Source organism: Mobula hypostoma, chromosome 15, assembly GCF_963921235.1.
Source record: "Mobula hypostoma chromosome 15, sMobHyp1.1, whole genome shotgun sequence".
NCBI classification, from domain to species: Eukaryota; Metazoa; Chordata; class Chondrichthyes; order Myliobatiformes; family Myliobatidae; genus Mobula; species Mobula hypostoma.
In genome coordinates this window covers 28,886,567-30,039,999 of record NC_086111.1, presented here as the reverse complement: position 1 = coordinate 30,039,999, position 1,153,433 = coordinate 28,886,567, and the positions used below count along the sequence as shown (strand labels likewise).

At 40.7% G+C, this 1,153,433-nt stretch overlaps 6 protein-coding genes and 3 long non-coding RNA genes across 21 annotated transcripts; 4 read left to right on the top strand and 5 right to left on the bottom strand.

Annotated features, from left to right (window-relative positions):
• Nucleotides 1-90,424: 90,424 nt before the first annotated feature.
• LOC134357072 (dual specificity tyrosine-phosphorylation-regulated kinase 2-like) lies at nucleotides 90,425-116,748 on the bottom strand. The gene is made up of 2 exons (XM_063068386.1): nucleotides 114,855-116,748; nucleotides 90,425-90,443 (listed from the first exon to the last, which is right to left on the bottom strand). The coding sequence occupies exon 1, from the start codon at nucleotides 116,701-116,703 to the stop codon at nucleotides 115,129-115,131; it is 1,575 nt and encodes a 524-aa protein (XP_062924456.1). The 5' UTR covers nucleotides 116,704-116,748; the 3' UTR covers nucleotides 90,425-90,443; nucleotides 114,855-115,128.
• Nucleotides 116,749-153,100: 36,352 nt separating this feature from the next.
• On the top strand, nucleotides 153,101-154,564 carry LOC134357071 (fascin-like). The gene has a single exon (XM_063068385.1). It carries the CDS (start codon nucleotides 153,101-153,103, stop codon nucleotides 154,562-154,564), a length of 1,464 nt encoding a protein of 487 aa, XP_062924455.1.
• An 87,908-nt stretch (nucleotides 154,565-242,472) lies between these two features.
• Nucleotides 242,473-266,227, bottom strand: LOC134356774 (uncharacterized). The gene is made up of 3 exons (XR_010020427.1): nucleotides 265,627-266,227; nucleotides 265,290-265,407; nucleotides 242,473-244,202 (listed from the first exon to the last, which is right to left on the bottom strand). It is a non-coding gene; the product is annotated as an uncharacterized LOC134356774 (long non-coding RNA).
• Nucleotides 266,228-276,888: 10,661 nt separating this feature from the next.
• borcs6 (BLOC-1 related complex subunit 6) lies at nucleotides 276,889-289,738 on the bottom strand. Its single transcript, XM_063067885.1, has 4 exons — nucleotides 289,064-289,738; nucleotides 281,879-282,033; nucleotides 279,556-279,639; nucleotides 276,889-277,535 (listed from the first exon to the last, which is right to left on the bottom strand). The coding sequence occupies exons 1-4, from the start codon at nucleotides 289,440-289,442 to the stop codon at nucleotides 277,410-277,412; spliced, it is 744 nt and encodes a 247-aa protein (XP_062923955.1). The 5' UTR covers nucleotides 289,443-289,738; the 3' UTR covers nucleotides 276,889-277,409.
• Nucleotides 289,739-327,751: 38,013 nt separating this feature from the next.
• Nucleotides 327,752-844,965, top strand: LOC134356771 (protein bassoon-like). 11 transcript variants are annotated; one of them, XM_063067881.1, is made up of 14 exons: nucleotides 327,752-327,911; nucleotides 346,598-346,988; nucleotides 385,246-386,124; nucleotides 577,427-577,960; nucleotides 581,971-589,167; nucleotides 631,138-633,148; nucleotides 633,568-634,499; nucleotides 647,807-647,882; nucleotides 659,850-659,948; nucleotides 662,047-662,102; nucleotides 671,741-671,847; nucleotides 696,141-696,235; nucleotides 782,251-782,394; nucleotides 838,997-844,965. In XM_063067881.1, exons 1-10 carry the CDS (start codon nucleotides 327,775-327,777, stop codon nucleotides 662,085-662,087), a joined length of 12,297 nt encoding a protein of 4,098 aa, XP_062923951.1. In that variant the 5' UTR covers nucleotides 327,752-327,774; the 3' UTR covers nucleotides 662,088-662,102; nucleotides 671,741-671,847; nucleotides 696,141-696,235; nucleotides 782,251-782,394; nucleotides 838,997-844,965. The 11 variants fall into 11 exon arrangements, with proteins under 11 accessions (XP_062923951.1, XP_062923945.1, XP_062923944.1 ...); XM_063067875.1 differs by having other exon boundaries at nucleotides 631,036-633,148; nucleotides 782,254-782,394; XM_063067874.1 differs by having other exon boundaries at nucleotides 631,036-633,148.
• Nucleotides 844,966-877,821: 32,856 nt separating this feature from the next.
• On the bottom strand, nucleotides 877,822-971,561 carry apeh (acylaminoacyl-peptide hydrolase). Its single transcript, XM_063067873.1, has 22 exons — nucleotides 971,430-971,561; nucleotides 951,369-951,498; nucleotides 939,809-939,935; nucleotides 928,309-928,399; nucleotides 926,577-926,652; nucleotides 925,775-925,941; nucleotides 925,378-925,515; nucleotides 919,417-919,508; nucleotides 918,969-919,009; nucleotides 917,144-917,265; nucleotides 913,015-913,075; nucleotides 909,256-909,353; nucleotides 906,806-906,857; nucleotides 906,562-906,650; nucleotides 903,799-903,937; nucleotides 896,945-897,028; nucleotides 896,105-896,185; nucleotides 892,610-892,698; nucleotides 886,560-886,750; nucleotides 884,166-884,268; nucleotides 883,439-883,545; nucleotides 877,822-879,538 (listed from the first exon to the last, which is right to left on the bottom strand). Exons 1-22 carry the CDS (start codon nucleotides 971,544-971,546, stop codon nucleotides 879,439-879,441), a joined length of 2,295 nt encoding a protein of 764 aa, XP_062923943.1. The 5' UTR covers nucleotides 971,547-971,561; the 3' UTR covers nucleotides 877,822-879,438.
• Nucleotides 942,880-956,335, top strand: LOC134356770 (uncharacterized). Its single transcript, XR_010020424.1, has 4 exons — nucleotides 942,880-942,972; nucleotides 943,073-943,255; nucleotides 954,350-954,508; nucleotides 955,264-956,335. It is a non-coding gene; the product is annotated as an uncharacterized LOC134356770 (long non-coding RNA).
• Nucleotides 971,562-971,711: 150 nt separating the features above from the next.
• Nucleotides 971,712-1,052,729, top strand: LOC134356767 (acylamino-acid-releasing enzyme-like). Of its 3 annotated transcripts, XM_063067871.1 has the most exons (23): nucleotides 971,712-971,814; nucleotides 983,341-983,470; nucleotides 994,380-994,506; nucleotides 995,335-995,425; nucleotides 998,175-998,250; nucleotides 999,235-999,398; nucleotides 1,000,928-1,001,065; nucleotides 1,003,554-1,003,645; nucleotides 1,004,690-1,004,730; nucleotides 1,005,249-1,005,370; nucleotides 1,007,433-1,007,493; nucleotides 1,009,011-1,009,108; nucleotides 1,016,978-1,017,029; nucleotides 1,020,537-1,020,625; nucleotides 1,029,360-1,029,498; nucleotides 1,030,226-1,030,306; nucleotides 1,033,898-1,033,978; nucleotides 1,039,488-1,039,576; nucleotides 1,040,656-1,040,846; nucleotides 1,043,485-1,043,587; nucleotides 1,045,762-1,045,868; nucleotides 1,050,653-1,050,800; nucleotides 1,052,560-1,052,729. In XM_063067871.1, the coding sequence occupies exons 2-22, from the start codon at nucleotides 983,341-983,343 to the stop codon at nucleotides 1,050,774-1,050,776; spliced, it is 2,196 nt and encodes a 731-aa protein (XP_062923941.1). In that variant the 5' UTR covers nucleotides 971,712-971,814; the 3' UTR covers nucleotides 1,050,777-1,050,800; nucleotides 1,052,560-1,052,729. The 3 variants fall into 3 exon arrangements, with proteins under 3 accessions (XP_062923941.1, XP_062923940.1, XP_062923942.1); XM_063067870.1 differs by lacking the exon at nucleotides 1,052,560-1,052,729 and having other exon boundaries at nucleotides 1,050,653-1,052,489; XM_063067872.1 differs by lacking the exons at nucleotides 1,040,656-1,040,846; nucleotides 1,043,485-1,043,587; nucleotides 1,052,560-1,052,729 and having other exon boundaries at nucleotides 1,050,653-1,052,489.
• Nucleotides 1,052,730-1,056,173: 3,444 nt separating this feature from the next.
• Nucleotides 1,056,174-1,062,507, bottom strand: LOC134357172 (uncharacterized). Its single transcript, XR_010020530.1, has 3 exons — nucleotides 1,062,428-1,062,507; nucleotides 1,061,173-1,061,244; nucleotides 1,056,174-1,056,236 (listed from the first exon to the last, which is right to left on the bottom strand). It is a non-coding gene; the product is annotated as an uncharacterized LOC134357172 (long non-coding RNA).
• Nucleotides 1,062,508-1,153,433: the final 90,926 nt, after the last annotated feature.

Below are 1,153,433 nucleotides of genomic sequence, written 5' to 3'. Positions count from 1 at the left end.
ATAATTCATCTTTTCCTTCCTAATGACCTTCTCAGTTTCCTTCTGAAAGTTTTTAAAAGCTTCTCAATCCTTTATCTTCCCACTAGCTCTGACTTCCTTGTATGCCCTGTCTTTTGCTTTTACTTTGGCTCTGACTTCACTTGTCAGCCATGGTACTGTCCTTCTTCCATTTGAAAATTTCTTCTTATTTGGAATATATCTGTCTTGCACTTCCCTCAATTTTCACTGAAACTCCAGCCAGTGCTGCTCTGCTGTCCTTCCTGCTGGTGTCCCTTTCCAGTCAACCTTGGCCACTTCTCCTCTCATGCCATTGTAATTTCCTTTATTCCACTGAAATACTGACACATTAGAATTTAGTTTCTCCTTCTCAAATTTCAAAGAGAAGTTGATCATATTGTGATCACTGTTCCCTAAGGGTTCCTTAACCTTAAGCTCCCTGATCACCTCCGGATCATTGCACAGCACCCAATCCAGCACAACCGATCCCCTAGCGGGCTCAGCAACAAGCCACCTCTTAGACATTCTACAAATTCTTTCTCTTGAGGTCCCGTTCTGGCCTAGTTTTCCCAATACACTTTCATGTTAAAATCAGGAGAGACTTTAGAAATGGGTCTCATCAAAACAGTTCCACAGTTTCAAAATTTTTTTAAAAAGCAAACTTGTACGGATTATTAGCATCAATAATCAGCAGACTAAGGAATAACATTGCAATTCCTTTTTGAGTAATACAGAAGAAATCTAAAAATTAGCAAATGAAACAAGGCAGTGTCCCAGAATGGGGTGTGGACATTTTCCTACATGGATACGGAAGGGGGTGGAGATGCCAGTGCAGGGAAGCTCCAAACCCATGGTCAGCACTGCCTTGAGGCAATGAGCTGCCCTGGTGGTGACTTCAGACAGGTACCTCCTGCTCACCGTAAAGTACACGCCCCTTTGTTACAACGGGGCATACCTTTTAGAAGAAAAGATATGGTACATGAGATACAAAATTGAGGTGGTTCATTTATTTTGTCAATAATAGAGGCAGAAATTTTCGTTTGACCCAGGTCGGTAAAGTGGGACAGAAGGAGGGTTGGAGGTTACTTAAATTCCAAAATATTCAGGCAAGGAGCACAATTAGGGAGGCAGTGGGATTATAGGTGATAAATTATTTTTTCCACAAGTTATTTCTTCTGTATAAACAATAATGAAAAGGAGATTGATTGGTGGAATGAATAGAGGCTGCTTGTCACATTATGAGATTCTTTTGCATCTCCTTGCCCTAGTCAAGGTGTCAGAGAGATATCTGACCTGTATTGTAGTGTTTGTTTATAATATGTTGATCATGTTTTCACTGTTTGTGTGTGTGTGTGTGTGTGTGTGTGTGTGTGTGTGTGTGTGAGAGTGTGTGTGTGTGTGTGTGTGTGTGTGTGTGTGTGTGATGGCTATTGCTAAGAAAGCAGTTGGAAAGTAATGATTTTGGGAACTTCATGCAGTACAGATTCTGTCAATTAGAAACATAGAAAACCTACAGACCAATACAGGCCCTTCGGCCCACAAAACTGTGCCAAACATGTCCTTACCTTAGAAATTACCTAGGGTTACCCATAGCCCTCTATTTTTCTATGCTCCATGTACCTATCCAGGAGTCTTTTAAAAGACCCTATCGTATCTGCCACCACCACCGTCGTCGGCAGCCCATTCCACGCACTCACCAATCTCTGCGTAAAAAACTTACCCCGACCTACTCTCTGTACCTACTTCAAAGCACTTTAAAACTGTGCCCTCTCCTGCCAGATATTTTAGCCCTGTGAAAAAGTTTCTGACTATCCACAAGATCAATCATCTTATACACCACTATCAGGTCACCTCTCATCCTCCGTCGCTCCAAGGAGAAAAGGCCGAGTTCACTCAACCTATTCTCATAAGGCATGCTCCCCAGTCCAGGCAACACATTTGTAAATCGCCTCTGCACCCTTTTTATGGTTTCTACATCCTTCCTGCAGTACGGCGACCAGAATTGAGCACAGTACCCCAAGTGGGGTCTGACCAGCATCCTATACAGCTGCAACATTACCTCTCTGCTCCTAAACTCAATTCCATGATTGATGAAGGCCAATGCAACGTATGCCTTCTTAACCACAGAGTCAACCTGCGCAACAGCTTTGAGTGTCCTATGGACTTGGACCTCAAGATCCCTCTGAACCTCCACACTGCCGAGAGTCTTACCATTAATACTATATTCTGCCATCATATTTGACCTACCAAAATGAACCACCTCACACTTATCTGGGTTGAACTCTAACTGCCACTTCTCAGCCCAGTTTTGCATCCTATCAATGTCCAGCTGTAACCTCTGACAGCCCTCCACACTAACCACAACACTCCCAACCTTTGTGTCATCAGCAAATTTACTAACCCATCCCTCCACTTCCTCATCCAGGTCATTTATAAAAATCACGAAGAGTAGGGGTCCCAGAACAGATCCCTGAGGCACACCACTAGTCATCGACCTCCATGCAGAATATGACCAGTCTACACCCATTCTTTGCCTTCTGTGGGCAAGCCAGTTCTGGATCCACAAAGCAATGTCCCCTTGGATCCCATGCCTCCTTACTTACTCAATAAGTTTTGCATGGGGTACCTTATTAAATGCCTTGCTGAAATCTATATACGCTACATCTACTGCTTTACCCTCACCAATGTGTTTAGTCACATCCTCAAAAAATTCAATCATGCTCCTAAGGCATGACCTGCCTTTGACAAAGCCAAGCTGACTATTCCTAATCATATTATGCATCTCCAAATGTTCATAAATTCTGCCTCTCAGGATCTTCTCCATCAACTTACCAACCACTGAAGTAAGACTCACTGGTCTATAATTTCCTGGACTATCTCTACTCCCTTTCTTGAATAAGGGAACAACATCTACAACCTTCCAATCCTCCAGAACCTCTCCCATCCTCATTGATAATGCAAAGATCATTGCCAGAGGCTCAGCAATCTCCTCCCTTACCTCCCACAGTAGACTAGTGTACATCTCATCCAGTCCAGGTGACTTATCCAACTTGATGCTTTCCAAAAGCTCCAGTGCATCCTCTTTCTTAATATCTACATGCTCAAGCTTTTCTGTCCACTATAAGTCACCACTACAATTGCCAAGATCCTTTTCCATAATGAATACTGAAATAAAGTATTCAGTAAGTACCTCTGCTATCTCCTCTGGTACCAGACGCACTTCTCCATTGCCACACTTGATGGGTCCTATTCTCTCACATCTTATCCTCTTGCTCTTCACATACGTGTAGAATGCTTTGGGGTTTTCCTTAATCCTGTCTGCCGAGGCCTTCTCATGGCCCCTTCAGGCTTTCCTAATTTCATTCTTAAGCTCCTTCCTACTCGCCTTATATTCTTCTAGATCTCTATAATTACCTAGTTTTTTGAACCTTTCATAGGCTTTTCTTTTCTTCTTGACTAGAGTTACAACAGCCTTTTTACACCATGTCTCTATACCCTACTACCCTTTCCCTGTCTCATTGGAACATACTTATGCAGAACTCCACGAAAATATCCCCTGAACATTTGCTACATTTCTCTGTACATTTCCCTGAGTACATCTGTTCCCAATTTATGCTTCATAGTTCTTGCCTGATAGCCTCATATTTCCCCTTACTCCAATTAAACACTTTTGTAACTTGTCTGTTCCTATCCCTCTCTGTGGTAAGGGAGATAGAATTGTGATGACTATCTCCAAAATGCTCTCCCACTGAGAGATCTGACACCTGACCAGGTTTACTTCTCAATACCAGATCAAGTACAGCCTCTCCTCTTATAGGCGTATCTACATATTGTGTCAAGAAACTTTCTTGAACACACCTAACAAACTCCACCCCATCTAAACCCCTTGCTCTAAGGAGATGCCAATCAATATTTGGGAAATTAAAATCTCCCACCACTATAACCCATTATTATTACACCTTTCCAGAATCTATCTCACTATCTGCTCCTCAATGTCCTTGTTACTACTGGGTGGTCTATAAAAAACACCCAGTAGAGTTATTGACCCTTTCCTGTTCCTAACTTCCACCCACAGAGACTCTGTAGACAATCCCTCCATGACTTCTTACTTTTCTGCAGCTGTGACACTATCTCTGATCAACAGTGCCACACCCCATCTCTTTTGCCTCCCTCCCTATCTTTTTTGAAACATCTAAGGCCTGACACTTGAAGTAACTATTCCAGCCACTAAGCCATCCAAGTCTCTGTAATAGCCACAGCATCATAGCTCCAAGTACTGATCCACACTCTAAGCTCATCCGCTTTGTTCATAATACTCCTTACATTAAAGTAGACACATCTCAAACCATCAGTCTGTGTGTATCTCTTCTCTATCACCTGTCTGTCCTCCCTCTCGCACTGTCTCCAAGCTTCCTCTATTTGTGAGACGAACGCCTCTTCCTCTGTCTGCTCAGTTTGGTTCCCACCCCCCAGCAATTCTAGTTTAAACTCTCCCCAATAGCCTTAGCAAACTTTCCTGCCAGGATATTGGTCCCCCTTGGATTCAAGTGCAAACTGTTCTTTTCGTATAGGTCACAACTGCCCAAAAGAGTTCCCAATGATCCAAAAATCTGAATCCCTGCCCCCTGCTCCAATCCCTCAGCCACACATTTATCCTCCACCGCACTCTATTCCTATACTCACTGTCGCTTGGCACAGGCAAGTAATCCTAAGATTACTACCTTTGAGGTCTTGCTTCTCAACTTCCTTCCTAACTCCCTGTAGTCTGTTTTCAGGACCTCCTCCCATTTCCTACCTATGTTGTTTGGTACCAATATGTACCACCACCTCGGGCTGTTCACCTTCCCACTTCAAGATATCGTGGAAGCGATCAGAAACATTCTGGACCCTGGCACCTGGGAAGTAGACTACCATCCGTGCTTCTTTCCTGCATCCACAGATTTGCCTGTCTGACCCCCTAACTACAGAGTCCCCTATCACTGCTGCCGTCCTTTTCCTTTCCCTACCCTTCTGAGCCACAGGGCCGGACTCCGTGTTGCTTCCCCAGGTAGGCCGTCCCCCCCAGTAGTACTCACACAGGAGTACTTATCGGTAAGAGGGACAGCCACAGGGGTACTCTCTAGCCTCTGAATCTTGCCCTTCCCTCTCCTGACTGTCACCCACTTATCTGTCTCCCGAGGCCCCGGTGATACTACCTGCCAAAAGCCTCTATCTATCTCCTCCTCACTTTCCCTGACCAGACAAAGGTCATTGAGCTGCACCTCCAGTTCCCTTGTGCAAACCCTAAGGAGTTGCAGCTCGACGCTCCTGGTGCAGATGTGACCGACTGGGAGGCTGGGAGTCTCCAGGAATTCTCATATCTGACACCAAGCACAGAACACCTCACACACATTCCTCCTGTCTGTATTCTCCACAGGCAACCTACCTCACCTTGATCCATTTTCTCCGAAGCCTCGCTGAGCCAAAGCCCTCCTACTCTGTCTCCCTCTACTCTGAAGCCTGCTCCTCCAGCACCCACTCTATAAAGTCTTTAAACTCTTTTCACTGTTCTAACTGGCTGACGTCCACGCATTTACACAGTTGTGACTTGATCAAACCACTAAAGACTTGAGATAAGGGATATGTAAGCGGGTTTGTTATTATCACCTGTGTGGAGGTACATTAGAAAAGTTGTTCTGCATGCCATCCATACAGATCACATCATCACAACAACTTATGGAAGTAATAAATGGAAAGCACTAACAGAATATAGAATAAAGTGTTACAAAGAAAGTGCAGTACAGGCAGACAATAGGTACAAGGCAACAAAAAGTTAGATTGTGAGATCAAGCATCTATGTTTTCATACTATTCAATAGTCTTATGACACGATAGAAGCTGTCTTTGAGCTTGGTAATATATGCTTTCAGGTATTATATCTTCTGTTCACTAGGAAGGGGAAAATAGGGTCTTTGATTCTGTCGGGTGCTTCATTGAGGGAATAAGTTTCAGGTCCAAATAAAAGTACAATTCAAAGACTCAAGATTCAAAATATGTTAATTACCGAAGTAGGTATGCAGTATACAGCCCTGAAAATCGTTCTCCCCATAGACCGGCACGAAACAAAAAACCATGGAACCAACGATTTCAAAGAAGAACATCATGTATCAAACCCTACCTCCCCACTCTATGTTAGTTCTTTATGTCTTCATTATGATTGCAAGATACCACTGGATATAAAGAACATCAAGTATGATGGTGTATCCCAATAGCGAGTCGCTGGCTAGTGTTGGAGCTGGATTTGTTGCGCAATGTGTAGCACACATAATTATGATAGCTTGCTTCAGCAGCCCAGGCAGTGTGTGGTCCAACGAATGGTGGAAATGGTTGACTTGGACATTTTTCTTGTGATTGCAAGAGCCTGTTGTACATTGGTAATGTAGAATATTTCAAACCCAATTCGTAGGTTCATTGGTGTGACCGATGGTGGGGGAGCTGCATTGTCTTGGCTGTCACATGGACGAGGCCCTTGTGCCTTGGAGTCAGCTGCGCAGGAGACAGCGGTGCTGGCTGTGTGCTGCTGGAATCCATACTGGGTTTGAGCTGCCTCCTCCCATTCAGTGCTGTCCTTCACTGTGGGCTCCCGGGAAGACAAACTGGATTGTATTCATCTGTGGCTGCAATTATGCTAAGTGAGGAAGTGCTACAGCTTTCTACTGCAGAAAAGTAGCTCAAGTACAACATCCATGCACCATCAAACTACAGGCCATGACATTCAGGATTTGGGCTATGTTATTCTTATTTATTTATTTTGTTTTTGTAACTTCTTTTTGTGCTATATGTGTGCTGCGTGTGACGATTGGTACTGTGTTTTGCACCTTGGCCCTCATGGGACACCGTTTTGTTCAGCTGTTTTCCCGTGTACGGTTGAATAGCATTTAAACTTGAGGTAAGGCATGTTTCCAAGATGTGTCTACGGCTGTCTTGCAGTTATCGTGGTGTGGGGCAGAACAGTTACCACACCAAGTTATGATGTATTTCATAAAATTGGTGAAAGCCAAACTTCTTTAATCTCCTGAGTATACTGGGGTGCTGGTTCACTTCCTTGGCTGTAGTGTTTATATGGTTGGACGAGGTCAGGCTATGGGTAATGTTCACTCCTTGGAACATGGAACTTTCAACCCTGTTGACTTCAGCATCATTGATGTAAACAGGAACATATGTACTTGTAGATGGAGTTGTGCAAAACCTGGCCATACAGACATAAGTCTATTGGGAGAAAAGAAGGGGTCTTAGAATTAACTTCCATGCAAATGCATATAGGGGATAACTTCATTCAACTTCACTTGCCCCATCAGTAAAATATTCCCACAACCAATGGACTTACATTCAAGAACTCTCAATATTTATTGCTTATTATTTCTTTCTTTTTGTATTTGCAGACTTTGTTGTCTCTTTCACACTGGTTTAACACCCAAGTTGGTGCAGTCTTTCATCGATTCTATTATGACTATTATTCCATTATGGAATTATTGAGTATGCCTGCAAGAAAAAGAATCTCTGTGTTGTATACAGTAACAAATACGTATTTTGATAATAAATTTACTTTGAACTTTTGAGTTATTGTTTTGAAGGCAGAGCTGTAGTCAATAACAATAGTCTTGTATAAGTATCTTTACTGTTCATAATGGCCAGAGTTAACCAATGAGAAAATACTTGCCACTTAATACAGAGGCTTCAAGAACTATACTTTCTTTAGCAACTGGGGGCACGGTAAACTGTTATGTATATCAGAATCAGGTTTAATATCACAAGCATGTGTCAGGAAATTTATTAATTTAGCAGCAGCAGTACAATGCAATACATGAAAATATAGAAAAAAGTAAATAAGTAAATCAATTACAGTAAGAATAAAATGTGTATATTAAGACAGTTAAATTAAAAATAGTGCAAAAACAAAAATAATAAAAATGAGGTAGTGTTCATGGGCTCAATGTCCATTTAGGAATGGGGGTGGGGAGGAGAAGAAGCTGTTCCTGAATCACTGGGTGTGTACCTTTTGTCTTCTGTACGTCCTTTTACGATTGTAACAATGAGAAGAGAGTGTATAACGGCTACTTAAAATAGAAGCAGATAATTAATTATTAAACTACAAAGAAAATGACAATCAAAATTAAACACTAGGATCCAACAACCACCCCCTTTGAGACCGAAGCATATCTGAGGTGAAACCGCGGTGAGCGGAGCGGAGCAAAGTCGGAGAGAAGGAGAGGCACATTTGTGGCCTGCCCATCTAACCGAGAGCAATGTTTGATTGATGTAAGCTCTGGGCCAATTAGAAAAGTTCAGGTATTTGCCAAAATGTGGTGGCAAGTTCCAAGCCCAGAGTGTATCACTCAACAGGGCCCGGATCTTAGAGCGAGGAACAACCCGATGTTTGGACGAGTTAAGTGCCGGGCAGACGGATTGAAAAAGCAGGCTGTCGGGACCAGACGTAAGGGTTGAGCCAGATCTACTTGCTGCCGAGGCTGAGGCTGCAGCTGCTCTGAGCTTCGTGCCTGTGGGCTCCGCGACATTTGCTCTGCTGTGAGCTGAACTGAGGCTGAGGCCTGGGCCTGCTCTGGCTGCTCCAGGCTTCATGTCTGAAGATCCACTTTCATTCTAAATACTACTTGCTTACTTTTATTGTTCGCTCGATTTGTTTCTCTCTCTCTCTCTCTCTGCACATCGGGTGTTTGTCAGTCTTGTGGCGACCCACTTTCTGGCACCCACGAACCGGCTCACGAAACAGCGCGCGCAGGCAGAGGGCCGGCAGCAAAAAGGGCGCCAGGCCATCTTCACCAGCAAGGGGAAAATCCCGCGCGCAGAAAGGGTCTGGGAATATGCATTCCCCACAGTAGTCCCGCCCAGGGAGGGCGGGAACGGGAAGACTTTAAAGCGGGCCGCGAAGTTTGAATAAATCTTTTTCATCGCAACTCTAACTCACCGACTCCGTGTGGTTATTCTAGCGCTGTGTGTAGCACATCGCTACAATTGGTGACCCCGACGGCCCAAACGATATTTGGACCAGAGATGACCGATGCTGCATCTGTTCACGCAGTTTCGTTACAACTGCCAAGCTTCTGGACGCTGCGACCCCATTTATGGTTCGAACAAGCAGAAGCACAATTCCACATTCGGCAGATAACCTCGGAGTCCACTCGCTACTACTACGTGCTGAGTTCCCTCGACCAGGAGACTGCTGTACAAGTTGAGGAGCTTATATAGTCGCCCCTGGAGGACGGCAAATACACAGCATTCAAAGCCCTGCTCATAAGGACTTTCGGACTCTCACGGCGCGAACGAGCACGCTGCTTAATGCACCTGGATGGTTTGGAAGACAGGCCGCTTTAAGCATTAATGAACGAGATGCTGGCCCTGGCTGAAGGACACAAACCCTGCCTCATGTTTGAGCAGGCGTTCCTAGAGCAACTGCCCGAGGACATATGCCTGCTGCTGTCCAACGCAGATTTCAGCAACCCCCGGAAGGTGGCGGCCCGAGCAGATGTGCTGTGGAATGCCAGGAAAGAGAGAGGGGCATCCGTCGCACAGATCACCAAGCCACGTGCCCAACGACAGACCAGACCAGGCCCGGCAGCAGAGCCTACAAAACCCGGCGACGGGAGTGAGGAGCCCAACGAACAATGGTGTTTCTACCACCAGCGGTAGGGCACGGAGGCCCGCCACTGCAGACCGCCCTGCAAATTCCCAGGAAACGCCAGGGCCAGCCGCCGCTGATGGCTACGGCGGCTGGCCATCAGGACAGCCTCCTGTACGTCTGGGACAAGCAGTCGGGACGCCGCTTTTTGGTCGACACCGGAGCGGAGATCAGCGTCTTACCTCCAACGAGTTACGACACCCGCAACAGAGAACCGGGACCCACCCTGAGGGCCGCTAATGGCAGCACAATACGAACCTACGGCACCCACACGGTGCGGCTACAGTTCAGCTCCAGCCAGTTCACGTGGGACTTCACACTGGCCGCCGTGGCCCAACCACTGCTGGGGGCAGATTTTCTACGAGCCCACAGCCTGCTGGTCGACTTGCAAGGGAAGCGATTAGTCCACGCCAAGACTTTTCAAACGTTCTCCCTGGGTGAAGCACAGTTGCCAGCCCCACACCTGGACTCCATCACGCTGTCCGACGATGAATTCACCAGGGTCCTGGCGGATTTCCCATCAGTACTGACACCGCAGTTCACGGCAGCCATGCCCAGACACGGAGTACAGCACCACATCCCGACCCAGGGACCACCCCTCCACGCCCATGCTCGAAGGCTTCCCCTGGACAAGCTCCAACTGGCGAAGGAGGAGTTCAAGAAGATGGAGGAATTAGGGATCATACGACGGTCCGACAGCCCATGGGCCTCCCCCCTTCACATGGTGCTCAAGGCAACGGGGGGCTGGAGACCATGCGATGACTACCGCAGACTGAACGAGGCTACAACGCCAGACCGCTACCCTGTGCCGCACATTCAAGACTTCGCAGCAAACCTACACGGCGCAAGGATCTTTTCCAAGGTAGACCTCATCCGGGGATACCATCAAATCCCTGTACATCCGGACGACATCCCCAAAACAGCACTTATCACCCCGTTCGGACTTTTCGAATTCCTCCGAATGCCGTTTGGTCTAAAGAATGCCGCACAGACTTTCCAGCGGCTAATGGACGCGGTGGGACGCGACCTGGACTTTGCATTCATCTATTTGGACGACATCCTCATAGCCAGCAGTAGTCGGCAGGAGCATCTGTCCCACCTCCGCCAGCTCTACTCCCGCCTGAGTGAATTCGGCCTTACAATCAATCCAGCCAAATGTCAGTTCGGACTCGACACCATCGGCTTCCTGGGCCACAGGGTTACTAAAGGCGGGGCAACCTCGCTGCCCGCCAAGGTAGACGCTGTCCGCCACTTCCCCCGACCCAACACAATCAAAGGCTTGCAGGAATTCGTGGGTATGGTGAATTTCTACCACCGTTTCCTCCCCTCAGCAGCCCGAACCATGCGCCCCTTGTTCACTCTAATGTCGGGTAAGGGCAAGGACATTACCTGGAACGAAGAGGCCGCAACCGCTTTCGTTAAAACCAAAGAAGCCTTGGCAAACGCCGCGATGCTAGTGCACCCCAGAACGGACGTTCCTACTGCCCTCACGGTGGACGCATCCAACATAGCAGTCGGTGGAGTGCTGGAACAACTCATCGAGGGTCGCTGGCAACCCCTGGCGTTCTTCAGCAAACACCTACGACCACCCGAACTCAAATACAGTGCTTTCGACCGGGAGCTATTGGCACTATACCTGGCAATCCGGCATTTCAGGTACTTCTTAGAAGGTAGGCCCTTCACCGCGTTCACAGACCACAAACCGCTTACCTTTGCGTTCACTAAGGTGTCCGACCCCTGGTCGTCCGGCCAGCAGCGACATCTGTCCTACATCTCCGAGTACACGATGGACATCCGGCATGTCTCTGGAAAGAACAATGTCGTGGCAGACGCACTTTCCAGACCTACCATACAGGCCCTGTCCCAGGGGGTGGACTATGCAGCGCTGGCAGAGGCACAGCAGGCAGACGCTGAGATCCCCAGTTACATGACTGCAGTCTCCGGTTTGCAGCTCCAAGACCTCCCCGTAGGCCCAGGTGAGAGGACCCTACTGTGTGACGTAGCTACCGGCCAACCCCGCCCCGTTGTCCCAGCAGCCTGGCGCCGGCGGGTGTTCGAATCCATTCACAACTTAGCGCACCCCTCCATCAGGACAACTGTCCGGCTGGTCTCCAACAGGTTCGTGTGGCATGGACTTCGTAAACAGGTCAGTGAATGGGCCAAAACGTGTATGCAGTGCCAAACGGCCAAGGTGCAGCGGCACACCAAGGCTCCACCACAGCGGTTCGAACCCACCCGCCGGAGGTTTGACCACATCCATGTGGATATCGTGGGGCCCCTGCCAGTGTCACGAGGAGTGCAGTACCTCCTAACTATGATAGACCGGTTCACCAGATGGCCAGAGGCAGTCCCGCTCAGCGACACCACCTCCGAATCCTGCGCCCGAGCACTGATCGCAACCTGGGTAGCACGCTTTGGGGTACCAGCCCACATTACCTCCGACAGGGGCGCCCAGTTCACCTCCAGCCTGTGGTCGGCTATGGCCAGACTTTTAGGATCGCAGCTACACCACACAACTGCCTACCACCCACAGTCGAACGGACTAGTGGAGCGCTTCCACCGTCACCTGAAATCGGCTCTCATGGCCCACCTGGAGGGGCCTAACTGGGTGGACGAACTTCCCTGGGTCCTGCTCGGAATCCGCACGGCGCCCAAAGAGGATCTACACTCCTCGTCGGCCGAGTTGGTGTACGGCGCACCCCTGGTCGTCCCAGGAGAGTTCATACCAGCCCCAAGGGGGCAAGAGGAAGAACCCACAGCAGTCCTGGACAGACTACGGGGGAGGCTCGGTAACCTGGCCCCCATACCCACTTCACAGCACGGACAGAGCCCGACCTGCGTACCCAAAGACCTGCAGAACTGTAAGTTTCTTTTTGTACGACGAGGCGGACACCGGGCACCGCTACAGTGGCCCTACGAGGGGCCGTTTAAGGTGATCAGGAACAACGGGTCTACATTCGTGCTGGACATTGGGGGGAGAGAGGAGGTTTTCACGGTGGACCGACTCAAACCGGTCCATGTGGACTTGGCGCAACCGGTCCAGGCTCAGGCACCGTGGCGCAGGGGCAGACCTCCCAAACAGAGGCCGATCCAGACTGTGGACATTGGGGGAGGTATCGCCGGTTCTGGGGGGGGGGGTTATGTGGCGACCCACTTTCTGGCACCCACGAACCGGCTCACGAAACAGCGCGCGCAGCAGAGGGCCGGCAGCAAAAAGGGCGCCAGGCCATCTTCACCAGCAGGGGGAAAATCCCGCGCGCAGAAAGGATCTGGGAATATGCATTCCCCACAGTAGTCCCGCCCAGGGAGGGCGGGAACGGGAAGGCTTTAAAGCGGGCCGCGAAGTTTGAATAAATCTTTTTCATTGCAACTCTAACTCACCGACTCCGTGTGGTTATTCTAGCGCTGTCTGTAGCACATCGCTACAGTCTTCTTATTTAATGGATACTTTTGGGTTTCTTGTTTTGTGGCTGCCTGCAAGGAGACAACTCATAAGGTTGTATATTGTATATATACTTTGATAATAAATGTACTTTGAACTTTGATGCAAAATCACACATTTAGGTTTCTTACATCTGAAAATCCAGAGGCAATAAAACTTGTGGTATCTACATTAAATATAAAATTATCAAAAAACTACTTAGGTTATGAAATAGTAAAGGGTATCTATTTGTCAAAATATTCATAAGATTATGTCATGGATAGGCATTCTTACAAAAATTTGAACTATTCTCTTAATGATCACATTTAAACAAATAAAAAAGATGCAAATGATGCTAAAGTATAGTACTATGAATCTAATCAAAGAAACCCCATTCATCAGATGGATGTATTTTAGCTATTTCTTAGAAATATGATCAGCCAATTTAGTTTTGTCTTCAGATTCATCAGGTATGTAAGTACAATATTTCTTGCCTGCAACTGTATATGTTCCCCCTTGAGTGCAAAGCAAGATCTAATGTCATATGATTTTGAAGAACCATCTTACACAAAGCAACCATTTCTGTTGTTTCCCAAGGCTTCAGTAGCATCATAGCTTATCTAAGGCTGCAGCAACATTTTTGATCCCTCCTATACTCCTTGTAACGCCATAAAATGGGAATAAAATTGATGTGAAATGATCTCCTTCTGAGATGTTTTATCTGCTTCTAGACTTGCGAGGTAAAAGTATGGTATGTTTATGTCTCATAGCAAGAAAAACATACCCTAAATAACAAGTTCCCACCCAATTACATGGTAGAGAGGTGTAGGCTCCATTTCCGCATTTAAAGTTCATTTTGTTCCATGAACTTAGACCATTTCTTATTACTTGATGGGAGCTTTGTTGACTTCTAATACTTCTGTGATTGTCATTGATGCAAGTATCTGAGTATTCTTGACATTTTGGTAATGAAATGTAGTCCATTGAAAATGTAAAAATGGACTAGCTGGCAGGAGCACTTAATTGTGGTGCCTTTTCCATTGCTCCAAGATTTGTTTTCTGGTATGTCATACATCTTTCAAACATTTGTTGAGCTCGTGACCTGGACTTAGGGTTTTACTACCACTGGGAGAATCTTTTGCTCTCCAAAGTGGGGTGTATTTGCTTTGCCCGAAAAGGAAGCAACGTAGTTGGGGCTATAAGTCTATGACTAATACATATCTCCATAATTCAGCACTGCTTCACTTCCCATCATTCTCCATCCAGAGCCAGTTTTCCTGGTTAGAGCATTTAGCTTGCATCCCTCGAATATCTTGTATGTTTGTCTGTGATACACAGTTCAACTTTGTTTCCATAATTCCAGCTGGTGGGCAGGGCTGGATTAAGCTAGTGCGGGGCCTGTAGCATATGTTATAAAGGGGCCCTAAATTTTAAAAATGCACTTAAGTTTTAAAACATAAATTATTTACTTGCATAATAAGTAATTCATTTTTTTTCATTTGCTAGACAGCCAGATAATATGACAAATGCCTAACACTTCAGTAATAATATTATTTACATGTAGGTATCAATTTCAAATGTCAAGAGTAACAAAACTACAATTTAAAAGTTACATTTTCTAGATTTAGCATGAGCAAATTTGTTGATGATACTGGAAATGTCTATTTCACGCAGAAGTTCATGTTCAATGCTCAATAAAGTGAGATTGTTCGATCTGTTTTGACCCATGGTTCTCCTTAGATCATTTTTAATCCTTTTCAGTTTTGAAAATGAGCGTTCTCCACTGTAATTGGTAACCATCAGTGACAAATAGATGCTCAAAGCATTTTCTACATTTGGAAAACATGAGTCCAAAGAATTGTCAGTTATCAAACAGTATAACTGTAACTCTACAAGGTCTCATTTGACGCCAATATGAGAAGCAAGATCAATTTTCAACAGTTCAGTAAACTGCACAAGTTCTTCATCAAGACTTTCTTCCAGATCTTCCGGATATGATTTAATGAGATTTGATGACCTCTTTACGATCTCTTCAGGTGTAAATGACTGTAACTGATGAAGGAATCCAAAAACACCATTCACCTTTAGATAAGCTTTCTGCCTTTTTGACAGGGTTGAAAGCAAGCTGTCAATAATGACAAGAAATGTTCAGCCTTTAAACTTCTGAGAAGGCATTTGAGATTCAACAAGTGGATCAAGAGTGCTGGAACCACTGAAATCATTATACGCGCAATTTTGCTTGTGTTTTCTTCGAGTTTGCTGTAGATAATCTTCACACTTAGTCAGATCCTTGACTTTTTGCTCAATGTCTGGAAAAATAGACGCATAGCTTGAATATATCTATGCAAGGATTCATAGAGTGCACAAGGTGTGTTCAAGTCTTGGCCAGAAGATTGCAAAGCACTGGTCATTTGAAAATGTTGTAATACTTGATCCCACAATATGACCATTATTCCTGTTTCCAACTTCATCATGGTTGAAAGTAGTCCACGAGCCTGTTGTCGACACTCTGCCTTCCGATCATGTCATGGCCCGGTCCGTGAATTTCGCATTCCGATTCACGGTCCAGTCCATCAATCCTTGTTCCAAGTTTTCCTGTTTTTTTCCTTGTTCTGTTGGGTGCCTTAATTGAAGAACCTCATTGTGGGCTGGCATATAAGTACCTCTCAAACAAAGGATTCTCTGCTGGACTGTTCCCTTCCCTTCCCCTTCCTTCTGAAACCTTCGCCGGCGACCTCATCAAGTTCAACCGCCGGAGTGAGACTGGAGCCTTGCTACGCCAAGAGAAGGAACTATCTATCGTTGAGTTTGGCACTGTCTCTTTGTGTCCCCATGTTTAGTGTCCATGTTCTGTGTACGAGTCCCGGACCTACATCCTATGCTTCCCAAGGAGGGGTCCTGACTCTATGTTCCCTGTTCCTGTGCTCAAGTCCAAGGCTCTGTGTTCCTGTGTCCCAAGACCAAGTCCAGGTGCCATGTTCCAGCTCTGTCTAAGTCTGAGCTCGTGTCCTCATCCAGTCCACGTGCCTCGCCCAGCCCAAGGGTGCCTCGACCAGTCCGGCGATGGAGATTCCTCATCCTGTGCTGGATTGTCCCCACCTGAATCTTCGACAGTTTACTTTGGCAGTTTACCTCGGCAGTCATCTCGGCCCTGCGTCCTAGGAGGGTCCTGGCCCTGCATCCTAGGAAGGATCCTGACCCTGCACTCCCAGCTCTGTACCCAAGAGCCTAACCATGCCGAGTCTGAGCCGAACCAAATCTAGTTCAAGAACCACATCCTGTGCTGGAGATTCCTCGCCCAGCCTGGTGCTGGCGTTCCCTCGTCCTGTCCAGTCCAAGCCACGTCCAAGAACCTCATCCTGTCCAAGTCAAGACTTTGTGTTCTCGTCCTGTGCAGGAGTTCCACGTTCAGTCTTGCAGCCACGTCTTGTCTGAGCCTAAATCCGGGGTCCGAGCCCAAGTCAAGACCCAGGTTCTGGGTCCCTGTCCAGTCTCTGGCTCGGAGTCGTAGCCCAGGCTCCTAGTTCCTAGTTCCTCATTCCTCATCTGGGTCCCATGTTTCTAGTCCAAGTCCTTGCTCAGGCCTTGTATCCTAGTCTCATCCAGGGCCTGTGTCAATGTCCGGCATCGTTCCTTCCTTCCTCACCTTGCTATCTTGATAAACCTAGTCCTGTTCCTAGTACTTCAGGGTCTGTGTCTTGCATTTGGGTCCGCTCCCAATACTTTCCTTGCAACAGATCATTGTTATTTGGAATGTCATCCAAGACTTGTTTTATTGCAGAAAAGCTGTGTAAAAGTGCTTTTGTTCCATCTGCACGATCTAACCACCTGGTATCTGACATTCTTTTCACAATAGGCAAATGAGCACCACCATCAGATAATGCAGCAGAAAGGAGATCCCACCGATAAGTAGAAGTAGAAAAAATGTGTACGGGCTTTCAACAAATTGAAAGAAAATTAATGCTTCTTGACAACATTCAGCAGCACGTTTTCCAACCAAATTTAGTGAATGTGCAAAACATGGGATGTAATCCGCGAACTCATTCAGCTCTTTAATTCGTGCTTGTAAGCCACTATACTTGCCACTCATGTTGATGGCATTGTCATAACTTTGACCAAGGCAGTCTTTTATATCATTGTCATTTTCCTTTAAAAAGTCAAGTAAACTTTGAGCGAGCTGTTCAGCACTATGACCTTCCATATCCAAAAACCTCACAAATCTTTCAACTGGTCCAGACGGCAAAATATAGCGCACAGTCAAAGTCAGCGGCGCACTTTCCAGTGGTGTAACAGCGCACGCTGCAGAGGCTTGGGCGCGTGGGAGATGGCACAAAGGTCACCACGACACAGCAAGGAGCCAACGTACGCCTGCACACACATACCACGCAGCATGCAACTTCTCCAACATGACAACAACAGCGTTGCCAGATCGTTGTGAGCATACGGTGAGGTGTCAATTTCACTAGACCGCAGCTTGCAAACACTTAGTGCGGGGCCCGTAGCATATGCTACTTTTGCTACTAGGTTAATCCGGCCCTGCTGGTGGGTTCACTGTATATGTTCTTGGTACTTTTATTTCTTTTACTCCTTCCCATGCTGCCTTTTCTGCAATTTTATCCATGGATGCATTTCAACATCTTTCCATTGTAGTCAACTTTGGAGTGCTTTTGCATTTTAATGCAACAACTTCTGACGGCTGCTGTATGACAGCCACAAGTTCTTGTACCACTTGCCCATCATTGATTGGGGTCCACAGAGTCATAAAAAATCCTTTTTGTTCCCACAAGTTTCCAAACTCATGAACAACTCCAAAAGCGTATTGAGAATGTATAGATGTTAGCTGAACTTCCTTGTGCCAATTTACAGGCTTTAATTAAAGCTTCTAGTTCTGCCTATTACACATAGGTACCAGGAGCCATGTTTCCTGAGCCAGCTGTTTAGTTTCAGAAACAACTATTTGAATTCTTCTCTCAATCGTTGAGGACTTATCAGTATATAGAATCAGATTTTTGACAGAGTAATTACCAACAATATACACTATCAGTCTCCATGTTTTTGAGTTAAAGCTTTCATTATATATTTCTCATTGACATACAGGGTAAATGGTTTACCTGCATCAGGAATTCTTAATGCAGGTGCAGTACACAATGTCACATTTAAAGTGTGAAATGCTTTCAGTTGTTCTTCCTTAGGAATTATGGAGTCATCTGAGCACTTGCTTTCCTTCACCAGATTATAGAGTTGTTAAACAATAGTTGATTAATCTGCCTCTAGGTAGTCAATACATTGATTAACAATGGTTTCGTCTTCAGTCCTGTGTCTTCACTCCCTTGGTCTTTATTGGAGCAAGCTGTGACATAGCTGTCAATCTTATTGTTTCATCGCTGTCATTCTTACTTGAGTCACGAGGGGCCACTGTAGACTCCAAGTCATGTCCATCCTGTAATTCTGAGGAGTTGCTGTTCCCGGTGTCGGGCCAATGTAGCCTGTAATTCCCTGGATTTCGGATGATGGCGCTGTAAAGGGAGACTATTCAATGTGAGCTGTAATTCCTCAGATGAAGCTTCACCAGCAGGTGTTTCTTGAGCGTAGCGCCATCAGTGACACTTGAAAGGTCACTAGCACGACTGCCCCTGAAAGTTGTGACTACACTTTCTTTCATTGTTTCAACTTGTTTCTCAGCTCTGAACAACACATATCAATTTAATTAAAAACACAAGAGATTCTGTAGATGCTTGAAATCCAGAGCAACACACACAGACACAAATTCCTCCAGCATTTTGTGTGTGTGACTTTGATTGAAATGCCATATTGTCTTTCACTTATTCAGCTAATGCAAAAATTGTTTCTGGATTTTTTACTGCCTCTGTCATGCTGTTTTTATAGTTTATCACAAGTTCCAAGATCCTTTTAATTAAGAAAAGACTTCTACTTGTCCTGTTAACTCTTTCAGTCACACACACATTCAATTAAACCAAGCATGCGGTCTTATCTCTGCACCAGTAGTAGCCGTTTTCTCTTTCTTAATGCACGCTTTCTAATTCTTAATACACATAACATTGTTGGTATATTTTGTTTGGACTTTTTCAGTAACTCTTTCCAACAGAGGTGTTTTATTCATGAAAGGGTTCTTAGTAGGTTTCATGACTTTGGCTATTGATTTGATTCAAATGTAATTTCTATGTACTTCTCATTATTTTGGCTGCAATCTCGAAATTTTAATAATTTGCAGCCAAAATTTTAACTGGTTGTCCTACAACTGGAACTTGATTACTATTCCCCATGCTCCATGAGTTTACAAGTATTTAAGTTTTCACACGCCCTCTACTGGCGTGCAACTGATTTTTTTAAATCCCTGCTCCATTGCTTGTACAAAGTTAATTTTTGACAGTCTACCAATTTGCATATTTAGTTCACATTCTCTTGGTTTGGCACACAGCTCTAACAAGCTGCATTTTTTATGTAGATCTGTTTTTAAAAATTAGCAACACAGCGGTCCTCAATCCTGATTCCCATCTGATGTTGAAAGAACCCGTTTTTCTCTCAAACAGTAGAAGAACATAAGAAAAAGTTCTTTCATATTGGCTGTGCACTAAAAGGTCCAATTTTATCTTTGAGTGTAAGAAATTCTGAACTTTGTAATATATTTTGCTGACTACACTAATTTTGTTGGATTCTACTGTTTAAATCCAAGGTTCCTTTAGAGGTCAGTTACAAGTCACAACATTTGCTGCTTCACAATCATTTTTATTAAGGGTTGACATAACAAAGATGACAGAACAGTGACAGGAGGTCTTGCTTCTTGAAGAAGAGAGGAACTAAAGAAGAGGAAGATGGCACCCAGTACAAAACAGCTATTTTTATGGTATTCTTGTTGAGGGCAGCATTTTTGGCATTTCCGTACCATTTGACTTTTTTTACTCACTCAATCCTCAACCCAGCACAGATGGAAAGCCAGCAAGGAGCCAGCTGGATTCAAACTCGGGACCATTCACCTTGAAGTCCCATGCTGATGCCACTACACCACCAGCTGGCTTAACTTTTATGCTATGGAGATAAGAAAAATTCTATAGATAAGAGACAACCAACTAGAAAATAATGCAATACTGTAGTAAAACATCAACCAATGAGAAAATACTTGCCACTTAATGCGTACAAATCTTCCAGAACTATATTTTGTTTAAACTATATTTTGTGTAGATAATTAGTTGTTAAACCACAAAGAAAATGACAAGTAAAATTAAGCACTCAGATTCAACAGTGTGAAATTCTTGTTGCTTTTAGTATCCCGCCAGAAAACTACATAAAACTAAACATAAAAGGGCATTGAGGAATCAAGTGCAGACATGGCTCATGAATCAGGATGAAGCCTGGAGCCTTTTCCAGCTGGCAAGCTGTGACCAAATCCAATTGCACATTTATGGACCCAGCTGTGATGCAGCCTGTTGACATTCCAATCTCTAATATAGCACATGTGGAATAATCTTTTAACATCTGGGTGCTTTATTGGAAACTCAAATTACTAAGAGCATGACCATGATCTACTAAACGAGTATGTGTTCCTCAGTGTTAGGTTGTTCTTCAGCAGAGAACAATGGAACCATATTAAGGATTAGTAATGATTCCAGGGAACGCAAATTTCTTGATGTCTCTAGAAATGGGCATTTTTCCTCCCATCCCTCTCAGCTTACTGTTGTTCCTTCAAGACATACCAGCACGCAGTTTAGGAGCTGGATTAGGCCACTCACTAAGACCATGTCTGATCTGAATGTAACCTGGACATCAGTGAAACACTCCAAGCCACTACAGTACTTCTTTGATTTTCTGCCACTATCATATAAATATTCAAACATTTTGTGTTGAATAGCCCTTTGAGAAAGAGAATTCTAAAGGTTTGAGACCATCTGAGCAAATAAAATGCTTTATCTTTATTTCTGATTCCTAATTCTATATTTTCATACAAGAGAGGAAACCTTTTTCTCTGTGTTGACTATATAAATCTCCTCAGAAACTGATGTGTTTCAATAGAGTCTCTTGCTCTTCTAACATTCAGCACACAAATCTAGCTTGTCCAAACTTTCTTTCATAAAGCTAGGACTGGTGATTCTTTATCCATTGCATTTTAGAAGATTCAAGGTGGATTTGACTGAAACATATAAAATCTTGAGCGGTTTTACATGCATATTTGAAAGTTCAATGTGAACTTTACTTTTAGGACCCATTTCAAGATAATTTGTCTCAGACCAGAAAATACTAGAAATACTCAGCAACTCAGGCAGCATTGGTCATCTTGTGAGTACAGGGTCTTTCATTGTCTCCTACACTACACCTGCAGACTTCTGAAAATTGAGCCAGCTACAAGATACACCTGGAGATCAATACCAATAACTAATAGAAGTCAACAAACAATTAACTTGTCAGTAATTGGTGATCACCAAGAAGTGTTGATAGTACTTTCAGATGCTGAAAATTATTTAACCAACACAAGTTTGTCTCAAACATTGTGTTACAAAGTGTCAATGTTATCAGTGATATTGTGTTATGATTTGCCTTCTCTACATATAGACAGCAGACTCTGAGTATTGGTGCATTCTTTCATCAGTTATAACATAATGGTATGATTGGAGATGTTGGAGTCCCATTTTGGGTCACATAGAAGGACTAGATATGGACATACAAGCTCTGTACAATTGTTTGATGATGTTAAATGTTCTCGTCTGGACCTAGATCTCCTGTAAGGTGTATAGAACTGTTACAATATCTTCCGATACTCTAAGCTGCCATTCAAAGTCTAAAGCTAAGTTTATAGGCAGGTACAGATTTAATGAAATGTGAGAGCTGATGAGAGCAAACTCTATTTTTTTCTCTTACCTGTTTTAAAATATTCTTTTTCAATTAATTTTCAATAATTTTTCAAGCAATATTCTGTTTTCCAATGCCACGATACCTCGGTAGTTTAAAGTCATTGTGGGACATTCTAAAGACAGATGTTAGAACCATAGAAACCATAGAAACTACAGCACAGAAACAGGCCTTTTGGCCCTTCCTGGCTGTGCCGAACCATTTTCTGCCTAGTCCCACTGACCTGCACATGGACCATATCCCTCCATACACCTCCCATCCATGTATCTGTCCAATTTATTCTTAAATGTTAAAAAAGAACCCGCATTTACCACCTCGTCTGGCAGCTCATTCCATAGTCCCACCACTCTCTGTGTGAAGAAGCCCCCCCAATGTTCCCTAATGTTATGTAAATTTTATTGTTTGTTCATTTGGCCTTGACAACCATGCTAACCAAATGATCAGATTAGAAACTAAATCCGACATACTCACCACATTTTCCAGTGAAGTTATCAACCACTTCCACTGGGAGGGGTTCCATAACCAAAGTTGATGGAGCCTTCATATGCATTTCCTATACTTCTTGCATGTCAGCTTAAACCATCTCTCCCAAAACAGACAACAACAGAGATCCTTTGGCCCTAACCTTGCATCCCACTTGCCTCGCATTATTCTTCACCATTTCCAACAGGATCCCACTATCAACCACCTCTTCCCTTTCATCCTGCCTTTCTGCTAGATAAAGCCAACACAAACTAAAAGAACTGTAGCTCATTTCTGCTTGGATAGCCTGGAGTCCAATGACATGAACACTGGAGTTTCTAGTTTTAGGTAACAGACTCCCTCTATTCCTTTCACATTCCTGTCAGTCCAGCCAGGATTTCTCACCTGTCATTCACCTTTTCAATCCATCCCCACCCCTTGGTATCTAGATTCAATACCATCCCCCGCCTGGTTCCTTTTGCCCATCAGCCCTCCCTTAACTGGTTCTATCTATCACTCACCAGATTCCGCCTCTGTCTTTCCCCCTCTCCTGTCTCACCTGCCTCCATCGACCTATTCTTTTGTTTTCTTTATTGATCAATCACCTACTAACTTGTTTCGCTCCCCCCGCCCACCCCACCAGCTTCTGGATACTGATTATCTTCCCTCTGCACTCTCAGTCCTGATGCAGGGTCATGACTTGAAATGCCGATCATCCCTTTGTCTTCCCAGATGTTGCTTGACCTGCTGAGTTCTTCCTGCAGGTTACTTCTTGCTCCAGACTGCAGCTTCTGGTGTATCACTGATTAGTATTACATTGCCACAGGGTGGCATGAGTGCATCATTTCTCTCCAAGAGAACACGGCTCTTTGAGAGGACAGGGAACATTGATGAAATAATGCTTGGCTTTCAAGTCTTTCATAACCTTCAGATGACCAAAGTACCTTAAAGCCAGCAAATTGGCTCCATTTTTTAATGTTGGAATTGAGTCAGCATATTTGAGCAGAGCATTCCCATAAAGAGTGCCGTGTGAATGACCAGGTAATTTGTGCTTTTTTTAGTGATGTTGATAGAGGAATAAGTCTTAGCGAAGACACAAGAGTTAGCTCCCCTTTGTAGCAGTACCATGGATTTTTATCACGCCTGGAATGCAGACAAGGATTTCATTTGATCTCCCATTTGGAATATCCCATCTCTGACTGTGGAGTACTTGCTCCGTTCTGCACAAGAGACAGATTAAAGTAAACCTGTATCTTCTCTGAGGATCGTCATCTTGCTGAGGTGGAGAGGCTCGAGAGTTTCTGAGATTCTGGGAGTGATGCCATCTGAAGTTTAGGTAAGATTATCCATGGTGGTGAGGTCAAAGAGAAGGTTCCAGACAAACAGCGATCAAACCAACACCTCACCAGTTGAGCTGGAGAAAAATGATAATGCATCACAATGGTGGTTGAAGCAGAGGAAGGCTGCAGCACTGGAGGGTTCCACGTTGTCTTGCATTCCACGCCACTGGACCTGAAGCCAACCTTATCAAGGACAATGTGGTGGCTGTCATGCATCAGCCTCCCCAAGTTAAACAGGCTTTCTCCATGAAAGGAATCCACCCCAAGTCCTTGCGATCAGTAAGTGTTGAAGGGGGCAGGACTGTGAGGTAATCCCAGATCAGCCTCTACAGCAACCTGAAGACCCACTAATAGACAGCCCCTTAGGAGAACATCATACCAGATTTGAGTGCTAAACCTATGTGTGCTGATATAGCATACTGGTAAGAAAGTAGCCAGTGCAGTCAGTACAAATGAATTAAATAGTAGGGTGCATCATCTGCATGGGACACACCAAAATCTTGCTCCTTGACAGCACTTCCAGACAGTAGAATTTGTCCTGCTGGTGACCTACATACCTGATCCAGTTCAAAAATCTGTGTGCATTCTTATCTTATATCAGACTGGAAATATACAAGTGCTAGCTCCCATAGTAATTCCAGAGCTCCATTCTCTGGGGTACTCTTGTGGGGCAGAAGAACTAATTGCAAGCTCTGATCCTGTTTTACATCTCCTTCTATCCAGTTCTACTTCTCTGAGAACTGTCCTTTCCAAGAAAAAGTTAAACTTTGTACATTGCTGGGACTGCTGTGCTCAATACAGCAAATTAACATTTAAGTTGATTCACTATTCATAAATTTGGTGTACATTCATCCACATAGGTGCCCAATGAATAGCAGTGACCTGTAAATCAGTAGAGGCAACTGGGATAACCGTCTATTAAGCAAGTTGCACAGAAAATGGCCGTCTCCAAGATTATTGATTGCCATTCTTCAGTACACAAGCGTAAAGGAGAACAAAATGATTGTTACTACAGATCCAATGCAGTGTAAAAAACACAGTAAGTATAAAGAACACAAAAATACAAATATCAAAGCCATCCTATAAAACAGAATGTACAAGTAACTGTTATATACACAGACAGACTGTATGTACATAAACTGATGCTGAGTGGTATGTATGTAGTGGTGGTGGGGACGCTGACGTGGACGTGAGTTCATGGTGGTCTGGGCATGGGTGCTGCATATCCACTTCCCTGATGGGAATGGGACAAACAAGTCTATAAGCAGGGTGGGTGGGATCCTTCATGATATTGCAGGACTTTTTTCGGTACCATTCTGTATATGTAATGAATTATCTTGTGCTTTACATTTGTAATTAATTTCGTTCACTTTCTGTTTCCACTTTGACATGAAAGAGTCTTTTTCTGTTGATCAGTGACAATAAAGTCAAATTAAATCCACTGCGATTCAATGTTAAATTAAAAAAAAACATGAAAACTTCCGGGGGGGGGGGTGGTGAATACTTTTTATAGGCACTGTTTGTCCTTGATAGTGGGTAGTCTGATGCCAGTGAGGCATTAGGCAGTCCGGTGTACTAGCTGTCGTGGAGCCCTCCTGTCCACTGCAATGCAGTTTCTGTACCACACGGTGTTGCTGTCCAGTGTTCATCTGTAGAAGATCATGAGTACTGGTGTGCATAGACCAGTTCTCTTCAAACTCCTCAGAAAGTAGAGGCATTGGTGAGCTTTCATGACTGTGGCGGATGTATTCTGGAAACATGAGCAGCTGCGCAAGATATGCACTCCCTGGAATTTGAAACTGTGCCGCTGATGTGAAGCGGGATGTCACTGATACAGGTTTCCCTGAAGTCGATAACCATCTCCTTTGTCTTGCTGAAATTGAGGAAGAGGTTATTCGCCTGGCACCAGACCTCAAGCCCTACTATCTCCTTTCTGTAGACCATCTCATCGTTGTTGGTGATGAGCCTTGCCGCTGTTATGTCATCGGTGGTCTTGACGATGTGATTACTCAGGTGTCTGTCCCCACAGTCGTGTGTGAACAGAGTGCACAGCAGTGGTTTAGCACACAAAACGTGGTTGGGGGGCACCCATGCTGAGGATGATGGGGAGGGTGGAGCAGTTGTGCATCCTGACTGTCTAAGGTCCACTGATTAGGAAGTCCATTTCTCAGCTGCGCAGTGGTGTATGTGAATCAAGGAGAAGGAGTTTATTCACCAAGCACCGTGGGACAAAAGCGTTGAATGCAGAACTGAAATCCAGGAATAGCCTTCTGGCATAAGTGTTCTTGAAACCCATTTAAAGCTTTCAATGCAGGAATTGCATTAAAAGTCAAATTTTCTGAAGGAAATTATACCTAATAATAATTATCCAGGCTCTTTCTGTTTCTACTGTATATTGTCCATTCAGCTCTCGTATATTGTCAACAGGGATATTCATTTTTAACATCACTGCAATTGAACATTGGCACTGAAAATTTACCTTAATACAAGAAATCCAGAATATCTACAGAAGCAGGATTGCTATCGATTTGATATCAGTATTTAAAAATTTATCAGTCGTTCAAAATTATAATCAAGTACTATAAAGGACAGCAATTAATCTTCATTCATCATTCCGAGGAAACCTCAGGTAAATTAGTAAAGATGCTGTTCTTAAGTATCACAGATGTTGGAATGGAAGCCTTGTAATGGTAGTTTTAATTCTGACACTTTTTTTGAGTATGTATATTCAAGGATTTATCTTTAAATCTGTATGAATACACACAGCTGTCACTGACTTGATCAAGATATGTGTGGATGAACGTGTGCCTTCAAGGATATACTGGATATACCTAAACTAGAAGCTATAAATGAACATGTAGGTTCATTGTCTGCTGAGTACAAAATCTGTGGCATTCAAGACCAGTGATCCAGAACCATACAAGGAATCTTGGTACAACCTATGGAAGACTATCTTAAGAGCCAGAATAAAACAATTCCGATTGAAGTTAGAGGCAGAATCAGATGCATGTCAGCTCAGAGATTGTTTGCAGGCTATTACTTTCTACAAGGTGAAACTTAACATTGTGAATGGCTGTGATGCTTCATTCCCAGATAAGTTCAACACTTTTTATGCATGCTTGAAGAATAAAACTACACCTGTGCAAATCACTGCAGCCTCTGACTACCTCTGCAACTGGCGCCTTGACTTCCTCAGTGGAAGACAACCGTCAGCACAGATCAGAAATAACATCTCCTCCTCGCTGACAATCAGCACTGGTGCACCTCAAGGATGCACGCTTAGCCCACTGCTCTACACTCTACAACCACGATTGTGTGGCTAGGCACAGCTCAAGAGCAATCTGTAATTTTGCCGATGGCACAACTACTGTTGGCAGAATTTCAGATGGCATCAAGGAGGCAAACAGGAAGGAGATAGATCACAAACGCGAGGAAATCTGCAGATGCTGGAAATTCAAGCAACACACACAAAATGCTGGTGGAACGCAGCAGGCCAGGCTGCATCTATAGGAAGAAGTACAGTCGACGTTTCGGGCCGAGACCGTTCGTCAGATAGATCAGCTGGTTCTTTGGTGTCACTGCAACAACCTTGCACTCTACCAAGACCAAGGAATTGATTGTGAAAGGGGAGGTCAAGGCAACACAAACTAGTCCTTAGCAAGAGATCAGAGGTGGAAAGGATGTGCAGTTTAAATTTCCTGGGTGTCAGCATCTGTGAAGATCTATTCAGGGCCCAATATATTGATGCAATTACAAAGAAGACATGACAGCGGCTACATTTCATCAGCAGTTTGAGGGGACAGTATGGCACCAAAGACTCACAAATTTCTACCGATGTACTGTGGAGAGGATTCTAATTGGTTGCATCAGTGTCTGGTATGGAGGGGCAACCACACAGAATCATAAAAAGCTGCACAGACAATTGCAAACTCAGCCAGCTCCATCATGGGCAATTACCTCCCCAGCGTCAAGGACATTTTCAAGAATCGTTGCCTCAAAAATACGTTATCGATTATTAAAGACCACTATCACCCAGGACATGCCCTCTTTTCATTACTACGATCAAGGAGGAGGTACAGGAGCCTGAAGACACACTCAATGCTTTAGGAACAGCTTCTTCCCCTCTGCCATCAGATTTCTGAATGGACAATGAATCCATGTACACTATTTCAATATATATATTGCTTGTTGTCTTTTTGCACTATTTATTTATGTTGCGTTTTGAAGTTCCAAAATGCAAAACTAATCAAAAGGGAAACACGGAGCAGGGGATTACATGTACATTTTGTTTTCTTTTACTTTAGGGAAGCACACACTTATGATGTGGTGCCATAATGACATAAGCCATCCATGTACTTTTACATATAAACTGTAATGAATTATGTCAACAAATAATGCTTATTCAAACAATATATTTACAATATTACTCAAATATTACTGAAATTTCCAATACACAACACTCCTCCCTGCTGAGCTATAACCTCAAACTCTATATTCAAAGTACATTTATATTCAAGGTATATATGCAGTATACAACTCTGGGATTTGCCTTCCCCACAGACAGCCATCAAACAAAGAACCATGGTACCCATTCAAAGAAAAAAAACGTCAACCTTCCCTCCCCTATACACAAAAATAAAACAAATCACACAAATGGCAACCAAAAAAACCGAGCAAAAACACAAAATGTAAAAACACAAATTCAAACGGCATGTTCACTTCACCTCAGCGTTATCTGCAGGCCTCTCTGATTCAGTATCATCCAAACTAGCAACAAAAAAAAAGGGAACAACCAGAACAACTAGAAGCACGTCATATGTGAATTAGAGTCCACAAACAACAAACCGTAGGGGTGTGCTACACACAGCACTAGAATAACCACATGGAGTTGGTGAGTTAGAGTTGCGATAAAAGAGATTTATTCAAACTTCTCGGCCTGCTTTAAAGCCTTCCCATTCCCGCCCTCCCTGGGCAGGACTGCTGTGGGGAATGTATATTCCCAGACCCTTTCCTTGTGCTGAATTTTCCCCCTGCTGGTGAAGATGGCCTGGCGCCCTTTTTGAGGCTGACCTCTCTGTCGGTGCGCGCCGGTTCGTGTGTGCTAGAAAGTGGGTCGCCACAAAACCATGTCGATTAAACCTTGCTCCAGCGCCATCCTCTGACAGCATCAAGGGAGAGAGAGAGAGAGGGATCATTCAGACACAAGGACCTTCCCTCAAGAGCAACGAGCGAGAGGGCAAGAGCGGGAAAGAGAGACTGTCACACACAGCCACCTTCCTCTGGCAGCAGCAAATGTGAGGCCGGTAGATGGTGCTAAACACTCGTTCACCCTCTGCACTCACCTCAATGATTTCAGTCTTCCTCAGCGAGAGATGGAGTTGATTATGGGCTTGCACCCCATCTCCTGGGCTCCATGCTCATGGCCTCATGGAACCCTCTCTCTGGCAGCAAAGTGCCAGATAGCCCAATCAGCCCATCTCAACTATATAGTACAACTATTATACAACATCCACATAGAAGTCAGTTTTAAATTGTTTCATTCTGGCCTAAAGGTTTAATCGTTGTGGAGGATTTCTTACTCTTATGGGATAACATCTTTCCTGACCAGGAGCATCACTCTGCTTGGTGGGTGAGACATGTGGCTGTGAAACAATCCCAAGTTCTGGGGCCTTCTCTGTGCTGGTTGTAGTAGTTGACTCTGGCAATATGGTAAGTGGTTCTGACTGCCTTGGGCACCTTTTTTCTGGACGGATTGGCATCACGAACAGTGTACGGCAAGCTGCATGATATGCTGATCAAGCCAATGTTTTAGCTCTCAGCTTGGATGGTACAACACAGAGTACCCCTGTAAGGCCACTTCTATCAAGGGCAATTTCATCCCGATGCTGGTAAAAATGGGGGATCTGGAATTTCTGCCACACACTCCAGCCAATTTGTACTACCATGTTGACCCGGGATAGTGTGGAGTCTTTTCTGGTTTTTCTTTGGATCATCTGCGCCATAATAGGTTGACTTTCGATTTGCATTAGGGAGAATACATCAAGTGGAGTATTCTCTTTTGTAAATTTTTCAGATATTTCCTTTTCCAAGAGGAAACAGAACAATCAATCAGCCTTTCCATGATTTGTTGTCCTCTGGAATTCAATCTCCTAATTGTGTTCTCCAAGAAACAGAACCCATTTCTATATTTAAGACTTTAAGATCATAAGATATAGAAGCAGAATTAAGCCATTGGCCCATGGAATCTGCTCCACCATTTCATCATGGCTGATCCAAATTTCCTCTCAGCACCAATCTTCTACCTTCTCCTAGTATCCCTTCATGTCCTGACCAATCAAAAATCTATCAACCTCTGTCTTAAGCATACATAAAGACTTGGCCTATCCAGCTGCCTGTGCAAAGAATTCCACAGATTCACCACTCTTTGGTTAAAGACATTCCTGCTCAGTTCCATGCTATTCGGAGGCTATATCCCTTGGTCTTAGTCTCTCCCACCATAAGAAACATTCTCTCAACATCCACTCCATCAAGGCCTTTCACTATTCTTTAGGTTTCAATTAGGTCACTCCTCATTCTTCTGAGTTCTAGTAAGTACAGGCCTAGAGCCATCAAATGCTCTTCATATGACAAGCCATTCAATCCTGGAATCATTTTCATGAAATGCCTTTGAAACCTCTTCAGTTTCAGCACATCCTTTCTAAGATAAGGGGTCAAAACTGTTCACAATACTCCAAGTGATGCCTCACTGGTGTTTTATAAAGTCCTCTTGAAATGAATGCTAACATTGCATTTGGTTCCTCATCACAGACTCAATCTGCAAATTAACCTTCAGGGAATCCTATACAAGGACTTCCAAGTCCCTTTGCACATCAGTTTTTTATATTTTCTCTCCATTTAGAAAATAGTCAACCCTTACATTTTTTCATCTGAGGTGCATGACCATACACTTCCCAACACTGTATTCCATCTGCCACTTCTATGTCCATTCTCCTAATCTGTCTAAGTCCTTCTGTAGCGTCCACTTCTTCAAAACTACTTATCCCTTCACCTATTTCGTAACATCTGCAAACTTTTCAACAAAGCCATCAATTCCATCATCCAGATCATTGGTATATAACGTAATAAGAATTGGTCCCAAAACAGACCCCTTTGGAACACCATTAGTCACCAGCAGCCAACCAGAAAAGCCTCTCTTTATTCTGACTCTTTGCCTTTTGCCAGTCAGCCACTAATTTATCCATGCAGGGATCTTTCCTGTAATACCATCACTCAGAGCTTGTTAAGCAGTCCAAGGCTTTCTGAAAATCAGCTGATTCTCCTTTGACTATTCTGTTTGTTGTTTCTTCAAAAAATTCCAACAAGTTTGTCATGCAAGATTCCTCTTGAGGAAACCATACTGACTACAGCATATCATGTGCCTCCAAATACCCTGAGAGGTCATCGGTGATAACCAACTCCAACACTTCCCAACACTGAGGTCAAACCAACTGACCAATAATTTCCTTTCTTCTGTCTCTCTCTCTCTCTCTTCTTAAAGAGCAGAGGGGCATTTGCATTTTTCCAGTCTTCCGGAACCATTACAGAATCTAGTGACTCTTGAAAGATCATTACTAATGCCTCCACAATCTCTTCAGCCACTTCTTTCAGAACACTGGAGTTTACACCATCTGGTCCAGGTGATTTATCTACCTTCAGACCTTTCAGTTTCCTAAGAACCTTCTTGCTCGTAATGGTAACTTCACACATTTCATGATCCCTGACACTTAGAACTTTCACCATACTATGAGTGTCTTTCACAGTGAAGAATGATGCAAAATACTTGTTCAGTTCATTGCCATTTCTTTGTCCCACATTATAACCCCTCCAGCATAGATTTCCAGTAGTCTGATATCCATTCTTGCCTCTTTTACACTTCCTGTATCTGAAGAAACTTTTGATATCCTCTTTAATATTATTGGCTAGCTTACTTTTGCATTCCATCTTTTCCTTCTTTAAGACTTTTTTAGTTGGCCTCTGTTGGTTTTTAAAAGTTTCATAATCCTCTAACTTCCCATTAATTTTTGCACTATTATATGCCCGCACTTTGGTTTTTATGTTGGCTTTGACTTTTCTTGTTAGTCACCGTCATGTCATCTTTCCTTTAGAACACTTCTTCCTCTGTGGGATGTATATATCCTGTGCCTTCCGAATTGCTTCCAGAAATTCCAGCCATTGCTGTTCTGCTGTCATCCCTGCCAGTGTTCTTTTAAATCAATTCTGGCCAACTCCTCGCTCATGCCTCTCTAATTCCCTTTCTAGAATAACTGATCCCCTGGCAAACTCAACCATGAGCTGCTCTAAAAAGCCATCTCATAGGCATTCTAGAAATTCCCCTTCTTGGAATACAGCTCCAACCTGATTTTCCTAATTTTCCTGCACATTGAAATCCCCCATGACTATTATAATGTTACCCTTTTGGCAAGTGTTCTCTTTCTCCCATTGTTATTTGTAGACTACGTCCTTACCACTGTTTGGGGGTCTATATACAATTCCCCTCAGGGGCCTTTTACCCTTGCAGTTCCTTTGCTCTGTCCACAATGAAACAAGACATTCCAATGCTATGTCACCTCTACCTAATAACTTGATTTCATTTTTTACCAACAGAGCAGTACTGCCAAATCTGCAAATATGCTGCAAATTCATCTACTTTACTCTGTATACTGCATGCTTTCAAATATAACACTTTCAGTCCTGTATTCATCCTTTTTGATTTAGACCATCTTTTACTTTGGAACTCACTCTGTTGACTGCAATTTTGCCCTATCATCTGCCTCTCCTTACTGCACATTGACTCTGTTTGTAAACCAGCTAACTCATCTTCATCTGCTTTTCCAATAGTACTTCTTGCATTGAAATATATGCAGCTCAGGACACTAGTCTCGCCATTCTCAAACTTTTGATTCCTAACTTTGTATGAGCTCTGACCAACATCTGCTTCCACAACCTCTCCACTAACTGTTCTGACACTCTGGTTCCCATCCCTCTGCTACTCTAGTTTATACTCCACTATGCAGCATTAACAAATCTTCCCTCTAGGATATTAGCCCCCCTCCAGCTCAGGTGTAAGCCATCCCTTCTGTACAGGTCCCACCTTCCCTGGAAGAGAGCCCAATGACCCAAATATCTTAGGCCCTCCTTCCTACACCAACTCGTTAGCCACATATTAAACGGAATATTCTTCCTAGGCCTCTCCTCACTAGCCACATTGTATGGGTAGCAATCCTGAGACCACAACCCTGGAGGTCCTGCCCTTTAACTTAGCACCTAACTCCCTGAACTCTCTGTGCAGAATCTCATCACTCATCCTCCCCATGTCATTGGCACCTATATGGACCATGACCTCTGGGTGCTCACCTTCCCATTTAAGAATATCTGAGATGTCCCAGGCCCTGGCACCCAGGAGGCAACATACATTCCAGGAATTTCATTCTCGCCCACAGAACCTCCTGTCCCTTCCTCCTACTCTTGGTGGAACACCCTTTTGTGGATTGAAAATGGACACTAGAGGTTGATGATCAATAATGAGGGTAAACCCTCTCCCATACAGGTACTGGTTAAAATGTTTTACATTCCAAACCAAACTCAAGACCTCTCTGTCAATCTGTGCGTAATTTTGCTCTACAGTGGTAGGACAATATGACACAAAAACATTTGCGTCCATCACTCACAACATGTGACATGACTGTACCAATACAATAAGGCAAGCTTCACTGGATGATCTGGATCATAATGTGTGAAAACTACGTCTGCTGTCACCACTTCCTTTGCCTTTTGGAAAACCACCTCACAACCCTTTTGTCCATTGGTATTTCTACCTGATCAGTAGTAATAAATCAAGGAGTGAAGAACAGTAGGCAGGATTGGCAGTAGCCTGTTATAGTAATTGACAAATTCTAAAAAGGGCTGCAAACTGTGGCATCCACCATTGTTTGAATTTTCCCAGTACACTTGTGTAAATCTTGTGCACCATTGGTGTGACCACAGTAATTGATGCTTGGTTTAAATAAATCACTCTTGCTGCATTGTGCTCAGAGATCATAATCTACTAATCTATTTAACCCGGTCTTGAGATTTTGGAGATGTCCCTTGTAATCTTCACTGGTAATAATGATGTTATCCAAGTAACATTGAGTGCCTGGGCATTCCTGTAGCACCTGGTTCATAGCTTTTTGCCAAAGTGCAGGTGCTGCAGGCTTCAGTTCAGTACCTTTGAAATGCTGTTCAAACTCATTTTCTGGAATAACTGAAACAGATGAGCTAGTGTCCAATTCCACTTTAATTAATTTGCCATTCTCTTTGGTGTAAGCCATGTTGCTTGTTTTGTTTTGTTTTCACATTTTAAATTGCAAGGCTAGCCAATCCTGCTTCACTTTCATCACTATTAGATTCTTCATCAAAGCATGCAGATTAGTGCCCTTTTTGAAACTGCCACTTGACTTTTTATCTTTTTTCTGTTCCCTGTGCAGTCCATTTATTATTGTTCGTGCAACATGCTCTTTGTATGTGTCCTACTTTGTTGCATTTCCTACAAGTTTTGTCTTTAAACCTGCATTGGTCTGGTATACGTGAGCCCCTGCCAAAATGGTAACACAGTTTGTTTAGACGTTGCAATTTTGTTCCACTCACTTTCATTCCTGACTACAACTCAATTGTGTCTCTGTCTGCTGTCTCCATTGATACAGCAATTTCTACTGTTCTTTTATTTGTGATGTGTGCTTCAGTTAGGAGATATTTTTGAATGCTTTATTGTCAAATTTAACAAACTAAACAATCTCTCAGTGCGTCATTAAGCCCATCACTGAACTAACAATGTTCAGACACTTCCTTCAATTCAGCCACGTGAGCCAAAATGGACTCCATTTTATTTTGATTCCACTTATGAAACCTAAACCATTTTACAATCAACAGCGGTTTTGGTCTTAAATGGTCCTGTACTACAAACGTACTTTTAAGATATCAACCAAGCTCTTGTTGGCTGCTTTTGGTGGAGAAGTTAAACTTCGAAGGAAACTGTATGCTGTTCAACCAATTGCATTCCGCAAAACTGACACTCGATCCTCATTGGTTATTTCATTTGCTACAAAATGCTGCTCAATTCACTCAGTATACTTCAGGCAGTTATCTGCTGTGCAATCAAATACATTTATCTTTGCAAAGTCACCAGCCATTCGTGGCCGTATTTTTTATTTATTATTATTATTATCACTCGGTTTTCACTGTTTATAAACCCAAGAATTTCGTCCTTTTTCTGTCTTTTGTTTTTTACGTGACCGTCTCTGTCCCCTTGTGATGAAAAAACATGCTGTGCTTTTTTAAAAACCTGAACATCTTGCTACGCTTCAACAGATACTCATATCAGGATCATTTTAAAACTTACTTGTCACCACTGCTATGCTTTGTACCTCCAAAATATAACATTAATTGAGAGAAAAACATGATTTTTTTTACTTTATAGAGGCATGCATTTATGTCTTGGTGGTATAATGACGTATGCCATTCACTTTTACATATAACCTGTAATTAATTACATAAACAAAGAATGCTTAATGAAATGATATATTTATAATATCACTCAGATATTACTGAAATATTAAACACAACAATTTAGCTCAATTTTTAAAATATATTTCTTATTGTAATTTATAGTTTTTGTTTTACAATTATATATTGCGTTATGAATAGCACTGTAATGCTGTTGCAAAACAACAAATTTCATAGTATATGCCAGTGATATTGAACCTGGTTCTGAAATAATAACACTCATTTTCAGAAGAAATGTCAATTCTTGTGTCACAGCAGTGGCACGAACACTAAGCTAAGTAAGACAGATCTTCAATTGGAAATAGAAGTGGGAACAAAGCTGGAGGTGGAGTAGGACACAGACAGGACCGGTAGGTAGTACAGAACACTGACTGAGCTTGAAGATGAATGAGACACCGTCAGAGCAGAGAGAGGGCAATGAACACAGGTAGAGTCTGGAGTTGAAGGGCAACACAGCTGGGGTCTAGAGTTGGAAGGAAACATAAGCAGATTCAGGAAATGGAAATGGACTGGGCCTGGAGAAGGAGCAGAATACACACAGAGCTATAGGGGATGATGCAGTCTGATTAAGGAGAGAGGGCAGGATGAAGGCAACACAATTCTACAAACATATACTGAAAATGAAAAATACAAAATTGGACAATTAGAAAATGAAAAAAATCAGCCGATTCTTAGACTCTAAAATTGCATACCCATTTTGTAAACTTTGGTTAATTCTACATTCAGGTTTCTAGAAGTTTATCCTCTGTGGGATTCTGCAGGTGAAACAATTGACTCTTTCCCCCATTCCTTCAGTGAGCTTCAATCTTGCAGAAGCCATTTTTAAAATCTACCACAATAAATTAAAAGTCATTAAAGCAAAAGGCAGAAAGGAAACACAAGACTTTCTATTGTCTGCTCCTGATGTGCTGATTGAGCCTAATGACCTCTTATTATTCTTCTTCTTGCAAATGATGTGTTAATCTCTATAATCAGCAAGGCCTCTCAGCAGCATGTTCAAGGCATGTGACAAGAAGTTGGCATTAGCAGTGGGGCGTACTTCATTTTTGCTCCATTGCTCCTGTAGTTTTCCTGAAGAACATACAAGAAATGATATAGAGAACTGAAGATAATTTATATCTTTTGTTAGCACAATAGAAATGAAGTTTTGAAAAAGAAAACAAGTCGGCCTTTCACTCTGTCTTTTTCTCCGGGCACGGCATACCGGGATTTTATCCCATGAGTGTTAGTTTTGCTCTGATATCTCACCCATATTTGAAAAAGTGCAATTGTGGATACTTGTATTAATTACCAAGATAAAGATACAGTAAATAAATATTTAAGCAATGTTGATTTGTTTCTGCATGCTGGGTTATCTCTGAGCCTATGCGTACTATGTGCATTTATATACTTTGTATTTATGTGTACAATTGCGCGGAATGTGCAGTTCCTGTTTATATAGTGCCATTTAGATTGTGGGTGTGTGAATTACAACCACGCTCAGCCAAAGCAATTCCTTTATCATTTATTTGTGGTTTTATTGTATGTTGCTTATAATGATATTGATGCATGCACATCTACTTTAATGAAAGAATGGCGTATTTAATTTATCCTGGTTATTGAATAGTGGAAAGAGTGATGTATATCAAACAGATGATTTATTGAAGTAGAAGATATATATTGTTTGAGGAGCATGAATTTTTTTTTGGCTATCTAATTAACTCTGAGAAATCCAGATGAGTACTTTACTAGTTTGCACCAAGAAATTTGGAGTACCTCTACATTTATTTAAAAGGAATGGAATGGATACAAAGGCAGACACCAGTACAAATAATTTAATTGTCTGTGTTGCTTATGTTGTTTCTAAACATTTTTGATGTTAGAAATATTCAGAGTTTGAAACTGTGACAGATAGTACAATGTCACTGAAAACCACAAATTCAGTTGGAGCCACACCATGAGGAATTGAGCTATTTCAGGACTGAGAGTTCCCACTGGGATAAACATGCTGAGCCAATCAACACACTTTATTGGCAGCTTCTGGGTTTGAGTTACAATGATTATAATTGATTTCCAACTCTAGTTACACAACTGGCATTAAATGCCACTTGTGGTTCTGACCATTTGTAGCAAATGGATGGATATTACAAATTATAATTCTGGAGTGTTCTCTGAAATCCAGAGATTTCAGTATAAATTCTACCTAAAAGTAACTCTGGGAGATCCTCTAAATGTAAAGTTCATACAACGTATTATTAAAGATTGTACTAGTGAATTTGTAAAATAGCTGGAAATAATTATGTTTTAAATTTGTTTCAAAGATAATGTACAGTTCAATGTGTCAAGATAGAAATTGCTTTTACTGCAAGTGCTGAATATGTGATTTGTGATTGAGATTTTTTTAATATCAGGTTGTGTCATAAAATGGCCAAAGCAACCTTGAGACAAAAAAAAAATGAACAGCTCTGCAGAGGATGATTATTGCATCCCAATTGATGAACTCATTGGTATGTGTTCATTTCAGCGAAAATGATTATTTTTTGAGTTTGAAAGATGGGGTGAGAGAATTTTTTCACAATGAAGCTTGTTGGCATTCAGAATCAGCCATGCCTATAAGGAGTTGTCAAAAGAGGTCTTGAGTTTTACTTAATTTTGGACAATCATAAAGGTGGCCTTTTTAATTTTCTTCTATTAATATTGCTTTTACTCTGTGTCTATAGCCCAAAGATGTGTGTATCATGACTTAGTCAAAAGCCGTGGAAAAACCTTTGAAAGTTACTGTATATCTGGTATTGGATTTCAATTGGCTTGCAAGTTAGCAAGATATCATAATTCATAGTACAATCTGTATAGTGATTAAAAATGGCGTCTGATAATTGGAAGGAGCCGCTTTAATTGTACTATGTCAGTCAGACCAAAGTGGGCCACATCAGCAGGACTCAACATGACCCAGGGATGAGGGGAAGTGTGTACAAAGGCTGTATTTTATTCCATGCCAGCGAAGGGCCAGTCATCACCCAACTCAAAGTTGCAGCTTTCTGTATCCATTCTGAGTAACAGCGAGACTCTGTCCCCTCTGTTTCCAGAGAGGTCTAAATTTTCTTAAGCAAAGCTTTTATGTCAAAGCTGTAACTATTTTGTAACTGTATTTTAAATTCCTTCCCAGAAAGAGCAGTAAGCTCAGGAATTGTAAAACTCTCAGAATTTGGCAAGAGACCACCAAGAAGAGGATACCAGAATCCAAAAAAACCCACATCCACTGATTTCCTCATCATTTATCCCGTTGGATCTGAAAATGTAACTCCATCATGTTTGTCAAACAGGATATCCCATTCATAACTGCATGCAGATCGCCTAATCTTTTTATTTTCCAAGTACTTGATTTTCTGAAACTTAAAATATTATTTTTTTCTGAGTAATTGATTCTAACAGTTCCCCAATCTGAACTAACTGGTCTGTAGTTCCTTGATTTCTGACTTCCTCTTTTCATCTTCTAGTCTGTGGGAATCATTCTAGAATTATGACAACAAGCCACTCTTGTAAAAAGTTTCTATGTTCTCCCCGTGACTAGGTGTTTCACATTTTAAAAAGTATGTACGGGTTGGTAGGTTAGTTGGTCACATGGGTGTAAATGAGTAGTGTGGGCTCGTTGGGCCAGAAATGCCTATTATGGTACTGCATCTCTTGGGGGTGTATGGGGTGTGCGGGTAGGGGTAGCACCTCTGGTGAAGGGGCTTGTTCTGTTCATTCCATGGCAGCTCACTCATCTTTGATCCCCACTGGACGTTCAGCTTTCACCTGCAACCACATCCCAGTACACCACTTTGACATGAGAGCTAAGCCAAATGAGGATAGCTGGCGGACTAACAACCTGCTGAGATAAGGACATGCCCGTCCTAGCACATGAAGACAGGACTGGGTGGATGAGATCTAAAGTGAGATCCAGCAGCCAGGAAGGTGGCTCTGCAATGCTCTGTGGGGAGCAAAGAGCAAGACGAGGCACAGAAGAAGCTATGCTCATCCACTGCAACCAAGGAATGCCCCAGTTGTGATGCTTCTTCATACTACTGAGTTCCTCCTAGGTTGAGAGAGTGGAACTGCCCCTGTGCAAAGGCTTTTCCGCTTTAAAAGCTCTCCTGCACATGTTTTTTGTCATCATCAAACATGGTAGACAACCACCAATCTCTAAATAAAAAGTAAAACAAAAGTCATCCCCAATATCCATAGCTACCTCTTTCAAAACCTTAGGATGGAGGAGATTGGGTCCTGGAATTAATTGTCTTTCTATTCAATTAATTAGTAGCATAGCTAGACTTCAGCTAAACACATCATTTTGCCAAAAGTTTCCTGTATGGATCCTTATAATTTGTTTGGAATAGGATGGATATAGCAACTTCCTGATGTTAGTAAATTTATATTTGAAGGTAATTATCAGGAAGAAAAATATTATTTATTGCTTATAATTTATGAGATCCATATTATTTCTAAACATAGACAGTGGGGTTAATACTTGCAGATACTGTAGATCTAGTGATTGGGAACAGTATGGTTTGGGAGATGGATTTTGTGTCCTGCAGTCTGAAGCTACTTCCCCAATATCAGGATGAAGGCTGAAGGATGTGTTGCTCCCTCAACATCAAGATGAAAGATTTTACCTGAGTTCCTAATTTATGCCTGAACAAGAGCTTCTTCTTCTTCTTCTTCTTCTTCTTCTTCTTCTTCTTCTTCTTCTTCTTCTTCTTCTTCTTCTTCTTCTTCTTCTTCTTCTTCTTCTTCTTCTTCTTCTTCTTCTTCTTCTTCTTCTTCTTCTTCTTCTTCTTCTACTTATACAAGAGGTCTGAGATTTTATAAGGCACTGGTGAGGCCTCACCTTGAGTGTTGTGAACAGTTTTGGGCCCTTCATCTTAGAAAAGATGTGCTGGCATTGGAAGGGGTCCAGAGAAGGTTCACAGGAATGATTCCAGGAATGAAAGGGTTATCATACGAGGAATGCTTGATGGCTCTTGGTCTGTACTCACTGGAATTCAAAAGAATGGGTGGGGGGGATCTCATTGAAACCTTTTGAATGTTGAAAGGCCTAGACAGAATAGATATGGAAAGGATGTTTCCCATGGTGGGAGGGTCTATGACAAGAGGGCACAGCCTTAGGATAGAGGGGCGCAATTCCAAAATAGAGATGTGGAGAAATTTCTTCTGCCAAAGGATGGTGAATTTTTGGAATTTGTTGCCACATGCAGCTGTGGATGCCAGGTTGTTGGGTGTATTTAAGGCAGAGATTGATAGGTTCTTGATTGGACATGGCATCAGAGGAAAAGGCTGGGAATTGGGTTTGAGGAGGAGAAAGAAAAATAGGATCAGCCATGATTGAATGGTGTAGCAGACTCGATGGGCCAGATGGCCTAATTCTTCTCCTATGTCTTATGGTCTTATTGCCATAGAACCAGCACTTATAGTACCAGGAAGGCAATTTTGGTTGTTTAGAAGTGTAACAATCAGATGGCCTTCCTTGCAACTTGATTATCTAAAATGCCTTAAAATATAATACCTGAAATATTTTGAGCATGTAATATTTCATAGAGTAACTGTCTTTTGCGCATGTAAATACTTATGATTCAAATGATGCATCTAAAATTCAATGCAGTCATTTTTGAATCAATCAGCTCTCCCTATTTTTGAATAAATAATTTCATAATCTTTAAATTCCTCAGTGTTATCATTTCAGAGAATCTCTCCTGGGCCCAGCACGTAAGCATAACTATGAAGAAAGCACCTCTACTTCCTTGGAAACACCAATCCCCATGAACAGAAAATCCTACAAAAAGTAGTGATATGGCACAGTTGATCACAGGTAAAGCCTCCCCAGCACGGAGCACATCTACACAGAGCACTGTCGCAGGAAAGCGGCACTCCTCATTAAGGTCCGCTACTACCCAGGACATGCTCTCTTCTCCACGATGACATCAGGAACGTGGTACGGGAGTCTCAGGACCCACAGCACCAGGTTCATGAACAGTTATTACCCCTCAACCATGTGGCTCTTGACAGAGTGGAGATAACTTCATTCAACCTCACTCACCCCATCACTGAACTATTCCCACAACCTATGGGCACACTTTCAAGGACTCTTCATCGCATGTTCTTGATATTTATTGCTTATATGTTTTTTTTTCTTTTGTATTTGCGCAGTTTGATGTTTTTTCACACATTGGTTGTTTGTCCTGTTGGATGCAGTATTTCATTGACTCTATTACTTTTCTTGGATTTACTGTGTATGCCCGCAAGAAAATGAATCTCAGGGTTGTATATGGTGGCATATATGTACTTTGATAATAAATTTACTTTGGACTGTAACTCTCAGTTCGGCTAGCGGCTTAATATAGGGGATGATAGCCCTCGGCCCGGCCAAACTCAAGAAATCTCGTTTGGGTGGATGCTGCGTGATGTGTCCCCTGTTACAAAACAGTACCACGAAATAACAAACAGTACACAATATGCAATTAAACGATTGAGCTTTATAATTCTTAATTTGACTATATGGTTAGTAAAGAAGCAAAAAAAAAAGCAAGGACCCATTCTCATGAAACAGTCTAAAGCACAATGCTGGAGCTCACCGATAAGCTGTCGTCCACCATCGACCTCCTCTGATCATTGTTGACCCTCGGACCCTCGCTCCAAGTTCACTCCGTCCGGCGGTCTATCAACTCTCTCAATTCGTGTCTTCTTTCCTCATCTCTCCCTGGCAAAAGACTGAAAATTCCTGACTCCCAGAAACACAAGAAAGAACTATTTAGATTATGAAGACACACAGTCCTCTTTTATTGTCATTTAGTAATGCATGCATTAAGAAATGATACAATATTTCCTCCAGTGTGACGTCACAAAACACAGGACAGACCAAGACTGAAAAAAACTAACAAAACCACATAATTATAACATATAGTTACAACAGTGCAACAATACCATAACTTGATGAAGAAGTCCATGAGCACAGTAAAAGTTCAAAGTCTCTCAAATGTCCCACATCTCACACAGACAGGAGAAGGAAGAAAAACTCTTCCTTCCATACCCGACCACAGTCCGACTCTGAGTCATCTGAAAACTTTGAGCTCTGATCAGCTCTCCGACACCGAGTACTGAGCACCATCTCTATCCAAACGATTCGACCTCCATCTCGGTCACCAACAGCAGGCAAAGCCAGGGGATTTTGAGGCCTTCCCTCTGAAAGATTCCCGACCGCGCAGTAACGACAGCAGCGAATGAGCGTTTCATAAATTTTTCCAGATGATCCTCTGTGCTTTCACGTCCGTCTCCTTCAAATCATAATTGTCCACGGCCCCTATTTAACGGATACAATATCATTTTTCACCGGAGGGCTGCGCACGCGCGGCGCGCTGCTCTCTCTCCTCCCGCCGAACAACATCCTGCTTATTGGCTAACGTGCCCCACTATCTCTAGTCATAACCCAAACATTGCTGCTATAGAGAAACCATTACCTTAGCGGTACAACATCACAGAGAAGCCATTACATTAACAGTGAAACCTTAGAGCGTGTTACAGTACTTTGAACTTTGAGTAACAAACAGAACAGACAAGCTTTAAAAGCAAGCAGTTTTGGTGCTATGCATAAATCTGCTGGATAATATTTCTTTGGCACATTATTTAAGCATAAAACATCAGTTCACATGTCCTTGGGCGGTGTATGTAAGAGACTGGTTCCTACTTACTACCAGAAAAATCCTTCCATTTAAAATCCAGCAAATTTCCAACCCACAACTACTCTAACCAACCAACAGCTGAGTGGATTGCTTCTGCTAGAAATATTTTTAAATGAACCATGAGGACTACATTTGTTTCTTCTTGGAATACAGTTAAACATATCATACGTTATAGCAAGCATCATTCTAATCTTTCAGCCCTTGCTAATTTTAATTTCAGTTCAGTTTTTACCTCTGCATCATCTTTTAAATCATGTAGAATCGATTTTCTTCAGCTGCTTTTATGCAGGAGCCTATATTTTTCAGAGAATCACTGTACTGCCTGTATGTTTAGTGAGCTTATATTGCTAAATGTCACATGAATACTTGCAGATTCTTACAAAATCTGTCACATTCATCTTCTTAGAAGCAGCAATTAATAAGTGGGCATGATGACCCATTTTTACCAGCTCTTGGAGGTCCCAGCTGATGGTACTGATTAATGAGTAGTATTTTCTCAAGCACTACCCAAGGTGTAATGTACATTATACACTTAATGGTTTCAGGTTCATGATTCAAGATTAAAATTTAAGATGGTTTAATATAATTTCCAGAACACAAGTGTAAAATACAACAAAATAATTGTTACTCTGCATCTAATGCAGCATTTAAAAATCGCAATACAATAAAGAACATAATAATAATAAAAGAAACGAAAAATATAAATTCATCATATAGCTTATATGCATTGACTGTATGTACATAAAGTGATACTAGGAACAGGAGTGTCTGTACATAAGGTGACTGACAGGAAATGATAAAGCAGTGGTGGGGGGGGTGGGATGTGATTCAAGACGTAACCAATAGAATTTGGCCTCATATACCATCATACTAGAAGACTTAAAGGAGCACAAACACCATATTTTAAAGTATATAATGGTCTTAGTAAGCAGGATTTATTAGATTAAAGGCAATTCCTAGTCTTCTTGTCATTTCTATAGAGTAAAATATGTGCTAGTATCATGTATATCCATGTTTTATGACTGTACATTATTTATGAATGTCCAGGAAACTAGTGGTTTGACCTTAAAACGCTGCACAAATGATAAAGGTGGATTATTATGAGAAAGTATCAAGAACAGGACAGTGTATCCATCATAGGGAGGCAGCAATTCTGTAAGTGATCTGCTAGCACAAAGCAGAGCATGGCAATCTAGTGGTGAGTTAGGCAGTGTAATCTAATTTTAAGACCACAATTTTTTTTACAAATTGTACATGAAGCAGCTGGTACATATTCAAGAAATTTAGTCTGGATCTTTAGGTTAAATCATGAGCTATAACCCAACTGAAGGCTTCATATGTTTTCTGTACACTGCAGTAGTGACCGTGAGTAAATCACTGGCTGGAGACTACAGGAGGATTGGAATACATCATTCAGCTCTGTGATATTTTCTTTTGCATCTGCTTAATCTCAGTTTATTCTAAAGTTTAATGTACTTGAAATTCACCAATTTAATATTTCATTTGGTGACTAAACTTGCCACTTGCATCAATTGGAATAGAATTTGCTTGTGCTTTTTAGTAAAGACATGAATCAGCATGGAAATGCTAAAATATACTCTATTGTTTGATATTGTGACCTTTACATAAAATCAATTGACATTTGTTCCAAATATCATTAATTGAATTAAGCACATTTCAAGTGATATTACTAAATCCAGGCCCAGTGAATGATCAGTGCACCAAAAGTATTATTGGTACTCATTAATACAAAGAAATCATTAGCCATTGTGATACTTACAGTCACAGGTAATAACAAAGCCTTGCTCTGGCAGTGGAGCTTTATCTCTGGCAACAGGGTTTTCATCTGCAAGATGGAATCCATTGAAAGGTGCAAAGATGTTTCTCTTACGTGCAATTCAAAGTACATGTAGGAGAAACAGTACCAAAACGGTCTTATTGGATTGGACCTCCTTTTGAGGATCACTGATCTCCATCTACTTACTTCTTTCTTTCCATTGCACATTGATAATGGAACTGTAAAGAGATACCATGTCTGCAAGGAAGGGGATCCACTGCGGCTTGAAGTCAGCAGATACTCATTTCCTTGTAAACCCGGTGAGTGTGGATTATCAGGGTTACCCTGGTAGCAGTTAGCGTGACGCTATTACAGCTTGGCGAATTGAAAATCAGAGTTCAATTCCAGTGTCCTCTGTCAGGAATTTTGTATGTTCTTCCCATTGGTGTGTGGGTTTCTTCCAGGTACACCAGTTTCCTCCCACAGTTCAAAGACGTTCTGGTTCGCAGGTTAATTGTTCATTGTAAAGTGTCCTGTGATTAGGCAAGGGTTAAATCAATGGGTTGCTGGATGGCACAGCTCAGGGGGCTTGGTGTGGCCGGTTCTGCACTGTATCTCTAAAATAAATAACATTAAAAAGTGAAGCCAGCTACCCAAATAAAAGCAACACACACAAAATGCTGGAGGAACTCAGCAGGCCAGACAGCATCTATGGAAGAGAGTAAAGACTGTACTCTTTTACTTAGATGCTGCCTGGCCTGCTGCGTTCCTCCAGCATTTTGTGCGTGTTACCCAAATAAATCTCATAATCACTTTAAATAATGCACGAGGTTGAGTTGGTGGGGTGGATGATGTCACCTCTCCTGCTGAATGTTGGACCTGCTGTGCAAGTTAACCATATGAAAAAAAATCATTAGTCTTATGATTTAAGTGGAACACTCTGCTAATCAATATTTCTCCACTTTGGTTATGCTATTAAAATACATATTTCACATTTTTTCTTGAGAAGTCTTATGGGACAGGAAATTATTCAACCCATGGAGTTTTTGCTGGCTCCATGTACAGCACTCTATTCATTTCCATTTCCTTGCTCTTGGTGCAAATTATTTTATCAAGAATTGCTGATCTAGTTCCCTTTTTGAAGACTTGCTTTCACCAACCTGACTGACATTGAGCTTACTATATATTTTTTTATTCCTCTCATTTTTGTTGTTTGCTTGAATTCTCTGATCCCTAAAACACATATACAGTAATTTCTCCTTCTACCTTATCTAAACTGCTGTGATTTTACAAGTGTTTGTCAAATCTTCTAACTTCTATGTTGCAAGAAAAGGACCTGCTTCTCCGGTCTACTCCTTGTCGATGAAATTTCTTCACCTGGAACCATTCCTTTAAATATCATTCCAGTTAATCCTTTGTATTGTTTGGACATAAAGCATAAAACACTACAGTAGAGTACAGGCCCTTTGGCCCACAATTTTGTGCCAACCTTATAACCTACTCTAAGATTAATATAATCCTTTCCTCCTACATAGTCCTCCATTTTCAATCATCCAGATGCCTAGAAGTTTCTTAAATATTCCTAATATATCTACCTCTACCACCACACCTGGCAGGCTAACCCACACACTCACCACTCTTTGTGTAAAAAAAAACTTACCACAAACATCCCCTCATACTTTCCCAATCACCCTAAAATTATGCTCCTTATTTAGTAACAGCAGAGATCTTCAGCTTTTGGCTTTGTTGTAAGCTATTTTAAATCCATTCATAAAGTCTACAAGATGTTTGGACATTTATACTTCCTTTCTATATGCAGTTATTTACATTTTAATGGCTAAGAATTGTGTAATTTTTCTTTGCTATCATCTGTTCAGTCAAGTAACGCGGCCAAATCATTCATGGTAATACGTGGGGCTGCAATCACCCACCCACTCTTTGCAGTGATTTTTTAAACTGTGTTTTTCTGGAAGTAGCTAGCAACATTTATTACCCATTGTTGAGAAGATGGTGGTGAACCACCTTTCTAAGCCATTGCAGTCTTCTGAGGAAGGAAATCCCATTGTCCTGTTGGGTAGGGAGTACCAGGTTTAAGATCTGGCAATGATGTAAGACCGCCAATATATTTCCATTTCAAAATGGTGTATAACTTGGAAGGAAATCTGCAAGTGATGATTGTCCTTTTTCCCTATCATTGCCCTAGTTCATAGAGATTGTGGGTTTAGGAATGTGATGTTGGAGTACCTTAGTCAATAATTGTTATGCAGTTACCAGCTAGTGGAGGCTATACTACACATCTCTTAGCTAACCCATGGGAAACCTGCAGCACACCTGGAGGAATTTGATTGTACCTTCCTCTGGCAAGTTAGACCATTAGACATAGGAGCAGAATTAGGCCGTTTGGCCCATTGATTCTGCTCTGCAATTTCATCATGGATGATCAATTTTCCCTCTCAACCCCATTTTCTTGCCTTCTCCCCTTAACCATTCATACCCTGACTAATCAAGAACATATCAACTTCCACCTTAAATACACCCAATGACGTGGCCACCACAAAAGCCTATGGCAGCGAATTCCATAGATTCACCACCCTCTAGCTAAAGAAGTTCCTCTTCATCTACATTCCAAATGGGCCTATTCTGAAGCTGTGCCCTCTGGTCATAAAGTCCACCACTACAGGAAATATCCTCCCAACATCCACTCTATCTAGGCCTTTCCATATTTGATAGGTTTCAGTGAGATCCCTGCTCATTCTTATAAATTCTAGTGCGTACATGCCCAAAGCCATCAAACGCTCCTCATAAGTTAAACCTCTCATTTCTGGAATCATCCTCATGAACCTCCTCTGAACACTCTCCAATGTCAGCAGATCCTTTCTTAGATAAGTGACCCAAAACTGCTCACAATACTCCAAGTGAGGTCTCACCAGTGTATTACAAAAGCTCAGCATTACATCCTTGCTTTTATATTCTAGTTCTCTTAAAATGAACGCTAACATTGCATTTGCCTTCCTCACCACCAACTCAATTTGCAAATTCACGTTTGGGGAATCCTGCGCAATGACTCCCAAGTCCCTTTGCACATTATAATTTTGAGTCTTCTCCCCCTTTAGAATATAACCTATGCTTTCATTCCTTCTACCAAAGTGCGTGACTGTACACTTTCCGACACTGTATTCCATCTGCCACTCTTTGCCCATTATCCAAATCCAAATCTGTCTAAGTCCTTCTGCAGCCTCCTTGCTTTCTCAGAACCACCTGCCCCTCCACCAATCTTCATATCATCTGCAAACTTGGCCATAAAACCATCAATTCCATCATCCAAATTATTGACCTACATCGTAAAAAGGAGTTGTCCCAACACCAGCCCCTGCAGAACATCAGCAGTCACTAGCAGTTAACCAGAAAAGGCTCCCTTTATTCCCACTCTTTGCCTCCTGCCAATTGGCCAATCCTCCATCCATGCTAGTAGCTTTCTTGTAATACAGGGACTCTAATTAAGCAGTCTCATGTGCAGCAACTTGTCAAAAACCTACTGAATATCCAAGTACACAATGTTCACTGATTCTCCATTGTCTATACTACATGTTATTTCTTCAAAGAGTCCCAACGGATTTGGCAGACAAGATTTTCCCTTGCTAACCATGATCACTACAGCCTATGCTCTCATATGCCTGCAACTACCCTGAGACCTCACCTATAGAAATCGACTCCAATATTTTCCGAACCACTGAGTTCTGGCCTATAATTTTCTTCCAGCTGCTTCCCTCTCTTCTTGAAGAGTAAAGTCACATTTGAAATTTTCCAGTCCTCTGGAACCATACCAGAATCTAATGATTCTCGAAAGATCATTACTAACACCTCCACAATCTCTTCAGCTACCTCTTTCAGAACTCTGGGGTATAGACCAGGTGACTTGTCTACCTTCGACCTTTCGGCTTCCCATGTACCTTCTCCCTAGTAATAGAAACCGCACTCACTTCTGCCCCTTGACACTCTTGAACTTCCAGCATACTACAACAGTTTTCCACAGTGGAGACTGATGCAAAATATTTATTCATTTCATCTGCCATTTACTTCTCCCCCATTACTATCTCTCCAGCATCATTTTCCAGCAGTACGATATCTACTCTCACCTCTCTTTTATTCTTTATATATCTGAAGAAAGCTTTTGGTATTCTTTTTGATACTATTGGCTACTGTACCTTCATATTTAATCTTTACCCTCCTTATGGCTTTTTAAATTGTTTGCTGGTGTTTTTTAAAAGCTTCCCAATCCTCTAACTTCCCACTAATCTTTCTCTACTATATGCCCTCTCTTTTGCTTTTATGTTGTCTCTGACTTTCCTTGTCAGCATCAGTTGCATCATCCCACCTTTAAATAATTTTCTTCATTGGGATGTATCTATTCTCTACCTTCCAAATTGCTCCCAGAAACTCCAGTTCTGCCATCATCCCCATTAGTGTCCCCTTCCAATCAGCTTTGGCCAGCTCCTCTCTCATGCCTCTATAATTTCCTTTAGTCCACTGTAATACTGGACTTTAGCTTCTCCTCTCAAATTTCAGGGTGAATTCTGTCATATTACGAAATCTGTCTCCTAAAGGATCCTTTACCTTAAGCTCCCTAATCAAATCCGGTTCATTACATAACACCCAAACCAAAATTGTCTTTCCCCTAGTGGGCTCAATCACAAGTTGCTCTAAAAGCCCACACTGCAGACATTCTACAAATTCTCTCTCTTGGGATCCAGCGCCAACCTGATTTTCCCAATCTACACACATACTGAAATCTGCCATGACCATTGTAACATTGTCCTTTTACATGTGTTTTTTTAATCTCCTGTTGTAATTTGTAGCCCACGTTCTGGCTGCTGTTCGGAGACTACCATAACTCCCATCAGGGTCTTTTTACCCTTGCAGTTTCTCAACTGTACTCACAATGATTCTAAATCTTCCAATCCTATGTCACCTCTTTCTGAGGATTTGATTTCAATTTTTACCAACAGAGCCACCCACCCCCTCTGTCTACCTGCCTGTCCTTTCAATATAATGTGTATCCTTGGATATTAAGCTCCCAACTATAATCTTCTTTCATCTATGACTCAGTGATGCCCACGTCATACCTGCCAATCCCTAACTGCACTACGAGAGCATATAACTTATTTTGTATACTGTGTGCATTCAAGTATACCACCTTTGGTCCTTTATTCATCACTGTTTTTGATCTTGTCTCTATATTACAGTGTAACTCGTCCCACTCACTGCAATTTTGCCCTATCGTCTGCACGTCCTTCCTCACAGTTTCACTACAGACTGCATCTGCTTGTATTTTCATTGGTGTATATGGGAGGTCATGAGGTTAAACGCCTGAGGACAAAAACCATTCAAAGAAATCAAAACAACTGATACATGTAAACAAATACCCTCAAGAGTTAATAGTGAAAAATAAATGTATATAATTTTTAAGAAGGCTATTTCTAATGCCTATGTCATCTGATTTATTTTAAATTGTTCATATTATCAATCATTCTATAATATTCTGACACATTCTCATAGATCTTGGTACTGTAAGTTGTGATAAATAAAGCAAAAATGCTGTGTCATGGTGTTAAAGATGATCTCTTATTATGAATATGATAGAATAAAAAGGCATTGTACTAAGCTGACAATATGTCAATGAAATGGAATCTATCATGTTAAATTGTACTGATTTTCAATTGGATTACATATGAATTTTGCCAGTGACTATGCCTTTCGTTCTCAAATGGTAAAGTCAATGACATGTAATAAGTTGTAAGTTGAAGTGGAAATAACTGTGCAGGGGAAAATGGACATTTCTCTCAGAACAGACAGGCAGAAACAAAAAACAAATTAACCTATTACTTTAGGTAATTTTTGTTGCTTTCTTGACCTAATTCAATATCATCTTACTAAATTGTCTGGCTATCCATTTAGAATGGGAACAGTCTAGGTTCCAAGCCAACACTCATATCACTCCCCAACTGAATTGATGCTGCTTCCTACACCCATGCTGAGCTCATCAGCTTCATCAACTTTGCCTCTAACTTTCACCCTGCCCTTAAATTTACCTGGTCCTTTTCCAAAACCTTTCTCCCCTTTCTCAATCTCCCTGTCTCTATCTCTAGGGACAGTTTATCTACTGATATCTTTTATAAACCCACTGATTCTCACAGCTACCTTTTCCCACCCTGTCACTTGTAAAAATGCCATCCCCTTCTCTCAATTCCTCTGTCTCCACTCTATCTGCTCTCAGGATGAAGCTTTTAATTCCAGAACTAATGAGATGTCCTTCTTCCTCAAAGAAAGGGGCTTTCCTTACTCCACCATCAATGCTGCCCTCACCCACATCTCTTCCATTTCATGCACATCTGCCCTCACCCCATCCACCCGCCACCCCACCAGGAATAGAGTTCCTCTTGTCCTCACCTACCACCCACCAGCCTCCATGTCCAGCACATAATTCTCCGTAACTTCTGCCATCTCCAACAGGATCCCACCACCAAGCACATCATTCCCTCCCCCCACCCCACTTTCCCTTTCCACAGGGACCGCTCCCTGTGCAACTCCCTTGTTCATCTCCCTCCTGGAACTTATCATTGCAAGCAGAACAAGTGCTACACCTACCCCGACACCTCCTCCCTCACTAAAATTCAAAGTCCCAAACAGTCCTTCCAGATGAGGCAATGCTTCACCTGTGAGTCTGTTGGAGTAATCTACCTTATCCGGTGCTGCTGGTGTGGCCGTCTGTATATCGGTGAGACCTGATGTAGATTGGGAGACCGCTTTACTGACAATCTACGCTCTGTTCGCCAGAAAAAGTGGGATCTCTCTGTAGCCACCCATAGCAATTCTACTTCTCATTTCATTCCAGCATGTCAGCCTATGGCCTCCTCTACTGTTGCAATGAGGACACACTCAGATTGGAGGTGCAACACCCTATATTCCATCTGGGTAGCCTCTAACCTGATGGCACGAACATCGATTTCTCAAATGTCCGATAATTGCCTCCCCCCCCCAACATTTCTCCTTCACCATTCCCCATTCCCATTTCTCTCTCTCACTTTATCTCCTTACCTAAGCATCAGCTCCCCCCAGTGCTCCTCCCCTTTCCCTTTCTCTGAAGGCCTTCTGTCCTCTCCTATCAGATTCGCCCTTCTCCAGCCCTTTATCTCTTTCACCGATCAACTTCCCAGCTCTTTACTTCACCCCTTCCCCCCATCCCGGTCTCACCTATCACCTATTACCTCGTACCTCTTCCGCTCCTCCTATAACCTTCTTATTCTGACGTCTAATCTCTTTTTTCCAGTCCTGATAAAGAGTCTCGGCTCAAAATGTCGACTGTTTGCTTTATTCCATAGATGCTGCCTGGCCCGTTGAGTTCATCCAGCATTTTGTGTTTATCTCTTTGATTTCCAGCATCAGCAGATTTTCTCTTGTTTAGTATATTCAAAGACCACATCCATCCCAGACATGCTCTGTTCTCCCCTGTCTGATCAGGCAAAACATACTACAGCCTGGAAGTTTACCAGCAGTCTGAAGGACAGCTTATGTTCCACTTTTATCAGGCTCTTGAACAGACTCCTTCTACAATAAGATGGATTCTTGGCCTCAAAATCATTTCTCTTCACTGCACTTCTTCGTAGCTTTTATACTTTATTCTGCATTGTTATTGTTTTACCTTATTCCAGCTCAAAACGCACTGTGTAATGATATCATCCTGTACAAACAATATGCAAGACAGGTTTTTCTCTGGATCTTGGTACATGTGACAATAAGGAACCAATACCAGTAAGACATGTAGAGTTATTACAATAAATATGATTACATTTGATTATAAATAAACCTGTTTTATGCAAATGTTATTGAACATTTCAAATGGATCAATAAAGAATAGTTGGCAAGACTTGTGTAATCTCAACCACAAGTGAAAACATGCATATTATGATATTCCAATAGCTCCTGCAGCATTGTTCCTTTCCCTATCCATCCCAGTCTGAGTCCCAAATGGAGCCAGAGACCATGATCCTTCCTGGTTTCTCACTCAGCCTCAGGTCTCATGTGATTTAATGTTCCCTGTGTGGCTGAAAGACTCAGCAAAACCCACTAGTAAAGACTAGTAATTCATTCAAATATAATGGATTCTATCTGCCAGACGTGTGGCAAAGAACTCTCTTCAACAGCAAGAGACCGGCAAGTGGGAGGTCAGAGGACATGGTGGAGGATTACAAATACCTGGGGATATGAATTGACAATAAACTGGACTGGTCAAAGAACACTGAGGCTGTCTACAAGAAGGGTCAGAGCCATCTCCATTTCCTGAGGAGACTGAGGTCCTTTAACATCTTCTGGACGATGCTGAGGATGTTCTACGAGTCTGTGGTGGCCAGTGCGATCATGTTTGCTGTTGTGTGCTGGGGCAGCAGGCTGAGAGTAGCAGACACCAACAGAATCAACAAACTCATTCATAAGGCCAATGATGTTGTAGGGATGGAACTGGACTCTCTGATGGTGGTGTCTGAAAACAGGATGCTGTCCAAGTTGCATGCCATCTTGGACAATGTCTCCCATCCACTACATAATGTACTGGTTGGGCACAGGAGCACATTCAGCCAGAAACTCTTTCCACCGAGATGCAACACAGAGCATCATAGGAGGTCATTCCTGCCTGTGGCCATCAAACTTTACAACTTCTCCCTTGGAGGGTCAATAGGCTGAGCCAATAGGATGGTCCTGGAATTATTTCATAATTTACTGGCATAATTTACATATTACTATTTAACTATTTATGGTTTTATTACTATTTAATTATTTATGGTGCAACTGTAACAAAAACCAATTTCCCCCGGGATCAATAAAGTATGACTATGACTATAAGAAGGTTGTTGGCTAGGTGTAGTGAGTAACTCTTCCAGTGCAGTCACCTTCCTACCTGTTAATTGATGGCCCAGATGTTCTGACTTGTGAGCTTATAGATAAGCATTTATCTGATACATGCATCACTGGTAAAGCTGGTGCTTAATTCCTTTGCTTGTTGTCCTTGACAATGCAGTAATGAGCCACCAGCTTAACACTCATCAGTCTTTGACATGGAGAGATAAAATGCTCAAAGAGTTTAACTTGGCAGCAATAAAGGGATGGCAAACTTTTTCCAAGTTCAAATGGATCAAGATTTATGACTGATGATGTAACATTGCCATATGCCTCACACATAATAGATATTGGTTTGCTATTTGTGTTTGAAGATGCCTTTGCTGGTTTCCAAAGCCTATTTTGGTATTGATGATAGCCTGTATTGGAGACAGTGAATGTTCAAGAGTATCTGTAAGGTGGCAGCTAACTCAACTGCTTTGTCATTGAGTAGTGTTGCACAGTTCCAGACAAGCAAAGACTATTCTGTCATGATCCTGACTGATGCTTTGTTTCAAAGGTTCCAAAGGTGCATTAAATATCAGAGAAATGTATACAATATACATCCTGAAATACTATTTCTTTGCAACCATCCACAAAAACAGAGGAGTGCCCCAAAGAATGAATAACAGTTAAATGTTAGAACCCCAAAGTCAGCTCCCCTCCCTCCCACGCATAAACGGCAACAAGCAACAATCCCCGTTCCCTCCATCGACAAAATAAAAAACATCAGCACCTGCCACAGAGCAGTCAAGCAAGAGCAAAGCAAAAGCAAAGACAAAGACTTGTAGTACTCCAAAGACTACTTGTTCACCTGGTATTTGACATACCACAAGCGCTCTCTCTCCCTAATAGGGGAAAAAGAGATGTCTCCATTTTACAGCAAGAGTGGAGACATCTTTGCCATAGAGGGAGTACAAAGAAGGTTCACCAGATTGATTCCTGGGATGGCAGGACTTTCATATGAAGAAAGACTGGATGAACTGGGCTTGTACTTGTTGGAATTTAGAAGATTGAGGGGGGATCTGATTGAAACGTATAAGATCCTAAAGGGATTGGACAGGCTGGATGCAGGAAGATTGTTCCCGATGTTGGGGAAGTCCAGAACGAGGGGTCACAGTTTGAGGATAGAGGGGAAGCCTTTTAGGACCGAGATTAGGAAAAACTTCTTCACACAGAGAGTGGTGAATCTGTGGAATTCTCTGCCACAGGAAACTGTTGAGGCCAGTTCATTGGCTATGTTTAAGAGGGAGTTAGATATGGCCCTTGTGGCTACGGGGATCAGGGGGTATGGAGGGAAGGCTGGGGCGGGGTTCTGAGTTGGATGATCAGCCATGATCATAATAAATGGTGGTGCAGGCTCGAAGGGCCGAATGGCCTACTCCTGCACCTATTTTCTATGTTTCTATGTTTCTATAACAAACAACTCGCTGGTTTACGATGTTAAAAGTCAATTGCGTTGCTTTTTCCAAGCTCTGTGCCCAAAGATCTTGGGTCTCTGGAGACACAGCCAGGGAGCTTCCGACTTCCCCCGAAGACACACCAATCTCCTGCTGTGACACCGACCTTCAATTCGCCAATCTCCAGAGCCATAAGATCTCGGTCCTCCGAAGGCAAGCTGAGTTCGTAGGTCAAGCTGTTCGTGTGCCGAATAACTGCCAGTCGCGAAACCCCGAGAGCGGGTCCCATTCCTGCAAAGAACCGTAGTCATTGTGTAATTCACGGTCAGGGTCTTCAGAAGAACCCTGAAAGGGAAAAATAGAGGTATTAAAGATGGAAATAGAGCTGTTTCCGACGATGCAAACAAAGGAGTCACCGTTAGGTGTCATTAATCCTCCTAAGCTCCTAAGCTTGTAGATGCATGAAAGGCTTTTTAGGATCATCAGGTAAAAATAATAAGCAGATAGTCTCAAATCTTTACTTTTAATGATATTGTATTATTTTTTGGAGGGAACTGAGCATCAATGCTCCTTTCTAATTGAAGTGCAAAAAATGGTTATGGTTGGTGTCACACTTATTCAAGCAAGTGGAGGATATTGTATCATGTTCCTGATGTGTGACTTGTAGATGGCGGATAGGTCTTGGGGTGTCAGGAATTGAGTAACTGGCCACAAGCCTTCCAGCCTCTGACCTAATCTTATATTATATAATTATGTATGTGGCTGATCCAGTTGAGTTTCAGGTCAGTGGTGCCTCCCAGGATATTATTGGTGCAATGATTATGCTGCTGAAAATCATGGATATAGGATGAGATATTCTGGCCACTGTCTGGTACTTTCATGGCATAAATTGATAGCCACAAAAAAGCCCGTGCCAGAACGTTGCCTTGGTCTTGTTGTATGCAGGAATGGGCTGCTTCATTGTTGAGGAGTTGCAGACGAAATTGAGCATTGTATGCCAATAAGTGAACAGCCTTTCACCTAACTCTATCATGGAAGGAAGGTCAATTATGAAGGACTTGAAACTGGTTGGAATGAGGACACCAGCTTGAGGAACTCTGGAGATGACTGAGTTCCATCAACATCTTCCCTATTGTGAGCTATGACTCCAACCACTGAGAGTGTTTTAGCTTTAATTCCCATTGACTTTAGTTATACCTCGATGCCACATTTGGTCCAATGCTGTTTTGATGTCAAAAAGAATCACTGTCATGTCTCCTCCAGCATTAGGTTCATGGACCCATATTGGGTTCCAGAATTTTCTAGAGTGATAGAACACTGTAGCACAGAAACAGTACCTTCAGCCCATCTAGTCCATGACAAACTATTAATTTACCTAGTCCCATTGACCTGCACACAGACTATAAACTTCTATTCCCTTTCCATCCATGTAAATACCCAAAATTCTCTTAAATGTTTAATTCAAACCGCCATTTACTATTTCCACGGGCAGCTCATCCCACACTCTCAACACTCACTGAGTGAATAAGTACCCCGTCATGATTCCCTTAAACATTCACCTTTCACCCTGAACCCATGACCTCTAGACCTGGTTTCACCTAACCTAAGTGGAAAAAGCCGGCCTGCATTTGCCCTATCATATCTCCCTTCATTTTCATAATCTATTCAATATTTCTTTATAACTCAGTGTCTCAAGACCTGGCAACATCCTTGTAAAGTTTCTCTGAACTTTTTCAATATTGACTTGTTTCCTGTAAGCAGGTGAGCAGAAGTGCACACAATACTCCAAATTAGGCCTTATCAATATCTTCTACATGACATCCCAACTTCCGTACTCAATACATTGATTTATGTCGGCCTATTTGCTAAAAATCTCTCTCTACTAACCTACATACCTGTGACGCCACATTCAATGAATTATGGAACTGTATTCTGCAGTCCCTCTGTTCTACCACTCAGTGCCCAATTGTTCACCATGCAAGTCTTACCTGGTTTGTTTGTTCTGAAGTGCAACACCTCACACTTACCTGCATTAAAATCCATCTACCACCCTTCTGTCCGTTTTTCCAGTTGGTCCAAATCCCTCTGCAAGCTTTGATAGCATTTCTCACTGTCTCACTCCAGTCATCCACAAATTTGCTGATCCTCATTACTACGTTATCAACCAGATTGATCAGACAGTTGATAAACAACAATGGACCTAGTACTGATCTGTATGACACACCACTCGTCACAGGCCTCCTGTCAGAAAAGCAACCATCTACTACCAATCTCTAGCTTCGCTTGCAATGCCAATATGTAATCCAATTTACTACCTCATCCTGAATGCCAAGGGACTGAACCTTCTTGACCAACCTCCCATACAGGACCTTGCTATAGTCCATTTAGACAACATCCTTGCCTTCATAAACTTTCCAGGTAACTTCTGCAAAAAACACTATAAGATTGATTAGAAAGCCATGCTATCAATAATCAGTCCCTGTATATCCAAATACTTATATATCTAGTCTTTTAGAATAAGAACATAAGAACATAGGAAATAGGAGCAAAAGTAGGCCACCCGGCCCATTGAGCCTGCCCCGCCATTCAATAAGATCATGGCTGATCTGTCCATAAACTCAGCTCCATCTACCTGCCTTTTCCACATAACCCTTAATTCCCCTACTATGTAAAAATCTACCTAATTGTATCTTAAATACATTTAGTGAAGAAGCCTCAACTGCTTCCCTGGGCAGAGAATTCCACAGATTCACCACTCTCTGGGGAAAACAGTTTCTCCTCATCTCCATCCTAAACCTTCTCCCCGAATCTTGAGGCAAAGTCCCCTAGTTCTGGTCTTACCTGCCAATGGAAACAACTTTCCTACTTCTATCTTATCTATCCCTTTCAAAATTTTGTATGTTTCTATAAGAACCCCTCTCATTCTTCTGAATTCCAGAGAGTATAGTCCCAGGCAACTCAATCTCTCCTCATAGGTTAACCCCTTCATCTCTGGAATCAACCTGGTGAACCTCCTCTGCACTGCCTCCAAAGCCAGTATGTCGTTCCTCAAGTATGGAGACCAGAACTGCACACAGTACTCCAGGTGCGGCCTCACCAGTACCCTGTATAGTTGCAGCATGACCTCCCTGCTCTTGAATTCAATCCCTCTAGCAATGAAGGCCAACATTCCCTTTGCCTTCTTAATAACCTGTTGTACCTGCAAGCCAACTTTTTGCGATTCATGAACAAGTACTCCCAAGTCCCTCTGCACAATAGCATGCTGCAATCTTTCACCGTTTAAATAATAATCTGCTCTTCTATTCTTCCGTCCAAAGTGGATGATCTCGCGTTTACCAGCATTGTATTCCATCTGCCAGACCTTGGCCCACTCACTTAATCTATGTATATCCCTCTGCAGACTCTCCATATCCTCTGTACAATTTGCTTTTCCACTTAGTTTAGTGTCATCATCAAATTTTGCTGCGCTACACTCAGTCTCCTCTTCCAAATCATCAATGTAAATAGTAAACAGCTGCGGGCCCAGCACCGACCCCTGCGGCACCCCACTCACCACTGACTGCCAACCGGAAAATCACACATTTATACCAACTCTCTGCCTTCTATTGGCTAACCAATTCACTATCCATGCCAATACACTTCCTCCGACTCCATGCATCTATGTGAGGCACCTTATCGAATGCCTTCTGGAAATCCAAGTATTCAACATTCACCTGTTCCCCTCTATCCACTGCACTCATTATGTCCTCAAAGAACTCCAGTAAGTTTGTCAAACAGGACCTGCCTCTTCTGAATCCATGCTGCATCTGTCTAATGGAACCACTCCTTTCTAAATGTTTCGCTACTTCTTCCTTAATGACAGCTTCAAGCATTTTCCCGACAACAGATATTAAGCTAACTGGCCTATAGTTGCCTGTCGTTTGCCAACATCCTTTTTTAAAAAGTGGTGTGACATTTGCTGTCTTGCAATCCGCCGGGACCTGCCCAGAGTCTAGAGAGTTTTGGTAAATGATTACCAGCGCGTCTGCTATAACCTCCGCCAATTCTCTCAGCACCCTGGGATGCATCCCATCAGGACCAGGGGACTTACCTACCTTCAGGCCCTCTAGTTTGCTCATCACTATCTCTTCAGTGACAGTTATTTTATTGAGGTCCTCACCTCCCATTTTGTCCATAACATAATACCTTTCAATAGCTTACCCACTACTGAAGTCAGGCTCACCGGTCTATAATTTCCCACCTTATCCTTAAAATAGTTCTTAAGCAACAGAACAACTATCCTCCAGTCCTCCAGCACCTCACCTATTGCTGAAGGCATTTTAAATATCTCTGCTAGGGCCCCTGCAATTTCTTCACTAGCCTCCCATTGGGCATGAGGGCACACCTTATCAGACCCTGGGGATTTATCTCCCCTAATTTTCCACAAGACTGCAGTATGGTTTATGACCTCACTGCTGCTTTGCCTCACGCTATAGACTCTGTCCATCTTCTGAATATATACAGATGCAAAATATCCATTTAAGATCATCCTCCACCTTTTTCAGCTCCATGCATAGATGACCACTTTGATTTTCAAGCAGGCCAATTTTGCCCCTTGCTATCCCTTTGCTCTTAATATATCTGTAAAGGCGTTTGGATTCTCCTTTGCCTTGTCTGCTAGAGCAACCTCCTCATACTTTCTTTTAGCCTTCTTGATTTCCTTCTTCTGTGTTCATTTGCATTTTTTATATTCCTTGTTATGTTACTTCTGTTTAAATGTACCATAGGTTAACAGTAAAGAATCATATTCTGGAAGAATTAGAAAGCTTTTATTTACAGTAATAAACAAACACGTCTTAACTCAGCCACGTGCTGGAACATTCTGGCAATCCCACACATGCTCAGTGTTCTGTCCAATCATGTACTGGCACATCACTGCACGTGATATCACCACATCTTCCTTTCCTTAAAAAGAAAAACAATTAACAATGTTAATCAAAGCATATCTATATCAGATAATGGAAACTTTGACGTTGGCTCTTTCTTAAAGCCTTTGCGATTCTTTCTTAACACTGCTTCCTCCTCTATTTGGATCATTTATGATCAGGTCTGTGTCCATGTGTTCCTTTTATCTTGTATCCTCACTTTGTCTCCTTGTCCTTCAGACAAACATCTCCTTAGATCAGTCCACTGTGAGCGTTCTCGCTCTAGACGGTGATGAAACTGAGTCTCATATTCTCTCAGTGCCTCTTTCATTAGCAACCTCCTCCTGCCATTGCTTTTTCACATCATCAGTTGCCTCCTGTTTGGTTGTCTCAGACACTGCACTTACTGCGTTTATTTCCTCCATGTTGGCATTTGCCTCCATGAGCTGGACCTGCAGTCGAGTTACGTCACCTTCTGCCGACTGTAATGCAACGTTCTGTCACTTCAGCTCTGTGTCACTATCCAAGACAAAAATTCTTTTCACCAAATTAAGTCTTTCACAGGCAGATAAACCCAGAATTGACTGTACATTTTTTGGCACGACCACAAATGAAAGCATGTGCACAATATTTTTGTGTGATACCTTTGCCATGCGTGTTCCTTTAACTGGAATGTCTGCACCTGAATACCCAGTCACGTCGACTGTACCTCTTCCTATAGATGCTGCCTGGCCTGCTGCGTTCACCAGCATTTTTTATGTGTGTCACTTCTGTACCTGTCTGATGTAACTTCGGTCTTGGCTTTAAAGCATTAAACTCAGATTCCGCGAGAACATTTACTTGCGCTCCAGTATCAAGTTTAAGCAGAATATTGTTTTGATTGACTTGCAACGGAATAGTCCAGTCATTCTTGCTTTGCTTATTTTCACAAAGCACATCTATATAAAATTCCTCACGTTCATCTTCAAACACAGCATTTATTGTTTCATTTTATTTTCCTTCTTTCTACTTTCACAAAAGCGAGAAAAATGACTGATCTTACCACAGTCATTTGCAAATTTTGCTATATGCGGGACACAGATTTGGATGATGTTCCTGCACACGGCGATCACATGACTTTTTTCTTTCCAATGCCGTCTTGCTCTCAGTCAGTTTCGTCGACATATTATTATATTTCTTGATGTATTTGCGCTTTTTTACATTGTTTACATTGCAGTTTTCAACAGAAAGCTCTTCAGCCTGCACCGTCACGGTCTCAGAAGCTTTGCAAACTCCTAAAGCTTTTTCAAAATTTAAATCTTGCTCTCTCAACAGCCTTTCTCTCAGAGCATTATCTCGAATGCCACAAACAAGTCTATCTTTAATGACAGAGTTCATGAGCAACCCAAACTCACATGTTCTACTACGTTTTCTTAACTCAGTAACCTACTGATCAATTATTTCAGCAGCTCTCTACAAACATGTAAAGAATTTATATTGCTCATACGTTAAATTACGCTTAGGTATACAAAATACTTCAAATCTGTCCATTATCGACTTTAAATTGAAATTATCTCCATCTTCAAAGACAAAATTATTATATACCTCTACTGCATCATTCTCGATTACATGGAGCAAAAGCGCAGCTTTGTTTTTTCTGATTTTTCTTCATAATCGATCACTGATAAGTACAGTTCAAACTGTTGCTTGAATATCCTCCAATTCTCAGCTACATTGCCAGTCAGCTGAAGTTTTGGTGGGGGGTGTAAACCTTCCATTTTACCATTTACAGTTCGAACTTTTTTCCTCTTCTCTTTTTTTTTCAATTATCTTTGATTCTTGATTCTCAATTCTTCTGGAACCACTTCTGACACCATGTTATGTTACTTCTGTTTTAACGTTCTGTGGGTTAACAGTAAAGAGTCATATTCTGGAAGAATTAGAGAACTTTTATTTACAGTAATAAACAAACACGTCTTAACTCAGCCAAGTACTGGAACATTCTGGCAATCCCGCGCATGCTCGGTACTCTGTCCAATCACGTACTGGCACGTCATTGCACGTGATATCACCACACTCCTCAAGTACTTCAAATGCTCTTTCCTGCATATAACCTGCAATGCACTTCCTCTTCTTCTTAACCAGGGTCTTAATATTTCTTGAAAACCAAGTTTCCTGAAGCCTGTTAGCCTTGCCTTTTATTCTGACAGGAAGCCACAAACTCTGTTATCTTAAAATTTCACTTTTGAAGGCCTCCCACTTATCAAGTACACCTTTGCCACAAAACAATGTGTCCCAATCCACACATGCCATATTCTTTCTGATACCATCAAAATTGGCCTTTCTCCAATTTAGAATCTCAACACATGGACCCAACCTATCCTTTTCTATAATAACATTGAAGCTAATGGCATTATGAGTACTAGAGGCAAAGTGTACCCCTACACAAGCTTCTATTACCTGCCCTGTCTCATTCCTTAGTAGGAGATCACTCTCTCTAATTGGGACCTCAGTGTACTCATTAAGGAAAAAATCCTGAACACATATGATATGACAAACTCTCTTTCCACCAGCACTTTAACAGTATAGGTGTCCCAATCAATAAGTGAAACATTAAAATCAGCTCCTATCACAACCTTGAGTTTCTTGCAACAGGCTGCAATTTCTCTACAAATTTACTCCTCCAATTCCCACTGACTGTTGGATGGTCTACAATATAATCCCATTAATGTAGTCATCCCTTTCTTATTCCTTAGTTCCATCCAGTAGATGATCTCTCCAGCCTGTCTAGAGCACTACCATGACATTTTCCCTGAATTGTATTGCAACTCCCTTAATCACTCTCACTCCATCATGTCTAAAACAACAGAACCCCAGGACATTGAGCAGCTAGTCACCTGCAACCAAGTCTCACTAGTGGCTACAATGTCATAATTTCACATGGTGATCTACGCCCTAAGCTCATCTGCAGTTCCTACAATACTTCTTACATTGAAATATATACAACTCAAAATATTAGACCCATCATGCTTAACCTTTTTATTCCTGATTTTGTATGTAGGCTTAATAACATCTTTCCTTTCATCCACTCCACTATCTGCTCTGGTGCTCTGGTTCCCATCCCCCTGCAACTCTAGTTTTAACGCACCCATCCCCCCCATCCACCACCACTCCCCCTTCCTGTGCAACACTAGCAAAGCTTCCAGCAAGGATATTAGTCACCCTCCAGTTCAGATGTAGACTGTCTCATCTCTACAGGTCACACCTTCCCTGGAGAGCCCAGTGGTCCAGAAATCTGAAGCCCTCCCTCCTGCACCATTTCCTCAGCCAGATGTTAAACTGCACGATATCTCTATTTCTGGCCTCACAAGCATGTGTCATGGGTAGCAATCATGAGATCACAACCCTGGTGTGCTGTCCTTCTACTTAGCACCTAACTCCCTGAATTCACTGTGCAGGATATCATTACCCTTCCTACCCATGGCATTGTGATGAGGGCTGGAGCTGAATTATCTTGGTGAAACCCAAACCTAAAACGAATGGATTATCAAGTGACATTGCCAGATTTTGTTGAATTTATTTTTTGTTAATTAGCTCTCAATACACTTTCATCCTTCTCATCAATGCTTGGTTATCCTTTGTTGTTTTTAAAACTTTGAGTGCTCAAACCTATTGGCTTCTTGGCAATATTACTTGCTTTTTCAATGTAATACTAACTTTAACCTCCTTATTTAGCTATAAAACCTATTTCCCAAGATTTTTGTTTTATTTCCCAATGGAACAACTATTCAATAAAAGTTATGAAATATTTCCTTAAAAAGATTTACTCTTTTCTACATTTCCCAATTTTCATAAGCCATCTTGCTCATATCTTTGCAATTGATAGATTTTTATTTAAATACATCAACTTCTAATTCCATGCAAAATTCTACTGTTAAGACCTCACTTCCCTAGAGGATCCTTTTTTAATGATGTTACTTATTAATCCTGTTTAATTATACAAGCCGTTCCAAAATAACCTGTTGCCAAGTTGCTTTCATGATTAATTCATCTAGGAAGCAATCACAGATGCGTTATATGAACTCCACCTCCATTCTGCATTTGTAATTTTAATTTCCCCAGTCAATATGTTGATTAATGTTCCCAACAATTCTTGTATTGCTATTGTTACTAGCTCTTCTTATTTCTTGATTAGTCCTCTTTCCGATGGTAAAGTTGCAGTCGAGCCCTGCAGGGTGCTCCCATGTGTGCTTTTTGTCACTTGTTATTTCTTACCTTTACCTAAGCAGATTCTAGTTTTCGATCTTTTGAGTGAAGCTGTCTCCTCACTTTATAGTCAGTCCTTGTGTTACCCTCCTTAACCTCCCCACTGCGTCAGACCTCTCAAGTTGTTAGGATTTCTGGAAAAACTTAAGATTTGTAATCCCCCTCTGATGGCTGTTAGATCAAACCCACTCATCTCTATTTGTTAGACCAAAGGAGCAGTACTGGGCCATTTGGCCCATTGAGTCTGCTATTCCATTCCATAATGGCTGACTTATTATCTCTCTCAACCCTATTCTCCTGCCTTCTCCCCGTCACCATTGACATCCTTACTAATCAAGAATCTATCAACCACTGCTTTAAATATACCCAGTGATCTGGCCTATACAGCCATCTGTGATAAAGAATTCCACATGACCCTCTGGCTAAATAAATTTCTCCTCATCTCTGTTCTAAAGGGATGTCCTTCTATTCCAATGGCTCCCAAACTTTTTAGATTATGGCCTTCTTGGTTCTCACACCACAACCCCAGTGCCCCCTTTCCCTTTCTAGCCATTACATAAAACTATAAAGAATTTTGATTTATGATGCAGTGAAAGAAAGTAGGAACTGCAAATTCAAAGCAGTGACAAATAATTGCAAAAATTATTCAGAAGTCACTCAGAAGGAGACTCAAATCCCCATGTTCAGTCATTTGCAATGTGTTTCACTGCTTTGAAAAAAATTGGGTGACTGCACTAAAACTATGATCCACTAAGTATGATGTTGGAAATGCAATAAAGAACATAATTGACCTTTTTCTTTCGTGTTGGATAGTGGTCAGAGATATCTTTCTGCAACCAAAAGTCTTGATATGATTTTTTGAACCTCAGCTTCAGCTCAAAAACATTTGAACATGTAGTGACATGTTCTTCCTCCATCCTTCCTGTTAATTCCTCATTACAGTGTTCCAGAATGGATTTATTACCCAATCTGGTATATCGATTGAAAGAAGATCCTGGAATCTCTCTGACATGTCTTTATGCAGCTCACCCAGGTGAGCACAGTATACTTGAAGATCATTATCTGGTATTCTTTCTTTCTCTTCCAACTCAGAGAGGTTCGGGAATTTGAAAAGGTCACTGTGGACAATGTTGCACTTAAATATGGTTAACTTAGACAGGAATGTGTAGATGACTGATTTGACTTTGATGAGAATCACGTCATTTCCTTGCAATGGAAGACTGATTCCATTAAACTTTATACTTTATACTTTATTGTCACCAAACAGTTGATACTAGAACGTACAATCATCACAGCGATATTTGATTCTGTGCTTCCCGCTCCCTGGATTACAAATATTAAATATTTAAAAATATTAAAAATAGTAAAAAATAGTAAATATTAAAAATTGAAATTATAAATCATAAATAGAAAATAGAAAAATGGAAAGTAAGGTAGTGAAAAAAAACCAAGAGGCAGGTCCAGATATTTGAAGGGTATGGCCCAGATCCGGGTCAGGATCCGTTCAGCAGTCTTATCATAGTTGGAAAGAAGCTGTTCCCAAATCTGGCCGTACGAGTCTTCAAGCTCCTGAGCCTTCTCCCGGAGGGAAGAGGGACGAAAGGTGTGTTGGCTGGGTGGGTCGTGTCCTTGATTATCCTGGCAGCACTGCTCCGACAGCCTGCAGTGTAAAGTGAGTCCAAGGACGGAAGATTGGTTTGTGTGATGTGCTGGGCTGTGTTCACGATCTTCTGCAGCTTCTTTCAGTCTTGGACTTCGTGAATAATTCTGACAAATAAGCAAAGCATGCCTAATATTCTTGTCTTTATTACTGAATAAGGTATTTAAGTCTTCAATGAATTTTATCACATTTTCAAGAAGTGCATAAAAGCATCTCAGGCAGTTTCATTTTGCTATCCATTTGACTTCTGTGTGCAACAGCAAGCATTCAAACTGTTCATCATTTTCAATACAAAGCTTTCAAAATAATTGAGAATTGAGAGCATGGGACTTTATTTTGTTTACAATGTGATAACAGTATTTAATAATTTGTGCAGCTGAGCTCAAGTTTTTTTGTGACAAGATGTTGTCTGTGAATTGCAGTGAACTGTACATATGTTAGGTATAGCATTTTTCAAGAAAGTATAAAATCTACACTGGTGTCCTGTCATTGTGCAACATCTGTCACACAAGCAAGAATGTTGGTGAACTGAAAGTCCTTCTCTTTGCAAAATTGCTCAACAACTTGAATTATTGACACCATCTTATCTGTTTTTAGTCCACATGCAAACAACAACTCTTGAGCCATGCTTTCATCTTTCATGAAGTGAACATAACCAAAAAGCAAAGATGTGTTACCTGCCAAAGTTGACTCATTCAACTGCAGAACAAATTCTAATGCTCTAAGTATGTTGCCCAATGTGTGTTTCATATTCTCAGACATTTCATCCATTTGTCTTTGAATAGAGTTGTTTCTGAGTGGAATTGCTTTAATTAGCAGGTAAATGGGTTCCCCCCCCCCCCATCCTCTATGCAATGTGGAGGAAGTTCTGTACAGAAAATGTATGTGAGAATCACAGGTGAGAGTTGGATCATCACGTTTGCAACTTTTGAGTGTTAGGGTGTCCTGTAGAGGCGTGCCTTATTCTAATTGTTGGAAGTCACTTCCGTTATGATTGGTTATTTTAGAAGCTGCAGCTGCTTTTCCCATTGGATAGATGCCTGGTTTCAAATATCCTAGATATATAAAATTGCACATGGAAGGAACTTTCTCTCTTCTTCCTTTGTTTAAGGGAAGACCATTGCATAGGTATGCTCCACGCACACTTTTAACCAAGTATGTTTGTTGAATGTACATATGTATGTTAAAATTCAGCTTTGTAGTGTCTGTAACTTGAGGAACATGAATGTTTGTTCGAACTTTTACTGTTTGTAAATAAATGATTAATGTACATATTCGCAGAGCGTGCTTTCCATATTACTTGCCAGACCCATGAACATGATTGAATATTACCGCATTACAACGGTATTTGACTCAATACTATCTACATCTGCGGGAAGTGCACCCAACTTCAGTGCCTGCCTGAGCAGGTGAAGGAGTTGGAGCTGAAGTTGGATGTACTATGTATCATTCAGGTGGATGAAGATATTATAGATCAGAATTTTGAAGAAGTGGTCACACTCAGAGTACAGGCTTTGGACAGGAGATAGGTGACCACCAGGAGAGGTAAGGGGATGAAAAAGTCAATGCAGAATTCCCCTGTGTCCACTCTGCTCAGCAACAAGTATACATCTCAGGATACTACTGGGGGGCAGTGGGGAGGCCTGGCCCATTAGATCATGACACCAGCAGCAAGGCTAGTGGCATTATGGCTGGCTCCGAGGCTCAACAGGGAAGGGTAAAGTCAGGCAATGCAGTACTTATAGGGGACTCAATAGTTAGGGGACAATAAAGAGACTATGGCCAGGATACTGTGTTGCCTCCCAGGTGCTCGGGTCCATGACATATCGGAGTGGCTGCAGGATATTCTCAAGAGAAAGGGGAAACAGCCAGAGGTCGTAGTGCACCAATGACATAGGCAGCAAAGGGGAAGAGGTTCTACACAGTGAGTTACAGAGTTAGGAGAGAGGCTGAAGAGAAGGACCCCCAAGGCAGTAATCTCCGGATTATTCCCTGTTCCATGGGCCAGTGCAGGTTGGACTGGGGTAATAGCATGGATGAACGAGTGGCTGAGGAGATGGAGCAGGGGACAGGGTTTCAAGTTCTTGGATAATTGAAACTTTTTCTAGGGAAGGAGTAACCTGTACAAGAGGGATGGGTTGCACCTGAACTGGCCAGCAGGTTTGTGGATGCTACTTGAGGAATTTAAACTAGTTTTGCAGGGAGCTGGGAAGCAGAATCCTAGGGAAGTAAATGTCAGAAAAATATTGAAAGGCAAAATCTAAATAACTGGTACAATGGGTTGAATAGGTTGAACTGTGAGTGTTAAATGTTTAGGAGTATTATGGGTAAGGGTGATGAACTTATAGCATGGATCAGTACTTGGAACTATATGTTGTAGCCATTACTGAAACTGGCAGGAATTACTGAGATGGGCAGGAATGGGTGATTAATGTACCAGGTTTTTGAAGTTTTTGAAAAGATAGGGGAGGAGGTAGAGGGGTGGGAGGGAGTGGCACTACTAATCAGGGACAATATCACAGCTGCACTCTGTGGAGACATAATGGAGAGATAAGACACTGAATCCTTTTGGGTGGAACTCAGGAATAGGATGGGTACAAGCACATTGATGGGATTGGACTGCAGATCACCTGATAGCCACCAGGACATTGAGGAACAGATATGTAATCAGATTAAGGAAATGTGTAAAACTAATAGAGTTCCCTCATAAACTGGAACCTTCTTAGTGCAAGGAGTTTAGGTGAGACAGAATTTGTTAAGTGTAGCCAGGAAGGTTTCTTAAATCAATATGTGGATGGTCCAATGAGAGGAGGGGCCGTACTGGACCTAATGAGCCTGGCCAGCTGACTGACCTTCCAGTGGGTGAACAGTTCGAGAACAGTGACCACAACTCCTTAACTTTCAGGATAGTTATAGATAAGGATAGGTATGGTCCAGGTGAGCGTTTTAAATTGGAGTATGGCAAGTTAAGAGGGCATTAGGCAGGAACTAAGAAGAGTTAATTGGGAACACTTCTTCTCTAGCAAGTCCACATCAAATATGTGGAAGGTGTTTAAAGGTCAATTGCACAGAGTACAGGAAAGGTATGTTCCCATTAGATGGGAATGGAAAGAAAAGAGAACCTTGAATGTCCAAGAAGGTGATGAAGTTAGTCAAGAAGAAAAAGGAAAAGTATGTAACTCTTTGGAAGTTAGGATCAAACAAAGCGCATGAGGAGTATAAACAAACCAGAAAAGAACTAAAGAAGGGAATTAGGAAAGCCAGGAGGGACCATGGAAAGTCCTTGGCAAGTAGGATCAAGGTGAATCCCAAGGCATTCTGTACATACATCAAGAGCAAGAGGATAACTAGGGAGAGGGTGGGACCACTCGAGAATCAAGGGGGAATCATTTGTTTGGATGAGGAGAATGTGAGTGAAGTACTTAATAAGTACTTTGCTTCGGAATTTACCAAGGAAAATGAAATGGAGGACCAGGAAATCAGTGCTGAGTTTGGACAATTAGAAGTCAAGGAGGAGGAAATGTTGGGCCTCCTAATGAGTATTAAGGTGGATAAGTCCCCAGGACCAGATGGGATTTACCCCAGGTTATTGAAGAAGGCAAGAGACAAGATTGCTGGGCCCTTGACTAGTATCTTTGTGTTCTCCCTAACCACAGGCGAGATCCCATAGGACTGGTGAGTCACCAGTGTTGTACCTCAGTTTGAGAAAGGAACAAGGGAAATTCCTGAGAACGATAGACTGATGAATATCACATCAGTTGTGGGGAAATTGCTGGAGAAAATTCTTAGGGATAGGATATATAAGCATTTGGAAAATGATAACCTAATTAAGGAAAGCCAGCATGGCTTTGTGTGGGGCAAGACATTTGACAAGGTGATGAGAGAGATTGATGAGGGTAGGGCAATGGATGTTGTCTACTTGGATTTTAGTAAGGCATTTGACAAGGTCCCTCATGGGAGACTAATCCAGAAGATTAAGATGGATAGGGTCCACAGCAAATTGGCTGTTTGAATTCAGAACTGGCTTGCTAATGGAAGACAGAGGGTAATGGTTGAAGGGACTTATTCAAGCTGGGGGTTTGTAATTAGTTGATTTCCACAGGAACTCAGAGAGTCGAGCATGCCTGAAATGTGTTGCCTGGTATGGTGGTGAATGCAAATACATTAGAGGACTTTAAGATGCATTCAGATCGGTTCATGGATGTAAGGACGATGGAAGGGTATGGACATGGTATAAGTAGGAGAGATTAATTTTTGGGTTGTTTTGATTTGCTGTTTAGCTGGTTCAGCAGAACATTGTGGGCCGAATAGCCTTTTCCTATGCTGTACTGTTCTATATTCTATGTTCGATATACAATAATACAGTACAGGTCCTTCACCCCATGATGTTCGGTCGACCTTTTAATCTACAATCTTTCTAGAATTCTAACCATACCAGTGTACGGCCTACTCCCAAACATCCCAAGATCACTCCAACTTAATGGTCAGCACACAATGGAGGTGACTGTTTTGATGTAGTACGATTCAGAGCAGCTCTGAAGATATGACTGGATTAAAAATCTTCAGAGGTTGTGTTATTTTTGTTGGCCCTGGTTTTTCTATATTACATTATATGTTAACATTTTACCTTGCTAGCTTCAAGTTAGCACAGATGCTGTAGAGTTAAGCTTGAGTTAATCACATCTGCTGCTGTTTTACCCTAACTTTAAAACTAATATTTAACATATGCAGATAACTAACAAAGAGAGGATATGCTCTAGTTTAATCATGCAATTATCAATAAGACATTGAACAGAGAATTTTCAGTATTCTTGGATTGATGTAGGGTAACAAATCAGATGATAGATTTTTGAAGGACCTATATGTATTGTTGTGTATTTAATATTTAAGTAATATATGAGGAATTTTGTATATATATATAGGTTGATTAAGCATTCTTTTTCATTTAAATAATTCATTACGAGTTATATTTATAAATACATACGCTACCACATGATACATGCACACCTTGCTTAAAGTAAGCATGTATTCTCAGACTCACCTGTCTTCCTATGAATTATTTTAATATTTTGAAGTTACAATACATTCTTGTTGAATGTATGTTTTGAGTAAAGATAGAAGAGGAATCGAGTATTGTTAACATCAGGAGCAGATGTAAAACTTGGGGTTTAAAAAAAGTTAACCTACAACTAGAGTTGCCAATATTGTGTCCCTAGAGTAAATTACAAGTTGTATGTGGGGCCAGCTATGATAAAGGTATCAGATCTGAATACAAGCATGCCAGTTAGCAGAAAATATTGGAAATTCTTATACATAGCTGTGCTGAAATTTTCAATCTCATAAACAATTTCCGATGAGTAAAACCCATGTTTAGATAAATATAATCTAGGGCAAATAGGCACCACGGTAGTGTAGCAGTTAGTACAACAGTATTACAGCTCCGGGCATCAGAGTTCGGAGTTCAATTCCAAAGTCATCTGTAAGGCGTCTGTACGCCCTCCCCATGGAATGCGTGGGTTTTCTTCCAGTGCTCCAGTTTCCTCCCACAGTCCAAAGACTTGCTGGTTAGTAGTTCAATTGGTCATTACAAACTGTCCCATGATTATGTTAGAATTAAGGGCTGCTTGGCAGTGCAGCTCAGAGAGCTAGAAGGGCTTGTTTCATGCTCTATCTCAATAAGTAAATAAATAAAATTGTTTGTCCTGTATCCAGAAATGCTTCCTGATCCCTTTGAAGCATGAAACAACTCATGATCTTGAATAATGATGAACAACTTATTCCAAAGTCAAAAAATTATAGAAATTGGCAATATACTTTTCATTAAATTAATGTGGGATTGTTCCACTTTTGTCTAATAAGATGATTTCTGGGAAAATTGTCTCCATGGAAAATGCATTAGATCCTGGCACACTCAATGCAAAGGGCACAATTTAAAACAAGCTTCTCACTTTCTATTGTCCACAACCTTTGAAAGATATACATTAGTTTTTTATTATTGATTTGTTAGGAAATATCTTGTCTCAATGTATAAATCACATCTCAACAGATGCAGAGTACCTCTATGGAGCTGGATCTATATAATATGATGCTCCCCATGTTGTGTCCTGTCCTAAAGACCTGAGAAACAAGCTTCTCATCCAGACATGTTTTTAAGTTCCATCACTTTCATTGGCACCAAAGAAATCAAACCATTTATTAGTGCACTGTATATTTGTACATAATTAGAAAATTTAGTGAAGTTCTTCACTCTGGCTGTTGGTCGTGGCATTAGCTTATCTATGAGTTAATGATCTTCACCCAGAACTCATTAGCTAATCTCTATGTTTACATCATATAGGAGGGAGATAAACAAACAATCTGGCTGAGTGGTGCCACAAAAATAACATCTGATTCAATGTCAACAAAGCCAACAAGCTCATTATTGACCAGGAGGAGGAAACCAGAGGTCCATGAACCAATCTTCACTGGAGGATCAGATGTGGTCAGAGTCAGCAACTTTAAATTCCTTGGTGTTATCATTTCAGAGGACCTGTCTTGGGCCCAGCACATAACTGCAATTACAAGCAAAGCATGGCAGCCCGTCTACTTTCTGAGAAGTTTGCGAAGATTCGTCATGACATCTAAATCTTTGACAAATTTCTATTGATGCATAATGGAGATTATATTGACTGGTTGCACCACATACTGGCATGGAATCAACAATGCCTTCAAACAGAAAATCCTACAAAAATTAGTGGATAGAGCCCTGTCCATCACAGGTAAGGCCCTCCTCACCCTTGAGCACATCTACACAGTGTTGTCGTAGCAAAGCAGCATCTATCATAAGTGACCCCCATCACCCAGGCCATGCTCTCTTCTCGCTGCTGCCATTAAGAAGAAGGCATAGAAGCCTCGGAACTCACACTAGCTTGTTTAGGAACAGTTATTACTCCTCAACCATGAGGCCCTTGAGCAAAAGGGGATAACCACTCAACTTCACTCGCCCCATAACTGAACATATTATTATTAATATTATTTATTTATTCTCAGCTCTAGCTGGTAAAACCTGAGGTATGGGCATAGTCACGCATGCTCATTTCTCAATTGCTAGGAACTTTCTGACTATTCTAGTAGTGTTTAGTATTGTGGCTTTCCGAAGATTTACATAGATATTACTGTGCAGCCATAATTGTTTAATGCTATTGCGTAGTGCCTTTGGGATGATACCTGTTGTAGATATTATTATCAGAACAATGTATGCCCTGTTCACGTTCCAAAGTCTTTCAATTTCCTCTTTTAATTCAGCATATTTCTGCTGTTTTTCACTGATTGACTTCTATATGTTATGTGTGTTTGGAGTGGCTATATCTATTAAGTAAGCTGTTCTTGCTTGTTTATCCTGCATTATTATATCCAGATGGTTATCAAGGACTGTCCTATCTGTAATAACTGATTATTCATAATATAATTTGTGGGACTATGATTCTAGAACTGGATCAAGCTTGTATTTATAGTAAAGTATGATTTATTTTATGAGTTTGTATTTTACAGCAAGATTTCAATAAATGATGTTTGACACTTGATTGCACCTGTGTAAGTAATCAGATTGTGTTAAACTGCTGCAGGATCCTGTAATGTGTTGGATTCTTTCAGATTTTTCTCAGCATTGTCTACATTTATCATACTGAATTTGTTGGTCTTTTATTATGTATTTTTGACAGGTTGTTTTTTGTGTTAACCACCTGGTCCTGTGTGCCACAAGGAACCTTCTATTTCTTGGAAGAGATCTCCAACTCTGAACTAGGCATTCAATGCTTCCTTGTTGACATCTAGTCAGCTCAGATCATCGGGATGTCTCCTATGGAGGGTCATGCTCTTTCCTCAGTTACCTTTTTGTTCAATAATGATAATCTCTTCATTTTTCTGGGTTGGTGCTCTCATTTAAGTTTAGTGGTATATACTTCTTATCTGAATTGCATTTACTTGTGTGTAGTGCTGATTCCTGTTTTCTTTGATGAAAGTATACCCTTAGAAATTTTATCTGAGTGTTGTGTAGATTTTTAATATCTGTTATTCCTCTTCCCCCTTCTGTCCTAGGTACTGTTAATCTAAGCGCATTCAAATGTACATAATGTTTTTTGAAATTTGTCCTGTCGGTTCTTATTTTTCTCTGTAAGTTTTCCATATTGACCAGACCAAGATATTATGCTAAAAGAGTATGTTAATATACTCTAGGTATAGCAAAACCATTTATTGCCCGTGTTATATTTTTGCTTTTGAGCTCTGTTTGGCAGATTTTCTTAAGCCTTCAAGTAAATTCTGTCAAAAGTTTTTTTTCTTTATCGCACTATGGTCTATTTTTGTTCCTTGTTGATATCCCAAATACTTATGTGTTTCATATTCATCAGTTGGCTCCACTGTATCCTGCTGCTCTGCTTTGTATTCTGTTAGCTCTATTCCACCTTTCCTTATGTTTAATGTTCTGCACTCATCTGGTCCAAAGTTCAAATTTATATCTTTTGAAAACAGTTCTACTATTTGAAATAATTGCTTTAGTTTAACTGATGAAGGAACATCAAATCATCCATTAATAGAAGGTGTGTTAAGGTATAGCGCATGTCAACATTTGTGATTTGATACCGAATTTTTGACGGATTCAGTAAATTAGACAGTGGGTTTAAATCTAGATAGGACCATAATGGATTTAGAAATTTGCCTTGGAAAATGCCTCATGTTACTTTGATAACGGTGGTTGTTCTTTTTTTGCTTTTTAATAGATAGAGTGATTATAGTACACCAAAGCTTCATCAGATGTTGCAGGTATTTCATGAGTATTGGGTGTAGTTTATGTATATTAAGAACTTCTATTAACCATGAGTGTGGGACAGAGTAATTAGCCTTTTGGTAATCAATATAGCAACATGAAAGTTTTCTGCATTTCTGCTGGGCTTGATTTAGAATTACGGAATCTATTATCAGTTGCTATTTACATTATTATTATTATTTACTTTTTTCTCAGCTCAGGCTGATAAAATCTGATATGCAGCCATAGTCAAGCACAATCATTTCCCTATTGCTAGGAGCTTTCAGACCATTCTAGTGGTGTTTAGAATTGTGGCTTTCTGAAGATTTTCATAGCTAATGCTATAGATAATCTTAATTATTTAACGCTATTGTGTAGTGTCTTTGGGATAACACCAGTTGTAGACATTACTTTTGGGACAAGGTATACCCTGTTAACATTCCAAAGTCTTTCAATTTCCTTTTTTAATTCAGCATATTTCTGGTGTTTCTCACTTATCGATTTTGGTGAGTTATGTGTGTTTGGAATGGCTATATCTATTAAGTAAGTTGTTCTTTCTTGTTTATCCCGTATTATTATATCCAGACAGTTATTATGGATTGTCCTATCTGTACAACATTTTTGTTTTCTTTCGTTTTGTATTTACACAACTTGTGTCTTTCACACACTGGTTGTCTGCCCTATTGTTGTGATATTTCATTGATTCTGTTATGGTTATTGTACTTATTGAGTATGACCACAAAAGAATGAATCTTGGGGTTGTATATATCATGACATATATGTACTTTGATAATAAGTTTACTTTGAAATTTAATATGGAAGTTGGATTCCTCCTACTTTCATATTCATCAAAAACACAAGACACATGACAAACAAGGGCACACTTAGGATTCCTTTTCACAAGTAACTTAATGTAAGATGTACTTGCCCAGTGTTTCTCAGAAGTTGATGCACTGCCAGATTAAACGGTAACCAATGTATATTCTCTTCACAGTAGTTCATACCATTCACCATAAACAAATTCAAGAAATGTATGGAGTTTTTCCATCAATGGTGCCAATGCAAAAAAAGTTTGTAAGTTTTCAAAGCAATTGTTTCATTGTCAACACACTGGCATATCCACAGATATAGTGTATGTGCAAGGTATTGTAGTTTCTCAATGGGACCATTTCTAGTGCATAATAATTGATATGTTGAATAGAGTTTGTTGGTGTACCCATGTCTGCTGAGCATTGAGCGTTCAGCCATCCAATAAACACTAGTCAGGTGCTCTCGGGGTAGTTCATCATCGTGTAATAATGCCTTTTGTCGATTTATTACTATCTTCCTATAAATTGAGAAGCTTGCATTGAATTTTGACCAAGACAATGAAATATCAGGGGAGAATAGGAAGCATAGATAGGGTGGTAATAATACACAGGTGGAGATGGATCACAATGGAGCTCAATGGCAACTCCTTCAAGTCCAGCTATGTAAATTTTTTAATTTCTACCTTTGGAAAAGAGAACAGTTGACGTTTCGGGCCGAAACCCTTCAGAAAGTCCTGCTGAAGGGTCTTGGCTCAAAACCTTGACAGTACTCTTTTCCATAGATGCTGCTTGGCCTGATGAATTTCTCCAGCATTTTGTGTGTTTTGCTTGGATATCCAGCACCTGCAAATTTTCTTATGTTTGTAATTTCTACATTTGATGTCTCTCTTTTTCCTTTTCAGGGTAGATGGGGTTCTGTTGAAGACGTTGATCTAGAGTTAGACTCAACACACATCAAAGTTGCTGGTGAACACAGCAGGCCAGGCAGCATCTCTAGGAAGAGGTACAGTCGACGTTTCAGGCTGAGACCCTTCGTCAGGACTAACTGAAGGAAGAGTTAGTAAGAGATTTGAAAGTGGGAGGGGGAGGGGGAGATCCAAAATGAGTTACACTCACAATTTGGCTATTTGCAGTGGTGGAACCAGCTTCTGGGGGGCTCATGACCAGCCGTTTTCAAAATCTCAAGGACATGGCCTCGAAGATGAGCCTTTGGGGTTCCAACATTTCGCAGATGGGCTGATTCTATGCCAGTACCACCGACTGAAGCATTGAGGAAGGAAAATGGAACATTAGGAGCAGTGGATCAGTTGTCGGAGGCTCTACCCAGTGAATCGCACGCTCTCTCTCTCTCTCCTTCTCTCTGTGGTGGAGGAGTTTGTTGCCAACCCTTGGGTCAGAGATCTCGGGGGAGAAAAGCGGTGCAACAGACTTATAACACTGTAAATCAGTAAGTTGTTTTGTTATGTCTCCCCTCTCACTGTGAAAGGGAACACCTCTTTTTCCCTTTATTCGGGAGGGAGAGCACCTGTGCAATGTCGAATTGTTGGTGTGAACGACTAGTTTTTGTTGTACTGTAAATCATGGTTGGTCTGGGGGCTTTGCTATTGCATGCTTGGTGGGTGTTGGGTGCTGGTGCTTTTTTTTGCTGAAGTAAATGGGGAAGGGTCATTGCTTTGCTTCTGTTTGTGTGTGAAAAGGGGGATTGGGAGGGGCTTTGGGGTTCTGACATTTTTACAGTCGGTCATTCTTTGGGGCACTCTTCTACTTTCGTGGATGTCTGCAAAGAACAAGAATTAGAGGATGTATACTGCATACATTTCTATGATGTTAAATGAAACTACTGAAACATCTTACAGATGCCTGTACTTGAAACACCTTTCTGCTTCAATGGCGGCAGAAATAAATTCTGCAAATATTTCCTCACAGAGATGCGTCAAAACCATTTATTTCTTCTTCAGTTCATTTTGTCCTGATATATGAATAATGAAACATTTTGCTATCGGGCAAGGTTACCTAAGCAATTTTAACTTGGATTGTAGTAAACTTTTGCCAGTTTGCATTTTGCGATTTAGTCATCTTTAATTTTTGAAGAGAGTGTGTTTTGCTAATATTTGCCAACCTGTTGGCCAGCGTGCTTTTCTTGTGTGGGTTTATTGCTGTGCATTGCTTCATGCATCTTTCCTTCCAAGGCCTAGAATTAAACTCTCTGAGAGTCACTTGGATGTCATGGCATGTCCTGACAATATCTCTGCTCTCTGCTCTCCTGATCATATTGATTGGACACTTATCCACCAGCCTACACTCTCTTTCCCTCGCCAAGGTAGCTGTCTATTCCATCATCAGGTTTTCTGGTGTATTCTGACATTCAAGTCAATTGAAGCTGCAAGTGTGTCAGCTAGAGGGCACCAAATGATGAGGATGTATTAAAAGGTTGCAGGCTTGTGGAAACTTTGAGAGAAATAGAAAAGGAAAAAGAGGGAGAGCATTGCACTTTCAGGCAATCACTTAGCCATCAAAACTGTGACAATAACTTCAGGGATAGGGGTTCACACTTGTTCTCAGGAGTGGCTCCCCGTGTATTCTCTGCTGATTATTACTATCACTACTGAAACTGTGGTCTACATCTGTTGTCTGCAACAAGGAAGATGTATCTGAAGGCTTTTTATTTTCACTTAAAATAAAATTTGACTGTTAACTCATTTCTATTGTGATTGAAGAGAAAAGTATTCTTGATACGAAAGTGAATATGGAATTCTCATCCTGATAAGAACATCCTTCCTCCACATGTTGTTCTCTTTCATGTCATTCCCCCACTCCTGTTAAAATTAACATAAAGATTAAGGTACAGTGTCAGGTGGGTTACTCAAATTCTCAATTCTGAATATCTAGCATAAACGCTTCCACCTAATGGGTGAATTCAGTTTAAAATTAATTTCAGTCCTGATTGAAAAGCTACAGAAGCTGGGCCTCGTACCTCCCTCTGTAACTGGATCCTCAACTTCCTAATCAGAAGGCTACAATCTGTGTAGATTGGAAATCAACACTGGAGCACCTCAGGGGTGTGTGCTTAGCCCACTACTCTACTTTCGCTACACCAACGACTGTGTGGCTATGCACAGTTCAAATGCCATCTATAAATTTGCTGATGATACATCCATTGTTGGCAGATCTCAGATGGTGACGAGGGGACGCACATGAGGAAGATATATCAGCTTGCTGAGTGGTGTCACTCAGTGTCAGTCAAACCAAAGAGCTAATTGTGGACTTCAAAAAGGGTAGACGATTGAACACAAACCAATCCTCATAGAGGGATCATACATGGAGAAAGTGAGCACCCAGGACATGCCCTCTTCTCATTGTAGGGGGTTCGCAGAACATCACTGAAGATGTGTCCTGAGGCATCAGTACACGTCTCACTACTTTACTAAAATTTCTGTTTTTGCACGACATACTTAATTTAACTATTTTATATATTTTTTTTTACTGTAATTCACAGATGTTTTCTATATTTATCATGTATTGCACAGTACTGCTGCCACTAAGTTAAAAACTTTCACAACATATGCCGGTAATATTATACCTGATTTTGATTCTGATTCTGAAATTTTATTTTGAAGAGCTTTGCTTAACCCAACAAGTCCACACCAACCATCACCTAACCATTTACAGTAATTCTGTACTCATCTATTTCTTATTCTCTCCATATTCCCAGCAACTTCTCCCTGGTTCTGCCCCTCACATTTGAGATGATCTACCTTGACCAGTCAACCTGATTATGTAAAATGGCTCCCGTTTGCCACTTCCTTACCTGCAGTATCCCACACTAACATGGTGCCGATCTTCAAGTAATGACTTGGATGACAAAGCTGGCTCCACCTTGACTGATATACCTGGCACAGTGCATCATGTGGTGGAGCCAGAGCAAGCACTAGCCATTATCCTTGCAAGCGGAACAAGTGCTACACCTCCCCCCCACAATTCCTCCTTCACTACCATTCAGGGCCCTAAACCGTCCTTCCAAGTGAGGCGACACTTCACCTGTGAGTCTGTTGAGGTCATATACTGTGTCCGGTGCTCACAGTGTAGCCTCTTGTTTATCGGTGAGACCCGGCAAAGATTGGGAGACCACTTCACCGAGCACCTACTGTCTATCTGCTAGGATAAGTGGGATCTCCCAGAGGCCACCCATTTTAATTCCACTTCCCATTCCAATTCCACTATAACTAAACATGGCCTCCTCCATTGTTGTAATGAGGCTGTGGCGGCCCGCACACGCGGGACTCGAACCGTCGTCAGGAGTCGCGGGCAGACACATGGTAGCGCATTTGGAACTACCTGCTCCGGGCAGACCTTCCGGGGACGGTCTGAGGTCATGTCCGCACCGCAGGATGCAGGGGCCCATGGGAGGGGAGAGTTAAGCGCGTGATTTTGAATCAGTAAGGGCATTCTGAGTTCAGCTCTCTCTGCCTCTGTGTGTTTCTTTAGTAGCGTGTTTGCGCGTCACTACATTGGTGACCCCAACGTTCCAGCCGGCATCTGGAGCCAGCGACTCAGCGACCAGCCATGAGTTCAAGCAACTCACACAGTGCGGTCTCTCTGAAGCTCCCGACTTTCTGGGCCACTCAGCCCCACGTTTGGCTCGAGCAGGCTGAGGCCCAGTTCAATATCAGAGATATTACAGCCAACACCACGAGGTACTACTATGTGGTCAGCACGCTCGACCAGGAGACGGCAGGCCGGATCATCGACTTCCTACGCCAGCCACCAATGGAGGACAGGTACACTAAGCTTAAGGTGCTCCTGATCCGTACTTTCAGACTCTCCTGCCGCGAATGGGCCACGCGGCTCCGACACATGGACGGCCTGGGCGACCGCACGCCTTTGGAGCTCATGAATGATATGCCGGTGCTCATGGACGGCCATAAGCCGTGCCTTTTATTTGAACAGTTGTTCCTCGAGCAAATGCCAGAGGACATTCACCTCCTCCTGAGTGAGGATTTCAGCGACCCACGCAGGGTCACGGCTAAAGCAGACGTCCTTTAGCAGAGCAAGCAACGTGGAGCAGCCTCCATTGACCTAGCCACGATCGGGCGCCCCAAAGCCCAGGTCCTGCAACCAAAGCCATCGAGACCCACGGGGCAAAAAGACGAAAGTTCGGAACAATGGTGTTCCTATCACCAAAGATGGAGCTCAGGCACGCCGCTGCTGTCCACCATGTGCTTTTCCGGGAAACGCCGGGGCCAGCCGTCGCTAATGGCTATGACGGCTGGCCACTGAGACAGCTTCCTGTACCTCTGGGACCGACACTCCGGGCGGCTGTTCCTGGTAGACACCGGGGCCGAAGTCAGTGTACTCCCCCCCTCGAACATGGACACTTGTAACGCGGTTCCAGGCCCCGAACTCACTGCTGCAAATGGCACCAGTATTCGGACGTACAGCCCGCGAACTATCTCACTGCATTTCGGATCCAGCCCCTTCACTTGGACTTTCATGTTGGCAGCGGTGTCACAGCTACGACTAGGGGCGTATCTCCTACCAGCCAACTAAAGGCTGGCATTTGGTCCACGCCGAGACGTTCCAGACTTTCCAGCTCAGAGAAGCCAAGCTACCGGCCATCCACCTGGATTCCGTGACTCTCTCGGGTAACGAATTCGCCAGGGTGTTGGCAGAATTCCATTCCATAGTCATCCCGCAGTTCTCCACAGCCAACCCAAAGCTTGGTGTGCAGCACCACATCCCCACGCAAGGACCGCCGCTGCACGCCCGAGCTCGCAGGCTCCCACCCGACAAGCTCCACTTTGCTAAGGAGTTCCGTAAGATGGAAGAGATGGGAATCATACGCCGCTCAGACAGCCCGTGGGCGTCCCCGCTGCACATGGTCCCCAAGTCCGCAGTAGGATGGAGGCCCTGCAGAGACTACAGAAGGCTCAATGACGCCATAACCGCCGACAGATACCCGGTACCCCACATCCAGGACTTCACGGCGAACCTGCACAGAGCGACCATCTTCTCGAAAATCGACCTGGTCAGGGGATACCAGTGCACCCTGACGACGTGCCCAAGACAGCCCTCATCACCCCGTTCGGCTTGTTCGAATTCCTGAGGATGCCTTTCGGTCTCAAGAATGCAGCCCAAACTTTCCAAAGGCTCATGGACTCAGTGGGACGTGGCCTGGATTTCATTTTCATTTACTTGGACGATATCCTGGTGGCCAGCAGTTTGCACCAAGAGCACGTGGCACATTTGCGCCAGCTCTGCCAACGCCTGAGCAACCACGGCAATCAATCCGGCGAAGTGCCAGTTCGGGCTGACGGAGATCGACTGCTTGGGCCACAGGGTCAACTGACATGGCGCAGTTCCCCTACCGGACAAGGTCTAGGCCATCCGCCAGTTCCCCAAGCCCAGCACGGTCAAGGGCCTGCAGGAGTTTGTAGGGATGGTCAACTCTTATCATCGGTTCGTGCCAGCGGCAGAACATATCATGAGACCCTTCTTCAGCCTGATGGTCGGCAAGGCCAAAGAGGTGGCATGGGACGTGGAGTCCACGGAGGCGTTCGAGCAGGCCAAGGAGGCGCTGGTAAAGGCAGCCCTCCTAGTGTACCCGAGAGTTGATGTACCCATGGCACTCACAGTCACATTTCTGACACGGCAGTCAGCGGAGTCCTGGAGCAGCTCGTCGAGGACCAGTGGCGACCACTCGCTTTCTTCAGCCGGCACCTACGGCTACCAGAGGTGAAGTACAGCGCTTTCGACAGAGAGTTGCTAGCGCTCTACCTGGCTGTCCAGCGTTTGCGGTACTTCCTCGAGGGAAGGGAGTTCACCGTGTATACGGACCACAAGTCCCTCACCCTTGCACTGGCCAAGGTATCAGACCCATGTTCGGCTCGGCAGCAGAGGCACCTGTCCTTTATTTCAGAATTCACCATGGACATCCGTCACATCGCAGGGAAGAACAAAGTCGTTGTTGACACACTGTCTCACCCCTGCCTCCACTCAGTAGGCATATCGTCCTCAGGAATGGACTACGCAGCACTGGGGGAAACACAACGGCCGGACACCGAGATCCCGGCTTACCGCACCGCCGTTTGAGAGCTTCAGTGGGAGGACGTCTCCATCGGCCCGGCAGCAGATCGATTCCTGTGCGACGTGTCTACCAGCAAACCCCAACCCGTGGTACCAGCAGCCTGGAGGCGCCGGGTGGTCGACACATTGCACGACCTGGCCCACCTGTCCATCCGGGCGTCCATCAAGCTGGTAGCGGACAGATACATCTGCACAGTTTGCGCAAACAGGTTGGACACTGGGCCAGGACCTGCGTACACTGCCAGACCGCCAAAGTCCAGTGGTATGTGAAGGCTCCCCTCCAGCAGTTCCAGCCGATGCACAGGAGGTTCCAACACATCCACGTGGACATCATCGGCCCCCTGCCAGTCCCCTGGGGTGCCAGGTATATCTTTACCATGGTAGACAGGTTCACCAGATGGCCGGAAGCCATACCGCTTGCAGACACGTCCACTGAGTCCTGCCCCAGGTTGCTCATTGCAAACTGGATCGCCAGGTTTGGCCTCCCAACGGACATCACCTCGGACAGAGGGGCGCAGTTCACGTCTGGTTTGTTGACAGCACTGGCGCAGCTCCTGGGCACCCAGCTGCATCACATCACAGCGTACCATCCCCAGTCCAACGGTTTGGTAGAGTGATTCCACCGGCATCTCAAGTTGGCCCTGATGGCGCACCTCATGTGCCCCAGCTGGACAGATGAGCTTCCCTGGGTCCTACTGGGCATCCACACAGCCCCCAAGGAGGACCTGGTCACCTCCTCGGCAGAATTGGTCTACGGCGCCCCCCTGACTGTCCCAAGCGAGTTCGTACCAGAGGCCCGAGGTTCGGAAGAAACTCCAGCAGCGGTGCTAACGAGGCTGCGGGACAAGGTAGGGACCCTGGCACCAGTCCCGACCTCCAGGCATGGTCCCACGCCATCCTTCACCCCTCAAAACCTCTGAGACTGTGAGTATGCTTTTATTCGCAGGGGCACACACAGGTCACCTCTACAGTGGCCGTACAAGGGACCCTTCAAGGTGATCTGGCACAATGGAACAATGTGAGTCGTGGAGGTGCGTGGCCGGGAAGAGACTTTTACAGTGGACCGCCTCAAACCGGCACACTTGGACATTGAGCAACCAGTGAGTGTACCCGCACTGCGCCGGCGAGGCCGGCCACCCAGGCAAGCCACACAGACAGGGGGCTCCACTCCCCCGATGGACGTTTCTGGGGGGGTGGGGGTGGTGTGGCGGTCCACACACGCGGGACTCGAACCGCCATTGGGAGCCGCGGGCAGACACGCGGTAGCGCGTTTGGAACTACCAACTCAGGGCGGACCTTCCAGGGACAGTCTGAGGTCACATCCACCCCGCGGGTCGCAGGGGCCCATGGGATGGGAGATTTAAGTGCGCAATTTTGAATCAGTAAAGGCATTCTGAGTTCAGTTCTCTCTGCCTCCGTGTGTTTCTTTAGTAGCATGTTTGCGTGTGACTACAAGGCCACATTTCGGTTGGAGAAACTGCATCTTATATTCCAGATGGGTAGCCTCCAACCTGATGGCATGGGCATCGATTTCTCGAACTTTGGGAATGCTCCCCAACCCCCCTCTCCTTCACCATTCCCCATCTCCTTTTCCTTCTCTCGCCTTATCTCCTTGCCTGCCCATTGCCTCCCTCTGGTGCTTCTCCTTCCTTTTCTTTCTTCCATGGCCTCTGTCTCTTTAACCAATCAACATTCCAGCTCTTCCCTTCATCCCTCCACTTCAGGTTTCATCTATTACTTGTGTTTCCCTCTCCCCTACCCCCACCTTTTAAATCTACTCCTCCGCTTTTTTTCTCCAGTCCTGAAACATCGAGGGTACCCTTTTCCATAGATGCTGCCTGGCCCACTGAGTTCCCCAGCATTTTGTGTGCATTGCTTGGATTTCCAGCATCTGCAGATTTTCTCTTGTTTGTGATTGAAGCACTAGCCATAGAATTTCTTTTCCTTAGCTGTTAAACCTACATGTACAGTAGGTAGAGTATACTTGAGGTATACACTGTGCATTGGGAAAACAAATCTGCAGTACCAAGTATCATGGTCCCCTCATTTATGGAAGGATATTAATGCATTGGAGACATTTCAGAGAAGTTTTTATGAATTAGGGCAGTTGTATTATGAGGAAAAATTCAAAGTCAAATTAAATTTATTATTAAAGTGTGTATATGTCAGCATATACCCTTCTGAGGATCAGTTTCTTCTGGGCATTCATACTAGGTACAAAGAAATAGAATGGAATCAGTGAAAAAAGGCAACACACAAAGAATGACAAACTACAAATGTGCAAAAGAAGACAAACTGTGCAATACAAAAGAAAACAAATATTAATAATAAATAATATTGAGAACATCAGTAGAGTCCTTGAAATTGAGCCCATAGGTTGTGGAATTAATTCAGTGCTGAGGAGAGTAAAGTCATCTATGTTGGTTCAGGAGCCTGATGGTTAAGGGATAATAACTTTCCTGAATCTGGTGGTGTGGGACCTAAGGCTCCTGTACCTCCTTCCTGAAGGCAGCAGTGAGAAGAGAGCATGACCTGGGTGGTGAGGTTCCTTGATGGTAGATGTTGATTTCTTGTAGCAGTGATTCTGACTGTCTTGACAGCATGGAGAAAATATTTTGTCCAGAATCCAAAACAATGGTCATTGTTTAAAAATAATGGGTCATCCATTTAAGTCAGAAATTTGATCACTGTTTTCCCAAAAGGTTGTGAATCACTGGAACTGTATTCCTCAAAGCGGGGTGGAAGTAAAGTCTTTAAATACTTCTAAGGCAGTTAGACTCTTGATAACCAAGGTGGTTAAAGGTTATCAGGGCTAGCCTAACTATAGAGCTGAGGTTACAACGATATCACGGTTCCAGAAAAAGTTCAAAGGACTGGATGTTCTGCTCCGGTTCCTAAATCACTGAATTTTTGCAGATGTCCAACGCTAACAAATATTCAACTACCCTTAAAACTTAATCATTCTTAAAATATCTTTGAAACTACATAATCAATGAACTGTACGATACTTAACTAATCAATGTAGATTATCAAAACGTGCCTTGAGATTATTCCACTCCTTTAAAGTGAATAGCTAAATTTCATCTAACCTGGCCCAGGTACATTGGGCAGAACTCCATAATTACTGGGGGAACCTCAGGGATTGATTCACTATGTTGCTCTGTTGCTTAGTATGCTCTGTTTGCTGTGTTCTATGTTGTTTTGCCAAGCATTGTGGACAATGTTATGTTGGTGCTGGAATGTGTGGCGACAGTTGTGGGCCGTTCCTTGGCTGCATTGGTTGCTAACATGTTTCACTGTGTGTTTCAATGTACGTGTCATAAATAAATCTGAATCTGAAACTGTCATCGTAAAATTGCACGTTCGGATATTGTCAGTGAGCATCTATCAGGATCGCTGGGATTTCTCCACATACACATGCCCAGGCTGGTTATGGCTGCTTTCCGGCTGGTTAAGGGTGGCAATGCTGCTTCACATGAGAGTCCAAACCAATAGTCAGCTTCTTCAGGAGAGTCCTAATGTTGGTAGTAACATAGGTGCATAATTCACTGAAGTACAGGAGGCAGGCAGCAGTGGTGACTTCAACTTAAACATAGCAAGTACAATTTCAAAATCCGTAAATATTACAAAAGTTGTCCAAGTGATAAATTGTGAGTGTAATAGCAACAATAGCGATTGATGCAGTGCAGTCTTTTAGCAAATGCAATTTAATATAGATAAATGTGAGGGGAAAATAACTCACTCAGGCAAAAAAATCTAATTGGTTCCACTTAGAAAAAGGTTTAAATGATATCCAGAGATGGAGATATAAATTCACAGATCTTTGAAGATGGCCAGAGGGAACAAGTTAGACAGGGAAACATTCTTAATATCTCTAACAAAGAAATTAAAAAAGAGGAATTTATTTCCTGCATGATATTACCAAGATTTAAAATGCATTGCTGGAAAGGATGGTAGAATCAGATTCTACAGGAAATTTCAAATAGTGATTGAACATGTGTTTAGAGGCCTAATTTGTAGTGGTAACAGGGAAAAGTTATAGCACAAGGCCAAACTGAAGAGTTCTCCATAAACTTATTTTTGGCATAGAGAGCTGATGGCTCTTTCTCCTTATAAACATGTGATAAACTGCACTCATTAATTGGAGAAATAAAGTCCCAGAGCTTGTAGATACTGTTATTTGAGGTTTTGTGGTTTTGGTTACATATTTGCTCAGGAGTTAAATGCTGCTTTATTTGCATAAATACTTTAGTCTGTTATTTACGTGTGATTCATCTGTAGATTTTATCCTTACTTTCATAAGTTATTGTGTGTTATGTGTACTATTGTGCTTTACACCTTAGCTTGGAGAAATGTTGTCTCGTTTCTATATATGTTATATGGTTCTGTAAGTTATATTCATGTATTTAGTTAAATGACAATAAACTTGACTTGACTTGCTGTATTTACATTTTTATTTACCCTACTTGTTCATTTTGGAGCTGCTTATACTGACAGCTGCAAACTCATTATAGGATAATATTTTTTTAACATCTTCCACTGATATTAAGTTGATTTATTCTTTAAAAGACTTCCTGAATCATTTCATTTAACCATACATCTGTTCTCACTCCTCTCCCCACCAGAGATCATGGTACTTGCCTTCCTTCCCAACAGCTTTTGTATTCAACATATTGTCCTTTGCGATATCTACTAGCTGCAGCATTATTGCCACCCCACCAGATGCAATATCCCCTCTCCTCCCCTTTTTGCTTTTGCTAGCGACCAGTCATTTTGTGACTCCCTGATCCGCTCTTCCAAGGGAACCCACCACTCCTCGTCAACGCACATTACTACGTAATCAGAGAAGATACAGCACCTGTCCATTTACTTCTTCTCTTTCATTATCCAGGAACCTAAATAATAACTGCAGGTTCAGCAGTGAGTCATTTGCAGTTCATCCAAACTAGCCTACTGCGTTTTGTGTCCACAATATGGCTTCCGCTGCTCTGCCCCAGATGGATGACCACTCTGTGGTGGACTTGGGTTCAATCCACACAGGTGATCCCGAGTTCCTTGTGGCCTGCTACTTTAATTATCAGTGCCACTCACATTCTGACCTATCCCCTCCAGTGGCACAGTGAGGTAAGTTCGAAGAATAACATCTCAACTCTGTCTAGGCAGTCTATACATTTCTGGAATGAACCTTGTATTTTCCAGCTTCATCTAAACTGCTCTCCTTTCATTTCCAATTATCATGCTTCTGCCCCTTTCTCATCTCACTTTTAAATGCCTCACTCATGATCAGTACTCATGCACCTTATCACCTGATCTGTTTTAACCTATCTTCATATGCATTTTGTTTGTCTTGCATTTCACTCCTCCCCTCAGTTTTGTTTTGTATCCTGTAGATCTTCTACTCTTAACCCAATTCTAAGGAAGGGTCCTAACCTAAAACGTCAACCAGTTTCTTTTTTCATTGATGCTGCTGGACTTGCTAAGTTCATCTACTATTTCTGTTTTTTCCATTATGGAGACCTGATCCAACTGATTTATAGCTAATCAAGGTAGAGTCCTGTACTTGGATATCAGAAGGAGGAAATAGAATTTTTAATAAAAACACATTGAATTATCCCTTGTGAATAACCAGATCAAATTAGTTTTGTATATCTCTATATTTGCATCAGATTCATCCTATTCAAAGAGACAGATGTCATCTTTGCCAGGTTTTTTTTTAGCAGATGAATGAATAAAATACACAATTAAATTACTTAAGCATAATTAAAATTACTTAGTAGGATATGTTCCGTTCCCTCTTGCTTCATAATGCACTTATTAAAGTGTGGCCTGTGCCTCATCATAGTCCAATGATGCAAAATAATGAAGAATTAATGGAATGATTGCGAAATAGGCCCTCCCGGCACTTTTGGCTACGCCACCCAGCGACCCTTGACTTAACCCGAAACTAATCACATGAAAATTTACAAAGACCAATTAACCTACCAACTACTATGCCTTTGGACTGTGGAGGAAACCCATGTGGTCACATGGAGAATGTACAATCTCCTTATAGACAGCGGCGGGAATTGAATCCAGGTTGCTGGTAATGTAAAGCGTTGAGCTAACCACTAACAACAGTGCTGCCCTTACGGTATTGGAGTGTGTGAGGTAGGTGGGCATTTGGACTTAGTCTTCAGAGAATTTGTCTTACTGATCATGAAGACTATGTAAAATTGACTATGACCAGGTGTGTCACTCTAGGGATTCTGCACACTCAATACACTCCACTTTCTCCTGCCAGCTGAGGTGTACATTTTGTATCTAAAGCGGGATAGAATATTTTTCATTATTTCCTTTGCATTCCCTCTGTTCCTGCATCCTCAGTTCCACATTTACTCTGTTATTTTATTTTTTTGTTACATTTCTATTACCCATTCTCTCGTGGAAAGATAATCATTAGATGCAAAATAATTCACAAGTCCTTTGGGTGAGTAAAAGAGGAATAGCATCTCAGATGGTCAAGATAATGTGACTCCATTCTAGAGCTTGCTACAACATAAGGTGAACTCAGCCAAAACAGTATATTAGATTAGATTAGATTATGAGGACACGCAGTCCTCTTTTATTGTCATTTAGTAATGCATACATTAAGAAATGATACAATGTTTTTCCAGAATGATATCACAGAAACACATGACAAACCGACTTAAAAACTAACAAAAACCACATAATTATAACATACAGCTACAACAGAGCAAAGCAATCCCCTAATTTGATAAGAACAGACCATGGCACAGTAAAAGTCTCAAAGCCTCTCGAAAGTCCCATCATCTCACACAGACGGTGAACCTCCAGCGCCGCCAACTTGCTGATGCAGCATCCTGGAAGCATCTGACCAAAGTCCGACTCCAAGTCCGTCTGAAAACTCCAAGCCTCCGACTAGCTCTCCGACACCGAGCACCGAGCACCATCTCTGCCGAGCGCTTCTGTAATATTTATGTGACTCGGACACCGGTGCAGATTGAACAACCAACCTTTATTCACCAGACTTCCATTTTTTTTAAACACTTTTTCACGTCCTGACGTCATACGCACTCTGATGCTATGAATACTCACACAATACATTACGTCCCTCCCCTCGGTTCGCAGTAATCTTGAAACTTTTTTTTCAACTCTTCAATTTTTTCTTGCTCATCATCTTGGAAGACAAACGTGTTGCAAACCTTTATTGCCTCTTCTCCCGCTACATGCAGAAACGTAGCACATTGCACTTTCTCCGTCTTTTCAGCTAGGCCGCTAGCGGTGCAAAACAGCTCAAACTTCTGGATCCATATTTTCTAGTTCTCAGCAAGATTACCTTGTAGGCTTAAACTTGACGGAGGCTGTAACTGTGGCATCTTTTACGTGTCTTCTCTTCCTTCTTATTGTTCGCGTTTTCTTCTGACACCATGTAATACTTATGTGACTCGGACACCGGTGTAGATTGAACAACCAACCTTTATTCACCAGACTTCCATTTTTTTTAAAACCTTTTCTCACGTCCTGATGTCATACGCACTCTGATGCTACAAATACTCACACAACACATTACAGCTTCGACCCCGGCCCCGGCAACAAGCAGTAGGCAAAGCCGAGGATTTGGGGCCTTCCCCTCCAGAGATTCTCGATCGCACAGTAGCAGCAGCAGCGAAGTGGGCATTTCAGAAGTTACTCCAGGTGTTCCTCCGTGCTTCTCACGGCTGTCTCCATCAAATCCGGATTGTGCACGGCCCCCTAGTTAACACATACGATATTCATTCGGAACAGCCGCGCGCGCTGCATCGTGCCGCCATCTTCTCCTCCCTCCTAATGGAACAAATAGCTGTATCTCATCAGTTTAACAACAAAATTAAAACCTATTTTGCACAGAAAACCATCAGAAGGCATATAGTCAGAGAATTAAGAAATACTTGTACCAGCCTGTGACAAAATATTAAGGTAGATACTGATTTTTTAAAAAGCCAAAAGGGAGGAAATCAGTAAAGAAACTGAGAGGTTTAATGAAATAATTTGAAAGCTTAGTAATCTCAATGTCATTGGCTTAGCTGTCAATGGTAGAACTATTCAAGCTAGGGATGTGGCAGAAATGACAAGGTGCTATACATTGGACCCTTCTCTTTGCCTTTCCCATGAAATTCAGGGCTCTTCAGCCGTACAGAAAAAGGAGCACATGACAGAGATAGTTTGATGAATGTAATGCGTTAATTGGGATATAGTAGTGATAATTTGGAAAATAACTTGGTGATATGGGGAGTTCTGAACCTTTCCTGATAAAAACATTTAGTTTACATCTTTGTCCTACAGAATATCTGTGAATTTTGGCTATTATCCATTGCAATTATAAACTCTGGAGAGCAATTTTTTTCTAAATGTTGCTTCCTCAGAATTCTTTGTGGTTGTGATAGACCGATTGAAACTGAATACAAATATTATTTCAGAATTGTATCATGTGGGAATTTGAAAAAAAAACAAGAAATTAAGTTTGAGTGAATATTAATTGCATAACAGTGCTGATGTTTTGTTGAAATTCAACGAAGTTAAAAATGTTTTGTTGATGATTTTCATTTGTACTCAGTGTCTGAGGCTTCTCACTTAAGTGTCCAACAATAATCTGCCAACATTGAAGGATTCCAATTGTCCTGATACCCTTTCTCCATGACTGCAGTGTCCTGGTGAAACCGTTCACCAAGTCATCACTGACGGTGCCGAAATTTGTGGGGAAGATTTCGAAATGGGAATGCACAAAATGAACCTTTAGTGACATGCTGCCCTTCATCACTTCGTATGCTTAAAGCATTTTGTCAACCAACTGCATGTAGTTTGTGCTCAGTAGTTGCCAAGAAAATTTTCAACAATGCCCTTGAATGCCTTCCATATGATTTTCTCATGTCCCACTAGAAGTTCTTCGAACTACCTGTCATTGATGACCTGTTTGATTCGTGGACCTATAAAAATGTGAACCCAGTAATTCTACTTTTGCCTTTGACAAACCCAAGTCTCTGACCAGGTCATTTAACTTAGATTGAGTTATCAGATGAGGCTCACTAAACATAAAGGGTTCAAAATCTGTATCAGTATCTGCGTCATTTTCCATTCCTGGCTCATGCATCATGGCATCTTCATCTGCCTCATTTGGACTCCATGTCTCTGGTGGCTTCAGTACTGGAAGACTATCGTCATGTGGCACAGGTCTCATGGCTGAACGGAGATCGGGGTATTCAATGGATTTCTTCTTTTTAGCAGAGAAACCAGACACTCTGGCCAGACAGAAATAGCAGTCTGTTGATCTTTTTGCGCTCACCATATCATCCTGAAAGCGAATGGCATTGACTTCCGAGAGTACCTCTGAGCCAAGACTGTTGCGCAACAAATGAGAGGATCCCAGGCTTTGTGTTGGTCACCAGTTTTACACTCAAAGTAGGCGTCATGGGCTTCCTTAATAAGGAGTTGTGCCCTGTCTCTGAGATTTAAGTGTATACTCACCACAAATGTAACAGAAAGTATCATGGCTGTTGCAACATTGGTAAGACATTTTGCTATCACAAATACTCCTGAAAATACAATTACTTTATTATAATGAGTACATACAATATGCTATGCACATTGACATGATCACAAACCAATATACATGTAAATGCAATCCATAGAATCCATAGAATGGTGTGTGCGTGATGCTTTTACAGCCTTTCTTTTTTTCTCTAATTTATTTTTTATTGAATTTCATCATCAAATAAACATTTCCATAAGATGTATTCAGCCTTTCTAAAACCTGCCCTGCCATGAGGCATCCACCCTGCCTGAGCATGCCCAGATATCCCTGGGCAAGATAGAAAACTTTTCAGCTTACATTTTGGGCAACATTTTAATTGACTTGAATTATGAATTGACATAACAAATATACACAATTTTTTAAATGGTGCACAATAGGGAAATTTCATGATGACTTTTCATGATCAGCAGCCCAAAATCCATGATACACCCAAAATTATTCAGGAACCAAAATCTTTGTTGTTCGATGTAATCAGCTTCTATTCCCCCATCCCCAGTACACACAGCGTTACTCACTAAAGCCCTCTGCCCTTCCCAGTGAATAACAGTAGGTCGCTGGGAAGGTTCTAGTCTGTCTGAGGGTCTTGTACCTGCAGCAGAATATCATTGATTGGAGTTGAATATGCACCCCATGCCTCCCCTTCCAAGATTACGTCAGAATTTATTTCTACACAATGAAAGCAACATGCAATTTACTTGGGAAATATGTATCCTTTGTTCTATATTCTAGCAAAAGAGCATGTCATTAGCACATTAAGAACAAGTAGGAAAAGCATTGGCACCTAGCATGCAGTGGCTAGTATCTTGTACTTTAGAGAGAACAGCAGAGTTGGAAAAATCTGCTATTTTTAGTAGTCTTTTGTTTTAGCCTTATGAAAGGGAAGTAAGTATAATTTTTATGGGGCTTGACAGGGTAGATATGGGTATGATTGCTCAACTGCAAGTGTCTTGATCTCACAGAAAGGGGACAATCATTCAGGAGAGAAGAATTCTTTATCTTACCCCCACCCAAGAAGGGGTGGCCCCTGAGTTATTGAATATATTCATAACCATGAGAAATAGATTTCTTAATATTAAATAGGTGGAGATATAAGATTAGTACAAGAAATGCCACTGAAATAAATGATCAGTCATAATCCAATAGAACGATGGTACAAATTTGAGGATCTATGAGGGCTCTTCCTACTTTTATTTCCTATCTTCTTACAAAAGTAGCTACTGGCCTAACCTGACAGTGCACAGCTTACTAAATGACTTCCACAAGATGCTTAAAAGTTTGCTTTATGGTATTGCAATACTTTCGATAATAGTGCTTGCAGACTGTCTAGAAATGTGCCTCAACCACTTTCTTTCTGCTGACACTAAGCCAGCACACCATTTTTGATTTTCTCGGTAATTCCAACCCTTACATATTACCCACTACTTTTGGTCTGCTTTCTATAGCAGCTGCTCATTCAATTGCCCACCTACCACAACCACTCTGGTTTGAAATGGGAAATAGATTTCCATGTCTGGGTTTTCAAAGCTTTCAGTTCCGAAAACATGTTTAAAATCCAAACACGAGGAAATCTGCAGATGCTGGAAATTCAAGCAACACATACAAAAAGTGCTGGTGAACGCAGCAGGCCAGGCAGCATCTATAGGAAGAGACCCTTCAGATCTCGGCCCGAAATGTTGACTGTACCTCTTCCTATAAATGCTGCCTGGCCTGCTGCGTTCACCAGAATTTTTTGTGTGTGTGCCTTTAAAATCCAAACACCTCTTTCACTTAAAACAAATCACATAGAAATTCAGGACTTATTTTTCATTTCTAATCTTTTTAATGCTAATTTAACACTCTTTACGAAGCATTTTTATAGGTGTTGTTATATGCTTAATTTACGTAAACCTATTACTGGTGTGAGTTGGATTCAGATGACTATAGTTTATTAATAAACCTAGCTGTTTGCTCCTATCTGATTAACAACAGGAGTAACATAAATCCCACTGTCTCAGCAATGAATCCGTGCTTTCACAGGGAAGAAAGGAAATAAAATTGATAAAATAAAGAAATATCTGGTGACTATTTCTTCATGCTCTATAAAATACCGCTTTCCTTCGCACAAATAATAACTGAGATTTTATCCAGTTACCTCCAACATGGAGCAGGAAGGAAGCTTATACTAACTGGTATTATATCATAAGTACCTGGGAAAACTTCATCAGATGTGCTTTCATTAATATTTATGAAAGTTTAATGGCATGAAAGCATCTTCCATATGGTGCCCAACCATATGGTGGCTAGAAAAACGGCCAGCAATGTCAGTCCTGAAGAATGGTCTCGACTCTCGATTGTTTACTGTTTCCCATAGATGCTGCCTGAGCTGCTGAATTCCTGCAGCATTTTGAGGGTGTTGCTTTCGATGTCTGGCATCTGCAGATTTTCTCTTGTTAGCAACATGAGGATCCCACCCACTCCACCTCTGGACTGTTTGACCCATTCCCATCAGGGAAGAGGCCACACAGTATCCATGCCAGGAGCACTGGACTCAAAAATGGTTACTTCTCCCGAGCCGTCAGGCTGGTCAACGCCTTCACCTATCAACCCACACCACCACCACTACATACCCATCAGCTAGCATCACTTCATGTACCTACCATCAGTCTATATATACAACAAACAAAAGAAGATCTGCAGATGCTGGAAATCCAAGCAACACACACAAAATGCTGAAGGAACTCAGCAGGCCAGGCAGCATCTGTAGGAAAGGGTACAGTCGACAGGAAAGAAAGGTGAGGAGTCAGAGGAAGAAAGTTGGGGGAGGGGAGGAAGAACCACAAGGTGATAGGCGGAACCGGGAGGAGGAGGAGGGGTGAAGTAAAAATGTGGGAAGTTGATTGGTAAAAGAGATACAGGACTGGAGAAGGGGGAATCTGATAGGAGAGGACAGAAGACCATGGGAGAAAGAAAAAGTGGGAGGAGCACCAGAGGGAGGAGATAGGCAGGTAAAGAGATAAGGTGAGAGAGGGAAATGGGAATGGGGAATGATGGGGGGGGGGCGGGAAGAGGTGAATTACAAGAAGTTCAAGAAATCGATTTTCATGCCATCAGGTTGGAGGCTACCCAAATGGAATACAAGGTATTGCTCCTCCAGACTGAGTGGGGCCTTATCATGACAGCAAAGGAGATCATGGACTGACATATCAGAATGGGAATGGGAAGTGAAATTAAAATGGGCGGCCATTGGGAGATCCCGCTTTTTCTGGCGGATGGAGCGTAGGTGCTCGGCAAAGCAGCCTCCCAATCTGCAGCGCGTCTCACCAATATACAGGAGGCCACAGCAGGAACACTAGATACTGTAGATGAACCTGTCGGACTCACAGGTGAAGTGTCGCTTCACCTGGAAGGACTGTTTGGGACCCTGAATGGTATGAGGGAGATGGTGTTGGGGCAGGTGTAGTACTTGCTCTGTTTGCAAGGTTAATCTCCAGGAGGGAGATCAGTGGAGGGGGACGAATAGACTAGGGAGTCGCATTGGGAGCAATCCCTGCAGAAAGCAGAAAGTTGTGGGGGTGGGGTGGGGAGAGAAAGATGTGCTTGGTGGTGGCATCCTGCTGGAGATGGCAGAAGTTACGGAGAATTATGTGCTGGACATGGAGGCTGGTGGGGTGGTAGGTAAGGACAAGAGGAACTCTATCCCTGGAGGGGTGGCAGGAGGGTGGGGTGAAGGCAGACATGCGTGAACTGGAAGAGATGTGGTTGAGGGCAGCATTGATGGTGGAGGAAGGGAAGCCCCTTTCTTTGAAGAAGGAAGACATCTCCTTAGTTCTGGAATGAAAAGTCTCATCCTGAGGGCAGATACTCCGGAGATGGAGGAATTGAGAGAAGGAGATGGCGTTTTTACAAGTAACAGGGTAAAAAGAGGTATAGTTCAGGTAGCTGTGAGAGTCAGTGGGTTTATAATAGACATCAGTAGATACGCTGTCTTCAGAGATAGAGACAGAGAGATCAAGAAAGAGGAGGGAGATGTTAGAAAGAAGCAGGTAAATTTGAGGGTAGGGTGGAAGTTGGAGGTAAAATTGCTGAAGTGGATGAGCTCGGCATGGGCGGAGGAAGCAACACCAATGCAGTTCTTCATGTAGTGTAGTAAAAGTTGGGGAGTGTCCTATATATATATATATGTACAGGATCTTTCTTTTTGTTAAATTTAAAATGGCTTCTCTTGTTATGTTATACTGGGGAATGCTGAGAAAGTCTCTAGCTAGACAGTTGCTTGGGTTATTAGAGATAGCAGGGTGCTATTAACCAATGGGTGGTCATGTATCGTTTTGTTTTCGGATACAATGCTGTATCATGTGACTGGGAATGGGGGTTTTTGGCGGGGAGTTGGAGGAGAGACGAGGAGGACGGTGGACGGGGTTTTGTCAGGGAGTTGGAGGAGAGACGAGGAGGACGCTGGACGGGGTTTTTGGGGGGAGTCGGAGGAGAGACGAGGAGTCGGAGGAGAGACGGGGAGTCAGAGGAGAGACGAGGAATCGGAGCAGAGACGGGGAGGACGGGGGAGAGACGGAGAGTCGGAGGAGAGACAGGGAGGACGGTGGAGAGACGAGGAGTCGGAGGAGAGATGAGGAGTCGGAGGAGAAACGAGGAGGACGGTGGACGGGGTTTTGACGGGGAGGACGGAGGAGAGACGGGGAGTCGGAGGAGAGACAGGGAGGACGGTGGACGGGGTTTTTGGAGGTGAGTCGGAGGAGAGACGGGGAGACGGAGGAGTCGAAGGAGAGACGGGGAGTCGGAGGGGAGAGACAGAGAGTCGGAGTAGGGACGGGGAGTCGGAGGAGAGACGGAGAGTCGGAGGAGAAATGGAGGAGTTGGAGGAGAAATGGAGGAGTCGGAGGAGAGACGGGGAGTCGGGGTAGAGACGGGGAGGATGGTGGACGTGCGGAAAGGCTCCGGTCGATTACTCCGGGTGGTCCCGAGCCATGAGTCGACAGGATTCGGGTGGTCGTCAGGAATCGACTGAGCTCCAACGGTAGCGCGCGAAGAACTTGGACTTTGATAAGTGTTGGAGCCTTTTTTTTTCATTACTTTCCTCTCTGTATCAAATTTATATTAATGTCATAGAATTAGTAACATCTATAAAGTGTACTCGTTAAAATTTACTGGGTGTGCTGGCTGATGATTGATGTTTGGGATTGATTCGGGCGGTGACTGACCCTGTGGGGAGTGTTGAAGCAGGTGCTGGGTGGGATTTCCCCTAGACATATACGAGCCAACATAATGGAACGTTACATATATATCAGTTACTTGTACTTTGTTTCTAATAAGATTGTTTTTATATTTATTGTTTGTTTTTGCTTTTTATTATGTTCTTTATTCTTATTGTGTTTTTTATGCTGCATCAGTTTGAGAGTAACAATCATTTTGTACTCCTTTATGTGTACTGAAGTATATTAATAAACGATGTTGAATCTCGAATCTTAAACTTGGCAAGTGTTGAGGTGGGAGAGGGTGACCTAGGGAATGCGGAAGTGCAGCAGCAGAAACAGTTACAATAACCATGTTTATTTTACCCAGAATCACATTTCTAATATGAAATGCTTTTTCAGGTCACCAAGTAAATAGTGTTAAAGATGATTTCAACAACATTAGTTCAGTGAAGGGTGTTCTGGTTCTATGACATCCTCACTGATGTGAAGTCCTTGAATGACCTCTGCTGAATTAATCTGCTGTGTTGGACTGAGAACAGCAATGAAAGACCAAATATTTTCAGGAAATGTCTTCAGCAATTTGTATGGAAAAGCCACTGCCCCATGCCAGATTGTAATTAATTAGAAAGAACAACCTCCCCTTTAAGTAAGACAGAAATTTATAATGGAAAAATATGTACAAAGGCATAACAACAAGAAGCACTTTTTGAAATGTACATACAGATCTGAATAGTGTGATTGCTAGAAACCTTATCGTAATTCACCATCGGTTTTTCATTGAAGGGATGGAGACTTCATAGGTTAAGCTAGTACTTAACCGTCTGTCACAAGCTACCCATGAGGAGATAGCAGTGAGCTGTTTCCCTAAACTGCTGCAGTACTAAATTGGTATTGAGAAATAATATTCACATTTACTAGTCTGGTGCACCACAACCCTCATGAATAGACCATAGTATGTGAAGAATAAGTGAAAATATTGCAGAATGGCTGAAACAGAACAATCGTAAATATGCATCTTTTTGTTACCTTTGCCAAAACCAGCAGTCTGCAGTTCCAAGAACAAATTATAAAATTAAATAGTCCGACTCTGTGAGGAAAAAACTAATGTGTGTTTTCATTATTCATCATGTGTGAATTATCAAAGTGAAAGCTTCCATATTTTGCTCTGTCTTGGTTCATATAGGGATGGATATTTAAAAAAAGAGTTCAGTCATTATAAGAGACACAGCAGGCAGTAAGTTTGTCTGTGATGGATCATTTTAATTTTAGCATTGTAAAACTTTAACCACTCTTCCCAGTTTTCCCAGTTCTGTTGGCACTCTCATTTTCAAAGAACTGAACAATAAAGATCCAAAATTATCTTTTTTATTAATGCTCAACTCTATTCTAAACAAAATGTTTAAAGGTATAAATAAACATATACATATATATTCACAAACTAAAACACTTTAAAACAAGTTTTTTTTCATACAATATTGACACAAATGATAGAATTGCAATTGTTATAAACTCAATGGCTGTACTGCATACCTATATTACATACAGCATCATCTTATTAAATATTACAATTTCATTTAGTATCTATTGCCTAAGGTACCACATCCTCTAATACCAACAGTCATTAACGAAGATGAATCTTAAACGAGTCCAACACTTTTGTACAGAAACACATCACAAACAGTCCTTATATTAATCTCTTATTTGCATTAAGTAATCAGAGGTATAAGGAAACACATCTGCCTATTGAGACAAAATCATCTCAAAAAGATAAAACAGTAAGTAAGTAATAGACACACCTGTACAATTCAAAAGTTGGTTTCACTGTGATAATAGTGGGTTAAGGCACAAGCCTGCAGCTGGGAATTTCTACTAACGTACCCATCAGGTTTCAAAAAAGGTGCACAATATCAGATTTGGAAATAGAAACTGACCCCAGCTATCAAGCCAGGTAGGGGTGACATTTTCAGAGCACGGAACTCTGTATTGATTTCATCACATAGCAAGTCATGCAAGGAGTTAGACGTCAGAGTGATGACATGTCCCCATATAAATGCTGTCATCATGTTGTGTTCAGAGAAACTATGGAAGAGACGCTAGCAAGTAGTTCTTATAGTAGTCATCATTGCCTTTATATGCACCCACCTTAATTAAATAGTAGCAATTCTGAAAATGCCAAATATACAATAGCAATGTGAACAAATATGTATTGGGAGTATTATTACACAGGTCCACAGGGTAAAAAAATGACTGGTATGATAGCTGCTACTATTCAATTGTGTGTATTGTATTTATTACTAAATACTTTTAGTCTTGAAATAATGGAAAATAGCTTCAAGGGCACATGTCATGTGTTGAATTATGAGATATGCTGTTATCTTGCAATTTTATTCCAAACATAATTGTGTACCAAACTAAAAACAATATAACCACTTCATCAGGAAGTGGGCGGAGATTCAATGGGATGTAAGGTTTGAGCCAGATGACCATGTCATATTAGTTTGTCGTTTGGTTTAGGATTGCCACTGCAATAACCCAGGTTTTTATTTCAGCAAATGCTACAAGGCCAATTCACAAACAGAAATATGTTTCTTAAGTTGTAATTGAGGATTGAAAGCTTTTCTCAAAATCTAAAGAAATAGATACTTCTAAAATAAAACAGGGGAGAGCAAAGTTTCCAGCAAAGAGGAAAACGATGTTGGAAAATTATGTTGCTATAAAATAATTCACTTTGTGTCTCAGTTATTTTGTGTAGTAACAAAGAAATAGCTCGCATGGACTTTACACATAATTCAGATTCAACATGCTAGCTGACCCGAGACTCTATCACATTATATCCCTGAAAATGACAAACTGTTCACCCAGGATTTAAATAACCTTTAGGTCTAACAAAACAGAATTGTCTCTCAGAGGATAAGGATAATACCCTGTTCCCAGACGTTCCATTACAGTACTTCTTTTGAAGAAAATTCAATCAAAAAATAAAAGGACTTAATTATTATAGAAGTTCATTCAAGCTGCCTCTCATGAATTTCTTTTAAAATATCTTACCCATGAAACAAAATGTTCCCCCATGAAACAAAATTAAGTTTTAAACAATCTCACAACCAATCACTCCAACTTAAGTTAACCAAAGCCACCACCATTGGTCCCTCCGAAAGATGGTTCATGTTCGAGTCCAGCAATCAGAGGGGTTTCTAGCATAAATCGAGATGCTCATTTAAATAGGGAGCACAGCAGGCTTACTTATTGAAAGCATGCCCACTGTGACTAATCTTATCCTTATCTGATGAGCTGCTAAAAAGATAGACTCACTTTCCAATAGTGCAAGACTGCAAAGGATACATAAATGTAACCACTTCTGGTAAAGAGTAATTTTTTCTTCATTTTTTCTCACCAAGAAATTGGTGCTGAGCTACAGATCCACAATTGTTAGTTGTATTCATTGGGTGATTAAACTGCTCTTCCTCATTATTCAATCTCGAGTTGTTAAGCTATGAGCACAGCATAACCAAACCTGAATAAAGAACTTATTAATCATGATATAATTAAGGTTCTAAACCAATATGCCAAAAGCTAATTTTAAAATGAATTTTCTAGAAAGAGACAGTCCATTAATTGGAAGAAAATGATACTTTATCTAATAATGATGCTCATTTTGACAAGACAATCTACAAAAATACTCTTAGCACTCATGAGAATTGTTAACAAACAAGATTTTATTATCTGAGACTGGGTCCAATGAGATAACATGATCATTGATTCTGATTATTTCTTTTGATTAGATTTTATCTCCAATTCAGCGGACTATAGCTTTTAAAGATGTAATTGGAGGTGGTGAATTTATTTCTCCAAAATGCTTTCTCCAACCCTTTACAATTTTATCTTTCCCTTTTGTCATGGTCCGGTCCATGAAGTCCGCATTCCGGTTCATGGTCCAGTCCATCAATCCTTATTCCAGGTTTTCTGATTTTCCCTTGTCCTGTTGCGTGCCTTAACTGAGGCACATGATTCTCATTTTGGGCTGGCTACATAAACAGCTCCTGGGTTCAGCTTCAGTTGCTGGACTTTTCCCTCCCCTTCCCCTTCCACCTGAAGCCTCGCTTGCATCCTCGCCTATTCTCGTCGTCAAGTTCTACTGCCGGAGCATTGCTGTGTCTAGATAAGGAACTGTCTTTCGGTGTTTCGATCTGTCTCTGTGTTCATGCCTTTGCTAGGTAGGTCCGACCGCTTGCTACTACCTAGTGTTGGGAACCATCTCTGTGACCATGCCTTTGCTAGGTAGATCCGGCCATTCGCCGCTACCTTGTGTTTGGAACCGTCTCGTCGTGTTCAGCATTCTGTGTATGAGTCCTGGCCCTACGTCCTGTTCCCAAGGAGGGGTCCTGGCTCTGTGTTCTGCATTCCTGTCTCCCAAGACCAAGGCTCTGTGTTCTGCATTCCTGTCTCCCAAGACCAAGGCTCTGTGTTCTGCGTTCCTGTCTCCCAAGACCAAGGCTCTGTGTTCTGCATTCCTGTCTCCCAAGACCAAGCCAAGGCTAGTCCAAGCCACGTCCAAGAACCTCATCTAGTCCAAGCCAAGGCTTTCTGTTCTCGTCCTGTACAAGAGTTCCACATGCAGTCCTGTAGCCTAGCCACGTCCACTCCTGTAGCCATGTCTTGTCCTCGCCTAGATCTGGGGTCCGAGCCCGTGTCAAGACCAAGGTTCCGGGTCCGTGTCCAGTCTCTGGCTCGGAGTCCTTGTCCAGGTTCCAAGTTCCTTGTTCCTCATCCAGGCCCCACTTTCCTAGTCTAGTCCTAGCCCAGGCCCTGTATCCTAGTCTCGTCCAGGGCCTGTGTCTTGTCCAGCGTCGTTTCTTCCCCACTTCCCTTGCTTTCTTGACACACCTAGTCCTGTTCCTAGTACTTCAGTGTCCGTGTCTTGCATTTGGGTCCACCCATCAATGCCCCCGTATGACACCTTTATTCATTATTGGCTATCTCCAACACCTTCATCAGTGAAGAACAATTTCTTCTATCAATAATACTCATTAGATCAGGTAAACTAAAGTGAAATTATCTTAATATAATTACTGTCACATCTGCGAAGGTTGTGATGTAAAGAAATTCTCTGACACAAACCAAGTCATTGACCTTTCATTTCTATGGCTCCATAAATATAGACATAAAGTTCTACATCATAGAACGAGGCCTTGGCCTAAATAGTCCATGATGCCCATCCCAGTTAGTCCCATTTCCCAACATTTGGCCCAAAAAATTTCTAAACATTTCCAATCCATGCACCTGTCCTAATATCTTTTAAAACTGATTATTGTACCTGCCTCAGACACTTCCTCTGTCAGCTCATTCCACACAGATCCTATCTTTTGTGTTTAAAAAAAGTTGACCCTCAAATTCCTTTTAATTTTTTTCCCATCACAACATAAACCTATGGTCTCTTGCTTTTGATTATTCAACTCTTGGAAGAAGAGTGAGTCATTCACCTTATCTATGCCCCTCCTGATTTTATACAACTCTATAACATCACCTCTCAATGTCCTACGCTCTAAAGACTAAAGTCCTAGCCTGTCCAACCCCTTCCTATAACTCAGTGCTTGAAGTCCTGGCAGCATCCTTGTAAATCCGTTCTGAACTTTTTACAATTTAATAACATTATTTTCTTCTATAGCAGGGCAACAAGAATGGAATACAATATTCCAAGTGTGGCTTCACCACTGTCGTGAACAATTGCACTATGAACTTCCAACCTATAGATTTAATACACTGATTTATGTAGGTAGTACACCAAAAGACATCTTCATCACCAGGTCTACCCGTGGCTCCACTTTCACTGAACCTTGTACTTGTATTCCAAAGTCTTTCTTCTACAACATTCTTCGGGGCTCTATGTTCACTTTGGAAGTCCTACCAGGATTTGACTTTATGCAATGCAAACCTTGCACTTATTCAAATTAACCAATTTGCCATTCTCTGGCCCACTCACTTAGCTGATCAAGATCTCTCTGTCTTTTTGATAATCTTGTTCATTGTCCACTACATCACCTACTTTAATGTCATCTACAAACTTACTCACCATGCCTGGTATATTCAAATCATTGATATAGATGACAAACAATGAGCCCAGCACCAACCCCAGAGACACTCCACTGGTCATGGGCCTCCAGTCCAAGAAACAAACTTCCACCATTATTCTCTGCTTTCTACCATCAAGCCAACTGTGTATCCCATTAGTCAGATCTCCCTGAATTCTATGCAACCTGTCCCTCCTGAGTAGCCCAGCCTGTGAAACTTTATCAGTGGCCTTAAAGAAGTCAATATTAAACATGTCTGTCTTGGTCACTTGATCAAAAACTCGATCAAGTTCATATGCCATGATCTCCTGTGCACAAAGCCATGCTGACAACCTCTAATTAACCCCTGTCTTTCAGGATGTATGGATATCATACCCTCAATATCCTCTCCAGAATTCCAGAATGGACTGGAACATTATTACGTAGTTGAGGTATTCTCTGCTCAACAATAAATTTGTTAATTTTAACGGTAAGATAGTGAGAAGAGATGACCCTATTAAGCAACATATGTTGCTAGTCGGCTGTATAATTAGCAGGTCCATATGTTCATAGTACCCTCTAATGACACTTATTACTTTTCAATTACAGTATCATATCAGTTTAGAAATTAACTCTTCTATCAAACAGATTTATACTAGTCATCATGTTTACCTCATGTTTGTTGTCTTGGTTTGTTATACCAACTGGCATTGAATTGGTGACATTGATTCATATTGTTTGATTAGGGCCTGGGGGTGGTCAGATGTTCGTACCTTATGGCAGGCTGAGGCCTGAAGAGAAGAGGAAGTGGGAACTCAGGAGAGATTGGAAGAAAGCAAGGCAATCTGGCATTATTGAATGGAACAGATGAGGAGATCAGAGAGTTGGTGGTTTAAGGAAACTCAGGAGGTTGTGGAAAGAGATGGGCATTTACAAATGGGACAGTTCAGAATGGGAAATCAGATCAGTGAGTGGGGTATTTGGGCAGTAGGAAGGTACCTGAAGAATGGACATGTCATGGATGTCAATCCAGCTGCGATTGTTACTCCAAGAACTACAAGATCTAATTTCCCCAGCATTGCAAAAGGAGGATGGAGAAAGAATCTCTGATCCAGAAATAGTGTCAGATACACGTGGGTAAATCTGAGAAGAAATACACACACAAAATGCTAGAGGAACTCAGGGGATCAGACTGTGACTATGAAAATTAATTCACAGTTGACAATTTCAAGCTGGGACCCTTCATCAGGACTGGCAAGGAAGGGGGATGATGCCAGAATAAAACTGGAGAGGGGGAAAGGGAAGGACGACAAGCTAAGAGGTGATAGATGAAGCTAGGTGGGTGGGAAAGGTAAAGGGCTGGAGAAGAAGGGATCTGTTGGAGAGGATAGAGGACAATAGGAGAAAGGGATGAAGGAGGGGCATCAGGAGGAAGTGAAAGGCAGGTGAGGAGAAGAGATAAGAGACCAGAGTGGGGCATAAAAGAAGAGGAAAGAGAGTGGAAAAGAAAAAAAAAATACCAGTAGGAGAAATCAGTGTTCATGCCATCAGGTTAGAGGCTACCTAGATGGAATAGGAGGTGTTGCTCCTCCACCCTGAGAATGGGCTCATCATGGCAGAAGAGGAGGCCATGGACCAATATGTTGGAATGGGAATGGGGACAGGAATTAAAATGGTAGGCCACCGGGTAAATCTGCTTTTGGCAGACAGAGTGGACCCCAATTTACAATGGGCCTCACCAACGTAGAGGAGGCTACACTGGAATCACCAGATACAATGGATGATGCCAACAGATTTGCAGCTGAAATTTTGCCTCACTTGAGCAGTATCACTGTGTTATTTCTAATCAGTAATATGGCATCACTTCCACTTGACAACCACATCTACAGTTATTCTATGCAATATTTTCTTTGCCTTTGCAAGTTATATGGGTAATACAGGCCTATCTATTTTCTTGCTCGACTACTTAACCTAGATTTTCCATCCTGCCTAAAAATGATTACCCTATTACACAATAAAGGCAGGGAAAGGAAGTGTCAGTTAAACTGCAGTTATTTCTATACTTGAGGTTTTAACAGGTAAAACAAACAAACTCAGAGCATAGATTGACTCTGAAAACTGGGATGTTTCAGTCATAACGGAAAGATGGCTGAGAGAAGGATAGGACTGGCACCTCAATATTCCAGGGTATAGATGCTGCAGGTATGACAGAGGTACAGGTAAATGAGGAGGAGGGGTATAGCTTTTTACATAAGGGAAGATGTTATGGCATGACGATATTCTTTGGGGGACCATCCAGTAGGCCATATGGGTAGAACTTAGATTTGAGGAGTGTCACTCTAGTGAGGCTGTATTATAACGCACCCCGCCCCTCTCCCCCAATAATAAGCAGAACCTTGACAAGCAGGAGTATAGTTGTAAGAATAATACTATTGTATTAGTAGGAGATTTTAATTTCCCTGATGTTGGCTCAGCCACCCAGAGTGTTAAGGGGTAGAATTTGTGAAGTGTGTCCAGGAGATTTTCCTGAGTCAATATTGAGAAGTTCCAACTCAGGAAGGTGTAATAATGAACCTCCTCATCGGGCATGAGGTAGGGCAAGTAATGGAAATGCCAGTCAGGGAGAACATTGGCTCTAATGGCCTTATTAATCTTAAGATGGTGATGGACAAGGACAGGTCAGGTGCACAAGTGGAGTCCTAAGTTAAAAGTGGAGTGTGTCCAGGAGTAGGATGTTGCTATTAGGGTGAGGGGTAAACTTGAGAAGTTTAGGGAACTTTGCTGACAAGGAATATTGACGCTCAGGCCAAAAGAAAGGAGACATACACTAGGTATAAGATGTTGGGACTGAGTGAATCCCTTCAAGTATATATAAAAGGGGGCTATGGAGAGAATAGAATCCTTTAGAGCTCATCAGGGCCACCTATGTCTCAAGCCATTGGAAATGGGTGGGATTTTTAATGAATATTTCTTCTTGGTGTTTACTGAAGAGAAAATCATAGCTGCTCTAGAGATCCACCCTTGGTGCGCCTCCTCCTTCCATGGTCCAATTTCCTCTCCTATCAGATTCCTTCTTATTCAGCCCTTTACCTTTTCCGCCTATCACCCCCCCCCCATCTCACTTCATACCCCATTTCCCCAGTCACCTGGCATTGTCTACCATCTTCCAGCTTGTACTCCTTCCCCTCTCCTCGCCTTTTTAATTCTTACTAAGAAGGGAGGCTTCTTCCCTCTCCTTTCTTGTCCTGATGAAGGGTCTTAGCCCTAAACTTCGACTGTTTACTTCTTTCCATAGATGTTGCCTGACCTGCTGAGCTCCTCCAACATTTTATGCATGTTACCAAAGTAAAATGCTGAATGATTTGTTGCTGGAAATAATAATAATCTCAGCAATGATGTTTGAAGGTAAAATAAAGTGGCAGTTAACAAAGATTCCCTCAACGAAGCAGGAATATAGAAAGAGGAAAATGTTAATGTTAATACATCGTAAAATAAAATCTCATGAAAGTTCAAATGGCATGCACCTAAGTCACAGCTGTAACTATCATCTTAATTTCCCTGACATAGTCTCTGCTTTTTGCTAGAGAAAATTTGTGTGGATGTTCACCGAAATACTTAAATGCTAGAGAGGGCATTCCACCACTCCCCAAGGTTGAAAGTATAAAAATTTGGTCCTACCTAATGCAGATGAATTAATAAAGCAGGTTGAAGAGGCTGTAGGGGGATCAGTAATCACAGAGTACTTAACTATAATGTTCAACTGAGGTCAATATAGGTAATTAAAGTTAAATGGCACTATAGGAGAATAGCATTCATAAGAACTAAATGCTCAAAGTAAGGAATAAATGAGAAAGAAAAATTTCTGTTCATTGATTTCATTATAATCCGTGCCCCTATGATTTTCTTGTATGCAGCTTGCTCTATGCAAGGCAGGCTATCTATGTGAAGTCTAGAATAATTTTGACAACATATCCATCTACACATAACATAGAAAGTAGTCAGATGTGGAAATTTATTAAAATTGAGATGGAATTCACAGCCAGCACAGAGTTGCCTATGTTTTCTGCTGATTTCCAAAAACAAACACTGCGAAACTCGCCTGGCGTGATGCAGACAATGTTAGTTTATGGCAGGAGATGGCCGATTCTCTCCGGATAAGACCCTGCAAGGAGAAGATCTTTCCTCTAAGCTTGTAATGGTATTATGTGGTTAAAATGTGTGAGTGGGGAGGGGAGTAGCAATATCAATCACACTCGCAAAAATTACCAAATACTTCAACAAGTTGTTAAATCTCACACACTGAAGCAGCTGTCACATCACTTTAGTTTTCAGACACGCAAAAACATTCAGAAATGCGAATACTACAAATTCAAAATCTTTTCGTAGTTAAGTAAAAAAACATTTTAAAAATCTCTAACACTTGAAGACATTGGGTCTGAAAAATTAAAGTTAACTAATACCCGATCAAGTCCACCGCAGCTGTTCACCTGCATTGAAATTGACAGAAAAGTTCTCTCTGCAGCAGGTGCAGAATGTTAATATGGGTTTCACTAAATTCTGGAAACCACTGAAGTTTCATAATCCCATGCTAGACTCCAAGAGAACTTTGAGATGGATGTAAGGGAACAGCCCAACACAACTTCATTGCTGCTGCTTTTTATCTGCATACATGGAAAGACTAAAATTCTTAGCAGTTATGCAGGGAAATGTCTCTCTCTTGTCTCATTAACATTTGCCAGCATAAACTTTTAATTAAGTACTTAACAACAGACGATATCATGCCACTGCTTCTAAAAGGCACATGTGGTATACAGCCCCTTGTAAGAAAGTAATACAGTCCATGTATTCAGCTCCAATGTAGGTCCAGGAAAACCAAGTGGCATAAGCCAATATATCCATCACGGAAATCTGCATGGAATCCAGTTTCAGGGCCCAGAATTGAATGGAGTCTCCTCACCTGGTATTTGATCTGTTGCTTATCGCAATATAGTTAATGAATAGCAGAACAGATTCAATGGGCTGAATGGCCTAATTCTGCTCCTACGTATTATGGTCTTATGTGTGTCTTTAACCAGTAACCAGCATGTTTACGTCATATTTTAAAAATGGGGCGGATCTCTGTTGCCACACATTTTTCCTATCCCTGGACCACTTAGTTCATTCCAACGCGGTCTCTGGTGTGGTTTTCTACTGGGAGCCAGCTCCCAGCACCCGAGGGTGGCTGAGTACAGCATTGTGCAAACTTTCAATGGCTTTGACAGGCAGTGAGACTCCAGGCTCACTGGCTGTCAGATCAAGCTATGCCACTATTTATGAATATTTTTGAACTTCATAGTTGTACCTATATAAAGAAAAAGTTTATATATTTCTTGCACATACATTAGAAACATTGAAACTAATACTTAAAAAAATCACTTACCCAATGCTTGGCAGCAGAGTTCACCCATTTACTTAAATTGGAATTGCTGTGTTTGATGAGTAATCTCACCTATAGGGTGATTGGTGCTGCCACTGGCTTAGGCCAATATCTGTGCAAGAAACTGTAACTACTGTGGGATTACCTGCATATGTCCCAGCATTAGCACTCATGTAAGGGCAAAAAATCTGCCTCAATTTTATTTTGTTTTAATTATTTACAGGAAAATTGAAAACCTACCAAAAATGCGTGCAGGATTTAACACAAATTGCAGCCTTATTACCTGACCAAGGCTGTCAGGGCATTTAACAGTACACCAATCAAGTCCTTATAATTACTATGGCATAGTTTTACTTGGCTCTTGACTCCCATGAATAGAGAGTCAACTTCGTTGCCATCCCCATCTACTACTGCTAAATGTGGCTGGCGGGATAATGGGTAGCAGACCGAGTTTATCTTCATTCAGACCTTGCCATGAAAATTGAATGAATAGGAAACTGAAAGGATACAATGCTGACCTCACAGAAAACAGTAGGAGAAATCGATTATCTCGCCCTAAAGTCTACACCATCTATGTAACCATTACTAGTATATCCCATGCCAAAATTACCGTATGTGGCCAAGTTCTCCATAACTTTCAGTTCTTTCAAAACTTATCCCCAGTGAACTAGTCTCCACTTCCCTCTAGGGTAAAGAATTCCAGAGATTCATGACTCCATGTAGGAAGAAATTTCCACACAACTTAGTTTTAAATTGCCACCAGTTCAGTCATGCAAATTTGATCAAGAGTTTGATCAAGATGTGTAAATTAAGATAATTTTAAACTCCAGCAAAATGTTGCTTTAAGAACTGCAAGGTAAATTGTATGTTCTTAAGCGAATCAATTGTGATTTATAATCTACAATGGCCCCTTTACGATAATTCATTACCACTATTATTGATGATGACTATTATTAGGAAAAGTCACATAGGTGCTTCTTCTTGTCACTGAGCAGTAAGAAAGTGGCCTATACCATGGGTGCATTAGCCAACTGAAAGCACCTATCAATGCTCCACAACGTAATCTATACTAATATCATCCACAAAGTCCACAATACCCAACACCAGCACACTGAAGTAAAATTCTCAAATAAAGTAACCTTAGCATATTTTTTGCAAATAATTTTTAAGTAACGGCTAGTTTTACAATTGTAGTGACAGGAACATCCAAAGTTAGCCAGTTAATACCTTCATCTTTGTAATCGCTGAAAAGAGGCAGTCAGGACCTTCAAATGAATAAATAATTGAATAAATTAACAACTAGATGTAGGCTGGACGATCACTCTTTCAGGAAGAAACACAACACTAAACACATAACTCCAACGATAATTTTCAGAAGCCATTGTCTGACTTTAAAGCATTCTTTCCTAAGATGCAATCAATAGTCAGATAAAATAACACAAAGTCATATCACACAGATCAGGAGGAGGATAGTCACCCACATCAGGCTTGAGCCTCCAAACAGCAAGCTATCCTATGAGCCCCAAGCCCTGCACGGTGCTTGTAAAATTTTCTTTGTTTTATATAACATAGATCCAATATCTTTTTGAAAGCCAAACAGGCAGCAAGTCTTAGATTATAACAATTCAGTGAATGAAAATAACATCTCCTCTTTCCCCGGCTTCCTCAGAAATGTTGCAGTCTATTTTAAACCAACGTCCATTGATTTTGAATTAGTCTGATGGGCTATGACAGCTCCTAGGTCTGCTCCCCAACTGACAGATATTTTTACTCATTGCCCCAAACCATTTTGTTGGCTCTCTAAACCTCTAGATATTCCTATTTTAGACTGTCAACTTTTATCAGTCAACAAAGGATACATTTTTGTTAAATAGACAAGAATGCTGATGAAAAACAAAAATCCATGAAGAAAAAGAGTAATAACTGAACATTGGTAATGGGAGGACAGGATAATGACCAAAAATTTAATTAATGTGACAAATTTTAAGGAAAGATAAAGAAGGCAGGGTTTAAGAAAACAGCTGCTATGTCGGAGGTAAACTTAATTAAATCATCACTTATCTCTCCACTTTGGTGGTGAGGTTTAAAAGATAAATAAAAGAGATTTAAAAGGTATATAAAGTTGAAAACATGGTCAATTGCAAGAATAATGAGAACTATTGTGCTAAGGAGCAGTCTAACAAGGAGGACATAAACTAGGACAAGTACTTTGAAATGGTCATAGGTCTAATAAAAATAGAAAAGTACTGTTTACTGAGATATGGCTCTAAGTAAGACATAGGATATGGATGGAAGCAATGAGAGCATTGATATGTATTAATATGTGGTATCAATACGCAATAGTTTTACTTATCACATATTGTACTGATATATGAAGCTGCCTAAGACATCAATAAGCCATTAAGATCTTTGTGAATGTGTAGGAATTTGCAGCAGACACATATAGTGCTATGGAGGCAGCTAAGATTGGGGATTGTTAACTAAGCTTACAATTAAATATATTTTGGAACAGTGACATTGGCCTTTTATCTCAATGCATTTCTGTAGCATCTAATCTCCTGGCAATTATATATTTCCCCTTCCCAAACTGAGGGATTCCACAAACTGTGGTACATCTATTGAAAAATGGAAATGGAATTAAAAATACAACTAGACAAACATAGTCTATTTCTGCATGTGAAAGATAATCTATAATTAAATACCTGTAAATTTACTTGATATATTATATACATATAGTCTTACCTGTTCCACAACAGCTTTTAGTCACACCTAAAAAAAATGCACGTCAGTATGACTAGACTGAGAATCTGATGCAGCCACACAAATCAAACCAGAAGTTAGGTTCCTCATCTGTATCACTCCAATGATCAGAGGAGTTAGCTGGACAAACTTGACAACATCTTTCTGCTTTATCACTAAGGAAATCAGAGTACAAAGAAAAAGAGGGTACAGCAGATGTCCTGTTTTTTGAACTTCAAAGTGTGTATTTCCTAACATGCCACACAAAAGTTCTACTGGAGTTTTAAAGTGCATGTCAGTAACTGAAATGCATTTGTATCAATTGGAGGCAACAAGTAGAGATGAATGATTTTTTTCAGTATGGGTATTTTGGGTAGAAATTGTATTGACATTTCAGTGGTTTTCTCTATATACAGATGACTTAGAATAGACACAAGATGAACCAAATGGAATTTGGCTGATGATGTTAAAGAATTCTGATTCAGTCTATAAACGTAAATGGATACTTCAAATGCGATAGAGAAAAGGATTCTGGTTGTAATCAGGTGGAGAATGAGAGGCCAAGACAAGAAAGGCCCAGAATCTCAGTCCTGATCCATCTACCCAGGAAGGATACCTAAATGAGAATTGCTTTAAATTCATCTGGACTACAATTCAGTTCCCAGCTAACTTGGTCAAATGGGGAAGCATCTCTCCCACAAGGGTCCAACTAAAATCCGACACTCTTCCTAGTAAAAAGTTATTTGGAAGAGGACACGCACGCTTCCTATAGTTTCCTGCATTCCTGCTCAGAAGTCATTTCAATTGGATGACAGCAGCAGAGGAAAAGGGCACAATAAAAATTTTAAACATTCTTGAAAGTCTGAAAACTACAGATGCTGGAAATCTGAAATAAAAACAGAAAGTGATGGAAATCCTCAACGGGTCAGACAGCATCTGTGGAAAGAAAAACAGAGTTAACATTTCAATTGTTTGTGAGGCACAATGATAAGTTATTTGCCCCATCCATCCCTCCTCATCCTCCCTGCAACTTAAAACTAGCTTGGGCTCTTTCAAGTTAGGAACTCTGTTTTCCTTTCTACAGAAGTTGCCTGATCTGCAGAGTGCTTCCAAAATTTTTTGGTTTTATTTATCTTAACTTTATTTATCTTACTTTCTAACATCTTTAATTTCATAGAGTGTCATCTCTCATCTCCCAAGATGTGGAGCAAGATGACAACAAGGTCCTTCTCGTCCTGAGGTTGTATGCTCCCAAGACTCATGACTCTGTACACCTGCTCGGATACTCATACTTCGTCGGGTCTGTTAAGAGGGAGAGATTTTCATTTCACATGGAGTTACAGTCTTCACTGAAGAGCAAGAAGTAATGATGGAAACATATGGCATTCAAAGGTATGTTTTAGAGGACTCAGGATGTGGCAGATGGGGCACACGATTACCTTAAGGGCCATTAACAAAAGCACACCTTTTGAGAAACAGCAAGGTATGCCTAATGCTTTGGTAAGCATTTCACCAGCACTGTGTGTACTTACAGAGAATGGAGGAGTTTCTTTTTCAGATGAGTGGCTCTTTCTCACAGCCCTCCTGCTAATGTATTTGATCAAGAAGAGACAGGCAATCTCCATGGAATTCCAAATCTAGCAATTAACTATTGATAAAAGTTTTCATCAACCTTTTTGCACTATGAATGAGACTTTTCTTTGGATGACAGATAGCCCAACCTTGGCTGCCCAAAGTCCAATTGACCTGCAACAAAGAGTTCAGCAAGGAAGGAGAGTAATGAAGACCAGGGTAGCGGAAGTTTGATCAAAGTGCTTATGGTTCCTACTAGCCCTTCCCCATCTCAAACAGTGGCAAAGCTGGCAGATTTTATGGCAAAGGTCCACTACAACTGCTGAGCCACTAAAGCAACAATATGCAAGGAAATCTGACTATAAACCCTGTATGCAGGATAGCACCTCCATTAGCTTGCCCAAATGTCAAAAGCCCTTCTTACACATGTAGCCAAAGGTGGTCAGGAGCAGCTTCTGGCTGCTCTTTCTGAGGGTCTTGTGCTTGGCCACCTCTGGGTCCCACTAAACCACAGCACACGTAGCACCCACACTGAATCTTTGAGGAGAATTGTTAATGATGAGGTCAAGGTCCAACTGTGCAGAACCAAACAAAACATGTTGACAAAGTTAGCACCATATCCTCTCAAAACTTTCTCCAAACCTGCACAACATCTGCTAATGGCACCATTCAGAGTGTCTTAATATAGAACCTGTAGGGCTAAGTACCTACTGACAGATGTGCTTCCCAAATGACTTTACGGTCGAGCTGTACTTAGTTTGACAAATCAATTTACAGCAAAGTTCAAAAATAGCAGTTAAGCTTGTTTATAAGGACCAATTAACATACAGTATTTAAATTGCCGACTAGTCTCTCCTTTGAGTGATGCCCGACAGTGGATTTTTGTGGATAACGCTTTTACCTCAGCGGAAACTCACCCATCTCAGGGGATAAGTTTCCACCCCAAATGCACACTGCAGCCATGAAGCATAAATATAAAAGAGCAGCCAAAAAACAGACATAGTATAGACATGTCTATAGAAAGACATATTTATCTTTTCTCTACTTGAGATGTACCAATGAAAATTCCTTTCTGTCAGCTTCGTTAATAAAACAGAAATTAATGCAGAGAAAACAACCGCAGAATGAACTCAAAGTATAAATAGCAATTGTCTTTCCTCCAAAGTCAAAAATAGAGGTGATCTACCCACAAGTTTTGCTGTTAGCAGCTTTGTTTAATTAAGAAAAATAGCCACATTTCTACAGAGTTGCAGGCCATTTGCAAACCCACCCAGGCAGTGGCATTCCCTGCGGATAAATTAACACAGCACCCTGAATCAGCAACTCTTGCCTCTTTCAGATAATAGTTCAGGCAATATATGTGACCAGCACCCTAACTTCCTCCATGCCTGGCCACTTGCAAAACATATAAATGTTCACCCAGACAACCAGCTAACCAATGGTCTGTTTCCAATGGGATATTGATAGTGATATTGTAACTAAGAAAACATTTTATTCTCTTGTGAGATTATTTTTAAAAGATTACGGTTATTTTGTTTTAAAAAATGAACAGATTAAAGCTACTTTCGTGCACAGCAACTTTTGTCAGTGAATACAAGGACACTTTTGGCCTACAAATGTATGGGGATCAAATGATTTATACACAACTATTTCTTTGCAGGTCTCTTTTGATGAGAAATAAATAACAATCCAATCAAAGAACACCTTTTCATTTGTGCATCCAGCCCAACTGCTTTACTGTGAATGTCAACGGGTAGTTTCTGTCGTTGTACAGTGTAAACCAATGCATACAGTGTGGCTTGATGGGAGCTGCCTCATGGTCGTAGAGCATACTCAATCCAGACTTGCAGCCTTGCAATAATCAAAACCCTGTTGGTTCAAGTCACATTGGAATGTAGAAAGGAAGAATTTGTGTTCCCTGTATACTGCATGCCACAAAAACCGAATCAATAATTATGATTTTTTCTCAAACATCCAATCAACTGACCAACTTTGGAAGAACAGTCCTCTGAGTCATATTGGGATTGGGATCATTATTTTGATTGGATCGCAGTTTGTTGGCAATATTAGCAGAAGTAGGAGGTAGTTTGGCCACTGCGTCCATGAGGGCTGTGGGACTTGCTGACATGCGTTTTGCAAATGTTGCTTTGTCATTTGTAGGAGGCTTTGGCAGGCGTCTTCGCAGCCAAGGGTGCCTTAAGGCTTGTGCTGGTGTCATGCGTAAGGAAGGATCCCACTCCAGGCAGTGTTTCAGGAAGTCAATGAAAGATTGATCATCACAGCCCTTTAGAGCAGTGGTCCAGTCCCGTTGACCAGGTGGACCACGATTCTTTCCTCTACGTGATCGTCCTCCATTCAAATGTACAGTCCCATCAGGGAGTGTTACAATAGAGGAATATCTAGGGTAACCCTTGGAGCTGATGAACATTTTGGCCCTTTTGGAACTTTCTAGCAGCATTTTCGATGGCATTCCTAGTAATTCTATCATGCAAGCCAGCTGATCTCCTTCATCTTCCCCTGGTAACAGTGGATGTCCAGTCAACAGCTCAGCAAGAATGCATCCCAAACTCCACATGTCAATAGCCATCCCATACCGGGCTCCCAGAATCACTTCAGGAGCTCGGTAAAAACGTGACTGAATGTACGTGTAAATCTTTTGATGGTCATAGCAACTGGACCCAAAGTCAATCACCTTCACTCCACTACGGCCCTGCTGCTTCAGCAGGATGTTCTCAGGCTTCAAGTCACAATGGATGATATGGCTCTTATGCAAAGCATCAAGGCACTGCAGGATGGAGTGTGCAAATTTACGAACCAGGGGCAGACTGAATCCTTGGAACTTGTTCTTTTTGATGAGCTCATAGAGGTTCATGCTGAGTAATTCAAAAGTCATACAGATGTGATTACGGAAGGAAAAACTCTCAAAGATATGGATGACATTCATGGTGTTGTCTTTGTCTTGCTTCCTCAGATGTTCGAGTATCTTGATCTCTTCAGCCGCTTGCCTGTGAAATCTCTTCTCATTCCGTACCATCTTCAAGGCGATGTATTGGTGGAGTTTGTGATCGTAAGCCTTCACCACCTGGCCAAAGCTGCCTTTCCCGATTACCTTGATGACTTCATATCGATAGGCTATGTGATCATGTGGCACATAAAGGTACGAACCCTGCTCATCATCATAGCTATTATTATTTGGTGCACCAATAATGCCTGGTCTCTTTTTAGAATTTGGTCCAACAAAATAGATTTCTGAATAGCTAGCTATTTCCTGTTCTTCGTATGGTGTAAGTTTGTGTATATAGTGTTTCTTTGCCTCCATTGCAGTCATTGGTTCCCCTTTAGGTCTAGTGGAAGCATCATAGGATTTAATGGAACTCGAGTTGCTTTTTAGTTGGAGAGAGCTCTCCAGCTTGATGGTAGGCAGGAAATTCTTATCATTGGCACTGTGACTACTGTTTGGTGTGGCACATGCTGTCCTTGTTGGCTCATGTTCTTCATACAATCCTTGACCTTGGAAGTGTTGATCACCTCCCACACAAAACTGATCATTCATGATATCTGAATAGTCACTCTCCTGAAACAGAAGAAAAACCAAATTCCTGTTGTGAGTGTTTGCAACAGCAGCAAACCTGTAATAAAAACATGTGTCATTTATGCCTTTAAATAGCTTGTCCTAAAATAGGAGAGACCTGACCTTCTCAGTCAAGATCAATTCATCCAATGTTCATACAGTACAGGAATCAGTATACCTTCAGATAACACATGCTTCATGTAACTCTGAAGAGATACAAGAAAATAGATGTTGCCTGCCTGTCATTTCTCTCAATATGCAGTCTCCTTGTCATATTCCTTGATAGATTTTCATGGATCCTCAAGTTTTAGTGTTGACATCTACAGTTCCTTCACCTTTTACAAGTCAGCCTTCTTGGGGCTCATGTCAAAGGTGCTGCATTGCCACCTTACTTCACTTTACCTTCTTGCAAGACAAACTGTCACCAAATCCTGTCTAAATTCACAGCAACAAACAAATTCCCATTTAAATTATTACAGGAAAATGGCACCATAAATAGCAAGAAGATTCATCTGCCAAGTCTGCAATCCAATTTTAGATCGAGATATAACTGAAGAAAATCACGCCTCTGTGTTGGCTATCTAGAGTCATAAAAATTTTAGAGCAGACAAACAGACCCTTCAGCCCAACATATCCATGCCAACCCTTTTATTCATCTATAGTAATTTCAAAGTCCACAATAAGTCTCCCCTTCTCTGCCTTGCCTATTTAAATGCTTGTCTCAATGTTACTTAAATGTACTGTAGTAATTGTATCTGAGTCCAACGTCTCTTCTGACAGTAAGTTCCAGATACCAACCAATAAAATTTCCTCTCAATTCTCTTTTAAAATTAATTCCTTTCACCTTATGTCTTCCCATTTTTAATGAAGTTCACATCAAGCTTCCTATTTCCCATGGAGATGCAGCCTATTACTGAAGTTTAAACATTACAAATTAAAAGATGGATATTTGTCTCAATGGTATGGCCAAGTGTGACCCTGCAAGTCTGTAGGATGACTTCCACTTATGACAGACAACGGAACTTCCTCAAATACCAGCTGTCACCCTCATTCAGCCTGATGAATCGGTTTTACTCTACAGTCAACAATACTTGGAGGAAGCACTATGATAATGAAAGAGGCAAAGTGTATCCTGGGTGCTGCACTTCAGTGCTCATGTCCCAGAATGACTCGTTAGATTCTGGATTAGTTCCTGAGGATTGGAGGGTGGCTAATGTAACCCCACTTTTTAAAAAAGGAGGGAGAGAGAAACCGGGGAATTATAGGCCGGTTAGCCTAACGTCGGTGGTGGGGAAACTGCTGGAGTCAGTTATCAAGGATGTGATAACAGCACATTTGGAAAGCGGTGAAATGATCGGACAAAGTCAGCATGGATTTGTGAAAGGAAAATCATGTCTGACGAATCTCATAGAAGTTTTTGAGGATGTAACTAGTAGAGTGGATAGGGGAGAACCAGTGGATGTGGTATATTTGGATTTTCAAAAGGCTTTTGACAAGGTCCCACACAGGAGATTAGTGTGCAAACTTAAAGCACACGGTATTGGGGGTAAGGTATTGGTGTGGGTGGAGAATTGGTTAGCAGACAGGAAGCAAAGAGTGGGAATAAACGGGACCTTTTCAGAATGGCAGGCGGTAACTAGTGGGGTAGCGCAAGGCTCAGTGCTGGGACCCCAGTTGTTTACAATATATATTAATGACTTGGATGAGGGAATTAAATGCAGCATCTCCAAGTTTGCGGATGACACGAAGCTGGGTGGCAGTGTTAGCAGTGAGGAGGATGCTAAGAGGATGCAGGGTGACTTGGATAGGTTGGGTGAGTGGACAAACTCATGGCAGATGCAATTTAATGTGGATAAATGTAAAGTTATCCACTTTGGTGGCAAAAATAGGAAAACAGATTATTATCTGAATGGTGGCCGATTAGGAAATGGGGAGGTGCAACGAGACCTGGGTGTCATTATACACCAGTCATTGAAAGTGGGCATGCAGGTACAGCAGGCGGTGAAAAAGGCGAACGGTATGCTGGCATTTATAGCGAGAGGATTCGAGTACAGGAGCAGGGAGGTACTACTGCAGTTGTACAAGGCCTTGGTGAGACCACACCTGGAGTATTGTGTGCAGTTTTGGTCCCCTAATCTGAGGAAAGACATCTTTGCCATAGAGGGAGTACAAAGAAGGTTCACCAGATTGATTCCTGGGATGGCAGGTCTTTCATATGAAGAAAGACTGGATGAACTGGGCTTGTACTCGTTGGAATTTAGAAGATTGAGGGGGGATCTGATTGAAACGTATAAGATCCTAAAGGGATTGGACAGGCTAGATGCGGGAAGATTGTTCCCGATGTTGGGGAGGTCCAGAACGAGGGGTCACAGTTTGAGGATAGAGGGGAAGCCTTTTAGGACCGAGATTAGGAAAAACTTGTTCACACAGAGAGTGGTGAATCTGTGGAATTCTCTGCCACAGCAAACTGTTGAGGCCAGTTCATTGGCTATGTTTAAGAGGGAGTTAGATATGGCCCTTGTGGCTACAGGGGTCAGGGGGTATGGAGGGAAGGCTGGGTTCTGAGTTGGATGATCAGCCATGATCATAATAAATGGCGGTGCAGGCTCGAAGGGCCGAATGGCCTACTCCTGCACCTATTTTCTATGTTTCTATGTTTCACCACTGACCAAACTGGCTGAATCTGATGGAAAAGCTGCCAAGTGAAATGAAAAATAAAGGATCAGATGGGACCTTGTAGGCACCATTGCATCTGCTGCAGATGCATCTGTCCATCTTGGCACTGGTAGGATTGACCACTGTAGCAATTGCGAAGTCAAAGTCTATACTTCACATCAGCTGGAGTTGGAGGACTGTCTGTGTGTGGGGGTGGGTGGGAGGGAGTGAGGAAAGGGGCTTGTTTTGCTATTTTTGTTTTGTTGCTTGAGTTCTGTTCCTTTGTGTTCTGTGAGCATTGTGGCCTGCCATGTTGACATCAGAATGTGAGGCAACACTTGCGGACTGGCCCAGCAAATTGCCTAGATTGTGTTTTTGTTAATGCAAACAAAGCATTTTCACTGTACGTTTTGATACACCTGATGAACAAATCTGAATCCAAATCTGAATCTGAACAAGCTATCCTATCTATGCCTCTTTAGAATTTTATATGTTTTTATGATGTTATCCCTCAGCAAATCAATACAAAATGCTGGAGGAACTCAGCAGGTCCGACAGCATCTCTGGAAATGAATAAACGGTCGATGTTTTGGGCCACGACTTTTCTTCAGGGAAGACCCCAGAATAAAAAGGTTGGGGTGGGGTGGGGAAGGAGGATAACTGGAAGGTGACAGGTGAAGCCAGGTGAGTAAGAAAGGTAAAGGGCTGGAGAAGAAGGAATCTGATATAATTTAATACATTCTTCTGGTATCATACACATTGAGATAAAGTTCAAAATGATCACATGGCCAACTACGGTGAAAATAAACAGGATATTTAAAATTAGTGATATTCATTATCAGATAATGTTGTGGTCCTTTGGTTTTTGAGAAACGATTGCTATTTTTGAGAAAGAATTTAACTTCAGGATTTACACAAAGCGATGAAGAGCAACATAAAGCAAACCTAACACTCTCAAAGTGCTACATTTTAGTGCTGCTTGCTAGATCAAAATACTGCACATTGTCTGAATTATTTAGCTGTCTTTAACATGTGAAATGTTCCTGTTGAAGGAAGATATACAAACAGGCAAATAGAACTAGCTTGGAGTTGGCATGGGCCAGTTGGGACAATGGACCATTTACCAATGCTATATGAATCTATGACAAGAATATTTGCTGGAAAGGAAATGCAGCAAGATATAAGTGAGGAAAATGTGGTGTGTGACCAATGTTGAATTTTTGCCTATTACCACCCTCTCAAAGGCAGCTAGATATGGGTAACAATATGCTGGCTTTTCCAGAACGTCCCACATCACCAAAAATTGAATATATTAAAAACATATTTTTTTCTCAAGAAGCCTGCACACTGTTCCTCCTAACAATAGGCAAGAGTTATTAAGTTTACAGATCCATTCCAAATAAGCTTACTGGTTTGGTGCTTTATATTCCAGATGATTGATTTTCCCAATCCTTTACATTAATTATACATCCTGTACTATTCTTAAGTAATGCCTTATGAAGTAGGTTTTTACAGTACTCTCCGTGCATCATAGAGATCTGAGAACAGAGTCAATAAGTCTGAGCTCAGAAGATATATGCTTATCATATTTTTATCAGTTCTCACTGTTATTCCCGTAATGATATTCCCAGTGCTGCTTGCTAAATCAAATGCTTTCTGCACTGTGGAGCATTATCAATATTCCATACTGACTGAAAAGTCTGCAGACCAAGATGCTATTGGAAATTCTGATGAAAAATCATAGATGAAAGGACATTAAGTGGAAACATTTACTTTGACTTTCTCTTACGGTACTGCCTGATTTACTGAGTATTTCTGGCATTCTCAGTTATTAATGTAAACTCTTTGATTTTCAGGTGGTGCAGTAGCACAGCTAATAGAGCTGTTACCTCATAGCTCCAACAACTCCTGTTCAATCTTGATCTCTGACTCTGTCTGCATTAACGATATTACCACATGGTCTCCTCTGTTTGCTCTGGTTTCAAGATTTAAGATTCAAGTTTAAGTATCACGTGCACATTGAAACATACAGTGTTATCAACCAACAGAGGCAAGGATGTGATGGGAGTAGTCCACAAGTGTTGCCACACATTCCACATGCCCACAATACTCAACAGAACAATACAGAACACAACATAGCATGCAACAAAGCAACAACAATAAAACAAGCCCTATTTCTCCTTCCCACCCACGCACATAAACAATCCTCCAATCCCCAAGACAGTCCGTATACCTTTGCCTCCAACCTCCAGCAGAATCAGATTCAGATGTGAACATTTGGCCTTTGAACACTGTGGTGATATGACGATTGCATGCGCAGAAATGATAGAATACAGGTGTTCCCCGCTTTTCGAACGTTCGCTTTACGAAACCTCACTGTTATGAAAGACCTACATTAGTTAGCTGTTTTCACTAACAGAAAGTGTTTTCACTGTTACGAAGAAAAGCAGCGCGCGAAAAAAAGGCAGCACGCGATAAAAAGCAGCGTGCCGCGCGCCCCGAGCAGCCGCTCTCCCCTGGATTCGGAACTGCATTCTAGCCGGCATTGCTTTAACACGTGCCTGTGAGCAGCCATTTGCAAGATGAGTTCTAAGGTATCGGAAAAGCCTAAAAGAGCTCGTAAGGGTGTTACACTTAGCATAAAATTAGACATAATTAAGCGTTTCGATCATGGTAAACGAAGTAAGGACAACATGAGTTTGGCTTGTGGAAGTTTACGAAGATGATGTTGAAGAGGTTTTGGCATCTCATGACTATGAACTGACAGGTGAAGAGTTGATGCAATTGGAAGAGGAAAGGATAACAATCGAAACTGAATGAGTAATGATAAAGTATGACTTTAATTTTGAAAGGGTACGTCTGTTTAGAGCATATTTGCAAGATGGTTTGATCCTTGCAAAGAACTGTATGATCTAAAAATGCGCGAGGCTAAGCAGTCAAGCAAGCCTTCCACATCAGCCACAGCAGACGACGAACCTCGACCTTCGACATCGAGGCAGGCAGAGATAGGAGAAGATGACCTGCCTGACCTGATCGACGATGAGATGACACCCCAGTGTCCCACCACCCCAGCCCCCGGGCCGCAGACAGATATCGATTCGCGGAGAATGCAGCGGTAGCCGGGAATCACCTCTGATCTGGGTCGACATTTACGTGCCGGGCGGCACCTAATTAATTAGCATGTTTATTTCGGCTTTTTCTTATAGATATGCTGTGTGCCTTCCGGCTACTACTGTACCCCTGCATGCTTCGCGGATCGGTATTGGTTCACTGCCCGGAGGGTGGGGGCCACTGCTCCACCCAAACTCCAACGACGCAGCCTAACACACCATCATCAGTGTGCTCTGCGCTGTCTTCCCAATTCCCGTAAGTGATACTACACTGTACATACATTATTTCTGCTTTATATAGGCTGTGTATTTTTACGTGTTATTTGGTATGATTTGGCAGCTTCATAGCTTAAAGGTTACTGGAGAGCGCTTGCGCCGTGTTTTTGCCGATAGCGCTTGCATGAGATTTTCGCTATGGAGAACAGCGCTGGCAATGATTGTGGAAAAGTATTTCTACTTTATATAGGCTGTGTATTTATCATATCATTCCTGCTTTTATTATATGTTACTGTTATTTTAGGTTTTATGTGTTATTTGGCATGATTTGGTAGGTTATTCTTGGGTCTGCGAACGCTCACAAAATTTTCCCATATAAATAAATGGTAATTGCTTCTTCACTTTACGACATTCCAGCTTACGAACCATTTCATAGGATGGCGGGGGAAACCTGTAATCAAGAACATGGTACTGTAAGAAACGTGGTTTGGTTGTTGCTGTAAATAAAAGTTCTATGTCTTCCAGAATATGATTCTTTATTAGTAACCCACAGTACGTATAAATATAAAGAACACAACATGGTGTCAGAAGTCAGCCTGGAAAACAACATGCTGTCAAAAGTCGGTCTGGAAGAATCACGGGAGAATCAAAGATAAAAAATAGTTCGAACTGTTTTGGTGTTGTTAACAGTTTTACAAATGGAAAGTTTGCAGCCTCCACCGACACTTCAATTGTCTGGGAACGTAGCTGAGAACTGCAGAAAATTTAAGCAGCATTTTGAATTGTTTTTATCAATGATCGATGCTGATGGAAAACTGGAAAAATGAAAGCTGTGCTTTTACTCCACGTAATAGGTGACAATGCAATTGAGGTATATAATCATTTTAGTTTTTTAAATGGAGATAATTTAAAGTTGGAATCGATAATGGACAAAGCATGATTGAAGCATTTTGTATACCGAAGCGTAATGTGACGTACGAAAGGCACGTATTTTTTACATGTGCGCAGAGAGCTGGTGAAACAATTGATCAATATGATACTGAGTTGAGATACCGGAGTAAAACATGCAAGTTTGGAGAACTGACAGACTCTCTCATTAAAGACAGATTGTTTGTGGCATTCTGGATAATGGTCTGAGAAACGGACTGTTAAGAGAACAAGACTTAGACTTGGAAAAAGCTTTGATGCTCTGCAAAGTTTTGGAAACCATGACGTCACAGGCTAAAGACCTTTTCATTGAGAGCTGCAACATAGACGATGTGAAAAAGCATGAACATATTAGAAAAAATAATAAAATGACAACAAAACTGACAGAGATCAAGACGTCATCTGAGAGAAAAAAAGCTATGTGATCACTGTGGGCGGCAGCATCAGCCAAAACAGTGTCCAACGTATGGGAAAATGTGCAGTGACCGCGGTAAGAGTAATCATTTTTCATGCTGTTGCAGAAGTAGGAAGAAAATAAAACAAGTAAAAGCAGTGCTTGAAAATGAACTTGAGGAGTTTTATATACATGTGCTTTGTGAAAACAAACCAAGTAAGAATGACTGGACTATTCCATTGCAAGTGAACCAAAACAATATTCTGTTTAAACTTGATACTGGAGCACAAGTAAATGTTCTTGCAGAATCTGCGTTTAATACATTAAAGCCAAGACCAAAGTTACATAAAACAAATATAAAAGTGACTGGGTATTCAGGTGCAGACATTCCAGTTAAAGGAACATGTGTGGCAAAAGTATCACACAAAAATATTGTGCACACGCTTTCATTTGTGGTGCCAAAGAATGTCCAGTCAATACTGGGCGTATCTGCCTGTGAGGGACTGAATTTGGTGAAAAGAGTCTTAGTCCTGGACAGTGACACAGAGTCAGAATACAGTGACTTGATGAAAGAGTATGAACACTTACTCAAAGGGCTTGGTTGTCTTCCAAGAGAGCACACGATTAAAATTGACAACACAGTGCCACCCGTAGTACATCCATGTAGAAAAGTACCTTTTGCATTACGTCATCTACTGGAAACAGAGCTTGACAGAATGGAACAGCTAGGAGTCATAAAAAAAATTGATGAACCGACTGAATGGACAATTCGCTTGTCATTGTTGATAAGAAAAATGGAAAACTGAGGATTTGTTTAGATCCAAGAGACTTGAATTGAGCCATTAAAAGAGAGCAGTTCAAATTGCCTACTCGTGAAGTAATTATGTCACAGTTTGCTAATGCAAAGTACTTTAGTAAAATAGATGCATCCTCTGGATTCTGGCAACTTAAACTCGATGAACCGAATTCAAAGTTGCGTACCTTTAACACTCCGTTTGCCAGATATTGTTTTCTTTGGCTTCCGTTTGGAATTGCATCAGCTCCTGAAGTGTACCGTAAACCATTCACATGCTGTATGAGCACATTGAGGGCGTGGATACCTCCATGGATGATATTATTGTTTGGAGATCATCTAAACAAGAGCATGACGCCAGACTCAGACAAATCTTAGAGGCAACATGCAAGGCAAACCTGAAGTTGAATAAAGACAGCTAGGAGTGACTGAACTTACCTTTGTGGGTGATATCATCAGAAATAAGGGTGTACGTCCTGATCCATTGAAGGTTTCTGCTATTGAGAACATGCCACGACCACAATGTAAAAAGGATGTTCAAAGGTTTATGGGAATGGTCAACTACACGGGAAAGTTCATACCCAATCTTTCGGAACAGCTTGCTCCATTGAGGCAGCCAACAGAAAAGAGAAACAAATGGAGCTGGAATCATGAACAGGAGAAGGCATGGCAAAATCTCAAGAGAGTGCTCACTGAAGAACCTGTGTTGAAATGCTAAGATGCTGAGAGACCCATCAAAATCTCATGTGATGCATCTCAAGCAGGCTTAGGGGCGATACGACTCCAGAAACATGATCAGGAATGGCTACCAGCGGCGTATGCACCTTGTTCATTATCCGATCCAGAAACAAGGTATGCCCAAACTGAAGAAGAATTGCTCAGCATTATGTTTGCTTGTGAGAGATTTCATCAGTTTGGGTCAGGGCAATCTATTGATGTCGAAACTGATCATAAGCCTCTGATGGTATTGTTTCGCAAACCTTAAAGTGACTGTCCTTTGTGAATTCAGCGAATAATGATCAAATTGCAAAGATATGCATTGAATGTGTCATACACACCTGGAAAATTCATGTACACAGCTGACACACTTCCCAGAGCTGTGGATCCAACAACAAAAGACAGTCACAGGGACGCTGTTGATGTTCAGGCATTTGTTGATATGATCATAGAGACTGTACCTGTTTCTGTTGAAAAGTTGAAACTGCTGAGTCTTGAGATGGAGAAGGACAAAATTCTCAGTCAGGTAATACAAGTGGTGATGGATGGATGGTCAGATAATAAGCATGACTGTAGCTCAGAAGTACAAGAATATTGGAACCACAGATCAGAACTTTCTGTTGTGGATGGGATATTCTACAAAGGTAGCAGAATTGTGATTCCTAAAAGTCTCCAAAAATAAATACTTGGGAAAATTCATAAAGGACACTTAGGTGTTGAAAAATGTAAGAGAAGGGCATGGGAAGTGATGTTTTTGCCCAGGATGAATCAAGAAATTGCAGAATTGGTGTCTTCTTGTCAACTATGCATTAAATACCAACCCAGTAACCCTAAGGAGCCACTGCATCCACATCCTAGTCCTTAGAGACCTTATCAGAAGGTAGGCGTTGATCTTTTTGCAACTGACAACAAAGATTATCTATTACTAACAGATTACTACTCATTGTATCCTGAAGTGTGTGGTCCGAGCAGAACAACTGCAGAGAATGTAAATACATGCAGGAAATCAGTTTTTTCCAGACATGGTGTACCTGATGAAGTTTTCACAGACAATGGTCCACAATTCAATGGTGAATGCATGGGATATTTTGATCATGAATGGGGCTTTGTTCATACAACATCTAGTCCATTTTTCCCTCAGTCCAATGGATTAGTTGAGAAGTTGGTCGGAATTATCAAGAAACTGATGCACAAAGCAAAAGATAGTGGAGGTAATTTTTATGAAGCTTTGTTAGCCTATCGCAGTACTCCGCTTGAATGTGGATTTTCATCTGCTCAGCTCTTGATGGGACGCCGTTTGAGATCCAATCTGCCAATAGATGAGAGCCATCTGACAACAGAGGAAGGTGAACAAGTGAAAAGATGGAAAGATGAACACAAAGCAAAGCAGAAAACATACTTTGACATGTTCTCGTCCATTACCTGAACTGCACCAAGGAGATACAAGACAAAATGAACACATGGACACAGCAAGCTACAGTACTTGAGGAAGTACAACCCAGATTGTACATGGTCCAAACAGAAGAAGGAGCAGTATTAAGAAGAAATCACAAAGACCTCAAGAAAGAGCCAACTTCAGAGTTTCAGTTAACTGATGCAGACCAGACAAAACATGGAAATAACAATGAAACACAAGAACTGAAGGTCTACTTAGAAGGTCTACGTGTGTTCGTAAACCCCCAGAGAGACTGATAGAGACATGTTAAATTACGCATTTGCTTTGGTCAATGTTGTTAATTGTTTTTCTTTTTAAAAAAAGATGTGGTAATATGAGGTGTCAGAATGTGAATGGAAAGAGTTCTGAGCATGTGCAGAAATGATAGAATGATCGAGAGCATGGTACTGTAAGAAACGTGGTTTGGTTGTTGCTGTAAATAAATGTTCTATGTCTTCCAGAATATGATTCCTCATTAGTAACCCACAGTACGTATAAATATAAAGAACACAACATACACCTTAGTGGACTCCCATAGATTCGCAGACCTGGGGCTCTGGCCAACAGGCCTCAACTTCTGGACTTCCAATTGGACCTCGGGGCTCAGTGTTTAGCACCAACCATAGGACTCACCAATTACTGAACACCACATTCGACTTCAGGTCTTGTCGATGATGAGACTCCAAAAACTAAGCCTCGAACTCCAGTCTAACCCATTCACAACCTCAGGAAGACATTGGACCTCATTTCTCCTGTCCACATGGAACTCTGATTCCAGAACCTGCTGCCAACTCACTGACCCTGGAGAAGCAATCAGCCTTTGTCCGCAGTAATCTATTGACCAAACATCCCATTCGTGTTGCTGTTCTTCCAACGCAGAGACTTAGGACTCCAGTGTGTCCTCTAATTCTCCCACACCCCGACCTTAAAACCCTAACCTAACCACTAACTCCCTACTCTATCACCAAAATCATTCCATGAACCCCAAAAAACACTGAAAAAAACAACGAAAACTAAGTCACGACCTCAACAGAGGATGCAGCTGACACCTTCCTGAGCAGTATTGTTCCAATGTTTTCCTACAATATCACAAAGATACCATCACCTTTTTTTAGTTTATCAGCAATTTTTCAGGTATTGGTGACAATTCCTAATTGTCATTGTTAAGGCAGTAATCTGCCAATATTCTATATAGGCCATGCATCCTATCACATTAGCATACCTTGCTTAAGTTTCTTCATGGAAAACATGCTTATCTATCTCTCATTAGTAGCAAATTTAAAATAAAATCCTTTCTCATAAACCTTGGTGCCAAGTTGCAAATAATCATGAGAAGGAAATTATAGCACCTCTATTCAATGTTCCCAAGTCAACAAGTCAGTGTCTTGGAACGGGTGTGGATACTGGTAAGTGTATTTTACGATCAAATCACTGGGAGAGTGATATGAAGCACAAGCATTATGCAAGATTACTAGAAGATCTCAGACTCATTCATTATTTACAACAGAGAAAATAATGTACAAAGGGCTAAAATGATTTCAGTAATGTTTTCGTTGCCCATGGCGTCTTGCTGATTGCATGAGGTTTAGAAAATTTACCCCACTGATCCAAGCTGTGCACAGCTGTTGACTTAACTTGCACGTGATTCATGCAAGATCACTGAAGCACCCTCGAGTCGGTGAATGCACCTCCTGATATCTGCTTCATCATTCCTTTGGCTGCAGCTACTCCTCTGCGCCAGGGACCATTTAGCCAACGATGTCATCACGCATTGGTACTCAACATTTAAACGATATTCAAAATCCTAAACAAAGACAGAAAGAGGTAGACAATGGGATATAAATCAGAATTATTTTGCCATTCCTTGGCGCTTTTGTACAACGGAATGAAAACGAGTCTCCTTTTCAGTAATAAAAAATAAACTATAATCTGGTTAATTAGTTTCCTCCAAGATAGTGCATGCATCAAAATGTATGCTTCATGTACCAAGCAACTGAATGAAAAATGTTGCCGCTATAAGGTCTTGGACTCAGAGTAAAAATTAATTTGGTCAATATAATTCTGCAAGCAAAAGGACACCAAGCATTGCTTGAAGGACATGTTCACTTTTGAGCAATAGCACCAATACAGATACATGAGAACATAATCACTTCCAATAACTGTTCTGCAGCAACCATATAACTAAAACATTTGTATCCAGTTCTCCATAAATAGAAATAACTCTTAGCATAAATTAATAATCTAATAATCCAAAGAGTGCATCATCTTTTTAAAATATCATATATCACACCATGTAATAACTGCTATTATGTTAGCCATTACTGATTTATTTAAATTGTGGAAAAAGTAGGAAAAGCAATTAAAAATAAGCCAAATTGTTGTAGTTTTTGAAAATTAAGACTTGGAAATGAGAACATGTACAAAAAATGTACATATTAAATCAGAACATTTATTTTCTAAAGGTGATTGTGTGCGTAAGTTGGCTCTAATGAACTATTCAATCACATGCCAAGCACATTCTCACTGAACCACAGTGTTTTCTGATTTTAGATTCTCATTCTTCAAGTTTTGCCTCAGCCTTGCATCTCTCCTACAAAGCATCTCCTGAGATTTTAGGTACAATAGAAATGCTATTTATCTGCCACTTATAACACAACAAACAATAGGTAACCTTTAAAGTTACTGTTTTATTTTGGTTTAATGGTTGTTTCCTTTTAAATTGAATAAATTTACATAAGCAGATTTCATCAGATGTAGACTTAAATGCAGTATAATTTGAAAATAGCAAAGCTGCGTTCAGCAGTGAGTTTTCCGTAGAACAAAATAAAAGCTAACATTTCCATTATCTCCATCAGAGTGCTTCCCAGTCACCTTTCAAGAGCCATTTGGAATAAGATGAGCTGTTGTAGAGCGAATGGTGGTTGATCTTTCAGTACGTGAAATACAATTATACGAGGACCAACAGTTCAAAAAACTGATTATTAGTTCCAGATGATTATGACTTTCCAGGGAAATCAAGTATTCCAGGACAGATATTTTTTGCTGCACAAAGTCAAAATTATAACAGATCATTGTTTGCTGTAAAAATAAAGATGAAGCTGAAGGTGTTTGCTGGTATTTTAACATTAATCAGACAGTGACTTCCAGCAAGCTTATCTTGTTGGCTGAGATGGACCAATCTTCTTTCAGCTGTTCAAAGGTAGCATCTCACTGGTGGGATCCTGATTGAATGTGCTTAAATACACCAAGTATGCATACATTCTGATAACTGTAAAGTCTAAATGAGCTGTACATTCCAATCTAAGAAGCCTTTAACATTGTAAACCTTAATTTCTGTGAAACAAGCTTTGTAATACTGAAAATTACCTTCTATATTTGTGGGATTTTATTTCTCTAGCTTTTAATTGTTATGAAAATTTCTTCAAAATAACCTTTTATTACTCTTTTAACTTCTCTCTCCTAATACTATTTTCCTTTCCTTTATTTTTTTAAATCTTTATTCATTATTCTCATTCCCTAGTCGAAATTTGAGCAGCTCATTAACAATACTTTAACTTTACTCAAAATGGAGATGCATTGTCCCTTTGCCTGTTCTTATGGATTCAGGTGGCTTGTAGATTCCATTGTACCCTTTAGATGAGTAGTTTACACTAATTTGCCATGGAAAATCCCACTGAATATCTATGGCAAATGCAGAGAACAGCAGATGGTATACATTTGCAATTCATAGCAAAAATTTAGCACATTATCTGATCATTCCTGACTGGCTTTTAGACTTCCCTCATTCATACTCAGTAAAATATATTTTTTCATGGATGGTCTCTCCATACTATGGCCAATTCTATGCAAAATGGAGCAAAGAGTTGATGAAAGAAAACTAGGCAGGTGAAGATTTGAGACCTGTGAAAATGCACTCCAAAACTAACATGTGGGTAGGGATGAAAAATGACCCTCCTTACTGCAAACCATTAGCAGTTCATACAGAAATACTTCATGCCTAGCAAGTAAGCTTTCAAAACATAAAACTTTATTGAACTTTATAACTTCCTCAGCTGAGAACTGTGACTTCCTGACCTTCCATCTACCAACACCTTCTTCCTTATTTTACAACTAGTAGGTACTTCGGCCTAGTCGTACTATGTGCATTATCACATAACACATAAGCATACCCAACAACCTACACAACCATTACCAACTTCATCAATTTCACTCATTTGTGTTGGAATTGGTCCTAAATGTACTGGCAAGACTGGGCCAGACACGTTTGCTGGTTGTTCTTCTTCCTGCTCTTATTTGCTTTTCTCTGTTTGAAGATAGTTAAGAAGCTAGATTCAAAAGAAATGTGAAACTAATGTTCAATTCCAGGTGGATTATGAACTGGTCTGATGCCAAGCACAGTAAGATGACAAGGAAGAGATGAATTAGAAGATACATCTGAAGCTCTTGCCTCTTATCTCCATGTCTCCCTTCAGTTCATCACTTCTTCTGAAAATTATTCAATTTTTATTTCTTTAGCCACATGTGAAATAGTGCCAGATATTTATCACTGAAGGTGATTATCCTTTAAAAGAGACACCACTATGAGTATACCTGCAAAATGCCTCATATCTTCATTTCCTCTTTGTGGGAAGCTACATGTTGGTGTCCACCCAGAGAACTGAAAGCAGAAGTTCAATGTGTGGGAAATTCTGATAATGACTTCATCTTTCAGTAACCTTTCATGCAATTCTTGGAAGGCTCCAACTGAATTTACAATCTCATATCTGTGCCACACTTGTAACATGGAAATTATGCATAAGAAAGCAATGTATGGATAGGCTGAATGAGTGAAAATTATTCAAGTTAATTCACTTTAAAACCATGAATACAGCCCAAACAGTTGTGATTCTGCTTTATGATGTCATGGCTCTTGTCTTCAGGAAGGGAGTTTTCTGTGTGGCTAAAATATTAAAGTGATGTCATAGGATCATGTTGTATCTATACAAATTTACATAAACTATTATTTATTGCACTCATCACTCCATGGATGGCGCTGAGTTGCCACTGTAGTCATAAAATTATTCTAAATTTGGTAGGTAATGGATGGCAAAATGCTGATGGATTAATGTAGTTTGCACTGAATCTTTATTTCTCCCTCTTAAATTTTGGAAATAATTGTATGATTGTTTGAGTTTGAATGCACTAGCTGATTGAATATTTATTCTAACTGCAGCTGCCAAAGTTGGCACCAAACTCAGACAAGTTTGTAGCTGATGTTCTCTATACGAAGTATCATATTGGAATTGATGAGGACGATATTTGAATCCAAATGCACTGATGTCACATGTAATTTCCTCTGTAAGAATATGTAAAATGTATGCTGTAATATCGACTTTTTTAAACAGTTGACCTCATTTGTTAATGTCAAATCATATCCTACAGATTGTCACTTAGTAAAGGAGTGCTTTAGTCTAAAAAATGTGATGTGAGAAGAGTTATCCAAAATACCTCTTTACTATTTGAAGCTTGGTTCTGTTAATCTTATAGAATCATAGAAAAGTATAGCACAGAAAAGGCCACTCAGCACATCTATTCCATTCAACCTCTTTAAACTGCCTAGTCTCATCGACCTGCATCCTGACCATGGCCATCTATATCTCTACTATCCATGTACCTATCCAAACTTCTCTTAAACATTGAAATCAAGCTTGCATGCACCATTTGTGCTGGCATCTCATTCCACACTATCTGGACCCTCTGAGTGAAGAAGTTGCCCCTCATATTCTCCCTCTTAGTGCGCATGCGCTGGTCGTGCATGCAGCCTGGTACAGCCGTTCCGATCTATTCTTACTTTCTTCTTCTTACTTTTTAATTTACGTTATTTTCTGTATTTTTTTTCCTCACGGTAACACATCGAAGCTGCACCTTTTCTGACATGCTGGTAGAGAGAGTTTTATTTGGGTTTTCTTTAGCACTGGAAATGGTTACATCCCGACACACGGGACAGAAGCAAGGTCGCATTGTGTACTTCACGGACCAGCAAAGACCGGCCGGCTTAGCGAACAGAGCGGTGGACACCCCTGCTGAAATCCGGAGGAAAACACACAGAGGGGGATCATAAAGCCGAGGAAAGAGGACCGGGTCAAGACAACAGAGACTTTTGGAGAAGAGGAGTTTGGTGGGTAATACCGTTCCGGCTGACCGGAAGTGTACTGAGAGCGGTAAGCGTAAATGATTTCGGTGCTTCCTGTTCTGACTAACAACGGATGGTGCAATCCGGGGTATATTACAATCGAGGAACGTGTTTGCAGACTGGATATTGAACTTTTTACTGTTGGACTTCGGCCACATTCCACCGTGATACAACACTTGGCGGCACGGGAGGTCGTTCCTGCCTGTGGCCATCGAACGTGCAGCTCCTCCCGTGGAGGGTCAGACACCCTGAGCCAATAGACTGGTCCTGGACTTTTTTTCCATCTGGCATAGCTTGAATTTTGGTGTTTGATTGTTGGGGTTTCTTGTATTGCTATATTTACGCTTTATTCTTGGTGGTGCGGCTGTAACGAAACCAAATTTCCCTCGAGATTAATAAAGTATATCTATCTATCTATCTATTAAACTTCTCACCTTTCACCCTTAACCCATGACCTCTGGTTGTAGTCCCACCCAACCTCAGTGGAAAAAGTCTGCATGCATTTACCCTATCAACACCCCTCATAATTTTGTATACCTCTGTCAAATCTCCTCTCAATCTTCTATGTTCTAAAGAATACAGTCCTAAACTATTCATCTTTCCTTATAAATTAGGTCCTCCAGTCCTGGCAACTTCCTTTTCTCTGTACTCTTTCAACCTTGTTTACATCTTTCCTGTAGGTACATGAGCAAATCTGCAAACAATACTCCAAAGCAGGCCTCACCAACGTCTTATACAACTTCAACATAACATCCCATCTCCTGTACTCAATACTTAGAGTTATGAAGGCCACAGTGCCAAAAGTTTTCTTAATGATCCTATCTACCTGTGCCGCCACTATAAATTAATTATGGACTTGTGTTCCCAGTTCCCATGCTCCTCAATGCCCTAACATTCAATGTGTAAGACCTTCCTTGGTTGGTCTTCTTGAAGTGCAACACCTGCACTTGTCTGATTTAAATTCCATCTGTTATTTTTCAGCCTATTTTTGCAGCTGGTCTAGATCCCACTGCAATCTCTGATAGTCTTCCTTGCTGTCCACTATATCCCCAATCTTGGTGTCATCCTCAAATTTGCTGGTTCAGTTAACCACACTATTATCCAGTTCACTGATATAGATGACAAACAACAATGGACCCAGCATCAGTCCCTGTGGCACGCCATTAGTCAGAGGCCTCCCGTCAGAGAGGCAGCCATCTGCTATCCCTCTCTGGCTTCTCCCAAAAAAACAATGTCTAATCCAATTTACTATCTAAATTTGAATGTGAAGCAAATGAACTTTCCTGACAGACCTCCCATACAGGACACTGTCAAGTGCCTTTTAGACAACATCCACTGCCTTACCTTCATCAACTTTCCTGGTCACTTACTTGAAAAACTCTATAAGATTGGCTAGACTCAACCTACCACACATAAACCATGCTGACTATCCCTAATAATTCCCTATCTATCTAAATACTCATATATCCAATCACAAACAAGAAAAAATTGGCAGGTGCTGGAAATGCTGGAAAATCTGCAGGCCGAAACGTCAACTGTACTCTTTTCCTAGATGCTGCCTGGCCTGTTGAGTTCCTCCAGCACTTCATGTGTGTTACTCATATATCCACGCTAATGTGGCTCAAAACAGCAAACCCCTCCTCCTCTGTAATCTGTACAGGGTCCATGAAGCTGATGCCGCTTTGCCTCACGTCTATAGACTCTGCGTCCATCTTCCAAGTAAATACAGTGCAAAAAATCCATTTAATATCTTCCCTGTCTTTTTTGGCCCCACGCATAGATTACCATCCTGATCTTCCAGAGGACAAATTTTGGCCCTTGCAATCCTTTTGTTCTTAACTTATCTGTAGAATTCCTTCAGATTCTCCATCACCTTGTCTGCTAAGGCAACCTCATGCCTTCTTTTAGATGTATTTCTTTCTGTTCTCTTGCATTTCTTATATTCCATAAGCACCCCATTTGTTCCTACCTGCCTATACCTACTATGCACCTCCTTTTATCTCTTAATCAGGGCCTCAGTATCTCTTGAAAACCAAGGTTATTTTACCTTTTATTCTGACAGGCATGTACAAGCTTTGTGTTCTCAAAATTTCATTCTTGAAGGCCTCCCACTTTCCAAGTACACCTTTGCCGGAAAACAGCCTGTCCCAATCCAGACTTGCCAGATCCTTTCTGATACCATCAGAATCAGGTTTAGTATCACAGGCATACGCCGTGAAATTTGTTGTTATGCGGCAGCAGTACAATGCAATACGTAATAATAAAAACTGTAAATTGAAGTAAATTAAAGTTAAATAAAAGTTAAAACCCGGAAAGATTTAAGCAAGCAAAACCACTCTGTCCATTGAGAGTAGTCAGCTCTCTGCTGGACTATTCTATCCGTCCACAGCTCTGCAATGAGGCCTTTCAAGTACAGTAAAACTCTGGGGCCTCAGCTCCTGCTCCCCTTCTAGTACACCACGTGGTAGCGGGAGTGCAAAACTAGACCCTGGGGTGCTAAAGGAAACATGGGAACCCGGGCTTCGACGTGCTGAAGAGAGCATGGGAATCAGAACCCAAAGAACCACACGCTGAACCACTGAGATTTCCAAACAACTGAGATGGCAGGTGATCAAAGTTTTATTGTACTTACTATTCCTTTAAATGTCCACTTCTACTATCCTTGTTTCTCTCTCCAAAGTTGCTGCCAGACCTCTTGGACCCTTAATATTTGTCATATCAACAAATTGAATATTAACATAGATGGTATGATTAGTAAGGAGAATTGAAAAATGGAGAGCTATGTAGAAGGGAAGAGTAAGATTGATTTTAGATTAAAATTGGTCTTTCTACAATTTAGCAATTCAATGCACGGACCAGACCTATCTTTTTCCTTATTTACTTTGAGACTAATGGCATTATGATCAAAGTGTTCCCCTACTCAAACTTCTGTCACCTGCCCTGACTCCTTCCCTAATAGCAGATCAAGTATCGCACACTCTCTCATGGGGCTTCTATGTAACGATCGAGGAAACTTTCCTGAACGTATGTGACAAACTCCATCCCATCTAGTCCTTTTACAGTATGGGAGTCCCAGTCAATATGTGGAAAATTAAAATCACCTGATATAACAACCTTATGTTTCTTGCAACATTCTGTGATCTCTCTGAAAATTTGTTCTAAATACTACTGACTGTTGGGTGCTCTACATAACCCCTTTAACTTGATCATACCTTTCTTATTCCTCAGTTCCACCCATAAAACTTCACTAGACAAGTTCTCCAGTCTGCCTTGACTTAGCACTGCTGTGATAGTTTTCCTGATTAGTAATGCCATTCTCAGCCCTTTAATCTCTCCTGCTTTGTTGTGTCTAGAATAACAGGACCCCAGAATACTGAGTTGCCAATCCTGCACCTCCTGCAACCAATTCTCACTAATGGCTCCAATATCATATTCCATGTGTTGATCCATGCCTGATCTCATTATCCTTTCCTACAATACTTCTTGTATTGAAATATATGCTCCTCAGAACTTACCATGCTCAACCTTTTGATTCTTGACTTTGTCTGAGATCTTAACAACATCTGCCTCCACAACCTCGCCAATATCTGTTCTGGCATTTTGGTTCCCATCACCTATGTAGTACTAGTAATCCTTCCTTCTAGGATATTAGTCCCCCTCCAGTTCAGGTGCAAACCATCTCTTCTGTACAGGTCTCATCTTTCCTGGAAGGGAGTCCAATGTTCCAAAAATCTGACACACCCCCCTCCCACACCAATTCCTTAGCCACAGGTTAGACTATATGATCTTCCTACTTCATGCCTCACCAGCATGTTGCATGGGTAGTAATCCTGAGATCACAACCCTGGAGGTAACGTCCTTTAACTTAGCACCTAACTCCCCAACTCACTTTACAAAACCTCTTCACCCTACCTATGTCATTGGTACCTACATGGACTATGACCTCTGGTTTCTCACCCTCCCACTTAAGAATGCTAAGGACTTGATCAGAGATCTCCCAGACTCCGGCACCCAGGAGGCAACATACCATCCTGAAATCTCCATTTCATCCACGGAACCTCTTTTCTGTTCCCCTAAAAAATCCCCCATCACCACAGCTCGCCTCCTCTCCCCACTTCCCTTCTGAGTCACAAAGTCCAACTCAGTGCTGGAGACATAACTGCTACAACTTTCCTCTGCTATGTCATCTCCCCCCAACAATATCCAAAGTGGTATGCCTGTTGTTGAGGGGAATGGCCACAGGGGTACTCTGTCCTTATTAGTAGTTTTGTCACAATAAGTAAGGATGGACTTGAAAGGAAATGAAAAAAAATAATTTCCAAACGTCTGTTTCCTTATCATCATATTAAGGATACAGTTTCATTCATCACTACTTTGGAACGTCGCAACACTCATGTTTTGAGAAGTAGATTACAAAATATAGGAACATTAACAATGTCTATATTTTCAACTACATGTCACACTAAATTTCTACATGCCACTGGGTGAAACGAAGTTATCTATCAATATGAGAGATGTGGATTTTGGAATTTCCAATGCTTCTACATCCAAGAGCTATCCCATTCCATCATCTTTTCCATAAGACAGCTGACTGCAACGTTGATTCCCTGCAAGCAACCTTCTTTTTAAAGTAACACAAACAAAGTTCTGGAGGAACTCAGCAGGTCAGGCAACATCTATGGAAAGGAATGAAGAGTCAATGTTTTGGGCAGAGGCCCTTCACCTGGACTGGAAAGGACGGGGGACGAAGCCAGAATAAAAATGTGTGGGTGGTGAAGGGGTGGAGAAGGATTACAGACTAGAAGATGATAGGCGAAGCCAGGTGAGGGGACAGGTAAGTGGGTGGGGAAGAGGGATGTAGTGAGAAGCTGGGAGGTAATGGTGCAAAAGGAAAAGTGCTGAAGAAGATGGAATCTGACAGACCATGGGAGGATGGGAAGAAGGAGGGGTACCAGAGGGAGTGATCAGGTGGAGGAAGAGAAGAAAAAAGGTGTAAGAGAGGAGCTAGAACATGGAACAGAAAAGAGGAGAAAGGAGAGAAGTAGAAATTACCAGAAATTTGAGGAATCAACGTTCATGCTGTCAGGTTGGAGGCTACACAAATGGAATATGAGGTGTTGCTCCTCCAACCTAAGAGTGGCCTCATTATGGCAGTAGATGAGGCCATGAACCAACATGGCAGATGGGAATGGGGAGTGGAATTAAAATGACTGGCCACCATGATATTCTCCCTGTTACAGACAGGGATATCACTGAGTCCTAGTTCTTTCACCACTTGAGCTAAGCGACGACATTTCATGATGCCCAAATCGAGGTTCTTCCAGCCATACATACTCTCTCTTTCCTGTTCAAGTTACCATTTTCTGATTAGATAGTAGGTCAAGAAAAAAATGAGTAACAGAAAGATACAGCTGTCTTTCTTCCAAGACAGTTTCTTCTCTTTCAAGTTTGGTTTGTGTTATAGAGTCACAGGAGAAGAAGTAGGTCCTTCAGCACATTGATTCGTAAGCAATTGTTTACAATTACTCTCACCACTTCTCATCAATTCCTTCAGATTCTACCACATACCTACACACTAGGGCTAATTAACCTACCAACCTGCTCATCTTTGGGATGTGGGAGAAACTCGCTGCAGCAAGGGATATAACCATATAACAATTACAGCACAGAAACAGGCCATCTCGGCCCTTCTAGTCTGTGCCGAACTCTTACTCTCACCTAGTCCCACCGACCTGCACTCAGCCCATAACCCTCCATTCCTTTTCTGTCCATATATCTATCCAATTTAACTTTAAATGACAACATCAAACCTGCCTCAACCACTTCTGCTGGAAGCTCATTCCACACAGCTACCACTCTCTGAGTAAAGAAGTTCCCCCTCATGTTATCCCTAAACTTTTGCCCTTTAACTCTCAACCCATGTCCTCTTGTTTGAATCTCACTTACTCTCAATGGAAAAAGCCTATCCACATCAACTCTATCTATTCCCCTCATAATTTTAAATACCTCTATCAAGTCCCCCCTCAACCTCCTACGTTCCAGAGAATAAAGACCCAACTTGTTCAACCTTTCTCTGTAACTTAGGAGATGTAACTTGGGATGTGCATAAGAGTTGCAGGAAGAGCACACAGCTCCATGTAGTCAGCAAGTGAGGTCAGCATTGAACCCAGGTCACTAGAGCCTTTGGGCAACAACTCTACCAGCAGTGTCACTGTGTTGCCACTGGCAGCAGGATAATTCTCTAAGTTGAAATATCATGAGGGCTTCTGGGATGCCATGAAAAAAAGGCAACTCCTGCGAGCAGCTCCGATGGATACTATCAAATACTCCCATTTCAGCCTGCTCCAGCTGAGAACCTCAACTGTATCTAAGGCCTGTACAGTTAGTAACAACATCTTAATGAAACTAAAAAATCTTTCGTCACTTAAAAGTGATCAAAAGGATAGATCTGGTCGCCGGTACTGGGACACTTCACTTTTCAGGTGGTGGAAGAGGCGATACAGAGCCAGACTAAAAGTTTGTTCAAGAAAAGGAGGCTTTTGACTCCCAAAACCGACCATCTTGCTGGCAAACGTACAGACTCTAGTAAATCAAATTGAAGATCTCAGAGCTAGGTGCTGTATCAGAGAGACAATAGGACGACTTGCATCTTTTGTTAACTCCTTCCGTTCCGGATGCACTGATCCAGATTGACAGGTTCACAATACATCACCAAGATAGCACTGCTGAGTCTTTCAAAGGGAAGGCTGGTGGAGTGTGCTTCATGATCAGCTCCTCATGGTGTGCAAATGAGGTGGGTCTGTCCCAGTCCACTTCACCAGACCTGGATAAAGTGCTGTCCATTTTACGGGCCAAGGGAGATTTCAGCAACCATTTTGGTAGCGGTGTATATCCCACCACAGGCCAATGTCAAGCAGGCTCCAGATCAGAGGTTCCCAACCTGGGATCCATAGATCCCTTCCTTAATCATATTCCTCCATGGTATGAAGAAGATTGGGAACCCCTGCTCTAGATGAACTGTGTGATGTGATCAACAGGCATGAAACAGCACATTATGATGCCTTCCCCATTATTTTGGGGGATTTTAACCAGGCCAACTTGAAAAAGTCTCTAAATTATTATTACCAACAAACCACTTGTATTACCAAAGGAAACAACACATTGGACTACTATTGCACCACCATGAAGAATGCTTACTGTGCTATTGCACACCCACACTTTGGAAAGTCTGATCACCTGGCTGTACTTCTACTCCCTGAGTATAGGCACAGACAGAAGACCGCAGCACCAGTAGTGAGGACCAAGGTATGGACAAGGGAGGTGCAGGAGTGCTTACGGGACTGCTTTGAATCGGTGGACTGGACTGTATTCAGGGATTCATCTTCCAGTCTGAATGAGTACATCTCAGCTGTGACTGACTTCATTAAAACCTGTATGAATGAGTAGGTGCCTATGGGAACTTACTGTACATACCCAAGTCAAAGGCCATGGATGAACCATTAGAATCATAGTCTGCGGAGGGCTAGACCTGTGGCATTTAAGTCTGGTGACCCTGGTCTGCACAGGAAAACCAGTATGACTTGTGGAGGGCCAAGAAACAATTGAGGCTGGAAGTGACATCGGATGCACATCAACTCTGGCAGGGTTTACAGGACATTACTTCCTACAAAGCAAAATCCAGTAGCATGAATGGCAGTGATGCTTCACTACCAGACAAGCTCAAATCCTTTTATAGATGCTTTTAAAGGGAGAATAAAACTGTAGCTATGAGGATCCCTGCTGCACCCACTGGCCCTGTGATCTCTGTCTCAGGGACTGATGTCAGGCTGTCTTTCAGGAGGGTGAACATTCGTGAGGTGGCAGGCCCCAATGGAGTATTTGGAAAGACTCTGCGAACTTGTGCCAACCAAGTGGTGAAGGTGTTCAAAGACATTTTCAATTTCTCATTGTTACAGTTGGAATTTCCCATGTGCTTCAAAAGGGCAACAATTATACCAATGCAGGGTGAGCTTCCTTAACAACTATCGTCCAGCATCACTCACACCTACAAGGATAAAGTGCTTTGAGAGGTTGGTTATGGCTAGAATTAACTCCTGCCTCAGCAAGGACCTGGACCCACTGCAATTGTAGGTCTACAACTGATGTGATCTCATTGGCTCTCCACGTGGCCTTGGATCACCTGGACAATACAAATACCTATGTCAGGATGCTGTTTACTGACTACAGCTCAGCATTTAACACCACCATTCCTACAGTCTTGATCAAAAAGCTACAGAACCTGGGCCTCTGCAACTGGATCCTTGTCTTCCTAACCAGAAGCCCACAATCTGTGTCGTTCAGAAATAACATCTCTGCTTCGCTGATGATCAACACTGGCACACATCAGGGCTGTGTGCTGAGCCCACTGCTCTACTTGCTCTACATCCATGACTGCGTGGCTGTGTGGCGAGGTAGAACTCAAATGCCATCAGTAAACTTGCTGACGATACAACCATTGTTGGCAGAATCTCAGATGGTGATGAGAGGGCGTACAAAAGCAAGCTAACAACCTTGCACTCAATGTCAGTAAGACCAAAGAGCCAATTGTGGACTTCAGAAAGGGTAAAATGAGGGAACACAAACCAATCCTCATACAAGGATCAGAAATGGAGAGAGTAAGCAATTTCAAGTTTCCTGACTATTAATATCTCTGAGGACCTAACCTGGTCCCAACATATCAATGCAGCTACAAAGAAGACAAGTCAGTTGCTATATTTCATTAGGAGTTTGATGAGATTTGGTATGTCACTAAAGACACTCACAAATTTCTACAGATGTACCATAGAGAGCATTCTAACTGGCTGCATCATCATCTGGTAAGGCAAGGGGGCTACTGGATAAGATCGGAGTAAGCTGCAAAGAGTTGTGAAATTAATCATCTACATCACCTCTGTCGTATCCATAATATCTTCAAGGAGCAGTGCCTCAAAAAGGCAGCATCCATCATTAAGACCCCCACCTCCCAAGACATGACCTCTTCTCACTGTTAGCATCAGGAAGGTGGTACAGAAGCCTGAAGACACACACACACTGATTCAGGAACAGTTTCTTCCCCTCTGCCATCTGATTTCTGAATGGATACTAAGCCCATGATCAGTACCTCACTACACTTTTATTTCTGTTTTTGTACTACTTATGTAATTTAACTATTTAGTTTATATACTTACTGTAATTCACATTTTTTCTGTATTATCATAATGTGATAACTCTGATAATGCTGGCGCAAAGTTAACAAATTTCAGAACATATGCCAGTGATATTAAATCTGATTCTGATTCTTATGAAATGGTTTGCTTACTAGAACAGAGCTACCCTTAGAGTTCAATTACTTCCTTGTTATAAAAGTTAAGGAAGAGCAGGGAGCAAGATGCAGGTCCACATAGACCAGATGACTTGTCACCAATCTGTCACAACAGTTATGAGTTGTTTCATGGAAAAAAACGTTGTATCAAGTTAATATCAGAAAGATGCACCAAAAAAAACTAGGCATTTCAATGGGAGTCTTGAGAGATGCATACAGGATGGTGTTACATTTCACATACCTTTTTAGTAAGGAGACCCAAACAGCAAGGACCACTTGTGTTATAGAGACTGTCTCCATTCTGTATATACTCTACGACTGAGATAATAGATACTAGATATTAGAGTTATAGAGTCGTACAGTCATAGAGAAGTACAGCACAGAAACAGGCCTTTCAGCCCATCTAGTCCATGCTGAAAACCATTTAGACTGCCTCTTCTCAATGACCTGCACCAGGACCGTAGCCCTCCATATCCGTGTACCTGTCTAAACTCTCTTAATCATTGAAATCGAACTCGCTTGGACCACTTGGGCTGGCAGTTCATTCTGCACTCTCACAGCCCTCCGAGAGTGAAGAAGATTCCCCTCATGTTCGCTTAAACTTCTCACTTTTCACACTTAAGCCATAACCTCTGATTGTAGTCCCATCCAACCTCAGTTGAAAAAAACTGATTGCATTTACCCTATCTATGCCCCTCAAAATTTCGTATTCCTCTATCAAATCTCCTCTAAGGAATGCAGTTCTCTTTCAATATTATTACTAGTTTCTACATAGTAGAGCTACTAGCACTTGATGTTTCAATTCCTATGGTAATTTCGCACTCTCGATGTTGGCAGTGGGCTTGGAGTGGTGACAAGGAGGGAGGATAGGTACGTCATCGGGGTCATCGGGTGGGCACCCTCCTTTGTTGATGTTTCGTTGATAAGCCTACGACGTCTCCAGAGGGTTCAACAGTGTTACCTGGCGTCACAGATACAGCCCCCTCAGTTCCATACCCTCCTGTCTTCATCTTGCAGCCGAGTTGTTGTCTTTCCTTTTAATCCAAATCCAATTGCTGCATTCTTCTGCTACGTTTGACAAGGACTTGACCCTTCACCCCCATCTTCTTCAATAGACTGGTTGTAGATGTAGCAACGAATCCCCTGCATCCCACTTCTACAGGGAAAATCCTGGTCTTCCAGCCACCCTGGGCAGCGTCACTTCTTTGACACCATCTTCCCATGGTACTGTCAATTCCACAACATATGCCAGCTTGGCTGTTGTGGACCACAGGGCCATGTCTGGCCAGAGTGTTGTAGCCGCAATGTCTGGGGGAAACACAAGCTTTTTTTCCAAGTGCACGTCCATTTTCCAATCCCAAGCAACCTGCAGAATGCTTACATCTTTTGATGTTATATGGTGCTCTGGAGGTTGGCCTGCTGTTACAAATCGTGTGATGTGGACATTTCCTGCCGATGTTTGTGGGAGAGCATTTGTGGTGATTCGCCTCTATTCCAAAATTGATGCCAGCTGTCTGAGAACTTGGTTATGCCGCCAAGTGTACCGCCCCTGGGTGAGGCTCGTGGTGCATCCTGTTAAAATGTGCCTTAGTGATCCAGGTGCTTGACATAAAGAGCAAGCGGGGTCTTCTCTCCACCACTGGTTCAGGTTCTGGGTTGTGGGTAGGAGGTCATAAGTGGCTGTCATGACAAAACTTAGCCGAGATCCCTCCATCTCCCAGATGTCACGCCAGCTAAGTTTCCTCTTTTCCAGGCTCTCCCAATTAGTCCAGTGGCCTTGCTTGGTCATTGAGACGGCCCTGGTGTGTCGCTCTGCCTCCTCCTGTCTTCTCAACTTCTCCACTACGAGTTGTCTCTGCTGCACTGATGTTGCCTTGTGCCATTGAGGAACCCTTGGGACAAGCCCGAGCCCGGCTCTCCCATGTTGGACTTGGCCAACCACATCCCTGAAGCAAAGAGCAGACTTAGCACTCTGAACGGCTTCAGATGGGGTTCACTTCCTCCCCGTTGCCACACAGGGGGCCACTGATCGAATAACAGTATCTTCAGATTCACTGAGGATCATGACCAATCTTGCTTTGATACATTTGAATTCTTCCACAAGGCTTGCAATTGGTAATTCCAATTTGCCGTTCCCGTACAGTCCAAGAGGACTTAAGCATCGTGGAAGTCCAAGCCACTGTTTTACATATAAGAATACAGAGTACAAGAAGATATATATTATAAATCAAAAAAAAGATAAAATAGTACCAAATACATTATATTAGAATCACACTTGCAATCACATTACCCTATATTCATGTAAACTAAATTAAACCGTAATATTGAAATGTAATAATTTTATTATACAGAAAAAAATCTAAACCCATTACCAAGATCAAAACTGTTTGCTAAAGAAAGAAAAAAGGAAAAAAAATCCTTATCATAAAGTGAAATATGTTATTAGCCACCATCTGTACTTTAATAGCAAGTCAAAGATTTTGAAAATAGTTCAAAAATGGTCCCAAGAATGCAGTTCTAATCTACTTAATGTTTCCTTATACTGAAACTCAAATCCCCCAGACCCGGCAGCATCCCTGTAAATTTTCTCGGCACTCTTTCAAACTTATTTACATCTTTCCTGTAGGTAGGTGACAAAACTGCACACAATACTCAAAGTCAGGCCTTGCCAAAGTTTTATACAACTTCAGCCTAACATCCCATCTCCTATATTCAATACATTGATTTATGAAGGCCCATGTGCCAAAAGCTTTCTTTACGACCCTTTCTACCTATGATGCAATTTTCAATGAATTATGGACCTGTGTTCCCAGATCCCTTTGTTCTCCCACAAGTATCCTACCGTTCACTGTGTAAGAGCTACCCTGGTTGGTCCTACCAAAGTGCAACACCTCACACTTGTCTGCATTAAATTCCATCTGCCATTTTGCAGCCCGTTTTCCCGGCTGATCCAGATCCCTCTACAAGGCATAATAGCTTTCCTCACTGTCCACTACACCTTGGTGTCAACCACAAATTTGCTGATCCAGTTAACCACACCAACATCCAAATCATTGATGTAGATGACAAGCAACAAAGGGCCCAGCACCAATCCCTGTGGCACACCACTAGTCACAGGCCACCTGTCAGAGACAACCCTCTGAGACCACTCTCTGTCTTCTCCCAAAAGACAATATCTTATCCAATTTACTACCTCATCTTGGATGCCAAGTGAATCAACCTTCTTGACCAGCCTCCCATGCAGGACCTCGGCCTTAATAAAGACCATGTAGACAACATCCACTACCTTGCTTTCATCCACTTTCCTGGTAAGTTCCTTGAAAAACTCCGTAAGATTGGTTAGACATGACCTGCCATGGACAAAGCCTTGTTAACTATCCTTGATCAGTCCATGTCCATCCACATACTTATTTAACTGGTCCCTTAGAATACCTTTCAATAACTTTCCCACAACTGATGTCAGACTCGCCAGCCTATAATTTCATGGTATATGTTTAGAGCCTTTTTAAAACAGCTGAACAACATTAGCTATCCTCCAGTCCTCTGGTACCTCCCCTGTCACTAAGGATGTTTTAAATATCTCTGCTAGGGCTCTGACAATTTCTGCACTTGCCTCCCTTAGGGTCCAAAGGAACACCTTGTCAGGCCTTCGGGATTTATCCACCCTGATTTGCCTCAGGGTATCAAACACCTACTCCTCTGGAATCTGTATATGCTCCATGAAGTTGATGCTGCTTTGCCTCACTTCTATAGACTCTGTATCCATCTCTCAAATAAATACAGATACAAAGGATGCATTTAAGATCTGCCCCATCTGTTTTGGCTCCGCACATGGATTAGCATTCTGGTCTTTCAGAGGACCAATTTTGTCCCTAGCAATCCTTTTGCTCTTAACATACCTGCAGAATGCCTTGTGATTCTCCTATACCTTGTCTGCTAGAGCAACCTCATGCCTTCTTTTAGCCTTCCTGATTTCTTTCTTAAGTGTTCTCTTGCATTTCTTATATCCAATAAGCATCTTCTTTGTTCCTGCCTGCCTATACCTGCTATGCACCTCCTTTTTTCTCTGAACCAGGGCCTCAATATCTCTTGAAAACCATGATTCCCTACACTTCTTATCTTCATCTTTTATTCTGACAGGTACATATAAGCTTTGTACTTTCAAAATTTTGTTTTTGAAGGCCTGCCATTATCCAAGTATACTGTTGCCAGTGTTACGTATCCCGTAACTGGGTTGCCAAACCAGCAGAAATGGAACCCTCGTTGGAGGCTGTGATTACTAGGAACTAATAAAGTTTTATTAAAGAAATAAGTAATACAGTACACTAACCACAAGGATATAAATGTAACAGGTTAGCAATGATAGTATACACGTATACACAGAAATAGGATAATAGGAATCAACCAAGCTCTATCGCAGTCTAGGGGTAAAATGATCAGTCTTAAGGTGAAACAGAGTTAGTTCAGTCTAGTGTAGTTCGAAGTAATCGCTGTTGCTGTACCGTTGGAGAGAGAGAGAGAAAGAGGGAGAGATACAGTTGGTTTCAGGCAAACCTTTCGACGCCTTCTGATCCTACTGTGGTCACCAACTGTGACCACTCCGTTCCGGATGCGATCGTTCTTCCGCAGTGAACCCGGCACCCAGGCAAGGGTGGACACACACCAGGTTCCCACCGACCGTACCTTTACACCCTGTGAGACTCTGACCAATTCCCATGAATCAGTCCTCCAAACTCCCACCAACTTGTGGGGCACACTGCTCTTTCCAGGGTCTCGTGGCACGTGTCCCGTGCCTTAGCAAACCTGCTATTTTTATCCCTCTGATGGGGTATCACCTGTCCATCAAACTTCACACTTCCTATTGTCTCAGCAGGATTTGTTAGTGAACAGTTCAGGTTCAAAGCAAACTGTCTGTGGCAGACGCCACATACTGAATTATGTGTGTCTCTCTCGTTAATCTCTCTCTTCTCTCTTATTAGCATTTTGAATGGTTCTCCGTTGTCTCTCGTTATTTCTCTCATTAGCATCATCCGTTCTGCAGCTCTGCTTGGCTTCACACATGACACCAGAAAACAGCCTGTCCCAATCCACACTTGCCAGATCATTTCTGATACATTGACCTTTCTCCAATTTAGAATATCAACCCGTGGACCAGACCTATCTCTTTGCATGTTTACTTTGAAACTAACGGCATTGTGGTCACCGGATGCAAAGTTTTCCCCTACACAAACTTCTGTCACCTACCCTGTCTCATTCCCTAATAGCAGATCCAGTATCACACGCTCTCTCATTGGTACTGATGAAGGAAATTCTCTTGAAAACAATTCACAAACTCTATCCCATCCAGCACTTTTACAGTATGGGTTTCCCAGTCAATATGTGGAAAGTTAAAATCACCACAATAACAACCTTATGTTTCTTGCAACATTCTGCGATCTCTTTATAAATTTGTTCCTCTAATTCCCTAGGACAGTTGGATGATCTGTACTATAGACTCATTAATGTGGTCACAGCTTCTTATTTCTCATTTCCACCCATAATGCCTCACTAGTCAAGTTCTCCAGTCTACCCTGACAGAGCACTGCTGTGACGCTTTCCCTGACTAGTAAAACCACCCCTCCTCCTTTAAACTCTCCCACTCTGTCATGTATAAAACAACGGAACCCCAGAATATGGTGCTGCCAGTCCTGCCCCTCCTGCAACCAAGTCTCTCTAATGGCCACAACATCATAATTGCAGTTGTTGATCCATACCCTGAGCTCATCTGCCTTTCCTTCGATATTGAAATATACGCAGCTCAGGACACTAGTCACACTATGCTCAACCTTTTGATTCCCAACTTTGTCTGAGGTCTTACCAGCATCTACCTCCATAACCTCTCCACCAACTGTTCTGGCGCTCTGGTTCCCATCCCCCTGCACCTCTAGTTTAAGCCCCACCGTGCAGTATTAACTAACCTTCCCAATAGTTCAGGTGCAAACCATCCCTTCTGTACAGGCCCTACCTTCCCTGGAAGAGGGCCCGATGATCCAAAAATATTAGGCCCTCCCTCCTACCCCAGCTCCTTAGCCCCATATTAAATCATATAATGCTCCTAGTTCTGGCCTCACTAGCACATGGCATGGGTGGCAATCCTGAGATCACAACCCTGGAGGTCCTGCCCTGTAACTTAGCACCTAACTCCCTGAAGTCCCCATGCAGAACCCCATCACTCCTCCTACCCATGTTATTGGTACCTATGTGCACTACGTTCTCTGGCTTTTCACCCTCCCACTTAAGAATGCTGAGGACTCGATCCAAGATGTCTTACAAATCACCTACCACCACAGCGTACCTCTCCACCCCCTTTTCCTCTGAGTTACAGAGCCAGACTCAGTACCTGAGTCCTGAACACTGAGACTTTCCTCTGGTTGGTCAATCCCACCCCCCCCCCCCGCACCAACAGTATCCAAAGTGATATACTTGTTGTTGAGGAGGATGGCCTCAGGGGTACTCTGTACTGCCTCCTTAACCCCTTTGCTCTTCCTGACTATAACCCAGTTTCCTGTGTCCTGCAGGTTGGGTGTAACTACCTCTCTATATTTCCTGTCTATCACCCTTTCAGCATCTTGAATGATCAAGTTCCAGCTCCGATTCCTTATGTTAGAAGCTGTAACTGGATACACATCTCACAGTTGTAGCGATCAGGAACACTGCCTTCCCACCACTTGCAAAAGGAGCATTTCAAGAGGAGTATTACATGGGGTAACCATGCCAAATATCTTCTTCAACAATTGCAACAAATATATTCATTAAGTTTCTTTCTTTTTTTTCCCTTTTTTAAAAAATTTTATTCTTATTTGGATAAGGAATTCACAAGTATCATGTACTTTTTTCACACGTATAACCTTTTCCATTTTTTTATATGTATAAAACTATAATTATTTATACATTCTTAAGTACACATTGAGATGATATAAAAGGAAATTAGACACTTAAATAGATAATTATGTACAGTGGTAATTCTAATCTATTAGGCTAAGTAATGGTATTAGTTGTTAAGAAAAATAGTAATAATAGTTTCCATATATCTCTCCTGGACCATTTCTACTGGTCCAAAATGTTGTATGTAAGCCTATGTAACAACCATTGCAGGTGTTTATATCCTAATTTGTTCATGCTTGCTCCTGCCCGCAGACATAATTATCCAATCCCTATGTACTTATTTACTTAATTTTATCATTTTTTATCCCTTTCCCAAATCTTTTCCTTTACTTGTATTAATTCTCTATGTTCCAAAAGAAAACAAAAAAACAGTAAACATTTAGACTAGAGGTGCTTACATTAGCAATGTTACTGTGTTGATGAGAAGAGCAGTATAAATCATTAGGAGAGTCATCTAAAGTCTGCTCGCATTGGGGTTATATATTCAATCCATCTATTCCAGATTTGATAAAATTTTTCTTTTTGAATTCTCAGGGAGTAAGTCAACTTTTCCATTTTAAATATTTCCAAGATAATTTCGTGCCAATCTTCTAATGTAGGTGGTATTGGATTTAGCCACTTTCTAGTGATTGATTTCTTACTTGCTGCTAAGAGGGCCTGCAGCAACTTTATATCTTCCTTCTGTTCAAGAAACAATACATGCCCCAAATAGAGCGTCTCAAAGTTCAGAGGTATCTGGGTCTTAAGTACCTTAACTAATGTTCTATGAATACCTTCCCAATATATACTTAATTTAGGGCAATCCCAGAAAATATGAAAATGATTTGCCTCCTTGGAGCCGCACCTTCTCCAACACGTCACGTTTGTATCTTTATATTTTTCCTGATATGGGGTCTTGAAGTATCTTATAATATTTTTCCAACAATGTTCTCTCCAAGTCAAAGAATTAGTTGAGGACCATTGAAAGCTGCAGATTTTCCCCCAAGCCTCCTCTGAAAGTACCAACCCCGCTTCTTTCTCCCACTTCTCTTTAATATACAATGTGTTTACATTTTTAGCAAGGGAGAGTGCATTATATAATAGAGAAACTAATTTACTAGGTATTGAACTGCAAGCCGAATTCAGAATCTTGAAAAATTCTAATTCTACTGTTGATAGGTCTGTATATCTACAACTCTGGTTAACATAGTTTCGTACTTGAAGGTACCTAAAAAAGTCATTGTGTTCTAGGCCATGTTTGTCCTGCAGGATTTGGAAACTTCGTAATACTCTTTTATCTATAAATGAGAGGTAGGTTGTAAGACCTTTCTTTATCCATAGTTCAAATCTTTTATCTCCTCTGTCGGGAAGGAATTCGGTATCATATGCACACCATCTGAAGAGTTTTAACATGTTATTAATTCCACACGAATTAACCACCTTCTGCCGTACTTTTAATGTAAGATTTATCCAACTGTTTTTAAATTTTTCCAATTGGGCCATCAATCCTTTGTCAGCTATTGAGGCCTGTAGAGGAAAACTGTCAACTAATCCAAATTCTATTTCCTTCCATCTAGCCTTATATTCCCTATTACACCAATATAACAGAGGGGTTATCTGTGAGGCATAAAAATAATTTCTCAGGCAAGGAAGAACCATACCTCCTCCTTCCTTCCCTAACTGTAAGGTGTTATATCGAATTCTAGGTTTCTTTCCTTGCCAAATGAAACGGGAAATCCATTTGTCCCATTCCCTGAATTGATTATCATCCACCTCCACGCGTAAAGTACGGAAAAGATACAGTAACCGAGGAAGAATATTCATTTTTATAGTATTTATCCTTGAATTTAAACTTAAAAAGGGGATAAGATTCCATCTATGCATATCTGCTTTTATCTCTGAGATTATTGGCCCATAATTTACCTGTGACAGCGTTGAAAGATCCTTCGGCAGGGTTATTCCTAAATATTTTAATGATTTAGCTTCCCACTTAAGATCGTTATGTATCCTGCAATTTTTTGGATGGTGTATAATTTAGGGACATAACCTGCATTTTCTTTAGATTTATTTTATAACCTGATATTTTCCCAAAGTCATCCAACAGTGTAAACAATCCTATAAATGATTTTTCTGGTTCACTCAGATAGACCAAAATATCATCTGTGAATAACGCCACTTTCTGTTCAATCCCTGCCACCTTGATACCTTTTACGATTTCGCTCTGTCTTATTAGTTGGGCAAGCGGTTCAATATATAACACAAAAAGGAGAGGAGAAATTGGGCATCCCTGTCTAGTGCCTCTCTCTAAGATGAAGGAGTCAGAGAGGTCCCCATTTATCTTAATTCGGGCTGTAGGGCTGTCCTATAGAGTCTGAATTACTTTAATAAACTTATCTTGAAAGCCGAATCTTCCTAACACTCAATGTATAGGAATGCCCAACTAACCGAATCAAAAGCTTTCTCAGTGTCCAATCCTACTACCATTGTCTCTGTCTCGTTCTTATTAACCTGTTCTAATATGTGTAGAGTAATTCCTCTTACCCCTTCAAATAATTAATCATTTGTCACGTGGTGTGTCCATATGCTACTTAATAGGATCAGAATTGACTGCTCTTGGAAATTTCTTCTACTTCTATAAACTTCGTGGATGCAGGAAGAAAAGTTTTAATGACATGCTGCACTTTCAGCCGCTGCAGTGTTTAATTCCTGATGATGCAGTGCCTGTTTCCCAAGTGTGAGGCAGGCGTCTAAATATTTGCTAAATTGAAAGTGGTTTGTGTCCTTCTTCGTGCTAGCAAATACGGCATGTAAAGCTCGTATTTGTAACAAGTGCTAGTTCCCTGGCCAGTGGAAACAAAGCCTAATATCACCACCCCAATGGAAAATCACAAGGCTTACTAAAGAAAATTTGGACTGCAAAGTCAAGAGTCACCCTCAGATGCTACCACGTTAGTAATGTTTTTTGTGGTGACTTATCATTTCCGTTCGGTTTTTATTTTTAACCTCTGTGAAGGAGGTAGAGGGGACCTTGTTTACACGGAACACTGAACGTTACTTGAAGAAATCTTCATTCACAATGTTACCATTGTTCTGTGAATAATAGGTATTGACTACAATTAGAGATAAAGACATAGGAGCAGAATTAGGCCATTTGGCCCATAGAATCTGCTCCATCATTCCGTCATGGCTAATTTATTATTCCTCTCAACCCCATTCTCCTGCCTTCTCTCCATAACCTTTGACACCCTTACTAAACAAAAACCTATCAACTTCCACTTTAAGTATACCGAAATTAATGAATTCCACAAATTTACAACCCTCTGGCAAAAGAATCTCTGTCTAAAGGGACATCCATGTATTCTAAGGCCGTGCTTTCCAGTCCTAGACTCCCACATTGTAGGACATTTAAATTTATGATGCATCAATTCAATCTCCTTAGTAACAATAGAGTATATCTGAATCACAATGCTAATTGGAGTATGTGAAATTTCATTTTTGTGGAAAAGCAAAAAAAAGTTCTAGTAAAAAAATTACGTATCTTGGTATGAATGGAAATATTCAAGGCAACTCCTAACATGGTATTGCTTAAAGTCATTGACTCTTCCAGTGCTATGTCATAAGCATTGCTAGGGAGTAGGACAATGATGTCATTGGATGTATAAAAACACAGACCAAATACAGGTATATATTAATGAATAAGGTAGGAAGCAGTGGGAAATGGCATTTAAAGTGCTTCCGTTTGGCTTAATTAATTCAGCTCACAAATACTTAACCGGAGAAGTCTTCAACTACAAAGTGAATGCCACAGGGTCCTCACTGAAGAGAAATCAGATATGGAACATTGAGTTCACCAGGAAGAACTCCCCTGTGGTCCACATCAAGAGTTCCTTTAATAGATATATTGCTGCAGACAAGGATGGCAAGATCACCTGTGATCAGGTGGCTCCAACTCCAAATTGTGTATTCCTCATAACGCTTCACCCAGATGGACGAGTTTCCTTTCAGTCAGAGCCCTCCAAACGGTACTTAGGAGGAAACCAAGACAACATAACATGCTTTGCCCAAGCTATCTCGGAGAGTGAAAAGTGGGTGCCACACCTGGTCATTCATCCCAGTATCAACATGCTCAACCTTGGCAGTGATAATTATCTCAGACTGAATGAGAAAATTGAACAAGTGTGCTGTGATAAGTGCTTGCCCTGGGGATCTGATTGTGTAATGACACTCTACTTCGACATCAAAGAGAAGAAATATGCCATAAGGACAAAAAATGGAAGCTTTGTTGCCTTTAATGGAAAGACTGAGCCTGAAATCTCATACAAGACATTATATCATCTACAGATAAATAATGGGATGATCTGTCTGAAAGACATATACGGAAAATTTTTGTCTGTGAAGGACTGGACTGTTACCGCAATCAAAACTTTGAATCCAAGTGTAGATGAACTATTCATCATTGATCCTTCTCCTGGGCAGTTCAGTATCATGTCCTTGGCCAATAAGAAGTACCTGTCCTGCAATGCTGGTCCAAATGTCTACTCAAATGTTGATGATGCAAACAGTGCTGAAATCTTCCAAATTATGGTGCATTCTACAAAAAAGAAAGTATGCATCCAACATATGTCAAGCTATTACCTTGCTGTTGGTGCTAAGGGCTTCATTGAAATCTGTACCGAGTTAGAATATAACTGTTGGTTTCAAATACTGTACAATGGGGAAAAAGCAGCTCTAAAAACATCAGATGGGAGATATGTAACTGTGAACAATAACGGCCAGCTCGTGGTGGGGCCAAATTCAATTGGAATGCAGGAGGAATTTATCCTTAGACTTGCCAACCGATCACAGCTAGTACTTCAGTGTGATTTTGGTTTCATTGGCATTATGCCTAGGAAGCGGATTTTGGTATGCAACAGCCCTACATACGAAGCAAGCAACATAACTATAACTGATAATGGCTTTTATCAGTTCAAAATAGTATCTCTAGGCAAATACTGGGAAGTAGATAACGAAGGTTTTATAAAAGTGACTGGAAAAGCTCCTGTCAACTTCACCATTGAACTGATCACTTCAGGTCAAATAATCATAAAAGGACCCAATGGAAAATATATTATAGCAAAATCCGATGGAAGCTTCAAAGCCATTGGAGAAGATGCCAGGTCTGCCACATTGTTCCGATACTAACTGTTTTAAGCAGATCAAATCTTGGTTCATCAAGTAACAAAAGTTAAACCAAACTGAATCATAGGGGCAGTAACATTTAAGTCAAAAGTATTAAACTATATTCCTGCTTTCAGCTGTGTCACACCTTTCAATACATAGGAAGTAATTTACTACCTATAGATGTGATGTGTAGCTTGTCTGTTTAGTAAATATATAGTAGATGATGCACAGTGGAAGATTGTATATGAACAGTTCTATTCTCCAACTGAACTAGTCATTAATGTCACTGTGGATATTGTAGAACAGGGATAAAATGATGCATGATAAAGAAGAGGAAGGAAAAGGAGTATTGTTCTGGCTCAGTTCCAAGTGGATAATTGTAATGGTACTATAAGAGACTCGCAACAGAATGTATTCAGACCCTCTTCATCAACGACATAGAAAAACAAATATAGTTTGTTACCAGCTGTTCTCTTTGAAGCATAAGCAGAAGGTAGACCTATTTAAATGTGCACAGTATTAATTTTATGGGTCAGCAATACTTGTAAATCAGTGAGAAATTTAACCTTGAACAATTTTTTTTGCATTTCTGAGGTAGTACTAAACTTTTTTTAAGATTCCAGCAGCTCCCAACAAAAGCATTAAAGATTCATCCTGTGTGATTAAAAAAACTATACGGTGGTTGAAGATTATTGAACTGAGTTTTTTTAAATGACCAATTAAGCAAAATCCTCCAGTACTTACTTAAATATAAAAAGTCATTTGTGACAGCTTAAATCCCTTACTAATATAATAATGTTATTGTATAATATAAAAATACACAAATGTCACACCTTGAGGGTGCTGTTTCAAATTTGAAAACACTGTTAATTCCAAAAGATGTGACAAAGGAAATGTTGCTAATTGGTGCCAATTGCATTTTTAATCAGCAAAACTTATTCATGACAGAAATTGCCATTTTTGAGATATTGGCACAAAAGTTGCAATTGTAATGATGGGAAAAGTGTCTCTGTTTGCCATTATATCAGCATTAAATTAAAATAATTAAGGAATGTAGGTATTTCTGCTCATGCTAAGTTTAACCATTACTTCTGAAACTCTAGATTCTACAGTATTGCAATCTTGAATTCTTGGAGACAACCGGCCTATTTTTCCCTCAGTTTCTCATCATACCATAAATCATTTCTGTTTCTTGAAACATTTTGATTTTGATTTTGCTGTTTCTCCCAGCAGTCCCACAATAATTAGCTTGAATATATGCATGTAAATGCCTATCAGTTCTGTAATTTGCATGAGAATGTACATTCCATTGTTTCTAGGAAGAGCTCTGCCAGTGATTTCCCAGAGGGTAAGATGGGGAATCTGCTCTACAATCGTGTACTAGTTTAGACCTCTGGTGCAGGATCCATGAATCTGCCATCAGGACCATCACAGAGGCTGCTGAGTGAGCTTTCATTACTCTATAGATCAAGAGGTGCGACCTGTGGACCAATGCTGCTGGGACATAAGCCGGGGCCTAATCAACCCTGGCTGGGTCACCAGGGCGAGAGTGCCTGATGTTGAAAGACCCAAAACACCCGATGACCCCAGGTTATATCACTGATGATGTGTCCCAGTCCATCCTAGGATGTACAGTATCTCAGCATCATAAGCTCTGGCTAGCCAGTGTAAACCCAGGAACAGTCTCCGTGACAACCAAGAACAGGTCAGTGATCAGTGAGACTCTTGACAGCTCGGAAAGATGGCAACCAGGGCAGGAAGGGCTGGCAACCAACCTGCAGCTTCCAAGAGCCAGATACCCTGCAAGCTACTGACAAACTTATAGGGACATACCCCAGGGGAGCCCAGGAAGGGGAGAGGATGAGCAACCAACCTGGATGGACCGAAGAATGTCAACTTTTGCAAACGGACCATCGATTATGAGTGAAAGATGCATTTGCGCCAATGTCTGTAAGAACGTGCATGGCCTGAAGATGTACTAGGCCAAGATGAAATGCGTGGAGGAGGAGAAAGCAACACAGCACACAGGATTTACTCCTGGTGAGACGCAGGAGGAGCCCAGCACAAAGTCACTCTGCACTGCCCAGAATCTCCAAGTGCAAGAAGCTCCCACTCCAGCAGAACACTGGCCAGTTAAGTGCCGCCAGTAAGCCATCGGAGGGAGTGGCTGCAGTTTGAGGAGGACATAGTCTATTTCATGGAGACAATAGCCAAGGGAGCTGCCGACAGACATCACCAGACTGTGTCAAATATCATTGTCAGCTTTGCTCCTGAGAGATTTGGCCTAGTGGAGAAAAAAAGCCAGCAAAGCCCCTACACAATGAAATGTCAGGCAGCCAAAGTATACCAGCTTCAAGAGCTTCGATCCCTGGCTAAACTGTACAGGGGGACAGGTCAAGAAGAGAAACCACCACTTGCTCAGAAACATCCTCAGAATTAAGCTCAGGACACACTGCAGGGCTGAGGCATAGAAGACGGGGACAAGAAACAGCCAGTCAATGAGCTGTTTTTATTGTCGATTCACCAAGCAGCTGCTAGGACAGAACCATAGTGGCCACCACGCATCCTCCAAAGAAGAGATGGATCTACACCTTCAGAACTCCCTTATTGCCTCAGACAGGGAGCGGGAGCTAGGAAACTTTCGCTCTCTAGTAAATCCCCTTCCTCCTGTGGTTGAGTTCAGTGGCAAAGAGCCCAGCTGGAAAGAGATCCAGGTAGCAGTCAGAGCTAGTTCTGCCCCTGGTCACAGTGGAGCGCCCCATAAGGTGTCCAAGCACTGCCCTAAGCACCTCCAGCTGCTTTGGAAATTCTTGAGGTTTATCTGGCATAGGGGAAAGGTCGTGGGACAGTGGAGGTGTGCAGATGGAGCCTGATCCGCAAAGAGGAGAATTCCAAGGACATTGGGCACTTTAGATCCATCTCACTGCTCAATGTGGAAGGGAAGATATTTTCCAGTATCGTTTCCCGTCACTTGATTGAGATTCTCTTCAAAAATGGCCACATTGATACATCTGTACAGAAAGGAGGGATTCCCAGGATGCCTAGAATACACAGGTGTGGTTTCCCATCTGATCAGAGAAGTGCACAAAGAAAGGGAGATCAAGTCATACTATGGCTAGACTTTGCCAACGTCTACGGATCATTACCACATAAGCTGGTGGCGATTGCGCTGAACCGCCATAATGTTCCAAGGAAGCTAAAGGACCTGGACTTCTATGAGAACTTCAGATTGAGAGTCTCCTCAGGAATGACTATATCAGGATAGCACTGGCTCGAGAAGGGTACTATATTTAAGGCATTCGTTAGTATTGCGAGACCATGGATCTGCGCCTTCAAAGTCTTCGCTCTCCAGGGCGCAGGCCTGGGCAAGGTTGTATGGAAGACCAGCAGTTGCCCATGCTGCAAGTCTCCCCACTCCACAACACCGATGTTGTCCAAGGGAAGGGCATTAGGACCCATACAGCTTGGCACCAGTGTCGTCGGAGAGCACTGTGTGATTAAGTGCCTTGCTCAAGGACACAACACGCTGCCTCGGCTGGGGCTCGAACTCACGACCTTCAGATCGCTAGTCGAATGCCTTAACCACTTGGCCACGTGCCCACAAGGGTACGATAACCGGATGTACAATCTCAGTGATCCTCTTCTCCACAACCATGACGATGCTGGTTAAGGAAGCAGAAGTGAAGTGTAGGCACCCTCTGACTAAGACAGGCATGTGGCGGCCCCCAGTCAAAGCCTCAAAGATCACCTCACGGTGACAACTACATCAGTCCAAGGTGGTAGATGGATCCTCCAGGGGCTAGAGAGGCTCATTGCATGGGCAAAGATAAGCTTAAAGCCAGGGATGAACAGGTCTCTGGTGTTAAAGAAATGCAGACTCATATTTCTCCTTGTATGTTATTGTTATCCCATCCATCTCAGAGAAATCAGTCAAGAGCATGGGGAAGGTTTTTGACTGTAGGCTAAGAGATGCAGCTGCCATCCAGAAGACCACCAAGGAGTTAGAAGTTTTGCTCACCAGTGTGGACAAGGCAATGACTAGATCTATCAGCATGGCATCCTACCACGAATCCTCTCGCCTATGCTGGTATATGAGGTACTCATGTCAACAGTTGAGGCCCTTGATCAATGACTACCTTTGAAAATGGCTGGACCTCCCACATAGCCTGAGCAGCATTGCTCTGTATGGGAGTTGTTGGTTTCCCGTACAAGAGAACTGCTGCTACACAGTGATTTCAGCAGACATTGAGGTCTGGACGGGCAGGAAATGGGAAGCCAAGGGCACAGTGGAGATGGCTGAATCATGTCAGGGATAGTGGCAGCTGGTTAGGTGGGGCTGCGCAGCTTCCCTTCAACCTGCTTCGATAGGGCCCAGAGCAGGAACAGACACAAAATGGTCCAGGAAGGGGTGAGAACAGCCTTCGAAGAAATGTGTGCTACCAGGATGGTAAGAATAGGACATCAAGGAGCTTGGGCAAGGTGGGAGGTTGCGCTGAAGCAGGAGGTCTCCTGCTCCAACACCTGGCATGCAGAACCCCCGTGCATCAGATTCATCCAGGCTGTGTACGATGTGTTGCCTCGTCCAGTGAACCTTTTTGCTTGGAGCAAAAGCAAGGCAGCATCATGTCCTCTCTACCCTGGAACACATCCTCAGCAGCTGCCCAAAAGCCCAGGGAGAAGGTTGCTACCACTAATGAAGTGACCAGGTGCTGAAGGCAGCAGCAGGAAGTATCTACTCAGCCATTAGCAACAGTAGGCACCTTCGCCAACCAAGACAGCCCATAACCTTCGTTAAAGCTGGAGACCAACCACGGACTCAGCCCAGATCACTAGTAGCAGTGCTCGCCACAGTGTCTGACCGGCAACAGAAAGTCGATCTTGGCAAGCAATTAAAGTTCCTTAACTTCACCGCATCTTCATCCCTGTGGCCTGACATGGTCATTCTGTCAGAAACCTTGAAGCAGGTGATGATGGTAGAACTGAGAGTTCCTTGGGTAGACCGGATTTGAGTGTAAGAAAGCCATATACCAGAACATGGTAGAGAAGTGCCAGAGAAAGGCAGGAGGGCATGATGTGAGCCTATGGGGGTGAAGTACAGAGGTTTGGCTGGGTGTTCGCCGTGTAGAACCTATTCTATATTTTACATTATGGGGACTGCAAAGAAAAGAGGCATCACGACCGTCAAAGAGGCTGCTAAGCCAGCCTCCTGGATGGCTACGGATCGAGTTGTGTGATCCGGTGACCTTTGCTGCTGGGACACAAGCCAGGGCCTGATCATCCCTGGCTGGGTCACCTGGGCAACAGTGTCTGATGCTGAAAGACCCAAAACACTGATGACCCCGGGTTATATCACTGATAATGCATCCCAGTGCATCCTATGATATATCTCAGCATCATGTCATGAAGGCCGTCATGTTGTTTCTAATTATTTATTTTAGTGCTTTTAATTATTTTAAGTTTTATTGTTATTTTTCAAGAAATATTTTCATTTTGTAATTGTTTATTTCATTTTCAAGAATCTTGAAAATCAGGGACATTGAGAAGCATTTAAAAACTTTGACAGAAAACAATGTCAAGGAGTAGTTCTGTCTTCAGTTAAAGGTTTCTAATGGAGTTTCTGTGGTTGGTAAGATCTCCACTTAAAAATTTGGGCAAATAAGCTCAAATAAGTGACTATCAATGTGAGTAGCGTGTGAGTCCTATTCAGCAATTTTCAAAGATTCATTTATTATCATATTATGTATCCATATACAACTCTAAAACTTGTCTTTCCCCAGACAGCCAAAAAAACGAAGAAAGAACATGAAAGTCCCTCAGAGAGAAACATCAAACCTCTCCCCCTCTGTACAGAAAAGAATGTCATCCCAATCACCAAACCCCCAAAACCCCACTCGCCCCACACAAAACGAGACAAGAATATCGACCGCCAAAAAACAATCTCTCACCTGCATAAAAAACTAACAGAACTAAAACTAGACTCAACACAAAATCACAAGCCCTGACAATACCATCCCCAATACACCATCAGTACCTCCAATTATACTACCACTGTCTAACATACAATCACAACCTTGGACTATACAACCCCTTCCCACAACATACAATCACTACCTCTGACTTTGCAATCCCACACCAGCACACAATCACAACTCCCAACTACACTACTGGTATCAACAACGTACAATCACAGCCCTGACTATACCAACCTCACCCCAATATTTGATCAAAATCTCTAACTATGCTCAACAAGTCCATGCATTTCCTGCTTTCACCCATGACATAGTAGCCTAGCGGTTAGATTAACACCATTACAGCACCAGCAATCCCAGTTCAATGCTTTGGGCAGCACAGTAGCATAGCAGTTAGCACGATGCTATTACAGCTCGGAATGTGGGAATTCAGAGTTTAATTCCAGCATCATCTGTGAGGAGCTTACATGATCCTCTCCTTGGAATGCATGGGTATTCCCACTTCCTCCCACAATCCAAAGGTATTGCCAGGTAAGTTGTAAATTGTCCCGTGATTGGCTTAGGGTTAAATCGGGTTTGTCAAGGCTTGCTAGGGCAGTGTGTCTCAAAAGGCCTATTTCATATGGAACATAGAAATCTACAGCACATTACTGGCCCTTCCACAATGTTATGCTGACCATGTAACCTACTCTAGAAATTTCCCTAGCACATAGCCCTCTATTTTTCTAAGCTCCATGTACCTATCTAAGAGGCTCTTAAAGGACCCTATTGTATCCACTTCCACCGCCGCCACTGGCAGTGCATTCCACACACCCACCACGCTCTGTGTGAAAACTTACCCCTGACATCCCCTCTGTACCTATTTCCAAGCACCTTAAAACTATGCCCCCTCATTTTAGCCATTTCAGCCCTGGGAAAAAGTCACTGGCTATCCACATGATCAATGCCTCTCATCATTTTATACACCTCTATCAGGCCACCTTTCATCCTCCATCACTCCAAGGAAAAAAGGCCAAGTTCACTCAACTTATTCTCATAAGGTACACCCTCCAACCCAGGCAACATCCTTGTAAATCTTCTCTGTACTCACTCTATAGTATCATCATCCTTCCTAAAGTGAGGTGACCAGAACTGAACGCAGTACTCCAAGTGGGGTCTGTCCAAGGTCTTATATAGCTGTAACATTACATCATGGCTCTTGAACTCAGTCCCATGGTTGCTGAATGAACACACCATGCACCTTTTTAACAACACTGTCCGCCTATGCAGCAGCTTTGAGTGTCCTGTGGACACAGACCCCAAGATCTCTCAGATCCTCCACACCGCCAAGAGTTTTACCATTAATATTATATTCTGACTTCAAATTTGACCTACCAAATGAACCACTTCACACTTATCTGAGTTGAAATCCATCTGCCACTTCTCAGCCCAGTTCTGCATCATATCAATGTCCCGCTGTAACCTCTGACAACCCTCCAGACTATTTCATGCTGTATCGCTAAATAAATGAATAAACTCACTAGGAGTTTGCCTTATATGTCCACTACAGCGTTTGTAGCTGTTAACTCCTGTTTGCTCATTTGTAACTCAAAATTACAATGAGGTTCTACCTACCTGAACATTCATTTCCATGTTATGAATGACCACCCAGCTGGAAACAAGATCTTTACAGCTTGGGAGATAACATTACAGAAAGAGCAGCCTATCAATTCTGAATCCTGAACAACCCCAATCATATTCTTGTCTTTCAAAAATAATTTTGATTTTCCCCTATCTGACTTTATTTTAATTGCTAATTAACAGTCCATGTAATCTACTTTCATAATCTTTAAAACCAAGTTTTCGCAGGTCCATTTCTCTGGCATTTATTTTCCTTCCTCATTCAAATGTGTCTAATATAATGTACTTTATTTCCACAGTTGCGGAGCATTGAGTGTTTATCATTAACTAGATCCAATTTGGGTTCCTCCCTGGCTGTCTACTTTAATGAACTCAGAGTAAATATTGTTGGGAATCGATGACATAATGTTTTATTTTTCTTTCCTGAACTCAATCACACATTTCACACACATTCCAATCCATGGTAACACACTGGTATGCTAAGGGAGTATTGTATCTTTCAGATAACATCTCAAACCAAAGCCTTGACTGAATATATGAAATTAAAGGATCTTCTCTGATGTATGCATATAAACTGTGGCTGCATTTCAAGTTAGTAACCACAAAGTACCAGGAGAACGTGTAAAAAAAAAACTCTACAGAATTTGTTTTCCCTTCACCATTGCGCCCACAGATGAATGCTCATCTCCCACTAATATTTATCATGCCAAATGGAAGTTAGCTACGATATTAGCTAATGTAACTTATAGTGAGTATGCTCTTCTAAGAATCAGAAAGTTGACATAAATATCCTGGTGCTTTCTTTTTTCCACTGATGCATTGATCAGTTGAGCATTGAAAAGGAATCTGGATTCTACCAATATTATGGGGACTTATTTACAAAACTAATTTGGCCACACGCTCTACCCAAATACTGAGTGATAGAGAAAGGTACTTCCTTCATGGGTGCAAACTGCTTAGTCTCACCAAAATCATCCTCATCGTTCAATTGTTTTTTCATTGCAAGCACAATGCAATGAATTCATATTCATCCATGAACTCTCTTCACTACAGTCAGCCATGTATAAATATATCTTTATTGGATCAGACAGACCAACCTTGATTTAAATAAAATCAGCAATTCCCAGCCGGTCCTTCTGTATGGGGTCATAATACCAGTTGTACTGATTACACCTCACAACCCTTTTTTGACAAAACTATGAAAATTTATTTACACATCAAATAAGCAAAGTACAAACATTCGGTATTTACAAGACAGTAAATAAATTCAAATTATGATCATTACTGTCTAAAAAACTGTCAATTCCCTGGGAAGGCCCATCGCTTCCAGAAATTCCCATTTTACCCGCTGCGACCGCATGCTCCCTCTCCAAGGACAGCCAGGCACAAAAGAGGAGCATGCAGTCGGCGCCTGAACCCGTGGATGGCCATCTTGGCGAAGCCCAGGAGCAAGCAACCAGTAGATCTTCCTCGCGGCCCGCCCCATTCCGAAATGGGTGCCCATACACAAGGAGCGCGGGGCTGAATTGCTACCGGAACCTGAGGAGCAGCCCCTTCAGATACTCAAACAGGGGCTGCAACCTCTCACACTCCATATAAGCGTGGTACACTGACTCCTCCCAGCCACAGAATGGACAGGTGGACGGCGTGTCAGTGAACCTGCTTAAAAACCTGTTGTACGCTACTGCCCTATACAACACCTTCCACCCCAGGTCCCCAGCGTACAGGGGAAAAAACCCTGCATAAAGAGATTTCTACTGGGGACCTCCTCCACTGTCAGTTGGTAAATCAAATTGCCAAGGCGGGTCTAGTCGGGAGACGAAGGCCAGAAAGTGAAAGGTGTGCAAGAGCAGCCTGTACGAGAAATGCTTTGGAGCATCACGGAATGGCACGATGAGCATCCCCGCGAGACGGCTCACACTGTGTGGGACCCTGTCCCGCGTGGTATCCCGAGCGCTTCTGGCCCATCAGCCGGTGCTGCAGCCAGAACCTCACCATTTCAACACCCACCCTGACAGGATGGGGACACCAGTAACCCTCGCAGCCAGAGTACTGACATCCACCCTCCCCCCCCCCCCAGCGCAGGAGCACCCTGTCTAGATGAGACACTCGACCCCATACCAGCAGAGGCAGTTCCCTCAAAGTGGCGTAGCTGATGCTGTCCACTGGAAGCAATGTCCCTGCTCTTCTCCTGCTCAACTGGTGTGACCCCCAAGTAATGTTAGAATGCCAGCAATCATCAGCTACTCTACTTGGCCCAAGATTAAAAACCAAAGGTTGCCACAGGATATTACATACTTACTGTGCTGGAATTTTACCTTACTCATCAGTGTATCTAGCAGCAAAATGTGCCAAGTATTCAATATATAGACTAATGTCGATTTATATTGACTAATGGAAAGATGCAGAACCATGCCAAGGCAAATAAATGTCATGGCTCAAGCACAGTAAATGTGTACTTCTTTACTGTATTGTTCCCAACTGAAAGGTGAACTGGCAGCTATGGACCATTGCTAATCTACAGTGTTACATTTATGCTAATCAAGGGAAGATAATTCATACATCAAAATACCTAAATTGAAGTTGAGGTTCACATGCACACAGGAGACTAATTACAGCAACAAATTAACCTACTGGCCCTAATATTGTTCGGATATAGGAGGAAAATTGGTCACCCATTGGAAATCCATCCAGTCATAGGGAGAATGTACAAACTCTGTGCAGACTGCACCCAGTGTCAGTGTTGAACCTGGGTCTCAGGACAAGGCAGAGCAGCAACTACAGCCAAGGCAATGTGCTGATGGAACAGTCGCTTCCATCTTTTCTTATAACTTATGTCATAGACAGTCGAAACTTTCCCTAACAATTGTTGGCTTGAGTCAAGGAGCCAAGTGTCACTGATACATGGAGCAGTAGGGATGTATGGTAAGCCTAAATCATTGCTGTCCGGCTTTTGCCCTTTCTGAAGGCACTGATTCTGGAATATTTGAGTGACTATATTCATACCTCCCTCCAGTAGCGGTTTCTACAAACCAAGAATCATATATTTTGGTGGAGACTCATGCTGTACACCCCACGATGTTGGAGTAGCTGCTAGCATCTTCTCTGAGATAGCCACCCTATTTCATATCTCAGTTTTTGGTGCCCTTTTAAAAGTCTGAATGAGTTAATTCACCCTTCACCCAGTTAAATAAAGGTACTGAAGATGATACGTTCTGTATCCTAATACTACTTGACAAATTCCTTCAGCCTTCACTTACATTTCCTGGACTAGTTCTAAATTTATTTAGCTAATCACCAACAATGAAAAGTTGCCGCAGAAAGGGAATGAAAGGTATTACTCCAGATCCATATACTGAAGAGATAAAACAGCAAGGCAATTGTTAAAGACCTATTAGCCATTTGTGACAGGCTGGCAAACATTGTGTTCATCTCAAACACAAAATACTCTGCAGGTGCTGGAGTCAAAGCAACACTCACAACACGCTGGAGGAACTCAGCAGGTCGGGTAGCATCCGTGGCAATGATCAGCCAACGTTTCGGGCCGGAACCCTTCGTCAGGACTGGATCTCTCTCTGCAGAGGAAATCAGTTGCGAGTGGGAGGCAAAGCACTGCTGTGCTGAAGTAAGCTCTGAGTGTCATTCTGCCTTGTGCGCTGCCATTGTCCATACAAATCTGGGCTGAGCCCATGTCCAGGTTCAGTAGGTGGAGTTGTGGAGATGGACAGAGGAGAATCGGGGATACCAGAGCAGTAGGCATTGGTGCTGATGGATAAAGTTAAAGGGATCAGAGTAATAGCTGGAGGAAGGGAGAGTGGCGGTTGGCTTGGTGCCATTGGTTGGTGGAAGAAGGCTTGGAATGGGAGGTGGTAGAGGTGGGGAATAGTGAGAAAATTAGACAGGATGGGGAGGGGGCTAGATAATTAAGTGAGCAGCAGATGACGTGGTTTGGAAGCTGGAAGGAGGAAAACTTTGGTCAGGATGGTCAGGAGTCAAGAAAATATAATGGTAGGGGCAGACCAGTAGGGTGGGTGATGTGGGGAGAGGATCAGGAGACAGATGGTAGCTGGGGTGGAGCATCACTGCAGGAGGAGATGGGGAGGAGTAAGAGCCCCTAGCAAAAGCTGGATGCGCACATAACAGCACAAATCTGAAGTGGGCTCTCAGGACAGGCGATGTTTAAGGCTCACAGTCACTTCAAAAGCAAAATACTGTGGATGCTGGAAAGGTGCAAATAAAAGCAGAGAACGCTGAAAATACTCAATGGGACAGACAATTATATCAACCGGAAACCTTAATTCTGCTTCTCTCTCCTTAGTGATCGCAAAACCTGCTGGGTATTTCTAGCATTTTCAATTGTTATCAGTGAAGTTCATTCGTCCAGGCTGCTCTCCCACATGCTTCAAATCAGGCACCATTATCCCTGTACTAAAGAACTCCATGCATTCAGAACTAAATGGCTATAGCCTAGTGGCACTAATGCAAATCATCATGAAGTGCTTTGAACAGCTGGTAATGGCACACATCAGAGGCTCCATTCCTGTCACATTGGACACTCACCAATATGCTCACCGACAGAACTGCTCAACAACAAATGCCATAGCATCTGTCATGCACCTGGCCCTGACACACCTAGAAAACAAGGACACTTCTGACAGAACACTGTTTCTGGATTTCAGTTCAGTATTCAATACGATTGTCCCACAGACCTTGGTGAACAAACTCCTACTCCTCGGTTTAAACACACCACTGTGCAACGAGATGTTGGACTTTATAAACAACAGACCTCAGATGGTCAGGATACATAATTGCTCTTCCCTTCTCATAATTCTCAACACAGGTTCCCCCCCCCCCACCAGGGATACGTACTGAGCCCAATGCTGTGCACTCTGCTCACACACGACTGCATAGCCAAACACCCCAGTAATCTCATTGTCAAGTTCACCGATGCCACCACAGTGGTGGGGCTCATCACCAACCGTGATGAAATGGCCTACAGAGAGGAGGTGGAAGTGCTCCAGGTCTTGGGTCAGGCAAAAGACCTCTTCCTCAATGTCAGCAAGACAAAGGAGATGGTTATCGGCTTCAGGAGAATTCACACCACTCACACCCCTTTTCACATCGGCGGCACAGCAGTGGAAACTGCAAGCCGTTTCAAACGCCTGGGGGTGCACATCTCGCACAACCTCGCACAGTCCCAGAGCACTTCCCACACAATCGAGAAAGCTCACCAATGCCTCCACCTACCGAGGCTGCTGAAGAGAGCTGAGCTATACACATCAATACTCATGACCTTCTACAGCTGCGCAGTAGTGAGCATCCTAACGTACTGCGCTACTGCAGGGCGCAGAGTCTCACTGTGGGAAGCACGAAGGCAGCAAAACCTTGTCGGGCTTTGGAGGATTGCTTGCTGCAATGACCCGGAGAGCTCTGTTGGCTCTATACTTTGGCTCTTGGTAGGGTCCCCCTTGCCAAACAGGTCAAAGGATAGAGGACAGACTAAGAGTGGTCCACCGGACCTCCAGGTTCGGGGGGATTCATCTCAGGACTAACAACCCTGACTAGTAAAGCAAAAATGTGATGGAAACAGCAACGAAAAATCCTTCTACACCTGTGTGCGACAGTAGTCCTGAGTCTCCACCCAGGATTTGCCTGACTGTAGTGGAAGCTACTAACACAGTGAAGGAAGCCCCGAACACTGCCAGAGATGGATGGCCTTCATTCCTGCCCTAAATGCCAGTGGCTTAATGGGCAATAAGAAAGTAAGTAAGACAAAACTACCCAATGCATCACTGGCATCAGTCTACCCACCATCAAGGACATATATATAGAAAGGTCCTGGAAAAAGTCCAAAAAGATCATGAAGGATCTCTCCTATCCTGCTCATGGACTGTTTGCCCCACTTCCTTCAGGGAGGAAGCTATGTAACATCCATGCTATGACCCTCAGATTCAAAAACAGTTACTTTCCCTGAGTAGGAAGGCTGATCAACTCCTCCAGCCGCTAATCCACATTAATGTGAATTTTGTTATGAAAGGTTGCTCTGAGATATAATTTGCTGATGATACAACCATTGTTGGTAGAATATCAGGTGGCGATGAGAGGGCATACAGGAGTGAGATATACCAACTAGTGGAGTGCTGTCGCAGCAACAACCTGGCACTCAATGTCAGTGAGGCGAAAGAGCTGATTACGGACTTCTGGAAGGGTAAGATGAAAGAACACATACCAATCCTCAGAGAGGGATCAGAAGTGGAGAGAGTGAGCAGTTTCAACTTCCTGGGTGTCAGGATCTCTAAGGATCTAACCTGGTCCCAAGATATCAATGTAGTTATAAAGAAGGCAAGACAGCAACTGGACTTCATTAGGAGTTTGAAGAGATTTGGTATATCAACAAATACACTCAAAAAACTTCTATACATGTACCATGGAGTGCATTCTGACAGGCTGCATCACTGTCTGGTATGGGGGGTGGGGCGTGGGGATGGTGCTACTGCACAGGACTGAAAGAAGCTGCAGAGGGTTATAAATTTAGTCAGCTCCATCTTGGGTGCTAGCCTACAAAGTACCCAGGACAACTTCAAGTCGTGGTGTCTCAGAAAGACAGCATCCATTATTAAGGACCTCCAGCACCCAGGGCATGCCTTTTTCTCACTATTACTATCGGGTAGGAGGTACAGAAGCCTGAAGGCACACACTCAGCGATTCAGGAACAGCTTCTTTCCCTCTGCCATTTGATCTGTAAATGGACATTGAACCCTTGGACTCTACCTCACTTTTTTTAATATACAGTATTTCTGGTTTTTGCACGTTAATCTATTCAATATAGGTATACTGTAATTGATTTACTTTTTTATTTATTATTATTATTTTATTTTGTTTTTTTCTCTTCTATATAAAGTATTGCATTGAACTGCTGCTGCTAAGTTGACGAATTCCACGTCACGTGTTGGTGATAATAAACCTGATTCCGATTCTGATGTATGTAAAAGGTTACAGACCTAAAGGAAGAGTGGAACAGGCGTGAGAAGCTGACTGGCCTATTGTGGGCCCTATGGCCTGGATTTTGGTGCAAAGTCAAGTTCTGTGCACAAGAGGGCAGTTTTGGGCATTTAAAACAGCAAACCTGAAAGAATGCACTGCTGCTTTTAACAGAAGGTCTTTGAACATTTTCTTTGCCACTAACCTGACCTGTCTACAGGCAGCCTGGGTGAAGAGTCAGAGACCTGCTGGGTGAGAAGGCTACGTGACAAAGCCATAGCTGAGGAGAGCTCTATATCAGCCAGCACACAAGGTTTGTCAACAGCTTCATATGATTGAAGTGTCCTGAATTTACGTGGGAAAATAACATCCCCATTATTAGTCAGTATGGCATTCTCGTTCCCCTTTATTGTCATGACCAACAGAATGTGGAGTCTCAGGACTAGGAGGAAACAATGATTGGGATTTTCCAATCTGCAGCAGGCATTACCTGCTCAACAGTGTGCTTGAGAGACTTCAACAAAGCTGAGATTCAGAGTGTTCCTCCTACTTATTGTGGAGGAAGGGAAGGGAAAGAGAGGAAGGTCTGAGGAAGGAAGAAGGATTAAGAATGCCGCTGGGTTACCCACTGTCCATCCCACAGTGCCATTTCGGAAGTAATTTTCCTGAGTTAATAAGGAATAGCTATCTCTGATTAAATTCAGCACAGAAGACACCTTTTTTCCCAAACCTAGATGTATTGCATTTGCCTGGCTTTGAAAACCCCTACCCAAATACTAACAACACACACGAAATGCTGGTGGAACGCAGCAGGCCAGGCAGCATCTATAGGAAGAGGTAAAGTTGAAATTATGGGCCATTAATCTCAGAGATAAAAGCAGATATGCATAGATGGAATCTTATCCCCTTTTTAAGTTTAAATTCAAGGATAAATACTACAAAAAATGAATATTCTTCCTCGGTTACTGTATCTTTTCCGTACTTTACCTGTGGAGGTGGATGATAATCAATTCAGGGAATGGGACAAATGGATTTCCCGCTTCATTTGGCAAGGAAAGAAACCTAGAATTCGATATAACACCTTACAGTTAGGGAAGGAAGGAGGAGTTATGGTTCTTCCTTGCCTGAGAAATTATTTTTATGCCTCACAGATAACCCCTCTGTTATATTGGTGTAATAGGGAATATAAGGCTAGATGGAAGGAAATAGAATTTGGATTGGTTGACAGTTTTCCTCTACAGGCCTCAATAGCTGACAAAGGATTGATGGCCCAATTGGAAAAATTTAAAAACAGTTGGATAAATCTTACACTAAAAGTATGGCAGAAGGTGGTTAATTCATGTGGAATTAATAACATGCTAAAACTCTTCAGATGGTGTGCATATGATACTGAATTCCTTCCCAACAGAGGAGATAAAAGATTTGAATTATGGATAAAGAAAGGTCTTACAATCTACCTCTCATTTATACATAAAAGAGTATTACAAAGTTTCCAAATCCTGCAGGACAAACATGGCCTAGAACACAATGACTTTTTTAGGTACCTTCAAGTACGAAATTATGTTAACCAGAGTTGTAGGTATACAGACCTATCAACAGTAGAATTAGAATTTTTCAAGATTCTTAGTTCGGCTTGTGGTTCAATACCTAGTAAATCAGTTTCTCGATTATATAATGCACTCTCCCATGCTAAAAATGTAAACACATTGTATATTAAAGAGAAGTGGGAGAAAGAAGCGGGGTTGGTACTTTTAGAGGAGGCTTGGGGAAAAATATGCAGCTTTCAGTGGTCTTCGGCTAATTCTTTGACTTGGACAGAACATTGTTGGAAAAATATTATAAGATACTTTAAGACCCTATATCAGGAAAAATATAAAGGTACAAACGTGACGTGTTGGAAAAGGTGCGGCTCCAAGGAGGCAAGTCATTTCTATATTTTCTGGGATTGTCCTAAATTAAGTCTATATTGGGAAGGTATTCATAGAACATTAGTTAAGGTACTTAGGACCCAGATACCTCTGAACTTTGAGATGCTCTATTTGGGGCATGTATTGTTTCTTGAACAGAAGGAAGATATAAAGTTGCTGCAGGCCCTTTTAGCGGCAAGTAAGAAATCAATCACTAGAAAGTGGCTAAATCCAATACCACCTACATTAGAAGATTGGCACGAAATTATCTTGGAAATATTTAAAATGGAAAAGTTGACTTACTCCCTGAGAATTCAAAAAGAAAAGTTTTATCAAATCTGGAATAAATGGATTGAATATATAACCCCAATGCGAGCAAACTTTAGATGAATCTCCTAATGATTTATACTGCTCTTCTTATCAACACAGTAATATTGCTAATGTAAGCACCTCTAGTCTAAATGTTTACTGTTTTTGTTTTTTTTTGTTTGGAAAATAGAAAATTAATACAAGTAAAGGAAAAGATTTGGGTAAGGGATAAAAAATGATAAAATTAAGTAAATAAGTACATAGGGATCGGATAATTATGCTTGGGAGCAGGAGCAAGCATGAACAAGTTAGGATATAAACACCTACAATGGTTGTTACATAGGCTTACACACATTTTGGACCAGAAGAAGTGATCCTGAAGAGATGTATGGAAACTATTACTAATCCACTATTCTTACTACTTTTCTTAACAATTAATACCATTACTTAGCCTAATAGATTAGAATTTCTACTGTACATAATTATCTATTTAAGTGTCTAATTTCTTTTTATATCATCTCAATGTGTATTTAAGAATGTATAAATAATTATAGTTTTATACATATAAAAAAATGGAAAAGGTTATACATGTGAAAAAAGTACATGATACTTGTGAATTCCTTATCCAAATAAAAATAAAATTTAAAAAAGGAAGAGGTACAGTCGACGTTTCGGGCCGAGACCCTTCGTCAGGACTAACTGAAAGAAGAGGTAGTAAGAGATTTGAAAGTGGGAGGCGGAGGGGGGGATCCGAAATGATAGGAGAAGACAGGAGGGGGAGTGATAAAGCTAAGAGCTGGAAAAAGTTTGGTAAAAGGGATACAAGGCTGGAGAAGGGAGAGTATCATGGGATGGGAGGCTTAGGGAGAAAGAAAGGGGGAGGGGAGAACCAGAGGAAGATGGAGAGCAGACGAGGATAAGTGCCGGGAGGGAGCTCGGTGGGAAGGGATATAGTGAGAAGGACAGAGGGAGAAAAAAGAGAGAGAAAAGAAATGAATGAATGAATGAATGAATAAATAAATAAATAAATAAATAAGGGATGGGGTAAGAAGGGGAGGAGGGGTATTAACAGAAATTAGAGAAGTCAATGTTCATGCCGTCAGGTTGGAGGCTACCCAGACGGAATATAAGGTGTTGTTCCTCCAACCTGAGTGTGGCTTTATCTTGTCAGTCGAGGAGGCCGTGGATAGACATGTCAGAATGGGAATAGGATGTGGAATTAAAATGCGTGGCCACTGGGAGATCCTGCTTTCTCTGGCAGACAGAGCATAGGTGTTCAGCAAAATGGTCTCCCAGCCTGCGTCGGGTCTCGCCAATATATAGAAGGCCGCACCGGGAGCACCGGACACAGTATATCACACCAGCCGACTCACAGGTGAAGCGTCGCCTCGGTGGTGTGATCCCATTGGAGATGGCGGAAGTTACGGAGAATTATATGTTGGACCCGGAGGCTGGTGATGTGGTAGGTGAGGACAAGGGGAACCCTATTCCTAGTGGGGTGGCGGGAGGATGGGTTGAGAGCAGATATGTGTGAAGTAAGAGAGATGCGTTTGAGGGCAGAGTTGATGGTGGAGGAAGGGAATCCCCTTTCTTTAAAAAAGGAAGATATCTCCTTCGTCTTGGTGATCCCACCACCAAGCACATCTTTCCCTCCCCACCTTTCTGCTTTCCACAGGGATCGCTCCCTACGCAACTCCCTTATACATTCATCCCCCCCATCCCTTCCCACCGATCTCCCTCCCGGCACTTATCCTTGTAAGTGGAACAAGTGCTACACATGCCCTTACACTTCCTCCCTCACCACCATTCAGGGCCCCAGACAGTCCTTCCAGGTGAGGCAACACTTCACCTGTGAGTTGGCTGGTGTGATATACTGCGTCCGGTACTCCCAGTGCGGCCTTCTATATATTGGCGAGACCCAACGCAAGCTGGGAAACCGTTTCGCTGAACGTCTACGCTCTGTCTGCCAGAGAAAGCAAATGGCTATTTTATAGGTTAACTGTTGTTGGCGCGTGTCCAAGTGGTTAAGGCTTCAGCCTAGCGATCTGAAGGTCGCTAGTTCAAGCCTCAGTTGAGGCAGTGTGTTTTGTCCTTGAGCAAGGCACTTAACCACACATTGCTCTGCGACGACACCAGTGCCAAGCTGTATGGGTCCTAGTGCCCTTCCCTTGGACAATATCGGTGGTGTGGAGAGGGGAGACTTGCAGCATGGGCAACTGCCAGTCTTCCATACAACCTTGCCCAGGCCTCAGTCAACATCGAAATTGATGGACAGCCAGAGAAGAAAAGAAGGTTAATTGTTATGAATAGAATTTTGTTATCTCTAGTTTGGCTATGAGAAGAACATGACTACTTTTTAGTTACCCATTTAAAATCTCGGATTGTAATTAAACCAGAAGAGTAAATGGATATCTAAGGTGCATGATCTTCATTTAACAGTCAACTGTTTTTCTAGATTAAATTGTCATACAAATAGCGTAAACCAACATTCATTCCAAATGCAGTTCCATTAGGTTACACAGCTTGCACTTCAGGCTTGTTGGAAAATTGTAAAACAAATCACTTCTGTGGCATGTATGCTAGATTGAAATTGTCGTAGAGTTGCTATTACCTTGAACATGCAATTACTCTGGGTACCTGATTGCTTGCTCCGGCTGGTGGCATCTGCCTTGTGGAGTGCATCATGTCCTTGACTGAAAGTGTTTTTTTTTCTCATACACCACTCTAAATTAAACCCAGCGTTGCACAGCATTAACCATCAAGGAGTTTAAATGGAAATCAAAGTAAAATACACACAGTAAAGTTTTATTTTTATTTTATTATATCAATTAGGTCCTTGCTCCTGTTTATAACTCAGTGCAGCTGCTCAACCCTTTCCCCTTGAGTCATTATTTGTTTCTGCATGATAAGGTTTCTCAGAGCACCACTGATTTCCCGTGCCAAGCTACTCATTAAAAAATAAGCATGATGCATGTAGAAGTATAACTGGGTAACTCAAGCCCAACGTGATATCTAAATAATAATTGATTTCCCTTGCATCTGAATTACTGGCATTTCTTAGTATATTAGCCTATCTTAAATGGTATTAATAATGGAGCATCAAAAGGAAAGAGTACTTTCTACTCACTGAAGGATTGGGTTGTATCACAATCTAATACACTGCATCAGAAATTGGTTTTGCAGAAGGGATGACTTAAAGAAAGCGACCACACCTCATTTTTTTTTCAGAATGCACTACACTGAGGCACAGAATAACTTGGAGGAAAACTTGGCCTTCACATCACAGAAAGACATTCCTCAGGCTTGACTGTACTTCACCAAGAGGTCTGGGTTCCTTCGGGTCTATATGCTGCCCTTTTATTATGTTATAGTGAAACAACCATAGGAAAATATCACCCACTTATCTCCATTGTTTTTGTATTGCTGCCTTTTGCTTTCAAGCTTATCCACAAACTTCATTTCATCTTTATTTTCTTCTCGTATGTCCTTAACCCAGTATGTTTCTCTTGTTTTTTGGTTTAGCAACCACCTCCCCCACCACCCCCACCAACCTTTCCTTTTCTCTCCTCTTGAACAGAAAAGGATCAAACAGTGCTGTGTGACAAGTGATGACAGACAATGCCTGCAGCCTGCACTTCCTGGTGTTCACCTGGCGGAAAATCTCACCTGGTCCCTCAACACCAGCTCCATAGCAAAGAAAGCCCAGCAGCGTCTCTACTTTCTGCAAAGGCTGAGAAAGGTCCATCTCCCACCCCCCATCCTCACCACATTCTACAGAGGCTGTATTGACAGCATCCTGAGCAGCTGCATCACTGCCTGGTTCGGAAATTGCACCATCTCAGATCGCAAGACCCTGCAGCGGATAGTGAGGTCAGCTGAGAAGATCATCAGGGTCTCTCTTCCCGCCATTAGAGACATTTACACCACACACTGCATCCGTAAAGCAAACAGCATTATGAAGGACCCCATCCACCACTCATACAAACTCTTCTCCCTCCTGCCATCTGGCAAAAGGCACCAAAGTATTCGGGCTCTCATGACCAGACTATGTAACAGTTTCTTCCCCCAAGTCATCAGACTCCTCAATACCCAGAGCGTGGACTGACACCAACCTACTGCCCTCTACTGTGCCTATTGTCTTGTTTATTATTTATTGTAATGCCTGCACTGTTTTGTGCACTTTATGCCGTCCTGGGTAGGTCTGTAGCCTCGTGTAGTTTTCTGTTATTTTACGTAGTTCAGTGTAGTTTTTGTATTGTTCATGTAGCATAGTGGTCCTGAAAAACATTGTCTCATTTTTACTGTGTGCTGTACCAGCAGTTATGGTCGAAATGACAATAAAAAGTGACTTGACTTGACTTGACTTATGACAAGGCCTCTAGCAAATATTGTCTCCCTTTTCATTCTGTTGATTACATGATCATCCCCTTGCTTCCACCTCAGCTCTTACTTATTCAACACATCTTTTTCCTCTCTTCTCCTCACCCAAAACATCCTTTCCCCTCTAATTAAGTGTAACATCTATTTGGGCCCTGTTTTCACCTCCTGCACCATAAAAGTCTATATATGTGTATAGTCCTATGTTATGCCAATTCTTCAGTTAGTTCCCTAACTCATATCACTCAACATACTTATCATCCTTCTTGATTGCCGCCGCCAAGGTAAGTAATGAGAGATCAAACACAAACAAGAGAAAATCTGCAGATGTCAAAAATCCAAACAACACCCACAAAGTGCTGGAGGAACTCAGCAGGCCAGGCAGCATCTATGGAAGAGTACAGTCGACATTTCCGTCCTGATGAAGGGTCTCATCCCGAAACGTCAACTGTACTCTTTTCCATAGATGCTGCCTGACCTGCTGAGTTCCTCCAGCAATTTGTATGTGCTGCTTAAGTAATTCTAAGATCAGTTTCCCTTCTACCATCAGTACCATAGCACACAATCCTTCTTCCCGTCACCTACTTTTATGCTTTGAGTCATGCCACATGATTGGCTAATTAGATTATTTGTATTAACAACCAGATATACAGGTATACCTAATAAATTGGCCACAGAGTGTATATTTTTGGGTTTGAGTGGAAGGGCTTATGTTCACGCAGAGCTAAAGATCAGGAGAAAGAGGGTAAGGAGGCTTAATCCTGGAGTCTGGCATTAACGTAGGAAGAAGAATGAAACTTGGAATGAGTTTATAAGAACTTTCTCCAGTGAAGGGTACATCAATTTTGTTTACTTTTTGGAAAGTGAACAATTTTGGATTTTTCTTGTCATTGCATCTTTTTTATCAGGGAGCATATTATGATAAGTGAATTTAAAATTGGTCATCATTAGAAAAGAGAAGGTAGAAGGCAACACAGAGTAGTGAGAATTACATGGTAATAAGGACAACATTGTGAGAACTCCATGTGATGCTCCACAAAGGTATAGAGATCAGAAAATCCACAGGCTAACTCAAATGAACATGTTCGCATCTGAAGCTACATTTAAACTATAGGGAAATGTTTAGCACAAGTTGGAGTTTAAAAAGGGGAAAGGGCATAATGTTGATTGCATATTAGCTGAAGAATTGGAAGTAATGACAGCACTGATGAAGGTTTAGCTGGTAATGCTGTTAAGGAGCAGTGGAGCAATATTTGTTGGAGATGAAATTGATTTATCTTGATGAGAGAGATGAACGGGAAGAGATTAAATGACATTTTTGTATCCAAAGGCTATCAAAATATTGAATAATGGGTCACGAGTGCCTTTAGGAGCTGATCCAATCACAATGTCTACCAAGGTATCGAACCAACATATTGAACCATATGATTAAAAAATAAAAGAGGAAGAAGGTGAGATGACTGCTGGTTGGATCTCACATTGGGAAAAGCTCAGTGGGAAGTGGACTTTTCCCACAAATATTTTTCCTATCCTAGGTGAACTTCTTCACTGCTGCTCAAATACTATTGGGTTTTTCAGGAATTTAATTAAGAGCAGAAGTAGGCCATATGACCCCATTTAGTTAACTCATGGCTGATCACATTACTCAGATCCATTTTCCCATCCCATCACATATGCTGTGATTTCCTTGTGGGCTTGAATATATTAATGCCTGAGGGCCCCATAGCCCTTTAGAATTCCATAGACCTATGCACAAATAGCAAAATAAGCCAGCATTCTTTACTGCACATAACGAAAGATAAAGATACACAGAAAATGATTGAGATTCTGAATAATTGAAAATAGCACCAGACTAACTTGGTTATGTACAATATCAGATTAAAATTTATGTTCCTGGATGTCACTAGGTGTAAAGGCCTGTGTGGGTGGTAATGAATTACATAATAATTTCACCAGGCAGGTTTACTCACTGTGATTTATTGTTATCTATTCAGGATTCTACATAAGTTGCAGTTTCATTTTGATATACAAATTATATTGGAGAACAAATGAAGTCACGTTGAAAATAAATTACAATTCATGCCTCAATGTGCACAGAAAAGAAATAAACAGAGGATAAAATATAACCACTGCTATCTAAGAAGACTGACTGCGTGCTCAGTCAATATGCGAAGGAGTTCAAAAATGTACTCTTCTCAGTAGCTAATAACTTTGAAAATGCAGCCCACTGGCAAACCTAAGAAATCAACTCAAGGAAACTCTTGGAAATCATCTAACTCAGCAGTACCATGTTCACAAGAAATTGTGCAGATGCTGGGAATCCAGAGCAACATACACAAAATGTTGGAGGAACTCAGCAGGTAGGGAAGGGAATAAGCAGTCAATGTTTCAGGCTGAGACCCTTGATCAGAACCATGTTGTTGTTTAAAAGTATACATTGTATGGACTTTCTGCAAGATGGGAGAACTACAAAAACCAAACCAACAGTACTGCTCAGCACAGAAATTGTATGAACTAATCAGACACTCTAGTAGTATAACAATTCGAACACACTTCCATAGCTATCATTTCTAAAGACATCGGACATCCACATATCCCTTCTCCCAGCTTCAGAGATGGACAACAATCATATTGCGATCCCTACTATTTGTTAGTGGGAGATAGCTTATGATATAGCAGCGAAGGCTCATTGCAACAAGAGGCCAGTAGGTAACGTCTGTAGATTTAAATACTGCTGAAGTTCCTAGCCAAGGGCAAGGCCTTTACCAGTTGGTTCAAGAGCTGAATGGTTGAAGGAAGTAGCTCTTCTTGAATCTGGTGGAGTTGGACTTCTGGCTTCTATATTTCCTGCCACATGGTAGCTGTGAAAAGATTGCGAGGGACGGATGGTGGGGATCTTTGCTAATAGACGTAGCCTTCTTGAAGCAGTACCTACTATAGATGCTACCTATGGTGTGGAGGGATGTGCCCATGATTTACATTCCTTGCATCTTCTTATGTTCCCACACATACTAATTGCTGGACCGGACCATGATGAAAGCAGTATTTCTGTGGAATAGGGGTTCCCAACCTTTTTTATGCCTTACCATTAACCAAGAGGTCCGTGGACCGCAGGTTAAGATCCCCTGCTGTAGAAGGTTCTTAGTGTTCAACAACAAGTCAAACTTCCTTAACCTACTAAGAAAGCAGAGATGCCAGCATGCTTTCCTTATGATTTCATCTATGTGTTGGGCTCAGAAAGGGCTGTGCACTTAGCCCACTGCTCTACTCTCTGTATGCGCATGACTGTGTGGCTAGGCATAGCTCAAATACCATCTATAAATTTGCTGATGATACAACCATTGTTGGTAGAATCTCAGGTGGTGACGAGAAGGCATACAGGAGTGAGATATGCCAACTAGTGGAATAGTGCCACAGCAACAACCTGGCACTCAACGTCAGTAAGACAATAGAGCTGATGGTGGACTCAGGAAGGGTAAGACGAAGGAACACGTACCAATCCTCATAGAGGGATCAGAAGTGGAGAAAGTGAGCAGCTTCAAGTTCATAGGTGTCAAGATCTCTGAGGATCTAATTTGGTCCCAACACATTGATGTAGTCATAAAGTCAAGACAGCGGCTATATTTTATTAGGAGCTTGAAGGGATTTGGCATGTCAACAAATACGCTCAAAACTTCTATAGTTGTACCGTGGAGAGCATTCTGACAGGCTGCATCACTGTCTGGTATGGAGGGGCTACTGCACAGGACTGAAAGAAGCTGCAGAAGGTTGTAAAGCTAATCGGCTCCATCTTGGGCACTAGCCTACAAAGTACCCAGGACAGCTTTAGGAAGTGGTGTCTCAGAAAGGCAGCGTCCATTATTAAAGACCTCCAGCACCCAGGGCATGCACTTTTCTCATTGTTACATCAGGTAGGAGGTACAGAAGCCTGAAGGCACACACTCAGCGATTCAGGAACAGCTCCTTCCCCTCTGCCATCTGATTCCTGAATGGACTTTGAAGCTTTGGACACTACCTCACTTTTTTAATACAGTATTTCTGTTTTTGCACATTTTTAATAATCTATTCAATATACGTAATTGATTTACTTGTGTATTTATTGTCATGTTTTATTTTATTTTATTTATTTTTTTCTCTCTAAGCTAGATTATGTATTGCATTGAACTGCTGCTGCCAAGTTAACAAACTTCACATCACATGCCAGTGATTCTCATTCTGAATTCACTCACGCTGGTTTCATTGCATCCCACAATTCATATTCAGTGCCGAGCAATTGTACATACAAACTCTTGATGCCCGTTCAGCATTACCAGTTCACTGACTCAAAACTGGCCTGACCTGCTGTTGTATTTATCACTTGTCTCATCTGTTATTTAGACTGGAGTTATTTTATTCCCACCGCACATCAAAGATTGCAAACATCATATACCTGCATAACAATGCTCCTCCAGCTCCTGCTTCTCCTTTGTTTTTTTTCTGACCCCTTCAACCAATCTCACAGTTCACTCTGACCTGCAGCAGAGTTTCAATTTCACCCTTTTAACTCCCAACCCACTTCAACACAATCAGAGCTCAGCACATGACCAAAGTTTCTATTTTATTTCCTTTACCTCCCTGGCATTTTCTTTGGTCAGGGTCCTTCGCTGCTTTACCACTGCCCCTTTGTTCAGTCTTCAGATTTCTCCTTTTCTCTGATTCCTTCCCTTTGGATTCTTAACATCCTTGCTCTTCTTTGTTGCTGAAATTTGCTGGTACAACATTAGTAGTCTCAGTTTTTATTTATCTGACCACTCTCTTTAACCTACGTGCCTCTAGGTTCCTCCGTCATTAAATCTGTCTAGTGCACCAGTACTGATGTTCTTCATTGAACATATCTCATGCCAACTTTCCAACCTCTGATCTTACCTTCACTGGACCATTATCCTGCCCAACATCAAGCCACTGTTACCCAATTAGTCACCCCATTGCTCAAGGGCACTCAGCGGTCTTCAAAGTCATCATCTCCTATGTGGCTCAGTTACTTTGACCTCTTCCTAAAATAACCACTCAGGACTAATCAACAAAATCCATTAGGTCAGACTGTTTTTGCCTCAGTGAGCATATTCCTGCTATTATGCTTTCCCATACCTTTATCCAATATCTTCTTACACATACTCAAAAGCCTTCTGATGTACCATGCCATGTTAGAAATTTCCAGGCATTAATTGTTTCATCTTCATTGAAGGCATTCATTCCCTCTTTCACCTCCATGCCCATCAGGGATTCTTACAGACACAGTGTTTCCCTTCACCACCTATCCATCTCTACCTATCAACACACACAAAATGCTGGAGGAGCTCAGTAGAAGAAGCAGCAACTACGAAAAAAAGTAGTCAACGTTTCGGGCCAAGACCAAAAATATCGACTATACTTGTTTCCACAGATGCTGCCTGGCCTGCCGAGTTCCTCCCGCATTTTGTGTGTGTTGCTTGAATTCTCAGCATCTGCAGATTCTCCCTTGTTCCTCATCTCTACCTATTGTAGATCAACTATCTTTAGCAATTGTAGCTTTCCTCCACTTGTTGAAATTCGTTATCATATTGTGCAACTTCCCTGCCTGACACCATTCAGTTTTTCCATATAAAATTACTCCCATGTGTGTACAAGCTTTGGTAGACTTCTCATGAAATGTGGGGAACATTTTTTTTCAAGTCCATATGTTTTCCCTCCTAACCCTTTTTGTCATGAAATTCAGGACTGCAGTACTGCGCAGAAGTCTTAGACACCTATTTATAGCTAGGGTGACTAAGACTTTAGCACAGTACGGTATTTATCAACATGGAGCGGAGAGCGAGTTTATAAATCTGGGATGGTGAGGAGGGGTGTGAGACAGGTGGCAGAGAAGGAGTGCAAGACGCAGGGAGTGGCACGGATGCAGACACAACCAGCCCTGAGACACTAGGCAAGGTCATTTGATGTTTTTCTGGTGCTTCCCACTCCCTTCCCCTTTTTCCCAACCATGATTCCGCTCTCCCTGTTCCCTTCCCACTCTCAGTCGACAATAGAGACCTATATGTCATGAATTTTTTTTGCAGCAGAAGGACAGTGCAATACCTAACATTATTTAGGTACTGTGCAAAATTCTTAGGCACCCTATGTATCTGTGCCTATGACTTTTGTACAATATTGTATATTTGTATTCTTTTCTACTCTCAGTCAGCACTGGAAGATATATCTTCTGCACCAACGTCACTGATTGACACCTTCTCCTTAACTTCATATCCATTGCTGGATAATTGTTATCAACTACCTCTACTCTTCCTGTTCACCACTCAATGGGGCCCAATCCCTCTATGACACCTGGGTCATTTCTCTGTCACATTCAACTCCTCCATCTTTCCAAAATCTTCCATGCATGTCATCTCAGGGATTCAAAGCCTGTCCATCTGCCCTCCAATCCCATGTCCAGTGGCAACAAATTCTCCTATCTGAAACAGTTCTTATTAAACTTAAAAGTAAAGTTATTAACAAAGTGCATATATGTCACCATATACTACCCTGAGATTGATTTTCTTGTGGGCAATCATAATAAATACAAGAAAGACAATAGAATCAATGGAAGACTGCACCCAACAGGATGGACGACAACCAATGTGCCAAAATAAAAGAATCTGTGGAAATACAAAAAAGAAAAAAATGAAATAATAATAATTAATAAACACTCAATAAATATTGAGAGCAAGAGATGAAAAATCCTTAAAAGTGAGTCCATAGGATGTGGGAACAGTTCAGGGATGGGGCTTGTGAAGCTGAGTGAAGTTATCCCCTCTGGTTCAAGAGCCTGATTATTGAGGAGTAATAACTGTTCCTGAATCTGGTGATGTGGGTCTTGAAACCCCTATATCTTCTTCCTGATTACACTAGCGAGAAGAGAGCATGACTTTAATGGTAGGGGTCCTTGATGATGGATGCTGCTTTCCTATGACAGCGTTCTGTGTAGATGTGCTCAAAATGGTGGGAAGGGCGTTGCCCGTGATGGACTGGGCCGCACCCAGTACTTTTTCTAGGCTTTTCCATCCAAGATCATTGGTGTTTCCATACCACGCCACAATGTAACCAGTCTATATAGTCTCTGCCACACACCTATAGAAGTTTTTCCATGACCACGTGCCGAATCTTTACAAACTTCTAAGAAAATAGAGGCACTGCAATGTTTTCTTCATAATGGTACTAAAGTGCTGGACCCAGGACAGATCCTCTGAGATGATTAACACCAAGGAACTTAAAGTTGATGATCCTTTCCACCTCTGATCCCCTGATGAGGACTGGCTCAAGGACTTCCAGTTTCCTACTCCTGAAGTCAATAATCAGCTCCTTGGTCTTGCTGACATTGAGAGAGAAGTTGTTATTGTAGCACCACCCAGCCAGATTTTCAATCTCCCATCTATATGCTGATTCAGCACCATCTTTGATTCAGCCAATGACAGTGGTGGTGTGGGCAATCTCATCCATGACATCGAAGCCGTGCTTAGCCTCGCAGTTATAAAGCGAGCAGAGCCGGGGCCTAAGCACACAACCTTGCGGTGCACCTGTGCTGATGGAGAATGTGGAGATGTTGCTACCAATCTGAACTGACTGGAGTTTGCAAGTGAGGAAATTGAGGATCCAGTTGCACAAGGAGGTGCTGAAGTCTAGGACTTGAAACATATTAATTAGTTTTGAGGGATGATGGTATTGAATGCCAAGCTGAAGTCAACGGAGAGCATCCTGATGTATGCAACTTCGCTGATCAGATGTTCCATGATTGAATGAGCAGCCGATGAAATGGCTCCTGTTGTGACGGTAAGCAAATTGGAGTGGATACAAGCTGCGTCTCAGGAAGGAAATGATATGTTTCATCACCAACCTCTCAAAGTACTTTATCATAGTGGATTTAAGTGCTACTGGGCGATAGTCACTGAGGCAGCTTACTTCAATCAATGAGAAGGATCCTCCTTCGCATCAACAATGCGTTAGTAAAACCAAAAATAAATCAGGTAATCATTTTGTAGAATACCTGTACTTAGTCCACAAGTGTCCCTCTTCGCCATAGGTTATCTTTAATGTGACCTCTCTAGTCCAGTACTGCTCTGACCTCTGTGCCTGGCCTCCTACACTGTTATAGAGAAGTTTGAAATAAGCTTGAGAACAGCGCTTCATGTTCCAATTAGGCAAAATATGGCCTTCTGCACACAACACCAATTCATTAATTTCAAATCATAAGCATGGTTACTATTATTTCAGACAATGAGCGTGGGCAAGGGACTAGATTGCATGATTCCAGTCCATGTCATGTTGACATGTCTGACAGATCAGCATTCCTTTAAGAGTTCCTGATGAAGTGTTCTGGACCTCAGATGTCAACCCTTTTCTCTCACTACAGATACCTCCTGACCTACCAAGAGGCTCCACCATTTTCTGTTTCAGATTTCCAATATCTGTACTTAATTGAGTTTTAATTCTAGAGAGGGTGTAAATGGGGATAACTAATTTATTCCTAATTATGAATAGGTCTGCACATTTAGATGAGGCAGCTATATCTACCAAGAAGTGAGAGGCCAAATAGAAAGTGTACAAATAGTATTCATCAATGCTTCAATTTGGGGTATTATGGAATGACTTAAAAAGTTTTCTTGTGGTTTCTCAAATGCCACAGTACTGTGCACAGACGTGAAGGTTTGGAACATGCTGTTGTGAATTCTGTAGATGCATAGGTCTCTACAGATCTGCTGGCCATCAGTCTATCACAGCTTGTCTTTCAGTTATTCCCATTTATACTGTTACATCAGAACTGCAAATGCTCCAGTGAATGGTCATCAATCTAAAACTTTAAGCTTGCTTCTCTTTCCATAAATGCTGTAGGACCTGTTCTGTATTTTCTGCTTTGTTACGCTTTCTCTAAATCTGTCTTCAGTTCCTTTGATCATTCCAGTGCCCATTTATGCACCAATATGTGCTTTTCTAATTTGATTCTTCCTGTCTTGCATCCACTTACGGCATATTCAATTTGTTCTTTCCTCTATGCCCACTTTTTCTGAATGAAATGCTTGCTCACAAAATGCACACCTTTGACCTTTTCTAATTCCAGTGAAAGCATATAGGTATTTAATTTTAATTCTGTTCCCTTTCTCCAAGGAGCTGTCCAATCTGCCATTACCAAATTTTAATGCATTCATTTCAGACTTAAAGTATCTGCATACACTCAGTGGCCCCAGCGCTCGCTAATACAAATATCTAATCAGCCAATCGTATGGCAACATCCGATGCATAAAAGCATGCAGACTTGGTGAAGAGGTTCAGTTGTTGTTCAGACCAAACATTAGAACATGAAAGAAGTATGATCCAAGTTACTTTGACCATGGAATAATTGTTGGTGCCAGACAGGCCGGTTTGAGTATTTCAGAAACCGCAGACCTCCTGGGATTTCCATGCACAACATTCTCCAGAAGTTACAGAGAATGGTGCAAAAAACAAACAAACAAAAAACATTTATTAAACATCTATAAGGCAGTGGTCCCCAACCTCCAGGCCGCAGACCGATACATTGCCGTGAAGAATGCAGCGGTGCAGCGGTGGCCAGAAAACACCCAGCACATCTTTAAGAAAAAAGCCGAAATAAACAAGCTAATTAATTAGGTGCCGCCCAGCATGTAAATGTCGGCCCAGATCAGAGGCGACGCAATCGGCAATCGCCTCTGAGCTGGGCCGTCATTTACGTGCCGGGCGGCACCTAATTAATTAGCTTGTTTATTTCGGCTTTTTCTTAAAGATGTGCTGGGTACGTTCCAGCCACCGCTGCACCCCTGCATTCTTTGCGGCAATGTATCGGTCCGCAGCCCGGAGGTTGGGGACCACTGCTGTAAGGCATTTTTTCCCACAGAACGATGGAAGAGGTCAGAGAAGAGAGGCCGGACTAGTTCAAGCTAACAGAAACTCAGATTACCATGTGTGTCAGCAGTGGTGTGCAGAAGAACACCTCTGAATGCACAACTTGTCAAACCTTGAAGCGGAAGGGCTACAACAGCAGAATACCGCAAAGCATACACTCAGTGGCCATTTTATTTGGTACAGGAGGTACCTAACAAAATTACCTCTGAGTCTAATGGTATATTTAATGGACGTTAGACTCTTGGCATGAGGTTCCTCCATCATACACTTGTGTTTTGGATGCAATGTCATCCATTCCTTTAACTAAATGTTTCCGCATGCAAATTTCAGGAACATCTTTGTGAACATGCATAATGGAGTGTTGGGTTTATTACAGGAGTGCCACCTCATCGAATTTTTCTGATATAAAACTATAACATTATAAATATAAAAACGCCAACTCTCTACCTTATCCTCAAACTGTTGTACATTGACATCTAGCTTCACAAAACTAAGCTCCAAGTGTAATCAGCAAACACACAGGCTTCAACTTGAACACTTTAGAGATACGCCTCACAAATCCTTTCAAATTACCTTAGCCACCTTAATAATGGCTGATCCATGAGCTTTATATTCTTCTATTTCTAACTGAAGGAGGTTTCATGGGGAATCATAAGAGTCTTAAAGAGATAGCATAAATTAATAACACTATGGGGTAATTTGAGTTTAGATATCCTGTTATCGTTTCCAAAGAAACATTCAAGTTGAGCTGGATTTAATTTCATGTGTTTACAGAAATAAATTAGCAGGAACATTATAATGAATATGAAATGCAAAGCCAAAATAGCAATATTGACATTCAAGAAAAATGTTCAGATTTTTGAATTATGGATGTTAAGTAATAAATTTCCAGATAGTCGCAGAGTCAGTTATGTGTATTGACTAGCTTACTATAACAAATAAATGTTGGGCAGCAATCTATTTAAAGAGCTATTAAGTGGTTGAAGAGTATTATTTAATATACAGCCCCCCAGCACGCCAGCACCCACATATCTGAATTTATTTATTGCCTTTCTGATACTATGCAGTGTATAATTTAGAATAAAAATGCATGGATTAAAGTAATTTGCTCATGATTAATTATTGTCTTTGCCTGTACTCTGCCATACTGTTCGATGTTCTATGTTTATTGATCGCTCAAGTCCTAAGTCAACAAGAGTCCAACTAAAGAGTAATTATATGTCTATATGTAAAAATGTTTTGGCATGTTCACAGCAGAGAAATAAATCTATATTTGAATAAGTCAGGGAAAGTAGAACAGTAAAACACAGGAACAGGCTCTTCATGTTGGCTGTGCTGAACATGATGCCAAATTAAAATAATTCTATCTACACATGATCTTTATCCTTCCTTTCTCGTATTTTACTTGTCTGTCTAAATGCCTTGGAACACCTCTATTATATCTGTTTATAAAGGCATCTACCACTCTCTGTACAAAAACAAAACATACCATACACATCGTTAAACTTTCCCCAAGGCGGAAATGTAAAATCCTCTAGTATTTGTCATTTCTACCTTGGGAAGTTCTGATCATCTACACTATTGATGCCTATTCTAATTCTATAAACTTCAGTCGAGCTAATTTACCATTAGGGTTTATTTTATGCTTACCATGAATAAACTGCACTTTAAGTAAACTCCTTCCCCCCACCATTTTATACTGGTTTCTTCTCTCTTTCTTTCCAGTCCTGAAGGGCCTCAGCTCAAAACATGAACTATCCATTTTCCTTCATGGATGCTGCCTTTCCTATTGCGATTCTCCAGCATTTTGTGCATTGCTCCTGAACTTCAAGTGAATAGTTATTCTAAAGAACCTCATATTCTATGGAGTTTAAAATTATGTTAAATGTCAATTTTTAACTACATGTAATTTTTTTCTCTTACCTTTGCATCAATCCTCAAAGTCAATTTGTAGATCCACTTTGAAATCAAATATCATTTCCATAAAAATATCTTCCTATAAGAGGTCATACTTTAAAGGTGATTGGAGGAAAATATAGGCAAGATGACAGAGATAGATTTTTTTTTAGTGTGCTAAGTGCATGTAAGTGACAATATGGGGTAGAGGCAGGCATCGTGTCAAACTGAAAGCAAATCTCTACAAAATGATCTAACTTAATTGCAAAGATAAAACACAAAATAATTGATTGCATAAATATTCACCCCCCCTTTAATATGACAAATATGGTGCAGCCAGTTGGTTTTAGAAGTCACATAATTAGTTAAATGGACATCTCTTTTTGGAGACCTGTGTGCAGTCGAGGTGTTTCAATTGATCGTAGTAAAAATACACCTGTATCTGGAAGGTCCAACTGCTGGAGAGCCAGTATCCTGGCAAAAACTACACCATGAAGACAAAAGAACACTTCAAGCAGCTCCATGAAAAGGTTATTGAAAAGCACAAGCCAGGAGATGGATACAAGAAAATTTGCAAGTCACTGGATATCCCTTGGAATACACTTAAGTCACTCATCAAGAAATGGGAAGAAAATGACACGGCTGTAACTCTGCCTAGAGCAGGCTGTTCTCAAAAACTGAGTTTCTGTGCAAGAAGGGGACTAGTGAGGGAAGCCACCAAGAGACATAAAACAACTCTGGAGGAGTTACAAGCTACAGTGGCTGAGATGGGGGAGACTGTGCATACAACAACTGTTGCCCGGGTGTTTCACCAGTCGCAGCTTTATGGGAGAGTGGCAAAGAGAAAGCCACTGTTGAAAAAAACTCACATGAAACTCAGTTAGAGTTTGATAGAAGGCGTGTGAGAGACTCCGAAGTCAGCTGGAAGAGTGTTTTATGGTGTAATGAAACCAAAATTGAATTTTCGGCTTTCAGACTAAACATTATGTTTGGCGTAAGCTAAACACTGCACATCATCAAAAGTGCACCAGCCCTACTGTGAAGCATGGTGGTGGCTGCATCATGCTGTGGGGATGCTTCACTGTAGCAGGCCCTGGAAGACATGTGAAAGTAGAGGGTAAAATGAATGTAGCGAAATACAGGAAAATTCCAGAAGAGACCTGCTGCAGTCTGCAAGAGAACTGCGACTTGGGAGAAGATTTGTTTTCAAGCAAGACAGTGACCCCAAGTGTTAAGCCAAAGCTACAGAGAAATGGCTTAAAAACAATAAAGTTAATGTCCTGGAGTGGCCAAGTCAGAGTCCAGACCTCAATCCAATTGAGAATTTGTGGCTGTACTTGAAAAGGGCTGTTCACTCATGATCCCCATGCAATCTGAAAGAGCTTGAGTGGTTTTGTAAGGAAGAATGGGGAAAGTTTCCAGATGTGCAAAGCTGATAAAGACTTATCCACACAGACTCAAGGATGTAATTGCTGCGAAAGATGTACCTACTAAATACTGGCCTGAAGGGGTGGATACTTATACAATCTATTATTTTATGTTTTATATCAGTAATTAATTTAGATCACTTTGTGGAGACCTGTTTTTACTTTGATGAGTCTTTTTCTGTTGATCAGTGTCAAAAAAGCCAAATTAAGTCCACTGTGAATCAATGTTGTAAAACAATAAAACATGAAAACTTTCAACGGGTGTGACTTCTTTGTTCGGCACTGTACATGAGCGACATTTAAAAGACTCTCATATAGACACATGGATCAAAGAAAAACTGAGGGCTATGTGGGAGGGAAGCATTAGGTTGATCTTGGAGTAAGTTAAAAGGTCACCACAACATTGTGGGCAGAAGAGCTTGTACTATGCTGTATTGTTCTATATTTATGAATGGCTCGACTCCTAAATCAACAAGAGTACAAAGAAACCTCAGGGTAATTCATTCATATTTTTCAGAAATGACCCGAAATTCTTAAAACGATCAATGGAGTCATGAGTATTAAGATATAACAGCAAATAACATGAAGAGATCCACTTTGACTCCCTACCGTGATGCTTTGGAGCGATTATACATCTTTGCTTTCATCAATCCTTAAACAATTTATCCAAGGAGGCAGTAGGCTGTGCCACGCAGGTAAGATTTGATGCTTGACTCTTTATAGAGTGAACAAACATTGAATGGAACAGGATGACATTCTGTCATAGTTGGATGGAGTCTGGTGATTCTAATGATGTCATAAACCCCACAGCGATACTTCCCGATGTGCAGTCATAGCTATCTGTTCCCCTCAGACTGGTTTACAGTTTTTACATGTTCATGGTGAAACTGTCATCCACACAGAAAGAGCAATTTAAGATCATGAAACTGAGTCACAGGCAGTCTTTAACAAGTCTTGAATTTTCTTGCAAGTCAGCCATTCATTTTAAAGGAACCAAACAATATTGAAGCTATCAGTTCAATAAAATGGGTGATTGGAACTGAGTGTTGTGAATTGAGTATTTCTATATAACATTGTGCAGAAATATTCACTTCACAATACCTGTACTTAGTTCCAATCACCACCCTGCTGTTATATAGCCCTAAGGATCAATACCTCCCATTAAATTGTACTCAAGATTTTTCATAGTGATTTTCTTTCCCATTTTAGAACCAGTTTTAGGTGCCAGGTGTTACTTGTTGCATTTCTTAAAGCTTTCTTCCACCTTATAGGAAGGTTATACAGTATGTCACCTTTCAATTATTGGACTTATAACAAGCAAAGGTGAATGTGAATAAGCAATTTACATGCACTTTTTTGCCCTTTGATAACAGTAATAAAAAACAATAGGGTATTTCCATTGGTGGTCAACTTTTCTAGTCAGGATTGTTTGAATATGAACCCAGACCAAATTCCCCCTTATTATTACAAAAAAAATCAGCACATTACAAAACATATGAAAAAATTTTGCAAAAACAATATCAGAATCTAGAATTGGTAACTCAGCAAGCTGAAGCTTATTCCTCTTCAAAATAAGAATTGAAGAGGCATTAACAATTGCATGGTTATATCCCAGATGTGAGAGTGCTCTATGTTATGTTAAAAAAACACAAAAATCTCCTGTAATCATATAAAGAATAAACGAGTGGTAAGAGAAAGTGTAAAACAGGTTAGGAACAAAAATAGTAATCTGACATAGAGCCAGAAAGCTTAGCTGGAATAGTGGAAGTGTTCTCTGTTCTTATCAACAAAACAGCCATTTGTAAAATCTTAAAAGAACTTAGGTAACAGAGATAATCAAAGAGGCAGTAATAGAAAGTAGTCTATAAATGGATTAGCCGATTCACTTGAGAGGTAACTAGATTCATTTGCATGGTCAATTGGGGAACGCAGAAGAGCTTCCTGTAATCTTGCTTTCGAGAAGCTATTAGAAACGATAATCAGCACAAATATGAATGAACTTTTGGAATAATTTAAACTGATAAAGAGCAGAGTTGTTCAAAGCAAACTGTGTTTAATTTTAACCTGGTGGCTTTTTTATTAAATAAGAAATTAGAGAAGGTTGGTGAAAGGAATAGAGTAGGCTATACGCATAGATGTTAAGAAGATATTTGATACATTTATACATGTATATAGTTAAATGACAATAAACTTGACTTGACTTGAGGATGATGATAACCTGCAAAAAGGTAGAGGTAGACCTAATGACCAGACAAATGCTGGATGAAATTAGTAAGATGGCATGAACTGGCAAATGTGAGAAAGAATAAAGAAACTGAATGTTTCCTGTAGAAATGACAAGTAGAGGGCATGCAGGAGCAAGAAACCAGAACGTGCATATGCATAAATTCTTGCCAGTAGAAGGGTGGGATGAAAGCATGGTCAGTAAAGTGCATGAGATCCAAGGCTCATAATACAAAAGTAGGAAACTTCTGTTAAATCAATAACATCACAGCGGGAGTATTGCACCTAATTCTGAGTCATCATGCTTTAGGAAAGATGCCAAAAGACCACAGTAGATATTGGAAAGATTCACTCCTTTATTCCAGGGATAAATAATTCATTTATAAGGTCAGAGAATCTATAGCTGTTCTTGGAACTAAGGTTGAAAGGGGAAAAAAATAGAAAACTTTGGAAATACTTAGGAACTCAGGCAGAATCTGGTTGAAAGGTGGACCAGATCATAAATGATTTAGGCTTGGGTAAAAGAGTGAAAACTGAATAGACAGAGTCCTTCTCATATACAAGTACTCTATAAAATTTTAAATTAGCTTTTTTAAACTCACTTTTAAGGATAGGATTGAGAAGTTCAAGTCTGTAAGATAGAGGTGGTAGAAACAGAATCAAAAGGGAGTTTTGTTTGAATTTAAGAATGAATCATTTGCCAGTTCAGTGAATAGGATTGATGGGATTTCTCTACCTGGAGCAGCATAGATTTGAAGGAAGATTTTATGCCAGAACAATTCTATGAAAGATACAAGTAATAAATATTTTTGCTACCAATATACTGTATGTAATAAGGAGCTCACTAAGGGCAAGTGAATTTTACTCAAAAGATGTGCAATATTCTATCACATGGAATAGCTGATTTAAATACTGCAGATGCATTTAAGGTTAAGCTGGTTAAAAGAGTTAGAGCTGCCCTCGTGATTTTACATACTTCTCTAATGTTATCCCTCAGCCTCACACACCAGGGAAATATACCTTAGCCAATCCAGTCTTTGCTTATATCCCAAGGCATCCATTCCAAAGAGCAAATTTGTGAATCTTTTCTGGATCCTTCGTTCTCATACCACAGCATGGATCCCTGCAGCAGACTACTGACCCACCTCTCCAATCTAAAACTGACTAGCTCATGCTTGATCCCATGTGATCTAACCTTCCAGTCCAGCCTTCTATGTTGGACTTTGTCAAATGCCTTGCTGAAGTTCATGTGGGAAACATCTATTGCCCCATCATCATCAATTCTCAGACCAATGAAGGCAAAAAGACTCAATCAAATTTGTGAGATACTATTTCCCATATATAAAGCCATGCAGACCATCCCTCAGCAGTCCTTGCTTTTCCAAATGCTGACAGATCCTGTCTCTCAGAGTTCCTTCCAGTACCTTTCCCACCACTAATATCAGGCTTACTGTCCTTATCCCAACACTAATGTCAGGATTACTGGCCTGTAGTTCTGCTGTTTTGACCCCTTGGCATCCTTCAGAAACAAAGCCACAGCAGTAGCCAATCTCCTGTTCTTTGGCTTCATGATCAATGATAATACCAATATCTCTGCCAGGGTCCCAACAATTTTTTACCTGGCTTCCCATACTGTCCTGGGATACACAGGGTCAGGCCCAGGGATTTATTCACCAATTTTATATTTGTAAGAGAGAAGTGGCCTCCCTCTCTCTGGAGCAGATGTACCTAAATTTCTAAAGGAGAAGAACCACCTGGCCTCACCCTCCGAACCACGTATTTAGGCAGTGTGGATCATAACTAAGTCCTCATGTTTTAGTCCTTACTGAACAGTTATTCTGTCTAATTTCATCAACCCGCATCTGGACCATAGCCCTCCCATCTATGAAATGTACTTATCTAAACTTCTCTTATATATTGCAACCACCTGCATCTACCACTTCCACTGGCAGTTCATTCCATTCTTGCATCACCCTCTGAGTGAATAAGTTCCCTCTCATGTTCCCCTTAAATATTTCACCTTTCACCATTAACCTTTGACCTCTAGCTCTAGTCTCACCCAATCCCAGTGGAATAAAAAATATTGCTTGCATTAACCCTTTCTACACCCCTAATGGAGAGCATCAGGAAAAGGATTATGAGACTTAATGGAAGCTATAATTTAATTAACAATAATTACTTTTATGTTTTTTTAAATTTTTAAATAGGCATTTTGCCTTAATGTCTTAATTATTAACTTAATTTTTAATTGTTTTAAATGTCTCTGAATATATACTATTTAAAATCATTAATATCAAGGATAGTGTTTACTGTTAATAAACCCCATCTCCAGTTTAATCAATTATCAGAAATATGTCAAAAGCAGGGCTTCCTCACTGTGTTGCCCAAGATGCTGTCACTGAGAGATTGATGCTAAAATTCAGGATGGAAGGGTCATTGAGATAGCTTGTTCATTAGCAACACGGAAAACTATTGGTGTGGGGGAGTTGCAGGCGACAATTTGTGGAGGCGGGGTGAAGCCAGCAAGAATTGGTCTCATCACTCTTTCATCAGTGGTGCACCATAATTAATGTCCATCTGAATGACAAAGTAACCTATTGTTCTGATTAAATATAAAGCAATAACACTTTAGTATCTGAGCAGAAAGCCACCTTAGCTATTCATCTTAAATATGTAAATTTAAAAGTTTAATTCAAACAACCTTCAATCCCTGAACACTTTCCATTGATATTTCTACTAATTTAACAACTAACAATATATTAGCTCTTGTATGCAAGGATATGGATTCACTTTAAGTCCAGGAATAATATTATAATTTAATAATTTAAACAAGTTTAATATATTTTTCTGTGTTTTAACAGCTTTACAAATTGGTTGTAAAGATTTCAAAATTCTGTTTAAACAGTAATCATGGAATAACTGTTGATAACATCACATGATCACAGCAGAAAGAGTAGGCAATATGGATCCTTTTGAGACTCTCCCCAATAATGATCATGGTTTATCCAGTGCCTCATCCACTTACTAACCTGAACCCAATGGAAACGGAGACCAGTACAGCACAGATCCAGGCTTTTTGGCCCCAGCAGTCTATGCTGACCATGAGAAAATAAATGCTGACTAATTTCCTACATTTGGACAATATCCCTCCAAGCCCCACCTCTCCAGGTACCTAACCAAATGCTTCTTCTATGATTCTATTATACCTAACTCAACCACTTCCTTTGACAGCTCATTCCATATATTCACCACCCTCAGGTACTATTTAGGCTCTCAGTCTAAACCTATGCCTCATCATTTTGGACTGCACTAACTTGAGGGAAAAGACTATTACCATCTACCTTATCAATAATATCATAATTTTAACACCTCAATAAATTTGCATGTATGCACACAATTTTGTATGTTCCAAGGAATAAAGACTTAGTCTGGTCAAACCTATAACTCAGGCCTTCCATATACAGTAACTCATCCTTGTAAATTTTCTCTGCACTCTTTCCAGTTTAACCCCACATTTTATATGATAGACTGACTAAAACCATACACAGTACTCCAATTCTGGCTTCATGTATGACTTACATGACTGCAATATGATGTGCCAACTTCTATACTCAGTGCCCTGGCTGATGAAGGTCAGCGTGTTAAATGTCTTTTTCACCTCCGTACCTGTGATGCTGCCAAATCTGGGTGCTTGAAACCACGGTGAGCAAAGAGGTTCTCAATTGTCTTACTATTTATTTCTCACCAACTATCACTGACAAAGGTCACTGCTTTTTGAAAACAAACACCACACAACTGACGCGGTCTAAAGACTGTTCACTCTACGCACAGTGTAGTGCTCAATGGCCACACAAGTGCAAGGTCTGACAGTAGTTAAAGACTATTCAACAACAGTCTCCTGCTCCAATTAAGAGGCATATTGTCTCAAATAAACAAAATGAATCCCAACTATTTTCTCGATTAACTTTTTTCTTTAAGGGTTGTCCCAAATAAACGACTACCTGAATTAACCGACAAGATTTTAAAAAGTAAGATCTATACAGTATATAAAACCTAAATAGATATGATAATATTTACAATAAGATTAAAAAATAAACAAATGATGTTTATATTGTTGTAAATTATATTTTTAAATGTATTGCACTACTGCTGCTGCAAGACAACAAGTTTCAGGACATATGCAAGTGATATTAAACCTGATTCTGATTCTGACATAGGAACAGAATTAGGCTATTTGGCCCATCGAGTCTGCTCCACCATTCGATAATGGCTAATTTATTTTCCCTTTCAATCCTGTTCTCCTTCCTTCTCCCTGTAACTGTTGACACATTTCCTAATCAAGAACCGATCAACCACTGCTTTAATATTTAAAGCACAGGCTGATAGGCTCTTGATCTTGGCCTTCATCCTGTCTGTGATCTTTGGGTTCTATTTGAGCACTTGCATTTCACCTTCTCTGTAACTGTAACACTACATTCTGCATTTTTTTTCTTTTTACTCTCTCAGTGTACACATGTATGGAATGGTCTGTCTGGATGGCACACAAACAATGTACTAAAGATTAAGATTACCTTCATTTGGTCACATGTATAGTGAAACAGCTAAATATAGAGTGAAATGTAGTCTGAGGATGTGCTGGGGGCAGCCTGCAACTGTCACCCTGCTTCCAGCACCAATACAGCATGCCCACAACTTAATAACCTTAAACCATATGTCTTTAGAATATAGGAGGAAACCAGAGCACCCAGAGGAAACCCATGTGATAGTAATAAACCATTTCCTATTTTCATTCCAATTGTATCTCTGGAGATTACTTAGTCTCTTCTCATAGGTCAGTCCCTCAGAAAGGCTAGCAAACCGAAGCTGCAGTGACATCTTCAAGTTCAGCATATTCTACAGAATACTCCAAATGAGATCACACCAAAGCCCAGAACAAATTCCAACACCTCTGCAATAAAAGTAAATCATCATGTGCAGCTTCTTGTACACATACCCTGAACAAACAATTGCTTAATCTATTGTTTTTCTGGTAATTAGTAAATGTTTCAGAAATATTGAGGGGTAAAGATGCATCTTTGACAAAATACTATTCATTGATTATTGTAGGAAGCTATAGGAAAAGATCTGTTATGTGCCACATGCAGGTACCAGTAAATCATATAGGCCTATTTATGACACAAGAGTTTTATTTCCCAATAAGTTTACAACATTGTTAAGATAATAGAATACTATGAGAAGAACAATAATGCTGTATGGAAACTAAAGAGGGGTCCTAGTAAAGCCACTATAATCACTTACCTACAGCAACCAAAACTACACACAGTAAGCTCATCATTGGAAGCTACTATCACATTATTGATGACTCCAAGGTGGTAACCAATTAATAGAGAAAGACGAATTTTATTGAAGGATTTCTGAAATGTCAGCTGCTAGAATGGTTCAGCTGGTAAAATGCCAAATAACAAAGCTTTTGTTTTATTATGTTATGTAAGTATACTGCTACAAAATAACTTTCATATGCCCAAGAACCTATGTGAAGATGTAAAACAACCAGAATCTCAAAAGTCTTATTGGGAAGGACTTCTCTCCACATCAATGAGTATAAATAATCACAACTATGAAATAACAGCATTCGGCTCAAATTCAATTTAAAACTGCAGCTAATGAACTGCATAAAAAACCATATAATATATGTGACTCAAACTTGCAGCCCAGCAGCTGAAAGATTAAACAAAACTATAACTCTGAGTCATAAAAGTATGATTCATTTAAAATTGTGAATGTAAGTTGTAATGAGGATAGAAAATGAAAGTTTTAAATAAGAGATGTAATTGCATGGTTTGAGTCATTGTTTGTATTTGGAATGGAAAACCAGAGAGCTCTCTGAGACAGCATGTGTAAAAAACACTCCTGTTGTATCAGATCGCAGGTTCACCAGTTCATTCAAAATTCTGGTATGAGCCTGAACTTTTCAGCTTATTATATGTTATTAGTTTTCTTCAACATTGAGTTAATGGGGATGGGATATCAAAACTAGTTGTAATTTTCTAAACCAGGAAGATGTCAATATTCAGGATAAAGATTCTAAGCTAATTTCCCTGATTCCAAATATCCTGAGGATATTTCTATGTTGTAACACATTCTCACCAATGTTATTTCCATGGTCATAGTTGTGAAAGTGCACTCTCATTAACTCTTGTCAATTGTTTTTTCGGTTACTTTCTTTTTGAAGAATTAACTGGTATACTATTAAGTAGTTTGACAGGTGTTTACATTGACCAGTATGACGGAAATGGGTCTTTTAAGGCTGTTAATTGTGGTTACAGATTTATCTTTGACTACAGACATACAGTTATTCAATTACAAATAGAGGCTGCTAATAACGACCATATTATAGCCAGACTGAGTGAAGGTGATGGGATTATTGTATAGTCAAGTAAAACAGAGAATCCATTTTGGAGAATGTTTACACAGAATGAAGAGTATGTTAGAACATCCAAAGACCAAACAACTTAAATCTGTAAAAAGTCAGATACCAACCTGTGAAGCTGCAACACATGCATATATGCACATATTACATTAGAAGCAGCGTAGTATAGAAAAGGTTTTGTGGTCCCACAGCCAATGGATCAAGATGTTTGAGATGTTCTGCATCTACCATGTCAGTGCTTTGCAGAACCTTGTATATGTTTCATCTCTTATTCATTTAAACTCAAGTGACTATTGGCCATTTGTCAAAAAAAAACTCCTAAGTAAAACATTCAACAATTAAGGCCATGAATCTATGCTACAGCAAGAGGAGGCATATACACCTTCATTACATACAGAAAGAAATATATTCCAGGCATAATCTCATCGATGTCCCATGGAATTATTGCAAGACCTTTACTGTTTTCCAGGCCCCATGCAAACAAGAACAAAATACCACTTAAACCTTCTGTGTAGCATGAAATGAGGCACTGAGATGTTTCTGGAAGTTTGGTTTTAAAAGTTTTAAAACTTTTTAAAACACTGTTTTTCCATTCTTCCTGCAACATAAAACTACCACTTGGCTATCCCCATTATTCACCATCTGACACCTTGTTCATAGCCTTTCTTTATTTGTCCTCCTTACAGCTTATATTCCCACCTGGATTCATGCTATCAGAAAACTTGGATATGTAATGCTGTGTAATTTCATCCAAGGTATTAAGGTATGAACAGTTGAATTTATAGTAATGCCCACCATGACACCCTGCTAATAACAGAATACTCATCTGAAGAAGTATCATTAATTCTGACTCTATTTTTTGTCCTTTAATTATTACTTAACCACCAATTTAATTTGGAACCAGACAACTTCCGCAAAACAATTTAGTGTGAACAGGGAGAATAGGATGGATTCATAACTGAGGCAAAGAGTGATAACTATGGTTATTGAAACACATAATGTCAATCTCAGGATATCACTGCTAGAGCTCTCAGGACAGCACCTCTGACTCAATTGTTTTCCCAGTTATTTTCTTATCCACCATAAGGTCAGGAGCAGGGATTCTGGTGATGATTTCAGGGTATTCAGCTCCTTTTAAGTCCCACAGATGATGCAACCCATGCCTACAAGACCTAGACATTTCCAAGCTTTTGCCAAACACATTCACCTAACACAGCCATTGAGCACATTTACATGAAATGCGGCGATAGGAAAGTAGCATCCTTCTTCAGAGACCCCCATGACGCAAATCATGCTCTCTTCTTACTGCTGCCATCAGGTAGAATGTACAAGAGCATCAGGACTTGCACCACCAAGTTCAAGAACAGTTACTACCCGTCAGCCATCAGCCTCTTGAATAAAAGGGGATAACTGCACTTTCAAGAGAACATCTGCAGATACTGGAAATCCAAGCAACACACATAAAATGCTGAAGGAACTCAGCAAGTCAGGCAACACCTATGGAAAAGAGTACAGCTGACGTTTCAGGTCGAGACCCTTCAGCAGGCCCAAAACATCAACTGTACTCTTTTCCATAGATGCTACCTGGCCTACTGAGTTCCTCCAGCATTTTGTTTGCAGTTACAGTACTTGCTCCATCACTGAAATGCTCCCACAACCAGTGATCTTACTTTTAAGCAATCTTTATCCCATTATCTCATGTTCTTGTAATTTACTGCTATTTATTTATATTTCATTTGCACGGTTTGTTGTATTCTGCACCCTGGCTGATTTTTCATGGATCAAGTTTCAGTTACTATTCTACAGATTCATTCAGTATGCCCAAAAGAAAACAAATCTCAGGGTTGTATATGGTGACACATATGAACTTTGATTTTAAAAAATTACTTTGAACATTAGGCAATAAAGAACTCCAAGGTATCCATCTTACCCAGATAGTCAACACCCTTCCCATCAAAAAAATCCCACCAATGGAATTCAGAGAAAGGAATGTCACACATGATCAGAAAATCATCTATGCAAATAACATAATATCTTAGCTATTACAGGGTTGGCATTTTATTTAAGAAGATGTCTTATTCAATAATAAGACTTGCATGGTGCAGTCGTTTTCACTCATTTAGATAGATGTTTAAATTGTACACAATCCAATACAAATTCATCAATTAGCCATAATATCTACTTCTTCAACCGCCTACATTCCATATCAATTAAACCCAATACAACATTACTGTCTGCATTACCTCCTAAATCATCACTCCTGCCACTGGGAAAGAGATGGAAAGAAGGTTAGCAGAACTGCCATCATCTCCAGCTTGCACTTACAAGGAAATATATTCTTCATTGTCAAGATATCTAACCTCTGAATTTCTTTTAGCATTTAGGTTCAGATCACATTTGCTCATATTTTCTAAAATATTGAAATATTTCTTTTACAAAAAAAGCACTTTCTTTTAATTCTCTCCAGTTCATAAATGTTTTATACTTTTTACATTCATCTAAAAATAATTATAATTATGGTAAATGACAACACAATGAACAAGCTTTGCACCACATATGCCAAGACCTAAAGAATTTTTGCCATTGAAAGACATATTTGGACTATTTTCCTAACTCTTAAGATCTTAGAAAATATTAAAAAGCTTTGCAGGAAACCATGAAGCTGTTCCCTTGCTGTTGTAATGGAGGAACTGTGGCAGTCAATTAGGTGAAACAAGATCTTAAATAGCAGTTGTGTTGACTAAAGAATAAATATTAGTCATGTTGTTAAGATATCACTTTCTTCAAAGTAGTACAATTGAATCCTTTAAATACTTCTCAGTGGGTAGATAAGGCTTTGGTTTAATTCCTCATCTGAAATGCATGGATCTCAATTAAAGTTTTTTTCCTGAATTCCCCTTCTTGATGAGTCAGTGCAATTCCATCTTTAGTTATTGTGACCTGAATATGTTTCGAAGTTCCTCTTTCTCTTCAATAATTATTGCCAACCAGAGGATCCAACCATCACCCTTTGACATTCAATTGCACAATCATCCTGGGGTTAGTATTGCCCACAAATGTAACAAGACCATTAGTGTGGTTACCAATGCAGGGAATTTGGGTTGTTATTCATCTCCTGGTTCTTCAAAGTTTTCCCACCACCCAAAAGGCATCAGCCAGCAATATAATGAAATACTGCCTATATTGCAGTTCCAATAATGTTCAAAAATTACACTTCATCAAGAATCAACTGTATTCACCATGGACATTTACATGCATTACAAATTTGCTATAGTGCGTTGGTATGACTAGCAATAAAATACAACCACATTCAGCAATTATACAGAATAAACAATTATATGAAAATAAAGTTCAGAGGTTAAAGTACAGAAATGGAATAAAATGTGCAGAAATACATTCACACAGTGGCCAATTTATTACTTAACTCCTGTACCTAATAAAGTGGCCACTGAGTGCATGTTCCTAGAGTTCAACATGTTGTGCATTCAGAGATGCACTTGTGCACACCACTGTTGTAACACGTAGTTATCCGAATTACTGCCACCTTCCTGTCAGCTTGAGCCAGTCTGGCCCTTCTCCTCTGACCTCTCTCATTAATGAGGCATTTTCGCCCACAGAACTGCTGTTCGCTGAATGTTTCTTTGCTTTTCACACATTTCCCTGTACACACTAGAGACTGCTGTGTCTGAAAATCACAGATAGGCAGTTTCAAACCACCTTATCTGGCATCAACAATTATTCCAGTCAAAGTCACTTAGATAACACTTCTTCCCCATTCTGATGTTTGGTCTGAACAACAGCTGAACCTCTTGACCATGTCTGCATGCTTTAATGCAATGAGTTGCTACCAGATGATTCGATGATTAGGTAATTGAATTAACAAGGCGTACAGATGTACTGAATAAAGTAGCCACTATTTGTAAATACCAGCATGTATTTACAATGTAAACTGAATTATAAAAAAGTGGTTTATAAGTGTTCCCTGTGCAGTTCAGTGAATGAGATAATAGATAGAGTGGACTGGGGAGGGGGGAGAAAATAACCAGAATGGTTGATCAGATTAACTGCCTGCAGGGAAGAAATTTATAAAAGTGTGTGAAGTTTTTGTTTTAGTACACTATAGCACACTCCAGAAAAAAGCTTCTAGATAAGTCAGTTTGCTGGGTGGGTAGTGTTTGCAATAATATTTCCTGCCCGCTTCTTTGTCCTAGATACATATAGTCCCTGTTGTGATGGCAGATTGCAGCCAATGATCTTTTCTGCTGATCAGACAGTTCGCTGTAGCTTTCATATATTGTGAGAGAATGCTGCACCAAACCAGAGAGTAATGGCAAAAGTGAGAATGCTCTCTATGGTGGCTGATGTGAGGACGCTCTCTACGGTGACTGACGTGAGGACGCTCTCTATGGTGGCTGATGTGAGGACGCTCTCTACGGTGACTGACGTGAGGACACTCTCTACGGTGGCTGACGTGAGGACGCTCTCTACGGTGACTGACGTGAGGACGCTCTCTACGGTGGCTGACGTGAGGACGCTCTCTACGGTGACTGACGTGAGGATGCTCTCTATGATGGCAGTATAGAATTGCACCAGAATGTGCAATATTCAGGAGGGAATGGTAGTTTTGTCTGCCACCTACTGAACCATTCACACCTACCAAAGGCATATATTGACTACAATTTACTACAGCATATATGTGGGCATGTGGCCAAGTGGTTAAGGCATTGGACTAGCGACCTGAAGGTCGTGAGTTCGAGCCCCAGCCGAGGGAACGTGTTAATCACACATTGCTCTGCGACGACACTGGTGCCAAGCTGTATGGGTCCTAATGCCCTTCCCTTGGACAACATTGGTGTCGTGCAGAGGGGAGATTTGCAGCATGGGCAACTGCTGGTCTTCCATACAACCTTGCCCTGGAGAGTGCAGATCCATGGTCTCGCAAGACTAACAGGTGCCTTTATACAACAGCACCACCCATATTCCAGATCTCTAACACATGGAGAAACAATGGCAACATCCTCAGTGGAGCATCACAGTCACAGGTTCTACTGAGAGGCATGCAGTACATCATCCTTGCCAGGAGGTACAAACCATTCCTTCATTGTCTTAAAATCAAAATGATGGACATCCTTAACCAATAGGATTATGGCAACACTTTCAGAACATAGACTGGAACAGTGCTACTAGAAAGCAGCTTAAGATCAACCTCTCAGGAGCAAATGGGGACAATAAATGCTCACTCTGCCAGAAATGCACAAATACCACAAATTAAATGAAGTAGCTGCAGAAAAAATTAACTTGCCATTCTTATTTTAGTACATTGAACCGTGAAAATATTTTGACTGACTTTGGCGTATTTGTTAATATGGGCTTCACAAAAATTCATATTGATGTTGGATTACATAATTTTCTTTCTGCTTATTTTAATGAATTCATCATAGCATTAACTAATATTGCACTGTTAATTTTATAATTTTCAACCAAAGGTAAATGTAGAATCTGAATTACAAATATGCACACAATAGGGTAGAATTATACAACAGCGTAAACCAGATGGAGTTGACAGCCCATTCTATACCTTTCACAAATTGAATTCTATTCATTTTGCTATGACGGCTGCAGCATTACAAATTATCCTCCTGTTTTTGCTACTGCATAAAGTCTGGATTGATCGCACTGATTTTATAGTACAATCCAGAATTCTGACAGATATACTCTTTGATTATTGCCTACAAATGTTTCACAGCATGGAGTGTGAGCAGTGAACAAATCTTCAACACATTTACTGTGGAAAGCTGCAGCATCTGTTTTTCTGATGGAGCCAAATTAATGATTTGGAATAATCTGAGTTCAAGTATTATGCAATAGCTCAATTGTAGTATATGTTAATCTCTCACTAGTTTTATACAATGATGTGTGTTATTTCAGTTTATTATTGGATTTAATAAATTTGTACCTGTTCAATGAATTGATTATGCTTCTGCTGTTTTTAACTACAATACTTTTAGGAAAGGTATATGACTGTATGGATAAGGCAGAAAGGGTAATCATCTAAATAAGAAACAAAATTAATCATTCTTGCCAGGAACAATGCAGACATCAGATCAAGATAAACTCAAGTTTATATATAATACTTGAGTGATCAAATTATATGCAAATTCACTGCACAGGCATAGTTCAAAGGTAACTGATTTCACAGCTTTCAGGAGATGGCTGAGAAAGAATAAATTAAAGTGTTACAGATTTTAAAATTGATCTCATGAATTTCAACAAATCTAGTCCCGCCCCTCCCCCACTCCTAGTTTCACTTACCACCATGTACTTCTTCCTCCCCATCCCCCAACCTTCTTACACTGACTTTTTTTTTCCAGTCCTGATGAACGATCTCGGTCTGAAACGTTGACTGATTACTCTTTTCCATAGTTGCTGCCTGGCTTGCTGAATTCCTTCAGCATTTTATGTGTGTTGCTTATTTTAAAGAAACATTGTAGGGAAGAAGATTGTGCTGAAAATCAGTAGTCAATTTCAATATTCTTCCTAATTTTTAAAGCGGAGATAAATGGAGGGGGGAGGGGAATAAATAAATTGTTCATGAATCGAAGGATAGGTAAGGATCAAAGTAAGCAATTACATACAAACAAGAGGCGTACTTTTTTCCACAGATGCTTCAATTTTCAATATTTTCCTAGCCAATGGAGTTACATTATACCTCATGAAAGTGTTCAGAAACTAAATGGTTTGAAGGAACATTCACTTGATCCATCAGGATCCATGGATGAACCATCGGGACTGACCTTCCACAAAATCACGCTGAAAGCATTGACAGATTTATGTTCCATTTGGCTCAAAAGTAGTCACATTTAATAAAATCATGGTATTATTGTGACACAGGAGGTGGCTGTTCAACCCATTAGTAGTAATTTTCTCTGTTAATAAATGAGGAAAACACATTTCATGTTAATATTAATGTATAATACTATAAAGATATAATTTGTTTGAATCATGGCCTTTCTCTATAATTGCCAGCATAATCAGGAAGCCTCCAAATTTTGAGCTAGTTGCTGTTACAGCACCATTGTCAAACAACTCTGGCTATATTTAAACAGATACGGATAAAATAAACAACATTACCATGTGAATGTGGAAAATAAAATGTCAAATTAACTAGCAAGTGTAAGATTATGACAACTTTGGTCTCATTTAAATTCTGGTTTATTTATCTATGAGGCTAAAAGCTGCTCGAAGTTACACAACATTAAAGTCATCATGTTTCATTACTAAAATGCTGTGATCTTTTGATAATGAACTTTAGCAATGATGTGAAAGTGAAGTACAATAGGTTGCATGTAATGAATGACATTTTATGTATTCTTTGTAAATCTGCCTTTTTTCAAACCCTTGTAACACAGCTAGATAGTTATTCAATTCATTACCGAACAACAACAGAATGGAAATGAAAGCAGCTGGTCTCTCAAACTGAATGTTAGTACTGTCAGCAGTAACCCCTGAGAAATTCAACTATGTCAAGACAACAATGTACTGATTTATAAAGATAATTCAGCCACCCAAACAATGAATGAGGGAGCCGGTACGAAATTTCTTCACTGACCTCCTCAGGTTGAAGATCAAAGATAAATTTATTATCAAAGTACATTTGTTACCTTGAGATTCATTTTCTTGCAAGCATTTGCAAAATAAAATAAAATTTTTTACAAAAAAAACTGTACATAAAAGAAGGCAAAGTGTGCAAATAAAAACAATACTGAGAACATGAGTTGTCAGGGTTGAATGGTTGAATGATCTAGAAAGGGGACCAGCCTGATTCAAGCAGTGCAAGAGGAGTTGGGATCAGGCTGAGCTGCACTCAGTTCAGAGAAGAGAATCAGAAAGAATGGTCAAAAAGGCGGCTCTTGAGAAAACTTCAGAAGTAAATAGAAATGTCAAGGCATGGGGGTTTTAGGGAAAGGAATTCCAGAATGTAAGTGCCAGCAAAGGTGAAGTGAGAGTGATAGCCACAAAACAAAGCAGTCCAGCATAGGAACAGGCCATTCAGCCCACAATATTATGCTAAAACAATTTAGTAAACAAATGGATAACTAATCTCTTCTGCTTATACAATGTCCATATCCCTCCATTCTCCACACATTTGAAAATACCTAATGTATCTCTACAACCACCCAGGCACCCATCACTCTGTGTAAAAAAATTTGCCCCTGTTATCTCCTTTGAAATTATCCCCTCCCACCTTAAGTGCATGTCCTCTGTTATTAGACATTTAAATCCTGGGGAAAGGATGCTGGCTGCCTGCTCTATTTATACCTCTCTTAACCCTGTAACAGATCTCCCCTCAGCCTTCACTGCTATAGAGAAAACAACCCAAGTTTGTTCAAACTCTCATTAGAGCATGAAAGTGAGGATTAATGGTGTTATTAAAGACAGTGATGCTTAAGGAGGTCGAAACATTTTACAGTCTAAGTTTTGTCAACCCACAAGAAAATGGAATGATGTCAGTTGGGTGATGTAAAGTTTGTGCTACATCTTCAGAACACTGGCTTCAATCTTCCAAGTGTTGATTTGGAAGAAGTTGTGACCTACGGCTGTATGTCAGAAAATGATCTCAATGACGTGATTTGTGCTTAATTGTAGGATGTTGTTGTTATAAAAATGCATAAGCAAAGCTAATCCTGTACTTTTGCTTTTATATTCTAGTCCTTTCCAAATAAATGTTAATGTTGCAGTTGCCTTCCTCACCATTGACTCAATCTGCAAGTTAACCTTTAGGGAATCCTGCACAAGGACCCCCAAATCTCTTTGCCCTCTGATTTCAGAATTTTATCCCAATTTAGAAAGTTTAAAAAAAATAAAAAACCTGTATTCCTTCTACCAAAGCGCATGACCATACATTTTCCTACACTATATTCCATCTACTACTTCTTTGCCCATTCTCCCAACGTAAGACCTCTGCAGACTCCCTGCTTCCTCAACACTTCCTGCCTCTCCAACTACCTTCATATCATCTGCAAACTTGACCACAAAGCCATCAACTCCATCATCCAAATCATTGACATATAATGTGAAAAGAAGCAGTCCCAACCCTTGCAGAACACCCTTATCACCAGCAGCCAACCAGAAAAGGCCCCCTTTACTCCCACTCTTTGCCTCCTGTCAGTCAACCAATCTTTTATCCATGTTAATATCTTTCCTATAATACATAGGTCCTTATATTGATTAGCAGCCCCATGTGCTGCCCCTTGTCAGAGCCCTTATGAAGATTCAAAAGGACAACATCCACTGACTCTCCTTTAACTATCCTGCTTGTTAGTTCATCAAAGAATTCCAATAAATTTGTCAGGAAACCATGCTGACTTCAGGCTATTTTAACATGTGCCTCCAAGTACCCAGAACATTCATCCTAACAATGGACTCCAATATCCTCCCAACTACTGAAGTCGGCTAACTGGTATATGATATCCTGTCTTTTGACCCCTCCCTTCTTTAATAGTGGAGTGACATTTGCAATTTACAACATTCATGATGTATCAATAATGATTCATGATTAAAGAAGATGAATCTGAATTCAGCCTAGTCACATACAAGCCCAAGTATCACATGTCGTCAGAAATGGCAGTATAGACATACATAATTTTCTGTCTATATGTCAATGTTTCTATGCAATGAACAAAGTGACCTCATGTATCAGCATTCCTACTTCAAGCAACTTCTGACTTTTAGAATATATACTTGGAAATGCAACTGCTTTCTGTGCAACCTGTTAATTCATTGTATGAGAGCAAAACAAAATTGAGCTTTCTAATTTTCAGGGTGACTAATGGCTTCATTATTTATGGGATCGTCATTTTGTCGACCTAATCGGGTGAGTCCTCAACTTTCTCAGATCCTATCTTTGATGAAGTAAGGCATCCTAAAAGCAATCTAAATACCTTTTGTAAATTATTCCAAAACCGCTCTTAATTTTGTTTGAGACATCAATGCAATTTCCCACTGGCTTTCTTTTGCTATGAATAAAAATGTGACGGAGGTAGAACCACTTCCAGAACAAGGCTGCCCACAACAGAAAGAAGACTAATTCGCAGTCTCGGATTGCTAAGTGTTTTTACCTTCAATTAAGAACTTTATTTAGTCTTTCTTGTAATCGCAGGACTGTAGCAACGTGTTTTTCAAAAATCTTCACAGGCAGGAATTTGGGATTAATCAGATACTGCAGATTTTGTATATTGGGTGACAGATAAATTTTGGTCAGGACACCTTAGGGGAACAGCTCTTCTTGGACACAATGCCTCGAGATCGAAAGTAGACGGACACTCGGTTAAATGTCTGCGAGAAAAGACGGTAGCCTGGATAGAGCAACGCACACAAGGAATGAAGTGTTACGAAATATGGGGCTGCGTGGATTGTAAGGGGTACAAATGACCCTTTGACGTGTAAAACGTTTCTTAAATATATCCAATTAACGGAAAATGTATTTTTTTATCAATGGCATGGCCATTGTCTGCTTCAATCAGCAATATTTTATTCCTTTCGTAAATCGGTAATTATGATATAAATTTCTCCCAGTAAGCCTTGGTAAATACAGTATATCCTTCCATTTCTGTGTCAGTGAACACCAAAGGCTGTAAGTTTACTGACTGGAAACGGATCCTAAATCCGTTAGAAGAACACAAATGTTGAATTAGCCGATTCCATGGGGGAACCAGCTTTACTATTATCTCTGCCAAGACTGGAGACGAGGCGAAGATAGCTCTCTTCCTGCTTTTATTTGTGAGTGAATGGAAGTGCCTATGTGTGGATGTCATATCAGGGCGCAATTTGACAAGGTTGTGATAGCTTGCTTTCCACTGAAGGACCGGCAGAAGAGAATAGATTACATGCGGCCCCAGTGAATACAAGCCCACACACAACATGAGTCAGCGCCTTAGGGAAGTGGAGGGAAGAACATTGATTTTCAAATAAGGAAATCCGCGGGTATAGTTCTTGCGGGCACTTTCAAAATATGAAACATCTTTTATTAAAAGGGGGGGGCAAAACTTGCAGCATGATTGGATGCAATCGTTGAGAAATAGATCCGATAGTTAAATGTTTAAGGGATTTCTCAAAAAATCTTCAATTGATGAGAGACACCGCAATATAATATAAAGAAAATTGCACATTGGCGTAGTGCCAGCTGCGTTTGATTGTCCAGAAATGTTCCACGCAATGATTGCAGTCGGGAGCGATCGAGAGTTATGTAAATTTCTGATAGGAGAGAGGTCGAGTCCTTATAGAAACTTGACATTTCCAACCTCTGCACCTTGTTTCCATGGCAATATACATAGCCCTTTGTCTTTGGACAGCTGGGCAACACCACCATCATTCCCCATTTCTTCCCAAAATAGTAACAGACAGCAATACAAGACCACCCCCTTAAAATATCACAAAGGGTATTTAAGCCGCTTTAATAATATTCGTTGCATAAATGGCTAATCTAATTGCAACTATTATTTAAGTATTCACACTTCTGAAAGCACAGTTCTAACCTTATCCCTGATTGTTCGGTACAATGCTGTGTAAAAAAAAAATTCTATTCTACATTAAAATGCAATGCGATGTCCGACAATCCGTTCTAATTCAGCTGCAATTCGTACGGAGAATGATTTTTCCAGACTGTGTTCCCTTTCGCGTACCATGCCAATTTACTAAAAAGATTAAACTATTGCTCATTTTATTCTGTCATGCTTCCGTATCATTTCACTGAGTTTCATCCTCACCTCACCTGCCGATCGCCGAGTCCCGGGTATGGGTGGAATGGTTAGCCACAGCAACAGCATAGGAGCCCGGCGTCAGGACTCGTCAGAATCGCCTGCCTCGAGGAGCAGGCATCTCACATAGTGAAGGATAAGACTGACTGGGCATTTAAGCGAAAGGAACACAGAAAAAATACATAGCCCGGAATGCAGGCGGGAAGAGAGGCAGCCATGCAGGTGAGTCGATGTGAAACCGCTAAATTTCAATGCGCGGATCTGGCAGAAAGTGTTGGAGAAAAACGAGACGAGAGGAAATGGACTGTGTGGAGCGCACTGAAAAAGCAATGAGAAACAGCGCGAATGAAACATCCCGCTCGCAGTGGCTCACGATGTCGAACACCTCAGATAGTCATGATCCCAAGATCAAATACCAATACAAATTGGATATCTTAAGTACAGATAGGATTCCGCAATGTAAATCCAAAACAAACATGATCTCTGTCGAACTTTGGTGTAGACAAGATCCCAATATAAGGCACCAAACAAAAGGGATAGCAATGCCAAACTCACACACAGACAAGATCCCAGTACCGAATTTCCCCACATCGTAGTGTCGGACACCAAAATAAATAATATCTTAATATCAAACTCGATTCAAATATTAATCAGGATTCAAATATTAAACTCCATAAGTAAAAGGATTTCTATAGCAACCCCCAAGGTAAACTCGATCCCAGTGTCGACAAATGAATCTCGCAGGATGCCAGTTGCAAACACCAGGTCTCCAGGGTATCGCACTATTAAAACAGATATAGGAATGACAGGATTCCGACCTTTATCAAGTACACAACACAGACAGATCGATGGGCGCAACAGACAAAGATCTGAGAAGATCCCAGTACTATTAACCCGGGATTTGCAGGATCTCAGTGTCAAAAATCCAGTCACGCAAGATCTTAAAATCTTAAAAATCAAATGTAGCTGGACAATGTAAATTTAAGAACAGGTTTGTAGAAGATTTTCTACTCAGAAGATCGTCTGGTCCATCACGTCTTTGCTGGTCAACACTGCTTTCCTGCCATTGGTCTCCAACCCTGCAGGTCACAGCTTTTCATATACACTTTCAGGCGCCTTTAGATACGATCAGAATTTCTGCCTATGAAGCCTCTCCAGATCTCTACCACACCTTGGATGAAAAAGAAATCTTCATCTTTTCTCTAATCCTTCTTGGAATTACTTTAAATTCTGTCCTGATGTAAGCTACATCGCCAAGACCAGAAGTGAGGGAGGAAGAGAGGTCTTCAATCCAAGCTGAAATGCCCCAGTATAAAACTTCCTTTACCCTGCATCTTCAGAGCAAATATACAGTCAATGGAGAATAAGATTCGGGACCTAAGGACAAGATGGCTGTATTGGAGGGAACTGCTGCATTCTGTGTTTCACGGAGACATGGCTTTCTCTGGCCACATCAGAATATATTCGGTAAGACCCAAGGGCTTCTCAGTACACAGGATGGACCATACTGCTGACTGGAGAAGGCAAAAGGCCGGGATCTGTGGTCCATGATAATTCCTTTGTGGTGCGTAGAAGTAGCAGTCTTGCCACTGTCATACGGGGAGGGCATTAGGAGCAGACCCAAATGAAAGACATAGACACTGAAGTACTAGGAACAGAACTTGTCTAGAAAGCTGGAGCAAGAACACAGACTTGGGCTAGGACATAGGCTAGGCAAGCGGGACCAGGACAAGGAACTGGGAACTACAAAGTAGGATCCTGGGCTTGGACTCCGAGCTGGAGACTGGACAAGGACCCAGAACCCAGGTCTTGACTCGGGCTCAGACCCTGGAACTAGGCGAGGACATGACATGGCTACAGGACGGGACATGGCTTGGGTAATTTGGGGCGAGGACATGACAAAGCTTGGGTTCTTCGGTGTGAGGACATGATGAGGCTTGGGTTCTTCGGGGTGAGGACATGATGAGGCTTGGGTTCTTCGGGGTGAGGACATGACGAGGCTTGGGTTTGGGCTCCGAGCCAGAGACTGGACAAGGACCCAGACCTGGGTCTTGACTCGGGCTCAAACTCCGGAACTAGTTGAGGACATGATGTGGTCTTGGGAGACAGGACTAGGCGAGGCTACAGGACAGAACAAAAGACTCCTGGGCAAGATAGGGAACTCCAGTACAAGACAAGGGAACCCCAGCACAGGATGAAGCACATGGACAGGACGAGAACTTGAGGTCTTGGCTTGGACAGGACAAGGTTCTTGCACGTGGCTTGGGCAGGATGAGATACTCCTGGATAGGACGAGAGACTCCTGGACAGGACGAGAGAACCCCAGCACCGGGCTGGACGAGTCACATGGACATGACGCAAACACGAAGCCTTGACTTGGTCGAGGGAGAGACAGGAACGCCGAGCCTTGGTCAGGGGAGAGGCAGGATCCCCAAGCCTTGGTCGGGGGAGAGACTGGAATGCCGAGCCTTGGTCGGGGGAGAGGCAGGAGCCCCGAGCCTTGGTAATCTTGAGAGACAGGAACATGGAACACAGAGCTGGGACCCTTCCTTGGAAACAGGACATAGGGCCAGGACTCATATGCAGAACACTGAGAGACAGACCTCCACTCAAGGTAGTGGCAAACGGCCAATTCTACCTAGCAAAGGCATGGACACAGAGGGTTCCTAACACTAGGTAGCTGCAAACAGCCGGACCTGCCTAGTGAAGGCGTGGACACAGAGACAGATCAAAACAACAATAGACAGTTCCCTATCTTGCTCCGTCAGTTGAACTTGACAGAGGTGCAGGCTAGGGTTACAGGCAAGGCAAGGCTTCAGGAGGAAGGGGCCAAGAAAGGAGTCAGACAGGGGGTTTTGATAGGAACAATCCAGCAACTGAAGCTGAACCAAGGGGCTCTTTATGTAGCCAGCCCAAAATGTGAATCAGCTGCCTCAATTAGAGCACCTGACAGAAACAGGGAAAACCAGAAAACCTGGAATAAGGTATGATGGACCGGACCGTGAACCGGAATCCGGACTTCACAGACCGGACCATGACAGTCACACCCTTGTTCCTCTGAATTGGAACATCTAATGATTAAGTGGACCATTCTACTTACCAAGAGAGTTCTCCTGCATGATCCTGACTGTAGTTTACACACTACTGAAGGCTGATGTTAAACAAGCACTCAAGATACTGAATGCCACTATAAGAGTTAGTCTACCACAACACCTTTAAAATCATAGTTGGGGACCTTAGTCATGATTGTTTGATGAATTCTCTGACAGATTATCATTAACATAACACCTGCAACATAGGGGCCCCAACACACCCGGCCACTGCTATACTAGGGATAGGAATGCCTACCGTCCCATGCCTAGACCACATTTTAGGAAGTCTGATCACTTGGCGGTCCTTCTCCTATGTGTATACAGGCAGAGGCTAAAGAGCAAGGCTGCAGAGATAAGGACAACAAAGAGGTGGCCGTGGAAAGCAGAGGAGCTTCAAGTTGGTGGACTGTGTTATGCTCAAGGACTCATCAGAAGGTCTGAAGCAATACACCATGGTTGTTGCAGAATTTATGAAACCAATTGTAGATGACTGTATCCCCACCAAATCATTCAGAGTCTTCCCCAACCAGAAAACCTGGATAAACCGTGACATTCGTAATCTGCTCAGGATCAGATCAATGGCATTCAGATCTGGCTACCAATAAAATACAAGAGATCCAGGTACAATCTCTGGAAACCCATTTCATGCACGCAGTGGCAATTCCATACCAAATTTGAATATTGAAGAATGCTCCACATCTGTGACAAGACTTGAATGCTATCACCTCCTATCAAGTGAAATCAAGCAACATAGCTGACAACTAGGTTTTGCTTCCAGGTAAGTACAAACGTTTGTACAATGATTCTCACGTTCATTTTAATTGTCAAAAACATAAAGGAGCTGTCATGAACTCCACAGCACACAATGACCCTGTAATATCAGGTTCTGAGGCTGACATCAGAACCAGAATCAGAAACAAGTTTATTACCACCAGCATGTGACATGAAATTTGTTAACTTAGCAGCAGCAGTTCAATGCAATACATGAATGTTCCTGAATCACTGAGTGTGTGCCTTCAGGCTTCTGTATCTCCTACCTGATAGTAATAGTGAGAAAAATGCGTGCCCTGGGTGCTGGAGGTCTTTAACAATGGGTGCTACCTTTCTGAGACACCGCTCCATAAAGATGTCCTGGGTACTTTGTAGGCTAGTGCCCAAGATGGAGCTGACTAGATTTACAACCTTCTGCAGCTTCTTTCAGTCGTGTGCAGTAGCCCCTCCATACCAGACAGTGATGCAGCCTGTCAGAATGCTCTCCATGGTACAACTATAGAAGTTTTTGAGTGTATTTGTTGACATGCCAAATCGCTTCAAACTCCTAATAAAGTATAGCTGCTGTCTTGCCTTCTTTGCGATTACATCAATATGTTGGGACCAGATTAGATCCTCAGAGATCTTGACACCGAGGAACCTGAAACTGCTCACTCTCTCCACTTCTGATCCCTCCATGAGGATTGGTATGTGTTCCTTCATCTTACCCTTCCTGAAGTCCACAATCAGCTCTTTCATCTTACTGACGTTGAGTGCCAGGTTGTTGCTGCAGCACCATTTCACTAGTTGGCATATCTCATTCCTGTACACCCTCTCGTCACCACCTGAGATTATACCAACAGTGGTTGTATCATCAGCAAATTTTTAGATGGTATTTGAGCTATGCCTAGCCACACAGTCATGTATACAGAGAGTAGAGCAGTGGGCTAAGTGCACACCCCTGAGGTGCATCGATCATGAGGGTGAACCCATGGAAAGCACTTGGCGCAGATGGGGTACCTGGCCAAGTACTAAAGACCTGTGCTGATCCTGTTCACCGATATCTTTAACCTTTCACTTCAGCAGGCTGACATAGCCACCTGCTTCAAGCAGACTTCAGTTTTACTGGTACCAAAAAAGAAAGTAGTAAACCGTCTCAATGAATAACATCCAGCAGCACTTATATTCACTGCTATGCAGTGTTTTGAAAGGCTGATGATGAAACATGAAGACCTTAGAGAGGCTGGTCCCGGCTCACCTCCGACGCCTGGTGAGATCAGGCCTCAATCTCCTGCAGTTTGCCTACCAGGAGCACATTGGAGTCGACGATGCTGTCACCTACCTGCTGAACAGAGCTTACTCCCATTTTGATAAACAGAGCAGCACTGTGAAGATCATTTTTTTTTTGATTTCTTAAGTGCCTCCAATACCATATAGCCCTCACTGTTGAGGTAAAAGCTCCATTCAACGCAGGTTGGCACTTCCATTGCATCCTGGATAAAGGACTTCGTGACTGGCAGACCACAGTTTGTGCGGCTTCACAGCTATGTGTCAGGCACGGCTATAAGCAGCAGTGGAGCCCCGCAGGGGACTGTATTGGCTCCCTTCCAGTTTACCTCGGACTTTAGATACAACACTGAGTCATATCGTCTGCAGTAGTTGGGTGTATAAAGGAGGGGCAGGACAATGAATACAGGGCCCTGGTGGAGGACTTTGTCAAATGGTGCAAGCTGAATCACCTGCAGCTCAACGTCAGTAATTGAAAGGAGATGGTGATGGACTTCAGGAAGACTAAGCTTGCATTGCTCCCTATTTCTACTGATGGTGAGGAGATGGATGTGGCGAGGACCTACAAATACCGGGGGAGGGGTGCACTTGAAAAACAGACTTGAGTGGAGCACCAACACAGAGGTCTGTGTACAAGAAGGGCCAGAGTTGCCTCTACTTCCTGAGGAGACGGAGGTCCTTTGGAGTATGCAGGCCTCTCCTTCACATGTTCTACCAGTCTGTTGTCACCGGTACAATTTTCTATGCGGTGGTGTGCTGGGGCAATGGCATCAAAATGGGTGATGCCAGCAGGCTGAATAAACTGATTAGAAAGGCTGGCTCTGTTATGGGAGTCAAGCTGGACATACCGGCGGCTGTGGCAGACACTACGGAAAACCCTGGCAATTCTGGACAATGTTTCTCAACCTCTGCATGCTGCCTTAGCTGAGCAGAGGAGACAACTGCACTGTTCCAAAGAGTGCAAAATGAGGTCATTCTTACCCTCAGCCATTGGGCTCTATAATGAGTCAAACTATAGCCAGGGAAGTGATGACCCCCTCTTGTTAGACTGTTTGAGGTAACTTAATTTTTATTTTTTCTTACTTCTCTTCTAATATTTGTATATCTGTGCACTTGTAATGCTACTGTGACACAGCAATTTCCTTTGGGATCAATACAGTACCTATCTAGCTATCTGTATCAATTCCTGCCTCAGAAGCGACTTGGGTCTGCTCCAGTTTGCCAACTGTCACAATAGATCAACAGCAGATTCTACTTTATTGGTTCTTCACTTAACCCTGCAACAACTGGACAGCTGCGATACATACATCAGGATGCTCTTCATTGACTGCAGCTTGGCATTCATTACCATCATCTCCTCAAAACTAATCAATACACCTCAAGACATTGACCTCAATACCTCCCTGTGCAACCGAATCTTCAACTTCGGCACTTGCAGACCCCAGTCAGATTGGCTTAGCAACATCTGCATCACACACGTGCACCTCAAGACCGTGTGCTTAGCACCCTGCTCTACTCTCTTTATACTCATGACTGTGATATGATACCATATTTAAGTCTGCTGACAACACCACTGTCATTGGCTGAATCAAAGGTAGTGATGAATCAGCACACAGGAGGAAGATTGAAAATCTGGCTGAGTAGTGCCACAACAACCTCTCACACAACATCAGTAAGGCCAAAGAGCTGATTATTGACTTCAGGTGGATGAAACCAGAGGTCCATGAGTCAGTTCTAAATGACAGCTCAGAGGTGAAGAGGGTCCGCAACTTTAAATTCCTCAGTGTTATCCTTTCAGAGAATCTGTCTGGGGTCCAGCACATAAGTGCCATTACATAGAAAGCATGGTGGCACCACTCTTTTCTTTGAAGTTTGCAAAGGTTCAGTACGTCATCTAAAACTTTGCCAAACTTCTATATATGTGTGCTGGAGAGTATATTGACTGGTTGCATCACAGCGTGGCATGGAGAAACCAATGCCCTTAATGGAAAAATCTACAAAATATAATGGATACAGCCCAGTCCACCACAGGTAAAGCCCTCACCACCAATGAGCACCAATGTTGCAAGAGAGCAGCATCCATCAAGGACCACCACCATCCATGGCATGCTCCTTTCTTGCTGCTGCCATCAGAAAGAAGTTACAGGAAGTCTCAGAACCCATACCACCATGTTCAGGAACAGTTATTGCTCCTGAACCACCAGGCTTTTGAACCAGAGGGGATAACTTCAACTTTAATGAAGTCACTGAACTGTTCCCACAAACTCTGAACTTATTTTCAAAAACTCCTCATCTCATGTTTTTGATATTTGTCTCTTGTTTATTATTTATTTGTTTGTTTGTTATCTCTTTTTTTCCCTTTGTATTTGCAAAGTTTGTTATCTGTTGCACATTGGTTGTTTCTCTGTCCTGTTGGGTGCAGTCTTTCACTGATTCTATTGTGTATCTTGGATTTACTGTGAATGCCCACAAGAAATGAATCTCAGGGTTGTAAATGGTGATATTTATGTACTTTGATAATGAATTTACTTTGTACTTTGAAGTTGACATAAAACATTGACAATTCCTATCCCCTACAAATGCTGCTTGCTGCTCTAGATTCCAGCATTTGTAGAGTCCTGTGTCCCCATCTTAAACTTATTCTCTCTGCTTTTTCATCCTTCAGCTAAGGGGAATAAAGTCCTTTTAATGAACCACATGTAAAGCTCTATATCATGATATTCTACACTCAGATAAGCCACCCTCAGCATCTTCTGTTCTGAATAGAACGATATCCAACCATTTCTCCTGAAATTGTAATTCTTGCAACATCTCAGACATGATCCCATGATTTTACTATTACTCATCTCACATAGACAGGATCTCAATAAACAGCAACTAAATAAATTTTTCAATTACAAAAACAAAGTATGAGTCAAAAGAATGAAGCTATTAAATTTGTTTGTTAAAAAATATGTTTTCCTAATGTACCTGCCATCTTCAGATATGTTATGTTTAATAATTACGATGCTTAAGTGACCCCTGTACTAAGAAGTTATTTTAGCGCTCAAGGAGATGGACAAAAAATTCTGGCTTTGTCATAGCACCCGAACAAAATTTTAAAAATCAAGAGCATCCAGGAAATGCAGGATCTCCAAGAAACAACAAAGATCTGTGACAATATCATATCAAACAACCAGCATAGAGGAAACACTGGAAATAGTAGATACTGGAATCTGGACCAAAAATCAAACTGCTGTTGAAACACACAAAAATGCTGGAGGAACTCATGGGGCTGGCAACATACAGTACTGTATATGCAGGCAGATAGATCCTGCATGAGAACCCTCTCATGCTAAGTCATGAGCAGAACAAAACATACATGATAGGATCCAATGTTCAAAGCAGATACCAATGCCAAGCAACAAGCACAATTGAAAACCAGTGACAGGCAAAATCCAAATATCAAACACCCTGTTTAAATAGAACTTCTGAATTTAAAACCCAAGGAAAACAGGATCCTTATGTAAACACACAATGGATAAACATTATCCCAGTATAAAATATTCTGGAGAAACAAGATCCCTATATTACACACACAAAATGCTGGAGAAACTCAGCAGGTCAGGCAACATCCATGGAAATTGACATTTCGGGCTAAGTCTGTTCTTCAGGACTCCCAACGTTACCCATTCTTGACACATTAATTCACAATGTCAAATATCAGAGGCAAACAGGATTCCAATAGCAAATACAAAAGATCACAAAAATAATCTTGAATAAACCAGAATCCCAATATTAAATACAAAATATAATGAGGCCACACATAAACAAGAACCAGTTTCAAATACTAGCAATAAACTGGATTTCAATTTAAAACATCTGGCACAAAACTGGTCTCAATATCAAACATCTACTGCACAAAAGAACACAACATCAAACAGCTCAGGCAACCAGGAGCCACATATCAAACAATCAGTACATCTAGTTTTCTTATATTAAACATTCACTTTAGGCAGAATAAAAATATCACATATTGTTCATTGCAGTTTGAAAAAAAATATTTAGCCTGGCTCTTTGCTTTCCATTCTTAGCATGTTGTAGTACCAAAGAGTCTTTAATACAATGGGCTTCATTTGTACCAACATCAATAATATGGTACGTAATCAAACACAGTTTTAAGTATCCAAATTCGCAATAACCTCACATCAAGGGTTGAGTACCGGTTTGCATCTTGATTGATATGTATAATATCCACATACCAGTTTGTTATTTTCTATTTAAAATGTGCTATGGGTAACTTTAACTTTAAACAGCTTTAAAATATATAACAAATCTGGGCTAGAAACAACAGATTTACAAAGTTGTAGGACTGTGGAAAACTTGATTAAAGTAATATAATTTCTAAATTTGTGAATGGAAAGAAACGTCAAAGTAATTGTATTATCAAAGTGCACATGTCACAATATACAGTACAATGCTGAAATTCATTTTCTTGTGGGCATTCACAGTAAATACAAAGAAACACAAAAGAATCACTGAAAGACTGCACACAAGACAAGCAGAAAATCAATGTGCAAAAGCCAACATACCATGCAAATACAAAATTTAAAAAAACAAAATAATAATTATAAGTAGATAAGAAATAAGTATTGAGAATATGAGAAGAGTCCTAGAAAGTCAATCCATGTTATCAGAATCAGAATCAATATTACTGACACATGTCATGAAACTTGTTGTCTTTGCAGTGTCAGTACAATGTGATACATGATAATACAAAAAAAATGTGAATTACATTAAGTATGTATATATATATATATATATATATATATATAATTGTTAAATTAAATTCGTAGTGCAAAAAAATAATAAAAAAGTAGTGAAGAATTGTTCATGGGTTCAATGTCCATTCAGAAATCAGACAGCAGAGTGGGAGAAGCTTTTCCTGAATCATTGAATGTGTGCATTCAAGCTCCTGTACCTCCTTCCTGATAGTAGCAATTTCTTCCCGCAAGCCATCAGACTCCTCAATACCCAGAGCCTGGACTGACACCAACCTACTGCCCTCTACTGAGCATTTTGTCTTGTTTATTATTTATTGTAATGCCTGCACTGTTTTATGCACTTTATGCAGTCCTGGGTAGGTCTGTAGTTTTGTGTTGTTTTACATAGTTCAGTGTAGTTTTTGTATTGTTCATGTAGCACCATGGTCCTGAAAAACGTTGTCTCGTTTTTATTGCGTACTGTACCAGCAGATATGGTCGAAATGACAATAAAAAGTGACTAGACTTGACTTGGAAACAGAGCATGTCCTGAGTGATGGGAGAACAATTCAGTGGTAGGGTAAGTGGAGCTGAGTGAAGTTATCCCCACTGGTTCAGGAGCCTGATGGTTAAATATATTAATTAAAAAAGAACACAAGGCTTTTGGGGAAAGAGAGTGAGATGGGTTGGATAGCTGTATAAAAGGGCCAAGACAGGCTCAATGGGCTATATGGCCTCTTTACACCACTATGTTTTGCTTTTCACTATTGTTGAAAGGATTCTGATTTGTCCTTCAGGGTCTCCCTCATTTGCCTGAACAGATGTCCATTTTCCCCAGTTTTTCTTAATCTCCTCAAATTTTTATCTTGGGCTCCACACAACACTTGCAGTGTAATCTATCTTCATCTTATCACAATCTCAGATATCTGGATTTCATCGCATCATTGTTTTTTCTAAAATATACAGTCAATTTACAACATTTAACATATGTTCCTTGCAGAAGTTCAGCCTTAATATCCTGTCATTCTACTCTTTGGATCTTTCCACTCAGCCAATTTCCTAATCAAGGCAATAATTTGTTTTTAACTGTGCTAGCAAGCTGTTGGGGGAATTGTAGCAATCACCTTTCAGAAGCACATCTAAATAAAATCCCTGTCTACCACTTTTAATCACATCTTCAAAAAATCCAATCAAGTTTGCCAGACATGACCCACCCTTACAAATCCATGCTGGTTCTCTCTGATCAGCTGAAAATATTCAAGATGTTCAGTTGCTTCATCCTTAATAATAGACTATTAATTCCTCGATAACAGATGTTAGGCTTGCTGGTCTATAATTCATTGTTTTTTCTTTCTCACCTTTCATAAATAACAAATGACAGGTGTAATTTTCCTACCTAAAAGAACAGTTCTTGAATAAAGAAAAATTCAGGAGATTGAAATTAGAATCTTTTTGATTTTCTCATGTGCTTCCTTTAAAATCCCAAGAAGTAAGCTATCAAATCATATAGAGTTGATGCACTTTGGCTGCATTATTTTAATTAATAATAACATTTTTACCTTAATGTTGCTAATATCTTGTTCTTTATACAATAGTAATTGTAAATGTAAAACGCTAGAGGTACTCAACAGAGAAGGCATCGAGTGTGGAGACAGAAGCCAAGTTAAGACTTCATATTGATTATTTTTCACAAAAATTGGGCATCATTCTGAAACTTTGTTTCTCTCTTTATAGCTGCTGATCATCTACTGAATATTTCCAATATTTTCACACTTCATTTCAGAATTCCAGCATCTGCAGCTTTTTGCTTTTACAACACTAGTTTCCTTGGACAATTACCAACCCTATTCAACATATCTCTTCAGTTATTACTGTTAGTTACAAGCAAGGTATTCATCAGCAGCCTTCCTCCTTTACTCAATTAAAACTTCTTTGCTGTACCTTTGAGTTTGTTATCCCTTGCATTTCCATTCATTTTCCATTTTGTAACTGCTGCATTCAGTTCTGTCTCCTTTCATTTTTTGTATCTCTTCCAGTCATCAGAATCTATGCTAGTTAATGCATTTTCATTAGCTTTTTCATTTAACATGCTTCTTTATTCCTTATGATATAGATGGCATGTTGAACTTAGATTGGTTTGTAAATATTAAATTCCCATCTGAAAATATGTTTTAATCTGCTATTGTTTTATCTACAAGCAAAACTGCATAATTTATCATGGATATTCATAGTATAATCACATTGAAGTCATCCTTGCTAATGTCTAGAATCTTAGTAGCTGTTTTACATTTCTCATTTTTAAATACTGTGTTGAACTCAAAAATATTGTGCTTACTATTAAATAATCAGACTATTAACAGATTCTGTCTCAGTAGTCATTACTAAAACAGATATAACCTGCCTACTTAGTGGTTCTACAACATACCATTGCAAGGAAATAATCTGAGTATAACTAAAGGACACTGTGACAATAGCAAGCACCATGTTCAGAAGTGATCATTGTAATAAAATGCAAGTAAAATCAAACACCTTGATCAAATGAGAACACAGTATAAAAACCAAGTGCAAACAAAATGCCAAAATCAACATCTGTACGATAAATACTACTTTCTATTTTTTTTTAATTTAGAGTTAAAAGTAGCAGGCCCTCTTGGTCTAACAAGCCTGCACACTCAGTTACACCCAAGTGATTAATTAACCTACTAACACAAATGTATTTGGATCTGGGAGGAAACAAGAAGCCCTGGGTGTAATCTACACTTTCACAGGGAGACCACACAAACCCCTTACAGACAGCGGCTGAAATTGAATTCAGGTCACTGGTGCTGTAATGCAATATGCTAACTGCTGAACCACCTTGCCACATCCACGCGCAATCCAGGCACGGTATTACAGCGGTTAGCACAATGCTTTACTGTACAGGGGTCCCGAGTTCAATTCCCACCACTGCCTGTAAGGAGTTGGTACGTACTCCCCGTGACCGCGTGGGATTCCACCGAGTGCTCCGGTTTCCTCCCACATTCCAAAGATGTACCAGTTGGTAGGTTAATTGGTCATTGTAAATTGTCCTACGATTGGGCTAAGATTAAATCAGGGAACCGCTGGGCGGCGCAGCTCGAAGGGCTGGAAAGGCCTACACCGCTCTGTATCTCAATAAGTAAATAAAATGATTTTCAAGTAATATTGAGATTGATGGTTCAAATGTCATCCAAAAAGCTAGACAGGACGCAATTTTAAACAGAATCCAAATCACATACTCTAAATAACAAAACGTAGGTACCAAATGCAGAAGGCAAGAAAGATTCAAATATTAAACAGATACAATAAATAGGATTCGAATGTTGAACAATCTGGACAAATGGGTTACCAATATCAAACTGATGATTACACCTTTAATAGTTCGATTCCAAGTGTAATTGCAATTCAATTCACATTTTCATCTGCTAAATCTGAAGTTTCTAGATTCAAGAGACTTAAGTGCATAAATTAGGCTGTCATTTCTTAAAGACTACTGCATTGCTATATGTGTCGATTTTCTGACAAGATATACTGTTCTGTGGGAACTCCTTCATCCACCCAAGGTGACAGCTTGTATTTTGGTTTAATATCCTATCTGAAAGACAGACACTATGTTTACATTCAGACAGCACTTCCTTGGTACAAGTACTTAGTGTCAGCCTCGATTCATGTCACTGATTCAAGTCACTAAATCCAATGCTACTGCATAATGGACGTTTCTGAAATCCCTGCCTCTGTAATGCCAACTAATTGTATCCAAAATTTAATGTATTCTGGAAAGATAAGCTGGAGGAAATGTGCATGTTTGCCTTTAATTAGTGCTTATAATAGCTTACCAAACAACAAAATAACTGGATGCACAAATTTTTACTGATACAGCTAAACTCTACAAGAAACGTTGTGTGTGTGTCCAGAGATTAGGACAATAAAGAAGTTGTCACGGGAGGCAAAAGAGCAGTTACAGGAACAACAACCTCTCACTCAACGTCAGCAAGCCCAAGGAGCTGATTATTGACTTCAGGAGCAGGAAACCAGAGGTTCAAGAGCCTGTTCTCGTCGGAGGATCAAAGATGAAGAGAGTCAGCAGCTCTCAGTTCCTATTAGTATTTCTCAGGAATTGACCCGTGCCCAACACATAGGTGCAATTATGAAAAAAGCACGGCAGCATCTTTAGCAACACACATAAAAGTTGCTGGTGAACACAGCAGGCCAGGCAGCATCTCTAGAAAGAGGTACAGTTGACGTTTCGGGCCGAGACCCTTCGTCAGGACTAACTGAAGGAAGAGCTAGTAAGAGATTTGAAAGTGGGAGGGGGAGGTGGAGATCCGAAATGATAGGAGAAGACAGGAGGGGGAGGGATAGAGCCAAGAGCTGGACAGGTGATTGGCAAAAGGGATATGAGAGGATCATGGGACAGGAGGCCTAGGGAGAAAGAAAAGGGGGAGGGGGGAAGTTCGGAAGATGAGCAAGGGGTATAGTGAGAGGGACAGAGGGAGAAAAAGGAGAGAGAGAGAAAAAATGTGTGCATATAAATAAAAAAATAATGGATGGGGTGCAATGGGGAGGTGGGCAGAAGTTTGAGAAATCAATGTTCATGCCATCCGGTTGGAGGCTACCCAGACGGAATATAAGGTGTTGCTCCTCCAACCTGAGTGTGGCTTCATCTTTACAGTAGAGGAGGCCGTGGATAGACATATCAGAATGGGAATGGGACGTGGAATTGAAATGTGTGGCCACTGGGAGATCCTGTTTTCTCTGCATCTTTGCTTCCTTAGGAGCTTACATACATTTAAAACTTTGACAAACTTCTATAGATGTATAGTGGAAAATATATTGACTGGCTGGATCACAACCTGGTATGGAAACACCGATATCCTTGAATGGAAATCCTACAAAAAGTAGTGGATTCTGCCCAGTTCATCATGGCTAAAGCCCTCCTCTCCTTTGAGCATATCTATATGAAGCATTGCCGAGGAAAGTAGCATCAGGGACCCCCACTACCCAGGGCATACACTCTTCTCACTGCTGCCATCAGGAAGAAAGTGCAAGAGCCTTAGGACTCACACCTCCAGTTTCAGGAACAGTTATTACCCCTCAACCATCAGGCTCTTGAACCAAAGGGGATAACTTCACTCAACTTTATCTGCTCCACCATTAAGATGTTCCCACAACCTAAAGGACTCTTCGTGTCATGTTTCTGATATTTATTGCTTATTTATTTATTATTATTACTTCTTTCCTTTTTGTATTTGCACAGTTTGTTGCCTTTTGCAGACCGGTTGAACACCCAAGTTGGTGTGGTCGTTCATTGAATTTATTAATATTTTATTATGGATTTAGTAAGTATGCCCAACAGAAAACTAATCTCAGGGTTGTTCATGGTGACACATATATACTTTGATAATAAAATTAGTTTGAACTTTGAAAAAAGTTGTGTATCAATTCATAAATCAACCCTAGTGCGCAAATTTAGAAATTTGGTAAGACAATTAACAAAATAAAAATAACAGGAAAAGCCATCTCAGTGGAGATTGAAGCTACCATTTGGTGCCACCATGGGGTCAAGCAGTGGGTTGAAAGACACTGATGTTGTGTTTCTGACCAAACTCATTTGATGGAGCATCTTTGCAGCCACAGGATTGGCTGGATTGAATTCAAATCAGGTTCCAGAGGTACAACAGCAACATCTATTGCTACAGAGAATTCTACTTTGCAGAAGATACTGTAAAAGGGTAGTTATCTCAGGAATAATTTGAAAGCATTAATCTAATTCCATATTGAAATGAAAGTGGAATTAATTGAATTTTACTTCTGCATCTTCCAACATTGTTTAAATCTCTCAATGAGACTGCTAGCTTGTGATCACTTCTGCTTCCATTAAGCTCCATTTGATTATACATGCACTTCCTGAGCCACACATGGCATGTGAATATTGACTCATCTTTTTCCAAGAATGCAGAATACAATAGTCTTTGAAATTCAATTACGCAACCAGGTTGTATAAGCACAAGGTAATTGAATTTTCGCATAAAATAAATGAAGAAATACAAATGCAATGTGCATAAGGCATTATGGTACTGTCAGTCATGAATTTCCCTTTGTATTGTGTGGGCATGGCAGAACTGGACAACGCTTGTTGGATTGATGTCAACCCTCCTCCAAACCATGGATGACAGATTTCCATTCCTTTAAGAGGGATACGGCATGGACACAGGCCTTCTGATCTACCGAGTCTACATCAACCATCAACCACTCTTTTACACCTATACACTTTCTTCGCACATTTTCTTCATTCTCCACACATTCTCATCTACTCTATCTAGATTCCAGCACATAACTAAACATTAGGAGAAATTTACACTGATAATTAACCTACCCACCAGCATGTCTTTGGGATATGGGACGGCTATGTAGGAGGGAAGGGTGAATTAATTTTAGAGTAGGTCTGTATTGTACTATGTTCTATGTAAAATTGGAGCACCTGGGAGAACATACACAGACAGCATCCGATGTCAGGATCGAACCTAGAACTCTGGTACCAAGAGGCAGCTGCTCTACCAGATACACCAGCATACCATCCATAATGTATATACAATGATGAAATTATATGTAACATAACTTGGGAAATTGGAACTGAACTGCAGAGACAAACCCTTTATTTCCCATTCCCACTTCCTCCAGTTTCAGGACTGTATTACATTTGCTGGCGAATGAATCATAGGAAAGTTCACTGAAGTTAGCCTCTGGAGCTGCAAAGTCCTGGGGTATTTCAGAGCATTATGGAGTTTATACCCCTTCAAAACAAAAGACTGCTCTAGACATGGTCATACTGGGCCTCATGCAAAGGGGAATCCAAATACCAGGCTCTTTAGAGGAGAAGGGGAGATATAGGGTTCCAGAGCCAAGCTCCTATCCCAGCCTGTCCAAATAGCAAAGCAAACTGAAGATAAGATTCTTTAAGCAAACAGTAACAGAGATCTGTGTCTTCTGGCAAGGTCTATGTTACAGTTGTGCATGCATTTTTCCACTGTTTTGCGCAAATGAAGCTTTCTATTGTGATGAATTTCTTCATCTCCAGGTCATTCCATATGCTGCAGTTTGTTGTACGCTGCTCCATGCAGGATATGACAGAAGCTCTTGATTCAAGGGAAATGGAATTAACCCATCTCTGTAAACAGAGAGCATCAAGTAGCATGGACATGTGATTTGCCAGATTTTTCCCTTGTAGATTCTGGTAATGAAAAAACTACACTAAATGAGCTTTGCACTAACTGGATTGGCTATCACTCTCTGAACCTCCAGACTGTGTGACCACCAGCATGAAATTCTTATGTTAAATGGCATGCACATGGGGAGTTTAAGTAACCTGTTCATCCAGGGCATTCTGTCTAAAGTTCCGTGTTGAGTCCAACTCCCGCCAACACCCTTTCTGTCTCCTTCTGCCCTGCTACTGTGCAGGGAGGGACTCAATATTGAACTCCACAACTTCAGGTAACTTAATTTTTCCCAGTCGATCTCAGTCATCATCTGTGATTTTGGCTTATTTAGTTTCCTTATTAATCACCTTTTATACATTTCTCTCCTGTGCAAGTGGAAAACTTGCCCAACCTAATCTGCTTAGCATGTCTTCCCCCAATGCATTTCTCAATTTTATTATTTTGTCGATGTTCTCACTCTCTGAGTGCATTCCCTCGTTGACCTTGTTTATAGTTCATCTCCATGGCTACTCCAGTTCTACCCTAAAAGAGAGATCCCTCATGCTCCACCTTCCACCCAATTTAAAAATCTTAGTTTATCTCTTTCATAGTTATGGACAGATACAGTATCGAAAATACGGGCCCTCCAGCCCACTGTCCATATATCTTTGGGATGTGCGAAGAAACCACAGCACCAGAAGGAAATTCGCATAATCACAAGGCAGATAACTCAACACAGACAGCACCTGAAGTCTACTCGTTGCACCATGCTGCCAGGTGGTGATAAGTTAAAAGAGATAATTAAGCAACAAGTCTAACTGAAAGAATAAATACGATCACGTGCCTACTCTCACCTTAAATAGAGAATGTTAGTAACTCCCAATTATAAAATAGAGAGAATTAACACAAGAAGACATCCATTAACTAGAACACAACAATATACATTTTACACTTATTGCCATCTTTTAAGGAACATAATTTTGATATTTGTGGGTGGTACTGAACTGTGGATTTTATTTAACAGCAAAGAAGCCTGTGAGACTGTGATAAACATGCAGAATGGGCATACTATTGGCATATGATTTCAGAGTGAGGTGCCACTTGTTGGTTGGAAAAATGAAGAAGATTTGTACTCATTGGAAAATAATGTTTAGGAGTACAGATGCACATACGACAACTAAAAGTAGTGACACAGATCAATCAGGTTATTAAACACGAGCAATGCACCGAGATTATTTGAGAAGAGTGGAATTGAAAAGCAGAGATATCAAACTTGTGTTAAACAATCATTAGACCATACCTAGAATAGCCTGCACAATTTTGGTTTCAACATTATAAAAGAAAAGGGACAATGAAGAAAGTGCAGAAGAGATTTCCAAGGTTCACAGAGAACAGACAGATAAGTATCTGGGAAGATTAAACAAATCGGTGATCTTTTGTTTGGAAAAGAGTAAACAAGAGGGCGAGCTGAAAGAGGTCCTTAATCTACGAAAGGTTATTTTTTAAAGATATCCTACAGAAAATATTTCCACCTGGAGAATGCAAAAGTTAAGCTAATAAATTAATAGAATAATTGGGGAATTTAGAAATGACTTCTTTACTCAGAAGAATGGAACTTATTTGCCAGTGAATTTCCCAAAGTTGATAAGGAATTATCACAACGGGACATGCTAATTTATGGACAATAATTTCACAGACTATCAGGTCTCAATCTGTAAATAACATCTTGCCTGTTGGTCTGCCATTTTTCCTATTCTATTGCAGTGTTTATACTTTAAAAGTACTAAATTTTGATGTCTTGCAGTGGTGAAAGTTTCAACGAAGAGGCATGATTCATTAAAGGGTGACATCCTTAATAAACACCGTGTCTAATTCAGCACCTTGTCAACTTGTATATACTGTACATTGCAATGTTACAAGCTGTACCTACAGTTAGTGTACTGTCTGCATGGTTCCAGGATCTGAAGATAAAAAACTGGGTGAACGTGGCACATTTCATTTTATGTGGTTGCACCTGCAAATTTCTATTCTGATGTATAGTGTTATGTTTTGTAGATTCTGAAATTAATTGAAAGGAAAACAGAGGAGCCGAGGTATTATGTGTCTACTTCATTTTACTTTCATGAGGCGTGCCCTTATGATGAGATGGTGTAATAACGCATGTCATTCATGTACTTTTACATATTACCTTAATGAATTATGTAAACAAAGAATGATTAATCAAAAAAAATTTACAATATTACTCAAATATTACTGAAATATTAAATGCACAACACTCCTCCCTACTTAGCTATAAACTTTAACACAATATACTATATTGCAATAGTACTGCACATATATAGATATATATTATACAGAATACAATATAATATAGCTGCTATAAAGACATCCACAGCTTAGTAAATTTTAAATTGTCCCATTCAGGTGGAAGGATTTAATTGCTGTGATGTGGCTCTGGCATCAATTGCTATGAAGTGCTTCGAGACATTGGTTATGGTACACATCAACCATAGACTACCGGTCAACCTCGACGCTTTGCAATTCGCCTACCGGAGCAACAGGTCAACTGCAGATACCATCTCTCTGGCCCTACGTTTCTCCTTAGAACACCTGGAGAATAAAGACGCATACGTAAGACTCCTTTTCATTGACTACAGCTCTGCCTTTAATACCATCATTCCAAATAAACTGATTCCTAAGCTCTGGAACCTGGACCTTAGCACTCAGTTCTGCAGCTGGATCTTCAACTTCCTCACAGACAGAACCCAGGCTGTAAAAATAGGGGACAAGCTCTCCTCTACTATCACTCTGAGCACTGGTGCCCCACAAGGCTGTGTACTCAGCTCCCTGCTGTACTCACTGTACACCCATGATTGTGTAGCCAAGTTTCCTGGAGTATTGTGTGCAGTCTTGGTCCCCTAATCTGATGAAAGACATTCTTGCCATAGAGGGACTACAAAGACGGTTCACCAGATTGATTCCTGGGATGGTAGGACTTTCATATGATGAAAGGTTGGATCGACTAGGCTTATACTCTCTGGAATTTAGAAGATTGAGGGGGGATCTTATTGAAACGTATAAAATTCTAAAGGGATTGTACAGGCTAGATGTAGGAAGATTGTTCCCAATGTTGGGGAAGTCCAGAACGAGGGGTCACAGTTTGAGGATAAAGGGGAAGCCTTTTAGGACCAAGATGAGGAAAAACTTCTTCACTCAGAGAGTGGTGAATCTGTGGAATTCTCCGCCACAGGAAACAGTTGAGGCCAGTCATTGGCTGTATTTAAGAGGGAGTTAGATATGGCCCTTGTGGCTAAAGGGATCAGGGGGTATGGAGAGAAGGCAGGTACAGGGTTCTGAGTCGGATGATCAGTCGTGATCATACTGAATGGCGGTGCAGGCTCGAAGCGCCGAATGGCCTACTCCTGCACCTATTTTATATGTTTCTATGTTTCCATCAAACTCAATATACAAGTTTGCTGATGACACAACAATTGTAGGCCATATCTTGGGTAATGATGAGTTTGAGTACAGAGAGGAAATTAAGAACCTGGTGGCATGGTGCGAAGACAATAACCTATCTCTCAATGTCAGCAAGACGAAGGAATTGGTTGTCGACTTCAGAAGGAGTAGCGGACCGCACGACCCAATTTACATCGGTGGCACAAGTGGAACAGGTCAAAAGCTTTAAGTTCCTTGGGGTCAATATCACAAATGACCTGACTTGGTCCAACCAAGCAGAGTTCACTTCCAAGAAGGCCCACCAGCGCCTTTACTTCCTGAGAAAACTAAAGAAATTTGGCCTGTCCCCTAAAACCCTCACTAATTTTTATAGATGCACCGTAGAAAGCATTCTTCTAGGGTGCATCACAACCTGGTATGGAAGTTGTCCTGTCCAAGACCGAAAGAAGCTGCAGAAGATTGTGAACACGGTGCAGCACATCACACAAACCAATCTTCTGTCCGTGGACTCACTTTACACCGCACGCTGTCGGAGCAGTGCTACCAGGATAATCAAGGACACGACCCACCCAGCCAACACATTTTTCATCCCTCTTCCCTCCGGGAGAAGGCTCAGGAGCTTGAAGACTCGTACGGCCAGATTTAGGAACAGCTTCTTTCCAACTGTGATAAGACTGCTGATCGGATCCTGACCCGGATCTGGGCCGTACCCTCCAAATATCCGGACCTGCCTCTCAGTTTTTTTTGCACTACCTTACTTTCCATTTTTCTATTTTCTATTTATGATTTATAATTTAAATTTTTAATATTTACTCATTTTTACTATTTTTAATATTTAATATTTGTAATCCAGGGAGTGGGAAGTGCAGAATCAAATATCGCTGTGATGATTGTATGTTCTACTACCAACAGTTTGGCGACAATAAAGTATAAAGTATAAAGTATAAAGAATTCGTTCTCTTGTGGGATAATATCACTCTGCTCAGGTGAGACTTGTACCTGTGAAACAATCTCAGGTTCTGGGGCATTGTAGGGTTTGACTCTGGGACTGAAGGTAGATGTTCTGACAGTTCTGGACATCTTTCTTCTCTAACAATTGACTCTGCTCTTCTCGAATGATCAATGTGTCACCTCCAGATGACATCAAACACAACCTCCACTGTATAGGAGGGTGGTCCAGTTCTGTCCTTAGTCTTTCCAAGTACCCACTTTTGATCAGAACTGTAGCCCCTTGCCAGAACTGCTTGTCCAGGAAAGAAACATTGAACCTCCTTGTGTGACAAGTCCTTAATTTGTCTTAGCTGTTTGTCCTGCATACTCCTTCTGAGACAGGATTTGAGGAGCTCAACCCAGGAACAGCGTAGCAGCCAAGTTGTCATGGAGTGTGCTGCATTACGATATGCAAGGAGGAAAATGCTGTGCTTCTTATTCAGTGTCAGTGTAGTGTGTTCTGCAGACTTTGCTCACAGTTCATTCTTTAGACTTTGGACAAACCTTTTCGCTAAGCCATTTGTAGCTGAATGGTATGGTGCAGCTGAAATATATCTTATTCCATTCATTTTCAGGAATGACTGAAACTGTTCTGCAAAAAATTGTGGTCCATTGTCACTGACAAAGTGTTCCAGCACACCAGACCCCGAGAAGAGGTTTTTCAACACATCAACAGTGTGCAAGACTGAAGTGGAGACTTTTGGAAACATTTCTGGCTACTTTGTAGCTGCATCCACTACTTCCATGAAATGTTTGCCCATGAATGGTCTGCCAAAATCCACATGAATCCTCTGTCAGGAGAATGTGGGCCATTCCCAGGGATGGAGTGTCATGGTCCGGTCCGTGAAATCCGCATTCCAGTTCACAGTCCAGTCCATGGACTCAGGACTCCGGGTCTTCCAGCTGTCCCTTGTTTGAGTTAATCAAAGGCACCTGATTCCCATCTTGCGGCTTGGAATATAAGTAGCCTTGGGGTTGAAGGTGAGCTGCTGGTTTGTTTTGTCAAGATCCCCTGGGAGCAATCTGCTGGTGGAAAGCTAGAGCAGCCAATTGCCATCTTTAGGCTGTGTTGGGGAACCATCCCCTCATGGAGCCCTGCTGTCAGTAGATGGTGCTGTCTTTGTGGTATGGATTTGGCTGTTTCCTGGGCCAACTGGGTGGCTGTCAGCCACTCTGAGCTAGGTAGGGATCCAGCTGTTTCTGTAGCCAGCTAAGGTTGCTAGCTGAATTGAGACTTGGAGCTACACTGGAGCAGAGATGGAACTGTCTGTCATTCTTTGGTGCTTGTCTCTTCTTGTCCTTGCCTCTGTGGGGTAAGTCAGGCTGTTCTGCTGTTGCCCTGTGGGGGGATCTGTCTTGTCTTGTTTTTGCCTCTGTTGGGTAAGTTTGGCTGTCTGCCATTACCCAACAGGTGGACCTGTCCCACCTTGGTGTGGAGAGGTTGCGTCCTGGCTTGTCTAAGTATAAGTCCTGGCTCTATGTCTATGTGCTGTCCTGTCTCATGTTGGTGTCATGTTAACAATTAGTCCTGGCTTTTCGAAGGACAAGTCTCGGCTCTATGTTGATGTTCAGTTCCCAGTCGGTCTCTCAGCTCCAGCCTCTGAGTTATCAGCCTCTGCATTTCAAGATGAAGATCCTGCAGCCAAGCTCCAAGAACCCAAGCCTCGAGGATCCCGCAGCCAAGCTCCAAGAACCCAAGCCTCGAGGATCCCGCAGCCAAGCTCCAAGAACCCAAGCCTCGAGGATCCCGCAGCCAAGCTCCAAGAACCCAAGCCTCGAGGATCCCGCAGCCAAGCTCCAAGAACCCAAGCCTCGAGGATCCCGCAGCCAAGCTCCAAGAACCCAAGCCTCGAGGATCCCGCAGCCAAGCTCCAAGAACCCAAGCCTCGAGGATCCCGCAGCCAAGCTCATGACCCAAGAACCCAAGCCTCCAGCCTGAAGACCAAGATCCCAAGCCAAGCTCCAGGAACACAATCCTCAAGACCAAGATCCCAAGCCAAGCTCCAGGAACACAATCCTCAAGACCAAGATCCCAAGCCAAGCTCCAGGAACACAATCCTCAAGACCAAGATCCCAAGCCAAGCTCCAGGAACACAATCCTCAAGACCAAGATCCCAAGCCAAGCTCCAAGACAAATACCCCAGCCTGCAGCCCCAAGTCTTTAGATCCCAGTCACGTCCTGTCCCGTAGTCATGTCATGTCCTTGCCTGGTTCTGGGGCCCGAGCCCAAGGCAAGACCCAGCTTCTGGGTCCTTGTCCAGTCTCTGGCTCAGAACCCAAGCCCAGGCTCCTAGTGCATAGCTCCTTGTCTGGGTTCCCTGTCTTGTCCATGCCCCAGCCCAAGTGTGCGTTCTTGTCCCTGCTCTTTGTCTGTATCCAGTCACGTCCCTACTCCAGTCAAGTCCTGTTCTTTGTACTTCAGTGTCTGTGTCTTGCATTTGAGTCCATTCCCAGCGCCCCATTGTGACATGGAGAAGTTCTGCTCTTGGTATCTTCTGCACATGTTGGCATCCCAAACAGTGCATGGCAAGATGCTTGACATGCTGATTTATCCCAGGCCACCAGACAAAGCTTCGAGCCAATGTTTTCTTTTTGACCACACCTAGATGTGGCTCTTCCAGCACTTCAGCTCTCAGATAGGATGGTACAACAACTCTCAATCCCCACAAAAGGCCATTTTATCTTGGCACTGGCTAAAATGGGGGCACCAGAATTTCTGCTGCATATTACAGCCATTTTGGATTTCCAGGTAGACCTGAGGCAGTCTGAGCTCTTTTCTGGTTTCCTTTTGCATCATTATTGCCATAATAGGGAGGCTTTCAATTTGCATTAAGGAGACTATGTCAAGAGGGACATTCTCTTTTGCAAATGTTTTAGGTATTTCTTATTCCAAGTGTAAATGGGACGATCCATCAGCATTTCCATGATTAGTTGACCCCTTGAGTTTGATCTTGTAATTGCATCCTCCAAGAAACAGTTCATCTCTGCATTCATGCTGCTGCTGGAATACCTTTCTCTGGATTGAAAATGGATACTGGTGGTTGATGATCAGTAATGAGGGTAAACTCTCTCCCATACAAGTACTGGTTAAAATGTTTTACATTCAAACTAGACTCAAGGTCTCTCTGACAATCTGTGCATAGTTTTTCTCTGCAGTGGTAAGGGAACATGATGCAAAGCCTGTGATGTGTTCATATCATTGGGCAATGTGGATCATAATGTGTGAGCATAGTGTCTGACATCACCTTTTCTTTTGCAAACAGGAATTCTGCAGATGCTGGAAATTCAAGCAACACACATCAAAGTTGCTGGTGAACGCAGCAGGCCAGGCAGCATCTCTAGGAAGAGGTGCAGTCGACGTTTCAGGCCGAGAACCTTCGTCAGGACTAACTGAAGGAAGAGTGAGTAAGGGATTTGAAAGTTGGAGGGGGAGATCCAAAATGATAGGAGAAGACAGGAGGGGGGCGGGATGGAGCCAAGAGCTGGACAGGTGATAGGCAAAAGGGGATACGAGAGGATCATGGGACAGGAGGTCCGGGAAGAAAGACGGGGGGGGGGTGACCCAGAGGATGGGCAAGAGGTATATTCAGAGGGACAGAGGGAGAAAAAGGAGAGTGAGAGAAAGAATGTGTGCATAAAAATGAGTAACAGATGGGGTACGAGGGGGAGGTGGGGCCTAGCGGAAGTTAGAGAAGTCAATGTTCATGCCATCAGGTTGGAGGCTACCCAGACGGAATATAAGGTGTTGTTCCTCCAACCTGAGTGTGGCTTCATCTTTACAGTAGAGGAGGCCGTGGATAGACATGTCAGAATGGGAATGGGATGTGGAATTAAAATGTGTGGCCACTGGGAGATCCCGCTTTCTCTGGCGGACAGAGCGTAGATGTTCAGCAAAGCGGTCTCCCAGTCTGCGTCGGGTCTCGCCAATATATAAAAGGCCACATCGGGAGCACCGGACGCAGTATATCACCCCAGTCGACTCACAGGTGAAGTGTTGCCTCACCTGGAAGGACTGTTTGGGGCCCTGAATGGTGGTAAGGGAGGAAGTGTAATGGCATGTGTAGCACTTGTTCTGCTTACACGGATAAGTGCCAGGAGGGAGATCAGTGGGGAGGGATGGGGGGGACGAATAGACAAGGGAGTTGTGTAGGGAGCGATCCCTGCGGAATGCAGAGGGGGGGGAGGGAAAGATGTGCTTAGTGGTGGGATCCTGTTGGAGGTGGCGGAAGTTACGGAGAATAATATGTTGGACCCGGAAGCTGGTGAGGTGGTAGGTGAGGACAAGGGGAACCCTATTCCTAGTGGGGTGGTGGGAGGATGGAGTGAGAGCAGATGTACATGAAATGGGGGAGATGCGTTTAAGAGCAGAGTTGATAGTGGAGGAAGGGAAGCCCCTTTCTTTAAAAAAGGAAGACATCTCCCTCGTCCTAGAATGAAAAGCCTCATCCTGAGAGCAGATGCGGCGGAGACGGAGGAATTGCGAGAAGGGGATGGCGTTTTTGCAAGAGACAGGGTGAGAAGTGGGATAGTCCAGATAGCTGTGAGAGTCAGTAGGCTTATAGTAGACATCAGTGGATAAGCTGTCTCCAGAGACAGACAGAAAGATCCAAGAAAGGAGAGGGAGGTGTCGGAAATGGACCAGGTAAACTTGAGGGCAGGGTGAGGCAAAGTTAATAAAGTCAACGAGTTCTGCATTCCTGCAGGAAGCAGCGCCAATGAGTCGTCGATGTAGCGAAGCAAAAGTGGGGGACAGATACCAGAATAGGCACGGAACATAGATTTTTGTAAATTACAATTCCTAGGAAGGATTGCAACTGTGAAATATCCTTTGGTCTTGGGGCATCCACCACTGCTTGTATTTTCTCAGCACACTTGTGTAATCCTTGTGTATCAATAGTGCGACCATAGTAAATGTGCTTCGTTTAATGAATTCACACTTATGGCATCATGCTTTGAGCCCATAATCTTCTAATGCTTTTAACAATTGTATTGAGATTCTGGAGATGTCCCTTGTCATTCTCATCAGTAACAATGACGTCATAGAGGTAACACTTATTGCCTGGGCAGCTTTCTGCCAGGGTACCGGTGCAGATGCTACTCCAAAAAATAAGCCTATTATAGCGATAAAACTCTTTGAGTGCTTATGGTGAGAAACACTTCGGACTCTTTTTCCATCTCTATCTGTAGGTAGGCCTCACATGAGTTCACTTCACTGGTGTTTCCCTCAAAGGTTTTCAAAGATATCCTCTGTTCTAGGCAGAAGGAATTGATCTGCTTTCAGTACTGTGTTGATGGTGACCTTATAATCACCACAGACCCTGACAGATCCATCCTCCTTGGCTACTGGGACTACTGGTGTTGCTTAAAGACTCCACTCTACCTTGGGAAGAATTTCTTCAGCCTCCATGTAATTAAGCTCACTGACTACGTTATCATGAATGGTATATGGAAGTGGACAAGCTTGTGTATGGCATTTTCATTTAACACTGTCACTATTTTACCCAGCTGGTGGCGTAGTGGCATCAGCACCAGACTTCGGGACAGAAGGTCCTGAGTTCTAATCCAGCCGGCTCCCCTGCACGCTATCCATCAGTGCTGGGTTATGACTTGGTGATCTCTTTGGAATCTCACCTGGCAGAAGGCAATGGCAAACCACTGCTGTAACTTGCCTCATACACGGTTTCCCCACAGAGGCGTGGAGGGAAATCACCTGCTAACCGGAGAAACTCCGAATGCGACGTACCTTCCCTTTCCTACCCTTGATATGTTTTAGTTTTCCAATGCTAACTTTAAACACTGTTGTGGTATCATCTAGTACCTTTCTTAATTCATTTTCAGTTAACTCTATTGCAGAGGATGTGACATGCAAATAGCGGATGGATCTCCAATCAAGTTATAGTTGTCTCAACCACTCACAGCCCCATGACACTGGCCCTTCTGTTTTTACCACATACAAGCATACATGGCTTGGTGGTGGTTGTATTTCACCGTTACAAATGTCATTCCCACAGGAGTTGCCCTTCCTCCAGATTCTTAGCAGGCTTCAGTTCAGTATCTTTGAAATGCCATTTCAACTCGTTTTGCGGAATGACTGAAACAGCCGAGCCAGTATCCAATTCCATTTTTAATTAATTTGCCATTCACTTCTGGTTTAAGCCACCTTGGTCGTCTCCTGTTAGATGTCACATTGTAAATCTCATGGCTACCTAGCACTGTGTCCACTCTGATTATTATCAAATTGTTCATCAACAGAATGCAGATTTTTGTACTTATTGAAAATGCAACTTTTTAGCTTTTTCTCTTCTCTGTGCAGTTAATTTATTTTTGACTGCCTAACATAATCTGTATGTGTCCTACTTTGGTACATTTTCTGCAAGTTTCACTTTTAAACCTGCATCGGTCTGGTGCTCTGAGCTCCTGTCGCTATGGTAACACTATTTGTTGGGCCAGCCAGGTTTCTGTTTAGATGTTGCAATTTTGTTCACGCTCACTTTCATTTTTGACTGCAAATCAATTGTTTCTGGCTGCAGTTTCCCTTGACACAGCAATTTCAACTTTTCAATGAGTTGTGTTTCAGTCAGGAGGCAATTTTTGGATGCTTTACTATAAGATTCCACAAACTAAATGATCTCCCATTTCATCATTAGGCTCATTACAGAACTGGCAATGCTTAGACAACTCCTTCAATTTAGCCACATAAACTGAAATGGACTCCGGTTGCTTTTGATTTGACTTATGAAACCTAAAATGCTTTGTAATCAACATTTAGGTTCTAACTGTTTCTGTATTACTTTCACAATATCAGCAAAGCTCATTTCAGCTGTTTTGGTTGGAGCAGTCAAACTTCTAAGCAAACTGCACATTTTCCCACCTATTGCATTCAGTAATACCTGCATTTGCTTTTTATTTATTTCAATTGCTTCAAAATACCGCTCAATTCATTCAGGTATACATTAGTCAGTTATAGAACTTGTCTATCTTTCTGATGTAGCCAGTCTATTTCTGCTTTTTATTAAATTTGACTCGTATCATCCAGTACACACTTTATGAACCAATGAATTTCATCCATTTTCTGCATTTTTTTAACTTGAACATTTCTCCCCTTCCAAAGAAAAAAAAACTTGCTGCACTTCAACAGGTAGGTAGTTGTCTTGAGCTTGTTTTAAAATTTCCTCACCACCACTGTTATGTTTTGTAACTCTAGAAATTAATCAGAGGAAAATCATAAGAGCCCAGAAATTACCTGTCTACTTCATTTTACTTTAGTGAGGCATGCACTTGTGATGTGGTGGCATAAAGACATATGCCATTCACATACTTCTACATATAACCTGTAATGAATTATGTAAATAAAGAATGCTTAATGAAGCAATATATTTACAATATTACTCATATTATTGAAATAATATACAACATACTGTACTTCAGTCAGCACAGCTTTCTATATGTGCTGTCGCATATATCTTTACCTTTATGTTATCTGCAGCTTCCAGCTGATTGTGTATTTTCCTTTTGTTATCCACTCCAGCTGAATGATTATTCTACAAAGGAATAATGGCTGGCAAAAGAATGGAATGTTTTATAGCATATTCATTTGCATTGATATGACAAGTATATTAAAAGGAAAAAAAAGCTTTTTCTTGTTTTGTCTTCCCAAAGACATTGATAAAATTCAATATAATGTGGAAAGTATCCTAAATCCCATTTATCTAGTGCCAGCAGTGCCTTTACCCAGCACCTTAAATCTAGCAGCTTGGTTACCTAGCAACCTATTTCCTATTTGCATTCAGAGAAAATCTTTCAAACACTGATTTTAAATTTGCTGCAAATTAAGTGCCTTTCTCACACCAACCTTTCTGGTGCAAAATCATTTATGAACACAAGTTGGTTTTTAAAAAATCCCATTAGTAGGTATACTTCAATAAGAGAAATGTTAATTTTGGCCTTTGGGAAAACTGAGTATATTTGTACAATTACTCAGCTCACTATGACTTCAAAAACATTCATGTGAGAAGACATAACTTGTGTAAATGAGAAAAATCAAAAGAGAATTCTTTATAGTAAATTATGTAGCATTTGTATGTATACTATACATGGTCAATACAGCTTGTAGTTTATTGGGATGGTTGTGCCATATATCCGATGAAATGTATATGCATCAACAGTAATAATCTAAAAACAACTTGCGTAACATGAAAACTGTGGTATTAAAAAGCACCAAATGGTTCAATGATGAGAAACTAGCATCTCAACCCCTGGGGTTCAAATCCAGACCAGACTAATAAGAAGAAAATCTGTTCTGCTAGCTGTAAAGATTCCATGCAATACTAGTTAATGCAATATTGCTCCTAGTAGGTATGACCCTCAGCTCAGAACTGTCTGTAATTTGACAATAATTGGTAACTTTGCTCAGAGGTCACTGGCTGGCTGGTGTGAAAAATGTTACACCAACACAGTCAAGATCTCCATACTGACATGAGCAAAATAAAAAGCATTCTATTTCCAACCATTGTAACTTGGCACATTTATGAATATAATAACAAGATTGAAAGAAAAACTCTGGACATTACAGCTGGTTGGGAAAAAAAATGGCACATTAAGTAGAATTTGACAACCAGTAAATTTCAAAATCCATGTAAGTTAATAGTATATATATCCAGCTCAGGCTACGTGAATGGATTATATTGCTGCACGCGGTAACAAAGTGAAAATATATTAATTTATTTCTTTTCCCCTTACTATCAATAGCTACAGAACAAAAAAACTCCATAAATACATCACAGTATTACCTCTGACTCACAATCTCTCTCTTCTCATACATCATCTATATAAGTAATCCCTCCTATAAATCAATAACTCCTCTGTCTATCATGCCACAGTTTTCTGCAGATGATAGACATTCTGTTCCTTCTCCTCTGTATAAAAGCCTGTGGTCAAATTCTGAGGTTAAAATTGCCTCACATGAGTAGTTCCATGGCCATCTGATTTTATCACCTCAAACAGTTCCTCTGAATTAAAATGTCTTCAGTCCCAAATGCCCTTTGAGGAGAAGGACAACTCAGAGCTTCTCTGTTAGTACTTAGCTTACCTCCAATTCATCTTCTAAGATGTTCATAGAGAAACATCTTCCCTTAATTTGTCTGAAAATTATTCTATACTCAGTGCAACCTCATCCATTTTTTAGTTTGTCCAAGCCCTTTTTGTAAAGAAAATCCTGATTATTCAGCCTTGGCTCTGGTGTTTGAATACACATTGTCAAAGCTGGAGACTGAAGAAGAAGAGAAGAAAGCCTTTAACTCCAAGTGGAGTCATCAGGACGCCGTCATGACTGAGTTTTTTTTAGAAGTCTTTCTTATTTTTACGAGGCCGAGTTGCTAGTTCAATGCTCAATGGAAAGCGTGCAAGGGAGCCGGCTGGATTGGTACTCAGGAGCCTTTGCTTCGAAGTCCGGCGCTGATGCCACTACGCCACCAGCCAGTAAAATCTGGAGACTGGTTAGATATTATTCTCAAGCATTTTACAATTTTCTTCTCTTTGAAACCACCTTTCAGCAGCCAGATTTTACACATTTTGATCCTGTTTCTTCAAGATTGCTGAACACAATACAGCTATGTGTTCAGTGATAAAGACATTGCATTCATGCCTACCGAGATTTTCTTAGGGGGTGTTCCGATAAATCATGAATAGTTTAAAAATGAAATTCAGAACTTCTCATAGAGCATAAATTGTTAATGCAAAATGTTATTAGCTACACATGCAGAGATTTGGTTTGGATATGAGTAATGGTTATTCTTTAAATTTGCTAGTCTGTTATTCAATATCAGGGTATTCAGTGATGATGAGCTAGAGTATAAAGGAACTGTACTCTTCTGCCTGAAAATACCTGAGAACAGAAGGACTCAATTTCAAAGTGTATGTGGCTAAATGGAATCTGGGCACCTGTGCCAACCAACTGGCGGGAGTGTTCAAAGGCATCTTCAATCTCTCACTGCTACAGTCAGAGGTTCCCAACTGCTTCAAAAGGGTGACAATCACACCAGTGCCCAAGTAGAACTGCCTCAATGACTATCAGCCAGTGGCACTCATATCAATTGTGATGAAGTGCTTTGAGAGGTTGGTCATGGCTAGAATCAACTCCAGCCTAAGTAAGGCCCTGGACCCACTACAATTCACCTATCACAATAGGTCCACAGTGGATGCAATCATACCAGATCTCCACTTGGCCTTGGATCACCTAGAAAATAGTCTGCTTTTTATTGACTGCAGTTCAAATTTCAACCCAATCATACCCTCAGTTCAAATCAACAAAGTCCAAAACCTGGGACTCTGTACCTCCCCCTGCAACTGGAGTCTTGACCTCCTCACTAGGAAACCACAGTCAGTGCGGATCAGAAGTAACTTCTCCTCCTCGCCGACAATCAACACTGGCACACCTCAGGGATCTGTGCTCAGCCCAAGCCCATAATCGTTTGGCCAGGCTCAACTCAAATGATGTCTATAATTTGCCGACAACACGACTATCTTTGGCAGAATTTCAGATGGTGACGGGGAGGTGTACCGGGGTGAGCTAGTCAGACCAAGGAATTGATTGTGGATTTCAGGAAGGGGAAGTCAAGGAAACACACACCAGTCCTCACTGGGGGAATCAGAAGAGGAAAGGGTGAGTCGTTTCCAGTTTGTAGGTGTCAACATCTCTGAGGATCTATCCTGGGCCGAACATATTGATGCAATTACAAAGAAGATATTACAGCATCTATATTTCATTAGGAATTTGAGGAGAATTGGTATGTCACCAAAGACACTCACGAATTACTACTGATGTATTGTGGAGAGCATTCTAACTGGTTGCGTCACCATCTGGAATGGAGGGGCCACTGCACAGGATTGGAAAAAGCTACAGAAAGCTGTAAACTCAGAATACCAGTTCTCCTCAAACTCCTAATGTAATATAGATGGGCCCAGGATAGATCCTCAGAGATGCTAACATCTAGGAATTTGAAAATGCTCACCCTTTCCACTTCTGTTCCCCCGACGATGTCAGGTGTGTGTTCTCTTGACTTCCCCTTCCTGAAGTCCACAATCAATTCCTTAGTCTGACTGACTTGCTCCCGTACACCACCTTGTCATCATGGGCATCTCAAAAAGGCAGCTTCCATCATTGAAAACCTCCATCACCCAGATTATGTCCTTTTCTCATTGCTACCATCAGGGAGGAGGTACATGAACCTGAAGACACACACTCAACATTTCAAGAACAGCTTCTTCCCTTCCACCATCAGTTTTCAGAATGGAGAGTGAAACCCTGACAACTGCTTTAGTATTTTTCCCTCTCTCCTTGTACTGCTTAGCTTATTTATTTATTTTTATGTACTTCTTATTGTGATTTATGTTTTTATTATTACACATTGCAAAGTATTGCTGCCACAAAACAACAAATTTCACAACATATGCTGTTGGTTTTAAACCTGATTCTGATTCTTTCCTATGTCATAATAAATATGGGAAATAGAACCAATCTTCCAGGTTGATAATCTTTCAAATAAGAGAAATAAAAATGTTGAAAAAAGCACAAAGAAAATGACAAAATTAAGATATCCTGACAAAAACATAAGGAATCATGGGTAATTTAAGCTAACCTAAGTATAAGAAAGAAATACCAATGCTTGAAAATGCAGTATAGGATATGGTCATCATATAAAGAGACATTGCCTCAAGGCATAATTCCAGTTACAAAAAATAATTACTAGGCAATGCTTTCAGTTTTGAAGTCCCATTTGAGTTTTGAAAGCTTATTAATTTCTCAAGACTATGAGAAATTCAGAACAATATGGATTTTCCCAATTAAATGGTCTAAGAAACAAGATCTAAAAACAAAAGGGCTAAGTAACACTCCATGCTGTGGATTTTCTTAATGAGCTGGCCAGATTACTAAATAAATAATGGTAACTACAAAGGAAAATGATTGAAAAGCAAAAAATGGCCAAGCTGCCCCACTAATCATGCTAGCGATAATCCCAAACATCCTGCTATGCTTGGATGAAGTCACTGAGTGGCAGTGTACACAACTTGTTGTCCTTTTTCAGTCCACTTTTACTCGACAAACAATAGTAAAAAAACGTCGAGAGGATCACCATTCCCTATCCCTTATTTGTGACATTTGCTAGGATTCAATTTATGAACCTATGCATCTGCAGGATAGAGAATGAGAAGTGAGCCATGGGCCACAGATACCTGAGGAACCAACGCTCACACCAACCAATAACCAGAGATATGGGCCAGCGGAGATCATTCAGCTATCTGGTTGACCAGGACCCAGTGGAAACTAGTGGCCAGCACGACAGCCAACCAATTGGAACAATGAGCCGGGCCAATACAAATGCAAGCACCCAGCAGAAACGACACTCAATCATGCACTAATGCTGGTACCTTGAGTGATGATGAAACATTTGTGACCTAACCATCAGGATTGGCAGGCAACCCATAACAATTTACGAGAAGCATTGTATACAAAGGGCCTGAAGCGTTGAAGATCCCTTCTATCCACCCTAGAAATGCTTTGATTTATTATCATCAGGAAGAAGATACACGAGCATCAGGACTATGGCTGCAGACTGGGTAAAGGTCTCTTCCCTGAGACTGTGAGACTAATGAATACTCTGCCACCACCAAGGTCTCGTCACTAGGACATCAAGCTGTTTACTGTACTGATTATTGTTTACTCTTTGCTGTTTACCTGTGCTGTACACTACATGTACTTCAAATTATATTTTATCATCTTATTTGTGGTAAAATTTTGTTTTATGTACTGTGTGTGATACATGATTTTGTAGCTGCACTGTGGTCTGGAGGAACGTTGTTTCGTTTGGTTGTATATATGTACATCTGATGATGACAAACTTCAACTTGATCCTTACTGGGCATTCCACTTGCATAGTTCCTAAATATTGAATGCAGTTCCACTGCTATCCGTATTGCAAGAAAATAACTCCCAAGATCCTTGACCTCATTTTAAAATCCCCACATAAATTTAGTTCATCATCTCAGAGAAATCATTCGATAGACAGGATTATTCTCATCTGAACTTGCACATACCATTGAAAAGATTTTTCTGGCTCAGCAACTCCGTTGAAATCAGATGCATTCATGAGAAGAAATACCTATTGCACAAATGTTAAGTAAGCTTTAAATCTGTTATGTTTGCAACTATCCACTTCATTGGGTGATTGATTGTTGGAGCAGGCTCAGTGGGCCAAAGAACTTGTTTCCATGCTACGTGATTATTATTCCTCGAATGCAGTTATGGGATGTTGTCTCCAAAGTCCAACTAAAAAGAGAAACAAAGAAGAATGAAAAACAACTGCTTGAAAAATATACCAAAACTCTGCACACTAAAACATTACAATAGGGAAGGGCCTGCATTAAATGGCCTTAAGGCCGTCAAAGGTGTGCTGTAGTCAAGAAATTGGTTTAGAAGCAGAGTCAATAAGGAAATACAGCATTTAATTTGCATACATAATTAATATACCAGGAGAACTGTCCTGTTCATTCTTCAAATAATGCCAAAGGGAGTTTAATGTTTTAAAGTAGTGTATTACTACTACAATAGCTACAATAGGTGCTCCAAGCAAACATTCAAGGAATGCTGTAAGACCTTGCCTGAACAATTCCAAAGTCATGTAATGTCAAGAAGATATGAATAGTTATGTCCCTCTTACTTGGTTTCTTGGGTCAATCAGCAGCCACTCATTAATCAATTTGTGATGCTTATGGTGTGTAAGTTAGCTGTTATGCTTCTCCATTATCCTCAATCTGGTTTCTAAAGTACTTTTTTAGACTACAAAGCAACTTAGGATGTCTTGAGGGCCATCAGCATCTTGAGGGACTGACTCCCCCTCCATCAACTCCTCTTCACCTCCTGCAGCTGCAAATGTTTCAGGTAAGAGCTGAGTCCTAATAGATGATTGGTGGACATGCTGCAATTGCGAATGTGTTTGAAGACAACCTCAGGGTTGCCCTTGATTAACCCAGGCATTAGAATCTCATCTCAAGGATGCAAATAGTAGTTTCCAATAGTCTCTTTGTGTTTCCATGGCTCAGGGTCCACTTGCACACCTCTGCACAAGAAGGAACTAGAGAATGGAGTGGAGCTAAGGATGGTTTGTTTTGTTCTTTCTTTCACAGAAATCAGCTGTCCTTATGGTATGGCAACTGAAGGATGGCAAAAGCTGCACACTGATTACAAGAGGAATGTCACAAGGTCCCTGGAATCAAAACATGGACCATTTCAAATTTATTCTCATTATCATGCAGTAAACCAATTGGACATTAATGTCTGCTAATCTATGTTCATATGAATGCAGTTCATCACAAAATGATCCTGTGAGATGCTTGAGATCCTCATAAATCTATGTGCTTGCAATACTTTCCAGGTTTCTACTCAAGGAGATAACAATGCATCCTCCACTTAGATTGAGAATTATTAGATTAGATTAGATTATAAGGACACTCAGTACTCGTTTATTGTCACTTAGAAATGCATGCATTAGAAAATGATACAATGTTCCTCCAGAATAATATCACAAGAAACACAGGACAAACCAAGACTAAAACTGACAAAACCACAGAATTATAACATATAGTTACAACAGTGCAAAGCAATACCATAATTTGATAAAGAGCAAACCATGGGCGCGGTAAAAAAGTCTCAAAGTCCCAATAGCCTCGTCATCTCATGCAGATGGTAGAAGGGAGAAACTCTCCCTGCCATGAACCTCCAAGTGCCACAAACTTGCCGATGCTGCACCATTGGAAGCGCCCGACCGCAGCCGACTCTGAGTCCGTCCGAAAACTTCGAGCTTCTGACCAGCCCTCCAACACAGCCTCTCCAAGCACCATTCTCTGCCGAGCGCTTTGACCCTGCCCTAGCCGCCGAGCAACAAGCAAAGCCGAGGACTCGGGACCTTCCCCTCCGGAGATTCTGGACCACACAGTAGCAGCAGCAGCGAAGCAGGCATTTCTGAAGTTTCACCAGATGTTCCTCCGTGCTCTCACATCCATCTCCATCAAATCAGGATTATGCACAGCACCCTACTTGACAGATAACAGGTATCACCACCGAAGTGGCCGGTGCATTGTTATCTCCTTGAGTAGAAACCTGGAAAGTATTGCAAGCACATAGATTTATGAAGATCTCAAGCATCTTACAGGATTATTTTGTGATGAACTGCATTCATATGAACATAGATTAGCAGACATTGATAGCCATTGATGAATTATTGGTGGCATCTCTAGTGTTGCAGTTAGCTCAAGCTGGTACATGCATTAGATCAGCCTGGAATAATCTGAAGACAAGTTGTTCAAGATGACAATGATCCTCACTTCTTCTGGCTGAATAGTTCACTCTGTGGTGTCTTCAGCTGCAGGCACATTGCTCTTTGGAGATCTGGAAGTGAGAGTAAAGCTATTTCTCATAGAAATACAACACAGCAACAATATTGTATGAGTACCAATGATGCATACACTTTGCAATTCTTGTGGAGTTATCCGCATGATTTAAATCTCAACTTCACAAAATAGGTTGCAGATTCAAAATGGCTTAGTCATTAAACATCTTGTGCTTTAATGACATTCTATTAAGTCATACAGTGATGCTTTACATAATATTGGCAACAGTCTCTTGTTGCAAGCAAATGGAGGAAGATTGCTCTGATAATTTTTGGCTAAAACTGACTAGGTGCCAACCTTCAGATGGGGAAAATAGTACAGCAATTGCAAGCTGACTGCATTTCTGTCTAAATCACTTCCAGTTGCAAGTGGAAATACCAGAAGCCCACAGTGAAGAGGAAAATGAAGTTTAAGGTGGGTGTGGAGATGGTATGGTGAAGGGGAAAGATTTAGTCCAAATCCATAAGAGTGGAGGAGTAAGGCATTAGGATTAGCAAAATATTTTCCATCACAATTTTGGAAATGAAAGATGGGAACTCATTTCAGCTATTGGAAGGCCAACTTCATCAGAATTGTCCCCCATGCATAAATGTTTAATAATAGGAGGGGTTGAGTTGCTGGGAGAGGTGGGGTGCAAAGTTGGAAGCAGGAGGGTACGAAGAAAAATAATTAACAACAGAAAACTTAGAATGAATGAATTCCTCAAATTGGTTCTGGCTGACTGAAATGATTATTCTGATACCTAATTCCTGCATGTGATTCTCAGCAACATTGTTGATTCCCACTTTCAGACTAAGCTCACAGTATGTCACTTCACTGCTTCAGTCAGCAGCTTGTCTTCCTTTGACTCCAGACTCCAGCTGAGTTTATTGCAGATCTTTTCATCTTCTCAAAACAACACATCCAACACCATTCCTTTCACAATTACTTCATGACCCTATATATACATACACACATACACAAATGAAGCAAGGTATATCAAAATGAATTGCTATCTGAACAAGGTTCATCATTAAAAATAGACAACAAAAATGGGATACGTTATCCTGGAATCTTGGAATGGATCAACTTAATTGCAAGTTCACCAATCTGCCCTGAAGTTGAAATCTATAAGCTATATTTACTGAATATCGAGGAAAATATTAGAAACAAACTTTTTCAGAATACATTTGTTATACTGCCTTGTGTTTATATTTCAATCTGAAGCATTAAGGAACTTGTATGAACTCTTCACCATTTTGCAACATATTGCTTTATTAACCTTTCTTGTACTTACTTTGCATCTTTTTAATCATTCTTTCATCTCCCCAGGTTTCTCCTGTTCTCTCTGTATTATTACCTCATTAAAATGAGCAACCTTGAAAAAGCTTTTAAATACAGTCCTAACTAATCTTACATTTTCTCACAGCCACTTATGTTCATTTCATACATTGAATCACAATCTAATGCTTGCACACTTTATAGCAGCATGAGTTATGTCTTTGCAATTCATTTCCTGCTGTTATGAAACTTAATAAATATAAAGCTTCGTTGTCTGTAGCATACTATGTTCCTGTTCTAGAGGAATGTGGTGAATCAGACAAGCTAGCAGGCTGTGTGCTTAAAGTGTTTTTAAGAATGGTAAGCCATAGAAAATTAATCCAGTCATGACATAAATTTGTGTCAATGCTTCTGCTGTCAAAATATACTATTATAGTGTTAGAGACACAAGACAAGAAGTCACACGTCTGAAGAAACTCTGCAGCTGAGAAACACAATCCAGTCTTACATTTGTGTTAACCTATCAACAATTTTCTTCTTTCCCTTCCGCTGGAGGGTTAATGCACTATTTAGTCAGGAACATAACCAGTTCTATGTGACCCTAGCTTCAGAGCTCTATATTTCCTCGATTATAACTCACTGTATGTATATTCTATGAGAAACAGAAGTCTGAGGTATGGCAGAATATTCAACTAACGTCAAATACATGTATAAAGGAAGATGCTGGAAAAGGGCCAGTAACATCGTGAAGGATGCTGCCCACCCTGCTCATGGACTGTTTGTCCCACTCCCATCTGGAAGGAGGCTATGTAGTATTAATGCCAGGACTAGACTCAAAAACAGTTACCTTTCCCAAACAGCAAAGCTAATCCACACATCCACTCACTAACCCACCCCTCCACAGCCCAACCATCACAACTTTATCACTTCATGTCAGTCACCTTTTGTACAAACACTCCTGTGCCTAGCATCAATTTATGGGCATACAATCAATCTTCGTATATAAGCTATCTTGCATATTTATATTAATTGTGTTTTGTGTTGTGTTCTTTATCTTATTACATTTTTTGTGTTACATCGGATCCAGAGTAACAATTATTTAATTCACCTTTAAACTTGTGTACTGGAAATGACATTGAAAAATCTTGAATCTTATGGAGATCATAATTACTCTGAGACCAATATAGTCACTTAATATTTACACAAACTTTCCAGAAGCAGTTGTTGAATAGCATTCAGAAGTAAGAGCTTGTTTTTCTTTGTCTAACCTAATTTCATATCATTTGACTAAAATTGGCTCATTTGGGAACAGAACATGGAATTTTTCTGGTCTCTGAAAGTAGTTTACTGTAAGTTCATCATAACCAAACATTTATGGCATCTAGATATTATTGTATGGGTAAATATTGATTTCAGTTGCATTTAAAACCTTCAACTCAACGGCACACAGTTTTAGTTATGGTTGGCTAACATTGTTTCTTTCTTTATCTCTTTAGCCCCCAACAGGTTGCATCCTTGCCATTTATTTTACAAAAAGCTGTTGATTATATTTCAAAGCCTATTAATATTGAGCAGCAAGTAAATGGATAGGGCCTTGCTCTACTCTTTTGTAGCATCCTCCATGTCCAGCTACCTTGGTTTTCCATTCTCCTGTAACTCCAACTTCTTACGTACTCTCATTTTCATCATTCAAGAACTGGTGGAGATACTTCTCTTACTGGAACTGTAACACCAATGTTGTGCTTTCGCCAACAAGTTACAACTCCACTGACACCTTCTTTGAAAATCTTCCTTTACTCCTTATGCCTCTCAATTTCCAGTCTCTATTTCCCTCCAAAGATATGAACAAGTATCTCATCCAAATGTATTTTCTTTTCCCTCAGATTCTGTATCAAATGATTTCCGGCCATCTGCACTTACTGTATATCTGGCTTAATTCTTTCTTTGCATGTGAACCACAGGCCTACATGCTTAATCATCTGTTTGATCATGGTATATTAAAGTTACATTTTCTCTGATCATTTCTTGTACGTATCCATCTACCACCCTTGAAATCAGGTCCTCGGGTGCTATGGAGTGCACAATGTGTGGAATTTGCACAATCTCATTGTGATCATAAGTGTTTCTACCTACATCCTAAAACCATATGGAATAGTAGGTTTATTAGTTACCATAAATTGCCCCTCGTTCTCAAACACATATCAGAAATCAAGATCCATTTCATTAAGGCAGCCAATACCAAATGGGGCAAGATAGGTGATTTTCAGCCCATTGCATGCCACTATTCAAAGTGCAAAGCTCTAAAGGGGCAGGAGAAGACTTTGCAAGGTTTGCAAAGAGGCCTACACCAATAGCAGTGATAAACCTAACACCACAGAACAGGACTGAGGTAACAGAAGAGGTTGAAGACCTGACCAATACATCTAAAGACAAAGAAACACCATTATGATCAAAATAAAAAACAGTTCTCCAAGCTGGAGACAATCAGAGAGGCCAGGACATTGAAGAAGACCTTGAGCAGGTGAAGAGCCTAGGAAAGGATGAGAGAGACAAGGAGAGTTTGCAGCTGGAAAGGGGCTAATCAAAAGTGTAACTCTAAATCTAATCACTCAATGCAGAAGAAAATTCATAAATTGATATACTATGAGCAAACATCATGGAAAAGAGAGAATAAAGAAAGGGTAGAACTCCAGAAAAAGACTAAGCGTACAGGAGTAAGATAGATTTACTGGTTAAGTTGTGTGGCAACAACTTTGCACTTAACATTAGTAAGACCAAGGAATTGAATGGGGACTACAGGAAGGGAAAGTTGAGGAAACACACACCAGTTCTTATTAAGAGGTTAAAAGTGGAAAGAGTGAACTCCTAGATGCCAACATCAAAGTTCAAAGTAAATTTACTATCAAAGTACATGTTGCACCCTATACAACCCTGAGATTCTTTTACTTGCAGGTAATCACTGTAAATGCAAGAAACACAATAGAATCAATGAAAGACCACACCCAACAGGGCAGACAACAAACAATATGTGAAGAAATAACAAACTGCACAAATACAAAATGAAAGAGATAGGAGGAATGACAATAATAATTAATAAATTAGCAATACATGTCGAGAACATGAGATAAAGAGTCACTGAAAGTGAATCTTGTGCAGTGGAAATAGTTCAGTGATGGAGAAGTTGAGTGAAGTTATCCTCTCTGGTTCAAGACCCCAATTGTCAGGGGTAATAACTGTTCCTGAGCCTGGTGGTGTGGGTCCTGAAGGTCCTGTACCTTCTTCCTGATGGCAGCAGTGAGAAGTAGAGGTCCTTGGTGATGGATGCTGCTTTCCTGTGTCATGTACCCCGTGATGGGTTAAAGAACCAGCAGAAATGGAAGACACCTTGGAGTCTGGTATTGCTGCTAACTAACGCTATTTTATTAGTTACTATACAATACAGTAATATAAAATCAGATAAATCAAACAGGTTAGCAAAGATACGGTGATGGGTAAAGTTCAGCTCAGTTCATGGTATTGAGTTGAGTAGTGATGGAGAGAGAGAGAGAGGTGTTGTGGTTGTCCGAGTAAGCCGATGCCGTCAATTCTTCCCGTTGTCCTCCAAAGTCCTTTAGAAGTCACCAAATGTGACCACAACAAGGGGACCGTTCTTCTGTGGTGGAATTATCAACCCAGGCGAGGGTTGGACACACTAATAACTTCCCACCGGTCATACCTTTTCCACACTGGAACAGTCACTGATCGATCCTCTAAAAATCCACCTTTCTGTGGGCATAACAAAGCTCATCCAATGACCAAAATCACGTGTCTGTCTGTCTACCAGCTGACCTTCTATTTATCTCACCATGCTGAACACCAGCTGTCCATCAAGTAGCTCCTCCCTTCTCTCTCTGTAGGAACTCAGAAGCTGGCAGTGTCCTTGCAGACATTCCAAACAAACTGTGAGCAGTCTTCACCTCTCTCTCTCTTAACAGCAAGTTGTTTGTGCTGTACAGCTCTCTCTCTCCCTTTAAAAGCACAGTTCATAAAGGATAATCCAGGATCCCGTCACACCTGTGATAGTGCTCTATGTAGATGTGCTCAATGGTGGAGAGGGCTTTACGCATGATGAACTGGGCCATATCCATTACTTTTTGTAAGCTCTAAAGATCTATCCTGGGCTCAACATAATGGTGCAATTATGAAGAATCCACCCCAGCATCTATACTTCATTCGGAGTTTGAGGAGATTTGGTATGTCACTAAAGATGAGCTAATTTCTACCGATGTACCGTGGAGAGCATTCTAACTGATTGCATCACCATCTGACATGGAGGGGATACACAGAATTAGAAAAGGCTGCAGAGGGTTGTAAACTCAGCCAGCTTCAGCATGGTCACTAACTTCCCCTGCATCAACATCATTTTCAAAAGACAATGGCTCAAAAAGATGGTATCCATCATTAAAGATGGTTGGTATTTGCAGGATTCCCTGTGAATGTGGAGCAGCTTACATTAGCCAGCTGAGAAGAATGGTGGAAACCCACTTCAAAGAACACAGGAGCTGTATCTGCATGGGTTAGCAGAACATTGGATTCACAATGGATATAGGATTGTCTTTGATGGCATATAACTACTGTACTGTGCCAATGGCTTTTGAGACCACCTGGTGAAGGAAGCCATTGAAATAAAACTAACAAAGATGAAGGTCTCATTTTAAGTAAGAATTGGCGTTCGATTGTAAATAAGGTGGGACAGCAGAAATCTGATTGGATGAGGACTAACCAATCAACAGGAACAGACAACAAGGGTATAAATACCAAGGGACTAGACATGCCCAGGCATCATCCTTGATGAAGGTGGCAGAGTTTGTCATCGAAATGTTGGTGAAATCGCTACCTTTACCTGGCTGGAAGCCGAGTTTATTTGTCATAAGGTCAGGTGCATCAGATTTACAGTGGAGTAAACAGAATTACAGGGGCAGGAGGGAGGAGCTGGCCAAAGTTGATTAGAGGGGGATACTACCAGTGATAATGCCAGAACAGCAGTAGCTGGAGTATCTGGGAGCAATTCAGAAGGCACAGGATAGATACATTCTAAAGATGAAGAAGTATTCTAAAGGGACGATTAGACATCCATGGGTGACAAAGGAAGTCAAAACAGACAGCAAAAAATCAAAAGGGAGGTTATAAAATATAGCAAAGATTAGTGGGATATTAGAGGTTTGGGAAGCTTTAAAAACCAACAAACAGAAGGCAACTAAAAAAAACATAAGGAGAGAAAATCAGAATCATGTTTAATATCACAGGCATATGTCACAAAATTTGTTCTGTGGCCACAGTACATTGCAAAACATAATAATGAAAACTGTAAATTACAGTATATATATATATATATATAGATTAGATTGGATTAGATTATGAGGACACACAGTCCTCTTTTATTGTCATTTAGTAATGAATGCATTAAGAAATGATACAATATTCCTCCAAGTGTGATATCACAGAAATGCAGGACAGACCAAAACTGAAAAACTAACAAAAACCACGTAATTATAACATATAGTTACAACAGTGCAACAATACCATAACTTGATGAAGAACAGGCCATGGCACAGTAAAACAGTTCAAAATCTCTCGAAAGTCCCACAGACGGGAGAAGGAAGAAAACTCTCCCTGCCATGCCCGACCACAGTCCGACTCTGAGTCGTCCGAAAACTTCGAGCTCCGTTCAACCCTCTGACACCGAGTACCGAGCACCATCTCTATCCGAATGCTTCGACCACAATCTCAGTCGCCAGCAGCAGGCAAAGCCGGGGATTTTGGGGCCTTCCCTCCGGTGATTCTCGATCACACAGTAGCAGCGGCAGCGAACCGGCTTTTCAGAAACTTCTCCAGATGTTCCTCTGTGCTTTCACGTCTGTCTCCATCAAATCAGAATTGTCCACAGCCCCTATTTAACAGATACGATATCATTTCAGCGGAGAGCCGCGCGCGCTGCGTCGCGCTGCCATCTTCTCCTCCCGCACTAGTTAAATAAATGTAGGTAAATTAAGTAAGTAGTGCAAAAAGAGAAAAAGAATAGTGAGGTATTGTTCATGGGTTCAATGTCCATTCAGAAATCTGATGGCAAGGGGCAAGAAGCTGTTCCTCAATCTTTGCGTGTGTGCCTTCAGGCTCCTGTACCTCCATCCTGATGGCAGCAAAGAGAAGAGCGCATGTCCTGAATAATGGGACTCATTAATGATGGACGCCACCTTTTCGACACAGTATGCAGCCAGTTAGAATGCTCTCCACAGTACATTTGTGGAAATTTGTGAGTGTCTTTGGTGACATAACAATCTCTCAAACTTCTAAGGAAATATAGCCACAGTTGTACCTTCTTTGTAACTGCATCTATATGTTGGGCTCAGAATAGAGCCTCAGAGATATTAACACCCAGGAACTTGAAATTGTTTATCCTTTCCAAAAAAAAAAAATCTTGTCCTTCCTGAAGTCCACATTTAATTCCTTGGTCTTACTGACATTGAGTGCAAGGTTGTTGCTATGATACAACTCTACGAAATGATATATCTCATCACCATCTGAAATTCTGCCAACAACAGTTGTGTCATCAGCAAATTTATGGATGGTATTTGAGCTGTGCGTAGCCACACAGTCACAGATGCAGAGAGAGTAGAGCAATGGGCTAAGCACAGATCGTTGAGGTGTGCCAGCATTGATCACCAGTGAAGTGGAGATATTACTTCCCATCCAAACAGAAGGCGAGGATCCAGTTGCAGAGGGAGGTACAGAGGCTCAGGTTTTGGAGCTTTTTGATTAGACCTGTAGGAATGATTGTTTTAAACACTGAGCTGTAGTCAAACAGCAGCCTGACCTAAGTATTAATATTCAAACAACAGGAATTCTGCAGATGCTGGAAATTCAAGCAACACACATCAAAGTTGCTGGTGAACGCAGCAGGCCAGGCAGCATCTATAGGAAGAGGCGCAGTCGACGTTTCAGGCTGAGACCCTTCGTCAGGTCCTCGTCAGGGTCTCGGCCTGAAACGTCGACTGCGCCTCTTCCTATAGATGCTGCCTGGCCTGCTGCGTTCACCAGCAACTTTAATGTGTGTTGCTAAGTATTAATATTGTCCAGAAAGGATGAAATATGAAGGTAAGCTAGCTAAAAATATCAAAGAGGATGATATTTTTCCGATATATAAGGAGTAAAAGAGAGGTAAGAGTGGGTATTTAACTGCTGGAAAGTGTTGCTGGAAAGGTAGTAATGGGGGACAAAGAAATGGCAGATGAACCTAATTAGTATTTTGTGTCAATGATCACTGTGGAAGTCACCAGCAGTATGCTTGAAATTCAAGAGTATCAGGGGCTCAAGTAAGTGTAGTTGCTATTACTAAAGAGAATGTGCTTGGGAAGCTGAAAGATTTGAAGATAGATAAGTCACCTGGACCAGATGGTATACACCCCTGATTTCTGAAAGAGGTAGATGAAGAGATTGTGGAGGCATTATAAGCAATGTAAGGAGTAATATAAGCAACATAGGGCATTATAAGGAGTATCATAATCAAGGCAGATGAACTTAGAGCGTGGATCAAAGCATGGAACTATGTGGCCGTCTCAGAGATTTGGATGTCTTAGGAGCAGGAATGGCTGCTGAGTCTGCTGGGTTTCAGATATGTTAAAAAGAACAGGGAAGGAGGTAAAAGAGGTGGGGGAGTGGCATTACTAATCAGGGATAGTATCACATGGCTGCAGAAAAGGAGGAAGTCATGAAGGTATTGTCTACTGTCATTGTGGGTGGAAAGGGGCAATAACTTTTTTATAAACTCCCCTCCCAATAGTAACAGAGACATCGAGGAGCAGATGAGAAGGTAGATCTGGTCGCTTCACTACGGGAAGGATGTGGAGACTATAGAGAGAGTGCAGAAGAGATTTAGAGGGATGTTGCCTGGATTGGAGAGCATGCCTTATGATAACAGGGTGAGTGAACTTAGTCTTTTCTCCTTTGAGCAACGAGGATGAGATGTGATCTGATAGAGGAGTATAAGATGATGAGAGGCATTGACAATGTAGATAGCCAGAGGCTTTTTCCCAGGGTTGAAATGGCTAACACAAGGGGGCATAGTTTTCAGGTGCTTGGAATTAGGTACAAGGGGGATGTCAGAGGTAAGTTTTTCACACAGAGAATGGTGGGAGCATGGAATGCACTGCTAGTGAAGGTGGTAGAGGCAGATACAGTAGGGTCTTTTAAGAGACTCTCAGGTACATGGAGCTTAGAAAAATAGAGGGCTATGCATTAGGGAAACTCTAGGCACTTTCTAGAGTAGGTTACATGGTTGGCACAACACAGTGGTCCGAAGAGCCTGAATTGTACTGTAGATTTCTATTTCTATATCAGATTCTGGAACTATGTAATAATAATAGGGTTCTTGTGATGGGTGATTTTAATTTTCCTAATACTGACCAGCATCTTAGAGTAGTGGTCCCCAACCACCGGGCCGCAAAGCATGTGCTACTGGGCCACGAGGAAACGATATAATTTGGCGATATGAAATGATATGAGTCAGCTGCACCTTTCCTCATTCCCTGTCACGCCCACTGTTGAACTTTAACGCACACGAGGTCATCAGTGACCCAAGACGTGCAAAGAAATGGGACCATGACCCATTTGTGAAGGTCCCCGGTGAATCATGCATGTCAGCACGGGAAAAAGATCAACTCCTCGAGCTTGCAAATGACAGTGAGCTGAAAAGTGTGTTTGACATAACATCTCTGCTGGCATCCTGGATCAAAGTCAAGGCTGAATATCCTGAGATGGCCACAAAAGCACTGAAAACGTGGCTTCCATTTCCAACATCATATCGCTGCGGGAAGTGGAGTTTTCTGCAATGAATGCAACGAAAACTAAATTACGGAATAGATGGGACATAAGGAATCCCCTTCGGGTATTGTTGTCTCCCATCACCCCTCGATGCGACCGTCTTGTTGCAGGAAAACAAGCCCAGAGCTCCCACTGATTCAGCGATATTGGTGTGTTGCAATGATTTTATATGTTCATACAGGGAAAATATGCGCTGTGTGCTTAATATCCAAACATTACTTAAAATGTTATGATGCTATTGACTTATAAGTGACTTATAATTTAGTGGTCCCCAACCTCTGGGCCGCGAAGAACTCAGCGGTACAGTGGTAGCCAGAACGCACCCAGCACACCTTTAAGAAAAAAGCCAAAATAAACAAGCTAATTAATTAAGCGCTGCCCGGCACGTAAATGTCAGCCCAGATCAGAGGCGATTGGGTGGCACCTAATCAATTAGCTTGTTTATTTCGATTTTTTTCTTAAAGGTGTGCTGGGTGCGTTCCAGCCACTGCTGTACCGCTGCATTCTTCGCAGCAATATATCGGTCCGCGGCCCAGAGGTTTGGTACCACTGTTATAATTGACTTATCACTATATTCATGCAAGGAAAATATGCTCTGTGTGTTTAATGTTAAATTTGTTAGATAAACCCCTTTAGAAACGAAATTGAGTGTATTAGCCACTTATAAGTAACTTATAGTTGACTTATCACCTATATTCCAGTCGTGATTAACACAGTGAACACACCACACCCACCCCCCTGGGGTTGGCCAGTCTGCAAGAATATAGTCAATATTAAACCGGTCCGCGGTGCAAAAAAGGTTGGGGACCCCTGCCTTCGAGTAAGGTTTTAGATGGGGTGGAGTTTGTTAGGTGTGTTCAGGAAGGTTGCCTGATGCAATATGTAGATAAACCAACTAGAGGAGAGGCCGTACCTGATCTGGCATTGGGAAAGGAACTTGGTCAGGTGTCACATCTCTCAGTGGGAGAGCATTTTGAAGGTAGAGATCACAACTCCATCTCCCTTACCATAGCACTGGAGAGGGAAAGGACTAGACAATTTGGAAAAACATTTAATTGGGGAAATATGATGCTATTAGGCAGTAACTTGGGAACATAAATTGTGAGCAGATGTTCTCAGGGAAATGCACAGCAGAAATCTGACAAATGTTCAGGGAATATTTGCATGGCATTCTGCATAGGTATGTTCCATTGAGGCAGGGAAAGGATGGTAGGGTAAAAGAACCATGATGTACAAAGGTTGTAGAAAATCTAGTTAAGAAGAAAAGAAAAACTTACAAAAGGTTCAAGAAACTTGGCACTGTTAGAACACTAGAAAATTACAAGGTTGCCAGGAAAGAGATCAAGAATGAAATTGGGGAGCAAGAAGGGGCCATGAGAAGGCCTTGGTGAGGCGGATTAAGGAAAACGCCAAGGCATTCTACAGGTATGTGAAGAGCAAGAGGATGACCTGTGTGAGAATAAGACGCAGGAGCAATAGTGGAGACATGTTCAAGGAACCGGAGGAGATAGCAAGGTACTTAATAAATGCTTTGCTTCAGTATTCACCAGTGAAAAGGACCTTGGCAATTGTGAGGATGACTTATAGTGGACTGAAACGCTTGAGTGTATAGATGTTAGGAAAGAGGATATGCTGGAGCTTTTGAAAGGCATAAAGTTAAATAAGTCACTGGAACCAGGCAAGATATACCCCAGGCTACTGTGGGAAGTGAGGGAGGAGATTGCTGAGCCTCTGGCGATGATCTTTGCATCATCAATAGGGACAGAAGAAGTAACAGAGGATTGGAAGGTTGCACATTTTGTTCCCCTGTTCAAGAAAGGGAGTAGAGATAACCCAGGACGTTATAGACCGGTGAGTCTCACTTCAGTGGTAGGCAAGTTGTTGGAAAAGATACTGAGAGGAAGGAATTATGAGCATTTGGAGAGACATAATGTGATTAGGGTTAGTCAGCATGGCTCTGTCAAAGGCAAGTCAACCCTTATGAACCTGATTGAATTCTTTGATGATGTATCAAAACACATTGATGAAGCTAGAACAGTGGATGGATATGGATACGGTACATGGATTTCAGTAAAGCATTTGATAAGGTTCCCTATGCAATGCTCGTTCAGAGAGTATTGAGGCATGAGATGCAAGGTGACCTTGCTTTGTAGATTCAGAATTGGCTTGCCCACAGAAGGCAAAGAATGGTTTTAGATGATTTGTATTCTGCATGGACGATGATGACTAGTGGTGTTCAGCAGGGATCTGTTCTGGGACCCCTCCTTTTTGTGATTTTTATAAATGACCTGTATAAGGAGGTTGAAGGGTGTGTTAGTAAGTTTGGTGATGACGCAAACGTTGGGGGTGTTGTGGATAGTCTGGAGGATTGTCAGAGGTTACAGCGCGACATCGATAGAATGCAAAACTGGGCTGAGAAGTAGCAGATGGAGTTCAACCCAGAGAAGTGTGAAGTTGTTCATTTCGGTAGGTCAAATTTGAAAACAGAATATAATACTAATGGTAAGACTCCTGGCAGTGTGGAGGATCAGCAAAATCTTGGGGTACTTGTTCATAGGACACTCAAAGCTGCTGCGCATGATGTTGTTAAGAAGGTGTATGATGTGTTGGCCTTCATCAACCTTGGGATTGAGTTCAAGAGGCGTGGGGTAATGGTACAACTATATCAGACCTTAGTTAGACCCCACTTGGGGTACTGTGTTCAGTTCTGGTCACCTCACGACGGGAAGGATGCAGATACTATAGAAAGAGTGCAGAGGAGATTTACAAGGATGTTGCCTGGATTGGAGAGCATGCCTTATGAGAATGAACTTGGCGTTTTCTCCTTGGAGCGACAGAGGATGCGAGGTGACCTGATAGAGGTGTATAAGATGACGAGAGGCATTGATTGTGTGGATAGCCAGAGGCTTTTCCCAGGGTTGAAATAGCTAACATGAGGGGACATAGTTTTACGATGCCTGGAAGGAGATACAAGAGGGATGTCAGAGGTAAATTCTTCACACAGAGAGTGGTGGGTGCATGGAGTGCACTGTCAGTAACGGTGGTAGAGGTGGTAGATAGATACAAGGAGCTTACAAAAATAGAGGGCTATGCAGTAGGGATAGAAAATTCAGAGGGATATCAGAGTTGCAAAGGGATTTGGGAGTACTTGTACAGGATTCCCTAAAGGTTAACTTGCAGTCAGCATAAGGAAGGCAAATGCAAATATAGCATTCATTTCGAGAGGACTAGAATATAAGAGCAAGGATGAGCTTTTATAAGACATTGGTCAGACTGCGCTTGGAGTACTGTGAGCAGTTTTGGACCCCTTATCAAAGAAAATATGTGCTGGTGTTGGAGAGGATCCAGAGAAGGTTCACGAGAATGATTCTGAGAATGAAAGGGTTAATGTCTGAGGAACACTTGATGAGGGCCTGTACTCACTAGAGTTTTAAAAAATGAGTGGGGATCTCTTTGAAAGTTATTGATTATTGAAAGGCCTAGACAAAGGGGATGTGCAGAGGATGTTTCCTATAGTTGGAGAGTCTAGGGCCAGAGGTCACAGCCTCAAAATAGTGGGACTTCCTTTTAAAACAGAGATGAGAAGGATTTTTTTTTTAGCCAGAGGGTGGTGAATCTGTGGAATTCATTACCATGGATGGCTGTGGAGACCAAGTCATTGAGTAAATTTAAAGTAGAAGTTAATAGGTTCTTGATTAGTCAGGGTGTCAAAGGTTACAGGGAAAGGCAGGAGAATGGGGTTGAGAGGGTTAATAAATCAGCCATGATGGAATGGCGGAGCAGAATTACGGTAATATAATGCAAGGAGAAACAGTATTGACTGTAAGAGTGAACCCTCCTTCCCTGATGCTCTAAACCATTTTTATGCATGCCTCGAGGCACGTAACACAGTGTTAGCCAGCTGAGCAGTAACTGTCTGTAACAGCAGCAGACATGAGAAGGACTCTGCAGAGAGTCAACCCCCAAAAGATAAACGGGCCAGACCGCATCCCAGGCCGAGTACTCAGGATGTGTGCACACCAGCTCATTGACATCTTCAACACATCACTCATCCAGGCTGCTGTCCCCACATGCCTCAAATCAGCCTCCATTATCCCTGTACCAAAGAACTCTACACCTTCAGAAATAAATGGCTACCACCCAGTGGCACTGACGTCAATCATCATGAAGTGCTTTGACTGACTGTTAATGGCATACATCGAAAACTCCATTCCTGCCACATTGGATACTTACCAATATACCTACCAACAGAAATGCTCTACGCCAGATCGATTATGCACCTGGCTCTGAGACACTTATGTCAGAATGCTGTTCCTAGATTTCGTGTTTGGCATTCAACACTATTGTCCCACAATCTTTGATGAACAAACTTCTATTCCTTGATCTAAAGGTGCCACTGTGCAAATGGGTGTTGGACATCCTAAACAACAGACCTCTGATAGCCAAGATGCACAACTGGTCCTCCCACCCCATCATAATCAACACAGGTGCCCCCCCCCCAGGGCTGTGTGCTGAGCCCCACTGGTTTACATTCTGCCCTCACATGACTGCACAGCCAAGCACATGAGTAATCACAATTTCAAGTACGCCGATGCCATGACAGTGGGGGGGGGGGGGAGCTCATCGCCAACAACGATGGAATAGCCTACAGAGAGGAAGTGGAAGAGCTAGAGGCCTGGCTCAATGTTAACAAGACAATTGATTTCTGGAGAACTCACACCACACACACCCCTCTTAACATCAATGGCACAGCAGTGGAAGATGCAAGGATTTTCTAAGTCCTGAGAATGCACATCTTGCACAACCTCTCATGGTCCCAAAAAAATTATACACAATCAGGAAAGCTAAACAATGCTTCTACTTTCTGAGGAGTCTGAAGAACACTGGGCAATGCACATCTATATTCATGTAATTCTGCAGATTAGCAGCAGAGGGCATCCTACCCAGCTGCACTACTGCATTGTAATGGACCAGAAGGCTCTACAACGGGTAGTCAAAACTATCCAATACCTCAGAGTGCATGCCAGGGCCACTAGACTTAAAAAGTTACTTTCCTCAAGCAGTATGGGTGATCAAACATCTCCACTCGCTAATCCATCCCATGAGACCCCCACCACCATTACTATATCATTTCCTGTCAGTCACCTTATGTACTGACACTCCTGTGCCTCGCATCACTTTATGAATGAACATACAATCAATCCATGTATATAAGCAATCTTACATATTTACACATGGCCTCTTGTGCCAAGATAAGGCCACCCACGGGGTGAGCAGCAACATTTATATTCTATCTAGGTATATTCCAACCTAATGGCATGAATATTGATTTCTCCTTCCAGTAAAAAAATTCCCCTCCACCCTTCCTCTGTTCCCCTTTGACTTTTTACTTCCTCTCACCTGCCTATACTTCCCGAGTCCCCTCCTCCTCCCCTTTCTCCTATAGTCCACTCTCCTCTCCTATCAGATTCCTCCTTCTCCCGCCCTTGACCTTTCCCACCCACCTGGCTTCAATTATCACCTCTTATCCAGCTAGCCTCTTTCCCCTCCCCCCTCTTTTTAATTCTGGCATCTTCCTTCTCTGTCCTAAAGAAAGGTCCTGGCCCGAAACATTAACTGTTTATTCTTCTCCATAGATGCTGCCTGACCCACTGAGTTCCTTTGGCGTTTTGTGTGTGTTACACAGTATCTATTGTTTAATACTGTTATAGTGTTCTTTATCTGTTTTTTTTTTAATCCGGAGTAACAATTATTTCATTCTCCTCTACACTAGTGTACTGGAAATGGCATTAAACAATCTTGAATCTTGATCCTGCAAAACATCCTGCAGGGGGTCCAAATGGCTCAAAAAGAATTGGCAATTTTGCTTTTCAATCTTGCCAAGTCCTTCGACTGAGTGGGACTTAAGCTTAAAATGGAAGCATTGAAAAGGATGAGGCTCCCAAAGAGACACTCACAACACGCTGGAGGAACTCAGCAGGTCGAGCAGTATCCGTGGAAAAGATTGGTCGACGTTTCGGGCCGGAACCCTTCGTCAGGACTGTAGAGGGAAGGGGCAAAGGCCCTATAAGGAAGGTGGGGGGAGGGAGGGAAGGAGAAGGCTGGTCTTAAATTCAATCCCTCTAGCAGTGAAGGACAACATTCCTTTTGCCTTCTTGATAACCTGCTGCACCTGCAAACCAACCTTTTGCAATTCATGCACAAGCACTCCCAAGTCCTTCGGCACAACAGCATGCTGCAATCTTTTACTTTTTAAATAATAATCTGATCTTCCATTTTTCCTTCCAAAGTGGATGACCTCACATTTACCAACATTGTACTCCATCTGCCATACCCTTGCCCATTCACTTAACCTATTTATATCTCTCTGCAGATGTGCCATATCCTCTGCACAGTTTACTTTTCAATTCAATTTAGTGTCATCAGCAAACATAGAAACACTACAGTCGGTACCCTCTTCCAGATCGTTAATGTATATCGTGAACAGTTGCAGGCCCAGCACCGACCCCCGCAGCATGCTGCTCACCAATGATTGCCAACCAGAGTAAAAGCCATGTACCCCAACTCTCTGCTTTCTATTTGTTCACCAATCCTCTATCCATGCTAATAAATCACCCCCAACTCTATGCATCCTTACCTTATGGATAAGACTTTTATGTCACACCTTATCAAATGCCTTCTGGAAATCCAAGCAAATAACGTCCATCTGTTCCCTTCTATCCACTGTGCTCATTACATCCTCAAAGAACTCCAACAAGTTTGTCAAACAGGACTTGTCTTTGCTGAATCCATTCTGTGTCTGCATGATGGATCCATTTCTTTCCAGATGCCTCGCTATTTCTTCTTTAATGATAGCTTCAAGCATCTTCCCAACTACAGATGTTAAACTAACAGGTCTGTAGTTATCTGCTTTTTGCCTACATCCTTATTTGAACAGTAGCGTGACATTCACCCTCACTGTGGACTTGTACACGATTACCTTAGTGGAGATTGTAAAGGAGAAAACAAACCCATTAATCATGAGCGGTATCAAGCAGAGAGACACATGGCCCCAATCCTTTTCAAAATTGTGACAGAACCACTCAAATACACACTAGAGAGAGAAGGGGGAGAAGTCCAAATATATTCAGATGAAGAGAATATCAGCCACTGATGATGTCATCATCTTAAGTGACTCTTACATTGAATGATAAACAATGTGAAGATCTTGCAAAGCGTTTACTGAGGCATGGGCCTTCAAGTGAACATGAAAAGGAGTTTCACGTGATCTACAAATGGAAAATCTTTGGCTGTAACAGTTATGAATAATGGGTGATTAATAAGGCTGGAATCAAATACTTAAAACTTCACAGAACCAGGAGAGATTGAAAAATATTTTAGAGTGAGAATGGACCCATGGAGTGGAGTCACAGTGGAGAGCTGGTAGGAGAAACTCAACAGCAGGTTCCCGAACCTGAGGGCTATTTGAAGTCTATGCCAAAATTGGAAGTGAAAAACCCTTATGATATCTAGGGTATATGATCACCTGATACTCAGGAGGCTTTGTAAAACTGTCTAAAAGAACTAGGTAACCTAATTAGGAGGATGGTAAGAGAGATGCTCTATCTCCCCACAAAACCCATAAGCAAGGAAAAGAGGTGGAGGACTTGGTCTACCAAATTAGAAGTATAGAAGTCAGCTGCTATCATTATGAAGAGGTTGTCCTTTGAACTTTCTACTGATGTGGTAATAAAAGCCTTGTTCGGTATGGATGGTAGAATAAATGACTGAGGTGGACAAGCTGAAATCACTAAAAGTCCTCAAAGAGTTGGAGATCTTCCAACATCAGCAGGGTTTTCTTTTCCTGTTGATTCTACCAAGCCCATTCCCTTGGCTATTGCTAAGACGCATACCAAGATTACTTTTACTGGAGATTGTCAGCTCAGTGGAAGATGCTCTTTTAGTACCTGAAACTTGCTGGTTTTCCTGTGTAAGAAGCTTTCCGCAACTGATACTTGCAGACAAGCAACTGTCAGTTTAAGGACTATTTGTTGAGGCAGTCACTGAAGCTTTTTGCGACCATCACAAGGGACGCCTGCCATCAGCCACGGATGGTTTGGACCCTATGTAATAAAGGCTATTATTGATTACCTACTTCAGAATGAAAAAAAAAATGCCATGCTGACAGAATGCAAGATATATGTAATGATATGCTTGGTACAGTCACGGATAACAAATGAATGATCTGTATTGTATAATTGCAAATTTTTACAAAAAAATGTTTTTAAAACTCCTAAGCAAACGAACATTTCCTTAGTTCTCGATATACATCTTTCTCCAGTGTCTCTCTTATCTTGGTCACAGTATTTGAACTCACTTATTCTCATAAGTTAAAGGAAATTATTAACCAAGTGCTATAAAAATGCAGTAGATGACCATTTGAACTAGCTCAAGATTCATTTCTGGAAAATTAAGAAATACAATAGAATTTACAAAAGTCTATATACAAGCAAAGACTTACAATTGATATGCAAAAAGATGAATTTTGCAAATAAAAGTACTGAGAAGATGAGTTGTAAAGAGGCACTGAAAGTGAGTGTGAAGGTTGCTGAATCAGTTTAGAGTTGTGGTGAGAAAAGTCATCCACGCTAGTTCAGGAGCCTGAACTTGAACCTGTATTTGAACCTGGTGGTGTAATACCCAAGTCTTCTGCACCTTTTACTGGATGGTTGTAGCGAGAAGAGAGCATGGCCTGGATAATAGGAGTTTTGATGATGGGTGCTGCTTTATTATTGCAGTCTTCCATGGAAATGTACTGAATGGGGCGGAGGGGGAGGGTTCTGGCTGTGAAGGACTGGGCTGTACCCACCACTTTATGTAGTGTTTTCCATTCTTGGGCTTTGGTGTTTCCATACCAGGCCACGATGCAACCAGTTACGATACTGTCCACTCTGCATCTATAGAAGCTTGTCGAAGTTTTTGGTGACCTGCAGAATTTACACAAACTTCTGAGAAAGTAGAGGTGACATTGATGATGATTATGAAGACACGTAGTCCTCTTTTATTGTCATTTAGCAATGCATGCATTAAGAAATGATACATTATTTCCTCCGGTGTGATATCACAAAACACAGGACAAACCAAGACTGAAAAAGCTGACAAAACCACATGATTATAACATATAGTTACAAACAATGTAACAATACCATAACTTGATGAAGAAGTCTGTGAGCACAGTAAAGTTCAAAGTTTCTCAAATGCCCCACATCTCACGCAGACGGGAGAAGGAAGAAAAACTCTCCCTGCTATGCTGACCACAATCCGACTCTGAGTCATCTGAAAACTTCGAGCTCTGATCAGCTCTCCAACACCAAGTACCGAGCGCCATTTCTGTCCGAACAATTCGACCTCCTTCTCGGTCGCCAAAAGCAGGCAAGGCCGGGGATTTTGAGGCCTACCCTCCGAAAGACTCACGACCGCACAGTAACGACAGCAGCGAACGGGCGTTTCAGAAATTTCTCCAAATGTTCCTCTGTTCTTTCACGTCCATTCTCCATCAAATCAGAATTGTCCAAGGCCCCTATTTAACGGATACGATATCATTTTCACCGGAGAGCTGCACACGCGCAGCATGCTGCCATCTCCTCCTCCCGCCTTAGCCTTTATTGTGCCTTTATTTATGATGCCACTTAAATGCTGGTTACCAGCAGGTCCTCTGACATGTTAACATCAAGGAATTTAAAGCAATTGAACCTCTAATTAAAGCAATAAGAGATAAAGCAATTAACTTTAATCCTCTAATGAGGATTGGCTCATGGACCTCTGACAACCTGTAGTCAAAAATGAGCTCTTTGCTTTTGATGGTGCTGGTGTGGCACTACTTAACCCAATGTTCAATGTGCCTCTTATGTGCTGATTTGTCTGCAACTTTGATTCGGCCAACAAAACTGGTGTTGCCAGCAAACGTAACTATATCCTAGGAGCTATACTTCACCACACAATCATTGGGATAAACTGAGTAAAGCTTTGTTGTGCACCTAGATTGTTGAGGAGTGTAGAATTGTTGTTGCCAATTCTGTACTAACTGGGGCCTGCCAGTGTATTAAGTGAGGATCGAGCTGCACAGGCAAGTACTGAGGTGCAGGTCTTGGAGCTTAGTGATATGCTCCGGGGGATTACAATGTTTAACATTATGCTGCGGTCAATGAAGAGCATCCTGATGTATGCATCTTCATGGTCCAAGTCTTAGAGAGCTGAGTGAAGTGTCATCTGCTGTTGACCTGTTACGACAGAAGGCAAATTGGAGAGGACCTAATTCACTCCTCAGACAGGAATTAATATGATTCATGACCAGACTCTTGAAGCACTTCACAGTGGATGTAAGTGCTATTGGATAATAATCATTGTGACAGGTTACCACATTCTTCTTGGGTATGATTGAAGCCTACTTGAAGCAGGTGGGTAACTTCTTAGACTGTTGAAGCCATAGGTTTAAGATGTCCATAAATACTCCAGCACAACTCTTTATAATCAGCCAGGTGCACTGTCTGAGCCAAATGCTTTTGGTGGCTTCACCCTCCTGAAGTATGTTCTCATGTTGGCCTCAGAGACTGAAGTCACAGGATGGTCAAGGGCTGTGAGAATTTGTGAAGGTGCTTCTATGTTGTTGGTCGAATCACCTCCTACAACCTTGATTCTTTTCCTGTTTTGTGTTAACTAGCATAATTGCTACCTTCCCTTCTGCATCTTTTCTCCTACAATCTGCTGTCATAATTATGCACAATTTGAATGATTGCCAAATTCCCTCATCTCTGATGGAGGGTCTCGACCCAAAATGGAGATGCTACCTGACCTGCTGAGTTCCTCTAGCATTTTGTGTGTGTTGCTATGGATTTCCTGCATTTTCAGATTTTCTTGTGTTTGTGATTTTCCCTCATTTCTAGCCTCCCTTTCCACTCCCAAGTGTTTGATGTGTTGTTGTTTTCCAAGTTCACCAATTTTACCTGAAACACTTTTAGGTGCCTGCTCTCTCACAGTAGATGGATTTGATAGTCACAAATCACAACCAGTGAGATGTGAAAACAAACTAAGCTAACTATCCCTGCCCTGTCAGCAGCTTTTGACTTTCTGTGATGTCCAGAGTATTACTACTGGTATTGCACATATATACTGCATACTCTATGTTTTCCTTCCCTTTATTTTGCTTCAGTGTGCTTGCTCTAGGCTAAATAATTCATTTTAATTAAGCAAATGAGAAGGCTTGCCAGGGATTGGTATGGAAAGGAACATGAGCTATTTGTGATAATTAGTAATCAATGGATACTGAATTATACAACTTGTAGTGCAGGAGCCAGCAAAGTACCTCCATTCAAGCTGCAGAGACAATCCTGAGTTTTCAACAGTCAGTTTAATTCCACTCTGACTATTTCAATTCCAAAGAATGCCAAAGCAGATTGGGAGAAAAGTATCTCACTTTCCAAATTGGCAGATTATAACCTTCAGCAGTTAACACTGAAATCAACAATTTCAGATAAATCAGCCATCCTCATTCTGTCGTCTCCTATTTCTAGCATTTGGTTTATTCCTCTACTCCTTTTAATCCTTTCAATATTTCAGACTTCATTTGAAACCTCTTTTTGACACCTAGCCCAGGCAGGTCTTTTGTTATTTATTAGCTGACACTACCCTCTGTGGACCAACATCACTCCCACCAGCCAATTTCTCCTGCTCACTACCTTATTATAAACATTCCCATTGTTCCCTCCAGCTCTCCTACCTTATGTTTCACCCTTTTCCCACTAATGAAAGATCATCAACCTAAAATTTTAGCCCTGATGTCCTCTTTTCCAACACTGCCTAACCTGCTGAATATTACCCATTTTCACTTTTGGATTTCAAACATCTGCAGTATTTTATTATTGGATCCCTGAAGCCTATTTCTCACTTGCAATGCAACTGCAGTACTCTTCAAATGTATTATAGGAAAAACAAATAAAACTGTTTATTCAGATACTTCCTTGAAAATATCATTTTAAATACAAACTGATGTTCTTAAATTTGATTACTATCACAGTAGCTTTTTACTGGTAATTGCTACTATTATGTAGGTAAGTGTGAACCAAGCCACTCTTAATGTTATTCATCCTGTTAACAGCCATAAATATTTCAGTTGGAAACTCATGAATTCCAATTTAACCATGTCATAAAAATTCTGTAACAATTTCATATTTCATTAAAAATGAGCTAGACCTTTGCTTTGAACTCAATTGCTAACAAAAATCAATGCTACTGATGTTTATTTGCACCAGATTCCTTTATCATCTGGGATTTAGTTGCTGTCACACAAATTAATCCTTAGTTCACACTCACCACTTGTGATACTTCAACACTTATTTGCATCAGAAACTGCTGTGGCTCATTTGTTCCAATAATTGTCATTCATGATGTTGACAAAACTTTGCCACTACTAGTAAAAGCTTGAGAAGGAAGTATGTCAATGCCCTCAATAGTTCCATTAGAGAATCTGGTTTAGTGCAACGTGCATTCAACAGCATCCCCAGCTGGTACACAGTAAGACAGCACCAATTCATTCTCCTCTGTGAGCCATTGCATTCCAGTTTCTACACATCAGTGGTGCTCTCTACTGGTTTTCAGAGAGAATTACTAAATAGATGCCATGGTCCATGAGGTCTTTTTCTTTCTTGTCCATCAAAAATGTCACATTTCTCTGGTGACAATCATGTTTTAATACATTCAACATTTTACCCTATGTGAGTAGTGTCCAAACAAAAATTGTGTTGGCATATTATCCAATTTCATGTTGGCATTTCATCTGCTGCCTAGGTGTGAAAGTGGCTAACAGTTTACCAGGAAATCCACCCCTCCTTCTGCTGTGGAGAAAATGTCACAATTGTTGCCAAACTGATGTGAGAACTTAAGTTTCTAAATAAAGCCTGGGACAATTAACAGTTCAAAATTCAATATCTGTCATCATGAGGAAGTTCCTGAAGAATTCGAGCATCTTGCACCTTTTGAGTAACAAGGCAAAGGCTTTCTAGTGTCATCTGTTTGTAATTACCTTTCTGTTTGGCTGGTCAGAAGCCTGGACACTATTAGTAAGCTTAATAACACTATTCAAACTAGAATGTATTAATGGTGAATTAATTTAGAAATGCTTGCGATGATTTGATTTTTTGATTTTCATGGGGTATTCCAATACCATTCCAGTACAAACAGTACTAGAGTAATAAAGACACCGTGAATTGTTTTGATTAGTTGGATCTATTTGCCATTTAAGTGCTCAACCTTCTAGATAACCTGCTCATTTACTCTATGGATCTTGAATGAGCACGGTCTCACTCCCAAGTACAGGACCTCCCAGGTTATGACAAGGTTCAGTTCCTTGTGGACTGCTTGTAACCTAAAATATTCACAAGTTGGAAATGCAACTGCAAACCGAGTTCTCACGTGGCATAAGATGCCCATTGTCTCACAGCAGCCAGCAAAAGCATCCTGATAGTCTCATACCCTGGGTTGTACTTGTTCAAGTTTTTTTTGGCAATGTACAAACATTTGTAGTATGCAATCAGTCCGGAGGGGGCATCAATGTAATACACTGAATTTGGGTGGTGTAACCTGCTTGTCTTGCAATTGTTAGGTCATCAGTACAGGTGGATTGGTTAGCCACTCTTGTAGATTTAAGAGGAGGATGTCAATATACTACTTTTTGGTAGACCATTCATGTTGCAAATTCTTAGGGATGAAGCTCTCTGAGCTGTACATAATGTACTTATGTTTTACATAGCAGTTTTTGATGTTTGCATCATGTAGATTAGTTGATATCCTTTCATTACATGATAGATCTGAGAACTGCATCCTGTGCTGAAAGGCATCAAAAGTATCTCAAAACCATTTGCAATCTAAGTGAGTCAGCATTTGCTCCAACTATCACTTGGACATGAACCAGTTTACTGGGGTGTAAATTATTCTTCCAAAATTAGACAGAACCAATTCAGCATAAAACATCTAAAATTTGTATACGTGCCAAAGAAGGCTGGTCATAAATTGTTTAGAACGAAGGGGCCATTAACTGGTTTCAAAGGCATGATGTGCATTTGACAGATCTGAAATAAGCAGCGCGCTCTTAGATGTTAGCTCAATGAAAAGCAAGTCACTTGTTTTTGTGCAAAATCTTTGTTCAGTACTTGTCATTGCAACTTGCTTTTGTACCATATCAAGTGGTTTAATTCTTTTGAAGTAATTGATGCCCTACCTGGTAAATGTTACACTATGGTCCTGCTCTACTTTCTGTTAGTCCGTCATTATTTTCATTACAAACTGAACCTTTTTTCCATAATCATTCCTAGCATAAACTGTTGTTCAAAGCTAGTTACAAAATAATTCACTGAAAAGGTATTTCTGAAACTTTTTTTAAACAGATACAACTATTACTTATCGTACACAGGTCCAATGCAAGTCCTGACGTGTAGTTGGCTCTCCAGTTGAGAGATGCTTTCTGGCTAATTTGTACCATGTTGCACTCACATAATGCTCAGTTTAGACTTTCTTGAAGCCACTCCACTGCTGACCCAATCTTGTATCAATGAACTGAATTCCAGAGATGTGAAAAGAATGACTGGTTTGGACATTAACATATCAGGTCATTAAGTTTGACGTCAAGGAAGGCATCATGTGGCAATAGGAAAAAAAAACACATTCAATGTCTGGAATCATACCTCACAACAGAAGAAAATTGTAACCATAAGGAAGGTGGCAGAGCACTAGGTACATTTGTTCATCCTACATGTCTAACAATCACAAGCTACTGCTGGATATTAATATCCAGCACAACAATCCCATCAACAAGTTGCTCGATAGCAATGGAGCTGGACTTCTTGCATATTATTGTTGTGTTGTCACCTGGACTTGTTGCATACCATCATACCGAAACAGTGCAGAGTCCAAAAAAAAAACATACCAGTGACTGTCATGTACATTTTTTATTGTAATTGCAAGACCCTGATGGACATTAGTAAGGTAGAATATTGTTAGTTCACTGGTTCATTAGCAAGACCAATGGCAAGAAAGCTGCTTTGCTTCAGTTGTTGAGCAGACAAGGCCCTCACGTTTCGGTGTCATCAGTTGCAATTGCCAACGGAGATGGAGCTGGCTGTGCACAGTTGGATTTCATACAGGGTTGGGGGCTGACCCCCTCCCCTCAGTGCTGCCTCCAGTGTTCACCTGGTAGAAGAAAAAGTTGCACCAGGACAACTCAGGGACTTCGGATTTTTTTTTTCTCGTGACTGTATGTTTTTCTGAAATCATAACCATTTTTGCTATCTGTGCAATGTGCTGTACATTTTTGGTATGTGTTTTGCACCTTGGCAGTAGAGGAACATTGTTTCGTTTGGCTATATTCATGTATAGTTGAATGATAATTAAAATTTTAAACTTGAACTAGGAGTCCAAACATTCATGGACACGTTATTCAGGTTCAACTATCTATTTTAATTGATGAGCCTCTTTTCATCACAAAATCAGTAATAGGGGTATCAGCTGACGATTGCACAATGCTCAGTTTCATACTTCATTAACTGTAAACAACTAAGATACAGCAAAAATGTACAAGTCTTCTCTCTCTCTCTCTTAAGATAGTTGGAGTTTTAGGCAATATTGAAGGAAGAGCATTTGCCAATTCACTTTAAGTATTTAAAGATTCAGAGAGTACTCCATCCTGAAGATTCTTCTCATTTATTTTACTTGGTTATTATAGAGGGATAATAAATCAGCCATAATAGAATGGAGGAGACTCGATGGGCTGAATAGCCTAATTCTTCTCCTATGTCTTATGGCCCTGAAAGATCAGAAGAACTGGAACAAACAAAACTATAACTTATCCAAATTGTTTATCCTACAATTTGTGTAAATCCAAATTAATTACCTTCTCTTGTATTAAAATAAATTAATTTCACAATTTGAATTCTAACTAGATGGGAAGACTTTCTAGCTGATGATCAGATGTCTTGCCTCACTTTATTACGCAGTTGCAGTTGTAGGTTGAGTGTAAGTCTGTTACCTAGGACAAAAGCAGAAAATTCAAATGGAAACCACGTGGTGCTTCAGTTTAAAAAAATGTGGAAAGAGGAACATCTATGTGTATATTCCATTAAAGATGAGTACACAGGACCTGAACTTCAGCTGCAAGGGGCTTGTTCTACGTGCAGATTCCTCTGTAATTGACAAACTGATGGATTTAATTGAAATCATGAACTTCTATGAACCAAAGTAAATTATTTTGATCCATGACACAAAGTAGTAGAAAAAGATAGCAGAAGTAGAAGAAAAATAGTTTTCCCTCACTGATGGTAGGCATAGTAGATTTTCTTACAAGTGATATAGTAGTCAAAATCAGTTCAATAATCCAGGATATAGTTTCCTAAGAGCATTTTATAAAATGGCAAAAAAAACATCTGGATGATACAATAGAATAGTATTTTTGTTTACCTTCGACTAGGTGTCTCTTCCTTAAAAATCATAGTACAAAAGATATTTTAAAGGAAATAATTCAGGTTATTTGTACCAAGCTAATCTTTCTAAAACAGAGGAAATGCAGAGAGTGGAATAATTTATTATATTATAAAATCCTTTTTAAAATGTAACAATTATACAATGGAATATCTCATAGTATCAGGACAGTACGAGCTAAATCTCCCGTATGATCAAACATATCTGGCGAACATCATCTTGGCATTGGAAACTCTTGGTTGCCAAAAATTTAAAAGCTGATTGAGATCTCCATCTTGAAAATTATCAGGCAAAATCAGTCAATAGTCCTCAACTACTGTGCTACCAGGAGCTCAGTGCAAAGGGAGAGGGATGATTATGCAGAAAAAAATATCAAAGTTAACATAAGTTGAGAATGTTCATAAAAAATTATTACAAGCATTGTACCAGCACAAGACATACAAAGGATAGTAATGATTTAACAAGGCTCTAAGGAGTTTTGCTGAACAAAGGAAGACCTTAAGGTATAAGTACCTAGCTCCCTGAAAATCGGAACACTGGCGGACAGGGTGTCCAGAAAGCATATGATAAACTTGCCTTTAAAAGCTGAATTTTACAGTTGCATAAATATTGGTTAGTTTATACATGGTACTATTACCCATAGTTCTGGTCACCACACTATTGGAAAGGCATGGTTAAGCTCGAGGAAATGCAGAAAATGTTTTCAAGGATGCTACATGGATGGAAGGGATTATCAGGTCAGACTAAATAATACTGGTCTGTTGTCTCGAGCAAAAGTGGCTGAGAGGTGATATAATAAAATTATGAAAGAAAGCAACATTTCTCACGGTAGGGATGTCTAAAATTAGAGGGCATAGGATCAAACTAAGAAAGAGGTTTAAGAAGCCTTGAGGGGTAAATTTTTCAGAGTCGCTGGTCTCTGGATTGAGCTTCCAGAGGTGGTGGTGGAGGCAGGAATAGTGACAACATTTAAGATGCATCCTGGGAGATACTTGAATGAGGCCATTAAGTAAATGCAGGCAAGTGGTATTAGTAGTGAGGAATAATGGTTAGCACAGATTTAGGACAAAGGGCATGTTTCTATGAATCAGTTATTATCCCAATTGAAACTAAATTTAATTATCTTACCATTCTTCATGTCATGCATATCCACCCAAATTAATAGGGTGGAGTCCAGTCTTTCATCCAAATAGGTAAGTGGCAGCAGCTCTCTTTAAGATCACATGCAACAGTCAATTAGATTCACAACATAGACAATTTCATCAGGGCTTTGTGAGAGTTTTGGAATTTTGATGAAGGTCAGGTTCTGCCTGAACTCCTGAATATTTTCAGGATTTCTATAATTTTGCATTGAGGGGGGGAAAGAACCAGCACTTTAGATTCTCATTATCTATTAAAGAAATCAGATAAATAAATTGCCAGATTACAGAAAATCATTACTATGCTTGTCATGTTAGTTTGGAATTCACTAATACTCAGATGCAACACTAATTCTCAAATTACATAATTCTTCTTTAAATTACTTTAAGTTGATCTGTGACAATAATGGGGCTAACCAAAATAGAGTGAATGTTCTCTACTTCACCAAAGTTAGGATTAAAATTGGAAAGATTAACTGGTTTTATTCCCCAAGTTAAAGACTTACACCCTTGATGGGATGGCCTTAAAGGACAATAACCAAGCTTACTCAAATGAGGTAGGAGATCTGCTGAATTGGGAGGTGGTTTCCATGTTTCTATCTCAAAGAAAAATATTAGTACAAAAACACTTTCTAATTTGAGTGTATTGTGGGAGTTTCTCCTAGTTAAGACTGACAGGATCTTTTATAAACCAAATATTAAAAATTAAAATAACTTGTTGAGACACTGTGCAAGAAGCCTAGTTTAAATTCAGTATACAACTTGCACAAAACTGAATCATAAAACTTCAAAGCACCAGTGACATGTTCTAATTCATTTTAACATATTTATAATCTTTATATTTGATGATTGCATTTTGGTAACAACAAGGGATCAGAAGTGGAAAAGATGAGCTGTTTCAAGTTCCTGGGTGACAATGTCTCTGAAGAAGGCAGAATAGTTGCTAAATTTCATTAGGAGTTTGAGAGGAACTGATATGTCACCAAAGGTGCATGTATATTTCTAGAGACATACCCATTTACTGTGGAGAGCATCCTAACTGGTTGTATCACTATCTAGTATGGGGCTCGGGGCTGGGGGGGGGGGGGGCATGCAAAGGATCGGAAAAAGTTGCAACAAGTTGTAAACTCAACCCTGTTCCATCATGGGCAATAGCTCCCCAGCATCCAGGACACTTTCAAAAGGTGATGCCTCAAAAAGGCAGCATCCAACATTAAGGACCTCCATCACCCAGAACAAGCCCTCTTCTTATCGCTACCATTGAGCTGGTGGTACTGGAGCCTGAAGAGAGACACTCAATGTTTCAGTACCAGCTTCTTTCCATCTGTCATCAGATTTCTGAATGGACAATGAATCCATGAACACTACCCCAGTATCTTTCCCCTTTTTTGCACTACTTATTTAACATTTTATATATATATATATATATATATATATATATATATATATATATAGATAGATAGATAGTACTTTACATTTTATTAGTTATTGCAATGTACTACTGCCGCAAAGTAACAAATTTCACAACATACTGTGTGGCAGTGATATTAAACCTGATTCAATTCTGGAACCATCTTAAACCAAGCAAAACTGGTTTCACTCAGCCTGAATGCGAAGCAGATCACTGCAGAATTGTGCAACCATTCCATGCAGATCCACTTCACTATCTCCAGAAAAAAATTAGCATGTGCATCTTGCACAAAAACTCCAGACATATAGAGAATGCAATATTAATTATAACAAAACTTTGAGGATAATTGCATTTTTGCTTTCCTTCCCTTCAGATGAGTAAAGAACTCTAGGTATAAACAAGGTTTATAATGGCGTGATTCACTTTCACATACCATAAGTTATTTGGCTGGCTCTCAGAGCAATTTCACTCTCTCACTTGTTTTCCTGCAGTTCTACATCTCTCATGTCCCTTGTCCCTCAACCATCCCACAGCAGCCCTCAATCTCCACGTTCTCCTAATACCCACTTACATCAGGATCAATTACTTACAGTGAGTAATTAATCTAGCAACCAGTAGGTTTTGGGATGTGGGAGGAAATCCAACACTATTGGAAGCATCCCAAAGCACCCAAGTATTTAAAGTAGTACAATAATTTAACTAGGACAGATGATCTGGCTACGACTGAAAGAAAAGTCAGTTCTTCTTCGAAGTGCCATTTCACCCTTCATCCATGCAAGGCAAAAGATGTCTAGATGTTTGGTGCAAGTTTAACATCTCAACAAAAGGACATCATTTCTGTCTCTGCAGCATTTTTCTGTTTGGCACAGAAGTTACTCTAAATTACATGCTGTCACCTTGAAACATGGTTTGAACCTACAATCTTATGACTCAGGAAACATGCTATAACTGAACTACGATACCATTCATGATGTGTTGCACCATTTTGGCTTCACACAAAGTTTCAGGTCTTCTTCCAAAATCTATGCAATAATTAGCAACATTGCTGTAGTCAAATTACTGGATGCAGGAAAAGCCATCAGGTTACTGGAACTCACTTATATCCAAAAATAGTTTGATATTAAGGTTTCACATTTATATCTAAATTTCAGATGAAGTTACTGCCTTATTTCATTTAATTAAAACAAATTGAATTATTTCAATTTAAACATGATTTATCATAATGTGCTCATCACCTCATTCAAATAGCTTTTGTAAATTTTACTTTAACTTTAGTAATTCAGAATACTTCAAGGCAGTTATATGCCAGAGATATTACTTATTTTCATACCTTGTTACAGTTCTGTTATTACATACTCCTGTTACTTTCCCCACAAATTCATTTCAAGTGCATTTTACGATAAATATTATATTTTCTCCAGATTGTGCTTCCCAGTCATAAGACAGGTGAACTGACAGTGCTCTGCACCTGCACCGTTAATCAAGGCATGCTCTCCAAAGCATGTTCTCCCTAACTGAAAATGTCATTTGGTCAATGCAGTTTGCAAATTCATATTAGTCCAAAAACAGCAGTTCTTCAATTTGAAGAATGAAAGATAATGAATTATTAAAGACCACATGCAAATCTCCTAACCAGTTACGGCATAAAATTCAAGAATTTAAACAATTTTTCCAAGTCAAATGCATGATGTTTTGTTCAGCAGCATAACAATCTGTCTTTGTAGGATACGAAGATGCCATTATCATCTAGTGCTGCTAACTGTGGGACTTCAGATGCTATATTCTTCAATGCAGTTTCTGTCTTCTTACCTTCAACACTCGATTGTTTTGCTAGTGCTGCAGTTCAGGACATCGTCCAAAGCAGCTAATGTTTTTTTTTAAAAGTTCAATTATTAAACAACATCAGCAATAGGCTTTACTTGCAGAGTGTTTCAAACATTTCCAGAGTTCTTTTGACCTCACGGATCTGTTTAGATAGAACCAGAATGGGCTGCATTGATCTGTCCAGCTCTTCACAGCGGGCCATTAGTGTGTACATGCCCTAAAAACACAATCACATCAGCGTTAACCTAAAGGTGATGAAATATGTCACAAGAGCCTTCAACAAAATGGATTGCCACAGTGATTGTAAAATGTTCTATTTACAGAGTGCCTCAACCTTTAAATAGGAAATTGGATAAATGTGTCACATTTTAGGACAGAATCAGTTGAGGTGGAAACTTGCCAAATTTTCGTCAGTATAGCAATACCAACATATAAACAATCTAATCTATAAATACTGAAAAAATAATGTACGTAATACAAGATTGGATAGATAAAAAACTTTATTTTCTATAGTATAGAAATAAACCATCAACAAGACTTAAGTATTTAACTGGTCTAAATGTGCCTTATATATCCAAAATATGACAGCAGCACTTAGTGCCTGGTCTTTGCATTCTCTGAAGTTTCTGTGTAGATTATTTCATAAATGCTTCCAGAAACTGGTGCTGCTTGGATTTCATAATTGCCCAGGCAGAGAAAAAGTAAATGCACGCAAAGGATAACTATTATAAAATGTACTTTTAATCTCAACTTTATTTGCATCTCCCAAGTATAATTACAGAAGCTTAACTAAGGACTTTAGCAACATTGCATCGTAGATAGCTGTGGTGATATGGCACTTTCAGCCTCCTGCACCATAGATCAGGATCATCAGTGGCCTTCCACCTCAGCATCATTCTCCAGCAAAATTATGTCCAGAAATCTAATCACCTCCTTAGTCATCTGAGCTATATAAACCCAAAGGTTTACCATCCACTGAGTAAAGAAATGTTTCATCTCACTATAACAGCCTATTCGTGAATTCTCCATCTGTGCTCCTTTATCTTAAGTTCTCAGGCAGAGCAAGCATTCATCCTGCATGTTGCCTGTCAAGCACTTTCAACCTGCTAAACATAAGAGAATTCAGACCCAGACTCACGTTACATGGCAAGTCTGACACCTCTGGAAAAAGTCTGGTAAAAAAAAATCACTGCACTCCTTTAATTCCATTGAAGGAGTGTGGTGAAATAAGGAGGGTAAAATGACCTCGTGTGACCTTGCCAACACATTACACAATCATAAAACATTCTAAATCCTGCAATCAAACACTGATAAAATATGTTAACTTGCTACTGGACTTGATGATCATTTGTTCCAAATGCCAGTGGCATTAATATGTCTAGTGTATGAGTATACCCTGGTTCTTTTGTATATCAACTTCATCTCACAGCTTTCAATAACCACTATGCTTTTCTGTTCAGTGCACCAAAATGGATGGAAGGCTGCAAGTTGCAGGGAAACTGAATGATCATTTCATACAGGCATGAACAAGGTAGAATCAGAAAGGAGCTTAGATTACATATTTCGGTGTCATCTGGATCAATACCTTTTGTTACAAAGAGCCAGGAAGTGGTGGCAAGGGTGGCAAATGCTCCAAACTATAAATCATGTATTTTCCTTCTAAAACTTCCGAACAGGCTGAGCAGAGAGCATTGAAGACGAGGAGCTTTTCAGCACTAAGGAATATCCTTCCTGCTAGCTGGGTCATATTTACTTTGAGGTATTGCAAGCCAGACTTACAGAACGAGAGCAATATCCTCTTATTCTATTAAAATTATTTTGACACCAACTTAATTTTCACATTTTTTCCTTAATCTAACAGTTCTCTTTGAAAAGGTTGAGCTGGTTAAAAACATATCCAGGGACTAAATCAGCAGATAGCTACTGAATGTCTAAAATGTTGCTAACAGAATCAGTGTCCTTCCCCATTTCAAATTGGCAACTTGTGTTAAGGATTCCTGATCCAAAAATCAAGCAATATTCGGAATTCAAATTTAAATGTTAATGATTTAATAATCTAACATAATCCAACAAAATTTTTTTTTAAACTGTGATTACTAAACATTTACATTGTATAAGAGCAACTTTAGTTAAACAATTCCTAATTATTACTGGTCTTTACTTAAATAAAAGAAAACTGGATTAGAAAAATTTGTACAGAAGGAAACAAGTAGTTTATATTAGTTCAATGCCCTCACCTTTATACTCATATCCACTGACTCTCCAAGACTGTCAACTGAATCACGATAAGTCTGAATATAGCCCACACTAAGTGCCGTCATCTGGATTTTCAAAACGAATCAAAAGTCAGTACAGAAAATGCACATTCATATATGTAGCTAAATAAAGTGGAACATTAAACATAGATACAGAATAGTGTCAAATATCAAGTGGACAAAAAAATTTAGATTACTATATCATGCAGACTAACTTCAGGTATACCAAACACTTTTACTTAATAAATCACGAATAACTCAATGTGTGAATGTCAACATTGGATGATATAAACTCGGGCTCCAATTAGGAAACCTTTGAATAAATAGTTTTTAACATCTAAAGTACATAAATAAACAACACCCAAGATTCATTTCAAAGGTCTTGTACAATAAAACCAATTTCTCACAATTTTAGTCAGATATCACAATAAGTAACATTTCCATGCTATCCTTTCCTCCATTTCCTTCTTGAACACTAACATTCAAGTTGCAGATAGAACAGACCGAATACAAATGGTGAATATCATTAATATCCGGTTGGAATGCAGCGTTCAGTTTTGTGTATTTTGCTTTGAATACCAAAACCACAGAAAGCAAAGAAATAGATCATTCCAAAGATAATGATGTTTTAATTAAAGAGAGAAGAAAAAAAATAAACTGGGGACTTTTCAATAAGTTTTTAAAAGAAACTCAAAATCAAAACTGTATTTTTAATATTAAAAACTTTTTCCATTTATCAGCAAGTTGATCACCAGATGGCACAGATTTTCTTTTATGTTGTTTATAAAAATATGCCATCTGGCGACTAACTTTCCATTGATCAGCAAGTTGGTCCCAGATGGCATCGCTTTTGCTTATTTTGTCGATAAAAGCTGCTAGTACTCAGCAGGTCAGACAGCAATAGTGGAAGGTAGAAACAGCTCACTTAGGTTGATGGCTTTGCATCAGGAAAAGTTAGAATTCAAACATTTTAATTTGCAGAGAATATGGATAGGTGGAGCAAACAAGTGTGTATTTATGGAAGGGCAGAGACTGAGAGAAACTAAATGACATAATATTGGTGCTAGCTGAAAGAAGTTAGTAAAAACATGAAAATGGTAGCTGATCTGCTGATACAAGTTAGATAGCATTTTAATAAAAGTAGAAGAAATTATGGAGGACAGAAAGTGGAGGTTTGTGGGGTGAAAGGAGAGGAGAGAGAATGATGTACAAAAAATGGCATCTGGTTAAGAGCTCCAATCACGAGGAAGTGTGTGGTTAAGTAAAAGGGAAGACATTCCTTAATTACTTTATCTAAAACTCAACACTTCGCAAGATTTAGCATCTGTCTTTATATTTTCTCCTACACCAGCATACAGGGACCTGAACACTACTGAGTGAAGCAATGTCTCACTGATATCTTAATATAATGAAATTAGTGGTCACGACATGGTCTCAACATTGGAGATAGGGTGAGGTAATGCCCTCTGTTCAGGCCACAAAGGTAGCCCAGAGCTTATCATTTGATTTTTCCATTCCACCCCAACCATTGCATCAAGAAACCCAATGCAAGAATGGTGTCTTATCTGAAACTAGACATGTTAGAACTCCCTGGACTCAACAGCAAGTACAATAATTTTTGATATTCAACCTTTGGGGTGGTATCAGAATCATTAGTTCTGTTGAAATCTCAACCTATAACATTAACTCACTCTTTCTCTTCATAGAAAGTGCCTGAATGTTGAATATTGTCTTATACTGGATGCCAGATTGATAACAATTGCAGTGTTTTTGGACATCACAGTTTCAACATTAATTACTCTCCTCTACATTCTTTCATCTCCTATTCCCACCTCCTCCAGATCAGCTACAATGATCAATTCTTCACCACTTTCAGTACCTACATCATTTAACATCCTTCTTAGTCTCTATCGCCGATGCTCACCACCCACCCCTTCTATGCAACTTGAAACATGCTTGATGTTAACCTCTTAATTCTAACGAAACACTAGCTGTTTCTCTAGAAATGCTGCACAAACTGTAGCGTATTTCAAAACAAGAATCAGAAACAAATGTGAAGAGGTGGAATGATTGGATAGAAGCAGAATAGAATTCTTATTCTGAAAAATGCAGGATGATAGCTATGTTAAAATGGAACTTGCAAGGATATAGGAAAAGGACCCCGAAACAAATCTCTCAAAGACTCAGTGCACATGAGATCTGGACAGATTTCTGTACTGTATAATTCTTCCACAGCTGAAAATCAAAAAGCATTTGAGCAAATCCATGGATGATCAGAAAGCAAACAGAATCACAATGTACATACATTCTGGATAGTAGCATTTAAGCCTCTCATCATTTGATCAACTTTTTGTGCCACCTCTTTTGCATCTCTCTCCAAATCTTGCAGTACCCCAGGATCAATTGGTGGAATATCTGATTTTAACCTCTGCATACTTTTGGCTTTCACGCTGCTTCCAGCTGACAAAAACAAAATAAAGTATTAAATCTCTGATGCATCATTTTTACTTTTAAATCAAGAGTTTAAAAACACTGATCAAAATTTAATAAACAGTACAACACAGTATGGACCTTTCAGACCATGATGATGAGCTAATCAATCAGAATAGAAACTAAACAACGTGGAAGACGCAACTCTTAACTCTTCAAATATTAGGTAAACGAATGTCCAAAAGCATACTGCTTTTAAGAAAAACTAGCATTTCCAATCTCCCCTTCTTCTCTATAAATTCCATCACCATTCCATCAGTCGAAAACAGCCTTTTCTGTAGCAATGAATTTGGTGTTCACAATTCCCAAGCTGTTGATATCTTCACTCATTAAATCAGACAAGGTAGTCTTCCTTTCGTAGCAAGCTTTTTGCCCTGCCTCGGAGTTGCATGTACAGGTCCTTTGGCCCAACTCGTCCATGACAATCAAAGCTAGTCAAACATTGGTTCCTATCCCTTTAAACCATTCTTATCTTTAAATCTGTCCAAATGTCTTTAAAATGCTGTAATATATCCACCTCTACCACTTTCTCTAACACATTCCATGTATTCACCATCTTCTTTGTGAAAATCTTGCATTCCTGTTAAATCTTTTTTTCTCACCTTAAACTCATGCCTTCTCGTTTTAGACTTGAAAAAGACTGAATATCTACCAGATCTATGCCCTCATGATTCTATAAACCTTTAAAAGCTCACCTAGCCTTCTTCATTCCAGGGAGAACAGTCTCAGCCCAATCCAGGCTCTCCTCAAACTCAATCCTTCTCGTCCCCACAACATCCTCATCTTGCTGCACCTTCTCGTACTTAAGCACATCATATCCAATATCATGATGACAAGAATTACACCTAGTATTCCAGATACAGTCTCACCATCATCTTGTAGAGATGGAGTACAATGTTCCTCTCCTAGACTCTGGGCCTCAATGCCTTTCACAACTATCTCTGACTTCCTGACCAGCAGACCACAAATCAATAAGGATAGACGGCATCACCTCTGCCATGATTATCCTCAACACTAGGCTGCCGCCTCAGCACCTTGGTCTCCTCCCTATGCATTCACAACTGTGTGACCAGATACTGCTCTAACTCAATCCATAACTCTGCAGACAATAGAGGGCTGTATCACAAATAATGATAAATTGGAGCTGTGGAAGGAAATACTGAACTTAGTAACATGGTGTCATGACAGTCCTGGTACAAACCAGGATGCTACGGCCACAAAAGCTCACCAGCGCCTCTACTTTTACAGGAGCCTAAAGAAGTTTGGCATGCTCGCTTTGACCATTTAATTTTTAAATCAATGCACCATAGCAAGCATCCTATCCAGGATAACTACAGTTTGGTATGTAGTTCAGCACATCACAAAACCAGCCTCTCTTCCACAAACTGTCTACACTTTTCAAAGTTCCTCACGTCCTCAGGTTTTCTCACATCCTCCTTGGCTCAACTTAAGGATGTGTGCTCAGTGTACTGCTATACCCTTTCTACACTCACGACTGTGTGGCAAGGCACAGCTCAAATACCATTTATATATTCACCAATGGCAGCACTGCTATTGGCAGATTCTCAGATGGTGACAAGGAGATATACAGGAGTGAGACAGATTGGCTTCTTGAGTCGTGTTGCAACAACAACCTTGCAGTCAACGACAGCAAGATCAAGGAATTGATTGTGAACTTCAGGAAGAAGTCAGAGAACACACAGCAGCGTTTATTGAAGGGCCAGTGGTAAAAAGGGAGAGCAGAATCAAGTTCCTGGGTTTCAACATGAAAAGGGAATCCTGGCCTGAACATATTGATGCAATCAAGAAGGTACCAGTAGCTATACTTAAGATTAGGATTTTGAAGAAAGTTGGCATGCACCAAGACTGCAGCAAGTTTCTATAGATGAACGGTGGAGAGTATTCTGACTCGTTCCAACATCGCCTGATACAGAGGTTCCAGTGCCCAGAATACACAATAAGAAACAGAGTCAGTGGATGGTGATTGCTTGGATTCTCAGAAGGCCTTTGACAAGGTACAGCACATGATGATACTAAATTAGTTAAGAGTCCATGGTATTACAGGAAAGATACTAGCACGGACAGAAAATTGGTTAACTGGCAGAAAGCAGTGTGAGAATTAAAGGGGCCTTTTCTGTTGGCTGCCATTGACTAATGGTGTTCCAGAAGGATCAGCGTTGGGTCCACTACTCTTCATGTTATACATTAATTATGACAAATTGATGGCTTTGTGGCCAAGTTTGTGGATGATATAAAGATAGCTGGAGGGGTAGGTTGTGTTGGGGAAACAGAAAGAATTGGACATATTGGGGGAATGGGAAAAGAAGTGGCAGATGGAATACAATGTAGGGAAGTGTACGGTCATGTACCTTGATAAAAGGCTAAAGTCATAGACTAATTTTCTAAATGGGTTCCCTGAAGGTTAACTCGCTGGTTCAGTCAGTAGTAAGGAAGGCAACTGCAATGATAGCATTTATTTCAATAGAAACGGAGTGTAAAAGCAAGGGTGTAATGCTGAGTCTTTAAAAAGGCATTAGTCAGACATCTGGAGTACTGCAAGCAGTTTTGGACCCATATTTATGAAAGGATATGCTGGCATTGAGAGCACATTAACTACAGGAGGTTTATGAGAATGATCCCGGGAATGAAAGGGAACAGATGGACGTCAACCTCAGAATAGGATGTCCCTTCAGAACGGAAATGAAGAGAAATTTATTTAACCAGAGGGTGGTAAATCTGTGAAATCAATGCCATAGACAGCTGTTGTAAACAAGTCATTGGGTATATTTAAAGTAGAAGTTGATAGATTGTTGATTAATAAGATCAAAGGTTACAGGGAGAAGGCAGATTGGGATTCAAAGGAAAAATAAATAAGCCACGATCAAATGGTAGAGCAGACTCAATGGGACAAATGGTTTAATTCTGCTCCTATGTCTTATGATCTTACACAGCCAGCTCCAGTATGGGCACTCACAAAACCACGTTGACTTTCCGTAACAACACGCACAAAATGCTGGAGGAACTCAACAGGCCAGGCAGCAGTCCTGCCAAAGGGTCTCAGCCCGAAACTTCGACTGTACTTTTGACTCTCCCTAATCAGCCATGGCCTTTCTAAATGCAGATACATCCTATATCTTGGAATCCTCCCCAGTAACTTACCCACCACCAGTGTTTGACTAACCAGCTGTAATTCTTGGGTTTGTTCTTGCAGTCGTTTTTTAAATAAAGGCACAAAATTAACCAAATTACAGTCTTAGAGCACCTCACCTTTGGCCAAGAAAGATGCACAATACTTTTCAGGGAACCTCCAGTTTCTTCCCTTGCTTCCCACAACACCATAGGATACACTTGGCCTGACCCCCTGAATTTAGCCAAGCACCTCAAGGCTGCCAACATGCTTTTGTAATATCAACAGACTTCAGCATTGTCTTCACTGAATTTCCTAACTTCTGAGTTTCTCCATAAAATGTATTAAGACCTGGCCCATCTTCCCTGACTCACAACCACGCTTGCCCTTAATAACCTTCCCATTTTATCCTTTTGCTATTAGCATTGGTATAGAATCTTTAAGATTCCTCTTTAGCCTATGTGCTATCTTACAGATCCCTTTTATCTTATCTGTCACATGACATCATGCCTCTTTTTGCCCTCCTGACATCCTTAACTGTATTCCTACATATATTGGATTCAAGAGACTTGTTTGACCTAAGCTGTCTTTACCTGACGTGCCATGTTTTATGTCAATTTCATGATATTCTATTCCAATAAACTAGCATTCCTGATATCTTTAATCCCCAAGACATCAACACATTTCTAATATTTATTCACTCGTCTTTTAACTTCAAAAGCAAACTAGATTCACGCTTTAAATATTGAATTTGCATGACATCAAGCCAGGAAACAGGACTTTTAAGTCTACTGAATCTTCACCTATCACAAAGTACTAATTCATACCAATCTCATTTTATTCTTCTCCAGATTTTACTTCTCCCCTGCACACAATGGGCAATTTGGAACAGCCAATAATGCTGCTACCTGCAAGTCTTCAGACTGGAGGAAGAAACTGGTACATCCACTAGGAGTACGTGCAAGTTTTAAGCAGCACAAGATATCAGATCAGTGAAGTGGTAAGGCAGCAGCTTTACCAGCAGTGCCATTGAGGAATCCACATTTAACCGGACACTTGGATAATAAATAGCAAACGCAAATGAAAATCCCAGAATTATCCTTAAATCTTTAGCATGCTGTGTACTTTTAAAACTCGATATATTAGCTAGCCTCACAGATACATTGTTGTCCAATGATTGAACGAAGAAATCACTTGCAACTTATTGCGAAAAAAGAAAGCACGTATGCCCACTTTCTGTGGAAGCATAACTCATGGGACAAGTGATAACTAGAATTATTTTGTACTAAAAAATTCCTTTAGGGTCAATTGCAATATAAATTTTAACCACAGCTGAAAATGAAGGTTTCTATGTCAACCAAAAAAACTCCCTCCGAAGAAAATACACAAGTTAATATACTTTGGATATTAAAGGCATCATAAGACATAGGGACTGTGCAGTAGTACTCAGGTAGTCAACTGTAATCTCAAAGATGGCCTATTCCCATTAGTCACAGAGTGCTACAGCAAAGAAGCAGGACCCTCAACCCATCTAGTGCACGCCAACCTGATCTGATGCCTAGTCCCATTTACCCGCACCTAGACCACATTGCTTGCAACCGCTTCCATCCATATACCTATCCAACTTCACTTTTAAATGTTGACCCCAAGGAAATCCATCCACCCTAATTTGCCTTAGACAGCCAGCACCTCTTCTTCTGTTATCTGGATACAGTCCATTATCTGATTACTTTTTTTGCCTTAGTTCAATAGACTTGGTGCATGCAAAAAAAAAAATCATTTATGATCTCCCCTGTCTCTTTTGGCTCCATACATAGATGAGCATACTGATTAAGACCATTCAGGAGAACCATTCTCATCCACAGAATCTCCTGTCTGTTCCTCTAACCACTGCATCCCCTGTCATACCACACTCCTCTTTTCCCTCTGGAGCCACAGAGCCAGATCCCAGCCCTTCTGGCTTTTTCCTGGTAGGTCATCTGCCACAATAGTGTCCAAAGCAGCAGACTTGTTATTATTGAGGGCAATGGCTACAGGATACTCTGTACAGACTGCTATCATCTTTCCCTCTCCTGACAGTTATCCAGATATCTGCATTCTGCAGCCCGGGTATGACTGCCTCCCTGTAAACCCTGTCTCTACTCCCCCATCAACTTCCCAAATGATCCAGAGTTTATCCAGTAGCAGCGCCCTAACATGGCCTGTAAGCACTGCAGCCAGATGTACTTCTCACAAGAGTAGTCATCAGGGACATTTCCTGTACAAGGAACACGCCAGTGCTCTTACTGTTATTCCCACTGCTCTAACTACTCAATAAGAATGAAAGAGAACTTAACAGAAGCTCACTTTAACCTCAGCTCACTTCCCCTTCCTTGAGGTGAAGCCTCAGCTTCCCACTCTTACACTGGCCCACTTCTCAAACCAGTCTCAGCTTACCAATCTAACACTGACTCTCTCTGACAATGGCCATTCTGCTTGACCCCAACTTCCTTTATTGGTTAAATACCTAGGTGGTGACAGTCAGTTAATTTTCAAAGAAGATTTTCTTAAATCTTTCTCAGGGATTTCCAGTTAGAAGTGTCACATGAATAATGGACATCAAGAAATAAAACTATATATCAAACAGATAAGGCAAATTACAGAACACTCAATATTAAAAGTGTAAAAAGGCATTACAAAAGCAAGTTGCTTCTAAAGGGTTTACACTCAATGGAGTTTGTGTTTAAGAAGCTGCTGCCCAAAATTTAGCAGTGAAGTAACATACAATTTATTGGAAAAATACCCCCTCCCAGAAAAAGAAATTCCTCAAGCTCTGATGAGCCTCTGCAAATTCAGAATGATACATGTTGCTATAAAGCCTAGTTTCAAGACTGCAGCAATTATGATTTGATCAAATTGCCTGTATTAAAGTATTCTTATACATTTCAATCAAACAGCATTTTTCAGTGTTTACAAAATAGGGTCTAAATTACAGTTGACAGATACATATTTGAATAAAACAAATAGAAACAGCAGTAAATATTAAAATTAAAAAATAAAGCTCTATTTTGACACTGTCACACAAGAAAATTAAAACTCATTAGTTTGAAGGGACAGATTAGTTGCAAAATAGAAATTAGCAGACTATTAACTCAGAAAACTTCCTGCAAACTGCTCTGTGCTGGAGAAACTGGAGATATATTATACATGCCAAAAAAATGAGCTGTGGAACCCAGTAACGAGGAATCTTCCTTTAAAGCAGCAACTACAAATTGCAGTCCACAAATACTACGTCAAACCCTCAAAAAGCAGTGCTTAACATTACTGCTTCCAAGTTCCTTTTCTGAGCTCGGGTGTGGTCGGGGTGGAGTTTGGGGTTCACACGTTCTTTCCGTGACCCTGTAGGCTTTCTCCCAAATGCCAGCAACGAGGTAGTTGGCCAGTTAATTGCTGCTGTAATTTGGGTGGCAGAAGAATCGGGTGTGGGGAAGGGTGAAATTAATGGGAATGGAAGGTGATTGAAGGAATTTTCATGTTCAATGTTTCATAGTTAGCATGAACCCTTTCCATGCTGTAACACTCTGAAAACAGACAGGCAATCTATTATAGTAATCTTGGTTTCAGGTTAAATAGGCATGAGCTTACCGGACATTAGTACCAGTTAGATTTACACTTCATCTGAAAGAGGATACTTATAAAATTGAAACAGGCCCATCCACAAAGGAAGCTTTACAGTCCCCACTGGAGGTGGTTTACTAGTGAATGGGCTAACTTGTTTCACCGTACAACTTTCTCCCGCAAGTGTAAACGTAAACCAAAACAAAACCCAGATCTGGGGCCATGCACGGCAGCGGTGGGCGGGTCGGATGCAGAGAAAGCCTCCGGTTTACTCACACTCCAAGCTCTGCCTCGAGCTCATCTTGATCTTGTGCTGCAAGTTGTTCGCCACATAGTGGGTGAGGTCGCCGTCGTGGCTGACCGTCCCCTCCAGCTCAAGCGCACTCGAAATGGTCGCCCTCCGCCCTTCCAGTTTGCAGTCGCGGCCTCGGACACCGCCCAACACCTGGCTGATGCCATCCAGGCTCTTGCTGTCCTGCAGGCGGCCGCCCACCCGCTCCCGGGCCGCCGCATTCACAGCCGGCTGGTCCCTGCCCGCACTTGCGGCTGTCACTCCCTCGGCACATTCCAGCGACTCACCGCCGCTTTCCCAAGACTCCACGTCGCTCTCGGAGGGCGGAGTGACCGCCGTGGATCCTGCCTCGATGTCTGCCATCGCTCGGGTCAGGCCAGGGCCGCCCTCACGGAACGGGCGGTACCGCCGCGTACGCCCGTCGTCACAGCGGAACGAAACACGTGACCGCGAGTGAAGTCGGAGCCGCCATTTTGCTTACGGGCAAAGGAGCGCGAAGCTATTCACAATCTTCCCCCCACCTCCCCAACCCCCACGCGGTGGAGAAAGGGAAATGGGAAAGCAGCCTGCAGTGTGTGAGGGGTTTGGAAATAAACGGGTACCCGGAACAGAAGGGCGAGACCGTCGACGGAAGGCTCGGAGTGTGCGGAAGAAAGAGCTGGCCCTACCTACCCTCTGCCATGAGGAAGAACCGCCGAGCACGAAGGCCGGGCGAGCGAATCAAAACTCCGTCTGCCCACTGGTTTCTCCCGCTCCCTCCTCCACAGGGTGACACGGGGAGGAGGAGCCAGGGGTAGTTCCAGTCAGGGCCCGAACGCATGCTGAGTGAGCATCTCCACCAGTTTTCTCCCTCTGCTTTACATTAAGGAATAATGTTTAGAATTGATCATAACTATTTTTATGTTTCGCATACCATCTGCGTTTATTTAGGCAAGTATGAGTTTTCGACCTCTATAGCACTTTGGTTGTTACTGAATTCTGGACCCTTCAATTAAAGTTCAAATAGTGACACACGGCGAAGGAGAATTTAAACTTGCCTAACGAAATAAAATTCGGACTGTAAATGGAGAAAATATGCCATTCCTGCCCGAGTCTCTGAGCACCAATGTTCCCTCTAATTTGTAATGACCAGTGTGCACAAAAATGTTGTGCTGTTCTTTTTTTTTTGCCCAATATGTGTGCGCTGAATTTTATTTATAGAGGTATTCATTTTAACAGCTAGCATAACACTGCCAATAAACGTTGATCTCTGGGTTTGGGTGTTTTCGCTCTGGTTCATCTGCACTCTCACAAAACATACCTAGTAGGCCTGTAGTGTGTAATGAAGGATTTTCTTGCCGGATCTTTTGAACACTCCATATGTGATTTGCTTGCAGAATGACGCATTAAAAAGTCGAATTTGCAAATATCACTCCTCTTCTCACTTGCAGATTCTCCAGCAACGTTTGCATCATGATAATACATGCAGCTAACACCAGTTTCTCTATTGTACAGGAATATTTCTGGTAGCTGCACAGTTCCTGACCTCGTGAGCTTTTGGTGTAGCAGTTTCTACTCTCATTAAGCCATCTGCTTTAATGAACTAACAGTTATTTTGCACTTCACGTCCTTTGTTTCTTTGGAATTGGACATAGTCAATAATTTCTAATATTAAAAACAAAATAATAAGCCAGTTCTAAACAAATCAACACCACCTGCATCAGAAACCTGAAAAGGAAATGTGATTGTGTACGATCGTGAAATATACTTAACATGCCAACGAGGTAAAGGGTGACAACCTTTTATGTGCATTTTAAACAACTTTGTGAGCTACTAACAAAAGATGTGTGCACTCCCAGATGGACACACTTTCGTGGGAATGTTGCTGAGCACCCTGTCATTTCCAGGAGAATGTCATTCACGTCTTGTGAGCATATAAATGAAATAAGTAATGAAATCTTCAGCACATACTACTCTGTGACTTCCGCCATCTCCAACGTCATCCCACCACCAAGCACATCTTTCCCTGCCTCCCTCCCCCACTTTCCACATTTACCCCTATACCTCCTCCCTCACTGTTCAGGGCCCCAAACAATCCTTCCAGTTGAGGTGACACTTCACCTAAGAGTCTGTTGAGGTCATCCACTGTATTCAGTGCTCCCAGTGTGGCCTCCTGTATATCGGTGAAACCTAACATAGTTTGGGAAACCACTTCACCAACCATCCACGCTCCATTCACCAGAAAAAGTGGGACCTCGTGGTGACCACACATTTCAATTCTACAAACGTTTGTGCTTTGATTCCAACACATCAATCAATACATAACCACTGCTGCGATGAGGCCACACTCAGGTTAGAGAAGCAAAACCTTGTACTCTGTCTGAGTAGCCTTCAACCAGGTGGCATGAGCATCGTTTTCTGGAACTTCCAGTAATTACCCACCCACTCTCCTTCGCCATTTCCTATTCCCCATTCCCATTTCAATCTCTCACCTCATCTGCTTACGTGCCCATCACCTCCCTGTTCCCTTTCTTCCATAGTCTTCTGTCCTCTCCTATCAGCTTCTTCCTTCTCCAGCCCTTTATCTCTTTCGCCAATCAACTTCCCAGCTCCTTACTTCACCCTTCCCCCATCCCAATTTCACTTACTACCTTGTACTTCTTTCCCTCCTCCCTCCACCTGCTTACTCTGTCTTCTCATCTCTTTTTTCCAGTCCTGGTTTGCCATTCTAAGAAGTATGGAACACCCTTTACTTGTCCATTGTTATTTTCTGAAGAGGCACCGGGTCTACATTATACATGGTGGCATAGTGGTGCACCACACAGTTGGAGGAATCCCGATCTCGGGAACTGTCTGTGCAGAGTTTGCATATTCTCCCGCTGGTCATGGTTCCACCAGAGCTCAAGAACTGGAGGGCGTAAGTTTAAGGTGAAAGGAGAGAGATTTAATAGGAACCTGAGGAGTAACCTTTTTACTTAGAGGATGATAAATATATAGAATCAGTGGAAGTGGTGGAAGAAGGTCTATAAACAATGCTTAACATGTATTTGGACAAATAATTGGATAGGAAAGACTATGTTTCTGTGTTCTGTAAGTCTGTGGTGTCCTTCCATATCTCAAAGTTATGCTGGTAAGTTACTTGGAAGATGTAAATTACTCAGTGCAGGTGCACAGCAAAGAAGAGAAAGAACTAACGGAATTATTTTTCTGGAGGCTCTTATGGACCTTGTTGCATGAATGAAGTCACCAGAGAAAAGTATTGGTAGCTATGAAGCAGCCTCTTTATTCAACAAAACAAGATACAGCAGGCGTCATATGGAAACCCTTTTGTGGGTGAGGGGACGGGGAGATCTGCCTGTGCCCAACACGACACACATTTTATATGCTAAGGATCAAAGAAAATTCAGGACAATTCAAACAAATCCATATTTACAATGCCTTCTTGAACTACACATTAAACAGTTTAAATGTCTGGATCTTCTCGCCAACACACCCAAAATAAGTGTTAATTGCTGTTGCATCCATGCAATGGGATGTTGATTGGATTCATGCATATGTAGACAATCATTAAAGTGTGTGTTTTCCAGACTGATCTGCATCTTAAATTTAATGTGCTAAACCCAAAAATCACTCTTAACAGACCTGTGGGATAAATAATCTTCTGTATCAAAATATATATTTTAAAAATGCACAGATTAGGTCTAGGAGTAGGCTACTTGGCTCCTCCAGCGTGCTTAGCCATTTGGTAAAATCATGGTTGCAACCTCACTCTACTTTCACCCCTTTGCTTATCAAACATTTGTCTTAAGTATATTCAGAAACTTTGCTTCTGCCATACTTTGAGAAAGGGTATTCCAATAACTCACAACCCTCTTTCAAAGTGAAGCACATATCCTGTTTATAACAATGTATTCCCCCTTCCAACCAATGAGGAGATTAAACATAGTTATTTTATTTAACTGAGACACACTTACTTTAACTGAGATTATTCTACAAAGGTTTACGAAACAAGTACAGATCTCACAAGCTTGAAAAACATACCAGTGAATTACAGACAAACAGATTATTCATCACGAAAAGGCTCTTGGGAATAGATCCTTTTTGGGTTGAGGCTGAGGAGTGGATTCTGTCTTCATCTCTGTAACTTCTCCCCACCCTTTTGCCTTCTAATATTTATATTGTTCTTTTTTTTTAGCTAGTCATCTAGTGACAATCTTATCTGCATGTGAGGTTTTCATAACTGCAATGATCAGACCAGATGCTTGGAGCCTTTGACTGAGTTAACACAGACAATGTTTTTTTCTGATTAGGTGCAGTTTCAGTTAAATCAACAGTAGGCCTCCTGAACATGAACAGTTTTTTTTCTCAAAAGGATGGGTAAATAGTACTCGTTAAAAATTAACAATAAACATCTTGAATCTTGAGCAGTTTCTTATGTGCAAAAATCTGAGTTTAGCAAAAAGCCTCTTGGCCTTGTATAGTGAATATCGGTTACACTTCTCATTTGTGAAGGTTTGTCTCCTAAGAGTTTAGAATAACATTGTGGAGTAGGTGACATTTAAGTTGAAGGGAGAAAAAAGTGGGATTTTGGGAATGAGGGACATAAAAATAGATGAGTGATGTTAGGTAGAATGAAGTTCAAATTGAGATTCTGGGACAGCATGTAGGACGAAGGTCGGGTCTTGGAGCTTTTGGCAGTTTAAAAGTGAAGTTTAAAGACTAGTGTGAGCTGTAATTGATATGTGTTTGGATTGAAATGAAAGGAAATGAAGCATGATATATGGAAAATACGAAACAAAACATTAAGATTCATTTATCATACGTATTAACATACAGAGAATATGTAATTTGGATTAGCAGCCATCACAACCTAGGAATGTGCTGGGGGCAACTGCAAGTGTTGGCACACATTCTGGCGCCAACGTAGCATACCAATAATGTTCAGCAGAATAACAGGAACAAAACAACAACAGCAAAGTAAGCCAATGAAATCGAACCTTGGGCTTAGGCAGTGGGCCTCTTCTTCCAGACTTCCAATCGACCTTCGGGCTACATTGGAGAAGGGTATTATAAGTTTTAGACATCAAATACAGTGGTTTGAAGACACGAGAAATCAATTTAATTTTGTAGTAATGTGAAAAGTGCTTTTGGATTTTGGGAGTAGAAGACAAAAGGACTCAAATGAACTAGTGGAAAGGTTAACCTTTGGCCTAGTGTGTGGACATGTAATTGAAGAGTTAGTGTGAGAATATGGATGAGATATCTTGAAGCTTGTCAAAAATTACTGTAATTTATAACCTCATCATTCTGTCCAAAAAATCTGGTTCCATATTGCAATAGCAGAGAGAATGTAAGAACAAAGGGTTAAATTTGATACTTTCTTGGAATATACTAAAACGTGTAACACAAAATAGAAGCTTGTAAGACCGAATGGTGTTAGTCTGTGATGTGGAAATGATTTGAGAAAGACAACCAGTCCGAAGGAATGTTTTGAGAACTTAGTGTAAGTACCAGTCTACAGCCTTGAGTGTAGAAAATAGTGAAAAACTTGTTCTGGGGAAGTATTAGAATAAAAGGCCTTCAAGGGTGTAAAAATGGGCAGTTTTCTTGAGTGAGGGGAATCTTTTTTTAGGTTGGGTCATTAAGAGTGATAAAAACCAGAGACAGAGCTAAAAACATTGAGGGGGAGAAAGAGACTGGAAAAACTGTCAGACACTTGCAGTTCCTTCTGTCAGTATACCAGATGGTGCGGCTTAGTGATTGGTTAATAGGTATTACTTTGTCTCAGTTACTACTTTATTAACCATTTTTCTTTCTGTATTCTTTATATAACTTCAATAAAGTATTTTCTTATAAACTTTGTGTGCAGATGCTTGTTGCTGCTGAATCAGAAAGGAACGGAATTAATTTTTAAATATTGTTGTTACAGAATATTATCAATTTTAATTGTTCAAATTCATCGGGGATTTTGATGGAGTCAATAGGAAGAGATTTCTGACTGGCAATAGGTTGGTAACCAAAGAATGCAAATTTAAGATAATTGGCCAAAAGTCCATGGGGAAATAAGAATTGTTTTCACCTATCAGCTGTTATGATGTGGCAGACATAGCTTGAATAGAAGGTAGATGTTGATTCACTTATACTTTCAAAAGGATTTGTGTGCACACTGGTAAAGAAAACCTTCGGAGAACCAAGAAGTATGAACAGGTGAGAGAGACTATTTAAATAATTATTTCAAAGCACCGGCCTCAGTATATTGAATTGAACTGAATTGTACAATTCTCGGAATTTAATTTGACAATCACCAGAGAACAGGTCGAGAGGTTGTTTGTGAGATTGTTTGTCACCCTATAGCAACAGAATTATCCAAGGAACAATTTGTTTTCCACTCAACAGCAATTTTAAGATTAATTACAACAGAATTAATTTCTGCTACACCATATGTATAAATTTGGGGAAATTAAAGGATATGTTTTGGGGAGAGAGAATCTTTTCAACTCCCTTCACAAATTTCTCCCTCAAAAATTTATTACACCTGTATGTAAATTTTTAAAGCTTAGAAAAATTCTGGTCAATCTATCGCTCTCAGTCCACACAGTGTTCCATGTCTCTAATTCCCTTCACATTATTTTATTTGTCTGACTACATTCTTTTAGGAAATAGAGTTGGTCACATGGATCTGAATTTTTAAAGTTTTTCTTACTTTATTTTCAGAAATGTAGTTTAAAAAAGAAAACGTCTGTATCAGTTGCCTGAAATCAAATTAAATAGCTGTGAGAGACAAAGAAATTCCATCCCTCAAAACCTAAATGCTTTTCAAGGTTGTGAAAAGTACAGTGACTGTCTTGTTCATGGAAAGTTAGCATCTTCCATTGGATACTAAAGGTTTAAGTGGTCTTGTGCAGAAGTCCAAACAATGAAACTGTTTACTGATGAGATGAAATTTCAGTGCCATTAGACAGCCAAGCAGAATAGAATGTGCATTAAACTCATCAGTTGCACTTTGTGTAACCACTGAAGTTGTTGATTGACTATGTGCTCAGGTTTCAGGTTTGCTTTGTTCTTTTTTATGTTATGAAAGCTGCATGCTACCCCTCCCCCAAGAGAGAACGTCTTCATGTAGAATTTACAATATCCAGTTAACAATCACTCACAAATGAGTATCTTCAAGCGAAACAAGATGGCCATTCCTGAATGTAATTGGACTGTGCAGCAAATACTGCAGATACAGATTGCTGTATTTCTTCATCCTTAATTTTGTGACATGAATAAATCTCTTTAAGGACTTAAGCAGGTCATAACTATAAGAAAGAAATTGGTCCAGCAGAATCATATCACTGTATTCAGTTGTATAGCTATACAGTGCATTGGATGGAACCAATTTTACTTTGAAATGGCACCATACCAAAATACTGCCTATTTAATACAATCCTTCAAATAATTATTGCATTACTTAATCCTCAGCAGAGTCGCACACACTCGCCTCCTGTGAAGTGGTGGAAGAATAACATCCTCTTGCCAGCCATTATCTTAATCTTACAGTTTATTTCAAATATTTCTTAATTTCATGTAAGATTTACAAAAGATAGAAAAATGAATTGTTTTCCTAATTCCAGTTGAAATATGGTGACAAACTGTTTACCTACCTTTAGCATGAAAATTTTGAAAAACAAAGTTAGCAAGTTAGAGCAAGGGAATCAGGTACAGCATAAAATGGAATTTCTTTAGCCAGAGGGTAGTGAATCTATGGAATTCATGTCCATAGATGGGTGTGGAGGCCAAGTCATTGGGTATATTTTAAGCAGAGGTTGATAGGTTCTTGATTAGTAAGGGCATTGATGATTATGGAGTGAAATCAGAAGAATGGAGTTGAGAGGGAAAATAAATCGGCCGTGATCGAATGGCAGGCAGACTTCATGTGTTGAATTACATAATTATGCTCCTATGTTTTATGGTCTTATGCAGATGTAGATTTTAGTTTCCCATAGTTTATGGTGTGTGTGCATGTGTGTTATAGTTGTCCCCTAGCAATAAGTTGAAGTTGTATTGGTATTCTTGCTTGTAATTGCTTTTCTATGACTTTGACATCTACCTTGATTTGCTAAATTAGGATGAGCAAATAAAAGTAGCAAGAGATGCTGTAGCCAAATTCTGAATGTGAGCCAGTATCCTTGGTAGTAAGAACAAGAAAATCAGTATCTTATTGGCCCTATCTCTTCAAAAGAATTTTGCTGTAAGATAAGAAAGCTTGAAGAACTTACTTTTAAGGCCATTCTCATCAACTGCAAATCTATGGAGGAGCATCATAAGGCAAGATGGCGCCAGCGACCTACAACAACATCCTGCAGACTGCTCACAACAATGCCAGACACTCTTCTTCTTAATATACTTCTGAACTGCAATCGATTGCGCCCTGTAATTTCCTTAATAGGAATGTACTTCTGAGCTGACTAAATGATCTGTTGCTTCTGCCATCTCCTGCATGATTCATCACAGGTGAGAACAGAGAGCAGCTACTGCCCAATGGTGGGATACAAAGCCATGGTGGGCTCCATTACTCTGCGCCGATTAAAACATCAAGCAAGATTAAAATAGCTAAGGACGAAAGCGGAAAATGAACAGGTGTTCAGCGCCATCGGCCCGTGTTTAACCAGTTTCTTCTTGCCGCTGTCAGCATGTGGAAAATGAAGGAGAGTTAGGTCCCATGCGGCCGAATTCGGGTGCAGCTGTTGACCTTCAGCCATTGAGCTATGGGATGGACTTCCCTCACCTCAGCGCTGAACATGCTCTGCAGTTGTAGACTCACTTTCGGGGATTCTGCAGCTCTTGTTCCTTGTGTTTTTGTTTACTTTTTTGCTATTTGCATGATTTGATCAAGGTGTCTCAACACTGAACTGACTCTTCATTGCCTCTCCACCTCCATGGCTTCACTTTCGGAGCTTCTGCGGTTATTGTTATTTGTTTACTTTTTATTGTTTGCATGATTTGTTCTTTTCTTCACACATTGCATGATTGATGGTCTTGTTTGCAATTTTTCTTTAAATGGGTTCTATTGTGTTTCCTTGTTTCATGGCTGCCTGCAAGAAGACAGATCTCAAGGTTGTATCCTGTATGCATAACAAATGTACTTTGAACATGACTGCCATAAATCTGTGGGAACGACTTGATCCAATGCAAAGTACCATGCAGAGTGTGTTATGTTCAGGTTTCTCTGCAGTGAGAGCATGCACCTCAATGTTCTCTTATGAATGTCATGACTCCCTGTGGGAATATTTAGGACTTTACAAAGTAGGCAGGCACTGGCAAGCAACATCATTGCCTGCATTCAGCAATGGCAAGCACGTAATGTAGCCTTGCATTCAGAATCACAAGGCCACAATCTTTCTGAGAAGGCAAATATGGAAATCAGTCATAATGGCATTAACAGAAATGAAACTTCCAACTAAGAACAGAAGAGGGAAATGGAAATCAATGATGATTCGCAAAACAGAAGTTCAAGAGGGCCTTTCTGAAAACGAACCTATTCATTAATGTTCTTACTTCATCTGGCTAATGTGAGTAGCCTAAAAAGAATATATTTAGCTTATACTGTATCTATTCTCTAAAATAGCCAAGCAAGTCATTCAGTGTATCAAAACTTGCATTAAAAGTGAATGATAATGAAGTCAAACAGACCAGGATATTAGCAGTATATTTGGATGCAACAAACATAGAACATAGACTACTACAGCACATTACAGGCCCTTCGGCCCACAATGTTGTACCGACCCTCAAACCCTGCCTTCCATATAAGCCCTCACCTTAAATTCCTCCATATACCTGTCTAAAAAAGTTATTCACAGCCAAGTTTTCCTCTGATGAGCAATCAGTGCATGTTGATAAATACTTGAAAGAAGAAGAGGTTAGTTGGTGCATGGAAAAACCCTAGATTTCCATAGTTACAGTTCACGCTTTGCCAATTTGATTCATCCACTATATCAAGAGATGTTGGAGAACACCAATGCAGCAAAGGTTATTTTACTGAACAACATTCAGCTGCTGTCCATAAGTAGCTGTCCTCCCATTAATTTGTTCTTGTACAGGGCAAAAAGCAGGACCAATACTATCTGGTTCATTTCCTCTTTACCACTCCATTCTCAGTCATCAACAAAATCATGTTGTCAACAATGCTACCAAGTATTTCTCACTGGCCAATAATCACCTCACTGATGCTTAGTTTGAAATTCATCAGAACCACTGGCAGCATATCTTAAAATGGCTTTGATCTAAAAATTATCAAAGGAGCTGGACTCTACACAAAAGGCTAGAACAACTGATCTTGACATCATGGAAGCATTTACCATTATGGCATCAAGGAACCTATATAAAATTAAGTAGTTTGGCTAGAGACCTCACTGGCAACAGTCATACAATACTTGTAGTGGTGGTTGGAAGTCAATTATCTCAGCCCCAGTACATCACTTAAGGAGACCCTCAGGGCAGAGTCGTGGGCTCGACTTTCTTCCACTGCTTCATGAAAGATCTTCCTTTCGTGATTCAATAAGTTTGGTCCAAAGAAAGATGTGTAATATGGAAAGGTAACAGAATGTTGTTGTTTATTGCTCAGGGAATTAATGTAAATGTGGGGTGTCACAGAAGTGTAGCATTTAGCGTGATGCTATTACAGCTGGGAGTGTCAGAGTTCATTTCTGACGCTGTCCGTAAGGAGTTTGTATGTCCTTCCACGAGCACATGGGTTTCTTCCAGGTGCTCTGGTTTCCTCCCACAGTCCAAATACATAGCAGTTAGAAGGTTAATTGGTCATTGTAATTATCCCATAATTAACCTAAGGTTAAACGGGTGTGTTACTGGGCAGTGCGGCTTGTTGGACTGGAAGGGCCCATTCCGTGCTAAATCGCTAAATAAATAAACAAATAAGTAATTAATATATTGGTGAGATTATATCAGCATTACTGAACAAAATTGCCTTCCTTATGTAAGGAAGGATGCCATTGTTTTGAAAGCACTTCAGTGAATATTTACTGGCCTGAAATGGATATGTTATCTCATGACATAGATCAAGCTTGTAACAGCTGTTATTTTATTAAAATGGACGACTTGATTGAAACAAATATGATGTTGAAGTGCCTTGACAGGGTGGACACGAGGAAATCTGCAGACGCTGGAACTTCAAGCAACACACATAAAAGTTGCTGGTGAACGCAGCAGGCCAGGCAGCATCTCTAGGAAGAGGTACAGTCGACGTTTCGGGCTGAGACCCTCCGTCAGGACTAACTGAAAGAAGAGCTAGTAAGAGATTTGAAAGTGGGAGGGGGAGGGGGAGATCCGAAATAATAGGGTCATTTCGGATCTCCCCCTCCCCCTCCACTCTCGGACCGAAACATCAACTGTACCTCTTCCTAGAGATGCTGCCTGGCCTGCTGCGTTCACCAGCAACTTTTATGTGTGTTGCTTGGCAGGGTGGATCTGGACAGCATGTTTCCTCTTATGGAGGGAAATCTAAAATTAAGGGTCTCTGTAAAAAATATGGGAGGGAGAACCATTTATGAAGTCAAATTAGTTCTCCTGAGTTGTGTGAATATGGAATATGGTGTAAGAAATAAACATGTAGACTATTATTTAGATGGAGAGAGAATTCAAAATGTAGAGATGCAAAGAGAGTTAGGAGTCCTTGTGCAGGATACCCAAAAGGTGAACCTTCAGGATGAATCGGTGGTGAAGAAGGTGAATGCAATGTTGGCATTCATTTCTAGAGGTATAGAAGATAAAAGCAGCGATGTGATGTTGAGGCTCTATAAGGCACTCATGAGACCACACTTGGAGTATTATGTGCAGTTTTAGGCTCCTTATTTTAGCAAGGATATACTGACATTGGAGAGGGTTCAGAGAAGATTCACGAGAATGATTCCAGGAATGAAAAGGTTACTGTACGAGGAACACCTCGCAGCTCTTGGGCTGTATTTCCTGGAGTTCAGGAGAATGAAGGGGATCTCATAGAAACATTGCGAATGTTGAAAGGCCTGAACAGATTAGATATGGCAAAGTTATTTCCCATAGTAGGGGAGTCTAGGGCAAGAAGGCACAACTTCAGGATTGAAGGACATCCATTTAAAACAGAGCTGCGGAGCAATTACTTTAGTCAGAAGGTGGTAAATCTGTGGAATTTGTTGCCACGAGTGGCTGTGGAGGCCAAATCATTGGGTGAAGTTAAGGCAAAGATAGATAGGTTCTTGATTAGCCAGGGCATCAAAGGATATGGGGAGAAGGCAGGAGTGTGGGGATGACTGGAAGAATTGGATCAGCCCATGATTGAATGGCGGAGCAGTCTCGATGGGCTGAATGGCCCACTTCTGCTCCTATACCTTATGGTCTTGCAGTCTTAACTCTGATTCTCAAAACGTAATGGAAGCAGAATTCTGATTTTTTTTTGAGAAGTGGAAGTAAATGGAATCCTGATAATCAAATTTACCTGGAAAGACAGGCATCCAGATTTATGCTTGCAGTAAGTTCAGCTGTGATTTTATTAAATGGCAGTGGTGACTCAAGGGCAAAATAGCCAACCTCTGCTCCTAATTTGCATGTTGACAGAAGCAAGGTCTAACTGAGGGAAATCCACAAGTATATGAACTGTTGACCAGTAAGAATATAATATTATACTTTCCTGTCCGAACCGGTCAATTGGAATAGGTGATGCTTGGTTTTTGCCTGGAACCTGAGGAATTCTGGGTGTATTGTTAAAGAATACTACCATCTCAGCACAGCAGTCTACCCAGTATTATCATGCTTGGCTCCTCCCTTTTATCTTCTTCTCCCTTTTATTCCTGGAAATGTTGTATCAGAGCCCACAAAGTGAATCATAAACATGAGAAATTATGCAGATTTCCAAAGCAACTTCCAGTATTTTGTGAGTGCCACAGAAGTGAAAGTAACTTGATACAATCATTTGTTCTTTCTGTTGACACCATGCAGTCAGTGTGTCGCATCTTCACAAACTACACATGCATATTTATTCTCATAAATTTTCTAATTGCACTCAATACCTTATTGTCTCAGAAAAACACCTGTGAGTGCGCTGTGAGTGGTGCCTGGAATGGTGGAAGAAGCAAATACATTAGAGGCTTTTAAGAGACGTTTAGATAGGCACATGGATGTAAGGAAGGTGGAAGTCATTGTGTAGTTAGGGATAAGTGTCTGGGTATTTTTAATTTGCTTTTGAGCTAGTTCAGCAAAACATTGTGGGCCAAGGGCCTGTTCCTGTGCTATATTGTTCTATGTTCTATAATTGAATCTGAGTCAGACTTGACCATGGATATTGCGTCCTAGCTGTCTACATAAGCAAGCCTGTGCAGTACAATATAGAGAGCAAGCTGGTGCCCATGCAGCAAACTCCCCCTCTCTCTCTCGATGCATTTGATGAACCCGAAGGAACAGCAGAGACCGATACAGTTTGGTACCGGAGGCATCACAGAAGTTGCCAATCAGCATTGAACTCAATGTAGGACTGCCTTAGGGAAACCAGCTCCAGATTTTTTCCCTCAGGGTTTACTCCCGAAGCCTTCCCTATGAGTGGGTATAGCCACAAGGAAGCAGAGTTCTCTTTCCCCTAGGTGAGCTACCAACCGCAGCTGATGAGCCCCATCTGCCCAAAGCGATTGGTTTTAAGGTGCGAGTAATCTGGCTTTGCCCCTTGTTCTATGATTACCGAATCAATAAAAATATTTATGGAAACAAATATCTCTATGCAACACCTTGCATATCTTTAAATTTGTTCACAGGATGTGAATGCTGCCAGCAAAGTCAGCTTCTCAACTTGGTTACTTGTTTGTCCATTTCAGGGCCACAAGGAATCTACCACTTTGCTAAGGCTCTGGAGCCATATGTGGACTAGAATGAATATGCATGTCCAATTTCCTTCTCGGTAGGATATTTTGTCTTCAGAAAAAATGCAAATTTACATTTCATTAAGCCAAAACCAAAGTAATGTTAACAATGGGAGAGTGTATTCTATTCTCTTTTTTACACAAGAAATGGTGATGCACTGAGATAAAACTCTTTGAAAGGGATGAATTTACTCAACACCTTTTTGGCTTGTAAGAAGTTGGTGAATTTAGCTCTGTTTATATCAACATTTTTATTTTTAAATTTGGTTGTTGACCAACAAAATTTGTGCTCTCTTGACGTTTTAAGTTTTGTCAGAGACCTTTACAGGTGACAAGATCAAAATACTGAAAGTAGAAATTGCAGTAGGCATTTCTTGCTTTGCATGTAGATTTGTTAGTCCTTCACACACGTCATTATTTATGCAACCATCTAAATACATAGAGTTCACTGGCACACCTCAAGAATATGTGCTTAGCCCTCTGCTTTACTCTACACTCATGACTCTAAGGTTCAGCACAGCTCGTGCACCATCTATAAATTCCATCTGGGACATGCCTTCTTCTTGTTGCTACCATCATGGAAGAGGTACAAGAGCCTGATTACCTACACTCAACACTTTAGGAACAGCCTCTACCCCTCTGTCATCAGATTCTGAATGGTCCATGAACATTTTTTTGCCATTCCTCTTTTGTGCTATTTATTTTTATTGTGACTTATACCAATTTGTTATGCCTGCACTGTACGACTGCCACAAAACAAAAAAATATGACTAACATCAGTGACAATGAATCTGATTCTGACATAACACAAACCCAGAATGAACTATATGGGAGCTCTGCGTAATCAGTGTGTAAATGATGAACAACACAGACTATGCTGAAGAAAACGGTTCCAGCACAAGTCGGATCACAAAGCAACTGACCAGGTTTAGCTATTTGAAAGTAAATGCAAATTGATAAAACAGTTATAATTTTCAGCTCAGCTCTGCCTGGTCCATTCACCAACAGTAAAGGTAAATGCATTGATGTTCTTCTGAGGCAGCTGAGTATGACTTGTTTCCATTTCATTGTAGTAGGTTCTGAGGTGGCTGATGAGGCTAACATGAGACCCTCAGATTCTCTACAGGTGTTTCAAGCAGCAGGTGGTTGATAATATCAATAGATCTGATTTTCACTTCTACCTCTCAAACTGCAAGTGAATTCTGTCATATTCTGTCATTCTCTCCTTAAGGGTTCCTTTACCTTAAGCTCCCTAATCAAATCTGGTTCATTGCACAATACCAAATCCAGAATTGTCTTTTCCTTATCCTTAGTGGGCTCAAAGCCAGTTCATCGACATTCTGCAAATTACCTTTCTTAGGGTCCAGCACCAACATGATTTTCCCAATCAACCTGCAGATTGAAATCCCCCATGACTATCATAGCATTGCCCTTTCTGCGTGTCTTTTCTATCTGCCATTGTAATTTGTATGCCACATCTTGGCTACTGTTCAGAGGCCTATATATAAAGTAACTCCCATTAGGGTCTTTTTACCTTTGCAGTTCCTTAACTCTACCCACAAGGATTCTACATCTTCCAGTCCTAGGTCACCTTTTTCTAAGGATTTGATTTTATTTTTTAATAAGAGAGTCACTCCACCCCCCCGCCCCCACTGACTACCTGCCTGTCATTTTGATACAATGTGTATCCTTGGATATTAAGCTCCTAGCCATGATTCAGTGATGCCTACAACATCATACCTCCCAATCTCTTTCTGCTCTGCAAGATCATCTACCTTATTTCATCTACTGAGTGTCTTCAAATATAACACCTTCATTCCTCTTTTCATCACCCTGTTTGATTTTTTTTTGCCCCCTTGTTACACTTCAACTCATCCCACTGACTGCAATTTTGCCCTATCATCTGCCTGTCCTTCCTCACAGCCTCATTACATTCAGCATCTACTTGTATACCAGCTGCCCCATCCTCAGCCCTATCACTCTGATTCCCATCACCCTGCCAAATTAGGTTAAACCCTCTCCAACAGCTCTAGCAAACATGTCCACAAGGATGCTGGTTCCCTTTGGGTTCAGATGTAATTTGTCCTTTTTGTACAGGTCATACCTTCCCCAGAAGAGATCCCAATGATCTAAAATTCTGAAACCCTGCCCCCTGCACCAGTTCCTCAGCCACACATTCATCTGCTAAATCATCCTATTCTTACCCCCACTGGTGCATGGCACAGGAATCAATCCAGAGATTACTACCTTTTGAGGTCCTGCTTTTCAGCTGTCTAGTTAAGTCCCCATATTCTCTCTTCAGGACCTCATCCCTTCTCCTACCTGTGTTGTTGGTACCAATATGTACCACAACTTCTGGCTGTTCACCTTCCCCCCATTAGAATGCTGTGGACCCGATCCAAGATACCCCTGACCCTGATACCTGGGATGCAACATAACGTCCATGTGACTCTTTGACATCCACAGAATCTCCTTTCTGCTCCTCTAAGGAGGGAGGAGAAGATGGCGGCGCGATGCAGCGCTCTGGTGAAATGTTATCATATTTGTAAGTAGGATGCCATGCACAATTCTGATTTGATGGAGACAGACGTGAGAAGGCGCAGAGGAACATCTGGAGAAATTTCTGAAATGTCCGGTTCACTGCAGCTGCTACTGTGCGATCATCCGGAGGGAAGGCCCCAAAATCCCCGGCTTTGCCTGCTGCTGGCGACCGAGGCTGAGGTCGAAGCGTTCGACAGAAATGGTGCTCGGCACTGGGTGTCGGAGGGCTGACCGGAGCACGAAGTTTTCCGACGACTCAGAGTCGGACTGTAGTCAGGCATGGCAGGGAGAGTTTCCTTCCTTTTCCCGTCTGTGTGAGATGTGGGACTCTCAAGAGACTTCGAACTTTTTTACTGTGCCATGGCCTGTTCTTCATCAAGTTATGGTATTGTTGTACTGTTGTATCTATATGTTATAATTATGTGGTTTTTGTTAGTTTTTCAGTCTTGATCTATCCTGTGTTTCTGTGATATCACACCAGAGGAATATTGTATCATTGCTTAATGCATGCATTACTAAATGACAATAAAAGAGGAGTGTGTGTCCTCATAATCTAATAAAAAAAATCTATTAAATCCCCTATCACTACTACACTCCACTTCTCCCCACTTCCCTTCTGAGCCACAGAGCCAGACACATAGTCACTACAGCTACTCTCTGGTGGTATACATATTATTGGGGGTAATGACCAAAGTGGTACTCTGCACTGGCTACCCTATTCTATTTCCTTCTGCTGACACCCAGGTATCTGCCGACTGCATCACAGGGTGACTACCTCCCTGAAGCTCCTATCTATCACTTCCTCATTCTTCCATATGAGTCGAAGGTCATCAAGCTGCAGCTCCAGTTCCTTAGCATGGTCTCTAAGGAGCTGCAGCTCAGTGCTCTTCATGCAGATGTAGTTATCAGGGAGATTGGAGATTTGACAGAGTTCCCACCTCTCTCACAAAGACCACACCACTGACCTTGGATCCATTCTCAATGCACGAGTTATGTACTAATAGACAAAGAAACTTTCTTTGACCCTTGGCATGTTCTCACTGAAGCCTTTTGAGCCAAAGCCTTCATTTCAACACTGGCCCACTCCAACAATGGCTACTCCACTTACACATCTCTTCTTTTTATTGGGCCTTGAGAAGTTCATAATAACCTAGGCAATCTCTAGCTCCACAGACAAGTCTGAATGAGCCCTATTTGCTTTTGAAAACTGGCACATAAACTCCACAGGGAACTGTCTCCAACTCTCTCTGTGATCTCCCGCTCCACAGGCAAGTCTCAAGAGGCCCCGCTCACTTTTGAAAACCGGCACATAAACTCACAAGGAAGGTCTGTAGTTTGAGGGTGACATTAGAGCATATTGGTCAGCACATCACTTTACAGCAGAAGCTATCACTGATCAGTGTTCAATTCCTGCCACTGCCTGTAAAGAACTTGTATGTTCTACCTGTGACAGCATGGGTTTCCTCCAGATGCTCCAGTTTCCTCCCACATTCTAAAGAAAAGGTTAGAGAGCTGTGAGTATGCTATCTTGCCACCAGAGTTATGGCGACACTTGCGAACTATCCAGCACAATCCTCTCCGATTTTCTTGTGTGGTTCATTTGACAAGTTGATAATGATTGGGATTTTGATTTCTCTGCACATAGATGACCATCATATGTGCCTTGAGATGAGTTGACATTTTTCTGGAAGGACAAATGAGGTACTCAAACATTTTCCAATTTGTTACTTATATTACTGTCATTCTAATGAGAAGCTTGATGGTGATGAAGTTCAGTATCAAGACAAAAAAATTGAGAAAGGTGGCCCTGCTTGACACCACTCTGCACTGAGTTTAAGTCCATTGTCCACTGGTAAAACCATAGCTTGGTCAACACAAGATAAACATGAACTGCTGGGAACCGCAAAATTTAAGAATAATATTCAGCGGTTCCTCAAGGTAATCTTTTTCAAAGGCTTTGTAAGGTCATAAAGAACTATACACAGAAACCAATGCTGATTCTGCAGATTTATTGTGGTTGATGCATTGTAAAGATCATGGGACTTGGTGCACAGAATTGCTTTGGATAATCTGTGCATCTGTCTTTTTTTCCTAAGTACAGAACTGCCTGATGACACTAACTAGGCAGAATAATAGTTAACAGACTAGATGACCTCCAAGAGGACCACAACTTTGTCATAGGGTTTAGAGTCTTACATGCCACAGTGACCCAAAGAGCTGTGTTGGTTGGAGTCAGGGCCTTGTGCTTTGGCTCTAGGTAGGGTCACCCATGCCAAACTGGTCAAAGGGTAGAGGCCAGACTAGGAATGGTCCATCAGTCCTCCAGGCCAGGGGGTTCAGTTTAGGGCTAACGACCCTGACTGACAGCAGCGTAACAGGCAGTAAGTATATAATACTAGATGGGCTGAAGAGTCTGTTTCAGAGCTGTAATGTAGTGCTTTATGACTAGCACTCTGAACCCTCTACTTCATCTTAGTTATGAATATGCTTTGCGTACTAATCCGTGGAGTTGTTGGGTTTGTTTGTGGGCCACACCTTCAGGAGGTGGGCTGCCAATGCAATGTGTACGTTTGAATCTGTCTGAGTTTGATTCTTTTTGATAATGAGACTAGAGGTGTGAGGGGAGCAGGGGAGTGTACTGCCCATAAAAATGACACTTGCCAATGCAACAGCTTTAAAGAACAGTTCAAAGGTCCATTTATTGTCAAAGTATACAACTCCGAAATTCTTCTTCTCCATATAGCCACAAAACCAAGAAAAAAACAGCAATACGATCAGCAGCCACCAAAGCCCCATCCCACACACACAAAAAAAAACGAACAATCATGTAACAGGAACATTGACTTCAAAATCCCCCTCCCTCACACAAAAATGAGAAAGATAAGGTGAAAAACACAGATATAGAAAACAGGCCACACAGTCTTCCCTCTCTGGCAGCAGAGCAATCCCACCAGCGATCAAAAGGCAGGCAAATGGCACTCATCTTCTGCATTCACCTTGATGGTTCAGTCTCCCTGGTCACTTTAATCAGCAAACAATGGAAGCTTTAATCCGTGAAATGGAGTCAAACATCGGCCCGCACCCCCTGCAGCATCCTTGTCGCCCCCTCAGAATCCTCCCGGAGACAGCAGAGTGCTGGACCACCCAAATGTAGCCCAAACTGCATATCACAGGCTTCAACAGTTCCAGAAATACATTCAAGATAAAAAACAGACATAAAAGAAGTGAAATAAATAGATATGTGGTCTATCCAGAAGATGTCGACTGTGGGAGCATTGCACGCAAGCACCATCTTGACTGGAAAGTTGGTGTTAACTTTCTTACAACAGACTACATAAATGTCACCCTGATGTCGAAGATGAGGGAGAGGTCTGTTACTGCAACCAGGAGGACTGTGACTAGACTTCGGTAACCTTCAAATACTGTTAATTTCAAAATGGGGTCTTTGACTGGAACCGAAGCTGTGGAGGGATTATTGTTACCTGGCATATATGATATTGTATATGTACCACCTGTTATCACTCTCTTTGCATGCAGCTGTGTGAGGCCACCAATGAAGGACAATTACAGAGACAGAGGGATGACCAGACTTCTGAGAGCATCAATATGGCTTCAGTGTGGCCATTTAAAGGCATCACAGATGGGATGTTTGCAAATTGTACTGTGGCTCTTCAGAATCAATTAGCACTGGATTTCCTATTGGCTGAGAAGGGAGGTAGTTACACCATCGTTGGCTCAGAGTGTTGCACCTATAACCCTGAAAGTTAAAAACCGAAGGAATTTCAGGATTTCTCTGCCATTGAATTTCAGTAAGATTTATGTTGTCATTTACAGAAGAAAAGGGGGAAGTGTGGAAGTTGCAGCAGGGCAAGGGTTAAAATGGCATGGTAACAGAACAGAGTGCAGATACTGTACAAGTCTCAAGCTGAACCAAACCTTTGAGAGATGGACTTCCTTTTGTACTGCTTTCTCTGAGTCTGAGAGTTCAGTAAGGCAAATGTCACGATGATTAGCTGACAAGAGATAGTGTGGAGGCAATGCAGTCATCCAGGCTGAACACAGCCCTTGAAAACCTAAATACCCTTAAATTTTACACAGCCATTTCTGTTTAAGTTTGGGAACTAAGGTGAGCAAGCATAGTAAAACATGGTAAAGACACAAACGAAAGACTCTCGAGCAATAATTAATATTCAAGAGTTATTTTACAAATTCTCAAGTATTATTAGATTTAACTGGTTATTAACTCCATAAATATGTATTATAATTAGTACTTACATATGCAAATTATGAGAATCAGAAGTGCACCAAGTTTCTATTGGATCAATATCTGTATCCAACTATTCAATTTGTATAAAAATAGTATTTTTTTATTCAAACCAGAACAGTTTGGTGACATGGCTAGGTAGTTCTTGTGCACTAGTATATAAGTGTGATTGAGGAACGAGTATGAGTTTTCAGAGGTGACAGGCCTGCTGAGTTCTTCCAGCATTTTGTGTGTGTTGTTTAACCATATAACGGATGACTTTTCTTCTGCCTCTTTGCTTTGCATTGTCATTCCTTTTAGCAGCTCTGTTCCCTAATTTGCCCAGACTTGTTTATTTTTTAATACACCGTTAGATTTGTCTTGTTTATTTTTCAATTCTGTGCTTCTAGATCCTTATTCTACAACTTTACAGCAATTAACCAGTTGGTTATCTTAGAGTCAAGATTTAGTGCTGCTGTTTGGGTAAAATGCTTTACAATTGCAATCCATGGTACCATATTTCCTAGAGCAAACATCAAACAGAGGGCTGATGTATGTTATGTGTTATACTACTCCATAGTTTTAGGTGTTGTTTCTCATAACACTTTTATAGTTGTTTATTGGAACATCTTTTAGTGAAGGCTGTCTACATATAAATTTATTCCCAATAAAAAGACTCTCCAGTTGTCACGTTCCTTTAATTTTACCGAGCAATATCTTGGTTTTCCTGAACCCAGTGCAAATTATATTACCTCTCATTCCCAGTATCATGCTTAAACTGAGTTCAGAGCTCTGCCCTGTCAACTAAGTAATGTGAGCATCACTCAAGCTATTGAGGTATCATTGTACTGATGAATCAATTGGTATCAAGGCACCAAGGATCAAACATCTGATCAGGAGTTAGATTGAAAATCAACTCGGTAATTCCAAGGTTCATGAAATGGGAATATTCTATTTTACGATGTCTTCAATTTGATGGGCAACTGATTTCTGGTCTCTGATTTCAGAATAGGATTTGTGTAATCTACTAAATTGATAGCTAGATGTAGAAGCATATTCAGATTTAATCTTCAATGAAATTTGCAAATAGGAATGAATGTTAACAGGCGGCATATATTTCTTAAGGCAGGTTGTCTCGTGTAGGGCAGTTGCCATTGCAATGTGATGCAACTGGATAGGATGCTTTCATAAAAAAACTGGTGAGGCTCGAAGGGGACGTGCCAATTTTCTTTAGGATCCTGGGAAAGTGGAAGTACTGATGAGCCTTCTTAGCCATGGTATCAATATGGTTGGAACAGAACAGGCTCGACTGGTGGTGTTCATTCCTAGAAACTTGAAGTTCTCAAACATTGGAATGAATATGAATTGGGATGGTATTTTTGCAGGGAAATGTACTATGGACATGTGGTCAATGTTTAGAGATCCCTTTCAGGATGTTGGGGATAAATTTGTCCCGGTGAGGAAAGAATGGTAGGGTGAAGGAACCACGGGTGACAAGTGAGGTGGAAAATCTCGTCATGTGGAAGAAGGCAGCATACTTGAGGTTTGGGAAGCAAGGATCAGATGGTTCTATTGAGGAATATAGGGAAGCAAGAAAGGAGCTTAAGAAGGAGCTGAGAAGAGCAAGAAGGGGGCATGAGAAGGCCTTGGCAAGTAGGGTAAAGGAAAACCCCAAGGCATTCTTCAATTATGTGAAGAACAAAAGGATGACAGGAGTGAAGGTAGGACCGATTTGAGATAAAGATGGGAAGATGGCTGTGGAAGTGAGCGAGGTCCTCAATGAATACTTCTCTTCAGTGTTCACCAATGAGAGGGAACTTGATGATGGTGAGGACAATATGAGTGAGGTTGATGTTCTGGAGCATGTTGGTATTAAGCGAGAGGAAGTGTTGGAGTTGTTAAAATACATTAGGACGGATAAGTCTCTGGGGCCTGACAGAATATTCCCCAGGCTGCTCCATGAGGCGAGGGAAGAGATTGCTGAGCCTCTGGCTAGGATCTTTATGTCCTCGTTGTCCACAGGAATGATACCGGAGGATTGGAGGGAGGTGAATGTTGTCCCCTTGTTCTAAAAAGGTAGTAGGGATAGTCCGGGTAATTATAGATCAGTGAGCCTTACGTCTGTGGTGGGAAAGCTGTTGGAAAAGATTCTTAGAGATAGGATCTCTGGGCATTTAGAGAATCATGGTCTGATCAGGGACAGTCAGCATGGATTTGTGAAGGGAAGATCGTGTCTAACAAGCCTGATAGAGTTCTTTGAGGAGGTGACCAGGCATATAGATGAGGGTAATGCAGTGGATGTGATCTATATAGATTTTAGTAAGCATTTGACAAGGCTCCACATGGTAGGTTTATTCAGAAAGTTAGAAGCCATGGGATCCAGGGAAGTTTGGCTAGGTGGATTCAGAATTGGCTTGCCTGCAGAAGGCAGAGGGTGGTGGTGGAGGGAGTACATTCAGACTGGAGGATTGTGACTAGTGGTGTCCCACAAGGATCTGTTCTGGGACCTCTACTTTTTGTGATTTTTATTAACGACCTGGACGTGGAGGTAGAAGAGTGGGTTGGCAAGTTTGCAGACGACACAAAGGTTGGTGGTGTTGTAGATAGTGTAGAGGATTGTCAAAGATTGCTGAGAGACATTGATAGGATGCAGAAGTGGGCTGAGAAGTGGCAGATGGAGTTCAACCTGGAGAAGTGTAAGGTGGTACACTTTGGAAGGACAAACTCCAAGGCAGAGTACAAAGTAGATGGCAGGATACTTGGTAGTGTGGAGGAGCAGAGGGATCTGGGGGTACATGTCCACAGATCCCTGAAAGTTGCCTCACAGGTGGATAGGGTAGTTAAGAAAGTTTATGGGGTGTTAACTTTCATAAGTCGAGGGATAGAGTTTAAGAGTCGCGATGTAATGATGCAGCTCTATAAAACTCTGGTTAGGCCACAGTTGGAGTACTGTGTCCAGTTCTGGTCGTCTCACTATAGGAAGGATGTGGAAGCATTGGGAAGGGTACAGAGGAGATTTACCAGGATGCTGCCTGGTTTAGAGAATATGCATTATGATCAGAGATTAAGGGAGCTAGGGCTTTACTCTTTGGAGAGAAGGAGAATGAGAGGAGACATGATAGAGGTGTACAAGATAATAAGAGGAATAGATAGAGTGGATAGCCAGCGCCTCTTCCCCAGGGCACCACTGCTCAATACAAGAGGACATGGCTTTAAGGTAAGGGGTGGGAAGTTCAAGGGGGATATTAGAGGAAGGTTTTTTACTCAGACAGTGGTTGGTGTGTGGAATGCACTGCCTGAGTCAGTGGTGGAGGCAGATACATTTGTGAAGTTTAAGAGATTACTAGACAGATATATGGAGGAATTTAAGGTGGGGGGTTATATGGGAGGCAGGGTTTGAGGGTCGGCACAACATTGTGGGTTGAAGGGCCTGTAATATGCTGTACTATTCTATGTTCTATGTATGTGTGAACTGCCTCACTTGCAAAAGTCAATATCCAGCTCTTTTGTTTTGCTGACTTTAAGGGTAAGATTATCTTCATAACTCCTTGCCACTGGGCTCTCTATCTCCTTCCTCTACTCTGACTCACTGTTATTGTGAGATTTCGCCCACTCCCCATCAAGTTTATCGTCTGAAAACGTGTATATGGTGTTAGAACAGATTGTGGTCACCTAGTTGTCAGTGTATAGGGAGTAAAGTAGGGAGCACCATTTTTAATCCTGAGTTTGTGTGAATGTGGTCTCAATAGGAGCTAGGAAGTAAACTTTATTTTTGCTCCCTCCCCACAGTTTAGTGACATTTTATGCTTATGTCCTGTGAGGGTGAAAGTTCAGCAGAATCCTTTAAGTGGATATTCTGTCAAGTGTCTTCTGATATCATTCATGATACTCTCAATAGATGGCACTACAGCACAAGCAACTCATTGTCATGCAGTACAGACATCAATACTGCTACAGCCTCATCTAACTGGAAGTGTATGAAATAACTGATTGAAAAAGAGACAGCTTAGATTGATATGAAATAGAAACATAATAATTAAGTTGAAGTTTTAGTTTTCTTTCTCCTTTGAGGAAAAAGATTCTTATGACAATGACCTCTCAGCCAAGACGGTTCCTTCATTCTCACCTGTCTTAGGTTTTTATGTATCTATACATTTATTGTAATTTATGTTATCTTTTATGCACTGTACTGCTGCCACAAAACAACAAATTTCGCAACGTATATCAGTGATAGTAAACCTGATTCTGATTCTGATTCCGATTCTGATTCCAGCTCTGAACCAGATATATTAATATGTTTAGTCTTTGGCTGTTTGTGCATTGCTTGGAAAATGAAGGCAGGTAAGTGAGTGAGCAAATTCTGCAATGCATAATTCTTGGAACTAGAGTGGATAACTTCACTCAACATTACTCAACCCATCACTGAATTGTATCCACAACCTATGGACTCACTTTCAAGGATGCTGCAACTCATTTTCTTGATAACTATTGCTTATTTATTAATACTTATTATTTTGGGTTTTTTCTCTCATTTTGTATTTGCACAATTTGTCGTGTTATCCAGCCTAATGGGGGTGCTCTTTCATCGATTCTATTGTGTCTCTTGTATTTACTGTGAATGCCTGCAAGAAAATGAATCTACAGTTTGTATATTGGGACAAATGCTGTATGTACATTGATAATAAACTTACATAGAATTTTGAACTTTGCGTATCCAACCCACTACAGTGAAAAATCAAACATCTCATTGTAAAACAGAGACAGTGTTGCTGCGTTCACCAGCAACTTTGATGTGTGTTACAGTGTTAAAATATGTACTTTTTAAAAATGTGTGCAACTTCACAGAGAGCAAGCAGGATGCTTTGCAACTCTGTTTTCAGAATCATCAAATATAGGATATATTTAGCATAACACATACTAAATGCTGAAGGAACTCAGCAGGAATATCCATACTTTAGACAGAAAAACATTAGACACAATAAACTCCATAGATCAGCAGCCTACTGGGTCAGAAGTATTCAACGTGCTTTGACCAACATTTAAAAATACATAATTCAAAGAAAGCAAGCTTTATTTGCAGCAATATTTTTAGTTCATTGCAATTTCTGTATTTTATTAATTTTCTTAAATCATCAGCAACAATTTTAAAGCAGCCTTTTTTATACAGAATGTTTCACTGACATAATAAATTCCTTTCCAATTCATGTTATTGATGAAAGCATCATGATGAGGAAAACTGTGAGGTCAAGTCTTTATCTTATAGTATAATGCTCTTAAAACATTTGGGTTAGAAGTGGTCCTCGAGCCTGTTCCAATGTGCTTTCAAGTTTCTGTCCAATGGGAGTGTTAGGGTATATTGTGAAGTTAAATATTAACTCCAGAAATATTAAATTCAGCAACCAGTCTTTAGATCTGAGCATGGATTGTAGATTACGTTTAAAATGAAGCCCTGGGCAATAGTTTCCTGGAGCTTTGGGCACCAGTTGATTGAAAACCAGACAATGCTGATTAATATTCAGTGTAAGGATGTGGAGTGTGAGTGCAAAGAAAGAGGTGTGAAAATTACATGTGATTCAAAGGAAGCGTTGTAACTATAGAATTGTCCTGCTGTTACCTTTGATCTTTAGCATATAAAATGTCATGTAATATTGGGTTGAACAGGTCTCTTCCTCCAAGCGTGTCTCATTTTGTTGAATAAAACACTTCTGTATCCACTAGCTTCAGTGTCTCTCCTGTGACTTTGTTCACATTACAACATTTGGGCACTCATCTGGGATACCTTAGTGGCCCATTTTGTGGCCAGCGATCTCAGCAGTTTAAATGTGTCAGTATTTTTACAATTAACACTCACACTTGGATGTATTCAGGTCGGTGACTATGGGATCACAAGGTATCACGAACATGGCAGAGAGCTAAACTAGTAGATATAAAAGTAGTGTGGTATCTATGCGTGCATGTGGTGCATATGTTTGTGTAAGAGACTAAACACTTGTGTGTTCATTTGGTACCGCCAGTTGCAAAGAGTGGTTATGGACAACTTAGACCGCCAGTGGAGTACCTGTATACTCGTTCTGGGAACTGTATTTTGGCAGACACATTTGTGAGTGTGTGCATTTTAAGAATATGCCAGCAACTTTGGTGTAACAATTTTAAAGGTAAAGGAATACAACAAGCATTATGAGTTCAGACGCACATAAGTGGCAGATTGCCGAGTATGTACTCTGTGGTTTTAGGTATGTACTGTTTAATATTTATCCCTCAGTTATATTTTGTGTAGTGTGGGAATTAGTGTGGAGATATTTGGGAGCAAAGTTATGCCCAGATATGTCTGTTGGGGTGGCAGCGATTGACGTTAGGCAATATCAGGTTGAGAACCCTGACAACCAGACCCAGCCCTTGAACTTGATTATGACCATCCATAAGCTCTTCACCCTTGGGGAGAAGCAGAGCATTTTGCCAGAGTTGCCGCCACTCAAGGTAGCCTGTGGGAGTGCAGAATTCTGTCGCAAGTTTGAAGAAGTGGTTGAAATTCACCAGATGGACCTAAAGATATACACGTGTTGGTGAAAGCAAAGTGCCCGAGGAATATGTGGGACACTATGGCCCAGGGTGTACAGGACGGTACATGGGCAACTACTGGGAATGCCAGTGATATTGCTTCTTTAAGGGGGAAGTGAGGCGGTGACAGGCGAGAGAAACTGGGGAATGACAGTATCAGTAGTTCAGAGAGCTGATGAGCCTACCATGGATTATGCAGAATGTAAATATCAAGTGTATGAAGAGTATTCAGCATTGGATAATTCAGGGGAGGATGGCCTAGTGTTCTTGAAAATGCTGATGGAAGACCTGAGCTCAGTCCACCAGGAAGTTTTACCTTGTAGATTTGGGGATAGTGGTGGGATTGACCAACTCTGCAATAGTATCATGGGCCTGTGAGATAGACCAGAGGAGGGGGAAGAGAAGTTGTAAAGTGACTATAGTGAATGTAGCTGCTTTGACGTCACAGAGAACTTACTTTGTGTGGCGGAACCTGGGGCATGCAGCAAGGAACTGCTGGAATAGATGCGGGAGGGTAAAGAAGATGATCAGTTACAGCTGTGGCTTCTCAGGCTGTGGTTGGAGGCAGTGTCCTGAAAAGAGAGCAAAATGTGAAAATCATTCACCAAAGCAGACAGAATCTACAGCAGCACCCTCTCTTACTGATTTGATTGCTGTCCAGATTATTGAGCTGGTGAGCTCAGACGAATGGCTGACAACAGCCTCTGTTGCCAGTGGTGATCATCCACAGTTACACACAAGGGGTTTATTAGTGGGCCTGCAATGTGAAATGTTAGTGGACACGGAATCATCAGTATCGATAACTGATCTACCTTTGGCTATGACTGGAGAGGTGATTTGCATTACCAGTGTGGGAGGTGAAACAATGGGGGCAGAGAGAAGTCAGCCCCAGGTACTTGTGATTGAAGAAATGCAGCTTCCTGTAGGTTTGTGGGTGTGCCCAAACAATGAAGGTACTATCCTGGGGATAGACATACTGAGTAAGGAAGGTGCAATCATAGACTCAGGAAAAAGAGAAATAACATGGACAAAACCAGGACAGCGAAGTAACATGGCTCACAGAGAGACAGCAGTCCCAGGCAGGGAGGAGAGACATGGCGATGCGTATCAGACCTGACCATAACTGATGGAAACAGACCCATAGCAAATGCGAAGGCAGATGACACCGGAGAGAGCATGACAACTAGCTGTGAATAGCATATCAAAGTGTAAAGGTAATTGTACTCTGTCATGAAGGCTGGTTGCTGAAGGCACATGATTAGTTATGAAAAGCTCTGTATAGAAAAGCATTTGGGAAAAATAGATGGGAAGGGATCCAAGTTAGGGACAACAGGTTGACAACTTCGATGGCGTGGCAGACTGAGGGAGGAAAAAAGAAATTACACTCAGCTGATTGGGCCAGCAATTGACTGCACAGTCCAGAAGGGGGTGCCACTGGGGTGATGCCCTTGCAGTCATACAAATATAGACCATCCTAATCCCTCCTGACATCGATGAGAAGGACTGAGAGACTAGTCATCAATATTCCGACAATTTTTTGTTGTGAAATGGAGTGTGAACTGTTGATCCATTTACCTTGCTTTAGCCCCATGACCAGAGAGTAACCACTGGTAGCCGCAGCAGAGTTTTACCTATCAGAAAGTGAACGGGTGAAGATAAAGAAGGTGATTAAACTACAATCGGCCAGCAAGGAAGGAGGCAACAGGCATAGAAATGATGAAACTACATTTTAAAGACTCTTGGTCAAATTTCTGGAATAATCTCTGGTTAGAATCTTGTAGGTAGTCATTAGGGTCAACAACGTAGATGTACAGTCGATGCACTTAGGGATATGATAGGTTATTTGGGAAGGTTTTCTGAAGTACAAAGTTTTTTTTCCTGCCCTACCTGATTGGATCCTCCTTAAGGTTTGGCTTTTCCTGGATCAAATTTACTTTTGTCCAGGATTGCCGAGAGGAGGAACTGTTGGGGCGTATTCTAGCATTAGCAAATATTACCTTCAGCAACCGATCTTTAGACCTGAATGTGAATTATAGATTAGCTTTAAAACGCAGCCCTGTACAATAGTTTCCTGAAGCTGTGGACTCCGGTTAATTCAAAATCAAACAATGTTGATTAACATTCATTTTGGGTGTCTGGGGTGTGGGTGCGAAGAAAGAGGTGTGAAAATTATATGTAATTCAAAGGAAGCATTGTAGATGCATTGTCAATATAGAATTGTCCAGCTGTTACCTTTGATCTTTAGCATATAAAATGTCATGTAATATTGGGTCAAACAGGCCTTTTCCTCCAAGAGTATCTCGTTTTGTTGAATAAAAACACTTTTGTGTCCACTACCTTCAGTGTCTCTCTGGTGATTTTGTTCATGTTACAACAGAAGGGAGGAGAACAGAGAATATCTGGGGTGGGTGTGGTCTTTGATTATGTTGGCAGCATTATTGAGGCCATGAGAAGGATAGGCAGAGTCCATGGAAAGCTGGCTGGTTTTTGTGAACTTCTGAGCTGTATCTACAACTCTGTGTGGTTTCTTGCAGGCAAGTACTTCAATATGTTTCTACCTATGTAAATTTAACTAACTACTATTGCCCACTTTCATGCCCTTTATTCCAAACTCAGCTATGAAACATATTTTAACCATAGATTTTTTAAAAAGAACAACTTTCTGAAATATAGCTTTAATGGAATCTGGAAGTAATTGGATCTGAGACTGAACCTTTCACAGCAGGAATCTATTGGTATGAGTGCTATACTGACCCTGACACCAATATGGTAAGTCTATCTCCTTCATGGTTTAAAATAGATTTTCTCTATGCTATTTTTATTGGACAATATCATTTTCTCACTGCAGTTAAATAGATTGGATTGATATCTTAAAGCAGAAGGATGAGGCACAAGCAGCTTTTCAATGTCATTTGAATTTAAAGATGTGCTATTATTTTTAGCAGGCTTCTAAATATTTGATATTCCTAATGAATAACACAAAGCAAGAATACTAATTTGCAAAAGAATTTGGAAGTAATAGTGTTGATCAATAAAAATTATAGGACATGCTGAAAAAATGTGATTGTTTTACTTGTCTAGTAAACATTTGCACTCTAGGAAATGCTGAAGTGTTTTATAGCCAACAGAGTTTCTTTTGACAGTATTTCTCTCCAGTGTTAATTGGATTATTATTGGTCAGTACAGCTCCTTACTCATTTTTTGAAGCAGGGCCATGAAGTTATTTACATCCTCCTAAGAGAACAGATGGGCCCTTGGTTTATTATTTCATCTAGAAGAAAGCACCTTTGATTGTGGTTCCCTCAGCACTGCATTGAACCACAGTTGACATATTAAAACTCAATTCATAAATCACTGTATATGATATATTAGACACCTTAGATTGAAGCAATATGGCACCAAAGTACATAAACCAGATGATTTTATAAATGCTTGTTTTGCTATGTTTTGACTTCATAGAAAACAAGCTACTATATGTTACTAAACCATTAGGCTTCAAATACTTTCGATATTTCCTAAAACTTTAAACTGCTTTTTGTCTTCTAAAGTTCTTGTTGTATTATTGAATATATTTCAGATCATGCTGTTTCTTTCTGATACATATAAAATGAGTGTTGGTGGAAATGGTGGTAGTTAATTTTAATTGTTTTTGAATCAGAAACCTGTATTTCTTAATTCCCCAAGAAAATGAAGGACTTCATACTTAAGAATAGTAGAAATCCATCAGAACTCAGGAAAATAAATGACTGTGGCATGGTATTGCTCTGCAAAATCCTTTAGCAAGCTGTATCACAGAGTCGAACACCAATGTTTGTACCTGTCACTTTCCAAATGTCAAGTTCTTGACCTCAGCTTTGCTATCTGTTATCTGCATTTCCATCTGCAAATCAAAGCCAATTTCATGGCTATGAGGGGAGAATATGTGAATAATCAACCTCAAAGTACTGTCATTCCTTTTTAGGATGACAGGTTTTCCAAAACTCAGAGGCAAAGGGTTAGGAAAATAAAAAGCCACCATTCAGCATTGGCCTTTAATGTTTAAAAAACAGTGAAGACATTTTAAGGTGTTGTCAATAATTCTTTCCAGTATGCTTGAAGTCAAAGATTTAATGAGGAAATTCTAAAACAATAGATGTCAGCTATTTGACATTGCTGTCTTTATAAGAGATGAACTAGGTCCAGTGTTATGCAAGAAGTTAGGTTGTTGCTTTACAATTTTTATTTTTACTTATCTGGTTGGCACAGATATATCCTTTGTTTCAACTATCAGTGCTCATAACTCGCCCAAAGTCTGTTCACCAGCGGGACCTTGTCATCTACCGCAGGGATGGTAAGGACCATAATCTGATTTATTTGAACTTTATCTTGCATAGTTTATCTATGCTCACTTGAAAGCAAGTACTTGAAATAAATGCAACTGTTCTTTTTTTAAGTAAGGGCGATTCTGGTCTTCAGCTTCTGAAAACTCACTTTAGCATGGCAGAAAACATGTAAATCCTGTTTCTTACACATCTGGAGGAGAAGGATGCTTATGCGAGAATGCTGTTCCTGGACTACAGTTCAGCATTGAGCACCATAATTCTCTCCAGGCTTGACAAGAAGCTCAGAGATCTCAGCCTTCACCCTGCCTTGTGCAGCTGGATCCTGGACTTCCTGTTAGATCGCTGGCAGTGGTAAGAGAGGGCTCCCTTGCTTCTGCCCCTCTGACCCTCAACACAGTTGCCCCTCAGGACTGTGTCCTAAGCCCCCTCCTTTACTCTCTGTATACCCATCACTGTGTCGCCACCTACAGCTCCAATCCGCTAATTAAATTTGTTGATGATATTACATTGATTGGTCTAATATCAAATCATAAGGCAGCCTACAGAGAAGTCATCACCCTGACACAGTGGTGTCAAGAAAACAACTTCTCCCTCAATGTCACAATAACAAAGGAGCTGGTTGTGGACTATGAGAGGAATTGAGACAGGCTAACCCCTATTGACATCAATGGATCTGGGGTTAAGAGGGTGAATAGCTTCAAGTTCCTCAGCATACAAATCACTGAGGATCTCACATGGTCTGTACGTACTGGCTGTGAGGTGAAAAAAGCACCTCAGATGGTTGAAGAAGTTTGGTATGGGCCCCCAAATCCTAAAGAACTTTTCTACGAGAGTACAAGTGAGAGCATGCTGACTGGCTGCATCACTGCCTGGTATGGGAACTGTACTTCTCTCAATCACAGGCCTTGGCAGAGAGTGGTGCAGACAGCTCAGCACATCTGTAGAGGTGAACTTCCCACTGTTCAGGTGATTTACAGAGACAGGTGTGTAAAAAGGGCCGAAAGGATCATCGGCGACCCAGGTCACCCCAACTACAAACTGTTCCAGCTGCTACCTTCCAGGGAATGGCGCCGCACCATAAAAGCCAGGACCAACAGGCTCCGAGACAGCTTCTTCCACCAGAACATCAGACTGATTAATTCATGCTGATACAATTGTATGTCTATGCTATATTGACTGTCCTATTGTACATACTATTAATTACAAATTAATATAAATTGCACATTTAGATGGAGATGTAACATAAAGATTTTTACTCTTTGTGTATGTGAAAGGTGTAAGTAACAAAGTCTATTCAATTCTATCTGCTTCCAATTGCTGTTATAAAATGCATCATGACAAGACCAAAAAACTTTTGTACTTTAAACTGCAAGGGTTCTCTTAATGTAAGAATATAGGTATTGAATCAGTATTTCCTTCAAATTGTCAATTTTTTACTAAATGTTCTCCAACTTGTATATGATTTTGTAACCTAGTTCGCTCCTAACTTATTATTAAGTGTGTGATAAATGGAGAGGATACTAATAGTAATAATCATCATCATCATCACCATCTTCTGTGAGATCAGCAGTTTCCTCAGCAGTGCTTTCAACACAACATTTAAAACCACTTTCATACTTAAGTTCTTAGTATAATCTGTTTAGTTTGCAGATTAACAAATATTTAAGGACTATACTGTATGTGTGAAATTTGCAGACAAGTTACAGCTATGTGTGGATATCTCAAACTCATTCATTGGAAATCCAATATTGATCAAACATCAATTTCTGTGCTTTTAACTCCACCAAACTGATTTTCTTTTCAGTCTTCTAAACTTGTTGTAAACAATGTAATTTGAAAATGAAATTCTTGCAGCTTTTTTGACAGCAGTAAGATTCATTTGCAGGTAAAGTAAATATTTGTGTGCTGTAAAGTTTCTCTCCTTTATAAACTTAAGAAAAGATTTTTAGAACTATTATATTAAACCAATGTTTTGAAATACAATATAAGATGTTCATTGCCATTCCTGCCTTAGTTTTTTTTAGCATTTGAATTTTAAGCTAGGACTCATTTTAGCAGCATCTGGTAGGGGAAACTTGTCAATGAAACTCCATCATAAATTGGAGAGGATTCATATCTAAAGAGCTACCTATCCTCTTAATTTAGAGTATAATTACATGGTTAGGGCATCAGAGTTAAGCCTGTTGCCATCTGTACAACTTCCTTGTGGATTGCATGGGTTTTCCACAGGTCCTCTGGTTTCTAACCACAGTCCAAAGATGCGCCGGGCAGGTTAACTGGCCAGTGAAAATTGTCCTATGATTAGGTTAGGCTTAACTGCGTTTGTTGGGGGGTTGCTGGGACATTGTGGCTCAAAGGGCCTGGAAGGCCTACTCCACTCTGTGTTGTTAAATAAACAAACAAAATAAATTACCTCTGAAAGTTAAGAACAACTGACTATGTTAGATAAAGATAACCCAAGTCCTCTGAAAAACTCTGGTACATAAATTTTATGAATCAGAATCAGGTTTATTATCATTTAGATATGTTGCGAAATGTGTTGTTTTGTGGAGGAGGTATAGTTCAACACATTTTAAAAAATTGCAAGTTACTATTAAAATTAATTAATTAATTAAATAGTGAAAAGGGTTTAGTGCAGTGTTCATGGACCATTCATAAATCTGATAGCAAATGGGACGAAGCTGTTCCTTCCCATTTAGGCTCCTGTACCACCTTCCTGATGATAGTACTAAGAAGAGGGCATGTTCCAGGTGCTGAGGGACTTAATGATGGATGCCACCTTGTCCTTGATGGTGCCCATGAAGGAACTGGTTGAGTCTTCAATCCTTTGCAGCCTCTTTTAATCCTGTGCATTGGAGCTTCTGTACCAGACGGTGATGCAATTTCAATTCGAGCTCGGAGCAGAATTAGGTCATTCGGCCTATTGAGTCATCTACACCATTCCATCATGGCTGATCTATTATCCCTCTCAACCCTATTCTTCTGCCTTCTCCCTGTAACCTTTGATACCCTGAATGATCAACCTACACTTTAAATATACCAAATGACCTTGTCTCCACAGCCATCTGAGTCAATGAATTTCATAGATTTAGCCTTCCGGCTAAAGAAAATACTCCTCATCTCTGTTCTAAATGGATGTCCCTCTGGTCTGAGGCTGTGCCCTTTGATCCTAGACCCCCCCCCCCACCATAGGAAATATCCTTTCCACATCATCTCTATCTAAGCCGTTCAATATTTGTTAGGTTTCAATGAGATTCTCCCCCTCCCCCATTCTTCTAAACTCTAGTGAGTACAGGCCTAGAGCCTGCTCTGGACCCTCTCCAATACCAGCATGTCTTTTCTTCGATAAGAGGTTCTTAACTGCTCACAATACTCCCAAGTGCAGTCTGAACAATGCCTTATAAGCCCCCAGCATTACCTTATTGCTTTTATAGTGTAGTTCTCTAAAAATAAATGGTCAACATTGCATTTGCCTTCCTCACTACCAACTCAACCTGCAAGTAAACCTTTTGGGAATCCTACACAAGGATTCCCAAGTACCTTTGCATTTCTGAGTTTTGAATGTTCTCCCTGTTTAGAAGATATTCAATGCTTTTATTCCTTCTGCAAAGGTGCATGACCATACACTTCCCAACACTATATTCCATCTGCCACTTGTTTGCCTTGTTTGTCCAATCTGTCCAAGTCCTTCTGCAGACTCCCTGCTTCCTCAACATTATCTGTCTCCACTATTCTTTGTATCATCCACAAGCTGGTCACAAATCTATGAATTCCATAATCCAAATCATTGAAATTTTATGTAAAAAGAAGCGGGACAACACCACCGACTCTCTTTTGTCTATACTGCTTGTAATTTTCCCAAAAGGTCTGTCAGGTAAGATTTTCCCTTCAAGAAACCATGCTGACTTTGGCCTAATTTATCATGTGTCACCAAGTACTCTAAAGCCTCATGCTTAATAATGGACTCCAATATCTTCCCAACTTCTGAGGTCAGGCTAATTTCTTTTCTTCTGCCTCCCTCCCCTTTTAAAGTGAGGAGTGACATTTGCAATTTTCTAGTCCTTCAAAACCATTCCAGAATCTAGTAATTTTTTAAAGATCATTACCAATATCTCCACGGTCTCTTCAGCTACCTCTTTCAGAACCCTGTGGTGTAGTCCATCTGGTTCAGGTGACTTATTTACCTTCATATCTTTCGGCTTTCCAAGTACCTTCTCCTTAGTAATATAGACTACTTAGTAGAGCAAATAATACTGCCCCCCCCCCCGAAACTTTCAAATTTCTGGCATACTGCTCGTATCTTCCATGGTGAAAACTGACGCAAAATATTTGTGAAGTTCATCTGCCATCTTTTTGTCCCCCATTATTGTCTCTGCCGTGTCATTTCCCAGCGGTCCAATATCCACTCTCACTTTTTTACTCTTTATATAACTGTAGAAAAGTCTTGTATCTTCTTTTATATTATTGCCTAGTTTATCTTCATTATTTTCTTCTCACTTTTTTTTCAGTTGATTTCTGACGGTTTTAAAAAAACTTCTCGATGCTCTAACTTACCACTAATTATTTTTATATTTTATACCCTCTCTCTTGTTTTATGCTGTTTTTGACTTCCCTTGTTAGCCAAAGTTCTGTCATCCTCACTTTTGAATAATTCATCTTCGGGATGCATCCATCTTGTCTCTAAATTGCTCCCAGGAACTCCAGCCATTGCTGTTCTGACATCATCCCAGCTAGTGTCTCCTTCCAATCAACTTTGGCCAGCTCCTCTCTAATGCCCTTGTAATTCTGTTTGCTGCACTGTTATACTGATATATTTGACCTTATCTTCTCCCTCTCAAACTGCCAGGTAAATTAGATTAGATCAGATGATAATCCAGAAATCTTTGAAGTTAAAAACAATGCTTATTCTTCCATCTCAGTATATTACTGAAGACATCCTGCGGCGTCAAAGCTAAAGGTTAAGGTAATGTTGTGTTTGTCAATATTTATTTATTCAACTATGAAGTTTGATTATTTTGTGTGCATAGAAATGGGGAAATGCTGTTGAAGATTCCCAGTCCCCCTTAAAGTTTTCAAAAGACGGTATCTTGCTCAACTGAATTGTTTATAGTTCCTGTATCTCAGTATTTTTCTCCAAAAGTAAACTAAGCTCATCAGGAAATCTTAAAGCATGTTTTTTCCATGGTTAATGTCTTAAATTGGCATGTTTAGTCATACTTACAGCCAAACAAACCTTCTGGCACTGAAAATTAACTCTCACCATCATGAAGTTTCCATTAACTTCAATCATTCGTAAATTGAAAATAAATAATAAACTTCCATACTGTATTGTTTTTCACATTTTACTGCATTTGATGTTGAATGCTATTTATGCTGACTGGTTCAGTTTGAGCAGTTTATCAACAACTTTTTGCAATATTAGATTAGATTCAACTTTATTGTCATTGTGTCGAGTACAGATACAAAGCCAATGAAATGCATTTAGCATCTGACCAGAATTGAAAAGAATAGTGTTATTTACAAAATAACTGTGAATCAAAAAGTGCTACAGTACACAAATATAAATGTACTGAGACAGTACAATACGGATGCAATACTGCTTAGCGCTGTGATGTGAGGTTCAGCAGTGTTACAGCCTCAAGGAAGAAGCTCTTCCTGTGCCTGCTGGTGCGGGAGCAGAGGCTCCTGTAGCGCCTACCAGATGGGAGGAGAGTAAAAAGTCCATGGTTCAGGTGAGATGCATCCCTGAAAATGCTTTTCACCCTGCCCAGGCAGCGTTTATGGTAGGTTTTCTCAATGGTGGGCAATTGGGTGCCGATATTCCGCCAATATGAATAGATGGGTAGATTTACTGTTGCTTGATTTGTTCACCAGATGCCCTGTGGATGTTTACAGGAACACAGACAATTACAAAATTAGAAATCAGTTAACTTGTTTCCCGGACAAAGCAAAATGTGGCCTAATGTCCATCAAAGTGAAGTTCTTTCTGTCTCTCTTTTGCTGAAGGAATATGTTCAAGAATCGTGACTTAATCTAATTATTTCAGCTAACATTTCCTTCTATACAAAACATATAACCAATTATTGAATTATTTTTTAATGTGCAAACCAATTTCAACACGTCGAGGATGAATTTTCATGAAGATTATTGAGATAGACAAGGGGATTGGATAAAATAATATTATTGTGCAATAAGATGTATAATTAAATCAATGTCTATTATAATATCTAATAAGTTGGAAATGGAGGAATAATAGAACATGGTTCTTTAAACCTGCTTCACTGTGCTATCCCCTTGAATTGTGTCTTCCACATTCTCACTCCATATTTATATGCTTTTCTAATGAAACGTTACCGACATTCTCACATGTTGTGTGGCTACTCACCATTTTCTTTTTTTTTGTTTTAAATCGTGCGATATTTTGTGTTTGCTCTTTTAACTTTCTTGGCGTCAAGTGAGTCAATCAGTATGTTAAATTTACACCGGCTTCCAGAAAAGATCAATCCGTAGATTGATAGGTAGACCCATAGACAGATATTTTCTCGACAATTCACGAACCAATGAATGAAGAAATTTCTCTTCAATTTATTCCCAAAATGCCCGAGACTTTATCCCTAGACCATGACTCCCAATTCCGCAGCGATACCCCAAACTTTCTCAGAATTTCATGGGATACAACGTCATCGTTATTGCTAGTAATAAATGCTATAGTGTTGTTGCTGTTGCCGTAAACACTACCGATGTTTGGTTCAATTTGAATTCTTACGCTCAGCCAGTGACTGAAAACGTTGGATGTTTACCCTCGTTACAAATGACTATCATGCAGATTTTTCTCTTTCTATTCGGAAATTCTATTTGACTTATCGACAGTCAAACATGGGAAAAGGCAGCACCGGAGCCTGAATGGACTGTAGCGAGCCCACGACATTCTGTTCATTCATGAGCACAGAAATCAGCGAGGTTGCGGATGGCTAGTACGCATGCGTACTATCTATCAGCAGCTGGAGAGCGCCGAGTGGCAGACGTGCATGCTCAGTGCAGTACGAACGAGCAGACCAGGGGAGGGGGTGGGGTGCTTGGCGGCGCAGGCGCGGTGGCGTCTCTCGGGAGACGAGTAGAAGATGGTGTTGATGGCGGAGCGGGAGCTTCGTTAAAGCGAAGTCCTCGGTGACATGGGTAACGAGAACAGCCTGGAAACCGGTGAGCTGGGCTCGTTATCTGCATCGGAAGGCGGTGCCGCGCAACCGCTGAAAACACCCGCGGCCCCCAACGGAGCCCCCGGAGGGCGAGCGACGGCAGGCAGCAGCAGGTTAGCGAGCGGAGGGGAGGGGAGCCAGCGGACGGACTAGGTGCCGAGGTGGGGCAGGCACCGGGGGAGGAGGGTGGCGGTGGTCTGCTGACCTTGCATGGTCACCAAGGCAGAACCATTGAGTGCCGCCGATAAGCAGGAGCTAGAGGAGGGTAGGAAACAGGCCTGGGCCATTGCTGGGGCGGAACGGCGGCCGGAGCTGAGGCTGCAAGCAGGAAGTAGCTGTGTCCAATCGGTCAGAGTTACTGTTATACTAACACATACCAGCCTTAATTCTCCTTTGTATTGCAACGGTAAAATGTGCCATAGCCTGTACGGTTCGTGGGATGAGGCTGTTCTCCTGCTGTTCTTCAAACCAGTCCTTGGATTTGAACTGAAACCCAGGAAGGTTCTCCCGGATGGGGGTGGGGATGTGGGAGGAAAGCCATCGAAGATTTGCAACTGGAGTAATGCAGCCTCTCGAGTTAATAGTCACAGGCATCCAGCAAGCGGGCAGTGGAATTAGCCCGACTGGGCGACTTCACTCGGTCAGTTCCAAAACGAAGCGTATCGCGGGGGTTAGCGGGGTCTTAATTTCTTAAATGTTGTCGTTTGTGTGTGTGTGTGTGTGTGAAAGAGAGAGTAGTACACATGAAACGAAATGCAGCAATAAGCCATCTGTCAAGGAAGGCGGAGAACAAGATGTGAGCTATGCTGGGAGTACCCTAGGACGAGGGACACATGTGATAGGCAGCCGTGAGGTGATGACAGTAGAGATGCTGTGTAAATTAGGGCAGTCCGGGAATAGAAACTTTTGTGCTCATAGATGAGCGTCGTTCCACAAGGTGAGACGTGCGTTTGAATGGGCTTTGCGTTTACTCAAAAGGAGATTTTTGGTGTCTACCGGGGGGGGGGGGGTCTTAAACTATCATTTCAAGATTTTTTTTGCCTTTTGTATACTGGCAACCAAACGTTGAGGGCACTTGCGAAAGCGCATTCAAAGATACTGTAAAAAGACGACAGAGCCAATGTATGTGTAAGGCGACTATAACCATATTCTGCTGAAAAGATTTGCTAGTGTCGGCGACAGAAGTAGCTGTCCATTCAGAACCACAAATCATAACTTAAGCTTGTGGGCATAAATAGTTAACTTTTTGCGTGGTATCAAGCGAATCTAAATCGAATAATTGTGATGAGTTTTTAAATGGGGTTTGCGTTGCCGACAGTAATAGTCATTAAATCCCTCGCTCTATATCTTTATACATCGGAACAGTTGTTAGAAAAATAAGCCCTCCTCCAGCGAGAGAAAGTGAAGGATAGTGGGCAAGAATGAACGGCTGGATAGGAAAAGAGGTAAAGCGGGGAAATTTCATAACTTTTCACGTTGGACCGATTACATAGAAATATACATTTTAAATTTATTACGCCTGTTACTGCTTCGCCGAACATTCCTGCAAAATAACTTTGAGTTTAAATCCGAAACCGTTGGCTTTTTTAACTAGCAGGGTTTTGTAATGAGAACTCTTCGTTCTGTAACAACATTCCAGATTCGTAATTTGTTCTAGGACCTGGAATTAACGCTTTTTATGCAGAACGATGAGTTATTTCAAAGATCCATGAAAATGCGTTATGATCGGTTGGAATTACCACTGTCGGTAGTATTTTCCTCAAGTCGCTTGTGGTCTGCCGAAGGAACTTTTTGAATTCAATTTAATAATTATTGATTTTCCCTGGCGCTCCGTGCTGTTCGGAACTGTCCATTTCAGAACCATTTATGCGTGTTCAATCGGCCAAGTGCTCATGTTTGCTTTAAAATGTGTCCCAGAAACTCAACATTTGACATCTCATTGTTTTCGGCGGGGTTTATCCCTTTCAATCTCTATTTATGTTGAGGTCGATTTTGATGTTCAATGTAGTGCAGTCTGCGCACCTCCTAGTCTACGACGGGAACTGTTCATTTCAGCACCATTTCGGCGAACCTTTATTTATTTCGCTATGCATAAGCAAGTGGCTTCCACAGTTTTTAAACATTCGAGATTTTGGATTTAAAATAATTTTGGCAGTCACGAAATCACTTTTAATGAAGAAGAATTTACAAGTTTTCATTATTTGGCTATACCAGAATTACAGAAATGCCTCAGCTGGAAGCTGTCAGATGACACAAGATCGAGCAAGCTGTTGGATCCTATATTAATTTGTGATGTATAACTTCGACATTAGATTGAAATCTTTAACGATTCATTTAAAACAAGGCTATTTTTCTTTAAGGACTTTTATTAACCATTTTGCGACAGTACTCAGAATATCCTATATTACCATTAATGCGAATTTCGATCATAGAATGAATCGGAAGGTTCACTGCCGCAACAAGACCATTGCTAACATGTATGTAATAAGTAATAATGGATGGTGCATGATAGGAATACGAGAATAGGAAGACTACTATGTTGAATGCTTGAAATATTGTGTAATGTCAATACATATTTTGTAATCAACATCTAATTATAAAGTGATTATTAGCTTGTTGGAAGAATTCTCACAGTCATTTTAAAGGTCTGTTCTGCACCATCCAAAAAAAAATCTTCTAGTGCAAATGATGTAAAACTGGATTTGTGAGAATTGAAATTTAATGCAATGCCCACTTTTTCAGCAAATGATTAGTGGGTTAAATAATGAGAATTTTCCAGGGGTTAGGGTAGGCAGATCTTTGGGAAGTGGGTTTTGTGGGGCGGGGTAGGGGAGTGCAGTATATGCATTAGATGCAACTTGAAGTGTTCTTTAATCTTGATTAATTAGTTCCTGATTGCATAATGTGATGTAACTTCATTTAATAATATATTTTTATATATTGAGTAGATGGTTTATTTATTGTTTGGAGGACTTCCATCACTTACTGACATAGTTACTTCATATTTCTGTGCCAATGTCTGACTTCAGTGTTCATATAGGAGCTTGGTAGTGATGGAGGGAAATGGTGATCACTGTATCAATCAGTCACTGTAATTCTAAAGAGTAGCCTTGGCTTTTTTTTTCTCCCCAAAGAATATCCTTGGTTTGCAAAATTCCTATTTTAAACCTGTGAAGGAAAGATGTTTGAATGTTACAATAACTTCATTTAGTGACGTTATGCCTTAAAATACTTAGTAAATGTATATATATTATTTTTTAAGAAGTTCAAGTTAAAAATTAGGCACAAAATTATGTAATAGATGTACTGAAAAGCATCAAGGAATGCTTTCACACAATATTCAATTTTCCCATTGTAAAATGTTGCAGAAGACTGATAGTATCAGCCCCACAGGCACAGGTTCCCTTTGTCCATGTAAACATTTTTCTGAGTGTTATTAGGTTACCTGATTGTCAAGTATTTTGTAGTATTATAAAAAGAAAGGACTTATCCGGAGTTGAGAACTGGAATTCGGGGTCCTCATCCAGGTTCCTCATTTGTTATCATCAGTGAGTTTTGGGGTTGATACGGAAGATTAATGCCCTAAGGTTGATCAGAAGACTGGAAGTTGAGACCCAATGCTGGACCCCAAAATCCACTGCAAGTCTACTGCGGAAGTTGAAGCCTCATGTCTGCAAATCCACAAATCTGTTTAAGGTTGGGGTTGGAAGACTATGTGCATGGGTGGGTATGTGGGAGGGAGGAATGGGTCTTGTTTTGTTGTTTGTTATGTTCTGTTTTGTGTTCTATATCACGTTGAGCATTGAGGGCATGCAATGTTGGCACTGAAATGTGTGGTGATACTTGCAGGCTACCCCCAACACATCCTTGGGTTGTTATTAACACAAACAATGCATTAATGTGCATGTGACAAATAAAATAAATCTGAACTATGGGGCTCATTGACTCCAAATCTCATGTCACTTATGTTTTAAAGATGCTAATCTTGGACTCAGATCCCATCTTAATCTCACCCCTTCTCATATCTACATCCCATCTTGCCCTATAATCTCTTATTTCCCTACTGCCATGAGAATTCAGCTTGTATTTAAATAACGAACAAGATTAGGTCATTCCACCATACATTAAGATAAATTTTTTTTTTGCCTTCAAAGCACTTTTCTTGCATTATTCCCATATCCCATGATTCCTTTAACACCCAGAAATCTGTTCATCTCTAATTTGTATTAATTCAATGACTCAATTCTCATAGCTTTCTGGGATGGAGAATTGCTAAGACCTGCCATCCACTGAGGGAAGCAATATCTCCTCTCAGTTCTTAGTAATGCACTCCATATTCTGAAACTATGATTTCTAGCCTAGATCCTCCAACTAGACATTTTCCTGCATCCATCCCATCAAACACTGTTTAAAAAATAATTTCAAGGAAGGCATCTTTTTTTTTAATGTAGTCCTGAGAATAGAGAATTTGTGCACTTAATCTCTTCTTATCCAGCAAACTCACCATCACATGAACTAGTCTGGTGACTTTTTGCTGCACATCCTCCAAAGTAAGTATGTCTCCTTTGCAGAAGGGGACCAATGTTATATGTACCATTCTGTGTAGTCTCATGAAGGCCCAAAATAGAATACAGTACGTCTTTATTCCTGTGTTTAAATCCTCATGCAATAGAAACCAATGTAACATTTTCCTTTGTAACTGCTTGCTGTGTCTGTGTGTTAGATTTCAGTGACTTTGGTACAAGGACAGTCGGGTCTCTTCGAACATTGATATTTGACAATTAGTCAACATTTATGGAAAAATTCCCAATTTTTCTGTTTATGCACAGAAGTGGGTGATCTCACTTTTTTTCATATTCTATCTGATTCTTCTCACCCACTCAGTTAATCTCTCTTCTCCTCTTGAAGCCTATTTACTTCCTCCTCTCTGCTCATTTCTGTGAGGTTTTAACCACTCAGGCAAATTGTTTATGGAGATCGAGTAGCTACAGGAAAATCATATTCTGTGTTACGCCCAACGAGTCACTGCCTTCCAACTGAAAAATATTATTTATTCTCACTTGTTTCTTTCTGCCTGTTAACCAGTTCTTGCCAATTTTTTTTTACTCCCAGATCCTGGTTTTCTGACTTTGGTGACAGTTATTGCCAACAATTAGAAGATCAGGGTTTATTTCCCTCTGCACTTTGTAAGGAATTTGTATGTTCTCCCCAAGACTGCACGTGTTTCCTCCAGATACTCCAATTTCTTCCCATATTCCTAAGATGTACAGTTTTATGGTAGTAAGTTGTGAGAATACCATATTGGTGTTGGAAGCATGGCGACACTTGCAGACTGCCCCAGCACATCATCGAACTGTGTTGGCCATTGACGCACACATTTCATGTTTATTTTGATGTTTCAATGTACGTGTGGTAAATAAAGCGGATCTTTCTTTAAAATCTAAATAAACAGCAAATATGATTTTCCCCCTATGTATTGCAATGTTCATATCACGAAAAGATCTCCATGGATTAGTCAAACATATTTTCTCTTTCATAATTTCATCATGACTCTGTTCACACCCATTATTTTTAGATATTTTGCAATTGTATATTTTCTTGTCAATGCCAGCACTGTCCCGACCATTGCCATTAGGCTAACAGGCTGAGAGTGCCTTCATTTCAAGTCTCTTACACATAATTGCTGCACTATTGATGATTATTTGTTCAATAGATACTGAGCTCTAGAATTCCCTCCATAGATCTTCCTGCTTTCCTTTCATTTTAAGTTGCTGTTTGATCAATCTATTGATTGCCTATCCTATTATTTCTTTATAGACCTTTGCCAAATGTTATCCAACACTCTTGCAAAACATTTTGCATTTTTTTCTGCAGCATTAATGCAATTTGTTGCACAGAATTTTAAAGTATTCTTAAATTACATAGCTTTCAAAATATGTAAAATTGTGCCAAATCCTTCAACATGGTATAAGTATCTACTAGTGTTGATGAAGTGTGTATTGGTTGAGTGGTTTTACTCTATATTTTGAAATGTATATAAGGTTAATTATGATGATTTTAAATGATCTTAATGATCTTAAAGGTTAATGATCTGTTCCATGGGGTTGGTCATATAAAATAATCTTTATTACAGCACTTTGGAGCTGTCCACTTATGTTTTTAACTGACGTATTTAAGATAAGGACCAAATATATTTCAAGATATCCAGAAGTTTTGTTAATTTCCATGTAGCTAATCATAGTCCTTGTTCATATTCTTTAAAACACATGCCCCATCCCATCCTATATTTTGTACCACAATTTGTGATTGTTCTCATTTAATTATTCAGATACATTCATGATTGGTGGAGTACGAATGTGAAGTGTTTTTTTTCTCTCTGTTAATGTTCTTCTTTGCAATCAGTTTTCTTCACCTAGCAGTTCCATAGACAGCTGAACTGTTGGATTACCAGCCATGTCTGTTTGTTTCAAAATTTTGATCGTTTTTCCAACAAGGTGTCACTATCAGTTTGAATTGGCTTTTGCTTTTTTGTTACCCTACCAATGTTTGCCCCAGGGACACAGACTCAAGTTTTCCTATGTTCTCCTGTCCCCTGAGCCAAGGTCAACAAGCTAATCACACAGAATTGAAATTGGGGTGTTTTGCTTACCAAGTTAAATATTAATGTGGTTTAATAGAAACATAGAAAACCTACAGCACAATACAGGCCTTTTGGCCTATAAAACTGTGCGGAACATGTCCTTACCTTAGAAATTACCTGGGGTTATCTATAGCCCTCTATTTTTCTAAGCTCCATGTACCTATCTAGGAGCCTCTTAAAAGACCCTATTATATCTGCCTCCATGAACGTCACCTGCAGCCTATTCCAGGCACTCATCACTCTCTGCGCTTTAAAAAAAAAAATTACCCCTGACATCTTCTCTGTACCTTCTTCCAAGCACCTTAAAACTGTGCCCTCTCATGCTAGCCATTCAGCCCTGGGGAAAAAAGTCTCTGGCTATCCACACGATCAATGCCACTCATCATCTTGTACACCTCTATCGGTCACCTCTCATCCTTCATCGCTTCAAGGAGAAGAGGCTGAGTTCACTCAACCTACTCTCATAAGGCATGCTCGCCAATTCAGGCAACATGCTTGTAAATCTCCTCTGCACCCTTTCTATGCTTTTCACATCCTTCTTGTAGTGAAGCAACCAGAACTGAGCACAGTACTCCAAGTAGGGTCTGACCAGGGTCCTATATAGCTGCAACATTACCTCTTGGCTCCTGAACTCAATCCCACAGTTGATGAAGGCCAATGTACCGTATGCTTTCTAAACCACAGAGTTAACTTGCACATCAGCTTTGAGTGTCCTGTGGACTCGGACCCTAAGATCCCTCTGATCCTCCACACTGCCAAGAGTCTTACCATTAATACTATATTCTGCAGTCATATTTGACTTACCAAAATGAACCACCTCACACTTACCTGGGTTGAACTCCATCTGCCAGTTCTTAGCCCAGTTTTGCATCCTATCAGTGTCCTGCTGTAACCTCTGACAGCCCTCCACACTATCCACAACACCCCCAACCTTTGTGTCATCAGCAAATTTACTAACCCACCCCTCCACTTCCTCATCCAGGTCATTTATTAAAATCACGAAGAGTAGGGGTCCCAGAACAGATCCCTGAGGCACACCACTGGTCACCGACTTCCATGCAGAATATGACCCATCTACAACCACTCTTTGCCTTCTGTGGGCAAGCCAGTTCTGCATCCACAAAGCAATGTCCCTTGGATCCCATGCCTCCTTACTTTCTCAATAAGCCTTGCATGGGGTACCTTATCAAATGCCTTGCTGAAATCCATATACACTACATCTACTGCTCTACCTTCATCAATGTGTTTAGTCACATCCTCAAAAAATTCAATCAGGCTTGTGACGCACAACCTCCCTTTGACAAAGCCATGCTGACTATTCCTAATCATATTATGCCTCTGAAAATGTTCATAAATCCTGCCTCTGAGGATTTTCTCCATCAACTTACCAGCCACTGAAGTAAGACTCACTGGTGTGTAATTTCCTGGGCTACCTCTACTCCCTTTCTTGAATAAAGGAACAAAATCTACAACCCTTCAATTCTCCAGAACCTCTCCCGGCCCCATTGATGATGCAAAGATCATTTGCAGAGGCTCTCACAGTAGCCTGGGGTACATTGCGTACTGTGACTTATCCAACTTGATGCTTTCCGAAAGCTCTAGCACATCCTCTTTCTTAATATCTATATCCACAAGCTTTTCAGTCCGCTGTAAGTCATCCCTACTAGCGCCAAGATACTTTTCTATAGTGAATACTGAAGCAAAGTTCTCATTAAGTACCCTTGCTATCTCCCCCTCCTACAATGTTTTGTGGAATAGAAGTTCTGGACTTTTCCGGTGCCTCCTTTCAAATGCTTTACTCGCTGTTAAACTAAATTATCACTCTGTACTGAGTGAGATGTTCTCATCAGAGATTAATTTAGACTAGTTCCTTGTTTTACCTAGACCTGAAATCAGCCAGTGTTAATTCTTGAGATGGCCACTGATTATTATTGGAAATTCATGAATATTGGTTAACCCGACAGGTCTAATTGGTAAGGTTGGATTAAAGTTTTCCTTTCTTCCTCTCAATACTTTGACTTAACTAGTTGGGCTTTGGGCTCAGGATTCCTCCTATTCTGTAAGATATGCAGAGTGTTGACATGTCTGTAGCTGTACTGTGAATTGCTATTTTGAGTAAAGTAAAGTGATTCCTACTTCAGTTGCTAGTGTCAAAATGTGAATATTTTTAGCTTATTGTTCACACAGAATGTGCAAACAGAAGTTATTATCTTTTTCCTCCTTGAAGTCTAAATATAACAGTGGTGAATTCTCTCAATTTAATTATTTTTACGGTTGATACATTTATTTGACCTGTTGAATTTGTGGCAATTTTAAGAACTGAATGATTCATTAAGTGATAAATAACATCTGTGAGGAACTTATGAATTTGTCTATTTATGGTGAGATGGTAGGGAAATGTATTTGGATTGAATGAAATTCAACTTTTGAGATAGAATGGTAAATAATATTTTAGACAAGTCAAATGGAAAAGTGGGTATACATACAAAATATTAAACTATGGAAAATGGGAGAATATTGAAGTCAAGATGGTTGTTACTTGGTGACTTGTGGGCCTTGTATGCCAAGATATTCAAGAGGAATTCTGGCTTGGAGATGATCATTAGTCAGAACTTAGTCAAATAAATGTTGTGGCTATGAGAGCAGATCAGTGGCTGGAGTTTGCTATGATCAGCAACCTGCCTCTTGACATCCCAAAGTGTTATCACAGGTCAGGGTATGATGGAATGCGCTTCATTTGTCTGGATGAATGTAGGTCCAACACACCATTGTCTAAGAAAATGCAGCCTGCTTGATCATCTCATCCAGTAGTCCAAAGGTTCATTCCCTATGCTACAATACACAGAGGCTGCAAGGAGTGGGGCCTGATGGAAATATTTAAAAATCATGAAGGTATTGACAGAGTAGAAAATTAAGATTGTTTTATCGGTAAAGGATTCAAGAATAAGTAACAGAGGACAAAGTGGCTACCAAAAGAGCAGAAAGTGTCTTCAGGAATATTTTGTTTTATGCAGAGTAGTGGAGTACATATCCTTGGGTTGTAGTAGAGGCTGATTGAATAGTGTTGAAAGGAAGTGGAATAAGTATTAGAAATGAATGAATTTGGAGAAGTCCTGGTAAGATGGGAAAGGGGTACCAGGTGGTATGGACCAAGTGGCTAGCTATTCAGTAATTCTGTCACTTGAGCCATATTTGGATATGTATTATAGAACAAATTATTTTGGAAATGAAAGGTTGAGATGAGACGTTGTCCTGTCCAAGACCGGAAGAAGCTGCAGAAGATCGTGAACACAGCTCAGCACATCACACAAACCAATCTTCTGTCCTTGGACTCACTTTACACCGCACGCTGTTGGAGCAGTGCTGCCAGGATAATCAAGGACACGACCCACCCAGCCAACACACTTTTTGTCCCTCTTCCCTCCGGGAGAAGGCTCAGGAGCTTGAAGACTCGTACGGCCAGATTTGGGAACAGCTTCTTTCCAACTGTGAAAAGACTGCTGAACGGAACCTGACCCAGATCGGGGCCGTACCCTCGAAATATCCAGACCTGCCTCTTGGTTTTTTTTTTGCACTACCTTACTTTCCATTTTTCTATTTTCTATTTATGATTTATAATTAAATGTTTAATATTTACTATTGATTTGTAATCCAGGGAGCGGGAAGCGCAGAATCAAATATCGCTGTGATGATTGTACGTTCTAGTATCAATTGTTTGGCGACAATAAAGTATAAAGTATAAAGACACCAATCTGGAAATGAATTGGACTGTTTACAGTATCATTAGTGACCTATTTTTTTTTCAAATATTCTAGGAAAATAAGAGTGAAGATGGGATGTGTGGGTCTGGACAGGGTGGGAGGAGTGCAAGTTTTAGCTCTGTATCTAAAATCCTGTCTTTGAATTAGCCAATTGCTTGTTCAACGATACTAGACTGGCTTCTGGATAATGAAATACTCTGTATCAGTGATTTGAAAGTAGAACACTTGAAGTACATTTTATATGCTTGGTTCAGAATTAAAACAATAGGAGGTAGATATTAAAGTTGGAAAATGTAATTTCACTTCCAACACTAAATAATTGCTTGAAGCAAAGAAATATCAAACATCCTCTACAGAAGGTAAATTATTTTAAGGCTAATATAGTTTCAAATATGCTAGTGTGTAAATAAGTCATGGTCCCTTTAGCAAAGTGTGGAGCATGAAAACAAGAGTTTTGTGGTAAATATGGGGAAAAAGTACAGTATTTAAAAAAATTTGTACCGATTTATAAAAGACAAGCAGTGCAGGAGATCAAGGCCGAAGTGTAAAAGAAAATTCAAACATTGTATAGTAAAATAGAAGCCCAGAAGTATCAGTGGTATAAGATTGTTGAAAGAGGCAGTTAGTACTCAAGAATGATGGAATAACAACAGACCATTTTGCATCCAAGTATTTATTAAAGATGAATACATTGTAGCTGTAGGGATTTCCGATCTGGAGTGTGTTTGCAAAGTTAAAATGAGGATAAAGATTAAAGAAGATAGTTGTCCAACAGCGTTCAAATTGGGAATAATTCAAAGGTTAAAAGTGGAAAATTCTGATTCTCTTTCTTTAATATATCAGAATCAGGTTTATTATCACCAGCATGTGACGTGAAATTTGTTAACTTAGCATCAGCAGTTCAATGTAATACATAATCTAGCAGAGAGAAAAAAATAAATAAAATAAAGCATAATAAGTAAACAAGTAAATCATTTGTGTATATTGAATAGATTATTAAAAAATGTGCAAACGAAGTCAATCGGATGGCAGAGGGGAAGAAGCTGTTCCTGAATCGCTGAGTGTGTGCCTTCAGACTTCTGTCTTTCCTACCTGATGGTAACAGTCAGAAAAGGGGATGCCGAGGGTGCTGGAGGTCTTTAATAATAGACGCTGCCTTTCTGAGACACCGCTCCTTAAAGATGTCCTGGGTACTTTGTAGGCTCGTGCCCATGATGGAGCTGACTAGATTTACAATCTTCAGCAGCTTCTTACGGTCCTGTGCAGTAGCCCCCCCCCCCCCCGCCATACCAGACAGTGATGCAGCCTGTCAGAATGCTCTCCACGGGTCAACTATAGAAGTTTTTGAGTGTGGTTGTTGATATGCCAAACCGCTTCAAACTCCTAATAAAGTATAGCCGCTGTCTTGCCTTCTTTATGACTACATCAATGTTTTGGGACCAGGTTAGATCCTCAGAGATCTTTACACCCAGGAACTTGAAGCTGCGCACTCTCTCCACCTCTGATCCCTCTATGAGGATTGGTATGTGTTCCTTCATCTTACCCTTCCTGAAGTCCACAATCAGCTCTTTCGTCTTACTGACGTTGAGTGCCAGGTTGCTGCTGCAGCACCATTCCACTAGTTGGCATATCTGAGTCCTGTATATCCGCTCGTCACCACCTGAGATTCTACCAACAACGGTTGTATCGTCAACAAATTTATAAATGGTATTTGAGCTATGCCTAGCCACATAGTCGTGTACACAGAGAGTGGAGCAGTGAGCTAAGCACACATCCTGGAGGTACGTCAGTGTTGGTCGTCAGCGAAGAGGATATGTTATCACCAATCTGCACAGACTGTGGTCTTCCAGTTAGGAAGTCGAGGATCCAGTTACAGAGGGAGGTACAGAGACCCAGGTTCTGCAACTTCTCAATCGGGATTGTGGGAATCATGGTATTAAATGCTGGGCTATAGTCGATGATCAGAATCCTGACGTAGGTGCTTGTGTTGTCTAGGTGGTCTAAAGCTGTGTGAAGAGCCATAGAGATTGTGTCTGCAGTTGACCTATTGTGACAATAGGCAAACTGCAATGGGTCCAGCTCGTTGCTGAGGCAGGAGTTCAGTCTAGTCATGACCAGCCTCTCAAAGCTGTAGAACATTTAGAAAATGTCAAAACCCCATACAGCATATAAACAGGCTCTTTAGCTCACTGTGTCCATGTTGATCAGCATGGTTATCTGGACAAATCCCACCTGCATTAATTCCATATCATTGACACGGTCAAGATGCCCCCAAGATCTGTTACTATTACTTCCTCCATTCTGTCCTCTGGCACCTGATTTCAAATACCAACAAATTTTTATGTGGGGAAAAAAATTATCCCTGAGATCTCCTTTAATGCCAAAAGCTTCACTTCTCACTTTAAACCACTGCCCTGTAATTTTAGCCACCTCTAGCATTGGAATCAGGTACTGGCTCTGCCTCTCATAATTATAAACATCCCTATCATGTCAGCTCTCAACATCCTTCCCTTCGGGGAAAACATACCCAGCTGATCTGAAAACTCAAGCACTCCAATTCAGGTAACATTGTTAATTCTTTCCTGCACCCCTTCAAGCTTCATCACATCTTTTCCAAACTGTAGAGACCAGAACAGCACACAGTACTCCAAGTGTGGCCTATTCAATTGTTTGTACAACATTCTGCTGTTACACTTCCTGCTTTGGCCTATGAAGCAAGCAAGCCAAATGCCTTCCTCATCAACTCACCACCTGTGTTCCCACTTTTGGAGAATTATGTCTTTCTGTACCCCATTATTCAACAACATTTCCCAAGGATCTGACATTTACCAGGCTTCTCCTGGCCTTGTTTTAACATTCTCACAGCATGGTGCTACCTCCACCATACTTTGCAGTAGGCATGGTGTTACCTGGCTGATATGCAGTATTAGATCTACTCGAAAAAGTTCCACTTTAGTCTCATCCAACCTCAATGCCGCCTTCTTTATCTTTACAGCTTCTTCCTTGCCACTCTTCCATAAATACCCCTTTTATGCAAGGCCTTAGAGATTGTAGAGTCATGAACTTCATCTCCAGTTGCAGTCCTAACAAATCTCACTCCATCATATTGTGCAAAGCTAATAGAGACTTGTGCAAAAAGATTACTGGCTGTAATACTGTAATAGCAGTGAGAGGTGGTTCAACTAAGTACTGAACAAAGGGGGATGAATACTTTTGAACTGTTGACATTTCAGTTTTTGAATTTTTAGTCTCTCTTGCTTAACAATTTTCCCTTTTTGGGGGGCTCTACTGTGAAAACATCAGCAGGTGATTCACAAATCAAAATACTCTGTTAAATTGATCAAAATCCCTGGTTGTAATACTTATTTATGTGAACAAAGGTAGGTGGCTGAATATTGTATCTTGAAACTAACAACATTCTGGTAACTGGTTCCAAAGTATTCTCCCACTGATGCAGCAACCAGTTGTCCAACCTCATGTCCTAAAAGGAGATTGAATAGTAGGGTCTTTACAATACTATTTCAGAAAACTTTCCTGGATATACTTATCTTATGTTCCATCTACAGTAATTTGGTAGTCCTAGTCATAATAGGGATTTTAAAATCACTTACTGTTTTAACCTTGTTATTCCTACACAGAAATTGAGCTCCCTCAACACAGCAGCAATGCTTAAATTATTCTATTTTTTTTTAGGATTTTCTCATGAAAAGGGTGAAGAGAACTAGTTAATTTTTTGCTTTAGTAGATGTTACGTACCAAAGCAGGGAGCTAAGATACAGGGATTTGAAAGCAATAGATTGGCTTATACTTAAAGTAAATGGTGATTTTTTTTTCTCTGTATTGCTAGCATTGTTAATGCTCTCCATTGTGATTTGATTTCTGTTCATAATTTGGACAAAAACTTCTTTAATTTCACAGAAAGGTTCATGGCAAACTAGCAAAGAAAGCAGGTGTATATGGGAAGTTCTAGTACATATTGGTCATCCAGACAGAAGGTAAAAATTGGTTCATCACCAATACTAAGGAATATTTTGTGATAAATCAATAAAGAAATTATACTGATATGGATTATATAATTGAGAAAGGCTTGACAATCAAGGCTTTTCTTGAACAAACAGTGAATGGTGTGAGGACAATTTGAGCATTATTTTCAACTTCTGAATAGCTTTGTGGGGAGAAAAATTCCAATTCTTTTGCAATCTGGGAATCACAGAATGAGAATGATCAGAATTATGCAAGGGGATGCTTAAGAGCAAGCAGGGAAATGGATTGTGTGAGTTTTTGAAGAGGATGAATATAATAGCTTAAGTATGGAGGTAAGGATAAGAGATAAATTCAGAGTATTGAAGAACTGCAAGAAAGTGCTATTAGTTTTTATAATCTGCAGATCATGATGAAGGGTCTCAGCGCGAAACATCAGCTGGATTCTTTTCCATAGATGCTGCCTGGTCTGCTGAGTTCCACCAGCATTTTATGTGTTGCTAGGATTCCTAGCATCTGCAGATTTTCTCTAGTTTGTGTAAGAGCATTATCCTTGTTTGAAATCTGTTTGGAAATGCAGACGTGGTTGTGCTTTTGTGATGCAGTTATTTACAACAGTATTAAAAACAAAATAGAATGATCAGATTCTGATATAAGAATGCAATTCAGTACATTTCAAAGTTGAAAGTGAATTTATTATCAAAGTACATATGTCGCTATGTATAACCCTGAGATTCATTTTATTGCATGCATACTCAATAAATCCACAGTAGAATAATAACCATAATAGAATCAATGAAAGACCATACCAATTCCATGAGAAAATAGACATCATTGTAGAGATCTGGTTAAGCTGTAGCTCAGGAAAACAATCAGATTGATGACATGCAGAGTTCTACACAGAAATGTGTGTATGTGAGTCTTATTTTTACACCATTGGGTTTTCCTGTGTAAGAAAATAGATATTATTCTCTTGGACTACAGCTGCCAAGTACTTGTGCAATCAATGTCAAGGTCTTCCAGGTCTTTTAAAGCATTAATAACATAAATGTAAATGAAAGAGCAAAATTCAGAATGGGGTTTAATATCACTGGCATCTGTCATGAAATTTGTTTTGCAGCAGCAATACATAGCAATGAAATCTATGAATTATAACAAGAATATAAAAAGAAAATTAACTAGTGCAAAAAGAGAGGAAATGAGGCAAAAGATATTTCATGGGTTCATTGTCCATTCAGAAATCTGATGGCAGACAGGAAAAAGCTGTTTCTGAAAAGTTGGGTGTGTGTCTTCAGGCTCCTGTACCTCCTTGATGGTAGCAATGAGAAGAAGAAATGTCCTGCGTGTTGGGGGTCCTTAATGATGGATAGCCTTTAGGAGGCACAGCCTTTGGAAGGTCCCCTGGATGCATGGGATGCTAGTGCTCATGATGGAGCTGGCATAGTTTACAATTTTATGCAGCTTTTCCCAATCTTGTTCAGTGACCCCTCTATATTAGATGGTGATGGAACTAGTTAGAGTTCTCTCCGAGGTACAACTGTAGAAATTTGTGAGTGTCTTTGGTGACATACCAATTCTCCTCAAACTGCTAATGATGTACTGCCGCTATCATGCCTTTTTTATAATTCCATCAATATGTTGGGCCCAGGATAGATCCTCAAAGATGTTGACACCCAGGAAATTGAAACTGCTCACCCTTTCCACTTCTGATTCCTCGATGAGGACTGGTGTGTGTTCTCTCAACTTCTCCTTCTTGAAGTCTACTTCAGTTACTTGGTCTTGCTGACGTTGAATGCAAGGCTGTTGCAACTAGCTGATTTATCTCACTCCTGTACTCCTCATCCCCATCTGAAATTCTGCCAGCAATAGTTATATCATTCGCAAATTTATAGATGGAATTTGAGCTGTGCCTAGCTACACAATCATGGGTGTAGAGCAGTGGGCTAAGCATGCATCCTTGAGGTGCGACATTGTTGATTGTCAGCGAGGAGATGTTGGTTCCAATCTGCACAAACTGTGGTCTCCTGGTGAGGAAGTCAAAGATCAAGTTGCAGAGAAAGATACTGAGGCTCAGGTTGGGGCTTGTTGATTTGAACTGAGGATATTATTGTGTTGATCGCTGAGTTGTAGTCAATGAACAACAACCTTGCATATGTATTGCTATTGTCCAAGTAATCCAAGGCTGAGAGGAGAGCCAGTGAGATTGCATCCACTGTAGACCTATTGTGGTGACGGGCAAATTGCAGCAGATGCAGATCCTTGCTTGGGCAGGAGTTGATTCTAGCACTGACCAACCTCTCAGCAGATGTGAATGCCACTCTGTGATACTCATTGAGGCTGTTCACCCTGCTCTTTTGGGCACTGGTATGATTGTTGCCCTTTTGAAGCAGGTGGAAACCTCTGACTGTAGCAGAGCAGTCAAAGAGTAAAGGACTTACTGGAAATATAAAAGAAAAATATAGTTGAAAATGCAGCTGCAGAATTTACCCCCTGTTATGGCAGATAGAGCATTGGAAATTTGCCTCTTTGGAATTCACAAATCAATATTGAAATATGAGACACAATAAAAAGTTACTCTGACAGAAATTACTTTAAGTGCTCCTTGATGCAGAGAACTGAACTACAACACAAAAGCACAAACATGTCTGCATTTCCAGCCAGGTTTTGAATGGGTAAGGCCACTTTATTTGCTTTGGAAATGAACATGGCGATCTCTTCTATTGATACTTGCATAATGATGCAACATTCATTTCTAGGTAATTAAGACTACAACCCTTTCTCTTCTGCCAATGGAACAATTAGAATTCCCTTGTCTACAGACTGTGCATGTGCAGGGACAATGCTGTTGAGAGGAAAGCTTCCTGTGAGAGTGCATTTCCTCTTGTATTATGAGGTTGAATGCAAGAAATATTTTCTATTATGGAGTATCACAAAATGTATGGATTTCTGCCAATGACCCATGTTCTACATTCTCTAGCTTGAGGAGATAGACTTTAATCATCTCTTTAAAGCAAAGTCACTCCTTTGTAGGTAATAAACAAGAGATCATGCAGATGCTGGAAATCCAGAGCAACTCTCTCAAATTGCTGGAGGAACTCAATAGGTCAGGCAACATCTATGGAAATAGTCGATGTTTTCCGCCAAGACCCTTCATCAGGACTGGAAAGGAAGGGGAAGTTGCCAGAATAGGAAAGTGAGGGGGAGGAGGACAAGTTAGTAGTGATAGGTGAAGCCAGGTGCGTGGGGGAGGGGGATAAAGTAAGATGCTGGGAGGTGTTAAGTGGAAAAAGCAAAGAGCTGGAGAAGAAGGAATCTGATAGGAGAGGAGAGTGGGTCGTTGGAGAAAGGGAAGGGGGGGGGTCACCAGAGAGAGGTGATAGGTCAGCAAGGAGAAGAGTTGAGAAGCCATAGTGGGGAAAATGGAGAGGAAAGAGGAAGAGAAAAATTACCAGAAGTTGGGGAAATCGGTGTTCATGCCATCAGGTTGGAGGCTACCTAGACAGAATATGAGGTGTTGCACCTCCAACCTGCGAGAGGCCTCATCATGGCAGAAAAGGACTGACATGTCAAAACAGGAATGGGGATAGAAATTTAAAAGGTTGGCCACTAGGAAATCCTACTTGTTTTGAATGGAGAAAAGGTGCTTGACAAAACAGTCCCCCAATCTATATTGTGTCCCACCAATGTAAAGGAGGTCCCAAACACTTCAAACATTTTAGTGTGCAAAATGGGAAAAATTGATATAAATACCCAGTTGAATGCAAAATCCAAATTATTTTAATTTATATTTTGGAATTGGTGTGAATTGACTTTTTTAGAGTTAAAGGAGTTGCTAAATGGTTTTTAAGGTTTAGTGTGCCATTTAGAAAGTATTTATAATTTTTAAGATTAATTTGTAACTTTCTGAATTTTTTGTCAGAAAATTGATTTCTGAAAATTATACTGCAGAAAGATACAATACTACTTTCTGCGTAGAAGCAAAAAATTCTATTAATAACTGTCATAATTTTTCCATTTAACTGCACATCTTATTTTACATACAAAGTTTCTTTATGGTGATGACTAACCTGTCCTATTACAACTGCATATCCAGGCCAATATCACAATAATGCAAGTGTTTGTAAAACATCTAGGTAATCAATTTACTTTTGATCTTGAATTATTTTTGACTCTGAAGTATCAGTAGTTAAGGTTGATATTTTTATTCAGTTCAAATGAACCACCACAAAGCAGGCAGTAAAATTGGATCAATTGGCGTAAATACATTGAATCAGTTTTCAGGTATTATCTGTGCTGTACCTGCATACCGGCACTGGTGGCAGGCACTCAAAGTTGGAGATTTTTTTTTATTGTTGAATTGCTTATGGCTTCACCAATTATGATAACTGGATTGAAACTTGACTTACATTTTTTATAGTGCAAGACCACGTCAGCTTGGTCAGCTTGATGGGAAAATTGAAACCCTCCAGCAGAGTATTCCCAACAATGAAAGTGCTCGAAGAATGCAAAATCAAGGTCTTTCTACACAATCTCTACTACAACAAGAACAGATAAGGACTCTTCAGGTTGACCCAAATATGAAAAGAACAGAAAGATCCCATTCTGCATCCCCAGATAGAGGAAGTGCTCCAACCTCCCCTTATTCAGTACCACAGATAGCTCCACTGCCTAGCAGTACTCTGTGTCCAGTATGTGCAACTACAGAGCTGAACTCTTCTCCAAATCAGCCAAACTTCAATACTTGTACTCAGTGTCGATCAGTAGTATGCAAACAGTGTGGATTTAACCCGAATCCTGACATTACAGAGGTGAGTTTTAATACTTTGAACTATTTTAATTTGTATAAGAATCACTTTAAGCATTCTTATTTAATATTGATTACTAGATGTAGTTATGAAATTGATTATTTAAATCTCATTTGTCTTAAACCTTCACTCAAATAGTAATGGAATTAGAGAACATAAGTTCTACCCAGAATTTCTTCCAAACAATCATCACATGAAAATCAATATTCTGTGATCAATTATAGCTATTTAGACTGCTTTGCCTAACAGACAGAGAATGTAACAATGTTTAAAATGAACTTTTTCAATGTTTGAAATAGAAGTTGGTTAACAGGTGCAGTGAACTGCAGAAAACTGGTTCCATTTGTAGCTCGGATGTTAAGGATTTAGCAAGGAAATTGAGAACATGTGGGAGGTGTTGCCTTGGTGATTAAGGATGTAATCAATTCAGTAAAGAGACATGATGTATCCAAAGTAAGAAGACAGCAGGGGCTTGAGGGTGTGATTAGCAAATGCTAAGAGGAGTTGAGACTTCTGTGGGAGTTATACCAAAGTCCTCATAGCTCCAGTAGAGTGTTGAATTGCGTAAATGCTGAAATTAGATGAGATGTAACAAAAGCTAAATAAACTTGTTGATTTTTTAAAATACTTAATTATAAATATACTACCACATGTTAGAAAAAGCAGTGTGTTCCGATGTGCTTGGGGCAGCTTTTTACAATGTAAATCAAGCCCATCGTTGGTTGCAGACATGTTCTTGCTGTGACTTTCTAAAAGTTGGTAAAGGTAATTACCAAAATGAGACTTCCAATTCATGAATTTGGCCAAGGCTTTTTGAATATATTAAGGGAAATAAGGAAGATAGAAACTATTTCCTCTGGGAAATTTGGGAGTAGCCACTTCAGGTATGAATTTACAAAACACCCTTCATGGGAAGTTCAGAACTTTTTGAAGCAGTTTTAATTTTAAATTGCGAATTGAAAATCATTAAGGGTTATCAATTAGAGGAGAGTGTGTTATGTTAAGTCATAGACCACGAATGGTAGAGCAGGCTCAATGGCCTAAATAGTCTTTCTGCTCCTTATGTGAAATTATTTATGTATGTATGTATATATATATTTATTTATTTATTGTGATACAACACAGAGTAAGCACTTCTGGCTCTTCGAGTTGTGCTGCCCAGCATTTCCCCAATTTAATCCTAGCCTAATCATGGGACAATTTACAATGACCAATTAACCTACCAACGGGTACATCTTTGGACTTTGGGAAGAAACCGGAGCACTCAAACTATTGTACGAATTGCATTATGAACTCCTGAGGCTGTTAGGTTAAAATGTAGTTGTTTATCTGGTTGATGTGCCAAGAACAAAACCAGATTTCCTTTATTAAGGAAAATGGGAGGAGGGGAGAGAGAAAAAAACAAAAGCTGTGTCAAAAGGTATGATTTTTCTTAGTGGTCACATGGAGCTGTTATTTATTACGTACATTTCTAGTTCCATGGTCACCAAGATGAGCAACACAATTACTGTATGTCCGGAATCTAATGGATAGACAGTCAGAATTTTGCTTAAATCAGCATACAGTTTGTCATGAAATTTGTTGTCTTTGCAGCAGCAGTATAATGCAATACATAATAGAGAAAAAAAAGAGAATTACAGTACGTATTAAATCAAATGATCTTAATCTCTCAATCTCCATAATGCCAACTAGTCTCATTTGAAAAATATTTTGAAACATTTCTTTTAAATTAGAAGCATGTTATCCACATCTGAATTTGATTCTTTATATCCATTGCTCAAGGTAGTGTTTTAAGTCAGGATATGATTGTGCAGCTCTCTGCTAATTTTCTCAAGCAGTCATTAGTGGGTGAGTTTTCTCTGTGACAATAAGAAATGTTAGAAGTTGCACGTTGAGTACAAAGAAACTAGGTAATTATATCTTCACTTGGTAGTCAACCTACCTGCACTCAGGTCACTTTATTATGTACCTCCTGTACTTAATAAAGTGGCCGCTGAGTTGATCTGCTGGTGCAGCCTATCCACTTCAAGGTTTGATGCGTGGGGCATCCATTGATGCCCTTCTGCACAGCACTGTTGGAATGCATGGTTATTTGAGATACTGACATATTTTTGTCAGCTTGAATTAGTCTGGTCATTCTCCCCAACCTCTCATATTAACAAGGTGCTTATATCCACAGAACTGCCGCTCACTGATCACAGAAGATCCCAAGAAATTAGTTTCTAAGATACTCAACCCACCCTGTCTGGCACCAACAATTACTCCATAGTCAATGTCACTTAGATGACATTTCTTCCCCATTTTGATGTTTGGTCTGACAACAACTGAACTTCTTGACCATGTCTGCATGCTTTTAATGAGCATGTGCATCAAATAAAGTGACCATTAAATGTACATCCAGAGGCAGGGACGTAGACCACATTTCAGTGGAAGTTCTGCATGTTTTAAAATTTTACTCTTAGTTACTTTAATTGATTTTGGTTTCCACCTCATCAACTGAGATCAGCTTTCTCAATTAAAGATTGAAGTTCATTCCAATAGCATGTAATATGTCGAAGCGTGGAACTGATGGGTTACTTTCCCTTCCTTTATATTTTGTATTTTCTGTCATTTATCTGGATAAAGAAATGGTCTCTTGTAGTTCAGACAACAGGAATTCTGCAGATGCTGGAAATTCAAGCAACACACATCAAAGTTGCTGGTGAACGCAGCAGGCCAGGCAGCATCTCTAGGAAGAGGTACAGTCGACGTTTCAGACCGAGACCCTTCGTCAGGACTAACTGAAAGAAGAGTTGGTAAGAGGCTTACTAACTCTTCCTTCAGTTAGTCCTGACGAAGGGTCTCGGCCTGAAATGTCGACTGTACCTCTTCCTAGAGATGCTGCCTGGCCTGCTGTGTTCACCAGCAACTTTGATCTTGTAGTTCAGATTGGGTTCATGTGAATTTTTTTGTAGTTTTGTTTGCTTGTGACAGAGGTTTCAATTCATCTCAATTCTCCCTTGAAATAACTATTGAATCTGCTTTCATGACCCTTTCAATATTCAAGCTATAGAGTCAGTACAAGTGACTTCAAAAATCTTGTATTCTTTATCTGGAAAGATTAAATATCAAAAGGAAAATTTAGAGAACTGGGACTGATAAAAATAAACAACATTTGAACTTTATGCATATTTGACAATTCAGAAAATGAATTTGGGTGTACGGTAAATAAAGATATAAATCTGTGAATCTCAATGTTTATAAATGTAATATGATTGTGCCGCTGGCTAAGGACTTAACCTATTTTAGCAGCTAATCATTTTCGAATTGAAAAGAAATGATCTCTTCAAGAGTAATTAAAATGTACTTGGAATATGAAAGGGTAGTGAACAGATCAACATCCTAAAGACATGTCCAGTTTAAACTGTGTGTGGGGGGGGGGAGGGCAGGGGGGAGGGACACTATTCCTTTAGTAATTTATCATGGTTGATAGTGTTATCATGCAAAATATCACTGGCTAAATCCCTGGAGTATAAGCTAAAAGAAAATCCAAGTGTCTTTTATTTATCTTGCCACTCAGTTTACTGTGTTGGAATGCATTAAAAGTTCAGATATTTTCAGAAGCTTGAGTTTGAAATATCTATCAGTTACTGTTGTGTTTTGCACATACTGAAATTTGGGGGTGGGGATAGGTGGGAGAAAGAAGCTGACATTATATTTTGTTCATTGGGGACAATTCTCTTGGGCTTTTTCAACAGAGCTGTTATTTTTCAAGATATTAAAAACTAAGTGCAGTGTCCTCTTTGTAATGTAAAATGGCATCATAATTTACACAGTTGACTGTGTAAATGGAGTTATTACAAAACATCATCAATTCTCTCACTGAGCTATTGTCAGTACTGTTTATTCCTGTTCTTTTCAGTGCCATTGAAAATCAGAAAGAATTTTATTGCAGATTTATCTGGAAGATCTGAGTTGCTTTGGTAGAATTTAATAAAGTTGCTATCTATGTGCAGGCTCACAGATACATTCCACAGCAAAATGTATTGTATTTTAATCTGTATTGAAATTACAAATATATAATGAATTGATGAAAAATGGTAAGTTTTATGTATGATATCTTTGGTTTCCTTCCCCCGTCTTGTTAAATTTTAACTTTCAAAGAAATGAAAAGTTAGGTATGATCAGTATTTTTTTTGTTTTGTATTTTAATGATTAACAAAAGGCATATTTCATCTTTGCATCAGGCAAGCCTGACACCCTGCTAAACATGTTTCAAATCCTTGTACTGGAGAGTTGAAATTAGTAATTCATTTTGAATGCCTCCAAATGTCTTATTTTCTTAAGCATTTGCCCATTTAATGTTTATTTCTGCTTAATTCTGTATTGGAAATTTAAAGCAATGGTTGGGTATGTCTGTGATGGAGGAGAGTTTGTGGAAATAGTGGCCCAGAAGTTTCTGGCTGTGTTAAACTGTTTAGTTGCCCAATGATCTCATACTTGTCATTTCTGAATTTTCATGTAGCAACTTCCTTGCTAAAATTAACATTATCCTCTAAGGGGTGGTGTCTGTAGTGCAAGGCCTACTGGTTATAAATCCAATCTTGTGTCAATATCTGATGAAGCCCTGCACATAACTTTCAAAGGTTTTAGACATCAGTGTTAAATTTAAATAATGTATCATTCAAGCACTTAAAATAGGAACCATTTTGGGCAAGTCAATTTCCATTAAAATCACCAGACTCTTGCAACTGTTTCTCTCCATGTAAGTGAACTCGGTAGCTTTGGAATGTGGTCCCCTGTCAGTCCAGTGTAGCAAATTAGTGAAATCACCAATCAGCTGTCAGGAAATTTGGGGCTTTACTCTTCACACCTGCATGCGTGGGAGGCCTCAAGTCTACTGGCTCTTAAACGGGGATGGTCCAGACAATTGCGCATTTTTTTTATTTGCCCTGCAAGTCAATTTAGGTATCAAAATTGATATATTTCTTCCTGAGGTCCATACAGGAAGAGCAGAAGTGATACGGATAAAAGCCTGGGGGGAAAATAGTCAAGTAATTTCCAATGAACCCTATTTCTTGTAAAAGCTTTCTTAAAAATATATTTTTGAAGAGTGTTGTGTGTCCCCTCACATCAGTGAGGCACACAGCTAGAAATTTTGCTTACAAAGTTATCATGTCAGCGAATAGATGCACAAAATTTAAAGGTGAGCTGTTGCTTTGTTGTTAATCAATCTGCCTCACAAGATAAGTGGCATCTGTTTAGCACCAAGGAAACTGGTTTGTGATAGCTAAGCTTTTCAAGTAGTGTAAATCAAAATATTAACATAACTGAGTTTTCTGAACATCAGATCCACATGAGAAAGTTTTAAAGAAAAGATTGTCCCTGTTGTCAACCTGTGTTTCTGCTAATTAAAAAAAAATTGAGATAGAAGATTTATGGTAAATGCCAGCCTCACAATTTAGTATAGATAGAACTGAGCATGGAGGAGTCAGCTGAGACATGAAGATTGTTGGCTAATCATTCTTTAACTAATGTCTTTTGGCGGCCAAAGTAAATTATTTTGTGATGGCCATTAAAGTGGGCCAGAATTAGCTGATAAATGCCACACGCCACATGGTACTTTTTACAGTTACTTACCGCATTTAATAGTCATCCCTAACTGCCTTAAGGTGACAGTGATAGCCACCCATGAACCATGGCACTCTTTCTCATCAAGACTTTTACCACAATCTTGCACAGGGAACCTCTGGTATTAAACCTACCAACTATGAAGAAATTATTATATTTTCCAAGTTAAGATGCACACCTTGGAAGGAGTATATGCAGACATTACCCGTATGGTTCTCAGTGGTAGAAATTTGAATTTTTTGGAAGCATTGTTGAAGTAGCAAATAATTGTGATGCTTACTGTTTACAGTAGATATTTCAGATGTACTTTTTATATAAAACTCTGCATTTTGGTGATAGCAAACTTTGTTGTGAGATTTTATATATAATGTGTGAGGGGCATGTTTTAACTGAATGCTAATGGTTGATTTGAGTACGTAATTAAAAGAACGCCTTGGTTTATCTCAGAATGTATGAGCAATTCTCATCTATCCCAGTGATTGCATGAAACATGCCAGTTATTTCAGCAGACAATACCAGAAGTGAAGTGGTATGTCCTCCATATTGTAGGCACTGAACAGCACCTTAGAACTATATTTTAAAATTGCATTTGTTACACTGCTATTCCATTACACTGTTGTCAACTGAACATCTGAACAGAATTCTGTTGCAGATGCTGAATGAGTTTATCTTGTGTGATGAACTGTACCTCAGAGGAAAAGGTGAATGATTGATAGAGGGTAATGCAATTCTCTAAATTGATAGGATATAAGGCTTGTGAAAGTTATTTCAGTCTTCACCGCTATCATTCATTTCAACGATTTGTGCTTCCTATTTAAATCCATTTAGTTCTTGACTGATTTCAAGCTACTTGCCTGCATATCACAGCAAAATAATTTTTCTCAAAAAATGGTTGATAGAACTGTGAGTTTGTCTCAGTTGTAGACTTTTAAACTTGGAAAGTAGTCTGTTTGCCGCTATATTTATAGCTACTATAAGGATGTAATGAAAGGAATACGAACAGGAGGAATCTGATCAACCAGTCGTGTGCTTTCCCATTTATTAAGATCATAGCTGATCACTCAGCGTTAGTGCTACTTAACCTGTACTAACCCCATATTCTTTGATTTCCTTGTTGTAAACATCTATTCATTTGCCTTGAATAAAATCCAAGGCAGAGCCCCTATGGTCCTCCTGAGTAGGGAATTCCAAAGTCTCCTTTCATGAAATATCTTCTTGTTTCAATGCTGAACGGCCAAATCCAGGTTTTGAGAATCTGAGCTCTGGTTCGAAGCACGTCAACCGGGGGTATGTCTTTTTGTCTGTCAAGCACAATGGAACTTTGAATGTTTCAAAATCACCTCTCATTCTTGGAGTGTATGGATCCAAGATGCTAATCACTCGCCCACTAAGAATCATTGTGACGAACCTTTGTTGTATCCTCTCTATGGCAAGTATGCTATTTCCTATGTATTTAGGAAATGCAGATATTTGGGGCTCTTTGAACAGTTTTGCATCTCTAATATTTCAATCAAATTCCCCTTTTAATTTTCCCATCAAAGAGAATGATTATAATTTGTCTGAATTGTATTCTATGCACATTGCCCTAAGTCTGATATTTATTCTTCTGAAACATTTCTGAATTCTCATTGCAACTTGTATTGACATTTAGTTCAATAATAGTAAACATAGAAATTTGCCTATCGGCCTCTTAACCCAAATCCCTTTTTCGCTCCAATGGTTCCAGCTTCTCAACATTAATCTCAACATATTTGATTCTTAGTATTTTTTTCAATAATCAGTCCTCTGCTATGATTGTTTAAGCATCTGATGTATAACATGTTATCAAAGGACTTCTAAAATATTATGTATTATGCACCATGCCTACAGCTGCCTCTTGCCTATTGTACTAGTAATAATCTCAAAATACTTTTAACATATTTATTAAAGATGATTTCCCTTTTGCAAACCATTTGCTTCTGCCAAGTCCTATTTTCTAATAGTAATTTATAGTTTTTTTTATTACGTATTGCACTGTATTGCTGCTGCAAAACAACAGAATTCATGACATAACAAATCTGATTCTAGTTCTGCTCCCTCCTTAATAATTGATTTTGGTATTTTCTCACATCTGATAGCGGACTAAACTGGTCTCCCTCATTTAATATTGGGATCATCTTACCATATTTCAGTTACTGAGAGTCATGAACCTGACAACTGGCACAACAACTAAATTAGGAAACAGCTCCAGGTGATTTTTTGACTTTAAGTACCATTTACTTTCTCCAATACAGTACTATTTTTCCTATTCTGCCCATTTATTCTAGATTTGTTATTTTCTACCATTTCCTGGAGGCTCGCACCTCCTGTGAAGAGAGACAAAATATTTAATTCCTTACTGTTTCCTGATTGTTGTGAAATGAATGATCTAGCTATGGAAGTATTATCAATGTAAATCATGCTTTTGTAGTGCTTCAATCTGATAGACATTTCTTCGTGTCTTGAGGCCGAGAAGAGGTAGAGATGAAAAACTGAAAACAACAGTTGTTCAGTCAGTAAGACCATCAATTTGGAGTTACTAAATGGCTGGACTATTCAAGCTATGAAGTTCTGTTGCAAATCTGTGGCTGATAAGGGTAGGAGTGCCAGAGCTGGACACTGCATAATTAATAGTTGGGGGTTGGGATCTGGCACTGACAGAAAATGTGTGTTGGAGATACTGATACTGCTATACCAAATGTTGATTTAGAGAGGGAATGGATTATTGAAAATAGAAGTGATTTGGTACAGGGTTGGGGTGAAGAGTTTGAAAGATTAAGTAGCATGGCTTGTGTCCTAATGTAGCAGTGTGCTGGAGATATTTAAGTTGTAAGAGAGTAAAATAGTGACATTTTGTGATCTGAGCAACACTGCAATAACCCCAAATTAGTGTTGCATCGTGAACAGTGGCATTCCATGAGACCTGATGAGAAGTTCCTTTCTAAGGGTGTATAATTAACTTGTTCCTCTTTAAATTTCTGGATTGATGAAACTACCGAGAAATGGTTAGTATTGCAGTTTATTCTGTTGAGGGAAGAAAAAGCAGCATTATCTGATGTGAATTGCTGCAGACTCCAGTTATCACTTTTCCAAATTAATTCCTTAGAAACCAAAACTATGGAAGCATTCTCTATCAGAAAACTTGTTTATCATAAAGTTGATTACAAGGAATAAATGGGGGAGAAGAATAATTATATAGCTGTTGAATTGAGATTGATATTGAAAGGTTATGTTTCATTTTTTGGCTGACCTGAAATCAGATGAGTTGAAATGAAATAAATGATTATAGGTAATACGTCCTTACCTTTGTTCTTCTGAGCAACAGTTTCTGTTTTCAAATTTTGCATCATAATATGCTTTCCACATATTTTTGTGTTGGCTACAGCTGAGGTTTGCTTTAGATTTGATTTTATGAAACAAGTACACTAATTTTTATTTTTACTAACACACGCATTGCATGCCAGGTCACAGGTGCCCTTAAGTTGATACGTGCAGCTCAGCAAACACTAAGTTCATTTTTTTTCTGAGTCACAAGGTTTACATTTTCCACTGTACTGTTTCCAGAACCCCTTGGGAAAACACATGTCAGATCTGTAACAGCAGATAAATCTTGGTGTACAGCCATTTAGAAAGACAGTCTAATTTCATTTTCTATGTTATTTGAGAAGTTGGTATCTAAATAAAAAAGATTTAAATATCACAGTTCAGTTCTGAAAGTGATCTGTTGCCTTTAATGTAGCTTGCCAATGAATCCTCCACTCGCCATTTGTAATCTGCCTTAATAATTTTTTCATTTAAATAATGGTTACCTGTCATTTTCATGTGTTAAAGGGGCATAAATAACAAACTTTAATATACTAGGCTTGTAGAATGGAATACAATCTCACTACTTTTTAATCAAGGTGTTAAAAACCGCCAGATTGGTTAAGGGGTTTTCTTTATCATAACATTGCTCTTCGTTTCCTATGTCACTAAGCTATTAATTTGTAGGATTAAATGAATTTATTGTGGACTTTATTTGTCCCTGTTGTGTCATATTCTTAATTTAGTTTGGCCCAAATGGTTTCTCTCGACATGCTAAGCTATAAGTAGGCAAGTTTTGATGATATGTGGCTTTTAAAAGTGGCTTTGACAAATGCTACATTGGACAATATAATGAAGGTAAAGCTGTGTGAGTTAACACATTCTCTGGTGAGATTAGTCATTGGGAAGATAATAGTTGATTTATTTTGATATTTTGTTGATGTATTTGTGGAGTTGGGCTTTTAGATAATGTTATCAAAAATCCAACCAGCATGATAATGATGGAAACTAATCAGTTAAGCTTCCTGTGTTGTTCATTAAATTAACCACTTGGGTCCCATTTAATCTAAATTCAAAATACAGCTACTGCTGGGAAGTTGAATTGAAACAAAAAATTCAGAATACATTTGAGTTACCAGCATGTGTGGCGAGAGAAGCAGAGTTAACACTTTTACTCTGTATCTGTGGACGTATTAGATTTTGGGAGTTGAGGCTACACCATTTGGTTCAGTAGTTTGTGTGTAGTCTTTGAATCCCTGGACAAGTCAGTGCTCCTGAATATCAAGTGCTGGTTGATGGCAATTCCATGTATGATCGTCAGTGGATCTAAATAACTTGCATAGTCGGGATGCTTTGAAGGCTGTGAAGGAGGTAAGTATACTTATTTGAAGTGTCACTGCCACTGGTAGATAAATGTAGGCCCTTGAGTCAATTGTTATTTTATGTTCTGCGTGTGGAGGTGGACAAGAGAACTGCTCCGACAGGATGAATTCTCCTCCAATTCGGAATATTGTCTGCCAGCTACTGATCTGCTGACATTGGGTATTTGGCTGAAGGTTCTCCTGAGGCTTTCTGTGAGAACTCCAGTGATTCTGGGCAAGATATTAGTCTTTAATGTTGTTGGGACTTGAAATTGTGTGAAGTGGAGTTCTGATATTATCTGAGTAATAGAACAGAACATGCTGGAAACACATTCTGCTTCTTTGTCTCTTTGCAGTTACTTTTATCATTTATATAGGCATCCGTTAGTCTCATGAGACCATGGATTTGCGCCTTGGAAGGTTTCCAGGGCGCAAGCCTGGGCAAGGTTGTATCGAAGACCAGCAGTTGCCCAGGCTGCAAGTCTTCCCTCTCTACGCCACCAATATTGTCCAAGGGAACGGTACTAGGGCCAATACAGCTTGGCACTGATGTCGTCGCAGAGCAATGTGTGGTTAAGTGCCTTGCTCAAGAACGCAACATACTGCCTCAGCTGGGGCTCGAACTAGCGACCTTCAGATCACTAGACTGATGCCTTAACCACTTGGCTACGCGCCAACATTTACAGTGGTAAATAGAGTGAAGCACTCATTCATTGCTTCGTTATTAGAATCTCTTATTACTCCTGAGACAGTTGTTACTGTTTATTTCCAAATGTTCATTTAGATTCCAGAAGAATCGGTAGAATTAGTGCCAGATAAAATCTGTTTGGCACTGAAATTTACTTTTTTAGGTACACAAGTTGATGAAAGGATGAGTTTCAATTGTTTGGTGGCATCAAATTCATGGTTGAGAAAATAATGTATCATTATCGATGCAAACACGAGGAAATCTGCAGATACTGGAATTTCAAGCAACACACATAAAAGTTGCTGGTGAACGTAGCAGGCCAGGCAGCATCTCTAGGAAGAGGTACAGTTGACGTTTTGGGCTTCGTCAGGACTAACTGAAAGAAGAGCTAGTAAGAGATTTGAAAGGGGGAGGGGGAGATCTGAAATGATAGGAGAAGACAGGAGGGGGAGGGATGGAGCCAAGAGCTGGACAGTTGATTGGCAAAAGGGGTATGATAGGATCATGGGACAGGAGGCCTAGGGAGAAAGAAAAGGGGGAGGGAGGGGAAAGCCAAGAGGATGGGCAAGGGGTATAGTGAGAGGGACAGAGGGAGAAAAAGGAGAGAGAAAGAAAGAATGTGTGTATATAAATAAATAACAGATGGGGTACAAGGGGGAGGTGGGGCATTAGCGGAAGTTTGAGAAGTCAATATTCATGCCAACAGGTTGGAGACTACCCAGATGGAATATAAGGTGTTGTTCCTCCAACCTGAGTGTGGCTTCATCTTTACAGTAGAGGAGGCCGTGGATAGACATAATCAGAATGGCAGTGGGACGTGGAATTAAAATGTGTGGCCACTGGGAGATCCTGCTTCCTCTGGTGGACACGGTTTTATCCCCCCTTGTTCAATCCCTTCCTACCTATGTTCATGACACTTCTCACACTCTGAAATTTTTCGATGATTTTAAGTTCCCTGGCCCCCACCGCTTTATTTTCACCATGGATGTCCAGTCCCTATATACTTCCATCCCCCATCAGGAAGGTCTCAAAGCTGTCCACTTCTTTTTGGATTCCAGACCTAATTAGTTCCCCTCTACCACCACTCTGCTCCGTCTAGCGGAATTAGTCCTTACTCTTAATAATTTCTCCTTTGGCTCCGCCCACTTCCTCCAAACTAAAGGTGTAGCTATGGGCACCTGTATGGGTCCTAGCTATGCCTGCCTTTTTGTTGGCTTTGTGAAACAATTTATGTTCCAAACCTATTCTGGCATCTGTCCCCCACTTTTCCTTCGCTACATCGACAACTGCATTGGCGCTGCTTCCTGCACGCATGCTGAGCTCATTGACTTCATTAACTTTGCTTCCAACTTTCACCCTGCCCTCAAGTTTACCTGGTCCATTTCCGATACCTCCCTCCCCTTTCTAGATCTTTCTGTCTCTATCTCTGGAGACAGCTTATCTACTGATGTCTACTATAAGCCTACTGACTCTCACAGCTATCTGGACTATTCCTCTTCTCACCCTGTCTCTTGTAAAAATTCCATCCCCTTCTCACAATTCCTCTGTCTCCACTGCATCTGCTCTCAGGATGAGGCTTTTCATTCCAGGACGAGGGCAATGTCCTCCTTTTTTAAAGAAAGGGGCTTCTCTTCCTCTGCCATCAACTCTGCTCTCAAACACATCTCCCCCATTTCACACACATCTGCTCTCACTCCATCCTCCCGCCACCCCACTAGGAATAGGGTTCCCCTTGTCCTCACCTACCACCCCACCAGCCGCCGGGTCCAACATATAATTCTCCGTAACTTCCGCCACCTACAACGGGATCCCACCCACAGCACATCTTTCCCTCCCCCCCCCGCTTTCTGCAGGGATCGCTCCCTACACGACTCCCTTATCCATTCGTTTCCCCCCCCCCGTCCCTCCCCACTGATCTCCCTCCTGGCACTTAGCCTTGTAAGTGGAACAAATGCTACACATGCCCTTACACTTCCTCCCTTACCACCGTTCAGGGCCCCAGACGGTCCTTCCAGGTGAGGCAACACTTCACCTGTGAGTCGGCTGGGGTGATGTACTGCGTCCGGTGCTCCCGATGTGACCTTTTATACATTGGCGAGACCCGACGCAGACTGGGAGATTGTTTTGCTAAACTCCTATGCTCTGTCCACCAGAGAAAGCAGGAACTCCCAATGGCCACACATTTTAATTCCACGTCCCATTCCCATTCTGATATGTCCATCCACGGCCTCCTCTACTGTAAAGATGAAGCCACACTCAGGTTGGAGGAACGACACTCTTTATTCCGTCTGAGTAGCCTCCAGCATGATGCCATGAACATTAACTTTTCTAACTTCCGTTAATGCCCCACCTCCCCCTCATACTCCATCTGTTATTTATTTATATACACACATTCTTTTTCCCTCTCTCCTTTTTCTCCCTCTGTCCCTCTCACTATACCCCTTGCCCATCCTCTGGGCTTTCCCGCCCTCCCCCTTGTCTTTCTCCCTGGGCCTCCTGTCCCATGATCCTCTCATATCCCTTTTGCCAATCAACTGTCCAGCCCTTGGCTCCATCCCTCCCCCTCCTGTCTTCTCCTATCATTTTGGATCTCCCCCTCCCCCTCCCACTTTAAAATCTCTTACTAGCTGTTCTTTCAGTTAGTCCTGATGAAGGGTCTCGGCCCGAAATGTCGACTGTACCTCTTCCTAGAGATGCTGCCTGGCCTGCTCCGTTCACTATCATTATCGATGTCCAGTGGATTGGACTTCTCATGTTAGGGTTGGCATAAGTGTAGGCATAATTGTAAAGTTTGAAGTTTCTTAAATAAACAATATCACAAAGCTAATATGTGGTAAGTTAATGTTGAATCAGGTTTGTGGGTCCAACAAGTGAGACAAGAAATGCACTGACTTCAAATAGGTATATTAATCATTTATTTACAAATAGTAAACATTCAACCAAACATTTGCTCCCAAAGTTAAAGACACTACAAAGCTGAATATTCAACAAAGATATGTACATTGAACAAACATAAATGGTTAAAAGTGTGTGCAGAGCATACCTTCCCAATTGTCATGTGCATCCTTGCCTCAAACAATGGAAGGGAGAGCAAGCCCCTTCCACGTGCTATTTTATTTACCTAAGGTATTTGAAACTGGAACCAGGCAGCTATCCAATGGCAAAAACAGCTGCAGTTTCTAAATTAACCAATTACAATGGAAGCAACTTTTGATAATCAGAATAAGGCATGCCCCAGAGTACACTCCAGCGCTCAAGTTGTGAATGTGATGATCCAACCCTCGGACTAGTATGATTCTCACGAACACCCAACTAAGTTACACTTGAGACACTGAAGTAAAATACCCAGTACTGTAAACCCAATAGTCATCTCCCCATATACTGCAGTAGTCTGCCAGCCTCCCTGTGCACCATCCTGGAGTGAATAGCCAATGATCTGGTCCCCCACTTAATTTTATACACTGACTCTGAGATATGATCAAGCAGGTGAGTGATATTACCTTGCCTGTCAGTTGTGTAGGTGCAGCATTTTTGACCAATAACAGTACATGTGCCATCTTCCTTTTGTGAGCAGGTAAACTCAGGTCTTCGAAAGCAGTTCCCAGTAGTGTTTGGCCACGCTGTGCTGAGAAAGGCTTTCATTCGAAACATCCTTCCTTTGTAATAGCCCTCTTATCAACAAACATGGGCTAGGTGTTCATCCAGGTCACCGGGCTGGCATATATTCAGGACCACACATCAACCACACTGCCCTGTGGGAGCCACGGATTGGGCTAGGAACTGCATATTCAGAAAGTGCCATTCACATCCAGCAAGTGCCCAGATTCACAACACCATTTGGTACAGACATGGCCATCCCAGGATACAGTTTCTGCTCACACTTGCCATCCATCTTGCACCTGTACTCAGCATACCAGCTATACTAACACTCTGTCAATAAGAAATCACTGTAAGAGTCAGGACATTCCAATTATATAAAGGTACATTGGGAAATACCAGCCCTTAAAACACTTACTCTACCAAGGCTATTAAGACTCACGTCCCTTAAAGCTGTTACCATACTCTGGGTCAAGATAGGCTGGAATAGACTACTCTCTCTGCTCCCCCCAAAATAGAATGCCAAAACCCGACAAGCCAGATAATTTCCCCGAACAAGCGTTCTTTATCGTCAAAGGGATCAATCAATATCAGTGGCATCCCTTCTGTGATATAATAAGAAGTATTATATAATACTCATAGAAACTCAGCCATCAGACCAATTGCTCCGGTGTGGAAATTCAAACACCATCCCCAGAAATGTATCAGAAGATCACCCACCACAAGTCAGCATTTACCACTTTGCCATTCTGTAATACAGGAAGTTACAAATGCACTTGCTCCTTATTAGTCACTGGGTATTCAGAAAACACAAAAACAACAAAACTGCTAGAATTGCTCCCCAAATGGTCAATTCCCTCTGAAATGTGGGCATCTCATATCCAGAATAAGGTTGCCCAAATTTCTACCAAATTTCAACTTTTATTTCATATGGCCAGTATGAAATGGGTCATCTCTAAAACCAGTTACATGGGGAAACTAGGAACAAAGTAACAGATTCAGACACAATAAACACATAACAGATTTTAAAAACTGAGAAACAAAGTCACTAAACAAATGCAAGAAACAAAGTAACACATTAAACACAAAACTCAAAGCCCAAAGTCCAGGCTACACTCCTCTTCTTTAAACCTTTGTGTGGAACTACAAAAACTTAAAACAGGTAGTTAATTTCTCACAGAAAAACAGCACTTGTCAGAAAACCACTGAGAAAGAGAAAGCAACTGGGTGAACTGAACAGATTTACGGTCTCTTAAAGGTCAAATCCCGCCACTCCGCCTCTCACCTACAGACGTATGTGGGCACACCTCACAATTTCCACATGCAAATTGTTCAACCTCTATTTACAGGAAGAGGGCTGCAAGTTGATTTGCTCTCTCCCTACAATGATGAGGCACTAACCAACCCCTGATTTCCACTGCTGGTAAGCGTTTGCTAATATCCTTTGCAGGAAACCCTGGATGGAATGCAAGGAATCTGGCAGAGGATAGAAGGAAACCTTATCTGCAGGGGACTTGAAGAATGACCCTTCTCCCTCAGCAACCTCCCTATCTTGCTTCCCCATACTGAACTCCCTCCACATTGCAGAGAGGGTAGGGATGGGATCCCCATTTAGCTGCTCCTCCAGAACCTCAGCTTTAAGCAACACTAAAAACATTTCTTTACGAATACGCAGGATCCCTCACTCCCCATCTGGTTATCCAACTTCTGTACCTGGCTACGCACACCCTCTTCTACATACTCGAAACCTTGTAATAACTGAATCACTGTAGCTATAAGAAGATCAACAGTTGGTGGTATTAAAGACAGCACTACCACTTTTACTGAGCAAACCATAGCCGTAACCAAGTGTCCTATTGTCTGGTGGGCTACCACTATTGTGGTATAATTTTGTGATAAGAGCCCACTGGCATAGAACTTTAGTGCCCCCTTCTACTTTGCTCCATTCTGCTTGGGATTTTAAATCCAGTTCAAGGAGGGAAGAGTATCTGACCCTGACTGCTGCCACCACTCATTTTCATAGTGATGCATTATGCTCAGGGGAAGCAAGAGTTGTTCTCTGGGCATTATTGATTATGTGTTGTGATGATACAGCACCCAAGCACCCATCTCTTTTTAGACAGGATCACTTTGGTGCCCCCCTCATCCTATATCCTCAGTAACCAGGTAGCCAAAGACTCCCCAGACATTTGTCAGTACCTATCCCATAAAGTCACTAATTCCTTAGTGGAGAATTCTCTGATCTGTCTCGAAGGTGTCCATTTCACCATCCCGCACACATTCCTGAGCCTTCTCCCCCTCCCTGTCCTGAGAGGAAGAAGCTGCAGATCGATGCCCCCACGGTAGGTGTGGGAATGAATGATCACTGGCCCAGCTCCTACGGTTTTGGACACAAGGGAGAGGGCGATCATCTCAAGGTTTAAACTCTGAGGTCCTCATTACCCTCTCTCCCTTGTTTTCATTATCCAGCCAGACGTTCCCATCTCCCAGCCCCACAGTAGGATCATTGCCCCACCCCATTATGGCTTGAACCTTAACGGGATCTGATTGCTAATTAGCTCGGCGTGTGGCCCCTAAGCGCTGTATATTCATCAGCTGACAAGCTATCTGTATATTCCTATCTCCTAACCTTGTAGTCCTACTCTGAGCCATCAAGAGTGATTTGCTCAGAACAATACAGCTCTGACTGAAGTCCTCCAATTCATTCTTAAGACTCACTTTAATTTTACATGGATATCTTACAAACACTGCAAACAGCCAGAAAGCATTTCCTGCTGGGAAAACACGATGATTTAAGTATGGAAACAAAGTGATGTCCTATTTCAATCCTGGCAAAATCCAACCGGCCTGGCCAATCTACTGGCATTCCATAGCCCATCAGTAATCAGAATCAGGTTTATTATCACCGCCATGTGATGTGAAATTTATTAACTTAGCAGCGGTTCAATGTAATACATAATATAGCAAAGGAAAAAAAGATAATAAATAAGTAATTACAGTATATGTATGTTGAATAGATTTTAAAATGTGCAAAAAGCAAATACTGTATATTTAAAAAAAGTGCATTAGTGTCCAAGGGTTCACTCGTGTCCATTTGGGAATCGGATGGCAGAAGGGAAGAAACTGTCCCTGAATCGCTGAGTGTGTGCCTTCAGGCTTCTGTACCTCCTACCTGATGGTAACAGTGAGAAAAGGACATGCCCTGGGTGCTGGAGGTCCTTAATAATGGACGCTGCCTTTCTCAGACACCGCTCCCTGAAGATGTCCTGTGTACTTTTTAGGCTAGTACCCAAGATGGAGCTGACTAGATTTACAACCCTCTGTAGCTTCTTTTCGTTCTATGTAGTAGCACCCCCCCCCCCAATAACGGACAGCGATGCAGCCTGTCAGAATGCTCGACACGGTACATCTATAGAAGGTTTTGAGTGTATTTGTTGACATGCCAAAGCTCTTCAAGCTCCTAATATAGTTGCTGTCTTGCTGCCTTTATACAGTTGAAGTCAGAAGTTTACATACACCTTAGCCAAATAAGTTTAAATTCAGTTTTTCACATTTCCTGACATTTAATCCTAGAAAACATTCCCTGTCTTAGGTCAGTTAGGGTCACTACTTTATTTTAAGAATGTGAAATGTCAGAATAGTAGTAGAGAGAACGATTTATTTCAGCTTTTATTTCTTTCATCACTTTCCCAGTGGGTCAGAAGTTTACCTACACTTCGTTAGTATTTGGTAGCATTGCCTTTAAATTGCTTAACTTGGGTCAAATGTTTTGGATAGCCTTCCACAAGCTTCTCACAGTAAGTTGCTCTAATTTTGTTCCATTCCTTCAGACAGAACTGGTGTAACTGAGTCAGGTTTGTAGGCCTCCTTGCTCGCACATGCAAGTGAGACAGGTAGTGCACTGACTTCAAATGGGTATGTTAATCATTTATTCACCAACAGTAAAAATTTGACCAAACATTCATGTTCCCCAGGTTAGACACTAGAAAGCTGATCAACAAACATGCTTAGTTAAAAGTGTGCACAGAGTATACCTTACCAATCATATCCAATGGGAAAGGCAGCTGCAGTTTCTAAACTAACCAATCACAGTGGAAGCAACTTTCAACAATTGAAATTAGGCACACCCCCACAGGACAGTCAATAATTATTCAAACCTTTACGGTCTCCAAAATGTACTCAATATTACCAATTAGATGTGAATGCAATCACTTTTAAAACCTATCTTCTTGCAGATAAATTTTTAAGAGGACAACTTTGTTTTGGTCTTAACACTGCATTTTATAAAAGACTGTAGTATCATAAACCTCATAATTGGTAAATAGCTATAAAATAAAAGTGAAATTAGCTTCTGATTGATCAATACAATAGAAATATGGTTGAATTTAATAGGCAGCTGTTGCTAAAATTAATCAGTATTAGTAGGTTGCATGTAAAGTATCCATGTGCCAGTATTTCAGATGGCCAAAATTTTGAATAATGTATTATTTTACAAAAACAATGGGATTATATTCTGTCTGCATATTCCCATTTCCAGCAGATGTCACTGTATACAGTAAGCATTTGCATGGGGAATGGCGGGTACCTGTTAGTCAAGAGCGTTAAAAGGTTACGGGATAAGGGAAATGAAATATAGTGTTGTGTTATTGCTGAGGTGAAATCCATTTATTGTAGTGTAACATCGAACTGTAATTCTAGACACAAAATAAACACTATAGACAATAATTTGTCTTTCAGTGATACACTTTCATTTTCACTTATCACTACAGTATTTTACATGATAATTTAATGTTTGATCCCTCATCTGCTTCAGGTGATGAATCTGCAAGACAGTGAAAATACAGAGCCTGCAGATTTTACTCATGCTGTGAAAGTATTTTGTTGTAAATCTTGAATATATTACTAAGTTGCCTTTTCTTCAAATTGTTTTTGTGGATGACACAGTTGCATTACATCCTGAGCAGAATAACCAGAGATTATCTCACACAACTTGATGACGGGAGTTAAAAGTCTGATAATCTGGCATCTGATTGTACAGACCTCCAAATGATCTGGCATCTGGCTCACTTATTAGTCTGGAATGTGTGGAGAGGGTCCAGAATGTAAATAGTGTAGCCAGAGCTGGGAGTCTGCATTGCAGGTCAAGTGCCTGTTTTGGACGCAGAGGGTCAGGAACATGGGATGTTTGTTCCTAGATATGAATCGGAAGCGCACTTCCTGCTCCCTTGAAAGTTGTGGGGTCTATAGAAACATTTATTATACTATCCAGAGGTGTGTTTTAAAAAGTCCCAAGTGTACATACAAGAGACTGTAGGCAGAACTCGGCTTCTTCCCATTCAAGCATCTGCAGTTTGGTTTTTTTTTGCAGTGAAATCTGTGTGTTTGGGTATTAATAGAAGTAACATTTAATGGTCTGGAAAATTTGCTGGTAGAGATTATCAAAGCCCTGAGGATGCTTGATTATTGAAGTTTTGCTGTCATTCCATCTGCCCTGGATATCTTTGTCTGATCAGACAGCTTATTGTCTTCCTGAGGATATTTATCTGATAGTGACATGTTCAGGATTAATGATATTTTGAATGATTTGCAAAGTTAACCTTGCCATCTATGTTCACCCATTCTTGAGTGTATATGGGATTTCTTGAGGACATACAAGGTTTCACTAATTGGATTTTACTTTTTAAATTTTCAAGCTCTTCATCTGTAACTTGCTCTTGAACATAATGGACAATTAAAATTTCCTCCAGCGTCTCATAAGTTTGACTCTTCACAAAATTTATACCAAATACCAATTTCCAAATTGCATCTTTGGTGTACTTGGATTGAACCTGAATGGTATTCTTATAGTTCACCAACTTGTGCATGCTATTTTTCCTGTTGAGTGTTTTAATGTTTTGGAGAATTGATCTTAGTATCTTGTGCCTTTTCTGTTTTCTTCAAATGATCCATTACTGCTGGCACAATGCATAATAGATCCAACACAAGAAATTTTATCTCTCAACCCAGTCATAAAGTTGTGTTTGCATTTCACTGGTAGATGCATGATGCCTTTTGAAAGCTTTTGGCTTTGAATTTGTTTTATTATCACTGACACGTGTCATGAAATTTGTTTTGTGGCAGCAGTATAAAAAAGTTAGTTCAAGTTATAATAAGAAAATAGTGCAGGTATATGTTTACCATAATGAGTGATTTTTTTGTGTGTATTTTGTGACTTGAGAACAAAATTGAGATGTGGACATTTTTTTTATTACTTGGACATGAGTTGTATATTGTCTCAAGGTTATTCCTCTTGTTCTTAATCCATCACTGTTTCTCATTATTGTTTGCTACCTTTAAATTAACCAAAATGTACATTTACTGGTATTGAATTGCAGTTGCTTTTCTGACATTTTATCCTTCTGACATTTCCTTTATTCAGAATAACTGTGCATGTCCAGGATTCTAGATATAAAAGCAATTCTGCAGTCCAATTGCCAAATCCTGATGCAATACTTTTTCATCAGTTTATGTACAGTATGCACAATGACTGTTTGTAATCTAGGTTAACAAATTTACACAAAGCTGGTTTTGATCTGAACACATGCAAGATGGAGAGGGACAACACCAGCAAACAAGTGGCTTTCTATTTTCTAGTTTGACTTGTGAGAGTTGAGTTAGTTCATTGCATAATATGAAAGAGTGACTTCCTGCAATTGTTCTTACAAGTAACGTCAACAGATTATGGTTTTAAATAAGTATTTGTATCACTGATCACTCCTTATTGTTCTTCACTGGATCTTAATTTCAACAAGTAGCAGAGTCACTTAAGTCATGTCTCAACAGCACCTGGAACTGGCTGTTGAGACCATAATGTTGCACTAAACTAATTAAACTAGTGATTAAATGCCTTACTAATCCCTTCTGCCGACACAATGTCCATACTCCTCCATTTTCAGCACATTCATGTGTCTATATAAAAGCCTCTTAAATGTCTCCATTGTATTTGCCTCCACCATCACCGTGACAACAAATTCCAGTGAACCACCATTCTCTGTGTTAAAAAAAATATAATAATTACTTGCACATGTTCTTTGAACTTGCCTCTCTCACCTTAAATATGTTAGTCTTAGACATTTAGACCCTGGGTGAGAAAAATACTGGAAGTCTACTCCACCTATGTCTCTCATAACTATAAACCTGTACTGGGGCTCCTCTTGGCCTATATAACTTAAGAGAAAACAACCCAAGATTGCCCAACCTCTCCTTACATCACAAGCCCTCTAATTTAGGCAGCATCCAAGTAAACTTATTCTGCACCATCTCCAAACCATGAGCACCCTTGCTATAATTGGGGCAGTATGGTAGCATAGTGGTTAGCACAACGCTTCATAGTACCAGTGACCCTGGTTCAGTTCCCGCCACTGTCTGTAAGGAGTTTGTACGTTCTTCCTTTTTACTTCATGGGTTTCCTCCAGGTGTTCTGGTTCCTCTTCCAGTCAAAAGACGTTCCAGTTGGTAGGTTAATTGGTCATTGTAAATTGTCCTGTGATTAGGCCAGCGTTTAATTAGGAGTCATGGGTGGCACTACTTAAAGGGCTACTCTGCGCTGTATCTCAATAAAATAAAATTGGGAGATGAAAAGTAAATGCAGTTCTCCAGATATCGCATGACCAGAGTGTTAGAAAGCTGCAACATAGCTTCCTAACTCTTGACTATTGAAAGCAAGTGTTTTGTATGTGGCCGGTTTACACAAAAAAGCTGTAAGTAAAATGCTGGAGACAGGAGCTAAATCAGCAGGGTTCTTTACTAACTAAAACCAAAATGAACACATGTGTACAGATCCATACGCGCCTAATAGCGCTTGCACAAGACGATGTATTAGTACAACATAAAGTAGTCCTATACAGTAGGTTATATGGTGCGTTATAATATATAATTATAATATATATATAATTATAAATATAATTATATATATATATATATATATATATATATATATATATATAATATATTATTATTATATAATGCCCCTTTTATTTTAATAGTGTATCAACTTTTTTTTTACTGGGGGCATTATGCTAAACAATATGTATACCCTTAACATACAAACATTTACCAATTATTTTCTTAGTAACTTAATAATATCAAATTATAATAAGGTAACATAATAAAAATTATTATAATGTTATTATCAAGTCTTGGGGGGGGGGTCTTCTCTACCTGTCCGGGTAATGTCTGTCCTGAAACGTTTGCTTTGGGGAAACAGCCTCCAAAGGTATATCAGGTGGGTCCTCAGAACTGATAATAGGCTTATCTGTGGATGAGGCTGATGTGGTCACATCAGGAGCATTTGTTTCTATGTCCAGGGAGTCAGGACAAGATGTTGTTGTGTTTTTCACCTGAGCATTCGAGATTTGATCCACATGACGTGCTTCCATGTCATGGGAGTCCAGGCAAGGTGTTGTTGAGTTTTTCACCTGAGCATCCGGGATTTAGTCCACATGACATCTCCATATGTTCTCTCCCACCTGTACTCTATACATCAGTGGTCCATCTAGGGCGGAAATTGTACCTGGCTGCCACTTTTCAGTCCGGTAATCACATGCAAGAACTGACTATCCCACACTGAAGCTCCGTGTTGACTTAGCATTCAAGTGTTTGAACTGTCCGTTCTCCACATCACGCCGTACATCTGGTTTGAGAAGATCCATGTGGGACCTCGGGTTCCTGTTCAGAAACACCATCTCTGGAGTCTGATTAGTGGTGACATGTACTGCGTTACGATAGGCAAGGAGGAAGTTGTCTGTCTTGTGTTGCAGTGGTCGATTTTTGCTGTCCATTGCCTTGATGGCTTTCTTGAATGCCTGTACAAAACTTTCTGCCAAGCCATTTGTGGATGAATGATAAGGGGCAGATGTAAAGTGCTTGATTCCATTGCTCTTCATAAAATTTTGGAATTCTTCAAAGATAAATTGTCGTCCATTGTCTGTGCAGATTTGTTCTGGTATGCCATTCCTGGCGAACATGGTCCTCAGAACTGTAATGGTCTTTTCTGACGTGGTTGACTTCATTTTGATGACCGCTGGCCATTTGGAATGTGCATTGACGGCAATTAAAAAAAAATAGAGTCCATGAATGGTCCAGCAAAGTCGATGTGCACTCATTGCCATGGTGATGAGGGCCACTCCCATGGATGGAGGGGGGCTTGTGTTGATGTGTTCTGGATCTTTTGACATCCAGAGCAGTTCTTGGTCAAGTCCTCGATCTGTTTATCGATTCCTGGCCATCGCACATAGCCACAGGCAAGACTTTTCATCTTCACGGTACCCAGGTGCCCCTCGTGCAGTTCCTCCAGCACTCTGGTGCGTAGCTTGGGAGGAATCCCAACTCGAGAGCCACACATTAGTGTTCCCCGACACACTGACAACTGCTTCTTCCTCGCTGAGAAGGCTGGAAACAGTGTTTTATCACACTCTGGCCATCCCTTTACCGTGATGTCATACACTTTTGACAGCATAGGGTCATTGTGTGTTTCCTTTTCAATGAGGCTGTTTGTTACTGGTAATTGTTCAACTATTGTTGTGGGAAAGACCTCTGCTGAATCCATTTGCGTCATTACCTCGGAAGTGGGCAGTGGTAAATGTGACAAACCATCTGCTTTGCCGTGTTGCTTGGTCCCTTTGTGTTCAATGTCATACCTGTGACCTCCTAAGAAAAGGAACCATCGCTGTAGCCTTTGTGCTGTCACCACTAGAACGCCTTTCCTTGGGTTGAAGATTGACACGAGAGGCTGATGGTCCGTCAACAGAGTAAACTTTTGGCCATACAGGTAGTGACTGAATTTCTTGACCCCACATGAGGCTTAGGGCCTCTCTGTCAATCTGTGCGTAGTTACGTTCAGCTGAAGTTAGCGTTCTTGAGGCAAAGGCTATTGGTCTTTTGGATCCATCTGGAAACTTGTGCGATAACTCAGCTCCTATCCCATGGGGCGAGGCATTACAAGCTAGTTGGATAGGTAAGGAGGGTCAAAGTGCGTGAACACCCCGTCTGAAGTTATGAGACTTATAGTTTCTTGAAACACTTTCTCACAGCTCTTAGTCCACTTCCATTGTGTCCCTGTCTGCAATAATGCATTTAGTGGGTGTAAACTGTGGATAGGTTAGGCAAGAACTTGTGGTAGTGGTTCACTAGACCAAGATATGCTCTCACATTTTCAGGTGGTGGTGCCTTGAGTACCACTTCTATCTTGGCTTGAGACATGGGTAACCCATCCTTGTTGATCACATGTCCACAGTATGAAATTTCCTTTTTGAAAAACTCACATTTCTGTCGATTAGCTCTGAGCCCATATTCTCATGACCTGGCGAGCACTTGTTTTAAAAACGCAAACACGAGGAAATCTGCAGATGCTGGAATTTTAAGTGTTACGTAGCCAGCAACAATGAATATTAATCGAGACAGGTTATATAAAAACAACCCAACATTTATTAAACACGTATAAACGATAAGGAAAAAAAACAAAGGAAAACTTTAACCGGAGGTTAACAGGTACGCAGCCGTTCACCAACTCCACTCGGCTCTGGTTCTTAAAGCGTTAAATGCAAAAACAGTTCTTAAAGCGATACAGTCAGATATAGTTCTTAAAGCGATAACTTCGAAAGTCCAACAATTTTACACATTCAATTGGGAGAGACTTCTCTGGAGAAGGATTTCTTCACAGACGCACCTTTACTGCTGGTTCTGTCCACAGGATTCCCGATGTCGAAAATAAACAGTTTAAATTGACTGACCTTAAATTCCTTTTAGAGAGAGCACCTTTTTGCATGAACTCATTCCCCTTTTGCAAGAGTTATCTAGATGCAGGTTCTCTCCAACGAAGACTCAATAAGGTCGATCCTTTATTAAACTGCCAAACGATGCCGACTTCTCTTGATCCTTCACTTCGATGAATTCTTCACTCTCCCTTCAAAACGGTCGGAATTGAGTAAATTGGCACTTCCAGCCACAGATTCGCAGTCCAAATACAATACCTTCCGTTTTAAAAATAAAACTGCGTCACAAAAACAAACACGCAACAGAAACAGAGGAACAACATGTTCTACCTGGAAATCTACAAACTCAAAAACCCTACTGCGTCACCGGAGTCGACCCTTGTATAGTCACGGGGCACATGTCATCACGTGACCTCACATCGGTGGGGAAATCACATCAGGTGACCTCCAAAAGACCATTATATCCTTCTCACAAAAAAGCAGATCTCCTTGAGCATGTAATATAAGCAACACACATAAAAGTTGCTGGTGAACACAGCAGGCTAGGCAGCATCTGTAGGAAGAGGTACAGTCGACGTTTTGGGCCGAGTCCCTTTGTCAGGACTAACTGAAAGAAAAGCTAGTAAGAGATTTGAAAGTGGGAGAGGGAGGGTGAGATCCGAAATGATAGGAGAAGACAGGAGGGGGAGGGATGGAGCGAAGAGCTGGACAGTTGATTGGCAAAAGGGATATGAGAGGATCATGGGACAGGAGGCACAGGGAGAAAGAAAGGGGGAGGGGGGAAGCCCAGAGGATGAACAAGGGGTATAGTGAGAGGGACAGAGGGAGAAAAAGGAGAAAGAGAAAAAAATGTGTGTATATAAATAAATAACGGATGGGGTACGACGGGGAGGTGGGGCGGAAGTTTGAGAAGTCAATATTTATGCATGTTGATGGTGTGCCAATCCAACTGAATTTTCCTGAGCCATTCATGTCCCAGCAACGGTGGTCCTCCATTTTTCAGTACATAGAGGTTCAGCTGCTGTGTTTTGTCTCCGTAGGTCACTGTCACTTTAATTTTACCTTTGGGACGCACTTTCTGCCCTGTGTAAGTCTTTAGCAGTAGTTTAGTTCGTTTCAGAGGTAAGTGAGGAAACAGTCAGTTGCAGTTGTGGACAGAGGTTACTGTTAAAGCTGAGTCAGTGTCCAACTCCATTTTCAGTCTCACGCCTGCCACTTGTGGAGTGATCCATATTACTCTTCGATCATCTGTGTCTTTCACACTGTGAAGTCGCAGACAAGACAATTCACTTTTGTCTAAGTGACAGCATTGTTTTCTTTCATTTTGTGCACATTGTTGTATTTTCCTTTCTGGGGTTTCTTGTTTCTCTGTATTTTGTCCTTTTTCTGCTGTTTACTAGCTTTGCATACTCTGCCAATGTGGCCCTGTTTGCTACAGTTTCTGCATTCTTTATCTTTAAACCAACAATCATCAGGGTCATGTGACCTGTTCCCACAACGGTAACATTTCCCATAACATTTCTTCCCTTTATTTCTGTTCAGTGACGTTTTATTTGTGGCGTATAACAGAGATTTTTATTGTATCTCGGAAGCACCCGGTGCCGCTGTTTCCATTGATATAGTGATGTTTAGAGCTTTCTCTAATGTAAAGTCTCTTTCACACAGAAGCTTCTTCTGTGTGATTTCACAGTGCATGCCACACACTAACCTGTCCCTCAATGCATCTGATAGATCAGCTCCAAATTGACGACATTCTGATAATTTGCGCTATTTAGCACAATATTCAGAAATGCTTTCATTTTTGTTCTGATTCCGTTTATGGAATTTAAATCTTTCAGCAATGACCAATGGTTTGGAGTTTAAATGCTGTTGTAGAGTGTCTACTATTTGCTTGAATGTTTTGTCAGCTGGCTTTTCAGGGGTTAAATAGCTCCGTAGCAGGCCGTATGTTTTCGCGTCCATTAAACTAAGTAAGACGCTGGCTTTGTTTTCTTCATTATAGTCATAGTCATACTTTATTGATCCCAGGGGAAATTGGTTATCGTTAACATCGTTAGCATCACAATATAACTTTATTCTTTCAATATAAGCCCAGTCTTAAATGCCACTATCAAATGCTGTAATGGTGCCAATTAACGCCATCCTTGTTATGTTAATTTATCCTTGTTATGTGAACTTAGCCCCGATCCCTTGTCAATTTAGCCCCGGTCCCTTGTTTTCTTTTTGACTTGCATGACCTTTTTTTTGCTAGCGTTGCAAGCGTACTCTGGCTAGATGTGTGTGTCGCTCCTTTTTTTCCCTCCCTTCTGGGGCTGCAGACCCTCAGCCCCTGGGGTCAGCTCTGGCTGTGGTCTTGGCTGGATGATTTGCGGCTCCGACTGTGTCTCCCGCTTCCCTGGCTCATACCTTGTGCTTGTCCTCCGAGTGCTGTTATCAACTAAAACCCGGCGTTCCGGTAAGATGTAGGTTCATTAACCTCGTTGCCAATTTGTTGTGTATGTGGCCAGTTTACACAACAAAGCTGTAAATAAAATGCTGGAGATGGGAGCTAAATCAACAGGGTTCTTTCCTAACTAAAACCAAACTGAACACGCATATATACAGATCCATACGCGCCTAATAATGCATGCTCAATACAATGTATTGGTACAACATAAAGTTGTTGTATATTATACAGTAGGTTATATGGCACAGCAAGCATGACATACACCACCTTTCACTCTCACGCTTTCCCTTGCTCATGCCCTGTCTCTAAGCTTCTTGGCCTTGAGGCCACTTGCCTCCTGGAACCTTCTCGGAGACAGCAAAGCACAGGATTGCTCAGTCAGCCTGAAAACACACCATTGAACAGTAGATCACAGGCTTCAACAATACCAGAGCCACATTTAAAAGAAACAGATGTAAAAGAAGTGAAAGAAACAGTTTTGTGGACTATCTGGAAGATGTCTCTTGTTGAAGCATTATTCATTGGCCCCATCTTGACCATACATTTCATATCTTTTTTACACCAGAATTCCTGTAAATTATTTATGGGTGTCACCATTCCTTTGATGCCTTGTTCATGTGGCCATTTTCATGATTTCATTGTCTGCAGAGCTGTTTTGTTGTGCATGTATTTAAATTTAATCTGATGAATATCGTCATCAATAGATTTATTGAAATTCTGATATACTCCACTAAGGAAAGATCTTTGAGAAGCCGTTAATTATTAAAAAATGGGTTGCCTGAAAAGTAGATTTTTTTTCCCCGCTGTACTTCTTAAGGACTGGGGCTTTTGGAAGGAGTATCTGTATTAACAATACGCACCTAGCTGGATATGAAATCTTAAACCACATGAGAATGCTTGGTTTGTCATCCAGATAGTCTTCCACTTTCCATGATTTTATTCTGGATTCTGAATAAATGTAGTCTAATTTAGCATTTAGTACTACTGCACAAACAAGCTAAATTATTGTATGGCATGAAGAAAGTGAATGGTTCATTAAGGTTTTGCTGGGTGATTCATTAGCCGAGTCCAACTTGAGCATCAATATGACATTAAAGTAAAATTATTGAAATATTACTTTACTCATTTAACTGTTAGTGCATAAGTGAGTTGTATTTCCATCTTTTGACTCTGAAGTTATTTCAGGTAATTGTGCTTAAGTTATATAAATTTGTAACTTGGGCTCAATTCAGGTTAAAATGCTAACACACACTTCTTTATACTTGCTTTGCACAACAGACTTGATTTTTTTTGTATACAAATGAGCAGCTTTGATCTAGCATTTAATCGGGTTCCATATCACTCAGTCATACCATAATTCTGTTTTAACATATTTTATAAAGGTTGTAACCATTTTATTCTTCACATTTCATAATTATTCTTCACAAATCTGATTGGGAAGATTTCTAAATTAGTGTAAAATTTTACTTTTGAATGGTAGAAGTGTATTTACATAAATGTGAAATTTGTAATTGTAGGAAATGTACACAGGTGTATTAATGTTGTTTGTCTACTAAGTTTTACTACTTGCTGATAGTGCCTTATTGTCAATAGCTTTTCCTAACCTGTTAAACATATAAAATACTTCAAGCACAGGATTAATATAATGCAAATGTATTCTTTAAAACTAACACACATAAAATGCTGAAGGAACTCAGCAGGCCAGGCAGCCTCTATGGAAAAAGAGTACAGTCGATGTTTTGGGCTGAGACCCTTCAGCAGGACTGAAAAGTTGACTGTACTCTCTTTCATAGATGCTGCCTGGCCTGCTGAATTCCTCCAGCATTTTGTGTGTTACTTGGATTTCCAGCATCTGCAGGTTTTCTCTTTTTTGCCTTTAAAACAATTCCTGGTCTAAGTAAAACTAATGAGCAGTGTTATGAAAATGTACTTACACATACCATTTTAAAGTTTCCCATTCACACTTCCTTGACCTCATTTTCAAACACTTAATCTTTCTATAATTTTGTAGGCTTACGCTGTGCAATTTGAAGTTGCAAACAGCAGTCCAGTATCATTTTACACCATTAGTGAAAGTTATATTTGCATTTTATTTTGCCATTTGTCTCATAGTCACAATTGGGTGACAGGCATAAGTGGAGCACCAACACAGAGGCTTGTACAAGAAGGGCCAGACTCGCCTCCACTTCCTGAGGAGATGGAAGTCCTTTGGAGTATGCAGGCGTCTCCTTCACATGTTCTACTAGTCTGTTGTCACCAGTACAATCTTCTGTGCGGTGATGTACTGAGGCAATGGCATCAACACAGGTTTAGTAAACTGGTTAGGAAGGTTGGTTCTGTTATAGGAGTCAAAATGGACACACTAGAAGCTGTGGTGGAACAAAGGACCCTACAGAAAATCCTGGCAATTCTGGACAATGTTTCTCAGCCTTAACAAAGCAATTTTAGTAATGAACTAAGACAACTGCGCTGCTCCAAAGAGCACTATATGAGGTCATTCTTACCTTCCGCCATTAGGCTCTATAATGAGTCAATCTATAGCCAGGGAAGTGATGACCCCCTCTTGTTAGACAGAGGTAACCTAATTTTTATTCTTTCTCTCTTCTCTTCTAATATCTGTATATCTGTGCACTTGTAATGCTACTGTGACACCGTAATTTCCTTAGGGATCAGTAAAGTATCTTTCTATGTATCTAGTTATAGCACAGAAAGAGGCCTATAGGCTCACCAAGTTCAAAGTGACCAAAAAATCACCCATTTTTACACAACCTGCACTGATCCTATTTTTGCTTCCCCATTTCCCCAGCAACAAAATATACACTGTACGTGCACACACGCAAACAGGAACGTAAGATGGCCAAATAGCCTACTAGTCTGGGATGTGGAAGGATACTGGACAGCCCAGAGGAAACCCTTGTGATCACAGGGAGAACATGCAACTCCATACAGACAGAGTTAGAGGTTGTAATCAAACCCGAATTCCACACAAACATCCAGTGTCCGGTAAGATGGTGGCGCGTGCGAGCACGGAGGCCTCTCCGGCCAACCAAAGTGTTTTTTTACTTCGTAAAATTTTGGTTTTTTTCCACAATCCGAAGACAAAACTACTCCAAGAACATTGGGTAGTGCAGGGCTACTCCATCAGTGAGCTGCTTGTTGATCGGAGTAGCTTGGACTGGTGTTGGCAGCAGAGTCAGCCAACATGTTGGAGAAGCTAGTTGGGATAACCGAGAAGGTGGTCAGGATATCTGAGGAGTTGGTTTGGGTTCAGAAGAGTTGACCTGGGCAGACCGTGTTGTGGCTGCTACTCGGAAGCATCGGAGCTGGTGCAGTATAACCATGGGAGATTGTCTCGGACATTTCACTTGTGATTGCAAGACTCTGTTGGACAGCAATAATGTTGCCAAGGGTCTGTTACCCTTATCTGGTAGAGGGACAGTTGACTTGGAAGCTGTGTAGCCTCAGTTGAAGCAAGAACTAGGCCTCAAGCCTCAGGTGTGCCTGCTGCTACAGTCCAGGTGAGAGACATAGAAGTGCTACAACGTGGTTGAGCTTGGCTGGGGCCTGAACTTGCCCATTAGTGCTGCTATCCCGTGTTCAAGTGGTGGACGGACAGACAGGATTGCGTGCCTCTGTACACTGCTGGAGGAACTGTACCGTTAACTGCTGGATATTTTCGCGTAGAGTCTTGGACTATACCAGTTTTTGCTCGCTATTTTTGAATGTTTGCTTGCTACTTTGAATGTTTTGCACCTCGGCCCCAGAGGAACACTGTCTCATTCAGCTGTATCTTTGTATGGTTTGAATGATAATTAAACCTGATTTGATTTGATTTGAACTACTGTATTTGTGCCTTGATGTGGTTAAATTATAATAGTTGTTCTAAATTCTAACTTAATAAATTAGTTGATTTCATTACATTGCGTTCTTAGACCTTTCTCTTTGAATTAATGCATTTGAATTTCCACCGTGGTCCACAAACAAGCAAGTCCATATCTGAAATTATTACAAAATTTAAGCTGAAGTGCAGCCTTCTGGTCAGTATACTGATGACCAGGACATGCATGAATGACTTGGAGTCAACCGAGGCAGTGCCAACTTCTGCATTTTTCAAAAGTTCAAAGTAAGTTTCTTATTAAAGTATGTATATGTCACCAAGTACTATCCTGAAAGTAATTTTCATGCAGGCATTTGCAGTAGAGCAAAGAAATGCAATAAAATCATTGAAAAACTACACACAATCAAAGACTGACAAGCAACCAATGTGTAAAGACTAACTCAGTGTGTGTGCACCCTTAACTCCCGATGGAGTCGTCGGGGCGCTGTCATGACAAGCTTTTATGCTCATCGTATGGCATGTCTTGGGCATCTGAAACCTGGCGGAGCCCATCCCTCTCCAGGTTTTTTTTTACATGGTCGAGTCGTTAGCTCGACACTCAACCCAGGCACAGATGGAGAGCGTGCAAGGGAGCCGGCTGGATTCGTACTTGGGACCTCTCGCCCCGAAGTCCAGCGCTGATGCCACTACGCCACCAGCCAGCAAAAAAATAATAACACATAAATAATATGGAGAATGAGTTGTGGATGCTTGAGAGTGTGTTCACAGTTTGTGTTCAGTAATCAGTTTAGTGTTATGGTGAATGAAGTTATCCATTCTGATTCAGGAGCCTGATGGTTGTAGGGTAATAACTATTCCCGAACCTGGTGGGATGGGACCCAAGGCTCCTGTACCTCCTTCCTGGTGGTAGCAGAAAACAGAGATCATGGCCTGGATAGTGGGGACATTAAACCCTCTTCCCTCACCTCACTCCATCTGCTGTTTTCCTCCTCTGCCGCCATCCATAATTCACCTATTTCCACCTCCCAAATCTACCCCTTAACTTCCCAACCCATTCTCCACCTACCCATTTCCTTCACCTCTCCTGAACCTACCAATCATCCCAGGTTCACCACGCCCCTCTCCACTCAGTCCTAATGCAGGTTTTCAGACGCCCAGACAATGCTCGGCAAGACTGCTCTCAGTATTGACAATTCTTTCTCCTACCGACCACCACATCAGATGCTGCTCGATCCACTGAGTTCCTCCAGCAGATCGATTGATTTTCCAGATTCCAGCATCTGTAGTTTCTTATGTGGCAGAAAAGGAAGTTTTATTTGTCCTGCTCCTGATAGCCATACATTAAAACACACCCAAAGCAAAGGCACCATGCCTAATCTAGCACAGGTTCAGTGAGCCAATTTCCCAGCATAACATCAGAGAAAAATGTGGAATGAACATCTAATGATTAAGTTCTGACCATTCTACTTATCGAAAGAGATTCCTCAGTGATCCTGACCACAGTTTACATACTGCCAAAGGCAGATATTAAGCAAGCACTCAATATATTGAGTGTTGTGATTAGCAAATAAAAAACAGTCTGCCAAGACCCCTTTCTCGTCCTTGCCAGGGACATCAGTCAAGCTTGCTTAGAGAAATCAGTGCCCAACTATCATCAGCAAATCAACTGCAGCACCAGGGGTCACAGCTTACTGGATCACTGTTGCACTACTATCAAGAATGTCTACCATCCAATCCCTAGACTGCATTTCAAGAAATCTGATCATCTGGCTGTACTACCTGCATGCAGGCAGAAGCTTAAGAGCAAGGCACCAGAGGTAAGATGTGGTTACAGGAGGCAGAGAAGCAGCTATAGGATTGCTTCGAGTCATCAGAGGATCTGAATGTATACACTGTGGTATTTAAGGACTTCATAAAGGCACTCATGGACTAATGTGTACCTATGAAATTATTCAAAGTCTTCCCCTAGCAGAAGCCCTGCATAAACCAAGAGAGCTGCAATCTGCTAAGGGCCAGATTGGTGGTGTTCAAGTGTGGCGACCCAGGAAAGTGCAAGAGGTCCAGGAGCGACCTCTGAAAAGCCATCTCGCATGGCATTGTGGTCCTGCTGCTACACTTGTTGAAATCAGTTGAGAAGGATGTACAGTCTCTTAAAGTAAAGTAAATATATTATTATCGAAGTACATACCGTATATGTTACCATATGCAACCCTGAGATTCATTTTCTTGCAGGCATGCACAGTAAATCCAAGAAACACAATAGAATCAATGAAAGACTGCACCTAATAGAATGGACAAACAATCAATGTGCAAATGACATTAGAAAAATACAAAGGAAGATGCACCGTCAGTAATAATGCTTAGTATTGGTTTAGAGGAATATTTATTTCACTCAGATTGCTGTAAATCTTTGGCATTCTCTACTCTGGAATGTTCTGGAGGATCTGTTAGAGAGTTCAGTAAAACTGGTCAATAGATTTCTGAATATTAAGGAAAGTAAGATGTGTGGTTTTCACAGGAAAATCAAGCTGTGGTAGAAAATTGGCTACGATCTTGATGAACATGAAGCAGGCTCAATGGGCCAGGTGGCTCACTCCTCATCATCTTCACGAATTCTTATGAGCACTTCATTCAGCTTATTGTGGGTATAAATTATAAGATGTACAGAATGGTCAGATTTTTCAAAGCCTCATCAATAGTGCCTAGTTTAACCTTTCAGTTAATTGATAATATCTCTTTAGTGCAAGAAATAAGCACTTTGTGGGAAATGGGTTGTTTGTGCAATAATAAAATCTGAAAACAATTGTTCAGATGCAATGGAAATAAAATGGCAAGAGACAGAATGTAAGATTAAAAATGAGAGTTAAATAAGATGATAAAGGTACAGTGGAAGTTAACAGGATGGATTTCGATATGTTCATTGGAAAGAGCTTAATGCTCCAACTACCTTTTTTTGGTTTTCTCAGACGATATTATGCTTGAATTTGGAGAAAATTAGAAGCAATCTTTATGACTCCTCATTTAAATTTGAACAGACTTGGAGATCTTTTATTCAATATTTTCATTTAATGTAATATATACCCTTCTTGTTTTTTTCACTGTTTTTAATGGAGGTCGGGATTGAGGATGTGATTTTAAGTTTAACTCTGTTTGGTTTCAAGTTAGCCCATTGCTTTGCGTTGCTTTTAGTTAGTTGCACGGTGGGTTTTTTTTTGGGGGTTTTTTTTCTTTTTCTCCATTGATATATATATAAAATTAGTATACTATTATGTTACCTTGGTATGTTATGTTTAAATTACATTGTTTGTAGTTTTTTTTTGTATTAATATCTTCTGTAATTTTATTATATTCTAACAATGTATTAGTGTCTATATGGCTTACCTTTTTGTATACTTATTTAATAAAAAGATTTAAAAAGAAAGATATGTTAAGTGCAAATCTGTTGTTACTTTTGGCTAAATTTCATGAGTATGTAAGGGTCTTCAGTTTATGAAATATGCTATATTGATGCAAGATTCTCCTTTTAGAAAGGGTCGATTTTAATCGTAACTAAGTTTATTTTGAATTGGAAACAGTACCAACATCGTGATCGTCAATAAAATTTCTTAAGCAAAATCAGAATCTATTTGACTAATGAGTGCATTTGCTAAGTAGAAGAATTAAGGTCAAAGTGGTTGGATCAGTTTCAACTTTTGACTGATGTATTTTTAGCAATTACTTTGTATATCAGTAACTGATGAGATTCAAATAGTGTTTACAATTAAAACATTTATTCTGTTAGAAGTCAATGAATTGGCTGTAACATCATGTGAATCTTTGTTAGCTTCCTTGCTTCTGCTTCCTTGTACAGTTCTCCTCCTTCCAAACACTTGTTTGCCTGGCTGTTCCTCATATTAACTAATGCTGTCAGTTTCTCTTTCTCCAGATTGAAAGTGTGGCTATGGGCATCCACGTGTCACTTGTCTTTCAGTGGCCAGTGTGGCACAATCCTTGTTCAGGTGATCACTTTGAGCTCATGGGCTTTTTGTTGCCTGTCACTTCAATATACTATCCCTCTCCCAGTTGGATCTCTTTGTGTGTAGCCTCCTGTACTAGTACAACAAGGCTCAATGCAAGTTCAATAAATGGCACCTCACTTACCTGGGCATATTGTAACCTGCAGGGCTCAGTCAAATTTTCCAACTTTAGATTACTTGCTCTTTATTTTTGGCCAGTTTTGCCTACCTTACTGAATTTTTTTTTGATATATTCAAACTATACAATATTACACATGTAATGCCTTGGTTCACATCTTTACTGTCGTGCTGTAGGTATTTCATTTAGCAGTTCTGTGAGGGCAGTCTGTTCTGCTTTCAGCCTGTTTGGGTTATTGTTGATGATAAGGGATGTGTGCCATCCAATTCATGAATGTGTGCCATCCAACTAAGAGGTTTTATTGGTGAGGGATACTAAGGTGGTCTTAGAGGTTTTTTTGTTCGGCGGGAGATGGAGAGAGAAGACGCTGGGGAGAGCCGGTTGAAGGATATGACCCAGTGGGAGACCTGTTTGTTTGAGATGGATTGTGAGCACCGTTCGAAAGGTGGTGTGTGCTTTCACGTAGACTGAGGGCCCAGCGCGTGAGTGACAGAGAAATTCAAGATGAGCTGCAACTTGTGCACATATGACTGTTTAATTAAAATGGGCCCTTTTTGTTTTTCTTTACTAACCCTTTAATCAAGTTAAGATTCATAAACATAATTCCTTTAATCGTATACAGTTCACTGTCTGTTATTTCATGGTACTAATTTGTAACGGTAACAAATTACACAGCATCCACACAAACCGAGGTTTGGGGACGGGAGAGCCGTCTCAATCTCACGAGTTTGACGGGACCGGAGAGTGTTTTCCCTAGTCTTACGGAGCCAAGGAAACCAGGGGATTTCACAGAGATCATACAAGATTAACAAGTTGTACCGGCAAGAAGCTGAATCTTATTTTAACTGCCTAGTTTTTAATCCCTGAAAAAGAAATTCTTAGTCTGACATATTTTTGCTACTTGGTCGAACTTATTTCCTTCTTTCTCAATTCTAATGAAAGGTTTTGGACTGAAACATTAATTTTCTTTTCACAGGTTTTCAAACATGTTCTGTTTTTAGTTTTGATTTCCAACATCTTATGTGTTTTTGACTTTTGTATTTCCTTCCACGTGCTGATGCAGAATGACAATTTGTTCTCCTTAGAACATAGAACATAGAATAGTACAGCACAGTACAGGCCCTTCGGCCCACAATGTTGTGCCGACCCTCAAACCCTGCCTCCCATATAAGCCCCCACCTTAGATTCCTCCATATACCTGTCTAGTAGTCTCTTAAACTTCACTAGTGTATCTGCCTCCACCACTGACTCAGGCAGTGCATTCCACGCACCAACCACTCTCTGAGTAAAAAAACCTTCCTCTAATGTCCCCCTTGAACTTCCCACCCCTTACCTTAAAGCCATGTCCTCTTGTATTGAGCAGTGGTGCCCTGGGGAAGAGGCGCTGGCTATCCACTCTATCTATTCCTCTTATTATCTTGTACTCCTCTATTATGTCTCCTCTCATCCTCCTTCTCTCCAAAGAGTAAAGCCCTAGCTCCCTTAATCTCTGATCATAATGCATACTTTTTAAACCAGGCAGCATCCTGGTAAATCTCCTCTGCACCCTTTCCAATGCTTCCACATCCTTCCTATAGTGAGGTGACCAGAACTGGACACAATACTCCAAGTGTGGCCTAACCAGAGTTTTATAGAGCTGCATCATTACATCGCGACTCTTAAACTCTATCCCTCGACTTATGAAAGCTAACACTTTTTTAAAACTTATTCCAGCATTTGCAACCCAGTTCACTTATCTCTCAGCAACCATGGGTACACACTCAATTCTCCGGAGTCTGAAGCTTTACTCAAGTTCTGCTGTTTCCAATTCTATACTGGAGAAAAAGATCACAATCACCAAGAAAACACTTCCTCATTAATCAGATTGGTCAATAAAGTGATTGATGTTGGAGTTCTATTGGCTGTTAAACTGGCTTGCTTTACTGTTACCTAAACATCTGTAAATATAATATCTTCCCAAATTTTTCAGCTATTTAATCCAACTTTTTAAAATATGGATACTTGTCTCATTATTTTTATCATGCTTGTTAAATGACTCAGGTAACTTTGGATGACCCTATTGCATGAGACATTCTTATGATAGCTGGCTCTGAAATGTCGGGCTTGTTGACAGAAAAGATGCAAGACAAAGAACTTGTCGAAATTAATACCAAATGGCAATCATTTTGGTTTTGAAAAAGTTAGAGAATATATTCTTCAGGATATTTAGAGTGTTAAGCTATGCTTAATTTCTGATTTTTCTAGACAAATATATCTAGGCTGGTGCTGCTTTGTTGGAAATAACCTTTGGATGAAATAGTACTGCTTGTTCAAATAGAGTCCCCATTGCATTAATAGTGTAACGGGGACATCACCTCTAATCTGACCAAATTTCCTCTGACTGGAAGCTGAATAAACTGGTCCACTTTGGAGTAGTTTTGCTGTACATTTAGAGTACTAAAGTTCAAGTACTTTTTTTGTGCCACAGCCAATAATGATTCAGATGTCCTAACTGAGCTATCATTTATTTTATAGGTAGAAGAATGGTTGTGCTTAAACTGTCAGATGCAAAGAGCGTTGGGAATGGACATGACCACTGCACCTCGTTCCAAAAGTCATCAGCAATTACACTCTCCATCACACCAGCCCCAAACAGAACCACAAGCAAATGTGCAGAGGCATTCTCAGTCAGATCATGGACTCCAAAAAGGAAAGACCACTCCGGTTAAAAGAGAACTCCCTAAAACCCCATCTGCTGTGCAAACCAGACCTGAAACCAAGATGCAACCCAGTCAGAGTGAAAAGCAAGGGTCAACAACTGATCAATCTCAACCACACCTTCATGGCCAACCAAAGCCTGTTGGCCCATCAGAGTCAACCAGGCCTATGGGTCAGAGTCAGCAAACGAAGCCTTCACCTGCAGAACAAAGGAGAGCAGCAGATAGTTCACCAGCAAGAACACAAGCTGGTCCAACCAGTATATCCCAGGAGCAGGAGGGCATTACTGGTAAACTGTTTGGGTTTGGAACTTCCCTTTTAAACCAGGCTACAAACCTTATATCCACACAGCCAGAACAGACTCCACCAGGCCAGCAATCACCTGCAAAAGGGTCTGCTGCTAAACAGGCTCCAAAAATAGTTTTCAGTGATCAAAGCACCGAAATGAGTTCAAAGTTACAGGGTTCGATACCAGGGATGCAAATGAAAACTAGGAATGCTTCTTCAGTTAAACAAGTAAAACCAGAGCCAGTTGCTCAACAGAAAGAAGCCATCAAGCCCAAAGCATTGTGCCCATTATGTAAAACAGAACTGAATGTGGGATCGAATCAGCCTCCCAACTTCAACAATTGTACTGAATGCAAAGTCCAAGTGTGCAACATGTGTGGCTTTAATCCAACTCCACATCTAGTAGAGGTAAGACTTATTCAGAAAGCTATAAACACCACAGTGGGCTGTTCTTTATAATTGTAAACGGACCTAAAATGGGATATAATATTGTCAATTAGAATTTTTTTTCTAAAAATGTCTGAGATTGTTGACAACTTCTGGAGTTGGAGATGTTGATGAAAGGAATTGTGTTTCTTTTTCCCTGGATGATTTTGTGGTAAAGACTTAGAATATTGAGAGGGAAGTGATTCTGAATAGTTTAATATTTTGTTTTTTCATTTAGTTTTATTCTTCTGATAAATGATAACCTGATAACTGATGAATGATTTTGGCATTTAGTATGTCTTTTTGTACTGCACTCTGCAGTCTAGGACAACTAGAAAATGTGCCAAGTTTGTGTAAACATTTGGAAATGTATGTGATATGAAAATATTGCACATTTGTTTTAAAATTATATTTTTGTATTTGGTATAGATGTTTTTGTGCGTGTAGTGACATAATTTGCTTCTTTTCCTGAAAAATTCATTGATGTGTTTGAATATCTTTTCAAGACTGACCAACCAAGCATATTTGACTAAATCTCCAATTAAGTCACTGAATAATTGAACAACGTAGAATTGTTTATAATTGGAGTAGATTTTGGTTTAAGGCAGAACCACCACAAGATAAGAATGGCTTAGAAATGCATTCACTTTTGCTTCAGCTTTATGCTATTGAAAATCAATTTGTCCCAGAGTAAAACGTAATTTTAAAAATCAATACTGGGTTATTGCATGTTAGACTGGAAATTTATCTGGTATTCACTGAAGTGATTTGCACTTGGGGATGGGGGTACATGTTATGAATTTCCAGTGCCACACATCCTCATGCAGAGCCACATGAAATTCAATTATGTTCCAAGTCATAAGCCACTAAGGTTTTCATCATCTTGCTTGCTGTGGAGTTGTATAAATTCTAAACACATTCACAATTTCACTTGTATCTTCTGTACTTGGCACCCTGCACCTGAGGTTGATATATTATTCCAAACTCTGTTGTCAAACATAACTGAGGTTTCTGAATCTGGAAACACTACAAAGAATTTATGCATCATACTCCATCTGTTATTGCTGATAGAACTGAAACTGAAGCAAGTGCCTTTAACCTAATGAGAAAAGACCAAAGCCCTCTATCCGGCAAGGACCCATTGGCCTATTTAGACCTCTCTGAGGAGCTGTGACTATTGAAGTTTAAGGTCTAACAAAGTGGTTGATATAAAATTGGTGGCCTGAGTTTCAGCTTCCACTTGTCAGAGCTGCTCTTATAGCTGAAGTTACTGTCATATTCTGATTCATAGCCTTGAGATCATTCCAGACACTTCTGGCTGATATGTGCCATATTTCATTTGTTGTTCACAGTGATATAAATGACGCAACAAGTGCTCTATGCTTCAGGGAAATAATTTCCTCCATTGTTCCATAGTATAAATCTGTCAGGGTCAAAAACATGCATGTATTTAGTGGTTTCCCCAAATTGACACTTGTGGTTCCATTCAGAACTTAATGTTGGTGGCATGAAAATCTTGCATTTATGAACGATGCTCAGTTTGTGAGTGACTGTGAGTAGAGCTCATTATGATATTTTTCTTGCAGCCACAATACCACCAAATTTTCGGCTCTGTTTAGGTGATTTCATAGTTTTATCTGTTGGTATGGAGGCAGTGCAAACCTGATGTATGAGAAATGCCTCACAATCTCTGGAGTGAAATCACTGTTAGTGATTTATAATGACTAAATTTGATTAGTTTGAATTATATTTCTGGAACAGTGCATTTTTCTGCCACAAAGGCGTGAATTCTGTCTATTCAAGTGGTCTGCCAAACCCACACTTCAATTAACTCTAGTATGATTGTTGAGTGCATGTTAATAGTCCAACCTATGAATATTGTTCATGCCATGAAAGACCACTCCTTATTGAAAGCTCTGCATCTTTGGAAAATAGATAATGGAGTCCACCGCCAAGCTTACAATCTGTTAGTACTGTGAAGCTAACAGCGACAGTGCCAACTTCAAAGCTGAAACATGGCCTTGCCTTTTATTATCAAAATAAATGATCTAGCATCTGTGCCTCCATGATATTTTATCTCTCTATTAATACTATAGTCATAGAGCTTTCCAGCCTTTTTTGCCTCTGCATTCATGCTGAATTTTTTATGCATCTGCACTAAACCATTTGCTTGTACTAGGCCCATTTCTTTCTGTGCTCACCTATTTAAGTGAGTTCCATTCTGTCTACTTTAAAACCTCTCACCCAAATCCTCTAAAGCTCCTTTCTTTCATATTAAAACTATGCTGCCTTGTTTTTACTATGCCTACCTTGGGGGATAAACTTACTGATTATCTATCATCTCTATGCCCCTAGAAGAGGTATGCTTCTATCAGGTCACCCCTCAGCCTCTTTATCATTTAATTTAGCATAATTAAATTCCATCTGCTCCTGCTTTGCCCAACCATTGGATTTTTATCTGAACTGATGTAGCGATATCAGAGTTTGATTATCATTATGTTCTGCTCTGAAATGTATCAGTTTATCTACAACCACAGATGTTAGTGTTTCCTTTTTGATGACAGCATAAATCACCTGGAATTTTCTTTTTGTATGCTGTAAGATTTGACTATTGAAGAGGAGTTTTTCAAGAATCTTGCTCTCATCTTCCATTGTGTTAATAAGCCATTGTCCTCATGGTGCAGAGTATCTTTGCAATTTGGTTAATCCTCCTAAAATGGCAGGGCAATCAGCCATGTTAGTGCTTGCTCAAGATATCAATTTCAATGACAGAGGAAAAGGAAGTGAAATGAAAAGTTGTCACAATGTCAGGGCGTACACAATGATTTACAGCCAATGATGATCACCTTGTGTCTTTAAGGTTTTGGTCTGGCAGTATATTTTTTCAGATGGGCAGGTGTTGAAGTTATTTTTTTACATAATCCTTAAAGGGTTGCATTCAACACTGAATGATTCATAGGCATATGTGTATGGAATTGGAGATTTACAATGATGAAGCAAACAGCTGTTCAAAATCAATAAATGGTTCAATAAATACAGAGACATGAAATTCTATTTTGGCTAAATGATGGTTTAAAGCAGCACCTAAATTTCTTTCTGGTTGTCAGAGAAAAAATTATCTCTTCCAAGGTAAACATAAAAATAAAGCTTGCCCAAATTAACATTCAAAGATGCTTGTAATTGATGGAAGCAAAGTAGAAAACCCAGTGGGAAATGCAGTCTTGAATATCAATTGAGGGAACTGTCAAAGAAGGCCTGCCAGGCCTTTTACCTGATGGACCTTCCCTCCACCCAGACATGCTTAGCTCAATATATTTGTGGAAGAAAATGATAACGTTAAGATTAAGTTTTGAATTAAATGTTATTGTCAAGCTTGACGAGCTAGGTGTTGTTTAAGACCTGGGTCATGAGGGTGACAGGCTAAGAAGCAGACGCTGCCTTGCTTGTAGCCAAACATATTGTTCTTTCTTTCTTTTTCAATCTTTTTATTAATTTCAAAATACAGAAACAGAACATAGCCATAATACAAATAGAAGGAGATGTAATGTTACACTTAAAAAAATTAATTGCAAAACCAAGTAGTGGAAATTAACAAAGCTCCCAAACATGTAGAACTAACCACGGATAATACAAAATTTTAAAAAAACTGGGGAAAAAAAATGAAAAAGAAAAAAAAAACAAAACAAAAAAAAAACCCATCCCCAAAGAAAAACAAAATTAATCAACTAAGCTAAAAGACTTGGGCAAAACTAACAACTTATAAATGGAAAAGAAGAAAACCTCAGTGTCGACGACTCCAATCCCCTCCAACAACAGTACAGGGAGATAAAACAAGTTTGGAAATGATCAAATTACATCAAATGAAAATGCTGAATGAATGGCCTCCAAGTTTTTTCAAACTTAATAGAAGGGTCATAAACTGCACTTCTAATTTTCTCCAAATTCAAACACACCATAGTTTGTGAAAACCAATGAAATACAGTAGGAGGGTTGATCTCTTTCCAATTCAACAAAATGGACTTTCTAGCTATTAAAGTAAGAAATGCAATCATCCTTCGTGATGAAGAGGTTAAATTATTTAAGTCTATCATTGGTAGTCCAAAGATAGCAGTAATTGGGTGAGGTTGTAAGTCTATATTTAGGACCGTTGAAATAATATCGAAAATATCTTTCCAATATTTCTCTAACAAGGGACATGACCAGAACATGTGAGTTAGAGAAGCTATCTCGGAATGGCATCTGTCACATATTGGATTAGTATAAGAGTAATAACGAGATAGTTTATCTTTGGACATGTGAGCCCTGTGCACTACTTTAAACTGTATCAACCTATGCTTAGCACATACAGAGGATGAATTCACCAACTGAAGAATTTTTTTCCCATTTTTCAGTCGGTATGTTAATCTCAAGTTCTCTTTCCCAGTCAGCTTTAATTTTATTAGAAGCATCAGGACATAGATTCATAATTATATATAATTGCTACTACACTTTTCTGAGAGAGATTTAAATCTAAGCTTTTTTCCAAAGTGTCCATTGGATATGGATGTGGAAAATTAGGAGAGACAGTAATTAAAAAGTTTCTAATCTGTAGATGTCTAAAAAAGTGAGATCTGGGTAAGTTATATTTATTAGAGAGTTGATCAAAAGACATAAAACAGTTATCCAAGAATAAATCGCGAAAAGATATTATACCTTTGGTTTTCCAATCAAAGTAAGCTTGATCCATCGTAGAAGGTTGAAAAAGAAAATTTGATATAATAGGACTTGCTAGAATAAATTGATTAAACCCAAAAAATCTTTGAAATTGAAACCATATACGTAAAGTATGCTTAACTATTGGGTTGTTCATTTGTTTATATGATTTAAAAGAAGTAAAAGGAAGTAAAGTTCCTAAAACCGAACCCAAGGAGAACCCTTGTAATGAGTTAGATTCAAGATTTACCCAATGAGGGTTTAAAGATGCGTCCAAATCTTGTAACCAAAATTTTAAATATCGAATATTAATTGCCCAATAATAGAATCTAAAATTCGGGAGGGTGAGCCGCCCCCCTTTTTAGATTTCTGTAGATACCTTTTACCTAACCTAGGATTTTTATTCTGCCAAATATAAGAGGAAATTTTTGAATCTACGTTATCAAAAAAAGATTTTGGGATATAAATTGGAACCAATTGGAATATATACAAAATTTAGGCAAAATGATCATCTTAATAGCATTAATCTGACCAATCAAAGACAAAGAGATTGGGGACCATTTGGTAAATAAAAGTTTAATCTGATCAATTAAAGGTAAAAAATTAGCTTTAAATAAATCTTTATACTTTTTCGTAATTGTTATCCCTAAATATATAAATGAATCAGTAACCAATTTAAATGGTAAACGTCCATAAATAGGTACATGCTTATTTAAAGGGAATAATTCACTCTTACTAAGATTCAATTTGTAACCAGAGAAGTTACTAAATTGAGCTAACAGATCTAGGATAGCAGGAATTGACTTCTCCGGGTTAGAGATGTATAACAACAAATCATCTTCATATAATGATAATTTATGTATTTCATTTCCACGGGTAATACCAACAATATTTGGCGAGTCACGAATAGCAATTGCTAAAGGTTCAAGAGCAATATTAAATAGTAAAGGACTAAGAGGGCAACCTTGCCTAGTACCACGAAAAAGAGGAAAAAAAGGAGATCTATAATTATTTGTACAAAGCGAGGCTACCGGGGAGTAATATAACTATTTAATCCAAGATATAAATGTCAAATTAAAATTAAATTTCTCAAGAACATTAAATAAATAAGGCCATTCAACTCTGTCAAAGGCTTTCTCGGCATCTAATGAGATAATACATTCCAGGGTAGTAAATGAGGGGGTATAAACAATATTCATTAACCTCCTAATATTAAAGGATGAATAGCGATTTTTAATAAATCTGGTTTGATCCATAGATATAATTTGAGGTAACACCTTCTCCAGTCTAGTTGCTAGAATTTTTGAAAAAATTTTAGAGTCTACATTCAGAAGAGATATTGGTCTGTATGATGCACAATCAGTAGGATCTTTATTCTTTTTAAGAATTAAGGAAATAGAGGCTTCATAAAACGATTGTGGTAATTTACCTAAGCTGATTGCTTCCTTGAATATTCTAGACAACTTAGAAGAAAGAATGGAGGAAAAAAATTTTAAAAATTCCACTGTAAACCCATCCGGACCGGGTGCTTTACCGGAATTCAATGATGAGATTGCAGTTATTATTTCTTCCTCTGAAATGGAAGTTTCTAATGATAGGAAATCTTTGGGTGATAGTTTCGGAAAACTCAATTTACTTAAAAAATCATGCATGAAATTAGAATCATGAGGAAAATCAGAGTGATATAAAGAGGTATAAAATTCTTGAAAGGTTTGGTTTATCCCAACATGATCAACTGTGAAAGTATCATCCTGTTTACGAATCTTAGTAATTTGACGTTTAGCCGAATCAAATTTCAATTGGTTAGCCAGTAATTTACCTGATTTATCGCTATGAATATAAAAATCACTTCTGGTTCTCATTAATTGATTTTCAATCGAGGATGTTAATAATAAGCTATGTTCCAATTGAAGTTCAACTCTGTGTTTGTACAGCTCCTTACTGGGAGGAATAGCATATTTTTTATCGACTTCTTTAATTTTATCAACCAACATATTGTTAACCTTTTCCAAAGATTGTCTAGCAAGTAGCAAATAGAAGAACTAACTGTAGGCACGAATCTCTAATTTTGTGCATCGTGCAGGAATGTTAGTAAACTTTAGATAGCTAACAAGTTCTTTGGAAATCGCTGACCAAGTATGTTTAGATATTGCGTATTGCCCAAAATTTACTGTATAAATCTGTGATGAAACCTGACATTGTCGGAGTCGTAAGGCAACGGCTCCATGTAATCAAGTGGTTAACAGTATACTGAGGTCTGTCTTTTTATTTCTGTTCCCTGACAGAGTAAAGTCTCTCACAGTGATTGGTGACAAAATTATTTTACGGTAACTCGGAGTAAATCCTTCAACAATATTACTTCCACTGTTGCCAATGAATAAGGCTACATGCAATCACATATTGTGTAGCAGTGTGTCTGATAAATTATATCGTGGAGTAGAGTGTTCTGTTATTCTACCATCTTCATCTCTGCATTAAATCATAACATTTTAAATGAGTCAGTTAGTGATATGAGGCAGCACAGTGATGCAGTAGGTAGTGCTGCTGCTTTGATGACAAATCTGACCGTGGGTGCTCTCTGCAAAAAGTTAGCATATTCTGCTTGTGACAGTGTGAGTTTCTCCCAGGTGTTCTAGTGTCCAATCACATTCTAACGCATATATATATATATATAAATAGACCACAAGAATTCATCCATAGTATGGCTGAGTGAGAGGAGAATCAGGGCAAGGTGGGGAAGATGTTTGAGATGTTGATTGACATGTTCAAGAGGCTAGGTGAAAAGGAAATAAGTAGGGGAACAGTATTGATGTGAGAGGACATGATAAGCTAAATGGCTGTCTTTTGAGTAAGAAAACAAAACATGAAAAAATACTCTGATTTGTTGTATACTGAGCCAATACTTAAAAGTTATTTTAAAGGATGGGTAGAAGGCATTTTAGTTAAGATCAGACTTGAAAGAACAGAACTCATATTCACTAAATTAAAATATGTTTATGATAAACTATGAAATGCATTGTGCTCACTGATTTCAAGATCTAGCTACAAAATTCAGGTCAATGACATTCAGATTCATTGATGGGGCATATGTTGTAAAGCTCCCTAAATTGCCAAGAAAATACACAAATTTGGAAGGGAAACTAAAAAAGGATGGAAATATCTAACAATTTCATCATTATCTATTTTCACAAGCCCCAGATGCTGTGGATCCTGCTGAGTTCATGTTCAGCATTTGTAGATTTTTATTCAGTGTCAATATGGAAAGTATTCGACAAGCCTTTCTTTTTAATACTTCAAGTAACATTGTCAAGATACGTTGCTATGGCAGCTGTGCCTTTTTGTAGTAACAATGCCTGTTTTTTTCTCTCTCTTCCCCACTCACTGTTTTATGTAACAGATTATGATCAAGAGGCTGTTGCATGTAGATTTCCAGAGGTCTATATCTGAAAAATAATGATAAAGGAGTAAAGACTTTATGTTGAAGCAATTGATTTCCATTCCCTGGAATCGTATAAGTAATGTTGTAATTCACAGCAAGAGATATGGCTTAGTTTTCTGGCCCCATTCCTAAGAAGTTGATTGAATGTAGAAATCGATAAGAGTAGTTTTGGTGAAGTTCTTAGAAGTTACTGTATGTTTCATTGCAATTCCCGTTTGAACAGGGAGGTAAAGTAGCGTGTTCTTCAATGTCACTGAAGATCAAAAATACAAAGCAACATCTTGCTTTGTGAAAGCCTTCATTTTCCACCTTTCCACAATGGTTACAGTTCTGACAAAGTATCTTCAATAGGAACCAACAGGCTAGATGCAGGGTCTGCAATCCAGGAAAATGTAATATGTCAGAAATTAATAATCACTAAAACGAGATTCTGTGGTATTGGAAGAGGGTACACAATCAGGTAAAGGGAAAGCCATGGCTGAGTATAAAATCCAGGATTAGATTTTACCACAAACTCATGTAGTGCCAAAATAAAAAATGATTTGGACTTGGTGCAGAGATATGGAACAAGGTTAGATTTGGGAAATGAGGCCTTGGCTCGAGAGGCTTCAGTGAGGTGAGGAAGAAGCTAGTAGTTTAAGCTTTTTCTCAGGTTTTTTTTATTTGTCCAATGATGAGAATGGATCCCGGTTCGGTGGTGTGGTACTAGGCAATGAACCTGGTTAGATAACAGGTCTCTTCGTGAGTGAACATTTTGGAGACAGTGACCACAACTCCCTGACCTTTACCATAGCCTTGGACAAGGATAAGAACAGATGATATGGGGTAGTATTTAATTAGGGAAGAATGAATGATGATGCTGTTAGACAGTAATTTGAGAGCATAAATTTGGAACAGCTATCCTCAGAGACATGCACAATGGAAGTGGAGGTTGTTTAGAAGACACCTGCTTGGGGTTCTGGCTATGTTTGTCCCATTATAGCAGGGAAAAGATGGTAGGGTGAAGGAACCATGGTTGACAACAAATGTGGAATATCCAGTCATGAGGAAGAAAGAAGCATACTTAAGGATTAGAATGGAAGGGTCAGATAGGGCTTCAGAGAGTTACAAGGTAGCCAGAGGAAGAGCAGAAGGTGACTAGAGTGAGGGTAGGTCCAGTCAGGGATAAAGGAGGAAATATGCCTGGAGTTACAGAGGTAAGGGAAGTCCTTAATGAATATTTTGCTTCAGGATTCACCAGTGCGAGGGACCTTGACAAATGTGAACAGGCCTGATATGTTGGAATATGTCAACATTAAGAAAGAGGATACGCTGGAAGTTTTGAAAAACTTTATGACTGAGAAGTCCCCAGAACTGGGAGAGATATACCCCAGGTTAATGAGGGAAGAAAAAATTGCTGTGCCTTTGGTGATCTTTACATCCTCACTGACCGCAGGAGTAGTGCCAGAGAATTAAAGGGTGGAAAATGTTATTCCTTTGTTCAAGAAAGAGAGCAGGTAGAACCTTGGAACTATAAACCAGTGAGTCTTACATCATCAGTGGGCAAACTATTGGAGAGAATTCTTAAAGACAGGATTTATGAGCATTTGAAGAAGCATAATCTGATTAGGGATTATCAACATGGCTTTGTGAGGAGCAGGTTTTGCCTCATGGGCCTGATTGAGGTCTTGAAGTTACGAAACAAAATGATTGAGGCACAGCAGTGGATGTGGTGTATATGGATTTTAGTAAGGTATTTGACAAGGTTCCACATGGTAAACTCATTCAGAAGGTCAGGAGGCATGGGATCCAGGGAAACTTGGCTGCATAGATTCAGACTTGGTTTACCCACTATAGGCAGTATGTGATTGTAGATGGAGTGTTTTCTGCCTAGAGTACATTGACCAGTGGTATTCCAAATGGATCTGTTCTGAGACCCCCTGCTCTTTGTGTTTTTTTTTAAATAAATGACTTGGACGATGAAGTGGAAGGGTGGGTTAGTGAATTTGCGGATGACATGGAGTTTGGCGGTGTTATGAATACTTCAGAATAGCGATGTTGATAGGATGTAGAGTTAGGCCAAGAAGTAGCATATGGTGTTCAATGTGGAAAAGTGGAAAGTGAAAGACTTTGCAAGGTTGAGGAAAGGTTAACGCAAAATAATCTGCAGATGCTGGGGTCAAAGCAACACTCAAAACACGCTGGAGGAACTCAGCAGGTTGGGCAGCATCCATGGAAATGATCAGTCGACGTTTCGGGCCGGAACCCTTCGTTAGGACTGCAGAGGGAAGGGGCAGAGGCCCTATAAAGAAGGTGGAGGGAGGGTGGGAAGGAGAAGGCTGGTAGGTTCCAGGTGAAAAACCAGTAAGGGGAAAGATAAAGGGATGGGGGAGGGGAAGCAGGGAGGTGATAGGCAGGAAGGGTGAAGAAGGAATAGGGGAAAACACAATGGGTAGTAGAAGGAGGTGGAACCATGAGGGAGGTGATAGGCAGCTGGGGGAGGGGGCAGAGTGACATAGGGATAGAGGAAGGGAGGGGGAGGGAATTACTGGAAGTTGGAGAATTCTATGTTCATACCAAGGGGCTGGAGACTACCCAGACGGTATATGAGGTGTTGCTCCTCCAAACTGAGTTTAGCCTTATCATGGCAGTAGAGGAGGCCACGTATGGACATATCTGAATGGGAAGCAGAGTTGAAGTGGGTGGCGACTAGGAGATCCTGTCTGTTGTGGCGGACGGAGTGGAGGTGCTCGACGAAGCGGTTCCCCAATCTGCGTCGGGTTTCACCGATGTAGAGGAGGCTGCACCGGGAGCACTGGATGCAACAGATGACCCCAACAGACTCACAAGTGAAGTGTTGCCTCACCTGGAAGGACTGTTTAGGGCCCTGAATGGTGGCAAGAGAGGAGGTGTAGGGATAGGTGTAGCACTTGTGCTTACAGGGATAAGTGCCGGGTGGGAGATCCGTGGGGAGGGACATGTGGATCAGGGAGTCGCGGAGGGATCGATCCCTGCGGAAACTGGAGAGGGGTGGAGAGGGAAAGATGTGCTTAGTGGTGGGGTCCTGTTGAAGGTGGGGGAAGTTGCGGAGGATAATGTGCTGGATCCGGAGGCTGGTGGGGTGGTAGGTGAGGACAAGGGGATCTCTGTCCCTGTTGTGGTGTCTGCCCCCTCCCCCAGCTGCCTATCACCTTCCTCATGGTTCGGCCTCCTTCTACTACCCATTGTGTTTTCCCCTATTCCTCCTTCACCTTTCCTGCCTATCACTTCCCTGCTTCCCCTCCCCCATCCCTTTATCTTTCCCCTTACTGGTTTTTCACCTGGAACCTACCAGCTTCTCCTTCCCACCCTCCCCCCACCTTCTTTATAGGGCCTCTGCCCCTTCCCTCTACAGTCCTGATGAAGGATTCTGGCCCGAAACATCAACTGATTGTTCCCACGGATGCTGCCCGACCTGCTGAGTTCCTCCAGCGTGTTGTGAGTGAGGAAAGGTCAAGCGAGGCTCGGGTTTTTTCTTTCTCTCTGGAGTGAAGGATGATGAGAGCTGATTTACTGGAGGTGTGTAAGATGATAAAAGTTATAAATAGACTGGACAGCCAATGCATAGTACAAGGGGGCATAATTTTAAGGTTTTGGAGGAAAGTATAGAGGGATTGCAGATGTGTGTGTGGAACACACTACCAGCAGTGGTGGTAGAGGTAGATACATTAGGGACATTTAGGGCTCTCGTAGGCACATGGATGAAGGAAATCTGTAGAGCTGTGTGGGAGAGAAAGGTTAAATTGATCTTCGCGTAGATTATAAAGTCGTTACACATCAGGAGCAGTAGGGCTTGCACTGCACTGCAGTCTTTTATGTTCAGTAAGAGTTTGAGCGTTGGGGTTGAAGGATGGGTGATAATGAGATTAGAGAATCATTGTTAAGAATATCAGCTTCGGAAGGCTCAGAAGCTTGGCTACATGTGAAAATAGATGTCAAGCTTGCAAACAGACTGGAAAGCAGATGAGTCTATGATTAGAGAATTTAAAAAAGTACCCAGAGGCAACAGAAGAATTGCGAGCTGCTGGTGAATTGGAGGTTGGCATACAAGCGGATTCTGACATGCTTTTGGTTGATTTCATTGGGTCACTATGTTTAGATGAGAAACAGGAGCAAGCAAAGACATTCTCTTTCAAGAATCTAGAGGGGAGATTAGGAGTAGGAAGAGAAACCTCTGTAGGTAACTGTCGAGCAATGAATGATTAGAGGTAGATTTGAGTACTTGAGTCCTCTCATAATTAGCTCAAATATATAACGCATCATGGCTGTAACCATACACGATGCTTAGCACCACGGATACAAGAGGGAAGGGCTCTGCATTCTGAGTAACTTTCACAGGCCTGCAACAGAATGATTGAAAGTGGGTGAATTTTAATTCCAGTTGTCAAGTGTTCAATAATTATGCATGCTTCGTAGATGAGTGATAATCAGTTGAATGAAAGTAAATGTCACCTACTTAACTATATGCTCTGTTGATATTTTAGTATTTGAAACATACTTTAAAATTTTGATGTCTTGCATTTCAATGGAGTACTCGCAATTTTTTGTGCTGGACCACTTGAAGATTAAATTACTTGAAATTACCTTACAAGTTCATTAAAACAAAACATTCTACAGGTGCTGGAAATCTTGAGAAACCCACACAAAATGCTGGAGGAGCTCAGCAAGTTAGGTAGCATCTATGGAGAGGAATAAAGAGTCAACAGTTTGGGCTGAGACCCTTCATCAGTGCTGTAAATGAAGGGAGCAGGTCTTGGCCCAAATCATTGACTGTTTATAGATGCTGCCTGACTTGATGAGTTCCTTCATAATTTTGTGTGTGTGAGTTCCTTCATAATATTCGATGTAATTAAAAGGTGATAGATAAATCCTTGAAAGATTTATGCATTTAGGGCCTTAAATTTTTATCCTTTTATGGGATTAATTTTAATCCAATTCATTTTGTTGCTGTTGTTTTAAGGCAGCTTCAGTCACCCCTCAAACCCTTCTGCAATCTCAATTCTTACCAGATTTTATCTTCTATTCAAATTAATTTCCATACCCAATCTGTGAGTGACTCATTCCCAATACTTTATCTGTAGGCTGTACTGGTTGCATTGGCAGCAGAGCAAATGTAAGCCAGTGACTCACTGAAGCCTTGAGCCTCAATCAGAATATCTGAGAACAGTCATAGGTCATATCAAGCCTACAGGTTATAGTGTAGGTAATATCAGCACAAGCTGTGTTAAGGTTCCTAGATGCTGAGAGGCATTAGTGTTTCAATATTTGGTGTTTGTGTATTTATCATAAAGGTTTCTCGCATCCTGAAACTTCTGTTCGGAGTGTGGAGAGCAGAGGAAGCTCTAAATGCAACACCAGCACTAGCCTACCCACCGTTAAGGATTAATTATATACAGTTTCTAGAAATGTGGCAGAGAAAAGACCAGCAATATCATGAAGGATCCTACCCATCCTACTCATGTACAATTTGTCCCACTCCCATCAGAGAAGAGGCTACATAGCATCCATGCCAGGAACACAAGACTCAAAAAGTTATTTTCCCCAAGCTATCATGCTGATCAACACCTCTACCCATTGACCCACCACCACAACTTGCACATCACCTCACATCCCTTCATGTACATGCAGACAGTCTATGTATAGAACAGTTGTACTTCGTATCTTATAGGATTTATATTTAATTTATCATTTTTAATTATGTTCTTTCTACCTATTGTGCTTTTTATGCTGCATCAGATCTGGAGTAAAAAAATAATTTTGTTCTCCTTTTCATTCATGTTCTGAAGTATGACAATAAAAAAAATCTTGATTCTTAAATTTTGAAACAGCCCAGAGATGACTTGTGGTCAATCTCATTGGCTTGGTAGGACTAGAATATAAAAGCAAGGATGTAATGTTGAGGCTGTATAAAGCACTGGTGAGGCCTCACTTGGATTATTGTGAGCAGTTTTGGGCCCCTTATCTAAGAAAAGATGGCTGACATTGGAGAGGGTTCAAAGGAGGTTCACAAAAACGATTCTGGAATTGAAAGGCTTGTCACATGAGCATTTGATGTCTCTGGGCCTCTACTCACTGGAATTCAGAAGAATGAGGGGTGACTTCATTGAAAGCTTTTGAATTTTGAAAGGCCTCGATAGAGTGGATGTGGAGAGGATGTTTCCTAAGGTTGCGGGGGGGGGGGGGTCTAAGACCAGAGAATACAGCCTCAGAATAGAGGGGTATCCTTTCAGAATGGAGATGAGGAATTTATTTAGCCATAGAGTGGTAAATCTGTGGAATTTGTTGCCACAACTGGCTATGGAGGACAAGTCATTGAGTATATTTAAGGTGGATTCTTGATTAGTCAGGACATGAAAGGATATATGGAGAAGGCAGTAGATTGAGGTTGAGAGGGAAAATGGATAAGCCATGATGAAATAACAGAGCTGACCTGGTGGGCCAAATGGCCTAATTCTGCTCCTATATCTTATGGTATAAGCCTCAACTTAGGGTGAGATGCTCTTTTATTGATTCTTTTTAAGCTATGAACACTGGTCCCATGTGACTCAGTAATTCAGAACAAGCATCAGCTTATTGAGGTCTAGTTAGTGTTCAGATTTTCCATATACTGGTCTGCCCCCAGTGGAGGTGCTGTGCTGGTAGTATTAAGTTCTGTGCTATATCACTGTGATCCATCATATAGCATGGCATTAATATGCAAGCATAGTTAGCTTTGCCTTTGCTGGAGATCATTACTTCATACCCGTCTCCTAAAAAGTCGAACACAGGATGTGGCTGATACTTTGGCACAGTGGTGAGTGTGTTTACAAATGAAAGGAGACCCAATTCAGTAATATCAACAGTGAAATAGTGCCTGTGGTCAGCCAAGAATCTTCATACTTTCTAACAGAAGGAACTACCATAAGGACAAAAAGGGGAGCACAACTAAGCCATTCAAGTCTGAGTGCCTTTTGTGCAATTCACTGGGATCATGGTTGGTCTTTTTCCTCAGTGCTATTTCCCTGTACTCGACTCGTAACTCACAATTCCATTACATCTAAAAATCTATAATCTATATTGAATATATTTAATGACTTGGCCTCCACAATCTTTTTGTGTACTGAACTCCAGAGATCCATTATCATTTGGTAAAGAAAAACTGATTTGACCACAACTTCTAAAACAACCCAGTCAATGAAATATTAATTCCACTTCTACTTGTGAAGCTCTAAGAATCATTTTACTTCTCAGTAAGATCACTGCTTATTCTTTTAAATTTGAGAAAATAGACTTTGTCCAGTTTTTGTGCATACGGTGTATACACATATCTCAGGAATCTATCAGCTGCACTTCCTCAATATCCTTCCTTGAGTAGGTGGACCAGATCTATATACCATATTCTAAGTGCTGTTGTTATAAGGTCTGTATTTAATTGAAGCAAGATGTCTCTTGAGAATAAAGACTAACATACAAATTGCCTTCCTAATTGCTTGCTGAAACTGCATGTTAACTTTCAATGATTAATTTAAAAGGACAACACCGGAATGGCAACACCATTTAATCTCTTAACATTTAAAAGTTACTGCCTTTCTATTTCTTTTATCAAAGTGATTGCCCTCTCATTTCCCAGGTTTTTGTTTATTTATTTAGTTTGTCTAAATCTTCCTGAAGGCTTACTGCATCCTCTTCATACCTTCCTCTGTCTCTCAGCATTGTATTATCAGCAAATTAGTCATAGCCTTACAAACTGAAAATGAACTATCTATTTTTAATTTCTGTTGTCCAGTTCTCAATTTATTTCTGTACCCTGAATACCTTATGAGCTAATGTTGGTCAATATTTCCTAACACGAGCCTTATCAAAGGCCTTCTAGAGTCCAAAGACAGAAGTGTTTTGTTATCTGTTTTAGCAAAACCTCCAAAATTCCAATTGCTCTGTCAACCGTGAATTCCCTTTCATTAATCTCATATCCACTTGTATTATTATTTTCCAGTGCTTTGTTACTGTGTTGGAGGAATTTGTGTGTTTAACCTACATCCTGAATCTGGCTTTCACGTTGGCACAGTCACCCTCCTAATTACAGTGCAGATCAGGACAGCACACAGTGAAAATCTTGTACACAGCAATCGTCAGTTTCTCAAACAAGTTGTTTTATTCAGGTCTGTTACAGCCTATGCACTTTGAGAGTTTAAAGATATGCAACTGATCTAAAGAGACTTCCAGCAATTTATAGTATTTGCATTATACAATTTTATCAATAACTCACTTCTCCTTGTAGTATTTGATCTTTGTTTTATCTTTGTAGTGGTTGCTTCTAGCTACCTGACAAATAGGACTTTGCTTCGTTTGCCAGACAGGAGTTTCCCCTATTCTCCCTGCAATTGGGTACTCTGATTTAAGTGGTCTTGTCCTCCTCTCCTGACTTAGTTTATCTCACCATCAATTGTCCAGCACTTAAACTACATTCTAATCTCCATTTATCTCTGCTCCAGCCAGCTGTGTCCTGTAATCTAGACACTTCTCTGCTCTTAGTGGTAGCTTGTTTCTATTCAGTGACTTATAATCCATCTCCACTATTGGTCTCTTTTCCCATCATTGCTTTCTAATTTATTTGATACTTAAGTTATCCATATTACAAAATTTTCCCATTTTCTTCTAATTGCTACCATTCCTTCATGTTTCCTCAAAAATTGGTTACTGTACAAGTACTGCAGATGTCTTGATTATAGTTCTTGTTTTCTATTTTAAATAGTGGAGTTGCATTTGCTACTTCCAGTCTATGGGTACTGTTCTAGAATCTCTGGAATTTTGGCATATGACAATAGTGTCCACAACCTCCATTGCTGCTGTCTTACAAACACAAGGACGCAGATCATCATGTCCTGGGGAATCTCAACTTTTAGCCCATGAATTTCTCCAAAACTAATGTTTTATCAGTGCTCATTTCCTTGAGCTGTTCATTTAGTCTAAAGTCTATTTCTTTCCACTTTGAGATTCTTTGCTGCTTCCATGAAAACTGTTTGAAAGACATTCAGATGTACAACTGTAGGATGGGTTCAGAGGTGAAATCTGCACAATGAAGTCTACAGAGGAGTACCCCACTACCAACTACAGTACCTCTGCCGTTGTACTACAGGATGTTATGGCCTGAATGGTATTTTCATTAAATGAGAGAAGCTTGTCAATGTATGATTTTAGTACAGAAATACACTTGGTAGCTACTTTATTAAGTACACCTGCACACTTCGTAAATGCTAATATCTAATCAACCAATCATGTGACTGCAACTCAATGCATAAAAGCATGCAGACATGATCAAGAGGTTCAATTATTGTTCAGACAGAACATCAGAATGAGGAAGAAATGTAATCTCAGTGACTTTCACCCTGGAATGATTTCTGGTGCCAGACAGGGTGGTTTGAGTATCTCAGAAACTGCTAGTCTCTAGAGTTTATAGAGAGTGGTGCGATTATCAAAAAACAATCAGTGAGCAGCAGTTCTGTGGGTAAAAATACTTTGTTAGTTCGAGAGGTCAGAGAAGAATGGCTGACTGGTTCGTGTTGACAAGAAAGAGACTGTAACTCAAATAACCACCCTTTACAACAGTGGTGTGTAGAAGAGCGTCTCTGAATGCACAAAATGCCGAATGTTGAAGTGGGGGGATGGGCTACAGCACCAGAGGACCATGAAGGTACACTCAGTGGCCACTTTATTTGGCACAGGGGGTACTTAATAAAGTGGCCACAGAGTGTAAATTGACAGAAAATGTACAAAACATTTAGTCATAGTCATACTTTATTGATCCTGGGGGAAATTGGTTTTTGTTACAGTTGCACCATAAATAATAAGTAGTAATAGAACCATAAATAGTTAAATAGTAATATGTAAATTGTGCCAGTAAATTATGAAATAAGTCCAGGACCAGCCTATTGGCTCAGGGTGTCTGACCCTCCAAGGGAGGAGTTGTAAAGTTTGATGGCCACAGGCAGGAATGACTTCCTATGATGCTCTGTGCTGCATCTCGATGGAATGAGTCTCTGGCTGAATGTACTCCTGTGCCCAACCAGTACATTATGTAGTGGATGGGAGACATTGACCAAGATGGCATGCAACTTAGACAGCATCCTCTTTTCAGACACCACCGTGAGAGAGTCCAGTTCCATCCCCACAACATCCCTGGTCTTACGAATAAGTTTGTTGATTCTATTGGTGTCTGCTACCCTCAGCCTGCTGCCCCAGCACACAACAGCAAACATGATCGCACTGGCCACCACAGACTCGTAAAACATCCTCTGCATCGTCCGGCAGACGTTAAAAGACCTCAGTCTCCTCAGGAAAAAGAGACGGCTCTAACCCTTCTTGTAGACAGCCTCAGTGTTCTTTGACCAGTCCAGTTTATTGTCAATTCGTATCCCCAGGTATTTGTAATCCTCCACCATGTCCACACTGACCCCCTGGATGGAAACAGGGGTCACCAGTACCTTAGCTCTCCTCAGGTCTACCACCAGCTCCTTAATCTTTTTCGCATTAAACGGCAGATAATTCTGCTCACACCATGTGACAAAATTTCCTACTGTAGCCCTGTACTCAGCCTCATCTCCCTTGCTGATGCATCCAACTATGGCAGAGTCATCCGAAAACTTCTGAAGATGACAAGACTCTGTGCAGTAGTTGAAGTCCGAGGTGTTGTTTATGTTTAACTGAAGTGTGAATATACATATAGGTATTTGTGGAAATGTAACTTTATGATTTGTATAAAACAATTTGTACCATTCCTTGAGCTCTTGTACCCTGGTCAACTTTGATCCTTCAATCAATATCAGAATGACATAGTTCATTCATTTAATTATTTATATGGTCTTGTTGCACTTGGGTTATTCTCTTTGTATTTCACCCGCACTAAAGAACAAGTTCGTTGTTGATGCCCTGAGGTTATGAAATGTATCGTGCAAATGCCAGTTCTTACTCTGCTAAGCCTTCAATATTGACTTGTTGATATTCTAATAATTTGTGTGGTCTGAACATATGCTTCAAATCTTGACTTAATTACTTTGTTTTAACCCAATTCTCCCTGGAGCTAAAAGATTTGGAAGATTTGAAACTTTTAAGACATGAAATAGGGAATGATTTTGTGTACTATAAATTGATCAAGTTCATTGTATCTCAATGTATAGACAAATGTGTCTACAGATCATATTGAGAAGATCAGTAGTTCCCTGAAATATTTTGAATCAAGATATATCTGACAAGAATGGAGCTTTAAGGAAGAGACCGAGAATAAAAGTTTTGCCCAGAAAATGTGTTTGGGAATACTGCCATGGTTCCTTTCTCGACTGTGTGGATACTTATCTTATCCCAGAGAAAATTATGATAACCTAAAGAACAGCAGCTCACGTCATCCCCATGACTATGTTTCTTCAAACTGTGACCCTTTCTCAAATGTAAGAAGCAAACAAAATAGGTAACAAAAGTAGAGATGAGGTGAGTTAGTCCCTTTAGTCTGTTCTGCCATTAATTAAGATCGTGGCTAACTCAATCTTGCCCTCAACATCACTCTCTTGCCCTCACCACTTACCAAATAACTCGATGTAGTCCAACTTTTTGTCAATCTCAAACTTTTATATCTTTTGCTAGCTCTTTGTGTTCTTTTTCCAGCTTGCCCTTGGTACCATATGCAAATTTTGTGACAGTACACTCAATCCTGTCATATGAGTCATCATTGTAATCATGCACTAATTCTTGTGGTATCTCTGTAGTACTGATTGAAAATTCAAAATTTCCCATTTATTCGAACTGTTTTCTGACAGTTAACCAATTCCCTTCCCATGTCAATGTATTACACTCTACCCTATGTACCCTGGTGCTACACTTTTTTTTTGTGTCACTTTTCTAACTGCCTTCTAGAATTCCAAATACATTTCATCGACTGATTCACTTTTACATTTGCAATTTTCTGATCACCAGGGACCTCTCAGGACTCGAGAGAATTTGTGACCCATTCAACCCGACTGCCAGTTCTGTAGCCAATTCCTCAACTCAGTTAGTGTGCTGAGTATTTGAGAAAAATATAGGGTTATCAAACAGATTTGAGAATCGTTTTAGGGATGGTGGAATGTAATTAGGTGTATAAATGGTGGTTATTTATTAACAGAAGAAATGGCTAAGAGAAGGTTTAAAAATGCTCTTTAAGATCATCAAGTCTTCAGAGTTATGAACGACATTCTTTAATGTGTATATTTCTGTGTTTGCCTTTATTAATTCCCCTAAGGGACCAATATTTACTGTACTTTGGTTACATATCAAGGTAGGACAGTAGAAACCTGATTGGTTGAGGGCTAACCAATCAGGAGGGATGGACAGTGGTAGTTGAGTATATATACCACTGGACTAGACATGCCTAGGCATCGTCCCTGATGAAGATAGCAGAGTATGTCATTGAAACATTGGTTAAAATCGACACCCGGGCATGGATGGAAGCCTGAGGGGAGTTTATTCATCTGTAGAGGCTCCTCGGGTTGATTTTGCATTATTTGGTGGTATACTTCCATTCTCTTCTCTCCTAATTTATTTACTCATGCATTAGGGAAAATTTATAGAAATCATTATTTTCAAACTGAGCTTCACATTAAATTCTTGTTTCATTTATTGTATAGAATATTCCATAAAATCAGTCACTTGTTTCAAAACTTAATGAAACAGCTGATAATGATATAGACTTTTGCAACATTTACTAGGGGAAAAATTAACAGAAGAAAACAAAATATGGGGTTATTTTAGCACCTTATGTTATAGCAGTGTATTGGGATATATTTGCTGTTCTATTCCTAATTTTAAAATTATTACTATGACCAACTCCTGACCCTTTCTGTATGTATGTAGATAAATTATCATGAATTCTGAGATCGTGTCATAATTACCTGCCCCACCAGAAAAGAAGGATGATATGGGATGAGTCAAAAGGAGGAAATTTCTCCAGTGCAGCAAGCAACCTTTTGGCATGAGTGAGTTTACATACATAAATGCTTTAGTAAGTGTACACAGTAAAAGAAAACCCACTTCCCCTTTTGCTTTGAGTACCAGTGATCAATTGTGATACTGTATTACATAAGTCTACTTGTTCTGACAAATTGAAGAAATCTATTTTTGGATTTATTATTCATAACTGAAATAATTTTTTGGTTATAAAGAAAAGGATAAACTTAGAAGGTATGACTAGGGTGTACATTTGAGTCATAATGCTGGTTCCAGCATGTAACCAAAGTATTTCATCTTTGGTATCATTATTTTGAAACTTAATTGCACCCCACCGTAATAACATTACAAATGTGCTGCTCGTCATTGGCCACTATATGGTGCGAAGGCCTAAAAAATACTGAATAAAACAATAGCAGAGCTTTTTTGGCTTCATACTTTAAACCTTTTTTGCTAGTCACTAACAATTCTTGCCACTTCAAATCTCTGCATGTCTCTCCATCATTTGGGAGCCATTCACTTATTTCATCTGAAGTTTTGATGGTCTTAAAGAGCACTTTCAAATCTCCTCAGCCATTGCTTTTGTTAGCAAATAAACCACAATTTATGCACCTAATTACATATTACCATCCTTAAAATATGTTTGGTATCCTCTTATCTTCTCAAATGTCATGATCAGATTGGACACAATTTTTCATCCAACCTGATGCAGTATTTCAAAAAGACTTAGCATTTCTTCTTAACTACTTAGTGTATGCTGCCATCTCTATACGGAATAGGATGTTTTATTGATTGGTTTGTTTACTCCCTCAAATCATCTTCGTTTCCTAAGTTCTCTACAATTGTCATTTCATGTGCACAACTTTCTATCAAAAGTTTAATCTACAATGAATTTAATTTGTTGTGTTTACAAGTTGGAGAAGCTTGTTGACATCTTTATATACTAAACTTTTTTGTCTCGAATTTCTCTTCAATAGATTAGTTAAAGAATGCAGGTATAAATGTGTGTTTTATCCTTGCCCAATATTTATAATTTCATAATTCCTTTGAAGACTTGAACAAATTTCCCTGATATTTTTGGCTGTTTTTCAAATTGTGGGAGAACAATAACAGTTGATAAAACATGAAGAAATGTTGATAATTTGCTGAGCAGAATGGTCTCCTCTTCTCTGCCTGTCCCATAATTCAAGGCAGCTCCATCGCTGTCATGGGCCAACAGCAACGTTGAGGAGAGTACCTTAAAGACCAAAAGAATGAACCAAGTTATTAAACAAGACTGAGGAAGTCTACAGAATCCAATGTGGAGACTGCAGCAAATGTTACATCGGTCAAGCTGGGAGAGAACTATCCACAAAGGTCTATGAAGATCAACTAGCTGTAAAGCAGCATGACCAGCTCTACCTAATCTCTACCCACACAGATCAAGAGGAGCACAAATTTGATTGGGCATCAGTTAAAGTCATGGCATAAGTGAACCTGCAGCATAGAAGAGAATTCCTAGAAGCGTGATTTTCTGCAAACAATTCTGTCAACAACCACGTAGACTTCAATCCTATTTGAGTTGATGTGGGCAAACTTCCAGCCCATGACACACGGTTCACCACACAGCCCATCAGCGAAGAGACTTCCTCCCCACATCACAAGTGAGTTTCCAAAATGATGACCAGTCTGCTGATTGAATAGTATATAAAGGCCGAGCATTTGGAGGACCCATCACAATCAACAGTGCACCGACGACCTGTCCTCACATGCTGACGAAACATTGGCAAGTAAATTGCCAAGATCAGGGAACAGCTCAACCCAACCATCAACCACCCGAGCTACCTGTCTTCTGAATTATTTCATAAGTAATAAATTTCTTTATTTATGTAATCCAGAATATATTCGCCAATAAGCAATTCTGTAGTTATTATCAACACAGTTGTTTCATAACAGCAACCGAGTTTGCTATTTACTTAGCTTTTTTGTGTACAGTTGTCAACAATATGAAAGAATATTACAAATATTCGAGTGAAGCCTTTGTTAGTAGTTATATGAAGAAGCTGTACTTCTTGCAAGTTGAGTTAATTTTATTCTGAGAAGCAGATTGGACTTTGTTTCATGGCTGATTTCTGCTGGCAGTGCGAGGGAAATCCTCACATGCTGGTCACCATGTATCAGATTTACCAGTTAATCCAGGCTTTGAAGCATCAATGCACAGTTATCCCAGCTGTCAGCCCATGTCTATGTTCTCTTTGCTTTCTTACATAAGTTTCTTGGGTATTTCATATTGTAACCTCAGAATCCAAAGGTCTTTGCTCAGAGGTGGCTGAATACTCATAACATGGTAGAACTTAAATGATTTGTGATTGTAATATTTATTTGTCAGCTTTTATGAAGGGTGGAGAATTGTAGGGGAGTCCACTGTTCAACATTAAAAATAATGCTTTGTATGTGCATTCTTTCCCTTTCTCTTAAAATTTTTTGAGGTTGATTTGTCATATGTAATGTAATTCAAATTAAAGGGTATAAAGTAGAATGAAAATAATGGGAAGATAAAAAATTGAAACTGAATGGAAAAATGGCTTGGCACAGAGCAATTTATGATTGCAGATAATATGATTGGAAAAAGCAAACTTGCAACTGCACCCTTGAATCAATCTGGTTCTGTTAAATTGCATTCTACTGCAATCCTAAACAAATGTTATTAATCTACAAATTCAGAATATTCATAGGTACCAGCTATAATTATGTTGCAACTTGACTCTGAACCAATTGTAACCTGCTAAAATGTCCTCTTTTGCATTGTACACCAGTCCCATCACTCATTCCCTTGCTTATTCCCTTTTAGTTCAGTTCTGTACCAGACAGAGCACTTGTTGATCTCAAACCAATTTCCTTCAATTTTCTCCTCTATTTTATGATTTTTGATCTACTGAAAATAACAAGGTATTTGTTTGAACTAAGCATGCAGTCAATCACAAACCTGTTTTCCTTTTCAGTCTGCAAGATTAAAATACAATAGCATACAATAAAAGCAGCATGGAAAAGGTAGAACTGAATAATTCTTGAAATCAATAGACCAGATTAAAGCTCCAGTTATCTGCCTCAAATATCCAAAAGTAGTGGTGACTCAGTCGAAAGCTAAAGAGTGAGAGAACATTCTCATCCTCACTTTCAAATCCTACCCAGCGTATGGGTGACAGCAAGACTGGAGTGTTTGCATACATCTCCAGTGAGAACTAATGGGTGGATGCTTCATCTTGGCTTTCTGATAGCGCCAGTATTCAGCCAGTTTGATTGACTCCATGTACCATCAAGCAATGTCAGTAATCGCTGGATATAGCACTGTGTATGGATCAAACAGCATGCTTGTAACACCATAGATCTGAGGTACAGAACCAACAGCATGTCTCATCAGATTATTCCAATCCCGCTACCACAACAGTATCTATCTGCAAATGTGGAAAATTACATGTGTGTGCCCTGTCTGCATAAGGTGGAACAGATTTGGTCTGACTAATTGCCATTTAGTTTGCTTACTCTATTATTGGCAAAAGGATTGAGAAGTTCATTGACAGTATTATCATGTTAGATGTGCTCATTAAGTTTTGTCACAATGACTTTGTTGCTAAATTTATTATTGCCTTGATACATGCATGTTTTCAGAAGTGAGGTAAGAGTGGCTATGCTTTATATCAGGAGAGTATTCATCCTAGTGTGATATCAAAGAATCTTGATGGGCAGGCAAGGAGATGAGGAAAAGGGGATGGGGAATGCTGGTGGGGGGACATTGCCCAAAGTTCGAGAAATCGACTTTCATGCCTTCAGGTTGTTGGCTACCCAGATGGAATATAAGATGTTGTTCCTCCAACTTGAGTGTGGCCTCATTATGACAATAGAGGCGGCCATGGATTGACATATCAGATTGGGAAGTGAAATTAAAATGGGTGGCCAGTGGGAGATCTCGTTTCTTCTGGCGGATGGAACGTAGATGCTCGGCGAAGCGGTCTCCCAATGTATGTTGGGTCTCACCAATATACAGGAGGCCACATTGGGAGCACCGGACACATATGACCCCAACAGACTCACAGGTAAAGTGTCGGCTCACCTGGAAGGACTTTTTGGGGCCCTGAATGGTAATGAGGGAGGAGGTGTTGGGGCAAGTGTAGCACTTGTTCTGCTTGCAAGGATAAGTGCAAGGAGTGAGATCAGTGGGGGAGGCATGAGTGGTCAAGAGAATCACATAGAGACCAACCCCTGCAGAAAGTGGAGGGAGAGAGTGAAGGAGGGAACAATGTGCTTGGTGGTGGGATATGTCAATCCATGGCCACCGCTACGGTCGCGATGAGGCCATACTCACTTGGAGGAGCAACACCTTAGATTCCGTGTGGGTAGCCTCTTACCTGATGACATGAGCATCGATTTCTCAAACTTCTGGTAATGCTGCCCCCTCCCCACCCAACTTCACCATTCCCCATCCCCTTTTCTCTCTGTCACCTCATCTCCTTGCCTGCCCATCACCTCCTTCTGGTGGTCTTCCCTCCCCCCACCCCTTTTCTTTCTTCCATGGCCTTCTGTCCTCTGCTATCACACTCAACCTTCTCCAGCCCTGTATCCCTTTCACCAATCAACTTCGCAGCTCTTTACTTCATCCCTCCTCATCCCAGTTTCACCTATCACCTTGTTTCTCCCTCCCCTCCCTCCACTTTTAAAATCTACTCATCTTTTTTTCTCCAGTCCTGCCGAAGGATCTCGACCCAAAACATCAATTGTACTTTTTCCACAGATGCTGCCTGGCCTGCTGAGTTCCTCCAACATTCTGAGTCTGTTGCTTGGATTTCCAGCATCTGCTGATTTTCTCTTGTTTTGTGCTGTGCTGATTTTCTCTTGTTTTGTGCTGTGCTGATTTTCTCTTGTTTTGATGTTCACATCTCGGCTGACCTCACCTGGACTGCCCATATCTTTTATCAGGTGGGGAAGGCCCAACAGAGACTCTACTTCCTAAGGAAGCTAAAGCACGCTCTCCTCCCTCATCACCTGCTGATTAACTTCTATCGGATAGTTATAGAGAGCCTCCTGACGTATTGCTGTGCAATGTGGTTTGCCAACTGCACAGAACAGAACAGGAAGGACTTGCAGCAGGTGGTGAGGGTAGCAGAGCGGGTTATTGGCACAACATTACCCTCCCTCAGAGACATTTATACTGGCAGACTTCAAAAGAAGGCTACTTGTGTTTCAAAGGATCCCACTCATCCTGGACATCACCTGTTTTCCCCTCTACCTTCTGGGAAGAGATACAGAGCATTAAAAACAAAGAGACTCCTTAACAGCTTCTACCCACAAGCAGTGAAATGTATAACACCCCCTTCTCTTCTCCTGCCCCCCTCCTAAGACGGCGGCAGCTAAATGCATCACACTTCCAGGAATGGCAGGTGTGCAATAGTCCTACCCCCCCATCCATATATTATTAACTTTGGACTGCACTCTTGAGGTTTTAGAGTTTATTTTATGTATATATTCTTTGTCATGCTGCAAAACGTTGAGCTGCTAAACTGTGTTTCATTGCTCCACAACAATGACAATAAAGATCATCTTCTTCTTCTTCTGAATCTGCTATGCCATTCTTTCACCCTCCGGGACCAGTGTTCACAACTTCCCTAGCTAGCATCATTGAATGAGCACCATAGAAAAATGTGACAATTCCAGGTTAAGCAATATCTGTGACAGGTAAAGATGGAATTTGAAGCGTGCAAGGTCAACAAGAGATCTGGTAAATTTGAACTACTCTGCAAGAATGCTGTTGAAACATAGGGGTTAATTCACATTGCAGATTATGCACTTACAACAGAAGAAAAAATTCTAGGAGATATTTTAGTACATGAATTTAGATGTACTGATACTAAATTGACTGGGAGTAGAAAACATTCCTTGCACTAAACAGATAGTATACAAAAGTCCGTTTATTCTCTTGCTACTTTAGTCAAAAATGACCAACTGATGTGTTTTTCAACCCTATCTAGGGATTGTCATAGAATAGACCATCTGGGGTTTAATTTTATTTATAGTATCACTTTCGAATGCATATTGCAATTTTCGTGCTGAGTTTTGGATTGCATATAATTGTATTATCAGAATCAGGTTTATTATCACTGGCATGTGACGTGAAATTTGTTAATTCAGCAGCAGCAGTTCAATGCAATACATAATCTAGCAGAGAGAAAAAAAAATAAAGATAATACTAAATAAACAAGTAAATCTATTATGTATATTGAATAGATTTTTTAAAAACTTACAAAAGCAGAAATGCTGTATATCTTAAAAAAGTGAGATAGTGTCCAAAGATTCAACATCTATTTAGGAATCGGATGGCAGAGGGGAAGAAGCTGTTCCTGAATCGCTGAGTGTATGCCTTCCGGCTTCTGTATCTCCTACCTGATGGTAACAGTGAGAAAAGGGCATGCCCTGGGTGCTGGAGGTCCTTAATAATGGACGCTGCCTTTCTGACACACTGCTCCTTGAAGATGTACTGGGTACTTTGTAAGTTAGTACCCGAGATGGAGCTGACTAGATCTACAACCTTCTGCAGCTTCTTTCAGTCCTGTGCAGTAGCCTCCCCCATACCAGACAGTGATGCAGCCTGTCAGAATGCTCTCCACAGTACAATATAGAAGTTTTTGAGTGTATCTGTTGACATGTCAAACCTATTCAAACTCCTAATAAAGTATAGCCGCTGTCTTGCCCTCTTTTTAACTACATCGATATGTTGGGACCAGGTTAGATCCTCAAAGATCTTGATACCCAGGAACTTGAAACTGCTCACTCTCTCGACTTCTGATCCCTCTATGAGGATTGGTATGTATTCCTTCGTCTTACCCTTCCTGAAGTCCACAATGAGCTCTTTCGTCTTCCTGATGTTGAGTGCCAGGTTGTTGCTACAGCACCACTCCACTAGTTGGCATATCTCACTCCTGTACGCTCTCTCATCACCACCTGAGATTCTACCAACAATGGTTGTATCGTCAGCAAATTTATAGATGGTATTTGAGCTATGCCTAGCCACACAGTCATGTGTATATAGAGAGTAGAGTAGTGGGCTAAGCACACACCCCTGAGGTATGCCAGTGTTGATCGTCAGCGAGGAGGATATGTTATCACCGAACCGCACAGATTGTGGTCTTCCAGTTAGGAAGTTGAGGATCCAATTACAGAGGGAGGTAAAGAGGCCCAGGTTCTGCAACTTCTCAATCAGGATTGTGGGCATTATATGTGTGTGTGCAATGTTTTCTTTAACTGATAATTTCTTCAATCAACTTGCCATATTGTTCAAATTATCACCAGCTCCCTGGTGCTTCTACAGCTGTCTAACTCTGCAGCAATTATCATTGCTGTTCTTCTGGTCTATGAAAAGCACTCTTCTATTTTTAACAGACTGACTTCCTCCACTCTGAATACCTTCATCATGTTGATTATACATTTAAATTTATCATATATTTGAATTTGTTGCCTTCATTGTAATGCAGTTATAGAACCATATAAATCGTTAATCCTTGGTAATACATTTATTCGTACGCTGTTATTCATTTGATTTTCTTGCTTTACTTCAGGGAATTAAATAAGACCATAAGATATAGGAGCAGAAGTAGGCCATTCGGCCCATTGAGTCTGCTCCGCCATTCAATCATGGGCTGATCCAATTCTTCCAGTCATCTCCACTCCCCTGCCTTCTCCCATACCCTTTGATGCCCTGGGTAAGCAAGAACCTACCTATCGCTGCCTTAAATACACTCAATGACTTGGCCTCCACAGCCGCTCATGGCAACAAATTCCACAGATTTAACACTCTTTGACTAAAGTAATTTCAAGCTCTTCTGTTCTAAATGGGCATCTTTCAATCCTGAAGTTGTTACCTCTTGTCCTGAACTCCCATACCATGGGAAATAGCTTTGCCATATCTAAGCTGTTCAGGCCTTTTAGCATTTGCAATTGTTCAAAATACAGAGCTTCAGAAATATGAAAGAAAATTAACCAGTCACCCTATCTGAAGATGAATTTGAATTAATGTGAAATGTCCCAAGCTGCAGTTCTGCATTTAAAAGAAACCTTTTTACTTATACTCATCAGTCAATAAGAGGAAATGATCATTATGATTTGAGTTTTTCTTTGGGGTGGAGGATGGGAAGGAAAGGAAAAACATACAGTTTGAAAAATTAAGCATTGTGATCTCAAGATTTAATTTAATAGTGCCTTTTTATGTGCATGCCACATTAATCCAGTACAATCATGCTTCAAATAATGTTCTGGTGAAATTGAGGTCATTGTTAAATAGGAACAGTTACGTCCAAGAGCTAATCAGTTGGCATGCTTGATGATTATTCTAGTAACCAGAGAGTGTGTACAATTGCTATCCCAACTGCTATACACTGAAGTTCAAAATCAACTACTGTATTAGTAGTCAGTCATACTTTATTGATCCCGGGGGAAATTGGTTTTTGTTACAGTTGCACCATAAATAATTAAATAGTAATAAAACCATAAATAGTTAAATAGTAATATGTAAATTACGCCAGGAAATAAGTCCAGGACCAGCCTATTGGCTCAGGGTGTCTGACCCTCCAAGGGAGGAGTTGTAAAGTTTGATAGCCACAGGCAGGAATGACTTCCTATGACGCTCTGTGTTGCATCTCGGTGGAATGTGTCTCTGGCTGAATGTACTCCTGTGCCCATGCAGTACGTTATGTAGTGGATGGGAGACATTGACCAAGATGGCATGCAACTTAGACAGCATCCTCTTTTCAGACACCACCGTCAGAGAGTCCAGTTCCATCCCCACAACATCACTGGCCTTACGAATGAGTTTGTTGATTCTGTTGGTGTCTGCTACCCTCAGTCTGCTGCCCCAGCACACAACAGCAAACATGATCGCTCTGGCCACTACAAACTCGTAGAACATCCTCAGCATCGTCCGGCAAATGTTAAAGGATGTTATGAGGAGATATCTTTTGTGTTTTTAGCTACTGATGTGTAGATCTGGCTGAAGGTGTTCTTAACACTGCAGGCTGGTTAAAAATATCTGAAATTGTCAGTTACACTAATGGAGAGCTTTTTCCAAGATTTATGTGCTGACATACTTGGTGGATTTCTTAGTGGTAATATCACTGGTTACACAGTGAACAACCTTTCTGGGTGAGGCATGACAGAAACAAGTGTCTCTTCTATCTTCGTTAAATTTTGCACTCTTTGAATTCTGCATACTTTTGTGGAGCAGATGTGCTAGTGCAGAGAGTTTCGAGGACCTGGCAAGGAATGCAAATGTTCAGCCATGAAGAAAATTTGGATAAACTATTGTTGTTTTCATTGTAAGAGGCGAGTCCCAAGCAAGACTTGATTGACATCCCTAAGACTCTTGCACTCTTCTACAATCTAAGATTTTTGGGCAATATCTTGCTCATGATCATTTCCCATGTCACCAATAATAATTATTGATAATAATTGATTTTTAATAGATCAGTGTTATGTGGAAGCAGATTCAGTAAGTGGAACAGAAGACACTGATTGTGGGTAAGCATGTTAACTATTTATTTACAAACAAGCAGTGAAATACTCAACGAAGCATCAAACTTTAAAAAAAGTACTTGTCTAATCTCCCTTAAGTTACAAAACTATGACATTCAATAACCATTCTAACTTGAACAGATACTCATTAAATCTCAAGTTACACAACAATGCCAAACATTCAACAAACAGGTACTTGGCTAAATGCGTGCACACTTTTCCATGGGTTCTTCAGTCGTGGTAATGGCCCATTCTGAAGGGAGTCCCTAACAAAGCGAGAGACAGAGTATCTCGCATGCAGTATTCTTACACATCTGGGTTGCCCGAAACCAGAAGCCCATGCCATGACGTCAAAGCCAGCCAATTGGAGAGAGCTAGTGCATCTTTCAAACGGGTAGGTAAGTTAACTCTCCGCGTTAGAACTGGCTATCAGTTTTCAAATTTACATCAGGATATCTTTAAATTGTAGCCCTTTTAAAATAAAGGTTTTCAAGTTCTTGTGCTGCTTGTGTAATCATTCACTTCGCACTTCAGTGAGAATATATATGACAATGAATTGTATGAAATAAAATTGAATTATGCTGGATCTTATATCAGATTTAATGACAGACCACCAAATATTTGGTGTGCTAAATCATAAACTAGATCACTGTGATCTTTCTGCATTTGAATTGAAAATAATGCATCAAGATTAGTTCACTGGAATTTTGTGTTTGATTGTATTATTGTTCCATGGATATATAATAACATAGAGTTTTTGTGAGAAATCAAGACCAGAATATGTATGTTTATCTGCATTAAATTTGTAGTTTACACTAAAACGTTTCAAATGTGATTTATGTTTCAGCCACCATTGCTGAAATAGCTCATTAGCATTACAGCTATTAATTACAAACTATCAGCTGCATAATATTTTTCAATTACATGTAACAATTAAGCAATTACATGAAGATCAGCTGAAGTTTATACAGGATCTCATGACAGCACTGGGAAAGAAGATTTGATTTAAAAAATAATGGAGCAGATTTTAATTATTGGAAAAGTACATTAGTAATTGAAGCTTCTAACATGGATTCGTAGAAGTATGCATTTTTTTGTGTCTGTGGCAGTAGAGTATGAAGATGGACCATTTTAACTTTCTCTTTCATTGTCCTTAATTGCTTAAAAGGAAAGAATTATGCTGGAAAATGTGGGGATGGTGATGTAGTGCTGAATGCAACATACAAAATGCTGGAAGAACTCAGCAGGTTAGTTAGGCAGTATCCATGGGAAGGAATAAACAATTGAGATTTTGAGCCAAGGCCCTTCATCTCCATCTTATATATATATATTTTGCTCTGGATTTCTAGCATCTGTAGAATCTCTTGTGTTTAGAAGTGATGGTGCTAATGATTGTGGAAATGGGATCAGTTTGGCAAGGAAATTTAGAGGTATGAATTTAAGAAATGCTATAATTTAAAGCAGCTGCCTTGTGAAATAGGTTGTCCACCCATTTGATCATTGTATTTGGTTTAGACATTCAGAAAGAGTAGCTTGCCTTCATAGATAGTGTCATGCCATCATGTCTTGTCACAGCCAACGGATTATTAGGAAATTCAGCTGCTACTATGTGAGCAAAGGAAGTAATGAGATTAGGAAAAAATTGGAATATAACTACCTAAACCAATGAATATCATATCCAAATAATAGCCATTGTCTCTGGACCATTGTCATATCTGAGATTCGGTGCAGTGGTCCATCTATTGTCAATTATTATCTCCTTCTTAAGTGTGTCAGTATCAAAACAACTTTGATTTCAAGTTGAAAATCAACACCGCTTAAAGCATCCAGCTAAAAGTACACATGAAATAGATGGGGCATTTCTATTCTTTTCACTGATCATTAATGATCATTACTTTGACTATTCTACACAATATAGAAGAAAAAATGATGGCATACTGTTTTCAAGCACAACTTAGTACACCATTTTAAACTGATCTGGTATCGCCTGGAATATTTTTAAGGTTTAGTGAAGTTGAGTGTAATGAAAAACAGCATATGGGCAATCCATGTGTGTGCAGAATCGAACATAATGATCAAATGCTCGAAATAAATCACAGACTGAATTGATCTGATTGAACACTTTATGAAGTAACTTTTCAGAGAAAGTTGCGCGGAGATTGCGGACTGAAATAATTAGATCACCATCAAACCACATAGTGGCGTATGGTATTTTTGCAACCAATGGCTATTTAAGAGGAAGTTGTTTGATACCTGGCTTGGTAACCTAGAACAGGCGTTCCCAATGTTTTTTTTTAATGCCATGGACCAATACCATTAAGTAAAGTGTCTATGGACCCCAGGTTGGGAACCCCTGACCTAGAGTGTGCACTGACTGAGTTTGTAGGTGGTACCAAGTGAAATCAATACTTGAGTAGCTGTGATGTATAATGAATAATATGTTTATGTTTGGATAATCAGTAGACCATGGATCCTAGCACTAATTCAGAAATTTGACATTCTCTTTTGCCACTTTCAAGATGATGCGAGTTTCAAAAGGTTTCTGGCACAACAATTTATTTTTGTTGCATTAAAATTATTTAGTAAACTGTAGCAGCATGGTTACATGCAAAATCTAGTAAATAGACTTTTCAGATGAGCTAATATGGTATCCTACTTGTTTGACATTGCTCAAGTCTACATAAGAAGTTAAGAGGGGCTTTCATTTAACATTGCACCTAAATGGCTGCATCTTCAGCAATACAGAATCTTCTAGTTTAAGATGGTGCTGCTGAAGATGGGCAATAGCTTACTGGTGGTTCATAAAGCAAGAACTGCAACTGACCGTAAACAATGAAGAGGAGAGCGAAGGTAAGGCTGACTTTAGGGTCGAAGTGTGCAGGTGTGATGCGAAGTCGGAGCATGGCATGTTCAAGGGAAGTGGTTGGAGTGAGGCTGAGGCATGTTTGAGTCGGAGATCCTTGAGTTGTGGCAAGCAAAGAAAAGTCAAAGCGGAGGGCTTTCTGAGCCCGCTCACCAAAACCAAGAGCGAGGTTGGATTATACTAACTGCCAGGCCATTTTGGAAAGGTTGAGTCCGGGCCCAGAGCATATCACTGCAATGAGGCCCGGGTGCTAGTGCAGTGGGACAACCCTGCTGCTTGGACAACTTAAACGGCGGCCCATATGCACCAACAAGGCAGGTTGTTGGAACTGGAGGTGGGAGTCTGCTTGTTGCACCGCGACATTTGCTCTGCTTTCTGCAGCACGGAAGCTGTAAGACTGCTCCAGGCTTCATGACCGTGAGCTTTGCTGCGATTTGCACCACTGTGTAGTGAACTGAGGCTGAGGCTATGGTCCTGCTCTGGGCCTCGTGTCTACGGACTCAATTTTGTTCTGAATTATATTGCTTTCTTTTATTTGCAATATGTGTTTCTTTTCTCGCTCTCCACACACACATTGGGTGTTGATCTTTTTTTAATTGGGTTCTTTTGGGTTTCTTATGGCTGCCTGTAAGCAGACAATTTTCATGGTTGTATAATTTATACATACTTTGATATTAAAAGTACTTTGAACTTTGTAGTGAAATACTTGAGTGAGTTTTGAAACTGTTGAGCTTGTGCTGTAGGAATGGTGAAACTGAAGATGTTTGCTATTAGAGCGTGGTTCAGATGGGATCACTGCACGTGCATATTTTTTAAAAGACATCACAAATTGTCTGTCAAATGTTCAGGAAGACCCAGCTGTTCAGTCTTTAATGAATTATGGCAACTAAATTTAGCTGATCTTAATTTCTATATTAAGTAGTTGTCTGATCAAGAAGCCATAAAAACTCTATTATTTTTGAAGATCTTTAAGGTTTTGTGTTGGATAATAAAGTCAACACGAGAACTGCAGACATCCCTGCAGATGGCTGATGTTGCCTGAAGGTATACGTAATTTGTGAAGTGGTCTACTGTTTTTGTGCTGCCAAAACTAGTCCAATTTGAATGTTCTTTCTTAACCTGTGGTGATACTTGATGAACTCCGAGAAGACATTATGGATGTTACGTTTCTTTCCCAGGAAGCTCTGAGTATATACTTCATTATATTTTTCTGTCTGCCTGATTACCTCTTTCCTCAACAGATGGTGGAATTTCTGTGCATTATGCAATCTTAGTTTTTAATGTACATAACCAGCCTGTCCTGGTCCAACCACGGAGATGCTGTCGATATGAAAGTGCATTTACTTTCTCAGGAGGCTAAAGAAATTTGGCATGTCCCTTCTCATTTTTTTTATTGATGAACTGTAGAAAGCACCCTATCCAGATGCATTACAGTCTTGAAAGGCAGCTACTGTGTCTGAAACTACAAGATATAGCAGAGAGTTGTGGACGCAGCTGAGCTCATCATGGAAACCAGGCTCACCTCCATCGATTCTGTCTATATTTCTCACTGCCTCTGTAAATCAGCCAATATTATCAATGGCTCCAACCACCCTGCCTGAAGTCCCATACTCAATATATTAGGAACAGTTCTTACTCTCCACCATCAAATTTCTGAATTGTCCATGAACAATACCTCATTATTTGTACTTTGCATTATTTATTTTTGCAACCTGCAGTAATTTTAATGTCTTGCACTGTGCTGCTGCTGCAGAACAAATTTCACGACATGTCAATGGTAATAAACGATTCTGATTCTGTGCTTCTGTCCTGCTGTTATAAAACAACTGAACTAGTACCATAAGATGGACTCTTGACCTCATAGTCTTCCTCTTTATGGCCTTGTATGCTAACGTTGTAATTTCTCTGTAACTGACTATTTATTCTGTATTCTTCATTAGCAAAGTTGAGGACATTAGAATGAACATTTCGCGCTCCCCCCCCCCCCCCCCACCCGTGACCTAGCTGTCTCACTGGTTTGTTCATCTAAACTGGACTACTTCCAACCCATTACACTTCCCTTCCTTACAAAGATTGTGTCCACCATGAAACCTGCAACCTGTCCCTTGACATTATTCTTACTGCCCACTTGAAGGATGTCTTTGACAAAGCTGGTCCCAGCATCTTCTCTGTTATCAACAGCTCCCTGGCCACTGGTACTGTTCCAACCTGCTTCAAGCGTGCCGTGGTCCAGCCCCTCCTGAAAAATCCCAACTTAGACCCTACCTTACCTAGTACCTACAGACCTATTTCTAAACTTCCATTCCTGTCAAAGGTTCTCGAGAAGGTTATTCTCAGTCAATTGCTGCCCTACTTACACCAAAACAACATCTTGGAAAGATCTCAGTCTGGTTTTAAGGCTTATCATAGCACAGAGACTGCCCTGCTGAAAACGTACAATGACCTGCTCCTCTCTATGGACTCAGGTGACTCTACCATTCTAATTCTTCTTGACCTCAGCGCAGCGTTCGATACTGTGGATCATGCCATTTTAATAGACTGTCTCCAATACGGGGTTGGTGTTGATGGCACTGCCTTGAACTGGTTCACATCCTACCTCAAAAATAGAAGCTTCTCTGTCAACATAGGCAAATTTTCTTCTTCCCCAGCTGGTCTCTCCTGTGCGGTCCCACAAGGTTCTCGTTCGTGTTCATTCTCTCCACCCCTCTCTCTCCCCTCCTCCCCCCTCCCTCCTCTTTCTCTCCCCCACCTCTCGCTTCCCCCCCTCCTCTCCCTATACACACCCCCCCCTTGGCCTAATCATTCAAAAATACATTTCTTTCCACTCTTGTGCTGACGACACACAGCTTTCTCTCCCCCTGAAAACCAAATGACCAGTCAAATCTTGCCAGCCTCATGAACTGCCTTGAGGACATAAAGTGTTGGATGGCACAAAACTTCTTACAGCTGAATGAAGGCAAGTCTGAAGTTGTCTAAATCCCTTGGTTTGATTCCACCTTTAAGTTTGAACTGGGCTGGGCATGTAGCCAAGTGGTTAAGGCGTTCGTCTAGTGATCTGAAGGTCGCTAGTTCAAGCCTCAGCTGTGGCAGCATGTTTGTGTCCTTGAGCAAGGTACTTAATCACACATTGCTCTAATCTGTGCAAGGAGTGGCGCCCCACATAGACTTCCAATCTGCGCGTTGCAAGGCATGAAAATGCCTGATGCAGGCCTCTCATGGTTTGAGTCGACGTTCCCTCCCCTCCCTCCCTTTAAGTTTGACAAGCAAGTTGATGCGGTAGTAAAAGCCAGTTTTTTCCAGCTTCGTACTATTGCCAAAATCGAGCAGTTTCTCTCTTTCAAAGATCTCGAGAAAGTCATCCATGCCCTTATATCCTCCCGCTTGGACTACTCCAACTCCCTATATACTGCGATTAGTCAGTCATCCCTGTCCCGTTTGCAACTGGTCCAGAACGCTGCTGTTAGGCTCCTGACAGGTGCCCGGAAGAGGGACCATATTACTCCTATCCTGGCCTCCCTCCACTGGTTGCCAGTATGGTTCAGAATTGATTTTAAGATTCTCCTGTTTGTTTTTAAAGTCCTAAATGAGCTGACATCCCCCCCCCCCCCCGCTTATATCGCAGACCTTCTAACATCTTATTCTCCTTCCAGGTCCCTCAGGTCGGCTCACTTGGAGCTCCTGGCTGTCCCGCGATCTAAACTTAAGCTCAGGGGTGACCGTGCCTTTGCTATTGTAGCCCCTAAACTGTGGAGCAGCATTCCCCTCCCTGTCAGATCTGCCCCTCCATCGACTCTTTTAAATCCAGGCTCGAAACTTACTTTTATTCACTAATGTTTGAATCCTCCTAATGTGGTTGATTTTTGGCTGGTGCCTAGGCCCTTGTGTTGTTTCTTTTGTGCCTATAAGCTGTTTGCCTTGTTGGTTATGTCTGTGTTTCTTGTATTTTGCTCTGATCTGTCCAGCACTTTGGTCAACGTGTGTTGTTTTTAAATGTACTATATAAGTAAATTTGACTTGACTATTCTATTATTGTTCAAAGTAAATTTATTATCAAAGTATATTTACGTCACCATATACAACCCTGAGATTCATTTTCTTGCGACTATTCTCAGAAAATCCAAAAAACTTAATAGAATCAATGAAAGACCACAGCCAACCAAAGGGACAAACAACCATTTATTGATTGTTTTCCTTAATGCTGCCTCAGTTCTAATGAAATGATCCATATGGATGGCATGCAAAACAAAGCTTTAATACCAAATTACAAATTTATCTTTTGGGTATCATTTTAGTTTTCCATTGAGGTTACTATATCAGTAACCACTCTTTCGACTTCAATTAAAATATATGTAGATTCGGAAAATTGCTTTTCTGTTTGACAAAGCAACAATTATTGAGAATTAACAACTACTTGAAGTAGCTGAGAGTTTTAAAGCCATTTGCTGTTTACAGGACATGGGCTTAATCTCCTCTTCAAACTGTTCTTAGAACAAGAAATAAGTCATGAGCCTTAAAGTAAATTGATTCCTTTTGTTATCAAATGCTATAATAACATTTAACTACCACTGAGTATTTTAGTATTTTTATGAATTCCAATGCAATGCAACAGACATCTTATAAGCTTGTGCACATGATTCATGAATCACATTAATACTTTACAAAAAAAGTAAAATGCTAATAACTGTAATTTTATCAATTCATTTGTAGCCATTGACTCACCAACCAATGAAACCTCTTTTCTGCAGAAGAATCTATTGCTCTGCTGTTTGATCCATTGGCTTCTCTTAGAGCTATATAGTATGAAACAGGTCCATGTTGGGTCTCTTGGGTGTTGGGCCACCTATTTATCATTTACTTGCTGCTCCGCAGTACGATCATCCAAAAACGTTATGCTCCACAGATATGTTTAAAAACATCCTGTTGTAGCTCACCTTTCAATCTTCTACTATCCCTAATTTCAGACAAGAAATTTGATGCCAGACAAGTTTTGAAGTATGATGGCATTGCTTTCTGTTTCTGCAAGAATCTTTATTCCATTGGCAGGTCACTGAATGACTAACTGGTTTGAGGATGGTAGTCTGTTCATGCTTCTGTTCTATTTCATTCTCAGTGCAATTTCTAACCCTATAAATGCAGTTTCTAAAACTATCTTATCTCTTTGCTTAACATTTCACAATCCCATCATGCTTCATCTTGCTTCTGATAGAAATTCCATTCAATAACTTTACAATGATATTGTCTCATTCAGTGGACCAATGCTTCTATTCTACATCCATGTCTCTAGCAAATCTCTGCTCATATCCCAATACAGAGTAAGCTTTGTTCATTCAGAATCCCATTGTGTGCCAATCTACAGGGTGCCCATAGGCGGATTGTAAAAAGTAAAGGTAAAATAAAATAAAAAGGTAATAAGTAAAATAAAAATGTATTGATATTTAGAAGGCAGAATGAACAATTGGCCATGGGTTTGTTCCTGTAACTTTCATAGGGATCAGAATTCTAGTTGGTTCCACTAGCTTCAGTTTAGTATTGGATATAATCCCTTGGTTCGTGGTATTTGGCAAAGCTTAAAATGCATATGTTGGAGCCTGATTGTAATAATTTACATTTTTTTAGCAATTTTTAGCCACCTTCAGAACATTCTATATCTTTTCCTTCCTCCCTGGAAAGTGAAGTTGTATGTTAATCAAAATGCCAATCCTTTGAAAATCTGAAAGATTTCTGCTATGAAACTGTAGCCCATTATCTGTTATTAGCACCTCACAGATGCCAGATCTGGCAAACTGTATCTTGGTAAAATAATCAATAGTCAACAAATTTATTTATATATAAATTTCAATGCAGTTCTAGTAGTACATTTACAGGATGTACTATAACTTATTGGTTTCTACTGCATCATAAATATATATGTAGCCTCTTGGTCAGCCTCAGGCTCGCTCAGCTCGCTTTCATCTAGGGGGAGCAGCCTTCAGCCCCGCCAAACTGGGTAATCAAGTTTGTGTGGATGCCATGTGATGTACCCCACACCGCCAATTAACAGACAGCACGCAATGTACGACTTACAGATTGCACTTAATAGATCTTACTGGAACTATGTAATTAATAGAGATACAATATAAAATGAAAGTAAAAGGCACCAAACATCAGAGTTCAACCACCTCGTGCACAACCGTTGGAGCTCAATTAACGGGGTCTTCTGTCCACCAGTCGACCTCCTCTGACTTCCTCGACCCTCCACCTGGAACCAACCACAGTGGTCGACCAGAGCGCATCCAGCACGTCCTCCCTCTTCAGTTCTCCTCCCGAAAAGCCCTGGGCATCGGGCTCCCTCTTGGGTCTGATCCTCGCCCAGCTTACAGCATCGCGTCTCCTCTCTCTGTCCCCATCGCAGCTTCTCCCCCCAGCCCACGCAAACAAACAGCTTCACACAGACAGAAAGAATAACATCAATCCCAATTGGTTAGCAAATGAATACAAGTCCCGTTATCACTAATTATAACACAAACATGCTGCGACAGAGAACATTACCTCATCAGTTAACATTACAGAGAAGCCATTTCATTATTAGCCTTAGCAAATAACATGAAAAAAGAAACCCTTACATATATATTTATATATTTAAATATATATGTGGTGTATATATTATTTATAAATTTTATAGAAATATATATATATGTGTGTGTGTGTGTATATGTATGTGTGTGTGTGTGTGTGTGTGTATATATATATATATATATATATATATATATATACACACAATTATTTTGTATATAATATCCCCTCTCATCAGAGATTAAATTGTATTTCTCTTCCATTTTCTCCACATGAAAGATGTGTGCATTTATGACAGAAGTGATTGTTGCATGGAGGCAATTTTCGTGAAGTTGTCAAGTTGTACTTCTATCAGTCTTGACTGCTGTATGCATTACTTCCAAGAATAGGGGAGGCTTTTTTCTATTAGGATGGCATTCATATCATACTGTAAATTATGCAGGTTTTCCACCATTGAATAGCATATCCTGCATAACTTCAATGCATTTCTAGTAGTACATTGACGGGATGTATTATAACTCATTGGTTTCTACTGCATTATTTCATAGTCCATGTGAAATTTATTATCGAAGTATGTATATGTTACCACATACATACTTTGATATTCACTTTTGCAGGCATTTACAGGAAAATGAAGCAATACAATAGAATTTATGAAATATTATACAAAAATGAAGACTGACAAATGACCAAAGTGCAAAAGAAGACAAGCTATTCAAATAAAAAAATAATTCAACGTGAGTTGTAAAGAGTGCTTGAAAGTGAGTCTGTATGTTGTAGAATCAGTTCAGAGTTGTTCAACAGTGATGGCTTGCTTTAGCGGACATCTCAGATTGCTCCCCTGCCAATGAAAAATATTACTGGTTAAGTCGAGGGCAATATGTTGGTTTGGGAACATCCACTGCATGTTTTTTTTTCCCAGAAGTGAATTTGTTTAGCACCAGTGTATTGATTTTAATTTGTATTATGATTTTGATTGTGCCTCTTTCCCTGCGTAGTTTGTTTTGTCAATTCATTGGATGATTAGATATCCTCTTTTTTTATGCATTCTTTGTTTGTTAGAATTATTTCCCAAGCCAAGTTGCGCACTTTTTATTTTCATGCGCTCGTGCTGCCATCCACTTTACAACCTTATAGAAAAGTTGGTAGTATTTTCCTTTTTTGTCTTTTACCTCACTTTTCACTACATGCACTTTCTTCTGCCCATTAAACATTTTAGGTCTGGCTTTGTATGAATTTCTCTCTTTGTAAGCAATTATTTGCTCACCACCGTAATTCTGTTGAGGAAATATCAATAGATTTTCACTGCTTCTGGCTGTGCATAAAGAATAGATAATAGTTGACCACTTAATTTCTAGGTGCATTGCAGTGTACTCATAAAGCATTTAATGTATTCTCCAGGGTCTTATTTAAGGACTTGTTGCTATGGTACAATTTTCTTCTTTGTTGACCAATGAAATACTTTCATGTTCTTTGACATATCTGTCAAAGCAGGCTCAATGTTCAATGAGAAGTTATTCAAAGGAAGATGTAGTTACTTGTCTTGAAATCTAACATCTTGAACATTGCTGCATCTTCCAGTTTAATTGATTTACACAGTTTACTACCTGTCAGCACGTTTCAGTATTAACTCATTTGGGAGGTATTACGTATGATGTGTGTTGTTCTGATTCCAGATATAGGAATTAAATATTATAAGTTTGTTAAGCATCTAAGACTTTCTAAGACTTAAAAATAATTGCTAAGACTCTCAACTCATGAGCTTGTCCAACAGATTTGATGTTCCTGCTACCTGTGTAGACAAGATTGAGGACTGAAGGAAAGATGAGCATCTGAATCATGTCACTATAGTTCAGAGTGTCATTCAAGGTGAGTGGGGGAGAGAAGAGAAATGCAGTTGTAATTAGGATAGTATAGTCAGGAGAATAGATACAATTCTCTGATGTGATGGCGTAGAGTCCTGAAGACTGTGTTGCCTGCCTGGTGTCCAGGTTCAGTACATTTCATCTGACTTGCAAAGGGATTTGGAGTGGGTGGGGAAAGATCCAGTTGTTGTGGACCATGTGAGTGCCAACAACACAGGTGGAACAAGGACAGTCATTCTGTTGAGAGGAAATCAAAATGTTATAAGCTTGATTGATATCTGTGTCTCATGCAAAATGACACAGGAATAATGAGATTGGAGGGCTAAATGCATGGTTTAAGATTGGTGTAGGAGAAATTGGACATTGGCACTAGTACTCGGATGTTGGGCTCCAGCGGACTCATGTTGAGATCAGGGTCCTGGTGAAATGCAGAACTAGACCTGTAGTTAGGGCTTTAAGCTAAATTGTAGGGGCGGCGGGGTTTGCGGCAGTGTTCAACAAACAAAGATATGGATGAAGTAAAACGGAAGGAGAGTGCCGAAGAGACTACTGAAGTCTGCAGAATAAAAAAATTACGTTAAAAATTTAGAATGGGATAAGAAGCTAACTTGAGTCAATGAGAGACAAATCTGAGAAGGGGATTTGGTTTGATGTAGAATCACATATTAAAATATACCAAAATCAGCTTGGTTTCTTTAAGTGGTGATTTTGGCTGTCAAATCTGTTGGAATTCTTTAAGGAAATAATCAACAGAATAGACAAAAGAGTATCAGAAGGTGTTTACTTAGATTTTCAGAAGTCCTTTGACAATGCCACACATGAGGCTGCTAAACAAGATGGACGCTTCTGGTATTATAGGAAAGGTACTAGCATGCATAAAAGTCTGGTTAACTGGCAGAAGGAAAAGAATAGGAATAAGTGGGGCCTTTTCTGGTTGGTTAACTGTCCATCATTAACGTAGTTCCTCAGTGGTTGGTGTTGGGCCCGCTACTCTTCACGTTATATTTAATGATCTGGATTATGGAGGTAATGGCATGGTAGCATAGTTTTCAGATGTTACAAAGATAGTAGGGGAAGGTAGTATTAAAGAAGGAGGGAGTCTGTGGAAGGGCTGGGACAGGTTAGGAGAATTATCAAGTGGCAAATGGAATGCAAAATTGGGAAGTGTATCGTCATGCAATTTGGAAGGAATAAAGGTGTAGACTAATTTTATAAATGGATATGCAAAGGGTCTTAGGAGTCCTGGTGCAGAATTCCCTGATGTTACCTCACAGGTTAAGTCAGGTGGTAAGCAAGACAAATGTACTCTTCATTTTGAGAGTACTAGAATGTACAGTAAAAATAAGGATGTAATGCTGAGCCTTTATAAGGTATTGATGAGACCACATTTAGGAGTATTGAGCATTTTTGTGCCTATGTCTGAGGATGGGTGTGCTATCATTAGACAGAGTCCAGTTGAGGTCTATGATCTTGGGGATGAACGGGTTAACATATGAAGAGCATTTAAGGACTCAGAGCCTATACTCACTAGAGTTGAACATGAGAACAAACATAAGAAATAGGAGTAGGAGTAGGCCACCCGGCCTATCGAGCCTGCCCTGCCATTCAGTAAGATCATGGCTGATCTGTCTGTAAACTCAGCTCCACCTACCTGCCTTTTCCCCATAACCCTTAATTCCCTCACTAGGTAAAAATCTATCTGACTGTTTCTTAAATATATTTAGTGAAGAAGCCTCAACTACTTCCCTGGGCAGATCCACCACTCTTTGGGAAAAACAGTTTCTCCTCATCTTCGTCCTAAATCTTCTCCCCATCTCCATCCTAAATCTTCTCCCCTGAAACTTGAGGCAATGTCCCCTAGTTCTAGTCTCACCTACCAATGGAAACAAATTTCCTACTTCTGTCTTATCTATCCCTTTCAAAATTTTGTATATTTCAATAAGATCCCATCTCATTCTTCTGAACTCCAGAGAGTATAGTTCCGGGTGACTCAATCTCTCCTCATAGGTTAACCCCTTCATCCCTGGAATCAACCTGGTGAACCTCCTCTGCACTGCCTCCAAAGCCAGTATATCCTTCCTGAAGTATGGAGATCAGAACTGCACTCAGTACTCCAGGTGAAGCCTCACCAGTACCCTGTCTCGTTGAAGCATGGCCTCCCTCTCTTGAATTCAATCTCTCTACCAATGAAGGCCAACATTCTGTCTGCCTTCTTAATAACCTGTTGTACCTGCAAGCCAACTTTTTGCGATTCATGCACAAGCACTCCCAAGTCCCTCTGCACAACAGCATGCTGCAATCTTTCACTATTTAAATAATAAGCTGTTCTTCTATTATTCCTTCCAAAGTGGATGATCTTGCATTTATCATTGTATTCCAACTGCCAGACCTTGGCCCACTCACTTAACTTATCTATATCTCTCTGCAAACTCTCCACATCCTCTGTACAATTTGCTTTTCCACTCAGTTTAGTGTCATCAGCAAATTTTGCTACGCTACACTCAGTCCCCTCTTCCAGATCATCAATGTAAATGGCAAACAGCTGTGGGCCCAGCACCGACCCCTGCGGCACCCCACTCACCAGACTGCCAACCAGAGAAACACCCATTTATACGAACTCTCTGCCTTCTGTTGGTTAACCAATCCATGATCTATGCCGATACACTTCCTCCAACTCCATGCATCCGTATCTTACTTATAAGTCTCTTGTGCGGCACCTTATCAAACGCCTTCTGGAAACCCAAGTATACGACATCTGCCTGTTCCCCTCTATCCACTGCACTCTTTATGTCCTCAAAGAACTCCAGTAAGTTTGTCAAACAGGACCTGCTCTTTCTGAATCCATGCTGCGTCTGTCTAATGGAACCACTCCTTTCTAAATGTTTCGCTATTTTTTCCTTAATGACAGCTTCAAGCATTTTCCCAACTACAGATGTTAAGCTAACTGGCCTATAGTTGCCCGTCTTTTGCCTATATCCTTTTTTAAAATAGTGGCGTGACATTTGCTGTCTTCCACTCCGCTGGGACCTGCCCAGAGTCTAGAGAGTTTTGATAAATGATTACCAACATGTCTACTATAAGCTCCGCCAATTCCTTCAGCACCCTGGGATGCATCCCATCAGGACCAGGTGACTTATCTACCTTCAGGCCCTCTAGTTTGTTCATCACTATCTCTTTAGTGACAGTGATTTTATCGAGGTCCTCACCTCCCATTTTGTCCATAACATCCTTCTTTGGCATATTAGACGTGTCCTCCACCATGAAGACCGACACAAAATAGTCATTCAATGCCTCAGCCATTTCCTTATCACCCAATATCAATTTCTCCTTATCGTCTTCCAAGGGACCTACGTTGACTTTAGCCACCCTCTTCCGCTTTATATATTTATAATAACTTTTGCTATCTGTTTTTATATTTTGTGCTAATTTACTATCATACTCTATCTTCCCTTTCCTTATTTCTTGTTTAGTTGTTCTTTGTTGCTTTTTAAAGTTTTCCCAGTCCTCCCGTCTCCCACTACTCTTTGCGACTTTGTACACATGAGCTTTTAATTTGATACTATCTTTTATTTCCTCAGTTATTCAAGACTGGCTCTCCCACACTTACTGTCCTTACTTTTGACTGGAATACACTTTTGTTGAGCACTATGAAAAATCTCTTTGAAAGTATTCCACTGTTCCTCAACTGTCCTACCAAATAGCCTGTTCTCCTAATCCACATTAGCCAACTTCTCCCTCATGCTGTTGTAGTCTCCCTTGTTCAAGCATAATACACTAGTTTTAGATCTAAGTATTTCATCCTCCATCTGAATGTGAAATTCAGTCATGCTATGATCACTCTTTCCAAGAGGATCCCTGACGACAAGATCGTTAATCTTACCTGTCTCATTGCACAGGACTAGATCTAAGATAGTATTTTCCCTTGTAGGTTGACTAACATGCTGCTCAAGAAAGCCATCATAGATGCATTCTTTGATGTCCTCCTCAAGACTTCCTTGACCAACCTGATTCACCCAATCTGTGTGGAAGTTAAAATCCCCCATGACAACTGCTGTTACGTTCTTACAGGCCTCAGATATTTCTTGGTTAATTGCCTCTGCCACTGAAATATTTTTATTATTTGGCCTATTGACAACACCTACCAATGATTTTTTTTTCCGTTAGTATGCTTAATCTCTACCCAGATGGACTCAACATTCTGCTCTGTAGATCTTATATCATCTCTCACAATTGCCCTGATCTCTTCCCTAATCAAGAGCACCACTCCACCTCCTCTGCCTTCCTGCCTATCTTTCCGTATTACCTGATGCCATTGGATACTTAATTCCCAGTCATCTCCACCTTGTAACCAGGTTTCTGTAACGGCCACTAAATCATATGCCTTGGTATTAATCTGTGCCACAAGTTCACTAACCTTGAGAAAGGTAAGGGGGAGGGGATCTCCTTGAAAGCTGAAAAGCCTGGATAGAAAGGACTTCGAGAGGATGTTTCTAGTATTGGGAGAATTAAGGACCAAAGGGCGCAGCCTAAGAATTTAAGGACGATATCCCTTTACAACAGAGATGAGAGAGAACTTGTTTAGCAAGAGGGTAGTGAATCTGGAATTCATTGCCATTGATTGCCATTGATTAAGTCATTAGGAATATTTGAAGTGGAGTCTGATAGGTTCTTGATTAGTTATGGAATGGGGTTGAGGGAAAAAAGACATTTTCAATGATCAAATGATGGAGCAGATTTTATGGGCTGAATGACCGAATTCTACTCTTATGTCTCAATGTCTGATAGCAAGGTGATTTGATTCAGGAAAAAGATGAAAGTGAGCTACTTCAATGACTATCGCTCAGTTGCACTCCCATCTGCTGTGATGAAGTGCTTTGAGAGGTCATGGTCAGAATCATCTCCTGCCTAAGCAGCGTGATGACCCACTGTAATTTCCATATGCGAATGCACTATTACCAGCTTCCCACTCAGCCTTAGATCAACAGGACAATAGAAATGCATATGTCAGACTGTTCTTTACTGATTACAGCTCAGCATTCAACACTATTATACCCTCAATACTAATCAACAAGCTCCAAAACCTTGGCCTCTGCTTCGGGATCCTTGACCTCAATGGAAGACCACAGTCAGTGCAGATCAGAAATAACATCTCCTCGCTGACAATCAACACTGGCGCACCTCAAAAATGCATGCTTATCCCATTATTCTACTTTCTCTGCGCCCATGGCTGTCTGGCTAGGCATAGCTGAAACACAATCTATAAATTTGCCATTGACACCACTATTGTTGGGAGATGAGCTGGCATATGGGCGTGAGGTAGATCAGTTGGTTGGTGTCGAAACAACAACATTGGAGACTTCCAGTAGAGCTCATGGAGTGAATTCGTGTTCTTGACTCGCTCCATTACCTCTGAGCTTTATCCTATGATCAGCTACATTTAAGCTAACTTTTAAGGCACCGACTTTTACAATACCCTGCAGCGGATTGCTATTATATACTTGGATGTTTTTAAGGTCCGCTATGTCTAAGAACGGGAAAGACGGCAAACCTCCGGTTAGACCGAAAGCTACCAACCCCCCCTCCGATTGAACTGGCGGTAACTATGCAAGCTATATCGGATCTGTTTCGTACGGAAATTTCATCTAAACTGGAGAAAATCATCGATGAAATTGATAAAATGAAAACATCTATCATGGAACATCAGACTGCTATATCTAATCTCCAAGTATCCACGCAACAGAATGAACTCAAGATGGGGAAAATTGAAGAAACAATTAGTGCAATGAAGAAAAAACTTGACTTTCTTACCTTTTAAAAATTCTGATTTAGAATGCAGAATGAGACGTCAAAATATAAGGATTCTTGGTCTTCGTGAAGCTGCTGAATCTGATGATCCTATAAAGTTTTTCTCTCAACTTTTAAAAGATTCATTTCCCACCTTATTTCCTGATCAACCACCACTATTGGTTAGGGCTCACAGAGTCCCATTATATTCCCCTAAGTCAGGTAAACCTCGGCATGTTATTTTACGATTTCATTATTTTCAAGACAAGGAGAAGCTGCTTCGCTTTGCTTGACCTAAAGGGTATATTGATTTCTTGGATCTCTGCTTTCAATTGGTGGAGGATTTTAGTAAACAGGTTCGTGATCAACGTGTCCGTTACAGATCTGTGATGTTGGAATTCTACAAGATGGATTTAAAACCAGTGTTGCTTTATCCCGCATGTTTGAGGATTAGATTGTTTGATGGGTCTTCTCGTTTTTTCGACTCTCCGTCGGAAGCCCAGAGTTACCTGGATTAACATTTGCCTTCAACATCCTAATCGCACTATTAAATCATCTCTGTTTGATCGGAGGCTGTTAATCTGTTGGGTTTAATTTCTTTCTTTTGCTCTATATGAGGGCAGAAATGTTTTTTTTTGGTTTAATTAATATGGTTGCCAAATTTTGTTTTTAACTGCGTCATTCCTTTCTTCTTCCCTGGGGATTCTGGGTGGCCATTCCAACAGCATCATTTTACACACATTCCTGGAGGCCTTAAACTTTGTAGTTTTTAAATGTAGTTTTTGTAGTTTTTTTGGCTAGTCTATGCTGATATCTCATTTTCTTGTTTAATTTTACGGTCTGTTGTAGGTTAACGGTTTTCTTTGTATATACCTGTTTTTTCTTTGTATTATATCATTTTTGTTTTAATCGGTGTACTTTTTTTTACTCTTCTACTGTTTCATAACTTTAGCTGATCCTTTTTATATATACCCTTTTTTAGTCAGCGTCTATCGGAAGTCATGGGGGTAGATCTAGTGCTTGCTTCTTTCTGGCTAGTCTATCTTAGATTTAGCTTTGGGGTTACGGGGTGGGGGTGGGGGGCTTCACTTTTTAGTTTTTCTTTCTTCTTGGGCTACTTATATTATTGAAGTATTTGTCGCGTCCTCTTATTATCTCATGTTTATTCTGTTCGTTTTCCGGGTTCGTGGGTCGAACCTATTGTCAATCCTCCTTTATTTGAGGGTTGACTTTCGGGAATATGGAGTCTACTATTAATTTTGTCTCTTGGAATACTAACAGTCTTAATCATCCAATTAAAAGGAAAAAGATCTTTAAAGTATTCTGGAGATTTAAAGCACATATTCTATTTTTACAAGAGATCCATGTGTGGAGGGGGGACAGATTACGTTTTTTAAGTTCTGGACGGATCAACACTTCCATTCGAATTCCAACGCCAAAATTCGAGGAGTTTCTATTTTTATAGATCCCTCAATCACTTTTGTGCAACACAATATTATTTCTGATCGGAATGGTAGATTTCTATTGGTTAGTGGTTTACTCTTTAATAAGAAGGTAGTTTTGGTTAACGTCTATGCTCCAAACCTGGACTGTCCGGAATTTTATAAATCATTATTTAATTTGTTCCCGAATTTGAATGAGTTTTCACTAATCTGGGGCGGAGATCTTAATACTTGTTTATCCCCATTATTGGACCGTTCGGCTCCTATACGGACTCTACCCAATAAATCCGCAACCTTGATTAATTCATTTCTCTCAGATTCCGGGTCGACGGACATTTGGCGATTTTTGCATCCCCAGGAAAAAGACTTCTCTTTTTTTTCACGTTCATCATTCCTATTCAAGAACTGATTATTTTTTTTTATTGACTCTCGTCTTATTTCTTCAGTGGTTAAATGTGAATATGACTCTATAACCATCTCGGATCATGCTCCACTTAAGCTTTCTATTAAAATATTAGCCAATATACAAAATAATAGACAATGGTGTTTTAATTCGCTGTTGCTTCAGGACTTGCATTTTGTTAACTTTATGAATGAACAGATTGATCTCTTTTTTACAATTAACTGTACAGAGGATATATCCATGAACACCCTTTGGGATACTTTTAAAGCTTATATTCGTGGCCAGATCATCTCGTACTCTGCTGCTTTGAGGAAAAGGTTGAAGGAGGAGGAGCTCGTTCTTGTGGACAAGATTAAGGAAATTGACAAGAAATATGCGACAGCTCCTTCTGAGAAGTTGTATCAACAAAGAACTGAACTTCAAATGGAATACAGTTTATTATTTTCGTCCTCTATTGCAAATCAGTTAATAAAAACAAGAAGCGAATTTTATATACATAGTGACAAAGTTGGTAAACTGTTGGCTAATCAGTTGAAGACTAACTCTATTAAATTTCAAATTAATCAGATTTATAATCAAAAAGATCAACTGACATTTGATCAAGCTGAGATTAATCAATCCTTTTTTGACTTTTATTCCTCTTTATATTAATCAGAGTCTCCATGTGTGACTTTTTAGATAACCTAGATTTCCCTAAGATTTCACACGATATATGTTCTATGTTAGACACTTCCTTTACCACTGATGAAATGAAGAATGTTATTTTTTCTATGAACCCGGGGAAGGCTCCTGGTCCTGATGGGTTTACCGTGGAATTTTATAAATTTTTTGCATCGTCATTAATCCCTTGGCTATTCAGGGTTCTGCAGACTTCATTAAAACTTGGTAAACTACCCGAATCCTTTTATAGAGCATCGATCACTTTAATATTAAAGAAGGATAAAGACCCTGCTCAATGTGCATCTTATAGACCAATATCCTTGTTAAATGTTGACTCTAAATTTTTTTCTAAATTATTAGCAAACAGACTAGAAAAAGTACTTCCTTATATTATCTCGGAAGACCAAACGGGTGTTATTAAAAATCGTTATTCTTTTTATAATATAATATTGTATAAACATTGTCTATACCCCGTCACAAAATGATCCTGAATGTGTCATTTCCCTAGACGCTGAAAAAACCTTTGACAGGGTCGAATGGCCTTACTTATTTAACGTGCTTGAAATGTTTAACTTCAGCCCAAAATTTATATCCTGGATCAAATTGTTCTATCATTCTCCTATGGCCTCAGTTCGTACTAACACTTTAAATTCACCCTTTTTTCCTCTTTTTCGAGGTACCAGACAAGGTTGTCCTCTTAGTCCTTTATTATTTGATATAGCATTAGAACCTCTTGCAATTGCTATTCGAGAATCTCCTAACATTATTGGTATAACTCGTGGTTTAAAGTCTCATAAAGTATCACATTATGCTGATGACTTACTTTTATATATCTCTAATCCTCAAAAATCTATTCCTGCAGCTTCAGATTTATTAGCACAATTTAGTCTTTTTTCAGGTTATAAGTTAAATCTCAATAAGAGTAAACTTTTCCCGATTAATAAGCAAGTTCCCTTATATCAGAACCTGCTGTTTAAATTGGTTAATAATCATTTTTCATATCTTGGGATTAAGATTACCTGTAAACATAAGGATTTACTTAAGACTAATTTCCTACCCTTAATTGACCACATTACACAACTTTCATTTAAATGGTCTCCACTTTATCTAACTTTGGTTGGTCGGATTAATGCTGTTAAGATGTTTCTTCTGCCAAAATTTTTATATATATTTCAGGCATTACCGATTTTTGTTCCAAAATCCTTTTTTGACAAAGTTGACTCTAAAATTTCTTCATTATTTGGCAAAATAAAAACCTGAGACTGGGTAGAATACATCTACAGAAAGCTAAGAGAGATGGAGGTTAGATTTTATTATTGGGCAATTAATATTCGACACATGAAGCTTTGGTTACTTGACCAAAGTACACTATCCATTCCTAAATGGGTAGTATTGGAATTACAATTTGCTCAAGGTTATGCACTTGGCTCCATTTTAGGTTCTTCTCTTCCTTTTGATTTGAAACGCCATAAACAGGTTTGTAACCGGATAGTTAAACATCCCTTACGCATTTGGTTTCAGTTCCGAAAATTTTTCAATCTTAATCAATTTGGGCTAGCGATTCCTATTTTAGGCAATATATTCTTTCCACCTTCCTCTATGGACCGTGCCTTTCAAATTTGGAAGACCAAAGTTATATCACGGTTTTTGGATTTATTTTCAGATGGCTCCCTTATGTCTTTTGAACAATTATCTAACAAATATAACTTACCAGTAATACATTTTTTTAGATATCTCCAAGTTAAAAATTTCCTAAGTACCATACTTTCTTCCTTTCTGACATTACCCCCTACATATATTTTGGATACTATAATTAACCTTAACCCGTGTCAGAAAGGTGTGACGGCTATTATTTATAATACTGTCATGAAACTTAGGATAGCTCCATTCGATAAGATTAGGTCCGATTGGGAAAAGGAATTGGGCTTTACTACTTTGGTGGATGACTGGGCGCATATTTTACAACTAGTCAATACTTCCTCTATCTGTTCCAAACATTCCCTAATTCAATTTAAAGTTGTTCATAGAGCACATATGTCTAAAGATAAATTAGCTTGTTTTTATTCTCATATTAACCGTCTTTGTGATAGATGTCATGGGGAGATAGCTTCCTTAACTCGTATGTTTTGGTCCTGTCCTACTCTGGAAACTTTTTGGAAAGACATTTTTAAAATTATCTCAAAGGTATTGAATATAGATATTTCTCCCCATCCTATAACTGCTATCTTTGGATTACCTAAAACTTCCAGTAATCTTTCCCCTTCAGCCTGTAGAATGATTGCATTTCTTACTTTAATGGCGAAAAGATGTATTTTGCAACATTGGAAGGAGATTAATGCCCCAACTACATTTTTTTTTGGTTTTCTCAAGCGATACTATGTTTAAATTTAGAAAAAATCAGAAGTAATCTTTATGATACTTCAGTTAAATTTGAACAGACCTGGAGATCTTTTATTCAACATTTTCAGTTAATGTAACTTTTTTTTTCTGTTTGACCATATTTACATTCCCTTCTTGGTTTTTAACTGTTATTAATGGAGGTCGGGTTTGAGGACATGACTGTTTAAGTTGTTTAAGTCTACTTGGTACCTAGTTAGCCCATTGCTTTGCTTTGCTTTTCAGGTTAGTTGCACGGTGGGTTTTTTTTTGGGGTCTTTTTTGCTTTTTTTCTTCTCTTTATTGATATATACTACTATATTACCTCGTTATTTTATAACTAAACTGCACTGTTTGTACTTTTTTTATATATTAATATCTCTTGTAAATTTATATCGCAACAATGTATTAGTTTCTATATGCTTTACCTTTTGTGTTCTAATTCAGTATAAAGATTTAAAGAGAAAGAAACAACAACATTGCACTCAACCAACAAGCCCAAGGATTTGATTGTGGACTTCAAGAAGGCGAAGCTAAGGGAACACACACCAGTCCTCATCAAGGGAGCAGCAATGCAAAGGGTGAACAGTTTCAAGTTCCTGCGTGTCAACGTCTCTGAAGACCTATCCTTGGTGCATCGTATCGATGCAATTACAAAAAAAGCTCAATAATGGCTGTTGTAGCGTGGATGAAATCATCGGAGAGAAAGAGTCACCGGTAGATACAAAACAGCTTCTTTATTCAACACAACAAGCAGGCATCATACGGATGGAGACGCTTTCGGGAGAAAGGTCTGCTAGCTCAATGTGGGCTTGATATTTATATGCTGAACACAAAGGCAATTGCTACTTAAAAAGTTATATACAATGCATAGTCAGTGCTTCCTATTGAAGCTACATGCCAAATATCACACCATCCTTTCCTTCCGATGCCAACATGTCTGGGTTGGTATCCACAGCCTTTAGTTAAATCCACAATACACTTATTTGGCATTTTACATGCTAACAATGAAGACAATTAATATTTATAATGTATAGATAATACTGTCTTTGAAACTACAGCATCAGGTCACACTACGGCACCAGAAGCATCTGGTATTCACACCTTTTTAGGAAACGCATTGTTGTGGATTCAATCCACAGTACTTTGTCAAATAGAAGTCTCGTGGCCAAAGTCATTTAAGTGTAAACAAATCATCTACCCAAAAAAAACTCACTCTGACAGTGGCTATATTTCATTCAGAATTTGAGGAGACTTGATATGTCACCAAAAAAACTTTCTACAGGTGTAACGTGGAGAGCTTTCTATCTGGTATGAAGGAGAAAAGCAGATGGAGGGGATTGGAAAAAGCTGCAGAATGTTGCAGATTCAGCCAGCTCCATCATGGGCACTAGCCTCTCCTGCATCGAGGACATCTTCAAGAGGTAATGTCTCAAAATGGCAGCATCCATCATTCAGGACCTCCATCACCCAGGGTGTGCCATCTTCTTATTGCCACCATTAAAGAGGAGGTACAGGACCCTGAAGAGAGACACCCAATGTTTCAGGAGCGGCTTCTTCCCCTCTGCATCAAATTTCTGAATGGACAGTGAGCTCATGAACACTAACTCAGTGTATACTTTCTTCTCTTTTTGCACCACTGATTTAGTTAATTTATTTTTTTTATATATACTTATTTTAATTTAGCATGTTTTTCATTATGTATTACTGTGTAATGCTGCCGCAAAACAACAAATTTCACGATGTATGCTGGTGATATTAAACCTGATTCTGATTTCCAAATGACAAACCACTTCAAAATCACAGAAATACAATTGCAATTCTCATAAACTAAAAAGACATACTAATAACGCAGGTGACCAAATTGTCCATTGCAGAAACTGAAGCCAAATGGAGTTTATTCTATTCACCCCATCATCCTGTCATTCTTCTTGATGCTGCTCTCTACATTTATACCCTTTTTCTACCACTTGGGTGGGTGACTTCATGCGCATATGATATTTCTTCAAATACCCTTTCATCAAAAATAATCTAAAAGCAGATTGGAGACATAGATTTCGGCTTTCGGCCTAATGTTCATAGTTCACTGTTGTAAAGCTACCTTATTTGAGTATGTAAATCTTCCAACTACAAACACTTGGATATGCTAAATAATACTGTTTACCCAGATCTGCAAGCTACACACACAAAATGCTAGAGGAATTCAGCAAACCAGGCAGCTATGGGAAAAAGTACAGTCGATGTTCTGGGCTGAATCCTGCTGACGTTCCTGCACCATTTGTGTTGCTTGGATATCCAGTATCAGCAGATTTTCTCGTTTCAATCTGCAAACTTCTTTGAACAAAGCAATTTCGAGTCAGCTTGTCAGTTTGAACCAAGCCAAATTAATCGACTCATTGTCTTGTACTGCATCTTGAGCAGCTATAAAGCAGGGGTAGTGAGCTAAACCAGGGTTCCAAACAGTCCTTCCAGGTGAGGCGACACTTCACCTGTGAGTCTGTTGGGGTCATTTACTGTGTTTGGTGCTCCCTGTATGGCCTCTTGTATATTAGTGAGACCCAGCGTAGATTGGGAGACTGCTTTGCTGAGCATCTACGCTCCGGCTGCCAGAAAAGGTGGGATGCCCCAGCGGCCTCCCGTTTTAATTCCACTTCGCATTCCCATTCCGTTATGTCCATCCATGGTCTCCTTCACTGTCATGATGAGGCCACACTTAGGTTGGAGGAAGAGCACCTTATATTCTGTTTGGGTAGCCTCCAACCTGATGGCATGAACATTGATTTCTTAAACTTGCAGTAATGTCTCCCACCCTTCACCATTTCCCATTCCCTTTTCCCTCCCTCACCTTATCTCCTTTCCCGCCTATCACCTCCCTCTGGTGCTCCTCCCCACTTTCTTTCTTCCATCGCCTTCTTTCTCTTTCGCCAATGAACTTCCCAGCTCTTTACTTCATCCCTTCCCTGTCAGGTTTCACCTATCACCTTGTGTTTCTCTCCCCTCTCCCTCCACCTTTAAATCTGTCCCTCAGCTTCTTTTCTCCAGTACAGCAAAGGCTTTCGGCCCGAAACGTCAACGGTACTTTTTTCCCATTGATGCTGCCTGGCCTGCTGAGTTCCTCCAGCATTTTGTGTGTGTTGCTTGGATTTCCAGCATCTGCAGATTTTCTCCTGTTTGTGCAGTGAGCTAAAAATTAATTCTCACAGATAGTGTCTACTGTCATAGAGCTTGTTTGTAAAGCTGTTCTATGGGCAGTACTTGTTTTAACTTTGAGGTGCTTTACACGTACATTTTACGAGTTGAAGACTGATTTCTGTTTACAACCAGAGGTCAAACAACTGTTAGTTGGAAGTTTACTTATAGTTGTTTGTGATCTTACAAGTGGCAGCTGCTGTTCAGAAAGCAAGATTAGCAAACAACCAAAAGGTCTTTTGGCCAGGAGGGAAGATCCATCACACAGGAAGAACCAATTATTTATTGGTTTTAGATAAAATTAGTGTGATGATTGCTGTATCAACATAGTAAGTTATAACATCTGACATCCTTTATATATAAAAACAAGGAGGGTTGCTTTTTGGTCATTGGCTCATATCTGAATCAGGTTTATTGTCACTAGATGTTGTGAAATTTGATTTGCAACGGTAGTACAGTACCAGACATAAATTATTAAGTTTTATTTCATTGTATGGGTGAGGTGACCAGACCCAAGTAGTATTCTGTCAATCTACTATAATCCTAGCTTTTAGTCTTAGTCTGACACTACTGGCCAGGTTTTGGTTAAGATGGTGGTACTGAATATGTGCACGACAGCTTCCTGAGAGTCATGAAGCTAAGAAATCCAACATAAAGCTTAACTAATAATGCTTTCTCTGAGGTAAATTTTGTTAAATTATCACAGCCAGCAGTGAAAGGGCGAGCGATGGAGAGGTGTATTCAGGCGATGAATCATTGCCTGGGAGTGAGCTTGGATCGCTTTGGGCACCATAAGGGGAAGTCAGAGTTTGGGCAGAGGAGAGTCTATTTTGATGCTGGTACAACTGGCATGTTGCTAGGCGACAGAATCTGGGTGCGGAACATGTAGCTGGGCAGTGGAATCTGGGCCTAGAGTGCATCACTGGGTGGCGGAATCTGGGCCTGGAGCGCTTCAATGGCGGTGGAATCTGGGCCCAGAGCGAGTTGCTGGGTTGCGGAATCTGGGTGTGGAGCCTTTCACTACAGTTGGGTCTGACTGAGAGGTAGGATGCTGTTTGGACAATTTAAGCACTGGCCCAGATGGACTGAAAAGACAGCGTGTTGGTCGGGACAAGAAACGATTTTGCTCATTCCCCATGGTGGTTATCTCCATTGCATTGAGGCTATGAAGACTGCACTGGCTGCTGTGCTCTGTGCCTGCTAATGTGATGAACCGATAGATGATGCTTTGGGCTTTCTCTGGGCTGCCCTGGGATTCAGACCTAAGGACTCAATTTTGGTTTGGAAAGTTGTCGTTTGCTTCAATTGTCTGCATGATTCATTTTTTCTCTTCCTCTTACACATCAAGTGTTTATCTTTCATTTTAATTTTTATTTTTTCTTTAATTGGTTTCTTATCAGATTTCTTGCTTTGTGGCTACCTTTGAGTAAGCAAATCTCAAGAATGTATAATTTATACATTCTTTGATAATAAATGTACTTGAATCTACGTTAAACACTCTGGCAACTGCGGATAGATTGCCGCAAGCTGGGCTTGATAAGTTGATTTAGCTTACTTGACCTTTGTGAACAAATACTTTGTAGGGAAATCTCAGTGAATCTGCCCATCATCACTACTACATCTCTCAATGCTGATAATAACTTCTGCATTTGGTTTGCTGCTAAGCATTCTCCTAATTAATTGCATGAATAAGAGAGAACTTGCTATTAATATTTTCTTTGAGTTCTAGACTGTGCAAGGAATTCTAATTCAGGAAATGAGTCAGTGACAATGATCTTTTGCTGAGAGTGTGAATGGAAAGAAATGGCTGTAAAAGACTGTAAATATATGGTGTTTTTTTTTAAAAAGAAAGACATCCCAAATTACAGCTGGTTCTTTTCAACTTGCTGATTTTTTTTTAGAAAATTCACCAAGTGATAAATTATCTCAGTACAGCAGATTCCAGATAATTGAGACACATCAGAACCAGTACATTTTGTCCTAATTAAGTAGTTGCCCCAATTAACTGAAATTGCATGGAAATAGGAGACAAACTGAGTAACAAATGATGTGTTTAAATGAATTAAAAACAAATTAGAACATTGTCAATACTACTACAGTACTGTAAAACTGTATTAGTTCCTAATAGTTATCGACAGAGGAATTTGTCTACACTATCCCTCCATATTCCTTTGATAAATTGTAAATGAAGTCAGACACTTTTGTGCAGATAATGGATTGCCTTCATAGAATTAATCATCCAAATCTTAATTTTTATTATAACATTTAAGATAATTGTTGATATCTTCAAATCCTTTGTGACTCCTAACTTGTTGAAGTAGTGAAATCATTTAATTTTCCCTCCTGGCATTCTTAGCATCTCCAAGCTTGAATGCTTGAAACCATCATGAGCAAGAGTTCTGAATTGTCTTGCTGCTTATTTCTCGCCAACAATCAGTGACAAAAATCTATGATTTTGGAGACAAATACATGCAACTGATGCTATTTAAAAGCTTCATTCTGAGCACTGTATAGTGTCTAATGGCCACACAAGTGCACATGACTGATACTGGTTAGAATCTGTTCGGCAAGCAGTATCCTGTCCCAATTAAGCAGCACTGGCCCAAATAAAAGAAAGAAATCCCAGCAATTTTCTCATTTAATTTTTGTTGTTTGAGTTGTCCCAAATCAGCGACTGCCCCAATTAAACAATGGCACAATTAACAGGAATCTACTTTAGTTTAAAATGTGTTGAAGTAAGAGTTTACATGTATCTGAAATTAGTTTGCTTGAAAGTATTTGTGATTTAGAGTTTGAGCAATTATATCGTGCCAGTTTGCTATGTGTTGTGCAGCTGCATTTTGATTAAAAACTATTATGTTGTTGGAAAAAGTGGAATATTCTGATTTGTTTTCAAATGACCTTTGCGCATGTGATGTAGAAAGCATTGAGTAATCCAGTCATGTAATAGCATTCATTAATGCCTAAAGCACATCTGAATGATGCATTTGTATTTCAGTCATTTACCTGTGATCTATACCATCTACTGGTCTTCATAAACATGTGAGATCTGCACTGTGAATTTAGGGTACTTGTGGTATTGGGCTGGGTTGATCAGACCCAAAAGACCCAAACCAGTTCAAGTGTTCAGGAAAAGTGGTATTAAGCGTACAAGCACAACAAAGTAATTTAAGTTTAAATTATTCTCATAAAACAGAAAGCACAAACAGACCACACTAAATACTATGTAGTAAGTTACAAAGGTTTCCACTAAGATTTCAGAGTTCACAATTCACAGTCACCACTTGATTGTCGCCGTTGTCAGGGAACTCTGAATTCCGACTTATAACATCATCCTGGGTCCATCTGAGACACCGATCAATCACGATCGTTGGTCTAGATGAAGCCCCAAGAACCAGGCGAAAGACGCCCCAATAAATAGGCGTTCAATCCACAAGCATTGAGAGACACTCAGTGACAGACTAATTTTTTGGTCTTTTATTCTCGTACTATCAATGCTTAAGGCTAAAAAAAAATCCAGGGGCTTTTAGTAAGCACAAAAGTGTAAGAATACCATTGCTTTTAACAAACCATTTGAAGAAATCTGCAGTGTTTAACTTGTACAAGACCCCTTGCATACTACAAGCTCACAAAGAGCTGAAGTGTCACTTGAAATTGTTCAGACTTCAATCTAATATTTTTACAAAATTTAATACACCACAACACATTCCATCCCTTTGAATGTCTCAGCAAGCCAAAGATGCATAGAACTCTTGTTTAAAATGAAGAATACATATTAATATCCCTTGGGTGATTGAAAACAAATACTATCATGAAAAATCATACAGATCCAATTATTAAGGTCAACATTCATATTATGTCACCATCCTTAAGGGGAGTTGACAGCGTCTTGGCTGTTGTTTTACAGGACAAACCGTATGATTTGCTAAAACCTAAAACCTAAAAATCATTTAGGTTTACAACATTCTCTCACACCTATGGGGCCCCTAATGAACACAATTAGCACATATCACATAATGTGCATTTTCATGGAACAATAATTTAATTCTCCTAGTCGTAAAGTTATCAGTAGCTTGTCAGGTCTCAACAGAAGTCTGACATCCAGTAAAACACAAGACAAGCATCGAAACAGAACAAAGGACATTCCCAAACAAGAGAAAATCTGCAGATGATGGAAATCCAGGCAACACACGCCAATGCTGGAGGAACTCAGCAGGCCAGCAGCATCTATGTAAAAGAGTACAGTTGACGTTTCGTGCTGAGACCCTTCATGAAAAAAGAGATTGCCTCCTTTCAAGGGGTGGTTGTTCAAATTTGTACACCATTAGAGACAGCCCATTCTCATACCTGGAATCTGTAAAGTGTGTACCATTATTGGATTGAATTTCAAGGGGAACACCCATACGCAGAAACAAGATGTTCTAATCCCTGAAGGGTACTATCCTGATTGGCTTTAACTGTCTACCATAGTGAGGAGGTACTAGAATCGCTTCTATAAAGGAAGAGGACTAACAAAGTCTATTTGCCATATCTGAGCAGGGGCACACCCATGGAGAATAGCAGCCAAGGGTTGTTTTAAAAGCTGTTGGTCCTTAATTTCTAAACATAGCCCACAAATCCCCTGTGCTGTATGAACTATGTCAGTGGGAAAGAATAATCCCCACTACCTAAACCACTCCACGTTACCCTGTACTCCCAAATGACCAGAAGTTTCTTGGTCCCACTGTGCAAGAGACAATAATGGTAGTTGAGGCTGGGGGCTGGATGTCACTGTCAACAAAAGCGAGTTTGTTGGCAATGTTGTTAAATATTGACATTGACGAATCATCTTTCAAATGGGTAACCTGTAATAGTAACATGCAATGTTCAGTAGTAACATGCAATGCTCAGTTCCATCATGTCCTTCCATAACTCTGCTTCCCGTAAGGGATATCCCACCGGGGCAACCAGACAGCATGGCTGTTAGCAACAGTCCAAATTTTGGATAAATGTGGGCTTTATCAGTTTCACATGTAATGACAGTATGCACTGCTGCAAGCTCTACATATTGACCTGACCCCTCAGAGCCTGCCTTCTTCAGAACCTGTTGAATGAGAGGGTTAATAGTCGCAGCCTACCAACAATGTCGACCGTTCTTCCATATCGCTGAGCCGGCAGTGAACCAGGCATGCTGCTGCTGAGCAGGAGTTAGAAGATCAAAGGGAATGCCCCACATAGCAGGCGAGACTTTGACCGGAGTAACTTCAAGCTTCGGTGACATAGCCTGAGGGAAAGTCAGTAACCAGTTCATGAATTTTACTAATTCCGTCCGATCCCTTTGATGTTCAGACAGGAATGTACCACTTCTAGTTGACGGTTAAACTCTGTTGTGCACGGCCAACCTTATGGGTGAATGTGTCAAAGTACCCATCCCATAATAGGAAGGTCAGGGCGGAGAGAGACAAGAGAATCCCCCTTCTGTGTTTCAATCTCTACTAAACCTCAGTTGCAGGCAAGCAGCTGTTTCTCAAATGCAGTATATCTGATGACAGCATTAGGAAGCTTTCGGGACCAAAAACCCAGAGGCATATTCCTTCCTCCATTCTTCTGCTATAAGCTCCAAACTACCATACCATCTTTAACAGAAACTTGTAACTCAAAGGGGAGACCTTCTCAGAGAGCAGATTGGGGTAGGGCCATAGCAATGTCCTCCTTTGCAGCCTCAAAAGCTGATTGTTGCTCGGGGCCCTGTACAAAACTAAATTTCTTTCTGGTCACAGCATACAAGGGTTGAAGGAGTATAGTCAAATGGGGCAGTGACATTGCCAGTATCCCAGTGTCCACCAGGGCAATTTGTCGCTGCTTATTACCGTGAGATCACTAAAGGGTAATATATATGTAGGGCTTTGGGACGCCAGGAATGTGAATTGCCATAGCAACAGCAGCAGTCCTGGAGCCATGGGACTCCTCTTGGAATACTGGCAGCATCATGCACCCCATTTGACTACTCCTACGATCTTTGTTAGCTGTGAGCAGAAGGAAATTTAGTTTGGCCCCAAGCCAAATCAGCTTTTGAGGCTGCAAAGGAGGCCATGGCTGTGGACCTGCCCTTATCTCTTTGCCAAGAGGTCCTCCCCTTTGAATTGCAATTTTCTGTTAAAGATGATGCGTCTGTATGGAGCATCTGGCAGAATTTTCTGGAGGAAGGAATATGCCTCTGGTTTTTTGGTCCCAAAAGCTTCGCCATGCTGCCATCAGATCCTTTGGGATGCTGGAACTATGAGTTGGCTTAGCAACAGTATTGTCCTGGAGCCATAGCCTTACCCCCTAGGTGAGGGGCTGAGTAACCCGCTATTCAGGCTCTAATTTCCCCAAGTCTGGATATAATCAGGGAATATCCTACTTCAGAATCAGAATCAAGTTTATTATCACTGGCAGGTGTCATGAAATCTGTTAATTTAGCAGCAGCAGTACTGTTTGGGATTAACATTGCAGTCTGAGGTAGAGACTGGGAGGGCAACTGTTGCCTTTGTCTGGGCTATCGAATACAACCCACCTGGATCACAGTGCTGATGGTATAACACATAAAGAACACCAGTAGGTACACTGTCAATTTTTCCCTTCTCCTCCCTTGCCCTTAGCAGGGACAAAAACATTTCCTTCCTACTAAGACGGGAAGAGGAGATCTTTCATGCCAACTGTTGACACACAGCCATTGGCTGCTGTGCAGCATTCCGGGATTTAAAAGCAGCTTTAATCTTCACCCAGTCCAAATCCAAATGGGACCCTTCAAGTTGAGTCGGTAAACTGCTAGCTTCTGCAACTGTTCGACCCTCAGTTGGCTCCAGCAGAGCCAGCAAGCCACCTGCCACCGTGAGGGTCTCCATTCCATCTACTGGTGCGCATCCCAGGGGTAAAGCGACAGTCTCAGGGCCACGTTGCCACATCACGAGGATGTGAAATAGCATCAGGGGCATGGGGGGGGGCAGGTTGGTTCCTGGGGGTGAGGAGGCGCATCTCAGGGACAGGGTAGTGAGTACGAACAGCTTGTATGACCATTCGGCTCCATCCGCCTCACCAGCTCACAATTCAGCCAAGACCAATGGATCCATTGATAACAAACCTAACTGACTCATTTCCTGCCGAAGAGTTTTGGCCCAACACATCAACTGTACTCTTTTCCTAGATGCTGCCTGGCCTGCTGAGTTCCTCCAGCATTTTGCGTGTGTTACTCAGATCTCCAGCGTCTGCAGATTTTCTCTTGTTTGTGACTCAATTCATGCAAGTTTGAAAAAACAGTTGAAAGGCTCATAAGTGCAAAAAGCAGGAGAGACAGCTCGGCAAAGATTCCGCTGAAAGCCTTTGGGCTAAATCCTGTAATTCGGTGGTAGTGTTACTAACAGTGGTCACAGAGGTGATAGGGACAGGACAGCTGCTGCTGCTTGATTTTGTTCATCAGCATTCCAGCATTGCTCTGACTTCTACGTGTCTGAGGAGGCGAGCCTCCTTTTCATTGTTCTGGCCCTGATCTGAACCATCATCATACCAGATATCCCCGTCCCAGGTACCTGGATCACAATCTTCCTGCAGGATCGTAGATCGGACCTTTGCAGGATCCACCATCATTCAGCTGCACTGCTTGCGATGTTTTTGCATTATGTTAGCCAGTCTAGATGCCACAGGAACTTGTTGAACTTCAGTGAGTTCAGCACGTTCTTGCACAGGGCATGAAGTTTCACTTAAAATAGCGTTCTGAGAACTCATAGGCCAACATGCACTGCAGTCATGAAACTTCCTCAGACAGTTGGGCTTTCTCAGTTTTTAACTGTTGCAACACTGTCATAAAAATCCACCCTTCTTGAGGCAGAGAATCCCTCTTAGAGGGAAATCTATATGTTTAAGGCATTGTGATATTACACCTGTAAGCTTAACATCAGACAATTTGGCAAATGCCTTCTCCCAACATCTGGGAGGAGCTCATTTACATAGAACATTAGCTAGTGATCCAAAACCATCATGTTTTCCATCCATCTGGGGATCTGATAAGTCTCTGCTATGGTATTGCTTGACTTGCTTATCCACCATCACATTTTCCTGGGCCCTCCTCACAGTGCCAAAGTGTAATGAGCTGGGTTCATCAGACTCAAAAGACGCAAACCAATTTGAGTGTCCAGGAAATGTGGTAGTAAGCATACAAGCACAATAAACTAACTTGAGCCTAATTTATTACCATAAATCAGAAAGCACAAACAGACCACACTAAATACTACACAGTAAGTTACATAGATTTTGGGGCTCATGATTCTCAATGGTCGATTCTCACTATTGGTGGGAAGCTCTGAATTCCGACTTGTGAAATCACCCTACCAGTCGCAGTCCTTGATCTTGGTGAAGTCCCACGAACTGAGCAAAAGATGCCTCAATAAATTGTTCAATCCACAAGCAGTGAGGGGCACACAGAGACAGTTAAGTTAACTGATCTTTTGTTCTTATGCCACTAGTGCCTGGGGCCAAGGAAGAACTACAGACACCTTATGTGCTGCAAATTCACAAAAAACTAAAGTGTCACTTGTAATTATTCAGACTTTATCTAATACTTCTACAAAATTTAATGCATCACAACACACCTGCCTGATCTGACCCCAGGATGAAATTAGGGATCAAACTGGAGCTCAGTCCTTTTTAAGTTAAATGTCTTATCTAACTTTGGATCCCCTCTTCTTAATTGACATAACAACATGATCCTTACATGCAGATATCACTCTGATTGTACCATTTCCATGACTCTTTTCCACTTCATCCTCACTCTTTAACCCCATCATAATCCTCTCTCCACAGGAGTAAAATACAAAGCAGATTTAGTTATCTACTTCAGAATCTCAATGGCGTGCAAAGGCCATCCTCCAGGGCACAAGTGCTCTTGAGTAATGTGGAGAACTAAGTCTTCCTGCATGATTGAATTTTTGAAGCAGGCTCCACAACAAAGCATTTATTGATGCACCATAACTGTACAAGTAACTGCCTTATGATGTGCTAATCTATTTCTTGTCATTACTTCTCTAACTTCTGTTAATGCCCCACCTCCCCTTCGTACCCCATCCCTTATTTATTTATTATTATTTTATTTTCCTTTTTTTCTCTCTTTTTTTTCCTCCTTCTGTCCCTCTCACTATAACTCCTTGCCCATTCTCTGGGCTGTTCTCCCCCTTTCTTTCTCCCTAGGCCTCCTGTCCCATGATCCTCTCCCTTCTCCAGCCTCATATCCCTTTTGCCAATCAACTTTCCAGCTCTTAGCTCCATCCCTCCCCCGCTGTCTTCTCCTATCATTTCAGATCTCCCTCTCCTCCTCCCCCTCCCACTTTCAAATCTCTTCCTATCTCTTCTTTCAGTTAGTCCTGACAAAGGGTCTCGGCCTGAAACGTCTACTGTACTTCTTCCTATAGATGCTGCCTGGCCTGCTGCGTTCACCAGCATTTTTTGTGTGTGTTTCTTGTCATAAATTATTTGTTTTGAATTCTTACATCAGAGTTAGGGTTTTCAAATGTCTCAGAAATTAAGATGGGTGGTTGGAGAGTGGATCTGCTATGCTGGCTGTCAGATTTTGAAATACGGGGTTCCCTTTAAACTTGCATGGCAGTTTTGAGGGATCTATATATGTGGACACCAAAATCCCTCTGCTCCTCCATACTGTTAAACATCCTGCTGTTAATCCTGGACTCTATCTTTTAGTTCCACTTTCCAAAGTCTACTTTTCTGGGTTGAGTGCCATCTGCCACTTCTCAGCCCAGCTCTGCATCCTATCAATGTCCTTTTGAAACCGGCAACAACCTGCAACATTATTCACAACACCACCAAAAACCTATTTCAAGTTTATTTATTTCACAGGATCTGGGCATCAATGGGAAGGCCAGAATTTATTGCTCATCCCAATTGCCTATGGAAAAAGTAGTGGCTAGCCAGCTTTGTGTATCACTTGATGTCCTTGAGGGTTGTGACAAAGGACTTACATTGTTCATTCCCAAGGTGAGTCATCAGTGAGTAATTGTTGGGGAACTACTTGCCCCTTTCACAAATTACAAACCGAAAACATTAATCCTGCTGTACTGATTCATGATAATTGAAACTAAAAAAGGTAATCTGCAGATGTTTATAGCTCAAGTGGTTGTAAAGCAGCAGTCAATATGTTAATTCTGAACTGTGCCATCAACCGTTGCAATTTCATCTATTTTCGTAACCAATGTATCGAAGATCCAGACCTTTTGTTTTGAAGCTACAATGACCTGTGTTTGATTCTGATCTTGGATACCTCCTGCGTGGAATTTGCACATATTTATAATCCACCATTCTTTCTGTGACTAACCCAGCCACTATAATTGACTTCCACATCCCAAAGATCTGATTATTAGTTTATTGGCTATTGGAATTTATCAGTCTTGAAAATCAGTGTTGGGAGAGTTGGCCAATTATATTATGGCAGGTGTTGGGGGAATAGGTTAAAGGAAAATAAGTATTTGATTGAATGGCCTCTTGTAAGAAAATATAGTACGAAAACCTTCTTGATTCTCAGCTCCTTTCAAGCGCTCCTGTTATATAACAACTTCTTGCTTAGTAAATTGAAAATCCTGTTATTGCATATCATTCTTGAGTGCTTAATGGCAGAGCAGTGTTCAGAAACATATCCCAAGGCTTACTCACCAGCCAACAGCATCCATAGGATTTATTGAAAGCAATTCTTCAAATAGCTGTACTCGCTTTTACTGCTTCTCAATAGTAATGCATTATTAGAATTTGCCTGTCACAATGATTGTACCTCTTGGATCCACTTTGGAGATGGTGTAAATCTTAAAATAACTGATTCCCACATCTTGAAATGATGAATTCAATGATATTTCAAACTTGGCACTTGCCTATGATCAATAACACTAAGGGGCCTTTTGGATACCATCCGAACCATCATTAACTTCAGCAGTAACTATCAGACACTTAAATTCTCTGTACGTCTGATTGCTTTAGAGAGGCTAATTCCTACACATCTGAAAGGTCTTGGGACAAGCTCATTCTTTGCCTGGCTAAAACTAACCTATTTCCTGATAATTGCCAAGAAAATTCATATCTCAAACTATGCAAAGCCAAGCCCCATGTCCCTGGTACATGAATCCTAAATTCCATTGTATCTATATCTGGACAGCTGGAATAATTTTGATAGCTTTCTAAACATAAAATGTTTCAATTAAATTGGATTCTGAGATTATTCAGTCATTATTGAAGCATTATAAAGCCTAAAATATTTAAAAATTTGCTTACTTTTGAGTTGTCTGCAGGTGTATTTGCATTAAGATTTTACACAATGCTCAAATTTCTTTGTTACTCAGTTTTTGCCAATTCAATCCATGGATCAATCAGAACACCTCCCTATTTCACAAACTCACCAGCAGCAAATAAAATCAGGGTCAATCTTATTGATCCAGCATCTCTCTATTATAAATCCAAGTCTTATTTTTGGAAGCCACATAGAAACATGCAGATTTATACACTTAGTGGCCACCTTAGGTACATCTTGTTAATGCAAATATCAGCCAATCATGTGGCAGCAACTCATTGCATAAAAGCATGCACACATGGTCAAGAGGTTCAGTAGTTGTTCAGACCAAACATCTGATGTAGAAGAAAGGTGATCAAAGTGACTCTGATCATGGAATGATTGGTGCCAGATGAGGTCGTTTCAGTATTTCAGAAACTGCTGATCTCCCGGGATTTTCACACACAACGGTCTCTAGTGTTTACGGAGAATAGTGTATGAACATTTTAAAAAAATCTAGTATGTGGAAATTCTGTGGGTGAAAATGCCTTTTTTAATGAGAGAGATCAGATGAGAATGGCCAGACTAGCTCAAGCAGACAGAAAAGTAACAGTAACTCAAATAACCGTGTGTTCCAATAGTGACGTGCAGAAAAGCATCTCTGAACACGTTAAAGCTTTAAGTGGATGGGTTACAGCAGCAGAAGACCATGAACATGCATTCAATGGCCACTTCATTAGGTGCAGGAGGTACATAAAGTGGTCACTGAGTGTGTATAAAGGTAATTTCATTCTTGTCAGAATTATATTGGCATCCTTATCCAATATGCACAGCAAAGTATCTATGACTAAATTAAGCACAGTAAAGGACTAACCTCCTTAGCCCCTCATTTTATTAGAATAGAGTTGTTAAATTCATATTTTCCTTGTAATTTTAATGACTATCTCCAACCAAATCTATGAAATAATAGCTTGATTAGTCATAGAGAAGGAATGGTTTAACTATATTCAAGGAATAGCGTGAGGGCTTTAACCAGATCATTGAGGAGGAAGAGAAGATGGTGGCGCGACACAGCTTGCATGGCCACTCCGGTGAGTGATATCTGTAATCTGTCAAGCAGGGTGCCATGCACAATCCTGATTTGATGGAGACAGATGTGAGAGAACGGAGGAACATGTGGAGAAACTTCTGAAATGCCTTCTTCGCTGCTGCTGTTACTGTGTGATCCAGAATCTCCGGAGGGGAAGGCCCCGAATCCTCAGCTTTGCTTGTTGCTCGGCCGGGACGGGGTCGAAGCGCTTGGCAGAGACGGTGCTCGGTATTGAAGGGCTGGTCGGAGGCCATAAGTTTTCGGATGGACGGACTCAGAGTCAGCTGTAGTCGGGTGCTTCCAATGCACCGACAGTTGTCGGTGCCTGGAGGTTTATGGCAGAGAGAGTTTCTCCCTTCTGCCGCCTGCTATTGGGGACTATCGGGAGTCAATCGGAACTTTGAGACTTTTTTTTTACAGTTCCCATGGTCTGCTCTTTATCAAATTATGGTATTTCTTTGCACTGCTATAACTATATGTTATAATTATGTGATCTTGACAGTGTTAGTCTTTGGTTTGTCTTGTTTTTTTTGTGATATCACTTTGGAGGAACATTGTATCATTTCTTAATGCATGTATGCATTTCTAAATGACAATAAACGAAGACTGAGTGTCCTCATAATCCAATCAAATCTAAATCCTTTTTGGCAGATTATTCAAAATAGTTATATTCTTCAAGTACTCTAATATTTTGGCTAAAATTAATTTATATCATGGGTTTTAAAAAATCAGTATGGGCTAGCCTTTTGGCCAAAATCTTCATTTAAATGTCCAGGTTAAATAGAACCAGAATCAATGTTCTGTAATTGCACACGATCATCTGCTTTCCGATGTAAGTGTTATTCTATTTAGTGATGCAGTGCGTAGTGGGCCCTTCCAGTCCTTTGGGCCATGCCACCCCAGCAACCCCTGACAATCACAATTTACCCAAACCTAATCACGAGACAGTTTACAGTAACCAGTTAACCTACCTGCTACGTCGTTGGACTGTGGGAAATCAGTTTATGATTTTTGTAGATCTTGTTCCTTTAACAATTAAAGTACTTCATAACTTTAAAGAAAGAAATATAAAATGTTTTAATGATTTTGATAATGCAATTTTTAATGGATTATGCTAAGAATTAATAATACAAGCTGAATCAATGAAATGGAACTCTTGGGGGGGGAATGATTATTCATGGTTCTTTTTCTCAATGTGGCAATTGAATAATAATTTGAATATAGCAAAATATCTATGGAGTATTTCACTGGAACGATAAATAAACAAAATGTAACCCTGAGCCACACGTACAGTATAAGAGCGTGTAACCAAAAGGCAAACATTCTGAACAATATTTCTATCTGTGAGGAACATTGTTCTGAGATTGTCATACATGTGAAATAATCCTCCCAAAATAATTGTTTTTCTATTGGTATGGGCATCGTACTTCTTTAAACTAGTAAGCTATAAAATAATTCACTCATTGCACAATTTTTAAGGTTGAGTACTTTACTCTTAAGTTTCTTTGGAATCAAGAGAATGTACATTGATATAAAAAAAAGTTTAAAATGAGATCACAGTTGACTGTCTGTTCTGAGAAGTTGGTTCATATATTGTCATGCTTTCGACCATGGGTGAGCAATCACAAGTACACGATGAAGGGTCTTGGTCTGAAACGTCGACTGTACCTTTCCCTAGAGATGCTGCCTGGCCTGCTACGTTCACCAGCAACTTTTATGTGTGTTGCTTGAAATTCCAGCATCTGCAGATTTCCTCGTGTTTACATTAAATCATCTCATCTTTATACTGGGAGCTATTGGACCAAGAAGAACAAGAAAAATAAAATCCAGCTTCAGCTGGTACAGACTGATTTGCTACAGAATTTGCGAAGATTGGCTGATGTGCTGGTAGAATTCAGTCATAATGGAGAAAATCAGATCAAATGCTTAATTAAATTTGAAGTGGAAGTAGTGGCAGAGGAGAAACAGGGATGCAGTTTGCAACAATACATCAAAGAGTGTTGTCATAACCTGTTATGCGGAAGGATGCTTTGCTGAAAACAAATGAGAAGAAATGGAATTAATATGGATCTGCATTGAGTTTGAGGCATTAGTAGACATTTATAACCTGCAGTTCATTTAAATATAAAGTGATATGTCATTGATGACATCCATTGCTAAAATGTTTGATCTTGCTAACATTTAAATTTCCTGAATTTGTTTCTGACTATATTCCTTAAGGTTTTTAATTGTTCAAATATTTTAAATTTAAGAACACCAGTCTCATTATTAGTTTGCAAAGCATGAAATAATTTTCAAATTATTAAAAAATCAAATATTTTTAGTCAACTAAAATGATTAAAGGCAAACAGTGTGCAGCAGAACGTCCATTATGTGTTTTCTGAATTTTTGGGATCCTGGTGGGTTTGCCATCTGGCTCTCAGGTGATGATTCCCACAAACCCTTTTAAACTTCATGGAGCTCCTCTTCCAGAGCTCCCTTTCAACTTAATGGGGTCCCTTTAGATAGTGGGGTCTCACTGCCCAGTACTTTGATTTGCATCTTTAAAACCATACCAAATGCTCCTTCACCACTTGAAGCCATCATTGTGCCAGAAATTTGATTCCCACTGTTCAGTGGCAATAGTGCATTACTTCAAGCATTCCTTGAAAGCTTAAATATTTTCCTCCATCAGAGGATTTATTCCCATGACAAAGCTCAATAGTAGGTCTGTGTAGTGAGTTTGACGCTAGGCATGCTTAAAAAAATCAAGAAGCACTGTTGACCTACTTCTGTTCCTGATCTTTACTGTGGTAGGCCTCACCATGTTACACATTATGTTACACATTAGGTTACACATTTTCAACTGAGAGCTACCATACATTACCCATGAAAGTAAGATCTAGCCGAATGTCTATTATAGTGAGATTGTTTATCAAAAGCGGCCAGTATAAAATGGCGCTACTGAAGACGTGCGACAGCTTACTGGTATTTTGAAAGCAAAGGAATTTGATTAAAACCATTATTGATAGCACTTCTTTTGAAGTAAATTGTGGTAAACTATCACCACAAACAATGAAGAAGCAAGTGAAAGTGAAGTGAATTTGCAGGATGCTCCTTGCTGGTGTGCAGCAAAATCAACACACTTGGAGTAGGAGCCGTGCTGGTTGAGTGAACAATTCAGAGGGGAGAAGCCAAGACTGAGGAGTTCCGATGCCTCTCCAGCTTACCTAGGTGCGAGGGTGGATCGCTCTAAGCTCTGATTTGGAGAGGGCAAGAATGGTTTCTTCGGCAGCGAAATCCAGGTCCGAAGTGAGTCGGTGGGCGGAGTGCTCAAGGCCCCCAGGGTGATGTGCTGCGGCGAGGCGCAGGTCCTAATGCAAGGTACAATATGCTATTTGGACAGTCTCGCTGGCCCGTATAGACTGGAAAGGCAGGGTGTCGAGAGTCTGGTGAAGTTGGATCGCTTCGGGCGCCAAGCTGATTTGGAGAGGTCGAGATTGGCTCCTGCAGTGAAATCAATGCCTGGAGATATTCAACAGCAGCAGGGTCAGGTCCTAGTCTGAGGTTCGGACAATTTAAATGCCGACACAGATAGTCTGGTGGCTTCTCTCTCTGTGACGCTAAGACTGTGAGACTGCCCCCAGCTGCTGTGCTTCGTGCCTGCGAACATTGCAGCAGCTTGCCCCACTAATATGATGAACTGAATACCGAGGCTTTGGGCCTGCTCCGGCGATTTGGATCTAAGGACTCAATTTGGTTCAGATGCTGTTGTTTTTGCTTGCTTCTATTGTTTATATGATTTATTTTGTATTTTCTTTCTCTTTCCCTGTGGGGACTGGGGGAGGGGAGGCAGTTGGGGGGTGGGGGGGGTTGGTCTTACTTTTTAAATTGGGTTTTTCAGGTCCCTTCCTTTGCGATTGTCCGTAAGCAAACAAATCTCAAGGTTGTATAATTTATACATTAATAATAAATGCGCTTAGAATCATTTTGTTTTCATTAATTGATCTGATTAATTTCTTTTTGTATGATGAGGAAAAGATATTGCCCAAAATGCCACACCATATTGTGGTGGGGATGATGGAGAGTTATGTAAGATTGATGCAAAAAAACTAAGCAGCCAAGAAAACAGCTAAGGATTTGATTAAGGTACATAATTTGTGGTGGGATCTGCATGTAATTCTGTTTCCATAATTTATTCAATCTAACTGGATGGAGTAGAACTTGGAACAAATTTGCATCTCCGTAAACTGAATCTGGTACCATTTCTTCAGGTCATGTCAAGTTTCAGTTCATTGATGAGGAAGAGGGCAGATTCATGGAATATTGCAGAGATAATTATGTGCTTCAGGATGAGAAGCCTGAGTTCAACCTGATTTAATATACTTTTAACCTCATAGAGATGTTATTGGAAATTGTTCAAATCTTGTTTTTGATGATCTCTTGCTGGGAAAGTGGAAAATGTAGATCAGCTTGACACTGAAACAACCTGTTGATAATAACTGCTGCAGAAATTTTAATGTATTTAATTAAGTAAAGAGTTTTCAAATGGAAACCATTGTATGAAATTGTTATTTTTAGCTTTTTAAGATGAGTGTTAATTAAGTTACTGATGTATATAGAACAGGTTAACACAGTTATAGGTCCTTCAGCCCACAATGTTTTGCCAACCTTTTAACTTACTTCAAAGTCATTCTAACTATACTTCCACCCACTTTGAATAGCGAAACATATCATTTAAATATATTTTAATCACATTTGATTTGAAAGTTAGGCTTGTGAACAATGTGTTCTCTTATTTTTTTACAGCACAGGATATTGCTGAATCTGAGCTTAGCTGTGCCATCTACATGAGGTATGTTTGTAAAGGGAAGGAGACGCAGGTTGAGTACCACTTATCCAAAATTCCAAAGTTTGAAAACCTTTGAAATGCGAATTTTGAGTGCTGACATGACGTCAAGGAGATTGGAAGGTTCCTAGGCAATGCGCTGGTCTCTGCGCACAGCAGGCTACTCTGAAAAGTGACCTCACATCAAAGTTCAAAGTAAATTTATTATCAAAGTACATATATGTCACCATATACAATCCTGAAATTCATTTTTGTGGGCATACTCAATAAATCTGTAGAATAATAACCATAACAGAATCGATGGAAGACTGCCCAATCTGGGTACTCAACCAACAAACCATGCAAATACAAAAAGAAAGAAATAATAAGTAAGCAATAATTATTGAGAATATGAGATGAAGAGTCCTTAAAGTAATAAACAGAAGTTAATGAAAAAATAGAAAAAACACTGCATAAAGTGAAAAATGAAAATCTTGATTGTGTATTGAAAGAGTGGTTTCATTAGTGCTGGATTGAACATATGCTGTTTAGCAGTAAGCTGATCATGAAGCAAGCAAAGATCTATCACAGCGAACTGAAAATTGAAGGTAATGGTAAACATTCAGCAGGCTGGTAGCAGGAATTTAAGAAAAGGCATGGCATTAAATCGCAAAGCAGCAGAGAAATTCATTGTTTGCCAAGATCATCACTGATGAAAGCCTACCATGCTGAATGGCTGCATCAGTACATATGTGTGATGATCAGGTGCAAGAGAAGTAGCACATAAATTCAGAGTTGGAAATGATGGGGATCCCAAGCTATCTCATTATACATGTTTGTATATTCCAGAATTCCAGAATCAAAAACACTTACGGCCCCAAGCATTTCAGGCAAACTGCACTGAAAGTAATACTTTTATCATGAAACCTGAGAAGTGGCAATTCAGTAAACTGACATGATGAACCTGGTATAGATATTGTGATAATGTTTAGAATGTAATCATGAGTTACTAAGCAAAATTCCACTAGGTTAAATTTAGTTAAAAAGACCATAAGATATAGTCTATTCAGCCCACTGAGCCTGCTCCACCATTCAATCATGGACTGATCCAATTCTTTCAGTCATCCCCACCTGCTTTCACCCCAAACCCTTTGATGCCCTGGCTAATCAAGAATCTATCTATCACAGCCTTAAATACACCCAATGACTTGGCCTCCACAGCCACGCATGGCAACAAATTCCATAAATTTACCACCCTCTGACAAAAGTAATTTCTCTGTATCTCAGTTCTAAAAGGATGTCCTTCAATCCTGAAGTCGTGCTTCTTGTCCTAGAATCCTCCACCATGGAAAATAACTTTGCCATATCTAATCTGTTCAGTCCTTTTAACATTCGGAAAGTTTCTATGAGATCCCCCCTCATTCTCCTGAATTCCAGGGAATACAGCCCTAGACCTGCCAGACATTCCTCATACGATAACCCTTTCATTCCTGGAATCATTCTCGTTACTCTTCACTGAACCCTCTCCAATATCAGTATATCCTTTCGAAAATAAGGAGCCCAAAACTTGACACAATACTCCAAGTGTGGTCTCACAAGTGCCATATAGAGCCTCAACATCACATCACTGCTCTTATATTCTATACCTCTAGAAATGAATGCCAACATTGCAATTGCCTTCACAACCGAATCAACCTGGACATTAACCTTCAGTGTATCTTGCACAAGGACTCCCAAGTCCCTTTACATCTCTGCATTTTGAATTCTCTGCCCATCTAAATAATAGTCTGCCCATTTATTTCTTCCACCAAAGTGCATGACCATACACTTTTCAACACTGTATTTCATTTGCCACTTCTTTGCCCATTCCCCTAAACTACCTAAGTCTCTCTGCAGGCTCTGTTTCCTCAACACTACCCGCTCCTCCAACTACCTTTGTATCATCGGCAAATTTACCCACAAATCCATTAATACCATAGTCCAAGTCATTGACATACATCGTAAAAAGCAGCGGTCCCAACACCGACCCCTGTGGAACCCCACTTGTAACCGGCAGCCAGTGAGATTAGGATTCCTTTATTCCCACTCTCTGATTTCTGCCGACCAGCCAATGCTCCACCCACACTAGTAACTTCCCTGTAATTCCATGGGCTCTTATCTTGCTTAGCAGCCTCATGTGTGGCACCTTGTCAAGGCCTTATGAAAATCCAAGTACACCACGTCTACTGCATCTCCTTTGTCTACCCTGCTTGCAATTTTCCAGTCATCTGGTACAATGCCAGAATCTATTAATTCTTGAAAGATCACTGTTAATGCCTCAGCAATCTCTCCAACTACTGCCTTCAGAACCCGAGGTTGCATTCCATCAGATCCAGGAGATTTATCCACCCTCAGACCATTAAGCTTCCTGAGCACCTTCACAGTCATAATTTTCACTGCACAAACTTCACTTCCCTGACACTCTTGAATGTCCAGTATACTGCAGATGTCTTCCACTGTGAAGACTGATGCAAAATATGCATTCAGTTCCTCTGCCATCTCTGCATCTCTCATTACAATATCTCCAGCATCATTTTGTATTGGTCCTAAATCTACCCTCAACTTTCTTTTACCCTTTATATACTTAAAAAAGCTTTTAGTATCTTCTTTGATATTAGTCACTAGCTTCCTCTCATAATTCATCTTTTCCTTCCTAACGACCTTGCTAATTTCCTTCTGCAAGTCTTTAAAAGCTCCCCAATCCTCTATCTTCCCACTTGCTCTTGCTTCCTTGTATGCCCTCTCTTGTGCTTTTACTTTGGCTCTGACTTCACTTGTCAACCACGGTAGTGTCTCACTCTCTTTGAAAATTTCTTCTTATTTGGAATATGTCTGTCTTGCATTTCCCTCATTTTTTGCAGAAACTCCAGCCATTGCTGCTGTGCTCTCTTTCCCACAAATGTCCCTTTCCAGTCAACTTCGGCCAGTTCCCCTGTCATGCCATTGTAATTTTCTCTATTCCACTGAAATACCGACAAACTGGATTTTATTTTTTCCTTCTCAAATTTCAATGGGAACTCGATCACATTGTGATCACTGTTCCCTAAGGGTTCCTTAACCCAAATCTTTTTTATCACCCCCAGATCATTGCACAACACCCAATCCAGTACAGCCAATCCCCTAGTGGGCTCAACAAGAAGCTGTTCTAAAAAGCCATCCCTTAGACATTCTACAAATTCTCTCTCTTGAGGGCCGGTACTGACCTGGTTTTCCCAATCCGCTTTCATGTTAAAATCCCCAATGATGTGAACTTCCGGGTTGAGCATTGAGTGAGTAGGTGCGTGTGAGTGTGCCTCCCGATTTTTATTGAAAATCTACCTGTTTATCTTTGCCGTACGCTCGAGATAACTGAATACTTAACATTGTGAACAACCCAGGACGTTGCTGGGTACTGAAATGGAAAATAAAATGCACCTCCGAAGTAAAACTGGGGTAAAAGACAGCAAAGCCTTGAGCAAGAAAGCTGATGTTGCCATTATCGCGCCGTTGCACGGTGCTGTGCCTGCGCTACCTGATGACCTCGAGAGGCTTCATATAGTACTTACTGACATGACGCAAGCAGTGCATTCTGCTCTAAAAAGAGAACTTGAAGATGCGTTGTCACCAGTGAATGTTACCATGGAACAAATTATGTCTTATTACGAGCCGCACAATGAACTCATTCATGAGGTTGAAGACGGCCTAAATGATTATCGTGACTGACTGATGAGCGCTGAAGCTGCCATTGCAGCGTTGCAGAGTGAAAATGCATTTCTGAAGGGCAAGCTAGATGACCTCAAAAATCGGTCGTGGAGATCCAATTTGAGAGTGGTCGGCATTCCTGGAAGTTTGGAGTGTTCAGACCCTGTTAAATTTATGACCGAGTTTTTTGACGAAGTGCTGGGGACAAATTTCTTCCCAAAGTCTCTCGTGCTTTCGCGTGCTCACTGAGTCGGGCCTAAACCATCAGGCGTCCCTGAAGTCAAGCAAACGAGACCAAGAATGTTCCTGGTTCTCTTTCACTATTTTCAAGATAAGCAATGCATCATCAGTAGACGAAAGCAGGAGCTGTATTTCTGCGGGCAGCGGGTGTTTTTTTTATGAGGATTTTAGTGCGGAGCTGAGGTGAAAACGAGCAGTGTTCAAGGAGGTGAAATCCCTGCTTTACGGGAAAGGGGTCAGGTTTGGCCTCTTGTATCCTGCCCGGCTCCAGGTCACCAATGAATGTAAAAAGCATTATTTCGATACACCAGAGGCAGCCAAAGAGTTTTACCATTCGCACTGGGGAGAAGAACAAGAAGAGCAATGATTTTTTTTCAGGCTATTCATGCAGCATTGCAGGGGCCTCCCGCCGAGGTAAACTGTTCTTTGTTCATTTTTTCCAGTTTAATTTGTGGAACGTGATCGGGTTGAACTGTTATGCTGTGGAATCTGATTAACACGAAATTTTAACCAGCAAAATGTAAATATTTGGGATTTGCATCTCTGGCGTTTAGTTTCCTAGTTTTTTGTTTTTAGTGTTTTGCTTGGCCTGTGTTATCTTTAGCCTATATATATTAAAGGTAGAATAAGAGAGTGTACAAATTTTAAGGAGGGGAGCCACTCTAGGTGAGATTGAATGTTTTGGTTGTATGAGGAATGCCTTGGAAGTTTTTTGTTTGGTAATGCCTGCGATCATCCTCAGTTTGGGAGGTAGATCTAGGTTTCGGGGGTTAATTGTCTTTTCTTGTTTGTGTAAAGGGGTGGGGGGAGTGTTTTGGGGGATTACCATGGCAGCTTTTTGTTTTGTGTGTTACGGATGGGCCAGACTTTTTTTTCATTGTGTGTTATTGTGTGCAGCTTGTGCCCTTGCACTGTTTTGGATTGTAGGCCCTGTGTGTCTTTTGATATGGAGGCCACCCTGTGAGGTTGATTTCTTGGAATGTAAAGGGGCTCAATGGTCCGGTTAAAAGAGCTGAAGTTTTCTCTTGTCTGACACAATTAAAAGCAGATATACTATTTCTACAAGAGACACATTTAAGAGTGGAAGACCATAATAGACTTCGCAAAGCATGGATTAGTCAGGTTTTTCATTCCAGTTTTAACAGCAGGTCTGGGAAGGGGGGGTGGCAATACTAATCACCAAAAGAATGCAGTTTACACCATCTGATGTAATCAGTGACCCTAATGGTCGCTTTATTATAGTCTCTGGATCTCTTTTTCAGATGCCTGTCATTTTGGTAAATGTGTATGCCCTTAATTGGGGCGATGTCCACTTTGCGAATAAGGTTTTGTCATTAATACCTAACCTGAATACACACCAGCTAATCTTTTCAGGAGAATTGAACTGTGCTATTGACCCGTTGCTTGATAGGTTTAGCCCTAGGGGAACTTCTAGTATGGTAAAGGCCTTCACGATGTTTATGCAGCAAAATGGTTATATAGATCCTTGGAGATTTTTGAATCCATTGTTTAGGCAATTCTCTTTCTTTTCTCATGTTCACCACTCCTATTCGAAGCTAGACTATTTCTTTATAAATAGCTCCTTGATACTAATGATTAGACAAATTGAATACACTGCTATAGTTATATCTGATCACTTGCCCGTGAGACTGGACCTGTGTTTTCCTTTAAACATTAGAGAGCGGCCTCTGTGAAGACTTAACCCCCTTTTGCTTTCCGATGACAAATTTTGCAGTTATATATCCACTAACATTGACACATTCTTCGAGACTAACAAAACTGAGTTGGTATCGTATTCTTTACTTTGGGAAACTTTAAAAACTTATTTGAGGGGTCAAATAATATCTTATACTTCACATGCCAATAAAGAGCGTAGGAAGGAAATGCAAGTGTTATCGCAATCTATGTTGGACCTGGATAGGCAATATTCTGAGGCACCCCCTGTGGAATTATATAAAAGCCGGGCTGATTTGCAAGCGAAGTTTAATCTCCTATCTACAAATCTATCAGACCAATTAATTCTTAAGACACATGGCCTCCATTATAAATTTGGTGACAAGGCGAGCTGGCTTATGGCTCATCAATTGAAGCGTCAAGCTGCATCATGACTTATTCCTCAGATAAGAGACACGCACCAAAACTTGACAAGCAATCCAAAAGAGATTAATAACATCTGTGCAGCTTTTTATTCCTCTCGGTATACCTCAGAGTTTCCCCTAGATATGATAAATATGGAATTTTTTTTAGATAATTTGGAAATACCAACTCTTGAATCAGAGGAGGTGGAGAATTTAGATCGGGCTCTTGGGCAGGAAGAGATTAATAATGCCATTAAGGCTATGCGGTGTGGTAAGTCCCCAGGTCCTGATGGTTATCCGATAGAATTTTATAAGAAATTTAAGGATAAGCTCATACCGGTCCTTCTAGAAATGTCTCAAGAATATTTGGAGAACAGTTCCCTACCCCCTTCTCTTTCACAGGCATCTATTTCGCTACTTCTTAAAAAGGACAAGGACCCGACTCAATGTGGAGCATATCGCCCCATCTCACTTTTGAATGTGAATGTGAAAATTTTGGCTAAAGTGCTTGCATGCCGTTTAGAACACCCCCTTCCCAAGATAATCTCAAATGATCAAACAGGTTTTATTAAAAATCGCCATTTTTTTTTAATATCCGTCGACTGGCTGATGTGGTTTATTCACCCAGGTCCTCTCCGAGTCTGGAGGTTGTTATCTCCTTGGACACGGAGAAGGCGTTCGATAGAGTGGAGTGGGTATATTTCTTTAGTGTTTTGGAGAAATTTGGATTTGGCAGAATATTTGTAGCCTGGGTTGAGCTATTTTATCACTCGCCTTTAGCGTGCGTACAGACGAATTATTCTCGATCTGACTATTTCCCATTAACATGTGGCACTCGCCAAGGCTGCCCATTGTCCCCTCTTCTTTTTGCAATTGCAATTGCAATTGAGCCTCTTTCTATTGCACTTAAGTCAACTATGGTATTTCAAGGCGTTAGGAGAAGGGACATGGAACACCGTGTATCCCTATGTGCTGATGACCTCTTACTTTATCTTAGCGACCTGCAGGTAGCAGTCCTGCTGTTGTGTCATTATTAGGTCAATTTGGAGCCTTCTCTGGCTATAAACTGAACCTTTAGAAAAGTAAATGCTTTCCCATTAATAACTTGGCCCTACAGATCCGACAGGAATCTTTGCCTTTTCCTTTATCTCAAGATGGTTTTGTATACCTAGGAATACATGTTACTCACTCTTTTACATCTCTGTTTGAAGCTAACTACAGGCCTCAGGTTAGCTAAATGAAGTCTGATTTTGAGAGATGGTGCAGTTTACCTCTTACTATAGCTGGGAGAATTCAGTCAGTGAAAATGACTATACTTCCTAGATTTCTCTATTTATTTCAGTGCTTGCCTGTTTTCTTATCTACGTCATTTTTCAAGTCAGTCAACCAAGCTATAACCTCCTTTATTTGGGAAAATAAGGTCCCAAGGGTTAATAAGTGCATTCTCCAAAGAAGTCATGATATAGGCAGAATGGGCCTTCCTAGCTTTATTCATTATTACTGGGCATCGAACATCCAAAAGGTATTATTTTGGCTCCACCGGCCAGATATAAACTGGTGCCTGCTTGAGACATGGTCTTGCCACTCCTCGTCTCTCCCAGCTTTAGTATATTCTTCCTTGCCATTGAAATTCTCTCAATTCAGATCTAACCCAGTTTGCTCTCCACCCTTAAAATTTTTAATCAATTTCGCTGCCACTATAAGTTCACATCAGCTTCAGTTTTGCGTCCCATTCATAGAAACCATCTATTTCCCCCCTCTATACTCGATTCAGTTTTCAGACAATGGGGTTTGAACAGTCTTATGCACATTAAGGATTTTTACACTGATAATATATTTGATAGTTTTGATGACCCGTGCAGTAAGTATGGTCCTCTGCATAATCATTTTTTTTAAATACCTGCAGACCTGCCACTTTGTCAAGGAAAAATTTCCCTCTTCTCCTGATCTACCACCTGCTATGGTGTGGGAAAAACTCACTCTTAGCTTTAATGATAAAGGGCTGATCTCTGTACTATACTCTCAGCTGATGTCTTTGGGAGTTCAGATCTAAACAAAACTAAGACTAGGTGACCTTGGTATGGATCTGGTTGAGGAATATTTAGCAAAAGCATTGAATAGGGTTTGTTCTTCATCATCAAGTGCTAGACTGGGGCTTATACAATTTAAAGTTTTACACAGGGTACATTTAAGTAAAGCCAGGCTTGCTGACATATATCCCGGGACAGACGCTGGCTGTGACAGGTGTTCCTTCTCTCCGGCTGGTTTAGTACATGCATTTTGGTCTTGCCCTCGACTTGATGGTTATTGGGCACTGGTTTTTAAAATTATCAGTGAGGTTTCGGGGGTGACACTGAGAACTTGCCCACTTATAGCTGTATTTGGTGTGGCAGATGATGCTTTGGGTTTAAGTGCAAACCAGTGGGATATCATTGCATTTACATCACTATTGGCCCTTAGGAGAATCTTGCTGGTCTGGAAGTATGCCACTCCCCCATCTGCTACTGCTTGGTTAGAGGATGTAATGTTTTTTCTGAAACTAGAAAAGATTAAATTTATTCTGAGAGGGGTCTGCGAAAAAGTTCTATTTGAAATGGGGACCTTTCTTGTCATATTTTGGGAGTCTTAAGGTATTACCTACCAGTTGAGGGCATTTGATTGTACTTGGGGATTGTACTCAGGTTCCCATCCCGCTGCCAAATTAGTTTAAACCCTCCCTAACAGCTCTGATAAATGTACCGCTAGGATATTGGACCCCTTTGGGTTCAGGTGTAACCCATCCTTTTTGTACAGGTCTTACCTCCCCCAGAAGAGGCCCCAGTGATCCAGGAATCTTAATGCCTGCCCCAACACCAGTCTCTCAGCCAAACATTAATATGCCTGATCATGCTATTCTTGCACTCACTAGCACGTGGCACAGGCAGCAATCCTGAGATTACTACCCTGGAGGTCCTGCTTTTCGGCTTCCTACCCAACTCCCTGAATTCTCTCTTCAGGACATCCTCCCTTTTTCTACCTATGTCATTGGTACCAACGTGTACCAAGACTTCTGGCTGTTCACCCTCTCCCTTCAGAATACTCTGCACCCGATCCGAGATATCCCGTACCCTGGCACCTGGGAGGCAACACACCATGCAGGTATCTCTATCAGGCTGACAAAACCTCCTGTCTGTTCCCTTCACTATAGGATCCCCTGTGACTACCTTATTCCTCATCTTCCTCTATCCCTTCTGCACCAGAACTTAATGTTCAGATTGTTTTCGCAATAGAAATTAGTTAGGAAATCCCAGAGTGCAGATGGTGTTTGCTGGTTCTGGAATGTGGGCCAGGCATGCAGCTGTGGTGGTGTTGGAGCCCAGAACTTCAGGAGTTAGGAACCATGGGCTAGTTTAGAACTGGAGCTTTGGGCAGAGTGCTTGTGTATTTCCCACTCCCTTTAAGCTATTAGGTTCACTGGAAAATTTATCATACTTTTCTGCAAAATGTCAAAAAGTGAAATGGGTATAACATCCAATAGACTGGTAGCCCTGCTGCTTGGCACTACCTAAGTCCCAAATATTGGTAGATTGTGGTGGCAGAAATCAGAGAGTGGGAATAAAGGGATCCTATTCTGGCTGGCTGCCGGTTACCAGTGGAGTTCCACTGGGTCGGTGTTGGGATCGCTGTTTTTTACGATGTATGTCAATGATTTGGACTACGGTATTAATAGATTTGTGGCTAAATTTGCCAAAGATACAATGATAGTTGGAGGAGCGGGTAGTGTTGAGGAAATAGGACCTTTTCAGAATGGCAGGCAGTGACTAGTGGGGTACCGCAAGGCTCAGTGCTGGGACCCCAGTTGTTTACAATAATATATTAATGACTTGGATGAGGGAATTAAATGCAGCATCTCTAAGTTAGCGGATGACACGAAGCTGGGTGGCAGTGTTAGCTGTGAGGAGGATGCTAAGGGGATGCAGGGTGACTTGGATAGGTTGGGTGAGTGGGCAAATTCATGGCAGATGCAATTTAATGTGGATAAATGTGAAGTTATCCACTTTGGTGGCAAAAATAGGAAAACAGATTATTATCTGAGTGGTGGCCGATTAGGAAAAGGGGAGGTGCAACGAGACCTGGGTGTCATTATACACCAGTCATTGAAAGTGGGCATGCAGGTACAGCAGGCAGTGAAAAAGGCAAATGGTATGCTGGCATTTATAGCGAGAGGATTCGAGTACAGGAGCAGGGAGGTACCACTGCAGTTGTACAAGGCCTTGGTGAGACCACACTTGGAGTATTGTGTGCAGTTTTGGTCCCCTAATCTGAGGAAAGACATCCTTGCCATAGAGGGAGTACAAAGAAGGTTCACCAGATTGATTCCTGGGATGGCAGGACTTTCATATGAAGAAAGACTGGATGAACTGGGCTTGTGCTCGTTGGAATTTAGAAGATTGAGGGGGGATCTGATTGAAACGTATAAAATCCTAAAGGGATTGGACAGGCTAGATGCAGGAAGATTGTTCCCGATGTTGGGGAAGTCCAGAGCGAGGGGTCACAGTCTGAGGATAAAGGGGAAGCCTTTTAGGACCGAGATTAGGAAAAACTTCTTCACACAGAGAGTGGTGAATCTGTGGAATTCTCTGCCACAGGAAACAGTTGAGGCCAGTTCATTGGCTATATTTAAGAGGGAGTTAGATATGGCCCTTGTGGCTACGGGGATCAGGGGGTATGGAGGGAAGGCTGGGGCAGGGTTCTGAGTTGGATGATCAGCCATGATCATAATAAATGGCGGTGCAGGCTCGAAGGGCCGAATGGCCTACTCCTGCACCTATTTTCTATGTTTCTATGTTTCTACGTTTCTATGTAAATAGAGAGCCTGCAGAGAGACTTAGATAATTTAGGCAGATGAGCTTAAATTTCACACTTTGTGAGTTGAACTCCATCTTATAGTCATAGTCATGGTCATATTTTATTAATCCCTGGGGAAATTGGTTTTCGTTACAGCTGCTCCATAAATAATAGTAATAGAACCATAAATAGTTAAATAGTAATATGTAAATTATGCCAGTAAATTATGAAATAAGTCCAGGACCAGCCTATGTCTGACCCTCCAAGGGAGGAGTTGTAAAGTTTGATGGCCACAGGCAGGAATGACTTTCTATGACGCTCAGTGCTGCATCTCGGTGGAATGAGTCTCTGGCTGAATGTACTCCTGTGCCCACCCAGTACATTATGTAGTGGATGGGAGACATTGACCAAGATGGCATGTAACTTAGACAGCATCCTCTTTTCAGACACCACCGTGAGAGAGTCCAGTTCCATCCCCACAACATCACTGGTCTTACAAATGAGTTTGTTGATTCCGTTGATGTCTGCCACCCTCAGCCTGCTGCCCCAGCACACAACAGCAAACATGATAGCACTGGCCACCACAGACTCGTAGAACATCCTCAGCATCGTCCGGCAGATGTTAAAGGACCTCAGTCTCCTCAGGAAATAGAGACGGCTCTAACCGTTCTTGTAGACAGCCTCAGTGTTCTTTGACCAGTCCAGTTTATTGTCAATTCGTATCCCCAGGTATTTGTAATCCTCCACCATGTCCACACTGACCCCCTGGATGGAAACAGGGGTCACCAGTACCTTAGCTCTCCTCAGGTCTACCACCAGCTCCTTAGTCTTTTTCACATTAAGCTGCAAATAATTCTGCTCACACGATGTGGCAAAGTTTCCTACCGTAGCCCTGTGCTCAGCCTCATCTCCCTTGCTGATGCATCCAACTATGGTAAAGTCATCCGAAAACTTCTGAAGGTGACAAGACTCCGTGCAGTAGTTGAAGTCCGAGGTGTAGAGAGTGAAGAGAAAGGGAGACAAGACAGTCCCCAGTGGAGCCCCAGTGCTGCTGATCACTCTGTCGGACACACAGTGTTGCAAGCACATGTACTGTGGTCCACCAGTCAGGTAATCAAGAATCCATGATACCAGGGAAGCATTCGCCTGCATCGCTGTCAGCTTCTCCCCCAGCAGAGCAGGGCGGATGGTGTTGAACGCACTGGAGAAGTCAAAAAACATGACCCTCACAGTGCTTGCTAGCTTGTCCAGGTGGGTGTAGACACGGTTCAGCAGGAAGACGATGGCATCCTCAACTCCTAGTGGGGGCTGGTAGGTGAACTGGAGGGGATCTAAATGTGGCCTGACCATAGGCCGGAGCAGCTCCAGAACAAGTCTCTCCAGGGTCTTCATGATGTGGGAGATCAATGCCACCGTTCTGTAGTCATTGAGGCCGCTGGGGCGCGGCATCTTCGGCACAGGGACGAGGCAGGATGTCTTCCACATTACAGGAACCCTCCAGAGCCTCAGGCTCAGGTTGAATACATGGCGAAGTACTCCACATAGCTGAGGGGCACTGGCTTTGAGCACCCTGGTACTGACACCATCCGGTCCTGCAGCCTTGCTTGGGTTGAGACGTTTCAGCTGTCTTCTCACCTGTTCCGCTGTGAAGCCCACCATGGTGGTTTCGTGTGGGGAAGGGGTATAGTCATGAGAGCAGGGTGGGGGACTGTGAGGAGGGGTAGGAGGGCAGAGTGGAATATGTGTTGGTTGGGGGCCGACAACAGGTGGCTCATGTGTGGGATGGGCAGGGGCCACACTGTCAAATCTGTTAAAGAACAGGTTAAGTTCATTGGCTCTGTCCACACTGCCTTCTGCTCCCCTGTTGCTAGTTTGCCGGAACCCAGTGATGGTCCTCATACCCCTCCAGACCCCTCTCATGTTGTTCTGCTGGAGTTTTCACTCAAGCTTCCTCCTGTACCTGTCTTTAGCCTCCCTGATCCTGGCTTTCAGGTCCCTCTGTATTGCCCTCAGCTCCTCCCTATTTCCATCTCTAAACGCCATTTCTGCCATTTCTCCAGCCAGCTCAGTGTTCTGTTGTAACTTATGACCGCCTTCTACACCATCCACAGCTCTACCATCCATTGTGTCACCCGAAAACCTATTAACCTACCCTTCCACTTCCTCATCCAAGTCATTTATAAATACCACAATAAGCAGAGATCCCCAAAAAGATGCTGGACACCACTGGTCACCAACCTCCAGATGGTAAATGCTTCATCTGCAACCGTTATGCCTTCAGTGGGCAAGCCAATTCTGATTCCACGCAGCCAAGTTTTCCCTGGATCCCATGCCTCCAGATTTGAATGAGCCTACCATGTGGAACCTTGACAAGTGCCTCACTAAAATCCACAACCACTGTTCTGCCTTCATTAATTTGTTTTGTCACTTCCTCAATGAACTCAGTCAGGCTCGTGAGACACTAACAGCCCCTCACCAAGCCATGTTGATGATCCCTAACCAGACTATGTTTTCCAAATGTTCATAAATCTTTTTCTAAGAGTCCTCTATATTGACTTACCCACCACTGAACTAAGATTCACTGGTCTATAATTCTCCAGGTTATCACCACACCCTTTCTCAAATACTCCACTCTAATAATGGCCTACTCACACAATAACAGTTTTTTGTGTCCTATCACATTCTCCCTCCCCAAAATGCTCTGTTCCTTTTTATCCTATTTAATAATTATTCGAGTTCTGGTAAGATGGTGGCGCATTTGAACACAGTGGCTTCTACGGGGTCAATTAAAAATCTTTTTTTTAATCATATTTTTTTACAATTGCAAGGCCCTGCTGGACAATAAGAACTTAAAGTACTTCAGGTCTGCCCCATCAGGGAGTTGTTCATTGGCTGTGAAACTGGAGGAGCTGGACTTGATGTTGATTGTGTTGCTGCCTACGACAGAGGCGCGTTGGAGTGCAAAGGCTGCGTGCAGCTTAACAGCGAATAATCATCTTAGTTGCTTTTCTTGAGATCACAACACCCAGTTGGACATTGGTAATGTGGGATGCTGCAAGTCCGATTTATTGGATTGTTGGTGAACAGCCGGCAGCAGACAGCAGGGCTGTTGCATGACCTTGGTTGTTGTGAGGACGAGGCTTCAAGCCGCAGTGTCACCTGTTTACAGACCCAGAGGGATGCGTCGGAGTTATGCACTGGAATTCCGGAGGCTGAGTGGTGTGGCGTCCATGCTGGAGTCGGTGCTGCCCCCAGTGATTGATCAGCAGAAGACAAGCTGGATTGTGTTCGACTGCAGACTGCTGCAACATTCATAGACTTGGACCTGCAATATGCTTTTTTTTGTGTGTGACTATTTTATTGCTATCTTATATGTGCTTACATATGTGCTTTGTGCTGTGTATGATTGTTGGTACTGTGAGTTGCATCTTGGCTCCAGAGTAATGCTGCTTCGTGTGGCTGTAGTCATGTGTATTCGTGTATAGTTGAATGGTTACAATTAAACCAACTTAAATTCAGTCCCTTCTGGTCTTTGACTTCTCTGCTAAAGAAAATAACTTTCTGAATTGGCCTTTCATACTGTTAGCATCTCACAAAATCACCTCTAGGCTGCTTCTATTCCAAAAAAAACAACTCCATCCTACTTAATGTTTTCCCACAGCTAAATTTTGCCGTCCTTGACAACATCCTTTAATACTCACTTCTACTCACTTTAATGTCCTATCAAGTTCAAGTTGTTAGAATTAGTTTATTGTGTTAACTTGTACCTTGTGACAGAACTTGACCGAAGTTTGCCCATGATATTGTCAAAGTATCATCGAACCAAATGTGTATCGGTTATTTATTACACAAAGTGGTAATTAGAGACAATAGGTGTTTTTTCCTCATCACATCACCATGATAACTAATGCCTGAGCTAAAATGAACAAGACTTCTTTGGACTCAAGTCTTCTGACTCAAGGGAGGGGCCTGCAATGTACATCAGGATCAGGCAAGTAAGGTGATATCAAAAATAACTAAGCTGGTCAAGATGTGGAAACTGAATGTCAGTGTATTGCAATGTGTATGAAAAAATGCCATTTTCTGTATAGCTGGGGCGAGTGTGTGAATTGCACTGGTAAGGTAAGAAGATCATCCTCTTACTCCACGTTAAAGATCAATTGATTAAATGTATTTTTGTTTGACAAAAGAGGAAACTTAGGAATTCTGTTGCTCCATGTTAGAGAATATTCTGGAGTTATGGTGTATACCAAATACTAATCTTAACAGCAGCCAGTTTTAAGACCTGAACATGTAGCTTAAGTTTAAACTGTCGCTCTAAACAATGGTCTTCCTGGCACTGCATTCTGAGAGTTGATTACAAACAAAGAACACTCCATTTATCTCAGAAGTCTGCATATGCATGAATATGGCCTGGAATCAGAGGGAATTAACACTCAGTTTGGGTATGTGGAGTGTGGGTGTGAAGATGGAGGTGTTTGGAAAAAATTATGTAATTCAAAGGAAGTGTTGTAGATACATTTTAACTGTAGAATTGTCCTGCTGTTAACTTTGATCTTTAGCATATAAAATGTCATATAATATTGGGTCAAGCAGGCCCCTTCTTCCAAGAATGTCTCAAATATGATGCTTGTATAATAGTTTTGCTAGAATAAAGGCTTCTATACCCTCTAGCTTCATGTCTCTCCTGTGACTTGACAGTTGCAACTCTTCACAACAGCATTTCATAGATTTTGATGGCTAGGACCATAATGTTAATTTAAACTGTGACAGAGCGATTGATTTGCACAGTTCTAACGTGATCTCTCTCCCTGTTTATTTCTATTGCAAACCTATTGGCATTTGAAGCACATGCTCATGGTCAAGTGTATGTGAACCCCATGATGGATGTATTTTTGTTACTAAAACCCCACTTTATAAGTGCACAGACAAGTACTAAGTACAGATCCATTTACTTTCAGAGCCAGAGGATTTGTAAATCTCAATTCTGATTCCAAGTCTTTAAAAATCTTGTATCTTTGTCAAGGCAGTACTGAGCTCAGTTTAATATTTGTGTGGGTTGCAACGTAATGGGAACTGTACAGGTCAACTGTTTTGTCACAGCTTAGATTAATATGATAGTCCTGGTCACCAAAACATGTGAAATACTATTGTAAAGCAATAGAATCTCTTAAGTTTTCTCTTTGGTGAAACAGAAGTATATTTCATCAGTTGATTATTTTGCTTGTGGAACAGGAAGGGGATCTGTTTACCTTACCAGTCCAATCCACGCAACATTGGGAACTTCATGGACTAAAGATACTTGTGGCCATATATTGTGCTGAAATTCATAATGGATTGCATATAGCTCATGTTGAGTTAAAGATATATTCTCATGACCCTTTTTGTCAAATTAGGATTATAAACTGGGTTTTATGCATGATCTTTAGGATAGGATCATCCCTTTCTACTGTGAGTATTTCTAACCACCATCTAGATAACTGAGTATTGTTTGATCATATGTTTACATGAAAGGCTAAAAAGGAACTCCACTTCTTCAAACCTAGATTGAAAGTAAGCATAGTAAAATCTTAGAACAGCCCAGAAATGAGTCTGTGTGGGCTCCCCCTTACATGCTGACCGTGATTAATCTCGTTTGCCTGCATTAGTCCAGTATTGCTCTAGTCTTTTCCTATCCAAGTATGTACCTGTCCTTGTATCTTTCAAATGTTGTCATTTTTTTTGCCTCCATTATCTCCTTTGGCAGCAATTTTCAAATATTCGCCACCCTCTGTGTGAACAAAATTATTCCTCAGATCTTGTTTTATATTTCTCCCCTCTCACTTTAAACTTGCCCCTTCCAGTTTTTAGCAATGCTGCCCTGTGAAAAGGAATCTGACTTGAATATGCCCCTCATAATTTTGTAAGCTACAGATAAATTCACCTCTCAATTTCCTACACTCTAGTGAGAATAAATGTTGCCAATCTAATCCCTGGTTATAATTTCAACTCTTTAATCCAGACAGGATCCTGGTGAATCTCTTCTGCACTCTCTCTATTGCTACCACATCTTTCTTGTAGTGTGGTGACCAGAGTACTTGAAATGTGATTTAATCACTGTTTTATGTAAAACGTTGAGTATGACTCATCACTCCTATACTCAATGTCTTGGCCTATAACAGAATATCTGTTTTTACTATAGACACCTGTGTAGCTACTATTAGGAAACCATGAACTAAGTTATCACACAGTTCTGAGAAAAAAAATTAATTGGGAACCTTACCTACTTTTGTGATGACAAAATTGTTTTAATTTTTTGTAATATCTTTGACTTATGGAAGTTGAAAACTTAATAGTAGTCTCAGCTGTAATCTTGTACTTGAAATACCAGGTTGAGTTTCCATATGCCTTATTTCATCGGATTTTGTATTCATTGCAGTTGCCATGTCTTTCTTTTAAGGAAAATAATGAAAGGCTAACCTATTTGAGATGTTACTGGTTGATAATTACTTTACAGTATGGTTATTTAAAATGTTCTTCGAAATCAAGTTCTTTAAGCAATCGCTGAGTCTTTAAAGTAAATTAAAATAACAATCTTCGGACAGTTTTTGTAACATGTTATTTCAAGTATCTGCTTGAAAGATCTTAGTTTTGCTGATGCAATAAGCAAGAAAAAATTCTGGAAAATTAGGGCCCCATTTCAGGAGTCTAAAACCTACCATTTTTCCTGCCTTGCAAGTAGTCCATCTGTTCCAGTGCTTAAGATCTTCGGTGATACATCTGCATTTTCCAATACATTAAATATTTAATTTTACGTCAATGTTTTTCGTGGCACATCTTTATCATAACTGTTTCATTCATAGAAACAACAAATATTGTTGTCATTTTTCTGTATTATTGAATATGTGGTGGAATGACGAAGAATTCTTTAGATTGAATTGCATCATTTGCAAGATGTGCACGGATTTCAGAGATTGGCCTTTTCTGTGCTAAGTTGGCATTTACTTCTAATTTCTGAAATGTTATTTTGATTTAAAATTGCACCCACTCCTGCAGTGTCTCCGTAATTGGCAGGGCGCTAGAGAATTGTTGTTTAGCACAAATGCTTGTTTATCAAATAATAAAATTGGCTCTTCCAGCTTCTTTAATGATACAAAAACTGATGTTTGTTGTTGTTTAGGCATGAATTTAATATGTCCATCTGGTTTATCCTTCATTCAGATCCAAGCAGATATTCATATAAAAACTTGTAATTTTTTAGTGGTGTTTTTTCAGGTAGCTAGCTTGGCAGAGTATGACCAATTCTCAACAGATAAGTCAAAAGAGATTGCCATCTCAAATAGTGAATGCATAATAATCATCCTATTTTGGCTTAAAATTTCTGTTTTTTTTCTTCACACCTTGACTTATCATCCTTGAATTTAATATATTTAGTAATTTGGTATCATCAAGAAAATACCCTGATTGCTGTCATTTTACATTTACAAAGAAGGATGAAGTTGTTAAGAGTCAATTAGGCATGACTTGAAATTTAGTGACGTGTGCTACAGAAATGGAAGCCAATGGTCATCATAGCGGGAGGGAATCTAAAACAAGAGAAAATCTGCAGATACTGCAAATCAAAGTAAGACACAAAACTGCTGGAGGAAGACAGGCCAGGCAGCATCTATGGAAAAGAGTAAACAGTTAACATTTCAGGCTGAGACCCTTCGTCAGGAGAGAGAATCTAGTTATCTACTTATCTACAATGTCAGTAACATCACTGAGTCCATTACCATCCACATTCTGGAGGTATTGATAAGTAATCTATGACATTGATTGTTGAACATCTTACTTTTTAATTTGAAAGTCTAGACTTGCATAAAAACCCTGCACAATTGAAGATTGATATTTGTAAATAAATGTCTATCTTTACAAATAACAGTCACCTGCAGGCTGTGCACCATACTGTATACTGTGTGACCAGTGTTGGTGAAGATAAGTCCCTTATTTCACTGTTCACATAAACTAAATGCAAGACTTCAAATGCTCACAAACCTCCCACACCATTAAATTTAAAGCTGTTCTAGTCAAAGGCAAGGTTAACGAACTGTGAACGAGCACTTTGCCAACTGTTAATTTAAGATGCAATAAACTTAATAGGAACAAGTTTAATTGGAAGTATTCAGATCTCGTAGAATTTTACTCAGCTGCACAAAGGCTATGATTTGATATGTAAATTGTTGGTGACCGATTGTTATCTTCTACATGGATCTGATTGTTTCTTATTCTTAGCCATGTCTTTCAGTGCAATATGCAATCAGGGATATTATACTGCAGGCGATTTGCAGATGAATTAGAACCTGGGAAGACTAATTTTAAATATTAGTGATGTAGCTATTGATGTAGTAAATGAACATTTTTCCCTCCTATTCAATTTGATTTTCTTTGTTTTAACTGTCCTGAGGTTATTATACTGAAAGAAATCTGAGGGTGATTAGATGTGTATTAATAACATTTTATAGTATTCTACTAGTTTTGAGCATTTGAGAAAAATCCAATCAGGAAATTAAGATCACAAGTTTTGAAATTAAATTCTTTACCTGTTAAATGTCCCTGTGGAAAAAGAAATAGCTTTTTTAAACCAAAGGGCTACTATTGTTATCCATCATCACTGGCCAGAAGTATGTTTTGGAAGTGAAATTCCACAGAGGAAAATTAACTAAAAACAAGTAGTTGGCTGTCTGTTGTCCAGCCTTGCATACCTCCTAATGAGCAATAGGAGTGAAAAGAAAATTTATTATCAAAGTACATGTATCACCTTATACAGTACAACCCTGAGATTCATTTTCTTGTGAGCATTTATTTTAAGTACAAAGAGGGAGGAAAATAAATAAGAGAATGAGATGCAGAATCTTTGAAAGTAAGTAGTGGGTGTTGGGGTGAGTGAAGTTATCCACGCTGATTCAAGAATGTGATGGTTGAGTGGTTTTAACTGTTCCTCAAGCTGGTAGTGACAGTCCAGATGCTCCTGTACTTGCCTTGCTGATGGCAGCAGTGAGAAGAGATCATGGCCTGGATGGTGGGGATCCTTGATGATGGATGCTGCTTCCCTGTGACAGCACTTCATTTAGATGCATTCTATGGTGGGGAGGGCTTTAACTGCGATGGACTGGGCTGTATCCACTACTTTTTTGTAAGCTTTTCCATTCAAGGGCATTGGTGTTCAATAGGTACATTTAATGTCATGGAAATGTATACGATATACATTCTGAAATTCGTTTTCTTCGCAAACATCCACAAAAACAAAGTAGTGCCCCGAAGAATGAATGACAGTTAAACGTTAGAACCCCAAAGGCCCTCCCCCGGACCCCCCTCCCTTGCACAAGCGGCAGCAAGGCAACGACCCTCGACCCACCCCCACCAGCAAAAAAGCATCAGCGCCCTTCACCGAGCAGTCAAGCGTGCAGCAAGCATCAATAAAGACATAGACTTGCAGTACCCCAAAAACGACTCATTCACCCGATAATTTGATATACCACAGGCTCTCCCTCCCCCCCCCCAATAAGGGAAAAAGAGGCGTCCCCATTTCACAGCCAGAGGGGAGACCTAACAAACAACTTGGTGATTTACAACGATACAACTCTGTTGCGTCGCTTTTTCCAAGCTCTGTGCCCAGAGAGTCGGCCCAAGAAAGGAGCAGCTCTCTGGACACACAACCCCCGGAGGCTAACCCGCTGCTCTGCTCCTGATGTTCCATGTTCTCCCGCAATGCTTCAGTCAGGGCACATCTCCAGAGCCACGAAAATCTGGAATCTGGAGCCAAGTAGAACTCTGGTAGTTTTATTCATGCCAAGAGAATGGATAGGGCCAATTAGCTCCTCCGTGGTTAGTGGCTGATCCAGACTCTCTGATTTGCCATTGCCTAACACCTCCGTGATAGAGGACAGGAAGTTTTGGGAGGCTGTGATCTTTCTGTCATATAAACTAGCTTAAAAGGATTTCAATATACCTGCCTACAAGGATGATGCAGAACTGTTCTATTCCTTAAAGTTGTGAAATACAGACTTTCCCCTGTCGATTTTTCAGCGGAAGCATGAACATGTCTACATCTGCTGTACAAAGCGACCTTTGGATTAGAAGATGACTCAGAGGCAAAGTGCATAACTTGCCGGCTTTTCACCTCTCAGAATTCCTCACTCACATCTACCTCAACCCCACTGAGCACAGAAGGAGTATTTCCTGCAAATCTGCTGGAAGTTGACATAATTTCCTCTGACTCAGTCTTGCATTGTGAACAACTTTGAAATGAAGAAACACTTGATATTCTTCTTGGTTGCTTCCCATCAATGAATCAGAATCAAAGAGAGGCTTCATGGTTCCCTAACCTGTATGATCCCTCTTTAGTTCCTTGATGTTTTCTGAGGTGGGCAGATTAACATCCAACTTCCATTTCCCCCTGACGGGATGCCCGAAAAATGCAGAGTGATGTCAATGGATCTCACTGTGACTGCCTTCAACATGAAGAGCAACTCCGATGCATGGTTTTGACCTGACGTGTCGACAGTTTCTTTACTCTCACTCCTGCTCCTCAACCTGTTGAGTTCATCCAGCAGGTTGTTGCTTGAGTGTGTTTGGGACTGTTCTGAGCTGCCTGTTGCAGTCTGTTTGTTGCGGATAAGCTCTGCCTGCAAGGGGGTCAAAGTCATCATATAACTTTACACCTTTGACTGATTCCATCAGGAGTCTGGATCTGGCATTTAAGACCAGAAAACACAGGAGCAGAATTGGGTCATTTGGCCCATCGAGTCTGCTCTGCCATTCAATCATGGCTGATTCTTTTTTTGCACTCTCCTCAACCCCATTCCCTGGCCTTCTCCCTGTAACCTTTGATGCTGTGTCCAATCAAGAACCTATCAAGCTCTGCCTTAAATATACTCAATGACCTGGCCTCCACAGCTGCCTGTGGTAACAAATTCCACAAATTCACTACCCTTTGGCTAAAGAAATTTATTTACATCTCTGTTTTAAATACAAAATAATCTGCAGATGCTGGGATCAAAGCAACACTCATGACACCCTGGAGGAACTCCGCAGGTCAGGCAGCATCCGTGGAAACAATCATTTGACATTTCGGGCCGGAACCCTTCCATGCCCAAAACGTCGATTGATCATTTCCACAGATGCTGCCCAACCTTCTGAGTACCTCCAGCATGTTGCGAGTGTTGCTCTGTTTTAAATAGATGCCCCTCTATCCTGAGGCTATGCCCTCTTGTCCCAGATTTCCCCCGCCTTGGGAAACATCCTTTCCACATCTCCTCTCTCTAGGCCTTTTTACGTTTGAATGATTCCAATGAGTACCGACCCAAAGCCATCAAACGTTTCTCGTATGATAACCCTTTCATTCCTAGAATCATCCTTGTGAACTGCCTCTGGGCCCTCTTCAATGCCAGCATATCTTTTCTTAGATGAGAAGTCCAAAACTCTTCACAATATTCAAGGTGCGGCCTCACCAGTGCTTTATAAAGCCTTCAGCATCACATCTAGTCTCCGGTAGGCTCTGCCAGCTTTTCCAATCATATTAATGCTGCAGTTGAAGTTACCAGCCAGAACTTCACTCGCATTTCTTATCAGCAGAAGTAAGAGCTGCTGGAGGTCAGCTAGCCACTCGCTCAGTATGGATGAAGCAGATGCATTCATTATCCAGAACATGGAGTTACAGTACCTCCTGCCTGCTACAAGGAGCTGCACACAGGGTTGATGCATGACTATCATTCTCCTCCCACCAAGGACCTCCAACGTGACTATCTCAGATAGATGCAGAGGTGTCACAGCCAACACTCCTATAGAAAAGTCGCACTTGCCTCAACCTTGACCGGGTACTGCAAAATGCTAACACATTGCATGGTGATCTTCACACCTCGCATGTTTTGAGGTGCCAGTTTTGCCTCCATAGTTATTGGAGTTCAGGATTCCCAAATGCAGCCCCGAGCCCTTGTACCCACAGCACTGGTGAACTGGCTTATTGCTTTTGGACTCAGGTACTGGGAGTAGTCATGAGGTTGGTGGGATATAGAAGGGTAGGGAGAGATCAGTCTGTGTTTCTGATCAAATTCCTGTCTCTGTTCTGCACTCTCCATCTCTTAGAACTGGGTTGCATAGGATATTGTTCTCATCCTCATAGGGCTGGGGGCTAATGGCCTTTGTGCTTCCTGCTGTTATAAATTTTCCCTTGCACATATTTTGTGTGACGGCTCCCTTCCCCTTTGTCCCCTTCATTTAGATACTTCCTCTGCCAATGTTGTTCGTTTTCAATATTTACTTTATCCTCTGACAAGGTGACTTGCCAACATATGTCTATTGTATTGCCCTTTTCTTTCCATTACTTTTACTCTCAGGTGTCCATTGTCTCTTGGGTGGTGTCTTTGTGACTTCTACATTTTCATTGCCTGCCATTCCCTTGTTGCTCTGCCATCTCCTCTTTCATTGATGACTCTTCTCAGAAGCTTGTGGCTGTGGTTTGTGATGGGTGGCCTTCCCTCACACCTGGTCTCAGTCTCTGCCAGGTCCTCTGCCCTGATCGGGCTGCGCCAGGATTCCTCTGGGGGTTGTTGGAGCCAACTCTTCTTCTTATTGCTTGAGCACCAGTACAGACAAGTTTTGTTAGGCTGTGCAGAGATGGCCTGTTTCTCCGCAGCTTTTGCTTTCTTTGTCATACTTGGTCTGGTGGCCTTTCCAACTTGCCATTCCAAAAGGTGATGGCACTTCTTTGGACCACGAAGTGTCCAGGTTTGTCGCAGTTACGACACGGTCTTTGTTGTCCTGCATATACCAAGTACCCATGGGTTCCCACTGATAGTAAACAGTGGGAGAGGATGAATGATGGCTCCAGATGCTTGATCTCCACCTTGCACTTGGTAGTCCAGATCCTAAACAAGTTCTAAATGTCCATGCAGCTTCCTACTCTCCTGACAGAAAGATACAAGAAGGTGAGGACATCCTCAGTGGGAAAATGGGTTAAACATGTACCATTATCTCATGTTCCTTTTGGGTGGGGAGGATGAACAGTGACTGCACCTTCAACAGTGAGAGTAGAGACTCATTCCCCTTCTCCCACAAGTCCTGTAGCATCTGCTACCACCCTGCTGGGTACTTGAAGGTATGTCAAAGTTCCAGTTACTGGGGATGCCCCGGAGGCAGTACATGTCCTTCACCACAAATTTGCAGTTCTCCAGTTCTTAGTGAGGGTGTTGCCCTCAGTGAAGTCACTCTCCCTGAAAGGGTACCCTTGAATCCACTGTCCTTCTTCCAAGACACTTGCTACTCAACCACCCTAATGGAACTGGTTGGTTATCACTGGTTTACTTACTGGAAAGAGGTTTTAGATTGGTTTCCCAGTCAGCATTAGGATCCACCCTTAAATTAATGGATTAATTGCTCATTGGACAGCTACTTGATTGTGAACAGTTACCATTCCCTTCCTTCTTCATGACTGGTAGAACACCTTTACGGAGGCATCTTACTTCCAGTTAGATGGCAGTGTGCTCAGATATAGTGACCTCTCGGGGGCCAACCAAAGGTGGTTTTGTCTTTTTTTAAACCTCATTTTTTGCAATTGCAAGGCAGTGCTGGACACTAAGAACTTCAAGTACTGCAGATCTACCCCATCAGTGAGCTGCTCATGGCAGGGGAACTGATTTTGCTGTGGACAGTGTTACTGCTTGCTACAGGAAGGCATCAGAGTTGACACACAAAGCTGGTATGCAGCCTAACAGAAAGTGATTGCCTTGGACGTTTCTCTTGTGATTGCAATACCCTATTGGACATTGGCAAGTCCATTTCCCTTGTTTATTGGCAAGACAGACGTAGGAGGAGCTGCCTGGCTTTGTGCTAAGGACTAGGCTGCAAGCCACAGGCTTGTCTGTTGCAGCAGTCCAGGAGAGGAGACACTGGAGGCAGTGCTGCACGGTGTTCATACTAGCCTCTCCCATCAGTGCTGCACTTCAATTTTTGATCACTGGAATGACAAGACTGGATTACGTGTGTACATTTGTATGTAGACTGCTGAGAATTGCTTACTCTTGCCGATAGCACCCATGCACATCAGTTTATATGTCACTCAGCTTTTCATATATTAGTTTTTGTGTGACTATATTTTCTTCCTGCCTTATATGTTCTTTATGTGCCGTGTGCTGTGTATGACTGTTGGTACTGTGATTTGCACCTTGGTCCTGGAGGAACACTGTTTTGCTGTTTTGTTTGACTGTATTCATGACTATTTGTGTATAGTTGAATTATAATTAAATTTGAACTTGATCTCACCTCTGAAGTTGACATAAGAGTGTCCTCCGGAAGGGTGAAACCACAAGCAGCATCTGGGCCAGTCAGCATACCTGGCCAAGTACTGAAAACCTGTGCTAATCAATTGGTTGAAGTGTTCATGGACATCTTCAAGCTCCTGTTTCAGCAGTCTGACGTACCCATCTGCTTCATACAGGCAGCAATGTTACTGTTGCTGAAGAAGAATGTAATAACCTGCCTCAGTGACAGTTGTATATCCACCATGATGAATTTCTTCAAGAGGTTGATCATGAAGCTTGGGGTTATGTGTCATTTATATTCACACAGAAGAAAAAATAAACAAGTTTGATTTTTCAGAAATTCTAATGAAGAACAAAATCTCAAATTGATATTTCAACTCCACAAATTGCTGTTTTTTTAATAGTTAAACCTACAGAGTGTAGGTAAAGAATGTTTACGTACCTTACAATGGCAACTGAATTTTATGATTAAATTGCTTTTTTATTGTAGCACAACTGCATCACTGAATTCTTTGTAATTAATTTCATCAGGTCTCTTCAAACCTGAGCAGCTCCTGTCATGTCATTTGCCTGACATGCTTTCGTATTTGGTATACTGTTAGCTGTGGAAATATCCAACAGCTCTTTCCATGTGAACATGCTAACTTCAGTTGATCATGTTTTGCAGTTCACCTTTCCCAAGTCTCCCATATTCTATCATTGCTGCGCTGGGTATTGTGAAATGGTCAGTACAGTTGCTGTACCCCCTATCTATCTGTTACAATGTTACAGTTTTGCTGTATTTGAATAAGTTTTAGAAAAGCAATTAAGTTTTATTTTATCACGATTTAGCAAGCATTCAGATTGTCCATGTCCTTACATATCTCGTTTTGGAGTCATTGCTGAATCTATGTGCCTATCCTCAGCAGTTTAGTGGGATTTATTTATCTTCATATCTTATCCTGATGACCCCATTGATGCACTCTTTAATTGAATGGGAGATGGTATCAAACAAAGTCTGCCAGTTCCAGGGAATTATCAAGGATAGTGAACATTTTTCCTTGATACCAGTAGCAAATGCCACTACCTCATCAATTGCAAAATCTGGCCGATGGCACAACTTAAACACTAGCACTAATTATTGCATTTGCATGAAATATTGTTATTTCCACATCATCTGTTCTAAAGCCCGCAGTGTGTTGTGTGCAAACCTAGGCAGGGAGATAAACATCTTTTCAAAGTATCACCCAAGCCAAAAGCTTTCTTCAGGACTTTTAATGAGAAAACTTTGTGAAACTGCAGCAAGTTAAGTTAAAACACATATTAGATTCAATACAGAATCACCTCGTGCCTGAATATATTAACATTAACAGATATTCTCATGATTAGCATTAAACAAGGTAATATACACAATTCTACAGCAATGCCTTGGACTAGATTAAAGTTGTGGTGCAACAATAGCATAATAGCAATGAACAATGAACATAACACTTCATTGAAAGTACATCTACCGAATGTTTACCAATATTAAAAAAAACTGAAGATTCACAGGTAATGCTGTTTCAAGGGCAAATAAAAAGTGGATGGAGATGAATGTCTGTCTGCCCTGTTTGCTGCAAGCCCAATTCCAACTTAATCCATGCAGGAAGTGATGAAAAAAAAATGCTTATGAACTGTAAGTGATTGAATGAAATGAACTGCATATAAAATGAACAACGTCTCTAGAGACAGAAAGCTGTCTTTGTATGGTAATTGTGTACTGCAGATACTTAGCAATCAGATGGCATCTGTAGAGAAAAGCTGAATTACATCTCAACTTGTATTCATTAACATCTATGGCTACTTTTGCTGTATTTTCAGACCTCAATCACCACCACTTTGAACTGATTCTATGACCTACAGACTGACTTTGATGGACTCTATAGAACTCTTGTTGCCACTATTATTTTTGTATTTACACAGTTTGTTCTTTTGCCCATTGGTTGTTTGTCAGTTTTTGTTTGTTTATGTATAGTTTTCATGTATTTCTGTTGTATTTTTCTCCTGTAAATACCTTAAGAAAATTAGTCTTAAGGTAGTATATGGTAAATACATACATTGATATTAAATTTACTTTGAATGTTAAAATAGATAAGGGCTTTCTAAAAATAATAGTGAGTGTGGCAGTTAGTACAGATAACAGTTTGTAAAAAGTAAAGCCATGGAACACTAATTTCCCAGGAGTTATTAAAGCAATCACCGTTTTAATTCCTCTGAAGTTCCCAGGTTGACTAGGATGTGTTCATTGTGACATCCTTGTCATACTTAAAGATATTTTAAAATTCTCTGTGGACCTTATTTTGGCTCTTTGAGCACAGGAATGAATTATTGATGGAACATGCGCATGTTTTACAGAATAGTCTTCTTATTAGAAACACTGGGCGGAAATATTAAAACTTTTCTTACGATGTGTTGTGACTATGAGCATTGTCACTGGAGAGACACTGAAGCTGGGTTAATTCTGAAGTCTTTATTCACTTTAACAAGCAGGCATTCTCTTGTGATTCTCTTAGTAGAGTCTCCCTGAACTCAGCACGCATGAAATTCTTATACTCTTAAAAACAAAGGTAATGCAGGTGATTCAATACAGTTTCAGTAGCAATAATGACCTTGTTTTCTTCAGTATCTAGAACCTAACAAATGGTCTCATTGAATTATATATTTTCAATGGACGCGCACTATAACCTACAAGGCATCTCTGAATATTCACACCCCTTTGTTGGGGTAAAGCAATCCATATAAATGGTCTCAAACCTTCTGTGGACAGGGAACCTAGACATCCAAAGTTATTGTTTTGAGGTCTGCCTTTGAGTTCACACATAGTCCAATTATTGATCGAGAGCAAATATGCCTATGAGCATGTTTGATGTGCTAGGTGACAGAATAATTCTGGTATGGAAGCTTCCTTAATTTCATGCACAAATAACTTGGCTTGTGTTGCATGGTTTGATGTAGTCCAATTAACGTACCCCATTGTCTTTGGCTGATGCATACAAGAACATTTCATGGTCATTTCAGTTTGCAAACCATATCGCCTTGAGCAGCCAGCCTCCTGCTGTGGGCCAGTAGCCTGTGCTCTACAGACAGTGCTATTTGTTTACAAAGCTGCTCTTCTAATTTCAAACTGATTTACTGCTTGCAATTTACATTAACAACTGAATATTGGTTCTGCTTTGAATTCATGCTTGATGAAAACATATGATACTGTAACTCCTGAATCACTAACACTACCATTGTAGGTGCATTACGCAACACTGTGAATTGCTTTGGGATGTTTTGTGCTGGTGTGTTTATGTGATGTTATTTGCTGTTTTGATTTGTAGATAAATATATTTGTTGGGGCTCATATCTCTCAGCTAATTTTGTTTTATGTATTTTATTCTGTAGTTTTGTTGTGTAGCATCTTGAAGTTCCTCTTTGTGGCTTGTAGTCCAATAGAAATACATTATATCGAGAAACAGCTGTTTTTATTTCTAAATTGAAGTAAAATCTGATAGCAACTTCTGATGGAGATAATATAGCAGTGAAATAGTCTGACCCTCCATGAAACAGACTCCAAAACTGAATTTCAAATAAATTAGGATTTGCCCTGATAAGGAGAAATATTATTTTTTCTTAAAATTGCAAATGATTCATATATACCTTGTAACACACACAAAAGTTGCTGGTGAATGCAGCAGGCCAGGCAGCATCTCTGAAAGCACAGAGGAACATCTGGAGAAATTTCTGAAACACAGGTTTGCTGCTGTTGTACTGTGCGATCGAGAATCTTCTGGAGGGAAGGCCTCGAAATCCCCGGCTTTGCCTGCTGTTGGTGACCGAGATTGAGGTTGAATCGTTTGGATAGAGATGGTGCTCGGTATTCGGTGTCGGAGAGCTGGTCGGAGGCTCCAAATTTTCGGACGACTCAGAGTCGGACTGTAGTCGGGCATGGAAGGGAGAGTTTTTCTTCCTTCTCCCGTCTGTGTGAGATGTGGGACATTTGAGAGGACTTTGAACTTTTTACTGTGCTCATGGACTGTTCTTCATCAAGTTATGGTATTGTTGCACTGTTGTAACTATATGTTATAATTTTGTGGTTTCGTTAGTTTTTCCAGTCTTGGTCTGTCCTGTGTTTTGTGATATCACACCGGAGGAAATATTGTATCATTTCTTAATGCATGCATTACTAAATGACAATAAAAGAGGACTGCATGTCTTCATAATCTGATCTCTAGGAAGAGGTACAGTCGACATTTTGGGCCGAGACCCTTTGTCAGGACTAACTGAAAGAAGAGCTAGGAAAAGATCTGAAAGTAGGCGGGGAGAGGGATGGAGCCAAGAGCTGGACAGTTGATTGGCAAAAGGGATATCAGAGGATCATGGGTCAGGAGGCCTAGGGAGAAAGAAAAGGGGGAGGGGGGAAGCCCAGAGGATGGACAAGGGATATAGTGAGAGGGACAGAGGGAGAAAAAGGAGAGAGAGAAAAAGAATGTGTGTATATAAATAAATAAATAATAGACGGGGTACGAGGGGGAGGTGGGGCATTAACGGAAGTTAGAGAAGTCAATGTTCATGCCATCAGGTTGGAGGCTACCGAGACAGAATATAAGGTGTTGTTCCTCCAACCTGAGTGTGGCTTCATCTTTACAGTAGAGGAGGCCATGGATAGACATATCAGAATGGGAATGGGATGTGGAATTAAAATGTGTGGCCACTGGGAGATCCTGCTTTCTCTGGCAGACAGAGCGTAGGTGTTCAGCGAAACGATCTCCCAGTCTGCGTTGGATCTCGCCAATATATAGAAGGCCGCATCGGGAGCTTGCCAATATATATAGAAGGCTGCATCTGCAGAATGCTGCCTGGCCTGCTGCGTTCACCAGCCACTTTTATGTGTGTTGCTTGAAATTCCAGCATCTGCAGATTTCCTCATGTTTACATGTATACCTTGTAACATGTTTGAACATAGAACATAGAAATCTACAGCACGTTACAGGCCCTTTGGCCCACAATGTTGTGCCAACCATGTAACCTACATGAGAAACTGCCTAGGATTTCCCTACTGCACAGCTCTCTATTTTTCTAAGCTCCATGTACAAATCTAAGAGTCTCTTAAAAGACCCTGTTGCATCTGCCTCTACTACCATCGCTGGCAGTTAATTCCATGCACCCACCACTCTCTGTGTGGAAAAAACTTACCCCTGACATCTTCCTTGTACTTACTTCCAAGCACCTTAAAACTATGCCCCTCGTGTTAGCCATTTTAGCCTTAGGAAAAAGCCTCTGGCTATCCACACGATCAATGCCCCTCGTCATCTTATGCACCTCTATCAAGTCACCTCTCATCCTGTGTCACTCCAAGGAGAAAAGGCCAAGTTCACTCAACCTATTCTCATAAGGCATGCTGTCCAATCCAGGTAACATCCTTGCAAATCTCCAGTGTACTCTTTCTATAGTCTCACTCTCTCTATAGTATCCATATCCTCCTTGTAGTGAGGTGACCAGACTGAACACAGTACTTCCAGTAGGGTCTAACTAAGGAATTGTATAGCTGTAATATTACCACACAGCTCTTGAAGTCAATCTTATGGTTGGGGTCATTTCCCATTATTTTCCATTGTACTTGTATTTGTGGAAAGCATTCTGCTTTCAACAAGCCCCTGGTACTAACGTTTTTCATATAAGTTTAGCATTTAGTAAGGTGTTGGAATGGCTGGATCTTTTAAGTTTTTTAATGCTTAAGTGTAAAGGTACTTCAAAAAAACAAAAACATTCATTTTTCTTAATATAATACAATATTTTTAAACAACAAAGTACTCCAAGAATAATTTAATTCTTAATTGATTTATTATTGTCACATATACCAACAGAGTAAAAAGCATTTGTTTGCATGCCAGCCAGATGGATGATTCCATTTATAAGTATATCAAGGTAGTCAAAATGAAAAATGTATATAGAATGCAGATATAGTGTTACTGTTATAAGAAGAAGAAAGCCCTTAACTCCTAGTGGAGTCATCAGGCGCTGTCGTGACGGCGTTTTTTTAGCAGGCTTTCTTATTTTTATGAGGTCGAGTTGCTAGCTTGACGCTCAACCCAGCATGGATGGAAAGCATGCAAAGGAGCCGGCTGGATTCAAACTCGGGAGCCTTCGCTCCAAAGTCCAGTGCTGATGTCACTATGCCACCAGCCGGCTTGTTACTGTTATAGAGAGTGCAATATTGGTAGACAAACACAGTGCACCTTATAAAGACAGATGTCATGGCATGAACAGCACTTCCTCAGGATAAAATGTGAAGCTGAAATGTAGACACATCATCTAGGATTGAATTGGAAATACAAAATGGTATCTGAAATGTATTTGAAATCTAAAGAGTCATCAGCCTGAAACACAAACTCTATCCGCAGATGCTGCCTGACCTGCTGTTTCCAACATTTTCTGAATTAGAGCTAGTGAGTTATATGTAGGGAAACACAAGGGAAAACAAGGTTTGGTAAGATCCTGACGAAGTCCTGACAAAGAGTCTCAGCCTGAAACGTCGACTGTACCTCTTCCTAGAGATGCTACCTGGCCTGCTGCGTTCACCAGCAACTTTGACGTGTGTTGCTTTGGTAAGATGAGATTTCATTGCTCTGCGCTGTTATTATTTGCCATTGTTTCTACCTGTTTATTTATTGGTTCTCTTCTGAACTTGAATTTGTATTTCAGAAGTTTAAGTAAACTCCCCATTCATGCAACTTAACTGACATCATGAAACTTGATCATGTAAACTAAAATGCATTGCAAAAGAGTATCGAAGGGCATAAATCTGGATGGAAATTTTCTTTTATCCACTTTTCCAGCTGGTTAAAAAAATTGGCTTGCAACAAGTGATGTGCAGCAACAAACTGTGGATCTGAAACCCCAAGGGTGATTCTACTACTATCACTTGTGTGTCTGTACCCAGCTATGCAGCAAGTGAAGAAACTTCTCAAAAAGCACCAGAGACAGAAGCTTTCTTCAGGATTTTTAATGAGATCTCTTTACAGTGAATTAACATCCATGAATATACTAATAATGTCAATTATTCTCACAGCTATGCAGTGGAAATGAGTAAACTCATGGTCCAACTTTAAACAAACATTATACTTCTTTCAAAATAGATCTAATAAATGTTTACTAATATTGATAAAAACTTTAGCCTGTTAGGTATCACAGATATAGTTTGAAGGAAGTATGTTGAAATTTACAGCTGCGCTGCAAGTTTACTCTTGTTTAGATTCCATAGTTGTGGGGTGTTGTGTATGTGTACTACCTTGGTTAACACCGGTTGTGAGAATAATCAATAGCATTAGTATATTAAACGATTCTGTATTGAATTTAATACACATTTTACTTAACTTTCTGCTGCTTCACAGTAAAGAGATCTCATCAAAAACCCTGAAGAAAGCTGCTGTCTCTGGTGATTTATGAGAGGTTGTTTAACTTGCTGTACAGCTGTGTTCAGACACATAGTGATGGCAGTAGAATCACCTTTGGGGGAGGGGCTTCAGGTCCATAGATTGTTTCAAGGGCAAATATAAAGTGGATGGAGATGTGTCTCTTCCCATCACATGCTTCAAATCGAATAAAAACGAACCTGCATAGGAAATGATATAAAAGTACAGCTTACTTACAGGAAGTGATATTCATGTAAAATGAACTGCACCTCTAGAGGCCAGAACAATGATTAAATACATTTATATCTTTGAATCCAATGTGTTCGTGTATTTTGCACAGGCAGTACATAATACAGTTGAAAGGTCCACTTTATAGTGTTCAACTAACAATTAGTTTACTTCTCCCATCCTTATTTGATTCCCACTCCCATGATTCCTGAATTTGACTGTAAACACCATCACCATGTCCAGCCATCTTCATCTGTTCCATTCGTGATCTGTTTGCCATCTGAAAGTGGAAGTGAATACGCAACTCTGTAATCATGCCTTTCAAACCCATTTGAACTCCCCAATAAATGAAGGCTCATATTTCATGGAAGAAGATCTATTCATGTCCAGGCATGTACTGAACTGTCACCAGTAATATTTGTACCACACAGGTTGGTGAACATCATTGATGGGCACAAGAGAGGCAAATCACTCATCTTACAAATTCTGTAGCATTACCTTAATCAGTTCACAAACATTTGTATGATGAAGGTCACCATTGACCAGAAACATGCTAAATTAGTCCCATAATTATTGTAGCTGCAAGACCGGGTCAGTGGTATGGAATCCCTGGTGAGTTCCTGACAGCTGAAAACATTTCTAGCATCTACAAGGCACATGTTAAGGTGATGAAATACTTACCACTTGCCAGGAAAGTCAAGTTCAACACAATAGTCTGCACAGCTGGCAGTCCATTTATCAACCTGAGTTTTCACGCCCTCATCACCCGTGCCCAGTGTTGTGACTATTCCATTGTGTTTTTTCTGCACTTACTGTGATTTCCCACAAGTAAATGAATCTCGGGGTTGTATATGGTGACATATATGTACTTTAAACTTCGACTAAAACTGAGTCAAATGAAAACTGTAAGCGTGAAATATAAAAATCTTTATTCACAGCAAGCCTCCAGGGAGAATCCGAGATAATCTCCTATAGATGCTGCCTGGCCTGCTGCATTCACCAGCATTTTTTTGTGTGTATTGCATGAAGGTTTATACTTCAACAAAGAGATAACAATAAACTTTTAACTACAGTCTCTGTTGTTATAATCACTAAGTTAACTTTAACATTTGGAATATGGTCAGGTAAATGTTTAGAATTACAAGTTTACAATGGTGGCACATCCCAACTGGCAGAACCCCCTTGAATATTCAATACTTTGATTCCCACCTACCACCCAGTGCTCACCTGTGGTTCCAAGTAACTGCATGCGAAAATGGCCACACCCCAATGCACCCAGTGCATTGCTAAACCAGGTGAGGGTAGCTGGTAACCTCCAACCCCAGTGAGATAGGAATATGCCTAACCCAGCATGCAAAACCAGTTCCAGCAGATTGGGCTGATGACATAAACTACAAGATCCATCGGCCAAGGAGGCGGTGCTGCTACGCTTCGTGGAGAGCAAAAGGCATCGTGGCTATCCACTGCAGTCGAGGAAGTCTCCAGCCCTGACGATTTTTTGGACCATTGGATCACGATTTTTGAGGTGGAGAGTGGAACTATCCCAGTGCAGCGTTCTTTTCACGATAAAACTCCTCCTGCACAGGTTTACATCATTGTCAAATATGCACATATGATGGTACACTGCCATAATTCAGCTCAAGTGTAACAGTTTCGGCAGTAGGTATAATGTGGTGGTGCTGTTATGCAAGAGCATTTAGAAAGTGATGACGATGTAATTTTTTCATCTGTCCTGCAGGACTTTATCAATTTTCTTTCCTCACACCTGTGGATTCAGGACATATTTTTGTGTGTAAAGTGTATATCTTAGAACATTCTCAAACTGTAATTTAAATGCTATTACAACAACCTGCCAAGATGTACATCAGAAAGCTTTGTATATATTTTTATTTGTGTTAATATAATTTGGTAAGCTATTGCTGCACTTGCATATTTTAACATCTTTATGGCTGTGTTTGTTCCTTCTTAGTAAAACCTTTATACATGAAAAAGAATATGAATTGTACAAAACTCCAAGCCTTACAGAATTTGAATGCAGATTGTTTGCCTTGGCTGTTCAAGGATAAAATTAGGGTTAGGAGTTTTGTATCACCCAAAACTGTACAAGAGATGGGATTACAGGTTGTTCAATATAAGACATATTTTTGCACAAGTTTGCAAATAAGCAGTTTAATGAGACAAGAGATTATGTTCCCAAATTTACTCGGGATTCTGCAACTAATAAGTTTATTCAACTAATAACAATAGTTGTTATTAGTCACGTACAATAGAAAGAATAATCTTGGGCTTAATGAACTGCAGTCATTACAAAGTATCCATATGAGAAACTAGCAAGTTGCATAATTAACAAAACGTACAAATCTTCAAGCAGTATGATGATTAAGGGACTAATTAGAAACAATTCGGGCAGATGAAATGCTGAGCAATAAAAGCAGAGCAAATATATGGCAGGCATGACAAACAAAATTGGTAATACAGATGAGTGGCTCTAATCACTTTGGGTGGGTTGTAAATAAACAACTTAAATAAACCATTTAAAACTAAAACTTTGGAAAAGCTGGAAAAGGCATATCAAAAGAGTTTATCACACCAAAAAATGAAAATTTTTCTTCAGTTGCAGTCACATCATATTTATATGAAAAGAGATCCTTTAAGGTTTTCACAGGAGATACAACTAAGTGTAATTCCCCAAATTAAAGTACCAGAAACTGATTTAAGTGGGAAAGAAAAAACAAATTGTGATTGAATTAAGGGAATAAAATGATGATTCGTAACTTTTGTTCTATAATAATGCTTTCCGGTTGAGTGCATGATCTTTCAAAAATAGTTTCCATGCCACTGTCTTCTATGAAATGAAATGAAGCAGGCCACAGATTATTCCAAGGTACTGATCAATCTTACTGTATCTAATACAGCTAAATTAATTGAGGGATCTTCTAACCTACTGACTTAAATAATTCAAGAAATCTCTCCATTCAATTAAAGCAGATTTCACGATTAAAAGTTGTCACACTCAGGTTCTCTCCTTATTTTCATGTTTCTAGTGTTAAGGAACAAATTAAAAAATGCTGGAGAAACTCTGCATGGCAGGCAGCATCCATGGAGCAGAATAAACAGTAACTCAACAATTCAGGGAGCGTCTGTGGAGGGGTAAAAACAGTCATCGTCTCAGGCTGAGACCTTCTGGACCTTTCTCATCATTTTGTGTGTGTGTGTTGCTCAAACTTTCCAGCACCTGCAGAACACTTGTGTCAATATTTTCATTTTTCATTGTTTTATTTGCAATACTGTGATAGCAAGGTAAAAAGCTCAACATCCTTAACAATGGGCTGATTCCCTCAGGGATTGGTTTTGGCCTTGTTGCTCTTCAATGTACAGATGAGTCAAATATAAACATCAGACATAATCAACATTGTGCCAGTCAATGTCAATATCAGGTTAGCCACAGAGTCTCACCTTAACCAATGCTTTTTAATAAAGGCATTGGGGAAGGGAAGTGATACTTCTGATATTGGAAATGACACCATGCTGAGTCCAGAGCATTGGAACAGAGTTCCATCTCAGCAATAAATCTGCTAGACATTGACTTCTGCAGAAACGGTGAAACATGAGGACTCCATGAAGCACTTGCAGAGCACCACAAAAGCATTTTCTCACCTTCAGTGTGTGCTGAAGGCAAGGGGACAGGGGAAGCAATTAGCATCCAAATGGGTAGAGGAGCAAAGATCCTTCAAAGAATTACTTTAATCTTGGAATCGTGTAATTGTTGCAGTAGATGACAGAGTCGTCCCTTTTTTCCCCACTGTCTTGGGGTGGTGACTACACATTACAGTGCATTCTTCCATGATAGTCATCAAAGCAAGACACTGATTGTGCCATTAAAATTGGCCATGCATACAATTAGTTCAGCTCTGGAATCAACAGTTATTAACTGACTCCTGGTGTTAAAAGTTAGCTCCGTCATTAAAAGGGATGCCCCACAATAACAGCATGCCCAATTACGATTCATCTGCAACTGGATGGAATCTATGCCATAACTGCAGTGTAAATTAAAGAAACTAGCAACAAGAAAGATTCCAAAGATACATTCCAATGGAATAACAACAGCATCCTGGATTAGATTTATGAGGCACTCCATGAACAGTCTGATACCAGAAACAAACTGAACAAAGTACGTGGCGACACCAGAGAGACTATATTTGCTGGAAATCTGGAGCAACTTGAAGAAAATGCTGGAGGAACTCCACAGACCAGGCTACATCGGTGGAGGGAAATGGAGAGGAAAGAGACTTCATCAGGACCATGTGTCCATATTTTTCATTGCTGAAAATACAAGTATTGGGGTTGCAACTTTAAAAAAAAACATTTTATTTAGAGATACCTCGATGAACAGGCCTTTCCCATCCAATGAGCCGATCTGCCCAACAGCCCATCTGTTTTTAACCCCAGCTTGCCACGTGGTTGTGTGGATCTCAAACGGCGCCAGGACTTCAAACTCCAATGCCCTGAGCTGCAATAGCATTGCACTAACCATTATGCTACCATGGCACCCAGACTCTAGGAATGAGAGTCAAATCATAGAGCTAACTGTCAAACATGGTTCTGGAGAGGGTTCAAAGAAGGTTCACAAAAATGATCCCAGGACTGAATGGCTTGTCATATGAAAAGTGTTTGGCGGCTCTGGGCCTGCATTCACTGGAATTCAGGTTTCAATGAGGTCACCCCTCATTCTCCTATCAAATGGTGAAAGACCTTGATAGCGTGGATATGGAGAGGATGTTTGCTATGGTGGCAGAGTCTCAGAAGTGGCATCCTTTCAGAGTGGAGATGAGGAGGAACTTGTTTAGCCAGACAGTGGTGAATCTGTGAAATTCTTTGCTGCAGGCAGCTGTGGAAGGCCAAATCTTTATGTATATTTAAGGCAGAGTTTGTTAGATTCTTGATTGGTCAGGGCATGAAGGGATATGGGGAGAAGGCAGGAGATTGAGGCTGAGAGGAAAATTGGATGGGCCACGATGAAATGGTGGAGCAGACATGATGGGCCAAAAGGACTATATCTGCTCCTATATCTTATGGTCTTATGGACTCTACTCTTTCCCAGGATCAACAGCCAAACCAGTCATCATAACCTGCCCATAAAATCTATGTTGCTACCCCTGTCAAATTATACTGATGATTTAAACAATAATTTGCCTTGCAGACACAACTCAGGGGTTTTGCCTCATATATTTGGCCTTTGGTAAGCAGACATAAGTTAGGAAGAGGGTTGGTGTAGAAATATGTAAATTGCCTCCAAAAGTAAATTGGTCCAGTAGTCCGTTGGTCTCAGTATAAAATCTACACACGACCAACTGAAAGCTGGAATTCATAAAGTAAATTGACATTAGCTGTTGTCTGAGGTCCTTGCAAATCAAAAGTTACATAAGCTAATAATTTTTAACTTAACTAAGAGTACTAGCTAGGTATTTTTTTTTAATTAGTGATACAGTGCAGAGTAGGCCCTTCTAGCCCCCTCAAGCCACGCTGTCCTGGCAACCCCGATAAACTCTAACCTAATCATGGGACAATTTATAATGACCAATTAACTTACCTGGTATGTAGCTGTAACAGTGTCGCGCTAACAGTAGTTCTTGAACAATATTTTGTATCAAGATGAAATTTTTCAGGAGAAGGTAAAGTTTCACATCATGAAGTCGCTTCAGTCCAACACTACTGCTCAAAGGATTTTGGATAATTTAGAAATGATACGGTTGATTAACACATAACAAAGTAGGATACTTTTTGGACATGCAAGGTCTAGAAAAAACACTTTGTAAAATAAACTGCTGTTCTATTTATTTGCATCAGGTTTTTATTCTAAAATTAATGGTATTATTGGACTAAAGAGTTCCCAGAAGAGTCTTGAATAAGAAAGCATGGCAAATAAGATGATGCAGAAAATTAAGGAGGGAGCTTTAAATATTTTTTAATTTACACAGGCTGTGAACATTATGGCCAAGACCAGTATTTATTTCCTTCAGAAGATAGTAGCAGGATATTTCCTCAGACTGCTGAAGTTTTTCCTCATGACAGTACTCCTCTTTGTCTCCAAGCCAGTAATTTCACCAATTTTTTATCAACATTGTGTAATTTCAAAGTCAGGTTGCTGGGTATTAGGGATCATTCTGGAGATAAGATATTGTGGAGAACGTAAGTATGAATTAACTAAAATGAGAACCAGTCTTCAGGAATAAAGTCTGTACACAATATAACTTCCAACTGATACTTTGTGGCTAGTGAAACCCATCAGCGGATGTATGACATTCTAATTTATGTTCTACCGAAACTACTTAAAAGGCAAAAGATGAATGTTTCTGTTGAAATGAGTGAACAGTCAATGTTTTGGGCTGACACCCTTCTTCAGGACTGAAAAGGAAGAGGGATGATGCCAGAATAAAAATGTGGGGGAGGGGAAGGAGGATTGTTAGTTGAAGCCGGGTGGGTTGGAAAGACAAAGGACCGCGGAAGAAGGAATCTGATAGGAGAGGAGAATGGTCTATGGGAGAAAGGGAAGGAGGAGGGAACCCAGAGGGAGGTGATAGGCAGGTGAGTACCACCCTCCTCTTCCTTGGTAGGTGTTGTGATTGTGAACAAAGTCACCAGAAAGACACTGAAGCTAGTCAATATAGAAGCCTTTATTCAGCAAAATGAGCAGAAGGCATCATAGTCGAGACACTCTTGGAAGAGGCTTGCCTGACCGAATATAACATGAGAATTTTACATACAAAAGATCAAAGGTAATGGAAAGGAAAATTCTACAGTTACAACATATCTACAATACTTCCTCCGAGTTGCATATAATTTTCAAACACCTCGATCTTCACACTCACACTCCAGACACCCAAAATGAACGTTAATTCCCACTGTCTCTAGGTCACATTCATGCATATGTGGGCATCTTGTCGAATAGAATGTTTCTTTGCAATCAACCCCAAAATGCAATTCCAAGAAGACCATTGTTTGGTGCTATATTTCAAATTCAATCTACAATCCACATTCAGGCCTGAAAACTGGCTGCTGTTGAAATTAGTATTTGCCATATACCATAGCTCCAGAATACAGTAGGTAAGAGTTCTCTCAGCATTTGACAGCCAGTGGACTGTTTTTATTGCCAAAATTATTGATTCATTCTGTTGAATTCCAAAGAAGCAAAGTGCATGAAGCGTAAAAGAACTACTACTTCACTTAAAGCAGAATGGCTTCATGTCGTGGTAGAAACTGCTACACCAAAAGCTCATGACAAGAAATATTTATATATGATTAAGAAACTTGTGTTACCTGCATGTATTGTGATACAAAAGTTGGTGGAGAATTTGCAAGTGGCAAGAAGTGCAGTGATATTTGGAAACTTGACTTTTTAAAGTGTCATTTAACAAGCGAGTCACATATGCATAGGCTGCAAAAGCTCCGATGAGAAAATCCTTCATTACATGCTACAGGTCTGCTATGTATGCTTTGTGCAAGTGGAGATGAACGAGAGCGAAAACCATCAGACTTAGAGGAGATCAACGTCCTTATTGACAGTGTTTTACTAGCTGTTAAAATGAATACCTCTATATATAAAATTCAATGCACACAAATTGTTGTCACTGGGCAAAAAATTGCACAGCACAAGATTTTTGTATACACTGATTACAAATTAGAGGGAATATTGGTTATATATGGTGACACATATTGACTTTGAAAATAAACTTACTTTCAACTTTGAATGCTGCCAACACGTTTGTAGCAGAGAACTTGGAGGAAGCATTTTGCCAAATTAATTAAAGGTGACAATCTCTTACATAACAAAATGAGCATGGTGACATTGATTGGAATTCAGTGATATCGCTGCTCAGATTGTAATCAATTAGAACATCAAGAAAGGAGACTGGAACCCCGGCATCATTATGGAAGTAACCACAGACTTCTCAAGTGATTAAGGCTACTCTGCTGTTATGACTATAGACTTGATTTTGTTTGATTCTGAGGTGTTGAAATTATGATCAGTATTTTAATAAGACTGATTTTGGCAAGCTGTTAATGTGCTTTCTGAAGCTTCATTTAAGCACATATAATGTACTGTATGCCGGTGCATATAGTATGCATGTCTTTAAGGTCCCCTATCTATCCTAATATACCATCATTAATGTTTGTTACCATATAATTTTCCTCATGATCCATTCAAAATTGTTGACCCAGTCCCAGAAATAAATCAGAATGGAATAGTGATAAGAAATGAAGTATGAACACCAGCAGTAGTTTCATCTGTGTCATTCTTCACCATTAGTTACATCATCAACAAGGCAGACCTAACGATATAATGGTTGGGCATTATAGTGTACTAGTGAAACAGGGGTCTGGTATTTTTGAATACTCATTTTTCAAAACAATTGAACAAGTTTCAGATTAGCATTGTAGTTTACTGATAGAAGCTCTGAACAAAAAAAACAACTAATCCGAGCAATAACTCTTAAAGGCACATTAATCAATAACTCTTAAAGGCACAGTAATGCCTCCTGCCATACACGAGTATGGGTCTGCTGACGTGTCATTGTGTTGCATGGATCAATGGAAATCAATTCCATTCATTGACAAGAGCCCAGTTGTTCCAAGAGTTTAGCTTTGTAGAGGAGAACCTTGTGGTATTGGCTTCGCCCACTTCCATGTTTCTGATTAATGTTTACAGCTAGCAGTCATTGGAAGTATAACGCACTGCAATCTTTCGCTGCTAATGTAGTGTCTGAACCTGAAGAGTTAGGTGAGGGGGAACGGAGGTCTTAGAGAATTAGGAGGCCACCGGATAGTCTGGCGTACATAGCACTGGGGGAACACAGTGTGACCCCTACCATTTTGGGGAGCTATGTCACTGCCTTTTACACCTGGGCTGGACTTTGTGCTTTGCAGGAAGGGTTGGCGAATTACCTCAACGTCATGAGGACATGACTAAATTTGGTGGGAGGGCGGGGGGAGTGTAACGCACTGTAATGTTTCACTGCTAATGTAATGGTTTTTCTGTAGCAGCACTGTTTGGGTTATGACTAGAGATAACGGGGGTTTTGGAATGTGTGCCATCCAATGAGAGGAATATTGTTCTTTCTTGTGGGTCTGAGAGAAGGAATTTCGCGGTTTCTTGTCGGGGAGAGATGAAGAGAGAAGACGTGAGTGGAGAGAGTTGGTAGACCGATGGATGGAGTGGACTTGGAGTGAGGGTCTGGGGGTCAGCGACGCTCAGATGAGGTTGATGGGGAACAAATGGATGGAGACATGAGCTCCAACATGCGCACATTAGACTGTTTCATTAAAATGGGCCCTTTTTCTTTTTATTTTCTTTACTAACCCTATAGTCAGATTAAGATTTATAAAGTTCAGTTGTTTAATTGCATATGGTGTACTGTCTGATATTTTGCAGTACGGATTTGTAACTGGGAAACACATCACGCAGCATCCACACAAACAAGATTTCCCAGGTTGGCTGGGCCAGAGGCTGTCTTCCCATAGACAAACACATGCTGGCCGAACCCGAGGGTTGCAGAAGATATATCATATTGTTTCACCAATTGTTGGTCACCTAATATACTTGGTTTGAATTTTATTGAAGTTTTTCACTTTGTTTCTATCACTTTGAAAAAAAAACAATGTAGTTCCAATTTAGTACAGTGGACTTCCATCCCTGCAGTCTCAAAAGTACCTTTTGTGTTTACTCTGTGTTGGCTAATATTCCAGTCACAGATCTACATACTTGGTAAATGTTGAAAGCCTCCTGACTGTACTTGACAGATACAAAGGAAGCTATTAGCATTCAGTCAGTCCAATAAAAGAAGTTACAAGCTTGAAGAAACTGATTATATGTCTGGAATTAGTGAAATAAGAGAGATGCTGCTGCGCTTAGTGCAACATTTTGATGAATTCCACATAAACTACATATCACAGCACTTCACTGGGGCATTGCTGCTCTAATTCCAGTACCACATCGGAATTGTCTAAGATCGGAATTGCCGTTCATTTATATTGTGATTCACAATCTGCTAAATGAGTAAATAAATTGGATTTCATTATTTTACTTTTCTGTTTCAATGTTTCCATGATGAGCTTCATTGAAAATTAAAATTTATTCTTAATTAGTTATATCAATTTTAATCATCTTTATATGCCTCTGAATAGCTGAGCTAATTAAAAAAAAACTTCCAAAACTACTAAAATACAAAAAAAGTTGGAAATATTCAGCACAGACAAATATTTAATATTTGAAATTGATGACCTTTTAATGGATGCTCCCAGACTGGCTGAAGTTTTTTTTCAGAATTTTCTATTCAGATTTCAGATTTCGAGCATCTACTGTTTTGCTTTTAAATTGGTGTTGAAAATTGCAGCTTAGCTTGGTCAAAAACCAAATCTCCTTGGCTTCTGTCAAGGCCCTTCAATCAGAATCAGGTTTAAAATCACTGGTATATGTTGTGAAACTTGTTGTTTTGTGGCAGCAGTACATTGCAATATATAATAATAAATACATTCTAAATTACAACATATATATATAAAAGAAATAAATAAGTAGTGTAAAATAGAGCAAAAAAATAATGATATTGTGTACGTGGGTTTATTGTCCATTCAGAAGTCTGACAGTGGGTAAGAAACTGAAATGTAAACTGTATGTCTTCAAGTCTCCTTGATGGTAGTGATGTGGAGAAGGCATGATGTTTTGATGGCGGGCCTCCTATACATGCTTCCTCTATTATTACTGTTTTTTTATCTTTAATTTCTTCGATTTTTTTTCTTTCTCTTTTTATTGAACTGAGGTATAATAATTGTAACGTGTGAAACCAACAGAATGGTTACTTCCCTGAATGTTTACCGAAAATCAGTGATTTGTTAACTGACTTTTTAAAATTACTCCTTAGTGTGGGCAAGTAGCAAAAGAAAATCGGAAGAGTTGGACGTGTGAGAGAGAATAAGCTGTAATATTACAAGTAAAATGTTGATGGAGGCATGGCCCTGATGGAATTGCTGTGTTGTGAGCTGACATGTACTCAATGGACGAAATGGCCTCCCATTGTAATTTAATCATAAGTAACTGGAAACAGGATCTGCTTGGTTCCTGATGGCAGTTGTCACCAATGATAGCTGTTGATTTATCTTTGTCATTTGAAGTAGATTGCAGCCTTTCAGGGTTCAAAGGTTCATTTTATTATCAAAGTAGGTATGCAGAATACAGATCTGAAATTTGTCTCTTCAGATAGATATAGAATACAGAAAAACCAAATACGTAGTTAAAAGAAAGACATCAACTCCCCTCCAGCATGAAAAGAAAATGGAACAGAAACTAGCAAACACCAAACTCCCCCCAACCCCTCCCTTGCACAAAAACTAGCTGATCACCCAATCCCCCAGCCCACCAACCTGCAACAAGGAAGAATGGTCAAGAACATGAAAAAGGACATCGAACTGAAAGAGGTCAATATGAACTACAGTTAGTTTGAACTTCAGTCGAATACATGAATCTCCAAATTTTGATAACATCTCTGAGAACATTGGGACCCCGTGGCCCCTCCGACTCGAACTAGTGACTCCTCTGATGGCAGCAACTTGAACCAGCGGCCATTCTTTCCATGGTTGTCTTGTATGATGCTGGACTGTAGCTTCCATAATGTGGGGGTAAATGCTAAGGAGTGGAGAACTTATTTTTAATATATGTGGCTATCCCCAACCCCAAATGATCAATTTTCCAGTCCCATGTATGGTCCCACACCAATGGAGTGCATGGTTTAGTTCTTCCGTACTGTGCATAACTTTTGAAAATTTACATCGAGTGCTTGTGAGACCCAGCAATGATGTATCAAATACAGTGTGTGTGGCATAGCTGTTTGTAGGTTACGCTTTAACACTTTTTTAGAAAACAGAATTGACCATCATGATTTTTGGTAATAGGTGTGAATGAAACCAGAAAAAATGTCCATGTGTTGAGATGAATAGTGCCTGATGGGAATTACTTCCAAATGAGAGAGACACTAGGTTAAAATGTCTACTTAGATGTCTTATATGCACTATTTTTAAACCAAAAATATGTTACTAAGTGCTGTTGTCAAGGCAATTCATATAAGACTTTATGTAATGGAAGAGACTGCCATCTAGTGTGGTGAATTTGAATTTGCTTGTGACATCTACCAAAAGTTCCTTTGTTTTTACCTCTTATTTTGAAACTATAAACATGGCTATAGAAGAATAGATATGAAATGAAATAAGCACTTAAGTCAACTCCTGCATTACTAAATCAGCCTGTCTGCTGCTCATAAAGTGATCTGGGATATAATTATATCATTTGTCCTTGCATTCTAACTGCTATTTAAGTAATTAATGTTGTGGCTCTGTTGACTTTAATACATCTGGAGTGAAATTTACAGCTGTTCTAGGGTATCCACTTGAAGACAAAATTGCAGAGATGAAGCAGTTGTACTCTATCCCCTCTGCAAATGTGAACGCACCGAATGAGATTTGGCTCAGCACCATTGCCATGTTCCATTTTGAGCCATTCAAAATATTATTCAATATTAATTGTTTAATTAACAGCGACAGGTAAAAGTAGGGGAGGTGGTTTATACATCTACATGAATCGATCATGGTGTTCTAACTCTACCATTGCTGACACTTATTGCTCTGCTGATTTGGAATACCTGATTATTAAGGGCAGACCTTTTTATCAACCGCTAGAGTTTACATGCATCATTGCTAGCGCAGCTTATGTACCACCGGTTGCTAATGCTAAAGTAGCCATGATAGACCTCAGTGCCACTGTTAGCAAGCTGCAGACATTGCATCCAGATGGAGCCTTTATTGTCGCTGGGGACTTTAATCACTGCAACATATGTACCGTGCTTCCAAGATTTTACCAAAATGTATCCTGCACCGCAAGGGGAAATAAAATCTCGGATCATGTCTACACAAATGTGGCTGACTCTCACAAAGCCACTACCCTCCCCCACCTGGGACAGTCTGACCATCGTTCACTGTTTCTGCTTCCCAAGTATAGCCCGGTCATTAAACGTGTGAAACCCACAATGAAGACTATTAAGATCTGGCTGGAGGGTGCTGACTCTGCTCTTCAGCACCAATTCCAGCACACAGACTGGAGTGTGTTTGCTGCCCATGCCACCACAGACTCTCAGATTAACATTGGTTTATATACCAACTCTGTCCTTGAGCACATCAACAAGTGTGTAGATAGAGTGACATCACGAAAACAAATAAAAGTTTTCCCCAATCAGAAACCATGGATGAACAGAGAGGTTCGCCTCCTGCTCAAAGCCAGAGGTTCAGCCTTCAAGTCTGGAGACCGGGAGGCTCACAGCTCAGCCAGGGCCAACCTGAGGAGGGGAATCTCTCAGGCTAACCACATATACAAACAGAGAATCGAAGAGCATTTTAACTCCTCGGACCCCCCAGCGCATGTGGCATGGCATACAGGTCATTACAGACTTCAAACCACCTAGTACTGTGCCCCCTTCCAGCTCTGCTTCCCTCCCTGATGAGCTCAATTACTTCTACGCTTGCTTTGACCGAGAGAACAAGGAGGTCACCCTCAAAGCGGATCTCCCACCTGGTGAACTGCCTCTCTCACTTTCCACCTGTGATGTTTGTGCCACCCTGAGCAGGGTGAATGTACGGAAGGCAGCTGGTCTGGATGGAATACCTGGCCATATGCTCAGAGTCTGTGCAGGCCAGTTAGCCGGGGTCTTCACTGACATTTTTAATCTGTTCCTGGCCTAGGCAGTTGTCCCCTCAAGCTTCAAGATCGCCACCATCGTGCCAGTGCCAAAGCATTCCACTGCCATGGGCCTGAATGACTTCCACCCAGTTGCACTCACCCCCATCATTGCAAAGTGCTTTGAAAGATTGGTTCTATCACATCTGAAATCTTGTCTGCCCACTACCCTGGACCCCCATCAATTTGCCTATTGCATCAACAGGGCAACAGAAGTTGCCACCTCCACGACACTTCACCCTGACCCACCTGGATGGCCCCAAATCTAACGTCAGAATGCTGTTCATTGACTTTAGTTTGGCATTCAATACTGTGATCCCCTCCAAGCTGATTGCCAAACTTCGCCAGCTTGGTATTAGCTCATCCCTCTGCAATTGGACCTTCGACTTTCTGACTAACAGACCCCAATCAGTTAAGTTTGACAACCTCTCCTCCTCCACTTTCACCCTGAACACAGGCGTGCCTCACGGCTGTGTGCTGAGCCCTCTTCTGTCCTCCCTTTTCACCTATGACTGCGTTCCTGTACATGGCTCTAACTCCATAATCAAGTTCGCAGATGACACCACGGTGGTTGGCCTGATCAGAGGGGATGACGAGACGGCCTACAGGTCCAGCGCCGACAACAACCTGGCCCTTAACACCCAGAAGACCAAAGAGATCATTGTGGACTTCAGGCATGCTAGGAGCCACACTCACGTCCCCATCTACATCAACGGAGCTGTAGTGGAGCGTGTATCAAGCTTCAGATTCCGTGGCGTCCACATTTCTGAGGGTCTCACCTGGTCCCTGAACTCCTCCATCCTGATCAAAAAGGCGCAACAGCACCTTTATTTCCTGCAGAGCATCAAGAAAGCTCACCCCTGTCCCAGGATACTGACAGACTTTTACCGCTGTACCATTGAGAACATACTCACCAACTGCACCTCAGTGTAGTATGGCAATTGTCCTGTATCAGACCACAAATCACTCCAGCGTGTGGTGAAAACTGCCCACCATTGCGAACATCTACCGTAAACGCTGCCTGGGCAGGGCAAAAAGCATTATCAAAGATGCATCTCACCCTAACCATGTACGTTTGTACATTTTACTCTCCTCCCATCCGGTAGGCTCTACAGGAGCCTCCGGTCCCACACCAGCAGGCACAGGAAGAGTTTCTTCCCAGAGACTGTGACCCTGCTGAACCGCATGTCACAGCACTAAGCAGTATTGCACTCATATTGTACTATCTCAGTACTTTTATATTTGTGTGCTGTAACACTTACTTTTTATTCGCAGTTATTTTGTAAATAACACGATTCTTTACTTTTCTGGTTAGATGCTAACTGCATTTCATTGGCTTTGTATCTGTACTCGGCACAATGACAATAAAGTTGAATCTAATCTAATTTAGCATCTAGATGCCAAAAAATTGCTCAATGTCAAAATACTACAAAGCTGATCATAAATTTCTGTAATTTTGTAATTTTCCCCCAGATCTTCCTGTAACAAAGTTTAGTGTTTATTTTAAATACTTTTAATGTGAACTAATGCCATATGAAATATTATGCAATATATTTGGTAGCAAAGGAATCCAGACAGTGCAGTTGTCTGTGGAAACGACAACATTAGGTGGAAGATTTGGTATGATCTGCCCATCCAGCTCTGAATCTCGTCCCTTCCCAACTGCTGTCTGTCTTTAGGCTGGTGTTTGCATAGACAAACCCAGTTTTTTGTGGATGTAGCTCATAATTTAGCATGAACCAACTGGAGTTTGTCAAATGTAAATATCACAAAGGTGCACAATATATACCGTCTGAAATTGGAGTACCTGGGTACCATTGGGAGATTATTATCCGGATTTATACCATTGGGGCATCAGTTAAGGTATTTTTTTAAAATTGGGGCAGCTTTATGGCATTTTGTTTATAGTGTACTAGAAAAATAACTCGAAGTCAAAACTGAGAAATCTGGAAAAACTCAGCAGGTCAGTTGATATCTGAGGAAAGAGGAACAAAATTAACATTTCAGATCGAACATTTATAATGAGAAATTAAAAGCAAGGTTCTTATATGAGGAATAAAACATATGCCAGGGTATTCCACTGAGCAGATATATCTTGGAAAATGCATTCAGTCAATAAAACAAAAGAAAATTTAATTAAAGCTGAATGGATTTGAAAAGCCAAAGATTGACTCATCATCAATGACAAACTATCTGATCCTAGCTGAGTGCAAGTTGGAATGTATACAGTGAATTTTGGTTAATTGGGATACATTGGGAGCACACAGCAGTTCTGTAAGAGCTCCTGTGTTTCCCTTGTCCATACCTATTGTGCTACCGTCTTCAGTCTCTGCCTATACTCAGGGAGTAAAAGTACAGCCAGGTGATCAGACTTTCCAAAGTGCAGCTATGAAATATAGCATGGTAGGCATTCTTGACGGTGGTGTAACAGTGGGTCCAGTATGTTGTTTCCTCTGGTACTGCAATTGATTGGTTGATAGTAATTATTTAGTGACTTTTTCAAGCTGGTCTGGTGTAGCCCCCCCCCCACCCCGGCCAGCCTCAGGGTCGCTCGGCTCGCTGTCATCTAGGGAAACAGCCCTCGGCCCCGCCAAACTGGGTAGTAGTTTGTGTGGATGCTGTGTGATGTGCCCCACCCCGCCCAAATAACAGACAATGCACCAGATATGATTAAATGATTTACAGTTTATAGATATTACTGGAATTATATAATTAATAGAGAATAAAATATAAAAGGAAAAGCGCCACACTTATCAAAGTTCAATCTGTTGGTGCACAGAAAAAGCTCAGGACCCTTCTTCTTCAACCTGCGACCCCTCGGACCGCCTCGACCGGCCGCCTGGGACCAACAACGGTGGTCGACCAGACGCTCCACATGAGTCTGTCTCCGTCTCCCCTCCTCGCCGACCGCCCCGCTCAGGGTCCGACCCTGTTAGCGGACTCACAGCACCTGGTCCATTCTCTGTCTCTCCCTCCCGCCTTCTCCCCCAAAACCCCGCGCATACAAAAACTTCCAGATACACCAAAGTCATAGCAACTATCCCAATTGGTTCATAATATCCTCTTATCACCCCCTAACCCACAACAAGCTGCTAGCGCAAAGCTTTCTCAGCGTTTAACATAACAAAGAAGCATTCCCGATTATAACATAACAAAGAAGCCATTTTAAGTAGCCTACACAGTAACATAAAAGATGAAACCCCCTTACACTGGATAAAATCCCCCAAGTTGACGGTGAAGGCATCATGGTGCGCTGTTTCGTGCATGTTGATCCCATTGCTCAGCTCATCTGGAGCCTATTTGACATTGGCCTGAAGTGGAATGTGTACCACTACCAAAACGATTGCATAAGTCTCCCGTGGCAGGTAAAGTGGACAGTACTTAATTGTGAGATATTCCAGGTTTGATGAGTAGAATTGGGACAACACTGATATATTTGTGCACCAAGAGGAGTTGATCATGAGGCATCCTCCTCCTCCTCTGCTTTTGAGAGGCTTGACAGGCCTATTGTGACAGTGTATAGTGAACCTGTCAATCTGAATCACTGCGTCCACTATGGAAGGGGTTAACAACGATTCTGTGAGACAAAGAGCACAATCGGTCCTCATGCCCCTCTGATACAGCACCCTATCTCTGAGACTTATTTACTGTCAGCAAGATAGTTTGAAAACCCCATTTTCTTAAATTCACCTATATCCCTGACTGGCAACCACGCTTCCTTCAAGGAGTCTGACAAGAAGTACAGCCACAATTGTTTCTGTCGGTTTTAAGCAGCAATAGATTGTTTAATCACATTAAAACATTTTTACTAACTGTACAGACCTTAGAGGCAGTTCTTATTCTCAGCTGTATCACGCTGAAGCGAGAATATTTAATTGTATCCATTGAGCTGTGCTGCAATGAGATTGCTTTCAAGGCCCCCGGAAGTTGCTGTAAGTCACAACCTACTGTGTTTAACCCTTCATGTTAAAGTCAATTCTATTAATATATTAGCATATGAAGATAATTCAACTGGCCTCCGTGCACATCAGTGGAATTATTTTGTCAGAGAACACGAATCTTCAGACCCCTAATGTCACTGCTGTCCTCACCGCAGTTTGCTTTGAAGTAATTGGGTTTTTCTGATGCCAAATTCTGCCGTCAGGGAAATGTAAATGCAACGATTGTTGGCAGAATCTCAGACGGTGAAGAGAAGGGGTACAAGAGTGAGATATACTCGTTAGTTGAGTGGTGTGGCAGGAACAGCCCTGTGCTCCACATCAGTAAGCAAAAGAACTGATTGTGAACTTCAGAAAGAATAAAACGAGGGAACACACGCCAGTCCTCACAGAGGGATCAGAAGTGGATAGAGTGAACAATTTCAAGTTCCTTAGTGTCAGTGTCTCTGAGGATCTAACCTGCATCCAACTTATCGATGCATCTATAAAGAAGAAAAGACAGCAGCTATATTTCATTAGGAGTTTGAGGAGATTTGGTATCTCAACAAAAACACTCAAATTTTTACTGATGTACCATAGAGAGCATTCTAACTGGCTGCATCATCATCTAGTATGGTGAGGTGGAGGGGGTGCTACTGCACAGGATTGAAGTAAGCCGCAGAGTTGTAAAATTGGTCAATTCCATCATGGGCACTAGTCTTCGAAGTATCCAGAACATCTTCAGGGAGCAGTGCCTCAAAAAGGCGACATCCATCATTAAAGACCCCCATCACCCTGGACGTACCCTCTTCTCATTGTTACTGTGAGGAATGAGGTACAGAAGCCTGAAGGCACACACTCAACGATTCAGGAACAGTTTCTTCCCCTCTGCCATCTGATTCCTAAATGGACATTGAACCCATGAACACAACCTCACTACTTCTATTTTCTGGTTGCACTACTTACTTAATTTAACCATTTAATATGTATATATTCATATATTAATTCAGTTTTTTCCTCTTTTATGATGTATTGCATTGTACTGCTGCTGAAAAATTAACAAATTTCACGATATATGCTAATGATATTAAATCTGATTCTGGTTAAATGGATTTGCAAAGACTTTGTTTCATTTGGCTGCTGCTTTATGGAAATAGGAAAAAAGAACTAAGCAATGGTTAATTTTGGACAGTTGTTAGAAAATGTCATCTTACATTAATTACATTAAAAGCAGCTATCAAGGAATTTTCAACTTTAGTGGCGCAATCACATACAATTTAATATCTACTGAAATAATGTTTTATTCTTTATTTTCCAAGGCTACACTGGTGGTTCTTAATGGGTATTACATTTGGCAGCAGTCTAGGAATAACTGCCAAATATCAGAAAGGCCATTTTTACAAAATGATTGGCGAGACATGCTTATTTTTATGGTAGTATTGGATCTGTGAGATTCATGTCATAACAGCCAATGCCATGAAGACACTAAAACCCCAGAAAGTTTGAACACCTGGAAATTGCAGATGAATTTGTAATTTCTGGAGGGAAAAAAAACATGCATGTCTGCATGCGCAATGCTTGGACCACATTATGTGATTTCTGCATAGCTCACGTGAATTTTTATACCTCCAGTTGTGGCTTAATTATTCAAAATTTAATTCAGTGAAGTCTCACTGGACCTGTGCACTTATTTATGTAACAAATAAAATGGTACTTTATTGTCTGCTTGACTGTAAGCACCATTTACCCCTCTCAGATTGAATAGAAGTCACATTTTGACACCCATTAAGTGAAATTGCCTTGCCTGAGGATGACTGTTTGTCATAGAAATGGCAAGCTAAGAAATGCACACCTCCTGGTGACCAAGCTACGTATTTATGTGGTTAGAGTCAGAGTCTGAAGCGTGCATATTCTCTGCTAGTCTCAGGAGTTAATCACCCCCAACAGTACGGCTGTTTTTATGACATGCAGTAATCTCATGTCATTTTATGTAATGTCCATGCTTTTTTTCATCCCTGTGTAATAAAATTGTCCTACCTTTCTTCATATAATGAGGGGACATCTAGAATGAAATGGGATCAAGCAAAGAGTGGCACAGTTGCATTGTACATTGTACAGCATTGCAGTTAAGGATTTAAACAGTCGCTATTTGGTGAAAATAGTCTTGAGCTGGTGTTTCATCTCTCATGGTCTTCTTGCTTTATCCAGTCTATAAAAGTGTCATAGCTGTAACTGAGAGTAAATATTTCCAACTATAGGATTGATATATCCGTGTTTTTCTTGCTTTGAATTTTTTGGGGAAGTATGTCAGAGCAGTAGCATGATCAATATAATCTATGACCAGTAATGGTGATTTTTTAAAGTAATTTAATTGAAAATATATTAATTTTGTTTTTAAAATAAAGTTGCATTTTTTTTAAATTTAAGAGAGCTGATAGAAACAAACCCACAGTATTGTTATTAGGGAAGTAAGTATGTTTAAGGCTAGAGCTTTCTTTTCTTATAATTGTCTGACTCTAGTTAACTTTGGTGAGGAAACACCTCTCCTTGCATTTATGTCCAGACAAAGGCACAATATTTGTTTCTATTGCCCAACATTTGTAGATTTATAATCTGCCTCCTTTGTCTCCAACACAGTCATATTCATTTTACTTTTTCCTCTCTTCCAGCCATGACCCCAATCACTGTCTGAGAACATTCGCAATTCTTATGAACAAACTTGAATATTAAACTCTGTGTTCCTACACAAGAGCTACTTGATCTTCTGAGTACCTCTGTCATTTACTCCTGGCATTTCAGGAATCAATGCTTTATTTAATTTCCCAACATAAATCTCCTATCCTGGAATTAACTATTTGTAATTTTCCATTTCACCACCACCACTCTGCTTTTTCCTGCTTAGAAAACAAGGTATTTCTGAGCACACGGTCAGGCAGATACCAGTGTTATAGATTTATTAAAAGAGCTAGCACAGGAAACGTGACTGGATCAGCAATACAACTGACCAAATATCTGGTCCAAAAGGTTTGCTCAATCCAGGTCATTGGCTGTTTCTTGATATTAAGTGAGTTAAATCAGATTGTCTGAATTCTGTTACCTATGGTGGTGGGGTCAGAAACACGTCAAGACAAAACAGCTACTTGGCTCAGCATGGTTGGAAATTTTTCAGTATAGTCATTGACACTTGTATGCACAGTTCTTCCTTTGCTAAAAGTGTTCTTGGATGCATTTCCTCAAATTAGTTCAAAACCTTTCGTAACTTGATTTGGCTTGTTTAGTTTTGTCTCTTGTATTCTGCTTTTATTTTTAAATATGCACACAGCCCTGATTTGATATTTGCCAGACTACGACTTCATTTTATGAAACATCTGGTACTGCTTGTATTCTCTTTACTGTTCAAGTTCAAGTTGTACATATATACAACTAAATGAAACAATGTTCTTCTGGGTCATGGTACACCTACAAAACATATATCACACACAGCACATGAACCAAAATATTATTTTAAATAAGTTAATGAAATATAATTCAAAATGCATGTAGTGCACAGCACAGGTAAAAACAGTATATCGTATAGTAAACCGGACATTGTCCCAGTGGTGGCAGGGTATTCATTAGTCTCACAGCCTAAGAGGGAAGCTGTTAACTAGTCTGGCGGTCCTAGTCCTAATGCTCCTGTACCACCTCCCTAGAGTGGGTCAAAGAGAGTGTGGAATGGGCGGTAGGGATCCTCAATAATGCTTTGGGCCCTTGATCTGGAACATTCCAGGTAAATATCACAAATAGGGGAAAGGGAGATGCCCCGACGATCCTCTCGGCAGTTTTTACTGTCCTTTGTAGAGTCTTGCAGTCCAATGCCTTGCAAACTCTGTACCACACAATGATGCAGCCATTCAGGACACTCTTGATGGTGTTCCATCGAAAGTTGAGATGCTGCTGTGCCTTCTTGTTTAGTGAGGTGGCATTGTGGATAGAGGTTAGATTGCCTATTATGTGCACACCAAGGAAGTTTGAGCTTTTCGCTCTCTCCATTTCAGACCCATTGATGTGCAATGGAGATTGGTTGACCTGCACCTTCCTGAGCTCCATAATCATCTCTTTTGTCTTGGCCTCATTGATACTCAGGTTGTTCTTGCACCATTTGACAAGCTTCTGTACCTCCTCTCTGTGTGCCGACTCATCATTGTTGCTACTGAGGCCAACCATGGTAGTACCATCAACGAACTTGATGATGCAGCTTGAGCTGGATCTGACAGTGCAGTTGTGAGTCAGTAGTGTGAGCAGCAGCGGGCTGATTACATATCCCTGAGGAGCGGCGGTGTTCAGCATGACGTAGCTTGAGATGTTGCTGCTGACTCGGACTGATTGGGGTCTTTACATTTAGACATCCAAGATCCAGATGCAGAGAGGGGTGTTGAGTCCAAACAAGGACAACAAGGCTCAGAGGTAATCATGCTAAGTGCTGAGCTGAAGTCGATGAACACCATCTTGGTGTATGAGGCATCATTTTCTAGGTGGGACAGGATGGAGTGGAGGCTGAGTCTAAAGCATCATCAGTGGACCGGTTTGAGCAATTGGCAAACTGGACAGGGTCTAACGTAGCTGTAAAGCTGTATTTTATATGATCCGTTACCAGCCTCTCAAAGCACTATACGATTGTTGAATGATGTCTGTTATTTGTTAGCTGGGTCGCATGGCCCCTGAGCACCTGACCAGGTATGTTGTCCAGTCCTGCAGCTTTGCCTGGTTTAACTTGGCTAGGATCCTCCTCACTTCAGCTGTGGCCAGACAAGTTGCCTTTTCCTCAGGGGAAGAGGGGGCAAATCCTTCAGATGTTGACATGTTGTAAGCATGAAACTGGAAACGTAATAGTGAAGTATTGTACCAATGCCATTTTCCATTTGCCATTTCTGTTTGCGCTAAAAATTCTGTCAAATTGGATCAAAAGCTGTTTCGGATAACCCAATGAATGTTTTTAAGAATGTGGGACATGAACTTTCAGTCAATATGATTGATTGATTTGAATAAACAGTACACAAAATTATTTAATTTGTAAGTGCTCATGAATATATTAAATACTCATAGAAGTGGACTTGTGTATAGTTAACCAACAATGTGATAGTGTCATGAAATATGATCAATTCCAGAAAAGAAGAAAAAGTATTTGCCAGGTATCCTTCCAGAGAATAATAGTGGAATATTTGAAACAATGTCCTGACACTCCATCATCATCGGATATGTTCTTGTGTAATGTATATGTATGGTGGAGGTGGCTTTACTGCCTTTGTTTGGTTTTCATTGTCTTGTTTGTGAGAAGTTGCTGAGCAGCATTTCAGTAAGCGAGTGCAGTAAGGTTGCAATATTGAGAAATGTCCATTGTACACAAAGTTCCTAAAATGGATGAAAATACAATGGGGGAGGAGTACTCTCGGAGTTACATAAGCAGTATTAGCTGCTTGACTTGTAAGCCTTGTCTTGGCACTGCAGGGCTTATTCAATTTCTCTCATTTGGAGAATTTCACTCGGGCTGTTGTTCCAGATGTTTTTTTTTATAAACAAAGACATACAGGAAAGCTGAAAACAGAAACACAAGAAAATCTGTGGTTACTAGAATTCCAAAGACACATAAACAAAATGCTGGAGGAACTTAGCAGGCCAGACAGAATCCATGAAAGTGAAGAAACAATCGATGTTTCAGACCAGGATCTTTCTTCTACACTGGAAGGGAAGGGGGAAGCCTTGTGGGGGAGGGGAAGAGGGATAGGCTCGAAGATGATAGGTGAAGGCAGGGGGGTGGGAAAGGTAAAGGACTGGAAATAAGGGAATCTGATAGGAGAGGAGAATGGGCTATTGGAGAAGAGCTGAAATCAGTGTGTCTTTTTAGATTCCCTGTTGCATCTTCAATCATTCAAAGCTCTTTGAGTTGTACAAGTAAAATCATATATAATAGAAAACAGTATATAAAAGAGCTGAAGATCTTTCTGGTATTCTTTTCCCAAGGTATGTAAAATCATCAATTTGCTTCTCTCATTTTTAAAAGATTACTTTATGTCAGTGGTTCCCGACCATTTTTATGCCATGTTCCCCTACTGCTAACCGAGGGATCCATGGACCCCGGTTGGAACCTTTGTTTTATATGAAATAAATATATTTAGTGGAAGTTGTGATGAATCAATAATTAAAATCAAGAAAGAAAGGTAATAATGAGAAATGATGCATATGGAAGCTTCAAGGCTTGACAGTCTGTGCTTTTCTGCGGTCCCAGTTTAATTCACAGTGGAAGAAGATAATTGACCTTAATGTCCCTTTGCTGCAGCAAATCAAATTTTTGACAAGAATTCCCATTTCCGATTAGTGTCGCGAGATCACTGCTGGGAAGTGTTTCTGTAGTTGAGTTTGTCATCCAACCGGCATAATGTGACAATGGAACAAGAAACTGAAGGTCTCCCTTTTTCTATTAAATTGTATCTAATCATTTGTCATGGGTTTGAGGTGATGAGAAGATGAAGTGAACAAAATTTTTGAAGCATTTGCCTGCTTGTACTTTCTGAGAATATTTTAGGAATATTTCTAATTATTTTAAGGATTACAATGTTTTGGGAAGGGAGTTATTTAAAACCACATTTACCATTCAGCTGAAAAAATGTTTCTATTGAACTATAATACTCTCTTTACCCCGCTCCCCCCCAAGCCCACTGGTCCTTTCTCACCATTCTTCATCATTATCTCTGAAGTTTTAATGTGTTGAATGCACGGGTATTGTACGTTTAATAAATACATACATCATCAGGGTCTCTCTCCACTGCCCTCCACACCCCATTCAGGGCATATGTCAGAAACGCTGCATACACAGTGCCTCCAACATTATCAAAGACCTCGCAACCTTCCCACAGTCTCTTTAACCACCCGCTATCAGGCAGAAGGTACCACAGCATAAGAACCAGAAGTGCCAGGTGGGGTAAAAGCTTTTTTTCCCAGGTTGTTGGATTTCCTCATACCCCGCTGCCACCCAGCACACATGTACACCTCTCTGAATTTTCTGCTGCCCACCCCATCCCCCCCACCCCCCGCCACTTCCACTCCCAAACTCATAGATATTCATCCTGTACTAGTCACCTTTCATCTTTTGTTGCTGCTGTTTCGCATATTTAGACGACTGCTTGTTTTATTATAATAGTACCAGTAGCATTATACTGCCTTACGTAAGCATGTGCCTTGCACTTTATGCCAGCTTGTCATTCTTCAGGCCATGCTACTAAGAGACTTGTGCTAATATTATCTTGTGACTGTATGTGCTCTGCTTTATGCCTTGGCCCCAGAAGAACAATGTTTCATTTAGCTGTATACATGTATTTGGTCGAATGACAACAAACTTGAACTTAAATGTCATTATATGCAGCTAAATTGAAGTCCATATCTTAACTCTTTAAAAATACTTTTTTCAAATGGTGTTAATCCTCAATGTCAAATTCCTTTCTGGTTCTGAGTAGGATGATTTTTGTGCAACTATTCTTCCATGCTTTGCTTTAACCAGTTTACGATCTCCATGCCTGTGGGGTATCAGTGCTCAGTATTTAATCTGTATAACTTGATGATCCCTCATATCCTGTGGACAAGTGTAAAGGAGAATGAAATGATTGTTACTCCAGATCCGATGCAGCACAAAGTAAAATGCAAAAGATAAAGAACACAATAATAATTTTAAAAAACATAATAAATATAAATACAGAGGAATAGCTGATATACTGATTGATTCCATGCCCATTAAATGACTAACAGGCAATAATAAAGTAGTGGTGAGTTAGTGGGTGGAGGTGTTGATCAGCTTTACTGCTTGGGGAAAGAAACTTTTTGAGTCTGGTGGTCCTGGTGTGGAAGTTACATAGCTTCCTCCCTGATGGGAGTGGGAGAAACAGTCCATAAGCAGGGTGGGTTGTATCCTTCATGATGTTACTGGGCCTTTTCTGGCATACTATATGTCCTTGATAGTGGGTAGACTGCTGCCGCTGATGTGTTGGGCTGTTTTGACTACATGTTGTAGAAGCTTCCTATCCTTTACAGTGCAGTTTCCGTACCAAGTGGTGATACAGTTTGTTAGGATGCTCTCTACTGTGCATCTCTAGAATGATGTGAGTACAGATGTACAAAGTCTGGCTCTCTTCGGCCTTAGATGGTAGAGGCATTGGTGACCTTTCTTGACTGTGTAGGATGCGCTCCAGAACCATGAGAGGTTGTGTGCGTTGTGCGTTTCCAGGAGTTTGAAGATGCTTGCTGTTTCCGCTGCTATGTTGCCAATGTAAACAGGGGGTGTGAGTGGTGCAAATCCTCCTAAAGTCAATAACAATCTCCTTTGTTTTGTTGGCATTAATGAACAGATTATTTGTCTGGCATCAGGTCTTGAGGTCTTGAGCTCTTCTACCTGCTCTCTGTGGAATGTCTCATCATTGTTGATGATGAGCCCCACCACTGTCATCTCCTTGGTGAACTTTATGATGTGATTGGACCATACAGTCATGTGTGAACAGAGTGTACAGCAATGGGCCCAGCTCACAGCCCTGGGGGGCACCTGTGTTGAGGATGATGGGGAGGGAGGAACAGTTGCACATCCTGACTATCTGAGGTCAGTCCAATACACAGTTGTACGGTGGTGTATTTAGACCGAAGGGTAGGAGTTTGTTCACCAAGGTCTACGGGACGATTATGTTGAATGCCAAACTGAAATCCAGAAAACAGCATTCCTTGTTTTCTAGGTGTGTCAGGGCCAGGTGCATGACAACTGCTATGGCATCTGTTGTAGAGCGGTCCTGTTGGAAAGTATATTGGTGAGTGTCTAATACGACAGGAAAGAAGTTTTTGATAGTGCCATTATCATCTGCTCAAAGTTCTTCAGGATGTATTTGTGTCACTGGGCGGTAGTATTTATTCAGTTGTACAAAGAGACTCAACAGCATATCAGATTTGTTTATAGATTGGCAGCCATCAGCTGCGTGAGTAATTCAAAGCCTGTGATAGTAGTGGAGTTTGAATTTCAGTTCAAGTTCAACTTGATGTTCAAGTTTAATTGTCATTCAACCATACATGAATACCTATGAATACAACCAATTGAAACAGCGTTACTCCTGGGCCAGCAGCCATACACAGAACAAGACAGAGAAAGCACATACGACTTAGCAGTGAGCTTATGGTCACCCAAAAAAATATTATATCACCCATGTCCCTGAGTGTCAAGTCCTGTAGATTGATGGTGCATGGATGTTGTCAGCAAGAACACGTCCATAGCAATCGGCAGATAATCGCAATCCAGCTTGTCTTCCACAGAGCGAACAATGGAGGGTAGTAGCAATGGGAGGGGCCACAACTCCTCCGATGTCGCATCTCCTCTCCTGGGCAACTGCAACAGGCATGAGGTCCAGTCCACGCTGCTCTCTTGCCAATAGAGTACTGGCAGTATTCTACATTACCAATGTCAAACAGTGTTGAAAAACATCCAAGGCAATCACTCGCTGTTCGACTGCTCACCAACTTCGTGATTCGACTCTGCCTCTCTGTAGCAGGCAGCTGTGTAGTAAGCACCACCGAGCTCTTCCGTCTCCTCCACTGATGGCGCAGATCTGCAGTATTTGAAGTTCTTAATATACTAGCACTGTCTTGCAATCATAAAAAAATACAGTAACACCTTCGGTTGGACCCATAGAGTCTGCTGTGTTTCAGTACACTGTCACCTTACCAGAAGAATTTAGCTGATTAAATAAATCTGTAATATATAGCGATTATCAGTCATCTTAATTACAGCACCACCTGATCAGTTTTAGTGACAAACTCATTCACGATATCAATAATACATTTTAGAGATAAGACCTTAAACCCTAGCTATGTTCAAATCTTTTGCAGTATGATGTATCCAATTAGTACACCCTAAACCAACTTTTCTCATTTAAAATTTCCTGACTTGTGTATTTCCAGTTTTTTTTGGAAAATGGGTTTTATAAAATATATTTGCATACTGTAGATGTAGATAATCCTATAGCTTGTCCTACTGTGTCTTTTAACAGTATGCTTTGATTGATCATGGCTGATATCATCCCCTTAGACAAGAGCCTTTCATATGAGAAGACAGGCTGTGCAACTTGCTGTGCAATTCTTCCATCATAATTCAAAGCCACCCTTCAGAATTTGAAACTCCATTACTTTCTGATAGAAATAAGATTGACAGTTCATATTTTAATTCTTGACATGTCTAAAAGAAAATAGCAAACTAGATCATTTTGAGCAAGTCCTTGTCAAGGAATGAGATGGAATGATTGTTAATTGAGAAATAATTGTGGTAAAATTAGTTAACAATTTGGTTATTAACTTCGAATTTGCTGGAACAATTCTTCCTACCAATGGAAAGAATGATGATTAAGTACTACATGGATTTCATCTTTGCTTTTATAGGTCCTCATTTGGAAGGTTAAGATTCTCTAATTTGAGGAATGTTTACATTGTATAGTGGACAAAAGTTTTTGCTTGTTGGGGATTCAGGAGATATGGAACTTCGTGAATATAGCAGATGTTAATTCAAATGATAACCAGTCCATTTATTAATGTAGATTGCAAGTAGTAATCAGTTTGAAGTTGACAATGACTGGTTTGTTTCAAACAGCATTGTCTATGGGTCACAGCCTGCTTGTCCACAGCAGCAGCTGGCTGCGCAAGACATGTTTTGCAAAATGAAGTGATCATCAGACGTTCTTGTATGCATCAGCCAAACGTAAGACAGTGGGGTTATGTTATTTGCCCTATATCAATACAGGCAACTTATGGCTAAATTATGAGACCTTAAGACATAGGAGCAGAATTAAGCCATTTGGCCGATCGAGTCCACTCTGCCATTCGATCATGACTGATTTAATAATTCCTCTCAAGCTCATGCTCCTGTTTTCTTCCCATAACCTTTGACACCCTTGCTAATCAAGAACCTAATCATCTCAGCTTAGTCAATGACTTGGCCTCCACAGCCATCTGTGACAAGGAATTTCACAGATTCACCACCCTCTGGCTAAGAACTTCCTCTTCATCTCTGTTCTAAAGGGATGTCCTTTTATTCTGATGCTATGCCCTTTCATCCTAGACTATCCCACAATTAGAAGCATTCTCATCATATTCCCTAACCAGGCCTTTCACTGTTTGATAGGTTCAATGTGATTTCTCCTCATTTTTCTAAGCTCCATTGAATACAGGTAAAGAGCAATCAAATGCTCCTCGTACATTAACCCTTCCATCCATGCTGACCACATTATTTACCTATTATGCATTCAGCCCATATCCCAAAAAACTTCCTCTGGCAGCTCATTTCATATACTCACCACCCTCTGCATTAAAATGTTGTTCTTCAGATTCCTTTTATTTAAATCTATACTCCCTAGTTTTGGACTCCCTTACTCTGGAGCAAAGATTGTTACCAACTACCTCATAATCGTAAACACTTCCATGATGTTGGCCCCATTTTCAAAGGATTGACCTAGCCTGGTCAATCTCTCCAGAAACCTTAGGCTGCCTTGTTCTAGCAACAGCCTTGTACATTTTTTTTTTGCACTGTTTCCAGTTTATCCACATCTTTCCTCTAACAGGGAGACCAAAACTGTACACGGTACTCCATGTTCAGTCTCGTCAATGCAACTGAAGAAACCAGTTCACTGTCACCTATTTGGTGACGATTAGGGATAGGCAACATTATTATCCATGCCAAAGATATCTGATCCTGAAAAATCGGGAAATAAAAATAAATGTTCAATTTTCTTTTCTTGCCCCTATATTGTCTCACATTGACTATTATAATTAATAGAAGTAAATCTCAATTTACCTTTACCTGTCAAAATTTGTTGTTGTTACCTTTGTTCTAAATAAAATAGCTCTCAACTCATTTGTCCCTGTAGATTTTGATATCATCCTCAATATCCTTTTCCACTCACTTTCCTGAACAATTCATGCAATTACTTTCGGTCTCTCCGGAGAGACTTCTTCCTCTGACTCAATGATCATATTCACGAACATCCTTTCAAATTTTGACAGAAAATTTATTCTGCATCCACCTCAAATATCCCTGCATCCTTTGAGAAGGTTGACCACACAATCTTCTCCTGCCTCTGCTGCATTATTCTACTGCTTGAGCTCATGTTTGCATTGTTACGTTCTCAACTGTCCACCGGTAATTTTCTCGATGTCTTCCAAGTAGTAGTCCTTGATTCCACCGCCACCACTATTACCATTTCACACCCATTTCTTGAATTTGAAATGATTCTCCTGAAATATATAGTGTTGATTTCATTAGTTACACTAATGTTACTTAAGTGTTTGCCTTTTCTTTCTATAATCTTGAGGTTTTTAGATTCTTTGACATTGAACGGTGGGTGAACAGATATTTTCCCTATCTAATTAATGGACCCCTAAGACTTTGCTTTAGAACTATCACAAATTTCATTCCCCTAGGTAATAAAACCATTTCCTATCAACTGCCCAGAACTCATCTGCCGCTGAAGCCCTCATGCATGCCTGAGTTATCTGTGGGCCTTCCATATGATCAGCATTCCAGCTGGCTTTCCTCTTCATCTCTGCTGGCATGCCCTAATTTGAAAACCGTCTTTCAATCATCACTACTTTGCATTCTAGACTGCAGTGCCTCTTCAGTTAAAAAAAACAACTCATGCTTTTTTGATCTCTATTGTTTCACCCCTCTGCACCTCAGTAATATCCTCCAGCCCTTTACTCCTCCTCATTATCTGTTTTCCTCAGACTCCAGCTTCCTGATCATTTCAGTTTTAATCATTCAATTATCATTAACTGCGCTTTCAACGCCAAAGTTCAAGTACAGTAATTCCAAGCCGAAATCTCTTTGCTGCTTTACTTCTCATTCTTTAAAGAATTTCCAGGCCCTCTGATCATATCCTCCAATACTCCTTGTGTTGCTTGGTGTTAATTTTGTTTTTGCTTTGATAAAACTGTTCTGAAGCATCCTGTGAGGTATTGATTGCATTGAAATCTGATCTCGTTGGAAATGGTTACAGGTTTATCCTGTTTTGTAGTCATTGTCTTAAATCATCAAGGTAGTTTCATTTAATTCTGGTCGAGAATCCCTTGAATGAATTTATTTATCTATCTATCTATTTATTTATTTAGAGGTGTAGTACAGAATAGGCCCTTCCGGCCCAATGACCCGCCCCATCCAGCAACGCAGCTGCTTAATCCTAGCCTAAGCACAGGACAATTTACAATGACCAATTAACCCACTAACCGGTATGCTTTTAGACTGTGGGAGGAAACTGGAGCATTCGGCGGAAACCCACGCAGTCACAGGGAGAACGTACAAACCCCTTACAGACAGCGCCGAAAATTAACTCCGAACTCCAACACCCCAAGCTGTAATAACGTTGCTTTAACCACTATGCTGCCATTGTGCTCCAGTTAAGATTACTGAGTGTCTTAGCATATTTAAACCAGCACACATATGCAATCCCAAGGGATGAAAGCTAGTGTCTCTTCTTCATGAGAATATTAAATGGGTTTCGTACGAATAATCTCACAAACTTCTACAGACGAGTATCCTGACTGGTTGCATCAATGTGCAGGAATATAGTAAACCACAGAGAGTAGTGGATTCAGCTCAATGCATCATTCCTCATCTCTTCTCAACATTGGAAGAGTATAATGAGGTGCTGCCTCAAAGCTTTATAGAAACCATAGAAACTACAGCACAGAAACAGGCCTTTTGACCCTTCCTGGCAGTGCCGAACCATTTTCTGCCTCGTCCCACTGACCTGCATGCGGACCATATCCCTCCATACACCTCCCATCCATGTAGCTGTCCAATTTATTCTTAAACGTTAAAAAAGAACCCACATTTACCACCTCGTCTGGCAGCTCATTCCATACTCCCACCACTCTCTGTGTGAAGAAGCTCCCCTTAATGTTCCCTTTAAACTTTTCCCCCCTCACCCTTAACCCATGTCCTCTGGTTTTTTTCTCCCCTTGCCTCAGTGGAAAAAGCCTGCTTGCATTCACTCTATCAATACCCATCATAATTTTATATACTTCTATCAAATCTCCCCTCATTCTTCTACGCTCCAGGGAATAAAGTCCTAACCTATTCAACCTTTCCCTGTAACTGAGTTTCTCAAGCCCCGGCAACAACCTTGTAAACCTTCTCTGCACTCTTTCAACCTTATTTATATCCTTCCTGTAATTTGGTGACCAAAACTGAACACAATACTCCAGATTCGGCCTCACCAATGCCTTATACAACCTCATCATAACATTCCAGCTCTTAATAGAAAGCAAAGAACCCCACCAAATCGGCCAATGTAATTTTCTCTCAGTAGCAGGATGTACATACAGGCTTCTACAAGCCCCAAACTACTCTGTTCAAGAACAACTGTTTCCTTTAAGCTCTCAGTTTTTGAAACAACCTGCACAATTGTGATCAGTTGCTCAGTATTGTAGCACAATGACCACTTTTTCTGACAATCAATTTTATTTTTTTTTAAATCTAATTGTGTTGTTTCGTCTGCATTCCTTATAGACTTGACGTTTATGTTTCTGTTCTAAATTTTGTACCCCTCGTGCGTGCCAGTAAAGCTGCTGCCCTTCAGTTTTTCATTGCACCTGAACTTTGGACAATTAACTCGACAACTTTACTTGCTATTGTACTCTGAAGATGGTGTAGACAATATTAAAACTGGGTATTGCTGTATATAAAATATTGTTTATGTGTCCTTTATAATATTTAATGTGTTATTGACTTATTTTGAACATACTCTATTTTAGGGCATATTTTGGAGTAATATAGTAAATATGAATTTCAACAGTAACCAGTCTTCAGATTTGAATGTGGACTGTAGTTTGAATTTAAAATGTAGCTTAGAACAATGGTCTTCCTTGAACTGCAGATTGGGGTTTATTGTAAACCAGATAACATCCCGTTTACCTGAGATGTTCACATATGCATGAATGCAGCTCAGAGTCAGCGGTGACTTACAGTCATTCTGGTCGTGTTGGTGTGAAGATCTAGGTGTTCGAAAATTATGTGCAACTGAAAGGAACTATTATGAAGGCATTTGTAACTATAGAAATTGTCCTGTTACCTTTGTTCTTTAACATATAAAAATGTGATGTAATATTGGGCCAGAGAATCTCTATCCAGAGTGACTCCAAATGCTGTTAGCTTGTGTGTGCCGAATAAAGACTTTTATACAACTAGCCGTGTATCTCTGGTAGCTTTCGTTGACTGTCACAAGGGAATCAAGCCCAGTCTGCAGCTTTAGGAAGACCAGTGTTCTGAGCTGCATTTTAAATTCAATCTACAATCCGCATTCAGATCTGAAGACTGGTTGTTGTTGAAATTAATATTTGCTAGATTCCATAACTTCAGAATATGCCCTAACACTGTATTTCTCAATAGTAAGTTATCTGTAGTTCAAAATGCATTGGGAAGATCCCAATGTAACACCAATCAGACTTTTTTATCTTGAATTAACACTTAAACTTGAATTCCAACTTGTTAATTCTAGAAGTGGAGCCTTTTTCATAAAGCAAGGTAGTACTTTTGTGCCTGTTGATTCATCGTCCATGAGAATAGATCAATAATTTAGTGTTCGATCTCAGTTTGTAAATTCAGCTGTCATTTCCCACTAATGGCTAAGAAGCTGGGATCCGTTTTACATTTAAGGTGCATATTGGTTTTCTTTAGTGGTTTTCCAATGTCAAGAGCTGGAACTGGAAGTGCCACGTGCAAGTGCTATTTGGGGTTACTTCATTTTGTTGAAGTAGAAAAGAGATTTATTTTGTAGCTGACAATGATTTTTATGCCTTACCTCCAAGTACTAGTTAGAAAATACAGATAAACTTTTCAGGCCCCCAGAGCTGATGTTCATTGATGTTTCCATTTTTGGGCTTTCTTTTACAAAAAAAAGCATGGGTTAGGTAGTGTGAAGATAGCTCTTAACAATTCTGCTTATTGTGAATATAAATCAGATCAAAATGTTGGAAACACTCAGCAAGTTCGACAGTATGTGTGAAAGGAGAAATGCATTTAGCATGGCAAATGGGAAAGGAAACACAATAGTTTCAATTTAGAAAAAGTGTGAAAGTGGGCCATTTTGTCGTATCCATATCTCTGATAGACCTAGGCCAGGATTAACATGGGATTATGTTGATGATGATGGCAGTTCTAATCAATTCATTGTTTCAGCAGTATCCTTGTTTTACAGCTTGAATACCTGAGTGCTTTGCTATATCATGATGTAGAAGAATACAGCAAGATTGATTTCTTGAAGCAGGACAATTAGATATGTATTTTAGGAAAGTCGTGGTCAAGCTGGCTTCCTGAACATGGATAAAGTTAAATCCTTTTTTGAAGTGCTTTAAAATCAAAAGTCAGTTGTGAAATATTTTTATATCCAGAATTATGGCCCAAGGCTTGAAAACAAAACATATGATAAATGTAAGTTTATGAATTTCTTTTCACTTTTTGGCATACAAATAGCACTAGAATTTACTGTAACATTTGATATCTTATCTGTCAGTATATACCCTTCCCTTACTTTGATATGTTGCATTCTCTTTGTTGAGAGTAATTCATCTCTAGATAGATATTCCCAATTATGAATTCTAATTAACAACAGGAATTGCACTTTTGCGCCTATTTTATCATAGCAACTGAACTGAATTGCACTCAGGTACTCATGAGGCAGATCGAGCCATGTTGAGGGAAGAAACAGGTCTGGTGAAGAAGAAGGCTCAAACGGTGAGAGGAGCAGAGCAATTAAAAGTATATTTTAGGGCAGCAGTCCCCAACCACCGGGCCGCAATGCATGTGCTACTGGGCCGTGAGGAAACGGTATGAGTCAGCTGCACCTTTCCTCATTCCCTGTTACGCGCACTGTTGAACTTGAACATAGGGTTGCCAACTGTCCCGTATTTGCCGGGACATCCCGTATAGTGGGCTAAATTGGTTTGTCCCATATTTCCCCCGCTAAGGTAGAGCGTTCCTATGAAACCTTTCATGTCGAAATGGTGTGAAGTGAAGAAACAATTACCATTAATTTATATGGGAAAAATTTTTGAGTGTTCCCAGACCCAAAAAATACCTGACAAATCATACCAAATAACACATAAAACCGAAAATAAATAACACTAACATATAGTAAAATCAGGAATGATATGATAAATACATAGCCTATATAAAGTAGAAATAATGTATGTACAGTATAGTCGGGAAGATGAAGGCAAAACCAATTTGTGTGGGGGGGGGTGGGAATCGGCACGTACGCACATGCACACGTCACGCATGCGCACACAGGTGCCCGCGCAAGGCTTCATGGTCAAGGTAGTCTTTCCTGGGGTAAAGTGTCCCGGGATTTGAGTGCTACTTTTGTCCCTTATTTGGGAGTGAGAAAGTTGGCAACCTTAACTGTAAAAGACATGTTGAGGTGAGTTTGAGTTTAACCCCACTTGAACACCTCCCCCCGCCCCTGGTCGGCCGGTCCGCAAGAATATTGTCAGTATTAAACAGGTATGCGGTGCAAAAAAGGTTGGGAACCCCTGTTTTAGGGAAGTGATAGTCAAGTTGGCTTCTTGAGCATGGCTAAAATTAAACCAATTTGTCAAATTACTTTAAACTCAGAAGTCAGTTGTGAGTTATTTTATGCATTGAATATAAGTTGTATTTCCAAAATTAAGAAGTATATCAAGCCGTGGGTGTTTCAGCTACTATATGCTTTTTTTTCATCGCTGGGAAATGGCCTTCAAATGATTCAATCAGGCTATAAATCCTTTTGCATTTTAGAGCTTATGACTAACCTTTGTCACAAAACTTATGATCTCCCTTAGAGAAACTATATGCATGACTGGTACAGAAAATTGAAGTGTCATGCTGATATGTGAAGGAGTGCTCCTTTGAGGCTGATACACTATGGAAGAATTTCATGCAATGTATGGCGTAAGCAATAGAAAAAGCCCTATATCACTTGATCTAATTACTCTGAGAACTAACCTGGGGTGATTAGATTCCTCAGAAACTGCATTCTACAAGACTATTCTTGTTTATTTTGTAATGTCTTTTGGCCATGCACTGAAAAGAAAATTTTACACTAAGTAATTGAAAAATTTTCAAACAAAGTTTTGCTTGAGTGGATGCCCGAATTGTGATACTTTAAGAACATGTAAATGAGTAAATGACAGTGTGGAAGGCATTAGCTATATTGCTTGTTCACCAATTCTCTGCCATCAATTCTTTTTTATGTAGTTTAAATCACCAACAAAAATTAGCTGTTATTTTATTAATGATTGGAGAATCACATCAGTTATTTTCCTGTATTTTTTGTCAAATGTTCTACATAATTAAGGCCAAGCAGTCCACACACTCTAACCGGTTAATATTCATTAGGATCTCCTTTACACTATGATGTCTCCCATTCATATCTTAGTTTGCTTCTTCAGTCAGTATAAATCCTTCCCACTTTATGAAACTCATCTTTCTTGGAGAGAACAGTTACTTTTCTCTCAATAATTTATATCATTTTTAACCTCCTCCTTAGATTGTTAGTATGGAGGATGGTTTAGGACATTCCAGTTCTTAGTATTCAGAGGTGATTAATGAGACAATTGTGAGACTCAGATTCTGCCACAGGGAGATCAGAAGCAGTATGATTGAATGAGTTGTGGGATAGTCTATTGCCCTCGCAGTACATTGTGTGCAAAGCTAGGCAGAAGTTAAACACCTTCGCAAAAATCACCCAAGCTGGAAGCTCTCTTCAGGGTTTTCAATGAGAAAACTTTGTGAAACTTCAGTAAGTTAAGTAGAACACATATTAGATTCAATACAGAATTGTAATGTGCCTGAATATAATAACATTAATAATTATTCTCACAATCAGCATTCTTCTTCTTCAGTTGTCCATCAAAATCCGATGACGACGTCCACTCCTTTAACGGTGAGATCTTTGGTGATTATACAATCAGCATTAAACAAGGTGGTACACCCATGCAACATTCTATAGCTAGGCCATGGACTAGAGTGAACTCGTGGCACAACAAAATCTTAGTACTGATGAATAAATATAATACTTCCTTTAAAGTACATCTACTGAGTGCTTATCAATATTAAGACAGCTTAGGGCTCACAGATATTGCTATTTCAAGGGCAAATAAAGAGTGGATGGAGATGGATGTCTTGCTACTGTGTTTGCTCCATGTCAAAATGCAAATTAACCCATGCAGGAAATGGTTTAAAAACCAGTTTGTGAACAAGAAGTGATATTTATACAAAACAAGCTGCATGCATAGAACTTGTCTCTCTTGAAGAAGAGATCCACCAATGTGCTGCTGACAAATGGATGCCAGGGCCTCAGCTCCATCCTAAATTCTCCTCCAGTTTAAAATTTAAAGGGTAAGAGATTGCTATATGTCACTGGGGATTCTGCACTTAAAGGAGGCTTTAGGAAAACCTTGGCTCTTTACATACTGAATATCGGAAACAATAATTGCTTTGCTCTTTTTAAGAGATGACAAAATTAGTGTCTTGCTGCTTAATCTTGTGCTCAATTGTGCTCATGTATGCAATGCACCATTTGAAAGATATCCTGAGCCTTATTGTTAAATGTAACTGTAAAGACAATAGACATGCACTGACACTTTTCACAGTGCACCTCATGTTAAGACATGAGGCGATCCGCCTCAGAGGCACTTATAGATTCCCTTTGTTGTCTTGTGCCCCATGTCCAGGCTCTCTTCTGTGAGCATTAATTGTAGCATCTCTTAGATAGCCTGGATCATTAAGTTGTTACAGTATTTGGTAAGCATTTAAATCCTGTTTCCAAGACTCAGCTCTCTCCTGTTCCTTCTGTTCGCCTCCATTATGATAGTCTAGCAATAATGGTATAGTGCACGATTGGTCGATTTGTTCATTTTTGCTCTGCTGGCTAGGCTATTGGCTTGTCACTTTACCAGTTATTGTGTTGAGTCAGTTAGATACATAGAAGTTTTGTAGTTGATGCCCCTGATAGTCCAGAGAAGAACCTCATTCCCCATGTTGGTCTCTTGACTAAATCTCATCTCTTGCTATTTTAACCTAAGCCTCTGTCAGTTCTTTTATTCTCCTTTGAGGCCTTCAGTGCTATTGGGTATGTCTTGGAGAATGCCCACTATTTCTTATCCCGCTACAAATAGTTGGCCACTTCCCAATTAATTTGACCTTTGGGACCTTTTGTCTTTACGAAGAAAGCTAACTTCAGAGTTAATTCCTTTCTTAAGCGAAGCTGAGAGAATGTCACATTGCAACACGTTTGTTAATCTCAGTAAGGATTAGTTCATTCTGTGATCAATCCCAGAGGTTTTCTTGTACAGGTGCACATTTCTTTATCCGAAATTCTGAAATCCGAAAAGCTCTGAAAACCGAAGAATTTTCTGCCAACAGCTGATGTCACTTGGGTGTGATGTGGCAGCACTAGCAGAAGCCGTCAGACGTCAGTTGTGGCTCAGCACTCATACTGGTTACACGTGCATTTGCTGTTCGCTGATATTTTGTGTTCACTGTTGACTTTGTGTTTAATTTCACTGTGAAAATGTCAAAAAGAGCTGCAGATACCCCTATGGGTAACAATGAGAAAAAAAGAAGGAATCTTCTCCATCAGTAATGCAGAAAGTGGAGTTATTTCAGAAGCTTGATCGTGGTGTGTCTGTACCGCATCTTACTGATGAAAATAGAGTCGGAACTACCACTGTATATGATTTAAATAAACAGAAAGACAAGTTACTGAAGTTTTATAGTGACAGTGACAATGACGTTCTACATTTATTCCAATTAGTCATTTACCATGTGTTTGATTCAGTTCGTTTGAAGCTGTATATTTTTATGATTTATTGAATGTTTTTGTTGGAAATAAAATTTCTTCTTGTCAGTATTCCCCAAACAATACAGTATAACAATTATTTACATAGCATTTACATTCTATTAGGTATTATAAGTAATCTAGAGAAGATTTAAAGTATACGGGAAGATGTGCGTAGGTTTGGTGTGCCGCTGGGTCCTAAACACCACGGCACTGAGACAGCTTAAAAAAGACAATAGGCACAGTAGAGGGCAGTAGGTTGGTGTCAGTCCAGGCTCTGGGTATTGAGGAGTCTGATGGCTTGGGGGAAGAAACTGTTACATAGTCTGGTCATGAGAGCCCGAATACTTCGGTGCCTTTTGCCAGATGGCAGGAGAGAGAAGAGTTTGTATGAGGGGTGCGTGAGGTCCTTCATAATGTTGTTTGCTTTATGGATGCAGCGTGTGGTGTAAATGTCTGTAATGGTGGGAAGAGAGACCCCGATGATCTTCTCAGCTGACCTCACTATCCGCTGCAGGGTCTTGTGATCAGAGATGGTGCAATTTCCAAACCAGGCAGTGATGCAGCTGCTCAGGATGCTCTCAATACAACCTCTATAGAATGTGATGAGATGGGGGTGGGTGGGAGATGGACTTTTCTCAGCCTTTGCAGAAAGTAGAGTCGCTGCTGGGCTTTCTTTGCTATGGAGCTGGTGTTGAGGGACCAGGTGAGATTCTCCGCCAGGTGAACACCAAGAAATTTGGTGCTCCTAATAATCTCTACGAAGGAGTCGTTGATGTTCAGCGGAGAGTGGTCGCTCCGTGTCCTCCTAAAGTCAACAACCATCTCTTTTGTTTTGTTCACATTCAGAGACAGGTTGTTGGCTCTGCACTGGTCCGTTAGCCACTGCACCTCCTCTCTGTATGCTAACTTATCATTCTTACTGATGAGACCCACCATGGTCGTGTCATCGGCGAACTTGATGATGTGGTTCGAGCTGTGTGTTGCAGCACAGTCGTGGGTCAGCAGAGTGAACAGCAGTGGACTGAGCACACAGCCCTGGGGGGCCCCTGTACTCAGTGTGATGGTGTTGGAGATGCTGCTTCCAATCTGGACTGACTGAGATCTCCCAGTCAGGAAGTCTAAGATCCAGTTGTAGAGGGAGGTGTTCAGGCCCAGTAGGCTCAGGTTTCCAATCAGTTTCTGGGGAATGATTGTGTTGAATGCTGAACTGAAGTCTATGAACAGCATTCGAACGTACGTGTCTTTTTTGTCCAGGTGGGTTAGGGCCAGGTGGAGGGTGATGGCAGTGGTGTCGTCTGTTGAACGGTTGGACGGTATGCAAACTGCAGGGGGTCCAGTGAGGGGGGCAGCAGGGTCTTCATGTGCCTCATGACGAGCCTCTCTAAACACTTCATGATGATGGATGTGAGTGCAACGGGACGGTAGTCGTTGAGGCAGGACACTGAAGACTTATTCAGCCTGGGACGATGGTGGTGGCCTTGAAGCACGTAGGAACGATGGCGCTGCTCAGGGAGATGTTGAAGATGTCAATGAGATTCTCTGCTAGCTGTTCTGCACATCCTCTAAGCACTCTGCCAGAAATATTGTCTGGTCCAGCAGCCTTCCGTGGGTTGACTCTGCACAGGGTTCTCCTCACATCGGCCACGGTAAAACACAACACCTGGTCATTTGGAGGAGGGGTGGTCTTCCTCGCTGCCACGTCATTTTCCGCCTCAAAACGAGCATAGAAGTTGTTCAACACAGCTGGGAGGGGGGCATCACCAGCACAGGCAGGTGGTGTTTTTTTGTAGTTGGTGATGTCCTAATGCCCTTCCACATGCGCCGTGTGTCGCCTCTGTCCTGGAAGTGGCTGTGGATTCGCTGGGCGTGTGCACACTTTGCCTCTCTGATGGCCCGGGACAGTTTGGCCCTCGCTGTTGTTAGGGCTGCCTTGTCGCCTGCTCTGAAGCCGGAGTCATGGGTCCTCAGCAGCGCACGCACCTCTGCAGTCATCCATGGCTTCTGGTTAGCGCATGTAGTCATGGTCTTGGCCACAGTGACATCATCGATGCACTTGCTGATGTAGCTAGTCACTGACGCCGTGTACTCCTCTAAGTTGGTAGAGTCGCCATCAGTTGCAGCCTCCCTGAACACGTGCCAGTCAGTGTGCTCAAGGCAGTCTTGAAGAGCAGAGATAACTCCTGCTGGCCAGGTTTTCACCTGCTTCTGAACTGGTCTGGAGCACCTGACGAGCGGTCTGTATGCTGGGATTAGCATAACAGAGATGTGGTCTGAGTAACCGAGGTGGGGGCGGGGCTCTGCCGGGTACGCGTCAGGAATGTTTGTGTAAATAAGGTCCAATGCATTCTCTCCTCTCGTTGCAAAGTCCACGTTCTGATGGAATTTGGGGAGCACTGACTTAAGGTTCGTGTGGATAAAATCTCCAGTGACAATAAACAGTCCATCAGGGTGTGCGTACTGCAGTTTTCTAATAGCCCCATACAGTTCACAAAGTGCCTCCTTAGCATTAGCGCTGGGGGAATGTAGACACCGACTATAAGGACGGTGGTGAATTCCCGTGGTAAACAAAATGGTCTGCATCTAACAGTCACAAACTCTACTAGCGATGAGCAGTATCTGGAAACCAGCACAGAGTTCTTGCACCATTTTGTATTGATGTAAACACACAAGCCACCACCGCGAGTCTTCTCTGTGGCTGTCCCATTTTCCCTGATGCGGAATACAATCCCAATTTCTCTTCCCTAGTTCTAATGAATAGTTGGAAACCTGAAATGTTAACTTTCTACAGCTGCTGCCTGACCTGTGCATTTTGTGTTTTTATTGCAGATTTCCAGTCTGTGCAGTTTAAAAAAATATATTTACTGGAGATTCATTCCTTCAATAAAACCTTTATCAATCTTCTTCCTAATATTTTCTTAACCTTTCTAGAAAACTTCACAGCCAATTTGCCAGTTTGCACATGTTGCTTCAAACTGGAAATCCTGGTCATGTTTCTGTTATGGGATGTTTATTTTATTACCTTTGACTACTACAGTTGCAAAAGTGTGAACGTAGTCCACGTTTCACCTGCATCAAGCATCGATGGCTCAATAATATGGGCAAATTCTGACCCTCTTTTGATGTTCTTCAAATTTATTTGAACTGATTTTTTTTCTGAAGCAAAACTTAATTGAAGTGTATAATCCATCAGTTATTATTCATGAAGCTGACTTTCTTAAATACCTTGAACATGTCAATAATTGACTGCCAAACACTTCTGAATTCCTGAATAATGAAATGGAAAAATATAAGAAAAGATACCTAGCTTGAGTGACTTGTATTGAATTGCAATTGTGACTGTTGCATGGTAAAATACTACATGGGTGTAATATCTATAACTCTATTAATATCAAGGATAGAAAAATAATTGTGATTTCTGTGCTCTGTGAAGACTTTGTGTCTAAAAGTTGAAACTTTGGAATAGAATTAATGGTTGATACTGAGCAGCTCACAAATGACACTCTCCTTTGAAAAATCCAACATGCATAAAATAGTAGAGGAACACAGCAGGTCAGGTGACATGGGTGGAGAAGAATAAACATTTGACATTTTGGGGCAGGACCCATTTCAGATATTCATCTCAATAGGTATTTATTGAGGAAAACTGATTAATTTTTCACGGCAAGACTTTGCACAGGGAAATAAAAATGGAATATGTTGGAAATTCTTAGATCAGTTAGTGTCTTTGGAAAGGGAATAAAGTTGTCATTTCATATCTAAGACCATCAGAATTGGGGCATTACAGGTTGAATAGCCTTCATCAGAACTAGAATCTGCCAGACTTGGCATTAGAATTTCATCAACACCAGCAACTTCTAGGATTCCCTAGTTTCAGCAAAGATCTTTCCAGACAATTTAGGATTTATGCATTAGTATGTTCATATGTGACAATCTTGAACCTATTGATAGTTAATCAGGGAAATGGTACAAATTTTGCACCAATAAAATTTGAATCCATATGATCTGGAAAACCTGAACCAAGTGTTGCAATGCTTACATTTTGCAAAGCTATATCACTATTAAAAATACTAGAAAATCTGCAGTTGCTAGAAATCCAATCATGACACACAAAATGTTCGAGGAACTCAGCGGGCCAGGCAGCATCTATGGAAAAGAGTAAGCAGTCAGTGTTTCTGGCCGAGACTCTTCATCAGATCCTGCTTACGCTGACTGTTTATACTTTTCCATAGTTGCTGCCCGGCATGTTGAGTTCCTCCAGCGTTTTGTGAGTGCCACTATTAACAATAATTGTCAAATTCTCTTTCCTGCTCAAGTTGCAGATTTAGATGCCAGAGACTCGTTCCCTAGACTCAATAGTTTTAGACAAGATTTGAATGCAAATAATCTTCCATGTCATATCAATTTTTATTTTGTGCTGTTGTATATTTTGATAAATGTTATAAGCTGTTTGAAAGTAACATTAGCAAATTCGCTGATGACACAAAGCTGGGAGGCAGTGTGAAATGTGAGGAGGATGTTATGAGAATACAGGGTGACTTGGACAGGCTGGGTGAGTGGGCAGATGCATGGCAGATGCAGTTTAATGTGGGTAAGTGTGAGGTTATCCACTTTGGTGGTAAGAATGGGAAGGCAGATTATTATCTAAGTGGAGTCAAGTTAGGAAAAGGAGAAGCACAACGAGATCTAGGTGTTCTTGTACATCAGTCACTGAAAGCAAGTATGCAAGTACAGCAGGCAGTGAAAAAAGCTAATGGCATGCTGGCCTTCATAACAAGGGGAATTGAGTATAAGAGCAAAGAGGTCCTTCTGCAGCTGTACAGGGCCCTGGTGAGACCACACCTGGAGTACTGTGTGCTGTTTTGGTCTCCAAATTTGAGGAAGGACATTCTTGCTACTGAGGGAGGCAGCGTAGGTTCACAAGGTTAATTCCCGGGATGGTGGGACTGTCATATGTTGAAAGATTGGAGCGACTGGGCTTGTATACTCTGGAATTTAGAAGGCTGAGAGGGGATCTTATTGAAACATATAAGATTATTAAGGACACGCTGCAGGCAGGAAGTATGTTCCCGCTGATGGGTGAGTCCAGAACCAGAGGCCACAGTTTAAGAATTAGGGGTAGGCCATTTAGAACGGAGTTGAGGAAAAACTTTTTCTCCCAGAGAGTGGTGTATATATGAAATGCTCTGCCCCAGAAGGCTGTGGAGGCCAAGTCTCTGGATGCTTTCAAAAAAGAGATGGATAGAGCTCTTAATGATAGTGGAATCAAAGGTTATGGGGATAAGGCAGGAACTGGATACTGACAGTGGATGATCAGCCATGATCACAGTGAATGGCGGTGCTGGCTCAAAGGGCCGAATGGCCTACTCCTGCACCTATTGTCTATTGATAACACTGATTTTTCACTGCCTTGAGATCATTTGCCTCCTGATCTTGAGTCACTCTGCTTCTTCCGATGAAAGTCCAAAGTGACATGGGGAGGAGGGTACAAGATGGTCTGAACATGGTTTTGCAATGTGTAAAAGCTGTTTTCAGAATGACCAGAAAGTGCCCCCGGATGTTAAAGCTGTCTCTTTAGTTAAGAACTTAAGCAAACAGTATTTAAAACATTTAAGCTAACAATTAATTTTTAAAAAATTGCCATTTGCCTGCCTGCCTTGGCAGATGACTTCACTCATGCACTTGAATGAGTTAGACATAATGCAGACTTAGTGAGAGACTTGCAAGACTGAGACTAGGCAAGTCTGCAGATGTTGGTGTTGTTGCACTGAACCCATGAGGAGTTTGTGTTGTGCAGAGGCAGCCAAACGACACAAGTAAAGAGGGCAGATGATGTTGCCAGATACTCATGTCTTCGGGCCGAGAAATAGAAGCAAATCCCTGCATGAACATTGGTGTCAGGGCAGATCCTAAATCCTAAATAAACTTCTTGGCCACATGTGGGACATCTTACCTTTGATTCCATCTGTTCATTATAAAATGATGAAGTACTTTACAGAATATATGTGACCTGAACTATTGAGGTAATCATCCAATTAAGCAGGGTAGAAACAAAGGAGACACCTACATGTCCCTCAACGATGGCAGTCGCATTCATCCTGAGGCAAACTCCAAACATAATTAAGATGAATTCTATATGGCTAGCCAAAGTACTAAGAAAACATTTCTGTCTTCTCTCTATTCACCTAATGTGAAATGTAAGACCAATATTTCTTTACCGTTAACATGAAAACTAGCTTTATTAGCTTTAATGAGATATGTCAATATCATGTTTTTCTTCTCTTCCTCCTCTCCTTCCTTTCCTCCCACTCTTCCTTGTGCCTGCCAAATCTGGTTGCTACCAAGCTGGTTGCCTTGGTTTCAATAAATGGAAATGATCTAACATTCACTATAATCCTGTACTGTGGAGATGAGTGATTTCATGTCATAATCATCCTGCATCTGCCTTTACAATGAGCTGAGTTAAAGATTCAATATCTGCTTTCAATCAACCTCATCAAGAGGGCAACATAAAATTAATTTAAAATATCTTCCTCTATTTCTAGTAAAAAGTACTTTAAGGACCTAAAGCTGTGTCTGATTTATGCTGGTCACCTCTGTCTTGCTGTTTAGTTATGTTTTCAGTCTTGGTAAGTTTCCAAATAAGCACTGATGCGGTGTTCAGGTGAAGTGTGTGGCTGTTAAAGCACAGGGATAGAAGTGGTCATGTTAGAACATTAATTGATCAGCTGCAGAGTTAGAGGAAGGAGTTTGAGAGAGAATGAATGTTGGAGTGAGTAATGGGGGAGAATAGAGGAATTCAATAAGAACAGCATTTGTGTAGTTTGTTGTCTCTTACACACTGGTTTTTTGTCTGCCCTGTTGGATATGGATTTTCACTGATTCTGTTATGGTTCTTACTGATTATCCCCACAAGAAAATTAATCTCAAGGATGTATATGGTGATGTATATGTACTTTGATAATAAATTTACTTTGAACTTTGAGGTAGCATTGATCAGGAACGAAACAGTTTCATAAATTGGTATTTGTGTATCATTGTCATGGATATTGAGAAATGGTGAAAAGGTGTTGTTTGTGTACCATCCAGACAGATTCTGCCAGACATGAGTACATCAAGGTAGTACAAAAGGAAAACCAGAATGCAGAGTATAGTTTTACAGTTACAGAGAAAATGCAGCACAGGTAGACAAATAAACTGCAGGGGCCATGACAAGGTAGATTGGGATATCAGGAATGAATCTTTTAGTAGATGAAAGGTCCATTCAAGAGTCAAAACAGCAGGTTGAAAGCTGTCCTTGAGCTTGTTGCTAAGTGCTTTCAAGCTTTTGTACCTTATACCAAATGGGAGGGGGAGAAGAGGGAATGACAAAGGTGGTAAGAGGCTTTGATTACATGGGCTAATTTACTGAGGCAGCAGGAAGTGTAGACAGAGTTGGTAGAAAGGGAGGCTGTTTTGTGTTACACACTGGGCTGAGCTCACAATGCTCTACGTTATTGCACTCTTGGACAGAGCAGTAGCCTTACCAAATTGTGATGCATCTGGACAGCATGCTTTCTTTAGCAAGAGAAAATCTGCAAATGCTGCAGATCTGAGCAACACACACAAAATGCTGGAGGAACTCAGCAGGCCAAACAGCATCTATGGAAATAAGTACAGTCGATGTTTCAGGCGGAAACCCTACGGCAGGACTGAAGATAAAAGCTGAGGGGTAGATTTGAAAGGTGGTGGGGGGGGGGGAGAGGGTAGAGAGAAAAGCCAGGCGATAGGTGAAACTTGGAGAGGAAGGGATGAAGCAAAGAGCGAGGTAGTTGATTATTGGTTGAAGAGACAGAAGGCCATGGAAGAAAGAAAAGAGAGGAGGAGCACCAGAGAGAGGTGATGGGTGGGCAAGGAGATAACATGAGAGAGGGACAAGGGGATGGGCAATGGTGAAGGGGGAGGGTGTGTGTGTGGAGGCATTACTGGAAGTTTGAGAAATCGATGTTCATGTCATCAGGTTGGAGGCTATCCAAGTGGAATATAAGGTGTTCTTCCTCCAACCTGTGTGACCTTATCCCGACAGTGGAGAAGGCCATGGATGGATATATTGGAATGGGAATGGGATGGAATTAAAATGGGTAGCCACTGGGAGATCCCACTTGTTCTGGTGGACGGAGCGTAGATGCTCGATGAAGCGGTCTCCCAGTCTACGTCGGGTCTCACTGATGTTCAGGAGGCCATATGGGAGCACCGACGCGGTATATGACCCCAACAGACTCACAGGTGAAGTGTCGCTCACCCGTAAGGACTGTTTGGGGCCCTGAATGGTAGTGAGGGAGGAGATGTAAGGGCGGGTGAAGCACTTGTTCGGCTTGCAAGGATAAATGCCAGGAGGGAGATCAGTGGGGAGGGACAAATGGACAAGGGAGTCGTGTAGGGAGCGATCCCTGTGGAAAGCAGAAAGTAAAGGGGAGGGAAAGATCTGTTTGGTGGTGGGATCCAGTTGGAGGTGGTGGAAGGTTCAGAGAATTATGTGCTGGACGCGGAAGCTGTTGGGGTGGTAGGTGAGGACAAGAGGAACCTTATCCCTTCTAGCATGGTGGGAGGATGGGGTGAGAGCAGACGTGCGTGAAATGGAAGAGATGCGATTGAGGGTAGTGTTGATGGTGCAGGAAGGGAAGCCCCTTTCTTTGAAAAAGGAGGGCATCTCCTTCGTTCTATAATGCAAAGCCTCATCCTGAGAGCAGATGCGGTGGAGATGGAGGAATCGAGTGAAGGGGATGTCGTTCTTTCTAGAATGAAAAGCCTCATCCTGAGAGCAGATGCTGGTGCTTTCTTTTTGGCATTTGTTAAAATTGGTAAGAGTCATCCAGGAAATGTTGAAGTGCCGTAGCTTTCTATAGAAGCAGAGACATTACTGTGCCTTTTTAGCCATAGAATCTGCCTGGCTGGTCCAGGACAAATTGTTGTCAATATTTACACCTCAGAACAAAGCTCTTAACCATTTGTACCTCAGCACCATTGATATGGAGAGAGGCATGTATTCAACTCCACTTCTTGAAGTCAATGACCAGCTCCTTCATTTGGTTGCTTTCATGGAAAGGGTATTGTTATGACACCATGTCACTAGGCTTTCTTTCTTTTTCCTGTACTTTGTCTTCTCATTGTTTGAGATGCCGCCCACCAGTCCTCTCCAGTTTGGAGATGATTTTGTTTGGAATTATGCTGTTGAAAGTAGAGCTGTAATCACAGATGAGTCTAACATGGGTGTCTTTGTTATCTAGATGTTCTGCAGATTAGTATAGGACCAGGGAGATGACATCTACTGAGAACATGTTTCAGATGTGGGTGAATTGCAGTGGTCAAGGTTTTCTGGGAGGCTGCAGTTGATGTTTGCTATGACTAGTCTCTCAAACTAGTTTATAATGATAGATGTCAGAGCCACTGGCTTAGTTAATAAGGCACGTTACTTTATTTTCCTTGGACATTGGTGTGAGAGTTATTGTGTTAAAACTACTTAAGTTGCTGGAACCAATATAATGGATAGATGACTGGCTAACCAACATAAGACATTTTGGATAAATTCAACCAAAGTTGGTGGAGGTACAAAGAAAGTTGTAAAGAGAGTTGCAAAGTCTACATTAGATTAAGATAAGATGAAATACAGAGTTCATAATCAAAAAAAAAGTACTAAATATTTTACTTGACCACCCTTGCATTTCATTCTGGGTTAATTTTCATTGATTCTGATTACAAGTCATTCTGGTGATTACAACTATGCACAGTTGCTAAAAGTTATGTTGATTCACTCTGTCCCTTTTAATCTTGTTTAGCAATATAGCAAGGAGTAAGCCCTTCCATCCCTTCGAGCCACAGTCCTACAAATCTGATTAACCCTAACCCAATCACGGGGCAACTTACAATGACAAATTCTCCTACCCAGTATGTCTTTGAACTGTGGGAGGAAACTGGAGCACCCAGGGAAAAACCCATGCTTTCCACAGGGAAGACATATTGAGACTCCTTACAGAATTCTGAACTTCAGAGCTCCCTGAGCTGTCATGTTAACAGCTACGCTGCCGTGATACCCAGTGCATTATCTGTATCCAGTATATTCCTTAACTCAATGGATTGCTCATTCACCTGGAGTTTGCTATCAGTACTTTTCATAAACATCATATTAAGGGGGGAAGTACTGCTGAACGTATGGAAACTCCAACATTTGTGGTAATTATATGAGTAGATATTGACATTTCCCCATAAAATCTAGCCAAATAGAATTGTTAAGATTGTGATCAATGAATAATGGAAATGTACTGGATGAAAAGAAGCCAGTCAGTAATTTTTGTTTATTGGCCTGCAGCCTTGTAAATAATTGCATGTTCATTACTCATCCACATTTTGAAAATGCATCAACCACTTCTGCTTCCACCAGCTTTTCAAATCAAGTATTTCACATCTTTCAGATCACTATCAACTACTGTGTGGAAAAAGTGCTCCCACCTTCATTTTACCAATTTTCTTGAGCTTCTGCTCCATAATTATAAGCTTCACTGATAAGGAAAATAGGCCTTTACATTTACTTGAAATAGGTCTCTCATAATTTATTTATTTATTGATTTAGGGATACCATGAGGAGTAGGTCTTTCTGGCACTTGAAGCCACAACACCGCCACAAACCCAATTACCCTAACATAATCATAGGGCAATATACAATGACCAATTAACCTACCTGGCACATCTTTGAACCGTGAGAGGAAACTGGAACACCCAGAAAAAAATCCATGCAGTCTACATGGAGAACAGACAGAGACTCCTTACAGAATGGCGCCGGAATTGAACACCAAACTCCAGAATTACAGAGCTGTAATAGCATTGCACGAACTGCTATGCTACCATGGCTCTCACGTTATAATTTTATACTGTGATTGAATCTTCCTTTAGCCTCTTGTTTTCTTAAGTGCACAAGCTCTGGAAAATTGATGTTTCCTCATAGTTAACCTTTGCCAGCTCTAACAATATTGCCATAAACCTGCTCTGCAGCCTCTCTTGTCAGATCCAGTTTTCCTCATAACCCATTGACCAAAAGTGAATGGCGTGCTCCAAATTTATTATCTCACTCTTCAGTGTATATAAGTCAGTTATTGTATCTACTGTGTCATCTACTGTTCCACATCTGTCTGAAAAATTTTCATACAATTTATGTGAAGAGTACCAGATGGCAAGTATTTTATCAGCAATAGTTCCTCTTTTGTATTGAATATTAACATGGCCATATGGGTATGACTATAAAATTAAATATAGTGTCAATTTTGTTTTGTAATTGAATCTTTCTTTCATGATGAAAGTACAGTTTTAGGAACATAAATAATTTATAAGATGTAAAGTATGAAATATTAATGGCACTGCTTTGCTGTACTTGCTTGCCTGTGTTGATATTGCATCTCCACCTCCTCTGGGGAAGTACTCATATATATCTGTGTGCTGCTCCTTTCTCATTGGCAATAGCATTTTTTTATGGGGACTTCAAAACAACTGAAGATCCTAATGTTCTTCAAAAAATCCAGAACTGCTGTTGATGGACCAGTTCAATCAGGTAATAATCAAGGTGTCAAAGTTGATAGAGCAGTGATAGGGCTATAAGGTTTTTGGGGTTATTGTGGAGAACTATGAACTTTTTTTTAAACAAGGGAGATAATTTTAAAAGGGAGATGTTACATAAAAAGTTTAAATGATCCTGGTTTATCATTTACTGAAACTCTACAGCACAGCAAAAATGACAGCAAAATCCTCTTATCTGAATAAGAAATGAAGAGCTGTCAATAAATGAACGAAGTAGTATGCAGCCTAGTTCTGAATGGTGTCTACCTTGCACTGTATTTTGCCCAAGCAAAACTTTTGGTCAGCAGAGCAGATATCATTTCTACATTATTGTATGGAGCTGGATCATGGACCGCCTACAGGATGCACCTGAAAACTATAGAGCAATACCACCAAAGATCCTCACAGAAGATTTTGAGGATCAGTTTGAAGGACAGTTTCACTAACATCAGCATACTAGAGGAAGCCGACTTGAACAGTATCTCCACCACAATAAGGCAACACCAGCTCCGATGGATAGATTATGCCATCCAGATGCCTAACTCACGTCTCCCCAAACAGATCCTTTGCTCCCGGTTGAACTTCAGTGAGACCCTAGTGACCAAAAGTCACGCTTCAAAGATAACATCAAAATCAGCCTGAAGAAACTCAACATTACATGTAAAATCTGGGAAGACATTGTATTCAATAGATACATTTGGAGGAACACATCTCAAAAGGGAGCCGTGCATATGAGAACAACCTCCGCTGTTCTGCAGAGAGCAAGCAAGAAAGGAGTAACTGAGCAACCAAAAGAGCCAGCCACTGACCACAAACACCACTTTCTCTTGCCAACACTGCACCAGAATGTGTGGATCTCAGACTGATCTCCACAGCCACTCAAGCACCCATCAGTAGACAACCCCTGAGGAGAACATCATTCTCGACTCAAGTGATTGCAATACTACTGCTACCCTGCACTGTTAGTCCAAACGTGTTTTATCTGAGGGCTACTGTGATTGCCAGAATGTTGGCCCTTCTTTCTGTGTGAATGATACAATCTCTAATTTTGCCAGAAGGCTTGAACCCTATTCTCAATTTGTTTAAAAATTGACATGTCAGAGATTCCAGATCTTTTATCTTTTCAGTTTCGTTGTATTGTGAAAAGATTCAAGTGGTTGTACACAAATTAAAGCATTTGCCTTCATTATTTACAACTGAACACATTTTGAATTAAGGAGCTGTTTTAATACCTTAATATTTTTCTTGCTTTCTGGAAACAACGTAAGGAATCAACAGTATGTGACAAGCATCATGATGATTACTTTAAGTAGTTTTTAATCTACGTTTGTAAATAGTTTAATTAATTTACACGGTTTTAAAGTGGTTCATGAGCCACTCTTAAAAAACATTACCTGGAATCTCATTCCTAGTCAGTAAGCCGGCTGGCGGCATAATGGCATCAGCGCCGAACTTCAGAGTGAAGGCTCCCGGGTTTGAACCCAGCCGGTTCCCCGGCGCGCTTTCCAGCGTAGAGCTAGCAACTTGATCTCGTAAGAAAGAAATTGCTTGCTACAGAAATATCAACAGCAAAAAGTTGATGGCCTGTGCTCTCTCGTAAGTTTAAAAGGCAATTTCCTTTCATTCATTCCTAGTCAGTAGTAAATGCTCCATATGAGCAACATAATCTGAATATGCATGATATTCTGCCTGTGAAATTCATGCCATTAATTTTAATGGAATTAATCATGGAAGAAGAGTGCAATGTGCTGGCAATGTGCTAACAAAGCTAATAGAGCATTATAGAAGCTATAGAAGGATGAGATTCTAGTCAAATATGTGTGTGCAAGAAACATGAAGGCTATTTTTTATATATACTGTATAGAGAAACCTTGAATCTATGGCATTGTGTGTATCAACAGCCATGAAACTTCATGAAACAGATTCTATAGTTGTAGAATAACAATTAATTCAAGAAATGTGAACTTGGCTCACCATCTTTATAGTTTGGGAAAAGAAAACCCAGCATAAAACTTGAAAAAAAAGATAAATCAATTAATTCCCTGTGCTACTTGGTTCTCCATTGACTTGCCATATTCAAGAATCAAGATTAAAGATTCATAGTACATTTATTATCAATGAATGTATAAATTATACACCTTGAGATTTGTTTGCTTACAGGCAGCCGCAAAGCAAGGAACTGAAAGAACCCAATTTTTAAAAAACTTAAAAACCATAACCACTGCGTTGAGAAAGGGGGCGAAAACACACATACAGCATGCAAACAATAGAAGCAAATGATAGCATTCCCAACCAAATTGAGTCTTTAGATCCACTGCTTGGAGCAGCCAGAATAGGCACAAGCCTGGATCTTAGTTCATCAAGTTAATGGGGTGAAAATGCCACGATACCTACAGAGACAATTGCTGCGGGAGCAGTACACAGCCTCGGCGTTGCAGAAAGGGGAATGTGAGGAATATTACCTGATACGTTACATTATATAAGAGATTGGAAAACAAGTTGCCCTGTGTTTTATCGGCTTGTCTTTTTGTCTTTTGATCTGTCTGCCTGAGGTACCCTGGCAATGAAAGCTTTTTACTAAAAGTATCATTGTTCTGGTGGAAACAGAGGAGAGAAGTTGATTTTGGCAAGTACGTGCACTTTGAATTCTGCATGTCATCAGAAGGGAATGTACTCTTGGTCTCCCTCATCAAAGGAATCATCCTTTCATTATGCATCTTATAGAACTCACACAGGTTCTTACAAATATCAGCAAGTTTATCTCTTGCCTGACTAAACTCCAAAGAGTCTATGCTGAATCATTCCTGACAAAATACCCCCTGCACACTTCGAACAAATTGAGTGAACTCCCCTTACCTTGCCTTCATACATTTTCTTGATTAAGTAAGGAATTTGAGGGACATTTTAAGAATTCATTTCTGTGTGTGCAAATCCTTCAGAAAATATGATATTGCTGCCATCTTTGTTTTAATAATGTCATTGTTATTTTGAGTCAGCAACTGAGGGATTCAATAACCTGAATACACAATCAGGCTGACAATTCAATGGACTGCTAAAGGAGTGCTGTATTGTGGTGAAGGTACTCTGTTGGTCAAAGTTGACCAGGGCTGATACACAAGCCAGCTCAGTACGATATGGTGAGCAAGCAGTTGCCCTCGCAGCAGGCTCCCACCTCCACACAGCTGATGAATCCAAAGGAGTGGCAGAGACCGATACAGTTTTACACCAGCGACATTGCAGAAGTTGTCATTCAGTGTTGAACTCACTGCCTGAGGTACTTCAGCTCAGGAATTTTTCTTAAGGTTTACTCCCGAAGCCTTTCCCGCAAGTGGGTATAGCCGCAGGGTAGTGGAGGTGTGAGATCAGTTTTCCTTCTCCTAGTTGAGTTGCCAACCATGGTTGATGAGCCCCTTCTGCCCAAAGTGACTGGTTCTAAGGCCCCAATAACCTGCCATTGCCCCCTCTCTTGTCAGAAGAAACTCTTTCTCCGGGCTTAGTAGCTAAGCTACACATGAAGGCCAGGAGCTGGACTTGGTTGTCAGAGGCTATTTGAGATGCACATCATTGGGAGCATTTAATAGGTAGTGGGAGCTTAACCTAGTACCCTGCCCCACCCACCCCTGTGTGTGATGTAATATTGTTCAAATGTAATAATCTTGGTACTTGGGTGGAAAATATGTCAGCCAGGTAGTGTGCAGCTTACATCTGTTCATGCAATGCAGAGTTCTGAGAATGTTATAAACGGCAATGGTGACAGTTTTAAAAATAGATTAACTTCTTACGATGCGGTCCACTAACAATTTTTATTGCTGTCTGCAGATCTGAATGCTGACATTATACCAGTCAATCTGCACGGTATCCTGACCTTGGTCCTCTGCCGTCAGCCAGATCAAGGGATTCCCACAGGAAAACTTGTGGATTGCAACTTTTTGCACAAAGGCTCATGAAGACTTAAGTGCTAAGGCAATTACAGCCAGGGAAAATAAAGCAATATATTAACCCTTTATTAACCTTCAAGGGGGCATAGTTTTAAAGTGCTTGAAAGTAGGTACAGAGGGGATGTCAGGGGCAGGTTTTTCATACAGGGAATGGTGGATGTGTGGAAGGTACTGCCGGTGATATTGGTGGAGGCAGGTAACAACAGCGTCTTTTAAGAAACTCTTAGATACATACATGGAGCTTCGAAAAATAGAGGGCCATGCAGTAGGGTTATTCTAGGCAGGTTCTAGAGTAGATTACATGGTTGGCACAACATTGTGGGCCAAAGGGCCTGTAATGTGCTGTAGATTTCTATGTTCTTCCAATAATGTATATACTTTCATTACTCAGCAATATCATAATAGGATAATTCTGGCATCTGTCCTGCAGATACTTTCAGCATGTTCAAAAGAAGAAATTATCCATTTAGAGTGAGCACTTACAACCCCAGTGTTCTCTACCTCCTTACTGCTCATAACTTGATGTGGGTGGAGGTTCAATTTGTCAGCTGTTTTTGCTATCTGAATTTCACAAAGTAAAAATGATTGACTACAGCCCAAAGTCATTATTGTTTTGTAAAAATTAATTTAATCATTATGTCACTCTAAAGTGGGTTGTTAATATAACAAAAAAATGTAGCTCTTCTGATGCATAATGTATTTTCAGTCAGTTGTTCTTGTGGGTTTAACCCAAGGGTGCATTGAGTTGATATATGATGTAATAAAATGTAATTCTGCAAAGAGCAAATTTTGAAGTGAATGGATGTCTTGAGTGAAAATAAAAGATGAAGTGCTGCCTAAAGGAAATTGCAAATAATCTTGGGATGTTTCCATCTTCAAGGCAAATGTAATTTCCTGCTTTTACAGCATGTGTATAATGAAAATTACATTATGAAATCTGGAAAAATCCATTTGTTTTTAAGCTTAACATTTGAAAGTTACACTTTAGACACAATGTATCCCATGTACTAGAGACCAAGATGTATTTTTGGTTAAAGTTGCATTTTGTTAACGCTGAGACTTGCTCAAGATTTTCACTCCTTTCAGGACTTTGATTTTCCCAAATTTATTGTTGTCAGGTAGCAAATGGTTCTGCACATAATAACTATAGAGACCTTAAATGGTTTGCACCAATGTGCCTGGTCTTTTGTTTTTATCCTACTTTAATACATTCTAACAAGTTCCAATTCTTAAACCTTCAATATACTCTTCCTGTCTTCTACTAACAATATTTAATTGCTGAAAATCCAGGTCCTTCCCAGGCAGTGCACAATGGTGGTATTAGATCAGTCACCTGCTTTACACCAAGCTCAACAATACTTTCCGTTGAAATTAATTCATGATTTACTCTAAAAATATGATAATTCACTTTCCCTTTGAGTGGAAATGATGGTTTGGCATTAAACGTACCTGGCTCCTTGTACCAACACACTCTCTGAACTCAACAGGTCCCTGATTTTTATGCTCCCGAATGTTTTATCAGGTTTGCTAGAAACATGATCATATTACTAGTCCTGTGCTCTCAGTTCTCGACTAATTCAAGAACTTTGTATTGAGATTGATGAGCATTTTGTATGCTTGCTGTTGCACACAGAGGTCAGGTGGCTCTCAAAAGGAAACTGCCTGAACCACTTCTATGCACTTATTGAAACTATGATAAAATTCTTTGAAAAGTCAAATGCTTCATTCAGTAATCAATGCAAAAATATTAGGCATGGCTTTGCTTATTGTCGGAATTATTTGCAAATTTTAATGAAATCAGTCTTCAATTATAAGGAAATTATGTGAATCTCAAGTAAGTTGTCTGCACATATCTGTCCAAGTTAACCATATTTAAGTGCAACATTTGACATTATGACCTTCTCCAATGTTTGAGCCGCTCTGAGTTGGAAGAGAAAGAAAAAATACCAGATGATGATCTTTTAAGTATATTGTGACCACGTGCATAAGCTACATAAGGACAGGTCAGAGATATTTCAGGCTCTTCTCTGGATCCAAATTCTAGATTGGATAATAAATCCATTCCTGAGCACTGGTAATGATGAATTAACAAGAATGATGGAGGAAGAACTGATCTTGCAGCAAAATGACTTGGTGCTGAAGCAGAGCTTCAGAAAATCTCAGAATGCTATCCCGCACGGTGGAAAAAGGTCAAGATGTTCTTTATTGCTTTTCCAACATCATATCTAGTGGAGTTTGGTTTCAGTGCAGTTATCCGGCTTCTTTCAATGCAATGAAACAGACTGCAAATTACTGAACACGGGGATCTGAAAATCCTTTTGAGTGACATTCAGCCTGATGTTGAGAAGTTGATATTACTGCACCAAGCCCACTCATCTCATTGAAAGGTGAAAAAACAATGAAGTAGCGAATAGTTGGACTATTAATGTATGTTCTAAAATTGTTTTTACTGTAATTAAAGAAATAATTTTATTTGTAGTTTAAATAGATTTGAATTTGCAATTATTTGCCACTTGCTTTGAATTTGCAATTCCTATTTTCTTTCACTGTTCGTCTTAAATCAAAATTCTTGATAATTTTTTTGTAATGGATAGAAGGGGAGAGAGGGGGTGCTCCAGAGGTGGTCTGAGAGCCAAAATTTGGGAACCACTGCTCTAAAAAACCATAGAAAACCATAGAAACTACAGCACAGAAACAGGCCTTTTGGCCCTTCTTGGCTGTGCCAAACCATTTTCTGCCTAGTCCCACTGACCTGCACACGGACCATATCCCTCCATACACCTGCCATCCATGTATCTGTCCAATTTATTCTTAAATGTTACAAAAGAACCCGCATTTACCACCTCGTCTGGCAGCTCATTCCATACTCCCACCACTCTCTGTGTGACGAAGCCTCCCCTAATGTTCCCTTTAAACTTTTCCCCCCTCACCCTTAACCCATGTCCTCTGTTTTTTTTCTCCCCTTGCCTCAGTGGAAAAAGCCTGCTTGCATTCACTCTATCTATACCCATCATAATTTTATATACCTCTATCAAATCTCCCCTCATTCTTCTACGCTCCAGGGAATAAAGTCCTAACCTATTCAACCTTTCTCTGTAACTGAGTTTCTCAAGTCCCGGCAACATCCTTGTAAACCTTCTCTGCACTCTTTCAACCTTATTTATATCCTTCCTGTAATTTGGTGACCAAAACTGAACACAATACTCCAGATTCGGCCTCACCAATGCCTTATACAACCTCATCGTAACATTCCAGCTCTTATACTCAATACTTCGATTAATAAAGGCCAATGTACCAAAAGCTCTCTTTACGACCCTATCTACCTGTGACGACACTTTTAGGGAATTTTGTATCTGTATTCCCAGATCCCTCTGTTCCACTGCACTCTTCAGTGCCTTACCATTAACCCTGTATGTTCTACGTTGGTTTGTCCTTCCAACGTGCAATACCTCACACTTGTCAGTATTAAACTCCATCTGCCATTTTTCAGCCCATTTTTCCAGCTGGTCCAAGTCCCACTGCAGGCTCTGAAAACCTTCCTCACTGTCTACTACACCTCCAATCTTTGTATCATCAGCAAACTTGCTGATCCAATTTACCACATTATCGTCCAGATCATTGATATAGATGACAAATAACAATGGACCCAGCACTGATCCCTGTGGCACACCACTAGTCACAGGCCTCCACTCAGAAAAGCAATTCTCTACCACCACTCTCTGGCTTCTTCCATCGAGCCAATGTCTAATCCATTTTACCACCTCTCCATGTATACCTAGCGATTGAATTTTCCTAACTAACCTCCCATGCGGGACCTTGTCAAAGGCCTTACTGAAGTCCACGTAGACAATATCCACTGCCTTCCCTTCATCCACTTTCCTGGTAACCTCCTCGAAAAACTCCAACAGATTGGTCAAACATGACCTACCATGCACAAAGCCATGTTGACTCTCCCTAATAAGCCCCTGTCCATCCAAATGCTTGTAGATTCTGTCTCTTAGTACTCCCTCCAATAACTTACCCACTACCAACGTTAAACTCACCGGCCTATAATTTCCCGGATTACTTTTCGATCCTTTTTTAAACAACGGAACAACATGAGCCACTCTCCAATCCTCCGGCACCTCACCCGTAGACAGCGACATTTTAAATATTTCTGCCAGGGCCCCCGCAATTGCTCTAGACCAATAATAGGTTTGATTTCACAATGTGACAAGCAAACTAATTCAATTAAATTATCAAAGAGAAGCAGTTACTCTTGGGGAATGGAAACAGGCATTCCCATCTGTTATTGCCTAATAATACTGGCAGAGTTTCAGTGCATATATTGGGTAGGAACAGGATTGATGTACAATGTACTGGATCTTTTACACAATATCCAAATTTAAATGAAGATTTCTCAGAGTGATACATTGCAGAATGATTAACAGAGTTTGTGCCTTGCATGCCGAGAAGGGAAATAATGAACATAGGAAAAAGAAGGATCTGAATACTGCTCAGGTTCACTCACAATCTCATGTGTACACACATGTGTGCACACGTATATCAGAAATGAATTAGCAAAATCCTCCATATCCATCGAAGTATTTTTGTTGTTAACTGGAGAGAATGGATTCACGTAGACCTTAAATGAATACAGTATTTTTTGTTAATACTGTTAAAATTATGCTTGACAAATGAGAAAATCTGCAGAGGCTGGAAAATTTTGCTTGATTACCTATTGTTGAACATTGATAGAAGCTAACACTTGCAGGACATAGTCATTTCTCTTTATCAACGCATGCATTTCACACATCCTTTTGCACTATAATCATGCACATCAAATTATCTAATGCTGCTTACAGCATTTCAATGGTAGCAAACATTCTGTTCATTTAAATGTTCCCTTTGTGAATGGGTGTGACTGGAGAAACATCATGTTTCTTGTCTCTGCAGCCTTCCTGGCTTGCAGATGGTAATTACCTATGCTGCATGGTAATGTCTGATATGGTGCATTGCTGGCAAGTAGACTACTTTTATTCATTGTCAAAAAGTCAAGTGGCATGGAAGCAAACCCTCCAGCATGAAGAAATCTGCAGATGCTGGAAATTCAAGCAACACACACAAAAAATGCTGGTGAATGCAGTAGGCCAGGCAGCATCTATAGGAAGAGGTACAGTCGACGTTTCGGGCCGGGACCCTTCGTCAGGACTAACTGAAAGAGGAGCTAGTAAGAGATTTGAAAGTGGGAGGGGAGGGAGAGATTCAAAATGATAGGAGAAGACAGGAGGGGAGGGGTGGATCGAAGAGCTGGAAAGTTGATTGGCAAAAGGGATACCAGGCTGGAAAGGGAGAGGATCATGGGATGGGAAACCTGGGGAGAAAGAGAAGGGGGGAGGGGAGCCTGGAGGGTGGAGAGCAGGCAAGGAGTTATAGTGAGAGGGACAGAGGAAGAAAAAAGAGAGAAAAAAATGAGGGAAAATAAAAAAATATTAAAAAATATTAAATAAACAAATAAGGGATGGGGTGTGAAGGGGAGGAGGGGCATTAACGAAAGTTAGAGAAGTCAATATTCATGCCATCAGCCCACCATGTCTATACCTACTCTCAAGCATTTACTTAAACTAATCCTGACACTGATCTCATTGTCTCCCCCATTAAAAACCCAACAAATCCTGCCAAATCCCCTATTACCTTGTACATATACTAGCACAATGTTCAGTTATGCCCAATCAAAGTCTCATCCAGCATGTCTTTATCATGTGGAAGGACACCTGAACACTCAGGAAACCCACGTGATCAGAAGGAAAAGATGCAAACTTCACAGTAACTGAATCTAAGACTAGAATAGTCTGATCCTGTCAATCAGGTATTTTACTGACAATCTGGATCCATTTTAAACCTAACTTTAAATATATCCCATGAATTCTCCTCCACATCCATCTGTGGCAATGAATTCCACAGATTCATTATCCTCTGGCTAAAGAAATGCCTCCTCTTCTCTGGTGTAAAGGGACATCTTACTACCACTGCAGTAAGATTACAAAGGAGAATCTGAACCTTGAGGTATGTGTTAAGTAGGCATGTTTCCCTGGTGATTGGCGTACATTAGATAGCAAAACTCTCGCAGCCATTTCTACTTATTAACCAAAGGCTCCTTTAAAAAGTGTAAGCATTAGTCAAGATTTCCGTTAGATGTAATGCTATCCACAATCTTAGTTCTAAAATAAACAGAAGTAGATTTTATAAAGGATTTTGCTTTGCAGCTAACACCATATATCTCTTTCTTCAAACAAAATGGAAAGATATGAATATGTCTGTTATTTTACCATTATGAAAGAATATAGAGTTGGTGATCAAATGGTGAATCTTCATGTACAGATATATGAATATATTTTCTGTGCTAGGCTTGTTGTCATGGCTACTAATTGAATAGTACTTGATGATTTTCATTGACAGAAATAGAATGCTGCTGCAAACCATGCATTAGGATGTTGCCAGACCTGTGCTGCATTAATTATGGCTTGTACAGCAGTCAATGTAAACTTAATTTCTCCCCCAAGTTGGAATAAATAGCTTCATTTTTTAACCACGGTTGTGATTTGCATGCCATAGGTAAGGCTGTGATAGTGTCTGGCCCTGAATTTCCTTTGAGGTTGGTGGGGACCACCATTTTTACATTGATACAGTCAAGACAGAGAAGGTTTCACATCAGTTTGGTACAACTGGGAAACTTATGAAATGATTTCAGAATGTGCAGTAGTTATGGAGCAGCCACAAAGATTTAGTCACGTAGACAAAACAAAGAGTTTCTGAACTGGCCAGTTTTTTCATATGTAGAAATGGAGCACAGACTCTGAGTTTAGAAGAATAAAAGGGTTCCTGATTTTGATGGGACTGGATAGGATAGAAACAGGGCATCTAGAATTCAGTCACAGTTTCACAGTGTTTTCTGTAGTTTTGAGCAGCAAGGGAATCAGGGCATATTGAGCTTGAGTTTCATCATCGGTGAATTGAATGAAGGGTGAAACAGGACGGGGCTGAATGTTTTCTTGTTCCTTAGGTATGTATTTTCAGATTGTTACTCTGAATTGCCAGTCTACAGATATTTGTTTCTTTCTCATTTGAAGCACTTACATAACCATTTTTATGTCTACTGTTAAAGTGCACTGACGTGAAATACAGATAATGCATTGCCTGTGAAAGGACAAATTAAAATGTCCATTCCTTTCCATCTTCCCTCCAGACTATGTCATTTCCTTTTTGATAAATAGTAAATAGCATGGATAATATTTTCAGTGAGCTAGATTTCAACAACCTTAATGCCAGTGTGTATCGTTTCCCCTCTACTTTAGGCTGGTTGAATTAGCACAATATTTAACCTGTTTTCTGAATAAAATGTTAAACAAGGCCCCATCTGTTCCTTTAGATGATGTGAAGAATCCTTCAAAATATTTTTGAAGAAAAACAGTATTGAATTCCCCAGTATCAAGGCCATTGCGGATCTCTTAATCAAAGTTACTGAAACAGATTCATTGTTCATTATCACATTGATGCCTGTGGGACTTTGCTTTTACAAAAATGTTGCTACTTTTTCTATATTACAGCAGTTACTGCACAAAAGTACTTTGGTTATCAAGCTTTTTGTGACATCTGAAAATGATTTGAATATCACTTTTATAAATACAGGAGAATGCCTTGCAGAGAGGCCACTGGAAGCTACAGCAAGCTGTTGAGCATGGAATTCATTAAGATAGGGAAGGAGGAGACGAAGGTGAGCCTTTGAGAGCTGATCATTTGGGATCAGAGGGGATAGTAAAAACACAGAGAGGTTGGATCTGAGTGTAAACAAGACAAAATGGATAGCTAGAAGTTTTTATCACTTCCTGTGAAATCAAGAGTAAAGGAAGTTAATAATGACTGAAAATTCAGGAAATATCGAGTAAAACAGAAAATACAAAAATCACTCAGCGTGTTTGGCAGCATGTATGGAAACTGAAACTGTTAATGTTACAGGTCTAAACCCCTTCATCAAAACTGGGAATGAGGGAATACAAAACATACAAACATAAGTATAAATGAATTCTGTTTAAATAATTCAAAAGCACTTGTAGTTAAGAGAAAATTTATAGCAAGGGTACGTACCAAAGCAACTGATTTACTTTCATTCTAGCATTATGCAGAAGGCCTGATCACAATCAAACTTTACCTATCAAAAGGGGTAGGGAGCTGCTGTATAAATTAAGGCAGGGGTCCCCAACCTTTTTTGCACCGCGGACTGGTTTAATATTGACAATATTCTTGTGGACCGGCCGACTGGGGGGTGGAGGGTAGGGTTGCCAACAGACAAGAGTAGCAGTCAAATACGGGACTCTTGTGTTTACCCCAAGAAAGACTACCATGACCATGAAGCTTTGCGCGGGCACCTGTGTGCGCATGCGTGTACGTGCCAATTTTTTTCTACAAATCATTTTTGCCAATTCTGTTTAGTGAAATTACACGGTACTTACATTATTTCTACTTTATATAGGCTGTGTATTTATCATATCATTCCTGCTTTTACTATATGTTAGTGTTATTTTAGGTTTTATGCGTTATTTGGTAGGTTATTTTTTGGGTCTGGGAACACTCAAAAATTTTTCCCATATAAATCAATGGTAATGGCTTCTTCGCTTTGCCCTATTTTGGCACAAAGGGTTTCATAGGAACGCTCTTCCTTAGCGGGGGAAATACGAGACAAGGGCGGTCCCGTATTGGACAAACCAATTTAGCCCAATATACGGAATGTCCGGGCTAATACGGGACAGTTGTCAACCCTGGGCGGGGGGAGTGTTAATCACGACTGAAATATAGGTGATAAGTCAACTATAAGTCACTTATAAGTGGCTAATACACTCAATTTCGTTTCTGAAAGGGTTTATCTAATGAATTTAATATTAAATACACAGTGTGTATTTTCTCGCATGAATATAGTGATGTCAATTATAAGTCACTTATAAGTCAATAGCATCATAACATTTTAAGTAACGTTTGGATATTAAACACAGAGCACATATTTTCCTCGTATGAACATATAAAATCATTGCAATACACCAATATTGCTGAATCAGTGGGAGCCCTGGGCTTGTTTCCCTGCAACAAGACGGTCCCTTCGAGGGGTGATGGGAGACAGCGATACTGGAAGGGGGTTTCTTATGTCCAGTCTATTTCGCAATTTAGTTTTTGTTGCATTCAATGCAGAAAATCCCGCTTCGCAGAGGTATGTTGGAAATGGAAGCAACATTTTCAATACTTTCGTGGCTACCTCAGGATAATTAGCCTTGACTTTGATCCAGAATGCCGGCAGAGATGTTATGTCAAACATACTTTTCAGCCTGCCGTCATTTGCAAACCCAAGGAGTTGATCTCCTTCCCGCTCTGACATGCATGACGCGTGCGTAATGACCTAGCATGCGTTCAACAGTGTGCATGACAGGGAATGAGGAAAGGTGCAGCTGACTCATATCGCCAAATCATATAGTTTCCTCGCGGCCCGGTAGCACATGCTTTGTGGCCTGGTGGGTGGGGACCACTGAATTAAGGGAATATCTGTGATGAGGTGAAGCCAGAATTGCTATCCCCAATAGCAAAGTGGTATCACTTGTTAGAAAGGAGACTCCTGCACTTCCTGTCTGCCCTTCCTATCAGTCACCCACTTGCTATCCTATAATTTGACAGTCCCTCCAGAGGTCCTCTCTGTAACACTGTCTGCCTCCTTATATATTCCTCAGTGAGCCACCTCGAGCAATCTGCGTGGTTTAAGAGGAGCTGCAGCTCGATGTATTTCTTGTAAACATCATTAGGACCCTTGACTTTTCCTTGCTCTCTCATATTTAGCATTAGAAGCATATGACTCTGCTGACTCTCGTTTTTACCCCTCAAATGACCATCAGTTTCAAAACAAAAATTCACCAACACCTCCCTCATCAAAACCTCAGCACTTAGACCTCAAGGTTAGCACTTCTGTGTCAAAATAGACTTTTTCAAAATGGCTGCTTTTGCAAGATGAAGAAGTCCTGGTAAAAGAAAAGTTGACCTTTAAAAGGCTTGACTAATTTCAAATTGATTTGCACTGCAGCAGTGTTTTGGGGCTGTCACTGACCACACTGTCACAATGGCGGAGGCATTGGGAGCAAGGGTGGACCCAAATGCAAGACACATCTTGTGAGGTTACTTAAATTTAGTTTATTGTTCGAAACCAGGAGAGCAAGGCAGGAGTAGGAATAGCGAACTGGACAAGGACTGAGGACTATGACTAGGCTGGAACCAAGGGACTGGGCTAGGACTCGGAATCGGCTCCCAGAACTAGAGGAGACATGAAGAGGCTAGGGTATGGACTCCGAGCCCGAGACTGGGCAAGGACCCAGTACCTGGGTCTTGCCTCCGGCTCGGACCCCAGAACCAGGCATGGACATGACATGGGCTAGGGAGAGGAGGAACATGGGAACACAGAGCCTCGGTCTCGGCAGAGCAGGTACATGGAACCATGGACACATACACAGAACACAGAGTTGGGACCCCTCCTTGGGTACAGGACATTGGGCCAGGACTCATGACCCTCCGCGGGGCAACGGCAAGACGGCCTGACTTACCCCACGGAGGCGAGGACAAGACACGACAAGACATGACCCCCCCCCCCCCGGGGAACGGCAAGACAGCCTGATTTACCCCACGGAGGCAAGGACAAGACAAGACACGACTCCCAGCGGGGCAACGGCAAGACGGCCTGACTTACTCCATGGAGACGAGGACAGGACGAGACATGACTCCCCGTGGGGCAATGGCAAGACGACCAGACTTACCCCACGGAGGCGAGGACAAGACAAGACAAGACCAACACGAATGAACACCAGACAGTACCTATCTAGCTCCGGTGATGGAACTAGACCGAAGTGCAGGCGGGGGCTGCAGACGGGGGCTAGAGGTGAGAGGGGCAGAGAAGGGATTCAGACAAGGGGGTAGGACAGGAATCACAGACCACCAGGGCCAGGACTAGACTCAGAACTGGAAGCCGCCAGGGCCAGGACTTGACGTGGTACTTGAATGCCGCCAGGGACAGGACTTGACATGGTACTTGGATGCTGCTGGAGTCAGGACGTGGACGTGGTACTTGGATGCCGCCGGAGCCAGGACGTGGTGCTTGGAACCTCCGGGTAGTGCCGAGCTCTCGACTCGGCCCGGGAACAGTAGACAGCGGCTCTAGATTCTCTCCGGCGGGTTAACTGACGGGCCCACCTTGATGAGGAAACTTTGCAGGCTCGCTTTGGCGAGGTAACTGGACAGGGTTGCTCTGGTGAGGAAAGGCGGATTACCGGCACTCACTTCAGGCGGAGACATGGCTTGCTCCAGTCAGATGACATTGGCACGCCGTGACTTTGCAGACGCTCCCGCACCGAACAGCTGAAAGCCGGGGATTATAAACTACCGGTTCAGCCGAGTGTTAATTGCCTCTAATCACCAAAGTCGAGGAACACGGGAAAACAGGGAATCAACGGTCCGGATCGTAACATAAACAAGCTAAATTTAAAGGGACCCCGATCCGGACCATGACACACATGAGAAAAAAGTTGCTGAACATGAATTTTGGTACAAATCATGATGAACAATTCTTTACAGCAATCTGCATATGTAAGTGTAATATTGTTTGAGCATTACATCAATAGCTAAATATTCTTAATATGTGATCATAATTTGATATTGCTTACATTTAAATATACCTTTATTAAGGAATTTCTTGTTGAGCAAATTAACATTATGTCTCAATAAGCTTTCAGTTAAAAGTTTGAAGTTATTGTAAAAATGATTATGCATGGCAGTCATATACATTAACTTCTACTAACCAAATTTAAAAATGCAAATAACATTGATACACAATAAAACTGTTCCAAACCACTTGTAACCCGCTTTGTTTTGCAAAAAGAGAGAGCAAGGAATTTAAGGAAGTCAGACTGAAACGGCTTTAGGTGGCCTGTAGCAACTTAGTTCATTGCAAATTGTCCCTTCAAAGACTTTGCTCTGTCACTTCCACAAAGGGTCAATATTTAGCTTGGTGTAAGTGCTTTTTGCTGAAATAGATAGTGGCTTCAAGTCCAAATGTTATTTCCAGATTAATGATGTAAATTCTCACCAAGGGAATGTTACAAATGGGAATATAAGTGGGAATACTGCAAAGGACCCCTCAAACCTGCTGCGTGTGGTGGGGGCTCAGTTTTCTTCTGACCTAACTTTCATATGTCGCTCTTCCTGCATTTAAGCAGGACAAATCCAATCAAGCAAATATCCATCCCATTAGAAAACTCGATCATCAGCAAAGTGAGGGAAGGGATAATTGGTGGCACTATCAAGTGGCACTTGTAACAACCTGCTCATGGAAGCTCACTTTGGGTTTTACCAAAGACACACAGCTCCTGACCTCATTTCAGACTTAGTCTAAATATTGACAAAAGATTTGAACTCCATAGTGGGAATAACTACTCTTGAAATCAGTCAAATAACATTTGACTTGAATTTAGCATCAAGGGCCCCTAGCTAAGCTGTTTTCAACGGGCATCAGTGAAAATCTCTGTTGGTTGCAGTAGAGTTACATCTTGCCAGTTAACCATTCACGTTTGTTTGACCAATTTTAATCCTGTGGGTCTTTGCTATTTTTTAAAATACAAAGCAGTCTCCTCTTCAGACAGGGCCTCTTGCTAACAAATCAATGTTGTCTGTCCTTGATTAATCTGTGGCCTTTCAAAAAGCTTATACTGTCTCTTAGAAAATTTTCAATTAATTTGCCCACCACTAAAATTATATTATCTGGTTTGATATTACTTAATTTATCTCCTTCTCCCTTTTAATGATGCATTAGTTGCCCCCCAATTTTCTGATAGCAATTCTGCAGCCTCATAGATTCGAAGCCTCACAATCTCACCTGGGGTCTCTCGATTTGGCATGTCTCCTCTTTCTTTTCTGTGGACCTGTTTATTATCAATTCCTTGAGCGCCATGTGTTACTCTGAAACAGCATTACTTTCAAGTAGCTGGTTCCAGTTCATTTTGCTAAGTTATTTCTCTGTCCAGTAAAATCTCTCTTACTCTCATTTAGAATCTTGACTATTTTAATCATGTCCCAATCCATATTATGCTAAGCCTAAGTGATGTTACGATCACAACTGGAAAAGTGTATTCATATTGTACTCCTTCCATCAGCACAGCTTTATTCCTTAAAATTAAATCCTGAATTGCACACCCTGCTGTCTGCATCCTTACAAGAAACTCTCTCTGGGACTTTTTTCAAAGAATATTAAAGTTCTCCCAGATGCAGTTCGAGAGTTCTGTGCCCACAATAATTTTATGTGCCGATGGTATCCTGGTTAATGTTAAGGTACTCAAAGTCTCCCACTATGATTGCTCTTTTGTGCTTAGACCTCATGGAAATTTGCCAACATGTTTATTTTTTAACGTCTTGGACTGCATGGAAATATATCGCGCCTTCTTTACAACATATCATCTCTTCTCAGCTGTGATTTTCTTAATCAATTTCGTCATTCCCTGCTTTGATTCCCCCTCAATCTCATCCACAAGCGTTCTTCCTAAGAATATTAACCAGCTTGTCCTGACTTGCTAACCCTAAAGGATTTACCAGCTTTTAGACCCATGGAGTTGTGGGCTGGTCTCATGGGTTGGGTCTGTCCAGTTCAGGCACATTTCATTGGAGTTTATGTGTTCCACGAGGTTTGCTTCTGACTTGCTCATTATTTATTCACAGATTCTTTGGATCTCCTAAGGCTTATTGGATTAAACTCAATGTTGATTAGGAACATTTCACTTCAGTGCTCAAATAGGAGTCTCCAGTATCCTCAAACTGTAAACAAATGGCCACCGACTCCTAGTGCTCCCCTCATCAGTTTTGAATTGAACATTTGAATATGTACTCCTTTCCTCAATCAAATAAAAAAGATAGTGCTTTTAAATGAACATGTGAGGTAGAGGTTGTTGAAAAAATAAGGCATAATGCGGGAAGCAAAGAGGCAGTGATGGTATTTTATTGCATTGATTTATTAATTAAAATTCAATTTAATTTGTAAAGTCATGAATACAGTATTTCATAATAAATAGTGAACTCTAATAAACCATTTGTGTTTGAAATAACTGGGGTCTTGTAAGACTTCAACATGTTGTGGTTATCAATGCAGTGTTCTGCATTAAAAAAATGGTAAGTCTGTGCTGTAATGTAATGTAATGCAAAGTTCATACAATTTTCACTCTTCTCCAGATAATACTTTACTAATTACTTATCAAATTATGTATAGTAAGTTAGATATAAAAAAACTTCAATTGTTTTATCACTGCTTGATTCCAAATTCAAACATCAATCCTTTAAAAACCAAATGCTAATTTGATTTGTGCAGTCTAAATGGAGACACGATCCCTGATCAATATTGTATTGCTAAAAATTGAAGCACCTTAAATATAAATTGATTGTCTATCCAAAACAGTTATCCTTAGAGGGTCGTAAAGTATTTCCATATGTGTTTTGTGACATTAGTTATTTTTGATCTGATATAAATTGTCACTACTTTCCTTGTGTCAATTTTAGTTTTAGGATATCTGCACATCAACTATGTATATGTAGTTCTGCCACAATCATAAGTTTCTTTGTACTCCACTCAATATGCTGTTTTGCAACCCTCATCAGTTAAATCCTTAGAAATCCATAGTCTTAACAGGAGCTTTGGGTGTTTGCGAACTAATTTGCTTTTTAAAATACTGGAATATTCCGTGATTTCTCTCCTTCTCAGTTCTGAGGAAGTGCCACAAAACTGAAGTGTTTCTCTTTCCACTGATGCTATCTAACCAGCTATGTACTTCCTGCAGCTTTTGTTTTTTTTTAAAGATCTCAAGCATGTGTATTGTTTCTGCCATTTTCATTGTTAACTAAACTATTAGCCAGCATGTCTTTTTGGAACGTGGTGAAATTGGAACCTCTAGAGAAAACCCACGCAGTCGTAAGGCGGATATGCAGCTTCCACTGGTGTGCAGATTTGTATCTGAGTCACTGGAGTTCTGAAACTGCAGTTTTATTATTTGTGCCTCTCTGCTGTCATAATATATCAGATGTAGATTATTGGTTCATTTTGCTTGAAATGCAACAACTGAGCAAGTTACTATTTTCTCAGGAAGACCTATCAATTGCCTAATTCTCCTCAAAGCATCAAAAATACTTTGCTGTTCTAATCTCATTTTAGTTTAATTCTGTTGACCTGCCTGGGTCCCTCCCTCACTGTTCTAGAACCCAAACTCATCACTTTTGCACTCGTTATTTTCCTCATTTTCTGGTACCTAGCACTGCTTTATGAATACCTGGTTAAAACAAGGATATGCAAATAGTTATAGAGTGGATCTTCCTCTGGTGTTCAAAATGTACTGAATGGCCACTGTATTCGGTACACTTATACATCTTGTTAATGCAAATATCTAATTAGCCAATTGTATGGCAAGAAAATGAAAACATAAAAGCATGCAGATATGGTCAAGCGGTTCAGTTGTTGTTCAGACCAAACATCAGAATGGAGAAGAAATGTGATCCAAGTAACTGACTGTGGAATGTTTGTTGGTGCCAGATGGGGTGGTTTAAGTATCTCAGAAACTGCTCATCTCCTGGGATTTTTCACGCATAACAGTATCCAGAGTTTACAGAGAATGGTGTGAGAAGCAAAAAACATCCAGTGAGTGACCCTGTTCCGTGGGTGAAAGCACCTTGTTAATGAGAGAGGTCAGAGGAGAATGACCAGATGAGTTGAAGCTGACAGTACTCAAATAATCACATGATACAACAGGAATATCTTTGAACCCACAACATGTCGAAACTTGAAGTAGGTAGGCTACAGTGCAGAAGACAACGCAGTATTCACTGGGTGTACCTAATAAAGTGGCCATGCAGAGAATGTTTTTGACTCATTCACCATATGTTCAAGTTTTATTATTGAGATTTCAGTAAATTAGAGTGGAATTATTTTTACATTGTCTATTTAAAATGAATCTCAAATACCAATCATATCCTTCCAAATGTAGGCTTTGCCTGAAGAAGATTTTGAGCCAGGGGAATGGCAGGTACACTAGGAGCAGTCTGCAATGATGAATTTTCAGACTATCACATGAGAAGCATATTAAGATACATTTGTGTAATAATTTAAGGTGTTTTTATTGTCACATTTTGGAATCTCAGTAACTAGAATAGCAACTTAATGTTGGGATGGCTTTTAGCTTTTTATTTGTAAGACTGGCAGATTTCCTGCAATAACAGGTTAATTACAGTTCTTCACCGATGTACCTCATTAATGCCTTCAACTCCTTTATATTCACAATATACCAGTGACAAAAAATGAAAGTCCAATTCCCTCTTTCAGATAATTTGAGCCTTTGCAGACTGTAATTGTTTATTTCAACTTTAACTTGCATATATACAACTCCAGTCAGATGAAATAATCTGCACCCAACCTGAGTTTACAGGACTAATGTAATTTCCAAGCACCATTTCTATCTGAACAGAAGCTACTTTTCAACTCAGTAATCTAGCAACTGAATAATCTAGAGATGCAGAGTGCAAATAGTTCACAGATCAGAAAAGTTGGTACTTATTTCATAAATCCTAGGCAGATTTCCAGAACACTTCAGACCAAAATAATTCTGGCCTGTTTCTTAGACTTCTGAAGAAATCACAGTTGAGAGTAGAATTACATAATTATGTATAGTATTTCTTTCTCCATCCTACAGAATTGATCCTTTAAATTATTTCTGAACAAAACAATAGAAAGTCAGTCTTGAACATAATAAGTGGGCTCATATAAAAATTGTCCCTTCTTTAATTCAGATTGGTCAAACATTGCTCAAAGTACATTTAAGGACTTAACCTTTATCACATTAGGTATTATCTGTCCTGTCTGTCTATGGTCCCCTGCACTGCTGCAGTAAAGCCCAATGCAAGCTTGAGGAACAACATTTCATCTTGTGTCGGGGCACAGTGTATTCACTAACTTTAGCTAATTCATTCCTTCTTTCTGTCTAATCAAACATTCCTTTGATGCCTGTCATCCACTTGTGATTTTGTCTTGTTTTCTTTTCTGCTTCTGCTAGCATTGTCTGGCCCACTGGGCATTTTGCAAATGCTTTCTATTAACATCACATAACACTGATTTAAAAAGGCATAGCAACACACATAAAAGTTGCTGGTGAATGCCACAGGCGAAGGGTCTCGGCCTGAAACGTCGACTGCACCTCTTCCTAGAGATGCTGCCTGGCCTGCTGCGTTCACCAGCAACTTTTATGTGTGTTGCTTGAATTTCCAGCATCTGCAGAATTCCTGTTGTTTGTGTTTAAAAAGGCATAATCTGATTCCAAATGCTACGTTAACTTATTTGGTCTAATAACCTGATAACGAACACCACATTAACGTATTACTTATACCCTCACAAATATATTTTCTTTATGTGTTCCATCCCTGCCCCACCTTCTCTGCTACTGAAGATTTGCTTGCATCTCTCTTTGCCAACGCTGACAAAGGCTCTTGAATCAGAGAGGCTAAATATTTCCCTTTCTAATGATGCTGCCTCTGCTTTCTGTTTTCAGCTTTTCCTGTTTCTATTTTGGATTTTCATCAGATTTTTTTTTCATTTTCAAGGGGTTTGGTATGTTGTCTGTGAGATGATTGCAATTATAGGAGGCTGTTGCCTGACTGGTCCGGTGGACAGGTTTGCAATCATTGTGATTTGACACAATGAGTAACTTATTAAGGGATTTGACTGTCAACCATGTTTGTGTAGGTCTCAAGCTGAACCAGAGAAAGATGGCAGAATCTGTACTTTGAAGGACGCAAATAAGCCATGTGGATTTTTATGATGTTGCATGGTCAGAATTCTCATATACTGTTTTTAATGATTTTTTGTTTCTTAACTAAATTTAGATTTCATAACTTCAAAGTAGGATTTAAATTCAGGTCGTTGACTTGTCAGCCCAGGACTCCAGGTGACTTAGCTGCAGTATAATTGCTGTATCCATGTGTCTAACTGTCTCCCTTTGGCTTTGAGGGTAAATAGTAAGCTGAGGATTCTGATGTTATATAACTTTGTAATTTGCAAGTCTAAAGAATCTACTCAACACTGTAGCTGGCTTTTCAAGTGACTCATGTACTTATATAAGAACCTATTGTCCAAAGCAGCTATACATGGTCGTGACTCACCAAAACCTGCATTGATAATACATTATTTTGTTGCATTGATGCAAAGCAGACAGGAATCAAGAACTTCTTAAATTGTGAATTTTATAAAGTTTGGGCATTTTCAGCCAAACCAACCTTTAAAATTTACACAATAAATGACAGCAAAGGAATTCAGTCAACTGCAGCCAACTGTGTACAATATTACAATACGTGTAACTTTTCATGGACCGTCAATTGTTGCGAAAACTATTTTCTTCAAATTTAATCAAGCGTGTTGTGACTGATTTTAAGTAAGATAGAACTGCAGCCAATGACAGTAGTGGGCATCAGTGCTTGACAGTGTGCATTTTCGAGCACTAAGGTCTGTCATGCAGCATGTTTTTGAACCTGAGGTAGCAGGCATTTTCTGATGTAAATCTTTGATGATATCTAACTACAAAATTGCTGTTTTAGAACAGATCATTGATATGCAATGCCAGCAACATTCTACATGTCAAGCTTGATAATAGTAAAATGACTTTGATGGATGATAGAAATAGAGGCAAAACAAAACTTGGGGGGAAAAATAAGTTAAAGATAGTACCAAACTTAGAAGAAATATCATAAAATTACACAGACAAAATGGGGTCTGGAAGGTTGGGCAAAATATAACAAAAAACAAAAAAGACTTTCTTCCTCTTCCTTTCCAGTCCTGATGAAGGGTCTCAGCACAAAATGTGGATTGCTCATTCCTTTCCATAGATGCTGCTGAGTTCCTCTAGCACTGTGTGTGTGTGTGTGTGTGTGTGTGTTAGTTACTAAAAATGACGGAGTGATTGATAAGGAATAAAAAACTATAATATACAATAAAGCAAGCTAGGAATGTTTAAGATAGTTGTTTCAATAGATATTTAAAAAGAAACAAATGAACTAAGTAATCATTGTTTCTGGGGTAAATGAAAATGGGGATTTAATAATAGAAATTAAGAAAGCAAATTAATTAAACAATTATTTTTACATTGGTCTTAGTGATAAACTATACGCGTAACATCCCAGAAATAATGTTGCAAATCGAGAGGGAGGAGGGACATTAAGAAAATTGCATTCACTGGGACAGTGGTAGTGAATAGTTGGAGCGGTGAGTTGACAGATCCTTGGGTGTTGATGCATTTCATCCATAAGGTCCGAAAGAAGTGGACAATAGAGTAGTTCATGCATGGATTTTAATTTTCAAAAATATTCTGAATTCAGGAAAGATTCCATTTAATTGGAAAATAACAAATTTAATTCCTTTATTCAAAAATGAAGACAGAAGGAAAGAAGTTATAGGTCAACAAGTTTAACATCTCTTAAAAGAATAATGTTAGAAGCTATTAGTAAAATATTTATAAACGAGCATGCAAAATAAATAAAGTTATCAAGTAAAGTCAAGGTGGCTTTGTGAAAGATAAATCATGTTTGAACAATCTAGTTGTATGCTTTGAAGAACTTACATTCACTGTAATAAAGCAGAGTTCTACAGTTAGATTTCCAGAAGGCATTTGAAAAGATGGCACTATGAAGACTTTACAAAACTTAAAAGCTGATTGTATGGGAAATGATGTATTGGAGTGATTAAAGATTGGTCAGCTAACAAGAAGCAAAGTGGAGGGATAAATTGGCAATTTTCTGAAAAGAAGATGCAGTTAATAGAAACATAGAAACATAGAAAATAGGTGCAGGAGTAGGCCATTCGGCCCTTCGAGCCTGCACCGCCATTTATTATGATCATGGCTGATCATCCAACTCAGAACCCAGCCTTCCCTCCATACCCCGTGACCCCTGTAGCCACAAGGGCCATATCTAACTTCCTTTTAAACATAGCTAATGAACTGGCCTCAACAGTTTGCTGTGGCAGAGAATTCCACAGATTCACCACTCTCTGTGTGAAGAAGTTTTTCCTAACCTCGGTCCTAAAAGGCTTCCCCTCTATCCTCAAACTGTGACCCCTCGTTCTAGACCTCCCCAACATCGGGAACAATCTTCCCGCATCTAGCCTGTCCAATCCCTTTAGGATCTTATACGTTTCAATCAGATCCCCCCTCAATCTTCTAAATTCCAACGAGTACAAGCCCAGTTCATCCAGTCTTTCTTCATATGAAAGACCTGCCATCCCAGGAATCAATCTGGTGAACCTTCTTTGTACTCCCTCTATGGCAAGGATGTCTTTCCTCAGATTAGGGGACCAAAACTGCACACAATACTCCAGGTGTGGTCTCACCAAGGCCTTGTACAACTGCAGTAGTACCTCCCTGCTCCTGTACTCGAATCCTCTCGCTATAAATGCCAGCATACCGTTCGCCTTTTTCACCGCCTGCTGTACCTGCATGCCCACTTTCAATGACTGGTGTATAATGACACCCAGGTCTCGTTGCACCTCCCCTTTTCCTAATTGGCCACCATTCAGATAATAATCTGTTTTCCTATTTTTGCCACCAAAGTGGATAACTTCACATTTATCCACATTAAATTGCATCTGCCATGAGTTTGCCCACTCACCCAACCTATCCAAGTCACCCTGCATCCTCTTAGCATCCTCCTCACTGCTAACACTGCCACCCAGCTTCGTGTCATCCGCAAACTTGGAGATGCTGCATTTAATTCCCTCATCCAAGTCATTAATATATATTGTAAACAACTGGGGTCCCAGCACTGAGCCTTGCGGTACCCCACTAGTCACCGCCTGCCATTCTGAAAAGGTCCCGTTTATTCCCACTCTTTGCTTCCTGTCTGCTAACCAATTCTCCACCCACACCAATACCTTACCCCCAATACCATGTGCTTTAAGTTTGCACACTAATCTCCTGTGTGGGACCTTGTCAAAAGCCTTTTGAAAATCCAAATATACCACATCCACTGGTTCTCCCCTATCCACTCTACTAGTTACATCCTCAAAAAATTCTATGAGATTCGTCAGACATGATTTTCCTTTCACAAATCCATGCTGACTTTGTCCGATCATTTCACCGCTTTCCAAATGTGCTGTTATCACATCCTTGATAACTGACTCCAGCAGTTTCCCCACCACCGACGTTAGGCTAACCGGCCTATAATTCCCCGGTTTCTCTCTCCCTCCTTTTTTAAAAAGTGGGGTTACATTAGCCACCCTCCAATCCTCAGGAACTAGTCCAGAATCTAACGAGTTTTGAAAAATTATCACTAATGCATCCACTATTTCTTGGGCCACTTCCTTAAGCACTCTGGGATGCAGACCATCTGGCCCTGGGGATTTATCTGCCTTCAATCCCTTCAATTTACCTAACACCACTTCCCTACTAACATGTAATGGTGTGCCATGAGGGTTAGTGCTGGGATCTTTAGTTTTAAATTTAATGTTAATCAGCTCAGTGAAGGTGCATTTGCAAAGTTTGCTGGTGACTACAATAATAGGTTGCAAAGTAAGTGGTGAAGAGGATATGGGATGCTACAGTTCGATATGGATGGGTTGTTATGTAAAGATCTGCTAAATGCAGCATATTGTGGGAGAATATAAAATAGTCTATTTTGATGGAAGAGAAAGTACATTATGAGAATATTCCTATTAAGGTTCTCAGTCATCCAGGTCATTTTATATCAGGCAATAGTAGATCAAGGCAATTGGACTTGCTGTGTTGTCTAGAAGACGTTTCGCCACTCGTCCGAGAGACTTATTCTGTTCTAATCCATGGTGGGTAGTTTTCGGTTTATAAACTCTGAGTTGTTTAAAGGTATAGCAATCACATGAGGGTTGTTAAGAGTCATAGAGGTAATGAGAGGGTCATTAGTCTAACCTTTACACGAATGGAGGTGTGGGGACCCCAGGGTACAGTTGTTAAGATGCATTGTAAGTAGCTGATAGGTGGTGTGGTACCCACCCCCTCTGTTCAGGGATGGGTTTTCCAGTTTGACAAAGATGGCTTCTTTAACCCCTCTTTCAAACCACCTGTCCTCCCTGTCCAAAATGTGCACATTGTCATCATCAAAGGAAAGTCCCTTGTCCTTTAGGTGCAGATGTATGCTGAGTCTTGTCCTGAGGTGTTAGCCCTCCTATGATGGACCATCAGATTGTCTCACCAATGTACAGATCTGTGCAGTTTTCATTGTATTGGATAACATGTACAACATTGTTCTGTTTATGTTTGGGTGAAGGATCCTTGGGGTGGATGAGTTTCTGTCTGAGTGATCTTGTCGGTTTAAAAAACACAGTGATTTGGTGTCTGTTGAAAATCCTTCTGAGTTTTCTCTGAAACTCCAACTACATATGAGATGACTGTTTTTCCATCTGCTTTTTCCTTATCTCTGTCTGTTGGTCTGATGTCCCTTGCTGGTTTTTGTTGCTGTCTTGATGCAGGCCCAGTTAGGTTAGCCGCCAGCTTTCAACAGTTAACACCTCCATTCATGCAAAGATAAGACTATTGACCCTCTCATTACCCCTAAGACTTTTAACAAGCCTCATGCGATTGCAGTACCTTTAAACAACTCACAGAGTTTGTCAACTGGAAAACTGCCCATCATGGATTAGAACTGAAGAAGCTTCTCGGATGAGTGGCAAAACGTTTTTGAGACAACACAAAATCCAGTTGCTTTGATTTACTATTGCTTGATACAGATTATGAAAAATTTCCCAGTGCATCAGTCACAAAAGGGTAGCATGCAGATACAGCATATAATTAGAAAGGTTAACAAAATGTTATCATTTATTGTAAAGGAAACCGAGAGCAAAGACGGGGAGGTTATATTTCAATTATATAGAACTAAGTTCAGTCACCAAATTTAAGGTAGTGTGTAAATACTCTCGAAGAAGTTGAGAGGCTTTATTTGTTAATACTAAGAATAGACTAGTTATTTTCTGCTGAAGGGTAGTGCTTATATTCAATGAAGTTTAGAAGAGTTGGAGGTGACATAAATTAAACATATACAATCCTTCGATATCTTAGCAAGGTGGATATGGACATAATGTGTCCTCTTCTGGGAGAATATAAAATTAGGAATCACTATTTAAAAATAAGGGGACACACGTTTAAGAGTGTTTGAGAGTCTTTGGAACCCTCTTCCTTAAAAGATGGGGGAAGCAAGGCCCTTGAATATTTCTAAAGCATAGGTAGGTAAATTCTTGATAGGGAAAAATGTACAAAGTTGATAGGGAAGCAGGAATGTTAAATTGAGCTTACGGTGAGATCAGCCATGATTTTAATGACTGACAGAGAAGGTTCAAGGGGTTAAGTGGCCTACTTTTGCTCCTAATTTGTATATTCATTGAATCAGTAATCAAGCAAAATTTCTGAGAAGCACTCCTCAAGCATAGGCAGCGTGCATAAATCAGCGGCAAAAGCAACAAATCAGTCAGCCAGCAGCAAATCCTGAAATGAAAGTGCATCATTTTGTTGTCATTGCTTCAAAAATGACAATCAGTACATCTTAAGTTGTGAATTTCATTATATTTTGGCAACTTCTGTCAAATCTATCTTCAATCAAGATATTCATGTACGCACTTCTGGAGGGATAACAACACGGTCCTATACATGATGAAGGAATCGTCCCTGGGACTTAATAAGTATGTGGGCTAGTTTATGCCACAGGGATAAGATTCTTTCAAGATTACAGCTTTCATTTGTCTGTATTATTCAGCCCTAGAGGCAAAGCTCTTTTTAAGAATAGGTTAGATAAGTACAAGGGAGCAAAGATTGAAATGGTGGGGAGCTAAGCATCACCATATATTGACAGAACCCAGCTAAATGCCCAGTTCAAGTTAACTGTTTCAGCATCAAGGTTTGGTTAATTTAAATACTATTAAATATATTAAAATACATTACATGTCGCTGAGAAGATTTTGCACATTACATCCATTGCATCTCAAAGAACGATCTCTAATAATTTGTTCAGATCTCACTTGATCTTAACAACCCTTTGTTAAGTGTAAAGTAAAGTGTATTGCACAATTGTCAGCTGTCTTAGTTGGTAACTCTCTTGTTTCAGAGGTTGTGGGTTCAATTTCCACTCCAATAACCAGAGCATGAGGACCTGGACTAGCCCTCCAATACAGTGTTGGGAGGGTACTACGTTGTCATTTCTCAAGGGAGTTGATAAACTGAAACCCTCCCTTCAGATGGACAGGAAATTCTTACGTTACCCTCAGAATTCTGGATGACTGATTCTAGCTCATGCTTTTCGTGGAAACTTGCTGCCCTGTGTCCTATATCACAAAGGTCATTGTAAAGGCCCTTTCAGCTAGAAAGCACTTGCGGGGGCCGGGGGGCCTAATACTGTGAAATGTGCTCTATTAGTCCAAATGATTTTTTTGTACAAGAAATACTATCACTTCTTACATATTAGGAATGATAGCTCATTGCATGGATTAGGGAAGCAAATGCTCCATAGGTTGAAATAGTGTTTAAATTGACCGTGAGACTAAGCAGCACTATGATAAATAATTGAAACACCTGGATCAATTAAATGTCTTCACAAGATATTTCAGTTTCAAATGTTATAGAGGCTGATAACTGGGAAGCCCTCCAGGAGAGTAATGGAATTGAAAAAGATACGGTTAAAGTCTCAATTAATTTATTTTCTTTCTGCCTGCCAAGATTTGGTGTTCTGATAACAATGGATACTTAGAATCAGGCAGTAACTGTGTAAAAACAAATGAATCATAACCAAAGTAATAGTCAGGATGTTGCTGTCAGTTTCTTCATTGATCTCTGTGATGTGGACTGCCTTTCTGATGTTGCTTGCCACCAGGCATTCCACAGTGATCATGTTATCAAGCTGGTTGAGCAGTCATATTGAAGAATTCAGACAGAAAACCAACTAAAATCTATTTTTATTACTAAACCATCCTCTGCTTTGCATGCAAGCATGATCCAAACGCTTAGTTCATTTTTACTTCATAGGCCACACTGACGCCAGCCGTTTGCACCATCAACTCATCTTGCAACAAGGCAGGTTAAGTTCAGTCAATTTCTTCATTTTCTGATAATTTTGCTTTTCTATTTAAACTTCTTCCAGAGGCATCTTTTGTTTCTTTAATGATCCCACTGATATATCTTTAATTAGCAACATCATCCATTTAACTACCTTAACCTATCCTGCCTACAGCCCTCTCATGAATATTATTTGAATACTTATTTCTCTTTTCCACTTTCTCTGATGACAAATATTTTTCCTCCGTGTGCTGTATGTCCAACTGAATATCTCAATCATTTGTTTTACGGAGTCATGGAGCACAGAGTGGTACCCTACGGTTCCAGGCCCTTTGACCAAAACAGTACATGCTAACCGTGGTGCTCACCCATTTTCTGTGTTCAGCTCAGTACTGTCAAAGCCCTACTCCTCTATTTACCAATCCAAGTGCTTTTTGAATGATGCTATTTTACTTCAGCCACTTCTGTAGTAACTCATTCCATAGACTCACCATCATCTGCATGAAGACACTGCCCTTAAGGTCCCTTTTTAATTTTCCCCTCTCTCCCTATACCTGTGCCCCCTAATTTTTACTTCTAAAACCCTAGAGAAAAGATTGTTATCATCCATCTTGTATATCCCTCTCATAACACTTCTAAATGTTGCCCCTCTTGTTCCCATGTTCCCAGGAATAAAGATCTTCCCTGGCAAACCTCTTCCAATAATTCAGGCCCTCGAGTCCTGGCAGTATCTTTGTATTTCTTCTCTGCACTCCTTCCAGTTTAACTACATTTTTCTTAGTAACAGGGTGACAAAACTGCACACAGTACTCCCCTTGTAACCTCACTGATGACTTATTCAACCTCAACATAAACTGGTTATGCAACCAGTTTTTACAAGTGATGCCCTAACTGATGAAGGCCATTATATAAGCATCTTTTTCACCAGCTGGTCTACTGGTAGCACCACTTTCAACAGACTATGGACTTGTACTCCTAGGCCACTCTTTTCTGCTGCAATCCTCAGTGCCCTACCTTTTTTAGCATAAGCCACACTCCATTTTGACTTTCCAAAATGCATCATTTCACATTCAAATGTTTTCAAATCCATTTACCAATCCTCAGCCCACTTCTGTAACTGATCTTGATTCTCCCTGTACTCAAAGACAACCTTCACTATCAACAATTCTCTTAATGTGGTGTCAAAGTAAGTTCCAGTAAATTTATTATCAAGGTATGCATATGTCAGAATACACTATATTGAGATTCATTTTCTTGCAGCCATTCACAATAGATACAAAGAAATTTGTGCAGCTGGTACATATCACAAGTCCTTGTTATGTGACCACTGACGCCAGACAGACAATCTTTAAAGAGTATTGATAATGGCTGGGGTCACACGTTTTGTAACGATACTGCCAGAAAAAGGCAATGGCAAACTACTTCTGTATAAAAATTTGCCAAGAATAATCATAGTTATGAGACCATGATTGCCTCATTCATACACCATGGCACATAATGACAAAAAACACAACAGAATCTATGAAAGAAACTACACAAAAGCAGAGACTGACAAACAACTATGTGCAAAAGACAAAATCCACTCATGACAACAACCTTGTTATTTTTGCATCTTTCAGAATCTGCAATCTGATCTGCTCCTCAGTGTCTGCTGCAACTGGGGGAGGGGTGGTCTCTAGAATCTGCTCAATAGATTGATTGCTCCCTTCCTTTTTCTGACTTCCATTCCACAGTGAGTCGATAGACAAATCTTCCATGTTGTGCTCCCTTTCTGCAGCACAGATATCAACCCTAACAGTGCCACTCCCTCGCCTCTTTTACTTCATTTCCTGTCCCTTTAGAAAAATTTAAATCCTGGAATATCCAACGGCCAAGTATCTGTAATGGCCACAACATGGTAGTTCCACGCTGTGAAATAAGATTAAGCTTTATCATCTATATGATGCCTTGCTAATGTTGTATAATCTGTGCAATGATGTATAGACTGACAGTGCAGAGAAATGGGAAATAAAAGAGATGGCAGGCAAGAATGGCTATGATCCTGTGTGGAGATCAGTGGTGCATCTGAGGAATGTTAATGGGAATGTGGGGAGAAAGCATTGAAGATTAGTGCAAGATTAGTATAAATAGATACTTGATGGTCAGTGCATACCAGTGAGCCAATTTCTATGTTAATCGGCTCCATGACTTGATATCAGAATGTTGTGGATACGAGAAATTTGAAAGAAAATCTCGGCAGGTAAATTGGTGTTGGATGTTATGGAAACACAAAACTGCAGATGTAATAAGACCATAAGATATAGGAGCAGAAGTAGACCATTCGGCCCATCGAGTCTTCTCCACCATTCAGTCATGGACCGAACCAATTCTTCCAGTCATCCTCACTCCCCTGCTTTTACCCCATACCCTTTGACGCCCTGGCTAATCGAGAACCTATCTATCTCTGACTTAAATACACCCAATGACTTGGCCTCCACAGTCGCTTGTGGCAACAAATTCCACAGATTTACCACCCTCTGACTAAAGTATTTTCTCCGCATCTCAGTTCTAAATGGATGTCCTTCAATCTTGAAGTCATGCCCTCTTGTACTAGAATTCCCTACCATGGGAAATAACTTTGCCATATCTAATCTGTTCAGGCCTTTAAACATTCAGAATCATTCTATGAGATCCCCCTCATTCTCCTGAACTCCAGGGAATACAGCCCAAGAGCTGCCAGACGTTCCTCATATGGTAACCCTTTTATTCCTGGAATCATCCTTGTGAATCTTCACTGAACCCTGTCTAATGTCAGTATACCTGTTCTGAAATAAGGAGCCCAAAACTACACCCTATACTCCAAGTATGGTCTCACAAGTGCCTTATCAAGCCTCAGTGCCACATCCCTGCTCTTATATTCTATACCTCTAGAAATGAATGCCAACATTGCAGTCACCTTCTTCACAACTGACTCAACCAGGAGGTTAACCTTTAGGGTATCCTGCACAAGGACTCCCAAGTCCCTTTGCATCTCTGCATTTTGTTTCTTTTTAAATCTTTTTATTAATTTTTCCAAAATTATAAACAAATTATCAATGTTGATACAAAGAGATTGGAATAATCTTATTATTAATAAAGATATACAGAAAAGATTTCAGATAACACAGGTATAATAGACTTCCAAACTCATGATGTAATTAATCATAAAGAAATAAAAAGAAAAAAAATACAAAGAACCCCCCCCCACAAAAAAATAAAAAAAAAAGAACTAAATACTAAACCCAAAAAAGCAAACGGAACAAAACAGGGCTAGACCAATATCTTAAATCGAACATGTTCAGTAATGTTGTCAACTCCGCTCCTCTATTCATATACTTTAAGTTAATAAGAAGGATTCAGAAAGGTCAAATTACATGATATGAAAATGTTGAATAAATGGTTTCCAAGTTTCTTCAAATTTAACCGAAGGATCAAAAATATCACTTCTAATTTTTTTTCTAAATTTAAACATAATATAGTTTGGGAAAACTAATGGAATGTAGTAGGAGGATTGGTCTCCTTCCAGTTCAATAAAATAGATCTTCTGGCCATTAAAGTAACAAATGCTATCATCCGACAGGCTGAAGAAGACAAAGATCTATGTTCTACCATTGGCAATCCAAAAATTGCCGTAATAGGATGGGGTTGTAAGTCAAAACATAAAACTGTTGAGGTAATATCAAAAATATCTTTCCAATATTTTTCCAAAAGAGGACAGGACCAAAACATATGATTAAAGAAGCCACCTCAGGGTGACATCTGTCACAAATAGGGTTTATATGGGAATAAAAGTGGGCTAGATTATCTTTAGACATATGGGCTCTATGCACTACTTTAAATTGTATTAATGTAGTTTAGCACATATAGAGGAAGTACCAACTAATTGAAAAATTTTATTACATTTCTCTATAGGTAGGCAAAGTTGAAGTTCCCTTTCCCATTCATTTTTAATTTTATCAGATATACCTCGCTGTAATTTCATAATTATATCATAGATGCTATTAATCCCTTCTGAAGAGGATTTAAACCTAAAATTTTATCAATGATATCAGTAGGGTATGAGGTCGGAAAGGTAGGCAACATAGTATTTTTAAAAATTCTTATTTGTAAATATCTCAAATTTCTTAGCTAACTGTTCAAAAGACATGAAACAGTTATCCAGAAATAAGTCATGAAAACATGTTATACCTTTTGTTTTCCATATCAGAAAGGCTTGGTCCATAACCAAGGGTTGAAAAAAAAATAGATATAATACGGCTTGATAATATAAATTTGTTTAAACCAAAAAATTTACGAAATTGAAACCATGTTCGCAATGTATGTTTAACTATTGGATTAACCATTTGTTTATTCAATTTAGACAGTACAAAAGGAAGTGAAGTTCCTAAAATAGAAGCTCAAGAGAACCCTTGTACAGAGTAGCCTTCAAGGTTTACCCAGTTTGGGCTTGGAGTTGTATTCCAATCTTGTGTCCAAAATATTAAATATCGAATATTAATTGCCCATTAATAAAATCTTAGCTTAGGCAGTGCTAAACCACCATCTTTCTTGGACTTCTGTAAATATTTTTTTACTTAATCTGGGATTTTTGTTCTGCCATATATAACAGGAAATTTTAGAATCAATAGTATCAAAGAAGGATTTAGGAATAAAAATCAGTATTATTTGAAATAAATATAAAAACTTAGGTAAAATAATCATTTTAGTAGCATTAATTCGGCTAATCAGTAATAGAAACAGTGACAACCACTTAGTAATCAGTTGTTTAACCTGATTAATTAATGGTAAAAGGTTGAAGTTGAATAGATCCTTATGTATCTTAGTAATTTTAACTCCCAAATAAGTAAAATAGTCAGTAGTCACTCAGAATGGAGAACATCTATAAATGGGAACCTGCATATTTAATGAAAAATGTTCGCTCTTACTTAGATTCAGTTTATAACCAGAAAAACTACTAAACTGAGCAAGTAAAGTTAATACTACCGGAATAGATTTTCCTGGGTTAGAAATATATAATAGTAAATCATCTCCATATAGTGATAATTTATGAGTCTCATTTCCACGGGTGATGCCAAATGTATTAGGGGAGTCATGAATAGCAATAGCTAGCGGTTCCAAGGCAATATCGAATAGTAGTGGACTAAGAGGGCAGCCCTGCCTACTACCACGGAATAGATGAAAAAGGGGAGATCTTTGATTATTAGTAAATACCAAAGCCAAAGGAATAAGATATATTAGTTTAATCCAAGATATAAATATCGGACTAAAATTAAATTTCTCAAGGGTATTAAATAAATATGTTCATTCAACTCTGTCAAAGGCTTTCTCAGCGTCCAATGAAATAACACATTCTGGAATTCTGGGTGAAGGAGTATAAACAATATTCATTAATCTCCTAATATTAAAAAAAGGAATGATTTTTAATAAATCCAGTCTGACCAGCAGAAATAATTTGAGGTAATACATTCTCCAATCTCATTGCCAATATTTTAGAAAAAATCTTAGAATCCACATTCAGCAAAGATATAGGCCTGTAAGATGCACATTCAGTAGGATCCTTATCTTTTTTGAGAATTAGGGAAATAGAAGCTCGATAAAAAGATTGTTGTAATTTACCTATAGATACTGCATCCCTAAAAGCTCTACATAGCCAAGGAGTCATCATCTCTGCATTTTGAATTTTCTCCCGATCCAAATAATAGTCTGCCTGTTTATTTCTTCCGCCAAAGTGCATGACTATACACTTTCCAACATTGTATTTCATTTGCCACTTCTTTGTCCATTCCCCTAAACTATCTAAGTCTCTCTGCAGGCTCTCTGTTTCTTTAACACTACCCGCTCCTCCACCCATTTTTGTATCATCAGCAAATTTAGCCACAAATCCATTAATACCATGTCCAAAACATTGACATACAATGGGGTGAAAAAAAACTGTTGAGGGAACACAACAGATCAGGCAGCATCTGTGGAAGGAAATGCACATTTGACATTTTGGGTCAGGATTCTTCATCTTGGATGTTGTGTTGGTTGTCTGGCTTACAGAGGACAGTATAAATGCAGAGGACACATGCAAAATCAGATTTGTAGCACAGATGATGTATTGCTGACAATTGTGGGCTATACAATCACATCAATACATGTACTGTCATAGAAGTGTTGATTATAGGCTTAGTGTTGAATTTGAATTTGAGAGAATATTTGCTGCAGAGCTAGAAACTTGCCACCAAGTTATAAAATGGCTGTCATAAAATGCATAGTCATAGGGAGATGCAGATTGTCTTGTTCTGAATCTGTTAACACAATTCTTTGTTTTTCTTCCATATATAGAAGAAAGAATGGCTCTGCCTGAACTGTCAGACTCTGCGGCTAATGTCTGGAAATTTAGCAGATGCATCCCTTCCTGTCCCACCATCTGCACCAAAACAGCAATCAACAGTATCACCTCATCATCAAGGACAAATGGGTGTTAATATGCAACAAAAGAAAGGGGCTGATCAACAGCAGCAAGTTGGTCCTGTGCAACCACAAATGGCTCCTTCAGCGCCAGTTCAACAGTTCCCTCCACAGCAGGGAAAGCCATCTCAGAAATTAGCGGGACAATCCTCACCAGCAAAGCAACAAGGTCCACTGGTCACAGATAAACCACAAACTCAGCAAATGCATCCTGGTCACACCGGGTCCCAGCAGCTTTCCCAGATTTCAGATCCAAGCAGGTCACAGTCAACAAAGGAGAAGCCAAAAGCGATAACGCAGAGCAGCACAGTGTCTGTGCCAACAAAAGTGATCACCACAGACAAAACAGTGGACCCTTCAAAGGAAATTTCCCAAGCAGCTGATCTACAGAAAACAAAAATGCAAGAGGTAATTTCCCTGACATGCCAAAGACTAAACACATTAAGATTGAATTAAATTGTAATTGAAAATGTCATGTAACAAAAAAAGAATTGTGCTTCTTTTAAAGTTTGGGAAAATAGATGTTGAATTTTAATGGGGAAAAAGAAAACATTTATGCTGGGCTAGAGGCTGAGTGGCCTGCAGAACTTGTTCTTCAAATCAGACTGTTACTGATTGAAAGTATGATCGATAGACCTTTGGGGTGGAATCACTCCCCAGAAGTCTGAAAAAAAAAAGCAGCTGTTAAAATCAGGTTAGTGTGAAAGAACAAGTCTGCTGGGGCCAGACCCTAGTAATGGTTGTGGAAAGTGGCGAGGTTCTCGGTTCTGTTTTGGGGTGCGGAGATGAGGTTGTTGTGGATCAATCAGTTATAGATGGTATTTATTAATAAAATAGTCTAGATTTAACAATGACATTGAAACTCAAGATAACATTTATTTTCTTTCATTCCAACTGATCCGAGCTAAGTGTTTGGGCAGAAACAGGCCATTCAGCTCACCACATCCATGCTGGCCCTTTTGGCTATCTACACAAAACCTATTTGTCCACATTAGGTCCAGATCGTCTATGCCTTACTAATACAAGTACATATCTAAATGTGTCTTAAACACGGTGATTGTATTTGATTCCACTACCTCATGTGGTAGCACATTCCAGATATCAGACACTCTCTGTGCAAATGATGTTCCTCTCAAATTCACTTTCCTTCCTCTCACTTTAAACCAATGTCCTCTTATTTTCGATATCCCTACCATGAGGCTTTCTTTGCCTCCTAGAATTCTCTACGTCTCTATCAGGTCACCCCAGAGGCTTCTTTGCTCCAGGGGGAACAAGCCTAGTTCATCCAGTCACGAACAAGAGAAAATCTGCAGATGCTAGAAATCCAAGCGGCACACACAAAATGCTGGAGGAACTCAGCAGGTCAGGCAGCATCTATGGAATCTATGGTCAACATTTCAGACCGAGACCCTTCAGCAGGACTGGTGAAAAAAAGATGAGTCAGAGTTAGAAGGTCAGGGGAAGGAAGAAACACATAGGTGAAACTGGGTGGATGGGGGGGGGGCAGGAACAATGAAGTAAAGAACTGGGAAATTAATTGGTGAAAGAGATACAGAGCTGGAGAAGGGGAAATCCAATCGGAGAGGACAGAAGGCCATGGAAGAAAGAAAAGGGGGAAGGAGTACCAGAGGGAGGCGATGGGAGGCAAGGGGATAAGGTGAGAGAGGGAAAGGCGATGGGGAATAGAGGGGGGGGGGTGTCATTATCAGAAGATTGAGAAATCGATATTCATGCCATCAGTTGGAAGCTACCCAGACGGAATATAAGATGTTGCTTCTCCAACGTGAGTGTGACCTCATCACGACAGTAAAGGAGGCCATGGATGGACATATTGGAATGGGAATGGGAAGTGGAATTAAAATGGGTGGCCTCTGAGAGATCCCACTTATTCTGGTGGGCTGAGCATAAGTGTTCAGGAAAGCAGTCTCTCTATCTACATCATGTCTCACCGATATACAGGAGGCCACACCGCGAACACTGGATACAATAGATGACCCCAACAGACTCACAGGTGAAGTGTCCCTCACCTGGAAAGGATTTTTGGAGCCCTGAATGGTAGTGAGGAAGGAGGTGTAGGGGCAGGTGTAGCACTTGTTCTACTTGCAAGGATAAGTGCCAGGAGGGAGTTCAGTGGGGAGGGACGAATGGACAAGGGAGTTGCGTGGGGAGCGATCCCTGCAGAAAGCAGAAAGTGGGGAAAGGGAAAGATGTGCTTGGTGGTTGGATCCTTTTAGAGGTGGCAGAAGTTTCAGAAAATTATGTGCTGGACACGGAGGCTGGTGGGGTGGTAGGTGAGGATGAGAGGAACCCTATCCCTGGTAGGATTGTGGGAGGATGGGGTAAGAGTAGACATCCATGCATCCATGGAAGAGATATGGTTGAGTGTAGCGTTGAGTAAGGGAAGCCCCTTACTTTGAAAAAGGAGGACATCTGCTTCGTTCTAGAATGAAAAGCCTCATCCTGAGAGCAGCTGTGGCAAAGACAGAGGAATTGAGAGAAGGGGATGGCATTTTCACAAGTAGTAGGGTGAGAAGAGCTATAGTCCAGGTAGCTGTGAGAGTCAGTGGGTTTGTAAGAGACGTCAATAGATAAGCTGTCTCCGGAGATAGAGAGAGAAAGATTGAGAAAGGGGAGGGCAGTGTTAGAAATGGACTAGGTAAATTTGAGGGCAGGGTGGAAGTTGGAAGCACGGATGCAGGAAGCAGCATCAATGCAGCCATCGATGTAGCATAGGAAAAGTGGGGGAGTGACACCAGTGTAGGCATGGATCATATACTGGTCCACATAGCCGACAAAAAGGCAGGCATAGCTGGGACCTGTTCAGGTACGATGGCTGCCCCTCTTGTTTGAAGGAAGTGGGAGGAGCTGAAGGAGAAATTATTGAGAGTAAGGACCAGTTCTGCCAGATGGAGGAGAGTGGTGGCAGAGGGGAAATGGTTGGCTCTGGTGTCCTGAAAGAGACAGAAAGCTTTGAGGCCTTCCTGGTGGGGGATGGAGGTGTGTAGGGACTGGACATCCATGGTGAAAATAAGATTGTCAGGGCCAGGGAACTTGAATTTGTTGAAAAGATCAAGAGCACGTGAAGTGTCACAGATGTAGATGGGAAGGGACTGAACCAGGTTGGATAAAACTGTGTCAAGGTATGCAGATTTGAGTTCAGTGGGGCAGGAGCAAGCTGAAACAATGGGTCTACCTGGACAGGCAGGTTTGTGAATCTTACCTACTAGTAGATTTCTAATTTCAGCAAATATTTTTAAAGATCTCACCAATGTTGTTATCCAGTCCAATTATATATTTAGCTTTCTTCACAGTAGATTTAATTCTTTCCTCACCCTATTTACACTGAAAATTAATTTTTCTCACGTTTTCTCCCATTGCACCATTGCAAGTGTATGGTTCAGAAAGTTTGGTATCACACGTATGCAACTTTTTTTTTACTTTTTTCAAAGTTCAGAGTAAATTTATTATTAAACTAGATATATGTCACCATATTCGACCTGAGAGTCATTTTCTTGTGGGCATTCACAGTAAATATGAAGAAACCCATCAGAATCAATGAAAGTACATGCAGCATGTATGGATAAACAACCAATGTGCAAAAGACAACAAACTGCAAATACAAAAAAAGAGGAAAAAATGTAAATAAGCAATAAATATCGAGAACTTGTTTATTGATCTCACCGAATTAACATAATAATGGAAAACAGAGTTTTTAAATCTCATTGCACAATATCACACTTGCATGTTAAACGTGTGCACAGCAATTGTTTTCACTTTCACCAGATTTTCAGTTTTCACAATATTGCTATCAGTGATTGTACCAGTAAACTTCCATGCCTGTGTTTATTGGCAGAGAATATGCATTAAATGTTATAACAATACAACATAGTGTATTTGGACGCTCAGGTCCACTTGTCATTTTAATTTACATCCAATTTTCATTTTTCTTTGATAATTATATTATAATATTACTAATTGTTTCTAGTGAACTTTCTGTGGTATCTGTTTTGTCTGCACATTGTCCTTTACTACCAATTCCTTGTGGTCATCGTGCTCTATTGACCTTGTAGGTGAAAATGAGTGACATCAAAACTCGTAAGAGATTCACAAAAAGTGCAGAATATGAGACAGAATATCAGAAAAGAGACAGGTTATAAGAAGAAAAAATCAGGACTGAACACAATAGTAGAAAGGAAAGAAAGTACTTAGGGGACAGATCAAGGGGCAGTCAGGCAGTCAGAGAGGGAGTAATGGAGATGTTCTAATACTTTGGCCCTAGTTTCACTTGTACATTGTGTCAGCAAACATTAGAATTAGTTATTGGTACTCTGTAGCATTGATTTGGTTATGTAGTTGAACTGTGAATTAATGGAAGTTTTGCCTACTTTTTAACATTAAATTCTTTGTTTTTTTTTCAGGAAATAAACAAGAATTTTCCTCCGGAACTGTCTCGCAGCCCACAAAGTTTAAGTGATACAGGCTACTCATCTGATGGCATATCAAGCTCACAGAGTGAGATCACAACTTTATTGCACCAGGAAGGGCAAAAACTTAATGAATCTGGTCTTACACAACAAAGTCCAATGAGCCCTTCAGAATTTACCAAGTTGGAGAGCACTGTAAGGCCATTGCTCGAATCCCAAGAATCTCAAGATCGGAATAAAGGAGAACGGACTGTTCATGATTCATCTGAAAAGCAAATACAGCAAGACAGGCTACAGTCACTTCCGATTACACCAGAGTGTTACGCCTCAGATGAAGAGCTTGAAGATATACAAGAGGAAGATGAAGATATTTTAGAATGGGACAATGAAGGGGAGCGAAGAGAAAGTCTGGAATCACTCGATGAGTTTGGCAGGAAGCTGCGGCATGACTACACTGAGGGCGGGAGTGAAAGTGCAGTACCACCTCCTCAAACTGATTCTGCAAATGCTGGTGCAGAATTAACAGATGAGGAGTTTATGCGAAGACAACTTTTGGAAATGAGTGCAGAAGAAGACAACGTATCTGTGGAAGATGAGAACATGGGCAGTCATACTGAACATATTAGTATGAAGAAGAGTCAAAACCTTACAACAGAATCTAGCAAAAGAAGCCTTTCAAAGCAACAACAGAATCTTAATATAAGCAGCAATTATGAACGTACTACGCTGGAACATTATGGGCAGGAAGAGAATCAGTCATGGCAAGAACAGAAGGAACCTGGTGATACCTATGCAGAATCTATAAATCATGTAGAAGACTCAGTGGGGGAGCCAGCTGGGCTACGGCGTTTTAAGACTATTGATTTGAACACTACAAATACTTACACAAATAGAAGTATTGAAGTTTGCAGTGAAGCAGATCTTAACATTGACAGAGAACCTGAACTTGAGATGGAAAGTTTAACAGGATCACCAGATGAAAAATCTAAGGGTGAACACTCATCTACCTTGCCAGCCTCAACACCTACTTTGTCATCGGGCACTTCCCCTACTTCTGTCTCCTCACTAGAGGAAGATAGCGACAGTAGCCCCAGTCGAAGGCATAGACTTGAGGAAGTAAAACAGCAGCGAAAGGCAAGACATCGCTCGCATGGTCCTCTGTTGCCAACTATTGAAGACTCTTCCGAGGAAGAGGAGCTACGGGAAGAAGAAGAGCTTCTCCGAGAACAGGAGAAAATGCGCGAAGTTGAACAACACCGTATCCGAAGCACAGCAAGAAAAGCAAAGAGGGACAAAGAAGAATTGAGGGCACAGAGAAGACGAGAAAGATCCAAAACACCACCAAGTAACCTTTCTCCCATTGAGGATGCTTCTCCAACGGAGGAGTTACGTCAAGCAGCAGAAATGGAAGAACTCCATCGTTCATCCTGCTCCGAGTATTCACCAACTATGGATTCTGAAGCTGAAGGTTTTGAAATAACAACCTGCAGACTGTACAAGTCAGGTAGTGAGTACAACCTCCCCTCATTTATGTCCTTGTATTCCCCAACGGAAAAATCATCTAACTCTTCAGCAAATCAGAAACCACTGAAGAGTGCAGAAGAAGCGTATGAGGAAATGATGAGAAAGGCTGAAATGCTAAAGTCACAGCAACCGACGCAGGATACATCTTATAGCAGTGCTTACCAGTCAGATGACTACATGGAGAATAATCACAAATACCAAGCTTCAGATGAATACAATTATTCAAACAATGAGATGACATTGTCACAGTCAACCTTACAGAGTGAGCTGCAGAAACCAGAAGTCTATGAGGACACATCAAAGACTGCTGGACCCCCTCCCAAATTGTCCCATTCACCATCACTTGACCTCCGATTGCAGCAACAAAATATCCAATTACAAAATCTCGAGCGGACTTTCCAGGAGAAAAAGCTTCTTGATGCACAAAGTGCTTATATGGAACTAGCAAGGCAAACAGATGCACTTCTTACACCCGGAACAAGTCCCACTCAGTCAGCTGCACCAATTTCTTTCATTTCATCCAACAGTAATAGAGGCATCCCTGATGTTCGGGTAACCCGGTATTTCACCAGAGACATGCAGGAGCAAAGCCACACTGCAAAGCCCATGGGAGCAAATGGTAATAATTCACAAATAGCTACAGCTTCTTACACAACATACAACAAAAGATCAGCTGTGACGGTGGCCACTGCAATTGTGGGTCTGTCCTCTACTTGTGCAGGGCCTATAGATCGAACTGCAGTATACACACAAGGAAGACCATCAGATTCTGGGATGGCAGTACCTTACAACGCTCAAGGTTATAATACTCCTGAGAGTAAGAAATTCGGTGAATCATACGGGTTATCAAGCATTAATGGGACATCCACACAAACAGCTGAAGGACCCATTTCCCCATCTTCTGTACAGAGATCAATCTCTAGAACCACTATGCCAGCAAGCCCCACGATGGGTAGCAAATCCACTGCAGAATTTTCAACACAGACTTCAAATAATAGAGTTTTATCCCCTTCCATGACCATGGCCTCATCACCATCTACAGTAATGGCACAAGGCACTCAGACTTCAGTAAGATCACCCCGCCTCACCAGGCAAGTATCTTCTCCTGACTCTACATTCATGGTCATTACTCTGGCATCCAATGTTCCCTCCTCAACCCAACCATTGACTGTTAATTCAGCCACTTCACCCAGCACCTCTCCAACACGGTTGAATCGGCAATCAACCCTGCAGGGCTGGACACAGCCAATGATTGCTTCATCACATCAGCAGATGCAAATGCAGTCCATGTACAGTAAGACTTCTTCACAAGCTGATAGAATATCTATGATTCAGCCAATGCAGAGAGGGCAAATTACTTCATCTATTATCACAGCTACTGGTATAGTTGGCCCAGGTTTAGAAGGCACTTCCTTAAGTGAAATTTCAAGGACATGTAGCTCTGTAGTAGATCTCCGAACAGTTACTAAGTCACCCCCCGTCATAATAACAGATCATGGAATGGATTTGACGTCCTTGGCTACAGAAAGTAGGAAATATTCCCTTGAGTCTGACCAGCTTCCTAGTCGTCAGTCCACTGCTGTGCAGCCATTAATCATGAATCTTAATGTGCAGGAACACCCATATGTAGACACAACTAATACAACGACTGTGGGTATAACAATCACATCATCCATGGTAATTTCCCAGACAAAGGTGCCGAAGATATATGGCGACCCCTTCCAGAATCGTATGGATCTAGGTCATGGTACAGCAAAAGCAATTTGCCTCATGCAAACAAAACAACTAGAATCAATGGGTCAACCCACTTCTGTTACAGAGAGTGAAACCAACATTGACCTGGCAATGGTGATGGCACGATCAGATCTAGATAGCCAAATGCAACCACATTTTGCTAGATACAACTTAGCTAACCAAACAACTCCGGTGCGTAAAGTCGACATTTTGGTGAATCAGAGCAACATGAACAATGCCATAAATATTAGTGCCATTCCTAAGACAGTTCCTCAAGACGGTGGTTTTTTTGCCCCACAGGTACATAAGGAAGCATCTCTGGAATTAAAGCCATCTGCTCCCCCACCAAACTTGCCTGCAATGAAAGTGCACGATACAATGGTGCAACTGGACCACACAGCTGCAGGCACAATCACAAAGCTGATGAAAGATGTTCCATCAAATGCAATTGATTTGACAGGGCCAAAACCAGAAAGGGCTGTCTGTTGTGACGTGGTTTATAAATTTCCTTTTGCTGACAGCTGCACAGGTTCATTTAATCACGGCTCCCAAGTCCCAGATCTAGCAACGTATGAACCACAGCAGAGTACCAGGAAGACTGCTCATGAGTACTATGACAACAGAATTCAGGAATCTGTTGAAAGTTACCACTATAAAGAACCCATGGCTGCTTACAAGGATGGTCTTAATATGCACGAAGAGCACAAAACATTTCCTCTGGTATTTTCTGGGCGGCTGCATTCATCTATGTCGGACTCCAACCTGCTGGAGTCCAGTATTAATTACAATTTCCTGAAGAATGAGCCTCTTTATCACCCACCTGGTGGTGATGCAGCTGTTGATCTGAGTACAATGAAACATTCTTACAGTTTATCTTTCAATCAGGGAAGGGACTGGGGACTTGGAATGCAGTATGGCTCCTTCACTGATCTCAGGCAGCAGTCAGATATCTTCAGCCAACCCACTCCAATAAGAAGATACAGTTCAATGTCGAATATTAACTCAGATTATGGATACTCGATGCGAGATGATCTGTCAAATTTTCAGGAGGCCAGTTTGGCCCATTACAGTGCCACAACTGCTCGGGAAATCAGCAGGATGTGTGCAGCTCTCAACTCAATGGATCATTATGGAAACCGGTACACAAACAGTTCAGATTCTATGCAGTATGGTGCATCTCCTCCAAATGTGCAATGTGATGGATTCTCAAGAAGCAGTATAATGTCAAACCAACAGGGAATGTCTCCCGTAAAACAAAATATGATGTATAATCCAAACTTGTCCAACTCTCGACGCAGGATTGCAGCTCGTGGCTTTGGCAACATGCCACATGCTGTACGTATGAGATCTATAAGGCAGATGTATCCGCCATCCGCAGCTGTGAGAGCACCTGATGGCATGATTTACTCTACAATCAACACCCCGATTGCTTCCACGCTTCCTATTACAACGCAGCCAGCATCGATCATGCGCCCGATGTTGAGAGGTGTTTATAGACCCTATTTGCCTGGTAGTGTCACAGCTGTGCCTTTGGCCAGGTTGACCAGACTTCCCCTAGTTGCACCAAGGATGCCTGCTACAACTTCTCCTGTGTATCGATACCTGCCTCCGAACAGATTTACAGGGGCTTCTACGATGTCAGCAGGCGAAACACCGATCTATCTGGGAAAGCCTGGTGATGTTAAAAACGCAGGTGTGAATGCCATTCAAAACATACCAAGTCAAACCATACAGAGGCCTGAACAGAGTGATATTGCTCAGTCAAGTGCTTTAGCCTGCATGACCCAGAAATTTAACCCTGAGGCTAATCAGTCTAAACAACAGCCAGACATGGGGATCATGCAGCAGCAGCAACTCCAGCAACAACAGCAATTGCAGCAGCAAGTCCAGCAGCAAATGCAGGTTCAGCAGCCGCAGACGTTGCAACAGCAGCAACAAGTGCAGCAACAAATGCAGGCGTTGCAACAGCAGCAACAAATGCAGGTTCAGCAACAGCAGGCGTTGCAACAGCAGCAAGTCCAGCAACAAATGCAGGTTCAGCAGCCGCAGACAATGCAACAGCAGCAACAAATGCAGGTTCAGCAGCCACAGACATTGCAACAGCAGCAACAAATGCAGGTTCAGCAGCCGCAGACAATGCAACAGCAAGTGCAGCAGCAGGTACAGCAGCCAGAGCAGCAACAGAACATGGAGCAACAGGAACAGCTTGACCAACAGAAAGAGCAACAGCTACAAAAGCAGCTGCAGCAATTGCTGCTGCAGCAACAGAAGCAGCAAGAAGCTCAGCAGGCCGATGCTGTGAGGGCTGGCGCCGGGAGACGAAAGCAGGAGGACAGCGAGGAAGAGCATCAGCGGAAGCAGCAGCAAGATCACTTCCTGCTGATCGAGCGGGAGCGGGTGGAGCTGGAAAAGTTGCGGCATCAGCGTCTGCAGGAAGAGCTGGAGCGCCAGCGGCTGGAGCTGCAGCGCCACCGGGAGAATGAGCAGATCATCGTGCAACGGGAGCTGCAGGAGCTGCAGACCATCAAGCAGCAGGTTTTGCATCAGCAGCAGGAGGAGAGGCAGGCGCAGCTCGTTCTGCAGCGAGAGCAGCTGGCTCAGCAGAGGCTGCAGCTGGAGCAGATTCAGCAGCTGCAGCAACAACTGCACCAGCAGCTGGAAGAGCAAAAAGTCAGAAACACAGTAAACTTCCCTGCAGTTTGTGATCCATCGGGTAGAATCCACCCGCACGCCATGTCAGAGATGGGTATTGAGATGCAAAAACCTATGCCGCAAAGTGGACAGTACTGGCCTGTAAACCAGGGATATGTGGAAAGTGCCCCCGTTGCCACAACCGGCCAAGAAGCATATTTATCACCGCATCATAGAGCGATGATGGAACCACCGCATCGATCTGCTTCTGAACTTTCCCTTCGAACTGATGAGCACTTGGAAAATAGGGGTATCAGGAAACGAAATTCCATGCCAAGGTTGAGGGATGCTTATGAGGGAAGCGATGCATCATTGCGCGATCAGTACGTGGTTAAGAAAATAGCAGACTGCAGTGTGCAAACTGATGACGAGGATGGAGAAGAAAGCTACTACATGTCTCGTCGGAGGAGAACTAAGCGAAGTGTGGATTGCAGCGTGCAGACAGACGACGAAGACAATGGAGAAATGGAGCAACCTACTCGTAGGCGCCGCTCCCGTTTCTCAAAGCATTCCGATTCAAGCACAGAAGGCAAACGGGAAATGCTAAAGGGAACCTCCAGTATTGCCATACAAACAGTCAGTGATTGCTCTATCCAAACAGATCCAAATGAGCTTGGACCGGTGTCACCTGCCATCCATATCACACCTGATCCACGAGTAGAAATTGTAAGGTATATATCTGCTCCTGAGAAGACTCGTAAAGGAGAGAGCCTCGGTTGTCAGACAGAACCAGAAGCACAATCACAAGGCATTGTTGGTCCTCACTTTGCAAGTTCTAGCACTATTAATCCCTATTCTACCAACATACAGATTGTAACACCAGGTCCACTGGATCAAACTAGTGCCAGGCAGCAGGGAATCATGATTGTCCCAAAGTTTGAGAAAAAGAAACCAGATCCTTTGGAGATAGGGTATCAATGTCACCTTCCACCGGAACCTTTGCCTCAAATGATTCGCCAGCCTCCTAAGTCTCCACAGGTGCTGTATTCTCCTGTGTCACCTCTCTCTCCATATCGGCTTTTAGATACAACTTTTACTTCATGTGAGAAGTTAAATAAAGCCCATGTTACTCCACAGAAACATTTTACCACTGAGTCACCTAAACGACAGCAGGGTCTGCCTCGGCCAATCAAAGTGATGCAACGCTCCATGTCTGACCCAAAGCCTGTCAGCCCAACTTCAGAGGATTCTGGGAAACTGAATTTTTTTGCTCACAGTCAACAAAGTCTACATGGCAGTCAGGTATGTAAGAGATTCTATGCTTAGAAATAAAGGTTTCCAAACTACTGAACATATCTAAGGAATTGAAAAATGTGCATTTTTATATCTGAGTTGGAATCTCTGTGGTAAGGATATTAATGTATATCTGGATTGCTCAGTAAGTTTGGATATGGAAGCAATATGGAGGTTTATTTAAGACCATGGAATTTATAACAACTTTAATTGTAAATGTATTATTTGCATGTTTATATCAAGTTCATTTCTGTTATATTATGGAAATATCTCCATTAATGCTGCAGAAAAGAGTTTAGTGTCAGATGATAAATAATATTTCATATTGATTTTCATACATATCAACTGATTAAATGAATAGATCTTGTATATAAATTAGGCAGACATTGTGATCAACCCTATCCAAACTTAAAGGTAAAAAAATTGGGCGGGAGAGATCAAAGGTAAGGAAAATAAGGGTAAATAGAAATTTCCTTGCCGGAGTTCAGTAGACCAGGCACCCACGGTTTCCAGCCACTATTTGTACAAAGGAAGAATATTCTAATGGTGAATCTAACTTGTTAAGTCAAACAATGAGCTATCAAAAGAACAGTATTTCATACATAATGCAATTCCTTTCTTAAATTGGTTCTGATTGATAATATAAAAGGTGATGATCACTTAAAGTCAAATAGGCTAACAGGTTTGGGGAACCTTGGTTGCAAGGCTAACAGGTTTAGGGTTTAGGAAGCCTTAGTTTTCAAGAGATATTGAGGTCCTAGTTAAGAGGAAGAAGAAGATGCATAGCAGGTATAAACAGAAAGGAACAAGTGAGGTCCTTGAGTATAAGAAATGCAAGAGAACACTTGAGGGAAATCAGGAGGGCTAAAAGAAGGCATGAGGTTGCACTGGCAGACCAGGTGAAGGATAATACCAAGGGTTTCTACAGATATATTAAGAGCAAAAGGATAGCAAGGGACAAAATTGGACCTCTTGAAGATTAGTGTGGTCATCTATGCATGGAGCCAAAAGAGATGAGGGAGTTCTTAGATTACTTTATTGCATCTTTATTTATTTTGGAAATGGTCACAGAGGCAAAACAGCAGTGAGGTCGTGGTCTATATATAGATTACATAAGAGGAAGCACTTCCTGTCTTGAGGAAACGTAGGATGAATAAATTCCCAGGGTCTGACGAGGTGTTCCTTTGGACCTTGTTGGAGACAGGTGCAGAAACTGCATGGACCATAGCAGAGGTATTAAAACGTCCTTAGCTATGGGTGAGGTGCCAGAGGATTGGAGGATAGCTAAAGTTGTTTAAGAAAGACTCTAAGAATAAGGTGGGAAATTACAGGCCAGTGAGCCTTATGTCAGTAGTGGGTAAATTATTGGAAGGTATTCCAAGTAGTGAGATATATGAGTATTTGGACAGCTAGGGACCGATTAAGTATCCTGGCTTTGTGTATAGTAGGTCATGTCTAACCAAGGAAGTTTTTCGAGGAAGTTACCAGGAAAATGGATGAAGGCAAGGCTGTGGATGTTATATATATGGACTTCAGCAAGGTTTTTGACAAGGTCCCACTTGGGAGTTGGTCAAACAAGTTCAGTTACTTGACATTCAAGATTAGCTAGTAAATTTGATTCAATATTGGCTTCACAGGAAAAGTCAGAGTGTGGTAGTAGATGATTGCATCTCTGACTGTAGTCTTTTATGACTAAGTGGTGTGCTACAGTGATCGGTGCGGAGTCCGTTTTTGTTACTTATCTATATCAGTGATCTGGATGATAATGTGAAATGGATCAGAAAATTTGCAGATGATGTCAATATAGACAGTGAGGAGGTTTATCAAAGCATTCAGCAGGGTATGGGCCAGATGGAAAATCGGGCTGAAAAATGGCAGATGGAATTTAATGCTGTTAAATGTGAAGTATTGCATTTTGGGATGACAAACCACGAGAGGAGTGCAATAAAGCAGAAGGATCAGGGGTTACATACTAATAACTTCTTGAAGTATGGTCACAGATGGATAGGTCCATAAAGAGAGCACATTGGCCTTCATCAGTGAAAGTATTGAGTACAGGAATGGGGATGTTGTGTTGAAGTTGTACAAGATGTTGGTGAGGGCTAATTTGGAATATTGTTCAGGTCACTTACCTTGAGGAAAGATATCAATAAGATTGAAAGAGTGCAGGAAAGTTTTAATCTTTACATCCTTGCTTTCCAGGAGCAGAACTCAACTGATTTTGGATTTATCATAGAACTCGGATTAATCAAAGTGGAAGTTGAAGTGCAACTTTCACTGGAATTTAATGCCAAACTGTTATAAGTCCATAAGACATGGGAGCAGAATGCGGCTATTTGGCCCATCAAGTTTGCTCCACCATTTCATCATGGCTGATCCAATTTTCCTCTCAGCCCCATCACCTACCTTCTTCCCATATCACTTCATGTCCTGACCAATCAAGAATCTATCAACCTCTGCCTTAATCCTTTGTTTCATGTGATAAAAGTTTATTTATTAGCTATTTCTTTACTTTAAGGTGAGCTGGTCGGTGAGTGCTGTAGGATGGAGTTGTTCTTTTACTTGATTAAACATAATTTTTATAATAGCTGTGAATTGAGAGAAAGGTATTAAAGATCTACATGCAGTATTCCTGTTTGATACAGACTAAATTACTGGTTCGACCATCTCTACCATAGTAATGAATTTATCTGTGTTCAACATAAACCATTCTGTTTTCCAGGTAATTGACTGCCATAAATTTGTAATTCATAATAATTCATGATCTGCAGGTGCATTGAGTTTGTTTACTGGATATTAAAGATATTTTCTTGATAAAAATATCACACCTCAGAATGTCTTCGAAGTTATGAACATATCTTTCGCAATCTTGTTGAAATACAGTCGTTTGCAAACAGGTTTGTTTTAAGACTGTTATAATATTGTTTAATTTTCATTTAAAAGATTTTAGGATTTCCTTCAGCAGCAAGAATGGTGCATGATCTGTTTATAAATCAGAATGATGCGTGACTTGGAGGCGACCTTGGCACCCATTGTATTTCGCTGTACTTTTGTGTGTTAAAGATTCAATTCAATTCAATAAAATCAATTCAAATCTTGGGAAAATATCAGTGACCAGGTGGGAGATGGTTTGCTGAAGTACACAGATTAGATGATGCACTGAAACCAGAGTGTTATAGGAGCTACATTCCAGGCAATTGGAGAGGATTGAATCACTCTCATTTCATAAACTTGGGAAAAATTGTCAAGAATAGGTTTGTGATCTGGCCACACAAGGGCACCTGGGTGTGTTCCTCTTGAAATTACAAAATGTATATGGCCAGATCAATTAAAAATCTGGCTTTTGGTGTTTATACTCATAAATTTAGTGATAATAATGTATTGAACATCAAGGGAAGGTGGTTAAATTGAAAAGGGATGGGAAGATGGAATGTGAACACAGATTTTGCCAGAAGCATAAAAATGGAGTGCAAGATATACAGAAAGGAAAATACTGTGAAGGCCAAATGTTAGAGCCTTATGGACAGAGATAAGAAAACTTCCTCAAGCATAGTAAAGTAATGACAGAGAAATTAAACAAATTCTTGGAGCCAATTTTTTTTAATCATCGAAGAAACAAAGGCCTAGAGAGAAGAGAAAAATAGTATTAATAAAATTGACCAGACTGAGAAAAAAGATGCTGGAGATGGGCAACTTTTTGTTTGCAGCTCCCAAGGGTGATCACATCCTTCCTGTAGATGTGACCAGAACCCAACTGTATCACCTTATATATGTCAGGATTTGTCCAATTGTCATTGGTCTGCCTGACTTTTTCCACTTGATCTGTATTGTGCTGTAGATTTCAACATCTTTCTTCGCTATCTGCAACAGTACCCTTTTTTTTTATCTCAACCTGCTTGTTGGTACTGAACCAATCAGCTATAGTGAGCGTTGGGATTGAGTAGTGCTGACAGATCATACAAGGATCAGAATCAGGTTTATAATCCACTGACATATTTGCTGTTTTGCACATGTGTATTTGGTAGTGTCCTGACCAGGCTTCATCACTTATTGTATTTCACTGCCTTAGCCTAGGCCTTCAATTATCTCTGGTTACCATAGTAACGACATGCTCTTCTGCCTGCTGTTGTGAATCTGATACTGTTATAAAATGTTTAGAATGGAGCTATTCTTTCTTATGTCAGCATTTTGGTCATTTTCAGTGAGGTGCTGTAAAATAAACTAACTTGCCACTTTATGGTGGTTGCTCAGTGAATCTGAGAGGATGTTAGTGAGATATTGTCTCTTATCTCACACCACACTGGTTCCAGATACAGTTATGTTTATTTAATTGTCTTAAGCAAATCTAGAAAGTCACAGCTTCTTCAAATGGGTCTTGCTGCATCCATTTTCTGAATATTCTCAGTGAAATTCACAGACCATTAAACATACCTGCATGCAGACTTCCGCATATGTTGGTTAAAACTAAACACACTATCTATTCTGCTATTTTGTAATGATCAGCTTAACCTTCTGAGTACCACATAGATCTTCAAAATTCTGTATATTCTGCAGTTCTTCCTGCATATTGGACAGCAAATTTGACCCCACTATTTAAAAAAAGAATGAGAAAGAAAGCGAGATACAGGAGAGATTGCAGAAGCGGGAATATGGAGCAGTCTCTGTCAGGCCTAATGCAGGGTCTTAACCCAAATTACAGACAATTCCTCCTCCCCCCACAACAAATGTTGCTCAACTCACTGAAATCCTCTGACAGATTCTTTGGTTGAAGAGAGAAAGCAGTGTCATACTAAACTGTTAGTCCAACATCAGTAAGACTGGAAACAAAGATGAAGAATATAGTTACAGAACATTGATAAAATAATAGTCCGATTTCTGAAAGGGGAAATCATGTTTGACTAATCTATTGGAATTCTTTGAGGAAGTAACCTGTAGAATAGACAAAGAGGATTAGTGGGTGTGGCGTAGAATAAATATTCAGAAGGCATTCAGTAAATTAATCAACAACGTCAGAGTCCATTGAGTTTCAAATATGAAGTACCTGTACCATCCAGGACTAAGAACTCATTAATAGACAGAATGCAAAAAGTGAAAATAAATGGCCTTGCTCAGATTGGTAGGCTGAGGTTTGTGTGGTACACAAGGATTAGTCCCCGTCAGGTTTTGCTGATGATGCAAAACTGGTTGAGATTTTGAGTCATGAGGAGGAACTAATGGGGGTTGTGAAGTAGGTGGGTGAAAAGCATGGTAGATGGAAATGAATGTGGAAAATGTGAATTCATCTGCTTTTGGCATAGAAAAGGACCACAATCTCTTTAAGCAGTGACAGATTGAGAAAGGATGCTTTTTGAAGGAACATTAATATCTTTGTATGTCACTGCAAATTAATGTGCAGATTCAGCAACCAATTGGGAAGGCAAATGATGTGCTGGTCCTCCTCGAATACCTTAATATTCAGAAATCTATTGATCTCTGCTTTGAATTGGTGTAGTAACTGAGTTCCAGGATTGAGTATGCCAAAGGTTCACCATCCTCTGAGTGTAAAGTTTCTCACTCAGTCCCAAGCAGTTGCTCCTTTACTCTGAAACTGTCTCCTAGTGGAAGACTCTTCACCCAAGGCAAACAACTTGATTACATCGGACATATAAAGGCACTAAAGAATTTAATATGCTTTGAGGAGATCTCTCATTTTTCAAAACTCTTGAAGTACAGTCTCAGACTACTCAATTTTTCCTTCAAACAGCAAACCAACATACCTGGAGCCTGTCAGGTGATTATACTTCCTCTATGGCTTGCAAATCCTCCCTTGGGGAAGGAGACTAAAGCAGTGCATAATAATCCTGGTACAGGCTTATCACGGCCCACTTGCAGTGAGATCCTGCTGTATTCAAATTCTCCTGTAATAACTGGAGACATACCATTTGCTCTCTTATTGCTCCTGCACAGTATCCTTCAATAATGTGTACACAGACATATCTAGCTCCAGATGAATATCAACAAAGCCATCTCTAGGCATTTATCAAATACGTTGCTTTCCTGTTACAGGCATAAGTAGGTAACATCATAGTATTCCTACTGTAGTTTTCCTATATGCCATCTTTCTTATTCAAGCCACTCACTCAGTTTATCCATATTCCCTTAAACCCCTTTATGCTGTCAATCCCACCTCACACAACAAACTCAGAAATATGGCCTTGTGTCCCTCAGCCATAGTGTGATGTAGATTGTGATTAGAGGTTTTAAGCACCAAGTGCTGCAGCCCACCAGCCAATCTGAGAAGGATTCATTGATTTTCCCCACCTCGTTTTCCATCAGTAACTAATTCTCTATCCATGATAATACATTATGTCTTGTTATCAACCTTTTGTCTTGGGCTCCTTTGAATGCACTACATAAACTGATTCTTTCTTATCTATTCTGTATGTCAAGGGTTACAGCAGATTATTTTCTTTCCGACATTTATTGATTCATTTAGCAATACAGCACAGGGTAGGCCCTTTGAGCTGTGCCACCCCAGCAACGCCACAACCCCGGTTAACCCTAACTTATTTACAAGGCAATTTACAAAGACCAAATAGCATACCTCACACATCTTTGGACTGTGGGAGAAAACCGGAGCACCTGGGAAAACCCACACATTCCACAGGGAGAACGTACAGACGCTCCTTACAGAACAGCGCTGGAATTGAACTCCGAGCTCCGGAACGCCTCAAACTGTAATAGCCAGCCTCTATTACAACCCACCTCTATAACCCACCTCTTTCAAAATTCTGCAATGTCCTTGGAATTTATTAGTTTTTGAGTTCACTGTTTTCTCTAGTATCATATCTTGACAAATCTAAGATATTTCAGTCTTCAGTCTAGTTGTAACCTTATTCTCTCCATAACCTTACATATGCAGCAGGTTTTGTGTCTGGTTCTAAGATGGCAGACGCTAAGCAATTTTTGAAATTCTTCTGCCACTTCTTAATTCCATAGTATAAATTCTCTTGTATCTGTCTGTAAGGGACCCACTCTTGTTCTTGCTAGTGCTTTTCTTTTTATGTAGCTATAAAAGCTCCTGCAGTCTGTTTTCATTTATCTCACCAGTCTAGTCTCATATGCCATTTTGCCTTTTTTAAAAAGAATTTTTAACCTATGAATTCCAAATGCTCTCGTAGTCCCAGAACACATTTTCCACAGTCGAGAAAGCTTGTCAAAGCCGTCTACTTTCTGAAGAGATCTAGGTTGTGCACATCAATACTCACAACCTTCTACAGATGTGCATTTGAGTGCTCCATTACATGAGGTACAGAAGCTGCTCTACGGCATACAGGAGGGTTCCACAACAGGTTGTTCAACTGCCCGCTGCCTACAACAGGTAGTTAAAATGCCCCTTGCCTACAACAGGTAGTTAAAATGACCCTTGCCTACAACAGGTAGTTAAAATGACCCCTGCCTACAACAGGTAGTTAAAATGACCCCTGCCTACAACAGGTAGTTAAAATTGATGCATCACGAGCACTAGCCTACCCACCCTCAAGGACATATATACAAGAAGGTGCTGGGAAAAGGCCAGCGATATCATGAAGGATTCTACTCATCCTGCTTATAGACTGTTTGCCCCACTCCCATTAGGGAAGAGGCTACATAGCTTCCATGCCAGGACCACTAGGCTCAAAATCAGTCACTTCCCCCAAGCTGTCAGGCTAATGAACACCTCCAACTCTTAGCCCAGCCCGCCAGCACTACTACATTTCTTACTACTGCATTGATCTCATCCTTATAAATAGAATCAGAATCTGGTTTATTTTATGTCATGGAATTTGTTGTTTTGCAGCCTCAGTGCATGGAAATTACTATAAGTTACGATCAGAAATTTATATAAAAAAAAGTGCAAGCAGAGAGCAAGAAGTGAAGTGGTGTTCATGGATCCATGATCTGTTCAGAAATATGATGACAAAGGGGAAGAAGTGTTGAGTATGTGTCTTCAGGCTCCTGAACCTCAACCCTGATGGTAGTAATGAGAAGTGAGCATGTTCTGGAAGGTAAGGGAACCTGACGAGGCATGCTGCCTTCTTGAGGGAACACCTGTAATACCCTGGTTCGTATTTTTACTGTTATGCTGTATGTATTTAATTTTGGCAGTTCTGTAAGCGCAGACTGTTCTTTTTTCATGCTTGTTTGAGTTACTGTTGAAGATAAGAGATGAGGAGAAATGTGTCCCATCCAATTAGGATGGTCGGATTAAGGGGAGGTTTCTCTGGTGAGGGACACTACGGTTGGGCTTGGGGGTTTTGTTCGAGAGGAGATGGAAGAGAGACGACGCTGGGGAGAACTGGCCGTAGCATACGATCCAGTGGGAGACCCATTTGAGATGGATTGCGAGTGACGTTCGGAAGGTGGTGTGTGCTTTCTCGTTGACCGAGGGCCGAGCACGTGAGTGACAGAAGTTCAAGATGAGCTCCAACTTGTGCGCATTCGACTGTTTAATTGGAACGGGCCCTTTTCTTTTTGTTATTCTTTACTAACACTTCAGTTAAGTATAATTCCTTTAATCATATGCAGTGTACTGTCTGTTATTTCGCGGCATTAATTTGTAACAGGGTAGCAAATGACACAACATCCACACAAACCTGGAACTGCGGTGGGATTGAGCGTGCCTCAATTTCACGAGTTTGGTGGTGCCAAAGGTTGTCTTACCTAGACTTAGCAGCCAAGGAAACCAGGGTGTTTCACACCTATTGAATATGTCCTCGATGGTGGGGAGTCTGGTGCTCATGAAGGAAATGGCTGAGTCTACACCCTAGGCAACTTTTGAAATTCTGTGCACTGGCACTTCCATGTCAGACAGTGGTGCAACTAGTCAGATGCTCTCCATGGTATATCGGTAGAAATTTGCTCAAGCCTTCGGTGACATACCAAATCTCCTCAGAGTCCCAATGAAATATAGCCTCTGTCATGCCACCTTTGTAATTGCATCAATCTGTTGGGCCCAGGATAGATCTTCAGAGATATTGATACCCAGGGATTTGAAGTTGCTCACCCTTTCCACTGCTGACCCATCGATGAGGACTGGTGAGTGTTCCCTCGACATCCCCTTCCTGAAGTCCACAATTAATTCTTTTGTCTTACTGATGTTGAGTGCAAGGTTGTTCTTGTGACACCACTCAACCAGCTGATCTATCTCACTCCTGTACACCTCCTCGTCACCATCTGAAATTTTGCCAACAGTATTTATGTCATGGGTGAGTTTATAGATGGTATTTGAATTGTGTCTAGCCGCACAGTCATGAGTGGAGAGAAAGTAGAGCAGTGGGATAAGCACACATCCTTGAGGTACACCTCTGTTGATCGTCAGCAAGGAGGAGGTTTTATTTCAATTGCAGTCGGCTGATAAGGAATTCATGGATCCAATTTTAGAGGAAGGTACCAAAGCCCAGGTTTTGAAGTCTGTCGATTAGTACAAGGGTATGGTAGTGCTGAATGCTGAGCTGCATTCAATAAATAGCAACATAAGGACACAAGAAATAGGAGCAGGAGTAGGCCACTTGGCCCATCAAGCTGGCTTTGCCATTCAATGAGATCATAGCTGATTTGACCATGGACTCATCTCCAGCTGCCTACCTTTCCCCCATAACCCTTAATTCCCCTACTATGCAAAAATCTATCCAACCTTGTCTTAAATATATTCACTGAAATAGCCTCCACTGCTTCACTGGGCAGAGAATTCCACAGGTTCACCACTCTTTTTAAAAATCAATTACTCATCTCCATCGTAAATTTACTCCCCTGAATCTCTTCCACTTACCAGTGGAAACAACTTTCCCGCCTCATTCTTATCTAATCCTTTCATAATTTTATATGTTTCTATAATATCTCCTCTCATCCTTCTGAATTCCAGCGAGTACAGTCACAGGCGAGTCAATCTGTCCTCATAATCTTAACCTTCTCATCTCTGGAATCAACCTTGTGAACCTCCTCTGCACTGCCTCTAAACCAGTATATCCTTCCTCAAGTAAGGAGACCAGAACTGCATACAGTACTACAGATGTGGCCTCACCTGTACCCTATACAGTTGCAGCATAACCTCTCTGCTCTTAAGTTCAATTCCTCTAGCAATGAAGGCCAGCATTCTATTTGCCTTCTTGATAGCCTGCCTCACCTGCAAATCAACCTTTTGTGATTCATGCACAAGCACTCCCAAGTCCCTCTACACAGCAGTAGGCTGCATTTTTTTTTACAATTTAAATAATAATCTGCTTTTCCATTTTTCCTTCCAAAGTGGAAGACCTCACATTTACTAACATCGTACTCTATCTGCCAGACCCTTGCCCACTCTCTTAACCTATCTATATCTCTCTGCAGACTCACCGTATCCTCTGCACTATTTGTTTTTCCACTCAATTTTGTGGTATCAGCAAACTTAGATACACGACCCTCGGTCTCCTTTTCCGGATCGTTAATGTATATTGTGAACAGTTGCAGGCCCTGCGGTACACCACTCACCACTGATTGCCACCTACAGAAATGTCCATGTATCCCAACTCTCTGCTTTCTGTTGGTTAACCAATTCTCTATCCATGCTAATACATCACCCTCAACTCTATACATCCTTATCTTGACATGTATTGCTGTTGTCTAGGTGGGTGTTCCAAAGCCAAGTGGAGAGCACCTTTCACTATAGACCTATTGTGGCAGTAGGCAAATAGTAGTCTACTAAGCAAGGTCCAGGTCCTTGTTTAGGCAGGAGTTAATTCTAGCCATGACCAGCCTCTCAAAGTACTTAATCACAGTACACGTGAGTGCATCTGATCAATAGTCAATAGTACAGCTCACCCTGCTCTTCCTGGGTCTTATTACCTTTTTTTTCACCTTTGCCAGTCCTTCTAAATATTGAACATCCTGAAATATTTACTTCTCAGTTTTGGTAATTACAGTTGAAGTCAGAAGTTTACATACACCTCAGCCAAATACATTTAAACTCAGTTTTTCACAATTCCTGACATTTAATCCGAGAAAACATTCCCTGTCTTTGGTCAGTTAGGATCACTACTTTATTTTAAGAATGTGAAATGTCAGAATAATAGTAGAGAGAATGATTTATTTCAACTTTTATTTCTTTCATCACTTTCCCAGTGAGTCAGAAGCTTACATACACTTTGTTAGTATTTGGTAGCATTGCCTTTAAATTGTTTAACTTGGGTCAAACTTTTTGGATAGCCTTCCACAAGCTTGTCACAGTAAGTTGCTGGAATTTTGTTCCATTCCTCCAGACAGAACTGGTGTAACTGAGTCAGGTTTGTAGGCCTCCTTGCTTGCACATGCTTTTTCAGTTCTGCCCACAAATTTTCTATCGGATTGAGGTCAGAAAATGTTGTCAAATCTGGTTCATCATTGGGAGCAATTTCCAAACACCTGAAGGTACCACGTTCATCTGTACAGACAATAGTACGCAAGTATAAACGCCATGGGACCACACAGCCGTCAATCCACTCAGGAAGGAGATGCATTCTGTCTCCTAGAGATCAATGTACTTTGGCACGAAAAGTGCAAATCAGTCCCAGAACAGCAAAGGACCTTGTGAAGATGCTGGAGGAAACAGGTAACCCAGTATGTATATCCATGGTAAACTAGTCCTATATCGACATAACCTGAAAGGCTGCTCAGCAGGGAAGAAGCCACTGCTCCAAAATCGCCATAAAAAAAGCCAGACTACAGTTTGCAAGTGCACATGGGGACAAAGATCTTATTTTTTGGAGAAATGTCCTCTGGTCTGATGAAACAAAAATTGAACTGTTTGGCCATAATGACCATCGTTATGTTTGGAGGAAAAAGGGTGAGGCTTGTAAGCCGAAGAACACCATCCCAACCGTGAAGCATGGGGGTGGCAGCATCATATTGTGGAGGTGCTTTGCTGCAGGAGGGACTGGTGCACTTCACAAAGTAGATGGCATCATCATGAGGAAGGAAAATTATGTGGCTATATTGAAGCAACATCTCAAGACATCAGCCAGGAAGTTAAAGCTTGGTCGCAAATGGGTCTTCCAAATGGACAATGACTCCAAGCATACCTCCAAAGTTGTGGCACAAATTGCTTAAGGACAACAAAGTCAATGTCTTGGGGTGGCCATTACAAAGCCCTGACCTCAATCCGATAGAAAGTTTGTGGGCAGAACTGAAAAAGCGTGTGCGAGCAAGGAGGCCTACAAACCTGACTCAGTTACACCAGTTCTGTCTGGAGGAATGGAATGAAATTCCAGCAACTTACTGTGACAAGCTTGTGGAAGGCTATCCAAAACGTTTGACCCAAGTTAAACAACTTAAAGGCAATGCTACCAAATACTAACAAAGCGTATGTAAACTTCTGACCCACTGGGAAAGTGATGAAAGAAATAAAAGCTGAAATAAATCATTCTCTCTATCATTATTCTGATATTTCACATTCTTAAAATAGAGTAGTGATCCTAACTGACCTAAAACAGGGAATGTTTTCTCGGATTAAATGTCAGGAATTGTGAAAAACTGAGTTTAAATGTATTTGGCTAAGGTGTATGTAAACTTCTGACTTCAACTGTACCTTTTCTTAATGCCATTTAAATGTTGTCCATTCCTTCTGTTTGTGCCTTTGTGAATGTTCTGAATTTCTATTGTTATAGTTTAGCACTGAGATTGTTGATGTTGAGCTACCACAGCCGTTATATTAATTATGCCTCCAGGCACATAGGTTTTATTCGTTATTCCTATTGAATACAAAGACAACCTCTCACCTCTGGAATTTGGTTCTTTTGATCATTTTTCAACAAAGGCTGCAATGAGAACTGGAGAAAGGTGGTCCTGATGATTTAGCCTATCATCAGAGAACAGATTATTGGTTAAATTGTGTCACAACAGCAACCTTATGCTCAATGTCGATAGACTATAATGTGATGTTGGGATATAGGAGTTGGGATGTAATGTTGAAATTGTATAGGGCATTGGTAAGGCCAAATTTGGAGTATTGTGTACAGTTCTCATTACTGAATTATAGGAAAGATGTCAATAAAATTGAGAGAGTACAGAGGAGGTTTACTAAAATGTTGCTCGGTTTCATCTCCGAAGTTACAGAGAAAGGTTGAACAAGTTAGGTCTTTATTCTTTGGAGCGTAGAAGGTTGAGGGGGGACTTGATACAGGTGTTTAAAATTATGAGGGGGATTGATAGAGTTGACGTGGATAGGCTTTTTCCATTGAGAGTGGGGAAGATTCAAACAAAAGGACATGAGTTGAGAGTTAAAGGGCAAAAGTTTAGGGGTAACAAGAGGGGGAACTTCTTTACTCAGAGAGTGGTAGCTGTGTGGAACGAGCTTCCAGCAGAAGTGGTTGAGGCAGGTTCGATGTTGTTGTTTAAAGTTAAATTGGATAGATATGTGGACAGGAAAGGAATGGAGGGTTATGGGCCGAGTGCAGGTCGGTGGGACTAGGTGAGAGTTAGAGTTCAGCACAGACTAGACGGACCGAGCTGGCCTGTTTCCGTGCTGTAATTGTTATACGGTTATATATGTTCTCTTGCATTTACATGAGATGGGAGATGAGCTTGAAACCATCATTCTCTGGTTACTAGAGAGACTGGTTATGCACTGGTTATAACAGATCTCAGAATTCAGTATCTGTTTTGGGAGTCTGGTGTTGGTCTTGCAAAGTATGTGGCTACCAGGAGTGATAGGATCTTGGCAAGGAAGGTGACTCTATTTTTTATCCTTTCAGTGAATTTGAAAGATTTTACAGAGTCAGTATTGGTGCATTTTTTAGTGCCTAGAGATAGCTCAGGAAATATATCGGACAGAATGGATTACTACTATCTTATTGATGGAGTTATCTGCCACACGTGATGATTTGTTCTTCAAACACCCTGTTCCTTAATTGATTAAAGGCTGTGGTTTTGCATTGGTCAATGGTGTATTTTATCAATGATGTCTGACTTGGGTGTCAGGTATCTCTTGGGATACGAGAAGTAGTCCATGTGCCATGAATCTTTATTAATTGGAACCTGATGTACAGCAGGGGAAAGATGATAAAAGATTATTGCCTTGCAAATGAAGAGTGAAAGGCCTGTCTTCTCATTTTCTACAGAAAACATGTGAATGATGGTTTGGATCTCATCTCCCATCTCACATCAATGCAAGTGGACTTCACATTGTAGTCCAATTATGAAGATTCAGATTACGTTGATCCTCAAGTGGAGTTGCCACAAGTTGAACTGTTTCTGATTAGCTCTGTAGATTAGTAACATTCACTGGAGATGAAGTCAGCATTATTGAGAGAGAGACTAGAAGAAGTGTCTGGGCGATAATGATCTAAGATTCACCTTTTTGGTTGGAATCAATGCTACATGAGATGAAGATGAGTTTCGATGGGTTAATGAATTTTTAAATCAAGTTATTGCTCAATCAAAAGTCCAAGTTGATCATCTGGAAATACAGGGGTGAGTAATGAAGGAAATTTGGTATAAATGTGGATTTGGCACCAGCATTTTTAATAACATTAGATGTATAAAGAGTAGAATATATACAGAGGAATAGATGGCCTTGGCTGGGGAAATGCCTGATCTTGGACTTAGATTTGATACCATGATTACAAGTAGTCTGGTTCACTTTTAAACCAGATGCAAAGTACACTCAGCGGCGCTTTATTAGGTGCACTTGCTTATGAATGTAATATTTAATCAGCCAATCACGTAGCAGCCACTCAATGCATAAAAGCATGCAGACATGGTCAAGAAGTTCAGTTACTGTTCAGAACAAACATCAGAATGGTGAGGAAATGTGATCGAAGTGACATTGACCGTGGAATGATTGTTGGTGCCAGATGGGGTGGTTTGTCTCAGAAACTGCTGATCTGATGGGATTCACATACACAACAGTATCTAGAGTTTACAGAGAATGGTGCAAAAACCAGAAAAAAAATCGAGTGAGCAGCAGTTCTATGGGCAAAATGCCTTGTTAATGAGAAAGATCAGAGGAATTTGACCACTGGTTGACAGGAAGGCGACAATAACTCAAATAACCACATGTCACAACAATGAAGTGCTGAAGTGAATCTCTGAGTGTGCAACACTTTATGCACCTAATAAATTGGCCTCTGAGTGTAAGGAGCCAGAATTGGAATTTGAGGCCAGTATTTAGTTGGATGAGACGCTGTTTATCTAGTACTCGACATCAAACAAGTAATCTATTAGTCTTCAGACAACCTTAGAAAATGGAGAAGAGGAGGAATTAAGCAAATGGTGAGACAGAGTTGAGAGCCTTCAGTATGTATGTGGAAGTTGATGCTGGTTTTTATACTATGTAGTTTAGGGGCAGCATGTAGATGAGAAATCAAAGAGGTGGAAAGGTAAATCAAGGGTAAACATTATTGGTAGTTCAAGTTCAAGTTTAGTTATTGTTCAACCATACATATGAGTACAACCAAATGAAGCAGCATACCTTTTGGGCCACAGTTGCACACAGCACACAACACATATCACACATATAAAATTGATTGCAGATAAAACAGTTGCAAAAATACTAAAAAAAAATGATATGGCCCATGTCCCTGATTGTCACAGCCTATAGATTAATCGCGTATGGATGTTTTCCTGGAGCTAGGTTTCTGCAAGAACAGCCCACAGCGGTTCTTCATTTCACACAGTGCAGCCATAGTCGAATGCAATCCAGCTTGTCTTCCGCCAAGTGAACACTGGAAGGCAGCATTGATGGGAAAGGCCTGCCGCCAAAGCATGCAGAATCCAGCAGTACACAGCCAGCTGTGGTGTCTTTTTCCCTGGCAGCCGCAACAGGTGACCCGGAGGCCTGATCTGCACCACAACCGAGGCCACGCAGCTCCGTCGCTGTTGGTCTTCCCAATGAACCAGTGAATCGGACTTCCAGTATACTACATTACCAATATCCAACAGGGTCTTGTGATTACAACAAAAACATTCAAGACTATTACCCCCATTTATTGGATCACACACCATGTCCATTTGCCTCTGACGCTGTCTTCGGTGGATAGCTGCAGCATGGTGCGCAACAAGTTCACTTCCACCCTTATCCACCAACTCGCTGGTGAGTAGGCTGAAGTACTTGATGTTGTTAATAACCAGCTATGTCTTGCGATTGAGAAAAAGATGTAAAGGATGAACAATCACACCTTTAGTTGGCTCAAGAGAGGCTGCTATGTCTGAGCGCACTGCCATCTTACCGGAAGAAAAGAAGACACAGCATATGATTTACTGGTTATATATAGTCAGTTGAATAAGAGCAGAAAGGACATAGCCATGTTAAGGCTGAAAGCAGGCCAAGGAAGAATGTATTACCTTTGTCATAATTGCATAGAATGTTATTAATAATTTCAATGAAAACTGCATCAATGATGGAATCTATATAGGCATATTCAAACAAGGAGTACCTTGCTGATCTCTTTAGACCTAATGTTGTGGAGCAGAACATGAAATGTTCATTGAAAACAGGCAACAAGTAAATTATTCATATTCTGTTAATGAAAGCTAGGCTCCATGTACACCCTTATTTTCCCACAAATCCAAGCTGAGAGATTTAGCAAGCTTGATAAATGCATTCAAGTGTGTCATTGGTATTTTTTAGGTTTTTATTAAGATGCTAATCTACCATATCATCAGCTTTTGTGCCTTTGAATGATAAAATTTTGCTCATACCGAACGTATGTCTCTCTAGGTTGTTGACTTGTTTAAAATCTGCTGGTTTAAGTTGATGCTATGCTTCATTTTGTTGATGGCTGAACTAGTGGCAACTTCATCTCTAGAGCAAAACAAACATGTTTGTTCAAGCCCATTTGTGGGATTTAACTATACAACTTCAGTCGACAATTTATAAGAGAGTAGTGGATCTTGCAGATGCTGTGACTTCCTTAACCAATAGTCCTCAAAGAGATTAACAATATCAAAGGCAAAGTTGTGTTTATTGTTATGTGCAATAGTACATGTATGCATACGTGTAATTAAAAAAAATCATAGGCACATACCAATAGAGACATGATATTAACAATAAAATTTAAATTAGACAAGAAAGAACACAATCAGAACAAAAATAAGGTTCATTAAAGTGCAAAGTTCTCATAGTTTTGCTATATTGAGCTACTGATTAGAGTTGTGCAGACCAGTTCAAGAACCAAATGTTTGAAGCAAAGTAAGTAGCTGTTCTTGAACTTGGTGGTGTGGGAATTCAGCTTCTGTGCTTACCACCCGATAGCAGCTGCGAGAAGATGGCATGGCAAAGATGGTCTGGATCTTTGATGATAGAAGTTGCCTTCTTGATGCAGTGCCTGATATAGATGCTATCCATGGAGGGAGAGATGTGCCTGTAATATATTGGGTTTAGTCCACTACTCTCTGGATTCCTGTACATTTGAACTGCGGTTTGTGATAATGATGCAACTTGTCAGGATACTGTGGAAATTTGCTAGAATGTTTGCTGTTGTTGCTTCTTGGACTAGGCTTGTGTAAACAGCAGTAACTATAAAACGAAATTCAATGGTCTAGCCTCCTTTTTGTCTTTAATTGTGGTACTGCTTGTAGGATTACTAACTCATAATTCTAGTATATTAGATTCAATCGTAATCTCCAGTGTCATCCACATGGAGTTTGCACGTTCTCCATGTGACCACACTGCTTTCTACTGTTTGTTCCAGTTTCCTCCCATGTCCCAAAGATGCGTAGGTCGGTTCATTGGCTGCTGCGAATTGAGCTTGTTGTGCAGGGCAGCTGAGGGCAATGTGAAGAATATGTTATTGGGAAAATTAAAGGTGAGTCAGCATAGAATGATTCACAGTTCAATGTAAATTTATCATCAAAATACATAGCATAGTGGTTAGCTCACGGGCTCAATTCCCACCACTACCTGTAAGGATTTTGTACGTTCTCCACAGTGGGCGCTTCCTCTCGGTGCTCTGGTTCCACCCCCCCCCCCCGCCGCCCCCATTGTCCAAAGATGTACCTATTGGCAAGTTAATTGGTCATCATAAATTATCCCGTGATTAGACTAGAAGTTAACTGTTAAACATAGAAACATAGAAACATAGAAAATAGGTGCAGGAGTAGGCCATTCGGCCCTTCGAGCCTGCACCGCCATTTATTATGATCATGGCTGATCATCCAACTCAGAACCCAGCCTTCCCTCCATACCCCCTGACCCCTGTAGCCACAAGGGCCATATCTAACTTCCTTTTAAACATAGCTAATGAACTGGCCTCAACAGTTTGCTGTGGCAGAGAATTCCACAGATTCACCACTCTCTGTGTGAAGAAGTTTTTCCTAACCTCGGTCCTAAAAGGCTTCCCCTCTATCCTCAAACTGTGACCCCTCGTTCTAGACCTCCCCAACATCGGGAACAATCTTCCTGCATCTAGCCTGTCCAATCCCTTTAGGATCTTATACGTTTCAATCAGATCCCCCCTCAATCTTCTAAATTCCAACGAGTACAAGCCCAGTTCATCCAGTCTTTCTTCATATGAAAGACCTGCCATCCCAGGAATCAATCTGGTGAACCTTCTTTGTACTCCCTCTATGGCAAAGATGTCTTTCCTCAGATTAGGGGACCAAAACTGCACACAATACTCCAGGTGTGGTCTCACCAAGGCCTTGTACAACTGCAGTAGTACCTCCCTGCTCCTGTACTCGAATCCTCTCGCTATAAATGCCAGCATACCGTTCGCCTTTTTCACCGCCTGCTGTACCTGCATGCCCACTTTCAATGACTGGTGTATAATGACACCCAGGTCTCGTTGCACCTCCCCTTTTCCTAATCGGCCACCATTCAGATAATAATCTGTTTTCCTATTTTTGCCACCAAAGTGGATAACTTCACATTTATCCACATTAAATTGCATCTGCCATGAGTTTGCCCACTCACCCAACCTATCCAAGTCACCCTGCATCCTCTTAGCATCCTCCTCACTGCTAACACTGCCACCCAGCTTCGTGTCATCCGCAAACTTGGAGATGCTGCATTTAATTCCCTCATCCAAGTCATTAATATATATTGTAAACAACTGGGGTCCCAGCACTGAGCCTTGCGGTACCCCACTAGTCACCGCCTGCCATTCTGAAAAGGTCCCGTTTATTCCCACTCTTTGCTTCCTGTCTGCTAACCAATTCTCCACCCACACCAATACCTTACCCCCAATACCGTGTGCTTTAAGTTTGCACACTAATCTCCTATGTGGGACCTTGTCAAAAGCCTTTTGAAAATCCAAATATACCACATCCTGGGGGACTGGGGGATTGCTGGGCAGCGTGGCTCAATGGGACTGAAGGACCTATTCCATGCTATATCCCAATCAATCAACCAATCAATAAATAAATAAACTGTATGTTACCTTGAGATTCATTTCCTTGTCAGTATTTAAGGAAAATAAAGAAGTACAATATAATTTTATGAAAAGCTATACATCACATTAAAAGACTGGCAAACAACCAATATGCATAAGAAGACAAACAGTGTTAATAAAAATAATATTGAAAACCTGAGTTGTAAAGAGTCCTTGAAAGTGAGTCTGTAGATCATGGAATCAGTTTAGAGTTGTGGTGATTGAAGCTCTTCAAGTTGGTTCAGGAGCCTGATGGTTGTAGGTTAATAAGTGTTCCTGAACCCGGTGGTGTGGGACCTAAGGCTTCTGTACTTCCTGCCCAATGGAAGAGGGCATGGCCTGGATGATGCGGGTCTTTGATGATGGATGCTGCTTCCCCACAGTAGCAGTCCATGTAAATGCACTAAGTATTGGGAGGGTTTTGCCTGTGATCAACTGTAGTGTATTCACCACTTTCTGTAGACATTTCCATTCCTGGGCATCAGTGTTTCTGTAACAGGCCATCATGCATCCAATTAGGACACTCTCCACTGTGCATCTATAGAAGTTTCTCAAAGTTTTTTGGTGACATGCCAAATGCACACAAACCTCTGAAAGCAGAGGATCTGTGGTATCTTCTTTGTGATGACAATTACATGTTGGCCCCGGGATAGACCCTCTGATATGTTGACGCCAAGAAATTTAAAGCTACTGACCCTCTCCACCTCCAATCCTCTAGTGAGGACTGGCTTATGGACCTTCAATTTCTCCCTCTTGTAGTCAATCATCAGCTATTAGGTTTTGCAGATTTTAGCGAATGTCTAAAATGTCCATCTCCTCTGTCATATATTAAAGTTATTATTATTTACTAGCATTATGTGATGAAATTGATAGGAACTTCAAGGGTTTTGCAAGTATAATTCAAGTTGGGAATCCCAAAATATGTGTTGACGATTCAGCCGGACTTAAAAGTTATATTGTTTACTGCTTCAGCAGAATCAGTGAATTGATATAAAATCAATCACACTGTGTTAAGTTGAAGAAGATATTTTTGTTGCATAACATCCTAGTGAGATTTTATTGGCATCTCAAGCCACAAATCCTGTTTTGTTATTGAAAGAAAGATAGATAAGTCATCTTAAATAATGCAACACGTGATGCATTACTTTTGATATTTCAGTTACCTATTTTAAACTTTTCTTCACACTCTTTGAAAAATGTTTAAAGTACTAGATAAAAGTGACTCTCCCTGATCTGTTGTCTCTGAGAATTCTTCAAGATAATCGGCTGCTTATCCAGTCAGGTGACATAGTGTTGGTCAATGGCAACGACCCATTTGACCTGATGCCTGAAAGCAACTGACATTGGAAACTAGGTGAGATTGCTGGATGCTGAAGGACTTCTTCCTTTGTGGCTATTGCTGCTACTTTGCTGTTGACTGCAAAATAGTGTGTTTGGAATGATTCCGAAGCAGTAATAATACTCTATTTAAATGCAACCCTTTTTCCTCCTACTCATTTTATTTTAGTAAATTAACAGTTTTCTTCCCCTATCCTTCCCTTAACCCTGAGATAATTGATCTTAATGATCTACTTGCAGTATTTTTTACATGGTTTCCTCAATCCATATTAATTAGTATAATCACATATTCTTGTCACATCGAGTTGAAAAGCTGTAGAGAGAAATATAGCGCTTTATAAGAGGGCTCCTGAAGAGGATTTTACCAAGTCCTAAAATATGCCTCTTATGATTTTTCTCGAAAAGATGACACAACTGTTGTTAGCAGAATCTCAGATGGTGCTGAGAACACATACAGGAGTGAGATAGATCAGCTGGTTGAGTGGTATCACAACAACAACCTCAATATGTCCAATAAATTGGTTGTAGACTTAAGGAAGGGGAATTTGAGAGAAAACGCACCAGTCCTATACGAGAGGTCAGCAGTGGTAAGGGTGAGTAGTTGCAAGTTCTTGCGTACCAACATCTCAGAGGATCATTCTGACTGCTTGCATCTCCACCTGGTACGAAGGCTGTCATCTGTAGGATCAAGAAAAGTTGCAGAGAGTTGTGGACTCAACCAGCTTCATCATGGGCGCTAGCCTCCTCACCATAGAGGACGTCTCGAGCAGAAGGCATCCATCATTTAAGATCCTCACCATTCAAGGCATGCCATCTTCCTATTACTACCATCAGGGAGGAAGTACAGGACCCTGACACATACTCAACATTTTAGGGATGACTTCTTCCCCCCACCATCAGTTTTCTGTACAGTCCATGAACCCGTAAACAATATTTTGCTCTCTCTTTGCACTGTTTATTTTTCTGTATTTCTTATAATAACTTATACTAACTTTTTATGTATTGCACCGTACTGTTACTACAACATAAATTTCATGATATGCCAGTGATAATAAACCTGATTGTATTTCTGAAACAAAATATTTTCTCATCTACAATTACGCTTATATAATGTAGATTGTAACTTTGTGAAAATCAAGCCCCCCAGAGGTATCTGTATGGCAAAGACAGATAATATTTGCTGATTTTGATTGATAAATAAATAATTCACTCATGACAATTTATCTGCCCTTGTTCAAAACAGTTGCACATGATGCACCTGAGGGACTAAAAGGGGCTAAGTTAACCAATTCACCTGAACAATAATCCTCTGACAGCATAGCATCCCTCAGTTCTGTACTGTTTACAGCTGAGTATTCTATCCAAGTCTCTGAGGTGGTAGTTGATCTATGATCTTTTGCCTCAGAGGTGAGAGATTGGTCAAAAGAACAATCATTTATCTAGAGCTTCTGGAACTTTTTAAACACGTGGAGAACTTGACACAATTATCATTTTTACACTTCAGAAGAAGCTGGTGAATGCTTAAAGAAGAAGAGAAATAAGATAAATATTGATAATGTAGGACGTGTAAAGAATAATATGGAGCATAATCACTTGTATCAATCATGAAAAATAAGAGCAGAAATGTGCCAAATTTATCGAGTCCGCTCCTCCATTCAGTACCATAGCTGATAATCTATCTTAACTTGCCGCTTCCTTTTTCACCAGCACTCATGTCAAAGTCCATCATTGTCTGCCGTCAGTTTAATAGTTGAGCATCAACCAAGTTTTCTATTCCAGAGAGCTAAAGATTTCTCTTCACCTTTGTCTCAAATGTCAGTGTTTTTTTGATCCTGTGCATTAATTCTAGTCCTTCTCATTCTTAATGGATTCCAGCATTTCACTGTTGGGAGAAATCACATTGCTATACCTATTGTTTCATGTTTTCTCTCTCACTCCATGAATATCAACATTTTGTTATGTTGTTTGATTTTTTTAAATCAATCCACTTTTTGATTTTTTAAAATCAATCCACTTATTGATTTGAAATTAAGTTAATCGCAACCAAGGCTTCCAAGCCATTTCTATTGTCGTCTCTTTTAGACTGGTTGAACGTAGTCTGTCAATTCTAGGTATTGGTGAGTCCTTTGTCCTATTGATTTCTGTAGCTATTTTTCTTTACTAATGCTAATTGCTTTGCATTCCTCACTCTTATAAGCCATTTGGTTCCCCACTTTTCTGGAACAGTTGTTATTTAAAGGATTCATTTGTTATCTAAGAATGTATAAATTATATACCTTGAGATTTGTTTGCTAACAGACAGCCACAGAGTAAGAAACCCAAGAACCCAATTTGGAAAAAAGGAAGAACTTAACTACTAAGCTAAGAAAGAGGTTCTCAATAGGAATAAACGATAGGAGTAAACGACTGTATTCTGAACCCGATTGTGTCCTTGGATCCTCTCCTGAGAGTAGCCAGAGTTGGCCCATTTTTCCTGAACTAAATTAAAACACTGTTTTTCATTATTGTTAACGACTTGTAGAAATTAGATTTACAATAAGTATTAAACCAGGTAACATCCAGCATGAATGCTTATTTATGCCATGCCTCGCACTTTTCACATGGCCAAGATATTAATGTCACATTATATTTGTTTTAAGGAGAATTACATTATGTAGATAATGTTCAATCTTTCAGATTATTTTAGAATTGGAGACCTTTGATGGTAAACACATGTTCACTTGTACGTTTCTCAAAAGAATTTAAACTATGTCTTCATCCACAGTGATATCATTTGTCCAAATTGCACTTAGCTATATAACTTTGTGAAAGCACATGGTCTGGTCTCTTACTTTGCCTATTGAACTGATTTAACACTGGTACATTTTCCTAATGCAGTCCGAAATACTGTGAATTGTGGAAGTCACCCAGTCGTGATGAAGTGTCTTGGCCTGAAATATCAGCTGTTTACCCCTTTCCATAAATGTTTCCTGACCTGCTGATTTGCTCCAGCTTTTTGTGTGTGTTACTTTAGTACTCTATACTGTTCCCAGGCAGAAACATTTTCCGCCCCTTGCCAACCTCCTCATTCACTGAGTCTTAGAACACTACAGTACAGAAATAGGCCTTTTGGCCATCTAATCCATGTCAAACCATGAATCTGCCTAGTCCCCTGAACCTGCATCCAGACCCCAACCCACTTTACCCCTAATTTCTCTCAAATTTTGAAATTGACCCCACATCCACACTATCATCACCCATTGAGTGCAGAGTATCCTCCTCATATTCCAGTTAAACATTTCACCATTTACCCTTAAGCCTTGACCCAATTTGGCAGGTTTGTTGGGCTGAATGGCCTGTTCTTGTCAAAAACTTTCTGATGAACTCTAGTTGTAGTTTCACCCAACGTCAATAGAAAAATCCTGCTTGGATTTATCCTATCTATACCACTCATAATGTTGTATACAGTACGTCTGTCAAAACCTCCATTAACCTTCTGTGTTCTGGGAAATAAAGTCCTAACTTACTCTATTACTCAGATCCTGTAGTCCTGACAACATCCTTGTAAATTTTCTCTGCATTCTTTCAATCTAATGTACATTTTTCCTGTAAGTAGATGACCAAAACTGAACACAGTGCTGCAAATTAGGCCTTTTCAATGTTTTGAACAATTTCAACATAAGATCCCAACTCCGATACTCAGTACTTTGATTTATGAAGGCCAATGTGCCAAAAGCTTTGTTTTTGATCCTATCTGCCTGTGACTCCACTTTCAACAAATTATGGATCTGTATTCCCAGATCCCTCTGTACTTCTGCACTTCCCAGTGCCCTACCACTGACCACGTAAGAACTACCCTATGCAATAAGAAAGAAGACTCCTGGATGGGTACATGGAGCTTAGAAAAATAGAGGGCTATGGGTAAGCATGGGTAGTTCTATGGTAAGGACATGTTCGGCACAGCTTTGTGGGCCGAAGGGCCTGTATTGTGCTGTAGGTTTTCTATGTTTTTAAAGAATAAGTAAAGAAAAAAAAATCTACCTGTGGCTTATGCCTTTCCTTGCCAAAACCTTGATAGGCCAACACTTAAACTCCCCATTCTAACACTGGTGCACTCTGTTATGTACCCTGTAACTGGGTTGCCAAACCAGCAGAAATGGATCACTCAGTTGGAGTCTGGATTACTAGAACTAGGAAAGTTTTATTAAAGAAACAAGCAACACAGTACTCTAATCAAAAGGATAATAAATGCAACAGTTCAGCAATGGTAAACACACATGTGCACAGAATTAAGATAACAGGATCAATCAAGCTCTATCGTTGTCTAGGGGCAAATGACCAGTTTCAAAGTGACACAAAGTTCAGTTCAATTTAGTTCAGTTCGCAGTAATCGTTGCCATGGCGATGAACAGTGGGGGGAGGAGGAGAGAGAGCAAAACGAATGAATATTCAAAACAGCTTCCACACACAGACCTTCGCAGTCAGCTTTCGGGTGAGCCCTTTGTGATGTCATCTGAGGTCACCGACTGTGACCCCTCCATTTCCAGATACGACCGTTTCTCTGCTCTGAACCTGGCACCCAGGCAAGGGTGGACACACACCAGGTTCCCGCCGATCGTGCCTTTCCACCCTGAGCGTCTAAGGCTTTATCCTGCGATCAGCCGTCCAAAAGCCTCCCACCGACTTGTGAGAGGCGCACCGCTTCCAGGGTCTCGTTACCTCGGGTGTCGTGTGTGTCCTGCCTTAGCGAACCTGTCCCTTTTTATCCCCCTGCTGGGGTATTGCTTGTCCATCACTTCAAACAGTTCAGGGTTCAAAGGGGGAGCTGCTCTAGACAGCTCTCTCTCCCGTCCCTTCATTACACATCTCCAAATGCTGCTCCATTGTTTTCCTTATCTCTCTCTCTCTCTCCTGAAGACAGGTGGCAGACCAACTGCTGATCACACAGGACAGCTAACATCTTATCTATGTGTATTCTTGTCACAACTCACACAATGGCCACTCTGCTTAAGCTTGTATTTTTTTGGACCTTGCCAACTGCCTAATTATGCGCAATCCAATATCTCCTTGGCAACTGTGGCATGCAAGATGTGCCGACTGCCCCTGTTCACTTATTTTAAACTCTCTCGCCCTCTATGCAATCTGATGTCTCCTGGGGAACTGTGGTGTGCAAAATGCTGTCAGTTCTAAATCCTTGATAATAGATGACAGTATTTTCTTTACCCACCGGTGTCAGGCTCTTCTGCCACTGTTATAAAGGAAGTGGTAATAGCGTACTTACAAAATAATAATATAATGGGGACAGAGTCTACGTGGATTTGTGAATGGGAAGTTATGTTTGACAGATCTTTATGAGAATGTAGCCAAGAAGGTAGGTAAGGGTGACCCAGATAATATGCCGTGTGTGTGACTTCAGAGTGTCTTTAATAATGTGCCACAGAAGAGATCATTAAAGAAAATTAGAATGCAGAGCAATGGGGGCAGTGTACTACTGTGGATAAAGGATTGATGTTAGACTAGAAAGCAGTGTAGAAATAAATGGGTAATATCCAATTTAGGAGGCAGTGATTCATACATAGTATGCTGTAAATCAATACTGAGGCCCCAGCTGTTTGCAGTCTGTATCAAAGATTTGGATAAGGAAATGAAGTGCCATGTGGTGGAAGTGCATTGTTGATGCAAGCTGGGTGATGGTGTTGCAGAAGCATCAATAAAGAAAGGGCAAGTTCATGGTAAATAGGAGGAGAAATCCGTGTTTATCCTCTACAGTACAAAAAGTGAAAAGGCAAAGTTTTTTTAATAGTAAGATATTGAAAGGTAGTATTCAGAGGGACGTTATGAATAGATAATGTGTATGTTCAGCCAATGATTAAGATAGATAGATAGATAGATATACTTTATTAACCCCGAAGGAAATTGGGTTTCGTTACAGCCGCACCAACCAAGAATAGAGCGTAAATATAGCAATACAAAAACCACAAACAATCAAACAACAAAATGCAAACTATGCCAGATGGAAAATAAGTCCAGGACCAGTCTGTTGTCTCAGGGTGTCTGACCCTCCACGGGAGGAGCTGCACGTTCAATGGCCACAGGCAGGAATGACCTCCTGCGCCGTCCAGTGTTGTATCTCAGTGGAATGTGGCCGAAGTCCAACAGTAAAAAGTTCAATATCCGGTCTACCAACACGTTCCTCGATCGTAATATGACCCGGATTGCACCATCCGTTGTTAACCAGAACAGTAAGCACCCAACTCCTTTACGCTTACCGCTCTCAGTGCACTTCCAGTCAGCCGAAATGGTCTGGAAGCCGTCCATGGAGAAGTTTTGATCGGGAATGTCCTCGTGCAGCCCCGTTCCAGTGAAGCACACAACACTGCACTCCCGAAATGTTCTCTGACGCCTGGCTAGCGCCATGAATTCGTCCATTTTATTACCCACCGAACTCCTCTTCTCCATAAGTCTCTGTTGTCTCAACCCGGTCCTCTTTCCTCGACTTTGTGATCCCCCTCTGCATCCTCTGTGTGTTTTCCTCCAGATTTCAGCAGGGGTGTCCGCTGCTCTGCTCGCTAAACCGGCCAGCATTAGCGCAAACAGCTGGTCCCTGGAATACACAATGCGACCTTGCTTCTGTCCCGCATGTCTGGATGTAACTATTTCCAGTGCTAAAAATCCAAATAAAACTCTCTCTACCAGCATGTTAGAGAGGGTGCAGCTTCGGCGTGTTACCATGAGAGAAAAAAAATACAAAAAATAACGTAAGTTAAAAGTAAGAAGAAGAAAGTAAGAATAAATCAGAACGTCTGTACCAGGCTGCATGCATGACTGGCGCATGTGCACTAGATTAAGAAAGCAAACAGAAAATATATGAAATCCAGAGTGGTTTTGACATTGTGGCTGTGGAGCAGTTGTTTCACCGTGGGAGAATCTAGAACTCGGGGTCATACATTTATAAGAGAGAGTAGGCAAAATTTTCTTTCTCAGTAGGTCATGAGATTTTGGAAATCATAGAGTAATACATCATGGAAACAAGCCCCTGAGCCCAACTCATCCATGCCAATCCCCTTTGCGTACATTTGGCTCATATCTCTTTAAACCTGTCCTACCCACTTACCTGTTCAAATGCCTTTTGGATGTTGTTATTGTACCTGCATCAACCATTTCCTCTGGCAGCTCATTCCATATACTCACCATTCTCTGTGTGAAGAAGTTGCCCAGCAGATCCCTTTGGAAATTTTTTCCCCTCTCACCTTAAAATCTTTCTCCAGTCACTTAAATGTGGGAATTGTGTCTATGAATACTATTAAGGTAGAGGTAGTTAGATTTGTGCTAAGCAAGGTGGTGACCAGTTTGCAAGGGTAGATGGAAATACAGAAAGTAGGTTCTAGTCCGAGAAGCATGATTGATGTATTTATTAAATGATAGAGCAGTCTTAAAGGGCCCACTAATCTCCTCCTGCTGCTAATTCATGTCTTGGTCTTGTGAGAAGGCTCAGCTACTTAGTGTCAAATCTGAGATTGATAGATTTTTAGGTATGAAAGGAGTCAAGTGATGTATGGTTAATACAGGAAGGGAGCAGTAAATAATCAGGCAATATATTGAACAGTGGGGAAGGTGGCAGAAGGTACCTAGAGGCCTATTTAATATGTAAATTTATCTAGATATGTTTAGTGTATTGCTCATTATTATATTAACAAATTACTTAAATAAATTTGATGGAACTTAATGTGTTCTCAAAGGATATTACATTTGGAGATATCTTTGAATGGTACTTCTAATAATGAAATTTAGAAAAGAATTTAGATTGGTTGGGCAAAATCAACAAATGCATTCAAACGTTGAAAAATATAGAGTGCATCCTGTTTCAGTCAGGCTTCTGCAAAAAGTAAAAAAAGTTAATTAGTTTTAAACCTTGCGCAATGGCCCAGGAATGAAATAAGGTCTTTTGGGAGTCAACATACCAGAACACTGAAGAAAAATGCTTTGTTTTTAGAATGTTGTTTTGGTCAAAGCCAAATTTGAGAGCATACATTAAAATAAATGTTAAAAACTGAGAAGTTAGTTCTCTTCGCAGATGCTGACAGCTCCCTGGTACCTTAGCGAAGTGACAACTAGAATTATAACACTGCATAACAACGAGTTTGCTTCCTGAATACTTTTGGGTTTATCTTATAGATTTTGAGCTGCTGATCATGAAAATCACCATATAAAATTCCCGATCACTCACCATTTAAAAAAAAAATCACCTATGTTTGTTATTTCATTCATAATTCAAGTCAATTAAAATGTTGCCCACAATGTAAGAAGAAAAATTTTCTATCTTGTCCAGGCATACCTGGGCATGCTTAGGCAGAAAAGATGCTGCATGGTCGGCCAAGTTTTAGAAAGGCTATAAAATTCCTTGATGGATTTCAGTATTTAAGAAAGATATTTCCCAGAATAACTGATGGCAACATTAAGAAAGACACTTTTGTCAGTCCACAAATCAAACAGGTTATCAATGGCAGGTAATTCAAAGAACTTCTAGTGGTACTGGAGAAAATCGCATGGAAGGCATTCAAGGATGTTGTTGCCGATTTTCTTCGCAACTACAGAGTACCAAACTATGGGCAGCTGGTTGATAAGATGCTTCAAGCATACAAAACCATGAAGTGCAACATGTCACTAAAGATTCATTTTCTGCATTTCCATTTAGACTTCTTCCCTGCAAATCACGGTGCTCTCAGTAACAAGCATGGTGAAAGTTTTCACCAGGACATAATGGTCATTGTGAGATGGTATCAGGGCAACAGGACTCCATTAATGCTGACTGATTAATGTTGGACACAAGTGTGAAGCCCCAGACACCAAGCACAAATGAAAATCATCAACCAAGTGTTTTTAGCTAAGTTGAACTATTGCAAGGTGTCCGCACCGTTATGCAATTAAACACATTATAGTCATTAACTGTTAATTTCTTGATTCTCTATATCTCTACGTGATACAAATACTCTGAAATTATATCTGTGTTCAACTTCAAGCTGTCTATCATAAACAAAAGAACTTCAAACAGTAGCACTCACATCAATGGTGATGAAATGCTTTGAGAGGTTGGTCATGACTAGACTGAACTCCTGCCTCAGAAAGCTCCTGGACCCATTGCAATTTGCCTATGGCCACAAAAAGTGAATGGCGAATGCAATTTCAATAGTTCTCCACACTGCTTTAGACCGCATGGACAACACAAACACCTACATCAGGATGCTGTTCATCGACTATAGCTCAGCATTTAATACCATCATTCCCACAATCCTGATTGAGAAGTTGCAGAACCTGGGCCTCTGTACCTCCCTCTGCAATTGGATCCTCAACTTCCTAACCAGAAGACCACAATCTGTAATATATCCTCCTTGCTGATGATCAACATTGGCACACCTCAGGGGTGTGTCCTTAGCCCATTGCTCTACTCTCTAAATGCACATGACTCTGTAGCTAGACATAGCTCAAGTACCATCTATAAATTTTCTGACAATACAACCATTGTTGGTAAAATCTCAGGTGGTGACCGGAGGGCGTGCAGGAGTGAGATATGCCAACTAGTGGAATGGTGCCGCAGCAACAACCTGGCACTCAACGTCAGTACGATGAAAGAGCTGATTGTGGACTTCAGGAAGGGTAAGACAAAGGAACACATACCAATCATCATAGAGGGATCAGAGTGGATAGAGTGAGCAGTTTCAAGTTCCTGCAGGTCAAGATCTCTGAGGATCCAAGCTGGTCCCAACATATATATGTACAAACATTTGTAGTTATAAAGAAGGCAAGACAGCGGCTATACTTCATTAGGAGTTTGAAGAGAATTGACATGTCAACAAATACACTCAAAAGCTTCTATAGATAGATGGAGAGCCTTCTGACAGGCTGCATTACTGTCTGGTATTGGGAGTGGGGGGGCTACTGCCCAGGACCGAAAGAAGCTGCAGAGGATTGTAAATTTAGTCAGCTCCATCTTGGGTACTGGCCTACAAAGTACCCAGGACATCTTCAAGGAGCAATGTCTCAGAAAGGCAGCGTCCATTATTAAGGACCTCCAGTAACGAGGCAATGCCCTTTTCTCACTGTTACCATCAGGTAGGAGGGACGGAAGCCTGAAGGTACACACTCAGCAATTCAGGAACAGTTTTTTCCCCTCTGCCATCAATTCCTAAATGGACATTGAACCCTTGGACACTACCTCACTTTTTAAAATTTGCAGTGTTTCTGTCTTTTGCACTGTTTTTAACCTATTCAATAATACGTACACTATAATTGATTTTTTTTTCAGATTAGATTATGAGAACACTCAGTCCTTTTTTATTGTCATTTAGAAATGCATACATGCATTAAGAAATGATACATTGTTTCTCCGGAGTGATATCACAGAAAACAGGGCAGACCAAAGACTAACACTGACAGAACCACATAATTATAACATATAGTTACAACAGTGCAAAGCAATACCATAATTTGATAAAGAACAGACCATGGGCACAGGAAAAAAAAGTCTCAAAGTCCCGAGTCGATCGACTCCCGTGTCCTTAATAGCAGGCGGCAAAAGGGAGAAACTCCCTGCCATAAACCTCCAGGCACCGTCAACTTACTGATACCTTGGAAGCAGCCAACCCCAGCCGACCCTGAGTCCATCTGTCCGAAAATTCCGAGCTTCCGAGCTGCCTTTCCAATACAGCCTCCCGAGCGCTATCCTCTGCTGAGCTCCTTCGTCCTCTCCCTGGCCGCTGAAACACGCAAAGCCGAGGATTTGGGGCCTTCAGCTCCGGAGATTCCGGTTTCCACACAGTAGCAGCGGCAGCAAAGCGGCATTTCAGAAGTTTTCCAGATGTTCCGCTGTGCTCTCATGTCTGTCTCCATTGAATCAGGATTGTGCACGGTCTCCTACTTAACAGATAACAGATATTCATCACCGAAGTGGCCGCACGCGCTGCTGTCGCGTCGCCATCTTCTCCCCCCTCCCGGAATTGATTTGTTTATTTATTATTGTTTTTGTTTTTTGTCTTCTATATTAAGTATTGCATTGAACTGCTGCTGCTAAATTAACAAATTTCACGTTTCATGCCGGTGATAATAAACCTGATTGTCTGATTCTGAAAGAAAATTATAAGGAAACAACAATTTTCGAACAAATTTGTTGTCTAGTGCTATTCAATTGAAAAGGAAATCACAGCTAGCTTCCAGTAATATCCACATATGTACACTTGCTGCTGAATTACAGATTTGGTAACATCACCTTTCTCCTTTGCCTAGGACCACTGAATCTTCTCACTGACTGATAATAATCAGCAAACTGTGGAGGTTGAGACCAAATTTTGAAATCTTTCTGCTTTGTTTGTCTTTGATTCGTGCTCTTTTGCTTTTGGAAATTCCTTACTTAATTGCACTATTTGATAGATTTACCTTTTCTACCTGGGTTTGGTTGATGTCAACAGCAGTGCCAAGGACTATTATTTGTTTTTATAAAAACAATAATGCCTGGGCAGCAAGGTAGCATACTGGTTAGTGCATTGCTTTTAGCACCCAGCTGTAAGATCGGTGTTCAATTCCTGCCGCAGTTTGTATGTTTTCCTCATGACCATGTGGGTTTCCTCTCACATTCCAAATATGTATGAATTATGGACATGCTATTCTGTCACTGGAAGCATGGCAAAACTTGCAGGCTGCCCCAGTACATCTCGGACTGTGTTGGACAGTGACGCAAAAAACACATTTCACTCTGTTTTGACTTACAATCTCTTTTGATGCAAATCTCTTTATTTTTCCACTTCATATGAGACTTTCATGAAGTGATCTATTCCTGACTGTATTCTGTGATCAACAGCCTGAAGAATGGAAAGTAAATTTTCAATAAACACCTACATTTTTCAGAAGAAATAATATTTCTTTGAAAAGTCTTATTGTATGTATCAGTTCTGCTTTGTTGCGGCTGCTATGGCGATAACAACCATATAATGTGACCCTTCTAACTTTGCCATTATCTGAATCGAGGTGCAGTGAATATGCTATTTAGTTTCAAGTAACCATGTTACTTTCATTTGAGAATAATGCCCAATGTCACTACATCTTTTTCTCCACCTTGACCAAGTTACAATGCCCTGCAAGCTAATAGATTTATTTTGCAATTATACTTTAAGAAGTATAATTGCTAAGTAACTAGCTATAATTAAAAGATCTAACCAGATCTAATGATAATCAATGAGCCACAAAGTTGGCTGGCCAGCTGTCCTCGGGCAACATTGTCACATAGTTTCAAGTTGATATAAAATTTCTACAATGATTTCACTCTCATTCTTACAGAAAGTAATTAAAAATGTCAGTGAGTGGATTTCATTAGATTCTGCGCCAGAGAGTGAGTCACATTCTTTGTCAGCGAAGGCACACTGTTTAAATGTTTATGATATTGATCACTGTTTAGAACAATTATATGAAGGTCTTTTTTACAGCCAATCAGCACATCCTTAGAATGTGAGAGAAAATCAAAACACCGTGTGGAAATACACACAGTCACAGGAAGAACGTACAAGCTACACACAGAAAGCAATCAAGCTCTGTGGGGCTCTGAGGTAGAAGCCCCACCAGTTCTGACAATAAGCCATCCACCATGTTCAGAAGATCTAGGAAACAATTTCAAACACTTGTTGTACAGTATTTGAATATTTGTTAAGTATTATCTGAAAATCCTACAAAAGGTAGTGAATTTGCCCCAGTACAGCATAGGTAAAGTCCTCGCAACCATTGTGCACATCTACGTGAAACGCTGTTGTAGGAAAGCAGCATCCATCGTCAGAGATCCCCACCACCCTGGCCGTACTCTCTTCTCGCTCCTGCCATCAGGTAGAAGGTAATAGAACCTCAAGACTCATGTTACCAGGTTGAAGAACGATTACTACCCCTCAACTGTCAGGGATAACTGCACTCACTTGCCCCATCATTGATATGTTCCTACAACCAACGATCTCACTTTAAGAACTCTTTATCTCATTAACTTGTTATTTATTGCTATTTATTTATATTTGCAGTGCAGAGTTTGTTGTCTTTTGCACTCTGATTGATCTTTCATTGATCCAGTTATAGTTACTATGCTATAGATTTGTTGAATATGCCCACAGGAAAATGAATCCCATGGTTGTATATGGTGACATATGTGTACATTGATAACAGAATTTACTTTGAACTTTGAAGTGGACACAATTGCCTGACAGTCTAAAATTAATCTATAATTTAGAAAATGAGTTCCCGAATTTAAATTACATTCTATTCTAACATAGCTGATGAGTGATTAGGAAGGAACTGGAAATACCTTTGAAGAGGTCAATTGATATGTAATATTGAGAAGTGTTTTACGAGGTAATGTTATCTGCATCTTCAAAGAAAATACTGGGAAAAGGGACAAGTATGTGTATGCTTTGATCTGTGAAGACGCCAAAACTGAGAAAGCTACTTAAGGATGATGTCAAAGTTTTGGAAAAAGTAGTGAAAGAAAAAAGCTTAGCTTTGGTTGTTACATGTACTTTGAAAAATTCAGTTAACTACATCATTTTGCATTAACAACCAACACTGTCAGTCTGAGGATTGTACTTGGGGCAGCCTGTAAGGGTTGCCACGCTTCTGATATGAACGTATCTGGCCCAAAATTCACTAACCCTAACTGTACGTCTTTGGAATGTGGGAGGAAACTGGAGCACCTGGGGGAAACCCATGTAGTCAACATACAAATGCCTTCCACAAAGAGGTGGCAATCGAAGCCTGATTGGTGATTGCTGGCACTGTAAAGCAATTTGGATAAAAGCTAAGAGATGTTTCCCAATAAAGGGTCTGTATTTAAATCAAGAGGCTGTATACACTGGCGTTGTTCTCAAGAGAAGGGATTAAAAAGAACTTTGATAGTCATTAATGTATAAGACTTTGATGTCAACAATAAATCACTGCTGTGTTTCTGGTGACAGATGAGTCAGTAGCCAGTGACTTAGCTGATCTTTAAACCTAGGTTACGCTGTCTCAAATTATATTCTTGTAAATGTGAACAAAAATCCTCTTTTTTTCAAATCTACTTATAAACACTGGCATTCAGTGGTCATTTTGCTTTATTATGTTTGTCACCACGACTTTTTAGCAATCTGTATGCATTCAACCCTAAAACCTTTTGGATTTTACATGCTCTGAGCATTTTGACAACTAATAAATGCACTTTTTTGGTCCAAAATAGATGGTCATGTAACAAATATGTTTTGAAAGTTGTTGGTTTACTGACTCACAGTCTCAGATTAGAATAGAATAGAATTGAACTTTAATGTCATTGCTCAAGACAAGATTGCTGGTGCTACTTAAGTCCATGCAAAACAGATGTTTACAGTGCATACAATGTGGCTTAATTTTTTTAAATTCCCCTATTTGCTTTCAACAGGTGACTTTTATAGTCCATAACATTTAAAGGCCATTGGCAAGTGGGGTATAGCATTATTCAGCTGCACAACAGCCCTCAAGAAAAGCTGTTTTCCAGCCTCACTGTCTTGGCTAAGATGTTCTTGTGTCTCTTACCAGATGGCAAGAGATTGAACAGTGTCCAGGATGGGACAGGTCTTTAATGATGTAAAAAGCACACTGTAGGTATCAAGAGTTGAAGATTGTCTCCAGGTCTGGTGGTTGAATCCAAATGATATGCTGAGCCACCCTAATCACCTGTTGGAGCACTTTGTACTCTGCCTTACTGCAGCTAGAATACCACAGTGGTACTACATATAATATATATATGTACATACATATATAGGTGTATACATACTATATGCCTATATTTAGGTATATACATACTCTATGCCAGTATGCTCTCTATTGCATATCAATAAAAGTTGGCCAGCAATTTTTGGGTCAGATTAGCCATCTTTAAGCATCTTAGGTAGTATAGTTGAGATTGTGTTGACAAACCAAGAGATCTCCTCAGCGATGTTCATCCCCAAGAGCTTGGAACTGGAGACCCTTTCCACTACCTCAGTATTTATGAATACTGAGGCTATTCTTTGTAATTTCCTACTTACTTGGTGCCAGTCTGTGTTATTGGCAAACTTCAAAGTTCTAAGTAAATTTATTATCAAAGTACATACACGTCACCATCTATAAGACCAGAAGACATACTGTAGGAGCCAAATTAGGCCAATTGCCCCATCAAGTCTGTTCTGCTATTCAATCGTGGCTGATCCTTTTTTCCCCCTCCTCAGCCCCACTCCTTGGCTTTCTCCCCATAACCTACAGACATGAGATTCATTTTCTTGCAGGTATTCACAAGTAAATACAGGAAACGCAATAGAATCAGTGAAAGGCAGCATCCAACAAGGTGGACAAATAGCCTATTTGCAAAAGACAACAAAGTATGCAAATAAAAAAATAAATAATAATCTTCACAAGCTTCTAAGAAGATAGAAATGCAACCATGTTTTCTTCATATTGGCACTTATGAGCTGGACCCATGACAGATCTTCTGAAATGATAACACCGAGGAATTTAAAGTTGCTGACCCTCTCCAATTGTGATTCCCCGATAAGGGCTGGCACATGGACCTTTGGTTTCCTCTTCCTGAAGTCAATAATCATCTCTTTGGTCTTGCTAACATTGAGTAAGAGGTTGTTGTAGCACCACTTAGTCAGATTTTCAATCTCCCTCCTATATACTGATTCATCACCACCTTTGATTCAGTGATCAATGGCGGTATAGTCAGCAAACTTAAATATGGCTGTAGAGCTGTGCTTGGCCTCACAATAATAGGTATAAATCAAGTAGAGTAGATGGCTAAAAATGCAGCCTTGTGGTGAACCTATGTTCAGAGAGATTGGGGAGGAGATGCTGTCTCCATTCTGAACTGACAAGAGTCCGCGAGTAGGAAATTAAGGATCCGGTTGCAAAGGAGGTATTGAGGCCAAGGCCTTGAAGTTTTTTGATTAGTTTTGAGGGAATGATGGTATTGAATGCCAAGTTGTATTCACGGAAGAGCACCTGGATGTATGCATCTTTGCTATCAGTTTTTACAGGGTTGACTGAAGAGCCAGTGAAATTGTACCTGTTGTTTATCCATTGGGCCAGTGGGCAAATTGGAGTGGATCCAAGTCGCTTCCCAGGTACAAGATTATACAGTGGCATGCAAAAGTTTGGGCACCCGTGGTCAAAATTTCTATTACTGTAAGTAGTAAATGAAGTAAGTAGTAGAAGATGAACTGATCTCCAAATCTCATAAAGTTAAAGATGAATCATTCTTTTCAACATTTTAAGCAAGATTAGTGCATTATTTTTGTTTTGTACAATTTTAGAGTGAAAAGAAGGAAAGGAACACCATGCAAAAGTTTGGGCACCTCAAGAGATTTGAGCTCTCAGATAACTTTTACCAAGGTCTCAGACCTTAATTAGCTTGTTAGGGCTATGGCTTGTTCACAGTCATCGTTAGGAAAGGTCAGGTGATGCAAATTTCAAAGCTTTATAAATACCCTGACTCCTCAAACCTTGTCCGAACAATCAGCAGCCATGGACTCCTCTAAGCAGCTGTCTAGCACTCTAAAAATTAAAATAAATAATGCCCACAAAGCAGGAGAAGTCTATGAGAAGATAGCAAAGCATTTCAGGTAGCCATTTCCTCAGTTCGTAATGTAATTAAGAAATGGCAGTTAACAGGAACAGTGGAGGTCAAGTTGAGGTCTTGAAGACCAAGAAAACTTTCCAAGAGAACTGCTCGTAGGATTGCTAGAAAGACAAATCAAAACCCCCGCTTGACTGCAAAAGACCTTCAGGAAGATTTAGCAGACTCTGGAGTGGTGGTGCACTGTTCTGCTGTGCAGCAACACCTGCACTAATATGACCTTCATGGAAGAGTCATCAGAAAAAAAACCTTTCCTGTGTCCTCACCACAGAATTCAGTGTTAGAAGTTTGCAAAGGAACATCTAAACAAGCCTGATGCACTTTCGAAACAAGACTGATGAATTTCAAGTGGAACTTTTTCACTGCAATGAGCAAAGGTATGTTTGGGGGAAAATGGTGCAGAATCACATGAAAAGAACACCTCTCCAACTTTTTAGCACGGGAGTGGATCGATCATGCTTTGGGCTTGTGTTGTAGCCAGTGGTACGGAGTACATTTCACTGGTAGAGGAAAGAATGAATTCAATCAAATACCAGCAAATTCTGGAAGTAAACATCACACGGTCTGTAAAAAAAGCTGCAGATAAAAAGAGGATGGCTTCTACAACAGGATAGTGATCCTAAATACACCTCAAAATCCACAATGGAGCACTCACAGCACACTGGAGGAACTCAGCAGGTTGGGCAGCATCAATGGAAACGATGAGTCGACGTTTTGGGCCGGAACCCTTCGTCAGGACTGAACAAAGGGGGCGGGGGGGAGGGGCAGGATTTGAAGAATGCTTGTAGGTTCAGTTGAAAGACCGGTAATTTGAAAGACAAAGGGGTGGTGGAGGGGAAGCAGGGTCATCATAGGCAGGAAAACCATCTCTTGCCACCATTCAGGGCCCCAAACAGTCCTTCCAGGTGAGGCAACACTTCACTTCTGAGTCTGTTAGGGTCATCTGTTGCATCTGGTGCTCCCGGTGCGGCCTCCTCTACATCGGTGAAACCTGACACAGATTGGGGGACCGCTTTGTTGAGCACCAACAGACAGGATCTCCCGGTAGCCACCCACTTCAACTCTGCCTCCCATTCCCACTCAGATAAGTCCATACATGGCCTCCTCTACTGCTATGATAAGGCTAAACTCAGGTTAGAGGAGCAACACCTCATATACCGTCTAGGTAGTCTCCAGCCCCTTGGTATGAACATAAAATTCTCCAACTTCTGGTAATTCCCTCCCCCTCCCTTCCTCTATCCATATTTCACTCTGCCCCCTCCCCCAGCTGCCTATCACCTCCCTCATGGTTCCGCCTCCTTCTTCTACTACCCATTGTTTTCCTGCCTATTGCGACCCTGCTTCCCCTCCCCCACCCCTTTGTCTTTCAAATTACTGGTCTTTCAACTGAACCTACAAGCATTCTTCAAATCCTTCCCCCTCCTTCTTTGTTCAGTCCTGACGAAGGGTTCCGGCCCGAAATGTCGACTCATCGTTTCCATTGATGCTGCCCGACCTGCTGAGTTCCTCCAGTGTGCTATGCGTGTTGCTTTGATCCCAGCATCTGCAGATTATTTTGTGTTTAAAAGTCCACAATGGACTACCCCAAGAGAAGCAAGCTGAAGGTTTTGCCATGGCCCTCACAGTCCCCCAACCTAAACATCATCGAGAATCTGTGGATAGACCTCAAAAGAGCAGTGCATGCAAGACGGGCTAAGAATCTCACAGAACTAGAAACCTTTTGCAAGGTAGAATGAGTGAAAATTCCCCAAACAAGAATTGAAAGACTCTTAGCTGGTTACAAAAAGCATTTACAAGCTGTGATACTTGTCAAAGGGGGTGTTACTAAGTACTGACCATGCAGGGTGCCCAAACTTTTGCTTCGGGCCCTTTTCCTTTTTTATCATTTTGAAGCAGTAAAAGATGGAAATAAAAAAATAATCTTGCTTATAATATTGAAGAAATGTGTCATCTTTAACTTTATGCCTTTTGAAAATCAGGTCATCTTTTACTCGCTTAGCTATTCACAGTAACAGAAATTTTGACCAGGGGTGCCAAACTTCTGCATGTCACTGTATGTTTCATCATCAACTTCTCAAAGCACTTCATCACAAGTGGATGATAGTCATTAAGGCACGTGGCCAAGTGGTTAAGGCGTTTGTCTAGTGATCTGAAGGCCGCTAGTCCGAACCTCAGCGGTGGCAGCGTGTTTGTGTCCTTGAGCAAGGCACTTAACCACACATTGCTCTAGTGTCTGCGTGAGGAGTGGCGCCCCACACAGACTTCCAATCTGCGCCTTGTAAGGCATGAAAATGCCTGATGCAGGCCTCTCATGGTCTGAGTCGACGTTCCCAAGGCAGGTTACCACGTTCTTCTTGGGCATTGATGTAATTAAAGCCTGCTTGAAGCAGTTGGGTACCTCAGACTGCTGAAACAAGAGGCTGAAGATGTTGGTTACTACTCCAGCTAGTTCATCAGCACAGGTATTTAGTGCTCATTTAGCTACCCCAACTGGGCCAGATGCTTTTGTCGATTCACGCTTCTGAAAGATAAACTTGCATTGTCCTCAAGAACTAAAATCACAATGTTATCAAGAGCTGTGGGTATTTGTGAAGGTGCCTCCATGTTTTGATGCTTAAAGTGAGCATAATAGGCATTGAGCTCAACTGGGAGTGAAGCCTTGTTGTCACCTATGTCACTTGGCTTCACTTTGTAGGAAGTGGTAGCATTCAAGCCCTGCCACAGCTGCCAAGCATCCTCCAATGATTAAGTTTGGTCTGGAGTTGCCGCTTCGCCTGTGAAATGGGTTTCTGGAGATTATACCTGGACGTCTTCTACTTAATACTTGATTGCCAGAACTGAATGTCCCTGATCTGGTCCTCAGCGGATTTCAGATTGCATGGTTCATCCAGGGCTCTGGTTGGGTGAGACACTGAATGACTTTGTGGGGACATATTTGACTATGACTGTTTTTGTGACACCTGTGACAACTATCCTATCATATATTCCTTTCAGACTTATACGTATGACTCCCTTCATTACTCATGAATAATTATGGGGATTTGTTAAGGCCTCAGCAACAATATCTGTTGAAGCCATTTATCACTTCCTTCCAATTTGAGTTACCTATTCATCAAGCCAACCTCTCTCTTCTACTGCTAAACTAATCCATTAACCAGATCAATAGTTTGCATCCAATCCCATGAACTTTATTTTATCTAACATTTTCATACTTTTGATTTACTGGCTCCCTTTGAAATTCATACAAAATTAAATTGAGGGTACTTTCCTGTCTACTATTTCAGCTACTTCTTTAGAAATTCAGTTAAGTTCATTAGTCATAAATCCTGACGGTCTTTTACACATCCAATGCAGCTTTCACCAATAAGCTGAAACTTCAAAATGCTTAGTCACTTTGCTCTTAATTACAAGTTATAAGATATCTGCAGCAGATTTTAATCTGTCAAGTCTGCAATCTCACCTCTTTTTTTTCCAAGTAATGGAGTTACATCTGTAATTTTCCAATCTATAAAGGTACAATTCCCGGATTGAAAGAGTTTTGTAAGATTATTCCTAATATACTTGCAATTTTTAATTGCAATATTCAAAATCCCAGGACAGATTTTTCTTTCTTTTAACTGTTTGCCTGCTTATGTTAACATTAGAGTGCCAATCTTGGGTTCATTAGTGGTTTTCATTAGTTCGTGGATAAACAATCATTTGAAAGAATAATCTTGGATTCTTTTTCATGTCTTGGACTGGAGGTGAGGCTGCACAGATATTATCCTTGTTAATTACATAAAGACAAATATTCCAAAATCTGAATCTCTTTAAACAACATCAGGGTGATTTGCCAATGCAATAGAATTAAACTTTGTGTGTTGAGAATTATTTCAGATTATCGCAGTGAGTAGAACAGTTGCAATATTTTAGGTTACTTAAAAATATAAAGCATCAATTGTCTTAAAATCAGTAAAGTCTCATTAATTTGAGGTCAAATTTGAGTATTTAGCAAAGAGACCTTCTCCATTTCTGAGCAACAAATTCACAGTGGACAGTTTTATATCTCAGTCTTTGTGCTAGAGGCTGAGAAGTCAATTTAATGCGTATTTTCTGCCCGATCTTTCATTTATTCTCAGTGTGCCCTGAGATCTGTGCTAAGTTAAAGTAAATTATCTCCAAAGTCAAATTTTTAACATGTCATTATTAGAAAGGATTTGCACATGAATTCAGGTTTTAATTTTATTGTTGAAATTGTGATCGACTGCTATCAGGTAAATGGATGCTGTGAATGTCCCAAAAATTTATTTCTATGACAGTTAATCACAGGAAAAAATATGCTCCAACAAACATATTTTATCATTGGAGCCTAAATGGTTTCTATTATAGGTACAGATGAGATCTGATATACAGTATGTTTGGAGTCACAGCTCAAGAAGTTTAACATACTGCATCCTATTTCCTGCTAATTTGATAATTTGTTTCTTTGGATTTGATTTGGCCATTCTTTTTCTGCAAAACTAATTATGATAAACATCAACATAATTTGAGGTACTTTAAGAGGTAACAGAAATTTTCTCTTTTGTATTTCAGATTGGAAATTTACAGCAGAGCACTATAAGGAAAGTGAAACGAACACTACCTAGCCCACCACCTGAAGAAATAATGCACGGCAATGTACCATTTCACCCACAGCTATTTGGCACCTCACTGCCACGCAAGCGGGGACCGCTTCCTGACCAGATCACTCGTGATAAACTCCTGAAGGATATCAGTCACGAACTGGAAAAAGTAGAGCAAGAATCAAACAAACTCCAGAAGAAACAGGCAGAACTTGATGAAGAAGAGAAAGAAATTGATGCAAAGTTACGATATATAGAGCTGGGAATCAATCGAAGGAAGGAAACATTTGTCAAAGATCCAACCAAACGAGACCTGGGGTACACACGAGGTCTAGGAGAAGACAGGGATTATATGTCTGATAGTGAAGTTAACAATGCCAGAATACCTTCATACAATAGCAGCAATCTCTTAGCTAGGCCACACACTGCTCCAGTCAATCAGTATTCTGAATTTTCAATTGCACATCACCCACCCACATCATCTCATTATGCTCCATCACAGGGCACTCCTCAAGGTCTCTCAAACTATCAGCAAGGGGCTTATCAACCACTCCATTATCCTGTTCCCAATACTTACCAGTCACAAAACAATTTTCAGTCTCATCCAACTTTGCATTCTCAAAACACTTTTCAGCCACAATCATATCCACAGAACACAAGCTACCAGACCGACACTGGTTTACAGAATGTGGCTGGTTTCCAGGCCCCTAATCAGTACAGTACCCATACCACCTATCCAAATCAAGCTCCTTTTCAGTCTGCTCAGTATCAGCAACAGGCAAACATCCCGACACAACAGAAGCCAAGGCAGACATCATTAGCTGATCTTGAGCAGAAGATACCCACCAATTATGAAGTAATTAGTAATACAAATGTAAATATTTCTGCAACTACGTCTGAGAAAGTTTATACAACTACAGCAGTGAGTAACAACTATGAACAGTACAAGAACACAGAGTTGAGAGTTGCTGACAGTGGAAGTACAATGGAAAGTCCTTCAACTAACTATTCAGCAGATTCCCTGTATGCAAACCTAGAACACAATATTTCTCGCAATTATGTTATGATTGATGATATTAGTGAATTGACCAAAGAGAATACCTCAGCAACAGAAAGTCAGAAAGTAGAACCATCTCCTCAGCCTAGTAATACAAGACACGGAAAAGAAAAGAATGACTTTTTGGAGGCAAGCAATTCTAATAGAACCCATGGATATAATAAAGCTGGTGATGATTCAGAGGAAGATGTGTATGATCTCCAAGCATCAGACCATCGAGGAAAGAATGGTTACCAAAGGAGTTCAGATAGCCATGGCAGAATATCAAATAGCTCAAGTGGATCCTCTTGTTATTATGCAGATAGCAGTCACAAGCATTCCACCCGATCAGACAAGCACAACTCTTATGGGTCTCAAAAGCATTCTTCAAAGCAACAGGCTCCCGCTGTGGTATCCACCAAACGCAGCAAACACAGAAAACAAAATATAGAACAGAAGATCTCCAAGTTTTCACCAATAGAGGAAGCTAAAGATGTAGAATCTGACTTTGCTTCATATCCTGCAACAACTTCAGCAGTAGGACACAATGTGGTCTTGAAAGCACAGAAGCTTCAGGATGAAATAACGTATGGTCTCAAGAAGAACATTTATGAACATCAAAGATATTCTGGTCATGGAAGCAGAGAATCGTTGCAAGATTCAGAGAGAGGTTACAGCAATGGCAGCAGGTCAAGATCTTCCTCAATGTATGGTATTGAAAAATCTGGCAAAGAAGCTCCAAGTCCTAGAAGTAAATCTTTTGAAAGAGATACAGTGGAGCGTTCTCAAAAGGCAGGAATGGGCCATAGTCGCGGGCGTGGTCCTATAAGGGCCCAAGCATCCCAAGAGGAGTGTCCTTTGAGTCCTGTGGGAAGGTCCTCTAGAGAACCACTCCCACCAAATGTTGTAGATGGCCGATCTCAGTTTGGCTCTAGCCACTCCTTGCCTGATGTGCAGGATGGAAAAGAGACATCACGTAGCCATACTTACAGAGAGGATGACGGTTACATCATGGATGATATGCACTGTGCTGTGTCTGACAGTGAAGGTAAAGAATGTCACTGGTGATCACGTCAACCTAAAGTTCATTTAGAAAGCATGGTCAATGCAAAGTTTTCATCAAAAAAAAAACACCAGCAGTGTAAATATCTGCATGTATAAGACAGATTTAATTCTTATATTTAAAGCCTAATTGACTGGCATGTGCCTTTATTCCTTTTTATGCACTCTTTTTTTTATTGTAAGCATGCCTCACAGCTCATTCTTGATATTGGTGGTATGTATGGTCATTGATATGTTTTGTGGGTTATGTTGTGTGTCAAATATCTTATCCTGGGATTCGCTGCTTGGTAGCAGGCTGGCTGCATGTCATAAACTGCCTGCTTTGAATCATTGCATGGCTACGGTCTTGGTACCACAGGCACAACAAGAGGACAAATGACTGTAATATCTTTTTGGTTTTTGAAGCCTATCACTTGGGCCAAGAGGAGACAGACTGGTTTGAAAAGCCAAGGGAGCGTTCCAGACATTACAGTGGGCAGTCTTCGTCACAGAGACGCAGTTACCGAAGCCACCCGCGCCATGACTACGATGAACCGACGGATGATTCGTGGCATCCAGTAGATCGTTCACAGCCACGCTACTCCTCAAAAGAGCACCAGAAGCAGTCTTCATATCAGTACGGTGAGCCTGCCCGACACTCATCGCGCCACGTAGCCGATGAACCTTCACGGAAGTCTTCAAGGCAGCACTCCAAAGAGCAATTTCGCCAGGAATCCCGGCAATATTCCCAACAGCCTTTACAGAAAAGAAGCCAACAGTCAGAGCAGAGATCCCAACGAGATTCCCATCAAGGGTCTGCAGAATGGACCCAGCCTCGATCAGCCTCTGGGCATCACCTTGATGCTGAGCCATCACGATCACAGAAGCACTCGCAGCAACAGCAACAGTCAACCAGAAAACAGTCGGAAGCACCATCTCCTCAACAGCATGCTCGGATGCAGCACGGCCAGCCTCCGCCATCGCGGCAAAGTCATCCGCAGCAACCAGCGCGGCAGCCAGCGCCACAAGCACGGCAACCTCCGCCAGTGCAAGCTCAGGCCCCATCGCAGGTACAACAACCGGCACCGATGCCACAACAGGAGCCACAGCAGCCACGCCAGCCTCAACGGGCACGACAGCCGCAGCAGCCACAAGCACGGGCATCGCAGCAACAAGAGCCACGGCAAGCTCACAAACAGCAGCAGCAGCCAGCGCCGGCGCCAGCGCCAGTACAGCAGCAGCAGCAACGACAGCAACCCCAGCAGCAGCCGCCATCACAACAGGCACAGCAACAACAGACACTTCAGCAGCCTCAGCCTCAAACACAGGCACAGCAGCCACAAGCAAGGCCGGCCATGGTAATTCTAAATTCACTTTTATTATCTAGTTATCAGGATTAGGAATGAATAGTGTAATCCAGAGTCACGTCACATAATGCAGTTTTTTACCCTTTAATTTCGCAGTTTTGCTTACGTTCTCCTAAAGGCTGATATTGCTATGATTCCATTGGTACGAACAGCTGCCCAATTCCTCATCAGGCTTACCATTTCTAATGTGTGGTGCCAGCATTAAATGATGCCTGGTTATTCAACTGAAGAGGCCAAGCAACATGTTTAATCCTATTTTGCACACAAATTGACTGACAAATAGATTGGAATGAGGAACAATATCAGGCTTTTTAGCTTCCTACTGAAGGACAAAGTTATAAAGTGATCAACACAAACAAAGAATCCCCTTCAGTTTTTTTCTCAGATAAAACTTCATGGTTCTTTCTTTTAACTATTTGAAATATTAGTTTTCCCCATTTTCAATTTCTTAATTACTGTTAATAAGGCTGATTGCTTTTGTGTTGCCAAAGTGTAAAATTTAATTATTGACATTTTTTGGCCTATCTGGATTGAAAATTATGTCTGAGATTAACAAATGTCTGTACAGGCTAATATTGATCTGAATTATGGGAGTCTGAAGACTAACTTTTGCTGATTAAGTTCTGGAACAAAGCCTATTTTAATTAACTGCTTTGACTACCAGACCGAGACAGTTACGTAGATGCATGAATTGAAGGTTTAAATTCATAAAAATCTCTTCTGTATCACAAACATTCTTCAGTGGTATAAAACTTTCACTCATCTGGAGATTAAAGTAGAAAACTAATCAAAGTTAATAATTTGTTTTGCAAGCAAACTGCATGCCCCTCATTTACAGGGGTTAATCGTCTCAGCTCACTCACCTTTGGGGAATACTTGGAAGATTCAGATGTGAATGGCAGAGTTGCTCTTGGTTCAAAGTCTTGTAAAGGATAAACCACTTATTATTTCCAATAGCTGTTTTTTCCGGTCCTTTAATGATTTTCTCAAACGTGCACATAAAGTACATAATTATTTAAGCTATCTTGCAACAGCAAGATAGTTTTGTCATACTCTTCATCTCTTATAACTTATTATCATGAGCAAACCTACCTCTATGTAGTAAGTGCAAGAAAAAGGAGCACTGTGTTAAAGATAGAGGAGTGTATTAGGCATGAGTGGGACATGTACAATTGCCTGAGTCCCCTTGATTGAAAACAGAACAGACTTCATATGCAATGTACAATAAATATTCTTTGGATATACTTGGCATGCAAATGAACGGCTATCTGGCTAATTCAGAATTCAGTCAGCTCACACTATTGGATACAGGGGAGAGAGAATGACACTGTAGTATGTTTCTCAGAGAGCAGTTACTTTTTAATTCCTTCAGGGAAAAACGAATAGTTAAGTTGATGATTACTCACAGAAACCTATTCCCAGAACACATCTGCACATACAACAAGATACTTTACACCAAGACGTTGCGAGCAAATATATCATTTTCCATGATGGGTGTAGTCTCAGCATGTTGCTGCACAATCTTGGGATTCAACAGTGTCAGTGGGATGTATAAACTTCTCTTAATAATTAGATTTTGTTTAAAATTATGCCCTAACTTTTCATAAAGCAAGATTTTAGCAGCCAGCAGCTTGGAGAAGATGAGGATATTGCATAGTGTGTAAAGAAAACTTTGCAAAAATTCTTATAGAAACATGGAAACATTGGAAATAGGTGCAGGAGTAGGCCATTTAGCCCTTCGAGCCTGCACCGCCATTCAGTATGATCACGGCTGATCATCCAACTCAGAACCCTGTACCTGCCTTCTCTTCATACCCCCAATCCCTTTAGCCACAAGGGCCATATCTAACTCCCTCTTAAATATAGCCAATGAACTGGCCTCAACTGTTTCCTGTGGCAGAGAATTCCACAGATTCACCACTCTCTGTGTGAAGAAGTTTTTCCTAATCTCGGTCCTAAAAGGCTTCTCCTTTATCCTCAAACTGTGACCCCTCCTTCTGGACTTCCCCAACATCGGGAACAATCTTCTTGCATCTAGCCTGTCCAATCCCTTTAGAATTTTATACGTTTCAATAAGAATCCCCCCCCCCCGCCCCGCCAATCTTCTAAATTCCAGCCTAGTCGATCCAGTCTTTCTTCATATGAAAGTCCTGCCATCCGAGGGATCAATCTGGTGAACCTTCTTTGTACTCCCTCTATGGCAAGAATGTATTTCCTCAGATTAAGGGACCAAAACTGCACACAATACTCCAGGTGTGGTCTCACCAAGGCCTTGTACAACTGCAGTAGAACCTCCCTGCTCCTGTACTCGAATCCTCTCGCTATAAATGCCAGCATACCATTCACCTTTTTCACCGCCTGCTGTACCTGCATGCCCACTTTCAATGACTGGTGTACAGTGACACCCAGGTCTTGTTGCACCTTCCCTTTTCCTAATCGGCCACCATTCAGATAATAATCTGTTTTCCTGTTCTTGCCACCAAAGTGGATAACCTCACATTTATCCACATTAAATTGCATCTGCCATGAATTTGCCCACTCACCTAACCTATCCAAGTCACCCTGCATCCTCTTAGCATCCTCCTCACAGCTAACACTGCCACCCAGCTTCGTGTCATCCGCAAACTTGGAGATGCTGTATTTAATTCCCTCGTCTAAGTCATTAATGTATATTGTAAACAACTGGGGTCCCAGCACTGAGCCTTGCGGTACCCCACTAGTCACTGCCTGCCATTCAGAAAAGGTCCAGTTTATTCCCACTCTTTGCTTCCTGTCTGCCAACCAATTCTCTATCCACATCAACACCATACCCCCAATACTGTGTGCTTTAAGTTTGCACACTAATCTCCTGTGTGGGACCTTTTCAAAAGCCTTTTGAAAATCCAAATATACCACATCCACTGGTTCTTCCCTATCCACTCTACTAGTTACATCCTCAAAAAATTCTATGAGATTCGTCAGACATGATTTTCCTTTCACAAATCCATGCTGACTTTGTCCGATGATTTCACCGCTTTCCAAATGTGCTGTTATCACATCTTTGATAACTGACTCTAGCATTTTTCCCACCGCCGATGTCAGGCTAAACGGTCTATAATTCCCTGGTTTCTCTCTCCCTCCTTTTTCAAAAAGCGGGATTACATTAGCCACCCTCCCATCCTCAGGAACTAATCCAGAATCTAAAGAGTTTTGACAAATTATCACTAATGCATCCACTATTTCTTGGGCTACTTCCTTCAACACTCTGGGATGCAGACCATCTGGCCCTGGGATTTAGCTGCCTTTAATCCCTTCAATTTACCTAACACCATTTCCCTACTAACGTGTATTTCCCTCAGTTCCTCCATCTCACTAAACCCTCGGTCCCCTACTATTTCCGGAAGATTATTTATGTCCTCCTTACTGAAGACAGAACCAAAGTAGTTATTCAATTGGTCTGCCATGTCCTTGTTCCCCATGATCAATTCACCTGTTTCTGACTGTAAGGGACCTACATTTGTCTTAACCAATCTTTTCGTGTTTGATCCATGTTGCAAAATTTTGTGACACTAAGCTCAATACCTTATTGTGTGGGGTTATTAATATGAAGTTAAGTAACATGATTTTTCTCTGTCACAAGTTAGCAATTATGGTTATTTAATCAAAAGAATAACAATTTACCTGTTTTTTTAATTCTTAAAAAACTTGGTGAAACCAGCACATTTGTACCAATACTAGGTAGATTGACATGGGACTTACATAGTAGCCTGCATTCCAGTGTATAAACCAGTCATACAGCCTCATCCATTTTCACAAACCAGAAATCTTCCATTACCTATTTCTTCCTGGGTTTTGCAATTTGTTTAGCTTTCTGATAAAAATATTTAGATTTTTCCCACTGGATTTCCACCAGGTATATTTTGAATGTCTTGAATACCTAAGTTTTCATTCCACATTTTAAATCTTTTGTCAGTGTCACGTACCCCGTGACGGGTTAAAGAACCAGCAGAAATAGAAAACACTTTGGAGTCTGGTATTGCTATTCACTAATACTATTTATTAGTAACTACGTCAAACAGTAATTTATAACCAGATAAATCAAACAGGTTAACAGTGGTACGTGTATATATGTGTGCAAATATAACTCCCAAACTATTGAGCTTGGGGGAAACAAGGCTTAGAGTCTTGAGATGGTAAACTATGAAAGTTCAGTTCATCCACAGAATAGGTGATGAGAGAGAGGTATTTGTAATCTAGGGTAAATGTCAAGAGAAAGCAATTACATAGAAACATGGAAAATAGGTGCAGGAGTTGGCCATTCGGCCCTTCGAGCCTGCACCGCCATTTATTATGATCATGGCTGATCATCCAACTCAGAACCCCGCCCCAGCCTTCCCTCCATACCCCCTGACCCCCGTAGCCACAAGGGCCATATCTAACTCCCTCTTAAATATAGCCAATGAACTGGCTTCAACTGTTTCCTGTGGCAGAGAATTCCACAGATTCACCACTCTCTGTGTGAAGAAGTTTTTCCTAATCTCGGTCCTAAAAGGCTTCCCCTCTATCCTCAAACTGTGGCCCCTCGTTCTGGACTTCCCCAACATCGGGAACAATCTTCCTGCATCTAGCCTGTCCAATCCCTTTAGGATCTTATACATTTCAATCAGATCCCCCCTCAATCTTCTAAATTCCAACGAGTACAAGCCCAGTTCATCCAGTCTTTCTTCATATGAAAGTCCTGCCAACCCAGGAATCAATCTGGTGAACCTTCTTTGTACTCCCTCAAGGATGTCTTTCCTCAGATTAGGGGACCAAAACTGCACACAATACTCCAGGTGTGGTCTCACCAAGGCCTTGTACAAATGCAGTAGTACCTCCCTGCTCCTGTACTCGAATCCTCTCGCTATAAATGCCAGCATACCATTCGCCTTTTTCACCGCCTGCTGTACCTGCATGCCCACTTTCAATGACTGGTGTATAAGGACACCCAGGTCTCGTTGCACCTCCCCTTTTCCTAATCGGCCACCATTCAGATAATAATCTGTTTTCCTATTTTTGCCACCAAAGTGGATAACTTCACATTTATCCACATTAAATTGCATCTGCCATGAATTTGCCCACTCACCCAACCTATCTAAGTCACCCTGCATCCTCTTAGCATCCTCCTCACAGCTAACACTGCCACCCAACTTCGTGTCATCCGCAAACTTGGAGATGCTGCATTTAATTCCCTCATCCAAGTCAATAATATATATTGTAAACAACTGGGGTCCCAGCACTGAGCCTTGCGGTACCCCACTAGTCACTGCCGCTTACGTCGATATTGCACAGATTCCACGACAGCAGTACAAAATAACAAAAGTAGTAGGTTTTATCTTCGAAGTTGTTCCACTCCACACACGAAATATCACCAACAGTGATCTTCAACGAATATCGTTTCAACAAAAGTGGTACCACATCTGAATTCAGCTATGGCTCGTTCCAAAGTGGTGGGCATAGGATACTCAAATAGAATCCACATATGGATTATCACCAACAGTAGCTTATCACTGAGGTACCTTCTTCAAGGAAACCAAACACACAACGTGATAGCCACTTATCCAGTTCCACGACATATGAAATAACTCCAACAGTGATTTGCCACAGGGGTGCCTTTCTTCAGTGAACTACCGCACCCAAACAAGGGTAACACACAAGTGGTATTCACAAAGGTACTCCCCTCACCAGAGAACCCACTCCTGTGGATTAACTACGTGACAGTCACACCTTCGTATTCGAATGGAACTCAAACTCACCCTCACAGGCTACAGAAGAGAGGGTCCAAACAGTGACCTCTTTGTCACTAGGTTCCTTCCATTTCAAACCTTCCTCTCCCCTCTTCTCTTCCTTTAAATGAATGTGACCACAAAAAAAAAGGAGACCGTCTTCTGTGGGTGAGTTATCAACCCAGGCGAGGGTTGGACACACAAATAACTTCCCACCGGTCACACCTTTTCCACACTGCGAGAGCCACTGATCGATTCACCTGACCCATCCTCCAAACACCCACCTTTCTGTGGGCACAACAAAGCTCATCCAGTGTCCAAAATCATGTGTCTGTGTGTATATCATCTGACCTTCTATTTATCTCACCACGCGGAACACCAGCTGTCCATCAAGCAGCTCTTCCCTTCTCTCTTTGTAAGAACACAGAAGCTGCCAGTGTCCTTGCAGAAGTGTAAACATGCTGCAGAGAAACCATAACACCATATCCAAGCAGTCTTCATCTCTCTCTCTCTTAATAACAAGGTGGCTGTGTTGCACGTCTCTCTCTCTCTTTTAAAAGCACAGTTCATAGGGGTAATTCAGGATCCCGTCACAGTCAGCAACTTAAGAAGGAAATAGAACTACTTTTAAAAATCATTAATTTTACCCCAAATCATCAGAATCAGAATTAGGGTTATTATCACTGGCATGTATCATGAAATTTGTAAACTTAGCAGCAGCAGTTCAATGCAATACATAATATAGAAGAAGAAAATAAATAAATAAATTGCAATATCCGTATAATGAATAGATTAAAAATCATGCAAAAACCGAAATAATATATATTTAAAAAGTGAAGTGGTGTTCACGGGTTCAATGTCCACTTAGAAATAGTATGGCAGAGGGGAAGAAGCTGTTCCTGAATCGCTGAGTGTGTGCCTTCAGGCTTCTGTACCACCTACTTGATGGTAACAATGAGAAAAGGGCATGCCCTGGGTGCTGGGGATCCTTAATAATGCATACTGCCTTTCTGAGACACCACTCCTGGGTACTTTGTAGGCTAGTACCCAAGATGAGGCCGACTAAATTTACAAACCTCTGCAGCTTCTTTTGGTCCTATGCAGTAGCCACCCACCCTCCCCCCCCCATACCATACAGTGATGCAGCCTGTCAGAATGCTCTCCACAGTACATCTGTAGAAGTTTTTGACTGTATTTGTTGACATGCCAAATCTCTTCAAACTGCTAATGAAGTATAGTCACTGTCTTGCCTTCTTTATAGCTGAATTGATGTGTTGGGACCAGGTTAGGTCCTCAGAGATCTGATACCCAGGAACTTGAAACTGCTCACTCTCTCCACTTCTGATCCCTCTATGAGGATTGGTATGTGCTCCTTTGTCTTACCCTTTCTGAAGTCCACAATCAGCTCTTTTGTCTTACTGACATTGAGTGCCAGGTTCTTGCTGTGACACCACTCCACTAGTTGGCATTTCTCAGTCCTCTACGGCCTCTTGTCTCCATCTGAGATTCTACCAACAATGGTTGAGTCATCAGCAAATTTATGGTTGGAATTTGAGCTATGCCTAGCCACACAGTCATGTGTATATTGAGATTAGAGAAGTGGACTTAAAAGTAATTTCAAAAATACTCATTGCTGTATTATGAACAATTAATCATTCAGTTAGGTTGTAGGTGATTCTTGTGGTTAGGACATAGCTGCTCAGTTTTTGAGCCTATATCAGAGGGGCTAAATTGACAGTTCCAGCCTTCCATCCTATTTACTTCATTAACTTCAGCTGAACAAATCTCCACTGTGCTTATTGAGCTTGGACAAGATGGGAGAATGCGGTTGAGAGGAAAGTGATCTGGGCTGATCTTTGGAAAGCCGAACGACACTGCATCCAATTTCTCATCCAGGCAGTGTACGATGTGCTTCCAAGCCCATCAAACCTGCACACGTGGGGCAAGGCAGAGTCATCTGCGTGCCCACTGTGCTCCAAGCAAGGAACCCTGGAGCACATCCTCAGTGGCTGCGCGAGGGCTCTTGGTTAGGAACGGTACAGGTGGAGGCATGATCAGGTCCTGAAGACCAACTCTGAAGCCGTCAGCGCAGGAGTTGAGTGGGCGAAGCGGTCCCGACCCTCCAAGCAGACCATTGCCTTTGTCAGAACTGGGGAGCAGCCAATACCTGCCAAAAGAACATCTGCAGGCATTCTGACCTCTGCAACGGACTGACAGCTGTTGGTGGACCTCAAAGGGCAGCTGAAGTTCCCCAACCATATCGCAGCCACCAGCCTGTGACCAGACATTGTCCTAGTGTCTGAGTGTACTAAGCAAGTGGTGCTGCTGGAGCTGACAGTCCCATGGGAAGATAGCTTGGAAGATGCCTTTGAAAGGAAGCTCTCCAAGTACACAGGACTGGTCAGCAACTGTCAGCAGGCTGGATGGAGAGCGAGGTGTCTCCCAGTGGAGGTGGTTGTAGGGGATGCATAGCCCATCCCTTAGTTAGAGCCTTCAGCATTTTGGACATCGAGGGAGAGAGGAAGAGCAGAGCCATCCGCAGTACCACCGATGCGGCAGAGAGGGCCTGAAGATGGCTGTGGCCCAAAAGAGGGGAGCCATGGAGTCATAAGTAGCTAGCCATCTGGACACAAGCTGGAGTCTGATCAGCCCCGGCTGGGTCACCTGGAGGAGGTTGTATGATGTTGAAAGACCCAAAACACCTGATGATTCCAGGAACATCACTGAAGATGTGTCCAGAAGCATCAGTAGATGTATTACACAGCTAACATCACATTTATCCAGCACCCCAGTGCTCAGTTATCTACATTGCCTCACTTTGGAGCAGTGTCTCAATTATTAACAATTTTGTCTATTGCTTTCGGATCCAGCACCACAGAAACTCGTGGATGCAGCCCAGTCCATCATAGGCAAAGCCTCCCTGCCATTGAAAACATTTACTGGAAGCATGCCACAAGAAAGAAGCAACCATCATCAAGGACCCCTGCCATCCAAGGCATGTTCCCTTCTCACTCCTTCCATCAGGCAGGAGGAATAAGAGCCTTAGGTACTACACCAGCACGTTCAGGAACAGTTATTACCTTACAACCATCAGCCTCATGACCCAGCATGGATTACTTCACTCACTTCAAACTCTGAACTGGTCCCACAACCCGTAGATTCACTTTTAAGGACCCTACAACTCATGTTTTCAGTTTTATTTATTTATTGTTTTCATGTGTTTGTTTATTTTATTTATTTTGTCATCTTTTGCATGTGTTGTTTGTCAGCCTTTGTTTATATATAACTTTTCAAAAGTTCTATTATATTTCTTTAGTTTCTTATAAATGCCTTCAAAATATATATTTTAAGTTAATACATAGTGACATATATGTACTGTACTTTAATAATCAATTTACTTTGAACTTTGAACCTTGAACCATCTTTGTCTTGCCTCCGATTATCAGCTTTCTGAAATCTCTATAGCCTTCCAAAATTTATTGTTTGCAACCTCAGTTTTAATCCCTCCACCATTGATGGCGGTGCCTGGTTACGATGTTCAGTTCTTCTCCTTAAGTGCCTCTATGGCTCTCTCTCGCTTTCAAGATGTCCCATAAATTCTGCTGTTTTCACTAGGCTATCCCAATTCTTTTTGTGAATCACTTGTTAAATTTCGGAAATGTGAACTTGTTTCATTATGTCATGATGCTGCCTAAATTCAAGTTGTTATTGCAACATGAATGGAAGATATTTTCTGAAAAAATAGGCCATCACCCACCAGCCTCAGGTGTGACTAAATATTTGCAGTGCTTGGAATAGAGAGGTAAATGGAGATATTCATTATCTGAAAGGGACAGGTATCTCCACCTCCTAAAAGTGCAAACTGAGTCGCGATACCTGCAAAATCCAGGTTATGTCAGCAGAGTCCCCATCAATAGTTCAAATATTTAAGATCCAAATGAATAAACCACGCACACTTTCTCAACATTGGCCTCACAGCTAACTCATTTATTGGATATTTGTTTGTTTCATCACCCCTGAATATGTGAGTCACAGATTGTATTATAAACATATGCAGACTATATACATTACTTTGTCACTTCAGTCTGAATTAAATGCTGCAGTGTCAGTGTTGTGAAAATCATATCATCCAGCTCAATTGCATTTTAAATTAAATAAAGCTGCCACTTCTGGGAAAACAAAGTGCAAAAATTAACATCTTAAACCAACTAAAATTAGAGATAAAAGTGTGTTCGTAAATACCTGCTATTTTAATTTGAATTATTGACACAGTACTGAATAGTAATTTTCCTCAATCCTTCATGTAAGATAAACCCGTATTTTATAATATAATCAGGGAAGTAAATATGTGTCACAACAGAAGATGTTTTCTGGCAAATGAAATTTGCTACAAGGTAGCGACACATCAAAGAGTTGTTTGAATCCTTAAATGTATTAGTAGCTTTTAAAAAAAAACCTTAGTCTTTACGTGATCCTGCATTTGTTCTGCAAGGTCAAAGAATAATTTCTCCGCTGGATGATTTTACTTTTCAGTTCAATAAGTTCATGTAGTTGAGCAATTATATGGCAGATTGCATCCATGAACAAAATTAGTGAATTATTCTAAAGTGTACTTGAAATTCCAGGAAAAACAATTCTTTTATGCAGAGCATTTAGAATGAATAATAAGCTGTCAAGTCGGCTAGTCAGTATGTGGGAAATGCAAGATGATCTAACATTTTTGGTTTGACTGTTCACCACGTCATTTTTCTCCACCAGACAATCATTAAACATTTGTATCTTCAAAGGATCTATGCAATTCTGAGAATAAAGATAAATAGGAAATTGAAACTCACTTCAGGAACTAGAGGGCCTAGGTTTAAGGTGAGAGGGGAAAGATTTAATATGAACTTGAGGGCAATGAAAGGTGGTATGTTATGTTGAATGAGCTACCAAAGGATGTGCTTGAGGAAGGTAAAATAGCAACTTTTAATGGACAGTTGAACAGGTACGTGGATAGGAAATGTTTAGAAGAACATGGACCAACTGCTGGCAATCGAGAGTAGCTTGGATAGGCAGCTTGGTCAGCATAAACCAATTTGGACAAAGGGCCTGTTTCCATACTGTGCAACTTACCACTGGCCCTTAGCTGTTCTGTACTGCCCTTTAATTATTCAGTGCCATTTCAGATCAATTACCTTCCTTCAAAAGATTTGATGGGCAGCAGTCAAACCCATTCTGTGTCTTTGAAATAATGAAGATAATGAAAAGATCACTATTTCTGCTGCTAGCACACATTACATAGCCACTTTAATGATAGGTGACCACCATCCTTGGAATCACTGGCACTCGAGTTCTATAGTTTCTGGAGTGGCAGAAGCCAATAGGGACCTGCAGACTCCAACACAGTTGGGGATGAAGATCTTTTACAGGGCAGGTGGCTGAATCATGTTGGAGGTAGTGTGCCCCTTCTACCATTTGCACTTGGCATCAGTGTATCAGTGTGCTCTTGATGTATTTTAAGATCTCAAGGTTGCCAATGCCAGTCCAAGTATTTCTTCATCTTTATAAGCTCGATTTTCCCAGGGAGTCAAACAAGTTGGTGTAATGATTTATTTTTCCCTTGAGGCATTGAGAATATTATTGAATCATTTCCTCTATCAACGTAGTAATCTATTGCTATGACAGAGATTGAACTTTTGTGTCTTTTTGCGGAGTCTAGTATCCGGCAAGTAATTAAAGTAACCTGTCTGTCAGAGTCAACTGAGTGTAATTAATGCCTCATGTTGGCCTTTGTGACGTTGGTGCACTAAAGATAGGCACAGCTATGGTGTCACTCCTGACCAGTCCTAGTTTTAGTAGAACTCTCCAGTTAGCAACATGTGTGCCTGATTAGTGTGAGCTGCTGCGTCTCTTGAACAGTTCCTGACCTCGTGATCTGTCCCTTCAGTTCACTGTGTGAATGGTGACGACCACAAGCAATTCACACTTGTTTTTATCACCAGTTAAGATTGCAGAGTGACAAACAGTGCAGAGATTTTACGTAACATCAGCTTAAGCATTTAGATTTGAGTTTTGATTGGTTCCTTCTAGATATTAGAATGACAGCACAGAATAACATAAGATTTAACAAAACATTGGTGTTGTCCACTTGTCCTCTGGGGTGAAAGAAATGTGCCAGATATCTAGATTACGAAGTGAGGGAAATTTAAAATGCCGGCGGTGGCGGGGGGCGGTGGGGGGGGGGGGAAGAAAACAGTGTCTGAGTAAGAAATACAAGAGATTCTGCAGATGCTGGAAATCCAGAGTAATACACAAAAAATGCTAGAGGACCTCAGCAGGTCAGGTAGCATCTCTGGAAACAGTTGATGTTCCAGGCCGAGACCCTTCACCAAGACTGGAAAGGGAGGGGGGGAGGAAGCCAAAAATCCAAAGGTGGGGGGATTGGAAGGTGATAGTTGATGCCAGTGCGAGAGTTAAATGTTGTTTTAGGTAATTTCTTTAGAAGGTTTTCTAAAGCACAGTTATTATAATATATTTAAACATGTATGATATTACATGTATGTATAAGACTTTCAAAGCAACTTGAATGATGGAATTATCAATGGATCTTATGAGCATCTTGCTTAATTGCAATTGTAGACAGAAATATTGCATAACATTCCTCTTATTAGGTAAGTTGCAGTAAGAAAATTAAATGTTTTCTGTGGAGAGAATGGGCTTTAACGTTAGGCACTTTTGTGCTTGTGCAGGTGAAGTTAGCATTCTTCTTCTAAAGGAATAATAAAATATAATGAGAAAGTTCCAAATTGCATCACTCCTGTGCTGTTTCAAATAATACAAAGTTGTGTGCTAAGACAAGAACAATTTACCAGTGTCACTTCTTAACAAATATAGGTGGGAATAGAGTGGTGGTTAGTGGGGGCTGGGCTTCTGGTGCGATTGTGGAGGCTTGGAAAAAAGTTGGAAGTCTGCATAGCTGGGTTTCACACAAGCATCATCTCTGGTTAAATATGTTTCTTGTTTCTGAGTCACAAGGTATTGGATTCAAGTCTGACTCTAGAGAGCTGAGAATAAAATTCAAGCTCCTCCTCCAGTGCAGTGGTTCCGAACCTTTTTTATGTCATGGACCAATACCGTCAAGCAAGTGGTCCATGGACCTCTGGTTTGGAACCCCGGCTCTGGCGCAATGCAGAGGAAATGTTGCAATATCTGATGTGTTGCCTTTTTGAAGATGGTATCAATCAAAAGCCCTTTAAGGTGAAATTAAGGAATACCATGACTGAGTCCAAAAAAAAGCAAGAGATATCTCCTTTGTGTCATGATGAATATTCAACCTTCAACGATTTTCTTTAATACAGGACAATTGGCTATATCCTTGTTTGTGAGATCTTGCTGTATGTTAAATGGCTAACTGTTGCTTCATTATAACAGTGCTTATAATTTAGGAAAGTTCTGAATTGGCTCCAAAGCCATTTGGTGTATCTTAGGTTGTGGAAGGTGCTATATAAGTTCAAGTTCTTTTGTTTTCAATAACGTGTTCTAATGCTCGTTTAACCTCTCTTTCATTACCAGGCAAAGATGGATCAAACAACTGCAAAACCTGCAGTAAAATCAGCAACTGCACCACAACGAGCTGCTAACTTAGCAGGTATGTTTACTGATTCCAGGACCTTAGTTAAAGCAACTCACTTTTGGTCGGAAGAGAAGGCCCGCAGATAAAATCTGAAAATTATATTCTTAATGGGAAAATAGAACTGTAATAAGAACAAAAAATGCAGGTCAGACAACATCTGAAATAATGCTTCAGGCAGAGATCTTTTTCCACAACTGAAAAAGTGATGGAACAAAATTAGTTTTAATTGAATGGGGGTGGGGTTGAGGGAGGAAGGGATAAGAAATCTCATCTCAGACAGAGTGAAGTAAAATGCTATTTCCACAGCAGTGTGTTTCACAGGTTACTGAAAGCAATTACAGAGAGAAAAAGCAAGAGACATGCTAAAGTAGCAAGTTAAAAGTGTGGCAGTGATCCGAAATAAAAAAAAGAGTACCCTTCTGCATACTCCTGGATTATTCTGAATTAATGCAGATTGGTGGGGATGTCGCATTTTGCAAAGGGGTTGAGAACGTGCTTCAGTCGCTGCTTCTGTTAAACTAGTAATCTCTTCATGGATCTGGAGTAAACTGCCTTTTTTAGGAACTTGTGTCAGCAAATAATGTGCCCTGTTCATTTGACAGGCCTGAATATAACTAACAGCTCAACGTAGGTCTGGAAATTGATACTGATTATCAATGTATTTGATGGATTTTGTGGAGACAACATTAGTGGTACCTCTCCATGCTTCAGACCTGTGCAGAGGGAAAAGATCATTGCTCACCGGTCAATAGTGAACCTAGTAACAGTCTTGAGGTTTTAAAATTAACACATTCATCCTCAGAATCCTGAAGGCAATGGTAAATGTGATGATCAATGTCTCCCTTCACTGAGTAGTGTCCCCAAAACATAGGTAGTGGTCCATGTTTTGCAGTTTTTCTTTGTGGACTTCATAGTCTTGCGCAGTTGGGGCAGGGTGATGCTTTGTTTTGCAGATGATATATTCTCTTGTACGCTGCAGTAAGTGGGCTGGTGAGTACTGGGGGCTTCATCTCCAAATATGCATGGATGCAAGTGTTATCTGCATATTCAATTTGATTGATTTTACAAGTTTAATGATCATTTCACCATACATGAATACCCATGGATACAGCCAAATGAAATAGCGTTCCTCCGGGGCCAAGGTACAAAACACAGTACAAGCAGTCAAGCACTGCACAAGGCACATACAGCACATAAAAGTTAGCAAGTAAGCATGCCATCACATAATATAAAACTATAGTCCGAGTCCCTGAGTGATGTGTCCTGTAAATTAATGGCGCATGGGTGTTATTGGCAAGAACAAGCAGTTCTCTGCAGTCCGCAGACGAACATATGCACGCACTCACGCAATCCGGCTTGTCATTCCACCGATCGAACACTGGAGGGCAGCACCAAGGGAAGCATAGGGTCCACTCTATACAGCCTCCAGCATCTCCTCTTCTAGACTGCTGCAACAGGCAAGCTTGTGGTTTGAGGTGTAGTCCCCGATACACCCAAAGCCACACAGCTCCCTCGCTGTCTGTCTTTCCAATAAACAAGAGAAGCAGGGTCTTGTGATCGCAAGAGAAATGTCCAAGACAATCACCGCTGTTACATTGAACAGCACGTTCACGCATCGACTTCGATGCCTTCCTGTAGCAAGCAGTTACATGGTCCACACCACGTGCAGCTCCTCTGCCACCAGGCAGCTCACTGGTGGGGTAGACCTGCAGTACCAGAAATTCCTAATGTCCAGCATTGTCCTGCGATCATAAAAAATGGTGTTTAAAAAAGACAAAAACACCTTTAGTTGGCCACCAAGAGGTCGCTGCATCCGAATGCGCTTCCACCTTACTGGAATTTCATTGCACGGACCTCGCAGTGAACACAATGTAGGTTGATGAGTTTCTCTTTTGTTCTGTGGGTTAACTGAACTGTCGCAGGGATATGTGGCGCAGTATTGCTGCAAGTAAAATAAAAAGTGTTGCCAGCTGCAAGGAAATTGAGATTGATGTGGATCTTTTTCTTAAGAACATGGCTTGCCTTTGATTAGATGAAGTCAAATGCAAATTGGTCTATTATTGCCACATAAACAAAGTGAATTACTGTTCATGCAGAAAGAATAATTACACAGTGCATCGAGCTTGTACAAGGTAAAACAATAACAGAATGCATAACAGTTGTTGAGAAAGTGCAGATGGACAATAATGTGAAAGAACATATTGAAGTAGCTTGTGAGGTCAAGAGTCTATCTTATTGTGTTAGGGAACTATTTAACAGTCTTTTAACAGTGGGGTAGAAGCTGTCCTTGAACCAAGTGGTATATAAGCTTTCAAGCTTTTGTATATTCTGGCCGATGCGAGAGGTGAGAAGAGAGAATTTCCAGGATAGGTGGGATCTTTGATTATGCTGTCTACTTTACTGAGGAAATGAGAAGTGTAACAGAGGGGAGGCTGGTTTTTGTAATGTGCAACTCTCTGTGGTTTCTTGGGATCTGGGGCAGAGCAGTTGCCATACCAAGTTGTGATGCATTCAGTTAGAATGCTTTCTGAGTTGCATCAATAAATATCGGTCAGGGTTGACAAGGACATGTCAAATTTCTTTTGCCTTCTGAGGAAGTAGAGGCACTAGTAGAAGAGTCTTGGTCATGTCGTCAATGTGATTGGACCAGGACAAGTTATTGGTGATGTTCAATCCCAGGAACTTAAGACTCTCAACCCTCTTAACTTCAGCACCTTTGATAAAAACAGAAGCGTGTGCACTGCCTCCTTTCTGAAGTTAATGACCAGCTCTTTTTTAAGGAAAATGCTATTGTCATGATACCATATTTCCAAGCTCTCTGCTTCCTTCCTGTACTCCAACAGAAATGGCCCACTGTGCTGGTATGGCCTGCAAGCTTGCGGATGGAATTCGAGTAGAATGCCTCTACACAGTTGTGAGTACACAGGCGGTAGAATAGGAGGTTGAGGATGCAACCTTGTGGAGCACCAGTGTTTAGAATGATCGTAGCAGAGCTGTTGCTGTTTCTGGTCTCTTACTCAGGAATTCAAGGATCCACTTGCAGAGAGAAGTGTTAACTCCTAGGTCTCAAAGTTTGGTGATGAATTTGCTTGGAATGAAGACAGAGCTGTAGTCAATAAGCAACAGTCTAACATGGGTGTCTTTACTGGCCAGATGTTCCAGAGATGACTATAGAGCCAGCGAGATGGTGTCCTCTATAGACTTGATTCAGCAGTAGGTGAATTGCAGTGGGTCGAGATTGTCTGGGAAGCTTCAGTTAGTACATGCCATGACTGCCCTCTCAAAGCACTTCATAGTGGTGAATGTCAGAGCCACTGAGTGGTAGTCGTTAAGGCATGTTACCTTATCTTCCTTTGTATTAGGACGACAGTGGTCTTCTTAAAGCTGGTGGGAATGTCAGATTGAAGCGTCAAGGGGTTACAAATATCTGCATGTACTCCCACCAACAGGCCAAGAACACCATCTGGTCCAGATGCTTTCCGAATGTTCACTTTCCAGAAGACTGATCTTATATCTGCAATGGTGACTGTGGGTTTGGGTCTGTTAGAGACTGTCGGTCTTGGGTGATAACATGCCAATCCCCTTCTGTTTAAAATATCGGAATAGAATGCATTAAGCTCATTGGGAAGGGATGCTCTATTGGCGATGCTACACGATTTTGTTCTGTAACCCACAGTGGCATGTAAACCCTGCCACATCTGTCAACTGGTCTGGGACTTGATTTTGACTGGTATTGTCTCTTGGCATTTCTGAAAGCTTCATAGAAGTTGTATCTTGATTTCTTGTGAAGGTCTTGATCACCCGATTTGAATGCTACAGTCCTAGACTTCAGTAGGGTCTGGAGGTTCTGGTTCACATATGGGCTCTAGGTTGGGCCCACCTGGACTGTTCTCTTTTGTACACAGTCTTCAACACACTTGCTGATAAACTCCAGGACGGTGGTGACATACTCATCTAGGTTGGGATCTGAGTCTTTGAACATGGGTGCTTCTACTGACCCAAAGCAGTCACATAGAAGCTCATCTATTTCTTTGGACCAGCTTTGTGCAACTTCCTGTAATAGATTCTCTCATTTCAGCTTTTGTTTGTAGGCAGTGAGAAGGAACACAGTCTGCTGGTCTGAATTACCAAAGTGTGGCTGGAGGGTCAGCTGGGTGGGTGTCTTTGGTTATAGAGTAATGGCTAAGGGTCTTTGTGCCCCTGATGGGACAGGAGACATGTTGATGGTAATTTGGTAAAACACACTTGAAGTTTGCTTAGTTGAAGTCATCGTCTATGATGAAGAAGGCAGCAGGGTGTCCCATTTCAAGGCTGTTGATGACAGAGTATAGTTTATTAAGTGCGGACTTGTATCTGTCTGAGGTGGGATATAGCCTGCTCTCAGAATAACTGAAGTGAACATCCATGTTAGGTAGTGTGGGTGACACTTCACTGTTAGATATCTCAAGCTGGCTGAACAGGAGCTTGCCAGAACTGCCACGTCTGAGCACCGCAAAATGTTGATTAAGAAGAAAATTAACATTGGCAAATTTTTCAAAGTTAAGGCGCTTCCCTTAACTCAAAGGCATCTGGGAGATTAAAGCCTGATATGTGGTTGATCACAAACACGAGGAAATGTGTGTGTCGTTATACGTGATTGATGCTGCTTCTGCGTTCCTCATGGAGCTGCTGCAAAATGAAGGTCGTTATCCACTGTAGCTCCAAATGGACAGAATCCACACTGCGATTCCAAAGAGCAGGGAGATCTCTATGCAGTTATTGCATTGAAACAATTATCATACTATAAAAAGATGCTTGTGCTGTTAATTACACAATTTGGCTTTCCTTCAGAGGTTTAATGTGTAATTACTGTGGATATTCACGGAGAGCTGAAAATTGCCCAGTAGCTTTTGACAATCCGCAATTTACGGAGTTTCCTTTTGCTCGCAGCAAGTTGCAGTTTGATTATATAAATCACGTTGGTGTGACTTGTTCAGAAAGTTATTTATGCAACCACATTTTCACACAAGGAAGTTGAATCCAAAAGTTGGGGGAGGGCACATAGACTTCCAAATCGACTCCTTGTGATCCTCAGATATGTTTAGAAAGATGGGACATAATAGCAAATTGGATGAGAAATAAATGAGAAGAAGGGAAATATTAAGTAAGAGATGATGACAGATGATTAGGAAAAGCTAAAGCTGGTTTATTCCCATAGGTCTTGAGGAAGTGGTGCTAATTTTTTAAAAATATATTAGGCTAGTGGAAATAAGAAATATATATTTGTAAATGAGGGAACAGGCTAAAAGCTAGCTTAAAGAATTCATTGCCAGAAAATGTGGGCTAAAGATCTTTGATTAGAACTTCAGTTATATAATACTTCTTTTTGTCATAGGCACGGATAAGTATGCCTGAGTGGAACATGTTTGTTCCTTTTAGGTAAAAGCACACATTGCAGTTATTCGGCTGGATACCTAAGCTTGGTAAATTGCATGGTTCTTGTGACTCAATTTCCAAGTTTGAATCCTATAGTTTGACTCATTCCTCATGGTGTGCCAATTTTGAGCTGTGCCAGTTGAAATTCAATTACATTGTCCAAAGCATGTCTGTGAATTGGTAATTACAACCCAATCTAATTTTCATAGCTTTACTTGCCCTGCAGCAATATCATATAGAGAGAATATTTAAAAAATAAAGTGCTGTAAATGCTCAGCAAGTCAAGCAGCGTCTGTGGAGAGAAAAAATAGTGACTGTTTCGTGAATTGTATTCAGATTTCACAAGATCTGCAGTTTTTTATTTGCTTTTTGATTACCAAATTATCTAAATTGTGCAGCCTGTTGTAGAGAATCTAGAGTTTAACTGCACATTCTGAAATCTGTTTTCTTTGACCACAAAAACTTCTACTGAGCTCCACCACATTTCAGCACCTTAGAAATTACTTAGAATTGATCCTCAGCTTGTGGTTCCACTGGCTACACCTTTTGAATATGAGATTCAAACTAATGGTTGCAGATAGACCAAGCAAACTCAGGTATCCCAAGGAAATATTGAAGTTTGTAGTCCCTGTTCCCAAAGAATCAATAGGAACCCATCCTCTTCTCTTCATCGCTGCAAGCAGCAATATCTCCACAGGCAGTGGCTTTTACAAGGCCATCATCACATACTGTATGTTTATGACTTTCTGCAGAGATTTGCATACTTTTCAGAAATCAGAGCTCTTTGTGAATAAGAAGGGCTGTTCAAGTCCTGGTTAGTCATGAGGAGAGTTTTCTCAGTGAATGCTGGGTATTCAGAAACTTCACATTGCCTAATTCTTAGAGAGTCCATTTTACAAACCATTGTTCCAATGGCTTCATCTTGGAGGATAAAGACAATTGACTTCTTCACAAGCCTGTTGTTAGTAAATTGGTTTATTGTTACATGTAGAAGATGCAGTGAAAAACTTGTTTTGCACACCATCCATATACAGTAGATCAATTCAATTCAGAATCAGAATCAGGTTTATCATCACCGGCATGTGACATGAAATTTTTTAACTTAGCAGCAGCAGTTCAATGCAATACGTAATCTAGCAAAGAAAAAAAATTAAACAGGTAAATCAATTATGTATATTGAATAGATTTTTAAAAAAACATGCAAAAACAGAAATGTTGTATATTAAAAAAAAAGTGGGGTAGTGTCCAAAGATTCAATGTCCATTTAGTAATTGGATGGCAGAGGGGAAGAAGCTGTTCCTGAATTCCTGAGTGTGTGCCTTCAGGCTTCTGTACCTCCTACCTGATGGTAACAGTAAGAAAAGGGCATGCCCTGGGTGTTGGAGGTCCTTGATAATGGACGCTGCCTTTCTGAGACACTGCTCCCTAAAGATGTCCTGGGTACATTGTAGGCTAGTACTCAAGATGGAGCTGACGAGATTTACAACCTTCTGCTGCTTCTTTCAGTCCTGTGCAGTAGACCCTCCATACCAGACAGTGATGCAGTCTGTCAGAATGCTCTCTACGGTACAGCTATAGAAGTTTTTGAATGTATTTGTTGGTATGACAAATCTCTTCAAACTCCTAATAAAGTATAGCTGCTATCTTGCCTTCTTTTGTAACTACATTGATATGCTGGGACCGGATTAGAGAGATCTTGACACCCAGGAACTTGAAGCTGCTCACTCTCTCCACTTCTGATCCCTCTAGAAGGATTGGTATGTGTTCCTTAGTCTTACCCTTCCTGAAGTCCACAATCAGCTCTTCCATCTTGCTGATGTTGAGTGCCATGTTGTTGCTGTGGCACCACTCGATATACTAGTTGGCATATCTCACTCCTGTACGTATTTCAATGGTGCATTGAAGTAGTACCAAATAAAACAGTAACAGAACGGAAAATAAAGTGTAACAGTAAAGAAGAAAGTACAGTGCAGGTAGACAGTATGGTGCAAATTCACAACAAGGTGAATTGTGAGGTCAAGTCTGACTTGCCGTACTAGGAAAACGTTCAATTCTCATTCAGTGGTGTAGAAGCTTTCCTTGAGCCTGGAGGTACACCCTTTCAGGCTTTTGTATCCTCTGCCCAATGGGAGAGGGGAAAAAGAGAGGATGCCCGGTATGGGTAGTATCTTTCATTATGTTGGCTGCTTTACTGAGGATGTGAGAGGTGTAGACAGAGTCCATCGAGGGGAGGCTGGTTCCTGTGATGTGTTGAGCTGTGTCCACAACTCTCTGCAGTTTCTTGCAGTTGTAGTCCCCCTGGCCAGCCTCAGCGTCACTCGGCTCACTGTCGTCTAGGGAAACAGCCCTTAGCCCCGCCAAACTGGGTAATATTTTGTGTGGATGCTGTGTGATGTACTCCACCCCACCCAAATAACTGACAATACACCAGCTATGATTAAATGATTTACCGTTTATAGATATCACTGGAACTATATAATTAATAGAGAATAAAATATAAAAGGAAAATAAAAGGCGCCACACTTATCAAAGTTCAATCTCTTCGTGCACAAACAGTTGGAGCTCAGGACCCTCCTTCTTCACTCTGCAATCCCCTCGGAGCACCTCGACCTGCCGCCTGAGACCAACAACGGTGGTTGCCCAGACGCTCCACACGAGTCCGTCTCCATCTCCGTCTCCTCTCCTCGCTGAACACCCTGGACCTCGGACTCCTGCTCAGGGTCCAACCCCATTAGCGGACTCACAGCACCTGGTCCATCCTCTGTCTCTCTCTCTCCTGCCTTCCACCCAAAAACCCACACATACAATATCTTACAGACACACAGAAAGCATAACAACTACCCCAATTGGTTCATTCGTCCTCTTATCAATAGATAATCCAAAACAAACTACTAGCAGGAGAACTTTCTCAGCAGTTAACATAACAGAGAAGCCCTTTCAATTATAACATAACAAAGAATCTATTTTAATTAGACTACGCAGTGACAAAAAAAAAGAAACCCCTTACACAACCATGCGTAGAGTAGTTGCCATACTAAGGTGTGAGGCATCCAGACAGGATGATTTCTATAGTGCATCAGTAAAATTGCTGTGAGTTAAATAGACAGACCAAACTTGTTTAGCCTTCTGAGAAGTAGAGGCACTGGTGAGCTTCCTTGGCTGTAGCATCAACGTGATTGGACCAGGATAGGCCTTTGGTGATGTTCACTGCTAGGAACTTGAAATGCTGAACCCTCTTGACCTCAGCATTGTTGATGTGAGCTGTAATATGTGCTTTACACCCTTCCTGAGGCTATTGGCCAATTCTTTTGGTTTGTTGACATTGACAACATGTCACTATCTGGTCTCCAACTCATCATTATTTGATATATGGCCCACTACACTGGCATCACCTGCAAACTTATACGAAAAATCTATGCTCCACTTAAATCTGAGAGTTGCTACAATGAAAGTTATGGGATTTGCTTGAGAATGCCATCATTCTATTCAGTATGAAACTGTGCTGTCTGCACCAGTCTGGATGTACACTCCATAAAGATCTTCATAGATTGCCTGTGACATTCTCTACAATCCAGTCGATTGGAGAGTTCAGCTCTTCCCTGAGGGACCACAGGAGGAGATATGATCCAAGGATTAAGAGCATCAGGCAGAAGTGCCAGTGCATGAAAGTCATGTGATTCACTGAATGAGAAGAACCAAGTCACCTTGCATAATCAGAAACACATTTAGTTTTTCATAAGCATCTCATTGTACAGTTCCAATGCGAACACCAGTTTGAGGGGGAAACACAAAATGCTGCAGATGCTAGAAATCTGAAATAAAGTCAAGGTGATGATAAAACGTACAACTGGCCAAGCAGCAAGTATGGAGAGAGAAAGAATATTACCAATTTGGGCCAAAGATCTTTCATCAGAACTGTTTTCTTTCCACAGATGCTGCCTGAGCTGCTTCATATCTCCAGCACTTCTGATTTTATTCCTGTGTGGAACTAATTAGCCATGCACAGAACTGTAGTCATTTATTCTCATTGCAAAAGAGCCCAAGGCACGGTTTACTGACCCATTCCCTCTATTCATTTCTACTTCAGTGGATCTTACACACCCAGATGCTCCAAGGGCTAGGGGAACCTTATGGTCTCACGGAGATCCATGTTAAAGGTTGGAATGTGATGCGCTAGTAGTGCGGCCAAGCACCACATTCCAGCTGGATGCTTTGGGACCATAATATAGACTTGGTGCTAGCCAAAACTGATCGAAGAACCAAATATGCTAAGTAAGCTAATACAAGTTTAATGCGCAATGATGTTTTACCATCCCTGTAACAGAATTTATGAATTCTATTATCTTTTTTAAGAAAGGAACGATATTAACTGTATAATGAATTGAAATTGGTTCATTGCTGTGACAATGCATAAGTATTTAAAGCATCAGCTTATGAACTTCTAAAAATAGCTAATGACATTCTAATTTTGACTTGGAATAATATGGAGTATAAAAGTCACAAGAACATAGGAGCAGGAGTAGGCAACTTGACCCTTCAAGTCTGTTCCTACCGTTCAGTATGATCATGGCTAATCTATTCTGGCTTCATCTTCTGTTCTATCCAGTTTTCCATGGCCCTCAGTTCAACATTTTTTCAATACTTGAAATACTTCCAATAATCTAGTGTCTACAACTCTTTTGAGCAGAGAATTCTAGGCATTCAACAACCTCTATAAAAAGATATTTTTATGTAACTCAGTTTAATTTATCTTGTCCCTTACATTAACCCCTCATTTGAGACTCTTCCACTAGTGAAAATATCTCAACATCTACCCTATCATGCCCCCTCAGAATCATAGATGTCTCAGTAAGATCACGTCTCATGTTTCTAAATTCCCAAGAATATATACCCAACCTGTCTAGCCTCTCTTGAGAGGGAAGTCATCTCATCCCAGGAATTAACCTAATGAATCACTTCCGGAGTGCCTCCGAGCTTACTATATCCTTTTTTAGGATTGGGCACCAAAACTATGTGCAATATCTACAGGTGTGGCTTCACAGCTTTGATTGTACTCGATGGGCTGAAGGCCTGTTTCAGTGCTGTAGTATTCTCTGACTCTAATATGCCATTGGCACTCTTGCCACATTTGCCTGCTTTTTGTGATCCATGCAGTAAAAAAAACCCTAGTTTGTTCTGTACCTCCCATTTGCAGGCACTTTTCACTTTAATTGCTCCTACGGAAATGCATAACCTTACAATTTCCCACTTCAAAATTCCAGTTAACAAGCTTTTGTTCAATCTATCTACATTCAATTGCAGGGTCATAGCATCTTCATCACTGTATGCCCTTTCTCCAATTTTTCTGCAGTTGGCAAACCTGAATACCTTGCTGTTACTCCCCTCCTCCCAGGTGATTAAAATAAATAGCAAATAATTGAGAGCCCAGATTTAATTTCTGTGTAGTCCACAAGGTACAAGTACTCGTGAACTGTTTCAGTCCCATTGTAAGCCTCAGTATTATTTCTTCTCCATACTGCAGAAATTATATTGATATTACAAGGCAAAAAAGCTTGGAAAATAATGTTTTAATTGGAATAACACAGGATATAGAAGGAAGGATAGATGTATTCAGAATATAATTAAAGAATGAACAGAATAGGGTTTAGATGTAATTTTGCCAGCATAGAAGATTTTTGGTATTTGTGTTTCCTGTACTTTTGAGACATTATTGCTATCTGAAATCCTTTCAAATTATAGTACTGACTAAGTGGCATGTTCTTGACTTTTTTTTCCCCAAATTCCAATCCTAATAGTCATGAGATCCTGGAGACCATGATTTTCCCTGCTTCACTATTTTGGTTCCATAAACACTCATTTGTCCATTTCCTTAAGGTGTAATATCCTTCATGGAAATGGATTCCATTAACAATAGCTAAATCTTTACATCTTTCATCACTTCTTAATTCAGATGTTTAAAAAAGCTTTGCGTTTGTAACTTTGCTCTAATTCCTTCGCTTTGCAAATTTTGGAACTATTGTCAATATTGGAATGTCCATCTCCTTTACCATTTTAAGTAGAAAAGTGCCATGAATTCTATGTTGAAAACATCACTTTGCCATGTCTTTAAAATTACCCATAATTTCAGAGTTTTAAGGCCTAAGGTTAATGTTACATGACAATACAGTATTTCCAGATTAACTTTGCCTTATGTTTGACTCTTTAATGAGTGTACTGGTCATCCTGTCCGGGTTTACTCTGTAGAATTCCTGAAAGCAAATGGAAAGACAGGATGAAATACAGAACCATAAGGACTACATGAAATGTTTGACTTGTTCTGAGTCATGTGATCGTAGCTAGAGTTCAGAAAGGGTTGTCTTCAAACATTAGCAATGAGAAATATTCTTAACACTAATCTCTGTTGGAAATTGTATTTGTGGCCATGAACTGGTACTGAAAACAGGTTCAGGTGCAGCTAAAATCCTGTCACCAACTGAGCCATCTAATGCAAGGAAATAATTTATGGAAGAGTTGGAATTTGAAACAAATTGTAAATGTTTTGTTTCCTCTGTTTTGTTTTGACAACAGGTCAAAAAGCAGGTGAAGAGAAAGAAGGTGATATTGGAGCATTTGTTTCCAAAATGTTGCCTGGTGGGGCTGCTGAGCAGGCTGGGAAGCTGACCGAAGGTAAAAACACTGTTAAATATCATTGTAACGCTGTGTTCATCAAAGTTATGTGTCAAGTTTGTCAGAAAATCCTGTTACTTTCCATTACTTCCAAGTTATATCTCATCTGTTTTCAAATTTCCCTCTCCTTTCGAGCTATATGTACAGCATACAAAAGTTTTACTTCTAATGGTGATAACTGAGCAAGGAATCTGTATTTGAATGTATACCTGTAATATTACACTGGTTAAGAATTTAAGAAAATTATTATGGAAGAATCATGCATTTCTTTTTCTGGCATTAAAACCTATTAACAGCATCACACACAGAATGACGGAGGAACTCAGCAGGCCAGGCAGCATCTATGGAAAAAAAGTACAGTTGATGTTTTGGGCTGAGACCCTTCGGCAGGATAGTAGGTTTAGTGGAACCATCTGTAGTGTAAATCTGTTTTGGTTCCACCTCCTTACACTCCCTCTTAACAACAGTGATAGGGAATCATATACTTTATCTTGCCTAGTTATACCAGTGGAGCAATGGATTCTCATAATTATTCTGATTCCTGTAGACAATGAAGTAAAAATCCAGTAAAACTACCCAATCTTCATGTCTAGGCTACTCTTAGTGAATCCTTCTAAAGAGAACCCTCTATCCATGAATTTTATCTTCTGTAGTAACATTGATATGACATATTACTGATTTTATTTGGACCAATCCTTTATTTCCCTTGCTGGGTTGTAGCCTTATATATCTCTTATACATTGGATATGTTATTTTCCTTTCACATTATGTTGACTCTAAGTGCAAAGTTATCACTTTCTTACTAATGGATTCCATAATCTTTATCTGATTTATAGCCTGTATTTCCATTCTCTCTTTCTCTCTCTCTCTCTCTCTCTCCCCCCATCCCTCTCCCTCTCCCTCCCTCCCCCCCTCCTTTTTTGAACAGTGGTATTTCATCTGCTGTTTCCTATTCAGATTCATTTATTTATCACTTATACATCAAAACATACAGTGAAATATCCTTCTTTCTCCTTCTTTTTCAGTCCTGATGAAGGAAACATTGACTGTTTATTCATTTCCATAGATGGTCCTGACGTGCTAAGTTCCCACAGCATTTTGTATGTGTTGCTCTGGATTTCCAGCACCTAGAGAACCTCTTGTGTGTCTGCAGTGAAATGTGTTGTTTGCATTAACAACCAACACAACCTACGGATGTGCTGGGGGCAGCCTGCAAGTGTCGCCACACATTCCGGCCTCAACAGCGTGTTGACAATGTTCAACAGAGCAACATCAACAAAATAACCACAGCAAAACAAGCCCCTTTCCTCCCTCCCATCCATCTACCCACCCACATGCATAACAGACAGTGCTCCAAACCTAGGACAGAGCCCCTTGAGAACCTTAGGGGGTTTTGGAATGTGATCATCAGTGCATCCACTATTTCTGCAGCCACCTCTTTTATACCATTGTTTTACTTATTGGGAAAAAATAAATATGATCAAATTAATCTGTGAGGTCTGCAGAACCTTTATTCAGAAACCGATGACTATCATGGAATTGTGTCAAGCTTTTTCTCTGCTCTGTTTGCTTTGAATGGCAATTTTAATGGTACTTAAACCCAGTGTTTCAATGATTAGTGTTCACAATGTAGCTTGTTCTGAAAAATTTCAACGAAGTGTAGAGATCTTAGTTATTGACTCTCGAAATTAGACCTTGATCAGACATGCAACTTTTGCATGATTGGGTTCCTGACAGAACGATTTATTTGTGACTATAGGCCTGATTATAAAAATATGGATGTAACTATCATGCTGGAACATTAGAGTTTTGGGGGGTTTTGACATAACCGCTAATTTCTGTCACTTTTCAAATCATAAGTGCATTGTTTCATTTATTAATTGTTAATCATAATGCTCTTTCTTGTTATATCAAACCATACATGATCTGCTCTTTTGACTGAAGTTGCATAGTGGGTAATTATCTAACAGGAGCTGTCTGAAATGTTTAATTATTATGTTGGACTTCGTCCAATTTTAGACTTACTGTTTATCATTCAGCTTGGGTTACAGTTGAATGAGTAGAAAACTGACGATTGTATTTTTTCATCTTTGTGTAGGCATTGCTTCTTTTGGCCGTAAATTAACTTCATTTTGGTGATCGCACTGTTGTAAGGTATGTGGAAAGTGTCTTTTGCATCTGGTGAATGGCTAAGAGAAAATGTTTTGTCATTCTACACAGATATTTGTATGGTTTATGATTAATCTCAGCCTGTTATTTTCAACTATGCATATAGTATTCATATAAATCACTTTGATTTTCTTTTCTTCCTGATACCCTGAATGCAACGATTTCTACATAATAGGATTTACATGAGACTTTAATAGTCTTTTAGTACCTCTCATGAATCTGACTTGTATGATCTGGATTCAGGAAATCAATAGGATGATGGATCCTATTGCACGAGATATGGTCAGAGGAAGATGAGTTCAGAAAAATCTAAGGACGTAGTCAGGCATCTCGTAAGTGGGAAGAATTATGGAAGGTGAGTAACTGTCTGTTATGAGATGAGGAAGATAGCATAGTCAGATGACACAGAAGACCTTATATGTGAAAACAAATGATGACTTGCACCAGATGGCAAAAGCTCTCTCAGAATTAACAACAATTTCTGCATCAAAGACATGGAATCATTTCAGGCCAATGATTCATTCTACAAGCAGAGTGCAGAGTACGTTGCCAGATCGAGAGAGTTCACATCTGCAGCCATCACTGTGCAGCAAAGTACTGCTCCCACTAGTCAATATATTTGGATGTTGTATTTAGTTCATGAGGGAAAACCATGCGCTTCACCCTCATAAAAGGTACCAAATTTAAGAGATACGTAAATTAGTAATTCTTCCAAATTAAAACTTGTTTTCAGAACAAGACAATATAGAACAAACTGGGAGCAAAATTAACTAAGTAGATGATTAATACCTGAATATATGGTAAAGTAGTAGTACCATGAACTAAAGCCAAATCTGTGGAATAGATCTTACCATTACCTTAACTAGTGTCGTTATTTACAAAAGTTTAACTACAGACCCATTAAACCACTAAAGATTCATTGGTACCAAAAATAAATATAGAATCTTTTTAAAAGATGTAAAATTTTAATAGTTATTTTTCTTTAGAATGTTCTTGAATTGTTTCCTATAACTTGCCAGATCGGCTCTGTTGCAATTACAATGTCTTTAGTTGTATTCTAATCTTTCTCAACTTTTCTTGAAACATAATAGGAAGTTATTTGGCCCATTGAGTACCAATCCCAGAGAACTCCCATTAGCCCCATTCCACTACTTATTCTCTCAAGAATCCACTTGATTTTCCTATTACCCATGTATACAATGGGAAATTTACAGGAGTTAATTAACCTCATGCCCAACGTATCTTTGTGGTTGTTGGGGGGGGAGTGAAACTGCAGGACCTGGGGACCACAATGACATCACTAGAGATCAGGATTCAGTGATGTCATATGATCAGACCGGATCAATGGAACATTGAGCAGCAGCATTGCCCAAGGTGCTGCCTGGAGGTCTCCATTTTTGGTTTAGTATGCCTGATGTAACTACAATGGAAATATAGTGACTGACCTGTAAATCTGATGAATGCGTTATTTTTGATGTGAAATTTTTCAGGGAGGACATAACCTCGAGGCAGGTATTGGAGCGCAGAGGATGGGGTTTCTTCCAAGGCTAGGATTTTTCGCAGTCATGCTCTGGGTTTTAGAGTTTTGAGTGTTATTTTTTGCCTAGCACATATGAGAATAACTAATTCTCCTAGACTTTAATTCCAGAGTATAAAACCCAGCAGAGATCACCAGATTTTTCTGTTCTTGTTCAAGATGAAATTATATATTATTTTGACATCCATTTAAAATATTAAGTTTGAGATGTATGCCTATCCACTCATGGATTCAAAGTTCATGCAAATTTATTGTCAAAATACATATGCCACCATATACAACTCTGAGGTTCATTTTCTTGCAGGTACAATAAATCCAAGAATACAATAGAATCAAAGACTGCACCCAAAATGACAAACAACCAATGTTCAAAGGACATCAAAGTATGCATAAATAAAAGAGAAAAGTAATAAAAATAATAATAAAGAAATAAGTAATAAATCTCAAGAACATGAGGTGAAGAGTCCTTGAAACTGAGTTTATAGATTGTGGAAATAGTTCTGTGTTGGAGTAAGTGAAGTCGAATGAAGTTATCTCCTCTGGTTCAAGAACCTGATGGTTGAGCGGTAATAACTGTTGCTGAATCTGGTGGTGTGTGTCCTGAGGCTCCTGTACCTCTTTCTCGATGGCAGAAGGGAGAGGAGAGCATGGCCTGGGTTAAGGGGGCATTGATGATGGATGCTGCTTTCCTGCAACAGCACTCCATGTAGATGTGGGGAGTGCTTTACCCAAGATGGACTGGGGGTATCCACTTCATTTTGTAGGATTTTCTGTTCAATAACATTGGTATTTCCATATGGAGGCTGTGATGCAGCCAGTCACCTCCACCATACATCTATGGAAGTTTGTCAAAGATTTAGATGTCATGCTAAATCCTCACAAACTTCTAAGGAAGCAGAGATGCTGCTGTGCTTTCTTCATAATTGCATTTGTGTGCTGAGTTCAGGACAGATCCTCTGAAATGATAACACTGAGGAACTTAGGGTTGCTGACTCTCTCCACCTCTGATTCCTCAATGAGGTCTGGCTCATGGATCTCCATTTTTTCCTCCTGAAATCAATAATCAGCTCCTTGGTCTTGCTTACATTGAGTGACAGGTTGTTGGTGTGGCACCACTCAGACAGATTTTGAATCTCACTCCTATATGCTGATTCGTCACCTCCTTTGATTGCACCAATGACAGTGGTGCCTTCACCAAAATTAAATATGGCATTGAAACTGTGCTTAGCCACACAGTCATAAGTGTAAAGTGAGTAGAGCAGGGGGCTAAGCATACAGCCTTATGGTGCACCTGTACTGATGGAGATTGTGGAGGAGGTGTTGCTAATCTGAACTGACGGTTCTGCAAGTTGGGAAATTGACGATCCAATTGCACAAGGAATTATTGAGGCCAAGATCGTGAAGCTTCCTCATTAATTTTGGGGAGGCAGGGTAGTATTCAATGTCGAGCTCTAGTCAATAAAGAGAATCCTGATGTATGGATCTTTGCTGTCCAGATGTTTCAGGTTTGAGTGAGGAGCCTATGAAGTGACATCTGCTGTGTAAGTGTCAATAGGCAAATCATAGCAGATCCAAGTCACTTCTCAGGCAGGAATTGATATGTTTTATCACCAGCTTCTCAAAGTACTTCATCACAGTAGATATAAGCACGATTGGATGATCGTCAATGAGGCAGGTTGGCATGTTCTTCTTAGGTGTGAGTATAATTGAAGCCATTGAGAACCTCAGACTGCTGATGCAGGTTAAAGATATCGGTGAACACTCCAGCCAGTTGATCAGCACAGGTATTTAGTACTCACCCTCATGCCCCATCTGGGCTGGATGCTTTTTGTGGGTTCACCATCCTGAAGGATGCTTTCACATCAGCCACAGAGATTGAAATCACAGTGTCATCGGGGGCTCTGGGTGTCCATGCTGCTATGGTCAAAGTGAGCAAAGAAGGGATTGAGATCATTAGGGAGCAAAGTCTTGTTGTCCCTTATGTCAATTGGTTTCCCATTGTAAGAGGTAATAGTGTTCAAGCCCTGCAACAGCTATTCAGCATCTTTCAGTGATTCAAATTTGGTCTGGAATTGCCACTTCATACGTGAGATGTCTTGCTGGAGACCATACTTGGAGCTCTTGTATTCTACCGATTTGGCCCTCAGCAGATTGTGGATCTCATGGTTCATCCAGTGCTTCTGATAAGGGAAAACTTTGAATGATTTTGTGGGGACACACTTGTCTATGACTGTTTTTATGAAGTCTGTAACAACCGTGGTGTATTCATTCAGATCTTCTGATAAGTTCCTTGAACAAGGCCTATTCTACTGACTCAAAGCAATCCTATAGCTGCTCCTCTACCTCCCAAAACCACGTCTTTATCGTCCTTATGTTTGGGGCCTTGCTCTTTAGCCTGTATGTAGGTAGGAGAAGGATAGCCAAGTGATCAGATTTCCTGAAATATAGTCTAGGCGGAGAATGGTAGGCATTCCATATTATAGCATAGCGGTGGTCAAGTGTGTTGGGACCCCTGGTGCTGCACATTATATGCTGATGATAATTAGGCAGAGATTTCTTCAAAGAAGCCTGATTGAAGTCCCTGACTATGAATTGAAATTCATTAGGGCAGGGGTGGCCAACCTTTTACATTCCATGCGTCAATTTTTTCATGCACGAGTTCAGATGCACCATGCAACTCTTGTACCCCCATTCAATTCTGGTAAAAATATGTTAATATAGACATATTTAGCATTTTTACATGATATATTGATTTAATATAAAAACAAGATAAATATTACTTACCTTAATTTAACAAATATATTTTGTCTTCTTTTGATTTCTTCCTTTTTTTTAATCACATATTCTTTCCGTAACTCAGACCCAAGCACTAGCTTCAGTTTTCCTACTATTTCAGTCTGATGTTGCGTTTTATAGTGTGTATTAAGATTATGTCTTCTATTAAGTGAGAAAGTGTTTTCACAAACAATGCACAACGGTTCTCCTGACGGACCCGCTATAAATAGGAGCTCATTTTCCCACTGTTCATTGAATTCACACTTACTATCACTTTCTGCTTTTCTTTTGCTCATTTTCTTTTGCACTGTGATTGGTAATTGAATGTAAAAGCAAGGCTTAATTTTCGAAAGAGTACAAAACTGCAAAGGTTCACAAAGGGCGAACAAAGGACAACTCCGTAGTGCACATGTGTCAATTGTAAACTGACTGGCAAAAACCCGCGACGCACCGCTGGTGCAGACGCCTGGCGCCTCAGGTCAAACAAGTATCAAATGTGTATTGAACAGTTACGGAACGATTGCAGAACAAAAGTCCTTCTTTCCTAGTTTGACTCATTGAACATTTTTTAAAATTGAAAACAGATTAATCTAAAAGAAGATAACATTCGCCAAAAGATGTGCACAAAGTAATAAAATAGCTAAAAATAATTGCTGAGTTTTAGATTTATTCTCAGTAAAACCCATTTCTAGCTCTAAGCTACTTGAATTCCTGTTATAGATTTTTTTTCTACAAATCAGTTTTTGGTTAACACTTTTTGCATGAGTAGGCTTACTTTTTTATTATTATCACTGGGGTGCAATGCGCCACTTCTAATCATCCAGTGCGCCACTTTTGGTGTATGCGCCATAGGTTGGCCATCCCTGCATTAGGTGAGCTTTTTCTTGTTTGGTAAAGGCAGCATTCAATATCTTGAGTACTTGATTAACATGGCTTTTGGTGACATGTATACTGTGATGAAGATCATGGAGGAGAACTTTCCTGGTAAGTAGAGCTGTTTGCACTTAATCATTTGAGGTTCCATGTCAGGGGAACAAGAGTATGCACCACAAAGAGTTTATCATGAAACATAAAGCCCAACTTTCTCCGAATTGGCAGTTCAGTAAATCCTGTGCATCAAGAAGCCTCCAGGTATTACTGATGCATCCAGCATGTCGGAGGAGAGCCATGTCTCCATGAAACACAGGACGCAGCAATTCCTTATTTCCCTCCAATATAGCATTCATGCCCTTGGGTCCGTAATCTTGTTCTTCAGTGACTGTACATTTACGAACAAGATACAGGGTAGAGGAAATTTCATTGCTTGATATTTCAGTCTGGTTTGGAGTCCTCCCCTCCTCCCTCTCTTCCGGCCATAGCAATGTACAGTAGCTGCATCTGTTTAAAGTCCATACCTGCATGCTTCAGAGTTAAGTCCACTGAGTCTTTCAGAAGATCATGAAATCTCCAGTTAATTAAGATGGTTCAAGAGTACAAATCATAAACACAAGAAATTCTGCAGATGCTAGAAACCCAAAGCATTACACACAAAGTGGTCGGGCAGCATCAATGGAAATGAACAAACAGTTGATGCTTCCGGGCGAAGCCCTGCTTAAAGGGCAATTACTGGCTGCAGATTGCAGTGACATTAATACAGAAGAGGTATATTTAGAACTTTTGTACGTAGCCCACAAAACGTCACCGTGGTTCACCAGCACTATCTTGTTCTTCAACAATGGAGGTTGATGAGAATGACTGGATTATAGTGCTAGTGCCAGAACCATACAGTTATAGGCTTTAGCCTCAAATGAGTATATTTGGGTTGTTATGCAAATATTTTCCATATGACATAGGAGCAGAATTAGGCCAGTTGGCCCATCGAGTTGACCCTGTCACTCCATTATGGCTGATTTATTATCTCTCTCAACCCCATTCTCCTGCCTTTTTGTAACCTTTGATGACCTCAATAATCAAGAAACTATCAACACACACAAACTTCTGGAGGAACTCAGCAGGCCAGGCGGCATCTATAGAAAAAAGTACCATTGACATTTCAAGCCGAAACCCTTCAGCAGGACTAGAGGAAAAAAAGCTGAGGGGTAGACTTAAAAGGTGGGGGGAAGGGGAAAGGGAAATAGTAGGTGATAGGTGAAACTTGGAGTGGGAGGGGTGAAGTAAAAAGCTGGAAAGTTGATTGGTGAAAGAGACAGAAGGCCATGGAAGAAAGAAAAGGGAGGGGAGCACCAGAGGGAGGTGATGGGCAGGCAAGGAGATAAGGTGAGGGAGGGAAAAGGGGATGGGAAATGGTGAAGAGGGAGTGGGGTAGGAGGCATTACTGGAAGTTTGCAAAATTGATGTTCATGCCATCAAGTTGGAGGCTACCCAAACAAAATATAAGGTGTTGTCCCTCCAACCTAAGTGTGGCCTCATCACAATGGTGTAGGAGGCCATGGATGGATACATCGGAATGGGAAGTGGAATTAAAATAGTTAGCCGCTGGGAGATCCCTCGGTTTCTGGTGGATGGAGCATAGATGCTCGGCTAAGCGGTCTCCCAATCAATGTTGGGTCTCACCGATATACAGGAGGCCACACTGGGAGCACTGAATGCAGTATATGATCCCAACAGACTCACAGGTGAAGTGTCACCTCACCTGGTAGGACTGTTTAGGGCCCTGAATGGTAGTGAGGGAGAAGGTGAACGGGCAGATGTAGCATTTGTTCTGCTTGCAAGGAAAAGTGCCAAGAGGGACGTTAGTGGGGAGGGACGAATGGACAAGGGAGTTGCATAAGGAGCGATCCCTGCTGAAAGCAACAAGTGACGAGGGAGGGAAAGATGTGCTTGGTGATGGGATCCAGTTGGAGGTGGCGGAAGTTTCAGAGAACTCTGTGCTGGACGTGGAGGCTGGTGGGGTGGTAGGTGAGGACAAGAGCAGCCCTATCCCTGGTAGGGTGGCGGGAGGATGAGATAAGCGCAGATGTGCATGAAATGGAAAAGGTGCGGTTGAGAGCAGCATTGATGGTGGAAGAAGAAGAGTCCCTTTCTTTGAAAATGGAGAACAACTCCTTCATTCTAGAAACTATCAACCTCTACTTTAAATATACCCAATGACTTGACCTCCACAGCTCTCTGTTGCAATGTATTCCATAGATTCACCATCTTTTGGATACAGATATTCTTCCTCATCTCTGTTCTGAATGGACATCTTTCTATCTTGAGGCCCTGTTCGCTGTTCCTTGACTCCTGCAGTATAAGACCCTCTCCATATCCACTCTATCTAGATCTTTCAATATTTGAAAAGATTCAGTGAGTCACCCTCTCATTCTTTCAAACTCCAAAGTCTTCAAGCATGTCATGCATTAACCCTTTCATATCTAGAATCATTCTTGTGAACCTGCTCTGGACCCTTTCCAACACCAGCATATCTTTTCTTAGATAAGGGGTCCAAAACTGCACATAGTACTCCAAATGTGGTCTGATCAATGCCTCATAAAGCCTCAGTATAACATCCTTGCTTTTATATTCTAGTCCTCTCAAAATAAATGCTAACTTTGGATTTGCCTTCCTTTTTACTATCTTGACCTGCAAATGAACCTTTAGAGAATCCTGCACAAGGACTCCCAAGTCCCTTTGCACCTCTGATTTCTGAATTTGCTCCTTGTTTATAAAATAGTCTATTCCTTTATTCCTTCTACCAAAGTGCATGTCCATACACTTCCCTACACCATAGTCCATCTACCACTTCTCCTCCTAATCTGTCCAAGTTATTTTGCAGACTCGCTGCTTGCACAGCACTGCCTGCTCCTCCACCTGTCTTTCTGTCATCCACGTGTTTGGCCACAAAGCTATCAATTCTGTCATCCAAATCATTTATATATGGCATGAAAAGAAGCAGTCTTAACATGGACTCCCTGCGGAACAGTCAGAATCAGCTTTAATATTACTTGTATATGTCATGAAATTTGTTGTTTTGCAGTAATAGTATATTGCAATACATAATAAAACACTGAATTATAATAAGTATATTGCATATATATAAATTGAATTAGTAATGCAAAAAAAGTGAGGTGGTTTGCATGGGTTTATTGTCCATTCAGAAATCTGATGATGGAGGGGAAGAAGCTGTTTCTGAATTACTGAGTATGTGTTTTCCTGATGGTTGATGGGTTCCTTAATAATGGATGCTACCTTTTTGATGCATGGCCTTTTGAAGGTGTCGTGGATGCCGGGGGAATGGTGCCCATGATGGAACTGACCAAGTTTACAACTTTTTGCAGTTTTTTCTGATTTTGTGCAGTGGCCCCTCTATACCAGATGGTGATACAACCAGTTAGAATGCTTTCCACAGTACGTCCGTGGAAATTTGCAAGTGTCTTTGGTAACAGTCCAATTCTCCCCAAACTCCTAATGAAATAAAGCTGCTATCATGTTTTCTTTGTAATTCATCAATATGTTGGGCCCAGGATAGATCCTCATAGATGTTGACACCCATGAACTTGAAACTGCTCACCCTTTCCACCTGATCCCTCGATGAGGATTGGTGTGTGTTCTCTCAACTTCCCCTTCCTGAAGTTCACAATCAATTCCTTGGTCTTACTGATGTTGAGTGCAAGGTTGTTATTGCAAAACCACTCAGCTGATCGATCTTGTCTCTGTATGCCTCCTCGTCACCATGTGAAATTATGCCAACAATAGTGTGTCATCAGCTAATTTATACTGGTCACTGGCTGCCAACCAGAAAAACCCCATTTATTCCCGCCTTTGCCTTCTGGATGTAAGCCAGATATCTGGCCTCACCTACACAAGTTCATAAAACTGTTTTAAAATCTATAATATATATAAACTGCCACATTATTTGGGGAGATCTGGATAAAAATTTGGTTAAAACTGGATTTGCATTAGTTTCTGATTTAACAATTCCTTTTTTGGATTAAAGCGACCTATCATTTGCTGCATTGACATATGTCAAACCATAGAAAGGACAATAGAAAATTGTGCGAGCCTGATTTTTAAATTGAGCTCCATGCCTTATTTTTGCAAGATATGTACGAAGAGAAGGAGCCAAATAAATCCTGTCAGGCACAGAATTTTCAACATATGACCCAAGGCACTTCCTGCAGCTGAACTTCTATCTTTAACCTTAAAATATAATAAAACAGAAAGAAAAAAACTGATGACAGGACAGATAATAAAAAATTATGAATGAATTTTTGAGGGAAATGTCTGCATATATAGTTCCTGTGAAAATACTATATCTTTGAATGTTAATTTTTGTGGGTGCTTGTTCAAGTCTATTGATGAGTCTGTTTGGTTTCTTCCTGATTGTCTGCAGGGAAGTTAGTGTGGCATGGAAGAGAGGTGTATCATACTGGAAAAACCTATGAAGAATCAGAATACATTCAACAAGAAACATAAGAGCATGGGACTCTGTGTATACTGGTGAGTAAATGGAATCACATCCAAATAGTTTTGTTTCTGTTTCTCATGGAGCTGTCTAATTCAAGCAATTATGTACATAGGGTCCACAAGTTACTAACAGGACTGATGGGTTTTACTAAATCTGGAAAGTGCTGTTAGCTTTTATTAAGAATTGATAGCATTATTATTAATTTGTCAAAGACTGGCAAGCATTCAAGTTATGGAGTTTAAAAAGTAAGATAATTGTGAACTCTGTATCTTAATGATATTTGTACAGAACTGCTATAATAATTACCAGCAAATGTAATGAAATGTTACTTTAACACCTACAATGTGAAGGATACAATGCTTTGCAAATACAATTTTAATAGAATCCTATTCAAATCTCTTATAATATTGCATCTTAATTTGAAATAACTTTTTTATATGGGAATAGATTTTTTTATTTTTTATATAGCTGCTGAGAAAGAGTTGAATGGTGACGCAGATTTGATTTATTAGGTCGTAAACTGCAAATCACTATTAAACTCTTCCCAATTGTTACTATATTGTGATATGTAGCTAGAAGAAGATATGACCAGTGATTACTCATTTATGTCTTATGTTGCTGTAAAGGTATTATGCCTTCATACCTTGATACACTTCTGTTAACTGCAGCGTAAAAATAATGAGCCTTTGAAAATGGACTTGTGCCAGAATTTTTAGACAGAGTGCAATTCAACAATGTATATTCTGCAGCACTAAAATCAAATGAGTTCAAACTCTTCTATCAAGGCTGTTAGAAATCATAATTTCATTGTTTACCTTGAAAGGCAGTTTCTGCCACTGATAATAGCCAAGGGTATCTTTCCATCAGAAAGATTCAATTATTTTCATGCTAAGAATTAAACTAATATTTTTACAATATTAGTTGAGTATTCTATAAGGAAAGCAAAAGTCATTTACGAATACCAATTCGCCTGGATTTTCCCTATGAAACAAAAAAAACAAATGAATTTGCATCAAGGAGAATGTAGAATGTTAGAAAGCCTCTTCATTTTTGTTTAGTCTACTTAGAAAAATATTCAAGAAGTTAAAAGCTATTCATACATGGGAACATGGATGCTGCGTATTTTAAATTAGTGCCTGATTTATTTACTGTGAAAGAACAGAGAGGGTATTACATAATTATTTTATATTATATATATATTGTAATTGATAGAAAGATGTTGCAACAAGATATTTTAATTCATTCATTTTATTTATTCATTTATTTAGAGATATAGCTGGATAACAGGCCCTGCCGGCCCACAAGCCCAAGCTGGCAAATTACACCCATGTTACTAATTAACCTACTAACCTGTATAGGAGAGGAAGTCAGAGCACAAGGAGGTAACCCATGCAGTCATGGGGAGAATGTGCAAATTCCTTACAGACAGCGACGGGAATTGAACCCAGGTCGGTGGTTCTGCATCTGCATTGTGCTAACTGCTACACTACCATGACTCAGGGAAAATTACTTCAGCCATCCTGTTTCATAGTAAGCATCTCTACTTGCTGATGGTGATATCACAATAGTTCACAGTACAATGACACCCCACTGCTTTTATTCAAGGGATGTGAAAGTTGAGGAAAATGCACCAAAATACCAATAGGACCTAAAACGCAACCTGTGTAATATCAGTTATTTAACATGGGAAGAAATGTAGGTTTCTTGCTCTGTAAATATTGAACTTCAGGAAAGGTTCAGTATACTTTTTTTCATTGTTGTGAAGATTTAAACTGACCTGACTGCATCCACTCTATGATTGAGCAGAATGGATAAACAAAATGGGCTTTTCTTCATGCTGCTTAACCTTATGCTCTTAAAAGCATTTTGCTCTCAGATGTGATAAACCTTTTAGAATATTGTGCAATTATAATCATAAATTCTCTGAATCTATCCTTTCTGTCATCATTCTTTTATTTTTTTCTACAATTAAAACCATGTGACTTAGGGAAAATTACTTGTTGCCATACTATTTCATCATGAGCATCTCCACTGCTGGTAGCAATAATACAATAGCTCGCAGTGCAATGATACCCCATTGGTTTTAATCAAGGAATCTGAATCTGAACGATAACTTCCAATGCCATTATAAGTGTCTAGTGGGCAATTAGTAAGAATGCAATTCTCTGGTTTTGATTTACCCTTAGAGCTCGATAATTATCCCTATTTATTAAAGTCAGTAGGTTAAATAAAGATAGTTAATTAAATCAAAACATATTAGTCTGCTCTGACATTCTGTATTTAATTTATGCAGAGTACAGATATTGTTAAATTGACAAGTTTTTTTAAAGTGGGAGAAAATAATTTTTTTAAAAAGTAAACTCTAGGAATGCATTTATTTCCAATTTACCTTGATGCATTGAAACATGGTTTTCTTCCACATTATCTGGACTGAAAGGAAGTATTACATTTGTATTACATTGGACAGTGCCTAGGGAATCAAATCAGGATACCAATTCCACCCACATCAAAATAATAGCCCTTCGCGGGTATGAGGAATAGATCTTGGCAATTATCTGGATATATGTCCACACTCTGCCACATCTCTTTATTCTTCTCACTTCAAGCAGTGATTCATACTAAATGTAACAGACAGCTATGCTATTTCCCCGGGTGGTGTCAGCTTGGGCAAAGATTTTAATGGTTTTGTTTTACCTAGGACAATTACCTGCCATCATAATGTTCCATCTGAGCATCAGGATGTTAACAAGGATATTGATGGTTGACAGGTCACATTAGTGATCCATGAAATTCTCCTGAAGTCTTACCCTACCATCCTTCTAAGTTCATGCCGTCAAAATTATAATTGGTCATCTTTCATTTGCTGTGTCTGACTATTTGATTAATGGAAATTGGCTGCTGGCTATGCCTATACTTCAGATTTAGAATTTACAGGGAGGCATTTTGGAGTTAGGCTGGTCTAGAAGTTTAACCTCTTAAGTATAGTTGACTTTCTGTTTATACTATTCCTGTTTAACTATTCACCATGATAATGGGTGATTGGTTTAAACATCAGGGAGATGGTTTAATCTTAACATTAAAGCATTTACTCATTAATCTCTTCTGAACAATGTTGTACAGGTTGGCTATATAAGGCAATATAACTTAGTGATCTTGCACTCCATGGGTTCAATTTTCAAATAAAATCAATTGACAGAGTAACACACACAAAATGCAGGAGGAACTCAGCAGGCCAGGCAGCATCGATGGAATGGGTTGAGACCCTTCATCAGAACTCTTTTCCATAGATGCTGCCTGGCCTGCTGAGATCCTCCAGCATTTTCTGTGTGTTGCTTGGATTTCCAGAATCTGCACATTTTCTTGCAATTGACAGTGTAATCGTTTTTAAACAATACATTTTAAAGGAATGTCGCCATCTTGGCAAAACAACTTGCGAGAAACTTCATAGCAGAGCTTCCCAGTCATTTTTAGCCCAACACCCCTTTTAGGCACAATGTACTTTCTGGCACCCACACAGTCTAAAAACATGTCTACTTTAGCCTTACATGAGAAAAATGATTCTGCTTTAAATTTTTATTTGTCTTCAAACCTAGCGTACATGGTACCTGTGCGCTGTACAGCAGCTTCAGTATCAATATGATCCTTGAGCTTGATGGTTTTCAGCAAGAGTTGAAATATCTGGTTCAAACTGCGACAGCAAAAACCTTAAGCCCCCAAGCGTAACAATGTCCAAACAGTTTCTATTTTTTTTTGTAAGTATGTGGTTCACTGCACTGAAGCCTCTTTCAGCAAGGTAGGAGGTGGAAATGCAATGAAGAGCAGTTCGGCTCTTCTCCGAAGACAAGAACACTTCACATGACAGTGTAGCCACATATCACAAAAGTCGACATTTTTGAAAAGCACTTTTGCTTCTTTATCATTCTGAATTTCAGTGATTTCTTCTTGCAAGCTCTCTTCCTGTTCCTCCACCTTGTAAAGAAATGGGTTAATTACCCAGTCCAGAATTTCCAGATCATTCGAATCCTTGAATGGATTCTGAAAATCCTTCTTCATTGACTGCAGGTGTAAGCAGTACTCTTGCAAATCAACATCTGTGAAAGATAATGGCATTCTTTCCATTCAGGGAAACTGAGAACATTCTTCTCCCAATGTTTTGTTTATATATTTCCAATTTTCTGGTAAAAGTCAACACTGCACTTTTCCCTGGATTAAACTGAAATACTCACCCTACAGTTTCATATTTAAAATGTTCATTTTGTCATACAGATCAGCTAGGCATGCCATATCTCCACGTAGAAATTTGATCTTGTTTCCCAAACTCTTGTCGACTTTGAGCCAAAATTTAACCACAGTGTCAGGAAGATCGAAGAAATGTTTTAAGCAGCAGCCTTTTGACAGCCAATGCACTTCTGTGTGAAGTAGTAAGCATTCAAACACTTCATGGTGAAATATTCTGCTATTTAATAGATGAGTTTTAATGTTATTGATAGCAGATATTTCAAGAACTGCCATGCTTGAAAAATGTTGCTAGCTGAGGTTTTACGGACCAATCACATGAGATCTCATAACCCCCAAAGTTGGTTCTTGTCTGCACATATGAAGCCAAAGTCGCTTAGAACACCTCAAGAAGAATCCTCGGGGTCAGTAGGTTCACTGATTGGTTCTATTTCACCACTTGGTTCCGGCCAGTGCTGTATTGTTGCGCGACCTGTTGTCCATAGATCTATAGAGAAAGCTGAGAGAGTGTACTTGACTTACCAACTGCTAAATTGCACAAACCCATTCCATGCTGCGAGTGAAGGGGAACAGTTAGCCACCCATGTTGCTACTTTATGCATCCCCAATGATGTCTGTTTGGTTGGTAAGGTCGGGTAAGATTGCTGAGTTTTAGACACGTGACGACGAGTGCTCACCTCTTGCAGAGCTATGGTTTTTCCTGTGCTCCAGTAACTCATCCATTTTTATTAGGAAGTGCCTGCTCTACTAACAGTTGGTCATGTCTCGTGGTTTAAGTTAGGGTGCCGCTTACCACCCATTCCACCCCCCCCCCAAGAACCTTGAACACCACCCGATGATTTCTATTTTCCCTAATACCCCTTTAGGGCATGTAACCATCCCCATTGGGAACCACTGCTTTATAGTAATTGCAAACTTTTCTTTATTTTGTGAAATAAGCCTATGCTCTTCTTGCAGCCTGGTCTTGAGGTCTATTAACTGGATTAAGTTCTTCCAGATACAAATAGATCCCAGGTGCTGTATCCTGAGGCTCTCTCACGCAGGCCCCTTGGACAGACCTTAGCAGTTTAGTATTGCTGAAGGCTTTTAAACTATTTTCATACTTTTCTGTTAGTTACCTTCAATTGAAAGCCAGAGAAGTTAATTTATGTAATTAAATCAAAATTAAATATAATTAAATTACAGACAAATTATTAACAGTGTCAAGACTTTCAGATCTTTAGTTTGATTCCAGTATCATTCTTCTTTCATCAAGAATACAAGAAAATAGGAGCTGGAGTGGGTAACTTGGCCCTTCTGTCCTTCTATCTATCATGGTTGAGCAATATTGCCCGCAACTCCTCTTCAGTGACAGTTCCTTTTATTCTCAATTTCTCAATATTTCAAATAGTTATCAATTTTCAACTTAAATATCCCTAGTGATGTGACCTCCAGCATCCAAAGGCAGGGAATTTCAGAGGTCCTCGACACTGTCTAAGTGGCCTCAACTTTTGTTGACTTGAGGGTGTCATTCAATGTTCGTAACATGGAGTTATCTTTACTTTTCAGTTTTTATTCTCCTCATTAAACTGTTAGTGCCACAAGGGGACAATTACCAGGGGAGAGCCAGAGTGGCTAGATCTCTAATACTTCCTCTGGCTCTGTGGCTCAAAAGGAATGGTGGAAGAAGAGGAGAGTAATAGTAAACAAACAAGAGATTCTGTAGACATGATTCAGGATTCAGGTCTCTCAGGTGATGTGCTTCCTCCCAGATGCCAGGGTAAGAGATATCTCAGATTGAGTCCATGGCATTCCTAAAGGGAGGGGGCAGGTAAACAGCCCAAAGTGTGGTACACATTGTTACCTATGATATGGATAGGACAATTGACAAGGTCCTTAAAAGCAATTACAGTGAGTTAGGAAGGAAGTGAACAGCAGGATTTTAAGAAGAGCTTCATGGGCATTCAGTGTCATTCCGGCAGCCCAATCTGTGGTGGGAGGAGCACAGACAGGTGTAAATAAAAGTACAGAAGGGATGTTGGACTCCAGCTGCAGCTCCTTGAAGACTGTGATAGGGATCTGGAACAGCAGCTTGTGTGGGAGAGTGAGGAGATAATCGATCAGAGTGACAGGGAAGTAGGCACCCTTAAGTTGCAAGAGGCCAGGTAGCTAGCTGGGTGTCTGTCTTTAGAAGAAATGGAAAGGTCAATAGGCAGTTCGTGCAGAACACCCCTGTGGCCATTCTCCTCAATAATAAGTATACTGTCTTGGATACTCTAATGAGAGATGACTTCCCAGGGCAATGCTACGGAGACCAGGTTACTGACACTGACCATGGGTCCATGGTGCAGAAGGGAAAGAAGAAGAAGAGGGGAGCAGTAATGATAGAGGACTCAATATTCAGAGGAATGGACAGGAGATTCTGTGGACGTGAACGAGACAGTGTATGGTGTGTTGCCTCCCAGGTACCAGGGTCAGGGATGTCTCGGATTGTGTCCACAGCATTTTGGATTTGGAGGGAGAGCAGCCATGTGTCTTGGTACATATTGGCACCAAAGTCATAGGAAGGAAAGGCAAAGAGGACCTGAAGAGAGAACTTAGAGAGCTAGGCAGAAAACTGAGAAGCAGGACATCCAGGGTAGTAATTTCTGGATTGCTGTCTGTGCCATGCACCAGTGAGGGTAGAAACAGGATGACTTGGCAGATAAATGCGTGGCTGAGAAGATGGTGTGGGGGCAGGGCTTCAAGTTCTTGGGTCATTTGGATCTCTTCTCGGGGATGTATGACCTGGATAAAAGGGATGAGTTGCACCTGAACCTAAGGGGGATCAATATTCTTGCGGGCAGATTTGTTAGAGCTTTTGGCGGGTCGGGGTTAAACTAATTTGGCAGGGGGGTAAGAACCAGAGTGAAGGGACTCAGGATCGGATGAATCATAAAATAGCAAAGTTAGCGTGCAGTCGGACTGTCAGGAAGGGCAGGTAGATGAAAGGGCAAAACTGCAGCCAGCAGGGTGAGTATCAGTGAATTAGGAAATTATAGACCATTTAGCTTAACCTCAGTGGTTGGGAAGATGTTGGAGTCATTTATTAAGGATAGGGTTATGGAGTACTTGGTGACACAGGACAAGATAAAACAAAGTCAGCATGGTTTCCTTCAGGGAAAATCTTGCCTGACAAACCTGTTGGAATTCTTTGAGGAGATTACAAGTTGGATACATAAAGGGGATGCAGTGGATGTTGTATCTTTGGACTTTCAGAAGGCCTTTGACAAGGTACCACACATGAGGCTGCTTACCAAGTCAAGAGCTCATGGTATTTCAGTAAAGTTGCTGGCGTGGTTAGAGTTGTGGCTGATTAGTAGGAGACAGCGAGTGGGAATAAAAGGATCATTTTCTGGTTGGCTGCCAGTGACTAGTGGTGATCCTCAGGGGTCAGTGTTGGAAGCACTTCATTTTTATGCTATATGTCAATGAATTATGACTTTGTCACCAAGTTTGTAAATGATAAGGAGATTGGTGGAGGGGCAGGTAGTGTTGTAGACTGCAGAAGGACTTATACAGATTAGGAGAGTGGGCAAGAAAGCAGCAAATGAAATACCATGTTGGAAAGTGCATGGTCACACACTTTGGTAGTAGAAATAAATGTGCGGACTATTTTCTAAACGGAGAAAATACAAAACTCTGAGATGCATAGGGACTTGGGAGTCCATGTACAGAACACCCCGAAGGTTAACTTGCAGGTTGAGCCAGTGGTGAGGAACGCAAATGCAATGTTCGCATTCATTTCAAGAAGTCCAAAATACAAGAGCAGGGATGTGATGCTGAAGCTTTATTAGGCATTGGTGAGGCCTCACCTTGAGCATTGTGAAGAGTTTTGAGCTCCTCATCTAAAAAAAGATGTTCCTAGCATTGGAGAGAGTTCAGAGGAGGTTCATAAGGATGATTCTGGGAATGAAAGTGTTATTGTATGAGGAACGTTTGATGGCTCTGGGCCTGTACTCTCTGTAATTTAGAAGGATGAGGAGGATCTTTCGAATGTTGAAGACCTAGACAGAGTATGTGTAAAAAGGATGTTTCTCATGATGGGGGAGTCTAGGACAAGAGGGCACAGCCTCAGGATAGAGGGGTGTCCATTTAAAACAAGGATGAGGAGAAATTTCTTTAGCCAGAGAGTGGTGAATTTGTGGAATTTGTTACCACAGGCAGCTGTGAAGTCAGATTGTTGGGTGTATTTAAGGCAGAGATTGATAGGTTCTTGGTTGGCCCCACCATCAAAGATTACGGGGAGAGGCCAGGGAGTGGGACTGAGGAAGGGGGAAAACGACCAAACCCAGAGGGCATACATTTAAGGGGAGTGGAAGAAATTTGGGGGAGATATCAGAGGGAGGCTTTTTACATAAGGAGTGGTGGGTGTTTGGAATGCACTGCCAGGGTGGTGATAGAAGCTGATATCATTGCAATATTTAGAAGTCTCTTTGATCGGCACATGGGTTAAGAGAAATGGAGTATTATGGCATATGTAGGAAAGAGGGTTAGATTGATTACGAGCTTAAGGTCCCAGACAGTGTTGTATTATTCTATTTTCTAGCTAATGCAGTACTCTGGGATTCTATCCCAAATTTCTTTGCTCTTTACCTTTACGCTTTCGAAATATTTTATTTGTGAGTTTGAAACGTTGATTGTCTATTTACCTCCATAGATGCTGCCTGGCCCACTGAATTCCTCCAGAAATTTGTTTGTTGCTCCAAGTTTCAGCATCTCACAATCAGAATCAGGTTTATTATCACTGGCGTGTAATGTGAAATTTGTTAACTTAGCAGCTTTATTGGCTGTCACTAGGACTACATATTAAAGTGCCTTTTTGTCTGCAATTTCCATAGGCTGATGGTCATTGTATTCTTTCCTCCTATTCATATAATGCATTAATGGAGCAACTTCCTGCAGTGAGTGCAAATAAGGGGAAGTTGTCGCTGATGTGGCATGTGTATTAGATAAAAAGTCGCTTAAGTTAGTAAAACAAAAAGCTTAAACATACATCAGATACAAAAGTAAAGATTAATTCTTCTTTCCACACAACCCTGATGATATCAGCAATATTTTGAGAGAAGAATATGATGTTCTCAGTACAGCATATAAGAAGGGAGGTCACCTCTGGAATAAATACAATTGTGACCGTTTCTGGGCTAAAACGTGCTAGAATGGAGATTTGATCGGACAGTCCCTCTGGAATCCACATTGTGCCATAATGAGATCTCTGTATCAGGTGCAGAAAGAACAAAGTCAGTCCAGGTGTAATGCTCCTTTAGACAATTGCCCTGGATATTAGGTTGTGTTGTTCTGAGGTGCATCTGCCATTGGATGTTCTGAGGACATTCAGGTTTTAATGATGTTGCTGACTGGGGCTCCGTAACCCACTTTGCAGGGTTCTCTCATTTATCTCCTCCTTCAGGTGCACCCCCACAACCCATCAATCCCATCTTCAGACCCCATTTGTCCCCACAGTACTGGGAGCAGATTAAGTTTATGTCTTGGTGCATTACACGATGATAGCAGTGAAATATGGCAGAGCCTGTCAGCAGGACTGATACCTTTGGCTTTGGATGCTGCTGAGTTTCACATTGATACACTGTGCAATGGCCCTTGAGCATGCCTTCACTGGCAATGAATTTCAAGACCACTGTAAGCACAAAAGGTTCTGCATATGCTGGAAGCCTTCAGATTTTGTTTTGATTATTCTGGACTACTGTGTTTAACTGGACTTGTATCATAGTATGAACAGATAATAGCATCTTTAAAACATAACCTTCACTATCAACTACATCTATATTTTTACTTGGCCCTCAAAGAGATATTGATCAACACTTGTTCTGCCTCCCTGACTGCTCACCTTGAAATAGATTGTTGAGTTATATTTGATGTATACACAAAGTGTATGTGCTGCGGATTTGCACTGTGAATATGGCGCAAATAATTTGACAAGTATTCATAGTGCTCCTACTGCCCCGACAAAGCATTTTATTGCACAATGGTGGAAGCTTTAAACTGTTTGCAGATGAGCCTCATTTCCTGTGTGTTGGAAGATGCACAGTTGAGCCATATCAATCACATTTGTCCCTGAGCTGGCAGTCTGTACAGCAAATAGGATTTCTTGGGTAGAGGCCGCATGTTCTCTGTGAAAGTTCAAAGTACTGTGTACATCCCCAAGATTCATTTTCCTACAGGCATACTCAATAAATCTATGAATAATAAACGTTAGCAATCAATGAGAGACCTCACAGACTTTGTGTTCAACCAGTGTGCAAAAGACAACAAAATGAAAACACAAAAAGAAAGAACGAAAAATAATAAATAAATAAACAAACAATAAATAACAAGAGCATGAGATGAACAGTCCTTGAAAACAAGTCCATAGGTTGTAGGAACATTTCAATGATGGGGCAAATGAAGTTGAGTGAAGTTATCCCCTTTGATTCAAGAGCCTGATGGTTGAGGGGTAATAATGGTTTCTGAACCTGGTGGTGTGAGTCGTGAGGTGAAACAAGTCCGTAAGCTGAGCCACGGTTGCAGAGGCCTCCGCTCCAGCCGAGCCTTGGGCTCGACTTCTGAGGTCAGCGGTGGAGGCCTCACTTCCGGCAGCTGTGGATGGCCACCAGCTGGGCTTTACGGTGGTCACTCGGGGGAAGCGTCTGGGGCACCTTGAGGTCTCCGACGTCACTTCTGTGTGGTCGTCTGCTCCGGAGAGGTGCTAGTCGGAATGGGCCGCGTCTCCAAGTGCTCCGGCACGGTAGCAGGTCGCGGGTCTCCGGGAATGTGGTGAGCCTCGGACCAGGCTTCGCTGGTCAGGTCCAGGTACGGTCCGGAGTTGAAGAAGCAATTTTGGCGTGGTGATCTCCAGCTGGGTCAGTAGCTTCGTCAGGATGTTGTTGATCTTGCTAGATGTAGCAGATTGGAGGTTTAGAAGGGTTTCTCAGGTATAGGATAGCGTAGAGGGCAGTTTGCTTAGGGGAGCACGCGCAGAGTTGCCACATACCAGCGCCATCTTGAATCACAAATGAACAAGTATAATTTTTTTTTGTATTATTTATTTAATTGGGTTCTCTTTATCTAGTTTTAGGACTTGCGTGAAGACCTGATCAAATTATAGGTCTTATTTATACAGAAATAGAGAAAATTCTGCAGTGTTCATGAACTTTCTAGCACTACTGTATAGGTCAGTATGGGTCAGAAAAATGGAGCTGAGGTGACCTAGTTAATCGGCAAAGCAGACCTGTAGGATCAAGTAGCCTAAAGCTCCTATTTATGATATTATTAATTGGTGGTGCCTCATGACTTCCTCATCTTTATCAAACCTCAAGGAATATCAGCATGAAATAAGTGAACCTTTTCCTATTTGACAAGTCAATGTGCCAAACCTGCTGTGAGCTGGAATTCACAATATTTACATACATGGCATCCTTCCCGTCTTGCACATAAGAAAATCTCCCTGTGACAGCATTATATGATGTGGGATTGAATTTTTTGAACAGTCATTTTCATATGGTTTCCATGTGCATAAGAATGTTTACAATTCTTTCTTTCTTTCTTTTTAAATCTTTTTATTGAGTAAGTATACAAAAAAGGTAAGCCATATAAACATTAATACAATGTTAAAGTATAATAAAATTCCAAAAGATAACAATACCAAAAAGAAAATACTACAAACAATGTAATTTAAGCATAAGAAACCAAAATAACATAATAGTATACTAGATTTTATATATATCAATGGAAAAAAAGAAAAAAAAACCCCCCAAAAAAAACCCACCGTGCAACTAACTAAAAGCAAAGCAAAGCAATGGGCTAACTTGAAACCAAACAGAGTTAAACTTAAAATCACGTCCTCAATCCCGACCTCCATTAAAACAGTGAAAAAAACAAGAAGGGTAAATATTACATTAAATGAAAATATCGAATAAAAGGTCCCCAAATCTGTTCAAATTTAAATGAAGAATCATGAAGGTTACTTCTAATTTTCTCCAGATTCAAACATAAAATCGTCTGAGAAAACCAAAAAAAGGTAGTTGGAGCATTAAGCTCTTTCCAATGTTGTAAAATACATCTTTTCGCCATTAAAGTAAGAAATGCAATCATTCTACGGGCTGAAGGGGAAAGATTACTAGAAATTTTAGGTAGTCCAAAGATAGCAGTAATAGGGTGAGGAGAGATATCTATATTTAATACCTTAGAAATAATATTGAAAATATCTCTCCAAAAAGTTTCCAAAGTAGGGCAAGACCAAAACATATGAGTTAAAGAGGCTATCTGCCCCGAACATCTATCACAGAAAGGATTAATATGCGAGTAAAAACGCGCTAACTTATCTTTGGACATATGTGCTCTATGCACCACTTTAAATTGAATTAGGGAATGTTTAGCACAAATAGAGGAAGTATTAACTAATTGTAAAATCTGCCCCCAATCATCCACAGAAATGGTAAGCCCCAATTCCTGTTCCCAATCTACCCTAATCTTATCAAATGGAGCTTTCCTGAGTTTCATAATAATATTATAAATCATAGCCGATGCACCTTTCTGACATGGATTAAGGTTAATTATCGAATCTAAAATATATATAGGAGGAAGCATTGGAAAGGAAGGAAGTATAGTACTTAGAAAATTTCTAACTTGTAAATATCTAAAAAAATGTATTCTTGATAGGTTATATTTATTAGATAATTGTTCAAAAGACATAAGGGAACCATCTAAAAATAAATCCAAAAACCGTAAAATACCCTTAGTCTTCCAAGTTTGAAAAGCGCGATCCGTAAAAGAGGGAGGAAAAAATATGTTACCTAAAATAGGAATCGCTAACCCGAATTGATTAAGATCAAAAAATTTTCTGAATTGAAACCAAATACGCAAAGCATATTTAACGATCGGGTTAGAGACCTGCTTAAGGCGTTTCGAATCAAAAGGAAGAGATGAACCTAAAATAGAACCAAGTGTATAACCCTGAACAGATTGTAATTCCAATGCTACCCATTTAGGAATAGATAGTATATCCCGGTCAAGTAACCAAAATTTCATATGTCGAATATTAATAGCCCAATAATAAAATCTAAAGTTAGGTAATGCTAAACCTCCATCTCTCTTAGCTTTCTGTAAATGTATTTTACCCAGTCTCGGATTCTTATTCTGCCAAATAAATGAAGAAATTTTAGAGTCGACTTTATCAAAAAAAGATTTAGGAACGAAAATTGGTAATGCCTGAAACACATATAAAAATTTTGGCAAAAAAAACATCTTAACTGCATTAATACGACCAATCAAAGTTAAATATAAAGGAAACCATTTAGATGAAAGTTGAGTAATATGGTCTATTAATGGTAAAAAGTTAGTCTTAAATAAATCTTTATGTTTACAAGTAATTTTAATCCCAAGATATGAAAGGTAATTATTAATCAATTTAAATGGAAATTTATAATATAAGGGAAGATGTTTATTAATCGGAAAAAGTTCACTCTTACTAAGATTTAATTTATAACCTGAGAAAAGACCAAATTGTGCTAATAACTCTAAAACAGCAGGAATAGATCTCTCAGGATTAGAAATATATAAAAGTAAATCATCAGCATAGAGTGATAATTTATGGGACTTTAATCCCCGAGTTATCCCAGTAATATTTGAAGATTCTCGAATAGCAATTGCAAGAGGTTCTAATGCAATATCAAATAATAGGGGACTAAGAGGACAGCCTTGTCGAGTACCACGAAAGAGAGGAAAAAAAGGTGAGTTTAAAGAGTTAGTACGAACCGAGGCTACAGGGGAGTGATATAACAGTTTAATCCAGGATATAAATTTCAGGCTAAAATTAAACATTTCAAGCACCTTAAATAAATAAGGCCATTCTACTCTATCAAAAGCTTTCTCGGCATCTAAAGAAATAACACACTCAGGAACATTTTGTGAGGGAGTATAAACGATATTTAACAATGTACGAATATTATAAAAAGAGTAACGACCTTTAATAAAACCCGTTTGGTCTTCCGAAATAATAGAAGGAAGTACTTTTTCTAGTCTATTTGCTAATAACTTAGAAAAGACTTTAGAATCAACATTTAATAAAGATATTGGTCTATAAGATGCACATTGAGCAGGGTCTTTATCCTTCTTTAGTATTAAAGAAATTGATGCTCTATTAAAAGATTCCGGAAGTTTACCAAGTTTCAAAGAAGCCTCAAAAACCTTATAGAGCCAAGGAATCAATAAAGAAGCAAAACATTTATAAAATTCAACGGTAAACCCATCAGGGCCAGGAGCTTTCCCCAGATTCATAGAAAAAATAACATTCTTAATCTCATCCATTGTAATGGAAGTATCTAATAAAGAAGACATATCCTGTGAAATCTGAGGAAAGTCTAACTTATCTAGAAAATCATTCATATATTTAGAATCTCGAGGAGACTCTGATTGATATAAAGAAGAATAAAAATCACAAAAGGTTTGATTAATCCCCACATGATCCAATATCAATCGATCATTTTGGTTATAAATCTGATTGATTTGAGATTTAACATAATTAGATTTCAATTGATTAGCCAGCAGCTTGCCAATTTTATCACTGTGAACATAAAAATCACTTCTTGTTTTCTTTAATTGGTTTACAATCGAGGACGAGAGTAGTAAACTGTGTTCCATTTGAAGTTCAGTTCTGTGTTTGTATAGCTCCTCAGAAGGAGCCATAACATATTTCTTATCAATTTCTTTAATCTTGTCCACAATTGCCATCTCCTCCTGCTTCTGTTTCTTCCTCAAAGCAACGGAATACGAAATAATCTGACCCCGAATATAGGCTTTAAAAGTGTCCCAAAGAGTGTTAACCGAAATATCTTCTGTATGGTTAATTATAAAAAAAAGCTCAATCTGTTCATTCATAAAATTAACAAAATCCGAGTCCTGAAGCAACAGCGAATTAAAACGCCATTGTCTATTGTTTGGTATATTGGCCATAATTTTAATAGAAAGCTTAAGTGGAGCATGATCCGAAATGGTTATAGAATCATAATCACATTTAATCACTGAAGGAATGAGACGAGAATCAATAAAAAAAATAATCAATTCTTGAATAGGAATGATGAACATGTGAAAAAAAGGAAAAATCTTTTTCCTGAGGATGCAGAAAACGCCAAATATCCGTCGACCCAGAATCAGAAAGGAAAAAATTAATCAAATTTGCAGATTTATTAGGTAAAGTCCGTAAAGGAGCCGAACGGTCCAAAGCTGGAGATAAACAGGTATTAAGATCTCCGCCCCAAATCAATGAAAACTCGTTCAAATTCGGAAACTGATCAAACAATGATTTATAAAATTCCGGACAATCCATATTAGGAGCATAAACATTAACCAAAACTACTTTTTTATTAAATAGTAAACCACTAACCAATAAAAATCTACCATTCGGATCAGAGATAATATCCTGTTGTATAAAAGTAACTGAGGAATCTATAAAAATAGAGACGCCTCGAATCTTAGCATTGGAGTTCGAATGAAATTGTTGGTCCTTCCAGAATTTGAAAAAACGTAGTCTGTCCCCCCTCCGTACATGGGTCTCTTGTAAAAATAAAATTTGTGCTTTAAGTCTCCGGAACACTTTAAAAACTTTTTTTCTTTTAATAGGATGATTAAGACCATTAGTATTCCAGGAGACAAAATTAATAATAGACTCCATAAATCCTAAAGTCAACCCACAACAGGGAGGATTGACAATAGGCGCGACCCACAAACCCGGAGAGGGAACAGAACATACAAAAGATACCGGGGAAAAGGACGCAACCAGTACTTCAATAATGTATATAGCCCAAAGAAAAACAAACTAAAACGTGAAGCCCCTCCCGCCACCCCCCAGCCCAAGACCCCAAGGCAAAATCTAAAGCAGACCCGCCAGAAAGAAGCAAGCGCTAAAACTACCCCCATGACTTCCGGTATACGCTCCCTAAAAAAAAGGTATAAATATGAAAAGGATCAGCTAATTGTAAAACAGTAAAAAAATAAGTAAAAAAAAGTTAGCTCAATTAGAATACACACAGAACAGAACAAAAGCCGGAAAATATATATTAAAAAAAAACCACAATAAACCTCAAACTCATGAATAGACACAGCAACAAAAAAAATAGGATTATTAACATAAAGTGATTATAAAAAGCAAAACAGAATAAAATTTAAACAAAAACTACAAAATTTAAGGCCGCACAGGAAATACGTAAGATGACAAAAGGGAAGTAACCACCCAGAATCCCCTGGGAAAAGAAAGAAATGACGCAGTTAAAAAGAAAGTTTAGTAGCCATATTAAGAAATCGAAAGTAAACTTTTCTGCCCAAATAGGGCACAGAAAAGTTAAAACCAACCAATTCACAGCCTCCGATCGACGGAGAAAATTAAAAAGAAAGCAATTAAGATGTTGGAGATGAAAGTTGATCCAGATAACTCTGGGCATCCGATGGAGAATCAAAAAAACGAAGGGCTCCATCTGACATGCGAATCCTTAGACGTGCAGGGTACAGCAGCGCTGGTCTTAAATCCCTCTTATAGAATTCCGACATCACGGATCTGTAACGGACCCGTTGGTCCCAGATTGGTTTACTGAAATCTTCCACGAATCGGAACTTAAGATCCGAAAAATCAATGAAACCTTTAGATCGAGCGAATCGAAACAGTCTCTCCTTGTCTTGAAAGTAATGAAAACGTAAGATAACATGCCTAGGTCTATCTGACCTAGACGAGTATGATGGGATTCTGTGAACACGATCCAGTAGCGGTGGTTGGTCAGGAAATACAGTAGGGAATGCATCTTTTAAAAGTTGGGAGAAATATTTCATGGGGTTGTTACCTTCAGCGGCTTCCCTCACGCCAATCATTCGTAAATTCTGCCGTCGCATTCTAGATTCCAAGTCAGAGTTTTTAAAAGTCAAAAAGTCAAGTTTCTTCTTCATTACATTAATTGTTTCTTCGATTTTCCCCATCTTAAGCTCACTTTGTTGCGCGAATTTTTGAAGATCAGATATAGCCGACTGATGTTCCGCAATACATGTTTGCATCTTATCAATTAAATCGGCAATTTTCTGGAAATTAGTTGAGATTTCCGTATGAATCAGGTCTTTAACAGGGCCTGCAATTTCCGTACGAATCATCTCCCTAACAGAGGTTGAAATTTCCCTCTGAATTAACTCCGCTATCGCTTTCAAAGTCACCGGTGATTCAGTCGGAGGGAGATCCGTAGCTTTCGGTTTAACCGGAGGTTTACCATCCTTGCCGTCTTTCTCGTTCTTAGACATAGCAGATCTAAGTTCCATCCAGTTGTCGGAGAATTCAGTTTAATTCAAAGTATTGTAAGAGTTGATGCCTTAATGGTTAATTAAAGTATAGCTGACCATAGAGAAAAAAAACTCAGAGGTAATGGAGCGAGTCAAGAACGCGACTTCACTCCATGAGCGCTACCGGAAGTCTCCTACAATTCTTAATCCATACAATAATGATAATGTCCCAAATGCAGTCTAGCATTGCAACTTTTTTTTATATTAATGAAACAATTTCTCTTGGGAACACTTGCTGGTAAGCCCTCTTCTTGAAAGCTAAAATCATCAGTTCAGATTAAGCCCCTTCATGTTCAATAGAGTACTTTACAGTCATATTTAAAAACACTTTAAATAATACTGCTCTCAGATTAACCCTTGAGCAGTGAATATGAAGAAATAACAAGTAATTGTGTGAAAATGACACTGTACCGAGGACAAGGAGATGATGCACCAAATTGCTTCAGTATGATAAGGTGTTGAGGTTCTATTATAATTCTGATGTATAATCATTAAGAGGAACATTTGCTGGAGCACTAATTTTTGCCATATGCTTCGCAGCATTTGCTTGAAAAGATGAATTGCATAAAGTAAATTGTTAACCATTGGCATGTTCCTGTTGAAAGTGCAATTTCAGTGGCTTAATCAAATCTGCCTCTACATTATTAAAAAAAATGTACTGGAAAATTTGAAGAAGACCACAGTCTATTTCTACTAAAATATGGCACACATATTATACATCTTTGGACTTTGCAAATTTGATGCCCTTATTAAATTATTATCACTTAAAGATTTTTAGATGATGTCCACATCCTTCAGGGAGAGTGCTCGCTCCTGTCAGGGAAATTTTGCACAAAACCAATCTCAAAGAACCCATATAAGATATTGCTTCATCATTTCTTACCTCTCAGGTAAGTAACTAGAACCTGTAAAGTACTATAGAAAAAATCTGAGCCACAGACGATGCTACAGTCCTCCTGAATCTCTCAATAAAGTCCCTTATGCCCATGCCCTCTGATTAGCACACATACTGTATGTATGTTATATTTCCCACCTCTGTACTACTTGCGATGTTGAAGGGAGTGGAATATAGAATGTCCGGGGGAGAACAGCAAATACCTCCGTAGGAAGCAGTCTTTGATTATGTTTGCTGCTTTCCCGAATAGCATGAAGCGTAAGCGGGAAAAATGGAGGTGGGCTAATTTCCATGACGTACTGAGCCGTGTCCACAACTCTCTCCAGTTTCTTGCTGTATCAGAGGTAATCCCTCTCCGCTCACAAAGGTGTTGTAGAGCTGTCTGCTCTGCTCCTGGCAATGACTTTCCGGGAGTTGACCTCTTTCCAGATGAGCATTTAGCCTGTCTGGTAGGACTCTGGATAAGATTTTCCCAGCTACTGAGAGGAAGTTCTGGAAGTGCTCTGTGTGTTTGCTGGTGATGAGTGTACCACCGATTTTGTAGACCTCCGCTGGTATAGCATCTGCTCCAGGAGCCTTTCCACGTGATAGCTGGCCTATTGCTATTGCTCACAACTTTAGTACTCAATGCCCAATTCATAATAAGTGTGCTATATGTCTTCTTTACCACCCTATCTTCTTGTTTTGCCACTTTTGGGAAATACGGACTTGCAACCCAAGATCTCACTGTACACAAATTTGAGTCAGCAAAAATTACAGCAATTATGAAAGGTAATGAGATTGGAAGTGTAATTTTTAATCAAAAGCATGGAAAGAAATAGTGTGTGTGACTATAATCTTGAAGCTGGGATTGACGACAGATGATAGAAAAAAATAATGATACTAGTAAGCAAAGACTAAATTGAGAAAATTGGGGAATCAGTAGTTGCAAAGCAACTCTTCATGTGAAAACCCGAATTCCATGCCATTTAGTGAGCTGAATTATTCTGATTGGCCTTAAGCTTTAGAAATAATCATATCTTTAAGTTTCAAGAAGAGACAAATGGAGCCAAAGTGCGTCTTTGGCTGCATAACTTTTTGAAACCTGTTTCACTCCCCAAAAGGATGTTGCAACCCAGTGGATTTTCTAAAAATAGAGCACTTAGTATTTATAATACAAATCAATTATATTAATTTCTCCTGCAGTGAACTTGTTCCCTGAAGTATTTATCAATCTTTTCTGATGTAATTACAATATCAAGTTCCTCACAGTACTAAATAAATTAAGGAATGTACAAGGAGATTCTATGCAGAATATTTATCTGCAATTAGAATCAATTAGTATGGGCGACAGTGTGGAGATACATCTCTACCAAAGGAGGTGTTGGGTGCTTCTTTTCTCCACTAGGCTGCAGGTCACCCTTGAGCAATGTGTAGCACCTACTTAGTCCCCCAATCAGGGTCACATGAAACCATGGGAGCCGGTGGTGTATGGTCATAGGAGCAGCTGGTGCATATCACAAGTCCTGGTTCTGTGACCTTTGACGCCAAGCAGACAATCTCTGAAGAGTGTTGATAATGGCTGGCATCATCCGACTTGAAAAGGCACTGCTCAGAAGAAGGCAATGGCAAACCACTTCTGTACAAAAATTGCCAAGAACAATCATAGTCATAGAAAGACCATGATTGCCCAAATGATACGATACACCACATTAATAAATATTCTTACAAATGTAGTAAGTTCATATAGCTTGAACTTGCGTAGAGTTTGCTTTACTTTCACTTTTTTTTCACCTTTTGCCAAATGTTTGCACTTATCTATATACTACTAAATACTACTAAAACTCTAATGCTCTGTCTGTCTGTTTGTCTGTTTGTGACCTCCAATTGCAGTGCATTACAGCAACATTTTTTTTTGGCTAAGACAAATTAAACTGTGTTAACTTACAGAATGCAGGCAAAGTTCAGGGTTATCTATATGTATACAATTGCCCATTCGCAAATATCAACAGGCTTGCATTCACCCGAGAGCTGATCCGCCATCATGGAAATCGGAACGCGACAGCCCGACGCATGCGCATGGCCAGCCTCAGCAGCAACACCTACCGGAGCAAAAGGGCAGGACAGCACTATTTCGAGGGGTTACATTCTGCTAATCACCATCAGCATGTGCAGGATTGGGACAGATCCAACTGCCACCCATCAAAAGAGATAATTAAATCTTATTGTAATGACGTACTTCAAGACACCCATAAAACCCACTGCTGCGGCCAAAAATGGTCAGCCTAATTATGTCACGTGGAAAGGAAAGGTGGACATTATGGTCACGAGATGACGCCAAACGTCGTCGGGAAGCAGCAAGGAGAGGGAGGGGAACAAGAATCAGATGAGACCAGGGGCCGCACGATTCCAGGATCAAAGAGTCAGGACAAAAAAAAATGAGAGAAGAAGAGACAGAGGAGGAGAGGCATGCACATCTCCAGGATCAGAGACAAACAACAAACAGCAGAAGAGATGAAGAGTCAGGGAATGAAAGGACTGCACATCTCCAGAATGACCAAGAGAGGCCCAGGGGTGGCAGATAAACCAGAAATGATGCCATCAAAAGTGTCCTTCGTTAAATGAGGAGGAGCTATATTTGCTTTGCTACACGTTGTGCTTCTTTAATAGACTGAGGTTTTCCACTTCAGTTTCCAAAGCAAAGCAATACCAATAGCATTCAGGAAAATTTAATGTTCATTTTGGTCATATCAGATTGCACTACCCTTCTCTCAAAGGGTGCCCCAATGGGTCACCCCATTGTCTAGTACATTACAAAAATGCAGATGAGTGTTATAAAGTGTCAAGTTCGGGGACTCAGTAAGTCTAAAATACTGCATAACTAGGTTGCATGGTTTTGATAACAAGTTTATGCACAGCTTTGAAGGATTATATGACATCAATATAGAAAGTAACAGAAAATGTCTAGGAAAATGAAAGGGATTTAATTAGCATTCATAGAAGAGAATGCATATGGGCTCCAGTGAAGAGGAAATTATGTGGATAGAATGGTTGAGGTTATTTCCTTTGAAACAAACGAATTTGTGACGAAAATGGATCAAGATACTTTTAATAAGTATGGATATAGGCCAATGAGATAGAGAGAAACTGTTCCTATTGCCTGAATGGTCAATAATTAAAGGACATAAGTAGGTATTTGGCAGAAGGACCAAAAGTAACTTGGAAACTTTTATCATGAAGGGTTTTAATGTGCAAAGCACTGCAGTAGGATTGGAGCCAAATTCGACTGCAGTAATAAAAGATTTTACATGGCTTTTGGGAGAAAATGAATTAACGATACCACTGGATTCTTCTTACATTGAACTGATACAGTATTGATGGGACTAAAAGGCCCCCTACAGTAATCATTCTACAATCATGTGATTTCTTTCTTCGGGAAAAAATATTATACTTCCCCTTTATCCCAAACAAAGGATCTGTTACTGTGTGTGGACTTTGTTGCAGGCAAAGTAACTGCTACATTTCCTACAATGTAATAATAGTTACACTTCAAATGCTTTTTGTTGGCTAGAAGTCATCATGAGATGGCCAGACATCAGGAAAAGTGCTAAATAAATATTATTTATTTTATTCTGTTCTCTCAGAGATTGTCATTGGTAAGTAACAGATGGGGTACGAGGGGGAGGTGGGGCATTAGCGGAAGTTAGAGAAGTCGATGTTCATGCCATCAGGTTGGAGGCTACCCAGACGGAATATAAGGTGTTGTTCCTCCAACCTGAGTGTGGCTTCATCTTTACAGTGGAGGAGGCCGTGGATAGACATGTCAGAATAGGAATGGGATGTGGAATTAAAATGTGTGGCCACTGGGAGATCCTGCTTTCTCTGGCGGACAGAGCGTAGGTGTTCAGCAAAGCGGTCTCCCAGTCTGCGTCTGGTCTCGCCAATATATAAAAGGCCACATCGGGAGCACCGGACGCAATATATCACCCCAGCTGACTCACAGGGGAAGTGTTGCCTCACCAGGAAGGACTGTTTGGGGCCCTGAATGGTGGTAAGGGAGGAAGTGTAAGGGCATGTGTAGCACTTGTTCCGCTTACACGGATAAGTGCCAGGAGGGAGATCAGTGGGGAGGGATGGGGGGGACGAATGGACAAGGGAGTTGCATAGGGAGCGATCCCTGCGGAATGCAGAGGGGAGGGGGAGGGAAAGATGTGCTTAGTGGTGGGATCCCGTTGGAGGTGGCGGAAGTTACGGAGAATAATATGTTGGACCCGGAGGCTGGTGGGGTGGTAGGTGAGGGCCAGGGGCCTCCCGCCACCTCCCTCCCCTTTCTAGATCTTTCTGTCTCTGTCTCTGGAGACAGCTTATCCACTGATGTCTACTATAAGCCTACTGACTCTCACAGCTATCTGGACTATTCCTCTTCTCACCCTGTCTCTTGCAAAAGCGCCATCCCCTTCTCGCAATTCCTCCATCTCCGCCGCATCTGCTCTCAGGATGAGGCTTTTCATTCTAGGACGAGGGAGATGTCTTCCTTTTTTAAAGAAAGGGGCTTCCCTTCCTCCACTATCAACTCTGCTCTTAAACACATCTCCCCCATTTCACGTACATCTGCTCTCACTCCATCCTCCCGCCACCCCACTAGGAATAGGGTTCCCCTGGTCCTCACCTACCACCCCACCATCCTCCAGGTCCAACATATTATTCTCCGTAACTTCCGCCACCTCCAACGGGATCCCACCACTAAGCACATCTTTCCCTCCCCCCCCCTCTGCATTCCGCAGGGATCGCTCCCTACACAACTCCCTTGTCCATTCGTCCCCCCCATCCCTCCCCACTGATCTCTCTCCTGGCACTTATCTGTGTAAGCAGAACAAGTGCTACACATGCCCTTACACTTCCTCCCTTACCACCATTCAGGGCCCCAAACAGTCCTTCCAGGTGAGGCAACACTTCACCTGTGAGTCGGCTGGGGTGATATACTGCGTCCGGTGCTCCCGATGTGGCCTTTTATATATTGGCGAGACCAGATGCAGCTGGGAGACCACTTTGCTGAACACCTATGCTCTGTCCACCAGAGAAAGCAGGATCTCCCAGTGGCCACACATTTTAATTCCACATCCCATTCCCATTATGACATGTCTATCCACGGCCTCCTCTACTGTAAAGATGAATTCAGCCACACTCAGGTTGGAGGAACAACACCTTATATTCCGTCTGGATAGCCTCCAACCTGATGGGATGAACATCGACTTCTATAACTTCAGCTAATGCCCCACCTCCCCCTCGTACCCCATCTGTAACTTATTTTTATACACACATTCTTTCTCTCACTCTCCTTTTTCTCCCTCTGTCCCTCTGAATATACCCCTTGCCCATCCTCTGGGTCCCCCCCCCTTATCTTTCTTCCCAGACCTCCTGTCCCATGATCCTCTTGTATCCCTTTTGCCTATCACCTGTCCAGCTCTTGGCTCCATCCCTCCCCCTCCTGTCTTCTCCTATCATTTTGGATCTCCCCCTCCCCCTCCAACTTTCAAATCCCTTACTCACTCTTCCTTCAGTTGGTCCTGACGAAGGGTCTCGGCCTGAAACGTCGACTGCACCTCTTCCTAGAGATGCTGCCTGGCCTGCTGCGTTCACCAGCAACTTTTATGTGTGTTATATGAACATAACTAATTAAATTGCCAGTTAGTTGCAATGAAATCTATCATTTACACAACCCCTATGAAACTCAGATGTGAGTGTTTGCTGGCAGTATTGCATCCCTCAAATTAAAAGGTTACCTACATTAATATCATTCACCATGATGAGCAGAAAGATTTCAAACTAAATAGATTGATATTGATGCTGTCACTTAAGTAATTTGTCTTTATTTATCCAATACAGTAAAGAGAAAGAGGCAAAATTGAGACCTGAATGGCAACAGGATACTAAATGTGCACATCGAATGGAACGACTGTTTCTTTCAAGCCTGGCAGGAGGTAACTTCAAACTGGCAGTAATTCCACTATGTCTAATTGGTGCTGAGCACAGTAATACTTAATGTCTTTTTTTCAGGCGAAAGGCAGTTACACTAAGTACAGTTAATGATGACCTTCTCTATGACCATTTTAAATGAAAAGGAAATGAGAACTTGGATTCACTGCTTGTGTGGGAAATGGGGCCAATTCTTAAATGACGTTTGCCAATATCTGCTGACAATTCCTCTAGCCCTGCTTCACCTAAAATGAGATTGCTTTATCTCATTCTCCATTAGATTTACTTGAAATTGAAAACATGTTAAATGTAGTACAATACATTTAGGTAGATTGAACTAACTTGATGAAGAACTTTAAAGAGTTCTAAACAGCCCCAACCTATTGTAAAGATTTCAATTTGTATTTTATTCTGTGGTATTAAAAAAATTATTCTGCTAGTTTGAGGATTATTGTATCCAACGTTGAAAAATCTGGAGTAATATTAGAGTCAATTACTGACGGACAGTCTAGAAAGAAAGATCTTGAACTCACAAAACATCAGATTATATAGTTGATGTACAAGTTGATTACCATGTTTTATGCCCAAGGCACACTCCTTTTGTGCAAAGTACAGGAATTAGTAATTCATTTATTCATTTCAGTTGTCAGGATGTGATAGCGCTTGTAAGGATAACTTTTATTACTCATCCCCCTTTGTATTTCTGATGGAAGTTATTTCCTCAGTACTGTTGAGGAGGGAGTTGCAGGATTTGGATCCAGGAATGGTGTATTATTTGGTCGGAACCATATAGGTGGTGATGGTTTCATGCCCTTGTCTTTAGATGTAGAGGTTGTGTATTTAAAAGGTGTTGTTAGAGTAACCTAGGCAAATAACTGCAGTGCATTCTGTAGCTGACTCATATTAGTCATTAGTAGGTGTGTAGTTAAAGGATTGAATACCAGGTCAAGCAGATTCCCTCAACCTGAATGGCGTCAAGCATATTAGCATATTTATAGATACATTCTTCCTGACAAATAGAGACCTATTTCATCATATTCATATTTGTCTTGTAGATTGGTGGAAAGACTTGGAGGTGTCACTTTATGAAGAGTGCACAACATGTGAGCTGTTATTTGTGTGGCTAGTCCAGAGGACTTCCTGATTAATGATGAATCCCAAGGAATTGATGCTGGGAAACTTGATAATGCCATTGAATGTCAAGGATATGTGATAAGACTCAGTTATTTGAGATGGTTATTAATTTACACTCGTGACATTCAAATATTAATTACCACTTCTAAGGGCATGTCTGAATATTAGCTAGTTTTTGCTGTATACTGATCTGTTTTTGAGGCATTGATAATAGAATTGAACACTATGTAATCACCAGTGACCATCCCTATTTCAAACCTTATGATGGAAGAAAGGTTATTGATGAAGCAGTTGAAAATGTAATAATTGACACTACGGTGAGGAATACTGTATGGGCTTAGTCATATCGTCACAAGTTTCTACTGAATTTATGTGATTTCATTTTCTCTGAAATTTCCTCCAAAGTAAAAGAACTAATTCCCAGTATGTGATTTCAAAGGATAAAATTGAGATTAAGGAAATTTGATATAGTTTGTGAACGATTAGAAAGAGTTCTGTTAGAGTGGTGAACTGAACCTTGTAATTGTCATTCCTTTTTCTAGGCTATGTTTAATATCTCACTAGAGACAATGATGGAGATGTTACCGCTACCTCAGCATAAGTTGATTTAGGTGGGAAAAAGAATTTAGGTGTACTCTAGGTCGAGCAAGTGATTACCTATTAAGACTGTAAGATCATAAGACAGTAGACCACTCGGCCCATCAAGTCAGCACCACCATTTCATCATGGCTGATTTATTATCTCTCTCAACTCCATTTTCCTGCCTTTTGTCTGTAACCTTTGATACTCTGACTAATCAACCTTCACTTTAAATATATTTAATGACTTAGCCACCACAACATCTGTGACAGTGAATTCCATAGATCTGCTGTCCTGCCCCTAACTATCGAGTCTCCTATCACTATTGCTGTCTGACTTTGCCTTTTCCTGCTGAGCCTCAGGGCTGGCAAGCAGTAGGCAAAGAGCTGTACTGGTTGCTGAAGGAAATGGCCACAGGAGAACCTTGCACTGACTGCTTACTCTCCTTACTTCTCCTGGTGGCCACCCATCTACTATCTAAAGCCTGCAAATGTGACCAGTAAAAGTCTCATCTATAAGGTGTTCAGCTTCCTGGATGATCCTGGTACATCCCTCCAACTCCAGTTCCTTGATCTTGTCAGTAGGACCTGAAGTTGGCTGCATTTCCCACAGTTGTAGACATTAGGGGGATTGTCAGGTACCCTGAAATCTCACATCTCACTGCAGAAGCATTCCACTGCCTGAACTACCATCCTGCCTACACTTGTTATGCCTCTAACTTCTCAAGCTTAAGCATAATGGAGGCATCTGAGCATAATACCAGGAAAGGTCAAGGCAATCCATGTGCCCTCTCAGTGCAAAGGGAGTACTCACTCTTCTTACATGCAATTAAATTTTCACACTATAATTACAGGAGTGTCATGAGAACTGGGGTCACAATAACTCTCACATTAGTAACTCCATTAAAATAGCTGTTTTCAGTATCATGATGTTTGGGGCTTGAATCTACACAGGAGCTCGTCTTAGAAACCTAGAGTCAACAATTTGTTTACCTGCTGAAGATGGCTCCTATTCTAATGGTAGCTTTACTTTATATAATGGTTTCAAATGCAGCATTTCTTCCCATGGAAAATGGAAGAATGGAAAGGTTTATAATTTGTTCTGTTGGGTATCACATTTTTATGCCTTTAGTGTTATATTTATGGCTATTCTCTCTGAATAAAAGTGAAGAAGAAAATGCTGTCTCCATGTGAGGCTAGAAGTTGCATTTATGTGCTATCTAATAGCTCAGAAGAGAGTAAGATTATGAAACCAACAGCAATTTTAAAAAGCTGACTCTTCTCACATGTTTTGTGCTCAACAGCAGGTGATAGTTCTGATTCTCATTAAGAGATGCATGAACAGATAATTCATTAATTCCAACTTGATGCATCATCAGTGTGGCACAAGAATTTACCTCAGACTTGGTAGTTCTGAATGATCTTTCTCTGGCAAGGAAGGAAAATCTGAAACAAAAATCTGTGAATTTCCTCCTTTTGCATCTGCTAATGAGAACTGGAAATGTCACCTGCTGTTGAGCAAGAAATATGTGAAAGGCAACAGCCCTTTAATTGTTAGCTTCTCAACTTACATTGCTCTCAGCTGGACAAGTTACAAATCTATCCCTTCAAAACAGTTCCAACTACAGTTGATGCTGGCTAAATTATAGTTTCACTCTGAACAAATTATTGGCGATGTAAATCAATAGGAAATGAGAATCCTGGGCTTTGCTCATTGATCTTTCGTTACTGATTAGCAGTGCAATGCAGCTGTATCAGCTCCCCACCTCTCCCCAGTGAGTTTTCATGATAAAGCTAACCAGTCCTATACCTGTTATGAAAATGTGCTCGTTCAGAGAAAGCAACACAAGAGAAATTGGAGGAGGAGACCATATGGTTCCATATGCCTGCTCTATCATTCAATATGCTGATTTTCTGTATTAAGCACTTTGCTGGCCTATTCCAACAAGTCCTGATGTCCTTGGTACCCAAGAAGAAGATCATTTTTGGCCTTAAATGTACCACTGAATGACAGGTGTGCAGAATTCTACAAGTTCACAACCAACTCTGAGGATAAATTTCTGTTCAATGTAAATCTGAGTAGCCGACCCTTTACCCATTTACTATCTAAAGCCTGCAAATGTGACCAGTAAAAGTCTCATCTGTAAGGTGTTCAGCTTCCCGGATGATCCTGGGTACATCCAGCTCCAACTCCAGTTCCTCCATCTTGTCAGTAGGACCTGAAGTTGGCTGCATTTCCCACAGTTGTAGACATTAGGGGGATTGTCAGGTACCCTGAAATCTCACATCTCACTGGAGGAGCATTCCACTGCCTGAACTACCATCCTGCATCCATGTTTGGATTGTCTTGCATGGGGAATTAGCTTCTCACGATCTTCCAAAATGGTGTTTATCCTTTGTTCCACATGGTTTGCTGAATCCTTTAATACTTGCCAGATTTCACTGTAATTCTTGGAGTACTAAGTAATTATGCCTTTGGCATTGTTCTGTCCCTTATAAGTATGTACAGATTTAACTGATTTTATTTGACAGAATAATTGAGAAGAAAGTGATCAACTCTTTTCCACAGATAAAGTGCTATGTGTTATATCAGCCAATTGATATAGCCATCCATAAGTACCATTAGTCCTGAGTACACTCAGTGAATTGATAAGGCATAGAATGTAATCCTGCAACAGATCTTAAATCTTTGCAGTTACTGCATGGAATGTGATTTAATGACTGACCACCAAAGGTGCGATTCTGTTCTTTAGTGCATGCACGGACATGCCAAAAATAATTGTACTCAATTAATATAAATGGAAAAATGGCAGGCTGGGTAGTTTTATTACTTCAGCCTGTCAAGAGCATCAAAGCAATATGTTTTGCATATAATGTCCCAAATACTGTAGAAAATATAGATATTTTAACTTGAGTACATCATTTTAACAGTGTACCACTTGTCCTGCTCTTTTTCTCTGCTAGCTGTTTCAGATCTATGTACTTCATTCTTCCCCTGTCTTGTCACCAATCTTGTCACATGAACTAACAGCAATGAGAGAACTTTCATCAACAAAACAAATTTACTGAGGTCACTAGCCTTGAGTAGTCTGGCCATCGGCACAATTTCCAAATTACATTTGTACAAGCTTTTATCTAATGTTAATTTTCAGAGATATGCGAATAAGTACATCAAAGATGATAAAATTTCAATATTTTATCTGTTCCCAATTGAAAATTAATAAGCCACACAGTGTCAATGAAATAATGTATTTTATGTTGTTTGCCAAAAATAGTTCAGTTCCGAGGTGATGTTCCCACAATCCCAGGAGTACATGATTTTTTGTGTTCTGGGGAGCATTTGATCATCTAGATCTATATTTAGTCTTTGAAACTTCAGTTGCATTCTTATCACAAGACTTGGAATTTATAGTTGCTGACGTCAATTTGCAAGGAGTTGAAGTTGCAAGCTGTGAATTTATGACCTCCATAAATAAAACATGACACAGTAGAAGGAGAAAACTGAAAAATAATAGGTGAAAATTGTAGGGCAGTTATATAACCCTGATGTTCAGAAAGCATGTATAAACTGTTCAAGCTTCAGGCTAACAAGTCACACATAACTCCTTGGTTTACTATTGGAAACTATTACATGTCTGGGTTTGTTTAAACACAGGTTAAAACATATAGGATCCAATTGTTTGTACCATAGCCTTAACACTTTTTCGGACAATATATTTTCTAAATTTTTTTGTGTTCTATTGTGTTGATTTGATATTACAATGTACATTGACTGCATTATTTATTTTATCAGTGCCTCCGAAAGGAAGTGGAATACTGAACAGCTTCATAAACATTTAAGCTATAGTTTAATATGACCCTGACCTTTCTCTTAAAGTGTCCCTTTTTATATATGCCTGGTACAGTTACAGATCAGAGATGACACAGCCAATACTGAAAACAGGCAGAATGTGGCCTTGGCTATCTGGCAGCTTATTAATTTTCATATACATTCCTTGTTGCATAATATCATGATGCCTTTCATATTTTGACATTCTATAAATATTATGACCATTGTTATTTTGATTTTAACATTAATATTTTGTGAGAGTCACCTCAGCCAAAGATATTCTTCTCAGAAGTAAAATTGCATATTGAAGAAAGAAAAATATGGTTCAAGGAGAAACTCTTAATAACAGTGCTCCATAGTTCCCTTGTGCTTACTAGCTAAAAGGTAACGCACAGAACAAAATGAATGATGCTTATCTGATTACCTTCTGTTTGATTACATGGTCCCTGTAGTTAATCCACTCCCACTGGTGTGGATAAGCCCATTGACCAGCCTCAAAAAATTGTTATAGCATGCATGAGGCATTTAATTCTGTAATGTTTGTTGGAACCACAAGGTAGAGTGGCACCATGTTTTCACTTCCCTTTTAAACATGACCAGTACAAGTTCCATTTTACATGTTATAAGTTAAGATCATTTAAAGGGACATTGGTACCTTTTTGAATTGTAGAAAGTCATTTGTTTAATAAAAAGATATTTATTTTGCAGGGTGCATATTGCGTAATTATGCTCATATCTTCAGTATTAAGATAGGAGCCTTTTTATTGCCATCAATCCAGAAATTGTGTGATTAAGTTTTGATCACTGAATTTTAAGGACCCCTAAGGATTTCAAAAGACTACACTTGAGAAATGATTCCTTTTTAATGTTTAATCGCTGCCTGTTTTCCCCCTCTATTTAGCGATAATGGAATTGAATAAGGCAATATTCTTTTCTGGATAACTTATTTTCTAGCCTATTGCTCATTAGCACTAAGAACTGCCTGAAGAGGAACCACTTTCCTACAGGCACAGCAATTAGCCACTGATGAGCTGGCTGATGAGATCCAGATTTGCATGAATTTGCAGAATTGAGGAAAATAGTTCATTAAGAATTATAAAATTAGATTATATTAACTCCCACCAAAAAAGATCGTTTTGAATTTTCTCTCTCTGCATCTGCACACTGACAAAAATCAGGAAGAAGATCACCAGTATGAAGTGAGAAGACTTCCCTAAAATTAATTTGGTACCTCCTAAGAGCAAAAGGTTTAGATAGGGCAGAATTTATTAGGTGTGCCCAGAAAGGGTTCCCAAAATTTGTAAACAGGCCAGCTAGAGGACAGACCATACAGGATCTGGCACTTGACAGTGAACCAGGTCAGGTGTCAGACTCATCGGTAGATAAGCATTTTGGAGACGATGACTACAACTCCCTGACATTCATTATCACTTTGGACCAGGATAGGAGCAGATGGTACGAGAAAGTATTTAATGGGGAAGGGGGAAATTATGCAGGAACTTGAGAGCTCAGAGAAGGTAGAGGGTGATAGTAGATGGAGCATATTATGTCTGGAGGTCTGTGACCAGTGGTGTTCTGCAGGATACAGGGATCTGTTCTGCGACTCCTGCTCTTAGTGACTTCTGTAAGTGACTTGGATGCGGAAGTAGTTGAGTGGTTTAGTAAGTTTGCATATGGCACAAATTTTTATGGAGTTGTGGCCAGTGTGGAGGGTTAACAGAATGCAGATCTGGGCTGAGAAGTAGAAGATGGAGTTCAACCCAGAAAAGTGTGAAGTTATTTACTTTCGAAAGTCAAATTTGAAGGGTTAATGGTAAGATTCTTGGCAGTGTGGTAGAACAGAGGGATCTTGGAGTCCACATCCATAGATTCTTCAAAGTCAGCACCAAAGTTGATAGGGTTGTTAAGAATGTGCGTTTTGTGTTGGCCTTCATTAGCTGCAGGTTGATCCTGGTTAATCAACACTTGCAATATTGTGTTCAGTTTTGGTTGAATCATTTAGGAAGGATTTGTAAACTTTAGAGATGGTGTAGAGGAGATTTACCAGAATGCTGCCTGGACTAGAGAACATATCTGAAGAGGATAGGTTGAACGAGCTAGGGCTTTTTCTATGGAGCAAAAGAGGATGATGTGTGACTTGATAGAGGTGTACAGATGATAAAAGGCATAGATCAAGTTGAAAGTCAAGACTTTTTCTCAGGATGGAAATAGCTAGTACAGGGGTGGTGGGGGTGTTGGGATTTTAAGGTGATTGCAGGAAACTATAGGGGAGAGGTCAGTGGTAAGTTCTATCCACAGAGTAGTGGGTGCGTGATAGAGGCAGATACATTAAGGGCATTTAAGAGACTCTTAAATAGGTGCAGATGATAGAAGAATGAAGGGCTATATAGGAGGGAAGGATAGGATTGATCTTAAGATAGGTTGAAAGGTTGGCACAACAGGGTGGGCTGAATAGCCTATACTATGATGTAATTTCTATGATCTATGTTCTATTAACTCTCAAGCCTAAAGAGCTGACATTTTCCTTTGTAGTTTCCCATTGTTGGTTGTGATATACCACAATAGGCTGCTTGGTGCAAATACCAAAGAGGTCATTTTAGTGACTATCACGTGAAGGTAGTTAATTTGCTACCTGCTTATTGATCTTTTGTGCGTCATCGTGTCCTTGAGCTGACAGGTTGGTTTTCAGATTAATGGACCATTTCCTGGGAAAGATGAGAGAAAGGATTAGGTGATATCTTCACGTTATTTCTAGCAGTCTGTCCCATTATGATGCATGGGAGGGCAACTGAATTCATGTCAGAAATCCATACGAGAATGTAAGGGAGAGCTAGATATTTCAGAGGAATAGGAAACAGCTGAAGTCTTTCGTTTGTGCTGCACAAATAGATGCAGGCTAGTTTCCAGGTAACTGGCATCACTAATTGTAGTTTCAGGACAATTGTATTAACTTAATGTTTCTCTTAAATCCTCATTAGCTTTAAAATTAGACCATGTTGTTGGAGTCTAGCTGCAGTGAATGAATCTGTCTTCTGGTGTTTGGAGTATGTTATACTTAATAATCTCTTATGGACAGCTTCTAAGTCTATTTAACATGTGGGCTGCTAGCTGGCCTTGAACAGTGCTCTATCGGAGTTGCTCATTTCCTCCAGTTGTTGGTCTTTAATAACAAAGAACTCAAATTGAAATGGTTAACCATATTTTTTTTAGTAGTGTTTTGGGGCATTTACTTAGACACTGGGGCAAAGTGTGTGCTTAACTTATTTGCATTTATTGCAATTAAGAAACTGATGCAAAAGGTCTCTGAATGTAGAGGCCAGTTCCTCTGTGGTGTAAGATTTTGCTGCTTGCATAGCAAAAGTGTTCAATGTGACCATTTATACATATACAACAGCATGAAACAGACCTTTCGGTCAATCTAGTCCATGCTGAACTGTTATTCTGCCTCATCCCATCAACCATACCTCTCTTATCTATGTACTTATCAAGAATTTACTGGAATGTTGTAATTGAACCCGCATATACCACTTCCTCTGGCAGCTTGTTCCACACTCTCACCACCCTCTGAGTGAAGAAGTTCCACTTCAGGTTCTCCTTAAATATTTCACCTTTTCACCCTTAACCCATGACCTCTAGTTCTAGTCTCACCAATCCTCAGTGGAAAAAGCCTACTTGCATTTACCCTGTCTATACTCCTAATAATGATGTACACCTCTACCAATTCTCTCTTCATTCGCCTATACTCCACGGAATGAAGCCCTAACCTGTTCAACCTTTCCCTATAACTCAGGTTCTCAAGTCCTGGCAACAGCCTTGTAAATTTTCTCTGTACTCTTTCAATCTTATTGTTATCTTTCCTGTAGGTAGATGACCAAAACTGCATGCATTACTTCAAATTAGGCCTCACTGTTGTCTTTTATAATTTCAATATAACAGCCCAACTCCCATCATCAACATTCAGATTTTTGAAGGTCAATATGCCTTCTCTTTATGACCCTATCTACGTGCGATGTCATTCAATAACTTTAAATACAATCAAGATCTGTATACATACAGAAATGATCAAGCAGCTGTTAACAGTATGAAAGCACAAGAGATTCCAGATGCTGGTATTGGAGAACTCAGCAGGTCACGCAGTGTCCATTGAGGGAAATGAGCAGTTGATATTTTGGGTTGAGACCCTTCATCTGGGCTTAAGTCCATTTCTTTCCATAGATGATGCTTGCCCCTCTGAGTTCCTTCAGAAGTATGCTTGTTGCTATCATAATGATGGGTAGTTAGTTCAACATTTTTCAGGTTTATTGAATTTTGTCAGCTCATGTCTCAGTTGTCTCTGTTCTCCTTTCAGCATTGTGGTCTGAAATGTTCCTTTGTGCTTGTATCTGTATAGGGCCTATAAACCCTCATGTCAATCCTATTATTTATATCAAACATCAAACCCTATACATGATGGGCTTATCCAAAGGAAACAGTCCTTATCTCCACACACTCATACTTTCGTCAAATTAACAATACCCAGAACAAACTTCTTACAGATTATAAGATTATGCAATATTATATGTTTACACATATATTATGTGATAAAATTGTGCATATTACTGATGAAGGCTCTTGGCCTGAAATATCGACTGTTTATTCCCATCCATAGATGCTGCCTGACTTGCTGAGTTCTTCCAGTATTTTGTGTGTATTGCTTAATCTATAGAATTTCTTGAGTGCATGCTACTGGAGTCTGTAAGTACCTGTCAATTTATCCAGATAGCTGTTTAAATACATTATCTACAATAAAGTAACGGAGATAATAGAATCTTCCTCCAAATTTTAAGAATTTTGAGTTGTCTCTATCTCTGTTTTAATTCCTCAAGTAAATCATCATGCAAAACTCTGTCCCCATCTGTCCCTTATTGAATCTCTTTTACACCTAATTAGTCACCATTGCTATCTTGATTTTGCAGTAGCAACAAAGTGCCCAATTTAATCACGGACGATGTTGCTCACAAGAATCTTGTGATATTGCTAACCTGAAATTCTCCTTCTCTAACTCTCCACATTAATTACCCATCAGGTGTCAGTTCAAATCTCCAGCAGTGTTCAGGTCATCACTGTGATGAAGTGTTGTAGAAATCTTATAGGCAGCGAACAAGGATGAAAAAATGTTTTTAGCTGATACTTGAAACATTAACAACCATAAAATATAAATTGGAACATTTATATGAGAACATGATAGAGGCTTAATTATGAGATTAAAATAAAATTCATTAGAATTTCAAATATGTATCAAAAGACACTGTTGGATTTTAGCAAGGCTTTTGACAAGGTACTGTATGGTCGGGTAGTCTGGAGGGTTAGATCATACAGGTTCCATGAAGACTAGCTAACTGGACTCCAAATTGACTCAATGATAGGAAGTTGAGAGTGATGATGGAAGGTTGTTTCTCAGAATGAAAGCCTGTGACTAGTAATACATCATAGAGTTGAGAGCTGGGACCTTTGTTGTTTGTTATTTATGGAAACAATTTAGGCGAGAATGTTTACAAATAATTATAAAGCTGGTGGTATTGTGGAAGTTATCGTGGAATCCTGTTCAGCTACCTTCTACTTTCCACTTTTATACCTAGTCACCATTGCTACTTTGATTTGACAATCACAACAAAGTGCTCATCTTTACCACACATGGACCTGCTCACCAGAATCCTGTGACATTGCTGGCCTGAAGTTCTCCTTTACATTTGGGTACTCCTTTTACCAAGCTGCATAGCCATGCGCTTCCCTACACAGTACTACACTACACTAATGCAAGGTAAAATCAGGGAGAGTGGTATTGATTGAATGTGAGAGAGCAAAACGCGTTTGGGTATGTCTAGTATAAAACTGGGTGATTGATGGTTGGTGCAGACTCAGTAGTCTGAAAGGCTAAATAACTGAATGTCCCTTTTTCTTCTGATGCGCCCGTTGAAGAACCCCTAGTCAGATGGAGTGGAGCGAGTGACAGATGCACTAGCATCTGTTGCTGTGTCACTCTGCTCGTTCCTGACTCACAATGGATTGATATTAGCCTGGGACGTGCTTGCCTGCATGTGTCTGAACCCCCGCTGTTCCCTTCAGAGACACCAGCCACAGGCAGCTCAGTTCAGTGCCGCACCATCAGGGCACTTCAAAGGAGAGAAATTCATGCATATTTCAAATCCACTGAAAAGGAGGCAGCAAAACAGTGCAGCTGGTGGAGGGGCAATGAGTGGCCAACATCATCTCAAGGATTTGTTGTAAAATTAATGAGATACATGTATGCCATAGCTGCCTGTGTCATGGTCTATTCACAGCAAATGCTCGCAGTTTTGTTGATATTGGCAGAATTTTTCTGATGATGAGCAAGGTAGGCTGATCTTCAGAATGGTTGACTATATCTCCTACGTTTGTCATTATGACCCACCCCACTGCTGGCTTCGAATACACCAGCCTAATGAACTGCACCTAATAATAATGTGTTTTTTCCCTCCAAAGTGGCTTCCTCTTTGGTTTTTTGTGCTCTTTTGTTGGCTTATGTCAGCCTTTATGTACATGTTGCTGATACCTATCTCCCTCTGCTCTCATTCTGTTAGTCAAAGAAGGCATGTTCTGTCCCTTTCTTGACCTGAAAGCAACAGCCAGTTTATTATGACACAGTTCGATGGAACACAATCATTCTTTGGTACCTTTTTTGCGGATGCTGATTTTGACAGACCATGCCTGGAGGACATAAATATCACAAGGGAACAGAATTCTGTCTTTAATCAGCATTCAGATAACATGCTGTCTTTTCTAGTAGAAGTAGGTTTATCTTTATCTAGAATTATAATTACCTGATTTTCTTCGATGATTCCTGATGATTTTATTGATATCGACCTTAAATCAACAGCTGAGCCGCAATGTGGAAAATACTGCCAGTTTGCTGGTAAAACCAACATTCAGTGTTGTCGATGGAGATTCTTTCCCTTTGCAATCAGTTTTCTGAATGGTCCATGAACACTACCTCACTCTTCCTCTTTCACACTATCAATCTGCTTATCAACTATTGGAATTAATAGTTATTTTTTATGTACTGCGCCACAAAGCAACAAATTTCATGACATATGTTAGTGATACTGAGATGATGAGTACTGTTGTAAACTCAACAGACATCCAGTATGATAACCAATCAGTGGAATCTCATTATCATTAAAGCATTTCCAAAGAGGCTTCCTGTTTAAGATGGCTCTGTTGAAGGTGAGCGACTGCCTACTAGTGGTTAACAAAACAAGGAATATAGGTTTCCCCTGCCATCCGAAGGTAAAGCGTTCCTATGAAATGGTTCATAAGCCGGAATGTCGTAAAGCGAAGAAGCAATTACCATTTATTTATATGGGAAAATTTTGTGAGTGTTCACAGACCCAGAAATAACCTACCAAATCATGCCAAATAACACATAAAACCTAAAATAACAGTAACATATAGTAAAAGCAGGAATGATATGATAAATACACAGCTTATATAAAGTAGAAACACTTTTCCACAATCATTGCCTAAACTGTTCTCTGTAGCGAAATTCTCACGCAAGCGCCATTGGCAAAAACACGGTGCAAGCGCTCTCCAGTAACCTTTAAGCTATGAAGTTGCCAAATCATACCAAATAACACGTAAAACTACACAGCAGATATAAAGGAGAAATAATGTATGTACAGTGTACTGTATGTTCACTTACCGGAATTGGGACAGCGCAGAGCACACTGATGATGATGTGTTAGACTGAGTCGTTGGAGTTGGGGTGGTGCAGTGGCCCCCACCCTCCAGGCAGCGAACCGATACCAATCCGTGAAGCATGCAGGTGTCTAGCGGTAGCCGGGATGCACCCAGCTCATCTTTAAGGAAAATGTCGAAATAAACAAGCTAATTAATTAGGTGCCGCCGGGCACGTAATTGTTGGCCCTGATCAGAGGCGATTGCCGATTGCGTCGCCTCTTAATTCAGAAACAAAGGTTCTGAACTTAAAGAGGGGGTAACTTTGAAGGGATGAGACGTGAATTAGCTAAGATAGACTGGCAAATGACACTTAAAGGATTGACAGTGGATATGCAATGGCAAGCATTTAAAGATTGCATGGATGAACTACAACAATTGTTCATCCCAGTTTGGCAAAAGAATAAATCAAGGAAGGTAGTGCACCCGTGGCTGACAAGAGAAATTAGGGATAGTATCAATTCCAAAGAAGAAGCATACAAATTTGCCAGAAAAAGTGGCTCACCTGAGGACTGGGAGAAATTCAGAGTTCAGCAGAGGAGGTCAAAGGGCTTAGTTAGGAAGGGGAAAAAAGATTATGAGAGAAAACTGGCAGAGAACATAAAAACTGGCTGTAAAAGCTTTTATAGATATGTAGAAAGGAAAAGGCTGGTAATGACAAATGTAGGTCCCCTACAGACAGAAACAGGTGAATTGATTATGGGGAGCAAGGACATGGCAGACCAATTGAATAATTACTTTGGTTCTGTCTTCACTAAGGAGGACATAAATAATCTTCCAGAAATAGTAGGGGACAGAGGGTCCAGTGAGATGGAGGAACTGAGCGAAATACATGTTAGTAGGGAAGTGGTGTTAGGTAAATTGAAGGGATTAAAGGCAGATAAATCCCCAGAGCCAGGTGGTCTACATCCCAGAGTGCTTAAGGAAGTAGCCCAAGAAATAGTGGATGCATTAGTGATAATTTTTCAAAACTCATTAGATTCTGGACTAGTTCCTGAGGATTGGAGGGTGGCTAATGTAACCCCACTTTTTAAAAAAGGAGGGAGAGAGAAACCGGGGAATTGTAGACCGATTAGCCTAACGTCGGTGGTGGGGAAACTGCTGGAGTCAGTTATCAAAGATGTGATAACAGCACATTTGGAAAGCGGTGAAATGATCGGACAAAGTCAGCATGGATTTGTGAAAGGAAAATCATGTCTGACGAATCTCATAGAATTTTTTGAGGATGTAACTAGTAGAGTGGATAGGGGAGAACCAGTGGATGTGGTATATTTGGATTTTCAAAAGGCTTTTGACAAAGTCCCACACAGGAGATTAGTGTGCAAACTTAAAGCACACGGTATTGGGGGTAAGGTATTGATGTGGATAGAGAATTGGTTAGCAGACAGGAAGCAAAGAGTGGGAATAAACGGGACCTTTTCAGAATGGCAGGCAGTGACGAGTGGGGTACCGCAAGGCTCAGTGCTGGGACCCCAGTTGTTTACAATATATATTAATGACTTGGATGAGGGAATTAAATGCAGCACCTCCAAGTTTGTGGATGACACGAAGCTGGGCGGCAGTGTTAGCTGTGAGGAGGATGCTGAGAGGATGCAGGGTGACTTGGACAGGTTGGGTGAGTGGGCAAATTCATGGCAGATGCAATTTAATGTGGATAAAGGTGAAGTTATCCACTTTGGTGGCAAAAATAGGAAAACAGATTATTATCTGAATGGTGGCCGATTAGGAAAAGGGGAGGTGCAACGAGACCTGGGTGTCATTATACACCAGTCATTGAAAGTGGGCATGCAGGTACAGCAGGCGGTGAAAAAGGCGAATGGTATGCTGGCATTTATAGCGAGAGGATTGGAGTACAGGAGCAGGGAGGTACTACTGCAGTTGTACAGGGCCTTGGTGAGACCACACCTGGAGTATTGTGTGCAGTTTTGGTCCCCTAATCTGAGGAAAGACATCCTTGAGGGAGTACAAAGAAGGTTCACCAGATTGATTCCTGGGATGGCAGGACTTTCATATGAAGAAAGACTGGATGAACTAGGCTTGTACTCGTTGGAATTTAGAAGATTGAGGGGGGATCTGATTGAAACGTATAAAATCGTAAAGGGATTGTACAGGCTAGATGCAGGAAGATTGTTCCCGATGTTGGGGAAGTCCAGAATGAGAGGTCACAGTTTGAGGATAAGGGGGAAGCCTTTTAGGACTGAGATTAGGAAAAACTTCTTCACACAGAGAGTGGTGAATCTGTGGAATTCTCTGCCACAGGAAACAGTTGAGGCCAGTTCATTTGGCTATATTTAAGAGGGAGTTAGATATGGCCCTTGTGGCTAAAGGGATCAGGGGGTATGGAGGGAAGGCTGGTGCAGGGTTCTGAGTTGGATGATCAGCCATGATCATAATAAATGGCGGTGCAGGCTCGAAGGGCTGAATGGCCTACTCCTGCACCTATTTTCTATGTTTCTATGTGCTGTGTGTCTCCCGGCCACCGCTGCATTCTCCGCGAATCGGTATCTGTCTGCGGCCTGGGTGTTGGGGTGGTGGGACACTGGGGTGTCATCTCATCGTCATTTGTTTCCATTAGAGCAGGCAGCTCACCTTCTCCTATGACTGCCCGCCTCGATGTCGAAATCCGAGGTTCGTCGTCTGCTGTGGCTGATGTGGAAGGCCTGCTTGACTGCTGAGCCGCGCACATTTTTCTATCGTACAGTTCTTTGTAAGCACTCAAACCATCCTGAAAATATCCCCTAAACTGACGTACCCTTTCAAAATTAAAGTTGTACTTCATCATTACTCATTCAGTTTCGATTGTTATCCTTTCCTCTTCCAATTGCATCAGCTCTTCATCTATCAGTTCTTGGTCATGGTATGCCAAAACCTCTTCAACATCATCTTCGTCAGCTTCCACAAGCCAAACTCACTTAGTTCTTACTTCGTTCACCACGATCAAAACACTTAATTATGTCTAGTTTTACGCTAAGTGTAACACCTTCACGAGCTCTTTCGGGCTTTTCCGATACCTTAGAACTCATCTTGCTAACGGCTGCTCACAGGCACGTGTTTAAGCAATGCCAGCTAGAATGCCGTTCTGAATCTGGGGGAGAGCGGCTGCTTGGGGCGCGCGCTGCCTTTTATCGCGTGCTGGTTTTTTTCGCACGCTGCTTTTTTCGTAACAGTGAAAACACCTTCTGTTAGCGAAAGCAGGGTGCTAATGTAGGTCTTTCGTAACAGCGAGGTTTCGTAAAGCGAATGTTCGAAAAGCGGGGGACACCTGTACAACTAAATACTTTATTAATAACATTTTTTCTGTTAAAAAGTTTATGGTAAATGATCACCGCAAACAATGAAGAGGTAGAAGACAAGGCTGAGTCGAGGGTCTAAGCATGCGGGTGCAAGGTGAAACTGGGGGCGAGGTTGAGATATACCGAGGCAAAATTGAGAGCGGAGTGGAGGAGAGCAAGGTTTGAAGCCTGTCCAATTAAACTAAGCACGAGGTTTGATCAGTCTAAGCACTGTGCTGATTTGGGAAGGTCAGGTATAGGCTAAAATGTAGTGGTTAGGTCCAGGCCCAGAGTGTATCAGTACGACAGGGCCCGGGTCTTAGAGCAAACAATGGCCAGATGATTTAAACGCTGGACCAGATGTATTGAAAAGGCACTGTATTGGGACCAGAGGAGAGAGTCAGGTGTGCTTTGCTCGCTGGTCCACGATGTTTACACCGCCCTGCGCTGTGCTGAGCTGAGGCTCTGGCCTGCTCCAGCTGGTCTGGATTTGTGTCTGAAGACTCAATTTCATTTTAAATGCCATTTGCTTGCTTTTATTGTTTGCATGTTTTGTTGTTTTTTTTCCTCTCTGCACATTGGGTGTTTGTCGGTCTGTTTTTATGCGTTCTTTTGGGTTTCTGTGTTTTGTGGCTGTTTGTAAGGGGATGAATCTCAATGTTATATAATATATACATATTTTGATAATAAATATACTTTGAACAACAACTAAACTGTAGATGTCCCAAAAATATACAGTACCTAATGTATCTAATTATTCACTAAAATAATTTGTAGTGTTATAACATTCTGTAAATTGATGCTGTCATGAAATTTTTAAATATAATTGTGGGGAAGTGCCTCAGGAAATATATAATAGTGAATATCCTATATGTACAACAGTGAATATAGGATATAGAAAAATAAGTGCAGGAACAGTCTTCTTGTCTGTGCTGACCATGATGTCAATCTAAACTTTTCCTGTCTTCCTGCATATTGCCTGTGTCCCTTTATTGTTTGAGTTAGTCTAGATGCCTCTTAAATATCTCTATTGTATATTTTATTAGGGAGTTCTATAGAGATCCAAAGAGTAACAGAATTATCTTCGATGAACAGAAAAGCAAAAAGAAACCTGCAGATGATGGAAATAGAGTCAAGGAGTTCAGTAATACCATTACAATAGTGGAATAAGCTTCCAGCCGATCATATGTATGTCAACCTTTTTGCCCATGTACGCTCATCTCATTTGTCATTAGGTCCATGCCATTTTGTATCTTGACGATTTAATTATCTGTCTGAATGTCTCTTAAACATAATAATTGTATCTGATTATTGTATCTTTGGATGTTAACCACTCTTGCAATCTTTTACCCCATCAGATCGTCATTAAAATACCTTCCTCTCATCTTAAAACTACGCTCCTTTGTTCACGAAAATAAAACACTGATACATTGCAAGTATTCAGCACTTGATGTAACCTTCAACTTGGAACAAGAAGCCTTGTTTCTTTTATCACAGTTGCTTCCTGACATTTCTGGTATTTTCTGTTTTTTATTGTAAGAGAATGACATTACCTTCTGTGTTATGACTGCAACAGAATAAAATTACCTGAACCCTGCCAATCTGAATGAATAGATGAGGACCAATGCCTGTTAATTGCTGATGAAAGGCACATTGGGGAAAACAAGGTAAGTATTCTTTTAAAAGTCACAAATGACGAAGGGGCACAGTGAAAACACTAGTATGTGGCCTCTGGTAGTGGGGTGCTGAAGCTACAGAATTCCCATTTGTATCCAAGTTTTCTCTATCTGCATCATAAAAGCCCTCTGTTTACCATGATTTTTAAAATACGAAACTCCCAAAATGATGGAAAGACAATCGAAGTAGATTGCTGTTATAAATTCTCAAATTATAGCGCAGACCAACTGTTAGAAGCTTGGTGTAGTTTGCTTGACCATCCTTTTGGGTGTAAGAATGTTTTGCACAGTAGAAAAACAAACAACAGGTGTCTGTTTTCTCATTAAAAACTTGAATTCTTCCTCCAGTTAAAGGAATATCCAATCTGACCAAGAAAAAAACAGACACACTTATGACCACAGCTTTAATTCCCATTACTTTATACTTTATGCTCAGTTAGCTCTTTCAGCTGAGACACCTTAGGCAGACTCAATGGGCCAAGTGGCCTAATTCTGTTCCTATGTCTTATGCTTTCAAGTTCAAGGTTCTAACTACCTGAATTCTAGGTGCATGATAGAACATAGAACAGTACAGCACAGGAACCGGCCCTTTGGCCCATGATATCTGTGCCAACCATTATGCCAAACTAATCTAATCTAATCTAATCTAATTATTATGCCAAGTTCATCTAACTTAATCCCATCTGCCTGCATGTGGTTCCTATCTCTCCATTCCTGCCTGTCCCTGTGCCTTTCCAAATGCCACTATGATGTTGCTAATATATCTGCTTCCAGCACTTCCCTAGGCAGGACATTCCAAACATCTGTTCTTCCCTGTGCAAATAAAAATTATTCCCTCTCACCTGAGATCAGTGCACTCTCATATTTGACATATCCATCCTGGGGCCAAGACCCTGACTATGGTGCCTTATTTATAAACCTCTCTTAGTTTGGCCACTCAGGCTCCAACATTTCAGAGAAAGTCTATCACACCTTAGAGCTATTTTCCAATGAATCAGGAGAACATCATGGTGATCTCTTCTACACCTTCACTGAAGCTTCCATGTCCTACCTTTAATGTGGTGTTCAGAAATGCCTGCAGTATTCCAATTGTTGTCTCACCAAATTTTATACAACTGCAAACAGATGACGTTTCCCATTTCAATCAGAGTAAAATTCCTGTACATCAAAAGCTCTCTGGCTCATTTACTCACAGTCTATTAATTAGGCAAGTTACTTTCATGCTACTGACACTAATAGAACTACATTATTATGCCTGATCATGCTGAACGCAGCCCACACCTGCCATTTACCTCCCTCAGGATGTCTGCATTTTTTTTTTTGCAGCTTCACTGCTCCCACATCCTGCTTGTTTAGTTGCTATGGCCATTTGGCAAGGCAGCAAATGGAGCAAAGGCAGAAGAAACTAAGGCCCCACTAAGGCTTGGTGACTCATGCTGTGAGGAGGCCTCTTCCGTTGTGCCCAAATGATCAGAGACATGTAGAAGCAATTGAAAACATTTTAAATAATTTTAAAGTTCACATTCAATTAATTACATTTGTAGATTTAGATTATGACAACACTCAGTCCTCTTTTATTGTCATTTAGAAATGCATACATGCATTAAGAAATGATACAATGTTTCTCCGGAGTGGTATCACAGAAAATGGGACAAACCAAAGACTAACACTGACAGACCCACATAAATATAACATATAGTTACAGCAGTGCAAAGCAACACCATAATTTGATGAAGAACAAACCATGGGCATGGTAAAAAAAAGTCTCAAAGTCCCCGAGTCAATCGACTCCCGGTCCCTGATAGCAGGCGGTAAAAGGGAGAAGTTCTCTGCCATAAACCTCCAGGCACCGTCAACTTGCCAATGCCTTGGAAGCAGCTGACACTGAGTCCGTCCGTCTGAAAACTTCGAGCCTCCGACCAGTCTCCCGAGCGCCATCCTCTGCTGAGCGCCTTCGACCTCACCCCAGCCGCTGAAACAAGCGAAGCCGAGGATTCGGGGCCTTCTGCTCCGGAGATTCCAGTTACCACACAGTAGCAGCGGCAGCAAAGCAGGCATTTCAGAAGTTTTCCAGATGTTCCTCTGTAATCTCAAGTCCGTCTCCATCAAATCAGAATTGTGCACCATCCCCTACATGACATAATACAGATATCATTCACCGGAGAGGCCGTGCGCACTGCCGTTGTGCCGCCATCTTCTCCTCCTCCTTTTAAAATAAAGTATTAAAGAAGTCTTAGCTTACCTTTCTAGTGAAGGTTAGTGAACCCATTCAAATAAAAAGAGCCCCACTGGATACCCCAATTATGACCGGTGTGAAGCTGAGAGGCAAGATATCAAATGCATCCAGCACAGTACATTACAGAAATACCCTGGGATCACTGTTAAGTCCAATATTAGTTAAATAGTTAGTTTGAGTTTTATTGTCAGTGCTAAGGAGAACAAGGTTACAGTGCTACTCCATTCAGTGCAGAACAACAGACTGGCAATTCAATTACTAAAAGCGCAATGACTAAATTTAAAATGACATCTGCGTTATTTAGAGTGACATCTAAGTTACAACTGAATTGCAAACAAGCAACTCTAAAATGGGGCATTGTTCAGTTGCACAGCATCCTTGGGCAGAACGTTGTTTTTCAGTCTGAATGTCCATGCAGTGACGTTTCTGTATCTCCATCCGGATGGTAAGAGAATGAAGTGGTGGCTACTGGAGAGGGATGATCCATCATGATTTTGGGAACCCAATGCAGATATTGTGAGTTGTAGATGGTTTCCATATCGGATAGCTGTGCCCCAGTGACGTTCTGTGCAGTCCTGGTCACTCACTGAAGTGCTTTTTAGTTGATCTCGATGCAGCTTGTGTATCATACTGACATACTTAAAGTGTGCTGCATCGGTCCTGTTAAAAACACTGTTGAATCTGATGTTCCAGATGCATGGTGTGACAATATCATGGACTTCCACATAGTCAAGAGAAAACAAATAGAGATCTCTCAAGACTTGTCAATCAGGTTTTGAGTCTTCTGACAGCTGTGAGAAAATGTACCTAATAATGCACAAGATATTTCTCAGGGAATAACTCTTTAGCTCCTTAACCCTGTCTTTCCCTCCTTACAAACTTCGTAAGTCTGTATCAAGGCTTGCAGAACTTGCAACATAATCAATTGAAATTTGAATCTGCTGTGATCCTGAATGAGAGATGTAACTAATCATTTCCCATTTTACGCCACTGTATAAATAAGAATCAGGGTTTCTGATAAATATCATGAAATGTGTTGCTTTTTGGCAATAGTGCAGGGCAGTACCGTTTCAAGTCATGGACCATTCAGAAATCTGATAACAGAGGGGCAGAAGCTGTTCCTAAAACATGGAGTGTGTGTCTTTAGGCTTCTGCACCTCCTCGCTGGTGGTGGTAATGAGAAGAGGGTATGTCCTTGGAAGGTGGGTGTCCTTAATGATTGATGCTCCCTCTTTGAGGCATCACCCTCTGAAGATACCTTTGGTGATGAAGAGGCTAGTGCCCATGGTTGAATTTACAGGCCTATGTAGTTATTGACACCACCCCCCCGACATACCAGATAATGGCATCTGTTAGGAGAGTCACAATCTATTTCAATAACGTTCTGATAATAAAGTCAGGTATTGCTGTTTGGATCACCCCAAGGATGGTAAGCAGAATCAGAAGTAGGTTTATTATCACCGGCATGTGACGTGAAATTTGTTATCTTAGCAGCAGCAGTTCAATGCAATACATAATCTAGCAGAGAGAGAGAAAAAATAATAATAAACAAAATAAAACATAATAAATAAACAAGTAAATCAATTATGTATGTTGAATAGATTTTTTTTAAGTGTGCAAAAGCAGAAATACTGTATATTTAAAAAACAATGAGGTAGTGCCAAAGCTTCAAAGTCCATTTAGGAATCGGATGGCAGAGGGGAAGAAGCTGTTCCTGAATCACTGAGTGTATGCCTTCAGGCTTCTGTATCTCCTACCTGATGGTAGCAGTGAGAAAAGGGCATGCCCTGGGTGCTGGAGGTCCTTAATAATGGACGGTGCCTTTCTGAGACACCACTCCCTGAAGATGTCCTGGGTACATTGTAGGCTAGTGCCCAAGATGGAGCTGACTAGATTTACAGCCTTCAGCTTCTTTCAGTCCTGTGCAGTAGCCCCTCCATACCAGACAGTGATGCAGCCTGTCAGAATGCTCTCCACGGTACAACTATAGAAGTTTTTGAATATACTTGTTGACATGCCAAATCTCTTCAAACTCCTAATGAAGTACAGCCACTGTCTTGCCTTCTTTATGACTACATCAATGTGTTGGGACCAAGTTAGAGCCTCAGACATCTTGACACCCAGGAACTTGAAGCTGCTCACTCTCTCCACTTCTGGTCCCTCTATGAGGATTGGTATGTGTTCCTTCATCTTACCCTTCCTGAAGTCCTTGGAATGTAGTCAGGCAATATAACTTTTCTGTCTTGTATTTTCTCCATTCCCCTCCTGAATGTGGTTTTAATTATGATTTTATTCCATACGTACTGCTCGCACTTCTCCTCAATCCATTTTCTGGATTAAGTTGTTGGGGAGTTCCTACAATCTTTCTAGTCGACACACACAAAATGCTGGAGGAACTCAGCAGGCCAGGCTCCATCTATGGGGAAAAAAAGTACAGTTGAAGTTTCAAGTCCAAACCCTTTGTTAATCTTTCTACTGTGCACTCTTTATAATATTTACATTTCTACATTTAAGAAAATTCTGGTAGGCCACAATAAATGTTTGTACAGATGATGTTCATTGTTATCAGTGTGATGTTCGTTGCCTTTAATTTTAGAACACAGAACATTATAACACTGTACAGGCCCTTCAGCCCACAGAGTTGTACCTTTCCTCCCACATAGCGTCCACTTTTCTATCACCCATGTGCCCATCTAAGGGTCTCTTAAATGTCACTTTGATGTAAAATTTCTATGTTGGGATATACTACCCAAATATTTAACCACTTAAGCCATGATTTTGCATTTATGTTCAAAGAAAAATCTTTAGCCAATGACTTTCCTATTGGTATTTATGCTATGCAGCCAATGTCAGTTATAAAATACAATTTTATTTATTGATATAAAATCAAGACTGAAGAGATCGAGCTGCAAAACTTGCTCGATGTACATTTACACATGATTTCACATTGCTCACAATGTAATTACTCTAATATCACTTAAAAAGGTACAAGAGAGATAATGTGTCTCAGTCAATGCTTTAGCCTCATTCCATCCAATGTGCAGTTTAGGCTTTTACAGATTTCCCTGAGTGTATATCATCTCCAGAAAGAGAGTAATACCTGGAGATGAATTTTCAGTAAGTATGAATTATCTGTTGCTTAGAGTCACAGAAAAGTACAATGTAGAATTAGGGCCCTTCAGCCCATCTAGTCCATGCCAAACCATTTAAATTGTCTACTCCCATCGACCTGCGCCAGGAAAAAGCCCTTCATGCCCCTACCATCCATGTACCTATGCAGACTTCCCTTAAACATTTAAATCAAGCTTGCATGCACCACTTGTACTAGCAGATCATTCCACACTTTCATGACCCTCTGAGTAAAGCAGTTTCCCCTCATGTTCTCCTTAAACTTTTTGCCTTTTACCTGTAACCCATGGCCTCAAGTTGTGGTCCCACTCAACCTCAGTGGAAAAAGCTGCTTGCATTTACCCTATCTATACCCGTCATAATTTTGTATACCGCTATCAAATCTCCTCTCAAACTTCTATGTTCCAAAGAAGAATGAAGTCCTAACCTATTCAATATTTCCTTATAACTCACATCCTCCAGACTGGCAACATCTTTGTAAATTTTCTCTGTACTCATTCAACCTTATTTACATCTTTCCTACAGGTAGGTGACCAAAACTACACACAATTCTCCAAATTAGGCCTCACCAACATCTTATACAAATTCAACATTACATCCCTTTGAAATATTTAGCCAAACTCCACACTATTACATCATTCAATACAGACAATATGCCGTATAATTTCTGAGAAAATGTAGAAGAGCAAGTCTCTCAATATTCCACAAGTGACATTTCCATGGCCTCATTTACACTTAACTATTTGGTATTTAATCAGCGTTTCTAATCAACGTTGCATTGTTAAATTTTTAACATGGATATTCAATGCTTTTGAAATCCTCGGCCTGAGGTACTGTATAAGATCAGTATTTTTAAAGGAATGATATTCTCTCAATAAAATAAGATCACTGAAGATAATATACTCCTGGGCATCAAAATCTTGTAGAGCTGATGGAAATGGCAATGTAAACAGCATATTCTATAGTTTATGATAGATGCAGAGAACGTAAAGGAATAGAAGTCTCTGTAACAAAGGTCAAACAATTTTACAGCAAAAATATTGATTCTGATATAAAACCATCTCCTGTTGCAGTTTCATTAGAGAGCAAGGAATAAGTACTTTTTTTAACCTGTCTGAACATATCAGTGGTTTCTCATTTCACCCCCCATGAAGAATTTTGCATGAGAAATCAGCTTCAAATCCATTATCATTAAATGAAATGCTTACTTGATCCTGATTTTTATTGTGACTTGAATATTTGGGAAGCATTCTTCAAACTACAGCAAGGTGCCTAAAGCAAGGTGAAAAAAATTTTGCAGAAGTTTTGCTCTATAGCCAATGGTTTATCAAGAATGGGATAACAGAACTAAAAGCAAGCTTCAGACTCAAGTGACTTCCATTCGTTGTACTCAAATTATAGAAATGCACAGACAAAGCATTCCACTTTTTATATATTATTTTAACTGAATGCCAAAAGATTCATTCTGTAAAATAAATACTTGCTTTTACTGTCCCTTTTACACAAAAAATAGAGAATTTGTGGATGGACATTTGGAACGTCATAGTACCAACAAATAAAGTCAAAATTATATTGAAAAGGGAAAAAGACAGATTTATTAAAGTTTGTTGAAACAGCAACAAGTATATTTAGATTTCTAAATGCCCGTGGCTTAGTGGGTAAAATATTCGCATAGATAAATGATAGATCAACCAATTGAAAGCTGAGTGAGATGAGTGATCTTTTTCATGAACTAGTAAAATTCCACAGATATTGTTGCTGGAACCTCAACTATTATTAATCTATATTAATGTTTAAATTGACAAGTTTGACATTATATAGTCAATTAAAAACACAATTTATGTAGAATTAATGTAAATGGATACTTGATAATCAGTGCAGATTTGATGGGCCAAAGATTCTATGCTGCATTTCCCTGCAAGTGAAGTTTGCTGATGATATGAAAAAAGATGCAAAAGCAAGTTAAGAGAAGCACATGGAGTCTGGAAAGAGATACACATAGGCTAAATTAATGGTCAGGCTGTAAACTGGGGAAGTATGAGGTTATTTTACTTTGATACAAAGGGCAGAAAAAATAGCATTTAAATGAAGATGGGCTATGGAATGCTCTTGTACAAAGGGAGCTATATGTCCTTGTACAGGAAGCACATAATGTCAGCATATAGTTGGAAAGATAATAGGGATAGCAAATTGCTTTTATTGTAAGGATGTGGAGTGTAAAGTTAGGAATTCTTATTACAAATATGCAGGGTAATGATGGCACTATATCAGGTTTGGTCTCAGTTTAAGGAATGGATTGGAGGCATTTGAAAGTGGCTTCACAGGGTTGATTCAAAGTAAGAGGTTAATTTGTGATCAAAGATGGGAGCCAATTTCATTGGAATTTAGAAGAATGGAAAATGATCTTATTGAAGCGTGAAAGATTTGCAAGGACCTAGGTCTTGTTTCTCCTCATGAAAAATCAGAATAGGGGGTCTCTCATTTAATATGAGGAGGAATTTACTCCTTGGAATTCTGTGTCCAAGAAAGCTGTGGAAGTGAAATTATTAGATCATCTCAAGGCTGTAGTAAGCAGATTTTAGTATGATCAAGTTATGGGGAATAGGCCGGGAAGTAGAGCCAAGCTAAGATAAAATTAACCATTATTATTGAACGGGGGAGCAGGCTTGAAGGACTATATGGCCTACTCCTGTTCCTAATTCTTATTCTGCCTCTATTTATAAATTGACTCAGTCTTTTTAATGCCTCCTAACTTTTTTGGCTGAATTCTCACTAGAATAAACACACTTTCCTCGGCTTCAAATTCAATAATTCATTATAGAAAATCAGTACTGATTCTGTGTACTTGTTCAAAGAATTATCAAAGAATTCTTGATATAGAAAACAGAAACTTACTTCACTAAACCAGCAGCTGTTTTTTTTTCTGAATTTGGGATTAAAACTGGTTGTTGTGAATACAGGGATTGCAGTGATCCTGAGTCAAGAAACCAATAAGGCTGTGGAATTGATGCTTGTGTTCTAAGAGATCTGCACTTACTTTACCAGCTCATGAGCTACAGCAGATTCTCGATGTTGTACAGAATCAATTGAAAATGCAGACTGCAATGAAGCTTCACAGAATCATTCTTCTCCCAGAGGAATCTTCCTTCCAAGTACCATTATACAGAAGTTATTATAGTTGATATCTGATGAATCTTGCCATTTCACCGATTAAAATGCAAGAAAACTGACAGCATCTGTGCGTTGCTAAGCAACAGGACATTGGAAGTGATAGTAATGCTACAAGTTTTCTGAAAAGAAGTTTATTCATAGCAATTTGTTATTCTTACAAAACACAAAGAGACACAATAATTGTCTTTGAAGAGTGCTCAGTTTAGAAATTTCCAGGCAAGAAGCCTTGATCTCTGATATTATTTAAGGTTTTTAAAGGGAGTATGCTGGACTTTTCAGATCACATTGGGCCATCTCAAAGCAGCCTTCAGTGGATGCTAACCAGTGATTTCTAATACCATGTTTCAGTGGCCACTAATGTAGGAGCTGAAGATTTTAAAATGGTTGAACCTTTCTTTGGTTGCTTATGTCTGTTAGATTCTCTTTTGAAAATAATTGTTTAATTTCAAATCTCACGATTGCCATTCATAGTCACTGTGTAGCTGGAGATTCAACTTTTGAGTTAGTGTTATTAACTCAAGACACTGCATTGGCTATATATACATTTCATGAAATGCCATTTGCATTGCCTACAATCTCCTTCCTGTGTGGATGGAAGATCAAAGACTAACTGCCATTTCTTATTCTTGCCACTGCAATACATTTTCACCAACTGACATGCTGTGTAATATCAAAAATATGCACAGTATCTGAATGGTACAGCAGAGTCTTTGGTATGAAGAATATTTTTATTAACAAAAAAGTTACATCTGCTCAAAAAAATGGACATTTCATGTAATCGTAACAGTCCTTCAAACAGCCAGTCTATTGAACCAAATTTTTGCTCCAATCTTGATATCCGTGTTATTTTTCCCATAAGCACAGAAGTTCCTTTTTCAAATTTGCTATTGTCTTGCATTCACAATTTTCTCGAGCAGTCCAGACCAGTTAATTACAACCCACTCTGTTTTTAAAAAAAAAATTTCCTCTTGTGACATCTAATTTTGATGCAAAACTCTTAAATCATAGTCTTCAGATTTCTGAGCTTTCTGGCCATTCTGACCATTTCTCCTTATTTACTCTACTAGAGCCCTGTGACCCTAAATCATTGAATGCTCTGCTGATGGCAGTAGGTTCTCTCCTGTTTGCCAGAATTGGCAAAAAAGTGGCAGATGGAATATTCTGTAAGGAAGTGCATGGTCATAAATTTGGGCAAAAGGAATAAAGGTGTGGACTATTTTCTAACTGGGGAGATAATTCAAAAAACAGAGGTGCACAAAGACTTGGGAATCCTCATGCAAGGTTCCTTAAAGATTAACTTGTAGGTTCATTTGGTGGTAAGAAGGCAAATGCAATGTTAGCATTCCTTTCGAGAGGACTAGAATACAAAAGCAATGATGTATCGCTGAGACTTCATAAGATATTGGTCAGACTGCACTTTGAGAATAGTCTTGGGCCCCTTATCGAAAAAAGGATGTGCTTGCATTGTAAGGGCTCCAGAAGGGATTCATGAGAATGATCCCAGGAATTAAAAAGTTAACATATGAGGAGCGTTTATTGGCTCTGGGGCTGTGCTTGCTGGAGTTTAGAAGAATGAAGGGGAATCTCACTAAAACCTATCTGATATTGTAAGGCCTAAATAAAGTGCGTGTGGAGAGGATCTTTTCTATCATGGGGGAGTCTAGGACCGGAGGGTACAGTCTCACAATTAAAGGTCGTCCACTTAGAATAGAGATGCGAAAAATTTCTTTAGCCAGAGAGTGCTGAATCTGGAATTCATTGCCAGCTGTGCTGGCCAAGTCATTGGGTATATTTAAGGCAGAGGTTGATAGGTTCTTATTGCGGGAGGAGAAGATGGCACGACACAGCTCGCAGCGGCCACTCCGATGAATGATATCTGTAATCTGTCAAGTAGGGTGCTGTGCACAATCCTGATTTGATGGAGACAGACGTGAGAGCATGGAGGAACATCTGTGAAACTTCTGAAATGCCTGCTTCGCTGCCACTGCTACTGTGTGATCCAGAATCTCCGGAGGAGAAGGGCCTGAGTCCCTCGGCTTTGCTTGTTGTTCGGTGGCCGGGGCGGGGTCGAAGCACTCAGCAGAGATGGTGCTCGGTGTCGGAGGCTTGAAGTTTTCGGACGGACTCAGAGTCGGCTGTGGTCGGGTGCTTCCAATGCATCGGTAAGTTTGCGGTGCTTGGAGTTCATGGCAGGAAGAGTTTCTCCCTTCTACCATCTGCGTGAGATGATGGGGCTATCGGGACTTGAGATTTTTTTTTACCGTGCCCATGGTCTGCTCTTTATCAAATTACAGTATTGCTTTGCACTGTTGTAACTGTATGTTATAATTATGTGGTTTTGTCAAGTTTTAGTCTTGGTTTGTCCTGTGTTTCTGTTGATATCATTCTGGAGGAACATTGTACCAATTTTTAATCCATGCATTTCTAGATGACAATAAACGAGCACTGAGTGTCCTCATAATCTAATCTAATTGGGGTGTTAAAAGTTACGGGGAGAAAGCAGGAGAATGGGATTGAGGGTGATAGTAAATCAGTCATGATGGAATGGTGGAGCTGACTCAATGGACCAAATGGCCAAATTCCACTCCTATGTTTTATAGTTTCTGTGCTCTGTCTAAACCTGCTATGATCCTTTCAATCTCCATCAAATCTCCTCTCAGACTCCTTTCAAAGAGAAACAAAAATGGGCTTTTCATTTTAAGCTAGTTGCTGAAATCCTACATCTATTGAAAAGATTAGTTTAACTTTTCTGATTCCCCTCTGGGATCGTAACAAAATCTGAATAGAATTGAATGAAACTTGAGGTTAAACCTAACCGGTGTTAATAAAAGTGCAACATAGCTTTCCTGCTTTTGTAATCTCTCTCCATTTCAGAAACCAATTTTCCACAGTGTATCTTATTAATCCCTCTTTCAACTTGTAATGCCACACTCAGATGTAAACATATTAACACCCAGGACTCTCGGATCTTGCTTACTCTTTAGAACAGTGCTGCTTATGTTTTATTGTCTCCCTCCGCTCTTTCCACCAAACTGCTTCACTCTGCGCTCCTTCAGATTAACTTTCAGCTATCACTTGTCTGCCTATCCTGTCAGAATTTCTGTCTATTTTTTTCCACACTCAAATGCTGCTAACATTTCCTGTGCTCCAGTATGACTCCAGAGCTTACGTTTCAGGTCAATCAATTTCCTTCAGAACTGATGAATGTTTAGAGCGAACAGAGATCTGAGTACATAGCTGTGGTATCTACTCCATGAAAGTCTTCTTTCTGACATGAATATTGACTCCATGTGTCCTTAAATATTTTGTTGCAGTCCTGACTTATGATATGAAACTATTTAGTGTCAAAGAGGACATCCTCTTGGCAGTTGTTTTATTGCAGCACTGTCTTCATTTAAGCAATGACCAAACAGGGAATTGATTAAATCACCTCTTAATTTCTCCGTTTTAGTTTTGGCAAAGGCTGCTTATGACTCGAAGTGATATCCAATTTCTAACAGCAATTTTCTGAAGTTCACTATTAATTAGCTTTTCCATTTAAATTTTGCATGAATATAACTCAATTTTTACTGCAAATTTTGTGCAGTTGAATTCACTTCAGTCGACTTGGTGCAAACTGTATACTGCCTAAAATTCATCTCGGTGCACAAAATTGATAAACTGGGCTTCTGTTGAAAACTCAGGCAATGTTCATGATGATTTATTGTACTGTTTATAGTTTTAGATGATGGATCCTCACAATCGGTGTAACTCACAAATGAGCTATGACTTTAGTACAATTCCAACAGCTATGAAGGTTTCCATCATTTGCCCTCTATGTGACATAGATGTAGGAATATCTCAGAAAAGAGAAAAGCTGATGCCAGGGCCTAGTGCGAAAACACTCATTGGTAATTTGCCCTTTAATTTTTACACCGGCCTTGTGAAGGTGGCTGGTGTTATTTGGAAAAAGCTGTTTTATTATAAAACAATGTATTATCCATTCTTAAAGCTACTAGTCCAAACTGCAGGAAGCAGTCATTTTATCCACCTTTAACTCAAAACCTGCATGATAAAGAGAAAGGAAAATATACACACAGATGTTGTTATTTCCTTTGGCTTACTCTTTGAATCATATAGGGTTTGCAATTTTATGAACTGTTAGGAATTAATTCTCCTTATCTTTCCAGCATGCATCATGTGTCAGCTGAGAAATTAGAGGAGTGATTTATTCCCAGGCCTCAGTAAGGGCCACTTGAGCTCATCATGAGTCAAAAAATGTGAGGAATCTACTAAAGTTGAATACTCAATATGTAAACAATAACCCATGATTACTAGAGGTCTTACATTTTGTGTTTTTCCTTATAACTACCTTATAAATCTGGTGATATGAATGAATTTCATTCAGACCAAGTGGTTTCATAAAGATGTAACTTGACAGAAATTGCATAATTTTACATATTCACAAGTCTTATATCTAATCAGTGCCATATTTGGTTGTATGAAATTGTAGAAGTAACATTGGCTATTGTCATACGCACAGAAACAGGCATTTTGTCCCACTGTGTCTGTGCAGAACATCAACCACCTATTTACACTTATCCTGCATCCATTTAATTCTCCAAACGTCCTTTTAGCTCCCTCCATATTCTACCATTCTCACTCACAATAGGGACAGTTTACAGTGACAAATTACACATTTTTGGGGATCTGGTAGGAAACTGGAGGATCCAGGAGAAACCCATGTGGTCATCGGAAGAAGACGGCAGAATGGGGTTGCGAGGGATAATAATTGATTGAATAGAGGAGCAGACTTGATGGGCGGAATGGCCTAATTCTGCTCCTGTGTCTTATGGAAGAATATACAAACGCCATATTGAGGACACTGGAGGGCATTATTGAATCTTGATCACAGAGACGTATGCTCCATGGCACCATGTTCCAAATTGCACCAATCAACAGGCGAGACGGATAGGAAATTTTGCCCCCAAGTTTTTTTTTCCATGGATTTCCTGACCTCACTTGTGGTTCTTTCATGTCTCGATGGTGAACATTTTCAACACATGAGCTTGCTTTAAGTAGGAGACTTGGAATCCAATCAGTATCAATTCAATAATAATTTATGCATGTACAGTGTTCAAAAGAATTGAATTGGGTGTAAAATGAGGGTAGAAGCAAAAAGTAGTAAGGTGAAAAGTAAAAGTGGCAGGCTGGCAAATCCAGGGCAAAAATCAAAAAGGGCCACTTTTCAACATAATTGTATAAGGGCTAAGAGTGTGGTAAAAGCGAGCCTGAAGGCTTTGTGTGTCAATGCAAGGAGAATTCGTAACAAGGTGGATGAATTAAAAGTGCAGATTGTTATTAACGAATATGATATAGTTGGGATCACAGAGACATGACTTCAGGATGACCAAGGATGGGAGCTCACATTCAGGGATATTCAATATTCAGGAGGGATAGACATGAAAGAAAAGGAGGTGGGCTAGCATTACAGGTTAGAGAGGAGATTAACGCAATAGAAGGGAAGGACATTAGCCAGGAGGATGTGGAATCGATATGGGTAGAGCTGCATAACACTAAGGTGCAGAAAACTCTGCTGGGAGTTGTGTACAGGCCACCTAACAGTAGTAGTGAGGGTGGGGATGGTATTAAACAGGAAATTAGAAAGGCGTGCAATAAAGGAACAGCAGTTATAATGGGTGACTTCAGTCTACATATAGATTGAGTGAACCAAATTGGTAAGGGTGCTGAGGAAGAGGATTTCTTGGAATGTATGCGGGATGGATTTTTGAACCAACATGTCGAGGAACCAACTAGAGAGTAGGCTGTTCTAGACTGGGTATTGAGCAATGAGGAAGGGTTAATTAGCAATCTTGTGAGAGGCCCTTTGGGTAAGAGTGACCATAATATAGTGGAATTCTTCATTAAGATGGAGAGTGACATAGTTAATTCAGAAACAAAGGTTCTGAACTTAAAGAAGGGTAACCTTAAAGGTATGAGAAGTGAATTAGCTAAGATAGACTGGCAAATGACACTTAAAGGGTTGACGGTGGATATGCAATGGCAAGCATTTAAAGATCGCATGGATGAACTACAACAATTGTTCATCCCAGTTTGGCAAAAGAATAAATAAGGGAAGGTAGTGCACCCATGGCTGACAAGGGAAATTAGGGATAGTATCAATTCCAAAGAAGAAGCATACAAATTTGCCAGAAAAAGTGGCTCACCTGAGGACTAGGAGAAATTCAGAGTCCAGCAGAGGAGGACAAAGGGCTTAATTAGGAAAGGGAAAAAAGATTATGAGAGAAAACTGGCAGGGAACATAAAAACTGACTGTAAAAGCTTTTATAGATATGTGAAAAGAAAAAGATTGGTTAAGACAAATGTAGGTCCCCTACAGACAGAAACAGGTGAATTGATTATGGGGAGCAAGGACATGGCAGACCAATTGAATAACTACTTTGGTTCTGTCTTCACTAAGGAGGACATAAATAATCTTCCGGAAATAGTAGGGGACAGAGGGTCCAGTGAGATGGAGGAACTGAGGGAAATACACGTTAGTAGGGAAGTGGTGTTAGGTAAATTGAAGGGATTAAAGGCAGATAAATCTCCAGGGCCAGATGGTCTGCATCCCAGAGTGCTTAAGGAAGTAACCCAAGAAATAGTGGATGCATTCGTGATAACTTTTCAAAGCTCTTTAGATTCTGGACTAGTTCCTGAGGATTGGAGGGTGGCTAATGTAACCCCACTTTTTAAAAAAGGAGGGAGAGAGAAACCGGGGAATTATAGACCGGTTAGCCTAACATCGATGGTGGGGAAACTGCTAGAGTCACTTATCAAAGATGTGATAACAGCACATTTGGAAAGCGGTGAAATCATCGGACAAAGTCAGCATGGATTTGCGAAAGGAAAATCATGTCTGACGAATGTCATAGAATTTTCTGAGGATGTAACTAGTAGAGTGGATAGGAGAGAACCAGTGGATGTGGTATATTTGGATTTTCAAAAGGCTTTTGACAAGGTCCCACACAGGAGATTAGTGTGCAAACTTAAAGCACGTTTTATTGGGGGTAAGGTATTGATGTGGATAGAGAATTGGTTGGCAGACAGGAATCAAAGAGTGGGAATAAACGGGACCTTTTCAGAATGGCAGGCAGTGATTAGTTGGGTACCGCAAGGCTCAGTGCTGGGACCCCAGTTGTTTACAATATATATTAATGACTTAGATGAGGGAATTAAATGCAGCATCTCCAAGTTTGCGGATGACACGAAGCTGAGCGGCAGTGTTAGCTGTGAGGAGGATGCTAAGAGGATGCAGGGTGACTTGGATAGGTTAGGCGAGTGGGCAAGTTCATGGCAGATGCAATTTAATGTGCATAAATCTGAGGTTATCCACTTTGGTGGCAAAAACAGGGAGATTATTATCTGAATGGTGGCCGATTAGGAAAAGGGGAGGTGCAACGAGACCTGGGTGTCATTATACACCAGTCATTGAAAGTGGGCATGCAGGTACAGCAGGCGGTGAAAAAGGCGAATGGTATGCCGGCATTCATAGCAAGAGGATTCGAGTACAGTAGCAGGGAGGTACTACTGCAGTTGTACAAGGCCTTGGTGAGACCACACCTGGAGTATTGTGTGCAGTTTTGTTCCCCTAATCTGAGGAAAGACATCCTTGCCATAGAGGGAGTACAAAGAAGGTTCACGGATTGATTCCTGGGATGGCAGGACTTTCATATGATGAAAGACTGGATCGACTAGGCTTGTACTCGTTGGAATTTAGAAGATTGAGGGGGGATCTTATTGAAACGTATAAAATCCTAAAGGGATTGGACAGGCTAGATGCAGGAAGATTGTTCCCGATGTTGGGGAAGTCCAGAACAAGGGGTCACAGTTTGAGGATAAAGGGGAAGCCTTTCAGGACCGAGATTAGGAAAAACTTCTTCACACGGAGAGTGGTGAATCTGTGGAATTCTCTGCCACAGGAAACAGTTGAGGCCAGTTCATTGGCTATATTTAAGAGGGAGTTAGATTTGGCCCTTGTGGCTGAAGGGATCAGGGGGTATGGAGAGAAGGCTGGTGCAGGGTTCTGAGTTAGATGATCAGCCATGATCATACTGAATGGCGGTGCAGGCTCAAAGGGCCGAATGGCCTACTCCTGCACCTATTTCCAATGTTTCTATGTAATATAAACTTGCATTAATAGCTTACCTTTCTCAAATGTAGGACAATTCAAAGTGCTTTATGACTGTTGTGACTGTGACTAAGTCACCGGAGAGGCACTGGAGAAGTTGTAGATATGAATGTTTTAGTCATGACAAATAGGCATTCTCATAGAGACCCTTTTGGTAGAGTTTTCCAAACTCAAAGTACATCACATTCTTATACTGTACCCTTAAGATCAAAGGTAACAGGAGGTGATTCAATACAATTTCTAAGTTACAATGACATTGATACTTCAATACCTAGATTCTTTTGAGGTACATATTTACAGTAAAAGCACATTGTAATTGACAAGACACCTCTGAAGGTTCAAACACCTTTGCTGGGAGATAACACACTATCGCAGGTATTCTAAAGACCTCAGACAACAGAGACCCAGATATCTGATTATTAACAAAGTTAAGTGATAGTATCAACCTGGTCTGCAATCTTCCTTGAACCTGTTTAGAATGGAGCAAATTACTTAAACCTATAGTTGCCTGCCTGGATTGATGCAGGCCAATTAACCCAACCCAATTGCCTTAACGTTTGGCTGATGCATGTGCAAACATCTCATATTTACTGTTTTGCAAACCATGTCTCTTAGCCTGTGCTTCACGGGCAGTATTGTTTATTTGCAAAGGTGTGCTTTTAACTTCAATTTAATGCTTTGCAATCCACAATTTACATTGAGAAGTGAAGGCTGGTTTTGACTAGTATTAAAATGTGCTTTATTTACATGCCCCCTAACAACAACCGTAAAGTTCTTTGGAAGCAAAGTAACTGTTGAAATGTAGGAAAACTCAAAGTACCTCCAACATTGAACAGATTCCACAACCTATAGACTCTCATAAGGACTCAATAACTCATCTTCTCAGGATTATTTCTTTATTTATTGTTATGATTATTATTTGTTTTGTATTTGCACAATTTGTCTTCTTTTACACATTGTTTGTCAGTCTTTGTGTGTAACTTTTCGTTGATTCTATTGTATTTATTTGCTCTACTGTGAATGCTCATGAGAGAGTGAATCTCAGGGTAGTATATGGTGCAGTATGTATGTACTCTGATAATAAATTTAGTTTGAACTTTGAATATTTGAAGCAGGAATGTGACATTTTGGAAACCACTGGTATCAAATCTGGAAAAACCTGGAGCCAAATGAAAGGCAAGATGAAAACTCATTTTATCTGTCAACTCCATCTCTGCTCCCAAAGTGACAGAGTAAGGATAAAAAATCACGTTGGCACTGCAAGACCATAAATGACATTTTTCAAGAGCAACATCACTCATGGCTCTTTCAGTTTATAATTACATTTTCTGGCTTCTCTGCAGTAGCTTTGCAGAAAGCCCCAACTGCAAGAATTATTGTCAGAAACTTGAATTTGTTTCACTCTGACATTTCTACTGTTAAACATTTTGATTCAATGAGAGCTCAAATGTGTTTTATGTAGATGTCTGCAAACGTGGAAAGCACTTCACCCAGAGGGCCGTGTGAGTGTGGAAAGAGTTACTTGTGCAGATGGTACATGTGAGCTCGATTTCCACATTCAAGAGAAATTTGGATCAGTAAGGATATGGAGGGCAGGTTGATGGGTGTAGGCAATTTAAATGGCTTGGCATGGACTAGATGGATCGAGGAGCCTGTTTCTGTTCTGTACTTTTCTATGACCATGACATGGAAAAAGCCAGTTGCTTACTATACTTGCTGGTGAAAGCAGCAGGCCAGGCAGCATCTCTAGGAAGAGGTGCAGTCGACGTTTCAGGCGGAGACCCTTCGTCAGGACTAACTGAAGGAAGAGTTACTAAGAGATTTGAAAGTGGGAGGGGGAGGGGAAGATCCAAAATGATAGGAGAGGATAGGAGGGGGAGGGATGGAGCCAAGAGCTGGACAGGTGATTGGCAGAGGGGATATGAGAGGATCATGGGACAGGAGGCCCAGGGAGAAGGAAAAGTGGGGGGGGGACCCAGAGGATGGGCAAAGGGTATAGTCAGAGGGACAGAGGGAGAAAAAGGCCATCCTTTGCCCATCCTCTGGGTTTCCCCCCCCCCCACACCCTTTTCCTTCTCCCTGGGCCTCCTGTCCCATGATCCTCTCATATCCCCTTTGCCAGTCACCTGTCCAGCTGTTGGCTCCATCCCTCCCCCTCCTGTCTTCTCCTGTCATTTTGGATCTCTCCCCCCACCCCCACTTCCAAATCTCTTAGTAACTCTTCCTTTAGTTAGTCCTGACGAAGGATCTCCACCTGAAACGTCAACTGTACCTCTTCCTAGAGATGCTGCCTGGCCTGCTGCGTTCGCCAGCAACTTTGATAAAGTGTGTTGCTTGAATTTCCAGCATCTGCAGAATTCCTCTTGTTTGCGTGATTACTACATTTTCTGTTTAATTCATTTTCCATGCTAGATTGTTACCGATCTCCTACAAGTTTTATTTTGCAACAGCCTTTTAAATGTGATACATTATTGCAAGCCCCTGGCTAATCCAAATATTCTTTCCCCACTAATTCCACTTTATCTCATTTACAGAGATTAAAGAGATAAAGAGATTAGCTTTATTTGTCACATGTTCGTCAAAACATCAAAACAGGCAGTGAAATGCTTCATTTGTGTTAATGACCAGCAGAGTCCAAAGATATGCTGGGGGGAACGGGCTTGTAGCTCAGTGCTTCTGGCAACAACATAGTATGCCCACAACTTACTAACCCTAACCCGTATGCCTTTGGAATACAGGAGGAAACCAGAGTACCCGGAGGAAATACACACAGTCATGGGGAAAACATACAAACTCCTTACAGATAACAGCAGGAATTGAACCCAGGTTGTTGGCACTGTCAAGTGTTACGATGACCACTGTGCTACCATGCAATCTTCAGGTTGCATCCTTAAAAGCTTCCCAGCGAGTAAAATATGTTTCTCTCATCTTAACTTATCCATTGTCCTTAAATTTGAAAACTTTGATCAAATCACACTTAACCCTCTAAATTGTAAAATTGTGGTGGTAGATCTCTGCACTCCATTGATATTCTTCCCAACTTCTCTTGCTCAGAGCTAATTATATGACTCATGATATGGCCTAATCAGAGCTTCAGATAGCTGCAGCATAAGTTGTAGCTCTTTAGATATAAAGCCAGTGTTCTGTGTACCACTTTAAATATTTTCTGTACTGGTCCATGAGATTTTAATGACCTATGTACATGGTCAAATGTGCCTCTAAACCTTTGCGTCTCTGGTTTCTTATATTTAAGCAGTGCACTGGTTTCTTTAGATTCTAAGTGGCTCACATTTGTTTAAATTGAAATTGATTCATTTATTCTATTTTTTGCTGTGTAAGCTTCTGGTTAGATATCTGACACAATGATAAGCAGCATTGTAAGCTATATGACATTTCATTTCATTGACCAAGATATTTATAAATGCAACGAGTAATTGCAGCATCAACACAAATCCTTATAGACTACCACTTGTGTAATTTAAACTCCCAGTCTCCTGTCATTCTACTGCTTCATTTCACTCTTAATGTGACCTCTCTGCCCTCAGGCTAATACATTATTCCAACTAAGCACAATGTAAATCTGGCACATAGCAATCTTCCAACTGGTCTTCTGGTTAATTAGCATTTCAGTTTGTCATTGGTTTCACTATTTTTGTTTTAGATTCCTAGTATTTACTTCACTTGTCTCGAGTAATTTCAGATAAGTATACTGTATTTAATATCTGCTTGAGATCTTCTGATCCCTTGTCTTAAATCTACTTACTTTCACTTTGTGCTGTCACATCACGATAATTTAAATTCTCCTGCCTTCCACCCAATTGCAAATTTTCCATTTTGATCTGTTTTCTTCCTTCCTCCTTTGCAATTTAAATCTTTTCTTATCTCTAAATTTTAACAGTTCTGCTGAATAATTATTGACCTGAAATGTTAACTGTTTTTCTCTGCCTCTGCTACCTGATGTACTGAATATTTCCAGCAGGTTCTGATTTTTAAACACAAAATAATCTGCAGATGCTGGGGTCAAAGCAACACTCACAACATGCTGGAGGAACTCAGCAGGTCGGGCAGCATCCGTGGAAAAGATCGGTCGACGTTTTGGGCCGGAACCCTTCGTCAGGACTGTAGATGGAAGGGGCAGAAGCCCTATAAAGAAGGTGGGGGGAGGGTGGGAAGGAGAAAGCCGGTAGGTTCCAGGTGAAAAAACAGTAAGGGGAAAGATAAAGGAGTGGGGGAGGGGAGGCAGGGAGGTGATAAGCAGGAAAGGTGAAGAAAGAATAGTCCAAGTTTATCGCCCCTACTCTCTCCAAGCATCCAGCCAACCCCTTAAACAGAAAAAAGAAATTACCTTAATTTTCATGTGTTTCAACTTTGGCTAATCCTTTATGAGGGATTTACCTGACTTTGACAGGTCAGCATTACTATGAGTCATTTCCATAGATATTCCCCTGTCTCCTACACAAGTTGCCTTTCAAAAATTTTGGTTAGGTTCATTAGATGTGATCTACCATGTTGCACCTTCTGACCAGTTGAATGTTTTCATAACAGGCACTCCAATTATTTTGTGAAGGCATGCATTAGATTGACTAGTTTTTAATTCCTGAATTTTGTTCTGTCAACTCTGTGAGTGACATGAGCAATTATTCTATCGGAACAGCATCTTAATTGAGAGAGTTTTGAAAGGCTGTAATTAGTGTCCATGTAACTTGCCAGGTTCCTTTTGACACTTTTGCTCTTCATTTTGTCAGCTGTTGTTATCCTTGCATTCCTCTCAGTTGAAGGGATCTTTGATATAGCTTTTGATTTTGTGCTGTCTCTTGTCTTTAGGCTGTTTTTTTTTGTTACGTGAGACTCTTAAGGCTGATTTATATTTGTGCGTCAAATGTATGCCGTAGGTATGGTGTAGCCGCGTACACTACGCTGTACTCTACGCCGAACCCTATGCCATAGCCTAACGCGCACCTCTCCCAAAATGTAACTTTGCATCGCAGCGACGCAGACTGAACAACTGTGATTGGTCCGCTTGGTAGCATCACATTTCCTTCTATGTTGCAATAGCTTCTCATTGGGTGACTGAAGGGCAGGGCAGGAACTCCGGCTGCAATGCTTTCCATAAAGCTTTACAGACCTCCGAAATTATGGAGGACCCTGTGCTTGACGCCAGTTTGTAGCTAGCTGCTACAGCCTGTTGACTTCCACCTGAAGATAAAACTTGAATGGTGATAGCCAGTCTCTGAGTATACTGTGCGTACACTGATGTGAAATAAATGGTTGGAGACGATGAACCAAATCATTAAATCTACCTGCCGACATCCGAAAATATTTGAAATGCATTTCCTCGTCTATGTCTCTCAGTGGCCGGACAAGTACAGAAAATTCACCCTCCTTCAGTTTCAGTCGCCATTGTTTGAAGTTTGAGTTTCTTCGTGTTGAAACTCAACACGAAGAAACTCAACACAGTGGCATAGAAACCCCACCGCCAACTAGCGTTTTGGCGGTGAATTGCAGAGAGACGCAGACATACCAACGCACGAGTATAAGTTCTCACAACAGCGTAGCCCAGTTGCATAGGCTATGGCGTAAGCTAGTATGCACAAGTATAAATCAGCCTTTACTCTTTTAAGAAGCAAACATTTTACATTTAATTTTGAATGGCCACAGTAACCTTAGTTTACTGTGGAAGGTCTCTCGCCATGAAAGAATTGCACTCCTGATTCAGTGTGCTAATCTAACATTGCATAATTTACCCTTACCATCACATGGTGGTGCAGCGGGAATGGGCTGTTAAACTGTACACATTTCTTTACAAGAAAACACAAATAGAACAGGAAAAAAATAGATCTATTGTAGTGCAAAGTGGTCAAAGTGTTCATCATGTTGCTAAGCTAGTGATTAGGGTGACCGTCCCGCACTTTTCCTACACTACATCGACAACTGCATTGGTGCTGCTTTCTGCATCCATGCTGAACTTGTTGATTTCATCCACTTTGCCTCCTACTTCCACCCAGCCCTCAAATTCACCTGGTCCATTTCTGACACTTCCCTTCCCTCTCTCAATCTCACTGTCTCTATCTCTGGAGATAGGTTATCCACCAATGTCTATTACAAACCAATGGGCTGTTACGGCTACCTGGACTATACCTCATCCCACCCTGCTACTTGTAAAAACGCCATCCCTTTTTCTCAATTCCTCCATCACTCCTACATTTCCTCTCAGGGTGAGCCTTTTCATTCTAGAACAAAAGAGATGTCCTCCTTTTTCAAAGAAAGGGGTTTCTCTTCCTCCACCATCAACGCTGCCCTCAACCGTATCTCTTGCATTTCACAGATGTCTGCTCTTACCTCATCCTCCTGCCACGCTAGCAGGGACAGGGCTCCTCATTTACCACCCCATTAGCCTCATGTCCAGTACGTAATTCTCTGAAACGTTCGACACTTCCAACTGGATCCCACCACCAAACAGATCTTCCCCTCCACACCACTTTCTGCTTTCCACAGGGATCGCTCCCTACTTGACTCCCTTGTCCATTCGTCCCTCCTGGCACTTATTCTTGCAAGCAGAACAGGTGCTACACCTGCCCCTACACCTCCTCCCTCTGTACCATTCAGGGCCCCAAATAGTCCTTCCAGGTGAGGCGACACTTCACCTGTGAGTCTGTTGGGGTCATATACTGTGTTAGGTGCTCCCGGTGTGACCTCTTGTATATTGGTGAGACCCGATGTAGAGTGGGAGACCGCTTTGACCTTATATTCCATTTGGGTAGCCTCCAACTTGATGGCATGAACATCAATTTCTCAAACTTCCAGTAATGCCTCCACCTCCCCCCGCTTCACCATCTCCCATCCCCTTGTCCCTCTCTCGAGCTGTCTCCTTGCCTGCCCATTGCCTCTCTCTGGTGCTGCACCCCTCCCCTTTTTCTTTCTTCCATAGCCTGGACACTAACTCACCTGAAGTTGGATCTCCTCCCCCTCCTCCTCCTCCTCCTCCTCCTCTTCCTCTTCCCACCCTCTCCCTGCTCTTCCCCCTCTCTCCCTCCCCTCTACCCCCTCCCATCTCCCCCACCCCTCTCCTCCCCCTCCTCCCCCCTCCTATTTCTACCCTCCCATCCCCTACCCCCTACCCTCTGATCCCACCTAACCGCCTACCCTCCCACCCCGTCTAACCCCCTACCCTCCCATCCCCTTAACCCCCTACCCTTCCACCCCCAACCCCTACCCGTACACCCCCTACACCCCTACCCCACATCCCCTCACCCTACTCCCTCATCCCACACCGCTTAACCCCTCATCCCCACCCCTTATCCCACACCCCTTACTCCCTCAACCCCCACCACTTACCCCTCATCCCCCCATCCCAGTCGATGAATTGCAGCCTGAAACGTGAGTTCCTGTTGTCCACATGGTCCAGGAGAGAATGAGGAACAAAAAGACTCATGACTACTGTTGACCTGTTGTGCCAGTGCACAATTTGAGTGGATCCAAGCTACCTCTGAAGCAGGAGTTTATTCACATCATAACCAACCTCTTGAAGCACTTCATTACGGTTGATGTATTCAGACAGTAGTGGCCACACTCTTCTTAGACATCAGTACAATAGATGTCTTTTTAAAGCAGGCAAGACAGAAGCGAGACATTGAATATGTCTGTAAATACTCCAGCTGTTGGTCCTCACAGATCATTGGTCCTCCGCCCGATGCCTTCTGTGGATTCACTCTTTTGAAGGAAGCCTAGTCCAAGCAGAGATGTGGAGGACTATGTGGGTGTGTCATAGTCCTTCCTGTCAAAGTGTACAATAAAAGGCATGCAGCTCACCGAGGAGTGGTGGGTCACTGCCGTTTAGGCCATCCATAAGACACAGAAGCAGAATCAGGCCACTCGGCCTTTCGAGTCTACCATTCCAGTCATGGCTGATTTATTTTCCCTCTTAATCCATGCTCTTACCTTCTCCCCATAACTTTGACTAATCAAGAACCTATCAATCTCTAATTTAAACATACCCAATGACTTGCATTTACAGCCATCTGTGGCAATGAATTCCAAAGACTGACTGCCCTCTGGCTAAGGAAAGTCCTCTTTATCTCTGTTCTAAAGAGACATCCTTGCATTCTGAGGCTGTGCCCTCTGGTTGTAGACTTTCCCACTATTGGAAGCATCCCCTCCATGTCCACACTATCGAGGCCTTTCAATATTTGACAGGTTTCAATGAGATTCCCCCCGCCCCATTGTTCTGAGTTCCAGCAACTGCAGTCCCAGAGCCATCAAATGCTAACCCCTTCATTCCTGGGATCATTCTTGTAAACATCCTCTGGACTTTCTCCAATGCCAGCAAATGTTTTCTTAGATATGGGCCCAAACCTGCTCGCAATACACCAGGTGCGGTCTGACCAATGACTTTTAAAGTCTCAGCATTTATAGCCCATTCCCAATTTCACCTTATTGGAAATTAGAGTATATTGTGCAAGCACTGCACTCCCCATTGAGCATCCATTTGTGGTTCTGCTTTAGTCTATAATTCCTTTCTTATGTTGACACTATCCTTTCCAGAGTTTTTACCTAGATCTGTTGTATAACACTACCACAGATCTAACCCTCAGCAAATTAAGAATCTCCTGGTTCATCCAGGGCTTCCGACTGGGGAACACTCAGAATGGTTTTGTGGGTGCACATGTCGTAGACATGCGCTGGTAAGCTGTTGCTACGGCAACAAAGCAGAGAGATTATTTGGATGTTAACATTTTGCCTTGCTGAATAATGTGGGTACTCTAGTATTCTTTAAATTATATCCTACAATAAGCCACCGACCTGCTACAAGCACTTTTTTTTTGGTGATTCTGATTTTGAAATGGCTAGTGGGGGGTTGGGTATGGAGAAAAGATGCCTCCACTTTCTTAGAATATGACCTTGAAACACTTGCGAGAGAGGTTCAGTCCTTTGTGCCAGGTTGAAGAGTGTGGTTGTAGGGAATGGAGGCCATCAGTGCCATAATTTTGAAACAAAAAATAGCTGGTTGGATGGAGACGCAGCATTTCCCTCTAGAAGACCAGAAGAATCTATATCCTCACTAGAGAACTATTCTAACTGCCATTCACCTGTTCTGCCTTCGGTTACACACCAGAGACCCTCCAGGCAGCAATTATACACACAAAGTGATTGGAAGCTTGATAGTAGATACCTTAATGTTTACTCACAGAACTGAGTTGGGTAATTGGAGTCATGTCTTCTGAGGTTGTCAACATAGATGCCAGAAACTTAAGCTTACACCTTAGAGAGATAAAGACTGGAACGTGGTTCGCTGTACCTGTTGGGGAAATATTGTGCTCTTCTTGCCTTACTCATATGGTGTGCCTGTCTGTGTGGCCTCCTCATCCTGCACCTCAGAGAGTGCCATGAAAGCACTCATTGGAACAGTTTATTGTGTGGCAACGGGAGTGCATCTCACCCAAAACCACTGTACAAGCTAGGTTATGAAAAGGCAACAAACCTCTTAAGTTCCGCAACAGACTGCATAGGTTAATATTTAAGGTATGAATAGTTCTTTGAATCCAGTGCTTCTCAGGGTCAAATGCTGCAAAAATATTGCGCCAGAACATTCCACTTACCAGGTATTTACTTCAGCATTGTGTGCTGCGAGTCAAACCGTTGCTGTTCTTTTCAAACTCCTAATGGAAAATCAGACAAAAATGAAGATACTGGAAATCTAAGTAGAAACAGCAAATCCTTTGGTTTTCTTGTGAAGTGAGACTCCTGGGAGAAAGAAAACATGAAAAAAGGAACTTCTAAGTTGTACTGTTTGCCAGTGTAAACAGGCCTCTGAACACAGGGTGATTATTGGTTACTGCTTAACTAAACCAATTGAATGTGACCGTAGTGGTCCCCAGTGTCTTCATCTGAAGTGAAATAAACTTGTGATGAATGCATTGAGCTTGTCTGATTTACCACAAGCTAACACTCCCAGAAGAGCTAACTAATCTTATCAATATCTTTCTAGCTTCACAAAAGTCATAATGGAATCAATCCAGTTTCTGATCTAAAATTTCATTTATTTCAAGTACAGTTTTTCTTCCATTGGTCTCATTAATTTCTGTGTGATGCATTCCATTGTTCACTGTGATAATTAGATCAATCTGCTTCCAATCCACTCATGGTTGTCCCAGACTCACTTTGTAGTTAGATTGATGTGAACAAATTTGGGTGGTTGCTCACACTCTCTTAAACCGTTTTCCGTGAAAGCAGCTGGTTCCAGTTCAGCCTCTGCTTTCCAGTAACAAATCTCTAGCTGTAATATCAATGTATTAAATAAGTCATACACTCTGATTAGGATTAATAGGTTACTTTTTACCTTACAGTAAGCAATCTGAATAACTGGTTAACACAACAGTCAACTGCACGAAAATTAAGTGTTTTAATTGCCTTTTAAATGTTATTGAGGCTTTTGTCATGCAGCTTGTACAGCTATAATACACCTTATTATATTAATTGATGCTGTAAGTTCCAATTGTCAGTGTGCTCCAGGAAAAGGATCTTGCTTTTTAAGTTTATTTTTCCTCCCATCACCCTATTTTAAATGGGTGCCTTGAATAACCTTTGTAATTATTTAGTTTTGACTTAATCAATTACCTTTCTTTTCATGAGATATCAATGACATGGAGGAAGAGCAGTAGGATTTTACTGATGATGCCAGAACCGAGATCCTTCAGTGATAAGAGTGTTTTGTTTTAGAAAAGGCTATTTTATTGGCACTGAGAAACATCCCAATAATAAATCAGTGTATATGACCATGAGGCTCTTAATAATGAACTAAATCTGTAGAAAATCTATTATAGTTGGTAAGTGTAGGTGTTAAATCGAAGAAAAACAATCTAAGCATTCATCATTTCAAATTTCAAACTACATATTTGTCACCATATACACCCCTGAGATTCATTTTCTTGTGGGCATACTCAGTAAATCCAAGAACCATAATAGCATCAAAGAAAGACTGCAACTGAACAGGGCAGACAATGTGCAAAAGATCACAAACTGCAAGTACAAAAGAAATAATAATAATAAATAAAGAAGAAATAAATATCGAGAACATGAGATGAAGAGTCTTTGAAAATGAGTCCAAAGGGTGTGGGGACAGTTCAGTGTTGGAGCCAGTGAATTTAAATGAAGTTATCCCTCAGGTTCAAGAGCCTGATGGCTTAGGGATAATAACTATTCCTGAACCTTGTGATGAGAGGTCTGAGGCACCTCTATCTTCTTCCTGATGGCAACAGCAAGAAGAGAGCATGACCTGGGTGGTGGGGGTCCCTGATGACGGATGCTGCTTTCCTGTGACAACACTCCATGTAGATGTGCTCAGTGGAGGGGAGGGATATACCTATGATAGACTGGACCGCATCCACTACTTTATATAGGATTTGCCATTCAAGGCATTGGTATTTGCATACCAGGCTGTGATGTAACTAGTCAATATACTCTCCAGCACACATCAATAGAAGTTTGTCAAAGTTTTAGATGTCATACCGAATCTTTGCAAACTTCTAAGGAAGCAGAGGCACTGCAGTGCTTTCTTCGTAATTACACTAATGTGCTAGCCTCGGTACATGTCCTCTGAAATGATAACACTGAGGAATTTAAAGTTGCTGACTTTCTCCACTGCTGATCCCCCAGTGAAGACTGCCTCATGGACCTCTGGGTTCCTTCTCCTGAAATCAATAATCAGCTCCTTGGTCTTGCTGACATTGAGAGAGAGGTTGCTGTGGCACCAGATTGTCAAACTCCCTCCTAAATGCTGATTCATCACCACGCTTGATTCAGCCGATGACAGTGGTGTTGTCAGTCAACTTGAATATGACATTGGAGCTGGGCTTAGCCACACAGTCATAAGTGTAAAGTGAGTGGAACAGGGGGCTAAGCACACAGCCTCGTGGTGCACCTGTGCTGATGAGACGCTGGGGTCAACAAGTGAGGAAATCGAGGATCAAATTGCACAAGGAGATATTGAGGCCACGGTCTTGAAGCTTATTGATTCGTTTTGAGGGGCTGATGGTATTGTATACTGAGCAGTAGTCGATAAAGAGCATCCTGATATATGCACGTTTGCTGTCCCGTTGTTCAGGGTTGAGTGAGGAATCGATGAAATGGCAGTTGCTGTGGATCAGTTATGCTGGGAGGCAAGCTGGTGCAAATCCATGTCACTGCTCAGGCGAGTGTTCATGTGTTTCATCGCACCTCATCACAGTGGATGTAATTGCTACCAGATGATAATCATTGAGGCAGGGTAGTACATTCTTCTTCGGCACCCTTCTCTTTACCATGGCCTTCAATCAGGCTGTTCTTGAAGAAATCTCTGTCCATTTACCATTAGCATATCACCTGTGGCACCAGATGTCCCAACACAATAGACCACTGCTATACAACGATAAGGAATGCCTACCGTTTCACGTCCAGACTGTATTTTGGGAAATCGGATCACTAAGCTGTCCTTCTCCTTGCTTCACCCAGGCAGAGGCTAAAAGAGCAAGGCTCCAGAGTTAAGGACATCAAAGAGGTGGTCACAGGAGGCAAAGGAGCAGCTATAGGATTGCAATGAGTCAGTGGACTTGGCCCTGTTCAAGGACTCATCAGTGGATCTGAATGAATGCACCACAGTTGTCACAGGTATTCCAAAAACAGTCATTGACTGGTATGTCCCCAAGAAATCAGTCAGAGTCTTCCCCAGCAAGAATCCCTGGATGAACCATGAGATCCACAATCTGCTGAGGGTCGGGTCAGATTCATTCAGGTCTGCTGACCAAGTAGGATACAAGAGGTCCAGGTGCGATTTCCGGAAAGCCAGCTCACGGGGAAAGTGGCAATTCTGGACTAAACTTGAATCAATGAAAGACGTTTGACAGCTGCGGCAGGACTTGAATGCTATCATCTCTTACAAAGTGAAACTAAGTGACATAGTTGACAGCAGGGCTTAGCTCCCAAATGAGCTCAATGTCTTCTAATCTCTCTTTGACCATCAAAACAGGGATGAATGTTCACAAACTCCCATAATCCCTGTAATTTCAGTCTCTAGGGTGACGTATGGACATCCTTCAGGACGGTGAACCCACGGAAAGCACCTGGCCCAGACGGGGTACTTGACCAAGTTCTAAAAAGATGTGCTGATCAACTGGCTCGAATATTCACCGATATCTGTAACCTCTCGCTTCAGCAGTCTGAGCTAACCATCTGCTTCAAGCAGGCTTCAATTATACTGGTACCTACGAAGTATGTGGTAGTCTGCCTCAATGAGTATTGTCCGGTAGCACTTACATCCACTGTGATGAAGTGTTTTGAGAGGCTGGTGATAAACACATCAGCAGTTTTACTGGTGCAACAGATCCACAGCAGATGCTATTTCATTGGCTCTTTACCCATCATTTTGGAAATTATTTTAAATGAGTAAAAATTGAATATCTGTTTGACTTCAACAGTTCCTGGTGAGTGAGAATAACTTGCTTCCTGTTGGTTTCTATGGATTCTGAGGTGACTAATGAAGTCAATATAGAAACATAGAAAATAGGTGCAGGAGTAGGCCATTTGGCCCTTCGAGCCTGCACCGCCATTTATTATGATCATGGCTGATCATCCAACTCAGAACCCCGCCCCAGCCTTCCCTCCATACCCCCTGATCCCTGTAGCCACAAGGGCCATATCTAACTCCCTCTTAAATATAGCCAATGAACTGGCCTCAACTGTTTCCTGTGGCAGAGAATTCCACAGATTCACCACTCTCTGTGTGAAGAAGTTTTTCCTAATCTCGGTCCTAAAAGGCTTCCCCTTTATCGTCAAACTGTGACCCCTCGTTCTGGACTTCCCCAACATCGGGAACAATCTTCCTGCATCTAGCATGTCCAATCCCTTTAGGATTTTATACGTTTCAATCAGATCCCCCCTCAATCTTCTAAATTCCAACGAGTACAAGCCCAGTTCATCCATCTACAGACTCTTCAACAAATTGCTTAAGAAGTATAGTATTGTGCAAAATTCTTGGGCACATATATATAGAAAGGGTGCCTAAGATTTTTGCCCAGTACTGTATATTGATTAAAATAGGAAGGTGTCTGGGAAACAGAAATAAGAGAACCTAGTTTTATATTAGCTCAGTAGTATTGTGTCACTTGATAACCAGAAAGACATAAAGTAGAATTCTGTGCAAAAGTCTTAGCAATATTCATATGCCTAAGTCTTTTGCACAAATACTGTACCTGATTGAGCAATTTGTGAAGTTATGCTTTTCTCTGTCATTTATAATGAGCTTTGATGTGTTCCGAATGCACTTGAGATTTTCAATGCCACCTGAAAAACTCCTCCAATTTGTACAGTTTCAGGCCACAAATTCCCAAAATGTTGCATTTTTATTAAAAGAAGGCTTTGAGGATATCCTTGGATCTCTTTCTCTGTCTTCCTGAAAATCTCTTTCCTTGACACAATTTGGAGTAGAGAGTCTGTTGCAGTAATGTGCCCATCAAAACTAACTAAGTGTGATTAAGGTTTCAGTGCCAGGAAGATGACCACCAACATTGGTTTACTTATTCTTCCAGTCAACTGGATGAGTTGGCAGACACAACATGTCTGCAACTCCTTCGTTGTGCTACCCTCACAGGGGAGTCTTGAGATTCCTGCTGTAGACTTTGCTGGTCTCCAAGCCCACAAGAAGGCAGAGATCACTTTTGCTTGGTGGAAGATGAGATTTGTGCCACCATTTCCTCAATCAGTGAAAGGCTGTGCTGGTGCACCAAGGTAAATGTTATCACTGATACCTGCCGTCACTGAGAGGTGTCTCCCAATTTCTGAGAAGTTGCCCATGTTCTCCCAGAACTCACCGTGAACTTTTACTATTGGGTGATATTATGCCCTGGGGGCAGTTTAATATTAATAAGCTGTCCCTAGACACCAAGTTAGGGATGGAGATTTTTGTTCCAAGGGGTCATTCATTTAAAGAACCTTCAGAAATCACTGGACCTGTTTCCAGCCTCCAGTGGTGTGGCAAGAGAACTACTGTATTGGGAATGTTACTTAATGTAAATTTATTATTAAAGTATGTGTATGTTACCAAATACTACTTTGAGATTCATTTTCTTGTGGACTTCATAGGACAATAAAGAAATCCAATAGGAAACTATACATAAAGACTGACAAACAACCAATGTGCAAAAGAAGACAAATCATGCAAATAATTTTAAAAAGTAAATAAATAATACTGAGAACACAACTTGTAGAGTCATTGAAAGTGAGCCTATATGTTGTGGGGTCAGTTCAGTTTTGAAGTGCGTGAAGTCTAATGGTTGTATTAGGGTAATTAGTAAGGGACTTTACCAATCCAGTTGATCTTCTAGCCTGAAACCAAAGTGACCATTGTGGCAGGGAAGTAGGCCCTCCTGCCCATGGTTTGCTTCGAGGAACACTACCCATTTTTGTTTCTCAGTACAAAAACTGATAACATTCCATACAGGTTCTAAGCAGAGGATAGGATCTTTCCTTTCCGGCATGATTCAAACAGAAAAGCTGTGCTATTGCAACATAATACAGAAATACACATTCTGCATTATGTGCGAAATGGCCTTCACTATTCAAAAACAGAATCAGAATAATCAGAATCAGGTTTATTTTCACCGACATATGTCGTGAAATTTGTTGTTTTTTTGCAACTGTAGTGTAGTGCAAGACATAAAAGTTAGTATAAGTTACAAAATAAATATTGCTGATGACAAATAACCAGGTTGTGTTCATGAACTTCTCAGAAACCTGGATGAGAAGAAATTGTTCTTGAATCATTCAGTGTGGGTTTCAAATAATTTCCATGCTGTGGCTTCCTGCAAGTATTAACACATTTCCATCATCACTGATGATGTAACATTTGTTGTTTTGCAGTAGCAGTACAGTGCAAGACATAAATTTACAATAAACTACAAAATAAATGGTGCAACAATATGACAAAGAAGTAGTAGTCATGGATTCGTGGACCATTCAGAAACTGTTACTGAATCTTTGAGTGTGGTCTTTAGGCTCCTGTACCTCCTCGCTGATGGTTGTAATGAGAAGGGGGCATTGCACAGATGGTGAGGGTCTGTGATAGTGGATGCCACTTTCTTGAGGTGGCACCTCTTGAAGACGTCCTTAGTAGTGGAAAGGTTTGTGCCAGTGACAGAAATTGCCGAGTCTATAACTCTCTGCTGCCTTTTGCAATCCTATACATTGAAGACTCCATTCTGTTCTGTGATGTAACCAGTCAGAACACTTTCCACATGACATCTGTACAAATTGCATGAGTCTTTATTAACTTACCAACTCTCCTCAAACTCCTAATGAAGTAGAGCTGCTGGCATGCCTTCTTCATGATTATATCAGTATTGGGCTGAGGACAGTTGATGTTTCGGGCTGAGATCCTTCAACAGAATCACGGGGAAAGGTCCCTGCTCGAAACGTCGACTGTTTACTCTTTTCCATTGATGCTACCCTGGCCTGATGAGTTCCTCCAGCATTTTGTGTGTGTTCCACAGTCATTTCCTTGCTCTTGCTGACATTGAATGTGACACCTCTGAACCAGTTGATCTATCTCAGTCCTGTGCACTTCCTCGTCACCATCTGAGAATCTGCCAACAACAGTGGTGTCACTGGCAAACTTGCAGGTGGCATTGGCGCTGTGTCTAGCTGCACAGTTGTAAGCATAGAGAGAATGAAACAGCGGGCTAAGCATTTGTTAATATCAGTCCCTCTCTAGTTTACCACATTGATGTCAACCTTGATCAAGTTGAAACTCTTAATTAAAAAAGAAACTGCGTGCCTCAACCCAAAATGTCAACAATTCCTCCCCTCTCTGCCCATCCTACACAAGAACAGAGAGAGAGCTTTCACCCGCTGAGTACTGCAAGCAGTTTGGTTTTTTTTGGACCAGATAACAGCATCTACAGTCTCTTTGTGTCTCAAGACTTTCACTATCTGTATAATAAATTACCCTTTTAAAAACTGCTTAGAAGTCTGTGATCATACTATGATCACCATAATATGAATTTTGCATGTTAAATCTGACTCATTTGGTGCTAAATCTAACTTGACTTGCATCTTCCTATTGCAGAAAAATTATCTTGAAAACCATCAAGGTAGTCACTATCTTTCTGATGAAAGGTAGTTTTCTTGTCCTACTCATAGTGAAAGTTAAATTTCCCCATTAAATCTGTTATAAGTACTTATCCTGTCTTTGTATTTATTCTTGCAACCTTGACTGTCTCAATTCTGTTTCTCAATAGTACCCATGAATACAATACTACCTGCCTACTTACCTTTTATTATATCTTCTATCAGCTAAATGATTTCTCCTTTAATTTCTAGAAGGCAAGTGCTATTTATATGGTAATAAAGTTCAATGCCACACAGGTATTAAATCATCAATCCCAAATTTTTAAGATTGGGAGACAAGTTAAACTTTCCCTATGGTTTGGAATGCCAGGATAAATTAAGGGTGAATTAACTCTTAAACACAGATTACACTAGAAATGTATACTGTGGAGTTCTGCCACTGGCATCTCTGAAATAATTAAGATCACTATGTTCTAGATTTAGTACTGTTTCATGCATATCTACACATTTCCCAACTTTTGTAAGAGTCTGATAAGGGACTGCAATCTTTTCGTAATGTTTGCTGTTGTTCATGTGATTCACTATGGAAGCTAGTATCCATTGTAATGAATGGAAGTACTTTATTAAAAATATAGGCCTTCTCAATAGGTTCATGTTTACTCTTGCCTCTTGTGAAAGCAGTGACCATTGAACACTTAAGAGAGAAAATAATGAGAAATATATAAATGATCTCTGCAAATCTTGCCTCAATGGTTCATGTAAGGTAAACAACCCTGCCACTTGGTGTTCACACAAGACAGTTCTTCAAATGTATATTCCCTGAAAGTCCAATGTCGACAACTTTGATTAATGTTCAACATATAAGATCAGAATAACAAGCTGTGGCTGAAGTTCAGGCCATGTTGGTTTAATCAAATGATTTGTCAGATTAGATTGAGGAGCACCTTTCATTAAGGCTGACAGTTTGTAATTGAACTGTCAGAAAATCCTTCCAAACACAAAATCATAGATGTGTTTTATTGATGGACTGGTCTGACAAGAGTATACTTAACTGTTATTTTACAGCAACTATCTTTTATAAAAATGTTAGAATAAGTTTACTCTTCCCTCTAATATATAAAAAAGACAGATACAGTTGGGATAGTGCAGGAAATTTAGGCACATCTAGGACTAGAGTTTAATTGTATTCCACACTAACTGGATGAAATTTCCTTTCCTGCTAATCGGGAGGGTCCTATAAAGAATACACTTGACTGACTTCAACAATGCTGTACATTTGTATTCCTGAACTGACCTTTGTTTCTTTACCATTGATTAGTACATGGGGCAATAATAAATCAATTACTGAGGTACAGTGGAAAAACCTTAGTTTGCATGCCATCCATATAGATCATTTCAAAACATAAGTACAAGTTAGTGCAAAGGAAAAGCAAAACCAGAATTAATATTATTTATGTTTCAGTTACAGAGAAAGTGCAGTGGAGTAGACACTAAGCTGCAAGGGCTTTGACGTGGTAGATTGTGAGGTCGGAGGTTTATCTTTGGTATCCAAGCAATTCTGCCAGATACCAAGCTGTGAAGCTTTTAAATAGGATGCTTTCTATGGTGCATCTGTTAAAAAAAATAGTGAGGGTCAGTGTGAACATGTCAAATTCTCTTTGCCTTCTGAGAAAGTAGAGGCATTGGCGTGCTTTCTTGGCCTTGGTATCTACATAGTTGGACCATGGGAAGCTCTTGGTGATATTTACACTGTGGAACTTGAAGCACTCAAACATCTCCAGCTTTGCACCATGGAGACAGACAGGGGCATGTATTCCGCCCACTTGCTGAAGTCAGTGACCAGATCCTTCATTTTGGTGACATTGAGGAAAGGATTGCTGTCCTGACACCATATGCCCCTGTTCCTGTCATCTATCTTGTCATTTGAGATTCAGCCTGCTATAGTGGTGTCATCTGTGAACATGCAGGTGAAGTTAGAGCAGAATCTGACCATCCGATTGTGAGTGTAAAGGGAGTAAGGTAAGACGCAGCCTCGCAAGGCACTAGTATTGAGCATAATCCTAGTGGACATGTTACTGCCTGTTATTACAGGTTGTGATCTTTTGATCAGAAACTCAAGGATCCATTTGCAGGTACAATAGATAATATTATTTGTATCCCATACACTCTCTCTCACTCACTCATACACACACTTCAGAAAGGTTACTGAGAGATTGTTCAGAAAAGGGATTTCACTTCAAATAAGGCAGAAATGTTCTTATTTAATTGAAGATGAGGATTGAAAACATAAGAAGCATCCCTGCGCAGGTCCGGTGAAGAGCTTTAAAAAGTAGGATGTTTTTAGACAAGAGTTGTTGATTGAAGTACTACGCAGACGCAACAGAAGCGTTCCCATGCAGGTCTGGCGAAGAGCTTTAAAATCCCAGTCCCTATAAAAAAGGAGCATCATCTACCAGAGCAGCCATCATGGTGTGGTCATCGTCAGAGTAGTCTGAGGCAAGGTGGTAAGGCTTTGGCTCAACAGGGCTTCAGCCAGAACAGGCAGAGGAAAGGTCAGTCTGTAAGTTCATTTCTTACATCAAATATATTTCTTCTTATTTAACTCTTGAGCGAATAATGGTATGTCTACAGAGCCAGTGTTCTGCTCTGACTGTCAGATGTGGGATTTCCAGGAGACTTCCAGCCTCCCCGATGGCCACATCTGCACCAGGTGTATCAAGATGCAACTCCTCCGGGACCGTGTTAGGGAACTGGAGCTGCAGCTCGATGGCCTCCAGTTTGTTAGGGAAAGTGAAGGAGTGATAGACAGGAGCTACAGGGAGGTAGTCACCCCAAGGCTACAGGAGACAGATAAATGGGTGACTGTTAGGAGAGGAAAGGGAGAATGTCAGATAGTGGAGAGCACACCTGTGGCCATCCCCCTCAACAATAAGTACTCCTTTTTGAGTACTATTGGGGGGTACAGCCTACCTGGGGGAAGCAACAGTGGCTGTGACTCTGGCACTGAGTTTGACCCTGTAGCTCAGAAGGGTAGGGAAGCCGTAATAGGGGACTCTATAGTCAGGAGGACAGATAGGCTTTCCTATGGATGCAAAAAGGAAACATGGATGGTAGTTCGCCTCCCAGATCCAGGGTCTGCTAAGTTTCTGAATACCTCCACAATGTCCTGAAAAGGGAGTGTAAGCAGCCAGAAGTCATGGCACATATTGGTACCAACCACATGTAGAAAAAGGGAGGAAGTCCTGAAAAAAAGAATACAGAGAGTTAGGAAGGAAGCTGAGAAGCAGGACCTCAAAGATAGTAATCTCAGGATTGTTACCTGTGCCATGCAACAGTGAGGATGGGGGACTTCAATATGCAAGGGGATTGGAAAAATCAGGTTGGTATCAGATTGCAAGAGAGGGAATTTGTTTCATGCCTATGAGATGACTTTTTGGACCACCTTGTGCTTGAGCCTTCTTGAAGAAAGGCTGTCTTAGATTGGGTGTTGTGTAATAACCTAAATCTTATTAAGGAGCTTAATGTAAAGGACCCTTAGGAGGCAGTGATTATAACATGATTGAATTCATACCGCAATTTGAGAGGGAGTAGCATAAGTCACACGTATTATGGAATAAAAGGAATTACAGAGGCATGAGAGAGAAGCTTGCCCAGCTGGATTGGAGGAAGATACTGGTGTGATGATGGCAGACCAGAGATGGCTGAAATTTCTGGGAATAGCTCACAAGGCGTAGGATAGATATGTCCCATGGAAGTAGTTGTTCTCAAATGGCAGGCAACTGTGACTGACAAGGGAAGTTAAGGACTGCAAAAAAGCTAAGGAAAGGACATATCAGACAGCAAAAGTGAGTGGGAAGTTGGATGATTGGGAAGCTTTTAAAATCCAAAAAAAGCTGTAAGAAAGGAAAAGATAAACTATCAGGGTAAACAAGCCAATAATATAAAGCAGGATACCAAAAGTTTTTTTTCAGTTAAATAAAGAGTAAAAGGAAGGTGAGAGATGATATTGGACCACTGGGGAAAATTATGCTGGTGAAGTAGTAATGGGGGACAAAGAAATGGTAGATAAACTTAATTGGTACTTTTCACCTGTCTTCACTGTGGAAGACACTAGCGGTGTGCCAGAGGTCCGTGAGTGTCAGGGAGCAGATGTGAGTGCCATTGCTATTACAAAGGAAAATGTGCTTGGCAAGCTCAAAGGTCTTAAAGTGGATAAGTCAGCTGGACCAGATGGACTGCATCCCAGAGTCCTGAAAGAGGTTGCTAAAGAGATAATAGATCTTTCAAGAATCACTTGATCCTAGCGTGGTCCTGGAGGATTAGAAGATTGCAGGTATCACTACACTCTTCAAGAAGGGAGGAAGACAGAAGAAAGGAAATTATAGGCCAGTTAGCCTAACCTCAGTGGTTGTGAAAGTGCTGGAGTCTGTTATTAAGGATGAGGTTTCGGGGTACTTGGAGACTAATGATAAAATAAGTCAAAGTCAGCATGGTTTCTGTAAAGGGAAATCTTGCCTGACAAATCTGTTGCTATTTCTCCGAGGAAGTAACAAGCAGGATGGACAAAGGAGAGGCAGTGGATGTCATTTACTTGGATTTTCAGAAGGCATTTGATAAGGTGCCACCCATGAGGCTGCTTAACAAGATAAAAGTCCTATGGAATTACAGGAAAGATACTGGTGTGGATAGAGGAATGGCTGACAGGCATTAGGCAGTGAGTGGGAATAAAACGGGCCTTTTCTGGTTGGCTGCCAGTGATTAGTGGTGTTCCTCAGAGGTCAGTATTGGGACTGGTACTTTTCACATTGTTTGTCAATGATTTGGTTAGTGGAATTGATGGCTTTGTGGCAAAGATTGCGGACGATATGAAAGGTGTAGGGATAGGTAGTGCTGAGGAAACAATGTGATTGTAGCGGGACCTAGACAAATTGGAAGAATGGGCAAAAAAGTGGTAGATGGAATACAATGTTGGGAAATGTATGATAATGCATTTTGGTAAAAGGAACAATAGTGTGGGCTATAATCTAAATGGGGAAAAAAATCAAACATCAGAGGTGCAGAGGGACTTAGGAGTCCTCGTGCAAGACTCCCAGAAGGTTAGTTCACAGGTTGAGTCTATGGTAAAAAGGCAAATGTAATGATGGCAGTTATTTCAAGGGGAATAGAATATAAAAGCAAGGAGATAATGCTGAGGCTTTATAAGACACTAGTCAGGCCGCACTTGGAGAATTGTCAACAGTTTTGGGCCCCATATCTCAGAAAGGATGGTCGTTATTGTAGAGAGTCCAGAGGAGGTTCACAAGGATGATTCTGGGAATTAAGGGGTTAACCTATGAGGAACGTTTGGTAGCTTTGGGACTGTACTCACTGGAATTTAGAAGAATGTTTCGGGGTCTCGTTGAAACTTGTCAAATGTTGAAAGGACTTGATAGGGTTGATGTGGAGAGGAAGTTTCCTATAGTGGGGGAACCCAGAACTAGAGGGCACAGCCTCAAAATTGAGGGGTGACCTTTTAAAACAGAGGTAAGGAGGATTTTTTTTAGCCAGAGAGTTGTGAATCCGTGAAATGCTCTGCCACAGACTGCAGTGGAGGTCATGTCTGTGGGTATTTTTAAGGTGGAAGTTCATCGTTTCTTGGTTGTTCAGGGTATCAGAGGATATGGTGAGAAGGCAGGTGTATGAGATTGAGTGGAATTCAGATGGAATGGTGGAGCAGACTTGATGAGCTGAATGGCCTAATTCTGTTTCTATGTCTTATGGTCTTAAAGAATTAAGTGCAAGAACATGTTATCCAGAATTTCAAGTAGATCATGGCTGCTCATCTCTTTCAGTATCATTACCCATATTTCTAGATTCCTTTAATATCCAGTAATCTATCAACCTGGTTTTTTTTGACCAAGTTAGAAGTTTTCACTACACAACCAAAGTAGAAAATTCCAAAGGTTCATCAGCCACTGAGCGAAGAAATTTCTCCTCATTCCTTAGCCTGCCCCCTTATTCTGAGAGATTGACCCCTAGTCAAGATTCCTTCGTCAGGGATAAGCATCCACCCTACATCCCAGCCTGTAGAATCTGGGTAATTTTCTAAGTATAAGTCAGATGTCCTTCCTTTCAGCTTAATTCTAACCACCATTTCTTGAAGCAGTCTAATAAATTTCCATAGCTTTCCCTCTGTTGTAAGTACATACATTTTAAAGGGATCAAAACTGTAAATAATTCCAGTTGTTGTTTCATCAAGACCTTTTGCATTGCAATAAAGCTTTCTTAACTACTTTGCTTAAATTACCTCACAATGAAGACAACATACCACTTGACTTCCTAATCATTTGTATTTGCATGTTAACTTTCAATGACCTAATATTTTGTCATGTTATACTGTATTCCCAGCTGCCATTTTCTCACTCTGACGTGCAGCTTGCGCAATGCTTCCTGAAGCATCTTTACAACCTATTCCATTCTCAATGTTCTACCTAATTTTACGTATATCATCAGCAGGATGGAAATATGGCATTTGGCCCCCTCAGCCAAATTATTGATTTAGATTATGAATAGTGAGGCCCAAGCACTGATACCTTTGATGCCCAATGAACCACAACCTGCCAACCTGAAACGATCCGTTATTCTCACGTTTATTTCTGTCCAATGACCCGTTTTCAATCCATGTCAATATATTGCCCCCAATCACGTGCTGTAGCTCTGTTGACCAATCTCCAGTGTGAGACCATAGTGAAAGGCTTCTGAAAATTCAGATGTGCCATATGCATTGATTCTCCCCGGTACATTCTGCTCATCACAGATTTATCAAATATGCCTTCTTTCACAAATCTATGCTCAATCCTCTTATTTCGTTCAAGGTTTTCTGTTAATACATCCTGCATTCTAGATTCTAGCACTTTCCCTGCCACTCACATAAGGCCACATATCAATAGTTCCCTGCTTACAGTCTTCCTCATTTAAATAATCTGATTACATTTGCTTCCCTGGAATCCTCAGGAGACATGCCAGAATTGATAGATTTCTGAAAGATTAAAACCATAATGTCCATTATCACTGTAGTAGCCTTTCAAAACTCTGGGATGCAAATCATCAGGTCCTGGAGACTTACTGTCTTTCATGCTCAACAACCGCTCATGTACTACTGTAGCCCCCTGGTCAGCCTCAGGCTCGCTCAGCTCACTTTCGTCTAGGGGGAGCAGCCTTCGGCCCCACCAAACTGTAATCAAGTTTGTGTAGATACCGTGTGATGTACCCCACCCTGCCAAATAACGGACAGTACACCATCTGCGACTAAATGATTACATTTTATAAATCTTACTGGAACTATGTAATTAATAGAGATACAATATAAAAGGGAAAGTAAAAGGTACCAAACTTATCAGAGTTCAACCACTTCATGCACAACCATTGGACCTCAATTAATGGAGTCTTCTTTCCACCATTCTATCCCCTCCGACCTCCTCGACCCCCCGCCTGGGACCAACCACGGTGGTCGACCAGACACTCCATGCGAGTCTGTCCTCGTCTCCTCTCCTTGCCGAAGACCCTGGGTCCTGGACTCCCACTCGGGGTCTGTTCCGTCGCCCAGCTTACAACATTGCGTCTGCTCTCTCTGTCCCCACCGCGCCTTCTGCCTCAAAGTCCGCGAAAACAATAGCTTACAGACACACAAGAAAGAATAACAGCTATCCGAATTGGTTAGCAAATGAATACAATGCTCGTTATCAGTAATTATAACACAGACAAGCTGCTATAGAGGAGCACTTTCTCAGCAGTTAACATAACAAAGAAGCCATTTTTATTAGCCTTAACAGTAACATAAAAGAAGAAACCGCTTACACTACTTTTTGGCTCATTTATTTTCATCAGTTCTTTATTCTCACAAGATCCCTGGTTTTCTAAAACTCCTGTTAGTTTTTATTTTTGTCTTCTTCCATGAAGACTGACACAAAATTGTTGCCATTTTCTCATACTCCATTATAAATCTTTTTGTTTCTCTATTTATAAGAGATCCATGTTTGTCTTTAGCTGACCGGTGGTACAGTGGCATCTGCTCCGGGCTTTGACGAGAGTTGTCCAGGAGTTTGAATCCACCGCCTCCTTGCATGCTTCCCATCCGTGCTGGGTTGAGCACTATGTAACTCAGCCTTGTAAAAACATACAAAAATGCTGAAGAAACAGCAAGGTTGCCACCCAATGTACTACAAGGTGCAGAGAGGAACAACAACAATGTTTGCCTTTACTGGTGTTTTTTTTATACATGCTGATAGAAGCATGTGCATTAAAATTTTCAAATATCTTTGCAAACAGGAGCCTAGATAGAATGGACATGGAGAGGATGTTTCCTATAATGGGGTTGATTTTGGAGCACAGGACACTGCCTCAGAATAAATGGAAGTTCCTTTAGAACAGAGATGAGGAGGATTTTCTTTAGCCAGATGGTGTTGAGCTGTGGAGGCCAAATCATTGGGTATTTTTAAAGTAGAGGTTGATTAGTAAAGGCGTCAAAGGCCACAGGGAAAAGGTAGGAGAATGGGGTTGAGAGGGATAATAAATGAGCCACGATCAAATAGAACAGCAGACTCAATGAGCTGAAAGGCCTAATTCTATGTCTAACAGTCTTAAGGAATAAATGTGCGATCCATCTTCTCAGTTCTCAAAACATAGTTAAAATGGAATACTTAAAATATCTTCAAGTACTTATATATCAATCCATAGGTACCATTAATTCCACATCCAATGAGAGAAAAATATATCCATTACTTATTCCAAGCTCAGTCCCTCACTGTTATTTACAGTGTAACTGCGAGGGATTTCAGATGTCATTAGTATCGCAGTCACTATTTTTTCCATGCACAGCAGCTGATGTGAGAACAGAAATGGAAGTTACGATATTGTTACTGCTTTTTTTCTTCAGCAACATTCTCACTTGTTCTCTTGCTACCCACTTACTGGGATAAATTTCCACAGCTACAATTTTGTCTTTAATACCTGTCTCTCGGGAATTTTCTCAGACTGCTCATAGTCCACATATCCATCAAGTTTTATATGCGGTGCATACTACTTCAAGGTTTTTTAATGCTTTCAGGCCTTGCAGCCATTAGATGAAAATCTTGTGGGAAATCACATTGGTGTGAAGTTCATTTTAGGAACGAAAAGAATACAGCTGAGAATTAATCACATGCATGGACTGAAAACATGAAATAGCTCTGCAGTAATTGCAACTATCGACTTAGTTAATCCATTGTTTAACATTTCCCAACCATTTACCTCGGAGTTTGGCCTTTGACAGTTCCTGTTCTCTCACTTGGAAAAGGTCCTTCCTCCCTCCACAGTATTTTCTGGTGACCAGCTTTTGTCACTGGCAAGAACACCTGATGTTTGCAGTAATCATAGAGTAACTATTACAGGTATCAGTGAAAACAAGCTCTGCTTTATAAATGAGGTACAAACCATTGGTTGCATAGCATGAGAGCAGCTCTCCATTTTGCTTCTGATGATATATGTTTTGGTTTCCAAGGTTCAGAAGAGGGTCCTTTGCATGGCAGAGCCACGAAACAGAAAACAACTAAATCTGAACTAAGGGAAGATAAAATTAATTGTCTTTAAAATAATAATAATTCAATACTACAGTAAGGTATTTAAAAAGCAAAATTAAAAGTTTTGCTTTACAGCAACTTTCCTGACCAGATGGTCTCTAAAGGCTCTTACTATCAATGCAACCATGATATGGCAGTCAATTTGTAAACATCAAGAGCTGATAAACAACATTGTGATAATGATCAGTTAATTTTGTTTTAATCACTTTGATTATGTAATAAATATTGGCAGAATACTGGGGAGATCTCCTTTGACTTTCATTAGAATGCTGCCTCTTACTTCCACCTGAGAGAGGACTTGAGCTTTTGATTGCTACCATTTGAACTGTGATCGATATGAAGTGAAATCTTTTGTTTCAAATGGCACTCTTCTGCGCAGTTGTGAGAGTTGCTCCATCAAAAAGACCAAAGTTTTTAGAATGATTGCATTTCTTACTTTAATGGCGAAAAGATGTATTTTACAACATTGGAAAGAGCTTAATGCTCCAACTACCTTTTTTTGGTTTTCTCAGACGATCTTATGTTTGAATTTGGAGAAAATTAGAAGTAACCTTTATGATTCTTCATTTAAATTTGAACAGATTTGGAGACCTTTTATTCGATATTTTCATTTAATGTAATATTTACCCTTCTTGTTTTTTTTTTCACTGTTTTTAATGGAGGTCGGGATTGAGGATGTGATTTTAAGTTTAACTCTGTTTGGTTTCAAGTTAGCCCATTGCTTTGCTTTGCTTTTAGTTAGCTGCACGGTGGGTTTTTTTTGGGGGTTTTTTTTTTCTTTTTTTTCCATTGATATATATAAAATTTAGTATACTATTATGTTATCTTGGTTTCTTATGTTTAAATTACATTGTAGTAATTTCTTTTTGGTATTGATATCTTTTGGAATTTTATTATACTTTAACATTGTATTAATGTTTATATGGCTTACCTTTTTTGTATACTTACTCAATAAAAAGATTTAAAAAGAAAAGAAAGAAAGAAAAAGACCAAAGTTTTTTTTCCCTGTTTCCAAATGTATCACATTTGTCAGATGTTTTTATTTTGTTTATTACTGGTGTGCGGATTTAAGGCTCATATTGCTGAGACGCTGTAAGAATTGACATAGTCTTCTGAGCACTTTATGGATTGCTGGAAGTATGTGTACATTGCATAAATTAGGGCACCAAATTGGCTTCACAGTTCTTTGAAGGTAAATTAAGGATGATTGTTTTGCAATTAATTATCTCCAATTAGTTGGCTATGTCCCAATATATACAAAGGGTTTGAATACCTTCTTGAAGAGAGATAGTGTTTTTTATGGCCAAAAAGCAGCTCACCAACATAACTCACCAACAATCTTGGTGGAATCTTTGTAACTCTTCTGTGTTCCCAGACTATGTGAAAGGTAATCCACTAGTAAAATCTATGGCTTTGCTGCTGTCTTTATATATCTTAATTGTACTGTATGCTGCATATAATGATGTTGCACATCTTGCTGATGTGTAAATATTTTCTCATTGCTGTTTGCTGAGTGTTTAACTACTGTAAAATTGTTTACCCCACCTTATTTTGAGTCCTGACGAGGAGTCTCGGCCTGAAACATCAACTATACTCTCTTCCATAGATGCTGCCTGGCCTGCTGAGTTCCTCCACCATTTTGTGTGTTGCTTAGGTTTCCAGCATCTTCAGATTTTCTCTTGTTTGAGAAGCAGAGGTTGTTTTTTTTTAAACAAGTATTACCCCTAAATCTTCCTCAAGGATTTCATGGTATTTTCCATTTACATTAAATTAAGTTACATAATTAGGAAGGACAGGTAAATTGAGTAGCTAGTGCAAATGATATGACACCAGACAAATACTGGCATATGTTAGAGAAATAAATCTGTAATTTGTAATGAATGCATATTCCCTTAAGGAATAAAGTCACCATGGGAAAGATCCAACAGAATAATAAGCATTTACTGCATATGTAATTTTGGATTACAGGACTTTTTTCCCATAATAAATGGAGATTTCAAAATTCTGAAAAGGATAACCAAAGAATTGATGGAAGGATGACATAGGTTGAACATAAGTTAAACACAAAAACTTATTGTGAAGGCCTCTACCACAAGGAAAAGAGAGATTTAAATGTGGGTCCCTTTAGAATAGATAGGAGAAATCATAATAAGGAATGGAGAAATGGCAATGACAATATACAAAAACTTGCATTTGTTTTCTTGATAGTATGAAGGGTACAAAAGCCTTCAATAAATGGTAGGGAGAAAATATTCCAGTAAAAATGCATTTCTGGAAAAATTTAGTTTGAGTAAAGAAATAGTACTGAAGATAACAATGGGATAAAAATGCAACAAATCAAGGTTTCTATTCTAAGGATGTTTAAAAAATGATTACAGGTTTAAAGGATAGACTGGTTTTGTTATTTCCAGAAATTTCTGCACTTCAACGTGATTCTGCACAGTGAAAAGGCAGCAGCCGTGAACTTGCTATTCAGAAGAGAAAGGAAAAAGTAAACAAAGAACTTAAAGGCCAGTAGGTTTAATGTCGGTGGCAAGCAAGCTGTTAATGGGGATATTCATGACATTCATGAAGTTACAACGTGATGGGAGAAGATTTATGAAAGGAATTGCATTTGAAAAGTTCAGCAGAGTTTTTTTTAGGTTTGCTTTTAGTAGGATAAGGAAGAAACAAAAGTTAAAGTATATTTGGATTTTCAAAAAAAGCTTCTGATACTGAAGATGTTACTAGCTTGGGAGGGTAAAGATATTTATATTTATAGAGATTGTGGAATTATTTTAATGTGACCCACCTGTGGGGATCTGGCATTGGGGTACCATACAGATCAGTGCATAGTTCTCAACTGTCTAGTGTCTATCCATGACATGGATGAGGGAGCAGCTGCACTGTGAACAGTAGGTGGGAAACAAATCTATAACATAAAGTGGCTGTCCAGGGGAGTAGACATGTTCAGTGAGTGATCAAAAATGTAGCAGTTGGTCTAAAACATGAAGAAGTATGAAGTCATCCATTTTGTGGAGAAAGTATAGCAGTATGTTTATTTATCTACTTATTTAGAGATACAGCGTAGAACAGGTCCAACGAGCTGTACTACCCAGCAGCCCTTCTATTTAACCGTATAGCCTAATCACAGGACAATCTATAATGACTAATTAACCTATTAACTGGTATGTCTTTGGAATGGTGGAGAGAATCGGAGCACCCAGAGAAAACCCACATGGTCACGGGGCGAATGTACAAACTCCTTACAGATGGCATTGGAATTAACTCTGAACTCTGACATCCTGAGCTGTAATAGCATTGTACTAGTTGCTACACTACTGTGCATAAAAGCTTCATGATTAGTCAATGCTGGATATTCTTGGACACAAATAATGGAAAGATGAAATGCAGCTGCAGCTAACAAATGTAACACCTAGCATGACCAGGATGTAAGAGCAAAAATAGCAAGGTGAAACTACATGGGTCCTCAATTAGACTCTATATGAATCAGTGTCAGTTCTGGTCTCCTTACAATAGAGAATTCAGTAGATGTTCATTTGACTCATATGAGGAGAGGTTGAATAGAAGAGGTTTATAATAGCTAGACTTCAGAAGCATAAAATATGATTTCATTAAAAAAACAGGCAAATCAGGTAGATTTTGAAAGGACATTTCACGTAGTGAATCTGAAACCAGAGAGGACAATCTCAAAATAGTCAGCCATTTAGAGCTGAGATGTACAGTAGCTGATCAAATGATTGTGAGTCTTTGGAATTATCTATCATACAGAGGTGTGAATATTAGCCATTAAGCATTATCCAAATACATTAATAGATTATTTTTAAGATTAAATGATCCAAATGATGATAGGATAATGTGCGATAGTGGATTTAGATTAAGAGATCATCTGTAATATTATTAAAACATAAAGCAGGCGCTATGAGCTGCACAATCTAACCCAAGTCCCATGTTTTTAAGCAACGCACACAAAATGCTGGGGTATCACAGCAGGCCAGAGGGCTTCAATGGAAAAGAGTAAGCAGTTGACGTTTTGGGCAGAGACCCTTCATTAGGATCTGAGCCAAGGCTGAGTCCTGATGTAGCGCCTCGGCCCGAAACCTCGACTCTTTACTCTTTTCCATAGATGTTGCCTGGCCTGCTGAGCTCCCCCAGCACTTTGTGTGTGTTGCTTGGAATTTCACAAGCCTTTTTTTTTATTTTAATGTTGCCCATGGGTATTACTTACTCTCCACAGGACACTGAAAGAAAAGTATTTTTCTGAAACTTGTCTTTGGCAAAGATATTTGCTGCTCTTCCGTGTGGGGAAAATGCCATCTGTTACATTTGTCACACTGATTTTATATGAATGTATTTGATGATGCTTTTCAACACAATCTCCAAAATCACTTCTTGAGTTTTGTTGCATCAGCTTTCACACTTTGCCTCTTGTGAAGCCACAGGCGCAGAAGGACAATTCCATACGTTTCGTCAACTCACCAAACTTTAAGTATATTCACATTGGCTTGGTGATTTATTAAATTGCAGAGGCCATTGCAGTTGATCTGATTCTGTGACAGTAGATCCATCACTATGTAATTCATTTTCTATAACATGCACTGCCTTTAAGCATTTTTGTTTGATTTGGTACCACAAAACAAATCTATAATTATCTGTCTTTGTGTGATTACTGAAGGAGGAACTATTTTCATGAAGTGGTCAATGTATGTTTATCAAAAGATAATCTATAGTTCATTAGTTTTGCCTTTTTCTGTTGAAATGTCTGCTATCATGCTGAGTGGATTAATGCAATCTCAGTAAAGACATGGAATACAGAACTACCTCTCATCGGATACAAATTGGCACCATGGCCATTGTTAAGAGTAAAACAATTCCAGCACTGATGTGACGAGATAAATTAATTGTGCTTTTTCAGAGCGGAGGAAGATTCATTCTGCATCTAATCTAGGGCTAGTTGATGCAAATGTTCAGTGCTGAGATAATATCTTTCGCCTTGATGAACACAAAATAAATCATTCTGCTATTCATGCAGTGTAATTGGAAATGGTGTATTAATGATTGTGTAATTAAGTGATTGTTTGAATAACAGGAAATAATAACCAATATGTCATCCAAGTTGCCATCAGACAGAAATATATGAAAGTATCAGATGAAATGTTTGATCAATGGAGTGAGATTTGAAGAAGAGTAGGATAAAAGATGACAATTCTGGGCCAAGAGGCAGAAGACACGGTTATCAATGGAAGAGTTAAGTGATTGAGGGAAAGCACATGGTCCCTCAATTCATAAATACAAGAAAGTCTGTAGATACTCGAAATCCAAAGCAACACATATAGAGTACTGGAGGATTTCAGCAGGCCAGGCACCATCCATGCAGATGAATAAACCGTTGACGTGTTGGGCCGCGACCCTTCTTTAGGACTGAGAAGGAAGGGGGAAGAAGATGCCAGTATAATAATGTGGGGGAAGAGGAAGGAGGTTAGCTGGAAGGCGGTAAGTGAAGCTAAGTGGCTGCGAAAGGTTCAAGGGCTGGAGAAGAATGAATCTGATAAGAGAGGAGAGTGGAAAATAAAAAGGGGAGGAGGAGGGGACCCCGGGGCAAGTTCAGCAGGTTGGATGCTATCCGGATGGAATATAAGGTGTTGCTCCTTCACCCTGATGATGGCCTCATCTTGGCACAAGAGGAGACCATGGACTGATATATCAGAATGGGAATGGGAAAATTTTTGGCCACCAGGAAGCTCCATGTGTGGCACATGGAGTGGATAAACCTACTGATTCCCACAGTTATCTTACCCGTTCTTCTTCTTCTCATCCTATCTCCTCTAACAATGCTACTCCATTTTCTCAGTTCCTTTGCCTCCACCGCATCTGTTCCCAACATCCAGCTTTCCGTTCCAGGACATCAGAGATCTCCTCTTCCTGGACATAGGCTTTCACCCTTGCTTCCCGCCACCTTAACAGCAATTGTTCCTCTTGTCCTTACCTACCACCCCATGAGCCTCTGCATCCAACACTTCATCCTCTGCAAAATTCACCAACTCCAAAGGGATCGTAATACGAAACATATCTTTACCTAACCCCCCACCCCCTCAGCTTTCCACAGAAACTTCTCCCTACATGATTCCCTTGTCCATTCATCCATCTCCATTAATCTCCCTCCCGGCACTTACCCCTGTAAGCAGTCAAAGTGTCACATCTGCCCATACAATTCCTCCCTCACCTCCATTCACAGCCCGAAACAGTCCTTCCAGGTGGCACAGCACTTTACCTGCAAATCTGCTGGGGTCATCTGTTGTGCTCGGTGCTCCCAATGCGGCCTCCTCTATGTTGGTGAGACCCATTGTAAAATTGGGGAAGCGCTTCATTGAGCATCTCCGCTCTATCCGCCACAAGCAGAACTATCTGGTGGACAAGCATTTCATTTCTGATTCCTATTCCAATTCTGACATATCAGTCTACGATTTCCTCTTGTGCCAAGATGAGGCCACCCTCATTCTGTATGAGTTGCCTCCAACCTGATAGCCTGAATATCAATTTCTCCTTCTGGTAAAAAAAATCCCCCCACTCTAATTCCCCACTCTGACCTTTTACCTCTTCTTATCTGCCTATCACTTCCCCCGGGTCCTCTCCTCCTTCCCTTTCTCCTATGGTCCAATCTCCTCTCCTATCAGAGTCCTTCTTCTCCTGCCCTTGACCTTTCCCACCCACCTGGTATCACCTATCACCTTCCAGCTAGCCTCCTTCCCCTCCCTCACCTTATTATTCTGGCATCTTCTCCCTTCCTTCTCAGTCCTGAAGAAGGGTCTTGGCCCAGAATATCAACTGTTTGTTCATTCCTGTAGATGCTACCTGACCTACTGAGTTCCTCCAGCAGTTGTGTGTTACTGAAAGTGATCTCTGCATTGATAAATGTATTGTTGAAAACTGTGTGTGTGTGTGTATAGTAAATTCTGTTTATCAAAGCCACCTCCACCTCTTCATGCTCTCTTTTTCCAGCACTTGAATGGTACCCCATCCAGACTGTTCTACAACCTTGGCCTCTTGAGCCCAAGCTATTTGGGTGCTGCCGTTCTTAGCAGCAGCTGCCTTGTTTCCAAACCTGTGTACCTTTGCCATATGCCATGCCCACGTTTGAAGAAGCTTGCAGAACAGCTCTATGAAATAGGCATTGACAAGTGTGAAGCCATTTCACTCAGGAGACACATGACGTGCGGGCAGGAAGCAAGCCCAGATAGGTGGTAGTGGAAGTGTTGTCGTATTCTTTGAGGAGCAGGCATTTAAGTGCTGGAGACATATTAGATGAGAAAGCTGTAAATTACATGAGTGGGAAAGTTGCAGGTCATTTGGAGAGAAAATGCAGGAGAACTTGCCAAAAATGGCACGACAGCAAATCTGCCTCAGATTGTTCATTCAAGGCTGGCAAGCTTAACTTGCTGCCAGCATGCCAAATAGTTTTGCTTGAATTTTCATTTGGCACCCCATCAAACAATCCCACCTAAAACTTTTAGCTGGTGCCTTTAACTAGATCACATACCATGGCAAGATACAGTGCCTTGATAAAGTATTCAGCCTCCCCAACTATTTTCACATTTTACTGTCTCATTTTCTAAATGTAAAATATATCAGAGTAGGACTTTTTTGAGCTATTCTACAAAACATTGTGCATCATGTCAGATCAAAAGTAAATTCCAAAAGCTGTCAACAATTTATTAAAAACAAAAAGCCAGAATTGGGAGGCTGAAAAAGTATTCATCCCCTTTTGAAATTACTATGCTAACTTTACTCAAGTTAGTTAGCTTAACAATTCACCCAATTTGTTGATATAGAGAACTGGAGGTCTACCTGCTTTCAATGAATTCATAAAAATAAATACCCCTTCTCTTTGTAAGGTCTAACAGTATGTTAGATTTTCAACAGACCAAATCCAAATGATAAACAAGCATTCAAGACAACTCAGGGAAATGATGATAGAGAAGCACAAACCCAGGGAAGAGTAAAAAGACCATCTCAGTGCAGTCCATCATAAAAAAAAAGTTGAAAAATATGAAACCACAGGCACACTGATTAGGTCAAGCTGCCCCTCTAAATTTAGTCACTGGAGAAGAATGGCACTTGCAAGAGAGGCTACCCTGATGCCAACAGTAAGCTGCCGAAGTCAGTGGCTGCAACTGGGAATAATGTTCCTGGCTCCAGAATCTCTTAAGTCCTTGCACAAAAAGGTTACTTGTGGAAGAGTTGTAAGGAAGAAACCTTGGCTAAAATAAAGCATATCCTTGCCCGTAAAGACGTTGCAAATCATTAATTAGAGATACTGTAAAGATGTTAGAAGGTCTTGTGGTTGGATGAGACTAAAGTGGAACTTTTTGACTTCAATACTAAACAGTACATGCGGCATAAATTGAATGCTGCATATCAGCCAGGTAACACCTTCACTACTGTAAAGTGTGGTGGAGGTAGCATTATGTTATGGGAATGCTTTTCAGCAGCATGGACTGGAAATCTTGTCGGGATTGATGGGAAGATGAATGTTGCTAAACAGATAGATCCTGTATAAGAATCTGCTGGCTTCCCCTGGTAGTTTAAACTGAGGAAGAAGTTTATCTTTCAGCAGGATAATGTCCCAAACAGACTGCCAGAGTAACCAAGGAGTGGCTTCAAATGAAGAAAATTGATGTCCTTGAGTGGCCCAGTCAGAGTCCTGACCTTAACCCAATTGAACATTTCTGGCAAAACCTCAAGACAGCTGTCCACTGCCGCTCCCTAACTAACCTGGCACAAGTTGAGCAATTTTGCAAGAAGGAGTGGGAAAATCTTGCTCCATCACATTGTGCAAAGCTAATAGAGACTTATCCAAGAAGACTACTGGCCGTAATAGCTGTGAGAGGTTGTGCAACTAAGTACTGAGCAAAGGGGGATGAACTGCTGATATTTCAGTTTTTGAATTCTTAGTTTTTTTTTAAAAAATTCCTTTTCTGGGCTCTACTGTGGAAGAAATGAAGTATGTGATTCACAAATAAAAATTCTGAGTTAAGTTAATCAAAATCCCATGTTTTTATGTATCTGAACAAAGGGTTGGGGGCTGAGTACTTTTACAAGGCAGTATAAATATTGTAACAACTTTGCTCCAGTGACTTGAGTGTGAAAACCACTCTGCCATTTGGCAAATTTAAATTAAGCTGGTGGTATACTGACAATCTTTTTTTTAGATTAGATTATGAGAACATTCAGTCTTCTTTTATTGTCATTTAGAAATGCATACATGCATTAAGAAATGATACAGTGTTTCTCCAGAGTGATATCACAGAAAACAAGACAGACCAAAGACTAACACTGACAAAACCACATAATTATAACATATAGTTACAGCAGTGCAAAGCAATACCATAATTTGATAAAGAACAGACCATAGGCACAGTAAAAAAAAAGTCTGAAAGTCCCGAGTCCCCGATAGCAGGCGGCAAAAGGGAGAAACTCCCTGTCATAAACCTCCAGGCACTGTCAACTTGCCGATACCTTGGAAGCAGCCGACCCCAGCCGACCCCGAGTCCATCTGTCCAAAAACTCCGAGCTTCCGAGCAGACTCTCCGATACAGCTTCCCGAGCGCCATCCTCTGCTGACCGCCTTCGACCTCACCCCAGCCGCTGAAACATGCAAAGCCGAGGATTTCGAGGCCTTGAGCTCCAGAGATTCCGGTTACCACACAGTAGCAGTGGTAGCAAAGCAGACATTTCAGAAGTTTTCCAGATGTTCCGCTGTGCTCTCATGTCTGTCTCCATCAAATCAGGATTGTGCACGATCCCCTACTTGACAGACAACAGATATTCATCACCGAAATGGCCGCGCGTGCTGTCGTTGCGCCGCCATCTTCTCCCCCCTCCCAGGGGGGACTGAAACCTCAAAAAAATCTGACTAAAAGTAATGGAAACTACAAAATTTCCAGATTGTCACCAAAATAAAATCTGCTTTGTTAATGCTCTTTGAGAAATCTGACATCCTTACCCAGTGACTCCAATCCCATCAGCATGGCTACTCTTAACTACCTCCTTGATTCAGGAACAGTTAAGAAAAGATGCTAAAATACAGTATTGCCAGCTACATCCCACAAAAGAATAAATTAAATCAAAATTATCCACCATGTCTTCTGGCCTCATGTTGTACATATCAAATGTGTTACTCATGAAAATCTCTAAAGGCTTTGAATTAAATGTACTATTAAAATTCATCTTTGTATCTGAACTTATCCATCTTCATGGTACACATAAACTCACTAGTTCTTCGTATCTGTCAAGCTGAAAGATTATTAACATATTTTCCTTCCTTTCTTAACATCAGGCCATGTTGCTTTGTCCTGATTTCTTTGGGGAACTTGACATTATCATTTGCTCTGTGGAAAATTATGCAATTCCATATACAGAACAAATGGCAGCAACATCTCTCATTTGTCCAGCTCACTAATTTATGCACCACTTCAAATCATTGCCAGCCATCATGACAATTGCAGCTAGCGATTCTTGTAACCTTTTCCGTTGTATTTGGTTACTGAAAATTACTCTGGCATCCCAAAACTCATTGTCAATGTGGTGCATGCAGATACTTCTCAACTGTGTTGGGGTCGAGAAGGTTCAAAGTTTCAAATTCCTAGGAGTGAGGAACACCAGTAGCCAGATGATAAAATAGTCTGAGATCCTGAAGAAGGGTCTCGGACTGAAATGTTGACTGTTTATTCATTTCTGTAGATGCTGCCTGACCTGCTGAATTCCTCCAGCAGTTTGTGTGTGCTGCTTTTGAAGTCAGCATAAGGGAAAGCCTTGCCTGACAAATCTGTTTGAATTGTTAGAACAAGTATCAGGCAAGGTAGGAAGAAGAGAGTCGACCAGTGCTGGATTTTGAGAAGACCCTTGACAAGGTGCCACACATGAGGCTGCTAAACAAGAAAAGAGCCCATGGTATTACAGAAAAATTACAAATACGTATAGAAGATTAGGTGACAAAGAGGCAAAGAGCAGGAATAAAGGGAGACTTTTCTACTTGGCTGCCAGTGACTAGCGAAGTTCAGCAGGGGTTGGTGTTGGGACTACTTCTCACAGAAAGAGCCCCTATAGCCACAACATTTATGCTAAATCTTAGCTCCTGCACATCCCCCATCTCTTTTTTCAGCATTAGGTCTTTACTCTCCTGTGTCCTGGGGGTTGAATCTTTCATCTGGATGCTTCTTAGAGTCTCATCTGTCTGCCTGCCTTCACTAGTCTCCTCAGGTAACGTGTTCCAAATCCCAATAATCCCCTGGATGAAAACAATTCACTCTTGACCTTTATCTTCAAACCATGCTCTCTAGGTTTAAGCAACTCTGTTATGCGGAAAAATATCTTAATATCTTCCTTGCTAAGAGATATTCAACCAAGTTTCTTTTATGAATGGCAAATAATCTTCAACTCATACCTCAGTCAAATGACAGTCATACTCTTCCGTGCACATACGTCTTGAAGATACATCTATACTCAATAAATACTATAGTTAGGCGAGCAGTCATAAGACTTACTCTACCTTTCTTCAGAAGGAAACACCTTTGAAAATCAAAGTCGTGGAACTGAGAGCCATGAAAAGCTGATAACAATTGAAATCTGATGGAGGTTCGGACATAGTGGTTGTTCCTGGACTAGCAACTAGAGTTTTGGACCATCGACCTAGAGTGGAAAGTTTAAATCAAACCATGGCCAAGGGTGAGCATTAAATTCACATAATTAGATAAATCCCAAATTCAATAAAGCCCTTCTCATTTATGGTCAAGATGAGACTACTTGGTTGTTGTAAAATTCTGCGGTTCACTGATATCGTTCAGGGAAGGAGATCTGCTGTTATTTACTGTGTGTGGTTCTAGACCAACCATTGTAGATGACTTTGACCTCTTGTTGGGGCAGTTAGGGGTGGACAGTAAATTCCTGCACTCACAATGACATCCACATCTCATGATAGAACACATTTTTTTAAAAATGCAGATAGAGATGGATATAATTGAGACATTTGAAGACCAGTATGATACGTTAGTGTGATGGAGGGTAAGGATCTATCTGTGGCTTACTGAGAATGAGGGTGGGTAAGTGGCTGAAACATGTGCCAGACAGTGTTTGTGTCTAAGTTGCAGTTTATGGAGTGAGAGAAGTTTAGACATAGGGATCAGCAAGAAAGAGAAGTTAAGTTTGAGGATCAGTAATAGTTTGCAGTGAAACTGAAATTGCAGTTGGAATGGAGGCTGGGGTAGTTTTGTAGAGGAGCTGGTTTATTGAAGTATTTAAGACTAGCACAATACACCCATCTACTGGCCAAGGCTTGAAGTGATACTATGACTGTTCATCAAGGCCAGTCTGTTCATAATGGGTGTGAGCACTGCGGGCAACACCTGCACTTAATGTCAAAATTACATGAAAAATATTGATTATACTATTTATAATGAGTGTTAATAGAAACAGACAGCTCAAAATTTAGACAACAGGCAGTTAGGCTTCCAGACAGGAAGTTCATGTCGTACAGTTGTTAAAAATAATGTAATGAGTTCTGCAAAAATAAGTATATGTCCTTTATGTTACTTGGACTATGTTACTACTCAGTCAATTTTCGGATCAGGAGCCATTAACCCAGTGTTTGTCTTATTTTCCTTCGAGCAGGCAGGCAGATTATTATGTGCACTGTATCCTGGATATAAAGAGACAATCTCTGGAGAAATTGCCAGGAAGAAATCATTCCCAAGTGTTAGTAGTCAGAATACCAAATAATAGGCTCTGATTCTTGTGATTGTACATGTGCTTTTTGCAGCCTTTTCAAAGGCTCCATTAGTCAGCTCTGCCAGAGAAAGTAATCATAGTCTCTGCTACTGTAACAACCTATTATGCTATTCCAAATGCACGTCTCCTATATTAAAATACTTTTGCTTAAGTAGAGTATTTAACAGATGCTTTTCATTTGCAGTATTTAAATAGCATTCTCTTTCATGGTCCTTTTATTGCATTTTGATAGATTATTCCAAAGTGGATTATATATGAAATTTACTTGTTAAACCACTGTAGTATCTGTTCAATCATACCATCAAAGCCTCTGTTAAAATGACCTACAAACAGTTTCATTTATCAAGTATTGTTGCATTCTGTAAATACAGTACTGTGCAAAAGTCTTAGGCACCTAGATTTTTATATGGTTTCAGATGGTAGAGCCTTGATCTGAATATCATCGATGTTAATTAGAGAGACCGAAGCAGGTGAGACAGCCAAAGTTTTCAGAAGAACTGTGGCAAGTTTTCCAAGATATTTGGAACAACCTACTAGCAGATTTGTTTTCTAAAGCTGCATGACAGTGTACCGAAGAGAATTGATGCAGCTTTAAAAACAAAGGGTGGTCACCACAAACAATGATTTAGATTTTTACTGTTTACTGCACTTGAAAGTTTTTTTTTGATATTTAGAAACTTTTCATTTCATTATTTTTGAAAGCATCTTCACTTTACAGATTTTTTTTTACATATGCCTTGGACTTTCACACAGTAATTATATGTGTTCTATCTTCTTTGCCTTAATATCATTAAATCAGAACTTTGCTGTATTTAATTCTCAATCACAATGTTCTTTCTTTAAAAAGCTGCATCTTTTAGTGAGTGTTGGTAATTGTTTTATCTTCCATTTTTGTATGTGTATCATTTAGGGGATGCATTTGTGTCAGTTGTAATAAATAAAAACTCAGTCTGGAACATCAAATGTGCACCAATATGGAAAGTCAGGCTGAGGTTGCATTTTTTTGATCCGAAAGTAACATTCGGAAAGGAAAGAGACATTCAGTGAAGTGATGGCAAGACAGATCAAATGATTTCTGATTTCTTTTGCCAATTCCCCATTCTCTCCCTAATTCACCGACCGCTTTCAGACTCGGCCGCCTTCACTGTTTCCGCCTTGCCCTCTTCTTCCCCTGTTACATGTTCACATACAATGCCTCAGGTGCCGTATCAGTATAGAGCATCAATTTGGCCAGGGAGGGGTAGATTCTCTTGAGACAATGAGGGCAGTCAACACATGGGAGCACCACCACCAGCAATTTCCCCTCCAGGCCCTCTATCCACCCTAACCTGGAAACTAGACATCATCACTTTGTCCAGACTCTGAAAGTCCCAGCCCAGTAAAATTAGGCAGTATCTGCATCAGTTCAAGAAAGTTGCTGATGAGCTATTTTCAAAGGCATTAGGAATAGGAAGTAAGTGATGGCCTTCTCTGTGACGCCCTCCCCTACATTCCCTGAATACAAAAAGAGAAAAACATGAACTCACCTAAGATTGGAGTTTTTAAATAAAACTGATCTGAATAATCTATATAACACCCTTTCTGTATGGTATCTGCACTTTGATCATAAGTGTACTCTGAAGACTATATTTTGCTCGGCAATGTGCCCCTGACATCATTAGCAATGGGGAAGAGATAATGATGACTTCATAACTCAGCAGCATGCCAAAAGCAACAGAGGATTTGCTTGTTCACAGATGTCTGCTATCAGCAGCTCCAACTGTGGTTATGGAAACTAAGAATTTGGCAGACCTTCAGACAGAATTGAACGTGGGCAACAATGAGCTAAGGTTGATTGTGTTTACGCTCTTCCACTCTCACTAAGACAGAAATTGCATCCTGCTCCCAATGTTACCATAAGAGCTTCTTGCACTGTAGGTTTAGCAAGATAGTTTTAGAGATTAGAGCCTGAAGGCATTTCCTCTCATGGATTAGAAAATTAGAAACACAGAATCAGGAGAAGGCCGGTTAACATTGTGCTTATTCAGACATTCCCCAAGGTAAAAGGGTGGTGGGTATGTAGACCAAGCCACCAAAGGAGGTGATAGAAGTGGGTACATGTATAACATTTAAAACATGTTTGGACTGGCACATGGATAGTAAAGCTTTAGAGGGAATATCGGCCGAATGTAGGCAAACAGGACTAGCCTGAGTAGGTAACTTGATGGACATGGATGATTTAGGCCAAAGTTTTTATAACTTGGACTCTTTATGCCTTCATCCCATATTACTTGAGACATTATGCTATCAAAATATCATTCTCAGATTTGAAATCAATAATTTGATTGGCATCAATTCATGTTTGCAAAAGTGGATTCCAAAATGCTATCAAACTCTACATGAAATTTCCTATCCCATTTTTGAAAGTTTCAGAATGACATCATAAGCTCAGCAGCAAAGGAACTGCTTGTTCATGGATTTTCAAATAATGTCTCTTTCTAGACTGTCCAACCAGATGAAATTGTTTCTTTTTCTCTATCCTGTTTTAAAAACTTAAATCACCTCTTAACTTTCTAAATTCCCGGCGCTAAGAGAGTTAGATAGAACAGAAACAGGCATTTCAACCAACCTGCCCATCCAAGCTAGTTCCATTTGCCATTGTTTGGCCCATGACCTTCTAATTACTTCCATTCAATGCACCTATTTCTACTGTCTTTTAAAAATTGTTATTGTACCTGCTTCAATACTTCCTCGGGCAGCTCATTCCACTTCATTCTACTCTTCGTGTAAAAAAAAAAGTTGCCCTTCAAGTTCCTAAGCCCCAACTCTGGGAAAAACAGTAAGTGCATTAACTCTATCTATGTTCCTCATGACTTTATACACCTCTATGAGATTGAGTCTCCGAACTCATTGGAGCTGTATTAGGCCATTTGGTTCATTGAGTTTGCTCCATCATTCCATCATGGCTGATTTATTATTCCTCTCAACCCCCATTCTTATGCTTTCTCCCCGTGACTTTTAATCACCCTTTAGTAGCCTATCAACTTCAGCTTTAAAAATACCCAGTGACTTGGCCTCCACAGCCACCTGTGGCAATGAATTGCACAGACTTGCCTTCCTCTGGCTAAAGAAATTCCTCCTCATCTCTACTCTGAAGGGATATCTTTCTGTTCTGAGGTGGTACCCTCTGGTACTAGAATCCCCCACTACAGGAAAACATTTTCTCCACATCCACTCTGTCTAGACCTTCCAATATTTGATAGGTTTCAATGAGATCCCCCCCCCCATTCTTCTAAATTCCAGTGAGCACTAGCCCAGAACCTTTGAACTTTTAACCATATTCTAACCCTTTCACTCAAGGGATCATTCTCATGGATCTCTTCTGGACTCTCAACAATGCCTACACAGCCTTTCTTAGTTACCCGTCCAAAACTGCTCACAATACTTCAACCATGATCTGATCAATGTCTTATAAAAACTCACTTATTTCATCCTTGTTCTTTATATTATAGATCCTCTCAGTATAAATGCTAATGTTGCATTTACTTTCCTTACCACTGACTCAACCTGCAAGTTAGAGATTCCTGCACGAGGACTCCCGAGGACCTTTGCGCTCTGGTTTCTAAATTTTCTCCCCATTTAGAAAATAATCTATGCTTTTATTCCTTCTACCAAAGTGCATGGCCATACACTTCCCTACACTATTTTACACTATCTGCCGCTTCTTTGTCCGGTCTCCTAATCTGTATCAGTCCTGCAGACTCCCTGCTTCTTCAACACTACCCGCCCTTTCATCTATCTTCATATCATCTGCGTACTTGGCCAGAAAGCCATCATTCCTCCATCCAAATCATTGACAATATGTGAACTGTAGTCCTAACACCGAACCCCGTGGGACACCACTAGTCACCTGGAGCAAAGCAGAGAAGGCCTATTTTATTCCCGCTCTTTGCCTCCTGCCAGCCAGAAATTTTCTAACCATGCCAGTATCTTTCCTGTAATACCATGGGCTCTTTTGTTGTTTTGCAGTGTCCTGTGTGGCACCTTTTCAACGGCCTTCTGAAAATCCAAGTAAACAACATCCACTGACTCTCCTTTGTCTATCCTGCCTGCTATTTCCTCAAAGAATTCCAATAGATTTATTTGGCAAAGTTTCCCCTTAAAAATAATAGTGGTGCTCAAACTGTTGGAAAGGGTTCTTAGAGACAGGATTTACAAGCATTTGAAGAAGCGTATCTGATTAATGATAGTGAGCATGGGTTTATGAGGCACAGGTCATGCCTCACAAGCTAAGCTGATTGATTGTATATGGACTGGATTAAGCAGTATTTTAAAGCAAATAGAAGAGCCAATGAGAAACACGTACCAGAATCTACTCCAAGTGCATTAAGGTTATTGCATGAAATTCAAGTGGGAGGCAAAAAACTGCTTGTAAAAGAAGATGCAAAGACCAAAGCTCAGCTGGATGAATGGAAGGAAAAAAAGAAAGAAGTCAATAGAGATACAAAAACAGAAAAATCGTCAGATGATTTTGGGGATGAGGAAAATACTTCACCAAATTGGACTTAGCTGAGGCCTACCTGCAGGTGGAGATGGAAGAAGAGTTCCAAGTCCTCACCATAAACATTCACAAAGGGTTTTATTACTACTGTAGGCTTATTTTTGGAGTACCATCTGGACCTGCACTCTGGCAGAAAGTATGGAATAGGTGCTGCAAGTCTTCCCAGGCACTCACTGTTACCTGGATGACATCATTGTCACTGGTACAGATGACAAGGAACATCTCCAAAGTCTCAAGACAGTGTTAAAAAAAATTAGAAGATTATGGGCTCAGAGCACGGCGTGATAAGTGTGAATTCTTTAAACCAATCATCACTTACAGTGGTCACACTACTCATGCGCAAGGGTTACACACAAATATTCAAGCAGTGGTGGATGCCCCAAGGCCAAAGAATGCATTACAGTTGCAGTCCTTTTAGGATTTGTCAATTACTGTAACAGGTTCCTGCCATACCTAGATACTGTGCTTCATCTCTTGAACTCATTACTACAGATCAGGAACAAATAGCAATGGACAAAGCAGTGGAAGGTGCCTTTCAAAAGGGTAAAGGAAATGGTGACATCAGACACTGTACTTGCAGATTATGATCCACATCGTGCAGTGAAGCTTGACAGTGACGCCTCACCTTCTGGTACAGCTGTAGTCATGTCACATGTTATGAGTGATGGAAGTGAATGGCCATAGCCTTTGCATCACGTTCTCTGACTGCTGCAGAGAAAAATTATGCATAGATTGACAGAGGGGCCTTGGGTCTGGTTGGGGGAGTAAAATGTTTCTACCAGTATTATAATGGGAGTGAGTTTACTCTCAATACTGATCACCAGCCACTAGTGCTTGATTCAATTCCACAGAAATGTGTTCCATTAACAGGAACAGCATGAATGCAAAGATGCACTCAGTTTCTTGGAGTACACAATCACAAAATGGAATTCAAGAGGACAACTACTCTCAGAAATGCCAATGATTGTCCCATTTACCCTTGGAAATGGAAATACCGGACATATTTACCAAAGAAGACATTCCTCTGGACATATTCTCCCTAATACACATCGGAAGTCTCCCTTTTATGGAAGAGATGATTCAAAGGGAAACCAAAAAACACTCCAGATTGTCTCAGGTGTGCAGACCACCCAAAATGGCTGCAATGTGCAGCAGAAATCGTAGTTCCCCTATTTTTACTAGTTCCAGGATGAACTTGCCCTTCACAGGGGTTGCTTTATGTGGGGAGTGACAGTTGTTGTACCATGCAAGCTGAGAGTTAAAGTGTTAGAGGAACTGCATGCTGGTCATCTAGGCATAGTCAAAATGGAAGTGTTGGCTCAAAGTTTTGCCTGGTGGTCTGGGATAGATCAGCAGATCGAGCAGCTTGCCATGAACTGTTCAGGATGCCAACGTATCCAGAAGATGCCAAGAGCAGCACCTCTCCATCTCTGGCAGAGGATTTATAAGGATTTTGCCAGACTATTCAAGGGTACAAATTTCATAGTTGCAGTGGATGCAGCTACAAAGTGGCAAGAAGTGCTCCCAATAGCCTCCACTGCAGCCTCGCACACTGTTGATATGTTGAGAAGCCTGTTTGTAAGGACTGGTGCCCAGAATATTTAGTCAGTGACAATGGATCAGAATTTGTTGCAGAACAGTTTTAGTCATTCCAGAAAATGAATGGAATAAGATACATCACAGCAGAACATACTACACTAACACAAAACCAGAAGCTCGTCAATTTCCGCTGTTGCATATCACAATGCAGCACATTCCACAGGCAACAACTCACCAGCTGTGCTGTTCCTGGTTCGTCCCTTGCGTTCGGGCTTGGATTTCCTCAACCCTATGTCAGATGGAATATGCCGGACAAACAGCTGAGACAAATTCAAGGCTCCTCAAGCAAAGGAGTTTGATGTTTCACTCCTGGACAAGCAGTCCTGATGGGGGACTACAGAGGTGATCAAGTGTGGGTACTCGGAAAGATTAAGGACAGAACCGGCCAACTCTCCTACACAGTGGAGATGACACAGCAATCAGTTCAGGAGAGCAGAGCTGCCCTGCAGACCACTTCCTGCAGTCCCAGAGTCAACTTCTACAACCACCGTGGAAGAGGCCCCGGAACCTCAGATTGTTTCACAGCCACATATCTCACCTGTCAGGCAGAGTGATCCCCTTGTCAGTAAAGAAATCATTCCACAAGAGTAAGAAATCCTCCACAGCAATTAAATCTTTAGGCATGAATGGGATCATTTAAAATTTGCTTTGCTGTAGATGTCTATATGGTAGTTGTATTATATAGTATACTGTGTATATATTTGAGATGCATTTTATATTGAGTTGGAGTTTATAGCTAAGCAGGGAGGAGTTTTGTCTATTTAATATTTCAGTAATATTTGAGTAATATTGTAAATATATTGTTTGATAAAGCGTTCGTTGTCATTTACATAATGCAGTGCAGTTTATATGTAAAAGTAAGTAAATGCATATGTCATTAGGCCACCTTGTCATACATGCACCCTTTGCTTAAAGTAAAAAAGCAAAGTTATAGTTACAGTGCCTATATAAAGTATTCACCCCCTTTGTATAGGCACTGTATGAAATGTAACAGGGTGCAGAGGAGATTTTCCGGGAATCTGCTGAGATTAGAAAACATGGCTAATGAGGACAGGTTGGGCGAGCTAGGGCTTTTCTCTTTAGATCAAAGAAGGATGAGTGGTAACTTGATGTTGGCGTACAAGATAAGAGGCATAGACAGAGTGGACAGCCAGCGACTTTCCTCCAGGGCTGTAATAGGTAATATGAGGGACGTAATTTTAAGGTGAATGTTATGTTTTTTTAAACTGAGAATGATAAGTGTATGGATCACACTGCCAGGGAGGGTGGTAGGGACAGATACATTAAGGAGATTTAAGACACTCATAGTATGGTATGTGGATGAAAGAAAAATGCAGAAATATGTGAGAGTAAAGTGATGGATTGATCTTGGATTAGGTTGAAAGGTTGTCACAACATCGTGGGCTGAAGGGCTTATATTGTGCTGTACTGGTCTGTGTTCTATAACCTATTAATCTTTGACTTCAATATACTCGATGACCATCACTACAATTCCCTTGGATGGAGAACTTCGAAGATTACCTACCCTTTGGGTTAAGAAATTTCTTCTGATCCCAATTCTAAGTTGCTGATCCCTTTTGTAACTCAGAGTCTAAATCTTGATACTCTCGTCAGAGAAAAAAATTATCCCTGATGCTCTGAACGTATTAAGTATGTTTCAACAAGCACTCCTCTCATTCTCCTAAACTCCAGAGGGTGTAACACAAATCTGTTTAATCTTTTGTCATTGGACAAACACACCATCCCAGGAATCAATCTGGTGAGGTTTTGCTGCACTCCCTGTTTGGTAATTATATTCTTTAGACAGGGAGAGCAAACCTGCACTTAATATTCTAATGCAAACACGAGGAAATCTGCAGATGCTGGAATTTCAAGCAACACACATAAAAGTTGCCGGTGAACGCAGCAGGCCAGGCAGCATCTCTAGGAAGAGGTACAGTCGACTTTTCAGGCCGAGACCCTTCGTCAGGACTATCTGAAGGGAGAGCTAGTAAGAGATTTGAAAGTGGGAGGGAGAGGGGGAGATCCAGAATGATAGGAGAAGACAGGAGGGGGAGGGATGGAGCCAAGAGCTGGGTAGGTGATTGGCAAAAGGGATATGAGAAGATCATGGGACAGGAGGCCCAGGGAGAAGGAAAAGGGGGAGGGGGGGAAAAGCCCAGAGGATGGGCAAGGGGTATAGTGAGAGGGTCAGAGAGCGAAAAAGGAGAGAGAGAAAAAGAATGTGTGTATATAAATAAATAACGGATGGGGTACGAGGGAGAGATGGGGCATTAGCAGAAGTTTGAGAAGTCAATGTTCATGCCATCAGGTTGGAGGCTATCCAGATGGAATATAAGGTGTTGTTCCCTCTCACTATACCCCTTGCCCATCCTCTGGGCTTTCCCCCTCCCCCTTTTCTTTCTCCCTAGGCCTCCTGTTCCATGATCCTCTCATATCCCTTTTGCCAATCAACTGTCCAGCTCTTGGCTCCATCTCTCCCCCTCCTGTCTTCTCCTATCATTTCGGATCTCCCCCTCCCCCTTTCAAATCTCTTACTAGCTCTTCCTTCAGTTAGTCCTGACGAAGGGTCTCGTCCCGAAATGTCGACTGTACCTCTTCCTATAGATGCTGCCTGGCCTGCTGCGTTCACCAGCAACTTTTATGTGTGTTGCATAATATTCCAATTGCAGTTTCATCAGGACTATTCCCCTTGCAAATGCCTGCAGTACCTGCATGCTAGCTTTCAGTGATTCCCAGACAAAGACACCCAGGTTCCGCTGAACTCCAACACCTTTCAATCTGAAGCAATTTAAAAAGACTGTCAAAAAAAAGTAACGTGCGGCTTCAGAGGCCGGGGTTCAATCCTGAAACCTGCTGCTGTCTACATGGAGTTAACATGTTTATGACTGTGGCCTGTCAGAACAATGGTTTCCTCACTCATCCCAAAGACTTGTACTTTCGTAGGTTAATTTGGCTACTGTAAAATTTGTGATGGAATCTAAGCCAGGGGTTCCCAACCTATTTATGCTATGGATCCCTACAATTAACCGAGGGGATGAGATTGTGCAGGTAGAATAAAAATTGAGACGAATATAGGATGAGTGTATATAGGCAGTTGATGGTCAGCATGAACTCAATGGGTTGAAAGGCCTATTTCTGTGCTCTATCTCTCTAACTACCTAATTTTTCAACATTATCATCCTTGTCCATCCTTTTAGCCTTCCTATGTCTTTTTGAAGTCCTTCTGCAATCTTCACAACGTATGTACTGTGCTGTTCAGCTTTGCAAATTAGTAAACATGTACATATGTATTATGTTAGTCCCCTCATTCATTGATGCAGCTATGAATAGCCAGGAGTCCAGCATCAATTCCAGCAATACCACAGTAATTGCAACTTTCCAACCTGAAAATAATTTGTTTATTCTTATTCTATCTTTTTTGTCAGTTAACCAATCTTCAATTTATTCCACTAAGTTACCATCAATACCATTTGCTCTCATATTGTTTAATATTCTGATACAAATTAATGTTTTATATGCGATAATTAAATATGATAGCACTAGATTTACAGATAATACGAAGATGGTTAGGTGTGTGAGAGATGTGAAGTGGATGCAGAGGCTTCAGTATGTGCTGAATATTTTTAGTGAGTAGCAGATACAGTATAAAGTGGGTAAGTGTGATATTCACACTGAAAGAAAAATAAGTAGGCAGATATTATCTGATCATGGCAGATAAGCACTGGGGGAAGTGCTTAAAGATTTGGATGTCTTTGTTTACCAGTTGATGAAAGTATACTTGCAGGTACAGCAAATGATTAAAAAGCCAGATGATATGTTGGCTTTCATAGCAAGTGGTTCAGATTACAGAAGCAGGGATGCTTATTTGTACTGGGCTTCAGTGATATCACATCTTGGTACTGTTTGCGGTTTTGGTTTCTTTATCACAGGAAGGAGTTTAGTGGAGTTTCATGAGACAAACTTTTGGAGTGGTAGGACAGATAATTGAAAAAAATTGGGATGATAAGATTCATATTTGTGAGAATTTAGAAGATGAGACGAATGTTGTTGAAACTTCTACAGTCCTAATGAGAGTAGATGAAGGAGAAATCCAAAATCAAGTGTCACAGCTTACAGAGATGGAATAGCCATTAAGGAATGAGGTGAGAAATAAGAGTGAACTTGTAGAATCATCCATCATGGAAGACAGTTGAACCCAGAACATTAAATATAGTGAAGTTATTAGAAGCAGTTCTCATGTTAAAAGATGTGGGGAAAAAATGCTGAACCACAAACTGAATTTGGATTGGCATTCCCTGGTCTCCCCTTAACTATTCTGTTGGTTACATTCTCTGAGAACTTCAACAGATTTGTCCAATGTGATTTTCTTTTATAAAGCTGTCCAATCTTAAAACTACATTCTATTTATTTATTTATTTATTTATTGGTTGATTGATTATTTATTTATTTTTTGTCTTACACAGATTGTCATCTTTTGCACATTGGTTGTTTGACCATCTTTGTGTATAGGTTTTCTTTGATTCTATTGTGTTCCTTTGTATCTACTGTGAATGCCCACAAGAAAATGAATTTCATGGTAGTATATAGTGACGTATGCATACCTCGATAATAAACTCACTCTGAACTGTGTCTTTTTACCACTTCCTTAGAATAGATTCAAATTGCCAAAGTCACACTCGCAGAATCGTATCTCACAAGCGACCTCTCTGATCGACCCCACCCCCCCACACCCCCATTTTGCCATCCAACCACCGATCTGCTATTAATTGTCCACAAACTGAGGAGAATGGCCCTGCAAATCCAGATAATAGTTCCTTGAGCTTCTCTTCAGCATCAAAGAGGGAGACTGTTGCAAGCAAATACAGACCTCAAGTCAGAGATCCCATAGGAGGAAAGCATTGTCATAGCTGAAAGTGGAGCTTCCAGGAAACCTCAATAAATTGTGACATAAATTCTGGAATGGCTGCAATAGGTCGAACAAGAAGAGGTGTTTTTTTTTTGGACGTTTTTTAAAAGGCTACAATGACTGATCTGAATAGTTTTAAAAAAGGCATAATTAGTTGTAGGACAGAAAGAAAAGCTATCGAGATCATCACAAGAAATGTTGGGAATAAATCCTCTGGCCCAGAAGCCTGAACCTCTGGGCAAAGGTCACACTACAACCGAAGACAAAGAGCACCAAGCAAGGCGTGGGTACCACATTCAACAGCTTTGGTTGGGGACTGGCTGTAGACTAAACAGTTATTTCTACACCGGAGAGTTTTAACAACATTTCTGTCATAGTTCATTTAGCAGCAACTTGTTGATGGTAACATTTGTTATAAGCAGGCCCACTGGACACTGCATCTTTTTATTAATCCACCTCTTCACATAGACTTTTGATCTTTGATTCATCTGATGTTTATGTTGCAGTTTATTATAATCTCCTAAATTCAAAGAGTTGATGTGTTAATCTCAGCAGGACTGCAGAACATCTTCAGTATTGAAGGCCAGACAGCAACAGGAAGCCATGAGTCTGAGTGAGGGCAGAGAATGAATAATCTCACTGTCCTTACACAGCACCACAGGAAAAATTACTCCAGCATCTGACAGCTTTGCCAAGGTAAGCTCACCAGAATCATTTTTCTTTATAAATATAGAATATTTGTCAGAATCAGAAACAGGTTTAATGTCACCAGCATATGTCATTAAATTTGTCAAAGGTTGCAGAGGACAAAATTGCTCAGAGAAGTCTTGGACAAGTAAAAGAACTCTTACACTGCAATGTAATAAAAAAACAAATCTTTTGGAGGTTATGTTTCAGAATTGCTTGTCATATATTTTCCACATAATAACATAAGACTATAAGACCTAGGAGCAGATTTAGGTCATTCAGCCCTTTGAGAATGGGCAAATCTATCATGGTTGATTTATTATTCCTCTCAACTCCACTCTCCTACCTTCTCCCTGTAATATTTGACACCCTGATTAATCAAGAAGCTATCAACCTTCACCTTAAATATGCTCAATGACTTGGCCTGCCTGGATACTGTATTTGCAGCAATGAATTCTAGAGATTCACCACCATTTGGCTTAGCAAATGTTTCCTTCCCTCTGTTCTAAATGTACAACCCTCAATTCTGAGGCTGTGCTCCCTGGCTCTAGACTCTTCCACCACAAGAAACATCCTCTCCACATCTATAGAATCCAGACCTTTCAATATTCGATAGATCGCCATGAAATTTCCCCTCATTCAGTCTGACCAATGCTTTATAAAGCCTCATTATTACATAAAGAAGAGAAAATCTGCAGATGCTGGAAATCAAAGTACTGCACACAAATGCTGGAGGAATTCAGCAGATCAGGCAGCAACTATGGAAAAGGGTAAGCAGTCGACGTTTTAACAGTTCTGACGAAAGGTTTGGGCCCAAAACGTTGACCTTTTGGTCTTTTCCATAGATGCTGCCTGGCCTGCTGAATTCCTCCAGCATTTTGTGTGTCTTACTCGTCATTAAACCCTTATTTTTGTATTCTTGTCCTCTCAAAATAAATACTAACAGTTCATTTGCCTTGCTTACCAGCGACTCAACCTGCGAGTTAACCTTCAGGGAATTTTGCACAAGGACTCCCAAGTCCCTCAGCCCCTCAGATTTTTGAATTTTCTCCCCATTTAAAAATAGTCCACACCTTTATTCTTTCTGCCAAAGTGAGTGACCATGCACTTCCCTATATTATATTCCATCCTCCACATCTTTGCCATTCCCCCAATCTGTCCAAGTCCTTCTGCAGGCAGCCTCCTTCCTCAAACCTACCTTTCCACCTATCTTCATATCATCTGTAAACTTGGCCACAAAGCCATCAATTCCTTCACCCAAATCACTGCTGTAGATCGTGAAATGAAGCAGTCCCAACACAGACCCCTGAGGCCCACCGTTAGTCATCAGCAGCCAATCAGAAAAGGCTGCCTTTATTTCCACTCTTGCCAGTCATCAATCTGTTATCCTTTCTAGTACCTTTCCTGTAATACCAAGGGTTCTTATCTTGTTATGTAGACTCATGTACAGCACCTTGTCAAACGCCTTCTGAAAATCCAAATAAACACCATCCACTGATTCTCCTTTATCTGTCTGTCTGTTCTTTCCTTCAAGAATAATAACAGATTTCTCATGCAAAATCTGCCCTTTCAAAAACCATGCTGACTTTGGCCTATTTTATCATGTGTTTCCAAGTAATTCCAAAGCCTCATCCTTCATAATAGACTCCATAACCTTCCCAACCACTGAGGTCAGGCTAACTGGTCTATCAATTTCCTTCCTTCTGCCTTCAAGGGTGGAGTGACATTTGCAATTTTCCAGTCCTCAGGAACCATACCAGAATCTAGTGATTCTTAAAAGATTATTACTAGAGCCTCCACAATCTCTTCAGCTACCTCTTTCAGAACCCTGGGGTGTGGTCCATATAGTCCAGGTGAATTATCTGCCTTCAGACTATTCAGCTTCCCAAGCACGTCCTTAGCAATGGCAACTACACTCACTTCTATCCCCTGGCATCCTGCTGGAGTCTTCCACAGAGAAGACTGACACAAGCTACTTATTCAGTTCCTCTACCAGTTCTTTGTCCCCTGTTACTACCACTCCAGCGTCATTTTCTAGCAGTCCAATTATCCACTGACATCTCTCGTTTACTCCTTATATATCTAAAAAAAATTTTATATTATCTTTTATATTATCATAGTCATAGTCATACTTTATTGATCCCGGGGGAAATTGGTTATATTATTGCCTCTGTTATCTTCATTCAGTATATAATCTTTTCTCACTTTATGGCTTTTTTAGTTGTCTTCTGTTGGTTTTAAAAGCTTCCCAATCCTCTAGCTTTGCACTAATGTTTGATATATTTTATGCCCTTTCTTTTCCTTTTATGTTGTCTTTGACTTCCTTTGTCAGCCATGGTTGTCTCTTCCTCCCTCTAGAATACTTCTTCATCTTTGGGATGTATTTTTCCTGCATTTTCCACATTTGCCCCAGAAACACCAGCAATAATGTTGTGTTGTCTGACAAGCAGTTAAAAAAAATCTTTCCACTGGTTAACACTACTTCACCCAAGTATTCAAGTTTTGTGTGAAAAAATTTACCTATAATTCACTAGGTTTGGTTGATTCAGGCTTGGTAATTGAACACAGAAACATGTCATGGCAGAGAGCATGACACATATCCCAAGGGGCTGTCTGAGATTGCTCGTGACGTATTTGAAGTGAAAATCCATGTGGATAAAAAAATAATCTAATTCATTAGTAGATTCATTATTTCCATTGTTATGGTGGCCTTTTTGGATGCTTATTGAGAATTTCTGTTCACCTAACTGTTTAGATGTTGTAACAGCAGTTTCTAGCAATTGTTTCGGCTGATAGTATCCGAGACTGGTTCTGGTAAGTAATCTTGTCAGACAATAATAATTAGGTAAAATTCATCATCTAGCAATCTCTGTGACTAACTTACAAGCACACCACGGATGTGGCAGTTCTCTATTGCATCTAATAGTGTTCAGTATCAATATTATTAAAGGCAGCCAGAATTTTTAGGAATTCATTGCATGTGAATTTATTCATCATTTGTTTATTGGTTATGAATAATTAAGCAGCATTGGATTTGACTGCTGTGACTTTCTGAAAAGACCTTTCCACTTTTAGCCCTTGGTAACGATCTCATATTTCATTAGAGGTATTAATATACATTTGAAATAGCTGAGTGAAGAAGCTTCATATTTTCAACTGATTTTTGATTTAAATATCAATCTAAGATACACGGAATATAAATTGAGAGGAAGTTAGTTTTCTTCCCATTTACAACACTAGAGGTAATTAGTTCAATTGAACAAGTCACCGGTAGTAGGAAATTTAAAAAAGAAAGGTTATTCTCGAAAGAGAAAGAAATGATAGGGGAAAGGAAAGAGGAGAGCAGAATTTGGATTGCAATTGCAAAGAGCAAGCTAACGCAAAAAAGACTATGTGATTACTAGTTGTTCTTTAGACTTGTGTGTTATCTAGCTGTTTCCTATCACCAACAAATGATTTCCGTAACACAAGGGATTCTGGAGATGTTGGAAATCTAGAGCAACACACACAAATTGCTGGAGGAACTCAGCAGTTCAGGAGGCTTCTGTGGAGAGGAATAAACAGTCAATGTTTTAGGCCAGACCCTTCATCAGCCCCTTTATTCCTCTCCATAGATGCTGTCTGACCTGTTGAGTTCCTCCAGTATCTCATGTGTGTTGCAAATGATTTCAGTGACATATTTTGAAATATCATATTCAAGTGAATCAATTTCCAACAAAAAATGTTCAACTTGTTTATATTCAACTGTTGTTTCAGTGTGATGTGTCCTTTCATATTATTCTCATACTTTTCATGATATTGGAGGCTATTCAGTCCATTGATTCTCTGCTGTTTCCGAAAGCTTCACGACATCCCCATTTCCCCATGGAATTCCCTGTAGCCTGTCCTTTCTCATGTATCTATCAATTCTTCTCAATCTTCTTGCTGCTTGACTATCAGAAACAATTTAACCTTGCATGTTACCCTGCTAGCATGTATTTAGTATGTTTATATTCAAATGAGGATAGGACTCAAAAATTCCTACTCACTTATCGTTTAGAGGGTAATGCAATTGGGCTAACATGTCTCAAGGTTGGTGGATGGATGGAAGCCAGAAGCTTTGTCCATGTCTAAGTGTGAATCCTGGATTCAAAAGCATAACAGTGTATCTGTACAAAGCAAGGAAAGTTAATTTGACATTGGATGAATTAATATTTAAGAAAAGGAAATTTTCAACTAATTATTAGTGGGTTAAGTTCCTTTGCCTAGACAAATGTACTTCTTGGAATTACAAACAAGAGAAAATCTGCAAATGCTGGAAATCCAAGCAACACACACAAATGCTGGAGGAACTCAGCAGGCCAGGCAGCATCTATGGGAAAGAGTACAGTCTCGCCTGAGTCATCGACTGTACACTTTTCCATAGATGCTGCCTGGCCTGCTGAGTTCCTCCAGTACTTTGTGTGTGTTTGTAGAATCACAAAAGTTTTTCATCTGTTCATATTTACAATTTAAATTCTGAACACAAAACCTATCCTTGAATATCTGCATGATAGAATTTTTTTATAAACCTAGGATTTCATAAATGCAAAGAGGTATTGAAATGACTATGCCTTTAAACAGAGTGCACCTTGAATTTATTTCTCATTGACAGGTAAAAATTTTTCTTATATTTGCATATGCTGCTTTTGGTCAGTTTGCTCGAAGTATCACTCGTGATGATACTGGATGTAGGAATAGAAACATAGAAACATAGAAAATAGGTGCAGGTGTAGGCCATTCGGCCCTTCGAGCCTGCACCGCCATTTATTATGATTATGGCTGATCCTCCAACTCAGAACCCCGCCCCAGCCTTCCCTCCATACCCGCTGACCCCCGTAGCCACAAGGGCCATATCTAACTCCCTCTTAAATATAGCCAATGAACTGGCCTCAACTGTTTCCTGTGGCAGAGAATTCCGCAGATTCACCACTCTCTGTGTGAAGAAGTTTTTCCTATTCTCGGTCCTAAAAGGCTTCCCCTCTATCCTCAAACTGTGGTCCCTCGTTCTGGACTTCCCCAACATCGGGAACAATCTTCCTGCATCTAGCCTGTCCAATCCCTTTAGGATCTTATACGTTTCAATCAGATCCCCCCTCAATCTTCTAAATTCCAACGAGTACAAGCCCAGTTCATCCAGTCTTTCTTCATATGAAAGTCCTGCCATCCCAGGAATCAATCTGGTGAACCTTCTTTGTACTCCCTCTATGGCAAGGATGTCTTTCCTCAGATTAGGGGACCAAAACTGCACACAATACTCCAGGTGTGGTCTCACCAAGGCCTTGTACAACTGCAGTAGTACCTCCCTGCTCCTGTACTCGAATCCTCTCGCTATAAATGCCAGCATACCATTCGCCTTTTTCACCGCCTGCTGTACCTGCATGCCCACTTTTAATGACTGGTGTATAATGACACCTAGGTCTCGTTGCACCTCCCCTTTTCCTAATCGGCCACCATTCAGATAATAATCTGTTTTCCTATTTTTGCCACCAAAGTGGATAACTTCACATTTATCCACATTAAATTGCATCTGCCGTGAATTTGCCCACTCACCCAACCTATCCAAGTCACCCTGCATCCTCTTAGCATCCTCCTCACAGCTAACACTGCCACCCAGCTTCGTGTCATCCGCAAAGTTGGAGATGCTGCATTTAATTCCCTCATCCAAGTCATTAATATATATTGTAAACAACTGGGGTCCCAGCACTGAGCCTTGCGGTACCCCACTAGTCACCGCCTGCCATTCTGAAATGGTCCCGTTTATTCCCACTCTTTGCTTCCTGTCTGCTAACCAATTCTCCACCCACACCAATACCTTACCCCCAATACTGTGTGCTTTAAGTTTGCATACTAATCTCCTGTGTGGGACCTTGTCAAAAGCAATTGAAAATCCAAATATACCACATCCACTGGTTCTCCCCTATCCACTCTACTAGTTACATCCTCAAAAAATTCTTTGAGATTCGTCAGACATGATTTTCCTTTCACAAATCCATGCTGACTTTGTCCGATCATTTCACCGCTTTCCAAATGTGCTGTTATCACATCCTTGATAACTGACTCCAGCAGTTTCCCCAGCACCGACGTTAGGCTAACCGGTCTATAATTCTCCGGTTTCTCTCTCCCTCCTTTTTTAAAAAGTGGAGTTACATTAGCCACCCTCCAATCCTCAGGAACTAGTCCAGAATCTAATGAGTTTTGAAAAATTATCACTAATGCATCCACTATTTCTTGGGCTACTTCCTTAAGCACTCTAGGATGCAGACCATCTGGCCCTGGGGATTTATCTGCCTTCAGTCCCTTCAATTTACCTAACACCACTCCCTACTAACATGTATTTCGCTCAGTTCCTCCATCTCACTGGACCCTCTGTCCCCTACTATTTCCAGAAGATTATTTATGTCCTCCTTAGTGAAGACAGAACCAAAGTAATTATTCAATTGGTCTGCCATGTCCTTGCTCCCCATAATCAATTCACCTGTTTCTGTCTGCAGGGGACCTACATTTGTCTTTACCAGTCTTTTCCTTTTTACTTATCTATAAAAGCTTTTACAGTCCGTTTTTATGTTCCCTGCCAGTTTTCTCTCGTAATCTTTTTTCCCCTTCCTAATTAAGCCCTGATTAAGCCCTAATTCTTCCTAATTAAGAATGTATGACATGGTTGGTTATAACTTAAAAAAATAAAAGTTTCACTTAATTTTCTATTTTTTTTCTTTTCCTTTCATCATCATATTTATTTTCTATTTTCTATTTTCTATTTTCTGCTCTCCATTGCCTTTAAACTTACTTCTTCTGTCTATGTCTGCCTTTATATTTTATTTCTTTTCCCTTGAACCCACAAACTAAACAGGTTCAGGAATAAGTATTTTCCAAACAAATTTTTGGAATTTGCATCTGATAGAATTGAACTGCCCGGGAAAGGAATAATAATTGGAGTAGGAAACATGATGGTGTTTCTGGCAGTGATGAGAGGATATCACAGAAACATACAAGTCTTCTGGTCTATCCAAATGATTTTTAACTTTGTTAGGATTGCAGTTTCTGGTTACTATTACATACAAATCTGAATGTCTTAGGCTAGTAGGTATGCAATAGCATCAAAAGTCAGAATTATCACAGATAATCAATTTCCTCTTTGATTCCTGACTTTGACAGCAGCCTCCAACTCTCGTTTCAACGGTCCTGAATGCCTCCAGACCTTGACCTCTGCCACCTTCCAGTTGGCCCTCAATCTCAGTTAGACATCTGCAGACTGTGGATCCTAGCGTCTCCAACTCTGGCTTCAATGAACCAAGACCTTTCCCATTGCTGCTGGGCCCCTAAGCACACCACTACGCCCCAGGTGTAGCACCAGCTACGCCAGGCTTTTTGTTGGCGACGTGGAACAGTCCATGTTTCAAGCTTTCGTTGGTAATGCTCCACAATTCTTTCTGCACTACTTTCACAACTGCATTGGTGCTGCTTCTTGCACCCATGCTGAGCTTGTCAATTTCATCAACTTTGCCACTGACTTCCATCCTGCCCTTAAATTCACTTTGTCCATTTCTGACACCCCTTTTCAGATCAACCTCTGCCTCCATCACTGAAAACAAACTGTTGACTGATGTCTTTTGTAAACCTACCAATCCCATGGCTATCTTGACTATACCTCTTCCCACCCTGTCTCCTGTAAGTATACAATTACCTTTTCTCCATAACGTCATCTCTGCTGTTACTTGGATGAGGCATTCCTTTCCAGGACAACAGAGATGTCCTCCTCCTTCAAAGAATTGGGTTTTTCATCCTCCACCATTGAAGCTGCCATCACCCACATCTCATCCATTTCCTGGCGTGCACCTCAACCCATCTTGCCACCACCTTGTATAGAGTTTCTCTTGTCTTCTTCTACCATCCCATGAGGCTCTGCATCCAGTACATCATTCTCGGCAACATCCACTGTCTTGAACAGGACCCTCCACCAAACATATCTTCACCTCTTCCCCACTCTCTGCCTACTGTAGGGATCACTTCCCCTGTGATTCCCTTGTCCCTTCATCCCTCCCAAATAATCTCCCCCGAGGTAGGGCCTGTAAATGGATGGTGCATGAGATGTTGTCTTGGTCTGGCTTGTCTTCCATTGAGTGAACACTGGGGGTGGGAGCATTGACAGGAGGGGCTAGACCCCAACCCAGTTCATATTCCAGCGTGCCCACAGAAGCTTCTGCTCTCACCCACAGCACCTCAGCGTCTCCTCTCCTGGGCGGCTACAACAGGCAACACCATAGCATGAGGGCCTGGTCTGCTCAACAACCAACACAGCTTCCCCACCATCTGTCTCTCCAATAAACCAGTGAATAGTACTTACAGTATTCTACGTTATCAATGTCCAACAAGTTCTTGTGATCCCAATAAAAACGTCTAAATCCATCATTCACACTGTTGTTGGAAGGTACACCATCTCTGCCCAACAATGGTACGCAACAAGTCCAGGCTCCATCGCTATCAAACAACTCGCTGCCGGGGCAGACCTATAGTACTTGGTGTTTTTACCATCCACCAGCACCTCATGATTGTAAAAAAGATGTAAGGGATGAGCAATTTCACCTTTGGTTGGACTGAAAGGCTGGTACGACCATGCGCACCACCATTTTACCAGAAGTAACATATCTATTGTGCAAGAAGACATTAATGTGCAAACGATGGACAATAAATTAGATCTTTCTCAATGCAACATAATGAAAATCACCTTCTGTCTACTAGGTAACATGGTTAATCCTAATCCATTCTGAGAAGGCATGAGAACACAACTTTAAACTTCTTTGTTTAGGACTAAGCTACCTACATCTCTCATTACGGTCCTATAATGGTGACTGTAGGATGTGTAAAAACGCCACCTTGTCAAATTTTCAGATTGTTCTCTTATTTTGGGGCACAGAAACATTATAAGTACAGAGAGGAGGGATCCTAACTCAGCATTTATATTGACCTGACCTGCAAGTACAAGATGTGAACTTGAATAGCAACTTTTTCGATTTTGCTGTCATAACATCCATCACTCAATTATCTCAGGACTCATAGAAAGGAGGAACTCTAACTTTCTGCTTTATGATTTCCTTGCATACTGACATTACACATGAATATGAAGCAGAGGCAAGCCACTCTGCATGGGTCAAGAGGGAGATCTCAAGGAAGGACATCATAAGTCACTGTGACACACTTTCCAGTAAGAGCTTTGTCAGTGGTAGCCTGAAGAGAAGTCCAGTCCTCAGTAGAGGAAATAGCTTTGCACAGGAGATTGTGGAATAAAAGAAGCTAACTAAATTAGAACAGAAACTTATTTTAAAAAAATGCAATAAATGTGAAGGCAACTGTTACAACCTTTTCACATCGACACGACACAGGTTAGATTATGGTGGGAAATTTATGTACTGACCAGGTATTTGTGGAAATCATGATACACTTTTGTTCTATGTCAAGCTGTAAAAAAAGATAGAGCATTATCCCCACCTGCAACTGCAGAAGCTGCCACACTTCCTCTGCTCTATATTACTGGAATTTATTATGGTTTTATTTCAGGAAATTAACTCTTACTTTATGTCTCTATTAATTACGAATGAAAGAGCCATGAATGCAAATTCCTTACTTCATAGAAGAATGTATAAAGTATTAATTCAAATCTATTGATAATCTCTTGAAAAGAGAAAAGTTAATTGAAAACTGGCAGGATTTTGATGAAACTTTTGACATTTCATATTGAAATGATCAAAATAACAATGGCAGCTCAGAAATGAGAACAATGGGCTATATTCCATCATTCTGCAAAACTTTGCTAGATGCTGTTGAAGGACTGAGTGTCTGTCGTTCCAGAGAAAGTTGAATGGTGCCTTGATAAAGAAGACTGCTGTGTCATACAGAGCTTGGACAGGAGAAAAAGCACTATCCAGATCAGGGGTTCCCAAACTCTTATATGTCATGGACCAATACCATTAAGCAAGGGGTCCGTGACCCCATTTCCAGACCAATGTGCCAAATAGTCTGTAATTCTTCGTGCGCTGGGAAGTTTCTGTACTGTAGTCAAAACATAGAACACGAAAGCATTGAAGCAGGAGTAAGCCACCAGGTCTGCCCCAGCATTCAGTGTGAACAAAGCTGATATGAGCTGGCCTTAGTTCCTCTTCTGTGCCAGTTTTCCATAACTCTCAATTCATTAATCTTCCAAATATTAATCAGTCTCTTCCTTAAATAAATCCATGATCTGGCTTCCACAGCCCTTGTGAGCAGTGAATTCCAAATATTCAGCACATTTGAAAGAATAAATCAGTATGTAGCTCAAAGGTTAAGACCAACCCCTTATTTTTCACCTCTGTTCCTTCATTTGTTACTCTTCCACTTGTGAAAACATCTTAACATCACCTATCAGAGCCCCTTAAGGATCTTATAGGTTTCAATGAGGTGATCCTCATTTTCCAAAACTCTAAGAAATACAGACCCAAACTGTCCAGCCCCTCTGAATAGGGCAGTCCTGTCCTTCAGAGATTTGCTTGATGTATTTCCTTTGGTCTTCATCTGATATTATTATATACCTTTTTCATATAAAACTTGTACAGCCGTAACAACCTCTCCCTATTCTTAAATGCAACCTCTTCACAACAAAGGTCAAAATGTTTTTGATTTCTCAATGACTTGTTGACCGGCCTGCTACCTTTTTCTAATACACTCTCGATCCTAGATTCTTCTCTGTTTGCAGTCCTGCTCCATTTAAGAAACAGTCTGTCTTCTGGTTCCTTTTATTGATGTGTATGAACTCACACTTACCTACCTTCTACTCCACCTACCAGGTTTTCTACCAATTACTTATTAAATCATATACAAGGGACCTAGAAGTTGGCTTGCACAACACCCAATGAACCAGGGTTGTTGCAGATGTGTATTATGTTAACCAAAATGTGTGCATGTTTCTTGATGAATTAACAAAAATTATTAGGAAGGATGGACATTTTGGTGTGAAAACTTTGGGTAATCCAGCACTGTTTTCCTGTGTCAACAGCAGTCTAAAATTAATTTCTGGAGACAATTTCAGCTACATAGGCTGAATCATAAATTGAAAACACTAGATTCTTAAAATTAAAAATAAAATAATGCAGCACTGGAAATATTCAGCTAATTACACAGCATATGTGAAGTAAGAATCGGTACTGACAACTTAGACTACTGCCTTTTCACTTTGAACATTTTCTATTTATATTTTGAATCATGACTGCGCTATTGTCTCAAGGGAAATCACCTTTTAGTAACGGTGAAGGTGTGGACAGTGCTAATTTGAAGGGTCAGACACATCTCTCCTTCATTAGTAGGCAGAGTACTACATAATTCTCTCCAAGCAATTTCAAGATAGGATTCCCAGTCACTACAGCTCCATGTACTTTTAGCTAGTTCACCCTTAAAATTCAGTGACTAGAAGAACATAGAATTCATGAAAAAAGGAGAAGTGGATTCACATTTATTAGGTCAGAAAGGAAAGGAAAGGTACGTCACATTCAGAGTTTCTCTGGTTAGCAGACTATTTCCCTCCACGCCTCTCTGACGTAGTGGGGGAACCACGTACGAGGCAAGTTACAGCAGTGGTTTGCCATTGCCTTCTGCTGGGTGAGTTTCCAAAGAGATCACCAGCTTGTAACCCAGCACGGATGGAAAGCATGCAGGGGAGCCGGCTGGATTTGAACTCGGGACCTTTCGTCCCGAAGTCCGATGCTGATGCCACTGCACCACCACCCGGGTCTATTAGGTCAGAACAAACTAGAAAACAAGTTACCCCTCCTGAAGAGAAATTGCAATAGAGACACCTGAAGTGTATGATGCAGGACTGGTACATTAGCTTAATGTCCTTTCCTGGCCCTCTTGCAGTTATCAAAAGAGGAAGATTTCCCACTTTCCCAATAGAGCCACTCTTGACTTCAGCAATGAGTGGGAGAATATGGCACATCTTAACAGAGACATTCTATAAGCACCCTGAGTTAGAATAACCCTGAGGAATCATAAAATACAGTGGGCGAATTCAACATTCATTGAGATTCACTGAGAATCTAAAATACTGTCAGCCTTATGGAATGAGACTCCACACTTGTTTACCTTCTACTAAGGGAAGTTGACTGGATAAATATTTGGAAAGGTAAAATACTGCTCTTTTGTGCAGCAGCAACAGAGGAGTGAAACCACATGGGTAGTCTTTCAAACAAATGCCAGCACAATCCATTATAAGGAAAGGAGCTGAAAACTTCAGCCACAAGTAAATTTGCTTGTTGGAAGTTCTGAAAAGACAGTTATTGATGTGTATTGTTGTGCATTTGTGTTTTATGTAGCTATATCTGACTAAGATGCCTCCAATGATTGACAGAATATTGGAGAGTAAGTATAAAGTTCCGATTTGCATTGGAAACTATGTATGACAACAACCACCACTGGAATTGTACCTCAGTCCAGGTTAGGGGTTTCAGGAGAAAGCACAAGGTTGAATAGCTGCTGTGCTTGAGAAGAAGATTCCTAACATATTCTCTCCATCACTGGTGTTCTTCGGTGAGTAATGTTTTCTTCCCCTGCGGGGAAGCAGCTGCTTTCTTTTCAACACTTCCTGACAACCGCTCAGCCAAGCCAAGTTACTCGTTAAAATGGATGAAGCCCGATAAAGTGTAGGGAGAAGCAATGAGTTGACAGACAGTTGGCAAAGTACATATACAACTCTGCACATGTATGGAAGTGATGTGCCAGTCACAATAAAGTCCGGTTTCATCCTTACAACAGAGTGGCTGAGAACATAACCAAATTCTTATACTGTAAATGAAGTTCATCTCCCCCAATGAAAAGACCTAGTTCAACACCTATGAAGTTGATCTACAGCACTTAGTCCATGTGGCCATGTACCACTTCTGAACAAGCACAAGCCTAAAATAACGATTGTAGATGGGGGAATTTCACAGCAATGTATCCTTGAATACTTGCTGTAAAGTAAGTGAATTTATGACAAGGAAAGCTTTTGAAATCAAAGGAACTAAACTTCCAATAAATGTAAAATGTCAGATATGCTAAAATGCAAAGTACATTAGTAAAACTTAATAATTTTGGGCACTACATTGATAAGGCATTAAAATACACTCGCAGAGCAGAGATTAAAAGGATTTGAAACAAAAATCATCCAAGAATCACTGAATGTACAATAAAAGTGATTCAAAATAATCAATTTCCCATGATGTGAATAAGGGTAAAAGAATGGGATCTGCAAGATGTTGGCAGATTTCATGAGTGTATGACTGGGAAAATTCTACTGGAATGAGTTCAATTTAATACGATTTTCATTATTGAAATGGTATTTTGTAATGGTAATAATGCAGAAGTGTCAGAATTCAGTATCAGCATCAACGCTTTAATGCCTGCATTTTTTCTGTAGTATTATTGTCCTAGTAAGGGAAATAGCTGGAGCAAAGTAGATTTTAAGCTATTTTTGTGAATTGGGCCCATTGTGAAATACCCTGAAAATCTTTGGTAGGCACTAGGACTGATTGTTAGTTACTCATCATTAACTTTTTACAAACTATCCAACCAAAAAAACTGAATTTATATTTATGCATGTTATTCATTTACCTCAATATTTCAAAATATAAAAATAATAGGATAGGAAAAAAGTTATTTAAAGTGCTTGCTGTTGCAAGTTATTGATATCTAAATCTTCACTGAGCACCTGTAAAGATTCTGGGGTTTTTGTCACTTCTTTCATGCTTAAAGTAATTTTACTTCTTTCATGCAAATGGTTATACAACCAGTTTGATTACATCAACACTACTGGATGGCAGTGATTCTACCAAAACTATTCATCAGGAAAGTTTTGGATAAAGAGATTGTGAGATTTCTGTAGGAGTTTTCATTAAAATCAGTGACGTTGCTGTTGCTATGCCAGTGACTACAAATTCTGAGCCATTGATTCAGTAACAATAAGAGCTATCTGAGGAAATTACACTGCAAGTAGGCATTGAATGATACTGTGACAAAGAATGAAATTTAAACACCTTCGTAAGGTTCCATGTGATAGGCTGCTATAATTTCAAGCATTGCAAATTAATCTGGAAAATAAAATGTAGCAACAGTAAAAAATATGTCAAACTAGGTTAAACGGCACACAAGTGTTATATCTCAGCATTTCTTCCTGTGGTGTATGCATTTATGCTCCATCCTTAATTGACTCCTGAATTGAGTGACTCACTCAGCCAATCTGCTAAGTCTAGAGTTGCATAAAAGCCAGACCCAGTCAAGATACATTCCCTGAAGGGCTTTAGAATTATAATTTCAAGTTGCTGTGGTAAAAATTAAGCTTATGTCAAGGATCAATTGCCCAGACCACTTTTTTCTACTTCAATCACTATATTACTGAACTCAGCATTTAGTTTAGAAACATAGAAACATAGAAAATAGGTGCAGGAGTAGGCCATTCGGCCTTTCGAGCCTGCACCGCCATTTATTATGATCATGGCTGATCATCCAACTCAGAACCCTGCCCCAGCCTTCCCTCCATACCCCCTGATCCCCGTAGCCACAAGGGCCATATCTAACTCCCTCTTAAATATAGCCAATGAACTGGCCTCAACTGTTTCCTGTGGCAGAGAATTCCACAGATTCACCACTCTCTGTGTGAAGAAGTTTTTCCTAATCTCAGTCCTAAAAGGCTTCCCCTTTATCCTCAAACTGTGACCCCTCGTTCTGGACTTCCCCAACATCGGGAACAATCTTCCTGCATCTAGCCTGTCCAATCCCTTTAGGACTTTATACGTTTCAATCAGATCCCCCCTCAATCTTCTAAATTCCAATGAGTACAAGCCCAGTTCATCCAGTCTTTCTTCATATGAAAGTCCTGCCATCCCAGGAATCAATCTGGTGAACCTTCTTTGTACTCCCTCTAAGGCAAGGATGTCTTTCCTCAGATTAGGGGAACAAAACTGCACACAATACTCCAGGTGTGGTCTCACCAAGGCCTTGTACAACTGCAGTAGTACCTCCCTGCTCCTCTTGCTATAAGTGCCAGCATACCATTCGCCTTTTTCACCGCCTACTGTATCTGCATGCCCACTTTCAATGACTGGTCATTGACCAGTCATTGAACTGACACCCAGGTCTCGTTGCACCTCCCCTTTTCCTAATCGGCCACCATTCAGATAATAATCTGTTTTCCTATATTTGCCACCAAAGTGGATAACTTCACACTTATGCACATTAAATTGCATCTGCCATGAATTTGCCCACTCACCCACCTATCCAAGTCACTCTGCATCCTCTTAGCATCCTCCTCACAGCTAACACTGCCACCCAGCTTCGTGTCATCCGCAAAATGGAGATGCTGCATTTAATTCCCTCATCCAAGTCATTAATATATATTGTAAACAACTGGGGTCCCAGCACTGAGCCTTGCGGTACCCCACTAGTCACCGCCTGCCATTCTGAAATGGTCCCGTTTATTCCCACTCTTTGCTTCCTGTCTGCTAACCAATTCTCCACCCACACCAATACCTTACCCCCAATACCGTGTGCCTTAAGTTTGCACACTAATCTCCTGTGTGGGACCTTGTCAAAAGCCTTTTGAAAATCCAAATATACCACATCCACTGGTTCTCCCCTATCCACTCTACTAGTTACATCCTCAAAAAATTCTATGAGATTCGTCAGACATGATTTTCCTTTCACAAATCCATGCTGACTTTGTCCGATGATTTCACCGCTTTCCAAATGTGCTGTTATCACATCTTTGATAACTGACTCCAGCAGTTTCCCCACCACCAACGTCAGGCTAACCGGTCTATAATTCCCTGGTTTCTCTCTCCCTCTTTTTTTAAAAAGTGGGGTTACATTAGCCACCCTCCAATCCTCAGGAACTAGTCCAGAATCTAACGAGTTTTGAAAAATTATCACTAATGCATCCACTATTTCTTGGGCTACTTCCTTAAGCACTCTGGGATGCAGACCATCTGGCCCTAGGGATTTATCTGCCTTCAATCCCTTCAATTTACTTAACACCACTTCTCTACTAACATGTATTTCGCTCAGTTCCTCCATCTCACTGGACCCTCTGTCCCCTACTATTTCTGGAAGATTATTTATGTCCTCCTTAGTGAAGACAGAACCAAAGTAATTATTTAGTTGGTCTGCCATGTCCTTGTTACCCATAATCAATTCACCTGTTTCTGTCTGTAGGGGACCTACATTTGTCTTTACCAGTCTTTTCCTTTTTACATATCTATAAAAGCTTTTACAGTCAGTTTTTATGTTCCCTGCCAGTTTTCTCTCATAATCTTTTTTCCCCTTCCTAATTAAGCCCTTTGTCCTCCTCTGCTGAACTCTGAATTTCTCCCAGTCCTCAGGTGAGCCACTTTTTCTGGCAAATTTGTATGCTTCTTCTTTGGAATTGATACTATCCCTAATTTCTCTTGTCAGCCACGGGTGCACTACCTTCCTTGATTTATTCTTTTGCCAAACTGGGATGAACAATTGTTGTAGTTCATCCATGCAACCTTTAAATGCTTGCCATTGCATATCCACAGTCAATCCTTTAAGTGTCATTTGCCAGTCTATCTTAGCTAATTCACGTCTCATACCTTCAAAGTTACCCTTCTTTAAGTTCAGAACCTTTGTTTCTGAATTAACTATGTCACTCTCCATCCTAATGAAGAATTCCACCATATTATGGTCACTCTTACCCAAGGGGCCTCTCACGACCAGATTGCTAATTAGTACATAAATCTCTGCTTTTACTTTGTCTGGCACCTCCAATCTCATTGATATACCACATATTTATAATTTAACAGGGAATATGTCCCAGGAATGGAACGGAATGTCTCAGGAATGGAATGGAATGTCCCAGGGATCAGTATTGACTTTCTATTGCCACAGTCTACCTAAAGGCTTAGAGTTGGAAGCTTGAGGTCAATCTGTAGAAAATACCAAATATAATAAAAAGTGGTTGACTTATTTTCACAGTAAAGGATCTTATAGGGAAGAGTAATCATAATTTTATGTTAATTTTGAGAGTGAGAAATTTTTACCTGGTATGCCTTTGTTTTCTTTTAAACTTCAGTAAAGGCAATTACAAAGGTATGCAAATAAAATTGATTTCAAGGTATATATCTACTTAAGGAGTAGTAGGCATTTGCAGCGATATCTTATAAATTTTAACATAGATGTGTTTCTCTTAGAAAAGAGACCCTTCAGGGAAGGATGATCTTTTCATGGATAACTAAGGATCTGAAGGATAGTTTCAAATTAAAATAAAGGACGTACAATTTTGTTAGATTCGTGGTAGGCCAGAGGATTGGGACTTGATTAGAAATCAGCAAAGGATGACAAAAAAAAGGGAGAAAATAAATTATGCAGTAAACTAGCAAGGATTAAGATAAAAAAGGTAAGAACTTCTTTAAGAAATAAGGAAATACCTGAGCAAAACACTGAATTTTCCACCTTCCAGTAAATGGATCTCTCATCGCCTCATTTCTACAAAATACCTTCCTAGTTACCTATACTCTCTGTCAGATCAGCTGATACACTTATCCATAGTCTTTTGTCTTGTACCTTAATCTGCCCCAAATTGTTTTTTGAAAGCAGTTAACTTTCCATTCTTCTCTAGCAGACAGGAAGGATCGCTGACCCAGATCTTTGTGGTTTGTCTTTCCACAGATGCTTCCTATCTGACTGAGTTCCTTCGATATTTTAAGTTTTCAACGTAGATAATGCAAACGTTGGTCTCTTCGAAAAATAATCTAAGAATCAGCAATAGGAAATTAAGAAATGCCAGAGTTTCTGAGCAATTATCTTATGTCTACATCCATAGTAAAATATTCTAAAAGCATCCTAATAAACTGTAACTTCTGGGAGAAAGAGGAGGGAGTAACATAAAATGGAAGTGAAAAGATACTAGGCAAACAAAGAGGCTGTGCACTTGATGGACTGCATCCTTAGGCTCTTTAAAGAACTAGCTGCAGGGATGGTGACTGAGGCCATTCAAGAACATAAAACAGTTGCAACATAGTACAGTCTTTTCAATCCATGACACTGTGCTGAACTTTTAAGTTCAAGTTTAATGATATCCAATCATACATGAATATAGCCAAACGAAACAGTTTTCCTCTGGGCCAAGGTGCAAAAATATCACCAACGGCACACTGCCCATAACACATAGCACAAAGCACATGTGGTTACGATTTCAGAAAAACATACAGTCAAAAAGAAAAAATATATCGCCCAAGTCCCTGAGTGGCATTACTAGCATGACATGTTAAATTGTCCTGGTGCGGCTTGTTCTTCCACCAAGTGAACACTGGAGGACAGCACCAATGCAGAATAGATTCTAGCATGCACACAGAGTCCCCTGCTCTCTCCTAAACTGCCTTGGTGTCTGCTCCCCGCCAACTGCAACAGGCAATCTCGTGGACTAGGCTTAGTCCTTACCACAACCTAGGCAACACATCTTCCCCACAATCTGCCAATGAAACAGTGAAACAGACTTTCAGTATTTGACTTTACCAGTGCCCACAATTTCTTATGATCACAATAAAAATGTCCAAGACGATCACTTTCACCTTATTTTTTTGGATCATGCACCATCCAACAGTACACAACAAATCCAGGCTACAACACGGTAGTATGCAATACATACAGCTCCATCTCTATCAAGCAACTCGCTGATGGGATAGGCCTGCAGTACTTGATGCTCTGAGTACCAACAGAGACTTGCGATCGTAAAACGACGTACAGATACACCTTTGATTGGATCCAGGTGGCAGCCACTTCAGAACGTGCCGCTATAACCATATAACCATATAACAATTACAGCACGGAAACAGGCCATCTCGGCCCTTCTCGTCCGTGCCGAACTCTTACTCTCACCTAGTCCCACTGACCTGCACTCACGTACTTCTAAGATCAGTCTAACTCTTCTCTCCCTCTTAATTTTTCTTTTATCCACATGCCTAAGTGTCTCTCAAATATCCCTAATGTATCTGCTACTACCACCACTGCTGGCAACAAGTTCCACACACCCATTACTCTCTGTGTAAAAAAGTTCTCTCTGACATCCCTCCTATACTTTCCTCCAATCACTTTAAAATTATACCCCTTGTATAAGCCATTTCTGACCTGGGAAAAAGGCACTGGTTGTCCAATTTATCTTTATCTCTTATCATCTTATACAGTTTTACCAAGCCACCTCTCATCCTCCTTCACTACTAAGAGAATAGACTGAGCTAGCTCAACCTATCCTCATAAGACATACAATCTAATCCAGACAGCTTCTGGTAAATTTCCTCTGCACCTTTTTTTAAAGCTTCCATGTCCTTCTTATCATGAGATGACCAGAACTGAACATAATACTCCAAGTGTGGTCTAACCAGTGTTATATAGAGCTGCAACATTACGTTGTGGTTCTTGAACATCAACACCATGACAAATGAAGGCCAACACAGCATACACATTTTTAACCACTTCTTCCACTTTGCACGGCAACTTTAAGGGACCTATAGACACAGAAAGAAGAAGATAGAAATCAAGGAACTATAGATCACTTTGCATATCATTGTGAAGGTATTGCAATACACTATTAAAGCGGTATCCAGATATTTGTAATGCCGGGTGGCATTAGATATGGTGCCACCTAAAAATAAACTACACAAGGTTAGAGCGCCTGGCATGGGGTGGGAGGGTGTGGCTGTTGGTAAAATACCAGGTGGATTCAATATCACCTAACAGAAAGTAGAGTTAAGATAATTGTTCACTTTCAGGTTGATAAGTTGTATTTGATTGGATACTACAGGGATTAATGCTTTGAGGATCAACTGGATTCTAAACAAATCTGAGATGCTGAAATCCAGTATTTTGTAGTCACATTGGGAAGGCAGATTGTAATGAGGACACTAAGTCCTTGCTGGATGGAGGCAGTGCTTAGCCGAGGTGTGATATGTGGAGGGAAATAGAAGGAGGGAAAATAGAAAAGCAGTTTAAATGGAGAATGATCACAGGATATCCCCGTACAGAGGGAACCTGGGGCTCTTGTACATAAAACACAAAAGTTAGCATGTAGATACAGCGAATAATTTAGATGAATGGAATGTTGACTTACATTGTAAAAGGAAAGGAGTACTGTTGCTTCAACAAGATAGGGTATAGTATGTAGCTTTATTCTGCATGTATAACAGGGTATTGGAGGCAATTTGGAGAGGATTCAGAACTCAAGTGGCCATCTTGGTCAGTATTAACCAGTTGGGCTGAAGAGCCCGTTTCAGTGCTGTATAACTCTTGACTATAAATGAAGGTGATTCTGAGGGCACTTGGCAAAAAAAGATCTTGAGGGAATATTTTCTTTGAGAGAAAATATAGAACTGAGGGGCTTAATTTCAATGTAAAGGCACTCACCCCTTTAAATACAGAGAATGAGAAAGAAATCCTTCTCTAAGGATCACTAATCTTTAAAATTTTCCACCACAGTGAACTGTGGAAACTGCATAAGTCCAAGTCAAGATAGTTTTGTTTTGGGGCAAGTGGAGAATTTGAAGGTTATGGGAAAGGGCAGGAAGGTGGAACTAAGGTCAAGATCAGATCAGACATGGTCTCGTTGCATGACAGAGCAGAACTGAGGTGACATACTCCTGCTCCTTGTTATATTCTTCATCACACAGTGAATCGTGTAGAGATACCAAGTGACAAATGATAGTTACTGCAGAACTGAAATGTCTTAAAGGCTGCTGAATTGTACGACCAAAATGCCAGAATACAAGTCAGAGGATGTCATGCCAAGAGGGAATAGCATTCTAATTAGACTATACTTCAAATTAAAGGTCATTAACCTGAGGCATGAACACTGTTTCTCTCCATTGTTTCTTCCTCTGAGCTGCTGAATCTTTCCAGCATTTTCTGAACACAAGCAATTCTGCAAATGCTGGGAATCTAGAGTAACACACACACACACACACACACACACACACACACACACACACACACACACACACACACAAATTACTGGAGGAGCACAGCAGGTCAGAAAAACTGAATTCATCAGTACTGAAGGTCCTCGCCCAAACTGCCGACTGTTTATTCCTTTCCTTGGATGCTGTTTGACCTGCTGTGTTCCTCCAGCATTTTCTGTTCTCATTTTATATTTCCAACATTCTCAGTACTACTTGCTGCACTTGTAATTTTTGATTTTAACCATATCACAAGATGCCATCCTCTTAGAGAGAATACGAATCACTTTGTTAGCTGTCAGCTTCAGAGGCTTAAAAAGACATAGCCAATTCTGTGCCACAATTAACTTACTAAATGCTTTCAATGGGATCTTCATTTAAAAAAAACATAAAACTAGAATTAATACTTTCAGGCTAATTGTAGCCCATTTAGATTTAGATTGTGCACACAGCCTTTTGACTGTGATGAGAATACCACCTACATAGCCTAACATTCTATGTGCAGGCTGGAGGCAGTCATTTGAATAAAGTATTGTCTGTGAAAGGAATGAGCAAGATAAGCTTTCATGTTTCTTTTATTCTAAGGAATCAGCGAACAAAACATGATTCCTTCTCAGTTCTGAACATTAGTCATGTCTACCATTGTTGTAAACACACACGGGGTTTATTTTACCAAGCGAGTATTATTACCGAAATGTGGAGCATATATCTCATCAGATAGACATTATTTAATACAAATTTTGGAGCAGCAATGCAAAGAAATTCATGAAAGGAATTCAAAATCAAACCATATCTTTTGTTTGAATATCTCTTTTCAGATTTAATGCTTTCTTTCCACATACCTTGCCTCCTATTTTTTATTTTTTTCTGCATTCTCAGTCAGTTGAATCACTCATCCTGAGCTGCTTTTTATACCTGGTTTGTTATATTTCTGTAACCCACCACCTACTGTGTTGTTTCTCAGAATTCCACCCGTAGTTATTACCCTTCTCTTGCAGTTTAGTTTGTCCTTGTTGGGCCTTTTATACCTTGGTTGAATCAAATTCCTTTCCCTCATAGAGTCTGGTAAACTGGGAACAGTCAATTTCCAGTTTTAAATTTCAAATCATTTCAATCATCTTTCCAATTTTGATATAATTGTGCTGCAATTCCTGGGTTTTGAGAAACTCCAAATCCAATTTCTGCACCATTAGTGCTTTCCTGCATCAGCTAAGGATATGCATGCAGACACGTGTACGTGCACACACAGACAAACACATCTACGCCTTTTTATCTAGCTCTGTATTGCATTTTCTGTCCGATAGCCATCATTGAAATACAGTGCAAGGTTTTCAAAGTGTCCAGGCTCAATATGAATAGGTGTTTTTGCTCAAAGAAACTACTCTTTGTCACCAAGTCTCAGAGAAGATTCAATAGCTGAACATGAACTTATCCTAACCCAGGATTTATATGTGAATTCTCTGGGACATTTGCCATTCTGGGGGAGGGCATTAAGATTGAAATCCTGCTATTTTTCTCCTTCTATGGACCAGAGATTCTCAGGCCAATTTTTATGCATCTTGAATCTGTAGATGCTGAGATTGTGAAATAGAAAGAGAAAAGGATAGGAAAAGGAGAAACAGAAATAATGTTTCAGATTGAAGACCTTTAATCAGCCTTTGAAATTTGAATGGGTAGTGGAATTAAAATGGGTGGCCAATGGGATATCCCATTCCTATTCTGATATGTCAGTCCATGGTCCCCTCTACTGTTGCAATGAGGCCACATTCAGGTTGGAGGAACCACACCTTATATTCTGCCTGGGTAGCCACTAACCTGACTGCATGAACATTGATTTCTCAAACTTCTGGTAATGCCCCCCTCCTTCAACTTTTCCCATCCCCCTTTACCCTCTTTCACCTTATCTCCTTGCCTGCCTATTGCCTCTCTCTGGTGCTCCTCCCCCATTACTTGGAGTGTTTGCTGACATCTTCAACTGCTCCTTGCTTCACTCTAAGATCCCCTCGTGTTTTAAGAAGGCAACGATAATCCCAGTGCCGAAGAAGAGCAAGGTGGCATGCCTGAATGACTATCGACCTGTGGCTCTGACATCAATTGCTATGAAGTGCTTCGAGCGATTGGTTATGGCACACACCAACCACAGCCTACTGGTCAACCTCGACGCTTAGCAATTCGCCGACCGGAGCAACAGGTCAACGGCAGATGCCATCTCTCTGGCCCTACATTCTTCCTTAGAACACCTGGAGAATAAAGACGCATATGTAAGGCTCCTTTTCATTGACTACAGCTCTGCCTTTAATACCATCATTCCAAATAAACTGATTCCTAAGCTCCAGAACCTGGGCCTTAGCACTCAGATCTGCAGCTGGATCTTCAACTTCCTCACAGACAGGACCCAGGCTGTAAAAATAGGGGACAAGCTCTCCTCTACAATTACTCTGAGCACCAGTGCACCACAAGGCTGTGTACTCAGACCCCTGCTGTACTCACTGTACACCCATGATTGTGTAACCAAGTTTCCATCAAACTCAATATATAAGTTTGCTGATGACACAACAATTGTAGGCCGTGTCTCGGGTAATGATGAGTTTGAGTACAGAGAGGAAATTAAGAACCTGGTGGCATGGTACGAAGACAATAACTTATCCCTCAACGTCAGCAAGACGAAGGAATTGGTTGTTGACTTCAGAAGGAGTAGCGGACCGCACGACCCAATTTACATCGGTGGTGCGCAAGTGGAACAGGTCAAAAGCTTTAAGTTCCTCGCGGTCAATATCACAAATGACCTGACTTGGTCCAACCAAGCAGAGTCCACTGCCAAGAAGGACCACCAGTGCCTTTACTTCCTAAGAAAACTAAAGAAATTTGGCCTGTCCCCAAAAACTCTCACTAATTTTCGTAGATGCACTGTAGAAAGCATTCTTCTTGGGTGCATCAAAACCTGGTATGGAAGTTCTCCTGTCCAAGACCAGAAGAAGCTGCAGAAGATTGTGAACACGGCGCAGCACATCACACAAACCAATTTTCCGTCCTTGGACTCACTTTACTCCGCACGCTGTCGGAGCAGTGCTGCCAGGATAATCAAGGACACAACCCACCCAGCCAACACACTTTTCGTCCCTCTTTCCTCTGGGGGAAGGCCAGGAGCTTGAAGACTCGTACGGCCAGATTTGGGAACAGCTTCTTTCCAACTGTGATAAGACTGCTGAATGGATCCTGAACCGGATCTGGGCCGTACCCTCGAAATATCCGGACCTGCATCTCGGTTTTTTTTGCACTACCTTACTTTCCATTTTTCTATTTTCTATTTATGATTTATAATTTAAATTTTTAATATTTTACTATCCTTTTGTAATCCAGGGAGCGGGAAGCGCAGAATCAAATATCGCTATGATGATTGTACGTTCTAGCATCAATTGTTTGGCGACAATAAAGTGTAAAATGCACTGCATTCTCAAATTTTCAATATCTTATTTTGGAGATAGTTTTGTGTTATCCATAATTCAGATTTGAATCTTAAATTCCACATAAAGAAAATGACGAGAGTAGCATTTCTACATTTAAGATATATTCCAAATATGTCTTCGTCTTTGTCGGGTAATGATACTGAAAAACTAATTCATGCCTTTGTATCAAATAGACTAGATTACTGCAATGCACTTTTTACTGGCCTTCCAAAGCAATCCATTGACAAACTTCAGCTCCTTCAGAGTGTGTTGCTAGTCTTTTAACTAAAATCAGGATGAAGGAGCATGTCACTCCCATCCTAGCTGCTCTGTATTGGCTTCCTGTATCTTTTAGAATTGATTTTGTAGTTCTTTTACTTGTTTCTAAATCTGGGACCGGAGTAGATGACTTATTTCATTTATAATCCTGAATGAGTCCTCAGGTCTTCTTCTGCCAGTATCTTAAATTTAAACAGTCTCCCCAAAAGATAACTGGCAGGTCAGTATTTTTGAACTACGCTCCAAAACTGTGGAATTCTGTACCTAAAACTATAAGGGATGCAGACTAAGTTGACACTTTTAAATGCCAACTCAAACCCTATTTACTTAACTTTTGCTTTTTACTAACACCATTTTATCTTTTATTTTCACGTTTGCACTTTATCCATTGTAAAGCAATTTGAACTACATTGTTTGTATGAAAAGTGTTCTATATATAAAGTTGTCATTATTATTATTATTATCTTTCCTCCAGAGCTTACCATATGTGCACCAAGCAATGTAGTTATGTAATAGATGCTTCCCTCTTAATTAGGGTCGGGTCAATTTTACCAAATCAACCAATGTCAGGTTGAAAGGTAAAAAGTCGGCCTAGCGTGCCCATGAGCCTTTATATTCTTTTGATATCTTACAGCTCATATTTTAGGTTTTCTCCAGTCAAGAAAAGTTCACCCCCAGTTTGGTAACTGTAAGTAAGTCACTTACTGTCTGACTGTACCCTCCCCCCCCCCCCCCGCCAACTTATGAAGGAGCTGAAACCAACAATTATTAGGAAGGCTGTAATCAGGCTTAGCCAACTTATCACTATTCCTAGCTTGACTACAGCTGTTGACTCAGTTGGCACTATAATAGACTGTAGCAGTAAATGAATCACAAACTGGAGCCTGCACTCCTTCCTTTGCTGTCTGGAACAAGATAAATGATGCTGGAAATTTTGTTTTGTGAATTACCATGGTTACATTTGATCTAAACCTACAGCAGTTGCAGCTATCATATCAAGTTCCCTTTGATGCGGTAGGCATTATTGAAGGGCAAATGCATGAAATAATGCCTGTAGATCAGAGTAAAATTGTGTGGGCATCTATTAAAATATAGTTGCAGAATTCAGGTACAATGGTTGTCATGTCAAAGAAAGAAGGAAAAATTGTGTGCTTATATTACATCATGAACATTTCATAGCCAGTGAAGTAGTTTTGGAATGCAGTCACTGTTAAAGGGTCGGAAATGCAGTTTGCTACATTAACTTCAACATTATAGTGACAAGTCAAACTATTTTTAGTTATGGTCATTAAAGGGATATATATCGCTCGATCACACCTCTATGAAATAGCATCATGAAATCTTATACCTCTAGCTGTGAGAAGAGACTGGACCCCAGTTTAATGTCTCATCTGTTTAAAGGTATCATCTCAGCGAGTGCACCACTCAGTAATACACTCTACATTTTGGGGTAGGCATTCTTTGGTGCTCTATTGTAACCTCACCACAGAAGAGCCATGGGAGAGACTACATCTCATTGGCTACATGGAATGTGAGAGCACTTGCCCAAGTAGGGAAACTGCAGGAACTCACATATGAGCTAGAGAGGTATACCTGGCACATTGTGGGACTCTGTGAAGTCAGGTGGAAAAAGCTTGGTGAACATCTTACTAAGGAAGGCCATATGCTATACTACAGTGGAGAATTTAACAAACATGCCAATGGTGTAGGATTTCTTGTCAGCAGGAGCATCAAGAGCTCGGTATTCGGTGTTGCCCAGTATCCAGGTAGGCTCATTTCCTTCCATCTTAAAGCAGCACCTTTCAACATCACAGTAACACAGGGCTACACACCAGCAACTGGCTACAAAGATAACCAAATGGAGGAATTTTACATCCAACCCCATGGCACCATTGACAAGGTGGACAAAAAGGACATTCTAATCATCCAGGGGGACGGGAATGCCAAGGTGGGGGCAGATGCACTGAAAGTCTGGAAGGAATTCTGCAGCCCCTCCTGTTACAAGCAAGGATTACGCCTACTTGAGTTCACCAGCTACAACAACACGGTGCTTGTGAACACTCTTGGAGAGCACAAGGCATCACGACACTGGCCCTGGCATGTGGCCAATGGAATACATCATAGCCAGATTGATTATATACTGCTGCAGAACTGGTTTCGGTCTGGGATTAAGAGAGCCACATCAAGGATGTTCCCAGCTGCTGATATTGGAAGTGACCACTACCTGGTGATAATGAACTTTAAAATCAGGCTGAAGAAAGTCAAGAAGCCCAAGAACATTAGAATGAAATTTACCTTGGACTGATTGAAGGACCCCTCCATCGCCAGATCTTTCAAAGCTACAGTTGGTGGAAAGTTCACACCACTGCTGACGCTGGTCTAAGATGCTGAAACATTGATAGCTAAGGTCAGTGAAGTGATGACAGAAACAGCCAATGAGATATTTGGAAAACATCGCCAGAAGAGGTTGGGGGTGTTGTGGATAGTGTGGAGAGCTATCAGATGTTACAGTGGGACATCGATAGGATGCAAAACTGGGCTGGGAAGTGGCAGATGGAGTTTAACCCAGATAAGTGTGAGGTGGTTAATTTCGGTAGGTCAAATATGATGGCAGAATATAGTATTAATGATAAGACTCTTGGCAGTGTGGAGGATCAGAGGATCTTGGGGTTCAAGTCCATAGGACACTCGAAGCTGCTGCACAGGTTGACTCTGTGGTTAAGAAGACATACAGTGTTTTGCCCTTCATCAACCATGGGATTGAGTTCAAGAGTCGAGAGGTATATAGGACCCTGGTCAGAGTACTGGGGCTCATTTCTGGTCACCTCACTCACAGGAAGGATGTGGAAACTATAGAAAGGGTGCAGACGAGATTTACAAGGATGTTGCCTGGATTGGGGAGTATGCCTTATGAGAAAAGGTTGAGAGAACTTGGCCCTTTCTCTTTGGAGCGACAGAGTGACCTGATAGAAGTGTACAAGATGATGAGAGACATTGATCGTGGGGATAGTCAGAGGTTTTTTTTTCCCAGGGCTGAAATGGCTAACACAAGAGGGCACAGTTTTGAGGTGCTTGGAAGTAGGTACAGAGGATATGACAGAGTTAAATTTTTTATGCAGAGAGTGGTGAGTGCGTGGAATGGGCTGCCGGCGATGGTGGTGAGGGCGGATACAATAGGGTCTTTTAAGAGACTGTTGGATAGGTACATGAAGCTTAGAAAAATAGAGGGCTATGGGTAACCCTAGGTAATTTCTAAAGTAAGTACTTGTTCGGTACAGCATTGTGCTGTAGGTTTTCTATGTTTCTATGTAAAACCCAACCCTGGATAATAGGAGAGATCCTGGAAATGTGTGACACCAGAAGAGAACTGAAGAAAACTAAGAACACAACAGGAGCTGTAGCACACAGAGAGATCAGCAAGAAGATAAAGAGAAGCATGATCAAGGCTAAAGAAGAATAGATTGAGAGGCAGTGTATAGAGATAGAAAATAGCCTGAACAAGACAACAGCAGGCAAGCATTTCAAATTGTGAAGGACCTCACTGAACAGAGACAGTCACGAACCAGCACCATCCAAGACAAAGAAAGAAACTGTCTCACAGAAGATGAAGACATTCTCGCCAGATGGACTAAGTATTGTTCAGACCTTTCAAACCATCATACCCAAGGAAACTCCAGCGTACTTGCAAGCCAGCACTCATCAAAAGACAATGACTTCCCAATTCTGTGGGAAGAAGTGGAAGCAGCCATAAGATCGCTGAAGAATGGGAAAACTGCAGGGATTGTCAATTTCGCAGCTGAGCTAATAAAACATGGAGGAGAGACAGTGATAGGTATCCTCACCAATATCTGCAACAAAATCTGGCATTACCAGGGAATGGCTGGCATCCTGGACAAAATCACTCATCATCACTCTCCCCAAGAAAGGCAACTTACAGCAGTGCCAGAATTATAGAACCGTAAGTGCGAGTAAAGTGATTTTGAAAGTCATCTAGAACAGACTGAAGCCACAGGCAGAAGAAATAATCGTCGAAGAGCAGGATGGATTCAGAAATGGAAGAAGTGCAATATAATATATATTCAACCTCCAAGTACTGTGCAAGAAATTCAGCCTACGTCATCAGGATACCTTCCATGTGTTCATAGGGTGTGGCATCATGCAGTCTGGGCCTCAATGAAGAGATACAACATGGGCCAGAAGCTGATCCAAACCATCAAACAGATCAACACCAAAGCTAGCGGTGTGGTACTTGTTCAAGGCACTGCTGTGGAGAGCGGTTCCGCACATCAGTTGGAGTTCAACAAGGCTGCCTCCTTTCACCCACGCTGTTCAACACTTTCCTGGAGCAAATAATGACAGATGCCCTGGAAGACCATATCGGCACAGTCAGCATCGGAGGACAGATCATAACCAAACTCAGGTTTGCAAGTGGGCTGGCAGGAAGTGAGGATGAATTGGCCTGCCTTGTGAACCTTCTGGATGATACATCTTCCAGATATGGCATGGAGATCAGCACAGAGAAAACCAAGCTGACGAGAAAGAGTGAGGAGCCAATCACAACAAAAATTGCGGTCAGTGGACAAGAACTAGAGACTGTCAAATGGTTCAAGTATCTTGGTGCCATCAACACCCAAGAAGGATCAAAGCCTGAAGTCCTTGCAAGAACAGCCCAAACAGCTAGCTAAACTAAAACCAATCTGGAGAAACAATAACATCGTTCTCAAATCTAAATTGAAAATCCTGCATGCACTTGTGCTCTCCATCTTCTTTTATGCATGTGAGTCATGGACTTTGACAGCAGAACTGCAAAAGAATATCCAGCTAGTAAAAATGAGACGCTTCAGAAGGCTCCTCAGCAACTCCTATACAGACCATGTCTCAAACGATAAAGTACGAAGAACCATCACCCAGCAGATGAGACACAATGGAGATCTACTGTCCACAGTAAAGAAGAGGAAACTGAGATGGTATGGCCACATAACAAGATGAAGTGTGCTCTTAAAGACCGTTCTTCAGGGAACAGTGCAGGAGAGAAGAAAAAAGGGGCAGACAGAGGAAGAAACGGACTGAGAACATTGCACAGAGGACCAGAGAGAGCTTTGCCGCAACCCAGGCACTCACCCACAATCTTGAGAGATGGAGCCAATTGGTGCAGCACTCACCTGTACAGCACCCCCTACGACCCAGGCAGGTTGCGGGATCTGTAACTGTAACCATATTGTACAGCCTTCCTCTTCAAAAACAAGAGTGCCAGCTATCGAGCCATCGTTGACTCGGTTGACCTTGAGCATCGTTGACCTTGAGCAGATTCCCTTTCAAGGATCCCTTTGCACCAAATGTTATTGTCTGTTAGCTTTTCAAAATTTCAGCTAAAGCTTTATAGTTGTCCTGAGGGAATCTAGTAGAGTTTTGAGTTGAATTCAAATCCAATGCAATGGCTTAGATTTAATAGCAGTAAAAGATATGTTCTATAGTTTCTCCTTTGAGTGGAAGAGATTAAGTTAGGTTATGATTGAAAGTAAAGTTATTGGGGTGGGGGAATTAATAGGGTGGACTGCAGTAAACCGTATGAAGGGTACCTTCTTGATCTGAAGAGTGGCAAGTATCTAGAATGCACTGCCTGAGAGAGTGGCTATAGCAGGGTCACTGAAAACATTTAACAAATGTTGAAATGTTGAAATGTTGATGCTGTCGAAGTTGCATGCCATCTTGGACAATGTCTCCCATCCACTACATAATATACTGGTTGGGCACAGGAGTACATTCAGCCAGAGACTCATTCCACCGAGATGCAACACAGAGCGTCATAGGAAGTAATTCCTGCCTGTGGCCATCAAGCTTTACAACTCCTCCATTGGAGGGTCAGACACCCTGAGCCAATAGGCTGGTCCTGGACTTATTTCCTGGCATAATTTACATATTACTATTTATTTATTTATGGTTTTATCACTATTTAATTATTTACGGTACAACTGTAACAAAAACCAATTTCCCTTGGGATCAATAAAGTATGACTATGACTATGACTAAATGTACTGATGAACACTTGAATGGCCGAAGCCTCAAAGGCAATGGAGTAAGTGCTGGGAGATGGGATTAGTACGGAAGGGTGCCCAAAGTTTAAATGGCCTGTTTGCATGCTGTAAGATGTTATGACTCTATTAAGGAAATATAGGAATATGGAGTTGCCTGGAAAACAGTACTGAAGGAAAAAGATCAGCTGTGATCTTATTGTGTGACAGAGTAAGCAGTAAGGTCCAACTGGCCTATTCCCACTCTTATTTCTATTATTTATTTCTAATATTTTTATGGTAGATTATAACTGGGTAGGTCATGAAAAATGAACAGAACTGAGCCCAGTGTGTTTGTGCTCATTAGCATTTGGGAGGTAGGGGTTGTTTGACGACAGTGGGCAGAAGGAGCTAACAACGTCAGTGCGTACAACAGAGCTGGCGTAGGAAGAAAAGGCACTGGATTGAGGTACAAAAGCGTAGTCTGCATCACTGGAGCATAATGCAGCAAGAATAAGTGCTGCTCTAAGAGCAAAGTTGGGAAGTTGCATGTTGACTTAGAATGAACTTTTGACTGATGGGATACTCCTCCACCAAGGTCTAAAAGATTTTCCAAGTTTTGAAGCAACAAGCTTAGTGCACTTTGAAAAGTAAAGGTATTTATAATCATGCATTAATTAATTATGTGACAAAAATTAAATGAAATTAAAGGAAAACAGAAAAAGTTAATTACTTTTTGGTGAAAGTTATAATGTTGGCCATTTGTTGACATTCAAATGTCCAAATGGCTCAGTTTGTTCTCAGAGAATATATACAATATAAAACTTGAAATACTTGTCTTCGCAGACATCTATTAAAAAAAACAGAAGAACTCCAAAAGAATGAATGACAGAAAAACGTTAGAACCCCAAAGCTGCCTCTCCCCCCTCCCCTGCACAAGCAGGAGCAAGCATCATCCTCCCCCTCCCCCGCTCATTTCACCCAAAAGTGTCAGCACCCATCACCCTACAAACAATAGCAAAGCACCCAAAGAGAGACCATGATCTGCAGTCAACAAAAACTGTTGTTTACCTGACATGCCACAGGCTCTCTCTTTCTCACAAACAAGCGACAGAGAGATGTCATCCATTTTCACAGTGAAAGGGGAGACTGTCAAATTCTTTTACGAAGTTACAATCTGCCACATCGCTTTTTATTCCAAGATTCTCCAACCCAAGAATCGGCAGCAAATACTCCCACCATCGAGCAAAAGAGAGGGAGAGTGCGACTACTTGACAACAGAGACCTCCATCCATATATCCACCACAGTGAAATGGTGATGTTCCATTTCCCATGATGCCTCAGTAGGCAACACCAGCCTGGATTCAGTCACCTACTGGGCCGCAACCCGGAGGCGCCATCTTCCAAGCCATGCCTAGAGAACATCAGAAAATGGTCCAGGAATGGGAACTCATCTGCCATTAAAAAATACAGTTTAATTGCCACTTGCAGATCAGGACCTCAAACGAACCCTAACCTACTTGAAAAGGAAAAAGGAGACACTTAAGAGAGGAATTTAAGCTGTTTCCACAGCTGAGCTTGAAGAGGCAGCCACTTTGCACTATCTTAACTCTGCCCATTCCATAGTTCATTTCCTTTAAAATTCTATTATTTCTTAACAGTATACCATAGTAGTCTTAAATTAATATTGGGCATGTCATGTACACCGTGACAGGTTAAAGAACCAGCAGAAATGTAAAACACTTTGGAATTTGGTATTGCTATTAACTAATGGTATTTATTAGTAACTACGCAATACAGTAGTATAAATGCAGATATATCAAACAGGTTAGCAATAATTTTATATGTATAAGTAAGTATGGAAGTATATGAAAACCAAGCTTCTTCAAGCCTAGGGGCAAATAGATACAGTCTTACGGTGATGAGTAAAGTTCAGTTCATGGTATTTAGTTGAGTAATGATGGAGAGAGAGAGAGAGAGAGTCAGGTGAGCCAATGCCGTTGAACTTCCCGTTGTCCTCCGAAACTTCCAAATTAGCCAAACTTGACCAATTTAAGAGCACCGTCTTCAAATGATAGTCTACCAACCCAGGCGAGGGTTAGACACACTAGTAGACTCCACAAGGCCATTCTTTCATGCACTAACAATCACAGATCGATACCTCGTAATCGATCCACAGTCCCACATTCGTGGGCACCTAAACAGGATAGTGGTAACTTCACCACACCCTTGTGCGTCTGCGTGTCCTGTCCTGTGAAACAAGCACTTACGCTGGTTTAAATACTGTTGTGCTGAACACCAGCTGTCCATCAAGTAGCTCCTCCCTTCTCTCTCTGGAAGAACTTAGAAGCTGCCAGTGTCCTTGCAGAAGTGTAAACACGCTGCAGAGAAACCATAACACCATCTCCAAGCAGTCTCGCCTCTCTCTCTTAATAACAAGGTGTCTGTGTTGTATTTTCTCCCTCTCTCTCCCTCTCTCCCTCTCTCCCTCTCTCTTTCTCTCTTTCTCTCTCTTTCTCTTTTAAAAGCACAGTTCATAAGGGATAATTCAGGATCCTGTCACAGGCAGTAAACTTCATAGAGCAGCATTATCCTCTTGTGGATTTCAGAAAGCATGCATTGGAGGAAGGAAGAGTTTAGAGCTTCTGCCGCATAATTCCAGAGACCCTGGTTCAGAGGTGACTGAAGTTTGCCTGTTCTCTTTGTGATTGCATGAGTCTTCCCCGTCTGCCCACTTCCACATCCTGTTGGCTGGTTGGTTATTTGGCCACTGTAAAATTGCAATGTGTGTGTAGGAGAGCAACAGAACCTGAAGAGAGTTGCCAAGAATATAGGGAGAATTAAAAAGAGGATTAATGTAGGATCAGTAGAAGCAAAGGATAATGAGAGGTGACTTGATAGAGGTGTGTAAGATGATAAGAGATATAGATCGAGTGGACAGACAGTATCTTTTTCCCAGAGTAGAAATGACTAACATGAGATGGGCATAAGTTTAAGCTGATTGGAGGAATGTGTAGTAGGGATGTCAGAGGTAGGTTTTTTTTACACATAGTAGCAAATGCATAGAATGCACTGCCAGGTGTGGTGGTAGATGCGAACACCTTAGGGAGGCTTAAGGTACTCTTAGATAGGCACATGGATGAAAGAAAAATGGAGGGCTACTGTATGTGTGAGGGAAATGTAAGATTAAACTTGGAGTAGATTAAAAGGTCAGTGCAACATTATAGGCCAAAGGGCCTGTACTGTGTTGTAGTGTTCTTTGTTCTAGAGGGTCTGTTTCTGCAACGTATATTTTTCTGACTACAACAATAGATGACTTAGTCCCTTTAGTCCAACTTGTGATGGGAAGTAAGTTTCTGAAGGCCATAAGTTTCTTCCTTGTAACACATCAATTCCATAATGTCTGAGATGAATACGTTAGTTCCTTACTGACCAAGCACCAGTGTCTTATTGTTCACTATGGCTCAGTAGACCAGACCTGATGAGATCATTGCAGTTTAACAACCGTTTTAACTAATTTTGCTATCAGTAGTTTAGTGATGGAAGATTGTTGTAAATTTATGGTATACATTCAGGGGAAAAACAAGCCCAAACATGTTGAAATAAAAATAACACTTAAAATCAAATGATTGTTTTGTTATTGAAAACCACGAACAATTCTCAGTAACTGTTGACAGCCATGCTCTCTGCAGTGTACTTCCAGATGAAGTCAATATCATAGGTATGGAAAATGCCAGCATCTGAAAGTAATGGCATTCTATCAAAGTTTGATCACATTGCCTAAACTTTGACCCAATCTGAAGCCTTGCAGTGCATCCTATTAAAGATTCTTGTGATGGATAACACTAGCACATAAAATAAAATGAATGAGTACCAGAAGGTGTTTGAAAAATGTGCACTTTATTTGGTACAGTCTCATCTACCACTGCAATAGGTAAACATACTGCTAAGTACAGTGATTTATAAAGAGTAGATACCTTTGCTAATACATTTATATCTATTAATTAATAACATGTCTTCATTAGCTTTATCTAGGAATTGTTTCTCCTTATTTGAAAGCCCTACAGAAAAAAAAATTACCATCTATATTGTGTTTGAAGTTTAAAAGTCATTTATATTCAACTTATTTGCACTATATTTTATCCAAAATATTAGCAAGCTCAGTAATCAGTGAAATTCATGAGAAAAGTTAGATTTGGCATCAGAAAAAAATGCAATGATAGTCTTAATTTTCAAGTATTGTTCAGCGAGTAAGATTACAATAGACAACCTTAACATATAATGTTCATAACCTTTTGGAATAAATTAGCAAGGAGAGTAAATACTTAAATGGGTTCTAAAGGAAGATAGGTATGTTTTGGGAATGTGGCAGGATTGAAGAATATGCAAAATCAGGTAAAAGTGCTAATAAACATGATTTGTTTATTGCACCTATTGCTCTTTTGAGAATGTCTTACCTAACTGCTGCAAAAAAAACAAAATTCAAATGATATACGTACAGTAATTTTAGAACTAACTTTGGAAAGGTAAGAAATGGACTGATGCTGTTGCAATCCTTTGTGAATAAGTCCTAGTCTCAGCAAGATCCTGAATGTGTTTCTTCATAGGAGAGCCAAAAGTTGATTAGAAAGTTCCCAGAGAATAAATTGGTACTGCTCCAAACAATTAAACACAGCTTTGGCTGAGTTTGATGGCTAGGTTGGCTGCACAGTTTTTTCATCCTGGATGGTACAGATCCTATTTGTGCTTGATGGTTTAGTTATACTTTTGCATCACATACAAAGGGAATACTCTATAGCCAGAATTCTAAGAAGAGCAGAAATCGTTTTTTTACTGTGCCCATGGTCTGTTCTTTATCAAATTACGGTATTGTGCCCATGGTCTGTTCTTTATCAAATTACGGTATTGGTCTTTGCCATCCCTTTGGGTTCATCAGATCTGTGGAGCAGGGAGCTTGCTACATGAGCAACAGCTCATAAAGAACAATATTGTTCTTTATCAAATTACGGCACTGTTGTAACTATATGTAATAATCATGTGATTTCTGTCAGTTTTTCAGTCTTGATTTGTCTTGTGTTTCTGTGATATCATTCTGGAGGAACGTTGTATCATTTCTTAATGCATGCATTACTAAATGACAATAAAAGAGGACTGCGTGTCCTCATAATCTAATCTAATCTGGTATTTTGTCCAGAAACATATAGAGAAAGAGGCATCGTCACTCTGTCTCAGTCAGGATGGATGTGATATGAAGACATACATTCTTTGTGTCGTGGTAGGGTATGAACAGGAGGTCTCCATCAGTCAGGGTTGACAATGGATGTTGCGTCTTAGCTGTCTAGATACACAAGCCAGGGCAGTACAATATAGAGAGCAAGCTGTTGCTCATGTAGCAAGCTCCCTGCTCCACAGATCTGATGAACCCAAAGGGATGGCAAAGACCAATACAATTTGGCACCAGCAGCATCGTAGGAGTTTCCAGTCAATATTGAACTTAATGTAGGACTGCCTTAGGGACCCCAGCTCTGGATTTTCCCCTGGATTTTACTTCCAACGCCTTCCCCATGAGTGGCTTTAGCTGCAAGGAAGTTTGAGATTAGAATTTTCCTTCTCCTAGAGGAGCTGCCAACCACAGCTGACATGCCCCATCTGCCCGAGTGGTAGGGCAGAGAGTATGCAATTTTTTAGAGATCACAAGGAATTACTTTTGTTTTGAATATTTTGAGAATGGAAGCAAAATAGGGTTTTTTAAGGGACTCCTGGACGGATACATGGAGCTTAGCAAAATAGAGGGCTATGGGTAAGCCTAGGTAGTTCTAAGGCAGGGACATGTTCGGAACAACTTTGTGGGCCCAAGGGCCTATATGGTGCTGTAGGTTTTCTATGTTTCTGTAGGTACATGGAGCTTAGAAAAATAGAGGGCTATACGGTAGGGAAATTCTAGATAGTTTCTAAAGTAGGTTACATGGTCAGCACAACATTGTGGGCCAAAGGGACTGTAACTTGCTGTAGATTTCTATGTTCTATGTTCTAACAAAGCAGATCCTGCCTGAAGAATCTAATAGGGATACACATTTTTACTTTTAAATCTGGGTAGGTTTCTCAGTTGTTTCAGAGTACATCAAAATTCAGCCATATGAGTTGCTTGAAAGCCAGATGAAGTACAAATGACAGGTTCCTTCCCATGAAGAACATCAGCTCAATTCAGTGAGTGGCTTTTCTTGGTAGAAGCTTGAAAATCAAAATTCCACTTGGCCTATCAACCTACGTGTGCCAAAATCATGTTTTTCAGGAGTGAAAATCCCTTTAGATCAGGGGTCCCCAAATGTTTTTATGCCATAGACCCCTATCATTATTGAGGGGTCTGTGGACCCGAGGTTAAGAAACCCCTGTTTCAGATCACAGAATGTTAGAATAATTACAACACATAAAGATGCCATTTCACCCATTGTCTCCATACCACAGCACTCATTAGTTCCACTTTCTCCTCCCCATTCCCCAAGTCTTTCTCTGTATCCTGGCAAATAGATCTTCAAATCACCTTTCAGATCATAGAGAAGGGTCTCAGGGATTTTATAGTCAGGTGTAGCAGTGTTGCGGTACTTGCCACTCTCCTAAGTGGTCATGAATTCAAATCCCAGTTAACAAAATGTACAATTGAAATGTGTGGAACTAAACTTGCTCATCTGTGAGAAAACATTAATCTGGTTTAAATGGCTCTCAAGATAATGCATGAAATAGATTTCTCCTACCCAAGTAAAATTGAACATGTTTTTGCAAAACATTACTAAGAGTGGGAGGCAGATACTCCACTCCTTGCACCAGTACCCCTGGAAACACTGAAGTAAAAGATCATGGTGGATCTCTAATGTTGCTATTAATTTTTCTGTACCCTGCTACCATTCCTTAATAATGGATTCTAGCTTTATCCATACTGATCTTGTTAGGATAGTTGTCTGAATTCTCTATTTTCTTTTTCATTTCTTGCAATTCTTTGTGAATGTAAAGGAGTTATATTTGCTGCTTTCCAACCTATGGAAACTGCTCTGGAACCTCTCATAGGTTAGAAGATGGTGACTATTCCATCCACTGTCTGTGGTCACTTCCTTCAACACCTTTAGAAGCAGGTCACCAGACCTTGTAGATTTATTAGCTTTCAATGCTATTATTTTCTCCAGTGCAATTTCCTAACTAGTTTCTTTAACTCCTGATATTTTTGTGACCTGTGGATCATCACCTTTTCCATGAACATTATCTTTTTTATTAATTTAGAGATAAAGCATGTTAACAGGCCCAACTAGCCCAATGAGCTAGCGCAGCCAAATTACACCCATGTGGGTAATTAACCTACAAACCTGTACGTCTTTGGAATGCAGGTGGAAACCGGAACACCCAGAGAAAACCTACATGGTTATGGGGAGAACAGTCAGTCTCCTCACAGACGGCGTCGGGAGTCGAACCTGGACTGCTACACTCTAATAGTGTTACTCTAACTGTGCCATCCCAGTATTATCTTACCACCTTCAGTCTGCTAGCGACCTACATTAACTTATGCTAATTCCTTTTTACAGAGAAAAGGAAGCTGTTACAGTTTGTTTTTATGCTTCTAGCTTAATAATTCTCATATACTGTACTACTTTTATTTTGAAAGTGAAATTTTCTCAATCCCTGATCTTAACGCTTTTTTAACAGAATTATAAGACTTTCCCTTGGATCTGTTAACACCTCCAATAAATCTTGCTTATTACCTTTCCTGTTAGGGTTTTGTGTTTTATAGCAGTATATATTTATTGGAAGATATTCATTAAATTTTGAAAATTAGCCACAGTTTGTCTGTTAGCCACAGTTTGTCTGCCATTGCACCTCTTAACCATTATTGTCAAATATTGCCTTATATCTTCATAGATTGATTTTAGTTTAAAACTGTAGTTTTGGATGGATACTGATTATTTTCAGTTTTTGTATAAAATTCTATCATCTTATGATATATCCACTGAAACCTGTCAAACTATAGGATTCAGAGACCCTACGTTTGGTCAGCGTCAACCATCCCGACTATCTACAAAGTTTGTACATGATACGTAAGCAGGGCTGTACGATATGGAGAGCAAGTTGTTGTCCATGTAGCAGGTTCCCCCTCTCCGCATAGCTAATGATCCAAAGAAATGACGGAGACTGATTTAGTTTCCCACCAGTGGCGTTGCAGGAATTGCCAATCAGCATTGAACTCAACTTAGGACTGCCTTAGGAACTCCAGCTCTGGATTTTTCCTCGGGTTCACTGCTGAAGCCTTTGCTATGAGTGGGTATAGCCGCAAGGGAGTGGAGGTTTGGGATCATTCAGACGACTGACTAGCCCCATCATGGCTAATCGCAGCTGATGAGCCCCATCTCTCCAAAGCAACTGGTGTTAAGGCATCAGAAACTTGCCTTTCCCCCTTCTCCTGTCAGTAGAAACAGATACACCGGGCTTAGTAGCTAAGCCACACATGAAAGCCAGGAACTAAACCTGGTTATCAAAGGCTATTTGAGATTCATGCCATTGGGAACATTTAATAGGTAGTGGGAGCTTTTCCACACTACTCACCCCCAGCTATAAAAAACTAAAGGATTACTGATAATACAAGCTTATTAATTAATCATTTCCCATTGTACAATGCTAGATCTAAAATGCTCCCTCTTTGGTTCCTCAAAATACTTCATAAGTTGAACCGTACCGTCATATCTTCTGATTTTATTCATATATGCCAAGCTGCACATGAATCTGGTAATAATCTAGAGATTTTTGCCATTGTGGATTTTTAAAACACGACTCAGGCCTGTTCATTGTTCTTCGCATCTGTGTCAATTGCTGTGCAATTATTGTCTATACTGAAGCATATGAAAGTCCCAAGATTATCTATTCTTTAAAAAGGTTATTCAAATAGCATGGTTATTCTTTGAGAAATGCAATTAGGGTGTAGGTTTTTGTGTTATTATAAAATTAAATTCTTCAGCTTTAAACATCCACATACCTTTAGTAATGATCCCGACTTTAATTACCATGTGTAACAAAAAAAACCATTATGCTGAAAATAATTTCAATAAGTTGCCATTGATATGCAAATTATGGAGGGAATTGCACTGGAAAATTAGGGTATTAAGGTTATTTAGTAAAAAGAATATTCCAGAAAAAAGATTAAGAATTGTATGAGGATAAACAAGGCTGCAAATTGGTCAAATCATGGACTAGAGCTCCATGAACTCTTTTCCAGCCCATCTATAACACCAGAAAGGCACATGGCTGAGAGAAGCTTTCCAGTAGACTAACCTGGACCATTTAGTAACTTTATGGATCGGTATCCATTAGTAATATTATAGAAAACATAGAAAACATAGAAAATAGGTGCAGGAGTAAGCCATTCGGCCCTTCAAGCCTGCACCGCCATTTATTATGATCATGGCTGATCATCCAACTCAGAACCCCGCCCCAGCCTTCCCTCCATACCCCCGACCCCCGTTGCCACAAGGGCCATATCTAACTCCCTCTTAAATATAGCCAATGAACTGGCCTCAACTGTTTCCTGTGGCAGAGAATTCCACAGATTCACCACTCTCTGTGTGAAGAAGTTTTTCCTAATCTCGGTCCTAAAAGGCTTCCCCTCTATCCTCAAACTGTGGCCCCTCGTTCTGGACTTCCCCAACATCGGGAGCAATCTACCTGCATCTAGCCTGTCCAATCCCTTTAGGATTTTATACGTTTCATAGAAACATAGAAAACATAGAAAATAGGTGCAGGAGTAGGCCATTCGGCCCTTCGAGCCTGCACCGCCATTTATTATGATCATGGCTGATCATCCAACTCAGAACCCCGCCCCAGCCTTCCCTCCATACCCCCTGACCCCTGTAGCCACAAGGGCCATATCTAACTCCCTCTTAAACATAGCCAATGAACTGGCCTCAACAGTTTCCTCTGCCAGAGAATTCCACAGATTCACCACTCTCTGTGTGAAGAAGTTTTTCCTAATCTCGGTCCTAAAAGGCTTCCCCTCTATCCTTAAACTGTGACCCCTCGTTCTGGACTTACCCAACATCGGGAACAATCTTCCTGCATCTAGCCTGTCCAATCCCTTTAGGATCTTATACGTTTCAATCAGATCCCCCCTCAATCTTCTAAATTCCAACGAGTACAAGCCCAGTTCATCCAGTCTTTCTTCATATGAAAGTCCTGCCATCCCAGGAATCAGTCTGGTGAACCTTCTTTGTACTCCCTCTATGGCAAAGGTGTCTTTCCTCAGATTAGGGGACCAAAACTGCACACAATACTCCAGGTGTGGTCTCACCAAGGCCTTGTACAACTGCAGTAGTACCTCCCTGCTCCTGTACTCGAATCCTCTCGCTATAAATGCCAGCATACCATTCGCCTTTTTCACCGCCTGCTGTACCTGCATGCCCACTTTCAATGACTGGTGTATAATGACACCCAGGTCTCGTTGCACCTCCCCTTTTCCTAATCGGCCACCATTCAGATAATAATCTGTTTTCCTATTTTTGCCACCAAAGTGGATAACTTCACATTTACCCACATTAAATTGCATCTGCCATGAATTTGCCCACTCACCCAACCTGTCCAAGTCACCCTGCATCCTCTTAGCATCCTCCTCACAGCTAACACTGCCACCCAGCTTCGTGTCATCCGCAAACTTGGAGATGCTGCATTTAATTCCCTCATCCAAGTCATTAATATATATTGTAAACAACTGGGGTCCCAGCACTGAGCCTTGCAGTACCCCACTAGTCACCGCCTGCCATTCTGAAAAGGTCCCGTTTATTCCCACTCTTTGCTTCCTGTCTGCTAACCAATTCTCCACCCACACCAATACCTTACCCCCAATACCGTGTTTTTTAAGTTTGCACACTAATCTCCTGTGTGGGACCTTGTCAAAAGCCTTTTGAAAATCCAAATATACCACATCCACTGGTTCTCCCCTATCCACTCTAATAGTTACATCCTCAAAATATTCTATGAGATTCGTCAGACATGATTTTCCTTTCACAAATCCATGCTGACTTTGTCCGATGATTTCACCGCTTTCCAAATGTGCTGTTATCACATCCTTGATAACTGACTCCAGCAGTTTCCCCACCACCGACGTTAGGCTAACCGGTCTATAATTCCCCGGTTTCTCTCTCCCTCCTTTTTTAAAAAGTGGGGTTACATTAGCCACCCTCCAATCCTCAGGAACTAGTCCAGAATCTAACGAGTTTTGAAAAATTATCACTAATGCATCCACTATTTCTTGGGCTACTTCCTTAAGCACTCTAGGATGCAGACCATCTGGCCCTGGGGATTTATCTGCCTTCAATCCCTTCAATTTACCTAACACCACTTCCCTACTAACATGTATTTCGCTCAGTTCCTCCATCTCACTGGACCCTCTGTCCCCTACTATTTCTGGAAGATTATTTATGTCCTCCTTAGTGAAGACAGAACCAAAGTAATTATTCAATTGGTCTGCCATGTCCTTGCTCCCCATAATCAATTCACCTGTTTCTGTCTGTAGGGGACCTACATTTGTCTTTCCCTGTCTTTTCCTTTTTACCTATCTATAAAAGCTTTTACAGTCCGTTTTTATGTTCCCTGCCAGTTTTCTCTCATAATCTTTTTTCCCCTTCCTAATTAAGCCCTTTGTCCTCTTCTGCTGAACTCTGAATTTCTCCCAGTCCTCAGGTGAGCCACTTTCTCTGGCTAATTTGTATGCTTCTTCTTTGGAATTGATACTATCCCTAATTTCTCTTGTCAGCCACGGGTGCACTACCTTCCTTGATTTATTCTTTTTCCAAACTGGGATGAACAATTGTTGTAGTTCATCCATGCAACCTTTAAATGCTTGCCATTGCATATCCACCGTCAATCCTTTAAGTGTCATTTGCCAGTCTATCTTAGCTAATTCACGTCTCATACCTTCAAAGTTACCCCTCTTTAAGTTCAGAACCTTTGTTTCTGAATTAACTATGTCACTCTCCATCTTAATGAAGAATTCCACCATATTATGGTCACTCTTACCCAAGGGGCCCCTCACGACAAGATTGCTAATTAACCCTACCTCATTGCTCAAAACCCAGTCCAGAATAGCCTGCTTTCTAGTTGGTTCTTCGACATGTTGGTTCAAAAAACCATCCCGCATACATTCCAAGAAATCCTCTTCCTCAGCACCTTTACCAATTTGGTTCACCCAATCTACATGTAGATTGAAGTCACCCATTATAACTGCTGTTCCTTTATTGCACACATTTCTAATTTCCTGTTTAATACCATCTCCGACCTCACTACTACTGTTAGGTGGCCTGTACACAACTCCCACCAGCGTCTTCTGCCCCTTAGTGTTACGCAGCTCTACCCATGTCGATTCCACATCTTCCCGGCTTATGTCCTTCCTTTCTATTGCGTTAATCTCTTCTTTAACCAGCAACGCCACCCCACCTCCCCTTCCTTCATGTCTATCCCTCCTGAATATTGAATATCCCTGAACGTTGAGCTCCCATCCCTGGTCACCCTGGAGCCATGTCTCTGTGATCCCAACTATATCATAATCATTAATAACAATCTGCACTTTCAATTCATCCACCTTATTACGAATGCTCCTTGCATTGACACACAAGGCCTTCAGGCGCTCTTTTACAACTCTCTTAGCCCTTATACAATTATGTTGAAAAGTGGCCCTTTTTAATGCTTGCCCTGGATTTGTCGGCCTGCCACTTTTACTTTTCTCCTTAGTACTTTTTGCTTCTACCCTCACTTTACACCCCTCTGTCTCTCTGCACTGGTTCCCATCCCCCTGTTGTGAACTAACCTCCTCACGCCTAGCCTCTTTAATTTGATTCCCACCCCCCAACCATTCTAGTTTAAAGTCACCTCAGTAGCCCCCGCTAATCTCCCTGCCAGGATATTGGTCTCCCTAGGATTCAAGTGTAACCCGTCCTTTTTGTACAGGTCACGCCTGCGCCAAAAGAGGTCCCAATGATCCAAAAACTTGAATCCCTGCCCCCTGCTCCAATCCTTCAGCCACGCATTTATCCTCCACCTCTTCGCATTCCTACTCTCACTGTCGCGTGGCACAGGCAGTAATCCCGAGATTACTACCTTTGCGGTCCTTTTTCTCAACTCCCTTCCTAGCTCCCTATATTCTCCTTTCAGGACCTCATCCCTTTTCCTACCTATGTCATTGGTACCTATATGTACCACGACCTCTGGCTCCTCACCCTCCCACTTCAGGATATCTTGGACACGATCAGAAATATCCCGGACCCTGGCACCAGGGAGGCAAACTACCATCCGGGTCTCTGGACTGCGTCCACAGAATCTCCTGTCTGACCCCCTTACTATCGAGTCCCCTATCACAACTGCCCTCCTCTTCCTTGCCCTACCCTTCTGAGCTACAGAACCAGACTCTGTGCTGGAGGCAAGGCCACTGTCGCTTCCCCCGGGTAAGCTGTCCCCCCCCAACAGTACTCAAACAGGAGTACCTATTGTTAAGGGGCACAGCCACCGGGGTACTCCCTATTACCTGACTCTTCCCCTTCCCCCTCCTAACCGTGACCCACTTGTCTGCCTCCCGTGGCCCCGGCGTGACCACCTGCCTGCAACTCCTCTCTATCAACTCCTCACTCTCCCAGACCAGACGAAAGTCATCGAGCTGCAGCTCCAGTTCCGTAACGCGGTCCCTTAGGAGCTGCATCTCGATGCACTTGGCGCAGATGTAGACGTCCGGGAGGCTTGGAGACTCCAGGGCCTCCCACATCCGACACCGAGAACAGCAAACTGCCCTCACACTCATACTGCCCCTCTCCTCAAATAACAACAGAAAATGAATGCCAAACCTTCCTCGCCTCGCCCGTTTCCACCTAAGCCCGTTGAGCCGAAGCCCTTAAGCCTTCACTCTGCTCCCGGCTCACTCCGCAGCCCGCAAACTACGCTGCCTGCTCTATAAGGCTCTGTTCCTTTTAAATCTGCCGCGCTGCACTGCCCGACGTCACACGCCTGCGCAGTCCCGCCTCTCAGAACGCCGTTGGAGAAAAAAAAAATAACGAAAATTTCAAAAATGTCTTTCTCGGCACTCCCACTCAGACTCTCAGACTCCTTCTTCGAATCAAAAGGGAATCAAGAGGGAATCTTACAGCAAAAATCAATGCTCAGTAACTCAAATGTAGAAAAAACATGGAAGGTACTTCTTAAAGACGTACGAAAATTGATGTCAAACAAGTAAAGATTAGATGTGGTGACCAACATTTTAGTGCAATGTGTTTACTGAAGGCAGTTCAGTAATGTTAATAACTGGGGCATTTTTAAATAATTAAGGAGGCAATTCTATGAGAGAGCAGAACAGAAGTAGAATTTACCCTTGATGAAAGCAAAAGACCTCTAACTGCTGAAATGTTGCTGGAAACATTCACAAGGGTCAAGAGGCATCTACAAAAAGAGAAAGGGATCCAAACCTGAAGCTGTGTGAGCAACCAACATTTTCTGTTGGATTCTCAGGTCAGCTGTCTACCCTAAGTTCAGATATATTGTTACAACTGCACAGAAACTGAAATCTGGAAGAGGCGTAGCTTAAGTGCATGAGAGCTCAGGGCAAGCTTGAAGGAATGAGTTCTGTAATCTGGTTTGTGATTGGTGTGGGGATCTTCGACTATGACAGAAAACTGCTTGAAAGCATTTTTTTTTAAATCACACTAGATGGCGAAGGATCTGGCCTCAAGTTATCAAATGTTTGAAACGCTAGCTAGCTGATTTACTTACTTTGTTTTCTTCAACCAAAAGTTTTCAAATTATAGATTTATCATTGTTGCTCCAGATCCATTTAGCACAGACTGGTTATCAATGTTTGAGAAGGGAAAGGATGACTTCAATTACCTTGGTAATGGAAAACTAAAGTAGGTTGTCCAAATAATTGGCAAAGGTTCCTTCAAAGTTCAAGTTCAATCTGAATTTATTATTAAAGTACATATATGTCACCTAAGATTCACAGTAAATTCTAAGAAACAAAAAAACAAGCAAAATAATAATAATAATAAATAAATAATCATTAAATATCAACGTCATGAGATGAAGAGTCCTTGAAAGAGAGTCCATAGGTTATGGGAAAACAGCTCAGCTTGGCTCTTTCGTTGGTTGTTTGTACTCCAGGTAAAAATCAGAGACATTTCTCTCCTTGTGGGGAACTAGAAATAACACTGAGCTTATGGGGGTGTATTGTAAGATTTATGAAACTGTTTAGTGTAGAGTTTCTTTGCATCTATGTACTTTCTTTCACTTCATCAGTGTGAAAACTGTTTAGCAGAGTAGGAGCTGAGTGGGTGAAGGTGTAGACTTGATAATGACTCAGTTTGGCTCCTTATGACATTGATCTCACCCACTCGCCACATTACAGAAATGAAAATCTTGGCTGTCGGAAGCTGTGAGAAATAAGAATGATGATCATGACACTGACCGGTATGAAATAAGGAAATGCTCACCCTGCAAGGTTAGATTCTGAATTAATTGAAGAAGTGATTCATTCTCATATACACAATTTGCCAGCAATCATCAGTATAAATAATATGAAAATAGGTTTCTATTGTGAAAAGACCCTGAACGATGCACACATTTTTAAACAGTACCACTTGGCCAATCACTGCTACATCAGCCCACTAACTCAACTGCAAAATACTGAGAGAAATCATTGACAGGATGATCAAACACTGACCCAATAAGGTGCTCACCAGTGCTCTTTTTTGAATTCCCCCAGGCAATCTGTTGCTATTAAGTGAAAACCATACCCCATTATAGTCTTCATTCAAAAATTGACAATTTGGTTTAATTCTTGAGCTGAAGTAGAAGTGACACCTCTTGAGATTCAAACAGCCTTCGATCAACTGTTCATGAAGCCCAATTGAAATTAAAGTTGGTGAGATTCGGGAAGGGGAAAGATTTTCAGGGCTGACACCATTCCTATGATATTTGCTATTGGTGGAAGATAATTATTAGCCGTAGAACAGCTCTAAAGGCAATAATCTGGATAAGGCCATTTAAGATGCTTCAACACTGACTATCCCTGAAACATAATGTCAGAAGCAGATATTCTGGGATGATTGTGGTGTTGAGATCCATTGGCTATACCTCCAATAATAAAGCAGTTTCTATTGTGGAGCAGAATTTGTAGCTGCCAATGCTAACGTGGCTCCCTTGTTCAAAAGGAGAGGAAGACAGAAGGTGGGTAGGCCTGTCCATTGTTGACAAGATGCTCGAGACAATAATTAAAGGGGAAGTCTCCATTCATTTAGGAAAGCTGAATATAAGCAAACCAATTCAACACTGGTAAATATAATTTGGCAAATTTCCTTAAGGATATGATGGGGAGAGCTGGGACCATCATATAGATGTAACAGAATAAGATTTGCAAAAAGCATTGGACAAAGTGCCACATTGGAAAAAGGTGCATAAATTAGGAACCAAATGTTGAAGGGTATGTGTTAGTATGTATTGAAAACTGGCTATCACATATAAATTAGAACTGAAACAAAAGGGTTCTTTTCTGTCTGGAGTAGTGTAGTTAGTGGAGTATCACAGGGATTGGTTCTGATTGTCAATTGTTTACATTGAATCTCTGGAGGATGGGAAAAAAATCGGAGATCAACTTTATTCATCATATGCATTTACATGTATTAGGAATTTGCTGTGGTGTGTTAGCATGCAACAAAAACAACATTCAACAGTTATGAAGAATTATATAAAAACGAAACTAGAGGTTAAAGTACAGATATGGAATAAAATGTACATAAATACCAGTATGTGTTTACAACGTAAACTGATGGTTACAGTCCAGTGACTGCGTAATAGACAGCTGTCTAGAATGGTTGATCAGATTAACTGTTAATCAGCTTAATTGTCAATCATATATAAGGTTTCTAAGTTTGCCAATGATATGCAAACAGGTGGAGGAACATGTGATTTTACAATGGGAATTAGATAGTTAAGTCATTGGTCAAAAGCCTGTCAAAAAGTTTGATGTCATGCACTTGAGTGACAGGAATCAAAAAGCAAATTATTTCCTAAATGGAGAGAAACTGCAGAAAGTTCAGTGGGACCTAGGTGTTGGACATGAATGTAATCAATTGACAACCAGCATTAAAATATAGAAGAAAATATCTAGCTGGAAGGAGCTAAGGACAGTGGAAGTAGAGAAATCAAATGTCTTTGTTCTTCACAATTGATGGGAGGCATGAATAGAGGTCGTCATTTTGCGAGACTGTTCTGCATCCTACATTTTGTAAGCTGTTACGTGAACTGGTTTTGCTCAGGAGCTTAAAGACAGGGAGAATTTGTGACAGTTATACAAGTGGATAGGGGTCAGCGTACAGGAATGATATAGGATACCTGTTTGAGTGGTGCTGCATCAACACCCTTTCACTCCATGTCAGTAAAACCAAAGAAATGGATATGATTGCAGGAAGGGGAAGAAGGTCACATGTGCTGCAGTTTATATTGATGGATCAGTTGTGAAGAGAGTCAGTAGTTTTACATTACTGGGCATTAACATGTTGAATGTCCAGTTCTGGGCCCAGCATACAGATGCAATTGCAAGGAAGGTGCACCAGCATCTTTACTTTCTTTGAAGGTTAAAAGAGGTTTAGCATGTCAACAAACACTCTTAATAAACTTCTACAGATATACTGTAGAAAGGATCCCAACTGGTTGCATCATGGTCTGGTATAGCAAGTTGAATGTGGAGGAACGCAAGAAGCTACAGGGAGTAGGCTCATCCCAATACATCAGTGGCACATACCTCAGCACCACTGGAAATATCTACATAAGACACTGCTTCAAGAAGGCAACATCTACCAAAGATCCCTGCCGTCCAAGTCATGCCACTTTTCACAGCCACCATGGAGCAGGAAGGGCAGAAGCCTGAACTTCCACATAACCAAGTTCAAGAACCATTCAGTTCTTGAACCAACCTGCAAACTCTGATCACTACCTCAAGTCTAGTGTCACTATAATCACTTTGCACTACAATTAACTGTATCTTTGTTCTCATTGTCTTCATTCTTTTATATTCTGTTTGTGAGTGTATGATGCTGTGTGCCTTTGTTTTTGCTGCAAATTTTTCATCGTACCGGTGCATGTGACAATAAACTCAACTTTCAACTTGGAGTATTAGTGAAGCAATATAGGAATACTAGATATAGTACTATTGGAAGCAAACCAAAGGAGATTCACTAAGCTAATTCCTGGGGTGGGAGGAGTTATCCTATGAAAGGCTAGACAGTTTAGGTCTTTATATCTTGGTGTTTTGGAGAATGGGAGAGGTTGACCTCAATGAAAAATATAAGATCCTAAAGAGGCTTGCCAGGATAGATGATAAAATGGGAGAGCCACAATCAAGGGGACGTAGCTTCTAAATAAGGGGCCAGTTATTTAAAACTGAGGTGCATATTTTGTCAAATGGTAGTGAATCTCTGAAATTCTCTGCCCCCAAGGATGGTGGAGGCCATTATCATTCAAATTATTTAAGATAGAGATAAATAAATACTTTAAAGTTCCAGGAACTGAAGGTAATGAAGTACTGGGACTGAAATGAAGTTGTAGCCATCATACTGGATGGTGGGGTGAGCTTGAGGGGCCCGTTGGCATATTCCTGCTCCTGTTTTCTTTTGTAGTATATTCACCATTGTCAGGTAATGTCTGCTCCTCCAAAGACTTCATGGGTGACCGCCATTTCGGAATGAAGAAGTGTAGTAAACAAAAATCTTAAAACAAACAGGGTAATGTTAGCAGTCACTTCCTCTGGGGCAGGACTGGAGGAAAGTGACTGCTGAGGCTAAAGAGACTTCTTTAAGATTAGGATTGTTAACACTAAAACCCTTTGAAGCCATCTCCCTTTGGCATTTCACAACACTGATACATAAAATTCTACATCCTACAGAGAGTGGGGAGGATTACCACTGATCAGAAATGTAACTGAACAAAGCAGTTAATCGCTGTGCCTATAAAAGCAGGTTGCAGGCTGGATATATTTGTGAGAGACTCACCTCCTATCCATTTTCTATCAGTGACAAGTAGTGAAGAACAAAATGGTTCCCTTGTTTGGCCGTATTAACATTCTTAAGTAAACTCTGCATTGCCAGCAAGTTATTCCGTCATGTGCATCCACTGCACAGTCCACAGTAACTCATCAAAGATATCTGGATAGACCCTCCAAAAATTATCACATCTTCCATAGGAAGACAAGAGTATCAGACAAATGTAATCCTCTTTCCCATTCCCAATACTTCAATGGATTATTCTGCCGATCTTAAGGGGAACCATATAAATCCTGTATTTGATCTCTGTGACCCTGGGTCCTTGGCATTCTAGTACCTGCTCCTAATCAAATCACCGTTGCTACAAATTTTGTATGTGGCAAACTGAAGAAATATGCCTCACACCGTCCCCTCCCCTCCCCTCTACTTACTATAGGAAAGTGCTCTGATTCCCATCAATAAAACTACACCTCCACATATTCGTGCCTTCAGGGAAGCCCATCAGAAAGAGTGCATAACTTCCCAAATAACTTGGCCTCCCATCCTGTCAAGCATCACCCACCCTGCTAATAGTAGGGTCTACAAGTCCCACATTGGTTTCATTAGCTATTTCAGAATTAGAGTGTTAGCAAGTCATATTCAGTCCCGGGAGACCACCTAAGAAGAGGAGAAAACTAATGAAGTATTTTTGTGTGTTGTAAGAATGCAAGAATTAATATATGATCTGTTAGCTGTATAAAAAGAGTAAAGTGATTGACAAGAAATTGGATTGAACACAACATAATGATAAGGAAAGAATATTTTGTGAACATTAAGCTGAAGAAGACATTTACTTAGAACTAAAGTCAGTCATGAAAAGACTGATTTCTAGCACTGATTCTGCAATCAGTTGCAGAATGTTGTATCGTGTAAAAATGTTTTTGTTAAGATATAGAACTGCACTAGTCTATGCCCTCATCATGTTTTAAGAACCTAATATTTTGATCATTTCTGTTTAGAATACAAATAATCTTGTTTGAAGAAACAAAAAGTTAATAAAAGGAATGCTTATCATTATTATCCACTGAAATCAGCAATAAAGTGCTGACGTAAATTCAAAGTTCAAAGTAAAATTTATTATCAGAATACATACATGTCACCACATACAACTTTGAGATTCTTTTGCTGCAGGCATACTTAGCAAATCTATAGAACACTAACTGTAAACAGGATCTGTAAACTGTGAACACCAGGAACTGTAAACTGTAAACAAGCTGTGCAAATGCAGATCATTCATAAATACATAGCAATAAATAATGAGCATGAAATAATATGATTATGGATCGTGGTGGTTGAGGATAGTTCAATTGGGTAACATTGTATATTGATGTCTCTTGCAAGTGATGTACCTGTAACTGTGAAAAAGAGCAATATCATTTTTTAAAATAGTTTTTGTTTCCCAAAGTCACTAAGACTGTCAAGAAACAACAATCCCTTTTGGCCTATGTGACACTGAGGGGTTGATGATGTTGACATCCGTCTGTTTCGAAGGACAATGGAATTGGTGACCCCTGCAGGGCTCAAGCCTGGGCGGGAGGTATGGAGATCCCGGGATGCCCAGTCGTCAAACCAGTGGGGCTATTTACCCATAGCTGGGGATTTGGTTCATGAGCACCAGGGAGTGTCCACATGTCAGTGTGCATACTGTGCTATGTGTGCAGGGGCCAGACCTCCTCCCTGTCCTCTGTAGTTCAGCCTGAGTTCGAACAAAGTTCAGTTTCCACGTGTTGCCAGCGAAGAGGCACTACATGAAGCTTGCTTTTGGAGAGACTGTGTACTGGCAGGCAGACTTGCATATGCAGCTTCCTTTTCACGAGACTGCTAGCCTCGTGAAAGCTGAAAGCGAGAAGCGACAAGCACTACCCACTAGACACGTCACAACAATCATTTGACATACACTGAGGGATTACCATCTTGATATTTTATCATGTTCCTGTCTTAATTGAATTTGCCTGCTGACAGGCTTTGAATATCTTTTCTTAAGGGAGGTTGGTGAAAGTAATTTGGACAAACATAAATAAAAATGCACTTTTTGCATGAACATGCGTGATAAATCAGTTCAATGATTATGCTGCTAAGAACAACAATCAGTGTATTATAATGAAAATGCTTGAATTCTAGCACCGTTTCAAGATTCAAGATTGTTTAATGTCACTTCCAGTACTCAAGTGTAAAGGAGGACAAAATAATTGTTACTCTGGATCTGATTCAGTGCAAAAAAAACACAGTAAGATAAAGAGCACCATAATAATCAAAACCACAATAAGTATAAATATGTAAGATATACATGGATTGATTGTCGTAAAGTGATGTTTAGCGCAGGAGTGTCTGTAGATAAGGTGATTGATGGGAAATGATAAAGAAGTAGTCGGGGGTGTGGAGGGGGGTGCATTTGTGGCTGGAGCATTTACCAACTTCTTGATAAATTGGACTCAGAACTAAAACAACTGGTGAATCAAGGAAACTTTCATTCCAAAAGCACTGGCTAAATGTATCTTCATAAATAAAAGAGAAGTGTAATTGCCTCATTTACTAATGTTTCCTTGTAGACCACATAAATTGCCAAACCATAAAAAAGCATCTCCTTCTTGCAGATCTGCAATAGCCGGTATGTCTTCATATGCAAATCAATTGATTTTTATTGTACATTGATTTTGTCTCCAGTGTACAATGAAACTGAAGTCTATTTTGTGTAGATGTAATTGGCATAATGAAGCCAGGGCTAGTTTCTAGAACAGAAAAGATGGGGGAGTTTTTCAATGATGAAGCAGTTGATACAGTAAATAAAGAGTAATTGTTTGTATTGTCAGGAAGAGCATTCACCAGATGACAATGACCATAAGACACAGCAGAATTGGGCCATTCAGCCTATTGAGTCTGCTCTGCCGTTCCATCATGGCTGATCCCAGGTCCCATTCAACTCCATACACGTGCCTTCTGATCAATCAGGAAACTATAAACTTCTGCCTTAAGTATACCCACGGACTCAGTCTTCACTGCAACCTGTGGCAGAGCATTCCACCGATTCACTACTCCCTAGCTAAAAAAATTCCTCCTTACCTCTTTTCTGAAAGGTCGCCCCTCAATTTTGAGGCTGTGCCCTCTAATTCTAGATACCCCCACCATAGGAAATATTCTTTCCACATCCACCCTGTCTAGACTTTTCAACATTCCATACTTTTCAATGAGATCCCTCTGCATTCTTCTGAATACCACTGAGTACTGGCCCAAAGCTGCTAAATGCTCCTCATATGTTAACGCCTTCATTCCCAGAATCATCCTCGTGAACCTCCTCTAGACACTCTTTGACAATGGGGGAAGAGTAGTATGTAAATGGATATTTCTTTCAAAGAACCTCCGCAAGTACAATAGATAAATGAAACTATGTAAGTCTGTGACATTCTGCTATGGTTATTTCCACAAATATGAAGAGAGCTATGGCCATATGCAAATATATGCAGCATATATATCCCATGAAAATTAGCAGAGAAAGGGTCTTGGCCAAAACATAGACTATTTATTCCTCTCCATAGATCCTGCCTACAGATACCCGCTGAGTTCCTCCAGCATTTTGTGTTTATTGCTCTGGATTTCCAGCATCCGCAGAATGGCTGTGTTTATAAATGAGATAAACTGAACAAATTAAGCAGGACTGGCAAGGAGATGAAGAAGCAACTTTTTCTGGTATTGACTCATAGCCAAAGGCTTCTTTTTTCTGTGGTGCCACCCCGATATTCCCAAAGGAATACCTACCCTTGCCACTTCTCATTTAAAAGCCATTCAGTCACCACACGTACACTAATACCACTCAACTTTAGTACTCTGCCATCTCCCTTGATCCCTTCACTGTCTGCAAATTGTCAGATTATTCATCCATATTTGGTACACAATGATCAGGAATCAGAGGTAATGATTTCTTTTGTTGCTGGTATCAGAGGATCAAGGAGCTGAATCAGTATAGAGGTGTGGAAGGACATAACAATAAAGGGAAAACTATGGAAGGATTTGAAAATAAGGATGAAAATTGTAGCATTGCTTATCTAGTCCAGTCCTTAAGTATTTAGATGATAGGTAAATAGCATTCTTGCCTTAATTAGTCAAGTCATTGAGTTCAAAAGTCATTAAGTACTGTGCACAATTTTGGTCTCTATATTGTGTGAGGAATATGATTGCACTGGAGCAAGTTCAGAGAAAGGTGACCAGACTCATTCCAGATCTGCAGGGTATGAGTTATGAAGAAAGACTGAAAGAATTAAATATTTTTAGCCTAAATAGACATAGAATGAGAGGAGACTTGATAGAAGTGTTCAAAATCATTAAGGATATAAGTTAAGTGGTTGCCTGCTGCTACTTCAAAATTTATCCATCATCAAGGACATGAGGCCGTAGTGGAGAGTGGTTAAGGGGAAATTTCAGACTAACATCAGGAAGCATTTCTTTACACAGCAAGTTCTGGACAGGTGAACAAACTATCTAGTTGTGTAGTTGAGAGTAGTACCTTAGAGACTTCCAAATCTAAACTTGATAGTAATTTCAACACACTATGTGAATAGGAATTAGGGAAGCTATGTCGGGCTGAATGGCCTGTTCTTGTCAAAAGCTTTCTAATGTTCTAAAATCATATTGCAGCTTTATAAAACTCTAGTTAAGCGGCTTCTGGAGTATTGCATACAGTCCTGGATGCCCCACTATAGAAAGGATGTCAATGTTTTGGAGAAGGTGCAGGTGAGATATATCAGGATGCTGCCTGGATTCAAGAGCATGTGCTATCATGAGTGGTTAGACAAACTTGGTTTGTTTTCTCTGGAGTTGGGGATGCTGAGGGGAGATTTGCTTGAGGTTTATAAGATAATGAGAGGCATAGAGTAGACAGACAGTACTTTTTCCCAGGGTTGAAATGCAAAAAACAGAGTGCATACTTTTAAGTTGAGGGGGTAATTTCAAAGGCGATGCGAGGGGCAGTTTTTTTTTACACAGACAGTGGTGGGTGCTTGAAATGCACTTTCTGGGGAGGTGGTAGAGGCAGATACATGAGACTTTTAAGAGACATTTAGATAGCACATGAATGTCAGGGAAATGGAAGGATATGGACATTCTGTGAGCAGAAGGGATTAGTTTAGTTGGCCATTTGATTACTAATTTAATTGGATTGGCATAACATTGTGGATTGAATGGCCTGATCCTGTGCTGTACTCTTCAATGTTCTAATTGTGAAAGGCATGATATTTTTGCACATGTTCACCAACATATAGATCAATGCAAGATGAGAGGTTTCACACAGTTATTTTCTCCTACTTTCCTAAATGATCTTTTCATAGCCTCTGATTGGGTAGTCTCTCAGTCCTATAGCATCCCTTTCTTACCAGGGTGATAGTACTAACAGCATCTCTGTTATTTCAATTACTATATTCCTCCAGTGAAATGTTCTGTCATGCCCTGTTAGTTGTTAACTATCCCTATAGCCTGTATTCAACTGAGACAACTGGTATACCCAATAATTCATCCCCCACCATCAATATTTTCTCACTATATATTTTATCTGCGTGCCCTCTGTCAGGTCCTTGCCATAATCCTGCTACCCATTTACCATGGACACCATCTGGATGGTTACTCTCAATATATCCTTGTTGTCGAGGAGGCAGTCCTAGAGCTCAAGCAGCATTTGGGGTGGTGGGGAGAGGAAAAGGAATTTGTGACTTGGAACCTAGTGCAAACATATTTGCTCTAAATTCCAGCATTTTTCAATCCCTTGTATCTCCAATTCACAAGCTAGTTCCATTATCTCCAAATGCATTAACACGAAGACTGCTATGGACTTGCAGTTTCCTGTGACAATGATTCTCTTCGTGAGATCCGATACAATTGAATCTGCTAGTTTTTCTCAGTAAACCTGGCCTAACTTCTCTCTTACTGTAAGGTGACTTTATCATATAATATGCAAATTAACATGGTGCTATTTTCCTCATGCCCTGATTAAATAAAATATCATTCTGAATGACCATGATACTCAGCTTTAGCATAATAGTTCTAAAACTTACTAATGGTAAACAAAAACCTTCCTTTTGGTAGGTCTTTACTTGCTTATTCTTCGAATTAGATTGTTTAAAGTTTTTCTATTTGTCAACCTGCTTCCCACTTAATTTGTTTCGTCTGTCACCTCTATTAAGAGTTAAGATTGTTTAATGTCATTTCCAGTACACAAGTGTAAAGGAGAACAAAATAATTGTTACTCTGGATCTTAACAGAATAAACTAAAGGATACAATAATGTGTGTATATAGATAGATAGATACATAAAATAGCTTATATACATTGATAGTCTGTACATAAAGTGACTGACAGGAAATGATAAAGCAGTGGTGATGGAGGTTGTGGGTGGAGGTATTACTCAGTCTTACTGCTTGAGGAAAACAACAGTTTTTGAATCTGGTGGTCCCAGCGTGAATGCTATGTCACCTCCTCCCTGATGGGAGTTTAAGCTTGCTCTCTTCAGCTGACATAATTTTGCCTTGACCTTGCTCGTTAGTTAATATTTAATTAAAAGGAACATTTGCAGAAATCACATACCTCATTCATTACTTTTTTGAATACTTGCAATAATCATGTCAATACCTCAATCATTTTCAAGGTTGTACATGAGAGAAAGCCACCTTGTGTGGCAATAACCTATCTGTTTTAAGTCATTGTACTCATTCTACTTGGGGAATGACTGAAGTTTCACATTTTACTTATATTGATATGCGTATGCATCTGCATTACAAAATTAATGAATGTGATATTTAAAGTTTAATAAAATATCTGTTTTGCTCTCTTTAGGATTTTCTGGTTGTACCATAATGGAAAATGTAAGACAAAGCTCGTCAGTGTCTGTCTATGCAATGTGAAGAGGAAAATGCATCCAAGAGCAACATCATAACTTGCTGAGACTTTAAACAAAAGGTTGGCTGTGCCTTAAGTATTTTGCAGGTTGGCTGAAGAAGCATTTTAGGGAATCTGATGTCTTTGGTACTCAGGATAATTTTACAAGTGGGCACAAGAAGAAAACTTGGAAGCCAACATTTGTCCAAGTTCAAATCTGCTTGTTTGGTGGAATTTTGAAAGTGAACCCTCTAGGCCATTGAGAACTTCCAGCTATTAGCTATCACTTGACAATTTTCAATGATGGTTTGGAGTTGCCTTCTGCCTAATGACAAATATTTGGAATTATTTTACATCCAAACGATGTTTGCAGAATTTGGGATTCCTTGTGCCTGGGTTTGCTCAATGCCTTCTTTTCTTGGACCCTGAAGGGAAAGACTGGAGCATGCACAGAGTCCAGTTTCTCTCACTCAAGCTTTTGATCTTCATAGGTTTTACTGTATTCATAGACTAGAATTCCTTGAGGTGAAATTACTACCTTTCTTAGGGCTGGGAGCAAAAGCTCCATTTTCCCCAAACATTCCACTATCTTTTGTTCACTTTCCAGCTAATTCTATGAGATGGGCAGGTGCAGCGCTGTGCAGTATTCTGTGGACGCCCGAGGCATTCTAGAGGAGAATGTCAGTACTCAGCCCCTTACGCAGGACCTAGCACTGTTCGATGGTTGTGAAACATACACACTGGTCACAAGAACTGAAAGTGTTAAAACTGATGACATCTGGATTGACATTGTGGAAAGACGTGTCATGCAGTTATCACAAGCTATTTCATTACTTTATTGTGGGTGTATTCCACGTAATTTTTTTTCCATTAATGTGCTTGCCTGTGTTTTTATGTATGCTACTTTGAAATCGCCTTAATTGTTTCCAATTTTCTATTGTATACCTCAAAAGAATTTTTTTTTCTCTTCTGTACGCAACCTGCATTTTTCCCTCATCGCTACACAGTACTGGATTTGTATTGGGTAGAAAAGAAGAGGTGGTACTATTAGAAGCAATAGGTCAGTGGTAGGCTGACGAGAGCACAAGTGTGAAGGAGGAAGCATGCCTCTGCCCTGCATTTATGGTAATGTGCAATTCATTTGGGCTTCCATTCATCAGAATATGATGAAGGAAAACAATTACCAATTCAGATTTTCTATGCAATGATGAGAAAACTGTGTTAATATTTAATACTGAATTTAATGTTATATATGGCATAAATTAAAAATATGATATTGATATTGAGAAGCAATGTTTGTTACTGTAACTCATTGATTGGCATAACCTGTCAAGTGGGGTGGTGTTGAACAATTGACAGGATCAGTTGCCAAAGGCATAGCCACATTAAAGCAGTGGGTTAGTAGTGTGCATGTCTTTGTCTGCAGAGCATGACTTGCTGATTCAGTGCTTGCCTTCCATTTGGTATTGCAGTTGTTAGAGTTGCCCATATTAAATTTATTGTATGCACTTGCAAGCCACAACCAAGGAAATTCTGTTCTAGGAGAGACCAAACTGGACACCCATGGGATTTCCCAGTCCTCGAGCACGATAGTTCTGGTTAAAATAGAACACCTGGTTCCTAATCTGTCAGCTTATCGAGTTTATTGTTCCTGGAATGACAATTCCCAATTCAGAAGTTCGTATGCATCTTTCCATTATACTTTTCTAAAGGCACATGTTCAGCATAGATAGTTTGATCAGAAAGTGCTACAGTAGGGTTTGTATGCCCTCAGGACCGTAGGTTAGAGAATATTGATTATTTTCTTCCCACTGAGCTCTTGAGGGTCGAACATGCTGTAGCTTTTATGCTCAAGATCTTGAATCCATATTTTAAGGATTTTATTTTGTTGCATAAGCCCTTGCAATAACTCTACTTTCTTTTCCTCTTTATAATACTATCCTTGTTACCATGATAATCAATCCTGAAAAAAGTAGGATTATAAATGTTATCTTTGTTACTTATTTAAAGATACAGCACAGAACAGGCCTTTCCTGTCCAACAAGCCACACCACCCAGCAACCCACCTATTTAATACACTAGCCTAATCAGAGGACAATTTGCAATGATTAATTAATCTACTAACCGGTACGTCTTTGAACTGTGGGAGGAAACCGGAACACCCAGAGGAAATCCACACTGTCATGGACAGAACATACAAACTCCTAACAGATGGCACCGGCACCGGAATTGAACTCTGAACTCTGACACCTCGAGCTGCAATAGCATCACAAAAACCGCTACGCTAATGCTTCCAAACCACCCAATACCATAGCAGCTGGAATTTCCATTTTCTTTTATCCTCTAAGGTTCAGACGTCTCTGCCACCAGCTACTTCATAATCAGAATCAGAATCAGGTTTAGAATTATTGGAATATGTCATGAAATGTGTTGTTTTATGGCAGCAGTGCATTGCAATACATAATAAAAAAAATTATTTACAATAAGAAATATATTTTTAAAAAATAAATATGTAGTGCAAAAAGAGAGCAAAAAAAATGGAGGGAGTATACATGAATTCATTGTCCATTCAGAAATCTGATGGTGGAGGGGAAAAAACTTCATCTCATTTGGTATATGCCTTAGACTATTGGACAATTATACCACATCACTCGCTGACACTTACGCAGGTATTTTGATCTGGGTTGGGATGTTATTCATGTTGACTCAGTTGACTCCATGGCTTAACAATTCATCTTTGGAACCATTGTTATCCATTTTTTTCAGAGACTCTTGGAGGTGCCATTCTTTCTAGGCTGGCTCATTTCACTCCTTCTTTCCTTCATGTAAAATTTTAAGTCCTACTACAACAGTATCAACTGTTTCCATATTCTGTGTCATTAACATGTATATATGTTAGTATGTGCAAATGTATGTATCTGCATGAATAATCAACTCTGGAAAAATAATTGATGTCAACCTACATTATTACTCTTGTCTAACCATATATTCAGTGAGAATCTGAGGATAAAAATGTAATTGGGTGGCATTATTGTTGTGAGAGACGCCGTAGCATTCCGGTATCAGGCAAATACTTTCTTCAGTTTATTTGGCAGCATACACACAGATTTCAAACAAAAGAAAATGCCATGATTCTGTAAAAATTATCAAATTTTTCTTCAGAGTATCCAGCATAAAAAAATGTACATAAAATTATTATATAAAAGAAGTGTATATTTTGAAAGCTATAAAAGATTTACTACTGAGGAAATAGTGCATTTAGATTTTAGGTGATTTCCGGGGTTGTGCAATCAAAGATTACTTCCGCTCAATGTGATATTTGTGAATGAAGAAAACAGATGATGTGTGTAAAAGTCTGCCACTAGTCATGAGAGTTAGTGTTATCCTGCATCCCACCACTAACATCCATAATTACCTCACAGATAAGGAAGTGTGAATTTCATTCAACCTTTCTAAAGATATCAGGGCTGATTTTTTTTTCATGCCACTGCATTAAAAAGAAATACTTAAATGAAATTTCAGAGACTATATTATACTTCAGAAATTCTTGGTGAATTTAAGGCAGAGGTTAAAAGTTCTTGATTAGTGGGGGGGGTCAAAGGTTACAAGCAGAAGGCAGGAGAATGGGGTTGAGAGGGCTAATAAATCAGCCATGACAGAATGGCCGAATGGCTGAATTCTGCTCCTGTGTCTTATGGTCCTATATATTTAAATTCTCAAAATAGGCATCATAAGCAACGATGCTACTACAATGAATGCCTTGCAAACATTCAGTAGAAATGGACATTATAGTCTAACAGTTTATGCCAAACTGAATCCATCTCCTAGAAATGGACTGTTCCTCATGTCTTTACCTATGTAGAGCTCATTCACAATGGAACTTGCATCGTACATGGGGGAGCGCCACCTCAAGTAACTAGGGATGGGTATTGTCCATGACACCCACATGCTGTACATGTAAGTGCACCTGCTGCTACCATAAGCAAACATAAGGGAACTATGCGAATAACAAAATAGCTCTTAAGTGGTCCAAGCTAGTGCAACAGCTATGTAATTTACTTGGCAGATCCCTTGGAATTTACACTAATAATCATCAGTCACATGGAACGTTACACTCCTGAAAAATTGAACTACAAAGCAAGAATTCTGAAAGCAGAATTACAATGTATCTTGTTCAGACATGTACATAAAGTGATACTTCCAAATATACAGTGAAGATGTAAACTGACTGACATAAATGTCAAGAGATTCTTAATAACAATTTTACCAAGTACCTAGATACTTCAAAAGATTTGCGCAGACTTTGAACATTCATTGGGATCTTAAACATAACTCTGAGCTTCATTACAGGACAAATATTGAATTCCTAAGCAGACAAGTTTAATATGGAAAATGAAGACTGGACAAGTTAAGGGAGATGTAATGATGAAAAAGATGTCCTTTACAGGCATAAGTAAAACACAGGCCACACTACACTATTCACAGTTCTTGTCACCAATATATTATTATAAACCTCAATCTTTATGCAGCCACTTGTTTATCAGTAATTATCTCATAACTCATCTGTTGTCTTCATTTGAACGTACAATAAACTATATTCTCGAGTGGAAGCATTACACTGGATTCTCAATGAAAGTGAATTTTTAGAGGAGACTAGGAATGAATGGTATTTGGAACCTATTGGACTCACTATCTATATTTAAGAGACAGCCCCACATAACAAATCCTATTATACTGGGGAGCATCTAGAACTCTGGATTATAAAATTATAAAAAGGGTACCACAATAGGTCCGGGCATCGTGAGGTAAGCAGAGAATAATTTTGCTGAATTCTCATATCTACTCATTGGAAATTTTAAGAGTTTAGATCACATTTTTCTCTACTGTGCTCTTAATCTAAGAAGCTGATAAACCTGTTTGCAGTTTAAGTCTATCAATAAAGATTAGTTGGAGTGTGAAACGCAGCACCTGCCCAGAGAGTTATACACTAACGAGGGGTCAAGATTTGTAGAAAAAACAAGAAATAGTTTCTGTTTGCGGTATAACACTTTAAAAAAGCCTCTTTTGATATTTTATACATGTTTGAATTGCTTTCTTCAAACTTAAAATCAGTATTTGATGAAAGAATTCCTGAAGAACTCTCAGTTCACTAATTTTCCATTCTGTTCGTATCTGGTGCTTTACATTTTGATCTTTCACCTTTAAATGATAGCATGTAAGTTCTCTCACAGCTCCAGTGCCTGTACCCATGAGGGCTCCAAGTATACTCTGATAGTTGGGAAAGACAGACTATAGCTCATTGCTCCCAAAGGAGGATGATTTAGTTCCCCAGCTCCACCTTACTCTTTTTGCATGTCCAATCCTGCTTTTGGCCCTTTTCTCCCAATAAGACGAACTTTCAGTTGGTGCAGCCTATACTTTATTCAAGATTAAATGTTTTAATGCAGCTGATTGGCTGCCAAAAATGATTTTTTTTTGTTTCTCTTATGTAAATAATTGTACAGTGTAAATCTCATTCAGATTATTTAAACAGCCACTGGGTATGGATCTCACATACCAGCAATCCTGCCAATTCATGCTTGTTTATAGAAAAAAAAATAAAAAGCAAAAAAACATCGTGTTCGTGGCTGATTCGTATAGACTGTTGAAATATTGTACTCAGTTGTTACTTGTGTAGAGTTTTTACATGTTGTGTATGAAAATGAGGTGACTTCCTAAAGTAAACCTGACTTCCATGTATTTGGAAAGAGTGTAAAACTCACTGTTATAAGTGCAATGAATAATTCCTGTTTGAACATTGTAAATGTATGTATGCTGCACTGTATACTGTGATGGTTGTAGTATTGAATATATGATATTGTATAATGTGATTGTGTAAAATGTGTCCAATCAAATCATTTCCATGGGAAACCAATAAAAACCTTGAAGTAACAATGTCACTTAAGAGCTGATCTTACCACAACAGAGTCTAATGAAAGGTATGCAGTATATTATACAAGTGAGTCGATAAAGGAGATCCTGTGGATGTAGTGCATCGAATTTTCTGAAGACATCTGATAATGTATCTCTTAAAAGGCTTGTGTAAAACAAGAACTCAAGGAATGGGGGATGTGGATTAGCTTTGACTGAAGATAGGTTATCAGATAGAATACAGAGTCTGTTTATATTGGAAGGCCAGAAGGATGTAACAAACGGATCAGTTCTTGCCCCTCAATTAATTACAATTTATATTGATAATGCAGAGCGGGAGGGTCGGAATGTAAGGTAGCAAAATTTGACACAAAAATAATTGGGCTGCATGTTGTGGTGAGGATGCTTGGACTCTGCAATAGGATATAGATGGGATGAGTGAGGGGATGAAAACCTAGCAAATGGAGTACAATGTGGCGAAATGAAAGGCCATGCACTTCTTTAAGGAAACTCCAAAGGCAAACTATTACCTAAATGGGGAGAACTGGCAGATGAGCATAGTACTGAGGGATCATGGTGATCTTGTGCATAAATCAAAAAAAAAAGGTGAGCAGGCAAGTGCAGCAACTTGCTAGGAAGACAAATTGAAGAACATAATTTATTGCAAGTGGATTAGAGTTGGAAGTATTAAAATCATACAGGGTGCTGGTGAGGCTACACCTGGAATATTGGATAGTCTTCACCCCACCCCATTTAAGAGAAATTATGAATGGCATTGGAGGCAGTCCAAAAGGGTTGATAAAGCAAAATTATGTGATCAAAGTGGAGCAAAGAACATTACAGCACATTACAACATTATGATGCCTTGCTGACTTTTTAACCGTGAACAATCTAACCCTTCACTCCTATACAGCCCTCCATTTTTCTATCATCACAGTTTCTTAAATGCCACTAACGTAGTTGCCTCTACGTCCACCTCTGGCAGGGTGCTCCACACACCCACCACTCTTTGTGTAAAAAACCTACATCTAACACCACTCCCCTACCTTATACATTCCTCCAAACACATTAAAGTTATGCCTCCTCATATTAGTCATTTCTGCCCTGGGAAAAAGTCTCTGGCTATCCACTGGATGTATGCAGCCTCTTATTGTCTTCTACATCGCATCCTCCTCCGCTCCAAAGAGAAAAGCCCTAGCTCAATCAACCTATCCTCATTATACGTGCCTTCTTGTCCAGGCAACATCCCGGTAAATTTCCTCTGCACCTTCCTCTGGATAGGGGAGAACCAGTGGATGTGGTATATTTGGATTTTCAAAAGGCTTTTGACAAGGTCCCACACAGGAGATTAGTGTGCAAACTTAAAGCACACGGTATTGGGGGTAAGGTATTGGTGTGGGTGGAGAATTGGATAGCAGACAGGAAGCAAAGAGTGGGAATAAACGGGACCTTTTCAGAATGGCAGGCGGTGACTAGTGGGGTACCGCAAGGCTCAGTGCTGGGAACCCAGTTGTTTACAATATATATTAATGACTTGGATGAGGGAATTAAATGCAGCATCTCCAAGTTTGTGGATGACACGAAGCTGGGTGGCAGTGTTAGCAGTGAGGAGGATGCAGAGTGACTTGGATAGGTTGGGTGAGTGGGCAAATTCATGGCAGATGCAATTTAATGTGGATAAATGTGAAGTTATCCACTTTGGTGGCAAAAATAGGAAAACAGATTATTATCTGAATGGTGGCCGATTAGGAAAAGGGGAGGTGCAACGAGACCTGGGTGTCATTATACACCAGTCATTGAAAGTGGGCATGCAGGTACAGCAGGCGGTGAAAAAGGTGAATGGTATGCTGGCATTTATAGCGAGAGGATTCGAGTACAGGAGCAGGGAGGTACTACTGCAGTTGTACAAGGCCTTGGTGAGACCATACCTGGAGTATTGTGTGCAGTTTTGTTCCCCTAATCTGAGGAAAGACATCCTTGCCTGAGAGGGAGTACAAAGAAGGTTCACCAGATTGATTCCTGGGATGGCAGGACTTTCATATGAAGAAAGCCTGGATGAACTGGGCTTGTACTCGTTGGAATTTAGAAGATTGAGGGGGGATCTGATTGAAACGTATAAGATCCTAAAGGGATTGGACAGGCTAGATGCAGGAAGATTGTTCCCGATGTTGGGGAAGTCCAGAACGAGGGGCCACAGTTTGAGGATAGAGAGGAAGCCTTTTAGGACCGAGATTAGGAAAAACTTCTTCACACAGAGAGTGGTGAATCTGTGGAATTCTCTGCCACAGGAAACAGTTGAGGCCAGTTCATTGGCTATATTTAAGAGGGAGTTAGATATGGCCCTTGTGGCTACGGGGGTCAGGGGGTATGGAGGGAAGGCTGGGGCGGGGTTCTGAGTTGGATGATCAGCCATGATCATAATAAATGGCGGTGCAGGCTCGAAGGGCTGAATGGCCTACTCCTGCACCTATTTTCTATGTTTCTATGTTTCTCTAAAGCTTTCACATCCTTCCATTAATGAGGCAACCAGAGTGGAACACAATATTCCAAATGTGATTTAATCAGAGTTTTACAGAGTTGCAGCATCACCTCACAGCTTTTGAACTTAGTGCCCCAACAAAAGAAGAACAACACACCATACGCTTTCTTAACTACCCTATCAGTTTATACATTTCAGCTTTGAAAGTTCTAGGGATGATCCCCCTGTCCTCCACCCTGTCCAAATGGTCAAAGAAATTAGATTTTTTGGCATTTAGCAGAATAAGGGTCTTTTTATTGAAACATGCAAGATCTTAAAAGAGTACAAAATGTTGAAGCTGAGATTTTTTAACCAATAGGAGTTTCTCAAACAACGAAACATAGTGACAAGACTAGAGGACTTCCATTTAAAACTGAGATGCCTAGAAATTTCTCATAGAACTTGGTGAATTTCTGATTTGCTTTATCCTCGAGGATTGTAGAGGCTAGAGCATTGATGATATTTAAGGAGAAAGTAGATATAATATTTTAAAATATTAGGGAATTAAAGGCTATGGATTATTGGTGTAGATTATATTAAATGGCAGGCAGGCTTGTGGGACCGAATGACCTATTCCTGTTTCCATTTTCCTATTTTACCATTTCCTTTCCCAAAGAAAAGAACTATAAGGATTCTCTCTTGCCCCAGCAATAAATTAAACTTCCTGAATATCTACCTCATTTTAGGAGTGCTGTTCTAAAAAGCTGACCACCAATTACTTTTGAGGGAGATATCTTAAACTTTTGAGACTGGAGGAAGAAGACCCGAGAGCTCAAGCAGGATTATAAAATGAACACGAGTTTGTGATGTACTCCCATCCCCGACCATTGAGAGGTTTTAAAACAAGAAATAGAGAACTTTAAAAGCAAATGTAGAAGATACAGGAAGCCAATGCAGAGTAACTAGGACAGGAGCAATATGCTCTCTCATCCTGGTTTTAGTTAAAAGTCTAGCAGCTAATTAAACAATGAAACGCAATACCTGAAACTATAAGGGATATAGACTCAGTTGACATATCTAAGTACCATATCAAAACATTTATTTAAAATTGCTTTTAACATCTTTTTTGTCCTTTATTTTCATGTTTCCACTTTATCCCATTGTAAAGCACTTTGACCTACATTGTTTGTGTTGAAAGTGTTCTATAAATATGTTATTACTATTATTATCTTACATTTTTGTGCACTAGTCACTTCCCTTAATTATAATCTTTTCCATAATCCAAACAGCTATCATGATTAATCAAGAATTAGGTAATCTATATCCAAAACTAAAAACAGGTAACATTGGAATTGTTTTTACAGTTCAACCACCTGTGTACCTCTGTTTGCTACAAACTACATTAAGTTCTGCAGAATATCAGTTATACTGTTCGTTAGCTCATAAGTATGAACAGCCTACTAATACTGAAGCTGAATCTACAATATAGAGATGGGCTTGGTGAAGTTCTGATCATTTGTATTCCAAAAGATATTCAGTCATATAAAATATGAACAACAGTGTTAATATTGTGTCACTTTTCTATAGATATCTAAGATTTTTTGTATTATTCTTGCAGTCCCAGTCACTAAATGATAAGGATCCCAAGTAATAATTTTCCATTGATAACACTTGATTCTGCTTTACATTTTGATTCTCCCTCACGTTTATTACCCAGCAGGCGACAGTATTCATCAAGTAGTTGAGAGGCATGGACTGCCAGCCACAGCAGATACCATGGTTCACAGAATGTTTGACTGTCGCCTCACAATAATCGTGTGATGGCAGAAAGTTCAAGAACGTAGGTGCAGATTACAGCAGGGGAGATGAGACATAGTTGAAGCTGTCAACGAGTAAGGCTGTCACAGACCTACAGAATGAGGATCTCTCTGAACACAAGGTTTAGAGAGGTGCAGTAAAAGATCAAAAGTTAGCAGACTGCATTGGACCCTTCAAATTCATGCTATGCTCTTTCAGTAATCAGAGTGGAAAGTGACTCTCACCACAGAAAGCAGCTAAGTAAAAGTCATGTAATGAAATTCATAAAGAGGCAAACTTATCACAACACAAGGTAACTAAAATCCCAATTACTGTGGAAGAATTAAATTTGAAATGGCTGTTCACCAATCAGGTTTCATTTTATTGAAAGGTGTCGTTTGTTAAAAGATCACAAAAGTTTTCTCATTGCTTCACTTTTACCTACCTCTGTAACATCGTCCACCCCTGCAGTTTCCTGATCAATCAGGGCATCTGTCCCAACCCTCCACCAATACTCCAAGATCTCTGCACTCCCACAAATCTTAGCAGTGGCTGCCGGTAATTGAAAATATCAGTGGGTGCACTAATCAATTCCACACAAATTCACTCCAGTTCACCAATGATGCCATGTTACTAGCCTCAGCTTCCATCACATACCTTCATAGATATTGATTTATCATATTCCCTGCACTGGCAGCTGCTGCTTTGCTCCTTTATATAGGCTTGAGTCCCACTTCATTTGTCAAATCATGCCCGGTATGAGAAATGATCAACACGACAATGGCCTTTCAGTTGTCAGAAATTTAAAAAAGCACCACAGTATGTTCACAGTTATCTGTTCACTTTTTTTAAGTAGGTATAGGAAATGGACTTGTCATGTGACCAGGTGCTCCACCACACCGCTGACTGACCAGCCATAGCTCTGAGCTGTCTCTTTTGTTTGTGTTGATTTACAGAGGTATCCACTAGCAGGCTGGCATCAGTTTATCCTTTGTTTGATTTTACAGGTAAGCATTGGATGGAGTAGGGCTGTGACTAGACACTGCAGTATCATACATTTGCCTAATATCTAGCACTCCAGTTCTTATGGTCTGCCTCTCCCAAATCCCTAGAGTTCCCTCCTTAGACCTCACTGCTTCCTTTAAATCTACCTCTTTTGATCTAGTTTTGGTCACCAAAGCTAATATAGATGACTTTTGCAACACCCACAGAATGCTATACAAACTCAGCAGGCCGGGCAGCATCTATGGAAAGAAGTACAGTTGACATTTTGGCCAAGACCCTTCAGCAGGGCTGGGCCTGGCCTGCTGACTTCCTCTAGCATTTTGTGTGTGTTGCTTGGCTTTCCAGAATGTGCAGATTTTCTCTTGTTTGTGATAGATGATTTTTATTTGATAATGTACCAGAAAAGAGCCTTGGGACATTTTGCTGCATGGCTGTTTGCATAATTTTACAAGCAAAGCAGGTTTTATTCTAGTTTCTGGCCTGCCTAAGCTCTTTGATGTGAAACTCTAAGATATCTTCAAAATTCAGACATCTGCATAAGAAATATGTAATACAAATATAGCAATTGCTGTTTGCTAAAGTATTCCTCTCTGATTGTCAGTAAACTAGTTACACATATGAGGGAAGGAGTAGATAAAGGGAATGACATGGAATAATAACAATTCCAAAGGTATGTCATTTTGCATGGAAGAATGTCACAAAGTGGCTTATAGTTCATATCATCTACACCTAGTGTTCCTTTCGGAGATGGTTCCAAGATCAATAGAATTAACAATACTCATACACAATATGGTATCAGAAAGACATGATCTGTTCTAAATATTCATTGATCTTTCACTATAGTCACTGCCACAATAATTAAGGATAATTCTTAGAAACTTCAGAGCACAGTGATGAAGTGTTATTTGGGAGTTACTTTCCAGCTCTGAAGGAAATGCCACATCACTCGTGAAACCCAGACTGTGTCCAATGCTCCTTTTGTTGACATCTTCTGGATAGATCTTCTAGAAGCCTTCTTTTATGTCTTTTATGTTTGTTTCTCCTCTTGAATGTGATTCTAGAACTGTGGGAAAATGTGTTTTGCTGTTTGGAGATCGTTTGGGTGCATCAGCACTCTGTGGTCTCCAAGATTCCGAGAGGCAGAGGAAGTGTGAGCGAAAGTCATGGTGAGAAGCCTGCAGCACGGTGTACGGACCAATATTTGACCCCATTATGCTGATTATATCCCAGGGTACTTAAAGAGGTGGCTTTAGAAATTGTGGACGCATTGGTAATCATTTTCCAATGTTCGATAGATTCAGGATCAGTTCCTGTGGATTGGAGGGTGGCTAATTTTGTCCCTCTCTTCAAGAAGGGAGGAAGAGAGAAAACAGGGAATTATAGACCGGTTAGCCTGATGTCGGTGGTGGGAAAGATGCTGGAGTCAATTATAAAAGATGAAATTACGACACATCTGGATAGTAGTAATGGGACTGGTCTGAGTCAGCATGGATTTACGAAGGGGAAATCGTGCTTGACTAATCTCCTGGAATTTATTGAGGATGTAACTATGAAAATGGACAAGGGAGAGCCAGTGGTTGTAGTGTACCTGGACTTTCAGAAAGCCTTTGATAAAGTCCCACATAGGAGATTAGTGGGCAAAATTAGGGCACATGGTATTGGGGGCAGAGTACTGACATGGATTGAAAATTGGCTGGCTGACAGAAAACAAAGAGTAGCGATTAACGGCTCCCTTTCGGAATGGCAGGCGGTGACCAGTGGGGTACCGCAGGGTTCAGTGCTGGGACCGCAGCTGTTTACAATATATATTAATAACTTAGATGAGGGAATTAAAAGTAACATTAGCAAATTTGCTGATACACAAAGCTGGGTGGCAGTGTGAAATGTGAGGAGGATGTTATGAGAATGCAGGGTGACTTGGACAGGCTGGGTGAGTGGGCAGATGCACGGCAGATGCAGTTTAATGTGGATAAATGTGAGGTTATCCACTTTGGTGGTAAGAACGGGAAGGCAGATTATTATCTAAATGGAGTCAAGTTAGGAAAAGGGGAAGCAGAATGAGATCTCGATGTTCTTGTACATCAGTCACTGAAAGCAAGCATGCAAGTACAGCAGGCAGTGAAGAAAGCTAATGGCATGCTGGCCTTCATAACAAGGGGAATTGAGTATAAGAGCAAAGAGGTCATTCTGCAGCTGTACAGGGCCCTGATGAGACCACACCTGGAGTACTGTGTGCAGTTTTGGTCTCCAAATTTGAGAAAGGACATTCTTGCTATTGAGGGAGTGCAGCATAGGTTCATAAGGTTAATTCCCGGGATGGCGGGACTGTCATATGTCGAAAGATTGGAGCGACTGGGCTTGTATACTCTGGAATTTAGAAGGCTGAGAAGGGATCTTATTGAAACATATAAGATTATTAAGGGATTGGACACGCTGGAGGCAGGAAGCATGTTCCTGCTGATGGGTGAGTCCAGAACCAGAGGCCACAGTTTAAGAATTAGGGATAGACCATTTAGAACGGAGTTGAGGAAAAACTTTTTCACCCAGAGAGTGGTGGATATATGGAATGCTCTGCCCCAGAAGGCTGTGGAGTCCAAGTCTCTGGATGCTTTCAAAAAAGAGATGGATAGAGCTCTTAAAGATAGTGGAATCAAAGGTTATGGGGATAAGGCAGGAACTGGATACTGACAGTGGATGATCAGCCATGATCACAGTGAATGGCGGTGCTAGCTTGAAGGGCCAAATGGCCTACTCCTGCACCTATTGTCTATTGTCTATATCAAAATGTGGCAGCAGAGGAACAAACTGAGGAAGTATGAATTTGCTATTGCTTTTAGCAGCAAGTTGCTTGTGGACACTAATAGCATTTATATTTGTGTTATTATTTACAGTACTAAATTGTTAGGGCACTGTGACTGCAAATAAAACATTGATCTGCCAAAATAACAATGAGGTTAATGACCCAATATTTTAATACAGGAAGTGTTGAAGTGACTTAAGCATTTCCAGCATATAGAAATTAAAATGCAGCTGTCTATTCTTACTAACATTGCTTAAACAGTAACATGTTGGTCCACGTCTTTAATTTTTAATTACATTTCCACATGATATAGCAGGCCATTCTGTCCACATCAGCTTGATGAGCAGTCTCATTGAATCCCATTTATATTCTCTCATTTGTCCATTAACTTTCATTGATTCCCCTACCGCGTAGCAGCACCAAGAGTAGATTACAGCTGCCAATTAACCTGTCAACCAGCACATTTTAGGGATGTGAACCAAAACAAGAGCACTTGACGTAAACCATGTGTTGACAGGAAGAACATACAAACTCCGATAGCAGAAAGCGAAAGCAGTGAGGTGGCAGATTGACCACAGGTTTACTTGCAAAACCAAATCCTAATAATTTTTCAGATAATCACATGATTTAGCTGTGGCTCTTTTTCCTCTCAAATTTAGAAGTTTTGGCTTTCAGTAGTTTGGTTGCGGAACAAGAGGAGGTAATTCATCCCATCACACCTTCTCTGGTTCCGCTCACCAGCCCTTTCTCTGTAGCCTTGGACATTTTCACGTATTTGTTGAATTTCCTCTGCAGGACTTGCCTCCATCACATCCAAATTCCAGCCACAGGTGCACTAACATCTTTCCTCAGGTTACTCTTCCCCTCTGTATCACACTTACAACATCTGGCCCTCAATAACCGCAATAAAGTTTACTGATTTGAGCCAGGGTGTGTGGTTGCTGTATTTGCATGTTGGGGACAAACTTAACTCTTCATAGGGAGTTAAGACCTATTTATTTCAATATTGAAATTCACCCTCAATAAGTAAGCAGCCTTATTCCCACGCATTGCCTTTGAGATTTTACAAATGTAATAAATATAAATTCAACTCTTCCTTTGGCGTTATTTTTCTTGATCCTTTCCTTTTCTTTCCATAGCCAGTCTGTCAATAAATTCACCCACTTCCTATACACCAAGTTAGGCTGGGATACTTACCCTGTCTACTCAGATCACATTATTGGCTGACTTATAGAAGGTAAGCCTTACTATAGAAAGGTGCCATTACATTCTCTTCCAGAGTAAATTACAATGGAATAGGGTGTGGCAAGGTTTGCTAAACTCCTGGACCTCCTGGAAGAAATCAGCCATGATTATTTCTCATGATCAATGAGAGTACATCCTGCTTTCTCCGAGCTTAACTTGATAACAAACAGTACACAACATGCAATTGAACGATCGAACTTTATAATTCTTAATTTGACTATATCGTTAGTAAAGAAACAAAAAAGAAAAGGGCCCATTCTCATGAACCAGTGTAATGCGCAATATTGGAGATCACTGATAAGGCCATTCGTCCACCATCGACCTCCTCCAAGCGTCACTGACCTTCGGACCCTTGCTCCAAGTTCACTCTGTCTGGCGGTCTACCAACTCTCTCCACTCGTGTCTTCTCTCCTCATCTCTCCCCGGCAAAAGACCGCAAAATCCTTGCTCCCAGACCCACAAGATGGAACAACATTCCTCTCATTGGATAGCCCCACATTCCAAAGTCCCATTATCTCTAGACATAACCCAAACATTGCTGCTACAGACAAAACTATTAGCAGTGAAACCTTACAGCGCGTTACATTTGTGATATATAAAAACATCCTGGATGAAAGCATGGATGGGTGGGTTAGTAAGCTTGCAGACGATCTGAAGAATGTGATGTTTTGGATAGCATAGCAGACTGGCAAAGGATACAGTGGCTATACAATCAGTTGCATGTATGGGTGGAACAATGGCAGGTGGTGTTTATTCCAGTGAAGTGTTACACTTTGGGAGATCAAATGTAAGGAGACAGAGTACCGTTAATGGCAAGACCCATAATAGTGTTGACAACCAGAAGGATTTTGAGGATCCAAGTTCGTAGCTCCTGAAGGTGACTACACAGGTTGATCAGATGTTAAAGAAAGAATATGGCATGCTCGACTTTATGGTCAGGAAATTAAGTGCAACAGTGCGGAGGTTATGTTGCTGCTCTATAAAATTCACATGTGGAGTATTGCTTTCAGTCTAGTTGCTCCATTATGGATGTGGAGGCTTTGGAGAGATACAGAAGAGGTTTACGAGGATGCTGCATATGCTATAGGAAGAGATTGGGCAATTTGGATTGTATTCTCTGAAGTGACAGAGCTGAGGTTTGTAAGATTATGAGAGGCATAGAGTATGCAGCCAATATTTTTTCCCAGGATTAAAATGTCTGATATCAGACAGCATACATTTAAGGTGAGAGGCGTAAATTCAAAACAGATGTATGGGGCAAGATTTTGTTTTTATACAGAGAGCAGAGGTGGAAGCAAACATGATAGGGACATTCAAGCTAAGCACATGAATGTTTATGAATTGTAACAATATGGAGGTTAGGAAATGCAGAAATGATTAGTTTTGTAGATATTTGATTACTAATTTCATTAGTTTGGGCTGAAGAGCCTGTTCCTGTGCTGTTCTCTTTTCCAAAGTTCTCAAATATTGCTTTTGCAACATTCAGCTTTCCCTTCACTCTTAAATTTAGCTTTTTGCTGAATTCAGTTCGCAGTTTAACCATTAACAGTGTTGAGTTTATGTTGCAATTCTTATTATAACCTTGAGGTCTGCTCACCAGCTGCTCATAAATAACCAACTGTATTATTCCACAGCAAGATAACCGAAGAATTTACTGAGCGATGTCTAAAAGCAAGTTCTTTATGCCCTGGAGATATCTATTCATTGAGAAGGTATATTTGTTTCATCAGACAACATTGGTGCCATAATTGAGTTTACTTTCCTCATCGTAAACCAACTATAAAATTGCTGCTTTTGTGCTACTTAGAAATAAACTGTAGGTTACTAAAAGTTACAAAAACAACAGGTATCTTCACTGTTCTGCTGATTAGAATTTGTGAATCTTATCCTTCTACACACATGCAGGTTCAGCTAATGAAAACTAAGAAACGCTTATTTTTTCCAATCAACAGGCAATTATGCACCTGGAATGTTTGCAATTAAACTAAGCAAGATACTTCACAAATGTGCTAAGAGTGGGGTTGCTCATATCTCACACCTCCACTATAGGCGGCACCATTAATTAAATTTAGAAATAAAATATAACTAGTCTAAAGAGGACATATTGCAGCCTATGGAGAGTTTTGTTGAAACTACGCAATGCGTGCTATGTGTAGGTTCGATCTCTATAGTAACAGAAGGATGCTTTGGATTGATTTCTGGTTTATGAGCATTGCCCTGTAGAAGAAACTAAGTAAATATTGATCTCACTGAAACATACAAGATTTCAGAAAGGATTAGTGGGTTTCCTCTAATTAAAGAGTATAACACCATAATATCAGGCCCTTTGTCCCACCACACTCATGCCCATCATTGAGTAAATAGTAAAGGCATCCGTTAGTCTTGTGAGACCATGGATCTGCGCCTGGAAAGTCTTCACTCTCCAGGGCGCAGGCCTGGGCAAGGTTGTATGGAAGACCAGCAGTTGCTCATGCTGCAAGTCTCCCCTCTCCATGACACCAATGTTGTCCAAGGGAAGGACATTAGGACCCATACAGCTTGGCACTAGTGTCGTCACAGAGCAATGTGTGATTAAGTGCCTTGCTCAGGGACACAACATGTTGCCTCGGCTGGGGCTCGAACTCACGACCTTCAGGTCGTTAGTCCAATGCCTTAACCACTTGGCCACATGCCCACCATCATTGAGTATTCATCTAGGTTTATCCATTTTTCCAGCACTTAGCAGAACAAGTGCTCATCTTGATGCTTCTTGAATATTATATGTAGCAAGCTCAAAAGACATGAGGAGAATATACCACTTCCTGTGGAAAAAGAGGAAACTTTCCAAGGGGTGAATGAGATCGCTGAGGTTCTGGGGCAATATATGGAATAGTGTTATGTGAAATGAAAATTGCTGCTGAAGGCTGGGAGGAAGATATGTGAGATGTTGGTGAGTATATGGTACCATGATTTACAAATGTTATCCAGCACACACGAGATCGTGGTGAAAACTTCGAAGGGATATTGTAATCCAGAGCCATGTGGGATAAGAGCTTTAAGTATGGCATGTATAAACAGAAGCAGAAGAAGTAGATGGGTTTTCAATTAAAATAGGCAATATTAACAAACAAAGACATGTGCGGATGAGTCAGTGCCTATGAAAACACACCGTACGTACCCGAATCAAAAGCAATGGATGAACCAGATGATGCGTAGTCTACTGAGAGCTAGATCTGTGGCTTTCGAGTCAGCTGATCCAGGACTACACAAGAGGCCAGGTACAATTTATGGAAGGCTATCTCAAGAGCAAAAGAACAATTCCAATTGAGGTTAAAGGCGGAATTGGATGGATGTCAACCCTGGCCAGGTTTGCAGGCCATTACTTCCTACAAAGCAAAACCTAACATCATGAATAGCTGTGATGCTTCCCTCCCAGATGAGCACAATGTCTCTTATGCTCACTTTGAAAGAGAGAATGGAACTACAGCTGTTAGGTACCCGTAGCATTCAGTGACCCTGTGGTCTCTGTCTCGCAGTCCGACATCAGAATCTCTTTCAAGAGGATGAACCCTCGCAAGGCAACAGGCCCCGATGGAGTACTTGGTAGGGCTCTGAAAACCTGTGACAACCAACTGGTGGATGTGTTCAAAGAAATTTTCAATCTTTTATTGCTACAGTCAGAAATTCCGACCTGCTTCCAAAGGGCAACAATCAAACCAGTGCCCAAGAAGTGCAGGCTGGCTTAAGGTTTATTGTTAAGGTTTATTGTCCTGCAGCACTACATCTACAATGATGAAGTGCTTTGAGAGGTTGGTTATGGCTAGAATCAACTCCTGCCTAAGCAAGGATCTGGACCCATTGCAATTTGCCTATTGCCACAATAGGTCTACAGTGGATGCAACCTGATTGGCATTTCACGTGGCCTTGGATCACCTGGACTAAGCGTAGGTCAGGCTATTGTTTATTGACTGTAGCTCAGTGTTTAGCACAATCATTCCTACAGTTCTGATCAAAGAGCTCTAAAACTTTGGCCTCTGTACCTATTAATGCACTGGATCCTTGACATCCTCACCGGAAGATCTCAGTCTGTGTGGATCAGAGATAACATATCCATATTGCTGATGATCAACACTAGTGCAACTCAAGGATGTGTGCTTAGCCCACTGCTCTGCCCTCTCTACACCCACAACTGTGTGGCTAGGCACAGCACAAATTCCATCTATAAATTTGCTAACAGCACAACTATTGTTGGAGGAATTCCAGATTGTGACAAGAGGGCATACAGGAGCGAGATAGATCAGCTAGGTGAATGGTGTCACAGCAACAACCTTGCAATGAACATCAGTAAGACCAAAAAATTGACTGTGGACTTCAGAAAGGGTAAAACAAAAGAACTCACACTAGTCCTCAAGGGATCAGAAGCAGAAAGGTAAGTAATTTCAAATTCCGGGGTGTCAACTTCTCTGAGAATCTATCCTGGGCCCAACATATCAATGCAGTTACAAGGAGGCATGACAGCGGCTGTATTTCATTCGGAGTTTGAGGAGATTTGGTATGCCAGCAAAGACACTCGCAAGTTTCGATAGATGTACCACGGAGAGCATTCTGACTGGCTGCATTACCATCTGGTATTGGGGGAGGGTGCCGCACAGGACTGAAATAAGCTACAGAAAATTGTAAACTCAACCAGCTCCTTCATGAGCATGGCTTCCCCAGCAATCAGGAGCAATGCGGTGCCTCAAAAAGTTGACATCCATCATTAAAGATCCCCATCACCAAGGTTACGCCTTGTTCTCATTGTTACCATGAGGGAGGAGGAACAGGAGCCTGAAGGCACACACTCACTCAACAATTCAGGAAAGCTTCTTCCCCTCCTCCATTAGATTTCAGAATAAACACTTCCTCATGACGTTCTTTTCTGTTTTTGCACTACCTATATTAAAAAGTTAAATTAAGTAGGTAGTATATAATTGGCACCCGTTAGTCTCGTGAGACCATGAATTTGACCCTTGGAAGGTTTCCAGGGTGCAGGACCGGGCAAGGTTGTATGGAAGACCGGCAGTTGCCCATGCTGCAAGTCTCCCCTCTCCACACCACCAATGTTGTCCAAGGGAAGGGCACTAGGGCTGATACAGCTTGACACCGGTGTCATCACAGAACAATGTGTGGTTAAGTGCCTTTCTCAAGGACACAACACGCTGCCTCAGCTGAGGCTCGAAGTAGCGACCTTCAGATCACTAGACCAACGACTTAGCCACTTGGACACGTGCCAACACAAGTAGTATATTATATTAATGTATTAAATATATATTTTCTTCCTGCCACATAACAACAAATTTCACGACATATACCAGTGATATTAAACCTGATTCTGACTTTTAGAGACACGAAGAGGCTTCTGAGAGCATTCTTTGAGAGTCATTGAGTGACTTTACTGCCTGTTCAGGTGCCTGTTTGTACAGTGAGACATGTATTGCATACTGAGACAGAAATTTCAATTAGAGAGACTCATGATCTGACCATCATAAAATTGAGACAGAGATCTGCACAGAAAAGTAATAAAACAGCCAATAGAAGAGACAAGTGTGAGATGTCCCGGAGGGAGAGACATTCAAAGTCAAGGACGTTATTGAATGTTCATTTGTCAAACTCAAAGACAAAGGACTCTTCACAAATCTTGATGGCAGGCAGTTCAGAGGAAAGGTAACTATTCTTAGAGGAGTTTCAGGACAATGGCTGACCCATCACAAGAATCCAGAAAAACATAAGAAAAATAAAGGCTCCTGCTGTATAGAATTCCCATGAAGAAGATGAGACTGTGTGATTACAATGAGGCTTGATGCTTACTGAATTGCTGGAAGGCCCAATGCAACTATGGATTTAACTGTTTGCTTTAGGAGAGGAATGGATAGAAATGTGGAGGCAACAACGTGGTATTGTACAAATGTGTAATTAGTAGAACATGGAACTGTGCAACACAGGAATAGGCCCCTCGGTTCACCATGTCTGTGCTGATCATTTTGCCATTCAAAACGAATCCCATCTTGCTGCATATGGTCTATATCTCTCCATTCCCTGCCTGTTCATGTGCCTATCGAAATGCCTCTTAAACATTGCAATTGTAGATGCTTCCACTATCTTCCCTGGCAGAGAATTCCATCATTTCTCTTCTGTCAAAAATTTCCTTTAAACTGTCTCCTCTTACCTTTAATTTATGCTCTCCAGTATTTGACATGTTCATTCTAGGAAAAAAAAACTTGACTATCAAAGTATGCCTTTTATTATTTTATATACTATCCTGTTGCCCCTCAGTCTCTGAAATCAATCCGTCTAGCTAATACTCACTAATCCAAGCAACATTCTGGTGAACCGCTTCTGTGCACCTCCACATCCCTCCCGAAAGCAACAACCAGAATTGCATATAATACTTCAAATATGGTTTAACCCAAGCTTTATACAATTAGAACTCAACTTCCCAATATACAGAAAGGTATAGAAAGAATTTCCATGAGGCAACAGTTCATACAAGAGTTTTTTTTGCCTCCTTTTGGTTTTCCTTCATTTATATATGACCTTCTTTCACTTTCAGATCTCTTTAGATAGGCAAGTAACATACTTGCTACACAAAAGTTCCACATTGTGACAGTGGTACTATGGTAAACTCATGGATATGCTCTTATGTTTTGAACTCCCTCTTCAATATTCCAGTGGCTTGCTCAGCAAAGATTCTTGTCATCACATTGTATTGATATTCATATTTTTCCTGAGGATATTATCAGCCAGATTTGAATAAGTTAGACTCTAGTGTTCTTCATTTACTCAGTAAAATAAGTTGGCATTTCTGATTTGTAAATGCTAATACACTTTAGCGTGGCTGGGAGCTTTGCATCAATCTGCATGAATTTATTTTGGTCTTGTTACATTATCTATATATTGAGAGATTAAAATACCATCCTTGTTTGTAAATTCAGTGTTACAGATTGGACTTGAATAGTTACATAAATGCCATCAATCACCTCTCATATTACAGGAACATCAGTAGGAAATTGCAAGTTAATGGTGAATGTTATATAAAAATTGGGCTTTCTGAATTAAGTCAGAATAAGACTTCTGGAGAACAAACTCGATGATGCATAAGAACACAGAGAAATATACAATGCCAAGTTCTATGACTAATCATTCCATTGAGTGATCTATTCCAATGATCATCTGTATAGCACCAAAGAGACATTTCAATTACCGATTAATTACCTTCAAGGATACAGGCACACCATAAATACTAGAAATTGGCAGCAGATCTGTCAGAATAAAAGGAAGTGACAGAGTTCTATTTTCTGAAAAAACACCTGACCAGCAGTTTGTTTTCCTGGCATCAGGTGCTATTAATTTTGGCATCTTCTATTTTACTGGGAAATACTTTGTTGCTTTTCTAGAAGCCCAGTTGAACTGGGGTTGGTGAAATTGTTAAACTGCAGGAATAGCAGACAGTGTTAAGGGTTCACAATAGAGTGGTCCTGGCTAGGGTGACATCCATGCGATGATTACAGAATTGTTAACTCCTAGCTAAATCTATTTGCAAGTAAAATGTGGGTGGAAAGTGCACTGATGTCAAAACAAACAGTGGAGAAAATAATTCTGGTTCTAAGCGAAGTGGCTTACATCACAATGCAGACAACGTACAGGAAATAATAGATGGTCCCAATGCTCTGCTCCTGTCCTCTTCTTTTGCCTGAACTCCCACATTATATTTCCCTAGATTGACTCTTCTTCCCTTATACATTATGCTTCCCAGCATTAACTAGTCATGGCTTCACTTTCTTGATAACATTTCCAAATACCTTCACAATATCAAGATTTGGTTCTGAACTGATGTTAAGTCATAAGAAGCAGTTTTGTTTGATGCATGATTTGTTATTTTGCTGAACTTGCAGAGACTCTCTTTTCTGAAAAGACTTTCTCTTATTGGGCCAAGTGTCAAATCCACCAAGAGTCAGCCATAATGAAGAAATATTAACCTCCTTCCTTGACTACAGTCTCCATCCTGTGCTAGATTCAGTTTCCTGTATAAAAGGGGTTATCTGCTGAATGGACATGCATCCACTGATTAACAGCTGAGTAAGTTTTAAGAAAACTGGAATTTAAAATAAACACATTATGAAGGACTTTTTTTTTCATTTACTATCCATTCCTAATTATTCCTGAACTGAGGGGGAAATAAAAGTGCCCATATTACTTTGGGGTGGTCAGATTGTGTGCAACTTTCTACCTTGGAGGATGTTAATGAATCCGATTAAAGTTAGTCAGATTAGTGAATATTGACTTCTCTAACTTCCACTAATGCCCCACCTCCCCTCGTACCCCATCCGTTATTTATTTATATACACACATTCTTTCTCTCTCTCTCCTTTTTCTCACTTTGTCCCTCTGACTATACCCCTTGCCCATCCTCTGGGTTTTTCCACCCCCTCCCCCTTTTCCTTCTCCCTGGGCCTCCTGTCCCATGATCCTCTCATATCCCTTTTGCCAATCACCTGTCCAGCTCTTGGCTCCATCCCTCCCCCTCCTGTCTTCTCCTATCATTTTGGATCTCCCCCTCCCCCTCCCACTTTCAAATCTCTTACTAGCTCTTCCTTCAGTTAGTCCTGATGAAGGGTCTTGGCCCGAAACGTCGACTGTACCTCTTCCTAGAGATGCTGCCTGGCCTGCTGCATTCACCAGCAACTTTGATGTGCGTTGCTTGAATTTCCAGCATCTGCAGAATTCCTCATGTTTACGAGATTAAAGTTTATGATAGCTTCCATACTGAGACTAGCATTTTAAAAACTCCCAGCTGAATTAAACCAACTTTACTTCACCTTTGTAAGCCTAGGAGATGAAATTTGTAAACAAAACACCAACAAAGACAAAACAAGAATTTGACAAAGGACGGAAAGGTGGAAGATGTGAGTACATTGCTGAGAAACATGGAAAATGATCTACAAGAACTTCTGGAGGTATTTTAAAAGGAAAGGAAAAGCAAGGACAAAGATGGATACCCTAAGGACAGAAGAATTTATAATGGATTAAGGAAATGACAATACAGTTAAATATTTTCTGTCTTTCTTGGTAGAAGACACAAAAGTATGGCTAGAAATACTGGAGACTCAAGTATCTAGTGACACTAGGAAATAATAGGATATTAGCATTAATTAAAAAAACATTGAGGAAGCAGTTTGGACTGAAGCTAGTTGATCACAAGGACCCAATGAATTACATCATTGAATTTTAAGAATGACAGCCACAGAATTAGCAGATGCATTGGTGAACGTCTTTCAAAATTCCACCGATTATGGAATAGCTTTTGAAATTGGAGCAGAGCAAATGCAGCACCACTGTTTATGGAAAAAGGGGAAAAGAGAACAGTAAACTATTGTCAAACAACAGGAATTCTGCAGATGCTGTAAATTCAAGCAACGCACATCAAAGTTGCTGGTGAACGCAGCAGGCCAGGCAGCATCTGTAGGAAGAGGTGCAGTCGACGTTACAGGCCGAGACCCTTCATCAGGACTAACGTCAGTGAGTAAGAGATTTGAAAGTTGGAGGGGGAGGGGGAGATCCAAAATGATAGGAGAAGACAGGAGGGGGAGGGATGGAGCCAGGAGCTGGACAGGTGATTGGCAAAGGGGATATGAGAGGATCATGGGACAGGAGGTCCGGGAAGAAAGACAAGGGGGGGGACCCAGAGGATGGGCAAGGGGTATATTCAGAGGGACAGAGGGAGAAAAAGGAGAGTTTGAGAAAGAACGTGTGCATAAAAATAAGTAACAGATGGGGTACAAGAGGGAGGTGGGGCATAAGCGGAAGTTAGAGAAGTCGATGTTCATGCCATCAGGTTGGAGGCTACCCAGACGGAATATAAGGTGTTGTTCCTCCAACCTGAGTGTGGCTTCATCTTTACAGTAGAGGAGGCCATGGATAGACATGTCAGAATGGGATGGAACGTGGAATTAAAATGTGTGGCCACTGGGAGATCCTGCTTTCTCTGGTGGACAGAGCGTAGATGTTCAGCAAAGCGGTCTCCCAGTCTGCGTCGGGTCTCGCCAATATATAAAAGGCCACATCGGGAGCACCGGATGCAGTATATCACCCTAGTCGACTCACAGGTGAAGTGTTGCCTCACCTGGAAGGACTGTTTGGGGCCCTGAATGGTGGTAAGGGAGGAAGTGTAAGGGCATGTGTAGCACTTGTTCCGCTTACACGGATAAGTGCCAGGAGGGAGATCAGTGGGGAGGGATGGGGGGGGGACGAATGGACAAGGGAGTTGTGTAGGGAGCGATCCCTGCGGAATGCAGAGAGAGGCGGGGAGGGAAAGATGTGCTTAGTGGTGGGATCCCGTTGGAGGTGGCAGAAGTTATGGAGAATAATATGTTGGACCCGGAGGCTGGTGGGGTGGTAGGTGAGGACCAGGGGAACCCTATTCCTAGTGGGGTGGCAGGAGGATGGAGTGAGAGCAGATGTACATGAAATGGGGGAGATGCGTTTAAGAGCAGAGTTGATAGTGGAGGAAGGGAAGCCCCTTTCTTTAAAAAAGGAAGACATCTCCCTCGTCCTAGAATGAAAAGCCTCATCCTGAGAGCAGATGCGGCGGAGACGGAGGAATTGCGAGAAGGGGATGGCATTTTTGCAAGAGACAGGGTGAGAAGAGGAATAGTCCAGATAGCTGTGAGAGTCAGTAGGCTTATAGTAGACATCAGTGGATAAGCTGTCTCCAGAGACAGAGACAGAAAGATCTAGAAAGGGGAGGGAGGTGTCGGAAATGGACCAGGTAAACTTGAGGGCAGGGTGAAAGTTGGAGGCAAAGTTAATAAAGTCAACGAGTTCTGCATGCATGCAGGAAGCAGCGCCAATGTAGTCGTCGATGTAGCGAAGGAAAAGTGCCGGACGGATACCAGAATAGGCACGGAACATAGATTGTTCCACAAACCCAACAAAAAGGCAGGCATAGCTAGGACCCATACGGGTGCCCATAGCTACACCTTTAGTTTGGAGGAAGTGGGAGGAGCCAAAGGAGAAATTATTAAGAGTAAGGACTAATTCCGCTAGACGGAGCAGAGTGGTGGTAGAGGGGAACTAATTAGGTCTGGAATCCAAAAAGAAGCGTAGAGCTTTGAGACCATCCTGATGGGGGATGGAAGTATATAAAGACTGGACATCCATGGTGAAAATAAAGCGGTGGGGGCCAGGGAACTTAAAATCATCGAAAAGTTTAAGAGTGTGAGAAGTGTCACGAACATAGGTGGGAAGGGATTGAACAAGGGGGGATAAAACCGTGTCGAGGTATGCAGAAACGAGTTCGGTGGGGCAGGAGCAAGCTGAGACAATAGGTCAGCCAGGACAGGCAGGTTTGTGGATCTTGGGTAGGAGGTAGAAACGGGAAGTGCGGGGTGTGGGAACTATAAGGTTGGTAGCAGTGGATGGGAGATCCCCTGAGCGGATAAAGTCGGTGATGGTGTGGGAGACAATGGCCTGGTGCTCCTTAGTGGGGTCACGATCGAGGGGTAAATAAGAGGAGGTATCCGCGAGTTGTCGCTATGCCTTGGCAAGGTAGAGGTCAGTCCACCAGACTACAACAGCACCCCCATTATCGGCAGGCTTAATAATGAGGTTAGGATTAGTGCGGAGGGAGTGGAGAGCAGAGCGTTCCGAAGGAGTGAGGTTGGAATGGGGACAAGGTGCGGTGAAGTCGAGACGGTTTCCGAAGGAGTGAGGTTGGAATGTAAACTATTGTCCATCATTAAGGACCCTCTCTACCTAGGACATGCCCTCTTCTCATTGTTACCGCCAGGAAGAAAGTACAGGAGCCTGAAGGCAAAGCCTTTGTCATTCAGGAACAACTTCTTCCTCTCTGCCCTTCGATTTCGAAATGGACATTGGACCCATGAACACTACCTCAATACTTCTTCCATTTCTGTTTTTGCACTACTTATTTTAACTGAATAACTATTTAATATACATATATATGATTACCGTAATTCAGTTTTTTTGTATATTCATCAACTATTGCATTGTACTGCTGCTGCAAAGTTAAGAAGTTTCACGAAATTTGCCGGTGATTTTGATTCTGGTTCTAACCTGTTCTCTCTGTGATAGTCATAGTGAACGTACTGGAAGTATAATAAATGGACTAAACAGTGCGGTTTTGTGAAGGGAAAACATATTTGATTCATGGTTGAATCAATACAGTACAGAAAGAGGCAATATAGCCTGACTCATTCATGCCTTCCTTCGATATTAATCCCATTCTTCAACACTTAGCCCACAGCCTTCTGGGATGAAGCAATTCAAGTTCATCTGGTCACTTGTGAACTGCTCTCAGTGATCAAGCTTTAGCATTCTCTCAGGCAGAATGTTCTTACCAGTCTCTGCATGAAGAAGGTCCACTCAAATCTCTGTGAATCTCTTCCCCCTCATATGCCCTTTGAATCTCTTAACTCTTACCTTAACACTATACCCTCGAGTTCTGTCTAACTCTGATACGGGTATGTAGGTCTATCCTATTATAATAAGGACTATTAAATTCTTGGCTCTATAGCACTTTAATAGAGAATAGGGTGATGTGATCATATAGCAGAGAGATAAAGAGGGGCTCTGTAAGGCTGGTACTGGGCAATGAAAGGAACAAGTTTAAAAAGACCCGATCCTAAAAATTAAGGATCAAGTGAACTATTGTAAACTTCTGCCTTGTTACCAGCAGAACAAAAGCCCCCAAAAAAACTAGGAACAATAATCCTCTCCCTCAAAATTTTTAAATTGTTTCAGTTCTTTTAGGATTTGAGTTCGGGAATGAGGAACCAATGGAGGTAGTGTATCTGGATTCTATTGCATATATAAGGTAAACACGAAACTGTACGCAGCTCAAGCATCACACGAAGCACTGAAGCTTGAACGTTCGCACAGCAAGTAGGCTCTGAAGCATGATGCTACAAAAGGCTTACCTCCCTACCTTACTCTATGTTTACATAGCATATGCTGGTTAGAGATAGTGGGGGGAAATAGTATCAGAATAATTAAAACTTTGGGAGAGTGTGCATTTTGTTCCAGGATGAATGACTCCCCTGTTGACTTCAGCTTGTCATAAAGTGAAAATTTGCTCTGATGGTATATCCAGGCACTGTGTGAATTCTTTCCTTCTTCACTATATTTACCCCTCAATTTTACGCACAGAATCATGCCCCATCATAACCTCATCCCTTGCAATGAGAAAAGACCTAGGTTTGACAGTCTCTACTTATAATTAAACTGCTGCATCCAAGGCAACAACCTGGTGAATCTTTTCTGCACTCTTTTTGATATTATCGCATCCTTCCTCCAGCTTGATGACCAGAACTCCAGCTGAGTTCCAAGCAAGGTCTTATTAAGTTAGAGCACAACTTTACTTTTGTTTTCAACACCATGATCTATGTGGGCCAGTATCCCCTGTGATTTGCTAATCACATTGTCTACCTTGATGCCACCTTCAAGTACCTATGACTTGCACTCTGAGGTCCCCTGTTTCTCAATTCCCCCAAAGACTACACCATCCATGGTTTATGTTCTAGCCTCATCAATGCTCCCAGAACTTATTCCCTTACATTTGTCTGGATTAAATCCCCCTGTTATTTTTTAGCCAACTTCACCAATACCTCAATAACTCTCTGCAGTCTAAGACTACCTAAAACACCCTAGTTGAGATTTTTACTACTATGCTGTGGGTATTTCACTTTAGCAGTTCTGTAAGAGCAGTTTTTTTTTTCTGCTTTCAGCATGCTTGGGTTTGAGTAAAGATGAGGGGTTGTGATGTTCATGCTTAGGAATGTAGTGTCATTCAATCAGGATGGTGGAATTGGGAGAAGGTTCTAGAGAACGCTGTGTGGAGAGGTTTTTTTGATGAACACTGCTGTGGGTCGAGGTCTTTTTGGCTGGATTTGGGAGAAGACAGGAGGGAAGTTAGTTGAGGATGCCGTCCCTGTTGCCCAAGGTACTCTGAGCAGATGAGTAGCTTCAAGGAGGAAGGACCAATACTCCTGTAGGGGAGCCCATTTGTTCAAGATGGGTTTCAAGCAACATTCGGAAGGTGGTGTGGGCTTTCACACAGACCGAGGGTCCAGCACGTGAATTAAAGACAACTTCAAGATGAGCTCCAACTTATGTGCACATTTGGACTGGGTTAACTGTAATGGGCCCTTTTTCTTTTCTTTTCCTTTCCCTGATAAAGGTGAAATTTGTAAATATACTTTCTATACAATTGTATGTGGTGCACGGTCTGTTATTTCTTGGTGACAGGGGATTACATAGCAACAGTAGTTACACAGTTTTCATAGAGATCGGGGTTCAGGTGGATGAAACATCCCAACATCCTAAGTTTGGTGGGACCTAAGTCATACCGACCCTAGACACATAAAGTCTATCTGAAAACTTACTGATCTTGCGTCCCACATCCGCATCCACATTACTGACATATATTACAATCAGCAAGAGTGCCAGCACCAATCTTTATAGGACACTACTAGTCACAGGTATTCAGTTGCAAAAAGAACCCTCCACCATCACCTTCTGTATGCTATTCTCAAGCTAACTTTGGATCCAAATGGCCAATTTGCTCTAGGGCCCTAACCTTTTGAACCAATCTCCTATGTGGGATCTTGTCAAAGGCTATACTAAAGTCCATATAACTAAAATCTAATGTCCTCCCTTCATTGGTACACTTTGTTACCTCATCAGAAAATTCAGTCAAAATAGTCAGCCAGATCTACCCTTGACAAAGGGTGCTGGCCCTCTCTGATTAGTCCCCCACTTTCCAGGTGATCATTAATCCTCTCCTTCAGAATTTTTAATCTGTTTCAGTTCTTTGAGGAAGTGAGTTAAGGAATAGCTAAGGGATAAACAAATAATGCAGGGTATCTGGATTTTCAGAAAGCAGGAAGGGACTGGTCAATAACAGCAGAATGTGAGAAATTGGGGTAATAAACTGGAATCTGTTGTCACTTAGTTATAAACAAATAAAGCTAAGTAGACCTTTTTCAGGTAGGCAAGCTATGATTAGTGATGTTCCAAGGGGATTAGCACATAACATCCAATTTTGCACAACCTATAATCAATGATTTGGTGTAAGGTGCCAAATATCTTATCTCCAAATCTTCTTATGATCCAAAACTAGGTAGGATTGGAAGTAGGAAGGAGTATGTAGAAAGGCTTCAAGAGGATATGAACAAATTAAATGAATCGGCTAGAATATGCCAGATGGAATCCAAAGTGGAAAAATACTTCCACAGTAGCCTCCAAATTTACTGGAGAATAAGCAAACTAATGTCAGTACAACATTTCTGCTGACCTTTGAGACTATTTGAAATCAAGAAGATGCATTCAGGATAGTTTTGAGAACCTCAAGACCATTCATTGAGAGCACACAGAAGGCCTGAGAATGAGCTCACCACCTCGCAAACTGTAAACCTGTCTCCCTGGCAACTCCTGAGAAAGAGGCTATGGTTTCCATATAGACAGATCACAAAAACTGACTGAAGCGAGTCATCGTCAGTCCTGGAGGGTTGTATAAGGAGCCAGGAACATCATAACTGATTCCTGCATTGCAGAGACTGAATATCAAGCTCTCTGACATTGCTTTGCATTTCTCTGTGGACTATGCCCCCAACACCAAATAGCAAGCCATTATTTCCCACACTGTCACTGATCCTGCCTCCTGGATTCTTTCCAGCAGTGGTCTCCAATCTTCATGTCTAACTTAAAAATGACAGGACATCAACCTGAACCATTAAACTGCAATTTTCTTTACGGATGTTACTTGATTTGCTATTTCCAGCATTTTCTGCTTTTATGTTATGTAACCATATAACAATTACAGCATGGAAACAGGCCATCACGGCCCTTCTAGTCCATGCCGAATGCTTACTCTAACCTAGTCCCACCGACTTGCACTCAGCCCATAACCGTCCATTCCTTTCCTGTCCATATAGCTATCCAATTTTACTTTAAATGACAATATTAAGCCTGCCTCAACCACTTCTGCAGGAAGCTCATTCCACACAGCTACCACTCTCTGAGTAAAGAAGTTCCCCCTCATGTTACTCCTAAACCTTTGCCCCCTAACTCTCAACTCATGTCCTCTTGTTTGTATCTCCCCCACTGTCAATGGAAAAAGCCTATCCACGTCAACGCTATCTATCCCCTCATAATGTTAAATACCTCCATTAAGTCCCTCCCTCAACCTTCTACGCTCCAAAGAATAAAGACCGAACTTGTTCAACCTTTCTCTGTAACTTAGGTGCTGAAATCCAGGTAACGTTCTTGTAAATCTACTCTGCACTCTCTCTATTTTGTTGACATCTTTCCTATAATTCGGTGACCAGAACTGTACACAATACTCCAAATTTGGCCTTGTACAATTTTAACATTTCATCCCAACTCCTATACTCAATGCTCTGATTTATAAAGGCCAGCATACCAAAAGCTTTCTTCACCACCCTATCCACATGAGATTTCATCTTCAGGGAACTATGAACCATTATTCCTAGATCTCTCTTTTCTACTGCATTCTTCAATGCCCTACCATTTACCATGTATGTCCTATTTTGATTAGTCCTACCAAAATGTAGCACCTCAAATTTTTCAGCATTAAACTCTGTCTGCCATCTTTCAGCCCACTCTTCTAACTGGCCTAAATCTCTCTGCAAGCTTTGAAAACCTTCTTCATTATCCACAACTCCACCTATCTTAGTATCATCTGCATACCTACTAATCCAATTTACCACCCCATCATCCAGATCATTAATGTATATGACAAACAACATTGGACCCAGTACAGATCCCTGAGGCACACCAGTAGTCACCAGCCTCCAATCTGACAAACAGTTATCCACCACTATTGTCTGGTGTCTCCCATCCAGCCACTGCTGAATCCATTTTACTTCTTCAATATTAATACCTAACGATTGAACCTTCCTAACTAACCTTCTGTGTGGAACCTTGTCAAAGGCCTTACTGAAGTCCAGATAGACAACATCCACTACTTTACCCTCGTCAACTTTCCTAGTAACCTGTTCAAAAAATTCAATAAGGTTGATCAAACATGACCTTCCACTCACAAGTCCATGTTGACTGTTCCTAGTCTATCCAGATAATTATATATACCATCTCTAAGAATACTTTCCATCAATTTACCCACCACTGACGTCAAACTCACAGGCTGATAATTGCTGTGTTTACTCTTAGAACCCTTTTTAAACAATGGAACAATATGAGGAATACACCAATCCTCCGGCACCATCCCCATTTCTAATTACATTTGAAATATTTCTGTCAGAGCCCCTGCTATTTCTGCACTAATTTCCCTCAAGGTCCTAGGGAATATCCTGTCAGGACCCGGAGACTTATCCACTTTTATATTCCTTAAAAGCACCAGTACTTCTTCTTCTTTAATCATCGTAGTTTCCATAACTTCTTTGTTACATCTTTGTTAGCAATATTTTGCTCTTATGTTCCTATCATGGGGGAAGCTTAATATTTCTCTTTTTAAATGTATCACTTTACATTCTTTGTTGATGTAAAATGTTTTTAAAAAGCTGTTTGATTTACCTTTGAAGGCCTCTCTGTAGCCTTCACATTTTATCCATGGATTAGTCAACTTTTGTAATAAATTAGAAAATAATTTCCTACCTTACTCTCTGTAGAGTTTGCTGAATACACATTAGGCCTCAATCTATTAAAGTGAATTAAATCTGAATCCAGAGGATGAGATGGGTGTACTGTAGTATTCATCAGTGCCCATCCTCCATTTCACAATTTTGTAAATAACATCATTAACAAGCGCCTTAACACAATGTTCTATTACAGGCAGCAATATTTACTGTAGTGCACAGACGGAAACTATGAAGGCATTATCCTAGGTACTTATGGATGGGACATGCAATGGGATTGGATAATGTTGTGCAAATGAGAGATTTGTATCACACAGTTTAGTTACCTTTATTTATATTCTAGAATTTAGGAATAAGGGCTGGCCTGGGCATTGCTTACAAACTGATAGGAGAATTGTGTTTTAAAAGGCTGATTACTTTCAGAGAAACAGGCTCTACTGGAAATAGGATTATTGAAATCCTTATTTATATTGAACTAGTGATGTGCTGGAGGCACCCGCTTATGATATGCATATACCCCGAAATGCCATTTGGATTTATATTTGAATTCTATTCATGGGTTAGCAGTAAACTCTATTTTCCCTACCCTGGTACTTAGTAGTGGAATTTCAGGGTCATGACTGTGAATGATAAAGAACTTTATTTTCAGGCTGTAATGAAAGATGCAAAGGAAGTCAAATATTTTACGTAAGAGATCACATAGGGTTATGCCTATTGACTATATAGAAAGTACCTGTAACCACATGGATTTTGAGTCAAGTAAATCTCATGGGCAAGGTACAAATTTATTGGAAATCTCCAGGCAAACACCTGTCCGACAGCATAATGCTTAGTTCCTATCTGTAGGTAAAAACTGAGGACACTACTGCACTGCAGTTCATGTTGTGGTCCAGGTGTCCTGCTTAGTGCCATTCCTGTTTTCACCATTCAGTAGGTAATCCTGTAGCAATGTAGCCATCTTAGAAAAATTCACAACTTTGACTGAAAAACAGGAGCAGAAGACATAGTGATAATTTTCTAATAAAAATGGTCCTAGAAGGCACAGTTTATTGGTTGCTTCATTACACTTTCCATGTGCTGGAGAGATGGGAAACATTCTTAGGACATCTGATAAAGGGTTGGGGTAGATTAAAGACTTTGTGTGCTAGTTCTGCCATTCACAAGGTCTTGGTTGGAGTTCCCAGCCATTAATCCATCCATAAAATTATGAAAATCATGATTTTTTTTTGTGGGAACATGCTTTAAGTACAACAATTTAAACTACAGATACTTACAGCTGTTTATTCACTTTTTTCTGACAGAGCATAGTGTACCCACGGGATACTATGATGACACCCCCTGCAGCTGTGAAGTGACCATAGTGTAAGAGGTGTTTGAGGTCACCTCCTGTTTGCCATATCTATGGCACTTGGTCCTGAGTTCACTCCATTTTTGCGGCAAGCAGATGGTGGTATGCGAAGCTCTGGTAATATTAACTGAGACATACAGTATATTCAAAGCAGCAAGGGATTAGTTGCAAACTTAAATGTTAGGCATTTCCCATGTACACAAACAAAACTGAAACATATCCTTCGGATTAAATTGATGAAGTAAATGGTCATGGAATAGTTAAGTCATGGGCACTGATTTATGATATTGAAACAAAAAGTATGTTTTTTTTGTTGTGCACATGGATGGGTAAAATAGAACTAAATTAAATTACAATATGAAAGGTTCTGTTTACAACTGTAATGAATATTTTACAAAATGTATTGAAATGATAAGGGGAAAGCACAGGTAAACAGGACTGCGCTCACTCAAAGCATGTACTTCTGCCTTGCTACAAAAATGGACATTAAACTTCAATGTATTTTTTTTTTTGCAACACACATCAAAGTTGCTGGTGAACGCAGCAGGCCAGGCAGCATCTCTAGGAAGAGGTACAGTCGATGTTTCGGGCCGAGACCTTTCGTCAGGACTAACTGAATGAAGAGCTAGTAAGAAATGTGAAAGTGGGAGGGGGAGGGGGAGATCCAAAATGATAGGAGAAGACAGGAGTGGGAGGGATGGAGCCAAGAGCTGGACAGGTGATAGGCAAAAGGGATATGAGAGGATCATGGGACAGGAGGCCCAGGGAGAAGGAAAGGGGGGAAGGGGGGTTAAAACCAAGAGGATGGGCAAGGGGTATAGTCAGAGGGACAGAGGGAGATAAAGGAGCAAGAGAGAAAGAATGTGTGTATATAAATAAATAACGGATGGGACACGAGGGGGAAGTGGGGCATTAACGGAAGTTAGAGAAGTCAATGTTCATGCCATCTGGTTGGAGGCTACCCTGACGGAGTATAAGGTGTTGTTCCTCCAACCTGAGTGTGGCTTCATCTTTACATTAGAGGAGGCCGTGGATAGACATATCAGAATGGGAATGGGATTTGGAATTAAAATGTGTGGCTACTGGGAGATCCTGCTTTCTCTGGCGGACACAGCGTAAGTATTCAGCAAAACGATCTCCCAGTCTGCATCGGGTCTCGCCAATATAAAGAAGGCCACATCAGGAGCACCGGACGCAGTATATCACCCCAACTGACTCACAGGTGAAGTGTTGCATCTGCTCTCAGGATGAGGCTTTTCATTCCAGGACGAGGGAGATGAAAGGGGCTTCCTTTCCTTCACCATCAACTCTGCTCTCAAACGCAACTCCCCCATTTCACGCACATCTGCTCTCACTCCATCCTCCCACCACCCCACCAGACTCCAGGTCCAACATATTATTCTCCGTAATTTTCGCCACCTCAAACGGGACCCCACCCACTAAGCACATCTTTCCCTCCCACCCCTCTGCTTTCTGCAGGGATCGCTCCCTACGTGACTCCTTTGTCCATTCGTTTCCCCCCCCCCATCCCTCCTCACTGATCTTCCTCCTGGCACTTATCCTTGTTAGCGGAACAAGTGCTACACATGTCCTTACACTTCCTCCCTTACCACCATTCAGGGCCCCAGACAGTCCTTCCAGGTGAGGCAACACTTCACCTGTGAGTCGGCTGGTTGATATACTGCGTCCGGTGCTCCCGATGTGGCCTTTTATATATTGGTGAGACCCATCGCAGACTGGGAGATCGTTTTGCTGAACACCTACGCTCTTTCCTAGAGAAAGCAGGATCTCCCAGTGGCCACACATTTTAATTCCATATCCCATTCCCATTCTGATATGTTTATCCACGGAATCCTCTACTGTAAAGATGAAGCCACACTCAGGTTGGAGGAACACCTTGTATTCCGTCTGGGTAGCCTCCAACCGGATGGCATGAACATTGATTTCTCAAACTTCCGCTAATGCCCCACCTCCCCCTCGTACCCCATCCGTTATTTATTTATATACACACATTCTTTCTCTCTCGCTCCTTTTTCTCCCTCTGTCCCTCTGACTATACCCCTTGCCCATCCTCTGAGTTCCCCCCCCCAACACTTTCCTTCTCCCTGGGCCTTCTGTCCCATGATCCTCTCATATCCCTTTTGCCAATCACCTGTCCAGCTCTTGGCTCCATCCCTCCCCCTCCTGTCTTCTCCTATCATTTTGGATCTCCCCCTCCCCCTCCCACTTTCAAATCTCTTATTAGCTCTTCTTTCAGTTAGTCCTGACGAAGGATCTCGGCCTGAAATGTCGACTGTACCTCTTCCTAGAGATGCTGCCTGGCCTGCTGCGTTCACCAGCAACTTTGATGTGTGTTGCTTGAATTTCCAGCATCTGCAGAATTCCTCATGTTTACGTACTGTTTTTTGCCTCCTTTGAATAGGTTGGGATGATACTTTGTTCAAAACCCTGTTGACCATTTGCTATAAACTGGTATCTGTAATTGGTTAATCCTGCACAAATTATGCTTAGAATAATTAATAAATTGACTCATTGAAGTGCACATTGCTACTTGCTGTATGACAGAAAATCATGATTTCATATTCAATTTATTGCATTCCTAAGAGTCATTCTTTGTAGTGACCTGTGTCAATCTTATGAAAAATTTGAGAAATTTAATGGCTCCCCGAATGAATATGTCAACAGATTATGTAAATTGGAAAATGCCCTAATCTTTCACCTTACATCTGACCTACAGATTGAATTCAGTTTTTGCTGCAAGTTCATTTAATTTCCAGTACAGTAAACGGTGCTTTACTGTGCAGTTGATCCACTACACCTGGCTACTGATAGATACAGTGCTTGATTTTCTGTGAAGCCTGTAATATACTTTGGTGGAAATACAAGTGGGAAATACCTGTCCTTGAATTTGCACTGGTTTTTCAATAGCAATAGTTCAATTTCTATTCATTTACAATGTTAAAAGAGTGAGAGTCCCCTGTGACCAATTCCTATCAGGCAGTGCAATAGACCAGAGAAATTTCTTGTCATCTCCTTCCATTAAAAATAAGAATTCATGTATTTAATTAATATCTTGGTACAGCTCGATTAATGAAGTTGAAAATGAATTCATCATAAGATAAGTGTTTTAAATAATCACCTAGGAGTAACTCAACATCAAAAATCACTAGATTGACTTAAATATTTTACTGAGCAATTCAGATGTTTTGTTTGTTTACTTTCTATCATTTTTCATTAAACGAAATATAACCATGTCCATTACCTACATGCCAAGAGTACTCTTGTAAGGCTGTAAGATTTTGACCTCCATGTTTATAATCACAATCTGGGGCACAGCTGGTTGTACACACATAGTTCGTTTCCAGTATTGTACTTTCTAAACCAGTTCTGTAGATCTCTGGCATCTCTGCTTGATATAATTGCACTTAAATTGTTTTTGGTTCTCTCTGCAGGATTGGAGGACTTTGAACAAATGATGCATCAACAGAAACTCTACGACTAACTATCGGCAATAGGAATCAAATAATTCGTTTCTAAAACTTCACAGCTAAAACCACTTGCCAGTTTATCTATAACTATTATAATTAAAAGGTCCCAAGCTCCTTCTTCTGGCCTATTCAGCCGTTTAACCTGTGCATTCCACTCCTTGCGGGAGAGGTGGCTCCTATATTTCTTGCTACCGTACACATTAACTCCTTGCCTTTGTTATGTTGGGGGAACCTTTGGCAGACTATTTTGCCATCAGTGAGTAAAAGGTGAATTTACTGTTTTAAAGCAGTTTTTAATGTTACATTTCACTCTTGGGTGTTTGCTATTTAGGCCAAGTAGATTGGAGAATCATCTATGTGTTTTGAGCTTGATAATAGGTTTCAATGCACAAATTTAACATACCGTACAATGGATTACAAGGGAAGTAAAATCTGAAATAAAGGCAGAAATGTTAACCCAGAATGTTAAGCAGCATTTGTGAAGGCAAAAGTTGCAAGCTGATGTTTCAATTTGAGATACTGCACCAAGACAGAGAGGGAACAGGAAAGAAAACTAGTATATCAATCATGATACATGGTCTTGATCTGAAATATTGTCTTACATCTTTTGCCTCCACAAATGCTGCTTGACCTAATGAGTTCTTCCCAATGTTCTGTTTTTGTTACTCAAGAGCAGGGGTTCCCAACCCCTAGGTTAATGACAGATGTCCATGGTATTAAAAAATTGGGAGCCCCTGCGCAGGAGAGACATTGTAACATATCTTCTGGTGTTTTCTTGATTGATACTTGGATGAGTTGAGTACAAGATACATTCATACTGTGTCCACTAACCTGCTAGATTTTGTTGAGCATCTAGAAAGCCGAAGTGGAAAAAGTAGACCAAGGCATCATTAGCCTCAATTGAAATTAAGTACCATGCACAGTAAGTTTTACTTCATTTATTCTGTGGTACTGAGAAGTAATAGTTATAAATCATACTTGTTTCACCAGAGATTAACATGTAAAAGTACCAGCAATTAAAAAAAAATTATTATATATTTAAATATTTTTTCCAGACAGCTTTAGTTACACCTCAATCAAAACATAATTTTCTTGCTTTTATTAAAAAACTGATTTTAATTGAATGCAGACATTGTTATTCCAAAATCTTGTTACTAATTGCAAAGGAAGCACCTCTTCAGCCACCGCTTTATACAGATAGTCCAAGATTTCAATAGTCTTTTCTTCTCCAGCCATTTTTTAGGACTTTGGAATATAATGGAAGTTTTTCCCTTTAGTGTGACAGGAGAATTATTACAGAATAACTCTCATAAAACTTTATCAGCTCCTACTGGAGCACTTTGAGATGGCAAGAGGAATGACTAGTCAGTACAGAACAATGGGTATAAATTTTCCCATTTATGGATATCATTTACAAGGAGATCTCCATAATCCTAACAGGAACAGTCATGTGTCAAAGAAGTTGTCAAGGCACATTTCTGCACCAATTTTTTTTCCATCAATTATTTTTGGTGTGGGAAGACACTCCAGGCAGAACCCACTGAAGAGGCTGTGAAAGTCCTTGGAAAGCATTATTAATCCAGTTAATCTATCACATGATAAGAATTTAGGCTTAGATTTAAAGCAAATTACAACATTATTCTTTTCTGCAAACATTAGTGGTTTGCTGGTAGGAATTCCATAGCTAAATGTTGATGATATAAACTAGTTGAACTCAAGTAGTTCATGAATTCTATTTGAACCCTCCAACTGGATTACAGCTGTAAAAATGGAAATCTATCAGTTATTATTTCTGCAAAATTAGAAACAACTAAATAAATAATTTTCTTTCAATGTAAGTTAAGAAACCTGTGAACAGCAATGCATATAGGTCAATGCAGTGTGCAGGCATACAAAGACTTCACCTGTTCAGTACCAAAAATAATGTATTTTATTTTTGAGGAGCTGTGTTTCCCAGTCTAGTGAGATTTGGTCTGTAAAACAGATGGCAATGCAATAGCAGACTTTGAAAGGAATGTGATGACACCCCTGTGAAGTGTACTCAAAAGTAACAAACTACAAGGGACTGTCAATGAGCACCACGATTTCAAGTGCTTCAGTCATAAAATTAGAAGTCTATTTTAGAGTATTGTAGTTACAAGACCAAGTTATCAGTTTTTTTTAATGTTCTTTATATTGTTTGTAGACTTAAAAACTAAAAGATGGAACATTTTCAATATTTTGCACCAGGGAAATGAATTTCTTGGTACATTGCTACTAATAATACACAAAACAGTGCCCAAAACTAAATGAAACTGCATTATGTTTCTGGAACTTGACCAGAAAATAATTTAGCATGTTTTGGTTATATTATATAATAAAATATAGTGCAGAAAGGCTTTGCTATTACAAATATGGCACAAATAATTTAAATAATCAATGGCAGTCTACTGAACAAATGATTTATGTGCCACCAAATCCTGCCTCTAAGCAAAGGTAATGATTACTCCGAATTCATGAAATTTTTGGCAGTCTAATGTAATTCAATGTGAAACATTTTCATACAATGGCTACAAAGAGCCCCAGAATAACATATGAAAGACATCCCTAAGATAACCATCTGGGTTTCAGACCTCATGAACTGCACCACAGCAACAATGACAGCTCCAGCAATTTATCATGCACCAAGATAAATGACTATCTCTTCAATGAAGAATCAGGTTCAGAGATGCTTTACAAACCACAGTGTAATATTCATGAATCCATCAGCCTCTGCATCAACTTTAGACAATGAGTGGTTGTTGTCAGGGTACCATAATAATCTGGAAAAAAACAAGATTTTTAAAAATTTGAAAATATACTGTTCCGCATTTTTATCAGAACATTCATGATACAAATTCATAGGACTAAAAATAAACAAAAGTAAAAAAGCTAACTGCAGTGAGTTAAAGGCAAAATAACTGTGGAGATATAATACACATCAATAATACATTTCTGTAACAGTCCGTAAACTGAATCTTACTATAATTTGTCATGTTACAAATCCATGTTTATGCTTTGAATTTCACCCGTCATTCTACCAGACCTGCTACAGATCCTCAGCAGCTTCCGCAAAATTTCATTCCTGTAAACTGTTTCCACACCAGGCCGTGATGCAACCAGTCATATACCCTCCACCACATATCTATAGAAGTTTGTCAAAGTTTTAGATGACACGTCAAATCTTCGCAAAATTCTAAGAAAGTAGAGGTGCTGCCATGCGTTCTTTGTAAAGTCACTTACGTGCTAGACCCAAGACATATCCTCTGAGGGACAGTTTACAAATTGGAAATGAGCCTGTGAACCAAGTTCCCATACCTCAGAAGGTGCCTACAGCCCCACAGCAGGCGTCAATTGATATCTCTTGTTAGATACAACTGTTTAATTCTTAGACTGTTTAATTGTTATTATCTTTGCAGTTCAACAACTAATTGTTTGCTTGTATTTTAAATAGTTCTCATATGTAGTTTAATATGCCACCTAGTGGTCACTGCATGTAAATGTAGTTTTTCAATGTGTCCTCTAGAACAATTTAGTATCGAAGTACATATGTCACTGTATACAACACTGAGATTCATTTTCTTGCAGGCATTCACAGTAAATACAAGAAACACAATAAAATCAATGAAAGATTGCACCCAAGAGGATGAACAAATATCCAATTGGCAAAAATCAACAAACTGCAAAAACATAAAATAAATAAATTGAAATAAGAAGAAGAAATAGGAAATAAATATCGAGTGCATGAGATGAAAAGTCCTTGAAAATGAGTCTATAGTAAAAGTGCATGAAGTTATCCCATCTGGTTCAAGAGTCTGATGGTTGAGGGATAATAACTTCCTAAACCTCGTGGTCTGGGTCCTGAGGTTCCATACCTTCTTCCTGATGGCAACAGTGAGAAGAAAGCATAGCCTGGATGGTCAGGGTCTTTGATGATGGATACTGACTTCCTGTGATAGCGCACCATGTAACATGCTCAATGGTGGGGAGGGTTTTACCTGCGATGGCCTGGGCCGTATCGGGTTTCCATAGCCGGCCGTGATGCAACCAGTCAATATACTCTCCATGACACTTCAAAGTTTTAGATGACGTGCCGGATCTTCGCAGATTTCTAAGGAAGTAGAGATGCTGCCCTGCGTTCTTTGCAATATCTTTAACACACTGGATCCAAGAACACCGAGGAATTTAAAGTTGCTGAACCTCTCTCCTCTGATCCCCTGATGAGGACAAGCTAATGAACCTCCAGTTTCCTCCACTTGAAGTCAATAATTAGCTCCTTGGCATTGTTGACATTGAGTGAGAGGTTGTTGTTATGGCACCAGTCAGCCAGATTTTCAGTCTCCCTCCCATATGCTGATTCGTCACCACCTTTGAATCGGCCAATGACAGTGGTGTTGTCAGCAAACTTAAATACGGCATTGAAGCTGTGCTTAGCCTCATAGTCGTAAGCACAAAGTGAGTACAGCAGCTAAGCACACAACCATGTGGTGCAGCTGTGCAGATGGAGATTGTTGTCATATGTTGTTACATATGTATGATTTTGCAAGCTTCTCTTGGTACTGCATTATTTGAATAAGTGCTTTCTCATTAGTTTACTCTTATCTACAAATCTGAATGAATTTTCCAAATCTATGGATATAAAAGGGCCTCACCACAAAGTCAGTGCCATCTTAATTTTAACATCTTAGTCTCTATCTTGCTACTAGATTCTGCTCCAATGACTATTTATTTCAATTTTCCTTTGTTCTATCAGCGCATAATGAAACAAACATGAAGCAACAATTTTTGTGCTTCCTTCCTGACATCTGCGAGAAGCTTGGATTAAAACATCAGAATCCAACACTCTGGTCTCCTCAATGCTCTTTTGTATATACAGGCTTTACATAAGGTGGGCATTCGTAGCTGGGGATTTGTGCATCATGTTGAAGTCCATTGCTATACAACTCACAGCTCACTACAATTTCAAGTTCTGTATCATCCACAGATTTGGAAATTATGTTTTGTACACCTAATTGCAGATTATATCTTGTTGCATTTACTGTTCAATAGGCATCATCATCCAAATATTAATATTGATGGAAATATCAACAGAATAGATAATTTTAGTGTTAATCTCTGTTCAATCAACTCTATAAATCATTAAATATATACGGTACCATCAGAATAATTCACTTTACTTAATATCAGTAGTTTGAATTTAAACATCCAAAGCACATTCAACTTCCTTTTTCCTCACTAAATATTCTTCATATGGTACAACTCGGATACTATTTGTTTTAGCTGTACTGACCTAATGAATGCTCCGCTATAAATGAATTACATTATCAGCAAAACATTACAGGAAGGTAGATTTAAAAACTATTTATTAATTGCAGACTCATGTATTGGATTTGCTTTAGATAAAAGTAAGAATGCAATAAGGCTTTATAAGGCATTGGTCAGACCGCACTTGGGAGTATTGTGAGTAGTTCTGGGCCCCTTATCTAAGAAAATATGTGTTGGCAGTGAAGAGGGTCCAGAGAAGGTTCACAAGAATGATTCTGGGACTGATAGGGTTAATGTATGAAGAGCATTTGATGGCTATGGGCCTGTACTGGCTGGAGAGTAGAAGAATAAGGAAGATCTCTTTGAAACCTATCGAATATTGAAAGGCCTAGAGTGGAGTGGCTGTGGACAGCATGTTTTCTTTAGTGAGCAAGCCTAGAAGCAGAGAGCAACGCCTCAAACAGAGGGACAACCCTTTAGAACAGTGATGAGGAGGAATTTCTTTAGCCAAAGGGTGGTGGACCCGTGGAGTTCAATGCCAAAGATGGCAGTGGAGGCCAAGTCATTGGGTGTATTTAAAGTGAAGGTTGATTAGTAAGGTCTTCAAAGGTTACGGGGAGAAGTCAGCAGGATGGGGCTGCTATGATGGAATGGCAGAGCAGACTTGATGGGCTGAATGGCCTAATTCTGTACCTATGCCTTATGGTATTACAGCAAGGGAATTTTTTTATTCAGATTAAGGCCAGCATGGTAATGTAGCGACTTGTATAATGCTTTACAGTGGCAGCTGTAATATCAGGGTTCAATTCTCACCGCTCTATGGGTGGAGTTTGTACTTTCTCCCTGTGACCACATGGGATTCCTCCAGGCGCTCAAGTTTCCTCCCATATTTCCACTCATGTACATAGGGTTAGTAAGCTGTGGGCATGCTATGTTGGAGCCGCCCCAGCACATTCTTGATGCAAATGACACACTTCATAGTATGTTTTGATGTACATGTGGCAAATAAAGCCAATCTTTAATCTTTGAATATTCTCCCCAAGAAGTGCAGTAATAAAATGTCACTACAACTTTCCTTTCGGCTTGTACTGCAGAAATATTGTCTTGTAATGTCTGATCAAATTGGTCACATGGCCAGAGTTATTTATAGCAGAATCTTTCAAAATGGATACCATACACAGAATTCTGCTGCTATATGATCAAGTGGCATTTATGGCAAAGGAAGTGCAACTCAATTATTGTAGATTTTCCTCAGACCTGCTCAAATTCCTTGGTGTAGCTAGGGGGCATTTTCAAGATCTCTGTACTTATATTCTATAAAATTTACCATTACTTAAAAATAAAACTTATGCCACAATGCCATCTTCCAGTCTTAACTAGACTAAACAAGTATTAAAAAAATCAGTTTCCATACATACCTTACAGGAACCTCTCTGGCTTTCAATGCCCGATAGAACTCAAGGCCTTGACTGGGATGAACACGTTTGTCTTTCTCACCTAGCAAGATCAACACCGCTGATTTTACCTGGAGGAAGCAGAAAAATGACATGCACAGTTAAAAACAGCCTGCCCTACTCATGAGATGATGTTGACATAAACTCACAACATGAAGTTACCCGAGATTTTCAAATCTCATTCAATAGCTACAGAGTATCGAGTAAGGAAAAATAAATGGGAAAGCACTCTAATCTAAACCTGTGCATTTGAATGGATAGAAAGTTCTGCACTGAGAAGCTAGCTATGGTAGCCTAATCAGAAAGAGGTTGGACACTGGTTAAGAGTTAAATGAAGTTCAATGTCCAGCATGGGCATCTTCACACAGCTTTGTCCAAAAACAGGTCAATTGTTTTAACAGCCCTGAAGAAGGGTCTCAGCCCAAATTGTTGACTATTCATTTCCATAGACGCTGCCTGGCCTGCTGAGTTCCAACAGCATTTTGTGTGTGTTGCAATTGTTTTAACTAGTTTCAATTTATAAATGCAAAAAGCAGCAAAATAATGCTGACAACAGGAATTCTGCAGATGCTGGAAATTCAAGCAACACACATCAAAGTTGCTGGTGAACGCTAATGCTGACTTCACTAACAACCAGACTGAAGAATATCAAGCATGCAAGGCTTGAAATGAAGAAATGTGTAATGCTTACTTGAGAAGAATATACAATTGGTGATTTGCTCAACATCGCTTCCAACAATACTGGAGTTGGGAGCTGATCAGCACTGTATTCAAAACCAGCTTCCACTGTACACCTAAAAAACAAAGTACTTTGGGTTTTATTCTCAACATTTTAAGTTAAAAGCTGCCTACCCATTTAACATTGTTGCACTAAATCTTCAGCATAGTATTGTTTAATCATTCTAATTCTCACGTCATTGACTTCAAATTATTAGGAGTGGAATGATACATACTAGAAGGAAATGTGACCATATCATTTTAACTCCATGATGGACAGTTATTACCTACTTATTACCAATGTGATTTAGGCATATTTCAGACATAGGTAGAATGAGTAGTTCACTGTCAACCAGTTTTGTAACCCCAATTAAAAATTAATAAAGTAAGAACAATTAAAGCTACAAATCACAAAATAACTTAAATAACATACAAGAAGGCTTTGAAATGTGGTCTGAAATGTGTCTCTGTAGCGAATGCCAATTCATCTTTCAACCTTGCTTGATTTGTTAAACCACAAGTCTCTTCATCATGCAAAAGAGATAACTCATATACATTGAAAATGAGATGTAATTAACTATATTTAGCAAAGGTAACCGAATACTGCTCGATATACTATGGCAACATCCACATCTTTTGTCTACCTGCAAGTTCCTGATTAAAGCAGATAAATGAAGTGCTAGGCCTTCATGTCATAAACAGCAAGCCTTAACCCAGAACTACTTGCATAAATCATGCCTCAACACTGATTCGTCATCAAACTGTCAGAAATTGAGGATTTTGTGAATGTTTAGAATATTCATAAACATTGAAAAACATTCAAAATCTTAAAACAGGGTTTCTCAACTAGGGTTCCGTGAGAGAGCATGATAAAAAAAAAACAAAATTTCTGAACACTGCACAATGCTAGCGCTCACAGTGGTGGGCAGTGACCAAGCAGCCCCGTAAGCAATCTCATTAGAGATCTCTCAGCCCAGTTGGACCGTGTTTATTTGGTTGAGTTCATTCTCAGTTTTTGACACGAGATAGGGGAGGCTGTTGATAATTGGTGAGTGCTATATTGCATGGAGGGAAAAAAGGTAGGCTGATAATTGGTGAGTGCTGTATTGCATGGAGGGGAAGATGGTAGACTGATGAGGAATGTGAGCAGCATTTTCTGAGCATTGAATGGACTCACTCAACTTGGGATGTGACGTCAACCTCTCCCTCCCGAATTACTTCCCCCAACTACCCCTTATGCACCCCTTACTGATGTATGGGAGCAAACAAATTACTAATGTAGTAGAAAATTGGAGGGAAATGTTCATTCTAAAGGAGGGAATTTTTACACACCACAACTCAACTGCTGGCCTGCCGCATTGCTATTGTAAATGTTGCAAAAGGTGGATTGTGTTGGTTAGAAGTGAATTGTATTGTAACGTTTTTGCATTTTTTACAGTTTTCTCATTTAGTTATTTATTATGCCATTCTTTTATAAATTTTATTAATCCCTGCAGAAACTAGCCTATTTAGCAGACAGTTTTCAAGATATGAACCAGTTGAACAAGTCTCTCTAAGGCCCTGGAGAAGATGTTTTGACTTCAAGTGACAAAATTCTTGGATTTTAAAGCAAACTGAATCTTTGGAAAAATCATGTTGCAAAAGGAAATCTTGAAATGTTTCCACTGTTGCCTGGACAGAAATTTATTATGTTTGCCTTATGAGTTTTTAAAATTTATTAAAGGGAAAGAAAGATATTAATTTCAAGAAAGGTAAGCTAAGCTTAATTACATGCTTTATTTTCAAGAAAGGTTGGCTAAAATTCATTCTCTACTCAAAAGAACAGTGACAATTATTTTTGGATTATTATATCTACAACGTACTGACTATGCTATTACATCACGAGCTGTAGATGTAATATTTTTTTTACGCAGCAGTTCCCTGAGACCCGAAAATTATTTAAGGGTTCCTCAAAGGCAAAAAGTTTGAGAAAGACTGCCTTAAAAATTAAAGAAACTAAGACTTAAATATATTTAATATACTCAAATCAAAATGTATTAATCACTGAGACTCATGGCTACACTTCATGGATATTTTCCACTGAAATGAATGGTGTCACTCAACCTGCAAGAGTATAATGTCTATTTCTCAGTATAAATTCTGGGCACTGCAGGAAATCAGTGCTCTGATGCTGGATTTAAAGCGCTACACAGTTCAATTGACACTGCTCAGACTTTGTTCAGAAGAGTGAGACTTCTTTTTAACTTATAGTCCTCCAAATCTGCCTAAATAACTAAAACCACTTAAGAAGGGGTGAAGACTTTTAACAAAAACACTAGGTTAACATGAAAAATATATTATTCTTCCCTCACCCTCAAGCAGTACTTACCAGTCTGGAATATCTGTCGTTCCTAGCATGGAAGCAATGTTAATGACAGGATTCCTAGCTACACAGGCCTTATAGAATTCAGGGTACTGCCCAACCAGGTGGCTAGCAAGAAAACCTCCATGTGAGCCACCCATGACGAAAACCTTTGAGGTATCAGCAAACTTTTCCTTCAGTACAAATTCTGCTGCAAACTGAAATAAAGTGAGCATTTAACTTTCACTTGAAATTATATAACAAAACAATGCTTGAAATCTATCCACTATTATAGTTTTGTTACACAAGCAATGAAACAGAGATATGGTATCAAATACGAGGAATTGTACTCAGAAATAAAATCACATCCATGGCTACCATGCATAAGCAGCTGAAGAAAAAGATGAATGGCAAAACATGGCCTACCAAAATCCTAAGACAGCTGCTTTGATTCATGCACTGGGCCAAAAACTAACAGCTTTTGACCATATATTCATTAAGTAGCATGGTAGTTAATCCGAACTAGCAGTAAAAGAATATTTGTATTTCCAAAAAGTAACTGATGAGGTATCACATCAAATTGTTGCTCCAAAAAATAAGGACCAATGCTTCTATTTGAGCATGGATAGAAGAAATGTTAAAGAGTCAGAAAGAGGGAGTTCCCAGACTGGCAAACTAATAGTAGCACATTTATCAACATAGGGCCTGTGCTGTTCACAATTAACATAAATAAGGTGGATGAAAAAAATGCAATATTGTGAAATATAATGATACAAAGTTAGCTAGTAAAGTGAGCTGTGTGTAAAACACAGAGTCTTCCGAAATGCAGACAGGTTAAGTCAGTGGGCAAGAAGGTGGTCAGTGGAATACAATGTGGTAAAATACAAAATACACTGACAGAATATTCTGCTAAATGGTGAGAAACCAGTAACTGTTTAATTATAGTGATTGGGGTGTGGTGGTTGAGGAAAGGCAGAAACTAAAGATTCGGGCACAATTATTTAGGAGGCAAATGATCGTTTGGCTTTTATTTCAAGGCACTGGGGAAAATTGAGGACATGAGGTAACTAGATTTGGAGTCAGCACAAAATATATTTACCAGACTGATTCTTGGAATGAGGTGATTACTTAATAAAGATGAATGAGAAAACTGCTGCAGTTTAAGAATGAGAGACATTCTTACTGACAGGATTCTGAAAGTGATTAGCAGTGCAGATATTGAGAAGATGCTTCCTCTAGTTGGAAACTCTAAAACCAGAGGACATAATCCTGCCTCTACTTCTTAGTTTATGTTATATTCAGTGTTTACAGAACTCTTAAGAAAGCAACAAAATCATTATGAGTTTCTCTCTTTAATTTCTTGAAGATTTCAGGATATACTTCTGCTGCATTATGAATTAAGCAATGCCATTTACTAAAATCGCAATTTTTCATCATAAAATGTGACTTGAATAATCAATTCAAACATGATAGATGATTGCAAATTAGAGAAGTCATTCAATCCAAATTTAATCATTCATCCAGAAATTCTAGCTTTGATAAATGACATTGGTTCTTAAATGATCCCATTTTCCTCAACTCCTCTTTAGTTCAATACAAATAACAACTACTTTGTAGTCAGAATAATAGCAAGATATCATCCTAAATTTGGTGTTAAGCAGGTCCATTTGCTTCTCAAGTCAAATTTCTAATATCAAGAAACAAACTAATATCCCACCTCCTGATTCTTATGGAATGCATGCTTCCCTGTTCTGTCTCAATAATCATAACCAGTCACAGAACCATTAATAGATTCAGTAAATTTTCACTTAATTTGTACTTAACTTTGATTATCGAAATGAGTATTTCTTTTAGGCTTGCTCATTGCTGTGCTGATTGGACATCCCAACTGAACATCTCTAATAGTGGCAATTCATTTACAAAGAAAGCATTTGACTGTGTAGTTTATAATAGCAATGCCTGCTCTTATCCTTGTCTATGGCAACAGACAAATTCCTGATGTATAATTAGGAATGAGACCTTGCAATGATTCACATTCCTTTAACCAAAGGATATTGACATAAATTATGATATTTAATCTTCAACTGAATTAAAATAAACTGAAAAAGATGAGACCAAGAAATAATTCTGGTCTGCAGTACAGACATGCTATGACACAGGCTATTCTTTTATTTGCTTTTTCAAAGTTTGAGTGTAATTCATCAAAGCAATATTTGCTAAGTTCACACACAATAAATTCAACATGCATTCTATGAAAACCCTAAACCGGACCAAATTAATCTTTAACTAGAAAGTTCATTTGTTAAAAATACTGTTTATATTGCTCTGGAACAAACATAAATGAAATAAATTTGAACATCTGCACTGTTGAAAAATCAGTTACAGGAATTTTGATGACAAATTAAGTATGTTTTTTCATGCTGAGAATGTTTGAATATTTAATTTTTTTGATGTATGGCTCATTTAACCTTGCAGGATGTTCATTTCATTTTTATTTTGTTCATGCAATTAATAGTTTCAGTTTGGAAATTGAAAACAACAACAAATAAAACTTTTTAAACATGTAATCAATTCAGATTTTTATAGCAGTAAGGAATAGTCAGCCCACAACAACTTTCTTCAGTCTTCAAAATCCATTTTCTATTCTTTTAAATCACCTACTGGGGTTCCCAACCTTTTTATGCCATAGACACCAGATTGGGAACCCCTGAAACTCCACGGGTCACTGAAACAAACCATTTAGCCCCCAGTAGCTATCAACAATTCTATGTCCAAAACTATCAGCATCAGCTTACCATCTTCTTGTATTTGTATTCTTATACTGATACATAATTGAAAACATCTCTTTGTATCCCTTCAGTATGTAGTCTCACATACTACTTTCATAAAGACTTTCGTGGTCTCTTGTCACCTCAAAGCACTTTCAGTCAAAGTATGTGTTCAGCAAGATGGCACTGGCGACCAAAGGCGACATTTTGCAGACAGCTCACAAACCTACTAGATACTCTAGAAGATATACTTCTTCTGAACTGCGATCACTGCAGTCTTCAGCCTGTAATTTCCTTTTTAAGGATGTACTTTTGAACTGACTAAATGATTTGGCACTTTTACAATCTCCTGTGGATTCAGCATACTAGACTCTCGAAAGTGCAGGCAGCCATCCCTGGGGCTGGACAAAGCAATCGAGGCCTGATAGTGGAAGATAAACAATGGTTGGTACCATTACTCCGCACTCATTAAAATGTTGAGCAAGATTAAGATCATAAAGGATGGAGGTGAAAAATGAACAAAGTTTTGAAAAGTCTCCCTCTCTTCTCGTTACTATTGTTGGGTGGGAAGTGCAGGAGTCTTGGGTCAGGTTCAGGAGCAGTTGTTGCCCTGCAACCATCAAGCTTCTGCACAGGCTTTACTCGCTTCCAGTACTGAACGGGCTCTGCAACTGCACTTACTTCTGGGGACTCTGCAGTTCATGTTCCATGTGTTTTTGTTTACTTCCTTTTACTATTTGTGTGATTTACCCTCTTTTGAAAATTGAATATGTGGCAGTCTTGTGTGTGTTTTTTAGTGAATTCTATTGTGTTGCTTTGTTTTGTAAATATCTGCAAGAAGATGAATCTCAAGATTGTATGGGAGATACATACTTCGATAATAAATTTTAACTTTGAACTTTGGATGTTGTAGTATAGTTTATTATATAAACTAATATGATTCGCACAAAGTTCAAAGGTCAAAGTGAATTTATTATCAAAGTATGTATACATGATCATATACTACCTTGAGGTTCATTTTCTTACAGGCATTCACAGGAAAACAAAGAAATACAATAATATCAATGAAAACCTATACATAAAGATAGATAAGTTTCGAAAGAACAGTGGTGTTGAATGCTTACCTGTAGTCAATGAAGAGCATCCTGCTGTAAGAATCTTCATTGCTCAAATGTTTCAGAGCTGAGTGATGAGCCAATCAAATGGCATCTACTGTTGTTCTGTTTTGAGGATAGGCAAATTGAAGTGGATCCATGTCATTCTTCAGGCAGGGATTGATGTGATTCATGACTTACCTCTCAATCAATTGCATCACAGTGGATGTAAATGATACTGGGTGTTAGTGACTGAGGCAGGTTTACATGCTCTTCTTAGGTATGGGTATAAATGAAGCCTGTTTGAAGAAAGTGGGCACCTCAGACTGCCAACATGAGAGGTTAAAGATATCGGTAAACACAGTATGTGGCCAGGTACGCCGTCTGTGCCTGATCCTTTCTGTGGGTTTACGCCCCTGATGGTGGTTCTCCCTTTAGCCTCAGAGACTGCAATCACAGGGTCATCAGAGACCGTGGGAGTTCATGATGGTGCCTCCATTCCTGTCAGACGAAGCAAGCATAAAAGCCATTGAGCTCATCTGGGAGCCAAACTTTGTTGTCATTTATGTTGCTTGGTTTTGCTTTGTAGGAGATGATGACATTCAAAGTCCTGCCACAGCTATTGAGCATCCTTCAATTCAACAGTCGTGCCCTTAGGTCCTCTATCTTGCTCTCCAGTGACTGTACATTAGCTAGTAATATGCTAGGGCGTGGTGGTCACATACCCTGTCACTTTAATCCGGCTTGAAGTCCTCCTTGGTGCCCTCTCTTCCAGTGATGGCAGACATTTGTCCACTTCCAGGTGCTGTATCTGCACTCCTGAGAGTCAAGTTCACCAAGTCCTTTAGGAGATTGGAAAATTGCTAGTGCATTTAGACGATTCAAAAGTGTGTTTTTTAAAGGGAAATTACAGGCTGCAGATTGTAGCAATAAGAGTTCAGAAGATGAATATCTAGTAGTTCTGTGAACTACCCACAAAACGTCTCCCTATATGCCAGCACCGTCTTAACATATAATTGAATCACCAAGGGATAGTAGGAGTGAATGCTAGGAGTGTATCCTTTAATGTCTTGGTGATTCAATTATTTATCTAGAGACTTCTTACATGCTGTGAAAAGTTTTCCAAATCATGTCGAATACCAGGAAAAAACTAAATGCTAAATTTCATATCAACAGAAACCTACATCCATTGAATCCCATTATATCATCAGTTCAGACCCAACGATTTGTTTACAATGCTTAAATAATGAAATCCAACAAGTGCCTTGAACTTATAGGTAGTCTTAGAACTCACATCTGCAAATAACTTAAAGCATGTGAGTCATTTTTATTTATTAATTCTCTCTACTAGCATTTCCACTTGATCTTGGTATAAACAACAAAACAAAGCTCTGATGTTAAACAGCTGGTTGTGGACTACAGGAGGAATGGAGAGAAGCTAATCCCTATTGACATCAATGGATCTCGAGTTGAGAGGGTGAACAGCTTTAAGTTCCTCGACATACACATCATCGAGGATCTCACATGGTCTATACACATCGGCTGTGTGTTGAAAAAGACACAACAGTGCCTCTTTCACCTCAGACAGTTGAAGAAGTTTAGTATGGGCCCCCAAATCCTAAGAACTTTCTACAGGGGCACAATTGAGAGCATCCTGACTGGCTGCATCACTGCCTAGTATGGGAACTGTACCTCCCTCAATTGCAGGACTCTGCAGAGAGTGGTGCGGACAGCCCAGCGCATCTGTAGATCTGAACTTCCCACTATCCAGGACATTACAAAGACAGGTATGTAAAAAGGGCCAGAAGGATCATTGGGAACCAAGTCACCCCAACCACAAACTGTTCTAGCTGCTACCATCTGGGAAACGGTACCGCAGCATAAAAGCTAGGACCAACAGGGTCCAGGACAGCTTCTTGTACCAGGCCATCACACTGATTAATTCACAGTGATACAATTGCACTTCTATGTTATAGTGACTGTCCTGTTGTCCATACTATTTATTTCAAATTACTATAAATTGCACATTGCACATTTAGACAGAGACGTAACATAAAGATTTTTACTCCTCATGTATGTGAAGGATGTAAACAATAAAGTCCATTCAATCAATTAGATCCATGTTCTTCATTGGTCTGGATAATGTTTCAATACATTTTCGTGAAATATACTCTAGCTTCTGAGCATAAATCACCCTAACTGAACAGTTCTTTACCTGCACATCTTTCACATCTTGGCTTCCTACATTCCCAGGCAGAGAGAAGATACTATCCTGTCCAAAGCCAGAGGACCCTCTGTAGTTTACTGTAGAATCAAAGAATTACAGCTACATTATTTTGAGCAGAGTCAAAATGCAAATACTGCAAATCTGATGTCCAACAATAAAATCTTTTGTTACATGCTTTCCATGAAGCCAAATATCTCAAGATAGTTCATAAGAATTCTTCAAACAATTTTGACATTATTCTATAAAAGGACATGACAGAATTTTGTTTCAAGATATGCTTAAACAAGGAAAATAGGAAGGTAGAAAAGTGTAGTTTGGAGAATGTTGGAAGAACAGTTGCCACTGGTGCAGCAATTACATTCAGGAATGATCTAGAGATCAGAACTGAAAGAGTACAGATATTCCAGGACTGTATGACCAAATAAGTTAATAGAAATGGAGAAGAATCAGATACACTGGGATTTAACATAACATTCTCCAGTAACCTTTAAGCTATGAATTTTAAAAACTGGAGGCTGCTTAACAGGTCAGCCAGATTGGGGGAGCTGAGGAATTGGACTCAAACAGAATGTTTGGGTGATTTCGAGTACACAGGATATAAAGTGAAGGAGCTTAGACATAAAAGTATTGAAATGGTCACATGGACATAATCAAAAGACAGAAATGAGGCTTTCAATAACAGATTAAATTAAGCAGAGTGGAGAATGCAATGGAGACAGGTATCCTTAGTAATGATGCAGATTTTTCCTCCAAAGTTCATCACTGTGTCAACACTGATAACAGTTTTGAAAAGACTCACTCAGTTTCAGATGGCAGAAAGGCATTAGAGACAACAATGATAATGACTATCATCTTCAACACTGTCATTTGAAGGAAATAAAGACAAATGAACCCTCTTCCTGAAAAACACACACAAAATGCTGGAAGAACTCAGTAGGCCAGGCAACATCTATGGAAAAGAGTACATACAGGCTTCCCCCGCCATCTGAAAGTAGAGCATTCCTATGAAACGGTTCGTAAGCTGAAATGTCGTAAAGCGAAGAAGCAATTACCATTTATTTATATCGGAAAATTTTGTGAGGGTTCGCAGACCCAAAAATAACCTACCAAATCATGCCAAATAACACATAAAACCTAAAATAACAGTAATATATAGTAAAAGCAGGAATGATATAATAAATACACAGCCTATATAAAGTTGAAATACTTTTCCACACTCATTACTGCACTGTTCTCCGTAGCGAAAATCTCATGCAAGCGCCGTCGGCATAAAATCTCGCGCAAGCGCTGTTGGCAAAAACATGGCGCAAGCGCTCTCCAGTAACCTTTAAGCTATGAAGATGCCAAATCATACCAAATAACACGTAAAAATACACAGCTTATATAAAGTAGAAATAATGTATGTACAGTGTAGTATCACTTACTGGAATAGGGACAGTTAGACTGAGTCGTTGCAGGTTGGGGTGGTGCAGTGGCCCCCACCCTCCGGGCCACCAACCGATACCGACCCGTGAAGCATACAGGGGTGCAGCGGCAGCCAGGAGGCACACAGCACATCTTTAAGAAAAAAGTCAAAACAAACATGCTAATTAATTAGGTGCTGCCCGGCACGTAATTGTCGACCCAGATCAGTGCCGATTTCCCATTGCGTCGTCTCTGATCTGGGCCGACAATTACGTGTCGGGCGGCACCTAATTAATTAGCATGCTTATTTTGGCTTTTTTCTTAAAGATGTGCTGTGTGCCTCCTGGCTACCGCTGCATCCTCCGTGAATCGGTATCTGTCTGGGGTTTGGGGTGGGGTGGTGGGACACTGGGGTGTCATCTCGTCATCGTCTGTTTCCATTAGAGCAGGCGGCTCATCTTCTCCTATGACTGCCCGCCTCGATGTCGAAGGTCGAGGTTCGTCATCTGCTGTGGCTGATGTGGAAGGCTTGCTTGATTGCTGAGCCTCGTGCATTTTTCTATCACATACTTCTTTGTAAGGACTCAAACCACCTTGCAAATATCCCCTAAAACTACGTACCCTTTCAAAATTAAAGTCGTACTTTATCATTGCAGCGAAAATCTCACGCAGTTGCTTCACGTTCAGTTCGCTACTGCATTCGGTTTCCATTGTTATCCTTTTTTCTTCCAATTGCATCAGCTCTTCATCTATCAGATCTTGGTCATGGGATGCCAAAACCTCTTCAACATCATGTTCGTCAGCTTCCACAAGCCAAACTCACTTTGTCCTTACTTGGTTCACCACGATCGAAATGCTTAATTTTGTTTAGTTTTATGCTAAGTGTAACACCCTTACGAGCTCTTTTTAGGCTTTTCCGATACCTTAGAACTCATCTTGCTAACGGCTGCTCACAGGCACGTGTTTAAGCAATGCCGGTGAGAATCCGGAGAGAGCGGCAGCTCGGGGTGCGCGCTGCCTTTTATTGCGCGCTGCTTTTTTTCTGCTAATAGTGAAAACACCTTCTGAAAGCGAAAACAGGGTACTAATGTAGGTCTTTCGTAACAGTAAGGTTTCGTAAAGCGAACGTTCGAAAAGTGGGGGACACCTGTAGTTCTGGCTGAGATTGAACATCAAAAGTAAAAGAAGAAAAAAATTGGAAATGTGTTTAGTAAATCCATCAGAAACTAAATAGTGGAATTAATAAAGGAGTTGCCAACTAAAGCAAAAATCCACTTTTTTAGTTTCTGATAAATTTACTGCATATTTCCAATATTTTTCTGCTTTTACTTTTGACATTTTGGGAATCAAGCACAGATAGTAATTCATACTATAATCTTAATATGCATCCTAATAAAGGATCACAAAAGGAGATGTTTCCAAAGGTGTAATCCCACACCTGACAATTACATTCCTACAAACCAAGATGTGGACTGCTTATAATAAAGAAGATTGTTGACTTTTAACTATATATCCTACATGCACTATTTGTCCTGCAATTTACACCACACCACTTGGTTCAGGAACAGTTATTACCCTTCAACCATCAAGCTCTTGAACAGAGGGGATGACTTTATTCAACTTCACTCACCCCAACACTGAAATGCTCCCACAGCCTACCGGCTCCCTTTTAAGAACTCTTCGTTTCATGTTCTCAACATATATTGCTTATTTATTGTTACATTTTTTTTGTTTCTTTGTATTTACAGTGAATGCCCACAAGAAAATGAATCTCAGGGTTGTATATGGTGACATACATCTATTTTGATGATAAATTTACTTTGAAATTAAACCCACTTTCTATGTGTGCTACACCACAATACACTCTAATCCCAGAAGTCAACTGATCTGATCTTAACAGTTATTTACTATTCACTCTGAAGTAGTGTGAGGAAGGCAGTTCATATACCTTTGAGAAAATGCCTTCTTTAGACCATGCACCACCCAAGGATCTCCAACTTAAAATGAAACGGTTGGTTTACACAGTATATAATCATTTGAACTGAACTCAGCATTTGCAAGAGGACAGTGGCTACTTACTCAGTAAAACTGCAAATCCTAGTCTGCAAAGAGTGACAGGGTATAACATCCATTCCGCTGATAAAACTGAATGCGGTCCACCTACACAGCATCGAAGAGTGATTAAAATTTTAATCTATCGTTTTGGTTAACAATAATAAATTATTAAATATGCTGTCAATACTGTGCTGTATGCATGGTTTTACTTGGATGGAGGAGGCAGGATGGTTGAGAATGTTCACGATGGGGCCAGACTACACAGGGATAACTTGACTGGCTTTCTTCAGTATACCTCCATACATAAAAGAGTACTGATCTGGATTTACTAGAAAAAGATGTTCCTCAACATCCAATCAAATTTTACAGAATAATGAAACACACATTAATTTCTTTAGATGTATCCTCTGTAAATGTTTAAACCAGCTTATTCTCTGCAAAAATTTCCAGTTTCTTTGCATCAGTTTAAACTTACTATCTCCAAACAGAATAGTCATCCCTCTACCACTGGAAATCAAGTTGGAAACAGAGTACACTTCTAGATTGCTAGCTATTAGACACTATTGTGTAAGTACTTATCGTCTGTGAGAGCTGGGACATTATAGGAAAGTCCATAATGGCTGCTCATTACAGGTCTATTCTGGGACTCCAGTCTCATTCAATCTCCAATTTTATTTAAAATAAATTCAATTATACAGAAAAATCTAATATCTTGTCAATACAGCACAGTGACAAGATAATATCGAGGACAGGAATTTATTAATAAAAGTAATTTCACTGGTCTTCAAAGTGTATGGTTGACCTGTGCATACACAGGTTCATTTGTAAGCCTTCAACAATGTGTCCACAATTATGTTAACTCACCATGTGGCCAGACAATAACTGGAGGTGGAGAGCCTTCCTTTCTTTCATCAGGCATCAAAAGGATGCCTTCAAAATCCAATGCAGCTGAGTGAAAAGAAAAGAAACTATTGAAATGGAAATTGCAACAGTACACCAGCAATACCGATTATCTCCTTCACATGCGATAGGTCATGCTCTGTTCAGATCAGTCAAGTGGCTGGAACTTGAGTTTTTCCGGCAACATCAAATTTCTGCATTAACATGAAATTGAAGTCAAATATTTATAACAAGATACAAAGCTAAAATTCACCTACTTACATTCACTTTATTAGGTACATCTGTACACCTGCTTGTTAATTCAAATATCTAATCAGCCAATCATGTGGCAGTAACTCAATGCATAAAAGCATGCAAACATTGTCAAGAGGTTCAGTTGTTCAGACCAAACATCAGAATGATGAAGAAATGTGATCTAAGTGACCTTGACCGTGGAACGATTGTTTGTGACAGACAGGGTGGTTTGAGTCTCTCACAAACCACTGATCTTCTGGGATTTTTATGTACATCAGTCTCTAGAGTTTACAAAAAATGGTGTGATAAACAAAAAAAAAAAATCCAGTGAGTGGTGGTTCTTTGGGTGAAAACGCCTTGTTAATGAGAGAGGTCAGAAAAGAATAGCCAGATTGGTTCAAGCTGACAGGAAGGCGAATTCAAAAGAACAGAAGTTACAACAGTGGTGTTCAGAAGACGATCTCTGAATGCACAACACATCGAACCTTCAAGTGGAGGGGCTACAGCAATAGAAGATCATGAACATACACTCAGTGTCCAATTTATTAGGTACAGGAGGCACCCAGTAAAGTGACCACTAAGCACATATGTGATTTCCTACAGTCAAAATCAACCACTACTAATTCCAGACCCATTCAGTGTTTACCAAAATATATACAGTTGACAATGAAGAAAATAGATAATTCAACATTCTACAACTTTTGTTTCACCAGTTCTGAACCAACAAAAATCCAAGATTTTGCATTAAGGCCAAGTCTGATTGAATGCAAACTCACTAGGATTCTTACGCACATCAATGCAAATAATAAAAGACTATTTAGTTTACTTTGCCTCTCATAGAATCAGAGTAGGTGAGTTAGGCCTCCATTGATCAGATTTGACCATGGATACTATGTCTGAACTGACTGGATACGTAAGTCTGGGCTGTACAATATAGAGAGCAAGCTGTTGCCCATGTAGCAAGCTCCTCCTCTTTACACATCTGATTAACCCAAAGGAAAGGCAGAGACCAATACAATTTGGTACCAGAGGTGTTGCAGGAGTTGCCAGTCAGCATTGAACTCAATGTAGGACTGTCTTAGGGACTCCAGCTTCAGATTTTTCCCTTGGAGTTTATTCCCAAAGCCTTCCCCATGTGTGGGTATAACCGTAAGGCAGCATAGGTTTGAGATTAGAGTTTTCCTTCTCCTAGGTGAGCTGCCAAGCATGGCCGATGAGCCCCATCTGCCCGAAGCAACTGGTTTTAAGGCCCCAGTAACCCGCCTTTGCCTCTTCTTCTGTCAGTAGAAACAGTTCCTGTTGGGTTTAGTAGCTAAGCCACACATGAAGGCCAGGAACTGGACTTGGTTGTCAGAGGCTATCTGAGTGATAGAGTACTACAGCCGAGAAATAGACATTTAGCCCATTAATAATATGCTAAGTCATCAATCTGCCTAGTTCTATCAACCTGCTTCAAAAGAGCAACTATTATACCAGTACCCAGGAAGAGTAGTGTGAGCTGCCTTAATGACTATCATCCAGTAGCACTTACATCTGTGGTGATAAAATGCTTTGAGAGGTTGGTCATGGCCAGAGTCAACTCCTGGATCCACTGCAATTTGCCTATCACAACAACAGGTCTACTGCAGACACAATCTCAATGACTCTTTACGTGACCTTACATCACCTGGACAATACAAACACCTATGCTGTTCGTTGACTATAGCTCAGCATTTAACATCATCATTCCTACAGTCCTGATTGATAAGCGAAGTAACCAGGGCCTCTGTACCTCCCTCTGCAATTGGATATACAACTTTCTAATCAAAAGACCACAATCTGTGTGAATTGGTATTAATAACGCTTCCTTACTGACAATCAACACTGGCACACCTCAGGGGTGTGGGCTTAACCCACTACTCTACTCTCTATATAACTATGACTGTGTGGCTAGGCATAGCTCAAATGCCATCTATAAATTTGCTGATGATACAACTGCTGTTGGCAGAATCACGGTTGAAGAAGGCGTAAAGGAGCAAGATATACCAGCTAGTTGAGTGGTGTCAAAGCAACAACCATGCACTCAGCATCAGAAGGACCAAAGAGTTGCCTGTGGACTTCAGAAAGCATAGGACAAGAGATCACAAACCAATCCTCATAGAGGGATCAGAGGTTGAGAAAGTGAGCAATTTAAAGTTCCTGGGTGTCAAGATCTCTGAGGATCTAACCTAGTCCTAACATATAGATGCAGCTTTAAAGAAGGCAAGACAGTGGCTATAATGCATCAGGAGTTTGAGGAGACTTAGTTTGTCACCTAAAACACTCGAAAACTTTTAGTTTTAGTGGTGCGCATTCTGACAGGCAGCATCACTGTCTGGTATGGGGGAGCTACTGCACAGGATCAAAAGAAGCTACCGAAAGTTGTAAAACCAGTCATGTCCATCTTGGGTACTGACCTCCATAGAATCCAAGACATCTTCAAGGAGCTATGTCTCCAAAAGATGGCATCCATCATTAAGGACCCCCATCATACAGGACATGCCCTCTTCTCATTGTTACTGTCAGGAAGAAGCCTGAAGGCACACACTCAGCAATTCAGGAACAACTTCTTCCCCTCTGCCATCCAATTCTTAAATAGATATTGCACCCATAAACACCACCTCACTTTTATTATTTCTGTTTTTGCACTGTTTTTAATTTAACTATTTTGTATAATTTTTTTTACAGTAATTGAAATTGATTTACTTAATTATTTTTTCCTATATTATCATGTATTGTATTATACTGCTGCCGCAAAGTTAACAAATTTCATTACATATGCCAGCGATATTAAGTGCGATTCTGATTCTGTACCTTGACCATAGCCTTCCATAACCCAACCATTCATGACTTAATCCAAATTTCTCTTAAATGTTTAAATGGACCCCGCAGCTAGCATTTGGCCTAGCAGATCATTCCTCAACGTCACAACCATCTGAGTGAAGAAGATCCTTTTCATGTTCCCCTTAAACATTTCACCTTTCACCCTTAACCCATGACCTCTAGTTGTACTCTCACCCAATCTCAGTGGGAAAAGCCTACTTTGCATTTACCCTGTCTATAACCCCACATAATTTTGTACACTTCTAAATCTCTCAATCTTCTATGTTCTAGGGAATAATGTCCTAACCTATTCAACCTTTCCCTATAATTCAGGTCCTCAAGCCCCAGCAATATCCTTGTAAATTTTCTCTGCATTCTTTCAATCTTATTTACATTTTTCCTGTAAGTAGGTGACCAAAACTGGACACAATACTCCAGACTAGCTTCACCAACATCTTATATAATTTCAACATAACATCCTAACTCTTGTACTCAATACATTGATTTCTGAAGGCCAACATGCTGAAAACTTTCTTTACGAACCTATTTAGCTGTAATACCATTTTCAAGGAACTATGTATCTATATTCCCACATCCCTCTGTTCTACTGCACTCCACAGTGCTCTACCGTTCACCGTGTAAGACCTACCCTCGTTGGTCCTACCAAAGTGCAACACCTCACATTTGTCTGCATTAAATTCCATCTGCCATTTTTCAGCCCATTTTTCTAGCGAAAAGCTTTGATGACCTTCCTCACTGTCCACTACACCCTTAATCTTGTAAACTTGCTGATCCAGTCTATCACATTGTCATTCAGATTGTTGATATAGATGACAAACAACAACGAACCCAGCACCGATTGCTGTGGCACATCCCTGGTCACAGGCCTCCAGTCAGAAAGGCAACTATTTACAACTGTTCTCTGGCTTCTTCCATGAAGCCAATGACTAATCCAATTTACAACCTCATCTTGAATACCAAGGAACTGAACCTTCTGGACCAACCTCCCATGCAGGACCTTATCAAAGGTTTTGCTGAAGACCATGCAGGCAATATCTGCTGCCTTGCCTTCATCAATTTTCCTGGTAAATTCCTCAAAAAGCTCTATAAGATTGGTTAAACATGGCTTACCAGATACAAAGCCATGTTGACTATTCCTAATCAGTTGCTGTCTATTCAAATACGTCTCTACCCGGCCCCTTAGAATACCTTCCAATAACTTTCCTTCTACCGATGCCAGGCACAGTAGACTACAATTTCCTGGCTTAATCTTAGAGCCTTTCTTAAACAACAGAAGAATATTATCTATCCTCCAATCCTCTGGCACTTCATCCGTGGCTAAGTATGTTTTAAATATCTTTGTTAAGGCCCCTGAAATTTCTGCAGTCGTCTCCCACAAGGTCCGAGGGAACACATTGTCAGGCCCTGGGAATTTATTCACCTTGATTTGCCTCAAGACAGCAAACACTTCCTCCTCTGCAATCTGTTTAGGGTCCATGACCTTGAGGCTGCATTGCCTCACATCTATACCAAGTAAATACAGATGCAAAAAAATCCAATTAAGATCTCTTACATCTCTTTTGGCTCCATGCAGAAATTACCACTCTGATCTTCCAGAGAACCTCACCCAATCTCAATGGAAAAAGCCTACTTGCATTTGCCCTATCTATAACCCTCAAAATTTTGTACACCTCTATCAAATCACCCCTGAACTTTATGTGTTCTCGGGAATAAAACTGTAACCTATTCAACCTTTCCTTATAACTCAGGTCCTCAGTCCCAGCAACATTCTTGTAAATTTTCTCTGCATTCTTTCAATTTTATTTACATATCCTGGGAAGATTCCTCTAACAACATGGAGAGAAAACGAAGAAATGTAATCTTTTCCAACAGTGACCACATTCTGTCTATAATGAAAAAACAATAGCATTTGGCAACTTGAACATGTCCAAAGGTGCAGAGAACCAAGATGATATCACCATGGGACTGAGACCATTTGAGATGTAGAATAAGACAGAGTGGTGAAACTGGTTATTAGCTGGTGTCGAGGAGATGCAAGTAGTAAGAGATGAATGATAACTGCCAAGAGAGAAAAGTAACAATGCTAGAATATTTAGGTGCATAACACTGCAGAAACTGGAAATCTCAAATCAAAGTGAGTACTAGAAATATTCAACAGGTCAGGCAGGTTGGGCCAGTTCAGAAGCAGAAAGGCTGGTTTTCTGAAATATAGCTGAGTGGAGTCCTGAAAACTAAAATTGCCAAATCTTCAGATGTTATCCCTCAGAGTTTTACCAGGCTTCATTGAAGCAATGTAAGAGGTCAAATGGCAGAGCTCAGTGGGAACGGATAATTAAAATGACGAGTATATGAAAGTTTAGGGTATCCTTGCGGATTTCAACAAAGCTGGCATCCAATTTGTATATGAATTTTCTAATGTAGAGGAGACTGCTCTGTGAGCATTAAATTCTGTATGCTAAATTGAAAGTGGGAGATGGTTTGCCTTTTTATTTAAGATGTTTCTCGATGATGGGAAAGAAAGATGCAAACAGATAGATTCTGAAGCTCCTGCAGTTGCATTAAAAGATGCCAAAGGAAGGGGAAGGAAGACTCAACTAGGAAGTTGTAAAGGAAATAGCCCCTTCATAAAGCTGAAAACGGAGGGAAGATATGTCTGAATTGGTAACACAAAACTGAGCTGGACAATCTACATAATGTGAAGACTGGTAGAGTGGAAGGTAGAAGTAGAAGTATTGTAAATAGAAATAGATGCACAAGAATTCTATCAATTGTGATGATATTGGTATTGGTTTATTATTATCACATGTGCCAGGATACAGTGAAAAGCTTGTCTTGCATACTGTTCATACAGATCAAATTATTACACAGTGCATTAAGCTAGAATAAGGTAAAACAATAACAATACAAAATAAAATGTAAAACCTACCAAAAAATTGTAGTGCAGGTAAACAATAAAGAGCATGATCATAATGAGGTGGAAAGTGGGAGGGAGGTGTGGTCGGTGGTTAGCAAAAGCAAGATAGTCAAAAGAGCTATGGTGTTCTGTGACCTTGTAGTGGATATTGGTCACTCAGTCTTTCTCTATAATAGGGATATGTTCAGTTCTCAATTATAGATTTCTATTTATATCGCCAAACAAATCAGCTAAGGTTTTCATGTCTTCACCATCCTCTTTTATCCAGTATCATCTCAATTTGAGTTATTCTGCCATCTTTGATATCCATCCTATCATATGGAATCTTATTTTCCTTCCTCCTCCCTACTCAACTTTGACTTCAACTTGAAAGCATTTTTGGATTTCTAACATAACTTTCCATGTTTGGAAGACAGAACTTGAAATGTTAGCTTTGTATCACTCTGCAAATGCTCTTTCAAATACTCAATGTCAAACAATTTTTTGTCTTATTTCTGGTTTCCAAAATCAACATGTTTTCTTATTAAATTCTCTAATCCAGGTTCAGACTTACTGGGATCAATTTAAAAACAGATCAGAATTGTTATCATTCGAATGATTCTGCAACTCAATGTATAACTCTACATGTTTTAATTAGGTCATCTAGTGCAACTGCAACTCAAAAGCATAGAGGGAAAATGATTAACAAAAAAAAAAGCAGTCAACAAGAAACATAAAATTAGATTAAAAAGTATTCAATAATGAAATTGGGAAAAAAAAGTATTGGAACACAGAGCTGCATACAGTTACTTTTTGTCTTCCTACTTACGGAATTTAGGATTCTCTTGTTCAACTGGAGGAGTAAATGTCAGAATTTTCCAATCTATGCCTGGCAATGGTTCAGCTTCATCAAGCGCCACCCAAGTAACACTTTGTTCTTTGCCTGCAGCAGGCAGAAAACCCACTTTCTACAGGAACGAAAACAGCATTTTGTAAACAACAAGGCTCCACATTGATTCAATTAAAAAAAACAGTATCCCTCAAAGTTGTACAATTAATAAAGAAATAATTATCTCTAATGATTCAGAATGATGAAGTTGGAGAATTGGGAGAGGAGTTAAGGATGGGAAGATTACCATTAGTTATACAAGAATTTCTGAAGAAATGTCTGCCATTCTGCAATATTGACTACACAATAATACGTAAGAGCATTATATAAAAGATCATGACTATAAATGTCCTTGCTTGAATAAATGCAATATATAACTTGGCTACAGGGATAGGAATAAGTTGGGTTCCCTTTCTCTTAAAAAAGCAAGAGAAATTTAAAGAAAATTTACTAAACATTAAAGCAAAGGCACGGAGAGTGTTAACAAATTTGAAGAATTAGAATATTAAAGGCCATCAATCAATTGATAAATTAATTAAGTCCAAATAGTTACCAAGATATCAATATAAAATGTTATTTGGTATGGAAATGCAGAGTTTGCTGTCCTAGGGAATAGTTGAAGTGAACAGTGTAGATACATTAAATAGGAAGCTAGAAAAGCACATGGGAGAGGAAATGCAGGATTAAGCTGAGAGTGAGACTAACATCATCCCCTTGGTAACCAGAAATGTCACAGGAAGGGAGAACAGTTGTCGCTAACTGAATAAATTAAAGGTCGCATTGGATTAAAAAAGAACTCACAACATTACCAAAAATGGTCATCCTGATGAATGGTGGAGTTTATAGAATAATGCAAAGATGAAAAAGAAATTGATGAAATTGATATAGAATATACTAGCAAGAAATATAAAAAGTGCATAGAAGTTACTAGAAATATGTAAAAAGATAGATTCGCACAGGCAGAGAGAGGATAAACTAGAATGGCGAATAAGGAATTAGCAGAAGTGTTAGGCATATATTTACTCTCTGTTACAAAAATACAGGAAGAACAATCAAGAAATTGCCAGGATCCAGGGATCTAACAACATATTTACCAGAAGAATTAAGGGAATTATAAGGTGATAAATTTCATAGAACTTAAGTTCTACATCCAAGAGATTTAACGAGTGATGGCTGTGCATTCATTAATTTGCTATTTTCAGAATTCTCCAGAATTCCAGATTAGCTGTCATACATTGTGAATAAATGCATAGCTGCTACTTAAGGAAAGGAGAGAGAGAGAAAATGGATTCTAACAGACCAGACTGACATCAGTAAGCTGGACTTAACAACAGAGCACTTGGAAAATCACTAATATGAAAAGGCACAGTCAACATGATTTTACAATATTGTTTGAAAGGATCAACTTGAGTTTAGCTATGGTATAACAGTAAGAGTAATTAGGCTGAAAACAGTGGATACTTTACAGAAGACAGGTTGTTACACCCCGAGTTACGGCTCAAGCAACTGGCAGTCAAATAATAAATGAGGAATTAAGAACCTTTAACAGACAGAAAGAGTGAGAATGAGAGTGATTATGTTTTAGGAAAAATGTTCATGTCACTGTACAAGTATTACAAAATTAACATAGCAAAACTTAGTAAGGCAAATATTATTTTCTTATTGTGATTGGATTACATTCTGAGTAATACAGTCTTGCTGCAAGTATGCATACCCCTGGTGAATCTTTGCCTGATTTACTATATAGATCTTTAGTTTCCTTAGCTAAATTAAGATGTATCTACTTTAAAAGGGACTGCAGATGAGATTCTTGGGATAAGAGATTAAGACATTAAATATCTTTCCTTTTCTAGAGTATACAATGAGATATAATTTCATTGAAAGAACTTTATAGGGTTATAGAACTTTGCAAACTAAAGCTTCCATTGTCAGAGTAAATGATCAGTCATTTAGGAATACAGAGAAATGTTTTTCAAGCACATTTCAAATTCTCATCTTATAGGATTTTAGGTTCACATTTGTTATTTAAAAAAATATTAAATAGATTACGGACACCTCAGTATCAAGGGATACAGGAATAATGGGTGGGTGTCCGGAAGAAAACTAGTTGATTCAGAAATTCAGACATAATGTTACTGAATGGCAGAGGAGGCTTCAGAGTTCATATAACTTAAATTAACTTTTATTCATGAATCAAAGAAGAGTTTCAAGTAGAGGAACAAACTGTCAATTTTTAGTCTTGCATCTTTAAAAAAAGTTACAATCATTCCACTCAGCATATATCTGGATGAACGAAATAACCTAATATAATGGCAGACATGGCTACACTTCCAATAGTAATATCAACTTTGAATAAGATCACTTTAAATAATTGTACAGTGTGAAATATTAACTCAACTGCAAAAGAAGAAACCACTTCAACAGTATGATGTGATATTTAATCACAAGGTAAGATTGTTGCTTTACTTATTCTCCAACATACATTATTCTCTATAACATTTTAGAACAAGAGATGAAGAATGAAGCATCAAAAATCAAAAAGATTAAATTTTGAGAGCTTCAGAATTACAGAAGCGTTCACGTCATTTTCCATATCTCTATAAACTAGCCCCAACACACAATCAAACAAGATAAAGTAATGAGTTATCATTTACAGAAGGTTATGAAGGTTCAAAGCAAGCTCTGCAAGAAAAACTCTCTTACCAAACTGGGTGGACAGTTAGGGGATGAGCATGTGACCACCATCCGATCCTGGTGAACTGTCAACAGCGTCCAGCTTCCACTGTCTGAACCTGCAATATAAAATACAGAAGATGTGACAAACCTTCCCACTCACACGCAGGCTGATGAAGAGAAAACCTAGCAATTAAGCTTCAGCCAAAGTACAAATAACATGCAAAAGAAATTTGAAGATAGATGACATAATGCTGCAAACACAGAAACTTACCACCAGTAAGTGATGTCACATTTCTTGTTGTAATATTTATCACGAGGAGTTCCTGAGAAAGATTCAAAATATTAGGATGTAGATGGATTGCAAAATAGGGCTTTAATCATTCTACTTCAAGTTTAAAACTATTCATTATGGCAAAAGTTTAAACACTAATGATGATCATTTTTGAAAATTAGCAAGTAGGGTCTGAGGAAGTTGTGGCTTTCTTCATATGGCTGTAATAAGTAGGGGTATAGAAAAGGTAACTGAAGTGGACTGGATTCAAAGATATAAAGAGCAATTCTCTGTAAATATGACTGGAAAGTGGTTAAGATAGAAATGACCCTGAAGGCAGAGCTTAGGAGAGTTAAAGGTCCCTAACGGCAACTCCTTTGTTTGCAACTCGGAAACAGCTCTATTTCCATCTTTAATATCTCTATTTTTCCCTTTCCGTTCTTTTGAAGTCCCTGACCTGGAGTTACACACTGACTATGGTTCTTTGCGGGAATGGGACCTGCTCTTGGGGTTCCATAACTGGCACGCTAAAGGCTCGGCCCAAGAGTCCGGCTTGACTTTGGAAGCCTAGGATCTTGGGGCTCTGGAGACAGGCAGATTGAGGGTCGATGTCACAACAAGAGACCCGTGTGTCGCTGGGGGAGTCTGGATATCTGCTGCGTGCCTGGAGACCCGGGACCTTTGTGATCTTCAGGCACAGAGCTTGAAAAAGGTGACGTAACGGACTTTCAACACCATAAACCAGCAAGTTGTTTGTTATGTCTCCCCGCTCGCTGGGAAAATGGAGACACCGCTTTCTCCCTGCGGAGAGAACCTGCGGTATGTCGAATACCGGGTGAAACGCGCAGTCTTTGGGATAACTGTAAGTCTGCGTCTTTGCTATTGCTTTTCTCATGCTTGAGTGCTCGGTGGTGGTGCTGATGCTTCTTTTTTGCCAGTGTGGGGAGGGGGGATTGTTGCTCGCTGTCGCTTACATGCGGGAGAGGGGAAATGGGGAGGACTTTGGGGTTCTAACATTTAACTGTCGTTCATTGGCACTCTGTTTTTGTGGATGGTTGTGAAGAAAAAGCATTTCAGGATGTATATCGGATACATTTCTCTGACATTAAATTGTACCTTTGAATCCTTGAACCTCTGAAACAGGATAGCTTTTAAAGTGAAAGATGGAAAATAGACATTTTCTCTTTAAATTCTTGGAATTTATTTCAGCAGGTAATGCAAGAATCTGCTCTCAGCAATTCAAAAGCAAGCCATTAACTTAAATATATTTTTTAAAAAACTGATCTGAAGTAGCTAGTCACCCCCATCGAGGTCAAGACTGCTTACAAAATTCTGCTTGTAACGGAATTCTGCTTCGTTGTATTCAGTGCCAATTTAAACAGTCAACCACCATCACCAGACTATGTATATTTTTTAATAGAGCACTTCACCTTTTTCTATAAATCTGGACCTCTGGATTGCTAGCTGATAAAAGTTTGATAGAATTATGCTATTGTGTAAACGTAGAGGCCTTGAGAATCTTCAATGAGTTCAACATGAAATTGCTCAAATGCACCTAACGGCAAATTGGTCAATGCCATATAATGATGAAGGGGCCATCACTTGACTACAATATACCCACAGGATGTAAAAGGATAGGTGATACAAGTATCCTTAAAAGCATTGCAGTGATTCCCGCTACCATCATTCAACACAAAGATACTTACACAAAGCAAAAAGACCTGCAGTCATGAATGCTTCTAATGACCACAGAACATAAAGATCATAGCAGAAAATTTGTGTATAGAAAACAACAAATTGACAATGAACAGATCATCTCTTTATAGATTGAGGGATAAATATTAGTTGGGACACCAGGAGAAAATTGAATGCTCTTCAGTGAAATAATCTTGTACAACTTTTTACACCCACACTAAAGTGAAACTGTGGTATCATTCAAAACATCAAACCTCAGAGTGCCTTTGGTTTTCTCACTGCAGTGAAAACTAAGGTTTGTGTTGTCGATTATCGGGAATGGAAGTTGAACCTACAACTTCCTTGCTCACTGTAATGACAATCATCACTGAGGCAACTTTACAAGTTATTAATAAACAAATGAAAAGTCTCCAAGCCTTCGGAACTGTTCAAACTCCGAAAGACTTCTATTTAAATTTCATAATGTATCAGTAAAGCAGAAGCTGTGGATATTAAGAAAATAGTTGTTTTGGTAATCAGAAAGCAAAATAATAGCACTAAAGGGTCCCTTGTCTCTTGGTAATTAACTTAGAGCACGATTTCTGTCTTCTTAACTGATTGGGGAATGGCAGAAAATAGAACTGCAAGTATATGAAGATACATTTGAAAACCAACTAGCTCATATCATTCATTAGAATTTCAATATAAACATGTTTCTTGCATTTAATTTATTTCAAAGCAATACCATTGATACTCTGCAACATTTGACAAATTACCTTTCTGCTTCTTTGCGGTGTATCAATGAGAACCCGCTGACTGTCCATAGCCCAACAATTCTGTGCCAGCGCTGAAGAGTAGATGCCAGTAAAACCATCTGAAAAATATTGTACACCCAGAAATGGCCATTATTCATTACAAATTTTCTGTATTATTTTCATCATACAGTGGATTTTGGTTAATTGAGCCTAAATTAAGTGGCTGCCCCAATCAGCTGAAGTTTCATGGAAATGGTTAAAAAGGTATAAAATAGACAAACTGCCCTTTAATTGAGTAACGAATAATGCATGTAAATAAAATACAGAACAAATTAGAATAGTACCAAAGCTACTACAGTACTATTAAACTATGTATTAGTTCCTAACAGTTATCGACGAATGAATTCGAGTGTACATTGCTGCATATGGGGTGTTCAAGGAGAGGTAGTATCTCTGGTGAAGTGAGTTGTTATGTCCATTCTGAGGCAGCTCACTCACCTTTGGTCCCCAATGGACACTTAACTCTCACCTGTGACTCTTAAGTAGCTGTTGGCATGTCAGAACAGCGATGTCCCAGTACACTACTTCAACAGGTGGGCTAAACCAGGTGAGGGTAGCTGGCATGCCTTATAACCTAGTGAAATGAAATATGAACATGCCTGTCCTGGAATGTGAAGTCAGTTCCTGTGGACTAGGTGGATGAGATCAACAATGAGGTGTAATGGCAGGAAGGCGGACCTGCACTGCTTCATGGAGAGTGAAGGGCATGACAAGGCACAGAAAAAGTTATGGTTATCCATTACGACCAAGAACGGTTTCAGTTTGTGAAGACTATTTGCACCACTGGACCTGGTCTTCTGAGGTGGAGAGTGGAACTGTCCCAGTGCAACATCTTTTCCACTTCAAAAACTCTCCCACATAGGTTTCACTCTCATGTTCTTTTGATTGAGTGTAAATGAACAAAATTAGCTCAGACACTTAGTGCAGATAATGAACTGCCTTCATACAATGCTTTCGATGAATGCATCTTCCAATTCTTCCTTTTCATTGTAACATTTGAGATGATTATCAATACCTTCAAATTCTTCGTAGCTCTTAACTTGTTGAAGTATTGAAATTGTTTCAATTTCACTCCAGGCTGTTTCTGACAGCTCCAAGCTTAAACCACAATGAGCACAACAATTTTAAATTATCTTACTGCTTATTTCTCGCCAACTATCAGTGATAAAAATCTCTGTGTTTCAAATACAAACACATGCAACTGACACTGTTTATAAACTGTTCTCTCTAAGCACAATGTAGTGTCTAACAGCCATGCAAGTTCACGTGACTGACATTAGTTAGAAACCATTCAGCAAGTCACCTTTTCCAATTAAGCAGCATAGTGTCCCAAGTAAACAGAGTATCTTGGCTATTTTCTCAATTAGTTTTGGCTCTTCAAGAGTTGTCCCAAATAAGTGGCTGTCCCAATTAACTGACAGACTAATTAACTGGAATCCACTGTATAAAATTTTGAATACTGTGATGTAAAAACCAGAATTAATCCCTGAACAATGTTATAATCCAATTTTTGAAAGACACTATTACACAAAAGTCATTTAGAAGAATTAAACTAGAGATAGATTTTTCCTGATTCATATTTCCCACATCTATTTTTATTAAGAGCTGTGCAGATAGACTGATTCATATATTAAACACTTCCAAAGAAAATCTACAGTCATCCTAGGAGGAAACAACTCTGGATTATGAGTTATGGAATGACAGCAAAAAAAAGAGGAAAAAATTGTACAATTTTCTTCTCAAGATGACTAAAATGGGATCAATACCAGTATATACACAAGACGAATAGATAAATGCCATCCAGTATAACCATGATGTACAGAAATCAGAAGGCCTGATACCCAATTCTTGGAGTGTTAATCTTACAGATGACAACTGCTAGCTTCAGTTGTCCTGATTGGGAAGCAAATTAAACTAATCATTAATCATTAATTCCTCTTCTCACTGTAAAAAAACAGATAGTCCAACATATGTTAACACGAGGAAATCTGCAGATGCTGGAATTTCAAGCCACACACATAAAAGTTGCTGGTGAATGCAGCAGGTCAGGCAGCATCTCTAGGAAGAGGTACAGTCGACGTTTTGGGCCGAGACCCTTTGTCAGGACTAACTGAAAGAAAAGCAAGTAAGAGATTTGGAATTGGGAGGGGGAGGGGGAGATCCGAAATGATAGGAGAAGACAAGACGGGGAGGGATGGAGCCAAGAGCTGGACAGTTGATTGGCAAAAGGGATATGAGAGGATCATGAGACAGGAGACCTAGGGAGAAAGAAAAGGGGAGGGGGGGAAGCCCAGAGGATGGGCAAGGGGTATAGTGAGAGGGACAGAGGGAGAAAAAGGAGAGAGAGAAAAAGAATGTGAGTATATAAATAAATAATGGATGGGGTAGGAGGAGGAGGTGGGGCATTAGCAAATAAATAAATATAGATGCTCTCAAATGCATCTCCCCCATTTCATGCACATCTGCTCTCATTCCATCCTCCCGCCACCCCACTAGGAATAGGGTTCTCCTTGTCCTCCACCTACCACCCCACCAGCCTCCGGGTCCAACATATTATTCTCCGTAACTTCCGCCACCTCCAACGGGATCCCACCACCAAGCACGTCTTCCCCCTGCCCTTCTGCTTTCCGCAGGGATCGCCCCCTACGTGAAATTCGCTTGTCCATTCGTCCCCCCCATCCCTCCCCACCGATCTCCCTCCTGGCACTTATCCTTGTAAGCGGAACAAGTGCTGTACATGCCCTTACACTTCCTCCCTCACTATCATTCAGGGCCCCAGATAGTCCTTCCAGGTGAGGCGACACTTCACCTGTGAGTCGGCTGGGGTGATATACTGCGTCCGGTGCTCCCAATGCGGCCTTCAATATATTGGCGAGACCCGGCGCAGACTGGGAGATCATTTCGTTGAACGCCTATGCTCTGTCCACCAGAGAAAGTAGGATCTCCCAGTGGCACACATTTTAATTCCACGTCCCATTCCCATTCTGATACCTCTATCCACGGCCTCCTCTACTGTAAAGATGAAGCCACACTCAGGTTGGAGGAACAACACCTTATATTCCATCTGGGTAGCCTCCAACCCGATGGCATGAACATTGACTTCTCAAACTTCTGCTAATGCCCCACCTCCCCCTTGTACCCCATCCGTTATTTATTTATATACACACATTATTTTTCTCTCTCTCCTTTTACTCCCTCTGTCCCTCTCACTATACCCCTTACCCGTCCTCTGGGCTTCCCCCTCCCCCTTTCTTTCCTCCCTAGGCCTCCTGTCCCATGATCCTCTCATATCCCTTTTGCCAATCACCTGTCCAGCTCTTGGCTCCATCCCTCCCCCTCCTGTCTTCTCCTATCATTTCGGATCTCCTCCTCCCCCTCCCACTTTCAAATCTCTTACTAGCTTTTCTTTCAGTTAGTCCTGACAAAGGGTCTCAGCCCGAAATGTCAACTGTACCTCTTCCTAGAGATGCTGCCTGGCCTGCTGCATTCACCAGCAACCTTTATATGTGTTGTCTGACATATGTTGTCTGTTTTTACAATTTTAACTTATACATGGAACCATGTTCCAAGAAATAACAGCAACTAGAGAAGAGAGTATATCAAGAAAAGACAAGACAATTTAGAAACATAAATGTGACTGCAATAAACAAAATCTAATTGCACTGAAGAATTGAAACTTCAAAACAAATGATTGAATCAATATGCTAAAACCTCAATTACCTTCGTCTGGCCGATTCACAATATCCACCACAGTGGAGGTAATTTTTGTGTACCAGTCGTACTGAAAAAGAACAGTACTTTGGTTACAATTGTGGTCTTATAGTATAAAAAAAAGACAAAGTCCCTTCTAATTCTCTGTTAACTGCCAACTGATGCCACAAAATTTGAGTCAGTTTGTGCTGATGGAAATATCATCCCTCTTGTGTTTACTGTTCTCAATATGGAAGATTCAGTGTCACTAGAAAGTGCCATTTTAACCTGGCCCTCTTAGAGGTCCGTGTTTTCTCTTTGTGTTGCACTCAGCCTAATAGGAATTCGTTCTAGGGTTAATCTTGGATGAACCGGACTAGAAGGGGGTTAGATGGGGTTTTGTATTATTCGTTTTACTTTATATTGGGCGAGGAAACGCAGATGGGGATGAAGTGTTGTCTCACCTGGAAGGATTGTTTGGGACCCTGAATGAAGATGAGAGCAGAGATGAATGGGCACACTTCACCTGCAAATCTGTTTGGCCATCTAGAGTATCCAGTGCTCCTGATGTGGCCTCCTTTACATTGGTGAGACTCAACACAGATTGGGGGGACCACTTTGAGGAGCACCCTGCTCCATCCACAAAAAGCAGGATTTCCCTGTGGCCAGCATTTTAATTCCTATCCCCATCCCTTTCTGACATGTTGGTCCATGGTCTCCTTTTCTGCTACAATGAGGCCATTGTCAGGTTGGAGGAGCAACACTTTATAGCTTCCAACCTGATGGCACGAACATCAATTTCTGCAACTACTGGTAATTTTGTTTCCCCTCCCACTTACCTCTTCTTCAATTCCCTATTCTGGCCTCTTACCTCTTCTCTTCACCTACCTATCACCTACCCTTGGTGCCCTTCTTCCTTCTCTTTCTCCCATGGTCTACTCTCCTCTCTCATCAGATTCCTTCTTCTCCAGCCCTTTACCTTTTTCATCTATCATTTCCCAGGTTCTTACTTCATCACCCCTCCCCTACCCACCTGACTTCACCTATCACCTTCCAGTTTGTCCTTCTTCCCCTCACTGAAAAAGCCTATGATATGATGTGGAAGAAAGGATTATTAATTAAACTGCACAAGATGGGGGTTGGTGGGAGAGTTTTTAATTGGATTAAAGATTTTTTGTTTGGTAGAAAAATTCAAGTTCGGATTGGATCAGAATTATCAAAACAGTACATAGTGGAAAATGGCACACCTCAAGGTAGTGTGATTAGCCTGTTACTTTTCATCATTATGATCAATGATGTCTTCACAAAGGTACCAGTGGATATAGGTAGGTCACTGTTTGCGGATGATGGGGCCTTGTGGAAAAGAGGCAGGAACATGGACCATATAATCAGGAAACTACAAGAAGCAATTGATGAAGTGGTGGAATGGGGTTATGATTGGGGATGTAGATTTTCAGTAGATAAAACTCAAACTGTATTTTTTACCAGGAAAAGGGTTGAGGTAGGGAAGAAGTTAAGAATGTATGGGGTTGAATTAGAAAGGGTTGCATCATTTAAATTTCTGGGAGTCATATTTGATTCACGATTAACATGGGCAGACCATATCAGGAAAGTTGAGGAGAAATGTAAAAAAGTAATAAATGTGATGAGATGTTTGACTGGTAGGGAATGGGGAGCAAGTTGTTCAGCTTTGAAGAGAATGTATGTGGCTTTAGTGAGATCTGTATTGGATTATGGAAATATAGTATATGGATCAGCAGCTAGGTCTCTTATAAGGAAACTGGATGTGATTCAGGCTCAGGCCTTGAGAGTGTGCAGTGGGGCTTTTAAAACGTCACCAGTGTCAGCACTACAGGTAGAAATGGGAATAATGCCTTTGGAACTAAGAAGGATGCAACTGATGGCAAACTACTGGGCTAACTTGCAGGGGCACAATGATTCTCACCCTACTAAAGGAGTGTTGCAGGAGTGCTGGGAAAACAGGAGGTTTCAGAGGGATACCTTTAGTCGGGTAGGGAATGATATTGCGAAAGAATGTGGAGTATTTGATCTGAGGATAAGTCCTTCAGTAGTTTATCCGGTTGTAGCTCCATGGAAGCTTGTATGGCCTGACATAGACTGGCATTTGTTAGAGGTAAAAAGGAAAGAAAGATATTAAACAGATTTGGTAAATGCATTTAACAGTCATGTGATGGAAAAGTACAGTGATTATACTCATATTTATACGGATGGTGCGAAAGAACCTGAAACAGGAGTGACAGGGTTTGGGGTGGTAATACCAGCAAAAGAAATTGGAATCAGCAGAAGAACATCTAATAAGTTAGGGGTGTTTACAGTGGAGATGCTGGCAGTGTTGGTTGCATTGCAATGGGTGCAGAAAGCCAGACAAGCCAAAGCATTGATATGTTCAGATTCATCCTCAGTTCTAGCAAGTTTAAGGTCTTTTCACACAAACAGTCGGCAAGATGTACTTTATGAAGTCCTTCAGTTAGTTACAAGAATTGCAAATCAGGGAGGTCAAGTAAAATTTCTATGGGTTCCAGCACATGTAGGGGTGAAGGGGAATGAGAGGGTGGATGAGTTGGCAAAGAGGGCGTTAAAGAAAGAAAATGTGGAAATGCACATTAGTATCAGTAAAGCAGAGGTTAAGTGTGTAATCTGGGAAAAAGTCAACCAAATGTGGCAAGAAAGATGGGACAGGGAGGGGAAAGGGAGGCATTTATATCAAATACAAAAGAGTGTTGCAGTTACTAGGGTAGGTAATGGAAACAGAAGAGAGGAAATTGTGTAGACTAGGTTAAGGCTGGGGCATTGTGCATTAAACAAAACATTGAAAATGATAGGGAAACACCAAACAGGATTGTGTGAGGAATGTCAGGAAGAGGAGTCAGTAGAACATGTTGCAGGAAGTATGGGATACAGAGAGAGATGATGAGAAATAAATTAAGGGAGTTGGGGATGCAGGAATTCACATTAAAAGGGTTGCTGGGCATGGGTGAGAGAGCACGTCCGGGTATTTTTAGCGTTTTTAAGGGGTACAGGGGTTTTTTATAGAATATGACGAATAAACAGGAATAGGATACTAGGATGGTCAAAGATGGGAGGGTGAAGTGTAGGTTTGTATATATTTATGTGTGTGTGTGTGTGTGTGTGTGTGTGTGTGTGTACGCATGCGCGATTGGGTGAAGGGATTTAGAATGTATGTCTAGTGCACATTCTGGAGCAGAGGGTGGCGGTAATGCACCATTAAGCTGGATGCCAACCGCCGTAAAACAAGATACAGACAGACAGATTCCTTTCCAGTGCTGATGAAAGGTCTCGGCCTGAAACATCAAATGTTTATTAATTTCCGTAGACGCTGCCTGCTCAGCTGAGTTCCTCCAGCATTCTGTGTGTGTTGCTAAGTTGCTAAGAGCCGTTAAGGTTCTCCAACAGGTTAACCAATACAACTGGCATATCATTAACATCTCCCCATTGATTACTCCACACTTCCAAACTTTCATGACCCTGTAAAACTTTGTTAGCCAGCAATAAGGCTACAAAAAGAATAAATCTGTGGCACAAAAGTTTATTAAAATGGTTAAGTAAATAATCTGTCTTCTGAGAGCTGCATGGCCATTAACGCTCAATTAAAACTTTAAATGGTCATGTATGAAAAGGGCAATGTTCAATTATTAGAATTGTGTTTTAATCTAATGGATCTGTCTGCAGGCAACGTCTAGATTGATTACACATGTAGTCTTTCAGCCTTTTATCCCCAAGCTCGATTTTACGAAATGATACTGAAAATCGATTGGTGGTACAAAAAGCTTTGAGTAAGAGAAAATATGTTCCTCACAGAATAGTCAAAAAACACTTACTATTCACCAGATATTAAATTTTACAAATCCATATTTGATTAAAAAAGATCCAAATATGCAAACACCACAGAAACTTACAAAGGAAACTAATAAACATCAGCATTCAACTACAAATGGCTCTTGGGATTTCCCTATCTGCCATCTCGGCATTCTTTTCATATTCCATATAATTACATGCTAAGATATAATTTAGCAAGAGATGCTCTTGCCACTTGTAGAAATAACCCATCCCTGAGGCTGAATGATCTTTTATTTGGAATTTTTTTTTGTTGTAACTTACTTTTCATTTAGATACTAACCATGCAAAGTCTGCTACACTGGTGGTGGGGACCCCCTGCATCACTTTCAAAGTAGACAATTCGACATTTGTCAGGACTAAGTCGTGGAGACCGAACAGAGTTTGTTTGAGATGAAAGTTGCTCTGGGGAAAAAAGAAACAGAGTGAAAACTTGAACATAAACAACATTTGGATTTCAAAAAGAATCAGATTAGATTTTCTGAGACATGGCTTGCAAGATGAGAGTATGCATGGTTGCAGCGGCCTCTCCAGGTCCGACCAAGGTTGCATGTTTAGCACACAGCTTACACTCATGACTGTTTGGCTAAGTACAACTCAAATGATATTATAAATTTGCAGATGAGAACTGGTAAATTTCTGATAGCAATGAGCAGGTGTACAAGCAGTAATCAGCGGCTAAGTCATATTGTAACAACTTTACACTAAATTGTAACAAGACCAGGTAACTGATTGTGGATTTCAGGAAGGGAAAGTTGGTAGAAAATCCACTAATCCTCATTGAGGGAGTAGTGGTGGAAAGGGTGAACAGCTTTAACCTCTATGCCTCAACATCTTAAAGGATCTATCCTAGCCCCATCATATTGATGCAATCAAAAGAAGGCATGCCAGTAACTCTACTTCACTGAGAGCATGAGGAGATTTGGTACAGTATGTTACCAAAGACTTGAAAGTTTCTATAGATATACAATGATGAGCATTTTTGCATGTAGACATTTTAATGCATGTGACTTATGGTCCAACTTTAGAATGCATTAAGAGTATCCACATAAACCCATAGTACTGTGCAAGATGCTGATTATCCTGTTTGTTTATAGCCTTCAAAATATCTATTTGCTACACAGCTGAATGTTTACAGCATTACTTCCATGACATTATATTTTATGAAATTTCTATCCAAAATAGTATAAAAGTTTGTTACCATTTTCTAGGAAACCAGTGCAATATCCATCATCAGTCTTTGATCAGCATTTGAAATGACTAGGGAATATGGCTCTGATATAGCTAAACTGATAATTAGTTAAACTAAACAGATTACTAGAGTCAAAGTTAAAACAGGACAGAAACAGGCTTTCATCCAGACTTGTCTATGTCAACTAAGATGTCCCATCTAAGCTAGTCCTATTTGCTAGCCCATAATGTTCCATGCATGTACCTGTCAAATGTCTTTTAAAAGTTGTCACTCTACTTGCCTCAACCAGTTCCTTTGGAAGCTCATTTCACATACTCCACCCTTTGTGTAAAGGAAAAGTTGCCCCTCAAGTTCCTATTAAATTTTTCAACTGTCATCTTAACCATACGCCCTCTCGTTCTTGATTCCACAGGCAAAAAAACTGAATCTATTCACCTTATTTATGTCCTCATGATTTTATACACCTCTATAAGATCATTCTATTGTCCCCATAAAACACAAATTTCCATTTTTTCAATATATTCCATCATCACAACTTTAGTTGCCAGATTAGATTGCATGGGCCCATCCCATCATAAACTAATAGAACACAATTATGGTTTCATTAATTTATACTTGTGGTACACTTTGTCAAAACATTGAAGATTTTGCTTGGCTAGTATTTCTTCAGTCTGAAATGCTGCACTTACTAAAGCCACAGTAAACAGAGTTTCACCTTATTGATGAAAGTACAAAATTGGTATCACATCTGCTAACTATCATCCCTTAAATACAGTTCATCAGATTATGCCATGCAAGTTAAGTGTATTAGAAGCAAAATTCACGTCCAAGTGTTCAATACATCTCTCTGGAATCAGAGCAGTTAAACAGCATGAAGATGGCAATAAAAATAGTTCACATAACAACATTCACTTACCACAGTTGCCACCAGTCAGATCTACATAGTACAGTCCAGACCTAAAATATCAATCAAAAGAATAATTTAAACCAAAAATGCCAAAGGCTCCTGGAATGCCTAACAAAAATGATCATTTTAGTAGTGCTCTCAGTCATCGTCAGTGCCGTCCAAATAGCCAAATCTTAAATCATAAAACTGTGGACAATGATGTTATTTGGCTGGAGGGCACTTTTCCACAGGAGATCTCTTGAGAACAAATCAGAAGCAGGAAATCTGATTTATCTTCATTTTCTAAGTTCAGTTTTAGCAGACCAACTGACATCCTGGTGTAAACAGCAAGCTCAACAAATGCCAGGAAAATAGGTGGATATTATCTGTTCTAAGCAGCTTACTAGCATTCTAGGTGATGTCTCTGCAAGTAGACAACTCAATTACTTTGCGTATTTTGCAGTTAAAAATGCCTTACTTTCTATTAGTGCAGTACATGCGTCCCAAGCGTTGAGGTTCATGATCCCATCCGACAAATATGATGCCAGTGTCACTGGGAGCCCAAAAAGCCTGAAATACAAACACAGGTTGAGGGGGGGGGAAGATAAAAGCTGCATATTATAAAATAGCAACACACATCAAAGTTGCTGGTGAACACAGCAGGCCAGGCAGCGTCTCTAGGAAGAGGTACAGTTGACGTTTCGGGCCGAGACCCTTGGGAGGGGGAGGGGGAGATCCAAAATGATAGGAGAAGACAGGAGGGGGAGGGATGGAGCCAAGAGCTGGACAGGTGATTGGCAAAAGGGATATGAGAGGATCATGGGACAGGAGACCCAGGGAGAAGGACAAGGGGGAGGGGGGGATAACCCAGAGGATGGGCAAGGGGTATAGTCAGAGGGACAGAGGGAGAAAAAGGAGAGAGAGAAAGAATGTGTGTATATAAATAAATAAGTGATGGGGTACGTGGGGCAGGTGGGGCATTAGCGTAAGTTAGAGAAGTCGATGTTCATGCCATCAGACTGGAGGCTACCCAGACGGAATATAAGGTGTTGTTCCTCCAACCTGAGTGTGGCTTCATCTTTACAGTAGAGGAGGCCGTGGATAGACATGTCAGAATGGGAATGGGATGTGGAATTAAAATGTGTGGCCACTGGGAGATCCTGCTTTTTCTGGCGGACAGAGCGTAGGTGTTCAGCAAAACGATCTCCCAGTCTGCATCGGGTCTCGCCAATATATAAAAGGCCACATCGGGAGCATCGGACGCAGTATATCACCCCAGCCGACTCAGTCACATCGGGAGCACCGGATGCGTTTTGCTGAACACCTATGCTCTGTCTGCCAGAGAAAGCAGGATCTCCCAGTGGCCACATATTTTAATTCCACATCCCATTCCCATTCTGATATGTCTATCCACAGCCTCCTCTACTGTAAAGATGAAGCCACACTCAGGTTGGAGGAACAACACCTTATATTCCGTCTGGGTAGCCTCCAACCTGATGGCATAAACACTGCCTTCTCTAACTTCCGCTAATGCCCCACCTCCCCCTTGTATCCCATCCGTTATTTATTTATATACACACATTCTTTCTCTCTCTCTCCTTTTTCTCCCTCTTTCCCTCTGACTATACCCCTTGCCCATCCTCTGGGTTTTTTCCCCCCCTCCCCCTTTTCCTTCTCCCTGGGCCTCCTGTCCCATGATCCTCTCATATCCCTTTTGCCTATCACCTGTCCAGCTCTTGGCTCCATCCCTCCCCCTCCTGTCTTCTCCTATCATTTTGGATCTCCCCCTCCCCCTCCCACTTTCTCTCTTACTAGCTCTTCCTTCAGTTAGTCCTGACAAAGGGTCTCGGCCTGAAACGTCGACTGTATCTCTTCCTAGAGATGCTGCCTGGCCTGCTGCATTCACCAACAATTTTGATGTGTGTTGCTTGAATTTCCAACATCTGCAGAATTCGTGTTTACCTATTATAAAATAGATTATTTTGCTTCCTTTTAATACAGTGTGAGCAGTCAGAAAAGAGGATTTTGATTAAAAAAAAGCACAACCAAGTTTCTATTTAGTTACATAATACAGTTTAAAAGTATTGCACAGGAAAACTAAACTGCTTCAGGCAAAATTAACTGCAGCCCTGACAAAGATTTTTAAATCATCTCTGGCCACAGAGAAACCACCAGACAACTGGAGGACAGCAAATATGGAACCCTTATTCGAGAATGACAACAGTCCTGCAAGATATACATCATTGCCACAGAATATATTGAAAACATTCTGAGATATATGACTAATCTGCACTTGGAAGGGCATGGCTTAAGCAAAAGTAATCAGCATGGCTTTGCTGTGGGAAGATCCTGCCTAAGTAACCTGATTGAAATTTTGAAGAGGTAATGAAGTATACTGATGATAGTAGTGCGGTTGATATGTTCTGAGTGGACCGTTAAAGCCTTGACAAGGTCACACACGGAAGACTGCTCCAAAAGGTTAGAGCCAATGGAACCCAGGGAAAATTGGCAAAACTGATCCAAAATTGGCTTAATAATAAGAGGCATTTCTGGCTGGTGGTTTAGTGGCATCTGCACCAGACCTCGTGGTAAGTGGTCTCCCCTCGAATCCCCCCGGCTCCTTGCAAGCTTTTCATCCGTGCTGGGTTGAGCGTTGAGCTAGTAACTCAGCCTTGTAAAAAAATGACAAAAATGCTGAAAGAAATGGCAAGGTTGCCACCCCATGTATCACAAGGTGCAGATAGGAACAACAATGGGAGGCATGGGATGATGGTGGGAGGTGCTATGTGATTAGAAAACTGTGACCAGTGTTGTTCCACTGAGATCAGTTTTGAAAGCTTTAACAAGTTATGTATATTAACAATTTGGATATGAACACAAGCAATATTATTATAAGCTTTTGGACGATATTAAAATCGGTAGTGTTGTTGATAATAAGGAGGATATTGGAAGGATATGCAAGGCAATGGCAGTTGGAATTTAATCCTTATAAAAGTGAGGTGATGCAGTTTAGGAGATTTACTAAGGGTATGACATACATAATGAATGGTTGTGGAACAGAGGGACTCTGCGGTTGAAGTCAGAGGATAAGATTATGTAGAAGTATATGGGATATTTGTGTTCACCAGCAGAGCAAATAATATAAAAGCAAGGAGAATGTTACACAACTTTTAGCACATTGGCTAGGCGTCTGCTGCAGTAAAATGTACAGTTCTAGTCGCTACAATATAGGAAAGGATATCACTGCATTGGAAAAAGGCACAGATGAGAGTCACTAGAAAGTTACCTGTTTCAGTTATGAGGAGACTATCTAGACTAGGTTTGTTTTGTGCTGTACAATTTTATAACTAAATTTAAAACTTGAAAACAAGGAATGCAATAAATGAATCTGAACTTCAACTTTCAAACCTTTTCCAACCTGTTTTCTACATTTATTTATGAGATTTTCAAGCAGATTCATTTACTATAGCTGGAAGTTACAAAGTGAAAATGGTACAAATATCAAATACACCGACTCAACAGCGAAGATGCAAAGAATAGAATAATTTTGCAACCAGAAATGTCTTTAACTCAAGTCAGATTTCAGAAGAGCAAGGTGTTATCCAACCTCCCTGATGATCAATATTTTAAGGAAGTAAGACTGTCAAAACCAATAGTGTTTTTGAAAGCCTACTGTATTAGATTCTGCAGTAGCTCTAATTATTTAAATGGTTAAAATATATTTTATGTTATTGCTAAAATTTAGAAATATTGCTATCTATGCCCCAAAGAAAGTATACTAATGCATTCATGGTTTCTTTATGCATGATTTCAAAGTAGATTACACTTAAATGAACAAAAGATTAATTGTTTGCCCAACAGAAGATAATTTACATTCACTCTGAGTCTAAGGTACTCCATCAATATTTTCCATTATATACCAAATCAACTGATAAAACAAAATGATCATGGGAAATGGAATACAATGTAGGGAAGTAATGCCCATGCATTTTGTTGGAAGGAATAAAGGTATATACTGTTTTCTAAATGGGGAGTAAATTCAGAAGTCAGGGGTTCAAAGGGACTTGGGAGTCCTAGTGCAGCATTCCCTAAATACTAACTTGTAGGTTGAGTGGAAGTAAGGAAAACAAATGCAATACTGTCGGCCCTCTGTATCCGCAGATTCAACCAAATACGGATCGAAAATGCTGCATTCAAAAAAAAATTTCCGGAAGTCTCTCTCCAGCCCCCGGTGTTTGAGCATTGATCGCCTCGCCTCTCGTTCGTTCGCTACTTGTGCTGTGTGCACCCTTTGTTTCTGTGAAAAAATGGCTCCTAAAAAGCAATTAAGTGGTTAAAGCAATTCCTCAAAGACTAAGAGTGCTATCTCTCGCTGAGAAAATAAAAATCTTAGATCTTTTGAAAAGTGGCATGTCGCTGCCAAAGTGGGCCATAAGGTCGGTAAGAACGAATCGAGCATTCGCATTTACATTGTATTAGGTATTATAAGTAATCTAGAGATGATTTAAAGTATACGGGAGGATGTGAGTAGGTTATATGCAAATACTACGCCATTTTATGTAAGGGACTTGAGCATCCGTGGATCTTGGTGTCCATGGGGAGTCCCGGAACTAATCCCCTGCGGATACGGAGGGCCGACTGTATTAGCATTCATTTCAAGAGGACTAAAAATTAAAACCAAGGATATAATATGAGGCATTATAAGGCATTTTTCATGCCGTATTTGGAGTATTGTGAGCAGTTTTAGGCCCCATATCTACGAAAGGATGTGTTGGCATTCAAGAAAGTCCGGAGAAGGTTTACAACAATGATGCTGGGAATGAAAAGGTTAATATATGAGGAGCATTTGAAGGCTCTGAGTCTATACTTGCTGGGGTTTAGAAAAATAAGGGGGAGGGGCTCTCATTGAAACCTACTGAATATTAAAAACCTAGATACAGTGGACATATAGAGTATATTTCAACTAGTGGGAGCATCTAGGATCTGAGGGCAAAGCCTCAGAATAGAAAGATGTCTCTTTAGAACAGGAGGAACTTATTTAGTCAGAGAGTGGTGGATCTGTGGAATTCATTGCCACAGACAGCCACGGATATCAAGTTATTGGGTATATTAAAAGTGGAAGTTGATGGTACTTAATTAGTAAGGACACCAAAGGTTATGGGAGAAGACAGGGGAGCAGACACCATGGGCCAACTGGACGATTTCTGCTCCGATATCTCATAGTCTCATCTTAGTAAACTGGAAAATTAAAAGATCAAAAATATTCCTATGCATCAACAAGTTGAAGATGGAATCTTCAAAATTTACTGAAATGTTTAAAATTAAAGTTGCAAGACTATCTATACCAAAGCAATAGAACTAATGACAGATTAGCATTTATGCAACATTTAGTCATAGTCATAGTCATACTTTATTGATCCCAGGGGAAATAGTTTAATTTTTCATGCCCATTTAAGATATCCCGAAATTTTTTTAGGATAAAGAACCTGAGAACTGTATTCACTTTACAGACTTAGAATCCAATTTTTATTCAGGTAACTTCCACAAAGCAATGCAAACAAGAACCAGATACGTTATTTTTAATAACGATGCCTCATCGAGGTTCCTAGGCTTAATTCCCAGACTCCACTTCAAACAAATGTAATTGTACTTCAATCGACTTCCTACAGGACACTGGCCCTTGGTCTCTCGCTTCCTCCAATCTCAAAGAGCCCATCTATTTTGAAACAGCACTGAAATAGCAGCCGAAGATTCACTGGAATGGCTCTCAAGCCCACAGCTTACAGTATTACTACTGAACCACTGATGACACATGAAAACATACTGCAAGAAAAAAATTCTGCTTGTCAGTACATTTCGAATGGAGGAGAGAGGATCGTTACTAGAGCTCCAGCTGTTTGTGCATGAAGGGATTGAACTTTGATAAGTGTAGCGCCTTTTATTTTCCTTTTATATTTTATCTCTATTAATTATATAGTTCTAGTAATATCTATTAACTGTAATTCATTTAATCGTATCTAGTGTATTGTCTGTTATTTGGGCGAGGTGGGGTACATCACACAGCATCCACACAAACTTAATTACCCAGTTTGGCGGCGCCGAGGGCTGTTTCCCTAGACGACAGCGAGTTGAGCGACCCTGAGGCTTGCCAGGGGGGTTACACATGAGCAGGGGGGTTACATCCATAAGCAAGCTTTATTAAATTATGAGCAGCAGAGATATTCACAGTCTTTTCCCCAGAGTAGGGGAATCTACAACTAAAGGGCATAGGTTTAAGGTGAAAGGGGAAGGAATTAAAAATGGATCTGAGGGGCAAGTTTAGTGCACAGGTGGATATATGGAACGAGCTACCAGATGAGGTGGCTTAAGCATGTACAACTGCAATAGGAGCAATAGAAAAACTTAAAAAATGCACAAAATAAACTCTTCAGAAACAAACCTGCCCAGGTGAAATGTGGTCAGGTATGCCTTCCAGAACAGAGATGTTGCTACTTTCAATATCCAGGACGCACAGCACAGGTGTGGACTTTTTCACCAGAGCTTCTCCCCAGTCCTCCCAGTACACAAAGTCATCTCCCTGTAAGGTAAGCAGCAATTGATTAGAACACTGCGAAAAGCTATGCATAGCGTCCAAAAATCAGTTTACTGGATATGCACCATTTGCTTTTCTCCAAGCTAGTCTAAACCAAATACATTCAAGTTCAAAGCAAAATATTACTTTAAAATCTGAAACTTTTCCCTGAAGTGAATCCTTATCTATATGCTAATCACCTCAGGATTGTGAACATAGAAACAGAGTGAGTAGAAGATGATTAAAGAAGTGAATGACACTGTACTTTCACAGGCTTCTCTTGCTTTTCGGGTTTGATGCTGTCTTCATCCTCTTCAGTCATATCAATTTGTGGCTTAGTTTGGAAAAAGGATTCTGTTTTGGGTCTTTTCTTTTCAGCAATGTACAGGATGTGAGTCTCAGAGTGAGACCACACAAGACAACCAAATTGATCTGAGGAGAAAATAAGAATGCAACAATATTAAAGAATATAATAAGACTTACTAAGAATGAATACAGTACTCTCCTATCTCATTTATAGTCAGTTTTTACATTAAGCGATTTTTAAAATCTTGCAATGACCCCATGTTTGGAGTTGTTGTTGTTCCTTTTTGTGCCTTGTGGTGCATCAGGTGGCACTTTTGCCATTTCTGTAGCATGTTTTTAAACTACTTTTTATGAGGCTCAAGCCAGCATGGATGGAAAGTGTGCAAGAAGCTATCTGGATTCAAATTTGAGACCTCAAAGTCCAGTGCTGATGCCAGTACACCAGCAGCCAGCATGTTTGGAGTAAGCTACATAGAATTAATATTTTCTGGAAAGGAAGAAGTCTGCCTATTACTTTTGCATAAACAATCATTGTAAAAATAGCCAATATGCTCCTGTTTATTCCCCTGAAAGTGTCCTCAACATTCTCCCCCCAGTTCCCTCATCCCCTCAGTTTTATTTAGCTAGGACTAAAAGATTTTGGTAACTATTAGAAGGGGAAAAGTATCCTCTTCCCCAGTTCTTCAGCAAACAGTTCATATACTATACACACTGGTCTTATACACAAAATGAAAACTGTTCACTTCCAGCTGAATCCGTACCATCTTCATACACCTTGCCATGCTTGTCAAGTGCAGTCAGGTTTATGCTCTTCTCCTTGGAGTTTTTATTCCAGATCTGTGAAAACGATCAATAATTGTAAATATACAAGCAATAAAGGACAAGATAACATATCCAATGGAGTTGGATAATTAGTAGTAACTAAATATCAAATCCATTACATTGGACAACAAATTTTTTCGAAACTGTTGCTTTGGTCAGAATTTTTTTTAGTTATGATAGACAGCTTGAAGCAGAATACAAATATAATTTCAAAATATGTTTGTATTACTTAGGAATTTGGAGAAACAAGAATTTAACTTTTATTGAGTATAATGCATTTAATTGTATAATGGTGTTGACGTTTTGCAACAGTTCAACTAAGCTAAAAATGTTTTGTTGATGATTTTCGTTTGTACTCAGTGTCTGAAGCTTCTCACTTAAATGTCCAACAATAATCAGCCAGCAGTGATGGATTCTAGTTGCCCTGATACCATTTCTCTTTGATTGCAATGTCTAATGAAACTTTTACCATGCTTGGCACTGATAGTGCCAAGATTTTCAGGGAAGAAGTCTAAATGGGAATGCAGAAAATGTATCTTTAGTGACATTTTGTACTTCATGGTTTTGTATGCTTGAAGCATGTTGTCAACCAGCTGCACATAGTTTGCCAAGAAAATTTTCAATAATATCCTTGAATGCCTCCCATGCGATTTTCTTCAGTCCCACTTAAAAGTTCTTAGAATTATCCGTCATTAATAACCTGAGTCATTTGTGGACCAGAAATGCCTTCCTTAACCTTGGCATCAAGTATTTTCACATAAATTATGACATGAAATAATAAATGCAAGCAATTTCAAAAAAAAATGCATGATAGGAACACTTCATTGTGATTTTCTTGATCGGCAGCCCAAAATTGATAAGATACACCCAAAAGTATTCAGGAAGTAAAATCTTTGTTGTTCAATGTTATCAGCATACGAGTAAAATAAATTATCAATTTAAACACTGATTAATAAAATTTACAAAAAATAATAAAGTATTCTAATTAGAGAGACAAAAGCAATTGTTTTAAAAGCTTCAGAGTTTGTCTCTAAAAATTTAGTTATAAAACACTACTTTTTCTAGAATGATTTTGGAGAGAAATGTGACAATAGCATTTATTCCTACTGTTTTTTTGTCCTCTAATGAATGCTCCATTTATACTATTATGGTATTATGGTACTATGACATGAAAGTTACAGTCAATAAAGGCAAAACAGTGTGATTGTTTTTATGATGGTATTAAATTTTCCAAATACTCTCTTTTCACTGGAAATTCTTTTGGAAAGGGTAATTTCTATTTGTGAAAGAATGGTCATTGGAAAATAAAATGGACCACTTTCACTTGCTTATTCAGAGGTGACGGAGAAAAACTCTGTACTTATTGATTTCAAGGAAGCAAAGCAGCAAAGAAATTAAAAAATCTTCATAATGCATTAGACAACAGGTTGATACCAGACTTTGGAGCAACATGAAACCTCACAGAAGTTTCAGCTAAGAATGTCCAATGAATAAGTTTAAAACAATGGAGGCTCGAAAAGGGTTTTTACTATCATTATAAATATGTGAGAAAGTTTTTATTTAGTCCTTTTGTCTGGAATGGCCTGCTTCCTATAAACATTAAATCTGGAAATAAATATTGCAGTGTAATTGGCTTTTCAACAAGCGATAAATTGCTCCTATAATACTTACCTCCAGAAATTGTTTTTCTTCTCCTTTTTTGTTTGTGTGTTCTCGAAGAACAGCCTTTAAGCATCCAGACGGCGAGTCTCTGCTCAACAGTCTACAAAAAGTAAAACAATAATTTTGCAGCACAAGGTCTAAAGTATATCTACATAACCTGTAAATTTCAGAGGGATCGCCCTGTTCTAGTGCATGAATCACAAAGAGATAGCAGATAATTTGGGTCTGTACTCTTTAGAGTTCAGAAAAATGAGGTATGACCTGATACAAATAGAAACATAGAAACATAGAAAATAGGTGCAGGAGTAGGCCATTCGGCCCTTCGAGCCTGCACCGCCATTTATTATGATCATGGCTGATCATCCAACTCAGAACCCCACCCCAGCCTTCCCTCCATACCCCCTGATCCCCGTAGCCACAAGGGCCATATCTAACTCCCTCTTAAATATAGCCAATGAACTGGCCTCAACAGTTTCCTGTGGCAGAGAATTCCACAGATTCACCACTCTCTGTATGAAGAAGTTTTTCCTAATCTCGGTCCTAAAAGGCTTCCCCTCCATCCTCAAACTGTGGCCCCTCTTTCTGGACTTCCCCAACATCGGGAACAATCTGCCTGCATCTGGCCTGTCCAATCCCTTTAGAATTTTATACGTTTCAATCAGATCCCCCCTCAACCTTCTAAATTCCAACGAGTACAAGCCCAGTTCATCCAGTCTTTCTTCATATGAAAGTCCTGCCATCCCAGGAATCAATCTGGTGAACCTTCTTTGTACTCCCTCTATGGCAAGGATGTCTTTCCTCAGATTAGGGGACCAAAACTGCACACAATACTCCAGGTGTGGTCTCACCAAGGCCTTGTACAACTGCAGTAGTACCTCCCTGCTCCTGTACTCGAATCCTCTCGCTATAAATGCCAGCATACCATTCGCCTTTTTCACCACCTGTTGTACCTGCATGCCCACTTTCAATGACTGGTGTATAATGACACCCAGGTCTCGTTGCACCTCCCCTTTTCCTAATCGGCCACCATTCAGATAATAATCTGTTTTCCTATTTTTGCCACCGAAGTGGATAACTTCACATTTATCCACATTAAATTGCATCTGCCATGAATTTGCCCACTCACCCAACCTATCCAAGTCACCCTGCATCCTCTTAGCATCCTCCTCACTGCTAACACTGCCACCCAGCTTCGTGTCATCTGCAAACTTGGAGATGCTGCATTTAATTCCCTCATCCAAGTCATTAATATATATTGTAAACAACTGGGGTCCCAGCACTGAGCCTTGCGGTACCCCACTAGCCACCGCCTGCCATTCTGAAAAGGTCCCGTTTATTCCCACTCTTTGCTTCCTGTCTGCTAACCAATTCTCCACCCACACCAATACCTTACCCCCAATACCGTGTGCTTTAAGTTTGCACACTAATCTCCTGTGTGGTACCCTGTCAAAAGCCTTTTGAAAATCCAAATATACCACATCCACTGGTTCTCCCCTATCCACTTTACTAGTTACATCCTCAAAAAATTCTATGAGAATCGTCAGACATGATTTTCCTTTCACAAATCCATGCTGATTTTGTCCGATTATTTCAACGCTTTCCAAATGTGCTGTTATCACATCCTTGATAACTGACTCCAGCAGTTTCCCCACCACCGACATTAGGCTAACCGGTCTATAATTCCCCGGTTTCTCTCTCCTTCCTTTTTTAAAAAGTGGGGTTACATTAGCCACCCTCCAATGCTCAGGAACTAGTCCAGAATCTAACGAGTTTTGAAAAATTATCACTAATGCATCCACTATTTCTTGGGCTACTTCCTTAAGCACTCTAGGATGCAGACCATCTGGCCCTGGGGATTTATCTGCCTTCAATCCCTTCAATTTACCTAACACCACTTCCCTACTAACATGTATTTCGCTCAGTTCCTCCATCTCACTGGACCCTCTGTCCCCTACTATTTCTGGAAGATTATTTATGTCCTCCTTAGTGAAGACAGAACCAAAGTAATTATTCAATTGGTCTGCCATGTCCTTGCTCCCCATAATCAATTCACCTGTTTCTGTCTGCAGGGGACCTACATTTGTCTTCACCAGTCTTTTCCTTTTTACATATCTATAAAAGCTTTTACAGTTTGTTTTTATGTTCCCTGCCAGTTTTCTCTCATAATCTTTTTTCCCCTTCCTAATTAAGCCCTTTGTCCTCCTCTGCTGAACTCTGAATTTCTCCCAGTCCTCAGGTGAGCCACTTTCTCTGGCTAATTTGTATGCTTCTTCTTTGGAATTGATGCTATCCCTAATTTCTCTTGTCAGCCACGGGTGCACTACCTTCCTTGATTTATTCTTTTGCCAAACTGGGATGAACAATTGTTGTAGTTCATCCATGCAACCTTTAAATGCTTGTCATTGCATATCCATCGTCAATCCTTTAAGTGTCATTTGCCAGTCTATCTTAGCTAATTCACATCTCATACCTTCAAAGTTACCCCTCTTTAAGTTCAGAACCTTTGTTTCTGAATTAACTATGTCACTCTCCATCTTAATGAAGAATTCCACCATATTATGGTCACTCTTACCCAAGGGGCCCCTCACGACAAGATCGCTAATTAACCCTTCCTCATTGCTCAAAACCCAGTCCAGAATAGCCTGCTCTCTAGTTGGTTCCTCGACATGTTGGTTCAAAAAACCATCCCGCATACATTCCAAGAAATCCTCTTCCTCAGCACCTTTACCAATTTGGTTCACCCAATCTACATGTAGATTGAAGTCACCCATTATAACTGCTGTTCCTTTATTGCACACATTTCTAATTTCCTGTTTAATACCATCTCCGACCTCACTACTACTGTTAGGTAGCCTGTACACAACTCCCACCAGCGTCTTCTGCCCCTTAGTGTTACGCAGCTCTACCCATATCGATTCCACATCTTCCCGGCTTATGTCCTTCCTTTCTATTGTGTTAATCTCTTCTTTAACCAGCAACGCCACCCCACCTCCCCTTCCTTCATGTCTATCCCTCCTGAATATTGAATATCCCTGAACGTTGAGCTTCCATCCCTGGTCACCCTGGAGCCATGTCTCTGTGATCCCAACTATATCATAATCATTAATAACAATCTGCACTTTCAATTCATCCACCTTATTACGAATGCTCCTTGCATTGACACACAAAGCCTTCAGGCGCTCTTTTACAACTCTCTTAGCCCTTATACAATTATGTTGAAAAGTGGCCCTTTTTAATGCTTGCCCTGGATTTGTCGGCCTGCCACTTTTACTTTTCTCCTTAGTAATTTTTGCTTCTACCCTCATTTTACACCCCTCTGTCTCTCTGCACTGGTCCCCATCCCCCTGTTGTGAACTAACCTCCTCTCACCTAGCCTCTTTAATTTGATTCCCACCCCCCAACCATTCCAGTTTAAAGTCACCTCAGTAGCCCCCGCTAATCGCCCTAATATTTAAGATTTGCTGGGGACTTGACAAGGGAGATGTTGAGATGTTTTCTTTAGTGGGAAAGTCATGCACAAAGGGACATGGCCACAAGAGGCTGGTCATTAAGAATTGAAGTAAGAAGACATTTCTTCTCTCAGAGGGAAGCGAGTCCTTAGAATTCTTGGCTACACAGATTAGTGGAGGGCAAAGCATTAGATAGAGAACACAGAACAGTGGAGCACAGGATTAGGCCCTTCAGCCTGCAATGTTGTGCCAAACCAATTAAATGAGTAATGAAATGGCCAACTAATCTCTTCTGCCTATACAATGTCCATATCCTTTCATTTTTCTCACATTCATGTGCCTACCTACACATCTCTTAAAAGTCCCCAATGTATCTGTCTACCACTACTGCAGGCAGTGCATACCAAGCACCCACCACTCTCTGTGTAAAAATCTGACCCTCACATCTTCTTTGAAATTACCCCCTCTCACCTTAAATGCATGGCCTCTGGTATTAGACATTTCAACTCAGGGAAAAAGATACTGTCTGGCTTTTCTACTGTGACTCTCATAATCCTATAGCCTCTGTCAGATCTTCCCACAGCCTCCGCTGCTCCAGAGAAAACAACTCAAGTTTGTCCAACCTCTCATAACAACACATACTCACTATTCCAGGCAACATCCTGATAAACCTCCTCTGCACCCTCTCCAAAGTCTCAATATGTTTCATATAATGGAACTATATGCAATATTCCAGATGAGGCCCAGCCAGGGTTTTATAAAGCTGCAACATACATAGCATTTGCCTGCTTCTTGCGTGCTATCCCTACATTCTGTGTGTACAAGAACATCTTGATTCCTTTTACCATCAATATTTCCCCACCTGAGAAATTTTAAAAAATTCTAAATCTCTATTTTGTTTATCAAAGTGGATGATCCCACTTATACTGAATCTTTCATATTCTTGTCTACTTATCATGTCTATGTCCTGAGAAGCTTTATCTTTTTCTCTCCAGTTATGATCCTACTCAGCTAGTTGCCATTTCCAGGGTTTGGCCATATCCTTCTAAGCCCCACTCCTCCATGTACCTATACCAAGTGCTTCTTATAAGGTATTACTGTAACTGCTTCATCCATGTCTTCTGGCAGCCTGTTCCATATACTCACCACTCTCTGTATGAAAACGTTGCCTCCAGGTCCCTTTTAACTCTTTCCCCTTTCATCCTAAACCTATGCCCTCTACTTTTGGACTTCCCTACCCTGGGGAAAGGATTGTTACCAACCACCTTATCTATTTCAAATTCTCTGTAAGGTTATCCTTCACTCTCCTACATTCCAAGGAATACAGATCTAACCCAGCCAAACTTTCCCTATAACCAGGGTCTTTGGTCCTGGTAACATCCTTGTGTTTTTTTTGCTGAAGTCTTTCTAGATTAACCATACCTTTTCTATAACAGGGTGATCAAAACTATTCACAGCACTCAAAGTCCAGCCTCATCAACGGCTTATACAATTGTAACATCATATGCCAACTTTGAAACTTAATGCCCTGACTGGTAAAGGCCAGCATGCTAAATGCCTTTTTCATTAACCTGTCCTCCTGTTACAGTTTTCAATGAACCATACAATGACAGACCATAAGACTGTTAAGATATAGGAGCAGAAATAGGCCACTTGGCTCATTGAGTCAGCTCTGCCATTCCATCACGGCTGATTTACTATTCCTCTCAAACCCATTCTCTTGTCTTCTCCTTGTAACCTTTGACACCCTGACTAACCAAGAACCCATAAACCTTTGCTATAAATATACTCAATGACTTGGCCTCCACAGCTGTCCATGGTAATGAATTAAACAGATTCACCATAGTCTGACTAAAGAAATTCCTTCTCATCTCTGTTCAAAATGGATGTCCCTCTATTTGAAGGTTGTGCCCTCTGGTCTTAAACTCACCCACTATGGAAAACATGCTCTCCACATCCACTCTGACTAGGCATTTCAATATTTGACAAGTTTCAATGAGAACACCCCTCATTCTTCTAAACCTGAGTGAATACAGGCCCAGGGCCAAACACTCCTCATATGTTAACCCTTTCTTTCCTGGAATCATTCTCGTGAACTTCCTGTGGACCCTCACCAATGCCAGCACATCTTTTCTCATATATTCCAAGTGTGGTTTGACTAATGCCTTATAAAGCCTCAGCATTACCTCCTTGCTTTTGTATTCTAGTTCTCTTGAAATGAATGCCAACATTGCATTTGCTTACCAGGCCACTGACTCGACCTGCAAGTTAACCTTTAAGAAATTCTGCATGAAGTCTCCCAAGTCCCTTCGTATCTCTGATTTTTGAATTTTCTCCCTGCTTAGAAAATAAAATGCCTTCACTCCTTCTACCAAAATGCATGACCAACACTTCCCTACACTATATTCCAAGGATTTCTGCAGACTCCCTGCTTCCTTAACACCACCTGCTCCTCCACCTATCTTTATACTGTATGCAAACGTGGCCACAAAGCCACTAATTGTCATCCAAATCATTAACATATAATCCGAAAAGAAGTGGTCCCAATACCGACCTCTGCTAAACACAATTAGTTCCATCAGCCAAACAGAATAGGTCCCCTTTATTCCCACTCTTTGCCTCCTGCCAATCAGCCAATCCTCTATCCATGCTAGTATCTCTACTGTAATACCATGGGCTCTTATTTTGTTAAGCAGCCTCATGTGCGGCACCTTGTCAAAGCCCTTCTGAAAATCCAAGAACTTCCACTGACTCTCCTTTGTCTATCCTGCCTGTTACATCCTCAAATAATTCCACCAGATTTGTCAGGCAAGATTTCCTCTTAAGGAAACCAAGCTGACTTCGGCCTACTTTATCATGCGCCTCCAAGTACCCAGAAATCTCATTCTTAATAATGGGACTCCAGCATCTTACCCACCTCTGAAGTCAGGCTAAATGGGTTGGAATTTACTTTCTTCTGCCTTGCTCCCTTCTTAAAGAGTGGTTATATTTGCAAATTTCCAGTCCCAAGGAGCCATTCCAGAACCTAGTGATTCTTGAAAGATCATTAATAATACCTCCACAATCTCTTCAGCTACCTCTTTCAGAACAGTGAGGTACAGTCCAGCTAGTTTAGCCCACATATCACCCTGCAAACCTTTCAGCTTCCCACTCACCTCCTCCTTAGTAATAGACAACTACACTCACTTCTGCCTTCCGACACGCTCGAATTTCTGGCATACTGCTAGTGTCTTCCACAGTGAAGACTAGTGCAAAATACTTATTCAGTTCATCCACCACTTCTTTGTCCCCCATTACTACCTCCCCAGTAACATTTTCCAATGGCCCAATATCCACACTCAATTCTCTTTTACTCTGGAAAAAAAAAACTTTTTTATCCTCTTTTATATTAGCCATCTTATCTTCATATTTCAGAGTGTTTTTTAGTTGCTTTCTGTTGGTTTTTAAAAAATTTCCCAATCCTCCAACTTCCCACTAATTTTTGCGATTATTATAAGCCCTCTCTTTTGTTTTTATGCTGCCTTCGACTTCCCATGTCTGCCACAGTTTCATCATCCCCCTTTTAAAATACTTCTTCATCCTTGGGAATGATCTAGCCTGTGTTTTCCAAATTGCCCCCAGAAATTTTAGTCATTGCTGTTCTGCCATCATCCCTGCTAGTGCTTCCTTGCAACCAACTTTGGCCAGCTCCTCTCTCACGCCTCTGTAATTCCCTTTACTCTACTATAATGCTGATACATCCGACTTTATCTTCTCTCTCTCAAACTGCAGCATCAATGCTGTCATATTATGATCACTGTTCCCCAAGTGTTCCTTTACCTTAAGCTCAATAAACAAAGCTGGTTCATTGCACAAAACCCAATCCAGAACTACCTTTCCCCAAGTGGGCTTAACCACAAGCTGCTCTAAAATTCCATCTCATAGGCATTCCACAAATTTCTTCTCTTGCAATCTTGCACCAATCTAATTTTCCTCAATCTACCAACATATTGTAATCCTCCATGACAATCGCAATATTGACCTTACTACATTATATGCCTTTTCCATTTCCTGTTGAAATTAATATCTCACTTCCTGGCTATCATTTGGGGACACGTATATAATTCCATTTCCATTACATTCCATAAGTCCTACTCTGCTTTGACTTTCCAAAATTCCTCACCTCGCACTGACCTGTACCTTCACTACTCGACCCAGTTTCCTAACTGATCAACAATCCCCCTCTAGTTTATGAAAACTTAGAAACAGAAGTGTGATTGCTTGGAAGGACATGAAGAGATCTGGAGAAATGTCATTTAGGACTATATGGGGATCGGTGTTGGAGCCGCTTCTTTTTACAATATATATCGATGATTTAGATTATGGATTAAATGGTTTTGTGGCTAAATTTGCGGATGACACCAAGATAGGTGGAGGAGCAGGAAGTGTTGAAAAAATGGAAAGGTTGCAGAGAGACTTGGTCAGATTAGGAGAGTGGGCAAAGAAATGGCAGATGAGATACAATGTTGAGAAATGTATGGTTGTACATTTTGGAACAAGAAATAATTGGGCAGATTATTATTTAGATGGGGAGAAAATTCAAAACTGGGAAGTGCAAAGGGACTTGGGGGTCCTCATGCACGATACCCTAAAGGTTAACCACCAGGTTAGATCAGCAGTAAGGAAAGCGAATGCTATGTTGGCTTCATTTTAAGAGAAATAGTGTATAAGAGTAAGGAGGTGTTGATGAGGCCCTATGGGGCACTGGTGAGACCTCATTTGAAATACTGTGTGCAGTTTTGGGCCCCCTATCTTAGAAGGGATGTTCTGATGTTGGAGAGAGTTCAGAGAAGATTTACGAGGATGATTCTTGGAATGCAGGGGCTAACATATGAGGAGCGTTTGTCGGCTCTTGGACTGTATTCATTAGAGTATAGAAGAATGAGAGGAGATCTCATAGAAACATTTCGAACGTTGAAAGGGTTGGACGGAGTAGATGTGGAAAGGCTGTTTCCCCTGGTGGGTGAGTCCAAGACAAGAGGCCACAGTCTTAGAATTAGAGGGTACCCATTTAAAACAGAGATGAGGAGAAATTTTTTTAGCCAGAGTGTCGTGGATTTATGGAATTCGTTGCCACATTGCCACATACAGCTGTGGAGGCCCGATCATTGAGGGTGTTTAAGGAGGAGATTGATAGGTATCTAATTAGTCAGGGTATCAAGGGATTCGGGGAAAAAGCTGGAAATTGGAACTAGTTGGAAGAATAGTTTAGCTCATCGTGGAGTGGCAGAGCAGACTCGAAGGGCCGAATGGCTTACTTCTGCTCCTTTGTCTTGTGATCTTGTGATATGCCAAGTCAGAAAAGGGCATTAATAGAGGGAAAAAGCCATAAAACAAACGTTCTACATTTTATATCTCAGTGAACTTTTCCTGTGAAAATTAGATTATTTTGTTGTGCTAGCAATGTTCCAACTGTAGAAAAAAAGCTTCCACGTTCATTTATATCTGCTCTTTCCAGCACATTTCACTAATGATTTGACTAGCACAAGTAATTGAATTATATCTGACAATGTCCCAAAGGAAAACAGAATAGATTGGTCCTGATATTTGCAATGTTATATCAAAATTCATTTTAAAAGTTGTCTAAAGCTCTAGAAAAATCCAGATAACGGGTCAATTTTTGGCTAGGTATTCAGACTCTCTACTGGACACATAATGAAAATTTTTTCTTCAGCCTCCCATTAATGGGATGAACCATACGGGTGTTAAGATCGCTTAGCAGTTAGCACGGCTTTTTTACAGCTTGGGCATCGGAGTTTGAAATTCAATTCTGGTGTCCACTGTAGGCAAAAATGTACATATAGATTTCCACCTGGTGCTCCGGTTTCCTCCCACAGTCCAAAGACAAACCAATTAGTAAGTTAATTGGTCATTGTAAATTGACCTGTGATTAAGCTAGGGTTAACAGGTTTGTTGCTGGGTGCACGGCTCAAAGGGCCAGAAAGGCCAATTCCATGCTGTATCTCTACATAAATAAAGAAATACTCCATAAGTCCCAGCCATCATGATTGTGCAATAAAGTGGAATGATCCAGGTGTGGTGATTAGGTCTTAGGCAATATAAGGCCTGATGGCTTTTAGTTCGTTTGTTGTTATTACTGGTCATTAAACTACTTATAAATCACTGCTTCTTGGGATCCAGTTTCAATCCTACATTAAGTACCGTCTGCATAGAGTGGAGTTTGCAAGTGACCAGGAGGGTTTTCATGAGGCACTCTGATTTCCTTCCATCTCCCAAAGATGTGTTAGAGGCTTGATTCATTACGGTAAATTATTCCATGCTGTAGGCATGTGGCAAAAGGAATCAGAGAAGTTATGGGTATTTGAGAAAGATAAGCTGCAGGGCGAAAGGGAGATAAAGAGAGGGGAATGAGACTAACGGGATTGCTTAGTTGGGAATTGGCAGGGTCCTTCTGTGTTGGAATAAATGAATAAAAATGTAAGGAAAATGTTTTTAAAAATCTATTCATCTTCCCAGCCTAATCTGGCAATGCTGTTCTTTCCCTGCAATAAAGTGTCCCATCCCAGTAGCTCCAGGCATTTATCCTCAGCACTGAGCACATGGCATAATCCAGTAGCAGGCTAAGAGGATGGGCATGGAGAATGCTGATATGTGCCAAATTCAGCTCATTTCTGACAACCCCTTTGCAAGCACTTCCTAAGTGCTTAAGTTGGGCATAATCTGATTTGCAAGGAGAGTGTTTACAAAAATTCTCTATGGAACTACCAGCAGTATATGAATTTAGATTTAATTTATTTTACTTATTTAGAGATATAGCATGGAACAGGCCTCTCTGTCCCAATAAGCCACGCCACCCAGCAACCAACCTACTTAACACTAGATCAGGACAATTTATAATGACCAATTAACCTACTGACCAGTATGTCTTTGGACTGTGGGAGGAAACCAGAGGACCCAGAGGAAACCTACGCATTCACAGAGAGCACGTACAAACTCCTTACAGACGGCACCAGAATTTAACTCCAAATTCCAGAATGCTTTGAGCTGTAATAGTGTTGCGCTAACCACTACGCTATCATGGATCAAGTAACTTTCTGGTGTTCAGTTCTCTACTAGCTTAATCAATTATCATTAATCATCAATAAATGTCAAATCTTAAATAAGTTGTACAGGTTAATTAACAATATTTAATTTCTATCAATGGCTGCAGTTTTATATTGGTGCCTATGGCCATATATTCCACATCATCTAGATAATAAAGAGGAAATAAAATTACTTTGTAGACAAATATATTAAATGCCTCTAATCTGAGAATATTTACTTCATTACAACTGTACAAGACATTGATGAAATTATTGTATGCAATTCTGGTCACCATTCTATAGGAAGGATGTGATTAAGATAGAGAGAGTGCAGAAAAGATACACAGTGCTGTTGCTGGGATTGGAGGAGTTTAGTTATGAGAAGAAACTGGATTGACTGGGACTGTTTGACCCTGGAGCAAAGGAAGCTAAGGGGTCATCTAATAGAAATGTATTAAAAACATAGGCTGGATGGTCAAATCATTTTTCCCTCCAGGGTAAGAAAGTCTAAAACTAGAGGGCATAGGTTTAAGGCAAGAGAAGAAAAGCTCAAATGATTCCTGAGAGGTAAGTTTTTCCACAAAGAAGGTACATGTATCGAGGTACCAGAGAAAGTGGTAGAGGTGGGTACAATGATATTTAAAAGATATTTAGACAAATTCATGGATAGGAAAGGTTTAAAAGAACATGGGTCAAATTCAGTCAGAAGGGGCTAGCTCAAGAAGGCACATTGATCAGCATGGACGAATTCGGCTGAAAGGGCTCTTTCCAAGCATTACAACTTTATGACTCTAATCATTCCTGATTCTGCTCAAAAGTTAAAAATGATCTAGTTTACCTGCTCACTAACCTTTAATTTGTGCCTTTGATGCCAGTTAATTTAAATGGACATATTTGAACATTATGGCTCAAATACTTCACTGACCTAAATTTGCATGATGGAGCAAACACAGTATATACACATAATGCTCTACTCACTCGCCTTGTAGCTCTGTACAGCTTCCAGAAGGACCTGTATAAACTATGGAATCATCATCATAGAACATAATATACTGTCGGCAGAATTTCACCCGCTCTGCTCGTTCCAAATCACGCTGAGACCATTCTGTAAAATCAAAAATAAACATTTCTTTAAATCTCTCAACTAAACAAGCAGACCTGGATGACCTTGTCACCCAGAATTGCCATCCAGAATGATTAATCCTCATTCTTTCCTGGTGCTGATGTGGAGAACCAATCTCGCTGACCTGAACTATCACAGACCTGAGCAGTATAGAGCCTCTGGTAGTTCAGTAATAACATTCCTATCCTCAAATTGAGCTATCCAACTTTCCCAATTCTAGAAGCTGGGACTTTTGCAGTTTTTAAACTTTTTAACATTCAAAAAAACATTTAGTGAATTTTCTTAAAAGTTCAGTAAAATTCCAATAATCCTGGCATGCTCAGGACTGGCATATTCTCTAGACTGTTATTTCGTTAATACCTAATGTACTTGCAAATCACTATATTTAAAGATTAGATTAGCTAACAGGGTGTAGTGAAATTTCTTGTTTGGATGAAGCTCACAGAGTAAACAGCACACATAGTAAAAATTACATTAATCACTGCAACAAGTGCAAAGCAGCAGAATGCTGCAAAGATTAAAGAGTAATTGGAAATAGTGCAAAAATAGTTCCACAGTACAGGTGCACATTCCTTTATCCGAAATTCTGAATCCAAAAAGCTCCGAAAACCGAAGTTTATTTCGCCAACAGCTGACGTCACTCAGGTGTGACGTGGCAGCACTAGCAGAGGCTGCCAGACGTCAGTTGTGGCTCAGCGCTCGTACTGGTTACACGTGCATTTGCTGTTCGCTGATATTTTGTGTTCACTGTTGACTTTGCGTTTAATTTCACTGTGAAAATGTCAAAAAAAGCTGCAGATACCCCTATGGGTAACAATGAGAAAAAGAGAAGGAAGCATGTATCATTATCAGTAACGCAGAAAGTGGAGTTATTGCAGAAGCTTGATCGTGGTGTGTCTGCGCGGCATCTTACTGAAGAAAATAGTGTCGGAACTACCACTGTATATGATTTAAAAAAACAGAAAGACAATTTACTGAAGTTTTATAGTGACAGTGACAGTGACGTTCTACATTTATTCCAATAAGTCATTTACCATGTGTTTGATTCCGTTCGTTTGAAGCTGTATATTTTTATGTTTTATTGAATGTTTTTGTTGGAAATAAAATTTTTTTCTTGTCATTACTCCCTAAAAAAACAATACAGTATAACAACTATTTACATAGCATTTACATTGTGTTAGGTATTATAAGTAATCTAGAGATGATTTAAAGTATACAGGAGGATGTGCGTAGGTTTGGTGCACCGCCGGGTCCTAAAGTCCACCACACTGAGGTTAAATAAGGGACTTGAGCATACGTGTTTTTTGGTATGGGGGGGGGGGTCTGAAATCTGAAAAATTCTGAATTCCGAAATGCAACTGGCCCCAAGGATTTCAGATAAGGGATTGTGGACCTGTATTAGAGTATTAGGATAAAATTCCCAGTGAACCTGCTGAGTTTCAGAGACGTGCAAGAAACATCAGTTGGTGAGCCAGAAGGCAAACCACCGGGATTTCCAAACAGCCTGATGGTGGATTATCTGTTTTACTCAAAATAGTTAATTAAAAATGGCTCAATATAAGCAAATAGTTAAAACATGAAACTAAGGTGAAATCACTGGAAAAAAATTAACTATCCCCTTTGTCGCTTGTTCCTTAGCCCTGCAACCCCATTGAAGTAATGAGGGTCAGACCTTAGGGCAGGTTTAAACTGGCACAGTATCACAGAGGTGATTTCAGCAAGGGAATTTCAGTGAGACTAGGCAATGCCATGGGAGTTCAGTTAATACTGGGATAAAGGAAAGGTACGTCGCATCCAGAGTTTCTCCGGTTAGCGGATGATTTCCCTCCACGCCTCTCTGACGTAGTGGGGAACCACGTACGAGGCAAGTTACAGCGTGGTTTGCCATTGCCTTCTGCCAGGTGACTTTCCAAAGAGATCGCAGCTCGTAACCCAGCACAGATGGAAAGTGTGCAGGGGAGCCAGCTGGATTCAAACTCGGGACCTTTCGTCCCGAATTCCAACGCTGATGTCACTACGCCACCAGCCGAGATAACTATTGATTAAACAGCAAAGTACTGCCACATTTGAGCCTGGATGTCTATTTATTGGAAGGGGTTATACTGAGGGGTCAAACATTCAAGCAGATGGATTGCCCATATTTTTGAATTATAAATTGATCAGGAGACTAATAATTTATTATTTTTAATTCTTTGATCAATTCTGATTTACCTTTCTAAATTTGTCTATCTTTTACAGGGGAGTTGCATAATTAAAATTTGTTTTTTTAGAAAGGTCTTGGTAGTATAAAACTGACATGGAAGCACCCCATGCAGGAATTTCAATCATATTTCTGCATTTATCAAAGCATTAAAATGGCCTCGATCAAAGTTACATATGATAACTCAGTGATTCTTTTGAGCCTTAGGCAGATACATGCTGTTATTTGAATGGGTACTTTAAAGGCACCTATTCCAAAATGTGGATGAGTCAGCCAGTTAGTCTGCAGATGACACAAAAATTGGTGGAGTTGCAGAGAGTGAAGAAGATTGTTAAAGGATACAGCAGGCAGAAAAATGCAAATGGAATTTAATCTAGGCAAGTGTTGCATTTTCGGAAGTGAAGCATAAGGAGAAAGTATACAGATAATTGAAGTATCCTTAACAACACTGACATACATAGGGATCTTCAGATCCAAGCCCATACCTTCCTGAAAGTGACAACACTAGTAGATAGAGCAGTAAGTAAAGCTTACAACATGTTTACCATCATCACTAAGGGCATCAGAGTACAAGAGTCAGGAAGTTACACAACAGTTATATCGAAGTTTGGATAAGCCACACTGAGAGTAAGTACTGTGTGCAGTTCCGGTTGCCCAATTACAGGAAGGATGTGGAAACTTTGGAGGAGGGTTCAAAAGAGGTTTACCAGAATGCTGCCTGGATTACAGAGTATTAGCTATAAGAAGAAGCTGGGCCAACATGGATTGTTCTCTCTGAAGGAGATCTGATATAAGTTTCTAAAACTAAAGGAGGCATAGGTAAGGGAGACAACCAGAATCTTTTTTCCTATGATCATCATTATGTGCCATGTCACTTGAGGTGGGCAATCATGACTGTTCTTGGCGATTTTTTCTACAGAAGTGGTTTGCCATTGCCTTCTACTGGGCAGTGTCTTTACAAGACAGGTGACTCCAGTCATTAACAATACTCTTAAGAAATTTACTCGTTGGCATCAGTGGTCGCATAACCAAGACTTGTGATATGTACCAGCTGCTCTTTCTTTCTTTTTAAATCTTTTTATTGAGTAAGTATACAAAAAAGGTAAGCCATATAAACATTAATACAATGTTAAAGTATAATAAAATTCCAAAAGGTAACAATACCAAAAGGAAAATACTACAAACAATGTAATTTAAGCATAAGAAACCAAGATAACATAATAGTATACTAAATTTTATATATATCAATGGAAAAAAAAGAAAAAAAAACCCCCCAAAAAAACCCACCGTGCAGCTAACTAAAAGCAAAGCAAAGCAATGGGCTAACTTGAAACCAAACAGAGTTAAACTTAAAATCACGTCCTCAATCCCGACCTCCATTAAAAACAGTGAAAAAAAAACAAGAAGGGTAAATATTACATTAAATGAAAATATCGAATAAAAGGTCCCCAAATCTGTTCAAATTTAAATGAAGAATCATAAAGGTTACTTCTAATTTTCTCCAAATTCAAACATAAAATCGTCTGAGAAAACCAAAAAAAGGTAGTTGGAGCATTAAGCTCTTTCCAATGTTGTAAAATACATCTTTTCGCCATTAAAGTAAGAAATGCAATCATTCTACGGGCTGAAGGGGAAAGATTACTAGAAATTTTAGGTAGTCCAAAGATAGCAGTAATAGGGTGAGGAGAGATATCTATATTTAATACCTTAGAAATAATATTGAAAATATCTCTCCAAAAAGTTTCCAAAGTAGGGCAAGACCAAAACATATGAGTTAAAGAGGCTATCTGCCCCGAACATCTATCACAGAAAGGATTAATATGCGAGTAAAAACGCGCTAACTTATCTTTGGACATATGTGCTCTATGAACCACTTTAAATTGAATTAGGGAATGTTTAGCACAAATAGAGGAAGTATTAACTAAATGTAAAATCTGCCCCCAATCATCCGCAGAAATGGTAAGCCCCAATTCCTGTTCCCAATCTACCCTAATCTTATCAAACGGAACTTTCCTAAGTTTCATAATAATATTATAAATCATAGCCGATGCACCTTTCTGACATGGATTAAGGTTAATTATCGAATCTAAAATATATATAGGAGGAAGCATTGGAAAGGAAGAAAGTATAGTACTTAGGAAATTTCTAACTTGTAAATATCTAAAAAAATGTATTCTTGATAAGTTATATTTATTAGATAATTGTTCAAAAGACATAAGGGAACCATCTAAAAATAAATCCAAAAACCGTAAAATACCCTTAGTCTTCCAAGTTTGAAAAGCGCGATCCGTAAAAGAGGGAGGAAAAAATATGTTACCTAAAATAGGAATCGCTAACCCGAATTGATTAAGATCAAAAAATTTTCTGAATTGAAACCAAATGCGCAAAGCATATTTAACTATCGGGTTAGAGACCTGCTTAAGACGTTTCGAATCAAAAGGAAGAGAGGAACCTAAAATAGAACCAAGTGTATAACCCTGAACAGATTGTAATTCCAATGCTACCCATTTAGGAATAGATAGTATGTCCTGGTCAAGTAACCAAAATTTCATATGTCGAATATTAATAGCCCAATAATAAAATCTAAAGTTAGGTAATGCTAAACCTCCATCTCTCTTAGCTTTCTGTAAATGTATTTTACCCAGTCTCGGATTCTTATTCTGCCAAATAAATGAAGAAATTTTAGAGTCAACTTTATCAAAAAAAGATTTAGGAACGAAGATTGGTAATGCCTGAAAAACATATAAAAATTTTGGCAAAAAAAACATCTTAACTGCATTAATACGACCAATCAAAGTTAAATATAAAGGAAACCATTTAGATGAAAGTTGAGTAATATGGTCTATTAATGGTAAAAAATTAGTCTTAAATAAATCTTTATGTTTACAAGTAATTTTAATCCCAAGATATGAAAAGTAATTATTAATCAATTTAAATGGAAATTTATAATGTAAGGGAAGATGTTTATTAATCGGAAAAAGTTCACTCTTACTAAGATTTAATTTATAACCTGAGAAAAGACCAAATTGTGCTAATAACTCTAAAACAGCAGGAATGGATCTCTCAGGATTAGAAATATATAAAAGTAAATCATCAGCATAGAGTGATAATTTATGGGACTTTAAACCCCGAGTTATCCCAGTAATATCTGAAGATTCTCGAATAGCAATTGCAAGAGGTTCTAATGCAATATCAAATAATAGGGGACTAAGAGGACAGCCTTGTCGAGTACCACGAAAGAGAGGAAAAAAAGGTGAGTTTAAAGAGTTAGTACAAACCGAGGCTACAGGGGAGTAATATAACAGTTTAATCCAGGATATAAATTTCAAGCTAAAATTAAACATTTCAAGCACCTTAAATAAATAAGGCCATTCTACTCTATCAAAAGCTTTCTCGGCATCTAAAGAAATAACACACTCAGGAACATTTTGTGAGGGAGTATAAACGATATTTAACAATGTACGAATATTATAAAAAGAGTAACGACCTTTAATAAAACCCGTTTGGTCTTCCGAAATAATGGAAGGAAGTACTTTTTCTAGTCTATTTGCTAATAACTTAGAAAAAACTTTAGAATCGACATTTAATAAAGATATTGGTCTATAAGATGCACATTGAGCAGGGTCTTTATCCTTCTTTAATATTAGAGAAATTGATGCTCTATTAAAAGATTCCGGAAGTTTACCAAGTTTCAAAGAAGCCTCAAAAACCTTATAGAGCCAAGGAATCAATAAAGAAGCAAAACATTTATAAAATTCAACGGTAAACCCATCAGGGCCAGGAGCTTTCCCCAGATTCATAGAAAAAATAACATTCTTAATCTCATCCATTGTAATGGAAGTATCTAATAAAGAAGACATATCCTGTGAAATCTGAGGGAAGTCTAACTTATCTAAAAAATCATTCATATATTTAGAATCTCGAGGAGACTCTGATTGATATAAAGAAGAATAAAAATCACAAAAGGTTTGATTAATCCCCACATGATCCAATATCAATCGATCATTTTGGTTATAAATCTGATTGATTTGAGATTTAACATAATTAGATTTCAATTGATTAGCCAGCAGCTTGCCAATTTTATCACTGTGAACATAAAAGTCACTTCTTGTTTTCTTTAATTGGTTTACAATCGAAGACGAGAGTAGTAAACTGTGTTCCATTTGAAGTTCAGTTCTTTGTTTGTATAACTCCTCAGAAGGAGCCATAACATATTTCTTATCAATTTCTTTAATCTTGTCCACAATTGCCATCTCCTCCTGCTTCTGTTTCTTCCTCAAAGCAACAGAATACGAAATAATCTGACCCCGAATATAGGCTTTAAAAGTGTCCCAAAGAGTGTTAACCGAAATATCTTCTGTATGGTTAATTGTAAAAAAAAGCTCAATCTGTTCATTCATAAAATTAACAAAGTCCGAGTCCTGAAGCAACAGCGAATTAAAACGCCATTGTCTATTGTTTGGTATATTAGCCATAATTTTAATAGAAAGCTTAAGTGGAGCATGATCCGAAATGGTTATAGAATCATAATCACATTTAATCACTGAAGGAATGAGACGAGAATCAATGAAAAAATAATCAATTCTTGAATAGGAATGATGAACATGTGAAAAGAAGGAAAAATCTTTTTCCTGAGGATGCAGAAAACGCCAAATGTCCGTCGACCCAGAATCAGAAAGGAAAAAATTAATCAGATTTGCAGATTTATTAGGTAAAGTCCGTAAAGGAGCCGAACGGTCCAAAGCTGGAGACAAACAGGTATTAAGATCTCCGCCCCAAATCAATGAAAACTCGTTCAAATTCGGAAACTGATCAAACAATGATTTATAAAATTCCGGACAATCCATATTAGGAGCATAAACATTAACCAAAACTACTTTTTTATTAAATAGTAAACCACTAACCAATAAAAATCTACCATTCGGATCAGAGATAATATCCTGTTGTGTAAAAGTAACTGAGGAATCTATAAAAATAGAGACGCCTCGAATCTTAGCATTGGAGTTCGAATGAAATTGTTGTCCCTTCCAGAATTTGAAAAAACGTAGTCAGTCCCCCCTCCGTACATGGGTCTCTTGTAAAAATAAAATTTGTGCTTTAAGTCTCCGGAACACTTTAAAAACTTTTTTCCTTTTAATAGGATGATTAAGACCATTAGTATTCCAGGAGACAAAATCAATAATAGACTCCATAAATCCTAAAGTCAACCCACAACAAGGAGGATTGACGATAGGCGCGACCCACAAACCCGGAGAGGAAACAGAACATACAAAAGATACCGGGGAAAAGGACGCAACCAGTACTTCAATAATGTATATAGCCCAAAGAGAAACAAACTAAAACGTGAAGCCCCTCCCACCACCCCCCGCCCCAAGCCCCCAAGGCAAAATCTAAAGCAGACCCGCCAGAAAGAAGCAAGCGCTAAAACTACCCCCATGACTTCCGGTATACGCTCCCTAAAAAAAAGGTATAAATATGAAAAGGATCAGCTAATTGTAAAACAGTAAAAAAGTAAGTAAAAAAAGGTTAGCTCAATTAAAATACACACAGAACAGAACAAAAGCCGGAAAATATATATTTAAAAAAAACCACAATAAACCTCAAACCCATGAATAGACACAGCAACAAGAAAAAATAAGATTATTAACATAAAGTGGTTATAAAAAGCAAAACAGAATAAAATTTAAAAAAAAACTACAAAATTTAAGGCCACACAGGAAATACGTAAGATGACAAAAGGGAAGTAACCACCCAGAATCCCCTGGGAAAAGAAAGAAATGACGCAGTTAAAAAGAAAGTTTAGCAGCCATATTAAAAAATCAAAAATAAACTTTTCTGCCCAGATAGGGCACGAAAAAGTTAAAACCAACCAATTCACAGCCTCCGATCAACGGAGATAATTAAAAAAAGGCAATTAAGATGTTGAAGATGAAAGTTGATCCAGATAACTCTGGGCATCCGATGGAGAATCAAAAAAACGAAGGGCTCCATCTAACATGCGAATCCTTAGACGTGCAGGGTACAGCAGCGCTGGTCTTAAATCCATCTTATAGAATTCCGACATCACGGATCTGTAACGAACCCGTTGGTCCCAGATTGGTTTACTGAAATCTTCCACGAATCAGAGCTTAAGATCCGAAAAATCAATGAAACCTTTAGATCGAGCAAATCGAAACAGTCTCTCCTTGTCTTGAAAATAATGAAAACGTAAAATAACATGCCTAGGTCTATCTGACCTAGACGAGTATGATGGGATTCTGTGAACACGATCCAGTAGCGGTGGTTGGTCAGGAAATACAGTAGGGAATGCATCTTTTAAAAGTTGAGAAAAATATTTCATGGGATTGTTGGATTCAACCGCTTCCCTCACCCCAATCATTCGTAAATTCTGCCGTCGCATTCTAGATTCCAAGTCAGAGTTTTTAAAAGTCAAAAAGTCAAGTTTCTTCTTCATTACCTTAATTGTTTCTTCGATTTTCCCCATCTTAAGCTCACTTTGTTGCGCGAATTTTTGAAGATCAGATATAGCCGACTGATGTTCCGCAATAAATGTTTGCATCTTATCCATTGAATCAGCAATTTTCTGGAGATTAGTTGAGATTTCCGTATGAATCAGGTCTTTAACAGAACCTGCAATTTCCGTGCGAATCATCTCCCTAACAGAGGTTGAAATTTCCCTCTGAATTAGCTCCGATATCGCTTTCAAAGTCACCGGTGATTCAGTCGGGGGGAAATCCGTAGCTTTCGGTTTAACCGGAGGTTTACCATCCTTGCCGTTTTTCCCGTTCTTAGACATAGCAGATCTAAGTATCATCCAATTGTCGGAGAATTCAGTTTAATTCAAAGTATTGTAAGAATTGATGCCTTAATAGTTAATTAAAGTATAGCTGACCATAGAGAAAAAAACTCAGAGGTAATGGAGCGAGTCAAGAACGTGACTTCACTCCATGAGCGCTACCGGAAGTCCCCCCACCAGCTGCTCATGTGATCATCCACCACCTGCTCCCATGACTTCACGTGACCCTGACTGGGGACTAAGCAGATGCTACACCTTGCTTATGGGCGACCTACAGGCTAGTGGAGGGAAGGAGCACCTACACTTTCTTTGGTAGAGATGTATCTCTGCCTCACTACACATTTCCTATGATATAAGTGTCAAATGTTAGAATGCATTGGTTTAAGGTGAGAGGAGCAAAAGTTTAAAGGGAATACAGAGGGTAAGTTTGCTAAGTTTTTTGTACACAGAAAGTGGCACTTGCCTGGAACGAAGTAGAAGCAAATGGCATTCAAGAGGCTCTTTGAAAGGCCCCATAGGAAGTATTCCATCTGGATGCATAAAAGCTTGGCATGGTAACTGCTCTGCATGTGATTGTAAAAAACTGCAGAGCGTTATAGACACAACACAGCACATCATGGGAACTAGCCTCCTCTCTATGGATTCTGTCTATACTTCCCACTTCCTCAGGAGAGCAGCCAAATAATCAAAGATCCCTCCAGCCTAGACATTCTTTCTTCCTCTCTCTCCAATTAAAGTCTGAAAGCACTTACTGCCAGGCTCAAGGATAGTTTCTATCCCACCATTATCAGACTCTTGAATGCGTCTCTTATAAATTAAAATGGACTCTTGACCTCACAATCTATGTCATTATCATCTTACACTTTATTGCTTACCTGTACCATACTGTTTCGGTAGCGTTTACACTTTATTCTGCATTGTTATTATTTTACTTTATTCTACCTCGATGCACTGTGTAATGTTTTATGATACGTACGAATATGCAAGACAAGTTTTTCACTATATCTTGATAGATGTGACAATAAACCAATACCAAAACACTGTAGGTCCTACGCTTTGGTATTCCTTTCCTAAAACTCTTTATAACCAACTTTTTCTTCAACATATAAATCTAAAACCCAATTCTTTGCTTCACTTTTTACTTATAGGAAACAAGGAACTTTCCTTCAGTTAGATAAAACCAAGAAACCATAGATGCTAGAAAAATGAAGTAAAAACACAAAATATTGGATGCACCCAGCAGGCAAGGCAATTTTTATTATCTTTATTCCATGACCAGACACATATTCCTTTGCAGCTTTCTGGTCCGCTCTTCAGCTTCACCAGCTACTTCCCTTTATCCTTTTTCTGCCCATCTACTCTATCCATTACCTCAGTTACTGGCCCTTTAAACTACTTTTTATAATGCTGTTCACATTGTAAATACATGCTGTTCACACTGTACATACGTACTAATGCACATTTTATTTCATCCCCATACATCTAAATGTATTTTTGTATAATTCTCTATAATTGTTAAATGTTGTTTTTTATTGCATGTTGTGCCAGCACACCACAACAAATTCTTAATACATCTAAATGTACTGTACATGGTGAATAAAGTGGGTCCTTGATCCTTTATCACTTCCATCCGGGACCCAAACATTCTTTCATGTGAACCAGTGATTTAACTGCACTTCCTTTAATATAGTTCACTGCATTTGAAGTTCACAGTTTTATATCCTCTACAATGGAGGAACCAAAAGCAGACTGGGTGATTCTTTTGCAAAGCATCTATATTCAGTCTACATCAGCATCCCTAAGCTTCTCACTGTTTGTGCTTTATTCTCCATTCCACTCCCATTTTATTCTGACCCATCTGAAACTAGAACATCTGTGGAACAGCACCTAATCTAATATCTGGGAAAGTGTAGCCTTATAGGGTAAATACTGAATTCTACAACCTCAATAATATATTTTCCCTGTCTGGCAAGTCCAACTGTAATATTGGCTCAGTTTTTTTTCATTCTGCATTAGTATTCGCACAGATTGACCTGCTGAACATCTCCTACAGCTCTTCGTGTTACAACTTACACATTCCCTTGTTTTCTTACTCTCTGACTACTCTCATTTCATAGCTTTTATGCAGTTTTGTTCAGATTTTCTCTTTCTAACTGCCCAATTAACCCATCAACCAAATTATCTTGTTTACAGTTTATCTCCATGGCAACCCTGATTTCACCTTATCAGACATATCCTTCATTCTAGCCATCCTCCCCCAAACTCTTTGCAACTTAAAAATAATTTGGTTTTTCTCTTTCCCTGGTCTGAAAAAGGGTCTCAACCTGAAATATTAACTCTTGTTTCTGTTTCCATAGATGCTATCTCATCTGCTGAGTGTTTCCATTATATTGTGTTTTTATAGCTTTGTTCTACATACCTGTATAGATGTTGCAGTATTTGCCACCATACTGGGAAATGACCTCTGGTCCAATGCTAGCTTCTGACAGAGATGGGAACTTGCTCAATTCTTTGTAGATCTCAGCAATCGCCTTGGGATTGGTAACCACCTTCATCAAGAAAAAGAAGAACATATATCAATTATATAATTAAATACAATCTGAAGTTGTTCTTTCAACACATTACCCAAGTGTGGCATAAGGCAGATTTATTTATAAGCTAAATGACAGTAATCAAAGCTATCAGTGTTGAGACTGTCCCTTCCATATTAAAATCATGAAATATGGTATGTCTTCCTTTCATTGTCTTTGTTTGTAATAACTGTATGAGATGAACATCTAGACCATTAAAAAAACAGTACACTGTCTAGACATGTACTTTCATGCAATACTAAAGGCGTGCAACACACACAGATATATTTCTTTGTGGAGGAGATAATGGTCCAGATTTGTGATCAGAATAACACTGAAGCTAGCAATGATCACAGAAATGAAGAAGAAAATATGGTAGCATTATTTGGGGTATATACACTGGTATGCAAAAGTTTGGGCACCCCGGTCACAATTTCTGTTACTGTGAATAGTTAAGTGAGTAGAAGATGAACTGATCTCCAAAAGTCATAAAGTTAAAGATGAAATATTCTTTTTAACATTTCAAGGAAGATTAGTGTATTATTTTTCTTTTTACAATTTTAGAGTGGAAAAAAAAGAAAGGAGCACCATACAAAAGTTTGGGCACCCCAAGAGATTTGAGCTCTCAGATAACTTTTACCAAGGTCTCAGACCTTAATTAGCTTGTTGGGTCTATGGCTTCTTCACAGTCATCGTTAGAAAAGGCCAGGTGATGCAAATTTCAAAGCTTTATAAATACCCTGACTCCTCAAACCTTGTCCCAACAATCAGCAGCCTGGGTTCCTCTAAGCAGCTGCCTAGCACTCTGAAAATTAAAATAAATGATGCCCACAAAGCAGGAGGAGGCTATAAGAAGATAGCAAAGAGTTTTCAGGTAGCCGTTTCCTCAGTTTGTAATGTAATTAAGAAACGGCAGTTAACAGGAATGGTGGAGGTCAAGTTGAGGTCTGGAAGACCAAGAAAACTTTCTGAGAGAACTGCTCGTAGGATTGGTAGAAAGGCAAATCAAAACCCCCGTTTGACTGCAAAAGACCTTCAGGAAGATTTAACAGACTCTGGAGTGATGGTGTACTGTTCTACTGTGCAGCGACATCTGCACAAATATGACCTTCATGGAACAGTCATCAGAAGAAAACCTTTCCTGTATCCTCACCACAAAATTCAGCGTCAGAAGTTTGCAAAGGAACATCTAAACAAGCCTGATTGGGCCATGCAGGGTGCCCAAACTTTTGCTTCAGGCCCTTTTCCTTTTTTGTTATTTTGAAACTGTAAAAGATGGAAATAAAAAAGTAATCTTGCTTAAAATATTAAAGAAATGTGTCATCTTTAACTTTATGCCTTTTGGAAATCAGGTCATCTTTTACTCGCTTAGCTATTCACAGTAACAGAAATTTTGACCAGGGGTGCCAAACTTCTGCATGCAACTGTAAATGCATATTCAGGTTAGCATCAATGATAGTTTGTCTCTGCCACAAGTTGAGGTTTTAAAATCTTTACTAAAGCAATCATCAAAAGATCAGCAAATTGAAATGGACACTGACCTTTAAGACTATTCTTGTTAATTTTCATGAGCAGATTTTCATTTCTTCAGAACAACATTTTTACAGGTAGAAATTTGTTCTTGGCTGTAATATCAAACCTACCTTCCAAATGGAAGTTCAACTGAAGTTAATTCAGACAAGTTTCAGAAATGAATCACAAAAGGTATACTATAGTGTGAACCTACCATTTATGACCAAGGACAAACCCTCCACAAATTTTAAAATAATACAGAAAATTATTTGTACTTCTGATTTCTATATTACTCTGTTTTAATTTTGTCCTCTATAAAAAGGGGAGTCAAAAATTAAGTTTTTTAACTTCCTTTTTTCTGGGCTGTTGAAATATTCAACTGACTGTTGAACTGGCTTGATGAGACTTGTAGGTAGGTTATACCTTGTGCCCAAGGTCAGCAAGCAAAAATATGTCCCACACAATCCACTCACAAGTTGAGACTGATTCATGCTGCTGAAGGCCATTCAATAGATCTAATACATTATATTTGTTGATAAACAATCACTGTTACCACTCAAATATGTGAGATTTTCTTTAAGTCCTTGATAATGTTCTGCACTTACTTGAGATCAGAAGTAACAATGATTTACCTAATCATTTACATGATTAATATTTGTGGGACTTTGTTGTATGCAGATTTTCCTTGACTGAAAAAGTAACTGGACTTCAAAAAAAATTAATTATTTGTAAAATAATTTGAGATCCCTTAAGGAAGTGATTAAGCTTACAAATGCAAGGTCATTATTTCTGTGTAACACTCAAGTACACAGAGCTCATAATATTCTGTAATCTTTCTGTAATTGCTGTGGGGCTGCACTAAATGCTGAGGAAAGATTCTCTCAACAACATGTTAAAGTATTGTCAATAATGTTATCATATTATCATATCATAATAGTGTAGAGATATTTGCATAACTATGTACATCGAAACAAGCAGTGAAATGCATCCTTTGTATTAAATCTAATCAGCGACAATTGTGCCGTGCAGTCCGCAAAAGTCACTGTACTTTATGCTCACGACTCACTAACCCTAATTGTAAATCTTCAGAATGTGGGAGGAAACTAGAGCACCTGGAGGAATCCCCACATGATCATATGAAGAAGGTACAAACTCCTTACAGACAGCAGTGGGAATCAAACCCCAATCAGTGATCTCTGGCACTGTAAAGAGATTTTTGCTAACAAATACGCTACTGTGCAGCCTATAGCTTTCAATTCTATAGCTTCCAATTGCAGATGTTTTTGTCAATGAGATATTTCTATCTATTTCTAAACAGAAATGATTCTGCAGCTGGTCAGAATCCAGAGAAGCAGCATCCAAAACGCTGGAGGAGCTCAGCAGGTCAGACAGCATTTATGGAAATGAACAAACAGTTGACTTTCAGGCTGAGACCCTTCATCAGGACTGGAAAGGAAAGAAGATGCCAGAACAAAAGGTGGGGGGGAGAGGTAGGAGTATAAGCTTGGAGGTGATAGGTGAAGCCAGGTGGGTGGGGGAAGGGGGATGAAGAAAGAATCTGAGAGGTGATAGATAGAAAAGACAAAGGGCTGAGAAGAAGGAATCTGAAAGGATAGGACCACAGGAGAATGGGAAGAAGGTGGGACACCAGGGGGAACATGATAGGCAGGTAAGGAGAAGAAGTAAGAGGCCAGAGTGGGGATTAGGAGAAGGGAGAAGGGGTAGGAGAGAATAACCAGAAGGAGAAATTGATATTCATGTGGAGGCTATCTAGATGGAATATGAGGTGTTGCTCTTCCAACCTGAGAGTGGGCTCATCGTGGCAGAAGAGGAGGAGGCCATAAACTGACATGTTGGAACAGTAATGGGGATAGGAATTAAAATGGTTAGCCACCATGAAATTCTGTATTTTGCAGATTACTCTTACTCTCTTTGATGTGCTAAGTGCAGTGGGGAACAAGCCAAGTGGTTTATAAAAAGCTTGGTACAAAATTCACAAAAATACAAATGCAAAATTTATGAAATCATATTGATAATTGTGTGAAACTGCGCCAAATTAATGACTGACAGTTATAAAGTTCTCAAATTTCTGCAGATATAAATGACAACATAAATGGCAATGTGAGGTAACACTTGCATCCACTGTGATGAAGTACTTTGAAAGATTGTTCATGAAGCACATCAACTTCTGCTTGAGGAGTGACCACTCCAATTTGCTTAACATCACAACAGGTCAACAGCGGAATGCCATTTCACTGGGTCTTCACTCATCTCTGGAACATCCAAACAACCAAGATCCATATATCAAGATGCTCTTCAGTCCCTACAGCTCAGCATTTAACAGTATCATCCCCTCGAAACTAATCACTAGGCTCCAAGATCAAGACCTTGAATCCTCTCTCTCATGCAACTGGATTCTCAATTTGTTCACTTGCAACCTACAGACCATACGGATTGGCGACAACATCTCCTCCACAACCACCATCAGCACAGGTGCACAACAAGGCTGTGTGCTTAACCCCTGCTGTATTCGTGTTATATTTATGATTTTGTGGCTAAGTACACTCCGATTCCATATTTAAGTTGGTTGACTTTGCCGAGACTGTTGTGGGCCAAATCAAATACGGTAACAAATCAACATATAGGATGGTTGTTCTTTGTTCGCAATCAGCAACGAGCTTTATTTACACAAAACAGATACTGATGCCAACAGTCAAAAATCTGCATTTTATCCAACCAAAGAACAGCTCCCAAATAACTTCTTATTTGGAAATGATCTCCAGTCCAGCAGATTACCTGAAGCATCATTGTGTCTTCCTTAAAACACAAACAAATTAAGCAACTTCATCTCACAAAATAGAGGATATAAACAACTCCAGAAAATGGTAACCTCCATTTCCAAGCACCTGGCAGGAACAAAGACATTGTCTGCTTCCATTGTCCTTGACCCATTTGAGTTCAATGTTTTCTTCCACATTTCAAATCCACTATGGCCAACACTACAACTCAGGTTCTCAGTATTTTTTTTATTTGCCCAATTTGTATTCTTTTTCAAATTGGATATTTGCCAGACTATGTTTATCTATAGCTTTTAATGAATTATATTGTATTTATTTTCCTGTAAATGCCTGCACGAAGATGAATCTCAAGGTAGTATATGGTAACATACACCCAGTGGCCACTTTATTAGGTACAACTGTAGACCTGCTCATTAATAATGTGGCCAATGATTGTATATGTACTGTACTTTGATGACAAATTTACTTTGACTTTGAATAATTAATTATGCATTTAAAGCCATTAATAGCAATGAAATTAGTCGTATTTTTTATATACTAATTTCTGATATGAAAACACTATATTGAGGCAGGAAATTCATAAATTACAGATACCTTGCCTACAGACTTATTGAAACTAATTCTGAGGGCAAAATATTAAATGCATACTATCCAAATATTCAATGGAAAAGTTACATATTTATAGCTCAACCAAATATAGAAAAATTCTTAAGGATTTGGTATCCAATTGCTCAGCATTTGGTTTACTCATCAGTGTGGAGTGTAAACCACAAATCCAGAGTGCATACAACGTGTGTAACCAGGATTGGGGGATCAGAGCTGTGTGGCCAGGTGTGCAGCCAGAGCCAGAATACACGTCTGGAACACCAGGTCAGCATCAGCAGCCAGGGTGCTTGTATACGTTCAGTGATCTTTAAAATCACTGGATTATTTGGGAAATTTAGTATGGTGCAAAATGTCAAATTTAAAAAAGGAAAATAAAAGCGTACTGGAGTAACCTCCAATATTTAAAAATTTCTGTTAGTCTGACATTACCAAATCCCAAGGGTGCCAGAAAAATTATCTATGAATCAGGTTGAAAAATGTGATCGACATGCCAGGAGATGGAAATGTCTATGATAACTAGACACATCTTCATTAAAAGTTATCTGGTTAGGTCACAACCTCATTCGTTCTCTTCCAACAGAATAATTAGTAAAGACCATCTGGAAAGATAAAATAAGTCAGGAAGTCTACAAAAAAACGAAACATTTTACAAGTTTTACTTAATTCCTTTTTAACAGTGCCAGATGATTATTACATTTTGCTTAAAAGAGGCTAAGAAAGAAAATTCAATAACCATTTACTGCAATGGACTGACTTCTTTTCAATATAAATGGCAAGCAATGAAAAATATGTAAATTACTCAGATGCCCGAAGATGCCAATATAGAAATAATTTTTCAGTACAGCTGCTGTAATCATTAGCCTATGAAGATTAAGCATGACCATAAATTGTCGTAGGAATCAATCAGAAATTGAAGTTAGTAGCTTCTCAAAGAGCAAGTTACTCTGCAACTTTTTATTTCAGAGGATCTGTCCTGAGCATAGCGCAAGGCCTTATCTCGACAGTGGAGGAGGCCATGGATGGACATATTGGAATGGGAGAGGGAAGTGGAAATACTTCCACACTGTCCACACTTAGGTTGGAGGAACAACACCTTACATTCTGTTTGGGTAGCCTCCAACCCGATGGCATGAACATCGATTTCTCAAACTTCCAGTAATGCCTCCACACCCCACACCCCTTCACCATTTCCCATCCACTTGTTTCTCTCTCATGTTATCTCCTTGCCCGCCTATCGCCTCACTATGGTGCTCCTCCCCCACTTCTTCTTTCTTCCATACCTTCCGTCTCTTTCACCAATCAACTTCCCAGCTCTTTGCTTCATCCCTCCCCCTCCAAGTTTCACCTATCACCTGGTGTTTCTCACTCTCTTCCCGCCACCTCTCAGCCTTTTTTCTCCAGTCCTGCCGAAGGGTTTCCGCCCGAAGTGTCGGCTGTACTTTTTTCCATAGATGCTGCCTGGTCTGCTGAGTTTCTCCAGCATTTTGTGTGACATGCTGTCTTCTCGCTGCTGCCATCAGGAAGAAGACCTCAAGATTCACACCACCAGGTTCAGGAATAGATATTACCCCTCAACCATCAGGCTCTTGAACCTAAGAGGATAACTTCACTCAACTTCACTTCATCAAATGTTCCCACAAACTACTGGCTCACTTTCAAAAACTCTTCATCTCACGTTCTTGATATTTATTGCTTATTTATTTTTTTTAGTTTTTCTTATGCTTGCACAATTTGTGTCTTTTGCACACTGACTGAAAGGCCAAGTTGGTGTGGTATTTCATTGACTCTATTATGGTTATTATTCTATTAAGGATTTACTGAGGATGCTCACAAGAACATGAATTAGAGGGTTATATATTACTTTGATAACAAAGTTATTTTGAACTTCATCTAGCTGGCAAGTAAATACCTCGCCTCCTTCTGAATGGGTTTACTTCTTAATTATACATTAAGATGCTTAATCTCCTGCAGCCTACAGATCTTGTTTGTTTCCCAAATATATTCTTCCAGTTTTATACTAAAATAGTGCCACAGATTGGTTTGCTTTTAATTCTAGCCAACTTCAAGATATTAGTTTTAAGGTGAAAAAAAGCAAGTTTGCATTTAAAGAGCACCTATCACACCCCAGGACACTTTGAACATTCATAGTGTAGACACATAGCAGCCAATTTTACATTCAGCAGGTCATGGAAACAGGAGATTATTCAAACTCTTGAGCCCACTCTGCCATTCCATCAGATCTTGACAACCATGTATCCTAATCACCAACCCTCCATTCTTCACAACAGAACGAACCAGTACACAACCTTAGCATGACATCTGACTACATGTTGAGTTTTGGATATCATATGTATTCTCTCCAAGATAAATATTTCTAGCTTGATAACTGCCTTCCTTCAATCTTTCCTTGACTTTAAATACATTTTTTTTGCCTTTTTTGCCACCATATTTAACTATTCAACATATTTCTGGAAAGGTTGTTCTACTATGCGCAAACTTGTCATCAAAAGTTCTCCTATCCTGCCTTGCATTTCAGTAAAACTTCTAAATTGCTTCCAAAAGCATTCATTGCATCACCCACCAGTATCCCTTTAACATTTCCTTACCCTGATCTTCAACATAACCCCGATCCTTCAAATCTCTTTTATTCGTACAATCAGAGTTGTTGAGCTAAACAGCACAGAAACGGGCTGTTCGACTTAATTAGTCCAAACCAACCAGAACTAGTCCCAACAGCCTGTTTTTGGCCTATATCCTCTAAACCTTTCCTATACATGTACAGGGCTAAATATCTTTTAACCGTCTTTTAATTGTACCCACCTCTACAAGTTCCTCTGGTAATTTATTCCTTATATTCACAATCCTTTGTGTAAAAACTTGCCCCTCAGGTCCCTTTTAAATCTTTTCCCTCTTACCTTAAACCTATACCCTCTTGTTTTAGTCTCCTTATCCTAGGAAAGAGACTGTGACCAGAGGTCTCATCTATGTCCCTCTTAATTTTATGTAACTTTATAAGGTCACTCAATAACCACTTATGTGCCAGGAACAAACATACTTACAACTCAAGGTTTCCAGTCACTATCCCAGCAAATGCTTTCTACATTACTTCCACCTTAATGATATCAGGTACTTCCTGTGGTCTTATCAATGACGTGTATACTTGTAACATGATGTCTCAACCCCTGTTCTCAATGCTCTAACTAATTAAGGCAAGTTTGCCAAATGCCTTCTTCACCATTTACAATGCAAGTCCTGCCCTGGTTCAATTGATGGAAGTGCAACATCTCACATTTGACTGAGTTATGTTTCTTCTGCATTGTTTGCCCCGCTTCCCTAGTAGATTAACTAAGTTAACTAGACGTCTAATGGATCTAGATCCCATTGTAATCCTAGATAACCTTTTTTACTGTCCACTGTACAACCAATTTTGGTGTCATCCACAAACTTACTAACCATACTAACTACATCCTCATCCATATTGTTAATAGAAAAGACAAACAGTGGACCCAATGCTGATCTGTGGCAGACCACTAGTCACAAACATCCAACCTGACAAACAATCTACAACTACCACCCTCAATAACATCCATCAAGATAATTCTATATCTAGTTGGCTGGCTTACTGTGGATCCTATGTGATGTAGTCTTCTGGACAAGCCTACCATGTGGGACCTTATCGTCAATATCCTCATCAATCCCCTTCATCAGCTGTTCAAAATAAATTCAAAATCAAATTTGTAAGACACAATTTCCCACACCCAATGCCATGCTAACTATCCCTAATCAATCTTGCCTTTCCAAATACTTGTATACCCTGTCCCTCTGAAACCTCTCCAGTAACTTTCCTACCACTGGGGTTAAGCTCAATGGCATGTAGTACGCTGGATGTTCTTGCAGACCTTTCTAAATAAAGATATAACATTTTCCACTCTCCAGTCTACCAACATTTCACCCATAGCCAAAGATAATGCAAATATCTCTGCCACGACACTGCAATTTCTTCCCTAGCTTCCCCCAATATCCTAGGATACAATTGGTTGGCTTCGGGGGGATTATCCAGTTTAATATGTTCTAAAACCACCAGTACATAAGATAAATATTTCTTTGAAATTTCAGGTTGGTAGGTTACTTGACTGCTATAATTTACTCCAAGTGTGTAGGTTGGTTGTAGAATGTCAGGGAGCGTGTAGGGAGAATAAAATTAGAAACACAACAGAATCTGCAAATGCTGGAAATCATGAGCAACATACACAAAATGATGGACCCTACATACATTGGAGGATCACCTCTTCAAACATTTCGCTCTGTCCGCCATAAAAGGCAGGATCTCCGAATGGCTACCCATTTCAATTTGACCTTCCATTCTCATTCTGACATGTATGTCCATGGCGATCTTTATTGCCATGATGAGGCCAAACTCAGGATGGAGGAGAATAAACTCATGTTCCATCTGGGTAGCCTCTGAACTGATGGCATGAATATCAATTTCTCCAACCTCAGGTAATTTCCCCGCTCCTCCTTCTTTCTTTTTCAATTCCCCATTCTAACACCCCTCTTACCACTTCTCTTCTCCTGACTTGCCTCTGATGCTCCCACTCCTTCCTTTTTTCCCATTATCCATTGTCCTCTCCTATCAGGTTCCTTCTTCTGCTCTTCACCTCTTCCATCTATCCCCTCCCAGATTCTTACTTCATCCCTCCTCCGCCACCCATGCACCTTTACCTGGTTTCAGCTATTCTCCGTCAGCTTGTACACCTTCCCCTCCCCCCACCTTATTTTAGTCTTTTCAATCTTTCCTTTCCAGTCCTAATGAAGGATCCAGGCCTGAAATGTCGACTGCTTATTCTCCTCCATAGATACTGTATCTCCAGTATTTTGTGTGTTTTGCTCTAGAATTCCAACATTTGCAGAATCTATTGTGTTTATCTTATGTCATACAGCCATTAGTGTATAGGGAGTAGAATAGGGGTCTGAGGACATAACATTGTTGAGAATATTTACAAATGCTAACAGAATTTAAAATACCAGATAAGTTGAACTCAAAAGAAAAAGTCAAAAAATGAAACTAGAAGTGCCCAGGAGTCTAGATATTTGTTAAGGTCACATAAAATCATGTTTCATGTATCGAACTCTTCTTCAGAAGTGACAGATTGCACCAATGGCATTATGTTTATTCAACATGCACTAACGTTGTTATGCTCATTTTAAAATTGCACTAATATCATTATGTTTATTTTGTTGTGCAAGTCATTTATAATTTATGTAAACTTGTGTTTGTCACGTTTGTAATGTACTGCACTACAACAGCACTCTGGACAAGGCACTGCAGCCCAAGGGCTTCACCTTCCACTGCATATACCGAACAGCAGAATCAGGTAAAGGCAGAGGAGGCAGACTTTGCCTCTTGATCAACTCATTGTGGTACACAGATGCCACGTCTGTCTCAGTCCTGCGTCCTTGATCTGGAACATTAGGCTTTTTTCCCCCTGCCATCAGATTTCTAAATGGACAATGAACCAACCCAAGAACACTACCTCACTGTTTTTGCTCTCTTTTTGCATTACTTAAATTTATATACAGTAAAAAGTTCTTATTGTAATTTATAGCATTTTATGTATTATTCAGTGAGAGGTGAGGTGAGGGCCTCCGGTGGTCAGAGTTGACCATAGAGATTGCGTCCTAGCTGTGTACATACAAAAGCCTGAGCAGTATGATATGGAGAGCAAGCTGTTACCCATATAGCAAGCTCCCCCTCTTCACACATTTGATGAACCCAAAGGAATAGCAGAGACCAATACAGTTTGGTGCCAGCAGTATCACAGGAGTTGCCAGACAGCATTGAACTCGATGGAGGACTGCCTTAGGGACTCCAGCTCTGGATTTTTCCCTCAGTCTTCCCAATGAGTGGGGGCAAAAGCCCTCCCCCCACCTTTCAAATCTACTACTCATCTTTTTTTCTCCAGTCCTGCCAAAGAGTTTCGGCCCAAAAAGTCGACTGTACTTTTTTCCATAGATGCAGCCTGGCCTGCTGAGTTCCTCTAGCATTTTGTGTGTGTTGCAAGAATTTTTTAGGTTTAGTGAGATCACCAATGATTTTTCTAAAATCCAGAGTACTGATGTAGTTTCAGCAACTTCCGATTACCTGCCATCCCAAGAAATAGCAAACACGAGGAAATCTGCAGATGCTGCCTGGCCTGCTGCGTTCACCAGCAACTTTTATGTGTGTTCCAAGAAATAAGCTGGTCAACCTTTACAATGCTCTCTGTGTTAATAATGAGACCAAACTGGTACTCAATATTCCAGGTCTGGAGGTTCAAAGCTCTTACAGGCCATCTATGGGTTACCAAAGCCCAATTTAGGGATCAAGCTCCCATATACAGTGGATTCCAGTTAATTAGGCCGTCAGCTAATTAGGGCAGATGTTTATTTGAGATATCTCTTAAAGAACAAAAACTAATTGAGAAAATAGCCAGGATTTCCTTCGTTTATTTGGGAGACTATGTTGCTTAATTGGGAAAGGAAACTGTTGCCCAATAGTTTCTAACTAACGTCAACTGTGTGTACGTGTGTGGCTGTTAAACACTGCGCTGTGCTTAGAGCAAATAGTTTTTCCAATAGCGTCAATTGTGTGTGTTTGTGTTCAAAAAGCATTTGTCACAGATAGCTAGCGAGAAATGAACAGTAAGACAATTCAGAACTGTTTTGCTCCTGCGATTTCAAGCATTCAGGTTTGGAGATGCCAGAAAAGGCCAGGAATGAAAATGGAATGATTTCACTACTTCAACAGGTTAGGCACTACAAAGAATTTGAAGGTATCAAAAATCATCTTGAATGTTACAATGAAAATGAAGGTTTGGAGAATGCATTGTATGAAGGCAGTTTATCACAAGATCACAAGACAAAGGAGCAGAAGTAGGCCATTCGGCCCGTCCAGTCTGCTTCGCCACTCCACCATGAGCTAAACTATTCTCCCATCTAGTTCCAATTTTCAGCTTTTTTCCCCATATCCCTTGATACTCTGACTAATTAGATACCTATCAATGTCCTCCTTAAACACCCTCAATGATCAGGCCTCCACAGCTGTATGTGGCAATGTGGCAACGAATTCCATAAATCCACGACACTCTGGCTAAAAAAATTTCTCCTCATCTCTGTTTTAAATGGGTACCCTCTAATTCTAAGACTGTGGCCTCTTGTCCTGGACTCACCCACCAAGGGAAACAGCCTTTCCACATCTACTCTGTCCAACCCTTCAACATTTGAAATGTTTCTATGAGATCCCCTCACATTCTTCTATACTCTAATGAATACAGTCCAAGAGCCGACAAATGCTCCTCATATGTTAGCCCCTGCATTCCAGGAATCATCCTTGTAAATCTTCTCTAAACTCTCTCCAACATCAGAGCATCCCTTCTAAGATAGAGGGCCCAAAACTGCACACAGTATTCTAAATGAGGTCTCACCAGTGCCCCATAGAGCCTCATCAACACCTCCTTACTATTATACACTGTTCATCTTGAAATGAATGCCAACATAGCATTTGCTTTCCTTAGTGCTGATCTAACCTGGGGGTTAACCTTTAGGGTATCCTGCACGAGGACCCCCAAGTCCCTTTGCACTTCCCAGTTTTGAATTTTCTCCCCATCTAAATAATAATCTGCCCGATTATTTCTTCTTCCAAAATGTACAACCATACATTTCTCAACATTGTATCTCATCTGCCGTTTCTTTGCCCACTCTCCTAATCTGACCAAGTCTCTCTGCAACCTTTCCGTTTCTTCAACACTTCCCACTCCTCCACCTATCTAGGCGCCATCTGCAAACTTAGCCACAAAACCATTTAATCCATATCCATATTCAATATTCAGGAGGGATAGACATGAAGGAAGGGGAGGTGGGGTGGCGTTGCTGGTTAAAAAAGAGATTAACGCAATAGAAAGGAAGGACATAAGCCGGGAAGATGTGGAATCGATATGGGTAGAGCTGCGTAACACTAAGGGGCAGAAGACGCTGCTGGGAGTTGTGTACAGGCCACCTAACAGTAGTAGTGAGGTCGGAGATGGTATTAAACAGGAAATTAGAAATGTGTGCAATAAAGGAACAGCAGTTATAATGGGTGACTTCAATCTACATGTAGACTGGGTGAACCAAATTGGTAAAGGTGCTGAGGAAGAGGATTTCTTGGAATGTATGCGGGATGGTTTTTTGAACCAACATGTCGAGGAACCGACTAGAGAGCAGGCTATTCTGGACTGGGTTTTGAGCAATGAGGAAGGGTTAATTAGCGATCTTGTCGTGAGAGGCCCCTTGGGTAAGAGTGACCATAATATGGTGGAATTCTTCATTAACATGGAGAGTGACGTAGTTAATTCAGAAACAAAGGTTCTGAACTTAAAGAGGGGTAACTTTGAAGGTATGAGACATGAATTAGCTAAGATAGACTGGCAAATGACACTTCAAGGATTGACGGTGGATATGCAATGGCAGGCATTTAAAGGTTGCATGGATGAACTACAACAATTGTTCATCCCAGTTTGGCAAAAGAATAAATCAAGGAAGGTAGTGCACCCGTGGCTGACAAGAGAAATTAGGGATAGTATCAATTCCAAAGAAGTAGCATACAAATTAACCAGAGAAAGTGGCTCACCTGAGGACTGGGAGAAATTCAGAGTTCAGCAGAGGAGGACAAAGGGCTTAATTAGGAAGGGGAAAAAAGATTATGAGAGAAAACTGGCAGAGAACATAAAAACGGACTGTAAAAGCTTTTATAGATATGTAAAAAGGAAAAGACTGATAAAGACAAATGTAGGTCCCCTGCAAACAGAAACAGGTGAATTGATTATGGGGAGCAAGGACATGGCAGACCAATTGAATAATTACTTTGGTTCTGTCTTCACTAAGGAGGACATAAATAATCTTCCAGAAATAGTAAGGGACAGAGGGTCCAGTGAGATGGAGGAACTGAGCGAAATACATGTTAGTAGGGAAGTGGTGTTAGGTAAATTGAAGGGATTGAAGGCAGATAAATCCCCAGGGCCAGATGGTCTGCATCCCAGAGTGCTTAAGGAAGTGGCCCAAGAAATAGTGGATGCATTAGTGATAATTTTTCAAAACTCGTTAGATTCTGGACTAGTTCCTGAGGATTGGAGGGTGGCTAATGTAACCCCACTTTTTAAAAAAGGAGGGAGAGAGAAACCGGGGAATTATAGGCCGGTTAGCCTAACGTCGGTGGTGGGGAAACTGCTGGAGTCAGTTATCAAGGATGTGATAACAGCACATTTGGAAAGCGGTGAAATGATCGGACAAAGTCAGCATGGATTTGTGGAAGGAAAATCATGTCTGACGAATCTCATAGAATTTTTTGAGGATGTAACTAGTAGAGTGGATAGGGGAGAACCAGTGGATGTGGTATATTTGGATTTTCAAAAGGCTTTTGACAAGGTCCCACACAGGAGATTAGTGTGCAAACTTAAAGCACATGGTATTGGGGGTAAGGTATTGGTGTGGGTGGAGAATTGGTTAGCAGACAGGAAGCAAAGAGTGGGAATAAACGGGACCTTTTCAGAATGGCAGGCGGTGACTAGTGGGGTACCGCAAGGCTCAGTGCTGGGACCCCAGTTGTTTACAATATATATTAATGACTTGGATGAGGGAATTAAATGCAGCATCTCCAAGTTTGCGGATGACACGAAGCTGGGTGGCAGTGTTAGCAGTGAGGAGGATGCTAAGAGGATGCAGGGTGACTTGGATAGGTTGGGTGAGTGGGCAAACTCATGGCAGATGCAATTTAATGTGGATAAATGTGAAGTTATCCACTTTGGTGGCAAAAATAGGAAAACAGATTATTATCTGAATGGTGGCCGATTAGGAAAAGGGGAGGTGCAACGAGACCTGGGTGTCATTATACACCAGTCATTGAAAGTGGGCATGCAGGTACAGCAGGTGGTGAAAAAGGCGAACGGTATGCTGGCATTTATAGCGAGAGGATTCGAGTACAGGAGCAGGGAGGTACTACTGCAGTTGTACAAGGCCTTGGTGAGACCACACCTGGAGTATTGTGTGCAGTTTTGGTCCCCTAATCTGAGGAAAGACATCCTTGCCATAGAGGGAGTACAAAGAAGGTTCACCAGATTGATTCCTGGGATGGCAGGTCTTTCATATGAAGAAAGACTGGATGAACTGGGCTTGTACTCGTTGGAATTTAGAAGATTGAGGGGGGATCTGATTGAAACGTATAAGATCCTAAAGGGATTGGACAGGCTAGATGCGGGAAGATTGTTCCCGATGTTGGGGAGGTCTAGAACGAGGGGTCACAGTTTGAGGATAGAGGGGAAGCCTTTTAGGACCGAGGTTAGGAAAAACTTCTTCACACAGAGAGTGGTGAATCTGTGGAATTCTCTGCCACAGCAAACTGTTGAGGCCAGTTCATTAGCTATGTTTAAAAGGAAGTTAGATATGGCCCTTGTGGCTACAGGGGTCACGGGGTATGGAGGGAAGGCTGGGTTCTGAGTTGGATGATCAGCCATGATCATAATAAATGGCGGTGCAGGCTCGAAGGGCCGAATGGCCTACTCCTGCACCTATTTTCTATGTTTCTATGTTTCTATAACCTAAATCATCAATATATATTGTAAAAAGAAGCGGCCCCAACACCGATCCCTGCGGAACACCACTAGTAACCGGCAACCAATCAAAATAGGATCCCTTTATTCCCACCCTTTGCTTTCTGCCTATCAGCCAATGCTCCACCCATTCCAATATCTTTCCTGTAATTCCATGGGCTGTCACCTTATTAAGCAGCCTCATATGCGGCACCTTATCGAAGGCCTTTTGAAAATCCAAATACACAACATCCACAGCCTCTCCCTTATCAATCTTATTTGAGATTACCTCAAAAAATTCCAATAGGTTGGTGAGGCAGGATCTTCCTTTCATGAAACCATGCTGGCTTGGGCCTATCTTGTCATGCACCTCGAGGTATTTCATAACCTCGTCCTTGAAGATCGACTCCAATAACTTTCCAACTACCTATGTCAGACTAATTGGTCGTAATTTTCTTTTTGCTGCCTCCCTCCTTTCTTCAACAGCAGAACTACATCTGCGACCTTCCAGTCCTCTGGAACCATGCCAGAGTCTATTGATTCCTAGAAGACCATTTCCAATGCCTCCACAATCTCCAAAGCCACCTCCTTCAGAACCCATGGATGCACTTCATCGATCCGGGCAGCTGATTCATTCTTAGTCCACTTAGCTTCCCAAAAACTTTATCTCTAGTAATCTTAACTGTACCTGATTCTATTCGCTGAGACCTCTGGCTATCAGGTATGTTGCTAATGTCTTCCACTGTGAAGACTGATGCAAAATACTCATTTAGTTCCTCTGTCATCTCTTTGTTACCCATTATAATTTCTCCAGCATCATTTTCAATCGTTCCTATATCTACCCGTGTCACTCTTTTACTCTTCGTATATTTAAAAAAACTCTTAGTATCCTTTTTTATGTTAATTGCCAACTTCCTTTCATAATTCATCTTTTCTTTCCTAATGACTTTCTTAGTTTCCTTCTGTAAGTTTTTAAAAGTCGTCCAGTCCTCAGTTTTCAAACTAATTTTTGCTCCCTGGTATGCCATCTCTTTTGCTTTCATTTTAGCCTTAACTTCTCTCATTAGCCACATATGTGCCATTTTTCCATTCATGATTTTCTTTTTACTTGGAATATATTTTTCCTGCACTTTCCTTATTTCTTGTAGGAATTTCATCCAATTCTGCTCTACCCTCCCTCCATTTAGCTTACTTTTCCAATCTACTTGGACCAGTTCCTCTTTTATACCACTGTAATTTCCTTTGTTCCACTGAAATATCGATACACCTGATACCAGGTTCTCCTTTTCAAATTTGAAACTGAACTCAATCATATTATGATCACTACTTCCAAAGGGTTCCATTACCTCCAGCTCCCTAATCGCCTCAGGTTCATTACACAGCACCCAATCCAAAACAGCCGGTCCCCTGGTGGGCTTATGGACAAGCTGCTCCAAAAAGCCATCCCGTAGACATTCTACAAACTCCCTCTCCTGAGATCCAGTACCTTCCTGACTTTCCCAGTCCACTTTCATATTAAATTCCCCCATAATTATCTTGACACTTTCCTTCTGACATTTTCTATTTCCAGCTGTAACTTGTAGTCCACGTTCCAGCTGCTGTTTGGAGGCCTGTATATAACTGCTATTAAGTGTTTTTTTACCCTTGCAATTTCATAACTCAACCCATAAGGATTCTATCTCTTCTGATCCTATGTCCCTTCTTTCTAGTGATTTGATATCGCTGCTTACCATCAGGGCCACGCTACCCCCTTTACCTACCTTCCTATCTTTCCTATACACTGTGTATCCTTGGACATTCAGCTCCCAATCACATCCATCATTTAGCCATGACTTGGTGATGGCCACAATGTCCTATCTTTTAACCTGTAGCTGTACAACAGGGTCATCCACTTTATTTCCAATGCTGCGTGCATTACAGTACATTTAGATCAGTATCTGTTACCGATTTTGCTATATTTCTATCGCACAGCAAATTATCCTGTCTATTCACCTGCCTGCCCTTCTTGTCACCTTTTCTGGAGACTATCTTTGACTTATTTCTATTTTCCTCTTCCTCGACCCTAACACCCTGGTTTCTTTCCCCCGCCAACTTAGTTTAAACCCTCCCTAATAGCTATATTAAACAATCCCGCCAGGATATTAGAACCCTTCGAGTTCAGGTGTAAACCATCGTTTTTGTTTAAGTCATATCTCCCCCAAAATAGATCCCAATGATCCAAGAATTTGAAGCCCTGCCCTAGTATTATACGTACTAGGTGTCTGTGCTGATTTTCTTCACTTAGAGTCAATTAAAAAAACACAACAGCATACACCGGATTAATTCCCAAGCTTGAAAAATATTTGGAGCTAATACATAGGTTTATAGTACTGTAATAGTACTGGTAAGCTTACTGTGTATTTCAGTTAAATACAACATTTGTTATTCAGTTAAATGGCAGTTTGTCTTTTTTATACCTTTTTAACTATACCCACAAAACTTCAGCTAATTGGGCAGCCACTTAATTGGGCCACAATACACTGGTCCTGACGAAGGGTCTCGGCCTGAAACGTCGACGGCACCTCTTCCTAGAGATGCTGCCTGGCCTGCTGCGTTCACCAGCAACTTTTATGTGTGTTGCTTGAATTTCCAGCATCTGCAGAATTCCTGTTGTTTGCGTTTTTAAATACACTGGTCCTGATGTGTCCCAATAAACCAGAGTATTCTGTATTAATAAATTCATATTTATCTCACACATATGTTCATTCATAGTCATACTTTATTGATCCCGGGGGAAATTGGTTTTCGTTAGTTGCACCATAAATAATTAAATAGTAATAGAACCATAAATAGTTAAATAGTAATATGTAAATCATGCCAGTAAATTATGAAATAAGTCCAGGACCAGCCTATTGGCTCAGGGTGTCTGACCCTCCAAGGGAGGAGTTGTAAAGTTTGATGACCACAGGCTGGAATGACTTCCTATGACGCTCTGTGCTGCATCTCAGTGGAATGAGTCTCTGGCTGAATGTACTCCTGTGCCCACCCAGTACATTATGTAGTGAATGGGAGACATTGACCAAGATGGCATGCAACTTAGACACCATCCTCTTTTCAGACACCACCGTGAGAGAGTCCAGTTCCATCCCCACAACATCACTGGCCTTACGAATGAGTTTGTTGATTCTGTTGGTGTCTGCTACCCTCAGCCTGCTGCCCCAGCACACAACAGCAAACATGATAGCACTGGCCACCACAGACTCGTAGAACATCCTCAGCATCGTCCGGCAGATGTTAAAGGACAATGTTCCCATGAACAACAGAATTAGTTTCCTCCCTCCACCTTTCTCTCCTCTTTTAGTAATTGTTCTCTTTTAAGTCTTTTGTGCTTTTGGTGCTATTCATTACAATACTATGGAGGGATAGTTATCATAAGTAATTTTTATTCACTTTCTGACACAGCAAAACCGACTAAAGAACATTGGTACAAACAGAACCTGCTTGTTACCTAGGGAGTCCGGAATGAATGCTGTAAGGCCCATCTACTAAAGCTCAACACACTATCTTCTTACTTCCTTGCTGCACTTTTCAGTGATCAGTGCAAAAGAAAACAAGTACCTTTGAACATCAACATTTCCTAATCTCTATTTAAAAATACAGTTCAATTATGTTTTATACAACCATGTATATGACTTCATATTTTCACACCTGCTAATTAAGCCTACCCACATCGTCCTGAATTCCTTACTACTCTCAATTCCACCTAGTTTTGAGTCTACCATGTAATCTAAGATCTAAGGTAAACATTCAGAGTTTGGCACAAATGTGACTCTTCGCACCTCCCAGATTTCAATGAAAATAAACAAATTGCAATTGTACGTAGGAAGTATTTTCACAAGTAATTTCACGATCTCGGGAGGCTAATACATTAAATAAACAATGAAACATTTCTGAATGCTGTCTCGGGTGACAAAGCAATCCACTCTCGTATTGCAACAGCTAAATTGTAATCAGTTAATCCTTCATACTGATGATAGAGAAGCATGAATAGTGCTCAAAACAATTAGAGGGTGAAAGGGCATCTGTCCAGGAAGCCGCATTGATGGTGACACAGACTAAAATTACATGTCATTCAAAATAAGGAATCAATTGGTTGTGGGATGGGGAGGAAGCCAAGGCTAGTCAAAAGTGAAGCAGGTAGGGAGGAATGTCGCACACGGAATCGGCAAGGGCGAAAAGGCCATGATGGTCAGGGCCCAATGGGAATGAGGATCGCCGCACCAGATACGCCCGGAAGGCCCACCCTCCAGTACTGAAGTGGGACTGACAGACTGCTGCATGACTCCAAGCACTGCTCGGAACAGAGCCGAAGCCATCAGACCACGACCCCAATACCAAGCCAGGCCTCACTTACCTCCGAACCCATCGTTTCCATGGTTACTGGTCTACTCCGCCCCCTCCCCAGCCGCGCGGCGCGGGAGGCTTTGGAAATACCAACCAGTCGGAGGCAGAGAGAGCTAAATCCAAACATTCTATATCTTAAAATAATGCAGATCGTAGATTATTATTTCCTTGTAAATAATGTATTGGATTGATTTTATTACTGCTGTTATAGATTCCAGATATTATTTATCTTGTTTTGAAATACTACTATTTGTAATCAGAGTCTCCCCCTCCACTTTGTTGATGGAACAGTCAGTACTTTGATTGCTGACGCTGCAGAACCGCCGGCACCGGTCGAGCGAGAGCGCATGTGTGGGATGCCGATCGCTTCTGCCTCTCCTGCCTAAATTTCGCAAGTGAGTGTCAGCCCGGCTGTTTGTCAAACTCAAACAGCTCCTGTTTTCACACATTAACGTTTATCTTTGCATCCCCGGGAGAATCTTTAATTGCTGGTATCTGTAATGCTGAGACCAGTTGATATTGTACTTGTCAAAACATTTGGCCTCACTGGCACGATTGCTGCCAGTATTTTGTGTTTCACTATACCGCAATAGTACATTACATTTTAAAAACTAAAATCTCTTGGTTCTATATAGTATACATACTTTGTTAATAAATGTCCATTGAACATCACATGCCGGTGATAATAAGCCTGTTTCTGAATTTTAAAAAAGCTGCTTCTTTAAATGGAGTGCCTGCCTGTTCACGCGAGGCAGGTTCAGTTTAATTTCTACTTCGTTTCACAGTGTAGTGTTTGCCGGTTCACTGATTCTCTTCTCTGTTCAAAGTATTTAGCATTCTTTATTTCAAAGTGACCCGAATGCTGTACGCTGCATAGGTGCCTCTGGAGATCAGATCCTCAGTGTGACATGATGTTTGGTATGGTTCAGAACATTTGTAGCATCTGCGTCTCAGTTATTTACTTATTGTCTGTTTTGTATTTGTACAGTTTGTCTTCTTTTGCACATTAGTTGTTTGTCAGTCTCTGTAGTATTTCGTTGATTCTATTCCATCTCTTTGTTGTACTGTGAATGTCTGCACGAAAATGAATCTGAAGGTAGTACAATATGTAGTGACGTGCACTCAGAGGCCACTTTATTTGGTACATCTGTGCACCTGCTTGTTAATGCAAATATCTAATCAGCTTATCACGTGGCAGCCACTCATTTCATAAAAGCATGTAGACATGGTCAAGAGGTTCAGTTCTTGTTCAGACTAAATATCAGAATGTGGAAGAAATGCGATCTAAGTGACTTTGACGGTGGAATGGTTGCTGATGCCAGACCTGGGTTTTTTGAATATCTCAGAAACCGCTGATCTGCTAGGATTTGCATGGACATCAGTTTCTAAAGCTTACAGAGAGTGGTGCAGGAAACAAAAATACATCCAGTGAGGGTCAGTTCTGTTGGTGAAAATGCCTCACTAATGAGAGAGGTCAGCAGAGAATGGCCAGACTAGTTCAAGCTGACAGGAAGGCAACAGTAAATCAAATAACTACATGCTACAATGTGTTCGTCCATCATTGATGTCGATGAGGACCTGGACACCATTTGATGGTGTCGAGACAGCGCGTGATTTGGATTTAAGTGAAGGAGAGTTGCACAGCGTCAGCCTCACTCTCTCTTCCCAATTCCCATCTGGATTCAGTGGCAAGACAGACTCGAGACGGCTGGAGATGGGACTAGGCGCAGTGGATGACCAGGACGTCTTCTGTGTTTGTCCTGCTCTACACGTTCCATGACACTTGCAGAGACTGCCTTCTTGACCGTTGGATCTTCCATAGGTCTCGTCTGCTCAATCCGGCGGAGTCTGTCTTCACATGCTGGGATAGACAACTCCCTACCTCACTGAGGGTTTGAGACCTGTCGGCTACCCTCACCTGGTTTAGCGGGCTTGTCGAAGCCCTTGCCCGGGGTGTGGCCTCTGTTGCATGCACACAGCTACGGGGAACCACAGGTGACAGCTGAGTGCCAGGTGGGGACCAAAGGTGGACTAACTGCCTTGAAAAGGACGTGACATGTTCCCCCACCAGAGGTGCTACCCTTCCCTGACACCCCATACACCCCAACACAATACAATAGTGGTATGCAGAAGAGCATCTCTGAATGCACAATACATTGAACCTTGAAGTAAATGGGCTACAGCAGCAGAAGACCACAAGCAAACACTCAATATCCACTTTATTAGGTACAGAAGGTACCTATAAAGTGGCCGTAGAGTGTATATACATACTTATATAATAAATTTACTTTGAATTCGGTAGCTTCCCGATATCACATGGAGACTTGGTGGAGAACTTGGGAGAAAACTTTAGTGATGTTGGAGAATTTCGGACCTCCAGTACCCCTGACTGAATATGCTTCAGTTTTTTCAAGATGCTCACACTGGGCTCTGTTATTATTGAGGATGGGAGTATACTTGTTTTCTGGTTAATGGTTTAACACCACTTACAATTAGATATGTTAGTACTTCAGAGCTTTCAACTGATCTAATAGTTGCGAGATTGCTTAGCTCCGTCTTTGCATTCTGTTTGTAGTTCGTTATTGGAGCTTCATCAGGCTGATGCTTTATCATTTTTGGTGATGCACACACCATCCCTTTTGCATTGCTCTTTGAACCTGATTTGATGCCTTAGCTTGATTATAATGGTAAAGTGTATGATGTAGGATCCATTAGGTTACAACTTATGATAGTATACATATCTACCTCTAAACATATTTTATCTCTTTGCCCCTCCGTGATTCCCTTGTCCATTCATCCCTACCCATTAATCTCCCTCCCAGCACTTATCCCTGAATGCAGACTAAGTGATACACCTGCCCATACACCTCCTCCCTCACCTCCAATCAGGGCTCTAAATAGTCCTTCCACGTGGGGCAACACTTCACCTGTGAATCTTCTGGGGTTGTCTGCTGTGTCAGGTACTCCTGATACAGGCTGCTGTACTTTGGTGACACCCGTTGTAAATTGGAGTCTGCTTTGTTGAGCACCTGTGTACCATCCACCACAATGGGGACTTCCCAGTGGCCAAGCATTTTACTGATAGCTATTACCGTTTTGACGTGTCGATCCATGGCATCCTCTTGTGCCAAGGTGAGGCTATTCTCATGGAGGAACAGCACTTTGTATTCTGTTTGAGTATCATGCAACCTAATGGCATGAATATCGATTTCTCCTGCCAGTTAATACATTCCTCCCCTCCTACCCCCTTTCCTTTATTCCCTACTGACCTTTTACTTCTCAGCTGCCTGTTACTTCCCCAAGGCTCCCCTCCTCCTTTCCTCTCTCCTGTGGTCCACTCTCTTCCCCTACCAGATTCTTTCTTCTCCAGCCATTGACCTTTCCCACTCACATGGCTTCACCTATCCCCTTCCAGCTGGCCTCTTTCCCCTCCCACCTTTTTATTCTGGCATCTTCCCCCTTCTTTCTCAGTCCTGAAGAAGGGTCATGGCCCAAAATGTCGACTGTTTATCCTTTAACAGAGATGCTGCCTGACCTGCTGAGTTCTTCCAATGTTTTGTGTGTGTTGCTTTGGAGGTCCAGCATCCACAGACTTTCTCATGTTTCTGATACATATCTAATGTTTTTTGTTTGGTTCACGGTGCTTCATGGATACTCAGTTAGATTGGGTAGCTCTATTGAATCAATTCCATTTAGCATATTTATAGATCCACAACAATTTATAGGTTGTGTATGAAGAAGGGAATTTGCCCACGCAAGAGAAGTGATATTGTCATTCCTACCAATAGACAGGTGCATCTGACTGAGATAGATTGGTAAGGACAAGGTCAAGTAGATTACACCAACGTTATTGGTAAAATATCAGATGACAAGGAGGCATATTGGAATGAGATAGATCAGCTGGCAAGATGAAAAAAATGGTTGTGAATTTAAGGAAGGAGAAGTCAAGAGAACATACACCCATTAAAGAGTCAGCAGTGGAAAGCGTGAATGTTTTTAAGTTCCTGGGTATCAGCATCTCAGAGGATCTGCACTTAGCCCAACGCATTAATGCACTCACAAAGAAGACATGCCAGCAGCTCTACCTCATTGGGAGTTTGAGGAGATTTGCTGTGTTACCAAAGACTCTTACAAGTTTTTAATGATGTACAGAGTGGAGCATTCTGGCTGGTGTCATCACAGCTTGGTACGGAGGCTCCAATGCACAGGATTGCGAGGAACTGCAAAGAGACATAGGCTCAGTCAGCTCCATCTCCCCATCATTGAAGACATTCGCTAATGTTCAGTGCCATTCTGGCTGTCCAATCAGCAGCACATGCAGCACGCTGTGAGGAGGTTTCTCGCAGGTCAGCAGCGCTCATTTAGAAGAAGAGCTTTGTGGGTATTCGGTGTCATTCCAGCAGCCCATTCAGTGGTGAGAGCAGCGCAGAGAGGAAGAAATAAAAATACAGAAGGGACAAGGGAAGTGGTCTTTGTTAAGAGTAGGCCAGTGGTGAGAGTGAGGTGTCAGGCTTTGGCTCAAAGGAGGCTTCGGCTCGGAAGAGCCATTAGCTCCAGGTAAACTTCCCCTTTTTTTTAACTGTGTCAGGTGTACTTAGTGTAGTTTAAATGGCCACTGTGTGTTCTTCATGTCAGATATTGGAGTCCTGAGAGACCCAGGTCACTAGAAAATAAAATTGAATACCTCAGAGCAAGATTGCAGTACCAGAAACTGCAATCAGGTTCTGCAATCAGGGAGTATCAGGGACTGCTGTGTACTTCATTTCAGAGAAACATGGCTATCACCTGCCATTTCAGAGGCAGCTCTATAGCTCAATGGCTTCACCATTCACTGTAAAGACAGGGCAGCTCAGTCTTTTAAAGGAAGAGGAGGTAAAGTATGCTTCATCATAGTACATAAACATAATGGTTCTGACTCAGTCTTGCTGACCTGACCTTGAAAGTCTAGCAGTTAAATATCATTCTTTTTATCTGCTGAACGAGTTTTCCGCCAACATCCTGGTAGTGCTGTACATTCCACCTCAGGCCAATGTCGGGCATGCACTGGAGGAGCTAAGCTCTGTAATCAGCAGGCACAAAATAGTACACCCTGATGTCTTCCCTATTATTGTGGGGGATTTCAGCCAGGCCAGTTTGAAGTCCCTGAAAAACTACCACCAACATATCACCTGTGGAACCAGAGGAGCAAAGCATACTTGAACTCTGCTTATACCACAATCAAGAATCCTTACAGTGCCATCCCATGCCCACACTTTGGAAAGCCTGATCACCTGGCTGTACTTCTACTTCCAGCATATAGTCAGAGACTTAAGAATGCAGCACCAATGGTGAGGCCCAAGAAGGTATGGTCAAGGGAGGCAGAGGAGTGCTTACAGGACTGCTTTGAGTCAGTGGACCAGACAATATTCAAGGATTCGTCTTTGTGTCTGAAAGAATACATCATAATTATCACCGACTTCATCAAGACCTGTGTGGATGAGTGTGCACCTTTGAGAACATACTGGAGACACCAAAACCAAAAGCCACGGATGAACCAGGAGATTCATACTCTACTGAGGGCTACATCTGTGGCATTCAAGACCAGTGATCCAGAACTACACAAGATGTCCAGTTACAACCTATGGAAGGCTATCTTAAGAGAGAGAAAAAAACAATTCCAGTTGAGGACAGATATGGAATCGGATGCGTTAGCTTTGGCAGTATTTGCAGGCCATTACTTCCTATGAAGTAAAAACTATGTCATTAATGGCAGTGATAGTTCACTCCCAGATGTGCCCAATGCCTTTATGCATGCTTTGAAAGGGAGAATAAAAGTATATCTCTGCAAAGATGGTAGCATCCAGTGATCCTGTAAGCTTTGTCTTGGAGACTGACATCGGAACATCTTTCAAGAAAGTGAGCCCTCTCAAGGTGTTATGCCCTGATGATGGGTTTGGTAGGGTTCTAAAAATCTGAATCAACCAACTGGCAGGAGTGTCCAAAGGAGCGTCCAAAGACACCTTCAAGCTCTCACTGCTGCAGTCAGAAGTTCTCACTTGTTTCAAAAGGGTGACAATCATACCAGTTCCCAAGCAGAGCACAGTGAGCAGCTTCAATGACTTGTCACCCTGTGGCACTCACATCTACTATCATGAAGCGCTTTGAGAGGTTGATCATGGATGAAATGCTTTGAGAGATTGGTCATGGCTAGAACCAACTTTTGCCTAAGCAGGGACTGGATCTGCTGCAATTTGCTTATTGCCATAGTGGGTCTACAGCAATGCAATCTCACTGGACCTCCACTTGGCCTTGCATCACCTGGATAATAGTAATACTTACATCAAGCTGCTGTTTATTGACTACAGTTCAACACAATCATAACCTTAGTTCTGAGCAAAAAACTCCAAAACTGCAACTGTATCCTTGACTTCCTCACAGGGACACCACAGTTTGTGTGTATCAGAAATGACTTCTCCCCACTGACAATCAGCACTGGCAAACCTCAAGGATGCATGCTTAGCCTATTGCTCTACTCTCTCTACACCCACAACTGTGTGGCTAGGCACAGTTCAAATGCCATCTATAAATTTCCTGATGACACTACTATTGTTGGCATAATTTCAGGAGTGAGACAGATCAGCTGGTTGAGTGTGTCACAGCAACACTCTTGCACTCAGCGTCAGTAAGACCAAGGAATTGATTGTGGACTTCACAAGGAGGAAGTCGATCGAATCCTCGTTGAGGGATTAGAAATGGAAAGTGTGAGCAGCTACAAGTTCCTGGGTGTCAACATCTTTGAAGATCTATCTTGGGCCCAACATATGTATGCAATTATAAAGAAGGCATAATAGCAGCTTTATTGCATTAGGAGTTTGAGAAGACTTGGTATGTCAACAAAGACACTTGCAAATTTCTACAGATGTATGTGGAGAGCATTCTAACTGGTTGCATCAACGTCTGGTATAGAGAGGCCACTAGACAGGATAGGAAAAAGCGGCAGAAAGTTGAAAACTCAGCCATCTCCAACATAGGCACTAGCCTCCCTACCATCCAGGATACTGTACCTTCAAAATGCGATGACTCAGAAAGGTGGTATTGTTACATACGTGGTGGGTATCTTGTAACTGTCTTATGACTATGATGTAATTGAGCATCTTGTGAGCATGATGTAATGGTCTTGTGATGATGGGGTGATGCAACTTTCCTGCCAGTGTAAGGTCACGTGATGGCATGTTCCCTACAGGTATTGAAAAGGGAAACCCCCGGTTGTTACGCAGATGTTTCATTGCTTAGTTTGTCAGTTACTCTGTTATGCTGCGTATTCATCTCATGATACAGATTCATTTTAAAGCGGAGTTTTACTTTCTATTGTAAGGTAAAATCATTGTGCCGGCAGTTTCGCCAATCGCTGCCAGTTTTTGTGTGTGGCACCTTTGATTTACCTTTACAGTCTAGTATTGGAGAGTGAAGACATTACTAACATACGGGAACCTGAAGGATTGAGTAAAGTTGGTGTCGTTCAGCAGTTTCATAAAGAATTGACCTTATTGAATCTTCGTTCAGGAATAGTGGCCTGCATCTGAGATAACCCCTGCAAGATTAGGAAGGATTGTGCAGTGTTCATACTCCAGAAAAAGGTCAGTTCTTTTAAGCTGTTTTATTTCCTTCATCGTGAATCCTTTGGACGGGATCAGCAGTAACGTCACGTCTTTGTAGAAATCCATTTTCAGAAAAGTCTCTCCTTACTGACTGTATAAATCACTTGGACTTTCGAATTTACCACTTCAAGGCTGTGTTCGAACTTACCACTTTAAGAACTGTTCCAGAGTTGCCGTATAGCAGTTAACTTCTGGTTAAGTTAGTAGTTTGAATACTTTTCGCTATTGTTGAGCAGAGTTTAATAAATGTTTATATGTTTGTTTATAAAACCTGACTCAATTCTTTATTCATTGTTGCTGGTGATGTAACAGTATCCATCATTAAGGACCCCCATCACCGAGGACATGCCCTCTTCGCATCAAGGAGGAGGTTCAGGAGCCTGAAGACATACATAGTCAATGTTTTAGGAACAGTTTCTCCCCCTCCGCCATCAGATTTTTGAATGGACAATGAACCCATGAACACTTACTCAGTACCTCTGTTTCTTTCCCCTCTTTTTACCCTGCTTATTTAATTTATTTATATATACTTATTGTAATTTGTAGTTTCTATTACTATGTATAGCAATGTAGTGCTGCAGCAAAACAACCAATTTCACAATGTGTGCCAGTGATATTAAACCCGTTTCTGATTTTGTGTCTTCGCAATGAATAAACCATAGAAACCATAGAAACCATAGAAACTACAGCACAGAAACAGGCCTTTTGGCCCTTCTTGGCTGTGCCGAACCATTTTCTGCCTAGTCCCACTGACCTGCACACGGACCATATCCCTCCAAACACCTCCCATCCATGTATCTGTCCAATTTATTCTTAAATGTTAAAAAAGAACCCGCATTTACTACCTCGTCTGGCAGCTCATTCCACACTCCCACCACTCTCTGTGTGAAGAAGCACCCCCCAATGTTCCCTTTAAACTTTTCCCCCCCTCACCCTTAACCCATGTCCTCTGTTTTTTTTCTCCCCTTGCCTCAGTGGAAAAAGCCTGCTTGCATTCACTCTATCTATACGCATCATAATTTTATATACCTCTATCAAATCTCCCCTCATTCTTCTACGCTCCAGGGAATAAAGTCCCAACCTATTCAACCTTTCTCTGTAGCTGAGTTTCTCAAGTCCCGGCAACATCCTTGTAAACCTTCTCTGCACTCTTTCAACCTTATTTATATCCTTCCTGTAATTTGGTGACCAAAACTGAACACAATACTCCAGATTCGGCCTCACTAATGCCTTATACAACCTCATCATAACATTCCAGCTCTTATACTCAATACTTTGATTAATAAAGGCCAATGTACCAAAAGCTCTCTTTACGACCCTATCTACCTGTGACGCCACTTTTAGGGAATTTTGTATCTGTATTCCCAGATCCCTCTGTTCCACTGCACTCCTCAGTGCCTTACCATTAACCCTGTATGTTCTACGTAGGTTTGTCCTTCCAACGTGCAATACTTCACACTTGTCAGTATTAAACTCCATCTGCCATTTTTTAGCCCATTTTTCCAGCTGGTCCAAGTCCCTCTGCAGGCTCTGAAAACCTTCCTCACTGTCTACTACACCTCCAATCTTTTGTATCATCAGCAAACTTGCTGATCCAATTTACCACATTATCGTCCAGATCATTGATATAGATGACAAATAACAATGGACCCAGCACTGATCCCTGTGGCACACCACTAGTCACAGGCCTCCACTCAGAGAAGCAATTCTCTACCGCCACTCTCTGGCTTCTTCCATCGAGCCAATGTCTAATCCAATGTACCACCTCTCCATGTATACCTAGTGACTGAATTTTCCTAACTAACCTCCCATGTGGGACCTTGTCAAAGGCCTTACTGAAGTCCATGTAGACAATATCCACTGCCTTCCCTTCATCCACTTTCCTGGTAACCTCCTCGAAAAACTCCAATAGATTGGTCAAACATGACCTACCACGCACAAAGCCATGTTGACTCTCCCTAATAAGTCCCAGTCTATCCAAATGCTTGTAGATTCTGTCTCTTAGTACTCCCTCCAATAACTTTCCTACTACTGACGTTAAACTTACTGGCCTATAATTTCCCGATTACTTGTCGATCCTTTTTTAAACAACGGAACAACATGAGCCACTCTCCAATCCTCTGGCACCTCACCTGTAGACAGCGACATTTGAAATATTTCAGCCAGGGCCCCTGCAATTTCAGTCTCCTTCAAGGTCCGAGGGAACACCCTGTCAGGTCCTGGGGATTTATCCACTTTAATTTTCCTCAAGACAGCAAGGACCTCCTCCTTTTCGATCTGTACAGTTTCCATGATCTCACTACTAGTTGCCCTTAATTCCATAGACTTCATGCCAGTTTCCTTAGTAAACACAGACGCAAATAACCTATTTAAGATCTCCCCCATTTCCTTTGGTTCTGCACATAGCCGACCACTCTGATCTTCAAGAGGACCAATTTTATCCCTTACAATCCTTTTGCTCTTAATATACCTGTAAAAGCTCTTTGGATTATCCTTCACTTTGACTGCCAAGGCAACCTCATGTCTTCTTTTAGCCCTCCTGATTTCTTTCTTAAGTATTTTCTTGCACTTCTTATACTCCTCAAGCACCTTATTTACTCCCTGCTTCCTATACATGTCATACAACTCCCTCTTCTTCTTTATCAGAGTTGCAATATCCCTTGAGAACCAAGGTTCCTTATTCCTATTCACCTTGCCTTTAATCCTGAAAGGAACATACAAATTCTGCACTCTCAAAATTTCTGCTTTGAAGGCTTCCCACCTACCGATCACATCCATGCCAGAGAACAACCTGTCCCAATCCATGGTTTTTAGATCCTGGCATTTTAGATCTTGGCATTCTCAATATCATTGCAGTTCCACTTTTTCTGTGTCCAGGAATCCCACAAGTCGAGTGAAAGTTACATTTATTTTCAATGGAAGCATTGGGAACCTTACTTGATTATATTTTCTAATGACATATCATAGAGGACATTTATTTAGCTGAATCCATGCTAAATGTTGGCAATGCCCTCAATCCCATTCCTCTACTCATTTTGCTAAGATTTATTTTTCTGTGATCTGTAAGAGAAATACTGATTTCTGCTCCTCTTTAGTCAATATTAGCCAATTGATCAGCTTGTCGTACCACTGGAGCTGACAGGGTGTAATTGTCTTAAATAGCTGGGTGGTGGCGGGAAGAGAACACTGAATTAGTTCTTACTTCAGGAGTGGACACGGAAGACTTAGAAGAGATAGCATCTCATGAAGTACCCACCTGTCTTCATTGTCAATCATCACCTACCCCATCAGTGGAAAACTCTACGGTTCCCACAGTGACCTCAATAGAACTGTCAAAGTTGAGCCATCCATCTGCACCAAGGGTAATTGAAGTAACAAATTAATATGTCAGTTTAGATATCTTTAGGATGCGAGATGAAACTGAAACTTCTGGGGGGATACCCACACTGTGAGAGGAAAATATACAAGCTTCACACACGTGGAGCTAGAGGCCTGGTTTGTTGGAACTGTATGGTCATAGCACTACCTGCAGTATCAAGTGCCATTCATCTCTGTAGTCTCTTGGCATGATAGTGCTCTGAATGGTTTGTCAATGTTAGACATGTGATCAACTTGACCTGCCATTGGAGATGACTGGGTGTAGTTATGGCCTGGTAGAAGATGATTGGAAGAGGGCGCTGAGTTAGTTCATGAACTAATATCTGTCCTCCTTATCAACCATCACCTATCCCATCAGTGGAAGAACATTGGCATCAATAGCCACATAAGAACCCTCAAAGCTTGAGTGGATGTCGATGTCTTTGATCCCAAAGGACTGATGAGAAAGAAAGAATATAACTGCAAGTATTTCTTTTGGAATCTGTCATGAAATTCCTGTGATCTGATGACCTGATTAACAATTCTCTATTGTTCCAACAACTTCTGGTCTTGTTTCTGGGCTTTATCTTGAACTCCCTACCACTGAGAATTTACAGCAGCTTCCCCGAACTTTGTCAAAATCATCTTTGAAGATCATGTAGACCACAACATGTGGCTATCATCCATTTTATGTATTACCTCAAAAAATGTCTTTGAAAATTAAATTAGAATCTTCTTCTGAAGTCTTGTTAGCTACTATTTAATACGATAATCTACGATCTAGAAAATTGAATCTTTTAAGTGTTCAAAAATTGACAACCTTTCCTTAAATTGGAACATGTAAAACTATCTAATTTGTAGCTGCTGTAAGAGTAATTAATCGCAAGAAAAGTTACTGAAATTGGTTGTTCTTTCTTTTTATTGAAGATGATAAATGATTCGGAAGAGATTGCTGGGATCTACCGAGAGCTCAGCAAATTTCCAACTCCCTTGAAAGCTTGCATCAGACCACAAGTTACATTGAAAAGTAAAGAAAAGTACAGCATCATCTCTGCAGGTATACAAATGACTGTCGCATCAAGGGGCAGTCTTGCTGTCTTTAAATATGATGTCATTGTACTATATATTTTCTCATTTATTATGGAGTGGATAGAACGCCTCCTTTGTTTCTCAAACAGTTTGTTAAAGTCTAGCATTATTTTTGGGAGAAAAAGATATTATAACAGATAATACAACTTCTTTTCCCATCATGGCAAGTTGTGAATCTGGTAATTTTTGGACTAGAACCAGAAAAATTAAGCAACTCTCACAACGTGCTGGAGGAACTCAGCAGGTCGGGCAGCATCCGTGGAAAAGATCGCTCAACGTTTCAGGCCGGAACCCTTCATCAGGACTGTAGAAGGAAGGGGCAGAGGCCCTATAAAGAAGGTGGGGGGAGTGTGGAAAGGAGAAGGCTGGTAGGTTCCAGGTGAAAAACCAGTAAGGGGAAAGATAGAGGAGTGGGGGAGGGGAGGCAGGGAGGTGATAGGCAGGAAAGGCGAAGAAGGAATAGGGGAAAACACAATGGGTAGTAGAAGGAGGCGGAACCATGAGGGAGGTGGTAGGCAGCTGGGGGAGGGGGCAGAGTGACATAGGGATAGGGGAAAGGAGGGGGAGGGAATTACTGGAAGTTGGACAATTCTGCAGATTATTTTGTGTTCCAGAAAAATCAAGAATGTTGTTTTATAAAATGAAACATTCTGGTTTATTAGTATCTCTAATGAGGAAAAAAATAGTAATCGTTACTTTATCATTACTATGTGTGGCACCAGTGTCCTGTTTTGCCTTTGGTTGGTGATGTTCTTCGGGAACTAATGATGGTCTAAGAATAGATTGTCAGTATTAGCCATGTGATCAACTTAACCTGCCATTGGAGCTGACTGAATGTAGTTGGGGCCTAGTCAGGAATGGTGGGAAAAGTCAATGAGTTAGTTCTTCTGTAGGCAGTGTCACCAATCATCCAAAAATAAAACTAAAACATTTAACGTTTTGTGCAAGGTATAAATTGTGATCGCAGATTCATTAAAATTTATATTAACTATTAGTTTAGGTTATGCTGATCAGTAGTCAACAGAAGTGTGGAGAACTAGCTAGCTGGAGTGTGGTGTCAGTGCATTTCATAACACTTTATGCTATAGAAATACAGGTTGAATCGGAGGTGAGCTGTGGGAATTTCAGTGATTCCCAACGGGGGCAGTACCCCCCTCCAGGAGATAGTTATGTGTCTTAAGGCCCCCTTAGGGAAAATAGAATCTGTGGGGGGGGGCACGGGTGGCATTAAGTGGCACTGTAACTTGAAGCATGAGATCTGACCAACCGTTAGTAGAGCAAGCACTTCCAAACAAAAGGATGAGGCAGTGGAACACAGGAAGAACCACAGCTCTGCGGGCGGTGAGCACTCATCATCACAACGCATCTGAAACTTGGCAATCTCATCTAACCTTACCAACCAAGCAGACATTATTGAACATGCATAAATTAACAACTGGGGGCCCAACAGTTCCCCCTGACTCACGGCATGGAATGAGTGCATGCAATTTAATAGTTGGTAAGTCAAGTACATCCTCTTAACTGTCTCTACAGATCTATGGAAAACAGGTCATACAGTAATACAGCGCTAGCCAGAACCAAATGGTGAAATACAGCCAATTAGTGAACCTACTGAACTCAAGGATTCATCTTGAGGGATGCAAAGTGACCTTGGCTTCATATGTGTGATCAAGAATCATCTTTGGGGATACTAAGACTTTACGTGATTGGTCAAACGTGCTAGCTAATTTAACTCCATTAATATAACCATATAACAATTACAGCACGGAAACAGGCCGTCTCGGCCCTTCTAGTCCGTGCCGAACTCCTACTCTCACCTAGTCCCACCGACCTGCACTCAGCCCATAACCTTCCATTCCTTTCCTGTCCATATATCTATCCAATTTAACTTTAAATGACAACATCGAACCTACCTCAACCACTTCTGCTGGAAGCTCGTTCCACACAGCTACCACTCTCTGAGTAAAGAAATTCCCCCTCATGTTACCCCTAAACTGTTGCCCATAAACTCTCAACTCATGTCCTCTTGTTTGAATGTCTCCCATTCTCAATGGAAAAAGCCTATCCACGTCAACTCTATCAATCCCCCTCATAATTTTAAACACCTCTATCAAGTCCCCCTTCAACCTTCTACGCTCCAAAGAATAAAGACCTAACTTGTTCAACCTTTCTCTGTAACTTCGGAGATGAAACCCAGGCAACATTTTAGTAAACCTCCTCTGTACTCTCTCAATTTTATTGACATCTTTCCTATAATTCGGTGACCAGAACTGTACACAATACTCCAAATTTGGCCTTACCAATGCTTTATACAATTTCAACATTACATCCCAACTCCTATACTCAATGCTCTGATTAATAAAGGCCAGCATACCAAAAGCTTTCTTCACCACCCTATCCCCATGAGATTCCACCTTCAGGGAAATATGCACCATTATTCCTAGATCCCTCTGTTCTACAGCATTCTTCAATGCCCTACCATTCACCACGTATGTCTTATTTTGATTGGTCCTACCAAAATGTAGCACCTCACATTTTTCAGTGTTAAACTCCATCTGCCATCTTTCAACCCACTCTTCTAACTGGCCTAAATCTCTCTGCAAGCTTTGAAAACTTACTTCATTATCCACCACACCAACTATCTTAGTATCATCTGCATAATTACTAATCCACTTTACCACCCCATCATCCAGATCATTAATATATTTGACAAACAACATTGGACCCAGTACAGATCCCTGAGGCACACCACTACACACCGTCCTCCAATCTGACACACAGTTATCCACCACTACTCTCTGGCGTCTCCCATCTAGCCACTGCTGAATCCATTTTACTACTTTGATATTAGTGCCTAACGATTGAACCTTCCTAACTCACCTTCCGTGTGGAACCTTGTCAAAGGCCTTACTGAAGTCCATATAGACAACATCCACTGCTTAACGCTCGTCAACTTTCTTAGTAACCTCATCAAAAAATTCAATAAGGTTTGTCAAACATGACCTTCCACGCACAAATCCATGCTAACTGTTCCTAATCAGACCCTGTCTATCCAGATAATTGTTTGTATATATACCATCTCTAAGAATAATTTCCATCAATTTACCCACCACTGACGTCAAACTCACAGGCCGATAATTGCTCGGTTTACTCTTAGAACCCTTTTTAAACAATGGAACCACATGAGCAATACACCAATCCTCCAGCACCATCCCCGTTTCTAATGACATTTGAAATATTTCTGTCAGAGCCCCTGCTATTTCCACACTAACTTCCCTCAAGGTCCTAGGGAATATCTTGTCCGGACCCGGAGACTTATCCACTTTTATATTCCTTAAAAGCGCCAGTACTTCCTCTTCTTTAATCGTCATACTTTCCATAACTACCCTTCTTGTTTACTTTACATGATTCAATATCCTTCTCCTTAGTGAATACCGAAGAAAAAAAATTGTTCAAAATCTCCCCCATCTCTTTTGGCTCCGCACATAGCCGTCCACTCTGATTCTCTAAGGGACCAATTTTATCCCTCACTATCCTTTTGCTATTAACATAACTATAGAAACCCTTTGGTTATATTTTCACTTTACTTGCCAAAGCAGCCTGGTATCTTCTTTTAGCTTTTCTAATTTCTTTCTTAAGATTCTTTTTACATTCTTTATATTCCTCGAGCACCTCATTAACTCCAAGCTGCCTATATTTATTGAAGATCCCTCTCTTTTTCCGAACCAAGTTTCCAATATCCCTTGAAATTAATGATGGATAAATGTGTACAGCACGATCTCTACGAGTCTGAAGGTGGTGAAGCTTTGTATTCTGATCCTGCTAAGAAACAGAAACTACAGAAAACGCATCACACCTGGAGTAAAATGCTACATACCTGGATTATTATTATTATTTTATTCTGTTCCTGTCAGATCAATGACACACCCTGTGTCTTATTTGTAATACAGTGCTGTCTAATGAAGCTGAGAAACCATCAAGATTGTAGGAACATTTCCGTAAAAGACACCCTGAAAAAGCTACTTATGTAATTACTCAGTTTCAGAAGATGAAAGAAATATTTGAAAAGCGTTGCACACTTGAGTCATTTGCCAAGAAAGCTTAAAATGAGATTGATCGTGGTCTCATTGCTTCTTATAACATATAAATTATAGCTGTCTGTCTGTCTAGGTACCATATCCGTGCGGACTTTGGTGACCATGGTTTTCCATATAGATCTATCCTTCATTTTTGGATGACTTCCATTTCATCGATGTGTAGCCACCTGGCTATGCTTTTGATGTACATAAGACAAGGTCTTCCTCAAGGTTTACTCCCCTCTATCTTTCCAGAGGGTATGAGTTTTTCTAGTTCATCTCTTCGCACGATGTGTCCTAGGAATCTGAGTTGTCTTTCTCATTATATATCAAATTATGGCTAAGTGTGGAAAATCTCATACAATTAATAATGCCTGCTATATCAGAACTGCTCATCACTGTTCTCAAAATGGATACCAGTATTTTAAAATCAAGTCCTCTGAGCAATAATACTATAGCTTGGAGTATTGACAAAATGATACTCAATATCAACTATGCACAGAGCTACAAAAAACAGAATTTGGGATACAACTACATGAGTCAACTGTGCGAGACAATGAGGCATTGCTAATGGCATATGTACAGAAGAGTTTTGAAGAGATTCTCATTTCTCTTTTGTAAAAAGTTGAAACAAGTATCAATGGAGAATCAATATATGGTGAGATCAAAATGTATATTGAGGATAAAAGTATAACGATTAGGAACATGACTTTTTCAGCAACAGATAGAGCACCATATGACAGGTCACCGAGCTGCTTCAGTGGCATTTGTAAAAAAAAAGAAATTCCAAGTCTGTTTGCAATCCAGTGTGTAACTCATCATCAACATCTCGCAGCCAGCAACTTTTTTCAAGCATGACTCTTGTAATATCTGCTATCAATAAAACTAAAGCTCATCCATTAGATAGCAGAATATTTTGCCAGTTATGCCAAGATAACAATGAGGAGTTTGAATGCTTGCTTCTTCACACTAAAATGCATTGGCTGTCAAACAGCTGCTGTATTCAACATCTCTTTGATCTTTTTGACACTCTGTTTGAATTTTTGCTCAAAGTTGACACGAACTTAGGAAACAAGATCTACGTGGAGATGTGGCGTACCTAGCCGATTTATAAGACAAAATGAATTTAATAAATATGAAATTGCAAGGTGAGAATTTCAATTTAATCCAGGCCAAAAGTGCTGTGTCCACTTTTATTGGAAAATTTAGAAATGTATCAGCAAAACATTGGGAGAAGAATGTTCTGACATTTTCCCTGCATGGAAAGTATGGCACTGTCTTTCACAGACAGTGACTTGTAAGAGTACTGCTTACATCTGCAGTTACCAAAGAATTTCCAGAATCGATCTTGGACTGGCTAATTAATCTATTTCTTTACAAGGTGGAAGAACAGGAAGAGAACTTGCAAGAAGAAATAATCGAAAATCACAATAAAGAAGCAAAAATGCTTTTCAAAAATGTCAGCTATTGTGATATGTGGTAACACGGTCATATAAAGTTTCTTGGTCTTTAAAGAAGAGCCAAACTGTTTTTCAGTGTATTTCCATCCTCCTACCTTGTTGAAAGAGGCTTCAGTACCGTGAACCACATACTCACAAAAAACAGAAACCGCTTGGACATTGTTACACATAGGGGCTAATGCTTTTGCTGTCACAACTTGAACCACATATTTCAATTCTTGCTGAAAACCATTGAGCTCAAGCATGCCATTGACATCAAAGCTGCTGTACAGTGCACAGACACTGTGTAAGTTAGGTTTAAAGACAAATAAAAATTTAAAGCAGAATAATTTTTCTCATGTTAGCATATAGTAGACATGTTTTTAACCTATGGGACATCGCAAAGTATGCTGTGCCTAATAGGGGCATAGGCAAGTACGATGGTGCTTTGGGAGAGTGTTGGCAAGTATAAAAGTGTTTTAGGGGGGCATTGGGCTAAAAAAGGTTGGTAAACACTAGGCTATCTGGCCCCACAGTTGTATACCAGCTGGCACATCTCGGGAATGAAGTTTATGACTTGCATTCAGTTTTTAAATTTAATTAAAATATTAATTTGAAGTAAATTGCATCACTTAATTTTGTCTTAAGAATTTAATGTCTTTAGCTCTTTGTAAATGGCTTTCCATCAACCTGACTGCCTTCTGATTTCTTGTATCATCTGAATGCATCTTAGTTGTTTCAACTGTCCCTAATCATTGGAGCCATTTGAAAACAATGGAAAGATATTCCAGTGGCACAAGCTATCAGAACAATGAGGCCTAGATCTCCATCACCTCATGCCTAATTGAAGCTCACTGGATATGTTGTGCAGTCACTGAACTGGAAAATTGAAGTGCATCTGCAGATGGTATATGGTGATCCTGAGCCAGAGGGAAATACAGAATCATTGAGTCATACAGTATGGAAACAGGCCCTTCAGGCCACTACTTTCATGCTGACCATTCTACCTTTCTATACTAATCCTATTTGCCTGCATTAGGTTGGCAGCCTTTTATGCCTTGTCTTCGCAACTCTAAATTCTAAATGCCTCTTAAATATTTGTGATTCTGACTACTTCTACCACCCTTCTCTGGCAGTGGCTTCCCCTCCTTGGATGCTGCTTGACCTGCTGAGTTTTTCCAGCAGTTTGTGTGTGTAGTGTGCAGATTCTCTTGTGTTTATATATTATCCAATCTTTCTGTAGTAAACATTCACCTCTTATCCCTCTAAACCAGATGTTCCAACCTGGTGTTCATGGACCCATTGCTTAACAGTATTGGTCCATGGCAAAAAAAAAGATTATGAACCTCTGCTCGATACCTTCTATTTTTCACTTTAAACCTATTTCTTCTTGTGTTAGACATCTCTGCCATGGGAAATACATTCTTACTATCTACTCTCCCAATGACCTTCATAATTTTATACTGTATGCCTCCCCCAGTCTCATCCAATCTTTACTTATAACTAAAGCTGTTCAAACTCAGGCAAATTCCAGGTGGGCCTCCTCTGGAACCTATTCAGCACAATCACATCCTTGTGGTATGGCAACTAGAACTACATACAATACTCCAAGATCAGCCTAACTAATATTTTGTAAAGTTGTAATCTGATGTTTCAACTTTAGTATTCTTTGCCCTGTCTAATGAAGGCAATCGTCCCATATGCCTTCTTCATCGTCCTGTTCATCAGTACTGTCATTTTCATTGAGCAATGGATTTATTCCTTAGGGTCTCTCCATTCACTGATACCCCTGACGGCCCTCTCATGTGTTGTGTACGTCCCACTTTTACTTGACTTCCCAAAATGCATCACCTCACAAATGTCAGGATTAAATTCCATCTGTCATTGCTGTGCCCAGTTCTTGCAAGATATATATCATCTGGAGAAATGGGAAGAGCAATAGCAGATGGAATTTAATCATACATCATACACAGTAAATGGCAGGGCCCTCAGGAGTGTTGTTGAATCTCCTTTGCTCTCTAAATATCACAATTTTTTTGCCAACTATAAATTTTCTAATCATACCTCCTGTTTTCACATCCAAGTTGTTAATAAATTTAACAAACATCAAAGACTCTAGCATCAATCTTTGCAATGCACTGCTGGTAACAGACTTTAAATCAGAAAGATGTTTATTGGCCACCACCCTTGGCTATTATCACCAAGAAATGGCCAAGTCCAGTAAGATCTGTTCCAATTGTGAGATGATTATTTGTGAAGCCTTAATTACTTTCATCTGGGGTTAGAAAATGTTCCGGAATTACTATATGTGCTCTGGCTAACATGTCTTAAATCACCCACGAAAATGCTCACATCAGGCTATGTGACATTCTTATATATGTGTAATAGAAGTATGTCTGGTCATTATTTATGTCTGTCTCTATATCCCATCTAACAAATTTAGAAATATGTTTTGAAAATATTTCAACATTGAGCAAGAGATATTCCATAGTAGGGTAAAACCATTATAATAGTTAAAGGTAAGTTGTCTAATGGCGATAAACAGTTTAGCAATTTGAATATTTTATTTTTGTGACCATACATATACCAGTCCCAAAGCATTTCAGAAATTTTGTACCTTGGATCTGAAAGAAGTTTTCAAATTTGCATGTTATTTTTGTAACCTGAATCAGAAAAATGAAAAATTAATTTTCAAAAAATGACTTCCATTATTAAGTCTTATTACAGAAAAAGCCCTCTGAAAGTTGTTGCAATATCCACAGTATTTGAGGGATGCTTTAGCCACAGTTTTGTCAAGACAGACAAGAGAAAGTCTGCAGATGCTGGAAATTCAAGCAACACACACAAAATGCTGGAGGAACTCAGCAGGCCAAGCAGCATCTATGGAACAGAGTACAGTCGATGTTTCTGGCCAAAACAGGGACTGTACTCTTTCATAGGTACTGCCTGGCCTGCTGAGTTCCTCCAGCATTTTGTGTGTGTTGCATTGTCAGAGACAGATTCAGTCAATTTTAATTATTCCAGTTTTTTAAAATATCTAAACCAATATGAGCTGGTTATCTGATTATTGAATTTAACTAACAGTCATTGACGAGAAGATAATGGAAGTATGTATCAAATGGTGGAAGATCTAATCTAAGTCCTGCTATATCACTAATTTGACAGAATCTTGGAAAAGCATTTATCTGATTATTATATACATATAGCAAAACCTTTAGTGTATTTTTTGATGCATTTATGATGCCACAGCAAGAACTAACTAGACCTGTTATTTCCCATTTGTAGGGTTAGCTATGAACCTGTCTATGATATGATGCAACCTAGAGTAAGGCAATAATAATCATCACCACTCTTCCCTTCTGCCCATCACCCACATACACCTCTTTGGTTCTCCTTCCTTCCCCACCTTTGTCCCTTTTTATTCGATGTTCCACCGTCCTCTCCCATTGGATCAGAATCAGGTTTATTACATGTTATGATGTGAAGTTTCTGGTGTCAGTGCAGTGCTATGACATAAAATTACTATAAATTACTAAATAAATAAATAGTGCAAAAGTATTGGGATGATGAGATAATGTTCCTGGGCTCATGGACCATTCTGAAATCTGATGGTGGAGAGGAAGAAGAATCGTTGAGTGAATGCAGTGGATTCTAGTTAACTGGGCCATTGGTTAATCAGGGCTGCCACTTATTTGGGACAACTCTAAAGAATAAGGACTAATTGAGAAAATAGCTGGGATTCCCTTCATTTGTTGGGACACTATGCTGCTTAATTGTAAACACAAAATACTCTGCAGATGCTAGGGTCAAAGCAACACTCACAACACGCCGGAGGAACTCAGCAGGTCGGGCAGCATCTGTGGAAATGATCAGTCAACGTTTCGGGCCAGAACCCTTTGTCCTCTCCTTCTTGCTAGCCACTGTCAAGTCTTGGTGTCTGTGTGGCAAAGATTGATCGACAAGGCTGTGGATTTCTTTTGGGGGACTTTGAGGTTCATGTTACATGTGTTTGTAGATTCTGGTTATGGTGCACCATCAATAACTCCAAAAGACTGGAAGTAGAGAAAATACTGAAAGGATTTTATTCGCAGTGAAATGTGACCTCCACCATGCTGAGTATCTGCCCCTGGACTGAGAGGTGGAGCTAAGGCCCAATCGCCTTTATTCAGGGGTCTGTGGGAGGAGCCACAGGAGCAGTCAGCAGTAACCACAGGTTATTCCTTTTTTTTTACTGTTCTTGAGCGGTTTGATCGGCGCGGACTGGGGCGCTTCAGTGAAGAATGACGAAGTCCTGACGAAGGGTTGCGGCCTGAAACGTTGACTGATCATTTCCACGGATGCTGCCCGACCCGCTGAGTTCCTCCAGCGTGTTGTGAGTGACACTGCTTAATTGGGTAGGAGTCTGTTGCCAAACAGTTCCTAACTAGTGTCAGACATGTGCACTTGTGTGGCCATTAGACATTACACTGTGCTTAGAACAATCAGTTCCATGTGTTTGTGTTCAAAAAGCAGTGATTTTTGTCTCTGATGGTTGACGAGAAGTAAGCAGTAAGACAATTCAGAAATGTTTTGTGCATTCAGTTTCAAGTATTTAGGCTTGGAGATGCCAGAAATAGCTGAGAGTGAAAATGAAACAATTTTACTACTACACCAAGTTAGAAACCATGAACGATTTGAAGGAATTGACAATCATCTTGAATGTTATAATGAATGCAACTGTCAAAGTCATTGTATGAAGACAGTCCATTATCTGCATTAGGTGTCTGTGCAGATTTTGTTCATTTGCAGTCATTCAAAAGACTGAACTATTAGGAATTAATAGACAATTTTATAGTACTGTAGTATTATTGATTATGTTATAATTTGTTCTGTGTTTTGTTTAAAGGTAAAATTTGTTGTTCAACTAAACGGTAGTTTGTCTTTTTTCTACGTTTTAACTTTTTCCATGAAACTTTGGCTAATTGAGGTAACCACTTCATTAGGACAAAATGTACTGGTCCTGATGTGTTCCAATTAACCAAAATCCTCTGTATTCCATGATCTTTGGTTCTTTGTCACTTTCACCTAACACCTTCCAGCTTCTGATGCTATTCACATTCTCCCCTTCCCATATGTCACTTCCCTTTCCCCACACTCCTCATCTGGATCCGCCCAATATCTAAAAGCATTTTCTCCACCCTTTGACTCTATCTTTTTTACCGACTATCTTCCCTCCATCCTCAGTACAACTGAAAAGTCTTGACCCAAAATGTTGACTGCCCATTTCCTTCCGCTGATGCTGCAAGACCTGTTGAACTCCTCCAGCGTTATGTGTGTTGCTCTTGTGCCTCCAGGGTAATAATATGTTTAATGTTTATTTCAGAATGGTCTCAGAGGGATCTTGAGCAGGCTGAGAGGGTGAAAGCATTTCAAGAGTACGTTGTGTTCCATGATGAAACTTCCATTGTGTGCACTAGCCGTTTAGGAAGTTGCATAGAACGGGAAGTTGAGTAAGTATAACTTGGACCATGCATGATCTAAGACTTTACTAATTTTCAGTTAAACGCTTATCGCTATTTGACTTCAGTGTTCCATCATTGTATAAATGTCTGTTGTTTTCGGACAGTCAATTTCATCTGGATTTTTTTATTTTTGTATCTCATCCTACTGAGCTATAGTTTCAGGATATTGATGGTTAATCAATGAGGTTTTGGTGAAGTTTGGAGTGGAGTGTGCGACCCAGAGGCCTGGGAGGCTGGAGCCCATGATTGACTCCATTGACACTCTCTAATTGATGCACCGAGCAAGGTTGAAGTTGACAAGGACAAGAGTAGAGGATGGGCAAGTGTTCAGTGTCGTCTGCCTGTGTTTGACTGGTCTTCCTCTCCTTCTTGCTAGCCACTTGTCAAGTCTTGGTGTCTATGTTGCAAAGATTGATCGACAAGGCTGTGGACTTCTTTTGGGGGACTTTGAGGTTCATGTTACATGTGTTTGTGGATTCTGGTTACTCCTTTTTTACCGTTCTTGAGTGGTTTGATCGACGCGGTCTGGGGCGCTTCAGTGAAGAATGATCCTGCGGCCTGCAGTGGGCTAGCAGTGCAGCACTGATCTGAACACAACTGAATACAACGGGATTCCTGGTTTGCTGTTTGATATTCTATGTGTTGTTTGCTCGCTTTTTGCCATTGCACAATTTGTTCTTTTTCCGAGTGCTGGATGTTTAATGTCTTGTTGAACAGATTCCATGGTGTTTCTTTGTTTCGTGGCTGCTTTCAGGAGGATGAATCTCATAGCTTCCAAATATTGGGTTTAACATTGACCTGAACTTTGACCCACAGGTTACTGAGTAGAGATTCACCTTCTGGCACTTTGAAAGCTGTCATCAGGGAGCATACGAATAGAAAGCAGGAAAAGCAGCAATATCTGGAGGTAACTATGTTTTTGGGTGACGAAGGTGTGGGGTGGGGAAATGATCACTGTAATAAATTTATTATAAAATGATTACTACAAAATAATTAGTAATATTAAATCAAATGTATAATGGTGCAAGATGTAGCAAAAATGTTCAAAGTTCATTAAAAATCTAATCTGAAGATAATAAATCAAGTTTTTTAAAATCTCCCTATATAACTAAAGTTCTTCATTCCTGGTAAAAAGTTCTAGTTGACCTCTTCTGCAGCGTCTAAGTCATCACATTTTCCCCAAAGAGTGAAATGCAGAACTGGACAAAATACTCCAATTGTACTTAAACCAATATTTCATAACAATTCACCATGGCATATGGGTGGCTTATAATACAAAGAAGGAGCTAGACTGAGGTGAATTGTGCATGACTTGAATTTCATGTTGTTTAGGAAAACCTCTGGAGAAGTTTTCCTCAAAATCATGGGCAAGTAAAATCTGCAATGTAGTCGAAGACACAGATTTAGTGAAAACAGTTTCTCTTGCTGTACGTTTTTCTGTATTCCCATCTGGTTTGATTGTCCGAAATTGTGGGTTTAATCCCTGGATCAACTTTTACTAGCATTTATGTTGTTTTTATTAAATTGGTTGATTTCACCTGGCGCATTATTATTTGATCTCAATCCAGCCAACTAGTGTTCAATATCTCTTACTAAAAAATGCCCAAATGTATGTAATCAATGTTATAGATTAATTCCTTATTTTAAGCATCATTCAGGAGTCTGAGAGGCAAGACTTAATGCCAACATGCTTCAAACTGCTGAGAAACCCGTATCACTTCTTTCATTTTGTATAATATACACCCCATATTGTCGTAGCTCATTTAAAGAAGGGTCATCTTGGGAGGTTTCACTGAACTGCTGATGCTCCTGTAATTGAAAGCATCAGAAGTCGTTGCCTTATGAACATAAAGAGGCAAAGTCTGTTGCATAGAATTTACAGCATGGAAAGAAGTAAGAGGCCTATGCCATCATTTATGTTCCACTGATTTAAATGTAAGTGTTTAAATTTACTTCATTCTTACTTCATATAATGCTTGGATTAGAGATTTGCACCATGCATAAAGTGAATCTAAAAATTGTATAAAGAAAAATTAATTGAATACAACACACTTTAAAATATTAGTTCAGTCCACATTGACCTTGGCTTTTAACAAGAAATCTAAATTCTGCTGACTGTGCCAAGTGATATGTGTTTATCCAGGGAAACATTCAGATCTGTGTGCTACGCAAGCGACAATAACTGATATGGGCTTCTTGGCTTTAAGCCTGTCAGCTTTAAGCCTTTTGTTTCAGACACTCCAGTGATAAAAGAATAACAGTGAAGCTGCTAGATTGATCTAGAAGATGCTCGGTTTGAATGTTCTGCCATAAGTAGAATTCCAGCTCGGCAGTAAGTCTTGAAGTACGCAGAATTATCTGCTGAAGAATACCTGTTACATGTATAGTGAATGTAGGCAACTGATCCTGACAATTGTAAAGGTTTTATACACAGTGGCCCCTTTATTAGGGGTGTTTCCCTAATAATTCAAAAAGAGAGCAAAAATAGTGAGCTAGTCTTCATGGATTCATTGACCATACAGAAATCTAATTGTACAGGGGAAGAAGCTGTTCCTAAAATGTTGACTATGTGTCTTAAGGTTCATGTGCCACCTCCATGATGGCATGATGGTAGTGATGTGAAAAGGTTATGTCATGGATGATGGTTTGTCCTAGATAGTGGATGCTGACCTCTCATTGCCTTTTGAAGATGTCCTTAATGGAGGGGAAATTAGTGCATAGAGTAAAGGTGGCTGAATTTACAACCCTCAGCCGCTCTGCATAGGTGAGGTCCTCTGGGACTGGGGAAAAAAAACACACTAGGAACGCGCAAAGGAAAATTTGATAGACTGTCTACTTGGCCTATCAAGTTCAAAGTAAATTTATTATCAAAGTACATACACTCAGTACCTCCTGTATCTTATAAAGTGGACACTGAGTGTCGAATACATTGTTACTAGGAAGTAATTTGGAGAATGCAATGGAAAATTGATTTTTTTTAGTGTGTGTTTTATTTCCCAGAATAAAGCATGCATGACAGCTACTACTTACATCTTGTTAATTCTGGGCCTGATCTAATTTAAGTGCTGTATAGTGTGTTATCAGTACCTGTGCCATGTTTCTTTCATAGCATTGCAAAGGCCCTTGAGTTGCATGATTCTGAGAACAACAGTCTGTAGATTTTGTTATCAAAGTGTTGGTCTAGGATACTTGGAAGGCAAGTAAATGACATATATTAAGCCTTCAACTTTATATCCATCTGTATCCATTTCCTTCACAACATTTCACTCCTTGAGTTAAAAAGTAATTGGTTCAGTTGTATTTTATAGAGCACTACACCATAATTCTTGATGATCTTGCATTGCAACATTCAGTGAATTCTACACTGCTGTGATATAAATAGAATAACGAACTGCAACCTCATATTTTTTCCCTTCGAGTTGGATGTTACAGGTTGTATAGCAAATAGTACTGTTAGGAAGAAAGGGGAAGTTCTTGTGTTGTATGCAGACTTTATCCCTCAACTGATACTACAAAATAGATTATCTAGTTACTTTTAGTGATACAAATATTATTACAAGTAGAGTATAGAATTACTTCACCTTGTGCAGTGGATGTTAGCTATCAGTTTTATGAGTGATTTAACTTAACTGTGGATTGCTTTTTCCAACAATTAGATATGGAGCAAAACCTCCAAGGAGAAGAGCATAAACCTGACTGCGCTTGACAAGCATGGCAAAGTGTATGAAGATGGTACTAAACAGTTTGTAGCAAATCCCACATCTCAATTGTTTAGTCTGGATCAGTTTAGGTGTTTTATGATTGCTAATTATAGTATATGTAACCCTCAGGTTCTGCGGGCTGCATAAGTCTAGGAAAGACAATCTCTGGCCCTGCTGAATGGGTGAGATTGAGATGCGAGTCCACCCTGAAACCCCCTGTCCCCCGTTTGTGTGGATGCTGCGTGCTTTGTTACCCTGTTGTAAATCAGTACCATGAAATAACAGACAGTATAGCACATACAGTTAAACGATTTAGCTTTATAATTCTTAATTTGACAACAGGGTTAGTGAAGAAAAAGCAAAATAAGAAAAGGGCCCATTTTAATGAAACAGTTGAATGTGCGCGAGTTGGAGCTCACAGTTTCCCCTTCGCCAATCCTCCTTTGTTCCCCCCCAGCCTTCGTAGGGTCATGGCTCCACTCCGGCGTCTTCTCTCTTCATCTCACGCCAAACAAAAAACCCAGATCACCCTGGTGTCAGGCACACAGCATGAAAACACCCTCCGTCATTGAATGGCTCACATTCCAAAGCACCTGTTACCTCTAACCGTAACCCAAACACTGCTTCTACAGAAAGACCATTACATTAGCAGTGAAACCTTTCCCAGGGTATTACATATAGATTATTGAATTTTTTTTGTTTCATATATTCTGAAATATTTTATTTGTGTAACTAATCAATGCAATCAAATGTAGGTGCATTACATAAGAAATTCTACCATATACAGTATTACAAATTATTATATTGATAATTTTTAGTGATGTTTCCAACAATTGTTATTAGACATTTTTGAGGCATGTTTAATACAGTTATTTTTTCAATTGTCTGGAACTCACAACTTTAAAAATGTTTAATTAAAATGATTAAAAAAAATATAGATTGTAAATCTGATGTGCTCAAACTTCTGTTACAAGAATTAATCGATATTTGTCTTTCCCTTTGCTCTGTCCATCAGACCAGTTTGGCTGCCTAGAATGGTCTTACTCTGAGACTTGCATTTTGTACATCGCTGAAAAGAAAAGACCCAAAGTTGAATCCTTCTTCCAGTCTAAACTAGAGTTCATTGTAAATGAGGATGTTGAAGACAACAGAGCAAAAAATGGCCCAAAATCTGAGGAAGTACAGTATTATTATTTGCTCATAAAAATACACCACTTTTTTTGTATTAACTAGACTGTCACTGAAAAGCCCCAAGTGATAAGTGAAAGCTTTGGTACCTGAAGAGCTTCATTCTCTTATTCAACAACTGCTTGAAGCTCCTTCAGCTTTCTATTTAATTATTAGAAATACACTTAAACTGTCGGTATGAATAATAGGATAGTTTTTGTTTAGTAATATCTTAGTATCTAGCAAGAAATTACAGAAAATTTACTTACATTCAGCACGTGGGAGATGAGAGGGTGTGAGCTAAAGTATTGGATTCATGTTGAAATAAATTGTTCTAATGTTAGAATATGTTAAATGTGCATCCTTTATTGAAATTCTAAATCATGGCAGTTTTCAGTTGCAGATATTTAAAAATCACACTTCTCTTTGAAATGGCAAACACTGCTTGAATATACTAGAGACCACAGAGAGCAAAACAGAATTAAGGTATTAGTTCAAAGATCCATCATTTGATGTAAACTTTGTGTCTTTTTCTCCTGCCTGACTTCCTCAGTGTTTCAAGCATTTTCTGTTCTTATTTCAGATTTTCAGCATCTGCCATTTTATTTTTTGTTTTGATCTTACACTTTCAGAGACCTGACAGTTGTTTGTTAAATGGCCACACAACATGGATTGCCAACTTTGAAAGGGTCGTACCAATGTCATTCAACACACTGCAGCAAATATGTGTACTTGCTAAATCAATAGAGAGAATACCATCAGCAGGGAATGTGCCTCATAATTCTCCAGGAGAAATATATTGGGAGTTATAGAAAGAATAGATCTGTGGTAGGAAAGACTCCTCCAAACCTGACATTGTGAGTTATTGAATAGTGGCAGATGCACTCAAATGAATGAGATATAAACAGAAAATGATGATAACACTTATTATTAGGTCAGGCAACATCTATGGAAAGAATAACAGAATTAACGTTTCAAAGCAATGACCTTTACCTCAGGTGCTGCTCGACCTGCTGAGTGTTTACACCATTTGCTGTTCTAAGTTCAGTTTTCTAATATCTGAAGGTTTTTAAAATTTGTAATTTACTGTTGAGGTTGATGTGTGTACCTTCAGAGTTTTCCACAGTAGACTGCAGACATTGTGAAATGCAATAGAGCAAACTTTACAATAAACACATGGCCCTGATATAGGGAGTGATGAATAATTGTAGCTGATAACAGTATGGCAGAACAATATTTTCCAGTAGATCCACTTGGGATTTAAGTAAATGGCAAAACACAAAACAGCAAGACAAGGACTGCCACAAGCACCCTTAAAATGTTATCAATGTTATCATTACACTTAACCGGGAGCTTCTGGTTAAATATCTGATACCGTGCTAATCATGACAGAATGTGATGCAGCCTCCATTTTGTCATAAGTTAACTTCATTGGACCCTGTAAAATATAAGAGAGCATCCCAATCTGAGTACATATTAAAACTTATATATGCCATATTTTCAAATTAACTATTTTCGTGTACTATATTTTTCCCCTGCAGGGTAGTCAGTTTGAATATTGGGAGGACTGGGGTGAAGGCTTGGCAAACAAGAGTACTCCAGTCCTCTGTGTCCTAAATATCAGGAGTGGAAACATCTCAGTACGGAATGAGGTGCCTGAACATATTTCTCCTGGAGAGGTTGGTATAATTCTTCAATTATTCACATTTCCCTTTTTATAATTGTGTTCCTGGTGCTGACATCACAAAACAGACTTTGTTGGAAAAATATTGGAAAGATATTTTTGATATTATTTCAACGGTTTTGAATACAGACTTACAACCTCATCCAATTACTGTTATTTTTGGATTACCAATGATAGACTCAAATCATTTAACCTCTTCAGCACGCCGGATGATTGCATTTCTTACTTTAATGGCTAGAAGATCCATTTTGCTGAATTGGAAAGAGATTAACCCTCCTACTGTAGTTCACTGGTTTTCACAAACTATGTTGTGTTTGAATTTGGAAAAAATTAGAAGTATGGTTTATGACCCTTCCATTAAATTTGAAAAAACTTGGAGGCCATTTATTCAGCATTTTCATATGATGTAATTTGACCATTTCCAAACTTATTTTACTTCTCTGTACTGTTGGTTGAGAGGAACAGAGTCGTCGACACTAAGGTTTTCTTCTCTTCCATTTTTACGTTGTTAGAATTGCCCAAGTCTTTTTAGTTTAGTTGACTAATTCTGTTAATTTAGTTTTTTTTTGGGGTGGGATTTGTTTTTTTTTTCTATTTTTTTTCTTTTTCATTACTTTTTTCCAGTTTTTTTTTTGTCCTGTATTATTCATTGTTATCCTACTCGATTGGGAGTTTTGTCAATTTATACTATTTGGTTTTATAATTACTCATTTTAAGTATAACAATGTATTTCCAACAATTTGTATTATTGCTATGTTATGTTTATATTTTATGAAACTAATAAAAAGATTGAAAAAGAAAGAAAGAAAAAAAATAACAAAATAGACTTAGGGTGGCAGAACATTATGGCCTCAAATGTACATTTATAAGGTATGGTTTCAGATATTTTCTGATTTTGGCCAGATAGACACCAGGACTCCAAAGTGGAAGTTCTGAATCACCCAATCGGCAATATTAAAATGGAAGTCATTGGTGACCCAGAATTTGTCTTAGTACACTGCAATTCTAGCTGTATTTCAGCAATATTGATGTATGTTTACATCTTTCCCTCTCATTAAATGAGAAGAGGGATTGAAAGAGAAAGTAATATAATGGAATTAAAATAACATGCTTATTTTCTGAAATATTCTCTATATTTTTTTCTTGTTGATGGAAATGGCATAATATTGTGCTGTGCATGTCCAGGAGCAATGCCAAATGTTGCCTTTGAACCAGATGGTTTGCTACTCAATAATCTTGCAACTGTATAATAAATGCTAAATACTGCACAACTTGAATTCATTTGTTTATTTGTTATTTAGAATGTGGTCCGTCAAAGTTTAATGTCTAGTCATCCCTGTGGTGGCATTTTCTGTTATCAGAATGATACATGTTCCAGCGATATAAATTGTATCTGTAGCTAGCAGTGTCTCGGGGGCACAGTCTTTGTGTTTCTTGTGTTTGTTTTATCTATGGTTTTCGAGTAGCGAAGCCAGCATTTGTTACCCATTTCTTGTAGGCGTTCAGTGTCTGGAATTTGTCTAGTAGACCTGTGGGCTTCAGCCTGCCTGTGAGCAGACAACATATTTCTTTAATTACAGAAGAAAATAGCAAGGAGGGATAAGTGGGAGGTACAGTGATGGAAAGGTACTGGTTAGGGTAGTGACTCACACGCTTTCCTCACATTATAATTCCATAATGCACATAAACAGAATGATTTTCCCTTACAGTATATTCATCATGGACTAACTGAAATTGTCAGCAGTATTAATCATATTGATTATTATTAACCTTAATCATATCAAAAGTTTTTGTGTGAAAATGGTTTCAAATCAAAACCTGACTTATAGGTTCTTGAAAGATTTTGCATTCATATAAAGGCTTGAATAGAAAATTGATTTAAAAAATCACCTATGATATTTGTTTTATGTTTGAATGAAGTTTTGCATCTGAATCACAAATTTTTCCCAAAGTAGAAGCATAATTCTACCACGCCCAAACTATGTATTTGTTCAAAGTAGACTAGAAGGACTAGATGCTGAAAAATAGCTTTGAAATAGCTTTGCTGTTAAACCTGTTTAGTTTTTATAGTCAGAGGAGATTAACAGTATATGAATTAATTTCTCTTCCAAAGAGCTAGGCTCCTACATTTAGTACAAGTGTACAGAACTTCTGGAAACTGTCATCAAAATTTAACTATCTTTGTAGCTATTAGTAATAAACAAAGGGATTCTGCAGATGCTGCAAATCCACAGCAACACACTCAAAATGCTTGAGGAGCTCAGCAGGTCAGACAGCATCTTTGGAAATGAATAAATAGTCACCGTTTCAGGCTGAGGCCATTCATCAAGACCTAATGAAGGGTCTCGACCCGAAACGTTGACTGTTTATTCATTTTGTAGCTACTAAGCTTATTTTCAAATTCTAGGTTTCCATATTGATCTATCTCTGTGGCAAAATATTTGGGAGTCTTAGGTAAGCCTACCTGATCCTATGTATTTCAGGCAATATGGGCTCCTAAGGATGCTGGAATTATCTTTGTTGGCCGTTGTCATGTGCCTTGGCGATTGGGTCTCAAATACTGCACCAATCGGAAGTAAGTAACTGAGTATTGATCTTGATTTGAGTATTTATGTTGGTTTAGTATTGTGACATATATTGAGATACAGTGAAAATATTTTGTTTTTTGTGCCACTTAGATGAATGATTCCATGTATACTTCTACTGAAGTAGTAAAAACAGGATGCAGAACATAGTGTGGCATTTACAGAGTAATTGCTGTGCAGGTAGACAGGTAAAGAAAAGTAAAAGTTGATTGAAAGATCAGTATTTCATCATTGAGAGCATCAGAGCGTCATTCAACAATCTGATAGCTTTGTAATCGAAGCTGTGCTTCAGTCTAATGGTTCGTGCTATCAGGCCTTTGTAGTTTTTGCCTGAGGGGAGAGGGGTGAAGAGAAAATAACAGGGATAGGAGGGGTTCTTAATTATGTTAGCTGCAGGAAGAGTAAACAAAATCAGTGAAGGGAAGGTTGGTTTGTCTGATGGACTGGGTTGCATTCACAAAAGCATTTGCCTTACCAAGCTATATGATGCATCGGGATAGGATGTTTTCTATGGTGCATCTATAAAAATTGATAAGAATAATATTACTAATGTAACACACTTAAAAAAAAGAACCTTGACGGGTGCTTTGATATTTTGGAGGCAGGATACCCTATAGCATCTGCTGTTAATGAAGTGCGTTTATAGTACAATTACAATTGTTAAGTATGTAGGAGCCAATTTGCACATAATTTTGCATCCACAAGGATAACTTGCATTTTTCGAAATAATGGCATGAGACTGTATGCATACTGTATACCTGAAAGAATAGATTGATTCTCTGTTAAATGATCCATCGAAAGGACTGCACCATTAATAATCAGCAAATTCTTAATATCTCACAATAATATTTGCTATCATTTTTGTGCTGCTTAAGTTGGATTCCATTTTGGATAATTTAATTTAAAAATTTTGAGATGCGACCACAAGGATGCAATGTACTAGACTTTCACAGGGCTCTGAATTAGATTTTTATTGATTGTATCATTGGATTTGCCATTTTCTCTTGTTTCCTGTGGTTTTGTTTCTACTGCAGATCAGCTCTGTACTGTGTGGACTTAGCAAGGAATGAATGCTGTAAGTGATTTTTCACTGGTTCACATTTTATATACAGGTAACCACAATGCACTTTTCAATTTTTATACAATTACCTGATTGAAAAGGAGGATGTCAGACTCCATTAGCCACAGTCCCATGTACCCAGTCATCGCATTTTAAAATTTTTTAGGCATGTGTTAGTCTCCATTAATTTACATAGAAGCACTGATCAGACCCTGTTTATCCAAGATACCACCTTGTTTAAGTACAACTCACATCTATGTACTTATATATTAACTTGAGTTACAATTTTGATGGTCAGCAGTCTGACTACTTCAAGATATGTGTAAATTTCCATGAAGTTCACTTCCAGGAATGGGTTATTCTGATTTTACTCATATGTTGGAACATTTTTTGCACTTCCTTGTGTAAAGTGACCTTGCACCTCCACAATTATCTAAAGACATTTATTCCTGCCAAATACGTTTTTTTTGATACTGTGTTCTCATTTTGTTTACTAAAGTATTGTGAAATTGATATTCTGTAACCTTTCACAGTGCAGATTTCTTCTGGAATAAATTCTGTACATTCTCCACGCCTTAGTCCTGACCAGCACCATCTTATTTATCTGGAAGGTGGCAACGTTAAGACTCATCATCAGTGCTACAGCCTGTCCTTGGTTAGTAATTTCCCCAATCTATTTAATTTCCTCTTAGAACTTTGTGAATGGAAGTTGCGAATGAGGAAAGGTTTTAGGTATGTTTTTCAAATGTCAGTTACAAAGTGAACATTTAGCATTACTGCTTCAAGTAGTGGGACTTTGCAAACATGACATACTACATATTTTCAGCAACGGTGCATTTTTTTTACAGATCAATTCAGCCATCATCGTTAAAATATTCAATGCTTCCAGTGCCTTTCTATTCTCCTTTCACATTGGCTTTGTGATAATGATAATTTTTTAAATAATGCATCTTAAGATATGTAGTCTGCAAGGTACAAGAATGTTCCAGACCTTTCATTGAAAGAAATAAAATTAACTCTTGATTCAAGTAAAAAATATTTGAGAGGCTTGACCAAAAAGAAGTGTAAAGAAGTACCATGGTAACTGTTGACCCCATGCTTGCAAGGTTTCCTCTCTCCCTGCCGTTCCCCCATTGCATCCAATTGAATTTAATGGGAAGGTTATCTCTACATTGGATCCAGCAAACTTCAGATTTGCTGACCAACTCCCTGGTGCTTTGCAGGTACGTAGTTTGAGAACCAATTTATGACGAGCTGAAAAATTCATCTTTGTGCAATTTTAAGTACACTTACTACTCTGAGTCATTTTTGCTTGGTATGAGTCCCAATTGTCACATTTATCTTTGAGATTGAACATGATCTGGATTTCAAAGTTCGAAGTAAGTTTATTATCAAAGTACATACAGTATATGTCACCATATACAACCCTGAGATTCTCTTTCTTGCAGGCATTCACTGTAAATGCAAGAGAAACACAATATGATCAATGAAAGACCATACCCAACAGCACAGACAACAACCAACTTCCAAAATAAAGCAAACTATGTAAATACAAAAAGAAAGAGAAAAAACAAGAAATAATAATACTAAAGAAAAAGAAATAAGAAATACATATGCAATAAATATCAAGAAAATGAGATGAAGAGTCCTTGAAAGTGAGTCCAGTTCAGTGATGGGGACAAGTGAACTTGAGTGATGTTATCCCTTCTGATTCAAGAGCCTGATTACTGAGTGTTAATAATAACTCTTTCTGAATCTGGTAGTGTGGGTCCTGAAGCTCCTGTACCACCTTCCTGATGGCAGCAATGAGAAGAGAGCATAGCCTTTATGTTGGGTGGTCCTTGATGATGGACATTGCTTTCCTGCGGCAACGCAGCTTGCTGATGTGATCAATGGTGGGGAGGGCTTTACCCGTGATGGACTAGGCCATGTCCACTACAGTTTGTGGGCTTTTCCATATAAGAGCATTGGTGTTTCCATTCCAGGCCATTATGCGACTTGTCAATATACTCTCCACCTCACATATATAGAAGTTTGTCAAAGTATCAGATGACATGCTGAATCTTCGCAAACTTCTAAGAAAGTAGAGGTGCTGCTGTGCTTTCTTAGTAATGGCACTTATGTGCTTTACCCAGGACAGATCCTCTGAAATGATAACACTGAGGAATTTAAAGTTGCTGACCCTCTCCACTCCTGATCCGCCGATATGGACTATTTCACGGACCTCTGGTTTCCTCCTCTTGAAGTCAATATTCATTTCCTTGGTCTTGCTGACACTCAGTGAGAGGTTGTTGTTGTGGCACCACTTATCCAGATTTTTAATCTTCCTCTTGTATGCTGATTCATCACCATCTTTGATTTAGCCAATGACTGTGGCGTCATCAAACTTAAATATGACATTGGAGTTGTGCTTAGCCTCACAGTCAGAGGCATAAAGTGAGTAGAACAGGGGGCGAAGCACACAGCCTGTTCTGAGGGAGTTCGTTTTTTTCAGTAGAGAAGATCCTGAACACACTCATAAAAGCTTTATAAGCTTTACTAACTGATTTACTTTCTCCTTTGGAAGTTAGAGGTGACTTCCTGAACTAACAGACTTTAGTACAACCAGCCAAGTGATGTTCTTGTGGCCCTGAGTGAAGAGGGGTTTTAGAGTAAGTCGACTGTGATTAGTGGTAGCTTCTTCTATTTACCATAATGGATCTTATATTTTCTTTCAGTATAACTTGGATGAAAAAGTGACATCAACTGTGGTAAAGATTGTGGATTATCCAACAATAGGTTGGTGATTGATTGTTTTGCTAAATAAAGCAATTTTTCTTCTTGCCTGAAACTTGTGTCTTTTGCTGGGATACAACAAATCTTTGTTCCACATACTAACTGGCACATTTGGGTCTGGGAAGTGATTATCAACAGTCTGTTTTGTGATCTTAATAACCCATACCAGTTGAGCATGCTGAACAATAGCAACAGAAAGCATGGCATATTTGTTTCCTTTCCCAATGCCGGGTTCAACAGAATAACATTGATAATCTTAACAAATGACAGTGACAGTTATTTATTGACTAAGTATTATGCCACATATTCTTTCTGCACATTTTACCTTCCATCACTTTACTGGCTGCATGATAGAATGAGAAGCACGTTGTCATTCAGTTGTCACAATCGATCTTTATAGATTAACTTACTATAAACCGTGAATTGACAGAAGGAAAACAGCAAAGGTGGACAGCTTTACCAGCCAACAATCCAAGAATGGCATGCTGCATTTAACAAATATTTCTATATTGTATTTCAACAAATTATTTTCTGAAGTAACTAAGTTTAAATAGATATAATTTTAAGAACTTGTCTTTGACTGCAACAAGTATCTAAACTGATTTGGGTTAGAGCCAAAGTTTTTTCCTTACAAGTGATTTTCTACTGTCTATTTATTCCTTGCAACCCTTGTTAAGTCATGTTTATTTGAATTTTGATAACATGGTTTCACTAATTAGAAAAAAACATAACCAGGTACGGTTAGCCTTCATTTTGAGAGATGGTGAAAGTGGAAAAATAATAATTTTGAACTTTGAAGGCAGGTGGGGATACATAATAGGAGAAGGCAGGAAAGCTGATGATATTAAAGAAAGGGAACATCAGAATCAGTCTGAATTGAATTATATGGTTAAATAGTCAAATAGGAAAAAAAAAGTGAAAATTTAATAAATAAATTAGACTTTATTACATTTTAAATGGTTCCTCTTTTTGTCTTGCATTTCTACATAACTAAATATGATAGAAAAAAATGGAGGATGCAATTAATACATCCTTCCCATAAAGGCTTTGAAGGACACATTTTTTTCATCTTCTTAAACAGCAGGTTATTGCAGTGTTTGTCCACATCCCATTCCTTAGAATATTCTAAGAAAGTTGCCAGAAGTCATGCAGTTGTTGTTGTATGATTAGCCAAAAGAGCATGCCCAAGTGTCACTTTGATGTTAACTCATGGACATTCTTTCTCTTTTTCCTCTCTTCCCTCCCCGTCCCCCTCCTCCCTCCCTCCCTAACCCCCATTACCCCCCCTCTTTCCCCCTTCTCCCTCCATGTGAAAAAGAAAGTCACCCTCAGAGAAAATTTATTTTGCATACTGCAAATAGCATTGCATGTTCTAAACCAAATAATAGAAAGCCAATCAATATATCTGCTGTGCAAACAAAATGTTTGTTCACTGAACATTGGGAATGGTTGAACATTAACCAGAGCATGAGAAGCCTTTTTGTGTGTGTAATCTCATGATGGCCAATGATGTATTTCAGATGGATTTACTGGCATTTACTCTTCATCACTGGCACGAAAATGTTGGGCAGCTGATAGCCAACGAGTCCTCATTGACACACCGCAGAGAAGCAGGAAGGTAAAAGTACAATCAGTATATGGACATGGACTTGAACAGGGAGCAGAATTACATTGAATGTAGATCTAGGAGTTCCTAAATTAACCTACCAGAGAAAGGACCTACTTAGTATCAACAGAATAGAAAGCTTCAGGTACATCTTCCTGAAGATGTATCTCTGCAAAGATTAGCATCTGCAGAAGAGAATAGTGAAATATTCAGCTAAGGTAAATGCAATAGTTGTGCAGTATTCCAGCAGACGCGGGCGAGTCCGCAGTCAGCGGCAACTGAGAGGGCTCTGAGTACGGGGCAGACCTTGGCCCGGAAACCGATGTCACTTCCACCCCGCAAAGAGCGGGGGAGGCAGCGGGCACTTAAGCACGCGCGGATTGAAACGGTATACAGTTCAACCAGACCCTGCTCGACTCAGTGTGTTGCTTTCACTCGTTGCGTATCAACGTGACTATATTTGTGACCCCGACAGTCCAACAGCATTTGGACTCAGCATGAACAACTCGGCTCTTCAGAATACAGTTTCCCTTAAACTGCCAACCTTCTGGACCACTCAACCCCTGGTCTGGTTTGAGCAAACAGAGGCCCAGTTCCAGTTCAGGCAAATTGTCTCAGACACCACCAGGTATTATTACGTGGTGGGCGCCCTCAACCAGGAGACAATGGGCCGCGTTATCGACTTTCTGCATCAGCCCCCGGCAAGAGACAGGTAGGAGGCACTCAAGGCCCTGTTAACTCACACGTTTGGCCTCTCCTGCCGCGAACAGGCCATGCGGTTACTGCATATGGACGGCCTGGGCAACCGCGCACCATCAGCCCTGATGAGCGACATGCTAGCACTGGCAGACGGCCATAAGCCTTGCCTGCTTTTTGAACAGATCTTCTTGGAGCAAATGCCAGAAGACATCCGCCTCCTGCTAGCAGATGAAGACTTCAGAGACCCGCGCGGGGTGGCTGCCTACGTGGACGTGCTTTGGCGCGCTAAGCAAACCTGTGGAACCGTCATCGGAATTAGTGCTGCGGCACGGCCGAAAGCCCAGCCCTCCCACACCCCAGCAGCGGAGCGCGTAACACCCACACCAAGGGACGGCACCACTTCTGAGTCTTGGTGTTTTTATCATCTAAGGTGGGGTTCTGCAGCCCGCCGCTGCCGACCGCCATGCTCGTTCCAGGGAAACGCCAGGACCAGCCGTCGCTGATGGCCACGGTGGCTGGTCACCGTGATAGCCTCCTCTACGTTGGGGACAAGCACTCCGGGCGTAGATTTCTGGTGGACACGGGGGCGGAAATGTGTCCTACCCCCCTCGAGCCACGATACCCGAACCAGAAGAACAGGACCGGAACTTACAGCAGCCAACAGCAGCACCATCTGCACCTACGGCACAAGAAACATCCCCTTGCAGTTCAGTTCTAGCCGCGTACATGGACATTTACGATGGCCGCAGTATCACAGCCATTGCTGGGTGCAGACTTCCTCCACGCGCACTGCCTGCTTGTGGATTTGAAGGGATGATGATTGGTCGATGCGAAGACGTTCCAGACTTTCTCCCTTGGTGAGGCCAGGTTACCGGCCCCACACCTGGACTCCGTCACTCATTCCGACAACGAGTTCGCCAGAGTGTTATCGGAGTTTCCATCTATCATCACGCTGCAGTTTTCCTCAACAAACCCCAAGCACGGCGTGATGCATCCCCACACAGGGACCTCCCCTTCATGCCCGGGCCCGCAGGCTACTGCCCGACAAGCTCCTCCTCGAGAAGGAGGAATTCAAGAAGATGGAGGAGATGGGGATTGTGTGGCGTTCCGACAGCCCGTGAACCTCCCCACTCCACATGGTGCCGAAGTCCGCAGGATGGTGGAGACTGTGCGGCGACTATTGGAGGCTGAATGACGCCACCATGTCCGATCGCTATCCGGTACCGCACATCCAGGACTTCATGGCCAACCTGCACGGGGTGCGCATCTTTTCGAAGATTGACCTGGTCCGAGGGTATCATCAGATCCCAGTCCACCCGGACGATGTACCCAAGACGGCCCTCATTACCCGCTTTGGCTTGTTTGAGTTCCTCAGGATGCCGTTCGGGCTCAGAAACACGGTGCAGACATTCTAGCACCTGATGGACGCAGTAGGGCGAGATCTGGACTTTCTGTTCATCTATCTGGATGACATACTTATCGCCAGCTGCTCCCGCCAGGAACATCTAGCACATCTATGCCTGCTCTGCCGCCGCCTAAGTGACTACGGCCTGGCTATCAACCCCGCCAAGTGCTAGTTCGGCCTACCCGCCATCGACTTCTTGGGACACCAGATCGACCGCCATGGAGCTGTGCCCCTGCCAGCAAAAGTTGAAGCCATCCGCCAATTCACCAGACCCAGCACTGTTAAAGGCCTGCAGGAATTTGTTAGGATGGTTAACTTTTATCACCGTTTCCTGCCCTCAGCGGCCCAGATCATGCGGCCCCTTTTCGGCTTGATGTCCGACAAGGTCAAAGAGGTCACCTAAACAGAGGAAGCGACAGTGGCTTTTGAACAAGCCAAGAACATACTAGCAAATGCCACGCTCCTGGTCCACCCCCGGGTCGATGTCCTCACTGCCCTCACTGTGGATGCCTCCGACGTGGCAGTTGGCGGCATGCTCGAGCAGCTCATCGAAGGCCAGTGGAAGCCGCTCGCTTTTCTCAGCCGGCACCTATGACCCCCGGAACTTAAGTACAGCGCTTTCAACAGGGAGCTGCTGGCCCTGTACCTTGCCATCCGGCACTTCAGGTACTTCCTGGAGGGGAGAGAGTTCACGGTCTTCACAGACCACAAGCCCCTCACTTCCGCGTTTGCCAAAATGTCAGACCCGTGGTCAGCTGCCAGCAACGCCACCTGTCGTACATCTCGGAGTTTACCACCATGATCAAGCGCATCTCCAGGAAGAACAACGTGGTAACCGATGCACTGTCATGCACCTCCATCCAATCAGTGCACTCTCTGTCTCTGGGGGTGGATTATGCGGTGTTAGCTGAGGCGCAACGACTGGACAGCGAGATGCTGGCATACCGAACCGCAGTCTCAGGACTCTGCCTCTAAGACATATGCATTAGGCCCGAATGTAAGAAGCTCCTTTGTGATGTGTCCATCGGGCAACCTCGGCCCATTGTCCTGACTGCTTGGAGGCGCCGTGTTTTCGACACCTTGCACGGTTTAGCTCACCCTTCCATCCGGGCGACCATCCGGCTGATCGCAGACAGGTTTGTGTGGCATGGCCTATGCAAGGAGGTTGGGCACTGGGCCAGGACATGCATGCACTGACAAACGTCCAAAATCCAGAGGCATGTGAGGACCCCACTGCAACCATTCCAGCCGATGCATAGGAGGTTCAAACATATCCACGTGGACATCGTCGGCCCACTGCCGGTTTCGAGAGGAGTGAGATACCTGTTAACCATGGTGGACAGGTTCACGAGGTGGCCGGAAGCTGTCCCACTCGCTGACACGGCCACGGAGACATGCGCCAGAGCCCTGATTACCATCTGGGTGGCACGGTTCGGACTCCCAGCCCACATCACTTCAGACAGGGTGTGCAGTTTACCTCAGCTCTGTGGTCTGCGCTGGCACAAATGCTCGGAACCCAGCTCCACCGAATGACTGCTTACCACCCGCAGTCTAACGGCCTGATGGAACGTTTCCACAGGCACTTGAAGTCAGCCCTGATGGCATGCTTCCGAGGGCCAGACTGGGTTGACGAACTCCCCTGGGTGCTGCTTGGTATCCGCACGGCACCCAAGGAGGACCTGGCCACATCATCGGCCGAACTGGTTTACAGCACCCCGCTCACAGTTCCCGGTGAGTTTGTGCCAGCACCCCGTGGCCAGGAGGACACACCTACGGTGGTCCTAACTAAACTCCAGGAGTGGCTTGGAACACTTGCCCCAGTCCCGATGTCCCACCATGGAACAACACCCCCTTTCGTGCCCAAGGACCTACAACAGAGCAAGTATGTTTTTGTTCACCGAGGCGTGCGCAGACCACCCCTGCAGTGACCACACAAAGAACCCTACACGGTGGTGCGCCATAATGGGACGAACTGTGTTCTCGACATCGGCGGTCGTGAAGAGACTTTTACCATTGACCGTCTCAAACCGACGCATCTGGACCTTGAACACCCGGTTGTGGTGCCACCCCCATGACGACGAGGCCGGCCACCTTAAAGAACTGACAGTGTGCAGGCTGTGGACTCTGCACCTCCTAGCGCCGGTACTGGGGCGGGGGGGGGTCATGTGGCGGCTCGCCCACATGGCAAGCGATCCGGCTCCAGCAGTCGCGGGCGAGTCTGCAGCCAGTGGCAACCGACAGGGCTCTGAGTGCAGGGCAGACCTTGGCCCGGAAGCTGACGTGACCTCTGCCCTGCAAAGAGCGGGGGACGCTGGGAACGGGAACTTAAACGCGCGTGGATTGAAACAGTGAACAGTTCAACCAGTCCCTGCTCGACTCAGTGTGTTGCTTTCACTTGTTGCGTATCACCGTGACTACAAGCTAAAATTTTTAACATGAAAATCAGCTAGTCGGATGAATATGAAGTGCAATGTATTTAACCACTCAATGTGGAAATTGAGTTTTTATTTATTATTTCCTCTTCTAAAAAGCACTCTATAATAAAATATTTATTAAAAGCAGCATAATAAAAGGCAATAATACAGTTTCAGGGTGTGAATTCTATTTATTTATTTTTATTTATTGATATACAGAATCGAATAGGCCCTTCGGGCCCTTTGAGCCACACTGCCCAGCAATCCCGATTTCATCTTAGCCTAATCATGGGACAATTTACAGTGACCAATTAGCCTACCAACCGGAAGGTTTTTGGGAGAAAACCAAATCACCCAAAAGAAACCCACACAGTCGCAAGGTGAACACTTTATACTTTATTGTCGTCAAATAATTGATACTAGAATGTACAATCACCACAGCGATATTTGATCCTGCTCTTTCCGCTCCCTGGATTACAAATATTAAATATTAAAAATAGTAAAAATTAGTAAATATTAAATTTCGAAATTATAATTCATAAGTAGAAAATAGAAAAATGGAAAGTAAGGTAGTGCAAAAAAACTGAGAGGCAGGTCCGGATATTTGGAGTGTACGGCCCAGGTCCGGGTCAGGATCCGTTCATCAGTCTTATCACAGTTGGAAAGAAGCTGTTCCCAAATCTGGCCGTACGAGTCTTCAAGCTCCCGAGCCTTCTCCCGGAGGGAAGAGGGACAAAAAATGTGTTGGCTGGGCGGGTTGTGTCCTTGATTATCCTGGCAGCACTGCTCCGACAGCATGCGGTGTAAAGTGAGTCCAAGGACGGAAGATTGGTTTGTGTGATGTGCTGGGCCGTGTTCACGATCTTCTGCAGCTTCTTTCAGTCTTGGACAGGACAACTTCCATACCAGGTTGTGATGCACCCTAGAAGAATGCTTTCTACAGTGCTTCTATAAAAATTAGTGAGGGTTTTTGGGGACAGGCCAAATTTCTTTAGTTTTCTCAGGAAGTAAAGGCACTGGTGGGCCTTCTTGGCAGTGAACTCTGCTTGGTTGGACCAAGTCTGGTCATTTGTGATATTGACCCTGAGGAACTTAAAGCTTTCGACCTGTTCCACTTGCGCACCACCAATGTAAGTTGGGTCATGCAGTCCGCTACTCCTTCTGAAGTCAACAACCAATTCCTTCGTCTTGCTGACGTTGAGGGATGGGTTATTGTCTTCTCAGCATGCCAGCAGGTTCTTAATTTCCTCTCTGTACTCAAACTCATCATTACCCGAGATATGGCCTACAATTGTTGTGTCATCAGCAAACTTATATATTGAGTTTGATGAAAACTTGGCTACACAATCATGGGTGTACAGTGAGTACAGCGGGGGGGCTGAGTACACAGCCTTCTGGGGCACCGGTGCTCAGAGTGATTGCAGAGGAGAGCTTGTCCCCTATTTTTACAGCCTGGGTCCTGTCTGTGAGGAAGTTGAAGATCCAGTTGCAGATCTGAGTGCTAAGGCCCAGGTTCCAGAGCTTAGGAATCAGTTTATTTGGAATGATGATATTAAAGGCAGAGCTGTAGTCAATGAAAAGGGGCCTTACCGGCAATGGTGGGAATTGAACCTGGGTTGTATGTAAAGCATTGTGTTAACCACTATGCTACCGTTGCCCCCCCCCCGCCCCCCGACCCCAGAAATAAGACTGTCTTATTCTCAGATCCTATTTTACTTTAGATTTGAAATCACATACGTTATTCTCAGAAGATGTCAGTTATAGGCTGGATCATGTAATCATTCTATAAGCTCGAATGATTTCACATTTAGTGGGAAGACAATAACTATTCCGTTTCTGAAAATAACAATCTGATATACAAATAGCCATCCTTTATATATCTGAACCCAGAATGCAAGGAAGTGTGAGCTGTCCTTTCAGGAATAGTATCCTTAGTCTGATCCTGTTCTCTCTCACAAAGCAATTTTGAGCAATTTAAGTCTTTTGAATAGGAATATGGAGTGAATTTTTGGGGGAGAAAAACCTTTGCTAATCTATATACTGCTGCTAATTCTACATTTCTAAATGCTAATATGGAAAAGGAAGCATGGTAGTGCAACAGATAATGGCTGTGTCACAGTCTCAGCAGTTCACGTTTGATCCTGACCACATTTGTGCAGTTTAGATGTCCTCCCTGTAGCCACATTGGTGTCCCCAGATGCTTCAGTTACCTCCCATGTCCAAAGATGTGATTGCCTTAGGCTAATTGTAAATTACTGCTTGTGTAGGTAATGCAAGAGGATTAGGCTGGAATTCATTGGCATGTTCTGGAGAATAGGTTGAAGAGAAATAAGTGGGACAATGGGATTGATGGGATTGCTATTGCTGGCAACACACACATACAAAATGCTTGAGGAACTCAGCAAGTCAGATAGCATCTATGGAGGGCAATAAGCAGTCAATATTTCAGTTTGAGACCTTTGTGGTATAGGCTTTATGGGCCTTACAGAAACATAGAAAACCTACAGAACAATACAGGCCCTTTGGTCCACAAAGCTGTGCCGAACATGTCCTTACCTTAGAAATTACCAGGGTTACCCATAGCCCTCTATTTTTCTAAGCTCCATGTACCTATCCAGGAGTCTATTACAAGACCCTATCATATCTACCTCCACTACCGTCACCAGCAGTCCATTCCATACACTCACCACTCTCTGCATTAAAAAAAACTTACCCCTGACATCTCCTGTACCTACTTCCAAGTGCCTTAAAACTGTGCCCTCTTGTGTTAGCCATTTCAGCCCGAGGAAAAAGCCTCTGCCTATCCACAAGATCAATGCCTCTCATCATCTTATACACCTCCATCAGGTCACCTCTCATCCTCCGTCTCTTCAAGGAGAAAAGATTGAGTTCACTCAACCTATTCTCATAAGGCATGCTCCCCAATCCAGGCAACATACTTGTAAATCTCCTCTGCTCCCTCTCTATAGTTTCCACATCCTTCCTGTGGTGAGGCGACCAGAACTGAGCACAGTTCTCCAAGTAGGGTCTGACCAGTATCCTATACAGCTGCAACATTACCTCTCTGCTCCTAAACTCAATCCCGCGATTGATGAAGGCCAATGCACTGTATGCCTTCTTAACCACAGAGTCAACCTGAGCAGCAGTTTTGTGCATCCTTTGGACTTGGACCCCAAGATCCCTCTGATCCTCCACACTGCCAAGAGTCTTACCACCCTTTATGTTAGAAGGAAATATGAGAAAATACTTCATCATTTACATATGTTGCATGAGGTACAAAATACTTGCAGGGGTATGAATGTAAAATGTAAATCAATGGATGTGTTCGAAGCCTTATTCTAACTGCATGTCTTGCTTTCTCAGGATCTAATTGTAGTGAACATTACAGAAGAAATTGTAACATCTCTCACTGCTGGTAAGTTCTGCCTGTTCCATTGTCCTTTGTATGTTCTGAATGAATCTTTTCATCAAAGCAGCAAGCTGCCAGAGAGGAGAACATAGTGCATAAATTCCAAGCTTCAAAATCAACAGACAAAAATATACTTCACCCCAAATGTTGATATGTTGTTGAAGTACATTTTTGGATTTTTTAGCAGTTAATTTTTGATTCAACATCAGCTGCCACTATATACTTATGGTTTAAAGTACATTTTTACAAAAAGATTTTTTTTAAATGTCAGCTTATCATCAAAACTAGCAAATGGCTGCAGTAGAGTTGGCCATTCTGTAAATAAATAATCATATTAAATGAAAACTGTTGAGATGTGGAATGAAAATATACAAAACACCAAACTGACCCTGAAATAATCCTATTCAAGAGATAACACTGATGTAAAAACAAAGCAAAATATAAAGGCCACTTTAAAACTTCACTAATCATGAAGTCATCATGTCTACCAACCACCTCAATACTGTTTTTAAATGCTATCGCTTTAGCCTGTAATTTTAAAAACGTTTTTTTCCATATGGCCTTCATTTCCTATTTGTTTTTCTTTCTCTCAAATCCAATTTGTAATTTGGTTTGATATTTATCTTGCAATTGTTGTTCTCTTCTACATATTAAACAACAAAGAAGTATCTGTTCATATTCCTTTCTGTTCTTTTGATCTCCAAATGGTCTTGGACTTTGCCAACAAGGAGTACCTTGCCACATACTTGCAGCAATTTCTGTGTTTTGAAAAAAGTTGATGCCACTTGTCCTCGTGTCCTATATTAATTTAAGAGGGAATGCAACACATATATAAACAGTTGTTAGCCCATGCTTATCCGATATAACTCTGAGAAGCAAGTTGTCTTAAGTTAACCATCCCCGAATATTTCTTCTCTGTGACTGGCAGGTATATCTCCTTAGATTTACATTCCAGTTATTTTTGGTTTAAACCATCTTGACAAGATTATTCATTACTTGATTGAAAAAGATCTTTATGATTCAATCAGTTTTAGAATTGCAAACACTGCATTTCAAAAACAAGGATTTTGTTGCCTTTGATAGAATATTTGGCAGCTTTGATCACTGAATAGTCAACAGGATGTTGTAGTATTTTGGTTAAATTACTCTGCCTTCTATGCTCAATTTGACCATCAAAACTTGGAGGGGTCATCACAAACTCCCACTTCCCCCAATGATCCTATGATTTCAGCCTCTGAGGATGTTGTGCGAGCAGTCTTCAGGGGGGTGAACCCACGAAAATCGTTCAGCCCAGTTGGGGTACCTGGCCAAGTACTAAAAACCTGTGCTGGAGTGTTTACTAAGATCTTTAACCTCTTGCTTCGGCAGTTTGAGGTACCCACCTGCTTCAAGCAGGCTTCCATTATACCGGTGCCCAAGAAGAATGCGGTGACCTGTCTCAATGGTTATCTCCCAGTAGTACTTACATCCACAGTCATGATGTTTTTTGAGAGGTTGGTTAAGAAACATGTCAACTCCTGCCTGAGAAGCAACTTCGATCCTCTCCAGTTTGCCCACCAGGGCAACAGGCCCACAGCAGATGCCATCTCAACCCTGGATCATCTGGACAGCAAAGATACGTACATCAGGATGCTGTTTATTGAATACAGCTCAACATTTAATACCATCATCCCTTCAATATATCCTTGTCAGATTGGATCCTTGATTTCCTCACTTGCAGACCCCAGTCAGTTCGGATTGTCATCGGCATTTCTTTCACAATCTCCATCAGCACAGGTGCACCACTAGGCTGTGTGCTTAGCCCAGGCTCTACTTGCTTTACACTGATGACTGTGTGGTTAAGCATAGTTTCAATGGCATATTCAAGCTTGCTGATAACACCACTGTTGCATGCCGAATCAAAGCTGGTGATGAATCCGCATATAGGAGGGAAATTGAAAATCTGGCTGAGTGGTGCCATAACAACAACCTCTTACGCAATGTCAGCAAGAGCAAGGAGGTGGTTATTGACTTCAGGAGAAGGAAACCGGTCCATGAGCCATTCCTCAATGCAGGAACAGAGGTAGAGCTGGCCTGCAGCTTTAAATTATTATTGATTCGGCGTTCTTGTCCTGGGCCCAGCAGGTAAATTTGCAGAAATTCGGCATGACATCTAAACTTTGACAAACTTCTATATATGTGCAGTGGAGAGTCTATTGCCTGGCTGCATCATAGCCTGATATGGAAACACCAATGCCCTTGCACAGAAAAGCCTTCAAAATGTAGTGGATACAGCCCCACCATCATGGGTAAATCCCTCCCCACTTTTGAGCACATCGACAGAAACACTGTGGCAGGAAGGCAGCATCCACATCAGTGACTCCCAGCACCCAGTACTTGCTCTCTTCTCACTGCTGCCATCAGGAAGAAGGTACAGGAGCCTCAGGACTCACAGCACCAGGTTCAGGAACAGTTACTACCCTCAACCATCGACTCTTGAACCAAAGAGATAACCTCATTCAACTTCACTTGCCCCATCATTGAAATGTTCCCACAATGGACTTATTTTCAAAGACTCTTCATCTTGTTCTCAACGTTTATTGCTTGCTTGCTTGCTTGCTTGCTTGTTTGTTTGTTTGTTTGTTTATTTATTTATTTATTTGCTTGCTTGCATGCTTGCTTGCTTGCAATTTGTTGTCTTTCTGCACTCTGGTTGAAAGCCCAAGTTGGGTGGTCTTTCATTGATTCTGTTATGGTTATTATTCTATAGGTTTATTGAGTATGTCCACAAGAAAATGAGTCTTAGGGTTGTATACGGTGACATATATGTACTTTGATAATAAATTTACTGTGATGTTAAACTTCAAACTGGAGCCAGAATTATACAACAATAATGAAATCAGATCAAATCATTGCAGCTGTCAAACTCAGAGAGTTGTATTTAAGTAAGTCCGCAATAAAAGCTTGTCTCAGTAATGGTAACCACCAATTATCAGATTGTCACAAGGATCTTCAGGGAACAAGTTTGCCATCTATGCCCAGCTTGGCCTTTGTGTAATTGCAGAGCCACCTCTGCAATATATTCCTAGATGTATCCATAATTCTGAGCCTATTAGGCATAGACACTGGAATTTTCATGGTATTCACATCCCATGGATGAGAAAGTAATTAAATCTGACAAATTTTGGTATAGGGAGATGTTTATTGTGGTCAGGGTTTGTGGGTGATCTTATTCTGCTTGCCAGGAAGGAGGCTCCCAGTATTTCTCCTGGCAGGATTGCAGATAAATTAGTTCATTTCTGATCTCATCAGTAATCCACAAAATACATGGGTTCACTAAACTGATATAGCACAAGACAGTCATTTTCCTGTTTAAGTGCAAGGAAGCATGTTCAATAATGGACGTTTAACTAATCAGCATAGACGTGAGAAAATTCTTAACACTGAGAGAGATAAATCTACTCCCGAAAGTTATAAGCCTGCAAGTTTGCTTCTCACACTAATACTGCGATGATGAATATTTGTATGCTGCAGGTTCAGAAATGGGGAGTTGGACACTACTGGATATTCACCAGGACCTGATTGTGGTCATCTGCTCGTCCCCTAAGTGTCCACCTTATTTGGTAGGAAAATTTATGGCTTAAATAGAATATGTACTCTTAAAAATGAAAACTGGTATGAAGAATGGAATGTTTATCATGAAGGACAAATATATCAGAGTAGAAGAGCATGCAAAGTCAAATTAAATTACATTTTTATATATTGTGATTTGCAAATTATTGCCAAAAAACCTATCATTGTTGTCAATAATGTCAGCCTACTTGGTATCAAATGAGGTCCATGAATTTTTTGAATTTTTTAAATTTTCTCTCCGAGGGGAACAAATTTTCCTGCAAGGCTCATTTACATTTCTTGCACAGTTAATCAGTGTTTGGCTGAAATTCACTGTTGTATCTAACAAGTGCTGTCCTGTCCTGAACTCTGACATCATCGCATTGAAATCCTTATGGTACAGAAGTTGTGAATAGCTGCTAATTTAGAAAATAATCACATTACCAGGTTTTATCACATATTTGTGATGCATTCATAATGGTAATTGTTATAAATAAATGTCTTAGGAATAGCTTCATCCCCTCTGCCATCAGATTACTGAATTGACAATAAGCCCATGTACACAAATCCACTATTTTTTGTGTTTATTTTTTCTCTCTTTTTGAACTACGTATTTTATATAATAAAATTTTAATTTATAGTTTTTAATTATTATATATTGCAATGTATATCTGCCACAAAACAACAAATTTCACAACATAGGCCAGTGATATTATACCGAATTCTGATTTTGATACAGAAGCATTTTCCCCTGTACTTCGGCATTGCATGTTGCAAGCATCGTTAGCTATTGCTGTCTAAAATTAGTATGGGAACCAGTACCCAAGGGCACATTCTGGAGTGGTGTTTATGTTGCATGGTACTTAAAAAAATGTGTTGAGATAAGACCCAGAATTAGACATGATTCTCTTGACATTCTGTAGTATACTGAATTGTAAAGGAAAAATCGTGGGTTCCGGTTAATTGGAACACATTGGGACTAGTACATTTTGGACCAATTAAACATCTGCACCAATTAGCTGAAATTTCATGAAAATAATTAAAAGGTATAAAAAAAGTCAAACTACTGTTTAACAATTTATACATTTAAATTAAATACAGAACAAATTAGATACCTGTACAATACTATAAATGTTCTCTGCAAGGGGAATAAACTCTCTCTGTAGCACCAATACTGCTACAGTACCATAAACGCAAACAAGAGGAATTCTGCAGATGCTGGAAATTCAAGCAACACACATCAAAGTTGCTGGTGAACGCAGCAGGCCAGGCAGCATCTCTAGGAAGAGGTACAGTCGACGTTTCAGGCCGAGACCCTTCATCAGGACTAACTGAAGGAAGAGTTAGTAAAAGATTAGAAAGTGGGAGGGGGAGGGGGAGATCCAAAATGATCTGCTCCGTCTAGCGGAATTAGTCCTTACTCTTAATAATTTCTCTTTTGGCTCCTCCCACTTCCTCCAGACTACAGGTGTAGCTATGGGCACCTGTATGGGTCCTAGCTATGCCTGCCTTTTTGTTGGCTTTGTGGAACAATACAATGTTCTGAACCTATTCTGGTATCTGTCCCCCACTTTTCCTTTGCTACATTGACGACTGCATTGGCGTTGCTTCCTGCACGCATGCTGAGCTCGTTGACTTTATTAACTTTGCCTCCAACTTTCACCCTGCCCTCAAGTTTACCTGGTCCATTTCCGACACCTCCCTCCCCTTTCTAGATCTTTCTGTCTCTATCTCTGGAGACAGCTTATCCACTGATGTCTACTATAAGCCTACTGACTCTCATAGCTATCTGGACTATTCCTCTTCTCACCCTGTCTCTTGCAAAAATGCCATCCCCTTTTCGCAATTCCTCCATCTCCACTGCATCTGCTCTCAGGATGAGGCTTTTCATTCCAGGACGAGGGAGATGTCCTCCTTTTTTAAAGAAAGGGGCTTCCCTTCCTCCACCATCAACTCTGCTCTCAAACGCATCTCCCCCATTTCACGCATATCTGCTCTCACTCCATCCTCCTGCCACTGTTCCTCACCTACCACCCCACCAGCCTCCGGGTCCAACATATTATTCTCCGTAACCTCCGCCACATCCAACGGGATCCCACCACTAAGCACATCTTTCCCTCCCCCCCCTCTGCTTTCCGCAGGGATCGCTCCCTACGCGACTCCCTTGTCCATTCGTCCGTCCCATCCCTCCCCACTGATCTCCGTCCTGGCACTTATCCTTGTAAGTGGAACAAGTGCTACACATGCCCTTACACTTCCTCCCTTACCACTCTTCAGGGCCCCAGACAGTCCTTCCAGGTGAGGCAACACATCAGCTGTGAGTCGGCTGGGGTGATATACTGCATCCGGTGCTCCCGATGTGGCCTTCTATATATTGGCGAGACCCGACGCAGACTGGGAGACCGTTTTGCTGAACACCTATGCTCTGTCCGCTAGAGAAAGCAGTATCTCCCAGTTGCCACACATTTTAATTCCACATCCCATTCCCATTCTGACATGTCTATCCACGGCCACCTCTACTGTAAAGATGAAGCCACACTCAGGTTGGAGGAACAACACCTTATATTCCTTCTGGGTAGCCTCCAACCTGATGGCATGAACATTGACTTCTCTAACTTCCGCTAATGCCCCACCTCCCCGTCGTACCCCATCCGTTATTTATTTTTATACACACATTCTTTCTCTCACTCTCCTTTTTCTCCCTCTGTCCCTCTGACTATACCCTTTGCCCATCCTCTGAGTTCCCTCCCTGCTTTTCCTTCTCCCTGGGCCTCCTGTCCCATGATCCTCTCATATCCCCTTTGCCAATCACCTGTCCAGCTCTTGGCTCCATCCCTCCTCCTCCTGTCTTCTCCTATCATTTTGGATCTCCCCCTCCCCCTCCCACTTTCTAATCTCTTACTAACTCTTCCTTCAGTTAGTCCTGACGAAGAGTCTCTGCCTGAAACGTCGACTGTAACTTTTCCTACAGATGCTGCCTGGCCTGCTGTGTTCACCAGCAACTTTTATGTGTGTTACAGTACCATAAAACTGTGTTTTAGTTCCTAATAGTTATCAATGGAGGAATTCATCTGCCATGTTTATTCAATTTACTGTAAATGAACAGAATCAGCGCAGACAATAAGTGCAGATAATGGACTGTCTTAATATAATGCTTTAGACGCCAAGTCTCCATTTTGGTTATATCATTTAAGATTATTGTTGATATCTTCCTACTTCCTACCTTGTTGAAGTAGTGAATTTATTTCATTTTCAATCCTGGCCATTTCTGGCATCTGCAAGCCTGAATGCTTGAAACTGTGGTGAACAACACATTTCCAAATTGTCCTGCTGCTTATTTCTCACTACCTATCTGTGACAAAAATTACTGCATTTTGAATGCAAGCATAATGCACAAATTTTGTACAATACCTTTGACGATTGCATCCTCCAAATCTTCATTTTCATTGTAATATTCAAGTTGATTGTTGATACCTTCAAATTCTTCATAGTTTCTAACCTGAAGTAGTGAAATTGCTTCATTTTCATTCCTGGCCATTTTCCGCATCTCCAAGCCTGAATGCTTGAAACCAAAATGAGCAAAACAATTCTAAATTGTCCTATTCTTATTTCTCACCATCTATCAGTGACAAAAATCACTGTTTTTTGAACACAAACACACACAATTGATGTTACTTAATAACTGTTTGCTTTAAGCATGCTGTAGTGTCTAACAGCCACACAAGTACATGCAACTGACACTAGTTAGAAACTGTTCGGCAACAGTCTCCTCACCCAATTAAGTGACAAAGTATCCCAAATAAATTAAAGGAATTCCAGCTATTTTCCGAATTAGTGACTGCCCTGACTAACCGATGGCTTAATTAACTGGAATGCAGTGTACTACTTATTATAATTGATAGTTTTGTTTTATTACTATGTTTTGCATTCTATTGCTGCTGTACAACAACAAATTTCATGAACATGCGCGTGATATAAAATCTGATTCTGAAAGAGAGGAATGACTGAGGCAGAAATTTCTTATATTGAAGTCAGACAGTGTATGATGCAAGGAAAGGTACTAGCAGAAGATGAATGGCAATGTAAGTAATGCTGAAGATGTAATGAAGACATTTTAAGTTCTAAACATTCACCTTGGCGAATTTTATGAGATCCTGATGCTTCATCCTGCACTGCCAGGTACCACCTGGCTCAAGGATAGCTTCTATCCTGCTGTTACAAGACCATTGAACAGATCTCTTGTATGATAAGATGGACTCTTAACCTCACAATATCCTTTGTGATAGATAATTGCATTCTTAGCCAGAGGGCCTCTTCTTTCCTGCCATGCTTGGTTTTCTAAACACAGCAGCTAGTTTTTTTTGTTTAGCTTCTTATTTTAAATGGGAACCAATCTTCTGTTTTTACTGTAAATTGCATACAGTAATCAGTTTGAAGTTGAAAGGACAGCTTTGCAAACAGACACACTGTCTTTGGAAAGCAGGATTTTGGATCACAGCACCTGGACTAACTTTTCAAGGAGGTACAGTGGAAGACAATGGGTTAGTTGATGTGGCTTGTTTCAAACCAGGCAAGTTAGCTAAGTTATTGAGAAGTTATTCAGAACCAGGTTTAATATCACTGATATATATTGTGTAATTTATTGTCTTTGTGGCAGCAGTACAATATAATACATAATAATAGAGAAAAGGTATATATATATATACCTTAAATAGATCAATTAAACAAGTACTGCAAAAATAAAACTACTGAGGTAGTGTTCATGGGTTCAAAGGGTTCAATGTCCATTCAGAAATCAGATGGCAGGGGGAAGAAGCGGTTCCTGATCTGTTGAGTTACTACAGCGTGTACATTTGTCAGCAAGATGGTTGGTATTGGGAGTCAAAAATCATGCTTCCTTAGATGAACTTTTAAACCACAGTGAATTATCTCTTCTGCTGTCTTAAATGGGAAGCATACCAGTGATCAGAGTCTCTTTGAGTTTCATCGACTTTGAGTAGCGATAGATTTTTTAATCAACTTAAAATGATGTTACTAACTGTACAGATCATAGATGTAGTTGTGGTTCTCAGCTGTAACAGAATGAAACGGGAATATTAGGTGGTTTCCATCAAAGCTGCTTGCACAAATCACCTTCTTGAAGTAGAAAGCATTGTACAGCATTAATTGTGGGTACTTGGGAACTCAAAGAAATTTTTAAACTGTTTGTGAAAAAGTGTATCTGAAGAAATATCAAACACATGTAAATTCACCCAAATGTTAGAAAAACCTTTTGTATGTACGGAGCAGTTCAGGCTTATTAGGAATGATCAAAGAACGTCTAAAAGAATGATAAAAATACAGAGTGACTAGAATCCATTCCTCTGCCTTCAATTTCTGTGACAGGTAATCCATTTGTCTGCATTGTTAATATGTCTTCTTAGCATAGGAATTGAACTTGTTTTTTGGAAATCCTTTGTGCTCTTGACATTGTTTGCAATTTGAAAATGTTTTTTAAGATAGAAAATCCTCTGAGTTTTAATTGTGTTTTAAGGGTTTTGTCTGGATTTAAATGTGTATCACTAGAAATAATTAAACTGTGTTTAAACTACTTTGTTAGCTAGAAGTATCTTCTCCTATGTAAGGAATGGAGACATTCCACTCAAATAGCTGATATGGCAGCTAAACTTGCTATGGAGGATAAACAGAGATGTGAACTGGTTTTTAAGAGAAGATAGTAACTGTATAACCTCCCGTTAGTGAGTGTACCTGTAGCTATCTGTAGCTTAATGTTTTCATTTGAGTTTAGAACATCACAGTCAGCAAACCCAATATCATCACACTTCGTCACAGTGTTATACCTATTTGTTTGCCTGCACTGCACTTTCTGTAACTGTAACAGTATATTTTGCATTCTATTGCATTGTGTCAAGGCACTGATGTGATGAAGCACTCTGTATGGATGATATGCAAGGCAATATTTTTCCGCTGTACTTTGTACATGTGACAATCGACAATTTACTGGTCTGCAGTGCAGGGAATATTGCAGCAGACAGACCTCTCTGGCAACATCCTGCTTGAAAATCCTGCAGATAGCCCAAGATAGGCATGGCTCCCTGCTCATGATTCTTCATGATTCCTCCCTCCTGTGTCTCCAGTTTTTCTCACTGAACACAAAAATAACCTGCCATTAGGAAAACCTGGTAAAGTCACCTCAAACTCTCCGCTCCCGCACCAGCAGGCACAGGAAGAGCTCCTTCCCTGAGGCTGTGACCCTGCCGAACCTCACATCACAGTGCTAAGCAGTATTGCACCCATATTGCACTGTCTCAGTACTTTTATATTTGTGTGCCGTAGCACTTACTTTTCATTCGCAGTTATTTTGTAAATAACACTATTCTTTGCATTTCTGGTCTGATGCTAACTGCATTTCATTGGCTTTGTATCTGTACTCGGCACAATGACAATAACGTTGAATCTAATCTAATCTACTCTAATGAATAGAGTAGCACAGGGATGTGCATGTATGTCTTTAAGGGATGGGTAATGAGGCCTTTGCATCCATCAGTAAAATGCTGGCAGGTGTGGAAAATGTAAGTAGAACTTTCTAGAAACACATGAAATTGAAAAGCATATTATTAACGAGGAAACCTAGCTACACTGTTCTTCCTGAACTCTACAGTGGAATATCACTGTCCCTACAGAACTTCTTAAAACATCATTAGTCAAAAATGCATTGTTATTTTAACAAATAAAGACAGAGGAATTTCTAACCCTTATTGTACCTTTCATTAAATAGCATTGATAAATGTTTCCAAGTTGTTAAATTAAATTTATCACCATTTAAATAGTTAATTGATTAAAAACACAACAGCACTTAAAATGCAAAACACCATTTAAAATTATGAATAATGAAAAAAATCACTAGAATCCTGTACACTTTCTCTTTCCATTGAAATAAATAGAGTTATGAAATTAGGAGCCGGCAAATTTGGTAGTTCTGAATTGACCCAAGGATGTATGGAATTTCAAAACTTGATTGCACTTACTAAATAAAATGATGTTTATTTTCCCCTGCCTCCCCGACCACCACTACCACCACCACACACGCACAAAAAGCAGCATATTTTCAATAAAGAAGGAGTAACTTTTATATGTTACTTGTTTTTAATACTTAGAGGTATATGCACAACTGATGCATGGTTTCAGATTTTGAGGTTGTAATGATGGTGAAACTATCAATGTTCTCCATTATTATTCTGTGAAAGCTGACAACAACTTTTGAGATTTCTGTACATGCACAGTTTAATGAGGATATCATGAATTTTCCATCAATGATTCAAAGCACCACTTTCGAGCTGTTTGCAGCCTTCTGCAATGTAACTGTGAAAAAAAAATCATTTGAACAGGTATGCTTATGAAATGTTTATCAACTAGTTCTGCAATAAAATACAAAGAACAAATGTGGACTTTATATCTTGAAGATCAGGTGAAGTTTAACCCATGATTATAGCTATATAAACTATCTTCCCCTAAACCAAATTAATTTATGGATTATGAAATTTACTCATATTTCAAAATTATAAAGTATGTCTTAAATTTTATTCTAGCTGCTTCTTTTAATTCTTCGTGCATATTCCAGTCTTTATTATAGAGTTTACATTAAAAATATAATTGAAAAATGTTCCTTTTGGTTAATTGTATGCTGTCTGTGAGAATTCCTTAAAACGATTGGGTGCTCAAGTAGTGTGATACAATTCCAGCTGTAAGTTTCCAGATAATTGACACCAGATGTGTGAAGGGCATATATTATTACCATAACGATTACTAAATCTTTATAGGGATTATTCTTCAAGGTTGATGGAAAGTATTATATTGCAGCAAACTATAGATCTGTTTGCTACAATTGTTCATTCGTTCTTTTGTGTCATGTCATATGATGTGGCCAGTCATGGTCTTTCCATGACCATGATTGTTCTTGACAAAATTTTCTGTAAAAGTGTTTTGCTATTGCCTTCTTCTGGGCACGGTCTTTACAGGACGGGTGACCCCAGCCATTAACAATACCCTTCAGAGACTGTCTGCCTGGTGTCAGGTGGCGCTTAACCACGATTTGTGATATGCATGAGCTACCATCCACCACCTGCTTCCGTGGCTTCATATGACCCTGATCAGGCCGCTAAGCAGGTACTACACCTTGCCCGAGGCTAACCTGCAGGCTAGCAGATGGAAAGAGCATCTTACACCTCCTTTGATAGAGATGTATCTCCACCCCGCCACCCACTTCACCATAGTGAGGAACTTATTTTCATGATTTAACACTCAAAATATATATACTGAGGTCTTTAATTTATCAGTCCTAAATATATTCATAAACGATTAGCCACTCTCAATTAGTGAAAAGGTAAGACACTGTCAGTTCAGAAATCTGTGTAATTATGTGCAATGATACTGTCTCCATTGTTGCATCTCCTATTGTGTTAAAGTTTGAAGATTTAGTTTTGTTTAAAAGCTTGTAGTGAAACAAAAATGAGATTGCTTTGTTTAGTTTAAGTCATTCTTGGAGGCCTGTTCCACCCCACATCTGCAGTGACACTCCAATTAACACAATGTTTGACTGAGTGCACATTCAAGGGGAAATGTGGCAAAGAGCTCTTCTGCCTTATCAACTAACAATAGCACACAGCAAAGCCATAGAATTCTATTTTTGGTAAGACATGAAAGATTACCGTTGCTGAGATATGTGATTTTTTTTTCATTTCTAAGCAAGTGGGTTTCCTGCCAACTGCAGGACAGGAGCAAGAGATTGTCTGGATGCCTCTAGATGAACCTGAACCACTGCAAGACATAGAGTGGAAAATCCTGACTTTTACACCTCCTCCTGAGCAAGAGAATCCAAAGTTTCGTAAGCACATTGGGACTGTTAGTATTTGCTATAGCTTAATCTCAAGATTCTTTGTATTTTAGTTTGATTGTTTTATATTCAGTGACTGCTGAAACCATCATACCTCATTTCATGAAGATATGTGTAAGATTTTTATTGTAATTTAATTTCCACATGTGTGTATATAATACCCTCATCATGATTTTCTCTATATAACTTATTCCCTAATGTTCATATCAATTAATTTATGGGTCTGGAAGGTAACAGACTATGGTTTAATCGTGTGCTATTCAAACCTCTGTAATGCACATAACAGTAGGAGTCAATGGTTTGCAATTAATTAATTTACCATATACAGTACCTCCTTTTAACTTAAGCTATGCTGAGTGTCTGCATCAGAAAATGGTGGTGCGCAGATCTTTATTTTTTCTATTATTTCATATTATTTGACCTTAAATGTTGATGAGCTAAGGATGCATTTCTAGTCAGAAATTGGATGAGATTTGTCTGTTTTGTCACTATTCACCAGGATCTTTTTTTATCTGACATAGTATGCTTGAATTACCAAAACTAATAAATATTTACGATATTCAGTGTCTACTTAATGGTCTATCACAACGCAAGGCCAATAGAGATTTTCTCTAATTTACTCAGCGTCAAACTGTTCATCACTAGAGGTGGGAGATGTGGCACACCTAGTTGCGTATGATTTTATCTGGTTCTAACTTTTGTATTTTTTTCCTGACAGGGAGTCTTCTCTTTGAAGGTATTTTGCTTGTTCCTGGGCAGGAAAAAAATGGAAAACCCCCACTTGTTGTAAGTCCACATGGTAAGCAGATGGGTGTTTGAACAGTGCCCTGTTAATACTGATTATTGCCTGTTAGTTTTGTGTAACATTTTGCAGGGCTTTCTTCAAAACTTGGCTAGAAGGCACAAAGGGAAGATTGTACTTGAATTGGTTCTTAATTTAAATTTTCCCTTCACTAAAATTATAAGCCTGAAGTTCCAAGTTCACAACAAGCAGTATAAAATATTAAATCTTGTGAGGTTGTAACAATAGGCAAGCTGATGGATTTTACCATTAATTGTAAGGATATGAAAGGGACACCACTAATTAAGATGCATTTGAAAATCTAATTTTCTCTATGAATAGCCTCTTTCCAAGATTTATGGGTTAATATTGTTAATCTCTGGTCAGAGTGACCTATTCAATGACAATGCAGATAATTCTATGGACTTGTCGAGCCATTTTGACCCTAATAGTATTAAAGATGGATCTTAATTTTAAAAAAAACTATTTCATTTTGTGATATTATTTGTCACTTATTGTGTATTCATGCAACTTTATATTTATAGACCGTAAGACATGGGAGCAGAGTTAGGCTATTTGGTCCATTGTGTCTGCTCCACCATTCAGTCATGGCTGACTTATTATCCCTCTCAACCCCTATTTTACTGCTTTCTCCCCATAATTTTCTCACCCTTACTAAACTAAAACCTATTAACCTCTACTTTAAATATACCCAATGACTTGGCCTCCACAGCCGTTTGTGGCAATGAATTCCACAGATTCACCACCCTCTGGCTAAAGGAATATATATCCTCATCTCTGATCTAAAGAGATGTATATTTATCCTGAGGCTTTATATTCTGGTCCTAGACTCCCCACTGCAGTAAACATCCTCTCCACATCCACTCTATCTAGGCATTTCAATATTCAATAGGTTTTATTAAAATCCATCTTTATTCTTCTCAATAAGGCTGCATCGCTGTTATACTTTACACTTTATTGTCGCCGAACAATTGGTACTAGAACGTACAATCATCACAGTGATATTTGATTCTGTGCTTCACACTCCCTGGATTACAAATATTAAATATTTTAAATATTAAAAATAGTTAAAATTAGTAAATATTAAAAATTTAAATTATAAATCATAAATAGAAAATAGAAAAATGGGAAGTAAGATAGTGCAAAAAAGACCGAGAGGCAGGTCTGGATATTTGGAGGGTATGGCTCAGATCCGGGTCAGGATCCATTCAGCAGTCTCATCACAGTTGGAAAGAAGCTGTTCCCAAATCTGGCTGTACGAGTCTTCAAGCTCCTCCTGGAGGGAAGAGGGACAAAAAGTGTGTTGGCTGGGTGAGTCGCGTCCTTGATTATCCTGGCAGCACTGCTCCGACAGCGTGCGGTGTAATGTGAGTCCACGGACGAAAGATTGATTTGTGTGATGTGCTGCGCCGTGTTCACAATCTTCTGCAGCTTCTTTCAGTCTTGGACAGGACAACTTCCATACCGGGTTGTGATGCACCCTAGAAGAATGCTTTCTATGGTGCATCTATAAAAATTAGTGAGGGTTTTAGGGGACAGGCCAAATTTCTTTAGTTTTCTCAGGAAGGAAAGGTGCTGGTGGGCCTTCTTGGCAGTGAACTTTGCTTTGTTGGACCAAGTCAAGTGATTTGTGATATTGACCTCGAGGAACTTAAAGCTTTTGACCTGTTCCACTTGTGCACCACTGATGTAAATTGGGTTGTGCGGTCCACTACTCCTTCTGAAGTCAACAACCAATTCCTTCGTCTTGCTGATGTTGAGGTATAGGTTATTGTCTTTGTACCATGCCACCAGGTTGGTTCTTAATTGCCTCTCTGTACTCAAACTCATCATTACCCGAGATACGGCCTACAATTGTTGTGTCATCAGCAAACTTAGATATTGAGTTTGATGGAAACTTGACTACACAATCATGGGTGTACAGTGAGTACAGCAGGGGGCTGAGTACACAACCTTGTGGGGCACCGGTGCTCAGAGTAATTGTGGAGGAGAGCTTGTCCCCTATTTTTACAGCCTGGGTCCTGTCTGTGGGGAAGTTGATCCAGCTGCAGATCTGAGTGCTAAGGCCCAGGTTCCGGAGCTTAGGAATCAGTTTATTTGGAATGATGGTATTAAAGGCAGAGCTGTAGTCAATGAAAAGGAGCCTTACGTATGCATCTTTATTCACCAGGTGTTCTAAGGAGGAATGTAGGGCCAGAGAGATGGCATCTCTCTGGCCCTACATCTTGTTTGGTATGGTGGTGGGGTTGCTACTGCGTAGGATCCAAAGAAGCTGTAGAGGGTTGTAAATTTAGATGGCTCCATCTTGGGGACTAGCTTACAAAGTTGACAGGGCATCTTTAAGGAGTGGTGTCTCAGGAAGGCAGCGTCCATTACTAAAGACCCCCAGCACCCAAGGCATGCCCTTTTCTCATTGTTACCGTCAGGTAGAGGATACAGAAGCCTGAAGGCACACACTCAGCAACTCAGGAACAGCTTCTTCCCCTCTGCCATCTGATTCCTAAATGAACATTGAACCCATGAACACTACCTCACTTTTTTAATGTATATTATTTCTGTTTTTGCTCTATTTTTAATCTATTCATATACATTAAGGTTCGTCCATCATCATCGATGAAGACTTTGACACCATTGATAGTTTCGAGACTAGCGCTTGATTTAGATTTACCTGAGGAAGAGTTGTGCAGCGTCAGCATCACTCTCTCTTCCCAGTTCCCATCTGGATCCAGTGGCAAGACAGAGTCGAGACGGCTGGAGATGGGACTAGGAGCAGTGGATGACCAGTACATCATCTGTGTCTTGTCGTGCTCTACATGTTCCACAACGCTCGCAGAGACCGTCTTCTTGACCGTTGGACCTTCCATTGGTCTCGTCCGCTCCATCCGCCAGAGTCTGTCTTCACATGCTGGGATAGACAACTCCCTATCTCACCGAGGGTTTGAGACCCATCGGGTACCCTCACCTGGTTTAGCCGGCTTGTCGAAGCCGTTGCCCGGGGTGTGGCCGCTGTCATATACATATACTGTAAATGATTTACTTATTTATTTATTTTTACTTTTTTTTCTTCTATATTATGTATTGCATTGAACTGCTAAGTTAAGAAATTTCATGACACATGCTGGTGATAATAAATCTGATTCTGATAAACTCCAGCGAGTACAGGTGCAGAGCTAACAAACATTCCTCATGTGTTAACCTTTTCATTCCCTGAATCATTCTCGTGAATCTCCTCTGGATCCTCTCCAATGCCAGCACGTCTTGTCTTAGATAAAGTGCTCAAAACTGCGCGCAATACTCCCAAGTGCGGTCTGACCAATTCCTTAGCATTACATCCTTGCTTTTATATTTCCACATGTATCAGTTATTCTCAGTAACCAAATGCATATGACTGATAATCATGAGATAATGAATTTGTCTTTTTATCATTCAGGATCAGTTTGATTTTTGTTTATAATAGCATTGAGTATTATCACTTTCCAAGAAACAATGCCATCTATGTAGGAATTTTAAAAAAGCTACTGGTACATAATTGGATCCTATTTCAGCTGGCCACTTCAGTTATATCTTGATGCTGTCTCCTTTGTACAGGAGGACCTAACTCTGTCTTCATTACATGTTGGATGTTGCTGCCCATTGCCTTGTGTAGGCTAGGATATTCAGTACTGCTTGGTAAGTGCTCAGTTTAATATTTTTTTTCCCCTGCCTCATTTTGGATCTCATTCAATGTTAGCCTTGTATTTGTTTATTAATGAGAGTACATCAAATAATAATCAAGAGTATGAAATCCGATTCAAACGAACAAAATAAGTGGAATCAGGAGGAGATCTTGATCTTGCTCAAGTATTCAAAAAGCTCATGGCTAATCTTTTACTCCATCAACACTTTTCTGTACCCTTACCCTTTTATTCCTTTCATATCCAAAAAGCTAATATTTGGTAGGAAAGGCAGTGCATTCAGTTAGCTGCAACTGTTTTGTGAACGGTAGACCAATGATTTAGCATTTGGGAGTTTAAATATATTGTCATATGAAAAAAAATTAGGGACATTATTTTGCAAAGATGGATCTGGAAGGAAATGGACCTGGAAATAGACATGAAGATTCAGCTAGTGAGGGGTAATGAAAAGAAGTGATTGGAGTAGCCTGTTCATCCTGCGAAGCTGTGAGGCGATGTGTCATGGTGAGGTTGCTTCAAGAAGAGGGAGACTTGAAGGGCCGGGATGGTCTGCTTCTGTGCTGTAATTGTTAATTTAATTGTTACTTAGCAAAGCTAAGAGACAAGCAAAGTAGTCAGGGGAAGTGGGTAAATTAAGCGTAAATCATGAGGAGTTACTCAGTATTGAGCCTTGGGAAAGGGTGTGGCAGAATTAGAAATGATCTTTCAAAAATCATTGGACTCTGACATGGTGCCAGAGAACTGGAAAATTGCAAGTGTCACTTCACTCTTTAAGAAAGGAGGAAGGCAGCAGAAAGGAAGTTATAGACCAGTTAGCCTGACCTCAGTGGTTGGGAAGATGTTAGAGTCAATTGTTAAGGATGAGGTGATAGAGTACTTGGTGCACAGGACAAGAAGGGACAAAGTCAGCATGGTTTCCTTAAGGGAAAATCCTGCCTGATGATCTGTTGGAATTCTTTGAGGAGATTACAAGTAGGATAGAAAAAAAGGATGCAGTGGATGTTGTATATTTGGGCTTTCAGAAGACCTTTGACAAGGTGTCACACATGAAGCTGCTTACCGAGTTAAGAGCCCATGATATTACAGGAAAGTTACTAATATAGTTAGAGCATTGGCTAATTAGAAAAAGACAGCGAGTGGGAATAAAAGGAACCTTTTCTGGTTGGCTACCAGTGACTACTGGTGTTCTGCAGGGGCCAGTTTTGGGACCACTTCTTTTTATGTTGTATATAAATGATTTAGATGATGAAGTAGATGGCTTTGTTGCCAAGTTTGCAGATGATACGAAGAATGGTGGAGAGGCAGGTAGTGTTGAGGAAACAGGTAGGGTGTAGAAGGACTTAGACAGATTAGGCAAGTGGGCAAGGAAGTGGCAAATGAAATATAATGTTGGAAAGTGCATGGTCATGCTCCTTGATAGTAGAAATAAATGTGCATACTATTTTCAAAACGAGGAGAAAATCCAAAAATCTGAGGTGCAAAGGGACTTGGGAGTCCTTGTGCAGAACACCCTAAGGTTAACTTGCAGGTTGACTCGGTGGTGAGGAAGGCAAATGTGAGATTAAACACAAACAACAGGAATTCTGCAGATGCTGGAAATTCAAGCAACACGCATCAAAGTTGCTGGTGAACGCAGCAGGCCAAGCAGCATCTGTAGGAAGAGGTGCAGTCGATGTTTCAGGCCGAGACCCTTCTTCAGGACTAACTGAAGGAAGAGTGAGTAAGGGATTTGAAAGTTGGAGGGGGAGGGGGAGATCCAAAATGGTAGGAGAAGACAGGAGGGGGAGGGATAGAGCCAAGAGCTGGACAGGTGATAGGCAAAAGGGGATACGAGAGGATCATTGGACAGGAGGTCTGGGAAGAAAGAGGATGGGCAAGAGGTATATTCAGAGGGACAGAGGGAGAAAAAGGAGAGTGAGAGAAAGAATGTGTGCATAAAAATGAGTAACAGATGGGGTACGAGGGGGAGGTGGGGCCTTAGCAGAAGTTAGAGAAGTCGATGTTCATGCCATCAGGTTGGAGGCTACCCAGACGGAATATAAGGTGTTGTTCCTCCAACCTGAGTGTGGCTTCACCTTTACAGTAGAGGAGGCCGTGGATAGACATGTCAGAATGGGAATGGGATGTGGAATTAAAATGCGTGGCCACTGAGAGATCCTGCTTTCTCTGGCGGACAGAGCGTAGATGTTCAGCAAAGCGGTCTCCCAGTCTGCGTCGGGTCTCGCCAATATATAAAAGGCCACATCGGGAGCACCAGACACAGTATATCACCCCAGTCGACTCACAGGTGAAGTGTTGCCTCACCTGGAAGGACTGTTTGGGGCCCTGAATGGTGGTAAGGGAGGAAGTGTAAGGGCATATGTAGCACTTGTTCCGCTTATACGGATAAGTGCCAGGAGGGTGGTCAGTGGGGAGGAATGGGGGGTGCGAATGGACAAGGGAGTTGCGTAGGGAGTGTCTTCCTTTTTTAAAGAAAGGGGCTTCCCTTCCTCCACTATCAACTCTGCTCTTCAACGCATCTCCCCCATGTCACGTACATCTGCTCTCACTCCATCCTCCCGCCACCCCACTAGGAATAGGGTTCCCCTGGTCCTCACCTACCACCCCACCAGCCTCCAGTTCCAACATATTATTCTCCGTAACTTCCGCCACCTCCAACGGGATCCCACCACTAAGCACATCTTTCCCTCCCCGCCTCTCTCTGCATTCCGCAGGGATCGCTCCCTACACAACTCCCTTGTCCATTCGTCCCCCCCATCCCTCCCCACTGATCTCCCTCCTGGCACTTATCCGTGTAAGTGGAACAAGTGCTACACATGCCCTTACACTTCCTCCCTTACCACCATTGAGGGCCCCAAACAGTCCTTCCAGGTGAGGCAACACTTCACCTGTGAGTCGACTGGGGTGATATACTGCGTCCACTGCTCCCGATGTGGCCTTTTATATATTGGCGAGACCCGACCCAGACTGGGAGACCGCTTTGCTGAACATCTACGCTCTATCCGCCAGAGAAAGCAGGATCTCTCAGTGGCCACACATTTTAATTCCACATCCCATTCCCATTCTGACATGTCTATCCACGGCCTCCTCTACTGTAAAGATGAAGCCACACTCAGGTTGGAGGAACAACACCTTATATTCCGTCTGGGTAGCCTCCAACCTGATGGCATGAACATTGACTTCTCTAACTTCCGCTAAGGCCCCACCTCCTCCTCGTACCCCATCTGTTACTCATTTTTATGCACACATTCTTTCTCTAACTCTCCTTTTTCTCCCTCTGTCCCTCTGAATATACCTCTTGCCCATCCTCTGGATCCCCCCCCCCTTGTCTTTCTTCCCGGACCTCCTGTCCCATGATCCTCTCGTATCCCCTTTTGCCTATCACCTGTCCAGCTCTTGGCTCTATCCCTCCTCCTCCTGTCTTCTCCTATCAGTTTGGATCTCCCCCTCCCCCTCCAACTTTCAAATCCCTTACTCACTCTTCCTTCAGTTAGTCCTGACGAAGGGTCTCGGCCTGAAATGTCGACCACACCTCTTCCTACAGATGCTGCTTGGCCTGCTGCGTTCACCAGCAACTTTGAAATGTGAGATTAGCATTCATTTCAAGAGGTCTAGAATACAAGAGCAGGGATGTGATGCTGAGGCTTTATAAGGCACTGGTGAGGCCTCAGCTTGGGTGTACAGTTTTGGGCTCCTCATCTTAGAAGAGATGTGCTGACATTGGAGAGGATCCAGAGGAGGATCACAAGGACGATTCCAGGAATGAAAGGGTTATCATACGAGGAACATTTGATAGCTCTGGGTCTGTACTTGCTGTAATTTAGAAGGATGAGGGGGGATCTCATTGAAGCCTTTTGAATGTTGAAAGGCCTAGACAGAGTAATGTGGAAAGGATGTTTCCCATGGTGGGAAGGTCCAGAACAAGAGGGCACAACCTCAGTATAGAAGGGCATCCATTCAAAACAGAGATACAGAGAAATTTCTTTAGCCAGAGGGTGGTAAATTTGTAGAATTTGTTGCCACATGCAGCTGTGGAGGCCAAGTTGTTCGGTGTATTTAAGGCAGAGATTAATAGGTTCTTGATAGCATCAAAGGTTATGGGGAGAAGGCCAGGAAATAAGGTTGAGGAGGAGAGAAAAAAAGGATCAGCCATGATTGAATGTAAGAGCAGACTTGATGGGCCAAATGGCCTAATTCTGCTCCTATGTCTTATGGTCTTATAGTAGAAAATTTATCTTGGACCAGGTCAATGGGAGTAGGCAGCTTCAATAGTTTTGGCATGGACTAGATGGGCAGAGGGTCCTATTTCTGTGCTGTACTTTTCTATGACTCTATGATCAACAATTGGACAAATCTGCTTTCACCAAATTAAAATACTGCAAAATTGGCAAAAGTAGAAAATGTCAGGAATATTCAGTAGACTGCCAAGGTCATAGGTTTGAAATGTTAACCAAATTAGTTGTTCCAACATTTTCTGTTTTAAATCTGGTTTTAGTTATTTCTGACTTAAAGGATTGTTGGTTATTCTTACTGTGAGTTACTGGCTAATGTACAGAAGTCGATGGTTGGCCTAACTTTGTGGAACATTTATAAAATATTTTAAATCATTGACCCAGCCTTATTCCAAATTGCAATCATAAAGTCTGATTAGTTAACTGGAAAGATGTGCAGAGTAGAGACAAATGAAATTTAATCCAGAGAAGTGTAAGGTAATACACTTTGGAAATTCTAATTTTGGTAGGGCAATTTAAGTAAATACTGTAGCAGGGACATTAGAAACAATGATGTACAGCGAGACTTGGGATGCAAGTCCCATAGCTCTTTGGAAGTATGTGATGCAGGTTGATAGGGTAATGAAAAAGGCTCATCTTCATAGGCCAGTGCTTTGAATATGAACTGGATATCATGGTGTAGATGTACAAAGCATTGATTAGACCATCCTTAGAGTAGAGCATACAGATCTGGTCATACTATAGAAAAGATATGATAGCAATAGAGAGAGTGTAGAAGATTCACCATTGTGTTGCCTGTGATAGAGTGTTGTAGTTGTAAGGAGAGATTGGATAAACTGGATATATTCTCACTGGAATATAAGAGGCTGAAGGGTGATCTTGGATTTTATAAAATTATGAGGAACATGATGGGATAGATAATTAGAATCTTCCTCCAATGGCAAAGGAATCTAGAACTAGAAAGCACAGATTTAAGGTGAGAGAGGAGAAATTTAAAAGCAATCTGTGGTATAAATTTTTCACGCAGAGGGCAAGAATATCCAGATAAAGTTGCCAGTTGAGTTTGTGGAGGCAGATACAATTACAGTGTTTAAAATGTATTTGGATAGATGCAGTACTTGGTTTAGAAAGGAATGGATGGGCCATGGAACTTTTGGTCAAATAGGATTAGCATAAGTAAGCATAGATGTGATAGCCAAAAAGGCTGCATTTCTATACTGTACAATTTGTGATCCCGTGATCCTGATGGGGGGCATTTTGTGTTTCTTTCAGTGAATTATAGAGGATCTTGTGGCTTTGGACAAGACAGTATTTGGTCACTACTCGGTAATATAGGAAGCCAAGACGTGAAAGATGTGCAGGTAATGAGCTAGTCAAATAATTTTTACAGAATTTCAGATGGAGCTAACAGCCAGAATTACTGGAATAGGCAAGACTTGAATACTGAGGAATGTTTCTTGGAACTTCATCTACTTCATCTGTATTACATTCTGGACGGTGAGTGGTTGTTTTGGTAAAAGACCTTAATCCTGAATAACAGGATGCAGAAAAAACATAGAATCAAAATGAGATGAGATGCAATAAAGTGCAACATACTTTTGGAAGTCATTTATACCATACTTTATTTTTGTAGAATATTTCAGTTTTCTGTTTTTCTTATAGTACAAACGTATAATGAAATATTGGAGTTAAAAATATTGAAATTTACTGCTCATACGAAGAACGCTGATGTGGTTTCTTTACTTTAAAAGGATGGATTAAGTAGTGGAAAGCTTAAAAGAATTACATAAGTGTGTAGCAAATTAGTGGAAAATATTCTAAAAGACAGTTACAGATTAATAAAAGAAAGCAGGGATGGATTTGTGGAGAACATGAAGAACAGTAAGTAAAGGCTCATAGGATCCAAGGGAAAGTGACACTACTCCAGAATTGGCTCAGTGGCAGTGATTGTAGTTTTAGTGACTATAATATCATATGAACTGGGACTCTCTGAGAAACCTGCCTTTCAAGATGTGCTTTCAATTTACCAATGATAGATTAAGCAGCTTTCAGATTATGCCAAAATTGGCACTGCAGTTGATTATGAGGAATTCAGCTATAGGAAGCTATCAATGGACTTGTCATGTGGGAAGAATGCCAGGGACAGAAACCAGGGCAAGGAAATACAAAATATATGGTAAGATGCCCTTCTCCATGGTCACAGCCTACTTAAGAAGACCTGTTACGTTGTGCATGTTACCTTAGATCTCATGTACAATAGAATTCTGCAATGAATACCTTGGGGTGAGATGCATCATTTGTTTAATGTAATTCTTCTAATGCTGAAGAACTTCAGATAGAGGAGTACTGTGATCAAGTTCAGATTTGTTGAAGAAACTGGTGATACTCCAATGGCAATTTCTTTTTGTATACTGCTCCAAAAGTCTGTGTTTTATTTCAGTTTGCTGTTGAAAGTGTGTTAAAGGAAGGATTTGTAAATTCTGAGAAGATTTTGCTAATTGGTGGCTCACATGGAGGATTTATTTGTTGTCACCTGATTGGCCAGTATCCTGGTTTCTACAAGGCCTTCGCCACGAGGAATCCTGTCATTAACCTGGCTTCCAAGCTGGGTACAACAGATATTCCTGACCAGTGAGTTTGGATTCTCCTGGAATATACACACATAATATGTATCATATTTTGTTTCTCAGTATGTACAAACATAGAAATTGTAATTACTAAAGTTATTTTTCAGTGAAAAATTAAATTTCTGCACCTCAATGCATTCACATGCTTTTCATTTTTGAGAACTAGACTGTATTCCAACCATAGTTATATGATAAAGATCTCTCTTGCTTCTAGGCTCCCTACAATGTAATGAACTTGTTGAGGTTGAAACACCGAATAGCTATGCCGCATAGCATAGAATTACAGTAACCTTAAACTAAATTGGCAGCAAATCATAAACGCAAGAGATTCGGCAGATGTTGAAAATCCAGAATAACACATACAAAATGCTGGAGGAGCTTGGCAACCTACTGAAAGGAATAAGCAGTCGATGTTTCAGGCTGAGACCCATCATCAGGACTGGGTGAAGTAGACACCAGTCTTGACGAAAGGTCTTGGCTCGAAATGTTGACTGTTTATTCCTTCCGTAGATGTTGCCTGACCTGCTGAATTCCTCCAACATTTTGTACGTGTTAGTAGATTGTCAGGCTGATTTAGAGACTCTAGAAATTAATTGTATAGGGAATTGAAGACATCACGATGTTGCAAGTAATGATGTACCACCTATTTTCAAGCTAAACTATATAATTAAGGAAAAGTGAGCCACATTGCACCTGGATCACACTAATTGTACAACCAGTTCACACTGTTTTGCCTCATTTGGTTTCCTTTCAACGTAACCTTTTATTCCCTCCTCTCCATATGCTTTTGTGTCTCAACAATCCTCTGTGATAATTTCTTCACTTTTTTTTAAAGATTAAAAACTTGCCTCTGCAGTCCTTATTTAATTTCTTGATGAGTTTGTTATTGACTGCCACTGTATTTGTACTCCCCAGCACCCTCTAAATGTACCAAAATATTACATATTTTCATATTAACTTTAATCATACCACAGTAACTGCTTAAAAATGTAAGCTACAATTTTGACTGATTGAAGATAATTGAAGATTTTTAATTTATTCATTTATTTAGAGAAAAACGTTATTGAAATGATAGTGCTACTGTATGATTTCTCCTCTGCTCCCTTTGTAGATTCCTGGGTGTTCTATAGTTCTATTGAACACTTAATTGTTTTTGCAATTTTTATCTGCACTCATTCAATCAAAACATGTTAGAATACCAAGAAAAAATACAAGTATTATAAAGAGGTGCCTTCTTGAAAATAAACATTGATGCACTTGAGAGAAATCACTGAGAAATGATTCTAGAAGTTCTGGGAAATTCTAAGTTTTAAATTCTTAATGTAATTGCACAGGGCTTTGTTGAGACCTCGTGTGCAATATAGTGTGTAATTCTGATCTCTATAGCTGAAAAATGATGTATGCTTGTCTTGGAATAAGTGTAGAGTACACTCACTAAAATGGTTTTTGACATGCAGTGATAATGCTGTGAGGGAGAGTGAGGTGGGTTAACACCCATCCACTGGAGTTTAGAAGGAAGAGAGGTGATGTCATAGAAGTAGGTAAAATTCTTGAGAGGAATTCATATGGTGGATCTGGAGAAGCTTTTTATGCATGGAGAATCCAGAATCAGGGAGCCTTGTCTGGGAATGAAGAATCAGCTATTTAGTAATTAGACAGGAGAAATCCTAGTGCAGTGTAAATCTCAGAAACCGTATGCCTTGGAAGGCTATGATTATTCAGTCACTGGGTGTATTCAAGGTGAGGTTAAATGAAAATCCATTAATATAAAGTATTAATGTATCTTTCTCCTCAGACAGTATTTGAATTGCTGAGAACCACAATCATTTTCTGTTATTTTTATTATGTTGTTAGGAGGCCAATTAAGCTTAATTTGCTCTATTTTATTAGTATTCTACACATTATCTCTTAAATTTTGAAATTTAAAATTGCCGCATAAAAAGATTACGATAGGTAGCTTGGGAATTTGCCAAATCCCACATATCTGTGCTCGATTTTGGATTTGTTCAAGTTGGAAAAGGGACTTCGTGGAGACCAAGTGCTAATGGTGGTATGTCCATAGCACGCTGTAATCACAGCTATTTGACCTTTGGATAAGTTCTGATACTCTACTTCATATTCACAGTTTTTAACTGAATACTTTTCTATTCTAATTTGCAAATGCTTTGCATTAGGCCAGGTTGTTATTTTCAGTATTATTCATTTGTCTGAAAAAGTGGACATTACTTTTCCTTAAGCTTTGTATTTGTGATAACTGAATTGTCTTGGGAACTGGGGATCCTCACTATGCTGATAGCATTGAATTGTAAGCATGGCAATTATTTTGCTGTCCGAGCTGCAATGAGAGGTAACAATTTTACTTTCAGTCTGACCCATACAGGCTTAAGAAGGTCATATGTCTAGTGAAGGTTTCAGTGCCCCATTAGAGGAGGCAGGGAAATTAAAGGAAGATGTTATTTGTTGCTGCCATTTATTAGTCACGGGGCAAAGCAGAGGTTGGCTTAAGGGTATATAATCTCAGAAACAGCAAAATATTTTTGGACCTCCCTTGACCTGAGGTACAGCTGACTTTAATTTTGAAGTAGACTAGTAAATGCAAGTTAAGGTCTGTTTTGTTTTATTTTGGTGTCTTTTCTCAACAGCACTATGGTGCAAGCTGGCTTTGAGTTTGCCCCAGACCAGTTACCTACTCCTTCTATGCTGGCAACATTATTGAGCAAATCGCCCATTATATATATTTCTCAGGTAAGAAGGAAGCTGGAGCATTATGGAGATTTAAGAGACCTTTAGATAGGCACATGGTTGAAGAAAAATCGAGGGCCATGTGGGAGGGAACCATAAGAGCAAGTTGCTGGGCGGCATGGTCTAGGCCCCGAGCCCTCACAGTGGCCAGGTCTTAATGCGAGGTGCAACCTGCTGTTAGGACACTTTAAACACTGGCCCAGATTGGAGGCGAGAGTTGATTTTGCTTGCAGTCCATGATGTTCACTCCTCTCTCCACGGCTATGAAGCCTTTCGCTGTTTGGTTTTTTGGTCAATTTAATCAGCGGCCCAGTTAGACTGAAAAGACAGGGTGTTAGGCTCTGAGACGAGAACCGATTTTGCTCACTCTCCATGATGGTCACTCCTCCATGGCACTGAGGCTACAAAGACTGCTGTGTCTCTTGCCCTCCAATATTGTGAACTGATGTGAGGCTTTGAGCTGCTCTGCAGTTTGGATATGAGGACTCAATTTGGTTCAGAATCTTGTTCGCTTCAATTGTTTTCATAATTAATATTGTTTTCCTTTCTCTTGCACATCGCGTGTTGGTCTTTTATTTTTTTTCTTTAACTGGGTTCTTTCAGGTTTCTTGCTTTGTGGCTACCTGTAAGTAAACGAATCTCAAGGTTGTATAATTTATACATTCTTTGATAATAAATTCATTTTGAACCTTTGAATGAGAAGTTGAGAACTGGGGTTGTAAAGAGAGACATTTCTATTATTTTTTACATCTTCCAGGCAAGCTGCCATTGAAATAGTGCAAAAAATTAGAAAAGAGTAGCTTAGTTGATAAACTTCTTGAATTTTTTTTCTCATCACAAAACTTGTCACTGAGAAAATAATGTATCAGAGATGTCAGCTTTAATTATTTGTATGTCAGTTTTCACTTACGGTGAATAGCCACGTTCTTTTCCCTATGGCGGGGAGGGCAGAACTAGGGGGCATAGGTTTAAAGCAAAAGAAGAAAGATTTAAAAGGACAAACACGAGGAAAACTGCAGATGCTGGAAATTCAAGCAACACACACAAAACGCTGGTGGAACGCAGCAGGCCAGACAGCATCCATAGGAAGAAGTACAGTCGACGTTTCGGACCTAGACCCTTCGTCAGGACTAACTGAAAGAAGAGATAGTAAGAGATTTGAGAGGGGGAGGGGGAGATCAGAAATGATAGGAGAAGACAGGAGGGGGAGGGAAGAAGCTGAGAGCTGTAAAGAGATTTAAAAGGAACCTGAGAAGCAATTTTTTCATACACATGGATGTGCAAATATTGAATGAACTGCCAGAAGAATTGGTAATGGCAGGTACAATTACACCATTTCATAGAGATTTGGATAGGAAAGGTTTAAAGCAGGGGTTCCGAACCTGGGGGTCCATGGACCCTTTGCTTAATGTTATTGGCTCATGGCATGCAAAACGCTGGAAACCCCTGGTTTAAAGGGATATGAGCCAAATACAAGAAAATGTGACTAGTTCAGTTTTCCTATGGATGTTTGGCTGAAGAGCCTGTTTTCTGTGCTGTATATGACTCTCACTGTTCGGAGCATTTGTCTGAACTGGCTTGTCCTCTGTTAGTATATACTGAGATGGTATAATTAAAAATTAAAATTAAAGATTAGCTTTATTTGTCACATATACATTGAAACAGGCAGTGAAATGTGTCGTTCGCGTCAATGACCAACACAGTCTGAGGACATGCTGGGGCAGCCTGCAGATGTCACCATGCTTCTGGTGCTAACATAGCATACTCACAACTTACAAATCCTAACCTGTACATCTTTGAAATGTGGGCGAAAACCAGAGCACCTGGAGGAAACCCATGTGGTCTTGGGAAAAATGTACAGATTATTTACTGGCACCGGTGGGAATTGGACCCTGATGCATGTTTCACATTCCATTATTGAAAAGGGAAACGTGTTGCATCGAATAAAGCCAATTACTGCAGTACCATCTCAAGTAACTGAAATTTTATTACCCTTTGTCACCACAGATTATATTTACAACTTGCTTTATTATATTTTATAGGAGAAATATTAATAAGGTATATTGAAAGAGTGGGCTTGGGATTACAATTTAGTTAAATAAAATGTTATAATTTAAATTACTTAACTCAACCCTACTGTCTCTGTTCAGTACTTGTAAATATATTTTTTTTTTCAGGCAACAACTCCAGTTTTGATAATGTTAGGTGAGAAAGACAAACGGGTTCACCCTTCACAAGGTCTTCAACTCCACGGTGCGCTGAAAGCCAGAGGGGTTCCTGTACGGTAAGTTCTGTGTAAATCTGAGCAGCCTGTGGGCTCAAGCAACAGCTACAAGGATTATATTCGATAGTGAGGATTAGGCTTTGTGTAGATCTGCAGATTTGGACCTTTTGTCCTGTTATTAAATTCATAGCTGTAAATGTTTTGTCTAAATTTTAATTTCACAGCTATGAATACTTTGTCTGGCTATGAACAAATAGCCACAAATGCAAGCAAAAGGCTAAGTGATTGTTCGATCATCCATTCAGACTGTCTGCCTGTGTTCTCAAAGCAGTAATGGATCAATAAACAGCAGGATGCCTTGTGCATATGTATCCAATAGAAAAAAGTACTTAATAATGAATGATCTTGTGACAAGTGATTTGACTGTAGTTCCTGTATTAAATTTATACTTATTAATGTTGCATGTTTTTATCTTTGTCATCTCAGCCAAAAAGACCCTATACATGCTTCCCTGCTGTATCACCACTCTAATCTGTGCTGTCCTCCAAATTTATGTAATTTACTGATTTCTTTTTAACTTGTATTTGTTTATTATTTTCACTTATACTGATACACGGTGAAAGCTTTCATTTTGCATGCCATCCAGACAGCTTGTTATACTCCTAGTCATCATTATCCGAGTATGCACTAACAATTTCACTTCATCAACATCTCCCCTCCCTCTTCTGTCTCTAAATGATCAGAGTTCTGACCAGATCAGCAACTATCTGAAAATGAACCATACTGCTTATAATTCAGGAGTCATGTTTTATTCTGCAATAGGCTATGGACTATATCCTGTTATTCAATTAAGACCATCTATTTCCATTTTTATTACTGCATATGAATCAGATCATTTATGCCAAAAGCTTCATCCTTATCTTTATTCACTGACTTATTAAGACACAAGAGGAGATCACTTGGGCCATTAGGTTCATGTGAGCCCTTGGCAAAGCCTTTGCAATAGGTCCGTTGTTTCTTCTGCTATAACATATTCCATCTCTTATCCACTTATTGATTCTTTTACTACTTCCCTCCATTAAGAAGAAATTCTTCATTGAAGTTAACCATGCTGGCAGCTCTCAGAGTCAAGATCAGCCCTGGAGCTATGAGGCAGCAGCACTAACCTCCATGTCACTCAGTGTTGCCTCTAGCCTTCGTTCCAATAGACTTATCTGCCTCGGGAATCTGAGGACAATTTGATACCCATCATATGTCCTTGCTCACACAAAGTGTGTCCGTTCTGGTTAAGCAGTACCACAATTATAAAATTTTTAAGTACATTATCATTTTGTCCATGATCTTACTATAATCCTGTAATCCCCTATTAGAGATCTGAAGACCTCCAATTCTGATCTCCTGATCATCGTTAGGTTTAATCATTCATATGGCTGGAGTTTCTGGGGACAATTTGGAAGACACAGGATAGATACATACCAAAGATGAAGAAGTATTCTAAAGGGAGGATGAGGCAACTCTAGCTGTCAAGGAAATTCAAAAACAACATAAAAGTAAAAAGCGGGCATATTATATTGCAAAGATTAGTGGGAGGTAAGAGGATTGGGTAGCTTTTAAAAACCAACAGAAGGCAACTAAAAAAACCCTAACAAGAGAAAAGATTAAATGTGAGGATAATCTAGCCAATAATATAAGAGGATATCAAAGTTATTTTTCCCAGATATATAAAGAATAAAAGAGAGGTGAGAGTGGATATTGGACTGCCGGAAAATTATGCTGAAGAGGTAGTAATGGGGAACAAAGAAATGGCTGAAAAAGTTCATCAGTATTTTGTGTCGGCAACACTAGCAATATGCCAGAAATGCGATAGTGTCAGGGGTCAGAAGTCAGCAAGGTTGCTGTGACTAAGGAGAAGGTGCTTGGGAAATGGAAAGGTCAGAAGGTAGGTAAGTCACCTGGACCAGATGGACTACATCCCAGGGATCTGAAAAAGGTAGCTGATGAGGTTGTGGAAGCATTAGTAATCAGCTTTCAAGAATCACTAGATTCTGGAATGATTCCGGAGGTCTGGAAAATGTACATATGTCACTCAGAATCAGAATCAGGTTTACCATCACTGGCATATGAAGTGAAATTTTGCAGCATCAGTACATTGCAATACATAATAAAAACTATAAATTACAATAAGTATATATTAAAAACTAAATAAGTAGTGCAAAATAAAAGAAGAAATACAGGCGTAGTGTTCATGGGTTCATTGTCCATTCAGAACTGAGGGGAAGAAGCTGTTCTTGAAACATTGATTGTATGTCTTCAGGCTGCTGTACCCCTCCTTAATGGTAGCAATGAGAAAAGGGCATGTTCTGGGTGATGGGGGCCCTTAATGATTGCTGCTGCCTTTTTGAAGCATTGCCTTTTAAAGGTATCCTGGATGCTAGGGAGGCTAGTGCCCATGATGGAGCTGGGTGAGTTACAACTTTCCACAGCTTTTTCCAATCTTGTGCAATGGGCTCTCTAAGCCAGACAGTGATGCTCTCCAAAGTATGTCCGTAGAAATTTGTGAGTGACTTCTTTGGTGACATACCAATTCTCCTCAGACTCCTAACGAAATATAGTCACTGTTGTGCCTTCTTTGTAAGTGCATCAATATGTTGGGCCCAGGATAGATCCTCAGAGATCTAGCTACTCACTCTTTAAGAAGGGGGGAGGCAGAGAAAGAAAATAATAGGCTAGTTAGTCTGACTTCAGTGGTTGGGAAGATGTTGGAGTCCACTGTTAAGCCTAAGGCTTGGGGGTACTTGGAGGCACATGACATGCCGAAGTCAGCATGGTTTTCTGAAGGGGAAATCTTGTCTGACAAATCTTTTGAAATTCTTTGAGAAAATATCAGACAAGAATGACAAATGTGAGTCAGTGGATGTTCCAAACAGAAGAAAAACTGCAGATGCTGGAAATCTGATTTTTGCGTGTTGTGTTAGTGGATGTTGTTTACTTTGATTTTCAGAAGGCCATCCACAGGGTACCGCACATGAGGTTGTTTAACAAGATAATAGCCCATGGTATTACAGGAAAGATATTAGCCTGGATAGAAGATTAGCTAACTGGCAGGAGGCAAAGAGTGGGAATAAAGGGAGGATATTTTGGTTGGCTATTGATAACTAGTGGTGTTCCGTGGGGTTGGTATTAGGACTCCTTCTTTTCACATTATATGATGGAATTAATGGCTTTGCAGAAGATACATAGATAGAAAGAGGGGCATGTAGTGTTGAGCAAGCAGTGAGTCTGCAGAAAGACTTGAACAGATTGGCGAATGGGCAAAGAGTGGTAATTGAAATATAGAGTAGGGAAGTGTATGGTCATATACTTTGGTAGAAGGAATAAAGCCACAGACTATTTTCTAAATGAGGAGAAAGTCCACAAATCAGAGGTGCAAAGGGGCTTGGGAGTCATTGTGCAGGATTCTCTAAAGGTTGATTTGCAGGTTGAGTGAGTAGTAAGAAGGCAAATAAGTTCAATATTTGACAGGTTTCAATGAGATCACCCCGCATTCTTCTAAACTCCAATAAGTAGAGCCCAAGAGGCATCAACCATTAGCATTGATTTTGAGAGGTCCAGAGTATGTGCAAGGATGTGATGCTGACGGTTTATATTAGAGTATTGTGATAAGTTTTGGGCCCCTTGTCTCAGGAAATCTGTGCTGGCATTGGAGAGGGTCCAGAAGATGTTCAGAGGAATGATTCTTGGAATGAAAGGATGTATGAGGAATGGTTGATGCCTCGAGCTCTACTCGCTGGAGTTTAGAAGAATGAGGGGTGATCTCATTGAAACCTATCAAATATTGAAAAACCTCCAGAGAGTGGATGTTTCCTATAGTGTGTGAGTCTAAGGCCAGAGGGCACAGTCTCAGAATAGAGGGTCATCCGTTTAGAACAGAGATGAGGAGGTGTTTCTTTAGTCAGAGTGTGCTGAGTCTGTGAAATGCATTGCCATTGCTGACTGTGGAAGTCAAGACATTGCATATGTATTTAAAGTGGAGGTTGATAGTTCTTCATTAGTCAGGGCATCAAAGGAGAAGGCAGAAGAATGGGGTTAAGAGGGACAATAAATTAACCATGATGGAATGGTGTAGCAGACTTGATGGGCTGAGTAATAAACATACATGTATGTATTTAGGGTGTCTAAGACTTTTGCACAGTACTGTATTAATTTTATGTATTGCACTGTACTGCTGCTGTTGCAAAAACAAATTTCATGACATATATGAGTGATGATAAACCTGATTCTGACATTTGTCTGTATTGTAGACTGAGAGTGGGAAAGGGGCAGGTAGGGGGGAATCGTGGCTAGGAAAAGAGAAAGGGAGATGGGAGGGAGCAAAAAGCATCAGAGAGACATTCTGTAATGATCAATAAACAGGTTGTTTGGAATCAAATGATTTTGCCTGGTGTCTCAAGGCTGGGTGTGTCTGCACCCGCACCACACCCCCACCCTTGCCACTCCTTCTCGGCCAAATATCCCATGCCCCTCCTGTGGTGGTCCACCCTAGGCATTCCCAACATCCTTTGCTCCCGCCAGATTTACAAACTCAAACGGTAACTAGTGGTGACAAATTGTATTGTGTTGACAAATACAGTACCATACAAAAGTTTTCCGCACAAAGTCAGATGTTGCTTGATGATACTGCTATGATTGGATCAGTATACTGCATCATTTCATGTTTATGATGATAGTTGTCATTTTGAACATTTTTCATTGCCGTATGGCAGAAAACATGGAATAGCTACTCAATAAGAAAAGTAATTCATCCTCCTAAGCAATCAAGTATGTGATTTTCTTCTCTCTCTTAGGTTACTGTGGTACCCTGATGACAACCATGCGCTCTCCAACATTGACACAGAAGCTGATGTGTTCATGAATGTTGCTATGTGGTTTAGCTTTGCACTGAACAGACTGCAGCTTGAGAGAACCTAATGTACTGAAGTCGATCTATCCAAGGTCCTATCTAACTTTAGTTCAAATTAGTTAATTTTATTTGATGATCTTAGAGTATTTTCAGTGCCTTTCCGCTTAGTACGACTAAAGAGTTGCGGGTTGCCCTTACTCATTCAGCTATCATTGCCTCAGTAGTATCTTTCCTGTAAATTAATTGTTTTAATATCTGACACAGGTGTTTAAGTGAATTATGTAATATGAACATTTTGTGTGAACAAGGGAGAATGCCTTATTACTAGAGACTATCTGTCTTGGTTAAGATAATAAATAGAAATATCACTGCTTATTTAAATCCACGGAGTATATCACTTTGGGATATTTTTGAAGATTCTCAAGAAGTGACAAAATTTATCCTTCATCCCTGACCACTTGAACAGCCATTAGCTATTTGTGGTACCTGAATACAGAACAAATGGTATATTCAAATTTCATTTATTGAAGATGAAATATTTTGAAATGTCTTCACAATATAAAAGATGATGTAATAATGTATGTTCTTACTTTCTTTGTGGCTTTAAAAATTCTCAATATTCAGATATGTAGATCTTGCTGGATTTAGTTAGTCTATACCACTGTTTAACTTTATGTTCCACCTGGGAGAAATAAAGAGTGGCACGGTGGCATAGCAGCTTCAATGTCCTGATCACAACCCTAACCTCCAGTGCTGCCTATGTGGAGTTGGCATGCTTTCCTTGCATCTTGCTTCTTCCAGGTGCTGAGAAGCATTTCTTCAATATCTTTGAAGAAAAGTTTCATATGGATATTGGCAGCTCACTTTCATTTAAGAATGTTTTTTTTAATATCATTTAGATGTGAAATTTAATAGGTTAACTGGCAATTATAAATTGTCCTTAGTGTACAGTTGAGTTGGAGAATCTGGGGGAAATGAATGAGAATGTGGGGAAAATAAAATGTGATTAGTATAAACGGGTGCTTGATGATTGTCCTAGACTTGATGGGTCATGGGTGCCTATTTCAGTGTTGTATAGCTCTACAATTAAATGGATTTCGAAGAACATAAATGTTCATAGCATTGTGCTGTCCAAGAAGCCACATAATTACAAATATAGAATACATTTTTTTGCTGACTAAACTTCAAAAGCATCTCTTAAGTAATACAGGAACATGTTCTGATACTGAAGATTTAGTCCATAATTGGGATTGAAACAAAGAAAACTTTAACCTGTTTTATAAATGACTTCTATATCCAAAATTTCAACTGCTAAAAAAGGTGATCCTCTTCTCTACTAGAATGTAAAGCAGTTCATGTTTTTCTAATACTGAATATTCTTATGCATAGTGGACGTAAATCTGTGAATTATGGTAAGACCAGACTCTATTTTAATGCACGTACTTTAATTTTTAAATGTAATGAGTTGAACTGGACAAATTTCAGATTTAGATTCTTATGAACACTGTGCCAGATCCATCTCCCTGACAATCTTAGCATTGATGATTTTGTTCCAGTCAACTGTTGTGTGCATAAATGGTAACTGGCGTCGCAGGCCTTTGAGCATACAGTCCAGTTTTTGGTAATTATCCATCAGTGCAAGCTGGAGGGAGAGAGAGAAAAAATAAACTCTTCTTTGACTGCTCATAATAGAGATTATTGAACTTTCTATCATACAAGCACATAAGCTTTCAGACAAAATGATTTTCTCAACCTTTACGTGATTCAATAATAAAATTAAAGTTTCATGTGGATATTAGAAGCCTCAATTTTATTTAAAATGGTAATGTTACTCTTCCTGTCACATTTTAGGAATATCACATATGAAGACACTGCCATTTTTGGCTTTCTTAATAGAGTTTGGGATTTAAGGTGTTCGCTTCATAAGAACGACATGTATTCTCATTTGTGGAGGAGATGATTGATCCATCACCATAGAAGCAGAGGCAAATGCAAATTTCCACTTATTTTTCCATAACTTATGCCCCTTGGAAAAAGAAGAATGGTTTTATTGTGGTCTTTTTTATAACTTTAAAAAAGTTAAAGTTAACTGAATAAAGTTATCTTATGCAAACACAAGGAATTCTGCTTGCTCCTGCCCCACTGAACTCGTTTCTGCATACCCTGACACGGTTTTATCACTCCTTGTTCAATCCCTTCCGATCTATGTTCGTGACACTTCTCACGCTCTTAAACTTTTCGATGATTTTATGTTCCCCCACCACTTTATTTTCACCATGGATGTCCAGTCCTTATATACTTCCATCCCCCATCAGGATGGTCTCAAAACTCCACGCTTCTTTTTGGATTCCAGACCTACTCAGTTCCCCTCTACCACCACTCTGCTCCGTCTAGCGGAATTAGTCCTTACTCTTAATGATTTCTCCTTTGGCTCCTCCCACTTCCTCCAAACTAAAGGTGTAGCTATGGGCACCCATATGGGTCCTAGCTATGCCTGCCTTTTTGTTGGGTTTGTGGAACAATCTATGTTCTGTGCCTATTCTGGTATCTGTCCCTCACTTTTCCTTCGCTACATTGTCGACTGCATTGGCGCTGCTTCCTGCATGTATGCAGAACTCGTTGACTTTATTAACTTTGCCTCCAACTTTCACCCTGCCCTCAAGTTTACCTGGACAATTTCCAACACCTCCCTCCCCTTTCTAGATCTTTCTGTCTCTGTCTCTGGAGACAGCTTATCCACTGATGTCTACTATAAACCTACTGACTCTCACAGCTATCTGGACTATTCCTCTTCTCACCCTGTCTCTTGCAAAAACGCCATCCCCTTCTCGCAATTCCTCCGTCTCCGCCGCATCTGCTCTCAGGATGAGGCTTTTCATTCTAGGACGAGGGAGATGTCTTCCTTTTTTAAAGAAAGGGGCTTCCCTTCCTCCACTATCAACTCTGCTCTTAAACGCATCTCCCCCATTTCATGTACATCTGCTCTCACTCCATCCTCCCGCCACCCCACTAGGAATAGGTTTGCCCTGGTCCTCACCTACCACCCCACCAGCCTCCAGGTCCAACATATTATTCTCCGTAACTTCCGCCACCTCCAACGGGATCCCACCACTAAGCACATCTTTCCCTCCCACCCCCCTCTCTGCATTCCGCAGGGATCGCTCCCTACACAACTCCCTTGTCCATTCGTCCCCCCCATCCCTCCCCACTGATCTCCCTCCTGGCACTTATCCGTGTAAGCGGAACAAGTGCTACACATGCCCTTACATTTCCTCCCTTACCACCATTCAGGGCCCCAAACAGTCCTTCCAGGTGAGGCAACACTTCACCTGTGAGTTGACTGGGGTGATATACTGCGTCCGGTGCTCCCGATGTGGCCTTTTATATATTGGTGAGACCCGACGCAGACTGGGAGACCGCTTTGCTGAATATCTACGCTCTGTCTGCCAGAGAAAGCAGGATCTCCCAGTGGCCACGCATTTTAATTCCACATCCCATTCCCATTCTGACATGTCTATCCACGGCCTCCTCTACTGTAAAGATGAAGCCACACTCAGGTTGGAGGAACAACAGCTTATATTCCGTCTGAGTAGCCTCCAAGCTGATGGCATGAACATCGACTTCTCTAACTTCCGCTAGGCCCCACCTCCCCCTCGTACCCCATCTGTTACTCATTTTTATGCACACATTCTTTCTCTCACTCTCCTTTTTCTCCCTCTGTCCCTCTGAATATACCTCTTGCCCATCCTCTGGGTTCCCCCCCCAACCTTGTCTTTCTTCCCGGACCTCCTGTCCCATGATCCTCTCGTATCCCCTTTTGCCTATCACCTGTCCAGCCCTTGGCTCCATCCCTCCCCGTCCTGTCTTCTCCTATCATTTTGGATCTCCCCTCCCCCTCCCACTTTTAAATCTCTTACTAGCTCTTCTTTCAGTTAGTCCTGATGAAGGGTCTCAGCCCAAAACGTCGACTGTAGCTCTTCCTAGTGATGCTGCCTGGCCTGTGTTCACCAGCAACTTTGATGTGTGTTGCTTGAATTTCCAGCATCTGCAGAATTCAAGCAACACACATCAAAGTTGCTGGTGAACACTTTATGACTTAATGCAGACATCCCACCATGCAAAAACTCATTTCAGGGAGGTAGCACCATTAATTTGCGGGAGACTTCCGGGAGAGGTGGGATGTCTGCAATAGAGTAGCTCCTTAGCAGCTAGCCAGGTAGTTTAAGTAATGTTAGCTATGCTAATGAACGAATGACATCTTTTAAACTCACCTCAACATGTCTTTTACAGTCTTAACCCACCATGGGCAATAGAAAAGTCACTATAGCAAACAGTCATTATTTTTGACCCCTATTAGGCACGGGTACACTTTAGTGTAGTCTGGGGTGACGTACTTTTTATATATTTTTTGGAACACTCTGCCACTCTGACTTTTTTTTGGAACTCTCTCGCTCTTGCTCTTGCTCTCGCTCTATCGCGCACGCGCGTGCTCTCGCTCTATCGCGCACGCGCGTGCTCTCGCTCGTGGTCGCTCTCACTCGCGCTTGCTTTCTCGCTCTTGCTCTCGTTTGCTCTCTCGCTCTCTCGCGCTTGCTTTCTTGCTCTCACTCTCTCTCTTGCGCGTGCTCTCGCTCTCTCTCTCTCATGGTCACTCTCACGCTTGCTTTCTTACTCTTGCTCTCGCTCTCTCTCTCTCTCTCACGCGCGTTCTCTCACGCTCGCTCTCAAAAAAATCAGTTTCCGGGACATTGTATATAATTCGCGGGTATCAGGGAGCCACTATTAATTTGTGGGAGACTCCCGGAACTTCCAGGAGAGGTGGGATGTCTGTTAATACACAGTGTAATTCAAACCATGGATAAGCTGGTTGAAGGCACCTATCTATTAACATCACCACGGTGGGTCCATCTCCATAACTGGCAGTAAGCTCATGTTATAATTGTTAAATATCTGATGTTATTTAAAATATTGCAAAACAGCAGGCATGGGTTTAAGAGCAAGGTCAGTGAAAAGGTACACAATTGGAATGCAGAGTCTATTTTGTTAACCCATTGTGCTCTATAAACATCCACTCATTCCCTTTGAGATTGTAACTAACCATACATGAAAAGAAAGGGCCATTAAGAGTATAAATTTTGATAGCATATTGATAAGGCTGCTTGTGAACCCAATAAAATAGGAGAGCAAGGCAGCAGTAATTGAAAATAATTCTATCACCCTGTTCCTCATTATTTTGGGATTTGATCCACCTGGCCCAGGTCAGTGCTGTAAAGGAAGTGTTTTTGTTTGATGAATCTAAGTCAACATAACATAAGAAAATTCAGGACAAAAAAAAAGGATCATTTTTGGTAAAAGACACGTGGAGAAAAAGATATGAAACTCTTTAGGATGCAGACATGGTTCATTTCTACCACAGTCACTGAATACAAAGACCCACCCATATACAAACTCTAGCACAGAACTACCTGGAATTCTGCATCAGCATTTTCAATAACTTTCACAAACTCTGTAGCTCCTTCATATTCATTCTGGTGGAAAAAAGAGGGATTAGAGATAGAAATTTAATTAGCCAGTCAACATTCAAAGACAATACGTTATGTGAGAGGATGTGGCCACTCTTCTCGATATATTGTCTTTTGTGTTCTCAAGGCAGAGATTGATGGAGATTAGAGTAATAGAACACTACAGTTTAGAAACAGACCCATTGGCCCATCTAGTCTGTGCCAAACCCTTAATCTGCCTAGTCCCATCGATCTGCACCCAGAACGTAGCCCTCCATACCCCTCCCATCCATGTACCTATCCAAATTTCTCTTAATCTGAAATCAAACCCACATCTACTGCCAGCTCATTCCACACTCTCATGACCCTCTGAGTGAAGCAGTTCCCCTTGAACATTTACCTTTCACCTTTAACCCATGACCTCTAATTCTAGTCTCACTTAATCTCAGTGGAAAAAGCCTGCTTGCATTAACTCTATCTATACCCCTCATAGGGTTATGCAGGAAATTAATGCAAAGGTAAATGATCATCGTAATCATACTACATGGTGGAGCAGATGCTATTTCCCTCTCATTTATTTGCTTTCTATTCAGTTGAGAAGTATTACTGGGATCTTGGAGTAATAGTTACATTAATGATTATGAGCCACTTCCATCTCTCTAGGTTGGTTTCCACTCTCCTTCCATGCCTCAGTGTCATCACATTCTATCTCCAGTGATTTACAGGTATAGAACAAGTGGACAAGTTAGGACTAGATGTCAGCTAAACCTTTCACGTAAAAGTTTATGAGGTAGTATGGTACAATACCAAAGTAAATGAAACAGTGATCATATCAATACTTATAAATTGATTACAGAAGTGGTTCAAGCAAAGGGAAGTAAGGGAAACACAGAAATAAAAAGGGATAACGACAAATACACTGCTCAAGGTAATCTTCTGTGTGGACCATAGAAATAGGCCCTTCAGCCCATAATGTTGTGCCAAACCAATTAAATTAGTAATCAATGGCCAACAAAACAGATCTCTTCTGGCCACACAATGTCCATACGCTTCCATTTTCCTCACATTCATATATCTATCTAAAAGTCTCTCAAAAATCTCTACGGTATCTGCCTCTATCACCACTCTCTTCGTAGAATAAACTTTCTCCACACATCTCCTTTGAAATTATCCCCCCTCACCCTAAATACATACCCTCTGGTATTAGACATTTCAACTCCTGGAGCAAGATCATGTCTGTCCACTGTATCTATGTCTCTCAATCTTATAAATATTTTTTAGTACTGCTTTCTGCCTCTGCTGCTCCAGAGAAAACAACCCAAGTTTGTCCAATCTTTCGTTATAGCACATCCCTTCTAATCCAGGCAGCATCCTGGTAAACCTCTTCATCACCTCCAAAGCCTCAATTTTCTTCCTGGGGCAACCAGAACTGTATGTAATACTCCAGATGTGGCCTCTAAAATCCATATGGACAACATCCACAGCTCTACCTTTTTCAATCATCCTCATCACCTTGTCACCTCATCAAAAAGCTCAGTCAAGTTGGTAAGACATAACTCTACCCCCCCCCCCCACAAAAGCATGCTGGTTCTCCTTAATTTGGCCAGTGTTTTCCAAATACTCATAAATCCTATCTCTAAGAATTTCTCCAGTAACTTCTCTACCACTGACATGACACTCACCAGTCTACAGTATAGTTTCAATATTATCCCTGGTTCCCTTCTTGACTAATGGAAGAAAATTAACTATTTGACAGTCCTCTAGGACCTCGGCTGTGCTTAGATAGGATGCAAAGAATTGGTCAAAGCACCAGCAGTCTCATCTCTTGCCTTTCCTAATAACCCGGTGTACATCCCATCAAGCCTTGGGGACCTACCTACAATATTGTTCTTTAAGAGGCCCAGCAATACCTCCTCTTTTGCCTTAAACTGCTCCAGCGAGTCCAGCATATCTACGTTCGGTACTGATCTCCCTGTCGTCCACGTCCTTCTCTTTGGAAAATACTGATGTAAAGTACTCATTAAGGACCTGACCCACATCCTTCCCTCATAAGCAAATGCTTCCCCCTTCATGGTTGAGTGGACCTACCCTCTCTCTGGTTATCCTCTTGCTTTTGATGTGTGCATAGAATGCCTTGGGATATTTTCTAATCTTATTTACCAATGACTTTTCATGGGCCCTCCTGGCTTTCCTAATTCCTTCTTGAGTTCTTTTCTGGCTTATTTATAATCCTCAAGGGCTCTGCTTGATTCTAACTTCCTAAGATTTACATATGTTCTCTTTTTCTTCTTGACTAAATTTATCATATCTCTTAAGTCGGGAGGAGGAGAAGATGGCGGTGCGATGCAGCACGTGCGGCCTCTCAGGTGATGAATATCTGTAATCTGTCAAGTAGGAGGATGTGTACAATTCTGATTTGATGGAGGCAGACGTGAGAGCACAGAGGAACAGCTGGTGAAACTTCTGAAATGCCTGCTTCGCTGCCGCCGCTACTGTGTGATCCGAAATCTCCAGAGGAGAAGGCCCCGAACCTCGGCTTTGCCTGTTGCTTAGCAGCTGGGGCCAGGGTTGAAGTGCTCGGTGTCGGAGGGCTGGTCAGAGGCTCAAAGTTTTCAGACAGACTCAGAGTCGGACTGTGGTCGGGTGTTTCCAGGGTGCTGCATCGGCAAGTTTGCAGCACTGGAAGCTCATGACAGGGAGAGTTTTCTTCCTTCTACCATCTGCTTGAGATGTTGGGGCTATCGGGACTTTGAGACTTTTTTTTACCGTGCCCATGGTCTGCTCTTATCAAATTACAGTATTACTTTGCACTGTTGTAACTATATGTTATAATTATGTGGTTTTTGTCAGTTTTAGTCTTGGTCTGTCTTGTGTTTCTGTGATATCATACTGGAGGAACATTGTATCATTTTTTAATGCATGCATTTCTGGATGACAATAAATGAGGACTGAGTGTCCTCATAATCTAATCTAATCTAACATCGAAGGATCTTGCCATCTTGTACTTCCTTTTGACTCGAAAATACTTGTCCTGCACTCAGTTCAGCTGGTCTTCAAACACTCTCGACATGTCTGATGTGGACATGCCTCAAAACAGCTGTTCCCAAATAATTCTCCCTTATTCCTGCATAAAGTTCTTGTAATTTGCCCCGCTTCAATTTAATACTCTGCCGCAAGGTCCATATTTATCCTTATTTTACCCCCCACTGAAAGGTCAGTCACCTAGATCATTACCCAACAGGAGGTCCAGTACAGCCCTCCTATTGTTGCACTATCTACATATTGCTTGAAGAACCCCTCCTGGATGCACCTAACATATTCTGCCACATCTAAACCTCTTGCACAAAGAAGGTCCCGCTTTATATTAGGGAAGTTGAAGTCCCCCATGATAATAACCCTATTGTTTTTACACCTTTCCTTAATCTTCCTACATACCTGTTCCTCAATGTCCCAGTCGCTACGGGGGGTTCATCAGAGTGATTGCACCCTTCTTCTTTTTGAGTTTTACCCATATAGTCTTGGTGGATGAGCCCTCCATTATGTCTCCGTTGAGTGCAGCTGTTATATTGTCCCTGATTAGTACTGCAACTCCCCACCCTCCATTTACTTCCCTATCTTTTCTAAAACAGTGAAACCTTGGATCAGTAAGCAACCATTCCTGTCCCTCTCTCAACCAAGTCTCTGTAATGGCCACAAATAGGTAGTTCCAAGTACAAAATCATGCTCTAAGTTCATTACCTTTGTCCATAATACAACTAACATTAAAATGCATACCCTTCAAACTACCTGTCCCATCGTATCTATTGTTTCGCTCACGTCCGTTCTTACTGGCCCTGACATCTAACTTCCTCTCCATCCCCCTTTTCTGATCTGGAGCTCTGTTTCCATCCCTCTGCCAAACTGGTTTACACCCTTCTGACTTGCACTAGCGAACTTCCTGGCCACGATACTGTTTCCTCTCCAGTTTAGATGCGACACATTCCTGTTGTGTGGGTCCAATGATCCAAGATCCTAAAACCTTGCCCCCTGCACCAGCTCCTCAGCCACTCATTCATTCTGTACCATCATCCTATTCCAGCCCTGACTAGCACATGGCACTAATCCAGAGATTACTGCCTTGGAGGTCCTACTCTTCCCTAGCTCCCTGTACTCACTGTGCTGGACCTCAGCACCCTTTCTACCTATGTCATTGGTGCCACAGTGCAACATGACCTCCGGCTGTTTACCCTCCCTCTTGAGAATATTCTGCAGCCACTCTGAGACATCCTGGATCTCAGCACCTATTCATCAATACACCATCCTGATGTCTCTTTAGTGGCCACAGAATCTCATGTCCACCCCCCTAACTATCAAGCCTCCTATCACTATCACTCTGCCTGCCTTTACCTTGCCTGCTGAGCCACAGAGCTAGACATAGTGTCACAGGCCAGGCGGCTCCTGCTGTGCTCTGATAGGTCATTCCCCCGTCAGCAGTATCAAAAAGGGGTATACTGTCGCTGAGGGGAATGGCCTCACCAACTGCCTACTCACCTTACTTCTCCTGGTGGTCACCCTTCTACTATCTGAAATTTGCACTTTGGGTATGACCTCCTCAGTAAAAGTTTATGGACCAGTTATCAGTATTTTCTGACCCATTCAACTTCCCATTATCCATTCTCTGTGCTCTCCTAAACATTTCTGTCACAATCCTCTATCCTCTTGTTTGAACAACACACTGAACTTTTGTATCTTTCACTCCCCATTGTTCTACTGACACTCATATCGCTATTTTTGATTTTAGTATGACCATATTTCATGGACTTTGCTATTAAATTTGTTTCAACAGAAAATATTAATTCTATTTTTTAATTGGTTTAAGGTCCTACTGTGTGAATTGGGATTTGTATTTAATTGAGTTCATGCAGATCCCCTATTGTTTCACAGACCAGCAAACATGTGCCCACATTTGTGTAATTCTCCTTACATTCAGTGAAAGCTGCTGATGTACTTCAGTACTGGTGGTTAAATTAATGCTACCCTCCTCAAAGTAATGAGCCTGAGAGTGAAAAATAAAAGAAAACGTTAATTTGACAACATACTGAATAAGATAAACTTAACTATTCCCTCTCCACTAGCTACTTTTTACAGTTATTTCACCAGAGGAGCTATTAAATAACCTGTTGTTGGATGAGACTGAGACAGTTAAATGATAACCTCAAGGCCAACAGGTGTGCATGAGGATGATTCTTCAATTGATTTGATAATTTTGTTAATGGAGGATTCAATCCATAAGAATAATGAGAAATGACATAGCCGAATGGAAAGCTATTGCTGAATTCTAGCACTGTCACGCTGAAATGCCCCATGCAAACCTGATATCACCCAAATTATCACAAGAGCAAAAAAAGCACCTCAATTAAGAAGAGAGAAAATAAAATTTCCTCACTAAATGCTGAAATTTCAAAATTTGAGACAGATTTTGGAAATATGGTGATTGATTAAGAAATATTTCACAGGATACCTTACCTAAAAAATGGAGAACCTAAATGAAACAACTTGAATTTGGAAGCCAATCATTTGAAGTTTAGAAATACACTGGAGTTCATAGAAGCAACTAAAAGAATAAATGCATTAAGAGTTTTTTTCTAAGTCATGATTAAAATGCGACTACTTTTCTTGTCACAATTTTCCCATTACTTACTTGGAATTAACATATTCATAACATTCTGTTAAATAGGAAATGATTCCCAAATATATAAAATTCAGTTGAAGGATGAATTCTACAGCGATTGGTTCCAATCATGGATAAAATTATTTTGCTATGTTTGAGGTATTGAATAAGAATAAATTTAGAAACATTTTTGATATAAATTATAGAATTGAATAGATGGCAAATAAATTCTAATTTACATAAATGGCATCTAATATATATTCAGCTTTCTGTAGCTGTCAGTCAAATGTTTGAAAATAACATTTTCAATAAAGTTATCATTTGTATGTTGATGTTTGCAATAAAAGCTGATGAAGTGATATGCACATATAAAAGCTGATGAAGTGATATGCACATGCCTGTTAAAAATCCAATTTTAATGAATAATGTTACTGCAGGACAGCAGTTTTCCTTTGCAGCTGTGAACTGGTCCTGTTAAATGGTTATGAAGTGGTTCCACTTGAATAATAGTTCAGAAAACTGAATGCACAATGTCTCCCAAATAGTCCACTGCTGTGCTTTTACTTACCTGCACCTTAATTGTACCTCTAACTTCAGCTTGAGATTGGTGGTACACAAGTTTCCATTCAGATTTCCAGAATCCATTCCTGTGTTGGTAACAAAACTATTATTAGACTATAAGACATAGGAGAAGAATTATGCCATTTGACCCAATGGGTCTGCTCCAAAATTCCATCATGGTTGATTTATTATCCCTCTACCCTATTCTCCTGCATTGTCCCTGTATCCTTTGATACTCTTACAAATCAAGGACCTATCAACATCCACTTTAAATATACCCAGTGACTTGGCCTCCATATTCATCTGTGGCAAAAAAAAACAGCTAAATAAATTCCTTTTAATCTTCAATCTAAAGGGACGTCCTTCTATTCTGAGGCTGTACCTCTGGTCTAAGACTCCACAGTGTAGGAAACATCCTCTCTACTTCCACTCTATCTATTTCTTGCAATATTCATTAGGTTTTAATGAGATTCCCCCTCATTCTTCTAAACTCCAATGTATAGGTCCAGAGCCTCAAATGTTCCCGGGATAATTCTGGTGAATCTCCTCTGGACCCCCTCCAATGCCAGCACATCCTTTCTTAGACAAGAGGCCCAAAACTGCTCACAATACTCTAAGTGCGGCCAATTTGCATTTTCAGTGAAGTACACTATAGTAGACAATGCCTGCTTAATGAATTACGTGCCAGATTTTAAATAGCAAGAGTTAAAGAAAATAGTTGGTGGAAAGGAGTTTGAACTCTACATATGATTCAATTTAAATTTAGTTCTTAATTACCCTTATTCAGAGAATATGGAATAATCCTTTAAAATTTTGTAATGTATCCTTCACACTCTAAAACGCTAATGCTTTCTGATCTGATAAGGAGCTATAATGTGTACCAATCTGGAATTAACTTCGAACCTCCTGATATGGAATGTTGATTTTCAATGCATATTTTGTTAACTTGTTTCCAATGGACTTTGCACCTAAAGTCAGAGGATACAGTAAGTATGTGCCATGCCACAGAGGATCAGTACACCATGTCTGTAGCAGTTCCAGCATCAGCACCCATGTCTTCAGCTGCACCCTGTGCTTTGAAATTCCCTCCTTAATCCTCATTGTCCTTGGATCTTGGTTTCCTTAATTAAGATATTTCCAAATATTCCTTAGCCAAAGATTTGGTCTGCATCTCCAATACTCTATATGGCAAAGTATTAATTTTGTGTTTTTAATGCTCCTTGAGGGAACTTTAGACCATTCTCCAACTTTAAAGTCAGCAACTAAATCTGTTGCAGTAATTCCCTGGTGCTCGTGAACTCCCATATCTTTGTTGGATCTCATCACTATGCGGTTATCATAGAGTTGTAGAGAGATACAACACTTTCAGCCTCAATGACCATAAAGAGATCAGCTCTATACTGATCCCAGCCTAGCCCATTTTATTCCCTTAACTTCCCCATCAGATTCTATCATGCAGCTACATACTAGAGGCAATTAACAATGGCTAATTAACTCGCCAATCTAACCATTTTAATTTTGGAATGTGAGGGTAAACCAGAGCACCCAGAAAAACACAAATTCACAAAGAAAATTTATAATTGCAGCATGTAAAGTACTAGAGGCCAGGACTGAATCCACATCACTGGAGCTGTATGACAGTAGCTTTACCAATTTACCAGTCTGAGTCCTGATATCCCATGAGGTGAAGCAGTCTTTAGACTCTCACAATTTTGGGTAACGTGTGAGTTGGATGCATTATCAGAATGAAAACAGCACCTGTGGGAACATACACTGGTGCCTTAAGAGGTGAAAGAAAGGTTAAATTGGGATTCATCATGATTGATTGGAAAGTTTTTTTTATGTTAAATGCATCCTACGGAATTGAAAGTTTTGGACCACACTGCTGCAACATAATTGTAACTTACCAGAACTCATTCCGTTGAAAATTATGAGATTCAATGCAGGCAGTGATGATCTTCTGGTCCCTATATGTCGTCCCATAAACCTATCAAAAAGAAGATTACTATGCTTAATTTCTTCTGGCAGGCACAAATGTGAGTTTTCTACAGTTGAGCAATGTAAGATTACAGCTATGCACATAAAAATGGAATAGAAATGCACTTCTAGCTGCAGCTGCTTATTTAACCATATAAATCAAAAAGATTCCTTGCTGAAATGACTGTATAAGCTGACCTAGGCAAAGTGCTGGCCCAACTAGCCTGGGTACGTCTGATCCAAGGTGGTCTGAGGACCTTTAATTACCGTTTATGTCTTTAATAGCAGCTGACAATATATTAGGCTCAACAAGAGTGATCTCCTCTTGTCCTGGCAAAAGTACAGTTTGTCAGGAGGGATGAAAATTTGCAATCCAATCTCTGTATCCAAACCATCATTCTCTGCAACGTCTGTCATCTTCAAATGGATCCTACCAGCAAACACATCTTTCCCTGCCCTCCCCCCACTCTCTGCTTTCCATAATTCCCTTATCCATTCATCCCTGCCCACTAATCTTCCTACTGGCACGTACCCCTGCAAGTGACAGAAGTACTACACCTAACCATTCATCTCCTCCCTTACCTCCATATAGAGCCCCAAATTGAGGCAACAATTCATCTGTGAATCTGCTGAGGTCGCCTATTGCATCCGGTGCTCCTGCTGCGGCCTCCTCTATATTGGTGAGACTTGACATAAATTAGGGAATTGCTTTGTTGATCATCTCCAATCCATCCGCCAAAAGCGGAATTTACTGGTGTGAACCGCTTTAATTTCTATTCCCATATTGGTCCATGGCCTCTTTTGTCATGATGAGTGGTGGAGCAACAACTCATATTCTGTCTAGGTAACCTCCAACCTGATTGTTGTGCATTGATTTCCCCTTCCAGCAAACAATAATCCTTCCCCCTGTCTCTTCTTCTGTTCCACTCTCTGGCCTCCTACCTCTTCTCCTCACCTGCCGATCATCTCCCGTGGTACCTCTCCTCCTCAGGACTACTCTCCTCTCCTATCAGATTCCTTCTCCAGCCTTTATCCTTCCCACCCACCCGATTTCACCTATCGCCTTCTAGCTGGTCCTCCTTCCCCTACCCTCACCTATTTATTCTGGCAATTTCCCCCTTGCCTTCCAGTCTTGAAGAAGGTCTTGGATTTAAATGTCAATTGTTTACTCTTTGCCATGGACACTGCCTAACCTGCTGAGTTCCTTCAGTGTTTTGTGTGTGTTCCTTTGGATTTCCAGCATCTGCAGACTTTCTCATGTTTGTGACACTGAATTTACTTCTTAATTATTTTTGAGAGGAAATGATATCATAATATAATTATCAAATATATCGTAAAAGAAATGAGTAATTTGTTGTGTTGTGGAAGTTGATTGGATTAGTTTATGAATGGCTTCCTCATTATTAAATGTTTCAATGGCCTTTTGTACCTTTTTAGTGTGGAAGTATTTGCTAGTTTAGGAAATTGTCTGACTCATGAGTAGGGAGAAAGTCTAAAAATGCTGGCAATAAATACATCTAGCCAGTCGTACATAAAAGACCAGAATGCAACAGAAACGTTCATGCATAAAATAAAAACAGAATTTAAAAATATGGAATTATCCAGTGTATGTAACAAAAAGTCTCTGGTACAAATCTTCCAGCAACCACCATTCAGCATAAGGCATTGGCACTCAGAGATCACAGAGCTTGTGCATATTCTGCCAAAGTAATGCTAACATTAGAAGCATCTACAGGGAACTTCCTGCCACATTCCTTTAAATTTTCACTGTTGATAAAGTGAGATAAAAAGTAATGAATGTTTTTTTGTGTTAGAAATGGAATGAATATTTGTGTTGGGCTAGCAATAAATACTTATATCCATGTGCAGGACAGCACTTTAAATATTGCATGTTCCTGTTAAAACAAAATCTATTTATTTGCTGCCCTGTTGAATTTGCTCCAAAGACTCAACATTAATGTCACTTGCTTATGATCTTTTTCTAACTGCAGAATACAATTGCAGCTTGTCTGATTCAGGAAGGGCCATTAATATCTGCATATCTTCCTTCTCCTTTCGTAGTACTGTATATTTTCATGAGGCTTTATGGCTCAGTGTTTGAGCTGTACATTAATCATATAGTCTTCCACCTGTCTGCCCGTCATGAGAATAGTGCCATTTCTAGAGGACACTTACAGTAACATTTCCAGCTGGATAGTGTTTGTTCACATAGCTGGTGAGGGCACTTTCAATCACTGTCCTCCAGTTCTCTGTCGGGTTTTCTGCAGTACATGGCTGGATGTCAGAAACAGTTCTGCTCAAGTGATCAAACTTAAAAGAAATCTTCTGCTTTGGATCTAGAAAATACCCATTCCCCAAGTCACCATGTTCAGTGATTAGTACCTAAAAAATAAATACAGATTGGCATTATTGACAAAAGCTTTCCAGCGACTGGAACAAAATAAGGAGAAACTAAAGACATTTATGCCCATCACCACTAATAATAATGCTTCAGTAGCAGTAATGCTAGTTACTTTACACAAACTGATTGGTTGATATTTTCAGGGTACCTCAGAATTTATTGATATTTAAAATGGAGCTTTTTAGAGATCTTACTGGCTTGGATTTCTCAGTCACTGGCATTGTGCGGGCACTCTGACCTTGACAACAGATGCCCTAAAGATCTAGCTATCTCCATGGTGGGGGATTTCTATTTTTGGTTGCTGTCAATTAGCAGTGCAACAGGACAACTGGCATTCAGCATCTTTGATGTAATTAAGCTGACTAAGCAACCAATCACACTGAAGAATTCTCGTTGATAGGAATCCAGAAAGTACAATGGATAATTTTCACCAGCATTTAAAGTACCCCCAGAGTGTAAAATTAAAATTGAAACATGCACCTGGAGTGCATGTAAAAATTGAAAAATCATTGCAGCTAAGTTATGGTATTCTCATTCTCTTTTAAGAATACTCTTTCAAAACAATGTATCTAGTTCTAAGTATTCCCAGTGACTCAGACGTGTTAATAGAGAAAAAAAGTTGAAAATGCATGGTAAAAGGGCAATGTTACAATAGACATGGGCGACATCAATATGTAGGTAGATTGTGGAAATTAGGCTGGTGCTGGATTACAGTAGGGGACATTTCTAGAGTTTCTACGAGGTGGCTTTCTAGAGCAGCTCATGACTGAGCAAACTAGAGGACCTACTGTTCTGGATTGGGTATTGTGCAATGAAGCAGAATTGATTAGAGAGCTTAAGGTAAAAGGTCATAATATGATCTAATTCACCCTGAAATTTGAGAAGGAGAAACTAAATTCTTCATAGTCATAGTAGTCATACTTTATTGATCCTGGGGGAAACTGGTTTTCGTTACAGTTGCACCATAAATAATAAATAGTAATAAAACCATAAATAGTTAAATAGTAATATGTAAATTATGCTAGGAAATAAGTCCAGGACCAGCCTATTGGCTCAGGGTGTCTGACCCTCCAAGGGAGGAGTTGTAAAGTTTGATGGCCACAGGCAGGAATGACTTCCTATGACTCTCTGTGTTGCATCTCGGTGGAATGAGTCTCTGGCTGAATGTACTCCTGTGCCCAACCAGTACATTATGTAGTGGATGGGAGACATTGTCCAAGATGGCACGCAACTTGACAGCATCCTCTTTTCAGACACCACCGTCAGAGAGTCCAGTTCCATCCCCACAACATCACTGGCCTTACGAATGAATTTGTTGATTCTGTTGGTGTCTGCTACCCTCAGCCTGCTGCCCCAGCACACAACAGCAAACATGATAGCACTGGCCACCACAGACTTGTAGAACATCCTCAGCATTGTCCGGCAGATGTTAAAGGACGTCAGTCTCGTCAGGAAATAGAGACGGCTCTGGCCCTTCTTGTAGACAGCCTCAGTGTTCTTTGACCAGTCCAGTTTATTGTCAATTTGTATCCCCAGGTATTTGTAATCCTCCACCATGTCCACCCTGACCCCCTGGATGGAAACAGGGGTCACTGGTACCTTAGCTCTCCTCAGGTCTACCACCAGCTCCTTAGTCTTTTTCACATTAAGCTGCAGATAATTCTGCTCACACCATGTGACAAAGTTTCCTACCGTAGCCCTGTACTCAGCCTCATCTCCCTTGCTGATGCATCCAACTATGGCAGAGTCATCAGAAAACTTCTGAAGATGACAAGACTCTGTGCAGTAGTTGAAGTCCAAGGTGTAAATGGTGAAGGGAAAGGGAGACAAGACCCCTGTGGTGCCCCGATGCTGTTGATCACTCTGTCGGACACACAGTGTTGCAAGCACATGTACTGTGGTCTGCCAGTCAGATAATCAAGAATCCATGACACCAGGAAAGCATCCACCTGCATCGCTGTCAGCTTCTCCCCCAACAGAGCAGGGCGGATGGTGTTGAATGCACTGGAGAAGTCAAAAAACATGACCCTCACCGTGCTCGCTGGCTTGTCCAGGTGGGCGTAGACACGGTTCAGCAGGTAGATGATGGCATCCTCAACTCTTAGTCGGGGCTGGTAGGTGAATTGGAGGGGATCTAAGTGTGGTCTGACCATAGGCCGGAGCAGCTCCAGAACAAGTCCATCCAGGGTCTTCATGATGTGGGAGGTTAATTCCACCGGTCTGTAGTCATTGAGGCCATTGGGGCGCGGCGTCTTCGGCACAGGGACGAGGCAGGACGTCTTCCACAGTACAGGAACCCTCTGGAGACTCAGGCTCAGGTCGAAGACATGGCGAAGTACTCCACATAGCTGAGGGGCACAGGCATTGAGCACCCTGGTACTGACACCATCCGGTCCCGCAGCCTTGCTTGGGTTGAGACGTTTCAGCTGTCTTCTCACCTGATTCAGATGTATCATTATTGCAGTGGAGTAAAGGGAACTATAGTGCCATGAGAGAGGAGTTGGCCAGAATTGATTGGAAAAGAACATTGGCAGGGATAATGGCAGAGGAGCAATGATGGGAATTTCTGGAAGCAATTCAGAAGGCACAGACTATATACATCCCCAAGAGTAAGATGTATTCTAAAGGAAAGGTTACACAGTTTGGCATACAAGAGAAGTCAAAGCTAACATAAAAGCCAAAGGGAGGGTATATAATAGAGCAAAAAATAGTGGGAAGTTAGGGAATTGGGAAGATTTTTAAAACCATCAGAAGGCAACTAAAAAGTCATTAAGAATGTAAAGTTGGAATAAAAATTAAACTAGCTAATAATATTAAAGAAGATATCAAAAGTTTCTTCAAATACATAAAGTGTAAACGAGAGGTGAGAGTGGATATCAGACCGCTGGAAAACGATGCCGGAGAGATAGTAATGGGGGACAATGAAATAGCTGATGAGCTGGATAAGTATTTTGCATCAATCTTCACTGTGGAAGACACTAGCAGATAGTAAAAGTTCCTGGTGTCCGGGGGCATGAAGTATATGAAGTTACCATAATTAAAGAGAAGTTTCTTGGGAAGCTGAAAGGTCTGAAGGTAGGTAAGTCGCCTGGACCAGATGGTGTACACCCCAGGGTCCTGAAAGAGGTGGCTGAAGAGATCATGGAGGCATTAGTAATGATCTTCCAAGAATCCCGAAGAATGCAAAATTGCAAATGTCACTTCACTCTTCAAGAAGGGAGAGAGGCAGAAGAAAGGAAATTATAGACCAATTAGGTTGATAGATTCTTGGTTGGTCAGAGCATGAAGGGATACAAGGAGAAGGCAGGAGATTGGGGCTGAAAAGAAAAATGGATCAGCCATGATGAAATGGTGGAGAAGACTCGATAGGCCAGATGGCCTAATTCTATTCCTATGTCTTAAGGTCTAAATCTATAGAATTACTACAAATATAAGCAATAAACTAGTTGAGGTTACCAATCAATTTTTAAAAATAATTTCAAAATTCCATTAAATTTTGAATACTTATCTAAAGGAACTAACTCCAAATATTAGATTAGATTCTTAGGGACTGAGAAGTCATTCAGCAATATTTACCAAGGATCAACTTTTTCACCCTATGCATTTACATGTGTTAGGAATTTATAGTGTTATGCAACAAAAACAATCATGAATAATTATATTCAATATGAAAGTAGAAGTTAATATACAGATATGGAATAAAATGTGCATAAACACATAAATGCAGGGATGTATTTACAATGTCAGCAACATTATTAAAACTGGCATCAAATGTTTACAGTATTGTGTCGTACTGGAGTTAATAGATAGAGGGGGATGGGGTGGCTAACTAGAATGGTTGATCATATTAACTACCTGGGGGAAAAAAGAATCTTTTTGAAGGTGGCATGAGGTCAACAATATTCATGCCTTATTATCTAATTAAAGCTCACAGTCATGTCATTTAAGTGTATTTTATTTGAGAGTAGTTGGTAAGGACCTGTTTCTCTCATCAGATTACTGACATCTGAGCATTATGTAGGAGTTGATGGAACAGATCATGCTGTGGATGGACAGGAAGTAGTTGAGAGCAACCTTCTAATTTCTGAGTAAAATAGTGCACATGCATTCTCTGCAAATTCCTATCAATCTTACAGTGAAATAATATTGAATGTTGATAGTTTCACTGTTATTTCATCCCCAGATTCCAGGATTATATCTCCAGCAGGTCTCTTAGAAACTACTGATAACTAGAGAAATCTTTATTGATGATCAATAAGTGCATTTAAGGTTGAAAAGAATGTTTAACATGTAAATACAATCTCGAAAATTGTGTTAATAGAGGAGTCTATACACGTATTGTATGTAAGTATGTGGAGGAGAATCTGTCTTTATTAATAATTGTAGAGATCTGGAGGATTTCATTTATATTTATAGGGCATTTTTGTAGGTATTTGCTTTCATTGAAGGAAGGTTAAGGCTGGAGTAAGTTTCCATGGGAGTTAGCTAAAATTAGAGGCGGGGGTTCCCTTGGATTGTGCTAATATTTGCAAAAAGCCTCTTGAAGCTCACATTCAGTGATTCAGGAACAACTTCTTTCCCTCCACCATGAGATTTCGGAATGGTCTCTGAAACCTATGAATATTACCTCAATATTCCTTATTTTGCAATATCTATTTATTTGTGTAATTTATTGTAAATTTATATCTTTATGCAAAACAAATTTCAGTAAATCTAATTCTGGATTCTGAAAACCCAATGATTTTGGACCTGCAAAATATTATTTATCCACCTGGTGGCCGAATATTGAACTACAGCAGCTGTTGAAAAATTATAAATTTGAGCAGATGGTGCTTTTTTCTGCTGTTATTATTGGGAAGTTAAAGAAATAGCTCAATGTGTAACTAACTATATAACCTCACCTTGTACACTCATCACATCAACTTATACAAACCAATAAACAAACCCATTTAATGTAGGCCACAAGTTCAATTTTAAGCCTTGCTGAAATAGCTTCAGAGTGAATGAGTTACGCTTAGTGGTCACTTGATTAGATACACTGGTACACCTGCTTGTTTACGCAAATATCTAATTAGCCAATCATTTAGCTGCAACTCAATGTATAAAAGCATGCAGACATGCTTGAGCCCAAACGTCAGAATGGGAGGGAGGTAATCTAAGTGACTTTGTCGGTGCAATGATTGTTGGTGTCATATGGGGTGGTTTGAGTATCTCAGAAACTGCTGAACTCTTGGGAGTTTCATGCAGAACATTCTCCAGAGTTTACAGAGAATGGAGTGAAAAAGAAAAAAAAGAACATCCAGTGAGCGGTAGTCCTGTGTGCAAAAATGTTTTATTGATGAGAGAGGTCAGTGGAGAATGGACAGATTGGAAGGTGCCAGTAACTTAAATAACCAGGAATTACCACAGTGGTGTGCAGAAGTGCATCTCTGAATGCACAAAACATCGAACCTTGTAAAGGATGGGCTACAGTACCAGAAGGTCATGAACACACACTCAGTTATCACTATATTAGGTACCTCCTGTACCTAATAAAGTGGACACTGAGTATAACTGACATTTTGATGATTGTAAACCTCAACTGCTTTATATTTGCATTTTCACAGCCTAAATTCAATGAGGCAGCTTGAGTTGCCAGATTTGATACCTCTGTAGATTGAGGGGTTGAGAGGGATATGAGCCAAATGCAAACAAATAGTTCCAGCTCGGTGGACATCATGGGTGATATGGATGACGTGAGCCAAATGGCCTTTTTCCATGCTATATTACTCCATAACTCTAGCTGTGACCCAAACACTGTCAGTCCTGATATTTCTGGCCTCTTGCATGTCAGTATCATTCACTGTTGCATCACGCCTTAATGGGGTGAATCTCCAAGCCAACTCCAATATAACAAAGCATTGTTTAGTCTTAATGACTAGTCTAAAGCTGGCCTCAAACCTTAAGGTTTCTTTTACAAAACTGAAGTATTCTTAGTAAGTAAGCAATTAAACCAAATAAGGTGTCTAACGCCAGAATGTTGTACACAGAAGTGCAATGATGTGCCAAGCAATTGCTGCATTGTTGGCAGTGCTGTTTTTACATAGGAACATAGAAAACGTACAGCACAGTACAAGCCCTTCAGCCCACAAAGTTGTGCCAAACATGACCCTACCTTAGAAATTACTAGGTTTACCCATAGCCCTCTATTTTACTAAGCTCCATGTACCTATCTGAAAGTATCTTAAAAGACCCTATCATATCTGCCTCCACCACCATTGCTGGCAGCCCACTCCATGCACTCACCACTCTCTGAGCAAATAACTTACCCCTGACATCTCCTCTGTACCTAATCCCTAGCACCTTAAACCTGTGTCCTCTTGCAGCAGCTATTTCAGCCCTGGGAAAAAGCCTCTGACTAACCACACAATCAATGCCTCTCATCATCTTATACAGCTCTATCAGGTCACCTCTCATCCTCTGTCGCTCCAAGGAGAAAAGGCTGAGTTCACTCAACCTGTTTTCATAAGGCATGCTCTCCAATTTAGGCAACATCCTTGTAAATCTCCTCTGCACTCTTTCTACGGCTTCCACATCCTTCCTGTAATGAGGCGACCAAAACTGAGCACAGTACTCCAAGTGAGGTCTGACCAGGGCACTATATAGCTGCAACATTACCTCTCAGCTCCTAAATTCAGTTCCATGATTAATGAAGGCCAATATACCCTATGCCTTCTTAACCACAGCATCAACTTGCACAGCTGCTTTGAGCATCCTATGGACTTGGACCCCAAGATTCCTCTCATCCTCCAGACTACCAAGAGTCTTACCATTAATACTATATTCTGCCATCATGTTTGACCTACCAGAATGAACCACTTCACACTTATCTGGGATGAACTCCATCTGCCACTTCTCAGCCCAGTTTTGCATCCTATCAATGTCCCGCTGTAACCTCTGACAGCCCTCCACACTAGCCACAACACCTCCAACCTTTGAGCCATCAGTAAACTGACTAACCCATCCCTCCACTTCCTCATCCAGATCATTTATAAAATACATGAAAAGTAAGGGTCCTAGAACAGATCCCTGAGGCACACCACTGATCACTGACCTCCATGCAGAATATGACTTGTCTACAACCACTCTGCCTTCTATGGGCAAGCCAATTGTGGATCCACAAAGCAATGTCCCCTTGGATCCCATGCCTCCTTACTTTCTCAATAAGCCTTGCATGGAGTACCTTGTCAAATGCCTTCCTGAAACCCGTATACACTACATCTACTGCTCTTCCTTCATCAATGTGTTTCATCACACCCTCAAAAAATTCAATCAGGCTCATAAGGCACGGCCTGCCTTTGACAAAGCCATGCTGACTATTCCTAATCATATTATACCTCCTCAAATGTTCATGAATCCGGCCTCTCAGGATCTCCTCCATCAACTTATCAACCACTGAAGCAAGCCTCACTGGTCTATAATTTCCTGGGCTATCTCTACTCCCTTTCTTGAATAAAGGAACAACATCCGCAACCCTTCAATCCTCCAGAACCTCTCCCGTCCCCATTGATGATGTAAAGATCATCACCTGAGGCTCATCAATCTCCTCCCTCGCACCCCTCAGTAGCCTGGGGTACATCTCATCTGGTCCCGGCAACTTATCCAACTTGATGCTTTCCAAAAGCTCCAGCACATCCTCTTTCTTAATATCTACATGTTCAAGCTTTTCAGTCTGCTGCAAGTCATCACTACGATCACCAAGATCCTTTTCCATAGTGAATACTGAAGTAAAGTATTCATTAAGTACCTCTGCTATTTCCTCCGGTTCCATACATACTTTCTCACTTTCATACTTGATAGCTCCTATTCTTTCATGTCTTATCCTCTTGCTCTTCACATACTTGTAGAATGCCTTTCCGGTTTTCTTTAATCCTGCTCGCCAATGCCTTCTCATGGCCCCTTCCGGCTCTCCTAATTTCCTTCTTAAGCTCCTTCCTATTATCCTTATAATCTTCTAGATCTCTAACATTACCTACCCCTCTGAACCTTTTGCAAGCTTTTCTTTTCCTCTTGACTAGATTTATTACAGCCTTTGTACACCACAGTTCCTGTACCCTACCATAACTTCCCTGTCTCATTGGAACGTACCCATGCAGGACTCCATACAAATATCCCCTGAATATTTGCCACATTTCTTCCGTACTTTTCCCTGAGAACATCTGTTTCCAATTTAAGCATCCAGGTTCCTGCCTGATAGCCTCATAATTCCCCTTACTTCAATTAAACGCTTTTCTAACTTGTCTGTTCCTATCTCTCTCCAATGCTATTGTAAAGGAGATAGAATTATGATCACCATCTACAAAATGCTCTCCCACTGAGAGATCTGACACCTGACCAGGTTCATTTCCCAAAACCAAATCAAGTACAGCCTCTCCTCTTGTAAGGTTATCTAAATATTGTGTCAAGAAACCCTCCTGAACACACCTAACAAACTCCACCCCATCTAAACCCCTTGCTCTAGGGAGATGCCAATCGATATTTGGGAAATTAAAATCTCCCATCGCGACAACTCTGTTATTATTACACCTTTCCAGGATCTATTTCCCTTCCTGCTCCTCGATATCCCTGTTACTATTGGGCGGCCTATAAGAAACACCCAGTAAAGTTATTGCCCCCTTCCCGTTCCTAACCTCCACCCACAGAGACTCCGTAGACAATCCCTCCATGGCATCCACCTTTTCTGCAGCTGTGACACAATTTCTGATGCAATGGATGCGATCTGATATTATTCAAGCAGTTCTGGCTTTGACGGGATGTTTCCTCTTGTGGTGGTATGTTCAACAAGGGAACTCTGCTTTAGAATAAAAGGCTGACTATTTAAGATGAGGAAGTATTTCTCCTCTCATAAGGTCATGATTATCTGGAACCTTCTGTCCCAGAGAGCAGAAGAGGCCATCATGGAAAACGTTTAAGATCTGAAATATAGGGGAGTGAAGGAGAGTGGAACTGATGCTGATCAGTTTGGTGGTGATCGTATTGAATGGTGGGGCTGATTCAAGGGGCAATCTGGCTAAACACCTTTTCTTATCTTACCTAACCAGGTAGCACAAGATGAAGGCAAGATTGTAATCTGAAAACGGCAAGAAACTCAGCACAAACCATCACAAATTTTGAGTTGCTCAGGAGAGCCTTTATTATGGAAAAGAAAGGTAAACATTGCATACTTACTTTTTCTGCTCCTACCAAAACCGGAATGAAATTCTCCAGGTTGCATTTTGCAGTGATTCTGTAAAATAGCAAGCTGTCAGTTCATTGGCTGTTCATATTGTTGTTTTCCTTTGGCCATGAACCTTACATGCAAGACACATGAATCTTACACGTGATAAATAAGAAAATGGCACACTTTATCCAGCAATTCTGAAATGCCAGTCTGCAAACTATCAGTTAGTCCCAGCTATTATTTTTCCCCACAGAAGGTTTTATGGATTTGAATATTTAACCCAGTGTTTAACCTACTTAAGTGCTGAACTGCAGCTTTAGAAACACACATCAAAGTTGCTGGTGAATGCAGCAGGTCAGGCAGCATCTCTAGGAAGAGGTACAATTGACGTTTCAGGCCGAGACCCTTCGTCAGTACTAACTGAAGGAAGAGATAGTAAGAGATTTGAAAGTGGGAGGGGGAGGGGAGATTCAAAATGATAGGAGAAGACAGGAGGGGGAGGGATGGAGCCAAGAGCTGGACAGGTGATTGGCAAAAGGATTATGAGAGGATCATGGGACAGGAAGCCCAGGGAGAAGGAAAAGTGGGGGGGAACCCAGAGGATGGGCAAGGGGTATAGTCAGACAGACAGAGGGAGAAAAAGGAGAGTGAGAGAAAGAATGTGTGTATAAAAATAAATAACGGATGGGGTATGAGGGGTACAAAGCGATTGCGCAACCACCAACTGCGACTCCAGCCTTGAACTCCAGGCCCGGTCTTTATGTGCTGCTATTGTGACTCCCCTCTCCACTTCCCCCACCAATACTCTGCAATCCCGTCTCCTTCAGATCTCATCGTCAGCTCTTGGGTATTCAGAGGCTCCATCTTCCTCTCACCCAAACCCTCCCCTCTCCACTGACAGCCCCAGCCTTCCCCCTCCCACCTCTGATCCCAGCTCTCATCCGTGTCGGGTCTTTACCATCCCCTCCAACCTTCAACTGTTGGAGGCAGAACGCTCTGTCCTCAGTAAGGGCTTCACCTTTGACCCCCTTCGCCCACACCTCAGCGAGTTCCGTGTTTGCCATGATGCGGAACTCTTCTTCCGCTGTCTCCGTCTCCGAGCCTATTTCTTCGGCAAGGACTCTTCCACCCCCACCGATGACCCCTTCTCCCATCTTCAACTCTCCTCTTCTTCATGGACACCCCGCTCTGGTCTTCTGCCTGCTCTGGATCTCTTTATTGCTAACTGTCGATGGGACATCAACCGTCTCGACTTCACCGCATCTTGTTCCCATTCCAACCTCACTCCTTTGGAACGCTCTGCTCTTCACTCCCTCCGCACTAATCCTAACCTTACTATTAAACCCGCCGATAAGGGGGGTGCTGTTGTAGTCTAGCGTACTGACCTCTACCTTGCCAAGGTACAGTGTCAACTCGCGGATACCTCCTCTTATTTACCCTTCGATCGTGAGCCCACGAAGGAGCACCAGGCCATTGTCTCCCACACCATCACCGACTTTATCTGTTCAAGGGATCTCCCATTCACTACTACCAACCTTATAGTTCCCACACCTCGCACTTCCCATTTCTACCTCCTACCCAAGATCCACAAACCTGCCTGTCCTGGCAGACCTATTGTCTCAGCTTGCTCCTGCCCCACCGAACTCATTTCTGCATACCTCGACACGGTTTTATCCCCCCTTGTTCAATCCCTTCCTACCTATGTTCGTGACACTTCTCATGCTCTTAAACTTTTCGATGCTTTTAAGTTCCCTGGCCCCCACCGCTTTATTTTCACCGTGGATGTCCGGTCCCTATATACTTCCATCCCCCATCAGGAAGGTCTCAAAGCTCTCCGCTTTTTTTTGGATTCCAGACCTAATCAGTTCCCCTCTACCACCACTCTGCTCCATCTAGCGGAATTAGTCCTTACTCTTAATAATTTCTCCTTTGGCTCCTCCCACTTCCTCCAAACTAAAGGTGTAGCTATGGGCACCCGTATGGGTCCTAGCTATGCCTGCCTTTTTGTTGGCTTTGTGGAACAATCTGTGTTCCGTACCTATTCTAGTATCTGTCCCCCACTTTTCCTTTGCTACATCGACGACTGCATTGGCGCTGCTTCCTGCATGCATGCTGAGCTCGTTGACTTTATTAACTTTGCCTCCAACTTTCACCCTGCCCTCGTTTACCTGGTCCATTTCCGACACCTCCCTTCCCCTTTCTAGATCTTTCTGTCTCTGTCTCTGGAGGCAGCTTATCCACTGATGTCTACTATAAGCCTACAGACTCTCACAGCTATCTGGACTATTCCTCTTCTCACCCTGTCTCTTGCAAAAATGCCATCCCCTTCTCGCAATTCCTCCGTCTCCGCCGCATCTGCTCTCAGGATGAGGCTTTTCATTCCAGGACGAGGGAGATGTCCTCCTTTTTTAAAGAAAGGGGCTTCTCTTCCTCCACCATCAACTCTGCTCTCAAATGCATCTCCCCCATTTCACGCACATCTGCTCTCACTCTATCCTCCCGCCACCCTACTAGGAATAGGGTTCCCCTGGTCCTTACCTACCACCCCACCAGCTTCCAGGTCCAACATATTATTCTCCATAACTTCCGCCACCTCCAACGGGATCCCACCACTAAGCACATCTTTCCCTCCCCCCCCCTGCATTCCGCAGGGATCGCTCCCTACACAACTGCCTTGTCCATTCGTCCCCCTCATCCCTCCCCACTGACCTCCCTCCTGGCACTTACCCTTGTAAGCAGAACAAGTGCTGTACATGCCCTTACACTTCCTCCCTTACCACCATTCAGGACTCCAGACAATCCTTCCAGGTGAGGCGACACTTCACCTGTGAATCGACTGGGGTGATATACTGCGTCCGGTGCTCCCGACGTGGCTTTCTATATATTGGTGAGACCCGACGCAGACTGGGAGACCGCTTTGCTGAACACCTACGCTCTGTCCGCCAGAGAAAGCAGGATCTCCCAGTGGCCACACATTTTAATTCCACATCCCATTCCCATTCTGACATGTCTATCCACGGCCTCCTCTACTGTAAAGATGAAGCCACACTCAGGTTGGAGGAACAACACCTTATATTCCGTCTGAGTAGCCTCCAACCTGATGGCATGAGCATTGACTTCTCTAAATCTCCGCTATTGCCCCACCTCCCCCTCACACCCCATCCGTTATTTATTTTTATACATACATTCTTTCTCTCACTCTCCTTTTTCTCCCTCTGTCCCTCTGACTATACCCCTTGCCCATCCTCTGGGTTCCCCCCCCGCCTTGTCTTTCTCCCTGGGCCTTCTGTCCCATGATCCTCTCATATACCCTTTGCCAATCACCTGTCCAGCTCTTGGCTCCATCCCTTCCCCTCCTGTCTTCTCCTATCATTTTGGATCTCCCCCTCCCCTTCCCACTTTCAAATCTCTTACTAGCTCTTCCTTCAGTTAGTCCTGACGAAGGGTCTCAGCCTGAAACGTCGACTGTACCTCTTCCTAGAGATGCTGCCTGGCCTGCTGCGTTCACCAGCAACTTTGATGTGTGTTGTTTGAATTTCCAGCATCGGCAGAATTCCTGTTGTTTGCAGCTTTAGAAATTATTTTAAAACCTCAGCAAGGCAGAGTTTTGCTTGGGTATTTCTGAGTGAAATGATCACCTCCTTTGATCTTGGAGTTTGCAGTGCATCGCGACAGGTCTGCGGTACCTCACTTATGTGTGAGCTTACACAGTGTGTACTCCCAGGATATTTTACCATCAATCCCATGGCAAACTGTGAGCTCACCAAACCAGTACAAGCGAGCTATTGGAAAGTGACTGGAGTGGGACTTCCTGAATGAGTTCCTCCCATCATAACATTTTTCACACTGGCAAATAACTCTAAGGGTAATGGCCCATTATCAGAATCAGTATCAGAATCAGGTTTATTATCACTGGCATGTGATATGAAATTTGTTAACTTAACAGCAGCAATTCAACGCAATACATAATGTAGCAGAAAAAAAATAAATAAACAAGTAAATTAATTATGTATATTGAATAGATTTTTAAAAAACGTGCAAAAACAGAAATACTGTATATTAAAAAAAATTGAGGTAGTGTCCAAGGATTCAATGTCCATTTAGGAATCAGATGGCAGAGGGGAAGAAGCTGTTCCTGAATCACTGAGTGTATGCCTTCAGGCTTCTGTACCTCCTACTTGATGGTAACAGTGAGAAAAGGGTATGCCTTGGGTGCTGGAGGTCCTTAATAATGGACGCTACCTTTCTGAGACACCGCTGCCTGAAGATGTCCTGGGTACTTTGTAGGCTAGTACTCAAGATGGAGCTGACTAGATTTACAACCTTCTGCAGCTTCTTTCAGTCCTGTGCAGTAGCCCCTCCATACCAGACAGTGATGCAGCCTGTCAGAATGCTCTCCACAGTACAACTATAGAAGTTTTTGAATGTATTTGTTGACATGCCAAATCTCTTCAAACTCCTAATAAAGTATAGCCGCTGTCTTGCCTTCTTTATAACTACATCGATATGTTGGGACCAGGTTACATCCTCAGAGATTTTGACAGCCAGGAACTTGAAGCTGCTCACGCTTTCCGCTTCTGATCCCTCTATGAGGACTGGTATGTGTTCCTTCGTCTTACCCTTCCTGAGTCCACAATCAGCTCTTTCTTCTTACTGACGTTGAGTGCCAGGTTGTTGCTGCGACACCACTCCACTAGTTGGCATATCTCACTCCTGTACGCCCTTTCCTCACCTCCTGAGATTCTACCAACAATGGTTGTATCATCAGCAAATTTATAGATAGTATTTGAGCTATGCCTAGCCACACAGTCATGTGTATACAGAGAGCAGAACAGTGGTCTAAGCACACGCCCCGAGGGGTGCCAGTGTTGATCGTCAGCCAGGAGGATATGTTATCACTAATCCACACAGATTGTGATCTTCCGGTTAGGAAGTGGAGGATCCAATTGCCGAGGGATGTACGGAGGCCCACATTCTGCAACTTCTCAATCAGGATTGTGGGAATGATGGTATTAAATGCTAAGGTATAGTTGATGAACAACATCCTGATGTAGGTGTTTGTGTTGTCCAGGTGGTCTAAAGCCATGTGGAGAGCCACTGAGATTGCATCTGCCGTGGACCTATTGTGGTGATAGGCAAATTGCAGTGGGCCCAGGTCCTTGCTGAAGAAGGAGTTCAGTCTAGGCATGACCAACCTGTCAAAGCATTTCATTAGTGTTGATGTGATTAAGGCAGCTCACATTATTCTTATTAGGCACTGGTATAATTGTTGCCTTTTTGAAGCAATGAGAACTTCTGTCTGTAGCAGTGAGAGGTTCGGAATGTCCTTGAATACTCCCGCTAGTTGGTTGGCACAGGTTTTCAGAGCCTTACCAGGTACTCCATCGGGACCTTCCGCCTTGCGGGGGTTCACTCTCTTTAAAGACAGCCTACCATCGGCCTCTGAGACAGAGATCACAGGGTCATCAGGTGCAGCAGGGATCTTCACAACTGTAGTTGTGTTCTCCCTTTCAATGCCGGCATAGAAGGCATTAAGTTCATCTGGTAGTGAAGCATCACTGCCATTCAAGCCATTGGGTTTCACCTTGTAGGAAGTAATATCTTGCAGACCCTGCCCGAGTTGGCGTGCGTCCGATGTCGCCTCCAACCCCGTTTGAAATGGTCTCTTTGCCCTTGAAATAGCCCTCTGCAAATCATACCTGGTTTTCTGCTACAGGACAACATATTTCCTGGTTCATCCACAGCTTCTGGTTTGGGAATGTACAGTAAGTCTTTGTGGGCACACACTCATCCACACAGGTTTTAATGAAGTCACTAACAACTGGAGCATACTCATCCAGGTTTGAAGATGAATCCCTGAATACAGTCCAGTCCACTGATTCAGAGCAGTCCTGTCATCTCTCCTGTGCTTCCCTTGTCCATACCTTCTTGGTCCTCACTACTGGTGCTGCAGTCTTCAGTCTCTGCATATACTCAGGGAGTAGAAGTACAGCTAGGTGATCAGACTTCCTGAAGTGAGGGCATGGAATAGCACGATAGGCATTCTTGATGGTGGTGTAACAATGGTCCAGTGTGTTGTTTCCTCTGGTATTGCAAGTGATCTGCTGATTAGTGATTTTTTCAGACTGTCCTGGTTAAAATCTCCCCCAAAAAATGGTGAAGACATTAGGGTGCGCTGTTTTGTGCATGTTGATCCCTTTGCTCTGATCATCTAAAGCCTGCTTGACATTTGCCTGAGGTGGAATATAAACTGCTACCAAAATGACCCAGAGAACTCCCGTGGTAGGTAAAAAGGACGGCACCTTACTGCTAGATATTCCAGCTCTGGTGAGCAGAATTGGGACAGCACTGATATATTTGTGCACCAAGAAGAGTTGATCATGAGGCATACTCCTCCACCTCTGCTTTCTGCTCTGCTTTATAATAGAAGCAATCATGTCACAGGATGACAGTAAAGTCTAAACCTCTGCAGTTGCTGCAAAACATTGATGTGTCAGTAAGCAATCTGAGCCAGGCTCTCTACATCCTTAGAGGTCACTGGCTTTGGGCAGCTCAAAGACTATTCATTGAGCCACAGCAAAATTAAATATTCTATGCTGGTGCCCACTAGTGAATCATCTAGTTAGACCTTTAAGCTAGCTGAAAGAGCACCCAAGTACGTTAAGCTCACAAGAATATTATTCTGAGGAGATTATATAAGATCTGAACATGGAAAAATACTTGAGTAACCATTTTGTTTCTATAATAGTTAGTAATTTTGCAAGGTTACATTACATGCAGAGCAATGTTTCTATTTGAATGGATGCAGTTTCTTTGAGGGTAAAAGTCCTGTGATACTTGCTGGATTCTGGGTAAATAGTGAAGATTCAGCTGAAAGACTCTTCAGTGAGTTTCTCCTGAAGACCTCTGGCTATAGGAAAGTAGCAGAGCATACATAAAACCTATTAGAATATTTCTTTCCCTCTTAGATTATTCTTATTAATGATAAAAAGTAATCAAGTTGAGACATTTACTCTGTTCTCTGGTTAACCTGCTGAGTATTTCCATTGCTTTCTGAATTGTTTATTCAAAAATTCCAACACATGGCACTGTTTTGTTTTATATAACTTTTTTATTCCTTGTCATCTTCGATATGATTAAGTATGATAGAGGCATAGATTTTCACTGACTTGTATAGCACAAAGATCAGCACTTTAGTCCTTCGAATCTCTCCTATCAAGCACCTACTGTACTCCTCTATAAACAGAAGATGAAATGGGAGGATCCAGTACAGAAAGTTGTTCAGAGCTGGTCTGAAGGAATAGATGAGCTTCTATGTGGCTGCTTTCAGTCAGTTGACTGGTCTATGTTCAAAGACTCAGCAGAAAGCCTGGATAAGTGTATTACCATTGCCTTGAATTTTATCAGCATGTACGTTGGGGACTGTGTATAATAGAAGATAATCCTAGTGTTCTCAAACTGGAAGCCATGGATGAACTGGGAGATCCAATCCTTACTGAAGCCTAGGATTGTGGTGTACAAATCAGGTGTTCCTGACCTTCACAAGAAATTGGGATATGACCTCTGTAAAGCTATCAGGAATGACAAGAGACAATATCTGTTCAAAATAGAATGCCAGACCAGCCAATCAGTCGCAGAGGGTTTAAGTATTATAATGGGTTTCAAAATGAAGAGGGATTGCTGATAACAGCCCATCCCTTCCTGACGAGTTAAAGCATTTTATGCACATTTTGAACGGTAGGAGATTGGAATGTCACCAGCCACCCCAACAACCTCCACTGCACTTAAACCCACAGACACTGTGGACATAAGATCAGTCTTCCAAAGAGTGAACCTGCAAAAAGGACCTGGCCCAAGTGGTGTCCCTGGCTGTGTCCTCAGATCCTGCAAAGATCTGCTGGTAGGAGTATTTTCAGACATTTTCAACCTCTCCTTGTTGAATCTGAGGTTTCCACCCGCTTCTAGAAGACCGCTATCATCCTGATAACCAAGAAAGTGACTACTACTCAATGGCTCTGGCTTCATGAAGTGCTTCAAGACGTTGGTCCTAGCACACATAAACTCCAACTTCCCAGATAAGCTCAACCTACCACCTACTGCTGAAACAGGTCTCCAGCAGCCACCATCCCCCTGGCCTTACACTCATCTCTGAAGCACTTGGACAGTAATAACACCTACGTTAGACTATTGTTTATTGGTTATAGCTCTGCCTTCGATAGGAGTATACTGTACAGTTTGGTTACCCTGTTACAGAAAGCCATTGTCGAACAGGAAAAGGATACGGCCTGGACTAGTGAGTCTGAGTAACAGGGAGAGGTTGGCAATGCTGAATATTTATCTTCAGGAGTGCAGCAGATGAGGGGAAACCTCACAGAAGTTTATAAATTCATGTGGGGTATGTAAGGTGGATCGTCATAGTTTTTTCCTCAGGGTTCAGGAGTCCATGCTGGAGGAAGAGATTCAAGATAGGGGAGAGATACAAAAGATGTTTGAGAAGTAACCTCCTTACACAGAGAGTAGTGAATACCTGGAATGATTGCCAGAGGAAGTGAGCAACATGGGTACAACATTCAAGAGGCATTTGGATAGGTACATGGAGGGGAGAAGCTTGGAAAATTATGAGGTGAATGCGGACGACTGGGACCAGCAAGGAGAATGCTGTGGTTGGGAAGAGGCCTGTTGAGCCTAAGGGCTTGTTTCTGTGCTGGTTTCTCTATAACTGTCAAGCAAACCCATCTCCAAACTCTGAGAACTGAAACTTAACACCTCCCTTTGCACCTGGATCCTTGACTTCCTGACCGACAGACTGCAATCAGTAAAGATAGGCATAAACGCCTTTGCCATGATTATCCTTAACATTGCTGCCCTTCCAGCCCCATAATGTACGCGTTCTATGCTCATGAGTCTGTGCCTAGATTCTGCTCTAACTCAATTAAAAGTTTAATGGACTGAATCTCAAATAATGATGAGTTAAAAAGAAAGAAATTGTGGGCTGGCTGGTGGTGCAACGACATCGGCGCTGGACCTGGGAGTGGAGGTTCCCGGGTTCGAAACTAGTTGGGTCCACTCCCGAGTACGCTTTCCATCCGTGCCGGGTTGAGTGTCGAGATCGCAACTCGACCTCGTAAAATAAAAAGGGAAAAATACTGCGAAAACGTCTGCTCCTTGTAAAAAGCCATGAAAAAGACATCACCACGGACACACACACGAACACGCAGATGCACACGCAGAGACTCGCACGCACGCAGGCATACGCCAAAAGAAAGAAAGGAAGAAAGTAATTGAAAGCCTATTGACATGGTGTCATGACAATAATCTATCCCTCAATGTCAGCAAAAAAAAAGAGTTGCTCATTGACTTCAGAAAGGGGAGACGGTGCACATGCTCCTAGTTATGTCAGCAGTGCTGAGGTTCAGTGGGTTGACAGCTACACGTTCTCAGGAGGGAAAATCACCAATGGTCTATTGGGGTCCTATCACGTAGATGTCATGGCTAAGAATGCTCACCAGTGCCTCCACTTCCCTAGGAGGCTAAAGAAATTTGTTATGTTCCCTTTGATCCTTATCAATGCACCTTATAGAGTATCCTATCTGGGTGCATAACAGCTTGGTATAGCAACTGCAAAAAAATGCAGAGAGTTGTGGTCATGGCTCAGCACATCACAGAAACTAGCCTAAACTAAACAGATTCTACAGATGCTGGGTATCTTGAGTAATACACACAAAATGCTGGATGAACTCAACAAGTCAGGCAGCATCTATGGAGGGGAATCAACAGTCAAGGAGTGCAAGATAGCAGGGGGTAGGCGAGACTAGATGAGGGGTAAGGTGGCTGGGTGCGGGAGGGAGGACGAAGTGAAGCTGGGAAAGGATAGGTGGAGGAGGTAAGAAGAATGAATCTAATATGAGAGGACAGTGGAACATGGAAGTGGAAGGAGGAGAACAAGCAAAAGGAGATGATGGGCTGGTGAGGAGAGGAGAAGGGGTCAGAGTGTAATCATATTGGGGAATGGAAAAAGTGAGAAGGAGGGATAAGAAATGACTGTAAATTAGAGAAATTGATATTCATGCCATCAGAATGGATGCAACCCAGATGGAGGTATTCAGGCTGGAAGAGCAACTCCTCATATTCCACAGTGATCTTGACTACAGTATTCAGGGCTTTACCATTCATTGCATTTAGTTTGCAGGCCATATTGCCGATCAGTTGCTTAGAAAAGTGAAGTCACTTCAAGTACAGTTCCTGGGAGAACAGCAGTACTGCTATAGGTTTTTATACACTACCTGTTAAGTGACTTGGTAATTAAGTGACCTGTTTTATTTTCTGGGATGTTGTCTGTCAGTTCCATGTCTTCCATAGATTGTCCAGAGATCAGCCTAGAGATGCCAGCTGTTACCAGGTGAATAAGGGGAATCTCATAGACTGAAGATGTTACTTTGATAGTGTATCGTGTATTTGGTCCAAATCATAAATCTGTTTGAACGATTGTTTGAAATAAGCAAAGGCGAGGAAGTCTTTGACAACAATACATCAGAAGTGAAGAATTAATTACACAGATTTGGTATGTATTCCTTCAATGTTAGCAGAATAAAAAAGCGATAAAACCCCCATAATTCTAATTTATTCCTTGTGTCCTTGCTTTCTTTACGTAGGAATAAAGATCAATAAAAATTACATAAAGTTTCTTAAAGCTAATACTCACTGTTCTATGTTCTCACATATCAGGCTATCGTCATTTATCAGAGCTCGCAAATCTGCAAAAATTGAGAGAGAGGGTGGCTTATCTTGAGCAAGTCATATACTGTTTCTATAAGTCTGCAAGTGGCCCCGACTTGAACCCATGCTCCTTGGCATAGAGAGAGATTTTAGTGTCAGAGTTTTTGGAGCTTTGCAGTTGGATGTGTGAACCAAACAGAATGAATTATCAGATGGATATATTGTGATGCCTTTAGGCTCCAGTGTGTTTCCTGTGATACTCCCATCTTTGACAATTAAAGAAGTGGTCATTAATTAAAAAAAGTTACTTTACCTAAAGAAGATTGTCATTTTTGCACTGCACTAAACACAATTTGACTGCCTACTGTTATCTACGTTTGTTTAGAATTACATTTAGTTCAGAGTAGAGTGGCCATTTTTACCCTCATTGCTTCTTGACACTAATTCCTGCCATTAAATACCATTAGCTCATGGACAGCACAACTCACTGTACTGTAAAGTGCAGACATCTAAACAAAATACGTTAAAAGTAGAGCACCATCTGTTCAGTTGACGTAGTTTTGACTGTGATTCAGTGATAACAAATGGGCAAATGACCAGTGAGGGAACTTCACAATATTGCAGGTAGGGCACAGGCATTTCTTAAAGATTCCCAAGATGACAATGCTGGAGAGAAATGTGGAAGAATGGGCTGATACTTGAAATTAACTCATTTTGTTTCTTGAAATGAATGAAAACAAATGTTGGAAGGAGTTTTATCATCCTCTCTTGGTATGTAATTTTTCACCTTCAGCTACAGACTTGGACTCTGGCTGCTTCCCCACCTGTCTTAAAACCCATTTGATCTCTTTCTCTGTTCAGGCAATGGTAGTTAAAATTACTCCTAAAAGCTAGCAGGAAAATAAAACCTTCCTCATCAACAGAAGCTGTATTAAGGCCTGGGCTCACGATGTGAAATGATAGTGCTTAACAGACACACCTGTTTTATTAAAAACTCTCTGGGAGGCCAGTTGCAGATAAATTATATTGTAAATATTGCTTGGTAACATGGCAAGGCAAACTCAATTGCCATTTAGTTTTATGTTCACAGCATTCTGGGTGGAAACAGAATATTGGCTTTCAAAAAAGTTTGAAAGTAAGTTCTTCCCAGATTTAAGATTGCAAGTCCAAAACCCAGTGAGTTCCCATGAGCGAGAGCTTAGGCTCACTGCCATACTCCGGTCAAGGAAGTTATAGGCTTATCCAAAAAGGAGCAATGAACTTTCTTAAGTAAAAAGGTTTTCCCCACCCAATCTTTAACAAACGGTTTGTGATTTAAAGAGTTAACTTGGTCGAAGGCAATAAACCTCATTTGTCTCTTTTTCTCCCCCTATTAATTATCCAGTATTTTACAACATAAACTTGGTTGCTTATGCTCATGTGTTAATTCAAAATAAAATTGCATGTTCCAACAAACTGTTGCAGACCTTTGGCATGTTCACAGTGACGGACACTCACCATTAACAACCTCACTGAACTCACCAGGAGGGGCTTGTGAGAGAATACTACTCACGATTTTCGCCTGGGAAGCAAAGTCAACATAACACAATTAGGTTATTTCATGCCAGATAAGGATGAGCTTAATGTATTCATAAGCACCAATTTGTCCCAGAGGTAATTAGATCTATGGTTAGAGAAAGAAGATGGTGAAAAAATTATCTGTGAGTTTAGACCATCGAAAGGGACACACTTACTTGATACAATTATGTTTATCTTCTATATTATGAAGTAAAGGTGCAGAGCTACTGAATCATCTGACTAAGCACTACTAAATAATAGAAGCTACTAATGTTTTGCATTCCTCATTATCTACAGTTGGTATGAGCCAACAATGAAAGCAACTTGCATCCTGTGTACATAAAAGCATAAAAAAGGCTATCAAGCATCTGGAACATCATGTTAAAGTTGTACAAAGCATTGGCTGGGCCACACATGCAGTACTGTGCGCAGTTCTGGTTGTCACATCAGAAGCTAGAGAGGCTACTGTAAAGATTCGCAGAAGGGTTACACGGATTAGACGGCTGGACTTATCAGGAGCAATCGGATAGGCGGGATCTGTTTTTCCTGGAACCTAGGAGTCTGGGTGGTGACAAGATAGAGGTATGTATAATCACGAGAGGCCTAGATAGTGGCGCTTTCATGTGGGGAAAGTTGCCTAAAGTTAGAGGGCATAGGCTTAAGGTGAGAGAGAGAGATGGACTGAAAGCGATCTGAAGGGTAATTTTTTTCACACTAAGAGTAGCTGGTGTCTGGAATGAGCTGCCAGAAGAGGGTAGTGGAGGCAGGAATAGTAACAACATTTAAGAAATACTTTGACAGGTACTTGAATGAGCAAGGCTTAGAGGGTGATATAGAATTAATGCTGCCAAAAGGATGAATTTAGATAGGCACGGTAGTCAGCAGAGACACAGTGGGTACCACTCTATGACTCTAATTTTGAAGTGTAGTCATCATTGTGGCAGTGTATCATCAACCTCCCACAAGCGGCTGTCTGAAAATGAATGGGTCGCCTCTTTTCTTGTCAAATATTGGGAAGGCAAATGCCATTAGCTTTGGTTCTTGTCACATACTTCTTTATCCTTCTGTTCATTAGCTTTTGTCTAAGCTAAGCCAGCCTGCTGCAACCTCTATGTTGCAAATGTCAAAGCAAATTTCTGCACCTTTTCTCCTTGATAATGTTATCTCACATCCCCTCTCAAGTTGTAGCTCAGTGGCTGCTGAAATCCTCACTGAAGCTTTTGTTATCTCTATTAATGACTATTAGAACGTATTCCACATAAGCCTCCCTATCTACCCTCCCTAAACTGAAAGTCACCCAAAACCCTCTAAACATTTTGGCCTCTACTCTTTCCACCTTTGAGAACAAAAGCTTCACAGCAATTCACTGTCACAGATTTAATGTAGATTTTACTCTGTGTAGGCAATTCACTCAGCCCATCGATCAATTCATGCTTAGTTTGTGCTACACCATCTGCCCTAGTGATTAAAACATTCACCACACAGTAAATCAAACCAAAGAGAGCAAATAGCCCTTACTTTTCTCTCCCTTGAGATACAAGGCATGCATTTAGCCATTTTCTTGGAATTAAATCCTCTTCAGATAGAAGGAAGAACATTTCAAACTGCAACTGTTACTTGTTCTGAAGGTTCCGGAGATAAGGGACAGCAAGATTCCAAAACAGGCCTCCCAACACTCACCTTATTCCTCCCAACCCCTTTTGCCTGTTCCATGCTTTCTTTATGTTTTCCCTCCACCCTCCTATCTCTCTTCTATCCCTGCCTCTCCATCACCTCTCCTGCCCCCAATATACCCACCCCTTTTCTTCTCCATCTTTAAGCCTAACTTCTCCCCTCTCATTGTTCCCATCCTCTCATCCTTCCCTTTTCTCTGTCAAGCTCTGGCTTTGCACCTCCCCTCTAGTGTCCTGTGTATCAGTCTCTTCCCTTACAACATTTCCTTTATCCCAACCCCATTTTCCTCTGGTACATGTACCTATCACCTCCACCTTTCCTTGCTTCACAGTCCTTTCTATGCTCCCTCTTTGCCAACATCCTCTCTGACTTTACTTCTCCCTTCTCTGCTTCCCTCATACCTCCTGTTCCAATTACTAATGACCCACATCTATCCTACCATTGTTTCTCCCCATTTTCCCCATTCTCTCCCTGCCCTCCTCCACATCCCTCATCCCTATCCTTCACCGTGTCATCTTCCTTCTCCATTCCATCCCATCAACCTTTTCCTCTGTTCACGTCTCCTACTACCTGTATCCATTACCCCCCAACTATCCACCCACCTGTAAACTAGCTGTCCCTTTCTTTCTTTTAATCCCATCTAACCCCAACACGTCTCCCTTTCAGTTTCCCTTCTTTTCCCTGCCATTCCCTTCATTATTCCCATTCCTGATGATTATAATGTTTGTGGATATATGAAGAATTCTCAGAAATCTATGAAAATATTGTTTGAGTACAACCTGACATAAATTGTAAAAACAACTAATAATTAGATCATAAATAATAATCATAATATATAGTCACAGCACAAGGCAACAATGAAATACATTAATTCTCAACATCAGGACTGAAAATAATTCTTTTAATTTATTAGATTTCACTTGCATTGTGTCATTTTATTGTGTAGATGCAATGATAAAGACTACACTTTATTTTCACTGAAATGTAATTCCAATTCTATGTCATTACAATTGTCCTTCCTTGTACACAATTCATCTGCTAAAATTCAATTATATTACTGCTTGTGGTATTGGAGATTGATTTTCCTGCAGTGAAAGATGATAAGGACTATTTTCTGGTCTCTCCAGTCCAGTGTTGGGCTGAAGGAATGGGTTTGGAAGTCAATCCAGGCCTGGTCTTGATGACCTGGAACAGTTCCCAACTCTGTATGAATCCCAGCCCGAAAACCCCAATCTGTTGCCTATGCCCAAAGTCCAGGGTCTCAACCACCGCTCATTTACCTCCTCCCAACTCCACAATCAAGTACCTCAGGCTTTGATTCACTTCCTGAGACCTACTCCCTCTCTCACCATGCATAAGGCTGCCAGTCACTTGACCATATCCACCTCATAACCACTATCAGCACCTTTAAAATGGTACGGTGTCTCCTGATCTCATCCCCTCTACCCATCACATCATCTAATAACATAAATTACAGGTCATCATATTCCCTTCATAAGCCACCTGACTGTTCCCATTTATCCAGGCCCAATTGAACCTGAGGGCACTGTGCATCATATACATGCTATCTAGTTTCCAAGGTGACATGCTTTGTATGCTGAAAGCAAGTAGCTTTTGGCCAGTTTATTCCTAAATCCTTGGGCTTAAACTGGAGTTTTCAATTGTAGGGCAGGAGGCCAATAGTCAAAGCACATACCCATAGGCTGTACTTTGAGAAGGAAAGACCAAAAGAGTGACAAACTACTGAAAGAAAAGAAAAACCACCACATCCCTGTTTTAAATTGGTGGTTCCTTATTTTAAACAGAGATCCCTATTTCTAGAATCTAGAGACTTCCTCTTCACATTTACCCAAACAAGATCTCACAGGATCTCATATGCCTCTTTTGAACTGCGGAGGGATCACACCTGGTCTGTTCACCCTTTCCCTGTAAGACCAGCAGCTGCTAATGTCTCTGGATCAACTTTAACAAGGATCAGCTTTATTCACCATATTCATTTACATGTATTAGGAATTTGCTGTGGAGTGTTGGTGCAACATTCAACAAAACAACAACATTCAAAGGAATATATAAAAAATAAACATAGAGGTTAAAGTATGGATATGGAATAAAATGTGCATAAATACCAGCATATATTTACAATGTAAACAACATCAGAACAAGTAGTTTATTTACTGTGCAGTGTGGGTGGCTAACTAGAATGTAGATGGAAGGCAAAACTATTCCTCCAGCCCTGTCTCAGTCAATGCCTGAAAGAGCCTTTCAGGCTTGGGCTCTGAGGCTCAATAATACCACTGAGTCCCTTCGGAACCTCACCGGATCCGGATGAACATTGAGATTCCACTGGAATATCCGTGTCAGATAAAGTGCAGTCATGGAAGTTTGTATGGTGTTTCTGCATAGTAGGTTGATCTAAAACGATTTCTTTGCATTTCAATAGAAAATCTGACGAAAGCCAACAGGAGTTGCCATGAATAGAAGCAAAGCCTCCATTACAATGTGGGGCAGCTTAGCGGATAGCACATGCGCTTTACAGTGCCAGTGATCATCAATCCGATCCGTCTATTGATCTCGGGGTCTAAGGAGAGGCTGTCCGTGATGGTGGAGCCAAGGTAAGTAAACTCATGAACTACCTCCAGCTCGTAGTTGTTGATGGAAATGGCAGGGGGGTGCTCAACGCCTTGGGCCAACACGTTGGTTTTCTTCAGGCTGATGGTCAAGCTGAAGTCCTGGCAGGCTCTTGAGAAGCTGTCCATGAAGCGTTGCAGTTGCTCTTCAGAGTGTGTTGCCAGTGCCGCATCGTCTGCAAACAACATGTCCCTGATGAGTACTTCACGAACCTTGGTTTTTGCCCTCAGCCAGGACAGACTGAACAGCCTCCCATCCGATCTGGTGTGGAGGTAGACACCATCAGTGAGAGACCTGAAGTCACTGAAAATGAACGTCGAGAGGTGGGAGGACATCGCAAGCGATCGCTCTCACTGGAGGCTGGAACTACGCAGGGGTCTAAAAAGAGGAGAAGAGAAGCTGAGGCTTGCTACTGAAGAAAAGCGCACTCGTCGGAAAAACAGCACCAAGGCAGCACTGGAGGACAGCGCCTTCAAGAGCAGTCGCTGCAGCCGAGACTCTCACTCCCGTGTGGGACTCTACAGCCACTACAGACGTTGCTCTAACACAGACTGAAGCAAGACTTTCCAGGCGCAGATCCATGGTCTTGCGAGACTAACGGATGCCACCACCAATCACCAATCAGCACTTGATTTCTGCTGCAGTCTGTAAGGAATTTGTAAGTTCACCCTATGACCATGTGAGCTTCCTCCCACGTTCCAAAGATGTCCGAATTAAGGTTTCTGAGTGCAGGCACGCTATGTTCATGCTGGAAGTGTGTTGACATTTGTCCAGTACTGTCTTCACTGATTTGACACAAGCAACACATTTCACTGTATGTTTTGATGCACACGTGACAAATAAAGCTAATTTTTATTTTTAAGAATAATGCATTTTATTACCTTTATGAGAAACCAGATGTTACTGATGAAACAATAGTTAATATATATCAAATATTTTTTGAAATCGTTAGAATCAATTGGATATTATGAATGTAAATGCAAAGCAGATAGAGATGCGCAGCCTGATCTGTTAACTTTCTCCAGAAGCTCAATTTTTGCACCAGATCTTTTACATGATTTATTTCAGAAATGGCAAACATTAACTTCAAATGGACGAATGGCTTAACTTTCAACTGTGAATGTCTATATATTGCCTTTTAAGATTAATTTACAGATAAGGAAATTGGTAAACCATGAGCAGAAATGAAACATTTAGAAACCTATATTCAATGACAAATTCATCAGTTTGCTCCAGACATTGTTGTCTGTGCTCTTTCTCCTATTCTGATGTCCTTCATCTAAGTTTCAATACCAAGGAAGCATACATTTGGTTTGGGAAGTTGGGGATGAGTGAATCCCTTGATAACTATAAAAAAATTAGGGAAACTCTTAGGAGGGAAATCAGGAGGGCAAAAAGAGGGAATGAGATAGATCCAGCAAGTAAGGTCAAGAAAAATCCCAAGAGGTTCTATAGCTATCTTAGGGAATAATATTTATAGGGATTGCTCCCTCTGTAATTCCCTTGTCCTTTTGTCCCTCCCCAGTAATCTCCCTCTAGGGCCTGCAAGTGGCCCAAGTGCTACACCTGCCCACTCATCTCCTCCCTCACCGCCATTTTGGACCTGCAACAGTCCTTCCAGGTGAGGCAACACTTCACTTCTGAATCTGCTGGGGTCATCTATGGTGTCCGATCTTCCTAATGTGGCCTTCCCTGTGTTGCTGAGACCTGTCATAAGTTGGGGGACCACTTTCTTGAGCACCTCTGTTCCATCCATCAAAAGTGCAACTCCCAGATGGCCAAACATTTTAATTCCCAATCCCATCCGGTTCTGACCTGTTGGCCCTTGACCTCCTCTTGTGCCATGATGAGGCCACCCTCGGGGTGGAGGAGCAACACCTTAAAAGGATCCCCCGCAATCCGAAGGTAGAGCATTCCTATGAAACGGTTCGTAAGCCGAAATGTCGTAAAACGAAGAAGCAATTACCATTTATTTATATGGGAAAATTTTGTGAGCGTTCGCAGACCCAAAAATAACCTACCAAATCATGCCAAATAATACATAAAACCTAAAATAACAGTAACATATAGTAAAAGCAGGAATGATATGATAAATACACTGCCTATATAAAGTAGAGATACTTTTCCACAATCATTACTGTTCTCCATAGCGAAAATCTCACGCAAGTGCTGTCGGCAAAAAATCTCACGTGAGCACTGTTGGCAAGAACACCCTCTCCAGTAAACTTTAAGCTATGAAGCTGCCAAATCATACCAAATAACACGTAAAAATACACAGCCTATATAAAGTAACAATAATGTATGTACAGTGTAGTATCACTTGCGGGAATCGGGAAGACAGTGAGCACACTGATGATGGTGTGTTAGACTGAGTCATTGCAGGTTGGGTGGTGCAGTGGCCCCCACCCTCCAGGACGCTGAGCGATACATTGCCGCGAAGAACGCAGGGGTCCCGCGGTAGCAGGGAGGCACACAGCACATCTTTAAGAAAAAAGCCGAAACAAACATGCTAATTAATTAGGTGCCGCCCATAATTGTCAGTCCAGATCAGTGACGATTTCTGATTGCGTCGTCTCTGATCTGGGCCGACAATTATGTGTCGGCAGCACCTAATTAATTAGCATGTTTATTTCGGCTTTTTTCTTAAAGATGTGCTGTGTGCCTCCCGGCTACCATTGCATTCTCTGTGAATCGGTATCTGTCCGTGGCCTGGGGGTTGGGGTGGTGGGACACTGGGGTGTCATCTCATCGCCTGTTTCCATTAGAGCAGGCAGCTCATCTTCTTCTATCTCTGCCCACCTCGATGTCGAAGGTCGAGGTTCATTGTCTGCTGTGGCTGATGTGGAAGGCTTGCTTGACTGCTGAGCCTCGCGTATTTTTCTATCACACAGTTCTTTAATAAGGACTCAAACCATCCTGCAAATTTCCCCTAAACCTACGTACCCTTTCAAAATTAAATTTGTACTTTATCATTACTCATTCGGTTTCGATTGTCATCCTTTTTTCTTCCAATTGCATCAGCTCTTTATCTGTCAGTTCTTGGTGATGGGATGCCAAAACCTCTTCAACATCATGATCGTCAGCTTCCACAAACCAAACTCACATTGTCCTTACTGCGTTCACCATGATCAAAACGCTTAACTATGTCTAGTTTTACCGTAAGTGTAACACCCTTATGAGCTCTTTCAGGCTTTTCCGATACCATAGAACTCATCTTGCAAATGGTTGGTCACAGGCACTTGTTAAAGCAAAGCAGTTCCGAATCCGGGGGAGAGTGGCTGCTCAGGACGCGCTGCCTTTTATCGCGTGCTGCATTTTTTTTTTCGTAACAGTGAAAACACCTTCTGAAAGTGAAAACAGGGTACTAATGTAGGTCTTTCGCAACAGTGAGGTTTCGTAAAGCGAACATTCGAAAAGGGGAGGACACCTGTATTCCAACCTGATGGCATGAATATCGATTTCTCCTTCTGGTAAAACAAAATCCTTACTCCTTCCCTCTTTATCTTTTCTTGGCTCTGGCCTCTTACTTCTTCTCACCTGCTTATCACTTCTCCCTGGTGCACCTCCTCCTTCCCTTTCTCCTATTGTCCCCTCTTCTCTCCTATTAGGTTCCTTCCCTATCAGGCCTTTACCTTTCATATCCACCTAGCTTCAACTATCATCTTCTAGTTATTGGTACTGTCTCAGGATTATAATAGGGCTTCAGCATATTTACATGTACCAGTTGGGCCGCCTTCCTTCTATCGGGAGTTTCAATAACATAATTCAAAGAATCAATTTTCTAATTATGTGGTATGGTTCATGGAATTGTGCTTAGAAGGGGTTGGTCACAAGAGGGAACAGCACCAGCACTTTATTTCCAACCTCGAACACCTGCTCCCTTTCTCTCTTATCAAGCCAATATTTCATTTTAATTTGGGAGCTTTGCAGATTCTTCTTGGCAAGGTCACAAGCTTTGTTAAGCCTTTCGCAAAATTGTAAAACATAATCTAACACACTGACATACACTTTTGGTTTAGACCCTTGTTCCCTGAGCAAGGTCAGAGGTCCTTTGGGCTAATGGCCGAAAATGAGCACAAATGGGCTGAATGCTAGGGACTCTTGAATGGTGTCTCTCACGGCAAAAAGTAATAAGTGTATCCCTTCATCCCAGTCCCTGTCATTCTCATAACAGTAGGTTTTAATCTTGGTCTTTAAAGTGCAATGAAACTGCTCTAAAGCCCTTGAGACTTTGGGTGGTAGGCAGATGACACAATTTGTTTAGCACCTGCTCAGAAACTATTTACTGGAATGTTCTTGAAGTAAAGTTACTACCCTGGTCAGATTGAATTTCTTTACGTAAACCTACCAGTGCGAAAAACTTGCTGAGTGCCTTTACCACAGTCTTGGCCTGGATGTTTCTGAGAGGCACGACTGCAGGGAACCTAGATGCAGCACACATAATTGTTAACAAGTACTGATGACCAGCTGCAGTCTTTGGCAACGGGCCTACACAATCCATTATGACACTAGAAAATGGTTCACCAAAAGCAGGTATCAGCCGAAGCGGTGCCTTTGGAATGGCCTGGTTAGATTTTCCCACCACCTGGCACGTATGACACCCTCTGCAGTAATTGACAATATCTTTCCTCATGTTAGGCCAATAAAATTCCCACATAATCCTGTGCACTGTTTTCTTTACTCCAAAATGTCCACCTAAAGGCATCTTATGGGCCAGGTTTAAAATTTCAGCCCTGTAAACCTTTGGAACCACTACCTGATGCACAATAGCCCAATCATCACTTGCAGGCACAGTGGCTGGTCTCCACTTCCTCATCAACACTCCATCTTTAAGTAATATCCCACTGTCTCTTTCTGAATTTCATCCTCAGAGAGAGCTGTCTCTTTTAAAGCCACAATTTCAGGATCTTTATTTTGTTTCTCTATAAATTCCTTCCTCGATAAGGACAAGTCTTTCCCTTCCTCCTTACTCTCCTCAGCCTGACTACCCTCTAAGTCCTATTGGTATAGGGACGGTAGGAAAGTCCCAGATAAATCAACATGAACCTCAGCAGACTTTTTGGACATGCTTCGGGTCACTGCGCATGCGGGATACACATCAGCATCTATGGGCGGGTCCTCAGCAGCAGTAGGCTTCCTTGTGAGCTGAACTGCTGCGTAAACATCTCCACCTGCAAGGTCATTACCGAGTAAGACATCAACATTGTCTATCGGTAGTTCAGATCGTACCCCTATTGTGATTGGTCTGGATACCAAGTTGCATTCCAAAATTATCTTATGCAAAGGCATGGCCTCAGTTCCCTTTCCAATGCCTTTGATAATATTTACTTCATCAGTCTCCATCTCAGCACCAAATTCCAAAACACTCTTTAATATCAGTGACTGAAAAGCTCCAGTATCTCTCCAGATTCTCACTGGAACCGGGGATGACCCCTCCTTCACAGACACAAACCCATTTGAAATAAATCTCTCGAGTCTCTCTTGAACTCGGTCAGACCCCTCCTTCTTCAGCGGTGTTTTAACCGTCTGAACGCAGGCATTTGGAGTTTTCTTTTTCTCTTTTCCTTTTCCCCTTTTCATAGCAAAACAATTGGATGCCACATGACCAGATTTCCCACAAAAATAACACTTGAAACTGGGAAATTTTCCCCCCAATTACTTTCCTTCCTCCTTACTTCCTCCTGTTGTGTGCTGGGGCAGCAGGCTGAGGGTAGCAGACACCAACAGAATCAACAAACTCGTTCGTAAGGCCAGTGATGTTGTGGGGATGGAACTGGTGGTGTCTAAAAAGAGGATGCTGTCCAAGTTGCATGCCATCTTGGACAATGTCTCTCATCCACTACATAACGTACTGGGTGGGCACAGGAGTACATTCAGCCAGAGACTCATTCCACCGAGATGCAACACAGAGCGTCATAGGAAGTCACTCTTGCCTGTGGCCATCAAACTTTACAACTCCTCCCTTGGAGGGTCAGACACCCTGAGCCAATAGGCTGGTCCTGGACTTATGTCCTGGCATAATTTACATATTACTATTTAACTCTTTATGGTTTTATTGCTATTTAATTATTTATGGTACAACTGTAACGAAAAGCAGTTTCCCCTGGGATCAATAATGTATGACTATGACTATGACTATGACTACTTTTGTCACTAGTCCCCGGCTTACTTTCTGGTTTAGCAGGTGGGTTATCTCTATTACCCTTTTTGGTAATTCCTATTTTGAAAAAACCTAACCTTATGAGTTAAGGCATACTCGTCTGCTAATCTAGCAGACTCTGACAGTGTCGCTGCCGCTTTCTTATCTAAATGCATCCTTATTTCAGCCAAGATGCAATTTTTAAACTCTTCAATCAACATCAACTCTTTCAAGTTGTCAATATCCTCATCCGCCTCTTTTGAAGCACACCAACGATCAAAGTACACACGTTTCTCATGGGCAAACTCCATATACGTTTGGTTCTAAGGCTTCCTCAAACCTCGAAACCTTTGTCTATACGCCTCCAGAACTAGCTCATAATCCTTAAGCACAGCACTTTTCACTGCATCATAATCATTTGCATCTTCAAGAGACAGGGCTGCATATGCTTGCTGAGCCTTCCCCTTAATCACACTCTGTAGTAGCACAGCCCACTGATCCCTCAGCCAATTCCGATTATGGGCCACTTTCTCGAAATGTAGGAAATACCTATCAATTTCTGCTACATCAAATGGAGGTACTAACTTAATTTCTCGACTGACACTAAATCCCTCACCACGGTTTACCACTTGATCTTCACGTTGTCATTTCTCCCTCTTGAACGCTCTCTGTTTGTCTGCCTCTTCTCTCTGTTTCTTTGCTTCCTCAATCTCTAATTTAAATCTCTCTAACTTCATCTGTTCCAGTTGTACCTGGGCCTCCTCTTTCCCTAGAGGAAACCTCTTTAACTCCCCCTTTTCAAATTCCTGTGCAGAGACATAATATTCAGCTATTTTCCCTTGAATTTCTACCTTCGTCTTTACCTTAATTCTCAATTCTTTAGCAATGTCCCGGACATCATCCTTTTTAGCTTTCTTCAAAGTCACCGGGTTTGGCCATCTCGGAAATTCCCTAACATCCATTTCTGCTGTTTTTCCACACACCCAAATCAAAAGGGATTTTCCCCAATCAAATCAATCAGGGCCCCCAACCAATTTGTTCATATCACGGACGCAGATGACTGGAAAATGTCACCAGAGAGGTAGTAGTAGGGATCAAAGAAATGGCAGATGAACTGAATAAGTAGCTTGTGTCAGTCTTCACTCAGGAGAAAATCAGTAGCATGCAAAAAAATTGAGATATTCAGGGGACAGAAGTGAGTGTAGCCTCTATTAGCAAGGAGGAGGTTCAAAGAAAATGTATGATTGAAGTACATATATGTTACCATATACTACTTTGATATTGATTTTCTAGCAGACATTTACGGGAAAAGTAAAGAAATATAATAGATTTATGAAAAACTATACATAAACAAAGACCGATAAACAAATCGTGTACAAAAGAAGACAAATTGTGCAGATATAAAAAATAATGAGAACATGAGTTGTAACAAGTCATTAAAAGTGAGTCTGTAGGTTGTAGAACCAGTTCATAGTTGTAGTGAGTGAAGTTATCCACGTCGGTTCAGGATCCTGATGATTGTAGTTGTGTGGGATCTCTTGCACAATGGTAGCAGAGACAAGGTAGCATGGCCTGGATGGTGGAGTCTTTGATGATGATTGTTGTTTTCTTGTGGCTGTGCTCCATATAAATGTGCTCAATTGTGGGGAGGGCTTTGCCTATGATGGACTAGTTGTATCCAAAATTTCTGTAGTTTTTTCTGTTCCTGAGGATTAGTCTTTCCATATCAGGCCATAATGTAACCAGTCAAGATACTCTCCACTGTGTGCCTTTAGAAATTTATCAAAGTTTTAGGAGACATGACGAATATACGCAAACTTCTAACACATTAGAAATACTATTGTGCTTTCATTGTGATGGCACTTACATGCACGTCCCAGGACAAATCCTCTGATAGGGAAAATAAAGCTACTAACAGTCTCCACTGCTGATCTCCTGCTGAGAATGGCTCATGGATCTTGGGCTTTTTCCTCCTGTAGTCTCCTTGGTTTTGCTGACATTGACTGAGAGGCTGTTTTTGTGACATTTGCTACAGGAGACAGTCTAGGACCAGAGGACAGAGCATCAGAATAGAAGTAAATCCCGTTAGAACCGATGAGAGGAATTTCTTTAGCCAGAGTGTGATGAATCTCTGATAGATTCATTTCCATATGGCTGTCGAGACCAAGTCATTGGGTACACTTAAAGTGGAGGTTGATAGATTCTTGATTAATAGGATATCAAAGGTTACAAGGAGAAGGCAGAAGAATGGTATTGAAAGCAAAAAATAAGTCAGCAATGATCAGATAGTGGAGTAGACTCAAGGGGCTAAATGGCCCAATTATGCTCCTCTGTCTTATGCTCTTAAGGTCATCAATGTTCACTGGTTTAGAGTTACAAGCTACCACTAAAGATAAACTAAGGCTACGTCCACACTAGACCGGATAAATCTGTAACTGAAGCCTTTTCTCTTCATTTTGACCCTCCATCCACACTGAAACAGCGTTTTCCTCTACCGAAAATGGAGATTTTCTAAAGCGCCCTCCAGAGTGTGTAAGTTTGAAAACGCCGATTATGCAGAGCACTGTGAACGGGGTAAACGGATATTTCTAAAATCGTTGTCATGACGTGCCGGAACAGATGGCGGCAGCACGGGATTTCATTGTTTTCTTGAACGCAACCCCCCCCCCCACACAACCTAACAATTTCAGAACAGACGGCAACGAGACTGAAGCCAGAAGAGTTAGAAATGTACTCACCAAATACTTTGACCCATAGCTTACTGAATAAATAAGTCAACTCACTTTGCCCTGTTTTCTGTCCTTGCATGTATGAAAGTGGTTTACCTATTAATGCAAGTACTTCTCTGACAATAGATTTGGAACAGCCGAATGTAGTGTTGAATGGAAATACAAGATAACACTGATGCAGACATGTTTTATACATTTAACAAGGTGCTTTATTAATGCTACAGAGTCAGTCAGTTTTTCAATGTACATCGTCAGCCGGGTCATACTGTCCGTGAACTCCCTGTCAGTTGCTTCCATATGCTCCAGTATTTGTTTTTTTTTAGTTTTAAGTCCTCCTGCGGTACAGCCAAGAGCAATTCCTTTTAAGTTTTTCTACTCTGTAACTGGACAAACGTGAATCAAGTGTACCGTTTCCTCTTCGCTTGCTTTCTGTGTGTCCTGCGCCTGCCCAGTAGGAGGAGATTCGCCCAAATATCCATTCTAATGTAGACGGAGATATTTTTTAAAACGCCTGGCGTGGACGCCTATCGTTTTTACGCGAAACCGGCATTTTCAAAATTATCCGGTCTAGTGTGGATGTAGCCTAAGTCAAAGTAGTTTATTGCCATGTGCACAAGCCCATGTATGCACAGGTACAATGAAAAACTTACTTGCAGCGTCATCAAAAGCACAGAGCATCATAGCAACATTCACAAGGAAAACTTAAATTAAACATAAATTATATAATATTTTTATAACAAACAACATGATTAGAACAAAAAATACTAAGTCTATTTTTAGATGTTGATGTGGATTTCTATTAATTCATCTGTAGAATCATCGGTCTCCATGCAGCATCCTGAGTTCCCAATATGTCTGGCCAGTATCTCGGAATGCCTCATAGTCATGTCATATTTTTGTTGGTCCCCAAACTGCAGAGATGAATGAGAAAGATGGAGCCAGAGGTTTTTGCAGACCTGGGTGATTTCTTCCAGTTCTTCCATGAAACAGTTTAATTTAATGTCTTTTCTTTCCTTTTCAAGGCAGCTGAGATCCTGTTGGAGTCTGTGATCAACAGCTGCACTCAAACTGTGAATCTTCATGGCGGTGGGTTCTCGCTCTCAGAGCTCGCCGAGCAGCCTGACGCTTTTCGATATCTCCAGGTGCAAACTGGAAAAGGTGCACCTTTAGGGTGCAGCCCTGTGGATGACCTCATTCCTTGCTGGTGTCACCAACGGAAGCGTGGCAGGACATTGAAATATTGAGGCAGCAGTGTATGCTGCTGACAAGATAAGCAATGCTGCGGATTGTAACATCGAGAAAGCTCTCCCTCTCACTGTGGCAGGAGCGATCGTTAGTGAGAGAGGGAGAGCCTGTCTGAGATGTCAAAGTGTTGGGATAGACAGTAGTTTTTTTTTTATGGACTCTAGATCATGGTCTCTGGGAGCTTTGGTATTGTCTGCAATGTTGGTGGTGGGACTGATGACTTTGCTGAAGTAAGTGGAGGGCTGATGCTTTTGCTGTTTCTTGTGCAGGGGAGGAGGAAATGGGACATCAGGGTTCTAATGTTTTCTGTCATTCATTCTTCGGGGATTTTCTTCTGTTTTGTGGATGTCTGTGAAGAGTAAGAATTTCAGGTTGTATACTATATACATTCTCTGATATTAAATTGAACCATTGGACTACTGAATTTTTTTAAAAAAATTAAAAATTACTGATATTGCAAATCAGAAATGAGAATAGGAAATGCAGGAAGCACTCAGAATGTTACACAGAATCTGTGGAAAACGATACAGTTAATATTTCACATATGGGACTCTTCATCAGAACTGAATCTCAGCCCTGCTGAACAAATATGTGTATGTTTTATAAACTTAATTGCATTGAAGATAGGGATTTCTCCTGCTGCAATTTCTTTGTAACCAACTAGGGTCTGTGCAAATATTTTTATGTATTATAAATTATGTATAGGGTCTTTGTTTCAAGAACTGATTGTCCATGTAAACAGAGCACAGCTGCATACTAATCATTTCTAGTCTTTGTTGGCACAGGTGTATCCTTGCACTTTGAATTGCTGATCATTGCTCATAATGTCAACAGAAGTCTGAATACTTTGTGATATTGATAGGGGATAGGATCAAAACAGTTTAAGGGCTTATTATCAATGGTTTCTGCTAACCTTTCTCTGTAACCATTTCTTTCTCTCTCTCTGCTCCCTAATATTACAAATATTGATAATATAAAGGGTATGTGTTAATAGGGAAGAATACAACCAATCACAATAATCAATTGGACAAGGTAACAAAAATTGGATGATTTAAAAATATTGCTGGAAATGAGGCCTGGGGAATCAGAGGTGAACTTGACATTCAAAGGACAGTTTTTTAATCATTATTTTGTTTTAACTTATGAAAAAGGAAAATAAAACAGGGACATATTACATTCAGCAGTGCCCTGCTTCTCAGCAAATTTTGAATAGAGGGATTTGTCAGACTTAGCAGATGCTTTATCAGCCAGCAGGTGGCAATGGAAGCTCAAGATTGGGTTGAAATTTGTGTGACATCTTCTTCCTCTGATTCCACTCACATCTGCAATTGGAGAGGGCTTGAGCTAACTTCCTGGCCATTGACAGAGATGGTAAACTCTAATGTAATTAGAGTTTCCCAGTCACAGGTTATATAGCATTCTATTTTTCAGTTTCCCTTATTACTTTTACTTATTTCTTATGCGTTATGCTCCCATCCTAACAAGCGTGGAAGCCCATTAAGTCCAGCCATAGTTTATTAATGACTACAACTGGCTGAGACAGGTAGATTAGAGAATGCTAGCATGGAAGATGGGTGGAGATGCTGGGATTTTCAGCCCATGAGCTGCAAGACTTAGAAAGGGCAAAAGTTAAATCCGGAAAACATTAAAAACATGTCTGAAACAGACGTGAATCTGATTTCCAGATATCTTCCATTTGTGTCAGTTATGATTGGAAAATCTTCCAAGAGTGTTAGATTGGTGATTTGAAAAAGTTAGCCACACCCTGGAAGAAATTTTAAGAGGAATTTTGGAATATAACCTGAAGGCAGAAAAGTTGACAACCAATTCCAGTAATAACAGTTGCAACATCCTAATGTCTGAATAACTGTGGATGTCGCCAGTGAACTTCAACCGCTTGAATCAGCTCACACTGACTATTATGGAGCCGAACTGTGGGATATTGCAATTGTCAAGGAAGACTAAGAAGATGAATTAGAAATACAAAAGTAATAATGCATATGCATATAATTCTACATGTTTTCATTTTCTCCTTGCTGCTCATTCTGCTTGAATATTGTACACAGTATGGCTGGATTAGGTACTAACAATTTTGAAACTTCCATCTTCCCTTCTCCAGTGATCAGACATTCGAACCTGCAGAAGATTATCAAAATGCTGCTTGCTAAAAGGTGATATCTGCTCTCTCTTCTTTTTATGTTCAATGTTCCAAGGAGAAAAATAAACCTATAAAGGAATGCAATAATATGTGTTGTAGAGATAGATGACAATATTTGGACCAGTTAATATAAATGAGAGGCAGAGTATTTTATAAAGCTGTGACTGAAATTCAGTGACAGCTTGATAGGTGAGTAGTTGAGGAGCACGGGGCTGAGGTGGGAGGAATATACTTGGACAGTGTTTGGAATAATGTGCTGAAGTGGACTTAAGAGAGTAGAAGATTTGCATGTTCTTCATGTGACTTAGTAGGTTTTGTCCCTCATCTCAAAGACCTGTGAACTTGCAGGTTAATTGCATACAGTAAATTGTCCCCAATGGGCATTAAGTTTGTATTTCAGAACAAAAGTCGAAGTTCTATTGCAATCATCTGATGAGGTCATTAAATTGTTAGTAACACAGATCAAAAAGAAGGAGAATTCTCCTTCTTCTAACTTACTTCTGTGCCCATCTCCAGTTGTGCCTTCTCATTATAAGTGGTAATTGCTCTGCCATCATGGAAGAGGATTTCAGAGGATGAATTAGTGGGTTTGCAATTGGGCTATCCAACCGTGACATGAGCTTTAACTAGGAGTCTTTAATTCTTGTGACAGTTATTGTCATTTAAGTTAAATATCTGAGCTAAGTACCCAGATACAGTATGAATCAATCATGTTTGCAGTTAAATAGAATCATGGGGTGACATAACCCAAATCAGCCCCTCTGGGCCATTACATCCATGTAGATGTTAGAATACTGCAGGTGAAGTTGAGTCAAGTCTAAATGATTGGAAAACCCAAAATAATATGTAGCAATGGTGGCTGGGATAATATGGCTCCAGCAATGTCTTGTACAAACTTTTAACCTCCACCACCTTGATACAGTACTTGTCCAATAATGCCCCAACTTCCTCCATCCCTCCCTTCCACTCTATGTCAGGGAGTTAGAGTCCTGCAGTAATTTGACCCAAGTTAAGATGTTGGATCATCATTTTGAGGGTGTATTTTCCATTTGGATAGTTTGGCTGTATTCATGAATATTCACGTATATAAGGCATCCGTTAGTTTTGCAAGACCATGGATCTGCGCCTGGAAAGTCTTCACTCTCCAGGGCGCGGGCCTGGGCAAGTTTGTATGGGAGACCGGCAGTTGCCCATGCTGCAAGTCTTCCCTCTCCACGACACCGATGTTGTCCAAGGGAAGGACAGTAGGGCCGATACAGCTTGGCACCAATGTCTTCGCAGAACACTGTGTGGTTAAGTGCCTTGCTCAAGGACACAACATGCTGCCTCGGCTGGGGCTTGAACTCACGACCTTCAGGTCGCTAGTTGAATGCCTTAACCACTTGGCCATGTATAGTTAAATGACAATTAAGCTTGAATTATACTTCCTTTCTTCTCATTTCCTAGATTCTTCTGCAACGTGTAGGCCATGGTCACCAGCCAAAACAGCCAGCTAGAGCAGCTCCCTCTGATATTAAGCTCATTCCCTGTAGAGAACTACAGAAATACCCACACAGAAGCAGAACAGGGAGTGTACCACACAGCTCATGCTTCATTACACCACCATGATGTTTATGCTTCCACTTGGATCAATTGTCCTAGTTATCTATGTGTCACATCAAAGGCTGATCTTATGTTGATTCCACCTGGCTTTGAGGGCAACAGCCGCTAAATGCCACCATTTTTCCGTGAATCTGTGTCACGGTCCAGTCCGCCGATTCGTTATTCCGGGTTTTCCTGTTTTCCCTTGTTCCATTGGGTGCCTTAATTGAGGCACCTGATTCTTGTTTTGAGCTGGCACATAAATACCTCTGCAAACCAAGGATTCCCTGCTGGACTGTTCCCTTCTCCTTCCTTCTGAAGCCTTGCCTGCATCCCTGTCAAGTTCAACTGCCGGAGTGAGACCAGAGCCTTGTCACGCCAAGATAAGGAACTATCTATTGTTGAGCTTGGAATGATCTCTTTGTGTCCCTGTGTTGAGTGTCGGAGTCAAAGAAGAGTCCTGGCCCTAGGTCCTGTTCCCAAGGAGGGGTCCTGGCGCGAGTGTTGTGTGTTCTTGTGTTCCAAGTTCCAGGTGCTGTGTTCCAGTCCTGCCCAAGTCAAGGCTTCGTGTTCTCATCCTGTCCATGGTGCCTCGCCCAGCTCAGGAGTTCCTTGCGCACCACTGTGCTGGAGATTCCTCATCCTGTGCTGGAGTACCTTGTCCTGTCCTGTCCTTGCCAAGATCCTAGTCCTGAGTCTTAGCCTAGACCTGGGTTCTGGTTCCGAGTCCCAACCAAGACCCAGGTTCTGGGTCCTTGTCCAGACTCTGGTTCTGGAGTTCTGAGTTCCTAGTCCAGGCTCCTTGTCCCTAGTTCCACGTCCTGGTCCCGTGCCTCTAGCCCAAGTCCTAGCCCAGGCCTTTTATCCTAGTCTCGTTCAGGGCCTGTGTCAATGTCCAGCGTCGTTTCTTCCTGACTCACCTTACTATCTCAATAATCCTAGTCCTGTTCCTAGTACTTCAGAGTCCGTGTCTTGCATTTGGGTCTGCTCCCAATGCCCCTTATGACAATGTGAGACTTACCAGGCTGAAGCTTGTAAAGTAGCACAGCCATGCTCTATACTCTCAATGTTTTCTAAATGCTGGTATCAATCAGCAGCAGAAACTCCTCCTTCACCTCATTTTTATAGCACAGAGGCTAACAACGCTATCCTCTCCGAATGACACCTTACTGAAAATCTTTAGCATTTTTACTATTTAAACATTTGTATTAAATTATTACTTTCTCAATGAACTGTTGTGTTCTGTTGCGGTTAGATGTTGGCAGAGTGTCTTAGTAGAAACCTTTAATTTCACTATGGTGTAATTTGGGGTGGATGATACTGTCAGTCATTGTGCTCCTGGTTAATTTGACCTTTCCTAGTTCAAGGCCTTTATATACTTCTTAATGTTCTGTTCCTATTTCTCTGGATGGGTTCTGAATATGTGATGCAGAAATTTCTTTCCTTTTGCATTTAAAGTCCAGTAGTCACCTACAACAAACTTGAACACTATTCACAACACCACCATTTTTCATGTCATCTGCAAACTTACTAACCCACCTTTCCACTTCCTTATCTAAACTAGTTACAAAATTCACAAAGAGCAGGAGTCACAGAACAGATCCCTGTGGAACACCACTGGTCACTGACCTCCATCTACTGTGACCCTCTGCCTCTGTGAGCTATCAAAATCCAAGCTAGCAAGTTTCATAGTTTCATGATTTTTGGATGATCCCTTCACGGGGAACTTTCTCAAACACCTCATTAAAATCCATGTACACGACACCTACAGCTCTACCTTCATCAACTAGTTTTGCCACTTCCTTGAAAAAGTCAATCAGGCTCATGAAGCAGGACTTGCCCCTCACAAAGCCATGCTAACTATCCTTAATAAGGCTATCAACATAGAACATGCACAAATATGTAGCTAGAATGGCTAAGACTTTTACAAAGTACTGTATTTGTCTCAGTGGAGTTGAGAACGAGTTTATAAATCTGGCAGGAGCAAAGGCTGTTGGGATTGATCATGGTGGAGCGCTGCTGAAGAGGTGTGGGGCAGGTGCCAGCGAAGAAGTGCCAGGGGTGGAGTTGGCACAGGTGCAGAAACATCTAGCCCTGAGACACTAGGCAAGGTGATTTGATTCCAAACAATTGGTTTATTGATTATTACAGGATGTCTCTCTAGTGCTTCCTGCTCCCTCACCTCACCCTTCCCCTTTTCCCAAGCATGATTCCCCTCTCCCTGTCCTTTTCCCACACTCAGTCCACAACAGAGGCCCATATCAGACTTTTGCACAGTTCTATAGAACATAGAATATAGAACAGTACAGCACAGAAGCAGGTCCTGTGGTCCACAATGCTGTGCCAAACCAATTAAATTTGTAATCAAGTGGCTAACTAAACTAATTTCTTCTGCCTACACAATGTCTATATCCTTCCATTTTCCTCATATTCATGTGCTTATCCAATTGTCTCTTATAAGTCAGTAATGCCTCTGTCTCTATCACCACCCTAGGCACTCACCACTCTGTGTAAGCAAACTTGCCGCTCACATCTCTTTGACATTACCATCCTCACCTTAAAATGCATGCACTCTGGTATCAGATATTTCAAAATATTGTCTGTCTATGTCTCTCATAATCTTATAAACCTATATCAGATATCAACTCAGCTTCTGCGGGTCCAGCAAAAAGAATCCAGGTTTGTCCAAAGGCTCGTAAATCCAGTCCCTATGAATCCTCACCATTCATTTGTTTACCACTAACTAATCAATTATTTCCAGGATAATCCCAATTACATTTCTTGAACAAAAGAACAACAGTTGGCATTCTCCAATAGTCTAGTTCTACTCCAGTGGCTAGTGAGGACACAAAAATTAACGGCAAAGACCCATCAATTTCTTCCCTTGATTCTTATAGTAACCTGGGATGTATCCCATCCAGCTCTGAGGGCTTGTCTGTCCTAGTGTTTTTCAAAAGCTCCAACACCTGCCTCTTTTCTAACCTCGATATGCACGATAGACTGTTCTATACTGACTTCACATTCATCAAGGTCCCTCTCACAGGTAAACACTGGAACAAAGTATTCATAAAGGAATTCTTCTACCTCCTCTGACTCCCGGCACATGTTCCCCACACATTCCCCATCTTAACTCTGAGCAGTCTTACTTTCACTCTTGCAATCCTCCTGTTTTTCATGTATGTGTAGAACACCTTGGGTTTTTCTTTAATCTTGCTTGCCAACGCCTTCTCATGTTCCCTTCTAATTCACCTAAGTCTCTTCTTCATATTCTTCCTAGATAATTTATAGCTCTCAAGAGCCTGTCTGATCTTTGCTTCTGAGTAAATATGTTTCATTTTTCCACTTCACTAAATGCTCCATTTCTCTTGTCAACCATGTTTCCTTCACTTGAGCTCCCTTCCCCTGTCTCGATGGGACAAACCTATCTATAACTCTATGTCAGTGCTCCCTATACAACTTCCACATTTCTGCTGCACATTTCCCTGAGAACATCTGCTCCTAATTTACGCTCCCCAGTTCCTGCCTCATACCATCTTAATTTTCCCTCCTTCAGTTAAATACTCTCCATACTGTCTTCTCCTATCCTTGTCTACGGCTAAGCTAAAGGTTAGGAAATTGTGGTTATTATCTCCAAAATGTTCTCCCACTGAGAGATGCCACATAACCAGATTCATTACCCAGTACTAGATCCAGTAACATATCTTGCATGTTGCTGAAGAAAAGATGGATTGTAAGAACTTCTGTAAACTACAAAACATAAGGATTGCTCTCTGATGAGGTAGTCCAAGTCTACTTTGAGGTCACCATTATTGTTAAACAGTTGATTATTGTGCCTGTGACCAGAGGATATCAACTAATCAATCACAGGAAATAGCAAGGACCAACATTTTATAAAGGAGAAGGCATTACTCTTTATGAAGGATGCTTCACAATTCTTCACTGTAATCCAGATGCTGAGAAGAGTAATATTCTGGCCTTTTGCTACTTTTTGACTGTAATTACCTAACAAGGCACAGTTCAGTAATCAAATGTGAGATCTCTGGTATCTCTGGGTTTATAATATAACCACATGCAGAGTTTTTTACTCATGACCTAGAGTGGAGTACTTCTCTGAATAAATTCATAAAGGCAATACATATAAACTAGGCAACAAAATGAATGATTCAATCCACCGAACATGTACTCCAAGGGCACAAGCTACAACAAATAATTCTATTTAGAAGGTTAAGAGTGCAATTACTTTACAATTTTAGTTTGTCTGCAACAAGTGTGATAAATTATCATCACAGCCTATTTAACTTCTAAAGTAGGCTCACAATGTATCCTCAGATCCCACGAGAAGGTCCATTGGACCTTTGGGCTCTATATAAATGTATAAGAATATGAGAGTTTGCATGAACTTTCATCAAAAGTAACTCCCCCTCCCCCCCCCAATGCCTATAAGGAGCAACATCCTGGTTGGGAATGGTCTGATCAAATCCTAATGTTACATTTTTCATAACAGCACTAACCTATTCTGATTCTTTAGATATCAACTGTGGAAGAAAGGGTATCTTCAATTTTGAGTATAATAATCATTGCTTTGTTTCAAAGTTATGATGATTATAATCAATTGAATAAGAAATGGAGTTGATGTGGTACAGTCTTGCTATAATTTTACAGAGCTGTACACGTCTGTTTCTTGTGATCGTTCCAGGCCAATTAAAACAGCAAGTCTCTTATTCTTTGCCAACGTATGCGCTAGGATTCTTTGCCAGTTTATACCAGGAAAGAATTCCAGTGCTTTCAGCTGTGTTTTGTTTACCTTGTCTGTCCCATTGCTACTCTACTAGACCCAGATGACTTTCTGTAAGAAAGACCTTGCGTTTATGTAGCACCTTTCATGCATTTAGGACAATGCACAGCAAGATTGCACAAACAGAAAGTTACTTCTGACTGGCACCTCTAAAAATGCTACACTCCCTCAGTACAAGACTGAGGAATGAATCTTAGCTGCAAACTTCCCCTGAGTGAGACTGTAAGTCATAACCTCCTGTGATGTGTTTTTATGATCAAACAAAGTGCCAAAAGCCAAAAGTAATTTCCTCGCTCACTGTAGTTTGGGAAAGATATGGAACCTTTAAATAATAAAAGGTCCTGTCACAGTGCAACCAATAATATATTAACTAAAATGCATGATTCATATGCTTTGCTTATCTCAGAATAATCATTTAGTACATTACTTAAATTTATGAATGTGTCACTCAGTAAAACTTTGCAAGATTCTTCAAAGTAACAACATCAGTTAGAATATTACACCAAGCTAAAATAAAACAGATATTAAGATTGTTAACCAGTCTAAGGATGATAGAGGAATGTAGTTAGGCAATTTTAGTGCTTATCATGTGGAAAGCTGAGTTTATGATTATCAAAGATGAAATGGAGGAAGTGGTCAATGGAAAAAGCCATAGTTAAATGAATACAGGGTTTTCATAGTATTCTAGGAATAAAGATGAGGTGAATATGAATGACCAATTAAGAACATATCCATGACTCCCATGTATTTCTTCTCCACATTTGGAATATGTCAATAATAGCTCACTAACAAAAATATTTCTGAAGCTTTCAGAATTGACAAATTTAGAGATTTTGGGTTCAATTGTCTAGGTATCAATCCGGTAGGGCAAATTATAGAAAAAAAATTGTTAGATTTTTATCACCTGCTATTGAGACCAGGACATCACTTAACACCCTGACAGTGAAAATGAAAAATAAATACAGAGATTGTTAGGTGTCATCCAGCTAAGGTTAAGCTAGAAAAAATAGGCTAAATAGAGATTACAGAAATTCCTAAAAACAAACCCAAGCGAGAAAATTCATAAAATATATTTATAAAATCCATCTCAGGGAAACAAAGCCAAAATAAAATTAACGTGAATTAAAAAAGGTGGTCAGAGGTGTGATCCAAAAGCTTGATAAAAAGCTAGTTTAAAAGGATGGTGATAAAAAAAAGTGTTGCAGAGAGAGAATATAGGGACAATGCAGACTAATTGTTAGTCCTCAAAGTTGCTGGTGACACAGCAGGGCAGGCAGCATCTCTAGGAAGAGGTACAGTCAACGTTTCAGGCCGAGACCCTTCGTTAGTCCTGACGAAGGGTCTCGGCCTGAAACATCGACTGTACCTCTTCCTAGAGATGCTGCCTGACCTGCTGCATTCACCAGCAACTTTGATGTGTGTTGCTTGATCTTCCAGCATCTGCAGAATTCCTCTTGTTTGTAATTGTTAGTCCTAGAGTTTCCTGCAGTTATACCCTTCATTAATTTTGAATGGTGTGTGTGTTTGATGATATGGAAAATATGGGTAACAACTTTCATGTTGGGTTGTTGCCCATATTTTTCAATAGCATCGTTCATTTTGGTTTATTCGTAATGAAAGGGTTCACTGTTTTCAAAACCTTGCATAAAGGCTATATTATGACAACCTTCTATATACAATTAAAGAAGGTGGAGGGTAATGATTTTGTCACTGCCATTCTCATTGCTAAATGACGCATTAATGTTCCAGGAAATTGCTGAACTCTGTATCCTTGCATTTCTGCTCCACTATTATGAGGATTTTGCTTTGCATGTTCCTCTCCTCACCACTTCATTTCTCTGTTCTTTGATCCATACTATTCGAGTCCTCCTGCTTACATTTTTTCCCAGCTAAGGAACTCCTTACATCCATCATCCCTTTCTTCATCTTTCCATCTCTGGCTTTTAATTCCCAGTCATGCAGTTATAGGTTTCACCCGCCCTCCAGGGTTTCAGAGAATCACATCATATGAAAAGCTTTTTTTAGTGCCTAATTTCATTCAGCAACAAACCTTAAATTATTAAGAACAACACGGTATCTATGCAAAGATGGTATGACAATGCTTCTATTGTCTTAAAAGTTTGTGCAGATTTGGCATGTCATCTAAAACTTTGACAAACTTCTATAGATGCACAGCAGAGAGTATCATGGCCTGGTATGGAAACACCAATGGCCATGAATGAAAAGCCTACAAAAAGTAGTGGACAGGGCTCAGTCCATTACAGCCATTAAGCATATTTACAAGGAGCACTGCTGCACAAAAGCATAGTCCGTCATCAAGGGTCTCCACCATCCAGGACATCCTCTTTTCTTGCTACTGCCTTCAAGAAGGAGGTAAATGAGCCTTATGTGCATGCCACCTATCGCTATCTATTCATCAATTTGCACAGATTTTCTCTTTTAACACTTTGGTTATTTGTCAGTCTTGGTTTGCATGCAGTTTTTCGTTGATTATATTGTATTTCTCTGTTCTATTCTGAATCTCAAGGTAGTATATGGTACCAACTAAGTACCTCAATAATAAATTCACTTTGAATTTTGATGCATTTCTGATGATGGAAATAATGTCTCTAGCAACACACACAAATTGCTGGAGGAACTCAGCAGGTCAAGAAGCATCTATGGAAATGAAGAAACAGTCGTCATTTTGGGCCAGGATCCTTCGTCGGGACTCTATAATGCCTCTATTTGTTTAGAATATTTAATCAGTGTGATGTGTCATACCTTGATGTACATGCTGATGTCTGATTTGAATGTTTGTCTACTCTTGAAAAGATTTCCTTCAGTAAGCTACTGGGCTCCCTTAATTTAAAGAAAGTCTTGTTTTATGGGCATGCCGGAGAAAAATCTCCCTTGTTCACCCAGCAATTGAGAAACTGGGTCAGTGGTTTCAGTGAGATATCTAAGCAGAACTGCAATTGAAAACATCTCAAGGGTGCTCGTTAAGGATGACGAGTTTGTAATAGACTGTCAAGAAAAATTATCATCTGTCTGTGATTGGAGGGAAAACGCAGAGGTGAAGATGTTGCTGACAGGCAGACTGCATCTTCAGTGCTCCACCTTACAGCTTCATAGGGAAGAGAATCTTCCATGATGAAGTGCTGAGGGGTGGTGGCCAGGAAGTGAACATCTTTCAGCTGTAGCTGATTGATAGCACACAGCTTTTGTATCTCTTTGGGTGTCTTTCAAAGCACTCTACAGTTAATATGGAACACATCCTTTGAAGCCAGTGTATAAAGAATCCATATGTATAGCATGCATTATACCAGTTCAAGACAAGTACTTGTGAAGATTTTGTACTCCACTATCATTAGATGACTATTATACTGATGAAATATCTTTCTTTTATTGTCTGCACTGTTTATTCATTGTACCAACATTTAATACTATACACACACATTGTTGTGCATCTGATTTCATATACAATATGTACATGCTTCTAACGGCCCTGATTTTGCTCTCACATCAAAGGCTGGCATTTATTACATTCCCTTTCTCTGACTTATTTCAGTGGAGTTTCCTGTGATTCGAAAATCACTTTAGTACAGTATACTCTAAAGAAGTTTTGGGAACAACAGAAATAAGGTAAGCAACTCTGAGCATTTTAAGGAGTCTAACAGAATACCTTTTAATGAGCTGAACAGAATCTAAAACAAAGAGTGACAATTAGAAAACTGAATTTAATGTCAAATCATATAGAAAGAGAATTAGATGGAAGCTAAGGATGAATGAATGCAGAGTGGTTACGATGAAAGAAGTAAAGGAAAAATAATTAATTGAGAACAACAGACATGAATGCTGGAAGAGCTCAACAGGTCAGGCAACATCTGTGAATAAACAATTGATGTTTTAGGCTGAGGCCCTTCATCAAGACTGGAAAAGAGGAGGGAAGAGGCCAGAATAAGAAGGAAGGGGAGGGGCAAGGAATACAAGCTGGTAGGTGATAGGTGAAGCCAGTTGAGGGGGATGAAGTGAGAAGCTCGGAGAAGGCTGAAGAAGAAGGAACCTGATGGGAGAGGGCAGTGGAGCATGGGAGAAAGTGAAGGAGGAAGGGCACCAAAGGGCGGTGATGGGCAGATGAGGAGAAGACAAGGGGTAAGAGGGAAGCCAGAATGGGGATGGAAAAAGAGAGAAAGGGGGTGGTGCTGAAAATACTGAAAGCTAGAGAAGGTTATATTTACATTGTCAGTTTGAAGGCTGCCCAGATAAATATGAGGTGTTGTCCCATCATAGCAGTAGTCCCACCTAGTGCGCATGCGCCAGTCGTGCATGCAGCCTGGTACAGCCGTTCCGATCCATTCTTTTACTTTCTTCTTCTTACTTTTTAATTTGTGTTATTTTTTGTATTTTTTTCTCACGGTAACATGTCGAAGCTGCACCCTCTCTAATATGCTGGTAGAGAGAGTTTTATTTGGGTTTTCTTTAGTGCTGGAAATGGTTACATCCCGACACGCGGGACAGAAGCAAGGTCGCATTGTGTATTCCACGGACCAGCAAATTCCGGTCGGCTTAGCGAACAGAGCGGCAGACACTCCTGCTGAAATCTGGAGGAAAACACACAGAGGGGGATCACAAAGCTGAGGAAAGAGGACTGGGTCGAGACAACAGAGACTTTTGGAGAAGAGGAGTTCGGTGGGTAATACCGTTCCGCCTGACCAGAAGTGCACCGAGAGCGGTAAGCGGCGTGAACGAGTGGGGTGCTTACTGATCTGGCTAACAACGGATGGTGCAATCCGGGGTATATTACGATCGAGAAATGTGTTTGCAGACTGGATATTGAAGTTTTTACTGTTGGACTTCAGCCACATTCCACCGTGATACAACACTGGGCGGCACGGGAGGTCGTTCCTACCTGTGGCCATCAAACGTGCAGCTCCTCCCGTGGAGGGTCAGACACCCTGAGCCAATAGACTGGTCCTGGACTTATTTCCCACCTGGCATAGTTTTGCATTTTGTTGTTTGATTGCTGGGGTTTTTTGTATTGCTATATTTACGCTCTATTCTTGGTTGGCGCAGCTGTAACAAAATCAAATTTCCTTTGGGATTAATAAAGTGTATCTATCTATCTATCTAGATGAGGCCATGGACCACACAAGCTGGAATGGGAAAGGGAATTAGAATTAAAATGAGTGGCCACTGGAAAATTCCGCCTATTGTGGTGGATGGAACGGAGTTGCTCGAGAAGACAGTTCCCCAATTATTTTCTAAATACCCTAAAATATTAAGCCTTGATGGAATGAAGCTGACATTACAATGGCAGAGACAAGAGAAAACCTGCAGATGCTGGAAATCCAAGCAACACACACAAAATGCTAGAGGAACTCAGCAGGCCAGGCAGCATCTATGGAAAAGAGTGAACAGTCGACGTTTCAGGCTGAGACCCTTTATCGGGACTGGTGAAGGATCTCGTCCTGAAATGTAGACTCTTTATTCTTTTCCATAGATGCTGCTTAGCCTGCTCAGTTCCTCCAGCATTTTAAGTGTGTGGTTTAGGATGTCAGAGAGATCATATTCTTATGGTTATCATATTAAAGATGTGCATAAGTTTGAGTGGACAAGATAAAACTCTCTATAGAAACTCCTGTGTTACTCTATCATCAGAATACAACAGCTTAATACTCTTCCCTATCAGTGAATCCAAGAGTTTTGGCTAATGACCATGCAGCTTCTGAAGAAGGAAAAATACTTCCTGATTTCTGTGTACGTTGTGTATAGTTCAAGTTTATTGTCATTCAACCACGCACATATATACCGCCAAATGAAACAATACTGCACAACACAATACATATAACTCACACACAACATATAAAGTAATATTACCACAAATAAATTAACAAATAATAAAATATATTCCAGAAGATTGACATTTAGCTTATGGTGCATTTACGGCACAAGTTAAAAAGTAAACAGTATAACGCTACTGGCACTTCATATGTGATGAGACCTGGGTGGTGGCAGTGAGCTCAGTAACCTCATGGCCTGGAGGAAGTAACTATTTCCCATCCTAACTGTCCTTGTCCTAATGCTATGGTACCTTTTGCCTGAAGATAGGAGGTCAAAGGCATTGTCGGCCAAACAGGAGGAATCCTTGTCATTGCTAAGAGCATAAGTAAAGGGATGTATGCTTTGATGACGAATGCTCCTGGCCTATTATTACAACAGGAAAATCCAGCCCAGTATTAAAATATTACGTCCGATTAATTGGATCCAAAAGTTCTCATTTTTATGCATAATCAACCATTTAACATTTAATACTATGATTAAACATAAAATATCTAACACATTCCTACTAAGATTTTCACAGCTGAAAATAAATTGATGCTGTTCCCCTCCTTGCAGGCAATAGATTGATATATTTTCAGCCAACTCAAGCACAATACTTCAGGATGGCACTTGCTTCACAAAGGCACTTGGAGGTGGTGCTACACCCTCACTGACTTGCCCTTCCTGGAGGCAGCAGTCACAATTGGAACCTATTGCCCATTAAGCCTTAGCAAATAGCTAGATTTCAACTTGTAACTTTTATAGTCTCTAGCCTTGCTGTAAAGTTAGTGGAGAGATTACATGCTCAGAGGCATCAATCCAAGCAAGCAGGGCATATTTCATCACTGTCCTGAGTTGTGTCATGAAGGTGATGGAAAGGATTTGTGAAGTCAGGAGGCAAATTGTTAACCTTAGGTTACATAGGCTTTGACTCCTGTTATCCTACATCTAAAATCTTTTCCGGCTCTATAACTTATCAGTGCTCTATACCTTTGCAACTTAGGCCGCTTCTTTACCATACCACACATTGACCACCACCTTGCTCATCCTAAACCACCCTTATAGTTGCAAATTCTTTTCCTGCTCAATTACAATATTCAAATTAGTCTAAAATTAAAGCTGAAAATGTGAAAAATAAATTCAAAACAAAAGTGCAAACAATAAATCTAAAGCTGTGAGATCTCATCTTAGGTAGGGAAAATGTTTGGCACAACATTGTGGTCTGAAGGGCCTGTACTATGCTGTAATGTTCTATGTTCTAAGTATATTCAAAAAGCTTGAGGTTTCTTTCCAAAACAGTGACTAACCATTCACAATTTATGATATGGTCACTCATTCCCCCAATATGCCACCTCTAGAAAGAGAAATACTATCTGAAGTCACTTAGCTGAGGCAAAGGCAATGGAAAGCCAGAGATAGGCATGACAGCATAAACAAAAAATAATGTCATCGGAAATTACAAAGACTGTACACAGAATACAGAAGTCAGCGTTTTGTTGCATTTCATTTTCCATGAATTTGTGCTTAATCAATTGGAAATTATCCCTCACCAGCCTTCTCCTCTCCTTTGCCTACAGCAGTTGCTCTCCGCTGTGTTCAATTTTCACGGGCACCATTCCCACCAGGCTCAATCTTCATATTTGATCCTTTCTGCAAAGTTCTACTCAGCAACCTGTTCCTTGCCTGATGTCTGCATTTCTGTCAAATGTAATTGGATAATAATCAGGATTGGGAATGTCGCCTTTATTAGCCCTCAGAACACCGAGGTCAAGTGTGACACTACACGTCCAACCCATCGAAGTTAAAAGAACTCATCCCAGACTGAAGATTAGGCAATGTGGTATCTGTGTCAACAAGGTTTATGAACTCATGGGAAGGGCAGCCTCCAAAGAAAATTGATTTCTGTTAGATGTGTTATTTACAGTAATATCCACTACAGCTTACTGCATCCTTCGTTTGTAAGAAGAATGTAAGTTGTACTTTATTATTGTCATCTTGGAAGAGATAAACAGACAACTGTGATGTAACCAAGAGAAGCATATCAAGGATGATTAATGAGACAGCGATTACAGCATACAGCACTGCTATGCATTGTACAAAAAGGAAATCAAAGACGGAACAACCAGTGTTAAGAAATCAAATATCCTGAGCACTAAAAACTGAACCTGCCAGTTTGATTGACAGTTTCAGTATAGTGTGCTGCCGGCTTGCTTGTTAATGTGCAATGAAGGTCATGGGTTGAGTCCCAGTTTACGTTGGTGAAGGTTGAAACATGCAGTGTGCAACTTGTGACATCATTAGATGCGTGACTGACGCTAGAAAATCTTCAGACCCAATAAAGTGAATTGCAAGCAAAGTGCCCAAGTAAATAATCATTAAACCCAGGTTAAATCATCACTTGAATGAAAATTTTATATGTTGTATTTTGATATTTTTTTAAAAAATCACTCAAATCATCATCTTTCAGTGTCAAACTGGCTTTGTCCTCCATCTAAAAAACTTAATCAATCTGCCCAAACACCAGGCCAATGATGATTGGTGCAGGCATAGGAATGCAAATGTGTAGCCTTGGTTGAGGACAGACCACTCGGTGTTAGAGAGAGGAAACTTGGGGCAGGATGTGAGGGGTGGGGGGAATTGGAAGACAGTGAAGACATGGCAGTGGTTGCAACAGGGGTGAGGTGGGGGATCAGATGGAGATTACAGGAGAGAGGACTCTAGGGGAATAATGGTGTGAAGACTGGGGTATCAGAGGAGGGAGAAGGGTAGATGGTTGGTACTGGGGATGGGTAATGGGATCAAAGGAATGTGGTGTTGGTGTTGTAGGTTTGCATCAATAGAAAAGCGGGGCAAGTAGTCTGGGGGCCAGGTAGGAAAGCAAGAATGCTGGAGCTGGGTGAGTTTGTAATCCTCCAGGCAGTGGGAGTGGATCCAACGGAGGATGAAGAAGAGTTGTGCACCACGGCACATTTGAAATCATGAGGCCTGATCCTGTGGAGAGAGGAAGAAAGATAGAAGTAGAGAGAAAGCTCTGCTGTGTATATGGATTGTACAGAGCTGATATCTTGGCAGGGAATGCATTGAAGATTAAGCTGGAAGCCACATGGAATGAAGTGGTACCACACATAATGAGGAAGGGGCTGAAGTACCAAGTCTTTGTAAGAACATTACTGAAAAGCAGAAGAACAGCAGAAACAACAGTGGGACAACAGAGAGAAGGAGACTCAGAGAAGTGCAACAACTGAAGAGAGGAAAAACTCCTTCAAAGTCATGTCCTAGAAGGGAATCAATAGAGTAATAAAATGAGGACTCAATGGATTAATTTCTTTTGTGTCCAATGAATATTGATTCCGGTGATGTGAAACTTTTTTTTTTCTGACCTTCTATCTTTTTATGTATTGCTCTCCCATGGTCTCTTCTTTCTCAAGTGCTTCCTGAAGGGATTAACTTCAACTGCAGATCTGTTCCCTAACTAAAATTGTCCATAGTTAGCTATTCTTCATATGGGAACCTAAAACAATGCACAATGGCAGACCATTCAACTGTGAAATGTCCTCCAGATCACATTTGACAGCAAGCATTTGTGAATGATGTTAAAGAGCAAGGGCCCAGATGATTTCTGCTTCTCCTAATCCAAAGACATAAAGGTCAGTTGCTCAGTCTGCTGGCTACTGAAGTCCTCATATTATCAATTTTCCTTCACCATTCTTAACTTACCTTCTACTATTGCTTCAACTCCATCCCCTTTTAGTCTTCCACTTTCATCTCTTTATTTATTTAAGATCTATCACTGGCCTTCCCTTCCTCCTCTTTCACTTTTCTCTGTCGTTGTGCCGGTTTGAAACTAGTCATAATGCAAACTCGTACAGTATGTGAACTCTGATCCTACACTTGCATGTACTTTTATTATACTTTATACTTTATTACTTTATTATTTTAGTTTTCCAACATCAGCATGATTTTGCTTTTGTAAATTTTCCTCTGAGCTTTCAAAAGGTATTGATGAAAGGCTGACTTGTAAGTGATGAGTTAACTGCACTGAAAAAACCAAATATTATCAGAAGTCTGAACTGAGTTAAGCAGTAACTAAACATTAAACATTTCACCATGTTTGAAAGGAGATTAGACAACTTAATACTTTGTCTGGGAATTTTATTTGCATTTTCTTCTTTTAATCTCAATTCATTAAAGATGTACAAGATGTTTCAAAGATGAAAAAGATCCGCACAGTGTGTTTTATACGAAATTGATTATTATCAATGTTGTTATCAGAATTCTTATTCATGGGCCTTATTGTCATGGTAACAGAACAGGATGGCAATAGATTTCAATATTTGTCTTTGGCTGGGATGGACATAAAATTCTTCCAAGCCAAAGCCAATACCTCTGAATTCCATGAAGATCTTTTTTAACCACGACATCTTTCAGACTTTCAGTTTTCCAGTCAGATCTTACTGGTAACCTTTTCTAGCCAGAATCCTACACCTTGTATCCAATTATTGAAGGTTTTTTTTGCTTGCAAGAGTTGAGGAACAGTAATTGTCGCACATCCTTGCCTTTCTATGTTTCTGGTGTATTTTGAGTATACTCTTGTTATATGGTGACATCCGTTTGTCTCGTGAGACCATGGATCTGCACCTGGAAAGTCTACCGTGTTGTGCCTCCGCGGTGAGGCGACACTGGAGTATCCTCTCCAGGGCACAGGACTGGGCAAGGTTGTATGGAAGACCGGCAGTTGCCCATGCAGTAAGTCTCCCCTCTCCACGACACCGATGTTGTCCAAGGGAAGGGCAAGGGCCGATACAGCTTGGCACCAGTGTCATCGCAGGAGTTGCCAGAATGAGGTTGAAGGCAATGTCGGACTGCCTTAGGGACTCCAGTTCCAGATTTGTCCTCAGGGTTTACTCCCAAAGACTTTCCCATGAGTGGGTATGGCTGCAAGGCAGTGGAGGTTTGAAATCAGAGTTTTCCCTCTCTTAGATGGACTGCCTTCCCAGGCTGACGAGCTCCATCTACCTGAAACACTGGTTTTAAGGCACCAGGACCCACCTTCGCCCCTTCACCTGTCAGTAGAAACAGTTCCGCCAGGCTTAGAGGCTAAGCCACACAAGAAGGCCAGGAGATGGACTTGGTTGTCAGAGGCTATTTGAGGTGCAAGCTGTGAGGAGCACTCTTAGGTAGTGGGAGCCATATAGGTACATTATTTTGTTATATAATGTACCTATAAAATATTCCCTATGTAAGTATAGTCAATAATTTCCTGATGTAAAAAGAATCAAAATATCAATACAATCACCCCAGGAGGCTAATATAGTATAAATGTAGAACATGCTTGGCAATATTTAGCAGGTCAAGGATCCGTGAACAAAAAAACAGAATTAATGTTTTAGCTTAATGATCTTTCATCATATGAGTTCCACCCTCTCCCATCATTGATCAGCAATACCAAAATCTTACCTTTTTTTTACCCTATACTTTTCCCTCGCTTCTCCATTAACATTGACTACATCCTATTGAACCAGTTCCATATTCCAACCCCCCTTTGAGTGAACAGGTTCCTCATTCCCCTCAGCTTCCGTCTCCAGATCTGGAATGCTCAGAAAGTCCTAAAGTGGGATTTGGGGCCATGAGTTTCACAGATGCCCAAAGATTGCAATAGGTGAGGAGGATGGATCAGAACAAGTCTCTCTCACAGTATTCCTTATGGAAACCTGAAGAGAGAGCAAAGGTGCAATGAAAACTGTCAAGGTTTATTAATGCTTCAAAATTCCACACCTACAAACTGTTGCAATGAATGAGGCGGGCCCAAGTGCAGGACATAGGCACGGAGATTTGGTTAGGATGCAGATGTGAGTGGCAAACAGGAGGGAGAACAGGAAGGCAGGAGGTGGACAGAAATTATCTAGACTCGGAGCGTAGAGAAAGAAACGGCAGACAAAACTTTTTTTAGTACGGAGAGACAGAGTTACACTGAAGTAAAACTTTAGAAGACTTACCTTGGCGCGGAGAGGCCGGATTTCACAGATAAACCTCTGAACTGGAATTGAGCTTAGAAAACTGATTTTTGACACGAAGAGACGGAGTTTCACAGGTAATTCTCAATACTGGAGCAAAATTTAGAACATACAGTCCTAAGCGGCCAGGAAACGTTAATTACCACACAGGCAAAACCAACGATCTGGTAACTAGTGGTTGTAACGCTGGGGTTCTTATGCTGCAGGTCCTGAGGGAAAACAGATGTGCCGTCGCCAAAGAGAATTAGGAGCAAATGGGAAATTAATGGTCGGAACCATGGCACAATCAAAACAAATTAGGAGAAAATAGGGAATTAACGACTGGGACCGTGACAATACCCCCACCCCTCAACGGGAGCCTCCAGACAAACCACCAGGCTTGTCATGGATGAGGGAAGGGTCCAGGATGAAGGAACGGGGAATTCAGGAGCGTTCCTCCGGGCCGTATCCCTCCCAATCGACCAGATACTGGAGGCCTCTGCTTCGGCGGCGTACATTCAGTATTCGCCGGACGCTGTTCGCTGGATAGTGGCCGATTAGGAAAAGGGGAGGTGCAACGAGACCTGGGTGTCATTATACACCAGTCATTGAAAGTGGGCATGCAGGTACAGCAGGCGGTGAAAAAGGCGAATGGTATGCTGGCATTTATAGTGAGAGGATTCGAGTACAGGAGCAGGGAGGTACTACTGCAGTTGTACAAGGCCTTGGTGAGACCACACCTGGAGTATTGTGTGCAGTTTTGGTCCCCTAATCTGAGGAAAGACATCTTTGCCATAGAGGGAGTACAAAGAAGGTTCACCAGATTGATTCCTGGGACGGCAGGACTTTCATATGAAGAAAGACTGGATGAGCTAGGCTTATACTCGTTGGAATTTAGAAGATTGAGGGGGGATCTGATTGAAATGTATAAGATCCTAAAGGGATTGGACAGGCTAGATGCAGGAAGATTGTTCCCGATGTTGGGGAAGTCCAGAATGAGGGGTCACAGTTTGAGGATAGAGGGGAAGCCTTTTAGGACCGAGATTAGGAAAAACTTCTTCACACAGAGAGTGGTGAATCTGTGGAATTCTCTGCCACAGCAAACTGTTGAGGCCAGTTCATTGGCTATGTTTAAGAGGGAGTTAGATATGGCCCTTGTGGCTACAGGGGTCAGGGGGTATGGAGGGAAGGCTGGGGCGGGGTTCTGAGTTGGATGATCAGCCATGATCATAATAAATGGCGGTGCAGGCTCGAAGGGCCGAATGGCCTACTCCTGCACCTATTTTCTATGTTTCTATGTTTCTATGTATCAATGATTGGGGTGGGTGCAGGGGGTTCTGGAGGAGGGCACAAAGGGGTGGCAGATACAGGTTTCAATTGGGAGACATGGAACGTGGGATGAATGTGCATGGATCCGGGCAGTTAGATTCTGACCGCCAAGGGGTTGATGACACTCTCAATCTTGAATGGTCCCAGCTAGCGGGGGGGGGGAGGGGGCGGGGCGCGGATTCTTGGGTTCATTCTTGAGGGGGATGTCTTTTGAAGAGAGCCAAACCTTCTGACCAGGCCGATAATTTGGTGCAGGAATTCAATGGCGATTGGCAATCCTCCGGTTGCGGTCGGCTGAGCGGAGCAGGGCTGCACGTGCATCCTTCCAGATCTTGCGGCACCGGCAGAGATGGGGCTGAACTGAAGGCACAGCAACGTCATCTTCATGTGCAGGAAACAGAGGGGGTTGGTAACCAAGGGAGCATTCAAAGGGAGACATTCCGGTGGCAGTGCTGACCGGGAAGTTGTGGGTGTACTCTACCCAAATGAGATGGGTGCTCCAGGATTACGGGCTGTTGGCGGTTATGCAGCACAGTGCTGCTTCCAAATCCTGGTTTGCTCGTTCTGTTTGACCATTAGTCTGCAGATGGAAGCCAGAAGACAGGCTTACTGAGGCTCCAAGGGCTTGACAAGAGGATCTCCAGACTTGAGGGATGAATTGGGGACCCCGGTCAGAAATAATGTCAGAGGGAATCCCATGCAGACAGAAGACGTGATGAACAAGGAGGTTGGCTGTCTCAGGGGCTGTAGGGAGTTTGGGAAGGGCTACGAAGTGCATAGCTTTGGAGAAACGGTTCGCCATGGTGAGTACAGCAGTGTTTCCATGTGAAGGGGGTAGCCCAGTAACAAAATCTAGTGCAGTGTGAGACCAAGGGCAGCTAGAGACAGGTAGGGGATGAAGCAACCCAGCAGGTGGTCAGTGGGAGGCTTTTCCACGTGCACAAACAGAACAGGCAGAGATGAAGGAACGAGTGTCAGCGTTCATGGAGGGCCACCAGAAGTATCTCTTCAGAAGGAACAGAGTTCGATCGATTCTGGGATGGCGGGCAAAACGAGAAGTGCGATCCCACTGGAGAATCAGAGACCAAACAGAGTCAGGCACGAAGAGGCAATTGGGTCAGGTTGAGTCCATTGGGCCTCTTTGACTATGGATTCGATCTCCAGGTGAGGGCAGCCACTACACCGGATGGTGGAAGGATGGTCTCGGGGATGGGAGGGCCCTCCTCGGAGACGTATTGATGAGAGACAGCATCGAGATTCCCGTTCATGGACCCCGGACGATAGGTAAGTGTGAATCTGAAACGGCCAAAAAATAATGCCAAATGGGTTTGTCGGGAATTCATGCATTTGGCGGTTTGGATATATGCGAGGTTCTTGTGGTCTGTCCAGACAATGAATGGATGTTCTGCTCCCTCCAGCCAGTGCCTCCACTCCTTCAAAGCGAGTTTGATGGCCAGTAAGTCCCGGTTCTCCACGTTGTAGTTCTGTTCGGCAGGGGACAGCCGGCGAGAAAAGAAGGTGCAGGGATGGAGTTTTTGATCTGAGCCGGAGCGTTGAGAGAGGACCGCTCCCACCAGAGTCAGAGGTGTTGAATTCCACAATGAATTGGCGAGAGGGGTCAGGTTGGACCAGGATGGGAGCGGAGGTGAAACGCCTCTTCAGCTCCGAGAATGCTGAGTCAGCTTTGGGGTCCCAATGAAAAGGGGTCGTAGGTGAGGTGAGTCGAGTAGGAGGTGCTGTCACCTGGCTGTAATCCCTGATGAAACGAACCCCAGGAATAGCTAGAGTTTCTTGAGTGTTGTGGGTTTTGTCCACTCCGCCACCACCCGAATCTTCTCGGGATCCACCCTCACTTGCCCGCTCTCGATGATGTACCCCAAGAGACTGACAGAAGGGACATGAAACTCGCTCTTCTCAGCCTTAACGAATAATTTGTTCTCCCAAAGCCTCTGCAGGACCTAACGGACATGGTGGATGTGTTCCTGAAGACTGCAGGAGAAGATTAAGGTGTCGTCCAAATAAACGAAAATGGAACGGTTAATAAAGTCCCTAAGGACGTCACTTATCAGGGCTTGGAAGGTGGTGGGGGCATTGGTGAGACCGAAGGGCATGACCAGATATTCAAAAAGACCAAGAGGGGTGTTAAAAGCTGTTTTCCACTCATCTCCCTCCCTTATCCTGACCAGGTGGTAGGCACTCTGTAGGTCCAATTTAGAGAAAATGGTGGCTCCATGAAGGGGTTCGAAAGCAGAGTTGATAAGGGGCAGTGGATATTTATTCCTTATGGTGGTGCTAGTCAGACCACGGTAGTCAATGCAGGAGCGCAGTGAGCCGCCTTAATTCCCCACAAGGAAGAAACCTGCACCTACAGGGGAAGATGAAGGTTGGATAATGCCAGCCGTGAGAGAGTCATTTAGGTAAACCTCCATTGCTTCCCTTTCTGGCCGGGACAGGTTATACAGCCGACTGGTGGGTCGAGGAGCTCTGGGGAGAAGATCAATTGCAAGGGAGGTGTGGAAGCAGGGAAAGAGCCCGTTGTTTGCTAAACACTTCTCCCAGATCATGATACTCTGCTGGAACCTTGGATAAGTCGGGGGTTTCAGAGGCAGACGAGGTCGCGGTGACTTCCACTGGGGAAAGGGCGGATTGTAGACAAGTGGAGTGACAGGATGAACTCTAGCTAACTATCCTCCCAGTGGTCCAGTCAATGTCGGGGTTATGGCGGCTTAACGAGGGGTAACTAAGAACTATCGGAGCTTGAGGAGAGAAAATCAAATTGAATCGTACCTGTTCCCGATGGTTTCTGGAAAGAAAGAGAATCAGGGTGGTGTGCAGTGTGTGACTTGGGCCAGTAGTCCCCCGTCCAACGCCTGGGTTTCGAGGGGGTACTCAACGGCTCACGAGGAATTCCAGCCCGGGAAGCTATGTCTTCATCCAAAAGGTTTCACTCAGCACCGGACTCCGCTAGTGCTGACAGAGGCAGGGACTGTTAGTTGTAACGTAAAGTAGCTTGCAGCTGCATCCAGGTTTGGGGAACGGAAGGGAATATTGTTCGGCTCATCACGGTCCCCCTTTCTACTGGTGAGCCTTCCCTTTTTGGCCAAAGGGGACAGGTAGCACGGAAGTGGCTGGACTGGCTGCAATATAGACACTCACCTGCTCTCAATCACCGGAGTCGTTCAGCGGGAGAACCATAGAACACTACAGCACAGTACAGGCCCTTTGGCCCTCGATGTTGTGCCGACCCATATAATCCCAAAAAGTAAAAGTACTAAACCCACGCTACCCCGTAACCCTCTATGTGCCTGTACAAGAGGCTCTTAAATACCCCTAATGTTTTAGCCTCCACCACCATCCCTGGCAAGTTATTCCAGGCAGCCACAACCCCCATTGGTTCCTTTCCCAAGGCGGCGGAAACGGCCGGGCTGGGAGCTACTCTGGGAGCAGGAGGAGGAGAGAGGCTTGTTTTTGCGGGAGGCGGAAATGAGTGCTGTGGAGTGGCCATAGGTGGTGGATGACCAAGTCTTTCCCTATGGCGTTCTCAGAGACGATTGTCCAACCCAGTGGCTAGGGAGATCAAGTAACCTAGGCTGTCGGTGTCATCTCTTGCCGCCAACCCGTCTTTCACCATGTTGCTGAGACCATTCCAAAATGCCCCTTGAAGTGCCTCATCGTTCCACCCCAAGTCATCTGCTAACGTCCGGAACTCCACGGAATATTTGGCAACACTGCGTAAGCCCTGACGGAGAGCGAGTAGACGCTTAGTGGCATCTTTACCACAGATGGGGTGGTCAAAGATCTTCCGCATTTCCGCGATAAAGGTGGCGAAGGAGGAGCAGATATCTGGTTGACTATCCCAGACAGCTGTGGCCCATACTAAGGTGCTTCCCCACAACAACCCCATGATATAAGCAATCTTTGATTTATCCGTGGAGTACGTGGATGACTGCTGTTGGAATACCAAGGAGCACTGCAGAAGAAAGGCTCGGCACTTTCCCAAATCCCCAGTGTAGTGCTCTGGTTCCAGTACGTTCCAGGAGTGGATACTTTAACTTTAACTTTATACTTTATACTTTATTGTCGCCAAACGATTGATACTAGAACGTACAATCATCACAGTGATATTTGATTCTGCACTTCCCACTCCCTGGATTACAAATATTAAATATTAAAAATAGTAAAAATGAGTAAATATTAAAAATTTAAATTATAAATCATAAATAGAAAATAGAAAAATGGAAAGTAAGGTAGTGCAAAAAAAACTGAGAGGCAGGTCCGGATATTTGGAGGGTACGGCCCAGATCCGGGTCAGGATCCGATCAGCAGTCTTATCACAGTTGGAAAGAAGCTGTTCCTAAATCTGGCCGTACGAGTCTTCAAGCTCCTGAGCCTTCTCCCGGAGGGAAGAGGGATGAAAAATGTGTTGGCTGGGTGGGTCGTGTCCTTGATTATCCTGGTAGCACTGCTCCGACAGCGTGCGGTGTAAAGTGAGTCCACGGACAGAAGATTGGTTTGTGTGATGTGCTGCACCGTGTTCACAATCTTCTGCAGCTTCTTTCGGTCTTGGACAGGACAACTTCCATACCAGGTTGTGATGCACCCTAGAAGAATGCTTTCGACGGTGCATCTATAAAAATTAGTGAGGGTTTTAGGGGACAGGCCAAATTTCTTTAGTTTTCTCAGGAAGTAAAGGCGCTGGTGGGCCTTCTTGGAAGTGAACTCTGCTTGGTTGGACCAAGTCAGGTCATTTGTGATATTGACCCCGAGGAACTTAAAGCTTTTGACCTGTTCCTCTTGCGCACCACTGTTGTAAATTGGGTCATGCGGTCCGCTACTCCTTCCGAAGTCAACAACCAATTCCTTCGTCTTGCTGATGTTGAGGTATAGGTTATTGTCTTCGTACCATGCCACCAGGTTGGTTCTTAATTGCCTCTCTGTACTCAAACTCATCATTACCCGAGATACGGCCTACAATTGTTGTGTCATCAGCAAACTTATATATTGAGTTTGATGGAAACTTGGCTACACAATCATGGGTGTACAGTGAGTACAGCAGGGGGCTGAGTACACAGCCTTGTGGTGCACTGGTGCTCAGAGTAATTGTAGAGGAGTGCTTGTCCCTTATTTTTACAGCCTGGGTCCTGTCTGTGAGGAAGTTGAAGATCCAGCTGCAGATCTGATTGCTGAGGCCCAGGTTCCAGAGCTTAGGAATCAGTTTATTTGGAATGATGGTATTAAAGGCAGAGCCGTAGTCAATGAAAAGGAGCCTTATGTATGTCTTTATTCTCCAGGTCTTCTAAGGGGGAATGTAGGGCCAGAGAGATGGCATCTGCCATTGACCTGTTGCTGCAGTAGGCGAATTTCAAAGCCTCGAGGTTGACCAGTAGGCTGTGGTTGATGTGTGCCATAACCAATCTCTCGAAGCACTTCATAGCAATTGATGACAGAGCCACAGGTCGATAGTCGTGGATGGGGTAAACTGAGTGGATACACAGTCCACCTGGTCAGCGATTTTCTTTACGTCAGCAGACAGGGAACGGAGGTTCTTCATGACGTTACGGAGGAGTCGGTCATGCAGACCCAGTAGGGAGCCCTGTCTGGCGAGGGCTTGTAGCAGGGTATTCATGTCCACTGGGTCCATTGTGGCCAGATCGTTCTGTTGCAACGAATAAGGTGAATCCAAGTGCAGGGTTAGGGTGTAGACATGAGTGGCAAACAGGAGGGAGAACAGGAAGGCAGGAGACGGACAGAATTTATCTTGTCTCAGAGCGTAGAGAAAGAAACGACGGACAAAACTCTTAGTACGGAGAGACAGAGTTACACTGAAGTAAAACTTTAGAAGACTTATCTTGGCGCGGAGAGGCCGTGTTTCACAGGTAAACCTCTGAACTGGAATTGAGCTTAGAAAACTGATCTTGACATGAAGAGATGGGGTTTCACGGGTAATTCTTGATACTGGAGCAAAACTTAGAACATACAGTCCTAAGCGGCCGGGAAATGGAAAACCAACGATCCGGTGACTAGTGGTTGTATGGCCGGGGTTCTTATGCTGCAGGTCCTGATGGAAACCAGGTGTGCCGTCATCAAAGAGAATTAGGAGCAAATGGGAAATTAACGGTCGGAACCGTGGCACAATCGAAGGAAATTAGGAGAAAATAGGGAATTAATGATTGGGACCGTGACGCAAACACTGACAAACTATTATAGTTGCGACATGGTAAGATGGAGGTTAGTACAATCGCTTTACAGTACCATTTGTCAGGTCGGAGTTTGGTTCCTGTTGCTGTCTGTAAGGAGTTTAGACATTCTCTCCTTGGCCATAGGGGTCTCTTCCCATATTCCAGAAATGTATGGGTTAGGATTAGGGAGTTGTAGGCATGCCAGGTTGGCGCTAGGGAAGTGGCAACACTTATGGGTTGCCCTGCATAATCCTCGCTGATTTGATTTGATGCAAACAATGCCCTTCAATGTAGGTTTCAATGACATCTGACAAATAAAATTATTTATTTTTAAATAATTAAAATATTAAATAACTATTGCATTTCTTTAAGATAACAATGAAAGCATGTATTAATAAAAAAGGAAAAAATATTTTTTGTTTTTTCCTCATAGCTTCACAATCCTCAAAGAATGAAAGGGCTCCTGGGTCCAACCTGTTATAGGATCTGAAAGTGAGATCCCCAGAGTAAATGGGGTGGAATCCTAAAATCCTAGAGTCCAGTGGTGAATTCAGCTGACAGAACTCAGCCAGTAAGTTCAGGGCTGCACCAACCTTTCATCCTTTTCTCCACATTCCTTAACATCTCTGCTTAAGAAAACAACTGATTTTAAATATGAAATTACCAATTCAACTCACACTAACTGTTGTTCAAGGAAGAGAGTTCCAAACTTCAACTACTCCTTGTTGTTAGCGTATTTTTTAAAGTGTAATTTTCGAAATTTCACACACTGACTGAGATGCGGTCTGAACAGGGTTTTGTACAGCTGTATCAGATCTCATACGCACAAACACCAGCATTTCATTAGTCTTTTTGATTATTTTATGCACCTCTTATAGCATTTTAATTATCTACTGTATGTGCATCGATCCTCAAATGTCTTCAGTCTGCATTTCTTTTAGCTTTTCAACCTTTGTTCTAACATCTCCCGTTCAAGAAGTTAACCTCACATTTGAGGTGCATTTATCAAATTTTTGACTAAATATTAATATCTTTTTGTAATTTCATGCATTATTCTACATTGCTTTACTTTGTTGTGCACCCTAGCACAGCACAGTAGCATAAAGCCAGCATGGCTGCATGGTTCATGTAACACTGTACAGTGCCAGTGATTGGAAGATCAGGTTTTAATTCCTGCCATTGTCTGTATGGAAATTGTCCCTTCTACCCGCGACTACATGGTTTCCTTTCAGATGCTTCAGTTTCCTCCCTTAAACCAAAGATGTACAGACTAGGGTTCGTAAGTTATGGTCATGCTACATTGGCACAGGGAGCATGGCGACACTTCTAGGCTGACCCCGGTAAGTGCTCGGACTGTGTTGTTCTTTGATGCATATGCCGTATTTTACTATATCTTTTGAGGTACATGTGACAAATAAAGCTACAGTGATCTCTAATGTCAACGCCAAAAGTCCTTATGGTGTTTTAGAACTCAGATTTATGACATTCTGTCCAATCATCCAACTTATTTGAACATTTGCAATCACAGTGAGTCATAGTTCCTACAGGTCCATTGCAGATGCTTGTAGAAATTCAAACCAATTTGAGATTCTGCCTATTATCCATGCTCTCTATATCTAACTTCTTAGCTAACTTCCTGACCAAATCAATAATTTGTCTTTGGTTCCGCGAGATTCGGCTGTCAGTAACAGACCTTTATGTTTGAGTTTGGGTCTGGTGGTACATTATGATGGGGAAATACCAGTTCAAAGACCTGAACTGAAGATTTATGAGCCCATGATTTGAATTTTTCCATAGCAACCAGGGAATTTAATTTTGCTCATTTGAATAATTAAAATAGAATTAAAGCTAAGATCAGTAATAGTACGTAATGGGCTAATGCAAAAACAATTCAGTAAATGTGATTGTCACTTTTACCTGGTTTTGACCCATGGAAAAAGTCGTGGGCTCTTAAATGCCTTCTGTGAATGGCCTAGAAAGCCACTCAGAGGTCAATTTGAGATATGTAATAAACGCTTGTCTCGGTAATGACATCCACATTCAATAAAGGATTTGAACAAATATAAATAACATTCCTCTATCCACTGCTTTCCTTATCTCTTCAGGATATTCTGATAATTTTGTCAGACATGGGTCACCATTATAATAGCTTTCTGTGACCGATTGAAATGTGAGTCATTCCGGCCATAAATATAAATATAATAGACGGTAACATTTTGAGGAAATGCACTTTGTTTTTCTGTTTATGTAAGTTTAGTGTAAAGTAATGGTTTATTTTTAAAAGGATTGCTCACTTTGACAGAAAGAAAAATCCATGCTTGTTGTTCAGTCAGTCCAAATTCTTAATCTCCTCTGTTATCTTATAAACATTAAAAACTCTGCTGCCCTAGATGAAAACAACATTCCAGCTCTATGCCATAAGAAAAAGACAGTAAGATAGCATATCATTTAGTGCAATGTGTTGGGCACGTGGCCAAGTGGTTAAGGTGTTCGTCTAGTGATCTCAAGGTCACTAGTTCGAGCCTCAGCTGTGGCAGCATATTTGTGCCCTTGAGCAAGGCACTTAATCACACATTGCTCTAGTCTGCGTGAGGAGTGGCACCCCACACAGACTTCCAATCTGCGCCTTGTAAGGCATGAAAATGCCTGACGCAAGCCTCTCATGGTCTGAGTCGACGTTCCCTCCCTTAGTGCAATAGTATAACAGTATCAGTGACCCGGATTCAATCTTGCAGCTGTCAGTAAGGAGTTTATATGTTCTTCCCTTGACCACGTGGGTTTCCTCTGGGTCCTCCAGTTTCCCCAATATTCCAAAGGTGTATGGGGTAGTAGGTTAATTGGTTACATGAGTTTAATTGGGTGGTCTAGGCTTGCTGGTCCATAAACTCCTGTTAGCCTCCTGTCACTAGGAGTAGTGCACAAGGCCCCTTAGCCTCTCCACCATTCATAAGGTCTTGGCCTCTGTTCCATGATTCTGCATGCTACCCATACCTTACGCTCTCCAATCAACCAGAACTCTATCTGTTCAACCTTGAAAATATTTGATTACTCAGCTCAAACAGCTCTTCAGGACAGTAAGTTCCAATATTTCATCCAGTGATGCAGGAGATCAGGAAGGCTGCCCAAAAGGATATCACAACATGGTACCAGAACTGAGTGATTATGGTGAATAGGAGCTTATAGAGAGTAATGTTGAATCAATCAAACGTGAGAGTGAGAAAAACACTTCAAGTGACCTTTTCTTCAGAGGCACATGTATAGTCTTCCCCAAAGTGTGAAGGAATGAAGAGAACAAGCAAATTTACTCCTCAAGCATACGTGTGACTGATTGTTTCTGCAGAGCAAGAGAGAAAATAAATTGGCTGTCTTCAGAAATGTCATTCCTGCATCTGGTTACTATGGTGTATTTTTCATGTTTTTGGGTAATCAAGCTATTTTTTGTTTCCATTGTTTATTTTTCTGGGTTGAGAAGAATACAGTTGTCCTGCTACTTAATCCTTTGGGGATGTGAGTCTCTGGTTTAGTTGCAGGAAAATGTGAAGCAGTAAGAGGGCAGGAACATAAGAACTGATATTCCCTTGTGCTTCATAGGTACCTCTATGTCAGATCGTAGATCAAAACCAGATCTTCACCATTTCGAGCTTCACTGGAGTGGAACCCAAATCCAAGGAAAATAGGGCTCTTATTCAGTGTGGATATCAGAAGGTGAATTTTCTGAACAATCGCTGAAGAAAAATTGTAGGTTTTTAACTTATTTTTCTTCAGAACATATGGCACTAACTCCAATGTCTTAACGCGTCACCCTGAGAGCTCTTGTGGAGATGGTCTAGTCAATCCTCTTTCATAATACACCCGGCACAAGGGAAGAATGAGCAGATGGCAAATATATTAAAGTAACATCTTCTTCGATTAGCAGACTGTTGGTGAAATGAAAATAAATTAGAATGATGTTGCTCCAGATGCTAAAGTTTTATTTTGACCAGAGCACTTCATTATTAATTCTGCAGCAAAATAATACCCACTAGAATTAGCAAAAATAACAGGAAACAAAATAGGATTGGCAGTTTGGTGCTTAAACATACAGAATCCTTCACTGTTTGATGAGTCCTGATAAACTTGATGATATTTTGGATTATTTGGATCTGGTTGCTTCAGTGTTTTCTGTCTTACCCCCAACCTTTCTCAGCCATGAGTTTTATTTCCAAACTCAACCTTTTCTCAGTCAAAAAAGAAAAAGCATTGTGTTTACACTTATTCCAGTGATACAATCTAATTTGTGTGTGCTTCTGAAACCACTTCTTACCATTCTTGAATGAATGACAGATCAGATTATATCTTCAAAATGTGTTTAGCATTATGTCATTTTATTTACTATGCCAATTAACGAAGGATTTTTAAACTCACATTACATCAGCAATGTACCAGACCTCTGATACAATCTAATGGAATCTTTCCATTTATCTGTGTGTGCATGCACACACACACACACACATACACACACACACACACACACACACACATACACACACACCCTCACAAATACACACATACACACTCACAAATACACGCATACACAAACACACACATGCATGCAGACACATACACAAAAATACACAAACACTATGTCAGGTCTGGGCTAGAAAAACTTTAAAAACAGGACATCTAAACTAGTTAATCTTGGGATGAGTCCCGCTGTATTAGTGCCAATGCCAATCCATAGCTGTTAGCCTTCTATAGCAATTTTGGAGTAACTAAATTCAAGAACCAGAATCAGAGGCCCAAGGCTTGCTGAATGTAACGTAAAATAAAAAATAAAAAGCACAGATATTATGTTTTATGTGAGTGTACTATCCTTACTTGGTTTTATTTGTAATTGGTTCAGTATACACCAAGATACAGAGAAAAGCTTGATGCTATTCAGACATATCTTCCCATATGTAAGTACAAAAAAGATTCAAGATTGTTTAATGTTTAATGTCATTTCCAGTACAAAAGTGTAAAGAAGAATAAAATAATTGTTATTCCAGATCTGATACGGCACAAAAACATACCAAAAGATGAAGAACACAGTAATTAAAAGACAAAATAAATCTGAATACAAAAGATAGCTTATACACATAGATTGATTGTATGTCCATAAAGTTCAAAGTCCAAAGTAAATTTATTATTGAAGTATTTGTATGTCTTAATATACAACACTGGGATTCATATTATTGTGGGCAATCACAGTAAGTACAAGAAACACAATAGAATCAGTGAAAGACCACACTCAACAGGATGAACGAAAACGTGTAAAAATAAACAACAAACTGCAAATACAAAAAGAAAAAGAAGTAATAATAAAGCAATAAATATCGTAAACATGAAATGAAGAGCCCTTGAAAGTAAGCCCAGTTCGGTGATGGGTCAAATGAAGTTGAGTGAAATTATCGCTGCTGGTTCAAGAGCCTGATGGTTGAGGGGTAATAACTGTTCCTGGATCTGGTGGTGTGGGACCTGAGGCTCCTGTACATTCTGCCTAATGGCATCAGCGAGAAGAGAGCATGACCTGGATGGTGGGGGTCCTTGATGATGGAAGCTGCTTTTCTGCAACAGTTCTCCATGTAGATGCGATCAATGGTGGGGAGGGCTTTACCTATGATGGACTGGGCCATACCCACTACTTTTTGTAGGCTTTTCCATACAAGGGCATTGCTGTTTTCATACCAGGTCATGAAGCAACCAGTCAATATACTTTCCACTACTCATCTACAGAAGTTTCTCAAAGTTTTAGATGACATGTCATACTTACTTTGTAATACTTTATAAAGTATAAAGTATAATAGCACTTACGTGCTGGACCCAGGACAGATCCTCTGAAATGATAACACTGAGGAATTTAAAGTTGCTGACCTTCTCTATCTCCGATATCCCTGATGAACACTGGGTCATAGACCTCCATTTTCCTTCCCTTGAAGTCAATAATCATCACCTTGGTCTTGCTGACATTGTGGCACCACACAGCTAGATTTTCAGTCTCCCTCCTACTATATATGCTGATTCATCATCACCTTTGATTCAGCCAACGACAGCAGTGTTGTCAGCAAACTTAAAAATAACATTTGAGCTGTGCTTAGTTTCACAGTTATAAGCATAAAGTGAGTAGAGCAGAGGTCTAAGCACATTGTTATGCACCTGTGCTGAGGTAGACTCTGGAACAGACGTTGCTACTGATCCAAACTGACTGTGGTCTGCAAGTGAGGAAATTGAGGATCCAGTTGCATGAGGAGGTATTGAAGCACAGGACTTGAAGATTTTTGATTAATTTTGAGGGGATACTGGTATAAAATGCTCAGCTATTGTTGATAAAGAGTATCCTGTTTATGCACCTTTGTTGGCCAGATGTTCCAGGATTAAGTGACGAGCGAATGACATGGCATTTACTTTTGGCCTGTTGTGACATTAGGCATATTGGAGTGGATCCAAGTCACTTTTCAGGCAGGAGTTGATATGTTTCATTACCAACCTCTCAAAACAATTTATCGCAGTGGATGTAAGTGTGACTGGAGGATATTCATTGAGGCAGCTCACTACGTTTTTCTAAGGCACCAGTATAACTGAAGACTTCTTGAAGCAAGTAGGTGCCTCAGACTGCCAAAGCGAGAGGTTAAAGATATCAGTGAACACTCCAGCCAATTGATCAGCACAGGTTAGTGGTGGAAGTGTTGATTAACCTTATTGCTTGAGGAAAGTAACTGTTTTTGAGTCTGGTGGTCCCAGTACAGATGCTATGTAGCATCCTCCCTGGTGGAAGTGGAATAAACTGTTCACAATTAGTGTGGGTGGGATCCTTCATGATGTTGCTTGCTTTCTTCCGAAACTTTTCTGTATACTGGTCCTTGAAGGTGGATAGGCTGCTGCCAGTGATGTGTTGGGCAATTTCTTTTTATACGTTTCCCCTGCCATCCGAAGGTAGAGCATTCCTGTGAGACGGTTCGTAAGCTGGAATGTCGTAAAGCGAAGAAGCAATTACCATTTATTTATATGGGAAAAATTTGTGAGCGTTCGCAGACCCAAAAATAACCTACCAAATCATGCCAAATAACACATAAAACCTAAAATAACAGTAACATGTAGTAAAAGCAGGAATGATATGATAAATACACAGCATTTATAAAGTAGAAATACTTCTCTACAGTCATTGCCTGCACTGTTCTCCGTAGCAAAAATCTCACGCAAGTGCTCTCGGCAGAAACACGGCGCAAGCGCTCTCAGCAAAAACACTCTCTTCAGTAACCTTTAAGCTATGAAGCTGCCAAATCATACCAAATAACGCATAAAAATACACAGCCTATATAAAGTAGAAATAACGTATGTACAGTGTAGTATCACTTACTGGAATCGGGAAGACTGATGGTGTGTTAGGCTGAGTCGTCAGAGGTTGGGGTGGTGCAGTGGTCCCCACCCTCCAGGCCGCCGACCGATACCGATCCGTGAAGCATGCAGGGGTACAGCGGTGGCCAGGACGCACACACCACATCTTTAAGAAAAAAGCCAAAATAAACAAGCTAATTAATTAGGTGCCGCCTGGCACGTAAATGTTGGCCCAGGTCAGAGGTGATTGTCGATTGCATCGCCTCTGATCTGGGCCGATATTTTCATGCCGGGCGGCACCTAATTAATTAGCTTCTTTATTTCGGCTTTTTTTCTTAAAGATGTGCTGGGTGCCTCCCGGCTACTGTTGCATTCTCCGCAAATCGGTATCGGTCCGCGGCCCGGGGGTTGGAGTGGTGGGACGCTGGGGTGTCATCTCATTGTCGTCTGTTTCCGTCAGTGCAGGCAGGTTATCTTCTTCTATGTCTGCCTGCCTCGATGTCGAAGGTCGAGGTTCGTTGTCTGCTGTGGCTGATGTGCAAGGCTTGAAAAATGACAGTATGCTTGACTGCTAGCCTCGCGCATTTTGCTATCATACAGTTCTTTGTAAGCACTCAGACCATCTTGCAAATATACCCTAAACCTACGTACACTTTCAAAATTAAAGTCATACTTTGTCATTGCAGCGAAAATCTCACGCAGTTGCTTCACGTTTAGTTCCTGGACAACTTCACTTTCGGTCCGTTCACTACTGCATTCAGTTTTGATTGTTATCCTTTCCTCTTCCAATTGCATCGGCTCTTCATCAGTTCTTGGTCATGGGATGCCAAAACCTCTTCAGCATCATCTTCATCAACTTCCACAAACCAAACTCACTTGGTCCTTGCTTCGTTCACCATGATCAAAATGCTTAATTATGTATAGTTTTATGCTAAGTGTAACACCCTTACGAGCTCTTTTAGGCTTTTCTGATACCGTAGAACTCATCTTGCAAAAGGATGCTCACAGGCACGTGTTTAAGCAATGCTGGCTAGAATGCCGTTCCGAATCCGGGGCAGGAGCGGCTGCTCGGGGCGCGCGCTGCTTTTTTTTGTGTGAAAACTCTGTGAAAGCATCCTCGGTTAGCGAAGACAGATAACTAATGTAGGTCTTTACGTAACAGTGAAGTTTTGTAAAGCGAACATTCGAAAAGCGGGGAACACCTGTATAGGCATCCGTTAGTCTCATGAGACCATGGATTTGCGCCTTGAAAGGTTTCCAGGGTGCAGGTCTGGGCAAGACTGTATGGAAGACCAGCAGTTGCCCATGCTGCAAGTCTCCCCGCTTCACGCCACCGATGTTGTCCAAGGGAAGGGCATTAGGACCCATAAAGCATGGCACCAGTGTCATCGCAGAGCAATGTGTTGTTAAGTGCCCTGCTCAAGGAAACAACACGCTGCCTCAGCCAAGGCTCGAACTACTGACCTTCAGATCAGTAGATGAACGCCTTAACCACTTGGCCACACGTCAACACAATGTGTTGGGCAATTTTGACTACCCATTGTAGAACCTTCCTCATCAAAGTCAATGGTGAACACAGCAGGCCAGGCAGCATCTCTAGGAAGAGTTACAGTCGATGTTTCGGGCCGAGACCTTTCGTCAAAGGGTCTCGGCCCGAAACGTCGACTGTACCTCTTCCTAGAGATGCTACCTGGCCTGCTGCGTTCACCAGCAACTTTGATGTGTGTTGCTTGAATTTCCAGCATCTGCAGATTTCCTCGTGTTTGCATAGAACTTTCTCGTCTGCTGCAGTGTAGTTTCCTCACCATGTAGTGATGCACCATATTAAAATACACTCTACTATGTATCTGTGGAAGGATATTCAAATCATGTTAATTACTTACCAAGCACAAGGGCACTTTAAGTCAGAGCTGTCACAGACATTACATAGTAATGAACACCATAAAGACAAGAGATTCTGCAGATGCTGGAAATCTTGAGCAACACACACAAAATGCTGGAGGTGCTCCGCAAGTAAGGCTGCATGCTTTGGTCTGACAGCCTTCATCAAGAGTGGAAAGGAAGAGGACAGAATCCTGAAAGTGAAGTTGGGGGAAGAGAAGAAGTAAGAAGGGAGGTGGGGGTTTAGTTTGGGGAGGGTGATGTTCATGCCATCAGGACAGTGGTTACCCAGATTGAACATAAGGTGTTGCTTCTCTAAACTAGTTAGTCCTAATCATGGCAGTTGAGGAGGCCGTGGACTGATATGTGAGAATGGAAATAGGAAGTCCATTTGGAACGTGTGGTCACTAGTAGATCCTGCCTCTTGCGGCAGACAGAGTGAAGGTGCTTGACAAATCAGTCCCACAATCTGCAGTGTGTCTCAAGAGTGTAGAGGAGAAGGAGAAATACTTCATATATCTCTAACATCCAGTAAATTCTGCCTCTTGTCCTTACTCCTTCCCCTTCTCTCACCTTCTTATTCAGGCTTGTGCCACCTTCTTTTCCAGTCCCGACGATGGGTCTCAACCCAAAGCATTGACTGTTTATTTCCCTCCATAGATGGTGCCTGACTGGCTAAGTTCCTTCAGCATTTTGTGTGTTGCTCTGGTAATGAACAAGTATGATCAATATATGAAGACATAATCTCTGAGGTAGATATTAAGTGATATTGTTCACAGTAATGCAGAAGTTTGTTTAGCTCTGCTTTGAGGTGAGTTTAGTCCATAAGAACATAAGATATAGGAGTATAATTAGGCTATTTGGCCCCCTCAAGTCAGCTCTGCCATTTCATTCTGGCTGATACATTTCCCTCTCAGCCCCAATCTGCTGCCTTCTCCCCATATCTCTTCATGCTCTGACTAATCAAGAATCTATCAACCTCTGTCTTAAATATCTCCAATGACTTGGCCTCCACAGCTGCCTGTGGCAATGAATTCCACAGATTTCTCACTCTCTGGCAAAAGGAGTTTCTCCTTATCTCCGTTCTAAATGGACATCCCTGTATTGTGAGACTGTGGCCTTTTGTCTTACTCTCCCCAACCTAAGGAAACATCATCTCCGAGTCTCCTCTATTCAGGCCTTTCAACATTAGGTTGATTTCAGTAAGATCCCCACTCATTCTTCTGAATTCCAGTGAGTGCAGGCCCAGAGCCGTCAAACACACCTCATATGATAAACCTTTCAATCCTGGAATCATTTCCATGAACCTCCTTTGAATTCTTTGAATCCAATGTCAGCTCTTCTTTTCTTAGATAATGGGACCAAAACTGCTCACAATACTCCAAATGAGTTTGTACAGTATACCTCTGTTGAAATGATAAGATGCACCGTTATAGAAAGTAAATCAAGATTAATATCCTTGTTTGGCATCCATGGATCCATGAGGAGACTCTTTATAATCAGTAAAGAAAATAAGGCCAATAGCTGAGCATCTTTCAGAAGAAAAAATTCTTGCCAAAGTCTCAGATGAGTAGAATAGAATGTGTCTAAATTTCTAAACCAGGGATATTAAAGAACTACTAAGCTCAAGGCCTATATTAGGCCACTCAGACATTAGTCAAGAGAGTTCATTGAATCAAATCTTGCTTATTTGGCCCTCTCACCTGAAATTATCACCCATTATTCTCCTATGCACAGCTTTACTAGTGTGCATGCGCCGGTCGTGCATGCAGCCTGTTACAGCCGTTCCGACCAGTATTCTTACTTTTTCTTCTTACTTTTTAACTTACGTTATTTTTTGTATTTTTTTTTCACGGTAACACGTCGAAGCTGCACCCTCTCTAACATGCTGGTAGAGGAGTTTTATTTGGGCTTTTAGCGCTGGAAATAGTTGCATTCCGACACGTCTCATTAGCGGGACAGAAGCATGGTCGCATTGTGTATTCCAGGGACCAGCTGATTGCGCTTATGCCGGCTGGTTTAGCGAGCAAAGCGGCGGACACCCCTGCTGAAATCTGGAGGAAAACACACAGAGGATGCAGAGGGGGATCACAAAGGTGAGGAAAGAGGACCAGGTCGAGACAACAGAGACTTATGGAGAAGAGGATTTCAGTGGGTAATAAAATGGACGAGTTCACGGTGCTAGCCAGGCGTCAGAGAACATTTCGGGAGTGCAATGTTATGTGTTTCACTGGAACGGGGCTGCATGAGGACGTACTCAATCAAAACATTTCCATGGAGGGCTTCCAGACCGTTCGGGCTGACCGGAAGTGCACTGAGAGCAGTAAGTGTAAAGGAGTTGGGTGTTTACTGTTCTGGTTAACAACAGATGGTGCAATCCAGGTCATATTACGATCGAGGAACGTGTTTGTAGACTGGATATTGAACTTTTTGCTGTTGGACTTTGGCCATATTCCACTAAGATATAACACTGGGCGGCACGGAAGGTTGTTCCTGCCTGTGGCCATCGAACTTTGCAGCTCCTCCCGTGGAGGGTCAGACACCCTGAGCCAATAGGCTGGTCCTGCACTTATTTTCCATCTGTCATAGTTTGCATTTTGTTGTTTGATTGTTTGTGGTTTTTGTATTGCTATATTTATGCTCTATTCTTGGTTGGTGCTGCTGTAACGAAACCCAATTTCCCTCGGAATCAATAAAGTATATCTATCTATCTATCTACTTTGGATGTGGAGATTCCATCAGTCTGTTACTGCACATCACAGAGTCCTGCAGCATGTTCTCAGAGCGTGGAGAGAGACCCAGAGACCGTTCTGAATCTAAGTGCAGTCTGCATGGAGTCTGTGTGGATCTGGGCCCCATCAATGAACACCAGGTTACCCTATTTACATATATCAAGGAATTTTATGAAATTTGCTCAATAGAATTAACATGCCTTGTAAATAGTGCTCCGTCATTGATTCATGGAAGACTGTAAATCAGTAAAAGAAAAACATACACACAGAAACTTGAGCAAAAATATTGGTCTGAACACAAGGATAATTTATGCTGGAGCAAATCAAAACCCATAACACCACTTAAGAGAACTTTTGCAGCTGCTGATGTTATTATTAATTTTTATCCAATCTAGTTAATAGATTTCTCTTCCTTCTGCGTTTGACACAGCCTGAAATCCTGTGTGATTCTTTTAGTCCAGTACCACTGAGGAAGAGACCCATCAACAATATAAAATGATAACATACATTATCAAGAAAAGGTTCATATGAGAAGAAAGAGGGAGAGAAAGGAAGGATGTGGATGGAAGATATAGAAAACTTTTTCTACCGTTTGCCTACTACTGGATTGGAACTACAAACGTTTGTATTTTAGGCCCACTAACAATGTGACACAATATTCACAGAGAGTATGTTTCTTAAATAGATATGTATCTAATATATATGAACATGAACAATCCCTTCATTGCCTCAGCAAAATTACTTTGAACTTTGATTGATAGCTAACATATCTCAATCGTCTACAAATATTGATGCATTTTGATACTGATTATATTATAATTTCTCCTTAGATGAATCTGTACTTTTTTATTTGTTGAAACATTTTTATGTACTTGACTCATTCTGATCCCTGTACTATCCTGAGGGCTACAACAATGCAGGAATTCTGAAATAATGCAAACAATGGTTTAATTCCCTAATGGACTACTGTATACAGTATTGGCTTCCTTATGAATGAAGGATGCTTACAAAGGTTTAATTAGAAAGCCATATCTCTCATGAGAGGCAAGTAGTATCACTCAAAACAAGGAAACATTATTTTATTCTTTTATTTACAGATACAGCGTGGAAACAAGCTTTCCAGCCCAATGCCTGATTACAGTCATGTAGAGCAATTAACCTACTAATTCATACTTCTTTGGAATGTGGGAGGAAACTAGAACACCTGGAGGAAACCCATGCTGTCGTGGGGAGAGCATACAAACTGCTTACAGACAGCTGTGTGAATTGATCCCAGGTCACTGGAGCTGTAAAGTGTTACCCTAACTTCTACGCTGCTGTGCTGCCACACTCTTTTCAGTCTAATGACTCTGGGATTCAAATACAAGTAGTCGTACAGCATCTTGTTATGATGGCATTTTGCATTGAGCTTTCTATGTGATATTATCAGTGCAGTCTTCCACTTAAACTTCAATGAACTGAGAGGCTTTAAATTACAATTGTAGTTTTGAAGTCTTGCTGTTAGCTGATTTGTGTTGTACAAGGGAGTTGCACAAATAGATCTGTCTATTTAAGTAGGAGTACCTTTGCCTTACACAGTCTCAAAAGGCTCTTAAAGGCATCACGTCTTAATGCCTTTGAGCTGAAATACTCAGCAAACTAAGTGACAGATATATAAACAAGAAGAAAGATTTCTCTGAAAGTAATTAAAGATCTGCCAATGATAGCATGAGTCAACTTGCACATTTAGTTGAATAAGCTCTTCAAAGTGAATCTGCGTAGCTCAGTTACTGAGCTTGAAACAGGAATCATTAGCAGATAATGTTGGAAATACTCAGCAGATCAGGCAGCATATGTGGAAAGGGAAACTGAGTTAATGTTTCATACCAGCGATGTATCACAAAAATTGGGAAAGAGAGAAACCAAGTTAGCTTTAATGTTCAGTGTTGGTAGGGGAAGGATGGATAGGTCAAAGAGAATAATCTGTGGTGGGGAGAGAACAAATTTTTCATAATGATGAGTGAATGGAGAAGCCATCTATGTAGATCAATAAGGGAAGATTAATTAAAAAAAAATTTAGAGATACAGGCCCTTCTGGCCCAACAATCCTGTGCACCCAATTGCACCTATGTGACCAATTAACCTACTATCCTGTATGTCTTTAGAATATGGAAGGAATCTGGAGCACCTGGAGGAACCCACACGGTCACAGTGAGAATGTAGTGTTACGTACCCCGTAACTGGGTTGCCAAACCAGCAGAAATGGATCACTCAGTTGGAGTCTGGAGTACTAGAACTAAGAAAGTTTTATTAAAGAAACAAGCAACACAGTAATCGAAAGGATAATAAATGCAACAATTCAACAATGATAACCACACATGTGCACAGAATTAAGATAACAGCATCAATCAAGCTCTATCGTTGTCTAGGGGTAAATGACCAATTTCAAAATGACTCAAAGTTCAGTCCAGTTAGTAGTTCAGTTCGCAGTAATCGTTGCCATGGCGATGGACAAGGTGGGGGAAGAGAGAGATAGAACAGGAACAACTGATCATTCAGAACGGCTTCACTCACAGACCAGCGGGATGGCTCACAAGCAACTTTTGGGCGGGTCCTTGGTGATGTCACCTGAGGTCACCGACTGTGACCCCTCCTCCAGATGTGGTCGATCCTCTGCAGTGAACCCGGCACCCAGGCAAGGGCGGACACACACCGGGTTCCCGCTGATCGTACCTTTCCACCCTTGTCGTTGTCTGGCACTTCTCACCCACTCGTGAGAGGCGCACTGCTTCCAGGGTCTCGTTACCTCGGGTGGCGTGTGTGTCTGTCTTAGCGAACCTGTCCCCTTTTTATCCCCCTGCTGGGGTATCGCCTGTCCATCACTTCAAACAGTTCAGGGTTCAAAGGGGGAGCCGCTCCAGACAGCTCTCTCTCCCACGTCCCTTCATTACACATCTCCAGACGCTGCTCCATTGTTCCTTATCTCTCCTTCCCCTGAGGGCAGGTGGCAGACCAACTGCTGATGCCACTGATGCTAGCCCAGGCCAGCAAACATCTTAATTTTATGTGTATTCTCGTAACAGTAGTAACTCCTTACAAACAGCGCCAGGAATTGAATCTGGGTTGCTGGTACTGTGATAGCGTTATGTTAACCTCTACGCTACTGTGCCACCCAGAAAACAAACAAAGAGCAGGTAAAAGCTGTGAAATGAAGTTAGAGTTGTGGGACGAGAAGTAAAAGAGACAACATAGTGAGTAAACAAGGCAAGAGAGATAGACGGAAATCCTGTCAGAGAGCAGATTAGAACCGCTTCAGGTGAGGTATTTCTGGTGGACAAGTGGCAATGAATTTAACAAGTAAATGCAAAAAAAAATACTGCAGATGCTGGAAGACCAAACCAAAAACAGAAAGTGATAGAAGTACTCAGCAGGTCAGGTCAGACCACTTACCTATCGAAGAGAAACAGAGTTGATGGTTCTGGTTAGAGACTTCTTCAGAACTTTCTGTTTCTCTTCCAACAGGTGTGGCATTGCCTGCAGAGTTATTTTCAGCATTTTTTATAATTTGTTTTTGTCTCAGATTTCCAACATAAGCAGTTTTCTTTTTCTTTCCATTGTAGCTACAGGAAATGCCCAGCAAATCAGGCAGAACTAGAGGAGAGAGAGAGAAAAAAAAGAGTTAATATTACAGCTGGATAACCTACGGGAGAAATGTCCAGAGAAGGCACAATAAGTTAGCTGAGGCTGTTGAAATTGATATTTTGTCTCGAATAGTGCAAAATGTCAAAACAAAAGATGAGGTGTAGATCCTCAAGTGTATATTGGGCATTGTTAGAACAGTGCTACAGGCAGATAGGTCAGAGCGGACGTGGAAAGAAAGAAAATTTAAGTAATGTTGGAGAAAGGATGATGCTTAAAGCAGGAATTGGCCCTAATGGGTCTGGCTCATGTTTTGTTAATACTCAGCCTGTCATGTCAGACCATTTTCAATTTGGAAGGTTCAGCAAGTGCTCCATGAGATTGCTAGATTCACTTTAGTGGGATGGAAACGGAGGGTGATGCTTCCATTCCAAAGCAGAATCAGATGTATTATCACTGACATATGTCATGAATTTTGTTTTGCAATAGCAGTACAGTGCAACACATAAGCAAAAATAGTGAGGTAGTGTTCATGGGTTTATGGTCTGTTCAGAAATCTGGCTCAGAAACCTGCAGGTTCCACTTTTATTAGTACCAATCATAAGTTTATATGTATTGTGGAGCACCATTTTGTTCCTGTTTGGTTAGGAAGATCCAATTAAGATTTGTTTTAAATCAAGCCTTCAGATGACATGATATTAGCTAGTTGAAAACTCTTGATTCCCTACCACAGTCAGCATCCAGCTGCAGTTTTATATTAAAGAAGTTAGGATTTAGTTCATGTGGTCACTAATCCGCTTTGTTACATTCCTTGAGTGCAGAGAAACCAGGAAAAGTTATTTGAATGTATATGGACCTGTTTAAAATCATGATATTCAGACATTTTACTTGTTATATTCAGGAACGGGCTCCTTGGAAGTTAAGCATAACTGTATGAAAAATGTTGGTTTATTTTATTTCAAAACAGATGTGGCCATTTACTCAAGTAATTAATTCTAAGACATGCTTCCAATTACAGAAAGCATCACAAAATAGACAATAAGAAGATAATGATGTTTGTAAACTAAGTTGGAGCCAGGGTAGATAATGCTAATTAAAGGTGCAACCTCATAAACATATCCCATAGATGAAATCAAAGCATTGCAGAAGAAGTAGGAGCCTATTGATGGTAGAGGCAGCCTATTACCTCAGGAGAGAGAAAAAAACCAGAAAATATTGGGAACACCCAGCAGGGCAGACAGTATCTGCAGAAAGAGAAGAAGTTAATGTTCCAGATCTAGGACTCTTTGTTAGAGATGGAAGGGAAAGAAAAGGCAGTTTTCAGTATAGGGAAAGGTACTGAACAATTAGACCAAATGGAATATCTGTGATAGGAAGAGCCCAAATATATTAATAGGAGCTGTACATTTAAACATCTTTCTCCATGTAAGGTGTAGTGAAGGATAAGATTGTGTGACATGCCCAGACAGCACAAACAGGGTCAGATAACTGGGTCAAAATGACAACAGACAAAAGAGGCTATTTCAGTTACAGATTGGAAAATTGATCTATCCAAATTTAGAGAACTTGATAGTGAATTTGGAACAAAAGACAAGGTTGCATGAGGTCTCACTGTAAGGTTGGAGTGGGAGAGGGAAGGGAGAGGGAATTAAAGCAGCAGGCCACCAGAATCTCAGCGTCTCTTCTGCAGACTGACGGAGAGGTTTTGCTTTCCTGATACTGTTAGTCAAACAACACAGGAGGGCTGTCGAAGGTCCTTTGTGACATGTTTTACAAATTTAAATCCGTAAAGCACATAGTGCATTCATGATACTCAAACAAAGCATGGCTAAGTGAAATCTTAATGCTTATATTTGTAATGCTTATACTTACAACCATTGTGCTCATGATGACTTAAATGAAATTAATTTATATTAATGAACTCCTTGTTTTAACTGTGCCCTCCCACATTGCATCCATAATGATACCCGTCATTCTGGGATAGATTATCTCCTTGGTTTCAATATCAAGTGAACCTTTACCAAGCAAACTGTCTTTCAGCTTTCAGTAATAATAATCAGTTTCACCATATTATTTTCTCGACTTCAGCAGCTTGATATAGATCATGGCTCAGGCTATAAACCAATTAAAGCAATTCAAGTCAGATAGTATGTTCACTGCGGTGGCAGCTTTGAAGTGTGCCTAGAAATTACAAAATAACAAGCAAGTGTCTCTAGCACCAACAGTCAAATGTACTTGATCCTTGAACCAACTTGTTCAAATTCATAAACAATGCACTAGCCTGAATGTTGCTGGCAAATTAGGTCTCAGCTGATTTTGAAATGTGCTTTGCCCAGCACAGAGAAGCCTTTCAAGACTTTTTGATGTTATATTAGAACCACACAGAACTCTGACATTCCGGTAAGCTATTTGCTGCATGAATGTTTTCACAGCTGGCACAGAGTTTAGCAGAACCTTGACCCACATCTATTAAAACTATTCTAGCCAGAAGAATTGATTTCATTTAACTGAAAAGCATAAAGTATTGATTTGTGCCAAATTCATTATGCCATGTCTTCTGTTTGAGTCAGAAGTAGCACTTCCTCACAGTCTAGTTTGAAATGCATTGTGTTTGACAAATACATCACAGATGTTTTTTTTAAATGCCTAGCACGAAAGTTAAATGGGGGTGGGGGTCATTGAATTTAATGTATGAAGATTTTCAAAGTGCTTTTGATAAGATGCCACTGAAGGTTCAAGGCATCGAAGTAATGTATTGGCATGGATTCCCTGATAAACAAGAAACAGGAGAGAAATAGGTTGGGTATTTTCAAATTGGAGGCTAGAGGAGGGCGACAAGCATTAATATTTTGATTCAGCTACTACTTTTGCCTCTTAGTAAAATCATCTCTGACTTGAGCATTATACTTTTCATTGCAATAGTACCTATTTTAATCGAATACACTACTTGCCCTCTTTTTTTAGATATGGTTAGAACATTTTTTTTTCCTGTAGAGATTTTAGTTTTCAATATTATGTAGCAATCCTGAGAATATTTAATACAGTATCTTTAACTGTGTGTCATTGTTCATCAACAGTATACCTTTAATTTTCCAATCCATCACAGGAAACTCACGTATTATTGGCATTCTTTTAATGTTTTCCAATTTCAGGAAAGGGTTTCACTACAAAACTCAATGTGAAGCTCTTACACATTCTCATCAATCTTCCCTAGATCATTTACTTTAAGAATACTAATTAATCCTGTCTCTTCACAAAAGTTATAAACTAGACTGTTCCTTAATTAATTTCATGATATAATGTTTCAGGAAACTGTCTTCAATGTTTTCAGTGAATACATCTCCTAGACTACCTTGGCTGGCCTGTTTTGTCCAGGCTATCTGAAAATTAAAGTGCACCACATTTATTATATTACAATTGTTATAGGCACTTAATACTACCAATTAATATTCTGTCAACACACATAAAAGTTGCTGGTGAACGCAGCAGGCCAGGCAGCATCTCTAGGAAGAGGTGCAGTCGATGTTTCAGGCCGAGACCCTTCGTCAGGACTAACTGAAGGAAGAGTGAGTAAGGGATTTGAAAGTTGGAGGGGGAGGAGGAGATCCAAAATGACAGGAGAAGACAGGAGGGGGAGGGATGGAGCCAAGAGCTGGACAGGTGATAGGCAAAAGGGATACCAGAGGATCATGGGACAGGAGGTCCGGGAAGAAAGACAAGGTGGGGGGGACCCAGAGGATGGGCAAGGGGTATATTCAGAAGGACAGAGGGAGAAAAAGGAGAGTAAGAGAAAGAATGTAGGTATAAAAATAAGTAACAGATGGGGTACGAGGGGGAGGTGGGGCATTAGCGGAAGTTAGAGAAGTCGATGTTCATGCCATCAGGTTGGAGGCTACCCAGACGGAATATAAGGTGTTGTTCCTCCAACCTGAGTGTGGCTTCATCTTTACAGTAAAGGAGGCCGTGGATAGACATATCAGAATGGGAATGGGATGTGGAATTAAAATGTGTGGCCACTGGGAGATCCTGCTTTCTCTGGCGGACAGAGCGTAGGTGTTCAGCAAAGCGGTCTCCCAGTCTGCGTCGGGTCTCGCCAATATATAAAAGGCCACATCGGGAGCACCGGATGCAGTATATCACCCCAGTTGACTCACAGGTGAAGTGTTGCCTCACCTGGAAGGACTGTTTGGGGCCCTGAATGGTGGTAAGGGAGGAAGTGTAAGGGCATGTGTAGCACTTGTTTCGCCTACACGGATAAGTGCCAGGAGGGAGATCAGTGGGGAGGGATGGGGGGGGGGGCGAATTAATATTCTGTTTTGTGCTTAAATGACCAAGATTTTTTTTTTCTCTTTAGTGGCACCTGGTACATATCTCCACCCATAACATTTCTAGTTCCCAATAGTCTGAGCCCAGGACTATTATCCTAATGACATCAATGCTGAGTAGCAACATTATTAGGTACACCTGTGCACCTACTTGTTAATGCAAATATCTAATCAGCCAATTATGTGGCAGTAACTCAATTCATAAAAAACATGCAGACATAGTCAAAACATTCATTTGTGGTTCAAATTAGACATTGGTCGATGGCTGAGTTGGCTGGACTGGAAGCTGGCTCTGTTTTGCTTGATGCGTGAGTGTGTTTTGGAACCTGTTGAGGGAAAGAGAGTGGGGAAGGAACGGAAATTGCTGGGAGGGGGTTGTGTGGGTCCGGTAATGGCGGACAAGATAAGAGGCGGGGTTGAGGAAAAGAAAGTGGAGAAGGAGAGGGATAGAGACTTGGGACCAGAGGTAGGCAGCTGGGGAGAGGTAGATTATTGTGAAGGGAAAAATAAAGGGAATGAGGAGGTAGTGAGGGGTTGGATGAATAAAAACCAAGACAAAGGGAATAAAAGAATAAGAAATGATAGTGGAGAAAGCTCTGAAAGTGAGGAAGATGAACAAGCTCAGAGAGGAGGTGTTGTCATAATTAGGTTTAATGAGAAGGCTCAGGGACATATGAAGAAAATTAACCCGTTTGTGCTAACAACAACTCTGACAAATAAGATAGGGGAAATAGTATTTGCAAAAGTCCTTAATGATGGCAACTTATTGGTAAGATGTGTGAATGAGGAACAACTTGAGAAAGCACTCAAGCTAAAAGAGATAGGAAAATGCAAGGTGGAATACACTGGGAGGGTGGGAGCACAAAACAGTGGTTGTAAAGGAGTGATCATGGGGATACCAATGAGTATAAATATGGAGATAAAGAGGAATATCAAAGGAGGGAAAGTAATGAATGTTCAAAGACTGAAAACAACAAAGGAGGGAGTGAAAAAGGGAAGTGAATCAGTATTGATTGAATTTGAAGAAGAAAGAGTGCCAAGGAAGGTGTTCCTGGGTTTCATGAGTTACCCAGTAAGGGCGTATGTACCAAAGCCACTGAGGTGCTATAATTGTCAAAGGTTTGGACACGTGGCTAAAAACTGTAAAAGGCAGTGGAGATGTGCTAGATGTGGGGGTGATCATGAATATGGAAAGTGCGGAACAGGAGTTCAACCTAAATGCTGTAATTGTGGAGGAGCTCATAATGTTGCATATAGTGGGTATGCGGTTGTGAGACGGGAGACTAAAATTCAAGAAATAAGAGTGAAAAGAAAGATCAATTATGCAGAAGCTGTAAGAATGTCAAGAGAACAGAATAATGTTCCTAATGAACAGGGAGCAATAGGGATACGAGAGATGCAACAAAGAACAAATGATAGGATTTATGTAGACAAAAAGGCTCTAGTAACATTCATTGCAGGAGTGATTAATAGTACGGCTGAGGTAAAGACAAAATGTGACAAAATTCAGCTGGTGGTAAAAGCAGCAGTAAACCATTTAGGGTTAGTAGGACTGACATGGGAGGAAGTGAGGGAGAACCTCAGTAATCAGTCAAGCCAGGAAGTGTCATGTTTTGGTTAATACTAATTATGGTGATTCTTTTACAATGGAATGCAAGGAGCTTACTGGCCAATAGCCAGGAATTCAAGCACTTTATTAAAGAAATGGTTGTAAAACCAGATGTAGTGTGTATTCAGGAAACTTGGTTGAAACCAACTTTAGACTTTGTGGTATGTGGGTATACAATGATAAGGAAAGATAGAAATCTAGGGGAGGAGGGGGTTGTGCTATGTTAATCAAGCAAGGTATACCATATAGGGTACTGGCAAAAGGAGATGATCAGGAATACATAGTGGTGGAAGTGTGGGAGAGAGGGGAGGGAGTGGTTATAATTAACTACTACAATCCATGTAAAAGGTTGGATTTGGACAGCCTATTAAAGATACAAGGACAAAACAGACAGAAAGTAGTGTGGTGTGCAGATTTCAATGCTCATAGCACAATATGGGGGGATCAGATTACAGATCCAAATGGAAAGGTAATTGAAGATTTGATGGAAGAAAGGGATTTGGTGTGTATGAATGATGGTAGCGGCACAAGGATAGATATAACAACAGGAACTGAGTCAGTGTTAGATATTACGTTAGTGTCTAATACCTTGGCTGGCATTAGTAACTGGGGAGTTTGGACTGCTTCAACAGTAGGCAGTGATCACTACCCAGTTTTGTGGTCAGTGGGTGAAAGAGTTGAAGTAAGACCAGGTGGCGGAACCCCAAAGTGGGTGTTTGAAAAAGCTGATTGGGCTAAGTTCCAGAAGTTGAGTGAAGAAGGGTTGACAAAGATTGATATTTCTGGAAATGTAGATGAATTAAGCAGTCAGGTGACTTCAGCAATTATCATGGCAGCAGAAGGATCTATACCAAGGAGTAAAAATAGGATGAATAGAAAACTGGTACCATGGTGGACAGAGGAATGTTGTCAGGCCGTAAAAAACAGAAATAGAGCATTCAGGCTAGTTAAAAGAACCCATAATATGCAGCATTTGGTTCAATATAAGAAAGCACAGGCAGTGGTGAGAAGAACTATACGTCAAGCTAAAAGGGCAAGTTGGAGGAGCTTTTGCGAGAAGGTAGGAAGAACAACACCTGTGGGAGAGATATGGGGAATGATTAAGAGGATGGGAGGAGATAGAAGGGAATGGGAATATCCAGTAATGATATCTGAGGAGGAAACTGCAGTCTCCAGTAGGGATAAGGCTGAGGTCATGGCCAAGTCATTTATACTGAGACACAGTTCAGAAAATTTGTCTGAAGAAGGGAGAAGAAGAAGGGAAAGAATAATGAGCCAACACCCAGGTGTGTTAAGCAGGAGGGAAGGAACAGATGATATAATTGATGATCCATTTACATTAGCAGAAATGGTGAGAGCAATAAAGAGATCAAGACCAACCTCCCCAGGGAAA

What these genes read in the sequence shown, in the direction of transcription:
- LOC134356767 (XM_063067871.1), top strand. Translation starts at nt 983,341, where the DNA reads ATGATAAATGATTCGGAAGAGATTGCTGGGATCTACCGAGAGCTCAGC. An exon ending in AACATATTTCTCCTGGAGAG is followed by an intron (nt 1,001,066 to 1,003,553) that starts GTTGGTATAATT and finishes TATGTATTTCAG; the next exon opens with GCAATATGGGCTCCTAAGGA. An exon ending in GCAAGAGAATCCAAAGTTTC is followed by an intron (nt 1,029,499 to 1,030,225) that starts GTAAGCACATTG and finishes TTTTCCTGACAG; the next exon opens with GGAGTCTTCTCTTTGAAGGT.
- borcs6 (XM_063067885.1), bottom strand. Translation starts at nt 289,442, where the DNA reads ATGGCAGACATCGAGGCAGGATCCACGGCGGTCACTCCGCCCTCCGAG. An exon ending in CTCGAGGCAGAGCTTGGAGT is followed by an intron (nt 282,034 to 289,063) that starts GTGAGTAAACCG and finishes TGTTTTTGTCAG; the next exon opens with CTGGAAGCAGCGTGAAAGCC. An exon ending in TAAATGCTACTATCCAGAAT is followed by an intron (nt 279,640 to 281,878) that starts GTATGTACATTG and finishes TTGAAAATCCAG; the next exon opens with ATGACGGCACTTAGTGTGGG.
- apeh (XM_063067873.1), bottom strand. Translation starts at nt 971,546, where the DNA reads ATGTTTGGATTTAGCTCTCTCTGCCTCCGACTGGTTGGTATTTCCAAA. An exon ending in ATACTGCAACATCTATACAG is followed by an intron (nt 939,936 to 951,368) that starts GTATGTAGAACA and finishes TTGATTTTACAG; the next exon opens with AATGGTCTCAGCGTGATTTG. An exon ending in TCTGACTGGTGGCAACTGTG is followed by an intron (nt 917,266 to 918,968) that starts GTAAGTGAATGT and finishes TTTTTTCCCCAG; the next exon opens with AGCAACTTTCATCTCAAACA.
- LOC134357072 (XM_063068386.1), bottom strand. Translation starts at nt 116,703, where the DNA reads ATGAATGATCAGTTTTGTGTGGGAGGTGATCAACACTTCCAAGGTCAA.
- LOC134356771 (XM_063067877.1), top strand. Translation starts at nt 327,775, where the DNA reads ATGGGTAACGAGAACAGCCTGGAAACCGGTGAGCTGGGCTCGTTATCT. An exon ending in TGCTGTGTCTGACAGTGAAG is followed by an intron (nt 633,149 to 633,567) that starts GTAAAGAATGTC and finishes TGGTTTTTGAAG; the next exon opens with CCTATCACTTGGGCCAAGAG. An exon ending in CACAAGCAAGGCCGGCCATG is followed by an intron (nt 634,500 to 647,806) that starts GTAATTCTAAAT and finishes TTTCATTACCAG; the next exon opens with GCAAAGATGGATCAAACAAC.
- LOC134357071 (XM_063068385.1), top strand. Translation starts at nt 153,101, where the DNA reads ATGGCATTTAAAGTGCTTCCGTTTGGCTTAATTAATTCAGCTCACAAA.